This window comes from Pseudophryne corroboree, chromosome 9, assembly GCF_028390025.1.
Source record: "Pseudophryne corroboree isolate aPseCor3 chromosome 9, aPseCor3.hap2, whole genome shotgun sequence".
Lineage (NCBI taxonomy): Eukaryota > Metazoa > Chordata > Amphibia > Anura > Myobatrachidae > Pseudophryne > Pseudophryne corroboree.
Genome location: NC_086452.1, coordinates 102169264 through 103175802, shown reverse-complemented (window position 1 = coordinate 103175802; position 1006539 = coordinate 102169264). Strand labels below are relative to the sequence as shown.

Here is a 1006539-nt window from a genome sequence, read left to right as displayed (position 1 = left end):
CTCCAAATGTCCTCAGCCTGTAAATGAGGCTGGGGCTTTGGGGACACTGCGTAAGAGGGCTCAGGACCTGTTCTACACATGCGCAAAATGGCTCCTGCACTTGCGCAGTGTCCCCACCATCAGACTTGTACGCTAACCGTCGGGTCACAAGTCTGAATTATGCCCTTTGTATGCAGGAACTGTGCTAAAATAAACAAATGCCACAGGTGTCATCTTGTGTAGCTAGACGCCTCCTAACAGCTTCTGTGATCCACTGCAGCAACGGATCACTCTTTGTGAACATTGGTCATCTGGGTAGCCATCGGGTTACTCAGATCTCTGTCTCAGGTCCATGCTGCAGCTTTGGGAACACTGTGATTGTTGTCGCAAAGATCTGCACAGGGCTGTTTCTAGATAATTTGGCTCCCAGTGTGAACAGTAAAAAATGAGTCCCCCCAGGGCCAGATTAAAAGCCACTTGGGCCTGGAGTTGAAAATGTTCAAGGGCCTACTGTGAGAAGGGGAGCAGCTGTGACCAGTGCTGTGTGGGTGTGGTCAGAGCTATGTTGGTGTGTACACCCCCTACTCTATCAGCCTCACTGTTTCCCTAAGTTCATAAAATTCAAAAATTGCTGAATTTTTGAGAAAAATAGAAAAACTTTTAATACTTATGAATTATGGCTGCAGTGTGGCCAGCTTGGTAGCTGGTCATCATGATGCTGCCATTATGATGGGCCTATTTTTATGTGGCGGACTGGAGCTGTAGCTCCATCCGCCCCATTGTAAATTAGGCCCTGGCACCCCCTCCCCCCCATAGACATTCTAAAATGCTCCTAATAGTAATACACGGCAGCAATAAATCTTTATTGGTGCATACTGTTTCCAACAAATGTTTTTGGTGTGTGCCACCAGTACTATATTATAAGCGCAGTAATTCGCACTGTGAAGTTGTTAAAAAAAAAAAAAAAGTGTTTTTTAAACTTGTATGTGTTCAGGGGCAGGAAGTTGCACTGTGCTACAATAGATGCCGTGCCACCACATTAATAATATAAGTGCTGTGTGAGTTGCAGTGTGGAGTTGTCATTTGTTAAAAACAGAAAAAGTTGGGTTTTTTTTAAACTTGTGTATGCTCGGCAGGTGAAGTGCCATCATGTTAATAATATAAGTGCTACGAGTCTATATAGATCACGGTTATTAGAAGCAGTGGCGGATCTAGACTTAACTTTTAGGGGGGGCGGTTTAAGAATTATGACTCCTCCCCCTAATCATAGCCCCTCCCACTTAGTAATGCCCTTCCCGTTCGCTTCTAAATTTCCTATTGTTGCCATTACTAATAAAATGTTGCCAGTTAGTGGAGAGAACCCTGCGCACTGGTGATACAGACTGGCGAATCGCCATTCCTTCCATCAGGGGTGGGAGAGGCTAAGACAGTAGGGCAATTTAAACATGCATGGGATAGACATAAGGATCTCCTTACAAAGAAATAAGGATCAGATAAGGTTAGAGATAAAAAATAATGTAAAAAAAAAAAAAAAGGGGGCAGACTAGATGGGCCAAGTGGTTCTTATCTGCCGACAAATTCTGTTTCTACAGCACACAGAATGAGCCGAAATTCACAATATAGCACACTGTATGAGCTGAAATTCACATTGTAGCACACAGTATGATCCAAAATTCACATTATAGCACACTGAATGAGCCGAAATTCACATTGTAGCACACAGTATGATCCAAAATTCACATTATAGCACACTGTATGAGCCGAAATTCACATTATAGCACGCAGAATGAGCCAAAATGCACATCATAGCACACTGAATGAGCCGAAATGCACATCATAGCACGCAGAATGAGCCGAAATGCACATCATAGCACGCAGAATGAGCCGAAATGCACATTATAGCACACTGAATGAGCCAAAATTCACGTTATAGCACGCAGAATGAGCCAAAATTCACGTTATAGCACACTGAATGAGCCGAAATTCACATTAAAGCACGCAGAATGAGCCAAAATTCACGTTATAGCACACTGAATGAGCCGAAATTCACATTATAGCACGCAGAATGAGCCAAAATTCACATTATAGCACAATGTATGAGCCGAAATTCACATTACAGTACACTGAATGAGCCAAAATAATGCAGGGACACATACACTTTAGTTAGGAGAAGAGGGGGGAGACATGAAACACAGGCACTTTAGCTAGGAGCGGAGGGGGGAGACATGGAACACAGAGGGGGCACACCAGAGGCGTAACTAGCATGGGGCGAGCAGGGCACGTGCCCTGGGCGCCGTGGCAGTCCCTGCAGAAGGGGGCGCCACCGGCACCTGCATGGCCCTGCTCGCCCCATGCTGTCTGCCGTCAGCGCCGCTACTCCGCCCGCCGCTGTGAGCGCCAGCTGGAGACACTTTGTCGGGTTGACGGACACACAAGCAGCTGTAGCGGTAGCTGATATTTTGGGGGCGGAGCTACGTGTGACATCCTGTAAAGCAGCCAATCAGTGCCCGGGATTGCTGTGCGGGGAGGGGCGGGAGGAGACAGCGTGGCGTTGCCTCGGTGAGGAGACAGCGTGGCGTTGCCGCGGTAACCAGGCGGCGCTCGGCTGATCCCGGTCACTCCCTCGTCAGTGCTGAGGCGGCAGCTGGAGCCGGAGCGATGAGGCGGGAGCAGCGCCGGAGACTGCCCACCCTGTCCCTGCTGCTGCTGGCGGCCTTTCAGCTCAGGTGATGCGTGCCACTCATATACAGTATATACTGTAACTACACGTGCTAATAACTACTAACTCCTATATATATATATATATATATATATAATCCTGTGTGTGTGTGTGTGTGTATGTATATATATATATATATATATATATATATATATATACACGTGCTAATACTAATGTACTGTGCTAATGCTAATATATATACTATATATGCAGAGGCGTAACTAGCAGGGGGCGCCACCGGCACCTGCACGGCCTGCTCGCCCCATGCTGCCTGCTGCTGCTACTAGTGCCCAATCCGCCAGCGCCGCTACTCCTCCAGACGTGGAAGGGCCCAGAACCTGCCGTCTGCCTCCCGCCTGCCGCTGTGAGCGCCAGTGTACGCAGCGAAGGAGGGCCCCCGCCACGGAACTGCTGCCTGCTGCATGCCTCCCGCCTGCTGCCGTGAGCGCCAGCGTGCGCAGAGGAGGGCCCAGGACTGTGCGTGTCCAGCAATGGAGAGGTGAGCAGGTGTGTGTGTGTGTGTGTGTGTGTGTGTGTGTGTGTGTGTGTGTGTGTGTGTTTGTATATGTATGTTGTTGGAGGGGTAAGCAGGGGTGTATGTGTCCAGCAATGAAGGGGTAAGCAGGGATGTGTGTGTATGTATGTTGCTGGAGGGGTAACCAGGTGTGTGTGTGTGTGTGTGTTTGCGTGTGCCTGTTTGTGTGTCCAGCACTGGTGGAGTAAGGACGAGTGTGCGTGTGTGTACTGCCTGGAGGGGAAAGCAGGAGTGTGCGTGTCCGTGTGTGTGTCCGGCTTGGAGTGGTAAGCAGAAGCGTGTGTGTGTACACTTGGAGGGGTAAGCAGGAGTATGCGTGTGATTCTGTGTGTGTCAGGTGCTAGAGGGGTAAGCAGGAGTATGCGTGTGTTTCTGTGTGTGTCAGGTGCTGGAGGGGTAAGCAGGAGTATGCGTGTGTTTCTGTGTGTGTCAGGTGCTGGAGGGGTAAGCAGGAGTATGTGTGTGTTTCTGTGTGTGTCAGGCGCTGGAGGGGTAAGCAGGAGTATGCGTGTGTTTCTGTGTGTGTCAGGCGCTGGAGGGGTAAGCAGGAGTATGCGTGTGTTTCTGTGTGTGTCAGGTGCTGGAGGGGTAAGCAGGAGTATGCGTGTGTTTCTGTGTGTGTCAGGCGCTGGAGGGGAAAGCAGGAGTATGCGTGTGATTCTGTGTGTGTCAGGCGCTGGAGGGGTAAGCAGGAGTATGCGTGTGTTTCTGTGTGTGTCAGGTGCTGGAGGGGTAAGCAGGAGTATGCGTGTGTTTCTGTGTGTGTCAGGCGCTGGAGGGGTAAGCAGGAGTATGCGTGTGTTTCTGTGTGTGTCAGGCGCTGGAGGGGTAAGCAGGAGTATGCGTGTGTTTCTGTGTGTGTCAGGCGCTGGAGGGGTAAGCAGGAGTATGCGTGTGTTTCTGTGTGTGTCAGGCGCTGGAGGGGTAAGCAGGAGTATGCGTGTGTTTCTGTGTGTGTCAGGCGCTGGAGGGGTAAGCAGGAGTATGCGTGTGTTTCTGTGTGTGTCAGGCGCTGGAGGGGTAAGCAGGAGTATGCGTGTGTTTCTGTGTGTGTCAGGCGCTGGAGGGGTAAGCAGGAGTATGCGTGTGTTTCTGTGTGTGTCAGGCGCTGGAGGGGTAAGCAGGAGTATGCGTGTGTTTCTGTGTGTGTCAGGCGCTGGAGGGGTAAGCAGGAGTATGCGTGTGTTTCTGTGTGTGTCAGGCGCTGGAGGGGTAAGCAGGAGTATGCGTGTGTTTCTGTGTGTGTCAGGTGCTGGAGGGGTAAGCAGGAGTATGCGTGTGTTTCTGTGTGTGTCAGGTGCTGGAGGGGTAAGCAGGAGTATGCGTGTGTTTCTGTGTGTGTCAGGTGCTGGAGGGGTAAGCAGGAGTATGCGTGTGTTTCTGTGTGTGTCAGGTGCTGGAGGGGTAAGCAGGAGTATGCGTGTGTTTCTGTGTGTGTCAGGTGCTGGAGGGGTAAGCAGGAGTATGCGTGTGATTCTGTGTGTGTCCGGCGCTGAAGGGGTAAGCAGGAGTATGTGTGTGATTCTGTGTGTGTCCGGCGCTGAAGGGGTAAGCAGGAGTATGCGTGTGTTTCTGTGTGTGTCAGACGCTGAAGGGGTAAGCAGGAGTATGCGTGTGTTTCTGTGTGTGTCCGGCGCTGAAGAGGTAAGCAGGAGTATGCGTGTGTTTCTGTGTGTGTCAGACGCTGAAGGGGTAAGCAGGAGTATGCGTGTGTGTCAGGTGCTGGAGGGGTAAGCAGGAGTATGCGTGTGTTTCTGTGTGTGTCAGGTGCTGGAGGGGTAAGCAGGAGTATGCGTGTGTTTCTGTGTGTGTCAGGTGCTGGAGGGGTAAGCAGGAGTATGTGTGTGTTTCTGTGTGTGTCAGGCGCTGGAGGGGTAAGCAGGAGTATGCGTGTGTTTCTGTGTGTGTCAGGTGCTGGAGGGGTAAGCAGGAGTATGCGTGTGATTCTGTCTGTGTCAGGCGCTGGAGGGGTAAGCAGGAGTATGCGTGTGTTTCTGTGTGTGTCAGGTGCTGGAGGGGTAAGCAGGAGTATGCGTGTGTTTCTGTGTGTGTCAGGCGCTGGAGGGGTAAGCAGGAGTATGCGTGTGTTTCTGTGTGTGTCAGGCGCTGGAGGGGTAAGCAGGAGTATGCGTGTGTTTCTGTGTGTGTCAGGCGCTGGAGGGGTAAGCAGGAGTATGCGTGTGTTTCTGTGTGTGTCAGGCGCTGGAGGGGTAAGCAGGAGTATGCGTGTGTTTCTGTGTGTGTCAGGTGCTGGAGGGGTAAGCAGGAGTATGCGTGTGATTCTGTCTGTGTCAGGCGCTGGAGGGGTAAGCAGGAGTATGCGTGTGTTTCTGTGTGTGTCAGGTGCTGGAGGGGTAAGCAGGAGTATGCGTGTGTTTCTGTGTGTGTCAGGCGCTGGAGGGGTAAGCAGGAGTATGCGTGTGTTTCTGTGTGTGTCAGGCGCTGGAGGGGTAAGCAGGAGTATGCGTGTGTTTCTGTGTGTGTCAGGCGCTGGAGGGGTAAGCAGGAGTATGCGTGTGTTTCTGTGTGTGTCAGGCGCTGGAGGGGTAAGCAGGAGTATGCGTGTGTTTCTGTGTGTGTCAGGCGCTGGAGGGGTAAGCAGGAGTATGCGTGTGTTTCTGTGTGTGTCAGGCGCTGGAGGGGTAAGCAGGAGTATGCGCGTGTTTCTGTGTGTGTCAGGCGCTGGAGGGGTAAGCAGGAGTATGCGTGTGTTTCTGTGTGTGTCAGGCGCTGGAGGGGTAAGCAGGAGTATGCGTGTGTTTCTGTGTGTGTCAGGCGCTGGAGGGGTAAGCAGGAGTATGCGTGTGTTTCTGTGTGTGTCAGGTGCTGGAGGGGTAAGCAGGAGTATGCGTGTGTTTCTGTGTGTGTCAGGCGCTGGAGGGGTAAGCAGGAGTATGCGTGTGTTTCTGTGTGTGTCAGGTGCTGGAGGGGTAAGCAGGAGTATGCGTGTGTCTCTGTGTGTGTCAGGTGCTGGAGGGGTAAGCAGGAGTATGCGTGTGTTTCTGTGTGTGTCAGGTGCTGGAGGGGTAAGCAGGAGTATGCGTGTGTTTCTGTGTGTGTCAGGTGCTGGAGGGGTAAGCAGGAGTATGCGTGTGATTCTGTGTGTGTCCGGCGCTGAAGGGGTAAGCAGGAGTATGTGTGTGATTCTGTGTGTGTCCGGCGCTGAAGGGGTAAGCAGGAGTATGCGTGTGTTTCTGTGTGTGTCAGACGCTGAAGTGGTAAGCAGGAGTATGCGTGTGTTTCTGTGTGTGTCCGGCGCTGAAGGGGTAAGCAGGAGTATGCGTGTGTTTCTGTGTGTGTCAGACGCTGAAGGGGTAAGCAGGAGTATGCGTGTGTGTCAGGTGCTGGAGGGGTAAGCAGGAGTATGCGTGTGTTTCTGTGTGTGTCAGGTGCTGGAGGGGTAAGCAGGAGTATGCGTGTGTTTCTGTGTGTGTCAGGTGCTGGAGGGGTAAGCAGGAGTATGCGTGTGTTTCTGTGTGTGTCAGGCGCTGGAGGGGTAAGCAGGAGTATGCATGTGTTTCCTGTGTGTGTTTTATGTGTTTGTTTGTTTGTTTGTTTGTGTGTGTGTAATAGATATAGATATAGTCAAAGTAGCGGCACTTTTCCACAGACCCAGAAGTATATATATTTTTCTTAATTAGCAGCACGTAGGAAGGAGCCCTGGAGGAGGAGCCGGAGGAGGAGCGGAGACGTAATCACCAGCTGAAGAAACGCGAGGGAGCGAACCACAGGACCAGGAGAGGACCAACGCCAGGGAGGAGCTGCCTGTCACCAGAGCGCCCAGAGCTGTTCGCGCTGAGTGGAGAAGAGGAGGAGAAGAGGAGGAGTAGAGGAGGAGTAGAGGAGGAGTCCAGCCAGCTGCAGACCGGGGAAGGACATCCAACCTTCAATGGACCGGGACCCTGCAGCAAGGGAGGAAACTGACCAGTGACGGGAGCACCGGCATCGCGGAGGACACCCACTTACCGAAGCAAGGACCCGCAGAAGACCCTGGCTAGCTTAAAGCAGACAGCGGGGAGGACGGCGCACATCAGGATCCTGCAGCAGGAGAGAAGATCCCCCTTCAGAGTGCAGCAGACCACACTGAAAAGGGTGCATCCCCGGTGCGGTGCTCTGCATCCCGGGTGGCGCCGAAGACGTGGAGCATCAGAGGTGGCAGAAGCGCCGCAGCTTTGGGTGAGAAACCGCTGCAACCCTTCCGCTGCTAAACTCTGCAATTAGTCAATTAACGGGGTAGGCTCCCCTCACCACAGTGCCCCACAGGCCTTGTTAATTAAGGGGGTAGGATTCCCTCACACTATAATGTAAATTTTGGCTCATACCATGTGCTATAATGTGAGTTTCAGCTCATACCGTGTGCTATAATGTGAAAGGGGCACCAGTACTAGATAGTATAAGGGGGACCTACTACACTGAAGGACACGCCCCTTTTTAAGTGACCACGCCCCCTTTTACCGGAGCGCGCACGCCTTCGGCGCGCACATAATTTCAACCTCCTCTCTTTCATTCCCTTCAACCACTGCACCTACATCTATACATACACACCCTCCAAAAGCCCTGGGCAAGATCAATAATGGCCTCTGGGGCACACACACACACACTTAAAGTTTGGAGGGTAGGAGACATGGCTGGCAGACAGTGACACCTGCTGCAGCCAGCAGCATGAGGAGTCGGATGGAGGCCGGGTGCCGCGGCGGCATTGGGAACGAGGTGGAGAGCGGGCAGCGTGGCGGGGGACGGGGAGAGAGAGAGAGCGTCCTGACGCGCGTACAGGAAGGAGGGGGCGTGGTCAGAACAGAGGCCGCTCAGCCGCTGTATGCGCGTGAGGACGCTCTCTCTCCCCTTCCCCCGCCGCGCTGCACCGCTCTCCACCTCGTTCCCAACACCGCGGCGGGACCCGGCCTCCATCCCGGTGCCGGTATGTGTAGGGGGGGGCGTTCGCCCTAATCGCCCCCCGCTAAATCTGCCACTGATTAGAAGAGTAGGAGCAGCAACCAAGTATTAGTGCTGTGGCTGGGTAAAAACTAACCTTATCCCAGAGACCCACTAGTGATAAGGATGAGTCCACTCAGCGTACCATTTTGACACAACATTTTGACAGCTAGTCCAGGTATCAAAGAATTGCCCAACAATAATGACACCCCTACTGTGACTCAATCTGATATAGTAACCATCCCTAAAATGGTGGAGGATTATTTTAATGGCACCATACAAATTAGCATGTCGCACAGTCCCTTTGACTACTGGGAGGAAAAAAAGGCAATTTGGAGCCCCTTGTAAAAACTTGATATTCTTTACTTAAGCTGCCCACCCTCCAGTGTGTACTCAGAGAGAGTTTTCAGCACAGCTGGGAACCTTGTGAGTGATCAACATAGGAGGCTTCTTCCTCAAAATGTAGGAAAGCTGATATTCATAAAAATTAACTACAAATTCCATGAGGACATCGCCTGACAATTACGTCAGGGTTCAAAGACTTCTGTAAGGTGGATTCCAGCAAGGGAGGAGTTAATATTGTGTGGTGATGATGTTGACACTGATAATGGGTGAGGATGAGGATGATAATGAAAACATCTTACCACTGGAGAGAAAAGATCATTAACAAAACAACACTGTAAACGGCTTTAAGACCATTGATACTGTAGCTTGTTTTGTGGGGGCCCAAATAAACCAAACACTTCAGTCACAAAAGTGGCAGTCGCTGTTGCTAAAGTGCTTAGTTTGTTAAACTGTGCATGACCTTTTCAATATAGGTGTGTGGGAGGGCCCTAGGACAATTCCATCTTGCACCACTTTTCTTATCTGGCACTGTTGTGAGGCAATGTTTCATACTATAGATGTGTTAGAAACTGTCATGGTCCGGGTAATTAAACAGACATTCTTACCTCTTAAGTGCCTATCCAAGCTGTCTCTGTGCTCCAGGCCCAGTTGCTATCAGTGTGGTCTGCATACAGTGCATAGTGTGGCAGATGTGCAGCCACATGTGAAACAAACATAGTTTCCCTCCTAAACCAATCATGGGGACTGCCATGTTGATCCGGTCATCTGATTCCAGTGAGCCTATCCTGAGCATCCTGTTGTCCAGCTGAACATCCCAGCCAATCCCTGGACACTGGCTGCTATAAGAATGCTGGGTAAGGACTGCCTAGTCGCCAGTGCTATGATTGTCATTCCCTGTATGGTTGTTTGCTCTCAGTTGCTTCCAGGTTACCTTGCTCTGGGAGATTCCACTCTGTCCTGAGACCTGAATTCCATCCAGCTTGCAGCTCTGCCTGGCTCATCGGTGTTCCGTCATCGATCTCCAGCTCCATTGGTGTTCCGCCATCAATCTCCAGCTCCATCGGTGTTCCGCCATCGATACTCAGCTCCATTGGTACTCTGCCATCAATACTCAGCTCCATCGGTGTTTCGCCATCGATTTCAAACTATAGTGGTGCTCCGCACCAATATCCAGTATCATCAGTATTCATCTCACCTCCAGTGGTCAGTAACCTTGTGCTCATTCATATTGGGACTTCATCATTGGTTTACACGTTATCTAAGCCTGCTGCTGTATGCTTATTTATGTTGGGACTTCATCAGTGGTTTACACTGCATCTAAAGTCTATTGTGTGCTCACCCATACTGAGACTTCATTGGTGGTTCACACTACATCCGATACTACACCTTGCCTTCCATGTTACATCTGCTACAGCCAGGGCCGCTTCTACACCTTGTGGCACCCAGGGCGAAAGTTTCTACTGTCCCCCCCGGAAAAACAGTTAGTGCGTGCCAAAGGCGCACGCAAAATGTAGGAGCGTGGCTTCATAGGGGAGGGGCGTGGCCACAGTTTTGCCCCCTGTATTTATTCCCCCAGTAGCTGTGCCCCCAGTAGTTGTGCCCCCTGTAGATTTGCCCCCTGTAGCTATGTCCCCAGTAGATTTGCCCCAGTAGTTGTGACCCCTGTCGCTGTGCCCCCAGTAGTTGTGCCCCCAGTAGTTGTGCCGCCTGTTGCTGTGCCCCCTAGTAGCCGCTTACATTCACAAAAAATAAACAAAAAACAAAACTTATCATCCCCGCTCCTGCTCCCGACCGCAGCTGCCGCTGCTGCTCCGTCTGGCCGCCCGCTCCTCTCTATGGGAGAGACATCATGACGTCTCTGCCATTACAGTGCCGCACAGACACTAGAAGTCAATTATGACCTCTAGTGTCTGACGATGGAGCCGGCTGCAGCGTACGCCCACAGCATCTGCTGTAGTCAGGGAGCGGATTGCGGGGAGCGGGTAGGTGGCGAGCGCCTTCTGGGTGACTGCGTCCACGCCAGCAGGCCGCAGCTCCCCGTGCGCAGGCACTGCTTGCCCGTGCCAAGAGCCGCTCCTGACTACAGCATTGCTTCAGCTCCTATGCCTAAGTTACTGCATTATCTGTGATACCGATTATCTGAGTCTATTACCAACTGCCGCTAACTATACCATCTTGCGTGCTGAATAAAAGACTTATGTTGTTGGGTCACGCCTTCGGGCCTACGCTCTAGTACACCACATCCTGGTTAATGTACAAGAATTTAATCAAAGCTCCCAGGTTCACATATTATTCTGCCCAAGGGTTAAAGTGAGCCGGAACGGGGCGGAACTGCATTCCGTCAGTTCCACTTGGAGACGGAACGCAGTTCCACCTCCTCTGGCTCACCTAACCCGGCGATGTGTCCCCGGCGCTGCAGGGAGATGATGGGCACCCGCTGATATTGTGTTACCAGCGGGCGCCCGTCTCCCTCACTACAGCGGCAGCCAGAGGCAGGTGCTCAGTACTGAGCTCCGGCTTCCGGCGCTGTCACTGTGCGCTATGGGAGAGACGTCATGACATCTCTTCCATAGTGCCGAGGAGCGGGCGCCCAGAGGACTGCAGCGGCCGGACACGGAGCGAGGCTTGGTGAGTATGGTCTGTGTTTTGCCTGTTTTTTTTTTCCTTTGTAGCGGCGCATCTACTGGGGGTATTACTACTAAGGGGCATCTACTGGGGGCATTACTACTGGGGGGTATCTACTAGGGGCAAACTACTGGTGGGAATTACTACTGGGGGCATTACTACTGAGGGGCATCTGCTGGGGGCATTACTACTGGGGGGCATCTACTGGGGGCATTACTACTGGGGTCATTATTACTACGGAGGGGTATCTACTGGGGTCAAACTCCTGGGGTGCATATCTACTGGAGGACATTATTACTAGGGGCCAACTACTGGGTCAAGCTACAAGGGAGCAAACTGCAAGAGGCAAGCTACTGGGGGCAAATTACAAAGGGGCTAACTACTGGGGGCAACTACAGGAGGGCAATACTACTGGGGCATAACTACTGGGGGTGTAACTACAGGGGCATTACTACTTGGGGCAAACTACAGGGGGGCAAAACTACTGAGGGCATAACTACAGGGGCTAAACTACTGGGAGGCATTACCACTGGGAAGCTAAACTAAAGGGGGGGGGGTAAACTACTGGGGTCATAACTGCAGGGGCATTACCACTAAGGTCATAACTACTAGGGCTAAACTACAGGGGCTAAATGACTGTGGGCATTACTACAGGCAACCTTACTACTGGGGGCAATACTACACAGGGGCATTACCATTAAGGGTATTACTACTGGGGGCCCTACTAATGAGGGCATTGTAAAGGGGGCACTTCATAAGGGGCATCACTCCTGGGGACATAAGGGGTACTACTATTGCGGGCATTGCATAAGGGGCACCACTACTGTGGGCATTGTATAAGAGGCGCTACTGCGGTGGGCATTATGTGTATTATGGGGTGCTACTACTCTGGGCATTATTACTATTGTGTGACCACGCCCCTTTATTTTTGAGACCACGCCCCTTTTTGCGGCACGCGTCTACGGTGCGCGCAATACCTTTATTACATGGGCGCCGTGAGGAGGGGGGGGGGTGAGTTCCACCACCTCACTAGGACCACTTTAAACACTGATTCTGCCCCGACGCCTGAGATCTCTACTGTCCAGAGTCAGACCTCAGGCGTGACATAAACTGCCATGTGTTTGTACTGCTCACTTACAGCTCACTCCAGCCTTTGGCATATATTGGTGAAAACAATGTTTAGAGCTGTGAGGTGGTCAAAATGGACTGGAAATGACTGGAATTTTATTGATGTTAATAATGCTGTAGAATAAAAACAGGCCCAAATTACATGATTTTAGCTGATTTTAGCATTAAAAAAAAAAATACAGAACCAAAACTATATCATGGGGGTCAGTGCACATCTCCACGTCCTAATATTAAACGTATCTCAAGATGGCTCGATTGACAAAATAATTGTATTTGTTATTTAATATCAATTCTTGTTATTAATAGAGATGTGCACTGGAAATTTTTCGGGTTTTGTGTTTTGGTTTTGGATTCTGTTCCGCGGCCGTGTTTTTGATTCGAACGCGTTTTGGCAAAACCTCCCTGAGAATTTTTTGTCCGATTTGGGTGTGTGTTGGATTTGGGTGTTTTTTTTTTCCAAAAACCCCTCAAAAACAGCTTAAATCATAGAATTTGGGGGTAATTTTGATCCTATAGTATTTTTTAACCTCAATAACCACAATTTCCACTCATTTCCAGTCTATTTGGAATACCTCACACCTCACAATACTATTTTTAGTCCTAAAATTTGCACCAAGGTCGCTGGATGACTAAGCTAAGCGACCCAAGAGGGCGGCACAAACACCTGGCCCATCTAGGAGTGGCACTGCAGTGTCAGACAGGATGGCACTTCAAAAAATTGGCCCCAAACAGCACATGATGCAAAGAAAAGAGAAAAAGAGGTGCACTGTGGTCGCTGGACAGCTAAGCTAAGCGACACAAAGACCTCAATATCACAGGAATTATTCATTCTAATCAATGGTATTATTGGTCCAAATCACTGGAAGAAAATGCAAAATCACTGGAATTATTCGTTCTAATCAATGGTAATATTGGTCCAAATCACTGGAAGAAAATGACAAAATCACTGGAATTATTCGTTCTAATCAATGGTATTATTGGTCCAAATCACTGGAAGAAAATGCAAAATCACTGGAATTATTTGTTCTAATCAATGGTATTATTGGTCCAAATCACTGGAAGAAAATGCAAAATCAATGGAATTATTCGTTCTAATCAATGGTATTATTGGTCCAAATCACTGGAAGAAAATGACAAAATCACTGGAATTATTTGGCAAGATCACTGTAATTAATAATTATAAATCACTGATATTAATTGGTAAAATCTCGCAATCGCCTGCCTAGTGAAGTGGAATCTACATGGGATTTTGTATCGGGGACAAAATAACTTCATCAATTGTCTAAATCCCAATGCACTAATGGCGGAAAACGGGCACACGTCTAACAGCGCACTGATTATACTGAGAACTGATTATACTGATCACTGATGATACTACGGAGAACTGACACTGAGCAGCGAGAACAGCACTGGACTATTGTACTGTAGTATACTGGTCACCACAATGCAGCACTGACACTGAGCACAGACATTAAGCACTGATCAGGATACTAGAAGTGACACAGAGCTGCAAGATACAGCAATGGCCTACTGTACTGTACTATATGTATACTGCTGGTCACCAAAATGCTGCACTGTCCTACTATATACTGCTCACAACAATGCAGCACATAGATAGTATACTTGACACAGAGCTGCAAGATACAGCAATGTCCTACTGTACTGTACTATATGTATACTGCTGGTCACCAAGATGCTGCACTGTCCTACTATATACTGCTCACAATAATGCAGCACAGAGATAGTATACTTGACACAGAGTTGCAAGATACAGCAATGGCCTACTGTAATGTACTACTATAACTATATACTGGTGGTCCCCAATCCCCACAATGCAGCACACTGAGCACAGATATGGAGTGTTTTCAGGCAGAGAACGTAGATATTTTCACTCAGCACACTGAGCACAGATATTTGCAGCACCCTAGCACAGATATGGAGTGTTTTCAGGCAGAGAACGTAGATATTTTCAGCACACTGAGCACAGATATTTGCAGTACCCTGAGCACAGATATGGAGCATTTTCAGGCAGAGAACGTAGATATTTTCAGCACACTGAGCACAGATATTTGCAGCACACTGAGCCAGGGCCGTCTTTTCGTATGGGCTCAATGAGCACTTGCCCAAGGGCCCCAGGAGTATAAGGGCCCTAGAATGATAACTGAGGGTCCCATCTTTCCAGGGGTACCAGATTTTTGAAAATCGGCCATGGGGAACCAGAGATATCGGACTTCAAAGCAGTGCTCCCCATCCAAGCCTGTTAATTGCTCTTCTCAGCCAGATATCTCGGGTTCTGTCTGACATTGAGTTTTTCTGATGGTATACTCCAAAGGCTGTGAGTCTCCCCTTTTGGTGAATACTGGCAGCTTGTCTCTACTATTGCCAGAACCAAAGATATCAGCCTTCAAGCAGCTGGATCCTGCTCCAGCTTCACACGCCTAATATGCATGTTTTATATTTTCGTCGGTGGATTGCTTTGGCTCCTGAACTCTGATCCCCAAGTCCCCAGTACATTTTGAAAGGTTGTACTCTCTAATTTTTTTTTATCTAATTCAAAGCTAAGAAATCTATATCCAGGAACTTGAGATATCTGTGGTCAAGCCCCATCTGTGCAGTAAAGGAGTAAGCAGAAATTACTGCTCCAGGTCCTACATGCTGAGCAGAAGATAGAACACCCCCTACCACCCGCGGGACATCAAAGCTGTCGCTGATAGCTCTCCCCACCCTTTCCACTGGAGCATGGGTAGTGGCCCCAGCGCATTGCTGTGCCCAGGGGCCTACACTGCTGTTAAGACAGCCCTGCACTGAGCACAGATATTTGCAGCACACTTAGCACAGATTACGGAGCTTTTCAGGGAGAGAACGCAGCCCCGTCCTCTCCATTCAATCTCCAATGCACGAGTGAAAATGGCGGCGACGCGCGGCTCTTTATATAGAATACGAATCTCGCGAGAATCCAACAGCGGGATGATGACGTTCGGGTGCATTCAGGTTAACCGAGCAAGGCGGGAAGATCCGAGGCTGCCTCGGAACCGTGTAAAATAGGTGAAGTTCGGGGGGGTTCGGATCTCGGAGAACCGAAACCGCTCATCTCTACTTATTAATAACTCAATTGAATCAGATCAGTGTACAAAGTGTGCCGGTATTCAACAGCATGTTGTACCGGCATCAGTGATCGGGCAGCTACCACCCCTCCCCGGGAAATGTCACAGCGGGAACAGTGCGCACTGGCAACACCAGTGATACACAGACAGACACTGTAGCCACTATCTGCTGCGCCTGCCTCCCGCCCAACTACTCAGCACGTGTGTGCACAATGTGTTCATCTGAAACTTCGGCTGGTCTCTCCTCCATGGATGTCCTGTTGTGGTCTCTGGCTGACAGTGACACCATGCAGGAGCAGACACTCCATCTGTACTGAACTGTAGGGAGCACTCAGGGTACCAGCTGGAGATGAGGACAATGATACCACAGAGACAGTGAGGCCAGCACAGCTACTGCTATTCTATGGACTCTATGTGAATATCTAGCCCCTCATCACTGTGTATGTTATATATACAGTGTTCATTGTCTCTATATGGGTATATACACCCACTCATTGATAGACTGTATACAGTTATATACTAGTGATGAGTGATGAGCAATATAAAGTTATTTACACAGTAATGGACATTATACATTATATACCTGGATATTACCCATCACTGTGTATATAATGTATATTGCCCATCACTGTGTATATAATGGGAAGGCAGTTACGTGACCGGCTGGTCACAATACCGACGCGGAATCCCGCCCCCTTACATGCCGACTAACAGGGACTATTCCCACTCGCTTGGGAATATAACCTGTGGCACCCGGCAAGGAGCTTCGTTCCGCAAATCCCCCCCCCTCCCCCCTCCGGGCATCTGCAAGCCGGAATTCTGGAGTTGGTATGGTGACCAGCGGTCTCCCGACCGCCAGTCACGCACACCCAACCCATATAATGCATAATGCCCTTCACTGTTTATATAAATGTATACAGCCCATCACTATGTGACTGTATATAATGTATGCAGTGTCCAGAAATGTCACAGGGGTATGGTGTAAGCAACAATCAGACACTGTCATTGCGGACAATCCCTGCTGGTGCTTTAATGCGGTGGCTGGTCCCTCCCTCAGGACTAGCCTCCCATGAATCGCGCAGCAATCAGGACATCCCATTGGTCCCTGTACTCCCTCACATCCCCAGGACTAGGCCCACCTTCTCATTCTGCTCTCTACCCTGTCTCTGCTTATTCTTATTCTTCTCATCCAGAGGACCAAGCCTGCCGACTCCTTGACATCTACCTTGCTACCTTTTTCTGCTCCAGGGCTCTGCAGAGACCAGAGAAGCGGAGAAATCCTCCTTCATGTTAAGTGAATGTGGAGGCATGGGGATGTTCTAACATTATTGGGGGAAGGGGGGTATAGTATGGTGGGATCAAATTCAGAACAAGGGACACCCTGGCCTAGCAGTTTTACTATCCACGTGGACATCTACTGGGAATGGTAACCTGTGGTGAGCAAAGCAGAGTGGAGTGTGCAAGGCCGGCAACAGAAATCTTGTGGCCTGGAACACTGACTTTTTGGGGCCCCCCCTTCCATAACCCCAACCATTCTCCCCTACCCATGCCACCCGGGTAGGTATACGGTGTACCAATACATGGTACCAGAGGCATCACAAAGTGTGGTGACACCCAGTTTGCACTCAGTATCACTCCCCCCACGCTGTAGGCATGGGCTAATAAAAAGGGATGTGGCTGCACAGGGAACCCTGTTACTTCACTCCGGGGATGGGGGGGAGGGGCTGGAGGGGGTGGTGGCGGGTGTGTGGAAACAGGCATTCAAACAAATTGGTTAAATCACAGCTTCGACCAAAACAGCTGTTTAGACAAATTGGTGAAATCACATCTTTGACCAATTTGTCTGAACAACAGGTTTTGGTGGTCATCCCGAGTTGATCGCTCGCTAGCTGTTTTTAGCAGCCATGCAAACGCTATGCCGCCTCCCACTGGGAGTGTATTTTAGCTTAGCAGAAGTGCGAACGAAAGGATCACAGAGCGGCTACAAAAAAAAGATTGTGCAGATTCAGAGTAGCTCCAGACCTACTCCGCGCGCCGCTTGCGATCACTTCAGACTGTTCAGTTCCTGTTTTGACGTCACGAACACGCCCTGCGTTCTCCCAGCCACGCCTGCGTTTTTCCTGGCATGCCTGCGTTTTTTCGAACACTCCCTGAAAACGGTCAGATAACACCCAGAAACGCCCTCTTCCTGTCAATCACTCTGCGGCCAGCAGTGCGACTGAAAAGCTTCGCTAGACCTTGTGTGAAACTGCATCGGCCATTGTGAAAGTACGTCATGCGTGCGCATGAGCAGAAGTGCCGTTTTTTTGCTTCATCGCTGCACAGCAAACATGTTCTGCTAGCGATCAACTCGGAATGACCACCTTTGTCCATTTTCCAGTGTTTTGGAGCATATGGGCGATTGTCACTTGCTCTCATCCATTACCAGATTTTCATTCTAACCAACCAGATCTGGCAGATGATCTGCCATATAATTGTATACCTGTATATGCCCAGCTTAAGTATTAAAATTGTATTTCTATTTTTTTGGTCACAAATTGTGCAATTTTTCAATGATGTATTTATAGAGACACTGGGGCTGATAGTGCAGGGGTGTACACACCCACGTGGCTCTGGCCACACCCACACAGCACTGGTTACAGCTCCTCCCCATCTCAGTACAGGCTGTTGAACATTTTCTGCCCCAGGACCATGTAGCTCCTAATCTGGCCCTGGCTATAATAGTGCTATTATACAGTTATACACAAGGGCAACCAGAGCTGTTTCTAAGGACGAGGGAGCCTTCTGCCACTGTCCACCATAGTATACAAACAGCGCAGGGCTCTTCCAAGCAGTTCAGACCAGGGAGGTGCAGTGAGGTAAATGGCAGAGGAGGCACTGGCTAGTACCAGAGCCAGATTTACACACAATGGCCCTCATTCCGAGTTGTTCGCTCGGTATTTTTCATCGCATCGCAGTGAAAATCCGCTTAGTACGCATGCGCAATGTTCGCACTGCGACTGCGCCAAGTAACTTTACTATGAAGAAAGTATTTTTACTCACGGCTTTTTCTTCGCTCCGGCGATCGTAATGTGATTGACAGGAAATGGGTGTTACTGGGCGGAAACACGGCGTTTCAGGGGCGTGTGGCTGAAAACGCTACCGTTTCCGGAAAAAACGCAGGAGTGGCCGGGGAAACGGTGGGAGTGCCTGGGCGAACGCTGGGTGTGTTTGTGACGTCAACCAGGAACGACAAGCACTGAACTGATCGCACAGGCAGAGTAAGTCTGGAGCTACTCTGAAACTGCTAAGTAGTTAGTAATCGCAATATTGCGAATACATCGGTCGCAATTTTAAGAAGCTAAGATTCACTCCCAGTAGGCGGCGGCTTAGCGTGTGTAACTCTGCTAAATTCGCCTTGCGACCGATCAACTCGGAATGAGGGCCAATATATGAACCAAAGGGTTCATGTGGGCATTATACACAGGTGCAGCAGTACTGTATATTGGGGGTAATTCTGAGTTGATCGCAGCACTAAGTTTGTCAGCAATTGGGCAAAACCATGTGCACAGCAGGGGGGGACAGATATAACATGTGCAGAGAGAGTTAGATTTGGGTGTGGCGTGTTCAAACTGAAATCTAAATTGCAGTGTAAAAATAAAGCAGCCAGTATTTACCCTGCACAGAAACAAAATAACCCACCCAAATCTAACTCTCTCTGCACATGTTATATCTGCCTCCCCTTAGTGCTGCGATCAACTCAGAATTACCCCCATACTGCTGGAAATTTGGAGAGTTTTGGTCAAAGATGTGCGGACAAGGCAGCCACTGGTCAGCAGAAAAATCTTTGTTCTATTCCATGACACCCATAGAGTGGTAATAGACCTGTGGCGAGCCCACAGTGAGCCCACAAGGGGCTTCATTGCACTTGCCCCCCCCCCTCTCCCCCCCGGGAATATAAATGCTGGAATCCAGCGTCGGTATTGTGACCGGCGGTCTCCTGACCGCCGTTCATACATATCCAACCCTATATACTTTATATAGTCAAAATTCTGGCATATACTGGAGTATGAGAGGAAAGGCTCTGCCTCGCCTGCCTCACTTCACCGCACGTAACTGGTTCAGACACAGTTCACATGTGACTTCATAGGTCACGCAGCTGCATGCCATCCAACCCGCAAACTGCAGCCTCTGCATTTTGATTGTTCACACTGGGAGCCATTTTGTCTAGAACTAATATCTTATGCAATTCTTGTGTGCAGGTCTATAAATGTCACTATTATTGCTTATGCTTGTGCAGCGGTGGCTACAACTCCTGGGCTGCAGCGCAGACTACATAGTGCAGGGGTAGGGGGCTGCTTAGCACATAGAAACATACATGCAGAGATCTATGTAACATATGTGCTGTCTGCAAGTCCCTGGGATCAGCAGCGCTGTCATTCACAGGCACCGCGGAGTACCCGGGACATCAGTCATCGCTCTCCTTCTAAGCCCACCCCTAGAAGACAAATGCTATCCACAGCACAGCCGATCCCTGGGGACCTGCAGCCAGCACATATGTTACATACAGTACCTCACTGCATGTATGTTTATATGTGCTAACAGGCTCACCCCTGGAAACTGTGGTGTGAGCTGCAGTCCTGTGGCTGCAGCTGCCTCTGCTCCTGTGTGTATCATCATGCACAGCGCTTACAGGGGTAGAATGTTGTTCATGTCCTCTATATGTCCAAAGAGAAAAATTTTGCCAAGAAGCAGACAAATGAATCAACAAAAATAAAAATTGGCATTGGCAGTCTTGGCTGTGTGTCATGTGTAGTTGTTACTACACTATACTATATGTGTTCTAATTATACCGGGACCATAGGAAAGTGTGTGGAAGCGGTGCTGCCCCATAGCCAACTGGTCAGCAGGGCGCTGTTTCAGGCCTGGAACCCTGCGCCCCAGTGGCGTACGTTTGTCCCAGTTGCCCGAAGGCAAGATAAATATTGTAATACATAAAATATATATTTATGTGTTCATGGAGTGTTCTGAAATTTTTATATATACATAATCTTAAATCACACATTTCTTAGCAGTCATACCCAGACCAGGGTTGCCTACCCTCCCGCATTCCGCGGGAGGCTCCCGTTTTTTACTTGACCCTCCCGCTGCCCCGCCAAACCTCAGGGTCCTCCCAGTTTTGAAGTGCTGATCACCGAAAATGCGGTGTGCGCATGCGCGATCCGGAATGACAGGGGGCGGAGCCTGCACCGCGTCGTCATGAAGTGGATCCTCACATTCCCGCCCGCGATAGCTCAATTCAATAACATGCAGCCCATATAATGACGTCATCCGTGCAGGCCACGCCCCCAGCATTCCAGACTCGCGCATGCGCAAATTGCATTTTTACGAGTCCTGAATGCTGGGGGTGAGGCCTGCACGGACGACGTCACGATATGGGCGGCATCATATTGAAATGAAACACAAAGGACGGATATGTGGGGAGCAGAGGCCAGCATTTAAATAAAGTCAAGAACATCACCTCATGACGTCACTGTGCGGGCCCCGCCCCTTGTCATTCTGTAATCGAGGATGTGCAGGTTGCATTTTAGTGAGTCCTGAATGCTGGGGGTGGGGCCTACACAGGCGACGTCATGAGAAGGGCGGCATCATATTGAGATGAGTCAAAGTGGGCAGGAATGTGGGGGGAGCAGAAGCCGGCATTTAAATAAAGGGCATCCACCTCATGACGTCACGGTGCTGGCCCCAACCCTTGTCATTCCGGACTCGCGCATGCGCAGATTGCATTTATGCGAGTCCTGAATGCTAGGGGTGGGGCCTGCATGAGTCACTTAAATATCGGCCACAGCGGGTTTCTGGGTGGGTAGCGGTGGCCGCATTAGGTAAAAAATCGACGGTCACTAGCATCAAGTAGAGGCAGGAGCAGAGTGGTGGTCTCTCTCACCCCTATGGTATTATATAAGGCGCCCATAACTTTATTGTGATTACCTTAACCTTTCTTAAGCTAGCTTATCACTAAAATAACTTGACACCACACCGAAACAAAGACACGGACACGGTAGCTGGAGTTAAAGGTCAGACGATATTTATTGATCGCTGACCAACTCTTTAAACTATAATTGTAATTGAAGTGTAATTAATTTAGATTGTGATATTAAATTTAGATTGGAGGATGGCAAAGGAAAGTCGCTACCAGACACCAGCTCCAGTCACCTAGATGAAAACCATCACACCAAGGAGGGGGAGTACCCAGACCCCGCCTCCTACCTGCATAACCCGCATTGTGCTGGCCTCACCACTCTTTTATCTGGCAAACGTTCGGTTCCCGCAGGGGAACGTCTAAATGTCCAACCGCAAGAGAAGGACACACCTGCCGTCCTTCTAAAGAGGGTGCCCCACAATGACCACTTATGCCTGTTTGACCGCTGGTTGGTAGCGACTTCCCGCCAAGCTGGCTGTCAATAGCCAACTGAATAGAAACAAACCATCAAAATGTAATCAGGGCGGACGGGAGGGCATACAATGAGAAATGGCAAGAGGAAGTCTGAGCCACATGACCTTGCCCTATATACTCTCCTGAGACCAACCCCTTACAGCCTGACTGACAACCCTTTGACCCTATTGGAAAAAACCCACCGAACAATATGATCTGCCTAGCAACTGCTTAGTCATCACACAACCAATCACAAAAAGTTGGACTCTTATATGGCTTCAGGCTTATGCAGCCTTCAGCTAATCTAAGGCGCCCATAACTTTATTGTGATTACCTTAACCTTTCTTAAGCTAGTTTATCACTAAAATAACTTGACACCACACCGAAATAAAGACACGGACACGGTAGCTGGAGTTAAAGGTCAGACGATATTTATTAATCGCTGACCAACTCTTTAAACTATAATTGTAATTGAAGTGTAATTAATTTAGATTGTGAAATTAAATTTAGATTGGAGGATGGCAAAGGAAAGTCGCTACCAGACACCAGCTCCAGTCACCTAGATGAAAACCATCACACCAAGAAGGGGAGTACCCAGACCCCGCCTCCTACCTGCATAACCCGCATTGTGCTGGCCTCACCACTCTTTTATCTGGCAAACGTTCGGTTCCCGCAGGGGAACGTCTAAATATCCAACCGCAAGAGAAGGACACACCTGCCGTCCTTCTAAAGAGGGTGCCCCACAATGACCACTTATGCCTGTTTGACCGCTGGTTGGTAGCGACTTCCCGCCACCAAAGGTTTACAAAACCGCCACCGCCATCCGAACAAAACAAGAATAACAACATAAGAACAACTACAGAAAACCTAACGAAAAGGACCAAAAACATCTTCCAGGAAGACCTGCACTCCGTCCGGAGAAAGATGGACCCCATCCTCCTTGTAGAACTGCCGGTTACGCAGCACAAGCGAAGGATTCCTGACAGCTACTCCCCCTATGGCTCTAACAAACAGAGACACCGTCAAATTAACCTTCTTGCGGGCCTTCTCCAGAGCTGAGAAACGCACCGCCAAACCATACAGACTCCTGGCCAGTGACAACGAATCGCCACCAAATCCGCCTTAATGGACAAAATCAAATCTATGCCCTTAACTCGGCCCAAATCATTGCCACCTAAATGCAGGACGATACAACTGGGGCGACCCCAGCTGCGCTCACGCTGAAAAAGGATCTGCAACAAATCCCCCCAGAGCATGCCCCTGACACCTACCCAACGCAACTCCCTAGATCCGAAAACCTCCGCCGCTCTAAGAGCCATGGGATGCCTGCCGCCCAAAACACATAAGAATGGCCAACCAGCCACACATGTTCCCCAAAATCAACGACAGCTGAAAAAGAAAAACACCCTAACCTCAGAAATTTGAACACAAAAAACATAGGTAATGCATTAATGTAATAACAGAAATAACCCAAGTGAAGGAGAAAACTCAAAAAACCTCCCGTGGACCTTGAGAGAACAGCCAATTGAAATTAGGCCCCCTCGGAGGAAAATTTAAAAATTCACTTCACACCCTCGATTCCTGAACGTTAAGCGTTCAAAAACCGACGAGTAAACAAGTTTTTGGGTTAGCGCAACAGGCGCAACTACATCTTATCACAACGGACATAAGACTTATAGGAGGCAGACTTCCAACGGCCCAGCTCCCGAATAACCGCCGGGGATGAGCCCGTACCCGCTGCATGGGTAGCCGCCCCAATCCGAAAGGAATGGGTACCGAAGTCCGCCCCTCGCAGGCCAAGCGCCTCCAAACATTTCTTAAACACTGCAGCAAATTGAAACTTCGTCAGCGGGCCAGCGTGCGCGTGCACCAGCAACTGGTCGCCCCCTGAAGGCCTCAACCGGAGATACTTCTGTGCCAACCTCAGCGGGCACGCACTCGCCTCCTCCCTGGCCTCCAAGGACACCCAGCGACCCCGACCTGTTTGATCTGTCTTGGACCGCACAATCCTACAGAGCAACAGGCCATCCTGCAGGCGCACATTCCCGTAAAGCATACCGGAGTCCCGAGATGCCTTACTGCACGCCACTAACTCGCTCACCCGGAAAGCCCCAAAGAAAGCTAACACAAAAGCACATCTAAATAGAGCCACCTCGAACTCCGAGATCGCAATTTGAGGCAACACACGCAGCAACTCCGTTAGCAGCTGCAACGTCACGGGTCTACGGGAGTCCGCGGGCGCCGGACGCATCCTAGCCCATCCTTTGAGCGCTCTGGAAAGGACAAAAGACCCGGTGGGGTCCGTCGTCCCGCGGAGCCGCGAGTGAAAAGCAATGCCCGCAAGGGCAGCAGACATGGCCGCCTTTGACCTACCCGTCTGATAATGATCCCAAACAAAGGCAAGCAAAACGTCAGCCGGGGACTCACCTGTCACACCGTACCTACTTTGAAAGGCCGACCAATCACGCCAGGCCGCATCATACGCCCTGAGCGTGGAAGGAGCCAATGCACACCTGGCCAGAGCAGCTAACCCGACTCGACAATCTGCCAGACAGAAGGTGGGCATGGTAAACCCTCCGCCGCCGCTCCCGATACCAACGCCCGGAACTTATCAAACTGGAACCGAGACAACGCATCCGCAATTCCGTTGTCGGCACCGGGAACGTGACGGGCCCTGAAATTAATATTGCGCCGCAAGCACACTAACACCATATGACGCAACAGCCGTAAAGCCTGTGGAGAGGACGAACGCTGGTTATTGATAGCGTGCACCACTCCCAAGTTGTCGCAACTGAACAAAATGTCCCGATTCGAGAATTGCCCGGCCCACAATTCCAGGGCGACTATGATCGGGAACAACTTTAGCAACAGGAGATTCTTGGTGAAACCCCGTGTCACCCAAGAGGACGGCCACGCGGCAGCACACCATGCCCCGGCAAAAAACGTCCCGAAACCCTGACTACCCGAGGCATCCGTGAACAACTGGATCAAACTGTTGGAACAACAAGGAGGCGGCCACAACACCTCCCTGTTGAAGGATACCAGGAAAGAAACCCAAATCCGCAAATCATCCCTGATCTCGCGGGAAAGGTATACGGTGTGATGCTGCCGAACCGTCCCCGCCGTGGCCCGTTCAAGTTTGCGACAGAAAACCCTCCCCATGGGGATAATCCGACACGCAAAGTTGAAAGAACCCAGCAAAGACTGTACCTGCTTAAGCCGAACCCTGCGCTTGCCTAAACAATCGTGAATTAAACCCAACAGCTTCCGCACTTTGTCATCGGGGAGGCGACAACAACCCGCCACCGTGTCAATTTCGATTCCCAAATAGCTAAGGCAACTGCAGGGGCCCTCACACTTGTCCCGCGCTTCGGGAACTCCCAAACTGTCGAACAAGGACCTAGCCACTGCAAGGATATCGTCACAGACCGAACTTCCCCCTGGGCCCACAAAGAGAAAATCGTCCAGGTAATGGGCCACCCCGGGTTGCCCGGAGGAGGCTTGGACGCACCAGTGCAAGAACGTGCTAAATCTCTCAAAGTAGGCACAGGAGACCGAACAGCCCATGGGGAGACACCGATCCACGTAAAACTCGTCCCCCAATTTGAAACCCAGGAACCGCAGGGAATCCGGGTGGAGGGGCAGGAGGCGAAAGGCCGATTCCACGTCCAATTTTGCCAACAGGGCCCCCGGACCACAGTCCCGTACCAAGCGCAGAGCATCATCATAAGACTGATAACGCACCCTGCACACGGCCTCGGGAATGGAGTCGTTAACCGAAACGCCAGGAGGATGCGACAAGTGCTGTATCAAGCGGAACTTACCCGGGACCTTCTTGGGCACCACCCCCACGGGGGAGATGCACAAGGAGGGCAGAGGGGGGAAAACATAGGGCCCACACATGCGCCCCAAGCTGATCTCCGTGTCTACTTTCCGCCGGACCTCATGCGGGTGTTCGCGAGCCGACTTCAAATTCTGGCGCGCCACCACGTGCACCGAATCCGGACCTGTCGGGGTATAAACGAAGCCAGTGACGCAATTCGGGCACTAGAATAGGAGAGGGGGCCTTATTTACCAACTCCACCGGCCTCGGCTGGGGCGGAAGGCTTACCGCTAGCTGCCGAGGAGCAGTCTTTGGCCGGGTGACCGGCCCCGCACAACTTACAGGAGTGGCGAAAACGACAATTAACACCCCTATTGCATTTCCCTTCGTTGTAGGCAAAACACTTGCCCTTCCCTGATGACCGGGAAACCGACCCTACTGCCGCCGCGGGCTTCTTGACCGCAGCGTCCGTGGAGGGCTTGACCTGTTGTGTGACTTCCAACCACACTTCGACATCCTTAAACCCTGCTGGCAGAATGGGGTTGCCATCCTGATTACGACGGAATTTCTCGTCGTAATCGCGCCAAGCGGAACCCTTGAATTTTAAGTACATGTCATGCACCAAAAAGAAATATTTGACCAAATTGGGATACTCTGCGGGCCGCGATTCGGTGTAGCAAGCCGTAAAAACCAAGAAACCCCGCAACCACTGGTGAAAGTTACGGAACGCATTTTCACCCATGCCCCCCGGCTTCTTAGCTGCCTCGAAAGCCTGCCGCATCTCCTCCGTAAGGGTGAAGATGTCAACATACTTTCCCTTCCTGATTTTTTCCCGCATCCTCTTGCGCACCCCCCGAGTGACGGCCGTGTTGGCGCAATGCACCATCTCCGTAAAACGGGGGGGTCAGAGGGAACCGCTGACGCCGGCGCTGTCGCCTTTCGCGGTTCCTTAGCCACGCGCCGCGCGATAAGTCTAGCCAGTTTACGCGGGCGCCACGGAGAACCTGAAGAAACACTGCTAGTAGAGGTGGAAGAAGAGCTAGAAGAACAATGGGAAATAATAGCGTGCTCACCAGTGCCCGAGGAACCCGGAACAGCCTCACCCGTTTCACCAGACTCCGGCGGCGGAACGGCACCCGCCGATGCCGCGGCCGCGGCCCTCTCCGACCTCCTGCCCCTCCGCGACGAAGACCCGGAACCATGTGGCACCTGTGAGGAGGAAACAGAAGGGACAACAGGCGCCGGAGAAACCAGTGCATCAACTAAAATGGGGTTAACAGGCGGGAGGGGGAGCAAAGCACCATAGCCCGACGTATGAGGGCCCGTGGGAAGAGGCAGAAGGGGACCTCTTATGGAGGGTGCCGAAACGGAGTGGGGGAAGGCAGATCTGACCCCCGCCGCGCCACCCACGGTGTAGGCAGGACGCCACACGGGAGGTGGAAGGTGACCGACCACCCCAGGAAATCCAGACGACCCCGGATGGAATGGAGAGGGAGCGGGGGGCGGCTGCCAAAAGTGGGCCAACAGGTCCGCCCCAGCCGAGGAGGACCCGGTATACGAGCCCGCAAAAGTCGGGGGAGGTACCGCAACCCGGGGGCCGCTGACCGACCAAGTGGGTTGGGCCCCAAAGGTCGAGCCAGCAAAGTATGGAGAAAAGTGCGTAGAGGACGGCATCGTGAGCCCCGGGAAAGGCGCTCCAGACGACGCAGGAAACGCCTGCGCAAGCGGGCAGGGAAGGCCGCCAGGGAAAAACTGACCCCCAGCAAAACCCTGAGGCGCGGCTATCGCCAACGGAGGGCCAGGTATATGGAAGGCCGCAGCAACCGATGACTGCGTCGCCACAAGCTGCACCGTACCCACCGGGCGGGGGGGAGGAGCTTGGCCCCAGGCACACTCGTTCCCTGGAAAACCCCTGGGCCAGTCCCCACCACCCCATCCCCAATACTATAAGCGGGGGAAAACGGCCCCCCCGCAGGGAGGGGCTCCACCGCATCCATCTCGACCTGCGCAGTGTAGGGCCCAGGAGCACCCTGTGGCCCTACATCACCCACCCTCCTCTGCCTGATATGCACCCCCTCCCCCGCAGCTGTACGGCCGCAGACGCCGGGCACCACGTGGGCGTCCGCGCCGCCATGTGGAGCCGCCGGCGGGGAGAGCAGGGGAGATGCAGCGTCCACCAACACGCCGGGTGAAGGAGCCACCCGGCGCACAGCGGGCGCCGGGGATGTCCGCGACCGCAGCCCGGCCGCTCACCTTCGCGACACTAGCCGAGCGGCCGCACGGTCCTTGCTAGCAGGGGCGCGGGCCGCCGCAGCCCGACCCTGCTGGGAACCTGCTGCCGCCGGCAGCAACCGCCGAGGGGCCGCACTGCGGGAGCGGGCGCGAGGGGTGTCAACAGCCTCCATGAGGCGACGTGAGGGGGGAGCGGAGCGGCGTGGACGCGGCATGGAGGGGCAAAGCAAAACGGATCCTACAGCACAAGCTGCTAAATAGTAGAAACAAGGGAGGGGGGGAGCAGCAAATAGAAAACAATATATGAAACAAAAAACAATATATGACACAAAAAACAATATATGGGAAACAATTGAGCAGTATACTTAGCAGTCCTGGGCCATACAATGAGAAATGGCAAGAGGAAGTCTGAGCCACATGACCTTGCCCTATATACTCTCCTGAGACCAACCCCTTACAGCCTGACTGACAACCCTTTGACCCTATTGGAAAAAACCCACCGAACAATATGATCTGCCTAGCAACTGCTTAGTCATCACACAACCAATCACAAAAAGTTGGACTCTTATATGGCTTCAGGCTTATGCAGCCTTCAGCTAATCTACTATTATTACAATCAAAAAATGTAAGTTAATTTAAACTGCATCATTGAACTGCTTGATGGCCGGGGTGGGCTGTGATGTCGCCTGTGCAGTCCCCGTCCTTGGCATTCCGCACTCGTGCACCGCAGTTAGTTTTTTTCCGCGAGCTTGGAATGCCAGAGGCGGGTCTTCACGGGCGACGTCATGACGTAGATGGTATTTTATGTAAATGTCTCCAACCGCGGGGGTTCCGTGCGCTGGGCAGCGGTAGCCACTTGGAAGCAGATTTTCTGGTGGGCGGCAGTTTCACCAGCAGAGGAGGCAGCAGTGGGGTCTCTTCCTCCCCCCCGCACCCCCCCCCCCCATGGCAGGCTTGCCTACCCTCCCGCATTCAGCGGGAGGCTCCCAATTTTTAAATGAGCCTCCAGCTGCCCCGCAAACCTTGCCAGTCCCCCGGATTTTAAGGGTCCTTACCGATAATCAGTACTGCGGATGTGCAAGTCCGTAGAAACCAGGGGGAGGGGCCTGCACGGGAGACTTCATGGCCGGCCACCGCAGTGTTGTGTGTATGTAGCATCGGCCGTCTTGCTGGGCACACTGCACACTGAGAAGCCGTCTCAATCAGGGGTGAGCTTCCCTGTGGCTGGCCCCTCCCACCACACTCAGAGAGGGCTGGCTGCGTGTATCAGCCCAGCAGCAGCAGCTCTCCTCTGTGTCTGCTCCTCGGCTCTCACTGCTGCCTTCCCACACTGTCCTGGAGCTGGGGCCTCCAGTCCACTAGCCAAGTGAGTGCTGTATGTAATGGGGGGGAATGTAATGTGGAACTGACTGGGTGTTATATGAGAAAGGAGGATGCTGTGTATAAAGTTATATAATCTGGTACTGGGTGTAATATGGGGGAAGGGGTCTGTGTATGGTTGATTCTATACATTCCATGTTGCATAATGTGAATTTTGTCCCATTACGTGTGAATTGTGGCTCATACTGTGTGGCATGTGAATTTTGTCCCATTACTTGTGAAATGTGGCTCATACTGTGTAGCATAAAGTGAATTTTGGCTCATACTGTGTGGTGTAATGTGTATCTCGGCTCATAGCGTGTGTGGCATTGGTGTAGTATGTGTTGCTGGCGGTCGGGCTCCCGGCGACCAGCATACCGGCGCTGGAATCCTGACCGCCGGCATACCGACAGCTGGGTGAGCACAAATGAGCTCCGCTATCTATTCTCACTTCAGGGGGGTCGTGGACCCCCAAGAGGGAGAAAAGTTGTCAGTATGCCGGCGGTCGGGATTCCAGCACCAGTATGGTGGTCGTCGGGAGCCCGGCCGCCGGCAACCTGAAGACCACCCCTGCTGCATATGTGAATTTTGGTTCATAGTACTGTGTGGCATATGTGAATTTTGGCTCATATCGTTTGCTATAATGTGAATTTCGGCTCATACAGTGTGCTATAATGTGAATTTCGGCTCATACTGTGTGGTATAATGTGAATTTCGGCTCATACAGTGTGGCATAATGTATAAGGGGCACCATTACTAGATAGTATAAGGGGTCCTACTGTTGTGCTGTATAAGGGGTATATGGTGTGGTAAACTACACTTAAGGACATGCCCCTTTTGTGTGGCCACACACCCTTTTCTGGAGCGCGCGCCTTCGGTGCGCACATAGTTGCTACCTTCACTTTTCCATACCCCCTCTTCAAAACTTCCACTTCAACTACTGTGTGTGTGTATATATATATATATATATATATATATATATATAATATATACACCCCTGATCGCAATAAATACACCCACAGGCGGAACTAGACACGCCCCTTAGGTGGAGCGCCAGGGTTCTTTGTTTTTTTCTGAGCTAGGAACATCTCTGCGCGGCGCATTCTGCTGCCGCCTTGATCTCCCTGAAACTAGTTTTCAAAAGTAGGCAAGTATGACCCAGACTTAGAACCCATGGCCTGTTACACTGGAAGAAGATACCTTACTGATAGAGCTATGTATTCCTGATTCCAGATTCTAACTACTGTAAATGAAGCTGCTACACAGAATTGTCAGTTCAAAACCATTGCAACAAGGAAGATCTATGTAGTGTACAGACATACACTACACAGATCTGTTCAGTCTCTCACAATGCTGATTATATCTCTGACAATTATTTTACAAGTGTCATACCCAGGATTAGTACCCACGACCTATATACACTGGAAACACGCACTTTACTGATTAAGCTATTTGCTCCTGTATAGGAAGCATGAGAATTCTAACTATATGAAGTTACTTGTAATTGTCAGAGAAGTAACTTCGTATAGTTAGAATTCTCTTACTTTCTATATAGGAGCAAATAGCTCCATCAGTAAGGTGTCTGCTTCCAGTGTAAGGTGCAGGGAGGAAGAGATAGCGACGGCTGTCAATTATTTAAATTGAATGGTGTCACTCACTATGGAGAGGTACCCCCCTACGGAGCAGAAGCCTGGCGGCAGCCGACTACGTTGCCTCCCACAGTTACGCCTCTGCAGCACCCACTAGCGCTGCTGTAGTGCTGTTGGTGGTTGGTGGTCCAGGAGCAAATTATTTATTTTGAATATGAGAGGCAAAACCAGAGCTGATGGCTGCCAACCGTAAAATATGTGAACAAACAGAACCGCAGCTCTATCCACCACCACATAACAAACAGAATCGCAGCTCTATCCACCAACACATAACAAACCTAAGGATATTTAGCCTAGAGGTGCTGTGAAAAAAAGGTATCCGGTCTTTAGGTCTACAACACTTAGGTCTACACTCATTAGGTCGGCCACTATTGGTCAACATGCATTAGGTCAACATGGTCACTAGGTCGACATGGCACAGGTCGACACATGAAAAGGTTGACATGGGTTTTTCACTTTTTTTTTCATTTATTGAACTTTCCGATTCTCGTGGACTATGATTGGGATAAGTAACCTGTGCCGAGCGCAGCGAGGCTCCTTGCCCGAAGCATGGCAAGCGAAGCGAGCCGTGCGAGGGGACGCGGTGCACTAATTGGGGTTCCCGGTCACTTTACGAAGAAAACAACACAAAAAACATGTCGACCTTTTTCCACGTCGACCTTATCCACGTCGACCGAATGACCTTGTCGACCTATTTATGTGTCAACCTAGTCACTGTCGACCAACTATCCACACCCGAAAATAATGCTGATAATCTATGGAGCCACAATTAAAATACATTTGGGAACTGCTGAGTTACAGAGTAAGATACCATTTTTATTTTAACTGTACAGTAGTCTGGGTTACTAATAGTCACAGTTGCAGCATACTTGCCAACTCGTGATTTTTTGGGGCAGTACACCTCATCTGTGGAAGAGTTGCCAAATCTTCCACATCTTCCTAGTGAAGCGGGCAGGATGAGGAGATTATAACTGGGAACTTTTTCCACATATAGAGGGGGCGGGGCTAAATGACGCAAATGTGAATCACTTAGCCCCATCCCCACCCCATGGACCCACGAATCTCAGCATTTTGCAGTGGCAGGAGCGGAGGTTAGCTACAAAACAGCCAAGCCCTGCCCCCGAAGTGTCCTGCAGAGACCATAAAAGTAGGTGAGTATGAGTTAAGCTGGGTACACATGGGCCAATATATCGCTGCGTTCTATTGAACAATCGATATATCGCTGGCTCGTCAGCCAGTGTGTACCAGTTATATGTCTGTGAGCGCCGTCGTTCACATACATATCGCGTTGGCCCTGCTGCAGACACAAAAATATCTACAGATATAATGGTGCATCATGTGTGTGAGTATGGGCAGTCAGCCGACCACCCGTACACATGCTGCAGAGGCTGCTGGTGATTAACGGCTCAACTGGGTGGGTGCATGTAAATGCCCGCCCAGTTTGTGACGCCAGTCACAATGGTTCGGGCAGTGTGTATGCACAACACACTGCCCGATCCGCCTATAGATACATCTGCAGATCCATTGATCTGCAGATATATCTATCAGTGTGTACCCAGCATTACAGACAGCATCCACAGATTTCCCTTATCCAGGAAGACTTAGGGGCCCTTTTTATCACCATCCGCATCCAGGATGTGAATGATAGGTGATAAAATTGCACAAACTCGCACTGTGATAATTGATTACATGGCAAGGATGTATCAATTATTGCATGCATGAACGCTCTGTCGCTGCGATGCCTCTTCACAGATCATCGGGGTATTTTTCGTAAAAAATCCCCAGATGTCCTGCTGAGCATGCGCCGCACCTGCCGACATCTCTGCTACCACCGCTGCCCGCCCAACCCCCCCCCCCATTGCGACTAGCCCCGTGTGCCGCGGACTTCCCCCAGTAGGATAATATACTCAGCTGTCCAGGGCGCTGGTCCATGCTGCATCAGGAGGCTACCAGGCGCTGGGTCCGTTTCCTGCGATGTGACCCCCGATGCTGTAAAGTGCACTGCCGTTTTGCAGCATCACTTTACTGCACCGGGGTCACTTTGCAGCATATGGGGGACTCGGCGCCCGGCAGCGCTCACCGGAGCAGCGGACACCGGCTCCCTGGATAGTTGAGTATGGGTTTTTGGTTTTTTTTACTTTTTTATTTTTACACTGTGATCAGCTTGTGTGTCCATCGGACACACATAGCTGATCTCTGGAGCCTGGTCACCACTCAGCTTTCTTTGCCAGGGGCAGAGAAAGCTGGGCAAAAGGGTGCTTATCGCAGTGCTGCCATGTGAATCGCCAACCTGAGCTGGCGAGATTATCATAGGGCACACTGCGGTATTTTTTCACATTTTTTTTTTAGTAAATCTGGCCAGATGGTATTTCCCATTATAAGTATGGGGAATGCGATGTGGCTTACTAAAAAAAAAGTGAATTAAAGGGTTTGGAGCAGTTTTTCATGAAAACTGTTCCAAATGCCATTTAATACATTCAGGTTCCAAATGCCATTTAATACATTCAGGCCATTTAATACATTCAGGTTTGAAAACACCCTTTTTCACAATATTTTAGTAAAAATAATGTTAATAAATAAGCTCCTTAGTATTTAGGGGCTGTCAATTTCTATTATAAGATGATAGTCATTTGACATTTATTGATGCTTGTTAATTGGTTTCTTTATATTCCAAGCACTGTGATTAGCCTGATCCTCCAGCATAAATTCATTAATCACTAAAGTTTGGGCAAGTAGGGATCAATTTGCAAATGCAATCATGAAGATTAGAATTCTAAAGAAATCTTCTAATGTTCCTGCCTTTGTTTGCAAAAAGAAACATTATTCAATTAAATGACACTTTGTGACCTTTGTCGTACCACTTTATAATACAATAACTACACACAGTACAGCTATATTGTGGCAGCAGTGACTCAATGACAGGTAATATTGTAGTGTGAGTTAAGATACAAGTTTTGTGGGATAACCTATAAAGTTGCTTCTCATGGTAACATTAAGCCACGTTAAACATCAGTAGCCAAGGTGTGTATTTGGAATTCATTTCCCATTGCCTCTGGTTTGGTACTTAGAATTCAGCATCCCTTGCAAGAGGCAGGATTATGCTGCATGTATAGTCACTCCAAGCACGCTCCATTCATCCCTCCCTCTCACATCCATCTCCTCCTTCCACCTCTCTTCTATCTCATCCTTCTTTCATCTCCCTCCAATCCCCACTGCCTACAGACAAAAGAAATCACAGCCAGGCTCAGGGTCCTCATTGCACTGAGTCGCTTCTTGTTGCTGTGCCCTGGGAAAAAATGGCTTTCTTCCTCCATCCGAGTGCAGAAGAGTCGGGAAGCTAGGAAGAAAAGCACAGGGAGGGAGGGGACGTACAAGGGAGACAGAGGAGGGAAGAAATATCAAGGAAGGCAGATGGGCAGAGGTGATAGGCAGATGTTACTTAGGATGTGCCTCTGTGCTGTTATTGTAGGTGCAGACAGGAGTTAAAGGTGGAGATTTATCAAACCTTCTAAAGAGGACAAGTGGTGGTGTTGCCCATAGAAAGGGAGAATATTTTGGACAAGCGTGTGTACTGAGGGGGATTTCTGCAGTGAAGGGTTACACAAGCTGTCAGGTAGGAGGGATGCATGTGTCTGTGTGTTTGTGCCTGCAGTGAAGGATTATATATGCCCTCTGTGGGAATATAGCATGCGTTTGTGTACTTCAAAGGAAGGATGAATCACTAGATGGGTTTGCAGTTGCACTTGCTGTCAGAAAGGGAAATGGCAAGTGGTGTCTGTGTACACTGAGTGTCACCCGGATGACTGCTGCCTGCCAGGTAGGAAGTGAAGTGCCTGCACATCTGCAAAGTAGCAGTAAGAGTGGATGAAGAGGCGTGCGTGCATGGACTGTCTGTGCGTCTTTGTGCACACTTCTAACCTCTGCTGCTGCGTCAGTTGACCTTTGCGCCCATTTGCAGTAGCCGGTGTTAGCGAAGTGTGCACTGCTTGTGATACATCTGTGTGGCCACATACTATTAATTCTGTGTGTGTCTGCAGCTAGGATCCACAGACAAGGGGAAGTGTTGGAAGACTAAAGATGGCTCCTGCTTTGTGGGTACTGCTAGCCGGTTCCCTTCTCATATCCAGAAGTGGAGGAGAGGAGGATTCTTCCAGGGAGCTTGAGTGTAAGATGAAGAGCATCACAGTCTCAGCTCTCCCCTTCCTCCGGGAGAACGACCTCAGCATCATGCACAGCCCGTCCGCCTCTGAGCCCAAGCTCCTGTTCTCCGTCCGGAATGACTTCCCAGGGGAGATCGCAGTAGCTGATGACCTGGAGAACACTGAGCTGCCTTACTTTGTACTGGGTGAGTGTAACCTGCATTCTGTCCCCCTAGCACATGACAAACTCCAGTAACTCACATGAAGCTGTGTTGCAGGGCATCGTTCATCATACACTGTTGTTTGTAGGCACTGTACTTTGCAAGGCCCTGCAGGATGCAAAAATTATTCATACTGTATATACATTATCATTGTGTTTAAGCTATAGATTGTAAATTTGCAAGCAGGGCCTTCTTACAGCTGCCCATTATTACCCAGTTTTGTTTATTATTGTTCTATTACTGTTTTGTAAAGTGTAATGGAATATGCCGGTGCAATATAAGTAAATGCTAATTATAATAATAATTTGCAGATCCTAAGAATTTAATGACATGTCCTAAAGTATCTACTGTATGTGTCAACTCTCCAAAGAGTCTCTGCTCCCTGCATCTCTCTTGTTGTTATGCAAGTGGTTAATTAAAGCAATTTTAGCAACACCATAGACATACATTGTGTAGTGAGTTGCTAGATCTGTGCATGTGCATCCTGACACTTCAAAGAAGACAGGCGCATCGAAAGTCCTCAGATCAATCTGATTTGTTACAGGCAGGATTGGTAAATTGAGACGATTGATGCGAGAACTTGGTCCAACAGTTAAGAGAGAGAGAAATGTCAACTTTAAATGTCCATCTGATCTTCTTAGCCCAAGAACTATCCTCTGCCAGCTCAGCAGTGACAGGCTAGAGGTTATATGGAAGATCTTCTGATCAAGCAATTCACTGTCACACAAGCTACTAATGCATTTCATTTGATCAATGAGGATCAATTAGTAACTCAGGTCACTTTGGATTGGACCAAATGTCTCATTCCTTCATTCATTCATGGTGGGGTGACATAGAACTTCACTTACTATCATTCAAAATTTAACTTTAGGTACCTTTGTAACAGATGTGTTCCTATTGTCACCTAATGGATAACAATTAAGAGGGGGATGTTGGTCTGAGAAGAGTGCAAACTGATTGAAACTTAACTTTATTTTCTTACCTTTGTAGGTGCTATAAATTTTGCCTTTTAACTAACTTATAATTATGTTTGTTTAGATTTATACATTTGTTTGATACAAACTTATCACTTTGTTTTTGTCACGTGTGCAGTATATACTTTTGCATCTTTTGAGAACAAAAAACTCTTTTGTTGTGTGTCAGATAGGACAGATTACTCTTTTGATACTTAAAAAAACTACTTGTTGGGGATTTTGATCTGTGTAGGTGGACTGGTCAAAGATTCAGGAGTTCGTAATAAAGTGGGTTTCCATTTTCAGATAACTTTAATAGCTTATGTACAATCTTATGAAAGTCAGAGATTACGTTATGCCCTTTGATAAGACACAGATCAGATCTGGTCTATACAGTAGACACATCTGCCTCCACATAGCAATTATAGTATGTGTCAAATTCAAGGGCAGCAGATTTAAATAACTTTATTTAGATCAAATAAATCCTTTGGAGAAAATCCCAGAAGAAAAAAAAAAAACATGAATGTTGTAAAAGCTGCAAGAGGTCATATTCAATCCAATATATTAAAGTTGCCTGAACTTGGATAAACTTTTATGGTAGTACTAAATCTAAAATACAATTTACCTTACATAAAAGATATCTATATCTTTTACAGACATTACTTGAAAGTTTTAGGAGTCTACTGGAAACTAAATATATTTGAATATTAACTTGTTCTTCTAGCGGGTAGAGTAATCATAGGAAAGAAATAGTTTTAAAGAGTTTAAATTTATTTATGGGCACTACAGGGAGTCAAAATTTCAACTGAGAGCCATAGTTTGCTAGGAAGTAGGAACTGTCAGTAGGGGTCATTCCGACCCGTTCGCACGCATCGGTTTATCGCTGCGGTGCGAATGGGTCCGGAATGCACATGCGCGGTGGCCGCAATGCGCGTGCGTGACGTTGCCCGGCAACAGGGGTTGCCGGGTTTCGTAGCGACCTATGATGGAAGCGGTCGCAGAGCCGACCGCAAAGAAGATTGACAAGAAGAAGGCATTCGAGGGCGGATCCGGAGCGTTGGAGACCGTTTTTGGGGAGTGGTAAGGAAAATGCAGGCGTGTCCAGCAGAACGGAGGGCGGATGTCTGACGTCAAAGTCGGCTCCAGCATCGCAGAGATCGTCGCACAAAGTAAGTATGTCCAGGTCTGGTCTACTTCTGCTTGAATTTTTTTTAGCTTAGCAGGGCTGCACAAGCGATCGCAGCCCTGCTCAGCTAAAATACACTCCCCCATAGGCGTGTGCTAGTTGATCGCAGAAGCAGCAGCAAAAAGTTGCTGCCTGCGATCAACTCGGAATGACCACCAATATGTCACACACACAGTGCTGGAGCAGAGGGATTTTCTGCTTTTATGCTGCCCACCCACACACACACACACACACACACACACACACACACACACACACACACACACACACACACACAGGTGATGTCATGATGTCACATCAAGGGGGCAGGGCCACCAATCCCACCAGGAAGTACAGGACTGCCGAGAGTATTCTTACAGGTACAGGCTGCAGGTGTGCGCGCCCAGATTTGGATAGCTCTGCAGCAGGCACCCTGCAACCCAAATGCCTGTGCGGTTGGGCACTGTCCCCGTGGCCCTGCGCACTGGGCAACGTAAACGCTTACACACCCCTAGTTACAATCATGGTCTCAAATCTGAATTATTATTATGGTGGGATAATACATGTGAAAATGACAAGCTACTTTCCTTTATGAATCAAATTTTTATTTACTGGCCTCTAGCAAAAAATGGACAGCCAACTGTGCACCTGTCATCTAGATCTAAGTGGAATAAACTTTTAAGGGTACCTTCATTTTATGCTCAGCCATGTCTCTTTGTAAGATATGATCGTACATGTAACAATTATATAAATAGACAAAACACAGTAACTAAACATTTGCTTACACTTATGATGTTAGTTAGTTAGTTAGTTAGTTAGTTAGTTACTTAGTTCAGTATACAGTACTATACTTCCTTTCTGCAAATGTTAGCAGCCATGTAAGGTTGGGTATACACCAGACAGACATGTCTGTGGACCTGCCATTGCTCTGACAGAGTGGCTAATTCAGAAAAGTATACACACCAACCAGCCGCTCGATGGCTCTCATTCCGAGTTGTTTGCTCGCTAGCTGCTTTTAGCAGCATTGCAAACGCTAGGCCACAGCCCTCTGGGAGTGTATCTTAGCTTAGCAGAATAGCGAACGAAAGATTAGCAGAACTGCTACTAAATATTTTCTTGCAGTTTCTGAGTAGCTCCAGACCTACTCCTAGATCCAGCTCAGACCGTTTAGTTCCTGGTTTGACGTCACAAACACGCCCTGCGTTCGGCCAGCCACTCCCCCGTTTCTCCAGACACTCCCGCGTTTTTCCCTGACACGCCTGCGTTTTTAGCACACTCCCGGAAAACGCTCAGTTACCACCCAGAAACGCCCCTTTCCTGTCAATCATTCACCGATCAGCAGTGCGACTGAAAAGCGTTGCATGAACACCAGCAAATCTACTAAGTTTTTTGTAAAATAACTTAGTGCATGCGCTCTGCGTAACATGCGCATGCGCATTTAGCAACAAATCGCGGCATAGCGAAAATCGCCAACGAGCGAACAACTCGGAATGACCACCGATGTGTCGGTCCTCTCATCCAACTGGGCTGGCATTTGAATTTGCCTGCCCAGCTGTGACGTCGGCCCTGTGCAGCAAGTCATAGACACAGCCAGATGCGCAGATATATCTTTACAGATATTAGGGGTACACACCTGCCAACAGGCTTGCGATATATCTGATGTACGTTTGAACGGCCTATATTTCATCTAGTTTTACCCGGCTTTACTGGCAGGAGCACGCTCAGTGTGCTCCTGAGAAACATCCTGACACCATCAAGCTACCAACTTTCACTACACTGGCTTTAAGTAATCACATGACAATAGTGTCATAGGGGGACATGTACTAAGCAGTGATAAAAGTGGAGAAGTGAGCCAGTGGAGAAGTTGCCCATGGCAACCAATCAGCTGCTCTGTATACTCTTATAGTATGCAAATTATAAATGTTACGTCAATGCTGATTGGTTGCCATGGGCAACTTCTCCACTGGCTAACTTCTCCACTTTTATCACTGCTTAGTACATGTCCCCCATAGAAACTTTTTCCCATAACAGATAATTGAAATAATGTCTATGAGGGCTGGGAATATGTCAGGGTGACAGTGGCACTTACACACCGTGACAAAGGGGCCTACTCAGGGTGACTGTGGGGCATACACACAGGGTGAGAGAGGGGCGCATGCACAGGGTGACAGTGGTGCATACACAGGGTGACAGACGGACAGGAGTGATTGACTGTAATTATTTTCCTGTGTGGCTGCTCTGGGTCCCATTCTTGCTGTATGCAGGTATGGCTGGCATTTCCATTTCCTACAAGAAGTGGGCGTATTATAAGTATATATATATATATATATATATATATATAAATCTTTCCAACTATAATCCTCATGACCTTTAAGGACAGAATGTAACCAGTTGTGTATAAAACCAGTTACATTGTGATTTGCATGTAACTATACATACTGTAACTGTTTGTAATTTTGTTCTGCCATGCTCAGTTAACATACATGGGAACAACACCAGTAAATAGGCACCTGAACTTTTAACTCGAACAAGTGAAACCATACACTCTCAGCCTAGATAACTCTGGTTTAATCCTAAACGAACTATGTACCACAAATTGAAATTCGCCATTGCTCTTCATGGAATACTCATAAAGGCCATTGTATCATTCAGTCTCCCAGCAACTCACCCCTCTGTACATGTTGCCCCCGCAGTTATTCACTCCCCTCTTGTTAACACTCATGCGCTTTTTACTTCCCTATACTCACTGACAATAACTTCTACAACCTCTCACCATAAAAAACTTTCACAAGCCTCTGACACCCACATTTATCTCTCTCTTCTGCTTCTGATAGCTGGTGACATTTCACCAAATCCAGGACCCAACCACTTGCATCGCTCACATTCACCTGAACCACAGCAACATAGAAATCCAGCTAACCTCATAAACATCACATGTCTTCCATCACCCTCCAGATCTATAAAATGTGCCTTATGGAATGCACGCTCTGTTTGTAACAAATTAACATCCATTCATGACCTCTTCATATCTAACAACTTCAATCTGCTGGCTATAACAGAAACCTGACTCACACAATCAGACACAGCCTTCCCTGCAGCACTGGCACATGGTGGTCTCCACTTTACACACACCTCCAGGCCTTTCCCAATCTTTTGCATACACTGTGGTAAATTTACTAAGAATCGTATTTTCCCATTTGAGGTCAAAGTTCAATCACGAATGACATCGAAAGTGTAAATATGCAACTTTTTGAATTGATTACGACTAATTTACTAAGCTGCCGTATTCTGCATTTTCGGTTTTTCCGATGTCGATGTCATTCGTTTTTTTAGGCAGTGTTTTACGTGAGTGACTTGTATGAATCTCGGCCGGATCTGAGAGATCCGTGCTGGGCTTCATTGTGCACCTTGTAAAAAAAAAAAAATATATTTAAACTTTAAAAAAAAAATGCGTGGGGTCCCCCCTCCTAAGCCAAACCAGCCTCGGGCTCTTTGAGCCGGTCCTGGTTGCAAAAATATGGGGGGAAAATTGACAGGGGTTCCCCCATATTTAAGCAACCGGCACCGGGCTCTGCGCCTGGTCCTGGTTCCAAAAATATGGGGGACAAAAAGCGTTGGGGTCCCCCGTATTTTTTAAACCAGCACCGGGCTCCACTAGCTGGACAGATAATGCCACAGCCGGGGGTCACTTTTATACAGTGCCTTGCGGCCGTGGCATCAAATATCCAACTAGTCACCCCTGGCCGGGGTACCCTGGGGGAGTGGGGACCCCTTCAATCAAGGGGTCCCCCCCCCAGCCACCCAAGGGCCAGGGGTGAAGCCTGAGGCTGTCCCCCCCATCCAGTGGGCTGCGGATGGGGGGCTGATAGCCTTTGTTGAAAGTAATGAATATAGTTTTTAGTAGCAGTACTACAAGTCCCAGCAAGCCTCCCCCACAAGCTGGTACTTGGAGAACCACAAGTACCAGCATGCGGCAGAAAACCGGGCCCGCTGGTACCTGTAGTACTACTACTAAAAAAATACCCCAATAAAGACATTACACACACACCTTGAAAGTATAACTTTAATGCATACATACACACCACCATATACACATACTTACCTTATGTTCACACGAGGGTCGGTCCTCTTCTCCATGTAGAATCCATGGTGTACCTGTTGAAAAAATTCAACTTACCAAATCCAGTGTAGAGGGCTCCTCGGGTAATCCATTTGTAATCCACGTACTTGTAAAAATAAAAAAACGGAACACCCGACCTCGCACTGAAAGGGGCCCCATGTTTTCACATGGGACCCCTTTCCCCAAATGCCAGAAACCCCCTCTGACTGATGTCTAAGTGGGTTTCTTCAGCCAATCAGGGAGCGCCACATTGTGGCACCCTCCTGATCGGCTGTGTGCTCCTGTACTGTCTGACAGGCGGCACACGGCAGTGTTACAATGTAGCGCGTATGCGCTCCATTGTAACCAATGGTGGGAACTTTGTGGTCAGCGGTTGACCGAAAGTAACCTCACCGCTGACCACAAAGTTCCCACCATTGGTTACAATGGAGCGCATAGGCGCTACATTGAAACACTGCCGTGTGCCGCCTGTCAGACAGTACAGGAGCACACAGCCGATCAGGAGGGTGCCACAACGTGGCGCTCCCTGATTGGCTGAAGAAACCCACTTAGACATCAGTCAGAGGGGGTTTCTGGCATTCGGGAAAAGGGGTCCCATGTGAAAACAAGGGGCCCCTTTCAGTGCGAGGTCGGGTGTCCGTTTTTTTATTTTTACAAGTACGTGGATTACAAATGGATTACCCGAGGAGCCCTCTACACTGGATTTTGTGAGTAGGATTTTTTCAACAGGTACACCATGGATTCTACATGAAGAAGAGGACCGACCCTCGTGTGAACATAAGGTAAGTATGTGTATATGGTGGTGTGTATGTATGCATTAAAGTTATACTTTCAAGGTGTGTGTGTAATGTCTTTATTGGTTTATTTTTTTAGTAGTAGTACTACAGGTACCAGCGGGCCCGGTTTTCCGCCGCATGCTGGCACTTGTGGTTCTCCAAGTACCAGATTGTGGGGGAGGCTTGCTGGGACTTGTAGTACTGCGACTAAAAACAATATTCATAACTTTCAACAAAGGCTATCAGCACCCCATCCGCAGCCCATTGGATGGGGGGGACAGCCTCGGGCTTCACCCCTGGCCCTTGGGTGGCTGGGGGGGGGACCCCTTGATTGAAGGGGTCCCCACTCCCCCAGGGTACCCCGGCCAGGGGTGACTAGTTGGATATTTGATGCCGCGGCCGCAAGGCACTGTATAAAAGTGACCCCCGGCTGTTGCATTATCTGTCCAGCTAGTGGAGCCCGGTGCTGGTTTAAAAAATACGGGGGACCCCTACGCTTTTTGTCCCCCGTATTTTTGGAACCAGGACCAGGCGCAGAGCCCGGTGCTGGTTGTTTAAATATGGGGGAACCCCTGTCAATTTTTTCCCCATATTTTTGCAACCAGGGCCGGGTCAAAGAGCCCGAGGCTGGTTTGGTTTAGGAGGGGGACCCCACGCATTTTTTGGGGGGAAAATGAAAACATTTCCCACCCCTTCCCACTGAAAAACATGCACGGATCTCATGGATCCGTGCATGCCTATACAAACACGGGATAAAAAAGCAGGTCTGTTTTTTTTTAGCACTTTTTCACGATTTGTATTTCATCACGGCAGTGTTTGGCTATTGTCGGCAGTGTTTGTGTTTTGCACTTTTTAGTAAATTCCCGATTTCTACCAAATTGCAGGCGTATTTGACCGATGGTGTATTGATTCGTGTTTTTTTCCGAGGACTTCCAAAATATTACGAATGCCCTCATCACTGCCGTGATTTTTGCTTAGTAAATTACCGAGATGACACTTTGAAGAAAAAACGGCATCTCGGTCAAAATCGGGACCTTAGTAAATATACCCCACTGTTCTATTACAGGTTCCATCACTCACATTTACATCATTTGAAGTACATTCCATCAATGTTTACTCTCCTTTCTCTCTGTGTGTTGCAGTTATCTATCACCCACCTGGGCATCTCAAACAATTTCTGGAAGTTTTTTCTGCCTGGCTCCCTCACTTCCTATCCTCTGACATCACCATCATCATGGGTGATTTCAATATTGCTACTGATTGTCCAAAATCTACTGCTCATGCCTCCAAACTACTCTCTCTAACCTCCTCTCTCGGCCTCTCCCAATGGACTCACTCCTCTACTCATTGGGAGGAGACTGCCTTGATCTAGTATTCACCAGACTATGCTCCATTTCTGAACTCACTAACACTCCTTTCCCCCTCTCAGATCACAACCTTATCACCTGCATGCTCTCCTCCGTTAATTCAAACTGTGTTACTGAAGTTCTCCAATCATCCTCAAACCCACAGAAATATTAACACAATTAATCTTTAAGAACTTTCCACCACACTCCAACAACTGCTTTCATCTATTTCTGCATTCACCTCTCCTGAGATGACTGTATCACATCTGAACGAGACACTAGAACTAGCCCTTGATGAAGTGGCTCCAGCTACCCATCACACTCCATGTAGGCCTAGATGTAAACCATGGCACTCTAAATTAACAAGACAACTACAAATACTCACACGTAAACTTGAACATCAGTGGCGTAAATCTTGTATTTCAAGTGACTTCCTCACATATAATACTGTCTACCACTCTTTTAGAAATGCCCTGGACACTGCCAAACAAAAATATTTCCAAACTCTTATCGCTGCTCAAGCCTCTAATCCCAAACAACTCTTTAATACATTTAAATCACTTCTGAATCCTCCCTCACCTACCCCACCAGCCACTATCAATGCACAATATCTTGCTTCCTACTTCAAGGAGATGATTGATAAGATCCGAGATGAAATGGTATGCTCTTCGGCAGCCAGTGACCTGCTCAGTTATTTACCTGAACCCTCTGGCACTCTCTTTTCATTTGATCCCACAAATGAAGATGAAGCATCATCACTCTTCTCATCCTGCTTCTCTACTACCTCTCCTCTTGATCTTTTACCCTCACAAATAAGTAAAGCTCTGTCTCTGGTGTTCATCCCTACCTTAACTAACATCTGTAATCTCTCTCTCTCTACTGGTATTTTTCCTTCACTCTTCAAGCATGCAGTGATTACTCCCATTTTGAAAAAACTAAATTCTGACCCTACCTCTCTCTCCAACTACCGCCCTATCTCTCAGCTCCCTTGTCTCTCTAAGCTACTTGAGAGACTTGCCTACACTCACACACTTGACTCACACACTTTCTTAACTCACACAATTTATTGGACCCACTTCAGTCAGGCTTCCGTTCCCAACACTCCACAGAGACAGCACTGACCAAAGTGGTTAATGATTTGGTCACTACAAAGTCTAAAGGCCATTACTCACTATTATTCTAGATCTATCTGCTGCCTTTGACACTGATGACCACTCTCTTCTCATACAAACACTACAATCCCTAGGTCTTAAAGACACAGCCCTTTCTTGGTTCCTATCCTATTTATCTAATCACTCTTTCAGTGTTTACTTCTCTGAATCTACCTCCTCTTTGCTACCTCTTTCAGTTGGGAGTACAGCAAGGCTCAGTCTTGGGTCCTCTGCTTTTCTCTATCTATACCTCATCTCTTTGTAAACTAATCAGCTCTTTGGGATTTCAGTATCATCTGTACGCAGATGATACTCAAATCTACCTATCCTCCCCTGATTTGTCCCTATCTGTACTGGGCCGTGTCACTGAATGCCTATCTGCCATTTCATCTTGGATGACATCTCGCCACCTCAAACTTAATATTTCAAAGACAGAGTTAATTATACTTCCACTGGCCAATAGTAGGTACCAACCTGATATCTCTATCACTGTTGAAAACTCAATAATCTACCCTACCTCACAAGCTCGCTGCCTAGTTGTCATCCTTGACTCTGATATATCCTTTGTTCCCCACATTCAATCTGTCTCAAAATCATGTTAAATGCATCTAAAAAACATATCCAAAATACGACTATACCTTACACAAGACACTGCTAAAACTCTAATCCATGCTCTCATTATCTCCTGCATTGATGATTTCAATAGTCTCCTAACTGGTCTTCCCAAAATGAGACTCTCACCATTACAATCCATTCTGAATGAAGCTGCGAGGCTAATCTTCCTCGCTAGACGTTTATCGTCTGCAGATCCACTCTGTCAGTCCCTCCATTGGTTACCTATATTCTACCGTATTCAATATAAAACACTTTTACTCACACACAAGGCCATTAACCAAACTACACCAAAGTACATCACTTCGCTTATCTCAAAATATCTCCCAGCCCGACCTCTTCGCTCTTCACAGGATCTGCGTCTTTAATCCACACTCATTACTCGCTCCCACTCACGATTGCAGGACTTTCATTGGGCTGCACCCACTCTGTGGAATGCTCTACCACATACAATGAGACTCTCCTCTAGTCTCCAAACCTTCAAGCGTTCCCTGAAAACTCACCTCTTCAGGCAAGCGTATCAAATTTCAGAACCGCCCACATAACTTTCATAAACCTTCCTATCAAATTGCATCCACTCTGCACAGTCCACACATATCCTCATTCTTTACTTTCCCTTCCTCCCGACTCCGGTTCATCCTTGCTGTATGACCATATCATACAGCACACCAAGAACCTTTTCAAGCTGGTGGACAGCTATGCAATAGATAGCACCTATCCTTGTCAGGGACGCGCAGTCAGGGGAGGCAGTGCCTCCCCTGTCATTAATGATTAAAATATTATAAAGAAGATACTTATGACACATATTCTGTGTCATGAGTATCTGCTTTATATTATCCTAATCATTACTAGTGTGTAAAATGGGGTTGGGAGGCACCGATTGTGGTGCCTCCCTGTCAGATAGGGAAAGGTATGGAGAGCGGGGGGCGGGCACGGGCGGGTCCTAGCAATGGGCATTAAAAGCCCATTGAAATAACATGGGAAAGCGGCACCATTAGTGGTGCCGCTTTCACACAGGGACATGCTTTCAACCTATGAAAGCACGTCCCATGTCAGTCAGGCCACAGTGATTGGCCAGCGGATCCGTCACTGGATCCGCTGTCAATCACTGTTGTGGGCGCGGCAAAGGTGCGGGTGTCGGCGGAGGTGCGGGTGTCGGCGGAGGTGCTGGCGGCAATAGGTGGGGGAGGTGCGGGCGACAGAGTTGCAGGCGGCCGGGCGCGGGCGGCGGTGCAGAGTTTGGGCAGCGGAGCGGTACCAATTTCAAAAATGGCGCCATAGCGTCATTTTTTAAATTTAAGATGGCCGCCGCAAGCCAATCACGGCTTACCGCGTCATCGCCCCGCCCCCTCCGGCTGACTTATATAAGTCAGCGCGAGGGAGCGGCTTTCAGTCCGACGGCGGAGGAGGAGCGGAGAAGAGCTCCTGAAGGCAGAAGACGTCGGAAGTCCTGGATGGGCGGCGGCTATGCAAAAGAGCTTAGCAGCCGCCGCCCCCCAGGTGAAGACCCTGTCAAATAAACTATTTTTTTTTTAAAGAGACTGGTGTTTTTATTTTAATATTTTCTTTACAGGTGGAGAACAGGTGCCAGTAGGCCATTTATGTCCGGGCATGCTGGCACTTGTGGTTTTCCATATGCCAGCATGCTGGGGCAGGCTTGCTGGGACCTGTTGGCCACCTGTAAAGAACAATATTACTGTTCTTTACAGGTGGACCACAGGTGCCAGTGGGCCATTTATGTCCGGGCATGCTGGCACTTGTGGTTCTCCAAGTGCCGGCATGCTGGGGCAGGCTTGCTGGGACCTGTAGGGCACCTGTCAAGAACAATATTAACAATGAACCCCGCACCCACCGCCACCAGGGGTGCAGGGCATAGCACTGGGCTATCAGCCCAGTGCTGGTTGTTGCTCGGGAGAGGGACCCCATTTTAATTTTTTGGGGTCCCCACTTCCGAGGAATTCCAGCCCTGGGCTGACTGGTTTGGGGGGGGGGGCAGATTATTGTTATGGCAGGGGGACCCCATACCGAGTGTCTCCCCTGCTATGGCATTACCCCCCCCCCCCCGGGCTGGTTCTGCCCGGTGCTGGTTTCACGAATGTGGGGGGGGAAGCTACACTTTTTTTTTTTTACCCCACTCTATGGAGGGGGGGGCTGCTTGTGCCTCCCCAGCCACCGACCTCACCGCACGCCACTGATCCTTGTGTATCCATGCCTATTTCCCTATAGATTGTAAGCTTGCGAGCAAGGCCTTCCTACCTCTATGACTGTTTGTTATTACCCAGTTTTGTTATATTATTGTTATTTCCAATTGTAAAGCACAATGGAATTTGCTGCGCTATATAAGAAACTGTTGTTAAAAATAATGATAATAATGAAGTAGGCAGTCACGGGTGCAGAAGTGACGTAGTCGAGGCTCCAGCAAGCTGCTGGGGCCTAGAGCATGGTAGCTGTCAGGTTCCCCTCTTGCCAGGCAGCGACAATTGGCAGCATTGTGCTGATGCTACTCTCTTTTTTTTTTAAAGACAGAAACGACAGGGGGAGGGGGGGGGCATTCTCATCACAGGGGAGGGGGGGAGGGGCACAGGACCAATGTGCCACAATACCTATTACCCCCCCCACACACACACACACCCCCGAACCATCACTGTACTAGCAAATCATTTTCTACTTACATTTTATAGGCTGTGTTTGATAAATGGCAGAAGCTGATTGGTTGGGACTTTGCCTCTTACAATTTTAACTCTCTCCAAGCTGTGATAAATAACCCCCTAAGGCATTTATGGCACAGAGACTAAGTGGCCCGATTTTATAGCTGATTTTTTATGGTATGTTATTCTGCTGACTGTACACTGCAATTAGGCTATTTTTTTTAGGCTGCATCATTTATGGTAATTAATCTTTTTCACAACTACATGGCAGGAGCACTTTAGTTTTACTTCAGTTTTGTTAAAATTAGCAATAACATTTTGGTATAGAAAATACAAAACGTCATCTTGTCCATTTATAACAACCATTGCTATTATTAGTCATGTAAATCCACAGTGAAGGTTTGTACACTAAAATATTAGAGCCTAAACTTAAGGTGCATGCACACTGGGTGTCTTTGCCCAGCGTGTATGCACAGCGATGATGGCTGACATCGCTGGGCTGAAAATCGCTCAGTGCATACACACTGAGAGCTTTTCCCCCCTGCCCAGCGATGTCAGCGGGGGTGAGCGGCTTTCCATAGCAGGACGCTATGGAAAGCCGTTCACCCCGCCGTTCATCTACTGGTAATACCAGCAGATGAACGGCGGCCGCCAGCGTTGCAGCGGGAGTACGCATCAGCACTCACCGCTCATCGCCGGGGCATATACACTGGGCGGTTTTGAGCTGAAAACAGCTCAAAACAGCAAAAGTGACCTGCTTACAGCTCCAAATCGCCCAGTGTGTATGGGTCTTTAGATTTCTTTCTCAGTATGCTGATATGGCATGTAACATCATTTCTGTTGTAAAATACGTATTTCCAGAGGCGAAAATTGGGTGTTACTTTTCTGCTCACTAGGTATAAAAATATAGCACCTGTAGTGCATGTTGTATTTATACTTTATGTTCCCACGCCTTGCAACATATATATTCTGTACCAAGCAGTGACATACAATTGTTTTCGTCTTACAAACTAATAACATGAAAACAGTTTGTTGTCGGTTAAAAATAAGACTGGCCACAAAAGGTTGCGCAAAGAGCAGTAAAAAGTTTTTAAAATCCATTATACTGCAGTAACCCTTTTGTCCTCTTCAATGGTGAAATCTCACACTTGCCCGAGAGAGCAAATCTCTATTTTTAAGCATTTCAGCCCCTGGGCCAACTTACAGTAAGCCCTCTGCTAACAAACAGAAACAGGTCAAAACAGCAACAGATCTTATGCTTCAAGGCATCAGCCCACACCAATTGTTACTATCTTTTGAAAACCCAATATGTAGTGTGTAGCTGGATGGCCATCAACCATCAATGAATCAAAATCATTGATGGTTTATAGCCAAAGTAGAATACTTTTGCCATGGATGGGGGCGGCTCAGATAGTTTCCCTTCATCAATGGCATATATTTTTTTAAGGCGGTGCCGGGACACAGAGCATAGCTCCACCGCCTGACACCCATAAAGCCCCGCCCCATGTTCTGATTGGCCCACAGGCCAGTCAGTGAAAAAACAGGGATGACAATCAGTTGTGGAAACTATCAATGGTCATCCACTGCACAGTTGGCAGCCATCGATGGTTACTTCATACTTGCCTACCTGACCCTCTCCATGAGGGAGAAAATGCTCTGTTCCTGGACTTTCCTGGTAATGTACGATTGCCATCACCTGTGGTGAGCTAGTTAATTGATAAGAAAGGTGTTTCACCACAGGTGATGGCAATCATACATTACCAGGAAAGTCCAGGAACAGAGCATTTTCTCCCTCATGGAGAGGGTCAGGTAGGCAAGTATGGGTTACTTGTCATATTGCCATCTTTGGTAACCATTGATGACAACCACACTGATGGCCATCCCTACTTCTGGAATCAGATTACACTTAGTTCATAACTTATGCAAATTGTGTAATAGGCTCCAGTGTCCATTCTAAATATGCATAAAATTGCAGATGCCATGCTGTTTGAACATGAATCAGTTGCTCTTTGGATAATTTATGAGACAAGATACACTACTCTGATGTAATGAACAGGCCTCTGTGCCCCCCTTGCCGAGTCCTAGCAGCCACTTACCAACATGTACCTCTGCATTTTGATCATGAGCTTCTACTTCATGTTGGGTGCTGGAGAACTTCCTGGATAGGTCACCTGATTCCGCTCCAAGCCACACCCTCCTTAGTGAGGCAGATCTGATAGCTGCCTACACTTGTGCAGATTTTTTTGGCTGTATTATTGGCCACAGTGTTGCCCTTCCGCCAACTCCAGGCAGTTACTCACTGGCACAGAGAGGTGGCTGTGCTCATAGCTGCCTCACCTCTGGTCTCTCCCTGACAGTCCCTGTATTTCCAGCAGAGCGCTGCAAATTTGGTGACAAATAGAATCATTAGAATAATACAAAGATCATATTTGTAAATTATATCTTCTTTGTATTCTAATAATTTTTATAGTCAAAACACATACCAGTAAGGCTGTCAGTGTCACAATCATAGCACAAAAGCATAACTGCACCCTGTGTGGCTCTTTTCAGGTCCTAAAGGCAGGTGTAGGGTCAAAGGAATATTAATGCATGGGGGACCTATGTGCAGCACCCCTCCCTCCCCCACCCCCCTAACCTTTTGCCATCAAGACCACCTTTTTTTGGAAAAACTGTTGATGCTCAAGACTCCACCACAACGTCTCCATCAAAGAGTTTTTAATAACTCGCAGCATATTTCCAAATATATATCACACAAAGATGACAAGGTAGGGGGATGAGCTACATTCTGGGTGCAGGGTGTAAGGTGTGGGGAAGCCTGCACCCACCACTAATACAGCAGTAGAGTATTTCATTGATCAATATTTGTGAAACTTATTTCATTCCTTCAGTGTGCACTCAGTCAAATTATGTTACTCTACTGTACCATGTCCTCTAATGACCTTTCCCTAGACATCAAGGGACAACTTAATTAGTTAAGCCAAGTCATGACAATGCTAAACCAATAGGTAACAGCAAACATGAATTCATTATCAGAGTCTTTATATAAATAAAAATAAGTTTTGCACACCTGCTGTTATGATATGGTATGTTATACAGAAGGTGTCATGGTAAAACACTTTGTATTTAAAAATTCCAAGCAACAGAGTAACTTACAGTTGATACATTTAATAGGTAATTGTATTGGCAAGCGTTGCAATCTTTCAAGGATCTATACAGCCTTTGTCTTCCAATATAATTATACATTAAATGTATTAACACTACAAAACGTTTGTTTTATATTGCAAAGTTATCCCACTAATTTATTTTATGGATAATATCGTACCACTATTGAAAACATAATTTTAAGTCATGTACTCTAGTTGCAGGTTCAATATGTGTGGAAAATGAAATACATACTAAATCATAATTGCCAGTCCATATATTTGGTAGACTGCCCTAGTTTTCAGCACCCAAATAGGGTGTGGCTACAAGGAAAGGTGTGGTGTGGTTTGAGTGGATTGGGGTGTGGTTTTATTTTTAAATTAGGAATGATGGCAGTTAAAGATACATTTGTGAGTTTCAGCTCTTATGTATCAAATAGTCATCCTGTATCACCACGGTGCAGGATGTTTTTGCATTGTAATGTATCAAAATAAGAGTTGCAGGAGAGCTGATGTGTAAGCTCATCAGCCTATAGACCTCTTGTCCCACTATATCCAACAGATTACTGCTGATGTGACACATACTGTAGTAGTTAGTAGAGATGAGCGGCTTCGGTTCCTCGGGATCCGAACCCCCCCGAACTTCACCCATTTTACACAGTTCCGAGGCAGCCTCGGATCTTCCCGCCTTGCTCGGTTAACCAGAACAGGCCCGAACGTCATCATCCTGCTGTCGGATTCTTGCAAGATTCGTATTCTATATAAGGTGCCGCGCGTTGCCGCCATTTTCACTCGTGCTTTTGGAGATTGAACGGAGAGGACGTGGCAGCGTTCTCTCCCTGAAAAGCTCCGTAAACTGTGCTCAGTGTGCTGAAAATATCTGTGCTTAGTGTGCTGCAAATAATCTGTGCTCAGTGTACTGAAAATATCTACGTTCTCTTCCTGAAAACGCTCCATATCTGTGCTCAGTGTGCTGCAAATATCTGATCAGTGAACGAATAATTCCAGTGATTTTGTCATTTTCTTCCAGTGATTTGGACCAATAAATACCATTGATTAGAATGAATAATCCCAGTGATTTTGTCATTTTCTTCCAGTGATTTGGGCCAATAATACCATTGATTAGAACGAATAATTCCTGTGATATTGAGGTGTTTGTGTCACTTAGCTTAGCCATCCAGCGACCACAGTGCACCTCTTTTTCTCTTTTCTTTGCATCATGTGCTGTTTGGGGCCAATTTTTTTAAGTGCCATCCTGTCTGCCACTGCAGTGCCACTCCTAGATGGGCCAGGTGTTTGTGTCGGCCACTTGGGTCGCTTTGCTTAGTCATCCAGCGACCTCGGTGCAAATTTTAGGACTAAAAATAGTATTGTGAGATGTGAGGTGTTCCCAATAGACTGAAAATGAGTGGAAATTGTGGTTATTGATGTTAATAATACTGTAGGATCAAAATGACCCCCAAATTCTATGATTTAAGCTGTTTTTGAGGGGTTTTCGGAAAAAAACACCCGAATCCTAAACACACCCGAATCCGACAAAAAAGTTTCAGGGAGGTTTTGCCAAAACGCGTCCGAATCCAAAACACGGCCGCGGAACCGAATCCAAAACCAAAACACAAAACCCGAAAAATGTCCGGTGCACATCTCTAATAGTAAGTGTGCAGCTCTAATGTGTATTCATTAAAAGAAGCACTCAATGCTAGGACTTCAAGACTGTACATGTATATATGCACTGCAATGTATGGAGGGGGCATAGTTATCAGCTTCCAAGTGTCATGGCAATCACGCAAAGACACCAGCTACCCTTCCAGTCACCAGGATCACATTGGGCCTGGACTCATTCTCTTAAATGAATCTCATACACTGCTTTAGTCTTTCCTTTTTCCTCTTCTACTAGAGGAGTCATAGGCATCACATCTCTACTCTCCACACACACATACCCTTGGGTCTTGTGGCATCTTCACCCCCAGCCACTAGAATATCCGCTGCAGGACAGACTAATGGTAGGCCATCAGGGGAGGTTACGTTTTTAGGTTGTGGTGGGTAACCACATTTAGGGTTAGGTTGCAGGGACTTGTTCATCTGCTAGAATGGGGAGTAGGATTACATTGCAGTTGTGTGAATTGTAAAAGGCACATCCTCAATCCACACAAAGCACGTTCAGATCATCCAGATACAGTATATGCCCATTTTCAATTTCCCTATCAGCTTGCACAGGTTCTCAAACTCGGTCCTCAGGACCCCACACAGTTCATGTTTTCCAGGTCACCTGTGGATTTAAAAAATGTGACAGTTGGTAATACACAGTGCAACCACCGGGTGACCTGGAAAAATAAGAATTTACTCACCGGTAATTCTATTTCTCGTAGTCCGTAGTGGATGCTGGGTACTCCGTAAGGACCATGGGGAATAGATGGGCTCCGCAGGAGACTGGGCACTCTTAAAAGAAAGATTAGGTACTATATCTGGTGTGCACTGGCTCCTCCCTCTATGCCCCTCCTCCAGACCTCAGTTAAGGAAACTGTGCCCGGAAGAGCTGACATTACTAGGAAAGGATTTGGAATCCAGGGTAAGACTCATACCAGCCACACCAATCACACTGTACAACTTGTGATAACCATACCCAGTTAACAGTATGAACAACAACTGAGCCTCAGTCAACAGATGGCTCAAAACAATAACCCTTTAGGTAAGCAATAACTATATACATGTATTGCAGAGAGTCCGCACATTGGTACGGGCTCCCAGCATCCACTACGGACTACGAGAAATAGAATTACCGGTGAGTAAATTTTTATTTTCTCTGACTTCCTAGTGGATGCTGGGTACTCCGTAAGGACCATGGGGATTATACCAAAGCTCCCAAACGGGCGGGAGAGTGCGGACGACTCTGCAGCACCGAATGAGCAAAGGCAAGGTCCTCCTCAGCCAGGGTATCAAACTTGTAGAATTTAGCAAATGTGTTTGAACCTGACCAAGTAGCAGCTCGGCAAAGTTGTAAAGCCGAGACCCCTCGGGCAGCCGCCCAAGAAGAGCCCACCTTCCTCGTGGAATGGGCTTTTACTGATTTAGGATGCAGCAATCCTGCCGCAGAATGAGCTTGCTGAATCGTGTTACAGATCCAGCACGCAATAGTTTGCTTTGAAGCAGGAGCACCCAGCTTGTTGGGCGCATGCAGGATAAACAGCGAGTCAGTCTTCCTGACTCCAGCCGTCCTGGCTACATAGATTTTCAAAGCCCTGACTACATCTAGTAACTTGGAGTCCTCCAAGTCCCGAGTAGCCGCAGGCACCACAATAGGTTGGTTCAAATGAAACGCTGATACCACCTTAGGGAGAAATTGTGGACAAGTCCTCAATTCTGCCCAGTCCATATGGAAGATCAGATAAGGGCTTTTACACGACAAAGCCGCCAATTCTGACACACGCCTAGCCGAAGCTAAGGCCAATAGCATGACCACTTTCCACGTGAGATATTTTAGTTCCACGGTCTTAAGTGGCTCAAACCAGTGGGATTTCAGGAAATCCAACACAACGTTAAGATCCCAAGGTGCCACTGGAGGCACAAAAGGGGGCTGAATATGCAGCACTCCCTTAACAAACGTCTGAACTTCAGGTAGTGAAGCCAGTTCTTTTTGAAAGAAAATAGATAGGGCCATAATCTGGACCTTTATGGATCCTATTTTAGGCCCATAGTCACTCCTGACTGTAGGAAGTACAGGAATCGACCCAGCTGAAATTCCTCTGTAGGGGCCTTCCTGGCCTCACACCAAGCAACATATTTTCGCCATATACGGTGATAATGTTGTGCACACCTCTTTCCTAGCTTTTATCAGCGTAGGAATCACTTCATCTGGAATGCCCTTTTCTGTTAGGATCCGGCGTTCAACCGCCATGCCATCAAACGCAGCCGCGGTAAGTCTTGGAACAGACAGGGCCCCTGCTGTAACAGGTCCTGTCTGAGAGGCAGAGGCCATGGTTCCTCTGAGATCATTTCTTGTAGTTCTGGGTACCAAGTCCTTCTTGGCCAATCCGGAACGATGAGTATAGTTCTTACTCCTCTCTTTCTTACTATCCTCAGTACCTTGGGTATGAGAGGAAGAGGAGGGAACACATAAACCGACTGGTACACCCACGGTGTCACTAGTGCGTCCACAGCTATCGCCTGAGGGTCACTTGACCTGGTGCAATATTTTTTTAGCTTTTTGTTGAGGCGGGACGCCATCATGTCCACCTGTGGCCGTTCCCAACGGTTTACAATCTGCGTGAAGACTTCTGGATGAAGTCCCCACTCTCCCGGGTGGAGGTCGTGCCTGCTGTGGAAGTCTGCTTCCCAGTTGTCCACTCACGGAATGAACACTGCTGACAGTGCTAGCACGTGATTTTCCGCCCATCGGAGAATCCTTGTGGCTTTTGCCATCGCCATCCTGCTTCTTGTGCCGCCCTGGCGGTTTACATGGGCGACCGCCGTGAAGTTGTCTGATTGATTCAGCACTGGTTGGTTTTGAAGCAGGGGCTCTGCTTGACTCAGGGCGTTGTAAATGGCCCTTAGTTCCAGTATATTTATGTGTAGTGAAGTCTCCTGACTTGACCACTGTCCCTGGAAGTTCCTTCCCTGAGTGACTGCCCCCCATCCTCGGAGGCTTGCGTCCGTGGTCACCAGGATCCAGTCCTGTATGCCGAATCTGCGGCCCTCGAGAAGATGAGCACTCTGCAGCCACCACAGCAGAGACACCCTGGCCCTTGGGGACAGGGTGATCAACCGATGCATCTGAAGATGCGATCCGGACCATTTGTCTAACAGATCCCACTGAAAGATCCTTGCATGGAACCTGCCGAAGGGAATTGCTTCGTAAGAAGCCACCATCTTTCCCAGGACTCGCGTGCAGTGATGCACCGACACCTGTTTTGGTTTCAGGAGGTCCCTGACCAGCGATGACAATTCCTGGGCCTTCTCCACCGGGAGAAACACCTTCTTCTGTTCTGTGTCCAGAATCATGCCCAGGAAAAGCAGACGCGTCGCAGGAATCAGCTGCGACTTTGGGATATTCAGAATCTAGCCGTGCTGTTGCAACACTTTCCGAGAAAGTGCCACGCTGACTAACAACTGCTCTCTGGACCTCGCCTTTATAAGGAGATCGTCCAAGTACGGGATAATTATAACTCCCTTCTTCCGAAGGAGTATCATCATTTCGGCCATTACCTTGGTAAATACCCTCGGTGCCGTGGACAGACCAAACGGCAACGTCTGGAATTGGTAATGGCAGTCCTGTACCACAAACCAGAGGTACACCTGGTGAGGTGGGTAAATGGGGACATGTAGGTAAGCATCCTTGATGTCCAGTGATACCATGTAATCCCCCTCTTCCAGGCTTGCAATAACCGCCCTGAGCGATTCCATTTTGAACTTGAACTTCCTTATATAGGTGTTCAAGGATTTTAAATTTAGAATGGGTCTCACCGAACCGTCCGGTTTCGGTACCACAAACATTGTGGAATAGTAACCCCGTCTCTGTTGAAGGAGGGGAACCTTGATAATCAGCTGCTGAAGGTACAGCTTGTGAATAGCCGCCAGCACTACCTCACTTTCCCTGGGAGCCGCTGGCAATGCTGATTTGAGGTAACGGCGAGGGGGAGTCGCCGCGAACTCCAGCTTGTATCCCTGAGATACCACTTGTAGAACCCAGAGATCCACCTGTGAGCGAACCCACTGGTCGCTGAAGTTCCGGAGACGCGCCCCCATCACACCCGGCTCCACCTGTGGAGCCCCAGCGTCATGCGGTGGACTTAGTGGAAGCAGGGGAGGATTTTTGTTCCTGGGAACTGGCTGTCTGGTGCAGCTTTTTTCCTCTACCCCTGCCTCTGGGCAGAAAGGATGCGCCTCTGACTCGCTTGCCTTTCTGAGGCCGAAAGGACTGTACTTGATAATACGGTGCTTTCTTAGGCTGTGAGGGAACCTGAGGTAAAAAAGTCGACTTCCCAGCTGTTGCTGTGGATACGAGGTCCGAGAGACCGTCCCCAAACAATTCCTCACCCTTATAAGGCAAAACCTCCATGTGCCTTTTAGAATCAGCATCACCTGTCCACTGCCGAGTCCATAATACTCTCCTGGCAGAAATGGACATTGCATGAATTCTAGATGCCAGCCGGCAAATGTCCCTCTGTGCATCCCTCATATACAAGACGACAGCCTTTATATGCTCTATGGTTAGCAATATAGCATCCCTGTCGAGGGTATCAATGTTGTCTGACAGGGTATCAGACCATGCTGCTGCAGCACTACACATCCATGCTGAGGCAATAGCAGGTCTCAGTATAGTACCTGAGTGTGTATAAACAGACTTCAGGATGGCCTCCTGCTTCCTATCTGCAGGCTCCTTTAGGGCGGCCGTATCCTGAGACGGCAGTGCCACCCTTTTAGATAATCTTGTGAGCGCCTTGTCCACCCTAGGGGATGTCTCCCAGCGTAACCTATCCGTTGGCGGGAAAGGGTACGCCATCAGTAACCTCTTAGAAATCACTAGTTTCTTATCAGGGGAACACCACGCTTCCTCACACAATACATTTAATTCATCAGATGGGGGAAAAGTCACTGGCTGCTTTTTCTCCCCAAACATAATACCCTTTTTAGTGGTAACTGGGTTAATGTCAGAAATGTGCAACACATTTTTCATTGCCGTAATCATGCATCGGATGGCCCTTGTGGACTGTACATTTGTCTCATCCTCGTCTACACTGGAGTCAGACTCCGTGTCGACATCTGTGTCTGCCATCTGAGCTAGCGGGCGTTTTTGAGCCCCTGATGGTCTCTGAGACGCCTGGGCAGGCGCGGGCTGAGATGCCGGCTGTCCCAAGGCTGTTACGTCATCGAACCTTTTATGTAAAGAGTTGACACTGTCGGTTAATACCTTCCACATATCCATCCACTCTGGTGTCGGCCCCGTAGGGGGCGACATCACACTTATCGGCTCCTGCTCCGCCTTCACGTAGCCCTCCTCATCAAACATGTCGACACAGCCGTACCGACACACCGCACACACACAGGGAATGCTCTGACTGAGGACAGGACCCCACAAAGTCCTTTGGGGAGACAGAGAGAGAGTATGCCAGCACACACCACAGCGCTATATAACACAGGGATTTCCACTATACTGTGATTTTTCCCAATAGCTGCTAATACACAATTTGCGCCTAAATTTATGTGCCCCCCCTCTCTTATTTACCCTTGTCGTACTGGATACTGCAGGGGAGACCCTGGGGAGCGTCCTTCCAGCGGAGCTGTGAAGAGAAAATGGCGCTGGCTGTGCTGAGGAAGATAGCCCCGCGCCCTGAGCGGCGGGCTTCTCCCGCTTTTTATAATGTTAATGGCGGGGGGTTTTGCACATATACAGTGTTATACACTGTATTATGTGCTAATTTATGCCAAAAGGTAAACTAATTGCTGCCCAGGGCGCCCCCCCCCTGCGCCCTGCACCCAACAGTGACCGGAGTCTGTGGTGTGCTATGGGAGCAATGGCGCACAGCTGCAGTGCTGTGCGCTACCTTAATGAAGACAGGAGTCTTCAGCCGCCGTTTTTCATCTATATCTTCCGTCTTCTGGCTCTGCAAGGGGGACGGCGGCGCGGATCCGGGAACGGACGATCGAGGTCGGGCCCTGTGTTCGATCCCTCTGGAGCTAATGGTGTCCAGTAGCCTTAGAAGCACAAGCTAGCTGCAAGTAGGTAGGTTTGCTTCTCTCCCCTCAGTCCCTCGTAGCAGTGAGTCTGTTGCCAGCAGATCTCACTGAAAATAAAAAACCTAACAAATACTTTCTTTTCTAGTGAACTCAGGAGAGCCCACTAGGTGCATCCAGCTCTGGCCGGGCACAGATTCTAACTGAGGTCTGGAGGAGGGGCATAGAGGGAGGAGCCAGTGCACACCAGATATAGGTGGTCATTCCGAGTTTCCGCCCAGAAACACCCACTTCCTGTCAATCACATTACGATCACCAGAACGAAGAAAAAACCTTGTAATGCCGTGAGTAAAAAACCTAACTGCATAGCAAATTTACTTGGCGCAGTCGCACTGCGGACATTGCGCATGCGCATTAGCGACTAATCGCTCCGTTGCGAGAAAAAAATAACGAGTGAACAACTCGGAATGACCCCCATAGTACCTAATCTTTCTTTTAAGAGTGCCCAGTCTCCTGCGGAGCCCGTCTATTCCCCATGGTCCTTACGGAGTACCCAGCATCCACTAGGACGTCAGAGAAATGTGACCTGTGTGGGGTCTTGAAGACCAGGTTTGAGAACCACTGAATTATGCCTATTCCAGGGGATATAATATCTAAGACTGTACAGCATAGTTCCAAAATCTTTTATATATTTACCCACTGATTAAAATGATAAATTACAGTACATTTTTTTTTTTGCTGTCAGTAATACATAAGGAACATTTGTTGTGACACAGGGGGCAATCAGCTACACCTGCCCTTATGCTGCCCAAGGCCAGGGTATGGAAATGTTGGGGTCCTGGACTTCACATCACTAGAATGGCAGCTGGAACCTCATTGATACAAATATTCTCAAGGCTTGGTCCTGTGACTCTGATCATGTCTGCAAAGAAACATTTGTGGAGAGAAATAATCAAATGACATCATACTGTGGTAATTTCATGGGGGGAAGGGACTATGGCATTGGCATTTCTTTAATGGGTGCAATGTGTGCGGTGCACACGGGCCCCTGACTCCAGGGGGGCCCACACCGCACACACTGCACCCATTTAAAAAAACTTACCTTACTGGGGTTCAGTGGCGGGCGCAGCGTTCATGGCGGAAGTCACCGCCAAAATGGCCACCACGCATGCTCGGTAGCCAAATTGGTCTCCGGGTCATGGCGTGCGCCATGTTTCTAGAGACCTGCGCATGCACAGTAGACTCCGGCATAATGCCGGAGTCTACAGCGCGGTTCAGAGGAGGGGGCCTACCCGGAGGTGCACACGGGCCCCATCCTCTGTATAAACGCCCCTAGACTATGGGGTCTATTTATTAAGCCCTTGATGGAGATAAAGTGCACAGATAAAGTACCAGCCAATCAACTCCTAACTGTCATTTTTCAAACCCAGCCTGTGACATGACAGTTAGGAGCTGATTGGCTACTCATTTATCTCCATGCACTTTATCACCAACCAAGGCTTAGTAAATAGACCCCTAGCCTGGCTCTTTTACAAGTCAGATGAGTCTTTCTTGTTGCATTGCTCTCTGTTCAGTTATGAAAACAGAAGTTCTGATATCATATATGTATTCAGCCTACAGGTATGCTTGGCCTACATTTATAGTGCACATTAAATCAGAGTGGCTATGCAAATTAAGATTTCTCTTCTACCAGCGGAAGAAGCAATTGAGGGATGCATGGAATAATATGCTAAGTCTGGTTCTATAAAACACAGTGGCTGCTTGATATGCAAGCTATGTCATGTACAGAAATGCATTACCAAGTTAGTGAATTTTAAACATTTCTTTTTATATACTGTATAGATGCTTCATTTATTCCATACATTATTTACTTATGATTTTGCAATTAAATGAAACAAAATATTACTGAAAAAAATACGTAACATTGTGGAATTACATAGGACCTCAGAAATATGGATACACTGAGGGAAAAGAGTAAAATACTGAAAACATTAAAATAATATAAGAGAAGAATATTAGGCAATTTGTAATGAACAATTGTAGCTAGCACATTTACACATTGTGGAATTTGTATAAAAACTAGAGATGAGCGCCTGAAATTTTTCGGGTTTTGTGTTTTGGTTTTGGGTTCGGTTCCGCGGCCGTGTTTTGGGTTCGAACGCGTTTTGGCAAAACCTCACCGAATTTTTTTTGTCGGATTCGGGTGTGTTTTGGATTCGGGTGTTTTTTTCAAAAAACACTAAAAAACAGCTTAAATCATAGAATTTGGGGGTCATTTTGATCCCAAAGTATTATTAACCTCAAAAACCATAATTTACACTCATTTTCAGTCTATTCTGAATACCTCACACCTCACAATATTATTTTTAGTCCTAAAATTTGCACCGAGGTCGCTGTGTGAGTAAGATAAGCGACCCTAGTGGCCGACACAAACACCGGGCCCATCTAGGAGTGGCACTGCAGTGTCACGCAGGATGTCCCTTCCAAAAAACCCTCCCCAAACAGCACATGACGCAAAGAAAAAAAGAGGCGCAATGAGATAGCTGTGTGAGTAAGATTAGCGACCCTAGTGGCCGACACAAACACCGGGCCCATCTAGGAGTGGCACTGCAGTGTCACGCAGGATGGCCCTTCCAAAAAACCCTCCCCAAACAGCACATGACGCAAAGAAAAAAAGAGGCGCAATGAGGTAGCTGTGTGAGTAAGATTAGCGACCCTAGTGGCCGACACAAACACCGGGCCCATCTAGGAGTGGCACTGCAGTGTCACGCAGGATGTCCCTTCCAAAAAACCCTCCCCAAACAGCACATGACGCAAAGAAAAAAAGAGGCGCAATGAGGTAGCTGTGTGAGTAAGATTAGCGACCCTAGTGGCCGACACAAACACCGGGCCCATCTAGGAGTGGCACTGCAGTGTCACGCAGGATGTCCCTTCCAAAAAACCCTCCCCAAACAGCACATGACGCAAAGAAAAAAAGAGGCGCAATGAGGTAGCTGTGTGAGTAAGATTAGCGACCCTAGTGGCCGACACAAACACCGGGCCCATCTAGGAGTGGCACTGCAGTGTCACGCAGGATGTCCCTTCCAAAAAACCCTCCCCAAACAGCACATGACGCAAAGAAAAAAAGAGGCGCAATGAGGTAGCTGTGTGAGTAAGATTAGCGACCCTAGTGGCCGACACAAACACCGGGCCCATCTAGGAGTGGCACTGCAGTGTCACGCAGGATGTCCCTTCCAAAAAACCCTCCCCAAACAGCACATGACGCAAAGAAAAAAAGAGGCGCAATGAGGTAGCTGACTGTGTGAGTAAGATTAGCGACCCTAGTGGCCGACACAAACACCGGGCCCATCTAGGAATGGCACTGCAGTGTCACGCAGGATGTCCCTTCCAAAAAAACCCTCCCCAATCAGCACATGATGCAAAGAAAAAGAAAAGAAAAAAGAGGTGCAAGATGGAATTGTCCTTGGGCCCTCCCACCCACCCTTATGTTGTATAAACAAAACAGGACATGCACACTTTAACCAACCCATCATTTCAGTGACAGGGTCTGCCACACGACTGTGACTGATATGACGGGTTGGTTTGGACCCCCCCCAAAAAAGAAGCAATTAATCTCTCCTTGCACAAACTGGCTCTACAGAGGCAAGATGTCCACCTCATCTTCACCCTCCGATATATCACCGTGTACATCCCCCTCCTCACAGATTATCAATTCGTCCCCACTGGAATCCACCATCTCAGCTCCCTGTGTACTTTGTGGAGGCAATTGCTGCTGGTCAATGTCTCCGCGGAGGAATTGATTATAATTCATTTTAATGAACATCATCTTCTCCACATTTTCTGGATGTAACCTCGTACGCCGATTGCTGACAAGGTGAGCGGCGGCACTAAACACTCTTTCGGAGTACACACTTGTGGGAGGGCAACTTAGGTAGAATAAAGCCAGTTTGTGCAAGGGCCTCCAAATTGCCTCTTTTTCCTGCCAGTATAAGTACGGACTGTGTGACGTGCCTACTTGGATGCGGTCACTCATATAATCCTCCACCATTCTATCAATGTTGAGAGAATCATATGCAGTGACAGTAGACGACATGTCCGTAATCGTTGTCAGGTCCTTCAGTCCGGACCAGATGTCAGCATCAGCAGTCGCTCCAGACTGCCCTGCATCACCGCCAGCGGGTGGGCTCGGAATTCTGAGCCTTTTCCTCGCACCCCCAGTTGCGGGAGAATGTGAAGGAGGAGATGTTGACAGGTCGCGTTCCGCTTGACTTGACAATTTTGTCACCAGCAGGTCTTTCAACCCCAGCAGACCTGTGTCTGCCGGAAAGAGAGATCCAAGGTAGGCTTTAAATCTAGGATCGAGCACGGTGGCCAAAATGTAGTGCTCTGATTTCAACAGATTGACCACCCGTGAATCCTTGTTAAGCGAATTAAGGGCTGCATCCACAAGTCCCACATGCCTAGCGGAATCGCTCCCTTTTAGCTCCTTCTTCAATGCCTCCAGCTTCTTCTGCAAAAGCCTGATGAGGGGAATGACCTGACTCAGGCTGGCAGTGTCTGAACTGACTTCACGTGTGGCAAGTTCAAAGGGCATCAGAACCTTGCACAACGTTGAAATCATTCTCCACTGCACTTGAGACAGGTGCATTCCATCTCCTATATCGTGCTCAATTGTATAGGCTTGAATGGCCTTTTGCTGCTCCTCCAACCTCTGAAGCATATAGAGGGTTGAATTCCACCTCGTTACCACTTCTTGCTTCAGATGATGGCAGGGCAGGTTCAGTAGTTTTTGGTGGTGCTCCAGTCTTCTGTACGTGGTGCCTGTACGCCGAAAGTGTCCCGCAATTTTTCTGGCCACCGACAGCATCTCTTGCACGCCCCTGTCGTTTTTTAAAAAATTCTGCACCACCAAATTCAAGGTATGTGCAAAACATGGGACGTGCTGGAATTTGCCCATATTTAATGCACACACAATATTGCTGGCGTTGTCCGATGCCACAAATCCACAGGAGAGTCCAATTGGGGTAAGCCATTCCGCGATGATCTTCCTCAGTTGCCGTAAGAGGTTTTCAGCTGTGTGCGTATTCTGGAAAGCGGTGATACAAAGCGTAGCCTGCCTAGGAAAGAGTTGGCGTTTGCGAGATGCTGCTACTGGTGCCGCCGCTGCTGTTCTTGCGGCGGGAGTCCATACATCTACCCAGTGGGCTGTCACAGTCATATAGTCCTGACCCTGCCCTGCTCCACTTGTCCACATGTCCGTGGTTAAGTGGACATTGGGTACAACTGCATTTTTTAGGAGACTGGTGAGTCTTTTTCTGACGTCCGTGTACATTCTCGGTATCGCCTGCCTAGAGAAGTGGAACCTAGATGGTATTTGGTAACGGGGGCACACTGCCTCAATAAATTGTCTAGTTCCCTGTGAACTAACGGCGGATACCGGACGCACGTCTAACACCAACATAGTTGTCAAGGACTCAGTTATCCGCTTTGCAGTAGGATGACTGCTGTGATATTTCATCTTCCTCGCAAAGGACTGTTGAACAGTCAATTGCTTACTGGAAGTAGTACAAGTGGGCTTACGACTTCCCCTCTGGGATGACCATCGACTCCCAGCGGCAACAACAGCAGCGCCAGCAGCAGTAGGCGTTACACGCAAGGATGCATCGGAGGAATCCCAGGCAGGAGAGGACTCGTCAGACTTGCCAGTGACATGGCCTGCAGGACTATTGGCATTCCTGGGGAAGGAGGAAATTGACACTGAGGGAGTTGGTGGGGTGGTTTGCGTGAGCTTGGTTACAAGAGGAAGGGATTTACTGGTCAGTGGACTGCTTCCGCTGTCACCCAAAGTTTTTGAACTTGTCACTGACTTATTATGAATGCGCTGCAGGTGACGTATAAGGGAGGATGTTCCGAGGTGGTTAACGTCCTTACCCCTACTTATTACAGCTTGACAAAGGGAACACACGGCTTGACACCTGTTGTCCGCATTTCTGGTGAAATACCTCCACACCGAAGAGCTGATTTTTTTGGTATTTTCACCTGGCATGTCAACGGCCATATTCCTCCCACGGACAACAGGTGTCTCCCCGGGTGCCTGACTTAAACAAACCACCTCACCATCAGAATCCTCCTTGTCAATTTCCTCCCCAGCGCCAGCAACACCCATATCCTCCTCATCCTGGTGTACTTCAACACTGACATCTTCAATCTGACTATCAGGAACTGGACTGCGGGTGCTCCTTCCAGCACTTGCAGGGGGCGTGCAAATGGTGGAAGGCGCATGCTCTTCACGTCCAGTGTTGGGAAGGTCAGGCATCGCAACCGACACAATTGGACTCTCCTTGTGGATTTGGGATTTCAAAGAACGCACAGTTCTTTGCGGTGCTTTTGCCAGCTTGAGTCTTTTCAGTTTTCTAGCGAGAGGCTGAGTGCTTCCATCCTCATGTGAAGCTGAACCACTAGCCATGAACATAGGCCAGGGCCTCAGCCGTTCCTTGCCACTCCGTGTGGTAAATGGCATATTGGCAAGTTTACGCTTCTCCTCCGACAATTTTATTTTAGGTTTTGGAGTCCTTTTTTTACTGATATTTGGTGTTTTGGTTTTGACATGCTCTGTACTATGCCATTGGGCATCGGCCTTGGCAGACGACGTTGCTGGCATTTCATCGTCTCGGCCATGACTAGTGGCAGCAGCTTCAGCACGAGGTGGAAGTGGATCTTGATCTTTCCCTAATTTTGGAACCTCAACATTTTTGTTCTCCATATTTTAATAGGCACAACTAAAAGGCACCTCAGGTAAACAATGGAGATGGATGGATTGGATACTAGTATACAATTATGGACGGGCTGCCGAGTGCCGACACAGAGGTAGCCACAGCCGTGAACTACCGCACTGTACTGTGTCTGCTGCTAATATATAGACTGGTTGATAAAGAGATAGTATACTCGTAACTAGTATGTATGTATAAAGAAAGAAAAAAAAACCACGGTTAGGTGGTATATACAATTATGGACGGGCTGCCGAGTGCCGACACAGAGGTAGCCACAGCCGTGAACTACCGCACTGTACTGTGTCTGCTGCTAATATATAGACTGGTTGATAAAGAGATAGTATACTCGTAACTAGTATGTATGTATAAAGAAAGAAAAAAAAAACACGGTTAGGTGGTATATACAATTATGGACGGGCTGCCGAGTGCCGACACAGAGGTAGCCACAGCCGTGAACTACCGCACTGTACTGTGTCTGCTGCTAATATATAGACTGGTTGATAAAGAGATAGTATACTCGTAACTAGTATGTATGTATAAAGAAAGAAAAAAAAACCACGGTTAGGTGGTATATACAATTATGGACGGGCTGCCGAGTGCCGACACAGAGGTAGCCACAGCCGTGAACTACCGCACTGTACTGTGTCTGCTGCTAATATATAGACTGGTTGATAAAGAGATAGTATACTCGTAACTAGTATGTATGTATAAAGAAAGAAAAAAAAACCACGGTTAGGTGGTATATACAATTATGGACGGGCTGCCGAGTGCCGACACAGAGGTAGCCACAGCCGTGAACTACCGCACTGTACTGTGTCTGCTGCTAATATATAGACTGGTTGATAAAGAGATAGTATACTCGTAACTAGTATGTATGTATAAAGAAAGAAAAAAAAACCACGGTTAGGTGGTATATACAATTATGGACGGGCTGCCGAGTGCCGACACAGAGGTAGCCACAGCCGTGAACTACCGCACTGTACTGTGTCTGCTGCTAATATATAGACTGGTTGATAAAGAGATAGTATACTCGTAACTAGTATGTATGTATAAAGAAAGAAAAAAAAACCACGGTTAGGTGGTATATACAATTATGGACGGGCTGCCGAGTGCTGACACAGAGGTAGCCACAGCCGTGAACTACCGCACTGTACTGTGTCTGCTGCTAATATATAGACTGGTTGATAAAGAGATAGTATACTCGTAACTAGTATGTATGTATAAAGAAAGAAAAAAAAACCACGGTTAGGTGGTATATACAATTATGGACGGGCTGCCGAGTGCCGACACAGAGGTAGCCACAGCCGTGAACTACCGCACTGTACTGTGTCTGCTGCTAATATAGACTGGTTGATAAAGAGATAGTATACTCGTAACTAGTATGTATGTATAAAGAAAGAAAAAAAAAACCACAGTTAGGTGGTATATACAATTATGGACGGGCTGCCGAGTGCCGACACAGAGGTAGCCACAGCCGTGAACTACCGCACTGTACTGTGTCTGCTGCTAATATAGACTGGTTGATAAAGAGATAGTATACTCGTAACTAGTATGACTATAAAGAAAGAAAAAAAAACCACGGTTAGGTGGTATATACAATTATGGACGGGCTGCCGAGTGCCGACACAGAGGTAGCCACAGCCGTGAACTACCGCACTGTACTGTGTCTGCTGCTAATATATAGACTGGTTGATAAAGAGATAGTATACTCGTAACTAGTATGTATGTATAAAGAAAGAAAAAAAAAACACGGTTAGGTGGTATATACAATTATGGACGGGCTGCCGAGTGCCGACACAGAGGTAGCCACAGCCGTGAACTACCGCACTGTACTGTGTCTGCTGCTAATATATAGACTGGTTGATAAAGAGATAGTATACTCGTAACTAGTATGTATGTATAAAGAAAGAAAAAAAAACCACGGTTAGGTGGTATATACAATTATGGACGGGCTGCCGAGTGCCGACACAGAGGTAGCCACAGCCGTGAACTACCGCACTGTACTGTGTCTGCTGCTAATATAGACTGGTTGATAAAGAGATAGTATACTACTAATATTATATACTGGTGGTCAGGTCACTGGTCACTAGTCACACTGGCAGTGGCACTCCTGCAGCAAAAGTGTGCACTGTTTAATTTTAATATAATATTATGTACTCCTGGCTCCTGCTATAACCTATAACTGGCACTGCAGTAGTGCTCCCCAGTCTCCCCCACAATTATAAGCTGTGTGAGCTGAGCAGTCAGACAGATATATAATATATATAGATGATGCAGCACACTGGCCTGAGCCTGAGCAGTGCACACAGATATGGTATGTGACTGACTGAGTCACTGTGTGTATCGCTTTTTTCAGGCAGAGAACGGATATATTAAATAAACTGCACTGTGTGTCTGGTGGTCACTCACTATATAATATATTATGTACTCCTGGCTCCTGCTATAACCTATAACTGGCACTGCAGTAGTGCTCCCCAGTCTCCCCCACAATTATAAGCTGTGTGAGCTGAGCAGTCAGACAGATATATAATATTATATATAGATAATAGATGATGCAGCACACTGGCCTGAGCCTGAGCAGTGCACACAGATATGGTATGTGACTGAGTCACTGTGTGCTGTGTATCGCTTTTTTCAGGCAGAGAACGGATTATAAATAAAAGTGGTGGTCACTGGTCACTATCAGCAAAACTCTGCACTGTACACTACTGAGTACTCCTAATGCTCCCCAAAATTAGTAAATCAAGTGTCTAAACGGAGAGGACGCCAGCCACGTCCTCTCCCTATCAATCTCAATGCACGTGTGAAAATGGCGGCGACGCGCGGCTCCTTATATAGAATCCGAGTCTCGCGATAGAATCCGAGCCTCGCGAGAATCCGACAGCGTCATGATGACGTTCGGGCGCGCTCGGGTTAACCGAGCAAGGCGGGAAGATCCGAGTCGCTCGGACCCGTGAAAAAAAACATGAAGTTCTGGCGGGTTCGGATTCAGAGAAACCGAACCCGCTCATCTCTAATAAAAACCCTCTAACCCTCGTGTTAAAAAACAAAACCTTTCCTTATATTTGCCTTATCTGAGAAAACTAGTCCTGTAAGACGGGATCAGTATGATTTACCTACAATCAAAATCCCGACGGTCAAAATACAGACAATTGACCAATGGTCACAATACCGACAAGGTCAAAATACCAACCTGGTCAAAATACTGTCATTTAAAATGTCGACACATTCAAATACCGACATTTAAAATGTCGGCAGGTCAAAAAGTCACAACACGGTTTTCATTGTTTTGGGTAGTGTATGTCGACATACGATGTCCATGTATAAGTGTACCACATATGGCTTGCTGCGCTCGCCATGCTTCGGGCACTATTATATTTGCCCTCCACGTCCACAGGGATGATAAAGTATGAACAAGTCGGTTTCAATGAAAAAATCATGAAAAACTCATGTAGATATTTTTGACCTGTCGACATTTTAAATGTTGGTATTTTGATCATGTCAGTATTTTGTCCTTGTTGGTATTTTGACAATCGGTCAATGGTTGTCGGTATTTTGAACGACGGGATATTGATTTTAGGTAAATTGACTGCATCCCTGTAAGACAGTGGATCCAAAAGTTACTGGAATCATGGCACCCTAGAGTATCAGGATTTTTTCCAAGGCACACCTAGGTTTTTATTGGGAAATTCAGCAAAAATTACTGAATTAAGTAATTTGTACTTATACAGCATGTCACGCTTAAGGCCCATACGCACTGGGCGATTTTGAGCTTAAAGTAGCTCACGTTTAGCATTTTGAGCTACTTTGAGCTCAAACTCAGCCAGTGTGTATGGCCGGGTGATGAGCTGTGAGCGATGATGCGCCGATGATGCCGCCGCCGTCCGTCGGGCTGTTTGAACAGCCGAGTGAAGCACTTTCCACAGTCTCCTACTGTGGAAAGTGCATCATCCCCGTGAACATCGCTGGGCACAGGGAAAATAGCTCAGTGTGTTGCATTGAGCTATTTTCCTGCCAACGATGTTCACGATCATCGCTGTGCATACACGCTGGGCAAAAACACCCAGTGTGTATGCACCTTAAGGTTCATTTAAGTGGTGGTGGATAGGGTTGTGATTCCGTTTTATCCGCATATTGTAATTTCCAGTGAGCAGGGCCCTCCACCCTCCTGTACTCATTACTTAAAAGTTATATATACAGTATATAATGTATCATCCAAGTGCATAGTCTGGAACCTGATCCCCCCTATACAGGAGAAACCACCTAATTTGACACTGTGTGCACATTCCCCGCTCACCAGCTTTCACAGATCTTCCTCCTTCCTCATGAACGTTTGTTTTTTTCTGTTTTTTTTTTTTATCAGATCAAGTCCACTAAAGACTTTTTTATTATAGTAATTCCGCTGTGAGCACTTATCTCATTCTGATGAGACGTTCCAGCTGTGCTCCTAATTCCGAATTACACCAAGTGTTCAAAATATTTTTAGAATACTTTTAGTTAACAGCTTCTGTTTTAAGCATATTCTTTATGAATTGTCAGAGAGGAAGCTTCCACTATCATTTTTGAATAATTTTAAGGTGGGCCTGGGGTCTCTGATGCCTTAACAATTAATAATCCATTGTAAATTTGACATATTGTAGTACAGTAGTTGTTCTAATTGTTGCATTTCATCTGCCTATAGTGGTTCTGTGACATCTTCTTTGTGCTGTGTAAAATGTTTTTTGTTGTTTGATTGCTTTTTAAAGCCTTGTTTGTATTTTAGAACTTTATTGACATTATATGCCAGTAAATTTAAGGCTATTTGCCATCATTGCTGAAATATGCACAAAACCATATCCAACAAGCAGACACGGGTATCCATTATCCAATTTGCTGTTATTGGTTGGTAAAGGTTTACATTGCAGACACAGCAAGACACCATTCAACGTATACCAGAGACGCCAGGCTGTAAATAACCTTCTTAGACAATACAATAAAAAAAAAATAATAATAATAACTATACACAATCAGTTTTTTTTTTTTCTGTTATGTGTTTTTTTTAATTTGTGCTGCTTCAATGGTTTATTCTACACTATGGAAGTGTATTTATAATATTATAATAGAATTTGAACTGTGGTTACTGTATCTCCTGTGATGAATTGCAGTTGTTCTCTGTATTTTTGTATATAAAGCTTAATGCGAATGCAGTAAAATGCTCTTTTCTATGGGGAACTGATAAATAAACTGTAGGTCTCCTGTGTGATATAGGGGGAATTCAATTGTTAGTGATAATTTTTCACGCAAATAAAATGGCTGTTTTCGTGATTTTTGCCTGATGGTGCTTTACGGGCAATTCAATGCATGCTTTTTCCCAGATCCATGTGTTTTCGTGCAAAAACAGGTAATTTGTCATGCGAAAACACATGGATTCAGGATGTTTTCGGATCCATGTGTTTTTGCATCCACCATTGCGAAAAAAACATGTTGGTTAACGGGGTCAGTTGACAGGGATTTTTTTTTTGCCTACCTCAGGGCAGATACTTACGGTTTTTGGGGCTATTTGGATAGCCCCCGGGGGGTCAATTAGCCATGGTAATTTACCACGGCTAATTGAATTCCCCCCAGAGTATCAGTTGTAGGATTGCTTCATTTTCCACATATGTGTTTCCCAACATTCTCTCTTCCTATCACCTTGTTGAGGATCACACTGCCACAATCCTTATTAATAGGCTTGCCCATTATGATGAAGCTTTTTCTGGATAAAGCTGGCAAGTCATTAAGGGGGAAATGTACTAAGCAGTGATAAAGTGGAGAAGGGAGCCAATGGAGAAGTTGCCCATTGCAACCAATCAGCTACTCTGTATACTTTTATAGTATACAAATTATAAATGTTACGTCAATGCTGATTGGTTGCCATGGGCAACTTCTCCACTGGCTCACTTCTCCACTTTTATCACTGCTTAGAACATCTCCCCCTATGGAAGACATTTATAAAAACCTTCTGCAAGGCAGCAACCAATCAGATCTAGCTATCATTTTATAGCATGTACCAGATAAATGATAGCTCAAATCTGGTTTCTGTGGGTAAAACACCTTCACTTCATACTTGCCGACTTTTAAAATGTCCTCCCATCTGGTGAAGCCGGAGAGGAGACGCTGCTTGCTCCTTCAGGTAGAGGTGGTGAAGGATGGGGGGGGGGGGGGGGGGATGTTATGCTGTCAATCAATAAGCACCACCTCCAAAAGGTCAAGTTTCATGGATCTGCAAGTAGGGGCGGGGCCTAAAGCTGCAAATACATGGCATAAGCCCAGACCCCTGTATACCAGCACTGCAATTCTCTGTAAAATTGCAAAATAATGAAGCAGGTGGGATGCAGAAGCTCTGCCCACTCCACCGGTGTGTGGGACTGGCTAAAAAACCGTGAGTCTTCTGACACTTGCGGGAGAGTATACTCCACTTGTTCAGTTTAGAAGATTTGATAAATCTCTCCTTAGTCCCCAGGATCTACAGAAGCACAATACGGTGTATCTGGCAAAATTCCCATTTCTCTGCATAATATATAGGGCCTCTTATAGGAATCAAATTACAATTTGAGTTGTACTGTATTTGTAAGTGTCTGAAAGTCTTCCTTTAAATGTATTTCTACTTTAATTTGAAGATTTATTTTCAGTTGTTTTACATACAGTACAGCATATGCCCCCCAGTGATTACATTGTAACTGGTATCTTCCAGCTTGCGTCTCTTTGAACAGGACGCCAATATGACATGAAATCAATCAGGCGTTTGTATTAATCCAATTTAGAAATTATTATAAATGGATGACCTACCTAAAATATCCAATAGATTTATTTTATTTGCATGTCTAGCCATAGGTCTTTATTTTATCGATCCTGTTACCCAACTATTATAATAATGATAAGAGGATGTAATTTTAATTTTCCGAGTACCCAGTCGTATTATTGAGTTCACATTTGGCTTGCTTCCTTAGCAGACGTTTGAATTAAACCTTCAGGGAAGCACTGGCGGTATTATTATACAGTTATCTCACTTATTACCGGTAGATACGTTTAGTAGCCAACACTTGCGTTTTTAGCACTTTAAGTTAGATTTGCTTTTTGCTTTTAATCACTTCTTTTGTTTTTAGAGCATGGTCTCTTAACTTTTATTGGTTTGTTATGAACTGTATTTATAAAAATGATGATTCATTTAGGCAGGTTTCTGTATAGTTTGCAGATGTTCCTCCTTTCGCCTGACATTTATGCAGGCAGGTATTTTAGATCTTGAGTGCTCTTTAATGAGGCACTTAACTCTTCTAATGTGCTCTATTATGCTCATCGCTGGCTAGAACCTCCCCCAATCATATAAAAAAGGTTTTGGATCATATGTTATAGATCTCGGCGCAGAAATTCTTCTTTTTTAATACTCTTAATGCAAATTAGGATGTGTCTAGTCAATTTTCTAGGTATAGCCAATTCAATTTCAACTTTAATAACGTGATTTAGTGATATTCGGGAAGAATTTGTGTCATGCCACCAGCCACCTTTGGACTTCTTGTCTATCCAGAGTGCTGAAAGATAGAAGAAGCCCTCAAAATATTTATACTGAAATGTATGTGTGCTTCATTGATGTAATGGAACACACAGCATGCAGGGTAGAATAGATACAGGGCGGGATGTAATGAGGTTCTGAGTTCAGTGGCCATGTGGAATGCCGGACAAACTCTGACTTTTTTTTAAAGGGGCAATCATTTACAAGGCTAAACCATGCCATGTAAATGATTGCCCCTTTAAAAGAAACGTCCGAGTTCAGCCGGCATTCCGCATGGCAGCTGAACTCGGGCTTCATTACATCCCAGCCATAGTCTGTTGAAGTCAATTCAGGTGTTTAGTTATTGTCGATATACCATTTAGCATTGTTTAACACAAGCGTTGATGGTAATATCCAATAGTGGGTTAAGTATAAGGGGCAGATGTATTAAGCCTGGAGAAGTGATAAAGCAGTGATAAGTGCAAGGTGATAACGCACCAGCCAATCAGGTCCAATATGTAAACTGACAGTTAGGAGCTGATTGGCTGGTGCGTTATCACCGTCCACTTATCACTGCTTTATCACTTCTCCAGGCTCAATACATCTGCCCCATTGTTTTTAGAGCACCCCAATCATTTGTATAAGATGGGTACTATACCAACAGCCAATAGATTACTGCAGTTAAAACGCTGATTTCGAAAACTCAGATTGGGCATGTGATCATTGGAAAAATAGGCTATATTTTTGGTTCAGTGTTCATGGTGTAAATATTCTGCATAAAGCATGCGAGGATTGAGTTCACTCATTTTTAGAGCAGAGCTGATTGCTCTTGATTTGTTCTGGGGAGTGATTTGTTAGATTGAGTGAAATATGCTGAAATCTCTATATCATTTCACTGAACATCTGGTGGCAATAATTACTATATGTGTGCGTTGCAATAACCTGTGCAGCTTGATGGAGCAAATCATGTCATTATGACCCACATTGCCATTAACTTGCATTTTGAGTTATAGCTGAAGGAGCACGGCTTAATAACACAAGTTACCTCTTGCACACATGTGATGATCTCATAGGCACCACTTGTTTGCTGATCTACAGTGGAGCAATCTGAGATATCTTGTTCAGCAACACATGGATAAATCTAATCTTCGAGGATTATTTAAAACTACAGTCAACGTCATATATAGGGCAGCATGGATGGTGTAATGGTTAGCATTACTGCTTCACAGCACCGAGGTCATGGGTTCAAATCCCACCGTGGCCTTAACTATGTGGCGTTTGTATATTCTCCCTATGCTTGCATGGGTATCTTCTGGGCACTCCGTTAGGTTAATTGACTCCATGCTAATAATAATTTACCCTACTGTATATGTGTGTCCATGTACATGTAATAGGGAACATAGATTGTAAATTCCACTGGGGCAGGGACTGATGTGAATGGACAAATATATATTTTATATAACAACTTGTAGTAACAACAACAACAATAATAATAATAATAATAATAATAATAATAATAATATAGCAACCATTGAGCATATAAGAGTCTGGCACTGACAGCTGCCATCTCATTTGGAATTTATAATCACAGATTTGGTGCTTCATGTTTTAAGGGGCAAATATAGTTTACCACAGCAAAGCCTATAAGAGAAAGGGATCCTGGTGGTGCAAGTGCCTCCACAATCCAGCATCTTGGAATGTAGTTGGTATCCAGACGTTCACGATGCCAGCGGTCAGAAGACTGGCACCAGAATCCTGTCACTTTTCAGAATCCCGACAGTCAGAATCTCAAATGTAAGTATAGCATATCGGGGAGGGTTAGGGTTAGACTTTGGGAGGTGAAGTTATCTTGAGGCTCTAGGAGGAGGGTTATGGTTAGGATGCGGGAGCTGAGGGTTAAGGTTAAGCTAAAGGTATGGAGCTTTAGGGTTAGGCTGCGGGCGGGGAGGGTTAGGCTGTGGGTAGGTAGGGTTAGGGTTAGGCTGCGGGAGGGGATGGTTAGGGTTAGGCTGTGGGTGGGGAGGGTTAGGGAGAGGGTAAGGGGTAGAGTTAGCTTACCTTTAAAAAAGTGTTGGAATTCTAACTGTCAGGATGCGCTGTTGGTATTCTGACCGTCCACATACTGACTGTTGGGAACAGGAACATGACCCCTGGATGGTGACAGTAGCAAAGAACTTAGATGCCCAGATTTCAGAGAGCTCTCCCAGACTCCCAAGAGACTAGACCATTTTCGTGGACTAGTCATGGCATTTTGCATGTGGAGTAGGGCCACTCTGCTATAGTTCATGGCGTATTCTTGCCTACTCCCCCGAAATGTCCATGAGCCTCCTAAATTTTGGACTGATCGCCCGCACTACTAGGAGAGCACACCAACCTCCTGGATCCCTGCACCACTGTGATATACATAATTCTGGCCCCACCCTGTATTCATAATCGTAACATTGTACAGAACGGGATGGTGGCACAATGTTGCGATTCATGGCTCCACACCTCCTTCCTGGAGACCCTTGGGTGTCAAACGAACACCACATGTATAAAATTAAAAATGTTTCCAGAAAGGAGATGGAGCGTTGTGGGGGCAGTGAGGCGTGAATGGGGGGTGGAGTCGGACAAATGGGGGCGTGTCGTGGGCATGATCACGGCGGCTGCATGACATCACACACAGCCGCCATGATCGGGGAGAAGGCGGCGGGTCTCCTGTGGGCGCAGCCAAGCTTTGCCGACAGGAGGCTTCCAGTATTTCTGCTAACAAGCAGAACTTGCAATCACTTGAAGAGACTCTAACCATTACAATCCATTCTGAATAGAGCTGCGAGGCTAATATTCCTCTCTAGACATTCATTGTCTGCTGACCCACTATGTCAGTCCCTCCATCGGCTACCTGTATTCTACCGTATTCAATATAAAATACTGTTACTTACACACAAGGCTATTAACCATACTACACCAACATACATCTCTTCACTTATCTCAAAATATCTCCCAACCTGGCCCCTTCGCTCTTCACAAGATCTACGTCTCTCATCCACACTCATTACTTGCTCCCATGCACGATTACTGGACTTTCTTTGGGCTGCACCCACTCTGTGGAATGCCCTACCATGTACATTAAGACTCTCCTCTGGTCTTCAAACCTTCAAGCATCCCTGAAAACTCACCTATTCAGACAGGCTTATCAAATTCCAGAACCGCTCACATAACCTTCACAGCTTTCCCATCAAATTTTATTCCCACAGTACAGTCCACACATGTCCCCCACATATTTAAGTCACCACTCTCCCTTCCTCCTGACCCTGGTTCATCACTGCTGTGATGTGATATCATGCAGCCCACCAATAACCTTTGCAATCTGGTTGACAACTATGCAATAGATAGCGCCGATCCTTGTGTATCAATGCCTATTTCCCCATAGATTGTAAGCTTGCCCTCCTACCTCTATGACTGTTTGTTTTGACCCAGTTTTGTCTTCTAATTGTGTCCAGTTGTAAAGCACAACGGAATTTGCTGCGCTATATAATAAACTGTTAATAATAATAATAAATGTACAGTACTCAGCTGTTCATTGCAGAACCATCAATGTTTTTTATATCAATGGTTTAAAACCATCAACCATTGATGGACCAGCCTTTGCTGGCCATTACGATTTGTGAGTCTGGGAGAGTAGGCAAGTATGTCCTGATGCCAAATAGTTTATTATTGGAACCTGGAGCCACTGTTGTGTTAGTTGCCAGGGCAAGTACTCCGGCTGTCCTTTCTATAATCTGTCTCTGGCTGTAATATACAGTATCTGGTGGTCAGATTACAGTATTATCTGGTTGCCATGGTAGCAAGGAGTGGGAATTTCTGACTTAAGAATGCACACACTACGCTATGTAGGAAAGCAAATGGATTCCTGACAAATGTGATTGAATATGTTGTTGGATGCTTAAAGATTTTACCTTAAGTAGCAATGAGCACAGAAGGAGAGGTGCCCACTAATACCCAAATTCCTATTAAATTGCCTATTAAAATGTGTCCATTATAATTTTGTGTGCGAAGAACATTTTTTATAATGACTGCAAAGTGTCAGAATGATGTAGTATATTTAATATACAGTTATGTACAGATGTGTCTTCTTATATCCTTGCTGCAGTCACACTAAACAGCCCGTCAAGTCGCACCATGCCGTGGCGGGAATCTGTAGCGCCAAGCGTCTTTTTTGCTTTGTGCTACCATAAAGTAATGCAATAGGACACACAAGCAAATCCTGTTGAGTAAAATGATTTGCAGCAAGCCTGTATTCTGTGTGTAATAGCGTCTGCATCTGCTTCCAAAATTACACGTATTTTTGTGCAATAAAAAGCAAAAAAAATTCTTGGTGCTTGGCACTCACCAGTTATATGTAACGTGACTTGTAACGCATGGAGCAAAGATGTATGAGGACACATCTGTAATAAGTGTTTATTAGGAAAAATATACAATATTTAACCCTTCCGATGCACAATTGAATTCTTATTAAATACTCAATTGAGACAAAATATTATATCATAAGAACATTTTTGTTCATTTTTAGCCTGTGAAGTAATGTGTCAGTCTAGTGCAGAAAGCAGGCCAGTCACATATTGCTACAACTTGCCCTGTAATAGTACGAACATCTTCTGTTGTACAATTGTTGAGAATAGGGCTTATCTAATACAAACAAAGCCCGAATATCCAAACATATGAGGGCATAGTCATCAAAATATGAGGTCTGCCCCTCGAAAATTAAGAATCCTTATCGCCACAAATTGCTACAATAAGGATTATTTTTTCCCTTACATATACCAATTTAAACAGCTGGGACAAGGATTCCAATAAAAGGCCTTCCGGCAATCAGGATGAAGTAAAGTGATCGCATCCACAAATCCAGTTGGTTTTATCATTTAAATGATTGCCTATTCAAAACATTGGAAAGACTTGCCAGTAACTTGCTGATATAATACAATTGCCCCACAGTCTTGCTTTTTACGCTGAGGGCATGCCCCAAGTACTGACTTTGGTATTTTATATATATATATATATATATATATATATATATGACTTTTCCAGACCGGCACTCGAATACAGGCATTGCTTACCCCGGTGCACGTCTAAGATCCACAGCATAAACTGCTGTTGGAGTGGATTATTTATCCCCTGTGTGCCGTTGGTGTGGAGTTTATATATATATATATATATATATATATAGGGATGGACTGGGGCCTCTTTCCAGCCCTGGCATACGTGCGCGCGTGCGCATGTGAAAAGGGCTGCACGTGACTAGCAAGGGACACTGCAACTTGACAATGCACTGCAACCGATACTGCAAATGGCATGCCACGAGTCACGGGGCATGAATTTGCAGCACGCCCCCATATTGCTAAGCAACGGGGCATGCGGACACTGCAAGTGGGGGCGTTCCGCGAGTTAGGGGGCATGGACTCGCGGCACATCCCCATATTGCTGAGCAGTGGGGTACTACGGGCGGCGGCGGCAGCGGGGGACTAACCAGAGAGCCGGGAGCTGTGTACGGCCTTCCCGGCTCTCTGTGGACCGGACTGGCTCACCAGCCCATCAGCCCTTCTGGCAGTCCGGCCCTATATATATATACAGATCCAATTCAGTCGGCACTCAGTTTGTAAACAAACAGCCAGCCTTGGTGCCAGAGGTGAAGCAGGGACATTGACAAAATGTACAAACATCTAGTCTGCCAAAGCGGGATAGTGAAAATTCCCCCCTCCGGCGATGCCCTACTGAGCACACAGTGCATCCGCTCAGTGAAGATCCGCTGTGTCTGCCTGCCTGGCCAGCTCCATTGCGCATGTGTGGGATCTCGCTACTCACTTGAGATCCCCTACGCAGTCCAGAGCCGGAATCCTCCACAGCCAGGGACAGCTCTGTCCCTGCTGTGGAGATAGGGCATCAACAACATGCAGCTGTCGATATCGATAGCTGCAGGCATCGGAATGCTCAGCGCTGCTGACCATTCTTACATTGCCCTCACATATCGGCCTGCTATCTTATCGATAGCAGTGCTGATATGGACAGGGGTGGATAGAAGTACTGCATCACAAAACCATAACCCACTGCTCCACAGTACTTACTCCATAACCCACTGCATCACAGTACTTACTCCATAACCCACTGCTCCACAGTACTTACTCCATAACCCACTGCTCCACAGTACTTACTCCATAACCCACTGCTCCACAGTACTTACTCCATAACCCACTGCTCCACAGTACTTACTCCATAACCCACTGCATCACAGTACTTACTCCATAACTCACTGCTCCACAGTACTTACTCCATAACCCACTGCTCCACAGTACTTACTAGTGATGAGCACCGGAAATTTTTCGGGTTTTGTGTTTTGGTTTTGGGTTCGGTTCCGCGGCCGTGTTTTGGGTTCGAACGCGTTTTGGCAAAACCTCACCGAATTTTTTTTGTCGGATTCGGGTGTGTTTTGGATTCGTTTTTTTTTCTTTCAAAAAACCCTAAAAAACAGCTTAAATCATAGAATTTGGGGGTCATTTTGATCCCAAAGTATTATTAACCTCAATAACCATTATTTCCACTCATTTTCAGTCTATTCTGAACACCTCACACCTCACAATATTATTTTTAGTCCTAAAATTTGCACCGAGGTCGCTGGATGACTAAGCTCAGCGACCCAAGTGGCCGACACAAACACCTGGCCCATCTAGGAGTGGCACTGCAGTGTCAGACAGGATGGCCCTTCCAAAAAACACTCCCCAAACAGCACATGACGCAAAGAAAAAAAGAGGCGCAATGAGGTAGCTATGTGAGTAAGATAAGCGACCCAAGTGGCCGACACAAACACCTGGCCCATCTAGGAGTGGCACTGCAGTGTCACGCAGGATGTCCCTTCCAAAAAACACCCCCCAAACAGCACATGACGCAAAGAAAAATGAAAGAAAAAAGAGGTGCAAGATGGAATTGTCCTTGGGCCCACCCACCCTTATGTTGTATAAACAGGACATGCACACTTTAACCAACCCATTATTTCAGTGACAGGGTCTGCCACATGACTGTGACTGAAATGACTGGTTGGTTTGGACCCCCACCAAAAAAGAAGCAATTAATCTCTCCTTGCACAAACTGGCTCTACAGAGGCAAGATGTCCACCTCATCATCATCCTCCGATATATCACCGTGTACATCCCCCTCCTCACAGATTATCAATTCGTCCCCACTGGAATCCACCATCTCAGCTCCCTGTGTACTTTGTGGAGGCAATTGCTGCTGGTCAATGTCTCCACGGAGGAATTGATTATAATTCATTTTAATGAACATCATCTTCTCCCCATTTTCTGGATGTAACCTCGTACGCCGATTGCTGACAAGGTGAGCGGCGGCACTAAACACTCTTTCGGAGTACACACTTGTGGGAGGGCAACTTAGGTAGAATAAAGCCAGTTTGTGCAAGGGCCTCCAAATTGCCTCTTTTTCCTGCCAGTATAAGTACGGACTGTCTGACGTGCCTACTTGGATGCGGTCACTCATATAATCCTCCACCATTCTTTCAATGGGGAGAGAATCATATGCAGTGACAGTAGACGACATGTCCGTAATCGTTGTCAGGTCCTTCAGTCCGGACCAGATGTCAGCATCAGCAGTCGCTCCAGACTGCCCTGCATCACCGCCAGCGGGTGGGCTCGGAATTCTGAGCCTTTTCCTCGCACCCCCAGTTGCGGGAGAATGTGAAGGAGGAGATGTTGACAGGTCGCGTTCCGCTTGACTTGACAATTTTGTCACCAGCAGTTCTTTGAACCCCAGCAGACTTGTGTCTGCCGGAAAGAGAGATCCAAGGTAGGTTTTAAATCTAGGATCGAGCACGGTGGCCAAAATGTAGTGCTCTGATTTCAACAGATTGACCACCCGTGAATCCTTGTTAAGCGAATTAAGGGCTCCATCCACAAGTCCCACATGCCTAGCGGAATCGCTCTGTGTTAGCTCCTCCTTCAATGTCTCCAGCTTCTTCTGCAAAAGCCTGATGAGGGGAATGACCTGACTCAGGCTGGCAGTGTCTGAACTGACTTCACGTGTGGCAAGTTCAAAAGGTTGCAGAACCTTGCACAACGTTGAAATCATTCTCCACTGCGCTTGAGACAGGTGCATTCCACCTCCTATATCGTGCTCAGTTGTATAGGCTTGAATGGCCTTTTGCTGCTCCTCCAACCTCTGAAGCATATAGAGGGTTGAATTCCACCTCGTTACCACTTCTTGCTTCAGATGATGGCAGGGCAGGTTCAGGCGTTTTTGGTGGTGCTCCAGTCTTCTGTACGTGGTGCCTGTACGCCGAAAGTGTCCCGCAATTCTTCTGGCCACCGACAGCATCTCTTGCACGCCCCTCTCATTTTTTAAATAATTCTGCACCACCAAATTCGAGGTATGTGCAAAACATGGGACGTGCTGGAATTTGCCCAGATTTAATGCACACACAATATTGCTGGCGTTGTCCGATGCCACAAATCCACAGGAGAGTCCAATTGGGGTAAGACATTCTGCGATGATCTTCCTCAGTTGCCGTAAGAGGTTTTTAGCTGTGTGCGTATTCTGGAAAGCGGTGATACAAAGCGTAGCCTGCCTAGGAAAGAGTTGGCGTTTGCGAGATGCTGCTACTGGTGCCGCCGCTGCTGTTCTTGCGGCGGGAGTCCATACATCTACCCAGTGGGCTGTCACAGTCATATAGTCCTGAGCCTGCCCTGCTCCACTTGTCCACATGTCCGTGGTTAAGTGGACATTGGGTACAACTGCATTTTTTAGGACACTGGTGAGTCTTTTTCTGAGGTCTGTGTACATTTTCGGTATCGCCTGCCTAGAGAAATGGAACCTAGATGGTATTTGGTACCGGGGACACAGTACCTCCAACAAGTCTCTAGTTGGCTCTGCAGTAATGATGGATACCGGAACCACGTTTCTCACCGCCCAGGATGCCAAGGCCTCAGTTATCCGCTTTGCAGCAGGATGACTGCTGTGATATTTCATCTTCCTCGCAAAGGACTGTTGGACAGTCAATTGCTTGGTGGAAGTTGTAAAAGTGGTCTTACGAGTACGACTTCCCCTCTGGGATGACCATCGACTCCCAGCAGCAACAACAGCAGCGCCAGCAGCAGTAGGCGTTACACGCAAGGATGCATCGGAGGAATCCCAGGCAGGAGAGGAATCGTCAGAATTGCCAGTGACATGGCCTGCAGGACTATTGGCATTCCTGGGGAAGGAGGAAATTGACACTGAGGGAGTTGGTGGGGTGGTTTGCGTGAGCTTGGTTACAAGAGGAAGGGATTTACTGGTCAGTGGACTGCTTCCGCTGTCGCCCAAAGTTTTTGAACTTGTCACTGACTTATGATGAATGCGCTGCAGGTGACGTATAAGGGAGGATGTTCCGAGGTGGTTAACGTCCTTACCCCTACTTATTACAGCTTGACAAAGGCAACACACGGCTTGACAAATGTTGTCCGCATTTCTGTTGAAATACTTCCACACCGAAGAGCTGATTTTTTTGGTATTTTCACCAGGCATGTCAATGGCCCTATTCCTCCCACGGACAACAGGTGTCTCCCCGGGTGCCTGACTTAAACAAACCACCTCACCATCAGAATCCTCCTGGTCAATTTCCTCCCCAGCGCCAGCAACACCCATATCCTCCTCATCCTGGTGTACTTCAACACTGACATCTTCAATCTGACTATCAGGAACTGGACTGCGGGTGCTCCTTCCAGCACTTGCAGGGGGCGTGCAAATGGTGGAAGGCGCATGCTCTTCACGTCCAGTGTTGGGAAGGTCAGGCATCGCAAACAACACAATTGGACTCTCCTTGTGGATTTGTGATTTCGAAGAACGCACAGTTCTTTGCTGTGCTTTTGCCAGCTTGAGTCTTTTCATTGTTCTAGCGAGAGGCTGAGTGCTTCCATCCTCATGTGAAGCTGAACCACTAGCCATGAACATAGGCCAGGGCTTCAGCCGTTCCTTGCCACTCCGTGTGGTAAATGGCATATTGGCAAGTTTACGCTTCTCCTCCGACAATTTTATTTTAGATTTTTGAGTCCTTTTTTTACTGATATTTGGTGTTTTGGATTTTACATGCTCTGTACTATGACATTGGGCATCGGCCTTGGCAGACGACGTTGCTGGCATTTCATCGTCTCGGCCATGACTAGTGGCAGCAGCTTCAGCACGAGGTGGAAGTCGATCTTGATCTTTCCCTATTTTTGGAACCTCAACATTTTTGTTCTCCATATTTTAATAGGCACAACTAAAAGGCACCTCAGGTAAACAATGGAGATGTATGGATACTAGTATACTTATGGATGGACGAGCGACTGCCGACACAGAGGTAGCTACAGCCGTGGACTACCGTACTGCGTCTGCTGCTAATATAGACTGGATGATAATGATATAAAAAATATATATATATCACTACTGCAGCCGGACAGGTATATATTATATAATGACGGACCTGCTGGACACTGTCAGCACTGCAGACTCCTAAAGTAAGGTACTAGTATCAAAAAGATAGAAAAAAAAAACACCACAGGTAGGTGGTATACAATTATGGATGGACGAGCGACTGCCGACACAGAGGTAGCTACAGCCGTGGATTACCGTACTGCGTCTGCTGCTAATATAGACTGGATGATAATGATATAAAAAATATATATATATATCACTACTGCAGCCGGACAGGTATATATTATATAATGATGGACCTGCTGGACACTGTCAGCACTGCAGACTCCTAAAGTAAGCTACTAGTATCAAGAAGATAGAAAAAAAAAAACACCACAGGTAGGTGGTATACAATTATGGATGGACGAGCGACTGCCGACACAGAGGTAGCTACAGCCGTGGACTACCGTACTGCGTCTGCTGCTAATATAGACTGGATGATAATGATATAAAAAAAATATATATATCACTACTGCAGCCGGACAGGTATATATTATATAATGACGGACCTGCTGGACACTGTCAGCACTGCAGACTCCTAAAGTAAGCTACTAGTATCAAGAAGATAGAAAGAAAAAAAACACCACAGGTAGGTGGTATACAATTATGGATGGACGAGCGACTGCCGACACAGAGGTAGCTACAGCCATGGACTACCGTACTGCGTCTGCTGCTAATATAGACTGGATGATAATGATATAAAAAATATATATATATCACTACTGCAGCCGGACAGGTATATATTATATAATGACGGACCTGCTGGACACTGTCAGCAGCACGGCAAACTCCTAAAGTAAGCTACTAGTAGTATCAAGAAGATAGAAAAAAAAAAAACACCACAGGTAGGTGGTATACAATTATGCAGTGGCGGATACAGGGGGGGGGCACCAAGGCACGTGCCCCCCCTGTCGTTTAGAGATTTTTTTTTTTATACCGCGGACAGCTTCAGTTCGCTAGGCTCCGCTTTCAGCAGCTCTGCCTCCAGCATTCTTCTTGCTGGGCTAAGCTTGATCTGAGCACCTCTGCAGTGCAGTGCAGAGGAGCTCAGCAGCCACAACGCGGATGCGTGACAGCTCAGCCCAGCCGTCAGCACCCGGAGGAGGTGGACCCAGTGCTGTTGAGAGACAGCGCAGCTCCGCTGCAGGGACTTCCGGCCAGGTCAGCCACTATGACCACAACAACGCCGTTGCCGCGGTCCGGATGCCCAGCAGGCCACGAGGTGAGCACTGACCTGCTTTCATTAGTCTTGGATTGGGGAGTAGCGGTGCTGCTGTGTGCAGGGAGAAGGGCCAAGAGGTGGAGGTTAAGAGACTGCTGCTGCTGAGGTGAGGAGTGGACGGAGGTCGGCTGCTGCTGAGGGCTGGGGAGGGGGTGCTGTGAGGAGCAGAGTCGCAGTGCTGTATGGGCTAGGTGTGGAGCAAGTGTGGTTGAACTTCGAGAGAGCAGAAAGGTCAGGACAGAGGTGGAAGTAAGGAGACTGCTGCTGCCACCTCTGTCATCCACTCCACACTCAGTCACCCACTTACTCCCCGTCACCCTCAGTCTCTCTCTCTCTGTCACCCACTTACTCCCTGTCACCCTCAGTCTCTCTCTCTGTCACCCACTTACTACCCGTCACCCTCAGTCTCTCTCTCTCTGTCACCCACTTACTACCCGTCACCCTCAGTCTCTCTCTCTCTCTCTGTCACCCACTTACTACCCGTCACCCTCAGTCTCTCTCTCTGTCACCCACTTACTCCCTGTCACCCTCAGTCTCTCTCTCTGTCACCCACTTACTACCCGTCACCCTCAGTCTCTCTCTCTGTCACCCACTTACTACCCGTCACCCTCAGTCTCTCTCTCTCTGTCACCCACTTACTCCCTGTCACTCTCAGTCTCTCTCCCTGTCACCCACTTACTCCCTGTCACCCTCTCTCTCTGTCACCCACTTACTCCCTGTCACCCACAGTCCGTCTGTCACCCACTTACTCCCTGTCACCCACAGTCCATCTGTCACCCACTTACTCCCTGTCATACCGACAGTTTGGCGAGCGCAAATGAGCCCCTTGCGGGCTTGCTGCACGCCACACTATTTTATTCTACCTGTAGAATAAGTGTCGGTATGCCGGCTGTCGGGATTCCGGCGCCGGTATACTGAGCGCCGGGATCCCGACAGCCGGCATATTGAAGACCACCCACTCACAGTACCAGTTAGCAGTCCCATTATTATCACATATATGAATGAGTCGCCGCTCTGCCCGTATGGAGCCCGAGTTGGAATTGCCGCTTGTTCCGATTGTGTGTTCGGTCACCACTTGGCCCTCACACAGAATGGGCTACCTTAATTAGGTCAGAGACTCCCCCTGCAGTGAGCGGTGTCTTGATGTTGTGCACAGTTCTGAGAGCCGGGCGTTCCCGGCTGTCTCTACTACCGCTATCCTTACTGCTCAGGCCACTGGAATTGTCATCAGTCTCTCTCTGTCACCCACTATCTCCCTGTCACCATCAGTATCTCTCTGTGTCACCCACTATCTCCCTGTAACCCTCAGTCTCTCTCGCTTTCTCTCTTTGTCACCCACTATCTCCCTGTCATCCACTCCCTCCACGTCACCGACTACCTCCCCAGTAACCCACTATCTCCCTGTCACGCTCTGCCTCTCTGTCACCCTTGCTTCTCTATCATCCACTGCCTCTATGTTACCCACTATCTCCCTGTCACCCTCTTCCTTTCACTATTACCTCTGCCACCCACGTCACCCGCTGAACTCCCCAGTCATCCACCATCTGCCTGTCACCCCTGCCTCTCCCTGTCACTCACTATCTCCCTGTCACTCTCTGCCTTTCTCTGTCACCCTATACCATCACTCACTGTCACCCACAGCCTCCCATGTCACCCTCTGCCTCCCTTTCACTATCTTCCTCTCTGCCACCCACGTCACCTGCTTCTTCCCCAGTCACCCACTATCTGCCTGTCATCCACTGTCTCCCTGTTACCCACTGCTTCCATGTCACCTCTGCCCCTCTCTGTCACCCACTACCTACCCAGTCACCCACAATCTCCCTGTCACTCACTGCCTCTCCCTGTCACTCCCTACCCTCACCCACTGTCTCTCACTGTCACCCTCTGCCTCTCTCTGTCTCCTACTCCCTTTCCCCATCCCCCTTTCCTGCCACTCACTGCCTCTCCCCCTCACCTACTGCTTCTCCATTTTCCACTATCTTTCCCTATCACCCACTGTCTCTCACCATCATCCTCTACATCACCCACTGATTCCCCCTGGCATCACCCACTTCCTCCCCTTGTCACCCATTCCCGGCTTTACCCACTGACTCTTACTATCACCCACTGCCTTTCCATCTCCCACTATCTATCCCCATCATCCACTGCCTCTCCCCTGCGTCACTATCTCCCAATCACTCTCTCTGTCCTATCATCCTCTGCCTCTTTAAGGCATCACACTCTTCCCCATTATATGGATACTGCATTCCCTTTGAGGCCACACCCTTTGTTGAGAGGTTATACCCTTGTTGCAAGGCCAGGACCACTTTCCCAGGGGCGTTCTTACTTTCTGTGCGGAAAAAATAATACCCACACTTTTTTGCCTGTCATGGTGCCCCCCCTGTCATTTTGTCCTGCATCCGCCCCTGCAATTATGGATGGACGAGCGACTGCCGACACAGAGGTAGCTACAGCCGTGGACTACCGTACTGCGTCTGCTGCTAATATAGACTGGATGATAATGATATAAAAAATATATATATATCACTACTGCAGCCGGACAGGTATATATTATATAATGACGGACCTGCTGGACACTGTCAGCAGCACTGCAGACTCCTAAAGTAAGCTACTAGTAGTATCAAGAAGATAGAAAGAAAAAAAAACACCACAGGTAGGTGGTATACAATTATGGATGGACGAGCGACTGCCGACACAGAGGTAGCTACAGCCGTGGACTACCGTACTGCGTCTGCTGCTAATATAGACTGGATGATAATGATATAAAAAATATATATATATCACTACTGCAGCCGGACAGGTATATATTATAATGACGGACCTGCTGGACACTGTCAGCACTGCAGGCTCCTAAAGTAAGCTACTAGTATCAAGAAGATAGAAAAAAAAAACACCACAGGTAGGTGGTATACAATTATGGATGGATGAGCGACTGCCGACACAGAGGTAGCTACAGCCGTGGACTACCGTACTGCGTCTGCTGCTAATATAGACTGGATGATAATGATATAAAAAATATATATATATATCACTACTGCAGCCGGACAGGTATATATTATATAATTAATGACGGACCTGCTGGACACTGTCAGCAGAATGCGTTTATAGAATAAAAACACCACACGACGAGTGTTTAACTTTTTCAGGCAGACAATCACAATATACTGGTGGTCAGACAGTGGTCACTGGTCAGTCACACTGGCAGTGGCACTCTGGCAGCAAAAGTGTGCACTGTTAAATAATATGTACTCCTGCTACTGCTCCCCAGTCTCCCCCACAATTAAGCTGTGTGAGCACTGAGCACTCAGCACAGTCAGATATACATAGATGATGCAGCACACTGAGGCTGAGCACAGATATGGTATACTGTTACTGTGTCACTGTGTATCGTTTTTTTTCAGGCAGAGAACGGATTATATTAAATAATAATATAATAAAACTGCACTGGTGGTCACTGGTCAGTCACTAGTAAACTCTGCACTCTCTGAGTACTCCTAAGCTCCAGTAAATCAAGTGTCTCACTCTCACTCTCTCTCTTCTAATCTAAATGGAGAGGACGCCAGCCACGTCCTCTCCCTATGAATCTCAATGCACGTGTGAAAATGGCGGCGACGCGCGGCTCCTTATATAGAATCCGAGTCTCGCGATAGAATACGAGCCTCGCGAGAATCCGACAGCGGGATGATGACGTTCGGGCGCGCTCGGGTTAGCCGAGCAAGGCGGGAAGATCCGAGTCTGCCTCGGATCCGTGTAAAAAGGCTGAAGTTCGGGGGGGTTCGGATTCCGAGGAACCGAACCCGCTCATCACTAGTACTTACTCCATAACCCACTGCTCCACAGTACTTACTCCATAACCCACTGCATCACAGTACTTACTCCATAACCCACTGCTCCACAGTACTTACTCCATAACCCACTGCATCACAGTAATTACTCCATAACCCACTGCTCCACAGTACTTACTCCATAACCCACTGCTCCACAGTACTTACTCCATAACCCACTGCATCACAGTACTTACTCCATAACCCACTGCTCCACAGTACTTACTCCATAACCCACTGCTCCACAGTACTTACTCCATAACCCACTGCTCCACAGTACTTACTCCATAACCCACTGCATCACAGTACTTACTCCATAACTCACTGCTCCACAGTACTTACTCCATAACCCACTGCTCCACAGTACTTACTCCATAACCCACTGCTCCACAGTACTTACTCCATAACCCACTGCATCACAGTACTTACTCCATAACCCACTGCTCCACAGTACTTACTCCATAACCCACTGCATCACAGTACTTACTCCATAACCCACTGCTCCACAGTACTTACTCCATAACCCACTGCTCCACAGTACTTACTCCATAACCCACTGCTCCACAGTACTTACTCCATAACACACTGCTCCACAGTACTTACTCCATAACCCACTGCATCACAGTACTTACTCCATAACCCACTGCTCCACAGTACTTACTCCATAACCCACTGCTCCACAGTACTTACTCCATAACCCACTGCTCCACAGTACTTACTCCATAACCCACTGCTCCACAGTACTTACTCCATAACCCACTGCTCCACAGTACTTACTCCATAACCCACTGCTCCACAGTACTTACTCCTTAACCCACTGCTCCACAGTACTTACTCCATAACCCACTGCATCACAGTACTTACTCCATAACCCACTGCATCACAGTACTTACTCCATAACCCACTGCTCCACAGTACTTACTCCATAACCCACTGCTCCACAGTACTTACTCCATAACCCACTGCATCACAGTACTTACTCCATAACTCACTGCTCCACAGTACTTACTCCATAACCCACTGCTCCACAGTACTTACTCCATAACCCACTGCATCACAGTACTTACTCCATAACCCACTGCTCCACAGTACTTACTCCATAACCCACTGCATCACAGTACTTACTCCATAACCCACTGCTCCACAGTACTTACTCCATAACCCACTGCTCCACAGTACTTACTCCATAACCCACTGCTCCACAGTACCTACTCCATAACCCACTGCTCCACAGTACTTACTCCATAACCCACTGCATCACAGTATTTACTCCATAACCCACTGCTCCACAGTACTTACTCCATAACCCACTGCTCCACAGTACTTACTCCATAACCCACTGCTCCACAGTACTTACTCCATAACCCACTGCTCCACAGTACTTACTCCATAACCCACTGCTCAACAGTACTTACTCCTTAACCCACTGCTCCACAGTACTTACTCCATAACCCACTGCATCACAGTACTTACTCCATAACCCACTGCATCACAGTACTTACTCCATAACCCACTGCTCCACAGTACTTACTCCATAACCCACTGCTCCACAGTACTTACTCCATAACCCACTGCTCCACAGTACTTACTCCATAACCCACTGCTCCACAGTACTTACTCCATAACCCACTGCTCCACAGTACTTACTCCATAACCCACTGCTCCACAGTACTTACTCCATAACCCACTGCTCCACAGTACTTACTCCATAACCCACTGCTCCACAGTACTTACTCCATAACCCACTGCATCAAAAAAAACTACTTGGTCCATATTCTACTGCAGCACAAAACCTAAGCCATTCACTTTGATAGAGATATCAAAACAAAACAAAGAAAATGAGGGCAACAGATAAGGATGGAGGATGCAGTTTTGCATTATCAGGATGTTAAATTGACTAAGGGGCATACAGTATGTACGAAGCCTTGGACAGTACTAAAGTGGACAGAAATAAAGTACTAGCCAATTAGCTCCTAACTGTCATTTTGCAAACGCAGCCTGTAACTTGCCCATTAGGAGCTGATTGGCTGGTACTTTATCTCTCTCCACTTTATCACTCTCCAAGACTTAGTAAATTTCCCCCTAAGTCTAAATACACATTCATGTGAGAACACATTCTAGATTCCTTTAAGGGAATCATAGTTTGAGCACTAGTGAATCAATCATTGGTGCAGTCACTTTGATTGATCTATCTGTTCCTTGTGGGCTGTTAGCAGCATTCAAAGTCTGAAGCCTCTTACTGAAGTTCTGGTATTTCAGTGATACCCACTTCAGTCCATTGCCTTATTAAATCCTCAAGTGCATTTAACATGTTCTGCTGTAAATAATATTCTCTATATCGTTTCTCTCAGACTATACAGTACGTGTCAGGCTAAATTCACAAACACCTGAGAGTGACTTCTGCTTGGAAAGACAAACTTGTGAGTTTTGATTGTGACTTTACACACTGAGAAACAGCCTTTTCCTTCACTGTACATACATTAAATTGTGACAGCAATTCAAAACTCATCAATGTCCCCAAAGTGCCATAGGGACGATTGGAATGCCAGCACATCAATTTTCCCACAAACCCCATAGAGTTCAGTAGGAACATTTGCTGATGGGAGTGTCCCTTATGTCAATCACATAATTAATAGAGATATTTCCTGGACCATTTTTCCTGGTTTTGGTTCTCAATTCATTGTCCAGTATTGGTTTTGTTTTTGCCTAAACGCAGTGACTGGTTTTGTATTTTTTTTAAATGACAAAAAAGGTAAAACCACATAATTTGGGACTTTTATTTTGTTCCTACGGTATTATAACCTCAATAACATTAAGTTCCACTCATTTCCAGTTAATTTTGACCACCTCATAGCTCGCAATATTGTTTTTATCCTGTTTAGGCCAAAGGCTGCAGCAAGCTGGCTGGTTACTAAGTGAAAGAGCAACGGCACAAACAGAGAGCAGTTTATAGCACATCTATGAAACATTGTCACACAGTAGTGGCATAAATGAAAAGTGGTGCAAGATGGAATTGTCCTTGGGCTCTCCCATCCACCCTTATGTTGGATATTAAAAAGGACATCCACGGTTTAAAAAACCAAGCACTTCTGCGACAGGGACTGACACTTTTGTGGCTGAAGTGCCTGGTTTGTTTGTCCCCCCCATAAAACTATTTTTTGGAAGGACTACCTTTAATCACTAATGAGGAGGTTGATGATGAGGAAGTTAAAAACATTATAATCTCGTAAAATAAATTTCATCAACTGGCCCCAAATGACGTAATATGGGGGAGGTGCCTAGATGGCTAACATCCCTAACTCCACTAACTTTGGCCTCACAGATGGAGTAGATGCCTTCACAAATATTGTCAGTATTTGGGTAAAATTAATTCCACACCCAAGAGATTTTTTTTTTGTCTTATGCCCAGACATCACATGGGCAAGAACTGCAGTCATTGGGAGTTGACTTACACAAATAACATCATCAACATCCTCATCCTCAGTGTCAGATAGTAGTAGTACACACATATCTCCCTTATCCTGTTCGACTTCCACACAAGCTTCCTAAATTTGTACACAGCACATCCACTTGTATGGATTCTAGACACACAGCACAGCCACTTGTAAGGAGTCTGGACACATAGCACAGCCACTTTTTATTTAGTCACTGTCACTCTGGACACAGCACAACTAATAAAGGAGTCTGGACACAGGCACATGAACCAGCAGAGCACAGAGCAGCATACAGCAGCGTGCCTGAGAACAGCGTAAAATGGCACTGAGTTCCAGCCATGGCGCCGTTATATAGAATCCAAATCCCACGAGAATCTGACACTGGGAGGATAATGTTTTGCCTCGATCTGAAATCCCAGCCTGGTGAGAAACCCCAAACTGTGGCTCGGATTGAATCAGATACCAGAACTGCTCATCACTTAATAATTAATAACACTGACATGAATATAATCTAAAATTAGGTCAGCTATTAATAAAAATGACAAAAAAATAAAAATATTAGGGAGTACTTAAAAAAAGTATGGTGGCCAAGTGAGGACAGCCAGGAACACATCACAAACCTACAATGCACTACCAGCTGAAATGAACCTGCTTTGTATTGTAAGCCAAGAATGGGAAGTTGCACAAAATATGACCATAACATTTATATCTAACTCTCTCTTTTAAATTTGACTACTCTTTCTGTAAGGGAGGTGTTCGCGTCCTCCGTTTGGGAGGTGCAACTACAAAATAGTGACAAAGGGTAAGCGCACCACAGGTCAAATATAATATAACTTTGAGCTCTAAAAAAAACCAAGAAAAACAGGGAAGGAGGCTGAGCAAGACCCACCAAAAAACACATCTACAGTACTCCCAGTAAAGCAACAGATCTTAAAGTCTCTGTTGTACCATCCCCTAAATCTGAGAGGCTAAATAATATGTGATTTGCAGCACTTGGGCCAGCCCCTAGCCTTGTGGTTTACGCGACCTCAGTTCTAATTCTGAGGGAGGTCACAGCTGAACAGTGCTGCAGAGGATCAAATTCCCCTTATGTTCTTTTTTGTGTTTTCGATTTTGCTGAAAATGATGTTATTATTGTGCCTTACAGAACTTACCATAAGTCTTACTGTACATACAGAGTAAAAACTAAAGTACAGTAGCTTTCCTTTAAATCTTTGTTAATACTATCAGGTATTTAACAATCATCTTTCCCTCTTCAAGTTCCAAAATGTGATTTGGGGGACAAATGTCACATTGTATATTTTATTTTTATTATTCTTTTTTCAACAGCAAATAAACATAAAGAATCTATGTGAGAAAACATAAGTATGCCCTGTGATTTAGTAGCTTCAGTAGCACTTTTTGCAACTATAACATAAAATAATCATTTTCTTTAGGAGTTTATCTGTCTGTTATAGGAATTTTGTCTTCTTCCTTCGTACATCATTCATTTAGTCAATGTATTTGATGAGCATTAATTTAGACATGGTTCTCTGAATCTTCTACCAAAGCACTTCTATGGGGCTGAGGTCTGGACTTTGACTTGGCCATTCCAAATCCATGACTTGTCACTTTTTGAGCAATACACTTGTAGATTTGCTGATGTGTATAGGATTAAGGTCTGCCATGATTAAGTTCTTGGAGAGATAGCCTCACATTTTCCTGCGGCTGTAAAACAAATCCAAATAATCACTCATCCATAAACGTGCTTGGCAGTTGGTATGATTTCTTTGTGATCATGGGGTCTACTTGTTTTTTTTCTGCCAAATGTATATTAACACCAAACTGCTGCTAAAATCATGTTTATTTGCATGTGACGTTATTATCCTGAGCTACAGTATATTTCAACATTTTGTTCTAGTGTTTCAGAAGAGGTTTTCTTATAGTAGATCTTTCATGCAGAGCCATATCTAGGGGTGCTCGAGCAATACCGTTGCACAGAGTGCAGGGCTCTCAGGGTGGCAGAATCGCTGGCAGGGGCACTTGGATTTGGCTTGCAGTATGCCTGGAGCAGCTGCAACCAGTAGTGCTGCTACAGAACGTCCATGAGCGTCCTGCGGACATCACAACACCCCATGTTCAGGGTCATACAGTCCTGCTCTGTCACTGTGTGAAGATGCAGGGGGGGCAGATGTATTAACCTGGAGAAGCCATAAGGAAGTGATAAACCAGTGATAAGTGCAAGGTGATAAATGCACCAGCAAATCAGCTCCAATATGTAAATTGACAGTTAGGATCTGACTGGCTGGTGCGATTATCACCTTGCACTTATCACTGGTTTATCACTTCCTTATGCCTTCTCCAGGTTAATACATCTGCCCCAGGGTTCCAAATCACTTAGGCACAGTGATAGAGTAAAAACCAACAGTGGTTTATTGAACTGAATGGGTTATAAACAGTTCAGCACACTTCTGTAATCCAATCCCACACAATAATTCCCACCTCAAAATCCTGACAGAACTATTATTTCTTAGCCTAGGAGCAGAGAATCTCCCTTCAGCTCCCTGGGTTGCTCTACTTGAACACCAGAATATTCATATTGAGGATTGTGTTTTACTTTCTTCTTTTTTTAGTATCTCAAGGCATTGGAATACAATGCATATTCTAATCAAGCTGATTACATCAGCCAGAGAGCTACCATGGGGGTAATTCAGATTTGATCGCAGCAGAAAATTTGTTAGCAGATGGACAAAACCATGGGGGTCATTCCGAGTTGTTCGCTCGCAAGCGGATTTTAGCAGATTTGCTCATGCTAAGCCGCCGCCTACTGGGAGTGAATCTTAGCATCTTAAAATTGCGAACGATGTATTCGCAATATTGCGATTACACACCTCGTAGCAGTTTCTGAGTAGCTTCAGACTTACTCGGCATCTGCGATCAGTTCAGTGCTTGTCGTTCCTGGTTTGACGTCACAAACACACCCAGCGTTCGCCCAGACACTCCTCCGTTTCTCCGGCCACTCCTGCGTTTTTTCCGGAAACGGTAGCGTTTTTTCCCACACGCCCATAAAACGGCCTGTTTCCGCCCAGTAACACCCATTTCCTGTCAATCACATTACGATCGCCAGAACGATGAAAAAGCCGTGAGTAAAATTACTAAGTGCATAGCAAATTTACTTGGCGCAGTCGCAGTGCGAACATTGCGCATGCGCATTAAGCGTAAAATCGCTGCGATGCGAAGATTTTTACCGAGCGAACAACTCGGAATGAGGGCCCATGTGCACTGCAGGGGGGGCAGATATAACATGTGCAGAGTTAGATTTGGGTGGGGTGTGTTCAAACTGAAATCTAAATTGCAGTGTAAAAATAAAGCAGCCAGTATTTACCCTGCACAGAAACAAAATAACCCACCCAAATCTAACTCTCTCTGCAAATGTTATATCTGCCTCCCCTGCAGTGCACATGGTTTTGCCCAACTGCTAACAAATTTGCTGCAGCGATCAACTCTGAATTACGCCCCTTATCTGGCCAGCTTACTGTTGGACAATAGGAAGTACACAAAAGGGACAATGGTCCCTTAAAAGACTCAACCTTTGTGTAAGTAAACAATAGAAAACTATGGCTAACATGAATACATTATCAAGAGTGTAACAGATAATATAACACAAGTGCATGTATTACAATATTGAGGCTGATTCAAACACAGTGTAGGGATAGAGAGGGATATGCTATGGGGAATGAACAAACATACACACTGAATGTATATGAGATATGGGGATAAAAAGTACATATTTGATGTGGGAAATGAGGCATAACTATATTGTCACAAACCTCTCATTTCCTCACACACCGTTTCCATGAAAGTCAAAACTTCTGCTATTACTACTATTCTGACTCGTGAGCTATAATGTTTACTGTAGATTTGTGTGGCTTATGCTGGGTACACACTGTGCTATATTTCAGTCATTTGAGCAAACGGCGATATAAATCGCAAGGCGCTCAGCAGGGGAACGACATTGTTCACAGACGTATCGTGTTGGCTGTGCTGCATAGCCGATGGCTGCACTGCTGCAACATCTGGACAACACATTAAGTGGCCAATTGTTAAGTGTAATGCCTATCTGCATCGGCCGCTCCGTCGGCGGGACGGCAGATACTCCATCAAGTCGGCAAGGTGTGTACTTTTGGAAAAGACGGTATCTGGCTTTGATGTTCCCCATTTGTAATTAATCCTTTTCACTCAAGAATGATGAGCTTCAAATTGTTTGGGAATGGCTTTATAACCATTTCCAGGCAGATGATCCGCAACCTACAGGTTAACTAAATTGCATCTCTGAGACTCAAGCCAAATCACATTTATTGATATGAAATTGCATTGGAGGCCGTACAATGCAGTTTATAAAGTGATTGTTCAATCAAATTGTATAAGGTATGAACAATTCCCACAGTACTTTTACAAATGTTATACTTTACCATAGCTACTCTATACAGTAGCTTTGGGTGACATAGCGTAGTTGCAAAGAGATTTGCTATTTTCCCATGTGAGATCTTATAACCAGAAGTATAACATTGCTCTGCACTTTTTGGATTCACTCACAATTTCAGGCAGTTGTATGTTATAAAACCCAATAAACGTAGACAAAACCAATTAAAGATTTCATTTTCTAGGAGTACTGTGATGACAATTCATTCATCTCCTTTGATTGAACATAATCCTCTTCACCCCAGCAAAGTTTTCTATAAACCAAAACATAGATTTTAAAAATGATGAAATATGACAACTGTCAATCACAATGTGTCAGAGTTGCAGTACTGTATATTAAATAATAATTATTCTTGAGGAAGTCAAGAAAGTAATTAGTGTAATAAAAGTAACAGATATATTAAAAAAATTAGTGTAAAAATGGAAGATTTATTTCAGTGTGTTTTACAGTTCTGTACCAAACAGTCCCAAAACCTGTCACAAAATCTGTACTACTTTAAAGTAAACAAAAGCATTTCTCAAGCCATATAGATGACCATGCTACTGTATATATTTTGGGTTTACTTTATATCCATCAATGTTTTTCATAAACTTGCATAATTTATTAAACTGTGCTCCCTATCTCTTGATCTGCATGAACAATCTTATCAATTACTGATGAAGAAGCTAATGCAATTGCAGCCAAGATTCCATACACAGTTTCTATGAGAAAATGCTAATGCCACCGACAGCCACGCAAAGATCTGCATCTGAGTAAACACACGCAGTGGCGGTCATAGGGGGTAATTCCGAGTTGTTCGCTCGCAAGCTGCTTTTAGCGGCTTTGCACACGCTAAGCCGCCGCCTACTGGGAGTGAATCTTAGCTTATCAAAATTGCGAATGAAAGATTAGCAGAATTGCGAATAGACACTTCTTAGCAGTTTCTGAGTAGCTCCACACTTACTCGGCATCTGCGATCAGTTCAGTGCTTGTCGTTCCTGGTTTGACGTCACAAACACACCCAGCGTTCGCCCAGACACTCCCCCGTTTCTTCAGCCACTCCCGCGTTTTTCCCAGAAACGGTAGCGTTTTTTCGCACACACCCATAAAACGGCCAATTTCCGCCCAGAAACACCCACTTCCTGTCAATCACATTACGATCACCAGAACGAAGAAAAAACCTCGTAATGCCGTGAGTAAAATACCTAACTGCATAGCAAAGTTACTTGGCGCAGTCGCACTGCGGACATTGCGCATGCGCATTAGCGACTAATCGCTCCGTTGCGAAAAAAAAATAACGAGCGACCAACTCGGAATGACCCCCATAGATCCTTCGATAATCAACCATCCGAGTGTCTTATGGTCATGCTGAATTGCAGCGGGAATTGAGACACTGGCGCCATATTTTCTGTGTACGCGGTTCCGCAAACGGCTGCAACATGCCTATGTATTTGCCACTGCTGTCCGTTACCTCCCACAAAATGGTCTACTCCTATCAATCATTAATTATTGATTCTTCACTGCAAATGTCCTCACAAAAGATCTCTGTTGCATGTGCTGTATGATCACGAAGCATGTGCAGTCAGCTAATAGTCGCTCCGCTGCGTTCATTTCAGCTTTGCGTCCGCATCTGTATGAGGCCTATTGATTGCAAATGGCCTTAAAAACCCTGATCATCTGCTGCACTTTAAATGCTACATTCACAGCTTCATGAACTCAAGCTTTCATTTCTCATTTGTATTATTAAAAAAACTGTATTATTAAAAGAAAACTTAATTATTGAAAACTGTACTCTTTTATATTACAGTATTTACTTGAAATCTCAAAGTTTGGTTTTACTGTGTTAATGTTGTATTTACTGAGGGGGTGATCAAAGCTTACGGCCTATAGGCATCTGCACATGTGTAAATCAAATTCCACCATCACCACTGGTTAAAGCAGTGATACTCTACAGTAGGTGACCTGTTACATTTCGGATGGCGAATTGGATGCGTTTATCAACTTGCACTTATCGCTGGTTTATCACTTCCTTATGCCTTCTCCAGGTTAATACATTTGCCCCTAAATATTAAATGAATAAATCTAATCTATGAAAGAGACACGTAGCTAAACATATCAGCAGACCTTATAACAAGCATTATAAGACATAAAAAATAAATATGACAGTAGACCGGGAAGAGGCTGGAAGTGAAAACCGCATGCGATCCCAGGGTTTTCTGTTTCCCATCACTGTTTTAAAGGTCCACGGTGTGTAGAATGATAATAAACACCATTTTACACAAGAAAATTATTTGCAGTGAGCTTTGCAAAACATTTTAGTCTCAGTGATAGATACTCTCATATCTAGGAGTCTTTTCATTCAAAATCATTGGTTAAGAAAGCTAAACCCATACCTGTGACTTGTAGTTCCACAGCTGCTGGAGAGACACAAGGCATGATTCAGAGATTTACGTAAACCTATATATTTTCTCTCCTGTGCACGCATAGGACCTGTTTTGCACAAGTCCAGAACATGACCTGCGTCACCAGAAAAAGTGCACCCTAAGCTGAATCCTAACAATAAGTTTGGGGACGGTAGAGGACAGCAACAGGAAGCATATCTCAAAACTGAGGTGTGTTGCCTCCATTTTGTAGGAGTGCCGAGGCCAGCGGCTGCGTCATCTGGCCCAGATGTAATGGCCTCTGCATCGTGAATTCCACGGCTAGCCTGAATAACCTGAAGGTTATCCAGCCAGGGTTGACTGGCCCACAGGTGTAGAGGGGAAATCCCTGGTGGACCCTACTGCTTGAGGGCCCCATCTCCTCCTATAGGTGTCAGTAACTTGGTGGAGCAGGATCATGGGTGCTTGGCTTGTTTCTATGTAAATTACACCAACGTTAGACCTCCTGCCGATCAAAGCGGGTGTCCTGACACACCCCTGTCCTCTCTTTTATAAAGCGTCCCTGTTCGTTGCATGTCCTATCTAATGGTTGGCCAAGTCCATTTGTGGTTGCAGGTCACACCCTTGCTGGTGTCTGGCCACATCCCTTAAGTTTGGGACCCTACCACTGCATTCACTAGTGGGCCCTTCATGCTGCAGTCCAACACTGTACGCAGATGCCCAATGTTCACACAGAGGGATCCAATGCTGCATTTTCTTATGCAGCAGTGGATCACAGAAGCCGGCAGGAGGCATCTATTAACACAAGACGCCACCTGCAGCATTAGCTTATTAACACACAGCTGCTGTGCTTACATGCGCCCTTCTCTGAACCAGACCCTGAGTTTTGTAAGTGTGGTCTGGACTAAAACATTGTGGTCAAACTAAACTTATTCCCCTAATGTAAGCTTATTTTCATTATTTTCATTCATATTGTTATTATAAACCCATGTTGGGGTTTCTACATCTACTGCTTCAGTATTTAACCTGATTTCCCAATTGTATTGCAGGTGACAGTTTAATCTAGTTGAGTTGTAGGTTTCTAACCTCATTACTGTTTTTGTATTTCTGTTTATATATTATTTACGGGCATGTTACTCCTCCTCATTTAATAAGCCTACTCCAGAATACATTCATTATATGGCTATTCAAGACATTTGCGCCCCAGAGAAATATGGTCACCATCAGCCACATTCTCCAATTCTCAGCCACTGTACGAGGTATAATTGAATTGCGTTCTTTGTTGGGTAGGATTATTTAGCTGGCTGTCACACTAGCATTGAAGTTATGGACACTCTACTCTGAAGAGATTCTAGCCTCAATATTTTAAGAACAATGGGTTATTCACCTTAATCCAAATCACAGTACATTAATTACATTGTAATATGCAAATGAACTTGCCAACCATTATAATCTGCTGCACTCAATTTATTGAAAGTACATTCTTCTCCAAATTGCATTGTTGTAATCAGGACAAGTAATTAATTGGGCACGTAAGTATTTAAGTATATATGGAAATTGCTATTGGTGAGAGCAGCGAAGATCTCAGATTTTGTACCAGGTATTTGGGCCATTGAATCATACAGTGACCTTATGCATTTATAAAGTCCAAAAGCTCTTTAGCAGTATATATGTATATATTTTTATATATATATATATATATATATATATATATATATATATATAAAATCAGTGATCGGGGCTGTTGGGAGGTGTATACATCTGTGTGGGAATGTGTCTGAATCTGTATACAAAGTGCTACCAGCCTCGGCTTTATCTCATGCCAGTTGTTGTTGTTGTGTTCTATCTGCAAATTTGTACATGTTTAAAACAAATGCCTGTGTGTTCAAAGTCACAGTGCAGCGTCTCTAGTATACTGTTCGATGTGTTTTGCCACGTCTACGAAGCTATTATTAAGATGTAAAATTTAAATAAAAAGTTACTACACAGTATGGCTTATTGAGGCTTGGTGTATGGGGCACATCTGTAAGCTGCTATATGTGGTCACTGATGATAGTGTACTATTGCAAAACTGGAACCATTTGGTGTGACACATATTTTTTAGTGGGCTCCTTGCATTCATTCTCCATTGGGCCCATTATGTACCATTACCACACTGGCTATCCCCCTCCAGGTGATGATTACAACTACCCATTGGCTGGTTACCCCTCCTGTGGGCACCTGCCATTGCATTTCCCTGGTCGACCCTTAATGCCCCAGTCCAACACAGATGGTCACAGAATCATAATTTGTGTGTTTTAACACTATTAAAATGCACAAACAGTATGTATGTGCTATCACAGTAATATGTTTTTGTATGTAAAAAAAACCCCATGGGAAATACAAAACCTGAATCCTGGGAAATGCAAAACCTGTCAAAATCCCTAAATCTTTGGGGGCTTGGTAGTCCCCTACCATTCAATTCCATTACCATACAGAGGTTCCACTTCTTTGGTGGCTGGGTGGACCCCTATCATTCAATTCCAATTTCATATACCATACAGTCGCCCCAGTTCTAAATTCCCACTTATACCATTGTAGGTAATAATTTACTGTAGGGGTATGTACTATTCCTGATACTGTACAACACAATTTCCTTCTAAATACTGATGAAGTGACACCAGAATTTATAGAGTCTAAGTAGGGACATCAGAATTCATTTTTTATACTGACACAATTTACTGAAGTGTGTACATATATTGCCTTCCCCACCAAATACTCTACTCATGTAAATCTACCTCCACAGGAGCCTGGGGATAAATTGGCTGTGACTGAACCTCTCAGTAGCTGTATTTGTAGATTAGGCTTGCCTTTTATGTTGCTATTCTGACACAAGGAGTAGGTCGCATTATACAATCAGAAACTAATTTGCGGTATTCAGGGGCATTTGTCTGTCCTGCTGGAACGTGAAAATGAAAGTTACTTGCTATTACAGAAGATGCTTGGAGAGGAATGGTCATGGCAAATTTAGTCCCAGCAGTACTTCTGCATCCGGAGGGCTGAAGAGATGCTGGGATACTAATATGTACAGTAGGGGGTACATAATGGACAGAGGAGGCTACATTTTGCCATATTCAATCTGCTGTATGTGTTTTCCATATTGTAGCCTAGCATTTATTATGTCAGATTTAGTTTATTAGCTCTACTGAATCCTTGAATAATGGAAGGAGGGGAAGAATAGTCTGACACTCCGTTTATTCATTGTCACAGCTTTCAGAAATATTTGCATGTAGTTAGGTTTGCATTATATCAGAGATGTAATTAGGAATGTTTGCAATTAAAGTTTTGCAATTATAGTCCCCTTGCAGAATTATATCATAGAAATAAAATATATTGAGAATTGTGATTTGACTCTAGTCACATTGCCAGTGTCTTTGGCAGCCACATTTCATAAACTTCATTCATATTTCACATAATATTTTGTCTTGCAGTCCACACCTATGTAATGTAGGTATTCCTTTACTAAGAAACAGCTGACTGGAAATTCTTAGGTACATGTTTTATAGTATCGTAGTATCAAACCACCCATAGAAAGTGGGTGTGCAACTCAAAAAGGATCTTGGTTATCCTTAATGGTCTGCAAAATAATTCCCAAAAATAAGAATTTACTCACCGGTAATTCTATTTCACGTAGTCCGTAGTGGATGCTGGGAACTCCGTAAGGACCATGGGGAATAGACGGGCTCCGCAGGAGACTGGGCACTCTAAGAAAGAATTAGGACTACTGGTGTGCACTGGCTCCTCCCTCTATGCCCCTCCTCCAGACCTCAGTTAGGTAAACTGTGCCCGGAAGAGCTGACACTACAAGGAAAGGATTTGGAATCCCGGGTAAGACTCATACCAGCCACACCAATCACACCGTACAACTTGTGATAACTATACCCAGTTAACAGTATGAATAACAACTGAGCCTCACTGAACAGATAGCTCATAACAATAACCCTTTAGTTAAGCAATAACTATAAACAAGTATTGCAGACAATCCGCACTTGGGATGGGCGCCCAGCATCCACTACGGACTACGAGAAATAGAATTACCGGTGAGTAAATTCTTATTTTCTCTGACGTCCTAGTGGATGCTGGGAACTCCGTAAGGACCATGGGGATTATACCAAAGCTCCCAAACGGGCGGGAGAGTGCGGATGACTCTGCAGCACCGAATGAGCAAACTCAAGGTCCTCCTCGGCCAGGGTATCAAACTTGTAGAATTTTGCAAACGTGTTTGATCCCGACCAGGTAGCCGCTCGGCAAAGTTGTAAAGCCGAGACCCCTCGGGCAGCCGCCCAAGAAGAGCCCACCTTCCTCGTGGAATGGGCATTTACTGATTTAGGATGCGGCAGTCCAGCCGCAGAATGTGCAAATTGAATCGTGGAGCAGATCCAGCGAGCAATAGTCTGCTTAGAAGCAGGAGCACCCAGCTTGTTGGGTGCATGCAGGATAAACAGCGAGTCAGTTTTTCTGACTCTAGCCGTCTTGGAAACATAGATTTTCAGGGCCCGGACTATGTCCAGCAACTTGGAAGCCTCCAAATCCCGAGTAGCCGCAGGCACCACAATAGGTTGGTTCAAATGAAACGCTGATACCACCTTAGGGAGAAATTGGGGACGAGTCCTCAATTCTGCCCTGTCCATATGGAAGATCAGATAGGGGCTTTTACAGGACAAAGCCGCCAATTCTGACACCCGCCTAGCCGAAGCCAAGGCCAAAAGCATGACCACTTTCCACGTGAGATATTTTAATTCCACGGTCTGAAGTGGCTCAAACCAATGTGATTTTAGGAAATCCAACACAACGTTGAGATCCCAAGGTGCCACTGGGGGCACAAAAGGGGGCTGAATATGCAGCACTCCCTTAACAAACGTCTGAACTTCAGGCAGTGAAGCCAGTTCTTTTTGAAAGAAAATAGACAGGGCCGAAATCTGGACTTTTATGGATCCCAATTTTAGGCCCATAGTCACTCCTGACTGTAGGAAGTGCAGAAATCGACCCAGCTGAAATTCTTCTGTGGGGGCCTTCATAGCCTCACACCAAGCAACATATTTTCGCCATATGCGGTGATAATGTTTTGCTGTCACATCCTTCCTAGCTTTAATCAGCGTAGGAATGACTTCAACCGGAATGCCCTTTTCCATCAGGATCCGGTGTTCAACCGCCATGCCGTCAAACGCAGCCGCGGTAAGTCTTGGAACAGACAGGGCCCCTGCTGTAGCAGGTCCTGTCTGAGAGGCAGAGGCCAAGGGACCTCTGAGATCATTTCTTGTAGTTACGGGTACCAAGACCTTCTTGGCCAATCCGGAACGATGAGTATAGTTCTTACTCCTCTCTTTCTTATTATCATCAGCACCTTTGGTATGAGAGGAAGAGAAGGGAACACATAAACCGACTGGTACACCCACGGTGTCACTAGAGCGTCCACAGCTATCGCCTGAGGGTCCCTTGACCTGGCGCAATATCTTTTTAGCTTTTTGTTGAGGCGGGACACCATCATGTCCACCTGTGGCCTTTCCCAACGATTTACAATCAGCTGGAAGACTTCTGGATGAAGTCCCCACTCTCCCGGGTGGAGGTCGTGCCTGCTGAGGAAGTCTGCTTCCCAGTTGTCCACTCCCGGAATGAACACTGCTGACAGTGCTATCACATGATTTTCCGCCCATCGGAGAATCCTTGTGGCTTCTGCCATCGCCATCCTGCTTCTTGCGCCGCCCTGTCGGTTTACATGGGCGACCGCCGTGATGTTGTCTGACCGAATCAGCACCGGCTGTTTTTGAAGCAGGGGTCTTTCCTGACTTAGGGCATTGTAAATGGCCCTTAGTTCCAGAATATTTATGTGTAGGGAAGCCTCCTGACTCGACCATTGTCCTTGGAAGTTTCTTCCCTGAGTGACTGCCCCCCAACCTCGGAGGCTTGCATCCGTGGTCACCAGGACCCAGTCCTGTATGCCGAATCTGCGGCCCTCGAGAAGATGAGCACTCTGCAGCCACCACAGCAGAGACACCCTGGCCCTCGGGGACAGGGTGATCAGCCGATGCATCTGAAGATGCGATCCGGACCACTTGTCTAACAGATCCCACTGAAAGATCCTTGCATGGAACCTGCTGAATGGAATTGCCTCGTAAGAAGCTACCATCTTTCCCAGGACTCGCGTGCCATGATGCACCGACACCTGTTTTGGTTTCAGGAGGTCTCTGACCAGAGATGACAACTCCTTGGCCTTCTCCTCCGGGAGAAACACCTTCTTCTGTTCTGTGTCCAGAATCATACCCAGAAACAGCAGACGCGTCGTAGGAACCAGCTGCGACTTTGGAATATTCAGAATCCAGCCGTGCTGTTGTAGCACTTCCTGAGATAGTGCTACTCCCACCACCAACTGCTCCCTGGACCTCGCCTTTATAAGGAGATCGTCCAAGTACGGGATAATTATAACTCCCTTCTTTCGAAGGAGTATCATCATTTCGGCCATTACTTTGGTAAATACCCTCGGTGCCGTGGACAGACCAAACGGCAACGTCTGGAATTGGTAATGGCAGTCCTGTACCACAAACCAGAGGTACACCTGGTGAGGTGGGTAAATGGGGACATGTAGGTAAGCATCCTTGATGTCCAGTGATACCATGTAATCCCCCTCTTCCAGGCTTGCAATAACCGCCCTGAGCGATTCCATTTTGAACTTGAACTTCCTTATATAGGTGTTCAAGGATTTCAAATTTAGAATGGGTCTCACCGAACCGTCTGGTTTCGGTACCACAAACATTGTGGAATAGTAACCCCGTCCCTGTTGAAGGAGGGGAACTTTTATTATCACCTGCTGGAGGTACAGCTTGTGAATTGCCACCAGCACTACCTCCCTGTCCAGGGGAGTAGCTGGCAAGGCTGATTTGAGGTAACGGCGAGGGGGAGACGTCTCGAATTCCAGCTTGTATCCCTGAGATACCACTTGTAGAACCCAGGGATCCACCTGTGAGCGAACCCACCGGTCGCTGAAGTTCCGGAGACGGGCCCCCACCGCACCTGGCTCCACCAGTGGAGCCCCAGCGTCATGCGGTGGATTTAGTGGAAGCAGGGGAGGATTTTTGTTCTTGGGAACTGGCTGTATGGTGCAGCTTTTTCCCTCTACCCCTGCCTCTGGGCAGAAAGGACGCGCCTTTAACCCGCTTGCCTTTCTGGGGCCGAAAGGACTGTACCTGATAATACGGTGCTTTCTTAGGCTGTGAGGGAACCTGAGGTAAAAATGTCGACTTCCCAGCTGTTGCTGTGGAAACGAGGTCCGAGAGACCATCCCCAAACAATTCCTCACCCTTGTAAGGCAAAACCTCCATGTGCCTTTTAGAATCCGCATCACCTGTCCATTGCCGAGTCCATAATACTCTCCTGGCAGAAATGGACATTGCATTAATTCTAGATGCCAGCCGGCAAATATCCCTCTGTGCATCTCTCATATATAAGGCTACGTCTTTAATATGCTCTATGGTTAGCAATATAGTGTCCCTGTCAAGGGAATCAATGTTATCAGACAGGGAATCAGACCACGCTGCTGCAGCACTGCACATCCATGCTGAAGCAATAGCAGGTCTCAGTATAGTACCTGAGTGTGTATATACAGACTTCAGGATAGCCTCCTGCTTTCTATCCGCAGGCTCCTTTAAGGCGGCCGTATCCTGAGACGGCAGTGCCACCTTTTTTGACAAGCGTGTGAGCGCTTTATCCACCCTCGGGGATATTCGGGGGAAGCCCACGTTTCTTCACACACTTTATTCAACTCATCTGATGGGGGAAAAACCACTGGTTGCTTTTTCTCCCCAAACATAATACCCTTTTAGTGGTACCTGGGTTAATGTCAGAAATGTGCAACACATTTTTCATTGCCGTAATCATGCAACGGATGGCCCTATTGGAATGTACATTAGTCTCGTCCTCGTCGACACTGGAGTCAGACTCCGTGTCGACATCTGTGTCTGCCATCTGAGGTAGCGGGCGTTTTTGAGCCCCTGATGGCCTTTGAGACGCCTGGGCAGGCACTGGCTGAGAAGCCGGCTGTCCCACAGCTGTTATGTCATCGAACCTTTTATGTAAGGAGTTGACACTGTCGTGTAAAACCTTCCACATATCCATCCACTCTGGTGTCGACCCCGCAGGGGGTGACATCACATTTATCGGCACCTGCTCCGCCTCCACATAAGCCTCCTCATCAAACATGTCGACACAGCCGTACCGACACACCACACACACACAGGGAATGCTCTGACTGAGGACAGGACCCCACAAAGTCCTTTGGGGAGACAGAGAGAGAGTATGCCAGCACACACCACAGCGCTATATAATCAGGGATTTATTTTACACTACACAAAGTGATTTTCCCTATAGCAGCTATACAAATACAGTTTGCGCCTAAATTTAGTGCCCCCCCTCTCTTTTTTACCCTTTGAGCCTGGAAACTGCAGGGGAGAGCCTGGGGAGCTGTCTTCCAGCGGAGCTGTAAAGAGGAAATGGCGCCAGTGTGCTGAAGGAGATAGCCCCGCCCCTTTTCGGCGGACTTCTCCCGCTCTTATATTAATATTATGGCAGGGGATTTTTGCACATATATAGTTTATTAGACTATATTATGTGCTGTTTGCCAATGTAAGGTACTCTTATTGCAGCCCAGGGCGCCCCCCCCCCCAGCGCCCTGCACCCATCAGTGACCGGAGTATGTGGTGTGTATAGGGAGCAATGGCGCACAGCTGCAGTGCTGTGCGCTACCTTAATGAAGACCGGAGTCTTCAGCCGCCGATTTCCAGGACGTTCTTCTTGCTTCTGGCTCTGCAAGGGGGACGGCGGCGCGGCTCCGGGACCGGATGACCGAGGCTGGGCCTGTGTTCGATCCCTCTGGAGCTAATGGTGTCCAGTAGCCTAGAAGCCCAAGCCAGCTGCAAGCAGGTAGGTTCGCTTCTCTCCCCTAAGTCCCTCGTAGCAGTGAGTCTGTTGCCAGCAGATCTCACTGAAAATAAAAAACCTAATAAATACTTTCTTTACTAGGAGCTCAGGAGAGCCCCTAGTGTGCAACCAGCTCGAGCCGGGCACAGATTCTAACTGAGGTCTGGAGGAGGGGCATAGAGGGAGGAGCCAGTGCACACCAGGTAGTCCTAAATCTTTCTTAGAGTGCCCAGTCTCCTGCGGAGCCCGTCTATTCCCCATGGTCCTTATGGAGTTCCCAGCATCCACTAGGACGTCAGAGAAATTGCTACATACACCAGTGGCAGTTTCATGTAGCACCAGGTTTAGCGGTTACCATTACAGTACATGGGGGGTAATTCTGAGTTGATTGCAGCAGGAACTTTGTTAGCAGTTGGGCAAAACCATGGGGGTCATTCCGAGTTGTTCGCTCGTTATTTTTTTCCGCAATGGAGCGATTAGTCACTTAAGCGCATGCGCAATGTCCGCAGTGCGACTGCGCCAAGTAAATTTGCTATTAAGTTAGGTATTTTACTCACGGCATTACGAGGTTTTTTCTTCGTTCTGGTGATCGTAATGTGATTGACAGGAAGTGGGTGTTTCTGGGCGGAAACAGGCCGTTTTATGGGTGTGTGCGAAAAAACGCTGCCGTTTCTGGGAAAAACGCGGGAGTGGCTGGAGAAACGGAGGAGTGTCTGGGCGAACGCTGGGTGTGTTTGTGACGTCAAACCAGGAACGAAACTGACTGAACTGATCGCAGATGCCGAGTAAGTCTCGAGCTACTCAGAAACTGCTAAGAAGTGTCTATTCGCAATTTTGAGAATCTTTCGTTCGCAATTTTGCTAAGCTAAGATTCACTCCCAGTAGGCGGCGGCCTAGCGTGTGCAATGCTGCTAAAAGCAGCTTGCGAGCGAACAACTCGGAATGAGGGCCCATGTGCAGTGCAGGGGAGGCAGATATAACATGTGCAGAGAGAGTTAGATTTGGGTGTGGTGTGTTCAATCTGCAATCTAAATTGCAGTGTAAAAATAAAGCAGCCAGTATTTACCCTGCACAGAAACAAAATAACCCACCCAAATCTAACACTCTCTGCACATGTTATATCTGCCTCCCCTGCAGTGCACATGGTTTTGCCCAACTGCTAACAAAGTTCCTGCTGCAATCAATTACCCCAAATATCTCCCAATAGTCCCTTGCACTTAGAACAATGGTACTGTCCCACAGATGCAGTGGCAGAGCAGCAGCACAGTGGCAGAAAGCAATATACAGTATGATATCTCAGAGCACTGCAGAATATGATAAATGATATGGTGCCCTGTTAGGGATGAGCGTAATCCCTAATGTATGACCCCTAAGACAAATGTAATCAGGGCTGTCTTAACAGCATTGAAGGCCCTGGGCAAAGCCATGCATTGGGGCCCCTATCCACCCATTCATGGGAACACGTTTATTTAAAACAAAAAATCATAACTTACCCTCCTGCAGTACCACATCGTCTCTCCACATGCTTCCATACAGTGAATGGCTGTCAGCACTCTGATTGCTGGATAGCTCCAACCATCCACCAATCAGCCATTCATTGTCTGGCTGTAGGCTGGAGGCAGGTATCGAATGCTGCATTCTGATTGCTGGATAGCTCCAGTTAACCACCAATCAGCAAGCTGACAGCCATTCATTATTTGGCTGCAGGCTGGAGGCAGGTAGAGAATGCTGCATTCTGATTGCTGGGTAGCTCCAGCCAACCACCAATCAGCAAGCTGACAGCCATTCAGTGTCTTGCTGCAGCCTGGGAGGCAGGTCGAGAATGCTGCCTGGCTGCTCTGATTTTGGTATAATTCACAATCAAAGCAGACAGACAGCAATCTCTATATGGTTCCCAGAAGCTTTAATAGCACCAGCCCAGGAGGCAGATGCTTTCTGGCCCAGCCCACCCCTGCTCAAAGGCTGCTAGAATCGTGGAGCCTTGGGCATCTGCCCAGTTGTGCCTATGCATTAAGACAGTGAATGAAAACTGATTTCTTGAAGTCCAAAAATAATATTTTTTGGGGGGTAGGGGGTGAGAAGTGCTTTTATTTGAGTGCATAAAATAGGTATGTAGTTCCAATATCTATCACTTACAGTCATTTGCCCAACATAACATCACACCAACCGCAGTTACATGCACTTCCAAATGACCAGCTTTTACAAATGCATGCCAAGCATCATAAATCATTTAAAGCCAGCATATAAAGCCCCATGCCATATCACCTCATACCACCATAAAATTGCCATGCTTAAACAACACAGTGTTATACACCAGGCAAGGGTGACAATATTATCACTTTTTTCAGTGGTTACAATACAACGGCTGCACTTGATATAAATTATATTGTGCAGATGTAGCCATGCTCCTCTGTGCTGCGATGCAGCATGCTGCAACACGGCTTGCTGCATGGCGTGCCATTCTTGTACCTTGTGACTGTCCTTGAGGAGGCATGCGGTAGTACTGTGCCTGTTAACAGGAAGTGGGTGTTCCACAGCCCAGGTGGCATATGTTGGTTTAGATACGGTAGTGTGTTTTCTGGAGCTTATTGTCGGCAATCCTTTCTTGGCCACCTATCTTATTATCACCCTGTGACCTTGTGACCTGTGACCTTATACTTCCAGTCATGTTTTTGTGTCTTATTTTTGTCATGGTTTACTTAGTTAAGAGTGTTTAGGGGTTGTTTGGTATGCTAGTCTGAAGCCATCAACTATTAGGCATTGCTGCTTATGATTTTTTTACCTGCTATCCTATCATATACTAGGTCATACTTTAATTTTTACCAAGGTGGGAAAAAATATTTTTTCTTGTTGTACAGTCTCCATATTTCCAAAATCTCTTGTGTTTCTGTCACCTATCCTCACGCTATCTAATCTGACACTATTACCCCATTTATAGCTTCTTTAAATGCCTTACCTTTGTATTCATCAGGCTCCTTTCGTGTTATATAAAAAAAGGAGTGGAAAATGATAATAAACCTTTGTTACGTGATTCAGTTGTAGCAGTTGCCTGATGAGATTCACAGTTTTATAGGAGGCGTTTCAGTGTATGGAATCCAGAAAGAGGCTTTGTTGAAACCAGAATAGACAACAGATTTTCTTAGAGAAGTTACAGTAAATGGTTGAGCTTTGACGGGGTAGCTGAGATTTGACATGAGAGGAGGAATGAAAGCATTTTGGAGAAGCCGGGATGGAATTTGAAAGAAAGAATGAGACATTTCAAGAGAGGGAGGATGGATGACAGCTTCTATAATCTATATATGGAGAATGGACAATAAAGATTGGTGGTGGGCGTTTGATATGAATGAGGAGGAAGTACAGTTAAGGGAGTTTTGGAACAAGAAAATAATTGACAGATGTTTAAAGGAAAGATATCCTAATTGGGCACCATATGTAATAGCTCTTTTATAGCTACATGATGTGAGTTGCCATTAACTGTTTGTCATGGGCAGTCAGGTACAAACTGGTTAATCTGTGTGCATGAGAAAAACAGATAATTATTGTAGTTACTACAACTAATTTATTAGCACAAATACATCTTGTAAATAATGCCTAGAGCAGTAGAGGAGGACTGTTGTCTCTTAGTATACACATTTGCCATGACATGCCCATTGGCTAAGCAGCTGGAGAAGTGAGAGTAATTTCTCATCTGTTGTATTAGTAGCAGGCAAGGTGAATTGCTATCCTGGGTAACAATTTGGCATATGGGGAAAAAAAGTCATCAAATTTTATATAAAATGGTCTTACAGTAAGTCAAAGAGGCACAAATTATGTTTACTAAGAACACAGAGAGCAAAGTTACAACACTGTCTTACTGAGCACAGATATATGTTTCTGATTCATTGAAGGTGTTTTCTAATGTTTGTAAGTTCTTCTTCAATTAACCCAGGGAGCATGGATGCCGTCTATGATTCGGCGGGTAAAGTGTTACCGATGCTTTATCTACAATTAATGAAAAAATCCACTCATTTAGGTTTAAGATCCTTAAATTATATTACCTAAAGTTCCACCTACCTGGGTTGTGATGTTCTCTCAAAGGCACCAACGGTTCAGCTTTGCTTACGGTGCATTATGGTCTGCTCGCGCCCCCCCCCCCCCCCCCACACACACACACACACCCTGTCCAGGACATAGACTGATTACCTGGAGAGCCCAGATGAGCAGTCTATGTCCTACAGGAAGGGGTGGAGGAGCTAGTACTTTACACAGCAAAGGGGCGGGGGGGAGTCCTGCAGCGACACCCCTGTGTCGGCTCCTGCGCATGCCTGTGGGTGACCATGCATATTTTCTAAAGTAGAAATATAAGAAAAGTGTGCCAAGCATAGAGAAAACTGTATAGATGTTTAAGGTACCATAATGGGGTTGATTGTAATAGGAAATGTATATTGTTGCATCATGCATAGGACTGATTGGAACACTAGGGAATGGGCCAACACAAAGAGGTGCCTCCAAGAGAGAATCAGAGAGCTCAGACCTGGGCAGACATGTGGCTAGGTAATAGGTAATTTTCTTCATAACCACAATCTGCCAAATAAGTTTTATTAGGGCAAATAAGTATTAAAGGATTAGATTCTATCAGTATTTCACAACAACAAAATCTTGCAGCTACTAGTCGGAAAGTTAACTTTCAGATGGCTTGCTGAGATCTTGGACAGTAATCCACAGATGTTTTGGTATTGGGCCTCAAAATGCTATTCAGGAGGTCATAAACCACTGTCCAGTAGGGGGCAATCACTGGGCATGTACATCAAATATGGGCTAGGGTACCTCGGAAGCTGAAGTTTCTCCAGCAAGTAGGTGGAGCAGAAGGAAACATTTGGTTGAGCTTCTTGGTGGTATAGTACCATTGATAGTACAGATTATAGGATGTTTCCTTGAGCCAATGGAGATGGAGGCATTGTTATTAAAGGGATATTGTAGAAGGGAAATTCACAGGAGGCATCAACAACACTGATAACTATACAACAAGAAAGCAGTGACCACCAAATGTTACATTTCTGGTTTTGTTTCAGTTGAAATATAATTTGAGACTTCCACAGTTACTGTAGCACAGCCCTGAATAGAACTTGCTACTTATCTAACAAATATATGTCCAAGTATAATACCAGACAGTTACTGTAGCTCTAAAGAAACTTACTTCTACACGTGAACATCAGTGGTCTTAGTATAGAGTTCCTTGATCAATTTCCATATGTCTGCTTCATACACAGATTGGAGGATAGGGGTAGAGTGATAATTCCCTTTACTATAGCTAAACTTTATGTAAGAATTTTGTTACTTGTGGAGGATATGTTGATACATTTCAGGACACCAAAAAGCCTTAGAAGACAATTGGTTAGTCCTGGCTTAGTGTGCACTCCTTGCAGCCAAAATCAGTTGGAAAAATACAGGGTGAGGCAAAAAAAAAAACTCCCATATTTTAAGGGTTCACAAAATAGGCATGATAAATGCATAATATAAAAGTGCATGGAATAGTTTATTTTGAATTGGCTTTGAATATGATATGGTCATTTCTTGGCATATATTGTTCATTAATGGTTCTTGGTCAATGGTTGTAGACCTCAGTTTTCAGATGGCCCAGTTGCCTTTGTAGAGGCCTTTCATGAAGCGGATGAGGATTGTTTTCTGTCAAGTAATAAATATTCTGCTTGTTAACTTAGCCAGACAAATAAAAGTGAGCTTTGTCAAGAAATTGCAGTGATAACACTGGAAATGACCTACAGAGTCACCATCTGGACGATTTCATATTCAAAACCAATTGAAAATAAACTGTATTTCATGCACTTTTACAATATGTACTAACATTTTGAAAAGCATTTACCATGCCTTTTTTGTTAACCTTTAAAATCTGGGACTTTTTTTTTGCCTCACCCTGTGTATTTCATACTCCATAGGGAGGTGTTTACAAATGTTTTGTGCACAGTAAACTCTTCCTACAGTAAAAGTAGAATGCAACACATGTAGCTAGCAGGGCTGTAACGAGGTGTGTGCGGAGGGGGCACCGCACATAGCGCTGCAGGGTAGGGAGTGCTGTTGTTATTATTTTCACTTGCAGCCTCCCCAGCCCAGCATCTCCTGACCGCACCTGTCTCTTACCCTGACCCCTTCTGTTGCTATACCTATACATAATTCATAAACTCAACTTGAGATTTCTTTGTTATTCAGTAAACTGTCCTTTATTACATTTTAAGATGCTGACATACCCAGGATTTGAACCCATTGTCTCTGGCATTGCAGTCAGACAATCGATTCATTGAGCTATCTGCCCTTGCATAGAAAGCTAGAGAATTCTAAGCTAGAGAATTTTATTTGAAGCTTTTCGTGTACTTTGTGAAAAAGTGATCAGCACTGTGACTGAGAAAATCTATGTAGTGTGTGGCTGCAAGAGATTGGATGTGTTGCTGCACACTACATACAGGTTGAGTATCCCTTATCCAAAATGCTTGGGACCAGAGGTATTTTGGATATGGGATTTTTCCGTAGTTTGGAATAATTGCATACCATAATGAGATATCATGGTGATGGGACCTAAATCTAAGCACAGAATGCATTTATGTTACATATACACCTTATACACACAGCCTGAAGGTCATTTTAGCCAATATTTTTTATAACTTTGTGCATTAAACAAAGTGTGTCTACATTCACACAATTCATTTATGTTCCATATACACATTATACACACAGCCTGAAGGTCATTTAATACAATATTTTTAATAACTTTGTGTATTAAACATAGTTTGGGTAAATTGAGCTATCAAAAACAAAGTTTTCACTATCTCACTCTCACTCAAAAAAGTCCGTATTTCGGAATATTCCGTATTTCGGAATATTTGGATATGGGATACTCAACCTGTATATCTTTTCAATTGCAATGCTGATTATTATTATTTTACAAAGTACTATAGATTCATATAGTGTTCATAGTTGATATGCAGGATCAAATAGCTCAACGAGGAGAGTGTTTGATTAGAATTCAACAGGTTATAGGTTTGAATCCTGGGTATAGCAGTATATTGAAATGTGTTATTTAAGAAAGGGTATTGTAACTGAATAACAATGGGCTCTCATGTTTAGTGCATCAGTGTGGTATAAAGAGGACTTGTGTCCAAATTAATTTTCTTGCAGTGGTCTATAAATGTACTATATATATATATATATATATATACACATACAAATAAGAGACATCATGGCATGGACTTTCTCTGGGATCAATCTTGACATGCCCCTTCCCCACGAGGCATGCGCCTTATGTCCCTATTGGAAAAATGGAGGGGCACCAATTGTCTCTCTGGCACAGTGCACCAAAAGTTCTCGTTACGGCTCTGGTAATAAGACCCATAGAAGATGTGCTGCTATATAATCTGTATATATACCTGATAAATGGATTTTGGCACTCCTTTACATGCACGTATTTATATATTAGCGTAACCTACTTTTTCATTGGATGTGTTTGGTGATTAAACTAGAACATAGCTTTTGGACAAACCTACAAAAACAACTAAATCATATAACATGTATTAGGAAAATGACTAAGGTAGAATATAATAATTCAAAAGGAAATGCAATTTTCAGCTGGGAAATACTGGTATACATTAATAAGCAGCATGACCCATGTATTTTGGACAAACAAGCAGCAGATGACAGCAGATTGGCAGAGTGTTGATGTAGTTGTAGGACTGAGAGTGACAGTAGTGATGAAAAAGAATAGGTTGGGGGAAAGCGATGGTTCTGTGTCAAGAAAGAGTGACATGCAGCATGGATGGGAACAGGCCAAGGGACGAGAGGAAATAGAGGGATGAAATGAGAGTGGAAATTGCTGTCAGGAAGAGATGTGACATGAAGGGAAATTTAGCCATACTCCATTCATTTCTGCATATATTTTATAACATAAAGACACAGAGGATGTCACCTATGAAGCACACCTGAAGCATACCATAAATGCCTTGGTACCGACCAGCAATCATCAAGGTGAATGTCTCCTCTCCTCATTTAGCAGCCTCCACTACGTAAAAGTGATCATTAATGTGGATAGAGAAGAAAAAATCGTTGAAAGGTGCACTATGCAAAAGTGTAATCATCATACTGTATGAGTATTAGCTATGTCACAGTATAAGCGATAGTCTGTCTCGGCGTTTATGTGAATGATGGCATTCCTAGTTCTACAAGCACAAACTAACACTCATGGATCGTCATGGGCTGCCAGAGCATTTTGGCACTTACAGGGCTTCTATCTATGGGCCTAATTCATACCTGATCGCTGCTGTGCATTTTCGCACAGCAGCCGATCAGGTCTGAACTGCGCATGTGCCGGTGCCACAGTGCAGTGGTACATGCCAAACAGCCGCCGGCCATCTCAGCCCTGCGATCGCCTCTGCCTGATTGACAGGCAGAGGCGTTCGCTGGGCAGGAGGGGACCGCCGTTTTAGGGACGCGGTCCGGGCAATGCAGGCGTGCCCGTACCGTGTGGGGGGGGGGGGCGGGCCGCAGTGTCTGCGTGACATCACGTGCAGCCGCTGCGACCCTCACAGCGACGAGTAGCTACCTGCCAGCGCACAGGATCTGCGCTGGTAGGGAGCTATTCTTCAAGTACAAAAGCATCACCACTGTGCAATACTTTTATATTTGTGCGGGGGGGAGGGGGGGGGGGGGGGCTGACATGCTGGGCGGACTAGCCCTGTGCTGGACGTCCCCCCTCATGTCTGTGTGAATTTAGCATATCTACGATCAGGTCTGAATTAGGCCCTGTGTACTTTGACCAGTGATAGATATTTCCAGGACTCTCTGGTGAAGCACAATTACAAATACCGTCCTATCACTGTCGTCATTTCCAGAAAAAATACCTTATTAAAATAAACTACTTTTTCCTATGAAATGTATATTTAAAAGTAGAGCTGAATGTCAAAGGCTGGGTACACACTGGGCCTAATTCAAGGTTGATTGCAAAACAACATTTTCCTCTAATGGGCAAAACCATGTGCACTGTAGGTGGAGCAGATATAACATCTACAGTATTGCCTAGGCGCAACTAAACCTCCGTTAAGGCGGAGAAACAGCAAATGGAAGCTCCATCTGTACAGAGAGAGTTAGATTTGGGTGGGTTATATTGTTTCTGTGCATGGTAAAAACTGTCTGCTTTATATTTACACTGCAGAGATTTCAGTGTGAACACACCACACCCAAATCTAACTCTGCACATGTTATATCTGCCCCACCTGCAGTGCCACATGGTTTTGCCCATTAGAGGAAAATTTTGTTTTGCAATCAACCTTGAATTAGGCTCACTGTGCGTTATATACTGTAGTTTGTACAGCCGGCAAACAACATATTGTCCCGGCCATTGGCGGGTGTGTGCACCCGAAATGTCTGTGAACATCATTCAGAGACATATCGCGTCGGCTGTGCAGCATGGCAGATGCCGACATATCTTGCAAATATATTGTTGCATCTACTTGTGTATGAAGAGAAAGATAAATTAATAGAGGCGCTCATGACATCCGAACACCATAATTATCCAGGTTCAGTTACAACCAAAGAGTCAGATCAATTTATAAAATATATATTTAATATTCACAAAGATCCAATAAAATCTTTTACCACTTATTAAAACCAATTCATAAGTAATATTAATCGTAGATTACTGATTTACCATATATGAATGCAAAAACATGTGTATTATCTAAGCTGTTACAATGGTTCCTGTATCAATGGAGCTCACTGAGATGGCTAATAGAAAGTTCAAATGTAACAATATGTTGCAGTCCGTAAAAGACACTGTAGCTATAGCTGCTGGATATGATTCATATATAAAACACCGTTTGCTGCACGTAGAAATAGCCAACTTCAATATGGATGACCGGCATGTATATATCAATTTTGTAAAGAAGTTTACCTCTCCATATGGGCTGGTGAACCCGAGCGTCCCCGGGTGAGTCCAAAACTTGCCCAGAGAAATGTGGAACAGGAGGATAGGTGGCGTGTGTGGATATAGAAACCCCACTGATTCGAGCTGGATTGTCCTGCAGATGCTCACCAAATCAATACTGTGAGAATATGTGGAGAAAGCAGGTGTGCGGCTGTTTGATGGAAACTGCCACGTGTGTCCAGCTGTATTGTGATTCTCTTCCTAGACTACCTGCACGTGCACCGTCCGCCGGTGGTCAACGGGAGCTATAGCAGCTATAGCTACAGTGTCTTTTACGGACTGCAACATATTGTTACATTTGAACTTTCTATTAGCCATCTCAGTGAGCTCCATTGATACAGGAACCATTGTAACAGCTTAGATAATACACATGTTTTTGCATTCATATATGGTAAATCAGTAATCTACGATTAATATTACTTATGAATTGGTTTTATTAAGTGGTAAAAGATTTTATTGGATCTTTGTGAATATTAAATATATATTTTATAAATTGATCTGACTCTTTGGTTGTAACTGAACCTGGATAATTATGGTGTTCGGATGTCATGAGCGCTTCTATTAATTTCTCTTTCTTGTTATATTGGTAGGAGTAGCTCACAACTCCTTATAGCGGCGAACGTGCCCCTCACACCATCGGTTCTAGGTTCGGTTCATTAAGATTGATTAATCTATAATTGTTAGACACAGGTGCAGCATAAAATTTCTTCCTCCTATCTACTTGTGTATGCTGGTTGCAAGAACCACAAACAATTAATTCACTGCCGGTTGCTGTGGCCAGTCATGTTGGGTGGCAGATTGGTAAGTCTGTAGGTACATATTGTTTGTGCAGAACACTTGCCAAATCATGGGATTGGTCAGCCAGTTCGGCTGCCAGCTGATCCATCGTTCAGATGAGTACCCAGCAATAGCCTGGCCTTCCAAACTGCCGCATATAGTATGTGGGATCCAGCCAAAAAAGGTCACACATGTGCAGAGGTTCCCAAGACTAACTGGCACACCTAAAGCCTCTTCTTACTGCTGCCTGCCAGTGTCGCTGGAAAGTATTCCTCAGCTGCATCTGCAATATTTCATTGGTAAATAGGCAAATAAAATAGTCAAGTTCTGCGATAAGCAGTGATAGAAAACCTTTCTTCTAGCTTGCTCTTAGTAAGTAGGTCCATAAATAAGTTAATAGCAAATCCAGTTGAAAATTTGCACCTGGGAAAACCAGGCGGGCAAATACCTGTCAGCTGCTCGCAGAGAAAATGTTGCCGGCTTTTGCATGTACTGTAGCAAATTCTGTACAGCTTTATTTTCATTCTTTCACATTTTCAATGTGTCCCCCTGCAGCGCGACATGGTTCTCCCAAGGTGCAGATTTGCATCTTCTTGCTGCATTTACTCTTAAACAAGGCCAATAATGTTATCTTATGCTCTTGTAGCCTTCTTTTTGGACCAAAAACCTGAAAAATATATAGCTGCTACCAAAGAGCGCCTTAAAACATTTGCAGTTCCTATCAATATGTTGGTGCCAGGGCACATAAGGAAACCATTTTGCGCCAAACAAAATTATCACTTGTTGCCTTTTAAGGGGTATATTTATGACCAATCACTATTTTACCCCTTTAAAAATCATCTGTTATAGTGCCATAATAGGTAAATTACCGATTTCACAGCAAAAAAAAAAGTATGGCAAAATCATAGAATCATTATCATTTTACTTAAGCATTCTGACCAGGCCTACTCACTGCAAACTGGCCATCTGTGATGGCATGTAACCTGCTGGGGGAATATCAGGATGTCTCTCTCCAGGAACATTCTCCCAATCCACCAGACATGCCAGGGCCATCTCCAAAAAGCAGCCTTAGAGAATTATGAGGACTGCAGGATTCAGTGGTAGTTTACCTAGACTTTTCTTAAATAGTCCTGAAACTAAAGTAAGTGGAAAGATGGAGTAAACAGCAGAAACGGGCTTGGGGCAAGAATCAGCTTTGCAGTCTTTGGGTGCTATTCAATTGTTAGCGCCGGCAGCTGTCCCTCCAGCGTGCCCGACACAGCTATTCAATTGTTGCTCCTGTCAGTGCAAACAGCTGCCGCCGCCGGCATTTCAGGGGATTGACGAGCTGATATGAGCGAAAAGTGACCTGTTTTGACATCCAAACAGCACTTTTCAAGATTACACCTATCAGTTTAGTTGGGTTTCCATTATGTGGCTAAACCCAACACTAATGGGTGCGATCGACGCGATAACGAGCATCAATTGAATATCACCTCTGTGATCTCCCGTCTCTTTAGATGAGAAATCGGGTCACAATAACAATTGCATAGCGCCCTTAGTGTGTACACACCTATGGGAAAAGTGCCATGGTAATACATCATGGGGGCATGCCATAAATAATGGGCCAATGGCCATGCTGCACACCCTGCCTCAGCATGCCAGCGAAGCAGAGCACCAGCTGGTGCTAAACATCTATTTCATTATAGTTTTAGGCTTGATAAATAGGCCTCATATTCACAAAGAAGTTTTGCCTCAGTTGTTTCACTGGTTCCTAATAAAATGATTTAATGGAGTGACAGGTCGCAAAATGGCTGCCTCTACTACTGTATGTGTGTGCAAGTGCTACACTTCAGTAAAGAGAAGACATTTGTTCCCTCTTGTAAAGCGTTGGGGACTATGCTGGCGCTATATAAATAAGTGTCAATAAATGAATAACGCCGTTGAATCATTCATTTTGTAAGTAAATGTCTCTCGAGTTTGTTTTCCTGAAACTGGTAATGTTTGAAAAGCGGCATTTCCTTTATCTGACCTACTGAATGGTACATCATTTGAACAAGTAAATATTATGATGTGCTGCTCATCATTTTGGTGGCAGGTCTCTTCCTCAGTTTGGCGCTGTCTTATGTATTTTGCTGACACAAACAAAAATCATACGATATTACATTCATATGCCTTCTGTTTCTGTCAGCAAAGAGTGAATCCTTAATTGGTGATAGAAATATGGGGGCATGCGGCAGTCACAAGAAAACCATGTGGAATGTGGCCCACCCAGAGTGATATTTAATATCCATTCCTCCATCTTCCATCTGCACTTTGCATTCAGCGGACTGGTTACAATCTTGTCACCTAAGAAGCTGATCTGACCGTGTAAAGAGAAAACCCTATTATTTATCTCATTACTATTCGTGTTCCATTTCTACATATATCAGTTAGAGATCCCATCTGTGGTAATTGATTTGACTGAAAACAAAACAAATTTATTTTTGATTAACCTTAGGCACTTCGTAAATTGTGTCCTTTCAGATTTGTGCAGCACCAATTCAGTTCTGTTTTATTGAAGAGCCTGTTTCTTTCATACCAGGAAAAAATGCTTTTAGAGAGGAAGATACTTACATGTAAGATTGTTTTTATATTCTTTATTGGTACTAAGAGAAGAGATCTTAGGATGCAATAACCCCGTCCACTCATTGCTCCTCAGCACCATCTCTTTACAGCTGAGTTAATTTACATAAGAATAACATGCAATCTCACACAAAGGGGGAAACTTACTTAAAGAAATGTACCAAACTACAGTTTGTTCAAACCATACAGTAGGTTTATTAAAGGTCAAACTGCACCAATCAAAATGCTAGATAACCTCTACATGGTTCCCACTATTCCAATTGGTGAATGGCCATTACTATCCACCAATCAACATGGTGAGAACTGGCTAAGTGATTATCCAATACCATGATTTGTAAATTATTATTAACTATTATCAACTTTTACATACAGAAGTGTCCACATTTATTATTGCAACAGATGTGCCAAACAACCCATTTCGACGTGGCAGGTCCCATGCGACTCTACTGGCACTGGGCACCTTTTTTGCCCATTTTTCCCCAAAATGAGTCCTAGTTGCAATGCAATGAGGGTAGGATGCAACAGGAGACTGATTAATGTGATATGCAACACTTGTGCAGTATATCTGTGTGAGACTGTGTCTGAATCGGTGTATGAAGTGCTATGATGCAGTGGCCACGGTTTTTCCACTCCATGTTCTGTTGTGCTACGTATACAGACTCAGTCGCACACAGATATACAAGCATATCAAAGTAATCGGCAGTCTCCCAAGGCATGTTAAGTGCATTGCATTGCAACTAAGATGTATTCCCAGATAAAAAGCTGTCCATCGCTAACAGAGTCGCACAACGGGACCTAACAGTTCACTCACACCAGGCATTTTATGTCACATGGTGTATTAAGGTTAGTTGGACAAGGACAATCTGTACAGTATAATGCACTAGAGCTGCACCAGTGCTACCCACCAGCTGAAATGTTGCACACCCAATAGACATTTTACAGTGTTCTCACTGGTGTATATTGCTGGCAATTCACAGGTCAGATTGCTGGAAGCCCAGTAAATGCTCTTCATACATCATGAAAGGGATTGCTAGCTGAATGGAGCATGCATGAGGACCTAAGCCTGTGCAGTAAAGGCTCTCTAGCCATATACCCTGCAGCAGCAATATATTAGCTGGCCTAAATTTGTTTACACAAAACAAAGAAAAAATAATTTCGTTTTTGCCTACATCAGAAATATAATACTTTATCACTTATGGTGTGTACACACGAGGGGTAAATTTACTAAGGTGGGAGATTTTTTAGAACTGGTGATGTTGCCCATGGCAACCAATCAGATTCTACTTACCATTTATCTAGCTGCTTCTAGCAGATAATAGATATAATCTGATTGGTTGCTATGGGCAACATCACCAGTTCTAAAAATCTCCCACCTTAGTAAATTTACCCCACGGTGGAGTCTCGTTAGTTGTCCTTAGCTCCCAGTCCGGCGGGGTAGATCCAAAAGTGGGGCAACACTTGTCAGGGTGAACACTTGTCAGGGTCAACTAACGAGACTCCACACACCTGCCGCTCCAGCTGAGCCGTAATCGGAGGAGACGCGGCTAGCCAGGTGGGGAGTCTGCTCTGCATGTGTCCGCATACAAGCGGCTCCAGCACGCTGAGCGGTAGAGACCATCCAGCACCGCTACCACCGCAAAAGAGAGACGGGAGAAGGGAGAGCTAAACACTGCCGCTGTGCACAGCGAGGATCTCCCCAGCACGTCCGTGATCACGGCTGCGGCATTCATCTGTCTTAAAATTGACAGTCTACAGACTGTGGCCAGTATACAAACAGGAACTGTGTCTCTATCTAGAGAACTGAGTCCCAATATATTTGGAAAAACATCACCTATTGTTGTGGGAATACAAGTTATTTATTTACATACATCAGTGGAAGAAATAACTGTCCCTAAAAACAGATCTGAGCACTGGATGCTTAAACATAGAATTAGTGTTACAGTTTTTAAGTGAGCTCATAGTGAATATGCATGCATATTGAGTTTTTATATATATTCACATTTGTGATATTTTTGAATTGAAATAAAAACCAGAGAGGTAATTTTTAAATGTGTCTTTATTCATATACGCACCTGGTAATATAGCGCAATCAGTCATTCCTTTTTCTTTCTTACATCTAAGGTTCTAGACCATGCTTCCCTTCAACCTAATTGCAAATTCCTTGACTTCTCCATCTTTAATATTCTCCTGTGCTCTGTTCAGTAATACCCATTAAATATTCACTCAAACATCTGGGTGGCTTGGGTTTAAGTACTTGTGATGACTAATTCATTTTGTCTTGTGATAGCTATATTCAGTTTGATGGCTATATCGATTTTGTCAATGTGGTCAAATAATTATCAACAAGATATTTTTGGTCATTGACTAGTGAATTTTGTGGAATACAATTGTGGTGGTGGTGGCTGACTTTTGGTTAATTTGCAAAATGCAGTGGTTAATTGATTAAGGGTTATGAATATAGTGTGTTTATGGTGGATGATTATTTAAAAACAAAGTAGTTGATTATAAATAGGCATTGAGTAATGTGGCAACTAATATAGGTTTTCAGGTGCTAATTAATTTGGGCCAATCTGGTTGCTAGTAATTTGTATGATATGTGGCGGCATTGTGGCAATTTCAGGACAAGTTATTCCTGAAAAGCTATTGACTAATAATTTTTTACTATTTAGTGGCAGCTAACTCATATTCATTTTAAGCAAGGTGGTAGATTCTGAGTGTTTATGTCATGTTATTAATTATGAGCAATAGGGCCACTCATATATTGTGGCAATCTGTTATAAATTAAGGGGGACATTTACTAAGCAGTGATAAGAGCGGAGAAGTGAGCCAGTTGAGAAGTTTCCCCATCAAATAGTCAGCAGCTCTGTATAATTTTATAGTATGCAAATTATAGATGTTACTTCAGTGCTGATTGGTGGCCATGGGCAACTTCTCCACTGGCTCACTTCTCCGCTCTGATCACTGCTTAGTAAATGTCTCCCTAAGTTTTAATGGGTGGTCTTCAGTTTACCGGAGGCCGGGCTCCCGACAACCAGCATACCGGCGTCAGAATCCCGAACGCCGGCATACCAACAGCTTTTCTCCCTCTTGGGGTCCACGACCCCCTGGAGGGAGAATAGATAGTGTGGCGCGCGTAGCATTCCACCGTGCACACAAGGGGCTCATTTGCGCTTGCACAGATGTCGGTATGCCGGCGGTCAGGATTCCGTCGCGGTATGCTGGCCGCAGGGAGCCCGACCACCGGCATAACATACTACACCCATTTTAATTACTATACAGTATATGGTGGATAATTTTGAAAATAACATATCTGTTGATATTTATGCAATTTGGTGACCTATGATTTTCTTTTTTTATCAGACTGAATTTTTTGGTGACTATTTTCTTTTTGGCACCATAGTAACTTAGGTCTTTTGACCAGTGTGGTGGCTAATGAACATTGGGCAATATGGTAGTTAAAGGTTTTTGGCTTATATTGGGCCGGATGTAATGCCGCCCAAGTTCGACGGCCGAGTAAGATGCCGGCTGAACTCAGACGTTTTTTTAAAGGGGTAGTCATTTACAAGGCAAAACCATGCCTTGTAAATGATTGCCCCTTAAAAAAATCAGAGTTCAGCCAGGATCCAGCACGAACGCAAAACTCAGGCGGAATTACAACTGACCCGTGAAGTCTATTACATCATTGCAATGTACTGTATGGCAATATCATTTTGAGTAAGATTGTGGTTCAATAATTTTGGCTAACGTAGTAAAAAAAATATTCTTATTAAAGGCCTTTAATGATAGCTAATTAAATTTTTCCAATTAGATGGCTGATTCAATTTTGGTATAGGATTACTAATGCATTTTGGGCAATGCTGTGATTGAGCAATTTGAGCAATATTTCGGCTAATTCAACTCCTATAACAGTAATTTGTAATAGGCTCGTGGGCTGTTTTTTAATACACATTTTCGCAGCTCTTGTATATAACCAAACATATATTTCAATTCAGCGGCCCTGTAATGTGAGCAAGCAACATTCTGTACATCATTTCCATCTTAAAAACAAACATATGTGACTATAGGCAGAAACAAAAATGAAAACTCTACAACGACAAGAGATGAAATGCACAGCAGGGGTTTAGCTCCTTAAATCAGTTTTATCGTCCTGTTCTACTAGTGAGGTTTCCTGGCTGGCAAAGGCTGATTACAAGAATGCTGAATGTTTCCACTAATCTCAACATTTGGATTAAAGATTAAGGAAAGTATCAATTGTAAATAATTTTGTACATAGAGAATCTCTTCCTCAGCTATACAGCTAACCCATGTGGGTTCATAATGATGGTATTTCATAGATATGAAGTTATGCTTGAAGTGTGCTGCCAGCAGTGTATAAAGGGGGTCATTCCGAGTTGATCGCATGCTGCCTATTTTCGCTTCGCTGCGATCAGGTCTCTACTGCGCATGCATATGCACCACAACGCACACGTGCGTCATACAGGTACAATGAGGATCGTTGCCGAGCTATGGATTTAACGAAGAATCCATACGCACAGCCGATCGCAAGAAGATTGACAGAAAGAGGGCGTTTATGGGTTGCAACTGACCGTTTTCTGGGAGTGGTAAGGAAAACGCAGGCGTGTCTGGGCTTTTGGAGGGCAAATGTGTGACGTCAATTCCGGCACCAAAAAGACTGAAGTGATCGCAAGGGCTGAGTGAGTTCAGACCTACTCTGAAACTGCACAAAATATTTTTGCAGAGCTCAGCTGCACAGGCGTTAGCACACTTGCAAAGCGAAAATACACTCCCCCGTGGGCGGCGACTATGCGTTTGCACAGCTGCTAAAAACAGCTAGCATGCAATCAACTCGGAATGACCCCCAAAGTCCTCTGCAAGCATCAACCCCCCTCCCCCATAATGTCTCTATAGTGTATGTTTAGATACAATATACAGTATAATGTAGAAGGCTATCTAGTGAAGTGATGGGCAACAAGCTAGATGTTTAGGGCTTCTTTGGGGCAACACAATGGGGGAGATGTATCAAACCTTGGATAGAGAAAAAGCAGAGTATGCTAAAGTACTAACCAATCAGTTTCTAAATAACTGCCATGTTGCAGGCAGTGTTTGATAAATGACAGGAGCTAATTGGCTGATTTGGGGTTAATTCAATTGTGGGCGGAAGTCTTCCCTGACAAATCAGAGCGGCAGCAGATGCACTTTATGGCAGCCCGAACTCGCACAAACCTGCTCACAGCCCCATAGGGTAGCGTGGAGGTTTATGCAAATTTAGGATTTGGGGCAGGTGGCGAGGAGTGCTAAATGCAGTGCATTTAAATGCCGCAGCGATGGCAATTTGCACCCTTCACCTACAGTTGTTCCCCCCCCCCCCCCGTTCTCCACTTTATTCTCTCTCCAAGGTTTGTTACATCTCCCTCATTATATGATATCTGTGGTATTAAAGCTCCTCCAAAAATATCAGCAATAGCAGTAATAAAACACCAGCAATAGTAGTAATGTCTAAGATAGTGGTGCTGATGAGTTTAAAGCAAGATGGGGCATAATTACCCCCAGAGCTGGATTAAGGGATGGGGGTTCCCGGGATACGTACCCCCGGGCACCCCTTTCCAAAAGGGCCCCCTGCCACACTACAGATTGGATCTCTCTTCCGATGCGATCTGTGGTGCTGTACTCCCGTCTGCACTGCAGCAGCGGCCGTACAAATGGGACAGCTGAGCGATGGCTCAGCTGTCTAATAACATATGAGTGAAGTATGCTGCCCCAATGGCTGAGCGGCAGGCTGCTTCATTCATACATGATTGGAGAGCTGAGCCGTCGCTCAGCTGTCTGTGCGGTTGGCGGGGACAGGAGCGAAGTTCGATCGTTGGCTGGTATGTGACCCCCCTACCCGCCCTCCTCCTTTCTTGAATAGGGGCCCCACTGTCTTAAGTACCCCGGGCCCCCCATGGACTTAATCCGGCTCTGATTACCCCTGCATTGTATTTACAAAGAAATGTATAGATATTTACTCGTATGAAAGAGTTGTACACGTCTATATGACAGCAGCTATCAGGGTCAAATTAAGAGAGGAAGTGGCCCATGCACAGCCTCCATGCGGATCCCAATCCTCTCTCGCCGGGACATGTGCAGAGTACACTCTGGTACTGTGCACCAGCATCATTTTCCAGGTGACCTCTCTAATGCACATGCAAAGATCTCTGGGAAAATAGCACCAGTGCCATTTTACCAGTGATTTCTGCTGCACCAAAGGACAGGTAAGTATTGTCCAGAGGCCCACGTACACTGCACACTCTGCTCTCATTATAGGTACGCTCATGACCCCTATATATACACTTGGTTTATAGCGGTCATAGTGGCTCCCCTATTTGAACTTTGGATTGCTCTGCAGCCCCACCTCTGAAGCTACCACTAGTGGTCATCATTATGAGTGTGCACTTACATCACCCCTATCCCCGCATAGTTCACAATTCCTGCTACAGGCCTTTGCTAAATTTAGCCTGTGTGCGAATTCCCCATTACACCCCAGTTATGCCCTTGTAGGCCGAAGTAAAGATGAGAGTGGAATGTGCACAAATCTGTATAGCCCATAGCATCTCTCAGCTCTGGAGCATGCACCGTGAGAAAACAGACAAGACCCTTGCTTGCATTAAACTCTGCACTGGCCTCAATGTCTGCAGTAGTAACAGTGCCTGGAAAAGTGTCTACTGTAACAGAAGTGCCAGTAGCAACAGTAATGCACAACAATACTCCACCAATGGTAATAATGCCCAGTGAAATATATAAGTAGTAGTAATGTGTATCAGCAGTAATAGTATTGCTTAATAATAAGCCACTAATAGCAGTAATGCTCAATAAAATGCCAGCAGTAATAAAAAATAAGATTTTAAACCTACCGGTAAATCTTTTTCTCCTAGTCCGTAGAGGATGCTAGGGAACCCGTAAGGACCATGGGGTATAGACGGGCTCCGCAGGAGACATGGGCACTCTAGAGACTTTAGATGGGTGTGCACTGGCTCCTCCCTCTATGCCCCTCCTTCAGACCTCAGTTAAAGAACTGTGCCCAGAGGAGACGGACAGTACGAGGAAAGGATTTTTGTGAATCTAAGGGCAAGATACATACCAGCCCACACCATCCACACCGTACAACTTGGAACATACGAACCAGTTAACAGTATGAAACAAAACAGCATCAGCCAGAGACTGATCAAAACTGTAACATAACCCTTATGTAAGCAATAACTATATACAAGTCTTGCAGAATTTAGTCCGCACTGGGACGGGCGCCCAGCATCCTCTACGAACTAGGAGAAAAAGATTTACCGGTAGGTTTAAAATCTTATTTTCTCATACGTCCTAGAGGATGCTGGGGACTCCGTAAGGACCATGGGGATTATACCAAAGCTCCAGACCGGGAGGGAGAGTGCGGATGACTCTGCAGCACCGATTGAGCAAACATGAGGTCCTCCTCAGCCAAGGTATCAAACTTGTAGAATTTAGCAAAAGTGTTTGAACCCGACCAAGTAGCTGCTCGGCAAAGTTGTAATGCCGAAACCCCTAGGGCAGCCGCCCAAGAAGAGCCCACCTTCCTAGTGGAATGGGCCTTTACCGAATTTGGTACCGGCAATCCAGCCGTAGAATGAGCCTGCTGAATCGTGTTACAGATCCAGCGGGCAATAGTCTGCTTAGAAGCAGGGGCGCCAACCTTGTTGGCTGCATACAGGACAAACAGTGCCTCTGTTTTCCTAACCCGAGCCGTCCTGGCTACATAAACTTATAAGGCTCTGACTACATCAAGAGACTTGGAATCCTCCAAGTCCCCTGTAGCCACAGGCACCACAATAGGTTGGTTTATATGAAACGATGAAACCACCTTAGGCAGAAATTGAGGACGAGTCCTCAACTCTGCTCTATCCACATGGAAAATCAGATAGGGGCTTTTGTGAGACAAAACCGCCAATTCGGACACCCGCCTCGCAGATGCCAAGGCTAACAACATGACCACTTTCCAAGTGAGAAATTTTAGCTCAACTGTTTGAAGAGGTTCAAACCAGTGTGATTTAAGGAACTGTAACACCACGTTAAGGTCCCATGGTGCCACTGGGGGCACAAAAGGAGGCTGGATGTGCAGCACTCCCTTTACAAAAGTCTGGACTTCTGGGAGAGAAGCCAATCCCTTCTGAAAGAATATTGACAGGGCCGAAATCTGTACCTTAATAGAGCCTTACTTTAGGCCCATATCCACTCCTGTCTGCAGAAAGTGGAGAAAACGGCACAGGTGAAAATCTTCCGTAGGAGCATTCTTGGGTTCACACCAAGATACATATTTCCTCCAGATACGGTGATAATGTTTTGCCGTCACCTCCTTTCTAGCTTTTATCAGAGTAGGGATGACCTCCCCCGGAATACCTTTCCTAGCTACCGATTTGGCGTTCAACCGCCATGCCGTCAAACGTAATCGGGGTAAGTCTTGGAACACGCAGGGCCCCTGCTGCAACAGGTCCTCCCTGGGAGGAAGAGGCCACGAATCTTCTGTGAGCATTTCCTGAAGATCTGAATACCAGGCCCTCCGTGGCCAATCCGGAACAATGAGTATTGGCCCTCATTCCGAGTTGTTCGCTCGCAAGCTGCTTTTAGCAGCTTTACACACGCTAAGCCGCCGCCTACTGGGAGTGAATCTTAGCTTCTTAAAATTGCGAACGAAAGATTCGCAATATAGCGAAAAGACATCTCTGTGCAGTTTCTGAGTAGCTCGAGACTTACTCGGCATCTGCGATCAGTTCAGTGCTTGTCGTTCCTGGTTTGACGTCATAAACACACCCAGCGTTCGCCCAGACACTCCTCCGTTTCTCCAGCCACTCCCGCGTTTTTCCCAGAAACGGTAGCGTTTTCCCGCACACTCCCATAAAACGGCCAGTTTCCGCCCAGAAACACCCACTTCCTATCAATCACATTACGATCATCAGAACGAAGAAAAAACCGTGAGTAAAATACCTAACTGCATAGCAAATTTACTTGGCGCAGTCGCACTGCGGACATTGCGCATGCGCACTAAGCGGAAAATCGCAGCGATGCGAAAAAAATTACCGAGCGAACAACTCGGAATGACCCCCATTGTCTGGACTCTTTTTTGTCTTATGATTCTCAGTATTTTTGAGATGAGTGGAAGAGGAGGGAAGACATAGACCGACGGAAACATCCATGGTGTCACCAGGGCGTCTACCGCTGCCGCCTGAGGGTCCCTTGACCTGGAACAATACCTCCGAAGTTTCTTGTTGAGGCGTGACGCCATCATGTCTATTTGAGGAAGCCCCCAACGATTTGTTATCTCTGCAAAAACTTCTTGATGAAGACTCCACTCTCCTGGATGGAGGTCGTGTCTGCTGAGGAAGTCTGCTTCCCAGTAGTCCACTCCCGGAATGAAGACTGCTGACAGCGCACTTACGTGATTTTCCGCCCAGCGAAGAATCCTGGTGGCTTCCGCCATTGCCACTCTGCTCCTTGTCCCGCCTTGGCGGTTTACATGAGCCACTGCTGTGACGTTGTCTGATTGAATCAGAACAGGTAGGTCACGAAGAAGAGTCTCCGCTTGTCATAGGCCGTTGTATATGGCCCTTAATTCCAGCACGTTGATGTCTAGACAAGCCTCCTGGCTCGACCACAGTCCCTGAAAATTTCTTCCTTGTGTGACTGCTCCCCATCCTCGGAGGCTCGCGTCCGTGGATACCAGAACCCAGTCTTGAATGCCGAACCTGCGACCCTCTAGAAGGTGAGCACTCTGCAGCCACCACAGGAGAGACACCCTGGCCCTGGGGGACAGGCTTATTTTCTGATGTATTTGTAGATGGGACCCCGACCATTTGTCCAGAAGGTCCCACTGAAATGTATTCGCATGGAACCTGCCGAAGGGTATGGCCTCGTAGCCCGCCACCATTTTTCCCAGTACTCAAGTGCATTGATGAACTGACACTCTTTTTGGCTTTAACAGGTCTCTGACCATGCACTGGAGTTCCTGGGCTTTTTCCGTTGGGAGAAAAACCCTCTTCTTTTCCGTGTCCAGAATCATGCCTAAAACTGATAGCCGAGTCGTTGGAATCAACTGCGACTTTGGCAGATTTAGGATCCAGCCGTGTTGCTGCAGCACTCTCAGGGAGAGTGACACGCTTTTCAGCAACTGATCTCTCGATCTCGCTTTTATCAGGAGATCGTCCAAGTATGGGATAATTGTGACTCCTTGCCTGCGTAGGAGCACCATCATTTCCGCCATTACCTTGGTGAAAATCCTCTGGGCCGTGGACAGCCCAAACGGCAACGTCTGAAACTGGTAATGACAGTCCTGTACAGCGAATCTCAGGTACGCCTGATGAGGAGGATAAATGGAGACATAAAGGTATGCATCCTTTATGTCTAGTGACACCATAAAATCCCCCCCTTCCAGGCTGGAGATCACTGCCCGGAGAGATTCCATCTAGAATTTGAACTTTTTTAGATACAGGTTTAGGGATTTTAGATTCAGAATGGGTCTGACTGAGCCATCCGGTTTCGGGACCACAAATAGAGTTGAATAGTACCCCTTCCCCTGTTGCACTAGGGGAACCTTGATAATCACATGCTGTTGACACAGCTTTTGTATCGCAGCTAAAACTATTTCCCTCTCTGGGGGAAAGGCTGGCAAAGCCGATTTGAAAAATCGTCGAGGAGGCACTTCTTCGAATTCCAGTTTGTAGCCTTGGGATACAATTTCTATCGCCCAAGGATCCACATCTGACAGAACCCAGATCTGGATGAAGAGTCGAAGACGTGCCCCAACCGGCGCGGACTCCCACAGTGGGGTCCCAGCGTCATGCGGTGTATTTTGTAGAAGCCGGGGAGGACTTCTGTTCCTGGGTGCTAGCCATAGCAGGCATTCTTTTCACTCTACCCTTACCTCTGGCGATGAAGGAAGAGACCCCCGGCCCCTTCTGGACTTATGCGACCAAAAGGACTGCATCTGATATTGAGGTGTTTTCTTTTGCTGTGGGGGAACATAAGGCAAAAAAAAATATTTACCCGCGGTAGCTGTGGAAACCAGGTCCGCGAGGCCCTCCCCAAATAAAACCTCACCCTTGTAAGGCAAAGTTTCCATATGTCTCTTTGAATCGGCATCACCCGTCCATTGGCAGGTCCACAGGGCTCGCCTAGCGGAAATTGCCATGGCATTGGCTTTTGAACCCAACAGCCCAACGTCTCTCGCAGCGTCTCTCATATATAACGCTGCGTCTTTTATATGACCCAAGGTCAATAAAATGCTATCCTTATCTAAGGTGCCAATGTCAGATGACAAGTTATCTGCCCATGCTGCTATTGCGCTACATACCCATGCCGACGCTACTGCCGGTCTGAGCAAGGCCCCCGTATGTGTATAAATTGATTTTAAGATAGTCTCCTGTCTGCGATCAGCAGGATCCTTGAGGGCTGCCGTGTCTGGAGACGGTAGCGCCACCTTTTTGGACAAGCGCGTCAAAGCCTTTTCCACCCTGGGCGAGGATTCCACCGTAACCTGTCCTGTGCGGGGAAAGGATACGCCATAAGAATTCTCTTGGGAATCTGCAGTTTCTTGTCTGGAGTTTCCCAAGCTTTTTCAAATAAAGCGTTCAGCTCATGAGATGGGGGAAAGGTTACCTCAGGTTTCTTCTCCTTAAACATGCATACCCTCGTGTCAGGCACCGAGGGGTCCTCTGTGATATGCAAAACATCTTTTATTGCAATAATCATATAATGAATACTTTTGGCCACCCTTGGGTGTAACCTCGCATCATCATAGTCGACACTGGAGTCAGAATCCGTGTCGGTATCAGTGTCTGCTAACTGGGACAGGGGACGTTTATGAGAACCTGAAGGGCCTTGTGACACAGTCAAAGCCATGGATTGACTCCCTGCTTTTTTTCTGGACTCTGCTTTGTCCAATCTTTTATGTAATAAAGACACATTTGCATTTAAAACATTCCACATATCCATCCAATCAGGTGTCGACTGTGCCGACGGAGACACCACAATCATCTGCTCTACCTCCTCCTTAGACGAGCCTTCCGCTTCAGACATGCCGACACACACGTACCGACACCCCCACACACACTGGGATATATGTATATATATGGAGACAGTCCCCCAATAAGGCCCTTTGTAGAGACAGAGAGAGAGTATGCCAGCACACACCCAGCGCCACTGGACACTGGAACAATATCCCAGTCTGTACAGCGCTTTATATATCAAGAATACACTCACTGCGCCAAATAAATGTGCCCCCCCCTCCTTTATGCCCTCTGTACTTGTGTTCAGCAGGGGAGAGTCCAGGGAGCAGCTTCTCTGCAGCGTGCTGTGGAGAAAATGGCGCTGGTTAGTGCTGGAGGATCAAGCTCCGCCCCCTCAATGGCGGGCTTCAGTCCCGCTCAAATTCTTTATACTGGCGGGGGTTTATTTAATATACTGCCTCCGCAGTATATATATGTCAGCCAGTGTCCCTTGAGGTTTATTATTGCTGCCCAGGGCGCCCCCCCTGCGCCCTGCACCCATACAGTGCCGTCAGTGTGTGTGAATGTGGGAGCAATGGCGTGCAGCGTTACCGCTGCGCGGTACCTCAGTGAAGATCTGAAGTCTTCTGCCGCCTTTGAAGTCTTCTTTCTTCTTATACTCACCCGGCTTCTATCTTCCGGATCTGTGAGGAGGACGGCGGCGTGGCTCCGGGACGAACAGCGAGGATGAGACCTGCGTTCCAACCCTCTGGAGCTAATGGTGTCCAGTAGCCTAAGAAGCAGAGCCTATCATTTAAGTAGGTCTGCTTCTCTCCCCTCAGCCCCACGATGCAGGGAGCCTGTTGCCAGCAGTGCTCCCTGAAATTAAAAAACCTAACAAAAGTCTTTTTCAGAGAAACTCAGTAGAGCTCCCCTGCAGTGCATCCAGTCTCCTCTGGGCACAGGATCTAACTGAGGTCTGGAGGAGGGGCATAGAGGGAGGAGCCAGTGCACACCCATCTAAAGTCTTTAGAGTGCCCATGTCTCCTGCGAAGCCCGTCTATACCCCATGGTCCTTACGGAGTCCCCAGCATCCTCTAGGATGTAAGATAAATAATAGATACCACACAGGGTTGGACTGGCCCACAGGGGTACAGTAGAAACCCCCCAGTGGGGGTAAGGATCAGGTTCCAGACTGTGCACCTGACTTATACATTATACATATGTTACCTTATACTGGACTATGGTGTATGCTCTACAGTGCATTGCATTTATTAAACTAGTATATTATCATGCATGGGGCCCAGACCATGCACTTTGTAATGGTTAGGCAAATAAATGTGGTTGGCTACACCACCTTTGGAGACTGGCCACACCCCCAAAACTGGCCCCCACAACTGCATTCACACCCCAGTCCAACACTGATACCGACCAATCATTAAAAGTGCAGAGTTCCTACCAAGATTGGGTGTTTCTGAATGGATTGGAATGAGGTTGGCCATACAGGAACGGCGTTTGAGTGGAACAGGTTCATTTTATTCCGAAATAGCTTGCGTAAATGTTGGGAGGTGCTGTAACATCCAGCAATATTCCAGCGGTAACCGTATTATTGGACCTGGTTTTGCATTGAAAATGATTGCCCCTTTAAAAAAAACATACGAGTTTGTCCGGAATCTCGGAGCTCCGCCTGTCTTGCACTGCATTACATCCGGACCATACTGGGAGCTGGCCTTCTCCTTGCTTTTCTGTAACACAATGATACGTAAAGCAGAAATTATAGATATAAATTATGGACACGTCAAACTCAGATAAATTATCTCTGTAATCTGTAGAAAATTGTATATAATTAATTTGACTCCTATTCATTTATGCTGCCTACCTATAGAGTCTGCTCGCTGCGACTGCTAAATTGCATTATATTATACGATCAGTTGTCTATTAAGCCTGACCTTTGCTCCTTCCCATTGTTCAAAATCCTTTCTTCATAGACTACATTCAACAAACTTAGATACAATCCTAAAGACCTCCTGGGAAACGTTGACTTTTGTATTATAAAGTGTATGTTGTTCTAACTATTTTGCACTATGTACTGTATATATTGTACACAATCTGTAATATCTGGTGTGATCTCAATCCTATCTACTATAGATTGAAAATCTAAACAATAGAAAGGAAATAATTGCACATTTGCTGCTGTGTTGCATCATTGTGGGAATTTATCTCCCACACCAGGATTTCCCTGTTTGTATTGTGTCAACAGGTGTGATCCTTGCACGGGAAAACTATTACCGTGTATGTGGAAAATGTGCTTTATTTTCCCAGCTTTGCCAGTCTATTTTATGGGGTGACTGTAGTAGCAGCTTCCTCCATTCATTTTACTGTAAGCTCTTTGGGTCTATCTATTTTCTGCATCAACCTCATTTTATTCCGTTATTTAAATGCTTTTAAATACATATCTATCAGCACAACAAAAATCTAAACTACAGATAGGCAACATGGGGATTGCCATATGTCATGGTACAGCAAATCCCAGCACAAACTGCCAGCCTATGAAAGGCAGACCATGCTAGAACCATTAGTTCTGTACACAAGGAATTGTAGTTCTGCATAATTTCCCATTGTCTTTACTTTGTTTAGTTATAATACTGTGCAGTGGGACAAACATCCTTATGTGGTGAATTATGTGTCGTTTTATTTTAACGCCAGGAAATAATCATGCTTGCTTATTCTCTCAGAACGTTCTGGGAAGAATCATGGACTCCTGGAATAGTAAATCACCCTATCGTATTCCGTCCAGTTCATAGTGAATTAAGACTGACTGGGCGAGGGGCATTAGAGAATCGAGTCACTTTGGCACCGCTGCCTTATCACAGATGCGTGATTGGTAGCATCATTGAACTCGCATAAGGAGGAAAGTTTTAAGGTTGTAATGTATGTTGTAGGTAAAATCTGAAGGTACTGAAGTATAGCAATTTAGCTTGAGCAACGATTATGTAAAAATGCTTGAGAGTCCCAAATGCCATTCTGTATTTACAGTATGTAGATGAAGCATTGGTGTGTGTTCAAGTATTAGGGAAATTCAGATTTGAATAAACACCTCCTGTGCATACCACCAACATTGGGAGAAAATAAGCAGACTCTAGAACATCCAAATCAGTCAACCATGCCCTCGGTCATTGATAGCCTCACCCACTTTTATTGAGGACAAGTCCTTTGGTGTCCAGTGGTGTTTGAGAATTTCGACAGTTGGGGAATAGGAAATCATGGTCAGTAACTGCATGGACCAAAAGCTTCCTATTCGTCCATATTGTCTTACATGCAATACCAGCTTTTGTTGAAGCCCTAATTTCCAAATTCAGTGAAGCTGCAGCAGAACTTTACACGGATCAAGCAGAGGTGTGAGGTTCCACCTATTCAGAATCAGAACTGTAAATTTGGTATATTGGCAGATTCATACTCTATACAAAAAGCAGGAGCAATAACACTGTCCATTCATTTTGCAAAATAGCATTCTGCACTCTGTAAATTTCACTACATTTATAGTCTATAAAGTTGTGCAGATTCTACTATGTGGTGTAGAATTAATTAGGATGGCCATAAAACATTGATGGTTAGCAAACATCGATGGTTTGACACCTATTGTCAATGGCTGAGATGCGATACCAATAGCAAAGGCACGGTGATGGCGTTTTTTCCCCGACACAGAGGGCACTGAGTTTAGCTCTGCCCTCGGTGCTTTGCACAGTCCTGTCTCCTTTGTTTGGCTCAGCCCATAGCCCCTCCCCCCATTACGCCTTTCATTGCCACACACCTTCCCTGATTTTTTTCCAACTTGGACTCATGACTCCAGCTGGAGCAAAAATATTAGGGGAAATTGTGTGCATAATACTAAAGGATAAGTTGAACAAACGTACGAACTTCCTTATCTAAATGGGAGAGAGGCAAACTTTCTTTCTTCTTCTTCTTCTTATTATTATTATTATTAAAGCCCAGGGTGCGTGCTCCAATTCACCCAGTGCAGTGCAAAAGCGTGCTGGGAGCTTGGGATTTCGGACTGTCTCCAAAAAGCCCCATTGAAAGGAAAAAATGAACGAAGGACTGCATAGGACAGAGAGAATATAAGCACCCTGTTTGTTATGAAGCTGAGCTGGCTGAAACTGGTTTTTTAGTTTGCTAGGGGTGAAGAGGAGGTTAAGGCTGTCAATCAATCATTTAGCCAATGGAATTTGTTTGGTAGGCGGGGCGTTGGAGTTTATATAGGGCAGGGCTGAGGAATTCAAATCCTCTTGCCATTTTGGGATCCCACCCACCCACCCGGCAAAGGTTAATTTTTCTTAATGTCAATTAAATGTTTTTTCCCGTTGGAATATATTTTAAGAGTTATTCCAGCAAGGCGAGGCGCAGCGGGCGGAAAGCAGTGCTCATCGGCGGCTCAATTTAGCGCAGCAGAGCTTGGCTAGCATTTCCCCTTTGAGAAAAGGCGAGTCGGTCACTACCTCAGGGGAGGACCAGGTCACCATCTTAAGGAGGGACCAGCACTGTGCTAGTTAAGGGGAGATGGTTCTACCCAAGACGGATTGCGCAAGGGGCAGAAACTCTGCCCCATTTGTTTAATGATTAAAAGTTTTTAAGCCATGGCCGAGTTGGCACTGCTTTTTTCGCCACCAGTGATTAAGATTTCTAATTCCAGATTTGAATTTAAATAAATTTGGCTGTGACCTCAATTTTCCAATCTATACAGTTGTCTGTGTCTTTATTTATTTGGTTGAAGTATTTGAGTGATGGCGTAATAATAAAACATAAGGGTGACTTAAGGAAATCCTTACATTAGGTCCCCTTATGATGAAGCCTAGGGGACCTCTTGAATAGCTGACCCATGGAGCCAAAAGGCCCCTTAGAAGGCAAAGGTCTTCAGGCTTCCTCTGCTGCAAGACTCGGGGTCGCCCCTTTCTCTCCAGGGTTGGACAAAGCTTCCCCTTGTGGACTGGATTCTTCTGCTCTCCCCAAAAGTAAAGACACTGAGGAGACTAGGGGAGAGGGTGACCCCCACAAATGTGACACATTCACAAAAAAGAAAGGCAAATATGCCGCAGATCAGTTTAGAAAATGTTGTGCACAGATCTTAATGCTGGCTGTTAGAAAGATAAGCTTCGAGAATAATAGCAATGTCTTTTTTACTCTAGGTTATTATATTCAACAATATACTGTAGAACCAGGTACAGTATAGATTCAAAAGTCTATGCAGCAGTTTTGTAAGACACAATCATCGGGAACTGTTCATATTTTCATAGAGCCAAACCAGCTGGATCCGTTCATGTCATTCACCCCTCTCATTTCATTTTATGTTCCCATTTCATTTGCATATTTAAATGTATTGCATAGTGTAATGCACTCTTTCTCCTATTTTCTGAGCATCCTCAAGATACTGTGCGCTAGGTAAAATGTTGACTGTTAAAAGCTAATTATGCAGCATAAATAAGTAAGACTTCAAGGGAATTTAACACTGAAAAAATGCTGCAACATTTTTGAGAGATGTATATTTTACAATAGCGCTCGTTTTGCAGGCATAACGAGTACATACAGTATGCTGGAATTTTCCTATGCCTGCTTTAAGCTGGTGATTGAGTTTGACAGGTTGATTGTATTTTGAGGAGCTAGTTAGATTTCGGCTTGGAGAACACCTGCAGAGTGGATGGGTGATTGTCTTCTGTTCCTCTGCCCTGTGCATTCTAAACTAGTGGTTGCGTATATGCGGATTTTCACATAAAAGGCTCTGCTGCTGTCCAGCAACTGTGAGTTATGTCATTTGTGCATAACATTGCTAGATGGAGAAGCAATATTTATACACTATTTTTTTTTCTTAAAGGGATTGTACATACTCTATCAGATGCTACTTCAGACAGCAGTTGATGGTGGATATGAAGAGGGGGGTTGGTTGTTAGTTATGGTTATCCAACCTTATGCCACCATGTATGACAGTCAGTGTCGGACTGGGGCATGAGAGGCCCACCGGCAGAATGCAGTGATAGGGGCCCATACTTAGGGGTGTGGCCAGCCTACAAAGGGGGTGTGGCCAGCTTCCACAGAGGCTTGAAATACACAATTGCCTTGTGCAGTGTAATGCAACATATCTACCATGTATAATATAGGTGCACAGTCTGAAGCCTGATCCCTAGAGGAAGGAGTGGGCCCCCAGGCAGTGGGGCCCACCGGTGGTTTGCCCTGTACCCTTGTGGGCCAGTCCGACCCTGATGACAGTGATCGATCTGCCTCCTAAAGCAACCATAGCTGTCGAGTGCAGAGAGTATGCACAGTACATGCCTATCATGTCAGAAGTACTGTCGTGTCTACAGTGTCCAGAGGTGATGGGGACCTGTAGCCACTCCCTGTGACAAAAGTATGTCTGCTACTCCATATACCCATTATCCCAGAGAAGAGTGCTAGATACTTCCTGGTACAGACCCAGCAAGTGAATGTGCATATGTGGCCTGCAAGCTGATCAGGCATCAGTATGGGCATAAGCCGTATACCATAAGCTACACTGGGCTAATGCCATCTGAAGATGGCATTAGCTTCTGTGTGCCAAGTTGGTAAAGATCTCATTTTAGCAGCACCCATAGAAATATATGGGGGATGCTTTTGCAATTGCTTTATATTTGCAGTTTTTCCCCTGAAAATGGTTGTTTATGGGTGATTTCCCCCAAAAAATACTTTTATGAATATGCTTCTAAAACAGCTTGAACATTTAGAACAAGTTGTGTTTTTAGTGGTTTCAAAAATACTTTGATCTTCCAGATTTTCACCCTACTATGGGGCCCATTTATCAATGAGTTTTAGCTATTTAAAACTCACTGCGTATGATAAATGGTGCTCCAGCCAATCATCTCCTATCTGTTATGTGTTTGAAAAATGACAGTTGGGAGCTGATTGGCTGTAGCACCATTTATCATAAGCAATAAGTTTTGAATAGCTAAAACTTGTTGATAAATGGGCCGCTATATCCCATTCTGAACATGCTTTAATATTGCTCTCTGTATTGAAAATTGTCTCCTTTTGTGATGCTCCATGTATGGTCATGAGCTCAAAAGATGTCAATGGTATCTGTGGGGAATTCCCATAATATGGATATCATCTCTCTAATAAAGACAAATCTTTATCTTGATATTTCATGTCTAGGTCATAAAGTTCTCCCACCTTTTCCCAGGATAACCATCTGTCATTCTCAATGAGGTCCTTGGCTCACTTTATACCCTTGACTCTCCATCTGATTGTGTAAATTCATGACTTACAGTGGGAATATTTCACTATGGCGATAGACCACTTCAAATTTCTTTAAGATTTAAGACACATTTCACCTGATCCAAGCTTCTAAAAAATTCAATTGAAGTTGAAAAAAGATTAATATTTAGATTTCCCTTATTGCTATTCACCAAACAAAATTCACTAACAAACGAGGACTTGAGAGAATACAAAATAAGCTGGGTTTTGGGTGTATTATATTGGGTGTGGTATGACTCGTCAACAGTTATCATGTCAACTGTCATCAGATCGACATGAGAAGTCAACATGGTTGAACTACCGATATGTAGCATGTCAGCATGCTCAGCGTGTGAACATTGACCATGTCGGCATTCATGTCTACTCAGATGATATGTCGTCATGATGAACTTTTGACGAAGCGTCCCTGTAGTCAAGTGGCCTCTTACCTTCTCCTGTCAGCAGCGCTGGCTCCGGCGTCTTCTGTGATGTTCCTGCTTCCAGTGAGTATTTATCCACCTATCCCTAATCCTTACCCTACCCCTAGTGCCTAACCCTAACCCCCTTCTCCCCCAGTACCTAACCCCACCCCACCCCCACATGCTATCCATAACCCTCATGGCAGTGATTTAACCTAACCAGAATGTCCGCACTTATTGACAGTCGGACCATGTCAACGTGTGCCTGTCGAGTGTCGACAGTTTGAACCTTGTCAACATTCTGATGTCGACATGTGACCGGATAGCTGAATATTGGTATTTTTTCAGTGCTGCTGCCCTAAAATAATTATATAAATTAGGAGCCACAGGTTGTCCATGATCTCTTTTATTAACCATTACCCCCTTCGCGATTCTTGAAAAACTATTATTACAAATAAGTCTTATAACGTTTCCAGAGATACACTCCCTGCTGGCACTGTAATAGGCTCTCATTCTCCTATGACAGGTTGGAGAAGTTTGAAATGAAAACTGAGGACTGTAAATGGTGTCAAGTCAGCTAAATGTTTCTGTTAGCTGAGAGAAGGGTTGGGGGTTATTGTCAAAATTATATGTTTAGGTAGGGATCCTCTTTAATTCCCTCCAGAGGGAAAAATGTAAGTACGGCTTATTTTTGCTTTATTTTATTAAGAAGTGTTTAAACCATATTTTATACAGCAGGTGCCAAAATGTTTGCTCCGCAAGTGAACAAATCCTCTGTAGAGACAAATAAAATAGCGCCCCCCTCTGAACAAATATTATGGAACGCAACACAGGACATTTCTGACATTTCAGCAATACCGAACAAAACCTCTATATAACTATTCTGAATAAAAAAAATTAAAAAAATCATCTAGATAGATACACTATTTAGACTCATGCTAAAATATTGTACTAATTATTTTTCCAGTATAGCGATTATATATATATATATATATATATATATATATAGTACCAATATAAGGCGGCACTCGGAGACTTTCACAAAAGTAGAAACGTGTTTAATGTGAGTCAACGTTTCGGGAGCCGAACTCCCTTCTTCAGGACACAGCAAACAAGTGCAATCGTGATGTACAAACAACATTAAATAGCTTACCTTCCCCAGGACCGCCAGCCCCCGCCGCGGCCCTCGGCGTCCCGGTCCACGGCACCCGCACTTACGGGATTGGCAAACTCCGCCCACCGGAAGAGACGAAACTCCGCGTCCGGGCGTCGCGGCCGCTGCGGCTGTAAACACAGGGGAATGACACATGTTACCATGGGGATCAGTAAACAAAACCACAGCATCATAAACTAGAAGTAAACCAACAATAGTGACATATAGAGAATAAGACCACATATGTGGAAACTAATATTGACAAAAAACAACATGATAAAAACAAAGTGGATACCCATGGGGTTATTAAGACACACACAGCCACAGGCAAGTGTGTGATTCTTTTAAGAAAAAAGAAAGAAAGTGCAAAGTGCATGGTGTATACAATTCTGTGGCATCAGGACAACAATAAATAAAATGGCCCGAATGGGTAATCAGAAATAGCTATACTTAACAACAACTTTGTACTGCGGTGTTGCAGCCATAGATATCATTTTATACATTATATCTTTAAGGTGCAGATGCCTAGACAACATGCTAGGCGACCATATGCTGTGTAATAGACATTCCAACGGGTTCTCTATACCCAAATGTCCCCATCTACCGCCAGTTAACTGTTCTAATAAGCATTCAATTGAGCAATGCCCCCAAGCTTATAAAAAACAGCTTAAGCTTAAATTCTCATTTAGACCGCGCGGGTGGATGGTATCTAGTTTATAAATCCACCTCGCTTCCAACTGCAATAATTTTTGTGCTCTATTGCCACCTCGCAGTGTATCGGGTACCTGGTCCACTATTTTATAACGTACAGACGCCAAACTGTGTCGCTTTTGGGCAAAGTGACGTGCGACAGGTTGCTCGCTACTGCCCGACACCAGTGCCGCCCTAATGGCGGACCTGTGTTGGGCCATCCTTTCCTTGAACAGACACTGCGTTTTGCCCACGTAGTATAAACTACACGGGCAGATGAGCACGTAAATGACAAATGTTGAACTGCATGTTAATGGTTTCCGGATCCCTATCTTCTTCCCTGTATGGGGATGTGAAATTACATCACCTGTCAGCATATAGCTGCAAGTAGTGCATCCCAGGCATTTGTGGCAGCCTGCTTTACGTGTCAAAAAATGTGTCGTTGGCAGCACTGACTTAAACCCTGTCACATAATTTTTGACTACAAGATCTTTAATGTTTGCACTACGGGTGTAGCATGGCATGATGGCGCTATTTTTTAACATTTGTAGATTAGGGTCAGTGGTTATCATTGGCCACATTTGTTTCACCTTTTTGCAGGTGAACCAATTTAATACTTCTAGTAGTAGGACCTGCAAAAAGGTGAAACAAATGTGGCCAATGATAACCACTGACCCTAATCTACAAATGTTAAAAAATAGCGCCATCATGCCATGCTACACCCGTAGTGCAAACATTAAAGATCTTGTAGTCAAAAATTATGTGACAGGGTTTAAGTCAGTGCTGCCAACGACACATTTTTTGACACGTAAAGCAGGCTGCCACAAATGCCTGGGATGCACTACTTGCAGCTATATGCTGACAGGTGATGTAATTTCACATCCCCATACAGGGAAGAAGATAGGGATCCGGAAACCATTAACATGCAGTTCAACATTTGTCATTTACGTGCTCATCTGCCCGTGTAGTTTATACTACGTGGGCAAAACGCAGTGTCTGTTCAAGGAAAGGATGGCCCAACACAGGTCCGCCATTAGGGCGGCACTGGTGTCGGGCAGTAGCGAGCAACCTGTCGCACGTCACTTTGCCCAAAAGCGACACAGTTTGGCGTCTGTACGTTATAAAATAGTGGACCAGGTACCCGATACACTGCGAGGTGGCAATAGAGCACAAAAATTATTGCAGTTGGAAGCGAGGTGGATTTATAAACTAGATACCATCCACCCGCGCGGTCTAAATGAGAATTTAAGCTTAAGCTGTTTTTTATAAGCTTGGGGGCATTGCTCAATTGAATGCTTATTAGAACAGTTAACTGGCGGTAGATGGGGACATTTGGGTATAGAGAACCCGTTGGAATGTCTATTACACAGCATATGGTCGCCTAGCATGTTGTCTAGGCATCTGCACCTTAAAGATATAATGTATAAAATGATATCTATGGCTGCAACACCGCAGTACAAAGTTGTTGTTAAGTATAGCTATTTCTGATTACCCATTCGGGCCATTTTATTTATTGTTGTCCTGATGCCACAGAATTGTATACACCATGCACTTTGCACTTTCTTTCTTTTTTCTCAAAAGAATCACACACTTGCCTGTGGCTGTGTGTGTCTTAATAACCCCATGGGTATCCACTTTGTTTTTATCATGTTGTTTTTTGTCAATATTAGTTTCCACATATGTGGTCTTATTCTCTATATGTCACTATTGTTGGTTTACTTCTAGTTTATGATGCTGTGGTTTTGTTTACTGATCCCCATGGTAACATGTGTCATTCCCCTGTGTTTACAGCCGCAGCGGTCGCGACGCCCGGACACGGAGTTTCGTCTCTTCCGGTGGGCGGGGTTTGCCAATCCCGGAAGTGCGGGTGCCGTGGACCGGGACGCCGAGGGACGCGGCGGGGGCTGGCGGTCCTGGGGAAGGTAAGCTATTTAATGTTGTTTGTACATCACGATTGCACTTGTTTGCTGTGTCCTGAAGAAGGGAGTTCGGCTCCCGAAACGTTGACTCACATTAAACACGTTTCTACTTTTGTGAAAGTCTCCGAGTGCCGCCTTATATTGGTACTACACATTCGAGCTGCTGTCTCTCAAGGAGGGCACCAGAGCTGATACCCTGGGAGGACGAGGAGTGCCAGACATATCTCTGGACTATATATATATATATATATATATATACATACATACATACACACAGCTATGCCTGAACAGCTGTCATTTACTCATCAACTAGATAGCCCAGTATCACGGTATCCAGTTGATAGCTCGGCCAGTATTAGGTCGACAGTCAATAGGTCAACCCCATATTGTCGAAATGCATTAGGTCAGAATGTTCAAAGTGTCGACATGGTGAAAAGGTTGACATGTAAACAGTCGACAGTGATTAAGGTCGACAGGTACAAAAGGCTGACAGGTACAAATGGTCATCATGACAATGGTTGACACACATATGGTCAACACAATTTTTACACTTATTGGGGTTGCATGTTGTTTAACATTGAAAGTGACACACACAAAAAACACATCAACCTTTTTTGTGTTGACCATCGCCATGTCAACCTTTTTGACCGTGTTGACCTGTCAGCCTTTTCAAGTTTACCTTATACATGTTGACCTGTTGACCTTATGACCCTGTCGAACCAGTTGCATATCGACTATATAGGGTCAACCTACTGACTGTCGACCTAATACTGGTCGGCACAATGAGCCACACCCCAGTTACACAGCTTTTCCAATCAACATCTATGGTTATAGAAGACAGTTCAGAAGGCCAACTAAGAATATTTGTACCCCACCCGCCCACCCGGACATTGAATTTTTGTAAGTTTGACCCACCTCCCCCTCCCCAGACCTATAAACATGTTTGCAACATGTTAGACCACACTAACGTTCATTGACATAGAGGGCGGGATGTACTAAGCGGAAAATGCGGTAAACTCCCTGTTTACCGCATTTTCCTGATGTACTAACCCCCGGCCGGCAGGACAGCGCCGCGGCGAGGTACGCCAGCTTTAGCTGGCGATAGTCCATAGAAGCCTATGGGCTTCTCTCCGCGGCGCTGTGTGAGGGATCCGATCGGATCCCTCCCAGCATGCCCTGCGGCCGCCCCCGTCACCCTGCGCATGCGCAGACTGACTCCTGGGGCCGAATCCCGGAAGTCAGGCTGCCGCTGCGCATCGCGGAGGACAGCTCTTATCGGAAGAGCTGTCCTCCGCAATGCTGATCGCATATATTAGTACCTATGCGATCAGCATCGTGGCGATGGGCGGCGATGTACATTAGTACATCCCGCCCAGAGTGTGTAGCCAACTATACATACAGAAAAAGAAGACATAGAGAACTACAGTACAGTATATCCTCTTATACTGTCACATTGCAGGGATCCTACGGGCGAGATGCATCATACCTTCTAAAGAGGATGTTTGAAAAAGTTACCATAGAAACCAATCCGATCTAGTTATTATTTAGAATGTACTTGATAAATGATAGGTATGGATTGATTGATTGATTGATTGATTGATTGATTGATAGATTTGTGTAACTTCTCAGATTGTCTTCATTAGGAGGTTTGATGCATTTCCCCCTATGTCCATATTTTACAGTAGGCTATATTTTTCCTCATTCACTTTTTTTTTTACTCTGCACTCTCTTACAGCCATGTTTTAAGAGTATGATATTACTGCTGCTCCAGTTATGCCCATGATATATGATATTCTGAAAAATATGAGCAAATCCCCTTCAATAAAGTCTCCTCTATCTTTGTGGCAGATGTAATGGCCGACTTTTAATTTGCATAGTAACGTAAGCAAAGTACTTTTTTTTTTTAAACTTAATCAGAAATGACTTGAGATGGGCTGAATGCTATTAATTCAGTCAGAAAATAAATCACCTATCGTTCTTTTCACCGAAGTCATTAAATCATTAAGGAACATTTGCAAATTGATTCTCATTTCATTTTGATGCAGATGTTTTGCTAAAATTTTCAGTGTTCATGAAACTGTGGCAAGGAAAATAATTTTCCAGGTAGTTTGTTGAAATTGCCTGATGCTCCGTTAGAGACCATCAGTGTACAGGCATATCTAGCAAATAATTAGTAAAGAATATTCTGTGGCTGAATAACCATTTGCAGCAGTTCCAGAGGCGATATGATGTCACTTGGCTTGAATGCTTAGTATACCCATAGGAATATTTAAGATGTTTTCCACTTGAGCTCCTGCAGTTTGCCCAATTTATCTGGGTCTTGATACTCAGTGGGGACATCTGCTGGTAAGCTTCTGTAAACGTCTGTGATCATCGGAGGTGAAAGGGATCCCTTCTAGAAATGACACTTGCCTTCTGACTGAAGGGAAGATGTACCAAGCCCTGGAGAGAGATAAAGTGAAGTAGTTGCCCAATGCAACCAACCAGTTTCTTAATGTATTTTCAAAGACAATGCTAGATAAATGACAGTTATTAGCTGATTGGTTACTTTGAGTAACTTTTGCCACCTTACTTCTCTCCAAGGGCGGGATGTACTAAGAGGCATCACCGTCCATCTCCACATGAGATTAGCATTAGCATTGTGAAGGACAGCTTTTCCGGTAAGAGCTGTCCATCGCGATCCCTGGCGGATCCCTTCCGGGTTTCAGCAACCAGAGTCATTCGAATACGCAGAGTGATGGGAGCAGCCGTGGCGTATGCTGGGGGGATGCGTTCAAGATCCCACCGGACGGAATCCCGGCGGTCGGAATACCGACACCGGAATCCCGACCGGCACAATCCCGACATATTCTCCCTCCGTGGGCGTTCCGCTAGCCACCCCTGTCGGGATTGTGCTGGTCGGGATTCCGGTGTCTGTATTCCGACCGCCGGGATCCCGTCCAGCAGGATTTTATTCTGATCCCATGCTGGGAGGGATCCGATCACACCATCGCTACGATGAGAAGCCGATAGGCTTCTATGGGCGATCCCCTTCACGGCGCTGACCTTGCGGTTGGGGCTTAGTACTTTCGGAAAATGCCATAAATGGGGGTTTACCGCATTTTCCATTTAGTACATCCAGCTCCAAGACTTGATCCCTCTCACCCTGAATGAACAAACTACCATTTCTAGCCACTGTCAGATCTTTCTCTGTTTTGGAACTCATGGGCATTTACAGTCACCTATAGAGGTTGCTTTTAGGCATAAGTGTCAGGGTTTGATGAGTCTAGCAAGCCTTGGGGTGTTTTAGAGTAGGGACCCGCCACGAAAGCACTATGTGACACTACATTTAACATGTCAAGCTCCTTTAAGGCAGCCAGGTGCTCTGAGAAAGCTACAGTACTGCTGGGACATCTCCCTCATGGATAATTTATCCACAAAGATCTATATACAGTTGAAGATGCAAAAGAGGGATATTTGAAAGCCAGATAAGAAAATTAGCTTAATTAATTAGGTGTATTATTTTGGTGGTGATTTTATTGAAGGGTGTTACTAGTAACTACGGTACTAGCTGATACTCGGTACATAGAAACAAATCGAGGCCTGTTACTGCAAACTAACCAAAGTACCTATTCCGGTGAGTTTATATAGTGAGGTAAATTATATTTATAATGAACAAAATTCAATCTGATATGATTATGCAGGACAGAAAATCCGGTTGGGCGATGACTCCCATTGATACATGTGTGAGATCATTGGCTAGTGACAATATAGGTAGAACATGCTGATTGTCTCATCCAATTTGAATCTTCAAGTTTTTAGCCTATACTACTTCATTGTGGAATTCATATGCATTTAAACGAAAATGATGTACGCATATGTTAGATCACAAGAAAAATACTAGTCTTAGTACTGTATCACATAATTGCCAACATTTTGGATCTCCAGGAGTGTATGCTGTAGCACTCTTTATTTTCCACTGGATGATGTTGTGAATCCATATTGTCAAATGTAAAAATAAATAGGAATCAGAATGTGGAATAGTCATATTTGTTCACATAGAAGCAGCAGCTCCTCTCCTCCTACTATGGATTTGGCAGTTTATTATCCCATCCTTTGCATTCTGCCCACCTCTTCCAGCCCATCCAGACAATTTAATTTTTCTTTACTGCAGAGACACACGCTCCGACTGTCTGTATAGTCACTTATTGTACTTCCCTTTTCTTTGCAATGTCTGAGATTGTGAATCATTGCTGGCACAGTATAAATAAGAATACACACACATTAACCTGGAGAAACTGCAAGTACTGCAGAGAATGCATTGAATTTTATATTTCTAATTCACTTCACGTTTTAACTAACATTACCACGTCTGTGTCCCTGGGTATATTTACTTTTTCCTTTAAAAGCTGTTCTTATGTTTTTCAGTTGTTGGAAGGCTGCTGTGTGAGCACAGATTTCCTTAAGCCTATCTGACCAGAATCTCATGGGTGCTGCCATTTTGTGCAGCACTACAATTAAAATGGAGGAAGAGCCAGTTAATGTCTTCAGCAGCAACCTCTACACATAATTATCTTTTTATGTATGAACATGTATCTTTAGTGACCTACTTTTTGTTTCTGCTTTTCTGGAACATGTTTATTCTCTATAGCTGTGTTTCTCAAGCACGATTCTCAAGGCACACAAACAGTCTTAGTTTTAAAGTTAGCCATACCTGAACACAAGCGACTTAATTAGTACCTTAAGTTGGCAAATACTGCTCTGTAGGATAAAAAAAATCTCATGCTCGTGATAAAGAGAAAAATATCTGAGATGGAGCTTTAACAAAAGATTTTTTTTTTGACCCTGTCAGGGAACCAGCCTCTGCCGATCCCCCGATCTGACAACCTATCATTCACAATTTATCATCGCTATCTTCTTAGGAAATTGTTCCTGACTACCTTTACCTGTCACAAACCGCACTCTGGTCTGCACACTTGTGACTAGAAAATGTACTGTAAACGTGGCCATACACTAGTGCGACTTCTCCGAGGGGAGAAGTCGCATACTTTGCCCTTGAAATGCCTGGCAGCTTCCCGGGTGGCAGGATCACATACGATACATCGTATGCAGTCCTTTTGCATACGATGTATCGTATGCGATCCCAGCCAAGGCTGCCGGAGGCCGCTGGATCAGAGAAATCTATAGTGCAGCCCTTGCGATCTACAGGCTCCAATCCGATGACACAGGTCCGGGCATCGGATCAGATTCACATGTGATTTGTCACTTTTCATCAGATTTCTCGGCCTGATGCGTCAAAATTGGATGAAATCCGGCAAAATTGCACTAGTGTATGGGCACCTTAAGGGGACCCTCAGGATTCCAGCACTCAGTAGTCTATGTACTAAGCCAGTGGTTCTCAAACTTAGTCCTCAGGACCCCACACAATTCATGTTTTCCATGTCACCTAGCTGGGCACATGACCATCTGTCACATTTCAAAGAACCTCAGATGACCTGGAAATCTTGAACTGTGTGGGGTCCAGAGGACCAAGTTTGATAACTACTGTGACTGTACTAAGTCTTGGAGAGAGATAAAGTACTAGCCAATCAGCAGGGGCATTTCTACAGAGGAGGGGGCCCGTGTGCACCTCCGGGTGGACTCCGGCATTGTGCCGGAGTCTACTGCGCATGCGCAAGTCTCTGGAAACATTGCGCCCGCCACGATCCGGAGACCAATTTGGCTACCGCGCATGCACGGCGGCCATTTTGGCTGCAATTTCCGACGCGATCACAGTTCCCGGCGCTGGACTCCAGAAAGGTAATTATTAAAATTAGTGCAATGGGTGCGGTGGGGGCCCCCCTGGACCCAGGGGCCCATGTGCACCGCACCCATTGCACCCATTATAGAAACGCCAATGCTAATCAGCTCCTAACTGCCATGTTACAGGCTGTGTTTGAAAAATGACAGCAAGTAGCTGTTTGGTTGGTACTTTATCTCTTTGCACTTTATCTTCCTCCAAGGGTTAGTGCATAGACCCCTCAATTTTGCACTCTTCTACCTCAGGCTGCAGATCTACCTGCACCCTTCCCCAACACAGCCACTTCCACACAACTCAGCTGCCAGTCACTGTATAAGGCCAGTAGAAAACCTGTGACTTATACCTCTCTTACACTACTGCAATAACCCAGGCTATTGCCGAGTTGACCTGGGTCACAGCTCGTTATAAAATGGTCCCCGAAAAATAACCCAGGTATAGTGACCTAGGAATCCAGCCTGGGACGCAAGCAGGGTTGGACCTAGGTAACAGGGAAGTGTAAGCGGGTTATAAGCCTATAAAGATGTCATCTCCATGCGCCTGCAGAGGTAAGCCCCGGCATTAACCCAGGTCCAACCTGCGGTGTAAACAGGATTTCAAGCAGTTGTGACACAGCTTGAAACCCGTGTTCAGTAGGGATTTAGGGGGTAATTCAGACCTGCAGCAAATTTGTTATTAGTTGGGCAAAACCATGTGCACTGCAGGGGGTGGCAGATATAACATGTGCAGAGAGAGTTAGATTTGGGTGGGTTATTTTGTTTCTGTGCAGGGTAAATACTGGCTGCTTTATTTTTACACTGCAATTAGATATCAGTTGGAACGCACCCCACCCAAATCTATCTCTCTCTGCACATGTTATATCTGCCCCCCACCTGCAGTGCACATGGGGCCTAATTCAGACCAGATCAGTTACTCAGACATGCGAGGGGACGCCCAGCACAGCCCGGATCGCGCACTCAAAATGGCGGCCAAACGCCGCCGGACCGCCCCCTCCCGCCCAGCAACTGCCTCTGCCTGTGAATCAGGCAGAGGCGATCACTGGGCTGAGATGGCCATCGGCTGTCTGGCATGTGCAGGCACACTGCGGCGCCGGCGTATGCACAGTTCAGAGCTAAACAGCAGAGCAGCGATCAGGTATGAATTAGGCCCATGGTTTTGCACAACTGCTAACATATTTGCTGCTACGATTAGGTCTGAATTACCCCCTTAGTCACAATACCCCTGCTGACATTCTGGCGGCCGGGATCCCAGCGTCGGACTGCCGGTAACCTGTACCCAACACATTCAGTAACCCAGGCTGAACCCTGGTTTTTGGTGTACAGGGGTATAAATTACACACTGACACACCTTGTTCCATAGCTAAAAAAAGATAACACTTCACACTCAATCTTTCCTAAACAGGCAATGAATTCAATTAGAGCAATAAAGACATCACTTTAAATGTAATAAAAAAAAAATCCAATGCTTACAGATAAAAACAATTAGTAACAAGATACAGCAAAACAAATATAAAATAATAATAAATAATAAAATCAGAAATTGAATATAAACTTACATGCAAGTTGTACAGGGCCAGCAACAGAAATCTTGGGGCCCGTTACACTATCTCTGCCCCCCCCCCCGCCCCCTGACTAGGGGGGCCAATCCCGGGATCGGGATCGGCGGGATCCCGGGATTTGGGCCCAAAAATGCCGGGATTTGAATCCCGGGATTGGAGCATCCAATCCCGGGATTCACGGGATTACACTGCGCATGTGCGGGAGGAAGTGTGTGTAAGTAATACTACTTACACTTAGGCGGGCGGCAGCCATAGACGAACGCTGAACGCGGCGGTACTTCAAATGTGGCGCCGGCCAATCAGGGAAGCTGCCTCGGCAGCCAATCAGGAGCGACTGCTGCGGCCGCTTCCCTGATTGGCTGCTGGTCTGCCAGCTCTGGTTGGCTGGCGGCCGGCGCTTCATTTGAAATGCCGCCGCGTTCAGTGTGTCCATGGCTGGCACCCACCTAATAGTAAGTGGTACTTACACCCACCCTCCCTCCCGCGCCGCTACCAACCCTCCCCGCTACCTACTGTACATCCTCCTGCCCAGCTACCTACATCCTCCCGCCCAACTACCTACACCCTCCCGCCCAACTACCTACACCCTCCCGCCCAGCTACCTACACCCTCCCGCCCAGCTACCTACACCCTCCGCACCGCTACCTACACCCTCCCGCCCAGCTACCTACACCCTCCGCACCGCTACCTACACCCTCCCTCCCTTCCCCGCCGCTACCTACACCCTCCCGCACCGCTACCTACCCTCCAGCGCTGCTCCCGACACCCTTCTTCACTGATCCCTACTGCAATCCCGGGATCCCGGGATTGATCTTTTTCAATCCCGAATCCCGGGATTGAAAAAACGGCCCGGGATTGGCCTCCCTACCCCTGACCCACACACATCCCTCCCTGCATGTGCCAATAAATATGCATGTAGATGCATCCATGTGTACAAAATGCATTATGCAGATGCATGCATAATGTGCCTGCCCACAGCCCGCCCCAAACCCAAATACACAAACATGCTAGAGTTGGAGAGATCCTTACCAGCAGCAGCAACACACTAGCGCCGCTAATTAACCAGGCTCCTCTGCCAGCAGTCCCACTCCCGCAGTACTGTCCGAGTCTGTCCCGTGCCGCTTCTGCTTGGCGCTCCGGCTCCTCACACACAGCAGAGACAGGGCGGCGTGCGGGGAGGACTCAAAGAGGAGGGGCGGTCCGGACCAGCGTCCTGCTGTGTGATTATTGGTGCAACGTCAGTGCACTGCACACGGCACGGCCGGGGACTTGCTCAGGCTGACAGCTGACTTTCGGCTGGGGGCAGTGCACTAAGGGGTGACCACAGGGTTGGTTCTAAATCGGAGTGGGAGAAGGGACCTTCTGACGTCACTAGGGGAGGAGACACGTTACCAGGGGGAGGAGCTACGGCAAACAGGGTACCAGAAAAGTACCCTCGTGGGCTCGCTTCGCTCGCCGTTTTTTGCATCCCTGTGATCAGGTAGTCACCGCCTACAGGGGGAGGGGGAAATCGCTGTGCAGGTGTGCGATCGCATGTGCAGGAGAGCTGCACAAACAGAAGTTTGTGCAGTCTCTGCACAGCCCAGGACTTACTCTTCCAGTGCGATGATTGGAGCCGGAGCTGACGTCAGAAGCCCTCCCTCCAAACGCCTGGTCCCTCCTGCGTTTTTCCGGACACTCCTTAAAAACGGTCAGTTGCCACCCACAAACACCCTCTTTCAGTCAGTCACCTTGCGATCGCCCGTGCAATCGCTTTTCTTGCACCATCCGTCGCTGCCCGGCGTCCCCCGTCGCTGCGGACCGATGTGCCTGCGCATTGCGGTGCATACGCATGCGCAGTTCAGACCTGATCGCAGGCTGTATGAAAACACAGCCTAGCGATCAGGTCTGAATTAGGCCCAATATCTTCTGGTAATTCCTGGCTCTGCTTGTACCCCGCAGTGTCACAGATTAAGCACAGGTCAGTATTCCTGGCTTGACAGTTTACACACCCAATGTACATCTAACACAACAGTTAGGTCATTAGCCCTGTGAACGGAGTCCTGCTTTGAAACCATTTGCACTAGGGTACGGAATAACACAATATATACATGAATTAATTTGTTAAATAGATTTACAATGCATGTACTTATGATCCTGTTTTGATCACTACACCCCCATAAACAATAAACTTCTGGGTCACCCTCCTCTTTGAAAAGCAGCGGTCTCACAGATGTACAGATGTAGTCATGCTCATCGTGGCTACATCGTAGTGCGATCGCAACTTGTTAGGCGCGACCGCCTGTACATCTCAGATGTGCGCATGCCTTAGACCCGCACGCACCCCTTTCACATGAGTGGGGATGGCACTAGACTCAGCTCGGCGCACCTGTTTGCTGCAGATAAAGCCACAATAAGCGTGGCTATATCTGTACAGTAGCATATACAGGGGATTACCAATTGAGGCTGCTGTGAAGATAACAGATAACCAGAGCTATAGCCTTGACTAAAAGTCCCTAAAAAATTATTAGTTCAGTGAAGCACCGTGGGGGCTTCACTATGTCTTCGCAGGTCCCCCACACTATCAAAAGAGAAGCCCAATCTGCTATAGGCATGGCTATTGTCCAACGATGTGTGATGTTGTTTTTTTCCCAAACATCAATGTTTTGAGGCTGATGTTCAATGCTTTATTGGATGGGAGAACAATGCTTTCCTGCCATCAATGTTTACTACCGATGCCAATGTTTTCTTTTAGCTGAAATCCAAATTAGAACTGTGAGTACAGAACGGCCTCCGTAAAATGTGTCTAATTCCCAGAACCCATTGTTTTTTATCCTAAAAGATCAATGTAATAAAAATAAATGCGAGAGGAGTAGGGGTCAGGGTCAGGACAGTGGAGCAGGGTTGCTGGTTCATTTCCCCAAATTTTGCTTTGAGGCCCAGCAATGCAGCTTCACAATCCTGTCGGCTGCAGTAGCTTTGCTACTTCAAGCAAATCAAATGTGACTTTAATTAACTGTAGGTGAAAAATTTAATTACAAATGAGTATTCCTCAGAAAAAGGTTTGCTAAATTAATCTACATTGATGTGAGGAAGGTTAAGGCCCTCCAAAACACTGCCAAGCAAAACAGGTGTATCCCTACAATCTGTCCCTAATTTTCAGTACCAATCCTATATTTGAAACCTACACAAGTGTCTTTAAGGGAGTCGAGTTAGGTAAAGGGTGTCCTAGTGCCATGCTTATAGGGAGGCAGAGGCGTCATTTACCATGGTGACACTCGGTGCACCGTGCACCATGTTAAGGGGGTGTGGCCTCATGGTTGGGCATGGCCTCGTGGTATGGGCGTGGCCTCAGGGAGGTGGCATGGTTTCGCATTCTGGACGCCGTTTTTGTCACTCCTAATGTCCAGGAGATGTGGACTGCCACCAGAGACTGCTGTGGTCGCAATGCCGGCTTCTGCACTATGGCAGGAGCCGAGTGCGGCATGCTTTGTTACAGTGCGGCACCCGGCTCCTGTCACTGAGCAGGAGCCATTATTTTGGTGTCACCCTTGGCAGATGACACCCGGGTGTGGCTTACCTGCCCCAACACCCCCTTGTAACGCCACTCTAGGGAGGAGTGTGCAAGAGGTGTAGTCACTTCATGGGCCCTGCATCTAGCCAGCAGAGTGCCACTCCGGATACTCACACCGTAGTGTGTAGAGCTGCGCGGAATGTTATGCTCTATTTACTCCTGACGGCAGTCCTACATCTTCACATTATGTCACATATTCAGGGGGCGGGGCCACACAGGGCAGCAGTGAACCCTGTTCCAGTGCTGCCTAGTGCTTCAGAGGCCCCCTCAGACCTGAATATGCTCCCACCATGATTTAGCCACTTTACATCATGGTGCAAAATGCCTGTTCTTTGAAAATATCCTGTCTCTAAACAGCCAAATGTTGGGAGGTATAGTTATGAGGGGAAACGTAATCCACCAGGGGCCACAAGGACAGCCCTGAACTTGATGGATTTTTAGACCCACCTGCTCTGCAGCCAAACTGTGTCCAAAGATTACGAAAATGTGTTGCCAGTGGCACTTTAGCCAGTGATCCATACACACCTTTTTATAGACACATTATCCATTTTATCTAATTCAATGATAAATTTATATGGACACTTTGCTTATGAGCGGAGTCAAATAAGGGCATCCCACATGGTACTGTCGAGATGGACCTGGGTACATTACTATATTCATTATGTTCTATTTATTGAAATTGGTTATATTGTTATTATTTAGCATTTGAAGGGTTTTTATGCAGAGTACTGTAGGATGCATTCATTCCCTTAATGCGAGCCTAGCTGTACAACAGTAGCAATTGTGCCAGGTGTGTATACTTATGGCCCATGAGAGCATAGTGATGAAGCTTGACAGGGCTAGTAGTAATTTGCTGAAATTGCATTACCCTATTTGTATACAATATAATATTGTAATGAAGTGTCATGTATACAAGAGATAATAGAGTCTGGTCGATTATTTAATAGACACTAATGATACTTTTTTTTATACAACATATAATTAAGTAATAGTACAAGGTAACAAAAAAAAATATCTGTTGTTTTCCATTTTAAAAATGGCGGGCCTGATTCTGGGTCCTACGCTGGCTTCAGACTCTTTTCGCGATAATCAGTAGACAGCCCATGCACCACACCATATATTCACACCTTGAATAGAAAGAAGGGAAGCCTGTTTCTGATCTTTTGTACCCAGTTGGTGTAAGTGCCAATGATAAGAATTGCAGCTGTGGAGTAGATTGAAAACAGTGGTTGGTGTGCCATGACTATAAGCATGAAGCCATATGGATACTTGCATTACTATAAAGTGGTAAATCTAGCTGTCTTGACCATCCACATGTGTGACCACCATCCATCTGAATCAGAACCCAAATGGGCATTCTCTTTCCAGCCGCAGTCCAAAAGGAAATACCAGTTAAGCAATGCAAATATATACGACTGCGACTTGATGATTTAAGTTGAAGAGGTGAATCAGCCAATCAGAAGGGAGTATATATAGCGCTACTGATAATCATCTATGTCATTGTGTCTCTCTGCACCAGCCCTGCTGCACCCGCCTCCATATTGGTGTATCTGCAATCAGCTATGATTCAGTCATAATTATATGAGCTTGCTCTTACAGTACTCTGCCAGTATATCCTGCTCTTGTGTTTCCCCGGTTCCCGTACTCCAGGTGTAAGGAGTCACAAATGTGAGAAGAAACAAAACCTATATGCAGACAAATGCATACTTTTTTTTTTTTGTTGCTTCTATTGTGCAGTGTGGATGTGCGCATTTTAAGAAAATGCTGACCATTTGGAAGCAGTGAGCTTATTAAGTGCTAAGCAATGAACATGCGCTGGTGGCATTATGCAGGAAGCAATTCAGAGCACATACATAAGCCTGTTCCTCTGTCTGTTCTGTATTGCAGTGTAAAGGCTGATGAACAGCTGTCTGTACCTCTGACTTTGAAATCTGTACTAAACTTTAGTAGTTAAGATGTCACTAATTATTTTTCTCATTAATAGCTTGTTGCCATAGGGACAACATTATTATTGTTAATGTATTCGTTCCTGTTAATGGTCCCTAAGACTTCCATTCTGTTTCACTGATTTTGGTCCTCGGAGGTTTTAGTATCTCGGATCAGTTAATTGTGTATATGGTAATTTACAGTAGAGTTATTCGAATATCACAACATGTGGGAGATTGGAACATAATACAGATATCAAATAGACAGTGAGTGGAAAGATTCCTGGACAGAGAACGTATAAATGCCGCAGTAAGGTAGGAGTCATAGCTCCATATAATGTGTACATGGTGCAAGACATGGTTCATTAAAAAGTAATTAGATTTGCTTTACTGCAATGGATGTATATAGTTATTGTTTCTTTACAATCTTTTCATCCTCCCTTATTAGACCTTATGTATTGTTAGCTTTTAAAAGACCTGGTAAAGTACCATTTTCTTCTGTGGGTCCAAGTGTTTTCTTATGAAACCAGGAAAGGGAAAGGGCAGGTACAAATTACCTGGGCCTTGGCTCTGTAGGGGCCCAGGAGTGCCAGGGAAGCCTAACTATGCATCCTGTGATGTTGGGACCATGTCCCATTGCACACACCATAGTCAGGGCCGTCTTTTCGTATGGGCTCAATGGGCTCTTGCCCAAGGGCCCCTGGAGTAAAAGGGTCCTAGGCTGATAGCTGACGGTCCCCTCTTTCCAGCGGTACCAGATTTTTTAAAATCGGCCCTGGGAAACCGGAGATATCTGACTTCAAAGCAGTGGGCCCCATCCAAGCCTGTTAATTGTTCATCCCAGCCAGATATCTTGGGTTTTGTCTGACTTAAGAGTTTTTCTGAGGGTACAATCCAAAAGCTGGGACTCTCCCCTTTCAGTGGACACTGGCAGTCTTGTCTCTACTATGCCCAGAACCAGAGATATCAGCCTTCAAGCAGCTGGTCCCTGCTCCAGCTCCACACGCTCAATATGCAGTTTTATATTTTTGCTGGTGGATTGTTCTGGCTCCTGAAGTCTGATCCCCAAGTCCCCAGTATCTCCTGAAAGGTGGGACTCTCAATTTTTTTTTATCCCATTAAAGCTAAGAAATCTATTTCCAGGAACTGGACATATCTGCAGTAAAGTAAGCTACCCTAACCCCCGGAAAATGATGAATATTAAGTCCACTCCACTATCCACCCCTCCCCTGTGTATTAAACACCCCCCTACCACCCTGGAAGTCATGTACCAGGGCCCCTTCATTCAGCACAAAGTCCCCTTCTACAGCTTAGTGTTCTCCTTCCCGCCCCATTTGTGCAGTATAGGAGTAATTAACAGAAACTATTTCTCCAGGTCCTACATGATAAGCGAAAGATAGAACCCCCCTACCCCCCACGGAACATCAAAGCTGCCGCTGATAGCACTCCCCAACCCTACCGCTGATGGGTGGGTAGAGGGGCCCCAGTGCATTGCTGTGCCCAGGGGCCTACACTGCTGTTAAGACAGCTCTGACCATAGTTATGTACACCCCGATGAAAAGCCCCCTCTAGTGACCATGCCTCCTCCAGTATCGGTGCCTCAGCAGCTCTGATGAAAATTAAATAAAGTATATTCACCCACTTGGTTTATTGTTAATAGTGCTAGTTTCTGATGGTACATAGGGCCTGATTCATGTATGTAGGTAAAGCAAAAAAGCAAGCAACTGGGCAAAACCATGTTGCACTGCAGGTGGGGCAGATATAACACATACTTGTCCGCTAACATAGTAACTAAGGTTGAAAAAAGACAATTGTCCATCGAGTTCAACCTATTTGTGGTCTCCTATGCAGTCTTATTATAGGACTAGTTATTTTTATGTTAGGACTAGTTAAATTAACTATAATGCGTGGCTACGCACCATAACCCTGAATATCTTTAGCCAATAGGAATTTATCTAACCCATTCTTAAAGGTGTTGACTGAGTCCGCAGTTACTACTCTCTCAGGCAGGGAATTCCAAACACATATTGTCCTTACTGTGAAAAAACCTTTTCACCTCAATGTGCGGAAACTCCTTTAACCTAAGCGAGTGACCACGTGTCCTCTGTGCTGATCTCATAGAAAACAGGTCCCTCCCAAGCTCTGTGTATTGACCCCTTATATATTTGTAGGTGTTGCTCATGTCCCCTCTTAGTCTCCTCTTTTCCAATGTAAACATGCCTAACCTTGCAAGCCTTTCCCCGTATTCCAGCATCTTCGTGCCCTTGATTAGTTTGGTCGGCCGCCTCTGAACCTTATTCAAGATGAGGCCTCACTAGGGATTTATATAATGGGAGTATAATACTCTCGACCCTTGCATTAATTCCCCGTTTTATGCATGCTAATATCTTATTAGCCTTCTTTGCTGCACTCCTACATTGGGTACTGCTGCTTAATTTGTTATCTATGTGAACCCCTAAGTCTTTTTCCAGTACAGAATCCCCTAATATTACCCCATTTAGTATGTAGGTGTTATTTTTAGTCTTGCCACCACAGTGCATTACCTTACACTTGTCTGTGTTGAATCTCATTCTCCATTTTGCTGCCCATGTTTCAGTTTAGTTAAGTCGTTCTGAAGAGACTCAGCATCCCCCTCCGTATTTATAACCTTACACAATTTGGTATCGTCTGCGAAAATTGATACCATGCTCTCTAGACCTACTGTTAGGTCATTGATGAAAATGTTGAACAAAAGTGGTCCAAGTACAGACCCTTGTGGCACACCACTTAGTACTTTAGTCCAATTTGAAAATGATCCATTGACCACAACACGCTGCTCCCTATTATCTAACCAATTACTGACCCAAGTGCATATTGTGCTCCGTAGCCCTATTTCTTGTAGCTTGTAGATAAGACGCATGTGTGGTACAGTGTCGAAAGCTTTGGCAAAGTCTAAAAAGATTATATCCACCTCCTTACCCTGATCCAGGTTCGTACTTACTGTTTCATAAAAGCCAAGTAAGTTGGTTTGACATGATCCATGTTGGTTCCTTTTAATAACCTTATTTGCTTCAAGGAACTTGTGAATACTGGGGCAGATGTATTAACCTGGAGATGGCATAAGGAAGTGATAAACCAGTGATATGTGCAAAGTGATACACGCACCAGCCAATCAGCTCCTAACTGTTAATTTACATATTGGAGCTTATTGGCTGGTGCGTGTATCACCTTGCACATATCACTGGTTTATCACTTCCTTATGCCTTCTCCAGGTTAATACATCTGCACCACTGTCCCTTAGAATACCTTCCAATACTTTCCCCACTATAGATGTAAGACTATCTGGTCTATAATTACCTGGTTCAGCTTTGCTCCCCTTTTACTCTCCCGGAATGGCCAGATGGCCCCTGAAAATGGGGTGGAACTCCCGGCCCCAAACCAGGAAGAGGAGGCAAGTCTCCTGGAGATGGTTAGATACCCCCCCCCCTACGTCCGCTGCACAACCCCCGCATCAGCACACTCCCCACTTGTAGACCGAAAGAGGGTGGGGTGGTGATGCGTCATTGTCGCCATGCCCTCCTCTTTACATGCTGTAAAGCAGAGGCAGAACCGCAATGATGCAATCATGTATCCACGCCCCCGCCCTGCCCACATAGGCCAATTCCAAAAATGCCGCCCCCTTGTAAACCGCCCTGGCTGCCTCCTCCAGGAGGGGCAACGGTGTCTGTAAATACCATCCAGGTGCTTTATTAGGGGTTGCTTCGATTTTAAGCAGCCACCACTAAGGGGATAGTCAAACCCACAAATAGCACAAAGGGAAAAAAAGGGAAGATGGTATGGTTATGCTAAAAGTGAATATACCAGAATTTTAAACATTTATTAACATTGCTGCTTTAAAATTTAATGTATAATAAATATGAATTTGATTTTTTTAAAGAAAACAATTACCAATTGTTCCATCTGGTATATTCAATTTTAGCGCTACCCCTTTTTTTTTCCTCCAGGAGGGGGCAGCCAGAAATTAGGTAAGTATGATGTAACATGTGCAGAGACATTAATTTTGGGTGGGTTATGGGGGTCATTCCGAGTTGATCGCACATAGCTACTCTTTACTGCTCGTGCGATTAACTAGATGCCGCCTATGGGGGAGTGTATTTTAGCATACCAAGGCTGCGATCGCTTGTGCAGCCCTGCTGTGCTAAAAAAAGTTTTGTGTAAATGAAGACTATCCCTGCAGTTACTTACCCTGTGCGATGAATCCAGCGATGAAGGTCCCGGAAATTGACGTCAAACATCCGCCCTCCCAACGCCTCGACACACCTGCGTTCGGATCTCCACGCCCAGTGAGTAGATGCCCCAATCCGCCTCTCGCCTGTCAATTTTCTTGTGGTCCGCGCTGCGACCACTTTCTTCGTTCCCGGCATCGTTGCCCAGCGACTGCCGTCACTGAGCAATGACGCACCTGCGCATTGCGTCTGCTGCACATGCGCAGAACTGACCCACTCACACCGCTGCGATGAACCGCAGCGTGCGAACGGGTCGGAATGACCCCCTATATTCTGTGCTGTGTAAATACGGGCTGCTTTTGCATGTAGCCCACAAGTACTGGACAGCTTATTTTTACACTGCAATTTAGTTTTCAGTTGGAACACACCCCACACAAATCTAAATCTCTCTGCACATGTTACATCTGCCCCACCTGCAGTGAAACAATCAGTTGTTTGCATTTTTGCCTTACTGACAATCATGAAACAGACCCATAGTACCAGCACTTACTGTATATAAAAATCTCTTACTATTCAGTAAAATCAATAAATAATTTCAGAAATGCATAAATTAAGCATCTGAACTAGGAAGCTAGTACAAATCTTGTATCAACTTGAAACAGGGAAAGGACGCCTAATGGATCTCAGGCCTGAAACTGAGTTGGACATTTCTGCATTCGCTTTTCCATATGCCCACATCATTGAACTTACTTTCATATATTAATACCACAATCCACCAAAGTTAGTTGGAAAACTGAGCATCTGAAGTGCAAATCTATCCCGCCCAAGTGTCACTTACTGGCACTTACACCAGCCCCATGCATGGTGCAAGAGATACGTAAAGACCAGGCTTTCCGTCTCCATACGCATGACTCAGAATCACATGAAGCTTTTGATACACGTCCATGACATGCCCATCAGAAACAGTCACTCTTTTGTCTTCATACTCACTGCCCAGAAACATTTACTTCCCCTAACACTCAGTAGCAGTAATCTCCCTGGACCCACGGCAACCAATCCCACAGCAGCACGTGCTGGGCTGTATAGAGAGGCTGCAGTGCTGCAGGCTGACAGGTAAGACTTGGACCTGGGCCCCTCCATCAAGCCCAGGTCCAGGTAATTAGTATCTCCTAACCCGCCACCCCCCACCACCACCACCACCACCACCATCTCTTGGTGCCACTGCACACAGGTCCGGAAATTCCGCTGCAAGTGGAGATGAGAGTGACTGTGTATATTCTTATTTTCTGTGAGAACATAGCACCCAAGGATTATTGTATTCAGTGCTTAATAGCAAAATAATTAATGTCGATGTTGAAAATAGAGCATATATCATAACATCACATTTAAGATCATATGTAATGTTTGGAAGCTCTTTCTATGTAAGCCACATATTTTAGTGCCAGTTCAGTAGACAGTTTAACGGTGGCAAGGAAACTTGGAACCAGGCTGACTTCATCTATGGAATTAAATGTAACTTTTATTAAATTATCTTCGGTTAAGCCACAATTTTAGCGGATGTGGAGGGTAACAGATGCAGAGGACGGCTGTGTGTGCACTCAGATGTTATTGCCTAATGAAAAACATGAACCCTAACGTCACAATGATGGACTACGATATAGAGACAGCGGCAAGCAGTAAAGGTTAGGAAAAGTACAGATGGAAAGTAGGCATTAGTAAACCTTGTTTGCATCTCCGAAATGTTATCTATGAGACTCCAACATGTCTCAATATCCCAAGACAAATTACTTTTTTTCTCTGTTTGAGCAGAACCATTTAAGCGGAGACGAGTTTAGAAAATAGGCAAAAATACTTAATTTTGCCATGTAAGGGAATACAATTTATTTGCTATTTTAAATATGGGTCTTGGATGAGCCAACTTGATCAAATTTAAACTGTATGTTCCTGCTAAGGTTTTTCTAAATAAAAAAACAAGTGCTCTTGGCATTTTATCTAAGCGCTTGGATGAAAGAAGCAAGAAGATGAGGAACCTTCCGTACTGCAGTACATTCATAGAATTTAGCGTTAATGTTTATCAAGCCATGCATTTCTAAATCTACTCTCTTAGTTCTTGCAAACCTTCATCAAGGGCAAAGATTCTATAATAGGCTCTTATCACGTAGGTAAATAGTCTCTGGAACTGTGGGGTCAGACGATAGCCGGCGCCAAAAGACAGTGATCTGTCTGATTGTCAAGTTAATGGCCCGTATCCTATAATAATCATCAAAATCTGTTATAATAGGCTTAAAAAAAAAGATAAAAATAAAGCCATCAAAACGATTTAGTAACGCAACAGGTTTACAAACCACAAAGGAAAGTATGGGAAGCTATCCAACATAGTCTAGATTATACTATAATATCACAGCCAACATTTGAGTTTTTGTATATCCGGCACATCTTGTGCTTGAGGCTCTTTTCACTGTCACTTATCCTGGTTTGCTTTTGACACATGCTATATAGGCAAAATTTGCATGTCTTTTAGTCTGTGCTGACATTTAGAGGGAACTCACTCCTTCAAACTCCCTATATTCTTTATAAAAGAGACTATTTTCCAAAGTTCTAGAAATGTTTGATCTATGTTCATTCATGCGCTTAACGTCCCCTAGAAGATGTGTTCATCACTTACCTTTCCCAGGAGATCCCCTGTCTGAACAGGAATGACATAAGTAAGTATTCCATCATCTCTACCATAAAGACTGTAAAATTTATATACCTGAGAATTTATTTTCTTAGATATCTGTTTTCGTAAACCATAGCATGAAAAAATTATTTCTAATTAATTTTGCATTTTAAGTCCAAGTAGTAACTTTTATATTAATCCTTGTAGTCTGTTATGTTTATTGCAAGTGTTTTCCCTGCCCAGGGTCCTGGGTAAATACTATCCCTTTAAACAGACAACTAGGCACTCAGGTAGAAAATCAATCAAACATCTAATAAATAAAGCACGTTTTATTCCATTGTGGCAAATTCACATCTAGTGGCTCAGTCTCGCTAGGTTGAACTAGGCAAATTGAATTTTGCAAATTAATTTGATCAAATTTGCTACATCAAGCGACTGAGCTAGTTGCTGTGAAATTTTTCAGAATTGGGCACATTCATGTTTTAAAAAAGGATGTTCGGATGAATTTGCATCTTGAAAACCAATTTGATCTGAGAATAAAAAAATAAATGACAGATTTTCATGGTATCATTGCAGGAACAGACCTTTTAAATACAATTTCTAAATGGCTAAAAATAGTAATATGTAGATGGTTATGACCGACAAAAGATTTTTATGAAAAGGTAATATGTATGCAGATCACATTAGTTTATATACCTATATCTTTATCTCTTCTCTTTCTCGTTCCTTTCTCTGTCTCTCTCTATGGATCTGTGTGTGTGTGTGTGTGTGTGTGTGTGTGTGTGTGTGTGTGTGTGTGTGTGTGTGTGTGTGACTCACTCTCTATCTTTCCTCTCTGTTTCTCCATCTTTCTCACTCTCTCTATTAAGTATTGGAGATTCGCATAACTGTCGCAGAATGCTATTCTATTATGCACTTTATTAGTAAATGATCATTTTGCTGAATTTATTGACTGCCAACTGTTCATATTTTGATAGGGATTTCCTTTTGTTAAGTGACTGTGTTTTCATCCAGTCAAGATTTTGACCCAGCTGCAGGGGGAGGTGGGAATTATGTCCCATTTCACACTCCTCAGCTTGTGAATGCCCCTTACAGTAGAGCAAGCAGCATTGCCTGCTAATGTATTTCATGGGATTGGTAGCAGCCAAACACTCTAAAATGATAACCATGTGGCTGATGCTTTGCCTAGGGCACCTGGAAACCTTATATTGGCAATGGACACTAGCAAGATCCTACCTGCTTCAACTGGTGTCTGGCTAATACAATGCGGAAGTGAGAGGGAACAGGAGCACATTTAGGGACTTTGAGTGGGATGCATCAGGAAATTTTGCTGCCAAACCTCCAAAAATGCTTGATGCATCCTGCCCAGCTTGGTGCTGACACATTGGGGGTAGCTATGAGTGCATTAGCATAGGGCACACAGAACATTTGATCAGGCCCTGGGAGTAACTTAATGAAAGTTTAGTGTGAGGAGAAGTGAAATTGTTGTTTCTAACTATGACACTACTCCTGACAGAAATTGACTTCTACTCCTGACAGAGATTCACTTATACTCATGAGTGAGATTCGCTTATACTCCTGACAGAGGATCACTTATTCTCCTGACAGAGATTTACTTCTACTGGTGACAGAGATTCACTTATACTCCTGACAGAGATTCATTTCTGGTGATAGAGATTCACTTCTACTACTGACAAAGATACACTTCTATTCCTCACAGAGATTCACTTCTACTCCTGACAGATATTCACTTATTCTCCTGACAGAGATTTACTTCTACTGGTGACAGATATTCACTTATATTCCTGACAGAGATTCACGTCTACTGATGACAGAGATTCACTTCTACTCCTGACATAGATTCACTTCTACTGATGACAGAGATTCACTTCTATTCTTGTCAAAAAATTAATTTCTCACTTTTACTGCTGATAGAGATTTATTTCTACTATTAATACCCCTTTAACATCGCCAAAATAATCCGGCTTTTTACCAGGTTGCTGCTGAGTCGACCCGGGTAGAGTTGTTGTGTGAATGCACCAGGTTGAATAGCCCGGGTCGTCCAACCCGGTATTTGTTCCCGGGTTAAAAGAAGGGTTGTACACATGTCGGACCCAGGTTAGTTTGCTCTTAAAAGGTACAGTCCCGGGATATTCGACCCGGATCTGAAGCAATAGCGCTGATTGGCTGTTTGTAGTCAGCTGAGGTTTGTTTACAGTACTGCGAGCACACGTGTCTGCACAGTTCTGCACTCCTAAGGACCAGTTTAGCTTAATTTGGACCAGTTCAGCACTTCTTTGCCGCCGCCTCCTCCATCCAACCTGCCCAGCTGATGATCCGGGGTGAGAGAGGAGCAGCACCAGGGAGAGCAGCAGTGCCCGGGGATGAGCAGCGCCGGGTGAGCAGAGCAGGGGAGCAGTGCCACGAAGCAGCTTAGCTGGGATGAGAGAGGAGCAGCGCAAGCGGGAGTAGCAGTGGTCAAATCCGACAGTCGGATTTGGCCACTCTTTGAATAGGGGTTGTCGGATCCATTCTGACAAATGCATGTCAGAATGGATCCGACTCCATACCCCAAAGTGTAAGCACACAATAAAGCTAAACATGGGCACAGAAGTTGACTGGGAAAACTGGGAACTAATCAAGTCCTTGAAAAATGACATCACACTGGTTTTAACATGGGTGACCTGGGTTGAGCAAAAAGGCACCAACACTGCAATAACCTGGGAATAACCCAGGTCAGTATTGCGATGTGAACGTCTCTTACCCGGGTCGGAGCCGGGTTGGAGTCGTGTTCAAATACCTAATCAGAGCCGGGTTTGCGATGTGAAAGGGGTATAACAGAGTTTGCGATGTGAAAGGGGTATAACAGAGATTCACTTCTACTCCTAACAGAGATTCATTCTACTCCTGACAGAGATTCACTTCTACTCTTTACAGAGATTTATTTCTACTCCTGACAGAGATTTACTTCTACTCCTGACAGAGATTCACTTCTACTCTTGACAGAGATTTATTTCTACTCCTGACAGAGAATCGCTCCTACTGATGACAGAGATTCACTTCTTCTCTTGACACAGATTCACTTCTACTGATGACAGAGATTCATTCTACTCCTGACATAGATTTACTTTTACTCCTGACAGAGATTCACTTCTACTCTTGACAGAGATTTATTTCTACTCCTGACAGAGAATCGCTCCTACTGATGACAGAGATTTATTTCTACTCCTGACAGAGAATCGCTCCTACTGATGACAGAGATTCACTTCTTCTCCTGACACAGATTCACTTCTACTGATGACAGAGATTAATTTCTACTCTTGACAAACATTTATTTCTACTCCTGATAGAAATTCACTTTTACTCCTGACAGAGATATATTTGTACTACTACTAACTAACAGAGAGTCACTTCTACTCCTAACAGAGTTTCGTTCTACTCCTGACATAGATTTACTTCTACTCTTGCTAGAGATTTATTTTTACTCCTGACAGAGATACACTGAAAGCCAAACTGCAGTCTCACCTGTGATTGGCTGAGTGATGTAAACCACTCCGATTTGATTCTTGGGAGCCGTGTGTTTTCTTCATAGGGTTTTTGTTAAATTATCTTATGAAATATTTGTCACAATGGATTGAGTTGGGACATGAAAGAAAGATATTTTAGGTAAGCATTTGTTAAGAAGGTAATTAATTACAATGTAATAAAGTGGCAATATTAAACTATTATTAGTTATATAAGGGAGCATTAATATGTATATACTGTTATGTCAGAGACAGGACAGACTTGCATACCTCCCAACATGACCCTCTCCAGGAGGGACAGAATGCTCTGCTCGTGGATTTCCTTCTTAATTTATGATTGCCCTCACCTGTGGTAAAACACCTTTCTTACCCATTAACCTGTTCAAAACAGGTGTCGGCAATTATAAATTAAGAGAAATATCCAGAAGCAAAGCATTGTGTCCCTCCTGGAGAGGGTCATGTTGGGAGGTATGGACTTGGACAATTATTATATAAATCATAAGTTATCATACTCAGTCCTTAGGTCTCCCAAACAGTTCATGTTTTTTAGGTCATCTCACAGAATCTGAAGTGAAATAATTAGCTCTACCTGTGGGTCCTTTAGACTGTGTCAGTGTGTAATGAAAACACATGTGCACCTGCTAGGTGTCTTGTAAAATGTGAACTGTTTGGGATTCAGAGGAAAGAGTGTGAGAACCTATGATCTATATAATAACTGACTAAGTTCTCCCTGTCTCTGACATGCTCAAAAGGTTTCAGAAGTCTCAGGTATAATATAACCAACAGTGGGAGGGGTCAGAGTTCAGACTAACTGTTAGTAACTGTAATGTAGCTGAGCTGAGCATACACCAAACTTGCCTACCTGACCCTCTCCATGAGGGAGAAAATGCTCTGTTCCTGGACTTTCCTGGTAATGTATGATTGCCATTACCTGTGGTGAAACACCTTTCTTATCAATTAACTAGCTCACCACAGGTGATGGCAATCATACATTACCAGGAAAGTCCAGGAACAGAGCATTTTCTCCCTCACGGAGAGGGTCAGGTAGGCAAGTATGGCATACACCATAGGTTCTCAAACTCGGTCCTCAGGACCCCACACAGTGCATGTTTTGCAGGTAACCCAGCAGGTGCACAGGTGTATTAATTACTCACTGACAAATTTTAAAAGGTCCACAAGTGGAACTAATTATTTCACTTGTGATTCTGTGAAGAGACCTGCAAAACATGCACTGTGTGGGGTCCTGAGGACCGAGTTTGAGAACCTGTGGCATACACTATACAATTATCTGGCAGATAATCTGTGGTTGGAAAGAAAACCTGGTAATGGATGAGACAGAGCAAGTGAAAATCGACCATTTGCTACCAAATACTGGAAATTGGACAAAATCTGTTGTTTATACATTATTTATTAATATTATTTTGACAAAAAAAAATTGAAAAAGGGTGTTTTTACACCTTTTTCACACACAAATGTATTAAAATGTGCAGCTATCGTGAAAAGTTCCTCCAAACCTTTTAATTCACTTTTTTTTTAGTAATCAGATCACATTCCCCATACTTAAAATAGGAAATGCGATCTGGGCAAAGTCACTAAAAAATAAATGTGAGAAAAAATGGCAATGACCCCTGTGGTAATTATCACAGTACTCTCTGCAATATCCCTACTTCTCCACAGCTTTCTCTGTCCCCTGGCAGATCAGCTCTGTGTGCCCGGCAATAAAAAATAAAAAAAGTAAATAAAATAAACAAAACCATAATTACCAGTGTTAGGAGCCGGTGAACGGTGCTCCGGTGCGGGCTGCCGGTCAACGGGCCTTTCTGTGCGCTGCTGTGACCCCCAATGCAATAAAGTGATGCTGTAAAATGGCAGCTCACTTTACAGCAGGGTCACAGGATCCAATGCCTGGCAGCCCTATAGGAGCACCGGCTCCTAGGACTGGTACATATAATTACCGGTGTGGGAAGTCTCTGTGTGGGCAGGAGTGGGTATGTGGCTGCAGCAATAGCAACGGCAGCGACGATTCTGCATTAGGAACTCAAGGTATTTTTTCCGTAAAATACCCCGATAATGCTGCGTAGGGCATTCGCCAGGACAGAACTGCTTTCTTGATACATCCATGCAATGTATACAATAATCTCATTGCAAGTTTGCCCGATTTTATCACATCCCATGCACATCTGAGGATGCAGACTGTGATAAATTGGCCCCTTAGTAACAGTGATTTTTGGTTACTCCTTTTATTAGCACCAATCTACAGAAATAGACATAAGATGGGGAAGATTTCACAAGGCATTTTTTTTTAAATACTTTGTGAAACCATATGGTGAACTGAACTCATTATCTTAGCACTGTGGGGCAGTAATGCTAATCACTATGCCAACTGTGCTGTCCCATTAGGCCTGTCCTTGCTAGGTACAGTGCCTGATCATTTTGTTGAGCACCAGACCTTTTGTTGAGTAGGTTGGGCTCTGAGAAAATATAAGAGACACCGGGGGTAATTCAGAGTTGATCGCAGCAGCAAATTTGTTAGCAGTTGGGCAAAACCATGTGCACTGCAGGGGGGAGGGGGGGGGCAGATATAACATGTGCAGAGAGTTAGATTTGGGTGAGTTATTTTGTTTCTGTGCAGGGTAAATACTGGCTGCTTTATTTTTACATTGCAATTTAGATTTTAGTTTAAACACACCCCACCCAAATCTAACTCTCCCTGCACGTTATATCTGCCCTCCCCCCCCTGCAGTGCCCATGGTTTTGCCCAACTGCTAACAAATTTGCTGCTGCGATCAACTCTAAATTACCCCCACTATGCAGTTTATTTGGCACATGGATTTGGGACATGAGTCTTTTCACTGCAATCTCCAAATGAAGATAGTAAATCCTGCAGTCTGATTGTGAAAACCAATTAGTAGTGGTTTTTTGCATTTAAAAAAAATAAAACCCTGCCTCTTAGAGGAGGATGTATCAAGTAGAGATGAGCGCCTGAAATTTTTCGGGTTTTGTGTTTTGGTTTTGGGTTCGGTTCCGCGGCCGTGTTTTGGGTTCGAACGCGTTTTGGCAAAACCTCACCGAATTATTTTTGTCGGATTCGGGTGTGTTTTGGATTCGGGTGTTTTTTTCCAAAAACACTAAAAAACAGCTTAAATCATAGAATTTGGGGGTCATTTTGATCCCAAAGTATTATTAACCTCAAAAACCATAATTTACACTCATTTTCAGTCTATTCTGAATACCTCACACCTCACAATATTATTTTTAGTCCTAAAATTTGCACCGAGGTCGCTGTGTGAGTAAGATAAGCGACCCTAGTGGCCGACACAAACACCGGGCCCATCTAGGAGTGGCACTGCAGTGTCACGCAGGATGTCCCTTCCAAAAAACCCTCCCCAAACAGCACATGACGCAAAGAAAAAAAGAGGCGCAATGAGGTAGCTGTGTGAGTAAGATTAGCGACCCTAGTGGCCGACACAAACACCGGGCCCATCTAGGAGTGGCACTGCAGTGTCACGCAGGATGGCCCTTCCAAAAAACCCTCCCCAAACAGCACATGACGCAAAGAAAAAAAGAGGCGCAATGAGGTAGCTGTGTGAGTAAGATTAGCGACCCTAGTGGCCGACACAAACACCGGGCCCATCTAGGAGTGGCACTGCAGTGTCACGCAGGATGGCCCTTCCAAAAAACCCTCCCCAAACAGCACATGACGCAAAGAAAAAAAGAGGCGCAATGAGGTAGCTGACTGTGTGAGTAAGATTAGCGACCCTAGTGGCCGACACAAACACCGGGCCCATCTAGGAGTGGCACTGCAGTGTCACGCAGGATGTCCCTTCCAAAAAACCCTCCCCAAACAGCACATGACGCAAAGAAAAAAAGAGGCGCAATGAGGTAGCTGTGTGAGTAAGATTAGCGACCCTAGTGGCCGACACAAACACCGGGCCCATCTAGGAGTGGCACTGCAGTGTCACGCAGGATGTCCCTTCCAAAAAACCCTCCCCAATCAGCACATGATGCAAAGAAAAAGAAAAGAAAAAAGAGGTGCAAGATGGAATTATCCTTGGGCCCTCCCACCCACCCTTATGTTGTATAAACAAAACAGGACATGCACACTTTAACCAACCCATCATTTCAGTGACAGGGTCTGCCACACGACTGTGACTGATATGACGGGTTGGTTTGGACCCCCCCCAAAAAAGAAGCAATTAATCTCTCCTTGCACAAACTGGCTCTACAGAGGCAAGATGTCCACCTCATCTTCACCCTCCGATATATCACCGTGTACATCCCCCTCCTCACAGATTATCAATTCGTCCCCACTGGAATCCACCATCTCAGCTCCCTGTGTACTTTGTGGAGGCAATTGCTGCTGGTCAATGTCTCCGCGGAGGAATTGATTATAATTCATTTTAATGAACATCATCTTCTCCACATTTTCTGGATGTAACCTCGTACGCCGATTGCTGACAAGGTGAGCGGCGGCACTAAACACTCTTTCGGAGTACACACTTGTGGGAGGGCAACTTAGGTAGAATAAAGCCAGTTTGTGCAAGGGCCTCCAAATTGCCTCTTTTTCCTGCCAGTATAAGTACGGACTGTGTGACGTGCCTACTTGGATGCGGTCACTCATATAATCCTCCACCATTCTATCAATGTTGAGAGAATCATATGCAGTGACAGTAGACGACATGTCCGTAATCGTTGGCAGGTCCTTCAGTCCGGACCAGATGTCAGCATCAGCAGTCGCTCCAGACTGCCCTGCATCACCGCCAGCGGGTGGGCTCGGAATTCTGAGCCTTTTCCTCGCACCCCCAGTTGCGGGAGAATGTGAAGGAGGAGATGTTGACAGGTCGCGTTCCGCTTGACTTGACAATTTTGTCACCAGCAGGTCTTTCAACCCCAGCAGACCTGTGTCTGCCGGAAAGAGAGATCCAAGGTAGGCTTTAAATCTAGGATCGAGCACGGTGGCCAAAATGTAGTGCTCTGATTTCAACAGATTGACCACCCGTGAATCCTTGTTAAGCGAATTAAGGGCTGCATCCACAAGTCCCACATGCCTAGCGGAATCGCTCCGTGTTAGCTCCTTCTTCAATGCCTCCAGCTTCTTCTGCAAAAGCCTGATGAGGGGAATGACCTGACTCAGGCTGGCAGTGTCTGAACTGACTTCACGTGTGGCAAGTTCAAAGGGCATCAGAACCTTGCACAACGTTGAAATCATTCTCCACTGCACTTGAGACAGGTGCATTCCATCTCCTATATCGTGCTCAATTGTATAGGCTTGAATGGCCTTTTGCTGCTCCTCCAACCTCTGAAGCATATAGAGGGTTGAATTCCACCTCGTTACCACTTCTTGCTTCAGATGATGGCAGGGCAGGTTCAGTAGTTTTTGGTGGTGCTCCAGTCTTCTGTACGTGGTGCCTGTACGCCGAAAGTGTCCCGCAATTTTTCTGGCCACCGACAGCATCTCTTGCACGCCCCTGTCGTTTTTTAAAAAATTCTGCACCACCAAATTCAAGGTATGTGCAAAACATGGGACGTGCTGGAATTTGCCCATATTTAATGCACACACAATATTGCTGGCGTTGTCCGATGCCACAAATCCACAGGAGAGTCCAATTGGGGTAAGCCATTCCGCGATGATCTTCCTCAGTTGCCGTAAGAGGTTTTCAGCTGTGTGCGTATTCTGGAAAGCGGTGATACAAAGCGTAGCCTGCCTAGGAAAGAGTTGGCGTTTGCGAGATGCTGCTACTGGTGCCGCCGCTGCTGTTCTTGCGGCGGGAGTCCATACATCTACCCAGTGGGCTGTCACAGTCATATAGTCCTGACCCTGCCCTGCTCCACTTGTCCACATGTCCGTGGTTAAGTGGACATTGGGTACAACTGCATTTTTTAGGAGACTGGTGAGTCTTTTTCTGACGTCCGTGTACATTCTCGGTATCGCCTGCCTAGAGAAGTGGAACCTAGATGGTATTTGGTAACGGGGGCACACTGCCTCAATAAATTGTCTAGTTCCCTGTGAACTAACGGCGGATACCGGACGCACGTCTAACACCAACATAGTTGTCAAGGACTCAGTTATCCGCTTTGCAGTAGGATGACTGCTGTGATATTTCATCTTCCTCGCAAAGGACTGTTGAACAGTCAATTGCTTACTGGAAGTAGTACAAGTGGGCTTACGACTTCCCCTCTGGGATGACCATCGACTCCCAGCGGCAACAACAGCAGCGCCAGCAGCAGTAGGCGTTACACGCAAGGATGCATCGGAGGAATCCCAGGCAGGAGAGGACTCGTCAGACTTGCCAGTGACATGGCCTGCAGGACTATTGGCATTCCTGGGGAAGGAGGAAATTGACACTGAGGGAGTTGGTGGGGTGGTTTGCGTGAGCTTGGTTACAAGAGGAAGGGATTTACTGGTCAGTGGACTGCTTCCGCTGTCACCCAAAGTTTTTGAACTTGTCACTGACTTATTATGAATGCGCTGCAGGTGACGTATAAGGGAGGATGTTCCGAGGTGGTTAACGTCCTTACCCCTACTTATTACAGCTTGACAAAGGGAACACACGGCTTGACACCTGTTGTCCGCATTTCTGGTGAAATACCTCCACACCGAAGAGCTGATTTTTTTGGTATTTTCACCTGGCATGTCAACGGCCATATTCCTCCCACGGACAACAGGTGTCTCCCCGGGTGCCTGACTTAAACAAACCACCTCACCATCAGAATCCTCCTGGTCAATTTCCTCCCCAGCGCCAACAACACCCATATCCTCCTCATCCTGGTGTACTTCAACACTGACATCTTCAATCTGACTATCAGGAACTGGACTGCGGGTGCTCCTTCCAGCACTTGCAGGGGGCATGCAAATAGTGGAAGGCGCATGCTCTTCACGTCCAGTGTTGGGAAGGTCAGGCATCGCAAACGACACAATTGGACTCTCCTTGTGGATTTGGGATTTCAAAGAACGCACAGTTCTTTGCGGTGCTTTTGCCAGCTTGAGTCTTTTCAGTTTTCTAGCGAGAGGCTGAGTGCTTCCATCCTCATGTGAAGCTGAACCACTAGCCATGAACATAGGCCAGGGCCTCAGCCGTTCCTTGCCACTCCGTGTGGTAAATGGCATATTGGCAAGTTTACGCTTCTCCTCCGACAATTTTATTTTAGGTTTTGGAGTCCTTTTTTTTCTGATATTTGGTGTTTTGGATTTGACATGCTCTGTACTATGACATTGGGCATCGGCCTTGGCAGACGACGTTGCTGGCATTTCATCGTCTCGGCCATGACTAGTGGCAGCAGCTTCAGCACGAGGTGGAAGTGGATCTTGATCTTTCCCTAATTTTGGAACCTCAACTTTTTTGTTCTCCATATTTTATAGGCAGAACTAAAAGGCACCTCAGGTAAACAATGGAGATGGATGGATTGGATACTAGTATACAATTATGGACGGACTGCCACGGTTAGGTGGTATAAAAAAACCACGGTTAGGTGGTATATATTATAATAATAATACAATTATGGATGGACGGACTGCCTGCCGACTGCCGACACAGAGGTAGCCACAGCCGTGAACTACCGCACTGTACACTGGTTGATAAAGAGATAGTAGTATACTCGTAACAACTAGTATGACACTATGACGACGGTATAAAGAATGAAAAAAAAACCACGGTTAGGTGGTATATATTATAATAATAATACAATTATGGATGGACGGACTGCCTGCCGACTGCCGACACAGAGGTAGCCACAGCCGTGAACTACCGCACTGTACACTGGTTGATAAAGAGATAGTAGTATACTCGTAACAACTAGTATGACACTATGACGACGGTATAAAGAATGCAAAAAAAACCACAGTTAGGTGGTATATATTATAATAATAATACAATTATGGATGGACGGACTGCCTGCCGACTGCCGACACAGAGGTAGCCACAGCCGTGAACTACCGCACTGTACACTGGTTGATAAAGAGATAGTAGTATACTCGTAACAACTAGTATGACACTATGACGACGGTATAAAGAATGAAAAAAAAACCACGGTTAGGTGGTATATATTATAATAATAATACAATTATGGATGGACGGACTGCCTGCCGACTGCCGACACAGAGGTAGCCACAGCCGTGAACTACCGCACTGTACACTGGTTGATAAAGAGATAGTAGTATACTCGTAACAATTAGGATGACACTATGACGGTATAAAGAATGAAAAAAAAACCACGGTTAGGTGGTAGGTATATAATAATAAATAATACAATTCGGGTCGGACGGACTGCCTGCCGTGTGCCGACACAGAGGTAGCCACAGCCGTGAACTACCGCACTGTACACTGGTTGATAAAGAGATAGTAGTATACTCGTAACAATTAGGATGACACTATGACGGTATAAAGAATGAAAAAAAAACCACGGTTAGGTGGTAGGTATATAATAATAAATAATACAATTCTGGTCGGACGGACTGCCTGCCGTGTGCCGACACAGAGGTAGCCACAGCCGTGAACTACCGCACTGTACACTGGTTGATAAAGAGATAGTAGTATACTCGTAACAATTAGGATGACACTATGACGGTATAAAGAATGAAAAAAAAACCACGGTTAGGTGGTAGGTATATAATAATAAATAATACAATTCTGGTCGGACGGACTGCCTGCCGTGTGCCGACACAGAGGTAGCCACAGCCGTGAACTACCGCACTGTACACTGGTTGATAAAGAGATAGTAGTATACTCGTAACAATTAGGATGACACTATGACGGTATAAAGAATGAAAAAAAAACCACGGTTAGGTGGTAGGTATATAATAATAAATAATACAATTCTGGTCGGACGGACTGCCTGCCGTGTGCCGACACAGAGGTAGCCACAGCCGTGAACTACCGCACTGTACTGTGTCTGCTGCTAATATAGACTGGTTGATATTTAAAGAGATATTAGTAGTATACAACAATACTATACTGGTGGTCAGGCACTGGTCACCACTCCTGCAGCAAAAGTGTGCACTGTTAATTAATATAATTGTACTCCTGGCTCCTGCTAACAACCTGCAGTGCTCCCCAGTCTCCCCCACAATTAATTATAAGCTTTTAATTTATACATTGATGACTGTGCAGCACACTGGGCTGAGCTGAGTGCACACAGACTGAGTCACACTGTGTGACTGACTGTGCTGTGTATCGTTTTTTTTTTCAGGCAGAGAACGGATATAGCAGAGAGAAGTGAACGGATATATTATATTAAATAAAAGTTAACTAGCAACTGCACTGGTCACTGACTGTGGTAAACTAACTCTGTCTGCGACTCTGCACAATCTCTCTCTATCTAATCTATCTATCTCTATTCTAATGGAGAGGACGCCAGACACGTCCTCTCCCTATCAATCTCAATGCACGAGTGAAAATGGCGGCGACGCGCGGCTCCTTATATAGAATCCGAGTCTCGCGATAGAATCCGAGCCTCGCGAGAATCCGACAGCGCCATGATGACGTTCGGGCGCGCTCGGGTTAACCGAGCAAGGCGGGAAGATCCGAGTCGCTCGGACCCGTGGAAAAAAAAGTGAAGTTCGTGCGGGTTCGGATTCAAAGAAACCGAACCCGCTCATCTCTAGTATCAAGCGGTGAAAAGAATGAAGAAGTGGCCCAGTGGCAAAGTTGCCCATATCTTCTACCTATCATTTTACAGAATGTGCTTGCTAAATGCTACCTCAAATCTGATTGGTTGCTATCGCCCACTTCTCCTCTTCTCTACTCTTTTCACTGATATATAGAGGATGATGTATCGATAAAGCAGTGAAGAGTGGAGAAGTGGACCAGATAACTCACATGAGCATAATTTATTTAATCTATATACTACCAACAATAATTTGTGAGGGGTCTTTTCTTTATCAAATGTATCCAGTAACATCCAATATTCAGTTACATCCAGTTTTTCCTCTTTTCAATCCGTTCTTTCAAGCATAAAAACATATTCCATTAAAAATGCTTTTTGTCACAACTTTCTGAATTTAAACCAACAAACCTGGGAGATTTAAGACATGCTGTTGTTTGACTCTTGCATCAGAGCCTCAATGCAGAGAAAAAGCCGACACCAGATTTCATAATACCGAGTTCAATTCATTCCGTGCCCTCTAATCCCCTACATTCTCAGTTGCTGCTCGTGTACATCAGTTGAGTGAAGATACTGAGTGATTGACCATGCCCAGCCTAGTATTGCTTGCCAGTTCAGTGAGATGCGAATGCCTCGTCCACATGGGCCTTCATTTCACATTCAAACACCAGTCAGCATTATAATGCAGATTTTAGGCTTCTTTCAGCTTTCACTCGGTTACATCAGAAGTTGTTTACGAACTGGCAGAAAGCGGCATCGAGCACTAAGTCGCTCATTATCACGCTGCTGACCTGGATTTTATTTGGGAAGCATAAATATTTACAGGTCCTATTAAAATAATGGGCTACTAAAATGCAAATAATTGACCAAAAATTGGGTGCCGGCAACTTTCGCCTGATCTGGGGAGCACACACCGCCCCTTCGGAAAAAAGAAACAAAAAAATTGCAATATGTCACCTTCCCGTGATTTAATAATGAGAGCGAGAAAGCAGAACAGTTTTCTGGCACGAGGCATAAGCAGATGTGGAGATACAGACGCCGGAATGGTTAATTCTGTAAATAAGCGCTAGGTGACACAGGATGAAATTGGAAGGAAATAATTACATTTTCCAACATGCTTCTCCCAGCTTTCAGGGAAAGAGGCAGAACCAGCAGTGTGTCTCGCTGGGATTTCTGCTGATCCACGCAGGTCTCCTTAACTACTTTTTGGGTAACCATGGTTACTACATATTGCTTCTCATTCTAGTGCTCCATTGTGGCTTAGCTTGTCAGCTCGAGCTAAATTGGGAAAGCAGGATAGAAATAGACAGAGATGGTTTTTTTTTTCTTAACGTGGATTTTCTGATGAACCTTTTTGCAGCAACACAATTGTAATGAGTCAGTAGGTCTTCTGACAGAAGAGCATTTACAACTCCGTAAACAGCCTACTATCTGGGTTATTTAAGACGTTTTCCCAAAAATAATGGATCAAAGGTGCGTAAAAATAAAAAGGAACAAAAATCCACGACAAGTAAAAGAACAGTTTGTTTGGAAGAAGAATAAGTAGAACGTGGGAGATTTGCGACTTAAGGCAGCAGGCGAACTTGTGAGTTTTTCTAATGCACATAAAACACATGGAGGTATATTTACTAAGGTGTGAGTTTTTTTTAGAATTGGAGATGGTGCCCATAGCACTTCAATCAGATTATACTAAGCTATTCTCTTCTAGAAGCAGCTAGATAAATGTTAAGTGGAATCTGATTGGTTCTATGGGCGACATGTCCACTTCTAAAAAACTCACACCTTAGTAAATATACCCCACGGAGCAGGCTGTAATGCCGCCCGAGTTTGGCAACTGTGCGGGATGCCGGCCGACCTCGGATGTTTTTTTAAAGGGGCAATTACTTACAAGGCATGGTTTTACTTTTTAAATGATTGCTTCTTTAAAAAAAAGTCAGAGTTCGGCTGGCATCCCGTGCGGCCTCCAAACTCGGCCGGCATTGCATCCCGCCCACAATAAGGTGCGAGGAAGCAGCCATTGTGCATTAACAAAGACCTCATTAGAGGCGGGTAATACTGTAATGTCATTTGTGGAGCAGTTGTTCCTCTGATGTTAATGTAATGAGGTTTTCTGAGTAGGCAACACTGGGCATCATATATGCATTTGCCACTGAGTTTATTTAGACAGTGCCCAGCTTGATCTGAGTATGAGAATAGGGCAGGTAACTGAATACTTTCATTTCAGGTCACGGTAAGAGTACAAGCAGTGTGACAGCTGCTGTGCACTTTAATTCAAGGGTATGGAGAACGCAGCAGCAGCTGGATCTCACTCTGTGCTGTAAACCATAGGTACAGCGTTGTCCTTTTTGCAGTCTTGCTCTGCATTCATTCTTTTATCTTGTCCCATGAATCTCATACTGTGGGAGTGGGAAAGACATGTTTATAGATAGCACCTAAACATAGAGATTTTTTTTTTAATTCTTGCAATTCAGTAACAATTTATGGTCTTACATTCTGTTTACCATGCCAAAGGGGATCAAGTGGCAAAGCTTATCTTCTACAATAGAGTGAGGAAAGTAAGGTTATTAAATATAACACAATATCAATCAATAAAAATGGTTAATTAGTTTCTATCATCTAGTACAACCTTTAATTTACTGCTTTGATATTGGCTCGGTAGCTTTCTACCAGACGCAACCCGCTCACTGATTATATGTCAGGAACTGGGCTGCTGGCAGTGCCACCTATAAAACTGTTGGGCCGGGATTTGAAGTTGGGGTGTGGTCATGTTATATGGGTGCAGGAGAGACGGACTTGTCAGGGCACCAGATAGCTATGGAGGCAGAGCAGCGGCCCCCTTGATGCCCCACAATCTTTTATGACTGGTTATGGCCACACCCTCCCTCATCAAGGCCTGTAAAATGCCTTGGTGTCTCTGTGTGGGGGTGGTCAAGGCATATTGGGACTTTTGGAACACCATCCATAGAAGCTGCACTGCCAGCACAGTTGAAGGGCTTCAGCACATAACATGTTGGGGACATGGCTGAGCCTCTGTGACTTGCCTGGGCCATTTGGTACTTTGTACCCACACCCTCTCAGCACCCCTGGCTGCAGAAAAAACTGACTTGTAGTCTCCACTGAAGAACCAATTTAGGGTGTTTAGCCATCACACCAGCCTATTGGTTGATTGCATTCAGAGCGTAAGCAGCAACAACTATACACATACAGTATAAAACATAAAGTTTACTGTAAAGTTTTTTGGTGTGGTATGACTTGTCAACAGTCATTAGGTCAACATCATAATGTTGACAGGGTGTTGGCATGTCCAGCATGTCGACAGTGACCAGGTCAACATTAATCACATCTCTTGGATGATATGTCGACATGGTGAACTGTCAACGAACAACCCCTGGTGGTCTAGTGGTCTCTTACTTTCTTCCAGCATGTTTTTTGTCCCGGAAGTGATGTGGCAGTCACTTGACAGTCATTTCTGTCATGGACCTAAAAGACAGACTTTATAAACGTTGACATGGTTACTGTTGAATGTATACAAAATTGACACTTCCTCTTAGATACTGGAGGGTAGGCAAAGGTGAGAGGTGTCAATGAAATAGCGCAGTGAGTGGTGTCATTCTGGCCCACCACCAGTGCTCAATGCCGTGTCTGGTATTGTGGGGTGGGGCAACATAATGGGGTGACTCAATTTCTTTTTGTGCGTTGGTAAGTAAATAACGCCCAACAGAGCTTTACAATTGTTTTAGAGCACTCATTACTTGTCATGCATGATGTGCCCAAATGCACCGGGTTTAGCTGCATAAAGTAATGGGCACGACAGGGAAAATTCTATTTGGGTGCCCATAAGCCTGACTTTTCGCTCATTTCTGCTCACCACCTCAGGAGGATGTGAGCATGAATGAAGGTCCCCCCGGCACTCCCGCCCCAACGGAGCATCAATTGAATTGCTCTGTCGGGAGCACATTACTCAGCAGCACTCACAAAAAGAAATCTCCCACATTGTGTTGTTCTTCCCTGGAAATGTTCTTCCATTGGGAAATTTATGTGTCTCCCGGATATTATGGGAAGTTTTGTATAAAGTAATAATTTACCCTAAAACAATGACCTTGCAAGGAATAGCATTTGGACGTGGATTCGTTGACCTGCCCCATTCCTCTACCTGCAGTAAACTTGGGACAGTAACAGCTGAACTTGGAGAATATGATTTATATTTCTCACAGGGTTTGAGTATGTGAATATTCAGTGGTGCTGCACCTGATAAGATGGCCTGCATGTTCCCTAGCATATTTGGATCATCAATCTTCAGCAGCATCTATACAGGCAACGCTATGGAGTATAATATTATCGTGCAATCATTCATTTTTTATTATCATTACTGAGGGTAAAATTGAATTAACTTGAAGTGCAGAACAGCTGGACAGGATAAACTGTTTATAAATATAGTATGTGTCACCATTAGAAACACGTCAAAGATCCAGTGGAACAATTTTGTTTGTCAGTAGAGGTGGTGTAAACAGTTCACTCTGACTTAGATCAACAGTGTCCATAGCAACTGCAATTCCGAGATTACCTAGTTATATAGACATGTCTGTATCAATTTAGCATAGGAGAGAACATGTAGTTCTAAAGCCGTAGTAGAACCACAGATTACTTGCAAAGTAATAGTGGGTAATCATAAGGGCGCTACTGCGAGAATAACCACATGGAATTAGTTCTGCACAGTGGGGACTGATGCTGTGTTGGTTACACTCCTGTATGTACAGCGTAGATTGACTGTATTCGCAGTGCACATGCTTTAGAACTGAGCACGCATAAATACTGGCAACACATTTCAGCCGCACTTACACTTACAACTGAAGAGGAGTAACTGACTTATAACAGGGCTTCTGGTGTAGGTGTGTTATCAAAACTACTGGCAGGTTAGGTATGGGTGACCGGCGCTTGGGATCCCGCTGGCAACCATACCGATGCCAGTATCCCGGGGATTAGTATGCTGGCAGGGCGGGTGAGCACAACAAAGCCCCTTGAGGGTTCTATTCCCGCTCTATGGGTGTAGTATGGGAATGGTCCCTGTAAGTCGACATGCCGACTGTCGGTATTTTGAGGGGGTGGGATGTAGGCACCGGTATTGTGACCGTCAGTCTCCTGACCACCGGTCACATAACTACATCTCCTACTGGCTATGTAGAGTAGCAAGCTATCTTTTGAACACAACAGTGTGGTACAGCAGTGGGCAGGAAGGGAGAGTCAACAATTTCTGGAGCTCTCCTGGACTCCTGAAAGAGTTGCCCAATCTCTCGCATGCCATCCACTTCCAAAGCAAAGTGTGCGGCCCGGGGCTGTATGATGCAATAAGCATTGAATCACGTCATCTTGGCTTCACACTCGCAATAAAATGCCACAAACCATGGCCTTGAGTTGCAGTGCAAGGATTACGTCATGCCCCTTCCCTCCCCAGCACCATGCACATGGCTGCTCCCTCCAGGACTCGCTTATCTCTGAAGTGTTGGGGAGGGAGCAAAAGTCAGCAAGTATACTTGCAGTACTTTTACAAATTACAATTGTGCCTATAGTCATGGGCGTAGCTACAGTGTATGAAAGAGGTGACATTGTTATGGGGCCCAGAGACTTAGTGTGCCCCGGATCCAGCTTATATAGCTGTCTACCGAGTTCCTGGAATTGCCGCTAAGCAACTGATTACAGCCCATTGTCCAGGCCCGAAAAACGGGGACTCATCAGTAGAGATCTCTGTTTTCCCCACTCAGTAAAGCTCCACACTTATATTATCCATCTCCCACAATTCTCACAGACACAGCTGAGCTAATTAGTAAGCCCAACACTGTGGGAGCTTCTCCTTGTTTTTAGCATTTGTGAAGCTGGGGGGCAGGAAATTGAGCTCCAAAATTAGGACTAGGTCAGAGAGTGACAGTGTGCCTAAATTAAGAAGCTCTCCAATATAATGTAAACTGAGGCACTGTGTGGCATAATATGTGACAATTCAAAATGTTGCTATGGAGTCCAAAAAGTTCTGTTTACGCTCCCATGCCTTGAAAAAGAGACAATAGTTTGGAAATGTATCAGTGCTGATGATACAATTCAGGTGACCCAGAATGACCTTTGCCAGTACTGGCTAATCGTGGACAGCCTGAGGATTCCGGAGTCCCAGTGTTGGAATGAATGAAAACCCATTGTCTATAGACATCTGGTAAAGTTACCCTATGGGTACTTGGTTTTTACTTTCAAACATGTATTTTATGCTATATGCTTGGTTTTTTTTATATCTGTATTGTACAAAGTAAATTGCACTATACTTTTAAAATCAGTCCATCTGTGCCTTTTTTGGTCATTAAAAGTGATAGTCTGTGGTATATATCCTCTGAATAGGAACCCCAGAACTATTGACACATGTGCATTTGGAAACTTGCACCAAAGTATTTTTTCTGTTTTACAGGGAGTAACATCTATCATCATAAAACAGACAAGTGTTGTTTTATTATCCTGAGACCTGCACATGCGCACTAGACTCTGGGACATCTATAAGGTCTACTAGTGAAGTGACCCTAGTGCCCAGAGACTCTGCGCTGCCGGCTAGAGGGTATGGGGCCCAGATGTAAACTGCGCACGGGCCCCCTCCTCTCATAATACGCCACTGGACCAAGTGTATGCAAATATGGGTGATCCCATACTGTACAAGTAAAGACTGGTATAAGTGTGCACTGATGATGATGATGATGATGACGATGATGATGAGGGTAATACCAAGTCTACGACAAGGGGGTGGGTGCACTGCAATGAAGCGCACAGCTTTGCATATTGGTGAATATATGCATTCAGAGCCTGATTATAAGTCAGATGTAAAGCGCCCATAAGTGCAGATGACAGCGCCAGCCAGATTTACTACCTCCTGCCAATACGAGTATTCATATGGCTACATGTGTGCCGCCTCACTTCCCGCTGTTCTTCTGTCTGCAGCTGCAGTCATCATCATTAGTATTAGCTGCGTGTGAAAGATTTGTCAGAAACAAGCATCCCTACTCCGTGCTCACACCTCAAACTAGCACGGAAGTCTGGCTACACACTGATGACCCTCCTATGACATTGCCATAAGATGGATCTTTTGCGTACATCAGCTGATGCCACCAAGTTTCCACCCGGAAACACCCATTTCTCAGAGAGAGAGAGAGAGAGATCCGACTTGCACAAAGCAAACAGCCACCATTGTATCGTCCATCAAGGTGCATATAGATGATGCAGCACATGTGCGGGCTGCAATTGCTTTTTCTGGTGCATGGGCAGTCTGCAAATATTTGCTGCATGAGTATGCTATTGGACTTGCATCCAGCTCACTATCAGGCCCTTATTTCCGTGTATGAAATGGAACTTATGGTCAACTTGTGTACAACTTTGGGCATCTGACCTAAAGTGTTTTAAATATAAAAAAAGATAAGTCATGCTAAAAGACAGACTCTCTACAGCTCAGCCAAATGGTTCTGAAATTCGTCTATTTGCTTATTAGTGAACCTGTAATGACCATTACAATCCTCTAGACCAGGCCTTCCCAACCTCAGTCCCCAAGGCACACCAACGGTACAGTTTTTAAGGGACCTACACATTGGGTGATATCTCGAAAGATATGAACAATAAATCGTTCATATCTTTCAATGTGGATGCATCAACGATGAACAATGCGTGTGCCCGCAATCGTTCATCGTTGATCGATCATCGTTGATACATGCCAGTCAATTTGGACGATATAGATGTATGTACTCTCATATCGTCCAAATTGACCGTCGATATCTTCCAGAAGCCACTCCCGGTCACGGCCTCAGCAGAAAAGAAAATATCAGGGTAAGATAGGGATAGCCTTTTTCTACTAAGAGACTGTTTCCTCTCCTGAACTAAGTGTCTAAAAGCTCCAACTAAAGCTCCAACAAAGGAGCTGTAAACATTGCACTATTCCCCTCCCCACCTTCCTAACCCTCCCTCCCCCTTTATTTCACTTTTTATTATTTATTATTTACAATTTTATTTTTATTTTTATTTGTATTTTCATTTTTATTTATTTTCTATTTTTATTTTTATTTTTATTTATTTTTTAATTTTATTTTCATTTTTATTTTTACTTTTATATTTATTTTTACTTTCATTTTCATATTATTTATTATTTTTCATTAGTAATAATTTTCATCATTTATATTTTATAATAATTTTTTAGTTGCTACACATTACACATCCCTTTTTGTAGTTATTACACTTTGTACAGAACATTAGAACAGACAGCGCTCGGTCTAAGATAAAACCCCACAACTCACCTCCAAACAACCTGAGCAGCTTTTCATCACAGCGCAGCCTACTATACAATTCTTATCTTCCAGTGTGTAGGCTGAATCGACCATGGATATTATTGTTGGTCGATAATATCATTGGTCGAATACATCATCCAGCATGTAGGCCCCTTTCGTGATATTCAGGCTGCAACACAGATGGTTAAATCAAATTAACTGAGGTCCTTATTACTTATCTGCGTTATCTTGTACACATTGGCTTTTTGTAATATTAATAATTGTAATATCTTTTCAGTTTGATGAAAAAGTTATGTTGGGCTATTATTACATTATAGGAGTGTTTGTCTGCCAGGTGCCAGTGATGGATGACTGACTATGGCCTATCCAATAGTTGACCAAGTCCCTCTTTGGTGGCTGGCCATACCCATAAAGATTGGGACTCTACCATTGCTTTCCTGGTGGCCCTTCATGCCCAGTCCATCAGCACTTGTTTTCTGCGTACCTTTAACGTTTTTCATAGGAAACAAGAACCGATAGCTACAATACTACATCCATACAAAATAGTTATTTTGGTACAATCTGGACAGTTTTTTAAAAAATTTCTTGTGGCAAAAAATTACTAAGAGGTAAATGTACAAAGTCTTGGAGCGTGAATAAGTGGAGAGTGATAAAGTAACAACCAATCTGCTCTTGTCATTTTTCAAAGAGTCTGCAACATGGCAGTTTGGAGCTTATTGGCTGGGGTGCAGTCAATTTGCCGGCTGGTGGGATTCCGGTGGTCAGGATACCGACACCGGAATCCCCCCAGCCGGCAATGCCGCCAGTCAGAATCCCGACGCAGCAGGTCTTTTCCCACTCGTGGGTGTCCATGACACCCCCATACAGTGGGAATAAATCCTGTTGCGAGCGCAGCTAGACAACAAGCCTGCAAGGGGACTCTTTGTGCTCACACCGCTGCCAGCATTCTGGTGGGCGGGATGCCGCTGTCAGGATACTGATTCCAATCAACTAGTACTTTATCTCTCTCTACTGTATCACTCTCCAAGGCTTGGTACATCTCCCCCTAAATGTTTTAAACTTAGCACTGTTCTGAAATGTGAGCGATCAAGCTATTGTAAGATTTTTCTACTTCAAATTATTCTTCAATATTTTCTTACTAATTAAAAGCGGAATATATATGCAATGCTTCATTTGGGAAAATCAAGTGTTCTGCAACTTTTCATGATAATTAGATCATTAGATGGCAATGTTTTATTGATGCCTATAGATGTTATACAAAAAAAGAACAGCAAGACAACAGCTGTTGCAGAAGTGGCTCTTGGTCTGTTTTGTATGTTATTTAGAATCTTGTTAGCATCGACTGCTGGGCTAATTTTCTAAACTTACAAGTGAGGTTATGTCAATTTTTGAAAGACCTGAGGGTTGTTAATTTTACCCAGTCTTGGCAAACACTTGTCCCTTTCAGCTCAAGTTAATCAATGCAAATATACTGAGAAATGAAGTTCTCTTCTTTGCACAATAAGTCCATGTGAAAATGTATTATTACACTTTTACGATACTATTATTTACTATGCTATAATAATAATAATATTATTATTATACAAATTAGTATACAAATTATTATACAAATGCTATATTATTATTATTATTATTATTATTATTATTAAATATACAGTACTATTATATATTATGCTTTATACCACTTCAATATATTAATATGCACAGTGCACTAATCCATAGCTTAATCTACGCTGAATTAATGAAAGCTAATTGCTTTTTTTATTAATTATGCTAATTAATTAAGGTAGCAGAGCAAAACATTAATAAATGTCCCATGATGCCAGACCACCATAGTATATATTTACAATTAACAAGCCATTATGGGAAATAATGAAAAGGTTGCAATTCTTTAAAAGCATGAATATCTCCCAACATTTATCAATGCAAAATTTAGTCAAAATAAGCCCAACCGCTCGTCCGGACTAAATTATAGTAATAATCATGAAATATTACATAGTAACATAGTATCTAAGGTTGAAAAAAGACAATTGTCCATCGGGTTCAACCTATTTGTGGTCTCCTATGCACAATTATTTTGTATAAAATTTTGACTGAAGTTGCTGACTGCCATTCCGATTAACCCCTCTTTTTTATAATAACCATAGTGCGTGACTATGCCCCGTAACCCTGGTTATCCTTATCCATTAGGAATGTATCTAACCCACTCTTAAAGGTGTTGACTAAGTTGGCCACTACAACTCCCTCAGGCAGGAAATTCCAAACACGTATCGTCCTTACCGTAAAATAGCCTTTACGCCGTATTGTGTGGAATCTCCTCTCCTCTAACCTTTGCGAGTGTCCACGAGTTCTCTGTGTTGATCTAACCAAAAACAGGTCCTGTGCAAGATCTGTATATTGTCCCCTTATATATTTGTAAATGTTGATCATGCCCCCTCTTAATCTCCTCTTTTCCAGTGTAAACATGCCTAGTCTTGCAAGCCTTTCCTCGTATTCCAGCGTCTCCATACCCTTAATTAGTATTGTATTAACTAAATTTGTTTAGAATATAATTTTGTAAGCTTGAACTCACCGGTAGTGAATAATAACTTGGAAAGCCTAGCAAAACTGGAATAGGTCACGGATGGTGTAATTCTAGATACACTTGGTTTGCCTATGGTTTGGCTTGCGTGTATGTCTGTTATTGCTCAGCGGAACAAATTTTACAAAGACAGTAGTGGAATCTAATAGGGATCCGGTCTGAAGATCGACAGTGTCTAGGTCGACAATGTTTAGGTCGACCACTATAGGTCGACAGACACTAGGTCGACATGGATGGAAGGTCGACAGGGTTTCTAGGTCGACATGTGCTAGGTCGACAGGTCTAAAGGTCGACATGAGTTTTTCACATTTTTTTCTTTTTTCGAATTTTTTCATACTTAACGATCCACGTGGACTACGATTGGAACGGTAAAGTGTGCCGAGCGAAGCGGTAGCGGAGCGAAGGCACCATGCCCGAAGCATGGCGAGCGAAGCGAGCCATGCGAGGGGACGCGGTGCACTAATTTGGGATCCCGGTCACTCTACGAAGAAAACGACAAAAAAAAAAATCCTCATGCCGACCTTTAGACCTGTCGACCTAGCACATGTCGACCTAGAAACCCTGTCGACCTTCCATCCATGTCGACCTAGTGACTGTCGACCTATAGTGGTCGACCTAAACATTGTCGACCTAGACACTGTCGATTTGATGAACCACACCCATTTAATATTGTGATGTATATTTTATATTATAGACATTGATCACACAATGTCTTTGTAAACAATATTTGCAGTTTTTCCTTCAGGGATAACACAAAAAGATGATTGAGGCTACTAACTTGTGAGTAATGGGAGAAGCAGCTGGTCCTGAGACCTTTGCCTGCAACCTTGAGCGTTTGTCCCTGCGACAGTACACCGATATTGAGACCTTTGCCTGCAACCTTGAGCGTTTGTCCCTGCGACAGTACACCGATATTGAGACCTTTGCCTGCAACCTTGAGCGTTTGTCCCTGCGACAGTACACCGATATTGAGACCTTTGCCTGCAACCTTGAGCGTTTGTCCCTGCGACAGTACACCGATATTGAGACCTTTGCCTGCAACCTTGAGCGTTTGTCCCTGCGACAGTACACCGATATTGAGACCTTTGCCTGCAACCTTGAGCGTTTGTCCCTGCGACAGTACACCGATATTGAGACCTTTGCCTGCAACCTTGAGCGTTTGTCCCTGCGACAGTACACCGATATTGAGACCTTTGCCTGCAACCTTGAGCGTTTGTCCCTGCGACAGTACACCGATATTGAGACCTTTGCCTGCAACCTTGAGCGTTTGTCCCTGCGACAGTACACCGATATTGAGACCTTTGCCTGCAACCTTGAGCGTTTGTCCCTGCGACAGTACACCGATATTGAGACCTTTGCCTGCAACCTTGAGCGTTTGTCCCTGCGACAGTACACCGATATGCAATAATCCACAGTTTTCTATTTTTTTTATGTAAACCACAAAATCCAATTCAAGGGTAAATCAATCTTACAGTCCAGTCTAAGTTCACTTTAGTCAACAAATATTATCTTGTAGATCCCAAACCTGTTGCTATTTAAATTACAGTACACTGGAAGGTGGCAAGTAACATGACCAGCGACTCTGTGATATGTAGAATTTGTCTTGGTGCACCATCTTCTTGATGACATGTGAAATAGATATATAATCTCAGAGACCAGGCTATCACTGCTGATCCACTAAAGCTTCTCACCTAAGTGAATTCCTGCTACACCTGAGTATCTAGATTTCACTTTCAAGTAGTCGACCCATGAGGATTGGCGGACGACTCAAATAGAAAGCCCCTCTGATACTAAGGGTTTTTTATACTGCTGTGTCAGGTATCCATATCCGCTTATTTTTGATAATACTTACCATACAGTTAATATGTACCCCTGATGAAGTCTTATAATAAGACAAAACACGTTGGGTATTCCTGTTCTTCCTTTATGATGTCACCTTTGAATATATATTGAAGAAAAAGAGGAGACTGTAGAGATTCACCTACTATTGTCCTCGACATCTTAAATGGAAATACACTAAGTGTGGAGCGACTTATTACTCCTTTTACAAATGAAACATGGACTTTGAACTTGTTTTTATGTATATATAATAAATTTTATGATGGAACATGTTGCCACCATGTTTTGACTCTTAAAGGTGTGAATCATAAGTGCCTTTTGTAACACAGGGTGTTGACTCAACCCTCAGGCGCCGGGCTCACCTATTGTTGTATATATATATATATATATATATATATATGCATACATATATATATATATATATATATATATATATGCATACATATATAACTGTTTGAGTGCAATATATGTACATATTGTATATATTTATTTATATACATATAGTCACTTTGGACTTGAGGAGCCTGCGCAAATTCTAATAAAAAAAATGTTCTCTAAATAATTCATAACCAGTCCCTAGAAGTATATTTGTCAATAAAATATATATTTAAATACATATAGTCATGTTTGGCTTGAGGAGCCTGCACACTGCATGTGCCGAGTGTCAAGCATCTGGTTTTTCCTTTATCTCTCCTCTTCCTGATGTCAGATTGAGATAATCAGAGGCAGAACTCTGGGAGGCAATGGAGTCAGCTGCCGCCGGGCTCCTGCTTTGAAGGGGGGCACCTCTCCTCCTGTTCCGTGTGTTCAGCGACATTAATCAATTAAGTTAATTGACAGCAGCCAGTATCTCTTCCGTAGCCGACTTCCCCACTGGTCACTGCACCTTACAAATCACACCCTCTTTATTATAGATACACTGGAAGCAGACACCTTACTGATGAAGCTATTTGCTCCTATAAAGGAAGCATGAGAATTCTAACTAGATGAAGTTATTTCTCTGACAATTACACGTAACTTCATATAGTTAGAATTCTCATACTTCCTATGCAAGAGCAAATATCTCCATCAGTAAGGTGCATGCTTCCAGTGTAATAGGTTGTGGGTTCTAATCCTGGATATGACACTTGCAAATTAATTTTCAGAGAAATAATCTGCATTGTGAGTGACTGAGCAGATCTACGTAGTGTGTGGTTGGACCCCTACATAGATCTGCCTAGTTGCAACGATTTTGTAGTAGCTTCATATAGTTAGAATTAGAGATGAGCGGGTTCGGTTTTACTCGGTGTTACTCGGATCTCAAAACGGCATCTTATTGGCTCACTGATGATATATGGGGGGGGGGGCACCAATATTTTTCTTGCCTTCGGGCAACTGGGATAAACTTACGCCACTGGAGATAATACATATCTCGCTATTTTTCTAGGTGACTAAACTATACAATAGTGAAAACGCAAACCAAATGCATCCCGTATTTTTTGCGCAATGTAGGAATGAACAGACAAACAAAAATTCAGAATTTTCTTTTGTCTCCATAGTTCATATACAGTCCCAAGGAGTACATTTTGCCAAAAAAAAATCTATGTACAGAGTACAGACACAACACTTACAAATGTATTATAAGCGTATATAAAGTGCATTTTATAAGTACAATGACAAAAATTATACTGTCCAGTTGGTCAGTATGGAAGGGTAGAGACATTTCCACAAAAATATTGTCTTGGGACATAATGGTGTCCTCGTGGCCCCCTCTTCTCCATACCTGTTTCAGCAATGCTAGTAAAGTGGGCAGGACTGGAAGATAATACAGGGGGAAAATTCAGGTCCATGTGGCAGGGGCTGGGCTACATGACGCAAATTGCATCATTATAGCCCTGCCCCTCCACACAGACATGCAAATCTCTGCATTTGTTAGGGGCATGGTCTAATGCCCTGGAGAGCCCACCCCCATCCCATATTTATCAGCTGCATCACCTCTCCGGGCTTCTCCCAAAGAGGAGATCAACAAAGTTGGCAAGTCTGTATTATTTATGTACAGTATCTGAAAAATTTAGATTTTTTTTTTTAATGTGTTCAGTATTGAAAAACAAGTCTAGGGACACACCCGGGAAAATAAGAACTGGTGGACAACTTCAGAGTATGATACATGCTATGCAATAAGTATGCACTGCAGAGTGAGCCATGTGCTGCATTGAATAACATGCACACTAAGGGGGTAATTCAACTAGCCATTGTAGATTACATAACTCATCCCCTGTGGCTATCCAATTAGCTCCGCAGCCAGCAGTCATCAAGGATTTTTTTCACCTGCCTCAGCGGGTCAAAAAAAATTCCATGATAATTTAGGTTTAAGGAGGGTTAACGGTTGCCGTGACTGGGTTTAAAATTCTTGAACTTTTCATGGATTCTGTGAGTTAACACCCATTAACCCATGTTAACGTTAACACCTGCTAACACATTAAGTTAAGGGGCGTTAACTAAACTATCGGGAGAAGACAGGACCTGAAATGAATAGAATATCTTCCGTTATCACTCGCTGTAATCTACCGCATGTAATTGAATTCCCTCATAAAAAATTATGCCACATAACATAGAGAAAGTAGTTTATCCAGGTGATGCTACAGTATCAGTGCAGTGCAGCTATTTCTGCTTTCGCCCCTTTGGGGGGAAAAAGATGCTTTCCCCATATTACTTTCTCTTTTCATTGTTTATTTATAAAAAAAACTTTAAACAATGGAACAGTGAAAGCTGAACATGGAAAATAAAGAACATAAAAAGAAATGTCAAATTAAATGGAAATACAAAAATAAACGAAATACACACTAGAAACATAGAAATACATTATCCAGGTACAGTTATCAGGAGATTTATCTCTCTTTTCAAATCCCATCTGTGCTCTCTCTTATCTGCTCCCATCTTTCCATGCTCCATTCCCCAAGTTCTTTTTTTGTGGGTCTCTGAAGACAAACCATGAGACCACCCAGATTTCTTTAGCAATTCTGCATCTGCAAGCTCCTCATGATGCTGCTCTGTACTCTATGTGCTGCTGTTTAGATTGACCAGAACAAACAAACAAACAAACCGGTCTTGTGCCATGAGGGCCTGTCTATGACAGCTTCTGGCAGCCAACAGTATTTCACCTTAGCAACAACTAAGCCGCACTCAAGGAATTAATAATGCTACATCGGCCTGATGGAGGTATCTATGTTAGGGGAAGGGGCTATTATTCCAATCAGCACAGTGATCTATGGGATCTTTTGTCCTGCACACCCTATACGTCAATTATATATAGGGATCTATCTACTAAGCCTTGGAGTGAGATCAGGTGGATGGAGGTAAGGTAGCAGCCAATCAGCTACTTAATGCCGTGTTTCAGGCTGTGTTTGAAAATAGACAGGAGCTGTTATGGCTGGTGCATTATCTCTGGCCACTTTATACAAGGCTTAGTAAATAGACCCCATAGTTACCAATATATATGTCATATGGAATTTTTAAGTTTCTCACAATAGATTTTAACTCTAAGATGAGTAAAGTTGTGACAAAAAAAAAAAATTCACATATCTTAGTGAAGGAGGTAGTTCTCATGGTGCAATCTTAGGTCCACTTTTTTGTGCAGTAGATGTATGTAAACCCAATGTTTTCAGCTCTGTACATGCGCATGGTTTATGTTGTAAATGTGCAGATCACTCCCGGTGCCCCATTAAGCTGCAGCTAATTGACAAGCTGCAGCCGTTAGGGGACAGAGAAGGGCTGCATCAGCCAGCGTTCCGGAAAACGAGGACATGCTGAGGCCAGTGGCTGAGTCCTTGGGTGCATCTTCACCGGCCCCGGAAGCATGAGACCACCGGCTATCCTAAGTAACCTGTTCTTGCAGAGTGATCCTATGCTATGTCTTCAGATCACAGAAGCCGGTAGTGGGCATCTATTTACACAAACCACCTCCCGTGGAATTAGCATATTTTTAGCGCAGCGTACAAAGACGCAGCAGCTATGCATTAGCGTCCATCTCTGAATCATACCCCTTTTCCACTTGTAGCACGGGTCGCAGCCGGGAGCCTAACATGGCTGCGACCCGTGCTACAGCCCCCTTCTATACCCCTTTTCCACTCAGCTCACCAACCCGGCATATTGCCGGGTTGGTGACGCTGCTGCTAACGCGGCAGGGGCGGCGCTGGGAGATCACATGATCTTCCAGCGCCGCTCTTCCATACACAGTGAACGGGAGCCGTGTCACATCGACATGGCTTCCGTTCACACTACACAGTTTACCGGGTTGAACACGTGTTCAACCCGGCAAGCTACCCGGATAGAATTCCCGGATCATTTGAGCCGGGAATTTGAACTGTTTCCACTAGGAAAAAACATGCGCACCCCCGCGCATTTACCCGTGTTTTTAGAGCTAGTGGAAAAGGCCTCTATATCAAGAAATAGCAGCTTCTGATTGGTCCGCCCACTACCAATCTTCCTGCACCACCATTTAAAAATGGTGAAAGATATAGCTCTGTCTGGACCACTGGAAATGTCCTCTGCTGGGAAATATCTATACTAGCAGTGCAGCTTGAACTAAAATATTAAGCAAAACAATTAAAGAGGCAAAAGGACATTACAAACTTTTCTATGCAAATCGACTGCTGCAAAGTCAGGGCTAAACATAAGAGTTCAGTCCTGCACCTAAACATTTTTTATAGCAGCATATACCCGCCTCTAATCCAATCTTATAGCATATAAAAATGCATAACATTCATTAATCTTTGTCAGGAAAAGTACAATGAATTTGACCACAAAATGATATTTCAGTCGTTGGGTTTAAATACTGTAAGTAGGACCTCTCATATCACCCGCTTCAGCTGCCTTATTACTTGGAGAATGCGGCTCACTTTCACTGGACACGTTGGGATTCTGCTGAGAATATATTGCTTGAAATTTGTCAAAGTTATGGTTCCATAAAAGAAATTTTGTAACTGCTAAACTTTGGGTCAAAAATTGTTTGAGCTTTCTAATATAATACAACATAAAATGGTATCATCGTACACAGACACATAGAATTTGGCAGCAGATGAGAACCAAGTGCCCCATTAATCTGTCCATATTCCTATCTACTTTAAAAGCTTAGATATTAAAACCTTGGCAATGCTGTATTCTCAGGGCTGGCAGTAAGCTCTGGAATGACCTGTACAAAGAAATCGCTGCTAAAGTACCTCATGTGAATACAATAAGCATATTACTGTACGACAAGAACTGCCGCAGTTTGTGACAGTGGACTTAATTCAGACCTGAACGCTGTTGTGCCAAATCGCAAGGCAGGCAATTATCAAATGACTGCGCATGTGTATGAATCATAATGCGCAGGCGCGAGGCCAAACTGCGAAAAAATCCTGCATCTTTTTTAATCGCTAGGCGTACGCAGATTGATTTACAGGATGCAAACATTTGGGGGTGGTAAGTGGCCATTTTCTGGGAGTGTCAGGAAAAATGCAGGCGTTCCTGAGCATTTTTAGGGAGGGTGTTTGTCATCAGCTCCGGCCCGATCAGCCTGTTTTTTCACATTGTAGGAGTAAGTCTTGGGCTACGCACAGACTGCACAAATCATTCGATGGTGAGTGAGTTACGAAACGGATTTGCAGCTGACTGGCGTCTGCAAAGCTTTTTGCACGGCATACGCAGACTTGCACAGGGCGGATTTTCACTCTGGCTGGGTGGCGACTATCCGATCGCAAACCTCTGCAAATTCGCAAAGGTGCGATCAGGTGTGAATTAGGGGCAGTGTATTTGGGGTACAACATAAAAAAGGTTTTACAGGGCTCAGTATAGAGGTGAGACTGCCATGCAGGAACAAGCACGTACCACAAATTCAGTATAAAACACAGACCTGAATTGTGAGATACAGTTGATATAGCACCTTTATTCCGGATAAATAAAGGAAGAAATGTCAGAAAGACACCATTTGTTGTAGATAATTGAAGGGCTGTACCAGCGCGGTTCCAGTGCTTTACTGCACCCTGTGCCAACCACACTCCCTGAGCGCATGACATCATGTTGAGCGGACGAGGCTTCCAGCACCCGTATAGACTATAGGGTTCTCCAAGGGACATGCCATGCAACACTGGAGCAGTGATACTGGCTACAGGGTGCCACTCGAGGCACTCTGCTAGCCAGATGCAGGGACCCTGGGGAAGTGACACTGCCAATCCTAGAGCCCTGCACTCGCACAACCCTAGTGACAGCCATGGGCTGTACATACACTTAGCACTAAGGGGGTAATATAGACCTGATCACTCGCTAGCGTTTTATGCAGCGCTGCGATCAAGTCAGAACTGCGCATGTATGTGTACCGCAATGCGCAGGCGCGTCGCATGGGTACAAAGCAGATCATTGCTGTGCGATGGGTTTTACGAAGAATCCATTCGCACAGCCGATCGCAAGAAGATTGTCAGTAAGAAGGCGTTTGTGGGTGGCAACTGACCGTTTTCAGGGAGTGGTTGGAAAAACGCAGGCGTGTCCGCGCTTTTGCAGGGCGGATGTCTGACATCAATTCCGGTCCCGGACAGGCTGAAGTGATTGCAGTGGCTGAGTAAGTCCTGGGCAACTCAGAAACCGCACAAAGTTTTTTTGTACCGCTCGGCTGCACATGCGATCGCACATTTGCACAGCTAAAATACATTCCCCGGTGGGTGGTGACTATGTGAACGTAGGACTGCAAAAAACAGCTAGCGAGTGATCAGGTCTGAATTACCCCCTAAATGCCTAACGATTGTTTCCCTGTAAGCATGCAGAAGTTTTCTGAACAGTGGGATCCATTCAGTGTTATCAGGAGCAGTATTTGATTGGTTGTCAGCACTCAGGTGATCACTGAAAACCAGCATTTGACATATATTGCAAGCTGTGTGTACAAACCTTAAAGGTAATTTTATAATATTTTGTGGAGAATGAAGATAAAGGGATATATAGCCTGTGAGCTGCAGGCAGCCATGGGATTTCAGTGATGTAGATGCTAGTCTTAAAACGGCATTGTTTTAGAAGGCAACACCAACCTGGTTTACCCCTTAATAACACTTTTATTCCATAATAACATTTTTGCCACAAAAACGTGAGCACAGATAATGCATGGGTAAACAGGACTCTTCCTAACAGGCCTATTCAACAAATGTTTAATCATCGTTTGAACAGCAAAGTTTAATGGGCCCTACACACTGGCCGATTACACAGAAATTTTGGCAAAGGGTCAGGAGGGTTACGTGGACTGTACAGAGAGCATGTAATTAGATAGGGAAGCATTGAAGGTTTATGCGGGTGGGTCTGGAATATGATAGGCTTGTCTGAAGGTTTGGAGACTAAAGGTGAGTCTTATTGTGCGTGGGAGGGCATTCCACAGAGTGGGTGAAGCCCGGATAAAGTCCTTGGGAACAAGTAATGCGTTTGGATGAGAGACGCAGATCTTGTGCAGAGTGAAGAGGTCTGTTAGGAAGATATCTTGAGATAAGCGAGGTGATGTACGTTGGTGCAGTTTGGTTAAAAGCCTTGTATGTAAGTAAAAGTATTTTAAATTTAATACGGTAGAATACAGGTAACCAATGGAGGGATTGTCAGAGTGGATCTGCAGATGATGAACGTTTAGCGAGGAAGATTAGCCTCGCGGCTGCATTCAAAATGGATTGTAGTGGTGAGAGCCTATGTTTAGGAAGACCAGGCAGGAGACTATTACAATAATCAATTCGGGAGATAATGAGAGCATGGATAAGAGTGTCAGCAGTGTCTTGTGTAAGATATGGTCATATTTTGGATATGTTTCTTAGATGTATGTAACATGATTTTAAGACAGATTGCATGTGGGGAACAAAGGACAGTTCAGAGTCAAGAATGACAACTAGACAAGCTTGTGGGGGTAGGGATGATTGCTGAGTTATCAACAGTGATAGAGATATCAGGTTGGGAACTACTATTGGTCGGTGGAAAAATAATTAATTCTGTTTTGGAAATATTAAGTTTGAGGTGGCGAGATGTCATCCAAGATGAAATAGCAGAAAGGCATTCAGTGACACGGCCCAATACAGATGGTGACAAATCTGGGGAGGATAGGTAGATTTGAGTATCATCTGCATATAGATGGTACTGAAATCCGAAAGAGCTGATTAGTTTGCCAAGAGATGTAATATAGATAGAGAAAAGCAGAAGACCAAAGACTGAACAAGACATCGTTCATATCTTTCAGTGTGTATGCACCAACGATGAACGATGCGCGACCCTGTACTCGTTCATCGTTGGTGCCGGCTCGTTTATACCTGCAAGCCAATATGGACAATATCATCCATATTAGCATGCAGGGCTAAGGGGCCGGATGATGGGGAAAGTGAAGAAACTTCACTCCCCTGTCACCCCCCCCCCCCCCATCCCTCGCCAACTGGGTCGGCCGTTGGCCGTATCGGCCGGCGGGCACCTCGTCCGGCATTCAGCCAGTGTGTAGGGCCCTTAAGGCAAAAGGAAGCAACAATACTACGATAAATGCCCGAAGGGGTTGGTATGATGAACCGGCCTGGCCGCTCCAGCACCCAGAACTCTGCTTGGCCAACATGCTTACATGGAGTGTGCCATGAGTCCGTCCATCTTTTTTCCCATTCACGCCCATCTGCAGCATGCCCAGGAGGGATGCCGGGGACTATTTTAAGCCTCAGTCCGGCCCTGAACAATACTAGTGTATATAGCAATACTGTAATGCAGAAGATATCTGTAATATCTGCTGCACTCAGTACAAACATAATTGTAGTAGCTCTAAACTATAAAAAATATTTGGATACTCTTTCTCCTGCGCTTCCTTAATTTACTTAAGGATGAGAAAAGGTCTCTACTTATCTCAAAGCAGAAAATCTTTAATGTTCCACCGTCTTCACAAACAATTCTGTTGCCAAATATACTATGAAAGTGTTTTTCCAATGGTGGTACATGCAAAAGAGAATTGAAACACAATCTTTTGCAGTAAATACATAAAATTAGTCCCAGTGATGGTTGGAGATTAATAGCAAAAAGTTGCCACTTCCAACATGTATTAAATATCAATCAAGCACATGGAATAAAAGCTATTCTTTTATTATTTAAAAACAGTCCAATATTTAAATTTTCCAGCACATGGAAAGATATGCATCCACTTTACATCCAAAACTTTATGAGGGTGGCTTCCTACCAGATTCCGGAATTCATAAGTGCACATAAAAAAGCTGTATAGATGTTATACATTCCCGGGGAAAAGTCAGCTCCAGTAGTGGGCACCCTGTCCTCTCCTCGTCTGGTCAGTCTGCCACCGGTCCTTTCTGTCAGCCTGACAGAAAGGACCGGTGGCAGACTGACCAGACAAGTCAGTCTGGAAAAACACTTTCATAGTATATTTGGCAACAGAATTTATTGTGAAGATGGTGGAACGTTAAATATTTTCTGCTTTGAAATAAGTAGAGACCTTTTCTCATCGTTTAGTAAATTAAGGGAGCGCAGGAGAAAGAGTATCCAAATATTTTTTATAGTTTAGAGTGTTCCTTTGGGGTGAGGGTAAACACCCTTTTGTTTGGATATATATTCTTCTGCTACCTAGAAGCACAATTTCATGCAGGTGTAAACCCTATTATCTCTGTGTATAATTGTAGTAGCTGTCTCCATAGTTTTCTATGACAACGGCAAAATGGGGGTATTGTATCAAACTGCAAAAAGCTTAGCTTAGCTCTTCCTAGCTTGTATGGAACTGCCTATGGTCAATGCCTGGTAGAAGAGGAATCTTCTGCACGCTCCTCTCCTTCTTCCTGGCAGTGATTGTTTCCTCCACAGGTGCTGTCTAATGATGAACAAGGGCAGTGAACACATCGGGTCGGGACAGAACCTGGAAGAAAAATTATAGCATTAGCTATAACTTTCCTATAGACCAGTGGTTCTCAAACTCGGTCCTCAGGACCCCACACGGTTCACGTTTTCCATGTCACCCAGCAGGTGCACTGTGTATCACCAACTGTCACATTTTGAAAATCTACAGGTGACCTGCAAAACATGGACCGTGTGGGGTCCTGAGGACCGAGTTTGAGAACCTGTGCTATAGACTCTTCAATGGGACAGGCCCTTATCGTAGCAACTGGCAACTGTTTGTTAATAAATTGCTCCATTACTTCCTCTGTTACAGTATTGCTGCTGTCGTGGCTATAACAGATGATAATGGCTAAAAATGCGACAGGTCATAAAAGGTGTCAAAAGCTGAAAAACAGCTCCTTTCCTTCTCAACGTGTCAACCTTTTCCCCTTTCATTTGCAAAGATAAATACGAGAATAAGAAAAATCACTTGATGATGGTTTAGGTAAGAAGCCACAGGGTGGTGGTCCTAGGTTTCGCTCTGTGACAGGACAGGTGCAGTTAAAGGATTTTCTGTGGGAAAGAGGTAAGTGGTCAGTCAGTACATGAGACAGGCATCAGGGTCTCAAGGATTGTTTGCCTGTAGCCTCTAACTCACAGGTTCTCAAACTCGGTCCTCAGGACCCCACACGGTGCATGTTTTGCAGGTCTCCTCTCAAAATCACAAGTGAAATAATTAGCTCCACCTGTGGACCTTTTAAAATGTGTCAGTGAGTAATTAATACACCTGTGCACTTGCTGGGTTACCTGCAAAACATGCACTGTGTGGGGTCCTGAGGACCGAGTTTGAGAACCACTGCTCTAACTATGTAAATCCAGGAGTACTGTATGTACAGTACTGTATATTAAATAACCTCCATACCAGTGGCCGACTAAGGGGTCTATTTACTAAGCCTTGGACGGTGATAAAGTGTGTGGAGATAAAGTACCAGCCAATCAGCATCTAACTGCCATGGCACAGGCTGTGTTTGAAAAATGACAGTTAGGAGCTGGTTGGTTGGTACTTTATCTCCATCTAAGGCTTAGTAAGAATAAGAATTTATTGTCACTACAATATTGGACATGTATAGCGAAATTACATACAGTTCACTTATATCATAGAAAATACACCAGTAAATTTAGCAAAGTTGAGAATTCAGCCTAATAATTACAGAAGGGAGGAAACTGTTCCTCAACCTACTAGTTGGACATCCTAGACACCTATAACGTTTCCCTGACGGCAAAAGAGAAAAGAACACATAACATGGGTGGCTGCTATCTCCAATCATCTTAATTGCCTTGGACAAACTCCTTGCAGCAAATACATCTGCCAACCTAGGCAAGGATTGGACAATGGTCCTCTCCGCAGATTTGATCACTCTATCCAAGGCAACAAGATCAGAACACTTGGCATTACCATACCACACCATGATTGCATAGTAAATAGACCTCTTAGGGGTCTATTTACTAAGCCTTGGATGGAGATAAAGTTGACGGAAATAATGTACCAGCCAATCCGCTCCTAACTGTCATTTTTTAAACCCAGTCTGTGGCATGGCAGTTAGGAGCTGATTGGATGGTCATTTATCTCCGTCGACTTTATCTCCATCCAAGGCTTAGTAAATAGACCCCTAAGAGAGAAGAGCCCGTTTGCACTGTGCAGGCCCCCTCCTCTCTGGCAGTGCAGTAGACTTGGCTTTGTGCCAGAATCTAGGTCTCCGGGAATGTGGCGCCTGCACTATGTTCCCGGAGACATCTCTAATGCGCATTTGCAGATCTCTGGGAAAATGGCCGCCCCGCCAATTTCCTGGTGATTTTTGTCTGCATCACTGGTTAACACAGGGCCCAGAGATGTTAATCTAATTATGTGAGTGCCGGGTGTGTGGTGTGGGTCTCCCTGGACCCATGGGCCCTTGTTCACCATTACACCCTCTACCCATTATAGATATGCCAATTCCCCCTGCAATAAACTGTTAAAGAAACTATAGAGGATCTTCGTCTTATCGTTACTCTTAGGTTTTGGAATTGTAGACGTTTGCTTTTAGTATATTGACAAATAGCAGTCGGCATTGGGAATGGTTCGGGAGATGGGTGCAAATGCTACTTGTGTCCCAATAATGGGATAGCAAAATTAGAATAAGCAAGCAGCTGGGCATACAAGGTATACTGTAGCATCTATTGAAAAAAACACACGTAAAAAACATTACTAGCACTTGACTTAATAAATAGGAAACTGCAATACTCTTAAAACTCCATATATTAGTATGAGGAATCACAATTGTGACTCATCATTAAAAATATATAAATATTTTTTCTAAAAAGCAATTTGCAAAATAAAACAGGTAATAATAAGGAACTTGTTATAAGAATAATAATGCTAGAGAACACAATACAGCATAATAATTATTAGCTTGATATAACTTACATTAGTAATGAACTAATAATAAAATACAGTAGACACTATAACATAACTGCAACGTAGATTACTGGACCACATCTGAAAGTAGATATCTTGAGTTTTAGTGAAGAAAGTTTTGATCCCTTGTGACATGACCGTCCAGAGCAGGCCCTAATCAATATGATGCCCTAGGCAAGATTTTGTCTGGTGCCCCTAGCACCATTGCTAGTTCCGCCTCTGACTCTGCACCCCTTTCCCATCACCATCACCATCACCTCTAAGTCATAGCAGTCCTCATTTTGGTGCTCCTACCCCCTATATTTTAAATAGAAACAGTGCGCACATTCAGCACACAGCCCAAAAAGGGGCGTATTCTTTTGGCCTCAGGGCATGGCCACACAATAGTACTCCCAATTCAAATTACGCCACACAGTATTGCAACTTTATTTATATTATATCATGCTATAGTGTCCCTTCTTCACAGGGCCGGCTCCAGGCCTACTAGTACCCTGAGCGAGAACATGTAAAAGCGCCCCCCCCCCCCTCCCCCCATATGCGCGCGTCGAAGGCGCGCGCGCTCCAGGAAAAGTGGGCATGGCCTCTGGAAAAGTGGGCGTGGCCTCATAACTTTATATTATTAGACTATAAATAATATATTTTCACACCCCCTCTAAGCACACAATTAGCAGCCTTACACATAACAGCCACAGTAGGGTTCCTTACACACAATGTCTACAGTATAGTGTCAGATACACATAATGTGCAGTGCCAGATAGACATGACATGCCCCCCAGCAGTGCCAGCTACACACAATATACCCCCCAGCAGTGCCAGATAGACATGACATGCCCCCCAGCAGTGCCAGCTACACACAATATACCCCCCAGCAGTGCCAGCTACACATGATAGTGTTCACTTTTTAGGGCAGGGTGCTGATCACAGGGAGGGCAAAATGATGTACATACTGTAATGCTTGATGCTCATCTACCTACACGGTAAAGCATGGACAGTGCGCACCAAAGGCGCGCAGCAAAAATTTAGGGGCGTTGCTTCGTGGGAAAGGTGCGTGGCCACATAATAGTGGCAATTCGAATTACACCACACAGTAGTGCAGTTAATACACACTGCACCAGGTAGAACCTCTTAGACACTTTGCGCCAGGCATAGCACGTTAGACACTTTGCGCCAGGCAGAGCACATTAGACACTTTGCGCCAAGCAGAGCACGTTAGACACTTTGCGCCAGGCAGAGCACGTTAGACACTTTGCGCCAGGCAGAGCACGTTAGACACTTTGCGCCAGGCAGAGCACGTTAGACACTTTGCGCCAGGCAGAGCACGTTAGACACTTTGCGCCAGGCAGAGCACGTTAGACACTTTGCGCCAGGCAGAGCACTGAGACTCATTGCCTAGCCACAGACGCCTAGCGGGAACACTACATGATATGCTCCCCAGCCGTGCCAGCTACACATGACATGCCCCCCAGCAGTGCCAGATACATAAATGCCCCCACAGTGCCAGATACATAAATGCCCCCACAGTGCCAGATACATAAATGCCCCCACAGTGCCAGATGTCCCCACAGTTCCAGATACATAAATGCCCCTACAGTGCCAGATACAGAAATGCCCCCACAGTGCCAGATACGCCCCCACAGTGCCAGATAAATGCCCCCACAGTGCCAGATACATAAATTCCCCCACAGTGCCAGATACATAAATGCCCCAACAGTGCAGATATGCCTCCTCAGTACCAGATACATAAATGCCCCCACAGTGCCAGATACATAAGTGCCCCCACAGTGCAGATATGCCCCCACAGTGCCAGATACATAAGTGCCCCCACAGTGCCAGATGCATAAATGCCCCCACAGTGCAGATATGCCCCCACAGTGCCAGATGCATAAATGCTCCCACAGTGCCAGATGCATAAATGCCCCCACAGTGCAAGATGCATAAATGCCCCCACAGTGCAGATATGCCCCCACAGTGCCAGATACATAAATGCCCCCACAGTGCCAGATGTCCCCACAGTTCCAGATACATAAATGCCCCTACAGTGCCAGATACAGAAATGCCCTTACAGTGCCAGATATGCCCCCACAGTGCCAGATATGCCTCCACAGTGCCAGATATGCCCCCACAGTGCCAGATAAATGCCCCCACAGTGCAGATATGCCCCCACAGTGCCAGATACATAAATGCCCCCACAGTGCCAAATACATAAATGCCCCCACAGTACAGATATGCCTCCTCAGTGCCAGATACATAAATGCCCCCACAGTGCCAGATACATAAGTGCCCCCACAGTGCCAGATGCATAAATGCCCCCACAGTGCAGATATGCCCCCACAGTGCCAGATGCATAAATGCTCCCACAGTGCCAGATGCATAAATGCCCCCACAGTGCAGGATGCATAAATGCCCCCACAGTGCAGATATGCCCCCACAGTGCCAGATACATAAATGCCCCCACAGTGCCAGATAGACATAGAAACATAGAAACATAGAATTTGACGGCAGATAAGAACCACTTGGCCCATCTAGTCTGCCCCTTTTTTATTTTATCCTTTAGGCAATCTCAACCCTTTTTTAATCTTGATTCTTTGTAAGGATATTCATATGCCTGTCCCAAGCATGTTTAAATTGCCCTACAGTCTTAGCCTCTACCACCTCTGATGGGAGGCTATTCCACTTATCCACTACCCTTTCTGTGAAGTAATTTTTCCTTAAATTTCCCCTGAACCTCCCCCCCTCCAGTCTCAATGTATGCCCTCGAGTTCTAATACTTCTTTTCCTTTGAAGAATGTTTCCCTCCTGAACTTTGTTAAGACCCTTTATATATTTGAAAGTTTCTATCATGTCTCCCCTTTCCCTTCTCTCCTCCAAACTATACATGTTAAGATCTTTTAGCCTTTCCGGGTAAGTTTTGTGATGTAGGCCATGCACCATTTTAGTTGCCCTTCTTTGTACACTCTCTAATGTATTTATATCCTTCTGGAGATAGGGTCTCCAGAACTGGACACAGTATTCCAGATGGGGCCTTACCAATGACCTATACAGTGGCATTATCACTTCTTTTTTCCTGCTACTGATTCCTCTCCCTATGCAACCAAGCATCTGACTTGCCTTTCTCATTGCTTTGTTGCATTGCTTTCCTGCCTTCAAGTCACTTGAAATAGTGACTCCTAAATCTCTTTCCTCCTCAGTAGTTTCCATTATAGTACCCTTGATACTATACTTAGCCTTTGGGTTTTTGAGACCCAAGTGCATGATTTTGCATTTTTTAGCATTAAACTGTAGTTGCCACGTTCTTGACCATTTCTCAAGCCTACCTAGGTCATCAATCATTTGTTTGACCCCTCCCGGTGTGTCTACCCTGTTGCATATCTTTGTATCATCTGCAAAAAGGCATATCTTCCCTTCAATACCATCTGCAATGTCACCAACAAAGATATTAAAGAGAACTGGACCAAGTACAGATCCCTGGGGTACTCCACTGGTAACATTTCCCTCCATAGATTGCACTCCATTAACTACAACTGTCTGTTTCCTATCCTGCAACCAGGTTCTTATCCATTTCACTAATTTATAATCCACCCCCAGGCTTTCAAGTTTATTTAGCAGTCTGTGATGTGGGACAGTGTCAAATGCCTTACTAAAGTCTAGATATGCTACATCTACAGCTCCCCCTTGATCTATTATTTTCATCACAGAGTCAAAAAAGTCAATAAGATTTGTTTGGCATGATCTCCCACCAGTAAATCCATGCTGTTTTGGATCCTGTAAGTTGTTTGATTTAAGATATTCCACTACTCTTTCTTTTAATAGTTTTTCCATTACTTTCCCTACTACTGATGTAAGGCTTACTGGTCTGTAGTTACTTGCTTCTTCCTTGCTTCCACTTTTGTGCAGTGGAACTACATTTGCTCTTTTCCAGTCCTCTGGAATATCACCTGTATTTAGTGACTGGTTAAATAATTCTGTTAAAGGTGTAACCAGGACATCTTTTAGCTCTTTGAGTATCCTTGGGTGTATCCCATCTGGTCCCATTGATTTATCCACTTTTAGTTTTGAAAGTTCTGTTAGGACCTTCTCCTCTGTAAATGTATTTTCATCTACCTTATTTTTATGAATGTCCTTGCAATTTAACTGTGGCCCCATCCCTTCTTCTGTAGTAAATACTGAGCAAAAATAATTATTTAGGTGATCTGCTATTGCCTTGTCTCCCTCCACCAAATGCCCACTCTCTGTCTTAAGTCTTATTATTCCTCCATTTGATGTCCCCACAGTTCCAGATACATAAATGCCCCTACAGTGCCAGATACAGAAATGCCCTTACAGTGCCAGATATGCCCCCACAGTGCCAGATATGCCTCCACAGTGCCAGATATGCCCCCACAGTGCCAGATAAATGCCCCCACAGTGCAGATATGCCCCCACAGTGCCAGATACATAAATGCCCCCACAGTGCCAAATACATAAATGCCCCCACAGTACAGATATGCCTCCTCAGTGCCAGATACATAAATGCCCCCACAGTGCCAGATACATAAGTGCCCCCACAGTGCCAGATGCATAAATGCCCCAACAGTGCAGATATGCCCCCACAGTGCCAGATGCATAAATGCCCCCACAGTGCCAGATGCATAAATGCCCCCACAGTGCAAGATGCATAAATGCCCCCACAGTGCAGATATGCCCCCACAGTGCCAGATACATAAATGCCCCCACAGTGCAGATATGCCTCCACAGTGCCAGATACATAAGTGCCCCCACAGTGCAGATATGCCCCCACAGTGCCAGATACATAAGTGCCCCCACAGTGCCAGATACATAAGTGCCCCCACAGTGCAGATATGCCCCCAATGCCAGATACACATGTCCCATGCCCCCAGGCCCCAGTGCCAGACATGTCCCCGGTGCCAGATATCCCCCCCCTCCCTCCCTCACCTGCTCCCGTGCAGCTCACCGGTCAGCGCGTCTGTTGCTGAGGTTGCTGTTCTTTGGCTGAGGGCGGAAGGAGAGTGCAGCGTGCGCCTCTCCTAGGAGCCCTCAACCTCCGGCGGCCGCGGCGGTGTACAGGTTCAGTTAGGCGCCGGTCTGCAAGCCAATCAAAGCTCGCGGTCCGGCAGCCAATCAGCCTCAGCTGCCGGACCGCGAGCTCTGGTTGGCTCATGGGCCGGCGCCAGTTAGCAGGGAGGGGAGGGGAGCGGACTGCAGCTGTAGTGACGGCTCCAGGCTCCAATATGGCGGCCAGAGCTAGCGGCGCCCATAAAGTGCGGTGCCCGGTTCGGCCGCTCTATTGGAACATGCCTGGAGCCGGCCCTGCTTCTTCACATTACATCACACAGTAGTACCACTTTACCTTATTTACATTACTAATCACAGTAGAGCTGCTTATTCACGTTACATCACACTGCATTACTCCTTATTCACATTACACCACACCATATTGCTCTTTATTTACATAGGACCACAAAGTAGTGTCCTTTCTATACATTACACCACACAGTATAGCACCTTTGACACACAATGGCACACATTAGTAATGCCTTTATACACATAATACTACACAGTAATGCCCCTTACACATATGACACACATTGTTAATGTCCTTATAAACATAATGCAGTTACACATTATGCAAACCTTTTTTAATGCCCTTATACACATAATGTCCCTTACACATATGCTGCATATTATTAATGCCCTTATACACATAATGACACACATAATGCCCCTTACAGATATGTTGCACATTATTAATAAATTTATACACGTGACACACATAATGCCCCTTACAAATATGCCCAACACTATTGCACAATGAACCTACTCACACACAGCACTCACACGACCGCTAACATTGGGACCTCTGCCTCTGCTTGGATACAGATGTGTCCTCATACATCTTGACTCAATATGCCAAGCAGCTCCCATCCAGCTCTGCTAATTTTGGGCACTTTTTTTAGAATATGCATATTATTTTCTATGTACAGTAACTAGGATGCACAAGCATCTTCTTCTGATTAAAATGATATGTAGCATGCCTATATTCTGTGTGCGACTGTGGCTGTATCTGCATACGAAATGCCACTGTACATTACAGTGACTTCCAGGAATACACTGTAATCTTGCACTTTGTATGCAGATACAGCCACAGTCACACACAGAATATAGGCATGCCGCATATAATTTTAATTAGCAGAATCTGCTTGTGCCCCTAGGCATTCCAGATGCCCTAGGCCAGTGGTAGCCAACCCTGGTCCTCGAGAGCTATCAACGGTTCACGTTTTCCAGCTCACCTAGCAGGTGCACAGGTGTAGTCATTACTAACTGCGAATCACTTGTGATTCTGTGAGGAGACCTGGAAAACGTGAACTGTTGATAGCTCTTGTGGACCAGGGTTGGCTACCCCCGCCATTGGCATTTGCCTAGTTTGCTTATGCCTAGGGCCGGCTCTGTGACCATCCATAGAATATTTAAAATGTGGGGAGGATGTAATGCCGCTCGAGTTCGGCAGCCATGCGGGATGCCGGCCGAACTCAGATGTTTTTTTAAAGGGGCAATCACTTACAAGGCTTGGTTTGCATTATACCGTAAGTGATTGCCCCTTTAAAAAAAATATTGGCCGGCATCCCACACAGCTACCGAACTTGAGCGATATTACATCCTCCTCTGGGTGTGGATTATTAGATCTATACTAAAAAGGTCTACAGTCAATAAGTCGACCACTAATGATCGACATACGTTAGGTCAACAGAGTCAAAAGGTCAACATGGAAATGGTCAACATAAACAAGATAGACACAATTGGGGGGGGGGTTCACTTTTCTTCGCTCACCATGCTTCAGGCAAGCTGCCTCGCTCCGCTACCGATGCGTTCGGCACTGGTTACTATTCCCCATTGTAGTCCAAGTGGATGGTAAAGTATGAAACACTGAAAAAAATGAAGAAAAAAACCCCAACGCGTGTCGACCCTATGTGTGTCGACCATTGTCATGTTCACCTTTTGACCTTGTCGACCTAATGCATGTTGACCATTAGTGGTTGATCTATTGCTTGTAGACTTTTTAGTGTAGATCTAGAGACCAGACACCTTTAAAGTCCTGGAAAGTGAGTGTGTACACCCTTAAATATAAGACTGTTTGATGGCTCCTTACTGTATAGTTTATGTCTAATTGCAACAGCGATTCACATTGTGTTTCTTCCTGCAGTCATAATAAGTTCTAAGAGTATTCCAATTCCCTATTGATGAAGATATGTATTCAAGTGCAGGTGGTGTATTTTCTTTTTGCTATTAGTGTATAGCTTTGATCCAAATATACAGTGAATATACATGTGGACTGCGGGTGTGGTATGGAAGGTAGATAGTAACTAGGTCAACAGTGTCTAGGTCGACCACTATTGGTCGACAGTAACTAGGTCGACAGGGTCTCCAGGTCGACAGGGTCTAGGTCGACAGGTCAAAAGGTCGACATGAGTTTTTAATGTTTTTTTGGTGTCGTTTTCTTCGTAGAGTGACCGGGAACCCCAATTAGTGCACCGTGTCCCCTCGCATGGCTCGCTTCGCTCGCCATGTTTCGGGCAAGGTGCCTCGCTCCACTACCGCTGCGCTTGGCACAGGTTACTGTTCCCAACTGTAGTCCACGTGGATCGTTAAGTAAGAAAAGGTTAAAAAAAAAGAAAAAAATTCGTGAAAAACTCATGTCGACCTTTTGACCTGTCGACCCAGAACATGTCGACCTAGAGACCCTGTCGACCTAGAAACCCAGTCGACCTAGTAACTGTCGACCAATAGTGGTCAACCTAGATAGTGTCGACCTAGTTACTGTCGACCTAGAGAACGGATCCCGTGGACCGCATGACCTCATTATTCTGTACCTTTCTGTATTCCCATGATTTCTATCTACTATGTCATTTGTCATTACCTTTTAATCCTCCCATATTTAGTTTCTCCATTATAATTGTAAAGCATGATGGAGTACACTATCACTATATAAATTAATGTTAATAAATACTGTTGTGTTCTCATTGTTATAACCTGAAAGGATGACCCTGGAGACCTGTTCATCTGGAAAAGTTTAATTGTTTATTATGATTGTTCAGTGTTTCAAATATAGATTATATATATAGCTGTGGAGGACCTGCTTGTGTGTCTGCTAAGGTGAATATAGAGTTAAAAATGAGCTCTATTAAAAGGTTCACTCTTCCTATACTTGATCATGTCAAAGACATCTGTTCTACTTCCCTACTGCTTAGCGACGGAACCTGGCATTCCAATAATGTTACATTATAGCAAGATTAAAGCGGATTTAATCAGCCAGCGATTAATCATTTTCACTGAAGAGTAGATAATGTCTTACAAGACCTTCATTTCCAATGACAGGAAATAAAGAGCAGGTAGAAGCGCTCTACAGACTGTCTACGTTGTCTCATTGACTGCTCTATGTGGCAGTACACATTGAGCGTGATTTATTGTAATGTATTTACACGCCGCAAGCGTCAGTTTGTCGCACTTCATTATGGCGAACCTCTGTCGGAAATGAGTGGCTGCCGATGAATGGAGCGCTCTGATGAGTGGCATAGGCGGAACAATTAGCCTCATCATTTGATACAATAACTCAAGTTACATTACTGTACATCTGGAGCTTGTAATTACTCACAGCATCATGATGCTTCTTCTTAGAGTCTAATCAAGCTAGGGAAGAGAAGCTGGCACATTATGTGTCTCTGTAAGACCTGCTGGTTCCGTAGGCCCTCATCACTAACTGTCGCTAGGGGAAGCAACATACTTTTCAAATGATTCCCTTTATAGGACTGGGACTACCCTTTGTTTACCTAGGCAGAGCGCACATCCTTAGGCTTCCGAGCCATGGAAGCAGCTCAGTTCTTTCTGGCTTCAGTTAGGGGCAGATGTACTAAGCCTTTGGGAGTGATAAAGTGGTGGGAGATAAAATACCAACCAATACGTTCCTGTCATCTTTTAAACACAGCGTGTAACATGGCAGCTCGGAGCTGATTGGCTGGTACTTTATCTCTACTATATCCCTTTCCAAGGCGTAGTACATCATGCTGACAGTCTGTGTGCTCTTACACCAATAGGTGACCGCAGGATCCACACGGAAAATCCTTATACAGGGGACTTTTTTATTATAACTTATTGAGAGATGTAGCGAGCCTCCTAATGAATGGATAAGTTGCCCATAGCAACTAATTCATTTCTAGTTAACATTTCTCAAGTGCTTTCGATAAAATGATAAGTAGAATCTTATTGGTTGCTATAGGCAACTTCTCCACTAGTCTACCTCTCAACTTCTCTACAATAGTGGAAATTTAACTGCAATCGCATCACAGAACCTCAAATAGAGGTTGACCGCCGCCTACGCAGCATGACTGCGTAAAGCAGGCAGTCCGGCGCCATGTTTCCTATCACAGGAAACGCAATCGACGTCATTGGCCATCCCCAAAAATGGACATGATATGTCTGCGTATCCTGCTCTCCTCCCCACCACCATACAGAGCCAGGGGTGCCAAGAGGGGGAGGAGAGGATACCATAGCCAGGTTAAGGTGGGGGCAGAGGGCACACTGTAACCAGGGCCCCCTCTGCCAGGGGGCCCCATGGCCGGAGCACACTGATATCACTAGCTCTACCTTTTGTGCAGCAGCAGAACCAGACAGCCAGAATGTGAGCAGGACAGTATGCAGTATAGGCAGAGACACAGCTTCTCCTCCTCCCCACTTTGTTTCTGGGTCCCGTGTAACCTATTATCTAATGAGAGCATTTGGGTCTAGAGAGAGAGACACACACAGAGTCCTCCTGAATCCTGTCCCACTGTGTAAGTAGCACAGAGGCTGCTGCTATTGTATTATTGCAAGATAAATGATAGATTTTATTTTTTTACATGTATTTTAAGGCTACATTGTTTCGCTACAGAAAACTTTATAAAATACTTGTCTTTCAATTAGGTGGAGCTATAAACAGAACCCAGGCATTATTAAACTATTAGTTTAAATCTAATATACACCATAGGTTTAAATTTAAAATACACAATTCATACCTCCCAGCTTGACCCATTCCAGGAGGAATAAAACGCTCTCTACCTTTACTTCCCTCTTAATTTATGATTGCAATCACCTCTGTTGAAATACCTTTCTTATCAATTAAATAGTTCAACACAGGAGACACCAATCATATATTAAGTGGTCAGTCCAGGAAGAGAGCATTTTGTCCCTTCTGGAATGGGTCATGTTGGGAGGTATGCAGAATCTTTTATATATATTATATATACAGATGGATCCACATTTATCTTGACCTTTAATAGGATTATCTGCAGAGCCGGCCCTAACCAATATGATGCACTAGGAAAGATATTGGCTGATGCCCCCTAGCACCACTGCTGGTTCCGCCTCTGACCTTGCACCTCTTTCCCAGCACCATCACCCCTCACCCATAGCAGTCCTTATTTTGGTGTTTGTACCCCTTATATTTTAAATAGGAACAGTTTGCACATTTGGCGCACAGCCCAAAAAGGGTGTGTTTTTGCTGGCAAGGGGCATGGCCACACAATAGTACCCCCAATTCCAATTACGCCACACAGTACTGCAACTTTATTCACATTTGATCATGCGATAGTGTCCATAATTCATATTATATCCCACAGTAGTATCACTTTACCTTAAACGTTACTCCTCAGAGTAGAGCCCCTTATTCACATTACATCACACTGAATTGCTCATTATTCATATTACACCACACTCTATTGCTCTTTATTCATATTAGACGACACAGTAGTGCCCTTTCTATACGCAACGCCACAGGGCAGAGCACCTTATATACATAATGCCACACATTAGTAATGCATTTATTCACATAATTCCACACAGTAATGCCCCTTACACATATGAGACACATTATTAATGTCCTTGTAAAAATAATGTGCCTTACACATTATGACAACCTTTATTAATGCCCTTATACACATAATGTCCCTTACACATATGCCACACATTATTAATGCCTTTATACACACAATGACACACATAGTGCCCCCTACACATTTGCTGCACATAATTAGTGCCCCTATACACATAATGACACACATACAGTAGTACCCTGTTACACATATGCCGCACATTATTAATGCTCTTATACACATAATGACACACATAGTGCCCCTTACACATATGTTGCACATTATTAATGCATTTCTACATGACACACATAATGCTCCTTACACATATTCTGAACACTACTGCACAACCAACCCACTCACATGCACACAGCACTCACACTGCCACTAACACTATGACCTCTGTTTCTGCATAAATCTTGCCTCAATGCTAACGTCGGGCACCTATATATATATATATATATATATATATAGGGAATGTCCCACACTCTCACCCAACATAGGTAGTGGCTGGGGTGCCAATTCAAAGCCCGACTCCATTCATGGAATCGGACCCATAGTACAGTGCAGTGTTTCCCCACATAAAGTGGAAAAGGATAGCACTCTCCAGACTTGAGTTATCAATTTAAACACCATAAATGATGGTGTTCCTGCTATACATTGTCGATTGTTGCCAATGCTGACCTTGACTGTTTAACTTACTGGCAATTACCTTGAGAAAGGTCCCAGTCCAGGACCGAAACGTTGGTGAGCCCTTTCCATTTTTTTTTACAAAAACTGAATTGGAACCGTGTATTTTCAATAAATCATTTATGGTGTTTAAATTGATAACTCAAGTCTGGAGAGTGCTATCCTTTTCCACTTTATGTGGGGAAACACTGCACTATATATATATATATATATATATATATATAGTGCACTGGGTCCTCCCCAAGACTTAATCCGGCCCTGGTGGGTACTAAGTACTTGGGCCCAGGCTTTTTGTAGGTGCCAAGCAATTCTATACCCAGTTAGTTTTTTTAAAAAGATGGCAGAACATAAGCCCTGATTACTCTTTTTTTCTTTTTTAGTCTGTGATGCTTTTAAAATAGTAAAGTGTAGACTTTGCATTACACATAGGCATCAATATTCCTTATAGTTCAACATCAGTTCAAGCCGAAATACATCATTTGTAGAGAGCAATGTACCTCTGGTTCCATTTAAGACAACTATGTGTCCAAACCCTAATGATATGCTGTACAGTCGCAAAAATGTTCCCATCGGAATAGTATATAAATGCTGTCATCTGTGACTGTGCTTCTGAAAAGAGAGCCGCGTCTGTCCTTGTTTTATAAAATCATAAGTCAAACACAATGTTCTTGCACATAAAGATTTTCTTTGCCATTTTAGGAATTATGATAATTACGTCTCTTTGTGTACAGAGAAGTTTACCTTAAAGATGAAGATGTTTACTGTCAACCAAGCAGAGCTTCTTTCATATTTCACGTGGTGTTCGCACCAACTCCATAGTTCTGGTAGAGCACAAAAGCTACAATTCTGACAACAATAGTAAGCCTACTATAACTAATTGTACACTAGTAATTATATGTCTAGTTTGCAGCTGCAAAACATTTGGAACTTCTTCACTAGTGTATGCGAAATGAAAAGATAGGCTTTTCAAGGGAAAATGCCATAATCTTTTAAGAAAACAATCCAGTGCTTTGGAAAGTTTGCCATTCGTTTTTCTTGAGGTGGGTACCATAACAGCTGTTCGGCTGTGTGGATTAATGTAAACTTGCCTTTACTTGCTAAGCATTACTTACCTTATAAGAAAAGTCCAGTTCAGCCAGTGCATAATGATATCAGTGTCCCACTGTGGAAATATACAAGAAAAGGCTGTTTTTGCGACATCATGCCGCAAATTTTTGTATGCAATTGTAATTGGCAGCATCTGTGAGGATGCAAAAAGTAGCATTTGTGATGGGAGGATCAGGGTGTAGAGATCTATTACTAGCTGAGTGCACAGGGTTTACCCACTATGATCCCTACTTATTTTCGCACATGAAAAAACAAGCTTCCATTCTCCTGGTAAAGCTCATGTAAATGAGATCCAAATGGTAAAGGTGACACATTTGGGGGTATATTTAATAAAAATCGATCCGGGTCGATGCTTGGTCGATTATGTTTTTCAGGGTCTAAATTCCATATTTACTAATTGATGTTTTTTTTACTTGTTTTTTTAAACAATGTCAAAAGTCATCTGTTACTAAATGTGTGATTTATACCCTTAAACACAAAATTGATCAACAACCGACCAAAATCAACTTTTAGTAAATAGGAATATTAAGTGTATTGGGCTGTACTATTGCTATTGTGGGCATGTGTGGCTTAGGGTATCTGGATGGAAGATAGACAGTAAATAGACAGTCAATAGGTCAACATCAAATGATATTCCAAAGGTCAACAGGATCAAAAGGTCAACAGATAAATGGTCAACATGGTCAACTGTCAACAGGTTCCAAAGTTGACATGCAATTGATTGACACATAAAAGGTTGACACATTTTTTCATTACTTTTAGGGTGAGGCATTTGGGGGATGGTTAGGGTTAGGCTATGGAAAGTAATGGTTAATGTTAGGCACCGGGGGAGGTTTAGGATTAGGGTTAAATTAACAATAAAAATTTAGCATTTTTCTGTGTTGACCATTTGCAGGTCCAAATTTTCTCCCTGTTGACCTAAATCCAGGGCCGGACTGCCCATCTGGCACTTCTGGCAAATGCCAGAATGGCTGATGGGCTAATGGGCTGGTCCTGTGATACATAGAGCCGGCTTTGTGGTCTGATCACTCCCCCATCCTGACCATCTCCATGAAAACGGAGGCATGCTCTGAGTCCGCCCCCCCCCCCCCCCGAGTTGTGGCACTCCCCCATGCGTAGTGTCCATGTGCCCCCTTTCATGCGCGCCTTGACACACGTGTGCACATGCCAGGACCCCTGTCAATCCCTGCCTAAGTCCATGTCGACCATTTAACTGTTGAACTTTTGGCCCTGTGAACATACTGACTGTCGACCATCTGGTGTTGACCTATTGACTGTCTTTATACTGTTGATCTTTTAATCCACCCCCACGGGTTAGAGCATTATAGTGTATGCTATCTGTTTATTGTGCAATTATGCAATCTGTATTCAGGTCTATCCTTTGTCTAGTAGGATTATCAGGATAATGTAAGATATTGCAACACTCATAATGTCTCAGTCACCCCTTAATTGTCACAACCCTCCATATAGAGTTTGGGTCACTGCAGGATATGGAAAAGTATAGATATAGATATTTATTTAGTAATATAAAAAAAATCAATTAGTCACTTATACTAGAAGGGAAATATATACGCAACTGAATTGCAGATACAAACATATTTACTAAAAAAGAGGTGTCAAATGAACTCTCAAAGTGAAAAGAGGACAATATGTTCAAATGGCATATATCCAAGAGTAGTCAAAGGAGTAAGATTAGTGCTTGCAGCTTCATTAACCAAACTTTATAAGCAATCATTGATAACAGGTATAATTCCGCATGTTTGAAGACTGGCAAATACAACTTCTCTACACAATAATAAAGTGGGCAAGAATACAATAACTATAGGCCTGTGAGTATCACATCATTAGAAGGGAAGTTGAGGGTATCACACAAAAAAATATTGTTGACCACTAAAAGTCACACACATTGCATGGCCCTAGGCAGCATGGATTTGTGGCTGGGAGATCATGCCAAACAAATATAGTAGGTTTTATTGACTTGGCAACTTAAGTGACAGATCAGGGTGGATCAGTGGATATCCTGTTTAGATTTTAGCAAGGCATTATATATTGGATACTACAATCAATTAATACAGAAATTGAAGCTGGTAAATAGTGAAAATCTCATGGATCTGTCCATGGTCCTGATTTTTTAATGTAGTAATTAATGGCTCATTCATCCAGACGTGAAACAGGACTTTATTACACATGTACTGCCCCTGCACATACTCAGAACTGCAAAGTGGGGTCTCCAGAGCAGATTGCCAGACCCCTAAAAAATATTGCTTATGGGGGTCACTCCCTTATCCGACCACTCCCTTTTCCCAAATCCAAATACTGTCTTCCTGCCACTCACTTTGCGAGTAATTCCTTGATGCTTCCGCAATTGTAAATCAGTTGCTGTGTGTATGCACTATGGCTCAGATGGGAACGCACATGAATGAGCCTATGTGTGCGATAATGAAGGCTCCTATTCTGTACATGCATAGAACGGGGATGTATACAAACCAAAATTAGAGGAATCACAGCAGCTTGTTGCATGTGACATATTTTGACCAATAGGAATAAATTAGGAAGTTTGCATTCAATTGTATAGGTCATTTTATAGGTGATTTGAAAGGGATGTCCTAAACCAAACACAAAATCACTATTCAAAATCAAACAAAATCAAATGCGAAATCGAATATTAGTGAAGGAGGGATTTGATGAGTGATTTAGAAGTTTGTATGATTTGACTTCAGTCGATTGAAATCAACCATAAAATCCAATCCAAAATTGAACATTAGTAAATTTACCTTAATGACACAATTAAAGGCAAGATGGAGTATGGAGGAATGGAATGATGGATAAGGTCAATGATTGGATATTAAATGCAAATAGTGATACAGTAAGTTGCTTTGATGGGGAGGGGTAATAAGTGAACCTGTACCAAATAAGTGGGCAGAGAGACAGAACCAAAGTTGCTGGAGAGAGACAGAGGAAAGAGGAAGAAGGCACACTGGTGATAAAAATAATGAAATAAGGAGAGAACGAGGTAAGTGGGCACTACGGTATAAGAGGAAGGGGTGTTTCCAGGAGGATTAGAGAGTGGGTGACTGGACACAGTTGCAATGTATGAGAAGGGATAAGAGATGTTTATTAAGAAGTGTGTTTTATTGGCTAATTTGACAGACTGACTGTTAGAGTGAGGGAGTGAGTTCAGAGCACTGGAGGAGCATGGGAGACAGTCTTGTATGTGTAGTCATCTAATTTCTAAGTACAATCATTTTGTGGGCAGTTTATTATTCTACAGTAATAGAATAGACTTCGCTTATCGCATTGACAGAAGATTCTTTAGTCATTAAAAGTTTGAGCTTCCAGCCCCACTTCTGCCAGAAATGAATATAACAGAAGAATACTGAAATACTTGTTAAAAATAAAAACAGGTCTTTACATCTATACATTAGGTGAAAATGCTTCATGTAAATGCAGCCGCCAAAAGCTGCCTAATGGTAGAGCTGGCCCTGGGTGTGAGTTGTAGTGCTGCCTTAGCAGTTTTCCTAATCACAGTTGCTATCACTCTTTAGTAAATTGTTTAATAACAGTAGCTTAATTTCTTGTCGATTTTTCACTCAGCGCAATATTTCCTACAGTATGGAGTGTTTTTTCCAGTGTAGTAACAAAATCACATAGTTTTTCTATAACGCCTGTATACTGGCTCCTCAGCACACAGATGGTGGAAGCATATAACGTCTGTATACGGGCTCCTCTGCACACAGATGGTGGAAGCATATAACGCCTGTATACTGGCTCCTCTGCACATAGATGGTGGAAGCATATAACGTCTGTATACGGGCTCCTCTGCACACAGATGGTGGAAGCATATAACGCCTGTATACTGGCTCCCCTGCACACAGATGGTGGAAGCATATAACGCCTGTATACTGGCTCCCCTGCACACAGATGGTGGAAGCATATAACGCCTGTATACTGGCTCCCCTGCACACAGATGGTGGAAGCATACAACGTCTGTATACGGGCTCTTCTGCACACAGATGGTGGAGGCATATAACGCCTGTATACTGACTCCTCTGCACACAGATGGTGGAAGCATATAACGCCTGTATACTGGCTCCTCTGCACATAGATGGTGGAAGCATATAATGTCTGTATACGGGCTCCTCTGCACACAGATGGTGGAAGCATATAATGTGTGTATACTGGCTCCCCTGCACACAGATGGTGGAAGCATATAACGTCTGTATACGGGCTCCTCTGCGCACAGATGGTGGCAGCATATAACGCCTGTATACTGGCTCTTCTGCACACAGATGGAGGAAGCATATAACGCCTGTATACTGACTCATCTGCACACAGATGGTGGAAGCATATAACGCCTGTATACTGGCTCCTCTGCTCACATATGGTGGAAGCATATAATGCCTGTATACTGGCTCCTCTGCACACATATGGTGGAAGCATATAACGCCTGTATACTTGCTCCTCTGCACATAGATGGTGGAAGCATATAACGTCTGTATACGGGCTCCTCTGCACACAGATGGTGGAAGTATATAATGTGTGTATACTGGCTCCCCTGCACACAGATGGTGGAAGCATATAACGTCTGTATACGGGCTCCTCTGCACACAGATGGTGGAAGCATATAACGCCTGTATACTGGCTCCTCTGCACACAGACGGTGGAAGCATATAATGTGTGTATACTGGCTCCCCTGCACACAGATAGTGGAAGCATATAACGTCTGTATACTGGCTCCTCTGCACACAGATAGTGGAAGCATATAACATCTGTATACTGGCTCTTCTGCACACAGATGGAGGAAGCATATAATGCCTGTATACTGACTCCTCTGCACACAGATGGTGGAAGCATATAACGCCTGTATACTGGCTCCTCTGCTCACATATGGTGGAAGCATATAACGCCTGTATACTGGCTCCTCTGCACACATATGGTGGAAGCATATAATGCATGTATACTGGCTCCTCTGCACACAGATGGTGGAAGCATATAACGCCTGTATACTGGCTCCTCTGCACACATATGGTGGCAGCATATAACGCCTGTATACTGGCTCCTCTGCACACATATGGCGGAAGCATATAACGCCTGTATACTGGCTCCTCTGCACACAGTTGGTGGAAGCATATAACGCCTGTATACTGGCTCCTCTGCACACAGATGGTGGAAGCATATAACGCCTGTATACTGGCTCCTCTGCACACATATGGTGGAAGCATATAACGCCTGTATACTGGCTCCTCTGCACACAGATGGTGGAAGCATATAACGCCTGTATACTGGCTCCTCTGCACACATATGGTGGAAGCATGTAACGTCTGTATACTGGCTCTTCTGCACACAGATGGAGGAAGCATATAACGCCTGTATACTGACTCCTCTGCACACAGATGGTGGAAGCATATAACGCCTGTATACTGGCTCCTCTGCTCACATATGGTGGGAGCATATAATGCCTGTATACTGGCTCCTCTGCACACATATGGTGGAAGCAGATAACGCCTGTATACTGGCTCCTCTGCACACAGATGGTGGAAGCATATAACGCCTGTATACTGGCTCCTCTGCACACATATGGTGGAAGCATATAATGCCTGTATACTGGCTCCTCTGCACACAGATGGTGGAAGCATATAACGCCTGTATACTGGCTCCTCTGCACACATATGGTGGCAGCATATAACGCCTGTATACTGGCTCCTCTGCACACATATGGTGGAAGCATATAACGCCTGTATACTGACTCCTCTGCACACAGATGGTGGAAGCATATAACGCCTGTATACTGGCTCCTCTGCACACAGATGGTGGAAGCATATAACACCTGTATACTGGCTCCTCTGCACACATATGGTGGAAGCATATAACGCCTGTATACTGGCTCCTCTGCACACAGATGGTGGAAGCATATAACGCCTGTATACGGGCTCCTCTGCACACAGATGGTGGAAGCATATTACGCCTGTATACTGGCTCCTCTGCACACATATGGTGGAAGCATATAATGCCTGTATACTGGCTCCTCTGCACACATATGGTGGAAGCAGATAACGCCTGTATACTGGCTCCTCTGCACACAGATGGTGGAAGCATATAACGCCTGTATACTGGCTCCTCTGCACACATATGGTGAAAGCATATAATGCCTGTATACTGGCTCCTCTGCACACAGATGGTGGAAGCATATAACGCCTGTATACTGGCTCCTCTGCACACATATGGTGGAAGCATATGACGCCTGTATACTGACTCCTCTGCACACAGATGGTGGAAGCATATAACGCCTGTATACTGGCTCCTCTGCACACAGATGGTGGAAGCATATAACACCTGTATACTGGCTCCTCTGCACACATATGGTGGAAGCATATAACGCCTGTATACTGGCTCCTCTGCACACAGATGGTGGAAGCATATAACGCCTGTATACGGGCTCCTCTGCACACAGATGGTGGAAGCATATAACGCCTGTATACTGGCTCCTCTGCACACATATCGTGGAAGCATATAATGCCTGTATACTGGCTCCTCTGCACACAGATGGTGGAAGCATATAACGCCTGTATACTGGCTCCTCTGCACACAGATGGTGGAAGCATATAATGCCTGTATACTGGCTCCTCTGCACACAGATGGTGGAAGCATATAACGCCTGTTTACTGTCTCTTCTGCACACATATGGTGGAAGCATATAACGCCTGTATACTGGCTCCTCTGCACACAGATGGTGGAAGCATATAACGCCTGTATACTGGCTCCTCTGCACACAGATGGTGGACACATCTCTGAGATGGTGTTGTGTTTCTCTCGCCTGTGTTCTTTTTTTTTTCATGCTGTCTGTCAATGTGACTTTTAATTAAATCAGAGACTTGCTTAACTTCCCAGCAAACAGCTCGGCAGTGATAGGGAGCCATCCCCAGGGGGAACTCAATCAGTTTTAGTCTGTCAAACCAGACTGTCCATCAGGTGCTAGAGGAAAGTAAATCTATTTCTGATTGTCCTTCACGCTGTACTCATCACTGTTTTATTTAGATTTACATTTTTTGTTACTCCGAATCGTATACTTTGTCCACATTTAGGCACATATGCTTAAACTTTGTTCCATAAGTTTGCAATCAAATACATTTCTCTAAAATAATATATTGTACACTGCTCCATGGCGGGTTAATTTTTTCTTTTCTTTCTTTAGTTGTTTTTTTCTGTAAATGCTTAGAACACCAAGAAATTGCTCTGTAAATGGAAGTTCATTTCTCTTCTTAATGTTTATTCATTTGAATTAAATTAACTGTTCTGTTTCATAAATCTAATTTGTGTAATAGATAATACACTTCTATAAAATATGGGGATATTAGAAGTCACGGAGAAGGTACTGTATTTGACTTTATCTGTATTTGACTTTATTAAAGCTCTTGACTATTGAGTGAGTGCTTTCATGTGGGTTACAGAAATGCAAACTGACTTCTTATATCTATAATTTGCATTAGGGTTTGCAGTATTCTCTTGAATACACTGAATGTTCTAACAAGTATTTAATCGTCCCTCCCACATTTACACACGGAAGGCCAGGACAAGATAAGATCTTCCTCCAGCTCAAACAAACCCAGCCCTGATCCGCCCCAAATCACCCTCTCTTGGGCTAACACTACTGCCAAAAACTTAACATTTGGGAGATATGCAGAAAGGTTGACATCAGAACATTAACATCACCTATGTACAGTCTTAAAAAGGTATCAGCCTTAGCTGGCACTAGCTCCCCTAGTGGACAAATTATTGTGTACATGTTGATGCAAACCTAAGAATACACTTTCCCTAAACAACAGACACAGGGCCTAATTTATTATTTATTTATTTATTTATTTATTACCAGTTATTTATATAGCGCACATATATTCTGCAGCGCTTTACAGAGAATACTTGGCCATTCACATCAGTCCCTGCCCCAGTGGAGCTTATAATCTATATTCCCTACCACAAGTACACACACACACATTCACGCTAGTGTTAATTTTTTTTGTTGAGATCCAATTGACCTACCAGTATATTTTTGGATTGTGGGAGGAAACCGGAGTACCTGGAGGAAACCAACGCAAGTACGGGGAGAATATAAAAACTCTGCACAGTTAGAGCCATGGTGGGAATTGAACCCATGACCTCAGTGCTGTGAGGCAGTAATGCTAACCATTACACCATCCGTACTGCCCTAATTCAGCATGGGTTGTAGTTGTGCAAAAACTTGCACAACTACAACCCTTCAAATTAGCATGCAGGCACAGGGCAAGGGCATACCCAGCACAGGACAAGTCCTCCCCACATGCCCCCCCCCCCCCACATACGAAATGTTCACATGATAAGGATAGCCCCCTGCCTGCGTAAGCTTGCTGTGAAGACAGACGGCTACCCGCCATCTTTTGGGTCGCAGCAGCTGTGTGTGATGTAACACGGCCCGCCCTGTAAATGGTCCAGACCTAAATGCGTTGTCCGGACTGCCCCCCCCCCCCAATACCACAATGCTGCCCTCGAACTGCCTATGTAACCCCCCGAAATGCCCCACGAACAACTATGACTGTCAATCAGACGGCAGATGTATAAGCTACTGAACTGCGGACACAAATACACGTATACATGCCCTCAACACACCCTCATTAAGCCTTCAACCCAATGCCCAGTTGCTACCTATTTATTCCCATTCAGCCGTGGAGTGGAGATGTGACTGACAAGCAATCATGCTAAAAAATGCAATCCGAATCTGAAACGGACTTGCATTCAACTCTGCACTGGACCCTAATTAGTCACATTGCACACAGTGTGGAAAGCCATATTGTACCTAGTTTAAATTCTAGTTGCAAGGGAATGGAGAGGCTGCCACTGCATTATCATCAATGTTGCTTTCATTCAATTCCTTTTATTAGGAACTAAAAATGTGACTCATGTATGAACAAAATGGCTGCCTCCATTGGCTGCAGGCAGACGCAGGGGGTATGTTTTATTCTAGTGGCCGAGATGAACCCACATTGAGTTAAATAGCTTTGTCTGGAAGAAAAAAAAATCCCCCTGCACACCAGTGCACTTTCTCCGTATCTGGCAAGCAGGATCCTTACTCCTTCGAGCTCTTTCCATTGGTTGCTGAAGTTCAGTTGTCCACAGCTGCCGCATCCAACCATACACATTGGTGCATCTCCAGGTGCATCAGTGCAAATGACATCACCAGAAAAACAATTGGATCTGTACCTCAGTCATAGTGAACTTCATAAAGGAGTCCCAGTGTGTTCTTGTAGTGCCATAACCAATGTTAGACATAGGCTTAAAAGTCATAGCGTAAAAGGGTGAAATAATTGGTTTCCATTTTTGTTCTATAAAACAAAGAATTAACAAGACAATAATAAGAAGAGAGAGAGCAGCAGAGACATCAGACAATTGAGAAGGTAAGAGGCGAGAGAAGCAAGATAGATTTAGCTGTCGGAGCTGGTAAAGGTAATAATGACTGCTGAGAAAAGTTGCTATAAGTGTTTAAAGAGCATGACGTCTAAGAGAGGGGACTTAATGCACCGCGGCACAATGCAGGCGGCTGGCACAGGTAATAGGAGGAAGCAGTAAAGAAAGGACTGGAGAGGAAAAAACAAATCTCAAACAATTGTGATGCATTAAGTGGAGTAGGTAAGTCAGTGGGATATTTTCTCTCCTAAGATTGAATTTGACAGGTAGCTGTCTAAAGGAACATCGTTTTTCAATATTATAAGTATAAAATCTGACATTGCACATGTGAAAAGATATCCATGCAAAGACTGCAGTCTGACATTTCTGTACAGATGATGTCTCAGTGAATTATTGGAGATATTTAAATAGATTCTAAGCAACATTTTAACAGCATAGTATGAAGCATATTGATCTACAATTATTATTTCTGCTTCGTAACAGGCATTATGCAGTTGTGTTTTCATCTGAACATATATTGCTTCAGTATACAAAACAGCCTTGCAGTTCAAAAGCGCTTAGCATGCCCACCGGGGGCACGGCCATACCTACAAAACAAACCCCTAACCTATCACAACCAAACTCCTGTATACATACAGTATTTGGACATTACAAATGATTGGCGGTATATACTGTAAATGTGGTGCTGATAACCTGATTGTTACTGAATATAGCTGAGGAGGATATGCAGTGCCCTTCCACTCGGTCATACTTTTTGCTCCAGTTTCCAAAAAAGTATAACCAATAAAGTTTGGTGAAAAGCAATCCAGCCATTTCCTTGCAGTCTGATTGCACAACATGACTCCCATACAGATCAGAGAGTTTTTAACAGATGTTAATTAGTGGGTCAAAAATGCAGCAAGCAATAAATAGTTCCTTTAATGTATACAATGGTATAACAATTTCTTTCATAGAAATCATTTTACAAGTAAAACCCAGATTTTTCAAGCTTTGGAGAGTGATAAATTGCATGATTTTTCAAACACAGCCTGTAACCTGGCAGTTAGAAGCTGGTTGGTTGGTACTTTATCACTGTGCAATATATCACTCTCAAAGGCTTGATAAATCTGGGCCTAAGTCTACCATATCCGAAAAATTTGGAACCAAAAGTATTTTGGAATTTTCTGTATTTTGGAATATTTGCCTACCATAATGAGATATCTTAGGGATGAGTTCTTCTAAATACAAAACGCATCTATGTCTCATATAGACCTTATACACATATACAATACTTTTTATAATTTTGTACATGAAACAATGTTTGTGTACGTTGAACCATCAAAAAGCAAAGGTGTCACTATCTCAGTCACTGTCAAAAAATGTGTGATTTTGGAAAACTTAGGATAATGGGCTTTCGAATTTTGGAGATTCAACCTATATTTCTCTTTCTTTTGCTATTGATCTCTAACTTTGTCTCACTAGTGAAAGTGAGATATTTATCAAATGGAGAAAAGTCCTGTCTCCATCAGAAAAAACAAACCTAGATAAATAGTTTCTGTGTGCAATTTCCACTCTTACCATAGGTGCTCCCAAAATTCTTAAAATGAACCAAGAGATAGTGACCCTCAGTATGTCACTGTACAGTATGTGTATCACTGTATGAGAAGGTAAGATTAGAACTGTCTTATGCTAGCCATACATCAGGACGATATCTTTCCAACCAGCCAACTAGTTGGCTGGTTGGAAAGATATTCTGGCAGTGTGTGGGAGCAAACGATTATCAGCCGTTTGCTCCCACACGCTAAAAAACGTCCAGAAACGGTCTGTCCAACTAGTTGGGAAAGTCAAACCTGTTAGATTTTCCGAACTAATCGTTCAGGTGTAGGGGGAACTGAACGATAAGTAGGCGGACACTTTGAGCGTGAGTGTCCACCTACTTCTTCATCGGAATCCCTGTCAGACGCAGCGGCTGAGTGGGAGGAGAAAATTCAGTGCCCCTGCTGCACTGGCGCACCTCAACAGTGTTCACCGCCTGCAGCAGCTGTGTCCCCCTACCTGCACCCCTGTCAGAGGTCACCCGGCACCTACCCTACAAACCCCCGCATTACCACACCCAGCAGCGGTGTTCCCCTACCCGGACCCCATCAGCAGTGGACACGCGGCGCCTGTCACCCCTCCTGCGATCGCCAGCAGCAGCAGTGATCCCCTGTCCGCACCCCATCAGCAGCGGACACCCGGCGCCTGTCACCCCGCCCGTGATCACCAGCCGCAGCAGTGATCCCCTCCCCTGTCCACACCACATCAGCAGTGGACACCCGGCGCTGCTGCATGTCAGTCTCCCTGTCACCTCTCTCGCCCCCTCTCCTGGAGTGTGAGGACATAGTGCCACCAAAGTATCTTCCGTCCAGTTACAGGAAGACGTGGGTGCAGCAGCGCGGTCTTTGCAGGAGATCCATCCGGCTGCAAGGACCTCCTCACTCTGTCTCCCCTGGCAGCCATCCTCCACATACAGTGCCAGAAACTTTGTATCACATTACAGTAAGGTAGGGTCCCCCCTGTCTTCAGCGTCGGCTGTGGGCCCCCTTCCCTGTCATCAGTGCCGGCTGTGTGCCCCCCATCATCAGTGCCGGCTGTGGGCCCCCACTGTCATCAGTGCCGGCTGTGAACCCCAACTGTCATCAATGCCGGCTGTGGGCCCCCACTGTCATCAGCGCCGGCTGTGGGCCCCCCCGTCATCAGCGCCGGCTGTATGCCCCCCCGTCATCAGCGCCGGCTGTGCCCCCCCCCCCGTCATCAGTGCTGGCTGTGGGCCCCCACCACTGTCAAAAGGCTCCCATCATCCGGCACCTCAACCCCACCCCTCCCCACCTGCAATCGACACCAGCTCCTCATGCAACAGGACCACATGCGGCCGGCACCCCCAATCAGCACTAGCTCCCCCCTGCAAGTTTTACCTCTAATCTTCCCCACCTGTCATGAACACTTCCGATTCCCCCCTACCACAGCTGGCACCTCCGATCCCCCTCCCTCCAGCGTACGTCAAAACACTTAGATTTTAAGTGCACCCATTCCCTTATAGGATGATATATATTTCTATCCTATGTGCAATAAAGCTCTTTTAGTATATGACAACATCTTAGTTTCATTATTGCACAGCATATAAATGTTTCAATCATTTGCAACATTTAAATTGTATTCTATTATCTGACATAAATTGCCATATAATTAGTATTTTAGTCTGCTAGGCAGACATTCTTTATTGAATTACTTGATGTGGATGCAGCTTTTTTAACATAATAAAATATATTTCTGTATACCAATTAATGTATGGTGTGGAAGAAGAAAAAATAAAGCTTTTACTGGAATAAATAGACATGCAAGTAAAAAAAAAAAAAAATAATACCCCTTTTCCACTATAGCATGGGTCGCAGCCATGTCGCCTGACACGACTGCGACCCGTGCTACAGCACCCTTTCCCACAGCGCTCACCAACCCAGCATATTGCCGGGTTGGTAACGCTGCTAGTGACATGGCAGGGGCGGCGCTGGGAGATCACATGATCTCCCAGCACCGCCCTACCATACACTGTGGCGACGCGGCTCCCGTTCACACTACACAGCTTACTGCGTTGAACACATGTTCAACCCGGCTAGCTACCCGGGTAGGATTCCCGGATCACTTGAATCAGGAATTTGCAGGGAGACCCTTTTCCACTGGGGAAAAACACAGGTAAATGCGCGCCCCCGCGCATTTACCCGTGTTTTAAAAGCTAGTGGAAAAGGGGTATTACATGCAGAAGTAGGCAGACACTGTCCGCCTACTTCTGTGACATCACAAGTTGGAGAGAAGTTGGCTGGCCTGATGAAAAAGTTGCCAGGTTGGCTGGTCAGGTGAAAAAGTTGGTTAGGTGTGTGGGGCAGAGGTTTAGTTGGGAAAAAAGTTGGACGGTTGGTCAGTTGGATAGTTAGTGGAAAGTTGGTCTGATGTATGGCTAGCATTAGGTTCTGGAGATAAACAGTTTTAGAGTAGTGCTAGTCAGTTACAAAGGCGAGAAGATAAAAGGCCCTCAGAGGAAGAGGACACAGCATGTGGTGGAGTAGCACCTTATTGGGATGTGTGAATGCACACAGCAGGGAGTCTACTGTGCTACTGTATGTAGGAGGCATAGATGTATTGAAGAATACTGAAATCATTTTGATTATTAACCCTTAAACTCTAATGTACATGGCAGAACTATAACAGTTCAACACTGTGTACATGGAATAATGTTTATTTGTATTTACTTACACTTTCTTATCGTTTGTGTGTTAAGTAATTCTAACATCTGTCACTTAACTCGAGTACCATGTGCACAACGTTGAATTAATATAGTTCTGCCACTCATGTTAGATCTGAATAAAAAGCAAAGGGTTAATCAAGTTGAATAAAATTATTTCAGTATTCTTCAATACCACCATTTATTATTCTTACCCAACTTTTGGTTCCAGCCTGTAGTTTTAAGTTATGTTTTGGCTCTAGTACCATAATTACCTACTCTCCAGGAAAATCTGGGAAACTACTGAAATTTCTGGAGTCCCCTGAAGAGTAGTTGGCCCTACCAGCATGCGATTATGTGACCGCCGGTCAATATACCGACGCCGTGATCCTGAACAGCGAATAGCCCAACGGTTGGCATGCCCACCAGCAGGGACTATTCCCACTCACAACCGCCGGTCACACTAACCCAACGCGGTCCTACCACATCCTAACCACTTCATAGTGAAATGGGCAACAGAGACATAAAAAGTTGTGTTTTTCTCTGGATATAGGAATAAAGAACATTTTCAAAAAGTTACTTTTTCTCTACTGTGGACTCTTGGCCGCTGAGAGGGAGTAGAAGCCCTGGTTAAGCACATATAACACTAATTTAAATACTATTTTACATTTTAATATGATGAGATTTAAGATAAATATTCATTTTGTAGAGTTGGTAAGATGACCAGATATATGTAAAGAAGGCCAATCAATATTATGTACACAGGGCCAGGCCTCCTAGGCTTCATTACACTTTCAGTAGAATGAAATAGTCTAATGACCTCTTTTCTAACAGCGCAATCATTCTTCCTTTTCTCTTTTTGAAGTAGTGGTAGTGTGCTTTTGGTCTGATGTCTCCCCCTCCCTGTTGTCTTAAAACAAACCTCAGCTGACTACGAGTGTTAGAGTGCATTGTGCCTCTAACCATGGAAGCCTGGGGAAGCAGATACTGTGAGAGTGCTTCAGCAAAACAAAATTGATGGCCTAGTCCGTCTAATGAATAATACGTCTCAGCATATACAGATCACTTTATGCTTCCTTTTTTTAATTTGACATACTTTATAATATTTTACTTTTCAAATTCTGTAATTATATAGCTTATATTTTTTTTTTTACTTTGCTCCAAAATCAAATACAGTACTATGAGCCCCTTTACAGCAATAAAGCATTTGCCCCCGCTCCTGGCATGGCAATCTAGTGCATACATACAGTACTTGCCTGCGTTCAGCATCCTGCCTGTCAGGATACCAGTGGTCATGTGACCGATGCTGGAATCCCAACAGGAGACCTGCGCCGGAACACCGACAGATAGGATGCCGAAGGTGAGTGTCAGAGTTCTCCCTTAGGGTTAGACACTAAGTGGGGTAGCCCTAGCAGCCACCCCTTGAAGGTTTAGCCATAGCCGGCACTCTGGGAGGGTTAGCCCTAGCTCCCACCCCCCAAGGGTTGGGATTATGGTAGAGGACAGGGGCAGTAAAAATACTTCCCTCTCCGATGTCGGCATATTCAGTGTCGGGACGCTGTGGTCAGACTTTGAATTTCCGAACTCATGGAAGAGTAGGGAACTTTCAGGATCCGCCCACATTACATCACACTGTGATTTGTAGCATTACATCATGGGGGCGGGTCTATGATGATGCAAAGCACGTTGCCATTTGCTCCTCACCCTCTGGGATTTCCCCAGAGAAAACGTTCCGGAAGCCAAGTGTTGCTGCACAGTAGCGAAAGAGTGCATGTTGGATATATTTAATTAGAAGCACTCATGATATTTCATGTATATCATCAGCTCGCTATTACTCAGCCTTTGAGATATATTTATGTCAAATAATGGCCATGCTTGCTCAAGTCTGTCACATCCTTATATTAAAAGTGGTTTACAGCACTTGTTAACCATTTCTGCCCTGGACAGGCAATGTGCTTGTTGCTGCATTTTATTAGATATAGTCAGGGCCGGTGCAAGGTCTCTATGCATCCTAGGCAAATCTCCAGCCTAGCACCCCCTAACCTGCAACCCCCCCCCCACACACACACCTTTTGGCGGGGTAATGCAGGTGGCCACTAGGTGGACTAGGGTATATGGCATTATTACCCATATACAGAAAGAAGAAACAACACTCATGAACTTTTAAAGTGAAAAAGTATATTTTCGGGACTTTGTTCACAATATACAGTACTTTTACCTTCAAATCCTTGAGTGATGACCGTTCTTTCTGCCTATGTATACATGCTAGCTGGCATGTTGGCAATTGTATCGGACACTGAGGCCAATTTACATTTTTTTGCTGAGTGCTATCTATCTATCTATCTATCTATCTATCTATCTATCTATCTATCTATCTATCCTGTATACACTGCATTTGTATATGGGGTCTGGTGGGATATTTATTTGTATGTGTATACATACAGTATTATATACATATATTTGTATGGTCCTTATTGTGTTCCATCCCCCCATCTGTAAGTTAATTACTGACCTCCCCTCCTCCATTTGTACTGTATTGTACCCCGGTGCCTGTGTTTCCCTATTATGCTGTTTGCAAGTACAAACCACCCACCAGGCTGTAAGATGTCTGTGGTCCTGTAGAAATCCCCATGGGTTACTTAGCTAATAGTTGTTTCCTTGTTTTCCCTCATAATTGGTATGGCTCCTCTTATAGCTGGCAGCAGCATTAAAGCGACGCTGCAGGTACAGACAGACATGTAGTCAGGTGCTGCTTGCTGCTAGAGAGTCGGGATCAGGACTATGAGCAGCGGCCGTGGGGGCGCCCCTTGTGGAGCCATAGTTACATCCGCCTCCTATGTGCCTTCATATGACATGATGTTACACTTGTTAGCACGTAGGAAGCGCTGAGGCCCTCTGTGGTACAGCCTGATAGCGCCGGCTGCACCTGATTAGACCCGAAGCAGCAGCCAGTGCAGTGTAAGGAGGAGGCCGCACACAGAGTCATCCTTCAGTTTTTTGCTAGATGAATTTAGTGGTGCCCTCCAGGAGCCGGCGCCCCTAGGCAGCCGCCTAAAGCTGCCTAATGGTAGAGCCGGCCCTGGATATAGTTTCCTATCATGCAAATGCTAATTAACACAAAAGCAATTAAGTCTCCCCAATTAAATACAATCTTTAGTTGTATCTTAAACTAAAGACAAGTCACCAGTTATATTAACATGGTTCTTACCTTAAACAGGAATCTCAATGTTACACTGTAATGAGCAAAGGAAATTTGAAGTTTTAAAGACATAATGCATCTCTATAATTAGTATTGCTAGGTAGCTAATAAAACATTTAAAGAACATAAAACTGACACATAATTGCAGAAGACCTGCATTACACAACGCTTCTGTGATGTATGAAACAATTATATGATAGATTCCTTTTAAAAAAGGAGAAAATACGGCATTCACGCTAATATAAATAATTAGTTTTTGCGTTACAGTATAGATAAAGCAATCAAAGCATAACAGCCAGACTAAACAAAGCATATTTCATGTTGTAGTCATTCAGATGCTGCACTATACAGCTATGCTTTATGACTCTCTTATAATGTATTAGTAATTGTTCTTTATGCTTCGTGTTTACAATATAGAAATAATTTACAGTGCATTGTTTCCTGGCTTGCGGTAAACACAAAGGTACTGATAAAACAAAAACACATTGTTGTTCTACCTAGCTAGCCGTTAATTTCACTGTATTAAAAGGTCCAGAGGGAAATGAGAGCTGTAATATACAACAGCAGTAAAGCAGGCTTTAGAGGACATTGCTACTTCGCTGTAGTGTATTTATTTATTTATTTATTTCATTTATTTTATTACAGTAGAAAATAAAGTCAAAACCATTTTTTTATTTGTCTTTGCTGGGGCAGTTCTCAGTATCTGTTAATGTTTTATAACTAAGGATATTTCACAGTATCACTCCCTTTTCGCTGTGTAGTCGTTGAAACTCTCAGTATCATTATTTTATATGTTTGGTAATTCGTACAGTCCAACAGTTCTGCTGTTCTGCTGCTGGAAGTACTGTACTTCTCACTGTCCACTCCCATGCTATGTAATGTACAGTAAAAGGTACACTAGGCAAGATTTATTCCTAGTGTGTTGTAGGGTAACTCAGTACTATAAGTGTAGTAATGGTTCAGATGAAGCTTTTAGCTTGTGCTCTTGCTATTCCAGGTTTCCAGTGGAGTTGCGGAGTTTCATTACTTTTTACCTTCAGGGCTGTAACAAAGGTGGTGCAACATGCGCCACCGCACAGGGCACCACAAGGCAGGGGGTGCTGTTCTGCAACACCTATCAATTTCCTGTTTTACTCAATCTCACTTGCAACCAGTGCTTAAAGTGGTCCTAGAAAGGTGGTGGAACTCACCCCCCCTCCCCCCGTCGCCCATGCAATAAAGGTATTGTGCACGCCCCAAAAAAGGGGCGTGGTCTCAAAAATAAATGGGCATGGTCACACAATAGTAATAATGCCCACAGTAGTAGCACCCCTAATACACATAATTCCCACAGTAGTAGCACCCCATAATACACAATGCCCACAGCAGTAGCGCCCCATTTACAATGCCCACAGTAGTAGTGCTCCTTATGGAATGTCCACTGTACTGGTAGTGCCCACAGTGGCAGTGCCCCTTATATAGAGCCCATAGTAGTGGTGCCCCTTATGCAATGCCCCCAGTAGTAGTGCCCCTTATGTCCCCAGGAGTGATGCCCCTTATAAAGTACCCCCTTTACAATGCCCTCATTAGTAGTGCCCCCATTAGTAATGCCCTTAATGGTAATGCCCCTGTGTAGTATTGCCCCCAGTAGTAATGCCACCTGTAGTAATGCCCCCAGTTGTTTAGCACCCTGTAGTTTAGCCCCAGTAGTTATGCCCACAGTAGTTTAGTCCCCAGTGGTAAAGCCCCTGCAGTTATGACCCCAGTAGTTTACCCCCACTTTAGTTTAGCCTCCCAGTGGTAATGCCCTCAGTAGTTTAGCCCCTGTAGTTTAGTCCTCATGTAGTTTGCCCCATGTAGTTTAGCCCCCCAGTTGTAATGCCCCAGTAGTTTAGCCCCTGTAGTTTAGCCCCATGTAGATTGCCCCAAGTAGTAATGCCCCCCTGTAGTTTGCCCCCTTGTAGTTTAGCCCCCTTGTAGTTTAGCCCTCCTGTAGTAATGCCCCCAGTAGTTTAGCCCCTGTAGTTATGCCCCCAGTAGTAATGCCCCTGTAGTTATGCCCCCAGTAGTAATGCCCCTGTAGTTGGGATGCGGTCAACATCCCGCTGGACGGGATCCCGGCGGTCGAAATACCGACGCCGGAATCCCGACCGCCACAATCCTGACATATTCTCCCTCCGTGGGTGTCCACGACACCCATAGAGGGAGAATATAATAGTGTGCCGAGCGTGGCAAGCGAAGTGAGCCCGCAAGGGGCTGCGTTCCGCTCGCCACCCCTGTCGGGATTGTGTGGTCGGGATTTCGGCATCGGGATTTCGACGGCCGGGATCCCGTCCAGCGGGATTACGTACTGATCCCCTGTAGTTATGCCCCCAGCAGTAATGCGCCCCTGTAGTTATGCCCCCAATAGTAATGCGCCCCTAGTAGTTAGCCCCTGTAGTTTAGCCCCATGTAGTTAGACCCCAGTAGTTTGCCCCAAGTAGTAATGCCCCCAGTAGTTTGCCCACTTGTAGTTTAACCCCCAGTAGTAATGCCACCTGTAGTAATGCCCCCAGTAGTTTAGCCCCTGTAGTTTGCCCCCAAATAATAATGCCCCCTGTAGTTATGTCCCCAGTAGTAATGCACCCCTGTAGTTAAGTCCCCAGTAGTAATGCGCCCCTGTAGTTATGCCCCTAGTTGTAATGTGCCTCTGTAGTTTGCTCCCTTGTAGTTTGCTCCCAGTAGCTTGCCCCCTTGTAGTTTGCCCCCAGTAGCTTGCCCCCTTGTAGTTTGCCCCCAGTAGTTTACCCCCTTGTAGTTTGCCCCCAGTAGTTAGCCCCCTTGTAGTTTGCCCCCTTGTAGTTTGCCCCCAGTAGATTGCCCCAGTGGTTAGCCCCCTATAGCTTGCCCCCAGTATATTGCCCCCAGGGGTCAGCCCCCTGTAGCTTGCTCCCAGTAGTTTTCCCCCCTGTAGCTTGCCCCCAGTAAACATGCTGCTAATACAGTCACACATAAGTTTTAAAAAAAAACACACCATACTTACAAAGCCCTGCTCCCGCGTCCGACCGCTGTGATCCTCCTGGTATCTGCTCCCCGGCACTATGAGAGAGACGTCATGACATCTCTCCCATAGCGCACACTGACAGAGCCGGGAGCCGGAAGCCGGAGTTCAGTAGTGAGCTCCTGTCGCCGGCTTCCGCTGTGAAGAGAGAGCCTGGCGCCCGCTGGTAACACAATCTCAGCGGGCGCCCGGTATCTCTCTGCGGTGCCGGGCACACATCGGGTGAGGTGAGCCGGAGGAGGCGGAACTGCATTCCGTTTCCAAGTGGAACTGACGGAACGCAGTTCCGCCCCGTTCTGGCTCACTTTGACCCCTGCTTGCAACTTCCTCCTCTTTAAGTAAAAAAATTTACCAAGTTGCGCTCAACAATCAAAAGTAAGAAACATTTATTTTAATACATATTATGTGATAATGGTTACAACAAATCTCCCGGGAGTATAATTATAACAATACGACATAAGAATACCTTATCTCTGTGCCTAAATGATTGATGCTATTCTTTTGACTGGAATGAGTATTCCTGTTATTCCAAAACATATAACCCCAGAGGTGTCGGTCGTTTTATATAACAGCAGCAGTGGTACATTTTTTTACATAGGTTTATCTCAGGGGATTGGCATTCCCTTCCCAAGTCGCTGCTGACAATCACTTATACACCACCACTCACTGAGCGCTCAGCTTATTTTGCTTTTGTCCTCCTCTTTAAGACCTGGCATCACCTGGCTGTCTCCATATTCCCCTCACGTTCCTAAGTATCTTCAGTCACACACTCCTTTATTTAAGGCGCACATTTCAAAATATTTTCATACTTCCCATACAGCAGCAAATACCTCAATGAGTAAAGTGTCTGAATGCAATATGAAATGTCATGGGTTTGAAATAAAGGAGTATCTGACTGAAGGTCCCGGATATGACTGCTAAGAAATGTAAAATAAAGCATAATGTAACTAAACAATAAAGAGCTCTCAAATTAAGTGCATAAATGATGGTATTAGAGGATTGGTATCCACATCTATTTTCTTGGGAATGTTCTGTAAGTATAGGTGTTTGGGGATCTATGGGGGGGGTCTAATGCATTTTCTGTGCCAAAGCACCAAAATGTCTATTTACCGCTATATCTGCCTTAGAAGATGTTGACATTAAGATGCACTTGCCTACTATCCTGCACCATTGATGGCGCGAACCAATGTTAAGAAAACATTGATAGCACCGGTCCTATGACCACGATCTGCGCATAAGCAGCCTCCAAACTTTGATGGCTAAATCATCAATGGGTTTCTACTGATGGTTTAAATCATCGCCCATCGAAGGATGGTGCAGCTATCAATTACCATCACTAATTTGCCCAGAGAAGTGGGTGGTCTGGGAGCTTGATGATGCAATTTGTTGTGAATTGAGTCATCCCTGCCCCGACCCTCCGTGTACAATGCTATGAATTGCAGTACCATACAGCAAGCGGTGGTGCCGCCTTCATGTGAGGATCTACACTTATGCATAAAGTAGTCTTATTGCTGTGATCATCAGTTGGTCCTGATACTGTATTAGAGGCAGGTGTCTGTGCTTATTTTACACGTACATTGTAGAAATGAGAGTGCATAAAAACTGACCTAAGCTCCACTAATAAAAATTTAACTAGAAAAAACCCCATAAAAAAACCCATATTATATATAAATATATATATACACACACACACACACACACACACACAAACACACACGTATAGGAACAATGTGAAACCCTCCTTGTTGCACTTAGCTGCTTGAGGGGTGCTTTATATTCGTTCTATTCTTTAATTGGCTTTTAACATAGGTTGACCTGAGAGTATTCTGCAAGAAAGTGCATTTCGGGTCTATAATGATTTCCTGTAACGTACACAGACGCTCATCCTGCAGTGACCATGGAGCATTTCAACAATTCAAAGTGGAATCCATTAGCATGTTTAACATCCGGGTCTGCATGGCCGGAGTGCTATACAGTGTTATCCCCCAGTAGGGTCTGCCTTTGGGGAATTCTTTGTTTTCCTAATGTGTAAAGAGAACAGAACACAAATAACTAGAAGACATCGCAATACACATTACACTGTGGAATAGTGACATGTAAGGAAGAAACAAGGAAAGTGGAGGAACAAAATATTCCTGTGCCCAGCAGGCCTCTCCCAGGGTAACGAGGGTGTGTGTGAGTTGTCAGGGCTGGACTCGTCAGATGCTCTGTTGTTAGCGAATGTGACAGTTCTGACTGGACTTTGCACTCCATAGGGCACTTCCGTTACTGCATCAGTCTAACAGACCTGACACATGTCTTCTTCATGATTCCATCTCACTGCTGCTGTCTTTTCCAATAGAGCTTTGTCATGGAGCACCTGTCCTACTACACTGGCTGAGCCTCAATGGTTATCTGTGCACCCATAATATGATGTAAAGTCTTATCCTCCACGCTGGCTTCTCGTTACAAAACACCAGCCAGTGCGCTTGAAATTTATATTCTGCACCTCCCAACATCACCATAAACACTGTACACAGGAGGACTGCGTTGCCAGACGTAAGCCTGTCTCCGGCACTCTGTACATTATAAATGTTTCCCATATTGCTCCACTCTGACATATCGGTTTATCCTCCCACAAGCTTCCTAGTGCTATAAACATTATAGCTCTCTCTAAACCCTCATATATGGATTTACCTTCCCCGCTTCTGTGGTGTTAACAGCATTATATGTGGATGGATTCTCAGCGTTGCCACCATGCAATAAAAAAACCCAACTGGTAGACTCAGACGGATCAGGCTTGATGGTATTTTTATGCTGTAGGGAAGCCTAAAACCCGATGAGCGCTCACAGAAGCTCAGATAATATAAACTGCTTAAAACGTAGCGAGGAAGATTTCACAGGATCTCCTTTCATTAGATGAGCTCGGCAGGAGCGTAATCAGAAGGTCAGAGTGGGCTGTTGATATTGGGCTTTCCCCTCCCTCTGGCAATCCAGGGGTAAGGGTAAGGCAGTTGGAGTTCATTATTTCCCCTCTCTAGGTTACTGTGTTAAGTAAGAATAATTAGGGAACCGAATAGTGCATTATGGGTTGCAAATGTTTTAATGAACTAATGTGCTCAATTGCAGATAATTTTATAACCACAGACCGTGACTAGCAGCCCGCAACGATGATATTGCATCTCTTAAAAGCCATTTAAAAATAAAAACCCATTTTTTGCCTTATTACACAGGCCCCCTGGAGAGAGAAATGCTGATGGATAAATAAGGCTGTAATAAATTTGTTTCACACACTGCTGTATCCTATTCTATTCTATTCAATTAGATTTGTAAGACCTATTAATGTTGACTCTGTCTTCCCACATCCTCTGACTCATTCCCTCTGATAAAGAGCCAGTCTGTAAAGTGTTTGGCTACCCTGCGCTGTGCTTATAATTGATTAACTCTTCACGAGCTGGGTAAAGTATATGCCGGCAGGTCATTAGAGTACGGTGCAGGTGTTCCTAGCGGTGGAGTAAGGTATGGTTATTATGCAGGAAAGCCGAATGTTTCGTGATTACACCGATGTCCAGGTCTTGAGTGTTTTCACTTTGAGCTGCTTTCATTTTTTTTAAAACAGATAAGATGCCTATTTGGCATCTGCTTCTCCTAAACGCCTGGTTTTGAATTATGGGGGTATTTATGTATTACCCAGTGACATCATGACGTTATACTGAGGGGGCGGGGCCACCAGACGCCAGGAAGAACAGCACTGCCCGGAGGATACTCAGGATGCTCCGGGAGAATGTACAGGCTGCAGTGTGCATGTCTGTAGTGTACAAAGGACATTCGGGGCGGCACTGCGGCGGTGATACTGGCTGCAGGGTGCAGACACTGTGGGACAGGGAAGGTACCACATCCAGTGCCCTGCACTGCTTATATACCCCTAGTTATGGTATTACCATGCTCCTTTTCTCATGTCTTAGCACTGAACTGTATTAGAAAGAAAGGTGTTATGGTAGCTCAGCCGTACAGCAATCACTGTCCTGCCTGTATCAGCGAGATCTCATTCAGAACGGAAGGTGTATATGTGATTATCATGCCGCAGCATACCTCCCAGCTGCCCGATTTTAGCGGGACAGTCGTGTTTTTTGAGTACTTTCCCACTGGCCCACCCACAGGCAGCAGTGTTCTGTGGTTGAAGGAGGGAAGTTGGGAGGCCCCCTCTCGCTCGCTACTCTGTTTAGCAGGGCAGCGGTGAATAGATGCTGTGTGCATGCGCACAAGGCGGGTCATTCCGACCCATTCGCTCGCTGCGTTTTCACACAGCAGAGCGAACAGGTCCCTGCTGCGCATGCGCCGGTGCCTTTGTGCGCCTGCGCATGCGGGACGGCCGATGGCCGTAGCAGGACAGCGACCGCCTCTGCCTGATTGACAGGCACAGGCGATCGATGGGCGTGAGGGGGCGAAACGGCGGCCATTTCGTAGGCGCGGTCCGGCAAACACAGGCGTGGCCGGACCGAACGGGGGGCGGGCCGCAGCAGCTGCGTGACGTCATACGCAGCCGCTGCAGGCCAGGGAGCGAGGAGTAGCTCCCGGCCAGCTCGCTAAAGCTGCGCTGGCCGGGAGTTACTCCTGAAGTACAAAGGCATCGCCGCTGTGTGATGCCTTTGCACTTCTGCGAGGGGGGCCAGACTGACATGTGGGAAGGACTAGCCCCGTGCTGGGCGTCCCTCCGCATGTCAGGAGAGTTGATCGTAGTTGTGCAAAATTTTGCACAGCTACGATCAACTCGGAATGACCCCCAATGTCTGTTCATGGGAAGAGAGGGTCACTGGGGGCATGGCCAGCAAATCACAGAGCATGCCTTCACAATAACGAAAATGGGGGTGTGCTCACGATCGATGGCATTTCTTGCATCCAACAATTCATACATTAACCCCTAATTGTGTATGAACTATTGTTAGATACTTGGACCTAGTCTTAGTAAATATAAATGGTATTACTTGATTGATATAGTATAACATACTGTAGTTCTCAACATTGTAACATACAGTAGTTTGCAGAGATACTTTGCAAATGAACTGCGTACCTGCACAAACCATGTTGCAATTCAAGGGGAGCAAATATATTTCATTTTTTGCATGCATAGTAAATACTGGCCGAATTTGCATGTAGCCCACAAATAATGGACAGCTTTATTTTTACAAAACAATATAGATATCAGTTTGGACACAGTCCCTCTCACATCTAAGACTCTCTACACATTTTATGTTTGTTTGCTGTGTTCCCATATCTAAATCAGCTTTACTACATTTCTTAGTGTTTAAAATAAATAAATAAATAATTTCATGCAGTAGAGAGAGAGGGCCTCATTCTGATTTCTAAGGTATTGCACACAGCCACAGGGAAGCACAGGGAAGCAATACCGTACAAATAAAATGCAAATGCAGCATCTGTAGGGGATGGATGACACCTGTATACATCTGCATGATCTGAGTGCTACATCCGAGCTTCAGATCACCATCGCGATCATTGCTTGCGACTGGCAATGTTAGCAGACCACAGTTAGTCTGTATAAGCTAAAGCTTACTCAGACTGGCAGTAGAATCCGGTCAGCTCAGGGCCAGCTCTACCATTAGGCAGCTTTAGGTGGTTGTCTAGGGGCACCGTCCACTGGAGGGTACCACTGAATTCATCTAGCAGAAAACTGAAGGATCTCTCTGTATGTGGGGCAGTAATGAATGTACAGATGGGGGGATGGAACACAATAAGGAGCATACAAATATCTGTATGTCTGTGCGTATATACTGTATGTATATATACACATACATGATGCTGGCATCCAGAATATCGGCGCCGAAACCCCAACCCCTGCCAGAATGCCGACATCGGAATCCCTACAGCCGGCATCCTCAGTGTTAGAATGCCGGGGGTGTTAGGGTTAGGGCTGTGGGGAGGGAGGGTTAGGGTAAGCGGTACGGTTAATTAACTTCATTAAAAATGCAGGTATTATGGTGGTCGGGATGGCGTATTTGGACCAACAGCATCCCATATCTAATACCAATTAAATAACCCCACCAGACCCCATATACGGTATTATACAGTATATAAAGAATAGACGCCACTCAAGGACTTTTAAAGTGAAAGTATATTTTGAACAATAGACCTAATTCAGCATGGATCACTGTTCAGAGAAATTGCAAATGGAGCGATTATGGAATGACTGTGCATGTGTAACGTTGCACTGCGCACGCGCGAGGGGTAATAGCGGCAGAAAGTGTGTACAGATCATAATAGCAATGTAGCCGCTGTTTGACAGTAAGCCAGTGTTTCTGGGCGGAAACTTGACGCAGGCGTGCCCATGCGTTTTTGGGGAGGGTCTCTGATGTTAGCGCAGACCACTTCCAGCCCATCTCAGTCACAGATTAGTGGCAGCCTCAGTCCTACTCACATTTGCTCTGACGGCAAAGATTCTTCGATGTTCTAGGAATTGTGTATGCATCTGCGAATGTATAGCGATAGCTATCTGCAATGCATTCGTAATTTTGCACAGGGCATTTTTTCTTTCTGTCGGGGCTGCGCCTTTCTAATCACAGACAACTACAATTTCTCCTAATAGCGATCCATGCTGATCCGTGCAGGCCCAAAGTCACAAAATGTTGTCTGTCTTTTGTCTTTCTCTGTATATGTATAATGATGCAATTCACCCCAGCCCACCTAGTGGCCACCTGCATCTCCCCTCCGGGAGGAGGTGGTTGAGGTTTGCAGGTTAGGGGGCGCTAGGCTGAAGCTTTGCCTTGGGTGCAGAAAGACCTTGGGTCAGCCCAGTCAAGGAAGACTGCATCGGTCAACACAGACCATGGGGGCAACTAAGGGAGGGCTGTGAGGTATAAACCATTTCATTTGTGTACAAATCAGAATCAGGTCCAGTTGTTTCTGCTGTATTTTACAGGTTTTTTTTGTTTTGTTTTTTCAAGTGTAATAGTAATTGAATTTTTAAAATTAACATAAATAGATTAAAAACTTGGCTGTAGGTGAATATGACATATAGTATGCGTGGTGCATATGCAACTTAGCCAAACAAGTTGGCTGGTATTTTGCAATAGTTCCATGTACACAGAAACGCAGCCTACCTAGTGAACACAACAGGGGGTTATTCTTAGCCGCACACTAACAGCATGCAATGATGATATGAGCGCAGTTGGCTGGTGTTTTAAGTACAAGTGTCCTGATTGTTACCTCATTGAAACACAGATCGAATTTGGACGTAGGGAGCGTGATTTTTATTGGGTTTCCCTGGGAGGTAACAGGGGGGTGGCTAGGCAGATGTGAGTGTGTCGCTAACAAAGGCCACGTCTAAAATTGCACAACTGATCACACGAGACGCCATACTCAGTGAAACTGCACCTACCATAGAGATGATGCATATTTTGATGATGCGTCCGATGGTGTGTACCGGGAGACACACCACACAAGTGCATGACACACCAAGACGTATCTTCACAGGCACAAGAAGCTGCATGTGGGTGTCTCTGTTTTGTAGAAATCAGCCAAAGCATTAGCATAAAGATGCAGACGGGACTGCGGCATAAGATATGGCGGCGTCTGTGTAGATCCTGATCCTAAATGCCTGCGACCTGGGGCAAGAATATGCCCAACTAAGCAACAGCAACACAGGCTTCAAAAGCCATTCAAGAGCTTTATTAATTACTCACCCGCAATCAACACTGTTCAGAAGTGTGTTCACTGCTACGAACTAGAACTTCAATAACAATTCTCATCTGATAACCGGACGCGAATGGTCTTTCTGACGTTTCAGACTAGAGGATTCTATACTATCTTAAAAATAACTTGTCAGAAATGAATTTATCATCCCATGTCCCCAGATCTCTAGTGCCATTTCATATAACCGTCATCCCCAGTCACCGGAACACATTGCCTGTATGTAATATTTCATTCCTCAATCTTCTTACATTGCTGCTCTTGAAGAATTGTTCCGCTTATCCTTCAGTTCTGAAATCTGCACTTCCATCTGCTCTTTCACAAATAAATCCTTCTCTGGCCTTCCTGCCACTGAACTAGAAACTCTTCTATACACTCAGAATGCAGCAATGAGGCTAGCTCCTGTCCTTCAGTGATCTTGTGTCCTCCGAACTGTAATCTCCTGCTTTACCCGTCTCTTCCCTTGCAGCCTGCCGAGGGCACTCTCCCTGCTGCTCCCTTTGTCTTTGCAGCTGTAAACTGCTCACAAATACTTCCAGCAACTTCCATTCTGTGGATTTCTGTCTATAGCAGTCTACAACAGTACCCTTATCTTAACAATTTTGCAAAATAAAAAAGGGTAATATAAAAGGTATATATAAATACAGTCGAGTCACATGATTATGACCGCCAGCTAATAGTCAGAGTAACTGCCGTGTGCAGCACGGGTAACCGCCGTGTACAACACACGTCTGGTAGCCCCCAGGTTCACTTTGACGTTGAGCTGCTTCACTGTAGTGTCTCGGTCGGCCCTCACGCACCTTCGTAGCCGATGTTTACCTCTCACATCAATAGCTTGTGGTGCTTCGCAGTTTCCACGTTGATTATTCGCAATGGTGCCATTTGTCCAATTACAATACACCTTTACCATAGCAGTATGCGAACAGTTCACAAACTGCGCTGTTTCAGAAATACTGCCACCCTTGGCCCGCAAGCCAATAATTATCCATTTTTGCAACTCGGATAAATCGCCACTTTTACCCATGACAGCAACAAGTGCTATGTGTGCAGATGGCCTATGGCACACCTTATATACCCACCAAGCCCCAGCACACGACACGTGCCGACGTAGGAGGTGGTAATAATAGTGCAAAATATATCACAGTGTCCCCTACAGGAGGAAGATGTGGTTAGATGCAGAGACCAATAAGAGGACACAGAGATTGCAGGTTTCTTTCTATTAGTCCACCTGCTCACACGCATCTCAGCCATCATTTAGAAGTTGTAGTAAAAGCAAGGAAATGGTCTATGGTGCTAAGGTGAGTGGTGTATAATTAATAGATGTAAAATTCTGTAAATCAGCAGCCACCCGGAGCTGGAGATGCCGAACCCAGACTTCATTTAGAAGTTGTGAATGAAAAAGATTTGCATGCACTAGAATACAGAAACAGAAGAGTCCCAGGGAAATCTGTACCAACATGCAGTCCCCATGGCTCTACTAAGGGGAAGGAGAAGGTGAGCGAAACAGGTACCAATTAACCGTGACTGCTGCTCTAATAACATGATTGGTAAAGGACTTAGTTATCCAGCAAAGCCAAAACCACACAGTAGGGCAGATTCAGAGTTGGATGCTACTTAGATTGTGCCTCTCCAATCATTGGTTGAGTCTGCATTGGCAACATCTCCACTTCTAAAAAACTCACACCTCAGTAAATATACCCAGAGTTGGACTGGGGTATGAAGGGCCCATCGGGGAGATGCAGTGGTAGGGGCCCATGTCTAGGGGTGTGGCCACTCTCCAGAGGGGGGGTGTCCAGCCTTCACAGAGGCTTGGCTAACCGTTAGGGAGTGCATGGTCTGGGCCCCTTAATATATTTATATAGTAAATAAATACTGCTACCAGATTAATAACAGCAATGCACTGTAGAAAATACAAAATAGTCCTGCGCAGTATAAGGTAACAGATGTAATGTATAATTCAAGTGCACAGTCTGGAACCTTGATCCCTAGAGGGGATGGTGGGACCCCCCCCCCCCCCTCTCCCAAGCAGTGGAGCCCACCGGTGGTTTCCCCTGTACCCCTGTGGGCCTGTCCAACACTGAATATACCCCATATATTGGATCTTTATGATCTTTATGGAATGTCAGAGAGCGATCCCATCAGTTCCAGAAAAACTCCCCTCTTCCAGCTCTCCAGGGCTGAAACCCAAGTGACATGTTAATGTGTACACTGTTGTGTTCAATAAAGCTGACAGGATGGCTGATGCAATTTGTCCAATCAGATTTGGCGACATACTGCAGAGAGGAGTATTCATTCAAACCTCCCCACAGGGTCATCCTTAAACAAATTAACTGTCACTGCCACTGCAACAAGGCGTGCAGCTACTCTAAAAACTAGATATCAGGGGGTAAATTTACTAAGATGGGAGTTTTTTAGAACTGGTGATGTTGCCTATAGCAACCAATCAGATTCTATCTATTATTTTCTAGAAGCAGCTTGATAAATGTTAAGTAGAATCTGATTGGTTGCTATGGGCAACATCTCTAGTTCTAAAAATCTCCAACCTTAGTAAATTTACCCCCAGGACTCACCAGGTTTTGTAAATTACTACTTTTTAATGGACATCAATGCAGTAAATTTTAGTGTACACCACTATTTATACCAGTACATAAACTTAATGTTGAAATTATAGAAAATATGCAAAATCTTTATTTCCAACATCGTACTAATTTATTTAACATTTGTTATCTCCGTAGTACTGTGTTATAGTTATTTTACCTTCACAGATAAACAGCCAACTTACTTCTACTATGGTATGGTGCCAATCAATAAGCTCTATTTACTGGTCACAGAGTTCCTCAGGTGTACGTGACACTGTGAGGAAACAGATCTGTATAACTTCTACGTTCCATGAAAGCATAAATAAATTGCTTTACATAAAACACATTTAGATAAGACACATTTTATTGATTTCTATATTTTAAGATTTTACTTGTTCACAATCCTGGTGTTACTTTAAATTATTTTCTCATAAAATGCTGTTTTGCATTTCAGTGGAAACTACTGGCAGGGGTGTTGTTCTAGCAAGAAGAGAGTCATATATCTATAATGCAGAAAGATTTAGTGGCACATATAACAATATGTGATATTTATCGCACATGAGATAAACATCTATTCAAACAGTGTTTTTCTAAGAGCCTAATTCATCCAACAGTGAATGAATCACTGTTATATGGATCTGTAGCAATAAATTGCATCAGTCACTGATGAACGTCTCAGGAGTTAACCCCACCGAGCTGGATGCAATTCTATTTATCTTGCAAGAGACCCTTTGATTTATAGATTCTTAAAATTAGATTAATTTATTTGGCAGGATGTTTGTGGATGTGCAAAACATCTATCAGACAGGTCATCTGCAAGCACTGACAGTCTGAAAAGCAAGATACTGTAGCAATTAGAATATTTTGGATGAGGGTGACAATTTAATTTATACAGTATGTGTTTGGTATTGTTTGAGTATAGAATTTTGTACTTAAGACTTTCCAAATGCACCCAAAGCATGTGGAGGCAGCAATTTTGTTAGATAAACTGAGGATATCGACTCCCTGGAATTCAGGGACATCACTGAGGTACGTGGCATAAAGTGCCTCAGTATTGTTCTTAATGTACAAACTGGCTGTCTCACAAAGGGCACTGGGGCAGATGTATTAACCTGGAGAAGGCATAAGGCAGTGATAAACCAGTGATATGTGCAAGGTGATAAAGGCAGCAGCCAATCAGATCCTAACTGTTAATTTACTTATTGGAGCTGATTGGCTGGTGCCTTTATCACCTTGCACATATCACTGGTTTATCACTTCCTTATGCCTTCTCCAGGTTAATACATCTGGCCCACTGTTCTGTATGTACAGTGCTCTGCATTTCATTGAAAAATAGATTTACTAGGGTGTGGATTGATAGAGCGATAGTAAGAAGGTACTTGGGTCGACAGGTTTAAAGGTCAACATTCATATGGTCGACACAAAAAATGTAGATGTAATTTTTTTAATTATATTTAAGCCTAACCCTGAACTAATACTAACCCACATACTAACCATAAAAAACATGTGACGTTTCTTTGTGTTGATCATTTGAATGTTGACCTTTTAACCCTGTCAACATATTGGGGGAGATTCAAATGTTTGAAAAGTCAGTTGGGAGTCTGTTTTTTCCTATCTAATAGACAGGAAAAAATAGACGCCCAACCAACTTTTCAAACATTTGAATCTCCCCCATTGACTGTCGACTATGTGGTGTCGACCTATTGACAGTCTACTTCTTACTGTTGATCTATAGATTTACTAAAACTTCTGAAAAGGAATAGCTGACTTCCCCCATAGCAGCCAATCCGATTGTAGCTATCATTTTCTGGAATGTCATAAATACTGTAAATGATAACTAGAATCTGATTGGCTGCATTGGGCAACACCTCCACTTTTCATTTGTAGAAGGTTTTGGTGGCTCTACCTCATAGGGGCCGATTTATCACAATTAGCATCTGCTAATGCGGATGCGAAGTTTATTTATTTATTATTTATTTATTACCAGTTACTTATATAGCGCACACATATTCCGCAGCGCTTTACAGGGAATATTTGACCATTCACATCAGTCCCTGCCCCAGTGGAGCTTACAATCTATATTCCCTACCACATGTACACACGCATTCATGCTAGGGTTAATTTTGTTGGAAGCCAATTAACCTACCAGTATATTTTTGGATTGTGGGAGGAAACCGGAGCACCCGGAGGAAACCCACGCAAGTACGAGGAGAATATACAAACTCCGCACAGTTAGGGCCATCGAGGGAATTGAACCCATGACCTCAGTGCTGTGAGGCAGTAATGCTAACCATTACACCATCCGTACTGCCCGAAGTGATAACATCTGGCCAATCCGAAATGCAGTTATTGATGACATTTCTTGGATGTATCAATAATCGATCACTGGGACATAGCTTGCGAGAAAGCTCTTTTCCGGCGATGCCACTCCGCAGACATATTGAGGTATTTTTCGTAAAAGATACCCAGAGTATGTACTCCGCATGCACCGCCACCACCACCATGACTGCCGCCGGCCATAACACCTCCGTCGCAACTAACCCCCCGCCATCCCGTGCCGCTATCCCCCCACCACTGCGCTCATACTCACCAAACCCATAGACTGATGTCAGTGCTCATGGAGGGCTCCCTGCTGCTGTGACCTCCGATGCTGTAAAGTTTTCTTTATTTGGAATGTTCACAGAGAAATCTGATTACAAGGGTTTTGACAGTGGATAATATCTACATTTTCTATATTATATTTTTATAACAACTTTATTTTTTCTTGTTATTAGCACTGTACACAGTCACTAATGCATTATTACCTCATACAGTAGCTTCTTTTTAGGGGTTATTCTTAGTAAATACAGTATGCAAACAGTATACTTAGCACCAAAAAACTTTCTCACCATGTTCCCATGGGGCCTATTCCTCATCACTAAAGTAGACCATTGTACAGGCGGAAATGCTAGTTTGTACACATTTTATGTAACGTGCCAAATGCCATCTTCAGATGTCGCTTGTTCTCGGAGCCCTGATCCTTCCTATTGGACGGAGTTCTGGGCATGCGAAGAGGGATCCGAGTAGATCCCTCCATGTTCTCATCATTGTCTGACCAGTGGCTCTACACATGTGTGACATCAGGACACAGATGCGCAGAATCCGCCAACGGAGAGGCGGGGGGGGGGGAGTTACTCTGCTACTAAATTAATGGTGTAACTGATCACTGTTTTTTGGAGCAGCTGTCCCCGGACTGGAGCAATGTTAAATTGCTTTAATGAAAGTATCCCCTGCCACAAATTGCAGTGAGATACTTAATTATAGGGGGCTATCTGGCCCCTGATTATGAAAAGCCCCCCATGTGATAAAAAGAAATAAAAGTCGATAATATAATGCCAACGTTGATACTTAAACTTGAAGCCTATTTTATTTGACTTTGCTTGATTCTGGAGAATAATTAGTAGGGATGAACCAAGGAGCAGAATATACGATCATCCAGACCCTTAGAAAATTGAGGTGAGGGACTCTCAGAATGTGTCCATGCCCTCTAAAGGCCCATCCTCTGCTACTCCAAGTATATATATGCACATGTACCTAGAATATATACAGGCACATGTACAGCCCGGTTTGAGCTTAAAGATTGGGGATTCACTTTGCATTGCAAAGGAGCTGATTATGGGGGTAATTCAGAGTTTTCGCTCGCTAGCAGTTTTTAGCAGCCGTACAAACGCTATGCCGCCGCCCACTGGGAGTGTATTTTAGCTTTGCAGAAGTGCGAACGAAGGGATCGCAGAGCGCATGCAAAAAATGTTTGTGTAGTTTCAGAGTTGCTCAAAACCTACTCAGCGCTTGCGATCACTTCAGACTATTCAGTTCCGGATTTGACATCACACACCCGCCCAGCGTTCGCCCAGCCACGCCTGCGTTTTTTCTGGCACGCCTGCGTTTTCCCAAACACTCCCTGAAAACGGTCAGTTGCCACCCAGAAACGCCCACTTCATGTCAATCACTCTGCGGCCACCAGTGCGACTGAAATGCATCGCTAGACCCTGTGCAAAGCTACATCATTCGTTGTTCCCGTACCTCACGCGTGCACATTGCACCGCATACGCATGCGCACAACTGCTGTTTTTTAGCCTGATTGCTGCGCTGCGAACAAATGCAGCTAGCGATCAATTCGGAATGACCCCCTATGTTCAGAGTAGCTGAGTGGGACTTGCACTACCATACAGTGCTGCACACAGTGGTTCCGAGGTGGGGGGAGGGGGGGCAGGTACTTTTAACCTAGGCCCAGGCCTGATGGAGTGCACAAGTCCACCCCCCACCCCCACCCTCCCTTACTTGACAGTAACTACTGCTGCTCTTCTCATCAGCCCAGCATACGCTGCTGTGTGCTGGGCTGCAGTGTGACCAGGGAGGCACTTAAAGTACTGTTTTCTCTGTATTTTGTGTGTGCAGGGTCACGTCTCCTCTGTTAAAGGCCACGCCCCTCAAAAAGTACCTGGGCCCAGCCAGGCTCTCTACAGCCCTGGCCGCACGCTGTGGAAAGACCCATATTTCAGCGAAGAGAAGTGACAATAAGGGACTGAGTAAACTTCATGTTGCAGATTACAGTTTGAAAACTATGGAACTTGTGTATTGTGTAATCGCACAAGTGACTAAAGTTGTGCAGTGTTAATTGACCGTGTACCACGTTACTGCCTATCAGTAACAAAGTGCCTGCAAAGAAATCCTATCTACATCATTATATGAGTCATTCTCACTTACATTATATAACATACCACTCTGAAACACTCATTATCACTTCTTTGTAGCTGGTTAATATACGTTTCTAATTACGTAATTTAAACGCCATGTTCTCAAGGAACCCGTCAATAATTTCTCCGGGTGTTGCAAAGTCATTAAACAACTGGGCCTGGCAGGCAGAGAGTGAGTGAGAATAATCAGTGTTTACATCTCAGTAATATAGCCCTCTAATACTATATTATAATCTACATTGTCAAGTCCATATAGCAACATTTCCATTATGAAGATGGGTCTCTGCGTGCAAAACCCAGATTCAGACAAGGTCCAGAAAGATATCCTAATTTCCATTATACATTGCCACAGTGAATTGATATTAAAGCGTCTTTCTGATTAATTTATGATGGATATTGCATTACTGTCTGTTACTTGTAACTATTTTATAAGTAAGTATACTTCAGTGTTTGAGGGATAATGTATTCAAAAGCGAATGCTTGATAAAGCCATTTTTCATGATAATTCACTGTCCTCTTGATGTCTATAATTGACTTTTAATTCCAGCTCCATGGGAGACGCAGTATAACTGCTCTCAATCCAATTACTAAATGCAAGTAAGCAGTAAAAAAAAAAAGCTCTATGCACCGAATGAGCCATAAAACTACTGTATGTATGGGGCCCATTTATAGAAAAAATAAATAAAAAAGTTTAGGAAACTTTTTCACATGTTGGTCTCCACAATGATCGTTGCTCAACCATTGGTCTTAGATGAAGTTTAGAAAGATCTGTTATACTGTATGTTCTTGTTATTTGTCTATTACACATAGTGCCTGGTGCTTATTACACTGGGATCCTCATATCTTTTTTTTTTTACAAGAGAATTAACTTTATTAAGCTAATTGCTCAACTTGAAAGGCTGTCAGTATATATCAGCATACCCTGGGTAAAGGTAATTGTTAGTGAATGGGGTGGTGCTTATAGCACCAAAGGACATGTGCCTACAGGTTCTAGTGATTGGAGTCTAGTAAGCCTGACCCTATTTGGAAACATTTCTATTACCCTATGTATAAAGCATTACCCACATCTAGATCAGTGGTTTCCAACCGTTCTTGAATCACGACGTTCTAGAACATAAGTATTTTTTCCCATCACCCCTAGTTCAAAGGTTTCTTATTGAGAAATTCAGCAAAACAAAGTAATTTGTGCTTAACTATCACCCTTAGGTTCAGTTATGTGACATAATTTTTTAGGTCGATTTAATAAGCCTTGAAAAGAGATAAAATGGACGGAGATAAAGTATCATCCAAGCTGCAACAGTCATTTTTTCAAAGACAGCCGGTAACATGGCAGTTAGGAGCTGATTGGCTGGTACTTTGGGGTCTGTTTATGAAGCAGTGAAAAGTGTGGAGAAGTCAGCCAGTGGAGTAGTTGCCCATGGCAACCAATTAGTTGCTATGTATAATTTTATAGAATGCATTTTATAAATGCCACCTCAGCACTGGCTCACTTCTCCACACTTATCACTGCTTCATGAATAGACCCGTTTATCTCCGTCCACTTTATCTCTCTCCAAGGCTTAGTACACAGGGGTTCAGTATGATTTACCCACAGACATAATACCGACGGTCATAATCCTGACAGTCATTGACCTACAGTCAAAATACTAACACGGTCAAAATACCGACATTCATTATGCCGACATGTCAAAATACCAACATGAGTTTTTTTGTTTTTTGTGTCAATGTTGACATAGGTCGACATGGACACCGTCTAAGGGGTACATTTACTAAGCAGTGATAAGAACGGAGAAGTGAGCCAGTGGAGAAATTTCCCCATCAACCAATCAGCAGCTCTGTATCTTTTTATATGTGCAAATTATAGATGTTACTTCAGTGCTGGTTGGTTGCCATGGGCACTTCTCCACTGGCTCACTTCTCCGCTCTTATCACTGCTTAGTAAATGTACCCCTAAGTGTTCTGCGTCCCCTCGCATGGCGAGTGCTTTGGGCACGGCGCCTCGCTGCACTTGACAAAGTACGAACAAGTCTGTTTCGGTGCAAACATTCCTTAAAAATGCTTGTCGGCATTATGAATATGTCGGCATAATGAATGTCGGTATTTTGACCGTGTCAGTATTTTGACTGTCTGTTAATTGGTGTCGGGATTATTAACGTCAGTATTGTGTCCGTCGGTAAATCAACCGCTACCCGTACAAAGACCCCTGGGGTAGTGGGTAGGAATTAGGAGGTTGGTCTGCTCTCCTAGGAGGCCAGAGTCTACTGGATGTTCCCGGGGAATAGGCATGCAATGTATGCCCCACGTACAACACTGGGAAATATGTCAGCGCTTTTTACATACAAGATGATAATAATATATCATTTCCTCAAAGGCCAGCTCTGAGTGCATCATCGCACAGCTGTCCTGCTGTAAGTACATAGAATTAACTGATCTCGTCCAAGACAATGCAATCATGGTGAAAAGCTTTTATTTGTTGTTCGGTTTAGTTTTTGTCTTTTTTTTGGGGGGGGGGGGGAGGGGGTGGTTGGCTTAATATAAAGCACGCATATGCCTGCATAATAATCACATAACAGTCATTGTAGTGTAGAATCTGATGACCGGTTATGTTTAATATTCAGTTTCAGAAAGACTTCCTTACAACAAGAAATAAAATAGCTACAATACAGTACAACATCCAGTGGAATGGAGTCAATAATTATATTTATTATAGGCATACTTGCCTACCCTCCTGGAATGGCCGGGAGGCTCTCGAAAATCGGGTGACCCTCCCGGCCCCCACGGAAAAGCAGGCAAGTCTCCCGATTTCTGTGCGCCCCCCTGCCCGGCCGCCCACTTAGATAGTAAAGTGGGTGGTCCGGGCAGTCCATGCAATTCTTGTTGAATCATGTCATCATAGCCAAGCCCCCTGCAGTATAATAGCGGCATTATACAGTGGGGGCATGTCTTAAATGACGTAATACATTAGCCACGCCCCCATCCCACCTCCGCTCCTCCCCCATTCCGCCCCCTCTTCTCGTCACTATCCTTCCTCGCCCCCTGCTCATCCAACCTGTCAAGTCGATAAGTATGATTATAGGAAACATATTAGCAGGAAGAGCAATAAGAATACTGGGCCTGATTCATAGATGTGCACTATTTTCACCTCCGCTGCATCTTTCTACACTTCGGCTGTGCTAAAGTATGATAAAGCCACCACAGGATGTGTAAAGACACCCGGTGCCAGCTACACTGATTCGCTACTGCATCAGAAGACACAGTATCGGGTCAACTGCGTGGACATCGGAGTACTCCTCAGGTTACTCAGGATATCCAGCTAAATCACACTTCCAGGACCAGTGGATCTGCATCTAAGATGCAGCCACTGGCTTTATCACACCCAAAACACGGTGTTCCGGAAGGCTTACCGTTGCCGCCCCCAAACACCAGACATAAGATATCTATGTGAATATTGAATTGACATAAATCTCTGAATCAGGCCCCCTGCCAATAGTCCACAATCAATAGTTTGCAACCCCTTACATAATTGTAATTTTTTCTTTTGGAACAAGTGAAAGGTTAGACTAGAACATAAGTGTTCTGTTGCTTTTTTCATCCTTAATGAGACTGAGCCAAAACCCACGGCTTGAAGCAAGATGTAAACAGATCTGAATAAATTGTGTTTCAGTAAAGGAAACATGAGAAGTTAGAGGTGATCTTCTTAATCCTCGTCTTCTGCGATAGAGAAAAAAAAATCAGATACATGTTCAGTTTGAAAGAACAAAATCTTACGCAGGTACCAATCCCGCACATCGTGTTACCTGCTCATCCGTTAATTGTACCCTAGAACAATAACATCAGAAACCAGCTACTAACCCTCATTATTACAGGAACTGTTTTTATTGAAAAGAAAAATAACTGATAGAAAAAGAAAGTGGTGGCATAAAAAATAATGAATGTAGATAATGTTACCTACAAGAAAAGCAAAACAAACATCCATGATAACATCCTCCGCTTCCTCTTGCAAACACAGAGCAGCAAGGTTAAGCTATAAGATATATTCTGCATCTGTGCAAATGTCAATCAGTCACATTCTCAGTTGTGATTATGGAGCAGCAGCTCCCTATGCAGAATAAAAGGCTTACATATCCTACTTATATAGAGATATACTCCCCTGCAATAGCCCATTATATATGAATGCATCACGCCTCAGAGAGTTAAGTTGCTCAGATATTACCGTCCACAATGTAACCAAAGTTAATAAAGGAAATAATCCATGCTCTGGATAGAGCTATGTAATATGCTTGTGCAACATTTTGCTGCTTAATAACATCTACAGCAGGGGTGGCCAACCAGTCAGAAACAAAGAGCCAACAAATCTTGTTAGGTAAGTCAAAGGGCCGACATCAAGCCGAAGGCGCGTGTGCAAAAATGGGGTGTGACCTTGTGCCTGCTTTGCCACACCCCTGGTATAAAAGACACTGAAAATGCCAGATCCACATAAAATAAATTTTAAAGCCAGAATCAACATAAAATACATTGAAAAAGCCATATTCACATAATACACTTCAGCTCCTCCATGTGTCACTCCAGCCAGCACCCTCCTGTGTCAATGTGTCACTCCCCCTCCCCCATGTGTCACTCCCTCCCCCAGCCAGCTCCCCCATGTGTCAATGTGTCACTCCCTCCCCCATGTGTCACTCCAGCCAGCACCCTCCTGTGCGACTCCAGTCAACTCCCCATTGTGTCACTCCTGCCAGCACCGTCCTGTGTCACTCCAGCCAGCTCCCCATTGTCTCTCTCCTGCCAGGATTCTCCTGTGTCACTCCAGCCAGCTCCCCATTGTGTCACTCCTGCCAGCATCGTCCTGTGTCACTCCAGCCAGCTCCCCATTGTCTCTCTCCTGCCAGGATTCTCCTTTGTCACTCCAGCCAGCTCCCCATTGTGTCACTCCTGCCAGCACCGTCCTGTGTCACTCCAGTCAGCTCCCCATTGTCTCTCTCCTGCCAGGATTCTCCTTTGTCACTCCAGCCAGCTCCCCATTGTGTCACTCCTGCCAGCACCGTCCTGTGTCACTCCAGCCAGTTCCCCATTGTGTCACTCCTGCCAGCACTGTCCTGTGTCACTCCAGTCAGCTCCCCATTGTCTCTCTCCTGCCAGGATTCTCCTTTGTCACTCCAGCCAGCTCCCCATTGTGTCACTCCTGCCAGCACCGTCCTGTGTCACTCCAGCCAGCTCCCCATTGTGTCACTCCTGCCAGCACCGTCCTGTGTCACTCCAGTCAGCTCCCCATTGTCTCTCTCCTGCCAGGATTCTCCTTTGTCACTCCAGCCAGCTCCCCATTGTGTCACTCCTGCCAGCACCGTCCTGTGTCACTCCAGCCAGCTCCCCATTGTGTCACTCCTGCCAGCACCGTCCTGTGTCACTCCAGTCAGCTCCCCATTGTCTCTCTCCTGCCAGGATTCTCCTTCGTCACTCCAGCCAGCTCCCCATTGTGTCACTCCTGCCAGCACCCTCCTGTGTCACTCCAGCCAGCACCCTCCTGTGTCACTCCAGCCAGCACCCTCCTGTGTCACTCCAGCCAGCACCCTCCTGTGTCACTCCAGCCAGCACCCTCCTGTGTCACTCCAGTCAGCTCCCCATTGTCTCTCTCCTGCCAGGATTCTCCTTCGTCACTCCAGCCAGCTCCCCATTGTGTCACTCCTGCCAGCACCCTCCTGTATCACTCCAGCCAGCTCCCCATTGTGTCACTCCAGCCAGCACCCTCCTGTGTCACTCCAGCCAGCTCCCCATTGTCTCTCTCCTGCCAGGATTCTCCTTCGTCACTCCAGCCAGCTCCCCATTGTGTCACTCCTGCCAGCACCCTCCTGTATCACTCCAGCCAGCACCCTCCTGTGTCACTCCAGCCAGCACCCTCCTGTGTCACTCCAGCCAGCACCCTCCTGTGTCACTCCAGTCAGCTCCCCATTGTCTCTCTCCTGCCAGGATTCTCCTTCGTCACTCCAGCCAGCTCCCCATTGTGTCACTCCTGCCAGCACCCTCCTGTATCACTCCAGCCAGCTCCCCATTGTGTCACTCCAGCCAGCACCCTCCTGTGTCACTCCAGTCAGCTCCCCATTGTCTCTCTCCTGCCAGGATTCTCCTTCGTCACTCCAGCCAGCTCCCCATTGTGTCACTCCTGCCAGCACCCTCCTGTATCACTCCAGTCAGCTCCCCGTTGTCTCTCTCCTGCCAGGATTCTCCTTTGTCACTCCAGCCAGCTCCCCATTGTGTCACTCCTGCCAGCACCGTCCTGTGTCACTCCAGCCAGCTCCCCATTGTGTCACTCCTGCCAGCACCGTCCTGTGTCACTCCAGCCAGCTCCCCATTGTGTCACTCCTGCCAGCACCCTCCTGTATCACTCCAGTCAGCTCCCCATTGTCTCTCTCCTGCCAGGATTCTCCTTTGTCACTCCAGCCAGCTCCCCATTGTGTCACTCCTGCCAGCACCGTCCTGTGTCACTCCAGCCAGCTCCCCATTGTGTCACTCCTGCCAGCACCGTCCTGTGTCACTCCAGCCAGCACCCTCCTGTATCACTCCAGTCAGCACCCCCATTAAGTCTCTCCAACAAAGGATCCTTCTGTGTCACTCCAGCCAGCTCCCCCTTGTGTCACTCCAGCCCACCCTCATATGTCACTACAGCCCAGTATCTGGCTCCCTCAGTTTTCAGTTGCCGTAGTGCTGCTGTGTATCTGGTTGGAGTGCACCAGTTTCCAGGAACTGTTGTGGTCAGGTGACTGAGTGTCGGGAGCCACATTTGAATAAAGAAAGAGCCGCATGCGACTCAAGAGCCACAGGTTGGCCACGGCTGATCTACAGCTACATGGAGCCCATATACTTTCTACTCAGTCTAACCTGATTATGCAGCAGATTCTACTATCTAGAGGTATATTAATCAGAGATTTATTAATTAACTTCCAACCTTTCCCCTTTTTTTGGTCTACATTGATACCACAATGGTGAGCAGAGCAGTCCGGAGGAACCGCCACATCAAAATAGTGGATAGGTGGTATAGCCTCCCATCAGAGATGGTAGAAGCTAAGACAGTAGAGCAATTTAAACATGCTTTGGATAGACATAAGAATATCTTTACAGAGAACTAAGGATAAAATAGGGTTGAGGTTACCAAAAATTAAAAAAGGATCAGACTAGATGGGCCATGTGGTGCTTATCTGTCATCAAATCCTGTGTTTCTAAAGTATGTTTCTATGTTAAAATAGGCGTGGCTAATCAATGCTCCCGATTTGATAGAAACACTTTTTCCATTCAATGCCAGGATTACAATGGTTGCTGCCATTGCATGCTTGTTCCAATGAAGCGGTGTACTGTGTACGTGGGCCCCCGGCTTGTTGGAGGGGCTCTGCGACGACCCAGGTCAGTTGCTGATGGGGACATTGTCCCCCTTTGCAGTGCTGCTAATGGGGATGCCATGCATGTTTTGTTTAGGTGGCATAGCCATGACTACCAGATTTGCCTCCCACCCCATACATTTACACATACAATACCCAGTCCCGTATGCCCTGTGAGCATACGCAAATGTCAGAGTGCCACTCTGCATGCGTGTTAAATAACAACAGATGGTTAAACAATTGCAAAGTTACCTTTCCATGGCTGCATGCCATTGCATGGAATGTTGCATTGGCTATCATCTTCAAATGGCCATCCCTGTATGAATGAACATATCATATCTCCGCCATTGCATGGAGTATATCACCTCTGACGATACAGATGGGTCCACGTTTATCTTGACCTTTAATAGGATTAACTGAGACTGGGCAGTCAGACTTAATCCCCTGCTGTAATGACTTAACCCCCTGATGTATTGTTCTCTGTATTGTATTGCAGCTGATAACAATAGATGAAGGGTTTATGCTAATACATCATGTTGTGCCTAGGCGCAGAAAACTAGTCAAGATAACAGAGGACCCATCTGTATATCATGCAATACTGCAGGCATCATGTGACATTGCTAATTTGTATACATTGGCTCGGCTATATAAGAGTAGGAATGTGCTGGTCAGTAGCTGCTTTCCAATTTCATATTACTGCAAAAAAAAAAAAAAAAAATCAGTTCCATAAAAAATATTAGATGGCAAATAAGAGAAGAAAAAGACAGGAGCGGAAAAATAAAAGAAACTCAGAAATGTGTTCATGAAACACAACATAAACTCCGCAGAAATGGATTCCCACAAACTCCCATTAAATGTACCCATTCAGGCTCATTCGCTGCTCCTTTCTCTCTGCTTCCTTTTACATAAAACTGTTTTCCTTTCTCCACATCCTATTGGTTTTTAGTAGTATCTGACTGAACTGTGCTAGCGTTTCACCTCTGATTACATCTCTCTATCCCAGCGCTCTTTATCTCCTCTCCCTGCCTCTGTCTGTACTTTCCCTCAGCACTTCTTGTTATCCTTATCGTCTTTCCTCTTCATTTCTTGTTTCAATTCTCTCTTGCCCCCAGTGCCATAGACACTGCACTTCCAATCCTTTGTTATGCGGTCATAACAACCATTTGTTTCCACTATTGTGTGAAGCGATACATACCAGAATAATTTTAATTAGTAATAAATAGCAACAATCAGGAACTTACAGGCATTTTATTTTTGAGACAGAGCAAATTAATTTTAGTGGGCCAGATATCAGGACATCAGTAGCCCTCACCAGGCTATTATATAAATCAGAAGAAATCGCAAACCCAGTGGTGTGCAAGCTACAATACCTAGTCAGCTGCTGCAGAAGCTCTTGACAAGTACAAACCTAACAAATTAAATTATCAAACAGGGATGGTTAAAGGACATAGGAGGCATATTTCCTTATGGAAAATAGTTTTCTTAGTATATATATATATATATATATATATATATATATATATGTTATATTAAGCTATAATAAACATATTTTTTATTTATGGCTTCCAGACATTTGTCTTTAAGACAAAGGGGTATATTCAATAAGAGTCGGGTCCATTCCGTCATGCAGTTGTCGGAATGGACCCGACAACCCCTATTCAATGGACGGCCAAATCCGACTGTCTGATTTGGCCGTACACAGGTCCTGTGCTGCCGCTGCGGTGCAGATGGCGGCGGCGGGTGTGAGTGGGACGGCGTCAGGGGGAGCAAGCTGCGGGGAACATGTCTGCAGCGGGGGGAGCAGAGATCGGCAGCTGGCGGCATTAGCTGGCTGCGGGGGGACATGTCTGCGGCGGCGGGGGGAGGCGCTGCAGGGATAGAGGTGCCTGGCCGTCCCCCAGCCAGGCACCTCTCTCCCTGCAGCGCCTCCCCCCACCGCCGCAGACATGTCCCCCCGCAGCCTGCTCCTCCCGCCGGCCGCCGATCTCTGCTCCCCCACCACCCGCAGCACCACTAGTCTCCTCATCTCAATCCTACTTTAAAAAAAGTCGGATTGAGATGAGGAGGCTAGTGGTGCTGCGGAAACAGGTTTCTGACAATGCACGTGCATTCCGACAGCATTCCGACAAGTCGGGTTTCCCGACTTGTTGGAATAAACGGGGCACTAATGAATAGGTCGGAACCCCTTCCTACCTAAAACTGTCGGAAGCTGCCGTCTTTCCGACAAGACGGCAGCTTCCGACAGTTATTGAATATACCCTTAAAGGATGTAAGGTGCATACACACTATGCGATATCACACAAGATATTACTCATTTTCACCCTTCTGAGCGATATCATGTGTGATATCGGCCAGTGTGTATGCTACGGTTCCGCGCATCGCTATTGTCCCCCGCTGTTGGCTGTGCATTCAGCTTAATTTATACTTATCATCCAAAACTGCATGCACAGGCCCACCACGGCATGCCATTACTGTACAATATCAAGATTCACCAAATTTCCATCAGTATATACTACAGCACCTGTGTATAATGCCCACATGAATCCCAGGGCTCATATATTGGGGTAAATTTACTAAGGTGGGAGTTTTTTTTAGAACTGGGGATGTTGTTCATAGCAACCAATAACATTTATCTAGCTGCTTCTAGAAGATAATAGATAGAATGTGATTGGTTGCAATGGGCAACATCACCAGTTCTAGAGAAAAAAAACGAACAAACTCTCACCTTAGTAACTGTATCCTTTTGTGTGTTAATCTGGCTCTGGTACTAGCCAGTGCCTCCTAAGCCATTTACATCACCGCACGTTCCTGAGACATGATAGCCAGACTCACCATGACTGAAAACAGAGAACAATAGCTTACGTCCAGCTGAATAGCAATTATAAATACACTGTCAAATAATCTCCTATATGGGAGCTTTTGCGTAAATATTTGGGAATATCACCTGTTTCCCTAAATCTTGTATTTCCTTGTAAGACTTTATACATGAATGCCGGTTTTCCTAGGACAGTCTATATTAAACCATTAGAGATCTAGAACTCGCAGAGGTGAGTTGAATGAATATATGTCAGGGTTGTACTTTGTTTGGTACCCAAAATGATTTCCAATTCCTTTTCTTATTTCTACATACCGGAGTTACACTTTATATATACTCCATTTGTATTAATGTGTGTTTGTAATTAGGCTGCGTACATGTATGTAGATCTACCACAAACAATCTTCTTTACGATACATTTTACATGTCTACCTTTGATCATTTATCCTCTCTGGATGTGAATATTCATTATCTTCCTCTAATCTGAATTTCCTCTAGAGCCAAACATTGTAAATTTGTATTTCTGAAGCACAAAGGTAATACAGTATTTATATTGTTCAATGTTGCCTCTCTTAGTATTAAATTAATTAGTATTACTGAACCTCCTCATTCCATTACAGACAGGTGGTCTTCAGTATGCCGGCTGCACAGTATACCGGCGCCGGAATCCCGACAGCCGGCATACCGACACTTTATCTACCTCTTGGGGGTCCACGACCCCCCCTGGTGGGAGAATAAATAGCGTGCCCACCGTGCCCACAGCGAGCCCGCAAGGGGCTCATTTGTGCTCGCCACGCTGTCGGTATGCCGGCGGTCGGGATTCCGGCGCTGGTATGCTGGTCGCCAGGAGCCCGGCCGCCGACATACCCTACTACACCCATTACACATACAATACTACACCCATTACAGACAGGTGAAGCCACAATCCACATCATTAGGACAATGGGCCTGATTCAGCTGTCCTGGCAGATGCATGCACAGCTGTGATTTTGTTTGCAGGGTACTTGAGAAAATATGACAAAACACACAGAATTCCCCCAGCACACTAAGGGGTATATTCAATAAGTGTCAGAAGCTGCCGTCTTGTCGGAAAGACGGCAGCTTCCGACAGATTTAGGTCGGAAAGGGGTTCCGACCTATTCCTTAAGGGCTGTTTTTCTCCGACAAGTCGGGAATTCCCGACTTGTCGGAAAACACGTAAATTGGCGGAATAGCCGCCTATCCACATGCTTCTGTTGGAAACGGAGCCAAATCCGACAGTCCCCGTTTCCGACCATCTCACTCCGACTTAAAAAAAAAAGTTGGTTTGAGATGAGGGAGCTGAGAGGAGGAGACGGGAGAGAGCAGCGGCTACAGCAGCGTAGCAGGAGGATGGGACACCGCTGCCGCACACGGTAGCCTCCACCCGGCTCCAGCAAGCGAGCTGCCATGAGGTCTGGCGGCAGTGGCCCATCCTCCTGCTGTAGCCGCTGCTCTCCCCACTGCTCTCCCCACTGCTCTCCCCCGTCTCCTCCTCGACAGGATTTACCCGTTCATTGAATAGCCCTTGTCAAATCCATTATGACAAATGCATGTCGGAATGGATCCGACTTTTATTGAATATACAGTACCAGTATAATGGTCAGTACAAAAGATTTACACTCTACAAAATAATAGAAATGCAGAGATCTCAGTTACATATATTTGCTAATGCAGGTTGAGTATCCCATATCCAAATATTCCGAAACTAGGTGCTTCATCGCGCCCTACGGGCGCTCTTCACACCGTCGCAAGGGGCTACGCCCCCTTAACCCTTGCATGCCTTTCTGGGGTTTAATATTTGTATTATATGGAGTATTACCTGCATTCCTTTGTTAGTGGTTAAATATTGCACAATGAAAGGGCGTGCGATGGTGAAGGAGGCGCAGCCCCTTGCGACGGCGTGAACAGCACCTGCAGGGCACGATGTACAGAATGTAGCGGGTGCGGGGGGGACTGCGGATGGTGTCTGTAGATGCTGCGGGTGGAGGGGAGGCAGAAGTGGGGGTGGGGCCCGGATGGGGAAGGATCGGGAGGTGATGCGCGTGGGGGAGGGGCAGAGGAGTGGGGGATGCAGATGGGGGAGGGGTCCGGAGGCACTGCAGGTGGGGGAGGGGCAGGGGTGCCACGGGTGGGAGAGGGGCAGGTGTGGGGATGTTGTGGATGGGTGAAGGGTTCCGGAGGTGCTGTGGGATGGGTGTGCCGGGGGTTGTGTAGGGGACCGCAGGCACCATGGGTAGGGTAGGGGCAGGTACGGGTGTTGCGGCGGATGGGAAAGGAGGTCCGGAGGTGCTGCAGGTGGTGGAGGGGCAGGTGCGGGGGTGCCATTGGTGGGGGAGGGGTGGGTGAGGGGGGGACCACTGATGGAGGAGGGTGTCTGCAGATGCTGCGGGTGGAGGGGGGCAGGTGTGGGGGGAGACGTATAAGGGGGGTGAATGGTGGAAGGGGCCTGGAGGTGCTGTGGGTGGTAAAGGGGTGGAGGAGTGGGAGCCACAGGTGGTGTAGGGGGTCTGGAGGCACAGCATGTGGGGGAGGGGTGGAGTGCCGCATGTGGTGGAGGGGAAGGTGCGGAGGTGTAGTGCATTGGGGAGAGGTCTGGAGGCGCTGCGGGTACTGTACATGCCATAAAAGGTAGTTGGAGGGTATGCAGTAACAGGGCCAGGACAGGGGTGACAGGGTCAGTACAGGGTTGACGGGGCCAGGACAGGGGTGACGGTGCCAGGACAGGGGTGACGGGGCCAGGACAGGGGTGACGGGGCCAGGACAGGGGTGACAGGGCCAGGACAGAAATGATAGGGACAGGATAGGGGTGACAGGGCCAGGGTAGGGGCGGCAGGACCAGGACAGGGGTGACGGGGCCAGTATAGGGTTGACAGGGCAAGCACAGGGGTGACAGGGCCAGGATAGGGGTAACAGGGCAAGCATAAGGGTGACAGGGCCAGGATAAGGGTGAAAGGGCCAGGATAAGGGTGAAAGGGCCAGAATAAGGGTGGCAGGGCAAGGCCAGGGGTGACAGGGACATGACAGAACACAGGGCACGGGAGAGATTGGTATTAGGGACAAAACAGTGGTGACAGACAGATGTGTCTTACCGGAGTCACTGCTGCTGGCTGCTGCTGTTCCATTCCAACCTGTTGGGATCTGCTGCTGCTGGAGACTTGGCATGGCTGACTCTCTCAGGCTGGAGTCCTGCTTTCTCTGCCAGTCCGCATCCCTCCCCCCCTCCTCAGTCACACACCGCAGACCTCGCGCAGCTGCCGGGCACTGTGGTAAGGTGAGACTGGAAATGACTGGTTAGCCCCCAGGAGATGCTGCGGCTGGAGGGAGGAGGGGGTCATAGCATGCACGTGGCGCGGACCTCACAGCTTCCGGGCACTGTGGTAAGGGGAGACTGGGAGTGACTGGTTAGCTCCCAGGAGACGCTGCGGCTGAAGGGAGGAGTGGGTCAGAGCCTGCAAGCAGCTCGGATTTCTGCAGCGCTACCCGCCAGCTAAAGTGTGTGAATGAGCTGGGCGCACTCCACTGCGGGTGGCAGCGCTGCAGCTAGCGGTGGGGTTGCCGGGGCTGGAGATAACAGAGGCAGTATGGAACCTGCACAGCGGCAGGTGCCCCACTAAACTGCAGCTAAGAAGCGTGGAGTGTGTCAGAAAGTGACGCTCCTCCGCACCAGAGAGACCCTGCTGAGTATGCCGATGTGGGGGGTCAAGCACACAGTGAGCCGGTGCCCGTCTGTCTGTATGACATACCCCTCACACACCCCCATACCTCCCAAATGTCCCGATTTTCGCGGGACAGTCCCATTTTTTGGGGTCTGTCCCGCTGTCCCACCCGCGGGTCGCAGTGTCCGGCGGTGGGGGGGGGCAGTTGGAAAGCTCCTGTACTCGCTGTTCTGCTTAGCAGAGCAGCGGTGAATAGTGGAGACAGAGGGAGAGGGGGCATCAGGGGGTATGGATTACGGGGGGGGGTTCCAGCAGCAGAGCCGGATTAAGGGGGGGGTGGGGGTGGCCAGGGGATACGTACCGTTGGCCCCACAGTTTTAGGGGGCCCCCCGGCTGGAGTAGCTCTGTCCCAGCTCAGAAGCTCCCCCCGTCCTGCCAGCAACAGCGGCAGCATTGTGCTACAGTCAGCACACGCTGCTGCATATTGGCAGGTCTGTGGTGTTGCAGGGAGGCAGCAGTCTCCCTGCTTTCTTCTCCCTGTGCGGGTGTGTAGGGGGAGCGACCACCTCCTCTGGATTTAGCCCTAGCTGAGGGGCCAAAATCCCATAAAAAAAATTAAAATAAAAATCGGAATTTGCATAAGGGGGCGTGGCCGCGCGGGCCGCGATTAGGCCACGCCCCCAACCCACAGCAGGCACAGCAATGAGATAGGGCTCCCCTGTCTCAAGTGCCCTGTGCCCCCCGGACTCATAATCAGCCCTGGGGGCATGCCAGCAGCTCACAGAGCGCTGGGCAAGCCCCCTCACTGACGAAAATGGGGGCCCTCCCGTGAAGCCACGCCCCCTTTTCGCCGAGTGTGTTTCCCTCCTTCTGCCTGGAGAAAGCTCCTGCAGAAAGCTGGGAGGTATGCACCCCTGCCTGTGACATGCCCAATGCCCATGCTATCTGCTTCTGCTCCTAGTCTCCTGTAGATTTGGCCAGATCTCTGTGACTCATTTGAATAACTCCGCCCACTGTTGTGACTCCGCCCAGCGTTAGCAAATGAATCACAAGGTCACAGAATAGGGCTATTATATAGGAGATACTGAATATTCTGATATACGGAATTTTTTGAGTGAGACGGAGATAGTGAAACCTTTGTTTTCTGATGGCTCAATATACAGAAACTTTGTTTAATACACAAAGTTATTAAAAATATTGTATTAAATGACCTTCAGGCTGTGTGTATAAGGTGCATATGAAAATGAAATATAAATGAATTGTGTCTATGGGGGTCATTCCGAGTTGTTCGCTCGCAAGCTGCTTTTAGCAGCATTGCACACGCTAAGCCGCCGCTTACTGGGAGTGAATCTTAGCTTATCAAAATTGTGAACGAAAGATTAGCAGAATTGCGAATAGACACTTCTTAGCAGTTTCTGAGTAGCTCCAGACTTACTCGGCATCTGCGATCAGTTCAGTGCTTGTCGTTCCTGGTTTGACGTCACAAACACACCCAGCGTTCGCCCAGACACTCCTCCGTTTCTCCAGCCACTCCCGCGTTTTTCCCAGAAACGGTAGCGTTTTTTCGCACACACCCATAAAACGGCCAGTTTCCGCCCAGAAACATCCACTTCCTGTCAATCACATTACGATCACCAGAACGAAGAAAAAACCTTGTAATGCCGTGAGTAAAATACCTAACTGCATAGCAAATTTACTTGGCGCAGTCGTACTGCGGCCATTGCGCATGCGCATTAGCAACTAATCACTCCGTTGCGAGAAAAAAATACAGAGCGAACAACTCGGAATGACCCCCTATGTACACAAGCTTTATTTAATGCACAAAGGGCCTAATTCAGACCTGATCGCTGTGCTGTAAATTTGCAGATGTCTGCGATCAGATAAGCCACCGCCCAGGGAGAGTGAAAAGCCGCTCCAAGCAAGTGTGAGAATGCATGCGTACGCCGTGTGAAAATTCCGCCAGACAGCAGACAGCTGCAACACCGTTCACACCTCACTCACCATTGAATGATTTTTCCAGTCTGTGCGTAGCCCAGGACTTACTCCTACAGTGCGATAGAAACAGGCTGACGTCACACACCCTTCCTGAAAACGCTTGGGAACGCCTGCGTTTTTCTGACACTCCCTGAAAACGGCCAGTCTCCACCCACAGTCGTCCTCTTTCTGTCAATCACCTTGTGATCGAAATTTTCGCACCATCCTGTCGCTGTTTGGCGATGCACCTGCACATTGCGGTGCATACACATGCGCAGTCATTCGATAATCGCCCACTGTGCGAATTCACACAACAGCGAACAGGTCTGAATCGGGCCCAAAGTTATTCAAAATATTGGCTAAATTGACCTTCAGGCTGTGTATAAGGTGTATATGAAACATAAATGCATTCTGTGCTTAGACTTGGGTCCCATCGCCATGATATCTTATGATGGTATGCAATTATTCCAAAATACTTCTGGTCCCAAGCATTTTGGATATGGGACACTCAACCTGTATATGATTATTCCACCAGTCACTTCATGACGTCTCTGATATGGTTGTTCCTAACACTACATGATAATAGTACCCACTTTTGGTCGTACATTTGTGTATTGAATTGATACATGATAATACAGTCATAGGCGTTTTTATAGGTTCCGGTATGAATGGTCGACAATGTTAAGGTCGACAGTCATTAGGTCGACCACTATTGGTCGACATTGACAAATGGTCAACACATGAAAAGGTTGACATGGATTTTTTAACTGTTTTTTTTATGTAATTTTTTCCGTAACATGACCAGGAACCCCAATTAGTGTACGGCGTCCTCTTGCATGGCTTGCTTCGCTCACCATGCTGCAGGCAAAAAGCCTCGCTCCTCTACCACTGCGCTCTGCACAGGTTACTATTCCCAATCGTAGTCCACGTGGATGGTAAAGTATGAAAAAGTAAACTTTTTTTAAAAAAGCCATGTCGACCTTTTCATATGTCGGCCTTTCATATGTCGACTATTTTCATGTGTCGACCACTTGCCCATGTCGACCATGTCAATGTCGACCAATAGTGGTCGACCTAATGAGTGTCGACCTTAACACTGTCGACCATCTGAACGGATATCGTTTCTATAATGGGTGCAGTGTGTGCGGTGCACATGGGCCCACACTGCACCCACTGCACTCATAGAATATGGCTCTGCAGTATGGGTATAAATCACTTGGAAAATAGCAGCCGCGGCCATTTCCGAGTGATTTGCGCATGTGCACTGGTAATGTCCCCAGGAACAAGGCACGGGCACCATGTTCCCGGAGACCTGCGCATGCGCAGTAGACTCTGGCATTATGCCAGAGACTACTGCTGGCGGAGAGGGTCCGCGACGGAGGCTGCACGCGGGTCCCCTCCTCTCTTAAAAAGCCCCTGAATACAGTAGAACACATTTTTATATATTTTTAAATTGAGAGCTAACTGACTATACCAGGAGCTCATCCACATGGCACTACAAGGACCAGCATGCCTTCCAGCTACTTGAGAAAATATGCTTAATGGCTCAAATAAAAATAGTACAGTCTGTTAATCTGCTGGTGATATCACTGCCCTTATGCATGAATCCTCCAATAACACACATTGTGCATTTCCACAGAATACGTTTACAAGCCTGTCAGTCACATTTGCTGGCTCTGACAGAGACGCACACCCTCCTAACAGGGCAACTTGCTGCAGCGAGATGTAAGAGAGCATGATGGATATGTTTACTTAAGTATAAACATTTCAGCTCTTTCATGTGCATTAAATTATTCAGCATATTTATACAATATCTTTGAGATATAGAAATGTCAAATAGTGTCTGTATTGGTTCTCTAGGAGGCAGATATTCCCGAAACACTGTACAGTGTGTTTTCTCTTTCTTATTTATTTCTAGTTGCACCTCCACTTGTAAGAGCTTGTTTTTTGTTGTTGTTTTTTAATATGAACAGATGTACTTTTATTCACAAATGTTTCAGTTGGTCATGTGCAAGTGATTAGAAGCCATAAACTTATTTTTTGTTATGTAATTCTTGCGGCCATCTCAATTCAAATTGCTGTTTAGGTTACATACATCCTTAATCCAGTGAAAAACACAAGTGGGATACTCTTAGGTATGGCATCATACAAAACATAATGCTGTACACCAATTTCTTGGGTACAGGGAATGTGCATTTCTGTGTACAATATTTTAAAACATTTCTACACAATATTCTTTGGGGCACCACATTTACTGCCACATAATAAATATATAAAATGATGTATAAATAATACATATATGACTAATACATATATATAATACATATATATATATATATATAATGAAACATAGAAACATATAATTTGACGGCAGATAAGAACCACCTGGCCCATCTAGTCTGCCCCTTTTTTTTATCCTTTAGGCAATCTCAACCCTTTTTGAACCTTAATTCTTTGTAGGGATATTCATATGCCTATCCCAAGCATGTTTAAATTGCTCTACAGTCTTAGCCTCTACCACCTCTGATGGGAGGCTATTCCACTTATCCACTACCCATTCTGTGAAGTAATTTTTCCTTAAATTTCCCCTGAACCTCCCCCCTCCAGTCTCAGTATATGTCCTCGAGTTCTAATACTTCTCTTCCTTTGAAGAATGTTTCCCTCCTGAACTTTGTTAAGACCCTTGATATATTTGAAAGTTTTTATCATGTCCCCCCTTTCCCTTCTCTCCTCCAAACTATACAGATCTTTCAGCCTATCCGGGTAAGTTTTGTGATGTAGGCCATGCACCATTTTAGTTGCCCTTCTTTGTAAACTCTCTAATGTATTTATATCTTTCTGGAGATATGGTCTCCAGAACTGGACACAGTATTCCAGATGGAGACGCACCAATGACCTATACAGTGGCATTATCACTTCTTTTTTCCTGCTACTGATTCCTCTCCCTATGCAACCAAGCATCTGACTTGCCTTCCTCATTGCTTTGTTGCATTGCTTTCCTGCCTTCAAGTCACTTGAAATAGTGACTCCTAAATCCCTTTCCTCCCCAGTAGTTTCCATTATAGTACCCTTGATACTATATTTAGCCTTTGGGTTTTTGAGACCCAAGTGCATGATTTTGCATTTTTTTGCATTAAACGGTAGTTGCCACATTCTTAACCATTTCTCAAGCCTACCTAGGTCATCAATCATTTGTTTTACACCTCCCGGTGTGTCTACCCTGTTGCATATCTTTGTATCATCTGCAAAAAGGCATACCTTCCCTTCAATACCATCTGCAATGTCACCAACAAAGATATTAAAGAGAACTGGACCAAGTACAGATCCCTGGGGTACTCTACTGGTAACATTTCCCTCCATAGATTGAACTCCATTCACTACAACTGTCTGTTTCCTATCCTGCAACCAGGTTCTTATCCATTTAACCGTTTTATAATCCACCCCACGCTTTCAAGTTTATTTAGCAGTCTGCAATGTGGGACAGTGTCAAATGCCTTACTAAAGTCTAGATATGCTACATCTACAGCTCCCCCTTAATCTATTATTTTTGTCACAGAGTCAAAAAAGTCGATAAGATTTGTTTGGCATGATCTCCCACAAGTAAATCCATGCTGTTTTGGATCCTGTAAGTTGTTTGATTTAAGATATTCCACAACTCTTTCTTTTAATAGTTTTTCCATTACTTTCCCTACTACTGATATAAGGCTTACTGGTCTGTAGTTACTTGCTTCTTCCTTGCTTCCACTTTTGTGCAGTGGAACTACATTTGCTCTTTTCCTGTCCTCTGGAATAGCACCTGTATTTAGTGACTGGTTAAATAATTCTGTTAAAGGTGTAACCAGCACATCTTATAGCTCTTTGAGTATCCTTGGGTGTATCCCATCTGGTCACATTGATTTATCCACTTTTAGTTTTGAAAGTTCTGTTAGGACCTTCTCCTCTGTAAATGTACTTTCATCTGCCTTATTTTTATGAATGTCCTTGCAACTTAACTGTGGCCCCATCCCTTCCTCTGTAGTAAATACTGAGCAAAAATAATTATTTAGGTGATCTGCTATTGCCTTGTCTCCCTCCGCCAAATGCTCACTCTCTGTCTTAAGTCTTATTATTCCTCCATTTGATTTTCTCCTTTCGCTTATATACTTAAAAAAAGTTTTGCCCCCTTTATCTACTGACTGGGCCATTTTCTCCTCAGCTTCTGCCTTTGCACGTCTGATCACTTTCTTAGCATCCTTCCGTCTGTCAAGATACACCTCTTTGTCGTTATTATTTTGAGTCTGTTTGTATTTCCTAAAAGCCATCTTTTTTGCTTTCACACTAGTTGCTACTTCTTTTGTGAACCACACTGGCTTTCTTTTCCTGGTGTTTTTCCTAACCCTTTTGATACAAAGGTCTGTTGCACTTAGTATTGCACTTTTCAGTTTTTCCCACCTCTCCTGCACTCCTTCCAAGTTCCTCCAGTCCACCAATGAATCACTTAAACATCTCCCCATTTTTGCAAAGTCAGCATTTCTAAAATCCAACACCTTTATTTTTGTGTGACAGGAGTTGGACCCTGTCTTTATACTAAACCATACTGCTTGATGATCACTGGATCCCAGGTGCTCACCCACATATGTCGGATATCCTATCACCATTTGTAAGAATTAAATCTAATATTGAGTCTTTGCGAGTGGGCTCCCTCACCAATTGCTTGAGAGATGCTCCCTGTAAGGAATTCAGAAATTTGCCACTTGTAGCTGAACTTGCAAAAGACCCCTCCCAATTTACATCAGGTAAATTAAAGTCTCCCATGATTATGACTTCTCCCTTTAAAGCCATTTTAGCGATGTCCAATAATAGGTTCCTGTCCAAATCCTGCCCCTGGCCTGGTGGTCTATAGATCACCCCAATGCGAATAATGTCCTTCTCCCCGGTTTCTATGGTGACCCAAAGGGCCTCAGTTTTGTCTTCAATATTTTGTATTAAAGTAGCATTTATGCTTTTTTTCACATACATTGCTACCCCTCCTCCTATTCTTCCTATTCTATCCTTCCTAAATAAATTGTATCCTGGTATAGCTATGTCCCAGTCATGATTCTCATTGCACCATGACTCTGTAATTGCGACAAAATCCAGGTTATCCCTTGTCATTATCGCAATTAGTTCTGGAATTTTGTCTCCCAAGCTCCTAGCATTTGCACTCATAGCTTTAAGAATTTTGTCTGTGCATTTGTTATTAGTAGCCATGTCCAAACCGTATAAAATAAATGACAAGTTTAAAGTTGAAATTACCTGTTTGGGGATGTTGCTCAGTGTTTTTTTTTGTTTTTTTTTACTAATCAGGAATCACACTGTGTCCTTTACACCATGACTACACCTCACTAAATGTAAATATATAGTACACCTGACCACAATGGTCAAATTATCAAAGGTGGTAAACACCAGTGAACATGAAATAATAAACTAGGTTTCACTGTGCAACTTCCCCACACATGTAATGCCAATTACAAGGCAATCATTACATCAAAAAACATACATGAGTCTGCATAAGAAAGAGCTGTAGTGAGCAGTGTGGGGATGTCTTTTCATATTGTCTAGTGTAGACTCAGTAGAGAGCCTCAGGGAGGCCCAGCCCTCTCTTCCCCGCACAGTCCTCACTGGCTGCCTGCTAGAAACAGCCAAGCCATGATGCTCAATGACACTGCATTTGGAACCCTGCAATTGCTACCCTCTTACAGGTCGGAGAGAGTACGGAGACAGAGATGAAAGAGAGAGGGGGGAGAGGAACAGATAAAAGAGAGAGTGGACAGAGCTGAAAGGGGGGGGTGGCATTGGAGAGACAGACTTGGGGGGCGAGGAGGAACAGAGATGAGAGATATCGATGGGGTGGGGTGTGGGGAGGTCAGAGATGGAAAGGTGGGGGCAGACACTTCCCCACCTTTCCCGACTGCCACCCAGATGCAACAACCCCCCACTGACTCACTTACAAACCCCCTGCCCACGTCCATTGGTATAAACCTGCATAGGAGGGGAGGCTGTAAAGACACTGAAGGGCTTGAGGTTGAAGAAACACTTGAGACACAGGGAGTATGAGGCTATACTGTATGGCGGCCACACTAGTAAGGGACCCAACAAATGTCAGGTCAAAAATACTAATATGAATAGTGTTATTACACTAACATCACAAATAGCAGTAATAAGACCCCACAAAGCCCAGTAGGGTTGTTTATTTACATAAATGAATGCTTGGAATAATGGTCCCTCCTGCACAGGCTCTGTATATACAGAAACACCTATTTATGTATGTTGCTATTTACTGTAATTACTATAATTTGGGCAGTCATACAATGATTCATGGTGGACTGTTAGTTTTTTTTTAGCATGTAGTACTTGGTATTGTTCCACAAAGCATGTAAAGTCCTTTTCTTATGTAAGGACAACATTTAGTCACCTTTTGTCTTGAGAAATAATCTCTCCTGAAGGACATTTTGCACCTGGGCTTTCCCTTTGCTAAAGACCTAATACTGTATATGGGAGGTAAAATAAACTTGTTATCATCACTTTAATCGCCTCCATGTTTGTTCCTGTGTGCTCCTGCCGGACGTCATAGTGACCTCGAGCAGTTTTCTATAATACAAGAAAAAAACTGCAGTAAAGTAATAGCATTTTCCGAAGTAGCCACTTTTTACTCTCTTTATAGGTCACCTCTGAATTCGGTTCCTGTTCTATAATAGCTGATAGCACCTTCTAGCCAAAGAGATTTGTAATGACTTTTCTGAATTGCACAGAATTGTCCCATATAAAGGTGAAAAACACATTTTAATCGTAATCAAAGTTTGCTCCAGGGATATTGACCAGTCTTTGAAGCAGGTCAAATAACATGGGGTCATTAAATGGTAAGTATATTTAAAGGGGTTTTATTTCTTTAACCTTCAAACTTTCCAACTTTGGTATTGGTAGGGTCTCTTCCATACCATAAGCAAGGTCCTCTGCTTGCATGCTCCTGTAGATGTCAATGAGTTAGGGTCCATCGACCATCAATGTTTTCCCATCGATAGTGGAGGACTGATGGTGTTTAGCCATCAATGACTTGATGGTATACCAAACTGTGGGGGAGAGTTATCAAAATGGAGATAAAGTATTAACCAATCAGCTTTTGTCACTTTACAGGCTTTGTTTGAGAAATGACAGCTAGGAGCTGATTTGTTGGTACTTTATTTCTCTCCACTTTATCTCTCTCCATGCATTGTTAAATCTCTTCCTGTAATTTTCAGTGATAGTGGTACAGAGAATCAGCGCCATTTTACTCCACTGTGATTGTGTTCCGAGGCCATGACGTAGGCAGCGCATGGGCAGGGCTTTAGTCATCAATGGTCAAAGACATCAATGTTTTCCCTCCAATGGTTACCTACTATCAATGGGAATCTCTTTGATGGAAAATACTACTTTAAATGAAGAATGTGGAATCCAATGAACCTTCTAGAAACTAGAGTCATCACCAGGGTCCATCCATACTGTAGTTCTCTAGTAGATCTTTGTAGAAGCTGGGCAGAAGATGACCCCACTGAGTATATTAAGCATTGGGACTCTGTTGATTTGGACAAATATTGAGAGTTCCAGTTAAGAGACCTGCCAGTGGTACTTTTGTCACAGATGGGAGTTTTGAAATACAAGAAAAAACAACAGTAAACATCGATAAAGTAAGAAAAATGGTCAAATTAGATCTCCATTTTTTAGTAGGAATGCAATAAATCAAGGATTAGGTTTAAGATTTGGCCAAATCCCAACTGTATTTATCAAGATTTGTGGGCATGTTTATCCAGTTTCCCCACATATGCACATTAACTATGATTTCTTACCTCATTGCTGCAATTAGAAATTACATTGAGTGTCTATTTGTCAAAATTCTGTTTCCGGACTCTTAGAGCTTACACTATCAATGTAATGGCACTATGGCAAAAGTGCAGCCATTGGGCAACACATTTGCAAGTATAGGCTGCTGGGAAGGAATCTAAAGATGTCTCACTGGTGGAAAATAAAATTTGTGAAAATGTAGATTATAGGCTTCAATGGCATTAACATAGATGTACACAAATTCGGTCCTCGAGGCACCCTTACAGTCCAGGTTTTAAGGATAACTATGCTTGGGCACAGGTGACCTAATTTGGACCTCAGACCAGTTTTATTTAACTATCTGTGCTCAGCCATGGACATCCTTAAAACCTGGACCGTTAGGGTGCCTTAAGGCAGTGCCACTGTCAGCTCTGCTGGGCCCCAGAACTGGGAGGGGGCATGGCAAATGCGGGTAGGTGTGGCCAGATCCCCTACTTAGAAAATATTTAAAAAACAGTGTCAGATCTGGTGGATGGCGGAGGTGGACAGGGGGGCAGTGTGTGATCACCTTCTACCACACATCATGCAGGGAGAGAGAGGATTGGCTGCTTCTGCAGCTGCCTCTCTCCTCAGCCCAACATACAGCAGCGTGGTCACAGCATAATAAATACATCCCATAGAGCTGTACTGAGAAAAAGGACATGGGGTCTATTCATGAAGCAGTGAAAAGTGTGGAGAAGTGAGCCAGTGGAGAAGTTGCTCATGGCAACCAATCAGCATTGAAGTAACATTTATAATTTGCATATTATACAATTGTACGGAGCAGCTGATTGGTTACCATGGGCAACTTCTCCGCAGGCTCACTTCTCCACTCTTTTCACTGCTTCATGAATAGACCCTAAAGAGGACTTGCTGCTCATGCTACTCATACTCGTACCTCTAGTAACAGCGAGCAGGATTAATGGAGTTGAATAAAAAAATGAGTTCAAACAAAGCTTGCTTCATCTGTCTGTTGTAAGGTGTTGACATTTTGGCTTTTAGCTTAATGTAATGTATTTATAAGAATGTTCCGGGGGTGTTTGTTTTTGTTGAAGTGACACAATTTTTAAAAATGTTTAAAATGAAAGTGTAAATGAAGCGGGCGTTAAGCTGGAATGTCTGATGGTATACTGCAGTTACATATTTCCCTTTCAAACTTGTTCAAAGTTTTACACTGTCACAAAACAGCTCTTGCTTGTATTCCATGCTACATGATTATCAGGTGCCACACTCTGTTCATTTAAATAGGCACCGATAACATCATACCTATAGCCAGGAAATGGAATCAGACGTGTACATTGTATAAAAGTATCGCACCCTATACCCTGTTCAGTATCTTACTCCACATTGCCGTCCGTCTGTTAGTTCTAATTGCGCTGGAGCCACACTTTATCTTTTCAATCATAATTCTGTTTTCCTGCAGCCCTGACCTGCGTCAATAGAAATGTAACCGTAAAAATCGCATTGATAAGATTGGTACAGGGATTGAAAGAACCCAGAAGCAAGGTCAGGATAGGCAGCGTAAATGTAATAAGCATTGAAATATAATCCAAGTTTCAGACAAGCAACTCTGTTTTAGTGGTAAAATACAGTTTCTAAAGAAATGTGGCAGTCTAGAAAATGTCTAAATATTTCTGATACCTAATTCTCTACCATGCATTATTGCTTGAATAAAAATATAATTTGCTTGGAGAAAAGGATTGTTTTTCTCAGGATAACAAGTGTAGATGCTGCCATATTTCATCAAATATCTCAAGTCAATGACTTGTATCTATGTATGGACTGGTAGTATACTGTATGTCCCAGAATACTTTTTTAATCTTGTTTACAAATTCCCTTTTTTTAACTGCATTTGCTACAAATGTTTCCTCATTCACCAAGCGTTTTAGCCCCATATGGTGCAAGACATTTAGGAGCCCATTTATCAACGAATGATAAAACTCATTGCATATGATAAATGGTTCTCCATCAAATCAGCTCCAAAATGTCATTTTTCAAACACATGACAGTTAGGATCTGATTGGCTGGAGAACCATTTATCATATGCAACAAGTGTTATCACTGATTTATAAAAATGAGCCCCTTAGTGTGACTTAGGGGGACATTTACTAAGCAGTGATAAGAGCGGAGAAGTGAGCCAGTGGAGAAGTGGCCCCATCAACCAATCAGAAGCTCTGTATCATTTTATAGTATGCAAATTATAGATGTTACTTCAGTGCTGATTGGTTGCCATGGGCAACTTCTCCACTGGCTCACTTCTCCGCTCTTATCACTGCTTAGTAAATGTCCCCCTTAGACACTGCATCATGGGTAGCAATTCCTGTATTTTTTTACTTTTTTCTGAATTTTGCATCTTGTTCACAAGGGCCCTCATTCCGAGTTGTTCGCTCGCTAGCTGCTTTTAGCAGCATTGCACACGCTAAGCCGCCGCCTACTGGGAGTGTATCTTAGCATAGCAGAATTGCGAATGAAAGATTAGCATAATTGCGAATAGAAAATTCTTAGCAGTTTCTAAGGGGATCAGTACTAAATGCCGCCGGTCGGAATCCCGGCGGTCGAAATACCGACGCCGGAATCCCGACCACACAATCCCGACAGGGGTGGTGAGCGGAACGCAGCCCCTTGCGGGCTCGCTTCGCTCGCCACGCTGCGGGCACGGTGCCTCGCTACGCTCGGCACACTATTATATTCTCCCTCTATGGGTGTCGTGGACACCCACGGAGGGAGAATATGTCGGGATTGTGGCGGTCGGGATTGTGGCGGTCGGGATTCCGGCGTCGGTATTTCGACCGCCGGGATTCCGTCCGGCGGCATCTTGACCGCATCCCGTTTCTGAGTAGCTCGGGACTTACTCCTACACTGCGATCAGTTCACTCAGTTTCGTTCCTGGTTTGACGTCACAAACACACACAACGTTCGCCCAGACACTCCCGCGTTTTTCCCAGAAACGCCAGCGTTTTTTCGCACACTCCCAGAAAACGGCCAGTTTCCGCCCAGAAACACCCACTTCCTGTCAATCACACTACGATCATCAGAACGATGAAAAATCCTCGTTAGGCCGTGAGTAAAATACCAAACTTTTGTGCTAAATTACTTGGCGCAGGCGCACTGTGAACATTGTGCATGCGCAGTTTGCGACTAATCGCTCCGTAGCGGGAAAAAATATCGAGCGAACAACTCGGAATGACCCCCCATGTACCTAGGGCCTAATTCAGACCTGATCTCAGTAGCAAATTTGTTCTCTAATAGGCAAATCCATGAGCACTGCAGGTGGGGCAGATATAACATGTGCAGAGAGTTAGATTTGGGTGAAGTGTGTTCCACCTGAAATATAAATTGCAGTGTAAAAATAAAGCTGCCAGTATTTACCCTGCACAGAAACAATATAACCCACCCAAATCTAAAGGCCCATATAGACGGGCCGATGCAGGAGAGATGTGTGCTGAGCGAACCGCTCAGCACACATCTCTCCCGCCGCTCAGCACAGCGTGATCTGTGCTGAGCGTGCGGGGGGAGACGGGGGGGCGCTCACTTCACTCAGCGGGTGAAGTGAGCGACCCGCTAGATTGGCCTGCATGCAGGCCAATCTAGCAGCAGCGATAGCGATGTGCGGGGCTGTGCATCGCTATCGCTGTTAGGGCTACACACGGAGCAATCTTGCTGAAAATCTAAGCAATCTAGTCAGATTGCTTAGATTATCGCTCCGTGTGTACCCCTCTTAACTCTCTCTGCACATGTTATATCTGCCCCCACCCCCTGCAGTGCACATGGTTTTGCCCATTAGAAAACAAATTTGCAGCTGCAATCAGGTCTGAATTAGGCCCCATGTACGATTATTAGGCACATTATTAGTACATTTGTCATCACAAAGGAGTTGGTACAAATTTGCAGATTTAGCATAAAGATACTTGGCGCAAGGCATGGCGTGGGTCACTAATATATATTTATCCAGATTAATGGCTGAGATGCAAACAGAAGCTACATGAAATGCCATTTTCAATATTCATGGTACCCCAGTTTGAAGAATGTATGGTGACCATATCAAGGGGGGAATTCAAATCTTATCGCATCCCCTATCTCCCGTCTAAAGTGACGGGAGATAGAGGGGCGATATTCAAATGCCCCCCGTTATCGCGCCCATTATAGTCAGGTTTAGGAGCGCAAAGCACCTAAACCCGACTAAAGTAATAGGCGCGATCGTGAAAAGACCTGTTTGGGCAGGCAAATGGGTCTCTTTACTCGCATTTCAGCTTGCTTGTCGCGCCCGTCGGCAGTAACATTAGAATACTGTCGGCAGCCCGATCGTGGCTGGGAAGGAGGAGAGAACATTTGAATCCGGCCCAAGAATTCAAAGATGGGTCCGTTACTTCAAACATACGGCTAGTTCACCCGATTGAATGCAGTAGGCCGCTATGTCTTAAGATACAGTAATCATGATGACATTGGAACTGTCCTTAGTACATGTGTCATTTCTGTCTATTTGAATGTTATTAATACATTCTTGGGAATATGCTTTCCTGTATGATGTGTCACTAAACTGTGCAAAACGCTTTGCGCTGAAAATATGGATGCCCGCTTTCAGGTTGAGTATGAAATCCCAGCTGTCGGGATCCCAATGGTCAGTATACCAACATCGGAATTCCAACACTAAGAATGCCCGACAGTTTCTGGGTATTTTACCCCTAACCCACCCCTCCTGCAGCCTAACCCTAACCATTCCCCCATCCCCCTGGTACCTAACCATAACTCAAACCCTCATTCTCACCTCGGGGATCCATCTACATTCTCTGCAATGGGATTCTGGTGTCAAGATTTCACCTGGATCCTGACCACATCCTATGCATAGTCAGAGCCGGATTAAGACCATGGGGGGCCCGGGGCACTTAAGAGAGTGGGGCCCCTAATAGAGAAGGCAGAAAATATATATATATATATATATATATACACACACATATACATATATATATATACACACACACATATATATATATATATATATATATATATATATTTGCCTCCCCAAGCAGCACACCCCCTGCCACACCGCAGATCGGATCTCTCTTCCGATCCGATCTGCGGTGCTGTGCTCCCCGGATCCCGTCCTCACTGCAGCAGCGGGCGCACAGACAGGACAGCTGAGCTGAGCGACGGCTCAGCTGTCCAATAAAGTATGAATGAAGCAGCCTGCCGCTCAGTCATTGGCTGGGCACGCAGGCTGTTTCATTGATACATTATTGGACAGCTGAGCCCAGTGGCGTACCTAGAAATTTTTCTCCCCCAAGCCAAAAAATCCTTCGGCGCCCCCCCCCCCCATACCCCCCGTAATTGGCACTAGCAAAGGTAGAAAAATGTGCACGCCGCAGGCGCGCGCCGGCAAAAAGGGTGTGTGGCTGTCGATATGGGCGTGGCTTTGCGTGGAGGGCGTGGCATTGCAGGAAAAGACTACCTTATACCCCAGTTTTGCAACCTGCACGCCCATACATTGGCCATCACAGGAAAGAAAAATAATCCTGATTCATGCCCCTTACATTATTTGTCATTTTTCCTCCTTATAGTAATGCCCAGTATACATTATTCCACATACTGCAATGGCCCTTAGACATTATTCCACACACAATAATGCACATGACACAATATGCACACACTGTAATGCCCCAGACACATTATGCCACACACCGTAATGCCTGTGACTCATTATGACAGGAATCGCAATGCCCGTTATACATTATGCTACACACTGCAATGCCCCTGATACATTATAGCACATACAATGTCTGTGACACAGTATGACACACACCACAATGATCCTGAGACATTATACCACATACCACAATGCCCGTGATATAGTATACAACACACCGTAATGCCTGATACATTATGACACACACCGCAATGTCCGTGATACATTATGCCACACACCGTAATGCCCATTACACATTAAGTTCTACAGTAAGGCTTCTAATTACTTTTAAATTACCTGCTCGTTGCCAGGGGTTTCATGCTCTTGGTTCCATGCACGGTGCCAGAGGTTTTCATGCTCAGGGTGTCATGCTCGTTGCCAGGGGTTTCATGCACTGGGTGTCATGCTCGTTGCTGGGGGGTAGTGCTTGTTGCTAGGGCCATGCTCCCAGTGCCACATATGCCCCCAGTGCCAGATATTCCCCTACAGTGCCAGGTATATGCCCCTAGTGCCAGATATTCCCCCACAGTGCCAGGTACATGCCCCCAGTGCCACATATACCCCCCCCCAGTGCCACATATGCCCCCTCAGTGCCTGCTCCCCCCAGTGCCAAATATTCCCCCACAGTGCCAGGTATATGCCCCCAGTGCCAGATATTCCCCCACAGTGCCAGGTATATGCCTCCAGTGCCAGATCTGCCCCCACAGTGCCAGGTATATGCCCCCAGTGCCAGATCTGCCCCCCACAGTGCCAGGTATATGCCCCCAGTGCCAGATCTGCCCCCCACAGTGCCAGGTATATGCCCCCAGTGCCAGATCTTCCCCCCCACAGTGCCAGGTATATGCCCCCAGTGCCAGATCTGCCCCCACAGTGCCAGGTATATGCCCCCAGTGCCAGATCTGCCCCCCACAGTGCCAGGTATATGCCCCCAGTGCCAGATCTGCCCCCCACAGTGCCAGGTATATGCCCCCAGTGCCAGATCTTCCCCCCCACAGTGCCAGGTATATGCCCCCCAGTGCCAGATCTGCCCCCCACAGTGCCAGGTATATGCCCCCAGTGCCAGATCTCCCCCCCCCCACAGTGCCAGGTATATGCCCCCAGTGCCAGATCTGCCCCCCACAGTGCCAGGTATATGCCCCCAGTGCCAGATCTGGCCCCCACAGTGCCAGGTATATGCCCCCAGTGCCAGATCTGCCCCCCACAGTGCCAGGTATATGCCCCAAGTGCCAGATCTGCCCCCCACAGTGCCAGGTATATGCCCCTAGTGCCAGATCTTCCCCCCCACAGTGCCAGGTATATGCCCCCCAGTGCCAGATCTGCCCCCCACAGTGCCAGGTATATGCCCCCAGTGCCAGATCCCCCCCCCCACAGTGCCAGGTATATGCCCCCAGTGCCAGATCTGCCCCCCACAGTGCCAGGTATATGCCCCCAGTGCCAGATCTGCCCCCCACAGTGCCAGGTATATGCCCCAAGTGCCTGCTCCCCCCCCCCCCATGTGTTGGAGGGACACGGACCGCATCGCGCGTCTCTCCTGTGTCCCTCCCTGGCTCTCCCCCGCTGGTCTAATACAGGAAGTGCCGGTTCGTGAGCCAATCAGAGCTCACGAACGGCACTTCCTTAGACCGGCCGGGGGAGAGCCAGGGAGGGACACAGGAGAGACGCGCGATGCGGTCCGTGTCCCTCCAACACAGCAGGGAGGGAGAGGAGACCGCAGATTGACATGCGGACGCTCGTCCGCATGTCAATCTGTTCTACGGGAGCCGGGGAGCGGAGCACAGCACCGCAGATCGGATCGGAAGAGAAATCCGATCTGCGGTGTAGCAGGGGGCCCTTTTGGAAAGGGGGGCCCGGGGTACGTATCCCCCGCCCCCCCCCCCCCCCCTTAATCCGGCTCTGTGCATAGTCTTTACCCCTTAATTTCATTTCAAAATTCTTGACCTGTAAAACAAAATCTTATAGTTTGCATGTGGATGCGGTAAATTGGGAGGATCCCACATCCCCAGCTCTTACCAACAAAGCATCCACAATTTTGCCACCCAATATGCCCGTTGTAGACTCCTATCAAGTGTTTCCCAACCCTCAGAAAAGTATTTATCTTACTTCGGTATGGGTTGTTGGGTTGACACAACTTAGGTCGACAGTCATTAGGTTGACCACTATTGGTCGACCTGCATTAAGTCGACAGAGTCACTATGCTGACATGTCATTAGGTCGACATGTACTATGCCGACAGGTCAAAAGGTCGACATGAGTTTTTTAACTTTTTTTGGTGTCGTTTTCTTCGTAAAGTGACGGGGAACCCGAATTAGTGCACTGTGTCCCCTCGCATGGCTCGCTCCGCTACCGCTGCGCTCGGCACAGGTTACTATTCCCAATTGTAGTCCACGTGGATCGTAAAGTATGAAAAAGTTCACAAATTGTTTTAAAAAATGTGAAAAACTCATGTCGACCTTTTGAACTGTCGACCTAGTACATGTCAACCTAATGACCCTGTTGGCCTACTGACTCTGTCGACCTAATGCATGTCGACCAATGGTGGTCGATCTAATGACTGTCGACCTAAGTGGTGTCGACCTAATGACCATATCCCCTTACTTCGACAGAATCCCGCGCATACTGTACTCAGCTGCTCTCTGAACCTTGCACAGCACCAATCTTCCATCATCCTACTTACTGTACGTCTCTCTGCAGCATCAGAACAAGGTCTGAATATAGCATGCATACAATATCGATGTTCTGTTTCTATTGACATTTCACCATGTTATACGCTTGGCCACACACGGGTCTAGAGGTTACTAGCAGAATTGCATTCAGGCTCATTCAATATGCAGTCACATTGCTTGGTAATGATATAGTAAACTGTTTGTAATTACCTAATTAAGTTACAGTAGACTTCACATATCCTCAAGAGCAGAAAAAAAAACCTTCTATCTTTTTATTATCACCCACAATAATAGGGTTGGTCAGATGATCGTTGGTCCAAACGCTGTGCGACCAATGGTACATCTTTGTAAGCAGGCGGCATATTATCATAGATCTTTTGCATGCGCCATGGACGTAGAGCTGTCATTTGTGCTCCACCTCTGAATCAGGTGCAGTATAACAAATGGACATATCTGATTTACCTAAAGTTACCAGTAAAGACGTCTAATAGGCCCTACACACTGGGCGATATCACTCAAAGATATGAATGATCTCATTCATTAATGAACGAGATACCATTCATATCTTTGAGTGTGGAGGCACCAGTGAGGAACGATGCGCGGCCCCGCGCTCGTTCATCGCCGGTGCACCGTCGGCTGCGCATGCAGGCCAATATGGACGATCTCGTCCATATTTGCCTGCACTTCTATGGAGCCGTGTGACGGGGGGAGTGAAGTAACTTCACTCCCCCCGTCACTGTCCTGCCGTCGCCGGGTCGTCCGTCAGGATCCTGGCAGTCGGGATCCCGGCAGTCAAAATATCAACGCCAGAATCCTGACACTACTCAGAATGCTGCCAGAATGCCGACACCAGTATCCTGAATAGGGTCACAAGCCCGACAGCTGGGATCCCGAACGCGCGTCTGCCGGTCCACCTGACAGGTAAGCCGCGAGGGGGGGTAGGTTTAGGTTTTGGTGGGAGGGTTAGGGTTTGTCTGTGGGGAGGGGGGGGGGGTTAGGTTTAGGCTGCAGGGTTAGGGTTAGACACCCCCGGGGAGGTTTAGGGTAAGGCTGTGGGGGGATAGGGGGGTTAGCCACTAGAAGGAAGGGTTAGGGAGCCATTGGGGGAAGGTAAGTATTCTCAGCATTTCAATACCAATCCAATGTAACCTGTGATTTGTAAAAGTCTTATCTAACGGGGGATGCGGTCATGTGACCGGCGCTCAGGATACTGGCAGTCACCATGCCAATACCAGAATCTCGAGCTCTCCAAATGCCGGCTGACCGAATGCCGACCCGCAGGGTCTATTCCCACTCTTGGGTGTCCACAACACCCATAGAGTGGGAACAGAACCTGTAGTGAGCAGAACGAGCCACCGAGCCTGGGGCCTTATTGCGCTTGCCCCCCCTTGCGCGCCGGCATTCTGCTGCCAGGATCCCGGGGTCGGTATGCTGACCGCCAGAATCCCGGCAGCCGGCAACGCAATCCCAACCCTCTTACGGTATTTAGCACTGTGTAAATGTACAATATCATCCATGAAATCAGCACATCCTTAGAAATTAGGCAGTTACTGTATATCAAACATAGGGGGTGATTCAGACATGATCGCAGATGTGCTAAATTTACTTTTTCTGTCATGCCCCGCATGTCAGGCCCTGCTCACCCCCTCCCCGCATGGGTGCGAAAGCAGCGCACGGCGGCGATTCTTTCGCACCCATCAAGTAGCTCCCTACCTGCGCTGGCTGGCTGCGCTGGCATACAGCTATCCGGGGCATTCCAGGTCACAGCAGCTGCGTGTGTTGTCACGCAGCTGCCATGGCCCGCCCCGGCAACAGTCCGGACACACCTGCGTTGTCCAGACCATGCCCCACCAATGGCATTCTAACGCCATTGGCACGCCCCCTCCCGCCCCGCATCCGCCTCTGCCTGCCAATCAGTGCACTAGGCAAAGGGCTTCAGACTGCGATCGCTGCCGTTCCAGCGATCAGGTCTGAATTAGGCCCACAGATCAATAAGCGTAATCTGCATCTTCATTCGTATAAATATGCCTGTAGTTGCTGCACGTTATAGTGAATTCATGGCTGTAGTTTAACAACAGCTGATGTTCTTCAGTAGACAATATTTGTTGATATTTTAAAGGAAGAAATTATTCACAAAGTTAATCCGAAGTATAAGGGGCCTAATTCAGAGTTGATTACAACAGCAAATTTGTTAGCAAATGGGCAAAACCATGGGGGCAATTCCAAGTTGATCGCAGCAGGAAATTTTTTAGCAGTTGGGCAAAACCATGGGGGTCATTCCGAGTTGTTCGCTCGGTATTTTTCTTCGCATCGCAGCGATTTTCCGCTAACTGCGCATGCGCAATGTTCGCACTGCGACTGCGCCAAGTAAATTTGCTATGCAGTTAGGTATTTTACTCACGGCATTACGAGGTTTTTTCTTCGTTCTGGTGATCGTAGTGTGATTGACAGGAAGTGGGTGTTTCTGGGTGGAAACAGGCCGTTTTATGGGAGTGTGTGAAAAAACGCTACCGTTTCTGGGAAAAACGCGGGAGTGGCTGGAGAAACGGAGGAGTGTCTGGGCGAACGCTGGGTGTGTTTATGACGTCAAACCAGGAACGACAAGCACTGAACTGATCGCAGATGCCGAGTAAGTTTGAAGCTACTCAGAAAACTGCTAAGAAGTGTCTATTCGCAATTCTGCTAATCTTTCGTTCGCAATTTTGAGAAGCTAAGATTCACTCCCAGTAGGCGGCGGCTTAGCGTGTGCAAAGCTGCTAAAAGCAGCTTGCGAGCGAACAACTCGGAATGACCACCCATGTGCACTGCAGGGGGGGGCAGATATAACATGTGCAGAGAGAGTTAGATTTGGGTGTGGTGAGTTCAATCTGCAATCTAAAATGCAGTGTAAAAATAAAGCAGCCAGTATTTACCCTGCACAGAAACAAAATAACCCACCCAAATCTAACTCTCTCTGCACGTTATATCTGCCACACCTGCAGTGCACATTGGGGGTCATTCTGCTGTGATGCGGTCAGATAATCGCCGCCTATGGGGGCCTATGTATTTTTCGCTTTGCAAGTGTATGAACGCTTTTGCAGCCGATGTCACAAAAAAGTTTTTTGTAGTTTCTGAGAAGCTCTGGACTTACTCAGCCGCTGCGATCGCTTCATCCTGTCCGGTCCCGGAATTGACGTCGGACACCCACCCTGCAAATGCTTGGACACGCCTGTATTTTTCCAAACACTCCAAGAAAACGGTCAGTTGACACCCACAAGCGCCCTCTTTCTGTCAATTACCTTGCAATCGGCTGTGCGAATGGATTCTTCGTTAAATCCATTGCCCAGCAACGATCCTCTTGGTACCCGTATGACGCGCCTGTGTATTGCAGTACATACGCATGCGCAGTTTTGCAGAGATTTAACCTGATCGCAGCGCTGCAAAAAGTTGCTAGCGAGCGACCAACTCGGAATGGCCCTCTTGTGGTCTTGCCCAACTGCTAACAAATTTGCTGCTGCGATCAACTCTGAATTAACCCCAATGTTCAGTCTTTTGCTTATGTTTTTCTCCGCACTACAGGACAAAATGGGGGAGGGGGCATGTAAACAGAGGCCAAGAACAGTGTGTGTATTTAGTTTACACAAATGCAACTTTAACAGACCACAGCACTAACACATCTATGGCTGTCTAGAGGCACATATCTTGTTGGTAGTCAAAATAATCACTGACGATGATCAGCAGCCACTTCTGATTGGCTGAGGGTTTTTTGATCCCTCCCACGCATACCATAAATATTACTTGTGGGGCTACAGAACTTTATTAGCATTGTTTGATGTTTGCATTTGTCCAAACCGAGACTGAAAATAGTACCCAATAAATGTTTGTGCTTATTTATTTTACAAGATACTATAAATGTAACCTTAGTATTTATTAATTAAAAAAGGTCCGGACACAGGTAGACTAGATTACATTTTTGACACTTCATTAAAGTACCATATATTGTATAAAAATTAGTACTGAAACTGCAGCATTTGATTCCAAAAACAGTCACATCCCCTGGCATACAGATGTGTCCACTTACATCTTTGCTTTTTTGCTAAATTTGGCACAACATGCAAAACACGGCTAAGCTGTTTTTGTATGTGGAGTGGACAGGACACATCTGTAAATCAAGTGCATATGCTACTGTATTCTCCTAGCGTAAGCTTAGCGCATACACTACCCCATACTTGCCTACCCCATACGCGCCCCTGATCTCCTGCCGCGATCGCAGCGAGAAAGGGGCGTGGCCTTGTACTTAGGGGGCGTGGCTTCACTGGGATCCCGAAATCGTCACTCTGGGGGCGTGCCCAGCATCTCCGGAGATGCTGGGCTTCCCCCAGAGCCAGTCTCCGTCCGCTGTCGGCTCCTCTTCTGTGACAGGAGCCGGGTGCTGTAGGAGACTTTCTCACTGCAGCACCTGGTTCCTGTCAGTGCGGAGGAGCTGACATTTGGTGTCACCCTCCTCCAGGCGTCACACCCGGGTGCGGGCCGCACCCCCCGCACCCGCCTTGTGACGCCACTGAAGGAGATTGTGAAAGTAACACCTACAGTATCAGCGCGGGCATGTACAGCTACATCTGAGAGGCGTGTAATGAAAATGACTTACATCCAAATGTAAATAAGCCCCAAAGTTAGTAAGATCTTATGTTGAAGAAAAGACACTGATATATTTCAGGATTTGTTTGTGTATTGTGTTTTACAAGAGGTTCCATCTACTGTAAGTGGCCACGAGAAACCTTATTTAAAATGCATGTAGCCATAGGGATCATTGGCCCTCATTCCGAGTTGTTCGCTCGCTAGCTGCTTTTAGCAGCATTGCACACGCTAGGCCGCCGCCCTCTGGGAGTGTATCTTAGCTTAGCAGAATTGCGAATGAAAGATTAGCAGAATTGCGAATAAATAATTCTTAGCAGTTTCTGAGTAGCTCGAGACTTACTTCTACACTGCGATCAGCTCAGCCCGTTTCGTTCCTGGTTTGACGTCACAAACACGTCCTGCGTTCGGCCAGCCACTCCCCCGTTTCTCCAGACACTCCCGCGTTTTTCCCTGACACGCCTGCATTTTTTAGCAAACGCCGGAAAACGCTGAGTTGCCGCCCAGAAACGCCACTTTCCTGTCAATCATTTACCGAACACCAGTGCGACTGAAAAGCGCCGCAGACGCTATAACAAAACAGCTAAGTTTTTTGTAAAATAACTAAGCGCATGCGCTCTGCGTACCATGCGCAGTTAGCGACTAATCGCAGTATAGCGAAAATCGGCAACGAGCGAACAACTCAGAATGACCCCCTTTGTGCCTTATACGCAATGCAGGGAAATGGCACTGATGAGCCCATTTCAATGTATGTATCCCTGATTTATATTTTCCCCAAAGAATGTAACAGCTGCATAATGCGGGTAAGGTGCAATCAGGGAGATTGCTGGACTATTCAGGGAGTGAGGGAGATTGCTGCTATTTCAGGGAGTCTCCTGCAAAATGAGGGAGGGTAGGCAACTATGCACTACCCATTCTGAGCTGGACACACCTTGAGATACATCTGACCATGGGGTTACTAGGGGTGTGCGGGTCATGCCACTGACAGGAAGTAGGCTCCTGGGACGGCCTTGTCGCTGACCCACGGCACCTGCATTTGGCATGTAGGGTAGGTAGCACTGCTGCAGGGCCCACTGGAACGACCAGTGGACATTCCGAGCACGCACCCTGCTGCCTGTAGAGATGTCTGGATCATCCTAAGGATGCTTTAGGCAATACCCTTCCTATTTCCGGTCAGCACCCTAGGCCTTGCTCTGGCCCTGCAGCCAACTCGGCATACTGCACAAATTGCGTCTTTTATTCTGGTGCATACTACCCCTGAGTCTTTTTACTTAAATGCATTCAACTCTATAACAGCCCCTAGGAGATTAGTGCATCCTCTTATTCCGTCCTTATGCAGCTACAGTGTGAGCAGGTGCTTGGTCAGGCACATAAATCTCAGACACCACTGCAGTGTGATGCTGGACAATCAGTTTAACTGCATCTCTGGACCTTCAGAATCTGCTTTCTGATGCAGTGTGAGGCAGGAATGGGCCCCCGCATTATATAACATTATATAACAGTAATGGCATGATGCCTATTATAGCTGTCTAATGAAAACATGATCAAACGTCTTTTTCTTCCCAGCATTCACCAGTGAGGTTTGAATTGTGATTTCAGACTTAGTGCCAGCGATGATGTGTTAGACATATACTGTCCTTCATTGCTCACGCACTGAGTTCTGCTATTTCTGCAGATTTGCATGTCTACAATTCCTGGAGGGTAATTCTGAATAAGTGCTCAAGATATAAAGAGATTCTCAGTACACTGATCATCAGGGGAGCGTGTGTTTTAAGTGTACAGTAAAACATAGGCCATGTGTAGATATATGCTTGAGGGCCCTCATGAAATCTCCTGTGCTGACATGAGGGCCCCAGAGAAACTGCGGGAAAGAAGGGAGGGCATAATCTGTTCATTGCTGATCTTCACATAATAACTAAAATGATGCACAAGGCGGGTGCAAGGTTACTGGGTGCTATAGGCTCCTCTCCTCCCCCTGCTTCTGTTCAGTGGGAGGTGTAAGGGGGTAGAGGGGGGATGTCACTGAGATGCTGCCGGATACTGCTTCTCTGTATCAGTGATTGATTGGCTGGAAATGTGATATTGCTCTGTGATGTCACACTCCCACTGGCACAGAAGCAGAGCAGCACAGAGCATCACAGCACAAGGAAGCAAGCACATAATCTATTAAAATAAATAGAAATAATGTACCAGGGCCGGATTAAGCCTTGGAGGGGCCCGGGGCGCTTAATACAAAGGGGCCTGGGGGAAGTGTGCGTGTGGGGGGTGTATATTAGATTGTGCATGCCTCCCAACATGACCCATTCCAATAGGGACAAAATGCTCTGCTCCCGGACTTCCCTCTTAATAATATACAGTATGATTGGCGTCACCTGTGTTGAACTATTTCATTGATAAGAAAGGTATTTCTACACAGAAGTGGAGGAGGTGCTTGGATCCCCGGGTCACTCACACTTCTCACCCCCCTCCTATCTCTCCTTAGTAGGGAGGCTACATCGGTAGGTGATGAAACCTGATACTCCTGTGTCTCTCTGCCAGTACTGCAAACTGTCCTGTATTCTGGCTGTCTGGTTCTGCTGCTGTACAAGAGGGAGAGCTAGTGATGTCAGTGGTCTCCTACTGAAGGGGGGGGGGCTGACAGAGGAGGCCCGTGGTCAAGTATCACCTGTGCTCCCCCCCCTTAATCTAGCTATGCTTATGCTTCCCCCGTTTTCTGATGGTGAGAAGGGGGTGTTTCAGATAAACCACAGGGTTTATGTGGCCGTTTGTTTTCTGTGTGGATGTCCTAATGTCATTTCTGTTCTAGTCAGAATTCCCCTGGTGTTCTCCCTTATTTTTCCCTAATAACACTGCACAGTGCAATGAGTTGATGCTGCCACCATTTCATCTCAATGTATACATCATAAATTGTGGGAAATGCAGACATGACAAATATTATTATTTTATTATTATTTATTACTAGTTATTTATATAGTGCACACATATTCCGCAGTGCTTTTACAGAGAATATTTGCCCATTCACATCAGTCCCTGCCCCAGTGGAGCTTACAATCTATATTCCCTATCACACGTACTCACAGACACATTCATGCTAGGGTTCATTTTTGTTGGGAGCCAATTAAACTGCCAGTATATTTTTGGGATTGTGGGAGGAAACTGGAGTACCCAGAGGAAACCCACGCAAGTACGGGGAGAATATACAAACTCCGCACAGTTAGGGCCATGGTGGGAATCTAACCCATGACCTCAGTGCTGTGAGGCAGTAATGCAAAGTGCAAACCATTACACCATCCGTACTGCCCTAATATAGTGGTACTTGAAGGTTGTACAGGTTGAGTATCCCACATCCAAATATTCCGAAATACGGATTTTTTTGAGTGAGAGTGTGATAGTGAAACCTTTGTTTTCTGATAGTTCAATGTACACAAACTTTGTTTAATACACAAAGTTATTAAAAATATTGTATTAAATGACCTTCAGGCTGTGTGTATACGGTGTATATGAAACATAAATGAATTGTGTGAATGTACACACATTTTGTTTAATGCACAAAGTTATTAAAAATATTGGCTAAAATTACCTTCCTGCTGTGTGTATAAGGTGTATATGTAACATAAATGCAGTCTGTGCTTAGACTTGGGTCCCATCGCCATGATATCTCATTATGGTATGCAATTATTCCAAAATACAGAAAAATCCAATATCCAAAATACTTCTGGTCCAAAGCATTTTGGATAAGGGATACTCAACCTGTATCACCAGAACTGCTCACCTCAATAAAAAAGCCTTTTCACTCATTCATTTGTTCTAAATTTTGCTGTAAATTTGTTCATCTCTGTTACATGCAGTGGCATAGTCAGAACATTGTCTGCCCCATAGCAGCGTTTTGAAGGGGCCCCCGTCCCAATGCTTCTAGAGAGACACTTTTCTGCAGCAGTTGTTAATTTGATGCCCTATAAATAATAGTGCCCTAGTTCATTTTCTGAGCCATAGTAGAGCCTTATTTAATGTTATGCCCCATAGTAGTGTCCTAATTTCTTTTATGATTCGTAGTAGTGCTTAAGTTCACCCAATGGCACATTTAGGAGCTGCTAGTACACATTATGCCGCACAGTATCCCCAATTCACATTATGATATATAGTGCTCCCCGTTCATATTGTGCCTCATTACAGTGCCCCAGTTCATATTATATAACATTATAATGCCCTCCAGTTCATTTTATACCACACTACAATGGGCAAGCAGGTCCAGGGGCATACCTAGATATATCGCTGGCCCCAAGGAAAAAGTTTGAAAGGACCCCTACGTACCACCCAATGGCAAAAAATGTATATAACACATGTAACTGTGACAGGGAAGGAGGGCCCCTCTCAGCTCTGGGCCCCTTAGCAGCTGCACTGCCTGCACCTATGGTAGCTACACCCTTGGTTACATGTCTGATCGGTCCTACAGAGAAACTGTCCTGCCAAACAGTCTAAAAATCACAAAATGAAGCTGCGTTTAGGCTTGCGTACACCTCAGAATCAGGACTAATGTCCCTGGAAAGGTTGTGATCAAGGCTGGAGCAGTGCTCTATGCATGCCACCCAGTGCCACCCCTGCCTCCATATCCAGGATGTTATGATATCACGCTTAGAGGGTGGGGCCACCGATACATGAAAGTAGAGCACTGTCCAGAGCGTTCTTAGCAGTGGCAGCTCCAGAGGTGGGGCAAAGTTCAAATATGGGAGCCACACCTACTGCCACCAACTGTCACCCCAAACTGACTCACTGGTAGTTGGTGTGGCTCCCCTATTTGAACTTTGGACTGCGCTGCAACCCCACCATTGGAGCCGCCACTGGTTCTTAGAATACTCCAGACAGGCTGCAGAGCGTGCGTTTAGAGCATCACTTTTATGCTCCATGTGGCTCTACAGCCATCAGTGTAACTAAATGCAGGGTGCTGCCAGGTAGTCAAATGCCGGTGGTGTCTTACACCCTGGGCAATGGCGCTGCTCGGACAACCCTAGCTACGGCCCTAGGCTGGATACATTTCTGCAAAAGTTTGGACTCGGAGGCTGTAATCTTGTAAGAAAAAACTTGTTAATGAATATCAGCTGCAATGCCTGATATATATTTACCCTTCAGTGGCCATCAGATGCCTGTAATGAATAGCACGTTTCCACAGATGTCTTCTCATTATCCTCCTCCTCTGATAGAAATACCAGCAGCCATTAGCTGCGACTGCCATTTCCAGCACATAGTTCCCCCTCGCTGGGAAGATTGGGAGTTTGTACTGAACTTGCTATTAGTGACTGCTGGTATGAGAACTTAGACACATCTGACACTTGTACCTCCTTACACTTGGAGGAGAGGTAGTACAGGGAAGGAAACACTGCAGAGTAAGGGCGTTTGGGGGAATTATGACTGAGGCAGATCTGCAAGGAGATGCATATACACCTGTTAGTAGCCTATATTATGTGAATAAATGGGACATTGTAGAATTAATTTTTTGCTGATTTTTGCTGTATGAAAAACTGTGTATTTGATATAAGCCTACCATATACCAGGCACACATGCTACCAATGCAAAGTGGGCTGCTATTTGATGTGCAGCATTTGATCTACAGTTATTAGGTCGACATACAGTACAAAAGGTTGACATGGATAAAAGGTCATTATGAAAGATCGATACTGGAAAAGGTCGACAAGTACAGAAGATCGACAGCTTCAAAATGTCGACATGGAAATGGTCAACATAAAAAAAGGTTAACATAGTTTTTTTAGGTTTTTTTCCTTAATTTTTGGGGTTAGTGTTGATAATTTTTTCATCTGGGACCACCATTTGTAGAAACGCGTCCCCTCGCGGATTTGCTTCGGGTGCAGTGTCTCGCTCCACTCCGCTTTGCTCGACACAAGGTTACTGAAGGTTATAATTTGTGACATGGATAGTCAAAGATGGAAAACATACATTAAATATCCTCTTAATGTATGTACGGGGAACCCACTTAGTTCACAAAAGCTATAGGTTACTATGAGGGCTGCTTCAATAATGAATTTACCAAGCACCAGAATGAGTAGCCATTAATAATAATAAATGGTGGTAAAGCCAAGACTGTGCAATGAAAGACGAATGTCGGGGGTAAACAGATCTCTTTCTACCCGTCATCATTACCCTATCTGCTACCATCTCTATCTGTTGCCCTAGGTTCTATTTTTGCTCTCTCACGTTTTATGAATCCCGCTGCACAGCCACAAACTATATATAACACTGAGCGCAGTCAGGGGTGAATTCGCCCTCTAGTAATGCAAGCACGCTGTATTGAAATATTAAATCTTGAAATCTCTTAAACATCTCTCTTTTCCCCTAAGACAGTCATTTTTTAGCTTCATTTGACGCTTATAATGTCTGAAACATATATAAAAGACTATTTTCTTCATGGATTCTCAAACACAATTTCATTTATCTGCTTGATACATTATCACCAGAACTCTACCAAAAATGAAGATTATTCATAGGAATGCAGAGGACAAAAAAAAAAAAAGGAAAGAAGAAGAAATAAATAAGTTCTTGATTTTCCATGGTTTATCTATTTGTTAAATTCCACATACACACATCTTATTGCGTAGCAACAAAAAATATTCTGTTTTTTTTTGCTTACATCTGCATTGAGGGCAAGCGTATCGTTAATCGAGTTTCTTCTATTTTCTGCGTGTCTGTATCCCAGGGAAATTTACACCATCGCAGACCTAGCAGATTTTATGTTAACAATAGATTTAAAAAATGACATCTAGAAGCGCAGTAATGCAATACCCCTATAATGTATGCATTTCTGTTCCGCTGTATAGCTACTGTTGACACATCTTAACCTGAATACAGATTTCGTGAACTTCTCACTTTCATCTTTCATTGATTACGGTCCAGTGACGCCATAGAGCATTTTGATAACGTTTCGACTGATTGTAAAGGGATTTGGGACAGTTTGTAAAAATCGAGTTTTTACAGCACAAATAATATAATGCATTAATGAGGACTGCGCATGTGCTGCGACCACATCGCATGCGCGCAAAGGCCAAAATGCATTCGCAATGTGATTGTGGAGCAAAGTGCAATTGCAAAGTGATTGCCAGAAAATGATAATTTGTGGGATGTTACGTGGCGTTTGTGGGGAGTGGTTGGGAAAATGCAGGTGTGTCCTGGACATTCTTGGGGTGTGCATCTGACTTCAACTGCAATTGCTGTGATTAAAAACATGGCACCGCTGCAACTGCAGTCGCATATATATTGCGTATGCAATGGTCAACCGGACCTGTTGACGGTACTCAATTTTTGTGTATGCGTTGCAATTATGCGATTGCATATGCAAATTTGTGACTCAAAAGGCAATCAATGGTTCTCCTTTACTCCCCCAATGGGTGGCCTCGCAACTATATATTATCAAATGATAAATATATATACCATATTATCACCCTCCCTCTACACACACAATTGGCAGCTTTACAAATAAAACCAACAGTAGTGCACCCTACACGTAATGCCCCAGTATAGTGCCATGTACACATAATTCCCCCAGTATAGTGCCAGTTACACGTAATGCTCAAGTATAGTGCCAGTTACATGTAATACCCCAAGTATAGTGCCAGCTACACATAATGTCCTCAGTATAGTGCCAGTTACACATAATGCCCCCAGTAGTGCCTGAAACACATAATGCCCCCAGTAGTGCCAGATACACATAATACCCCCAGTAGTGTCAAAAACACATAATGCCCCCAGTAGTGCCAGATCCACATAATACCCCCAGTAGTGGCAAAAACACATAATGTCCCCACTAGGGCTAGTCACACATAATGTCCCCAGTAGTGCTCACTGCTGCTGGCCTGCCGCTCATGTCTGAGGGGAGGGGATGAGAGTGCAGTGCATGCCTCTCCTGCCCCTCACTGAAGTCCGGCCTCTGGTGGTTATTTGAAATATGGTTCCGGCTCATGAGCCAATCAAAGCTCGCAGTCCAGCTATCAGGAGCCGCCACTAAAGGTGCATGAGCTCTGATTGGCTGATGGCTGAAAAAACATTAGAAATGGCCGGGTTCCCTTAGTAGCCCGACGTCCTGTGCAGCCGCTCCTAAGGTACATGCCTGGAGCCGATCCTGATGTCCATCCCCTGTATCTCTCCCACGCTTGGATTCTGCATGCCACCAGAAGTAACAGGAGACATTCAAGTAGCCAGATGCCAGGATCCCAACTGTCAGGATGCCGATGCCGGACTCCCGACACCCGGTGAAATACCAGCGGTCACAATCCCGACCGCTGCCCGGAATCCCCACTCTGGTGGTGGTCCATGCCACCAGCCGATGGGAAATATAAGTCGCTACCGGGCCCAAAGCGTGGTGAGCACAGCTAGCCCACGAGGGGACACGATGCACTCACCACCAGTATTCAGGCTGTAGAGATCCGCTGGGATCCTGACAGCTGGGATATCATAATGAATCCGAAGTAACAATGTCTACTGTATATGACTATGCTAGCATAATAGTCAGGGCAGACTGGCGCATGAACAGCTCTCAGTGTCATGTAAGCATCAGAGTTCAATGGTATACAGAAAGTATGTGAGATCATGAGAACATCAAGAAGTAGCTGTGAAGGTTATCTGAGCCTATCCCCATACCCAATGCCAGTTACTAGTATAGTTTTTATCTAGCTTTAATATTTGACTTGAACCAAAGTTTTAGTGAAAAATCATCTACATAAATACAACATATTATTATTTTTTTACATTTACTTTCTATTCTGGAGCAATAACAACCAGCATGGTTTCCAGGGGTATTTATTTTATTTTTATTGCTTTCCTCTTAATTTCCTATAATGGAGTTCTGCACACTGTCCCATAATGCTGTTGGCTGTCTCATTCCATTTCCTCAGTGTGGGATAAACCCCGGTAGGATTATGCTCAGAGTGTGATTGCGCCTGACTGGTTTATGCTGGGAGAAACTCTTTATATCCCATTATCATCAATTCAAATAAAGAAGAATTTCAGGCTGGAGTGAGGGAAACATTGTCTGCTAGAATGTAATGAATAATTATATACTATAGTATGTAAGGGCACGTATAAGTGCATCATTGAGGGAGAACACTTCAGCTCTCTGTGGGACATAAACCAGGAATATACAGTTGTCCGTCATGCCATAGTAGCCCAACTCGTTTCATCAGAGAAACCCTGACTGAATCTGAGACTTCAGGGGTGACCCTATTAAAGGACTATTTCATTTATGTAAATAAATACACCGGCAGCTGTTTTGGCTAAAGGTTTAACTGCACTGAACACTATGAGGCTTATGTAATACCCTGCGAGATGTAGGCTGTGCGGGAATTCCGGAAAGTACAGTATGCCAGTGTTTTTAAAGCGGCAATATGATTACCGCTTTAAAAACACTAGCATTTTAGCCAGAAATCCTGCACAGTCTGCATCTCGCAGGCTGTTACATAAGCCCCTATGAATCTAATCTTGTAGCAGTCAGAAACTCATAGTTGCTACCATGTAAGCCCCATACCCGTAATTTTTTTTGTAGTAGGGGCCTATTTTTTAAACTACAGATGTAGCTACACTCATTACGGCTACAACTAGGTGCATTCGCGCCATGTTTGTCGCGACCACATGAACATATAAGCCATGCACGCATCTTAGATGCGCACATGCCCCATTCACAATGGTGTGGCAAAGACCTAGCCAGCGCAGCTAGACGCGGGACCTACATCTGTAGGTTTGTGGCCAATCCAACAAAAACCGGCTGCAATTTTTATTTGGTGCATCTATGTTTTTTTAGGGTATATTTGGTAGACTGGTTTACACTTACAAACAAGAATTTATTGGGATCTCTTACATTTTAAACAATTGTGAAGAATTTCCCAGAACAATTGAGGAAGTTACCTACAGCAACTAATCAACTTCTGTCATTTTATACACTGTGCTACAAAATGCTAGGGTTTCATACATCTCCCTCAGAATGAGAAGCAGTTGTCAGATTCTCACCTGTTCCTCCCAGCCACTAAGGTAAGAAGCAGGGAGGTACAGTAAGGTGGTTGCCCGCAGCTTCTGAAGGTCGACCATTTATAAGGCAATGAGGGGAATCTCCTAGGGCGCTCACAGAGTTATCATCAGCCCTGTAAAAACCTCACTGCAAACAGCCTCACTTTGGGCAGGGACACCTGTATGAGCAAACCCTTAAATGTATATGTTCTATCTGTAAGTGTGTGTGGCTTTGCTAGAATATGATCACAGTTGGATGTATATGGACATACAGATGGGGCCGCACTCAATTAGTGAAACTCCCATTCCAGTGAATAGGGCACGTGCGCATCACAGACACGCGCGCACCCCAGACGCGGCGATAGGTGTGCCGCCCAGGCACAGTCGGAGCCACGATTAGCGCGCCTCCATCTGTAGGGCCTGATTCATGTTTGTAAGTGAAGCACAAAAGCAAGCAACTGGGCAAAACCATGTTGCACTGCAGGTGGGGAAGATGTAACGTGCAGAGAGATTAGATTTGGGTGGGGTATGCTCAAACTGAAATCTAAATGACAGTGTAAAAATAAAGCTGTCTAACATTTGTGGGCTACATGCAAACGCAGCCAGTACTTATCCTGCACAGAAAAAATATAAGCCACCCAAATCTAAATCTCTGGTTTTGCCCAGTTGCTTGCTTTTTTCTTTACTTACGGTACAAACATGAATAAAGCCCACAGTTTGGGTAGATTGGTGGTGTGCATTGGGGAGATCAATAGTGGGGTTTTTAATGTCAAATGGTATCTTTTCTGAATTGTGAGGATTGTCATGTATGTGAAGATATGCCTGAAAAGAAACATGAAATACTATCTGGTTTTATGTTCTATCTTTTTTTATAGGAGACACTAAAGTTAATTTACATTCATGATGAGGGAAGCAGTTAAGATTCCACTGCACGGGATCCCAGCGATCACAATGCCGATGCCAGAATCCCGCACAGCGGTCCAATGCTGGCGCCGGAATACCGGCGAGACAGGCTATTCTCCCTCTGTGGGTGTCCACGACACCCATAGAGGAAGAATATAACCTGTGGCGAGTGCAGGAGGCCCGCAAGCAGTGGTGCAAGTATGTGGGTGCGCTCGGGTACGGAGTACCCTTAAGAATTTGGCAGTGGGTACTCAAGATACTCGTGGCCTGGAAACACACACACACTCTCCTCTCTAAACAAATGCTTGATAAGAAAGTAGAGTGATTCTCCGCAGAAGGCAAGTAGTGGACCCTGTAGACAGAGATTGAATTTGGAAATTGTTAGCCCTAGAGAAGGTCCTCTGTTAGAATATATCAGCTGCAATAATGAATCTTCAGGCTGTATAACTTTCTATTTGTATGTCTTGAACCATACAGGACACCAGTGATTGCATTAACACAGTGGTAGCCAACCCTGGTCCTCGAGAGCTACCAACAGTTCATGTTTTCCAGACCACCTAGCTGGTGCACAGGTGTATTCATTACTCACTGACACATTTTAAAAGATACACAGATGGAGCTAATAACTTAACTTGTGATTCTGTGAGGAGAGCTGGAAAACGTTAACTGTTGGTAGCTCTTGAGGACCAGGGTTGGCTACCCCTGCATTAACACCTATACAGGCATTTATGATGGCTAGGGCATACTTGCCTACCTGACCCTCTCCATGAGGGAGAAAATGCTCTGTTCCTGGACTTTCCTGGTAATGTATGATTGCCATCACCTGTGGTGAAACGCCTTTCTTATCAATTAACTAGCTCCCCACAGGTGATGGCAATCATACATTACCAGGAAAGTCCAGGAACAGAGCATTTTCTCCCTCATGGAGAGGGTCAGGTAGGCAAGTATGGACTAGGGTGGTACAATAGGAGCTATCAGGTACTCTCTTCTTGGAACGGTCGCTTTTTGGTGATGTCACATAACAACCTGCTCTAGGTAAACTGCCAGACATTTGGTTACTTCACAGACAGAATAGACATCGCCATCTACTGAGCAGTTTAAATATAGCAACAAGCTGGTTGCAGGACACACAGAATATTTTGTTTAAATCACACTAATAAATGTGCAGTAAATGTGGCCACCTGCTTACATAAATAGCACACTCTAAGTAGAACTTAAATACATAACCCCATCCACATGAAGCAGCTTTTAATACGTGTGGAATGGGTGTTCTATAGACTGACTTCTTACGTTGCTTTTGTAATTGCAGCCTTTGCTGACAGAGTTTTTCTATAATTATGTGCTTGAAAGTAGATGATACTGTAATGTGTGTACTGAGAGCAGGAATAATAACAGATATTGTTCTGATGTGTGCAGAACTCAGTTTTTCCCATTTGTGTATGTGCAGGTGTGGATGTGTTCAGCCGACAAGTACGTGGGTATGTATATTGGGGGTCATTCCGAGTTGTTCGCTCGCAAGCCGTTTTTAGCAGCTTTGCACACGCTAAGCCTACGCCTACTGGGAGTGAATCTTAGCATAGTAAAATTGCGAACGAAAGATTCGCAATATTGCGAAAAGACATCTCTGTGCAGTTTCTGAGTAGCTCCAGACTTACTCGGCATCTGCGATCAGTTCAGAGCTTGTCGTTCCTGGTTTGACGTCACAAACACACCCAGCGTTCGCCCAGCCACTCCTCCGTTTCTCCAGCCACTCCCGCGTTTTTTCCCAGAAACGGTAGCGTTTTTTCCCACACGCCCATAAAACGGCCTGTTTCCGCCCAGAAACACCCACTTCCTGTCAATCACATTACGATCGCCTGAACGAAGAAAAAGCCGTGAGTAAAATACCTAACTTCATAGCAAATTTACTTGGTGCAGTCGCAGTGCGAACATTGCGCATGCGCACTAAGCGGAAAATCGCTGCGATGCGATGAAATTTACCGAGCGAACAACTCGGAATGACCCCCATAGTGTATACTCTGGATAGCACTTAGGTAAACCTTTCTATTACTGGGTAAGGACCAGGCCTGTCAGAAAGGTGCAGCATGCTGCTGTATAGATAGTGATGCCGGGGGTGGGGCACAATGCTCTGCTCCTGGACTTCCCTTTTAATTTATGATTGCCATCACCTGTGCTGAAACGCCTTTCTTTATTTATTTACCTGTTCAACTCAGGTGCTGGCAATCACAAATTAAGAAAAAAGTCCAGAAGCAGAGCATTGTGTCCCTCCTGGAGAGGGTCATGTTGGGAGGTATGCTGATGTAGGGGCCCAAGTCCACCTCCCCCCTTACCTGGCAGAAGCAGCTATTCTCCTCAGCCCAGCACACACTGCTGTGTGCTGCAGTGTTACCAGGGAGGCACTTAAAGTGCTATTTTTTTAATGTCTTTTTTTTCGTGCAGGGCCACGTCTCCCATTATTAGGCCACACCCCCTGGAAAGTACCTCTGCCCGGCCAGGCTTTCTACTGCCCTGTGTACAGATGGCCCCAGTATTTCATCCAGTGTAGAAATGTTCATCAACAATCAATGTTTATCAACCATCGAAAGTCCCTATCCCACCAATCCATTGGGGAGGGCGATGGCAAAATCCCATCCTTTTAAGTACTGCAAATGCACAGCCGCTGTCCTCGTCCATGAACTATCAATGGTTAACCCGCTGATGGACAAACCTACAACAGGGTGTGGTCATGTACTCACACTCTTGACCAATGACCATGTCTCCACTACTACCAGCTGATAGCAGCCATGCCCACATTTGTTTTATTGGCAGAAAATTTTGTACTGGATTTATTTTACAATGCAAAACAAAAATTGACCATTATTATTAGAGCAAAAAGCATAGCAGAAATTATGAATTCAAAAATTTGCAGCAAGCTCCTATTTGCTGCCTGCAAACGCTGCCTCAGCGTGCCGGTAACTGATTTCTCCTCTGTTTTGCCAGTTCCTTCTGCAGTACCCTCCAATTTGCTCTTTCTCTGTACATAGGTTCCTTGTTTTCTATTCTCTTTTTCCATTAATTTGTAAACAGATGGGTCCTAAAGAGCAACAGATTTTCAAGGCATCTAACATACGAATGCTAAGACTAATGATACTAGCTTATGAACAGAGATCTCATTATCAGTGAACAATAGATTGATTTTCTATAGGGGTTATTACAACCAGACAGCTTATCACTAATTAGAAGTTCTCCTTTTGAGCTGTTACACAATTAGTCTCAGATTCTGAAGAGAAAGTGAATGCCCAGGGCTGTTTTGAATTGGTGCTGTCCGTGGTACTTGGGAATATACTGTAGCTCTCCCTAGAAATACATTACGGACTCCACTTCTTTTTGGGCATTACCGAATTTGTCACATGTCCACTGCAGCCTAAATTAACAACAGTAGAAATTGGGATGGCAGGTAGGAACAGATGCCCACGATCAGAGATCTGAATCAGCGCTGCATCCTAATTGGAAAATCTGCTGTCAAATTCAACTTCTGTAGGAACATAAGCTGCAGCTCTTAGGGAACAGAATTATCAATTGGTGGATCTGGACACTGATGAGGCTCCTTTGCCTGTGATTCTTGACCATTTAATTTCTGATGCTCTGCAAGCAATTTCAGTACATTAGTTTGCACTGAACAAACAAACTGATGCAGAAGAAAAATGACTCCAGTAAGGCAAGACAGGGAAAAGGTCAGAGAATTGTACACACAGAGGACACAGTATCTTCTACAGTATGTCCAAAATGTTTTTAAGACACAGTACAGTATATACCAAAATATATTGTACATGCCGGGACAACCACCTGTTCCAACTCTCGGCAAGGTCTTTTGTGCCCAGTAATTACAGTTTCAAAAAATCTTTTGCAAAATGTGTAATGCTACCCGCTACCATATTAGGGGTGGAATGCATCAAACATCGCATTTTCAATGCAATGCATCTCACCACCGATCACATGCATAGCAGCGTTTATTAATTTCATATGCATGAAGATTTAAGTCCATTGCGGCGTAAGGACTTCTGGTTTTGTGACCCAGTAGTCCGTCTGCGCATGCGCAGCCATCAGAGAGCCACTGGGGACAGTGGAAGGGATCCAAGGGGATCTCTCTCAGGGGAACATCTATTGATGACATTGCCTGTCGGGTCCAAGCTACAGAAAGTTTTGTTTTCAGGAGTTTTTTGCATTTGAAACATGTGGTAAAAACTCAGAAAACAGCATTTTCAGAGGATTGACCACATTTTCAACGCTGCTGCATTCCGCCCGAAATACGCAACTATATAAAACACAACGCCACTAATTAAAACCACAGCCATCACTGTTGGAACCACGGGCATATTTATAATGGATCCAGGAGGGCTCATACAGCACACCCTGCCCCCATTTTTTCCAATACTTACCCTCTGGAGTGCCGCATCGGCAGCAGCAGTGCTGCAGAAATTGCCAGGAAAATGGCGCATGTGCAGTGAGAAAATCACAGGTAAAATGACCGCCATGCCATTTTCCGAGACCTGTGTATGCGCACTAGACTCTGGGACAGCGCTAGGGTCCACTAATGACCCTAGTGCCTGGAATACCGGCTAGAGTGGAGGGGGCCCAGAAAGAGTCTGCACACAGGCCTCCTCCTCTCTTGTTGCACCCCTGGTTGGAACCCATACCGGATATTGTTGACATGCTATAAGCTTAGCCGCGACAACAGCTAATGAACCTAGATGTAAAGTAATGTAAGTAGGTGCTTCCTGGTATGGAGAACTAGGATACATGAGAGGTAGAAATGGGTGCAGTGGAATGAACACTTTTAATGCTAGGAATACTGGTGCAACCAAATATTGTAAATTAAGTTGAAATATGCACCTAAAGTTGCAATGGAAAGAACAGAGTTCGGTAATAAACTAGAATTATCCTTTCTGCAAACATAAGCACCATGGTGAAATGCATTTGAGAAAGTTCCTGCACTCCTTATAGCTTGATTTTTATTTATAAGCTTCAAATAATTACTCACTTTGTGAAATATTTTGGACTTCAAATTGACTGGAACGAAGCTTCATGCGGTATCCAATGGAAGTAAGTTCAGCTGAGCTCTGAACTAATTAAACCCACTTGATTATACTAATCTCAATCTTAGTATAGCAATCGAGGTTACAAACTGAAAATAAATTCCTGGGCAATGGGGGTTATTCAGGTTTGTTAAGCAAACCAAAAAAAGCAAGCGACTGGGAAAAACCCTGTTGCACTGCAGGTGGGGCAGATGTAACATGTGCAGAGAGAGTTAGATTTGGGTGGGTTATATTGTTTCTGTGCATGGTAAATACTATCTGCATAAATTCTACACTGCAATTTAGATTTCAGTTTGAGTACACCCAGGGGTTAAAGTGGGGGGGAACGAGGTGGAACTGAGTTCCACCACCTGTTATGGTATGGGTAGCTAGTTCCACCATCTCCATTGCCCTGCACAGTAATTCTAACAGAAAAGCCCACCCCATCATCTGCGTCAATCGATGATACAGGCGGCACTAGTATTGCTGATGAGCTGCAGCCACCTACTCCTTCCTCAGGTCCTGGTGCCTCCATGGTCCTCCTCCATGAGTTCCACCACCTCACCAGGACCACTTTAAGCCCTGAGTACACCCCTCCCAGATCTATATCTCTCTGCACATGCTATATCTGCCCCACCTGCAGTGCAGCATGGTTTTGCCCAGTTGCTTGCTTTTTTGATATTCGCTATTTCCATTCTTGGGAAGATAAACTTAATAAAGATAATTTTATTTATTTTTTTACATTCACCTGTTTTCTTTTTCCCAAGCGATATTTAAACCAATACAGAAAATGGTTACTCAGCTAATAAAGGTGAACCAAGATTTATTTATAAAGGCAAACCGAACTGTCACCTACTATACTGTATATTTCCTAGCTGCCAAAATCCAACATGCATATAATTAGTTACAACCGCAAGACAAAACCTCAGTTGTATATTTAGAAGCACAAATTTTGGGATTATTAAACACATTAGCCAAGGCAACGGTACAACAATCCTCAAAGATTCACAAGCTCCTAAATTAATATAATGGGGCAGTTTGTAGATGGAAAGTTTATCATAAATTAGTATGTGGTCTGAAATTCCTTATCGACACCTCACTATACAACTATACGGACCTTCTGGAATTTCTATAGCTCTTTAGTAAAGAGTGGGGGAAGGGGTCATGGGACAACCATACAGAGAATACACATAAAAATGTAGCAGTATATAGAATTCCTTTAAGGACTTTTCTAGAGTACTCTCAAACATGCCTTGCTGTAAGGGCATAATTTGGAAATATATTTTCTGCAAGCAGAATTTATACTATATACTCTACAATATGCCCAGACAAACCAAACTGCATTCAGTTGCATGGTTTACAGAATACAGACCAACATTGAGAAAATTAAGAAACAATGGGAAAAGAAATTGGCCCATTGAGTAAATAGGTGATGAAAGGAATTATTGAGCTCTCCCAAAGAGTAGCTGTTTGTTCAAGAAGCAAACATACATACTGTAGCTTAAGCTTATTAGCAAATTAATTACATAAATGGAAAAATATACATAGAGTATACCTAGCTCAATTTGTGAAATACATCCCTTTTGTGGTTTAATACATATTTAAATATATTAGAAGGAAATGATTCATCCAACACATCATGACCTTGATATGGGCTTCTCCTTTACGCTTAGACCAGTGGTCCCAAACTCGGTCCTCAAGGCGCACTAATGGTCCAGGTTTTAAAGTATATCCATGGCTCTGCACAAATGGTTAAATCATATTGACTGAGGTAATAATTAAATCACCTGTAGCCAAGCATGGATATACTTAAACCCTGGACCATTAGTGCTCCTTTAGTACAGAGGTTAGGAACCATTGGCTTAGACCATCTATACTCAATTAATGGTGCTATCTGATAAGCAAACAATGGAAGCAAGCATCAGATTATTAAGCACGGATAAACTACAAAGTAGCTGTAAGTGAGCACCATCCTAGTTGAACTTGTTAGATGGTGTGCTAATGGCTTTTTCATTGGTCAATTCTAAAAATTAATTGGACTGCTCATTAAGGTAACTATGAAATGTTATGTACTACAGTAGGTTAGAACAGCCTACCACTAGAAATATAATTGTGGGCTCTTCCTTTAGAATGTGCTACTCATTCCTGTAATTAAAAATGGCCATAGTAGATAATCTGTGCCTTATATCTATATATCTGCCTCCTGTATGTCAGATGTGAGCCTTCATCTTTCAAGCTGGCTTTGTTGCTAATAATAATAATAATTTTATTTATATAGCGCTCTTTTTCCAGCAGGACTGAAGGCGCTTTACAGACATCAAAAACAATGCACATAATACAGAAGATTTAAGTAATACATCAAAAGATAAACCACACACACATAAAAGAAAACCTTGAGCACACAGAAAGAATAATGCATGATTGGTGTAGGCATTTTGGGTAATAACTTCCAATGGTTGTGTATTCCACCCTCACAAGGTACCAGGTGCGGCAGACATCTTGGGCACACTGCGTAGGATTACCCAGGGTGGAATAGTCTACCCCTAGAAGAGATAACACAAAATGGGGAGATTGCGGAGTCCTAAAGTTCAGAGAAGGCTTCCAACAAAACCATCAGGTCATTGGTCCTGGTGTTCTCCTGGCAGAGGTGAGGAAAGGCCACATAATGATCCTGAGTTGCAGTGTTTGGGGAACTAGTTTAATTAGAGATTCTAGCATAGTCCAAAGTCCAAATCCAGTTCAAACTCCAGTTCTAACTTCATCCTTAAAATACATCCTTAACAAATGCATACTTCACAAATGCTTGCAGGCCAAGTCCTGACTGCAGGCCTTGAGATATTGGGGGTCATTCCGAGTTGTTCGCTCGTTGCCGATTTTCACAACGGAGCGATTAAGGCAAAAATGTGCATGCGCATGGTACGCAGTGCGCATGCGCTAAGTATTTTAACACAAAACTTAGTAGATTTACTCACGTCCGAACGAAGAATTTTCATCGTTGAAGTGATCGGAGTGTGATTGACAGGAAGTGGGTGTTTCTGTGCAGAAACTGGACGTTTTCTGGGAGTGTGCAGAAAAACGCAGGCGTGCCAAGAAAAAAAGCGGGAATGTCTGGAGAAACAGGGGAGTGGCTGGCCGAACGCAGGGCGTGTTTGTGACGTCAAACCAGGAACGAAACGGCCTGAGCTGGTTGCAATCTGTGAGTAGGTCTGGAGCTACTCAGAAACTGCTAAGAATTTTCTATTCGCAATTCTGCTAATCTTTCGTTCGCTATTCTGCTAAACTAAGATACACTCCCAGAGGGCGGCGGCCTAGCGTGTGCAATTCTGCTAAAATCTGCTAGCGAGCGAACAACTCGGAATGACCCCCATTGCTCTTAAATGCTACAGCTGTATCAGCTGGCAAAGGGGGAGAATACTGGGAGTTATTTTTCAACAGCAAGGCAGCTATAGCATAGTAACATTGAAAAAACTTAATATTATTATTACATTCTTTTTTCATATTTGTGCATTTTTATGTCAGCCATAAGTGAAGATATATAGATCTGGAACAAACCATATTGCAATGCAAGGGGGGCAAATACAGTACATTTATGTTTTTCTGTGCAGGGTAAATATTGGCTGCTTTTGAATGTAGCCCACAAATGTTAGCTTTATTTTTTCACTGCAATTTGGTTTTCAGTTTGGACCATACTTGCCTACTTTCCCACAAGTTGCAAGAGACTCCTAATTTTTTGGGCAGCTCCCCGAATCCACGGAAGAGTGGCTTCTCCCGGAGACAAGACTTTAAAGTTAGGCAAGTATGGTTTTTTGGACACACCCCACCCAACTCTAATTCTTCTTTCACATTTTACAACTGCCCAACTTACATAGATTTGCCCAGGTGCAGTTATTTGCTTCTTTTTTTTTTTTTTTCTTTACTTCCAAATCAAAATCAGGCCCTCTGTCATCTGCTGAGCAAGCTGGGGTATAACATACATCAGTTTTCCTAGGCTCTCATTGAAGCAGCAAAGAAAAACAAATGTTTCCTTTTATGGCCTAATTCAGATCAGATCACAGCAGCAAATTTGTTAGGTAACGAGCAAAACCATGTGCACTAAAGGTGTGTGTGTGGGGGGGGGCAGATATAAAATGTGCAGAGAGTTAGATTTGGGTGTAGTGTGTTTAAACTGAAATCGAAATTGCAGTGTAAAAATAAAGCAGCCAGTATTTACCCTTCACAGAAACAATATAACCCACCCAAATCTAACTCTCTCTGCACATGTTTTATCTGCTCCACCTGCAGTGCACATGGTTTTGCCCATTAGCTAACAAATTTGCTGCTGCAATCAGATCTGAATTACCCCCTTAGAACAAAGGACGGGTAGCAGTAGATTTACCGATGGACACAATACTGACTGTCATAATCCTGACACCCATTGATTTACAGTAAAAATACAGACACGGTCAAAATACCGACAATAATTATGCCGACATATTAAAAATGCTGAAATAGTCAGAATACCGACATCTGAAATGCCGATATGTCAAAATGCCGACATGCATTTCTAAGGAATTTTTTACCTAAAACAAACTTATCCATACTTTACCATCCCAGTGGACCTGGAGAGGGAATCTAATAGTGTGCCGAGTGCAGCGAGGCACCGCGCCCTAACCCGGGCGAGCGCAGCGAGCCATGCGAGGGGACGTGGTACACTTAGATGGTGTCCATGTCAACCTATGTCGACACTGACACAAACCCCCCCAGAAGCACTCATGTCGATATTTTGACATGTCGGCAATTCAAATGTCTGTATTCTGACTATGTCAGCACTTTGAACATGGCATAACGAATGTTGGTATTTTGACCGTGTCGGTATTTTGACTGTAGGCCAATGACTGTTGGGATCATGTTTGTCTGTATTGTGTCCGTCGGTAAATCATACTGAACCCCAAAGGACAGTATGGGGAAAAAAAATTCTGCTAACTGTAAGATAGTAAATGTGAAATGTTATTTTATTTAAAGGAAAGCCTGATCACTTCAATATAATGTATGAGCTTCGATAAACACATTTCTTTCTTCATTGACGCCAATATGAAAATGGTCATACATAACAAAACCTAGCTTACTAAGCCTAATTTAAAATGGTTCACTTGGTAATGCTGAATTCTTGCGAGGCCAAAGAGATCAAGGCCTTGGGTAGCAAAATAATTAATTGTGGCATGCAGCTGGTAAAAGAGACACTTTGACCCGGCTCAGGGCACAGTGTGTGATGAGAGGATAGAGGAGGTGAGCGTTTTATATAAATCAGCACATGTTACAGCGCACAGCTTGGTGTTAACTGGAAAGCATGACATCTCTTGAGGTAGAATTGAAAAATTAGTGGCGGTCAGGCAGAATTATATAGAAATGCAATTCTGAGTCCGGAAGGAAGTAAATGAGTGCATTTTGGTTGTATATACTGTACATGCAACTTGGATTATTTTCATTAGTTGCTGTAATTTGAAACTATGGTTTTGAGATTTTCCAACCCATTTATCTGTCTGACAGTATGCACTCAAACAGGATTTTACCAAGTGAAAACAATCAATTTGCAAAATAATGAAACACAAAGCTGAATCAGTAAAAGGCAAAACATATCTTAACGGGGGATCATGCAGCCAATTTAACAGCATAAGGAATCTTAAGAGATTCTGCCTGGTGAGCTCAGCATAGGTGAATTCTAAGCAGTGCAAACTAAATTCATCCATATTTGTGAGTATGAAGCTGCTGTTTATAATTATGTCTTAACTTTATTTATTGCACACAAGACCCCATAGTTTTTCCCCCTTGGTTTTTTTTTATATGGTTCATGAATCATAGATTATTTTTTTTTAAATGTAAGTTAGATGAATTGTTTGTGATCTTGAGTCACATATTTTGATTGAAATCATATTTTCTTTGAAGGTATTATCAGAGGGGTCACTCACCTCTGTAACACCCGGTGCGGCAGCGAGGAAAAAGGGGATGGGGCTTCGTGGGAATGGGCGGGGCTGAAATAGAGGTGCGGGGCTTTGTGGGCGGCACCCGTTTTTAGACCATTGACAGCACAAAAGGGGGCGGGGCTTTGCGGGAGGGGACAGGGCTTTTCACTGGGGGGGTGTGGGAGGTGAGGGCTGATTTCCAGGGGTGCTGTCCCTGCAGTGCTGGCTCCTACATAGTGACAGGAGCCGAATGCTGCACATAATAGAACAGTGCAGCACTCAGCTCCTGTCACTGTACAGGAGCTGGCATTTTGGTGTCACCCCTCGGCGGGTGACACCCGGGAGCGGGCCGCAACCTCCTATTGACGCCACTGGGTATTATTTCAACAATGAAGGGATGAGATTTAGTGAAGTTGATTTAAGAATTTCACAAATCAATAAAAGATGAACTGGGAAATTTAGACAATGGGTGGCTGTAGAGTCATTGTCGTTTCTGTAATGGGTGCAATGTGTGCGGTGCACACGGGCCCCCCGGTCCTGGGGGGGCCCACACCGCACTCACTGCACCCATTTTAGTACTTACCGGTCCGGAGTACAGCATCAAGCGCTGCGATCGCGGTGGATATCACCGCCAAAATGGCCACCGCGCATGCATGGTAGCCAAATTGGTCTCCGGATCATGGCTTGCGTCATGTTTCCGGAGACCTGCTCATGCGCAGTAGACTTCGGCACAATTCCGGAGTCTACAGCGCCGTACAGAGGAGGAGGCCCACCGGAGGTGCACACGGGCCCCCTCCGAACGCCCCTGTGTAGAGTTGTACATAAGTCAGCAATAATTGCTTCTGCATTGCATGCTTGGAACTAAGGGGTCGATTTACTAAGCCTTGGATGGAGATAAAGTCGCTGGAAATAAAGTACCAGCCAGTCGGCTCCTAACTGACATGCCACAGGCTGTATTTGAAAAAAAACAGTTAGGAGCTGATTGGCTGGTACTTTATCTCCAGCAACTTTATCTCCATCCAAGGCTTAGTAAAATAGACCCCTAAATGTGGATACTCACTAGTATAGTGAATTGTATGCATTTGTGTGGCCCCTGTGCACATGTTTGGCTTCATAGCCATCATTATTAGTGTAATGTTGGATGAGAGAATCAGAAGAACAGTTGCCGAGAGAAGCAATATGGTAAATAATAGAGATGTGCGGTGGGCACATTTCGGATTTTGTGTTTTGGTTTTGGTCCTGGTTCCATGCTCGTGTTTTGGATCTGAATTGGTTTTGCCAAAATCACCCTTTCATGTTTTGGTTTTGGATCTGGATGATTTTTGAAAAAAATCATAAAAACAGCTAAAATGACAGACTTTGGGGGTAATTTTGATCCTACGTTATTATTAGAGATGAGCGGGTTCGGTTCCTCGGAATCCGAACCCGCCCGAACTTCAGTTTTTTTTACACGGGTCCGAGCGACTCGGATCTTCCCGCCTTGCTCGGTTAACCCGAGCGCGCCCGAACGTCATCATCCCGCTGTCGGATTCTCGCGAGGCTCGGATTCTATCGCGAGACTCGGATTCTATATAAGGAGCCGCGCGTCGCCGCCATTTTCACACGTGCATTGAGATTCATAGGGAGAGGACGTGGCTGGCGTCCTCTCCGTTTATAGAGAGTGAGACTACTAGAGTAGAGAGAGACACAGTATTATTTACTTTAGTAATTTTGGGGAGCATTAGGAGGAGTACTACTACTTGCTGAAGTGATAGATAGATAGTGTGACTGTATAATGTATATCTGACTTGTGGGGGAGACACTGACAGTGGGGAGCAGTTAGAGTCTGAGAGCAGGACTCAGGAGTACATATAACGTACAGTGCACACTTTTGCTGCCAGAGTGCCACACTGCCATTGTGACCACACTGACCACCAGTATAATATATATTGTGATTGTCTGCTTAGGAGTACTACTTGCAAGTTGCTGATAGTGTGACCAGTGACCTGACCACCAGTTTAATTAATCACCACCAGTTTAATATATATATATATATATATATATATATATATAATTGTATATAATATATATATAATTGTATATGTATTGTATACCACCTACCCGTGTTTTTTTTTTTCTCTTTCTTCTTGATACATACTACTATAGCAGCTTACTGTAGCTGTCTGCGGTGCTGCTGAGCTGACAGTGTCCAGCAGGTCCGTCATCAGTCATTACATAATAAATATATATACCTGTCCGGCTGCAGTACTAGTGATATTATATATATATATATATTAATTTCATCTCATTATCATCCAGTCTATATTAGCAGCAGACACAGTACGGTAGTCCACGGCTGTAGCTACCTCTGTGTCGGGACTCGGCAGTCGCTGGTCCATCCATAATTGTATACCACCTACCCGTGGTTTTTTTTTTCTTTCTTCTTGATACATACTACTATAGTAGCTTACTGTAGCAGTCTGCGGTGCTGCTGAGCTGACAGTGTCCAGCAGGTCCGTCATCAGTCATTACATAATAAATATATATACCTGTCCGGCTGCAGTACTAGTGATATTATATATATATATATATATATTAATTTCATCTCATTATCATCCAGTCTATATTAGCAGCAGACACAGTACGGTAGTCCACGGCTGTAGCTACCTCTGTGTCGGCAGTCGCTGGTCCATCCATAATTGTATACCACCTACCCGTGGTTTTTTTTTTTCTTTCTTCTTGATACATACTACTATAGTAGCTTACTGTAGCAGTCTGCGGTGCTGCTGAGCTGACAGTGTCCAGCAGGTCCGTCATCAGTCATTACATAATAAATATATATACCTGTCCGGCTGCAGTACTAGTGATATTATATATATATATATATTAATTTCATCTCATTATCATCCAGTCTATATTAGCAGCAGACACAGTACGGTAGTCCACGGCTGTAGCTACCTCTGTGTCGGCAGTCGCTGGTCCTTCCATAATTGTATACCACCTACCCGTGGGTTTTTTTTTTCTCTTTCTTCTTGATACATACTACTATAGTAGCTTACTGTAGCAGTCTGCGGTGCTGCTGAGCTGACAGTGTCCAGCAGGTCCGTCATCAGTCATTACATAATAAATATATATACCTGTCCGGCTGCAGTACTAGTGATATTATATATATATATATATTAATTTCATCTCATTATCATCCAGTCTATATTTGCAGCAGACACAGTACGGTAGTCCACGGCTGTAGCTACCTCTGTGTCGGCAGTCGCTGGTCCATCCATAATTGTATACCACCTACCCGTGGTTTTTTTTTTTTCTTTCTTCTTGATACATACTACTATAGTAGCTTACTGTAGCAGTCTGCGGTGCTGCTGAGCTGACAGTGTCCAGCAGGTCCGTCATCAGTCATTACATAATAAATATATATACCTGTCCGGCTGCAGTACTAGTGATATTATATATATATATATATATATTAATTTCATCTCATTATCATCCAGTCTATATTAGCAGCAGACACAGTACGGTAGTCCACGGCTGTAGCTACCTCTGTGTCAGCAGTCGCTGGTCCATCCATAATTGTATACCACCTACCCGTTGTTTTTTTTTTTTTTTCTTTCTTCTTGATACATACTACTATAGTAGCTTACTGTAGCAGTCTGCGGTGCTGCTGAGCTGACAGTGTCCAGCAGGTCCGTCATCAGTCATTACATAATAAATATATCTACCTGTCCGGCTGCAGTACTAGTGTGATATTATATATATATATATATATATATTGATTTCATCTCATTATCATCCAGTATATATTAGCAGCAGACACAGTACGGTAGTCCACGGCTGTAGCTACCTCTGTGTCTGCAGTCGCTCGTCCATCCATAAGTATACTAGTATCCATCCATCTCCATTGTTTACCTGAGGTGCCTTTTAGTTGTGCCTATTAAAATATGGAGAACAAAAATGTTGAGGTTCCAAAATTAGGGAAAGATCAAGATCCACTTCCACCTCGTGCTGAAGCTGCTGCCACTAGTCATGGCCGAGACGATGAAATGCCAGCAACGTCGTCTGCCAAGGCCGATGCCCAATGTCATAGTACAGAGCATGTAAAATCCAAAACACCAAATATCAGTAAAAAAAGGACTCCAAAATCTAAAATAAAATTGTCGGAGGAGAAGCGTAAACTTGCCAATATGCCATTTACCACACGGAGTGGCAAGGAACGGCTGAGGCCCTGGCCTATGTTCATGGCTAGTGGTTCAGCTTCACATGAGGATGGAAGCACTCAGCCTCTCGCTAGAAAAATGAAAAGACTCAAGCTGGCAAAAGCACCGCAAAGAACTGTGCGTTCTTCGAAATCCCAAATCCACAAGGAGAGTCCAATTGTGTCGGTTGCGATGCCTGACCTTCCCAACACTGGACGTGAAGAGCATGCGCCTTCCACCATTTGCACGCCCCCTGCAAGTGCTGGAAGGAGCACCCGCAGTCCAGTTTCTGATAGTCAGATTGAAGATGTCAGTGTTGAAGTACACCAGGATGAGGAGGATATGGGTGTTGCTGGCGCTGGGGAGGAAATTGACAAGGAGGATTCTGATGGTGAGGTGGTTTGTTTAAGTCAGGCACCCGGGGAGACACCTGTTGTCCGTGGGAGGAATAGGGCCGTTGACATGCCTGGTGAAAATACCAAAAAAATCAGCTCTTCGGTGTGGAAGTATTTCAACAGAAATGCGGACAACATTTGTCAAGCCGTGTGTTGCCTTTGTCAAGCTGTAATAAGTAGGGGTAAGGACGTTAACCACCTCGGAACATCCTCCCTTATACGTCACCTGCAGCGCATTCATCAGAAGTCAGTGACAAGTTCAAAAACTTTGGGCGACAGCGGAAGCAGTCCACTGACCAGTAAATCCCTTCCTCTTGTAACCAAGCTCACGCAAACCACCCCACCAACTCCCTCAGTGTCAATTTCCTCCTTCCCCAGAAATGCCAATAGTCCTGCAGGCCATGTCACTGGCAATTCTGACGAGTCCTCTCCTGCCTGGGATTCCTCCGATGCATCCTTGTGTGTAACGCCTACTGCTGCTGGCGCTGCTGTTGTTGCTGCTGGGAGTCGATGGTCATCCCAGAGGGGAAGTCATAAGCCCACTTTTACTACTTCCACCAAGCAATTGACTGTCCAACAGTCCTTTGCGAGGAAGATGAAATATCACAGCAGTCATCCTGTTGCAAAGCGGATAACTGAGGCCTTGACAACTATGTTGGTGTTAGACGTGCGTCCGGTATCCGCCGTTAGTTCACAGGGAACTAGACAATTTCTTGAGGTAGTGTGCCCCCGTTACCAAATACCATCTAGGATCCACTTCTCTAGGCAGGCGATACCGAGAATGTACACGGACGTCAGAAAAAGACTCACCAGTGTCCTAAAAAATGCAGTTGTACCCAATGTCCACTTAACCACGGACATGTGGACAAGTGGAGCAGGGCAGGGTCAGGACTATATGACTGTGACAGCCCACTGGGTAGATGTATGGACTCCCGCCGCAAGAACAGCAGCGGCGGCACCAGTAGCAGCATCTCGCAAACGCCAACTCTTTCCTAGGCAGGCTACGCTTTGTATCACCGGTTTCCATAAGACGCACACAGCTGAAAACCTCTTACGGCAACTGAGGAAGATCATCGCGGAATGGCTTACCCCAATTGGACTCTCCTGTGGATTTGTGGCATCGGACAACGCCAGCAATATTGTGTGTGCATTAAATATGGGCAAATTCCAGCACGTCCCATGTTTTGCACATACCTTGAATTTGGTGGTGCAGAATTTTTTAAAAAACGACAGGGGCGTGCAAGAGATGCTGTCGGTGGCCAGAAGAATTGCGGGACACTTTCGGCGTACAGGCACCACGTACAGAAGACTGGAGCACCACCAAAAACGCCTGAACCTGCCCTGCCATCATCTGAAGCAAGAAGTGGTAACGAGGTGGAATTCAACCCTCTATATACTTCAGAGGTTGGAGGAGCAGCAAAAGGCCATTCAAGCCTATACAATTGAGCACGATATAGGAGGTGGAATGTACCTGTCTCAAGCGCAGTGGAGAATGATTTCAACGTTGTGCAAGGTTCTGCAACCTTTTGAACTTGCCACACGTGAAGTCAGTTCAGACACTGCCAGCCTGAGTCAGGTCATTCCCCTCATCAGGCTTTTGCAGAAGAAGCTGGAGGCATTGAAGGAGGAGCTAAAAGGGAGCGATTCCGCTAGGCATGTGGGACTTGTGGATGGAGCCCTTAATTCGCTTAACAAGGATTCACGGGTGGTCAATCTGTTGAAATCAGAGCACTACATTTTGGCCACCGTGCTCGATCCTAGATTTAAAACCTACCTTGGATCTCTCTTTCCGGCACACACAAGTCTGCTGGGGTTCAAAGACCTGCTGGTGACAAAATTGTCAAGTCAAGCGGAACGCGACCTGTCAACATCTCCTCCTTCACATTCTCCCGCAACTGGGAGTGCGAGGAAAAGGCTCAGAATTCCGAGCCCACCCGCTGGCGGTGATGCAGGGCAGTCTGGAGCGACTGCTGATGCTGACATCTGGTCCGGACTGAAGGAACTGACAACGATTACGGACATGTCGTCTACTGTCACTGCATATGATTCTCTCACCATTGAAAGAATGGTGGAGGATTATATGAGTGACCGCATCCAAGTAGGCACGTCAGACAGTCCGTACTTATACTGGCAGGAAAAAGAGGCAATTTGGAGGCCCTTGCACAAACTGGCTTTATTCTACCTAAGTTGCCCTCCCACAAGTGTGTACTCCGAAAGAGTGTTTAGTGCCGCCGCTCACCTTGTCAGCAATCGGCGTACGAGGTTACTTCCAGAAAATGTGGAGAAGATGATGTTCATTAAAATGAATTATAATCAATTCCTCCGTGGAGACATTGACCAGCAGCAATTGCCTCCACAAAGTACACAGGGAGCTGAGATGGTGGATTCCAGTGGGGACGAATTGATAATCTGTGAGGAGCGGGATGTACACGGTGATATATCGGAGGATGATGATTAGGTGGACATCTTGCCTCTGTAGAGCCAGTTTGTGCAAGGAGAGATTAATTGCTTCTTTTTCGGTGGGGGTCCAAACCAACCCGTCATTTCAGTCACAGTCGTGTGGCAGACCCTGTCACTGAAATGATGGGTTGGTTAAAGTGTGCATGTCCTGTTTATACAACATAAGGGTGGGTGGGAGGGCCCAAGGACAATTCCATCTTGCACCTCTTTTTTTCTTTCATTTTTATTTGCGTCATGTGCTGTTTGGGGAGTGTTTTTTGGAAGGGCCATCCTGCGTGACACTGCAGTGCCACTCCTAGATGGGCCAGGTGTTTGTGTCGGCCACTAGGGTCGCTTATCTTACTCACACAGCTATCTCATTGCGCCTCTTTTTTTCTTCTTTGCGTCATGTGCTGTTTGGGGAGTGTTTTTTGGAAGGGCCATCCTGCGTGACACTGCAGTGCCACTCCTAGATGGGCCCGGTGTTTGTGTCGGCCACTAGGGTCGCTTATCTTACTCACACAGCTACCTCATTGCGCCTCTTTTTTTCTTCTTTGCGTCATGTGCTGTTTGGGGAGTGTTTTTTGGAAGGGCCATCCTGCGTGACACTGCAGTGCCACTCCTAGATGGGCCAGGTGTTTGTGTCGGCCACTAGGGTCGCTTATCTTACTCACACAGCTACCTCATTGCGCCTCTTTTTTTCTTCTTTGCGTCATGTGCTGTTTGGGGAGTGTTTTTTGGAAGGGCCATCCTGCGTGACACTGCAGTGCCACTCCTAGATGGGCCCGGTGTTTGTGTCGGCCACTAGGGTCGCTTATCTTACTCAAACAGCTACCTCATTGCGCCTCTTTTTTTCTTCTTTGCGTCATGTGCTGTTTGGGGAGTGTTTTTTGGAAGGACCATCCTGCGTGACACTGCAGTGCCACTCCTAGATGGGCCAGGTGTTTGTGTCGGCCACTAGGGTCGCTTATCTTACTCACACAGCTACCTCATTGCGCCTCTTTTTTTCTTCTTTGCGTCATGTGCTGTTTGGGGAGTGTTTTTTGGAAGGGCCATCCTGCGTGACACTGCAGTGCCACTCCTAGATGGGCCCGGTGTTTGTGTCGGCCACTAGGGTCGCTTATCTTACTCACACAGCTACCTCATTGCGCCTCTTTTTTTCTTTGCGTCATGTGCTGTTTGGGGAGTGTTTTTTGGAAGGGCCATCCTGCGTGACACTGCAGTGCCACTCCTAGATGGGCCCGGTGTTTGTGTCGGCCACTAGGGTCGCTTAGCTTAGTCATCCAGCGACCTCGGTGCAAATTTTAGGACTAAAAATAATATTGTGAGGTGTGAGGTATTCAGAATAGACTGAAAATGAGTGGAAATTATGGTTTTTGAGGTTAATAATACTTTGGGATCAAAATGACCCCCAAATTCTATGATTTAAGCAGTTTTTTAGGGTTTTTTGAAAAAAACACCTGAATCCAAAACACACCCGAATCCGACAAAAAAAATTCGGTGAGGTTTTGCCAAAACGCGGTCGAACCCAAAACACGGCTGCGGAACCGAACCCAAAACCAAAACACAAAACCCGAAAAATTTCAAGTGCACATCTCTAGTTATTATTAACCTCAATAACATTCATTTCCACTCATTTCAGTCTATTCTGAACACCTCACACCTCACAGTATTGTTTTTAGGCCAAAAGGTTGCAACGAGGTAGCTGTATGACTAAGCTAAGCGACACGAGTGTGCAGCACAAACACCTGGCCCATCTAGGAGTGGCACTGCAGTGTCAGACAAGGATGGCAGATTTAAAAAATAGGCCCCAAACAGCACATCATGCAAAGAAGTAAAAGAGGTGCAATGAGGTAGCTGTATGACTAAACTAAGCGACACAAGTGTGCGGCACAAACACCTGGCCCATCTAGGAGTGGCACTGCAGTTGCAGACAGGATGTCAGCTTTACATTTTTTCAATGGTGACAGAATCATATGCAGTGACAGTAGACATGTCAGTAATCGTTGGCAGGTCCTTCAGTCCAGACCAGATGTCAGCACTCGCTCCTGACTGCCCTTCATCACCGCCAGCGGGTGGGCTAGGAAATCTTATCCTTTTCCTCTCAGCCCCAGTTGAGGGAGAAAATGAAGGAGGAGCTGCTGACGGGTCACGTTCCGCTTCAGTTGACAATTTTCTCACCAGCAGGTCTTTGAACCTCTGCAGACTAATACCAACATAGCTGTCAAGGCCTCAGTTATCCGCATTGCAACAGGATGACTGTTGTTATATTTAATATTCCTCACAAAGGACTGTTTGACAGTCAATTACTTAGTTGAAGTAGTACAATTTGTCGTCCGACTTCCCCTCTGGGATGACGATCGACTCCCAGCAGCAACAAAAGCAGCGACAGCAGCAGCAGCAGTAGGCATACCACTCAAGGATCCTATGGAGGAATCCCGGTTAGAAGAGGACTCCTCAGTCTTGCCAGTGACATGGCTTGCAGGACTACTGACGTTCTGACTTAGGAGGAAGTTGATGTTGAGGGAGTTGGTGGTGTGGCTTGCAGGAGCTTGGGTACAAACGGGATTTAGGTGTCAGTGGACTGCTTACACTCTTACCCAAAGTTTCTGAACTTGACACTGAATTCTGATGAATGCGCAGCAGGTGATGTATACGAGAGGATGTTCCTAGGTGGTTAACATCCTTAACCCTACTTATTACAGATTGACAGAGGCAACACACGGCTTGACACCTGTTGTCCGGATTTGTGGAGAAATAATTCCACACCGAAGAGGTGGCTTTTTTTAGTATTTTACCAGGCATCACAATGGGCTTATTCATCCCATGGACAACACGTGCCTCCCCCGGTGACTGATTTAAACAAACCACATCACCATCAGAATCCTCATCGTCAACTTCCTCCTCAGCGCCAGCAATACCCATATCCTCATCATGGTGTACTTCAACAGTGACATCTTCAATTTGAATATCAGAAACTGGACTTAGGGTGCTTCTTCCAGCTCTTGCAGAGGGCATGCAAATGGTGGAAGGAGACACTTTTTCCCGTCCAGTCTTGGGAAGGTCAGGCATCGCAACCACGACACACTTAGACTCTCCTTGGGGATTTGTGATACCATCTTAGAATGCACAGTTCTTTGCTGTGCATTTGCCAGCTTTACTCCTATCATTTTTCTAGTGGGAGGAAGAGGGCTTCCATCGTCATGTGAAGCTGAACCACTAGTCATGAACATAGGCCAGGGCCTTAGCCGTTCCTTGCCACTCTTTGTCGTAACTGGCATGATGGCAAGTTTACGTTTCTCCTCAGACCATTTCAATTTATTTTTTGGGGTCTTTTTACTGAACTTTGGCTTTTTGGATTTTACATGCCCTCTACTATCACATTGGGCATCGGCCTTGGCAGATGACATTGATGGAATTTCATCATCTATGTTATGACTAGTGGCAGCAGCTTTAGCACTAGGAGGAAGTGGTTCTTGATCTTTCCCTGTTTTATCCTCCAAATTTTTGTTCTCCATTATTTTTCTGGAGATATATAACACAATATGCGGCATAAGACAGTGTATCCCTACACCACACAGGGCAAACCCTGTAAAAATTATTTGGATTAAATATTAATAACCCCTTTGAATGGAGTAAATAATATACAGCACAGGTCAGTACCACTGGACTTTTACGGCAGTACCACTGAACTAATTTATACGGCAGTATCACTGGATTTATATGCCAGTACCACTGGAATTATATGGTAGTATCACTGGAATTATACGGCAGTACCACTGGACTTATACGGCAGTACCACTGGACTGGATTTATACGGCAGTATCACTGGACTTATACGCCAATACCACTGGAATTGTACGGCAGTATCACTGGGATTATACGGCAGTATCACTGGAATTATACGCCAGTACCACTGGAATTATACGGCAGTATCACTGGAATTATATGGCAGTACAACTGGAATTATACGACAGTACCACTGGAATTATACGGCAGTATCACTGGACTTATACGGCAGTATCACTGGACTTATACACCAGTACCACTGTAATTATACGGCAGTACCACTGTAATTATACGACAGTATCACTGGATTTATACGGCAGTATCACTGGAATTATATGGCAGTACCACTGGACATATACGGCAGTATCACTGGACTGGATTTATACGGCAGTACCACTGGATTTATACGGCAGTACCACTGGACATATACGGCAGTATCATTGGAATTATATGGCAGTATCACTGGACATATTTGCCAGTATCAGTGGATTTATACGGCAGTACCGCTGGACATATACGGCAGAATCACTGGTCATATACAGCAGTATCACTGCACATTTACGGCAGTACCACTGGACATATACAGCAGCACAGGGACACCACTGGACTGATGCAGGATAACACAGCACCACTGGACTGGACTTATACAGCAGCACTGGACATATGGCAGCAGAGGCCACCACCACTGTGACTAGACTGATGCAGCACAATACACCACCACTGAACTGATGCAGCACAACACAGTACCACTGGACTGGACTTATACAGCAGCACTGGTCATATGGCAGCAGAGGACACAACCACTATGACTGGTCTGATGCAGCACAAGGCACTACCACTGTACTGATGCAGGATAACACAGCACCACTGCAATGGACTGGACTTATACAGCAGCACTGGACATATGGCAGCAGAGGACACCACCACTGTGACTGTACTGATGCAGCACAATACACCACCACTGAACTGATGCAGCGCAACACAGCACCACTGGACTGGACTTATACAGCAGCACTGGACATATGGGAGCAGAGGACACCACCAATGTGACTGGACTGATGAAGCACAAGACACCACCACTGGACTGATGCAGCACAAGACACTACCACTGTACTGATGCAGGACACTGAGGACGGAGACACGTCCTCTCGCTACACTCTCCAATGCCGTAGTGAAAATGACGTGGACGCGGGCTCCGTATATGGAATCCAAACCCCACGAGAATCCGACAGCTGGATGATGACGTTTTGCCTCGTTCTGGTTTCCGAGTCAGGCGGGAAAACCCGAGCCGGGCTTGGGACGTGAAGTTCGGGGGGGGGGGGGGGGGGGGGGGGGTTCGGTTCCATGAGTAAATAACTGGAGAAAGGTGAGGGAGACATGCTGGCAGTACCCAGTCTATCTAGGATGTAAAATTATCCAGGTACACCTACTGTATAATATGTGTTTATTTGTATTTTACATGTAAATGTGACATTTACGTTTATTAATAACACTGTGCAGACACTATTCCATGGCCATAGCAAGGCATACCGGACCCGCACCCCTGCACATGTGATGTCATGACAACACAATGAACAGGACCAGGAAAGAGCTGAGTGCATACAGCATCCTAAGGTTCTCTAGGTTGCAGGGTGCAGTTCATGGCACCCTGAAAGCCAAATGTTGGTGGCGTGGGTAAGGGATGCTGCCACCCAGGCTGGATTAAGAGCTACATGGGCCTGGAGCTGAAAATTTTAAAGGGTCTGTACTGTGAAGGGGCGGAGCTGTGACCGATGCAGTGTGGGTGTGGCCAGAGCCACGTGGGTGTGTACAGTGCCTACCTTATCTGCCCCCGTCTCCCTAAATACATAAAATTAGAAAATATACAGAATTTGTGAAAAAAAATGAAATACAATTGATTTATGACTGACTGTGTGGCCATGGTGCCATGATGTAGGGCCTAATTTTATGAGGAGTACTGAAGCTGTAGCTCCATCTGCCCCATTACTAATTTGACCCTGGTGTCACCCCCTAGATCCTGCACCCTCTGCGGCAGCACCACTTGCCCACTCCTAGTTACTTGCCCAGTCCCTGAAGTATACTATCTTATGCATGTGACACATCATTACAATGTCATATTCTATTCAAATTAGGCAATGTGACTTTAGCATTTACTATTAACACTGCATAGCTGCCATGCCGTAACTAGACTTTTTGGTGCTCTGTGCCAAAGAGGGAATTGGTAGCCCCCCCTCCCCTCCCACACACAGACACACACACACACACACACACATTTTTTTTTTTTCAATAGAGACAATAGGCGCATGCCTTGTGGGGAAGGGGACAATGGTTTTGGACACAAATCCTCTTTATACCACATTCATGCACTTAACTTAAGAGCTCGTTGTTATTCAGTTACAATACCCTTTATTAATTAACACATTTCAATATACTGCCATTCCCAGGATTCAAACCTATAACCTGTTGAATTCTAATCAAACACCCTACTCATTGAGATGTTTGATCCTGCATAAAAACTATGAACACTATATGAAGCTACTGGAACTTTGTAAAAAATAATAATCAGCATTGTAATTTAGCAGATCTATGTAGTGTGCAGAAACACATCCAATCTCTTGCAGCCACACACTACATAAATCTGCTCAGCCGCAATGCTGATCATTTTTTCACAAAGTACAAGGTAAGCTTCAAATAATTAGAATTCCTTAAATTATCTTCCTTTCTATGCAAGGGCAGATAGCTCAATAAATAGATTGTCTGACTGCAATGCCACAGGCAATGGGTTTGAATCCCTGGTATGTCAGCATCTTGAAATGTAATAAAGGAGTGTGACGGAATAACAAAAAAATCTCAAGTTGAGTTCATGAATGTTGTATAGGTATTAGCAATAGAAGGGGTTAGGGTAGGAGACATCGGCGGTCAAGAGATGCTGGGCTTCAAAAAGGGGGAAGATGCAAGTTAAATTGATTAAACAGATAATTGACAAGAGCCGCCAACAACGCCCCCTACCCTGCAGCACTATAGGCGGTGCCCCGTTGGCACACACCTAGTTACGGACCTGATAGCCACATCTCTATGTATTTATTACTCCCAGTGTAAACCAAGTAAATATGCTACTATTTTCTCCTGGCGTAAACTTGTCACGTGTTTAACTGGTGCAGTGATGGATGCACCCTGGGATGCATACAGCTCAGCATACACATGGGATAATGTCTTTTTTAAGATGCATTTACAATGATTTTGATGTACAATACGTTCATACTGTGTAGTAGCTGGATCTCCAGGTTCTATGTTCCTATAGTTTCATGGTACCTTTTCCTATAGAACCTAATATATGTTTCCTGACTAAGATAGAGGGTATACATTTAACTGGGTAATATCCCTATTTGTTGATTTAAAAGAAAATAGTGACAATGGGGGTCATTCCGAGTTGAACGCTCGCTAGCAGTTTTTAGCAGTCGTGCAAACGCTATGCCGCCTCCCACTGGGAGTGTATTTTAGCTTAGCAGAAGTGCGAACGAAAGGATCGCAGAGCGGCTACAAAAAAAATTGTGCAGTTTTAGAGCAGCTCCAGACCTACTCAGCGCTTGCGATCTCTTTAGACCATTCAGTTCCAGATTTGATGTCACAAACACGCCCTGCATTCGGCCAGCCACGCCTGCGTTTTTCTTGGCAAGCCTGCATTTTTTCGAGCACTCCCTGAAAATGGCCAGTTGACACCCAGAAATGCCCACTTCATGTCAATCACTCTGCAGCCAGCAGTGCGACTGAAATGCTTCGCTAGACCTTGTGTAAAAATACATCGGCCGTTGTGAAAGTACGTCGCGCGTGCGCACTGTGCCGCATACGCATGCTCAGAAGTGCCTTTTTTTTGCATCATTGCTGCACAGCGAACATTTTCTGCTAGCGATTAACTCGGAATGACCCCCAATATACGTGCACGCTTGAGATTGCTCCATTGACAGCTATCACATATGTTGTAAACAGTAAAAGACACAATCATGTATTAAAATATACTATTGATTATTTATGCCAAATGTCTCTTTTTTGTCGATAAATATGCACTTTGCACTTACAAGCACCAACCGTATACTCCCCGGTCCCCCCTCCAACAAGCCAGCAGTTACAGAGTGATTGACACTACTAGCTTAGATAACAGTAGCAGCTGTCTCATAGTGGCAGGCGCTCCTCTGTGATTGCAGGTTCTATAGTATGATGATACCTATTTGCTATTTCATTAATGGGGGAGTCTGGTGTGTGGTGTATGGGTCTGGACTTTGTAAAGGCAATGTTCATAAAATGCCACATGCATTTAATGCATAATTGTGCTACATTATTACTTTGTATGTTACAGGTCCTCTTTGATAACTGTTATTGTCCCTGTAAGATTGACAAATAAGTTAATTGAGCATCCTTTGGTAAATTTGTCTCCATGCATTTCAGCCTCTAGATGCAGTTCCTGTTTATAATACACATTCTGATTTGCTCCAAAGTTTAATGCTTTCAACAGCCATAGTAATTTAAGGAATGTTCCTCTGCTTGTGTCCAGGACCTAATGGCTCAGTAATCTGGGCTATTGGCTAAGAACAACTGTGATTGGACCCTTTGGGTACAATAATCTCCGGTATAAGCAGCAGTAATTTATCAGTGTTGGGTCAGAAGTTGAACACATGTCCCTGTGGTATATGTATCTCAGTTTCCATGGCACAATCTTTTTACACAACAACACTTCACAGTTGTGGGTTATAGTTATATATATCTCTAGTAGCAACTCATTGGGTAATTTGACCTAAATCCAAGTAGACAGAATATGTTAAGATAAGGGAAAGAATTACAGCATCAGGCACGTTTCCACGACTACTTGAATGTAATTATATGTTTGCATTTTGAGATTGACATGTGCAGTGGTTGGAAGTCATCACAATACAGAATCAAAGATTTCAATTAAAAAAAAAAAAGGTATATTTTCTGTTTGGTTTGATTATATATTTTTAATATCCCACTAGGCAGTCTGTTGTGCACTTAAAACTTGAGGCTGTGATTCTGTACACAGCAGTTGTAAACATGCAAATGTCACAGCCGCGGGGACTGTACAGCGACGCCCGTTGGTGGCATCCTTAATCTGCTGCTTGCGTACAAAGATGCACCATCTGATGCAGAGCCAGCCCTAACTAATATGATGCCCTAGGCAAGATTTTGTCTGGTGCCCCCTAGCACCGCCGCTAGTTCTGTAGGATATGCCTGGCATGAGTCAGCTGGCAGCTCTGCTAACGTCGGACGCCTTTTGTTTAAGAAAATGCATTTTATTTGCATTACTTTGTGGCTAGGATGCACATGCAGCTTCTGCTGATTAAAATGATATGCAGCATGCCTATATCCTGTGTGCGACTGCGGCTGTATCTGCATACGAAATGCTACATTACAGTGATTTCCAGGAATACACTGCAATGTAGCATTTCGTATGCAGATACAGCCGCAGTCACACACAGAATATAGGCATGCCACATATCATTTTAATCAGCAGAAGCTGCTGGTGCCCCTAAGCATACCAAATGCCCTAGGCATTTGCCTAGTTTGCCTATGCCTAAGGCCGGCTCTGATCTGATGCATATCTATTGCACCATCGATCATCCGAGCAACTGTATGGCTATCTGCCGGAGCTATTGTGACTGCATACACAGACGCAGTCGCAAGCTGAGATACTTTCCTGAATAGATCACGTCTGCGCTTGACCTGCTACCCTCCACCTCCTGTTTTCTGCCATAAATGTCAACTTACTGTCAATCACTCTGTGTCCACATCCTCCCTGTGACTGCTACAAAAAAAAAGTAATGCTCAGATCTGCAAACCTCTGAAACAGTCCCTAGATCTCCAGTGTGTTGAGATCCTTAATCCAATTACACCTGCCGAAAATAAACAAGCAAAGAGGGGACTAATATATGAAAATCAAGAACTATGGACTTTACTGAGGCACGAGGCACTATGTCCTTATCAAGTTGTAAAAAAAGAATGTTCTTCAGGTTATTAAAATATCAAGCTACAATCTATACAGCATGTGTACAAAAAAAAGTACAACGGAGTACAAGGGATGGTGTGCAAAAATATAATGAAATTATGAATACTACAATGCCGATCTGTGGAACTTTTAGTTCTGCTGCGGGGTACACTGGGCTCCACAAGGAAAGACATAGGGGTGTAGAGCAGGATCTTGATCCGAGGCACCAACAGGCTCAAAAGCTTTGACTGTTCCCAGAATGCATAGCACCGCCTCCTCTATAACCCCGCCTCCCTGCACAGGAGCTCAGTTTTGTAGTTGGTGCCGCAGATAGCAGGCACATAACAGAGGGGCTGCTCTGGGCAGGGGTGGTCTTCTGTTTGCCGGCGGTCAGGCTCCCGGCGCTCAGTATACCGGCGCCGGGAGCCCGACAGCCGGCATACCGACACTTATTTTCCCTCGTGGGGGTCCACGACCCCCATAGAGGGAGAATAAAATAGTGTGGCGCGCGTAGCGCGCCACCGTGCCCGTAGCGTGGCGAGCGCAGCGAGCCCGCAAGGGGCTCATTTGCGCTCACCAAGCTGTCGGTAAGCCGGCGGTCGGGCTCCCGGCGCCGGGATGCTGGTCGCCGGGAGCCCGACCGCCGGCCAGCCGTAGTGAACCCCTGGGCAGCCCTAAGAAGAGCTTTTTTGAGAAGAAAAGTGAAGACTTCAAGGGCTGCACCTGTGTGTACATGTCTAGTGACATTCACTGCTGCAGCTCCATCCCTCCCCAGTAGCGCTGTACACTCCTGAACCCTGGTTGCAGGGTAACTACAGCAGGAGGCTCTGGTTTTCTTCTGAGTCAGGCACACACAACGGGTGCTCTCCGGGATTGTGTGGCCGCACTTCGGGAGGTGGTGAGTGGGTCCCGCTCGCGGGACCCGTGCTTTATCGCGATCTGGCGCGATCGGTGGGAGGCGGGCCGCGTGCGCTGGCGGTGGACACTGTGGCAGTACAGGCGATCCCACTAGATCACCAGGGCATGGGTGCAGGTCAGGTTTTCTCTTAAAACCTTTTTTGTGTGTAGCCCACAGTCCCTGGTGGTTTTGCCAGCAGAGGGGATAAGGCTTAGACCTGGAGCCCCAGGGCGCCATTTCCAGCAATATCTGTCTCTCCCTCACTCCCTGTCAGTGTTTGGGTGCCATTTCTCTAAGCTACACTGTTCCTGGGACTGCTTGGGCAAATCCTCCTTTGTAAAGCCGCCTGGTTGACAGCGCTGTGACATTACATGACACTTTAGTATTCTACATGTCAATTAGACAGTGTTAGTTAAGAAAGAGTGCATTTAGTCAGGGTTTTCTAGTACAATTACCCTGTGATATACATCCAGTTCTTACTGTGCAGTGTTATATCTATTGACTACTTAGCTATATATATAAGCTGGTCCAGTGCAGTATTATTGTTAGTAATAACCTCTGCATTGTATAACTGTGACTATTTGTGTGCGCATTAGCTTGCTGAGTGGTTTCCATTTCGTGTCTCTCACTCAACTTGCTATCCCTATATTCTATAACCTGAGGGGGCTTGGTGCGTCAGGTTTTATAATTATATAGGATTTTCACAAGATATACTTTAATACGTATATTTCTCTGTGATTTTAGTTACCATATCTCTCCTGTATCCCTGCTTGTGCTGACTACACTGCGCAGGGAATTGGGAAAGAGGTATTGTGCTGCTGACAATTGTACTGTGTTACCTGATACTGCAAGTTATATCATGTCTGCTTCTGAAGGTAACAGTTCTGGGGCTGAACACACTGCCGGTGTTGCTGAAGCCACAGATCCCTATGAGGAGAATATAGCAGCTGTAGGCTCTGGTTCTGGGGGATCCTTGCCCCCTAGTGGGACGGTGGCAACGGGGGTGCATAATGGCCCACAGTGGGCTACTTTCTCCACGCTTCTACATACGGTAGTTACTAAACTAACACCCCCTATGGGACCTCCTATGCCGGTGCAACCGTATGTGGTCCCTGCAGCTAACCCGCCGTGGGCGGATAATTTGTCTGCTCAATTGAAGAAGTTGAACCAGTCCTTGACTACTAAAAAGTCTGACCGCCTCTCGCTCTAAGACTAAGGGGTCCTCTAAGCGAGCTCTTATCTCCTCACAATCCACTGCTGTCACTGACACCTCGTCTGATGAAGATGGCGCTTACAATGACACCACAGATTCTGACACAGATACTGCTGATGGGGAGGGTAGTTCACATGTGGATGTTCCTGATCTTTTGGTGGCTATTAAGTTGATTTTACAGATTACGGATGATCCCGAGCCATCCGCCCCTCCTAAGAAACCAGATAGGTTCAAGCGTCAGAAAGTGGTTAAACAAGTTTTACTTCACTCTGACCACCTAGTGGATATACGTCAGGAACCCTGGGGAAACCCGGGAAAGAAGTTTGTGCCTCAAAAGAATATGCTGGCTCGCTATCCCCTCGCGCCAGAGCTGTCTAAAAATTGGGAAACGCCTCCTCCAGTAGACTCACATGTGGTTAGGATGGTGGTTTCCTCAGCTCTACCTGTCCCTACCGTCACGTCTCTAAAAGAGCCTACTAGTAAACGGGTGCTGCACAAAGGCCCACTATTGCAGCAACATGGGCTGCAGAGGCTATTGAAGCATGAGCCCTAGAGTTAGAAGCTGAAATCTCTTCTGACCATGCTAGACAATGCTTGTCATATATTGTCACAGCTTCTCACTATATTAAAGAGGCGGCTTCTGATGCCGGTATCCTAGCAGCCAAGGCCTCTACTACATCAGTCCTGGCTCGCCGGATATTGTGGCTGAGATCCTGGTCTGTGGATCTGGATTCTAGAAAAACCCTGGAGGTATTCCCTTTCAAGGGAGATATTCTGTTTGGGGAGGACTTAAATAAGATAGTGGCTGACTTGGCTACTGCCAAAACTGCCTGTCTGCCAAGTACCGCTCCTTCTGTGTCGAAGGCTAAAGGTACGTCCTTTCGCCCCTTTCGTCCTTCAGGTAAAGCAAAAGGTCAGGCGTACAACAAGCAGGCCCGCACTTCCAAACCTGGTAAGCCGAAGCCCAAAAGAGCCTGGGCTGCCCGTCAGCCAGCTTCCAAGACGGATAAGCCTGCCACATGACGGGGCGGGCCTCCCCCTGGGGGATCCCAGGGTGGGGGGCCGGCTTCCAGGGTATACCCAGGAATGGTTGAAGACCACTTCAGATGCCTGGGTACGGGAAGTCGTCACTCGAGGTTACGCCATAGCCTTCAAAAACCGACCCCCTCATCGATTTTGCCGGACAGACGTCCCGTTGGACCTGACAAAGGCAAACACTCTACATTCGGTGGTACAGACCCTCCTGGATACAGGAGTCGTATGTACAGGTGCCTCTTGCTCAGAGGGGCCGGGGGTACTATTTTCCGCTGTTTCTGGTTCCGAAACCGAATTGGCCCTCCCGGCCCATTCTCAACCTCAAGGCATTGAACAGGTTTGTGAAAGTTTCCAAGTTCCGTATGAAACCCTTCGCTCTATAGTTCTGGCCTTGGAACCTGGGGACTACATGGTCTCCCTGGACATACAGGATGCTTACCTGCATATTCCTATAGCAGTGTCACATCAGCAATACCTGAGGTTTGCGATTGGCAACCTCCATTACCAGTTTCGGGTGTTACCTTTTGGTTTAACTACGGCTCCGCGAGTCTTCACCAAAGTTATGGCGGTGATGACGGTGGTACTCCGCCATCAAGGGGTCAGGATACTGCCGTATCTGGACGACTTGTTAATCCTGGCAAATTTCCCAGAACTTCTCCTACGTCATCTGGATATGACTGTCCGGTTTCTACAAGCCCACGGGTGGCTCATCAACTGGAAGAAATCCTCCCTGGTCCCTGCTCAGAGCATGGTGCACCTGGGAGCGCTATTGGACTCTCACAACCAGCGGTTGTTCTCGTCTCAGGAGAAAGTCCTGAAGCTTGCTCAGATCCGCAAGTGTCGATACATTCGGTGATGCAGGTGCTGGGCCTCATGGTATCAGCATTCGACATGGTGGAGTATGCTCAATTTCATTCTCGCCCCCTTCAGAGGCTGATTCTAGCCAAGTGGGACGGCCTACCTCACCGGATCAGGTCTCCCATGATCTCATTGACTCTGGAGGTCCGTCTGTCGCTGCACTGGTGGCTCCAGGACCAACGATTGTGCAGGGGCCATCCCTGCTGGATATCCGACTGGGTCCTGTTGACGACATATGTCAGTCTCAGAGGTTGGGGAGCGGTGCTGGAACAACACTCCCTTCAGGGTCAGTGGATCAAGGAGGAATATCTCCTCTCGATCAACATTCTGGAATTGTGGGCGGTCTTCAATGCGTTGACCCTGGCCCAGCATTTAATTCAGAGCCGTCCTGTTCAAGTACAGTCGGACAACGCCAGCACAGTGGCTTACATAAACCATCAAGGTGGCACTCAAAGCCGTTTGGCAATGAAGGAAGTCTCACGGATTCTACATTGGGCGGAACGCCATCTACCGGCCATATCGGCAATATTCATTCCGGGAGTCCTGAATTGGGAAGCGGACTTTCTCAGTCGTCAGGATGTACACGTCGGAGAGTGGGGCCTCCATCCAGAAGTGTTTCAACTCCTAGTGGAAAAGTGGGGCCTTCCAGACGTGGATCTGATGGCATCTCGACACAATCACAAGGTTACGTCTTCGGAGCAAGGACAAGGGATCCTCAAGCAGCATTCGTGGATGCACTGGCGGTGTAGTGGAGGTTTCGGCTGCCGTACGTGTTTTCTCCGGTGTCACTCCTGCCCAGGGTAATTCGGAAATTCAAGCAAGAAAGAGGAAATCTGCTTCTCATAGCTCCAGCGTGGCCCAGAAGGCACTGGTTCTCAGACCTGCAGGGCCTATCGTCAGAGCGTCCAATTCTACTTCCACAACGCCCAGACCTCCTCGTTCAGGGCCCCTGTGTCTACCAAGACCTAGCCCGGCTGTCTTTGACGGGGTGGCTCTTGAAGCTTCCGTCTTAAGGGCTAAAGAATTTTCTGAGGCAGTCATTCAAACTATGTTGCGGGCCCGGAAACCGGCTTCTGCTCGGATTTACTTTAGGGTCTGGCATTCTTAATTTGTTTGGTGCGCATCTAACAATTATGACGCTTCCAAGTTTAGTATAGCCAAGTTGTTGGCCTTTCTTCAGCAGGGCCCGGACTTAGGCCTGCGTCTGGCCTCCCTCAAGGTTCAAGTATCTGCCTTGTCGGTGTGGTTTCAGAGGAAGATTGCGACCTTACCTGATGTGCATACCTTTACTCAGTACTCAGGGTGTGTTGCGTATCCAACCTCCCTATGTCCCGCCTGTGGCTCCTTGGGACTTGTCGTGGTTTTGGAGGTGTTACAAGAGTCTCCGTTTGAACCTCTTGGTTCAGCTGATCTTAAGTGGCTTTCCCTTAAGGTGGTGTTTCTGCTGGCTATTGCTTCAGCTAGAAGAGTGTCGGATTTGGGTGCCTTGTCTTGTAATTCCCCATATCTGATATTTCACCGTGACCGGGCGGTTCTTAGGACTCGTCCCAGATATTTACCTAAGGTGGTTTCTTCGTTCCACCTTAACCAGGAGATTGTGGTTCCGGCACTTGTTTTTCCTGATCTGTCCCCCAAAGAGCGGTCTTTGGATGTGGTACGGGCTCTTCATTTCTATGTGAAGAGAACTGCTTCTATTAGGAAATCCGATTCTCTCTTTGTGCTGTTTGGATTTCACAAACGGGGCTGGCCTGCTCACAAGCAAACTTTGGCCAGATAGATTAGAATGGTGATTGCACATGCTTATGTGAGGGCTGGTCTATCAGCTCCTGCTCACATTACGGACCATTCTACTCGGTCTGTTGGACCTTCTTGGGCGGCCCACCGTGGTGCGACCCTTGAACAATTGTGCAAGGCGTGGTCCTCTGTGAACACGTTCATAAGGTTCTATGCCTTCGATACTGGCCGCTTCCCAGGATGCTTCCTTTGGACGCCGGGTTCTTGTGCCCGCTACAGTTCGTCCCCTTCCATAAGGAACTGCTTTAGGACATCCCCTATGTCTTTCCTTGTGGAGCCCATTGTATCCCGCAGCAGAAAACGAGTTTTATGGTAAGAACTTACCTTTGTTAAAACTCTTTCTGCGAGGTACACTGGGCTCCACAAGGCGCCCACCCTGACGCACTTAGCTTCTTTGGGTTGGTATGGCATTAGCCGCTGACACTTCTCCTGTTGTGAGAGTGTGGTGTATGTGGCTACTAACCGTTGTCGTCTCTTTTCCTGCTACTGCATTGGGCTGGTTAACTAAAAACTGAGCTCCGGTGCAGGGAGGCGGGGTTATAGAGGAGGCGGCGCTATGCATTCTGGGAACAGTCAAAGCTTTTGAGCCTGTTGGTGCCTCGGATCAAGATCCTACTCTACACCCCTATGTCTTTCCTTGTGGAGCCCAGTGTACCTCGCAGAAAGAGTTTTAACAAAGGTAAGCTCTTACCATAAAACTCGTTTTTAGTAACTCTTTTGGCCACAAGCTGTTTTTCCTTACAAGTAGAGGTGTGCGGTTTGTTTCTCAGGAAATCTGAATTAGAGATTTGCGGCGGGCACTTTTCATATTTTGTGTTTTGGTTTTGGATCTGGATCCTCACTCGTGTTTTGGATCTGGATTTTTGAAAAAACACAAAAACAGCTAAAATCAGAATTTGGGGGTAATTTTGATCCTATGGTATTATTAGCCTCAATAACATTCATTTCCACTCATTTCCAGTCTATTCTTAACACTGAACACCTCACAATATTGTTTTTAGGCCTAAAGGTTTCACCGAGGTGGCTGTATGACTAAGCTAAGCGACACAAGTGTGCGGCACAAACACCTGGCCTATATAGGAGTGGCACTGCAGTGTCAGACAGGATGGCACTTTTAAAAACTAGGCCCCAAAGAGCACATAATACAAAGTAGAAAAAGAGATGCAACGAGGTCGCTGGGTGACTAAGCTAATCGACACAAGTGTGCGGCACAAACACCTGGCCCATCTGGGAGTGGCACTGAAGTTGCAGACAGGATGGCAGTTTTAAAAACTAGGCCCCAAACAGCACATAATACAAAGGGGAAAAAAGAGGTGCAAGATGGAATTGTTGTTGGGCCCTCCAATCCACCCTTATGTTTTATAAACAGGACATACACACTTTAACAAACCAATCATTTCAGCGACAGGGTCTGCCAAACGACTGTGGCTGAAACAATTGGTTTGTTTGGGCCCCCACAAAAAAAGAAGCAATTAATCCCCCAACCAATAAAAGAAGCAATTCATCTCTCCTTGTACAAACTGCCTCTACAGAGGCAAGATGTTGTCCTCATCTGCATCCTCCGATTCCTCACTCCTTTCAGTGTGTACATCCTCCTCTTCACGGAGTATTAATTCGTCCCCACTGAAATCCACCATCACAGGTCCCTGTGTACTTTCTGGAGGCAATTGCTGGCAAAGGTCTTCCTGGGGGAATTTATAATTCATTTTGATGAACATCATCTTCTCCACATTTTGTGGAAGTAACCTCCTACGCCGATCGCTGACAATGTTACCGGCTGCACTAATCACTCTTTCGGAGCACACACTGGAGGGGGGGGCAACTTAGGTAAAATAAAGCCAGTTTGTGCAAGGACCTCCAAATTGCCTCTTTTTCCTGCCAGTATACATATGGACTGTCTGACATGCCTACTTGGATACTGTCACCCATATAATCCTCCACCAGTCTTTCAATGGTGACAGCGGTGACAGTTGACATGTCAGTAATTGTTGGCAGCTACTTCAGTCTGGACCAGATGTCAGCACTTGCTCCTGACTGCCCTGCATCACCGACAGTGGGTGGGCTTGGAAACTTTATCCTTTTCTTCGCAGCCCCAGTTGTGGGAGAATATGAAGGAGGAGATGTTGACGGGTCACGTTCTGCTTGAGTTGACAATTGTCTCACCAGCAGGTCTTTTAACCTCTGCAAAAAAAAGAAAGAGAGGTACAATGTAGGCTTAAACCTAGGATCGAGCACGGTGGCCAAAATGTATTGCTCTGATTTCAACAGATTGACCACCCTTGAATTCTGGCAAAGCGAATGAAGGGCTCCATCCACAAGTCCCACATATTTAGAGGAATCGCTCCGTCTTAGCTCCTCCTTCAATTTCTCCAGCTGCTTCTGCAAAAGCCTGATGAGGGGATTGACCTGACTCAAGCTGGCAGTGTCTGAACTGACTTCACGTGTGGCAAGTTTGAAGGGTTGGAGAACTTTGCACAACATGGAATTCATTCTCCACTGTGCTTGAGTCAGGTGCAGTTTACCTCCTTTGCCTATATCATAGATGGATGTATAGGCTTGAATGGCCTTTGCTGCTCCTCCATCCTCTGAAGCATATAGAGTGTTGAATTCCACCTCGTTACCACCTCTTGCTTCAGGTGATGGCAGGGCAGGTTCGGGTGTGTTTGCTGGCACTCCAGTCTTCAGCACGCGGTGACTGAATGTCGAAAGTGGCCCGCAATTTTTCAGGCCACCACCAGCATCTCCTGCACGCCCCTGTCATTTTTCAAAAAATTCTGCACCACCAAATTGATTGTATGTGCAAAACATGGGACATGCTGGAATTTGCCCAGATGTAATGCACGCACAATATTGGTGGCATTGTCCGATATCACAAATCCCCAGGAGAGTCTAAGTGGGGTAGGCCATTGTGCGATGATGTCCCTCTGTTTCCATAAGAGGTTGTCAGCGGTGTGCCTCTTATGGAAAGCGGTGATACATAGCGTAGCCTGCCTAGAAATTAGTTGGCGTTTGCAAGATGCTGCTACTGGTGCCGCTGCTGCTGTTGTTGCTGCGGGAGGCAATACATATACTCAGTGGGCTGTCACATCATATAGCCCTTAGTCTGCCCTGGTCCACTTGTCCACATGTCCGTGGTTAAGTGGACAGTGGGTACAACTGGATTTTTTAGGACACTGAGGACACTTTTCTGACGTCTCTGTACATTCTCGGTTTCGCCTGCCTAGTGAAGTGGAACCTAGATGGGATTTGGTACTGGGGACACACTACCTCCATCAATTCTCTAAGTCCCACTGAACAAATGGCATCGCAACCGCCGGCGCCGACACACTATGACTCTCCTTGGTGATTTGTGATACCTTCTTAGAATGCTCAGTACTTTGCTGTGCATTTGCCATCTTAACTCTTATCATTTTTCTAGCGGGAGCATGAGGGCTTCCATCGTTATGTGAAGCTGAACCACTAGTCATGAACATAGGCCAGTTACTTGGCACTCCGTGTCGTAATTTGGCTTTTTGGCTTTTACATGCCCCCTACTATGACATTAGGCATCGGCCTTGGCTGACGACGTTGATGGCATTTCATTGTCTATGTCATGACTAGTGGCAGCAGCTTCAGCACTAGGAGGAAGTGGTTCTTGATCTTTCCCTATTTTATCCTCCAACTTTTTGTTCTCCATTATTTTTCTGGAGTTATATAACATAACGGGGGTCATTCCAAGTTGATCGCTAGCTGCCGTTGTTCGCAGCGCAGCGATCAGGCAAAAAAATCTGCATTTCTGCGCATGCATATGGTACGCAGTGCGCACGCACGTCGTACTTTCACAAAAGCCATTGCAGTTTCACACAAGGTCTAGCGACGCTTTTCAGTCGCACTGCTGACCGCACAGTGAGTGACAGGAAGTGGGTGTTTCTGGGTGGTAACAGACCGTTTTTGGGGAGTGTAAGAAAAAACGCAGGAGTGGCTGGGGAAACAGAGGCGTGGCTGGCCGAACGCAGGGCGTGTTTGTGACGTCAAAACAGGAACTAAACAGACTGAAGTTATCGCTAGCTAGGAGTAAGTCTCGAGCTACTCTGAAACTGCACAGTTTTTTTTTAAGCAGCGCTGCGATCCTTCCGTTTGCACTTCTGCTAAGCTAAGATACACTCCCAAAGGGCGGCGGCTTAGCGTTTGCACTGCTGCTAAAAGCAGCTAGCGAGCGAACAACTCGGAATGAGGGCCAATATGCGGCACAGGAGAGAGTACCTCTACACCACACAGAGCAAACCCTGTAAAAATTATTTGGATTAAATATTAATAACCCCTTTGTTTGGAGTAAATAATATACAGCACAGGACAGCACCACTGGACTTATACTGCATACCCCTGGACTTATACGGCATACCCCTGGACTAACACGCCAGTACCCCTGGACTTATACGACAGAACCACTGGACTTAACGGCAGTACCAATGGACTTATACGGCAGTACCCCTGGAATTATACAGCAGTACCACTGGACTTATACAGCAGTACCACTGGACTTACACGGCAGTACCCCTGGACTCATACGGCAGCACCACTGGACTGGACTTATACAGCAGCAGCACTGGACTTATACGGCAGCACAGGACACCACCACTGGACTTATGGCTGCACAGGACACCACCACTGGACTGATACAGCACAACACAGCACCACTGGTCTGTACTTCAACAGCAGCAGCACTGGACTTATGGCAGCACAGGACACCACCACTGAACTTATGGCAGCAGAGGACACCACCACTGGAAGATGCAGCACAGCACCACTGCACTGGATTGGACTAATACAGCAGCACTGGACTTATAGCAGCACAGGACATCACCACTGTGACTGGACTGATGCAGCACAAGACAGCACTGGAATGACACATAAGAGCAGGTCGCCACCCCATGCGCCACATCACTTTCCCGCACAGACACTGAGGAGACACGTCCACTCCCTACACTCTCCAGGACTGGAGTGAAAATGGCAGCGATGCATGGCTCCTTATATGGAATCCAAAACCCGCGAGAATCCGACAAGGGGATGATGACGTTTTGCCTCATTCTGGTTTCCGAGTCTGACGGGAAGTCAGATCCGGGCTCGGGACGTGAAGTTCGGGGGGGTTCAGTTCTCAGGAAACCGAACCTGCTCATCCCTAATCCGAATACACCCAAATATTGTGGATCTGAACCAAACCAAAACCCGATTCACATCTCCTGAGGATCCGATCCAACCCGAGTCCTGTTTTGGATCTTCCAGTACTTTGAAATTTGGATTTTAAATCCAAATTTTGGGTTTTGGATTGCAAAAATTACATGATTTCAGCAGTTTTTATTGATTTTTATCAATGATTATCGATTTTTTTTAGTTGATTTTTAACCGAACCAAAATAAAATCCGTACCAAAACAGGTGTGGGTGGTTTTGCCAAAACAAAAACACAATAATGAATTACAGTAGAACCAAAACATGAGGGGGTCCGTGCACATCTCTACTTCCAAGACTTCCCCCCTCGTATGAAGAATGCTATCGGTCACCCAATCAGACTCTCCACCAGCCTACGTTTCCAACACTCTTTAAAAACTCAACCTAATTATTAAAACCTACCAGCCATCGCATTAGATTGTGTACTATCACAAGCAGGGCCCTTCTTCCTCTTGTCTCCTTGCCCCATTCCATCTCATACCCCTGCCTCACTTTTCCTTACCTCATGCTTATTTGCTAAGTAACCTATTATGTCCCTTCCCTTTTCCATCTAATGCTCCATATTTTGCTTTTATGTACCCAATCTGTTGCTGTATCATGCTGTTATGCTTCCTTAATGTCCTTCTCTTTGTCTGTCCTCTGTTATGTAACGTGTGTTATATTAGTTGTGTCATTTATATAACTTGCTATGTTATGTATCTCGTTATGTTACCTTTATTATTTATGCTCTACTCTCCCTTGATATGACAATGTAGAATATTGTGGGACCTATAAATAAATGATAATAATAATAAAAATAATATTTTTATATAATCAAAGTTTTAGATGGCTTTCCAGCGTCACATATATCATCCTTGCTGCAGCAAAGTATCAGTAAGTTTATTGTGCTGGAAGTTAAATTCTTTTCCAATTGCAATAACCTCAGTTGACTATAAATCATTGATGTTGTGAAAACAGCTTTAACATCAATTATTTAATTCATGCTAGGCTTTTAAAGTAGGGAAATACTTGGGGGAAACAGATGCAGAACATCTGCTGATTGAAGGTCTTCATTTGTCTATGCGAGATGGGTGGTTTTGTGGGATTTCGTGCATTATTTTCCTTTATATATTATACGGTGCTGTCCTATCAGATAGCTTTATTTAAGTACCTCCGCTCCTGTCCCATGGAGCTTATAACTAGTCAGCACCAATTATAGACTCAGCTGTGGGAGCAATTTACATATGGCATGTACCGGCACAGTCAAAATTAAACCCAGTAGTCCAGTGCTACTTGATTTACAGTTACATATTCATTGCGTTCACATTACAGTATCCAAAAAACAGGGGCGTAGCCAGAACTTTGTGGGCCCCATAGCAACATTTTGAAGGGGCCCCCGTCCCAATGCTTCTAGAGAGACACTTCTCTGCAGCAGTTGTTAATTTTATGCCCTATAATAGTGCCCTAGTTCATTTTCTGAACCATAGTAGAGCCTTATTTAATGTTATGCCCCATAGTAGTGCCCTAGTTTCTTTTATGAATCGCAGTAGTGCTTAAGTTCATCCTATGTCACATTTCGGAGCTGACAGTAGTACACATTATGCCGAACAGTACTCACAATTCACATTGTGATACATAGTGCTCACTGTTCCTATTGTGCCTCATTACAGTGCCCTGGTTCATATTATATAACATTAAAATCCCCTCCAGTTCATTTTATATCACACTACAATGAGCAGGTCCAGGGCCATACCTAGATATATTGCAGGCCCCAAGGAAAAAGTTTGAAAGGACCCCTACGTATCACTCAATGGCGAAAAATGTATATAACACATGTAACTTTGACAGAGAAGGTGGGCCCCTCTCAGCTCTGGGCCCCATAGCAGCTGCACTGCCTGCACCTATGGTAGCTATGCCCTTGCCAACAAATAATTTCGATGCACACAATAATTGTCACACAAGATCGAATTTGTTCATCGTTAAAATCAAAAGACTATATATACTGTACAAGGCCAGAATTTTCAGGTTGTAGAATAGTATCTTGTGAAGGGACGTGATAAGGGTTGATTTACTGTATCAATCAGTGAAAAGAGTGGAGAAATGGCCCAGTGTGAGAAGTTGCCTATGTCACCCAATCTGATTCTACCTATTATTTTATAGGGGTGTACTTGATAAATGCTTCCAGTTGATTGGTTGCTATGGGCAACTTCTCCACTGGTCTAACGCTCCACTCTTTTTACTGCTTGATACATAAACCTCAAAGGTGTCTATTTACGCCTTGGAGAGAGATAAAGTGGATGAAGATAAAGTACCAGTCAATCAGCTCTTAACAGCCATGTCAGAGACTGTGCTTGAAAAGAAGCTGATTGGTTAGTACTTTATCTCTCTCCACTTTATCTCTAAGGCTTAGTAAAAAAAAAATTAGTCTTTTAAACGTAACATTCTTGACAGAGACAAATTTTCCATTTTGCAGCATTTCTTGGAGTTTGTTTTAGCCACATGCAGTGCATTCTGGGCTTTACTGCCATCATGTGACTGACATGACAGAACCAATTGTGGGTTTATAGCCAGCATTTAAAGCACCAGTGTGGCACCTTTCTCAAGTCTTTTCCTAGAACAGTGGTTCCGACACTCGGTCCTCATGGCACCCTTACAGTCCAGGTTTTAAGGCTATCCGTGCTTGAACACTCATGGCTAAATAAAATTGTACTAATTAAGCCATCTGTGTACAAGCATGGTTATTCTTAAAACCTGAACCGTTAGGGTACCTTGACAGTTTGGGAACCACTGCCCTAGAAAATAATGCGTTCGCCTGTGTTGATATAAATTCTGTGTGTGATAATGTGGTGGAAATTTTTTTAATACTGTAAAGACTGTGGGGTATATTTACTAAGGTCCCGATTTTGACCGAGATGCCGTTTTTTCTTCAAAGTGTCATGTCGGGAATTTACTAAGCAAAAATCTCGGCAGTGATGAGGGCATTCGTAATATTTTGGAAGTCCTAGGAAAAAATCACGAATCAATACACCATCGGTCAAATACGCCTGCAATTTGGTAGAAATCGGTAATTTACTAAAAAGTACAAAACACAAACACTGCCGACAATAGCCAAACACTGCCGTGCTGAAATACAATTCGTGAAAAAGTGCTAAAAAAAAACAGACCTGCTTTTTTATCCCGTGTTTGGATAGGCATGCAGGGATCCATGAGATCCGTGCATGTTTATCAGTGGGAAGGGGATGGGAAAGTGTTTATTTTTCGAAAAAAAATTGCGTGGGGTCCCCCCTCCTAAGCATAACCAGCCTCGGGCTCTTTGAGCCGGTCCTGGTTGAAAAAATATGGGGAAAAAAATGATAGAGGTTCCCCCATATTTAAACAACCAGCACCGGGCTCTGCGCCTGGTCCTGGTTCCAAAAATACGGGGGACAAAAAGCGTAGGGGTCCCCCGTATTTCTGAAACCAGCACCGGGCTCCACTAGCCAGATACATAATGCCACAGCCGGGGGACACTTTTATATAGGTCCCGGCAGACCTGGCATTACATAACCAACTAGTCATCCCTGGCCGGGGTACCCCCCCTCCAGCCACCCAAGGACCAGGGGTGAAGCCCGAGGCTGTACCCCCCATCCAAGGGCTGCGGATGGGAGGCTGATAGCCGTTTTTAAAAAAAATGAATATTGTTTTTAGTAGCAGTACTACAAGTCCCAGCAAGCCTCCCCCGCAGGCTGGTACTTGGAGAACCACAAGTACCAGCATGCGGAGGAAAACTGACCGAAAGTAACCTCACCGCTGACCACAAAGTTCCCACCATTGGTTACAATGGAGCGCATAGGCGCTGCATTGTAACACTGCCGTGTGCTGCCTGTCATACACTACAGGAGCACACAGCCAATCAGGAGGGTGCCACAACGTGGCGCTCCCTGATTGGCTGATGGAACCGTCTTAGACATAAGTCAGAGGGGGTTCCTGGCATTCGGGGAAAAGGGTCCCATGTGAAAACATGGGGCCCCTTTCAGTGCGAGGTCGGGTGTCCGTTTTTTTATTTTGACAAGTACCTGGATTACAAATGGATTACAAGAAGAGCCTTCTACACTGGATTTTGTGAGTATAATTTTTTCAACAGGTACCCCATGGATTCTACATGGAGAAGAGGACCGACCCTCGTGTGAACATAAGGTAAGTATGTGTATATGGAGGTGTGGATGTATGCATTAAAGTTATACTTTCAAGGTGTGTGTCTTATGTTTTTATTGGGGTATTTTTTTAGTAGTAGTACTACAGGTACCAGCGGGCCCGGTTTTCCTCCGCATGCTGGTACTTGTGGTTCTCCAAGTACCAGCTTGCGGGGGAGGCTTGCTGGGACTTGTAGTACTGCTACTAAAAACAATATTCATTTTTTTACAAAACGGCTATCAGCCTCCCATCCGCAGCCCTTGGATGGGGGGGACAGCCTCAGGCTTCACCCCTGGTCCTTGGGTGGCTGGAGGGGGGGGAGACCCCTTGATTGAAGGGGTCCCCACTCCTCCAGGGTACCCCGGCCAGGGGTGACTAGTTGGTTATGTAATGCCAGGGCCGCCGGGACCTATATAAAAGTGTCCCCCGGCTGTGGCATTATGTATCTGGCTAGTGGAGCCCGGTGCTGGTTTCAGAAATACGGGGGACCCCTACGCTTTTTGTCCCCCGTATTTTTGGAACCAGGACCAGGCGCAGAGCCCGGTGCTGGTTGTTTAAATATGGGGGAACCTCTATAATTTTTTTGTCCCATATTTTTGCAACCAGGACCGGCTCAAAGAGCCCGAGGCTGGTTTGGCTTAGGAGGGGGGACCCCACGCAATTTTTTTTTTTTATTTTAACACTGATTTTTTTTTTTTTTACAAGGTGCACAATGAAGCCCAGCACGGATCTCTCAGATCCGGCCGAGATTCATTGTATTAAAGTTGGCAGTGTTTTACAAGTCACTCACGTAAAACACTGCCAAAAAAACCGAATGACATCGACATCGGTAAAACCGAAAATGCAGAATACGGCAGCTTAGTAAATTAGTCGTACTAAATTCAAAGAGTTGCAAATTTACACTTTCGATGTCATTCGTGATTGAACTTTGACCTCAAACGGGAAAATACGATTTTTAGTAAGTATTAGTGATGAGCGGGTTCGGATCCTCGGGATCCGACCCGCCCGAACTTCACCTTTTTTTTACACGGGTCCGAGCAACTCGGATCCTCCCGCCTTGCTCGGTTAACCCGAGCGCGCCCGAACGTCATCATCCCGCTGTAGGATTCTCGCGAGATTCGGATTCTATATAAGGAGCCGCGCGTCGCCGCCATTTTCACACGTGCATTGAGATTGATAGGGAGAGGACGTGGCTGGCGTCCTCTCCGTTATATTAGAAAAGAACAGAGTAAACTGAGTGACTTAGTTATGTGGGGAGGATTGGGGACGGGGAGCAGCTGTTAGGGAGTACAGTGCAGGGTTTACCACCAGTGAGTTAGTTTAATCCTTTGTTTCTCTGCCTTAAAAAAAAAGCTCCACCATATCTGTGCTCAGTGTGCTGCACTGCTGCATGATATATCTGTGCTGAGTGCACTGCTCACACTGCCTAATTGTGGGGACTGGGGAGCAGTTATAGCAGGAGTACAGTGCACAGTTTTGCTGACAGTGACCACCAGTCCAGTATACGTTTGTCTGCCTGAAAAACACTCCTGTGGTGTTTTTTTTTTCTTCATACTAATTTAGCAGTCTGCTGACAGTGTCCACCAGGTCCGTTATATACAGTATATTATATATATAAGCAGTACGGTAGGCCACGGCTGTACCTACCTCTGTGTCGTCAGTGCACTCGTCGTCCATAAGTAATATAATACTATACTTACTATCCATCCATCTACATTATTGTATACCTACCTGTGGTGGGTTTTTTTTCTTCATACTAGTTTAGCAGTCTGCTGACAGTGTCCACCAGGTCCGTTATATACAGTATATTATATATATAAGCAGTACGGTAGGCCACGGCTGTACCTACCTCTGTGTCGTCAGTGCACTCGTCGTCCATAAGTAATATAATACTATACTTACTATCCATCCATCTACATTGTATACCTACCTGTGGTGGTTTTTTTTTTCTTCATACTAGTTTAGCAGTCTGCTGACAGTGTCCACCAGGTCCGTTATATACAGTATATTATATATATAAGCAGTACGGTAGGCCACGGCTGTACCTACCTCTGTGTCGTCAGTGCACTCGTCGTCCATAAGTAATATAATACTATACTATCCATCCATCTACATTGTATACCTACCTGTGGTGGGTTTTTCTTTCTTCATACTAGTTTAGCAGTCTGCTGACAGTGTCCACCAGGTCCGTTATATACAGTATATTATATATATAAGCAGTACGGTAGGCCACGGCTGTACCTACCTCTGTGTCGTCAGTGCACTCGTCATCCATAAGTAATATAATACTATACTTACTATCCATCCATCTACATTGTATTGTATACCTACCTGTGGTGGGTTTTTTTTTCTTCATACTAGTTTAGCAGTCTGCTGACAGTGTCCACCAGGTCCGTTATATACAGTATATTATATATATAAGCAGTACGGTAGGCCACGGCTGTACCTACCTCTGTGTCTTCAGTGCACTCGTCGTCCATAAGTAATATAATACTATACTATCCATCCATCTACATTGTATACCTACCTGCGGTGTTTTTTTTTTTCCTTCATACTAGTTTAGCAGTCTGCTGACAGTGTCCACCAGGTCCGTTATATACAGTATATTATATATATAAGCAGTACGGTAGGCCACGGCTGTACCTACCTCTGTGTCGTCAGTGCACTCGTCGTCCATAAGTAATATAATACTATACTTACTATCCATCCATCTACATTATTGTATACCTACCTGTGGTGGTTTTTGTTTTCTTCATACTAGTTTAGCAGTCTGCTGACAGTGTCCACCAGGTCCGTTATATACAGTATATTATATATATAAGCAGTACGGTAGGCCACGGCTGTACCTACCTCTGTGTTGTCAGTGCACTCGTCGTCCATAAGTAATATAATACTATACTTACTATCCATCCATCTACATTGTATACCTACCTGCGGTGGTTTTTTTTTTCTTCATACTAGTTTAGCAGTCTGCTGACAGTGTCCACCAGGTCCGTTATATACAGTATATTATATATATAAGCAGTACGGTAGGCCACGGCTGTACCTACCTCTGTGTCGTCAGTGCACTCGTCGTCCATAAGTAATATAATACTATACTTACTATCCATCCATCTACATTGCATTGTATACCTACCTGTGGTGGGGTTTTTTTTCTTCATACTAGTTTAGCAGTCTGCTGACAGTGTCCACCAGGTCCGTTATATACAGTATATTATATATATAAGCAGTACGGTAGGCCACGGCTGTACCTACCTCTGTGTCGTCAGTGCACTCGTCGTCCATAAGTAATATAATACTATACTATCCATCCATCTACATTGTATACCTACCTGTGGTGGGGTTTTTTTTCTTCATACTAGTTTAGCAGTCTGCTGACAGTGTCCACCAGGTCCGTTATATACAGTATATTATATATATAAGCAGTACGGTAGGCCACGGCTGTACCTACCTCTGTGTCATCAGTGCACTCGTCATCCATAAGTAATATAATACTATACTTACTATCCATCCATCTACATTATTGTATACCTACCTGTGGTGGGTTTTTTTTTCTTCATACTAGTTTAGCAGTCTGCTGACAGTGTCCACCAGGTCCGTTATATACAGTATATTATATATATATAAGCAGTACGGTAGGCCACGGCTGTACCTACCTCTGTGTCGTCAGTGCACTCGTCGTCCATAAGTAATATAATACTATACTTACTATCCATCCATCTACATTGTATACCTACCTGTGGTGGTTTTTTTTTTCTTCATACTAGTTTAGCAGTCTGCTGACAGTGTCCACCTGGTCCGTTATATACAGTATATTATATATATAAGCAGTACGGTAGGCCACGGCTGTACCTACCTCTGTGTCGTCAGTGCACTCGTCATCCATAAGTAATATAATACTATACTTACTATCCATCCATCTACATTATTGTATACCTACCTGTGGTGGGGTTTTTTTTCTTCATACTAGTTTAGCAGTCTGCTGACAGTGTCCACCAGGTCCGTTATATACAGTATATTATATATATATAAGCAGTACGGTAGGCCACGGCTGTACCTACCTCTGTGTCGTCAGTGCACTCGTCGTCCATAAGTAATATAATACTATACTTACTATCCATCCATCTACATTGTATACCTACCTGTGGTGGTTTTTTTTTTCTTCATACTAGTTTAGCAGTCTGCTGACAGTGTCCACCAGGTCCGTTATAAACAGTATATTATATATATAAGCAGTACGGTAGGCCACGGCTGTACCTACCTCTGTGTCATCAGTGCACTCGTCGTCCATAAGTAATATAATACTATACTTACTATCCATCCATCTATATTGTATACCTACCTGTGGTGTTTTTTTTTTTTCTTCATACTAGTTTAGCAGTCTGCTGACAGTGTCCACCAGGTCCGTTATATACAGTATATTATATATAAGCAGTACGGTAGGCCACGGCTGTACCTACCTCTGTGTCGTCAGTGCACTCGTCGTCCATAAGTAATATAATACTATACTTACTATCCATCCATCTACATTATTGTATACCTACCTGTGGTGGTTTTTTTTTCTTCATACTAGTTTAGCAGTCTGCTGACAGTGTCCACCAGGTCCGTTATATACAGTATATTATATATATAAGCAGTACGGTAGGCCACGGCTGTACCTACCTCTGTGTCGTCAGTGCACTCGTCGTCCATAAGTAATATAATACTATACTTACTATCCATCCATCTACATTGTATACCTACCTGTGGTGGTTTTTTTTTTCTTCATACTAGTTTAGCAGTCTGCTGACAGTGTCCACCAGGTCCGTTATATACAGTATATTATATATATAAGCAGTACGGTAGGCCACGGCTGTACCTACCTCTGTGTCGTCAGTGCACTCGTCGTCCATAAGTAATATAATACTATACTATCCATCCATCTACATTGTATACCTACCTGTGGTGGGTTTTTTTTTCTTCATACTAGTTTAGCAGTCTGCTGACAGTGTCCACCAGGTCCGTTATATACAGTATATTATATATATAAGCAGTACGGTAGGCCACGGCTGTACCTACCTCTGTGTCGTCAGTGCACTCGTCATCCATAAGTAATATAATACTATACTTACTATCCATCCATCTACATTGTATTGTATACCTACCTGTGGTGGGTTTTTTTTTCTTCATACTAGTTTAGCAGTCTGCTGACAGTGTCCACCAGGTCCGTTATATACAGTATATTATATATATAAGCAGTACGGTAGGCCACGGCTGTACCTACCTCTGTGTCTTCAGTGCACTCGTCGTCCATAAGTAATATAATACTATACTATCCATCCATCTACATTGTATACCTACCTGCGGTGGTTTTTTTTTCCTTCATACTAGTTTAGCAGTCTGCTGACAGTGTCCACCAGGTCCGTTATATACAGTATATTATATATATAAGCAGTACGGTAGGCCACGGCTGTACCTACCTCTGTGTCGTCAGTGCACTCGTCGTCCATAAGTAATATAATACTATACTTACTATCCATCCATCTACATTATTGTATACCTACCTGTGGTGGTTTTTGTTTTCTTCATACTAGTTTAGCAGTCTGCTGACAGTGTCCACCAGGTCCGTTATATACAGTATATTATATATATAAGCAGTACGGTAGGCCACGGCTGTACCTACCTCTGTGTCGTCAGTGCACTCGTCGTCCATAAGTAATATAATACTATACTTACTATCCATCCATCTACATTGTATACCTACCTGCGGTGGTTTTTTTTTTCTTCATACTAGTTTAGCAGTCTGCTGACAGTGTCCACCAGGTCCGTTATATACAGTATATTATATATATAAGCAGTACGGTAGGCCACGGCTGTACCTACCTCTGTGTCGTCAGTGCACTCGTCGTCCATAAGTAATATAATACTATACTTACTATCCATCCATCTACATTGCATTGTATACCTACCTGTGGTGGGTTTTTTTTTCTTCATACTAGTTTAGCAGTCTGCTGACAGTGTCCACCAGGTCCGTTATATACAGTATATTATATATATAAGCAGTACGGTAGGCCACGGCTGTACCTACCTCTGTGTCGTCAGTGCACTCGTCGTCCATAAGTAATATAATACTATACTATCCATCCATCTACATTGTATACCTACCTGTGGTGGGGTTTTTTTTCTTCATACTAGTTTAGCAGTCTGCTGACAGTGTCCACCAGGTCCGTTATATACAGTATATTATATATATAAGCAGTACGGTAGGCCACGGCTGTACCTACCTCTGTGTCATCAGTGCACTCGTCATCCATAAGTAATATAATACTATACTTACTATCCATCCATCTACATTATTGTATACCTACCTGTGGTGGGTTTTTTTTTCTTCATACTAGTTTAGCAGTCTGCTGACAGTGTCCACCAGGTCCGTTATATACAGTATATTATATATATATAAGCAGTACGGTAGGCCACGGCTGTACCTACCTCTGTGTCGTCAGTGCACTCGTCGTCCATAAGTAATATAATACTATACTTACTATCCATCCATCTACATTGTATACCTACCTGTGGTGGTTTTTTTTTTCTTCATACTAGTTTAGCAGTCTGCTGACAGTGTCCACCTGGTCCGTTATATACAGTATATTATATATATAAGCAGTACGGTAGGCCACGGCTGTACCTACCTCTGTGTCGTCAGTGCACTCGTCATCCATAAGTAATATAATACTATACTTACTATCCATCCATCTACATTATTGTATACCTACCTGTGGTGGGTTTTTTTTTCTTCATACTAGTTTAGCAGTCTGCTGACAGTGTCCACCAGGTCCGTTATATACAGTATATTATATATATATAAGCAGTACGGTAGGCCACGGCTGTACCTACCTCTGTGTCGTCAGTGCACTCGTCGTCCATAAGTAATATAATACTATACTTACTATCCATCCATCTACATTGTATACCTACCTGTGGTGGGTTTTTTTTCTTCATACTAGTTTAGCAGTCTGCTGACAGTGTCCACCAGGTCCGTTATAAACAGTATATTATATATATAAGCAGTACGGTAGGCCACGGCTGTACCTACCTCTGTGTCATCAGTGCACTCGTCGTCCATAAGTAATATAATACTATACTTACTATCCATCCATCTATATTGTATACCTACCTGTGGTGTTTTTTTTTTTTCTTCATACTAGTTTAGCAGTCTGCTGACAGTGTCCACCAGGTCCGTTATATACAGTATATTATATATATATAAGCAGTACGGTAGGCCACGGCTGTACCTACCTCTGTGTCGTCAGTGCACTCGTCGTCCATAAGTAATATAATACTATACTTACTATCCATCCATCTACATTGTATACCTACCTGTGGTGGTTTTTTTTTTTCTTCATACTAGTTTAGCAGTCTGCTGACAGTGTCCACCAGGTCCGTTATATACAGTATATTATATATATAAGCAGTACGGTAGGCCACGGCTGTACCTACCTCTGTGTCGTCAGTGCACTCGCCGTCCATAAGTAATATAATACTATACTATCCATCTATCTACATTGTATACCTACCTGTGGTGGTTTTTTTTTTCTTCATACTAGTTTAGCAGTCTGCTGACAGTGTCCACCAGGTCCGTTATATACAGTATATTATATATATAAGCAGTACGGTAGGCCACGGCTGTACCTACCTCTGTGTCGTCAGTCACTCGTCCTCCATAAGTAATATAATACTATACTATCCATCCATCTACATTGTATACCTGTGGTGGCTTTTAGTTGTGCGCATTAAAATATGGAGAACAGAAATGTGGATGTTAAAAAAATAGGGAAAGATCAAGATCCACTTCCACCTCGTGCTGAAGCTGCTGCCACTAGTCATGGCCGAGACGATGAAATGCTATCAACGTCGTCTGCCAAGGCCGATGCCCAATGTCATAGTACAGAGCATGTAAAATCCAAAACACAAAAGATGAGTAAAAAAATGACCCAAAAATCAAAATTAAAAGCGTCTGAGGAGAAGCGTAAACTTGCCAATATGCCATTTATGACACGGAGTGGCAAGGAACGGCTGAGGCCCTGGCCTATGTTCATGGCTAGTGGTTCAGCTTCACATGAGGATGGAAGCACTCATCCTCTCGCTAGAAAAAAGAAAAGACTTGCGGCAAAAGCACAGCAAAGAACTGTGCGTTCTTCGAAATCACAAATCCCAAAGGAGAGTCCAATTGTGTCGGTTGCGATGCCTGACCTTCCCAACACTGGACGGGAAGAGCTTGCGCCTTCCACCATTTGCACGCCCCCTGCAAGTGCTGGAATGAGCACCCGCAGTCCAGTTCCTGATAGTCAAATTGAAGATGTCACTGTTGAAGTACACCAGGATGAGGATATGGGTGTTGCTGGCGCTGGGGAGGAAATTGACAAGGAGGATTCTGATGGTGAGGTGGTTTGTTTAAGTCAGGCACCCGGGGAGACACCTGTTGTCCGTGGGAGGAATATTGCCATTGACATGCCTGGTCAAAATACAAAAAAAATCAGCTCTTCAGTGTGGAATTATTTCAACTGGTGTCAAGCCGTGTGTTGTAGGGGTAAGGACGTTAACCACCTCGGAACATCCTCCCTTATACGTCACCTGCAGCGCATTCATAATAAGTCAGTGACAAGTTCAAAAACTTTGGGCGACAGCGGAAGCAGTCCACTGACCAGTAAATCCCTTCCTCTTGTAACCAAGCTCGCACAAACCACACCACCAACTCCCTCAGTGTCAATTTCCTCCTTACCCAGGAAAGCCAATAGTCCTGCAGGCCATGTCACTGGCAAGTCTGACGAGTCCTCTCCTGCCTGGGATTCCTCCGATGCATCCTTGAGTGTAACGCCTACTGCTGCTGGCGCTGCTGTTGTTGCTGCTGGGAGTCGATCGTCATCCCAGAGGGGAAGTCTACTTCCAGTAAGCAAAAGACTGTCCAACAGTCCTTTGCGAGGAAGATGAAATATCACAGCAGTCATCCTGTTGCAAAGCGGATAACTGAGGCCTTGACAACTATGTTGGTATTAGACGTGCGTCCAGTATCCGCCGTTACTTCACAGGGAACTAGACAATTGCTTGAGGTAGTGTGCCCCCGTTACCAAATACCATCTAGGTTCCACTTCTCTAGGCAGGCGATACCGAGAATGTACACGGACGTCAGAAAAAGACTCACCAGTGTCCTAAAAAATGCAGTTGTACCCAATGTCCACTTAACCACAGACATGTGGACAAGTGGAGCAGGGCAGACTCAGGACTACATGACTGTGACAGCTCACTGGGTAGATGTATTGCCTCCCGCTGCAAGAACAGCAGCGGCGGCACCAGTAGCAGCATCTCGCAAACGCCAACTCGTTCCAAGGCAGGCTACGCTTTGTATCACCGCTTTCCAGAATACGCACACAGCTGAAAACCTCTTACGGCAACTGAGGAAGATCATCGCAGAATGGCTTACCCCAATTGGACTCTCCTGGGGATTTGTGGCATCGGACAACGCCAGCAATATTGTGCGTGCATTACATCTGGGCAAATTCCAGCACGTCCCATGTTTTGCACATACCTTGAATTTGGTGGTGCAGAATTATTTAAAAAAACGACAGGGGCGTGCAAGAGATGCTGTCGGTGGCCAGAAGAATTGCGGGCCACTTTCAGCGTACAGGCACCGCGTACAGAAGACTGGAGCACCACCAAAAACACCTGAACCTGCCCTGCCATCATCTGAAGCAAGAGGTGGTAACGAGGTGGAATTCAACCCTCTATATGCTTCAGAGGATGGAGGAGCAGCAAAAGGCCATTCAAGCCTATACATCTGGCCACGATATAGGCAAAGGAGGTGGAATGCACCTGTCTCAAGCGCAGTGGAGAATGATTTCAACGTTGTGCAAGGTTCTGCAACCTTTTGAACTTGCCACATGTGAAGTCAGTTCAGACACTGCCAGCCTGAGTCAGGTCATTCCCCTCATCAGGCTTTTGCAGAAGAAGCTGGAGGCATTGAAGGAGGAGCTAAAACAGAGCGATTCCGCTAGGCATGTGGGACTTGTGGATGGAGCCCTTCATTCGCTTAACCAGGATTCACGGGTGGTCAATCTGTTGAAATCAGAGCACTACATTTTGGCCACCGTGCTCGATCCTAGATTTAAAACCTACGTTGGATCTCTCTTTCCGGCAGACACAAGTCTGCAGAGGTTCAATGAACTGCTGGTGAGAAAATTGTCAAGTCAAGCGGAACGCGACCCGTCAACATCTCCTCCTTCACATTCTCCCGCAACTGGGGGTGCGAGGAAAAGGCTACGAATTCCGAGCCCACCCGCTGGCGGTGATGCAGGGCAGTCTGGAGCGACTGCTGATGCTGACATCTGGTCCGGACTGAAGGACCTGCCAACGATTACTGACATGTCGTCTACTGTCACTGCATATGATTCTCTCACCATTGAAAGAATGGTGGAGGATTATATGAGTGACCGCATCCAAGTAGGCACGTCAGACAGTCCGTACGTATACTGGCAGGAAAAAGAGGCAATTTGGAGGCCCTTGCACAAACTGGCTTTATTCTACCTAAGTTGCCATCCCTCCAGTGTGTACTCCGAAAGAGTGTTTAGTGCCGCCGCTCACCTTGTCAGCAATCGGCGTACGAGGTTACTTCCAGAAAATGTGGAGAAGATGATGTTCATTAAAATGAATTATAATCAATTCCTCCATGGAGACATTCACCAGCAGCAATTGCCTCCAGAAAGTACACGGGGACCTGAGATGGTGGATTCCAGTGGGGACGAATTAATAATCTGTGAGGAGGGGGATGTACACAGTGAAAGGGGTGATGAATCGGACGATGATGATGAGGTGGACATCTTGCCTCTGTAGAGCCAGTTTGTGCAAGGAGAGATTGATTGCTTCTTTTTTGGTGGGGGCCCAAACCAACCAGTCATTTCAGTCACAGTCGTGTGGCAGACCCTGTCGCTGAAATGATGGGTTCGTTAAAGTGTGCATGTCCTGTTTTTACAACATAAGGGTGGGTGGGAGGTCCCAAGGACAATTCCATCTTGCACCTCTTTTTTCTTTCATTTTTCTTTGCGTCATGTGCTGTTTGGGGAGTATTTTTTTAAGTGCCATCCTGTCTGACACTGCAGTGCCACTCCTAGATGGGCCAGGTGTTTGTGTCGGCCACTAGGGTCGCTTAGCTTAGTCGTCACACAGCTACCTCATTGCGCCTCTTTTTTTCTTTGCGTCATGTGCTGTTTGGGGAGTATTTTTTGGAAGGGCCATCCTGCGTGACACTGCAGTGCCACTCCTAGATGGGCCAGGTGTTTGTGTCGGCCACTAGGGTCGCTTAGCTTAGTTGTCACACAGCTACCTCATTGCGCCTCTTTTTTTCTTTGCGTCATGTGCTGTTTGGGGAGTATTTTTTGGAAGGGCCATCCTGCGTGACACTGCAGTGCCACTCCTAGATGGGCCAGGTGTTTGTGTCGGCCACTTGGGTCGCTTAGCTTAGTCACACAACGACTTTGGTGCAGCTCTTTTTTTCTTTGCATCATGTGCTGTTTGGGGACTATTTTTTTAAGTGCCATCCTGTCTGACACTGCAGTGCCACTCCTAGATGGGCCAGGTGTTTGTGTCGGCCACTAGGGTCGCTTAGCTTAGTCGTCACACAGCTACCTCATTGCGCCTCTTTTTTTCTTTGCGTCATGTACTGTTTGGGGAGTATTTTTTGGAAGGGCCATCCTGCGTGACACTGCAGTGCCACTCCTAGATGGGCCAGGTGTTTGTGTCGGCCACTTGGGTCGCTTAGCTTAGTCACACAACGACTTTGGTGCAGCTCTTTTTTTCTTTGCATCATGTGCTGTTTGGGGACTATTTTTTTAAGTGCCATCCTGTCTGACACTGCAGTGCCACTCCTAGATGGGCCAGGTGTTTGTGTCGGCCACTAGGGTCGCTTAGCTTAGTCGTCACACAGCTACCTCATTGCGCCTCTTTTTTTCTTTGCGTCATGTGCTGTTTGGGAAGTATTTTTTGGAAGGGCCATCCTGCGTGACACTGCAGTGACACTCCTAGATGGGCCAGGTGTTTGTGTCGGCCACTAGGGTCGCTTAGCTTAGTCGTCACACAGCTACCTCATTGCGCCTCTTTTTTTCTTTGCGTCATGTGCTGTTTGGGGAGTATTTTTTGGAAGGGCCATCCTGCGTGACACTGCAGTGCCACTCCTAGATGGGCCAGGTGTTTGTGTCGGCCACTTGGGTCGCTTAGCTTAGTCACACAACGACTTTGGTGCAGCTCTTTTTTTCTTTGCATCATGTGCTGTTTGGGGACTATTTTTTTAAGTGCCATCCTGTCTGACACTGCAGTGCCACTCCTAGATGGGCCAGGTGTTTGTGTCGGCCACTTGTGTCGCTTAGCTTAGTCACACAGCGACCTTGGTGCGCCTCTTTTTTCTTTGCATCATGTGCTGTTTGGGGACTATTTTTTTGAAGTGCCATCCTGCCTGACACTGCAGTGCCACTCCTAGATGGGCCAGGTGTTTGTGTCGGCCACTTGTGTCGCTTAGCTTAGCCATCCAGCGACCTCGGTGTAAATTTTAGGACTAAAAATAATATTGTGAGGTGTGAGGTGTTCAGAATAGACTGAAAATGAGTGGAAATTATGGTTATTGAGGTTAATAATACTATGGGATCAAAATGACCCCCAAATTCTATGATTTAAGCTGTTTTTTAGGGTTTTTTGAAAAAAACACCCGAATCCAAAACACACCCGAATCCGACAAAAAAAATTTAGTGAGGTTTTGCCAAAATGCGTTCGAACCCAAAACACGGCCACGGAACCGAACCCAAAACCAAAACACAAAACCCGAAAAATTTCAGGTGCACATCACTAGTAAATATACCCCTCTGTTGTTGAGAGGGTTTGAAACTGAGTTTACATGGTTCATGGTTCAAACTTCAAAGTAATATTATATCAGAATCAGAAACTATATACAGTACTATAGTATAAGTATATACTATAATATATTATAGTAATATTATATCTTTGAGATATTGTAGTGCTGATTCTTTTGTCTAGAGCACGTGATTTGCATTACTCTCCCATCACATGGACTCCATAACTCCGACCCTTTTCATGTCTCATGGCGACCCACATCTCTGTTCATATCACATAAAGAAAATTGAAAACTAGTTTTAAACTTCTGACGCAACTTCACTTTAGCTACACTAGGCTCAGGACAGACGATACCTATCTCCAAATGTGAACCTACCCTCAAAAAATGCATGTGTGTGAAAAAAATTTCAATGGCCAATACCCTAACCACAATTGTGGTTCTGGATGCATGTGTGAACGAGCTGTCAACTTGCAAGCAACAAACGTGCATCTGGTTCTATGAAGGCACAAGGGAAAATAGTGTGCCCATTAGATAAGAATAGTTATGTTGTAAATTGAAGATGATATACAATATAATGGTCCGTTTTGAAAGTGACAAATTGAGATCCTACAGTATTTCAAGTGATGTTTTTTTATTTGATGAAATATCACTAAATTCCATAATTTTTTGGTTTTTTTTATTATACAACAGGCTCTTTAGTTTGAGGGATCTCCTGTCAATGCTAAAGCAATAAATAGTTGTTTGTCCTTATCTGTTGCAATTTCTGGGAGCCTCTGAATATGCTTCTATATTTAGCCAGTAATAGCTCCATAGAGCCTTAAGTAGGTCCACGGTCCCTGTTGAGCATATGAGGTTGCATAATGCCCCACTTAACTTTTTCAGCACATTCTGCATGTGATCCGAAAATATGTTACATGTATTATTCTGATATACAGTGTAAATGCCAACTGTAAAAATATTTATTAGGAGAAATTTATATAAAAATTAAAATTGGATAAGGACTGGAAAGTGAATGTGAACTTCCTGAGTTCTGTAGCAGCTCACAGGGGGCTTATCCATACCTACTCACTCATAGTTTTCACCCAATTTGTTGTTTCTGATCCCATTTAATGACGTTGTTTATAAAAGGTTTATACAGTTTATTGCTGGGGCAGTGAGATTAACCTCAGAGCCAGCGAAAAATGACAACACGTAGCCTGCCCCCTGGTTCCAGGGACTAGCTGGATGGATAATGGTCTGCTCCCTCTTTAGGTGGCTGTGCCACTTTAGAGTGACCCGGCACAGCCGCACTTGCAGGTACAATATAGTCAGTTAGTGCGCATGTAAACACACGTATAAAACATAGCACAATACAACGTTGTAAAGGAATGGGTACCAGCACAACTATATCACATATCATTTCCTCTCTTCTACACGGTTCAGAGTGAGCATGAAGGTGATGACTCAAATAGATAGTCACAAGAGCTGACACTCTCTTACTAGTTGCTCATTCTGTGTTATTACTTTCATATACAGTACTCTGCTAGTTCTGCAGATTATCCTTTCTCTCACCAGCATCAAGTCTCACTGTATTCTAGCTGACATACTTGGACAATTCAGCCCTTACTACGTCTTCTACATTGAACTAGTGAGGCCACACCTTGAATACTGTGTACAATTCTGGGCACCATACTACAAAAAGGATTTCATGGAGCTTGAAAAGGTTCAGAGGAGGGCGACCAAACTAATTAAGAGCATAGTGTCGCTGGAATACGAGGATAGGCTTGCAAGGCTAGGCATGTTTACACTGGAATAGAGGAGACTGAGAGGGGACACGACCAACATCTACAAATATATAAGGGGACAATACACAGAGCTGGTGCGGGACCTGTTTTTGGGTAGATCAACACATAAGACTCGGGGACACTCGCTTAGGTTAGAGGAAAGGAGATTCCGCACATCACGGTGCAAAGGCTTTTTCACGGTAAGAACAATACGTGTTTGGAATTCCCTGCCTGAGGTAGTTGTAATGGCAGACTCAGTCAACACCTTTAAGAATGGGTTAGATAAATTCCTAATGGAAAAGGATATCCAGGGGTATGGTGCATAGTCACGCACTATAGATACTACAAATAGTGGGCACAACGCAACGGCTGACATCAGCATCAGTCAAAACTTTAGACCAAATAAACCTGCTCAGGAGACCACAGATAGGTTGAACTCGATGGACAAATTGTCTTTTTTCAACCTCAGATACTATGTAACTATGTGACTTTCATAGACTTGTTAGATTATTGGCTCCTCACAGTACTACTGGGATCAGGAACCTCCCTCTCAGAGCACAGACTAGCACGGCAGGAAGCTGTCAGCTCACTTGGTTTCACTACCTAATAAGAGTCATAGTAAGGTCCTAATAGAATGGACATGAACCAGAACTCAAACACTAGCTAACACCAGCTAACTCAGCACTCCCACATGCACTAAACAGCTGCTACCTCTCTCCATGATTGGACTTTGTCCCTTTAGAGCTCATGATTCTGGTACATATGTTATATCCCATGGTTGAATCCTCAGAAACACAGGGTGCCATTCCAGCATGCAAAGGGTGTTACACAAATCCAGTTTATATCTTCTCCATAGTGATTACATACACGTTCCGGCCAGAGTACATCTTAAACAAGAATGAAGATTCTAAACCCCAGTTGAACGTTCATTTCTAAGGCTAAATCATTCACTCTAGCAGGACCCTAGCATCACAGTTCGAGTGCTGACATCCCATATCTTTCATGAGAGCCACATAACTTAGAAAAGTTATACGGATCAACAAATACAGATTCAAGGCCACATCTCATCCGGGTGCAATATACCATATAACCTGTATGCATCATGTGTCCCTTCTTGAAAGCAACCTGCAGTGGTACTATCTACAGTAGGGCCTAGCATTTTGTGATATACTCACCCTCTTCTGTACTCTGCTACTGTATGTTATACATTCATATATATTTTATATAGTCAATGGTCTTCCTTCCACCACAGGTTTCTGTCCCGTCCAGCGGACAGCTGTTTGGGGGAGGGGGGTGTTGTCGCCATGGGAGATGTTGGCGGATGGTGCTGGCTCCCACTGCGATTGTCGTAGATGGGAGAGACTTTAACCTATTGTACTGTATATTATTATATAATATTATTAGATAGATTCAACCTCACTACTGGCTCTGAACATTATCAGGGGAATTAGTTTAGAGCACAGGTTCTCAAACTCGGTCCTCAGGACCCCACACAGTGAATGTTTTGCAGGTCTGTTCACAGAATCGCAAGTGAAATAATTAGCTCCACCTGTGGACCTTTTACAATGTGTCAGTGAATAATGAATACACCTGTGCACCTGCTAGGTTACCTGCAAAACATGCACTGTGTGGGGTCCTGAGGACCGAGTTTGAGAACCTACGGTCTAGAGTAGGGGTGGGCAAAATACGGCCCGCAAACCGATCCTACCCGGCCCACTGCTTCCCCCCAGTGCGCAATGACAAGCGGCCCGACAGGCTGAGCTGCTTGTCATTGCTCTGCAGTACCTACAAGCCGCCGGCGCCTGTCTCCCCTGCTGCTGCTGCACGGCGCCTGCCACACTGTTATCTTCTTGCCTTGTAGCCTCCCCCTCCCGCCTCCAGTGACAACGGCAGTGTTCATGGTCAGCCAAAAAGGGGGCGGAGCTATGCGAGGATGAGGGGGCGGGGCTACATGGACCTCAGAGCAACTGCTACAGATCCATCCTTCCTGCCACTGCCAGCCAGATAAGTTAATGGAAAAAGTGAGTAAGAGAAAGAAAGTGAATTTGTGTGTGTGTGTGTGTGTGTGTGTGTGTGTGTGTGTGTGTGTGTATATGTGAGAATGTGTGTGTATATGTTTGTGTGTGCAGGCAGTGGCGTCAGACTGTTTTTAGGTTAGGGGGGAGATCTTTAACGCTCGCTGTACCACCCCTAACCCCCCCCCCCCCCGTGTTCTGTCACTGACTCAACCCCACATGTTCTGTCACCGTGTCACCCCCGTGTTCTGTCACCGCGTCACCCCCCCCCCCCGTGTTCTGTCACTGTGTCACACCCCGCATGTTCTGTCACCGTGTCACCCCCCGCGTTCTGTCACTGACTTATCTCCACATTTTCTGTCACCATGTCACCCCCCCGTGTTCTGTCACTGACTCAACCCCACATGTTCGGTCACCGTGTCACACCCCCCGTGTTCTGTCACTGTGTCACACCCCGCATGTTCTGTCACCGTGTCACCTCCCGTGTTCTATCACTGACTCAACCCCATATGTTCTGTCACCGTGTCACCCCCTCCGTGTTCTGTCACTGTGTCACACCCCGCATGTTCTGTCACCGTGTCACCCCCCGTGTTCTGTCACTGACTCTACCCCACATGTTCTGTCACCCCCGTTTTCTGTCACCATGTCACACCCCCCGTGTTCTGTCACTGTGTCACACCCCCCGTGTTCTGTCACTGTGTCACACCCCGCGCGTTCTGTCACTGTGTCACCCCTGCGTTCTGTCACCTACTCAACTCCACATGTTCTGTCACCGTGTCACCCCCCGTGTTCTGTCACCGCGTCACACCACCCGTGTTCTGTCACTGTGTCACACCCTGCGTGTTCTGTCACTGTGTCACACCTTTCCCCAGGGGCCATAGGACACTGGATAATTTGCTTGCTGTGCAATGATTATCCCAAATAAAATGTTAATGTGTAAAAGGGGACTCTACCTGCCGTAATGTGTAAAAGAGGGCTCTACCTTCTGTACTGTGCAAAAAAGGTACTCTATCTTCCATACTGTGTAAAAGAGAGCTCTACCTGCCGTAATGTGTAAAAGGGGACTTTACCTGGCGTAATGTGTGACAGGGGCTCTACCTAGCGTAATGTGTGTAAGTGGCGCTACTGTGTGGCATAATTTGAATAATGGAAACTATTGTGCAGCCTAATATGTATCTATATTATTTTTTGGCCACACCCCTTCCCTATGAAGTCACGTCCCTATATTTTTGGCACGTGGGGGAGCTGCTATTTTGTGTGCGGCCCTCGGATACTGACAGGAAAGTGTCAAGTGGCCCTTCAGCTGAAATAATTGCCCACCCCTGGTCTAGAGTGTACTTCAGTTGTATCCAATAGCTAGCACACTCATAGTGGCTTGGAATTGATCCTAACACAATAATGACAGATAATAGGACCCTCGGGGTCTTGTCACATAGCAACTAATCTTTGCTCTTTAACCTCCTCCACTGGACATATTGATCAGGTTCTGTACTCATCCTGCACCTACAGGCTTTATACCCACTATCTTATTTACAGTAGCAATTATATGACGTTTATTACAGGTTGTTACACTGTATGTAGTATTTTTGTTTTTGTTTTTTTAATTAAAAATTTTTCCTGTATATATTATGTCTAGAAAAATCCCCTTAGAAATTGGCCACAGTGGTGGAGAATACATACGATTTCCGTGTCATATAAATTAGTAGTGTCTCTTTATACAATGTTGATAGGAAACAGCCCAGTTTTTCCGGATAAGCTAATAATGCAGTTGATTAATTAGGCTCGATGCCAACGTGCCAGATGTTTGGAAATACAAACTTTTCTACATTTTACAATTGAAAAAAAGATTGTTGATGATACATCATGTTCCATATTTACCTAAGGCGTGATTATTTTTGTTTTTACATTGTGTCACTCAGCGTGAAAAATTGTAAAGGAAATATACAAGATTTATCAAACAGGGATTAAACAATAGGAGGTTAAATGAACTATGGAAATGCAAAGTTTGTAGGGAATAAAACGGGTTTGCTTGCTCTTTGGAAAATGTCAGGTGGCTAACATTGTCATTCAATAGTGTTTAGTACTTTGATCCTGTCTCTGCTTGACATGCAGAAAGGCATTGTGGGAGCTATTCACTAAACAATGTGCTTTGCTTTTCTATGGATACGGAGCATTTATTTCCCTTGTTTAGTATAGATCTTGTAGAGAGAACAGGAACTAAGAATTATTCTACTTTTTTATAAGATGATATGCATTATGTTATTAAGCACCCTGGGCCTGATTCTGATTTGTGAATAGGCAAGCACAGGCTGAGTCTCTATTATCCGGTATTCTGAATGCTGGAATATTAAAAAAAAACTGAATATTTCAGGTCACCAGTGACGTCATGAGGTGACCTGATGCCATGACATCACTAGTGTAACTAGCCAATCACTGCCGGTGTGGGAGTGGCTTTGGACCCTATCGCACGCTGTGTATCAGGTATTCTGAATACCGGAAAAATCCCATGAATGGAAAGCTCCTGGTTATATGGATTATATGGAGGTCCCACATTCAACTCTCTGATTGTCAGGGAGACTCCCTGAAAGAGAAGCAATCTCCCTGACTCCCTAATTAGTCTAGCAATCTCCCTGATTTCACTTTAGCCCCAATATTTTCTTGGAAAATAAGAAATTAGAGATATATAAACTGAAATGGGATTATCAGTGCCATTTGCAGTACCTGTATTTTTAAATACTGTTTTATTACAGCACCATGTGTAAGAGTAAAATACACGGCCAAGCCCCCAAAAGCATCAGTATGCAACAAGTAGATCAAACTCAGCAATTGATATATATATATATATATATATATACACACACACATATATACATACGATAGATAGATAGATAGATAGATAGATAGATAGATAGATAGATAGATAGATAGATAGATAGATAGATAGATACTGTAGAATATTAAATCGAATGAAAAAGAACAAACAATTCCTGATGTATTTCTATTGGATAAATCATGTCACATGCAAGCTCTGTGGTTCCTCTAATTCTGGTTTGTGTACATCTCTGATGGTGGGGTGTTTGTGCGTGCACAGGGCCAGTTCTCTGCATGTGTAGAACGGGTCTTGCATCGTCACACACAACACTTAGGGGAGCAGCTACCTGTCACTGTCTGGGGGCAGGGGGACCCAAAGAAGCAGGAGCGATATGCACTGCGCCCATATCTGAATGAGGCCTATAATTCCTACAGCCACAGTGAACCACATGTTTAGGAACCATTTTATTAGAGTTGTGCGCAGATCCTCAAGCTTTTCTTGATTTCTTTTAAAATTGATAAAAACTAATTTCATGTAATTTGGACCTGTCACATAGAACATTTACTGTATCATTATCACCTGGCCTGATTCACTGACAGACGCTATGGCGACAGCACCTGTGACTGTACACATTGAGGATGTGCAAAAATATAACAAATAACTCCAGCAGCCCTCAAACATACAGTGACGCCCAGCGGGGCAATCATAAAGGCACAGCAACTGCGTACACATTCCCAGCCCACACGCAGGTCCATCAATAATCATCAGCTCGATGAAATCAACGGCCATGCAGGATGGCAGCCTGAACAGAGACACCGGAGGCACACTGCTTGAGTACGGATTTGTAAGCGCATCCAGCGTCACACACCAAAAATGGATGCAACACTCTGCGTTTCTGCAACCACTCCCCCATCACTGGCCATCGCTATTAGACTTTGGAACATGCGCAGTGCAAAGTATATGCATGCGCAATTTACCAATAATCGCTTAATTGCAAAAAACATTGGCATAGCGTTCATCAGCTCTACTTTTATAGGCATCATAATGAAGGTTTAGGGACTAGAGCAGAGGTTCCCAAACTGTGTGCAGCGGCTCCCTGGGGTGCCTCCTGACACTTGCAGGGGTGCCCTGGGTTGGTGGTCCAGGACCAAGTCAAATTATTCATGGTCAATATAATAGGCAAAACCAGTGCTGGTGGCTGCCAGTCATAAAATATATGGCCAAACAGAAGCAAATCTTGTCCCTCACCACACAACTGACCCTAAGGATGACATAGAAACGCGATCTACTTAATGTAATATTTATATCTAAATTTCGCAATAAGAAATTTTTGGCCTAGGGGTGCCGTGAAAAAAAATCAGATATTCTATGGTGCCGTGAACAAAAAAGTTTGGAAACCACTGGACTGTTGCCTAGAAGTTAAAATCACCTGTCTGTTATTAGTTTATTATTTTGGGTATTTGTTGTTCGATTGGTGTTTGATTTTTCAGTTGGAATGTTAGTAAATCAGGGGATCCTACTGGTGTAAAAGTACCAATGTTTTGCTGATATTTACGAGTTGAGTGTGATTTGGTTTTATATTCGCTTTTACATTCGACTGTGCCTTTAGTAAATCTCCAATGCAAAACTGAATGAAAATCGAATACAAAGTCACCAACAACCCAAAATCGAACAACAGTAAATATGCTAGATAGACAGACAGACAGACAGACAGACAGACAGACAGACAGACAGACAGACAGACAGACAGACAGATAGATAGATAGATAGATAGATAGATAGATAGATAGATAGATAGATAGATAGATAGATAGATACTATAGTGCTGCGCACATTCTGTAAATAATTTCCCTAAAATGTACACTGATGATAAAGATGTGACAGTTTTGCATTTTTACTGATAATCCTGCCTATTGTGGGTTCCTAATTTAAGGTGGGTACACACTTAGGGGTACATTTACTAAGCAGGGATAATAGCGGAGAAGTGAGCCAGTGGAGAAGTTGCCCATGGCAACCAATCAGCACTGAAGTAATATTTATAATTTGCATACTATAAAATGATACAGAGCTGCTGATTTGTTGATGGGGAAATTTCTCCACTGGCTCACTTCTCCGCTCTTATCACTGCTTAGTAAATGTACCCCTTAGTGATAAATTAAACAATGTCCCTCATTTCGACCCTTGCGGCGTTGTTTAATTTATCGCTTAGTGTATGTGGCCAGCACCGAGCGATACGCGGTCATTAACGGCCCTCACTGTCGGCCGTGCATGCAGCTCAATTTGGACTGTCGTCCTAAAACTGCATGCACAGGTCGTCCGTGGCGTGACATCACTGAGCGTTATGGATTGCATATCGTTCAGTGTGTACGCACTGCCGCCGACTGCCCCGGCCCGGGAGGGGAAACACTAGGCGACATCACTCATAGAGCACATCACCTAGTGTGTACCCACCTTAGTTTAAACCCATCTATTTACAGAGCAGGGGAGGGGGGTGGGTATGAAAATGAATGAAAACCCTACAGGTGGCTATTTTAGGATGCATAAAATTAAATATTTCTTGGGAAATTGTAAATAAAAGAATAATACACAGCTGTAAAGTATCTTAGAATAATGCCAGCATACATTACACTCTATCCGCACCACTTCTGCTAAGTAAGAATTTTTCTGATGGCGATTTATAGTGTGTACGCCCATCCTTTATTCTTCTTAGACACACAAGGGCCATTGCAGAGTTGGCCGTAGTTGTATCCCAAGTCGCAGGCTAAAACTGTGTTCAATGTTTAATTTAAAAAAAAGCCACAGAGTAATTGCAGCAATATGCAAAGCAGCGACTATCTTTAGCTGCCTGCTGGCCGGCAACAATGGGCTTGCTCCAGGCATATTTCACATACACTTACGCCCATATTATTTATTTTATTTGCAACAAACACATTCAGTATTAAGTATCAGTAAAACTGGTAAAGCCTCTGTCATTTGGCAGAAATAACTCACCGTGCTTATACTTGCACACAGCAGTGTGCTGTATGTTGGAATGAGGAAGACACTGTCAGTCAGCACCAGCTGAGTATTTGCAAACAGCCAATCACAAGTCACCATTATCATCATTGGCACATGACCTTAAACACTGACTAGGTCCAGATTATCAAATAGGCAGAGTAGGCAGCAGGGCCGGCTCCAGGCCTACTAGCACCCTGAGCGAGAAAATGTAAAAGTGCCCCCCCCCCCCCCCCATGCGCGCGGTGAAGGCGCGCGCGCTCCTGGAAAAGTGGGCGTGGCCTCTGAAAAGTGGGCGTGGTCTCGCCCCCCCCAGCAGTGCCAGCTACACATGACATGCCCTCCAGCAGTGCCAGCTACACGTGACATGACTCCCAGCAGTGCCAGCTACACATGATAGTGTTCACTTTTTAGGGCAGGTTGCTGATCACAGGGAGGGCACATTTTTAAGTTAGGTGGGCAAAATGATGTACATATTGTAATGCTTGTTGTTCCCATTTCCACACGCCAAAGCATGGACAGTGCGCGCCGAAGGCGCGCAGCAAAAATTTAGGGGAGTTACTTCGTGGGGAAGGTGCGTAGCCACATTATAGTGGCAATTCACATTACACCACACAGTAGTGCAGCTAATACACATTGCACCAGGTAGAACCTCCTATAAGAGCACGTTAGACACATTGCGCCAGGTAGAGCACTAAGACAGACTGCCCAGCCACAGACGCCTAGCGGGAACACTACATGATATGCCCCCCAGCAGTGCCAGCTACACATGACATGCCCCCCAGCAGTGCCAGCTACACGTGACATGCCCCCCAGCAGTGCCAGCTACATAAATGGCCACACAGTTCCAGATGGATAAATGCCCCCACAGCGCAGATATGCCCCCACAGTGCCAGATACATTAATGCCCTCACAGTGCAAGATATGCCCCCACAGTGCAAGAAATGCCCCCACAGTGCCAGATACATAAATGCCCCCACAGTGCCAGATACATAAATGCCCCCACAGTGCCAGATACATAAATGCCCCCACAGTGCCAGATACATAAATGCCCCCACAGTGCCTGATACATAAATGCCCCCACAGTGCCTGATACATAAATGCCCCCACGGTGCCAGATATGTCCCCACAGTGCCAGATATGCCCCCACAGTGCCAGATATGCCCCCCACAGTGCCAGAAATGCCCCCCACAGTGCCAGAAATGCCCCCCACAGAGCCAGATATGCCCCCACGGTGCCAGAAATGCCCCCACAGAGCCAGATATGCCCCCACAGAGCCAGATATGCCCCCACAGAAGAAATGCCCCCACAGAGCCAGAAATGCCCCCACAGAGCCAGAAATGCCCCCACAGAGCCAGATAAATGCCCCCACAGTGCAAGATAAATGCCCCCACAGTGCAAGATAAATGCCCCCACAGTGCAAGATAAATGCCCCCACAGTGCAATATATGCCCCCACAGTGCCAGATATGCCCCCACAGTGCCAGAAATGCCCCCCACAGAGCCAGAAATGCCCCCAGTGTGCCAGAAATGCCCCCACAGTGCCAGAAATGCCCCCCACAGAGCCAAATATGCCCCCCGTGTGCCAGAAATGCCCCCACAGTGCCAGATAAATGCCCCCACAGTGCAAGATAAATGCCATCACAGTGCAAGATAAATGCCCCCACAGTGCAATATATGCCCCCACAGTGCCAGATATGCCCCCACAGTGCCAGAAATGCCCCCCACAGAGCCAGAAATGCCCCCAGTGTGCCAGAAATGCCCCCACAGTGCCAGAAATGCCCCCCACAGAGCCAAAAATGCCCCCAGTGTGCCAGAAATGCCCCCACAGTGCAAGATAAATGCCCCCACAGTGCAAGATAAATGCCCCCACAGTGCAAGATAAATGCCCCCACAGTGCAATATATGCCCCCACAGTGCAATATATGCCCCCACAGTGCCAGATATGCCCCCACAGTGCCAGAAATGCCCCCCACAGAGCCAGAAATGCCCCCAGTGTGCCAGAAATGCCCCCAGTGTGCCACAAATGCCCCCACAGTGCGGATGCCCCCACAGTGCAGATCCCCCCCCCCAAAATACCTGCGGCGCTGGGGAGGAGTACTGCTGTCCGCCTGTCCGAGTGCGGGAGTGCTGTGCTGGCGGGCGGCCGGGCGAGTGAGAGTGAGCCTGGGTCCGGGTCCGGGTGCGGGCGGGCGGCCACTTGTGTGCGCTATGCGCGTTGCGCGGCGCCACGCAGCACGCATAGCGCACACACGGCGGGACGGGCCAATGCTGCACACACAGGGCCGGCTCCAGCATCGAATATGGCGGCGCCAGCGCGCGGCGCCAATTAAGGGTGGCGCCCTGCGCGGCCGCTCTATTCGAACATGCCTAGAGCCGGCCCTGGTAGGCAGCGGCTTATGGGCCTCCCTAAAGTGGCCTCACGACAACGGACAAAATATTATTGATTTTAACTTGCAAGAAAATTACAGTCAAGCTTTCTTATATTGTTTACGAAAGATAGAAAAACAACAAATGAAAACTTTACATTAAAGACTCTATAAAGAAAATACTGTATTAATATAATGTACCCATTAACAACTTACAGACGTTGTAATGGTTAGCATTACTGCCTCACAGCACTGAGGTAATGGGTTCGATTCCCACCATCTCCAGTTTCCTCCCACAATACAAAAATGTACTGGTAGGTTAATTGGGCCCCGACAAAATTAACTATAGCGTGAATGTCTGCGTGTGCATGTGGTAGGGAATATAGGTGGTCATTCCAAGTTGATCGCTTGCTGCCGATTTTCGCAGTGCAGCGATTAAGTTAAAAAAACAGCAAAAATGTGCATGCGTATGGTCACACAAAACTTTGTAGATTTACACAAGCTCAAGCGACATTTTTTCATCGCTCGAGTGATCGTAGTGTGATTGACAGGAAGTGGGTGTTTCTTGGCGGAAACTCGCCGTTTTCAGGGAGTATGCTTAAAAACGCAGGCGTGCCAGGTAAAAACGTAGGAGTGGCTGGAGAAACGGGGGAGTGGCTGGCCGAACGCAGGGCGTGTTTGTGACGTCAAACCAGGAACTAAACGGACTGAGCTGATCGCAATCTAGGAGTAGGTCTGGAGCTACTCAGAAACTGCAGGGAATTATTTAGTAGCAGTTCTGCTAACCTTTCGTTCGCTATTCTGCTAAAATACACTCCCAGAGGGAGGCGGCCTAGCGTTTGCAATGCTGCTAAAAGCAGCTAGCGAGCAAACAACTCGGAATGAGGGCCATAGATTGTAAGCTCCACTGGGGCAGGGACTGAATGGCCAAATACTCTCTGTAAAGAGCTGCGGAATATGTGTGTGCTATATAAATAACTGGTAATTAATAAATAAATAAATAAATAATAAACCATAGACATCAGATTCACATTACAGTTTCCAGATCGTAGACGGTTGGTAAAATTAAAAATGTAAAGAGATCATTTACAAGGGGGCCCCAGAGATTTCGACTGCCCAGAGGCCTACACAGGGTTTATTCTGGCGCTGGCAGATAATGATGCTTTCTCAGGTGTAAATGCTGCTTTGTCCCAATTGCCATCTGTTTGCAATTGCACAAACATGCATAACTGTACTTGGCCTATGTTACAACACTCCAATCATACTTGTCTGAGCGCAAGCAGGTGCATATGTCAGACTCAAGTAACTCTGCATGGGAGGTTTTGTATCCATAATGGTCACATGCAGAGGCACCAAGAGGAGGGGGGTGGATACTGATTACTCAGGATTGTTGGAGGGGCTCGGTTCAGTTGCTGTGGCACTCCATCCTCCTGCTCTCATTCTCCATCACCATGGTGACAGGTGCTCCTGTGCCCAGAGGTGACATTGCAGGCGTTGTTGCGAGACTTAGTGGTGAGATGTGCACTGCGCCCACAGCATCCGCGCACCATGACCCCCTCCTGAGGCTGCATCACAGCTGCGACAAGCACAGAGATGGTGCCAAGGGAGCACAGTCCCCTCGTACCCACAGAGGCGGGGCTGCACCTCCGTGGTGTGTGTCACTGGGGTACAGGCCTCTCATAGGCAGTAGCCACTGGGGGGGTATTTCTGCTAAAGGAGGAAAATGGCGCCCCCTGTGCCACCCCTGCCCCCTTAATTCTATGACATTATGCCTGGCGGATGTGGCCGCCAGCTCTGGGGAGTAGATCACTGCCCAGAGTGTCCTCATGACTATTTTGTAGTCTTGGCGTGTCCCGTTACTTTGTTTGTCATTCAGAACGAGCTCTGACATTTCAGGCTAATAGCACATAGATGTCATTTGGACAGGCCTGGTCCACATTTACAGTAATCTGCTGGAAATCTAATACTAATCTTTTTTTCGTTTAGAAAAATTTCCTTGTTTTGATCACCTGATATAACGTATGAGCTGAAAACTTTTGGCAGAGCTTACCAAGTCTACCGATATTCTTAGATAGGCTGTATTGCTAATATGCCTTTATTCTTTGGGATACATCTTATATCGGATTATAATGGAATACTTACTTTATTCTTCCAGAAATCGCAGGGAATACGGATGATATCCCACTGGTCCGCTGGAGACAGCAGTGGCTTGAAAATGGAACTCTCCTGTTCCACATTCACCACCAGGATGGTTCGTCAAACTTGCCAGGACAGGAAGCCACGGAGGAACCTCAAGGTGAGGCCGCTGAAGAGGAACTGAGGATACTGCACATTTCTGTTATGGTGAGTGGATATAAAAGCCTACAATCATTTCCAAAATTTGAAGATTTTTATTACACTTATATAGAAATAAAGAGGTAAATGTAATAGGGTGTGAGAAGCCAGAGGTCAGGGATCTTGTGCGAGATTACCCGTATTTTTAAAGCAGCAATCATTTTCAAGGCAAAACCAACCTGGTTTTGACTTGTAAATGATCAGCACTTTAAAAATACAGGCATTTTTGTCCCGCACCTCCGGCTTCTATTACATTTACCCCAAAGTATTAATTTCCGTTAATCATTCTTTTTTTTTATTTATCTTAAGCATTCTGCTGTTACCTTAAACTGTTAGGAAGAAGGCAAAGTGCTTGTTTCCCTGTGCTTATACATTATGTATTTTATTGTATGCTCAAATGTCCAGTGTTTACTGGAACATGAATAAATGCCTAAGGCCTGATCCTTCCTGACCCGAGAAAAAAAATTTGTGGATGATTAGTGCTGAAATTTGGTGCCCCAGCCCGCAATAGGCACTGTAACTCTTATTACCGAAAATAGCTGTTTTGTTCATAGTTTATTTCAGAAAATAACATAAATTTCTGATTTGGTGCTATGGTTAACGCAAAATACTTTCTAGTACATCACTTTTAATGTATGTCCACACAAGTTTATGTGGAGAACTAGGCTGAAACTTGTTCTTCATTTTTCTTTGGAAAGGCTATTTCTAAGAAATCCAGGCCCAGATGCATCATTGCTTGGAAAGTGATAAAATGGAGAGTGTAAAAGCACCAGCCAATCAGCTCCTAACTTCCATGTCACATGCTGTGTTTGAAAAATGACAGTTAGGAGATGATTGGCTGGCACTTTTTCACTCTCCATTTTATCACTTTCCAAGCGATTATGCATCTAGCCCCCGGTATGATAAACGCGCACACGGGATGCTGGCTGTCAGTATACCGGCAGCGAGGTGACGAGTTCCCCCCCCCCCCCCAAGGGATTGCTGTGCTCGCCATGCTTTTCTATTCCCACTCGGTTGGTGGCATGGGGCCACTACCAGTATGGGAAACTTGGGCGGGTGTCAGGATTCCGGCATCGGTATCTTGAACGCTGGCATACCGACAGCCGGCATTTTAACTGCATCCCGTTTCTAGGTGCATACAATCAGAGTAGATTTACGAGATATCCTAAAAAAGAAAAAGTGGGTGTGTTGCCCACAGTATCCAGTCAGATTCTAGTTTATAATTTTTGTACTACCGATGTATCCGCGTTCATTTTACCCGCAAACGGGTGGCCATTTGTGGGAGTGTACACACCATGCACACCCCAGGGCACTCTAATCGCGGCAAACAACCCACGTTTGCCGCGATTAGCTTGTAAGCTGTGGGCTGGCACATCTGTACATCCTAGAAAATAACAGCTGGAATCTGGTTGCTTTATATGGATAACGTATTTTTATCCTATTTTACAACTTTTAGTACTTTTTATTTTATTTTTCACCCAGTATAGGAAACGTAATTATTCATTAATTATTCATTCATTATTCATTACTATCATTATGGATATACTCATCCCATGCTTTCCTTTTTCATCTCCACTCTCCAAATGCCAATAATTGTTGTTCATTAAAGAGGAAATAGGGGGTTTATGGGGGTCATTCTGACCCGTTCGTTCGCTGCTTTTTCACGCAGCAGAGCGAACAGGTCCCTACTGCGCATGCACCGGCGCCGTAGTGCACCGGCGCAAGCCAGACGACCGAAGGCTGTAGCAGGGATGCAATCGCCTCTGCCTGATTGACAGGCAGAGGCGGTCGCTGGGTGGGAGGGGGCGGAACGGCGGCATTTGGCCGCCGTTTCGTGGGTACGATCCGGCCAATGCAGGTGTAGCCGGACCGAACGGGGGGCGGGCCGCAGCGGCTGCGTGACGCCACACGCAGCCGCTGCGGGCCGGGGAGCGATGAGTTGCTCCCGGCCAGCACGCTAAAGCTGCATTGGCCGGGAGCTACTCTTGAAGTGCAAAGGCATCGCCGATATGCGATGCCTTTGCACTTCTGCGAGGGGTGATGGGGCGGCACTGACATGCGGTTAAAATTAGCCCTGTGCTGGGCGTCCCCCCATATGTCAGGGAAGATGATCGTAGCTGTGCTAAATTTAGCACAGCTGCAATCAACTCGGAATTAGAGATGTGCACTTGAAATTTTTCGGGTTTTGTGTTTTGGTTTTGGGTTCGGTTCCGCGGCCGTGTTTTGGGTTCGACCGCGTTTTGGCAAAACCTCACCGAATTTTTTTTGTCGGATCCGGGTGAGTTTTGGATTCGGGTGTTTTTTTCAAAAAACACTAAAAAACAGCTTAAATCATAGAATTTGGGGGTCATTTTGATCCCAAAGTATTATTAACCTCAAAAACCATAATTTCCACTCATTTTCAGTCTATTCTGAATACCTCACACCTCACAATATTATTTTTAGTCCTAAAATTTGCACCGAGGTCGCTGGATGACTAAGCTAAGCGACCCTAGTGGCCGACACAAACACCTGGCCCATCTTGGAGTGGCACTGCAGTGTCACGCAGGATGGCCCTTCCAAAAAACACTCCCCAAACAGCACATGACGCAAAGAAAAAAAGAGGCGCAATGAGGTAGCTGTGTGAGTAAGATAAGCGACCCTAGTGGCCGACACAAACACCTGGCCCATCTAGGAGTGGCACTGCAGTGTCACGCAGGATGGCCCTTCCAAAAAACACTCCCCAAACAGCACATGACGCAAAGAAGAAAAAAAGAGGCGCAATGAGGTAGCTGTGTGAGTAAGCTAAGCGACCCTAGTGGCCGACACAAACACCTGTTCCATCTAGGAGTGGCACTGCAGTGTCACGCAGGATGGCCCTTCCAAAAAACACTCCCCAAACAGCACATGACGCAAAGAAAAAAAGAGGCGCAATGAGGTAGCTGTGTGAGTAAGCTAAGCGACCCTAGTGGCCGACACAAACACCTGGCCCATCTAGGAGTGGCACTGCAGTGTCACGCAGGATGGCCCTTCCAAAAAACACTCCCCAAACAGCACATGACGCAAAGAAAAAAAGAGGCGCAATGAGGTAGCTGTGTGAGTAAGCTAAGCGTCCCTAGTGGCCGACACAAACACCTGGCCCATCTAGGAGTGGCACTGCAGTGTCACGCAGGATGGCCCTTCCAAAAAACACTCCCCCAAAAAGCACATGACGCAAAGAAGAAAAAAAGAGGCGCAATGAGGTAGCTGTGTAAGTAAGCTAAGCGACCCTAGTGGCCGACACAAACACCTGGCCCATCTAGGAGTGGCACTGCAGTGTCACGCAGGATGGCCCTTCCAAAAAACACTCCCCAAACAGCACATGACGCAAAGAAGAAAAAAAGAGGCGCAATGAGGTAGCTGTGTGAGTAAGCTAAGCGACCCTAGTGGCCGACACAAACACCTGGCCCATCTAGGAGTGGCACTGCAGTGTCACGCAGGATGGCCCTTCCAAAAAACACTCCCCAAACAGCACATGACGCAAAGAAAAAAAGAGGCGCAATGAGGTAGCTGTGTGAGTAAGCTAAGCGACCCTAGTGGCCGACACAAACACCTGGCCCATCTTGGAGTGGCACTGCAGTGTCACGCAGGATGGCCCTTCCAAAAAACACTCCCCAAACAGCACATGACGCAAAGAAAAAAAGAGGCGCAATGAGGTAGCTGTGTGAGTAAGATAAGCGACCCTAGTGGCCGACACAAACACCTGGCCCATCTAGGAGTGGCACTGCAGTGTCACGCAGGATGGCCCTTCCAAAAAACACTCCCCAAACAGCACATGACGCAAAGAAAAAAAGAGGCGCAATGAGGTAGCTGTGTGAGTAAGCTAAGCGACCCTAGTGGCCGACACAACACCTGGCCCATCTAGGAGTGGCACTGCAGTGTCACGCAGGATGGCCCTTCCAAAAAACACTCCCCAAACAGCACATGACGCAAAGAAAAAAAGAGGCGCAATGAGGTAGCTGTGTGAGTAAGCTAAGCGACCCTAGTGGCCGACACAAACACCTGGCCCATCTAGGAGTGGCACTGCAGTGTCACGCAGGATGGCCCTTCCAAAAAACACTCCCCAAACAGCACATGACGCAAAGAAAAAAAGAGGCGCAATGAGGTAGCTGTGTGAGTAAGCTAAGCGTCCCTAGTGGCCGACACAAACACCTGGCCCATCTAGGAGTGGCACTGCAGTGTCACGCAGGATGGCCCTTCCAAAAAACACTCCCCAAAAAGCACATGACGCAAAGAAGAAAAAAAGAGGCGCAATGAGGTAGCTGTGTGAGTAAGCTAAGCGACCCTAGTGGCCGACACAAACACCTGGCCCATCTAGGAGTGGCACTGCAGTGTCACGCAGGATGGCCCTTCCAAAAAACACTCCCCAAACAGCACATGACGCAAAGAAGAAAAAAAGAGGCGCAATGAGGTAGCTGTGTGAGTAAGCTAAGCGACCCTAGTGGCCGACACAAACACCTGGCCCATCTAGGAGTGGCACTGCAGTGTCACGCAGGATGGCCCTTCCAAAAAACACTCCCCAAACAGCACATGACGCAAAGAAAAAAAGAGGCGCAATGAGGTAGCTGTGTGAGTAAGCTAAGCGACCCTAGTGGCCGACACAAACACCTGGCCCATCTAGGAGTGGACAAACAATTTGGAAGCTGCTCAATCATACCTGGAGATAATTATATATCAGGTGCTGGAAGGGGGAGGGGTCATAGACAGACAAACAAAGAGGAAGGGGGGTGCAAATCCCCACCCCCAAATTCCCTTCCGCACACTGAAAATTACCTGTAACCATCCCTGAATCTATCTGGTAATAAAATTCAGAGAATTTGTCACAAATGTTTGCAAACACATGTTTAAGCTGCTGGCCACTTCACGGCTTCTCTGATACAGCAGTCCTAACTACTTAATAGCAGTGCCCACATTGGGCCATGTAATTTGTCACAGTACGCCTCATGATAAAGGTCAATACTAAAACATTTCCAGACAGAGAGCTAACTTACCAGGGAGCCACCCCCAGGATCTCCCATTGGCACTACAAGGAACAGCATGCCTTCCAAATGCTGCTCCCATTCAATGCCTCATGCTCACAAGCAGACAAACAATTTGGAAGCTGCTCAATCATACCTGGAGATAATTATATATCAGGTGCTGGAAGGGGGAGGGGTCATAGACAGACAAACAAAGAGGAAGGGGGGTGCAAATCCCCACCCCCAAATTCCCTTCCGCACACTGAAAATTACCTGTAACCATCCCTGAATCTATCTGGTAATAAAATTCAGAGAATTTGTCACAAATGTTTGCAAACACATGTTTAAGCTGCTGGCCACTTCACGGCTTCTCTGATACAGCAGTCCTAACTACTTAATAGCAGTGCCCACATTGGGCCATGTAATTTGTCACAGTACGCCTCATGATAAAGGTCAATACTAAAACATTTTCAGTGTGCGGAAGGGAATTTGGGGGTGGGGATTTGCACTCCTCTTTGTTTGTCTGTCTATGACCCCTCCCCCTTCCAGCACCTGATATATAATTATCTCCAGGTATGATTGAGCAGCTTCCAAATTGTTTGTCTGCTTGTGAGCATGAGGCATTGAATGGGAGCAGCATTTGGAAGGCATGCTGTTCCTTGTAGTGCCAATGGGAGATCCTGGGGGTGGCTCCCTGGTAAGTTAGCTCTCTGTCTGGAAATGTTTTAGTATTGACCTTTATCATGAGGCGTACTGTGACAAATTACATGGCCCAATGTGGGCACTGCTATTAAGTAGTTAGGACTGCTGTATCAGAGAAGCCGTGAAGTGGCCAGCAGCTTAAACATGTGTTTGCAAACATTTGTGACAAATTCTCTGAATTTTATTACCAGATAGATTCAGGGATGGTTACAGGTAATTTTCAGTGTGCGGAAGGGAATTTGGGGGTGGGGATTTGCACCCCCCTTCCTCTTTGTTTGTCCATCTAGGAGTGGCACTGCAGTGTCACGCAGGATGGCCCTTCCAAAAAACACTCCCCAAACAGCACATGACGCAAATAAAAATGAAAGAAAAAAGAGGTGCAAGATGGAATTGTCCTTGGGCCCTCCCACCCACCCTTATGTTGTATAAACAGGACATGCACACTTTAACCAACCCATCATTTCAGTGACAGGGTCTACCACACGACTGTGACTGAAATGACGGGTTGGTTTGAACCCCTACCGAAAAAGAAGCAATTAATCTCTCCTTGCACAAACTGGCTCTACAGAGGCAAGATGTCCACCTCATCATCATCCTCCGATATAACACCGTGTACATCCCGCTCCTCACAGATTATCAATTCGTCCCCACTGGAATCCACCATCTCAGCTCCCTGTGTACTTTGTGGAGGCAATTGCTGCTGGTCAATGTCTCCACGGAGGAATTGATTATAATTCATTTTAATGAACATCATCTTCTCCACATTTTCTGGAAGTAACCTCGTACGCCGATTGCTGACAAGGTGAGCGGCGGCACTAAACACTCTTTCGGAGTACACACTTGTGGGAGGGCAACTTAGGTAGAATAAAGCCAGTTTGTGCAAGGGCCTCCAAATTGCCTCTTTTTCCTGCCAGTATACGTACGGACTGTCTGACGTGCCTACTTGGATGCGGTCACTCATATAATCCTCCACCATTCTTTCAATGGTGAGAGAATCATATGCAGTGACAGTAGACGACATGTCCGTAATCGTTGTCAGGTCCTTCAGTCCGGACCAGATGTCAGCATCAGCAGTCGCTCCAGACTGCCCTGCATCACCGCCAGCGGGTGGGCTCGGAATTCTGAGCCTTTTCCTCGCACCCCCAGTTGCGGGAGAATGTGAAGGAGGAGATGTTGACAGGTCACGTTCCGCTTGACTTGACAATTTTGTCACCAGCAGGTCTTTGAACCCCAGCAGACTTGTGTGTGCCGGAAAGAGAGATCCAAGGTAGGTTTTAAATCTAGGATCGAGCACGGTGGCCATAATGTAGTGCTCTGATTTCAACAGATTGACCACCCGTGAATCCTTGTTAAGCGAATTAAGGGCTCCATCCACAAGTCCCACATGCCTAGCGGAATCGCTCCCTTTTAGCTCCTCCTTCAATGCCTCCAGCTTCTTCTGCAAAAGCCTGATGAGGGGAATGACCTGACTCAGGCTGGCAGTGTCTGAACTGACTTCACGTGTGGCAAGTTCAAAAGGTTGCAGAACCTTGCACAACGTTGAAATCATTCTCCACTGCGCTTGAGACAGGTACATTCCACCTCCTATATCGTGCTCAATTGTATAGGCTTGAATGGCCTTTTGCTGCTCCTTCAACCTCTGAAGCATATATAGGGTTGAATTCCACCTCGTTACCACTTCTTGCTTCAGATGATGGCAGGGCAGGTTCAGGCGTTTTTGGTGGTGCTCCAGTCTTCTGTACGTGGTGCCTGTACGCCGAAAGTGTCCCGCAATTCTTCTGGCCACCGACAGCATCTCTTGCACGCCCCTGTCGTTTTTTAAAAAATTCTGCACCACCAAATTCAAGGTATGTGCAAAACATGGGACGTGCTGGAATTTGCCCATATTTAATGCACACACAATATTGCTGGCGTTGTCCGATGCCACAAATCCACAGGAGAGTCCAATTGGGGTAAGCCATTCCGCGATGATCTTCCTCAGTTGCCGTAAGAGGTTTTCAGCTGTGTGCGTATTCTGGAAACCGGTGATACAAAGCGTAGCCTGCCTAGGAAAGAGTTGGCGTTTGCGAGATGCTGCTACTGGTGCCGCCGCTGCTGTTCTTGCGGCGGGAGTCCATACATCTACCCAGTGGGCTGTCACAGTCATATAGTCCTGACCCTGCCCTGCTCCACTTGTCCACATGTCCGTGGTTAAGTGGACATTGGGTACAACTGCATTTTTTAGGACACTGGTGAGTCTTTTTCTGACGTCCGTGTACATTCTCGGTATCGCCTGCCTAGAGAAGTGGAACCTAGATGGTATTTGGTAACGGGGGCACACTACCTCAAGAAATTGTCTAGTTCCCTGTGAACTAACGGCGGATACCGGACGCACGTCTAACACCAACATAGTTGTCAAGGCCTCAGTTATCCGCTTTGCAACAGGATGACTGCTGTGATATTTCATCTTCCTCGCAAAGGACTGTTGGACAGTCAATTGCTTGGTGGAAGTAGTAAAAGTGGGCTTACGACTTCCCCTCTGGGATGACCATCGACTCCCAGCAGCAACAACAGCAGCGCCAGCAGCAGTAGGCGTTACACGCAAGGATGCATCGGAGGAATCCCAGGCAGGAGAGGACTCGTCAGAATTGCCAGTGACATGGCCTGCAGGACTATTGGCATTCCTGGGGAAGGAGGAAATTGACACTGAGGGAGTTGGTGGGGTGGTTTGCGTGAGCTTGGTTACAAGAGGAAGGGATTTACTGGTCAGTGGACTGCTTCCGCTGTCGCCCAAAGTTTTTGAACTTGTCACTGACTTATTATGAATGCGCTGCAGGTGACGTATAAGGGAGGATGTTCCGAGGTGGTTAACGTCCTTACCCCTACTTATTACAGCTTGACAAAGGCAACACACGGCTTGACAAATGTTGTCCGCATTTCTGTTGAAATACTTCCACACCGAAGAGCTGATTTTTTTGGTATTTTCACCAGGCATGTCAACGGCCATATTCCTCCCACGGACAACAGGTGTCTCCCCGGGTGCCTGACTTAAACAAACCACCTCACCATCAGAATCCTCCTTGTCAATTTCCTCCCCAGCGCCAGCAACACCCATATCCTCCTCATCCTGGTGTACTTCAACACTGACATCTTCAATCTGACTATCAGGAACTGGACTGCGGGTGCTCCTTCCAGCACTTGCAGGGGGCGTGCAAATGGTGGAAGGCGCATGCTCTTCACGTCCAGTGTTGGGAAGGTCAGGCATGGCAACCGACACAATTGGACTCTCCTTGTGGATTTGGGATTTCGAAGAATGCACAGTTCTTTGCGGTGCTTTTGCCAGCTTGAGTCTTTTCATTTTTCTAGCGAGAGGCTGAGTGCTTCCATCCTCATGTGAAGCTGAATCACTAGCCATGAACATAGGCCAGGGCCTCAGCCGTTCCTTGCCACTCCGTGTGGTAAATGGCATATTGGCAAGTTTACGCTTCTCCTCCGACAATTTTATTTTAGATTTTGGAGTCCTTTTTTTACTGATATTTGGTGTTTTGGATTTTACATGCTCTGTACTAAGACATTGGGCATCGGCCTTGGCAGACGACGTTGATGGCATTTCATCGTCTCGGCCATGACTAGTGGCAGCAGCTTCAGCACGAGGTGGAAGTGGATCTTGATCTTTCCCTATTTTTGGAACCTCAACATTTTTGTTCTCCATATTTTAATAGGCACAACTAAAAGGCACCTCAGGTAAACAATGGAGATGGATGGATACTAGTATACAATTATGGATGGACGAGCGACTGCCGACACAGAGGTAGCTACAGCCGTGGACTACCGTACTGTGTCTGCTGCTAATATAGACTGGATGATAATGAGATGAAATTAATATATATATATATATATATATAATATCACTAGTACTGCAGCCGGACAGGTATATATATTTATTATGTAATGACGGACCTGCTGGACACTGTCAGCTCAGCACCGCAGACTGCTACAGTAAGCTACTATAGTAGTATGTATCAAGAAGAAAGAAAAGAAAAAAACCACGGGTAGGTGGTATACAATTATGGATGGACGAGCGACTGCCGACACAGAGGTAGCTACAGCCGTGGACTACCGTACTGTGTCTGCTGCTAATATAGACTGGATGATAATGAGATGAAATTAATATATATATATATAATATCACTAGTACTGCAGCCGGACAGGTATATATATATTTATTATGTAATGACGGACCTGCTGGACACTGTCAGCTCAGCACCGCAGACTGCTACAGTAAGCTACTATAGTAGTATGTATCAAGAAGAAAGAAAAAAAAACCCACGGGTAGGTGGTATACAATTATGGATGGACGAGCGACTGCCGACACAGAGGTAGCTACAGCCGTGGACTACCGTACTGTGTCTGCTGCTAATATAGACTGGATGATAATGAGATGAAATTAATATATATATATATAATATCACTAGTACTGCAGCCGGACAGGTATATATATTTATTATGTAATGACGGACCTGCTGGACACTGTCAGCTCAGCACCGCAGACTGCTACAGTAAGCTACTATAGTAGTATGTATCAAGAAGAAAGAAAAAAAAAACCACGGGTAGGTGGTATACAATTATGGATGGACGAGTGACTGCCGACACAGAGGTAGCTACAGCCGTGGACTACCGTACTGTGTCTGCTGCTAATATAGACTGGATGATAATGAGATGAAATTAATATATATATATATATATATATATATATAATATCACTAGTACTGCAGCCGGACAGGTATATATATTTATTATGTAATGACTGATGATGGACCTGCTGGACACTGTCAGCTCAGCACCGCAGACTGCTACAGTAAGCTACTATAGTAGTATGTATCAAGAAGAAAGAAAAAAAAAAACCACGGGTAGGTGGTATACAATTATGGATGGACGAGCGACTGCCGACACAGAGGTAGCTACAGCCGTGGACTACCGTACTGTGTCTGCTGCTAATATAGACTGGATGATAATGAGATGAAATTAATATATATATATATATATAATATCACTAGTACTGCAGCCGGACAGGTATATATATTTATTATGTAATGACTGATGACGGACCTGCTGGACACTGTCAGCTCAGCACCGCAGACTGCTACAGTAAGCTACTATAGTAGTATGTATCAAGAAGAAAGAAAAAAAAAACCACGGGTAGGTGGTATACAATTATGGATAGACGAGCGACTGCCGACACAGAGGTAGCTACAGCCGTGGACTACCGTACTGTGTCTGCTGCTAATATAGACTGGATGATAATGAGATGAAATTAATATATATATATATATAATATCACTAGTACTGCAGCCGGACAGGTATATATATTTATTATGTAATGACGGACCTGCTGGACACTGTCAGCTCAGCACCGCAGACTGCTACAGTAAGCTACTATAGTAGTATGTATCAAGAAGAAAGAAAAAAAAAAACACGGGTAGGTGGTATACAATTATGGATGGACGAGCGACTGCCGACACAGAGGTAGCTACAGCCGTGGACTACCGTACTGTGTCTGCTGCTAATATAGACTGGATGATAATGAGATGAAATTAATATATATATATATATAATATCACTAGTACTGCAGCCGGACAGGTATATATATTTATTATGTAATGACTGATGACGGACCTGCTGGACACTGTCAGCTCAGCACCGCAGACTGCTACAGTAAGCTACTATAGTAGTATGTATCAAGAAGAAAGAAAGAAAAAAAAAACCACGGGTAGGTGGTATACAATTATGGATGGACGAGCGACTGCCGACACAGAGGTAGCTACAGCCGTGGACTACCGTACTGTGTCTGCTGCTAATATAGACTGGATGATAATGAGATGAAATTAATATATATATATATAATATCACTAGTACTGCAGCCGGACAGGTATATATATTTATTATGTAATGACGGACCTGCTGGACACTGTCAGCTCAGCACCGCAGACTGCTACAGTAAGCTACTATAGTAGTATGTATCAAGAAGAAAGAAAAAAAAAACCACGGGTAGGTGGTATACAATTATGGATGGACGAGTGACTGCCGACACAGAGGTAGCTACAGCCGTGGACTACCGTACTGTGTCTGCTGCTAATATAGACTGGATGATAATGAGATGAAATTAATATATATATATATATATATATATATATATATAATATCACTAGTACTGCAGCCGGACAGGTATATATATTTATTATGTAATGACTGATGATGGACCTGCTGGACACTGTCAGCTCAGCACCGCAGACTGCTACAGTAAGCTACTATAGTAGTATGTATCAAGAAGAAAGAAAAAAAAAAACCACGGGTAGGTGGTATACAATTATGGATGGACGAGCGACTGCCGACACAGAGGTAGCTACAGCCGTGGACTACCGTACTGTGTCTGCTGCTAATATAGACTGGATGATAATGAGATGAAATTAATATATATATATATATATAATATCACTAGTACTGCAGCCGGACAGGTATATATATTTATTATGTAATGACTGATGACGGACCTGCTGGACACTGTCAGCTCAGCACCGCAGACTGCTACAGTAAGCTACTATAGTAGTATGTATCAAGAAGAAAGAAAAAAAAAACCACGGGTAGGTGGTATACAATTATGGATAGACGAGCGACTGCCGACACAGAGGTAGCTACAGCCGTGGACTACCGTACTGTGTCTGCTGCTAATATAGACTGGATGATAATGAGATGAAATTAATATATATATATATAATATCACTAGTACTGCAGCCGGACAGGTATATATATTTATTATGTAATGACGGACCTGCTGGACACTGTCAGCTCAGCACCGCAGACTGCTACAGTAAGCTACTATAGTAGTATGTATCAAGAAGAAAGAAAAAAAAAACCACGGGTAGGTGGTATACAATTATGGATGGACGAGCGACTGCCGACACAGAGGTAGCTACAGCCGTGGACTACCGTACTGTGTCTGCTGCTAATATAGACTGGATGATAATGAGATGAAATTTATATATATATATATAATATCACTAGTACTGCAGCCGGACAGGTATATATATTTATTATGTAATGACTGATGACGGACCTGCTGGACACTGTCAGCTCAGCACCGCAGACTGCTACAGTAAGCTACTATAGTAGTATGTATCAAGAAGAAAGAAAGAAAAAAAAAAACCACGGGTAGGTGGTATACAATTATGGATGGACGAGCGACTGCCGACACAGAGGTAGCTACAGCCGTGGACTACCGTACTGTGTCTGCTGCTAATATAGACTGGATGATAATGAGATGAAATTAATATATATATATATATATATATATATATATATATATAATATCACTAGTACTGCAGCCGGACAGGTATATATATTTATTATGTAATGACTGATGACGGACCTGCTGGACACTGTCAGCTCAGCACCGCATACTGCTACAGTAAGCTACTATAGTATGTATCAAGAAGAAAAAAAAAAAAAAACACGGGTAGGTGGTATACAATTATATATATATACAATTATATATATATATTAAACTGGTGGTGATGGTGATTAATTAAACTGGTGGTCAGGTCACTGGTCACACTATCAGCAACTTGCAAGTAGTACTCCTAAGCAGACAATCACAATATACTGGTGGTCAGTGTGGTCACAATGGCAGTGTGGCTGGCACTCTGGCAGCAAAAGTGTGCACTGTACGTTAAAATATGTACTCCTGCTCTCAGACTCTAACTGCTCCCCACTGTCTCCCCCACAAGTCAGATATACATATACAGTCACACTACACTTCAGCAAGTAGTAGTTCTCCTAAAAATGCTCCCCAAAATTACTAAATACTGTGTCTCTCTCTACTCTAGTCTCTTCTCTATAAACGGAGAGGACGCCAGCCACGTCCTCTCCCTATCAATCTCAATGCACGTGTGAAAATGGCGGCGACGCGCGGCTCCTTATATAGAATCCGAGTCGCGCGAGAATCCGACAGCGGGATGATGACGTTCGGGCGCGCTCGGGTTAACCGAGCAAGGCGGGAGGATCCGAGTCGCTCGGACCCGTGAGAAAAAAGCTGAAGTTCGGGCGGGTTCGGATTCCGAGGAACCGAACCCGCTCATCTCTACTCGGAATGACCCCCTATATGTATAACTTGGTGGTCTGAGTGTTAAGCACAGGAGAGACTTCTGAAAGACATAATTTATAAGATAGAGGAGACTGTACATGTACAGTATAGGGACCTATAGAAACCAATCAGACCTATGCTTTCATAAGTCCTGGACTGATCAAAGCTTATTGCTGACCTCTAGAAAAACAGGTCATGCTCACTGAACCTTGCCCACATAATGTAAGCATCCTACTTTATAATGAGCTGTAAGTTTGATAAGAAGACTTGTGATAGTTTTGAGTTATTGCTCATCATTCAGTTTTGACTAATTTGAAAATTCCAGCTTATAATAGCTAAAGAATTTCAGCCGGCCTTCTGGACAAATTGGTATTTTAACTGATAAGACGATGGCCAGATCCGCAGAGCGAGACAGAACTGTGCGCGGAAGTGCTTTTGTAGTTTAGCAGTAACCAAGCTTAAAAGCTTTGAACACGGAAAGTATTAGCAAAAGGGTCTCTGTGAAAAAGAGATGGAAGTTAAAAGTAAATGCTCCTTGCACTGGATTGTGAACTTATAAATTCTACGGCTGACTCACTCTACATACAGTACTGCACAATGTTGCCTGAGTTTTAAACTCTAAACCCATTATACCCATATACTAGCACTTGCAGATAATGAAATCAGGCCAGTATGGGAACATAGAGGGTAATTCAGACCTGATCACTAGGCTGCGTTTTCTCACAGCCTGCGATCAGGTCCAAACCGCTTGCGTATGCATCGCAATGCGCAGGCACGTCGGACGACTGCACCGAGCATCGGTGCATAGCTACGGGATGGTGCAAAAACAGCATTCGCACAGGCGATCGCAAGGAGATTGACAGGAAGAAGACGTTCATGGGTGGCAACTGACCGTTTTCAGGGAGTGTCTGGAAAAATGTAGACTTGTCCAAGCATTTTCAGGAAGGGTGTCTCATGTCAAATCCGGTCCCGGACAGGCTGAAGTGATCGCAGCGGCTGAGTAAGTCCTGGGCTGCACAGAGACATGCGTTTGCACACTTGCACAGCTCAAATACCCTCCTCCCTTAGGCGTCGACTATCTGTTCGCAGGACAGTAAAAATCGCTGCCTACTGATCAGATCTGAATTACCCCCCTGAATAACCCCCAAAGAGCACAAGCTGAATACAGACAGAATAGAATGTGTATATGATGGGGTAGGGGATTGGAGGTAATTGGGAAAGATCATGCTATTTACAGAAAAAGTTACAACCAGTATCAGGTGATGCAATTTTAGGGGCTTTTCCTAGCAACTCTAGGCTGTGGTTGAGAGGGTAAAGGATACAAGTTAGAAAAGCATGAAATAAATTTGTGGGCTACAAATTCCAATAGCAGCTCCTGGCAGGCAGTAATTAATTGGGCATGTTCCTGCCTGGGCCTCTTTGGGGGACTGGTAGTGCAGGGAAGGTGTAACCATGCCCCCAAAACTGCATAGACATGTCCACTTTGGGGCAAGCATCTGCACAGAGCCCCACTTGGCTTGGCCTGCTGGACCATGTAAAACTACATACGACTACATTGAAGTACACAATAGTAATCCCTTATAAGAAATAAACATATCCTTCATTTTTTTACTTTGTTATTCCTAAATACATTGCAAAGCTTATTTTCTTTAATCTGTAATCCAAAATTAATCCAATATGGGGGAGAAACAAGAAACCCTTATAGGATGCCAAGAAATAACTAAATAAATGGAAGCTGGCATGCGTGTGATAGTCAGTGAATAGTGTCTGGCCTTTTGATTGGCTGCAGTTTGAGAAAACCATTCTGTTTGCTGTTAGAGCATTGACCCCTCCTGGTTTATGAGTGAACTGAACTGACCTGACCTAGAGCCTGATTCAGAGGTGGATGCAGTTGCAATGCAAATGTATGCTAATGCCACAGTTGATGGCCTTTTTACAGGGACGCCCATCAGCTGTGTCTCAAATCTGCTGCCTTGTGCAAAAAGTTACACCATCGATCACACATCTATTGCACCATCGAACTATGGTTGCTCGGAATGCCCATCAAAACCAATTCACCCGTGCCACTGCGCTTCTGGAAGCAGTCCCTGGTCACAACCAGGGGTGTATCTACCCATTGGCTAGGATGGCACTTGCCAGGGGCGCCAGCCGAGGAGGGGGCGCCGACCAGCAGTAACACCCTCAGCCAATGGGTGGACTCACTTAGTAGTGGCATTGCATGGGCTGGTGGTTCGCACAGCAGCCAGGAGTTGGTGCCGGTGTTTGGCACCGCAATGCCCCACAGTGAAGATACTCAAAATAAACTACTAGAATGGTTTTCTTAATATATCACTACATCACCACTACTAGGTAGTGCGCATAGATACCTTTTCACTGCCATTAATATTTCATTATACCCCATGGCCGTGGGTGGCATCGCCGGGTGATGCCCCTCCTTGGCCGCGCCATGCACTGCTTATTTCTTCACATTGTGACAAGGATTACTGTGTGGGCATGATGTGTAAGGGGCACTAGTGTGTGACATAATGTGTATAAGGGGTTACTACTATGTAACGTAATTTGAATTGGGAGTAATATTGGGGGTCATTCCGAGTTGTTCGCTCGTTGCCGATTTTCGCAACAGAGCGATTAAGGCAAAAATGTGCATGCGCATGGTACGCAGTGCGCATGCGCTAAGTATTTTAGCACAAAATTTTGTAGATTTACTCACGTCCGAACAAAGAATTTTCATCGTTGAAGTGATCGGAGTGTGATTGACAGGAAGTGGGTGTTTCTGGGCGGAAACTGTCCGTTTTCTGGGAGTGTGCGGAAAAACACAGGCGTGTCAGGGAAAAACTCGGGAGTGTCTGGAGAAACGGGGGAGTGGCTGGCCGAACGCTTGGCGTGTGTGTGACGTCAAACCAGGAACGAAACGGCCTGAGCTGATCGCAATCTGTGAGTAGGTCTGGAGCTACTCAGAAACTGCTAAGAAATTTCTAATCGCAATTCTGCTAATCTTTCATTCGCTATTCTGCTAAGCTAAGATACACTCCCATAGCGTGTGCAATGCTGCTAAAATCTGCTAGCGAGCGAACAACTCGGAATCACCCCCATTGTGCGGTCATGTCCCTTTTCGACAACATCATGCCCCTTTTTTGCATATACGCCTTCCCTATTTCGAATATGGGGGGGTGCACCAGTCCCTTACTTTTCCAGGGGCGCCAGGACCCTAGATACACCTCTGGTCACAACATACCCACATCTGAGTAGTCACCCTCCTGTGATCTCCCAGGAATGCCCACCATCATTGGCTCACAGACATTGGGGTAAATTTACTAAGATTCGTATTTTCCCGTTTGAGGTCAAAGTTCAATCACGAATGACATCGAAAGTGTAAATATGCAACTTTTTGAATTGATTACGACTAATTTACTAAGCTGCCGTATTCTGCATTTTCGGTTTTTCCGATGTCGATGTCATTCGTTTTTTTAGGCAGTGTTTTACGTGAGTGACTTGTAAATCACTGCCGACTTTAATACAATGAATCTCGGCCGGATCTGAGAGATCCGTGCAGGGATTCATTGTGCACCTTGTAAAAAAAAAAAAAAAAAAAACGTTTAAACTTAAAAAAAAAATTGCGTGGGGTCCCCCCTCCTAAGCCAAACCAGCCTCGGGCTCTTTGAGCCGGCCCTGGTTGCAAAAATATGGGAAAAAAATTGACAGGGGTTCCCCCATATTTAAGCAACCAGCACCGGGCTCTGCGCCTGGTCCTGGTTCCAAAAATACGGGGGACAAAAAGCGTAGGGGTCCCCCGTATTTTTGAAACCAGCACCGGGCTCCACTAGCTGGACAGATAATGCCACAGCCGGGGGTCACTTTTATACAGTGCCTTGCGGCCGTGGCGTCAAATATCCAACTAGTCACCCCTGGCCGGGGTACCCTGGGGGAGTAGGGACCCCTTCAATCAAGGGGTCCCCCCCCCAGCCACCCAAGGGCCAGGGGTGAAGCCCGAGGCTGTCCCCCCCATCCAATGGGCTGCGGATGGGGGGCTGATAGCCTTTGTTGAAAGTAATGAATATTGTTTTTAGTAGCAGTACTACAAGTCCCAGCAAGCCTCCCCCGCAAGCTGGTACTTGGAGAACCACAAGTACCAGCATGCGGCGGAAAACCGGGCCCGCTGGTACCTGTAGTACTACTACTAAAAAAATACCCCAATAAAGACATTACACACACACCTTGAAAGTATAACTTTAATGCATACATACACACCACCATATACACATACTTACCTTATGTTCACACGAGGGTCGGTCCTCTTCTCCAGTAGAATCCATGGTGTACCTGTTGAAAAAATCCTACTCACCAAATCCAGTGTAGAGGGCTCCTCGGATAATCCATTTGTAATCCACGTACTTGTAAAAATAAAAAAACGGGACACCCGACCACGAACTGAAAGGGGACCCATGTTTTCACATGGGACCCCTTTCCCCGAATGCCAGAAACCACCTCTGACTGATGTCTAAGTGGGTTTCTTCAGCCAATCAGGGAGTGCCACGTTGTGGCACCCTCCTGATCGGCTGTGTGCTCCTGTACTGTCTGACAGGCGGCACACGGCAGTGTTACAATGTAGCGCCTATGCGCTCCATTGTAACCAATGGTGGGAACTTTGTGGTCAGCGGTGAGGTCACTTTCGGTCAACCGCTGACTACAAAGTTCCCACCATTGGTTACAATGGAGCGCATAGGCGCTACATTGTAACACTGCCGTGTGCCGCCTGTCAGACAGTACAGGAGCACACAGCCGATCAGGAGGGTGCCACAACGTGGCACTCCCTGATTGGCTGAAGAAACCCACTTAGACATCAGTCAGAGGTGGTTTCTGGCATTCGGGGAAAGGGGTCCCATGTGAAAACATGGGTCCCCTTTCAGTTCGTGGTCGGGTGTCCCGTTTTTTTATTTTTACAAGTACGTGGATTACAAATGGATTATCCGAGGAGCCCTCTACACTGGATTTGGTGAGTAGGATTTTTTCAACAGGTACACCATGGATTCTACTGGAGAAGAGGACCGACCCTAGTGTGAACATAAGGTAAGTATGTGTATATGGTGGTGTGTATGTATGCATTAAAGTTATACTTTCAAGGTGTGTGTGTAATGTCTTTATTGGGGTATTTTTTTAGTAGTACTACTACAGGTACCAGCGGGCCCGGTTTTGGTTCTCCAAAGTACCAGCTTGCGGGGAGGCTTGCTGGGACTTGTAGTACTGCTACTAAAAACAATATTCATTACTTTCAACAAAGGCTATCAGCCCCCCATCCGCAGCCCATTGGATGGGGGGGACAGCCTCGGGCTTCACCCCTGGCCCTTGGCTGGCTGGGGGGGGACCCCTTGATTGAAGGGGTCCCCACTCCCCCAGGGTACCCCGGCCAGGGGTGACTAGTTGGATATTTGATGCCATGGCCGCAAGGCACTGTATAAAAGTGACCCCCAGCTGTGGCATTATCTGTCCAGCTAGTGGAGCCCGGTGCTGGTTTCAAAAATACGGGGGACCCCTACGCTTTTTGTCCCCCGTATTTTTGGAACCAGGACCAGGTGCAGAGCCCGGTGCTGGTTGCTTAAATATGGGGGAACCCCTGTCAATTTTTTCCCCATATTTTTGCAACCAGGGCCGGCTCAAAGAGCCCGAGGCTGGTTTGGTTTAGGAGGGGGGACCCCACGCATTTTTTTTTTTTAAATTATAACATTTCCCACCCCTTCCCACTGAAAAACATGCACGGATCTCATGGATCCGTGCATGCCTATACAAACACGGGATAAAAAAGCAGGTCTGTTTTTTTTTAGCACTTTTTCACGATTTGTATTTTAGCACGGCAGGGTTTGGCTATTGTCGGCAGTGTTTGTGTTTTGCACTTTTTAGTAAATGACCGATTTCTACCAAATTGCAGGCGTATTTGACCGATGGTGTATTGATTCGTGATTTTTTCCTAGGACTTCCAAAATATTACGAATGCCCTCATCACTGCCGTGATTTTTGCTTAGTAAATTACCGAGATGACACTTTGAAGAAAAAACGGCATCTCGGTCAAAATCGGGACCTTAGTAAATATACCCCATTAGCTCTCTCTGCGTCCATCAGGAATCATGCGCAGTTCCAGTAAGATGCATGATGCGCAGTCCATGTATCCACCTCTGAACCTATCTAGGTAAGAAAACCGTTGCATAGAAGCAGTATTGTCATCAGACCTTGAAGATAAGCCATGTGATATAAACAATAACCTCAAACATTCCAAATTGCCACAATGTTTGGAATATAGAATATTATTTATCAGGACTCAATCGGATGTATTCATAAACAGACCATTATACAGTATGTGAAGATTTCAGAACACTCAACTTTTATTTTATGTTTGAGAAGCCTGAGGAAGAGTTCAATGTTCACACGGTGCCCCCTACTGAGCACCCCCATACTTCCGTGCAATTTAATGCATAAAGCAGCTGCTCTATCATCATGCCCGGTTGATGTAATATATTAATATGCTCATGTATAATTCTTTTTCAGTTTTTCATTTTAAGTTATGAGGGCTTAATAACCATATTAATTTGAGTTTGGGATTCATTTTGTAGGGATAAAACACCATCAAGCAGAATAAATAAGTAAATGAGAGTTGTAGGATTTAAAGACACCATCTTTTGCATGATATTGTCAAGAAACCTTTAAACAAATAAAAAAGTCTCCTCACCAGTCAGTCATTACCAGCTTCTCTTTGAACCTCTCCTGCCAGCCTCTCTCTGTGCTTTGTTGTATTTATAGATACCAAACATTTCAGCTGACTGGAGATGAAAGATTTAGCCAATATCTACTTTTCTCTAGACTTATTTCAGAATAAGTTATGAGAGTCACACTTCACGTGTACAGCGCACTTTTAGGTGTTCCCCGTTCTATTTTCCCTAATGAGACACTGAGTTAGCCCCAAGTCGGTGTTGTGAGTGGAAGACAATTATAATCTGTGCCTCTTTTATCCTATCTGAAATGTACATCCAAAAAAAATGCATTGGTGGGGCCCCTCTGTATCTTTGAAGAGAGGGTATTCAAACAGTAGCAATTATCTAGATTTGGCACATTAATTGGGTGCATGGCAGCCACCGTCCTGACATATGTCGGCAGCAGGATACACTGCAGCTAATGAATTGAAAACAATATGTTTTATTATAGCAGACAACTGACTGTGCAGTACACTTGACACCTAAATTGAGCACCCTACTGCAAAAATAGCTCAATATTACTATCCAGTTCAAATGAACAGTACAACTGCCAATTAATGGAAATTTAATAAGGGGTTGAACAACTGGGAAATATGTAGCACTTAGACATGAGTTTGTTCAAGGAATTGTTCAAAGTGGCACACGGAACAACCTAGACTGCCTGCAACAATCTGCCCACAAATGCTCCATTGTGAAGGTGCTTTAAGCTAGTGTCTGAGGGGAAGATGTATCAAACCTTCTGAAGAATGAAAGTGGGGCAGTTGTCCATAGTAACCAATCAGATTCTACCTACCATTTTATAAAGTGTACTAAATAATTGGTCGCTAGATGCTGGTTGGTTGATATGGGCAACTTTCCCACTTGCCCTCTTTAGAAGGTTTGGTACATCTGAGCACCTTTATATTCATCTCCTATATTCAGGACATTTTCAGTTTACAAGTTCAGCGGGTAGACCTGTAACTTATTGGGTCTTCAGAATGCTGATAGGATCATGGACAATTTCATAAGCTTGCCATGCTGTACTTGTGGGAGGCAGCAACCTGTCCACTTGTGTTATTGTGAGATCTGATCCACACGAGTGGTTTCTTGAGCTGCGCTCCACATGCAATGCATCACAAGAAAACTGCCAGAGAAACTCTCACTCAGATGCAAGCGGCCGCAATTATGGACACAAAGCAGCGGCCAGATCTACTACCCTATATGCTAAGTATTGTTGCACCACCCACTGTTTTTCCATCTGCAGCTGAAACTATTATTATTAGTATCAAGAAAAACAGTTACCCAATTCACGGATGCAAAAGATCCATCACAGGCATCCCTTCTTCACACTCACTCCTCAAATTAGTACAGAAGTCTGGCTCAGGGCCATCTTAACAGTATTGTAGGCCATGGGCAAAGCAGTGCACTAGGGACCCCTATCCACACATTCACAGGAATCAATAAAAAAATCATAATTTGCCCCTTCTGTGGTTCCATGCCTTCTTTCTACATGATTCCTTACAGTATATGGCTGTCGTTACTCTGATTGGTGGATAGCTCCAGCCATCCACCAATCAGCATGCTGAAAACCATTCACTGTCTGGCTGCAGGCTAGGAGGCAGGTAAAAATGCTACCTTGCCTATCTGATTGTGTGATTGCCACTTGTTCTGGCTACATGCCCGTGACACACCCATGGAATGTATGTTTTACCAGAAATGACCACTTTACAGATGGTGAGAACTAACAACAAGCAGAGAGAACCAGCCACGCTTATAGCTTCCGTCAATAACTGTATGCGTGGTGCAGCGCATGTACTGTCTGCAGATATTGGCTAGATGTGTCTTGTGTTAGACTTAAGTGAGCATCAGGATCCGGCCCTGTATGAGGAAATGTTGGCACCATTTTCTTGTGGAAAATGTTGATACACGTACATTATTACAGTCTATGTGGCAAAAATAAATATCAATGGGTATTTACTGTATGGCACCTTATTGCTCTGATGGTTTCTTGAACTATGTGCAAAGAGAGTTAGATTTGGTTGGGTGTGTTCAAACTGAAATTTAAATTGTAGTGTAAAAATAAAGCAGCCAGTATTTACCCTGCACAGAAAATAAGATTTTACTCACCGGTAAATCTATTTCTCGTAGTCCGTAGTGGATGCTGGGGACTCCGTAAGGACCATGGGGAATAGCGGCTCCGCAGGAGACTGGGCACAACTAAAGAAAGCTTTAGGACTACCTGGTGTGCACTGGCTCCTCCCACTATGACCCTCCTCCAGACCTCAGTTAGGATACTGTGCCCGGAAGAGCTGACACAATAAGGAAGGATTTTGAATCCCGGGTAAGACTCATACCAGCCACACCAATCACACCGTATAACTCGTGATACAATATCCAGTTAACAGTATGATAACAACTGAGCCTCTCAACAGATGGCTGAACAATAACCCTTTAGTTAGGCAATAACTATATACAAGTATTGCAGACAATCCGCACTTGGGATGGGCGCCCAGCATCCACTACGGACTACGAGAAATAGATTTACCGGTGAGTAAAATCTTATTTTCTCTAACGTCCTAAGTGGATGCTGGGGACTCCGTAAGGACCATGGGGATTATACCAAAGCTCCCAAACGGGCGGGAGAGTGCGGATGACTCTGCAGCACCGAATGAGCAAACTCTAGGTCCTCCTCAGCCAGGGTATCAAACTTGTAGACTCTTGCAAGAGTGTTTGACCCCGACCAAGTAACAGCTCTGCAAATTTGTAAAGCCGAGACCCCTCGGGCAGCCGCCCAAGAAGAGCCCACTTTCCTCGTGGAATGGGCTTTTACAGATTTAGGGTGCGGCAGTCCAGCCGCAGAATGTGCAAGTTGAATCGTGCTACAGATCCAGCGAGCAATAGGCTGCTTAGAAGCAGGAGCACCCAGCTTGTTGGGTGCATACAGGATAAATAGCAAGTCAGTCTTTCTGACTCCAGCCGTCCTGGAAACATATATTTTTCAGGGTCCTGACTACGTCCAGAAACTTGGAATCCTCCAAGTCCCAAGAAGCCGCAGGCACCACAATAGGTTGGTTCACATGAAAAACTGATACCACCTTAGGAAGGAATTGGGAACGAGTCCTCAATTCCTCCTTATCCATATAAAATACAGATAAGGGCTTTTGTATGACAAAGCCGCCAATTCTGATATACGCCTGGCCGACGCCCAGGCCCACAGCATGACCACTTTCCACGTGAGGTATTGTAGCTCCACGGATTTAAGTGGCTCAACTCAATGCGACTTCAGGAAATCCAACACTACGTTGAGATCCCAAGGTGCCACTGGAGGCACAAACGGGGGCTGACTATGCAGCACTCCCTTAACAAAAGTCTGAACTTCAGGCAGTGAAGCCAGTTCTATTTTGGAAGAAAATCGATAGAGCCGAAATCTGGACCTTAAAGGAACCCAATTTTAGGCCCATAGTCACCTCTGACTTGTAGGAAGTGCAGAAATCGACCTAGCTGAAATTCCTCCTTTTGGGGCCTTACTGGCCTCACAGCACGCAACATATTTCCGCCATATGCGGTGATAATGGTTTGCGTTCACTTCTTTCCTAGCTTTAAATAGCGTAGGGATAACTTCCTCCGGAATGCCCTCTTCCTTCAGGATCCGGCGTTCAACCGCCATGCCGTCAAACGCAGCCGCGGTACGTCTTGGAACAGACAGGCCCCCTGCTGCAGCAGGTCCTGTCTGAGCGGCAGAGGCCATGGGTCCTCTGAGATCATTTCTTGAAGTTCTGGGTACCAAGCTCTTCTTGGCCAACCCAGAACAATGAGTATAGTTCTTACTCCTCTCCTTCTTATTATTCTCATTACCCTGGGTAAGAGAGGCAGAGAAGGGAACAAATACACCGACTGGTATTCCCACAGTGTTACCAGAGCGTCCACAGCTATCGTCTGAGGGTCCCTTGACCTGGCGCAATATCTTTGTAGCTTTTTGTTGAGGCGGGACGCCATCATGTCCACCTGTGGCCTTTCCCAACGGTGTACAATCATTTGGAAGACTTCTGGATGAAGTCCCCACTCTCCCGGGTGGAGGTCGTGTCTGCTGAGAAAGTCTGCTTCTCAGTTGTCCACTCCGGGAATGAACACTGCTGACAGTGCTAACACATGATTTTCCGCCCATCGGAGAATCCTTGTGGCTTCTGCCATCGCCATCCTGCTTCTTGTGCCGCCCTGTCGGTTTCCCTGAGCGACCGCCGTGATGTTGTCTGACTGGATCAGCATCGGCCGGTGTTGAAGCAGGGGTCTAGCCTGACTTAGGGCATTGTAAATGGCCCATAGTTCCAGAACATTTATGTGTAGGGAAGTCTCCTGACTTTTCCATAGGCCTTGGAAGTTTCTTCCCTGTGTGACTGCCCCCCAGCCTTGAAGGCTGGAATCCGTGGTCACCAGGACCCAGTCCTGTATGCCGAATCTGCGGCCCCCTAGAAGATGAGCACTCTGCAGTCACCACCACAGCGACACCCTGGCCCTTGGAGACAGGGTTATCCGCCGATGCATCTGAAGATGCGACCCGGACCACTTGTCCAACAGATCCCACTGGAAGATCCTTGCATGGGACTTGGCGAATGGAATTTCTTCGTAAGAAGCTGCCATCTTTCCCAAGGCTCGCGTGCATTGATGCACCGACACCTGTATTTGTATTAGGAGGTCTCCATCTAGAGACGCCAACTCCTTGGACTTTTCCTCCGGGAGAAACCCTTTTTATCCTGTTCTGTGTCCAGAACCATACCCAGGAACAGTAGACGCGTCGTAGGAACCAGCTGCGACTTTGGAATATTCAGAATCCAGCCGTGCTGTTGTAGCACTTCCCGAGATAGTACTACTCCGACGAACAACTGCTCCCTGGACCTCGCCTTTATAAGGAGATCGTCCAAGTACGGGATAAGTACTTCGGCCATTACCTTGGTAAATACCCTCGGTGCCGGGGACAGACCAACGGCAACGTCTGGAATTGGTAATGACAATCCTGTACCACAATTTTGAGGTACACCTGGTGAAGAGGGTAAATAGGGACATGCAGGTAAGCATCCTTGATGTCCAGCGATACCCTGAAATTCTCCAGGCTTGCAATAATCGCCCTGAGCGATTCCATTTTGAACTTGAACCTTCGTATATAAGTGTTCAAGGATTTCAATTTTAGAATGGGTCTCACCGAACCGTCTGGTTTCGGTACCACAACATTTTGGAATAGTAACCCCGGCCTTTTTGAAGGAGGGGTACCTTGATTTCACCTGCTGGAAGTACAGCTTGTGAATTGCCGCCAGTACTACCTTTCTCCGAGGGCAGCAGGCAAGGCTGATGTGAGGTAACGGCGAGGGGGAGTCGCCTCGAACTCCAGCCTGTATCCCTGTGATACTACTTGCAGAACCTAGGGATCCACCTGTGGGCAAGCCCACTGGTCCCTGAAGTTCCCGAGACGCTCCCCCACCGCACCTGTCTCCACCTGTGGAGCCCCAGCGTCATGCGGTGGACTCAGAGGAAGCGAGGGAAGATTTTTGATCCTGGGAACTGGCTGCCTCCTTCTTCCCTTGTCTCTGTGCAGAAAGGAAGCACCTTTGACCCACTTGCTTTTCTGAAGCCGAAAGGACTGTACCTGAAAATACGGTGCTTTCTTAGGCTTTTGTGAGGAAACCTGAGGTAAAAAAATTTCTTCCCAGCTGTTGCTGTGGATACGAGGTCCCAGAGACCATCCCCAAACAATTCCTCACCCTTATAAGGCAGAATCTCCATGTGCCTTTTAAAGGCAGCATCACCTGTCCACTGCCGGGTTTCTAATACCCTCCTGGCAGAATGGACATTGCATTAATTCTGGATGCCAGCCGGTAAATATCCCTCTGTGCATCCTTCCTATATAAGACTACGGGGTATATTTACTAACATTCGTAATTTCCGAAAATAGGTCAAAGTTCAATCACGAATGACATCGAGAGTGTAAAACTGCAACTTTTTGAATTTATTACGATGGATTTACTAAGCTGTCGTATTCGTGTTTTTCTTTTCTTCCGATGTCGATGTCATTCGTTTTTTTTTTCCTAATTTTACGGCAGTGATTAGCAAAACACTGCCGTTTTTTTTTTACAATCAATCTCGGCCGGATCTGTGTGATCCGTGCTGGGGTTCTTTTTATTTTTTATTTTTAATTAAACAATGTAAAATCCCCCCAAAAAATGCGTGGGGTCCCCCCTCCTAAGCATAACCAGCCTCGGGCTCTTTGAGCCGATCCTGGTTGCAGAAATATGGGAAAAAAATGACAGGGGTTCCCCCATATTTAAGCAACCAGCATCGGGCTCTGCGCCTGGTCCTGGTCCCAAAAATACGGGGGGAAAAAAGAGTAGGGGTCCCCCGTATTTTTAAAACCAGCACCGGGCTCCACTAGCTGGACAGATAATGCCACAGCCGGGGGTCACTTTTATATAGTGCCCTGCGGCCGTGGCATCAAAAATCCAACTAGTCACCCCTGGCCGGGGTACCATGGGGGAGTGGGGACCCCTTCAATCAAGGGGTCCCCCCCCCCCAGCCACCCAAGGGCCAGGGGTGAAGCCCGAGGCTGTCCCCCCCCATCCAATGGGCTGCGGATGGGAGGGCTGATAGCCTTTGTTGTAAAATAAAAGATATTGTTTTTAGTAGCAGTACTACAAGTCCCAGCAAGCCTCCCCCGCATGCTGGTACTTGGAGAACCACAAGTACCAGCATGCGGCGGAAAAACGGGCCCGCTGGTACCTGTAGTACTACCACTAAAAAAATACCCAAAAAAACACAAGACACACACACCGTGAAAGTATAATTTTATTACATACATACACACATACATACATACTTACCTTATGTTCTCACGCAGGTCGGTCCTCTTCTCCAGTAGAATCCAAGGGGTACCTGTTGAAGAAATTCTACTCACGAGATCCAGGGGTCCAGGCTCCTCGGCAAATCCAGGGATAATCCACGTACTTGAATAAAACAAAAAAACGGTTGCCCGACCACGAACTGAAAGGTGACCCATGTTTGCACATGGGTCACCTTCCCACGAATGCCAGAAACCCACTTTGCCTTCTGGCTAAGTGGGTTTCTTCAGCCAATCAGGGAGTGCCACGTTGTAGCACTCTCCTGATCAGCTGTGTGCTCCTGTACTGAGTGACAGGCAGCACGCGGCAGTGTTACAATGTAGCGCCTATGCGCTACATTGTAACCAATGATGGGAACTTTCTGCTCAGCGGTGACGTCACTTTAGGTCAACCGCAGGGCAGAAAGTTCCCATCATTGGTTACAATGTAGCGCATAGGCGCTACATTGTAACACTGCCGTGTGCTGCCTGTCAGTGAGGACAAGAGCACACAGCCGATCAGGAGGGTGCTACAACGTGGCACTCCCTGATTGGCTGAAGAAACCCACTTAGCCAGAAGGCAAAGTGGGTTTCTGGCATTCGTGGGAAGGTGACCCATGTGCAAACATGGGTCACCTTTCAGTTCGTGGTCGGGCAACCGTTTTTTTGTTTTATTCAAGTACGTGGATTATCCCTGGATTTGCCGAGGAGCCTGGACCCCTGGATCTCGTGAGTAGAATTTCTTCAACAGGTACCCCTTGGATTCTACTGGAGAAGAGGACCGACCTGCGTGAGAACATAAGGTAAGTATGTATGTATGTGTGTATGTATGTAATAAAATTATACTTTCACGGTGTGTGTGTCTTGTGTTTTTTTGGGTATTTTTTTAGTGGTAGTACTACAGGTACCAGCGGGCCCGTTTTTCCGCCGCATGCTGGTACTTGTGGTTCTCCAAGTACCAGCATGCGGGGGAGGCTTGCTGGGACTTGTAGTACTGCTACTAAAAACAATATCTTTTATTTTACAACAAAGGCTATCAGCCCTCCCATCCGCAGCCCATTGGATGGGGGGGGGACAGCCTCGGGCTTCACCCCTGGCCCTTGGGTGGCTGGGGGGGGGGGACCCCTTGATTGAAGGGGTTCCCACTCCCCCAGGGTACCCCGGCCAGGGGTGACTAGTTGGATTTTTGATGCCACGGCCGCAGGGCGCTGTATAAAAGTGACCCCCGGCTGTGGCATTATCTGTCCAGCTAGTGGAGCCCGGTGCTGGTTTTAAAAATACGGGGGACCCCTACTCTTTTTTCCCCCCGTATTTTTGGGACCAGGACCAGGCGCAGAGCCCGATGCTGGTTGCTTAAATATGGGGGAACCCCTGTCATTTTTTTCACCATATTTCTGCAACCAGGATCGGCTCAAAGAGCCCGAGGCTGGTTATGCTTAGGAGGGGGGACCCCACGCAATTTTTTTTGAAAAAATAAGCACTTTCCCACCCCTTCCCACTGATATACATGCACGGATCTCATGGATCCGTGCATGCCTATCCAATCACGAATAAAAAAAAAAGGTCTGTTTTTTTTTAGCACTTTTTTACGAGTTGTAATTTTTCACGGCAGTGTTTGTTCTTTTTTGGCTTTGCACTTCTTAGTAAATGACCGAGATTCATACTTAAACAGCCGCGTTTTGACCGATGGTGTATTCATTCGTAATTTTTTACCTGAACTTGCAAAAAATTACGAATGCCCTCATCACTGCCGTGATTAGTGTTTAGTAAATTACCGAGATTAACCGAGATGACACTTTGAAGAAAAAACGGCATCTCGGTCAAAATCGGGAGCTTAGTAAATATACCCCTACGTCTTTAAAAATGCTCTATGTTAGCAAAATATTATCCCTGTCTAGGGTATTAATATCATCTGACAGGGTATCAGACCACGCTGCAGCAGCACTATTTTGCTGAGGCAATTGCAGGTCTCAGTATAGAACCTGAGTGTGTGTATATGCAGACTTCAGGATAGCATCCTGCTTTTTATCAGCAGGCTCCTTCAAGGTGGCTGTATCCTAAGACGGCAGTGCCACCTTTTTTGACAAACGTGTGAGCGCCTTCTCCACCCTAGGGGATATCTCCCAGCGTGACCTATCCTCTGGCGGGAAAGGGTACGCCATCAGTAACTGTTTAGAAATTACCAGTTTCTTATCGGGGGAACCCACGCTTCTTTACACACTTCATTCATTCAACTGATGGGGGAACAAAACACTGGCTGCTTTTTCTCCCCAAAAATAAAACCCCTTTTATGTGGTACTTGGGTTCATGTCAGAAATGCGTCACACATTTTTCATTGCCGAGATCATGTAACGGATGTTCCTAGTGGATTGTGTATATGTCTCAACCTCGTCGACACTGGAGTCAGACTCCGTGTCGACATCTGTGTCTGCCATCTGAGGTAACGGGCCTTTTTTTTAGCCCCTGATGGCCTTTGAGACACCTGGGCAGGCGCGGGCTGAGAAGCCGGCTGTCCCACATCTGTTTTACGTCATCCAGCCTTCTATGTAAGGAGTTGACATTGTCGGTTAATACATTTCACCTATCCATCCACTCTGGTGTCGGCCCCACAGGGGGCAACATCCCATTTATCGGCCTCTGCTTCACCTCCACGTAACCTTCCTCATCCCACATGTCGACACAGCCGTACTGACACACAGCACACACACAGGGAATGCTCTGACTGAGGACAGGACCCCACAAAGTCCTTTGGGGAGACAGAGAGAGAGTATGCCAGCACACACCAGAGCGCTATATAATGCAGGGATTAACACTATAACTGAGTGATTTTTCCCCCAATAGCTGCTTGTATAAACAATATTGCGCCTAAATTTAGTGCCCCCCCTCTCTTTTTAACCCTTTGAGCCTGAAAGCTACAGGGGAGAGCCTGGGGAGCTGTCTTCCAGCTGCACTGTGAAGAGAAAATGGCGCCAGTGTGCTGAGGGAGATAGCTCCACCCCTTTTTCGCATACTTTTCTCCCGCTTTTTTATGGATTCTGGCAGGGGTATTTATCACATATATAGCCTCTGGGGCTATATATTGTGATATATTTGCCAGCCAAGGTGTTTTTATTGCTGCTCAGGGCGCCCCCCCCCCCCAGCGCCCTGCACCCTCAGTGACCGGAGTGTGAAGTGTGTATGAGGAGCAATGGCGCACAGCTGCAGTGCTGTGCGCTACCTTGGTGAAGACTGATGTCTTCTGCCGCCGATTTTCCGGACTCTTTTTGCTTCTGGCTCTGTAAGGGGGCCGGCGGCGCGGCTCCGGGACCGAACATCAATGGCCGGTTCCATGCGGTCGATCCCTCTGGAGCTAATGGTGTCCAGTAGCCTAAGAAGCCCAAGCTACCACCAGTTAGGTAGGTTCGCTTCTTCTCCCCTTAGTCCCTCGCTGCAGTGAGTCTGTTGCCAGCAGATCTCACTGTAAAATAAAAAACCTAAAATATACTTTCTCTCTTGGAGCTCAGGAGAGCCCCTAGTGTGCATCCAGCTCGGCCGGGCACAGAAATCTAACTGAGGTCTGGAGGAGGGTCATAGTGGGAGGAGCCAGTGCACACCAGGTAGTCCTAAAGCTTTCTTTAGTTGTGCCCAGTCTCCTGCGGAGCCGCTATTCCCCATGGTCCTTACAGAGTCCCCAGCATCCACTTAGGACATTAGAGAAGCAATATAACTCACCCAAATCTACCTCTCTCTGCACATGTTATATCTGCCCCCCCCCCCCCCCTGCAGTGCACATGATTTTGCCCATTTGCTAACAAATTTAGCTGTGTCCTCTCACCCCTGCTCTCCCTGTACACAAATGACTGCAACTCAGAGGTGCAATCAGTAAAGATCATCAAATTCGCTGACGACACCAACGTCATCTGCCTCATCAAGGACGGGGAAGAATCGGCCTATAGACGGGAAGTAGACAGGTTGGCCCAGTGGTGCATCCACAACAACCTTGAGCTAAACCCCCTCAAAACTGTCGAGATGATAGTGGACTTCAGGAAGAAGTCAGCTAGTGCAGCTTTGCTAACGATTGCTGACAGTGTGGTATCGCTAGTGGACTCCTTCAAGTTTCTACTAGGGACCACAATCTCCCAGGACCTTAAATGGGGGTCCAATGCTGACTCCACTGTCAGGAAAGCGCAGCAGAGGTTGTTCTTCCTCAGGCAACTAAGGAAGTTCAACATCCCACAGAAGCTTCTGCTCCTCTACAACTCCGCGATTGTGGAGTCGGTACTGTGCTCCTCGATATTGGTATGGTACAGCTCTACCAGTGTGAGGGAGATGCAGGCTCCAAAAGGTGGTCAGAACCACAGAGAAGATCATCGGGGCCGACCTTCCCTAAGTCCAGGACCTGTAGCTGTCCAGAGCTAAAAAGCGGGCAACGAAGATAGTAAAGGACCAGCTACACCCCGGCCACAGCATGTTTAACTTGCGTCCTTCAGGCAGGCGTTACAGGGCCATCCCCGCCAGGTCCACCAGAAGCCTCAAAAGTTTCTTTCCACAAACGGTCCGCCTGCTGAACTCCTGAACATTGACTGACTAGACGTACATGTAACTCACATGTGTCCCTACGGTATTCCTATCTGTATGACTCCCCCCCCCCCCCTCCCACCCCACCCCACCTGCTTATCTGTTACCTACTTGGCTGTTGTATAGCAAACCGAAGACAAATTCCTATTATACGCATGTATACCTGGCCAACAAAGCTGATTCTGATTTGCTGCTGCGATCAGGTCTGAATTATGCCCTTTGTTTTCAATACAGCATGAGAAACTGAGTTGTACTGTATTATCAAAATCGTCCAAAAAGATCCAAATTATTGTTGCCTTCTGCTGCCCACCTAAATTCAAATAGATTTTCAGGTAAAGATAAGAAGGTAATGTACCAGTGGAAACTTCAGAAGTGAGGCTGCAGTGCAGTCTAAAATTCAAATAGGGGAGCCACACCAACTGCCACTTCAAATATCGCCAGCTGGGAATCACTGGCAGTTGGTGTAGCTCAACTATTTGAATTTTGGACTGCACTGCAGCCCCACCTCTGGAGCCTCCACTGTATTCTACAGTTATTGTTTGCAATCTGGCACTTACTGGACACTGTTAAGTTGGAATTAATAGTTGATGCCATGTTTTCATCACAATTGTGAAGGTTTTCACTGGTGGCTTTCTTTTTTTGGTTGTTTTCTAATGTTTGGCAATATCAGTCCTTCTGCGTACACCACAAGGAGAAACTCCAATCCTGTGGCAGAGCTCCTCTATGTAAGCACAAACTATATCTGCCCATAGAATGATTTACAAGCGATACTTAAAAGCCATCGAAGGTATGTACCAATGCTTGCAAGAGAGGAACAATTCGATCTAGCCTTGCGATGACCTACTCTAATAAAAGGTCAATTACGACAGCAGGTTTATATCCAATTGGTGAAATAGCAATTCCGGGACAGAAGAAGACATGCTCATTGTTTTATAAATACTTTCAGACAAATGAGAATACATTTTAATTTAAAAAAATGTCTCCCATCTCCAAAGTGAGAAAGGAGCAATGACACTCAGGGGAGTTACATGCACCTCCGGCACAGTGGCCTGCCCTCTGACACCACCACCACTACTCTGCTTTTTTGCTTCTTCCTTATCAACCTTCTGCCACAATCAGAGCAGCAGCACAGGGCCCCCAAGTCGGAACTGTCCCAGCAAAACCACTATAAAATTGGGAAGTATGATGAAAGCATTCCTGTATATGATTGCCAATTCACTCATTTGTGAGTGAGTACTGGTATGCATGATGTGAACATGTTCCTGTTCTGGAAGCCAAATGACAAACTTTAAATTTTTACAGAGGTATCTTCCATCCAATGAGCAGGTATTGGTTGGGGCCAGGGTACAGTAGATACATGGGACTGCAGATGTCAGAGGTATAGTAGGTAGCTGAGTCATGGTTAGAAGAAAGGGGTAGAGGGAGAGTTAGTCCTGATATGAGTATCGCTGCAGCCGGATACTTCCACTAGCAGCCAGAGCAATAACTTATCTAGTGAAGGTTCAAACAAGACTGTAGTGAAGAGCCAACAGGCACTGGTCGTATAAGCTACAATTATTAGTAGGACATACTGTATAGGATCAAGGGTGGAACAGTGCATTGCTGAGTTACTTAGTAAGTCTGGGCATGTGTCTGGTGATGCAGTCCTACACTCCTGGAGTCCCCTATTCTGCTCTCTAAAGAGCAGAGTGAGGGAACCTTACTGAGTGTGCACAGTCAGATGGCCACTATGAATGTGCTGGTCACATTGTTTGAGAGCAGAGTAGGGTGTTTATGGCAGTGAATGGAGGTTGGACTGCTGCCTCCTCTTATTTCTGGGACCATGACATCTGCATCTCTTGCAGCCATGATAGTTCCTTCACTGGATAAGGTAGTCACTAGAAATGTGTATGCCAAACAGCGATCGTTGGGAAAGGCGGGATATGACCCCGCTACGGCGCTGTCATATTACATATTGGTACCAGTGACAAAGTGCTATCAGACAGTACTTTCAGAAATACTACTGTACGCCATGTTGAGTTTCTTTGCCACCACCATTATTTTTGACATGATGATGTGATTGACCAGAAACTAGAGCAGGATGATTTAGTTCCACCGTGCACTCCACCTGATCCCTGAACCATCCAAATGCGTTACAATAGTACAATGGGGGTCATTCCGACCCGATCGCATGCTGCAGTTTTTCTCACTGGTCCAGTCAGGTCAGAACTGCGCATTCACCAGCGCCGCAGTGCGCCGACGCATGCAAGACGGCCGATGACCTTCATTGCCTAGCGATCGCCTCTGCCTGATTGACAGGCAGAGATGGCCGCTGGGTGGGAGGGGGCGGCACAGCGGCGTTTGGACGCCATTTTCGTGGCCGGACCATGCAGGGGGGGAGCAGGCTGCAGCGGCTGCGTGATGTCACGCGCAGCCACTGCGACCCTGGCAGCGACAAGTAACACCCGGCCAGACGCAGGAGCTGCGCTGGCTGGGAGTTACGCTACAAGTACAAAAGAATCGCCGTTGGGCCATGCGTTTGTACTTGTGCAGTGGGGCTGGCCCAGACGTGCGGGGTAGACTAGCCCTGTGCTAGGCGTCCCCCCGCATGTCTGTGTCAGTGATCGTAGCTGTGCTAAATTTAGCACAGCTACGATCAGGTCAGAATGACCCCCAATGTACAGTTTTCATGGAGAAATGTACATGGGGAAATATGCATTCGTAAAATAGTGATTGGGGTTTTGTTATAAACTGATGTCACCCATACGGCCTGTTTCCCTGATGCGCTGGCACCGTGGCCAGTAATGATCAGCGATTTGTCAGGGCAATTAAACATGTTAAGAACGCCCAAGGGTGTTTTTGGTTGGGATTGGGGAATCAGGATTTTTAAACATGTTTCTCTGACGTCCTAGTGGATGCTGGGGACTCCGTAAGGACCATGGGGAATAGCGGCTCCGCATGAGACTGGGCACAGCTAAGAAAGATTTAGGACTACCTGGTGTGCACTGGCTCCTCCCACTATGACCCTCCTCCAGACTTCAGTTAGAATCCTGTGCCCGGCTGAGCTGGATGCACACTAGGGGCTCTCCTGAGCTCCTAGAGAGAAAGTATATTTTAGGTTTTTTATTTTACAGTGAGATCTGCTGGCAACAGACTCACTGCAGCGAGGGACTAAGGGGAGAAGAAGCGAACCTACCTAACTGGTGGTAGCTTGGGCTTCTTAGGCTACTGGACACCATTAGCTCCAGAGGGATCGACCGCATGGAACCGGCCATTGGTGTTCGGTCCCGGAGCCGCGCTGCCGGCCCCCTTACAGAGCCAGAAGCAAGAAGAATCCGGAAAATCGGCGGCAGAAGACATCAGTCTTCACCAAGGTAGCGCACAGCACTGCAGCTGTGCGCCATTGCTCCTCATACACACTTCACACTCCGGTCACTGAGGGTGCAGGGCGCTGGGGGGGGGCGCCCTGAGAAGCAATAAATACACCTTGGCTGGCAAATATATCACAATATATAACCCCAGAGGCTATATATGTGATAAATACCCCTGCCAGAATCCATAAAAAAGCGGGAGAAAAGTCAGCCGAAAAAGGGGCGAGCTATCTCCCTCAGCACACTGGCGCCATTTCTCCCTCACAGCTCCGCTGGAAGGAAGCTCCCTGGCTCTCCCCTGCAGTCTACACTACAGAAAAGGGTAAAAAAGAGAGGGGGGGCACTAAATTTAGGCGCAATATACATATAGCAGCTATAAGGGGATATAATTTAGTTAATCCCTGATTTATATAGCGCTCTGGTGTGTGCTGGCATACTCTCTCTCTGTCTCCCCAAAGGGCTTTGTGGGGTCCTGTCTTCTGTCAGAGCATTCCCTGTGTGTGTGCGGTGTGTCGGTACGGCTGTGTCGACATGTTTGATGAGGAGACTTATGTGGAGGAGGAGCAGGTGCCTATAAATGTGTTGTCATCCCCTGCGGGGCAGACACCGGAGTGGATGGACTTGTGGAAGGAATTACGCGAAAGTGTCGACTCCTTACATAAAAAATTTGACGACATGCCAAATGCGGGGCAGCCGGCTTCTCAGCCCGTGCCTGCCCAGACGTCTCAAAAGTCATCAGGGGCTCTAAAACGCCCGCTACCTCAGATGGCAGACACAGATGTCGACACGGATACTGATACCAGTGTCGACGACGAAGAGACTAATGTAATGTCCAATAGGGCCACTCGTTATATGATTGAGGCAATGAAAAATGTTTTACACATTTCTGAGGTGACCCCAGGTACCACAAAAAAGGGTATTATGGCCCTCATTCCGAGTTGATCGGTCGCAAGGCGAATTTAGCAGAGTTACACACGCTAAGCCGCCGCCTACTGGGAGTGAATCTTAGCTTCTTAAAATTGCGACCGATGTATTCGCAATATTGCGATTACTAACTACTTAGCAGTTTCAGAGTAGCTCCAGACTTACTCTGCCTGTGCGATCAGTTCAGTGCTTGTCGTTCCTGGTTGACGTCACAAACACACCCAGCGTTCGCCCAGGCACTCCCACCGTTTCCCCGGCCACTCCTGCGTTTTTTCCGGAAACGGTAGCGTTTTCAGCCACACGCCCCTGAAACGCCGTGTTTCCGCCCAGTAACACCCATTTCCTGTCAATCACATTACGATCGCCGGAGCGAAGAAAAAGCCGTGAGTAAAAATACTATCTTCATAGTAAAGTTACTTGGCGCAGTCGCAGTGCGAACATTGCGCATGCGTACTAAGCGGATTTTCACTGCGATGCGATGAAAAATACCGAGCGAACAACTCGGAATGAGGGCCTATGTTGGGGAGAAAAAACTACCAGTAGTTTTTCCCCCTTCTGAAGAATTGAATGAAGTGTGTGAACTAGCGTGGGCTTCCCCCGATAAAAAATTGGTAATTTCAAAAAAATTACTAATGGCGTACCCTTTCCCGCCAGAGGATAGGTCACGTTGGGAAACACCCCCTAGGGTGGATAAAGCACTTACGCGCTTATCAAAAAAGGTGGCACTACCGTCCCAGGATACGGCCGCCCTAAAGGAACCTGCTGACAGAAAGCAGGAGGCTCTCCAGAAAGCTATATATACACACACTGGTATTATACTGAGACCAGCTATTGCCTCAGCATGGATGTGCAGTGCTGCAGCTGCATGGTCAGACTCCCTGTCAGAAAACATTGACACCCTAGACAGGGACACTATATTGCTAAACGTAGAGCATATTAAAGACGCTGTCTTTTACATAAGAGATGCACAGAGGGATATTTGCCGGCTGGCATCAAAAATAAGTGCACTGTCCATTTGTGCCAGGAGAGGGTTATGGACCCGGCAGTGGACAGGTGATGCAGATTCTAAAAGGCACATGGAAGTTTTGCCTTATAAGGGTGAGGAGTTGTTCGGGGATGGTCTTTCAGACTTAGTGTCCACAGCAACAGCTGGGAAGTCAGCATTTTTGCCACATGTCCCCTCACAACCAAAGAGAGCACCGTATTATCAGGTGCAGTCCTTTCGCCCCCAAAAGAGCAGACGGGGTAGAGGCGCGTCCTTTCTGCCCAGAGGCAGAGGTAGGGGAAAAAAAGCTGCAGCATACAGCCACTTCCCAGGAACAAAAGTCCTCCCCCGCTTCTTCTGCTAAGTACGCCGCATGACGCTGGGGCTCAGCAGGCGGAGCCAGGTACGGTGGGGGGCCGTCTCAAAAACTTCAGCAATCAGTGGGCTCGCTCACAGGTAGATCCCTGGATCCTTCAAGTGGTATCTCAGGGGTACAGGCTGGAATTCGAGACATCCCCCCCCCCCCCCCCCGCCGTTTCCTCAAATCTGCCTTACCAACGACTCCTTCAGAAAGGGAGGCTGTGTTAGAGGCAATTCACAAGCTGTATTCCCAGCAGTTGATAGTCCAGGTGCCCCTACTTCAACTAGGACGGGGTTACTATTCCACAATGTTTGTGGTACCGAAACCGGACGGTTCGGTGAGACCCATTTTAAATTTGAAATCCTTGAACACATATTTAAGAAAATTCAAGTTCAAGATGGAATCGCTCAGGGCGGTTATTGCAAGCCTGGAAGAGGGAGATTACATGGTATCTCTGGACATCAAGGATGCTTACCTGCATGTCCCCATTTACCATCCTCACCAGGAGTACCTCAGATTTGTGGTACAGGATTGTCATTACCAATTGCAGACGTTGCCGTTCGGCCTGTCCACGGCACCGAGGGTATTTACCAAGGTAATGGCCGAAATGATGATACTCCTTCGGAAAAAGGGAGTTTTAATTATCCCATACTTGGACGATCTCCTGATAAGGGCGAGGTCCAGAGAGCAGTTGTTGGTCGGCGTAGCATTATCTCAGGAGGTGCTACACCAGCACGGTTGGATTCTGAATATTCCAAAGTCTCAGCTGGTTCCGGCGACACGTCTACTGTTCCTGGGGATGATTCTGGACACAGTCCAGAAAAAAGTGTTTCTCCCAGAGGAGAAAGCCAAGGAGCTGTCATCTCTAGTGAGAGGCCTCCTGAAACCAAAACAGGTGTCGGTGCATCATTGCACGCGAGTCCTGGGAAAGATGGTAGCTTCCTACGAAGCGATTCCATTCGGCAGGTTCCATGCCAGAACCTTTCAGTGGGACCTGTTGGACCAATGGTCCGGATCGCATCTTCAAATGCATCGGTTGATAACCCTGTCTCCAAGGACCAGGGTGTCTCTGCTGTGGTGGCTGCAGAGTGCTCATCTCAGAGAGGGCCGCAGATTCAGCATACAGGACTGGGTCCTGGTGACCACGGATCCCAGCCTTCGGGGCTGGGGTGCAGTCACACTAGTGATGAGCGGATTCGGTTTTACTCGGTTTTACTCGGTTCTCAAAACCGAATCTTATTGGCTCACTGATGTCACGTGTTTTGGATAGCCAATAAGATTCGGTTTTGAGAACCGAGTAAAACCGAGTAAAACCGAATCCGCTCATCACTAAGTCACACGGGGAAGAAACTTCCAAGGACTTTGGTCAAGTCAGGAGACTTCCCTACACATAAATGTTCTGGAACTGAGGGCCATTTACAATGCCCTAAGTCAAGCAAAGCCCCTGCTTCAAAACAAGCCGGTTCTGATCCAGTCAGACAACATCACGGCAGTCGCCCATGTAAATCGACAGGGCGGCACAAGAAGCAGGACGGCGATGGCAGAAGCCACAAGGATTCTCCGATGGGCGGGAAATCACGTGTTAGCACTGTCAGCAGTGTTCATTCCGGGAGTGGACAACTGGGAAGCAGACTTCCTCAGCAGGCACGACCTCCACCCGGGAGAGTGGGGACTTCATCCAGAAGTCTTCCAACTGATTGTAAACCGTTGGGAAAAGCCACAGGTGGACATGATGGCGTCCCGCTTAAACAAAAAGCTAGAAAAATATTGCGCCAGGTCAAGAGACCCTCAGGCGATAGCTGTGGACGCTCTAGTGACACCGTGGGTGTACCGGTCGGTTTATGTGTTCCCTCCTCTTCCTCTCATACCCAAGGTACTGAGGATAATAAAGAAAAGAGGAGTAAGAACTATTCTCATTGTTCCAGATTGGCCAAGAAGGTCTTGGTACCCGGAACTTCAAGAATTAATCTCAGAGGACCCATGGCCTCTGCCGCTCAGACAGGACCTGCTGCTGCAGGGGCCCTGTCTGTTCCAAGTCTTACCGCGGCTGCGTTTAACGGCATGGCGGTTGAACACCGGATCCTAAAAGAAAAGGGTATTCCTACGCTTATTAAAGCTAGAAAAGATGTAACCGTACAACATTATCACTGCATATGGCGAAAATATGTTGCGTGGTGTGAGGCCAGGAAGGCCCCAACGGAGGAATTCCAGCTAGGTCGATTTCTGCACTTCCTACAGTCAGGGGTGACTATGGGTCTAAAACAGGGTTCCATTAAGGTCCAGATTTCGGCTCTGTAGATTTTCTTCCAAAAAGAACTGGCTTCACTGCCTGAAGTTCAGACATTTGTCAAGGGAGTGCTGCATATTCAGCCTCCTTTTGTGCCTCCAGTGGCACCGTGGGACCTCAACGTGGTGTTGGGTTTCCTAAAGTCACATTGGTTTGAGCCACTCAAAACCGTGGATTTAAAATATCTCACGTGGAAAGTGGTCATGCTTTTGGCCTTGGCTTCGGCAAGGCGTGTGTCAGAATTGGCGGCTTTGTCATGTAAAAGCCCCTATTTGATTTTCCATATGGATAGGGCAGAATTGAGGACTCGTCCCCAGTTTCTTCCTAAGGTGGTATCAGCTTTTCACTTGAACCAACCTATCGTGGTGCCTGCGGCTACTAGGGACTTGGAGGACTCCAAGTTACTGGACGTAGTCAGGGCCTTGAAAATTTATGTTTCCAGGACGGCTGGAGTCAGGAAGACTGACTCGCTATTTATCCTGTATGCACCAAACAAGATGGGTGCTCGCTGGATTTGTAGCACAATTCAGCTTGCGCATTCTGTGGCTGGCCTGCCGCAGCCTAAATCTGTAAAAGCCCATTCCACGAGGAAAGTGGCCTCTTCTTGGGCGGCTGCCCGAGGGGTCTCGGCTTTACAACTTTGCAGAGCTGCTACTTGGTCAGGGGCAAACACGTTTGCAAAATTCTACAAATTTGATACCCTGGCTGAGGAGGACCTTGAGTTCTCTCATTCGGTGCTGCAGAGTCATCCGCACTCTCCCGCCCGTTTGGGAGCTTTGGTATAATCCCCATGGTCCTTACGGAGTCCCCAGCATCCACTAGGACGTCAGAGAAAATAAGATTTTACTCACCGGTTAATCTATTTCTCGTAGCCCGTAGTGGATGCTGGGCGCCCGTCCCAAGTGCGGACTGTCTGCAATACTTGTATATAGGCCCTCATTCCGAGTTATTCGCTCGCAAGTGAATTTTAGCAGATTTGCTCATGCTAAGCCGCCGCCTACTGGGAGTGAATCTTAGCATCTTAAAATTGCGAACGATGTATTCGCAATATTGCGATTACACACCTCGTAGCAGTTTCTGAGTAGCTTCAGACTTACTCGGCATCTGCGATCATTTCAGTGCTTGTCGTTCCTGGTTTGACGTCACAAACACACCCAGCGTTCGCCCAGACACTCCCCCGTTTCTCCAGCCACTCCTGCGTTTTTTCCGGAAACGGTAGCGTTTTTTCCCACACGCCCATAAAACGGCCTGTTTCCGCCCAGTAACACCCATTTCCTGTCAATCACATTACGATCGCCAGAACGATGAAAAAGCCGTGAGTAAAAATCCTAACTGCATAGCAAATTTACTTGGCGCAGTCGCAGTGCGGACATTGCGCATGCGCATTAAGCGGAAAATCGCTGCGATGCGAAGATTTTTACCGAGCGAACAACTCGGAATGAGGGCCATAGTTCTTGTTAACTACAAGGGTTATTGTTGAGCCATCTTTTGAGAGGCTCTGTTGTGATCATATTGTTAACTGGGTATATTATCACGAGTTATACGGTGTGATTGGTGTGGCTGGTATGAGTCTTACCCGGGATTCAAAATCCTTCCTTATTGTGTCAGCTCTTCCGGGCACAGTATCCTTACTGAAGTCTGGAGGAGGGTCATAGTGGGAGGAGCCAGTGCACACCAGGTAGTCCTAAATCTTTCTTAGCTGTGCCCAGTCTCCTGCGGAGCCGCTATTCCCCATGGTCCTTACGGAGTCCCCAGCATCCACTACGGACTACGAGAAATAGATTTACCGGTGAGTAAAATCTTATTTTAATATTCCCAATTCCCCTACCCAGCCACCAGGAGATCGGGACATTGCCCCCAATACATCTGTAATGTATAGGGGTCATAAGATAAATAATTATACTAAAATGGATCAATAATTAAAAAATGGATCAAAAATTAAAAATGTAAAAAACCGCAAATGTGGTTCTCTTAGTGGATGAATGATGTTACAAGTACAGATATAAACTGGGACAAGGAAGCTAGTACAGTAGTTCTGGCAAAGGAACATTCTTTTTTTGGCTGTTCTAAAAAGAACTACCTTTCGCAAAGTAGAAGAAACCAAGTAGAGGCGGATCGCTGTTGGCCTTGACATTTCAGACCCAGTGATCACAATATGGTAACATTTTACTTGAGTACAGTACATTTGAGAATAACTGTTTTTAAGGGAGCTCCAAAAACGATTGATTTTAGAAGGGCAAAGTTTAATCAGTTCAGAAAAGCATTGAAGTTTGTAGGCTGATAAAGTCTAGTTGTAAATAAAAGCACAGACACAGATTCAAGACACTTAACAAAATAAAATGAAAGAATTTTGTAAGTACATAATAACATATGGCATCACATTTCTTGGGGAAAGGTGTCGGGCCACTGGCATCTTAATTGCCCCACAACAAATGCATTTGGCTTGCAGGGTGTCGGGAATGGCAATCTGCAGCCAGTAGCACTGCTGTAGGGCCACCTGGAGCTCCGGGGCAGGCGCTCTGCAGAGTGTGGGGCAGCCTGAAGCATCCTACTTCCTAGAGCCAACGGCCCTGCCCCTTAGGCATGATGTCAATGACATCACAGACTTAGGGGGCGTGTCTGTTGAAGTATTGTAGATAAAGAGAGGGTGAACAGGTTATACCATCATTATGGAAGTTGGGAGGTCAGGACAGACCCTTAACTAGAGCCAGGTGAAATGTATGAGTATGCTCATGTGCCAAAGATATTGTAATCCATATTATCCATTTTTACACAATTATCATGCCAGTTTCTCAGCACATGCTCAAGCTTTTCCTCTGAAAATCTTTAAAGTGCACAGACACAAAGAATAGGTAGTCATTATGGGCACACATTCTATTACTTTACTAGAAATTAGTAGTGTCACTCAGGCATGAGGTATATGAACCTGGAGTAAGCTGCAATCACCTTCAGTAGGTTTAAGATACACTAAAGTCATACCACTCAACATATCCTGAGTCTAAATTGGGACAGCAGGTATGGTCACATGGGGGGAGGCACTGAAAAACATCCAAATCTCCTACATATAGGGAAAATGGGGCAGCACACCAGTCCCTTAAAAGTGGAACTGTCCCACCAAAGTGGGATGTTTGAGAGTATTCCTACTATAAAGGGTACAATTGGCAGCAACATTTCTCTAAAGCTAAGAATTGTTGCAATCAAATGGGTACATTTTAGTGTGCTTTTGTGATGGTAAGTCAGAGCAAGGAAGAGGATATATAGGGGATATACTGTATATGTCTCCTATATAATAGCCCTGTGACTCTGTGCCTGGGTCTCTAACGCTGGGCGTGGCTAGGAGCTCTCATTGGGTTAGTGGCAGGTCTATCACACCCAGTCCTCAGCTGATTGGGCGAGAAACGCCCTCCCACACAGGTTATACCCAATGGGAGGCTCTGCCCTTTACCTGCTGTGTTTTCACAGAGCAGGATTAGCAATGGGACTGATGGAGCTGCAGCTCCAGGTCCACACCCCAAAATAGTCCCACTGCATCTGCAGCGACATACCCTCCAACAATGTACACATAAACATTGATGGAAAATCGAAAAGGGGGCGTGGCCACGGGTACAGTGGCGTGGTCACGCTCCTTTTCCTATACTTTCAATGGAAGCTTGGAGAGTAAAAAAATGGTACAGACCATAAAAAAGGGACTGTACCTGCCAAAAAGGTGCAGCTGGAGGGTATGCCACTGCATCTGCAGCAAGTCTCTGCGCTGCACATAGGGGAAAACAATCCTTTTACTGTAGCATCCTATGGGGGTCATTCCAAGTTGATCGCTAGCTGCATTCGTTCGCTGTGCAGCGATCAGGCAAGAACTCGGCACTTCTACGCACACGTATGCAGCACAATGCGCACGTGCAGCGTACTATTACACGAACGATGTAATTCTACACAGGGTCTAGCGATGCTTTTCAGTCACATAGGCTGCCGTGATTAACATGAAGAGGGCGTTTCTGGGTGTCAACTGACCGTTTTCAGGGAGTGTTCGGAAAAACGCAGGCGTGTCTGGCCGAACGCAGGGCGTGTTCATGACGTCAAATCAGGAACTGAATGGTCTGAAGTGATTGCAAGCGCCGAGTAGGTCTGAAGCTACTCTGAAACTGCACAAAATATTTTTGTACCCGCTCTCCGATCCTTTCGTTCGCACTTCTGCTAAGCTAAAATACACTCCCAGTGGGAGGCGGCATAGCGTTTGCACGGCTGCTAAAAACTGCTAGCGAGCGATCAACTCGGAATGACCACCAATGTGTTGCTGCCACTCCACCTGCCCCCTCCGGCATCAACAATCCCCACTCCATAGCCGCGCCGCAGGTGGAACAAAAGCTGCTGCGGCCACCGGCATAGATGTGTATGAAAGCGATGCAGCGGAAGGCTTTCATAGGCCTCCCTGCGCCGCATACTCCTCTGCGTGTGATGTCACAGAAGTGCCTCCCCGCCACAGCCACGCCCAGATTCCCAGAGGCCCTGACTCCACAACACAGCACCTGGGCTGCCGGCCTGGAAGCCCCGAGATGGCTAATGTAACGGATAGAGTTGGTGATATCACGGAGGGTAATGTCTAGACGCTGAATCAATGTAAAAGGTGACAGTGCTGTGCAGTGCAGTGGGTGTGCGGTCAGGGCCGTTGCTAGAGTGTTCGGTGCCCCCCTGCAAACTAAAAATTTGCAGCCTCGCATACTTTACAAACGCACAGCGCACATAATGACCCCTGTAGTAGAGACACTTACACATGTAATGCCCCCTGTACCAGTGATGGTTACACACATTATGCAGCAGTCACACATACACACACACAACAGACACATATATATACACACACACATACATACTGTACATACATTACACACATACACAGTCACACATATATACAGTATACACAGACACTGTATATACACACACATTCGCTCTCTTTCCAGACTCTTATCTAATGAAGTCTGGCTGGCCGAAGCTGTAGCAGCTCATCCTCCTGCTGCAGCATGGTCCCGTGTAGCTCCGCCCCTTACTCCCATCTAGCTCTGCCCATTTTGCCTCCCTTCCGGCCACTGAATGTCACACAGGGGAGAGGAGAGGTGGCTTTGTGCTGCTGGCACCGAGGGGGAGAGGAGGTGTTGTGCTGCCAGCACCGCTGCATGTGTGACAGCAGCCGGCAGCAGCAGCAGGGATAACAGCAGCAGCTCAGCACAGGGATGCAGAGCAGGAAGAACGCCTCTCCTTCGTTGTGCCTCCCTGCACTGCATCCCTTTGCTGAGCGGCTAGCGCCGGGCCTGTGTGCACTGTCACTGACACTGCACAGCACTCTCACCTTTTACATTGATTCAGCCAGTCACTCAGTTCTGCCAGCCAGTCTCTATTGTTAGCACCAGTGTCCCAACGCGCCGCATTAAAGCAAAGTAAACACACTAAATAAACTACAGCTCCCAGGAGCCCTTAGCGCCAAAGTATTCCAGCCCTTAGGGCTGCTGGGAGCTGTAGTTTATTGAGTGCATCTTCTTCCCTGTAATGCGGAGCGTTGGGACACCGGCGCTAACAATAGTGACTGGCTGCTGTGCGAGTCTCCAGGAGAGTCACTGCCAAAGGGAGGACAGCAGCTTAGCTGCTGACAGGAGGAGAAGTAGAATAAGCATTACTCACCCCTCCCCCACTCGCAGTACCTCCGGGCCCCATCCTCGGCACCCCCACACGCACCCTCCAGCACGCACGGTAGCTCCAGACCCCCTCCCCCACCTGCAGCAAGCCCGCACCCGCCCCTCCCGCCGCACCATTGCATCCGCCCCTCCCCCACCCGGGACACCCCCGCAACTGCTCTCCCCCTACCTGCAGTGGCTCTGGACCACCACCCACGCACCCTCCCCCACCTGTGTCACCACCGCACCAGCCCCTCCCTCACCTATGGCACCACCGCAACCGCCCCTACCACGGCACCCCAGGGTCCCATCCGCATCTTCCCCGCACCCACCACTCCCCCACCCAAAACATCTACTAGGTGATTCATCAGGCTCTGCGTGCACTGTTCATGCCGTTGCAAGGGGCTTCGTCCCCTTAACCATTGCACGCTCTTTGTCCGTGCAATATTTAACCACTCACACAATTATGATTGGATGTAATACTCCATATAATAAAAATATTGCACGCCTCAAGGGTGTGCAAGGGTTAAGGGGGCGTAGTCCCTTACGACGGTGTGAAGAGCACCTGTAGGGCGCGATGAATCACCTAGTATATATATATATATATATATATATAAAAGGGGGGAGGGGAATAGCGCCACTTGTGAGGTATGCCCTCAGTAATTGTTTAATAAATAATCTACAAAGAATTTCAAATCACCGTGAGCAAAACACACACAACCTTATTAAAGGTGTCAGCCAAACCCTAAAGATGCAGTGCTGGTATAGTACTGCTATACGTACGAAAAATGGAGGGATAGGGAATCGGCGCTCAGTGTTGTTAAGAAATGGTATACTTTAAAAGCCAAATGTATGCATAAAAGTGTAAGTTTATAAAAATAATTTATTATATGAGAGTAAAAGGTTATATAAAAATACAATTAAAAAATGGACATGAATGGAGACGTATAAAAATTCTTTAAAAAAACTAGAGTATGGACCAAAAAAATATAATATAAAAAGGATAAGGCGATCAACTTAGCTTGTATAAAGCAGGGGGTTAGTGCAGAAAACCCAACGCGTTTCGATTTATCAGACTTCTTCAAAGGGTCATATATATATATATATATACCATGCAGCTTTGCATCTGTTCATCTACCTAATGCATACTTGCCAACTCTCCCGAAACATCCAGGAAACTTTCTAACTTTGCAGCTTGTCACCCAGATTTCCGTAAGATTAGTCGGCCCTCTCACATCCCTCACACTTCATCGTGAGGTGGGCAGGAAGGGAAATATAATGACAGGAATCAGAATCCATTGGGGAGTATGTAGGGCCAATATGATGCGCTTCTACGAGAATCACGTAATTTGGTCACTCTCCTATTTCATGATGAACCCATGATGGCATCATAATTTGAGATGGACCCATGATTTGAGACATTACGCCGCATGGGGCAGGGCCTAATGACGCACAGCATTTGGTCCTGTGCCTACCACCAGTCACTGAATCTCTACTCTGGGCTTCTCTCGGAGGATAGGCATATATATGATCTAATGCTAGATTTTTGTAGCTTTATAATCTGTGTTTACTCTCTCTGATCGAAAGACCTTAATATAAAGATTCAGCAGTGAAAGACAGTGTTGTCATATTTACTTTCAGGGACACAACACATATATATTTTTAAAATAATTGAGGTTAAAGAACATTTAAGTTTCTTCTATTAAGGTATCACAAGAATTAGGAGAAAACCCATATTCCAACTTTTTATTCTTCCCCTTCAGGAAAGTTCCTCGAGAGGAGATGTTGGGGCCTTTGTAGGGGTAAGGGGTGTTTTGTGTTATTCGGCTGCGCTCCTGTGACCCAACACCAGGGCCGTAACTACGTGTGTGCCAGGTGGGCCTGGCACACAGCGCAGTTGCCCTGAGGGCGCACGGCCAGCGGCATGTAATGAGTCAAATTGACTCATTACATGCCGCGCTGCTGTGGATGCTGGGTTGCGGTTCCTCCATCCCAGCATCCACAGCAGCGCCGGGCAGCCAATGCGGAAGGAGAGGGGACAGCTGCAGCGGCGCATACTACCAATGAAATAGCGCTGCTGCGGCTCCAGTCCCCCTCCCTCCTCCTCCTTGTCCAATGCCTGCACTGAGGGAGCTGCCAGCACGAGGAGCCTGTCAGCGGGGAGATGGTAAGTATATATCTCTCTCTTTCTCTCTCTCTCTCTCTCTCTCTCTGGGACACCGTCTGCCATAATGTGTAAAAAGGGGGACAGGCTGCCGTAATGTGTAAAAAGGGGGACACCGTCTGCCGTAATATGTAAAAAGGGGGCCTGGCTGCCGCAATGTGTAAAAAGGGGGCCTGGCTGCCGCAATGTGTAAAAAGGGGGACTGGCTGCCGTAATGTGTAAAAAGGGGGACTGGCTGCCGCAATGTGTAAAAAGGGGGACACCGTCTACCGTAATATGTAAAAAGGGGGCCTGGCTGCCGCAATGTGTAAAAAGGGGGACTGGATGCCGTAATGTGTAAAAACGGGGACTGGCTGCCGCAATGTGTAAAAAGGGGGACACCATCTGCCGTAATATGTAAAAAGGGGGCCTGGCTGCCGCAATGTGTAAAAAGGGGGACTGGCTGCCGCAATGTGTAAAAAGGGGGACGCTGGCTGCTGCAATGTGTGTAAAGGGGGACACCGTCTGCCGTAATGTGTAAAAAACGGGGACGCTGTCTGCTGTAATGTGTAAAAAAGGGGACGCTGTCTGCCGTAATGTGTAAAAAGGGGGACACTGTCTGCCGTACTGTGTAAAAATGGGGACGCTGTCTGCCATAATGTGTAAAAAGGGGACGCTGTCTGCCGTGATGTGTAAAAAGGGGGACGCTGTCTGCCGTAATGTGTAAAAAGGGGATGCTGTCTGCTGTAATGTGTAAAAAAGGGGGATGCTGTCTGCCGTAATGTGTAAAAAAGGGGACGCTGTCTGCCGTAATGTGTAAAAAAGGGGACGCTGTCTGCCATAATGTGTAAAAAAGGGGACGCTGTCTGCCGTAATGTGTAAAAAAGGGGACTGTCTGCTGTAATGTGTAAAAAGGGGGACGCTGTCTGCTGTAATGTATATAAGAGGATCTACCTGGTGTAGTGGCACTACTGTGCAGCGTAATTTGAATAGTGGAGACTACTGTGCACTGTAGTATGAATTGCTATTATTTTGTGGCCACGCCCCTTCCCCATGAAGCCACGCCCCTATATATTTTTGGCGCACCTACGCCGCGCACTGCCCCTATCTTACTTGGGGGGCGCCAATGTCGTTTATTGCACACAGCACTAAAATGCCTAGTTACGCCACTGCCCAACACCCAGGATCCCAAAGAGGGAACCAAGATGATGCGATTCTCTTCTCACTAGGAAATGGGCAGGATGCAGAAGGGTGACCTTCTCTCCCTGGGGCCATTGGGGCTTCTCTAAATTGCAATAAGTAGGAAATATAGTAACAACCAATTGTAGAAAGGAGAGCTTCACCAAGCAGTACATTTTAAACACAGCATTTTAGATATACAGTAGGACCTGATTCCTAGTCTGCGTCTTTATGCTAATGCCACAGCTGATAATCATACTAAGTTGTCCAATTGCAGCAGTGCAAATCCATCTCGGACCCACTATCAAAACTTGCATCAGCAGTCTGTGTCAGTGGTACTGCATCTTTGGATGCAGCCACTGCCAGTGATGTACTTGCAACACACCAAGCCACCCCCCTGTTACCTCCTAGGAACTCCCACTAAAATCCTCACTCCTGGGTCCAAATTAATTCTGTGTCTCAGTGCAGTAACCATCAGTGCAACACGAATGCATACACAGTACTCATAACATCAGCCAACTGCATGCATGTCAGCATTGTGTGCAGTAGTGCCAGAGAAGTGCCCTAGTATGGGCAGGCTCCACCGACAAACAGTGAGACATGCTCTGGTTGCCTGCGAATTAAGTAAGAAAAACAATTAACATACTCCACAAAGTGCCCCGCCCCACCCCATTACTCCTGGCACCCTCCGCACACAGTTACTTTTATTGTTGATATATATCTAGATATACTGTGTCTACTTTATATATATATATATATATATATATATAAGATTTATTTTATTTTTTATTTCATGAAGCCACATTTTAAAAGTGGGGAGTCGTGGGGAGTTGAGGGGTCCCCAGAGATATCAGTGTACCGGGTCCCAAGTGTTCTGTTTGAACAGGGCTATGCATCGTTGTAGATATATTTAATGACCATTTAAAAAAAAAACTTTCAGTGTGCCAGATTTCACTGCTGTGTCCTCCCTGGGCTGCCCATTCTCTGCCAGCCTTCCCTCTTTTATACTCATCTGAAGTAGCTGCAGCATTCTCTGAGTGGGTGAAGATTCTAATGACATTAATAATCTTCAATAATCTTCTAGCCGTGAAGTGTATGATGGATGCATGCCCTGTAGACACACTTGCATATAATAAATTGGGACACCGAGTATTGTCATTTACAGAATAGGTCAGAGCCTGGGGGCTTCTAAGTGACTTTTCCTATTCCTCCTGAAACTGGAAGATCCCCTCGTCACTCTCTCAGGCAATCTCACTAGATATTTATTTCCTGGATAATTAATTTTGATAACAAGCTGTCTGAATTCCCCTCTCCACATTCTATTTCCCCTTCCATCCATCACACTCCCAGCTCACATCTTAATATATTATGTGAATAATTAGAACAAAAGCAATGAGCTGTCAACACGTCTCCAGGTCCTGATATTAGTGAATGCCGCTCACTTTGTCTCTCTCAACCCTACTGTCTTTGGGATTAAGCCTTTGTTTGCTTAGAATAATATTGTGTCACTTTGTCCCATTACCTTTTTAAGGCATATTAATGTATCTTAATGGCGGAAATTAAACAGTACTCTGTGAGCTCTAGCAAACGTTAGTATATTGTAAAAGAACCACTAGGAGAAATAATTTTTATACAAACAGTACTTAATAGATTTATTATCTTCCAGGTATTAATTACAAATGAAGTAGAACATTGTAGTTCTAAAAAAATGTTCTTATTGGGAAATATGGATGTATACAAGCCTTGATTTTAAATGTCCGCTTTGCCCTAGTGTGGTTTATCTGTGCTGCCACCTCACAACCCTTAACCTCTTCAGTGCACTGTGCCCCAAACACACAGAATGCCCATTATATCCTGGGGTCGTATTTAGAGCTAGAAGCAAATCCAACTAATGGGTAGGATAGAAAAACTGTTATCATTGCAATTTACTTACAAAATATCGCCAGGGATAGTCAGCTGCCCCGTGATGCTGGCTGGCAGCAATAAGCTGAGGCTATCAGTATTTGCAATAACCGGAGGGATGTAAAGGAGTCTGAGCCAGAGGTACGGGATCCCAGACGATCTCGGATGTATTTTTAAAGGAGCAATCACTTACAGAGCATAATTTTGCCTGCAAGTAATGGCCCCTTTAAAAAAAGTTACATCCCGACGAATACTGTATGTTAACTGACTATCTGAGATCTGTGTTTTCCGAAACGTAATGTGACAACTTATTTTGTGACATAAAATGGAAATATGTAGCTGGATAGTGATGACTAAAAGTGAACATCTGTCAGACGCACATTCACACTAGACACAGAACTAGTGACAGCACCACTGCTAATTGCTACTGTAGGTCACCTCACTTGGGAAGTGATACTCGCCCATACTTGTCTACTCTTCTGGAATGGCTGGGAGGGATGTAGCTATCGGCCACCCAGAAGAACATTCAAGTCTATCAGAGCTGCATCATTGGAGCCACACCCTCCTCTTTTCAGCGCTGGTAATCTCAACATTGTATAGCAGAGGTGGGGCCATGATAATGTGACTGTGCCATCACCCCCCCCCCCCCCCCCAGGGGCAAACGCAGGATTTCGCGAGAGGGGTTTCCGTGGGTGGGTATGTATATCCATGTATGTGTACTATGGGGGTCATTCCGAGTTGTTCGCTCGCTGCTTTTAGCAGCATTGCACACGCTAGGCCGCCGCCCTCTGGGAGTGTATCTTCACTTAGCAGAATTGCGAACGAAAGAGTAGCAGAATTGCGAATAAATAATTCTTAGCAGTTTCTGAGTAGCTCGAGACTTACTCCTACACTGCGATCAGCTCAGCCCGTTTCGTTCCTGGTTTGACGTCACAAACACGCCTTGCGTTTGGCCAGCCACTCCCCCGTCTCTCCAGACACTCCTGCGTTTTATCCTGGCATGCCTGCGTTTTTCCGCACACTCCCAGAAAACGCTCAGTTTCCGCCCAGAAAGTAACACCCACTTCCTGTCAATCACACTCCGATCACTTCAACGATGAAAATTCTTAGTTCGGACGTGAGTAAATCTACTAAGTTTTGTGCTAAATTACTTAGCGCATGCGCACTGCGTACCATGCGCATGCGCATTTTTGCATTAATCGCTCCGTTGCGAAAATCTGCAACGAGCGAACAACTCGGAATGACCCACTATATATATATATATATATATATATATATATATGTTATGTATACATACATGTTTAGCACACATTCATACAGTATATGTAGTACATACACAAACACACATGAAACATACATACTGTACATACACAAGCACAGCACACACATACATAAAAATACAGATACAGTACACACATAAATACAGACTTCACACTTACATATGCAGTGTTATATGTCTGTAATCCACCAGGCGCTGGAAGCAGAGAGGCGGCAGTTTGAAAGGACGGAGGGAGCTGCTGTGGCAAAGCATGCGCAGTCAGCAGCTCCCCTGGCCATGGTACATTCTGTAAGCACAGAGCTCCATAGCTCTCTGCTGCTGCAGCTCTGCCGTGGCGATCACGAACGCAGTCGCGGCTTTTGCTAAGACGGAGACAAAGCTGTCTCCGTCTCAAAATAGAAAATTCAACTCTTCAGGGGGGGGGGTTTCCAGGTACTCGGAAACCCCCCCTGCGTGCGCCACTGCCCCCGCACCACTTATCTATGCCACACAATGCCCCCCTGCGGTGCCAACCTGGCTGCCCTCTCTCGGGGGGGGGGCAGCCAGAATGTTGGAAGCCTACCCAAATCTGTACTCTGCAACCCCCTCCTGCGTCACATGCATTATGATGATGATGATGATGATGATGCTTTTCCTACCACACATTATTACACACAACTCATACAAATTTTAAGTCACCGACACCCAAACCAACAAGGGACGGGTGGTGGAAAAAACTTTACCTGCACAGGCTCATCCACCCTAATCATACACTACATAAATATCCTTTGCTTAAACCCCCCCCTGGAAATCCAATTGGACAGCATAAAATGTGCTACTTCGAGCATGTTAACCGATGGCAATGCAACTGTAAACAGCATTTAAATATGTCGACATGCCAACACCTACTTTCTGGGTTTAACATAGTCGCAGTCGACATAGTGACTACTGATACCCTAACTACTACTTCCGTCCTTCATTATATCATTGTGATGTGTACCGCGTTAACTGTATGTCAGCCCGTCGGGCGCCATATCATCCTGGTACCGTCTCAGTGTCTACCTGCCATTATAATGCCTTATTTTGAGCACAGTCTTGATATTTTCACAAATGCAGTGTGACACTGGAAGTCTTGACATGGGTTTCTAGTTAAAGAGATACCCACAGTACTGATTGCAAACTCAATCGCAATTGCGTACACATTAGTTGACTATACACAATTACGGAGAACATCGAAGCTAAGGGTTGATCTATGGCTACGCAGACTGGCCACAGCAGTAGCGACTCAAATGCCATGTATTTCCATGTACAATCACACAGCCATCAGAAGATAAATGCCCTGAATACGGCTGATTTTCTTCAACCACTCCTGTCAATCACTGTGCAACAAAGTTCTCAGTACGAGTGGGAGTGGGATCGCAGGGGCACCCCCAGCACATGCATTGCAATAAGAGCAGTTTGTGCAGTTTGTTGATAGTAACTCCTTTGCGTGAACATCGGCCATTGCTTACTTACATGAATGTCATCATTATGTCAACATCAACATTTTGGATGTCAACATGTTATCTGTTGATATTCATGCATGTCGACATCCTGAATGGCTATTGACATTTTGTCTGGAACTGGAGGTGCTGCCTAGCCCAAATGTAGAATGCGGTATGTGCAACCTGATAGATAATATAGTTTATATACTGTATGCTTATACTGGTGGGTGTACACAAGGATTCAGTATGATATCCCGGCTGTCGGGATCCTAGCAGTCAGGAGACAGATGCCAGGATCCCGACAGGCGGTATACTGGCAGCAAGCGCAGCATGTCCCCTCGCTCGCGGGCTCGCTGCAGTCACCATGCTGCAGGCCCAATGGCGACCGAAGATTAGTGGCGTGGACCACCAGCCGAGTGGGATTCTGAGCATTGGTCGGGACTGCGACCACCAGTACTTCACTAGGTGTCAAGATTCCGCGTCAGTGTACTGACCGCCGGGATCCCGTCAGCGGCAACTTGAATGCCTCCCGTACACAAGTAATGGGGCAAGATTATAAAACAGAATAATCCACAACCTATGCAATTCTTCTGCCCTAGGCAGGACCACCAAGCTCAACACATAATTTTTTTCTAGAGAAAAATATACCGTATATATATATTTCGTTCAATAAAACATTTTTGCCACTTCTGGACCCTGGCTGGCATTATCATCCTGAGATGGCTATAGTAGTAAGGGGATTTTGGCAATACTGTACATACAACATAACAATCTTTCTAAAATACTGTAGGTTTCCACATACAAAGTGGAGGCAGGAAAGATAAGCTGTTAAAATATCAATTGTATGGTAACAAATGCCGGTAGTCTGCCAAGTACAACAGGTGGACCAGAAGGAATAGTGTTGGAAGATAATTATGACATAGTTGGTCTGGCTGAGACTTGGCAGGATAAATATTATGTCTGGAAGGTTATAGCATGTTCGTAAAGGTGGCCAGGTCTGCTTCTGTAAAAATTTGTTTAAACCAGGAGAATACAGTATCTGTGCAGATAATTTATTTATTTATTACCAGTTATTTATATAGCGCACACATATTCCGCAGCGCTTTACAGAGAGAATACTTGGCCATTCACATCAGTCCCTGCCCCAGTGGAGCTTACAATCTATATTCCCTATTACATGTATACACACACACACACATCCACGCTAGGGTTAATTCTAGAGATGAGCGCCTGAAATTTTTCGGGTTTTGTGTTTTGGTTTTGGGTTCGGTTCCGCGGCCGTGTTTTGGGTTCGAACGCGTTTTGGCAAAACCTCACCGAATTTTTTTTGTTGGATTCGGGTGTGTTTTGGATTCGGGTGTTTTTTTCAAAAAACACTAAAAAACAGCTTAAATCATAGAATTTGGGGGTCATTTTGATCCCAAAGTATTATTAACCTCAAAAACCATAATTTACACTCATTTTCAGTCTATTCTGAATACCTCACACCTCACAATATTATTTTTAGTCCTAAAATTTGCACCGAGGTCGCTGTGTGAGTAAGATAAGCGACCCTAGTGGCCGACACAAACACCGGGCCCATCTAGGAGTGGCACTGCAGTGTCACGCAGGATGTCCCTTCCAAAAAACCCTCCCCAAACAGCACATGACGCAAAGAAAAAAAGAGGCGCAATGAGGTAGCTGTGTGAGTAAGATTAGCGACCCTAGTGGCCGACACAAACACCGGGCCCATCTAGGAGTGGCACTGCAGTGTCACGCAGGATGGCCCTTCCAAAAAACCCTCCCCAAACAGCACATGACGCAAAGAAAAAAAGAGGCGCAATGAGGTAGCTGTGTGAGTAAGATTAGCGACCCTAGTGGCCGACACAAACACCGGGCCCATCTAGGAGTGGCACTGCAGTGTCACGCAGGATGTCCCTTCCAAAAAACCCTCCCCAAACAGCACATGACGCAAAGAAAAAAAGAGGCGCAATGAGGTAGCTGACTGTGTGAGTAAGATTAGCGACCCTAGTGGCCGACACAAACACCGGGCCCATCTAGGAGTGGCACTGCAGTGTCACGCAGGATGTCCCTTCCAAAAAACCCTCCCCAATCAGCACATGATGCAAAGAAAAAGAAAAGAAAAAAGAGGTGCAAGATGGAATTGTCCTTGGGCCCTCCCACCCACCCTTATGTTGTATAAACAAAACAGGACATGCACACTTTAACCAACCCATCATTTCAGTGACAGGGTCTGCCACACGACTGTGACTGATATGACGGGTTGGTTTGGACCCCCCCCAAAAAAGAAGCAATTAATCTCTCCTTGCACAAACTGGCTTTACAGAGGCAAGATGTCCACCTCATCTTCACCCTCCGATATATCACCGTGTACATCCCCCTCCTCACAGATTATCAATTCGTCCCCACTGGAATCCACCATCTCAGCTCCCTGTGTACTTTGTGGAGGCAATTGCTGCTGGTCAATGTCTCCGCGGAGGAATTGATTATAATTCATTTTAATGAACATCATCTTCTCCACATTTTCTGGATGTAACCTCGTACGCCGATTGCTGACAAGGTGAGCGGCGGCACTAAACACTCTTTCGGAGTACACACTTGTGGGAGGGCAACTTAGGTAGAATAAAGCCAGTTTGTGCAAGGGCCTCCAAATTGCCTCTTTTTCCTGCCAGTATAAGTACGGACTGTGTGACGTGCCTACTTGGATGCGGTCACTCATATAATCCTCCACCATTCTATCAATGTTGAGAGAATCATATGCAGTGACAGTAGACGACATGTCCGTAATCGTTGTCAGGTCCTTCAGTCCGGACCAGATGTCAGCATCAGCAGTCGCTCCAGACTGCCCTGCATCACCGCCAGCGGGTGGGCTCGGAATTCTGAGCCTTTTCCTCGCACCCCCAGTTGCGGGAGAATGTGAAGGAGGAGATGTTGACAGGTCGCGTTCCGCTTGACTTGACAATTTTGTCACCAGCAGGTCTTTCAACCCCAGCAGACTTGTGTCTGCCGGAAAGAGAGATCCAAGGTAGGCTTTAAATCTAGGATCGAGCACGGTGGCCAAAATGTAGTGCTCTGATTTCAACAGATTGACCACCCGTGAATCCTTGTTAAGCGAATTAAGGGCTGCATCCACAAGTCCCACATGCCTAGCGGAATCGCTCCCTTTTAGCTCCTTCTTCAATGCCTCCAGCTTCTTCTGCAAAAGCCTGATGAGGGGAATGACCTGACTCAGGCTGGCAGTGTCTGAACTGACTTCACGTGTGGCAAGTTCAAAGGGCATCAGAACCTTGCACAACGTTGAAATCATTCTCCACTGCACTTGAGACAGGTGCATTCCACCTCCTATATCGTGCTCAATTGTATAGGCTTGAATGGCCTTTTGCTGCTCCTCCAACCTCTGAAGCATATAGAGGGTTGAATTCCACCTCGTTACCACTTCTTGCTTCAGATGATGGCAGGGCAGGTTCAGTAGTTTTTGGTGGTGCTCCAGTCTTCTGTACGTGGTGCCTGTACGCCGAAAGTGTCCCGCAATTCTTCTGGCCACCGACAGCATCTCTTGCACGCCCCTGTCGTTTTTTAAAAAATTCTGCACCACCAAATTCAAGGTATGTGCAAAACATGGGACGTGCTGGAATTTGCCCATATTTAATGCACACACAATATTGCTGGCGTTGTCCGATGCCACAAATCCACAGGAGAGTCCAATTGGGGTAAGCCATTCCGCGATGATCTTCCTCAGTTGCCGTAAGAGGTTTTCAGCTGTGTGCGTATTCTGGAAACCGGTGATACAAAGCGTAGCCTGCCTAGGAAAGAGTTGGCGTTTGCGAGATGCTGCTACTGGTGCCGCCGCTGCTGTTCTTGCGGCGGGAGTCCATACATCTACCCAGTGGGCTGTCACAGTCATATAGTCCTGACCCTGCCCTGCTCCACTTGTCCACATGTCCGTGGTTAAGTGGACATTGGGTACAGCTGCATTTTTTAGGACACTGGTGACTCTTTTTCTGAGGTCTGTGTACATTTTCGGTATCGCCTGCCTAGAGAAATGGAACCTAGATGGTATTTGGTACCGGGGACACAGTACCTCCAACAAGTCTCTAGTTGGCTCTGCAGTAATGATGGATACCGGAACCACGTTTCTCACCACCCAGGATGCCAAGGCCTCAGTTATCCGCTTTGCAGTAGGATGACTGCTGTGATATTTCATCTTCCTCGCAAAGGACTGTTGAACAGTCAATTGCTTACTGGAAGTAGTACAAGTGGGCTTACGACTTCCCCTCTGGGATGACCATCGACTCCCAGCGGCAACAACAGCAGCGCCAGCAGCAGTAGGCGTTACACGCAAGGATGCATCGGAGGAATCCCAGGCAGGAGAGGACTCGTCAGAATTGCCAGTGACATGGCCTGCAGGACTATTGGCATTCCTGGGGAAGGAGGAAATTGACACTGAGGGAGTTGGTGGGGTGGTTTGCGTGAGCTTGGTTACAAGAGGAAGGGATTTACTGGTCAGTGGACTGCTTCCGCTGTCGGCCAAAGTTTTTGAACTTGTCACTGACTTATTATGAATGCGCTGCAGGTGACGTATAAGGGAGGATGTTCCGAGGTGGTTAACGTCCTTACCCCTACTTATTACAGCTTGACAAAGGGAACACACGGCTTGACACCTGTTGTCCGCATTTCTGGTGAAATACCTCCTCACCGAAGAGCTGATTTTTTTGGTATTTTCACCAGGCATGTCAACGGCCATATTCCTCCCACGGACAACAGGTGTCTCCCCGGGTGCCTGACTTAAACACAGCTGTGTGATCGAAAGCACTCTGCGATCGGGTCGGAATGACCCCCACTGTTCCTCCCAACTGTGACGCCTTTGGAGGGGCTGTCATTGTCTAATTATCCTGCAATCACAATGTTTGTCCCAGTTTGGGGATAGTTGGGAGGTGGTCCTCTGTCCATGCCACTGTGATACAAAAAAAAACAAAAAGACACCCATGTGCCACTTTTATGCCCCTGTTTTGTAGAGACCTTGTGACTAAACTAGGCATACACCATATACAATTATCTGGCAGATTATCTACCAGATCTGGCTGGTTGGAATGAAAATCCGGTAACGGATGAGAGCAAATGACAATCGACCATTTGCTAACTAAGAAGGAAACTGGACAAAACCCTTTGTACAGACAAATTGGTTAAATCACGGCTTTAACCAATTTTCATGAATGACAGGTTTTGTCCTTTTGCCTTTTTTTGTTAGCAAATGCTCAGTTGTCATTTGCTCTCATTCGTTACCAGATTTTCGTTCCAACCAGCCAGATCTGGTAGATAATCTGCCAGATAATTGCTATAGATATACATGGTGAAACAGACATCATGGGCGGCATGTAATGAAGTCCGAGTTCGGCGATTGTACGGGATACCGGCTGAACTCGGATGGTTTTTTAAAGGGGCAATCATATACAAGGCATGGTTTAGCTTTGTACATGATTGACCCTTTAAAAAAACGTACACCTTCAGATGGCGTCCCGCTTGGACTTAATTACATCCCGGCCAATTAATACACTGATTGAGGTTTGTTTTAGGCCACCTACAGTAGCATAAATGATTGCACTGGAATTCAATAATAAGTACAAACTGAAAGGGCAGCCAACACAAATGTGGTGTGCCTCATGAGGGAATTTAACTATCCAGATTTAAATTGGGACAATGAAATTAGTAGATTTGGCAAAGGATGCCAACTTTTATCTATTTTAAAAGACAACTACTTTTCAGAAGTATTGGTAGAAGCAGCGGAGGTTGAGGAGAGCGCTGCTGAACACAGTTCTATCTATTAGAACAGATACCAGGGGAAATGTAATAGGGTGTGAGAATCAGAAAGTGAGAGATTTTGGTAAATTTCTCCTGTTTTTTTTAGTGATGTGCACCGGACATTTTTCGGGTTTTGTGTTTTGGTTTTGGATTCGGTTCCGCGGCCGTGTTTTGGATTCGGACGCGTTTTGACAAAACCTCCCTGAAATTTTTTTGTCGGATTCGGGTGTGTTTTGGATTCGGGTGTTTTTTTACAAAAACCCCTCAAAAACAGCTTAAATCATAGAATTTGGGGGTCATTTTGATCCCATAGTATTATTAACCTCAATAACCATAATGTCCACTCATTTTCAGTCTATTCTGAATACCTCACACCTCACAATATTATTTTTAGTCCTAAAATTTGCACCGAGGTCGCTGAATGACTAAGCTAAGCGACCCAAGTGGCCGGCACAAACACCTGACCCATCTAGGAGTGTCACTGCAGTGTCAGACAGGATAGCACTTCAAAAAAATAGTCCCCAAACAGCACATGATGCAAAGAAAAAAAGAGGTGCACCAAGGTCGCTGGATGGCTAAGCTAAGCGACACAAGTGGCCGACACAAACACCTGGCCCACCTAGGAGTGGCACTGCAGTGTCAGGCAGGATGGCACTTCAAGAAAATAGTCCCCAAACAGCACATGATGCAAAGAAAAATGAAAGAAAAAAGAGGTGCAAGATGGAATTGTCCTTGGGCCCTCCCACCCACCCTTATGTTGTATAAACAGGACATGCACACTTTTACAAACCCATCATTTCAGCGACAGGGTATGCCACACAACTGAGACTGAAATGACTGGTTGGTTTGGGCCCCCACCAAAAAAGAAGCAATCAATCTCTCCTTGCACAAACTGGCTCTACAGAGGCAAGATATCCACCTCCTCCTCATCGTCCAATTCCTCACCCCTTTCACTGTGTACATCCCCCTTCTCACAGATTATTAATTCGTCCCCACTGGAATCCACCATCTCAGGTCCCTGTGTACTTTCTGGAGGCAATTGCTGGTGAATGTCTCCACGGAGGAATTGATTATAATTCATTTTGATGAACATCATCTTCTCCATATTTTCTGGAAGTAACCTCGTACACCGATTGCTGACAAGGTGAGCGGCTGCACTAAACACTCTTTCGGAGTACACACTGGAGGGTAGGCAACTTAGGTAAAATAAAGCCAGTTTCTGCAAGGGCCTCCAAATTGCCTCTTTTTCCTGCCAGTATACGTACGGACTGTCTGACGTGCCTACTTGGATGCGGTCACTCATATAATCCTCCACCATTCTTTCAATGGTGAGAGAATCATATGCAGTGACAGTAGACGACATGTCAGTAATCGTTGGCAGGTCCTTCAGTCCAGACCAGATGTCAGCACTCGCTCCAGACTGCCCTGCATCACCGCCAGCGGGTGGTCTCGGAATTCTTAGCCTTTTCCTCGCTCCCCCAGTTGCGGGAGAATGTGAAGGAGGAGCTGTTGACGGGTCACGTTCCGCTTGACTTGACAATTTTCTCACTAGCAGGTCTTTGAACCTCTGCAGACTTGTGTCTGCCAGAAAGAGAGATCCAACGTAGGTTTTAAATCTAGGATCGAGCACGGTGGCCAAAATGTAGTGCTCTGATTTCAACAGATTGACCACCCGTGAATCCTGGTTAAGCGAATTAAGGGCTCCATCCACAAGTCCCACATGCCTAGCGGAATCGCTCTGTTTTAGCTCCTCCTTCAATGTCTCCAGCTTCTTCTGCAAAATCCTGATGAGGGGAATGACCTGACTCAGGCTGGCAGTGTCTGAACTGACTTCACGTGTGGCAAGTTCAAAGGGTTGCAGAACCTTGCACAACGTTGAAATCATTCTCCACTGCGCTTGAGTCAGGTGCATTCCCCCTCCTTTGCCTATATCGTAGGCAGATGTATAGGCTTGAATGGCCTTTTGCTGCTCCTCCATCCTCTGAAGCATATAGAGGGTTGAATTCCACCTCGTTACCACCTCTTGCTTTAGATGATGGCAGGGCAGGTTCAGGACTGTTTGCTGGTGCTCCAGTCTTCGGCATGCGATGGCTGAATGCCGAAAGTGGCCCGCAATTCTTCAGGCCACCGACAGCATCTCTTGCACGCCCCTGTCGTTTTTTAAATAATTCTGCACCCCCAAATTCAATGTATGGGCAAAACATGGGACATGCTTGAATTTGCCCAGATGTAATGCACTCACAATATTGCTGGCGTTGTCCGATGTCACAAATCCCCAGGAGAGTCCATTTGGGGTAAGCCATTCTGCGATGATGTTCCTCAGTTTCCGTAAGAGGTTGTCAGCTGTGTGCCTCTTCTGGAAAGCGGTGATACAAAGCGTAGCCTGCCTAGGAACGAGTTGGCGTTTGCGAGATGCTGCTACTGGTGCCGCCGCTGCTCTTCTTGCTGCGGGAGGCAATACATCTACCCAGTGGGCTGTCACAGTCATATAGTCCTGAGTCTGCCCTGCTCCACTTGTCCACATGTCCGTGGTTAAGTGGACATTGGGTACAACTGCATTTTTTAGGACACTGGTGACTCTTTTTCTGAGGTCTGTGTACATTTTCGGTATCGCCTGCCTAGAGAAATGGAACCTAGATGGTATTTGGTACCGGGGACACAGTACCTCAATCAAGTCTGTAGTTGCCTGTGAATTAACGGTGGATAACGGAAACACGTTTCTCACCGCCCAGGCTGCCAAGGCCTGAGTTATTCGCTTTGCAGCAGGATGACTGCTGTGATATTTCATCTTCCTCGCAAAGGACTGTTGGACAGTCAATTGCTTACTGGAAGTAGTAAAAGTGGTCTTCCGACTTCCCCTCTGGGATGACGATCGACTCCCAGCAGCAACAACAGCAGCGCCAGCAGCAGGAGGCGTTACACTCAAGGATGCATCGGAGGAATCCCAGGCAGGAGAGGACTCGTCAGACTTGACAGTGACATGGCCTGCAGGACTATTGGCTTTCCTGTGTAAGGAGGAAATTGTCACTGAGGGAGTTGGTGGTGTGGTTTGCAGGAGCTTGGTTACAAGAGGAAGGGATTTAGTGGTCAGTGGACTGCTTCCGCTGTCATCCAAAGTTTTTGAACTTGTCACTGACTTATGATGAATGCGCTGCATGTGACATATAAGGGACGATGTTCCGAGGTGGTTAACGTCCTTACCCCTACTTATTACAGCTTGACAAAGGCAACACACGGCTTGACACCTGTTGTCCGCATTTGTGTTAAAATAATTCCACACCGAAGAGGTGATTTTTTTTTGTAATTTGACCAGGCATGTCAATGGCCATATTCGTCCCACGGACAACAGGTGTCTCCCCGGGTGCCTGACTTAAACAAACCACCTCACCATCAGAATCCTCCTTGTCAATTTCCTCCCCAGCGCCAGCAACACCCATATCCTCATCCTGGTGTACTTCAACAGTGACATCTTCAATTTGACTATCAGGAACTGGACTGTGGGTGCTCCTTCCAGCACTTGCAGGGGGCGTGCAAATGGTGGAAGGCGCCACCTCTTCCCATCCAGTGTTGGGAAGGTCAGGCATTGCAACCGACACAATTGGACTCTCCTTGGGGATTTGTGATTTTGAAAAACATACAGTTCTTTGCTGTGCTTTTGCCATCTTAACTCTTTTCCGTTTTCTAGCGGGAGGATGAGTGCTTCCATCCTCATGTGAAGCTGAACCACTATCCATCAACATAGGCCAGGGCCTCAGCCGTTCCTTGCCACTCCGTGTCGTAAATGGCATATTGGCAAGTTTACGCTTCTCCTCAGACGCTTTTAATTTTGATTTTTGGGTCATTTTACTGAACTTTTGTGTTTTGGATTTTACATGCTCTCTACTATGACATTGGGCATCGGCCTTGGCAGACGACGTTGATGGCATTTCATCGTCTCGGCCATGACTAGTGGCAGCAGCTTCAGCACGAATGTGGAAGTGGATCTTGAGCTTTCCCTATTTTACCTTCCACATTTTTGTTCTCCATTTTTTAATGTGTGGAATTATATGCCAGTATCAATAGCAATGGCCTACTACTATATATACTGCGCACAACTGAAATGCACCACAGGTATGGATAGATAGTATACTTGACGACACAGAGGTAGGTAGAGCAGTGGCCTACTGTACCGTACTGCTATATATTATATACTGGTGGTCAGCAAACTGTGCAAAACTGAAATGCACCACAGGTATGGATGGATAGTATACTTGACGACACAGAGGTAGGTAGAGCAGTGGCCTACTGTACCATACTGCTATATATTATATACTGGTGGTCAGCAAACTGTGCAAAACTGAAATGCAAAACAGGTATGGATGGATAGTATACTTGACGACACAGAGGTAGGTAGAGCAGTGGCCTACTGTACCGTACTGCTATATATTATATACTGGTGGTCAGCAAACTGTGCAAAACTGAAATGCACCACAGGTATGGATGGATAGTATACTTGACGACACAGAGGTAGGTAGAGCAGTGGCCTTCTGTACCGTACTCCTATATATTATATACTGGTGGTCAGCAAAATTATGCACTGTACTCCTACTATATACTACAATGCAGCACAGATATGGAGCGTTTTTCAGGCAGAGAACGTATAATACTGGTGGTCACTGATCAGCAAAACTCTGCACTGTACTCCTCCTATATAATACTGCTGGTCCCCAGTCCCCACAATAAAGCAGTGGGAGCACAGATATATGCAGCACACTGAGCACAGATATGGAGCGTTTTTCAGGCAGACAACGTATAATACTGGTGGTCACTGGTCAGCAAAACTCTGCACTGTACTCCTCCTATATAATACTGCTGGTCCCCAGTCCCCACAATAAAGCAGTGTGAGCACAGATATATGCAGCACACTGAGCACAGATATGGAGCGTTTTGCAGGCAGAGAACGTATAATACTGGTGGTCACTGGTCAGCAAAACTCTGCACTGTACTCCTCCTATATAATACTGCTGGTCCCCAGTCCCCACAATAAAGCAGTGTGAGCACAGATATATGCAGCACACTGAGCACAGATATGGAGCGTTTTTCAGGCAGAGAACGTATAATACTGGTGGTCACTGGTCAGCAAAACTCTGCACTGTACTCCTCCTATATAATACTGCTGGTCCCCAGTCCCCACAATAAAGCAGTGTGAGCACAGATATATGCAGCACACTGAGCACAGATATGGAGTGTTTTTCAGGCAGACAACGTATACTGGTGGTCACTGGTCAGCAAAACTCTGCACTGTACTCCTCCTATATAATACTGCTGGTCCCCAGTCCCCACAATAAAGCAGTGTGAGCACAGATATATGCAGCACACTGAGCACAGATATGGAGCGTTTTTCAGGCAGACAACGTATACTGGTGGTCACTGGTCAGCAAAACTCTGCACTGTACTCCTCCTATATAATAATGCTGGTCCCCAGTCCCCACAATAAAGCAGTGTGAGCACAGATATATGCAGCACACTGAGCATAGATATGGAGCGTTTTTCAGGCAGACAACGTATAATACCTTTGGTCACTGGGTTAGCAAAACTCTGCACTGTACTCCTCCTATAATACTGCTGGTCCCCAGAATAAAGATATTTGCACTGCAGCCCCCTGAAACAAAGTGAGAGGACGCCAGCCATGTCCTCTCACTATCATTTCCAAAGCACGAGTGAAAAATGGCGGCGACGCGCGGCTCCTTATATAGAATCCGAATCTCGCAAGAATCCGACAGCGGGATGATGACGTTCGGGCGCACTCGGGTTAACCGAGCAAGGCAGGAGGATCCGAGTCTGCCTCGGACCCGTGTAAAAAGGGTGAAGTTTGGGGGGGTTCGGATTCCGAGGAACCGAACCCGCTCATCACTAGTTTTTTTTACAGTGGCAAAACCAGGTTGATTTTGCCATGTAAATGATTGCAACCCTATTACATTTTTCCCTTCATATCTACTATAAAGGTGAAGATGAACTACAGTATAGTGAACAGTGGTCACAATATGGTAACGTACAGATGTGTCCTTATACATCTAGCCTAAATTTACTATGTGGAGCAAAACACTGGCACGTCTAAAGTTAAACCACACTACAGTATTTGCACCAATGTGCATCTTAGTTGCAATGTGTTGTGAGTACTTCGCTTCACGAAAATTAATTTCATATGCGACTCTTGAATATACAGTATGTGTGCGACTGAGTCTGACTCTGTATACAAAGCACAACGCAACTTGGTGCGAAAAAAAGCAGCGAGTGCTGCATTGTTGCACTTCATATGCAGATTCAGACTCAGTCTGTCGCACACAGATATGGCGCATATCAGATTAATCAGTGCAGTCTCATGAGGCCATTTAGTCACACTGCATTGCAACAAAGATGTACATTCATTATAAAAAGTTGCAAAAAAGAAGCTGAACACAAACTGGGTCGCATAGGACCTGGCGCAACTGCAGTAATAGTGGATGAGTACACGTCTGTACAACTTGATTTTTAATAAGACTATGATTTATTGAAGGTCAGCATTTGATAAAAGTTTCTGTAAACAAAAAGCAATAAATGTGGTCAAACAAAAACATATTGAATTAAATACAGTATGAGGACATTTAAATAGTTAAAATTGATGGGATCGAAATTATTATGGAAGTACAAGAAATATAGCAAAATATAGAAAAAGGAAATCAGGTTTGCAAATATTGAAGCTGAAAAACAAATAACTAAAGACAACAAATCTAATCCCGCAATGTTTTATAAGGTAAATAAAAAGTAAGAAAATATAAAACTTAGAATATTGAGCCACTAAGTGATAAAGTAGGAAACATTATTGCGGAAGAAAAACAGAGAGTTGACCTTTTATGTTTTTAGTGTTTTTTTTACTTTATTCATAAATTACAGTGTGAAAAATACTGGAAAATAGGTAGTATAGCAATAGCCTAGCCTATACATTAAATGCCCTATACACTTTTAAGACGGAGAAAGCACCTGGCGGTCATGGCATTCACCCCTGAGTAGTGGGGGAACTAAGTTTAGTAATTGAGGGTCATTATTTCTTCTATTTATGTACTCCCTCATAATTAGTTGATTATGGATCAATGGGTCGACCTGGATTAGGTCGACCACTATTGGTCGACATTGAGACGGTCTACACAAATAAAAAGGTTGACACATTAAATTGGTTGACACCGGACATATCGCCACATAAAAATGTCACTTTCGTTTGGTAAGTGGTTAGCTGCGGGCGCTGTAGGAGGCTGCTGGTGGCTGCAGGTGGCTGCTGGTGGCTGCTGGTGGCGGGAGACTTGCCCACTCTTCTGGGCTGCCGGAAGCAGCAGGCTGTTTCGGTAGAGCAGGCAAGTATGTTTTATGTGGAAACTGCTACTTTTGCATATATTACTAGCATTATTAATTTCATTAAGACACAATTTTGTTGTGTACATTATTGCATTATTATATTGTAAATAAATAGGGTAATGTGACTTTAGCATTTACTACTAACACTGTAAATATAATATCAATCTCCAGTCTATCTTGGGGTGTAATGATAGAATGATAGGGGCTATTTAAAGATGGATGATGTGAAGTCACCTTGAGCAGCTGCGCACATCACCAATAATTACGATACTGTATTGCAGATTTGTCTTTGCACATCTCCGAAAAAATTCTGCAATGTTGGTGGTTGCAAGATGCCAGAGACACAGTCAGAATGCCACCTTAAATGAGCTCAAAAGTGTCAGCAATCACTGATGGTACATAACTATTTAGGGTTATCATCACAGAGTAACTTGCTACTGAAAGGTTTAGACAAATGACAAACTGAGTAGTGATATGGCAGATGGAATATAATACAGAAATATTCATGGTTATGCACACAGGCAGAAGGGATGAAAGGTTAGGTGTAGGTACTTATGGGGGGAAGATTAGGGTTAGGCACTAAGAGGGAGGTTAGGGTTAGGCAGCGGGTAGGGCAGGATAGGAGGGTAGTTAAAGTGCTAATTCCCAAATTAGTATGACTTAGCCAGAACATTAGTGAATAGTCAATAACTTCGTATTTAAACAGTGTGTATTTTTACTAGAGCAATGGAGAAATTGTGGTACACAAACATCAGTGTTGCCTACTCTCCTGGAGACTCCTACTTTTTGGCGAGATCTCCCACATCCTAGTAAAGTGGACATAGGGCCTAATTCAGAACTGATCACACTTCTGCGAATTTGCAGAGGTTTGCGATCGGATAGTCGCTGCCCAGACAGAGTGAAAAAATACTCTGTGCAAGTCAGCGTACGCTGTGCGAAATGTTTTGCAAACGCCAGTCAGCTGCAAATCCATTCGCAGCTCACTCAACATCAAATGATTTTTCTCTGACGTCCTAGTGGATGCTGGGAACTCCGTAAGGACCATGGGGAATAGACGGGCTCCGCAGGAGACTGGGCACTCTAAAAGAAAGATTAGGTACTATCTGGTGTGCACTGGCTCCTCCCTCTATGCCCCTCCTCCAGACCTCAGTTAGATTTCTGTGCCCGGCCGAGCTGGATGCACACTAGGGGCTCTCCTGAGCTCCTAGAAAGAAAGTTTATTTTAGGTTTTTTATTTTACAGTGAGACCTGCTGGCAACAGGCTCACTGCATCGAGGGACTAAGGGGAGAAGAAGCGAACCTACCTGCTTGCAGCTAGCTTGGGCTTCTTAGGCTACTGGACACCATTAGCTCCAGAGGGATCGACCGCATGGAACTGGCCTTGGTGTTCGTTCCCGGAGCCACGCCGCCGTCCCCCTTACAGAGCCAGAAGCAAGAAGAGGTCCGGAAAATCGGCGGCAGAAGACATCAGTCTTCACCAAGGTAGCGCACAGCACTGCAGCTGTGCGCCATTGCTCCTCATACACACTCACACTCCGGACACTGAGGGTGCAGGGCGCTGGGGGGGGGGGGGGGGGGGCGCCCTGAGGGCAATATAATACACCTTGGCTGGCAAATATATCACAATATATAGCCCCAGAGGCTATATATGTGATAAATACCCCTGCCAGAATCCATAAAAAAGCGGGAGAAAAGTCCGCGAAAAAGGGGCGGAGCTATCTCCCTCAGCACACTGGCGCCATTTTCTCTTCACAGTGCAGCTGGAAGACAGCTCCCCAGGCTCTCCCCTGTAGTTTGCAGGCTCAAAGGGTTAAAAAGAGAGGGGGGGGGGCACTAAATTTAGGCGCAATATTGTATATACAAGCAGCTATTGGGAAAAATTCACTCAATATAGTGTTAATCCCTAAATTATATAGCGCTCTGGTGTGTGCTGGCATACTCTCTCTCTGTCTCCCCAAAGGGCTGTGTGGGGTCCTGTCCTCAGTCAGAGCATTCCCTGTGTGTGTGCGGTGTGTCGGTACGGCTGTGTCGACACATTTGATGAGGAGGCTTATGTGGTGGCAGAGCAGATGCCGATAAATGTGATATCGCCCCCTGTGGGGCCGACACCAGAGTGGATGGATAGGTGGAAGGTATAAACCGACAGTGTCAACTCCTTACATAAAAGGCTGGATGACGTAACAGCTGTGGGACAGCCGGCTTCTCAGCCGCGCCTGCCCAGGCGTCTCAAAGGCCATCAGGGGCTCAAAAACGCCCGCTCCCTCAGATGGCAGACACAGATGTCGACACGGAGTCTGACTCCAGTGTCGACGAGGTTGAGACATATACACAATCCACTAGGAACATCCGTTATATGATCCCGGCAATAAAAAATGTGTTACACATTTCTGACATTAACCCAAGTACCACTAAAAAAGGGTTTTATGTGTGGGGAGAAAAAGCAGGCAGTGTTTTGTTCCCCCATCAAATGAGTGAATGAAGTGTGAAAAAGCGTGGGTTCCCCCGATAAGAAACTGGTAATTTCTAAAAAGTTACTGATGGCGTACCCTTTCCCGCCAGAGGATAAGTTACGCTGGGAGATATCCCCTAGGGTGGATAAGGCGCTCACACGTTTGTCAAAAAAGGTGGCACTGCCGTCTTAGGATACGGCCACTTTGAAGGTACCTGCTGATAAAAAGCAGGAGGCTATCCTGAAGTCTGTATTTACACACTCAGGTACTAGACTGAGACCTGCAGATAGTGCTGCTGCAGCGTGGTCTGTGACCCTGTCAAACAGGGATACTATTTTGCGAACATAAGAGCATATTAAAGACGTCATCTTATATATGAGGGATGCACAGAGGGATATTTTGCCGGCTGGCATCCAGAATTAATGCAATGTCCATTCTGTCAGGAGGGTATTAGAGACCCGACACTGGACAGGTGATGCTGACTTTAAAAGGCACATAGAGCCTTATAAGGGTGAGGAATTGTTTGGGGATGGTCTCTGGGACCTCGTATCCACAGCAACAGCTGGGAAGAAAATTTTTTACCTCAGGTTTCCTCACATCCTATGAAAGCACTGTATTATCAGGTACAGTCCTTTCGGCTTCAGAAAAGCAAGCGGGTCAAAGGCGCTTCCTTTCTGCACAGAGACGAGGGAAGAGGGAAAAAGCTGCACCAGTCAGCCAGTTCCCAGAATCAAAATTCTTCCCCCGCTTCCTCTGAGTCCACCGCATGACGCGGGGGCTGCACAGGCGTAGCCAGTTATGGTGGGGGGCCGCCTCAAAAATTTCAGCGATCAGTGGGCTCGCTCACAGGTGGATCCCTGGATCCTTCAAGTAGTATCTCAGGGGTACAAGCTGGAATTCGAGGCGTCTCCCCCCCGCCGTTTCCTCAAATCTGCCTTGCCGACAACTCCCTCAGGCAGGGAGGCTGTACTAGAGGCAATTCACAAGCTGTATTCCCAGCAGGTGATAGTCAAGGTGCCCCTACTTCAACAAGGACGGTATTACTATTCCACACTGTTTGTGGTACCGAAACCGGACGGTTCGGTGAGACCCATGTTAAATTTGAAATCCTTGAACACATACATAAAAAAATTCAAGTTCAAGATGGAATCGCTCAGGGCGGTTATTGCAAGCCTGGAGGAGGGGGATTACATGGTATCCCTGGGCATCAAGGATGCTTACCTACATGTCCCCATTTACCATCCTCACCAGGAGTACCTCAGATTTGTGGTACAGGATTGCCATTACCAATTCCAAACACTGCCGTTTGGACTGTCCACGGCACCAAGGGTCTTTACCAAGGTAATGGCAGAAATGATGATACTCCTTCGAAAAAAGGGAGTTTTAATTATCCCGTACTTGGACGATCTCCTTATAAAGGCGAGGTCCAAGGAGCAGTTGTTGGTCGGAGTAGCACTATCTCGGGAAGTGCTACAACAGCACGGATGGATTCTATACATTCCAAAGTCACAGCTGGTTCCTACCACACGTCTACTGTTCCTGGGGATGGTTCTGGACACAGAACAGAAAAAAGTATTTCTCCCGCAGGAGAAAGCCAAGGAGCTGTCATCTCTAGTCAGAGACCTCCTGAAACCAAAACAGGTATCGGTGCATCACTGCACACGAGTCCTGGGAAAAATGATAGCTTCTTACGAAGCAGAATTCCATTCGGCAGGTTCCATGCAAGAACCTTTCAGTGGGACCTCTTGGACAAGTGGTCGGGATCGCATCTTCAGATGCATCGGCTGATAACCCTGTCTCCAAGGACCAGGGTATCTCTACTGTGGTGGCTGCAGAGTGCTCATCTTCAAGAGGGCCGCAGATTCGGCATACAGGACTGGGTCCTGGTAACCACAGATGTCAGCCTTCGAGGCTGGGGGCCAGTCACACAGGGAAGAATTTTCCAAGGACTTTGGTCAAGTCAGGAGTCATCCCTACACATAAATGTTCTGGAACTGAGGGCCATTTACAATGCCCTAAGTCTGGCAAGGCCTCTGCTTCAAAACCAGCCGGTACTGATCCAATCAGACAACATCACGGCAGTCGCCCATGTAAACCGACAGGGCGACACAAGAAGCAGGATGGCGATGGCAGAAGCCACAAGGATTCTCCGATGGGCGGAAAATCACGTCTTCGCACTGTCAGCAGTGTTCATTCCGGGAGTGGACAACTTGGAAGCAGACTTCCTCAGCAGACACGACCTACACCCGGGAGAGTGGGGACTTCATCCAGAAGTCTTCCAACTGTTGGTAAACCGTTGGGAAAGGCCACAGGTGGACATGATGGCGTCCCGCCTAAACAAAAAACTAGATATTGCGCCAGGTCAAGGGACCCTCAGGCAATAGCTGTGGACGCTCTAGTGACACCGTGGGTGTACCAGTCGGTTTATGTATTCCCTCCTCTGCCTCTCATACCACAGGTACTGAGAATAATAAGAAAACGAGGAGTAAGAACGATACTCGTGGTTCCAGATTGGCAAAGAAGAGCTTGGTACCCAGAACTTCAAGAAATGATATCAGAGGACCCATGGCCTCTACCGCTCAGACAGGATCTGCTACAGCAGGGGCCCTGTCTGTTCCAAGACTTACCGCGGCTGCGTTTGACGGCATGGCGGTTGAATTCCGGATCCTAAAGGAAAAGGGCATTCCGGAGGAAATCATTCCTACGCTTATAAAAGCCAGGAAAGAGGTAACCGCAAACCATTATCACCGTATATGGCGAAAATAGGTTGCGTGGTGTGAGGCCAGGAAGGCCCCTACAGAGGAATTTCAGCTGGGTCGTTTTCTACACTTCCTACAGTCGGGAGTGACTATGGGCCTAAAATTGGGTTCCATTAAGGTCCAGATTTCGGCTCTGTCGATTTTCTTCCAGTAAGAACTGGCTTCACTGCCTGAAGTTCAGACTTTTGTAAAGGGAGTGCTACATATTCAGCCCCCTTTTGTGCCTCCTGTGGCACCTTGGGATCTCAACGTGGTGTTGAGTTTCCTGAAATCACATTGGTTTGAGCCACTTAAAACTGTGGATCTGAAATATCTCACGTGGAAAGTGGTCATGTTATTGGCCTTGGCTTCGGCCAGGCGGGTGTCAGAATTGGCGGCTTTGTCATGTAAAAGCCCTTATCTGATTTTCCATATGGATAGGGCAGAATTGAGGACTCGTCCCCACTTTCTCCCTAAGGTGGTATCAGCTTTTCACTTGAACCAACCTATTGTAGTGCCTGCGGCTACTAGGGACTTGGAAGATTCCAAGTTACTGGATGTAGTCAGGGCCTTGAAAATTTATGTTTCCAGGACGGCTGGAGTCAGGAAAACCGACTCGCTTTTTATCCTGTATGCACTCAAAAAAAAAAAAAAAATAGGTGCTCCTGCTTCTAAGCAGACTATTGCTCGCTGGATTTGTAGCACAATTCAGCTGGCGCATTCTGCGGCTGGATTGCCGCATCCTAAATCAGTAAAAGCCCATTCCACAAGGAAGGGGGCTCATCTTGGGCGGCTGCCCGAGGGGTCTCGGCTTTACAACTTTGCCGAGCTGCAACTTGGTCAGGGGCAAACACGTTTGCAAAATTCTACAAATTTGATACCCTGGCTGAGGAGGACCTTGAGTTCTCTCATTCGGTGCTGCAGAGTCATCCGCACTCTCCCGCTCGTTTGGGAGCTTTGGTATAATCCCCATGGTCCTTACGGAGTTCCCAGCATCCACTAGGACGTCAGAGAAAATAAGATTTTACTCACCGGTAAATCTATTTCTCGTAGTCCGTAGTGGATGCTGGGCGCCCATCCCAAGTGCGGATTGTCTGCAATACTTGTATATAGTTATTGCCTAACTAAAGGGTTATTGTTGAGCCATCTGTTGAGAGGCTCAGTTGTATTTCATACTGTTAACTGGGTATAGTATCACGAGTTATACGGTGTGATTGGTGTGGCTGGTATGAGTCTTACCCGGGATTCAAAATCCTTCCTTATTGTGTCAGCTCTTCTGGGCACAGTATCCTAACTGAGGTCTGGAGGAGGGGCATAGAGGGAGGAGCCAGTGCACACCAGATAGTACCTAATCTTTCTTTTAGAGTGCCCAGTCTCCTGCGGAGCCCGTCTATTCCCCATGGTCCTTACGGAGTTCCCAGCATCCACTACGGACTACGAGAAATAGATTTACCGGTGAGTAAAATCTTATTTTCCAGTCTGTGCGTAGCCCAGGACTTACTCCTACAGTGCGATACAAACAGGCTGATCACACACCCTCCCTGAAAACACTTGGGCACGTCTGCGTTTTTCCTGACACTCCCAGAAAACGGGCAGTTACCACCCCCAAGTGTCCACTTCCTGTCAATCAGCCTGCGTTTGCCTAGCGATAAAAAAAGATGCAGGATTTTTGTGCAGTTTGGCCTCGCGCCTGCACATTACGATCCGTACGCATGCGCAGTCATTCGATAATCAGACGCTGTGCAATTTCACACAACAGCGATCAGATCTGAATTAGACCCAGAGTCTCTTGGATCCCGCTCAGTGAAATGGGGGTCCGGGGGCTTGATGATGCGATTCAGGCTGAAACGCATCTTCATGGCTCTGAATCCCAATGTGCACTGATGAGACTGTAGTTTAGGGTGTGGCATGATGACGCCCCCTAGGATTCTCCCACAGCCTACATTTTAAAAGTAGTCAAGCATGACCAACAGAAATCACACAGATCACACATTTACTGTATATTTTATAATAATACTTAATGACACATTGTTATCTACACTCTAGTTACACATTGTCTACATATGTAACTAAACCATACAAAAGCATTTTATTAATGCACTGCTGAATACTAAGTAAAATGTTCTATAGTACAGCGCTCTAATTGTAATCAGACGTTCCTTATTTTATTCATCTGTTCTTGTGCACAACAAAATCACGTTGTTTTCCAGCATCTAAAGCAGCCAAGAGTTTGCCATTATCACCCACCATGAAAAGTATATTTCTTCCAGTGTTCAGCTTGTAGAAAATACAAGCAAACTCTCTGAATACTTCATAAACCAACTTTTTGCTCCTTTGACATACTGACTGTCTTCAGAGGTCTTAATGTTTCATAGTCCATCAAATGACTTTTTTTTACAAAATGCCAAAAAATGTCAAAACAAAAGGCAAATGCTAGAATTGTGCTGATGGGTCTAGTGTCTGAGATTGTGCCAAAAAGTGATGGGGTCAGGCACTTGTTAAAAGAGGGGAAATGTGACCATACTGTACTCGCACACATGAGACCAATACATTTACATTGCATTTTTAGCAGATCAAAAATCTAAGCCCTGCTGAGACAGAAATACCACATCCCTTGATGAGTGAGTGAAATCAGGACTATACAAAGGAGATTATCAGCCTGATGCAGCGATTCAACACCCTGATATAAAACCTTAAGGATTACAGTGAAGCATGTAAATCTAACAAATAGTAATTTCACATCAACTAAAGAGACAGACAAAGAGGTGTAATGTGAAAATAGCTCAAGTTTTATTTTGGAAAAAAGAAATGAGGTAATGGGGAAAAGAAGGTGTGGTGGCAACCAATGAGAAATGGCAATAGCTTTCAAGCACACAAACATTTGTTGGTGAACCGCTCTCCTTTAGAAGCCATTTTCGGTGCACTTGTCCAGAAGGACAGTGTTCCGTGTCCATCCAGGTCAGTCAACTTCTCCAAACTAAGGGCACATCCGAAATCCTTATTAACAACTAAATTAGCAGCCACTCCACAGCGCCACACCAAAATTCAGCTATACAGTACACAGTAAAACAACCACCACCAAAATAAAATTTGGGCTGGAAGGTAGTTTACAGAAATAAATATAGACTAGTGCTCCAAACCCCTCCCATAAGTATTCCACCAATCAGCACGCACTCTTTCATCATACACCCCCTAAAATAAACTTTTTTCATGTATAACAAAATTTAAACCATTCACAACCAAGGTTAGATACCAAAAACCATTGACCTGGGGTTTACACGGCCTTACTCTTAATTGACGGCTCCGCTGTCTTCCATACTGTGCGTGCTCTGGAACCATGTACTGTACACACATGTACAGGCGATGCAGAGTCATATGCGTTTCAGCTGCATCTCCAAATACTACATAATGTCATAAATGGGTTTGTAATTTGGCATTTTCAAGTACAAAGAGAGAATGTCAGTGCAACTGGGGGCTATGGAGAGTAATACGGAATTGTGGATATTCCTGTTTTCAGGGATGTTGTTTGCGGTAGAAAGTACAGACTGGTGTAAGTAAGCACTGATGTTGATGATGACTATGAAACCATGTGATCGGATAAGGGCACACCAAGATACCCAAAAGAATAATTAGTGCTGTTCACCCTACCCATAAAAGTACAGGTGAGGCAGCCAATTTGGGTGCACTACAGAGTTTACAATGGGTTGCATAAGCAATACATGAAAATGTGACTTATAATGGCAAAATATCAAGAAAGCAGCATACTGTACGAATGAAAAGAAATCCACAGAAGAATCAAAGAAACTCAAAACACAGAACACAGCAACCATAATGGGCACACTAAACAATAAAAGTACTAGAACAATCACACAACAACAAACTGCATATACAGTACAGTACAATAAACAAGGTAAAGTTATGTTCTACCAGCTCTTGCAGCCTTGGCAACTTGCTGCAGCTGACAGCTGGTGTTCCAGTTTCTGTTGGTGTTTATGTAAATCCTGAGGTGCGGAACCTCCTCCTTTTTTTGTTTTAAGTTGAATTGGCACCTGAAGTCCTTACTGCTGCAGTTCGCCTCAGGGGTACCCTATTGGGGGGTTTCCTGGTACCTAAATAAGACCCACTCCCTCCCTAAGCCCACTGCAATGGGCTACCAGCAGAGGGAAGAGGTGGGACTGTTAGAAGTGGAGTGGGCTACGGCACAACAACAAAAATAAGGCTCCTCAGGGTTTGCTTAATTTCCCTTACCAAGACGGCCACTCATACTATAACTGCGCATGTGCGACTGCATCTTGTTCACCATATATGAGCGATACAGTGGTGGACAACTGTCTTCCCCTTAGCTCCTGAAATCTGAGACAAGTACCCACATATATTTGACTGCTTTTCCAATGCCTGCACCATTACTGCAATATCTGAGACAGTCACTGGTTGGTGAGCAGCCTAACCCTGTCCCAATACAAGCTCCTCTACAGGCTCAGCTTCATAGTCTTGACAACCAGTGTAACAATAAATACAAATGTACAAATCTTCCATCCCATAAACCACACAACCTGGATAAATTTCACTGGACTAGATGCCTGGATTAATTACATATCCACTGGTGCGTACACAACTCTGCTAAACCACAAAGTTGTACACGCATTTCCAACAGTGACTAGTTCTGGTTACAGCACCTTTTTGGGCTACTCTCACATTTCTCTCATACACAAATAACCAGACGGGGCCACTATAAACATACACTTAACTCTACAGACTTTAAGTCGCAAAATCGCTTTTAATAAAACTTTGTTTCAAAATATTTATCAATAACATCCATAATCTGCAAAATATTACATTGAATTTTGGAGTCAACCGTGTTGTTATGTAGTTAATTGGTTAAATGTTACAAGCTGTCTTCTAGCAGAGTTATTTTGCTTGACTCATCAGCCACAATAACATCACATGTCTGTGTTATTGTTCATGACTCGATTAGCCCACAATAACACCACGTCTGAGTGAACAGATTAAAGGTCAGGCTGATTAGACTGCAGATGCATGTTTTTTACTTGACTCTACAAAAGCATCTGCACATGCCAAAGCCTGTCACTGTGCTATTGGAGTATCACAGTACTGTATAGCTGTATAGTACTTAGAGCAGGAGAGATTGATACCTTATCATATTGACTGCTGTTTTTCTTCTATCGCCAGTAACCTGTTATCTTCAACAAAACCTACTATGGTTTGGAATCAACATGTGGACTTTTCTCATTGCTCACATCCACTATTCACCTACCAACTTGTAGGCATCTGATAATAAACCAGATACAAACAGAAGATGCAGTGGTGAGAAAAAGTTTCTGCCCTTTCCCGATTTCTTCTATTTTCGCATAATTTCCACACTAAATTGTTTCAAATCTTCAAACAAAAATTGAATATACTGTAAGGCTATGGCAACTGGAGTAAACTGGAAATATATTTTTTTTAATTATAATTTAATTTATTGATGGAAACAAGTTATCCAACACCTACGACAAATTTATGAACCCCTACCCCTAAACGTAATAAATTGTTGTGCTAACTTAAGTAGCAACAACTGCAACCAAACGCTTCTGACAGCTGGAGATCAGTGTTTAACATTGCTGTGCAGAAATTCTGGGTCACTCTTCTTTGCAGAATGGCTTTAATGCAGCTACATTGGAGGGTTTCAAGCATGCAGTGACCATTTAAAGTCATGGCATAGCATCTCAATTGGATACAAGTCAGGACTTTGACTAGGCCACTCCAAAAGTGGACTTGCTTTTGTGCTTTGGATCATTGTCTTGCTGCATATCCAAATTTCACTTGAGCTTCAGATCATGGATTGATGATTGGACAGTCTCTCTTTTTCTGGCAGATAGCAGGATCCATGCTTCCATCAATTATGGCAAGTCGCCAAGGTGATGAAGCATCAAAGAATCCACACCATCACACTACCACTACTATGTTTGACTGTTGTATGGTGTTCGTCTTGGAATGCTGTGTTAGCTTTATTCAAACTGTATCAAGACCAAAATCCATTTTTGACTCATCAGTCCACAGAACATTATCCTAAATGGCTTTTGGGTTATTAGTGTGTTTTTTGACAAGCCTTTATGCACCTTTTGAGTTAGCAGTGTTTTTCGCCTTGCAACTCTCCATGGATACCATTTTTGTCTAGTATCTTTCTTATGGTGGAATCATGAACAATGATGTTAACTAAGATGACTCAGGCCTCCAGTACCTTAGACACAGGTATATGTCTGGGTTCTTTTGTGACTTTCTAGATAAGTCGTCGCTATGCTCTTGGAGGAATTTTGGTAAGCAGGCCAATCCCGATAAGATTCAATACTGCTCCAAATTTTCTCAATTTGGAGATAATAGCTCTCACTGTGGTACACTGGAGTCTCAGAGCCCTAGAAATGGCTTAATAGCCCTTTCTAGGCTGATATATCTCAATAAGTTTATTTCTCATCTCTTCTAGAACTTCATCTGATCGCGCACACTGTGCTGTTTGTTGAAATCTTTTAATCAACTTCACATTGCTGGAAAAGTTTTATTTAATTGATGTGTATATTTAACAGGACTGACATTAATCAGATTGCTTGTAGTCTAATTCATTTCAATTATTAATTAGCTGAATGAGTAACTATGGGGGCAATTACTATTTGACACATCGACAGCTGATGTTGGATAACGTTTTTCTTTCAATAAATAAAATTATCATTGAAAAAACGAGTTTTATGGTAAGAACTTACCTTTGTTAAAACTCTTTCTGCGAGGTACACTGGGCTCCACAAGGAATAGACATAGGGGTGTAGAGTAGGATCTTGATCCGAAGCACCAACAGGCTCAAAAGCTTTGACCTTCTTCCCAAGATGCATAGCGCCGCCTCCTATATCACCCCGCCTCTGTGCACAGGAGCTCAGTTTTGTTAACCAGCCCAATGCAGTAGCAGGAAAAGAGACGACAACGGTTAGTAGCCACATACACCACACTCTCACGACAAGAGAAGTGTCAGCGGCTAATGCTATATCAACCCAAAGAAGCTAAGTGCGTCAGAGTGGGCATCTTGTGGAGCCCAGTGTACCTCGCAGAAAGAGTTTTAACAAAGGTAAGTTCTTACCATAAATCTAATTTTATGCTGCGGGATACACTGGGCTCCACAAGGAATAGACATAAGGGGATGTCCTAAAGCAGTTACTTATGGGAGGGGACGCACTGTAGCGGGCACAAGAACCCAGCGTCCAAAGGAAGCATCCTGGGAAGCGAAAGTACCAAAGGCATAGAACCTTATAATCGTGTTCACAGAGGACCACATAGCCGCCTTGCACAATTGTTCAAGGGTCGCACCACGTTGGGCCGCCCAAGAAGGTCCAACAGACCGAGTAGAATGGGCCTTAATGTGATCAGGAGCAGAGAGACCATCCCTCACATAAGTATGTGCAATCACCATTCTAATCCATCTGGCCAGTGTTTGCTTGTGAGCAGGCCAGCCCCGATTGTGAAACCCAAACACAACAAAAAGAGAATCAGATTTCCTAACAGGAGCAGTTCTCTTCACATAGATACGGAGAGCCCGTACCACATCCAAAGACCGCTCTTTGGGAGACAGATCAGGAGAAACAAGTGCCGGAACTACAATCTCCTGATTAAGGTGGAACGAAGAAACCACCTTAGGTAGATAGCCGGGACGAGTCCTAAGAACCGCCCGGTTATGGTGAAATATCAGATATGGGGAACTACAGGACAAGGCACCCAAATCCGACACTCTTCTAGCTGAAGCAATAGCCAGCAGAAACACCACCTTAAGGGAAAGCCACTTAAGGTCAGCTGAACCAAGAAGTTCAAACGGAGACTCTTGTAACGCCTGCAAAACCACCGACAAGCCCCAAGGAGCCACAGGCAGGACATAGGGAGGTTGGATACACAACACACCCTGAGTAAAGGTATGCACATCAGGTAAGGTCGCAATATTCCTCTGAAACCACACCAACAAGGCAGATATTTGAACCTTGAGGGAGGCCAGACGCAGGCCTAAGTCCAGGCCCTGCTGAAGAAAAGCCAACAACTTGGCTGTACTATACTTGGAAGCGTCATAATCGTTAGATGCGCACCAAACAAAGTAAGAATGCCAGACCCTATAGTAAATCCGAGCAGAAGCCGGTTTCCGGACCCGCAACATAGTTTGAATGACCGCCTCAGAAAACCCTCTAGCCCTTAAGACGGAAGCTTCAAGAGCCACGTCGTCAAAGACAGCCGGGCTAGTTCCTGGTAGACACAGGGGCCCTGAATGAGGAGGTCTGGGCGTTGTGGAAGTATAACTGGACGCTCTGACGATAGGCCTTGCAGATCTAAGAACCAGTGCCGTCTGGGCCACGCTGGAGCTATGAGAAGCAGAATTCCTCTTTCTTGCTTGAACTTCCGAATTACCCTGGGCAGGAGTGACACCGGAGGGAACACGTACGGCAGCTGAAACCTCCACGGTACCGCCAGCGCATCCACGAATGCTGTTTGAGGATCCATTGTCCTTGCTCCGAAGACCGGAACCTTGTGATTGTGTCGAGACGCCATCAGATCTATGTCTGGAAGGCCCCACCTTTCCACTAGGAGTTGAAACACTTCTGGATGGAGGCCCCACTCGCCGGCATGCCCATCCTGACGACTGAGAAAGTCCGCTTCCCAATTCAGGACTCCCGGAATGAATATTGCCGATATGGCCGGTAGATGGCGTTCTGCCTACTGTAGAATCCGTGAGACTTCCTTCATTGCTAGGCGGCTTCGAGTGCCGCCCTGATGATTTATGTAAGCCACTGTGGTGACGTTGTCTGACTGTACTTGAACAGGACGGTTCTGAATTAAACGCTGGGCTAGGACCAAGGCATTGAAGTCCACCGCCCCTGAAGGGATTATTGCTCCAACACCGCGCCCCAACCTCTTAGACTGGCTTCTGTCGCCAACAGGACCCAGTCGGATATCCAGAACGGACGGCCCCTGCACAGTTGTTGGTCCCGGAGCCACCAGAGCAGCGACAGACGGACCTCCGGAGTCAATGAGATCATTTGAGACCTGATCCGGTGAGGCAGGCCATCCCATTTGGCTAGAATCAGCCTCTGGAGAGGGCGAGAGTTAAATTGAGCGTACTCCACCATGTCGAATGCTGACACCATGAGGCCCAGCCCCTGCATCGCCGAATGTATGGACACTTGTGGACGAGACAGGAAGCAAAGAATCCTGTCCTGAAGTTTCAGGACTTTCTCCTGAGACAGGAACAACCACTGGTTGTGAGTGTCCAATAGTGCTCCCAGATGCATCATGCTCTGAGCAGGGATCAGGGTTGACTTCTTCCAGTTGATGAGCCACCCGTGGGCTTGCAGAAACTGGACCGTCACATCTAGATGACGCAGGAGAAGTTCTGGGGAATTTGCCAGGATTAACAAGTCGTCCAAATACGGCAGTATCCTGACCCCTTGATGGCGGAGTACCACCGTCATCACCGCCATGACTTTTGTAAAGACTCGCGGAGCCATTGTTAAACCAAAAGGTAACGCCCGAAACTGGTAATGGCAGTTGCCAATCACAAATCTCAGGTTTTGCTGATGAGACACTGCTATAGGAACATGCAGGTAAGCATCCTGTATATCCAGGAAGACCATGAAGTCCCCAGGTTCCAAGGCCAGAACTATAGAGCGAAGGGTTTCCATCCAGAACTTGGAAACCTTCACAAACCTGTTCAATGCCTTGAGGTTGAGAATGGGCCGGGAGGACCCATTCGGTTTCGAGACTAGAAACAGCAGAGAATAGTACCCCCGGCCCATCTGCGCAAGAGGCATCTGTACTACGACTCCTGTATCCAGGAGGGTCTGTACCACCGAATGTAGAGTGTTTGCCTTTGTCTTGTCCAACGGGACATCTGTCTGGCAAAATCGATGAGGGGGTCGGTTTTTGAAGGCTATGGCGTAACCTCGAGTGACGACTTCCCGTACCCCAGGCATATGAAGTGGTATTCAACCATTCCTGTGTATACCCTAGAACAGGCATTCCCAACCGCAGTCCTCAAGGCACACCAACAGTGCATGTTTTAGTGATATCCAGGCTTCAGCACAGATAGTTAAATCAAAATAACTGAGCTACTAATTAAGTCACCTGTGCTCAAGCCTGGATATCACTAAAACCTGCACTGTTGGTGTGCCTTGAGGACCGCTGTTGGGAAACACTGCCCTAGAAACCAGCCCCCCACCCTGGGATCCCCCAGAGGGAGGCCCGCCCCGTCATGCGGCAGGCTTATCTGTCTTGAAAGCTGGCTGACGGGCCGCCCAGGCTCTTTTGGGCTTAGGCTTACCAGGTTTGGAAGTGCGGGCCTGCTTGTTGTACGCCTGACCTTTTGCTTTACCTGGCGGACGAAAGGGGCGAAAGGAAGTATTTTTAGCCTTCGGCACAGAAGGAACAGTACTTGGCAGACAGGCAGCTTTGGCAGTAGCCAAGTCAGCCACAATCTTATTTAAATCCTCCCCAAACAGAATGTCTCCCTTAAAAGGGAGTACCTCCAGGGTTTTTCTAGAGTCCAGATCCACAGACCAGGATCTCAGCCACAATATCCGGCGAGCCAGGACTGACATAGTAGAGGCCTTGGCTGCCAGGATACCGGCATCCGAAGCCACCTCTTTAATATAAAGAGAAGCTGTGACAATATATGACAAGCACTATCTAGCATGGTCAGAGGAGATTTCAGCATCTAACTCCAAGGCCCATGCTTTAATGGCCTCTGCAGCCCAAGTAGCTGCAATAGTGGGACTTTGTGCAGCACCCGTGAGGGTGTAAATCGCTTTCAGACAACCCTCCACACGTTTATCCGTAGGCTCTTTTAGAGACGTGACGGTGGTGACCGGTAGAGCTGAGGAAACCACCATCCTAGCCACATGTGAGTCCACAGGAGGAGGTGTTTCCCAATTCTTAGACAGCTCCAGCACGAGGGGATAGCGAGCCAGCATCTTCTTTTATGGCACAAACTTCGTGCCCGGGTTTTCCCAGGGTTCCTGACGTATATCCACTAGGTGGTCAGAGTGAGGTAAAACTTGTTTAATCACCTTCTGACGCTTAAACCTATCTGGTTTCTTAGGAGGAACGGATGGCTCGGGATCATCCGTAATCTGTAAAATTAACTGAATAGCCTCCAAAAGATCAGGAACATCCACACGTGAACCACCCTCCCCATCAGCCGTATCTGAGTTAGAACCTGTGGGGTCAGTGTAAGTGCCGTCTTCATCCAACGAGGTGTCAGTGACAGCAGTGGATTGTGAGGAGACAAGCGCTCGCTTAGAGGATCCCTTGGACGTAGGCGAGCGACGGTCAGACTTTTTAGTAGTCAGGGACTGGTTCAACTTCTTTATTTGAGGAGATAAATCGTCCACCCACGGCGCGTTGCAGGGACCACAAAGGGTTGCACCGACATTGGGGGTCCCATAGGGGGTGTTAGTTTATGAACTAGCGTATGCAGAAGCGTGGAAAAAGAGGCCACGGCGGGTCATTATTTGCCCCCGTTGCCACCGTCCCACTGGGGGGCAAGGAGCCCTCAGAACCAGAGCCCAAAGCTGCTGTATTCTCCTCATAGGGATCTGCGGCTTCAGCAACACCGGCAGTGTGTTCAGCCCCAGAACCGTTACCCTCAGAAGCAGACATGATATAACTTGCAGTATCAGGTAACACAGTACAATTTGTCGGCAGCACAATACCTCTAGCTCAAACCCCTGCGCAGTGTATTCAGCACCAGCAGAGATAAAGGAGAGATATGGTGACTAAATCACAGAGAAAAATACGTAATACAGTATATCTTTGTGAAAATCCTATATTAGATAAAACCTGACGCACCAAGCCCCCTCAGGTTATAGAATATAGGGATAGCAAGTTGAGTGAAAGACACGAAATGGACACCACTCAGCTATCAAATGCACACACAAATAGTCACAGTCTGTACAATGCAGAGGTTATTACTAACAATAATACTGCACTGGAGTAGCTTACACAGCTATATAACAATAGATATAACAGTACACAGTAAGAACTGTATGTATATCACAGGGTAATTGTACTAGGAAACCCTAAGTGCACTCTTTCTTAACTAACACTGACTAAAAAAGGCAGGTAGAATACTTAAGTGTCTTGTAAAGTCACAGCACTGACAACCAGGCGGCTTTACAGAGGAGGATTTGCCCAAGCATTCCCAAGGAACAGTGAGCTGAGGGATAATGGCGCCGCAGACACTGCCAGGGAGTGAGGGAGAGACAGATATGCAGCTCCAGAGCGGGAACATTTGCAGAAAATGGCGCCGTGGGGCTGGGGGAGGGGCTTCAGGTCCAAGCTCTATCCCCCTGCTGGCAAAACCACCGGGTACTGCGGGCTCTAATAAAACGATTTATAGAGAAAACCTGACCTGTCCCATGCCCTGGTGATCTAGTGGGATCGCCTGTACTGCCACAGTGTCCACCGCCAGCGCGCGCCTCCCGCCTCCCACTGACTGCGCCGGATCGCGATAAAGACCGGGTCCCACAAGCGGGACCCACTTACCACCTCCCGAAGTGCGGCCATGCGATCCCGGAGAACCCCAGCCGTGTGTGACTAACTTGGAAGAAAACCGGAGCCTCCTGCTGTAGGTGCCCGGCAACCAGGGCACGGGAGTGTACAGCACCCGCTGGGGGAGAGATGGAGCTGCAGCAGGCAATAATGTCTACTGACATCCAGCACAATATGTGCCTCTGCTGCAGCCCTTGTAGGTTTCTTTTTTCCTCAGAAAAAGCTTTTTCTAGAGCTGCTGTGAGCAGCTCTTCCTGTTACATGCTTGCACTGCAAGCACCAACTACAAACCGAGCTCCTGTGCATGGAGGCAGGGTGATATAGAAGGCGGCATTATGCATCTTGGGAAGAAGGTCAAAGCTTTTGAGCCTGTTGTTGCTTCGGATCAAGATCCTACTCTTCTACACCCCTATGTCTATTCCTTGTGGAGCCCAGTGTACCCCGCAGCAGAAACTGTCTTTTGTGTTCACTTGGATTGTCTTGGTCTCATATTCAATTTGTTAGATGATCTGAAACAAATAAGTGTGAGATATATGTAATATAGATGAAATCAGAAAAGGGGCAACAAAAATTCTCATGCCACTGTAAATAAGTCCAAATAAACTTAAACTTCAGACATAACAGAGGCAGCCTTTGAAAAGGAAAAAGGATCGGAGGGATTTGATTTCAGAAAGCGGCAAAGTTGAAAACTAGTGGGTCCACTGTGCAAATGCTGTTTTGGGACACATGGTTATTTTTGTAGCATTTCACCACTTATATGGTTACGTGTATGCATTAGTGTCACAAAATTCCCTCCTGATAGGAGGACCTGGTCCAATTATCAATGATATCTGAATTGGGGTGAGATAGACAACTTGTAATTGTGCTCATGCAAAAACAAGATATTTGGGCTGAAGCAGAGATGAAGGTACACCACTGTGTGTAGCATATACTACATTCATTTGCACTGCTTATGCTCAGAAAACTAGTGCACATAGGTACGAGAATGCTGAATCCAATGGTGCTTTAAGAAAGGAGGAGGCCCGTGTGCTTCCTCCTCCTTTCAAGCCCCCTCCTCTCTGCTGGCAGCACTGGAGAGTCTGAGCCTAAAGGCTCCACTGCGCATGCGCAGATCACTGGTAAAATGGTGCGGTGGCCATTTTCCCAGTGATTTCTCTACTGCGCATGTGCAGAACACCATGAAAATGGGCACTGTGCAATTTTCATGGTGATTCTATAGCGCTGCTGATGTCAGTGTGGGTCTCCAGAGGGGTAAGTATTTAAAAAATGTGTGCAGCGTGTGCAGTAGGGGCCCCCTCTGCACTCAGGGGCTCGTGTGCACTGCACACACTGCACCCCTTATATAGGCCCTCATTCCGAGTTGTTCGCTCTGTAAAAATCTTCGCATCGCAGCGAGTTTCCGCTTAATGCGCATGCGCAATGTTCGCACTGCGACTGCGCCAAGTAAATTTGCTATGCACTTAGTAATTTTACTCACGGCTTTTTCATCGTTCTGGCGATCGTAATGTGATTGACAGGAAATGGGTGTTACTGGGCGGAAACAGGCCGTTTTATGGGCGTGTGGGAAAAAACGCTACCGTTTCCGGAAAAAACGCAGGAGTGGCCGGAGAAACGGAGGAGTGTCTGGGCGAACGCTGGGAGTGTTTGTGACGTCAAACCAGGAACGACAAGCACTGAACTGATCGCAGATGCCGAGTAAGTCTGAAGCTACTCAGAAACTGCTACGAGGTGTGTAATCGCAATATTGCGAATACATTGTTCGCATTTTTAAGATGCTAAGATTCACTCCCAGTAGGCGGCGGCTTAGCGTGAGCAACTCTGCTAAAATCGCTTTGCGAGCGAACAACTCGGAATGACCTCCATAGACCCCAGTTGCTGAATCACATATTCTGATTGCATCTACAGGTATACTTACATCTGGATAGGTGGAACACGGGGCTGAAGAGGTGCTCTTACACAGTAGAAAGTATATGAAATCTCCCCATAGAAACCTATCAGTTTTTAGTAATCATCAAGTACATTCATGGGCCTGTTCACAATCCATATAGACTAGCTCATTAGTGCAAATTTGCCTGCTAGTAAGCTAAGTGCATATGGTATGCATCTCAAGACGAGTTGTGCTCTACTTACGTACAAAAAAACACTATTATGCATTTACACAAAACTAAATACACCCATACAGGGTGTCAGAATGGGGGAAGGGGTAAGGGGCACTTCACGCCCCCCAAACATAAGAGAGGTGCTGATACTGGAGGAGCAGAGGAGCGGCAGGCAGTCCGGTCAAATACCGCTGCTGCACTTTACACATCCGCAGCAGCAGCATTCCACGGAAAGTGCAGTGGGAGCCTATTCCTATAATGCACAGGCCCTCCTGCATCCCGATGGTCCTGACGACCAGACTCAGCTCTCCCAGGTCCAGATTTATCAAGCCTTGGAGAATGATAAGTTGCACGTGATAAAGTACCAACCAATCAGCCGCTAACTGCTATGTTACAGGCTGTGTCTGAAAGATGACAGTTAGGTGCTGATTTGTTGGTAAGTTATCACCATGCAATTTATCACTCTCCACGACTTGATAAATCTGGGTCACATGGTGCTATCACTGTGCCATGGTACCACTGCCGGCCACCTCCTCCTCCCATCGTACCGTTTCCATCTCTGGTGGTCATCCTCTTTGCCTCCTCTGTTGCCATTTTCTCCTCTCTAGTAGCCTTGCTCCCTACTCCGCAGTGGTCTCACCCCCAGGACTCCTTGAGGACTCCTCACAAGCTAAGCAGAAAAAGCAACATGTGTAAGGTGGCCGGAAGCTAGGGGAGTTAAACTGTGAGTTTATCTTGGCCCTCCAACTGAAAAACATTCTGGCAGTCCTGCACCCATATTATTTTGTGGTCAGTAACTGACCTCTGCATCTCTTACAAGTAGGACCAGCCCATGCCCCAACCAACATTATAGGTGCCAGTCACACTGATTGTTTCTTGCTGCCTGTCATACTGTATTTAACTGTCTGCAACCAGTGCACAATCACTGATTACTGCCTCAGGGCAGACCACAGGGATGCCAGGCTTTTCTCACATACTGCACTATATAACTGTTTCTTTGCATTGCACACATGTTATTTTAAAAGCTACAACATTATGACAAGCCTGTTACAACCTTCCCTGAGTGATGTGAACAGTCCAGGGACACCAGGAGTAGTAATATACTCAATGACCTCCTCCTATGCAGCCATCATTGTTTGTGTTAGATCAGAAACAGACAGTGATGGAAGAACAGTTAAGCTATTGATATACTGGGCCCTACTAAACCACACGCTACACAGCATGGCTTCAATTTGCCGTCTTCTCTCGGTTGTCATTAGCCATCAGAACGCCTTTTAAAGTTTACAGAGAAAGGAGCTAAAGCGTTTCCCATGTCTGGGTCTGTTCTGCAAGAAAATAGGGTGAGGCAGTTTTGCAGGGAGGGGAAGATTCAGAGGAGGGGGAGGGGGAAGTTAGGTTGAGTGCTCTTGATGCACGACAATGTAGGATATTCTACCTCTTCTTGAGAGCTATAAAGGACACAAAATTATAATGTGCAGCAAATGGATCAATTTTCCTTACACTCATTCCACTTGTGTGAATAAAGACAGCGCAGAGTCTTCACGGCGTAGCACCAAGGGCACACCAGCAATTGAACACCAGTCACTGTCACTTTTCATTAACTCCATCAATGCCATATTTCTCATCACAATGAGTCCTCCAATTCTATTTTCCCTGTTTCCTTCCTCCTAATGTTATTCCCCAGCTCCAAGTGCATCTCATCCTAACCTCTATTCTTGCATATAACCCTCTGTCTCCATACTATATTATTACATAGGAACGAGCTCTATTTTAGCTATAATTTTCTTTTGAAATGAAAGCAGACCATTTTTTCTCAGCCCATCCAACCATTACTGCTGACAGCATAGAAACCTATTTGTACGAAGAATATAATTATACAAACATTATATTGGAGTAAATAGTTTTTAAATATCCACTTATCACACAGAGAGCAGTTTCAGCACCAACGTCTGTGGACAGTTCCCCCAGCTCATAGAAATCAGTTTATTACCAGTCTCTTTACTTTTCATCTCTTTTTGTTTCTGTGCAATTAAATGGTATCTTATGTTTAATTAAAATACCCAAATTGCTTTGGATTTGGATGGCATAGTACTTAAAACTACCCAGGTTAAACATAAACCATGCCAGACCCTATCAGATCTATTTCCTTTCAGAATCCAGCTACTGCTAGCTACAGGGTCAGATGTGAACCGATTTTTAATAACAAATCTTAAATCTTATATAGATTGCTAATCAGCAAAGTTTATGTTATCATCCATTTCAATGGAAGAAAAACAAGCCATGCTGACATGGCCGAGATACAGTTAGCGGTTAGCTATACTACTGCCATATTGTATACCTAAAACCTCCTATTTATAACAGTTTCAAATTATTTGCAGCAAGCATTCAGGTGTAGAAGTTAACGAGATTGGATATTTTGTTCTGCTAGGTATACAAACAGGAGCTAATATCTTGTTCTGGTGTAAGCAGCTGCTTTTGTCCTGCTAGCTACACTCGGGGAAGACATATATTTTTCCCAAAATTGATTTTTATGTGTGAATGCCCAAACTTGCATTTTTCATTTTAAAGGGAAGGAATAGTAAAAAAAAGAAAAAGAAAAAAAATATGATGTATGGTAACCGAATATAAAATGTACTGGTATTATAGCCAACGCTTCCCCTTGCAGAACTTACATAAAATAGATCCATTGTTAATTTAATGTAAACAGTGAAAAAGAGAATTGTTTGGCTATTCCTGAGAACTAATTTAACATGTAATACAGAAATAAAGTGATATGATAATAAATCTTGTTCAAGCAGACTTTTCTTTATCTTCTATTATTCAGTTTCAGTCTGCCCGGATATCAAAAGATTTTTATATGGCTGTAATATGCAAAGCATGATTTCAGAAACTCAATTGTTATGTCTGTCTTCTTTGTCCCTAACTTGACTGTTTGCAATGGATTTGTTTCATTCTTAATTTCATTCTTTTCCACATTCTTTTCTCCCAATATATTAGGGTGGAATGATTGCCCTCCTGTTGTGCATCCTGTGCCTGCTCCTCATCTTGTATACAAGACGGCGTTGGTGCAAGAGGAGACGTGCACCACAGCCGCAGAAAAGCGCAAGTGCGGAAGCTGCCAATGAGATCCATTACATCCCATCAGTGCTCATTGGAGGCAGTCACGGGCGAGAGAGTCTCCGCAATGCTCGCGGACAATCCACCCACCCAGGAGGAACCCTCGGCATCCGCGAAACCCCTATCCTTGATGGTTACGAGTATGATGTCACTGAGCTACGTCACCACCTACAGCGGGAATGCATGAATGGTGGGGAAGACTTTGGCAGCCAGGTGTCCCGTACTCTGGACTCCCTTCAGGGATGCAATGATAAGAACACCATGGACCTCACTCCTGGTGTGTGCTCAGTGGCAGGACCCATTGCATTAAGCCACAAGCCAACAAATCCCATGCAGTGGGATTTGATGGTTTATAGCTGGTTTTGTGTCCATGTTTTATGAGCCGATATTTAATTGAGGATTTGGCCTGTTTTGTCAAGAAGCAGGGGAGCTGGTCTCTGCTAGCAGATTATCTCCATGTCACCCAAAGTATAAATGAGTCTCAAATCAGCCAATAGAAATGCATACAAAGATGCATGAGATAGAATGTAATAAGAGGCAAAATTAACTATAACATAAAGAGTATGAAATAAATATAGCACTAAGCTGTGTATCTTTATATATTGAGTTGCATCTACTGTTCCATGGATGTCCTTTTCTACTGAGTGAAAAGGTCATTGGTCAACTTGCCCCCTCCCATTATTTGCTGGTTTGAACCTTGTTTAGGTCATTTGCTGGTCATTTGCTGGTTTGAACCTTGTTTAGGTCATTTGCTGGTCATTTGCTGGTTTGAACCTTGTTTAGGTAATTTGCTGGTTAGAACCTTTTTTAGGTATTAACTCAGAACAGTAAGAGGACATTGAGGCTACATCAGCTCCAAGTGTTACAATTGTTTTTTTCAGGGTTGGATGACATTAGTTCAGTCCTAAAAATTATGTAAAGTTAAACAAAATATTAAAATTACAGCTCCAATTTCCCTCAATTTCAGCACACCACCATCTGGTTTAAATATATATGCATGATTGGAATGGTTCTTAGTACATAACTGGGAAGTATTTAAGTGTTTATACCAATACATTAGTTTTATATTTAGTATATTGTTCTGTTATTTACTAAATGCGTTTTGTTTACAAGATGAGCTTTTATGCATGCATTAAAACTTATTAATATTGATCTGATAAAATAGAGGGAAAACTAGAGCTGTGAGTTTCCTATTTTATTTATTCTGACAATATTATATATATTATCCCATAGTAAGTAGCACAAACATAAAGTTCTGCAGCACACCTCACTGCTGTGCAGTGTGCTCCACCTGAACCATTTGTGGTGTATTGTAATATCTTTAGAACAAAATAGAGCTTTATGTTGTCTTTTCCAGAGCTATAACATACGTGACTGTCACCCTATCCATAAGAATGTTTCCTCCAACCAAATCCAGCTATTAAATACACTCAAAGACACTGTTGTGACACATAATCCATCTTTTAGTGCATAAATAAGGCTAAATGGGTTTGTGAGCAGTTCTTTTGTTCCTCATCAGGGCCAGATTAACAATGGTGCAGATGGGGCTACAGCTCCAGGCCATCATCTAAAAATAGGCCCATCATTATGACAGCACATTAGCCAGCTACCCATACATTGGCCATAAAGCATAAGTATTAAAACTGTATTTTAATTTTTTTCACAAAATGATGCAATTTTCTACTTATATACTTAGGGAGACATTGTGACTGATAGTGTAGGGGTGTACACGCCCACACAGCACTGGCCACACCCACACAGCTCTCTACACACCTCCTCCACTTCCCACAATAGTCCTTGATCATTTTCAGTCCCAGGCCCATGTTACCCTTTATCCGACCCTGCTCCTCACTCTAAATTTTCACCTAATCTTTGTCAAGACATGTCAACATTCCAATACAAATATGTATGTGAAAAACCATGTCCCGTAGATTTAGGGTAACTTTAAGGATGTAGAGACTAGGGTGGTCATTCCAAGTTGATCGCAGCCAGCAACTTTTTGCTGCTGCTGCGATCAACTAGTCCACGCCTATGGGGGAGTGTATTTTAGCTTTGCAGGGCTGCGATCGCCTGTGCAGCCCTGCTAAGCTAAAAAAAATTCAAGCAGAACAAGACCAGCCCTGGACATACTTCTCAGCGATGCTGGAGCCGGCTTTGAAGTCAGACCTCCGCCCTCAGTTCTCCTGGCCATGCCTGCATTTTCTTCTCCACTCCCCGAAAATGGCAGGCAACGGTCCGGAGACGCCCAGGAACGCCTTCTTACTGTCAATCTTCTTGTGGTCAGCTGTGCGACCGCTTTCTTCGTTGAGCGCGACCCAAGTCGCTGGGCAACGACGCACGTGCGCAGTGCGGCCGCCACGCATGCGCATTCCAGACCCGTTCGCACCGCAGCAACAAACCGCTGTGTGCGAACGGGTCGGAATGACCCCTTATGAAACTAAGAGTACTTGTATTTCGATGAATAATGCTTCTGTAGGCTCCTTTTTTGTGCAAATACATTCAATGAGCTGAGAGTAGTTTTGCTTGACTATCGTTTAAAGTGCAAAAGGCATTTTTAAGATTTTATAGCTGGATTTAGAATTTTTCATATAGCAAGATTGCATGTTTTTATTTTCTTTTTAGTGTTTTTGAAAGAAAGTGACTGAATGATTTGCTCTTAAGAACCTGCCCTTGTTTGGAGTGCACTGTCTCCTATTATGCTGTGCTGAAAGGCTGTCACTGGCACGTACAAAGGGAAAAGCTGTTCTGTTTTCTAAAACACTTATGGAAAATGTGTGTGTTACTTTTTTGGGTGCTTTTACTGCATCTATAAAAGCTGTGGGATTTTTTTTCAACCATGTTTCTGGAGCAGTGCTTCCGCTGCCCAAGTGCTCTACGTTCTACTTAAAATTCATGCCTCAGAGGCCTCATTATATGTACAATTCTCCTGCCTGCAGTTCCGTCAATACTAAAAAAATCTTACTTATTACATTCAGTTTAGATTGTTTGATGACAGAACATTAAGTCAACGTTATTGACAATCTTTATATCACAGTTTATAAAGAAATGTTCTGAAAGAACAAACTTTTATTCATGTAAAAGCTAAATGATATCTTCAGAGTTTATGTTTAGCTGTGAAACCCAGGAGGTACTTCCAGTACAGTATGAGGGGTGCGCTGCCCTGTTAGCACCTGTTACTGCCTTGTGGTAGGCATGGAAGGCCATACTGCCTGGAGAGGCACTCAGCACGTCCTTATAATACACACGGAACCCAACATCCTGCTCCCAGACCCCTCTTCTGTGGCGTCATAATATCACACGTGCTTAGGGCAGGAGGCACCAAGGCTTTGCCCATGCCAAAGAAGTGTCCTGCTATGGCCCTGGGCACTGCCTCCCTACACCTATAGTACCCTGTCTTTACACATTTCAGGATTATTTGCTCTACCATGATAGAAGTGAATATAGTGCAAATAATACCTTCCTATTATGAAGGAATGTTCATAAGAAAATAGGTTTGTTTAATAGTCCTTGACTGCATTTCGAATTATCCATAAATCCTCCTAGAATGTGCAGTTTTGCACTTTGGCAAAATCAGGTTGGAAGCCAATTTTAAAAGTATGATCAACATTAGAGTTGAGAGGGACGCACGTCCAAGTTCAACTCTAATTTACAGGGTGGGTAAAAAAAGCTGCACAGTATATACTGTATGCTGCATGCAAAATCAGCCAATATGTTCCCTTCGTGCAAAAAAATCAAATAAAAACAAATACTGTAGCATCTATCATGGTTTATACAAGACCAAATTTGCTCCCTTTAGCTGCATATTCTAATAACTGTAAATGGAGCTGAATGTATTTAAAAGTTATCAATGTGCCTGTTTATGGTACTGAATGTGCCCTCAAACAATGTATGTTTTAGATACTAGATACCAGCCCATCAAAATGATGAAACAACATAGTGTAACAGTAACGTCAGCGCCGACAGCTGTGCATGCCCGAATGGAGCTACACTTGAATTGCTCCATCAGGCACAATCCAGTGGCCGCCGAAGTACAAAACTCTTGAATTCTCCTCCCCCCCCCCCCATAGAGGTCAGGAGCAGAGTTAGCCTATTATTATATAGGATTAATAATGCCATGTTTGTGAGTTACATTTTGAAGATTGCCAAGACATTCTGGAGGTTACTATAGGTTGAGATATAATCATGAACTCAACCGAGAGGCATTAGGTCTCCTAATCACACTCAGATAGGACCTATGGATTATCAAAGTGATCTGTACTGATTGTCTAAGATAGTGAGTTAGTGCAGCAAACCCTGGAACTCCTATTTGCATAGCTAAACAATTGTTAAACAGTAGCTATCCAGCACTATGGAAGGAGGCCCAGAGAATCACTGGCATATTTATAATGGGTGCAGTGTGTGCAGTGCACACAGGCCCCTGGGGTTCAGTGGGCACACACCGTACACCCAGAACCCATTAATTTAAATTATACCCTCCGGAGTCCCACGTAGGCAGCAGCGTTGCAGAAATCATCAGGAAAATAGTGCGGCAGCTATTTTCCCGTCATTTCTCGCATGCACAGTAAGAAAATGACTGGTAGAATGGCTGCCGTGCCATTTTCCCAGAGACCTGCACATGCGACTAGACTCTGGGACAGTGCTAGGGTTCCCTAGTGACCCTAGTGCCCAAGGTCTACAGAGCTGCTGGCTAGAGAGGAGGGGGCCCAGAAAGAGTCTGTACATGAGCCTCCTCCTCTCTTGATGCGCCCCTGCAGTAAATACATCATCAGAATATGCATGTTGCAAAAAGAGGGTGTGGTCTTACAAGGAAGGGGCATGGCCACACAATAGTACCTCCAGTTCAAATGACACCACACAGTAGCACAATCTTAAGCACATTACACCGCCCATAGTATCCTGATTCATATTACAAAACATAGTAGTGTCCCTTATTTACATTATGCTACACAGTAGTACCCCTTATATAAGTAACACCACACAGTAGTTCCCCTTATATACAATGTCCCCAGTAGTGCCCCTTATGTACATTGCCCCCAGTAGTGCCCTTTATGCACAATGCCCACAGAAGTGCCCCTAATACACAGTGCCCACAGTAGTCTGCTTATATACATAATGTCCACAGTAGTAGTGACACTTATGCATACTGCCCATGCTAGTAGTGCCCCTTATACACATAATGTCCATAGTAGCAGGGCCCTTTATACACATAATGCCACAGTAGTAGTGCCCATTAAACATAATGCCGACAGTAGTAGTGCCCCTTAAACATAATGCCCACAGTAGTAGTGCCCCTTATACACATAATGCCCACAGAAGTGACCTTTACACATAATGGCCACAGTAGTAGTTCCCCTTACACATAATGTTGACAGGAGGGGAGGGGAGAGAGGGGGGCAGTGCTGAAGACTGAAGTGCCTTAAGTGATGCTGACTAGACTGCCACTGCTGCCAGTCTGTTATACAAATTGACAGGTGCAGTTGGGAGGAAGGAGGGAACTGACATGGGAGATGACATAAGCAGCACAGGTTGACTAAAGACAGAAGACCTGTGATTCACACTGCCAGCGCCACAGCCTGTCATACAGTTTGACAGGCAGAGCAGTAGCTGGCAGCAACAACAGCAGTAGGGTAGCAGAACAGGGAGAGCACCTCTCCAGCCCAGTGCCTCCCTGCTTTGCATACTTTGAGACCATGTTGTGCCAGCTGTGATCACAGGCAAGGCGGCAGTTCTTCTCTCAGGCTTAGTTATACTGTATATGGCATATCTTCCAATATCTCCTCAGCCCTTCCAAGTAAAAAAACAAGGATCCTACCCTCGCTGAATTTAAACCAGGGACTGCAACTTTATACAGTTTCACCCACAATGTTGACACATTAACTGTTGACATTCTAAACATATTGACATCCTGAATGTCAACATTTTGATGGTAGACATTCTGAATGTTACTGGAACTCATCATCTGTCATCAATTTATAACTAGTATTTAATGATTAATTCATTAATGATCATCCATTATAAACACTAATCTATTGTTAGGAATTTTATAACAATTTTAAAATATATATGCTTATTTTAAATAACGACTAAAGTAAAGTTAAGCACATATTTAAACACGTTATTCAACACTATTAGTTTGTGTCAGGTGTAAAATATAGGCACTATTCAATTACAGTCTATATTGAATATCTGATTTTGTTCCACAAAGCAAGCATAACAGCTCTACTCATTGATGCCAATGCAAATATGCAGAAAAATTATATTTTTACTAAAAAGGTTATTATACGTCAGTCTAATTTTCCATGGGTTATAGACACAACATGAGCTCTACAGATAGACCAAATGTTCCTAAACCAAAAAAACATACCCTCAACTTTCCCAATTCAAAAATACTGACACTCTCAAGACCTCCACTATGATCTTTCCTGCCATGAATACAATTTATAGCCAACCCCTCCCCCAACATCCCACCCCTTGGGGCAGTGGCATAACAAGAGAGGCTGGCTATGGTGTGCAAACTTCACCTGGGCCCCCTCCTCTCCTGCGTTGTACATTCAGCACACTAGGGTCACTAACAGAGACTCACAGAGATTTTCTTACTGAGCATGCGCAAAAAAACAGGAAAATGTCCACCGCGCCATTTTCCTGGTGATTCCAGCAGCGCTGCTGCTGCCAACTTTGGATGTGCAGTGAGGTAATTGACTCAGGAGGCACTGACTAGTACCAGAGCCAGATTTACACACGATATATGAGCCAAAGGGTTCTTGTTGGCATTATAGTTTTGATCAGAGATATGCGGAAAAGATAGGCTGGGGAGGCACTACCTCACCTGCCATAGACTTTTTGCTCCACAAATTTGGCTATAAAAATGATTAGAATAATACAAAGAAGATATTTTAATACAGAGTGATTCAAAAGTCGCAGTGCACCCTTTTGTTTCAAAAACTGTGCAGGAAATGGGAAAACTGAATACTCCAGTAAGGTATAGGTATGGTGGGCTATGTTTTAGGGTATGTTCCGAACATGGGCGCCATCTTGAAATCGGCCATCTTGAATCTAAGTCAGTTTTCCCATTTCTTGCACAGTTTTTGAAACAAAAGGGTGTACTGCGACTTTTGAATTACCCTGTATATTCTTTGTATTGTTTATATATTTTATACAGTCAAAACTCTGATGTATATGTTAGTATAACAGGAAAGGCTCTGCCTCACCTGCCTCAACTCACCGCACATCACTGCTACAAATAGGGGATTACAGAGGGTAAGTATTGAAAACAATGGGTGCAGGGTGTGCGGTGTGGGCCCACCTGGATCCCCGGGGGGCCGAATTCTTATAGTTTCAGTTAGTGTTCAGAAGTCTTCATTGCCTGTTGATATCCTGACAATTTGCACTAATGTCTATATAATCCCCTGTGGAGAAAAACATATAGTGTATGTTGCTATAAGGCTACTTATTGGTTTGGTACAATAATTCATATATTGGTCAATACAGTACGTCAATGTTGATTTTGTTATCCATGAAGTAATTTAATCAATAACTAAGTAATCCATACAATAACGTAGACCGCACCATACTCTAAAAGAGAAATGTCTTTACAAAACAAATATAAATCTATTTTTTTTCTTTTGTTATTCACACCAAAGTTCCATTTTATTTAATTGTATCTAATATTAAAACATTATATGTGGATAAAGAAAGTTATGCATGCATAGTAGTATTATATTCCTGACTAATTATCGATACCGCAGTGTACAAGAGGTGAAAGCTGAGTCTTGAAAATACCAGATGTTATTCTTGATGAGATGCAAATGATGTGATAATGAGTCCTAAGCGAACCCCTTTCGTTGACATATACAGGTGTTAATGGCAGATCATAGCATCACACTTGGAAACTTGCACATCAGTATATTTTAATTTGCCAGATTTCTTGGCATTTGTCTAGATTACCCAAGTATCTGTTTAGGTCTAAAAATAATAATATATAAAAAAAAATTATTCATCTATACAAAAGATAATAATTCATTATTAAGCCCCATTGTGTAATCGGAGCTCAGATGCTACAAATTTGTGGCAGTGTTTTCTGATCAATACATCCTGATTTCAGTGTTCACTCAAATTCCATTAATCTGCTACAGTACGAGTGATCCTATCAATAGCAGGATATTACTTTATAAATAATCAGCGAATCTGTAAATACTTTTCATAAGCATAAATCAATGTTAAAGTGTGTGTGTGTGTGGGGGGAGAGGGTCAGATTAAGTCAATTAAAATAAAATAGAAAGTTTTATTAAGAATTTGAGGCAAAGAGTTACTAAACCACAGTACTATTTAAGATTAAACTCTTGAATTTTGCAACCGGCTCATAGAGAATTGATACGTTACATTGCCATTAGAATTATCAGTCTTGACTATAGGTGGTCATTGGCACCTGCTAAACTACCTAGGCAGGATCTCCTATACATTACATTTCTCATTCTGGTTAATACAATACAGCACTAGATGGTCGATAGTGTACCAAACATAACCTTTCTAATGAACAGTGTAGTATGGTATGCTGGCGGCCGGGCTCCCGTTGACCAGCATACCGGCGCCGGGAGGCCGACCGCCGGCATACCGACAGCGTGGCGAGTGCAAATGAGCCCCTTGCGGGCTCGCTGCGCTCGCCATGCTGTGGGCACGGTGGCGCGCTACGCGTGCCACGCTATTTTATTCTTCCTGCAGGAGGGTCGTGGACCCCCACGAGGGAGAAAAAGTGTCGGTATGCCAGCTGTCGGGATTCCGGCGCCGGTATACTGTGCGCTGGGATCCCGACAGTCGGCATACTGAAGACCACCCATAAAAACAGACCTCAATCAGGTGGCTAGTATATGGGTAGGTCCTCCAATCTGGTTTATAGTGTATGACAGGTACAGCAATGGTATCTTGTACATGCAGTGACCTCTAATCTGGTGGATGGCAGCACCTTCAGTTAGGTGGGTAGTGTATGGCAGGGTTTCCAATAAGGCGGCTAGCATAATCAGCTGACCATCGGACTGGCACTTGCTTGCTACTTTTAGGGGCTTACCTGGCAGCTCTTTAATTAATAATTAAATTGATATAAGAAAACCATTGTGAGTTGAAATGACTGTCGAGCTGTAGCACCAGGATCATATCCAGATGGATGGCTTGTGAGGAATAAACCCCCTTTTTTTTCTTTCATCAAAAATGTGAGTGCTGGTCTTTTTTCTTTTTTTCTTTTGGGAAAAAGTGAGTGTCTATATCAATTGCCAGGACCCTGCACCACCATTTCATCTATATATACTTTTGTTACTGAGTGCTGTCATTTTGCTATGTCTTGTCTTGTATATATATAACCCAGATGGTACTGACCACTCTGCATTATAGTGTTCTCCCTACATATTGAACGTTAGGGCAAGGCCAGAGATTTGAGCAGCTGAAGTGGAGACGCAACACTGTTAGGGTTTTAGCTCTGAAAATCTTACACGGCCCCATCCTGTAACCCCTAAATTGAAGCCTTGTGTGTGACTAACTGGTGACTTATTAAACCATTATGTATGACGAGCTTACAGAAATTATATCTAGAAGTTTCCAATTATAACATTCATAGCAAACTAGTATTTTCCAGGAATCTGGAGATACTGTATACTCTATATATGATATATTATATTGCCCTAGCTTCACCTATATTCACACCTACTGAATGCTGCCAACACTGCTAGGAAGTGCTGCAAGTACTGAGAGAATATCAATTCTGGCCACAGTGAATAATTGGATTTTCATTTAATGAATAATTTTGTCATATTCCAAATGTGAACCTTTCATTAATTAAATTAATACAACAAATGTGCGGGGTTCCCTACACATACAACTGTCAATAAGATATGCCGACAGTGTTGTTAAAAAGTACAGTTGTGGCCATGCTCATCTTTGCTGCAATGCAGCAAGCTGCAACATAGCTTGCTGCATGTCATGCAAGGCTGCGACTAATGCAGCAAGCCGCACTGCAGTAAGATGAGCAGGGCTACATCTGTATACTATCATGTATAAATACTCAAGGCATCACAAATGTATTAAACACACTCCAGTGCCTCCAGGTCACTTTTTCCCACCCAGAAACGCCACAGCCTCCCCCCCACCCCTCCCAAGTTGGTGATGTAGCTGTATGTGGGGCCCCCACTGTGGGGGGCCCCGGTGTTTGCCCCGGTTGTTAGTCTGGCCCCGATGGTTAATCTGGCTCTGAGGGTTAGGATATCCTAATACTGTATGATGCAAGTTACTGCCAGCTGTCAAGGTGCTATAGCGCAACAAGTATAAGCAACAAGTGAAAAATTGTTCTTTGAAAACCCATGATGTGTATATGGAAATAATCTGCTGCTGCTACAGGCCATTGCGTGTAATTACAATGTATTGCTTTGCAATATGTTATAGACACACAGCAACCAAAACAGTTTTCAGTGCTCTATGTATCTAGCAGTTTTCTTATTTTTCATACTTAGAGGGAGGTATATGTAACCTACTAGAGGAGGGTGTGGTTCAATAGATCATAATTAGGTCGACGGTCAATAGGTCGACACCATATGGTCGACATGCATAAGGTCAACAGGGGCAACTAGTCGACATGGAAAAGATAGACAGTACAAAGGTCGACAGGGTCGAAAGGTCAACGTGGAAATGGTCAACACAAAAAAAGGTCAATACACTTTTTTTGAGTGCCATTTTGTATGTTTAACCAACTGTAAGCCAAATTATTGGAAACCTGCAATCTTCCGGGCTTGCTTTAATCGACGCATTTGGCAAGGTACCTCGCTGCGCTCAGCACAGGTTACTATTCCCCATCATATCCACATGGATGGTAAATGATGAAAAAAAACAACTTATGTTGACCATATTTGTGTCAACCATTGTCATTTCGATCTTTTGACCATGTCGACTTTGTGATCTGTTGAATTAATGCCTGTCGACCATATGGTATTGACCTATTGATTGTTGACCTATTGATTATCATTTGGAACCCCTGGAGGAAAGGTACAGAAATGGACCGTAGCAACCAATCAGATTCTTGTTAGCATTTTATAGAATGTACTGGGTAAATGATAAGTAGAATATGATTGGTTGCTATTGGCAATCCACCTGTCCTCTTTAGATGGTTGATACTTTTCCCTCTTAATTCTCTAATTCTCTAAAGGTTTTACCTCATATAACCTTCCCAGTACTCTAATATCATAAGAATCTGCTTCTCCCAAATTCACATTAATCCAAGAACAGATTTTGTGCGGAGATGTTTATATGTCGCTATGTCAAGAACAGTCTGTGTCAATGTCTGATTTTGTAGTGTAATTATTGTATTAACAATTTCTGTTTATATTTGTGGTCTGAGTGCAACTATAAATTAATTGAATATTTATTATCCGTCTCAAGTGTGCAGAATAGAATAGGAAACACTTAAATGACAGTCATAGTTTCTAAGGGCATCTATAGTAAGCCACTTAACGTAGCGCTTCACCACATAAGAGGCTGTGAGGTTTGACAGGAGGCAGCTTAAGTATCTCTTATAAGGAATAACTAATCACTAAGGACAAGAATATTTGACTTAAATATATTTACTCGTCAGTTCTAATATGGCAACTACAGTATGCAGTTATAAAAAAAATTGAGAAACAAACAGTAACAATAGTTTTAATAAGTCTATATATTTACTAATTTGTTTATTTTGTTATTTCTTGGTTAAAGTTGTATTTTTAAATGACATAGGTCCTCTCCGGTAAACTTCTGTTTGTCAGCTCTTTAGCCAAGTTGAGTTTTCTTGTCTCACTTGCACTAATAAGTACTTTTACATATTAGATATACATCAAAAATATTGCTGTTTTGTTGAGGATTTACCTTTTTTTAGCAAAGTATCTCTTCAAAAAGAAAAAGAAAAACCATACAAACCACTGTGGGGCAGATGTATCAAGCAGTGGAAGGAGTGTAACAGAGGAGAAGTTGGCCATAGCACCCAATCGGCATCAAGGTAGCATTTAGCAAGTGCATTCTATAAAATTATAGGTGCAAGCTGATTGGTTGCTGTTGGCAACTTTTCCACAAATCAACTTCCCAAGTCTTTTCATTACTTCATACGCCCTCTGTACTTGATCCACCCCACACTTCCTACAAAGTCAGGGGTACAGGGGTCGAAGCCAGGTCCCTATGGGATATACAAAAGGACTTAAAAAAAATGGATAATCATGGGTTCCCATATTGCACACTTGCTTGGTATATAATATGTTAAAATAGTTTTACGGTAGTGGACAACTATTTCCCTGCAGTCATGTCAAACCTGTGGAATCATTCTGTGGGATCAAGAGCAGTACTGGCAGCATATAAACTGCTTTACGATTCCTCCACCGCAGTAAGATGTGCACTCAGGTTTCATGATGAACAGGCAGCTTTGAACACACGCTAAGAATCCAGCTCCATTCCTACCATATGCATTGACCAATTGTCTTAACCTCTCCAGAATACATGATTAAGCATTGTGGTAGTATGCAGGTTCAAACTATTGTAGTCACTGGGATTCGAGGAGGGGGCGTGGGCGATACGGAGCACCTATTCTTCTGCTTTTCATGCCTAAGTACTTCACTTTGGAAAGGTCTGAACAATTAGGCACTACCAAGGGAATTAATTTCCCCCAACAGTGCTGCAACCTTCAGCGACCATGCCATTGTCTTTCTGCAGCCATTTATCAAATAAATGACTTTTTTTTTTTTTTTAAAGAAAAGACACGGTATACTCTTTTTACTTGTCTCTTGCGGATCTCTGCTAGCGCCATCCAGCCACACTATGCTGTTCTTAACAAAGAGGTGCCTCTCTCCATTGCATTAGTGTAGTTAGGTTTTTTTGTATCATTCAAGATGCATTTCTGCATTACAATTGTGAACCTTTGTGTGTAAAGAGTCCAGTTTATCATTTTTATTTTTGCTTTTTTTTTTTTAGAACTGAACAATTTACTATAATCTAGTTTCGTAGCCAAAGAAATAAACAAACCTCAAAATGTGAGATTCCCCCCCAACAAAATGTAGCTGCTAGCGACCATCCAAAATAATGACACAATCCGCACCTGTATTATTGCTACTTTTAAATATGCGATTAGGGAGTTCCATGCGGCCGCAACAGTCACTACCTGCTAGGATGACAGCTTCTTGGAGTACCTGCAAATATTAGTGTGCTGTTGTTATATTATGTTGTCATTTCAAATGTCCTTGAACGAATTTAAATACCTGCTTTGCTAATCACCTCTTTTATTTTAAAAAATGTTTTTCTTTCTCCCTCTTGTCAGTATTTGCTCTGAATTCCGCATCCACGGGTGGAGACAATGCCAAGATGTCTTTGATGAGCAAGTATAAGGAAAGCATGATATCCAATAACCCAATGGACCACAACAACCAGCCCACAACCCTACTGTCGCACGGTGCTAGCAGCCAGCATAAACGAATCAACAGCAAGTCGCGAGGTGCCCGCGTGTGAGAGAGTCTGCGTGGGTGTATTTCTCCGATTGCGTAAATGCCTGTTTTTGCTAATTAATTTCAGTGCATATGTTGAGTTCAGTATGGGGGAAAATCTGTGCGTGCAAGACATATTTGTTATACTCTACATAAATATGTGTTATTGCATATCACCCATATACTATAGTATTTAGCATGTATTTATGTGTGCAAAGTACATCTCGTCATCTTTTGTTAAGTTTTACCAGGTAAAATCTACTTTCATCAATGGTCTTCTTACTGTTGTTCTCCATAAGGCTGCATTAATAAACACTGTTTCAAATGAGCTACTTTGCGTGCCTTTGTTAGTAGTATGTGTTTGTGATTGGCTAAGGCTCATTATACTGTACATGGCCAGTTTAATTCTGCCTGTGGTACATTGCTCTGGTGAACAGAGTGGAAATGGCGCTAGCAGCAGTAGGGATCATTAAGCCTAGTGATCATTGCTTTGTATGTACACATAGCACCTCAATCAAATACTGTACCTGATGGCTTAGTTGTTTGTTAAATATCACATGGGCAACTATAGCATAGCCTTATTTTCAGTTATGCAACCAAGGCTCCTGCCTATGGCCCAGTAAATCATGAGGGGCTCAGACTGCCTTATACATTTTTTTTTGTTATTTTGTCTGAAAAATGGATGTTGAGGTGGTTAAAACCAGTATTTTGAATAGGTCCTTATGGGGTCTTAAAATAAGCTATAGAGTGTAATCAATAATCATGTTTTTAGCCACTTTCTAATTGTATTGGTACTCTGTAAATCAAAGGCAGTAGAATTTGACGGCAGATAAGAACCTCTTGGCCCATCTAATCTGCCTTAAACACATGTACATACACAAACGTACACACTAGGGTTAATACTTTGGTCCAACTCTCTCTGCACATGTTATATCCCCCCCCCCCCTGCAGTTCACATGGTTTTGCCCATCTGCTAACAAATTTGCTGCTACGATCAGGTCTGAATTAGGCCCTTTGTTGGGAGCCAGTTAACCTACCAGCATATTTTTGTATTGTGGGAGGAAGCTAGAGTTCCCAGAGGTACTCTTTACCCAGACTTGGGCCTGTTGGAGGGGCCCGGGTAGGGACCCAGGTCCCGCTGCTCTCCCCCCTTCCCTGATGTAGACAGCGCTGGTGTGATGCTGGGTGAGAGAGGACACTTGCGGTCTGTTGGCGTGTCCTGGTGCAATATACAGAATGTAATGTACACTGATTGGTGTGATGCTTTCTTCAATCTGTCAGCATTAGTGATATCAGTGACACACTCTCATTTACCCTTTTAATGAATAATTAAGACACAAGAGGAATATACATGTTTCCTATTTATAAAAGCTTCTTAGAACTGTTAATCTCTGTCTACAAGTTGAATATCTTGACTGGGGCTGTGGGAGAGAGACTGGTATTATCCCAGCTTGCTGTCCTTTAATTGGTCTGCTCTGTGCTTACAATTGTATAGAAATAACTCAGCACAAAGAAAGGAATGTAGGAAGTGGAGATTACAGGTTTGTGGGTGCACAACTCAGAGCAGACAGAACCCTTGTTTAGAAGTAGATTTGTTTGGACATTTTTTCAGACTTGTTCAGTAAATGGACTGAGAGCACTGCAGAGAGAATGTCACTGTGTGCATTATAGGAAAATATCTTATTTATATGCATGGTTCATATAATTTACTTTTGTAGCAGGTTTCTATGCATGCTCAGTATGAGTCCTGCCAAAAAAAAACATTAAATACCTGTTTTTATTAAACTGACTGGTAGCCCCCATATTGTCTGGGTGTACATAGTAATGATGTTGTTAACAACAATGTCATTAGAACCTGAGCTGTGAACAGGTCACAACCAATCAAATACCACCCACAGCAGCGACTGCTTCCCCCTCCTGCGTGAATGCGATAAAAGCCATTGTCGGGCAATTAACCCTTAAGGCTACACAGTGGGACCCATACATCTACGATGAATTGTAGCACTTTGCCGTTATCCCAATGCCTAGGTTGGGGGATTGTTAAAATCCCTGATTTGCGGATTCTGACCAAAAGATGATCGAAACCGGCAGGTCTGGGATTTTTAACATGTTTCCCTGATTCCCCGACAGATCAGATCACCAATCGGTGGATCAGATCGGCAAAACGTGGAATCAGGGCTCAGATGGCACTTCAGACAGTGGGGCCCCTAATAAAGAGGCAGGCAGATTAACTATATTTCTATAGATTCATATATATATATATATATATATATACACACAACAAATCTGAGGGCGCTAACAGCTTGTTAATCTATTACAGACAATCTAAATAATTTTAAAATGTATTAATAAAACAGAATTCTTTCTCCATTTCACAGTGTTAATAACATTATCACCATACAGGATGGATATTCAGTGTGACATATATAAATTCCAATATGCACCAATTAGATTTGATCAGATGCAGAACCCAATTCCAATATGCACCAATTAGGTTTGATCAGATGTAGAACCCGACGCGTTTCGTCCCTTAGGATTTCCTCAGGGGTATTAGATCAATAAAATGTCTGAGGCTAACAACTCCAGACGATTTCCATATTTTTATAAAGGTCAAGATAAACCTAAACCAATATTGGACCGACCGGGCATATAGACCGATATCAAAGTACTTTGATATCGGTCTATATGCCCGATCGGTCCAATATTGGTTTAGGTTTATCTTGACCTTTTTAAATATGGAAATCGTCTGGAGTTGTTAAATAAACTACAAAAATGGTCCTGTCACTTTAGTTTTTACTGCATCTGCGATCTGCTACGGGTGCTCCTCGGGTAATGCCGAGAACCATGGATTAATGATTACTTGCATTAAGAAGTCTCAATTAACAACTCTATAGATTTACCAAATTTTTAACCCTCATTTATATTTACAACCGTGAAAATCATAAACTCCTGTGCTAAGAATGGATAGAACAGCTAGGGAGAGAGATAGAGTGCCAGACAGAAAAAGAGAGATAGTGTTAGAGAGAGGGGGAGTAGGATATACATTACCTGTTTCAGAAGAGGTCTCTGTTGTGGGCGGGGCTTCACTGCATTAGGCCTCGCCCCTAAATCCATACGAATTGCGGCACAGCACTGCTCTTCTGCAGATACTCGGAGCTTGCCAGGTAGGGCCTCCCCACCCCCTGCTTCATCCTCCAGGCAGCTGCAGGGGTGTGCTATCGGCGGCAGCCATTCATGCCGTGAAAGGGGAGCGGCGTGCATCGGAGGCAGCCCGTGAATAGGTGCAGGGGGAGCTGCGGGCCTTTGATGAAGCTCGGGCCCCATAGCAGCTGCACCCCCTGCAGCCACTGTAGTTACGCCACTGCTGATAGTGTTAGTACAGTACCCACAATTAAGCCCCAATGATGTATTGTTTTTTTGGAGCTTCATGAATGGAGTCCTCATCGGGACTCCACTGGTAAATGGGACCATCATTTAAAACACATGGAATGGAATCTACTGTTTGTGCATGCATAATGAGTCTGTTCACCTTAATAAATAGTTCCCTCAGAGCTAGAAATAAATCCAATCACACAGTAGGTGGGACCTAGGCAGGTGATTTCTTCCAACATGCAAAAGTAAAATTGTATAATTTGTAACTATTCCGTTTAAATCCTTTCCATTCAATTATGTTTTATAATAAATTTCCAGGATCCTAAAGGAGACTAAAGGAGAGATGTACTAAGGCTTGAAGAGTGATAAAGTGGAGATGGGTAAAGTATCATCCAATCATTTCTAGACTGCCATTTTTCAAACACACCCTGTAACATGGCAGTAAGGAGCTGATTTTCTGCTACTTTATCTCTTTCCACTTTATCACACTCCAAAGCTTAGTACAATCCCCCCACCCCCCCAATGTGGCTCATTTATGGTGCAGCACAAGACTTGATTTGTGTGTCTATCACTTTGTGGTGTCTTCTTTTGTCCCAAGCTTGTGTATGATTGCTTTGAGAGCTCCTCAGAATTTGCTCAGACATTCCGACAGTTTGTGACAGGCCCTGTGTGCTACCCACTAGTCCACATTCATTTCTTCTGGTGGGCGGAATGCAGTCCTTCAAGTCACCAGGAACTTGAGGATGATCCACAGGTCACAAACTGGGCTCCTCCTGGGCAAATCAGCCAGATCGGATGCTGAATTCTATTTGGAACCCTCTATTTTGGGATCTGAGAACAGCGGACTCAAACTGCAAAACATCTTTGTATTGGAAGCATATGCACCTAGCTTACTACAAGTCATAATAATCATCAGTGTGTATTTGCACCTCCTTAATACTAGGTTCATAAGATACACATCCTATCAGGAGTATATGGGTGTATGTGCTGATCTGCATGTAACTTATTTGTTTGAAAATACCCTTAATATGCTTTGCATATATGAACATCTCCCTTCCACCCAAGTCCCTTCTCTCTGGTCGTAAGTGTAGATGTGATCTGAATGCGTTTTGACTCTGAATTTATTCTAACTCTACCGTAAATCGCGGGAAACTCCCAATGTTTTGTGTAATCCCCTGCAACCCCAGAAAAGTGTCCAGATCTCCCACATCCCACCCACTTACTAGTAAAGTGGGCAGGATGGGGAGATTACACAGGGAATCGCGGCTCCATTTTGAGAAGCATCATTTAGCCCTGCCCATTTCTTTCAAGACTCACGAATCATAGCAATTTGCCATTACAGGGGTGGGGCTTAATGATGTGATAGCCCCGCCCCCTGAAGTTGCCTGCATTATCTATAGTCCAGTCTTCTCCCAGAGAGGAGTCCTAAAAAGTTGGCCAGTATGATGTGCAGTGTGAATTCACATAAAATATGCTACTCAAATGGATTTGCGTTCAGCTCCTCATTGGCTGCTCATGGAGTATTCTTATCAGCGTATGTGCAGTAGAGAACTGACAGCATTTTGCATGTGAGATAAGCACAGAGGGCAGTGAGTGACCTTGGTCCTATCATACATATGAATCGATTGGCAGGTACTTTTCATCCAGATTACAGTTTTTTTTGGACATTTTCAAACCAGATGGAAAATGCTGTAAAACAGAAACTAATTGACTTTTATTGGATAATTTTCCTGTATCCTTTGACAGTATATTATGTTGCCCTGTTTCCAGTGTCACACTCTGCATTTTTCATCTGTTCTTAATTCCTATTCACTCATTTGATGGTGTTAGATTGAAAACATAAAACAAATGAATAACAAATGTGAATGAGCCATGATACAACTTGCCAGTGCAATGGTCCTTCACCCCTCTCCTGGTGAGCTGTACCTTTTTACCACCATGACTATGAAGATGTAAAGCCAATCCAGTTAAAATGCTTTAATTCGCATTATTAACATGTTGGCATGTCGGGTTTGACCTCACAGTGTTCCCATTCTCATTGTCGTCATTTTGAATGTCAACCACATACTGAATCCAATGATATGGTCCCTTTTATATGCATGCCTAGGCACACAAACAGAGTCAGATGAGTGAACCAGTCACTGGACTGGCAAGATCATCTGCTGCTGCTGCTGTGACCATTCTGATGATCGGAGTTACACAATAGGAGATGAATGAGGCTGCCCTGACAGACATACCTTATCATTTCATTGCTGTAGCATGTACCTTAATGCAGTTTGCTAATACTCCTAATGGGTATCTGGGTTATAGATAGACAGTCAAGATTTACTATCTGGACTACAATTGGGAATAATAACCTGTGGCGGGCACAGTAGTAGCAGAACGAGCCTCCCTGCCTGAAACGTGGTGAGCGAAGTGAGCCCATGAGGATATATATTATATACAAGATTTGACCAAAAAAAGCTGAAAAAACCTCTGTTGACCATTGTCATGTTGACCTTTTGTACCTGTCGACTTGATGCATGTTGACCATTTGGTTCCCACCTATTGACTGCAGACCTAAATAATGTAGCTCCTCTATACCTCATCCCTTCTAATGATAATAAACCTACAGGAAGTAACAGGTCATACCGGGGTCTGATAGGGATACGCTCCGCATGCTGGTGGTCGGGATGCCAGCAGTCAAAATCCTGGCACTGGAATCCCGCTACATGGGCAGAATATCGGCGCCAGAACTCCGACATGACTTGAAATGCCAATGCCGGAATCCTGACCGCCGGCATCCCAGTCGTAAGTATTCCGGTGACTCTTAGGGTAAGGCCACGGGCGAAGAGGTTGAGATTTAGGCGCCACCGGGGAGGGTTAGAATTAGGCTGCGGGGAAGGGAGGGTTAGGGTTTGGCTGTGGAGAGGAGGGTAGATTTAAGCACCCCCAGGGAGGGTTAGGCTGCAGGGGAGGAAGGGTTAAGTTTAGGTTGCAGGAAAGGAGGGCTAGATTTAGGCACCACCGGGGTCAGGTTAGGTATAGACTGCGGGGGATGGTTAAGTTTAGGCTGCGGTGATGGAGGGTTAGGGTTAGGGGGGTTGGTGGAGAAGGTTAATATACTTACCGGACTCCTGTCGGGATCTTTTCCATTGGGATGCCACTGTCGATTATATGACCGCTGTCATCCCGAACTCCGGTGACAGGTATCACACCCGTCTGATACACTTCTGAATTGAGAGTAACAATTTAGCACTAGGGTTCAAATAATCAAATTTGTCCAATTATTTGGAACTGGTACAATACCGATGTCTTTGAACCTAGGTTGATTTTGAGGATTATATTAGTAAATTAAATAAGTGCTTTGTTAAATTTGAAATGAAAATTTAGAAAATTAACCAGTTAATTTAATCAGGATTGATATCAAATACAAAACTTTGTCTAAATGAAAAATCTTTTTGTCTTCTCCGCACATGCTTGTCATGAAAGTCTGTCTGCCGAGAGAGCCTGCAGGGAAGTTTTAATGCTGACAAGCTGGATATTAGTAGTACAAATGGAAATGGGATTTTCATAGAAGACCAGAACTAAAATAATAGAATGACTCCGCGTGTATTCATTTGCTTTTACACCTCGCACCATTCATGAACTTTCTTACCGTTCTCGACAGGTCTTATTAGTCAGACAGGAAGAAAGAGGGATCGGTGACTGGGGGAAGCTAAGGGTTGAAAGACTTGTATTCAGCACATGTAAGAATTCTAGCTTGATATGTAATCTTTCAAATATGATAGCTGGTATATTGTATCCAGCTGTACTTTATTCTTAGTCAGACCATTTTAAATACCCTTTATGTAACTCTTTTATATTTGTGGTGCTTTAAGGTACACTGCTGAACAGGGACCTTTGTGGGAGAAGGGGTTTGTGACCAATCCTTTTGATTTCTCCTCTGGGTTTACACTAGCCTGGTATTGGGGGAAAGCGGGGATATCCGAATCTAAATATATGGGGTTGACGCAGATTTGGTTGCAAAATGGGTGTAATTACTGTACTCCCTACCCCCTAAAGAAAACGCATTCCAAAATAGCGTATTTCTGCCCATTTGCAGAAATGTTTAATGCTGGGAACATGTTACAGACACTTACTATATGTCTCAATTGCGCCCTTTACTACTCAGCATTTGTTACGCTCGTCACTGATTACACTTTATACATCAGAAACAACTGCCTGTTGCAAGTACGCAAAAATAAAACTCTTTGCTCACAAACGCATGATCTATAGAACGCATGATCTATAGATGAGTGCCGTTGAAAGCTCCAGTAGGAGTCAGAGGTGCATCATAAATAGCCAATCACAAGCTGGCCACTAGTGCTGGCTGCAAAATCATGTAAATCTGCAAAGGTGAATATGCCAACTGATATGCAACCCACCCTGCATCAGCGCATTGTCTGGCCAGTTTCTGGGTGACTGTGTGTATTATGCCCTTGTATTGGCTGCCATGGCCTCAGCTTATATATAGCTGGATGGATCAGTGGTGAGCAGTGAAGTGGGCCCATCTATTATTCATGTACGCTGGTCTTTGCCCCTTTATGGGGGAGATGTATCAAACTTTCTAAAGAGTGGAAAACTGGGCAAATGGAGAAGTTGTGTGTAGCAACCAATGAGCTTCTAGCAATCATTTTATAAAATGTACTTGATTAATGCTAGCTAGAAGCCCATTGGTTGCTATGGGCATCTCCTTCACTTGTCCACATCTCCTCTCTTTAGATGAATTTATATATATTTCCCCTTATGTCCTCTACTGTGTTACAATATTTATGATTCATTATTACATTAGGAAAAGACATTGGACCGTCAGTTTTTGTGTTTATCCTGAGATATACTGAATTGATTTTTACTACTTTCTGGATTTTTACTTTTAGAAGATGAGTTTTTTGATGTATAGTGTTAGGAAAGGTGTTTTTTTTCTTGTTTAATGCTGCATATATCAATTGGCAATAGGCAACATCTCTAGCTTTTTTAAATTAAAATTAATCAATTGTGCAAGAGTAACATTATCTTCATGCCACATAGCTATATCTTATTATAAAAGGGTTATTAACCTTTTGTCACCAAACACTTATATTTAAGTGGTGTAATTGATGAGCAAAACACTGCTGGTCTCAGCACAGGGACAAGATTATATTTGGAGCTAGTCTTCTATTTTAAAGTTGTTTCACAGCAGAGAAAAACGCTACGTAATATGTAAAATGTAGACCTTGCAACCATTGCAGGTTACACATAAGCATTATACTCTATGGGCTAAACCGAAAAAGTAGACTAGGCGCAGACTGACTCAATAACTCTGGTCTTTCTGTTATAATTAAAACCTATACTGTTCCCCTGCAGCTCTGAAGGTACATTACCAAGTACCCGTAATATTACTAATAGTAAAAAATGAACTGGGCTGAGCAACATAGAGCCAAGCACCTGAGTTTGCAATAAAAAGAAGTACAATATAAAATAAAACATATTAAAAGGAAATATATAAATTTAATAAAAGTTTGAGTCACAAAAAAAATACAGTTAGGAACAGTACAATTATGATTGATGTTACATTTAGGTTATCATTTTATAGAGTCAGTCTATCTGATTAAAAATGTTTTATATATACATATATATAGTCCAGTATAGAAGTTGCACTCACAAGCAAAGGAATGTCCACATCAGCTGGGGTGCTAGACTCCAGAGGATAGTCTGTCTCAGCAGAGTCCCCAGTAATAGTTGTGTAAAGGTGGGTACACACTAATAGATATATCTGCAGATCAATTGATCTGCAGATATATCTATGGACGGATCGGGCAGTGTGTTGTGCATACACACTGCCCGATCCGTCGGGGACTGACGTCATGAACTGGGCGGGCGTGTACACACGCCCGCCCAGTTCAGCTGTCAATCACCGCCGGCCGCCGCAGCATGTGTACGGGCGGTCAGCCGACCGCCCCGTACACACACAGCGACGCGCCAATATATATCGGTAGATATATTGGCCGTCGGCTGTGCTGCGCGGCTGACGCGATACGTCTGTGAACGACGGAGTTCACAGACGTATCGGCCATACACACTGGCCAACGGTCCCGCGATATATCGGCCGTTCAAGAGAACGGCCGATATATCGACCAGTGTGTACGGGCCTTAAAAGAAGATGCACTCACCAGACTTCTTAACAGTGAAAAAAATAGAGTTTTAACCCAACCTCATATCAATGATAACTGCACATTCAGGGTCAATATATATATATATATATATATATATTTATATACAGGTTGAGTATCCCATATCCAAATATTCCGAAATACGGAATATTTCAAAATACGGACATTTTTGAGTGAGAGTGATATAGTGAAACCTTTGTTTTTTGATGGCTCAATGTACACAAACTTTGTTTAATACACAAAGTTATTAATAATATTGTATTAAATGACCTTTCAGGCTGTGTGTATAAGGTGTATATGAAACATAAATGAATTGTGTGAATGTAGACACACTTTGTTTAATGCACAAAAAAATATTGGCTAAAATTACCTTCAGGCTGTGTGTATACGGTGTATATGTAACATAAACGTATTCTGTGCTTAGATTTATTATAATTATTCCAAAATACGGAAAAATCTGATATCCAAAATACCTCTGGTCCCAAGCATTTTGGATAAGGGAGACTCAAGCTGTATTTATTTATTTTTTATTTTTATAAATTTTTGATTGTTTGTTTATTTGGGTTTTTTTGTTGCATCTTGATAAAGGGGCAGTGCCCCCAAAAATTTATGAAAATGCTGCTGGTCTTGTCTGATTGATAATCTCTGAGTACCGTCTGTCCATCCATTCTCTATACAGTATATATATATATATATTTCATTTGGTACTAAGCCATATACTTCAACAGGCACATAATATGTATAGATTAACAAAATACAGGCTGAATCCGATGGGCAGTTTGCCTCCTTTCAACCTCACTGACTATGTAACTATGTAACTACTATGTAACTATATATATATATATGTATGTGTATATATATATATATATATATACTTTTTTTAACGTATATATTTGATTTTTTATTGTATTTATTTGCATTGTCGACTCAATTGCTAGGATTGCATTCCATGGGAGTGTGGCAAGTTCTTCAGGCATATCATTCACAGGTAAACTGTGAGTGTTTCAGTTACAGCAGTGATAGATAGCATGGTAATTAACAGGGGAAATGGCAGACATGCAATAAACTTAAAGATTGATAATATTGTATAATACATCTGTTCTGTAAAAATTGCATTAAATACTATAAAACGTTAAAACAGAGATGAAAATGAAAGAAGCACAGATAATGAACAAATAACAGGATTTTTTTGCCTAATTAATAAATTATTAACCCTTACATTCTAGCATCAATTAATTTGAATTGTCTTATCATACAGGAAAGCACATAGATTTGCAAGACATGTCATTATATCAGTGTTACATTAAATCATGATTCAGAGAACACCTTGCTAAGAAAGATCCTACTTAAAAGATGGTGTCTGATGAATCGTAATTCCAACACTATAATCCATTTTTTTAATATGCAGGAATACCAGAACAGACTGAACTGCAAATGATCCTAAAACAATGCATGACATACTGTAAGAGTTATCATGAATATGAAATTCAGGGCGTGAGATTTACAGATTCACCAATTAGGCAGTTTTATTTCAGGGCTTAGTAGAAAAAGTTTTTAATAGTCCATTTATGCTTGCTTTTATAATTTCCTGCCTGTAATTTAAACACGTATTGTTCTAAAGAATGCATTGCACTTTTGCACAACAAATATATTTCACTATGTTGTTACAGTAACTTTTAAATATTGTTTAACCGTGAATATTATGCCTGAAGAAAGGGTCATGCCCCCATGAAATATAATACTTCATACCATCCTGAAATAAATAAAAATGATACTATCCTGAAATAAACTCATAACTACAGGCCTAATTCAGACCTGTTCGCAACAGCAAAATCTTTCTCTAATGGGGGAAAGGAAGGGCAGATATAACATGTGCAGAGAGAGTTAGATTTGGGTGGGGTGTATTCAAACTGAAATCTAAATTGCAGTGTAAAAATAAAGCAGCCAGTATTTACCCTGCACAGAAACAAAATAACCACCCAAATTTAACTTTCTCTGCACGTTATATCTGCCCCACCTGCAGGGCCGGTGCTAGGGTGTTCAGCGCCCTACTGTAAACTATAAATTTGCGCCCTCCCATACTTTACAAAGGGACAGCGTACATAATGCCCCCTGTAGCAGTGTTGCATATACACATAATGTTCCCTGTAGTAGTGACGCTCACACACGTAACGCCCCCTGTAGTAGTGCCGCTTACACACATAACGCCCCCTGTAGTAGTGACGCTTACACACATAACGCCCCCTGTAGTAGTGACGCTTACACACGTAACGCCCCCTGTAGTAGTGACGCTTACACACGTAACGCCCCCTGTAGCAGTGACGCTTACACATGTAACACCCCCTGTAGTAGTGACACTTACACACGTAACACCCCTTGTAGTAGTAACGCTTACACACGTAACGCCACCTGTACCAGTGACGCCTAAACACTTAACGCCCCCCGTAGTAGCAACACTTAAATACGTACCGCCCCCTGTACCAGTGGCGCTTGCATACATGATGCCCCCCTGTAGCAGTGACACACACATAACGCCCCCTGTAGCAGTGACGCTTACACACGTAATGTCCCCCATAGTAGTGATGCATACATACGTAACGCGCCCTGTAGCAGTGACACTTACACACGTAACGATTCTGTAGCAGTTACAGTTACCAATGTAACGCCCACCATAGCAGTGACACCCACGAAACACCCACTGTACCAGTGACGCTTACAAACGTACGCCCCCTGTACCAGTGGCACTTACGTAATGCCCCCTGTACCAGTGACGCTTGCACATGTAATGCCCCCTGTACCAGTGACACCTGAGCACGTAACGTCCCCTGTAGTAGCGACGCTTACACACGTAACACCCCCTGTACCAGTAACGCTTAAACACATAACGATCCCTGTAGTAGCGGAGCTTACACAAATAATGCCCCCTGTATTAGTGACGCTCACACACATAACGCCCCCTGTACCAGTGACGCTTACACACGTAACTCCCCCTGTACCAGTGACTCTTAAACACGTAACGCCCCTTGTACCAGTGACGCTTACACAAGTAACTCCCCCTGTACCAGTGACTCTTAAACACGTAACGCCCCTTGTACCAGTGACGCTTACACAAGTAACTCCCCCTGTACCAGTGACTCTTAAACACGTAACGCCCCCTGTTGTAGTGATGCTTATACACATAACGCCCCCTGTTCAGGACAGGCTTACACAAGTAACACTTAAACACATAACACCCCCTGTACCAGTGACGCTTACACACGTAACACCCACTGTAGCAGTGACGCTTACACACATTATGCCGCATGGTCACACATACACATACACACAGATCACACGTACACACACATATATACAGTATACACAGATATTGTATACACATACACTTTCACTCACTCACTCTTTTTCCAGACACTAACCTAAAGAAGTCTGGCTGGCCGTAGCTGTAGCAGCTCATCCCCCTGCTGCAGCCTGGACCCGTGTAGCTCCGCCCCTTTCCCCATGTACCTCCACCCCTTTTTTAGGTGCGCACACTGCTGCACTCACTGTCACAGGGGAGTGGAGAGGGGCTTCATGCTGCTAGCACCGCTGCCTGTCATAGAGTGTGACCAACGTAGCATCCGTCAGCAGCAGAGAGTGGGACATCAGCTCAGCACAGTGATGTAGAGTAGGGAGAGCGCCTCTCCAGCCTGGCGTCTCCCTGCTTTCAGGGCTTCCATCAGAAATTGTGGGGCCCGGGACTGACAAAATAGGCAGGGCCCCCTCCCCCCAAAAGGTATAAAAATAAAAATTCAGAGGTGGGTGTAGCTGTGGATAATGTGGTTAGCACTACAAGGAGCAATATGCATGCAGTGACATGCATCTAACTGGGAGCTATAATTTTGTTTTTGTCAGTGCCTGGAGCATAAGTCACCCCTGCTGAAAACTGCTGCCTGGTACACACAAACCCCTTAACTTTTTGTCACTCCAGAAGATCCACTTTTGTCTGGAACTACTCCAAAGTGATAGTGCATATCAGTGACCACTGTCTTTCTGACAGCAGCCACTGCTGGGCGGGAACAGCAAACTACAGGCACAAGGAAGAGGCTCAGCTGGAGGCAGGAGCACAAAAGTGTTGTGCAGTACAGATGGAAGTCAAGACTCGTCAGTACTTGCAGCTGCAGTGCGCATCCCTGGAGGCTGGAACGGGCTCTGAACGGAGACAGCGGCCAGCAGTGATTGGAGAGTGCGTAATATATAGTAGGTTCCCCGCAGTGTCTCCCAATGAATAGGCAGCTCAGTCATCCCTGTAATGCCCGTGCTCACATACCGTGGAAGACGCCGCATTTCACATTTGGTGCTGCAGCGGGACTGCAGCCAATCCGGGCGCTGCCTCTTCTGAATGACTGCCGGTCCACGAGCTGTGATTGGCTCGCGGCCGGAGCCTAATTCGAAATGCAGCCATGGTCTTTATGGCAGGTAGCCGGTACTGTGGGGGTCTGCCTGCTTTGCATCCCTTTGCTGAGCGGCTAGCGCTGAGCCAGCCCACCTGCAGTGCACATGGTTTTGCCCATTAGAGAAAGATTTTGCTTTTGCGATCAGGTCTGAATTAGGTCCTATGTCTGCGGGTGATAGCAGGAGGGAACAGTCCTGACCTAACAGTGCCCCTTCCCCCCCTACACCCCCACCCCTTGCACTCCACTGGACAGAGAGGCGAGAAAGGTAGAAGGGGGTAGGGCAGTGGTTCCTTAACTTTCTTGAATCACGGAACCCTATGACATTTTTTTCACGCCATCCCTAGGCCAAACGTTTCTTATTGAGGAATTCAGCAAAAAAATTTAAATGAAGTAAACTGTTCTGTCACCCTTAGGTTCAGTTATCTAGTGGTGGATAGGGTTGCGCTTCAGTTTATTCGCATATTTTATGATTGCAAATCACCAGCTCAGGTTTTGCAAATCATATGGACCTTAATAACTGTATTTGTTCTTAGGCCAACAACCTGTGACCTGCGCCCAGTTTGGGAACTACTGGTGTAGGTGAATAGAGATGAGAGAGAGAGGTGGGGAGGAGGAGTGATAGGTTAGTGGGGGCGATGCGTTGGGGGAGAGAAAAGAGAGAACGGGAAAAGGGGGTTTAGGGGGAGAGAAATGAGTGACAGGAAGAAGAAGGGTAGGGGATAGAAATGGGGGGACAGAGATGTAATACAGGGAGGCAGGGGGAGTGAGGGGGGCTACAATGAGAAAAAGGAAGATGGGGCGTTAGATGAGAGTTAAGAAACTGGGTGTAGTACGAGGGCAGAAATACAGGGAGACGGGTGAGGAGGACAGAAATGAGAGACAGGGACGGGGGTGGGGGGACAGAGATAAAAGACACTGAGACTGGTGGGGGGGACAAAGATGAGAGAAAGGGGGGGTTAAGGGGACAGAGGTGAGTGATGGGGAAAACTCCTGTTCGGCTGGCCACGATAACTCGGGAATCAACTGATCTCGTGGTGGATCCATAGTGGGCAATCAGAGCTGCAGTCATGTTGCTGTGTGCTGGGCTGAGAAGGGTCCAGGGAAGTTGTTGCCGCCGAGAGGCAGTAGTCTCTGCTTTCTCCTTGCCCTGCTGTGCCATACACCAATGCACTAATGCAAACACAGTAGTAGTGGGCAGGAGAGAAGCATTACGGAGGTTGGGGTGGAATCGCCCTGGTCCCCCCCTTCTGGATCTGTCACTGGGCTAGCGAAGGGTCCTACGTATTAGTACATAATAAAGGAAAAATTTACTGAATGCACTGCAGCTATTCCACTTGCAATGAATATACAGTACTGCTATTTATCTTTCTTTCTTCACCAAAAGTTTGATATCATAAACACAGAATTTTTGCCTTGGGAGTTGGGATGCAACACAAAACTGCTCTGTGGACACAATTGTACACAATATGTACTCTAGAGCTAAGCTGTGTCATATTCAGTGGCAATAAATGCATGGATGACCACAACAACAAAATAACAAATACACTGGATAATAGAAAACACAGAGGGAGGGAAGAATGGTAATGAAATGCATTTAGAAAAAGCTGCAAGAGGCCATGTACGCACTATGGGGGTAATTCAGACCTGGGGCCTAATTCAGATCTGATCGCTTGCTAGCTAGTTTTTGCAGCGCTGTGATCAGATAGTCGCCACCTATAGGGGAGTGTATTTTAGCTGTGCAAGTGTGCGATCGCATGTGCAGCCGCCCTGTACAAAAACAGCTTGTGCAGTTTCTGAGTAGCTCTGGCCTTACTCAGCCGCTGCGATCACTTCAGCCTTCGAGCCTGGAATTGACGTCAGACACCCGCCCTGCAAACGTTTTGACACGCCTGTGTTTTTCCAACCACTCCCAGAAAATGGTCAGTTGCCACCCACAAATGCCATCTTCCTGTCAACCTCCTTGCGAACGGCTGTGCGTATGGTTTCTTCGCTAGAACCAGTGCACAACAACAAAACACTTTGTAACCGTACGGACCGCCCGCACATTGCGGTGCATATGCATGCGCAGTAGTTACCTGATCGCTGTGCAGCGAAAAACGCTAGTGAGCGAACAGATCTGAATTAGGCCCCTGATCGCTAGCAAGCGATTTTTGCACTGCTGCGATCATAGAGTCGCCTACTACAGGGGGAGGGTATTTTAGCTGTGCAAGTGTGCGATCGCATGTGTAGCAGAGCTGTACAAACAGATTTTGTGCAGTCTCTGCGCAGCCTAGTACTTACTCAGCTGCTGCGATCACATCAGCCTGTCCAGGACCGGAACTGACGCCAGGAACCCTCCATGTTAACGCATGGACATGCCTGCATTTTTCCAGACACTCCCTGAAAACGATCAGTTGACACCCACAAACGCTCTCTTCCTGTCAATCTCCTTGCGATCGCCTGTGCGAATGGATCCGTCGCATAAACCCATCGCTGAGCGGCGATCCGCTTTGTACCCGTGCGATGCGCCTGGGCATTGCGTTGCATAACCATGCACATTTTGTGCCTGATTGTGCCTACGCATGCACATATCCCTGCTGTGCACAGCAGCGATCGGGTCTGAATTAGCCCCTATGTAAATTAAAGTTGTCTGAAAGTAGAAAATCCCTTTACATAATGGGGGTCATTCCGAGTTGTTCGCTCGCAAGTGAATTTTTGCAGATTTGCTCACGCTAAGCCGCCGCCTACTGGGAGTGAATCTTAGCATCTTAAAATTGCGAACGATGTATTCGCAATATTGCGATTACACACCTCGTAGCAGTTTCTGAGTAGCTCCAGACTTACTCGGCATCTGCGATCATTTCACTGCTTGTCGTTCCTGGTTTGACGTCACAAACACACCCAGCGTTCGCCCAGACACTCCCCCGTTTCTCCAGCCACTCCTGCGTTTTTCGGGAAACGGTAGCGTTTTTTCCCACACGCCCATAAAACGGCCTGTTTCCGCCCAGTAACACCCATTTCCTGTCAATCACATTACGATCGCCAGAACGATGAAAATGCCGTGAGTAAAATTCCTAAGTGCATAGCAAATTTACTTGGTGCAGTCGCAGTGTGGACATTGCGCATGCGCATTAAGCGGAAAATCGCTGCGATGCGAAGATTTTTACCGAGCGAACAACTCGGAATGACCCCCAATATGTTTTCAGGTGCAGTATGTTGCTTTATACGTAGCGTAGGGTTGTAAAATAGTTTAGAAACCTAAAAAAAGAGTAATCTTAGTAACATTAGGTGATATAGTAGACTATGTTTTTCAGATGAGCCATAATAGCCTTATAGTGTTCCCATCCCCAGCACAAATGATGGCACTTCATTTAAGAATGTTATAATTGCAGGAACACGTTTCCTCACCATTATATCATTATCACATTATATTATGTGTCTAGTGATGTAGCCAATGTAACACCTTTTACAGAGCCTCCAATCTGACCATTACTAATGATACAGTTTTGCACCTTGTCGAGATTATAATTTACACTATAATTATACACTGAAGTCTTCTTTCTCACTTTCTCAAAGTTTTAAACTATCATCCTGGGGATTTGTAATTACTCCTTGAGTTTGCCCTGCTTGTAATCACTGGCTAATCAGAATAACCACTGGGCTACGAAAACCCTGCAGCTTCGGGTGTCCCTTGGCATATTATTGCGATACCTGTGTTTTTGCTTTGCTACTTTGCTATTGTTGCCTGTGTACCAGACGGGCTAGTCCTTGACTGCATCTCTGCTTGATAGCACAAGTACTAACTTCAGTTTGTTCTACTTTTGCTTGCACTGATTAGTGCAGACTTTGGCTTGTACTTGATATTATCTACTGATACCAGATCTACTGCTGGGTCATTTGCATGGTCCACTTGGCCAATGCAGGGTAAACGCTTAAAGGAATATAGATGGGATAAAAATATTGCAAGCTGTCCCTCAGATGAATCTAGCAGATCTCACTTAGGGGTATATTTACTAAAGTACAGGTTTATACAGTAGCAGTGGAGTTATTGCCTTTAGCAACCAATCAGATTCTAGCTATTATCTTCTAGAAGACTAGAAAATCCTCTATGGATTGTTCCATTTCATAGAATGGTATTATACTGTAAATAGACCATAGAACTGGAATTTCACAATCAGGTAGCTGAAATCCATCAGATGTAGATGGTACAACATGCCCACCTCACCCAACCAACGGGTGAGAGCTGACAACAGATGTGAACATTCTTGATGGAGTTTCAGCCAATCATGAACAACCTGACAAGTTAGGTTGTAGACTACTTCCTTTTGGGTGTTGAGGTTGTGAAGTAACAGCCGTCCTTACTTGTACCAGTGCTTCTGCTTTGAGTGATATGACATTGTGTAGGCCTAATCTGTGCCACTGCCCTTTAACAGGGTGACTATTTGCTTTTTTTTGACCACCCTGACTTCTGCTGTCATTCCTGTAACAATCGTTTGGCGTTGTTCTGAATTTGGATTATACGATGCATTTTCTAGTCACTGATACATTTTACAATTTTCAACATATAACTTGATGTGCTGGATCCTTGTCTTATATATATGACATAACAGCAGTTACAGGGGTTGTCCACTTTTAGGACCCTCGTCGTTACCTGTATCTGGGAAAAGGGCAGTTCTGCATGAGGACTCTGGGGTCTATGGGGGTCATTCCGAGTTGATCATAGCTGTGCTAAATTTAGCACAGCTACGATCAGGCACTCGGATATGCGGGGGGGATGCCCAGCACAGGGCTAGTCCGCCCGCATGTCAGTGCCGGCCTCCACCGCAGAAGTGCAAAAGCATCGCACGGCGATGAGGAGTAACTCCAGGCCAGCGCAGCTCCTGCGGCTGGCCTGGAGAACTTCTTCGCTGCCCCCAACGGTCCGGCCACGCCTGTGTTGGCCGGACCGCGCCCCCTAAACGGCGGCTTAACATCGCCGTCCAGCCCCCTTCCGCCCAGCGAACGCCTCTGCCTGTCAATCAGGCAGAGGTGTTCGCTAGGCAACGACGGCCTTCGGCCGTCTGGCATGCGCCAGCGCACTGCGGCGCATGCGCAGTACTGACCCGATCGCGATAAACTGCAGCGTGCAATTGGGTCAGAATGACCCCGTGTACAGTACTAAGCCTTGGAGAGAGATAAAGTGGACGGAGATAAAGTACCATTGTTTGAAAAATAACAGAAGATGGTTGGTTGGTAGTTTTTCTCTCTCCATTTCACCTTTCTCTAAGGCTTAGTACATAGACCCCACTGTCCCGTACAATTCAATAGGTTGGTAAGAATACTATTATTCTTATCAGTTAAATCGGCATGGGTCAAATGAGGGGTGTGGTTCGTTTTATTGACAGTATCTAGGTCGACAATGTTTAGGTCGACCACTATAGGTCGACAGTCACTAGGTCGACATGGATGGAAGGTCGACAGGGTTTCTAGGTCGACATGTGCTAGGTCGACAGGTCTAAAGGTCGACATGAGGATTTATTTATTTTTGTGTCGTTTTCTTCGTAAAGTGACCGGGATCCCAAATTAGTGCACCGCGTCCCCTCGCATGGCTCGCTTCGCTCGCCATGCTTCGGGCATGGTGCCTTCGCTCCGCTACCGCTTCGCTCGGCACACTTTACCGTTCCAATAGTAGTCCACGTGGATCGTTAAGTATGAAAAAAAAAAATGTGAAAAACTCATGTCGACCTTTAGACCTGTCGACCTAGCACATGTCGACCTAGAAACCCTGTCGACCTTCCATCCATGTCGACCTAGTGACTGTCGACCTATAGTGGTCGACCTAAACATTGTCGACCTAGACACTGTCGATCTTCAGACCGGATCCCCAAATGAGCTCTCCTGAGTTGTAAATTGCAGCAGTTGTCTGGAGGTAAATTACGCTCCAAGTAAAATCTTGGATCCCAGAAGAAGAAAACCACCTATTTGCTATATTAGGGTGTTCTCTAAACATGTAGAAGTCCTTTAAGATGTATAGAATGAACATGATTTATCATCTAAGCCATTTTATGTCATATAGGAAAATATATATTTGTGGAAGTTATTGTCTTTTTCTGTAGATTGCGCAGTATCTGTGACATTAGTCTTGTCTGGTTTTCCTGTGCTGTATCTTATATCAATATCATTCTCTTCCCTACATTTATGATTCAGAATATATCAAGGTTCCGTCCTTGGCCCCCTCCAGTTTTCCATATAATCCGTAGGCAAGCTAATCAACTCTTACGGTTTAAATCACCATCTATATGCTGATGGTACATTAATGTATATTTCCATTTGCATCATATCTTCTTATTTTATTGCAAATTGCCTTAAATCCATCTCTTCCTGGATGTCTTCCAATTGTCTCAAATTAAATGCAGCCAAAACTGAATTAATCATTTTCCCGCCATCTTTATCAGAGATTTCTCAATAGCAATTGACCACTCCTGAGTTCACCCAGCCCCCACTGTTTAGTGTCTTGGAATTGCCTGATATCCTGGCAAATTAGTGGTCATATTAAAAATCTAATTAAATCCTGTCATGTCCAGCTGAAAAACATTGCTAAACTCAGACCATTACTAAATCACTTCACCACTAGTGCCCTGTGCATAATTTTGTGCTTTCATTAATGCAATGTTCTCCTTATTTGTCTTCCTTTTATTTAACTGCTCTTTTTCCAATTAATCACCTCCGCTCAAGTAACTGCCCTACTTGTACAATGCCACCATCGTGGACCTAAACTCACTGTCCTTCTCCATTCCACCGTATAAAATATTGCTCTTTATTTCCATAGTTTATTTCAGATATTCTCCCCATCTCGCATGAAAGTAACTACAAACTGCAAAAGTATGGGAAAAGTCAGTAAAATAAAAGTAAATACATGATTCTGTTAGGTGGTGGTGCAAGGACGTAGCCAGAACTTTGAGGGCCCCACAGCAACAATTTAAAGGGGCTCCTGTCTCAATGCTTCTTGAGAGACACCTCTTCAAGCAGTTGTTAATTTTATGCTCCATAATAGTACCCTAGTTCATTTTCTGCACCATAGTATTCGCTTGGTTAATGTTATGCCCATAGTAGTGCCTTAGTTCACATTATGCTACATTGTAGTGCTTGCCAGTACACACAGTACCCCCAAATAACATAGGGGGTCATTCTGACCCGATAGCATGCTGCAGTTTATCACGTCGGGCCGCTACGATCGCCTCTGCCTGATTGACAGGCAGGGGCGGTCGCTGGGCGGGGGCAGAACTGCTATGTTTTGCCGCCATTTCGTGGGCGCGGTCCGGCCAATGCAGACGTGGCTGGACCGAACGAGGGGGGGGGGGCTGCAGCAGATGCGTGACGTCACGAGCAGCTGCTGCGCGACGGGGAGCGATGAGTAGCTCCCGGCCAGCATGCTAAAGCTGCGCTGGTAGGGAGCTACTCTTGAAGTGCAAAGGCATCGCCGCTGCGCGATGCCTTTGCACTTCTGCGGGGGGGGGCACTGACATGCGGGGCAGGCTAACCCTGTGCTTGGCGTCCCCCCGCATGTCAATGTGAATGATCGTAGCTGTGCTAAGATCATCTCGGAATGACCCCCCATAATGACATACACTGCCCACAGTTCATATTCTGCCACATTACAGTGTCCCATTTCATATTATGTAACGTTATAATGCCCTCCAGTTCATTTTATACCACATTACAATGAGCAGGTCCAGGAGTGTAACAAGATCTATTGTAGACCCAAAAGGAAAAAAAATTGTAAGGGCCCCTATGTGCAACCCATTGATGAAAAATGTTTATAATACATGTAACTGTGACAGGGAAGGTGGGCCCCTCTCAGCTCTGGGCCCCATAGCAACTGCACTCCTTGCACCTATAGTAGCTATGCCCTTGTGCTGGTGTCATTTACACAGACAGGATAACTGAGCACTTCATTTTATAGTCACTGTGAGATATATTATCCTGAGCTTACTGTTTCTCTCTTTTCACTACTCAAGCAAGTAGATGGGAGCTGTCTAGTTTAAAGATTATTTTAAGTCCTGGCTGATTGACAGGCAGAGGCGTTCACGGAGAGGGACAGGGGTGGGGGCGGCCTGTGTTGGAGAAAATGGGGGTGTCCCCATTTTCTGGGAGTGGCGAGGCCAAGGACTGCGTTGAGAGATGCAGTTTCCTTGGGCATGGAAACTGCACTGCGATGGCAAGGTTTGGAAAGCTTAAACTTGCTCAGCCTGCCATCGCAGATGAACATAGCAACTGATGGTCACAATGTTCATCTTAGATGCGATTGCATCGCAAATGCAGGGAGGAGGTAGTATGCATCTCCTCCTGCATTTGCATTGCTAAGGACTGCAATTGCAAAGTTGCTGCAAGCATATTTGTATTTGCAATCCTTAGTGAATCACTCCCTTAATCCATCAGGTTATATACCCTTTCCAACTGGGCACAACCTGTTTAGCTATGGTCATGCCCCTACTCCAGCATCTTTTTCCCTCTTCATCCTATCATAGAAATTCAAATTAGGACATATGTCCAGGCTTGTTGGATAACATGGTGCAAATATCCCAGGTGTGATGTAACCTATAGCAACCAGTTTTCATCAGTCCACTTCAAGCTACACTTCATGTGAATTACACAGCACCCTGCCCTATCTTTGGTGCCTGTGGTTATGCAAAAATGCACAATTAAATGAATCATTTTTTAGCCATTTGTTTTTATATGGAAAGTGTCACACTGCAATATTCATAAGAGGCGATTGGATATAGGTGAACTGAGATATTTAGAGTTAAAGATCAATCATTAGAATTTGAGAATTGGACATAGCACTTGTATCCAAAAAATATATCATTGCATACAATACCAAGTTTATAACATCTACATCCATCAAAAAAAGTAATTTGTCAGAATATTGTTATATGACACCTTCATCCACTCATCTCTTCATATACGGTATCCTCCAATATCTTATTTTATGCTAGAACAATGCAAGTTTATCTTCTAGATGACTGTATCCTGCATCTAAACGGGAGAGATATGTGCTGAGCGATCTTAACACAGACCGCTCAGCACACATCTCTCCCCCCGCTCAGCAAAACGCGATGTGCTGAGCGAGGTGGGGGGATGACGGGGGACCGCTCACTTCACACAGCGGTGAAGTGAGAGACCCGCTAGATTGCAGGCTCAATCTAGCACCGGCGATAGTGATGCGCGGCTGGAGGGCATACACACGGCAGATCCGTGCTTGAAAATCTAAGCAATCTAGTCAGATTGCTTAGATTTTAAACACGGATCTCTCCGTGTGTGCCCCCCTTAAGAGTTTCCACACTAATTCAGCCCTGACTGTCACTGCTGCAGTCGTCCTTCTTTCGTCCTTGAATTGAGTGTAATTAAGATGAAAAATAGGGATGTGCTAATAAGGCAATTTTCTGCCATTTTAACATTCCAACAGGTAGCCAATGGCTATCATCCACTAGCCACAGGGCACCCTGCAAAACCATCTCTAGCTACTGTTTTAGAAATTAGATGCAATACAAGAGACAATGCTACCAGCTACATAAGATTTCTTGACATATTCTTTTGTGCTTCTTTTAATCTCTGAACAGCTAGGGGCTTCAGAGTTTGTTATTTCACTATTTTCTACTGGACCCTGAAGCTGTGGAATATGTTTGTGAGAGTTTATTTCATTAGATTATTGCATTGATCTTACACTCTCCCTCCCTGTGAGTGCTATTTTAATCATGCTTATCAAAAGACACTGGCTTGTATCTTACAGCCGGCTCGGCCTTCCTCAACCCTGAAGCAGATTGCGGTGGGGAAATGGATAGCGAAACTCAACTAACCTTCTATACCGATCCTTCACGCAGCCGGAGACGCAGTCGAGGTCAGTGAATCAGTTATCTGTGGTTGAATTGTTACACTGTTAATAAAGACAGGTGTATAACACTTATGTGTGTGTAGATTAGATAGATAGACAGATAGATAGACAGACAGACAGACAGACAGACAGACAGACAGACAGACAGACAGATAGATAGATAGATAGATAGATAGATAGATAGATAGATAGATAGATAGACAGACAGGCAGACCAATTAATAGATAGATAGATAGATAGATAGATAGATAGATAGATAGATAGATAGACAGACAGACAGACAGACAGACAGACAGACAGACAGACAGACAGACAGACAGACATATAGATAGATAGAGAGGCAGACTAATTAATAGATAGATAGATAGATAGATAGATAGATAGATAGATAGACAGACAGACAGACAGACAGACAGACAGACAGACAGACAGGCAGGCAGGCAGGCAGGCAGGCAGACAGACAGACAGACAGACAGACAGACAGACAGACAGGCAGGCAGGCAGGCAGGCAGACAGACAGACAGACAGACAGACAGACAGACAGACAGACAGATAGATAGATAGATAGATAGATAGATAGATAGATAGATAGATAGATAGGCAGATCAATTGACAGACAGATAGATAGATAGATAGATAGATAGATAGATAGATAGATAGATAGATAGATAGATAGATAGATAGATAGACAGACAGACAGGCAGGCAGACAGACAGACAGACAGACAGACAGACAGACAGACAGACAGACAGACAGATAGATAGATAGATAGATAGATAGATAGACAGATCAATTAATAGACAGACAGACAGACAGACAGACAGGCAGGCAGGCAGGCAGACAGACAGACAGACAGACAGACAGACAGACAGACAGATAGATAGATAGATAGATAGATAGATAGATAGATAGATAGATAGGCAGATCAATTAATAGACAGACAGACAGACAGACAGACAGACAGACAGACAGACAGACAGACAGACAGACAGACAGATAGATAGATAGATAGATAGATAGATAGATAGATAGATAGATAGATAGATAGATAGATAGGTAGGTAGGTAGATAGATAGATAGATAGATAGATAGATAGATAGATAGATAGATAGATAGATAGATAGATAGATAGACCGACAGATTGATATACAGTACATGTGGAAAAATGATTGGTCTTACGGAGGAACTCTTTTAGATATGTCAATTATATTTATGTAATCTAGTAACTTTATAAGCATTGCATATTATTTCTTATAGTGATCTACAGTATAACTTACAACTTGGTCTATGACATATACAGTACAGTGCCACTTGGAGGCTCTGCTTGCATGTTCATATCGCTGTATATGTTGTTTTCAGCAGTAGGCTCACCGCGGAGTCCTGTCAACAAGATGACTCTGACACTCCTCAGTATAACCAGCTGTGTCATTGGTTTGGTGTGTTCATCCCATATCAGCTGCCCCTTGGTTGTGAGGATTACTCTTCATGTGCCGGAACATCTCATTGCCGATGGTCAGTATATATTATAAACACTAGTAGGAATAACCTATAGAATGGTCGGAGTGTGGTTTTGGTGAATATATGTATAGCTGTAAATATGGCATGCCGGCCTGACCCTCACACTCATCCATGACAAAGGTGCCTTATTTAACTGGACTCTCCTTTGTTGAACCAGTGTGGATGGTTTACTCATTGCTCCTCCTAGCAGTATTTCCAGGATGTATCTATAGTACAAAGCCATACAGGCTACAGATTTCCCTTTTGATTATCACTTTTTATATAGCTCCCACATATCCAAGGTTGAAGATGGATCTTGGGGGTTTTATCAATTGTGCCATCGTCAGAGCATGCATATGATACACCACTTTGAGCAATCATGGGCGATTCAGACTCACATGCATCTCAGCCTGTCTGCATCTCCATAGGAATGTGCTACTACTCAGGGGAAAGGCCACGTGCTCTTCACTCAGGCCCCAGCTTGTGGAGGGGCCTGGCGGGGGCCCAGGTAAATTACCTTTGCAATGCAGCTGAGAGCACCGCACAAAGTATTTTTTCACAATGGTTTTGGGAAGGGGGTGTGGCCACGCCTCCCCAGATTTGCCCATGCCCATACCCAATACCAGCAGTTATAGAGTCGGTCCACCCCTTTAGTAGGTTAATTAGCTACTGACAAAATATACAGTAGGGGTAGGAACTGATGTGAATGAGAAAATATTCTCTATAATGCACTGTGGAATATGTGTCTGCTACATAAATAGCTGGTGATATAAACAGGTGATGCTGAAATCAGCTTTTGCATGCATGTTAGTTTATGAAAGGGCCTTTTCACTCAATTTTATTTCCTTTTGTAGCTGCTTAGTGTAATTATTACCTTACTTTGGAAACTACCCAGAGCTAACTAACCATTGCATGTAAGCCAGGTCCCATGATCTTTGTAGAATCAATAGTTGATTACGTCATCAGTGCTGCTGTATCCAACAAGAGGTAGTGCTGAAAAGGAGAGAAGGGGAAGGGTAGAGGCAATGTTTTAAATAGTTCAGTTCTACTATTGTTTCCAATAACTGTCACTGACTTTCCCCTTAAATATAGGAAGCCGGTTTATCCTGCTGGAGGGCAGTCAGTTAGATGCCAGCGATTGGCTGAATCCTGCCCAGGTGGTCCTCTTCTCACAGATGAACTCTAGTGGTCCCTGGGCACTGGATCTTTGTGCAAAGAGGATTCTGGATCCTTGTGAGCATTTATGTGACCCGGATACAGGTAATATTTACCCGAGTGACTATAAGTGCCCACTACATAATACAAATATATTATTATAGACTTTCTTGTGCTGCATTGGCTTCATGTCAAGCTTGTACATTTGAATTGAATATTGACAAACTAGAGTATACCTATAGCTTATATACCTACCTTGTCATGTACTATATGTGATACCAGTGCACAAGACAGAATGCCTATTTCTACTTCCAGGGGAGTGTTTATGCCATGAGGGTTACATGAGGGATCCAGTGCACAAACACCTGTGTATACGTAACGAGTGGGGAACCAACCAGGGGTGAGTACAAAAGCCAGTGCTACTGACATTTACTACATTAAAAATATGGTAGCCCCCCCACCAGGTTTGTTGCATGAAAGCAGGCAGATCTGCCAGACATGCGTGTCTTCTGGAAACGGTGGGGGTCATTCCGAGTTCATCGCTAGCTGATTTTGGTCGCTGTCAGGCAAAAAATCGTCACTTCTGCACATGCGTATACGGCGTAATGCGCACGCGTGTCGTACTATTGCAACGAACGATGTAGTTTCACACAAGGTCTAGCAAAGCTTTTCAGTCGCACTGCTGGCCGCAGAGTGATTGACAGGAAGTGGGCGTTTCTGGTGTCAACTGACTGTTTTCAGGGAGTGTTCGGAAAAACGCAGGCGTGCCAGGAAAAATGCAGGCGTGGCTGGGCGAACGCAGGGCATGTTCATGATGTCAAAACAGGAACTGAACAGTCTGAAGTGATCGCAAGCGCTGAGTAGGTCTGAAGCTACTCTGAAACTGCACAAAATTATTTTGTAGCCGCTCTGCGATCCTTTCGTTCGCACTTCTGCTAAGCTAAAATACACTCCCAGTGGGAGGCGGCATAGCGTTTGCACGGCTGCTAAAAACTGCTAGCGACCGAACAACTCGGAATGACCACCAGTGTCTCCTTATCTACGATTGCTGAGAATACAGCCTTGTTATGCTGTGTCAATTGTGTAGTTCTATATTATGCAGATACTAGCTCAGCCTTACTTATATACAATGTTTTTGACAGAACTGTCTTTAGATGAATGGAAATTATAGTGCATTGTCATTTTTAGCAGGTGGCAGTAGTGATAAAGTAGCAGACATGGCAATTCATGTAATCCCCATGTACCTTTATGTACATACCCTACTTTCTTGTCCATCTATAGGTATTATGATTACTATGACACACAGTGATTATGAAACATAAGAGAGAAAATTATACGGTCATCATTTGGCCTAATCTTACCTTTGCACTTATTTTTGCCATTTAATGCAGCCCATGGCCTTATACCATGTTCCAGAGGGGATTTGACCTGGTCCTGGGGGAGCAGCCAGCCGACAAAATATTCAGGTATAGCATAAGATCACCATAGCACTACCTTCTAGAACAGTATCTGAGAATTGTACACAGAACAATATGTGATAATAGCTGATGTTCTGGAAGTGTGGGCTGTACAGTAAGCTCATCCCATGACCTTCACAGCTCCAAGCATTCTCTGTCAACCCACTGCAATGTATTTGTCAGAGTCAAAACTATATCTCACATCCATCTGCAGCACCTCGCAGGCTGACATCAGTCAAGGACTAGAATTTCACTCACAACCTCAAGGCCCGGAACTTCCTCACAGTCACAACAAGTCAGGTTTTGTCTCAGTCATTTGTATGGAAGAAAGCCATGCAATTCTGTACACGCTACCGTTGTTGAAATATGTCCGCCATGCCCTCTTCTCATTTTACAGGAGCAGACTGCCTACGATAGAAGAAAGTTCTGCTCTAAGCAGTATAAGGGTATAGATTTAGGGGAAGATTTATTAAATTTTGGAGAGAGATAAAGTAAAGTTGCCCATACCAACCAATAAGCTTCTGTCATTTAGTGATATCATAGTGACCTGTAGAATCAACTTTTTGATTTGTATGTTATCCCATCAGGCACTGCTCTAAAGGGGTGGCACTTTAGCTCTATGTAACGGTTGTGGTTGGACTTACTACTTTTTAAAAGACCTGCAGGGAAAGGACAGTTTAATACTGAATATATGTACCTATATGGCTCCATGGGTGGATTGGCCATAGGGTTCACCAGGAAGATTCCTGGTAGGCCGACGTGTCTCTGTGGGGCCTGTTTTGTGTGTTGTCATGTGGCCCCACCAACCACATGACAGGCAGCCCACAGAACTCAGTACCGCATTGTCCTCATTCATTCTGTTATTCCATCTCTGCAGTACAGCAACAGTGATGCTGCCATGGCTACACGGTATGTTATACCTTTTGTGCTGCCTATGTTGGGCCACTTCTACAACATTTTACAGGGCCACTTTCAGTTCGAAATCCTCCCCTGGTCTCAGACAAAACTGCAGCAAAAGACGCAAGGAAGTCCGCAATTGCGTTGAATCAGGCCCTATGAGGAGGGATCAAACCGCCTTCAACATACCCCACCCCCTCATCAGACTGCACCCCCGTTAGTGCTGCTTCCAGAGATTTCCCGGGCTAGTTTTCCATCTTTATCCGGCCCTGAATGGCTCACATGTAAAGAATTACATTTTGAGATTAAGTGGTCTTTTAATAACTTCATGCAAAATATTGTAACATATGGCAAATCAGCCAGTGAGTTAACTGATCACTAATCTGATTATATCAGGCTGCTAAAAGTTGATTAGTGGTCGCTATTGGATAGCAACTGCTATTCAGCTGTCCAACATGCTTACATATATTTAGGTGGGAAATAGTAAAACAATTCACCCAGACAGAGGTCACCATATTCCCGGCATGCCCTGACAAGACACTGGGGGCCGGATATAATGAAGCCCCTTAGCTTGATTTTGTGTGCTTTATGAATTCAGTTATTAAATATTACTATTATTGTTACAGTACTATAATATTTTTCCTGATCATCATCTTCAATTTATACAGTTTGTTTCATACAAGTTTAACAGATGGAAAGCACATAATATATATATAAAAGTTATAAATATAATTTGGAGACAATGTTGTCACAAAACAACTTTTTATATCAAGTAGATGTATCAGGCTTACCTACTTTCCGTTATATACAGGAGTGGGACCTCGAGGTGAGTGGTGCAGAGGGGGCGTGGCACAATACATCACGTCATTGTGGCCCCACCCATAATAAACACATGACTCACTACTAGTTACATCATCACCCCTTCCCTTTGTGGTGCCTTATAAATAATAATAATAATAATAATAATAATAATAATAATAATAGGTGTGCCTTCTACATTATAACTGAACATACCAAAATGTGCCCATACTTCCCAGTGTCACTAATTGGGGAGTGGGCCAGAGAGTGGTTTGGGAAAATCTGTAACAGGGCCTAGATTCCCACAATTTTTCATCTGTCCATACCCCCAAGAGACTGTGGCTCGGAACACAAATAATTGGCCTCTGTTCCGTCCTCAGGACAGAATGTCCTTCTGATACTGATAAATTGCATTCTCATTACTATTGTGCAGTCTGCCCACTTTCCAGGATGCATTAATACTGATGGAGCACAGGCTTCTGTGTACGTTGCACACGTCACAACAAGTCATAGCTTATCCAATGTCATAAAGAGCTATTAAACTGATGCTCAATGACGAGCCCAGGGAGCCACTATATAAATGCTGCAATAAAGAGTTCTTTACCTGCATTCATGCATGTCTATGGAATAAGGAGTCTTTGACACATTTTCCTGTTTTGACACAGATTCACTTACACTCTGGGAGAGGGGATGTGGCTGCCTCTCAGTAAGAGCTTTGTCATCCCCCCAGCTGAACTGGCCATAAATCCATCAGCCAAGTGTAAAACAGACATGACTGTCATGGAGGATGCCGTGGAGGTCAGGTGAGTGCGTGGGGATTCTCAGGGGAGGCATAGTGTCAGTGTACAGAACCTTTCCCTGTGCTCTGATTAATGGACCTGCTGGTATCAGGGACAAGTAGTTCTGGTAAATAATGGGTATATGTTGCATGCATGCTCTGTGACTCGCACTCATAAACAGCTACTATTTTACAGAGGCCAGATGATTTGTATGTTCTTATCAACACATCCCTCACTATGTGCCTCTGTGTCAATCCTTTCCCTCTTCCGTAATCTATTTCCCCCTCGCACTGACCTCTCTCCTGCCCCTTTCACTGACATGCGGCCTTTTTATTCTAGCTTTCCTTGATTTGATGTATTTTCCTCCCTGTCTCTTCCTATCTATCACCCCGCTCCCTGCCTCCTTCCCCTATTGTTTGCTTTGCCCACAGAGAGGAGCTGATGACCTCCTCCTCGTTTGATAACCTTGAGATTCTGCTGGACTCTTTTGGTCCTGTCCGGGATTGCTCCAAAGGGAACGGAGGATGCAGCAAAAACTTCCGCTGTGTTTCCGACCGCAAGCTGGACTCCAGTGGCTGCGTGGTGAGTTATGGGGCTCTTATTAGTATAAAAAGGGTTAATACTTCGTTGATATGCCGAAAGGTGACAGATGAAAGAAAAATAAGTTTTCCACCGCCTCACCCCTATCACATTCATCCCCAGACGCAATGCTGTAATACTTATATTAGTTCATGCCTAGAACTATGTGGATCAATATATCTCTTGGAATGGTCTCAGAAAAGGCCTCTGCGTGGATGGTAGAAAGTACTCACCTATGGGGGGCAGATGTACTAAGGGGCCTATTTATCATTATCCGCATCCAGGATGCAGATGACAGGTGATGAAATTGCCCAAACTCGCACTGTGATAATTGATTACATCGCAGGGATGTATCAATTATCGCATGCAGGAACAGAGCTTGCGGTCAAGCTCTGTCCCTGCGATGCCTCTTTGCAGCATCATCGGGGTATTTTTTGTAAAAAAATCCCCCGATATCCTGCTGTGCATGCTCTGCCCCCGCCGACATTGCCGCTACCGCCGGGGTCACATTGCAGCATATGGGGGACCCGGCGCCACCGGAGCAGCGAACACTGGTTCATTGGACAAGTGACTATGTTGTTTTTTAAAAAACTTTTTTATTTTTTATTTTAACACTGTGATCAGCTTGTGTGTCCATCAGACACACATAGCTGATCATTCTGCCGGGTCACCGCTTAGCTTTCTCTGCCAGCGGCAGAGAAAGCTGTGCAAAAGGGTGCTTATCGTAGTGCTGTCCTGTGAACTCGCCAGCCTGAGCTGGCAAGATTATCACAGGGCACACTGCGGTATTTATTCACATTTTTTTTTTTTAAATTTGGCCACATCACATTTCCCATTGTAAGTATGGGGAATGCGATGTGGCTTACTAAAAAAAAGTGAATTAAAGGGTTTGGAGCAGTTTTTCATGAAAACTGCTCCAAATGCCCTTTAATACATTCAGGTGATACTAAAATAATGTGAAAAGGGTGTGAAAACACCCTTTTTCACATTATTTTAGTAAAAATTATGTTAATAAATAGGCGCCTAAGAGAGATGAACTACCAACCAGCTCCTGTCATTTTTCAAACATAGCCTGTAACACGACAGGAGCTGATTGGCTGGCACTTTATCTCTCTTCATTTTATCACTCTCCAAGGCTTAGTATATTTCACCTATAGCGGCATATTTTTTAAAGCTATTTTGCTGGAAATCCCCCAAAAGTAGATGGTTTTGAGGGATTCCTGCAAAATCAAATAATAGATGTAACAAGACAGATTATGGCAGATATCTGTGATATCTGCTGGGCCCCTTCATTTCCCACCAGAAAAGCGGCCCACATAGGTTTCTATAGGGGCTGCTATGTAAGTCAGATTTACCAGGCCCAGCAGCCATTGTTAATTGAAGAGGTTGTTGGTCCATAGTAGCTTATGGTGTACTTTCTTGCAAAGCCTTCAGCCCCTTCTCCACCGGCCCTCCTGATGCATATGACGGCCGTACCTAGAAGCAAAGTGATAGCTTCTAAAAGAAAACGCCCCAACTTTGATAAATGCAAGTGGCCATTGTCTTGACTACATTGTGAGCTGAGATCTGCTGTATATCAGAGTATGGCAAAAAAAATGAGGTGTGGGTAAAAACCGGAACACTCCGGACCCCATTCTGGAGCTTGTAGTGCTCGTCCACGTACGGCCAGTGTCCCATTCATTGGGGTGCCTCCTCATATGGTCTTGGGTAATAACCAGGATGGTCCGGAACATACGGGGAGGCTGTAATCTCTCCCTCCCTGGTGACAGCTGTCACAGACACACACACCCCACCCCCGGATGGGGAGGTATGGGGACGAGCACTCCAAGCTCCGAAACTGAAAAGTTTGCTGCAGGGTGCCAGTCCAGTCCAGCGTTCTGGGCTCCAGTTCAGGTTTTTCCATAATCCCTGAAAAAATGGTGTGGTCTATAATTTTTCAAAAGGATAGTTTAAATGACAAACGTGTTACAAAATTGTCCTTGTTAAGAATCTTGCCGTGATCCTTGGTTCTGCCAAGTGTACGGGGGTACGATTCATGGTACCTATAGTCCAAAACACGTTTAGAAATATGAGTCTCTGACGATAGCGTGCGTGTATTTGTATGGTAGAGAACTGAGACTGGGGCAGGGAACAATGTGAGTGAATAAGCATTCTCAGTTAAACGGCGCATAATAACATGGCACTATGTAAAAAGCTTCATAATATTAAGAAAATACAATGTACACGCTACTTTAAATAGTTTAAATAAGCAAATGTGTATGCTGCCAATGCACCCTAGTGCTTTAATACAATATATTACCAGAACCTGCAATAAGCAGCTACAAAACGTTTTCCTTTCTTCTCGTTATTGGTGATTGGTTAGCTGTATATATACAAGTAATGAAGTGAGCATGGTTGTGTGCTAAAAGAACAAGAGGAATGTAATTGTAGGGCAGCATACAATCATTTTTGTATATCTGAACTGAAATAATCTGGGAAAGCGCTTTGATAACATTTCAGCGTGTTGTCCCTAAGCATCATGGGAATTGAGCAAGTCATTCGGCAAATAATAGACCTAGCTCCTGTCCTAGTGAGCGCCAGTATTAACCCCTTCACATCCGCTGCCTGGATACTGCAGCGTATTTCCCAGTGTCCCCTTGACATTGTAGGGGTTAGAAACTGAGATTTGTAAACTCTTTGGCAATATGCAGCTCCTAATGGCTTTAATACATCACAGTCATCTGGTTCAGTTAACTGGGTCATATGGCATGCACCAGGAGTAATCTGGTGCACTGCTACACATTACACGCGTTTAATAGACATTAAACATCTAGTCCACCTCTGCAGTGATTTTATATGAATCATATTCATCAAGTTTGTATGACTGCAATAATGCGAGTTATGTAAAGGCTGTGTGACTCACGCAGATAGATAGCTCACAGTCTCTGAGCCCTTACCACTGACTTTTAGCCAGGGGCGTAGCCAGAACTTTTTGGGCCTCATCAGGGCCGGTTCTTGGGCTTCTAGCGCCCCGAGTGGCCAATAGGGGCGTGGCTTCATACAGGGGGCGTGGTCAGTTATGCCCCCTGTACAGTAGTAGTGCCGCTGAAATTATGTGCAGTGCGCGGTGACGTCATCGCACACCGCACAGCAAAGGTCCTCTCCACGAAGGGAAACTAGAAGCTATGCGTCTAGTTCCCTTCACAGCGGGAGGCAGCGGGGGGCAAAGCAGCAGCGGATCTTGCCATGGTGCGGCACCCTCCGGATGGCGCCGGCGCCCTCCGGAAGGCGGCGCCCCGGGCAAAAGTCCTGCTTGCCCGTTGCAAGATCCGCTACTGGGCCTCATAGCAACATATGAAGGGGCCCCTTTCCCAATACTTCTAGAGATACACCTCTCCACAGCAGTTGTTAATTGTATGCCCCATAAGAGTGCCCTAGTTCATTTTCTGAGCCCTAGCAGTACCCTAGTTGATGTGGGTTCACTACGATATGCCGGCAGGCGGGCTCCCGGCGACCAGCATACCGGCGCTGGGAGCCCGACCGCCGGCTTACCGACAGTGTGGCGAGCGCAAATGAGCCCCTTGCGGGCTCGCTGCGCTCGCCACGCTACGGGCACGGTGGCACGCTATGCGCGCCGCGCTATTTTATTCTCCCTCCAGGGGGGTCGTGGACCCCCACGAGGGAGAATAAGTGTCGGTATGCCGGCTGTCGGGATCCCGGCACGGGTATACTGTGCGCTGGGATCCCGTCAGTCGGCATACTGAAGACCACCCGTTGATGTTATGCTCCATAGTAGTGCTTTAGTTTCTTTTCTGAACCATAGTAGTGCCCTAGTTCACATTATGTCACATTTGTGTCTGCCAGTACATATTGGGGGTCTTTCCGACCCGATCGCTCGCTGCAGTTTGTCGCAGTGCAGCGATCAGGTCGGAACTGCGCATGCGCCGGCACCGCAGCCATCGTTGCCTAGCAATCGCCTCTGAGACAGAGGCAGTCGCTGGATGGGAGGGGGCTGGACGGCGGCGTTAAGCTGCTGTTTCGGAGGCGCGGTCCGGCCAACGCAGGCGTGGCTGGACCGTTGGGGGGGGGGGGGCGGGCCGCAGTGGCTGCGTGACATCACACACAGCCGCTGCGGTCAGCAGCAGCGACGAACAACTGGCATAATTAGATATATTGTAGACTCCAAAGCAAAAGTTTCTAAGGGCCCCTGTGCATCTATCAATGGGGAAAAATGTTTATACTGTAACACATGTAACTGTGATGGGAGAGGTGGGCCCCTCTCAGCTCTGGGCCCCATAGCAGCTGCACTCCCTGCACCTATGGTAGCTACGCCCTTGCTTTTAGCTATTTATCCAGTGTCAAAAATCTCTGCTTCATAGCCTGAGAGTCGTGTTTGAAGATAGTTTAGAGAAACTTTCCTAATGGTTATAAGAAGGGCGTAAGTTTCTTCCAAACTGTGTGCAGAGTTGTAGGCATCTTGCGATTATGCACAACCACTACATGTTATGGGCATATATGCAAAGTATATATATTAAGGGTTCAGTGCTAAAAAATGCAAAATCATGCACTTGGGTCACAAAAACCCAAAAGCTTAATATAGTATCAAGGGTACTATAATGGAAACTACTGAGGAGGAATCAGTATTTCAGGTGACTTAAAGGCAGGTAAGCAATGTAACAAAGCAATGAGGAAGGCTAGTCAGATGCTTGGCTGCATAGGGAGAGGAATCAGCAGCAGAAAGAAAGAAGTAATAATGCCACTGTATAGGTCATTGGTACGGCCTCATCTAGAATACTGTGTTCAATTCTGTAGGCCATATCCTCAGAAGGATATCAATACATTAGAAACTGTACAAAGAAGGGCAACTAAAATGGTGCATGGCCTACATCACAAAACATACCCAGAAAGACTAAATGATGTATAGTTTGGAGGAGAGAAGGGAAAGGGGGGACATGATAAAAACTTTCGAATACACCAAGGGACTTAACAAAGTACAGGAGGGAAACATTCTTCAAAGGAAGAAAAGTATTAGAACTCGAGGACATACACTGAAACTGGAGGGAGGTAGGTTCAGGGGAAATGTAAGGAAAAATTACTTCACAGGGTAGTGGATAAGTGCAATAGCCTCCCATCAGAGGTGGTAGAGGCTAAGACTGCAGAGCAATTTGAACATGCATGGGATAGACATATGAATATCCTTACAAAGAACTAAGATTCAAAAAGGGTTGAGATTACCTAAAGGATAAAAAAGGGGCAGACTAGATGGGCCAAGTGGTTCTTATCTGACGTCAAATTCTATGTTTCTATGTAATGTACTCTGTGGAGAAAATGGCGCTGGTTAGTGCTGAGGGTCCAAGCTCCGCCCCCTCCAGCGGCGGGCTTCGGTCCCGCTCAATTTTATAAAAACTGGCGGGGGATTTATATACTAACTGCCTCCGCAGCCTATATCAATATAAATGCCAGACTAGAGGTTTATATTGCTGCCCAGGGCGCCCCCCCCCCTGCGCCCTGCACCCAACAGTGCCTACCAGTGTGTGTAGTGTGTGGGAGCAATGGCGCGCAGCGGTAACGCTGCGCACTTACCTCAGGGAAGATCTGAAGTCTTCTGCCGCCTTGAAGTCTTCTTTTCTTCTTATACTCACCCGGCTTCTATCTTCCGGCTCTGTGAGGAGCATAGCGGCGCGGCTCTGGGACGAACGGCGGGGGGAGACCTGCGTTCCGACTCCCTCTGGAGCTAATGGTGTCCAGTAGCCTAAGAAGCAGAGCCTATCACTTAAGTAGGTCTGCTTCTCTCTCCTCAGTCCCACGATGCAGGAAGCCTGTTGCCAGCAGTGCTCCCTGAAAATAAAAAACCTAACAAAATTATTTTTCAGAGAAACCCAGGAGAGCTCTCCTGTAGTGCACCCAATCTCCTCTGGGCACAGGATCTAACTGAGGTCTGGAGGAGGGGCATAGAGGGAGGAGCCAGTGCACACCCATACTAAAAGTTCTTTATAGTGCCCATGTCTCCTGCGGAGCCCATCTATACCCTATGGTCCTTACGGAGTCCCCAGCATCCTCTAGGACATAAGAGAAAATAAGATTTTAAACCTACCGGTAAATCTTTTTCTCCTAGTCAGTAGAGGATGCTGGGCGCCCGTCCCAGTGCGGACGAAATCTGTAAGACTTGTATATAGTTGTTGCCTACATAAGGGTTATGTTACAGTTGGGATCAGTCTTTGAATGATACTGTTTTTTTTGTTCATACTGTTAACTGGTTGCGTATATTCCAGGTTATACAGTGTGGTTGGTGTCGGCTGGTATGAATCTTGCCCTTAGATTATGTAAGAGGGGTGGTGGCGCGGTGCGTGTAGTGCCTGCTGCCGTGCAGGTGTAGTTTCGCTACTCACCAGGCGCCGCACTCTCTCACCTTCAGGTACCGGAACCTTCAACGGACCTGGAAATCTTCAGTCGGACCCGGACACGATGACCTAGGAAGAAGGAGATTGCTGAGTGCCGTCCTCCTAACTGTGGACCGTAACGCCCTCCGGAACCGAGGAAAATGCGCTTTCGGGCTAGGTGAGGGTCATCCCAGGCGTATGCCTCAGAGCCCAAATTTCACCTATTGGCACTCTCGCACCAGGTGGAAATTCTACCTTGCACCAGTGTGCAAGGGTCATCGTTCGCCCTGAAGGAAGGGAGACAGATAGGGACAAACACAGAAGGTACACACAGACAGATGTTACTCACCGTCCTACGTCTTGTACTCCGACCTTCTCCACTAACAGGTCCCTGTAAGGAGGCAAAGAGAGAAACAGCCGTGCAGGGCCTAATTCTAACCTAGTGTGCATCCGCTACACTAGCTACATAAACAAAGCCCTCAAACTGGCTCAAGTGTGGGTGGTGCAACACAAACTATGCACAAACTCTAAGACAACAATTTGCCCTGCACGGTAACAACACACCTATCAGAGTACAACATCAAACGGTGCTGTTCCTTTAAATCCCTACCTGCACTCTGGGGGGGTGGACGCCGTACAGCCTACCCACCTCCTGTACCCTCTCTTATGTGGGGCTCAGGCCAAGCGAGCCTGCCTACCTATACACCTTGGGGTGGCCTGGGCCTAGCGCCCAGTGCCACCTTTATTCACCTTGGGGGCACTTATTTACTGGGCCTAGCGCCCCTAACTACACAGGCCAGAAGCCTGACTTTATCCCTCGGGCCTAGCGCCCGCCTAACTGGTCGCCCGTTGGGTGACCTGGGCCTAATGCCCTGGGTCACCTTATATCCCTAACCTTCAAAATACACTAGGGCCTAATGCCCTCTAATGTTCCACAGGCCTATTGCCTGAATTGCCCCTCGGGCTTAATGCCCGCCTATCTTGTACCACAGGCCGGTGGCCTGACTGTGCCCACGGGCCTAATGCCCGAACACCCGGTGGTCTAGGGAGAAGCGGGTACAGGGGCACCTGAAAAGGGCCTACCTGACCCAATGGGAGAGGCACCAGGGGGGAGCTTCGTCAGCTCTTTTCTTCCCACCCCCGGTGGCCTCTCCGGATCTTCAGCTGCATTCTTCTGCCGCTGGCCTGTCCTGGCCAGCAGCGCCGCCACCTCTTCTCAGCGTCCAGCCGCCGCTGGACATCTTCTTTCGGCAGCCCAACGCCTTCTGGCCTCTTCAGCGGCCACCGGAGCTCTTCTTCAAACGCCCGTCGTCTTCTCCTCCGTGCCGGTCTCTCTTCTGCGCTCCTGCGCGCCGACTTCTTTCTCCGGGTCCCGGCCGCTTCTTCTCCTTCTTCAGCGCTCTTCCGCGCGCTTCTCGTCTTCGGCTCCCGCCCGGCGTCTGACGTCAGATGCCGGGGGCGGGGCCTATGACGCGACGAGCGCCGATTGGCTTGCCGCACCCCGCTTCGGATTGGCCGGTGCCCCGCAAGCCGTGATTGGATCGCGGACGGCGCCGGATTTGAAATCCCGCAGGCGGCACTTCTGATTGGCAGTCAAATTGGCGCCAAATTCAAAACGCCGCCGCGCTGCCCGACTCCGCTGACAGTCTGGTGCAGGGAAATATCTGATCCCTGCACTGGATACCCGCCGCTGCCGCACTCCCAGCGCTGGGGACAGACAAGCTGCCCCAGCGCTGTCCACAGCAAGGAACTGCAGGGGACGCAGATCCCCTGCACACTGTTGTGGTGATGTGCCCTGGGACACAGGGCACATCTCTACAATTATCAATATCCTTTCCTCATATTGTCCATCTCCTCTGGGCACAGTTTCTCTAACTGAGGTCTGGAGGAGGGGCATAGAGGGAGGAGTCAGTGCACACCCATACTAAAAGTTCTTTATAGTGCCCATGTCTCCTGCGGAGCCCGTCTATACCCCATGGTCCTTACGGAGTCCCCAGCATCCTCTAGGAGAAAAAGATTTACTGGTAGGTTTAAAATCTTATTTTCTATGTAATGTGACATCATAACAGAGTTGAAACAGGCAAAATTAGATAAACGTTTGACCATTAACTCAAAGTAAGGACTGTGCAATAAACTTATAGCGGGCATTGTTGCGCATAGTGTTGCCCACAGAATGGAAGTGGGATCACGCTAGAGGGAGGTATGTCACATCATGCTGGGGGCGTCAGAGCTTTGGAGGCCCTTCCTCCACCCCCAGAACACCCTTGCAGTGCTGTGCACACTTGCCTCTGGTGTGTGTGGAATTGATGGGGTAACATTTAATGGGACATATCTCACACCTGTCCCCAAATTGGGACAAAGCCCCTAATGACTGGACATCAGGAATGATTCCTCAAAAGTCGTACCCCCATATATTCATCATGGGGATGATTACATTTTCCAAGCCATTTTTTAGGGATTTCCCACAAAAGTAATTTAATAAATATACCCCTAAGGGGTCTATGTACTAAGCCTTAGAGACAGATAAAGTTAATGTAGATAAAGTACCAACCAATCAATTCCTTACTGTCATTTTTGAAACACCGCCTGTAACATGGCAGTTAGGAACCGCCCCGAAAATGCCACCGATCCACACCCGTTTTTGACATGCCGCCCCGAAAATGCACCATCACCGCCCTCGCCCGCCCCATGAATGTCTCTGCCTGTCAATCAGGCAGAGGCGTACACGACCATTGCAATCAGATCGCATTGGCTGCTAGCACACATGCATGATGGGACCTGTACAAACGCACTGCCGCCGCAGACAGGGTTATTGCGGTCACAACGATTAGCGATGAGACCTGAATGACCCCCTTGGTTCAGAATTACTTTTCATTAGCCAATAATAAGATGTCAGTTTTGGGGTATAAAAATGCAAAGTGATGGAAGGAAAGGTATGGGACAGGTATATGGGGTGCTTTATGAGTGGGACAAGTGTTTTTAGGGTTGCAGGGGGGGGGGGGAGCAATTTGTAATTTTTGCAAGGTTTTTAAAAGTGCCTTCAATTGATCCAAATATATACTTATACCCATTTTCATGTATCCCAACTTTAATGCATTTGTTTTGCACAGCAAAATCTTTTTACCATTCCATCTAGTACACTTCTATAGTGTTATCCTATGTCACTTTGTCATTTTTAGGAGTACAGGTTGATTTGCCCATTTTTACCTGAACTTTTCGCTGGTCAACACATCGCAGGTCACCCATTTTCGCAATTTTCTAATGGATCGGTTGAAAAACGGGAGAACTCATACTCGCAATAAGCAGGTTTTCGGGGGATAGGTGCGATAACTTTACTCGCAATCGTGTATCGCATTATCGCCACTAATTTGATGCCCCCTTAATTTTTTAGTAAATTCGGGCAGACTGCATTTCCCATTACAAGTATGGGAAATGCAATCTAAAATGCGAGTTTAAGGGTTTGGAGGCAGTGGCGTATCTATAATGAGTGCTGTGTGTGTGATGCACACGGGCCCCTAGGTCCAGAGAGGGCCCACACTGCACACACTGCACCCATTTCTTCTATATACTTACCTTTCTGGTGTCCGGGTGTGGGTCCCTTCCTCTCTCGAGTCACTAGAGACTATGGCACAGTGCCAGAGTCTACAGCGCATACGCAGGTCTCTGAAAAAATGGTCGCCGCGCCATTTTTCCGGAGATTTGCGCATGCGCTGTAGACTCTGGCACTGTGTCAGAGTCTCTAGTGCTCAGACAGAGCGCAAACAACGCTGCTGCCGGCTACGGGACGGGAGAGGAGGGGTCCCACACCCGGAGACTGCACACGGGTCCCCTCCTCTCTAGATACGCCCCTGCTTGGCGGATAATTTGATCATTCTTCTCCAATTGCCCTTTAGTACATTCTGGTGATACTAAAATAATGTGAAAAGGGTGTGAATTTGCACATTCTTTTTGTATAAATAATTTTGATACATATGCGTTAATACAATGAAGTTCTTAAAAAGAGCTTTTGGAACATGAGTGGCACATCAGTTGAAACATTTCTTAAATAATTACACCCAACTTATTTCCATGTAGTTAAGTTTACGCAGTGGAACATATGCTGAGCCCTGTATAAGGAGGCTAGTCAGAGACCATAATGCACCCTACCTCTGCTGCAATGTAGCACCTGGCGTGTGTTGATTCCAGTGGGTAGGGAGGGAGGACTTGTGATCATCACACGGCCCCTTATTTAGAATGTGACACCTCTGTGCACCTGCTCTGTGAAAGACAGGCAGAGACAGAAGGAGAAGGTGTCAGTGGTATGCTGTTCCCCTCTGAGGGACCAGATCTGTTAACAAGAGAATTGGAATCACAAGCAGACTGTGATTGTGAAACACAGAACAGGATAACAGAGGAAGGGAGGTGAGAATTGTAAGAGACGCCAGGAGAGAAGAGTATATTTAGAATGAAGGATTGCGTGGCAGGCAAATATAAAAGAGCTCAGCGTGCGACTTTCAAATGATGGCAGAAGAAAAAAATATTCCTGTGAAATAAGTCAGGTGCAGGGAAAGAGAAAGGGGGAACATTCACACATTCGACGCGATGAAACATATGCATTCAGATTTTTTTCTTAGCTGGGACGCATCAATCAATAGGCATTATAGACTCAGCGGAACACAAAGGTTCTTTTTTTAACCTTTTTCGCACCTCAGGATAACAGTTTAACACAATAAAGATAATATCGGATTGCAAGGAACTCGCAGAAGCGTACGGGTCAGAGCTGCGAGGCCTCATCATGTTACGTTGCTGCACAATTTTACAGCCTGCGTGGGCACCTCACAGATTGGAGCTGCAAATATTAATAATGAATAGCTTGTGCATAATGCGCTGCTATAGAATAGACTGCAAGAGAAATTCAGCATCATTTCTGCTCTTTCAGTCAGAATTCTGCAGGGGGCACGAGGATGGCTTACAGCAGCCTGTAGCCCATGAGAGCATTAGGAACAGCAGCACAGAGATTTAAGCTTAACCAATCAATTTGATTGTTAAGCTAAAGCAGGAGGAAGTCAGCTAATATGTAGCCAATCAGAGTGCAGCAAGCCCATTGCGAGCTCGGTGGCAGGCTGCGCTCACCACAGGTTCAACTCCCACTCTATGGGTGTCATGGACACAGGGGCAGACTGGCCCACAGGGGTACAGGGGAAACCACCGGTGGGCCCACTGCCTGAAGGCCCACATCCTCCTCTAGGGATCAAGTTCCAGACTCAGCATTTGAATTATACACTATACCATACACTATAAGTTGGCCAAGCCTTTAAACATGGGCCCCTACCACTGCATTTTCCCGGTGGGCCCTTCATGCCCTAGTCCAACACTGCATGGACATGCCGACTGTCGGGATAGTGAGGGGGCGGGATGTAGGGGGAGGTCACATAACTGCAACCCGATCTGTAAGCCTGATTAAGAGATGGACACTACTGCACAGTCGCTGCGACTTATGGTAATGATGCAGGAAGTGTATTGTGTCAATAGTCGCCTCCGGTCAGTTTCTCTCATCCGCTGCTGTGTCTGAAGAAGCAGCACTGGATCATCTGCATGAACAGTGGCCATCTGAGTAACCCTCAGGGCCAGTGATGCTGCGTCCAAGGATGCAATCATTGGCCTCGGCACACCCAGAACGCTGGCCATTGTCATCTCTTCTCTGCCCCCAATCACGTGCAGCATGATTGACACTGATTGCCTAACATCAGAGGTATATGTAAACCATCAAGGTTTGCGTACATCTCCTAATTAGGGCCTGAGTCTCCTGTCTAAGGTTAGGCACACACTAGGATGATACCGGCACGATTTGTCATATTGGGACGACAAATCGTTCATATCACCTTGTGTGTATGCCTGATTGCACGCTTCCGCAGGTTGCATACGACATCTTCTGGTCAGCCCAACCAGAAGATATTGTATGTGTTCCAGTGTAGTGTAATGAAGGACAGAATGAGAGATTGTTCTGCCGTTCATTACATCGGACAGTGTGTACGGCAGTCTGGCATGGTCTGTGACAAAGGGAAATCATCCCGACCATCAGCCCAATTGCCTGTCATACTAACGTGTACCCTTAAGCTGGGTACACACTGGAGCTATGTGTACTTGGACGATAAGGCAGGCAACAGGCCGTCATACCGTTACCGCAGTAATCCCTTACACTGCATTACACTGCATTACACTGCATGGCGCAGCATACGATAACGTTCACTGGAGCGATGTGTACCCGGACGATATGGTGGGCGACAGGCCGACTTATTGTTACTGCATTCAGGGCTTAATTCAAGGTTGTTAGCAAAAGCAAATTCTTCCTCTAATGGGCAAAACCATTTGCACTTCAGGGGGGGAAGATATAACATGCGCAGAGAGAGTTAGATTTGGGTGGGGGGGGGGGGGGTGCAAACTGAAATCTAAATTGCAGTGTAAAATAAAACAGCCAGTATTTACCCTGCACAGAAACAAAATAACCCACCCAAATCTAACTCTCTCTGTACATGTTACATCTACCCCACCTGCAGTGCACATGGTTTTGGCCATTAGAGAAAGATTTTGCTTTTGCAATCAACCTTGAATTAAGTTATTCAAGATCAGTTGCAGTTTTACTAAATTAGCACAACTACGATTACTTGCGATCGCATGCTGGGGGCCACCCAGCACAGGGCAAGGCTGAACAGCATGCTAATGTTGGCCAGCAATGCGATCACAATTGAATTAAGGGAAGCCACCATGCCTCCGTAGCCTGGCTGTAAAGGCAGTTGGGCCGCCACTTCGGCCGCATGTGACGCCCCGTGGCCGCCCCCCGACCCCATCCCCATTTCCGAGACCACACCTCTGCAATGCTGCGTTGCCACTCCTGACCAACCCGCGAAGTCAGGCAGAGGCGTTCGCATCAATGCGATGCGATCGCATTGGCCGGCCAGCGCATGCGCAGATCGGGACCTGCGCGTGCGCACTGGTGCTAGAGACCGCTCAATGCAATTGCATCGCATTAGCGGGCCGTGCTGAATAAGGTCCTTAATTCCTCATTCCGTCCTTCACTACACTGCACGGAGCAGCATACGATATCATCCACTGGAGCGATGTGTACCTGGACGATAAGGCAGGCAACAGGCCGACATACCGTTACCGCAGTAATCCCTCATTCTGTCCTTCATTACACTGCACGGCGCAGTATATAATATCGCCTGATTGGCCGTGCCGCACGGCCGACCAGACGATATCGCATGCTACCACGGAAGTGCTCAGATTGATGGCACATACTGAACAATCTGGTCGATATGTCATTCCGATTCGGCCAGAAACTACATATCGGGCAGATATCGCCCCAGTGTGTACCTAACTTAAGTGTCTGGTATAGGACATCTGCGGTGTCAATGGCAGAGCTATATGAAATAATGTAACTCCCTCCAACTTGCTCAACAGGCAGCTGTGTAACTGCAAATGATAAATCCACAAATCTGGATCTGTTAATTAAGCCCTATACACACTAGACGAGAAAGTGAAAGATCTCGCTCAGAAGAGCTAATCTGAGCAAGATCTTTCACAATCTCGTCCAGTGTGTACACTCAATGTTGTTAACGATGCGTGCTCCCGCGCATCATTAACGACCCCCTCCCTCGTCTGAACATGGACAGTTGAGGGAGGTCCTCGTTAATGACAGCCCTGCTGCAGATGCAGCATAACCATTGTTCCCCCCCGCCGGCCCTCCTGCCATCGCTGCCTTCCCCACTAGCATCGGCAAGTGCGTATGCACTTGCCAATGCCGGCACCCCGCCGGGGTCCCCACTGCCGCCTATATCGGCGTCGGCGGAGATCAGCTAGTGCGTACTGGCCTTTAGACCATAGGGTTCCAGTAGCAGTGTCCAGGGATTGCTGGATCTCTACCCTCTGATCAAGTGCAATACCATTCTCAATATCACAGCTCTACATGCCATTTGCCAAATCTAATATGCAAATGATAATGCCCAGTAAGAGCCAATATAGCAGCTATACTTCCCATCAACATGTGATATATTAATGATCATGATACAGTGGCAGTGATAATTCCAACAGAATGGGACACGTGAGTAATAATAATGCTCAGCAAGGGCTAGTACACAAGCAGCAATGCCGCGCTGCATATGATATGCCAGTTATAATTTACAGATCAAAGTTGTAAACTGCCGTGGATAATGCACAGTAAGATGAGATACGCTCACTGATAAAGTGCAGCAAGTTTTAATCTACCAGAGCTAATTAATCCCCAGCAACGTGATGTAATTGGTAATGCCTCTCCCCACAAGCCAGTGGCAATGCCCAGTAAGGTCAGATATGCCAGCAGTGCTGTCTGTGATAATACTATTGAAATTAAATAGCTAATAGGAAGGCAAATGCTTTAATGACCATTTAATAACTAATCTCATTAATCTCATTAATTAGCCACTCACAAAGGCATTTTTCATTTGACCCAGAAATACAATACATTTTTTGCTATAAAAGAATTTTGTATGTGTTATACTATATATTATTCAGACACCAACCATGGCCGAGATGCTTGATGTGAGACTTCACACAACAGGAACTATTTTTCTCAAGGTTGGTTTTGCCTTTTGAATTATTGACACGTTCTACAACATTGTAATCACAGAGATTGTGCCGTTCCATGGAACTCGCACAGTGGCGTAACTAGAAATTTTTCTCCCCCAAGCCGAAAAATTCTTTGGCGCCCCCCCCACCCCCCCATAATTGGCAGTAGTAAAGGGACAAGGTGTGTGGCTTCGTTGAAATGGGCGTGGCTTCACATAAAGGGGTGTGGCATTGCAGGAAAAGACTACCTTATACCCCAGTTTTGCAACCTGCACGCCCAGACGTTAGCCACCACAGGAAAGAAAAATAATCCTGATTCATGCCCCTTACATTATTTGTCATTTTTCCTCCTTATAGTAATGCCCAGTATACATTATGCCACATACTGCAATGGCCCTTAGACATTATGCCAAACACAATAATGCACATGACACAATATGCACACACTGTAATGCCCCCGACACATTATGCCACACACCGTAATGCCTGTGACACATTATGACAGGAATCGCAATGCCCGTTATACATTAAGCTACACACTGCAATGCCCCTGATACATTATAGCACATACAATGTCTGTGACACATTATGACACACACCGCAATGACCCTGAGACATTATACCACATACCACAATGATCGTGATATAGTATACAACACACCGTAATGCCTGAAACATTATGACACACACCGCAATGTCCTTGATACATTATGCCACACACCGTAATGCCCATTACACATTAAGTTCTACAGTAAGGCTTCTAATTACTTTTAAATTACCTGCTCGTTGCCAGGGGTTTCATGCTCTTGGTTCCATGCACGGTGCCAGGGATTTTCATGCTCAGGGTGTCATGCTCGTTGCCAGGGGTTTCATGCACTGGGTGTCATGCTCGTTGCTAGGGGGTAGTGCTTGTTGGTAGGGCCGTGCTCCCAGTGCCACATATGCCCCCAGTGCCAGATATTCCCCCACAGTGCCAGGTACTTGCCCCCAGTGCCAAATATACCCCCCCAGTGCCACATATGCCCCCAGTGCCACATATGCCCCCACAGTGCCAGGTATATGCCCCCAGTGCCAGATATTCCCCCACAGTGCCACATATGCCCCCTCAGTGCCTGCTCCCCCCAGTGCCAGATATTCCCCCACAGTGCCAGGTATTTGCCCCCAGTGCCAGATATTCCCCCACAGTGCCACATATGCCCCCCCAGTGCCTGCTCCCCCCAGTGCCAGATATTCCCCCACAGTGCCAGGTATTTGCCCCCAGTGCCAGATATTCCCCCACAGTGCCACATATGCCCCCTCAGTGCCTGCTCCCCCCAGTGCCAGATATTCCCCCACAGTGCCACATAAGCCCCCTCAGTGCCTGCTCCCCCCAGTGCCAGATATTCCCCCACAGTGCCAGGTATATGCCCCCAGTGCCAGATATTCCCCCACAGTGTCACATAAGCCCCCTCAGTGCCTGCTCCCCCCAGTGCCAGATATTGCCCCACAGTGCCAGATATTCCTCCACACAGTGCCAGGTATATGCCCCTAGTGCCAGATATTCCCCCGCAGTGCCGCCAGGTACATGCCCTCAGTGCCAGATATTCCCCCACAGTGCCTGCTCCCCTATTTCCCCCCCCCCCCACTCCTTTGTGTTGGAGGGACACGCAGGGCACAGCGCGCGCCTCTCCCGTGTCCTTCCTGGCTCTCCTGCGGGTCTAATAAAGGAAGTGCCGGTTCGTGAGCCAATCAGAGCTCACGAACGGCACTTCCTTTATTAGACCGGCCGGAGAGCCAGGAGGGACACTGGAGAGGCGCGCGCGGTGCCCTCCGTGTCCCTCCAACACAGCAGCGGAGGGAAGGAGACCACAGATTGACATGCGGATGCTCGTCCGCATGTCAATCTGTTCTAAGTCAGTGGCGCCCCCGCAGCCCCTCGTCCCCAAGCCACCGCGAGGACTGCGGGGGCAGTAGTTACGCCACTGAACTCGCACCATTATTACATATACCCTGTTATGGAGCCTATTCACTACTTATTTCTCCTTGATCTCTCTGCTGCTTCTGAAACTGTTGACCACTGTTGACCACTCTCTTCTCATACAAACACTACAATCCCTAGGTCTTCAGGACACAGCCCTTTCTTGGTTCTTATCCTACCTATCTAATCACTCCTTCAGTGTTCGTTTCTCTGATTCCACCTACTCTTTGCTACCTCTCTACCTCTCTGTTGGAGTACCGCAAGACTCAGTCTTAGGTCCTCTGCTTTTCTCTATCTATACCACATCTCTTGGTAAACTAATCAACTCTTTCGGATTTCATACCATCTGTATGCAGATGATACTCAAATCTACCTATCCTCCCCAGATTTGTCACCATCTGTATTGGGCCGTGCCACTGAATGCCTTTCTGCTATTTCATCTTGGATGACATCTCGCCACCTCAAACGTAATATTTCCAAAAAATAATATATTTCCACCGGCCAATAGTAGTTACCAACCTGATATCTGTATCCCTGTTGATAACTCAGCAATCATCCCTACCCCACAAGCTCGCTGCCTAGGTGTCATTCTTCACTCTGTCCTTTGTTCCCCACATTCAATCTGTCACAAGATCATGTTACATACATCTAAGAAACATATCCAAAATATGACCATATCTTACACAAGACACTGCAAAATCTCTGATCCATGCTCTCATCATCTCCCGCATTGATTATTGTAATAGTCTCCTGACCGGTCTTCCCAAACATAGTCTCTCACCACTACAATCCATTTTGAATGCAGCTGCGAGGCTCATCTTCCTCGCTAGACGTTCATCGTCTGCAGATCCGCTCTGTCAGTCCCTCCATTGGTTACCGGTATTCTACCGTATTAAATATAAAATACTTTTACTTACATACAAGGTTATTAACCAAACTGCATCCACATACATCTCTTCACTCATCTCAAAATATCTCCCAACCCGACCTCTCTGCTCTGCACAAGATCTGCGTCGATCATCCACACGCATTAGTTGTTCACACTCAAAATGACAGGACTTTATCCGGGCTTCACCCACTCTGTGGAATGCCCTCCCACGCACAATAAGACTCACCTCTAGTCTCCAAACCTTTAAACGTTCCCTGAAAACTCACCTCTTCCGACAAGCCTATCAAATTCCAGATCCACCCACATAACCTTCAGTGCTTCCCTATCTAATTACATCCTCTCTGTACAGTATACATAACATCACATATCTTGTCTTTCTTTACTTTCACACCCTCCTGACACTTGGCCAACATTGCTGGGTGATCATATCATACAACCTATTAAGAACCTAGCAATCTGGTGGACCATTATGCAATAGGTAGCATCTATCCTTGTGTATCATTGCCTATTTCCCTATAGATTGTAAGCTTGCGAGCAGGGCCTTCCTACCTCTGTCTGTCTGTTTTCACCCAGCTTTGTTCTATTACTGTTGTTCTAATTGTAAAGCGCAACGGAATATGCTGCGCTATATAAGAAACTGTTAACAAATAAATATTCAGTAAGGACTGCAGATTAAGCTTTTTAGCAGAATCTGCAATCCTTTATTTTCGCATGCTGGGGTCCGCCCATCGCAGGGCAAGGCCGCCCAGCATGCTAACCACTGCCCACCCACTTCGACCATGCTCTAATTGTGATCGCACCGCAAATAGAGCGTAATCACAGAAACTGTGGATGCCTCCTACTGCCACCGTTTTTTCCATTGGAGCGGCTGCGCCCAATTGCTGTTCCACAGCCGCCGGGGTTATTGCGGATGCATAGATTAGCAATGCGACTTGAATAACCCCCTATGTTTTGTGCAAGTTTCATATTAACAAGATATATATATATATATATTTTACTACAACTACTTGGTAATACGATCTAGTACAGACTTACCGACTTTCTGACTGCCCCATAGAGGAGGGGGCAGCCTGGTCTGTATTCCAGGTGGTGTGGCCTCATTGTGGGTAGGCAGTACGGGGCATGGATGCGCGATCGCATTATCATAGCCCCACTCCCCATTGATTAACGGCACTGACTAATGGGCAGTGGGACTACGGTGACGCAATTCATCACAAACCGCGCCATCGGCCTCCCCGAACCGCCCACCATGGGGGGGGGGGGCAGAGGGGGTGAGGCCGGATTTGGGAAACTTGCTTACCTTTCCAGGGAGCCAAGAGCGCCAACCAATTTTTTTCTAGTTGAGTGTACGCACGGCATCTACACAGTGCAGGGGAGTCAGTAAAAAAAGGTCGGGTGTTGCCACAAGGCAGGTCATGCCTCAGTTCCCATGAGACCACACCTCTTTCTGGGCACAGCAAGGAGCCTCCAAATTAAAATCCCATATGTTGGGAGGTATACACATATAGACACAGGAGATGCCATGAGGGCCTACAAGCATATATCTATACATGGCCTACGTTTTACTTTTACACTGAAAAAACACACGCTCCCCTGATGATCAGTGTACTGAGAATCTCTTTATATCTTGAGCACTTATTCAGAATTACCCTCCAGGAATTGTAGAAATGCAAATCCGCAGAAATAGCAGAACTCAGTGCGTGAGCAATGTAGGACAGTGTATGTCTAACACATCATCGCTGGCACTAAGTCTGAAATCATAATTCAAACCTCACTGGTGAATGCTGGGAAGAAAAAGACGTTTGATCATGTTTTCATTAGACAGCTATAATAGGCATCATGCCATTACTGTTATATAATGTTATATAATGCGGGGGCCCATTCCTGCTTCACACTGCATCAGAAAGCATGCTCAGATGATAGACTCTGATGGTCCTGCTTGTCCAGCGTCACACTGCAGTGGTGTCTGAGCTTTATATCCCTGAGTAAGCACCTGCTCACAGCTGCATAAGGAGGATGCACTAAGCTCTTGGGGCTGATGCAAAGTTAGACATGTTGTACAACAAAGTTAGAACACTACTTGCACACAATACAGTAGATTACTGAAGAGGCCTGTATGAGGCAGTCTGCCTGAATCTGGCCAGTTATTATTATATTCTAAAGCTGCATTTAAGTTGAGTCAAATGCAAACATCCATTGTGTTCCACTGTAATACCTCAAATGGGAATTTGCTTTTCGTGCTGCGGACCAACTGCAAATATCCATTATATAATGCGAATAGACGGCAGCACCCACGCCTGTTACCTTCCGTGGGTGCCGGGTGGGTTAGGTAATCTGTGGATTTATTAATCAAGGTGGCTGCACAAACCCTGCATTAAGCTCATTCCAGGTATGTTCACCATGATCACTGTTTTTCGGTTTGTTTTCTGTGTTCTGTAATACTAAACCTCGGTGCTATGTTTTTGATGCTTGTTTTTGGGTTTGTTTTCTGTGTTCTGTAATACTAATCCTCGGTGCTATGTTTTTGATGCTTGTAAAGCGACTTTGAGTCCTGCTGGAGGAAAACGCTATATAACTAAAATTATCATCATTAATTATATTAATAATACTGTAGTAACAGTATTGGTAGGAGGGATCAATACACACTCGGCCAATAGACAAGATCATCAGGCCATAATTTGCACCAGGGGTGAGCGCCTGCAAGTGACAGGCGCATATGAGTCTTTGCTGTGATCTGCATGGGCGCATTGCCTTGAAGAGACACTTACTTTACTCAAACAAGATGGGGTCATCCTTAGGTGCAACCGGGGTGAAATGTAATAGTGTAATCCGGTCTAATAATAATTATCTCAGAAGATTAATATAAGTTGCTCATCTTGTAGGAGGAGAAATATGTAGAGAAGTGTACTAAATCTTAATGGATAAGTATCTTAGTGCACGCGTCTCTCCAGCCAAGTGTTTCCCAACCACGGTCCTCAAGGCACACTAACAGTCCTGGTATTAGTGATATCCAGGCTTGAACACAGGTGACTTAATTAGTACCTCAGTTATTGATTTAACCATGTGTGCTGAAGCCTGGATATCACTAAAACCTGCACTGTTGGTGTGCCTTGAGGACCGCGGTTGGGAATGCCTGCTCCAGTCCTTTGACCCATTATATACAGACCACAAAGTACATATATGAGGTCTATGTATGAAGCAGTGATAACCCCTTTCTCAGGTGTGTTTGGGCGGAGTCTGGGCAAAGTCAGGGGTGGGGCTTATTTTGCTCGATTTTAATGTCAAAATGTTGGGAGGTACTGTACACATAAATGGCTGATTGCACGCTGCTGTTGTGTTTCTGAAGTTAGCATTTTATTTTACTGTGCAGATGAGACAACAAATCTGGAACAGCCTTTAATAATACTTTGTGGACTACTGTGAATAACTTTGGGCTTATTTCAGATGTGGTTGAAGTATGATCCTTGGTAGCAGCAGTGATGCTCTGTGTAGCAATGCATAAAGAGGATTTTGGCATAAGTACAGGTAGATGCCTCCTGCATGCATTACTGTTCCATGCTGTGTCCTAGGATTCAGCGTCGGATCCCCTGTCCTGCAGCATCATGGGGTCATGAAGCTGGCCACCGCAGCTCCGACCAAGAGGCCAGGAAATCTCTAACACGAAGATCCAGGCCTGGGCCCTCCACCAAAATGGAGACAACACACCTTTGTTTTCTAAACGGAGCCCGTCACCACCACCTCCCCACCCTCACATGGCTGCAGACTGTCATTCTCTTGAGATGCAACGACACAGGGCCTACAGTAATTCAGAGTTGATCGCAGCAGCAAATTTGTTAGCAGGTGGGCAAAACCATGTGCACTGCAGGGGGGGGGGGCAGATATAACATGTGCAGAGCGAGTTAGATTTGGGTGGGGTGTGTTCGAACTGAAATGTAAATTGCAGTGTAAAAATAAAGATGCCATACACACTTAACGATAAAATGAGCGACGTCGCTCATTTTCCCCCTCCTTTAGCGCCGTCGCTCATTTTATCGTCAAGTGTGTATGCCGCCAGCGATGACCGATGCGCGGCCCCGCGGGTCGGCAACGATCATCGCTGTCGGTAGGGCATGCATGAAGGATGTAGTTTCACACAGGGTGTAGCGAAGCTTTTCAGTCGCACTGATGACAGCAGAGTGATTGACATGAAGTTCCTGGGTGTCAACGGACCGTTTTCAGGGAGTGTCCGGAAAAACGCAGACGTGCCAGGAAAATTGCAGGCGTGGCTGGGCGAATGTAGGTCGTGTTTGTGACGTCAAAACAGGAACTGAATAGTCTGAAGTAATCGCAAGCGCTGAGTAGGTTTAGAGCTACTCTGAAACTGCACAAAAAAACTTTGTAGCCGCTCTGCGATCCTTTCGTTTGCACTTCTGCTAAGCTAAAATACACTCCCAGTGGGCGGCGGCATAGCATTTGCACGACTTCTAGCGAGCGATCAACTCTGAATGACCCCCATGGTTTTGCCCAACTGCTAACAAATTTGCTGCTGCGATCAACTCTAAATTACCCCCACAGTATGGGTCCGACGCATGCGCAAAGTACAGAACATCGATACTTTGCGCTATGTGCCTCAAATAAGATGGAGTCTGCATTAGGTCTTTTGTGCGCTTTTGACTATTTTAGTTGAAGCTTAGTGTTACATTTACTTTGGTTTACACCAATTTCTCCAGTCCCTTAAAACATTTAAAATAGGGGTTTGACTGTAACTGTATTTTTTTTTTACAGTAAATAAAGCAAAACCACATGTAAAGGCCTACAGTACATACTGTAAGGATACCTACCTGGGAGACTGTGGTGTCCTTGTCTGTGAATGCACAGCTCAGTCCTGTAAGGTGAGCATGTGATTCTAGGGCTTATTTATAATCAGATAGACATGTTAGAGGTCCGATAGGTCCAGCAAATGTCCAGCAAACTCTGAAAACGAAACCAGCCATCCCCGCACTAGAGCAATATTGCAGAGGGTTGCAGATTCTGATTGTGCTGCCTATGCCCTCTGTGTTCACCATGGAGGATTAGAGAGTGTGCATCTCAATAGACAGCCCATCGGCTGCAGCGTTAGCATAAAATCGCAATAGCTGCACGATAAAATTCATAGCTGCTACTGCTTAGCGTCCACCTTTGAATCGCCCCTCTAATTATAAAGGTCAATAGGCTCCCGATAATGAATAGTCCCACAATCATGATTTGGCCCCACTGTGAGGTGTCCTGCAGCACTTGTTATAGGAGGTTGTTAATAATGCTGCTGAGATGAATAGTGCAGGAGTTCTGTTCCTGTTAGAGTGTTGGATGGGGTTGTTCTATGGCATAATTAGGGTAGTTGTGTAGGAACTCAGGTTGTCAAAGGCACATTGCACTGGAATACTGTACACTGGATTACTGCTACTGAGGTACAGTATGAGGCAGGAGCGTACCTAGATTTTGGCGAGGATGGCACCCGCCAGGGTGCTGGGCAAAGGGGGAGCACCATCCTGGCCATAGGCAAAATATCTGTCCTCCTGGCCTAACAATCAATGGTACTCCTCTCAGAGGAGTCACAATGTCAGGTCACTATAAATGATCCAGGCTGTGTTCCGATCTGTTGGCCCACCTCCCATCTTCCTTCACCACCTTGCATTGTAAGGCCATAAGTAGGGGTGTGCAAGCAGTGCCATCACTCATGGAGCAGAGCCCTAGTGGTAGCACTGTTGCCGCACCAGGACCCCTGCATCCGGGTTAGTAGGTATCCTGGGGCTGCTCAGTATGGCTGCTGCAGTGTTGGATGCTCCGGGCACAAACCCTGCAACCTGTACAGCCACCTGGAGAGTCCTGAGGAGGCTCTAGGCAGTGCCATACTAACCGGTACTGGCAGCGCCACCATGTCTGCACAATTTCATTATGTCATGCACTCAGGGGGCAGAGACGGCACAGGACGCAGTACCGCCCTGTTACAACACTGCTGCTTGGTGATAATGAGACATTACTTGGAAAAAGTGACAGAACAGGTGTCAGGACTGGAGTTCCTGCAGTACTCATAGAAATTGAGATCCGCAAATTTGTAAAATATAATTGAATATGCCTCAGTGTCATGATGTAAGTTGGGGGAATACACAGTAATGACATAACGTGAACCGGCAGAATGCATAGTGTGGTATATAATGTAAATGTTTTAAGTGGCCAAACATTTCAGCTGATGACAGGAGTGTTAAAAAAGCAGCTAAAATGTATTTTGCAAAATCAAAGTCACTAAATCTTCTGGCGGCCTCGGCAGACCGAAAGCCCCCAGCCACACACTTCCATTCCATTTCTGCAATTTTTAGGTCGATTCGATTGGCCATGAGTTGACTGGACATAAATTCAATTAGAGAATTAGGGGGAAATTTAATAAAAGTTGATTTTGGGTTAGATAACAAATCGCCCCTAATCATCGAAACAAAAATCACATATTTCACTTTTTCATTTTCACTTGTGTCTTTGTCTTCCAATGGCGTTCATTGTCGCTTTTTGGCGTGTGCGATTTGTGTCAATTTTGCGGCTTTCGCATGAGAAGTCACTTCATAAGTCACGTTTGAATGCGCTATAATTGGCCATACAATGCCTCACAAGTTGCATGCTAACACAGAGCTAATCATGCCTCAGTTTGCACCACAAGTTGTCGTGATGCGACAAAATCCCCCAATCAGCTGGTGCAGGTCACAGGAAATCAGTGTAGGTTACAGCAAAACCTGCCTCAGCCATGGCTGAGAGTTGAAAGTGAGGGGGTCACTCCGAGTTGATCGCTAGCTGCTTTCGTTCGCTGCACAGTAATCAGGCAAAAAACGGCACTTCTGCGCATGCGTATGCGGCGCAATGCGCACGCGTGTCGTACTTTTACAACGAACGATGTAGTTTAACACAAGGTCTAGCGAAGCTTTTCAGTCGCACTGCTAGCTGCAGAGTGATTTACATGAAGTGGGCGATTCTGGGTGGCAACTGACCGTTTTCAGGGAGTGTTCGAAAAAACGCAGGCGTGCCAGGAAAAATGCAGGCATGCCAGGAAAAACGCAGGCGTGGCTGGGCGAACACAGAGCATGTTCGTGACGTCAAAACAGGAACTGTATAGTTTGAAGTGATCGCAAGCGCCGAGTAGGTCTGAAGCTACTCTGAAACTGCACAAAATTATTATGTAGTATTATTATGTATTATGGGGGTCATTCCGAGTTGTTCGCTCTGTATTTTTTTCTTGCAACGGAGCGATTAGTCGCTAATGTGCATGCGCAATGTCCGCAGTGCGACTGCGCCAAGTAAATTTGTTATGCAGTTAGGAATTCTACTCACGGCATTACAAGGTTTTTTCTTCGTTCTGGTGATCGTAATGTGATTGACAGGAAGTGGGTGTTTCTGGGCGGAAACAGGCCGTTTTATGGGAGTGTGTGAAAAAACGCTACCGTTTCTGGGATAAACGCGGGAGTGGCTGGAGAAACGGAGGAGTGTCTGGGCGAACGCTGGGTGTGTTTGTGACGTCAAACCAGGAACGACAAGCACTGAACTGATCGCAGATGCCGAGTAAGTCTGGAGCTACTCAGAAACTGCTAAGAAGTGTCTATTCGCAATTCTGCTAATCTTTCGTTCGCAATTTTGATATGCTAAGATTCACTCCCAGTAGGCGGCGGCTTAGCGTGTGCAAAGCTGCTAAAAGCAGCTTGCGAGCGAACAACTCGGAATGACCCCCTATGTGTGATCCTTTCGTTCGCACGTCTGCTAAGCTAAAATACACTCCCAGTGGGAGGCGGCATAGTGTTTGCACGGCTGCTAAAACTGCTAGCGAGCGAACAACTCGGAATGACCACCTGAGTGCTGCAGATACAATAACTTGGTGGGCTTTTATTAGCATTATTATGATTGATTTAGTCTTAATTATAATGGTTTGCACCTGTTGGTTTTAGAAGTGGTGCATGAAGGTGCTTTTTCTGTGCGATTTTAGTGAGTCTTTGGTTAGGCAAAAAAGTGTTTCACACATGTCAACATGCTGAAAAAAACAGTGCTTTGATTTTGTGCATTTTGTGTGATTTCGATTCTTAGTAAATATGTGAATTCCACTGATACTGTACCAATGTTATTTGGATGATGTTTGTAAGAATGGTGATTTGCCACTATTCAACATGCGACTTCCATGCAAATTAATCCTTAGTAAATTTGCAATTACTGTTGCAAAATCATGGCTTTTTAGCATAAAAACAGCAAACTGACCAAAGCCCCTGCAGTGCACATGGGTGGTCATTCCGAGTTGTTCGCTCGGTAATTTTCTTCGCATCGCAGCGATTTTCCGCTAATTGCGCATGCGCAATGTTCGCACTGCGACTGCGCCAAGCAAATTTGCTATGAAGATTGGTATTTTACTCACGGCATTACAAGGTTTTTTCTTCGTTCTGGAGATCGTAGTGTGATTGACAGGAAGTGGGTGTTTCTGGGCGGAAACTGACCGTTTTATGGGAGTGTGTGAAAAAATGCTACCGTTTCTGGGAAAAACGCGGGAGTGGCTGGAGAAACGGAGGAGTGTCTGGGCGAACGCTGGGTGTGTTTGTGACGTCAAACAAGGAACGACAAGCACTGAACTGATCGCACTGGCAGAGTAAGTCTCGAGCTACTCAGAAACTGCACAGAGATGTCTTTTCGCAATATTGCGAATCTTTCCTTCGCAATTTTGATAAGCTAAGATACACTCCCAGAGGGCGGCGGCTTAGCGTGTGCAATGCTGCTAAAAGCAGCTAGCGAGCGAACAACTCGGAATGAGGGCCAATGTTAGCACTGGGTGTTTACACCGATTTTATTTTGCAGCCCATGAGTATGTGAAAAGTAGGGAATAATATTTTAAAGTAAAAATGTTGGGACTCAGAGTGTGATTCATTCCTGACCGCTGCTGTGCGTTTTCACCCAGCGGGTGATCACGTACTAACTGTGCATGCGAAAGCACCGCAATGCGCTCGCACATCGGACAACAACAAATGGCATCGCCGGTCAGTGACAGAATGGTGCGAAAAATCCGATCGCACGGGCGTGCGCAAGGTGAATGACAGGAGGAAGCCATTTGTGGTTGGTAACTGAGCGTTTATTGGGAGTGTCCGGAAAAACGCAGACGTGTCCAAGCGTTTTCAGAACGGGTGTGTGACGTCAGCTCCGGTCCAGATCAGCTTGTTCTCATCGCACTGTAGGAGTAAGTCCTGGGCTGCGCACAGATTGCACACACTGGATTTTAGTAGCTCGGGTATACATGGGATTGCACTGTGAATTTACACTCCCCCTGGAGGCGGCAACTATCTGAACGCAGGACAGCAAAGTTAGCAGCCCAGCGATCAGGTCTGAAACACCCCCTCAGTGCAGAACCTCTGGTACATCTCTCTCAATGAATATTAATGCATTTGGAGGCATTTTATTAGCTTCAATTGGCCAATAAAAACATGTCATTTTGCATGTGAATTCCTGTAAAAGCTCAAAAATAGGTTAAGTATGTAGTAGGACATGTCTTTTGGAGTGTTGTAAAGATGGAAAATACTGATATCCAGTCAGTGGCGCAAGTAGAAAAAAATTCTTATAGGTACTGTGTGCGCGCGCCGCCGAAAAATGGGTGTGGCCAATTGCCACGTGGGGCATGGCCAATGACAATGGGGGCGTGATACACATATGGGGGTGGGGAAATACACTTATGACACCAATAGTGCCAGATACACATATGCCCCCACCGTGCCAGATATGCCCCCACTGTGCCAGATATGCTCCTACAGTGCCAGATACACATATGCCCCCACCGTGCCAGATATGCTCCTACAGTGCCAGATGCACAAATGCCCCACGGTGCTAGATACACAAATGCCTCCAGTAGTGCCATATATGCCCCCACAGTGCCAGATACACATTGCCCCAGAGTGTCAGATACACATTGCCCCAGAGTGTCAGATACACATATGCCCCCCCAGCGCCAGATATGCCCCCACTGCACCAGATACACATATGCCCCCATAGTGCCAGATACACATGCCCCCACAGTGCCAGATATGCCCCTTCAGTGCCAGATATACCCCCACAGTGCCAGATGTGCCCCCACAGTGCCAGATACACATGCCCCCACAGTGCCAGATACATATGCCCCCACAGTGCCAGATACAGATGCCCCCACAGTGCCAGATATGCCCCCACAGTGCCAAATACACATGTCCCCACAGTGCCATATATGCCCCCACAGTGCCAGATACACATGCCCCCGCAGTGCCGGATAGACATATGCCCCCAGAGTACCAGATATGCCCCTTCAGTGCCAGATATGCCCCTTCAGTGCCAGATATACCCCCAAAGTGCCAGATACACATGCCCCCACAGTGCCAGATACACATGCCCCCACAGTGCCAGATACAGATGCCCCCACAGTGCCAGATATGCCCCCACAGTGCCAGATACACATGCCCACACAGTGCCAGATATGCCCCCATAGTGCCAGATACACATGCCCCCAGAGTGCCAGATATGTCCCCACAGTGCCAGATATGCCCCCACAGTGCCTGATACACATGCCCCCACAGTGCCAGATATGCCCCAGCAGTGCAACTTACCGTTGTTGCTGCTGCCTGGGGCTGGCACTGTCTTCTGCTGGGGAGAGGAGAGCGCAGCATGCACTCCTCCTGTCCCTCTCCTGCCCTCAGTACGGTCTGCTGAACTGGCGCCGGTCCAAGAGCCAATTAGGGCTCGCGGTCCTTCAGCAGCGGCTCCTGATTGGCTGCAGGTCCCCAAGCTCTGATTGGCTCGCGGACCGGCTCAGTGCACGCCGCCGCTGCCGCCCACCAATGCCGGACTTGGGACTCGCAGGCAGGAGAAGAGAGGGGCGTGCTGCGCTCTCCTCTCTCTCCAAGACCCGGTGCCTGCAAGGTGGCAGCCCAGCAGTACAGCGTACCTGCTGGGATTTTCTTACAGGTACGCCGTACCGCCCCGTACCATACTTGCAGCACTGTATCTAGTGTTATTTGCCACCTTCCCAGGGTTCAGGGTGATTCCCCTACTTTTTCATGAAGTTCCCCTAAGTCATACACTGTAGAAGTACCGCGAAGGTGCCATGCTAAGCATTTTCAATTTATGGCACTGGTTTGGGGTACTGACCCGTTACGCTGCTGGCCTGCCCTGGCATACGTTTATAAAAATATCCATTTTGAAGATCACAAAGAGAATAAACTAAGGGTGCTCTCATATTCAGGGATACCTAATTCATAAGACAGAAGTACAGCGTTCCACTACCCTTACCTGCTGCGCCGAGGTTGTCCACACACTGTACCTTTTACTGGCCCCAGCAGGGAACCGGCAGATGTAGACTTAAGGATGGCAACTTTAATAGTTATATATTTTTATTTTTAGATCTTAGTAAAAGCATTAAAAGAAATGTACAAGTATAATGTATAAGTCTGCTTGAATCACGTTTACATTCATAAACCTGAAGAAGACACTGAAGTGATATTAAAGTGCAAGAACTTCATATCTTGTTTGTCATCACTTCATTAGGCAACTCGTGTTCACTGGTCATTAAGTGGTGCTAATTCACAGTCATTTACTGCTTGGTTTACCGGCTCAATCAGAGCAAAGCAAGTAACACATATATAATGTATGTAGTGATGAACCGCCCGTGATCTCAGGCATGTGATAAGATAAGCGGAAATAGCGTGCTGGTCTATCATCTAGGTCTCTGGACAGTCGGAATAATAAATCATGATAAATACAAATCATACAGGAAAAGTATTCACGAGGTAATGAGGTTCATGAAGGAGGTAGAAACATAAGACGGGGGTAGCTTACAGTCTTTAAAGAGTTAACTACTGTAAATTGTTATAGGTTTCATACAGTAGGTGATTTTTATTTTTTCCACTGGTTTCATATTGTGGGACAAATGTCTTCCTATATGAAGTTATATCATACTTATATATTGGTAGATGCTCAATTAGCTTAGTGATATCATTCAGGTGCTCAAAAGGGAGGGGTATTTCTAAGCAAGAAAAAAAAGCATTTGGTTCCCCCAGCACCCTGAATGATAACAGTAACTAGATGTAAATCCCACATAATAATAGAATTCAGAGATCTTCGTTACACATATTTGCGCAAATGTGTGGTTAAGCCCTAAAGCCGCATCAAGGCGTCCCTAGCGCTATATCTAGGTACAGGGTGTGGCACCCCAAAACACCAGCATAAGCCAGAAAGCCCAGCGTAGCATACCAGTGAAAAAACTATAGTGTTAATAAATTAGTATTTAGGAAGCCGAAGCTATAGAGAGGGTGATACAAACATGAAATGTAATTAAAATAGAGAAGTAGTGTGTACAGAGACACCTTGATGCGGCTTTGGGGCTTAACCACACATTTGCGAAAATATGTGTAACGAAGATCTCTGAATTCTATTATTATGTGGGATTTACATCTAGTTACTGTTATCATTCAGGGTGCTGGGGGAACCAAATGCGTTATATCATACTTGCCTACTCTCCCGGAATGGCTGGGAGGTTCCTGAAAATCGGGTGGCGCTCCCGACCCCCAGAAGGGTGGGCAAGTCTGCCGGCCCGCCGCCACTTGCCCGCTATCCCCAGCTGCCACTCACATCCTACCGCAGCCAAGGGGGGCCGATGACGTGATTCGCGTCATCGTGGCACCGTCCCCTTGCTGCACAATGCCTGTAATCCTGGCATTGGGTAGGGAGTGGCAGGTATGGCAATTTGTGCCCCACCCTCACCCCCGCCCTGCCTCTACCCAGCAGCACACGTGGCCAGGCCCGCAGTGTGCTGCATCACATACCCCGCTTTGCTGAGATGGCTGCCACAATATCAGCAAGTTTGGGTTATGTACAGTGTCACTGATAAGCTTGCAGTGTTAAAATGGTACACACTATGTTGCATTTCACTTTTCTTACATACAGATGTAGCCACGTAGCCGAGGACCACGTAGCCGCCTTGCACAATTGTTCTGCGGACGCGCCACGGCGGGCCGCCCAAGAATGTCCAACAGACTGAGTAGAATGGCTCTTAATAGCTGCAGGAGCCGGGTGCCCAGCCTGCGTATAAGCTTGTGCAATCACCATTCTAATCCATCTGGCCAAGGTTTGTTTATTCGCAGGCCGGCCACGTTTGTGGAAACTAAACGTACAAAAAGGGCATCTGACGTCCTGATTGAGGCAGTCTTCTCCACATAAACACGGAGAGCCCTTAACACATCCAAAGACCGCACTTTGGAGGACAAGTCAGAAGAGATGAAGGCCGGAACCACAATCTCTTGGTTAAGGTGAAAAGATGACACTACCTTAGGCAGATAACCAGGACGAGTTCAGAGAACTGTGCAGTCACGATGAAATATCAAAAAGGGCAGATGACAGGAGAAAGCTCCCAAGTCTGAAACCCTTCTGGCAGAGGCAATAGCCAATAAGAAAAGGACCTTAGCCGTAAGCCATTTAAGGTCCAGTGACTCAAGAGGTTCAAACGGAGACTCTTGTAGGGCATTCAAGACAACAGACAGATCCCATGGAGCCACAGGAGGGACATAGGGAGGCTGAATCCGCAGGACGCCCTGAGTGAATGTATGAACGTCAGGCATAAATGTAATTTTTCTCTGAAACCACACCGACAATGCAGATATATGAACCTTGAGGGAGGCCAGACGAAGTCCTAAATCCAGGGCTTGTTGCAAAAAGCCAGAAGTCTGGAAGCACTAAACTTGTAAGCATCGTAATTCTTAGCAGCACACCAGGTGAAGTAAGAATTCCAGACCCTATAATAAATCCGTGCAAAAGCCGGTTTGCGGGCCTTTAGCATAGCTTGGATAACCGCCTTGGAGAAACCTTTGGCCCTCAGAAGTGAAGCTTCAAGAGCCACACCGTCAAAGCCAGTCTGGACAGGTCTGGGTAGACACAAGGGCCCTGAACGAGGAGGTCTGGGCATTGAGGAAGTAGAAAAGGATGCTCTATCGATAGACCCTACAGATCTGAGAACCAATGCCGTCTGGGCCACGCTGGAGCGACTAGATGTAGTATTCCTCCTTCTTACTTGAACTTCTGTAGTACCCTGGGCAGGAATGACACTGGAGGTAACACATAGGACAGCCGAAAGTTCCATGGAATTGCCAGTGCATCCACGAACACTGCTTGAGAATCCCTTGTTCTTGATCTGAAGACCAGAACTTTGTGATTGTATTGAGAAGCCATCAGGTCTACATCTGGTATGCCCCACTTGTCAACTAGGAGTTGAATGACTTCTGGATGAAGACTCCACTCTCTGGCGTGCACGTCCTGACGACTGAGGCAGTCCTCTTCCCAGTTGAGGACCCCCGGAATGAACACTGCCGATATTGCAGGCAGATGGCGTTCCGCCCAACAAAGAATTTTTGACACTTCCATCATTGACATGCAGCTTCGAGTGCCACCTTTCTGATTTATGCAAGCCACCGTGGTGGCGTTGGCTTTGACTCTTGCCCTGCCTCTGATATGGAATTGAAGTCTTCTAAATAGCTTTCTCTGACGTCCTAGTGGATGCTGGGAACTCCGTAAGGACCATGGGGAATAGCGGGCTCCGAAGGAGGCTGGGCACTCTAGAAAGATTTATGACTACCTGGTGTGCACTGGCTCCTCCCACTATGACCCTCCTCCAAGCCTCAGTTAGATCTTGTGCCCGGCCGAGGTTGGATGCACACTAGGGGCTCTCCTGAGCACTTAGAAAGAAAGTATAGATTTAGGTTTTTTATTTTCAGTGAGACCTGCTGGCAACAGGCTCACTGCAGCGAGGGACTAAGGGGAGAAGAAGCGAACTCGCCTGCTTGCAGCCGGATTGGGCTTCTTAGGCTACTGGACACCATTAGCTCCAGAGGGATCGACCGCAGGCCCAGTCCTTGGTGTTCGGTCCCGGAGCCGCGCCGCCGTCCCCCTTACAGAGCCAGAAGCAAGAAGAGGTCCGGAAAAACGGCGGCAGAAGACATCAGTCTTCACCAAGGTAGCGCACAGCACTGCAGCTGTGCGCCATTGCTCCTCATACACACTTCACACTCCGGTCACTGAGGGTGCAGGGCGCTTGGGGGGGGCGCCCTGAGCAGCAATAAAAACACCTTGGCTGGAAAAAATACCACAATATATAGCCCCAGAGGCTATATATGTGGTAAATACCCCTGCCAGAATCCAGAAAAAAGCGGGAGAATAGGCAGCGGAAAAGGGGCGGAGCTATCTCCCTCAGACACACTGGCGCCATTTTCTCTTCACAGTGCAACTGGAAGAAAGCTCCCCAGGCTCTCCCCTGTAGTTTTCAGGCTCAAAGGGTAAAAAAGAGAGGGGGGGCACTAAATTTAGGCACAATATTGTATATACAAGCAGCTATGGGGGAAAATTCACTCAGTTATAGTGTTAATCCCCTCATTATATAGTGCTCTGGTGTGTGCTGGCATACTCTCTCTCTGTCTCCCCAAAGGGCTTTGTGGGTCCTGTCCTCAGTCAGAGCATTCCCTGTGTGTGTGTGCGGTGTGTCGGTACAGCTGTGTCGACATGTTTGAGGAGGAGGCTTATATCGTGACGGAGCAGATGCCGATAAATGTGATGTCGCCCCCTGTGGGGCCGACACCAGAGTGGATGGTTAGGTAAAAGGTATTAACCGACAGTGTCAACTCCTTACATAAAAGGGTGGATGACGTAACAGCTGTGGGACAGCCGGCTTCTCAGCCCGTGCCTGCCCAGGCGTCTCAAAGGCCATCAGGGGCTCAAAAACGCCCGCTCATTCAGATGGCAGACACAGATGTCGACACGGAGTCTGACTCCAGTGTCGACAAGGTTGAGACATATACACAATCCACTAGGAACATCCGTGACTTGATCCCGGCAATAAAAATAATGTGTTACACATTCTGACATTAACCTCTAAAAATGGGGTTTTTATGTTTGGGGAGAAAAAGCAGGCAGTGTTTTGTTCCCCCGTCAGATGAATGAATGAAGTGTGTGAAAAGCGTGGGTTCCCCCTGATAAGAAACTGGTAATTTCTAAAAAGTTACTGATGGCGTACCTTTTCCCGCCAGAGGATAAGTTACGCTGGGAGATATCCCCTAGGGTGGATAAGGCGCTCACACGGTTGTCAAAATAGGTGGCACTGCCGTTTTAGGAACGGCCACTTTGAAGGTACCTGTTGAAAAAAGCAGGAGGCTATCCTGAAGTCTGTATTTACACACTCAGGTACTAGACTGAAACCTGCAGAGCGTGCTGCTGCAGCGTGGTCGGTGACCCTGTCAAACATACTAGTTTGCTAACATGAGAACATATTAAAGACAATTCTAATTAACCCCTTGCGCTATTAAATAAAAGGCAACATGACGTGAAGACACATGATTAATTGGTTAAGATAGTTTTAATATCCATAAAATAAATTATAAACATATAAAAAATGAATTGATTAGTATGCGCATACAAATAAAAAAGCTAAATACTAAACCTACTATTTGAGCATAAGAGGTGGATCATATAACTAATTGTGACCATAACGGATTATTCAATAATCATAAGTTGACGATGTCCATATTTCATATTCTCAAAATAGGATAGTCCCATTAAATGTGCTCGTAGAATTTGATTTAGGTATGTACCAAACAGGTAAATTGAACCAATATATCAGTTGTGAGTGGTTCTTTTACATGTGGAGATATTCTCCAGACAGCACGGAGGAAATTTTAAATGTCACCTGGGGCTTGGTGCACGGCAAGCACCTAAGGAAAGCTCCCGTTTGCCACAGTCCGTGAGTGGTGCACTCCGTCTTCTATTGTGTCAGGTTCTCACACACACACCTTAATTCACGTTGAGAGATAGAGGTCTGTCCGGCTCCCGGAGCTTTGCGCACTGCAGGCGCTGATTAGATGGTTTTGCTCCCGTCTTCAAGCCGCCGCATATAGCGTCCTCCTTGTCTCCCGCTTGTCAGCCTCAGGCATTATTGCACATCAATAAGGATCTAGTATCAAATGTCCATTGGGTCACAAAGGGCACCTTCTCTGACGCGTTTCGCTTCTAATTGAAGCTTCCTCATAGAGTGAAAACTTTTAGACAATAGAGCCCTTTTAAATGACAGCCTCATATTCGATTGGTGTAATTATCCACCTAAAGCAGTAACACCTGTCTAAGATCCACCTCCTGATCCACCTCTTAGCTCACCTGTTCTTTAATTAAAAATTCACATCAACCTTTTATCTGCCCGCCTGTCTGTAGACACTTCTTATAAAATAACAGGGTGATAATAAATATACAAATACATGAGTTTTATATCTAAGAATAATGGAGTATCCTATTTTAGTTCAGTAATTCGTCATGAACCCTAATCATGGTAGTTACAGAAAAATAAATTAAGACAAAATATAAGAAAAATTATACATAAATAAATATATTTTAGGTCATAGACCATCCGGGAATCGAACTGGTTACTCTAACTGTGGTAAACCAATACTCTACCTCCAGACTATGTAACTGCTTAATAGAATGCTGCATTTTTTATATATATATAAAGATGATAGTAAAAGCAGTAAGTATGATAAGTAGATGGGAGAACCCAAAATTTTTATTCTGTTCGTAAACGATTCCTTATTCATTCAGATATAATCTTAATTGCATATATTCTCAAAATGTGTATATATATATGTTTGCCTATATACCAATTAAAGATGCATGTAAAATATGGAGTAATCTTTTCACATCATACCATGTCATATACCGTCCGAAGATCGAACTGGTTACTATAACTATGGTAAACTAATACTCTACCTCCAGACTATTTTTCTTCTTGATGATGAATTTCTGCATTTTTAATAGAGATGATAATAAAAACAATACGTATGACAAATAAATGGGAAACCTCAAATATTTACTTTGTTCATAAATAAATTATATAAATATAAACACATGCGCACAATCAGATCGCGCCCATCTACACAATTCTTCTGTTTCTTAAATGTCATTAGGTTTCAACAGTCCACGGACCTGTGATCTCAAGTCTTAGAGAGCATTCCTATACCTCTATTCTGCGAGTTCATACCTATATAGTGAACTCAAGGTATTTTTTGATCTAATGGGGACTAACCACTCTAATTTTTATAGTTTTTATTTTAATTATGGTTTATATTTTATTTTTATTTTTTATTTTTATTTTATGATATGAATACTCCCAATATAAGGGTTTGCTGGTTCCCTCCCAAACGTGCAACCTGGGAATGGCCTGTAACTACTGGACCACCACTCCCTCCACATTCCTGGGAGGATTCCAACAATCCTCAATTGGCGAATGATTCAAAATCTATGCACTCATTCAACCCTGCAGGGGCCAATGTTCTTAATTGAAATATCCACAGGGCTTCTTTCTCGCACAGCTTGCGGTACCTGTCACCCCCGCGAATGGTAATCTTCACGTGTTGAACCCCTATCATAGCTAACCCATCAATCTTACCTTGGTGGACATTGGAAAAGTGTTGGGACACACTGTGATTGGGAAACTGTTTAAGAATGTTTAGTCTATGCTCTCTAAATCTGGTTTTAAGTGAACGAGTAGTGCGACCCACGTACTGCAGGCCACAAGGGCACTGCAGCACGTAGACGCAATATGTGGTATCACAATTGATAAATTCACGTATCTCGAATTTCTTTTTTGTAGTGTTGGATTCAATATTCTGGACCCTATTGGCTATAAACCCGCATGTAATACAGCGGTTTTTTCCACATTTATAGCAACCTAATATAGGGGTTGTCAACCATGAGTTACCAGCAGAGGCTACTAATTTATTTTCCTTTTTTCTCTTCAAAATACTTGGCGCTAATATGTTTTTCAAATTCTTATTTTTCTTAAATACAATTCTAGAGGTCTCTGTGATTGCTGATTGTAATATAGCATCCTGTTGTAGAATTTTGAAATTATTTTTTAATACTTTCTTAATTTCATATGATTGACTGTTATATTTCGACATATAACACATTTTAATTAAATCACCCTTATTATTAGTGTCAAATTTAAGTGGTTTCTCCTTTATACTTATTAAAAGTTCCCTATCTGTCTTCTCTACTTTTGTATGAGCTGTCTTTACTAGGGCTTTAGGATAACCTCTATCCATAAAGTCCTTAGCCATACTATCTGCTTGAGTTCTATAATCCCTTACAGAAGAACAATTCCTACGTAGTCGACTAAATTGACTAAACGGCACATTTTTTAACCAAGGTTTATAATGGTTGCTAGAGAAATGTAAAAAATTGTTTGTATCAACAGATTTTTTATAATTTTTTGTAATAATCTGTCCGCCCTCAGAGGAGATAGTGAGATCCAAAAAATTAATGGTGTCTCTACTAAATGAATGTGTAAACTTCAAATTATATTCATTATCATTAAGGTGAGTGACAAAATTACGTGCAGAAATCTCATCCCCATCCCAAATAAAAAATAAATCATCAATATAACGGCCATAGAATACTAGGTTCGCGCTGTAGGGGCCCCCCCATATAAACTGTTCCTCAAACATGCCCATGTAGATGTTAGCAAAACTGGGCGCGAACCTAGTACCCATGGCCGTCCCTAATATCTGAAGAAAATAATCACCTTCAAATAAAAAATAATTGTGCTCCAAAATAAATGTGATAGAAGAGAGAATAAATTTTTTGAGGTTTCTCGGAAAGCCAACATCTCTACTGAGGCATTGATCCACAGATCTTACTCCTTTCTTATGTGGTATGTGTGTATATAACGCCTGAACATCCAATGATAAGAATGCATAGTTAGACTTCCATTCCAAATTACCAATGGAGTTCAATAATCCAGTTGTATCTCGGATGTGGGATCTCAAAGAGACAACAAAACTCTGTAAATAATAATCAATATATTGTGATAAATTAGAAGTGAGGGACCCTATACCAGAAATAATAGGACGACCAGGTGGTGCAGTGAGGGACTTGTGAATCTTAGGGATGTGATAAAAGATCGGGATAACAGGGTGCTCTATGAACAAAAACTTATATTCATCTTTAGAAATCACTTCCTCCCCGAGGGCATCATCCAGCAATCTTCGAAATTGCATTTGAAAATTCAGTGTAGGGTCACTTGTAATTTTGCATAAAAATCAGTGTTAGATAATTGGTTATAAGCCTCAGACAAATAATATTCCCGTTCTAACAGAACAACCCCCCCCCCTTTATCGGCACTTCTAATCACTAATGACTGGTCACTTTCCAGTTCCTTTAATGCCAATCGTTCCTTCCTACTTATATTGGAAAACCTAGATTTTTTGGCACAAATGTTTTGAAAATCATCCATAGTTTTTTTATAGAAATACATTATTGTGCTTGATTTATGATTTACCGGATTAAAGGATGATTTTTTCCTAAAAGGGGTTCCTTTTCTAATGGCACTCTGGTTATCTCCTATATCAAACAATTTTACTGGTGTGGTAGTATTTTCGACATGGTTTTCTTCCCATAAGCTTTCTAATTGTATTAGACATTCTACATCCATTTTATCTAGAACTATCGGTGACATTTGGTCATTTCTCAATTTCTTAGAGGCAAAATACCTCTTTCGACATAAATCGCGTGTAAAGTGATTCAATTCGACAAACAGGTCAAATAGATTCGGGCCTTGCGTTGGAGCAAAATTCAGGCCCTTTTTCAAAAGCATAATCTGTTCCTCTGATAACTCCCTGTCTGTCAAATTGAATATACCGCGTTTGTCTAATACAGTCTGGCCTTTCTTATATGACCTCCTTCCGCCTCTTCTTCCTCTTGGTCTCTTTGTCTTTTGGAGGTATCTCTTGTTAGAGGTGTAAACCTGTTGTGTGTTGTGATTAGCCCCTGTCTTGGGTTTCCCCCTAAAAAATGGTGGTCATTTGCATGGTCCTGATAGTCTGAGCTGTATTGACGTGGTCTTCTTCCATTATGTGTCCTATTATATACTGGAGTATCGCTCCTATTGTCTAAAAGTTTTCACTCTATGAGGAAGCTTCAATTAGAAGCGAAACGCGTCAGAGAAGGTGCCCTTTGTGACCCAATGGACATTTGATACTAGATCCTTATTGATGTGCAATACTGCCTGAGGCTGACAAGCGGGAGACAAGGAGGACGCTATATGCGGCGGCTTGAAGACGGGAGCAAAACCATCTAATCAGCGCCTGCAGTGCGCAAAGCTCCGGGAGCCGGACAGACCTCTATCTCTCAACGTGAATTAAGGTGTGTGTGTGAGAACCTGACACAATAGAAGACGGAGTGCACCACTCACGGACTGTGGCAAACGGGAGCTTTCCTTAGGTGCTTGCCGTGCACCAAGCCCCAGGTGACATTTAAAATTTCCTCCGTGCTGTCTGGAGAATATCTCCACATGTAAAAGAACCACTCACAACTGATATATTGGTTCAATTTACCTGTTTGGTACATACCTAAATCAAATTCTACGAGCACATTTAATGGGACTATCCTATTTTGAGAATATGAAATATGGACATCGTCAACTTATGATTATTGAATAATCCGTTATGGTCACAATTAGTTATATGATCCACCTCTTATGCTCAAATAGTAGGTTTAGTATTTAGCTTTTTTATTTGTATGCGCATACTAATCAATTCATTTTTTATATGTTTATAATTTATTTTATGGATATTAAAACTATCTTAACCAATTAATCATGTGTCTTCACGTCATGTTGCCTTTTATTTAATAGCGCAAGGGGTTAATTAGAATTGTTTGTGCTACACCTGGTTTCAATCAGGTGTGATTGTGTTGGCCACTTCCACTGGCCATTCTACCCTATTTGCGGCTATTTAGATTATATGAGTTGTAAGAGAACTTTATACCTTTTATATGATTACTGTTGATAGCGCCTGACTTCAGTACTAGTATTTTAACATATTAAAGACGTCGTCTTATATATGAGGGATGCACAGAGGGATATTTTGCCGGCTGGCATCCAAAATGAATGTAATGTCCATTCTGTCAGGAGGGTATTAGAGACCTGTCACTGGACAGGTGATGCTGACCTTAAAAGGCGCATAGAGATTCTGCCTTATAAGGGTGAGGAATTATTTGGGGATGGTCTCTGGGACCTCGTATCCGCAGCAACAGCTGGGAAGAAATATTTTTACCTCAGTTTTCCTCACAGACTAAGAAAGCACTGTATTATCAGGTACAGTCCTTTCGGCTTCAGAAAAGCAAGCGGGTCAAAGGCGCTTCCTTTCTGTACAAAGACAAGGGAAGAGGGAAAAAGCTGCACCAGTCAGCCTGTTCCCAGAATCATAATTCTTCTCTCGCTTCCTCTGAGTCCACAGCATGACGCGGGGGCTCCACAGGTGTAGCCAGGTACGGTGGGGGGCCGTCTCAAAAGTTTCAGCGATCAGTGGGCTCGCTCACAGGTGGATCCCTGTTTCATTCAAGTAGTATTTCAGGGGTACAAGCTGAAATTTGAGATGTCTTCCCCCCGCCGTTTCCTCAAATATGCCTTGCCGACAACTCTCTCAGGCAGGGAGGCTGTGCTAGAGGCAATTAATAAGCTGTATTCCCAGCAGGTAATACTTAAGGTGCCCCTACTTCAACAAGGACGGGGTTACTATTCCACACGGTTGGGGTACCGAAACCGCATGGTTCGGTGTGACCCTTCTTTATATTTAAAATCCTTGAACACATGCATAAAAAAATTCAAGTTCAAGATGGAATCGCTCAGGGCGGTTATTGCAAGCCTGGACGAGGGGGATTACATGGTATCCTGGGACATCAAGGATGCTTACCTGCATGTCCCTATTTACTATCCTCGTCAGGAGTACCTCAGATTGTGGTACAGGATTACCATTACCAAGTCCAGACTCTGCCGTTTGGACTGTACATGGCACCGAGGGTGTTACCAAGGTAATGGCCGGAATGATGATACTCCTTCGAAAAAGGGGAGTTTTAATTATCCCGTACTTGGACAATCTCCTTATAAGGGCGAGGTCCAAGGAGCAGTTGCTAGTCGGGGTAGCACTATTTTGGAAAGTGCTACAACAGCACGGTTGGATTCTAAACAGTCCAGAGTCACAGTTGGTTCCTACGACACGTCTACTGTTCCTGGGGATGGTTCTGGACACAGACCAGAAATAAGTGTTTCTCCCGGTGGAGAAAGCCAAGGAGCTGTCATCTCTAGTCAGAGACCTCCTGAAGCCAAAACAGTTATCGGTGCATCATTGCACGCGAGTCCTGGGAAAAATGTTAGCTTCCTACGAAGCAATCCCATTCGGCAGGTTCCATGCAAGAACTTTTCAGGGGGACCTGTTGGACAAGTAGTCCGGGTCGCATCTTCAGATGCATTAGGCTGATAACCCTGTCTCCAAGGACCAGGGTATCTCTACTGTAGTGGCTGCAGAGTGCCCATCTTCAAGAGGGCCGCAGGTTCGACATACGGGACTAGGTCCTAGTGACCATGGATGCCAGCCTTTGAGGCTGGGGGGCAGTCACACAGGGAAGAAACTTCCAGGGACTTTGGTCAAGTCAGGTGACTTCCCTACATAAATATTCTGGAACAGAGGGCCATTTACAATGCCCTGAGTCAAGCAAGGCCTCTGCTTCAAAACCAGCCGGTCCTGATCCAATCAGGCAACATCACGGCAGTCACCCATGTAAACCAACAGGGCGGCACAGGAAGCAGGATGGCGATGGCAGAAGCCACAAGGATTCTCCGATGGGCGGAAAATCATGTGTTAGCACTGTCAGCAGTGTTCATTCCTGGAGTGGACAACTGGGAAGCAGATCTTCTCAGCAGACACGACTTCCACCCGAGAGTGTGGGGACTTCATCCAGAAGTCTTCCAAAGAATTGTACACCATTGGGAAAGGCCACAGGTGGACATGAAGGCGTCCCGCCTCAACAAAAAGCTATAAAAGATATTGCGCCAGGTCAAGGGACCTTCAGGCGATAGCTGTGGACGCTCTGGTAACACCGTGGGTGTACCAGTCGTTTTATGTGTTCCCCCCTCTGCCTCTCATACCAAAGGTACTGAGAATAATAAGAAGGCGAGGAGTAAGAACGATACTCGTAGTTCCGGATTGGCCAAGAAGAGCCTGGTACCCAGAACTTCAAGAAAATGTATCAGAGGACCCATGGCCTCTGCCGCTCAGACAGGACCTGCTGCAGCAGGGGCCCTGTCTGTTCCAAGACTTACCGCGGCTACGTTTTGATGGCATGGCGGTTGAACGCTGGATCCTAAAGGAAAAGGGCATTCCGGAGGAAGTCATTCCTACGCTGATTCAAGCCAGGAAAGATGTAACTGCAAAACATTATCACCGCATATGGCGGAAATATGTTGCTTGGTGTGAGGCCAAAAAAGGCCCCAACATAGGAATTTCAACTAGGTCGATTTCTGCATTTCCTACAAGCAGGAGTGTCTATGGGCCTAAAATTAGGCTCCATTAAGATACAGATCTCGGCTCTGTCGATTTTCTTCCAGAAAGCATTAGCTTCAGTACCTGAAGTTCAGACATTGTAAAAGGAGTGCTGCATATTCAGCCCCCGGTTGTGCCTCCAGTGGCACCTTGGGATCTCAACGTGGTGTTGAGTTTCTTAAAATCACATTGGTTTGAACCACTAAAAACCGTGGATCTAAAATATCTCACGTTGAAAGTGTTCATGTTATTGGCCTTGGTTTCGGCCAGGCGTGTATCAGAATTGGCGGGTTTGTCATATAAAAGTCCTTATCTGATTTTCCATATGGATAGGGCAGAATTGAGGACTCGTCCCCAGTTTCTCCCTAAGGTGGTATCAGCTTTTCACTTGAACCAACCTATTGTGGTGCCTGCGGCTACTAGGGACTTGGAGGATTCCAAGTTACTGGACGTAGTCAGGGCCTTGAAAAATTATGTTTCCAGGACGGCTAGAGTCAGAAAAATTGACTCGCTATTTATCCTGTATGCACCCAACAGACTGGGTGCTCCTGCTTCTAAGCAGACTATCGCTCGCTGGATCTGTGACACGATTCAGCAGGCGCATTCTGCGGCTGGACTGCCGCATCTTAAATCAGTGAAAGCCCATTCCACAGGGAAGGTGGGCTCATCTTGGGCGGCTGCCCGAGGGGTCTCGGCTTTACAACTTTGCCGAGCTGTTACTTGGTCAGGGGCAAACACGTTTGCAAAATTCTACAAAATTGATACCCTGGCTGAGGAGGACCTGGAGTTCTCTCATTCGGTGCTGCAGAGTCACCCGCACTCTCCCGCCCGTTTGGGAGCTTTGGTATAATCCCCATGGTCCTTACGGAGTTCCCAGCATCCACTAGGACGTCAGAGAAAATAAGATTTTACTCACCGGTAAATCTATTTCTCGTAGTCCGTAGTGGATGCTGGGCGCCCATCCCAAGTGCGGATTGTCTGCAATACTTGTATATAGTTATTGCCTAACTAAAGGGTTATTGTTGAGCCATCTGTTGAGAGGCTCAGTTATATTCATACTGTTAACTGGGTATAGTATCACGAGTTATACGGTGTGATTGGTGTGGCTGGTATGAGTCTTACCCGGGATTCAAAATCCTTCCTTATTATGTCAGCTCGTCCGGGCACAGTGTCCTAACTGAGGCTTGGAGGAGGGTCATAGTGGGAGGAGCCAGTGCACACCAGGTAGTCATAAATCTTTCTAGAGTGCCCAGCCTCCTTCGGAGCCCGCTATTCCCCATGGTCCTTACGGAGTTCCCAGCATCCACTACGGACTACGAGAAATAGATTTACCGGTGAGTAAAATCTTATTTTTTCAGGGCTGCCTGCGCAGCCTCCCCTGTTAAGTGCTTATGCAGGCAGCAACTCTAAAACTGAGCTCTCAGTGCCTGAAGGCGGGGTTATATAGAGGAAGCCCCACAATGCATCCTGGGACAGTCTAAAGCTTTAGCCTGTTGGTGCCTCTGGATCAAGATCCATCTCTACACCCCGATGTATTCCCTATGGAACACAGTGTACCCGGCTGCAGAATGGAAAGTTTTAACAATAATATGTTTATCAGTATAACCCCTGGAGGTAAGAGTTTTCATAGAAGGAGTCTTACTTTGTTACACTGGACAAAATGAGTATGTAAACACATTTGGGATATGGCCATGTGTGTCGTGAATTTGTAAACGAGAATATTACAAGTAATACATAAAACCCTTCTATAGGATATAGTAATGAGTATGAGCATGACAGAAATTCCTTTGCCTTGCTCGAATTTTGGCAACCGATTATAAAAAAAATAAGAAGCAATTAAAAAGGGTACATAAAACTATTATATGCAATGCTAATTTTTTTTTACGTAATATCAATCTTCTGTAACACATGTGAACAGCAATTATGCACCAGCAACCTTCTGCCTGCGCATATTTATCCATTATTTATTTATTATGAGTGAAAACTGCCATTAATTGCACAGCTGAGCTCCTATGCTATAGAACTCTGCTGCTGCCGAACTATCAAACAAGTTTTGTTTTTCTGTTCTTTTTGATCACTGGCTCCGTTTCAGTGTGATAGCTGTAGGATTTGAGTATTTTAGGTTGCACAAACTCCTTCTTGAAGTTTTGCTCAGTCGAGTCTATTGCTTAGCAACCTCAGATTCCATGGCAGCCGTGTCACTCCTGCTAAAAAGTGGTTTATGTTCTATAAACCAAACTCTCAGGAATGAAACGAAAATATGTGAACTTCTCCAGCTAGGAGATAAATTGTCAGTCAATGACTTGATTAAAATGTTTTCTATTCGACAAAGCAACACACAAACAATAAATACTTCAGGTTTTTTTTCTATATATACTGTATATATATATTTTTTTTTTAAATGTACTGTACTCCACGTTAACTCTATGCGTCCTGACTGTCAGTCACTTTGAGAACAAATCCTCACTGCCGGCGACATCGCTAAGGTAACTTGATGCATGAACAAATTGCAGATAGTCGCTCAATTGTGAAATAATTGGCGTAGCAGACATCTCTGAATCAGGCCATAAATGTAGAAAGTAGAGATGAGCGGGTTCTGTTGTCAGAGAACCAAACCGTACCGAAATTCACCATTCGAGTCCGGATCCGAGCCAGGCTTGGGTTTTCCCGCCTGACTCAGACACCTGAACGAGGCAAAACGTCATCATCCCGCTGTCGGATTCTCGCGGGATTTGGATTCCATATAAGGACCCGCGCGTTACGGGCATTTTCACTCCAGTCTCGGAGAGTGTAGAGAGAGGATGTGTCTCCGTCCTGAGTGTCTGTGTGGGGGCGAGAAAGTGGTGTGGTGAGTCTAGTGATGTGTTGTGCTGCTCAGTCCAGTCCAATGTAGTCAGTGGGGGTCATTCCAATTTAGCACAGCTGCGATCATCTTCCCTGACATGCGGGGGGACGCCCAGCACAAGGCTAGTCCGCCCCGCATGTCAGGCCGCCCCCCCCCCCCCCCCCCCGCACAAATACAAAAGCATCGCACAGCGGCGATGCCTTTGTATTTGAGGAGTAACTCCCAGCCAGCGCAGCTCCTGCGGCTGGCCGGGAGTTAATTGTTGCTGCCGCTGGCCACACGCTGCCGCCGTGGCCCGCCCCCCAACATCCGGCCACGCCTGCGTCGGCCGGACCGCTCTCCCTAAACGGCGGCTTAACGCTGCCTTTCAGCCTCCTCCCGCCCAGCGACCGCCTCTGTCTCAGAGGCGATCGCTAGGCAACGAAAGCTGCCATGCACCGGCGCACTGCGGTGCCGGCACATGTGCAGTTCCGTCCCTATCGCTGCGCTGCGACAAACTACAGCGAGCGATCGGGTCAGAATGACCACCAGTGTCTTATGCTGCATCAGTCCAGCCAGTCACAGTGTTGGTGTCCTCTGCTGCTATATGTCCCCAGTGCTGCTGACTGCTGTATAAGTCCCTTGCAGTTTTGCTGTGTTGTCTACCATCAGACCAGGGGTAGTGTCTTGTGCAGCATCAGTCCAGTAACCAGTCACAGTGGTGGTGTCCTCTGCTGCCATATATCCAGTGTAGCTGTATAAGTCCCTTTCAGTGGTGCTGTGTTGTCCTGTATTAGACCACGGGAAGTGTCTTGTGCAGCATCAGTCCAGTAACCAGTCACAGTGGTGGTGTCCTCTGCCGTATAATTCCCGTGATACTGGCGTATAATTCCCGTGATATTGCCGTATAATTCCCGTGACATTGCCGTATAATTATTGGAATACTGGCGTATAATTCCGGTGACATTGCCGTATAATTCCTGTGATATTGCTGTATAATTCTCGGAATACTGGCGTATAATTCCTGTGATACTGCCATATAATTCCTGTGATACTGTCGTATAATTCCTGTGACATTGCCGTATAATTCCTGTGATATTGCCATATAATTCTCGGAATACTGGCGTATAATTCCTGTGATACTGCCATATAATTCCCGTGACATTGCCGTATAATTCTTGTGATATTGCCACATAATTCTCGGAATACTGCCGTAGAATTCCTGTGATACTGCCATATAATTCCTGTGATACTGACGTATAATTCATGTGATACTGGCGTATAATTCCCGTGATATTGCCGTATAATTCCCGTGACATTGCCGTATAATTATCGGAATACTGGCATATAATTCCGGTGACATTGCCGTATAATTCCTGTGATATTGCTGTATAATTCTCGGAATACTGGCGTATAATTCCCGTGCTACTGCCATATAATTCCTGTGATACTGTCGTATAATTCCTGTGACATTGCCGTATAATTTCTGTGATATTGCCATATAATTCTCGGAATACTGGCATATAATTCCTGTGATACTGCCATATAATTCCCGTGACATTGCCGTATAATTCTTGTGATATTGCCACATAATTCTCGGAATACTGCCATAGAATTCCTGTGATACTGCCATATAATTCCTGTGATACTGACGTATAATTCATGTGATACTGACGTATAATTCATGTGATACTGGCGCATAATTCCTGTGATATTGCCGTATAATTCCTGGAATACTGTCATATAATTCCTGTGATACTGACATATAATCCCCGTGATACTTGCGTATAATTCCTGTGACATTGCCGTATAATTCCTGTGATATTGTCATATAATTCTCGCAATACTGTCGTATAATTCCTGTGATACTGCCATATAATTCCCGTGATACTGATTTATAATTCCTGTGACATTGCCGTATAATTCCTGTGATATTGCCATATAATTCTCGAAATACTGGCGTATAATTCCTGCGATACTGCCATATAATTCCTGTGATACTGGCATATAATTCCTGTGATACTGGCGTATAATTCCTGTGATATTGCCGTATAATTCTCGGAATACTGCCCTATAAATCCATATAATTCCGTATAAATCCAGTCCAGTGGAGCTGCCATATAAATTTCAGTGGTGCTGTCCTGTGCTGTATATTATTTACTCCAAATAAAGGGGTTATTAATATTGAATCCAAATAATTGTTACAGGGTTTGCCCTGTGAGGTGTAAGGGTACGCTCTCTTGTGCCTCATATTCTGTTATATAACTCCAGAAAAATAATGGAGAACAAACATTTGGACGATAAAATAGGGAAAGATCAAGAACCACTTCCTCCTACTGCTGAAGCTGCTGCCACTAGCCATGACATAGACAATGAAATGCCATCAACGTCGTCTGCCAAGGCCGATGGCCATTGTGATAGTAGAGGGTATGTCAAATCCAAAAAGCTAAAGTTCAGTAAAAAGACCCAAAAAAAATAAATTTAAATGGTCTGAGGAGAAACGTAAACTTGCCAATATGCCATTTACGACACGGAGTGGCAAGGAACGGCTGAGGCCCTGGCCTATGTTCATGACTATTGGTTCATAGTGGTTCTGAGATGGTATCACAAATACCCAAGGAGAGTCCAAGTGTGTCGGCGGTTGCGATGCCTGAACTTCCCAACACTGATGGGAAGAGGTGGCTCCTTCCACCATTTGCATACCCCCTGCAAGTGCTGGAAGGAGCACCCACAGTCCAGTTCCTGATATTGAAATTGAAGATGTCACTGTTGAAGTACACCAGGAGGAGGATATGGGTGTTGCTGGTGCTGAGGAGGAAGTTAACGATGAGGATTCTGATGGTGAAGTGGTTTGTTTAAGTCAGGCACCGGGGTAGACACCTGTTGTCTGTGGGATGAATAAGCCCATTGTGATGCCTGGGCAAACTACCAAAAAAAGCCACCTCTTCGGTGTGGAATTATTTCTCCACAAATCCGGACACCAGGTGTCAAGCCATCTGTTGCATCTGTCAATCTGTAATAAGTAGGGGTAAGGATGTTAACCACCTAGGAACATCCTCCCTTATACGTCACCTGCTGCACATTCATTGTTAGTCAGTGTCAAGTTGTGAAACTTTGGGTAAGAGAGTAAGCAGTCCACTGACACCTAAATCCCTTCTTCCTCCTGTACCCAAGCTCCTGCAAGCCACACCACCAACTCCCTCAACATCATCTTTCACCTCAGTCAGGCCTGCAGTAGTCCTGCAGGCCTTGTCACTGTCAAGACTGAGGACTTCTCTCCTAACCAGGATTCCTCCGCAGGATCCTTGAGTGGTACGCCTGCTGTAGCTGCCGCTGCTGTTGTTGCTACTGAGAGTCAATCGTCATCCCAGAGGGGAAGTCGGAAGACCACTTGTACTACTTCCAGTAAGCAATTGACTGTCCAACAGTCCTTTGTGAGGAAGATGAAATGTGACAGCAGTCATCCTTTTGCAAAGCAGATAACTGAGGCCTTGACAGCTATGTTGGTGTTAGACGTGCGTCAGGTATCCGCCATTAGTTCAGTGGGACTTAGAGAATTGTTTGAGGTACTTTGTCACCGGTATCAAATCCCATCTAGGTTCCACTTCTCTAGACAGGCGATACCGAGAATGTACACAGATGTCAGAAAAAGTCACCAGTGTCCTACAAAATGCGGTTGTATTCAGTGTCCACTTAACCACGGACATGTGGACAAGTGGAACAGGGCAGACTAAAGACTATATGACTGTGACAGCCCACTGGGTAGATGTATGGCCTCCCGCAGCAACAACAGCAGCGGCACCAGTAGCAGCATCTCGCAAACGTCAACTCATTCCTAGGCAAGCTACGCTATGTATCACCGCTTTCCGTTAGAGGCACACAGCTGACAACCTCTTACGGAAACTGAGGAACATCATTGCAGAATGGCTTACACCAATTGGACTCTCCTGGGGATTTGTGATGTCGGACAACGCCACCAATATTGTGCGTGCATTACATCTGGGCAAATTCCAGCACCTCCCATATTTTGCACATACAATTAATTTGGTGATGCAGAATTTTTGGGAAAATGACTGGGGTGTGCAAGAGATGCTGTCGGTGGCCCGGAAAATTGCACGCCTGAATCTGCCCTGCTTCAGAGGATGGAGGAGCAGCAAAAAGCCATTCAAGCCTATACATCCACCTACCTACGATATAGGCAAAAGAGGGGTAATGCACCTGACTCAATCGCAGTGGAGAATGATTTCCATCTTGTGCAAGGTTCTCCAACCCACACTGCCAGCTTGAGTCAGGTCATTCCCCTCATCAGGCTTTTGCAGAAGCAGCTGGAGAAATTGAAGGAGGAGCTAAGACGGAGTGATTCTGCAAAGTATGTGGGACTTCTCGATGGAGCCCTTCATTCGCTTTGCCAGGATTCAAGGGAGGTCAATCTGTTGAAATCAGAGCACTACATTTTGGCCACCGTGCTCGATCCTAGGTTTAAAGCCTACTTTGTATCTCTCTTTCCAGCAGACACAACTGTGCAGAGGTGCAAAGACTTGCTGGTGAGTAAATTGTCAACTCAAGTGGAACTGCAAGGAAAAGGATAAGATTTCCTAGCCCACCCACTGGCGGGGATGCAGGGCAGTCAGGAGTCAACAGTCAGGAGCGAAAGCTGACATCTGGTCCGGACTGAAGGACCTGCCAACGATTACTGACATGTCTACTGTCACTGCATATGATTCTGTCATTATTGAAAGAATGGTGGAGGATTATATGAGTGACAGCATCCAAGTAGGCATGTCAGACAGTCCACGTGTATACTGGCAGGAAAGAGAGGCAATTTGGATGCCCTTGCACAAACTGGCTTTATTTTACTTAAGTTGCCCCCCCCCCCCTCCCCCCTCCAGTGTGTACTCCGAAAGAGTGTTTAGTGCAGCCGGTAACCTTGTCAGCAATCGGCGTAGGCGGTTACTTCCACAAAATGTGGAGAAGATGATGTTCATCAAAATTAATTATAAATTCCTCCTTTACCAGCAATTGCCTCCAGAAAGTACACAGGGACCTGTGATGGTGGATTCCAGTGGGGACAAATTAATACTCTGTGAGGAGAAGGATGTACACACTGAAAAGGGTGAGGAATCAGAGGATGAGGATGAGGTCGACATCTTGCCTCTGTAGAGCCAGTTTGTGCAAGGAGAGATTGATTGCTACTTTTTTGGTGGGGGCCCAGACAAACCAGTCATTTCAGCCACAGTCATGTGGCAGACTCTGTCTCTGAAATGATTGGTTTGTTAAAGTGTGCATGTCCTGTTTATACAACATAAGGGTGGGTGGGAGGGCCAAAGGACAATTCCATCTTGCACCTCTTTTTCTTCTTTGCATCATGTGCTGTTTGGGGCCTATTTTTTTAAATCTGCCATCCTGTCTGCCACTGCAGTGCCACTCCTAGATGGGCCAGGTGTTTGTGTTGTCCATTTGTGTCGCTTAGCTTAGTCATCCAGCAACCTCGGTGCAACCTTCTGGCCTAAAAACAATATTGTGAGGTGTTCAGAATAGACTGGAAATGAGTGGAAATGATTGTTTTTGAGGTTAATAATACCATAGGAGCAAAATTACCCCCAAATTCTGTAATTTTAGCTGTTTTTATGTTTTTTTTCAAAAATCATCCAGATCCAAAACCAAAACACGAAAGTGGAATTAGAACCAAAACACAAAACACAAAAAAGTGCCAGCCACACATACTAGAAAGGGAATGCAGTAAAAATGGCAGCAGTAGGGAACCTGGCATTCAGGAGACCGACGCCGGAATCCCGGCAGACAGCATTTTGCAGATGGCCGGCACACCGACACCTGCCCCTATTTCCCACTCCGTTGGTGGGTCCACGGCACCAACCAAGTGGGAATAGAACCTGTGATGAGCAAAGCTCGACATCGGCCTTGCAGCATGGTGAGTGCAACAAGGGAACTCGCTGCCTCATTGCTGGTACTCTGGCAGACCGGATGCCACTATTGGTATACTGACAGCCGGCATCCCATCTGTCGGTATATCATACCGGACGCGTAGAAAGGAATAGTACAAATAAATGTATGTAGTGCAGCACATGCAGAACGTATTTGGAGATGGTAATTAATTATGGAACTTTGTAATGGGACCCTAAAACATGTTTTTTTATTTCTCCACAGTGCCCTCTAGGACTCAGTCCCATGAAAGACCTATCGGGCTGCTATAATCGCCAGATGGGAGTTGACTGTTCGGATGGCTTTAATGGCGGCTGTGAACAATTATGCCTTCAAAAGGATGTTCCCTTCCCTGATGACCCAGAGATGTACAACATCCTAATGCTTTGCGGGTAAGAGCTATCAGCACAATTTTCTATGGAATTGAATGTATTCTAAAAATAAAGTGTGTCTCTCAGCTACACTCAGTAGAAGCAGCCTACCATAGTATCTAGTTGCAACACAATGCTAGGCCTCTGATCTCCAGTATTAGATGTATTAGTGAATGGATAAAGGTGTGTACACACGGTGAGATCCCTGCTGTGTCCGATTTTGACTACGCGATTTCCCTTGAACTCCCCCAGAGCCCAGCTAGCACAGATTGTACAGATTTTGGCTATCTATGCTTTAGATTTTGTCTATATTCGATTTTGACTAAGTGCCAATTTTGACTATACTTTGTACTAGATAGTACACTAGATAGTCAAGATTGACTTGCCTGCACAGTTTATCTAGACTTACGACACCGACCCCACGGGAGCACGCATCGGGATAGAATCTGTATCGCAAGCGGCAAAACACCTTGAGATATGCACTAACTTTTCATAAGATTTTGACTATATAGTCAAAATTTTACAGATTTATCTCACCGTGTGTAGTGTGTACACACCTTTACTTTATGGTGCCCATACACTTGTGAGATAATCGGTGCTAACCTTCGATTTCAACCGCATCTGTGAGAGAAATCGAAGGATTGTATGCACATTTTAGGTACCTTTCGACGCAATGTGCGGGCACGCCGGTCCAATCTCACGTCTCAAGATAGTATGTGCTGCACTTAATATTTATCGAATCGCAGTGCGATCGCATGTGTTTTTAAACACACATGCTATAAATCACACTGCAATGTGTGATGGGCACCCGCCAGGAGCGGCCAGAGGCCGCTCCCACTCAGCGGTGACGTGCCCATCACGTGATTACCATGCGATCTATCGCATGGTAATCACTTTGGCAGTTCAGGTGCGATTTCATTGCACCTGAACTGCTGGTGCGATGCCCCGCGATGTTGCGTCGCGGGGCATCGCACAAGTGTTTGGGCACCATTAAGCTTAAGATTTATATATGAATACTGTTTCTGCCCACAAAAGGGTTACCTTTTCTACAGAAGCAAATTATGAAATTAGTGAGCCTGTGTGCAAGCGTAGTGCTTGCCCCTCCCCCATGTCTGTGCCAAGTGGAGAATGGTTGGCTACTGGCCACATGTGTGCCACGGAGAGAGCTTGAAGAACGTATATGACATATGCCCTCTCCACTTTCCCCTTGTTAAATGTGCTCCTTCCCCATTCCCCACTTGTCAAAAGAGCCTCATTCCCCCCTACCAGCTGTGACTGCCTGCTGCTGCCAGTGGTGACTAAAGGACACTGAACAAATCCCCTCTTGCGCTATAAATGATATGGTATGGCTCAAAGTTCAATAAAAACAAACTGATAATTTCATAAATTCTATATTTTTTTAATACATAAAAAAAAAAATATATATATATATATATATATATATATATTTTACAAATAAACTAATCGACCGGTCAATAAAATCACTAACAATATATTTTCATATATAGAGGAGGTGGATCTAGGTAAACTCTGTGCACAGAGAAGTATAATTTTTAAAAATAAAACTCAGTCCATATATTGGAATAAAAAATCAAATACCAGCTGTGATTTGAGCCCATGTAATAAATAACATCTTTGCAAGTTGCTTTGTACTGGAATTCCTCAATATGCTGCCACTCAGCAAAGAGAGATGATATTGTGCAGAATAACCGCTCCACACTGGAGCCTTACGTGTGGCTTGCACCTGTTGTTACAGCACGGGAGAGTCCAATGACAGACGAGGCGGTCTCGGGCTGCGGGAACGGCATCTACACTGGCGCCTGCTGTACTGAATGTTTACCCGACTTCCAAGCTCTATGAGTCCACACCTCCAAGTGCCGTCTGCAGACACCACAATCGCGGTTTTTCTCCTCCCGATCTCCGTTTGTCCACGGACAATACCGCTGGATGATAGAGTAATTATGGGTGCAAAAAAAAGGCTGGTACAAGGGTCCAATAGTCTGCTTCTGACGCGTTTCGCTCCTCTTACGGGGGCTTCATCAAAGAAGTTTCTTTGATGAAGCCCCCGTAAGAGGAGCGAAACGCGTCAGAAGCAGACTATTGGACCCTTGTACCAGCCTTTTTTTTGCACCCATAATTACTCTATCATCCAGCGGTATTGTTCGTGGACAAACGGAGATCGGGAGGAGAAAAAACGCGATTGTGGTGTCTGCAGACGGCACTTGGGGGTGTGGACTCATAGAGCTTGGAAGTCGGGTAAACATTCAGTACAGCAGGCGCCAGTGTAGACGCCGTTCCTGCAGCCCGAGACCGCCTCGTCTGTCATTGGACTCTCCCGTGCTGTAACAACAGGTGCAAGCCACACGTAAGGCTCCAGTGTGGAGCGGTTATTCTGCACAATATCATCTCTCTTTGCTGAGTGGCAGCATATTGAGGAATTCCAGTACAAAGCAACTTGCAAAGATGTTATTTATTACATGGGCTCAAATCACAGCTGGTATTTGATTTTTTATTCCAATATATGGACTGAGTTTTATTTTTAAAAATTATACTTCTCTGTGCACAGAGTTTACCTAGATCCACCTCCTCTATATATGAAAATATATTGTTAGTGATTTTATTGACCGGTCGATTAGTGTATTTGTAAAATATATATATATATATATATATATATATATATATATTTTTTTTTTTTTTTTTATGTATTAAAAAATATAGAATTTATGAAATTATCAGTTTGTTTTTATTGAACTTTGAGCCATACCATATCATTTATAGCGCAAGAGGGGATTTGTTCAGTGTCCTATTGTTACCGGAGATTTCTAGGTGCCGGTTCTTTTTGACTTGTTTTACCCCAAGTCAAGCTCTCTCCTGCAGCTTAAGTATATATTAATCTATAGTTACATTTGTATACAATTTTTAACACTAGTATTTTGATCACCAGGATATGGTGATGATTTATTAGCGCCTGGTTATATTTTCTTGTATTGTTGCAGTGGTGACTAAAGACCCCCTTACACCTGCAACAAATTGTCGCAATTTCCCGATCCCTCCGCGACTTGCTAGGGAATCAGGATTAAACAGGTTTTAAGATCTCGATTCCGCGATCCAGACCCGAAAATGGGCAGGATCAGCAAATTGGGGGATTTTAACATGAAAATTTCCCCCAATTCCCAGACAGATCATCGACAGTCGTTTCAGCATGTTTTAAGGACAAATAATACTTTGCTTTATAGACACCTAAATCCTACTCCAGTTTGTAATGCTAGACGAGAAAGTAAAAGATATCGCTCAGAAGGGCCAATCTGGGCGAGCTCGTTTACAATCTCGTCTAGTGTGTACACTCAATGGTGGTCATTCCGAGTTGTTCGCTCGTTGCCCATTTTCGCTATGCTGCGATTTGTTGCTAAATGCGCATGGTATGCAGAGCGCATGCGCTAAGTTATTTAACACAAAACTTAGTAGATTTACACAAGCTCGAGCGTTGTTTTTTCCTCGCTCGAGTGATTGTAGTGTGATTGACAGGAAGTGGGTGTTTCTTGGCGGAAACTGTCCGTTTTCAGGGAGTGTGCTAAAAAACGCAGGCGTTCCAGGTAAAAACGCAGGAGTGTCTGGAGAAACGGGGGAGTGGCTGGCCGAACGCAGGGCGTGTTTGTGACGTCAAACAAGGAACTAGACGGACTGAGCTGATCGCAATCTGTGGAGCAGCTGGAGCTACTCAGAAGCTACAAAGAATTATTTAGTAGCAGTTTTGCTAATCTTTCGTTCGCAATTCTGCTAAGCTAAGATACACTCCCAGAGGGCGGCAGCCTAGCGTGTGCAATGCTGCTAAAAGCAGCTAACGAGCCAATAACTCGGAATGACCCCCAATGTCGTTAACGATGCGTGCTCCCGCGCATCCTTAACGACCCCCTCCCTCATCTGAACATGTACAGACGAGGGAGGTCGTCGTTAATGACAGCCAGATGCAGCATGGGCGTCGTTCCCCATCCCCCCACCCCCGCCGCCCCCTTCCGCCTTCGCTCTCTTCCCTGCTGGCATCGGCAAGTGTGTATGCACTTGCCGATGCCGACATACCCGCCAGCTCCCCACTGCTGCCAATATCTGCGTTGGTGGGGGTCGTTTAGTGTGTATGGGCCTTTATTATCAGTGGTAAGCTGGCACATGTTTGTGCAGGGCTAAAACCTCTGATTACTTGTCTAAGCAAAATTTGAAGCTAGTGGCCTTTTTTTTTAATTGTCTTGCAGAGCAAGGGCATTCTCAGGCAGCTGACGGATCACCTTTGTATACTCTGGGGTGAACAATTTCCATTTTAACTGAATTTAACATAGTGTTTATGTCCAAGGTCAATCATAATGACATAATCATCACTGTTTAATACTGTATTCAAATCGGGTTTCCGTTAAGTTATTGCAAACTTCACTATTACAAAGTGGACAAAATGGAACCCAACAAGGATTGATTAAAATTAGGAAGACTATTGCTACTGCGTAACCATGGAATGCCTATTGTGCTGCGCCAGAGCATGCCAGTCATATAATTTCGTAAAAGCTTCTGTTTGATGGATGGAAAAGTAAGCGATGTGTTATTATCAGTCCACTAGTGGTTGTATGTATGGTTGTTACGTCCAGGGTCGGACTGGCCCACAGGGGAACAGGGGAAACCACCGTAACCCCACTGCCTGTGGGCCCTCCTCCTCCTCTAGGGATCAGGTTCCAAACTCTATCCTAGTGTACATAAATTATGCATTATACATATGTTACATTATACGTCATAAGAATTTGGTTTATTATACATTTACCAAGGTGCACAGAACATCTACTCTGTAATGGTTAGCCAAACCTCTGTGGTGGCCTGCCATGCCCCAGTGGAGCCTGGCCACACCCTTAAGCATGGGCCCATACAACAGCATCCCCCTCCGGTGGGCCCCTTAGGCCCCAGTCCGACACTGGTTACGTCAATTTTTATTCAGCCTAGGGTTTTTAAATGACTGCTGTTCTATCTTAATTGGCTTTGAGACCAGTGGATGCCACCTAGCAATTACATAGTCGCTGTGCTGATCTGGAGTTTACTAATTCTAATAGAACAAAGAGGAAATACATTTAATAATAGCAATAAACAATTAAGGGGCTGATTCTCATTGGCACACCAAGTGGCTGTAGTTGTGGGCAGCCGTGGGAGCCTGTTTTACTACTTTATGCTAATATCTGTTCCACTAATGTGGGGCATTGTGCTTGAGCAATCGGAAACCCGCGCATTGATTTTACACCGGCTGATGCAATGGTCATCATTTGTATCGCCAATTGCAGCAGCCTCATTCAAAGTGCAAGAGATTGGTCAGAAATAAGCTTCCCTTCCCTGTACACACTCGCAAGGAGAATTTGAGACATGCCCATAAGTCATAGTTGTTCCATGGGATTACTTTCCTACTGCCAAGTACACATCCTGAAACACCCTATTTCATAGAAAGACAGATCCGTCCAAGCTGCGTCCAAATCAGAACAGGACGAACGCACGCAAAAATGCGTAAAGTCGTTTCTGCGCATGTGCTGTATGCATGGCTGTGGACAGCGTGGCTGGGCCTGAGCAATGGTGGCCATGACTTAATGTAAGGAGACGTGGCCATGCCTCCTTACAAAAAAGAAATCCCATAAAAACTAGTATTAGTGGTGTTGAAAAGCGTCACCACATGCTACACAGGGAGGGAGGGCGCCATTGTGCCCCCAACCATGAGTATATCAAGGGGGGGGGGACACACAATCGGTGCAATCGGTTTTCCCGCTTACCCCCATCCCCGCTGCACAGACCGAGGAAGACTCCCTACAATCACCGCAGCCCAGGCTGGGGACACTTTGTCAGAAGGTGCTGACAGGTAAGGGGGAATGGGGCGAGTGGCGCACCTGGGCCCCCTCTGGACCACTCCATCAGGACCCGCTTTCCCCCATCTCAGCTCCACTGGCTGTATGCAAGAACTCATTGTTTGAGGATAGATCCACTAAGTCTCTGTAGTTTAGGGCATGGAATCCATTACTGACATTTCTGTGTTTCTCCTGCAGCTGTATCGAGGACTATAAACTAGGCCCAGATGGCTTGTCATGTCACCTGGTCTCCGAGTCCTGCCCTGGAGGAGCACACTGCGGGGACATTCCTGAGGTGCCCATGAACCAGACACTCTTCGGAGAGCTCTTTTATGGCTACAATAATCAGACCGGGGAAATTGCACCAGGGCAGCTGCTGAAGGGTTCATTTAGGTGAAGAATATTTTTCATTTATTTCCCATGGAGACTTGGCGGTGATGATGATGATGATGATGATGATGATGATGATGATCAGATGATGACGATGATCAGATGATGTCTATCACCAATTCTCTTTTTAGAAGCTATAGTAAATGTACCCCTTATTGTACAGTACATACAGGTATATATATGTACCAGCACTAGTAGTCACTGTGTCATTTATAGCACATTATTCTAGGACTTGGTCATTGCGCATATGTGCTTATGACATCCTGTTGATGGAACACTTCTTTCTAATGTGGTCATCACAGATACTAATAATAATGATGTGTAGGGCAAGATGTATTGCAGTTTCAGCAATGTTATAAGGGGTTTAATAAATAAAGCACACAGGGAGATTTATTCCCCATGAGATGCCGCCTCCATGTCTGGCTATGCACATCATGGTACAAATACAATGTGGTACCCTAACATCACTAATATACCTGTAGACACTTTGGGTCCATCCTCGGAACGGTATCTCCAGTGACTCTATATTGTTTTTAAATATAACTGCAACCTCTTCTAAGAATCTTTCTAATGGAGGAATATCCCCCCACACACACACACACACACACACACACCCTCCGTCGTCATTGACATGTGCTGTATTCTATTGCAGACAGAATAACTTTGCGCGTGGTCTGGAGCACCAGCTACCAGATGGTCTACTCGTAGCGACTATACCATCAGAAACTCAATGTCACGAAGAGATATCTGAACCTGTTCCCGACCCTGATTTTCTCACAGGTCAGTAAATCCATTTATTTATCCACTCACTGCTGGTTTAGAAGAGCAAATTGAAAGATGGTTAATAGGTTTGGAAATTGCATGCTCACAGGTTGTATGAACAGGACTTACAGTATGTACTGTAATTCCATTGGTGAGATGTGTGTTCACTATTTTATTGTAGCACTATTATTTGCTTATTGCCAGCATAAGAGTCATTGGGCCTAATTCTGAGTTGGGAATAAAGAAAGAGCAAGGAACTGTGTACTTGGAAAAACCATGATACAATGCAAGGTGTGCAAATACATACATTTCTTGCATGCAGGGTAAATACTGGCTGCTTTCACATGTAGTCCACAACTGTTGGACAGCTGTATTTTTACACTGAAGTTTAGATTCAAGTGTGGAGACACCTTTCTCAAATTGAAATCTCTCTGCACATGTTACATTTCCCCCACCTGCCCTGCAACATGGTTTTACTGTATCTAGCTGCACAATTACTTGTGCTTTCCCAACTCAGAATGAGGCCCAATGTTGTTTAACCCCTTAAGTGGCAAGTTTCCAATTTAAAAACATACCTTGGGGGGTGGGGGGATTTGGCATAGGAGCAGGGGAGAAGGTGACGGGGCATGGCGAGGTTATCAACCTGGCAATTGCCTGCGGGGATCGCCAGCCCCAGTGCTGATTTCTGGCTGCCTTACAGCGCCCGGGAATCAGCATAAGCCATTTTACTCTATTATTGAGTATGCTGATTCTTGGGCTGCACGGCTGTCCCCAGGGAATCAGGAGGTAGTATGCACGGAAATCTTCCAGGATAGCCAGCGCTGGCTAGCCCGGGAGATTTCCGTTCATATCACTGAGGCGGTTAATGGGTGTGTTATACCCAGGGGTTAAAGTGGGGGGAACGAGGTGGAACTGAGTTCCACCACCTCTAATGGTAGAGGGGGGATGCGGTCAGGATGCCGCCGGACGGAATCCCGGCGGTCGAAATACCGACGCCGGAATCCCGACCGCCACAATCCCGACATATTCTCCCTCCGTGGGTGTCCACGACACCCATAGAGGGAGAATATAATAGTGTGCCGAGCGTAGCGAGGCACCGTGCCCGCAGCGTGGCAAGCGAAGCGTGCCCGCAGCGTGGCGAGCGAAGCGAGCCCGCAAGGGGCTTCGTTCCGCTCACCACCCCTGTCGGGATTGTGTGGTCGGGATTCCGGCGTCGGTATTTCGACCGCCGGGATTCCGACCGGCGGCATTTAGTACTGATCCCGTAGAGGGAACTAGTTCCACCATCTCCATTGCCCTGCATAGTAATTCCAACAGAAAAGCCTGCCCCATCATCTGCATGCGCACAGCGTCTATTCACTGCTGCTCTGCTAAGCAGAGCAGCGAGTGCAGGAGACTCCCAACTGCCCCTCCTCCCCACCGCGGGACACCGTGGCCCACGTGTGGGACAGCGGGACAGTCCCAAAAAAACTGGACTGTCCCGCGAAAATCGGGACAGTTGGGACGTATGCTTAAGGACCCTACACACTGGCAGATAACACTGCACGATATGATAGTTCTCGTTCATTAATGAACGAGAACTCATTCATATCGTGCAGTGTGTAGGCACCAATGATTAACGATGTGGAAGAAACTTCACTCCCCCGTCACCCCCAAACTCCCCCCCCCCCCCGCCGTCGGGTTGCCCGTCTGCCGTATCTGTAGGATCCATTATATTTGCTGCTTCCTAAAACATGCAATACTGATACTGAAAACTAGAGATGTGCGGCGGACTCTTTTCGTGTTTTGTGTTCTGGTTTTGGTTCTAAATCCCCACTCGTGTTTTGGTTTTGGATTGGTTTTGCCAAAACCACCCTTTCGTATTTTGATTTTGGTTTTGGAACTGGATGATTTTTTTAAAAAACATAAAAACGGCTAAAATCACAGAATTTTGGGGTAATTTTGATCCTACTGTGTTATTAACCTCCATAACATTCATTTCCACTCATTTCCAGTCTATTCTGAACACCTCACACCCCACAATATTGTTTTTAGGTCAAAAGGTTGCACCAAGGTGGCTGTACAGTATGACTAAGCTAAGCGACATAAGTGTGCGGCACAAACACCTGGCCCATCTAGGAGTGGCACTGCAGTGTCAGACAGGATGGCAGATTTAAAAACTAGTTCCCAAACAGCACGTGATGAAAAGAAGTAAAAGAGGTGCACCGAGGTTACTGTATGACTAAGCTAAGCGACACAAGTGTACAGCACAAACACCTGGCCCATCAAGGAGTGGCACTGCAGTGTCAGACAGGATTGCAGATTTAAAAAATAGGCCCCAAACAGCACATGATGCAAAGAAGAAGAAAAAATGCACCAATGTTGCTGTATGACTAAGCTCAGTGACACAACCACCTGGACCATCTAGTAGTGGCATGCAGTGGCTGGATGTCGAAAGTGGCCCGCAATTTTTCAATCCACTGACAGGATCTCCTGCACGTCCCTGTCATTTTTAAAAAATTCTGGAATTATACGGCAGTACCGCTGGACATATACGGCATTATCAATGGACAAATATGCCAATATCACTGGACATATACGGCAGTATTACTGGACTGGACTTATACGCCAGTACCACTGGAATTATATGGCAGGATCACTGGACATATACGGCAGTATCACTGGAATTATACGGCAGTATCACTGGACGTATACGGCAGTACCACTGGACACATACAGCAGCACAGGGACACCACCACAGGACTGATGCAGACAACACAGCCCCACTGCAGTGGACTGGACTTATACAGCAGCACTGGACATATGGCAGCAGAGTACACCACCACTGTGACTGGACTGATGCAGCACAAGACACTAACACTGAACTGATGCAGGACACTGAGGATAGAGACATGTCCTCTCTCTACACTCTCCAATGCCGGAGTGAAAATGGCGGGGACACGCGGCTCCTTATATTGAATCCAAACCCAGCGAGAATCCGACGGCGGGATGATGACGTCTTGCCTCATTCTGGTTTCCGAGTCAGGCGGGAAATCCCGAGCATGACTCGGATACGGGCTCGGGTAGAGAAGTTCGGGGGGGGTTCGGTTCTCTGAGAACCAAACCCGCTCATCTCTACTGAAAACATCCAACCAGAAATGATTAATATGCAAATCTTCATAGAGCTCTGCAGAACATTGGCCCTCATTCTGAGTTGATCGCTAGCTGCTTTCGTTCGCAGCGCAGCGATTAGGTAAAAAAATGGCAATTCTGCGCATGCGTATGGTGCGCACTGCGTACGCGCATCGTACTTTCACAAAAGCCGATGCAGTTTCACACAAGGTCTAGCGACGCTTTTCAGTCGCACTGCTGGCCGCAGAGTGATTGACAGGAAGTGGGTGTTTCTGGGTGGTAACTGGCCGTTTTTTGGGAGTGTGTATAAAAACGCAGGCGTGCCAGATAAAAACGCAGGAGTGGCTGGGAAAATGTAGGCGTGGCTGGCCGAACGCAGGGCGTGTTTGTGACGTCAAAACAGGAACTAAACAGACTGAAGTGATCGCTAGCTAGGAGTAAGTCTAGAGATACTCTGAAACTGCACAATTTTTTTTGTAGCAGCGCTGCGATCCTTTCTTTCGCACTTCTGCGAAGCTAAGATACACTCCTAGAGGGCGGCGGCTTAGCGTTTGCACTGCTGCTAAAAGCAGATAGCGAGCGATCAACTCGGAATGAGGGCCTTTGTCCTATTCTGATTACCTGCGTACCCATACTGATATACAGTATCAGAGACATAAGAAGACTTTTTGATGGCCTGTGCCAGAAAAACAATATATATATATGTATATATATATATATATATATATATATATATATATATATACATATACAACATATTAGTGATGAGCGGGTTCGGTTTCTCGGAATCTGAACCCCCCCGAACTTCACCCATTTTACACGGTTCCGAGGCAGACTCGGATCCTCCCGCCTTGCTCGGGTAACCCGAGCGCGCCCGAACATCATCATCCCGCTGTTTCGGATGCTTTGTTGCACCAAAAGAGTCTACACAGCTATGCGGCAGCCACAAGAACCCCTATAACCTGCCAATGGGAGCGGAAACTATGTGTTGCTGTTAGAGATGAGCGGGTTCGGTTCCTCGGAATCCGAACCCCCCCGAACTTCACCCATTTTACACGGGTCCGAGGCAGACTCGGATCCTCCCGCCTTGCTCGGGTAACCCGAGCGCGCCCGAACATCATCATCCCGCTGTCGGATTCTCGCGAGATTCGTATTCTATATAAGGAGCCGCGCGTCGCCGCCATTTTCACTCGTGCATTGGAGATGATAGGGAGAGGACGTGCAGCGTTCTCTCAGTTTCTGTGTTCAGTGTGCTGCAAATATCTGTGCTCAGTGTGCTGCAAATATCTGTGCTCAGTGTGCTTGCAAATATCTGTGCTCAGTGTGCTGAAAATATCTACGTTCTCTGCCTGAAAAACGCTCCATATCTGTGCTGCATTGTAGTATAGGAGGACAGTGCAGAATTTTGCTGACCAGTGACCACCAGTATTATATAGCAGTACGGTACAGTAGTCCACTGCTCTACCTACCTCTGTGTCATCAAGTATACTATCCATCCATACCTGTGGTGCATTTTAGTTGTGCGCAGTATTATATAGTAGGAGGACAGTGCAGAATTTTGCTGACCACCAGTATATAATATATAGCAGTACGGTACAGTAGTCCACTGCTCTACCTACCTCTGTGTCATCAAGTATACTATCCCATCCATACCTGTGGTGCATTTTAGTTGTGCGCAGTATATATCAGTATATATAGTAGGAGGACAATGCAGAATTTTGCTGACCACCAGTATATAATATATAGCAGTACGGTACAGTAGGCCACTGCTCTACCTACCTCTGTGTCGTCAAGTATACTATCCATCCATACCTGTGGTGCATTTTAGTTGTGCGCAGTATTACATAGTAGGAGGACAGTGCAGAATTTTGCTGACCACCATTATATAATATATAGCAATACGGTACAGTAGGCTACTGCTCTACCTACCTCTGTGTCGTCAAGTATACTATCCATCCATACCTGTGGTGCATTTTAGTTGTGCGCAGTATTATATAGTAGGAGGACAGTGCAAAATTTTGCTGACCACCAGTATATTATATATATCAGTACGGTACAGTAGTCCACTGCTCTACCTACCTCTGTGTCGTCAAGTATACTATCCATCCATACCTGTGGTGCATTTTAGTTGTGCGCAGTATATATAGTAGGAGGACAGTGCAGAATTTTGCTGACCACCATTATATAATATATAGCAGTACGGTACAGTAGGCCACTGCTCTACCTACCTCTGTGTCGTCAAGTATACTTTCCATCCATACCTGTGGTGCATTTTAGTTGTGCGCAGTATTATATAGTAGGTAGACAGTGCAGAATTTTGCTGACCATCAGTATATAATATATAGCAGTATGATACAGTAGGCCATTGCTATTGATATATTACTGGCATATAATTCCACACATTAAAAAATGGAGAACAAAAATGTGGAGGGTAAAATAGGGAAAGATCAAGATCCACTTCCACCTCGTGCTGAAGCTGCTGCCACTAGTCATGGCCGAGACGATGAAATACCATCAACGTCGTCTGCCAAGGCCGATGCCCAATGTCATATTCTGTAATTGGGCGCTGCGGAACCCTTGTGGCGCCATATAAATAAAGGATAATAATAATAGTAGTAGAGAGCATGTAAAATCCAAAAAACAAAAGTTCAGTAAAATGACCCAAAAATCTAACTTAAAAGCGTCTGATGAGAAGCGTAAACTTGCCAATATGCCATTTACGACACGGAGTGGCAAGGAACGGATGAGGCCCCGGCCTATGTTCATGGCTAGTGGTTCAGATTCACATGAGAATGGAAGCACTCATTCTCTCGCTAGAAAAATGAAAATACTTAAGCTGGCAAAAGCACAGCAAAGAACTGTGCATTCTTCTAAATAACAAATCCCCAAGGAGAGTCCAATTGTGTCGGTTGCGATGCCTGACCTTCCCAACACTGGACAGGAAGAGGTGGCGCCTTCCACCATTTGCACGCCCCCTGCTAGTGCTGGAAGGAGAAGCCGCAGTCCAGTTCCTGATAGTCAAATTGAAGAGGTCACTGTTGAAGTACACCAGGATGAGGATATGGGTGTTGCTAGCGCTGCGGAGGAAATTGACAAGGAGGATTCTGATGGTGAGGTGGTTTGTTTAAGTCAGGCACCCGGGGAGACACCTGTTGACCGTGGGACGAATATGGACATTGACATGCCTGGTCAAATTACAAAAAAAATCACCTCGTCGGTGTGGAATTCTTTTAACAGAAATGCGGACAACATTTGTCAAGCCGTGTGTTGCCTTTGTCAAGCTGTAATAAGTAGGGGTAAGGACGTTAACCACCTAGAAACATCCTCCCTTATACGTCACCTGGAGCGCATTCATCAGAAGTCATTGACAAGTTCAAAAACTTTGGGTGACAGCGGAAGCAGTCCACTGACAACTAAATCCCTTCCTCTTGTAACCAAGCTCCTGCAAACCACACCACCAACTCCCTCAGTGTCAATTTCCTCCTTAGACAGGAAAGCCAATAGTCCTGCAGGCCATGTCACTGTCAAGTCTGACGAGTCCTCTCCTAACTGGGATTTCTTCGATGGATCCTTGAGTGTAACGCCTACTGCTGCTGGCACTGCTGTTGTTGCTGCTGGGAGTCGATCGTCATCCCAGAGGGGAAGTCGGAAGACCACTTGTACTACTTCCAGTAAGCAATTGACTGTCCAATAGTCCTTTGCGAGGAAGATGAAATATTACAGCAGTCATCCTGCTTCAAAGCAGATAACTCAGGCCTTGGCAGCCTGGGTGGTGTTAAACGTGTGTCCGGTATCCACCGTTAATTCACAGGGAATTAGAGAATTTATTGAGTTAGTGTGTCCCCGGTACCAAATACCATCTAGGTTCCACTTCTCTAGGCAGGCGATACCGAGAATGTACACAGACCTCAGAAAAAGAGTCACCAGTATCCTAAAAAATGCAGTTGTACCCAATGTCCACTTAACCACGGACATGTGGACAAGTGGAGCAGGGCAGACTCAGGACTATATGACTGTGACAGCCCACTGGGTAGATGTATTGCCTCCCGCAGCAAGAACAGCAGCAGCGGCACCAGTAGCAGCATCTCGCAAGCGCCAACTCATTCCTAAGCAGGCTACGCTTTGTATCACCGCTTTCCATAAGAGGCAAACAGCTGACAACCTCTTACGGAAACTGAGGAACATCATCGCAGAAAGGCTTACCCCAATTGGACTCTCCTGGGGATTTGTGACATCGGACAACGCCACCAATATTGTGCGTGCATTACATGTGGGCAAATTCCAGCACAGCCCATGTTTTGCACATACATTGAATTTGGTGGTGCAGAATTATTTAAAAAACGACAGGGGCGTGCGAGAGATGCTGTCGGTGGCCCGAAGAATTGCGGGCCACTTTCGGCATTCATCCACCACGTGCCGAAGACTGGAGCACCAGCAAACACTCCTGAACCTGCCCCGCCATCATCTGAAGCAAGAGGTGGTAAAGAGGTGGAATTCAACCCTCTATATGCTTCAGAGGATGGAGGAGCAGCAAAAGGCCATTCAAACCTATACAGCTACCTACGATATAGGCAATGGAGGGGGAATGCACCTGACTCAAGCGCAGTGGAGAATGATTTCAACGTTATGCAAGGTTCTGCAACCCTTTGAACTTGACACACGTGAAGTCAGTTCAGACACTGCCAGCCTGAGTCAGGTCATTCCCCTCATCAGTCTTTTGCAGAAGAAGCTGGAGAGATTGAAGGAGGAGCTAAAACAGAGCGATTCCGCTAGGTATGTGGGACTTGTGGATGGAGCCCTTAATTCGCTTAACCAGGATTCACGGGTGGTCAATCTTTTGAAATCAGAGCACTACATTTTGGCCACCGTGCTCGATCCTAGGTTTAAAGCCTACTTTGTATCTCTCTTTCCAGCAGACACAACTGTGCAGAGGTGCAAAGACTTGCTGGTGAGACACTTGTCAAGTCAAGCGGAACGTGACCCATCAACAGCTCCTCCTTCACATTCTCCCACAACTGGGGCTGCGAGGAAAAGGCTAAGAATTCCGAGCCCACCCGCTGGCGGTGATGCAGGGTAGTCCTGAAGCGAGTGCTGACATCTGGTCCGGACTGAAGGACCCGCCAACGATTACTGACATGTCGTCTACTGTCACTGCATATGATTCTGTCACCATTGAAAGAATGGTGGAGGATTATATGAGTGACCGCATCCAAGTAGGCACGTCAGACAGTCCGTACGTATACTGGCAGGAAAAGGAGGCAATTTGGAGGCCCTTGCACAAACTGGCTTTATTTTACCTAAGTTCCCCCCCCCCCCCCCCTCCAGTGTGTACTATGAAAGAGTGTTTAGTGCAGCCGCTCACCTTGTCAGCAATCGGCGTACAAGGTTACTTCCAGAAAATGTGGAGAAGATGATGTTCATCAAAATGAATTATAATCAATTCGTCCGTTGAGACATTCACCAACAATTGCCTCCAGAAGGTACACAGGGACCTGAGATGGTGGATTCCAGTGGGGACGAATTAATAATCTGTGAGGAGGGGGATGTACACAGTGAAAGAGGTGAGGAATCGGAGGATGAGGAGGATGTGGACATCTTGCCTCTGTAGAGCCAGTTTGTGCAAGGAGAGATTGATTGCTTCTTTTTTGGTGGGGGCTCAAACCAACCAGTCATTTCAGTCACAGTCGTGTGGCAGACCCTGTCGCTGAAATGATGCGTTTGTTAAAGTGTGCATGTCCTGTTTATACAACATAAGGGTGGGTGGGAGGGCCCAAGGACAATTCCATCTTGCACCTCTTTTTTCTTTCATTTATCTTTGCATCATGTGCTGTTTGGGGTCAATTTTTTTAAGTGCCATCCTGTCTGACACTGCAGTGCCACTCCTAGATGGGCCAGGTGTTTGTGTCGGCCACTTGTGTCGCTTAGCTTAGCCATCCAGCGACCTTGGTGCACCTCTTTTTTCTTTGCATCATGTGCTGTTTGGGGACTATTTTTTGAAGTGCCATCCTGTCTGACACTGCAGTGCCACTCCTAGATGGGCCAGGTGTTTGTGTCGGCCACTTGGGTCGCTTAGCTTAGCCATCCAGTGACCTTGGTGCACCTCTTTTTTTCTTTGCATCATGTGCTGTTTGGGACCTATTTTTTAAATCTGCCATCCTGTCTGACACTGCAGTGCCACTCCTAGATGGGCCAAGTGTTTGTGTCGGCCACTTGGGTCGCTTAGCTTAGCCATCCAGCGACCTTGGCGCACCTCTTTTTTTCTTTGCATCATGTGCTGTTTGGGGACTATTTTTTAAATCGGCCATCCTGTCTGACACTGCAGTGCCACTCCTAGATGGGCCAGGTGTTTGTGTCGGCCACTTGGGTCGCTTAGCTTAGTCATCCAGCGACCTCTGTGCAAATTTTAGGACTAAAAATAATATTGTGAGGTGTTCAGAATAGACTGGAAATGAGTGGAAATTATGGTTATTGAGGTTAATAATACTATGGGATCGATATGACCCCCAAATTCTATGATTTAAGCTGTTTCTGAGGGTTTTTTGTAAAAAAAAAATGAATCTAAAACACACCCGAATCCGACAAAAAAATTTCAGGGAGGTTTTGCCAAAACAAACGCGTCCGAATCCAAAACACGGCTGCGGAACCGAATCCAAACCAAAACACGAAACCCAAAAAATTTCCAGTGCACATCACTAATATATATACTAGGCGCTTCATCGCGACCCTACGAGCGCTCTTCACACCGTCGAAAGGGGCTACGCCCCCTTAACCCCTGCATGCCTTGCTGGGGTTCAATATTTGTATGAGTATTACCTGCATTCTTAGGTTTGTTACTGGTTAAATATTGCACGACGAAAGGGCTTCCGATGGTGAAGGGGGCATAGCCCCTTGCGACGGCGTGAACAGCGCCTGCAGGGCACGATGTACAGAATGTAGCGGGTGCGGGAGGGACCGCAGATGAGGCAGGGAGTATGTAGATGCTGCGGGTGGAGGGGTGGTGTGGGACCTATAACTATGTGATTGTATGTGTAACAATATATAGGACACGGATAAGGATGTATGTGGTATAGACATACCCGCATGAAGAGGTATATGGTGTTATTAGACACAGAGGGGAGTGCTGGTGCAATGAGGAACAGTGGCAGCTGTGTCCTCTCTCTACACCGTCTGATCCTTCAGGTGTAGCAACGCGGACATGTTGCGCAAGCAAGGTCTCCATGCGGCCGCAGGTGCACCAGTCCCTTGTGCATGCGCTATATGCGCGGCCCCCTCAGGTGCAGTAGGAAGAGGGTGCGCAGGCTGGTGCTGCTCCCAGGGCCAATGGACATGGGCAGCGCGGTCATGTGCTCGGTGCTGGGCTTGCGCCCTGCGCTTGCTGTGTGAGGGATAGGCAGAGCGGAGCATCACCGATATACCGGTAACTACGGGGGGCACCACAGGGGGTTATGGCTCCTGTCCTCCTGGTCAGGGTTTGTCAGGGAGGTATCAAGGAGCCGGTGGTATGGACCCTGTATGGGACACAGGGCGGTAGGGAGGGGATACAGAGACGCAGGGCGATAAGGAGGGGATACAGAGACGCGGGGCGGTAGGGAGGGGATACAGAGACGCAGAGCGGTAGGGAGGGGCTAGAGAGAGGAGTGGCGGTAGGGAGGGGATAGAGAGAGGCGTGGTGGTAGTGAGGGGATAGAGAGAGGTGTGGCGGTAGGGAGGGGATACAGAGACGCGGGGCGGTAGGGAGCGGACAGAGAGACGCGGTGCTGTAGGGAGGGGATAGAGAGATGCGGGGCGGTAGGGAGGGGAAAGAGAGACGTGGGGCGGTAGGGAGGGGAAAGAGAGAGGCGGTAGGGAGGGGAAAGAGAGACTCGGGCGGCAGGGAGGGGAAAGAGAGACGTGGGGCGGTAGGGAGGGGATAGAGAGACGCGGGACGGCAAGGAGGGGAAAGAGAGATGCGGGGCGGCAGGGAGGGGATAGAGAGACGAGGGGCTGTAGGGAGGGGAAAGAAACGCGGGGCGGTAGGGAGGGGATAGAGGGAGGTGGGGCGGCAGGGAGGTGATACAGAGACGCGGGGCGGTAGGGAGGGGATACAGAGACGTGGGACGGCAAGGAGGGGAAAGAGAGACGCAGGGCAGCAGGGAGGGGAAAGAGAGACGCTGGGCGGTAGGGAGGGGATAGAGAGACGCGGGGCGGCAAGGAGGGGAAAGAGAGATGCGGGGCAGCAGGGAGGGGATAGAGAGACGCGGGGCTGTAGGGAGGGGAAAGAAACGCGGGGCGGTAGGGAGGGGATAGAGGGAGGTGGGGCGGCAGGGAGGTGATACAGAGACGCGGGGCGGTAGGGAGGTGATACAGAGACGTGGGACGGCAAGGAGGCGAAAGAGAGACGCAGGGCAGCAGGGAGGGGAAAGAGAGACGCGGGGCGGTAGGGAGGGGAAAGAGAGACGTGGGGTGGTAGGGAGGGGATAGAGAGAGGCCGGGCGGTAGGGAGGGGATACAGAGACGCAGGGCGGTAGGGAGGGGAAAGAGAGACGTGGGGCGGTAGGGAGGGGATAGAGAGAGGCGGGGCGGTAGGGAGGGGATACAGAGACGCGGGCGGTAGGGAGGGGATATAGAGACACGGGGCGGCAAGGAGGGGAAAGAGACGCAGGGCGGCAGGGAGGGGATAGAGAGACGCTGGGCGGCAGGGAGGGGATACAGAGACGCGGGGTGGTAGGGAGGGGAAAAAGAGATGCAGGGCGGTAGGGAGGGGATAGAGAGACGCGGGGCGGTAGGGAGGCGATACAGAGACGCGTGGCGGTAGGGAGGGGATAGAGAGACGCGGGCGGTAGGGAGGGGATAGAGAGACGCAAGGCGGTAGGGAGGGGATAGAGAGACGCAGGGCGGTAGGGAGGGGATAGAGAGACGCGGGGCGGTAGGGAGGGGATAGAGAGACGCGGGGCGGTAGGGAGGGGATAGAGAGACGCGGGGCGGTAGGGAGGCGATACAGAGATGCGGGGCGGTAGGGAGGCGATACAGAGACGCGTGGCGGTAGGGAGGGGATAGAGAGACGCGGGGCGGTAGGGAGGGGATAGAGAGACGCGGGGCGGTAGGGAGGGGATAGAGAGAAGCGGGGCGGTAGGGAGGGGATAGAGAGAAGCGGGGCGGTAGGGAGGGGATAGAGAGACGCGGGGCGGTAGGGAGGGGATAGAGAGACTCGGGGCGGTAGGGAGGGGATAGAGAGATGTGGGGAGGTAGGGAGGCGATACAGAGACGCGGGGCGGTAGGGAGGGGATAGAGAGACGCAGGGCGGTAGGGAGGGGATAGAGAGACGCGGGGCGGTAGGGAGAGGATATAGAGACGCGGGTCGGCAGGGAGGGTCCCCAGTGAGGAAGCTGATGAAGAGAGGGGGGAAAGTAGTGGAGGGGGAGGGCAGCAGAAGAGGAGACTTGTGTAAAGTGGCGCCCACACATAGAATCAGTGGGTAGTAGGATGGCCGGAGGGACTCACCGTTGAGGCTGTGGGCGGCTGCTGCAGGCTGGTAAACAGTAGTGTCCAGAGGCGTCACCGGGTCAGTGTTACTGTTACACACATCTCGCACCCCCCCCCCGCTGCCGAAAAGGGGCGTGACCTGCTGTGAAAGGGGCGTGGCCTCGCGGGTCTTTTCTCTCTCGCTCCGGGGGTGTTTCCAGCTTGCCTGTAGATGCTGGCAGCCCCCGGAGACTGTAGTGTGTGTGGCTCTTCTCTGTGACAGGAGGCGAGTGCTGCAGGAGATGATGTCACTGCAGCACTCGGCTCCTGTCACAGCAGGAGAGCTGATAGCCAGATGTGTGCGGAGGAGGCGGCGGGTCTGTGTACGCGGCGCAGGGAGGGCTATGAAAGCCTTCTCCTGCGCCACCCGTCCCTCATATTGTCTATTCCTGTGGTGGCAGCTGTTGTTCCCCCGGCGCTGCGGCCGGGGAGTCGGAGACGCTGGGGGGGGGGGGGGGGGAAGGGGTGTGAGATGGACAGGCAGCAGGAGCAGAGACTTGCTGCACATGTGGTGGGCGGGCTCTGTGACTCCACCCACCGCTGTCACTCCGCCCAGCGTTACGGCCAGGCACAGAGTCAGATTTGGGCTAATATATAGGAGATATATATATATGTGTATATATATATATATGTGTATATATATATATATATATATATTTATTTCTTACACACACATTTATAGACCACTGCAAGAGAATGATATGGACAGGGGGTAATTCAGAGTTGATCGCAGCAGCAAATTTGTTAGCAGTTGGGCAAAACCATGTTGTACTGCAGGAAGGGGGGGTGGGGGGCAGATATAACATGTGCAGAGAGTTAGATTTGGGTGGGGTGTGTTCAAACTGAAATCTAAACTGCAGTGTAAAAATAAATCAGCCAGTATTTACTCTGCACAGAAACAAAATAACCCACCCAAATCTAACTCTCTCTGCACATGTTATATCTGCCCCACCCTGCAGTGCACATGGGGGGGTCATTCCGACCTGATCGTAGCTGTGCTAAATTTAGCACAGCTACGATCATCTTCCCTGATATACGGGGGATGCCCAGCACAGGGCTAGTCCGCCCCACATGTCAGGCCGGCCCCCCCAGCACAAGTACAATAGCATCGCACAGCGGCGATGGTTTTGTACTTGTAGAGTAACTCCCAGCCAGCTCAGCTCCTGTGGCCAGCCGGGAGCTACTCATCGCTGCCCGGCTCGCAGCGGCTGCATGTGACGTCACACAGCTGCTGCGCCCCCCCGCACGGTACAGCCACGCCTCCCCCCCCCCAGCGAGCGCCTCTGCCTGTCAGTCAGGCAGATGTGATCGCTAGGCAATGACAGCTGTCGGCAGTCAGCCATGCGCCGGCGCACACTGAGGCGCCGGCACATGCGCAATTCTGACCTGAACGCTGCGCTGCGAAGAACTGCAGCGAGCGTTCAGGTCATATTGACCCCCATGGTTTTGCCCAACTGCTAACAAATTTACTGCTGCAATCAACTCTGAATTACCCCCTTAAGTCTTCAGAAAGCATTTGGTGCACAGGAGCTTCTCTATTTACAGCAGTGGAAACAGATGACTTCAGGCTTTACGTAAAACCAATGGACTTTGAAATAAAATGTGCCCGTTTCTCCACACAAATCCTCTAACACTGCTCCTGTCACTCTCCAGCTTTTTATCTGTATGTGTCAGGTCAGGAGATTTCCAGTGCTGGGAATGATTATGTTATACAGAGCAATCTCATCTGCATGGTTTCCATGTGACCTGTGTCCTGGTGGCCGGGACTGCATAATGCGGCTTAGCTCTGCTAGCGAAGGGTTAAAGTCAGAATGCTCAGTCTAAAAGAATTTCACAGGCAGACGGTTTCAGCTGAAGTCATTACTAATCAGCACGGTGACATTATCGAACCATTACGCTTTTCTTAGACACCTTCTTATCCCACTCTAACATATGCCGCGTAGTCAGCTCTCCGATATTGTATGAACCCTGTCTAATTAGCAGCTTTCATAGATAAACAGGATCTGTCATTACTCTCTACTCACCTATCTCCAGAGCTGTCCGCATTCGCCTCTTTAACGTGCGCTGTAACCTTATGCATACATACATTATCTTCCCTTTATGTAAATTGGTAACATGACTTCAACAGATGAGGTTGACCTTCTATTAATATGATAAAAGGATAGCAGGACTATTTTGGCACGGCAGGGTCTGCTGTCTGTGCCTTACATAGCACACCATATCCTCAAATATCCCTACTAGATCTCACAATTATGTCCTGAAAAGTCCTCAATCACCCGCTTCTCTCTTCCGAAATAATCCCTTTTATAGCGAGTGAGTGAAATGTTAAACATGTTTTTCATGTGAACAGCGCCGTCTAACTCTTGCCTGGATGGCTGGACAGCTTTGTTCCTTCAGAAAATGATACAGAAGTTGTTCAAAAAACTGGACATAGATTGTAAGCTCATTATAGTAGGCCAGGGTCACCTGTACCTACTGTTTTCATGTGATAGGGGTCCATTTATTTATGATCGCTCATGCAAAACGATGTGGGCGCGATACTAGCGCAATGTGATCATATCAGATTAATGTACAGGAGCCCGTCCCTGCAGTGTGTTGAGTGCAGTACCTAGGCTGTGCGTATGCATCGTCATCCTGACAGCCATGCACAGCAGCCATTTCTGGCGGAGGGTTCCTAGGAAACCCCTCCCGGAACTATATCCCCGATCTCTAGCCCATAGGCTATAATGGGGTACCACAGTCTGAAGGGGGCCAATATTGGGAATGCTTTGCATTTCGGATATTGGTAAATCAGTTGGCAACGGTCCCTCCTCATACATTTGGGGAATACTTAATATTTATGACTAACCCCCTATAGCTGCAAATATTGATCTTGGGTTCCTGGCTGATGGACCTTCGGCTGTAGACACGCTGCCGCTTCAACTGGCTAGCTTCTTATTCCCAGCTGGCTGCATTCCACCGCCCGCTGCGGCCTAGCTGCTGGACCCGACTGTGCTCACACTGCTGCAGCTTCAGGACTCAGCGGTTGCACCTACTGACCTCTCTGCAGCCCCACCCTGAGATCATGTGAGCTTGCCTGCTGCCTACCCGTCTATGCTGATACGCCAAAATTCAATCCCGGCCACACTGCTCAGTGGTCTCCCCTGCCATCTGTGGTGATTTCCGGCATGGAGCGAGCCTACCCAGTGAGGGCGCCCAGCGGTCCACTCTACATTGGCCGGCTGCCCCAGCACAGGGCTCCGTGTCGCATCTTTAGTCCCCTCCACACGGCCTGGGCTGCTGGAGCAGTGAATGCTAGTGTCGGCACCATGGTATTCCACCGCTGACAGTGACTGCTGCCTGACCTGCTTTCTGACTCCATGTTTCCAGTTTCACCATGCCCCTGATGCCTTTCTGACTGTTCCTGCATCTGAACTCCCACTCTAGACCCCTGGATCCACTCCCATGTGAGCCACAGGACCCTATCAGAGTATGTGGTTCCGCGACGTTCACCACACAGTCTGGTTTGCATACTACGCATATTATTATCATATTACACACGTATCAGTTACCCATATTTGCCTTAGTTCTTTGCATGGCTTATCTCTCACACAGTAACCATTGTAGCACGCCAAAAAAAGGCTGCCTCGCCCGGTACGCCCATGGGTGGGATGAAAAATACATGGATCTAATGGTTATGTAAGGGCTATGGCATCTAGCTTTAGTACACTGCAACTTCCCCATTTTGGGTCATCTCTTCTAGGGTTATCTTTTCCACCCAGGGTAAGCCAATGTAACCCATGTAGCACACCCCAAATGACTGCCTAGCCTGGTACCTTTCAGGAGTGGGATATGTAGCCAGTGAAAGTTATTACCCAAAATGGCTGCACCAACCCTGCATTATGTTTATTGTGCCCATTATGACCCATTATGACCCTGGCCTTGCCACTCTTAAAAACGGGGCGGTATGCCCCCATTTCCAGAAACACCATCTGTTGACGTCCCCGCACCCCCCCAGAGTCAGAAGGGAGACTGGGTGTTATCACTCATGACCCGTTCTGCACATGGGCAGGATGGATCCAGCACCTGCACAGATTCCCGATAGTCGTGAATCTGCGCGGGCATTGGTATCAGCATATACTGTTGCATCAGGCCCTATGTTCAAGCCAGGAATACACCAAACTCCACAAGTGGAGTTTTACAGTAGGGTACAGAACAAAGAACCTGTGTATATCCCAACAGCCATCTAGGTTCCAGGTTTCAGCCCTATTGATGGCAAAAACAGGTGTTTTGGCTGGTGATAAGCCTCATAATTGTATCGTCCTCTTCATCAAAGCCTGGGATTATCACAGGCAGATATCACCAGCTGATTTATCAAGTATCATATTTGTACCATCTTTTAAAGCATTCAAAAGGCAAAACAATATTATATTATTTATATATTCTTTCAAATGATGTGCGTTTTGTTTTTTAAAAAGCAGAAATGAAATCCACATTTAGTAAGCCTACTCATGTGAGTGCAGTACAATAGAGGCCGGAGGCCGGTAAGGCAGACTTTCAGCCTGTATCAGCGGGCCAGCTGAGTGTTGCTCACCAATATTTTTTGTTAAGTGCGGGGAAAGTGGGTGGTTGGGTTGGGGAAGAGTGAGGGGGGGGGGGGGGGGGGTTAATTATTAGAGATGTGCACTTGAAATTTTTCGGGTTTTGTGTTTTGGTTTTGGGTTCGGTTCCGCGGCCGTGTTTTGGGTTCGACCGCGTTTTGGCAAAACCTCACCGAATTTTTTTTGTCGGATTCGGGTGTGTTTTGGATTCGGGTGTTTTTTTAAAAAAACACTAAAAAACAGCTTAAATCATAGAATTTGGGGGTCATTTTGATCCCAAAGTATTATTAACCTCAAAAACCATAATTTCCACTTATTTTCAGTCTATTCTGAATACCTCACACCTCACAATATTATTTTTAGTCCTAAAATTTGCACCGAGGTCGCTGGATGACTAAGCTAAGCGACCCTAGTGGCCGACACAAACACCGGGCCCATCTAGGAGTGGCACTGCAGTGTCACGCAGGATGGCCCTTCCAAAAAAACACTCCCCAAACAGCACATGACGCAAAGAAAAAAAGAGGCGCAATGAGGTAGCTGTGTGAGTAAGATAAGCGACCCTAGTGGCCGACACAAACACCGGGCCCATCTAGGAGTGGCACTGCAGTGTCACGCAGGATGGCCCTTCCAAAAAACACTCCCCAAACAGCACATGACGCAAATAAAAAAAGAGTCGCAATGAGGTAGCTGTGTGAGTAAGCTAAGCGACCCTAGTGGCCGACACAAACACCTGGCCCATCTAGGAGTGTCACTGCAGTGTCACGCAGGATGGCCCTTCCAAAAAACACTCCCCAAACAGCACATGACGCAAAGAAAAAAAGAGGCGCAATGAGGTAGCTGTGTGAGTAAGATAAGCGACCCTAGTAGCCGACACAAATACCGGGCCCATCTAGGAGTGGCACTGCAGTGTCACGCAGGATGGCCCTTCCAAAAAACACTCCCCAAACAGCACATGACGCAAAGAAAAAAAGAGGCGCAATGAGGTAGCTGTGTGAGTAAGATAAGCGACCCTAGTGGCCGACACAAACACCGGGCCCATCTAGGAGTGGCACTGCAGTGTCACGCAGGATGGCCCTTTCAAAAAACACTCCCCAAACAGCACATGACGCAAAGAAAAAAAGAGGCACAATGAGGTAGCTGTGTGAGTAAGATAAGCGACCCTAGTGGCCGACACAAACACCGGGCCCATCTAGGAGTGGCACTGCAGTGTCACGCAGGATGGCCCTTCCAAAAAACACTCCCCAAACAGCACATGACGCAAAGAAAAAAAGAGGCGCAATGAGGTAGCTGTGTGAGTAAGATAAGCGACCCTAGTGGCCGACACAAACACCGGGCCCATCTAGGAGTGGCACTGCAGTGTCACGCAGGATGGCCCTTTCAAAAAACACTCCCCAAACAGCACATGACGCAAAGAAAAAAAGAGGCGCAATGAGGTAGCTGTGTGAGTAAGATAAGCGACCCTAGTGGCCGACACAAACACCGGGCCCATCTAGGAGTGGCACTGCAGTGTCACGCAGGATGGCCCTTCCAAAAAACACTCCCCAAACAGCACATGACGCAAAGAAAAAAAGAGGCGCAATGAGGTAGCTGTGTGAGTAAGATAAGCGACCCTAGTGGCCGACACAAACACCGGGCCCATCTAGGAGTGGCATTGCAGTGTCACGCAGGAAGGCCCTTCCAAAAAACACTCCCCAAACAGCACATGACGCAAAGAAAAAAAGAGGCGCAATGAGGTAGCTGTGTGAGTAAGATAAGCGACCCTAGTGGCCGACACAAACACCGGGCCCATCTAGGAGTGGCACTGCAGTGTCACGCAGGATGGCCCTTCCAAAAAACACTCCCCAAACAGCACATGACGCAAAGAAAAATTAAAGAAAAAAGAGGTGCAAGATGGAATTGTCCTTGGGCCCTCCCACCCACCCTTATGTTGTATAAACAGGACATGCACACTTTAACCAACCCATCATTTCAGTGACAGAGTCTGCCACACGACTGTGACAGAAATGACGGGTTGGTTTGGACCCCCACCAAAAAAGAAGCAATTAATCTCTCCTTGCACAAACTGGCTCTACAGAGGCAAGATGTCCACCTCATCATCATCCTCCGATATATCACCGTGTACATCCCCCTCCTCACAGATTATCAATTCGTCCCCACTGGAATCCACCATCTCAGCTCCCTGTGTACTTTGTGGAGGCAATTGCTGCTGGTCAATGTCTCCACGGAGGAATTGATTATAATTCATTTTAATGAACATCATCTTCTCCACATTTTCTGGAAGTAACCTCGTACGCCGATTGCTGACAAGGTGAGCGGCGGCACTAAACACTCTTTCGGAGTACACACTTGTGGGAGGGCAACTTAGGTAGAATAAAGCCAGTTTGTGCAAGGGCCTCCAAATTGCCTCTTTTTCCTGCCAGTATAAGTACGGACTGTGTGACGTGCCTACTTGGATGCGGTCACTCATATAATCCTCCACCATTCTTTCAATGGGGAGAGAATCATATGCAGTGACAGTAGACGACATGTCCGTAATCGTTGACAGGTCCTTCAGTCCGGACCAGATGTCAGCATCAGCAGTCGCTCCAGACTGCCCTGCATCACCGCCATCGGGTGGGCTCGGAATTCTGAGCCTTTTCCTCGCACCCCCAGTTGCGGGAGAATGTGAAGGAGGAGATGTTGACAGGTCGCGTTCCGCTTGACTTGACAATTTTCTCACCAGCAGGTCTTTGAACCCCAGCAGACTTGTGTCTGTCGGAAAGAGAGATCCAAGGTAGGTTTTAAATCTAGGATCGAGCACGGTGGCCAAAATGTAGTGCTCTGATTTCAACAGATTGACCACCCGTGAATCCTTGTTAAGCGAATTAAGGGCTCCATCCACAAGTCCCACATGCCTAGCGGAATCGCTCCGTGTTAGCTCCTCCTTCAATGTCTCCAGCTTCTTCTGCAAAAGCCTGATGAGGGGAATGACCTGACTCAGGCTGGCAGTGTCTGAACTGACTTCACGTGTGGCAAGTTCAAAGGGCAGCAGAACCTTGCACAACGTTGAAATCATTCTCCACTGCGCTTGAGACAGGTGCATTCCACCTCCTATATCGTGCTGAATTGTATAGGCTTGAATGGCCTTTTGCTGCTCCTCCAACCTCTGAAGCATATATAGGGTTGAATTCCACCTCGTTACCACTTCTTGCTTCAGATGATGGCAGGGCAGGTTCAGGCGTTTTTGGTGTTGCTCCAGTCTTCTGTACGCCGAAAGTGTCCCGCAATTCTTCTGGCCACCGACAGCATCTCTTGCACGCCCCTGTCGTTTTTTAAAAAATTCTGCACCACCAAATTCAAGGTATGTGCAAAACATGGGACGTGCTGGAATTTGCCCAGATTTAATGCACACACAATATTGCTGGCGTTGTCCGATGCCACAAATCCACAGGAGAGTCCAATTGGGGTAAGCCATTCCGCGATGATCTTCCTCAGTTGCCGTAAGAGGTTTTCAGCTGTGTGCGTATTCTGGAAACCGGTGATACAAAGCGTAGCCTGCCTAGGAAAGAGTTGGCGTTTGCGAGATGCTGCTACTGGTGCCGCCGCTGCTGTTCTTGCGGCGGGAGTCCATACATCTACCCAGTGGGCTGTCACAGTCATATAGTCCTGACCCTGCCCTGCTCCACTTGTCCACATGTCCGTGGTTAAGTGGACATTGGGTACAGCTGCATTTTTAAGGACACTGGTGGCTCTTTTTCTGAGGTCTGTGTACATTTTCGGTATCGCCTGCCTAGAGAAATGGAACCTAGATGGTATTTGGTACCGGGGACACAGTACCTCCAACAAGTCTCTAGTTGGCTCTGCAGTAATGATGGATACCGGAACCACGTTTCTCACCACCCAGGATGCCAAGGCCTCAGTTATCCGCTTTGCAGCAGGATGACTGCTGTGATATTTCATCTTCCTCGCAAAGGACTGTTGGACAGTCAATTGCTTGGTGGAAGTAGTAAAAGTGGTCTTACGATTTCCCCTCTGGGATGACCATCGACTCCCAGCAGCAACAACAGCAGCGCTAGCAGCAGTAGGCGTTACACGCAAGGATGCATCGGAGGAATCCCAGGCAGGAGAGGAATCGTCAGAATTGCCAGTGACATGGCCTGCAGGACTATTGGCATTCCTGGGGAAGGAGGAAATTGACACTGAGGGAGTTGGTGGGGTGGTTTGCGTGAGCTTGGTTACAAGAGGAAGGGATTAACTGGTCAGTGGACTGCTTCCGCTGCCGCCCAAAGTTTTTGAACTTGTCACTGACTTATTATGAATGCGCTGCAGGTGACGTATAAGGGAGGATGTTCCGAGGTGGTTAACGTCCTTACCCCTACTTATTACAGCTTGACAAAGGCAACACATGGCTTGACAAATGTTGTCCGCATTTCTGTTGAAATACTTCCACACCGAAGAGCTGATTTTTTTGGTATTTTCACCAGGCATGTCAACGGCCATATTCCTCCCACGGACAACAGGTGTCTCCCCGGGTGCCTGACTTAAACAAACCACCTCACCATCAGAATCCTCCTTGTCAATTTCGTCCCCAGCGCCAGCAACACCCATATCCTCCTCATCCTGGTGTACTTCAACACTGACATCTTCAATCTGACTATCAGGAACTGGACTGCGGGTGCTCCTTCCAGCACTTGCAGGGGGCGTGCAAATGGTGGAAGGCGCATGCTCTTCACGTCCAGTGTTGGGAAGGTCAGGCATCGCAACCGACACAATTGGACTCTCCTTGTGGATTTGGGATTTCGAAGAACGCACAGTTCTTTGCGGTGCTTTTGCCAGCTTGAGTCTTTTCATTTTTCTAGCGAGAGGCTGAGTGCTTCCATCCTCATGTGAAGCTGAACCACTAGCCATGAACATAGGCCAGGGCCTCAGCCGTTCCTTGCCACTCCGTGTGGTAAATGGCATATTGGCAAGTTTACGCTTCTCCGACGACAATTTTATTTTAGATTTTGGAGACCTTTTTTTTTACTGATATTTGGTGTTTTGGATTTTACATGCTCTGTACTATGACATTGGGCATCGGCCTTGGCAGACGACGTTGCTGGCATTTCATCGTCTCGGCCATGACTAGTGGCAGCAGCTTCAGCACGAGGTGGAAGTGGATCTTGATCTTTCCCTAATTTTGGAACCTCAACATTTTTGTTCTCCATATTTTAATAGGCACAACTAAAAGGCACCTCAGGTAAACAATGGAGATGGATGGATACTAGTATACTTATGGATGGACGAGCGACTGCCGACACAGAGGTAGCTACAGCCGTGGACTACCGTACTGTGTCTGCTGCTAATATAGACTGGATGATAATGAGATGAAATCAATATATGTATATATAATATCACTAGTACTGCAGCCGGACAGGTATATATATTTATTATGTAATGACTGATGACGGACCTGCTGGACACTGTCAGCTCAGCAGCACCGCAGACTGCTACAGTAAGCTACTATAGTAGTATGTATAAAGAAGAAAGAAAAAAAAAAACACGGGTAGGTGGTATACAATTATGGATGGACGAGCGACTGCCGACACAGAGGTAGCTACAGCCGTGGACTACCGTACTGTGTCTGCTGCTAATATAGACTGGATGATAATGAGATGAAATCAATATATATATATATAATATCACACTAGTACTGCAGCCGGACAGGTAGATATATTTATTATGTAATGACTGATGACGGACCTGCTGGACACTGTCAGCTCAGCAGCACCGCAGACTGCTACAGTAAGCTACTATAGTAGTATGTATAAAGAAGAAAAAAAAAAAACACGGGTAGGTGGTATACAATTATGGATGGACGAGCGACTGCCGGCACAGAGGTAGCTACAGCCGTGGATTACCGTACTGTGTCTGCTGCTAATATAGACTGGATGATAATGAGATGAAATCAATATATATATATATATATAATATCACACTAGTACTGCAGCCGGACAGGTAGATATATTTATTATGTAATGACTGATGACGGACCTGCTGGACACTGTCAGCTCAGCAGCACCGCAGACTGCTACAGTAAGCTACTATAGTAGTATGTATAAAGAAGAAAGAAAAAAAAACCACGGGTAGGTGGTATACAATTATGGATGGACGAGCGACTGCCGACACAGAGGTAGCTACAGCCGTGGACTACCGTACTGTGTCTGCTGCTAATATAGACTGGATGATAATGAGATGAAATCAATATATATATATATAATATCACACTAGTACTGCAGCCGGACAGGTAGATATATTTATTATGTAATGACTGATGACGGACCTGCTGGACACTGTCAGCTCAGCAGCACCGCAGACTGCTACAGTAAGCTACTATAGTAGTATGTATAAAGAAGAAAGAAAAAAAAAACCACGGGTAGGTGGTATACAATTATGGATGGACGAGCGACTGCCGACACAGAGGTAGCTACAGCCGTGGACTACCGTACTGTGTCTGCTGCTAATATAGACTGGATGATAATGAGATGAAATCAATATATATATATATAATATCACACTAGTACTGCAGCCGGACAGGTAGATATATTTATTATGTAATGACTGATGACGGACCTGCTGGACACTGTCAGCTCAGCAGCACCGCAGACTGCTACAGTAAGCTACTATAGTAGTATGTATAAAGAAGAAAGAAAAAAAAAACACGGGTAGGTGGTATACAATTATGGATGGACGAGCGACTGCCGACACAGAGGTAGCTACAGCCGTGGACTACCGTACTGTGTCTGCTGCTAATATAGACTGGATGATAATGAGATGAAATCAATATATATATATATATATAATATCACTAGTACTGCAGCCGGACAGGTATATATATTTATTATGTAATGACTGATGACGGACCTGCTGGACACTGTCAGCTCAGCAGCACCGCAGACTGCTACAGTAAGCTACTATAGTAGTATGTATAAAGAAGAAAGAAAAAAAAAACCACGGGTAGGTGGTATACAATTATGGATGGACGAGCGACTGCCGACACAGAGGTAGCTACAACCGTGGACTACCGTACTGTGTCTGCTGCTAATATAGACTGGATGATAATGAGATGAAATCAATATATATATATATAATATCACACTAGTACTGCAGCCGGACAGGTAGATATATTTATTATGTAATGACTGATGACGGACCTGCTGGACACTGTCAGCTCAGCAGCACCGCAGACTGCTACAGTAAGCTACTATAGTAGTATGTATAAAGAAGAAAGAAAAAAAAAACCACGGGTAGGTGGTATACAATTATGGATGGACGAGCGACTGCCGACACAGAGGTAGCTACAGCCGTGGACTACCGTACTGTGTCTGCTGCTAATATAGACTGGATGATAATGAGATGAAATCAATATATATATATATATATAATATCACACTAGTACTGCAGCCGGACAGGTAGATATATTTATTATGTAATGACTGATGACGGACCTGCTGGACACTTTCAGCTCAGCAGCACCGCAGACTGCTACAGTAAGCTACTATAGTAGTATGTATAAAGAAGAAAGAAAAAAAAAAACCACGGGTAGGTGGTATACAATTATGGATGGACGAGCGACTGCCGACACAGAGGTAGCTACAGCCGTGGACTACCGTACTGTGTCTGCTGCTAATATAGACTGGATGATAATGAGATGAAATCAATATATATATATATAATATCACTAGTACTGCAGCCGGACAGGTAGATATATTTATTATGTAATGACTGATGACGGACCTGCTGGACACTGTCAGCTCAGCAGCACCGCAGACTGCTACAGTAAGCTACTATAGTAGTATGTATAAAGAAGAAGAAAGAAAAAAAAAACGGGTAGGTGGTATACAATATTATATATATATTATATACAATTATATATATATATATATATATATATATTAAACTGGTGGTGATTATTAAACTGGTGGTCAGGTCACTGGTCACACTATCAGCAACTTGCAAGTAGTACTCCTAAGCAGACAATCACAATATATATTATACTGGTAGTCAGTGTGGTCACAATGGCAGTGTGGCACTCTGGCAGCAAAAGTGTGCACTGTACGTTATATGTACTCCTGAGTCCTGCTCTCAGACTCTAACTGCTCCCCACTGTCAGTGTCTCCCCCACAAGTCAGATATACATTATACAGTCACACTATCTATCTATCACTTCAGCAAGTAGTAGTACTCCTCCTAATGCTCCCCAAAATTACTACTGTGTCTCTCTCTACTCTAGTCTCACTCTCTTCTCTATAAACGGAGAGGACGCCAGCCACGTCCTCTCCCTATGAATCTCAATGCACGTGTGAAAATGGCGGCGACGCGCGGCTCCTTATATAGAATCCGAGTCTCGCGATAGAATCCGAGCCTCGCGAGAATCCGACAGCGGGATGATGACGTTCGGGCGCGCTCGGGTTAACCGAGCAAGGCGGGAAGATCCGAGTCGCTCGGCCCCGTGTAAAAAAAAATGAAGTTCGGGCGGGTTCGGATTCCGAGGAACCGAACCCGCTCATCTCTATTAATTATAACATAATATTGATAAATATAATGTATGTCCTATAACCTAGCAAAAGTTACATTAATTCAGACCACAGATCTGTAGAGGAAGAAGGTGAAAATGTAATAACATTGCAGTTTTGAATAGGCAGCCAAGTATTATCTTCACTGATTTGATGTGATATGTTGACAGGTTTTGGAACAATACTAGGGTTGACTTTTGAGTTCTTCTTGTATCTGTCCATTACGCTTGCAACTATCTCGCTGATATATGATTGATAATACAGGAACCTTGTCACTACCATATATATATATTCTCCAGGATTTTTAATATGTTACACTACATTTAATGGATTTTTGTCTTTTTTCCCCAAATTCAGATTCAGTTGTAGTTTTGAGAAAAATCGTAAAACTAGAACTCTTTTCTTTAAATTGCAGGGGGCTGCCCAACATAGGGCAAAGTCGCCCCACATGCCGGGTCCTGCCCTCAACTAACATGTGAGCGCATCCCTATACAGCGATGCGCTCGCATGATTAAGGTAGCCCCCTGCCTACACAGGTCGGGGGCTGCCATATTTGGGTTGCAGCGGCTGCAGCCACCGCAGTCCGCCCCTTCAACAGCGCCCCTAAAACAGCGTTGATGCCCACAAAACACGCCATCAACGCCCCATTCCTGCGCCCCTACAGGTCTTAGACTGCGATCGCCTGCGAGGAGCTTGCACATGTGCGCACCGGCGTGCGTGCATGCGCAGAAGTGTTGACATCGCCATATAGCTATTTCAGCACTTTTGCGTCTGACCCTGATTCGGGCCCAATGTATTAAGCTTTTGTAACTGCTTTTTTTTTTTCATTTTGTTTATAGCAATGTGTGGGTTGTATATTACATATAGCAGCTTTGTTTACTAATATCAACTTTTGAACAATAACTTATCTAAAAATAATATATATATATATATATATATATATATATATATATATATACAGTATTGTAGTGATGTGTTATAAGTCGGCATTACATCAATCGGATTACGAAGTGAATTAATTATAACTAGCGGCACTTGACACTTACCAGGTTTTAGATGGATTATGTGATATCACAACTTTGCAGAGTATCTTATTTAATGATTTTGATCAATTAAGACTTAAATTAATAGATGCAAGTTCTTAATCTTATTTGTGCTCCAAGGGGTAATTTCACAGCTCTTCACATTCAGCCACACAATGATCATCACACAGCTAACAATGATCTCTCACAGGTCCGTGTATCTGATATGTGACTGCTTAATGTGGTGAATAAGTGTCTTGTGGCTTGTCGGCGTGAGTTTATGAAGTCATACAATTCGTCTTCAATTACTATTTACAAACAGCGCATGGCAGGAAGCGTTTGCTTTTCCAAGGTAAAGCAAGTAAATGAATGCCCATTGTGCATGTCTCATCCATTTGTCTGACCTTATATGCTAAATAAAAAGATGCTCTTTCAACAATATGTCACTTTAAAGCATATCACAATATTATGCTTAATCAAAGCAAACCTGGACAGGAAAGGCATCTCATTATCATCTTGTTTCAAAACGAAAACTAGATCCCTGTTGAGATAACTACTTTAGAAGATTTATCGTATTCAACTATATGTGTCAAGGGAATCAGTATGATTTACCGGCGGGTTGGTTGCTGGCTATCCATATCCCAACAGCGGGGCGAGCATAAAGAGTCCCCTTGCAGGTTCGGTGGCTCGCTGCACTCGCCACAGGATCTATTCCCACTCTATAGGTGTCATGGACACCCACGAGTGGGAATAGTCCTATTTTGCCGGAATCCGGCTGGCAGCATCGTCGGCTGTTGGGATTCCGGCGTCGGTATCTTGACCGCCCAGGAGCCTGACAGCCGGCAAATTGAACGGATCCGGTGACAAGTGCAGTATGACAGCAACTAGTGATGTGCACCGGACATTTTTTGGGTTTTGTGTTTTGGTTTTGGATTCGGTTCCGCGGCCGTGTTTTGGATTCAGACGCGTTTTGGCAAAACCTTCCTGAAAATTTTTTGTCGGATTCGGGTGTGTTTTGGATTCGGGTGTTTTTTTACAAAAAACCCTCAAAAACAGCTTAAATCATAGAATTTGGGGGTCATTTTGATCCCATAGTATTATTAACCTCAATAACCATAATTTCCACTCATTTCCAGTCTATTCTGAACACCTCACACCTCACAATATTATTTTTAGTCCTAAAATTTGCACAGATGTCGCTGAATGACTAAGCTAAGCGACCCAAGTGGGCGACACAAACACCTGGCCCATCTAGGAGTGTCACTGCAGTGTCAGACAGGATGGCACTTCAAAAAATAGTCCCCAAACAGCACACGATGCAAAGAAAAAAAAAGGTGCACCAAGGTCGCTGTGTGACTAAGCTAAGCAACCCAAGTGGCCGACACAAACACCTGGCCCATCTAGGAGTGTCACTGCAGTGTCAGACAGGATGGCAGATTTAAAAAATAGTCCCCAAACAGCACATGATGCAAAGAAAAAAAGAGGTGCAATGATGTAGCTGTGTGGCTAAGCTAAGCGACCCAAGTGGCCGACACAAACACCTGGCCCATCTAGGAGTGGCACTGCAGTTTCAGACAGGATGGCAGATTTAAAAAATAGTCCCCAAACAGCACATGATGCAAATAAAAAAAGAGGTGCACCAAGGTCGCTGGATGGTTAAGCTAAGCGACCCAAGTGGCCGACACAAACAACTGGCCCATCTAGGAGTGGCACTGCAGTGTCAGACAGGATGGCAGATTTAAAAATAGTCTCCAAACAACACATGATGCCAAGAAAAAAAGAGGTGCACCAAGGTCGCTGGATGGTTGAGCTAAGCGACCCAAGTGGACGACACAAACAACTGGCCCATATAGGAGTGGCACTGCAGTGTCAGACAGGATGGCAGATTTAAAAAATAGTCCCCAAACAGCACATGATGCAAATAAAAAAAGAGGTGCACCAAGGTCGCTGGATGGTTAAGCTAAGCGACCCAAGTGGCCGACACAAACAACTGACCCATCTAGGAGTGGCACTGCAGTGTCAGACAGGATGGCAGATTTAAAAAAAAGTCCCCAAACAGCACATAGGCCCTCATTCCGAGTTGTGCGCTCGCAAGCTGCTTTTAGCAGCATTGCACACGCTAAGCCGCCGCCTACTGGGAGTGAATCTTAGCTTAGCAAAATTGCGAACGAAAGATTCTCTAAATTGCGAATAGAAATTTCTTAGCAGTTTCTGAGTAGCTCGAGACTTACTCTGCCACTGCGATCAGTTCAGTCAGTTTCATTCCTGGTTTGACGTCACAAACACACCCAGCGTTCGCCCAGACACTCCTCCGTTTCTCCAGCCACTCCCGCGTTTTTCCCAGAAACGGCAGCGTTTTTTCACACACTCCCATAAAACGGCCAGTTTCCGCCCAGAAACACCGACTTCCTGTCAATCAAACTACGATCACCAGAACGAAGAAAAAACCTCGTATTGCCGTGAGTAAAATACCAAACTTCTTAGCAAATTTACTTGGCGCAGTCGCAGTGCGAACATTGCGCATGCGCAATTAGCGGAAAATCGCTGCGATGCGAAGAAAATTACAGAGTGAACAACTCGGAATGAGGGCCATGATGCAAAGATAAATTAAAGAAAAAAAGAGGTGCAAGATGGAATTGTCCTTGGGCCCTCCCACCCACCCTTATGTTGTATAAACAGGACATGCACACTTTAACAAACCCATCATTTCAGCGACAGGGTCTGCCACACGACTGTAACTGAAATGACTGGTTGGTTTGGGCCCCCAACAAAAAAGAAGCAATCAATCTCTCCTTGCACAAGCTGGCTCTACAGAGGCAAGATGTCTACCTCCTCATCGTCCGATTCCTCACCCCTTTCACTGTGTACATCCCCCTCCTCACAGATTATTAATTCGTCCCCACTGGAATCCACCATCTCAGGTCCCTGTGTACTTTCTGGAGGCAATTGCTGGTGAATGTCTCCACGGAGGAATTGATTATAATTAATTTTGATGAACATCGTCTTCTCCACATTTTCTGGAAGTAACCTCGTACGCCGATTGATGACAAGGTGAGCGGCTGCACTAAACACTCTTTCGGAGTACACACTGGAGGGGGGGCAACTTAGGTAAAATAAAGCCAGTTTCTGCAAGGGCCTCCAAATTGCCTCTTTTTCCTGCCAGTAAACGTACGGACTGTCTGACGTGCCTACTTGGATGCGGTCACTCATATAATCCTCCACCATTCTCTCAATGGTGACAGAATCATATGCAGTGACAGTAGACGACATGTCAGTAATCGTTGGCAGGTCCTTCAGTCCGGACCAGATGTCAGCACTCGCTCCAGACTGCCCTGCATCACTGCCAGCGGGTGGGCTCGGAATTCTTAGCCTTTTCCTGTCAGCCCCGGTTGCGGGAGAATGGGAAGGAGGAGCTGTTGACAGGTCACGTTCCGCTTGACTTGACAATTTTCTCACCAGCAGGTCTTTGAACCTCTGCAGATTTGTGTCTGTCGGAAAGAGAGATCCAACGTAGGTTTTAAATCTAGGATCGAGCACGGTGGCCAAAATGTAGTGCTCTGATTTCAACAGATTGACCACCCATGAATCATGGTTAAGCGAATTAAGGGCTCCATCCACAAGTCCCACATGCCTAGCGGAATCGCTCTGTTTTAGCTCCTCCTTCAATCTCTCCAGCTTCTTCTGCAAAAGCCTGATGAGGGGAATGACCTGACTCAGGCTGGCAGTGTTTGAACTTACTTCACGTGTGGCAAGTTCAAAGGGTTGCAGAACCTTGCACAACGTTGAAATCATTCTCCACTGCGCTTGAGTCAGGTGCATTCCCCCTCCTTTGCCTATATCATAGGTAGCTGTATAGGCTTGAATGGCCTTTTGCTGCTCCTCCATCCTCTGAAGCATATAGAGGGTTGAATTCCACCTCGTTTCCACCTCTTGCTTCATATGATGGCGGGGCAGGTTCAGGAGTGTTTGCTGTTGCTCCAGTCTTCGGCACGCGGTGGCTGAATGCCGAAAGTGGCCCGCAATTCTTCGGGCCACCGACAGCATCTCTTGCACGCCCCTGTCGTTTTTTAAATAATTCTGCACCACCAAATTCAATGTATGTGCAAAACATGGGACGTGCTGGAATTTGCCCACATGTAATGCACGCACAATATTGGTGGCGTTGTCCGATGTCACAAATCCCCAGGAGAGTCCAATTGGGGTAAGCCATTCTGCGATGATGTTCCTCAGTTTCCGTAAGAGGTTGTCAGCTGTGTGCCTCTTCTGGAAAGTGGTGATACAAAGCGTAGCCTGCCTGCTGTTCTTGCTGCGGGAGGCAATACATCTACCCAGTGGGCTGTCACAGTCATATAGTCCTGAGTCTGCCCTGCTCCACTTGTCCACATGTCTGTGGTTAAGTGGACATTGGGTACAACTGCATTTTTTAGGATGATGGTGACTCTTTTTCTGAGGTCTGTGTACATTCTCGGTATCGCCTGCCTAGAGAAATGGAACCTAGATGGTATTTGGTACCGGGGACACAGTATCTCAAGCAAATCTCTAGTTTCCTGTGAATTAACGGTGGATACCGGAAACACGTTTAACACCGCCCAGGCTGCCAAGGCCTGAGTTATCCGCTTTGCAGCAGGATGACTGCTGTGATATTTCATCTTCCTCGCAAAGGACTGTTGGACAGTCAATTGCTTACTGGAAGTAGTACAAGTGGTCTTCCGTCTTCCCCTCTGGGATGACGATCGACTCCCAGCAGCAGCAACAGCAGCACCAGCAGCAGTAGGCGTTACAATCAAGGGTGCATCGGAGGAATCCCAGGCAGGAGAGGACTCGTCAGACTTGACAGTGACATGGCCTGCAGGACTATTGGCGTTCCTGTCTAAGGAGGAAATTGACACTGAGGGAGTTGGTGGTGTGGTTTGCAGGAGCTTGGTTACAAGAGGAAGGGATTTAGTTGTCAGTGGACTGCTTCCACTGTCACCCAAAGTTTTTGAAGTTGTCAATTACTTCTGATGAATGCGCTCCAGGTGACGTCTAAGGGAGGATGTTCCTAGGTGGTTAATGTCCTTACCCCTACTTATAACAGCTTGACAAAGGCAACACACGGCTTGACAAATGTTGTCCGCATTTCTGTTAAAATAATTCCACACCGACGAGGTGATTTTTTTTGTAATTTGACCAGGCATGTCAATGTCCATATTCGTCCCACGGTCAACAGGTGTCTCCCCGGGTGCCTGACTTAAACAAACCACCTCACCATCAGAATCCTCCTTGTCAATTTCCTCCTCAGCGCTAGCAGCACCCATATCCTGGTGTACTTCAACAGTGACATCTTCAATTTGACTATCAGGAATTGGACTGCGGGTGCTCCTTCCAGAACTTGCAGGGGGCCTGCAAATGGTGGAAGGAGCCACCTCTTCCCGTCCAGTGTTGGGAAGGTCAGGCATCGCAACCGACACAATTGGACTCTCCTTGGGGATTTATGATTTAGAAGAACGCACAGTTCTTTGCTGTGCATTTGCCAGCTTAAGTCTTTTCATTTTTCTAGTGGGAGGATGAGTGCTTCCATCCTCATGTGAAGCTGACCCACTAGTCATGAGGAACATAGGAGAGGGCCTCAGCCGTTCCTTGCCACTCAGTGTCGTAAATGGCATATTGTCAAGTTTACGCTTCTCCTCAGACGCTTTTAATTTAGATTTTTGGGTCATTTTACTGAACTTTTGTTTTTTGGATTTTACATGCTCTCTACTATGACATTGTGCATCGGCCTTGGCAGATGACGTTGATGGCATTTCATCGTCTCGGCCACGACTAGTGGCAGCAGCTTCAGCACGAGGTGGAAGTGGATCTTGATCTTTCCCTATTTTACCCTCCACATTTTTGTTCTCCATTTTTTAATGTGTGGAATTATATGCCAGTAATATATCAATCGCAATGGCCTACTGTACCGTACTGCTATATATTATATACTGATGGTCAGCAAAATTATGCACTGTCCTCCTACTACTGCGCACAACAACTAAAATGCACCACAGGTATGGATGGATAGTATACTTGACGACACAGAGGTAGGTAGAGCAGTGGACTACTGTACCGTACTGCTATATATTATATACTGATGTTCAGCAAAATTATGCACTGTCCTCCTACTACTGCGCGCAACAACTAAAATGCACCACAGGTATGGATGGATAGTATACTTGACGACACAGAGGTAGGTAGAGCAGTGGACTACTGTACCGTATTGATATAATACTGGTGGTCACTGGTCAGCAAAATTCTGCACTGTCCTCCTACTATATACTACAATGCAGCACAGATATGTAGCGTTTTTCAGGCAGAGAACGTATAATACTGGTGGTCACTGGTCAGCAAAACTCTGCACTGTCCTCCTACTATATAATACTGGTGGTCCCCAGTCCCCACAATAAAGCACACTGAGCACAGATATTTGCAGCACACTGAGCACAGATATGGAGTGTTTTTCAGGCAGAGAACGTAGATATTTTCAGCACACTGAGCACAGATATTTGCAAGCACACTGAGCACAGATATTTGCAGCACACTGAGCACAGATATTTGCAGCACACTTAACACAACTGAGAGAATGCTGCACACGTCCTCTCCCTATCATCTCCAATGCACGAGTGAAAATGGCGGCGACGCGCGGCTCCTTATATAGAATATGAATCTCGCGAGATTCCGACAGTGGGATGATGACGTTCGGGCGCGCTCGGGTTAACCGAGCAAGGCGGGAGGATCCGAGTCTGCCTCGGACCCGTGTAAAATGGGTGAAGTTCGGGGGGGTTCGGATTCCGAGGAACCGAACCCGCTCATCTCTAACAGCAACACATAGTTTCCGCTCCCATTGGCAGGTTATAGGGGTTCTTGTGGCTGCCGCATAGCTGTGTAGACTCTTTTGGTGCAACAAAGCATCCGAAACAGTTTACAATAATATAACTGTTGCTCAGAAGTTTACAGCAACCGTGATTAGATATATTGCTGAAACCCTATCACACAAAAATAAAATTCAAAGTTTATGCTACGGTATTTTTTAAACCTTGCTTCCTAAACCCTTTAGCAGCCTTCCCCTGCTAACAGCAATTAGCTAGGACAGAGCACCCAAAGCCCTCTTCCCCAGCTGAACCCTAAAGGGCCCCATACACTAGAACGATAATGCCCAATTTCATCCGATTTCGGGTATTCTGCCCAATATATCGGATGAAATGGGGCATTTTGGAGGTGTTTCCGATCCGATGCGTGTTCCCGTGAGCATCCGATCGGATCCTCCAGATTGACCGTGCTGCACTAGTGATCATGCCTGACCCCGCAGCATGGCTGGGATCGCCCAAGATATATCGTATGCAGAAGGACAGCATACAATGTGTCTTGGGCAATCCTGATGCCCGGGAGGCTGCCGGGGTGATCGCCTGTGACATGACGGTCGGACATGTCGCAGTAGTGTATGGGGCCCTTTAGGCAGGAAAGCAGGAAGCCAGGAGGCCATGTGTAGTAGTAGTAAAGCCCTCTGATTGAGTAATGATGATGGTGCTGCAGAAGAGCTGAGTGTATGCCTGATTGTACAGCATCGCTCGTGTGTTATCGCACTGCGCATGTTCTGGAACCAAGCCTATGCATATACAGGCAATGCACAGTTGTACGCATTTCCACTTGCAAGGGGGATAGCTAGGGTGTAATAGTGCATTCTCACAGGGGTAATGTTCATTGAGGATGTGTTGACGGAATTGCGGGCTAGGCAGAGATGTGCATATGTGTAAATATACCTGTTTTCAGACTGATATTTTGCACCAGGGATAGGGTTGGTGTAAGTATTTACTGATGATGATGACGATGGGTATCAGACCAAGCCTAGACATACTGGATGGCCAGTCTGCTGGCAAATGCACACAACTTGGCATAGAAATATATCATTTCAATGTACGCAATGCATGAGCAATTCCAGTTGACTTGTATCTGCCCACATGTATGTACCTTGCCAGTTTTAGCAGATCCATCCTATGAGGACTGTCAACCCTATGTACACGAAAGAAGACTGCCTACTTACCTACTCTCCTGGAACGGTCAGGAAGCACCCTACAATTGGGTGGTGCTCCTGGCTGCCTGTGGACAAGTCTCCCAGAACCACCCTTGACCTGGCCCCAGCCGTCCACTTCCTGAGTGAAGTGAGCAAACCAGGGGCTGATGACACAATTTGAGTTGAATAATCATGGCCCCGACACCCCACCTCACAATACTGGTAATCACGCTAGCAATGGAATGGTCATCATGACGTAATTGCCCCCAGCACCACCCACTTCTACCACATTATGTTCCCCCTCAGTGCTGACCTGGCTCCTTCCTCCCGAAGTGGGCAGCCCAAAGGTTGCAAAGTATGGTAGAATACCATAAGGCAGTGTGTTCTGTAGGCTGTCAAAATGGCTACAGTTCATGAATGCACCATGCCTCTTTTAACCAATCCAAACCCACAGGGACCACCACCCACTGAACAAAAAACACCATAACACAGTGACATGGAAAAAAAGTGGCTACATCCTTTATTATGTAACATTCCAAAGCATACCTGTAATTACAAGTGGGTGAGCGTTGCAATTGCCCTGGACGCAGGGCCTATGGCAGTGATGGCTAACCTTGACACTCCAGCTGTTGTTGAACTACATATCCCAGCATGCCCTGCTACAGTTTTGTTATTTGGCCATGCTAAAACTGATGCAGGGCATGCTGGGATGTGTAGTTCAACAACAGCTGGAGTGTCAAGGTTAGCCATCACTTGCCTATGGCATCTACATTTGCCATGCAGGGTTTTTGGAACGGCATTCTGCAGCCTAGAAAGCCACTGCCTGGAGTGTCCATAATACACTCCCGACGCTTAGCTTTTCCCTCATCCCAGTGGAAAACCATTATGGATACTCTTCTGAACTTGTCCCTGGTTGCAGCAGCAAGCTGTCCAGACCAGTGACGTGTGATAAGGTATGACAGAGCCTTTTCTGTCATACTAACATATATAATTAACAGAAATTTGGTTTGGTTCCGCACAGGAAAAATGTGGTAATGATGAACATAGATTAATACACAGATTGTAGAAAACTGTTCAGGGAATGACCAACGATACTAAGTTTAAATTTAAAGATTCTTAATGAAGACATCTAAATAATTATTTGAGTTGGTGGTGCTCCCAGAGTCAGTAATGGTTAAGCAAAGAGAAGAAAAAAGAAAGACTCTGTGTTGGGGCACGCTTAGAAATTTGAAATAAGTTTATTAAAACTTAACATTTAATTAATAACGAATAAAAGTAATGAGGAGTTTGATACAAAAAAATTGTTCAAGAACACAAAGTAAACATATATATTGACAGAAATCAGGATAAGCCTGATACAAAATTATGGGCACCTGTGGTGAAAAATATACTGAAAAACATAAAAAATTACAAAAAATTTATATTATTAAGGTGCCTGAGTTAATCAAAATTCAAAATTGGAGTAGAGGTAAATGATATGTACATATAATCACCGCAGTGATAATTGTAGGTAAGCACCTAGTCTAAAACCTCATGAGAATAGATGAGAGGCACAAAGGTTCATAATTGAAATGTCAAATGACTGAGGGTAATCACCTGGTAGAGATTCTGTTTGCTAAAAGGCTAGATCCTTATAGATAACAAAGCATTTAAGATAAAAGTATGATTATTAAAGATACAAAAGAGCATTGATAAATAAGCCTAAAGGCAAAGCCAATTGTAGATAAATAGAAGATTTGCGGGAAAGTTGGATAAGGAATAGGTAAGTTTCAGAAGTTGCTCTAACACTTCTGCTGTTTGTGATCAGAGGTCACAATCTTACTGCACCTGATATTCCCAAGAGGTCACCCTACTAGGTACTGATCAGGCTTATCAGCGCTTAGCTTCCAAGGTCGGATGAGATTGGGCGTTGCTGCTGAAATATGGCAGTAATAAACACTAGGACACAAATGAGAGAGTGTAATGAGTAGTGAGCAACAAGGTACTTCTGCTGTCCAGTTTCTAGCGCAGATTCTCTGTTGCTGTGAGCATTGCAGAGAGTGGTCTCGCATCTGGATGAGAGGGTACTAAAAATAGAAGTGAGATATGCTCAGAATAGGGAGGAAACCCTGCCTTCTGCTGTCCACTGTCTTATATAGATATATAGCGGACAGTGGATGAGAGAGGTGGGTTAGGCTTACCTATTGAAAAAAAGGGTGGTGGGAAAATTAGAAGAAGGAGAAGAAATGGTAATGTGGTGAGATCACAAATTAACAAAAAATTAAGTAAATTATGAAATAAAACAATCATGAAATCAACGATTAATTGGAAAAAGGAAAGTAAACACAGGCTGCATGATAAAGGCTTACCAAAATGGGTATAAGACCCTGTTTATGCAGAAAGGATTCTGCAAAAAAGTATTACATTTAAAAGGAAATACCAGAAAATGGTTTAGAACAATAATTAAGGATCAAAAATAGCAAACATGGAAAAAAACAATATTGATTATATATCAGTATCAGTTAAATAACTGGAGTCCAAATGGGCACATACAATACCAGGGAGTCCCAAAAGTGATCTGAGCTGGAAAGAGTTCAGCATCACTGAGCACAGACGGACCGTTTCACCAGGGTGGCTTGTTCACTGTGTCCATTTTCTGGTATTTCCTTTTAAATGTAATACTTTTTTGCAGAATCCTTTCTGCATAAACAGGGTCTTATACCCATTTTGGTAAGCCTTTATCATGCAGCCTGTGTTTACTTTCCTTTTTCCAATTAATCGTTGATTTCATGATTGTTTTATTTCATAATTTACTTAATTTTTTGTTAATTTGTGATCTCACCACATTACCATTTCTTCTCCTTCTTCTAATTTTCCCACCACCCTTTTTTTCAATAGGTAAGCCTAACCCACCTCTCTCATCCACTGTCCGCTATATATCTATATAAGACAGTGGACAGCAGAAGGCAGGGTTTCCTCCCTATTCTGAGCATATCTCACTTCTATTTTTAGTACCCTCTCATCCAGATGCGAGACCACTCTCTGCAATGCTCACAGCAACAGAGAATCTGCGCTAGAAACTGGACAGCAGAAGTACCTTGTTGCTCACTACTCATTGCACTCTCTCATTTGTGTCCTAGTGTTTATTACTGCCATATTTCAGCAGCAACGCCCAATCTCATCCGACCTTGGAAGCTAAGCGCTGATAAGCCTGATCAGTACCTAGTAGGGTGACCTCTTGGGAATATCAGGTGCAGTAAGATTGTGACCTCTGATCACAAACAGCAGAAGTGTTAGAGCAACTTCTGAAACTTACCTATTCCTTATCCAACTTTCCCGCAAATCTTCTATTTATCTACAATTGGCTTTGCCTTTAGGCTTATTTATCAATGCTCTTTTGTATCTTTAATAATCATACTTTTATCTTAAATGCTTTGTTATCTATAAGGATCTAGCCTTTTAGCAAACAGAATCTCTACCAGGTGATTACCCTCAGTCATTTGACATTTCAATTATGAACCTTTGTGCCTCTCATCTATTCTCATGAGGTTTTAGACTAGGTGCTTACCTACAATTATCACTGCGGTGATTATATGTACATATCATTTACCTCTACTCCAATTTTGAATTTTGATTAACTCAGGCACCTTAATAATATTAATTTTTTGTAATTTTTTATGTTTTTCAGTATATTTTTCACCACAGGTGCCCATAATTTTGTATCAGGCTTATCCTGATTTCTGTCAATATATATGTTTACTTTGTGTTCTTGAACATTTTTTTTGTATCAAACTCCTCATTACTTTTATTCGTTATTAATTAAATGTTAAGTTTTAATAAACTTATTTCAAATTTCTAAGCGTGCCCCAACACAGAGTCTTTCTTTTTTCTTCTCTATACTAACATATATGCCAGAGTTTTGACTAAATAAAGTACAGGTATATGAATAATACAAAGAATATATTAGACATTTCTTCTTTGTATTATTTTAATCATTTTTACAGTCAAAACTCTGGAGTAAAAAAGTCTATGACAGGTGAGGTAAATCTCCAGCAGTATATACAGCACTGCTGCACCTGTGTATAATGCCCACATGAACCCTTGGGCTCATATACCATGTGTAAATCTGGCTCTCTGATACTAGCCAGTGACTCCTGAGCCATTTACCTCACTGCACTTCCCTGGTCCAGACCTTCCTTAGGATACTCTGGATGCTCAGCTTCTCTTTGGTCCCATGGCCCCGCCCCCTCATGGGGATGTCATGATATCAAATGTTTGGGGGGCACTGGGCAAGCACAGTGCCCCTTCAGGAGAACCCTCCAGAGCCACCATAGACAAGTTATATACGTAGAGATTCAACAATACTCATGTGACAGTACAGCTTTTGGGCTGCTGACAGAATACATGCAAAACACAACGATCAAACTGACAAGCAGAGAATTTAGAATCAGGTTTTTGAAGGGTTTAACTAAGCGCTATGTGTGGTTATGAGTAAATAAAGTAGAAATATCGGAACAAATAGAAGAAGGACTGGAATTAGGAATTATCACCAAGAAAGAACATGACTACATTTGCATAAAAAATCCAAGAATACCACTTTTTACCACCTCCTGAAAATACATAAAGACCAGGAAACATCACCAGGCAGACCAATTGTGTTAAGAATTGGATCCATCTCCTCTAACTTATCAAAATATATTGACCACTACCTTCAAGATCTAGTAGGAAAACAGAGAAGTTTTTTGAAAGACACAACCAGCATACTACAAGCTCTGAACACCATCAGGTGGGAACAAAGATATATACTGTGTACGAGTGACATCGAATCACTATATACTGCAATTCATCACCAAGAAAGGCTGCAAAGCAACACAACACTTTCTTTCCACACAAACCACCATATCAAATACGCAAATAAACTTTCTCATGGACAGTATCGAGTATATTTTATACCATAACTATTTTTGGTATGAGGCAGATTTCTACCTACAACAGTGCGGTACGGTGATGGGAACACCATTTGCACCGAGTTATGTGAATATATATCTCGATGGGAAGACTTGAACATCTGGGACCACAACCCTCATTTGAACAACATCGTATGCTGGCATCGATACATCGATGATGTCTTTTTCATTTAGAAAGGAACTCAAGACAACCTAACTGACTTCATTAGATATATTAACAACAATAAAATGAATTTAGAGTTCACCACTACAAACAGCAATAACACAGTAATTTTCTTAGACCTGGAAATCTACATAGAAGAAAACCACATTCAGACAAGAACCCATTTCAAAAAAGTGAACGGAAATAACATGCTATCACACAATAGCAACCACCACAGACAATGGAATGAAAACATTCTGGGTGGACAGTTCCGCCGATTGAAAAGTAATTGCACAGATGACAAAATCTTTGAACAACAGGGACAAGACATGAAAAACAAGTTCCTACAGAAAGGTTACAAACATCAGTTGGATCAACTGTTAGGGAAAGTTAAGATACTTGAAAAGACCGAACTGCTCACATTCAAAACAAATGAACAGAAAAGGATTTTTTGCTATCATTTATAACACAGTTCAATAGTAATCATACAGAAATCAAAAAAATTCTCAATAAACATTGGCACATTTTATTCCTTGATGAAGATCTAAAGGAATTAGTACCAAGAAAACCAAGTGCAATTTAGAAAAAAGCTAATAATCTAAAACAACAATTAACAAGCAGTTACCTACCAATACCCCCAACAGTAAAAACCCTCAATAAAACAAAAGGATTTCATCATTGCAGTTTGTGCTGGCTGCAAAAATCAACATACAACCACGAAACCTACTACATATTTCAAGTCGAACATGACAAAGGAAGAATTTGAAATCAAAGACCATATAACTTGCCAAACAGAAGGAGAATGTCCATGCAGAAAACAGTAAGTAGGACAAACCAAACGGAAACTAAAAACCAGAATTGCAGAGCACGTCTATAATATAAAAAGATATCTAAAAACACATAGCGTGTCAGCACATTTTTTTAATCAAACATAATAAAGCCCCCGCAGACTTAAAATTCATTGGTATCCAGAATGTCAGTGCCCATTGGAGGGGTGAGAACATAGTAAACTCTTTGAAGAAAAAAGAAACCGAATGGATCTACAGGTTAAAAACACTGGAACCACACGGTCTGAATATTGACATCGAACTAAATGTTTTCCTCTAAGAAACATACATAACACTTCATGGTCATTTTATAATTGTTCAAATTTGTATTATTCATTTATTTTTTATATTTTATCTTCTTTTTTTTCTGTTGTACTTTTATTTATTTTTATTTTTTATTTTTATTATTTTTTCTTATTTATTTTTTATATTTATTTTTTCTTATTTTAATTTTACTGCAGCACTAATTCTTTATTATTTCATCACCTTTTCCTATCCAAAATTCTTCTTCGCTTTACCTTTTCCATAAGGATAATATGGGATAAGAAGGTTTTCACCATAAGGTTGCCGCCGATAACGTCACTTCCGGTTCCGGCTACTTCAGTTTTTGAATAAAGTTTTATCAAATAAAAGGAGCAAAGGAGAAACACCATTCATCCTTGAGAAAGAATCCAATAGGATTCGAAACGAGTTGGATGTATAGTGGGAGCAGACACAGGAGAACGAGAAAGTCCTGCCGTCGCCAGCGTCTGACGTCACCAAATGCCGATGCCCAAACTTCCAGTAGAAGCACAGAGCGGCAACCTGACTCTGGCTGAACGTAGGGTTATTACCAATAAGCAGGACTTGAACCTCACCCACCAAGTGTTTGAATAGCTCCAACAAAATACCTAGAAAGGCTGTAAACATCGAATCAATTGACCATTGCTTTTACTCATATTTTTTTATTTTTTTCATTGTCCCTTCTCTATTGTCCTTATCTTTTCTACAATTTTCTTTGCTGCTCCCACTGCACTTTCTTCTCCAACTTTTCAATTTCCACAGCTGCAATTATTTATTTTATATTTTATTATTTATTATTTTTTATTTCTACTCTATATACTCATAACCACACATAGCGCTTAGTTAAACCCTTCAAAAACCTGATTCCCTGATCTAGAAACTGAGCAGCTCATCAGAAGCACAGCAAGCTATTAGCATTTCCCATATCATTAGAGAATTTAGAATACTGAAAAAAAAATGATTAATACACATTTTTTTTCTTTTTTATATATCCAAGACAAACAATACAGCGTTCTTTTATTAGGACACATTGCTAGACGTATGCCATATACAAATGTAACCACAATTAATATCATGTGGGTTCCAGAATTACTGGCACGCTGAAGATGACAAAAAAATAAAGCAAAAGAAAAGAAAAAGGACAGATAAAGAGCTACGTTTCATGGTCATAATGATGAGAAAGCAAAAATTCTTTATTTTAATAGAATTCTTTTTTTAACAAAATACACAAATAATATTGTTCCCCCACAAAAATATAGGTTTCCAAATTATTAGCTCTGCTGTTCCTTGTACTTTATTCAGATTCCTCTGGCACAGACAACCTTTCTGTAAAATACTGTATTAGCCTCAGTCCACATTTGTCCATATATTTTGCTGGTTTTAAGTGTCCTGAGGCCTATTCAAACCACACCACACAGCAGAATGAATTAACCATCATCATCCCAGCTCTACTCTTTAGTTTAGGCCAGTGGTTTCCAAAATGTGTACCATTGGGGTGCCTCAGGACACTTGCAGGGATGCCCTGGATTGGTGGTCAAGGACCGGTTCAAATTATTTAGGGTCAACGTAATAGAAAAGACCAGTGCTTGTGGTTTTCAATCATAAAATATGTGTACAAGCAGAAGTGAATCCTGAGCCTCACTACATAACTGAACCTAAAGGTGCATACACACTTACCATAAAATGAACAACGTTGCTCATTTTTTTTCCTTCCTGAGCGACGTCGTTCACTTTCTCGGCAAGTGTGTATGCCGGTAATGACGACCGATGTGCGGCACCGTGGGTCGTTAACGACCCTCAGTGTCGGCGGTGCATGCATGCTCAATCTGGACTGTCATCCAGGCGCTGCCTGCACGGCCCAAACACTGCGTGACATCACTGAGCGATATGAACGGTCATATCACTCAGTGTGTACGGCCGGCCGCCGACCGGCTGGGCAGGGAGGGGAAACAATAGACGATGTCGCTCACAGAGCGACGTCGTCTAGTGTGTATGTACCTTAAGCATGACATATACATAAGATGTAAATACAGTTTACTTAATTTATTTATTTTTTCTGAATTTCTCAATAAGAAACTTTTGGCCTAGGGGAGACATTAAAAAAATTATGATGCCCTTGAGCACCGTGATTCAAAAACGTTTGGGAAACACTGGTTTAGACTATAAATGATAGGATTTTATCGATGGGACTTTGCACCTCTGCAGAGCAACCTACAGTAATGCAAAGCTTGGTTTCTGGAAAATTTCACTAACAGCAATAAGTATTTCCTATGATTCATATAAGACCAGTGTCGGACTGGGGCACGAAGGTCCCACCGGGGGGAATGCAGTTATAGGGGCCTATACTTAGGGGTGTGGCCAGCCTACAAAGAAATACACAATAGTTTAGTGCAGTGTAATGCAACATATCTACCATGTATAATACAAGTGCACAGTCTGGAACCTGATCCCTAGAGGAAGGAGTGGGCCCTCAGGCAGTGGGGCTTACCGGTGGTTTCCATGGTACCCCTGTGGGCCAGTCCGACCCTGTATAAGACTGGCAGAAAAAAAAGTCCCACCTTATCAACAATCCTCTGAAATACTTCACTATGACCATATGTATTTGTGGAGACCAACAATTCTTTGGCTTTTTATTGCTTTTCAGTTCTTTGACTTTTGCTATGGCGATGGATGAAAAGTAATTTTTTTTATCCACATTACTCTTTTTTTTATAGCTCTGTGAATTAGGAAATGTAAAAAATGCTTCTTTAAGGATTATTTCCATTAGCTGAATATTTTGCATATTTTGTTTACTTAAAAAATGATTCTGATTATTTTAAAACCTGTGTTTAAGAAAAGAATGGGTTTTAAAATGATTTGAAACAATTTGCATTGGAATAAAAGCCTGTGGTTTTCCCACGTGTTTGCCCAAGGTATTTTTCTGTACTACAGTATTTATTTTATGCTAATTGTTTTATTCATCTTCATTGATATGCTTATATGACTCAGACTATGAACAACCCAGTTGCTTAACCAGCGTGTAGGTTTATTGAAGTATAACCACTCCCGGCCCCCAGACTGAGTGGTCGCATCTGCTGATCTCTTCACTCAGTGGGCCCAGCAATCCTGTGGATCAACTGGATGCCCCCACCACCGCCACCACCCACCCACCGGCTGCCTGACTATCACCACAGCTGCCACCACTGCTGCTGATGCCTCCCGGTCACCACTGCTGGTATCTCCCGGTCGTCACTGCTGCTGCTGATGTCTCCTGGCCACCTTGCTGCTCGTGGTGGTCAGTGTATAGAGCTCCTGCTCTTCTCACACGGCTGTGCTATGAAAGCACCAGGAGCTCTCTGCCTGCTGCCATCTAGCACAACTTAGCTAGTTTGGACGGGTGACTTTCAGATTTTTAGTGACATTTAAAAGATTCTGCTTCTTCTCTACAACCAGCAACATTAACTAGGCTATAATCTGCACTGCAATGATACCTTGGGTCCAAGTACTGCAGCACACTGTGCTGCTGTAGATCCAAATTCACCTCAAGGGAAATGTGAAACTACTCTTGAAGGCTCAGCTCCCCTTTAGCTTATATTCTAATTCCCTGGTTGCCCTGCATTTCATATGTTAGATCATCCTCGGGAGAAGGTTAGCTGCTACCAATCTGTTTACCCCGGAGTGGTGGCAGCTGTCTGTACTAGATTGGTAAGGTAATACTTTTTTAACAGAGCTGCAGTGAAATGTGAGCTTACTACAGAAAAAAAATTATTTTATCTTCATAGTTCATCTTTCCCATTTTTGAGTTTAGTTTTCCTTAAATCGAACATTTGCAAAGGTATGTCAAGTTGGCTACATTCTCAGAGTCAATTGGGGGAATTTATGAAGTGATGGGTTTGAAATCCCAGGTAAGTTTGTAGCAGGTTAAAGTAACGGTGATCAACAATAGGTTCAGTTTAGTTTTGACCATGGTCTGGATGTAGATCTGTGGCAGATCCCATCATTTTCAAAGCCCCAGCAAACATGCCGCTTAGTACATTTTTCCCAACAAATGTTGTAAATGCAAGAAAGTTCATAGTCCAGTACACTGTTCAGGTGGCCATGCCTCTCTGTCTGCCTCTAGTGTCAGTTGCTTTAACAGTCAATTATATCATCCGCACAAGTCCTTCATGAAGGTCGGTTATATGAGAATCTCATAGTTCTTCTTTTAACCTCACATGTTTTTTTAGTTATAGGAGACTCTCATGATACTTCATTTATTTGAACAAATTATTCAGAACCTCTCACAGTTCTTATGTTTATGAACCTCACATGGCCTAGAGGTTATCATCCTCACACCTCTTTCGCTCCCGAGTAGATCTACAGTTATATGAAGCACATAAGGTCTTCACTTTTATTAAAATTCTTTTAATTATATGAGCCTCAGTTATATGAGCCTCTCACACTTTTTCATCATTACCAACCTTACATAATCTAGAGTGAAGTAAACTTCTCACAGTACTTCAGTAATATGAGTCTCTCACAGTTCTTCATTATTACCAATGTCACAAGTTCTTCATTCACTTGAGTTTTATGTTTTTAAATGATGAAACCTTCTCTTGGTACTTCAGTTCTTTGAACATAACAAATTATTCTTGTGAACCTCTCACATTTTGTCAGTTGTATGAACCTCATCCTCATGCACCCTTTGTCTAGTTTCAAAGTGATGTAGGGCCAGATGCATCATCGGTTGGAAGGTGATGAAATGGAGAGTGAATAAGTACCAGCCAATCAACTCCTAATTGCCATTTTTCAAACACAGCCTGAGACATGGCAGTGAGGACCTGATTGCTTGGTACTTTTTAATTCTCGATTTTATCACTTTCCAAGCGATGATGCATCAAGCCTATACTCTGTTATCAGAATCTATAGCACACAGAGTCAATGAAGGGAAGGGACAAGCAGGGAGTAACTCCAGTAGATACTTGTTGACTTATGCAATAGGGATAATGTGAAGGGGAGTAAAAGCAGATGTGTGCCAGTAATGGGTGCAGGGAGTGTGGTGCACACTGTCCCCAGGGTTGAGGGGCCCCACACCATTCACTAGGCACCCATAGACTATACTTCTCTTTCTGGCAGTTCAAAAGAATCACAGAAAAATGGCACTGGCACGATTCCCCCTGGAAATATGTGTACTAGACTTTGCCACAGTACCAGAGTGTACTAGGCTCAATCTCAAGCGTAAAAGGGAGGGTCCACACGAAGACCCCCCTCCGCTCTTGAAACACCCCTAAATGAAAACAAACATACTTGTTTAAGAAAAAATAGAGGCCAACTGGAATTTCTATTATTTTATATATGGTGGCAAAGCTTGAGCGTACCCTATTTTTTTGACATTTCATTGCTATTAGCAGAGGTGCAGTAAGAGAAGTCAAGCAAAGTGTCTGGGCTAATTAGTTTATATAGAGGCAGAAGTTGCTCTCAGCCTCAGGGAGACAACATATGGATTTAATACCTATCAATCAGGCTAGAGCTGTGGGAGGAGCTTAGAGTTTAAAAGGTTTGTGTTTCCTGTGAGCAGGCATGCTGGATGAGGTGGCCGATCTCATAGTCAGTTGGGACATGTTAACTCTCCCGATAGTTGGGAAACTGCAGGCGCAGGTCCCATTCTGTGTATGTGCAGAACGCTATGATGTAAATGCCTCTGCCAGAGTGACAGGTAGAGGCGGTCGGGGGGAGGGACAGGGGTGGAGGCAGCCTGGCATTGGGGAAAATGGGAACGTGTTGTCCCAATTTTCCAGGAGTGGCAAGGTCTAGGACTGCGACACTGTCGCAGTTTCCTTGGCATCGCTAGCCTCCTTGCGACTGCAAGTCTGAGTAAGGTCAGACTTACTCAGACTGCAGTCACAGATGAATATCATGACTGATGGTTGTGATGTTCATCTCGAACTGCGGTAGCATCACGGGTTTTAGCAATCGCAAAAGCAATGCATTTGCAGTGCTAAGGATCACAAATAATGCAAAACTGCTAAGAACAGCTTTGCATTTCCGATCCAACCTGACTTAGGGAGTGATCCAGAGCTGATCATAGATGTGCTAAAATTTGCACATTTACGCATATCAAGCCATAACCCCCCTCCCCCACCGCAGTGGTGCGAGTAGCTCCCTGCCTATGTAGCCTAGCTGCGGAGGCAGGCGTCTACCCACCATGTTTTATCACGAAGCCGCCGCAGCCCGCCCCAGCAGCGGTCTAGATATGCCTGCGTTGTCTGGACTGCACCTCCCCAACACCGTCCAAACATCACCGGCATGCCCCCGCTCACCCCGTGACCACCTCTGCCTGTCAATCAGGCAGAGGCGATCGCACCAGTGAGATGCTTTCGCGGCCGCTGCGCATGCGCACAAGACATAGGGCTTCAGCCTATAATCGCTGCCGTTGCAGCGACCAGGTCTGAATTAGACCTTAAGGCCCTTAGTGCTATGGATCGCCAAGCGGGAATTATTTTGTTCAACTATACATTGCCTGCCATCCTGACTAATAAAAGTTACATGTGAACGTCATCTTGGTAGTGCCCGTGTCCCATTATATAGATTTATATACTCTCCAACCTTTCCATGGAGATGCAACTCTCTAGTGGGATGCGGTTATGTGACACCCTCTCTAGTAACCCCTTTCAGCGTTTCATCTGTTGTCAGCTAGGCAATAAAAGAACAAGAGTAACTTGTTGTTCTGGGTTGTTTCATTTTTCTTCTTCCAAATAACAGAAAGGTTTTTTAAAATGTTAAGTTACATGTCAGTAAATAAAACCCGGTAACACCAGGCTATAAGTAAGAAGAGCAGCAGGTGGCCTCACAGGAAGAAGTGATGTATGACTGAAAGATAAATATCTCTCTGCTATGACTTTGTCTTTTCTTACAGGCATGGTCAATTTCAGTGAGGTGACTGGTTATCCTTTAATCCAGCACTGGGTTGTGCGATCTGTTATGTATCACGTCCGACTCAACCAACCCACGGTCTCCCAAGGTAAGAACATGAAAACGAGCAAGAGCAAATGCATGTACACCAAGAAATGGATGGTTATTATGGATATTGAACAAATGTCACTTAAAATAATATGCCGCACTTAGTTACCACTCAGCGCTATTTTGAGATTTTGTCAATAAGCCCTTTGGAGCACTCGGATTGTCTTAATGATACGTCCGCTGCGGACACAGATGACCTCCTTTTTCTGCAGCATGGAGCCTTGAGTGAGTTCATCAAACCTTGACCAATTTGAATATAATTTTACAAAGACCTAAGAATACTGCAATCTTTATAGAGTAATCCTGAAACCGAAATAAATGAGTGAAAATGTCAAAGCTACTAATTGGTTCAACTTTGCCTGCATATGTCATGTAACCTGGCCTGCTAAGGCTTCTTGATGAGAATATGTGCTATTTGATAAATAATCCTACTCATTAAAATTGACCTTGTGTTCTTGGCTGCGGAACAGCAAAAAAATATTGCTAAGAAAAGGGCCAATCAATTATGACATATTAATACTAGAAGAAAATATGTTCTTTTCGTCTAACAATAAAACACAGTACCTGTAGTAATGAGCTGTTCGTACCAAAAGAAAAAAAAAGAATATATACATACATACACACATATATATATATATATATATATGTGTGTGTATATATATATATATATATATATATATAAAAGAAATGCTAATGCGTAAAAGGATTCATTTTTTTTTGCTTAGGGAACCTTGGTAGCACCAACATGATACATTTATAATCAAACTAAATTTGTAACCTATTTTTTAAGAGATCTTTGATCTTTATATTGTTGTTCCCATGAATTCTATTTAGTTCTTGTTTGGCTTATGGGTAGTATATATTACTGTGATAAACAGGCAAAACATAGGAGAACCATAAGCAATGTAGGGGGAAATGCACCAACTCTTCTGAAGAGGACAGGTAAAGAAGTGGCCCATATTAAACAATCAGCATCTAGCTATTTCTCTAGTACATGCTATAAAGTGATAGCTAGAAGCTGATTGCTTACTATATGGGCAACTTCTACACCGGTACTCTTTAGAAGATTTGATACATTTCACCCTTAATATTAGGGTAAGTAGCTACTTTTAGTTTCATACTGCGGCCCGGATATATTGACGCCCGAGATTGCTGTAGGTGTGAGATGCCAGACGATCTCAGATGATTTTTTTTAAATGGCAATTACTTAGAGTTGTGCGGCGGGCACTTTTCGTGTTTTGGTTTTGGTTCTAATTCCCCGCTCGTGTTTTGGTTTTGGGTTGGTTTTGCCAAAACCACCATTTTGGTTTTGGTTTTGGATCTGGATGATATTTGAAAAAAACATAAAGACAGCTAAAATCACAGAATTTGGGGGTAATTTTGATCCTACTGTATTATTAACCTCAACAACATTCATTTCCACTCATTTCCAGTCTATTTTGAACACCTCACAATATTGTTTTTAGGCCAAAAGGTTGCACCGAGGTGGCTGTATGACTAAGCTAAGCGACACAAGTGTGCGGCACAAACAACTGGCCCATCTAGGCGTGGCACTGCAGTGTCAGGTAGAATGGAAGATTTAAAAAATAGGCTCCAAACAGCACATGATGCAAAGAAGAAAAAGAAGTGTACCGAGGTTACTGTATGACGAAGCTAAGCGACACAACCACCTGGCCCATCTAGTAGTGGCATGCAGTGGCTGAATGTCGAAAGTGGCCCGCAATTTTTCAGTCCACTGACAGCATCTCCTGCACGCCCCTGTCATTTTTAAAAAATTCTGCAATTGGTGGACTTATACGGCAGTACCCCTGGACTAATACAGCAGTACCCCTGGACTTATACGGCAGTGTCAGACAGGATGGCACTTTAAAAAACCATGCCCCAAACAGCACATGATGCAAAGATGAAAAAGAGGTCCTTATATGGAATCCAAACCACGCGAGAATCCGACAGCGGGATGATGATGTTTTGCCTCATTCTGGTTTCCGAGCCTGGAGGGAAAACCCGACCCTGGCTCGGATTCGGACTCGGGTAGGGAGGTTCGGTAGGGTTCAGTTCTTAGGGAACCGAACCCGCTCCTCTACTTACAAGGCATGGTTTTGCCTTGTGAGGGATGGGATCCGATCTCTAGGTCGACAAGACTTAGCTCAACACTGTCTAGGTTGACCACTATTGGTCGACAGTAAGTAGGTCAACATGGTTTCTTGGTCGACAGGGACTCTAGGTCAACATGTACTAGATCAACATGACAAAAGGTCGACATGAGTTTTTCAAATTTTTTTGAATTTTTCATACTTTACGATCCACGTGGACTACAACTGGCCATGCAAGGGGACGCGGTGCACTAATTGGAGTTCCTGGTCACTCTCCGAAGAAAATGACACCATTTTTTTTTTAAAAACCTCATGTCGACCTTTTTTATGTCGACCTAGAAACCATGTCAACTTAGAAACCATGTTGACCTACTTACTGTCGACCAATAGTGGTCGACCTAGACAGTGTTGACCTAACTCTATTCTATCTAACATACCACACCCGTGAGGGATTACCCCTTTAAAAAAACGTCCAAGATTGGCCGGCATCTGGCACCTCCGGTGATTTCGGGTGTCAATACATCCGGCCCTGTATGTTGTTTTACAAGAATAAAAATTAAACATTTGGGGCTTCATGTACAGTTGAACCTATGTCTGTTTAATTTGCATAAAATACACATTTCGAAAATGTGTATGTATATTTCAGTAAGTAAATGTACACTTGCAGCTCCATATAACTGGAGAGTGGAGAGGAGGAACAGGGTAAGAAGAATCAGCCAAATGAAGGCTGGGGGGGGGGGGGGGGGGGGATGTAATAGGGTTTGAGAATCAGAAAGTGAGAGATTTTGGTCAAATTCTCCTGTTTTTTTAAGTTGTTTTTTTTAAAGTGGCAATCATTTACATCGCAAAGCCAGGTTGATTTTGCCATTTAAATGATTGCCACTTTAAAAAAACTGGAGAATTTGACCAAAATCTCTCACTTTCTGATTCTCAGAGCCTATTATATTTCCCCCTAAAGGCCCGTACACACTGGTCGATATATCGGCCGTTCTCTTGAACGGCCGATATATCGCGGGACCGTCGGCCAGTGTGTACGGCCGATACGTCTGTGAACTCCGTCGTTCACAGACGTATCGCGTCGGTCGCGCAGCACAGCCGCGCAGCACAGCCGACGGCCAATATATCTACCGATATATTGGCGCGTCGCTGTGTGTGTACGGGGCGGTCGGCCGACCGCCCGTACACATGCTGCGGCGGCGGCCGGCGGTGATTGACAGCTGAACTGTGCGGGCGTGTGTACACGCCCGCCCAGTTCATGACGTCAGTCCCCGACGGATCGGGCAGTGTGTATGCACAGCACACTGCCCGATCCGTCCATAGATATATCTGCAGATCAATTGATCTGCAGATATATCTATTAGTGTGTACCCACCTTAAGTGTTGTAATTGTGACTGAGGAACACCTTGGTACTGAGCCATGTACACCTGCCGTGGGAATAATGTTTGTGCTGGAGGGTTGATTCAACAAGATGCAGTGATGATGATGATGATGACCATCAGCTGCGCTAGCAAGCCCCATCTGATTGGATATTTGTGGATCCACCTCTCCAGCTTACTGTATTTCATTCATACGTATGGATGAAGTTTGCAGACAGCTATTTACATTTGTTAATTGATATTTACCTTGTTTGTTTCCTGTCAGCCTTTACTCATGCTCTTCATGCCCTTGACGGAGCTATGTCACGCCTGGAATTTGTACCATTGTTAAAGCAGTATGGAAACCATTATATTCAGGAGGCAGTCTATGGGTTTGAGGAGACTTGCTCCATCTGGTACCCCAACCGGCAGGTTCAGAGACAACTGTGGATTGAATTTGAAGACATAAGTAAAGGTAAGAAAGAGTTAAAGATCTATGTCTACACAAGGTGAAAGTAATAAAAACAAGATATTCTATGCTTTTCATAGATATTAATCACTTATCTATATATACTTGAATATATAAAAGTTGACTACTCTCCTAAAATGAATGGGAGACTTTCAAATTTCAGGGCATTCCAATGGACTCTGGAGAGAGCCTGCTAGATCTGAATACTGTGTGCTCTATGATGTGATTAACCGTGAATTGCATCATGGTCTTGCCCAGGCAGCGCAGTGCAACAGTGCAATAATAAGATTCACAGCCCCACACCTCATCCCTCTCATCCCACCCAGGCCTCCTGGTCCAGTGTAGTACAGGGCAGCCTGGACAAAACAGTGGCAAGTATGTTACATATTGCTGTATGTAGCCGGCTCAACCAAAATACTTGCCTTCCTTAACCGGTTATGTTATAATATTCTCAGAGGAGTTCTTTTAAGCCCAATGCATGGTGCAATGTATGGTGCAAGTACTGTACTATAGGACTATAGGAGGAGTATGTTTGTAGAGTACACACTTAAAGATGTGGCAGACTCTCGTGTTTTGTTTTTGGTTCTAATTCATCGTCATGTTATAGTTTTGGCACAAAACTCAAGTGTTTTGTTTTGTTTTGGTTTTTTGGTTCAGTTTTGGGTTCCTTTAAAATCAATAAGAATTGAATACATTGATTAAAAAATCAATAAAAAATAGCTTAAGTCGTGTAATTTGGACCTATATACATGCAATCCAAAACCTGAGTTCGTTTTTGACATCCGAACTGGCAACAGATCAAAGACGGGACTCGGTTCCACTCGGAACCCGAAAGTGATTCTTAACTGGGGCTCGATGTGACTCAGAAGCCCTAAGGTCGGGTGTGTTCGTATTTCAGGAAAACCGAACCGCACATCTCTAATAAGGATGGATAGGTGGATCTTTATACATTTCCTGATTTTGGTCGAACACATCTAAATATTATAAAAAAAAACTGTATCATAAAGCTGCATGAACAAATAAGGTTTAGGTTTTTTTTGGCAGATGCCTCTAATTTTCTACCAAGTAATGTAATTTTCTTTCCTGCAGCGCATACTGCATTTACTAATAGAGATATGAAACCGTTAGGTTTATTCTGAAGCATTAATTGTTTCTTTTGTAGTTTTTGAAGCCTTCTGAAGATACATATCTCTTTGTTCAGTTGAATTCTTATCTATAATGACTAACAGTAAGTGGGACAATAATAATTGCAATGTTAACAGTGGTCGTATGCTGCAGATATCAGGCAGGATAAAGCAGGCGAAACAACGTTTCAGGTCATAGATGATAACCCTTCACCTGTTCACCCTTTTACATGGAAAATATATATTACAAATAGGATGCTTTTTGACATAAATGGGATTGGCATAGTTGAATATTTGGCAGTGAATATGTCCATTTAAAGTAGAGATGTGTGGGTTCGGATTTACCCGGATTTACCCGGATCTTAAAATGGCATTTTATTGGCTGACGGCATCACATGTTTTGGATTGCCAGTAAGAAAAATCCGGATAAATCCGAACTCACGTTAATTTTGGCGTTAAGAACCAAGTAAATCCGGACCCGCCCATCTCTAATTTAAAGTGTAACCATAGTCTTCATACAGAGGTAGAAGCTATTGCAGGGGCAGAACCAATATCCAAAGACACAACTTACAAAGAATGCATAACATTGCCATGGTAAATGACCAAGTTACCATGGAATTCTAGCAAGTTAATTGTTAATAATAATAATTATTATTATTACAGGTTGAGTATCCCTTATCCAAAATGCTTAGGACCAGAAGTATTTTGGATATCGGATTTTTCCGTATTTTGGAATAATTGCATACCATAATGAGGTATCATGGTGATGGGACCCAAGTCTAAGCACAGAATGTATTTATGTTTCATATACATCTTATACACACAGCCTGAAGGTCATTTTAGCCAATATTTTTAATAACTTTGTGCCTTAAACAAAGTGTGTGTACATTCACACAATTCATTTATGTTTGATATACACCTTATGCACACCGCCTGAAGGTCATTTAATACACAAAGTTATTAAAAATATTGTATTAAACAAAGTTTGTGTACATTGAGCCATCAGAAAACAAAGGTTTCACTATCTCAGTCTCACTCAAAAAATTCCGTATTTCGGAATATTTGAATATGGGATACTCAACCTTTATTATCATTATTATTAACTCTCTACTTCCTCTTGTTGGCAACTAAACAATGTTGATAAGAATGCATCAATTCATTAAAACACAATGACATCAACGAGTAACTCAGTGGTAGCAGCCATTTTGTCATACTGTACCTGTGAATTGCTCCGGTTTTGGGGTTGTCTTGAATGTCAGATCCCAAAAAGAAGTGATGGCCTTTTATGATTTTGGTATTGCATAAGATGAACATGGTTGGAACAGGGAGGAGTTTGGCCAGTTTAGGTTGTTAGGGAAGATTATGGTGGGACTTTTCTTCTGCTTTTAAAAAAATGTTAGCTCTAATTTCATAACTCCCTCAACTAGATGGTATAGTGACAGTTTGAGGAGAGCGTCCCACCACCTTGGGCAAATACGTCTTTCCCCGATTCCAGGACAGTACGGAGGTGTGCCACGCTGATAGGTGATAGGTTCATGCGACACTGAAGGAGTTTATATAAGAGAGTAAAAGTGGACTGGGGAGGCCAAGCACTTCCAAGGAGGGCGCGAGGCAAGCACCATTGTGACGTGTTGATGCCCCAAGTGACCACTCATCCATGCAGCAGACATCTGCAAATTAGCTGCCATGTGATTAGCTGCCACAAAATAGAGACAACTTTTTGATGGGATAAAATAATATTCCAATTATTATTAACTTTTATTTATCTGGCACCACCATGTGTCCACAGCGCTGTGTAGATGGAATTACAATAGTTTAAACAAATAATATGTGGTATGCTGTCAAAATATCGACATTCAGAATGTTGACATGTCGACAGTGTCATAATGTCAATATTGTGAAACCGATAGACCATTTTAGTAATAGGGTTAGTGTTAGGGTGCGGTTAGAGTTATGGTAGGGTTAGGGCTGAAATGCGCTAAAAACACTATGTTGACATGCCGACTGTCAACATTCTAGGAATGTTGACATGATGCCATCATTTCCAATGTAAACAAAACATCTATGTCAAGCTTCTGAATCTTGACATCCAGACCATGTTGACATTCTGATGTCAACAATCTGAGCATTTTGTACCAAACACCTATATATAAAGGGTCAAACAGACAATGTAGGGGCACAGATCAAACAGACTACTATCACTAGGCACAGCTGAGACAAATGTTGGGGATGTGGTGACGTGAATTGTGCCCCCCAGTGCACAAAGCTGTACTTTGTAAATGCTGGTAAATGTGATTTCTAAAACCGTCATCTTTATTCATATTTATTGATGCATTCTGTGGCTCTAAGACTAAAGATTTAGCTCACTTATTACCCCACAGTAAAACTCTGTATACCAACAGTCCTTTCATACTCATTAATACCTCTTTTACACCGCCTGAAATATCCCAGGTTTTTCCACAGGAGCACGCAAAGACCCAGATTACAGGCGGTGTAAAAGGGTCCCCTCTCCAAAACCCCGGGTCCATTATCCCTGGGAATCCAACCCTGCAATCGACTAGTGTTGGGCGCGGGTAAGACCAGGGTAGGAGGCAGTGCAAATGAGAAAGGCAGGTCATTCGACCCGGTACTCATTTATAGCATGGCATACCTACCAAACCGCAGTTTCCGGGGGGGCGGTTGGGAGGTTGTGGGTCATGGCGCACGTTTTCTATGCAGACAGCAGCCCCATGTCAGGTGCCCGGCAGTGCCGGAGGCTGGTTGCAGCACAGCAGTTTCCAGATTGCTGGGCTTGCTCTCAGGAGAGGAGAATGGAATCCAGCAGTGTTGAACACTCAGGAACAGGGAGAAAGCAGGCAACCTGTAGACCAGGAACCAGGCAAAAGTAGTAGATTGCAGAGGCACCAGCAAACGTCTGCCGGCAGACACCTGATGTTTATGCTTCCAGCTACAAGAAAGCACAGTAAATCTTTTGGATACAAAGCTCTTGAAATAACAGAGGATATCTTTTGACTTTATTATAAGAAGCCCATAATGAAGACTGACTTTTAGCACTAAATGAGAGTACGAAAGACATAAATAAGGAGACTCTCAAGTGCAACTTCCAGCAACTGGGTATAGTATTGGAGTGGTATTTTTAACACCATACTGAATCTGGAATAGAAATATAAAGGCCAGGAAAGTGAGTAAATCGCCAACAGGCGTATCACCAGCCTATATATGTTATATGTATGTATGTTATGTCCATGTTATAGTATACCGGTATTAGGAATCACCATTTAGTTTTATTCGTTTGAATGTTCATTGAATAGATGATCATCTCTTATTCTTAAATAAATAAAAAATATATTGAACTTTTATCCGGTCTGTATTTGTACTATTATTAGTAGATATATTAATGAATTTGATGGTGTGAGTCAACATCACACTTGACTAAATTAGCGCTAGGAGGTATCCCCTGTTTTGCTCTCAGTGTGATGTGAGAGTCCCGACCTGACAGGTTTCCCGGCGCTTGGAGATGATGTCATCTCTAAGCTCTCGACCAAGTAAACGGTGCAGATCCGGGATCACTGCCGTCTAATAGTGGGGAGTCCCTGGTCTTACCCGGCATGGAACTGTGTTCTAAATCCTGGGTCGGAACCGGGATTTTTTTGTAAAATGGGTATTAGTGAACAGTTCAAAGGATCACTGCTTCCCATGTGCAGTATACACAATCCCAAATATTCTAAATCACAGGTTCTCAAACTCGGTCCTCAGGACCCCACACAGTGCATGTTTTGCAGGTCTCCTCACAAGTGAAATAATTAGTTACACCTGTGGATCTATTAAAGTGTTGAGTAATTAATACACCTGTGCACCTGCTGGGTTACCTGCAAAACATGCACTGTGTGGGGTCCTGAGGACCAAGTTTGAGAACCTGTGTTCTAAATTATATAATAGTGCTCTATATTACACATATTGGGAATGCTAATATAAGATCCAACTAGGGGCCAGATTCAGAGATGGACGCAGGTCTGGGTAACCACAAATTTTACCAATAATCAGGAAACTGTGGCTAAGCAAGGTCCATTCTGCACATGCACAGAACAGACTTTGCAATGTTGCACAAAGGCATTGAGGGGGTGGGGGGAGTACTGCGTTCCTGGAAATGGGGGCTTATCTGGGATGGGAAAGCCAAGGGTCTGCATGTCAGCACGTAGACTTCCTGACCTTGCAGCCCCCACTTCCGTTGGCCAGCTGCGCAAGCTGAGGCTTGTACAGCTGGCCATCCGCATGGATCCGATGGTCGCGATCTTTTATCTCCACTTGAGACATCGGTCACAGTGCTGGGATCGCAGCTACATGCAGAAGACATCTCTTCAACTGAGACGTCTCATGTTTGTCCCTCCTTCAAATCAGATGGAAATTCAAAGCTGTTTGCAAGCTGCATTAAATTTCAGTCTGAATCAGGCTCTAAGTTATAACATTGGATGAGTCACTAGAACACCTTCTACCTGCACATGTACAGTAGGTCATCTTTGACTGCGCAGAACATAAGATCACAGAGCTGGGATGTTACTTATGGTTCCTGGCCACCGGACCACTGTACGCAGTGGTGCTGTATATAGCTTAGTGGTAAGGCATGGACTTGCCAAGTGAATCTACAGTAAGGAATCCTGTGAAGTCACAAGACGGGTGTCATTGGGGGTTTCCCCACTGAGCCATCTCCCATCTACCCTGCATGACAGTACTGATCCTCTGTCTGCTGACTCTAACTGTGGCTGACGTAGTGTGTGAGCTGCTGTCAGATACACTTTATACTGAATCAATGATTCCTGGGAACTGGGGAGACTGGAAGAAACATTCTCCTTTGGTAAAAAAAAAGACTAAAAATCTAAGTAACGGGAAAAACATGAAGCCATACAATCACATTTTGTTTTTTAGACCTTTTGTCTCCATTACACCATACAGTACATAAATAACATACATTTGGCATTGCTATGCTCGGGAGAAAAAGATTGACTTGTGACACAATATTCTTGGGTTTTACTAATTGGGTCAAAGCTGGGGTGCACAAACGTTTTGTAGTCCAAGGGTTCATGATGAATTTTCTCCAGAAGAGTGTCCCAGCAGAGGGCTTTAACTATCCAGTGCATGGAGTGTGGTCATGTCACATAGAGACATAGGGCCTAATTCAGACCTGATAGCTCACTAGGGATTTTTCTTTTTTGAAGTGCAAACAGATAGTCGCCACCCATAGGGGGTCATTCAGACTTGATCGCTCGCTAGCGTGTTTGCAGCGCTGTGATCAGTTCAGAACTGCGCATGCATATGCAATGCACAGGCACGTCGCACAGGTACAATGCGAATCGTTGCTGTGTGATGGGTTTTACGAAGAATCCATTCGCACAGCCGATCGCAAGAAGATTGACAGGAAAAGGGCGTTTGTGGGTGTCAACTGACCGTTTTCATGGAGTGGTTGGAAAAACGCAGGCATGTCCAAGCGTTTGCAGGGAGGGTTCCTGACGTCAATTCAGGTCCTGAACAGGCTGAAGTGATCGCAAGGGCTGAGTAAGTCCTGGGCAGTTCAGAGACTGCACAATATTTGTTTGTACAGCTCTGCTACACATGCGTTTGCACACTTGCAAAGCTAAACTACACTCCCCTATGGGCGGCAATTATCTGTTTGAAGCACTGCAAAAAAAAACCCTAGCGAGCGATCAGGTCTGAATTAGGCCCCTAGGGGAGTATATTTTAGCGTCCTTACCCCCACCACCGTTCGTCCCCGCCCGTCTGCACCAGTCTATTGAAAACATCCCTTCCATGATGGCCACCACGTCAGAGGAGACAGTTACTAAAGATACTAGAGGAGGCCTCCTCTAGTATCTTCAATAACTGTCTCCTTGGGAGGAACGTTTTCAATAGTTTAAGCAGGCAGGGGCGAACAGCGGTCTCCGCCAGGACAGCAGACCCGCAGCGGTTGCGGCGGCAGCAGCGGCCTTGGGGGGTAATCCCCTGAAAATGAGCAGAACCCCTGATAACGAGCAGGTACTGGGCCTAATATGTGTGGGAATAATAGGGTGAAAGTGCATTACTGTGTGGGGCATAATATGGTGACAGGGGTATAACTGTGGGGGCATAACATGGTATTGGGGGCATTACTGTGGGAACTTAGGGCCTAATTCAGCATGGATCGCAAAAGCAAAACCTTTCTCTAATGGGCAAAACCATGTTGCACTTCAGGTGGGGCAGATGTAACGTGCAGAGAGAGTTAGATTTGGGTGGGTTATATTGTTTCTGTGCAGGGTAAATACTGGCTGCTTTATTTTTACACTGCAATTTACATTTCAGTTTGAACACACCCCACCCAAATCTAACTCTCTCTGTTATATCTGCCCCACCTGCAGTGCACATGGGGGGTAATTCAGATCTGATTGCTGGACAGCGATTTTTGCAGCCCTGCGATCAGATAGTCGCCGCCTAAAGGGGGAGTGTATTTTCTTTTTTTTTTTTTGAGGTGGGGGCTGCCTATATTGTCAGTTCCAGGCTCCACAATTTCTGATCACAGCCCTGACCACACTTTGCACCTGATTCAGAGCTTTATGCAAACCCCATGACGGGCGGACTGCATGCAGAACAGATCCTGCATCATCGCGCGCAGTGCCCACTAAGCCGCAGCCTGACAAGGTTCAGCTGTTTTGGGGCATCGTTGGACAGCGTTCCTGAAAGTGGGGGAATTTAACCCCAGTTTTCTGGAAGTGCTGAGACCTGGGTCTATATCTTCTGATGCAGATTTCCCGGCCCCGGTAGAGAAATTGCATCCTCCATTCTGGGTAAGCTACTTGGATTGGCGATGACTGCAACCATCGCGACTCATGGTCATGATGGTGATCCGATGTGACATCTTCGGACACAGCTCTCTGATCTACAACACCAGCAGGAGGTGTCTAAAGAAAAAGACACATGCTGCAGCATTAACGTATTTTCGCATCGCTGCGACACCTGCATCAGACCCATTGCCTAGAACTGAATTGCCCCCATAGATACACTGTACATAATGGAGCTACAGTATGAGTCGTGCTCTCACTGCACCAACATGTACTGCTTTGTGCCACTAGTTTTATTATTATTCTTACCAGTTATTTATATAGTGCACACATATTCTGCAGCACCTTACAGAGAATATTTTGCCCATTCACATCAGTCCCTGCCCCAGTGGAGTTTACAATCTATATTCCCTACCACATGCACACACACACACACACACATTCACCCTAGGGTTAATTTTGTTGGGAGCCAATTAACCTGCCAGTATATTTTTGGATTGTGGGAGGAAACCGGAGCGCCCGGAGGAAACCCACACAAGTACTGGGAAAATATACAAACTTCACATAGTTAGAGCCATGGTGGGAATGGAAACCATGACCTCAGTGGTGTGAGGTATCAGTGCTAACCATTACACCATCCGTACAGCCCGAGTGTACAGCCTAGTCCTCGCCTCCTCCATACATGTCTGTCAATTTGTTAAGCCGGGTTCCCCAGGATTGCAGACTGCTGTAATCCTGATCAGCATCAGAGTTTGAGGAGTTCAAGGAGCTGAGGAAGGCGACATCTGATCCACTGCCTTCACAGTCAAACACGAGGTTGGAGTTGTATGGGGGAGCAGTGGGGTCGTTATCAGCTGCATTCCGGTACTCTTCAATGAAGTTCCCAATCTCATCCGGATTGGGTGGGTGCAGCCGGTACTGGGGAGCCGACATCAGTGTTGGGGCAACATCGTTACGCATGACATCTGGACGGGCATCGAGACCGCGGTGAAGTTGGGCCAGATCAAAATACTGGTCCTCCTCCCCACCGCCTTCTTCATCGTAACAGTAGACATTATCCTGAGTGTCATCTGCCAGGGGCAGTAAGGGGTCATTAACTACCTTCTTGCCTCTCAGAAATAGCATGAGCAACTTGTTTGAATTAACTTTGCTCCATCAGTATAAATGGAAGATTTAAGAGAACAAACAACCTTCTGTGTATAGAGTATATTTTTATTTTAAAAGTTTTAGAGGAATTTTTCCCCTTTACAAGATAAACTACTGAGTGGCGCCCTGGATAAATCCTAAACTAGGTTTCAGAAGCCAGTAATTCTGGATGCTCTGCCACTTTGGGATTGTCTGTACTTAGCTTTATCTACGATGCCCTGTCTCATTAATCCTGATATCAGATGATGTGGCACCAGTGAGAAAGCTCAGTCTCTGCAGATAGGAAACAGTCCTATGGATAAACCTCTGTGGGTACAATCAATGTGTGCAATGTTGTTTTTATAGTAAACAATCGTTTGCCCGCGGCTTCGCTCACGTAGACGTCTGTTATTGCTCAGCTGAACTAATTTTACAAAGACATTAGTGGCATCAAATATTGTGATGTATATTTTATATTGTACACATTGATCACATTTCTTTGTAAACATATTTTGCAGTTTTTTTTCAGGGATTAAAACATAAAAGATGCTTGGGGCTACTAACATGTAAAGCTGGCCGTGGGATCTATGCCTGAAGCCCTGAGTGGTTGCCCATGCGACCTGCTGATCGTCAGAGCGAAGCAGAAGCTTACAGGAAATTGCAGGAGCTTGAAATAAAAAGGAAAATTGTTGGGGATAAGGGGTATACGCAGTATAAACACAGTCTCACCTGCGCCACATCCCGTTAGAACCTCTGCCTCAATGAAGTTCCTCTGCAGAGCAGTCACTTTAAGGGGGAGATGTACTAAGTAGAAAAAGAGTGGAGAAGTGAGCCAGTGGAGAAGTTGCCCATGGCAACCAATCAGCTGCTCTGTATAATTTTATAGTATGCAAACTATAAATGTTACTTCAATGCTGATTGATTGCCATGGGCAACTTCTCCACTGGCTCACTTCTCCGCTCTTATCACTGCTTAGAATATCTTCCCCTAAGTCGTGTTCCGTTGTATAACTTGAGCAGAGTCAAGTTCAGCTGAAGCATGATCAGAAGACCAACTTTCAGGTCACTAAGCTATACAGTAATGAAAACGGAATCCAAATTCATCCAGTAGTTTTTGTGTGATGCCGGACAGACAAACTGATAGACAAAAATTCTGATTTTTTTTTTTGTCTCCATAGTTCATAAACAGTTTCTAGAAGTATATTTCTCAAAAAATTGCTATGTACAGATACAACACTTACAGTTTTATTATATGTATATCAGTGAAAGATGCTTCCTGTGCATATTAAATCGGTGTCTAGAAGGCAGAACTGCTCCTTATTAGTGGTGGCAGTGAATGGTCTCAGAATATATAGCTGATCTGATTTAGCTGTTCTGACAAACTGAGCTGTGCACATTTATTTCAGGATCTTTCCCATAAGCGAGAGGCATGGGGGAGAAATATGATGAAGTATATCAGTGAATGACATGATACTTAAATATTGTCTAGATAGTAAAACTGTGAATAGTTTGAATGTGGTGATTGGCAAGATATATTGAAGTGCTTGTATTGTGCACCAGAGGGTTTTTAGGTTTTACTCAAAAGTATAATACATAGCATCATTATTAACCTTTACTTATAAAGCACCATCTCTCTCCACTCTAATCTGTCCTCAATGCTGCCTGCTCCTTTCCAAATATACTACATCCATAGGTGTAGCTAGGTGCCATGGTGCCCGGAGCAAGGGTATGTTTTGGCACCCCCCCCCCACCTTCCTCCCCTACTGAGTTGGGGGACTGGCCAACGTGTGGTGTTATGTTACATTTGAAAAGAAGAAATATTTAAAAATCCTAAATTGATGAAAGGGCTAGTTCTAGACCTTGTGGAGGTAAGGGCGGAAGTTTCCTTTGGTCGCCCCCCCCCCCCATGTTTAAAGTAGGGACAGTGCGCATCAAAGGCGCGCACCAAAATATGGGGGGGTGGCTTCCTGGGGAAGGGGTGTGGCCACATAATAATACCTACTCAGATTACACCACACAGTAGTGTCTGTTATTCACAATATACTACACAGTAATACCCCTTATACACTTTACGCCACACAGTAGAGTCCCTTATACACATTACACCACAGTAGAGCTGCTTATATACATTACACCACAGTAAGAGCCACTTACAGATGTTACGCCACAGTAGAGCCACTTATACATGTAACTCTGCAGATTCTAATGCAGAGAGAGGTGCTGCAGCATCAGTGTAGAGAGAGGTGCTGTAGCAGCTGGGGCAGAGAGTTGCTGCAGCAGCCAAGGCAGAAAGAGGAGCTACGGCAGCTGGGGCAGAGAGAGGAGCTGCAGCAGCTGGGGCAGAGAGTGGTATAGCAGGAGAGAAATAACCCTGCTATATAAACAGGGTGGGCAGAGCTCCAGCATTTGCTGGCTGTCAGTGTCTCCTGCTATCGCCTCTGGCCTGCCCTGTTCCCTACCTAATCTCTGAGTCCGTGTCAGTGTCCGTCCCCTCTGCTTCTCCTCCCCCTGCTCTTCGGCTGTCTGTACAGCAGCCCACGGTATAGTGGACAGAGGGAGGGGGGTAGTCAGGCGGTGGTGCGCCCCCTAACTTTTTCAACGGCCGGAGCTCGCGCTCCACCGGAGCCACCCTCGCTACACCCCTGGCTACATCTGCCTCGCCTCCCCTACAAGCCATTGGCGTTTCTATAATGGGTGCAATGTGTGCGGTGCACACGGGCCCTCTGTCCAGGAGGGGCACACACCGCACACACTCCAGAATGCCGGCAGGGGAGCGAGCGAAACAAAGCCCCTTAGATTCTCACAGCGTTCGCCTCATTGTGGGCTTGGTGGCTTGCTATGCTCGCCACAGGTTCTATTCCCACTCTATGGTTGTCGCGGACACCCACGAATGGGAATAGTCCTCAGCCCCCTGCCGGCATTCTGGTGGCCGGGATCCCGGCGGTGGTATGCTGACCACCGGGATGGTGACTACATCCCATTTAGATGACTATGGGGCTGATTCAGACCTGATCGGTGCTGTGCGTGTTTGTACAGCAGCGATCACATCTGAAATGTGCATGCCAGACAGCCGAAGGCTGTCATAGCCCAGTGATCGCCTCTTGCCTGATTGACAGGCAGAGGCAGTCGCTGGGTGGAAGGGGGCAGGTCGGCGGCGCTTAGCCGCCATTTAGGGGACGCAGTCCGGACAACGCAGGCGTGCCCGGACCATTGGTGGGGTGGGCCGCGGTGGCTGTGTGACATCACACACAGCAGCTGCGACCTGAGCAGCTACGGGTATCTCCCTGCCAGCGCACAGGAGCTGCGCTGGTAGGGAGCTACTCCTGAAGTACAAACGCATCACCGCTGTGCGATGCTTTTGTACTTCTGCGGGGGAGGTTGGGCCTGACATGCGGGGCGGACTAGCCCTGTGCTGGGCGCCCCCCATGTCAGGTAAGGTGATCGTAGATGTGCTAAATTTAGCACATCTACGATCAACTCTGAATCACCCCGTGTGGGAGTTTTATAATTATTATCCTATTTGTATGTAAAAGGTGTTGAAAGGGGAGAGCGCTTCTGCGCAGATTCCATACTGTTCCTCCAGGGAGGTTTCGCTCCCTGTACCAAAATGGCTGCTGACCTAAATACTGCACATAAGTGCGGTGCCATCTTGACAATGTGTTAGAGCATCACAGTGGGAGACAGTAGTTTTTCACTTAACTCCTCAGAGACTCGAGATTATCAGAGAGCCACAACACTTTCAGTGATCCTGCACTGCTACCTGTTGCACACACTCATCAGCTGGGGAGCTGGATGACACCCCTCTCACCTCTCCGCTCAGTGGGAACCAGTGTGTAACAGTGATTATGAATATTTTATGCAATTCAATATGAGCTTACCATCTTCGGAGTGTTGGAGAATTATTATATCTTTTTTGTTTAAATGTTTTGGTCAGATCATTTATTTTTTTTTGTAAATTATCTAAAAATGTAACTGGACCCTCTTTTGTTATTTTCCCCACAGAACACATTAAAATTGTTATAAAGGAGAAAATTATCTAAAAGCAATTACAGAGTAAGACCATTTTCTCACTGTGTAAGTGTCACGGTCCGGCGGGAGACTGTGCAGGGGAGCCGGCTCTTACCTGTCCGGTCCCTCTGGAGAGGTTCAGTTGGCGGAGGTGTAGGCTGCTGACGCCGGGCAGGGTGCGCTGGGAGGACAGGCAGGAGCTCTGGATGGCGGCTCTGCAGACTGGCAGCATATCCCTCCGGCGGGGTGAGCAGTGCTGCTGTGGAGCCAGGGCTTCTGTGATCAGGCTGCGCTGTGTTCATAGCATCGGGTTCCTGCGGCGCCATCTTGGATGTGGGCAAAAAGCCTGTCTTGCCCACACTTCGCCTATTTATCACTTTCCTGTGGCCAATTAGCTCTGAGCAGCTGCTATAAGACAGGAAGGACTGGAGGAGGGAATTTGCCAGTGCAACGTCTTTCACAGTATCTGTGAAGCTAGTTCTCTGTGCTCCCGCAGTGTCTCCAGTGCCAGGTTCTTGTTTACCGCAAAGTACCCGAGCCTTCTGATACAGTCTTATGCTAACTGCCGACTCTGTTCCCGTGTCCTACCTGGCTACCTGTTCTGGACGCCGCAGTAACCAGCCTTCAGGATTTCTCCTTTGAGTACTGGGTAACGGTTCCGGTGTCTTCAGCCACCCGCTAACCTTCAGTCGTATCTCTATTCAACTGTCTTTGGCGAAACCTGTTAAACTTCTCCAAGTAATAAATGCGTAAGACCTTCATCCGTCCCGCTCGTTTGTTATTCAGAGATCCAAGTGCACAAGAATCATCTTCCCAAAATCTGGGCCCACAAGAATCCTCAGACGTGACAGTAAGAGGCAGAACTAGGTGTCCTGTTAGTTGCTTTTCATTTTACCCTTGTATGCCTTATTGCAATGTTTCGCTAATTGCACAGTGTAATCTATGTAGTGCACCCAACATGGCTGCCTCGCCTGGCACTCTCTTGTGTAGAATAAACAATGCACGGTTTTCCTAACTCTCCTAATATATTTGTCTCCCTAAATATCTGTAATTTCTTCACCTTTTGATGGACTTTATTAATAAAAATAAAGACAACTTCAAGCAAAATATATTTAAAAAAATAAGATTTTACTCACCGGTAAATCTATTTCTCGTAGTCCGTAGTGGATGCTGGGGACTCCGTAAGGACCATGGGGAATAGACGGCTCCGCAGGAGACTGGGCACATCTAAGAAAGATTTAGGACTATCTGGTGTGCACTGGCTCCTCCCCCTATGACCCTCCTCCAAGCCTCAGTTAGGAACTGTGCCCGGAAGAGCTGACACAATAAGGAAGGATTTTTGAATCCCGGGTAAGACTCATACCAGCCACACCAATCACACCATATAACACGTGATAGGAACCCCGGTTAACAGTATGATAACAAAATGGAGCCTCTGAAGAGATGGCTCACAACAAAACCCGATTTTTGTAACAATAACTATGTACAGGTATTGCAGACAATCCGCACTTGGGATGGGCGCCCAGCATCCACTACGGACTACGAGAAATAGATTTACCGGTGAGTAAAATCTTATTTTCTCTGACGTCCTAGTGGATGCTGGGGACTCCGTAAGGACCATGGGGATTATACCAAAGCTCCCAAACGGGCGGGAGAGTGCGGATGACTCTGCAGCACCGAATGAGAGAATTCCAGGTCCTCCTCAGCCAGGGTATCAAATTTGTAGAATTTTGCAAACGTGTTTGCCCCCCGACCAAGTAGCTGCTCGGCAAAGTTGTAAAGCCGAGACCCCTCGGGCAGCCGCCCAAGATGAGCCCACCTTCCGTGTGGAATGGGCTTTTACAGATTAAGGCTGCGGTAAGCCTACCGCAGAATGCGCCAGCTGAATAGTGCTACAAATCCAGCGCGCAATAGACTGCTTAGAAGCAGGAGCACCCAGCTTGGTGGGTGCATACAGGATAAACAGCGAGTCAGTCTTTCTGACTCCAGCCGTCCTGGAAATATAAATTTTTAGGGCCCTGACTACGTCCAGCAACTTGGAATCCTCCAAGTCCCTAGTAGCCGCAGGCACCACAATAGGTTGGTTCAAGTGAAAAGCTGAGACCACCTTTGGGAGAAACTGAGGACGAGTCCTCAATTCTGCCCTATCCATATGGAAAATCAGATAAGGGCTTTTACAAGACAAAGCCGCCAATTCTGAAACCCGCCTGGCCGACGCCAAGGCCAACAGCATGACCACTTTCCACGTGAGATATTTTAAATCCACAGTCTTAAGTGGTTCGAACCAATGTAATTTCAGGAATGCCAAAACCACATTGAGATCCCAAGGTGCCACTGGGGGCACAAAAGGAGGCTGAATATGCAGTACTCCTTTGACAAAAGTCTGAACTTCTGGCAGTGAAGCCAGTTCTTTTTGGAAGAAAATCGACAGAGCCGAAATCTGGACCTTTATGGACCCCAATTTGAGGCCCAACGTCACCCCTGCTTGCAGGAAGTGCAGGAATCGACCCAGTTGAAATTCCTCCGTCGGGGCCTTCATGGCCTCACACCAAGCAACATATTTTCGCCAAATGCGGTGATAATGTCTTGCGGTGACATCCTTCCTGGCTTTGATCAGGGTAGGGATGACTTCCTCCGGAATACCCTTTTCCTTCAGGATCCGGTGTTAACCCGCCATGCCGTCAAACGCAGCCGCGGTAAGTCTTGGAACAGACAGGGTCCCTGCTGCAGCAGGTCTTGTCTGAGTGGCAGAGGCCAAGGGTCCTCTGTAAGCATCTCTTGAAGTTCCGGGTACCAAGCTCTTCTTGGCCAATCCGGAACCACGAGTATGGTTTTCACTCCTCGCCTTCTTATTATTCTCAGTACCTTGGGTATGAGAGGTAGAGGAGGAAACACATAAACCGACTGGTACACCCATGGTGTCACTAGAGCGTCCACTGCTAACGCCTGAGGGTCTCTTGACCGGGCGCAATATCTTTTCAACTTCTTGTTGAGGCGGGACGCCATCATGTCTACCTGTGGTTTTTCCCACCGGTTGACCAGCATTTGGAAGACTTCTGGATGAAGTCCCCATTCTCCCGGGTGGAGGTCGTGCCTGCTGAGGAAGTCTGCTTCCCAGTTGTCCACTCCCGGAATGAACACTGCCGTCAGTGCTAACACATGATTCTCTGCCCATCTGAGAATCCTTGTGGCTTCTGCCATCGCCATCCTGCTTCTCGTGCCGCCCTGTCTGTTTACATGGGCGACCGCCGTGATGTTGTCTGACTGGATCAGTACCGGCTGGTTTTGAAGCAGGGGTCTTGCCTGGCTTAGGGCATTGTAAATGGCCCTTAGCTCCAGGATATTTATGTGAAGAGAAATCTCCTGATTTGACCACAGTCCTTGAAAATTTCTTCCCTTTGTGACTGCCCCCCAGCCCCGAAGGCTGGCATCCGTGGTCACCAGGACCCAGTCCTGTATTCCGAATCTGCGGCCCTCTAGTAGATGAGCCCTCTGCAGCCACCACAGCAGCGACACCCTGGTTCTGGCCGATAGGGTTATCCGCTGTTGCATCTGGAGATGGGACCCGGACCATTTGTCCAACAGGTCCCACTGGAACGTCCTTGCGTGGAACCTTCCGAATGGAATTGCTTCGTACGAAGCTACCATTTTTCCCAGGACTCGTGTGCATTGATGTACCGACACTTTTCCTGGTTTTAGAATGTCTCTGACCAGAGATGACAATTCCTCGGCTTTTTCCAGTGGAAGAAACACTCTTTTCTGGTCTGTGTCCAGAATCATTCCCAGGAACAGAAGACGTGTCGTCGGGACCAGCTGTGACTTTGGAATGTTTAGAATCCAGCCGTGCTGTTGTAGCACTTCCTGAGAAAGTGCCACCCCCACTATCAACTGTTCTTTGGACCTCGCCTTTATCAGGAGATCGTCCAAGTACGGGATAATTAAAACTCCCTTCTTGCGAAGGAGTATCATCATTTCGGCCATTACCTTGGTAAAGACTCTCGGTGCCGTGGATAACCCGAACGGCAGCGTCTGGAACTGATAGTGACAGTCCTGTACCACAAATCTGAGGTACTCCTGGTGCGGAGGGTAAATGGGGACATGCAGGTACGCATCCTTGATGTCCAGGGATACCATGTAATCCCCCTCCTCCAGGCTCGCAATAACCGCCCTGAGCGATTCCATCTTGAACTTGAACCTTTTGATATAAGTGTTCAAGGTTTTTAAATTTAAGATGGGTCTCACCGAACCGTCCGGTTTCAGTACCACAAACATTGTGGAGTAGTAACCCTTTCCTTGCTGAAGGAGGGGTACCTTGACGATCACTTTCTGTGAATACAGTTTTTGAATAGCCACCAACACTGCCTCCCTGGCAGAGGGAGTTGCCGGCAAGGCAGATTTTAGGAAACGGCGGGGGGGAGACGTCTCGAATTCCAGCCTGTACCCCTGAGATACTACTTGAAGGACCCAGGGATCCACTTGTGAGAGAGCCCACTGTGTGCTGAAAAACCTGAGACGTGCCCCCACCGTTCCCGATTCCGCCTGAGCAGCCCCAGCGTCATGCTGTGGACTTACCGGACGCAGGGGAGGACTTCTGCTCCTGGGAACTAGCTGTGTGCTGCAGCTTTTTCCCCCTTCCTCTGCCCCTCGGCAGAAAGGATGAGCCTCTAGCCCGCTTATTTTTCTGGGGCCGAAAGGACTGTACCTGATAATACGGTGCTTTCTTTTGCTGTGGGGTAGCCTGTGGCAAAAAAGTCGATTTCCCAACAGTAGCTGTGGAAACGAGGTCTGAAAGACCTTCCCCAAAAAGTTCCGCCCCTTTATAGGGTAAAACTTCCATGTGCCGCTTGGAGTCGGCATCACCTGACCATTGCCTAGTCCATAACCCCCGTCTGGCGGCAATGGACATAGCGCTTATTTTTGATGCCAGCCGGCAAATATCCCTCTGTGCATCACGCATGTATAAGACCGCGTCTTTTATATGGTCAATCGTTAGCAAAATATTGTCCCTATCCATGGTATCAATGTTTTCCGACAGGGAGTCTGACCACGCAGCAGCAGCACTGCACATCCAAGCTGATGCAATAGCGGGTCTCAATATAATGCCAGTGTGTGTGTATATAGCTTTTAGGGTACTTTCCAGCTTTCTATCAGCCGGTTCTTTTAGGGCGGCCGTATCCGGAGACGGTAGTGCCACCTTCTTTGATAAGCGTGTCAATGCTTTATCTACCCTAGGGGGTGTTTCCCAGTGTGACCTATCCTCTGGCGGGAAAGGGTACGCAGCCATTAACCGTTTAGAAATGATCAATTTCTTATCTGGGGAAGTCCACGCTTCCTCACACACCTCATTTAATTCGTCAGATGCAGGAAAAACTACTGGTAGTTTTTTCTCACCAAACATAATACCCTTTTTTGTGGTACCTGGGGTATCATCAGAAATGTGTAAAACATTTTTCATAGCCTCAATAATATAACGGGTGGATCTATTGGAGGGTACACTCGTCTCATCATCGTCGACACTGGAGTCGGTATCCGTGTCGACATCTGTATCTGTCATCTGAGGTAGCGGGCGTTTTATAGCCCCTGATGACATTTGAGACGCTTGGACAGGCACAAGCTGAGTAGTCGGCTGTCCTATGTCGTCAAACCTTTTATGTAAGGAGCTGACACTGTCACGTAATTCCTTCCATAAGTCCATCCACACTGGTGTCGACCCCGCAGGGGGTGACATCACATTCACAGGCATTTGCTCCTCCTCCACATCATTATCCTCATCATACATGTCGACACAGCAGTACCGACACACAGCAGACACACAGGGAATGCTCTTACAGAGGACAGGACCCCACAAAGCCCTTTGGGGAGACAGAGGGAGAGTATGCCAGCACACACCAGGGCGCTATATAACACAGGGATATCACTATACAGAGTGTTTTCCCCTATAGCTGCCTATAATATATATATACTGCGCCTAAATTGTGCCCCCCCCCCTCTCTTTTTTACCCTTTCTGTAGTGCAGGACTGCAGGGGAGAGCCAGGGAGCTTCCTTCCAGCGAAGCTGTGAGGGAATAATGGCGCCAGTGTGCTGAGGGAGTTGGCTCCGCCCCTTTTTCAGCGGGCTTTCTCCCGCTATTTTATCGTTTCTGGCAGGGGTTAATATACACCTATATAGCCTCTGGGGCTATATATGGTGTTAGTTTTGCCAGCCAAGGTGTTATTATTGCTGCTCAGGGCGCCCCCCCCCCCAGCGCCCTGCACCCATCAGTGACCGCAGTGTGTGGTGTGCATGAGGAGCAATGGCGCACAGCTGCAGTGCTGTGCGCTACCTTGGAGAAGACAGAAGTCTTCAGCCGCCGATTTTCCGGACCACCTTCTTGTTTCTGGCTCTGTAAGGGGGACGGCGGCGCGGCTCCGGGAACGGACGACGAGGTCGGGTCCTGTGTTCGATCCCTCTGGAGCTAAGTAGGCCTAAGAAGCCCAAGCTACCACCACTTAGGTAGGTTCGCTTCTTCTCCCCTTAGTCCCTCGTTGCAGTGAGCCTGTTGCCAGCAGGTCTCACTGAAAATAAAAAACCTAAACTATACTTTCTTCTAGGAGCTCAGGAGAGCCCCTAGTGTGCATCCAGCTCAGCCGGGCACAGAAATCTAACTGAGGCTTGGAGGAGGGTCATAGGGGGAGGAGCCAGTGCACACCAGATAGTCCTAAATCTTTCTTAGATGTGCCCAGTCTCCTGCGGAGCCGTCTATTCCCCATGGTCCTTACGGAGTCCCCAGCATCCACTAGGATGTCAGAGAAATAAATGTTACATATCTTTTTATTTTAAGGAAAATTTAGCCTGTTTTTCTTCTTCTTCTTCTTCTTCTTCTTCTTCTTCTTCTTCTTCTTCTTCTTCTTCTTCTTCTTCTTCGTCTTCGTCTTCTTCGTCTTATGATGATGATTATTATTTTGTAATTATTAATATTATTATTTACTCTGCATTATAAAACAGGGAATTTTGGACTAAGATTGAACAATATGGCAGAAGCCTCATGACTCATGAAGAGTCATCCTTCAGCAATCAGTAGAGGAAAAACCCCCTTGTGGAGGACACCTCTAGAGACCCATGGCTGAAGGACTGCCCGTCCGTCTAGGCATTAAGAGACTATGCAGAGTTTGCCCACACCACCCGCCCACCCACTAACCTTGCTCTAACCCAGTCATCCCTTCTGCCGCCTCACGTCTGCTATTTTGAAATTTTACCCGGCTGAAAAAGAACGCACCTACATGTCAATGGTGAGAGAATGAAAAAAGAGAGCAAGAGCTGAATGGGAGTGAGGGAGGGGGACAGTCATAACCACCATAGCGCTCATTTCTGATGCTAACAGAGATTACAACTGTACAAATATAGCCATTCTCATCATGGCTACATCATACCGTGATTGCGCCTTGTTAGGCGCGGCCATTCTGCGGACGTCTGGACGTCTAAGACGTGGGTGTGCCCCATTTGCATGGATGTGAGCGGCAGATGCCGCAGCTCGGCGCGGCTAGGCGCAGGTGCACATAGCTACATTGAGGGTGCACGTTCACCTCAGATGTAGCCATGATCAGCGTGGCTACATCAGTATATAGTATTGGATAAAAACAAAAGTAATGATTAAAGCCCAATATAATTCTCTTACACCTCTGCACATTAATAAGAATGGATCAGCCTGCAATTCGGGCACACTAGGATTTAGGCAGGAAGAGAGAGAGAGAGTAAAGGATTTCATTTGCAACCTTATAGGCTCACCAAACATCTCCAAGGAGATGTCATAGGTGCAGCTGCACATAAAGGATTTAATTAGGAGCATTATAGGCCCATCTAGACAGCACTCTTCAAATATCTGCAATGACCCATTTGCAGGCGCTCGTGGTTGTTTAGTAACAGCACTGTCCCAGTAGGTGTGACATTTTGTTTTTCTCCAATACTATGCTATCCCCAAGGTCATAAGTCATATATTATAATAGTCATGCTAAAAGTCTGCCGACGATTCGAACTAAGCTGCTCTTATCTTTGTCCGATATAGGCAGTTGCCATTATGACATCAACATGACCTCACACGCCCCACCAAACTGACCAAAACTGGTTATTTCTGGTTTGAGGCCCCTGTTATCTTTTACATGACTGACTTAAGGAAATGTAATTTCACTTATTATTTAAAACTATTACATTCAGATTATTGGGGGTCATTCCGACCCGTTCGCACGCAGCGGTTCTTTGCTGTGGTGCAAACGGGTCAGAAATGCGCATGCGCAGTGGACGCATTGCGCAAGCGCATCATTGCCTGGCTTCAAAACGGCGGCGGAAACGGACAAACGGGGCATGGTCGGGGCGGCTGCGTTACATCACATGCAGCCAGGTGCACCCGCAGGAGGCTACCCCATTTTTTACGATCACCCTGAAATTGTGGTGCAACTGTAATTTTTTGCGGGATCAAGGGGGCGATGCGGCATGCTGGACGGCCTTGCCTTGCGATGGGCAGCCCCCAGCATGAGATCAAAAGGACTGCAAATTCTGCTACTTAGCAGTATCCTTACTGAATTAGGCCCATTTATTTGTAAACAATTTTTGCAGATTTCCTTCAGGGACTAACACAGAAGATGCTTGGGGCTACTAACACGTGGGTAAGCCACGTAAAGCTTCCCATGGGTCATTGGCGTCCCAAAGGGGGTGCGGCTGCACCCGGGTGTCACCCACCGAGGGGTGACACCAAAATGGCGGCTCCTCTTCAGTGACAGGAGCCAGGTGCTGCACTGTGACATTACGTGCAGCACCCAGCTCCTGTCACTGTGCAGGAGCCAGAACCGCGCACACACACTAGTCCCCGGGTGCAGCCCGCAACCCCCGAAACACCCAGAGCAACAACATGGAGATGCAGCCCTGAGTATTTGCCCCTGTGACTTGTTGCTTGTCATAGCGAAGCAGATGCTTACAGGAACTGCAGGGGCTTGGATTAAAAATAAAAAATTTGATGTATATAAGGGCTATACGTGGTATAAACACAGTCTCACCTGCATCACATCCCGTTAGAATCTTTGCCTCAATTAGGTACCTCTGCAGAGCAGTCACTTTAAGTCGGGTTCTGTTGTATTATTATAACCTGGGCAGAGTCATGTTCTGAGTCAAGCATGACCGGAACACCAACTTTCAGTGCAATACTGTATGCTGGAAGTCCAGCTGCATAAGTGAGTTTAAAAATTCCACACATACTGTATAGCCATTTTGGACGGGTTGGTATCGGGTGACCGGCGCTTGCCAAGCAGCGGGCTCACCACAGGTTCTATTCCCACTCTATGGGTGTCGTGGACACCAACGAGCGGGAATAGTCCCTGTTGGTCGGCGGGCTAGTCATTGTTCAGGATATAGGCGCCGGTATTGTGACATATAGGGCCTAGAAGTATAATTATAAAAATAAAATGTCTATGTACAGACACAACCCTTACAGTTTTATTTTATGTATAGATTTTTATTGTAGGGTTTCCCTATTTATCTTTAGCTATGTGAGGCTGTGTATGAACCCAATTTCCACTGTTATGTTGTTTTTTACTGTTACAGTGTATCAGCGATAACCTCATTTAAGGAAAAAACTATGAAAAAATCGGAGTAAATCTGTGAAAATCACAAACATGGGGGGTGATTCCAAGTTGTTCGCTCGCTAGCTGCTTTTAGCAGCATTGCACACGCTAAGCCGCCGCCTACTGGGAGTGTATCTTAGCATAGCAGAATTGCGAACGAAAGATTCGCTAATTTTCTCGTAACGATTACCCCGCCGTTTCTGAGTAGCTCCAGACTTACTCAGCCATTGCGACCAGCTTAGTCCTTTTCGTTCCTGGTTTGACGTCACAAACACACCCAGCATTCGTCCAGCCACTCCCCTGTTTCTCCAGCCACTCCCGCGTTTTGGATCTCGAACGCCTGCGTTTTTCCGCACACTCCCATAAAACGTCCAGTTTCCGTCCAGAAACACCCACTTCCTGTCAATCACACTACGATCACCACAGAGATGAAAAAGCTTCGTTATGCCGTGAGTAAAATACCTAACTTTTGTGTAAAATAACTAAGCGCATGCGCTCTGCGAACATTGCACATGCGCAGTTAGCGGATAATCGCAGTATAGCGAAAATCGGCAACAAGCAAACAACTCGGAATGACCCCCATAATACGATTGGTCTGATTCTGCAAATGCTACAGCAGTGTTTTTCAACCACTGTGCTGTGGCACATTAGTGTGGTCTGAGTAGTCTCCAGGTGTGCCGCCATAGAAGCAGAGCCAGGCCCGTCAGTGTTTTACCGCTACTGAGGCCCTGGAACGATTAATACTGGTGGGTTTAGTGGTTGCAGAGCCAGTTCTAATTTTGGGCCCGGGCAGTGTTGGGCTCTTCTGGCTTTCTCAGATGTGGCTCAAGCGTTACCTATGGAGAAGCTGCGACATGACATCCTAGGACACACAACTGCACCATGCATCACCATTATATTTGAGTTAAAAAAAATAGTTTGCCTTGGCAATATTGAAATCTTGTTCAGTGTGCTGCGAGTTGTAAAAGGTTGAAAATCTCTGGTCTACCCCATCTGCAAAACTTATATATTTGTGAGCAACTAAGTCTGTGAATTTGCATATAAAGTGCTGCGATGTAGCAACTGTGGCATTTTTCAATGCCAAGCTTCTTTGTGCTTAATATACAAACTCAGGGCCTAGGTGGTCATTCCGAGTTGTTCGCTCGCAAGCTGCTTTTAGCAGCTTTGCACACGCTAAGCCGCCGCCTACTGGGAATGAATCTTAGCATATTAAAATTGCGAACGAAAGATTAGCAGAATTGCGAATAGACACTTCTTAGCAGTTTCTGAGTAGCTTCAGACTTACTCGGCATCTGCGATCAGTTCAGTGCTTGTCGTTCCTGGTTTGACGTCACAAACACACCCAGCGTTCGCCCAGACACTCCCCCGTTTCTCCAGCCACTCCCGCGTTTTTCACGGAAACGGTAGCGTTTTTTCGCACACTCCCATAAAACGGCCTGTTTCCGCCCAGAAACACCCACTTCCTGTCAATCACATTGCGATCACCAGAACAAAGAAAAAACCTCGTAATGCCGTGAGTAAAATTCCTAACTGCATAGCAAATTTACTTGGCGCAGTCGCACTGCGGACATTGCGCATGCGCATTAGCGACTATTCGCTCCGTTGCGACAAAAAAATAACGAGCGAACAACTCGGAATGACCCCCCTAATTCAGAGTTGATCACAGCAACAAATTTGTTAACAGTTGGGCAAAACCATGTGCACTGCAGGGGAAGCAGATATAACATGTGCAGAGAGAGTTAGATTTCGGAGGGGTGTGTTCAAACTGAAATGTAAATTGCATTGTAAAAATAAAGCAGCCAATATTTACCCTGCACAGAAACAATATAACCCACCCAAATCTAACTCTCTCTGCAAATGTTATATCTGCCTCCCCTGCAGTGCACATGGGGGGTAATTCCAAGTTGATCGCAGTAGTAAATTTTTTAGCAGTTGGGCAAAACCATGTGCACTGCAGGGGGGGGGGGGGGGGGGGGGGCAGATATAACATTTGCAGAGAGAGTTAGATTTGGGTGGATTATTTTGTTTCTGTGCAGGGTAAATACTGGCTGCTTTATTTTTACACTGCAATTTAGATTGCAGATTGAACTCACCACACCCAAATCTATCTATCTCTGCACATGTTATATCTGCCCCCCCCCCCCCCCCCCCCCCTGCAGTGCACATGGTTTTGCCCAACTGCTAAAAAATTCCCTGCTGCGATCAACTTGGAATTACCCCCATGGTTTTGCCCAATTGCTGAAAAATGTCCTGCTGCGATCAACTTGTAATTACCCCCATGGTTTTGGCTAATTGCTAACAAATTTGCTGCTGCGATCAACTCTGAATTACCCGCTCAGTCACATACGGATATACAGTGCTGTGCGAAAGTTTTAGGCAGGTGTCGAAAAATGCTGCAAAGAAAGAATGCTTTCAAAAATGAAGTGTTAATAGTTTATTTTTATCAATTAACAAAGGCCCTCATTCCGAGTTGTTCGCTCGCTAGCTGCTTTTAGCAGCATTGCAAACGCTAGGCCTTCGCCCTCTGGGAGTGTATCTTAGCTTAGCAGAATAGCGAACGAAAGGTTAGCAGAACTGCTACTAAATAATTCCTTGCAGTTTCTGAGTAGCTCCAGATCTACTCCTAGATTGCGATCACCTCGGTCTGTTTAGTTCCTGGTTTGACGTCACAAACACGCCCTGCGTTCGGCCAGCTACACTCCCTGAAAACGTCCAGTTTCCGCCCAGAAACACCCACTTCCTGTCAATCACACTACGATCACTCGAGCGATGAAAAAACGTCGCTCGAGCTTGTGCAAATCTCCAAAGTTTTGTGTTAAATTAGTGAACGCATGCACGCTGCATGCCATGCGCATGCGCATTTTTCACCTAATCGCTACGTTGCGAAAAACGGCAACGAGCGAACAACTCGGAATGACCACCAAAATGCAAAGTGAATGGGCTACTTGGGCCAAGCATTGTGGAGTTTGACAAGCACAGTAAGCAGACCCCATAGAAGCCTATGGGGGCTGCTTTTGCAATCGAAAATGGGTTCCCCTGTAGATAAAGCCAGGACTCCAAGGGATGCTTAATATTTGTGGGTATCCCCCCAAAATAGGTTTTGATAAACAGTCCACTTAAACTTAGAAACATAGAATTTTACGGCAGATAAGAACCATTCGCCCATCTAGCCTGCACCTTTTTTACCATGTTTTTACCTCAAACCTTATTTGATCCTGATTTATTTGTAAGGATATCCTTATGTCTACCAACTGTATGTTTAAATTGCTCTACTGTCTTAGCCTCTGCCACCTCTGATGGGAGGCTATTCCTCTTGTCCACTACCCCTTCTGTGAAGTAATTTTTCCTCAATAGCAGTGCAGGCAAATATGGACGATCTCGTCCATATTGGCTACATGCACAGGCGACGGAGCACCAGCGATGAACGAGCGCGGGGCCGCGCATCATTCATCGCTGGTGCCTCCACACTCAAAGATATGAACGGTATCTCGTTCATTAATGAACGAGATTGTTCATATCTTTCAGTCAGATCGACCAGTGTGTAGGGCCTATTAGTCTCCTACCAGAAATGATGGATGTAGACAATAACACATTCACGGGAGCGGGTTAAACCATGTTATGGTCTCAATCCTTCCTTCTATAGGTTCTCAGTTTACCTAAGTTGTGCATATGGAATGGAAAGAAACTCCCAATGGTGTAATACAATCTTTTGATTATATCCATACAACATACAAGCTCTCACCACAGCAGTTAATAAAGTGTCACAGGCTTCCCCGGATACCTCAGTCTACCGGCAAATATGAGAGAGTCCAGTCCAATGATCCTCAGCCAATCACGAAGTTGTGATACACTATGAGGCTCTTTTCTTTTTATCTTTGAGTGTACAAAAGGATTTAAAGAAATCCCCTCTCCAGGAAAAGCTGCACAAGGTGGACTCTTGAAAGTGGTTTACACTGACTAAACAGCGCCAAAGGATACAGTGGTGATATTGTGTCATATTTTATGTTGTTTTGGTAGTTTCGGGTGAAGCTACTATACCTGTGTGTCCAAAGGGCTGCTAAGTAACATGCGTTTCTACATTTTATATATAAATTTATAAATTGGTTGAATAATTCTGTTAATGGTGCTTCCAGCACCCCTTTAAGCTCATTTAGTATCCTTTAATGTATACATCTGGCCCCATTGATTTATCCACTTTCAGCTTTGAGAGTTCTGTTAGGACTTTCTCCTCTGTAAATGTACTTGTTTCATTTTACTGAATATCGCTGCAACTTAACTGTAGCACCTTCCCCTCTCTTTCAGTAGTGAATACTGAGCAATAAGTATTATTAAGATGATCTGCTAATACATTGTCTCCCTCAACAAGACTCCCAGTCTCTGTCTTTAGTCATTTTATTCTGCCTTTTGTTTTTCTCCTTTTACATATATACCTAATAAAAGTTTTGCCTCCTCTACCCACTGACTGGGCCATTTTCTCCTCAGCTTGTGCCTTTGCGCATCTGATTACCGTCTTAGGGTCTGATTCATACCTGATCACTGCTGTGACTGCACAGACTGCGCACACTGGATCTTTGCAGCTCGGCGTACACATGGGAGCGCACATTTGCACGGCAAATTTCCACTCCCCCTGGGGGGGGGGGCGACTATCTGAATGCAGGACAGCAAAGTTAGCAGACAACGATCAGGTCTGAAACACCCCCTTAAGGCCCCCATCCACTAGCGAGTTTTATCTCAGCAATGAGTTGGATCCTTTTTTTCTGCAATCTGGCTGGCAGCTTCCCGGGAGCCCTGCGATCTAACGATATTAAACCTATTTCTGTGCGATTGAGATAAATATTAGGGTGTGATCTGCGACTGCGATGCGAGGCACATGGGAACGCGCCTCGCATTACAATCGCATGAGAAGGACATGCGATGTGACACTTTTCATGCAATCCATCTCAGCAATTTGTCTCAATCACATAAAAGAGCCCATATCGCACTAGTGGATGGGGGCCTTTAGTCTCCTTCTGTCCAAAAAGATATATTTCTTTGTCTTCATTATTTTGTGTCTGCTTATATTTCCTAAAAGCCATCTTTTTTGCTTTCACAATACTTGCTACTTCTTTCGAAACCACACTGGCTTCCTTTTCCTTGTGTTTTTCCTAACCCTTTTGATACAAAGGTGTGTTGCCTTTAGTGTATAGCACTTTTTCCCACCTCTACTCCATTCATTCCAAGTTCCTCCACTTTGCCAAAGAATCACACATTTTCCCGTCCCTACAAAATCCGCCTTCCTAAAATGTAACACCTTTGTTTTTGTTTGGTATGAGTCAGTCTCAGTCTTCATGCTGAACCATACTGCTTGCTGATCACTAGTCAGATATTCTGTCTCCATTTGTAAGTATTAAGTTTAATATTGCATCTTTCTGAGTTGGCTCCCTCACTAATTTCTGTAGGTGATGCTCCCTGCAAGGAATTCCAAATATCCCTACTTCTAGTGGAATTTGCAACAGACACCTCCCAGTTTACATCAGGAAGTTTCCCATGATTCTTACCTCTCCTTTTATTACCATTTTAGTGAAGTACTGTAATAGATTCTTGTACAGTTCCTCTTCCTGACCCGGTGGCCTGTATATTACCCCAATATGAAGAATCAATATGGATGGTGTAATGGTTAGCATTACTGCCTCACAGCACTGAGGTCATGGGTTCGATTCCCACCATGGCACTAACTGTGGGGAGTTTGCATATTCTCCTCGTACTTGCGTGGGTTTCCAACGGCTGCTCCGGTTTCCTCCCACAATCCAAACATATACTGGTAGGTTAGTTGGATTCCAACAAAAATTAACCCTAATGTGAATGTGTGTGTGTACATGTGGTAGGGAATATAGATTGTAAGCTCCACTGGGGCAGGGACTGATGTGAATGGCCAAATATTCTCTGTGCAACGCTGCGGAATATGTGTGCGCTATATAAATAACTGGTAATAAATAAATAAATAACTTCTCCCCTGTTTCTATGGTCACCAAAAGGGCCTCAGTTTTTTCTTCAATACTTTGTATTAAGGTAGTATTTATGGGAGTTTTTTTTGTACATTTATTGCTACAATTCTTTCCATTACGTCCTTCCTAAATAAAGTGTATCCCAGTATAGCTATGTCCCAGTCATGATTTTCATTGCACCATGACTCTGTAATAGCCACAATATCTAGATCATCCCTTGTCATTATTGCAATTAGTTCTGGGATTTTATTTCCTAAGCTCCTAGCATTTGCCCTTGTAGCTTTTAGAGTTGTGTTTCTGCTTGTCCTGTTCCTAGCTATGTTCATCTCCTTTCCTATGTTTATTTGGTTTTGATCTGAATTAACTTCTGTTGCTGTGGATATGCTTCCTATTCCCTTTGTCTGCAGAAGCAATACTTCTGGGTTGGGGGAACAGATTGCTGTATTCCTATTTGGTTTACTGCCCCCCATCTGCTAGTTTAAATAGTCCTTGATGAAGCATCAAACTGTTCAGTTAGTATGCAAACTATACACAGTACTGATTACAGTGTATCTTTAAACTGTACTTTTTGACTTACAGTACATGAAAAAGCAAACAAAACAAAAAAAGCCGTTCCATCTGTAACAACTAACAACATGAAAAGTGTTGCTTTCCACAGTCTTGTGGTTATTTGCCTCAATGCTGCTAAGTTGTAATATCTGCCTGAATCCTAGTATCCAGCAGTGAGACATCTCACGTCTTACTGTTTACAACACAGACAGATCCCAAAATAAAAAAGTCCATATTGTGCATCTGTCTCTGACTCATTTGTGTCTATTGCATCAGCATTTTATTTGCATGTGCAACTAGTTTTTCCTTAAATGTGCTAAAGTACACAAGGAAAACAATGTAGCCTTCACATTTAATTAGTTCTGCTGTTTGCCCCTGCTGAACGTGCGTCTTGGACTGTGCTGACTTCTCCAGACACCTGCAGAATATTGCCGTGTTATTACAGCCAGTGTACAGCAAAAACATATTGATATACAGTATTTAAAAAATCATCTGACTATGAGCTTTTTTTTTAACTCTGTAGTACATTCCTACAAATGTAAACGTATATTTCTAATCTTTGAAGGAAAAAATCTATCGCTATACATCTATCCTATATTATAAAAGGCTAACACTGCTCCTTTCCTCTATGGGGGGAATTAAAGTGTTTTGCACGCCAGTGGCCGCTAGATTGTACCCGACTAAGCAATTCAATTGTTGCTCCGTTCGGGTGCGCACAGCCACCTGCGCTGACATTACTGTTGTGTTGTTCCATCATTTTGACAGGCTGGTACCAGAGTTGTATTTAGACCTCATGGGGCCCTAGGCAAGATGCCAGTTTGGGGCAACCCTCCTCCTTCAACAATCCATAGCACTATATTTTCATTCCTGGTTGTGATCAGCATCACAAAAGTACCATGGTGCATGTGTAGTACAATCGCAGCACGTGCACAGACTACCAATAATCGCTCAGTTGCATGAACATCTGCATTGCGTACAAAGCTGAATCAGGCGCTATGTCTTTTGGTAGCAGATTAGAAACCTGCGTCACATTTAAAGTAAACCAACCGCCTACATACAGTGGATGAAACCATTTTGTGTCTCCAAACATTTCTCATCTTATCAAAGAACATCACTTAACAAAATTTTCACTAGCCATTATAAGTCGATAGGCTGCATTCTCAGGATTATTGATTCAGATCTTTGTATTTCTCGGACTGGACAGGATCTAGGTGTATGGATGAGTGTGTAAAGGAGACTGTAAGTCCACCTTAAACAGCAGTTGAAAACTGTATACTCTGGGCCTGAATCTACACAAAGATATTTAGATCTGTAAATGCAGGAAGCATATCATCCCTACCCTAATCCTGACCCTAACTCATCCCTAACCCTAAACCTCACCCTAACCGTAACCCTTCTACCCTAACCTCAAACCCAATCCGCTAAACCCTACACAACCCTAAAACCCTATTCCTAACCCGAACCTCTAAAGAAACTCTAGTACCCTAACCCAAACTGCTACACCACCCCTAATACCCTATCCCTAATACCCTAACCTCTAAATTAACCCTAATATCTTAACCCTACATTTTCCCCTCTTAGTACTATAGAGGTTCGTAGCCCTCTCCCCGTTACTCCTTACATACAACACACAATTCTGTTCTGATAGAGTGCTAGGGATTAGAAGGGCGCTGCAAAATGGCATCTGCAGTGTTGGCTGTGTTGTGGACACAAAGATGTGGTGGTGTGGTGGGTTAGGGTACATGCATAGTAACATACCTTCCAACATGACCTATTCCATTAGGTACAAAATGCTCTGTTCCTAGATTTCCTGTCCAGTTGCTGTGGTAGGGCTGCAGCATAGTCCAAAATCAATATAGGGGAGCCACACCAACTGTCACCCCAAACTGCCAAACATTGCCTGCCGGGACTTGTTGGCATTTGGGGTGGTTCCCCTATTTGAATTTTGGACTGTGCTGCAGCCCTACCTCTGCAGCTGTCTCTGGAAAAGAAATCCAGGAAAAGAGCATTTTGTACATAATGGAATGGGTCATGTTGGAGGATATGTAGTATGGTGTGTTTCTGTACCCTCCTTAGTGCCTATAAGGTATAACAATGATGATGAGTTATTGTCACAGACTATGGTGGCTTATTTATCCCGGGCTGTGTGGCACAGGGCTTTCATTTGCATTTTCACACTGCAAGCACTGGGTGCCTGCCTAATATAACAGTGACATTACTTGGATCAGTCCCTGGAAGGATGAGGAGGTATTGGCAGGGGCGGATTCGGAACAAAAAGTGGCCCTGGAAAAATTTGTACTAGTGGCCCCACATGGGCAGCACCAGAGGTGTATGGTCTAGCTATGTGCCATGGCAGCAGCACCCTCCCCCCAAGACTTTCCAGTTGTGAGCATGTCCAGCATCAAGGGGAAGTTAAAAGGAAATAAAATCAAATATTATGAGCACATTATATGATACACCTTCAGAATTTAGGAAACTATATTATTCTTTAGAAAGATATATTTTCTTGCTCATTACACCAACCGTATCCCAATCACTATTCACTCAATCGTATATGTCAGCCAAGCAGGCAGACAGAGCATACACTAGATCATCTGCAATCACAGGCTAAGTGGCAAAGTCATTTTCATATATGCAAATTATTTTTCATCTTATTCATTATGTCTATAAAAAGGACCACATGTCCTCAAACAAAACAGGCCCCACGGGGGCGTCGGCCCACCGGGGATCTTCCCTGTAAGCCCTATGGCCAATCCGCATCTGGGTACAGATGAGTAGAGAAGTGAGTTGAAGGTGGAAAAGAGGGGACACAGGTTAGAAGACTGGGTGCACATTAGAGAACTGAAATGGTGATAGGTGATTACTGAGATGCGTAACCTGCATGCAAATCTCAAGAAATTGGGTGCATGCATACTCTCGCACCCGTGCTCCATACGCATTACATTGTAAAACCATGGGTGAGTGCGTACGCATCGCAACAATGTTATAAGTAGACACATCTGTAGGTCAGTGATAGATCATAGGTGATAGGGTAGTGCTGTAAGATGAAAGGATGCATTTATAATGGAAAAAATTGGTTTAGGAGTGAGATTTCCTCAAGTGGTGCTTAGTTGTGCAGGAGCACTCTAGCTATCAGAAAAAGACAGCCTGATTGGGCAGGACAGAGATGTTCCAGTAAAGATTACAGTGGTTGTGTTAGAGAAGATGAGAAGTGGATTGAGTGAGGAGTAGTTAGGTGTCACTCTGTGTGTGTGGATTTGGCTTCAGAGTAAAGGCATTAGGTAAGGTGAGGCTGAATGAAAGGATGTATGTTGTGATTAGATAACAGGAAAGTCAAGTTTATGAAACTAGAGATGGAGTAGAATCTGGTGAAGACAAGGTCAAGCAAGGGTCTATCACAGTGGGTGGGAGATGAAGTCCACTGGGAGAAACCATTGTACAAAGTAAGTGAGAGAAGGTTAGTGACAACAGGACAGATATACAGAGCAAACACTGTAATGTACACCTTACTGTACATCAAAGGGGGTTATTTTCTAACAAATCCAAATGATAAGTGTGCAACAACCTATAACAGCCAATTACCTATTACTTTAATTAGTCTAGTGAAGGCGAATAGACCCATATTTACTTTTAGTTGGTAAATTATCATTGAGAAGTAAAAGGGACCAACTGAAGTACTGAATATTGCATGCGTTGGCCACAAGTGGTCATGCAATAGTTGTTTTTTGCTTTTGTTTTGTTGCAAACGTTGCATACAGTTTATAAAGCTTGTATGCACTGTAACATGACAAAAAAAAAAAAACATTATATAATTCCTCATCATTAAATGCCACGTCTCTTATTGTAAATTAATTTCCACAGGAAATACCCCATCAGATGAGTCGGAGGAGCGGGAGAGAGAACCGAAAGTGCTGACATTTCCAGAATACATCACCAGTCTCCTGGACACTGGCACCAGGCAGCTGGTGCAAGGTTTGCGCATGGAGTGCCAGAGCCGCGGCAGATGCTCCTCTTACTGTCAGCTGTGTCATGTCACCTCAAGCCCTGATGCACCCCCTGAGCCTGTACTTCTAGAAGTGACAAAGACAGTCCCCATATATGAGCTGGTCACTAACAACAATGCCACCCAGCAGGTAAGGGGAACATTTCACAATCGTGCCCCACCACCGCATACAGGGTATACAGAGATGTGGAGTTTCACAGTTGCCAACTAAAAGTAGTTTGTGAATACATTGAAAATAACATTGTTTTTTTACTCTCACACAGTCAGCCATGCACAATGTGACAACAAAATGTCCAACAAACCACAACCCATGGCAGGCAAAATAAAAAAGCTCTGAAATCACCACACTGCTATTACAGTACCGCTCAGACACAGCACAAATGATAGACTTAAGAATCTAGAACGCTCTAAAAACAAAGGTTTTCTTAGGGGCCAACTGCTCTCCAGAAATCAACCAGCTACAATCTGTTGCAGCAGCACACATCTCTGATGAAACAGCAGCTCTCCCAAGTGATAAAGCCTAATATTTATCCTATATTAAACACTATAAAAGGTTAAGAGACACAGTACGCAATTGGCGTATGGGGTACCGTAAGGGTACGCACTTAGCGTAGCATACGCTCGGCCGTGATCGAGACGCACATGCGGCACGCTCGCTCACAGCTTAATGCGTGGTGTCGAGCACGCTATAGGCGAGCGACTACCGTAATGCTACTCTACTAGTGTAGCGTACGCTCGAGACCACGAGGAGATCACGAGCGGCGCAGACGCTTACAAGATGGCAATCAGTAAACCTTGAATGTAACACACAGAAAGGATACTCTTATACTGTAAATCTTGTACTGAAACACTGTAGCGATATAACGCTGTTTAACCTAGTTAACACTAAAGCTGTTTGAGCGATCGTGATCGCTCCTATTACCCACTGCAAATGTAATGAACACACGATACCGTGCTAAGGATCCAACACCTTTACTAACGAGCTTTTAGTTATATAGAAAAGAGAAACAGTTAACAAGTCATACACTACAGGCTAACATATAATTCTAACAGGATGTCTAGACAGAAATATACGCAAATAGTAAACAATCGCAAATACAAATACATAGACTAAGAATGAATGGCTAACATTACACTGGTAACAAAGTGGCAACAGAGAAACATACCATACGGGGAACACTCGCAGGTGCAACCGGAATCCAGTCCTCCAATTATCAGCGATAACTGTTGAAGAGAGAGTACTGGCCGGTCTGGGGACAGTGACCCTTATATACACAACCTACAGTGTACTTCAAAGGGCCCTACAACCTTATTGTTCATTGGACACAGGAATGTCTCTCTGCACTATATCAAAAGGTCATAGGTTAGTTTGAACAGGTGGGCTGTGACTATTTCAAACAGCTCAGGTGGGTGGGAATCTCCGGATTCCCGCCGCATGGATAATGAACTGCAAATATAGAATATGTCCAGAAACTACTAATGGCCATAACTACACGCAGGAGCGATTAATCTTAACCTAACCAACACCGGATTATTGCTATTAAAATACTCTTCGGTTAGGTACCAGACACCACTGTTCAGCCTTAAACAGGCCCTTTGTACCACGCAAAGAGGGATTCCCAAGTCCGTGAACAAGTCACATTAAACAAACTTACAGTTATTACTAAAGGGAACATTACCTATAAAACATGCTATTTGGTTCTATCATTAAACGATTGAGTCACCCGCTAGACGCACACAAACTCTACCGTAAATGCACATACCACGCGCTCGAGCGCATGGCCGAGGCGCCATGGGCGGCTGCGAGTATCCGCACGCACGGGAGAGAATGTGCACGTGCAGCAGGCACGCGCATGAGGTGAATATATGGCAACGTGCAGCGTGATATTTTTCTGACTTTGACAGTCCACCCTTTGGCAGTCACCAATAACTGCCACTTCCTAAAACAGTTCAAAAAGAGAAAAATATATGTCATGTATAATACATTTCTATGATTGTGTAAGGGAGAAGAGAAGAAGGTGGGAAAAAGGTGTGACCTAGTGAGATAGTAGAAGCATGTATGTATGAGTCCATGTTTGAGGGGTCATGTATCATCGTGCCGTACGTGTTTTAAATCAAGCTTCGAGGTATTGCGAAGTATACATTTGAATTCCTTCTTATCCCGTGGTACGGGTCTGTGGATGGGCTGTCAAACTTTACCGAGCTCTTTTCGGCTTTTGGTTGCAACAAAATGGGGGAGCACATTTTAGTTGATGATACATGAATGGGGGATTATGTGAGTGCTGATATCTGTGCCTATATTCCCTATCGACTATGTGTGTCAGTAGAAATGAAGATAAGAAGCAATTATGGTAAATGCAGTCATAAACTATGTGAGTTTAATATACATTTGTTGATTGAGGTCTTGTCTTGTGTCTTGTCTCGATGTACATGTTGACTGTAGTCTCCCGATGCTTTTGCTATAATTGCTTGAGCAAAAAGCTTTCTCAATGTCCATAGACTTACAAAAGTGTTGGGCTATCGTAAAATTTTAAAATCGCTAGGGATATTGGGGGTCTATGGCATTGTCCATCAATGGTCTGTGTAAAAGGTTGTTAAATTCTTCTTCCAAGCGGATGTCTTTGTACCTTGGAGGAAAACAAAGGAGAAACGGGTGAAAGAAACGGACCGTGGAATCACAACATTGTCTCTATTGTTGGGTCATAAATCAAATTAGTCGTTGTTGTTGCAGTATCTTCACTTCTTAAACTCATCACTCGGGCATTACGTTTATACTTCGTTAAAACCCGAACGCATCTAAATATCAGACCGACCAATATGATGACACCCAGAATACACAAAAGAAATTTCCCTACATCCATGATAATACCTTGGGCCCATTCTCCTAAACCAGAGAACCAATTTCGTGGATTCAACCGTGACACCCAACTGGTCAGCTCATTACCCACAGCGGCAAGGGTGAGATTGTGTTTCCTTCGGAACTCCCATTTTAATTGTAAAATGTCATCCATCTTTTGGTCTATGACCTCGGCTGGGTCCTCCGTGCTGTTTGTAATGTACGTGCAACACTTTATTCCATATTGAGTCGCTAGGGTAACACAATACCCGCCTGTCACAGCTGTGAGATAATTGAGAATCATCCTATGCTGAGCCAGTTCCGTTTTGTAGGCTTGTAACTCTTTCCCAGTGTACCTGAAGGTGTCGTCATACATTTCGGTGATATTGTCTAATAAATTTGCAAGCGCAGATATATATTTATAATTTATCACTCCTCTAGCGGTACGAGTGATATCTAACGCGATTAGAAATTGAATCCCGGTGGATTCATGGATCAGGTCAGAGGCCGGATGCTCTGTTCTTTCTATCAGGTGCCGTTTAACAATGTGCTCGTAATGAGTGTGAGTATAAGGAGCTTGGGAACTGCGGTGAATATCTTTCATTTTAGTGTGGGATACAGTCATTACCTCAGGCAGTACTTTTCCAATATAACATAACCCTTCTGAGTTTGGGGCAAGCCACTTATACGCCTTCCTCCCGCATATGAAGTATGCATCATCGGGGAGAACATATGGGACGGAGTGTGACATAACCATATTACAGATTTTCCATGTGAACTCTCCTAACCCTAATTCTTCCATCTGTTTAGTACACGTATCAGTTTGTATGATCTGTGCACAGTAAATCTCTCCCTAAGAGATTAGTCGGAGCCGATGCAGCCAGCAGAAAAGAATGCTTGGTATGCAAAGGCCCTATCGTAATCTCTGCTGGTTTGCTTAAAGGGTATTGTCGTACTACTCCTGTTACTCCCATGGCTGGAATTGTTTTACCAGTGGTTCTCATGCCCACGGTCGAATTTATCATTGACTTGGCCGCCCCCGTATCTACAAGGAAATTTAGAGATTTACCAGCTACATCAATTGTAACCTCGGGTTCACTTCCAAGGCTCGCAATAAATTTCACTGGCTGCAGATTACAGGTGTGACCACACCCCTATGGTGCGTGGTGACCTCCCTGCATTGCAGTGGCTGCTATTACCTGTGAAGGGGGTAAATGGGTATTATCAGAGACTTGCCAGTCTCTTTTTGGGGGATACCTTCTTGTTTCCCCTGCGTGTGGCTCATAGCTCCGTCTCTGCGGTCCTTGATCCCAATTTCGTATGTCATGTCGTTGTCTAGGGTTTTTTATGTGCATTATGTGAGTTATTTGTACAGTTACGTGCAAAATGTCCTTCCCTGTTACAATTGTAACATTTTACCACATACGGCTTACCACCAGGGGTCTGTGATCGGGACTGAGGCGGCCTTGTTGTAAGGGCCTGGATACTTATTGCCATCAGTCTATCACTTTGTGACTCCCTGCGTCTTGTGATGTTCCTGTCGTGCCCAACAGCAGTCTCTCTTAAGGCGGCCACCGACATACCTCTCCAGTTAGGTTGAGTAGTTTGTACTGTACTCCTTAATACCTCCTTTAAACCGTCCATCAAGACGGACACCGCTACCTCTCTATGGTGTATATTTGCCTCAATGTCCACGATCCCAGTATATTTAGCCATTTCCTCCAATGCCCTGTGGAAATAGTCAGGGGCAGTTTCCCCTTCCATTTGTTTAATGGAGAATATTTTGTTCCATTTTACTACAGCTGGGAAGTATATTCTCAACTGCAGATTGATTCTGGTTACATTGTCTTGATTATATTCGTCCGTAAGGGGTACCTCCTCATCTAATTTACAGTCGGCTATAAACTTTATGGGGTCAATACTAGAGGGCAGACATGCCCGCAGTAGTGTCCGCCAATCTTTGTTGTTAGGTTCAGTGGAGTTACCTAGGTCCTTAATGAACCTCTGGCATGCGGCTAAATCTTTTCTGGGATCAGGAAATTCAGACAAAATTGTTCTTAATTCTGCTCGGGACCAGGGACAGTGCATTGCAATATTCCTAATGGGTGTGGCTCCATTTGGGGACCGCTATTACTCTAACAGGGTTAATATTAATTACTTCACTCTGGTTTGATTCTTCAGTGTATGGTGCAATAGTTTCAGCATATTGTACAGTGCCGTACTTACCTGTAGACACAACCTCACCTGTCCCTGAGCTATGGGGTTTAGATGCCAATCTTACTGGTTGGGCGATGCCCACTGAAGTATCGCTTATGGTGGCCGCTAGAGAGAGAGCTGAAATCGTAGTGGGCTCATCTTCTTGGTCGTATTCCTGGGGGAAGTTTAACATAGGATACAACTTGCATGGGTTAGCGTTAGTATCAACATTTGCATTAACTTTTATCTTAACCTTATCACTACTACATTGATTAAGTGCACTCTTATCGTACACCCGTATGTCATTCTCTGTAGCCACTTTGTCCCCTACTATATATGGTGGTGGTGCCGTTGCTATTAGATTTCTACCAGGATTTGGAATTGCTTTCTGAGCTAATTCCTGTTGTATTTCACTTTCCTGTTGCCATATCTGTAAACAATCATAATGTCTAATCCTCTGCTTTGCAGATTTTATTAGACCTATCCTTTTTCTCAGATTCTGCAATACATCAGGGTTCAGACTGCCTACCCGGGGAAACTGTTCCCCATCATCCTCTGTCATACGTTCCCATTCTTTGCATAATACCTGTGTGTGTGATCCGTATTTTTCACACATTATATACCGTGCGGACCCTTTGGGCCAGCAACTACCAACGTGAACCCTTGTTGGACGTCCCTTCTTTGAACAACTGGCCCCCATCGTTTGCAGATATTGCTGTCTTAGCTAATTCTTACAAACAGACCAACTTGCCCGCGGTAAGGCGACGGTGAAAGTTCAACTAGTGCCTTCACTCACTTCCGTCCTATAACCTCTATTTACTGGGGCACGTGGGAGTATGCTACCCTCCCCAGTAAGTATTGGTTGTTAGAGATTTCCTGAGTGAACAGCGAAACTCCCTTAAAATAACAAACACCTACACAAATCACGTTAGAATGTACAAATAGCGTTTATGATCCCACAGTAAATTGTTGATGGGTATCAAGGTAACAAACTAATGCACACAATTACGTGCGGTACAGTCGCACTGCGTATAAGTAACTATTACTTATCCGCCTTACGACCAGTGGAATCGGTTGTTTAGGCTGCAAAACCTTCAGCCGGAGCTTTAACTTGACTATATGGGTGCTACGCCAAACCCCCGGGGCTGCGCTTAAATACCTCGCAGTCCTTTTGTCTGCGGAAACTACTTGCTCCTTTACCTTATACAATGTTAACGCGGGTGAGCTAGTCCCACGCCACCAAGTGTCCACTCACCTGATGTGGTCTCCGACGGGATCCCGATTTGTGGGTTCACAAAAATAATACCTTAAGTTCCACACTCACTCCTACTCACTCATATACACACTGATCTTTTTCTGTACAGAAATTCCTTTCATACAGGTAGGGGTCTAATCTCTGGGTTTTGCAGTAGAAAAAGGTTTCCTTTTAACTAATACTTTTTGGGGGGAAAACTGAACAACCGTGTGCTATTATCAGGTGGCTGTACTATACCGCCCACCCTAAACAAGGTTATTGTGTGATTTGAGTCTCAGTGGGCGTATCCGTACGCTCCGTTGCGTAAAACACGCCACGTGCGTATGCCTTTGCGTCACGTACGTGATCTCGCACGTTGTCCGAGACACGTATGCACAAAGTGCGGATATGCCCACAGCGACACAATTAACACGCTTCTATCAATGTAAACGATATTCAGCTATGATCGCTTACCGTACACCACACAGTATTTGCTATGCTGTGTGCGTGTCCTTTACAATTATTCCCTTAAAAATTATCCTATTTAATCTCAACTAAATAGCACCAGATTTCTTCAGCACGTGTCTAATAATCAATTCTAATGGCAACAAGAAAGTGAGCTGCAACAATGTAGATGTGTGCGTGCATGTGTGTGTGCGTATGCAAAAACAGAAATAAACAGTTTTAAAAGATAATAGCGTATTGTTCTTACCTCCGGTTCCGGATTCCTTCAGCACTCCTTACTAAGCGAAGCAGACGCTTATCTGGTCCGCACTACGAGGGATACCACCTTCCCGCCCTTTGCTGACCGATAATGTCTGCTAAAGTTACCTAGTGCAGATATGTGAAGAGCGGAGGAGCCCCCAATTGATAAAGCCTAATATTTATCCTATATTAAACACTATAAAAGGTTAAGAGACACAGTACACAATTGGCGTATGAGGTACCATAAGGGTACGCACTTAGCGTAGCATACGCTCGGCCGTGATCGAGACGCACATGCGGCACGCTCGCTCACAGCTTAATGCGTGGTGTCGAGCACGCTATAGGCGAGCGACTACCGTAATGCTACGCTACTAGTGTAGCGTACGCTCGAGACCACGAGGAGATCACGAGCGGCGCAGACGCTTACAAGATGGCAATCAGTAAACCTTGAATGTAACACACAGAAAGGATACTCTTATACTGTAAATCTTGTACTGAAACACTGTAGCGATATAACGCTGTTTAACCTAGTTAACACTAAAGCTGTTTGAGCGATCTTGAGCGCTCCTATTACCCACTGCAAATGTAATGAACACACGATACCGTGCTAAGGATCCAATACCTTTACTAACGAGCTTTTAGTTATATAGAAAAGAGAAACAGTTAACAAGTCATACACTACAGGCTAACATATAATTCTAACAGGATGTCTAGACAGAAATATACGCAAATAGTAAACAATCGCAAATACAAATACATAGACTAAGAATGAATGGCTAACATTACACTGGTAACAAAGTGGCAACAGAGAAACATACCATACGGGGAACACTCGCAGGCGCAACCGGAATCCAGTCCTCCAATTATCAGCGATAACTGTTGAAGAGAGAGTACTGGCCGGTCTGGGGACAGTGACCCTTATATACACAACCTACAGTGTACTTCAAAGGGCCCTACAACCTTATTGTTCATTGGACACAGGAATGTCTCTCTGCACTATATCAAAAGGTCATAGGTTAGTTTGAACAGGTGGGCTGTGACTATTTCAAACAGCTCAGGTGGGTGGGAATCTCCGGATTCCCGCCGCATGGATAATGAACTGCAAATATAGAATATGTCCAGAAACTACTAATGGCCATAACTACACGCAGGAGCGATTAATCTTAACCTAACCAACACCGGATTATTGCTATTAAAATACTCTTCGGTTAGGTACCAGACACCACTGTTCAGCCTTAAACAGGCCCTTTGTACCACGCAAAGAGGGATTCCCAAGTCCGTGAACAAGTCACATTAAACAAACTTACAGTTATTACTAAAGGGAACATTACCTATAAAACATGCTATTTGGTTCTATCATTAAACGATTGAGTCGCCCGCTAGACGCACACAAACTCTACCGTAAATACACATACCACGCGCTCGAGCGCATGGCCGAGGCGCCATGGGCGGCTGCGAGTACCCGCACGCACGGGAGAGAATGTGCACGTGCAGCAGGCACGCGCATGAGGTGAATATATGGCAACGTGCAGTGTGATATTTTTCTGACTTTGACACAAGAAACGCGTAAAAATTCAAAAAATCTTACTCTAATTATCCCATACACCTGGGAGCTATTTGACCATTGTCAAGTTATTAGCATGCCTGGAATTAAATCAAATATTTTGGAATTTAATCCTGCGGAACTACTATATGTTGTTACACAACGATTGAGTATGCCACTACCTCATTTATATTAAGCACCTGCTATTTTATTTTATTCTATTTTATGAAATCTGTTCATATTCTTTTGCTACAGTTCAGAGCTGGGAGTAAAAGAAAACTGAAGCAACTAAATGCCCTCCTTGGCAAAACCATGCTGCACTGCAGGTGGGCAGCTAGATGTGGGATGTACATAGCGTTTCCAAACGAAAATGTAAATTGCAGTTTATAATTAAAGCTGTCCAGCATTTGTAGGCTACATGGAAAAGCAGCCAGAATTTACCCAGGATGCAAAAAATAGAGGTATATGCACCCATTGCATTGCAACATGGTTTGTCCAGGTCCAAAGTTAAGCCCACACATACGCAATCAATTGTGCATTTTGCAGATAAGTGTGTAAAAAACCTCAGCAGTGTATGGGGTTCAACAATCAGCTTGACCAAAATGTTGGATTTGACATACCTATTAGGGCTGTAGATTGCTAGTGTTTTGTAACAATCAGCTGATTTGTAGACTGTTAAGCTGGGTGCACACTGAAATGATATCGGTCCAATATGTCGTTTCTGGCCAAATCGGACTGACATATTGGGTTCAGTGTGTATAGTATGCCCAATATGCGGGGGCCTGACATATTGGGTTCAGTGTGTACAGTATGCCCAATATGCGGGGGCCTGAAAAATTGGGTTCAGTGTGTACAGTATGCCCAATATGCGGGGGCCTGACATATTGGGTTCAGTGTGTACAGTATGCCCAATATGCGGGGGCCTGAAAAATTGGGTTCAGTGTGTAAAGTATGCCCAATATGCGGGGGCCTGACATATTGGGTTCAGTGTGTACAGTATGCCCAATATGCGGGGGCCTGAACAATTGGGTTCAGTGTGTACAGTATGCCCAATATGCGGGGGCCTGACATATTGAGCTCAGTGTGTACAGTATGCGTGGGGGCTCGCAGTCGCTAGCGATGTTTCCTGGTCTACCTGCTGTGTGCCCTACCGGGCCATAACACTAGCAACGTGGTGTATGCTAGTGACTAAGGAAACAGTGATCATTCCATACTGTCCCAGTACATTGGGGGAGATGTACTAAGCAGTGAAAAGAGTGGAGAAGTGAGCCAGTGGAGAAGATGCCAATGGCAACCAGCCAGCTGCTCTGTATCATTTTGTAGTATGCAAATTGTAACTGTTACTGCAATGCTGATTGGTTGCCATTGGCAACTTCTCTACAGGCTCACTTCTCCGCTCCTATCACTGCTTAGTACAGTACATTCCCCCCCCCCCCCCCCCCCCCCCCATTGTCTCAGTGTGTAACCAGCTTTACTAGTATTTTACTATTAAAATGGGCACTTTCATGATTTACAGATCTGATTTTTGGATTAAATGAATCTGCAAATCACTGTCAAATATCTGCAAAGTATGAGCGCATATTAGTGGAATGGAGAATCGTTAGATCATGGAAAGAATGCAGAATCTGCAAATTATTGTTTTGTGATTGCGGATGTATGGGCTCCCTTGCATTTTTTAGCTTCGTGCCCAACTTGAAATCAGAATCTCTGTGTTGTTTGTCAAAAATTGTGTTATAAGGAGTAATATACACTTTACTTATTACAAGGACAATTTCATTCACCTCTGAGTGCCATAACCTGTATAAAAGCACTACCAGCCTTCTACCTCTATAAGGTCAGGTAATTCCTCCCTTTTAATATCATTATATTTCTCAGTATTGGGAATACCGGGCCCGATTTGCAATAAGCGATCCAACTGCAAAAATGGCAAAAAGGAAGCGGGCGCACGCGCAGCGCCCGCAGAAAATGTGAACGCCTCTGCCTGTCAACCAGGCAGTGGCCTTCGCGGCGAGGGTGGGGTTGTGGCAACGCTCTGTTTCCTAGGCGGAAACGGAGCGTTGCGAGGGCGGAGGCAGAGAAATGGGGGCAGCATCATTAAAATGGGGGGCTTGGCGTGGGCGTGATGAGTACAGCCGCCGCGATCAGAAAGATGGCGGCGGGCCCACTATCCCATATATAAACAATTTTCAGAGCTAACTTCTTAAATTACTTTTTTAACTGTTAATGAAAGATTTATGAATCAATTTGCTCAAAGTAGAACTGTTGACCTAATATTACGATTACACAAAATGAACTGTAGAAGATTTGCTCATACTGTATATAGCTAAGTAACAGTAAATACATCTAAGCAGTAAATAAATTAAAAGAGAGCATTTTATAATTAGGGACATAAAGGACATGTTTATAATTAACTCTATCAGTTTATAGCTATGGCTATTAATCTTGTGTTAAGATTATGCATTTAATGCTTAAAACAACCTCACAATGGCCCAATCAATTCCATTTATAAGGTTTATCTATTTTTCATTCCCAATGGCTCTGACTGGTGTACAGGAGCTTCAGACACCAGTACAGTTATAATAATGAACATCAAATTCACCGGAGGAGAGCTTCAAAAAGTACAATGTGTAAACCATATGCAAATGGCTTATTTACTGTATGTTTTGTAGGTTATATATGTAGTATAATTGCAAAAGTATAATTTTATTCAGGTTTTTTTTGTTAGATGGAAATAAAACATACTTAAAATATAAAAAAAATTGGGCTTTATACTGTGCTTTATGCTGTTACTAATGTGCTAACTAGGTTTTGACATTTGGAATCACTATTTAGTCAGTCTTGTCTATATGTCGGAAATATTTCTATTTTTGTTGTTGTATTTGTTGCTATTTATTTTTGGTTTTATTATTGTTAGTAATAATAATAACTATTATTATTATTATTATTATTATTATTATTATTATTCAGTAACTTAAATAATGTATTGGTCTGGGCAACAGACAATTGACAATAGAGTTACATCCAAGACAGTGAAGAGATTAGCGACATTTCTAAATTGGTCTTCCAGTACGTGAATTTGGCCTTTGCGTTCTCAACCCCACCCCAGCCACACCACACAGCAGAATCAGCTCATTTCAAACCAAATAATATAAACATTTGTGATTGTAGGTTTATTTGTTTACTTAAGTGGTTTGTTAGCAGACCAAAAAAGCTCACTCATGGGCAAAAACAAGTTGCACTGCAGGTGGGGCAAATGTAACATGTGCAGAGAGAGTTAGATTTGGGTGGGTTATATGTTTCTGTGCAGGGTAAATACTGGCTACTTTATTTTTACACTGCAATTTAGATTTCAGATTGAACACCCACACTCTCTGCACATGTTACATCTGCCTCACCTGCAATGTACATGGTTTTGCCAATTACTGTAATTTTTGGTTTGCTAACAAACCTGAATAAGACCCTTACTTGTCTGTTGAGCCATTAATGAGGAGAATGTGCTGTACTGCCACATACTGTACTGTTTGTATCTGTTTTTAGGGTCAGAGCATGCATACGGTTATATATCCACTTCGAGCAAGACATTTTCATGTCTGGCATCATTTCAGTGGCTTTAGTTCCCAATTACTATTTATCTGTAACTGCGTGGTTCATGGTTTATAAATGGTATCTTTCTATTTCCATATAACTTAACACACATACATACAGTACAGTGCATCCGGAAAGTATTCACAGGGCTTCACTTTTTCCACATGTTGTTATGTTACAACCTTATTCCAAAATGGAATAAATTCTTTTTTTCCCTCAAAATTCTACACACAAAACCCCATAATGGCAACGTGAAAAAAGTTTTGAGATGTTTCTACAGCTTAACTGGACACCACCTGTGGTAAATTCAGTTGATTGGACATTATTTGGAAAGGCACACACCTGTCTATATAAGATCCCACACTTGATAGTGCATGGCTGAGCACAAACCAAGCATGAAGTCAAATGAATTGTCTGTAGACCTCTGAGACAGGATTGTCTCGAGGCATAAATCTGGGGAAGGGTACAAAAAAATATCTGCTGCTTTAAAGGTCCCAATGAGCACAGTGGCCTCCATCATCCATCAATGGAAGAAGTTCGGTACCACCAGGACTCTTCCTAAAGCTGGCCTGCCGTCTAAACTGAGCGATCGGGGGGGAAGGGCCCTAGTCAGGGAGGTGAGCAAGAACCCGATGGTCACTCTGTCAGAGCTACAGCATTCCTCTGTGGAGCGAGGAGAGCTTTCCAGAAGGACAACCATCTCTGCAGCAATCCACCAATCAGGCCTATATGGTAGAGTGGCCGCCAGATGGAAGCTACTCCTTAGTAATAAAAAAAGCACATGGAGGCCCACCTTGAGTTTGCCAAAATGCACGTAAAGGACTCTCAGGCCATGAGAAAAAAAATTCTCTAGTCTGATGAGACAAAGATTGAACTCTTTGGTGTGAATGTCAGGCGTCATGTTTGGAGGAAACCAGGCACCGCTCATCACCAGGCCAATACTATCCCTAGAGTGAAGCATGGTGGTGGCAGCATGATGCTTTGGGGATGTTTTTCAGTAGCAGGAACTGGGAGACTAGTCAGGATAGAGGGAAAGATGAATGCAGCAATGTACAGAGACATACTGGATGAAAACCTGCTCCAGAGCGCTCTTGACCTCAGACTGGGGCGACGGTTCATCTTTCAGCAGGGCAACGACCCTAAGCACACAGCCAAGATATCAAAGGAGTGGCTTCAGGACAACTCTGTGAATGTCCTTGAGTGGCCCAGCCGAGCCCTGACTTGAATCCGTTTTAACATCTCTGGAGAGATCTGAAAATGGCTGTGCACCGACAACACTTCCCACCCAACCTGATGGAGCTTGAGAGGTGCTGCAAAGAGGAATGGGCGAAACTGCCTCAAGATAGGTGTGCCAAGCTTGTGGCATCATATTCAAAAAGACTTGAGGCTGTAATTTGCTGCCAAAGGTGCATCAACCAAGTCTTGAGCAAAGGCTGTGAATACTTATGTAGGGATCTGGTCTTTAGGTCGACAGGAAGTAGGTCGACACTGTCTAGGTCAACCACTATTAGGAGACAGTAAGTAGGTCGACATGGTTTCTAGGTCAACAGGGACTCTAGGCCGACATGTTCTAGGTTCACATGACAAAAGGTCGACATGAGTTTTTTACATTTTTAAGTTTTTTTTACTTTTTCATACTTTACGATCCACGTGGACTACAACTGGGAACGGTAACCTGTGCCGAGTGCAGCAGTAGCGGAGCGAGGCACCTTGTCCGAAGCATGGCGAGCAAAGCGAACCATGCGAGGCGACACGGTGCACTAATTGGGATAACCGGCCACTGTACGGTGAAAACGACACAAAAAAAGTACTCATGTCGACCAAGTACATGTCGACCTAGAGTCCCTGTCGGCCTAGAAACCATGTTGACCTATTTACTGTCGACTAATAGTGGTCGACCTAGACACTGTCAACCTAAGTCTAATCTACCTAACCCACTTATGTACATGTGATTTCTTAGTTTTTTAATTTTAATAAATTTACAAAAATCTCAAAAAAACTTTTTTTCACATTGTCATTATGGGGTATTGGGGGTAATTCCAAGTTGATCGCAGCAGGAAATTTTTTAGCAGTTGGGCAAAACCATGTGCACTGGGGGGGGGCAGATATAACATTTGCAGTGAGAGTTAGATTTGGGTTGGTTATTTTGTTTCTGTGCAGGGTAAATACTGGCTGCTTTATTTTTACACTGCAATTTAGATTGCAGATTGAACTCGCCACACCCAAATCTATCTCTCTCTGCACATGTTATATCTGCCTCCCCTGCAGTGCACATGGTTTTTCCCAATTGCTAACAAAGTTCCTGCTCTGATCAACTCAGAATTACCCCCATTGTGTGTAGAATTTTGAGGGAAAAAATTAATTTATTCCAGTTTGGAATAAGGCTGTAACATAACAAAATGTGGAAAAAGTGAAGCGGTGTGAATACTTTCCGGATGCACTGTATATGGGCAGCATGGATGGTGTAATGGTTAGCATTACTGCCTCACAGCACTGGTTGGTTAAAATTAACACTACTGTGAATCTGGTAGAGCAGGAGGGGGGAACCTTTTTTCTACCAAGGGCCATTTGGATATTTATAAAATCCTTCCGGGGGCCATACAAAAATTATCAACTTAAAAATTAACCTGTCCCCCAGTAATTATTACCCCAGTAGTTATGCCCCTTAGTGATACTGGGTGCGCACGCCAAAAAATGGGTGTGGCCAATTAAAATGGGACATGATACACATATGCCGCCAATAGTGCAGTGCCAGATACACATATGCCAGTGCAGTGCCAGATACACATATGCCGCCACAGTGCTTGATACACAAATGCCCCACAGTGCCAGATACACAATGCCGCCACAGTACCAGATACACAAATGCCACCACAGTGCCAGATACACAAATGCCCCACAGTGCCAGATACACAAATGCCACACAGTGCCAGATACACATTGCCCCAAAGTGCCAGATACACATTGCCCCACAGTGCCAGATACACATTGCCAGATACACGTTGCCCCACAGTGCCAGATACACATTGCCCCGCACATGACCACCCCACCCCCAACCCACTGTGCTGCTCACCGCTGCTGCTGTGTGTCAGGGGAAGAGAGTGCAGCGTGTGCCTCTACTGCCCCTTAGTGAACCGTCCGGCGGCGGTGTGTCTCGCTGACACACAGCAGCGGGTGGGCCGGAACAAACGGCTTTGCGGGCCTTATACGGCCCACGGGCCGGAGGTTCCCCACCCCTGTGGTAGAGAATACAGATTGTAAGCTCCACTGGGGCAGAGAAGGATGTGATTGGCTAAATATTCTCTGTAAAGCACTGTGGAATATGCATGCGCTGTATAAATAACTCTATGAAGACTATATTGGCCTAATTGTAGGGTGACTATATTGGCCTAATTGTAGGGTTCTATATTGATGTTTTTGTGTTGGTACATGTTAATATATCTTCCTGTATGTGATTTCTCAGTTCTATGTCGATGTGTTTGTCTGTGTTGACATATACTTCCATACAGTCTGTAATTGTGGGGTTCTAAATTGTTGTGTTGGTCTATTGACACATACCTTTCTAGAATGTAATTTCAGGGTTCTATGTTGAGGTGTTGGTCTATGTTGACATATCTTTCTGTGTCTAATTGCTGGGTTCTATGTGATACACTGTGCTGGATGTAATGACCCCCGGGTTCGGTGGCTGTGTGGAATGCCGGCCAAACCTGGATGTTTTTTTTAAAGGGGCAATCACTTATAAGGCAAAACCATGCCTTGTAAGTGATTGCCCCTTTTAAAAAAGTAAAAGTTCGGCAAGCATCCCGTACTTTATTGATCTATGTCGACCTATCATTCTATGGGCGGGATTCAAATCTTTTCTGCCCCTCCCGCCCCCATCGCGCCCAATGGCAGTATTCAAATGTTACTGCCGATGGTCGCGATATCAGCATTTCATCTCGCCACCCCCAGGGGTGGCGAGCTGAAATGCGTGAAAAGTGTTTGGACGCCAAAACGGGACTTTTCACGATCGCGCCCATGTCTTTAGTCTGGTTTAGCTGCTTTACGCGGCTAAACCCGGCTCTTATGGGTGCAATCAGTGTAAAAACGGGGGTCATTAGAATATCGCCCCGCGATCTCCAGTCACTTTAGACGGGAGATCGGGGGCGATAAAAGATTTGAATCCCGCCCTATATGTGATGTCAGTGTTCCATGTTGATGTGTTTATCTGTACTGGTCTATGCTGAAATATCCTTGCATTTGTAATTGCAGGATTTAGTACTGATTTATTTCCATACTAGTTACCAGCCCGTCAAAATGACGGAACAACATAACAATAATGTCAGCGCCAGCGGCTGTGCGTGACCGAATGAGGCAACACTAGAATTGCTCTGTCAGGTGCCACCTAGTAGCTGCTGGTGTGCAAAACACTTGAAATCCCCCCTTCGGAGGTGAGAAGCAGCGTTAGCCTTTTATTATATAGGATAGAGCTACAGGGTTCTATGTTGATATGTTTCTCTGTGTGTAGCCACGGTCTATCGAGAATTTAAACCTCTAATGGTGGATGTTTCTTTTAAACATAGGAATAACATAATAACAATCAATAACTGAAATAAAGACCCAGATAAATAGTTATGGCAAAAAAGTGGTAACACATTATAAAAATATAAATTTTGACATGTGGTGTTGAGGAATCGCCGTGTGGGTCATCTGGTAGTGATGAGCACCGGAAATTTTTCTGGTTTTGTGTTTTGGTTTTGTGTTCGGTTCCGCGGCCGTGTTTTGGGTTCGAACGCGTTTTGGCAAAACCTCACCGAATTTTTTTTGTCGGATTCGGGTGTGTTTTGGATTCGGGTGTTTTTTTCAAAAAACCCTAAAAAACAGCTTAAATCATAGAATTTGGGGGTCATTTTGATCCCAAAGTATTATTAACCTCAATAACCATAATTTCCACTCATTTTCAGTCTATTCTGAACACCTCACACCTCACAATATTATTTTTAGTCCTAAAATTTGCACCGAGGTCGCTGGATGACTAAGCTCAGCGACCCAAGTGGCCGACACAAACACCTGGCCCATCTAGGAGTGGCACTGCAGTGTCACGCAGGATGGCCCTTCAAAAAACTACTCCCCAAACAGCACATGACGCAAAGAAGAAAAAAAAGAGGCGCAATGAGGTAGCTGTGTGAGTAAGCTAAGCGACCCTAGTGGCCGACACAAACACCTGGCCCATCTAGGAGTGGCACTGCAGTGTCATGCAGGATGGCCCTTCCAAAAAACTACTCCCCAAACAGCACATGACGCAAAGAAGAAAAAAAGAGGCGCAATGAGGTAGCTGTGTGAGTAAGCTAAGCGACCCTAGTGGCTGACACAAACACCTGGCCCATCTAGGAGTGGCACTGCAGTGTCACGCAGGATGGCCCTTCCAAAAAACACCCTCCAAACAGCACATGACGCAAAGAAAAAAAGAGGCGCAATGAGGTAGCTGTGTGACTAAGCTAAGCGACCCTAGTGGCCGACACAAACACCTGGCCCATCTAGGAGTGGCACTGCAGTGTCACGCAGGATGGCCCTTAAAAAAACTACTCCCCAAACAGCACATGACGCAAAGAAGAAAAAAAAGATGCGCAATGAGGTAGCTGTGTGACTAAGATAAGCGACCCTAGTGGCCGACACAAACACTTGGCCCATCTAGGAGTGGCACTGCAGTGTCACGCAGGATGGCCCTTCCAAAAAACACCCCCCAAACAGCACATGACGCAAAGAAAAAGAGAGGCGCAATGAGGTAGCTGTGTGACTAAGATAAGCGACCCAAGTGGCCGACACAAACACCTGGCCCATCTAGGAGTGGCACTGCAGTGTCACACAGGATGGCCCTTCCAAAAAACACCCCCCAAACAGCACATGACGCAAAGAAAAAAAGAGGCGCAATGAGGTAGCTGTGTGACTAAGATAAGCGACCCAAGTGGCCGACACAAACACCTGGCCCATCTAGGAGTGGCACTGCAGTGTCACGCAGGATGGCCCTTCCAAAAAACACCCCCCAAACAGCACATGACGCAAAGAAAAAAAGAGGCACAATGAGGTAGCTGTGTGACTAAGATAAGCGACCCAAGTGGCCGACACAAACACCTGGCCCATCTAGGAGTGGCTCTGCAGTGTCACGCAGGATGGCCCTTCCAAAAACTACTCCCCAAACAGCACATGACGCAAAGAAAAATGAAAGAAAAAAGAGGTGCAAGATGGAATTGTCCTTGGGCCCTCCCACCCTCCCTTATGTTGTATAAACAGGACATGCACACTTTAACCAACCCATCATTTCAGTGACAGGGTCTGCCACACGACTGTGACTGAAATGACGGGTTGGTTTGGACCCCCACCAAAAAAGAAGCAATTAATCTCTCCTTGCACAAACTGGCTCTACAGAGGCAAGATGTCCACCTCATCATCATCCTCCGATATATCACCGTGTACATCCCCCTCCTCACAGATTATCAATTCGTCCCCACTGGAATCCACCATCTCAGCTCCCTGTGTACTTTGTGGAGGCAATTGCTGCTGGTGAATGTCTCCACGGAGGAATTGATTATAATTCATTTTAATGAACATCATCTTCTCCACATTTTCTGGATGTAACCTCGTACGCCGATTGTTGACAAGGTGAGCGGCGGCACTAAACACTCTTTCGGAGTACACACTTGTGGGAGGGCAACTTAGGTAGAATAAAGCCAGTTTGTGCAAGGGCCTCCAAATTGCCTCTTTTTCCTGCCAGTATAAGTACGGACTGTCTGACGTGCCTACTTGGATGCGGTCACTCATATAATCCTCCACCATTCTTTCAATGGGGAGAGAATCATATGCAGTGACAGTAGACGACATGTCCGTAATCGTTGTCAGGTCCTTCAGTCCGGACCAGATGTCAGCATCAGCAGTCGCTCCAGACTGCCCTGCATCACCGCCAGCGGGTGGGCTCGGTATTCTGAGCCTTTTCCTCTCACCACCAGTTGCGGGAGAATGTGAAGGAGGAGATGTTGACAGGTCACGTTCCGCTTGACTTGACAATTTTCTCACCAGCAGTTCTTTGAACCCCAGCAGACTTGTGTCTGCCGGAAAGAGAGATCCAAGGTAGGTTTTAAATCTAGGATCGAGCACGGTGGCCAAAATGTAGTGCTCTGATTTCAACAGATTGACCACCCGTGAATCCTTGTTAAGCGAATTAAGGGCTCCATCCACAAGTCCCACATGCCTAGCGGAATCGCTCTGTGTTAGCTCCTCCTTCAATGTCTCCAGCTTCTTCTGAAAAAGCCTGATGAGGGGAATGACCTGACTCAGGCTGGCAGTGTCTGAACTGACTTCACGTGTGGCAAGTTCAAAAGGTTGCAGAACCTTGCACAACGTTGAAATCATTCTCCACTGCGCTTGAGACAGGTGCATTCCACCTCCTATATCGTGCTCAGTTGTATAGGCTTGAATGGCCTTTTGCTGCTCCTCCAACCTCTGAAGCATATAGAGGGTTGAATTCCACCTCGTTACCACTTCTTGCTTCAGATGATGGCAGGGCAGGTTCAGGCGTTTTTGGTGGTGCTCCAGTCTTCTGTACGTGGTGCCTGTACGCCGAAAGTGTCCCGCAATTCTTCTGGCCACCGACAGCATCTCTTGCACGCCCCTGTCGTTTTTTAAATAATTCTGCACCACCAAATTCAAGGTATGTGCAAAACATGGGACGTGCTGGAATTTGCCCAGATTTAATGCACACACAATATTGCTGGCGTTGTCCGATGCCACAAATCCACAGGAGAGTCCAATTGGGGTAAGCCATTCCGCGATGATCTTCCTCAGTTGCCGTAAGAGGTTTTCAGCTGTGTGCGTATTCTGGAAAGCGGTGATACAAAGCGTAGCCTGCCTAGGAAAGAGTTGGCGTTTGCGAGATGCTGCTACTGGTGCCGCCGCTGCTGTTCTTGCGGCGGGAGTCCATACATCTACCCAGTGGGCTGTCACAGTCATATAATCCTGAGCTTGCCCTGCTCCACTTGTCCACATGTCCGTGGTTAAGTGGACATTGGGTACAACTGCATTTTTTAGGACACTGGTGAGTCTTTTTCTGAGGTCTGTGTACATTTTCGGTATCGCCTGCCTAGAGAAATGGAACCTAGATGGTATTTGGTACCGGGGACACAGTACCTCCAACAAGTCTCTAGTTGGCTCTGCAGTAATGATGGATACCGGAACCACGTTTCTCACCGCCCAGGATGCCAAGGCCTCAGTTATCCGCTTTGCAGCAGGATGACTGCTGTGATATTTCATCTTCCTCGCAAAGGACTGTTGGACAGTCAATTGCTTGGTGGAAGTAGTAAAAGTGGTCTTACGACTTCCCCTCTGGGATGACCATCGACTCCCAGCAGCAACAACAGCAGCGCCAGCAGCAGTAGGCGTTACACGCAAGGATGCATCGGAGGAATCCCAGGCAGGAGAGGACTCGTCAGAATTGCCAGTGACATGGCCTGCAGGACTATTGGCATTCCTGGGGAAGGAGGAAATTGACACTGAGGGAGTTGGTGGGGTGGTTTGCGTGAGCTTGGTTACAAGAGGAAGGGATTTACTGGTCAGTGGACTGCTTCCGCTGTCGCCCAAAGTTTTTGAACTTGTCACTGACATGATGAATGCGCTGCAGGTGACGTATAAGGGAGGATGTTCCGAGGTGGTTAACGTCCTTACCCCTACTTATTATTACAGCTTGACAAAGGCAACACACGGCTTGACAAATGTTGTCCGCATTTCTGTTGAAATACTTCCACACCGAAGAGCTGATTTTTTTGGTATTTTCACCAGGCATGTCAATGGCCATATTCCTCCCACGGACAACAGGTGTCTCCCCGGGTGCCTGACTTAAACAAACCACCTCACCATCAGAATCCTCCTGGTCAATTTCCTCCCCAGCGCCAGCAACACCCATATCCTCCTCATCCTGGTGTACTTCAACACTGACATCTTCAATCTGACTATCAGGAACTGGACTGCGGGTGCTCCTTCCAGCACTTGCAGGGGGCGTGCAAATGGTGGAAGGCGCATGCTCTTCACGTCCAGTGTTGGGAAGGTCAGGCATCGCAAACGACACAATTGGACTCTCCTTGTGGATTTGTGATTTCGAAGAACGCACAGTTCTTTGCTGTGCTTTTGCCAGCTTGAGTCTTTTCATTTTTCTAGCGAGAGGCTGAGTGCTTCCATCCTCATGTAAAGCTGAACCACTAGCCATGAACATAGGCCAGGGCCTCAGCCGTTCCTTGCCACTCCGTGTGGTAAATGACATATTGGCAAGTTTACGCTTCTCCTCCGACAATTTTATTTTAGATTTTTGAGTCCTTTTTTTACTGATATTTGGAGTTTTGGATTTTACATGCTCTGTACTATGACATTGGGCATCGGCCTTGGCAGACGACGTTGATGGCATTTCATCGTCTCGGCCATGACTAGTGGCAGCAGCTTCAGCACGAGGTGGAAGTCGATCTTGATCTTTCCCTATTTTTGGAACCTCAACATTTTTGTTCTCCATATTTTAATAGGCACAACTAAAAGGCACCTCAGGTAAACAATGGAGATGGATGGATACTAGTATACTTATGGATGACGAGCGACTGCCGACACAGAGGTAGCTACAGCCGTGGACTACCGTACTGCGTCTGCTGCTAGTATAGACTGGATGATAATGATATAAAAAATATATATATATATATATATATCACTACTGCAGGACAGGTATATATTATATAATGACGGACCTGCTGGACACTGTCAGCACTGCAGACTCCTAAAGTAAACTACTAGTATGAAGAAGATAGAAAAAAAAAAAAAACACCACAGGTAGGTATACAATTATGGATGGACGAGCGACTGCAGACACAGAGGTAGCTACAGCCGTGGACTACCGTACTGCGTCTGCTGCTAGTATAGACTGGATGATAATGATATAAAAAATATATATATATATCACTACTGCAGGACAGGTATATATTATATAATGACGGACCTGCTGGACACTGTCAGCACTGCAGACTCCTAAAGTAAACTACTAGTATGAAGAAGATAGGAAGAAAAAAAAAACACCACAGGTAGGTATACAATTATGGATGGACGAGCGACTGCCGACACAGAGGTAGCTACAGCCGTGGACTACCGTACTGCGTCTGCTGCTAGTATAGACTGGATGATAATGATATAAAAAATATATATATATCACTACTGCAGGACAGGTATATATTATATAATGACGGACCTGCTGGACACTGTCAGCACTGCAGACTCCTAAAGTAAACTACTAGTATGAAGAAGATAGAGGAAAAAAAAAACACCACAGGTAGGTATACAATTATGGATGGACGAGCAACTGCCGACACAGAGGTAGCTACAGCCGTGGACTACCGTACTGCGTCTGCTGCTAGTATAGACTGGATGATAATGATATAAAAAATATATATATCACTACTGCAGGACAGGTATATATTATATAATGACGGACCTGCTGGACACTGTCAGCATTGCAGACTCCTAAAGTAAACTACTAGTATGAAGAAGATAGGAAGAAAAAAAAAAACACCACAGGTAGGTATACAATTATGGATGGACAAGCGACTGCCGACACAGAGGTAGCTACAGCCGTGGACTACCGTACTGCGTCTGCTGCTAGTATAGACTGGATGATAATGATATAAAAAATATATATATATCTACTGCAGGACAGGTATATATTATATAATGACGGACCTGCTGGACACTGTCAGCACTGCAGACTCCTAAAGTAAACTACTAGTATGAAGAAGATAGGAAAAAAAAAACACCACAGGTAGGTATACAATTATGGATGGACGAGCGACTGCAGACACAGAGGTAGCTACAGCCGTGGACTACCGTACTGCGTCTGCTGCTAGTATAGACTGGATGATAATGATATAAAAAAAATATATATATATCACTACTGCAGGACAGGTATATATTATATAATGACGGACCTGCTGGACACTGTCAGCACTGCAGACTCCTAAAGTAAACTACTAGTATGAAGAAGATAGGAAGAAAAAAAAAAACACCACAGGTAGGTATACAATTATGGATGGACGAGCGACTGCTGACACAGAGGTAGCTACAGCCGTGGACTACCGTACTGCGTCTGCTGCTAGTATAGACTGGATGATAATGATATAAAAAATATATATATATCACTACTGCAGGACAGGTATATATTATATAATGACGGACCTGCTGGACACTGTCAGCACTGCAGACTCCTAAAGTAAACTACTAGTATGAAGAAGATAGGGGGAAAAAAAAACACCACAGGTAGGTATACAATTATGGATGGACGAGCGACTGCCGACACAGAGGTAGCTACAGCCGTGGACTACCGTACTGCGTCTGCTGCTAGTATAGACTGGATGATAATGATATAAAAAATATATATATATCACTACTGCAGGACAGGTATATATTATATAATTACGGACCTGCTGGACACTGTCAGCAGAATGCGTTTATAGAATAAAAACACCACACGACGAGTGTTTAACTTTTTCAGGCAGACAATCACAATATACTGGTGGTCAGTGGTCACTGGTCAGTCACACTGGCAGTGGCACTCTGGCAGCAAAAGTGTGCACTGTTAAATATGTACTCCTGCTATAACTGCTCCCCAGTCTCCCCCACAATTAAGCTGTGTGAGCAGTGAGCACTCAGCACAGTCAGATATACATAGATGATGCAGCACACTGAGGCTGAGCACAGATATGGTATGTGACTGTGTATCGTTTTTTTTCAGGCAGAGAACGGATTATATTAAATAATAAAAATAAATAAAACTGCACTGGTGGTCAGTCACTAGTATAACTATCAGCAAAACTCTGCACTCTCTGAGTACTCCTCCTAATGCTCCAGTAAATCAAGTGTCTCACTCTCTACCTATTCTAAACGGAGAGGACGCCAGCCACGTCCTCTCCCTATCAATCTCAATGCACGTGTGAAAATGGCGGCGACGCGCGGCTCCTTATATAGAATCCGAGTCTCGCGATAGAATCCGAGCCTCGCGATAGAATCCGAGCCTCGCGAGAATCCGACAGCGGGATGATGACGTTCGGGCGCGCTCGGGTTAACCGAGCAAGGCGGGAGGATCCGAGTCGCTCGGACCCGTGTAAAAAAAGGTGAAGTTCGGGCGGGTTCGGATTCCGAGGAACCGAACCCGCTCATCACTATCATCTGGAGTTCTTAAATTTTAAGCCTATCCAGGATAAGTGGATTGGGTATGGATGACCACTTTCCCAGGGGTGGCGAGCTGAAATGCGTGAAAAGTGACCCGTTTGGACGCCCAAACGGGACTTTTCACGATCGCGCCCATGTCTTTAGTCTGGTTTAGCTGCTTTACCCGGCTAAACCCGGCTCTTATGGGTGCAATCAGTGTGAAAACGGGGGTCATTAGAATATCGCCCCGCGATCTCCAGTCACTTTAGACGGGAGATCGGGGGCGATAAAAGATTTGAATCCTGCCCTATATGTGATGTCAGTGTTCCATGTTGATGTGTTTATCTGTACTGGTCTATGCTGAAATATCCTTGCATTTGTAATTGCAGGATTTAGTACTGATTTATTTCCATACTAGTTACCAGCCCGTCAAAATGACGGAACAACATAACAATAATGTCAGAGCCAGCGGCTGTGCGTGACCGAATGAGGCAACACTAGAATTGCTCTGTCAGGTGCCACCTAGTAGCTGCAGGTGTGCAAAACACTTGAAATCCCCCCTTCGGAGGTGAGAAGCAGCGTTAGCCTTTTATTATATAGGATAGAGCTACAGGGTTCTATGTAGTGATGAGCACCGGAAATTTTTCGGGTTTTGGTTTTGGGTTCGGTTCCGCGGCCGTGTTTTGGGTTCGAACGCGTTTTGGCAAAACCTCACCGAATTTTTTTTGTCGGATTCGGGTGTGTTTTGGATTCGGGTGTTTTTTTCAAAAAACCCTAAAAAACAGCTTAAATCATAGAATTTGGGGGTCATTTTGATCCCAAAGTATTATTAACCTCAATAACCATAATTTCCACTCATTTTCAGTCTATTCTGAACACCTCACACCTCACAATATTATTTTTAGTCCTAAAATTTGCACCGAGGTCGCTGGATGACTAAGCTCAGCGACCCAAGTGGCCGACACAAACACCTGGCCCATCTAGGAGTGGCACTGCAGTGTCACGCAGGATGGCCCTTCCAAAAAACACCCCCCAAACAGCACATGACGCAAAGAAAAAAAGAGGCGCAATGAGGTAGCTGTGTGACTAAGATAAGCGACCCAAGTGGCCGACACAAACACCTGGCCCATCTAGGAGTGGCACTGCAGTGTCACGCAGGATGGCCCTTCCAAAAACTACTCCCCAAACAGCACATGACGCAAAGAAAAATGAAAGAAAAAAGAGGTGCAAGATGGAATTGTCCTTGGGCCCTCCCACCCACCCTTATGTTGTATAAACAGGACATGCACACTTTAACCAACCCATCATTTCAGTGACAGGGTCTGCCACACGACTGTGACTGAAATGACGGGTTGGTTTGGACCCCCACCAAAAAAGAAGCAATTAATCTCTCCTTGCACAAACTGGCTCTACAGAGGCAAGATGTCCACCTCATCATCATCCTCCGATATATCACCGTGTACATCCCCCTCCTCACAGATTATCAATTCGTCCCCACTGGAATCCACCATCTCAGCTCCCTGTGTACTTTGTGGAGGCAATTGCTGCTGGTGAATGTCTCCACGGAGGAATTGATTATAATTCATTTTAATGAACATCATCTTCTCCACATTTTCTGGATGTAACCTCGTACGCCGATTGCTGACAAGGTGAGCGGCGGCACTAAACACTCTTTCGGAGTACACACTTGTGGGAGGGCAACTTAGGTAGAATAAAGCCAGTTTGTGCAAGGGCCTCCAAATTGCCTCTTTTTCCTGCCAGTATAAGTACGGACTGTCTGACGTGCCTACTTGGATGCGGTCACTCATATAATCCTCCACCATTCTTTCAATGGGGAGAGAATCATATGCAGTGACAGTAGACGACATGTCCGTAATCGTTGTCAGGTCCTTCAGTCCGGACCAGATGTCAGCATCAGCAGTCGCTACAGACTGCCCTGCATCACCGCCAGCGGGTGGGCTTGGAATTCTGAGCCTTTTCCTCGCACCCCCAGTTGCGGGAGAATGTGAAGGAGGAGATGTTGACAGGTCGCGTTCCGCTTGACTTGACAATTTTGTCACCAGCAGTTCTTTGAACCCCAGCAGACTTGTGTCTGCCGGAAAGAGAGATCCAAGGTAGGTTTTAAATCTAGGATCGAGCACGGTGGCCAAAATGTAGTGCTCTGATTTCAACAGATTGACCACCCGTGAATCCTTGTTAAGCGAATTAAGGGCTCCATCCACAAGTCCCACATGCCTAGCGGAATCGCTCTGTGTTAGCTCCTCCTTCAATGTCTCCAGCTTCTTCTGCAAAAGCCTGATGAGGGGAATGACCTGACTCAGGCTGGCAGTGTCTGAACTGACTTCACGTGTGGCAAGTTCAAAAGGTTGCAGAACCTTGCACAACGTTGAAATCATTCTCCACTGCGCTTGAGACAGGTGCATTCCACCTCCTATATCGTGCTCAGTTGTATAGGCTTGAATGGCCTTTTGCTGCTCCTCCAACCTCTGAAGCATATAGAGGGTTGAATTCCACCTCGTTACCACTTCTTGCTTCAGATGATGGCAGGGCAGGTTCAGGCGTTTTTGGTGGTGCTCCAGTCTTCTGTACGTGGTGCCTGTACGCCGAAAGTGTCCCGCAATTCTTCTGGCCACCGACAGCATCTCTTGCACGCCCCTCTCGTTTTTTAAATAATTCTGCACCACCAAATTCAAGGTATGTGCAAAACATGGGACGTGCTGGAATTTGCACAGATTTAATGCACACACAATATTGCTGGCGTTGTCCGATGCCACAAATCCACAGGAGAGTCCAATTGGGGTAAGCCATTCTGCGATGATCTTCCTCAGTTGCCGTAAGAGGTTTTCAGCTGTGTGCGTATTCTGGAAAGCGGTGATACAAAGCGTAGCCTGCCTAGGAAAGAGTTGGCGTTTGCGAGATGCTGCTACTGGTGCCGCCGCTGCTGTTCTTGCGGCAGGAGTCAATACATCTACCCAGTGGGCTGTCACAGTCATATAGTCCTGAGTCTGCCCTGCTCCACTTGTCCACATGTCCGTGGTTAAGTGGACATTGGGTACAACTGCATTTTTTAGGACACTGGTGAGTCTTTTTCTGAGGTCTGTGTACATTTTTGGTATCGCCTGCCTAGAGAAATGGAACCTAGATGGTATTTGGTACCGGGGACACAGTACCTCCAACAAGTCTCTAGTTGGCTCTGCAGTAATGATGGATACCGGAACCACGTTTCTCACCGCCCAGGATGCCAAGGCCTCAGTTATCCGCTTTGCAGCAGGACGACTGCTGTGATATTTCATCTTCCTCGCAAAGGACTGTTGGACAGTCAATTGCTTGGTGGAAGTAGTAAAAGTGGTCTTACGACTTCCCCTCTGGGATGACGATCGACTCCCAGCAGCAACAACAGCAGCGCCAGCAGCAGTAGGCGTTACACGCAAGGATGCATCGGAGGAATCCCAGGCAGGAGAGGACTCGTCAGAATTGCCAGTGACATGGCCTGCAGGACTATTGGCATTCCTGGGGAAGGAGGAAATTGACACTGAGGGAGTTGGTGGGGTGGTTTGCGTGAGCTTGGTTACAAGAGGAAGGGATTTACTGGTCAGTGGACTGCTTCCGCTGTCGCCCAAAGTTTTTGAACTTGTCACTGACTTATGATGAATGCGCTGCAGGTGACGTATAAGGGAGGATGTTCCGAGGTGGTTAACGTCCTTACCCCTACTTATTACAGCTTGACAAAGGCAACACACGGCTTGACAAATGTTGTCCGCATTTCTGTTGAAATACTTCCACACCGAAGAGCTGATTTTTTTGGTATTTTCACCAGGCATGTCAATGGCCATATTCCTCCCACGGACAACAGGTGTCTCCCCGGGTGCCTGACTTAAACAAACCACCTCACCATCAGAATCCTCCTGGTCAATTTCCTCCCCAGCGCCAGCAACACCCATATCCTCCTCATCCTGGTGTACTTCAACACTGACATCTTCAATCTGACTATCAGGAACTGGACTGCGGGTGCTCCTTCCAGCACTTGCAGTGGGCGTGCAAATGGTGGAAGGCGCATGCTCTTCACGTCCAGTGTTGGGAAGGTCAGGCATCGCAACCGACACAATTGGACTCTCCTTGTGGATTTGTGATTTCGAAGAACGCACAGTTCTTTGCTGTGCTTTTGCCAGCTTAAGTCTTTTCATTTTTCTAGCGAGAGGCTGAGTGCTTCCATCCTCATGTGAAGCTGAACCACTAGCCATGAACATAGGCCAGGGCCTCAGCCGTTCCTTGCCACTCCGTGTGGTAAATGGTATATTGGCAAGTTTACGCTTCTCCTCCGACGATTTTATTTTAGATTTTTGAGTCCTTTTTTTACTGATATTTGGTGTTTTGGATTTTACATGCTCTGTACTATGACATTGGGCATCGGCCTTGGCAGACGACGTTGATGGCATTTCATCGTCTCGGCCATGACTAGTGGCAGCAGCTTCAGCACGAGGTGGAAGTGGATCTTGATCTTTCCCTATTTTTGGAACCTCAACATTTTTGTTCTCCATATTTTAATAGGCACAACTAAAAGGCACCTCAGGTAAACAATGGAGATGGATGGATACTAGTATACTTATGGATGACGAGCGACTGCCGACACAGAGGTAGCTACAGCCGTGGACTACCGTACTGCGTCTGCTAGTATAGACTGGATGATAATGATATAAAAAAAATATATATATCACTTCTGCAGGACAGGTATATATTGTATAATGACGGACCTGCTGGACACTGTCAGCACTGCAGACTCCTAAACTACTAGTATGAAGAAGATAGAAAAAAAAAAAAACCACCACAAGTAGGTATACAATTATGGACGAGCGACTGCCAGTGCCGACACAGAGGTAGCTACAGCCGTGGACTACCGTACTGCGTCTGCTAGTATAGACTGGATGATAATGATATAAAAAATATATATATATCACTACTGCAGGACAGGTATATATTATATAATGACGGACCTGCTGGACACTGTCAGCACTGCAGACTCCTAAACTACTAGTATGAAGAAGATAGGGAAAAAAAAACCACCACAGGTAGGTATACAATTATGGACGAGCGACTGCTGACACAGAGGTAGCTACAGCTGTGGACTACCGTACTGCGTCTGCTAGTATAGACTGGATGATAACGATATAAAAAATATATATATATCACTACTGCAGGACAGGTATATATTGTATAATGACGGACCTGCTGGACACTGTCAGCACTGCAGACTCCTAAACTACTAGTATGAAGAAGATAGAAAAAAAAAAAACCACCACAGGTAGGTATACAATTATGGACGAGCGACTGCCGACACAGAGGTAGCTACAGCCGTGGACTACCGTACTGCGTCTGCTAGTATAGACTGGATGATAATGATATAAAAAATATATATATATCACTACTGCAGGACAGGTATATATTGTATAATGACGGACCTGCTGGACACTGTCAGCACTGCAGACTCCTAAACTACTAGTATGAAGAAGATAGAAAAAAAAAAACCACCACAGGTAGGTATACAATTATGGACGAGCGACTGCCGACACAGAGGTAGCTACAGCCGTGGACTACCGTACTGCGTCTGCTAGTATAGACTGGATGATAATGATATAAAAAATATATATATATCACTACTGCAGGACAGGTATATATTATATAATGACGGACTTGCTGGACACTGTCAGCACTGCAGACTCCTAAACTACTAGTATGAAGAAGATAGAAATATAATGAATGACGGACCTGCTGGACACTGTCAGCAGAATGCGTTTATAGAATAAAAAGAAAAAAACACCACAAGAGTGTTTAACTTTTTCAGGCAGACAATATACTGGTGGTCACTGCTGGTCAGTCACACTGGCACTCTGGCAGCAAAAGTGTGCACTGTTAAATATGTACTCCTGCTATAACTGCTCCCCAGTCTCCCCCACAATTAAGCTGTGTGAGCAGTGAGCACTACTCAGCACAGTCAGATATACATAGATGATATTATCATGCAGCACACTGAGGCTGAGCACAGATATGGTATGTGACTGTGTATCATTTTTTTTCAGGCAGAGAACGGATTATATTAAATAATAAATAAAACTGGTGGTCACTAGTATAACTATCAGCAAAACTCTGCACTCTCTGAGTACTCCTAATGCTCCAGTAAATCAAGTGTCTCACTCTCTATCTAAACGGAGAGGACGCCAGCCACGTCCTCTCCCTATCAATCAATGGGGCAGTACGGATGGTGTAATGGTTAGCATTACTGCCTCACAGCACTGAGGTCATGGGTTCGATTCCCACCATGGCCCTAACTGTGGGGAGTTTGTATATTCTCCCCGTACTTGCGTGGGTTTCCTCCGGGTACTCCGGTTTCCTCCCACAATCCAAAAATATACTGGTAGGTTAATTGGCTCCCAACAAAATTAACCCTAGCATGAATGTGTGTGCGTGTACATGTGATAGGGAATATAGATTGTAAGCTCCACTGGGGCAGGGACTGGTGTGAATGACCGAATATTCTCTGTAAAGCGCTGCGGAATTTGTGTGCGCTATATAAATAACTGGTAATAAATAAATAAATAATAAATAAATCTCAATGCACGTGTGAAAATGGCGGCGACGCGCGGCTCCTTATATAGAATCCGAGTCTCGCGATAGAATACGAGCCTCGCGAGACTCCGACAGCGGGATGATGACGTTCGGGCACGCTCGGGTTAGCCGAGCAAGGCGGGAAGATCCGAGTCTGCCTCGGACCCGTGTAAAAAGCGTGAAGTTCGGGGGGGTTCGGTTTCCGAGAAACCGAACCCGCTCATCACTAGTTCTATGTTGATATGTTTCTCTGTGTGTAGCCACGGTCTATCGAGAATTTAAACCTCTAATGGTGGATGTTTCTTTTAAACATAGGAATAACATAATAACAATCAATAACTGAAATAAAGACCCAGATAAATAGTTATGGCAAAAAAGTGGTAACACATTATAAAAATATAAACTTTGACATGTGGTGTCGAGGAATCGCCGTGTGGGTCATCTGGAGTTCTTAAATTTTTAGCCTATCCAGGATAAGTGGATTGGGTATGGATGACCACCCCCCAAGGGGTGGCGAGCTGAAATGCGTGAAAAGTAGAGATGTGCACTTGAAATTTTTCGGGTTTTGTGTTTTGGTTTTGGGTTCGGTTCCGCGGCCGTGTTTTGGGTTCGACCGCGTTTTGGCAAAACCTCACCGAATTTTTTTTGTCGGATTCGGGTGTGTTTTGGATTCGGGTGTTTTTTTCAAAAAACACTAAAAAACAGCTTAAATCATAGAATTTGGGGGTCATTTTGATCCCAAAGTATTATTAACCTCAAAAACCATAATTTCCACTCATTTTCAGTCTATTCTGAACACCTCACACCTCACAATATTATTTTTAGTCCTAAAATTTGCACCGAGGTCGCTGGATGACTAAGCTAAGCGACCCTAGTGGCCGACACAAACACCTGGCCCATCTAGGAGTGGCACTGCAGTGTCACGCAGGATGGCCCTTCCAAAAAACACTCCCCAAACAGCACATGACGCAAAGAAAAAAAGAGGCGCAATGAGGTAGCTGTGTGAGTAAGATAAGCGACCCTAGTGGCCGACACAAACACCTGGCCCATCTAGGAGTGGCACTGCAGTGTCACGCAGGATGGCCCTTCCAAAAAACACTCCCCAAACAGCACATGACACAAAGAAAAAAAGAGGCGCAATGAGGTAGCTGTGTGAGTAAGATAAGCGACCCTAGTGGCCGACACAAACACCTGGCCCATCTAGGAGTGGCACTGCAGTGTCACGCAGGATGGCCCTTCCAAAAAACACTCCCCAAACAGCACATGACGCAAAGAAAAAAAGAGGCGCAATGAGGTAGCTGTGTGAGTAAGATAAGCGACCCTAGTGGCCGACACAAACACCTGGCCCATCTTGGAGTGGCACTGCAGTGTCACGCAGGATGGCCCTTCCAAAAAACACTCCCCAAACAGCACATGACACAAAGAAAAAAAGAGGCGCAATGAGGTAGCTGTGTGAGTAAGATAAGCGACCCTAGTGGCCGACACAAACACCTGGCCCATCTAGGAGTGGCACTGCAGTGTCACGCAGGATGGCCCTTCCAAAAAACACTCCCCAAACAGCACATGACGCAAAGAAAAAAAGAGGCGCAATGAGGTAGCTGTGTGAGTAAGATAAGCGACCCTAGTGGCCGACACAAACACCTGGCCCATCTAGGAGTGGCACTGCAGTGTCACGCAGGATGGCCCTTCCAAAAAACACTCCCCAAACAGCACATGACGCAAAGAAAAAAAGAGGCGCAATGAGGTAGCTGTGTGAGTAAGATAAGCGACCCTAGTGGCCGACACAAACACCTGGCCCATCTAGGAGTGGCACTGCAGTGTCACGCAGGATGGCCCTTCCAAAAAACACTCCCCAAACAGCACATGACGCAAAGAAAAAAAGAGGCGCAATGAGGTAGCTGTGTGAGTAAGATAAGCGACCCTAGTGGCCGACACAAACACCTGGCCCATCTAGGAGTGGCACTGCAGTGTCACGCAGGATGGCCCTTCCAAAAAACACTCCCCAAACAGCACATGACGCAAAGAAAAAAAGAGGCGCAATGAGGTAGCTGTGTGAGTAAGATAAGCGACCCTAGTGGCCGACACAAACACCTGGCCCATCTAGGAGTGGCACTGCAGTGTCACGCAGGATGGCCCTTCCAAAAAACACTCCCCAAACAGCACATGACGCAAAGAAAAAAAGAGGCGCAATGGGGTAGCTGTGTGAGTAAGATAAGCGACCCTAGTGGCCGACACAAACACCTGGCCCATCTAGGAGTGGCACTGCAGTGTCACGCAAGATGGCCCTTCCAAAAAACACTCCCCAAACAGCACATGACGCAAAGAAAAAAAGAGGCGCAATAAGGTAGCTGTGTGAGTAAGATAAGCGACCCTAGTGGCCGACACAAACACCTGGCCCATCTAGGAGTGGCACTGCAGTGTCACGCAGGATGGCCCTTCCAAAAAACACTCCCCAAACAGCACATGACGCAAAGAAAAAAAGAGGCGCAATGAGGTAGCTGTGTGAGTAAGATAAGCGACCCTAGTGGCCGACACAAACACCTGGCCCATCTAGGAGTGGCACTGCAGTGTCACGCAGGATGGCCCTTCCAAAAAACACTCCCCAAACAGCACATGGCGCAAAGAAAAAAAGAGGCGCAATGAGGTAGCTGTGTGAGTAAGATAAGCGACCCTAGTGGCCGACACAAACACCTGGCCCATCTAGGAGTGGCACTGCAGTGTCACGCAGGATGGCCCTTCCAAAAAACACTCCCCAAACAGCACATGACGCAAAGAAAAAAAGAGGCGCAATGAGGTAGCTGTGTGAGTAAGATAAGCGACCCTAGTGGCCGACACAAACACCTGGCCCATCTAGGAGTGGCACTGCAGTGTCACGCAGGATGGCCCTTCAAAAAAATACTCCCCAAACAGCACATGACGCAAAGAAAAATGAAAGAAAAAAGAGGTGCAAGATGGAATTGTCCTTGGGCCCTCCCACCCACCCTTATGTTGTATAAACAGGACATGCACACTTTAACCAACCCATCATTTCAGTGACAGGGTCTGCCACACGACTGTGACTGAAATGACGGGTTGGTTTGGACCCCCACCAAAAAAGAAGCAATTAATCTCTCCTTGCACAAACTGGCTCTACAGAGGCAAGATGTCCACCTCATCATCATCCTCCGATATATAACCGTGTACATCCCCCTCCTCACAGATTATCAATTCGTCCCTACTGGAATCCACCATCTCAGCTCCCTGTGTACTTTGTAGAGGCAATTGCTGCTGGTCAATGTCTCCACGGAGGAATTGATTATAATTCATTTTAATGAACATCATCTTCTCCACATTTTCTGGAAGTAACCTCGTACGCCGATTGCTGACAAGGTGAGCGGCGGCACTAAACACTCTTTCGGAGTACACACTTGTGGGAGGGCAACTTAGGTAGAATAAAGCCAGTTTGTGCAAGGGCCTCCAAATTGCCTCTTTTTCCTGCCAGTATAAGTACGGACTGTCTGACGTGCCTACTTGGATGCGGTCACTCATATAATCCTCCACCATTCTTTCAATGGGGAGAGAATCATATGCAGTGACAGTAGACGACATGTCCGTAATCGTTGTCAGGTCCTTCAGTCCGGACCAGATGTCAGCATCAGCAGTCGCTCCAGACTGCCCTGCATCACCGCCAGCGGGTGGGCTCGGAATTCTGAGCCTTTTCCTCGCACCCCCAGTTGCGGGAGAATGTGAAGGAGGAGATGTTGACAGGTCGCGTTCCGCTTGACTTGACAATTTTCTCACCAGCAGGTCTTTGAACCCCAGCAGACTTGTGTGTGCCGGAAAGAGAGATCCAAGGTAGGTTTTAAATCTAGGATCGAGCACGGTGGCCAAAATGTAGTGCTCTGATTTCAACAGATTGACCACCCGTGAATCCTTGTTAAGCGAATTAAGGGCTCCATCCACAAGTCCCACATGCCTAGCGGAATCGCTCTGTGTTAGCTCCTCCTTCAATGTCTCCAGCTTCTTCTGCAAAAGCCTGATGAGGGGAATGACCTGACTCAGGCTGGCAGTGTCTGAACTGACTTCACGTGTGGCAAGTTCAAAAGGTTGCAGAACCTTGCACAACGTTGAAATCATTCTTCACTGCGCTTGAGACAGGTGCATTCCACCTCCTATATCGTGCTCAATTGTATAGGCTTGAATGGCCTTTTGCTGCTCCTCCAACCTCTGAAGCATATATAGGGTTGAATTCCACCTCGTTACCACTTCTTGCTTCAGATGATGGCAGGGCAGGTTCAGGCATTTTTGGTGGTGCTCCAGTCTTCTGTACGTGGTGCCTGTACGCCGAAAGTGTCCCGCAATTCTTCTGGCCACCGACAGCATCTCTTGCACGCCCCTCTCGTTTTTTTAATAATTCTGCACCACCAAATTCAAGGTATGTGCAAAACATGGGACGTGCTGGAATTTGCCCATATTTAATGCACACACAATATTGCTGGCGTTGTCCGATGCCACAAATCCACAGGAGAGTCCAATTGGGGTAAGCCATTCCGCGATGATCTTCCTCAGTTGCCGTAAGAGGTTTTCAGCTGTGTGCGTATTCTGGAAACCGGTGATACAAAGCGTAGCCTGCCTAGGAAAGAGTTGGCGTTTGCGAGATGCTGCTACTGGTGCCGCCGCTGCTGTTCTTGCGGCGGGAGTCCATACATCTACCCAGTGGGCTGTCACAGTCATATAGTCCTGACCCTGCCCTGCTCCACTTGTCCACATGTCCGTGGTTAAGTGGACATTGGGTACAACTGCATTTTTTAGGACACTGGTGAGTCTTTTTCTGACGTCCGTGTACATTCTCGGTATCGCCTGCCTAGAGAAGTGGAACCTAGATGGTATTTGGTAACGGGGGCACACTACCTCAAGAAATTGTCTAGTTCCCTGTGAACTAACGGCGGATACCGGACGCACGTCTAACACCAACATAGTTGTCAAGGCCTCAGTTATCCGCTTTGCAACAGGATGACTGCTGTGATATTTCATCTTCCTCGCAAAGGACTGTTGGACAGTCAATTGCTTGGTGGAAGTAGTAAAAGTGGGCTTACGACTTCCCCCTCTGGGATGACCATCGACTCCCAGCAGCAACAACAGCAGCGCCAGCAACAGTAGGCGTTACACGCAAGGATGCATCGGAGGAATCCCAGGCAGGAGAGGACTCGTCAGAATTGCCAATGACATGGCCTGCAGGACTATTGGCATTCCTGGGGAAGGAGGAAATTGACACTGAGGGAGTTGGTGGGGTGGTTTGCGTGAGCTTGGTTACAAGAGGAAGGGATTTACTGGTCAGTGGACTGCTTCCGCTGTCGCCCAAAGTTTTTGAACTTGTCACTGACTTATTATGAATGCGCTGCAGGTGACGTATAAGGGAGGATGTTCCGAGGTGGTTAACGTCCTTACCCCTACTTATTACAGCTTGACAAAGGCAACACACGGCTTGACAAATGTTGTCCGCATTTCTGTTGAAATACTTCCACACCGAAGAGCTGATTTTTTTGGTATTTTCACCAGGCATGTCAATGGCCATATTCCTCCCACGGACAACAGGTGTCTCCCTGGGTGCCTGACTTAAACAAACCACCTCACCATCAGAATCCTCCTTGTCAATTTCCTCCCCAGCGCCAGCAACACCCATATCCTCCTCATCCTGGTGTACTTCAACACTGACATCTTCAATCTGACTATCAGGAACTGGACTGCGGGTGCTCCTTCCAGCACTTGCAGGGGGCGTGCAAATGGTGGAAGGCGCATGCTCTTCACGTCCAGTGTTGGGAAGGTCAGGCATTGCAACCGACACAATTGGACTCTCCTTGTGGATTTGGGATTTCGAAGAACGCACAGTTCTTTGCTGTGCTTTTGCCAGCTTGAGTCTTTTCATTTTTCTAGCGAGAGGCTGAGTGCTTCCATCCTCATGTGAAGCTGAACCACTAGCCATGAACATAGGCCAGGGCCTCAGCCGTTCCTTGCCACTCCGTGTGGTAAATGGCATATTGGCAAGTTTACGCTTCTCCTCCGACAATTTTATTTAGATTTTTGAGTCCTTTTTTTACTGATATTTGGTGTTTTGGATTTTACATGCTCTGTACTATGACATTGGGCATCGGCCTTGGCAGACGACGTTGCTGGCATTTCATCATCTCGGCCATGACTAGTGGCAGCAGCTTCAGCACGAGGTGGAAGTCGATCTTGATCTTTCCCTATTTTTGGAACCTCAACATTTTTGTTCTCCATATTTTAATAGGCACAACTAAAAGGCACCTCAGGTAAACAATGGAGATGGATGGATACTAGTATACTTATGGATGACGAGCGACTGCCGACACAGAGGTAGCTACAGCCGTGGACTACCGTACTGTGTCTGCTGCTAATATAGACTGGATGATAATGAGATAAAATTAAAATATATATATATATATCACACTAGTACTGCAGCCGGACAGGTATATATTATGTAATGACGGACCTGCTGGACACTGTCTGTCAGACTCAGCACTGCAGACTCCTAAAGTAAGCTACTAGTATCAAGAAGATAGAAAAAAAAACCACGGGTAGGTGGTATACAATTATGGATGGACGAGCGACTGCCGACACAGAGGTAGCTACAGCCGTGGACTACCGTACTGTGTCTGCTGCTAATATAGACTGGATGATAATGAGATAAAATTAAAATATATATATATATATATCACACTAGTACTGCAGCCGGACAGGTATATATTATGTAATGACGGACCTGCTGGACACTGTCTGTCAGCACTGCAGACTCCTAAAGTAAGCTACTAGTATCAAGAAGATAGAAAGAAAAAAAACCACGGGTAGGTGGTATACAATTATGGATGGACGAGCGACTGCCGACACAGAGGTAGCTACAGCCGTGGACTACCGTACTGTGTCTGCTGCTAATATAGACTGGATGATAATGAGATAAAATTAAAATATATATATATATATCACACTAGTACTGCAGCCGGACAGGTATATATTATGTAATGACGGACCTGCTGGACACTGTCTGTCAGACTCAGCACTGCAGACTCCTAAAGTAAGCTACTAGTATCAAGAAGATAGAAAAAAAAAACCACGGGTAGGTGGTATACAATTATGGATGGACGAGCGACTGCCGACACAGAGGTAGCTACAGCCGTGGACTACCGTACTGTGTCTGCTTTTAATATAGACTGGATGATAATGAGATAAAATTAAAATATATATATATCACACTAGTACTGCAGCCGGACAGGTATATATTATGTAATGACGGACCTGCTGGACACTGTCTGCAGAATGCGTTTATAAAAACACCACACGACGAGTGTTTAACTTTTTCAGGCAGACAATCACAATATACTGGTGGTCAGCAGACAATCACAATACTGGTGGTCAGTGGTCACTGGTCAGTCACACTGGCAGTGGCACTCTGGCAGCAAAAGTGTGCACTGTACTTAAAATATGTACTCCTGCTATAACTGCTCCCCAGTCTCCCCCACAATTAAGCTGTGTGAGCAGTGAGCACTCAGCACAGTCAGATAATGATATACAGTATTACATATGATGCAGCACACTGGGCTGAGCACAGATATGGTATGTGACTGTGTCACACTGTGTATCGTTTTTTTTCAGGCAGAGAACGGATTAATTAAACTGGTGGTCACTGGTCACACTATCAGCAGCAAGTAGTACTCCTCCTAATAATATGCTCCCCAAAATTTGTGTCTCTCTCTAGTACTCTAGTCTAAACGGAGAGGACGCCAGCCACGTCCTCTCCCTATCAATCTCAATGCACGTGTGAAAATGGCGGCGACGCGCGGCTCCTTATATAGAATCCGAGTCTCGCGATAGAATACGAGCCTCGCGAGAATCCGACAGCGGGATGATGACGTTCGGGCGCGCTCGGGTTAACCGAGCAAGGCGGGAAGATCCGAGTCGCTCGGCCCCGTGTAAAAAAACCTGAAGTTCGGGCGGGTTCGGATTCCGAGGAACCGAACCCGCTCATCTCTAGTGAAAAGTGACCCGTTTGGACGCCCAAACGGGACTTTTCACGATCGCGCCCATGTCTTTAGTCTGGTTTAGCTGCTTTACGCGGCTAAACCCCGCTCTTATGGGTGCAATCAGTGTGAAAACGGGGGTCATTAGAATATCGCCCCGCGATCTCCAGTCACTTTAGACGGGAGATCGGGGGCGATAAAAGATTTGAATCCCGCCCTATATGTGATGTCAGTGTTCCATGTTGATGTGTTTATCTGTACTGGTCTATGCTGAAATATCCTTGCATTTGTAATTGCAGGATTTAGTACTGATTTATTTCCATACTAGTTACCAGCCCGTCAAAATGACGGAACAACATAACAATAATGTCAGCGCCAGCGGCTGTGCGTGACCGAATGAGGCAACACTAGAATTGCTCTGTCAGGTGCCACCTAGTAGCTGCTGGTGTGCAAAACACTTGAAATCCCCCCTTCGGAGGTGAGGAGCAGCGTTAGCCTTTTATTATATAGGATAGAGCTACAGGGTTCTATGTTGATATGTTTCTCTGTGTGTAGCCACGGTCTATCGAGAATTTAAACCTCTAATGGTGGATGTTTCTTTTAAACATAGGAATAACATAATAACAATCAATAACTGAAATAAAGACCCAGATAAATAGTTATGGCAAAAAAGTGGTAACACATTATAAAAATATAAATTTTGACATGTGGTATCGAGGAATCGCCGTGTGGGTCATCTGGAGTTCTTAAATTTTAAGCCTATCCAGGATAAGTGGATTGGGTATGGATTACCGCCGGTCACCATACCGATGTCGGGATCCCAAGGTTTAAATTGGCGTGATACCGAGATTTAGATTGTGCTCGCCACGCAGCGGGCTCGGTGGCTCACTGCGCTCACCACAGATTCTATTCCCACTCTATGGGTGTCGTGGACACCCATGAGTGGGAATAGTCCCTAGTAGTTGGCATGCCGACTGTCGGGCTTTGAAGTGCTCGGGATCCTGGCATCAATTATGTGACCGGTGGTCTCATGACCGCCGGTCACATAACTACATCCCGGATATGTGGGGCCTGCCTAACGTAGAAATTTGTCGCTACCTCCAGCTTACACATTTTCTTTCTTTAACTGCTGTCCGTGTGGCTGTCAAGCACACTCCTACCCCTTTTGAAGTCATACGTGTAAATCAACCCTATCCTCAACAGCTTTTATCTTCTTATTACATACTTCTAGTGGAGATCCTGTTTTCCTCTCTTGCAAAGTTTACAAAGGAGTGGGAAAGGGATTTGGGGATGCTGGTTAGGGAAAGAGATTGGCCATAGATCTTTCAGAACACATTGGCATGTTCCATAAGTTCTCTGTAGTAGAGACTCAATATAAAGTCCTATCCCAGTGGTAACAGTGTCTCAGCCCCTTGGCGAAAATGTACCAGGTGTTCTCAGCACTTACTGGAGGTGTGATGATAGGGACACCGTTACACATCTGGTGGGATTTTCACAAGCTTCGTCTTTTCTGGGAGGATGTAATAGCCACTTCAAACCTAGTTTTGCGGGAAGATTTACCCGCCACTCACAGCTTATGGCTTGTAAACCCTCCATCCTTGATCTGGTCATACCCCGCACATTGAGAGCCACTGGCAATGGGAGAGGGAGTAATGGGGGAACTGGAATGGCACTGAGAGCCGCTTTGGTGAGAAGATTGAGTTTGGAGGAAGCAGGGAGCTTGGAGGAGAGGCTAGAGAAGGAGTATGAGTGCTTGGTCCCAAAGTTAGTGTCTGTGGGTTCTAAATATCTAACACTGTGAAAACATTTAGTTTTTTTGCATTGTTGGTCATTTACAATGGGATAGCAGGTGCAAAATGCCAGTGTTGTATGTCTAGTAAAATTGTGCACCAGAATGAGGGCCAGGATTGTGCCTGAAATATTGTGTGTTGTATACATATGATATCCTGGCACACGGGATGCCAGCTGTCACTATACCAACAGCGGCATCCCATCTGCTGGAATCCCGGCAGCGAGTCCCCTCACGGGCTCACTGCGCTCGCCCCACATTGGGCCCGGTGGCTCGCTTCGCTCACCACAGGTTCTATTCCACTTGGTTGGTAGTGTGGACCAGGGACGTGCGGTGAGCTAAATGGCTCAGGAGGCACTGGCAAGCCCTAGAGACAGATTTACACGCAAAATATGAGCCTAAGTGTACATCTGGGCATTATACACAGGTGCAGCATTATAAACTCCTGGAAATCTGGTGAGTTTTGATTAGAGATGTGTGGAAAGGATACACAGGTGTTTTGGCTATAAAAATCATTAGAATAATGCAAAGAAGATATTTCATACAAATTATTTGTATTTTTCATATACTTTATACAGTCAAAACTCTGACACAAACGATAGTATGACAGGAAAGGCTCTACCTCACCTGCCTCACCCCACCGCAAGTCACTGGTGTGGACCCACACTATACACACTACACTGGGAATACCGGGCGGGTGTCAGGATTCTTATTGTCTGTAAAATAACGGCTGTTAGAATTCTGGCATCGGTCTCCTGAATGGTAGCCGGTATATTGACTGCATCCCGTTGTATTTGGGGTTTAGCATTAATAAATATGTGTATTTTTTTGCGCCGAGAACATTTGTTTTCCATATTTGACTTTTTCGAACATGTTTATACTGTTTGCACAGAACTTGGCTGGACAATGGGGGTCATTCCGAGTTGATCGAAGCTGAGCTAAATTTAGCATAGCTATGATCAAGAACACAGACATGCGGGGGGACGCCTAGCACAGGGCTAGTCCACCCTGCATTTCAGGCCACCACCCCCCCCCACCCCGCACAAGTACAAAAGCCATGCTTTTGTACTTGAAGAGTAACTCCTGCCCAACGACCACCTCTGTCTGTCAATCAGGCAGAGGCGATCGCTAGGCAGTGGCTGTCAGCCATGCGCAGAACTGATCTGATCGCTGCGCTGCGATAAACTGCAGCTAGCGATCAGGTCAGAATGACCCTCAGTGTGTGAATTTATTAATATTGGTCCCTTACTGTACATATACTTGGTTTGTGTACACAACCTGACAGATGTGCCACACTGAATTTTAAAGGCTCTTCAGAAAATGTTGGATCCAGCTTTAGCGAATAAAATGCCGACTTTGGTAGTTACATCATCTATGATGACTGTATCTAACAACTACACTACATCCTTCTGTGATGTTTCTTTAGATTGTGAGGGCACCATTCTGAATACTGGAGAACAATAACATTTTTAATAGAGCATTTTGCTGGCATTATTACAATATTAACCACATATTGTGAAAAGATACAGTACATGAACCCACTGTTTGAGAAATGACCTACTTGGTCGATGCAGTTTTTAGGGTGCAGTACCTGAAACTCTTTCAACACACCCAGTTGTATACAGATGGGTCTCATTGCATTAGTTCATAATCAGTGGAGTACAATAGGGTTTCAGTATTGGTACGTGTGTGTGTGTGTGTGTGTGTGTGTGTGTGTGTGTGTGTGTGTGTGTGTGTGTGTGTGTGTGTGTGTAGGCTGTCACTACCCCATGTGTGTGTGTAAGGTGGGACTGACCCCTGTGTGTGTTAACCTCTATGTGTGTGTGTTAGTGTATGTAGACTGGCACTGACCACTGGGTATGTGTGTGTAGGCTGGCACTGACTCCTGTGTACATGTGTGTGTAGGCTAACACTGGCCTGTGTATATGTGTGTGTGTGTGTGTGTGTGTGTGTGTGTGTGTGTGTGTGTGTGTAGGCTGGCACTGACGTGTGTGTGTGTGTGTGTGTGTGTGTGTGTGTGTGTGTGTGTGTGTGTAGGCTGTCACTGCCCCTGTGTGTGCGTAGGTTGGCAATGACCCCTGTGTGCCACTGCAGAACAGTCCTTTGAGCTACAATAGACATGCCCATAGGTGGAGCTAGACACGCCCTTTAGGCAGAGCATGACATTCCACCTCAGCGGCGTGCCGTGCCAACTCTCATATCAAATACAGATGGAGCCGCGCTCATCTATAGTGGCTCCATCACAAACATGCGCTACGGGAGTTCACTGAGACACTCCAATTACAGCAAATGGGGCGCATACGCATCATGGACGCGCGCGCAGCAAAGACACTGCAATAGGCGCGCCTAGGCGGGCGCGCCCCGGCACAGACGGAGCCACTATTAGCGTGGCTCCATCTATAGAATCTCCCTGAAGTTGGTTTCCAAAAGTAGTCAAGTATGGTTCTATGGTGACCTATCTGTAATTGTGAGGCTCTGTAATGATGTATATGTCTGCGTGTAAAGTTACGCCTCTATAGTCAGTTATCTGGCTATCTCATAGTAGTTCTCTATGGTGCCTTATCTGTGTGTAACTGTAGGACTGTATGGTATTTTATCTGTCAGTGTGTAACTAGGCCTCTATAATGACTTATCTGGCTATCTCATAGTAGGCCTTTATAGTTAACATCTGTGTGTATCTTTAGGGCTCTATGGTGACTTATCTGGCTATCTCATGGTAGTTCTCTATGGTGCCTTATCTGTGTGTAACTGTAGGACTGTATGGTGTTTTATCTGTCAGTGTGTAACTAGGCCTCTATAATGACTTATCTGGCTATCTCATTGTAGTTCTCTATGGTGACTTATCTGTGTGTAACTGTAGGACTGTATGGTGTTTTATCTGTCAGTGTGTAACTAGGCCTTTATAATGACTTATCTGGCTATCTCATAGTAGGCCTTTATAGTTAACATCTGTGTGTATATTTAGGGCTCTATGGTGACTTATCTGGCTATCTCATTGTAGTTCTCTGTGGTGACTTTATGATAGTTGTTTATTTGTACCTGCATGCTCTGTTGTTTGTGTGTCTACCTGTTACTGTGAGGTTCAGTGCTCAGCTGTCTGTCTGTCTTTCTGTTACTGCAGGGTTCTGTGCTCAGCTGTCTGTCTGTCTGTCTCTCAGTTGCTGCAGGAAGCGGTGCTCAGCTCTCTCTGGTGCTCTGGCCGCGGGGACGTAATTGAGGATTGGTGTCGCTGCGACTCTACTGCTTTTGGTGTGGATGGACTTCCAACCTGTGCCCCTCTACCTCAGCCTGTGTAAGGTTCCACATTTTCCATCATATCTGCCGCGTCATACTTTCTCATGCACTGTCTGTCCTGCATGAGACATGTTCATCTTCTGGGTCTTTTCTTTCCCTTATATTCATGCACGTATATACAGTAATTATCTCCTGCAGTCCTTTCACTACCTCTCTCAGCTTGCTGTCACCTGTAGTGCTGGCTCTCAGAGTTGTGACATGTCACAGATCCTGACTTCCTAACAGACTATTGTTTGTAGCTGTCTCATCTTTTATATGATCCAATAAAACATGTTTTATTGATAATTATGTTCCTACAGTTCTCTCTCTCTCATGTTCTGTTTCACACACCTCTGAGCTTTGTGGGATATGAACAATCATTTTCTTTTTATTAAGTTATGGATCACAGCCTACGAAACCTATTTTGTAAGCTGTATGTGACACTCAGTCCCCTCGCCGAATGAATGTTACATATTCTGTAATGCTCTTTATTTTACCTATGATCTCATCTGTGGTGTTGTATTACTGATTTATTTTGTGCAATTGGTTAGATAGATGGTAAGTTAATGAATAAATGAACTAAGTACATACATTATTCAATAATGTCATTTATAGAGCAGACATAGGCACTCTGATGTTCATCAGATGTTCATCAGTTGTGTCAGGGCATGCAGGGATATGTAGTTCCACAACAGCTGGACAGACATAGCTATCTTATAACTGCCCTACTAGTGGAATCAGGAACTCACAAACACACAAAAGGCACAGCCACAAAGTAGTTATTAATACTCTATACTGTATTTCCTACCCAGAAAACTAATGAACATTTTTGAATAGTAGCCTGTTCTAGAGTACCTGACATCATGAGTCATGACCCATTCTACATTTGAGAAGCTGTACTTTACCTTAGTCTTGTGCTGGATCTGTCGGAACAAGTTCTGAACTAGCAAAGATTTTTTTTATTTATATTTTAGAACCACACCGTGGATGAAGAACTTCGTAGCAGAACAGTATGCATGATACACTGGGAATAACAGCAAGTCTAGACAGTGGAAAACACTAGGAGAGAGGATAAAATGAAATACTGTACACATTTTAAGTCATATCAAAAGGAACACGACCTCTGTTTTATGGGGGATTGGATTTAGCCTACAAACATCCTGATTTACTTTGCAGGAGTTATACACATGCAGAAAAAAAGGAAAATGCAGAGTAATCAAATTAATTATAATAAACTATAAAATTATACATAGAGAATATAGTGTAAATAAGGTTCGTAGCACATGTTTGGCCAAAAATGAATGCCCAACTATCTGTACCATGTCAAAATAACCTCATCAGGCGTGTCCCTGGCATCCCTAATACTGACACTTTATTTAAATTCATCCAGGACTTACCCATAGTTTACCCCCGTACATCCACTTTCTTCTGTAATTGTGTATATATGTACTGTACACTTGAAGGTAAGACTCCTTCTGCCTGGGCTAGCAGCCCTCCCCTCTGCCCTTAGGTGATTTTAATTAGTATAGGTTTTTGCATTTTCTGTCTGCATGGGCACTATTATAGGTAAGTCCTGGATGAATTTATACAATATGATCATAAAATATTAGAAATGTTAGGGACCCGCCTGATGAGGTTCACCTTGGCATGATATGTGGTGGGCAGGGATTTTATTGGCCAAACATGTGCTAAATTGTAGCGTTTATTATATAATTGTTTTGTTTATCAATATCCTTAGTGCTTAGAGTGTGCACCTGTATTATCCATTTTTTCTGTGTGGCACTACAAGTCTTAGCATGGTAGCACCACTTATTATGTTTAAAATTAGGGTGTGCACTCCAGCCCCCCACCCCACGATTCGCCCCTTCCTGTCTAGGAGTTATACATATACCTGGTTTTAAATACCAACTACTGTAGCAGTAGACCAGGTGAGGTCTGCAGAATCTTTCTGCGCTGCAGAGAGCATCTCTGGAGCAGCTTGCCTTCTGACTTTCACACATAATGAGTCCATTAGTTTGCTCTTGACCACCTGCAACTTTTACTAAAAACATTGCTTCTTCTTTCTGTATTCCTTTGTATTCTTCACCAAGTGATTTATATAACCCTGGCAGAGTTGTTTATGTCTGTGGCACTTGGATATGATACAGCTCTCCTACCCATCAGAATTATGGCAGGGAAATGAAACAATGTATTTAGTAAAAGTTGAAGGATGGCATGGACTAGCCAATAAATTGACGTTTTCTGAAGATTGAAATCCACTTTATATAGTCTGACATCTTTCACCTTATCCAAAGTCAAGCTCTGCAAACACAGCTTCCAAAACACTTCGGGCATTAATAACTGTGTCCCAAAGTTATTTCGGTTATGGATCAATGGGTCGACCTGACTTAGGTCAAAAGTCAATAGGTCGACCACTATTGGTTGACACATGAAAAAGGTTGACACGTGAAAATGGTCGGTCACAGGAAATGTTGACACATAAAAAGGCTGACATTACATTTAATACTTTTTTTGGTGTATTTTTTGCGTAACATGACAAGGAACCCCAGTTAGTGCGCCGCGTCCCATTGCATGGCGTACATCACTGACCATGCTATTCCCAATCATAGGGCTTGATTCATTCCTGATCACTGCTGGGCATTTTCGTACAGCGGGCAATCAGGTCCTAACTGCTCATGTGTATGCACCGCAATGCGCACGCGTGACGGACAACAACAAAGGGTATCACCGGTCAGCGCCAGGATGGTGCGAAAAATCAGATCGCCCAAGCGTTCGCAAGGTGATTGACAGGAGGAAGCCGTTTGTGGTAAATTACCATTTTTTGGGAGTGTCAGGAAAAACGCAAGCGTGCCCAAGCGTTTTCAGGTAGGGTGTCTGACGGAGGAGTAAGTCCTGGGCTGCGCAGAGACTGCACACACTGGATTTTTGCAGCTTGGCGTACACATTGCACAGCGGATTTACACTCCCCCTGGAGTCGGCGACTATCTGAACGCAGGACAGCAAAGTTAGCAGCCAGCAATCAGGTTTGAATCACTCCCATAGTCCACGTGGATGGTAAAATATGAGAAAGGTAAAAATCTATTTAAAAAAAAAGTAATATTGACCTTTTCATGCGTCAACCTGTCCTGTGTCGACCATTTTAATGTTTTGACCTTTTGACAGTGTTGACCAATAGTGATCAACCTATTGACTGTTAACCGAATCAATGTCAACTACCATGACTGAGCTGAAATAATGACATAACATGAAATAATTGCAGTGTTCACAGTTAACTAACCAGGCACAGTGTGAGTGATTGGTAGACTTGCTCTGCGGAAATATCTGAATTGCTATATCCATACACAACGGCAGGGCTTATGATGTCATAACAGCTGAAATGTACCGTCCTAACAGGACCCTTTATTAAAAAGTCACAGAAGGGCATATAGAACCCGGTATATTCTAGTTTAATATAATATAGTGGTAAGCCAAGCAATAAGAATTGACTGCACATATTTCACTAACATTTACCAGCAGATGTCCACACCTGTACCGATGTTAGTAATCTTACTACTTAGCATCCGTCCTGCTGGATCTGATCCATTTGGACTTTGACCATTTACTTTGGATGTTCACACTGTACAGTGGTTAGCTTGTACCATCAAAATTGACATTTGTACCCAGCTTTAAATATTTCTTAGCCCAGGCAGAAGTGATAACGATGTAATTACAGTGTTTAGTGATATTTTCTTGCCGAAACATTTCTGTCACTTTTTAATGTCACTGGGAGGGGTTAGGATACCTTAAACCTTCAGGGCTAGTAATTTAGTCATTCAGGACAGTCGCTAAATAACAGTATTTGCAATGTGACCTTCTAGATGTATGGTGGGATCGAGGACAGAACTCACCAGTAAGAGCTTATGCCGTGTTTTCACTTACATTAGATGTGGATTGTTCATTTCTGTTCCTCCGGTCAGGCTGCAAGTCTCTCTGTCCCTTCCCCTCAGGCTTCACCTATCTATGCTGCAGGAACCGAGTAGTTCTCTCCTGGTGTTGGAGTGGCTGCATTCAGAATCCCCCATTGGTGCACGGATAGTGGACTATCTCATTAGCCAGGAGAAGGTTGCCGATAGATTGGATCATTCCAAAATGGAGACAGGTATCAATGCTCATTACAGGAACAGGAGTTTGTTCCCTCTCTCTCTCTCTCTCTCTCTCTCTCTCTCTCTCTCTCTCGCTCTCTTTCTCTGTGTGTGTGTGTGTATATATATATATATATATATATATATACAGTATATATATATATATATATTTATACTAGTTACATAACAGTAATTTCAGTGCCGCCAGCTGTGCGTACCCTTTAGAAACAACAATTGAATTGCTCCGTCGGGCACCATCTAGTGCAGGCATGTCCAAACTGCGGACCTCCAGCTGTTGTGAAACTACATATCCCAGCATGCCCTGACACAGTTTTGCTGTCAGAGAATGCTAAAGCTGTGTCAGAGCATGCTGGGATGTGTAGTTTCTGAACAGCTGGAGGGCTGCAGTTTGGACATGCCTGATCTAGTGGCTGTCTGTTCACAAAACACTTGCATTACCCTCATAGCAACGAGGAGTAGCTTTAGCCTATTACTAGGGATGTAGTTATGTGATCGGAACATCCCAACAGTAGGCATGCCAACTAACAGGGACTATTCAGGGAGTAGAACCTTTGGCCCGCAAGGGGCTTCCCCCCCTTCCCCCTTCCCCCGGCATTCTGGATAATGACCGCCACCCCCAACCCTTTTATTTTGTAGGAGATATATATATATATATATATATATATATATATATATAGACAGTTCCAGACCCGGCACTCCTAAGATACTTCAAGATAAACGCCCGGTGCCTTCAAGAGCAAAAGCAATTGCATGTATAGTTACGAATATAGCGGCACTCTCAGGTCTTCATTCAAGAAAAACAGGACATCACCCCGTCAAGCAACGTTTCGGTTTTATTCCAAAAAACCGTCTTCAGGCTTACATAACAATACACAAACAAAGTTCTTACCTATATAGCAGCATATCACCATGTCTAAATCGTGCCAGGTGTGCACAGCGTCCATTTCCGCCAAAGCGTCAATTTCCGCTGACATCACCTGGAACGCAAAACTAACACTGTGTATTAACCCTTCACCAAAAAATCAATTTCAAGGGACAAAGACATGGACACATATATCTCAAAAGTCAATAAACACATCAGTGCAGATTAACTAATTCATTATGACTATATACAAAGTCAGACATATAAAAATGCTTATGCAACTGTAATTGTTGTTTATAGTTGAAAACTAGAACATAAGTCATTACAACCAACTTTTAAAACAAAAAACTAGAGAAAGACAATGTTTCGTTTAATCCATGTGGGGCTATGGTATTTAAAAAATAGATCCACCTGGTTTCACAACGCAACAACGCTTTGTTACGATCACCCCCCCTGCGTCCTTCAGGGATGTGATCGATCATTTTGTACCTTAAGCTGGATAAATTATGACCCTTAGCTTTGAAGTGCTTGGCAACAGGTTGTTCCGAAACCCTGCCTTCTAGGGCTAATTTAATGGCACTCCTGTGTTGTGCCATCCTCTCTTTAAAGGTACACGAGGTTTTACCTACATAAAGAAGTCCACATGGACACTTTATGTAGTATACTACAAAACGAGTGGTACAAGTTAGACAGTGTGTTATTTTAATTGCTTTACCCGAATGCGGGTGATAACACGTATCACCTGTTTCCAAGTAAATACATGTTGTGCAGCCTAGGCATCTATAATTGCCAGGCTTTTTGCTCAAAAAATTACTGGATTGTGGAGATGAAAAATCTGAGATATCTGAATGAACAAGCATGTCACGCAGATTCCTACCCCTCCGATAACAAGGTAACAGCTTGGTATTGGATAAAGATTTTAAATCGGGGTCAGCTTGCAATATCGGCCAGATCCTTTTTGCCTTAGTGGTCAGCTTTTTGCTTGCAGTAGTAAATTTACTTACATATACCAATGCTTCTTGGTCACCCTTACTCTTACTTGTTGACTTACACTTGGGGGTAGCTAGTACCTTCATTTTAGCTTGTTGTAACAACTTATTTGGATAGCCCCGTTGTAAGAATCTCTGGATCATCAAATCCATTTGATTCAACTTATCTTGTTCATTGCTACAGATGCGATGCACTCTGAGCAATTGAGAATAAGGAAGTCCCCTTTTTAGGGGTTCTGGGTGAAAACTGGAAGCTAGTAAATAATTGTTACAATCTGTTGGTTTTCTGAAAATAGAGGTGATAAAGCCAGTAGTAGATCTATTAATACTGACGTCAAGGAAATGGATATTGTCTTTCTGAATGTTAAATGTAAATTTAATGTTAGGATCTCTCATATTAATCTCTGTCATCATTAGAACAAAGGACTCCCGAGTGCCAGTCCATAGTAAAAACACGTCGTCTATGTACCTAAGAAAAAACGGAATATACCTCTTGTATTCCTCTTTAGCAAAAAAAAGTTGTTTCTCAAGGTCAAACATAAATGCGTTCGCATACGCGGGGGCCACAGGGGACCCCATCGCGCAGCCAAGCACTTGCAGGTAATAACACTTATTAAATAAGAAATAATTGCGTGTGAGAACCAAGTTAAGAAGATCAATGAAAACATTAACGTCTGGTCCATGATATAATTGCGGATTATCCTCGATCAATTTTCTGACCGCAGGAACACCCCTATCATGTGGTATGTTGGTGTACAGACTGACGATGTCAGCTGTACATAACCAACATTCCCCAGATGGTACATTCACACTATTCAATTTCTCTAGAAATGAAAAAGTATCTTTTAAATATGTACTCTGATTTTGAATGACAGGTTGTAAATAATAATCTAGATATCTAGATACTTGATAAAATAACGAGTTGCGGGCAGCAATGATCGGGCGACCAGGTGGATGGGTCGCACTTTTATGAAGTTTTGGGATCAAATAAAAAACAGGTATGGCTGGTGTTTTATTCATTAAAGCTGCAACTGTATCAGAGTCAATCAGACCATCCCTGTCCGCACCCTGCAATACATAGCTTAAATCACTAATAAATTCATCAGTAGGGTCACGCATCAGTTTGATGTAAACATTAATATCAGATAATTGACGATCAGCTTCACTGATATAATCCTTCAGATCTTGAATCACTATCCCACCCCCCTTATCGGCGGGGCGGATAGTGATATCTTTGCGACCCGAAAGATTAGTCAGAGCTTTACGTTCAGAATAAGTTAAATTACCCTTAACTTTAACAGGATTAGAGGTCAATTTATCAATTTCATTATGCATGGTTCTGGTGTATGAACGAATAGCTGCATTGGAAGACATAGGATCAAAATGTGATTTTAAACGTATAGGGCAATCGCTAATAGAATCCTCTTTTGAGTCTTTATTAGAAAAGAACTCTTTCAATCGTAACTGTCTATTAAAGCGTGCCAAGTCCACCTTGCTCTCAAAACTTTGATGTTTAGTTGTAGGAATGAAACTCAGTCCTCGTTGAAGTACGCGTACTTCAATATCTGATAAAGGGACAGATGATAAATTATAAATCACTTCTTTGTTCTTCCCGTTTTTTTTGCACTCTCTTTCACACTGCCTTCCCCTTCTGGTTCGTCCTCTGGTAGGGCGTCCCTCTGTGCCCTGGTCTTTATCCCTAAAGGGACTTTTGCTTTGTTATATCTCCTACTAGTAGTTGGTTTGTCCGTGTCACTATGAGATGTCCCACTGGAAGCATCAGTCTCCAATGGGAATTGTCTGGGATTTCCACGAAATCTAGGACGATACGGCTTAGATCTATTAAATTGTGGGTTAGAAAAGTTGTATACTCGATTGTCCTCATAATCACGTGTAACAGCTGCAAATTTTTTAGTTTTGAATGCTATCAAATCATCTCGATATTTCTCCGACTGATTCTGTAGTTTTAACAGCCATCCATTATCCTTATCAGAGCTCAAACCTTCCAAACATGTTGCCTCTAAACATTTGATTTTTTCACGAACAATATTAAGCTCTCTGGTCGCCTCCTCAATTACGAGTAAGATCAAATCAAATGAGGCTTTGTTTAAAACAGCTGCCCACCTGCGGCAGAATTCAGCATTATTACGGCCAATTGTCGGTGCATTTTTTATACGGAAACCTCGTGGGATTTTCCGTTCCCGATAATAATCGGACAATGAAACGCCATGGAAATAAAAATCCGTTTCTTTTTTCTTTAATTTAAGCAACTGGAAAAAGTAGGATTCATTAGAATTCAGTCTAGAGGTGGTTAGCCAGTTTATCCTTAATTAAGATGCGCTCCGCATCTATGTCAGACAATGATAAAAGTTCACCTTGGGGATATGTTGCAACATGTAACCCCATGCCTTCATCTTTGCCACTTTCCATGATATACAACAAACGTGAAATAAAGTGCAGTCAAATTGTGCAGGTTAAAATCACTCCTTAATTCAGGAAAAATGTAAACATGCCACAAATTCTTGAGTGGGTGCCCTTGTCATTTAAGCATACTGCGATGCAAAATATAGACAGTTCCAGACCCGGCACTCCTAAGATACTTCAAGATAAACGCCCGGTGCCTTCAAGAGCAAAAGCAATTGCATGTATAGTTTTTTGTTTTAAAAGTTGGTTGTAATGACTTATGTTCTAGTTTTCAACTATAAACAACAATTACAGTTGCATAAGCATTTTTATATGTCTGACTTTGTATATAGTCATAATGAATTAGTTAATCTGCACTGATGTGTTTATTGACTTTTGAGATATATGTGTCCATGTCTTTGTCCCTTGAAATTGATTTTTTGGTGAAGGGTTAATACACAGTGTTAGTTTTGCGTTCCAGGTGATGTCAGCGGAAATTGACGCTTTGGCGGAAATGGACGCTGTGCACACCTGGCACGATTTAGACATGGTGATATGCTGCTATATAGGTAAGAACTTTGTTTGTGTATTGTTATGTAAGCCTGAAGACGGTTTTTTGGAATAAAACCGAAACGTTGCTTGACGGGGTGATGTCCTGTTTTTCTTGAATGAAGACCTGAGAGTGCCGCTATATTCGTAACTATATATATATATATATATAGATATATATATATAGATATAGAAATATTTATATATATATATATATATATATTATTATTTTTTATAGCAGTAGACAATCGGTGGTCCTAGGGCTTCATTGTGATGTGGAAGTAAAGCAAAAAAACAAAGCAAGTAACTTTGTATATGGAACAAATCATGTTGCAATCCCACTTAACCTGTTTCTGTTTATCAGTCTAGTTCCTAATAACTCGCAGGTATTAGGTTGTGAGAAGCATCAGAACAAAACTGATTTTAAAAATATTTCCCAATACGTTAAATTGCTACTACCATGAATTAGAATTAGTGGCATACACACACATATATATATATATATATATATATATATATATATATATATACTTCCTGATTGATTTATTATGTTATACATGCATAGATTTCATTTCCACCTGCATCCCCGTACTGTACCCATCTCTTCCCGCTTCCCTCTAACCCTTTCCGTAATACAGAGACAGTGCTGAGTTTTGTGGAAGATATCATCTCAGGAGCAAAAGCCCCATGTGTGATGCCAGCTCAAGTCCCCGACAAACATTCCTCGGTGATATCGATTGTGGTGCGCTGCCTGGAATCCGACACTTCCTACACGTGAGTCCGCCGCAGCATCCTAGGCTTACCTGATTACCAGGGATATAATGGAGGCAGACTCTGAAAGTTAAAGTGCTCTCATCTATTTTCATTTAAATTGACCATCTTTAACATTAGTAAAGTGAATCAGTGAAGTGAATTATTATGGAGCATTGTGGGAAAAAAGGTTAATAGATTTTGCTATTAATAGTCCCTGTATTATTTAACGGGTGACATACTGATGCCTTGGGACTTATGGGCCTGTTAATAACCCCGGATTGGTAAATTAATCTTTTCAGATTGCTCCCATTTAATCATCTTTGGTAACATCTATTCAAGTTGAGTTGTTAGTTTGGTCAAAGTATGATAAGCTTTGCAACCTGCCTTAGGGTTTGCTATTTATTTCAATTGGAGTCAGTAATATAATTTGCAGGCTGCATCACAGACTGTTCCAAAGCCCCCCCCCCCTCCCCCCATCCCTATATATTAACCCTTATTGCTCCTCCACATAGTTTTCCAGCATGTTCTGTGCAGTGATCAATGTAACTAGAGACTATCTCCTGACCTGACCAGGTTCACATTATGGGGAGTTGATAACACAGGCAGACGCTCAGAGCCAAGTCACGTGACCGTACGCATGCCCTGTCCAGAGGTGGATGATGTAAAGTCACAAGGTAAATGTTATTTTGTATACTATAACCTAGAAAATGTTATTCTAAGGGGGGAATTCAAATGTTTGAAAAGTCAGTTGGGTGTCTGTTTTTTCCTATCTAATAGGAAAAAACAGACGCCCAACTGACTTTTCAGACATTTGACTTTACCCCTAATTGTGTCATTGACCTTGATAAATATTGTTATGTTTGTGGATACGACTGTCTCTATAGAATCTTTTGCTTTAGAAATCAGTCTGTGTATGTATATGTAATTTTGAGGGCTCTGTATGTATATGTAATTTCTGGTGATCATTTTAAGCTATTGCTTTCGCTAATCATCAATAACAAATAGAGAAGGAATACTAGTATGTGTGGGTAACTTTATACAAGCTCTATCAATGTATATCAATCTGCCAATCAGAACATAGATCTTTTGTTCATATCTGTTTTGTACTGACAGTCTTGAGACTTTCTTTACTTACTTCTCCAAAGTAAGGTTGTCCGTAAAAGCACACACCATTTATGGTCAACAATTTTTTTAAGTTTGGCAAGAAATCATCGATGGTTGGTGCTCATACATGTGCAGACTGTTCCACGCATACACACTCTGCCATTGGACCTCCACCTTCGATGTGCAGCATTGTGCCTCTCTCATGACGAGGAAACCATGTACCATCATCCACAAACTATTGATAGTTGCTAACCGTGCATGGCCTGTGGCCAGTGGTGCAAGTAGAATTTTTTTGATACTGCTAGTAAAAATGGGCGTGGTCACGTGTCATGAGGGGGCATGGTCACACAAAACTAGGGAAGTGGCTACATGACAATAAGGGCATGGCCACTTTATGCTACACACCGTAATGCCCATTACACATTATGCCAAACACTGTAATGCCCATTACACATTATGCCACACACTGTAATGCTTATTACACATTATGCCACACGCCATAATGCTTATTATACATTATGCCACACACCGTAATGCCCATTACACATTATGCCAGACACCATAACACCCATTACACATTATGCCACACACCGTAATGCCCATTACACATTATACCACACACAGTTATGCCACTGACACCAATTTGCAAAAATGCCCCTTATAAATTATGCCTCAACAGTGGGCTGGTGGTACATATTTCTTAATGGTACGCTGTACCACCCCATACCACCCTACGTTCAGTACTGCCTGTGGCCACTGTCCAGCCATACTCAAGAGATCTACAGATCATTGACCTGATCATCTCTTTACAGATACATGAGATATACTTTACCAAAACACATGCATTTTAAGCCATGTAATGCAGACAGAACACCATTAATAAACATACAGATGGAGCTATGCTAGTCGTGGCTCCATCTGTGTCTAGGCACGCTGCGAGCGTCTCCTTATGGACGGGCGTGCGCGCCTGGACGGAAAAGCGCTCCATTCACTTTAATGGAGAGCATCTCCGTCCGGCCCAGACAGGGATGCTTACAATGGGAAGTGGCTCTGTGCACTCCCGGTATGACTAGGCGGACGGATCGCCTAGTCACGCCCGGAGTGCACGCCTGCAATTAGGCATAAGGAAGGCTCCATCTGTAGCATTGTAACTTTTCACCTATAGGTAATAATAATAATTGTATTTATATAGTGCTTTTCTCTAGTAGGGCTCAAGTATGTATATTTTTATCCCGTTATACATGGAATAGTAACTAATACTATAAGCAATGTAAGGAGGGTTGTCTTCTGAAATGAGAATCAGACACATCCATAACCAATGCAACCTTTACACTTCCTGTCACTTTTGTGAGCCATAAAAGACAGCAAATGGACATATAGGCCCTCATTCCGAGTTGTTCGCTCGCAAGCTGCTTTTAGCAGCTTTGCACACGCTAAGCCGCCGCCTACTGGGAGTGAATCTTAGCTTATCAAAATTGCGAACGAAAGATTAGCAGAATTGCGAATAGAAATTTCTTAGCAGTTTCTGAGTAGCTCCAGACTTACTCGGCATCTGCGATTAGTTCAGTCAGTTTCGTTCCTGGTTTGACGTCACAAACACACCCAGCGTTCGCCCAGACACTCCTCCGTTTCTCCAGCCACTCCCGCGTTTTTCCCAGAAACGGCAGCGTTTTTTCACACACTCCCATAAAACGGCCAGTTTCCGCCCAGAAACACCCACTTCCTGTCAATCACATTACGATCACCAGAACGAAGAAAAAACCTCGTAATGCCGTGAATAAAATACCTAACTGCATAGCAAATTTACTTGGCGCAGTCGCACAGCGGACATTGCGCTGCGCATTAGCGACTAATCGCTCCGTTGCGGAAAAACAATAACGAGCGAACAACTCGGAATGACCACCATAAATGGGTGTGGTATGGGTAGTTCAATTTTTCAATTGGGGTAGAGCCTAATATGACCTAATATCCCAATTGGGAATGTTGACTGGTACAGTAACCCTTCACTGTAAGCCCCTCATTTTGTGTAGTGCTTTTAGGGAACTTTGGGGGTAATTCAGACCTGATCACTAGGCTGCGTTTTCTCACAGCCTACGATCAAGTCTGAACTGCGCATGTGTATGCACTGCAATGTGCAGGCGCAAAGGACCGCAACAACGGGGATCGATGCATAGCGACGGGATGGTGCGAAAAAAGCGATCACACTAGCGATCGCAAGGTGACTGACAGGAAGAGGGCGTTTGTGGGTGGAAACTGACTGTTTTCAAAGAGTCAGCAGACAGAGAAGGGGGGTGCCTCCCCCCACCCCTTTCCCCCCGGTATCCCCCCAGCACACTAAAAAATTACCTGTAACCATACCTGAACCTATCTGGTAATAGAATTTCAGAGAATTGGTCATACGTGTTTGCAAAGACATGTTTAGCTGCTCAGCCACCCCAAGACTTGTCCGATATCAGCAGTCCTAACACTACATAATAACACTGCCCACATAGGGCCATGTGATTTGTCTACAGTAAGGCATCATGATAAAGGCTCATACTAAAACACATCCAGACAGAGAGCTAACTTACTCGGGAGCCACCCCCAGGATCTCCCATTAGGACTACAAGGAATAGCATGCCTTCCAAATACTGCTCCCATTCAATACCTTTCTCACACATGCAGACAAACAGTGGCAGTTGCTCTATTATTCCTGGAGATTCCTGGAGAAAGGGGGAGGGGTCACAGACAAACAGCAGACAGAGAGGGGGGAAGTGCTTCCCTCCCCCCTCTCTGCTGGGGGAATACCAGGGGGGGGAGTACCCCCCCTCTCTGTCTGCTGTTTGTCTGTGACCCCTCCCGCTTTCTCCAGGAATCTCCAGAAATAATAGAGCAACTGCCACTGTTTGTCTGCATGTTTTCAGGGAGTATCTGGAAAAATGCAGGTATGTCCAAGTATTGGAAGGGAGGGTGTCTGACGTCAATTCTGGTCCTGGACAGGCCGAAGTGATAGCAGCGGCTAAGTAAGTCCTATCTGCGCAGAGACTGCACAAAATCAGTTTGTGCAGCTCTGCTACACATGCGTTCGCACACTTACACAGCTAAACTACACTCCCCCAGTGGGCGGACACTATCTGATCGCAGGGCTGCAAAAATCGCTGCCCAGTGATCAGGTCTGAATTACCCCCTTTATCTCTCTCTTTTTTTTTTTTTATCCTTATTTTAAATTCTCCGGATCCCATTTCCTTGTTTTGTAGAACTGCTGGATCTGAATATACTTATGGGTTCAAGCTCGTCCATGCAGTTGTAGCATAGGGAAGCCAGGGTTTTATTTAAGGCAACAAATATAAGCTTTACTGTATTGTCCACAGTGAGGTTATTTTTGAAGAAAGAAAAAAAAAGATTTACTGTATATATAATGTTTAAGGGACTTTGGGCAGATGTATGAAGCGGGGAAAAGAGTGGAGAAGTGAACCAGTGAAGAAGTTGCCCACGGCAACCAATCACCTTTGAGGTAGAGATGAGCGGGTTCGGATTTACTCGGTTCTTAGCGCCAGAATTAGCACTAGTTCTTTTATTCTGGATTTTTCTTATTGGCTAACCAAAACACGTGACGTCCGTGAGCCAATAAGGAGATTCGGGTAAATCCGAGTAAAACCGAACCCGCTCATCTCTACTTTGCGGTAGCATTTATCAAGTATCTACTATATAAAAGTGAAAATTTGTCCTTCTGTCTGTATTTCTATACAAATCCACAGTTTTCCAAGCGAAGATTGTGAAATTTGACATACAAGCGTATTAAAACACGACGGAGGCAACTAAAAATATTAGAAATCCCTAGCACCCGTGGGGGGGAGACAGGAACACAGAGTATATCAGAAGAAAGCATAACTCCGGAATTACTGGAGCAATGTACTCAGAAATTGGTACACATATGCCTTACAATCTGGGAACAAACACTGTCAAGGTCAGACACCCCTAGCACCCTAGAGGTGGGACAGCAGCACAAAGTATGTCAGCAGACAGCATAACTCTGGAATGCCTGCAGCAATTTACAACAAACTTGTTACACATATGACTTACACTCTGGAAACAAACACTGTGGGGGTTAAACACCCCTAGCACCCCTAGGGTTGGGACAGCAGCACAGAGTATGTCAGCAGACAGCATAACTGTGGAAGGCCTGGAGCAATTTACACCAAACTTGGTACACATCTGACATACAATCTTGGAACAAACTCTGTGGGGGTCAGACACCCCTAGCACCCCTAGGGCTGGGACAGCAGCACAGTGTATTTCAGGAGACAGCATAACTCCCGAATGCCTGGCCAATTTACAACAAGCTTGGTACACATATGCTTTACAATCTGGGAAAAAACACTGTGGGGGGAAGACACCCCTAGCAACCCTAGGGGTGAGGCAGCAGCACAGAGTATGTCAGCAGACAGCATAACTGTGGAAGGGCTGGAACAATTTACACCAAACTTGGTACACATCTGAATTACAATCTGGAAACAAACTCTGCAGGGTTGGACACCACTAGCACCCCTAGCAGTGGGACAGCAGCACAGAGTATTTCAGGAAACAGCATAACTCTCGAATGCCTGGACCTGTTTACAACAAACTTGGTACACATATGACTTACAGGCTGGGAACAAATACTGTGGGGGTAAGACACCACTAGCCCCCCTAGGGGTGAGGCAGCACAGAGTTTTTCAGCAGACAGCATAACTCTGAAATGCCTGGAGCAATTTACACCAAACTTGCTACACAAATTACTTACACTCTGGGAACAAACAGTGTGGGGGCAACACACCTAGCACCCCTAGGGGAGGGACAGTAGCACAGAGTATTTCAGAAGACAGCATAACTCCCGAATGCCTGGACCTATTTACAACAAACTTGGTACACATATGACTTACAGTCTGTGAACAAACACTGTGGAGGTAAGACACCCCTAGCATCCTAGGGGTGAGGCAGCAGCACAGAGTTTTTCAGCAGACAGCATAACTCTTTAATGCCTGGAGCAATTTACACCAAACTTGCTACACAAATTACTTACACTCTGGGAGCAAATACTGTGGTGGTAACACAATCACCAGCGCCCCTAGGGGTGAGCCAGCAGCACAGACTATATCAGGACATGCATGATATGTCAGTGATCACAGGGCTGCATGTGACAGGGCCAGTGACATGATGTGAGGAGGGGAATGCAGGTAGCACAAACCCACACACTGAGAGTTATATAGTGGAAGTAGCACGGTCCCCCAGCAGCACAGAGTATATCAGGAGATATATAATTTGCTGCGCTATATAATAAACTGTGAAAAATTCCATAATTTCACTGGGGCACTGACATGATGTGAGGAGGGGAATAGAGGCAGCAGGAAGCTACAGACTGAGAGTTGTATAGTGGGAAGAGCAGGGTCCCTTGGGGGACCAAAAAGGGGCCCGGCCACTACACAGAGTGCGTCAGGGAAGCAAGATATGCCTATATACTAGATCTCCAACCAACGTGAATTAACGAACTATCATTCTTATTTTCCATCCTCATCCCATAGAGAAACACGGGTATTCAGCTATCTACAATGTTATTTATACTGTGTGTTTAATATTTACAATTATTTTTGTAAACAGACATTCTTAAAATCCCGGGCAACACCGGGTACACCAGCTAGTAGTCTATAAAAATATAAGTATAAGCTGATTGGTTGCCATGGGCAACTTTTCCACTGGCTCACTTTACTCTTTTCACTGCTTCATACATCTCCACGTAAGGGCCTGATTCAGAGTTGTATGCAATTTTTATCTCATTTGAGTGATTATCGGCGACTGCACATGCCTCTGTAGCGCACTGTGCATGCGTCTTGGTAACAGCATATCTGCCGCAAAAGTCTTGTGGCCGTGTTCACAAAGAGGACCTATTTGCAAGGTGATTGACAATCAGTTATCCTTTGGAGGAAATGGCGGGAAGTGGCTGCAGAAACACAGCAGTCTGCGCAACCACAGGGCCACTCAGAAGCCCGGTAACCGACTTATCTGCAACAAATGCTACGTCTTTGTACGTAAAGCCACCGGTGGGCTTCATAATACAAATTCAGGCTGCTGTATCATTAGCATACAACTGTGAATCAGGCCCTACTTTCCTAAGAGTACCTATCTACTTGTGAGTTCTCTATAACTTTGGATGCTGATATATTTTGCTGATTGTAATGCATTCCTCTATCCTCGCTGTGCATTTCTGGTTACTGTTAAATGTTTTATGTATGCAGAAGAAAATACATTATACACACTTGTCTGAAGCCTCTTGCAATACAAGGTCAACACGGCACCTCAGGGAATGACTCTAATGTTTACTTGTACACTTATGCATTGGATTACATTAAAGCCAGTACAGTGCTCCTGCATACGATTCCATGTCTGTCCTCTGAGTATTTCCAGGTTCTAAGACAGAGTAGAACATACTCAGTATAAGTCAGAGTATTTTACTGAGGATGACGCCGAGCCATCCACCACTTCGTGCATATTTCATAACTAAGTGCTCTGTGCTGTAAATAAATTAATAGGTAGAGGATGTTAAAATATAAACATCTAAAATGCATCACACAAAAAGAACAAATCTAAGAAGCAAAAGAAAAAATATGATTCAAATGTAATAATAAGGGTAACTGGCATCCAGGACACATTTCTGAGCCCACTCAGTGCCTCTAACAGAAAGTTCAAGATTATAAATCAATTTAATAAAAATAGAAGTAGAATCTCTTTACCAATCATGTGAGACTTTTGATTAGAGGTAGTAGTGTATACGGAGGGGGACATGTACAGTATCAGTCACCATAATTACTTATCTCCCAGCTGTATGCCATTTAATGGGATTCCCCCCCCCCCCCCTCTTTCCCCTCTTTCCTCCCTACTCTGTCTTATAACTTGTTACATGTTACCAACTTGATTTGGTACTCTGTATTTTCTACTTGTTGTCCGTTCTAATATACACAATACAACGCACACAAATAAGATTTAAAAAAAAAAAACAATAGTTTTTTTATTCGGGATTGTATGTAAGTCCATTTTGCGGACTGATCTTGTGATTTTTCGCACTACATATGCTCAATAGCCGGGCATAGACAACTGTAAGCTATAGGGTACGCCTCTCAGCCACATCTCCACTTCCTGCTGATTGGATGTAAATGGACGTAGCTAAGCGTTTGCACATGTGATAGAGAATTACTTTGTGTAGGCAGTATTGCAGTGTACGCAGAGATCCATCTGAATAAAGACAGATCTCTTGCGCCAATTGTAGAACTGGGGTAAATACATGCTGACAGCTGCTGTATACATGCGGATGTATAGGGCAATGCTGCCGCATAGATGTGGCAATCTCCGAACACAGCCGAAGAGCCACAGTTACTTCTATGCACACAATGCAGCTGTAATTGCGACTGACTTGTCACTTATTTACAAATCTGAATTGGGCCTGTTTTATATATATATATATATATATATATATCAAACAGGATTTTTTTTGAGGAGCACTCTAATTAGAATTACCTCAGGCTTATTGTTAGACCTTAGAAATTATATATGAACATTTATGAACCAAGGATGAATTGATACTTCCTTATACACAAGTACATCCGATGTTTACCAAATAAAATTTGCTTTATTAACATGTCATTAAAATAATGGTCTGATTAAAAATTCATTTTTGCAGATAATTTTTCACCAAAAATGCATTAATACACCAATTTACAGACTTTCTTTTGCCCATTCATTTCGTTCAGCATAATGATAATACTTTTTTCACCCAACGCGTTTCGTGTAAGGTGACTTCTTCAGGGGTGTTATTTTCAAAACCATTTGATGTTCATATTTTGGTGTTAGAGATGTTTTCATTCATAGATGACTGGTAATAATAATGCACCAAAAGCAAATCAGTGTGCTATAAAAATATATATAGAAGGATCTTGTTTGATTTCTTCAGAAAAGTGACTTTTTATCTGAATTCTTACTTTACGAACTCTTGGGACTAGCTTTGTCTTCAAATCAATAAACATGATACATGATAGATATATATATATATATATATATATATATATAGTGTAGATCCTACCTGCATAGGAAATGATGGCACTCTACAGACTTGTTTCCAAAAGGAATGTGAGCTTTAATACTGACGTTTCAAGATCATCAACCTTGATCAAAAGACCGTTGATGGTCTTGAAATGACGGTATTAAAGCTCACTTTCCTTTTTGAAACAAGTCCTCTGTGAAGTGCCACCATTTCCTATGCAGGTGGGATCTACAGCAAGTAGAATCTACACTATCTTTTTCCTGTAGTAGGCACCACGGCAGCTGTACCGTATCATATATATATATATATATATTAAGAGGGGATATGGGCATCAGTGACCACTGGTGTTAGGTACATATGATAGTATTCAAAATTTCTCAAAAAGATATATACATTTATTCTACATAGGACAAGAATTACTAGTTGAAGCAGAAAAAAACGAATAAAGCACATTTGTTTAAAATCAAATTCAAGTAATAAGAAGATTAAAAAGATCTAAAAATGAAAAAGAAAAAAGAATGCATAAAGTGCATAGAATAAGTTCTTAACTTAAGTGCGGAGGTCAGTCTAGGAAGCAATCATGGATTACCAACGCGTTTTCGTCTGTCAGGACTTCACGGACTCTTTGATTTGTTCACAAACATCACTTTCTCCGCACATGTAGGGCTAAATGTAATAGCTTGCGAGTTACATAACATAGTAACATTAGTAACATAGTATTTGAGGTTAAATAGAGGCAAATTGTCCATCGTGTTCAACCTGTTTTAAGTTGTGATGATTCTACATACTTGCTAAATAATGTTTTATGACTAGTTAGCTACTATAACTCATGTTACCCCCGGATTAACCACGTTGATATTTTAAGTATTATAACCTTGGATAGCTTTTTCTTTCAGAAATGTATCCATTCCTTTTTTAAATCCAATTACAGAGTCCGCCATTACCACCTTCCCTGGCAGGGAATTCCACATCCTGATTGCCCTAACAGTGAAGAACCCTTTCCTCCGTTGCGTTCGGAACTTTCTCTCCTCCAGTCGCAGCGAGTGCCCACATGTCCTAAACTGTGTTCTTTTAATAAATAATTCCTCTGATAACTCTTTGTGATGTCCCTTTACATATTTGAAGATATTAATAATATCTCCTCTTAGGCGCCTCTTTTCTAGTGTTTACATATTCAGCCTAGTAAGTCTTAAATTATAGTCCAGTCCTTCTAGGCCTTTAATCAATTTAGTAGCTCGCCTTTGAACACTTTCGAGTTCACTGATGTCTTTTTTATACAATGGTGCCGAAAACTGAACACAATATTCCAGGTGCGGACGTACCAATGCCTTATACAGCGGCATGATTACATCCGAGTCCCTTGTCTCAATTCCCCTTTTTATGCACGCTAGCACCTTACTTGCCTTCTTTACTGCGTTTTTACATTGTGTACGGTTATTAAGCCTATTATCAATGAATACCCCCAAATCTTTTTCCAACTCTGTTTCCCCTAGGCTTTCCCCATTTAATATGTAGGATGTAAGTTTGTTTTTAGTCCCAAAATGCATAACCTTGCATTTGTCTGTATTGAACCTCATTTTCCATTTAGACGCCCAGAGTTCAAGTTTAGATAGATCATTCTGCAAGGACTTCACATCCAATTCTGAATTAATTACCTTACACAGTTTAGTATCATCTGCAAAGATTGACACTGTGCTTTCCAGGCCTATTTATAGGTCATTGATAAATATTTTGAACAGTAGTGGTCCGAGTACGGACCCTTGTGGTATTCCGCTGACTACTAGGGACCAGGTTGAGAACTTACCGTTGACCACTTTTCGCTGTACCCTGCTATCCAACCAGCTGCTTATCCATATGCAAATAGTTTTTCCAAGGCCAATCTCCTTTAATTTGATCATCAGTCTCCTGTGAGGAGCTGTATCGAAGGCCTTTGCAAAATCTAGGAAGACCACATCCACTGCTTTTCCTTGATCAAGATTATTGCTCACTTCCTGCCAGAGGTGCGGGGCTTGTGTGAGTCTGCCCGTATTTTTAAAGCGCCAATCATTTACAAGGCAAAACCAGGTTGTTTTGCCTTGTCAATGATTGCCGCTTTAAAAATAGCCTGTAGTGTTACTGATTGGAAACATATTTCAGAGGCTCATGCTAGCATTTATAGATTCGGTGTGGAGTCCCTGCTGTCATCAACGGTAAGGCTAAGACTCTGCATCTCTATAAGGCTCTACCTCATCCAAGCTTGGGAAGAGATAAAGTACCAGCCAAACAACTTGAACTGCCAGTTTACATGCTGTGTTGCAAAAATACTGTATCACTCTCCACTTTATCTATCTCCAAACATTGATAAATCTCCCCCTTTATCATAGAGGGGACGAGGCATGCACAGGTCTCAGTACCAGATAGAGATAAGGGGGGTCATTCCGCGTTGATCGCTAGCTGCATTTGTTCGCAGCGCAGCGATCAGGCTAAAAAATTGCATTTCTGCGCATGCGTATGTGCCGCACAACGAACAATGTAGTTTTGCACAGGGTCTAGCGAAGCATTTCAGTCGCACTGGTGGCCGCAGAGTGATTGACATGAAGTGGGCGTTTTTGGGTGTCAACTGACCGTTTTCAGGGAGTGTTCGGAAAAACGCAGGCATGCCAGAAAAAAAACGCAGGCGTGGCTAGGCGAACGCTGGCCGGGTTTGTGACGTCAAAACAGGAACTGAACAGTCTGAAGTGATCGCAAGCACTGAGTAGGTTTTGAGCTACTCTGAAACTGCACAAAAAAACTTTGTAACCGCTCTGCGATCCTTTCGTTCGCACTTCTGCTAAGCTAAAATACACTCCCAGTGGGCGGCAGCATAGCGTTTGCACGGCTGCTACAAACTGCTAGCGAGCGATCAACTCGGAATGACCACCAAGAACAGGACTAGAATGAAGCAAACTAAGGGCTCATCCCCATTTATCCACTGTTATAGCTCTTTATACTGTACGTGATAGTAAATGCATGAAGATCACATTAAACATGAGTGACTGGTACAGATGTGGTTTCCAGAATTCTATTCCCAACTGTAACACTGAATTTAAAATCAGAAAGGTAACATGCTAGTTCTCATGTTTCCCAGTGCATGTAAGTGAATGAGCCCTAATTCTGCGTTCCATTGCTGCGAGAATACCACGGGACTCCTGGTTATGTCGTATCCATCGCCCCCAGCATCTAATGAGCCCCCAGAATGTATGTTTCATTTCTAGTGCTCATTATGGCAGGCTTGATTACTATAGCCCACGAATGGTTCTGCCTCATGAAATCCCCAAACGCCTAAAAACGTTCTTGCAACTGCAAGCGTATTGCTTGGAAATTCTAATTAATTAAATGTTATAAATTGCTTGAATGTTCTTCCTTCAGTTACATGACCTTAACTGCTATATTTTGTATATTCAGTGATACTTGTTATAGCGATTCATGGAGTTTAGCTGCTTTGGCAAACCAATTAAATATAATTAAGACTGAAGTTAATAAACTGTTAAAGATGATAGAGAACATTTAGAATGGGTTATTGTTTTGTCTTGATGCATTTCCTGTACGTTTTGAGTAGTACTTTTAATTTCCGCTGTTAAAGGAAATTAATGAGTTTGGGAAAAATTGGGAGAATTAAGAAGTGATCCGAATCACTGTAGTCTACACTGCGGTCATTACGGCGGCAATGGGTTGTAAGATATGCGCTATTAAGTAAGTGATGTATATTTTACTGTCCTCACTCTTCAACTGTGCGATTGATCACTTTCCTCTCTCTCCCAGAGGTGGCTGATAAAATCTACAACCTTTTCAATGGCTACACTAGTGGTAAGGAACAGCAGACGGCATACAACACGCTGCTGGAACTGGGGTCTCCCAGCTTACACCGGGTACGATTCCACTACAACCAGCACTTCCAAAGTTTTGGGGAGTTCACCTGGCGGTGTGAGGACGAGCTAGGGCCCAGGTACAGTATACCTCATTGCATCTTGGCCTGTTTACGCCGGTAATTTGTCGTGCACGTCGGTATTTTGTCGTGTTGAGGAACAGAGATATTGTTAATGGCAATAGCTATTTTAGTATATTAAATAATAATATATCGCTCCATAACTTGGATACACAAACCCTATTTTCTGTTGTTCTCTTGCAAAGTCACACATACCTTCTAACCAATGGCGTGCAAAGTGTGTGGTGTACTCCAGGGGGACTCACACCACACACCCAGCACCCTTTCTTTTGATACTTAGCCCAGCGGCAGCATCGCTGCACAAATCACTGAGAAAATTACACTGCGGCCATTTTCCCAGTGTTTCACGCATGCGTAGAAAGAAAATGGCCACCGTGCCATTTTCCTGGAGACTCACGCATGCGCACTAGACTCTGGCACAGCGCTAGGATTTACTAGTTACTTAGTGATCAGAGTCTACTGCACTGCCGGCTAGAGAGGAGGGGGCCTAGATGGAGACTGGACACGGGCCCCCTCCTCTATTAATATGCCCCTGTGTCTAACAATCCCAATTTCCAGCAACAAATCAATGGTGTGGGTATGGCCTGCTGGCTTGGGGTGTGGACTCATCCAATATATGCGTGGTTGGTTTGGATCAGGCTATTTTGTCCAGGCAGTAACATTGCCAGATTTTAAAGTTGCAAACTGTCCGCTGTGTCATTGGGTTTTTTTCAGGCTATACAAACATCTCTCTTAACTCCTAAAAGTTTATAGAAAATTCCTCTTTGTCACCTGAAATGTACACCTTATATCATGGGTCTTCAACCTGCGGCCCTCCAGCTGCTGTGGAACTACACATCCCAGCAAGCCCTGCCTCAGTTATAGCATGCCTTAATAGCAAAACTGTGGCAGGGCATGCTGGGATGTGTATTTTCACAGCAGCTGGAGGGCCACAGGTTGAAGACCCATGCCCTATATAATGTATTACATATTTTACTGATTTGTGGTATTTCTAGTTTTGCACAGTATTCCATGTTGAAGGGGGTATCAAAGCACAGAGAGAGATAAAGTACCAACCAATCAGCTCCTAACTGTCAGTTTTCAAACACAGCCTGTAACATAAGAGTTACTGTAGAAATAGATGTGTTAGTGCTTTATCTCTCTCTCTCCACTGATACCACTTTCATACAGAAAACCCGACAATTACCCAGCATTCCAGTGCCTGGTGGTATTGCGGGGTTCTGTCTGACCTCCCCTTTCACACAGACAAGCAAATTACTGTGTTGAGAATTTCGACCCATGGCTTGTTTACAGGAATTTGCAGATCAACACGGGTATTTTGTCTGTGTGAAAGGGTCAACTCAGGTCAAAATTCCCGGGTCTCCAACCCTGGTAAATTCCAGGGTCGAAGTCCCAGGAATTTCAACCCGGGTTGACCCATTCACACAGAAAATGGACCCGTGTTTTTCATGAAATTACGGGGTAGAACTGCTTTAGAAGGGGTATTAATCTCTCCATGCTTTGATAAATATTCCCCTTATTATCTGACATTCTGGGAGTGCGTGTCAATGTTCACAGAAGAAGGTTAAATCTTAATAGTCTTGTTCTATGCTTTCTTGCAGCCACTTACAGTTTATACAAATGTACTTAAGATTTGTCTTGTTAAATGTCGGTCAAATATATAGAAGAGACTTTCTAACTTTTCATTCCTCCTCTTAAAGGGCTGGGTTATTCCGGGGGGGGCAGCCATTTTGTAACTGAACCAACATAGATGAAGATGCTGCCTATCAATTATTAATGTCACTCATTCCTGGTCAGTTGATTGGCTGCAATGATTGGTTGCTGTCTTATGAATATTAATAATATTGGCCCAGACAATACAATGGTTTCACTATTTGTAAAGAAATGCACATTAAAGAGCCAGAAAAGCTAATATTTAGCATTAATATATATCAAATGGTGTGTATTGTATAAAGTACTTGAAGTAGCTGGTGTGTTTTATAATACCTAAATATGCCCTTTCAGCTCTTTGCCAGTGGTCTGTAGCAGATTTATATGTCAGGTGAAAGTTAATTCTCTTACTAAACAAGCAGACAGTGAATGACACATTGACAATGTATTTTACCTTCATGCATCATATCTAAAAGTTTCCATTTGGGGGTTTAGTGGCCTGTTAAAATGTCACTGTAGTTACCGAAGGGCCGTTAGCCAATGAAAGTGAAGAGGACTTGAATGAGAAAGTATGTATTTTGTATGTCAGGGATAAGCCTGGCGTTTCACTAAGTTATTACTGAGGGGCTTATTTACTAATAAGCAGTGATAACTATTATTTTTTAGGAATAATCTAACATTGAGAAGCTGAGCAATATTCAGTTGCCTCATTGATACTAGCCCGGAGCAGGTTGGTTTAGCGTTCTCTTGGCCAGGAATTGTGCATGGGTGATACAGCTAGCCAGCTCAAACATGCACCATGGAGGTCAGACTTATTATTAAAACAGGAAATGGAAAGTCATGGTAAATATAAAGAATATGGAAGTACAGTATTGACTACAGAGTGTTATTTGAAGAACAGGGGAGGACTTTACCTGCGTGCAGAGCAGGGGTGGGTATGGGATACTGGCAGTCAGAATACCTAACACTAACTCTCCCCTCCACTCCTGCAGCCTAACCCTAATCCTCCATTCCTGCAGCCTAAATCTAACTTTTCCTTCTTGCAGCCTAACCCTAATCCTCTCCTCATGCATCCTAACCCTAACCCTCCCTTCCCGCAGTCTAACCCTCCACTCCAGGCACCGGTGTTCTGACCGCCGGGATCCCGTTTGTCGGGATGCCAAATACATCCTGCAGAGCATGTGTGTAGCTATGATGGGTACACATCGCACACCCTGCCCCCGTTAAAAATTATTTTCTTTCTGCAGCGGGGTACATTGGTTTCCACAGGGAAAACATCAGGGTGTAGAGATGAATCTTGATCCAGGCACCAACAGGCTAAAACTTTAGACTGTCCCAGGATGCATTGAGGCCTCCTCTATAACCACACCTCCAGGCACTGTGAGCTCAGTTTCGAGTTGGTGCCTGCAGAAGCAGGTGACTTAACAGGAGGCTGTACTGGGCAGACCTGAAAAAGCTTTTAGAAGACTTCAAGGGACGCAGCACTTACATGTCAGGGTGACATTCTGTGCTGCGTTTCCGTCACCTCCCAAGCCACGTCGCATACTCCCGCTGGCTCTGTTCCCGGGTACTTGCAGTGGAGACGCTCCGGCTCAAGGCACACGGTCGCAGACGCTCTCCTGGTTCGCGTGACTGCTACAGAAGGGAGGAGGTAAGAGGGTCCCCCAGGCAGGACCCACCATTAAATCGCGTTTCGGTCGCAGTCTAAGGAGAAGGACTGCGACGCTGGCGTGGACACTGTAACAGAGCAGGGACCCCACTATATCCACCAGGGCATAGGAGTACAGGTCGGATATATTAATATACACTTTATTAAGACTGCATAGTACCAGGTGGTGAGGACCAGCATAGGGGAGAAGGCGCTTGACCTCTAGCCCCTCCTCCAGATCCGGGCACCATCTACTGCTGGTGTTCCCGCCCTGGAGCTGGCTCACACTCTCCCTCACTCCCTGACTGAGACGCTGGGTGCCATCTTCTAGGATTAGCTGTGACTGGTCTCCGGGACTGCAGGGCAAGGTCTCCTCTGTAAATCCGCCTGTACATCAGCGCCGTGATTTTACAGACACATGTCAATATTAGACAGCGTTAATTAAGAACAAGTGTACCTGTGCCAGAATATATTGTACGAGTATTCTGATATACTGTATACATTCGGTCTCGGACCACGCATTGTTAGATATATATATATACATATACTAGTCCAGTGCAGTTTTATTGTCTTACTAAAATAATTATCTGCATTGTCACTGTGACTGTGTGTGCCTGTATTTGCTGTGTGGATTTCACTTTCAGTGTATCACAGCTATAGCTATCACTGTATTCTGTACCCTAAGGGACTAGGTGCGTCAGGGTCTCATATATAGTGCTGCACAATATTTACCATCAAGTGTATTCTATTGTGTACTTAGTCACATACTACCAGATTTATTCGCTGGTGTTGTGTACTGTGTACACAGTCACATAGTACCGGATTAAGACGCTGGTGTTGTGTACTGTGTACGCTGTCACATACTAGGGGATTTATTCGCAGATAGTGTACTCTGTCCGGCTGTATCGTACTCATATGCTCTGCGGTTACATTCACTAAAATGTCTAACACAAAGGGCGGGAAATCCACGGACGCTCCTGTATCATGGATTTGCCTGAGGGGGAAGCTTTGTATGGTGGTCTGTGTATTATGTGCCATACATCTCCCAGTCAGTCCACAGCTCCTGTAACCAATCAGGAGCCACCTTGGACATTGGGGGTCATTCCGAGTTGTTCGCTCGCAAGCTGCTTTTAGCAGCTTTGCACACGCTAAGCCGCCGCCTACTAGGAGTGAATGTTAGCTTATCAAAATTGCGAACGAAAGATTAGCAGAATTGCGAATAGACACTTCTTAGCAGTTTCTGAGTAGCTCCAGACTTACTCGGCATCTGCGATCAGTTCAGTCAGTTTCGTTCCTGGTTTGACGTCACAAACACACCCAGCGTTCGCCCAGACACTCCTCCGTTTCTCCAGCCACTCCCGCGTTTTTCCCAGAAACGGTAGCGTTTTTTCACACACACCCATAAAACGGCCAGTTTCCGCCCAGAAACACCCACTTCCTGTCAATCACATTACGATCACCAGAACGAAGAAAAAACCTCGTAATGCCGTGAGTAAAATACCTAACTGCATAGCAAATTTACTTGGCGCAGTCGCACTGCGGACATTGCGCATGCGCATTAGCGACTAATCGCTCCGTTGCGAGAAAAAAAAAACGAGCGAACAACTCGGAATGACCCCCAATGTTCTCATATATGCTTAATACGCTTGTGACATGCCTTACGCCCCTATGGGACCTCCTCTGCTATTGCAACCACATATTGTCCCTATGGTGAATCCGCCTTGGGCGGATAATTTTTCTACCCAGTTGCAGCAATTGAATCAATCTTTGGTTAGATGTAAGCCTACCCCACGTCATTCTGGTGTCAATGGGTCATCTAAGCGAGCCACTTCTTCCTCACAATTCACTAATCTCTCGGAAGATTCTTCTGATGAGGATGGGGAGTATACTGACCTGTCAGACACTGATACAGCTGCTTCTGATGAGGAATCTACAAGTCAGGTTGATGTCCCTGACCTAGTGGTTGCTATTAAGCAAATTCTACAAATAGATGATGATGTGAATCCCACTACTGTGTCTAAGAAACCTGATAAGTTTAAACGTCAGAAGGTTATTATTACAGCATTCTGACCATTTAGTAGACATACGTCAAGAACCCTGGTCTTCGCCAGGAAAGAAATTCTCCCTATCTAAAAAGATGGTAGCTCATTATCCTCTCCCTTCTGAGTTGTGTAACAAGTGGAAAAATTCACCACCGGTGGATTCCCATGTCACCCGTCTCGTGGTGTCATCTACTCTGCCTGTCACTACTGTCACCTCACCGAAGGAATCGACAGGTAAGCGTGTGGAGAGTTGCCTGAAGTCTATTTACTCCCTTACAGGTGCTATACATAGACCCACTATAGTAGCCTCCTGGGCTGAAAACAAATTGAAGCATGGGTTCAGGCATTAGATGAGGAGCTGCCTCAGGATATATCGGACATTGCCACCACCGCCTATTACATTCAGGAGGCGTCCTCTGAGGTAGGGGTGCTAGAGGCCAAGGCATCGACTACATCCATCCTGGCCCGCCATATTCTGTGGTTGAGGTCATGGAAGGTGGACCTGGACTCCAAAAAGGCCTTGGAGGTACTCCCTTTTAAGGGAGACATCCTATTTGGCAAAGATCTCAATAAGATTGTGACTGACTTAGTGGCTGCTAAGACTGCATTTCTCCCGAATACTAATCCTTCTGCACAGAAGGCAAAAGGTACCACTTTTCTCTCCTTTCGGCCTCAAGGGAAAGCAAAAGGTCAGGCATTCCCGAGACAATCTTGTGCTCCCAAAACCACCAAGCCCAAGGCAAAACAATCCTGTGCCGCCCGTCAGCCTGCTTCTAAACAAGACAAGCCTGCTGTATGACGGGGTGGGCCTCCCCCTGGGGGACCCCAGGGTGGGAGGCCGAATTCTGCAATTCACCCAGGTCTAGTTAAAGACCACTTCAGACACATGGGTGTGGGAAGTTGTCTCTCTCGGGTACGCAGTCTCTTTCAAGAGACATCCCCCTCGCCAGCTCTGCACAGCGGTCATCCTTTCAGATCCGTTGAAGACGCAAGCTCTACGACTGGTTGTGCGTTCCCTCCTGATACAGGAGTGGTAGTGCTGGTACCTATGTCCCAGGGGGGCAGAGGATACTACTCGACCCTGTTTCTAGTCCCGAAACCCAATGGGTCTTTCCGGCCTATACTCAACCTCAAATCACTGAACATGTTTGTGAGAGTGTCCAAGTTCTGTATGGAAACACTGCACTCAATTGTACTGGCCATGGAACCCAGAGATTACATGGTATCCCTGGACATACAAGATGCTTACCTGCATATACCTATTGCCATATCGCATCAGCAATATTTGCGGTTTGCTATTTGCAACCTTCACTATCAATTCCAGTCTCTGCCGCTTGGACTGGCCACGGCCCCTCGGATTTTCACCAAGGTTATGGCCGTAATGACGGCCCATCTCCGTGGCCAGGGAGTCAGGATCCTGCCGTATCTGGATTACTTGCTGATTCTGTCAAACTCCTACGATGTCCTCAGTAGTCATCTACACCTGACGATAGACTTCCTACAAGCCCACGGGTGGCTCATCAACTGGAAGAAGTCCTCACTGGTCCCTGCCCGGAGCATGGTGCACCTGGGGGCACTACTGGACACACACAGTCAACAGCTGTTTCTGTCTCCAGAGAACTTCAGGACAGGATCAGATACTTTCTATCTCGCCCAAGAGTGTCGATACACTCGGCGATGCAAGTAATAGGCCTCATGGTGTCGGTGTTTGACATGGTAGAGTATGCTCAATTTCATTCCCGCCCTCTGCAGAGGTTAATCCTTTCCAAGTGGGATGGCCTACCTCATCGGATCAAGTCTCACATGATCTCCTTGACTCCGGAGGTTCGTCTGTCGCTGACCTGGTGGCTACAGGACCAGCAGTTGAGCAGGGGCCGTCCATTCTGGATCCCCAACTGGGTCCTACTGACTATGGATGCCAGTCTAAGGGGTTGGGGCGCGGTGTTGGAGCAACACTCTTTCCAGGGTCGGTGGACCATGGAGGAATCACTCCTCCCGATAAACATTCAGTCAGACAATGCCACCACGGTGGCGTATGTAAACCATCAAGATGGCACTGGAAACTGCATGGCAATGATGGAAGTGTCAAAAATCCTTAGTTGGGCAGAAACGCCATCTGCCAGCAATATCGGCAGTGTTCATTCCGGGAGTCCTCAACTGGGAAGCGGATTTCCTCAGTCGTCAGGACGTGCACGTCGGAGAGTGGAGTCTTCATCAGGAAGTCTTTCAACTCCTAGTGGACAAGTGGGGCCTACCAGATGTAGACATGATGGCGTCTCAACACAATCACAAAGCTCCGGTCTTCGGATCAAGAACAAGGGATTCTCAAGCAGCGTTCGTGGATGCACTGGCAATTCCATGGAACTTTCGGCTGCCATACATGTTCCCTCCGGTGTCACTCCTGCCCAGGGTACTGCAGAAGTTCAAACAAGAAGGAGGAATACTACTTCTAGTTGCTCCAGCGTGGCCAAAATGGACAAAACTGAACTCATTATCTTTCCCCCAGCCAGAGCAACACCCCCTACAAATATCTCTATCACTGTTGACAACACTATCATCTCCCCCGTTCCCCAACTCCGCTGCCTGGGCGTCACTCTTGACTCCTCCCTCTCCTTTGCACCCTACATCCAAGCTCTGGCGCAATCTTGTTGGTTCCAGCTACGCAACATTGCTCACATCAGACCATTTCTCTCCCAGAGTGCAACTAAACTTATCATCCACTCACTGGTCATCTCACGACTCGACTACTGCAATGTTCTCCTCACTGGCCTCCAATCTGTCCTCAACTCCGCAGCCAGGCTCATCTTCCTCTCCTGCCGCTCCACTTCTGCCACTCCCCTTCGACAAAATCTACACTGGCTCCCATTCCCCTACAGAATCCTCTTCAAACTCCTCACCCTCACATACAAGGCCATCTCTAATTCCACTGCTCCCTACATCTCCAACCTCCTCTCCCTTCATACTCCCTCCCACCCACTACAGTCGGCTGATGACCGTCGCCTCTCCTCTGCCTTGGTCACTGCTTCCCATGCACAAGTTCAGGATTTTGCCCGTGCTGCACCCCTTCAGTGAAATGCACTCCCCCGCTCCATTAGATTCTCCCCGACCTTGCAAAGCTTCAAACGGGCACTGAAAACCCACCTATTTATCAAGCATACCCCTCCAATGCATAACCTAGTCCTTAGGCTGCTCCTCCATCCCCCTGCCCCATGCCTTGAACATCTCTGCTTTGCTTGCATACTGCCATCAGGCTTCCTCATGCTTGCTTGCACCTCATGTCATCTGTCTGTCGCCCCTCCCCACTAGATTGTTAGCTCTTCAGAGCAGGGCCCTCTTTCCTCTTGTTGTCTAACCCCTCTTCTTGACACATTTCACTCAGCAACCATTTTTACCTGCTTTTTCTCCTACTGGTAAAGGCTCCTCTCTATCTATGGCCGCCAGCCCCAAGCAGTACAATGATTACTCTCTCGCTACTTACATCTAAGCTGTATTATGTTTTGAGAATTGTGGTGCTCTTTGTTACCTGCTCTCCATCTTTGTTATTTATTTACTATTATGCTAAGTTTTGTCTCCCTGTACTGTCCTTTGTATGGCGCTGCGAAACACTTGTGGCACCCTATAAATAAAATGTAATAATAATAATGGGTTCTCAGACCTACAGGGTCTATTGCTAGATTGTCCTCTTCTACTTGCTCAACGCCCAGACCTCCTCATTCAGGGCCCTTGTATCTACCCGGACCTGGCCAGACTGGCTTTGACGGCGTGGCTCTTGAAGCTTCACTCCTGAGGGCCAAAGGATTCTCCGAGGCGGTTATCCAAACTATGCTGAAGGCCCGCAAACCGGCATCTGCGCGGATTTATTACAGGGTCTGGAATTCTTACTTCACCTGGTGTGCTACTAAGAATTGCGATGCTTACAAATTCAGTACTTCCAGACCTCTAACTTTTCTACAACAATGCCTGGATTTAGGCCTTCGTCTGGCCTCCCTCAAGGTTCATATCTCTGCTTTGTCGGTGTGGTTTCAGAGAAAAATTGCGTCTATTCCTGACGTTCATACTTTCACTCAGGGTGTTTTACGAATTCAGCCTCCCTATGTCCCTCCTGTGTCTCCATGGGATCTGTCTGTTGTCCTGAATGCCCTGCAAGAGTCTCCATTTGAACCTCTTGAGTCAGTGGACCTTAAATGGCTTATGGTCAAGGTCCTGTTCCTACTGGCTATTGCCTCTGCCAGGAGGGTGTCAGACTTAGGCACTTTGTCCTGTCGTCCACCCTTTCTGATTTTTCACCGTGACCGGGCAGTTCTTAGAACTCGCCCTGGTTATCTACCTAAGGTGATGTCATCTTTCCATCTTAACCAAGAGATTGTGGTTCCGGCTTTTATCTCTTCTGGTTTGTCCTCCAAAGAGCGGTCTTTGGATGTGGTACGGGCTCTCCGTATTTACGTTGAGAGGACTGCCTCTATTAGGAGGTCAGATAACCTTTTTGTACTCTTTGGTTTTCACAGACGTGGCTGGCCTGCGAACAAGCAAACATTGGCCAGATTGATTAGAATGGTGATTGCACAATCATATGCACAGGCTGATCTTCCAGCTCCTGCTGCTATTAAAGCCCATTCTACTTGGTCTGTTAGACCTTCTTGGGCGGCCCACCGAGGCGCGTCCGCTGAACAATTCTGAGAGGCGGCTACATGGTCCTCAGTGAACACGTTCATTAGGTTCTATGCCTTTGATACTTCTGCCTCCCAGGATGCTTCCTTTGAACGCCGGGTTCTCACGCCCGCTACGGCGCGTCCCCTCCCATGAGGAACTGCTTTAGGACATACCCAATGTTTTTTTCCTGTGGAAACCAGTGTACCATGCTGCAGAAAAGGAGATTTATGGCAGACTTACCATTGTTAAATCTCTTTCTGCGAGGTACATTGGTTCCACAGGGCGCCCACCCTGACGCACCTAGCTTCTATGGGTTTGTATGGCATTAGCCGCTAGTCCCTTCTCCTGTCATGAGAATGTGGTTCTATGTGACATCTTCCTTCTCTTTTACCTGCTCCTGCATTCGACTGGTTAACAAAACTGAGCTCACAGTGCCTGGAGGCGGGGTTATAGAGCAGACCCCAATGCATCCTGGCACAGTCTAAAGCTTTAGCCTGTTGGTGCCTGGATCAAGATCCATCTCTACACCCCAATGTTTTCCCTGTGGAACCAATGTACCTTGCAGAAAGAGTTTTAACAATGGTAAGTCTACCATAAATCTCCTTTTCCACCAGCGCCGCTAGTATAACCTTGGAACATGATGCAGGTGCCATGTGTCTGGAGATCTGTACATGTGTACTACAGGAATCACTGACAAAATGGCACCCACACCATTTTTCCAGAAATCAAAGCATGGGCAGAAAAAGCCAAGGTGGGCTCGAACAGAGGTGGCACCCAGGCCCTCCCCTCTCTTAAAGTGCCCCTGGTGCAGAGGGCATATGCCACTTGCCATGTGTTCATTTTAACATTAAGTACATTTATCAAGTTCTCTTTTAACCAATTTCTATGGCCATGGTAACTTTAATATTTTGATAGATATATGTCTGATTCATTTTTGTGATTGTATGATCTTTAATCCTCGCCACGTCTTTTATAGGGACAGGTTTGCAGGTGTTTATGTATACTTGGCTTCTACACATCTAAAACTAAATATTAGTTTTCATTCATATATAACAAAGAAAATGTTGTCTTTTTCTTCAGGAAAGCTGGCTTAGTTTTGTCTCAGCTTGATACCTTGAGTCCGAGGTGCAGCTATCTGTTGGGAGAACCAAGAATCAGCCTCCGTCGCACTTCTCTGCATTACCTGGCTTGTCGATACAGTGAACCCAAAGTCCACGCAATGAACTGGACGGATCTGAATAGAGACCTGCGGAAGAACTGTGAGGAGCAGATATTGATAGTTCTGAGCAATGATTATGGAGACAGCAAGGACAACTAAAGGTCACTGGTGCCCAATTCAGTACCAGGACTCAGGAACAGACTGTGTGTTAAATACACGCAAACTGGCTGAGTTATTGCACACACTGTACTGTTGTTGGATTAGTCTATTGATCTTAGAACACAAAGTAAATTTGACAAATGAATTGACTGGCACCTGCTAGCTTCTGGAATCATGGATAAGGCAAGAGGATCAGTCAAAATATAATCTCCTACATCATGGTGCACTGTTCATAAAACAAGTGTCATACTGGAACCCTAACCTCCCCTACTAGATCAGATCTCATTAAATGTTCTACTGTATTTTACCCAATGTCATGGACATGAATATTTAAATCGGTGCAACAATTGCGTAACTCAGGCTCTAGGTCATGAAGATGTTTACCCTGTTCTACCATGAGGTCTGTGCAATGTCTTCTCATTTCCATGATATAGGGGTAGCAAGAATCAGTGTTCCAGCATGGTGGAGAACGTCAGACGCAGAGATGTAACTGCATAAAATTAGTACCTTTTCCTTTTGTCTTCAAAGGAAAATGACACAGTGAAAGTTTCTCCATGTGTTGAATAATAGTGCCCCTGCTGCAGATCTGATATGTTCTCCTCACCTGTCTTCTTACAGGACTGGAAGCCACAGGGCCGTTCACACAGTGCCTGATTCTCAGTGGGTGGGTTTATAAATCACTGTCTTCCAGCTGCACAAATGAAACAACAGATTTAGTAGCAGCTTTGGCCCCTGAAGAAGATCCCTGTTTAACTAAGCAATTTGTCAATGATCCAGACAAAGCCTTTTCTGGAACTTTGCTATTAATTACCGCAAAGCCTTCAAAATTATTTAGCTCATGATTTTTAAATATATATAACAGACCAGTACTTTTGGTTATTTTACCAGTAGCCAAGATGTAGTCACTCAGTGTTAGACATGTTGGTGTGGAAGAGATGAGTAGTGAGCATGTCATGGTGCCATGTGGCTGGACTGCAGACATTGAGGGCCATTCCGAGTTGATCGTAGCTGTGCTAAATTTAGCACAGCTACGATTATCTTCCCTGACATGCGGGGGGACGCCCAGCACAGGGCTAGTCCATCCCGCATGTCAGTCCCCCCCCCCCCCCCCCCCGCACAAGTACAAAAGAATTGCACAGCGGCTATGCTTTTGTACATGTGGAGTAACTCCCGGCAACTCCCGTCACGTAGCCGATGCGGCCCGCCCCCCTGCACGGTCCGGTCACGCCTGCGTTAGCCTACCGCGCCCCCCTTAACGGCGGCCAAATGCAGCCGTGCCGCCCCTTCCCGCCCAACGACCGCCTCTGCCTGTCAATCAGGCAGAGGCGATTGCTAGGGAACGACGGCCTTCAGCCGTCCAGTATGCGCCGGCGCACTGCGGTGCCGACACATGCGCAGTTCCGACCTGATCGCTGCGCTGCGCGAAACTGCAGCGAACGATCGGGTCAGAATGACCCCCATTATCCTATGGCAAATAGCAGTTTGAAGTAGATATAAGCGGGTTCGGTTTTACTTGGATTTACTCGGATTTACCCGAATCTCCTTATTGGCTCACAGACGTCACATGTTTTGGTTAGCCAATAAGAAAAATCCAGAAAGAAAGAACTTGCGATAATTCTGGCGTTAAGAACCGAGTAAATCCGAATAATAAGTAAATCCCACTCATCTCTAGTTTGAAGGCACCACTTTACCCATATGCCCATGAATAAAGCTGCTTTATATGATGGTAGAACACATTGGTCATGGACCTAATACACCAATGGTATGGCTAAAAGATGAAAATACATATGGAGTTATTTGATTGACTTTATTTAGTAAGAAAAAGTATAGCGTCAATATTGAGTAACGTCTCTCCACTGCCTACTCTTACCTTCTACTGCATCTACTCCACTCATTCTCAGTTGGACCACTACATGTCCATCTCTATGTCTAGCAATCAGTTCATTTCTTTGTTATATCACAATTCTTTCACAGCAAATGCCATGTGCTCCATCTACTCTCTGATGTGCTTTACAATTCTACCATTGTCTTCATTACTTAATTCTGTCGTGCTGCTGATTGCTTTTACACAAGTGATGTTGTGTGAGTAGTGGTTGTTACAGGGAGAAGTCCTCACCACAGTACTATTATTGGAAAAGTAAGTGATTTAGGGGATGCAGTCAATATGCCGGCACTCGGGAATCCCGGTGTTCAGGATACCGACACCAAAATCTCGACAGCCAAAAATGCCGCCAGGCAGAATCTCGGCGCACCAGGGCTATTCCCACTCGTGGGTGTCCATAGCACCCATAGAGTGGCATGAGCCACCGAGTAGCGTGGTGAACGTAGCGAGCCCGCAAGGGGACTCTTAGCACTCGCCCCGCTGCTGGCATTCTGGCGGGGGCGGGATGCCACTGTCGGGATATGGACAGCAGGCAGTCCGACTGCCGGTAATACATACCGAACCCTGATTTAGTACAGGTGTTATTCATATACTAATGAAAAGAATCTTAAAAACATATCTAAATCTCTTAGTTACTTACTTCATCTTTCTGGAACTTTTAGTAAATCTATTGCATCATCAAATTTTTGGTTACATTCCAGCAGAGCTTGTAGTTTCATTTTCCTTGGACAGGTGTTAGAATCAGTTGTGGATTCAACTGTATCTAATACTGTATAACTACATCGTGTTCATGAGAAACAAATGAAACAACTCTGTTGAGATTATATAAAGTCATAGGGTGAAATGCACAGAAGGAACAAAGATTAAGCAGTGGCATTAGTAAAAGAGGCAGGAAGGCATGTACAAATCAACAAACAGAAATCTCCTTCTTACCATGAATTCATTGATTGTAGAAAAGATGTCGGACAGTCAAAAAGTCACCTTATATCTTTTAGATCTGTGATGCAGATTTTTAAGTTACTACCTGGTCTGTTGGGTTTGTAATATAATTAGCATACCACTTTTCTAGAACCAAAAATAAGGTGGAGCTTTACGACAGCTTGGAGACAGATAAAGTGGAGAGAATCAAAGTACCAACTAGTCAGCTTCCAGCTGCCATTTTTCAACCTGTAACATGACAGTTAGAAGCTAATTGGTTAGTACTTTACCTTCCCCTACTTTATCTACATTCAAGCTTTGATCAATCCCCCCCAATGAGATAATAAACCCAAATGGAATTTAATGATAAGAAGAACCTTGGACTGGGGTGGAGATCAGCTCTTTCACTGTCCACAGTCCACAAATAAAAGAAACCAGAGGCCGGAATGTGAAGGTATCTGGAGATTAGATCATCCTGACAAAAGCTTTAGTTATTATTCCTTCTCTTTCTACTTTGCACTATTTTGTAGCAAATAAGTGGCATTAACGGCAGCTCAGTCGCAGACAAGTGCTCCCAGGAAACACATTTTATTTCTGCACTTGAATTTAATGGGGGGGTGAATGCACCTTCCTTATCTGCTGTAATGCTGATCTAAGCCTCTGCTCATCATTCATAATGTATCATAAATCTGGAAGATCGTTGACCTGTTTAAACAAACACGTCAATGTCAACGAGTCAGGGAGGAAGCAGTATTGCAATGAGTTTAGTAAGGGTACTGTAGTGTGTACTGTAAACATGTAATTCTGCTCCAGGGGTTTCAGCTGAACCAACTCAATGACACTTATCACCTTTCTGAGCGGACAATCACTGTTCAGTTTTATGGAATTGGTTCAACACTAACAAGGCAGCAAATTAACCAACTGTTGTGCTTCCCAATGGTTCAGTCATACAGCTTTTTTCACATTGATTTGCTGTGGTTTTCACCCCTTCTCCTCCACCATGGTGGCTTAGTTCATCCAGATCATGCTCAAAAGGTGACACATGAATCAAATGTTAACATTTGCTAAAATTCTGGAAACAAATACAAATATTACAGAGCCCGTTCCTTTTTAAGCACTTAAGTAGTTACAGTTATTTCTGTGAATATGCACTATATACATTGCATGATATACAGCAGAGGAACATATTTAGGGACATTTCTGAGAACTGTTCCACAAGTAACTAAGGCAAAGATGACATTACCCGTAGTAATCAGACATTTGGTTTTATTTTCTTAATTGTACCATATCTCCTAGCTGTGCTAATTTAGTCAGGAAAGTCCTGATATGGGATACGTTTATATGACCGGCAGTTAGGAGACTGCCGGGCACAATACCGACACCGGGATCCCGGCATCTGACAATCCCGCCGGTCGGCATGCCAACCAAGAGTGACTATTCCCACTCGTGGGTGTCCACGACACCCTAAAGGGCCGTACTGACTGGGAGATTTCCCCAGAGATGTGTGCTGAGCGGTCTAGCACAGACTGCTCAGCACACATCTCTCTCCCCGGCATCCCGCACAGCCGCTGAACTCAGGATTCATTACATCTGGCTCATAGCCACACCCACTATAATGTAGCCATGCCACCATCGCACCATAGCCACGCCCCTACCCGATTCTGAACCTACCAATGTTGGAAATACATGTACTATAAAACTGACATCTACATTTTGATTGCTTCATATAGGCAATACTACTTTTTCTGCACAAAAAACTTGTAAGAACAGTTTTCATACATATCCCCCCGGCGAAAGGTGTACAACATTACTACATCTGTGCTTATGTACAACCAGCGTGTAATGGCTTGTCCACACATGGGATTATGGGTAAAAATGGATGTCAATATACTCATTCTTTATCTGTATTTTAGTTATGCATATTCAACCCGTGTTTCATACCAACAAGTTTAGTTTAATCACAACTCAGGCCTGGGTATATATTTATTAAGTAGAGATTTAGGAAAATAGTCGCTTTTACTAAGTTGTTACTAGAGAAACAGACTCCAGAATCTGCTTTACAGATGTACACTGCCTGTATATTACACTGTGAGAGAAATGTCCATTCTATAATACAGTGTATGCCCATTTGCATACAAGGTGCACTTGGTGATATTTTAGGAGTCTATGGGCCTAAATCAGGCCTGATCGCTCGCTAGTTGTTTTTTTCAGCGCTGCGATCAGATAGTCGCTGCCTACAGGGGAGTGTATTTTAGCTGTGCAAATGTGCGATCTCATGTGTAGCCGAGCGGTACAAAAAGATCTCTTGCCGTTTCTGAGTAGCCCAGGACTTACTCAGCCGCTGCGATCACTTCAGCCTGTCCGGGACTGGAATTGACGTCAGACACCCGCCCTGCAAACGCTTGGACACACCTGCGTTTTTCCAACCAGTCCCTGAAAATGGTCAGTTGCCACCCACAAACGCTCTCTTCCTGTCGATCACAGACCGCATAAGAACTCATACTTGCACTACAAATATTTTTTTTCTCTCTTATTCCAATCAGTTTGTGTTGGCAATCCCAAGTCCCTGTAGTTTCTTTAATGCAGAAAGGTCTTTTCTTGTAACAGAAAACAACACTGTGATAACTGCTTGACGGCAGTCACATGGTCAGGGGAAGTCACATGATTCTTTTAACGATTACTTGTTGCACCAATTTTGTTTGACGTAGTTACTGTAATATGCAATATGGTTAATTAAAAGAAAAATAAGATACAGATTTTTGTTAAATATTAATGTTTGGAACACAAGTTTAAGTTAATCACTATGTAAATATGTGTATTTTTAAATGACCTGAATTTGACATGTAACTACTAATTAGATAAAACCAATAGCATGTGCATTAAATAATTATATTATTATGTTCTTTCAGCTATATCACGCCTGATTATAAATTGTTATTATATAGAGGTAAACAGTCAGTCATGCTACCGTATACAAAGTCAGAATGTGAGGTTTAATGTGTTTTATTAGCTCTTTGCATGTCATCACTATGTTTAAATGAAGATAAAGTTTGCTAATGTATATGCCTAGCGGGCAAGTAGGAGCTGTCATAATCTCCTCCGAGGCTACTAAAATGCTTATACATATCCTTATATAACTGCCACAGAATCCAAAAGAATGGACTGAATGAGACGTAGAGACACCTGTGAAATCCTAATTTTCCATAAACCCAGTTCTTAATCTTATGATAATTTTGTACTGTAATTTGTCGTTAGCAACCTGCCCATTACACATATAGTAAATAGGGCCTGATTCTGACTTGTACACTAACCCAATAGTATGTTACTAAGATTTTGGAATGTTGCTACAGATAGGGTAGACCAGGCATGTCCAAACTGCGGCCCTCCAGCTATTGTGAAACTACATATCCCAGCATGCCCTGACACAGTTTTGCTGTCAGAGAATACTAAAGCTGTGTCAGGGCATGCTGGGATGTGTAGTTTCACAACAGCTGGAGGGCCGCAGTTTGGACATGCCTGGGGTAGACCTTCTCTTACATTAAGGAGTTAATCTGCGGCTCCCTGTGTATACTGAAAAGAGTCCAACTCCTGCAAACAGTAGGGCCAGTCTTCCTCTAGGATGCGCCAATATTCCTACGAATGCAGCCAATCAATTCATTAGGAATCAATGACATCACTGAGGCATAATGCCTCAATAAGGCTTAATATCACAATGATGTCTCTATTTATTAACAATTTCTTATATAGGGGGTAATTCCAAGTTGATCGCAGCAGGATTTTTGTTAGCAATTGGGCAAAACCATATGCACTGCAGGGGGGGCAGATATAACATGTGCAGAGAGAGTTAGATTTGGGTGGGGTGTGTTCAATCTGCAATCTAATTTGCAGTGTAAAAATAAAGCAGCCAGTATTTACCCTGCACAGAAATAAAATAACCCACCCAAATCTAACTCTTTCTGCACATGTTATATCTGCCTCCCCTGCAGTGCACATGGTTTTGCCCAATTGCTATCAAAAATCCTGCTGCGATCAACTTGGAATTACCCCCATAGTGCAGCAAATTATGTTGCGCTTTACATTTGGAAACAACAGTGATAGAACAAAACTGGGTAATAACATACAGTAATAGAGGTAGGAGGGCCCTGCTCGCAAGTTTACAATCTACAGATAATTAGTGAATTTATGCCACATTTTTTATGCCAAATGTAGTAACACTGTTATATTACTCTGTTTCCACTAAACATTTCACTTTTGAAGTTTTAGTAAAAATCCTTCACATCAGATGCAGTTGTTGCTATTAGAGATGTGCGGTTTGGCTTTCCTGAAATACACACCCAAACTTAGGGCTGCCTTGTTGAATCGAGTCCCAGTTCGGAATCACTTTGGGGTTCCAAGTGGAACAGAGTCCCGGCTCGGGGCTGTTGTGAGTTCGGAACTCGGATTAAAAACCTGAAATTGGCTTTTGGATTGCATGTAATCAGGTCTAAATTACACGATTTTTGCTGTTTTTATTAACTTTCTTTTTAAATCAATGTTTATCGATTTTTATCGAATAAAGGAGTACAAAAACCGAATCCGATCCAAAACACTTGAGGATGATTTTGCCATAATGAAGACACAATGATGATTTAGAGCCAAAATCAAAACATTGGGGTCAGAGCCGGCCCTAACCAATATGATGCCCTAGGCAAGATTTTGGCTGCTGCCCCCTAGCACCGCCACTAGTTCTGCAGGAGATGCCTGGCATGAGTCAGCTGGCAGCTCTGCAAATGTCGGGTGCCTTTTGTTTATGAAAATGTATCATATTATTTGCATTACTATGTGGCTAGGATGCACAAGCAGCTTCTGCTGATTAAAATGATATGCGGCATGCCTATATTCTGTGTGCGACTGTGGCTGTATCTGCATATGAAATGCTACATTACTGTGAATTCCAGGAATACACTGCAACGTAGCATTTCGTATGCAGATAAAGCCGCCGTCACACACAGAATATAGGCATGCCGTATATCATTTTAATCAGCAGAAGCTGCTGGTGCCCCTAAGCATACCAAATGCCCTAGGCATTTGCGTAGTTTGCTATGCCTAAGGCCGGCTCTGATTGGGGTCCACACACATCTCTAGTTGTTATCCATAAAAAGTGTTACCACATACAGTATCAATATAACACCTAGGAATGCACTTTTGCAAATGATTTCAAATACACCTTAGCTAACTTGGATTACCTAATGTATTCTTGGCCTTTGGGATAGCTCTGGCTACATCTGTATCTGTATAGGGGAGCCAGGAACAGTCTCATACCCTGCAATGTTGTATGGCTCCAGGGTAAGGATTTTGTTCCTAACAGTGAACAGAATTAGCCACACATACAGTATACAGTGGGCCTGATTCTGCGTTAAAGCAAAAAAAGAGCAAGTAACTGGTCACCTGGACAAACCAAGCTGCCGTGCAAGGGGGCAAATTAATTTATTTGTATTGCATGCAGGGTAAATACTGGCTGCTTTTGCATGTAGCCTACAAATGCTGGACAGATTTAATTTTACACTCCAGTTCAGACACCTTCGGACATACCCCTCCCAAATCTAAGGCTGGGTACACACTTGTGGATATAACATTCGTACAGCTGATGAACGATGATTCAGCTGGACCATCTGCTGATGTGTACAGTCCGTATGTCTGTGAACGGTGTTGTGCACAGGCATATCAGGTCAGCACTGCGGTGTGGCGATGCTGATTTATCATGCAGATACAGGGGTATATTCAATTGAGGTCGAAAACTGCCATCTGTCGAAAAGACGGCAGTTTTCGACTTTTTTTGGTCTAATCCAGATTCGACATATTCAATATTTTTACATTTTTTTCGACAAGTCGATAAATTCGACTTGTCGAAAAGCACATGGATCGGCGGAATAGCTGCCGATCCACGTGCTAATGTCGAAAACGGGGCCAAATCCGGCAGGTTTTTGCTCGGTTTTTGACCATCTCAGTCCGACATCAAAATTATGTCGGAATGAGATGGACCCAGAGGAGGCGTGGGGGGGAGGGGCCGCAGGGAGATGGGGGGACATACAGGGAGATGCGGGTATACAGGGAGATCAGCGCTACAGTAGCGCTGCAGCTGGATGTCACTCACCCGCGCAAACTCACGGCAGCTTCCACCCGGCTCCAGCGCGCTGCTGGAGCCGGGTGGAAGCTGCCGTGCGGTCGGGCGGGTGAGTGACATCCCGCTGCAGCGCTACTCCATTGCGCTGATCTCCTCTGGCTGCCGCCGGCTGTCCCCCCGCGGCTCACCCCCCCTGTACTCCTCTGAGTCCCATCTAAATTCGACTTGAAAAAGTCGAATTTGAGATGGGATTGAATAGGGGTTGTCGGATCCATTCCGACAAATACATGTCGGAATGGATCCGACTTTAATTGACTATACCCCACAGTATATTGAAACATCTGCCTGTGTGTATGGGCGACCCACCGACCAAATAATATATCGGCTGCAGAAGCCATTTTATAGTGAGCGGGCATATTGAAATGGCTAGAAAAACACTGGGTAAATGATTGGTAAGCGTGTGTGCACAAGACCGTGAATGCCTAAACCCTACCAATCCGTTGGACAAGTTTGTACCTAGTCTACAGTAAATCTCTCTGCACATGTTACATCTGCCCTGCCTACAGTGCTTCCTACAGTGCAACATGGATGTGCCCAGATGCAGAGTTACTTGCCCAATTTTGCCTCACTCCCTCCTCAGAATCAGGCCCATAGTATGTGTATTAATACAGAATCAGAATGAAATAAATCAATCATGTGACTGCTAAATGGGACTTATGTGTTGTGCATATGTTAATGCCTGGCTATAGGATTGTGCAATGAAGCAACTGGTCAGGCTTCAGAAACCTTTAAAGCAGTTGTTTAACTATAACCTTTTGAGGAGTTTGCAGTCATTATGCCGACATTCATATTGTCGACAAGGTGAATGTCAAAAGTCCATTTTAGTTTTACCCTCAGGGTTAGGCAGAGCTTAGGCTGTGGGTTAGGATACGGTTTGGGCTACAAGCACTGAAAACGCTATGTCAATATGTCACCTGTCGATATTCACAATCATAGGTAAACAAAGGGGGGGGGTGTATCTGGGTGCCCAGAAACCCCCCTCCTCTTGGCCAGTGGCTCAAATTAGTACAAGTCCATTTTAGTTTTAGCTTCAGGGTTAGGCCACGCTTAGGCTGTGGGTTAGGATACGGTTTGGACTATAAGCACCTGAAAACGCTATGTCAATATGTCACCTCTCGATATTCATAATCATAGGTAAACAAAGGGGGGTTTCTGGGGGCCCAGAAATCCCCCTCCTCTTGGCCAGTGGCTCAAATTAGTACAAGTCCATTTTAGTTTTAGCTTCAGGGTTAGACTGCGCTTAGGCTGTGGGTTAGGATACGGCTGGGGCTACAAGCACCTGAAAACTCTATGTGAATATGCAACCTGTCGATATTTATAATCATATGTAAACATAGGGGGGTTTCTGGGTGCCCAGAAACCTCCCTCCTCTTGGCCAGTGGCTCATATTAGTACAGTAGAATATATTACGATTACTTGAGCTGCCGCCACAACATGCAGTTTAAGCATACCTCCCAACTGTCCTGATTTTCGCGGGACAGTCCCATTTTTTGGACACTGGCCCACCTACAAGCCATGGTGTCCTGCGGTGGGGGGAAGCAGTTGGGAGGCTCCAGAGCAGCGGTAAATAGATGCTTTGTATCACAGGAGACAGAGGTGCTGCGCCCTCAGTGATGAAAATTGGAGGCATGGCTTATGATTGTGCGAAACCACGCACCCTTTTACCGAGGGCATGCCCCCTTTTTGGGTGCACGCTGGCAGAAGTTCCGCATCTGTCAATGTGAATGCTGCACATGCCCAGTGGTAGCAGCATCTTCCTCCAAGTGTGCTGTGTGCGTGGATCAGTGCACTGGACCAGAGAGTAGCTACCAGAAAGAAGAGACAGGGGCCTTACTATGAGATGGGAGAATGTGTGCTTTGTGTAGTTTTGTCTCATACTGGTTCTATTATTTTTTTTGTGCATTTATTTATTATTGGAAGTTTAACATTTTCCTTACCACTTATGTTAGTTATACAGTATTAGTTAAATATGTTTGATATAGTCTTTACTACACCATCTATAGTGTTGTTTTTTTCCAAACATTATCCAGTATAAATATAACCCTAATACCGCTCCCACAGACTCCAGTACTTGCTCTAATTTTCCACAGAGCAGGAAATTGGCGTTTGCTTTCTGTCAATGTCCACATTTGAAAAATTGCCATAACGTCCATGTCATCATTTAGAATGTCTACATTTTGTACCACACCCCTTTCTGAGTCCTTTAGTAACATTTTGAAGGAACAAAGGGAATGTTACATGTACCACCAGAGGGCGTATTCCTAATGCTGTCCAAGGTTGTCTAGTGGTACATTTAGCATGTTCCTTTCACCCTCTTTTGTATGGTATCCGTTCACATGGTCGACCATGTTATGGTCGACAGTCATTAGGTCGACCACTATTGGTCGACATTGACATGGTCGACATGGACACATGGTCGACACATGAAAATGGTCGACACATGAAAGGTAGACATGAAAAGGTCGACATGAGTTTTTTAACTTTTTTTTCTTTTGGGGAACTTTTCCATACTTTACGATCCACATGGACTACGATTGAAACGGTAAAGTGTGCCGAGCGAAGCGGTAGCGGAGCGAAGGCACCATGCCCGAAGCATGGCGAGCGAAGCGAGCCATGCGAGGGGACGCAGTGCACTAATTGGGGTTCCCAGTCACTTTACGCAAAAAACGACACCAAAAAAAGTAAAAAAACTCATGTCGACCTTTTCATATGCCGACCTTTCATGTGTCGACCATTTTCATGTGTCGACCACGTGTCCATGTCGACCATGTCAATGTCGACCAATAGTGGTCGACCTAATGACTGTCGACCATAACATGGTCGACCATTCATACCGGAACCTTTTGTATTATCCTCAGCTTCTTCTTCCCTCCCCCTGCTTGTATTCTATTCCCTCTCTTTATTGTGCTGTCCTTTCCCTCCTCAGCTTGTATTATACTCCTACACAAAGGGGCTAATTCAGACCTGATCGCTAGGCTGCGTTTTCGTACAGCGGACGATCAGGTCTAAACTGCGCATGTGTATGTACCGCAATGCGCAGGCACGTCGCACAGGTACAAAGCGGATCGCCGCTCAGCGATGGGTTTGTGCGAAGGATCCATTCGCATGGGCGTTCGCAAGGTGATTGACAGGAAGAAGGCATTTGTGGGTGTCAACTGACCATTTTCTGGGAGTGTTTGGAAAAACGCAGGCGTGTCCATGCGTTCACAGGGAGGGTTCCTGACATCAATTCCGGTTCCGGACAGGCTGAAATGATCGCAGCTGCTGAGTAAATCCTGAGCTGTGCAGAGACTGCACAAAATCTGTTTGTACAGCTCTGCTACACATGCGTTCGCACACTTGCAAAGCGAAAATACACTCCCCTATGGGCGGCGACTATGTGAACGCAGCCCCTAAGTGTGCATGCTTCCGCCCAGTGCCCACTCTGCCTGCATTATGCTCCCTGTCCTCTCCTCCTCCACCGCTGACAATTGAGTCTCTCTTGTTAAAGATGCCACAGAAGGGGGAATAGTGAGAATGAATTTAGTGATTTGCCAAATGTGGCTGACCAGACCAGAGTCACGGACTGGCCCACTGTGCATCAGATCCAGTGGTGGCCCTTTGCACAGGAGCCGGGTAGATGACCTCCCTCAGTCTTCAGTCTCTATATCACCCTATCACTGTAACACTGCCTCTGCATTAAGGGGGTCATTCCGAGTTGATCGCACGTAGCAACTTTTTGCTGTCCTTGCGATCAACTAGACGCCGCCTATGGGGGAGTGTATTTCTGCATAGCAGGGCTGTGATCGCTTGTGCAGGCTGCTATGCAAAAAAAGTTTCCTGTAAAACAAGACCAGGGTAAGAGTTACTTGCCCTGTGCGATCGATCCAGCGATGCAGGTCCGGGAATTGACATCAGACATCCACCCTTCAAATGCCTGGACACGCCTGCGTTCGACTCATCAGTCCCAGAAAACGGTGAGTTGCCGCATGGTTCCGCCTTCCTCCTGTCAATCTTCTTTTGGTCGCCGCTGCAACCACTTTTCTCGCTAGCGGCGTCGCGGCCTGGTGACGGCTGTTGCCGGGCAACGACGCGCCTGCGCAATGTGGCCACTGCACATGCGCAGTTCCGACCCGATCGCATGGCTGCGAGGAAGCACAGCGTGCGATCGGGTCAGAATGACCCCCTAAGACATGTTGTTCATAAGAGTACGATATTGCTAATATTAGCCCATTGTCTGGTGTCGGAATCAGTGCTTAAAGTAACAATAAAGAAGCTGATGGTTTGTGGGCCTAGTCCAGACCTGGACGCTGCTACAACAGCGGTTGCAGGCTGAAGCCCGGTGAGGTGTGCGCACACAGTGAGAAGGCATCTGATATGTGCCATCGCCTCTGCCTGATTAACAGGCAGAGGCAGTCGTGGGGCGTGTCGGTGGTGCTGTTTTCGGAGTACGGTCCAGACAATGCAGGCGTGTCTGGACCGTTTGTGGAGCAGGCCGCGGCGGCTGCGTGACGTCGCACGCAGCCGCTGCAGCCAAAAACATGGCGGGTTTTGTCATCTATGACAAAAGAGCAGGTGCGGGAAGAGGGCCAATTAGTGTTTTGTTACAGCTACTTAGATCTAACAAGTGGTGCGCTCAGCAGGGGATTATTTTACATTTAGATAAATGTAGTTGTGTGGCTGTTATAGGCATTATATCATCATGATAGAAATCTTTATTTCACTGTAGGTTTTATAGCAACCATAATAGTGGGGAGCTGACACATTAACAAAAACTTGATTTAACCCCTGTCTGACCTACTATATTTCTCTGGCTGGCATGGTTTAATGTGGGAGATATTTATCAGAGCATGGAGAGAGATAAAGTATCAACAAATCAGCTCCTAACTGCTGCATTACAGGCTGTGGGGCAGATGTATTAACCTGGAGAAGGCATAAGGAAGTGATAAACCAGTGATATGTGCAAGGTGATAAAGGCACCAGCCAATCAGCCCCCAATATATAAATTAACAGTTAGGATCTGATTGGCTGGTGCCTTTATCACCTTGCATTTATCCCTGGTTTATCACTTCCTTATGCCTTCTCCAGGTTAATACATCTGCCCCAGTGTTTGAAAAATGACAGGAATTGATTGGTTGGTACTTTAACTCTCTCCACTTTAACTCTCACCAAGCTTTGATTAATCTTACCCTGTTAAGACCCAGATTTATCAAGCCTTGGAGAGTGATAAATTACACGGTGATAAAGTACCAACCATCACCTGTCATGATACAGGCTGTGTTTAAAAAATGAGATTGGTTGGTGCTTTATTATTACATTGCAATTTATCACTCTCCAAAGCTTGATAATTCTGGGCCTAAATCATCGACTGCAACTTGTGTTCGGCTATCAACAATGATGTGCCATTGTAATTGGCACAACTAAGATCCCCATCACTAGTGGACGATTGAAAAAAAAAAATCATAAAAACACATTTTTATCCATGTCAGTTCATAGCCAATGAATCATGTACATATCTTTACCCATCACTAGCCAGTGGCATATCTATAAAGGGTGAACTGTGTATGGGTCCAGGGGGGGTCCACACCACACACCTATTTCTTCAGAACTTACCTCTTCAAAGTCCCACATCCGCTCCGGCAGTTCTGCAATATCATCAGAAAAATGGCACGGTGGACATTTTCTCTGCATTTGTGCATGTACAATAGGTAAATTGCCAGGAAAATTGCCACCGCGCCATTTCCCCACACAGTTCTAGAGTCTGCTAGCACTCACACAGGCTATGCCGCCAGGTAGAGAGGAGAGGGCCGAAACGGAGCAGGCACACAGGCTCCCTCCCCTCTTGTTACGTCCCTGTCACTAGCTGTAATAGTACCTGTAATAAAAATGTAATTGCACCCCTGATTACATACATTAGTGAGGTCTAAATAAGTGCAAAAATACCTCATTCATCTTATATATTGCATTTAAGAGAAAAGGTGCATTTCTCTTACTAGTATCTTGTTGCTTGTGAAATTTTCCTATTAGGGCAGAAGACTATTGGGTCATTCCCAGGGCAGTAGAGAGCCTGGCTGGGGCCAGGTACTTTTCAGGGGGCGTGGCCTAATCACAGGAGGCGTGTTCAATACTAAAAAAAAAGGTTTTTTAAGCGCCTCCATGGCCACACTGCAGCCCAGCACACAGGAGCGTGTGCTGGACCGAGGAGAAGAGCTGCTGCTGCCAGGTAAATGGGAGGGGGCCTGGGCCCCCACTGGGCTCTTGCTGGGCCCCTCCATCAGACCTGGACCCAGGTAATTTGTACACTCTCCCCTACTCTCTCGGCGCCACTGGTCGTTCCAATCAGCCACAATGATCTTGCAGGTGCGAACTCACCCAAAAAGTGCTCGCTGCCCCATCGGGTGCCGTTACCGGCGTTAAAGCGCCGTGGCAACGACACCTCACACCCGTCGCGAGCAATTGGATTGACCACTATAGCTGTAGATAAAATGGTTGCACTGCAACAGAAACCTATAATCACAAGACTATTCTAGAACAATTACACCCGTCGCTGTGTACAGTATATGCCATTAAAACTGACTCAGGGTTTTTTGTCGGTACACACTCTATTGAAATCTTGAACCAAATCTAAAACCATTACATAATAAATTAAGAAATTAATTTTTGATAAAAATGCACTTTGTTCTTTGACCAAAATAATCCTGCATAGGAGACTACAAATAAGTTGAACTCGATGGACAAATTGTCTTTTTTCAACCTTAGATACTATGTTACTATGTATTTATTTGTTTTTTCATTAATTATGGAAATTAAAATGGCTAGGTCCTTACCCTTGCAACCAGGCCTGCAGACAGCCTTAGGGGCCTATTTGACAACATACAGCACATTATAACCCAGCCCTGCAATTGTGTGCCATGGATTACATTGAACACATTGATGGAAGTACAATTTGCAGTCGTATTTCCCAGGAACGGTGATATCTCTGTCAGCTTCCATTCTTTCTGTATCATGATCTTTAATGTTCTGTAGATGATACAGGTATGTGGCCAAGTTATAGGGATGAACCCCCAAGCCCTGTATTTTTAGCATACAAGGGGCTCAGGCCACATTTAGACTGTACTCACTGTAGAATTGTTTACACTCAGATTAAACAACCACAACCTGAGACTAGGGAGAAAGATAAAAAAGGAACTAATGACCAGTCATCCTCACCAATTCTCAGGCATGCTTAAGCATTGTAAGAAAATATCTTAATTCTGTCATTTCTGGGGTAAAATAACAGAAAAAAAATAAGAATATCATATTGGTAGGAATAATGTGGGACAGCTTACTGTTATGTTGTTTCACTGTGTCGTAATAGAAAAAAAAAGTAAACTTCCTTATGTACTGTAGCAAGTAACATATATATATATATATATATATATATTTACTGTATACTACACATAGTTATTTATTTCAATCATGTTAATGTTATTGATGAAATAGCATTTTCTTATCACTGCCTATAGGATTACTGCATGCTGGAAAGAGCAAACAACAGTAGCATTGGGGTGTAATACTCTACTGCATTCCAGTTACTGCACCTCTCACCTTTTCCTCTCCCTCAGATTAAGGGGCTCATTTATCAACGAGTGATAAACCTTGTGAATGGTAAAACCTGTTGCGTATCATAAATAGTGCTCCAGCCAATCAGCTCCCAATTGTCATGTGTTAGGTAGAAGCTGATTGGTGCTATGGGCAACTTCTCCACTTTTTCTCTGTAGGAAGTTTGATACATCAACCCCCTAAGTTTTGAGGGTTTCCATGTACATGTGATGTAATCTATATGTCTCAAGCGGATGTGGTATGGCGGGTCGACTACACTTAGGTCGACCACTATTGGTCAACAGTAGGTCAACAGGGACTCTAGGTCGACAGGGTTTCTAGGGCGACATGTTCTAGATCGACAGGTGAAAAGGCCGACATGAGTTCTTTTGGGGGAGTTTTTGTGTAGTTTTCTCCGTACAATGACCGAGAACCCCAATTAGTGTACCGTGTCCCCTCGCAAGGCTTCGGGCAAGGTGCCTCGCTGTGCTCGGCATAGGCTACTATTCCCAATCATGATCCACGTAGATCGTTAAGTACGAAAAAGACAAAAATTGTGAAAAACTCATGTCGACCTTTTGACCTGTTGACCTAGAACATGTCGACCTATAGACCCTGTCGTCCTAGAAACCCTGTCGACCTAGTTACTGTCGACCAATAGTGGTCGACCTAGACATTGTCGACCTAAGTGTAGTCGACCTAGAGACCAAATACCTTCTCAAGCACCCCACATGTTCAGCATCTCATCAACATACCCCCAACAATTCATGGAGATAGACTCAGTGTTGTTCAAAAATCCAAGCTTTGCCTATTGAGCTTTCCATTTTGGAATTTTGAGTACAATATGCCTTAATGAACTAAACTATTTATAACCCTTTGGGGTGCTTGATCAGGGAATGAGAACTACAGTATAGAAAATATACCAGATATATATATTTTCCCAAAATAATGTCCCTACTTGTAAGTATTGATCAACTGTCCTTTAAAATTTATCTTATACCTCTTTCAGATTAAAATGCCTGGTCGCACCTGGGATTTTGTATACAAGTCCAACCTGAGTGTGACCCGGCTGAGTCCCCTTTCATACTTGTGTCAGTATCGAGGTTGGCGACGTCACTGCTCATGTGTGCAGTTCCGACGCTTGGAGATGCGATCATCTCCAAACGTTGGCTCTTCATATGCTGCAAACGGGTTCCACGGCAGTGGATTAGCCTGGCATTAAAATGCGTATTTAAATATTTTCTTTCTCTATTCTTTACCTTTCATGAATTAATGAAGAGAAATTAGTAATTCTGTCTAGATATAAATTAGTATAAAGTTTCTTATTTGTTTTTATTTAGAAAGAATACAGCATGGCTTTATTCCAAATCTTTAGGCCAGTGGTTATCACAGTAGGCACTTCCTTTGTGTGGTGGGTTTACCTGGCAAAGGGGGGGGGGGGGATGTTAAGTAATGTTACGCTAATCGTTACTGTTTTGTGTTTTTATCTTCTTTAAACGGTTGGGGGCACTGCGGATGAGTTTTTGGAACCAAGGTTTGGTAACCACTGCTAAGCAAACACACTACAGGGCAGATACATTTAAGCATGGAGGCGTTCTGGAGGCTTTCACAGTTGACGCACAGAACTGAAGATGTATTAAGCTTTGAAGTGAGATGAAGTAGAGTAGTCGCCCAGAGCAACCGTCATTTCAATGACTGTGCCAGATGAATGACAAAAGCTGATTGGGTGGTTTGGCCAATTTCTCCACTTTACTCTCTCTCTAAGGCTTGTTACATCTCCCCCAGAGGTTGATTCTGCTTGCAGCCTATGGAGGAGCAAGCAGACTCAGTCTACCGTTAAGAGGTTGAAAAACGCTCAATGCGATCTGTCAATGGCAGCTTACGGATATTTGAATCTTCCCCTATAAATAGGTTAAATAGTTTCATCTTCATGACTAAATCCAATCTCTGAATCATCATATTCTGAAACATTTAGGGTAAAAAGCATTGATGACATGCAGTACACAGTCTCAGCCAATAGGGGTGCTATATGTTCTTGATCATGAAGACTAATAGTAGTATATAAACTTGACTTCAGTTTCTGGCAAGATTCTTGCCAATGTATTCCCAATAATTGACAAGCCTTTATTTTGACCATACCAAAAAACATTCATTAAAATATATATCTACATATTTTAGACATGAAATGTATACAACTTCCATGATAATTATTCTTTTGTACGTATTTCTTTAATAATCTTCAGAAAAGGAAAAGATTTATTCATAAAAGTATATATGCATGCTTAAATTCTTGTAATTGGTAGCAAAATATTCTGTATGTGCAGTTTTAGTAACACAAAGACTTTGTACTCAGTAGATGACAGCGGACGTCATGGTAATATTCAAACAATGACAACTTACTGTTAGGAGGAGATGAATTTTCTGCTCAACATACTGCTCAAAATTTCAGATATAGAGAATTACAGTTGACAACCTGCTATGGATAGGAGTACATGTCTGTTCAGACCCCTGCTGGGTGACAGAGTACAAAAGCTTTTTCTCCAAGAATATGATGGTAATGGGGAATAGCATTGACAACCGAGACAAGTTTTTAAACCTGTGTAATTGTCTATATATATATATATATATATATATATGTGTGTATATATATATATATATATATGTGTATATATGTATATATATATATATATATATACACATATAGATCATGATAATATATATATATATATATATATATATATATATATCATGATATATATATATATATATATTTTTTTTTTATATATATATATATATATATATATATATATATATAAAATTTTATAATAGTGCAGCCGGTGACTTGATCCTCTATATGGTTATTAATTGCCGCCAAAGGCAGGACGGCGCAGGGTCAAAATCTCAGCCAATGTAGAGGCACTTTGTGATGCTTTTTACAGTTCTATATTGTTTAAAATGTTTATTAACTGTAAGTGTATTATATCATTTCTATAATCTTGATTGTTTTATGTATACTCTATAAAAGTGTATGATATTTCCTGTACATTTGCTAAATTGTAAATAAATATATGAATACTTCATGCTCTTCTGGATATTTAAATTGATGAAGTATTCAAATCTCTGGTGGATTTTCATGTTCAGAAGCAATAAACTGCATCTCTGTTTATGACTGTTTACTGAAAATTTAAGACATTTGGGCTCCAGAGTCAGATAATGAAACAAAGGAAGAAATATCTTAATGACAAAAGAGTCAATTGGGGGTTGTTATGTACTAACGTGCATACTAAAAAGATTAAAAGAGAAATTAAATTACGCTTATACTTCCTTTAAACCATCTAAATGTCTTGGTATGCTTCCTTCCATGGAATTCTGTCTGACTTATGTTTCAGTTTGTTTTGAAAGCTGGTTTTATGTTTGCTGTTGCCTGCCACCCTTGTTTTACACTACGAAAGCTGGGTACACACTATACGATATATTGGACGATGTTTTGATCTGCAACGGATCGCAACAACCATCGTATAGTGCAGAGGCTCCCAAATACGGTCCTCAAGGCACCTTAATGGTCCAGGTTATAACTACATCCATGCTTGGCTTGACTTAATTAGTACACAGTCAATTTGATTTAACCACCTGTGATGAGTTATGGATATCTTAAAAACCTGGACCGTTGGGGTGTCTTGAGGACCATGGTGCAGATGTATTAAGCCTGGAGAGGGGATAAAGAAGTGATAAAGCAGTGATAAGTGGAAGGTGATAACGCACCAACCAATCAGCTCCTGCTAGTTGTCAAATCTGTGATGATTGGCTGGGGCGTTATCACTTTGACCTTATCACTGGTTTATCACTTTTTTATCCCTTCTCCAGGTTAATACATCTGCCCCCACGTTTGGAAAGCTTTGGTATAGCGTGCCTGCTCACATCCAACCAAATCATCGTTTGATGAATTGGGTGGCTGCATCGTCCAATTGGATGTGTTGCACGTCCAATGGGACGATTCCTCGGCCGGCATGTTGTTGAACTTGTTACATGTAACGATACATTGTGCCATTGTACAGCGGATTGTGCAGGGTGTACTGATGCCCTTTGGGGAGTGGGCATAGGCACCCAGTGAGATGTGAAAGCATCTCACTGCTGCGATCGCTTCTGCCTGATAGACAGGCAGAGGCGGTCGAGGGTGGGGAGGGGGCATGCCAACATCGTTAGAACGCTGTTGGTGGGGCGCGGTCCGGACAACGCAGGCATGTCCGGACCATTGAGGGGATGGGCCGCGGCAGCTGCATGAAGTTACACGCAGCCTCTGCGACTCAGAACATGGTGGGTAGCTGCCTGCCAGTGCAGCTAGGCTGTGCAGGTAGGGAGCCACTTGGCGGTGCGAAAGCACCTGTGCGGGTAGGGGGCAGGGCCTGACATGCGGGGTGGACTAGCCCTGTGCTGGGGTTTCCCCCGCATGTCAGAGAAACTGATCATAGATGTGCTAAATTAAGCACATCTACGATCAGGTCTGAATCACCCCCTTAAAGGGTTATTCAGGTTTGTTAGCAAACCAAAAAAGTTAGCAATTGGGCAAAACCATGTTGCACTGCAGGTGGGGCAGATGTAACATGTGCAGAGAGAGTTAGATTTGGGTGGGGTGTGTTCAAACTGAAATCTAAATTGCAGTGTAGAAATTAAGCAGACAATATTTACGCTGCACAGAAACAATATAACCCACCCAAATGTAAATCTCTCTGCACATGTTACACCTGCCCCACCTGCAGTTCAACATGTTTTTTTGCCCAATTTGCTTACTTTTTTGGTTTGCTAACAAACCTGAATAACCCCTTTAAAGCGATGGCTAAATCATGAATCCCGAGATATGCTCATTCAACAGGTAATTGGAGAACACTACAAATAGTATTACAAATACAACTAAAATAGAAACTGGTATTACTTTAGTATAGTTATCATGAGCCTTTGCTCATTAAAGCCACTCATTTTTTTTTTTTTAATCTTTGAACAGTAATTGGCCTTATGTAACCAGCTTTGTTCTTTTATACATGTCCTTTTGGCAGCCGGATGGGACGTGTTAGTGTGCAGTGAATATTTAGTAACAGGAATCATGCCATTGTCTCTCAGGTCATGGAGAATAGCCAGTTTTGATATCGTTCCATTTTAATGGATCACAACTTACTGTATAAATAATGAGAAGAACATTTTACCCCGCGGAGACTTAGTTCTTTAGGCGATATATTATATTGGTGCATTCAAAGGTATAATATCCCTTAAAATAATCTGTTATCTGCGGAAGAAGTCAGCTGCTGTACATGTGTGCTTTACTAAACATTAGTATAACGTCAAATGAATTATTCTCTGTTATCATCAATATAGTCCTCTTTGCCCAAGCTGCGCATGAATAACTTTGCATTTTATCAAAATGAATTGTTCATTTGCTGAAAAAGTTTTTAACATTAATATTTGTATAAAGAGATGCCTACAATTCAGTGATCAGCTGAAACAACCACTGGCTTTCACTCTAGTTACTAAAGGTGGGTACACACTGGCCGATATATCGCGGGTCTGTCGGCCAGTGTGTACGGGCGATACGTCTATGAACTCCGATATATTGGCGCATCGCTGTGTGTGTACGGGTGGTCGGACACATGCTGCGGCAGCCGGTGGTGATTGACAGCTAAACTGGTCGGGCACCCAGTTCATGACGTCAGTCCCCGACGGATCGGCCAGTGTGTATGCTCAACACACTGCCCGATCCGTCCATGGATATATCTGCCGATCAATTGATCGGCAGATATATCTACCAGTGTGTACCCACCTTTACTTATAGTTCTCTAACAAACCCCGCAAATCACGTTTCAACAATCCCTTCACTCCAAGAGCATTAATATACACAGGAAGTATCGTACCGCAAGTATTTTACAATAAACTACAAAGAGACTCAGCCCAGTCACAGAAACAAGTGCCTCAACCAGTAACACATTAGAGTAGATGAATTAATTGTCATTATGGGGGGGCACAAGGTTTTAATACTTACCTCTCTGGAGTCCCCCGTCGGTGCCATCCTTCTCCGTAGCAGCAATAGAGTCTGAGCACAGACTCTGTTGCGGGTGCGCAGACCTCCAGGAACACGGCGCGGTGGCCATTTTAACAAAGATTTTCCTAATGCGCATGCGCAAAACTCTGTAATAATGGCTGCCGTGCCACGTTTCCGGAGTTCTCAGCAGGTGCAATCAAGTTTGTTCGCCCTAGTGTTCAGACTCTATTACGCTGCCGAGAAGGGATGCCTCCGACGGGGGACTCCAGAGAGGTAAGTATTAAACAAATGGGTGCAGTGTGTCCGGGGTGGGGTGGGCCCCGGACTCTGGGGCTTGTGTGCCCCGCACACACTGCACCCAATGTAGATACACCAATGAGGGGGGGGGGGAGTTGCATCAGCGCAAGTTATGTGTGCTGATACCACTTCCCCCCCATGTATGACAGCATCGGTGTGTGCCCTAAAAGATAGCATGCCCATATACAGGGCAATGTAAGATTGGTGGAGCGGCACTGACCATTCCGACACCTGTAGCTATTGATTTCCACAGCTGCTGGTGTCGTTGTCGATACACCACAGCCAGGGACAGCGCTATCCCTGGCTGTGGTGGGTGCCGGGCTGCACGTGAGACATCACGAGAGTAGTGAGACCTCACACATGAGCACTGGAGCACTAAGCTGATGCGCCGCATGCTCGGGTGGGGATTCCCGGAGGATGGTGGAGGGGGGTCACTCTCCCGCTCCGGCGGACAATATGTTCTTACATCTTGTCCATGTTCCTCCCTGCTTTGCCTCGGTAATGATTGGGGCCGCTATGTTACATCTCCCCATTATCTTCTATCAGTTTACGCACCCCACATTTGGAAGTCATTTACAAAGTGCAAAAAGCGTGGGAGCAGTGTAAAATCAGTATTAGCTCTGCCATTTACCTTGATTCATGCTTACAGATTTCTGCCATAGTGGAAAAGAAGTCGCAGAAGTTGGCTACCTAGAACTGAATTCCTGGGGCCATCTGAGCAAGGGGAAGACGGTTGCTCTAGGTGAAAACTTCTATTGGTCTTATCTCTTCTCTTTAGGTATTAGTAGTAGTACTAGAGAGTGCTGAGAAGCACACGGTCATTTCCATTGTGACTTGAATATTTTAACTGATTAGAGCTAGAGTATTTAATATGCCTGAAATTACTGAGTTTATACTTAATTAAATAGTACATTGTGCGTTCTTTCACATTTTCACAGCATGAGAACATGTTCAAGGTACCACACTAACAAAATCTTTTTTCTGCACTTTAGATCGCCTCTGTGCCTCACCTCCCAAATAATTATCTTCTCCCAAATATAAAACAGTTAAAAACTTGTGAAGGCGGCGGGAAATCTTGGTTGAGGCGAGGAGTCATCGCACCAAGGAAATGTTATCATTTTTGTACTGGCCAGTAGAAAATAATAACAAAAAATGAATATATATATATGAAATACAATAATGTCAGTTTTACTTTCAAGATGTCTAGATCATAGGATAGTTTGGGGGCATACTTGGCTTTTCTCCCTGATTGTCCAGGAGACAGGAGACTCCCGAATTTCAGGAATTTCTCCAGGACAGTGAAGTGAGAAGTCTGCAATGAATCGATTCATCATGGCTCTGCCCCCTTCTGCTTGATTCCTCTAATTATGACATTGGCCAGCAAGGAGTGGGATCACAATGATGCAACTGATGACACCAGGCTCCTGGCACCGCCTGGCACCGCCCATCTGCATCAGCTCTTCAGGGGGCAAGGGTATGAGCCATTAGGGTGACCATTATTGGTCAACATGCATTAGGTGGACATGGTAACTAGGTCGACATGGACAAGGTTGACATGGAAAAAGGTTGACATGAGGTTTTTTTTTAAAGTTTTTTTGGAGTCGTTTTCTTTGCAAAGTGACGGGGAACCCCAATTAGTGCACCGTGTCCCCTCGCACGGCTCGCTTTGCAGGTTACTATTCCCAATCGAGTCCACGTGGATCGTAAAGTATAAAAAAGTTCAATTTTTTTTTTAAATTGAAAACCGCATGTCGACCTTTTTCCACGGCGACCTAGTACATGTCGACCTAATGCATGTCAACCAATAGTGGTCGACCTAATGACTGTCGACCTAAGTGTGGTCGACCTAATGACCGTATCCCGAGGGCAATTAGAACATTTCAGCAACTGCATAGAATGGACTATTTGTACACAATACTGGTAAGGAGAGTGCGCTACATGGTCTCCTCATTGCTGCTGCTGCTGTAGGGGCTACAGAATGATAGTGGTGCATTGATATCACATGCCCAACCTTCAACCTAATGCACTACTGTGCGTCTTCCTCTCCGTCTTCCTGCCCCCGAGTGTCTGCCAAGGGAGATATATACTGTATATTCAGTGACGTGCAGTGAGGCAGAGCTTTACCTGTCATACTAACGTATACAACAGAGTTTTCAATATATAAACTATATGAAAAATACAAAGAATAAATTATAAATATCTTCTCTGTTATATTCTAATCCTTTTTATAGTCAAAACTCTGGAGTAAAAAGTCCATGACAGGAGAGGCAGTGCCTCCCCGCCTACCTTGTCCGCACATCTCTGGCCAAAACTCTGTGACCTTCCTGCACCTGTGTATTATTATTATTATTACATTTTATTTATAGGGCGCCACAAGTGTTCCGCAGCGCCATACAAGGGACAGTACAGGGAGACAAAACTTAGCATTACAGTAAATAAATAACAAAAATAGATTACAGGTAACAAAGAGCACCACAATTCTCAAAACACTTAAGGCCAGTACTCACGGCCCGATTTGGGAGAGATGTGTGCTGAGCGAACCGCTCAGCACACATCTCTCCCGGCGCTCAGCACAGTGCGATCTGTGCTGAGCGTGCAAGGGGAGACGGGGGGGGCGCTCATTTCACCCAGCGGGTGAAGTGAGCGACCCGCTAGATTGGCCTGCATGCAGGCCAATCTAGCAGCAGCGATAGCTATGTGCGGGGCCGCGCATCGCTATCGCTGAGGGGGCTACACACGGAGCGATGTTGCTGAAAATCTAAGCAATCTAGTCAGATTGCTTAGATTATCGCTCCGTGTGTACCCCCCTTTAGATGTAAGTAGCGAAGGTGTAATCACCATACTACTTGGGGCTGGCGGCCATAGATAGAGAGGAGCCTTTACCAGCAGGAGAAAAAGTGGCTAAAGATGGTCGCTGAGTAGGAGAGAGCTGTGAGTGAAATGTGTTGAGAAGAGGGCTTTGACAACAAGAGGAAAGAGGGCCCTGCTCTGAAGAGCTAGCTAACTAGTTGGGAGGGGCGACAGACAGATGACATGAGGTGCAAGCAAGCGGGAGGAAGCCTGATGGCAGGATGTAAGCAAAGCAGAGATGTTCATGGCATGGGGCAGGGGGATGGAGGAGCAGCCTCAGGACTAGGTTATGCATCGGAAAGGGTAGGTGGGTATAGGGGGGTTTTCAGTGCCCGTTTGAAGCTTTGCCAGCTTTGTATAATGCCCACATGCACCCTTGGGCTCATATATGCGTGTGTAAATCTGGCTCTGCACGTCCCTATATATATATATATATATATATATATGTATGTATATACCACTATTTCACCACAGCTAGCGTTAAATACATACAACTACCACTACTGAGTGTACACTATGGTGGTCATTCCAAGTTGATCGCTAGCTGCATTTGTTCGCAGCGCAGCAATCAGGCTAAAAACGGCAGTTCTGCGCATGCGTATGCGGCGCAATGCGCACGCGTGACGTATGGGCACAATGAACAATGCAGTTTTGCACAGGGTCTAGCGATGCATTTCAGTCACACTGGTTGCCGCAGAGTGATTGACATGAAGTGGGCGTTTCTGGGTGGTAACTGACCGTTTTCAGGGAGTGTTCGGAAAAACGCAGGCGTGCCAGGGAAAACGCAGACGTGGCTGGGCGAACGCTGGGCGGGTGTGTGACGTCAAATCTGGAACTGAATTGTCTGAAGTGATCGTAAGCGCAGAGTAGGTTTTGAGCTACTCTGAAACTACACAAATTTTTTTTACAGGCGCTCTGCGATAAAAACGTTTGCACTTCTGCTAAGCTAAAATACACTCCCAGTGGGCGGCGGCATAGCGTTTGCACGGCTGCTAAGAATTGCTAGCGAGCGATCATCTCGGAATGACCCCCTATGTGCTGGCGTGTGCTCCATGTACGTCATGAGGTGTGTGTCCTATCCAAGGACGAATCTGCCTGATATCAATGCATGTCTAAATCACAGTGTGTAAAGTTTAATAAACTGAGACAATCTGAAAGTGGAACACCCCTTTAAGGGATCGAAAAAGAGGAAAATATATGAAGTGCCTGTGTCAGTATTAAACAAAATTAGTATTCTTTTTAAAAAAACAATTGAGCCACGTTCACTTAACTCAAGGGGCTGTATACACCCCTGCAATTAGACAATAATTAAACAAAAACAAAAAAAACCTTTGAAAATGTCACGTGATTCCGTGACGAAACGCGTCAGTCTTCGCTCACTTGTTCGTAGCTGCAGCAGTGTTCTTGGCAAGCACGGAGGTGTATGGCTTAGCAGAGTGGGAGTATCATCGGACTTTGCCATCTGTCCATCCCACTACAAGCTGTGCCACTTTTGCTGGAATAAGCGTCAGCACCAAGGGCCCGATTCTACACTTTCCTTCTGTGGATCTACTTGCATTTACAGCTGGTGAAAAGGAACCGCAACCCCCGTGGACAAACCAAATACACCCGAGGACGCTCGGTACTGGAGGCAAAACCACACCGCTGTATCTACAAAGGAGGTAATCGGATACATTCCAAACGTTCCCTACCGCCGTTACACCTTTACATTCTCTAACGTGCAACAGTTACTATCACTGACTGATACTAAGTTGCAAATGCTGACAGTGCAACAGTACAGCTCCTGAAGTGCACTGACTCCTCATAGAGGGAAGTTTAATATATACCATTTCCAATAAAAACTGCTGGCCAGCAAGTAAATTATTAACTTATATCATATAAGGTGAAACTAATTATTTTTATGTTACAATATTTATCGATGTTATTTTTAGTATTAATACATTTTTGAATTAATTTAATTACTGGCTCTGAACATGTTTATAAGGTATTTAGTATGAACCCATGAGCGCTCTCAACCCCTTTAAGGGAACGCATGAGGCTCAGTTTACACAGAAACATAGAATCTGACAGCAGATAAGAACCACTTGGCCCATCTAGTCTATTTGTTAACTTAGTTATTGTAAAAGAGCACAGGCTGAACTTTTGGAAAACATTTACTAAACTGTGGCGCGCAAAACAGCATGCAAATGCCAGTTTCAGAATTCACCCGTAGTACTAGGATGCGAAGATGAGACGCCCATTTTCAATGTCATTGGCCAGAGCGACTGCTTCGGAAAGGCTCTGAGCAGCCCACCTTCGGTGCACTATGGCACTGACCACCGCCTCCAGAGCAGCCCATGGCTTGTGCAGTGTCTCCTTTATAAAGTTCTCTAAATGTGGCCCCTGTTGCTGCAGCACAGTGGGAAAGATAGCAGGCACGTTCACTAAGACACCCATTATAAGCCCATCAGACAGACTTTTCTGCGCTCAGTTCAGGCCAACTACCAGTCACTGCCCAAAAACACTCATGGTTCCCAGTGGCCATCCCTAGTGATACCGAATGCGCACACAGCAGTGCACTTACATTCATAAATGTGCCATAAGAGGGTTCTGGACATTTCATGCATGTGCCAAAGCCAGGGCCGTAACTATGTGTGTGCCAGCGCAACTGCCCCCATCCCTATTCAGGGGGCCTGAAATCTGCTGCATTGTAATGAGTCAGACTGACTCATTACAAGCCGCCTCTGTGCTGCCGCCGGAGCGAGCATTGAAAGGGGAGGTTTTGCTTGATGGCAGTGTGCGCGCCTCCTGACCCCGCTGCCCGGCTCCTGCCACCACACTCTGGCTGCTGGCTCCCACCTTCTGACCCCCGCTGCCCGGCTCCCACACGCAGAGGTAGGCTGTCCAGCTCCCACCACCTGACCACCGCTGCCTGGCAGACTGCTCGGCTCCCGTCTCCTGACTGCTGGTTGCATGAGGAGGTGAGCAGAGACCTGTGTACACTGTGCATATATGTATATATGTGGTGGTGTGTATATATGTATATATGTCCAGGCATCTGGTATGTGCTTACACCTCTGGCCTGCCGTGATGTGTAAAAGGGGGACTCTGCTGCTGTAATGTGTAAAAAAGGGGGACTCTGCTGCCAGGGTTGGACTGACCCACAGTGGTACAGGGGAAACCCCTGGTGGGCCCTACTGCCTGGGGTCCCCACCTCCTCCTCTAGGGAAGAGGTTCCAGACTGTGCACTTGAATTATACATTATGCATACTGTATGTTCCATTATAATGCACAGGACTATGGTGTATTTTTTTTATCATGCATTGCTGTTATTAATCTGCTACATTATCATGCATGCACTAGCAATATTGACTGTACACAAAGCCAGATTAAGAGGGGTCACAGGGCATACTATACCCCAGACCCCCTTTGTCAGGGGGCCTCCCAGCCAGAGCACACTGACGTTACTAGCTGTCCCTCTGATGTAGCAACAGAATCAGACAGCCAGAATGTGAGCAGGACAGTATGCAGTGCAGGGAGAGACACAGGAGTATCAGGTTTCATGAGCTACCGATGGAGCAATACGACCAGAGGAGAGATAGAAAGGTGGAGTGAGCTGTAAAACAAGAATATCAGCTTCTCCACCTCCCCACCTGGATGTCTGGGTCCTGTGTAACGTGTTATCTAATGATGGTCTAGATAGAGACCTCCTGAGTCCTGTCCCAGTGTGTAAGTAGTAGAGGCTGCTGCTATTCTTGCATGTGACAAGATAAATTCTAGATTTTATTTTTCTGTGTGTATTTTAAGGTTGTTTAAGTTGTCTTTGTTCCACTACAAGACAATGTTATAAAATAGTTATTTTTCAATTAGAACAGTACCCAGGCATTATTAAACTATTAGTTTAAATCTAATATACTGTACAACATTGTTTTCAATTTAATATACACAATCCATACATCCCAACATGACCCATTCAAGGAGGGACAAAATGTTTTCTACCTGGACTTCCTTCTTAAATTATGATTGCAATCACCTGTGTTGAAAACCTTTCATATCAATTAAATAGTTAAACACATGTGACATCAATCATATATTAAGAGAGAAGTGCAGGTAGAGAGTATATTGTCCCTTCTGGAATGGATCATGTCGGGAGGTATGCACATAATCTAATGCATCTAATATACACCCCCTGCCACACTTCCCCTGGGCCCCCATGTTTTATGTGCCCCGGGTACCCCCAAGGCTTAATCCAGTCCTGACTGTACAGTATATATATAAAGGGCCCCAGCCCATGCAGTCTCTAATGGTTATGTAAACCAATGTGGTGGCTGGCCACACCCCTATGCATGGGCCAGGGGCGTTTTAAGAGAGGAGGGGACCCGCGTGCAGCCTCCGTCGCGGGCCCCCTCCTCTCCGGCAGCAGTAGACTCTGGCATAATTCCAGAGTCTACTACGTATGCGCAGGTCTCCGGGAACATGACGCCCGCACCTTGTTCCCGGGGACACCTCAAGTGCGCATGCGAAAATCACTCGTAAATGGCTGCGGCGGCCAATTTCGAGTGATCTGTGCCCACACAGCAGGGCCTCCGTTGCGGGACTCCGGAGGGGTACGTTTATTCTATGGGTGTGGTGTGGTAACCCAGGGGCCCTTGTGCACTGCACACACTGCACCCATTATAGAAACGCCAGTGGTGGGGGGATTGCTGAGGATTTCAGGCTGCTGTCGTCACATCATCAGGCACCCTCTGGCTGACGTCCACCAGTACAGAGTGACCAGTCATGGTGTGGTTCTGGCATGACTTCATCTGACTGCAAGCAGTTTTATAGGCAATTTAAATGCCCTGGCGTCCCACAAAGCTTAAGCTGGGCCCCTACCACTGCATTCCCCCGGTAGGCCCTTCATGCCCCAGACCGACACTGTCTACTGCTGTAATGTGTAAAAAAGGGGGACTCTGCTGCTGTAATGTGTACAAAAGGGGGACTCTGCTGCTTTAATGTGTAAAAAAGGGGCTCTGCCTGCTGTAATATGTTAAAAGTAGAGATGAGCAGGTTCGGTTTGACTCGGTTTTACTCGGATTTACTCGGTTCTCAAAACGGCATCTTATTGGCTCACGGATGTCACATTTTTTGGATAGCCAATAGAAAAAATCTGTCTAAAACCGAACTGGTGTTAATTGTGGCATTACATCCGAACCCGCTCATCTTTAGTTAAAAGGGGACTACTGGGCAGCGCAATATGAATTGGTATTATTTTGTGGCCACACACCTTCCCCATGAAGCCACGCCCCTATATGGTTGGTGCGTGCCTACGGCGCGCACTGCCCGTATTTTAAATAGGGGGGGTGCCGATTCTATTTCTTGCACACAGTGCTAGAATGTCTACTTACGGCTCTGGCCAAAGCAAATAATCACTCAACTGGGCATACATACAGTATACATACATACACACATACATACATACATCCATACATTATACGTATACCCTGTTGATCAGAATTCTCTGTGTAGTGTCACCTCCATGATTGTGGTTTGTCCTGAGAAGGAGACACAGTTGTCTCCGTTTCTTTAAAAAAAATTGTCTCAGGGGTTTTCCAGGTACTAAAAGCCTCAGCATGGTGGTACCTCTTATTATGTTTAAAATTAAAGTTTTACAGAAGAAAAGGGGGGGTGTTGTAGGTGCACTGTCTCTAGCATTACTGATATCATACAGCTTAGCATATAATAAATAGTGGAGTTTAGTTATGTATTGATCAATGCATGAAGCTGCAGCCCCGCGGCAAGGGACTCCACTCTGCTGCAGTACCTAACACTATAGGGGTTCAAACCTAGGGCACGGGACCCCCCAAAAAACCACAGCCAAGCAACCCCAGGGCATCGCAGGGAATAATTGTGTAGTGAGAAGGATTAAGGGATAGGTGAGAAAGAAAGGGGTGTTATGGGGTGAATTAATATAAGTGAAAAAAATGTGTAACATGTATAATAAACAAACGGTGAAAGTGCCAAATTAAATGTAATGCTGCGATGCCCTGTTGTCGCCCAGCCACGGCAGTCCAGGAGGCCCCGTACCCCAGGAGCCACCCCATTTTCGACCTATTGTTCAGAATAATTGGACTTACCTAGAATTGTGCCATATTCACAAGTGCAGTCAGGTACCCTAGTTAAAATAAATGAGGGTCAGGTGCGGGTGGGTGCAAGTCTAAGAATGAAGGTGTCTCACTCCTTCAGGTGTGTCTATACAAAACACTTTTAGTTTGCTAGGGAGGGGCCTTAGACTGCACACCTATAGCTGCCAGTAATGTGAGGTGCTACCTACTGAGACTTGTAGTTCTACAGAAGAAAAGGGGGGGGGTGTTGTAGGTGCACTGTCTCTAGCATTACTGATATCATACAGCTTAGCATATAATAAATAGTGGAGTTTAGTTATGTATTGATCAATGCATGCAGCTGCAGCCCCGCGGCAAGGGACTCCACTCTGCTGCAGTACCTAACACTATAGGCGTTCAAACCTAGGGGCACGGGACCCCCCAAAAAACCACAGCCAAGCAACCCCAGGGCATCTCACCTATCCCTTAATCCTTCTCACTACACAATTATTCCCTGCGATGCCCTGGGGTTGCTTGGCTGTGGTTTTTTGGGGGGTCCCGTGCCCTAGGTTTGAACCCATATAGTGTTAGGTACTGCAGCAGAGTGGAGTCGCTTGCCGCGGGGCTGCAGCTTCATGCATTGATCAATACATAACTAAACTCCACTATTTATTATATGCTAAGCTGTATGATATCAGTAATGCTAGAGACAGTGCACCTACAACACTCCCCCCCTTTTCTTCTGTAGAACTACAAGTCTCAGTAGGTAGCACCTCACATTACTGGCAGCTATAGGTGTGCAGTCTAAGGCCCCTCCCTAGCAAACTAAAAGTGTTTTGTATAGACACACCTGAAGGAGTGAGACACCTTCATTCTTAGACTTGCACCCACCCACCCGCACCTGACCCTCATTTATTTTAACTAGGGTACCTAGCATGACTGCACTTGTGAATATGGCACAATTCTAGGTAAGTCCAATTATTCTGAACAATAGGTCGAAAATGGGGTGGCTCCTGGGGTACGGGGCCTCCTGGACTGCCGTGGCTGGGCGACAACAGGGCATCGCAGCATTACATTCAATTTGGCACTTTCACCGTTTGTTTATTATACATGTTACACATTTTTTTCACTTATATTAATTCACCCCATAACACCCCTTTCTTTCTCACCTATCCCTTAATCCTTCTCACTACACAATTATTCCCTGCGATGCCCTGGGGTTGCTTGGCTGTGGTTTTTTGGGGGGTCCCATGCCCTAGGTTTCAACCCCTATAGTGTTAGGTACTGCAGCAGAGTGGAGTCCCTTGCCACGGGGCTGCAGCTTCATGCATTGATCAATACATAACTAAACTCCACTATTTATTATATGCTAAGCTGTATGATATCAGTAATGCTAGAGACAGTGCACCTACAACACCCCCCCCCCCCCCCTTTTCTTCTGTAAAACTACAAGTCTCAGTAGGTAGCACCTCACATTACTGGCAGCTATAGGTGTGCAGTCTAAGGCCCCTCCCTATAAAATTAAAGTTTGCAGTCAAGGTCCCCCATTTTTTCCTCTATATTTGTGTACATATTGTACACTTGAAGGTTACACTCCTTCAGTTTGGTATTGTCACCGCTCCCATCTACTCTGAAGTGTTTTTAATCAGCACAGGTTCCTACTGTACACTGCTGATTGCTTAAAGGTAAGAACTGGATAAAATTTTTATATCGTTTTAGTATTAGGGATGTTATGGACTCATCTGTTGAAGTTCATTTGGATTTGGTGAATAGGGCCATATTTTGGCCAAATATGTGCTAAGAACTTCACTTATACTGCATGTTAATTGTAAGAGTTTATCAAAATTATTTTGAATATCAGTGTTCTGAGTGCTAATAGTGTGCACCTGCATTTTTCATTTTCCTTTATGCAGTTTCTAGGTACTCAGAAACCCCCCTGCACACGCTACTGCCTCCTTCCCATCTTTAGGGCTGCTCCTAGAAATTTCCCAGGCTGTTTTTTTTTATCCCAATCCGCCCCTGATTGTTTGACAGTTTATAAACTGCACACCAATACCGATCAATGGTGAATACACGGTTGAGTGACATTATTATGACCACCTCCTATATTTGACGTCGGCATCACTTAGCCCATGAGGTACGTCACTTGTGCGCTGGCTTGGTGGGTATACAGATGTGTTCTCTAACTTCTCTTACATCCTTGCTGCAGTCACGCTAAACAGCCATTGAATTCACGCAATGACGTGGTGGACACAGGAGCGCCGAGCATCTTTTTTGCATTTTTGTTCTGCTAAAGTAATGTAATAGGACGCACAAGCAGCTTCTGCTGATTAAAAAGATTTGCAGCATGCCTATATTCTGGGTTCACTACGGCTGGCCGGCGGTCGGGCTCCCGGCGACCAGCATCCCGACGCCGGGAGCCCGACCGCCGGCTTACCGACAGCGTGGCGAGCGCAAATGAGCCCCTTGCGGGCTCGCTGCGCTCGCCACGCTACGGGCACGGTGGCGCGCTACGCGCGCCACACTATTTTATTCTCCCTCTATGGGGGTCGTGGACCCCCACGAGGGAAAATAAGTGTCGGTATGCCGGCTGTCGGGCTCCCGGCGCCGGTATACTGAGCGCCGGGAGCCCGACCGCCGGCATACAGAAGACCACCCCTATATTCTGTGTGTAATTGCGGCACTATCTGCATCGAAATGCAACGTTACAGTGTTTTCCATGAAAACACTGTAGCATAGTATTTTGTATGCAAATGCAGTCGCAGTCACACACACAATATAGGCATGCTGCATATAATTTGAATCAGCAGAAGCTGCTTGTGCGTCCTATTACATGACACATTTTCGCAGAAAAAAAAATGCAAAAAAAGATGCTTGGCGCTACCGAGTTACACGGTACTCGTGTGTTATGTGTAACGCGACTTGTAATGCACGGAGCAAAGATGTAAGAGGACACATCTGTATAAGGTGTGTGATAGGCCATCAACACACACATCACTCATTGCTGTCATGGGTAAAAGGGGCAATTTATCCAAGTTACAAAAAGGGTTAATTATTGGCTTTCTGGCCAAGGGTGGCAGTATTTCTGAAACAACGCAGTTTGCGGTGGTGAAGATGTATTGTGTCTGGATAAATGTCACTATTGTGAATAACCGACATGTAAACCATGTGCCTTTGATGTGAGAGGTGAACGTTGGCTACAAAAGTGCGTGAGGGCTGACCGACACGCTACAGTGAAGCAGCTCACCGTCAAAATGAACCTGGGGGCGACCAGACGTGTATCTAAAATGAGAGTTCAGTCTGTCTAGCTGCTGTCCATACTGCACATGGTGGTTACTCTGGCTGGAATGCAGTTAATATACCAACTGTCGGGATCCCAGCGATCAGGAGACCGACGCCAGAATCCCGACAGCCGATGAAATGCAGACGAACGAAATCCCAACCAACACAGATTATTCCCAGTTGGTTGGTGTGTCCACGGCCACGTCACCAACTGAGTGGGAATATAACCTGTAGCGAGCCACCGGGCCTGAAGCGCGGCGAGCGCAGAGAGCCCGCGAGGGGCCTCGATGATGGGATTTCAACAGACGGGATGGCGTTACCGGTATAGTGACAGCTGGTATCCCATCTGCCTGTCAAACATATGTATTCCCTCTGGCTATTATCTGGTGGCAATAATAACGTGACTCGACCGTGTATAACCCCCCATGTGCTCTGGGTTACTATTAATTATAATATAAGAAGTATAAGAATATTCCTGCTAAATGAACAAAACAAACAATGTCACTCTGACGTGTTATATGTGCCACATGGCTAGTTAGTGGGAATCATAAAAGCAGAAAAACTAGAAGCCACAATCATCTTTTTTGACAGGGAAACATAACAAACAAGTACATTTAATACCCTGGTATTTATTCATATATTATAATTTTATAAACTACCTTGGACTGCAGCGATACTGACAAATTTCTAATACAAAACTAATCCATTATACACAACATACTGTGGTCATGCAGATGACAGGACAAACACTGAGAGACATATTTCAAATGATCTGCCTTAGAATACTTATATATCTGATACTGTATAGTGTAGGGCAGATAACGGAACGCTGTACAATGAATAGAGGTGCTCTGGAATATCAGTCTACATTTGGTTAATACAGGCGGAGGTAAAGATGACATGAACGTTTCTGTGCGTAAGTTCTCAGTCGGAGTTCTCCAGGATGGTGCACACATGTTGTATACTCCCATTTCCATTTCCAATGCTATCCATGTCATCTGGACACATAGAAATGTTTCAGTGTCAAAGGCCATGTGAGGTGCCGAGCTGCACTGATGACGCTGTCATGGCTGAATGTGAGATTTTTTTTTCCCCCACAATGGTTCCTCAAGTAGTTGGTGTGTGCAAGTTCTCCCCAATCGCCAGTGACGGAAGTGGCAGCCATTCTGGCCTTTGAGATCGATTCTCCTCAGCTTCTGGGTCAAGGCATGTACACTCATCCCCCTCACAATCAGTGCCAAAGGTCACCACCCGACCCTGCAAAACAGAAGAGTAGAACAGGTGATCTATGCACTCTACTGTACTGTACTGTACCAATGGAGAAGCCACCATAATTTGTCCCCGGTGCCCAGATTGAACCCCTCAATGTGGCAGTGCATTGTGGTGACATCACCACAGTGGTGGACCCATGAGAAGTAGAGAGACTCCCGCATCTACTAAGCAAACCGTGCTGGTGTATCCGTCATCAAATGGAACTACAGATGAGACAGTGTCCTCATACATTATAGCTGCAGTCTTGCCAAACTGCCCCCTTGGCGTGCCAGGTACCATGAGACTCTGCTAGCAGAGATCCATGGAACCTGGAAGCTCACTTGCACCAGTAAACTCAGACTGCGTGACGTATTGAGACTAGATGTAAGAGGACACATCTGTAAAAAATAGCACAGGATGTGGGCATGGAAGACAGACATGGACACAAGGGGTATATAGATGGAGTCAAGGTCGCAGCAAGAGATGGAAAAACAAAAGCACAGAAACAGTGGTGTAGTGTTGAGGGTGTAGGAGATGGGCAGCAGTCTGGTTACACAGGCACTAGGTTTGGGACAGAAGCCAGAAGACATGAGAAGCTGTTAGGAATGAGAAGGTCACAAAAGGGTACATAGAGCCCCCTGGAAGGCATTCAACAAAGTCAAAACATCTGTGGGTGTGTATTAGGCATTATAGATCACTGATGGGGAACCTTTGGCACTCCAGCTGTTGTTGAACTACACATCCCAGCATGTCCCTCTACAGTTTTGCTATTTAGCTATGCTAAAACAGTAGCAGGGCATGCTGGGATGTGTAGTTCAACAACAGCTAGAGTGCCAAAGTTCCCTATTACTGTTATAGGTGATGGGGATATAGGGTCCACGCTAAGGTTTAGTGGCCGTTAACTATATCACTATGGTTACCATTTTTGTTTAGTACAAATATATAATATATATAATATTTAAATGGTAACACTTTAACCGTAAACTTTTCATTTAAATCGAGCAATCTGGGGGGGCTGAAGCTCATTTATAATGTAGTTCATGCTACGGTATGTCTCAGTGATGTCATCAGAAGTTAGCGAAGTGACAGGCTGAATATTGCTTCAACCACAAACCAGCCGCTGCTGCTGCTGCTGTATGATGCTTTCACTTTAAATATGTTGATGCTGCCCAGCAGAAAAGAAGAAATGACTTTGGATCCCGTTGACAGAAAAAAAAGGATTTACTTATCCTACCAGATAAATGGCAGCTTGAAGTCACACAATTGTGTCCATACACACAGGGTACATTGTTGGGGAGAAAAGGACTTGTCAGTTGAATGGTGTCCTTACCTTGTGTGAGGACAGAGTAGAGACACAGCAGTCCCCTCCGTCATACTGACAATACGCTCGGTTATTAATTGTGTCACACCAGCCATCTGCTTGAAAGGGCTACACAGAAACACACAGTAAGTCAGCATAATACACCAAGGAAATCAATAGACAGTATGTAACCTTTACTGATTTTACTCTGAGGGTACGGAGAGAACAATATTTTTTTCATTGCCTGCAGAAAATTGCGGAGATGAAATGCTTTGTCTGTTAGATACATTCTCGATGTGTAGGTGGATAAATGTGACACTTTTATCAGGCTGAAAGCTGCAGCATCTGTTGTGCCGCCTTCCATAAGAGAAAAGAATCTGAACAGAATACAGCCATTTACATAGTGCACAGACAAAAGATAGATCCAAACTGCTTGTGTAAAGGGAGAAAAACCTGAATGTCATAGGATCCTGGGTTTTGTGCATCACGACAGGGAGATTGGGAGGCTCCAGAATAGCAGCTAAAACAATGGCACGCTTTAGGGAGCATAGGCGCCAAAATGGCGCTGCGGCGATATAGGGGGGAGGGGTGGCACACGCGACCGCGGGCCAACGGCGGGAAAGGGGGGACGGGGGCAGGTATGCCGTCCTCCTTTTCACACCTGGGGGGACAGGGCAGCCAGTAGGGCAGCAGGGGGGAAGAGGGGGCAGGAAGGGGTTAAAAAGCAGAGGCAGGAGGGGAAGCGGCATTGCTACAGAGGGAGACGGACGGAGATAGATGCGGCCGGGAGAGCAGCAGCGGGAGCAGTATTAACAGAGGCCTTACCTCGTTGCCGGACAGAGCTCGATGCAGACGGGAGAGCAGCAGCGGGAGCAGCATTAAAGAACACGTCACCTCTTTTAAACCAGCGGGTCTGGGTCGCAGCACCTCCAGCTCAGAGCAGCAGCAGCCGTCCATCAGCTCCAAGAGGAAAAGACAGCGGGGAAAGAGCACCAGCAAAGCGCCCAGGAGCGGGACACATCCAGCCAGACGAGGTACCGCAAGCCCCAGGGTAGCGACAGCAGGGTATTATGGAGCCACTGGCAGCAAGGTCAAGCAGAATCAAAAAAGCCCCCAGTCGCTTCAGAGAAGAGGGAGAGGAGAGCATCCGGAAGAAGGGGAACAGAAGAGTGAGGAAGCAGCAGCACTTGCAGCGTGGAGGAGCACAGGCAGAGGGCGCACCCCCTAGTGGTCGGAGGGCGAAAGAGCGGTCCCTGGCAGCCCAAAGCAGAAGAAAAAAAGAGGCATCATACAGACAGAAGGGAGAGCAGCATGGGGAGGAGATCCAAGCACCGGCAGCGTACGACAGCATTCCAGCAGCGGCAGAATCAGACGGGGCGGAGTCAGGCGCAGAGGCGCAGAGCGTCACGGCCCACTCAAGTCAAACTGGCGCGCCACGGATGTCAACTCAACAGAGGGGCAGCGGCATTGCGGCAGCAGCGCTGGGCTCATCCGCGGGCACACCAGCAGAATGGGTACAGCAGGCATCTACGCAGCTATTTAAGGAGCTGGCGCAATTCCCAGCGGCCGCACCAAGGAGATCAAGGGAGCGGGAGTCAGCACATCACGGCAAGGGTGAGAGTCAACGCAGACGACGCGCGGCGAGGGATCACGGTCACCGTCATCACCCAACCCGTTACCTTTCACCCGCGAGAAGCATCCGCCACTACTCAAGGTCGATTGGAAGGGCATCGCCGGCGACGGCCAGCGGCGGCCAAGTGTCGCCAGCAAGGAGCTACCGCACGCAGCACCGGGATTGCCGGGGCTGCAGCTGCGCACGGCGATCAGAGCGGAGGGAGCAGCCTTACCGCGACAGGGAGCAATTTCTTCAGGAGGAATACAGCGGCTCAAGCAGGCGTCATCGCAGCCCACAGCGATCTTGTTTGGGGAGCACGAGGCAGTGGGACCAGGAAGCAAGGGTTTTCATTAGCACAGACTCAACACTGCAAAGGAGCTACCCTAACCGCGGGCAGCAGTTTGGCACGCCGCGGAGAGAGCATCGCGAGAGGCGCGCGAGCAGCCGGGATCAGAGGCAAGGAGGCGAGAGCACGGCCTACGCTTCGTTCGGCGTGGCGCCATCATTTCCAGCGGTTCACGCAGAACATGCCCAGGTGACAGGGTCATCTCCTTGCGCCAAGGTCGGCGCAGGATACGCAGCACCCAGATGGACAGCGACGGGGTCATCTCCTTGCGCCAGGATCGGCACAGGACATGCAGCACCCAGAGGGACAGCGACGGGGTCATCTCCTTGCGCCAGGGTCGGCGCAGGACACGCAGCACCCGTAGAGACAGCGATCGAGGACGCGGCGCTCGGGATCGGTAAGAACAATGTCGACAATAATGACTTGCATAATGTTTGTATGACCCAAAATACTTGTCAGAATGCGCAGAGTATATGCAGCGATTTATGCAACGCAGCAGGGGGGTCGAGTCATAGCAGTTTCCATAGAATGTGTGTTATGCCAGGAAGCGCGCAAGGGGTACAGCGTAGCAGTATTGATGTCGATAAAATGACAGGAGCGCAGAGGGGCGGGGTAGAGGCGCAGTCAGACGCAGATTTGGGGCTAACCCCGGCGGAGTCGGACGAGGACGACGCATGCAGGGTGTTGAGGGAGCAATGGCTGGCAGCAGTTGCGAAGTGGAAGAGTAAGAAGGGCAGCATTCCCGGGGCTGACGCAACCAGGGAAAAAATGGGTGTGGTAGAACATGATAAGGCAACAGCTTTTGTGCAGGGAACCGCAGGCCTAGTATGCGCCTTCGGTTCAGTAGCGGCCCACTTGCCGGCGCTGACTAGGAAGGAAATCGAAAAAGGGGCTTTTATAGATATATGTTCACTGACGGAGGCAGGGCTAAAGGCCAAGGAGGCAGCGAAGCCAAAGGGAGAAAGGCAGTCAGAAAGCTATAAGACAATTGAGCATTGGCTGAGTGGTATGTTTGCCTATACAGCTTGTTATACGGAGGCGTACCCTGAAGCAGCCGCGGGCATGCTGAGGTACACAAACTTCATTTACTCGGTGTATAAGGAACACGGGGGGACGGTATGGAGAAAATATGATGAGCGTTTTAGGGCAAGGGCGGTGGGCGGGAAGCCCATTGATTTCGGCGTCAGGGACGTTGACGAATGGTTGAAAGCCCAGTCGGCAGGGGCCCCAGAAAAGGTCTTAACTACACATAGGCCGTTTGCAGGGAGGCCTAGCGCGCAGAAACCAGATCATAAATGCTGGGCATTTAATGAGATGCGGTGCACTCGCGCGCAGTGCAAATTTAAGCACGCATGTTCAATCTGCGGCGCGAATCACGCAGCCAAAGAGTGCAGCAGACAGAGGGGAAATAACCAGAAAAAGGTACCCGCAGCGGCAGGGCCTAACAAAAGCAATTAGTCCAGTAAACTCGAACAGGATCCTGGCATGGCTGGCCAGGTATCCCAAGAGCCAGGAAGCCAATTTGCTGCGGGCGGGGTTCGGGGACGGGTTTAGGATACCCATAACTAAGGAAGTCGCGCCCTCCGGCAGCTCCAGAAATTTAAAGTCTAGCAGGGAGCAGCCACGAGCGGTGCGGGAAAAAATTATCAAGGAGCTAGCTTTAGGGAGAATGGCAGGGCCTTTCGTAGCCCCCCCAGTGGCGGGGCTAGTTATATCACCGTTGGGGCTGGTCCCCAAGAAAGCACCGGGGAAATTCAGGCTCATTCAGCATTTGTCCTATCCAGAAGGGGCGTCGGTAAACGACGCTTTGGACAGGGACGAATGCTCAGTGCAGTACCAGTCCTTCGACTCGGCTGTCAGGTCGATCCGGACACAGGGGAAGGGGGCCCTGATAGCAAAATTAGACATCGAGTCTGCCTTCAGACTGCTCCCCCTACATCCTGAGAGTTTCAGGCTCATGGGGATAAGCTTTGACGGGTTTTTCTTCATTGACAAATGTTTGCCAATGGGTTGCGCTATTTCGTGCGCATATTTCGAGGCTTTTAGCTCTTTCCTGCAGTGGTGCTGGGAGGAGCGCACGGGGTCAAGAGCTATAGCACACTACCTGGACGATTTCCTGGTGGCAGGGCCTCCAGATTCGACACGGTGCGCCCACCTTCTGAGCGAGCTGCAGGCCATGCTGGAGGAGTTCGGCGTGCCTATCGCAACAGAGAAGACGGAGGGGCCCAAAACGGTCCTATCCTACCTGGGGATAGAGATTGACACAGATAGACAGGAGTGCAGGCTCCCCGAGGAAAAAATACGGAGGCTGGAAAGGGAAATCGGGCTGTGCGTAAAGGCAAAAAAGGTTACGTTGGGCCAGCTGCAATCATTATTGGGAAGCCTCAATTTTGCATGCAGGGTGATCCCAATAGGTAGGATTTTTAAACGGCGGCTCGAGCAAGCCACCGCTGGCGTTGCAAAGAGACATCACTTTGTGCGGATCAACAGGGATTTGAGGGAGGACCTGCGAGTATGGGAGGAATTCCTCCTACATTTCAATGGAGTGCGTATGTGGCCCAAAGTAGTACGGTCCAATCACGCAATGCATCTATTTACGGATGCCGCAGGGGGGACAGGCTTCGGGGCATACTGGCAGGGAGAATGGTGCGCGCAGGTTTGGCCCACATCGTGGGAGGAGGCGGGGCTCACCAAGAACTTGGCGGCCTTGGAGTTGTTCCCAATAGTCGTAGCAGTGACAATATGGGGGGAGAGACTCGCCAACAGGCAGATTCAATTCTGGTGCGATAATATGGGGGTGGTTCAGGCGGTGAACAACCAGAGGGCCTCATCGCCACCAGTCGTCAGGTTGATCAGAAAATTGGTGCTAGCATGCTTGCATCATAATATTACATTCAGGGCGAAACATCCCATCAGTGTGCAGGGATCAGGGCGAAGCGGCGCTGTTTGGGGCCGCATTCGCGATGGCTTTTAGCGGAGCATTCAGGATTAGCGAGCTTGTAGCGAGATCTAAGCTCACAAACGGCGACGGGCTGCAGTACAAGAACGTCGTCATAACCGAGCAAGCTGTGTTATGCAAAATACAGAAGTCGAAGACTGATCAGGAGGGTAAGGGAAAATGGGTTCAGTTGCGCAAGCACACGGATATTGCGGCATGTCCGGTGGCGGCGGTCAAGGCCTTCCTAGACCACAGGCCACGAGGTGGGGATAATTTTCTCATACACACGGACGGGTCACCACTAACTAAATATCAGTTTACGGCGGTCCTGAAAAAATGCGTAACGGCCAGCGGATGGCAGGCCGATAGGTTTAGCACTCATTCATTCAGAATCGGTGCCGCCACGTCGGCAGCTAGCGAGGGCTGCGCTGGCGAGGAGATCAGAGCGCTGGGCCGGTGGAAATCAGATCGCTATAAAGTTTACGTCAGGCCGGTTACCAGCAATCTAACATCTAATTAAATCTCCCCCCCCCCCCCCCCTCCGCAGGGAGCAAAGAGGCGAAGCGCATTTGGATCGTCGGCCATTCCTACATTCACTGGGCGGAAAAGAGGGCCGCCGGCAGGCCCTACGGCAGGCAGCTGGGGCTGGCAAGGAGCGCGGGACGCGTGTTTTGGTTCGGGCGGAGGGGGATGAGGTGGCACAGCCTCAGGGAGGTGTTGCTGGGAGGTGAAAAAACGGCGGGCAGCCCAGACACAATAGTCATTCATTTAGGGGGTAACGATTTGGGGAACACGAAGTCCCTTGACATGGTAAGAAGCATGGGCACTGACCTGGCATGGGCCAAAGCACGTTGGCAGGCAGCGAACATCGTGTGGTCCAGCATCATACCTAGGCTCACATGGCGCGGGGCGCGAAAAGGGGCTGCCATAGAAAGGACCAGGAAAAAGGTGAATGTAGCAGTGAGTAAGTGCGTGAGGGCGATGGGTGGAAAGGTCATCCGTCACCCGGACATCAGTCAGAAGGTAAAGGGCTTGTACAGGGCAGACGGGGTGCATTTGTCGGACGTCGGCATTGACTTGTTCAACAACGCTTTGCAGGAGGCTTTGGAAGTCGAGGTTAGGGAGAATGGCAGGGTGGGGGGGTTTTCGGTAATCGGGCAGACCCCGAAACCTCAGTGGCGGGAGGAAGCGGTGCGCAAGGCAGGTGGAGGACGGGAGCCAGCTGAGGTTGCAGATTCACCGACGGCGACGTGACGCATGCCAGGCTCCAGCTGTCGACGGCGGGCCGACGGCGGCTCACCAGGCCAGAGGAATCTGCGGGGGCTGGCTCACTAGCGGGGGCGTTGCTGAGGGCCTACGGCGTAGGTATGTGGCACGCCCCGTCGTAAATCAATGATCGGCATTGATAGGGTTTTTTGTGCCTTGCCCACCGTTTCTCTGCCCCTACCCTGGAAAAAAGTGTAAGTTGTAAATAAGGTAATGGTTAATAAAGAACTGTGGCCAATGATTCAATCCCAGATCTTGTCTCCGAGTATTATTTCGGTAGGGACGACAGGGGGGTTGGTTAGCAGGGGCGCAGCGGACCACCCTCTCCCCCTTAAGGGAGCATAGGCGCCAAAATGGCGCTGCGGCGATATAGGGGGGAGGGGTGGCACACGCGACCGCGGGCCAACGGCGGGAAAGGGGGGACGGGGGCAGGTATGCCGTCCTCCTTTTCACACCTGGGGGGACAGGGCAGCCAGTAGGGCAGCAGGGGGGAAGAGGGGGCAGGAAGGGGTTAAAAAGCAGAGGCAGGAGGGGAAGCGGCATTGCTACAGAGGGAGACGGACGGAGATCCCACCCACCCACCCCCTGTGTTAGGAACTGTATTGTTTTGTATATGCCTGTCAGCATTTGGAGTGTCTATGTCTGTCAGCATTTTGCGTGTTATATATATATATAAAATAAAAAATAAAATAAATAAATAAATAAGAACTTGGAAAGGAAATGGGACGTTTTTACGAATGCAATTTGTGGTCGACAAAGTCTTGGTTATGCATGTTGTTTTGTCACAGTTGGTAAGAGGACGGCAGGAGGAAGCGGTGCGCAAGGCAGGTGGAGGACGGGAGCCAGCTGAGGTTGCAGATTCACCGACGGCGACGTGACGCATGCCAGGCTCCAGCTGTCGACGGCGGGCCGACGGCGGCTCACCAGGCCAGAGGAATCTGCGGGGGCTGGCTCACTAGCGGGGGCGTTGCTGAGGGCCTACGGCGTAGGTATGTGGCACGCCCCGTCGTAAATCAATGATCGGCATTGATAGGGTTTTTTGTGCCTTGCCCACCGTTTCTCTGCCCCTACCCTGGAAAAAAGTGTAAGTTGTAAATAAGGTAATGGTTAATAAAGAACTGTGGCCAATGATTCAATCCCAGATCTTGTCTCCGAGTATTATTTCGGTAGGGACGACAGGGGGGTTGGTTAGCAGGGGCGCAGCGGACCACCCTCTCCCCCTTAAGGCATCATGATATTGTATAAGCGTCCTGTAAGTGGTCCCTGAACCCATAAAGGGACAGTGATCTAAATAGGGTGTGCTCAGTGACATCTTAATTACTGGAACGTGTGCCAGAGGGGACATTAATTACTGCTTCAAGAGGGGGATATGGAAAACTGTGCTCTCTAGGATATGATTGGGGTATTCAGGGGCTACGGCCCTACAAGAGAGGTTCTTCTCTCATTAATGCAGTTAGTAAGATAATTATTGAAGCGCTCACTGGTACCTACAGTATACAGGGGGTCATTCCGAGTTGATCGTAGCTGTGCTAAATTTAGCACAGCTACAATCATTCACACTGACATGCGGAGGGACGCCCAGCACAGGGCTAGTCCGCCCCGCATGTCAGTGACGGCCCCCCGCAGAAGTGCAAAGGCATCGCACAGCGGCGATGCCTTTGCACTTCAAGAGTAGCTCCCGGCCAGCGCAGCTTTAGCGTGCTAGCCAGGAGCTACTAATCACTCCCCGGCCCTCAGCGGCTGCGTGTGATGTCATGCAGCAGCTGTGGTCCGCCCCCCCCCCCGTTCGGTCCGGCCATGCCTGCGTTGGCCGGTCCGCTCCCACGAAACGGCGGCCAAATGCCGCCGTTCCGCCCAGTGATCGCCTCTGCCTGTCAATCAGGCAGAGGCAATCGCAGCCATGCTACGGCCTTTGGCCGTCTGGCATGCGCCGGCGCACTACGGCGCCGGTGAATGCGCAGTAGGGACCCATTCGCTTGGCTGCGACAAAAAGCAGCGAGCGGGTCAGAATGACCCCCATTATGTCTACGTGGTAATGATATAGTAAATGAAATAAGTAATCAGTTGTGGATGTAAAAACATTTGTTATTAAAATTCTATAAGCACATGGTGGGGTAATGTAAATAGTGACAATAACGGGAACATGTAACGAGGTCAGGATCTGTGTATAGGCCGATGTGCCCCCTGTCACCTTCCTACCATGGGGAGAGAGACATAACTGCTGAGGATGTATTTCCATTTGGTCTATGATCTTGTCTTAACCATACGCCCACCTATAAATAAATGTGTCGCTGTGCAACCTTCAGTGAGGGATTGGAGGCCGAGTAACAGGAGCAGCGACCTGTGAGGGCTTTGCTGATGTGATCAGCGTATCAGCATTAGAATTGGCTATGAGTCCCAACTAGAGATGAGCGCCTGAAATTTTTCGGGTTTTGTGTTTTGGTTTTGGGTTCGGTTCCGCGGCCGTGTTTTGGGTTCGAACGCGTTTTGGCAAAACCTCACCGAATTTTTTTTGTCGGATTCGGGTGTGTTTTGGATTCGGGTGTTTTTTTCAAAAAACACTAAAAAACAGCTTAAATCATAGAATTTGGGGGTCATTTTGATCCCAAAGTATTATTAACCTCAAAAACCATAATTTACACTCATTTTCAGTCTATTCTGAATACCTCACACCTCACAATATTATTTTTAGTCCTAAAATTTGCACCGAGGTCGCTGTGTGAGTAAGATAAGCGACCCTAGTGGCCGACACAAACACCTGGCCCATCTAGGAGTGGCACTGCAGTGTCACGCAGGATGTCCCTTCCAAAAAACCCTCCCCAAACAGCACATGACGCAAAGAAAAAAAGAGGCGCAATGAGGTAGCTGTGTGAGTAAGATTAGCGACCCTAGTGGCCGACACAAACACCGGGCCCATCTAGGAGTGGCACTGCAGTGTCACGCAGGATGGCCCTTCCAAAAAACCCTCCCCAAACAGCACATGACGCAAAGAAAAAAAGAGGCGCAATGAGGTAGCTGACTGTGTGAGTAAGATTAGCGACCCTAGTGGCCGACACAAACACCGGGCCCATTTAGGAGTGGCACTGCAGTGTCACGCAGGATGTCCCTTCCAAAAAACCCTCCCCAATCAGCACATGATGCAAAGAAAAAGAAAAGAAAAAAGAGGTGCAAGATGGAATTGTCCTTGGGCCCTCCCACCCACCCTTATGTTGTATAAACAAAACAGGACATGCACACTTTAACCAACCCATCATTTCAGTGACAGGGTCTGCCACACGACTGTGACTGATATGACGGGTTGGTTTGGACCCCCCCCAAAAAAGAAGCAATTAATCTCTCCTTGCACAAACTGGCTCTACAGAGGCAAGATGTCCACCTCATCATCACCCTCCGATATATCACCGTGTACATCCCCCTCCTCACAGATTATCAATTCGTCCCCACTGGAATCCACCATCTCAGCTCCCTGTGTACTTTGTGGAGGCAATTGCTGCTGGTCAATGTCTCCGCGGAGGAATTGATTATAATTCATTTTAATGAACATCATCTTCTCCACATTTTCTGGATGTAACCTCGTACGCCGATTGCTGACAAGGTGAGCGGCGGCACTAAACACTCTTTCGGAGTACACACTTGTGGGAGGGCAACTTAGGTAGAATAAAGCCAGTTTGTGCAAGGGCCTCCAAATTGCCTCTTTTTCCTGCCAGTATAAGTACGGACTGTGTGACGTGCCTACTTGGATGCGGTCACTCATATAATCCTCCACCATTCTATCAATGTTGAGAGAATCATATGCAGTGACAGTAGACGACATGTCCGTAATCGTTGTCAGGTCCTTCAGTCCGGACCAGATGTCAGCATCAGCAGTCGCTCCAGACTGCCCTGCATCACCGCCAGCGGGTGGGCTCGGAATTCTGAGCCTTTTCCTCGCACCCCCAGTTGCGGGAGAATGTGAAGGAGGAGATGTTGACAGGTCGCGTTCCGCTTGACTTGACAATTTTGTCACCAGCAGGTCTTTCAACCCCAGCAGACTTGTGTCTGCCGGAAAGAGAGATCCAAGGTAGGCTTTAAATCTAGGATCGAGCACGGTGGCCAAAATGTAGTGCTCTGATTTCAACAGATTGACCACCCGTGAATCCTTGTTAAGCGAATTAAGGGCTCCATCCACAAGTCCCACATGCCTAGCGGAATCGCTCCGTGTTAGCTCCTCCTTCAATGTCTCCAGCTTCTTCTGCAAAAGCCTGATGAGGGGAATGACCTGACTCAGGCTGGCAGTGTCTGAACTGACTTCACGTGTGGCAAGTTCAAAGGGCATCAGAACCTTGCACAACGTTGAAATCATTCTCCACTGCGCTTGAGACAGGTGCATTCCACCTACTATATCGTGCTCAATTGTATAGGCTTGAATGGCCTTTTGCTGCTCCTCCAACCTCTGAAGCATATAGAGGGTTGAATTCCACCTCGTTACCACTTCTTGCTTCAGATGATGGCAGGGCAGGTTCAGTAGTTTTTGGTGGTGCTCCAGTCTTCTGTACGTGGTGCCTGTACGCCGAAAGTGTCCCGCAATTCTTCTGGCCACCGACAGCATCTCTTGCACGCCCCTGTCGTTTTTTAAAAAATTCTGCACCACCAAATTCAAGGTATGTGCAAAACATGGGACGTGCTGGAATTTGCCCATATTTAATGCACACACAATATTGCTGGCGTTGTCCGATGCCACAAATCCACAGGAGAGTCAAATTGGGGTAAGCCATTCCGCGATGATCTTCCTCAGTTGCCGTAAGAGGTTTTCAGCTGTGTGCGTATTCTGGAAAGCGGTGATACAAAGCGTAGCCTGCCTAGGAAAGAGTTGGCGTTTGCGAGATGCTGCTACTGGTGCCGCCGCTGCTGTTCTTGCGGCGGGAGTCCATACATCTACCCAGTGGGCTGTCACAGTCATATAGTCCTGACCCTGCCCTGCTCCACTTGTCCACATGTCCGTGGTTAAGTGGACATTGGGTACAACTGCATTTTTTAGGACACTGGTGAGTCTTTTTCTGACGTCCGTGTACATTCTCGGTATCGCCTGCCTAGAGAAGTGGAACCTAGATGGTATTTGGTAACGGGGGCACACTGCCTCAATAAATTGTCTAGTTCCCTGTGAACTAACGGCGGATACCGGACGCACGTCTAACACCAACATAGTTGTCAAGGCCTCAGTTATCCGCTTTGCAGCAGGATGACTGCTGTGATATTTCATCTTCCTCGCAAAGGACTGTTGGACAGTCAATTGCTTACTGGAAGTAGTACAAGTGGGCTTACGACTTCCCCTCTGGGATGACCATCGACTCCCAGCAGCAACAACAGCAGCGCCAGCAGCAGTAGGCGTTACACGCAAGGATGCATCGGAGGAATCCCAGGCAGGAGAGGACTCGTCAGAATTGCCAGTGACATGGCCTGCAGGACTATTGGCATTCCTGGGGAAGGAGGAAATTGACACTGAGGGAGTTGGTGGGGTGGTTTGCGTGAGCTTGGTTACAAGAGGAAGGGATTTACTGGTCAGTGGACTGCTTCCGCTGTCGCCCAAAGTTTTTGAACTTGTCACTGACTTATTATGAATGCGCTGCAGGTGACGTATAAGGGAGGATGTTCCGAGGTGGTTAACGTCCTTACCCCTACTTATTACAGCTTGACAAATGCAACACACGGCTTGACACCTGTTGTCCGCTTTTCTGTTGAAATACCTCCACACTGAAGAGCTGATTTTTTTGGTATTTTCACCAGGCATGTCAACGGCCATATTCCTCCCACGGACAACAGGTGTCTCCCCGGGTGCCTGACTTAAACAAACCACCTCACCATCAGAATCCTCCTGGTCAATTTCCTCCCCAGCGCCAGCAACACCCATATCCTCCTCATCCTGGTGTACTTCAACATCTTCATCTTCAATCTGACTATCAGGAACTGGACTGCGGGTGCTCCTTCCAGCACTTGCAGGGGGCGTGCAAATGGTGGAAGGCGCATGCTCTTCACGTCCAGTGTTGGGAAGGTCAGGCATCGCAACCGACACAATTGGACTCTCCTTGTGGATTTGGGATTTCGAAGAACGCACAGTTCTTTGCGGTGCTTTTGCCAGCTTGAGTCTTTTCAGTTTTATAGCGAGAGGCTGAGTGCTTCCATCCTCATGTGAAGCTGAACCACTAGCCATGAACATAGGCCAGGGCCTCAGCCGTTCCTTGCCACTCCGTGTGGTAAATGGCATATTGGCAAGTTTACGCTTCTCCTCCGACAATTTTATTTTAGGTTTTGGAGTCCTTTTTTTACTGATATTTGGTGTTTTGGATTTGACATGCTCTGTACTATGACATTGGGCATCGGCCTTGGCAGACGACGTTGCTGGCATTTCATCATCTCGGCCATGACTAGTGGCAGCAGCTTCAGCACGAGGTGGAAGTGGATCTTGATCTTTCCCTAATTTTGGAACCTCAACATTTTTGTTCTCCATATTTTAATAGGCACAACTAAAAGGCACCTCAGGTAAACAATGGAGATGGATACTAGTATACAATTATGGACTGCCTGCCGAGTGCAGACACAGAGGTAGCCACAGCCGTGAACTACCGTACTGTACTGTGTCTGCTGCTAATATAGACTGGTTGATAAAGAGATGTCTATGTAACTATGTATGTATAAAGAAGAAAGAAAAAAAAACCACGGTTAGGTGGTATACAATTATGGACAGACTGCCTGCCGAGTGCAGACACAGAGGTAGCCACAGCCGTGAACTACCGTACTGTACTGTGTCTGCTGCTAATAATATAGACTGGTTGATAAAGAGATGTCGTAGTAGTATGTATGTATAAAGAAGAAAGAAAAAAAAACCACGGTTAGGTGGTATACAATTATGGACGGACTGCCTGCCGAGTGCAGACACAGAGGTAGCCACAGCCGTGAACTACCGTACTGTACTGTGTCTGCTGCTAATATAGACTGGTTGATAAAGAGATGTCTATGTAACTATGTATGTATAAAGAAGAAAGAAAGAAAAACCACGGTTAGGTGGTATACAATTATGGACGGACTGCCTGCCGAGTGCAGACACAGAGGTAGCCACAGCCGTGAACTACCGTACTGTACTGTGTCTGCTGCTAATATAGACTGGTTGATAAAGAGATGTCTATGTAACTATGTATGTATAAAGAAGAAAGAAAAAAAAACCACGGTTAGGTGGTATACAATTATGGACGGACTGCCTGCCGAGTGCAGACATAGAGGTAGCCACAGCCGTGAACTACCGTACTGTACTGTGTCTGCTGCTAATATAGACTGGTTGATAAAGAGATGTCTATGTAACTATGTATGTATAAAGAAGAAAGAAAAAAAAAAACCATGGTTAGGTGGTATACAATTATGGACGGACTGCCTGCCGAGTGCAGACACAGAGGTAGCCACAGCCGTGAACTACCGTACTGTACTGTGTCTGCTGCTAATATAGACTGGTTGATAAAGAGATGTCTATGTAACTATGTATGTATAAAGAAGAAAGAAAAAAAAACCACGGTTAGGTGGTATACAATTATGGACGGACTGCCTACCGAGTGCAGACACAGAGGTAGCCACAGCCGTGAACTACCGTACTGTACTGTGTCTGCTGCTAATATAGACTGGTTGATAAAGAGATGTCGTAGTAGTATGTATGTATAAAGAAGAAAAAAAAACCACGGTTAGGTGGTATACAATTATGGACGGACTGCCTGCCAAGTGCAGACACAGAGGTAGCCACAGCCGTGAACTACCGTACTGTGTCTGCTGCGACTGGATGATAAATGATATAAAAAATATATATATATCACTACTGCAGCCGGACAGGTATATATTATATATTATATAATGACGGACCTGCTGGACACTGTCTGTCAGCAGAATGAGTTTTATTTTTATAGAATAAAAAAAACAACAACACACAAGTGAAGTCACACGACGAGTGTTTAACTTTTTCAGGCAATCACAATATAAGTATACTACTAACTATACTGGTGGTCAGTGTGGTCAGGTCACTGGTCAGTCACACTGGCAGTGGCACTCCTGCAGCAAAAGTGTGCACTGTTTAATTTTAATATAATATTATGTACTCCTGGCTCCTGCTATAACCTATAACTGGCACTGCAGTGCTCCCCAGTCTCCCCCACAATTATAAGCTGTGTGAGCTGAGCAGTCAGACAGATATATAATATATATAGATGATGCAGCACACTGGGCTGAGCCTGAGCAGTGCACACAGATATGGTATGTGACTGAGTCACTGTGTGTATCGCTTTTTTCAGGCAGAGAACGGATATATTAAATAAACTGCACTGTCTGGTGGTCACTCACTATATAATATTATGTACTCCTGGCTCCTGCTATAACCTATAACTGGCACTGCAGTGCTCCCCAGTCTCCCCCACAATTATAAGCTGTGTGAGCTGAGCAGTCAGACAGATATATAATATATATAGATGATGCAGCACACTGGGCTGAGCCTGAGCAGTGCACACAGATATGGTATGTGACTGAGTCACTGTGTGTATCGCTTTTTTCAGGCAGAGAACGGATATATTAAATAAACTGCACTGTCTGGTGGTCACTCACTAGTAAACTCTCTGCACTCTCTACACTTCTACAGTACTCCTCCTAGTCCTAAGCTCCAGTAAATCTCTCTCTCTTATAATCTAAATGGAGAGGACGCCAGCCACGTCCTCTCCCTATCAATCTCAATGCACGTGTGAAAATGGCGGCGACGCGCGGCTCCTTATATAGAATCCGAGTCTCGCGATAGAATCCGAGCCTCGCGAGAATCCGACAGCGTCATGATGACGTTCGGGCGCGCTCGGGTTAACCGAGCAAGGCGGGAGGATCCGAGTCTGCTCGGACCCGTGAAAAAAACCATGAAGTTCGGGCGGGTTCGGATTCAGAGAAACCGAACCCGCTCATCTCTAGTCCCAACATGTACTGGCTAATCTTAGCAGCCTTCAAAGACAATGATGCAACCAGGCTGGAACTGATAAATCCTAGCTTCATTGCAAGAACACACTCCTAGTTAGGGATGGCCATCGACCATTGATCATTTAAAATCAACGTTGGTCTATGCCCGATGATGAATAGGTTTACCAGATGGTTTCCCACCATCGATGGCATGAAACTATCCAATGTTTTTATGGGTTTTTTTTTTCAAGGTGCCAGGAAACGAAAGAAATGCACAAAAGAAAAAATAATCTATCTTTGTGGGGGCAATCTTAAAGAATAGACAATTATTATAACAAATCAAATTTATTGCTACACATACATTATAAATAAAGATAAATCAAACATACAGGGTGGTATCCTATTACCCGCGGTACATTATCGCAGGTAATGATATCGCCCAGGGCTATCCTATTAGCCCCGATAAGCTGGCACGAGCAGCGGCTTATAGGAAACAGCCCCGTTTTCAAGTAAAAAAGGGGCTATTTCTCACAAAGACACACAGGTTCACTGAACTGTGTGTTTTGGGGAGAAAGGGCATATTTTTAAGTGTGATCAAATAAGATAGCCTGTAAAAAAAAAATGTTGAAATATCGGAAAAAATTGCGTCAAACATCCGTTTTTCGCACCCGATGTTTTACTGTGGGTAATAGGATACCGCCCACAGTATGAGGTCAATCATTACATCAATTAAGAAATAATTATCTTAGTTGAGATCATTTTTTACTTCATATGTTTGATTTCACTTTATTTATATTAGAGATGAGCGGGTTCGGTTCCTCTGAATCCGAACCCGCCCGAACTTCATGTTTTTTTACACGGGTCCGAGCGACTCGGATCTTCCCGCCTTGCTCGGTTAACCCGAGCGCGCCCGAACGTCATCATCACGCTGTCGGATTCTCGCGAGGCTCGGATTCTATCGCGAGACTCGGATTCTATATAAGGAGCCGCGCGTCGCCGCCATTTTCACACGTGCATTGAGATTGATAGGGAGAGGACGTGGCTGGCGTCCTCTCCGTTTAGAAATAGATAGGAGAGTGAGAGTGAGACACTTCATTTACTGGAGCTTAGGAGGAGTACTCAGAGAGTGCAGAATTTTGCTGATAGTAGTTAGTTAGTTATACTAGTGACTGACCAGTGAGACCACCAGTGCAGTTTTATTATTATTTAATATAATCCGTTCTCTGCCTGAAAAAAACGATACACAGTGACTCAGTCACATACCATATCTGTGCTCAGCCCAGTGTGCTGCATCATCTATGTATAATATCTGACTGTGCTCACACAGCTTAATTGTGGGGGAGACTGGGGAGCAGTTATAGCAGGAGCCAGGAGTACATATTAAACAGTGCACACTTTTGCTGCCAGAGTGCCACTGCCAGTGTGACTGACCAGTGACCTGACCACACTGACCACCAGTATATTGTGATTGTCTGCCTGAAAAAGTTAAACACTCGTCGTGTGACTTGTGTGGTGTTTTTTTATTCTATAAAAAACTCATTCTGCTGACAGACAGTGTCCAGCAGGTCCGTCATTATATAATATATACCTGTCCGGCTGCAGTAGTGATATATATATATTTTTTATATCATTATTTATCATCCAGTCTATACTAGCAGCAGACACAGTACGGTAGTTCACGGCTGTAGCTACCTCTGTGTCGGCACTCTGCAGTCCATCCATAATTGTATACCACCTACCCGTGGTTTTTTTTTTTCTTTCTTCTTTATACATACTACATCTCATTATCATCCAGTCTATATTAGCAGCAGACACAGTACAGTACGGTAGTCCACGGCTGTAGCTATCTCTGTGTCGGCACTCGGCAGTCCATCCATAATTGTATACCACCACCTACCCGTGGTTTTTTTTTCTTTCTTCTTTATACATACTACATCTCATTATCATCCAGTCTATATTAGCAGCAGACACAGTACGGTAGTCCACGGCTGTAGCTACCTCTGTGTCGGCACTCGGCAGTCCATCCATAATTGTATACCACCTACCCGTGGTTTTTTTTTTCTTTCTTCTTTATACATACTACATCTCATTATCAAGCAGTCTATATTAGCAGCAGACACAGTACGGTAGTCCACGGCTGTAGCTACCTCTGTGTCGGCACTCGGCAGTCCATCCATAATTGTATACCACCTACCCGTGGTTTTTTTTTCTTTCTTCTTTATACATACTACATCTCATTATCATCCAGTCTATATTAGCAGCAGACACAGTACGGTAGTCCACGGCTGTAGCTACCTCTGTGTCGGCACTCGGCAGTCCATCCATAATTGTATACCACCTACCCGTGGTTTTTTTTTCTTTCTTCTTTATACATACTACATCTCATTATCATCCAGTCTATATTAGCAGCAGACACAGTACGGTAGTCCACGGCTGTAGCTACCTCTGTGTCGGCACTCGGCAGTCCATCCATAATTGTATACCACCTACCCGTGGTTTTTTTTTTCTTTCTTCTTTATACATACTACATCTCATTATCAACCAGTCTATATTAGCAGCAGACACAGTACGGTAGTCCACGGCTGTAGCTACCTCTGTGTCGGCACTCGGCAGTCCATCCATAATTGTATACCACCTACCCGTGTTTTTTTTTTCTTTCTTCTTTATACATACTACATCTCATTATCAACCAGTCTATATTAGCAGCAGACACAGTACGGTAGTCCACGGCTGTAGCTACCTCTGTGTCGGCACTCGGCAGTCCATCCATAATTGTATACCACCTACCCGTGGTTTTTTTTTTCTTTCTTCTTTATACATACTACATCTCATTATCAACCAGTCTATATTAGCAGCAGACACAGTACGGTAGTCCACGGCTGTAGCTACCTCTGTGTCGGCACTCGGCAGTCCATCCATAATTGTATACCACCTACCCGTGGTTTTTTTTTTCTTTCTTCTTTATACATACTACATCTCATTATCAACCAGTCTATATTAGCAGCAGACACAGAACGGTAGTCCACGGCTGTAGCTACCTCTGTGTCGGCACTCGGCAGTCCATCCATAATTGTATACCACCTACCCGTGGTTTTTTTTTTCTTTCTTCTTTATACATACTACATCTCATTATCATCCAGTCTATATTAGCAGCAGACACAGTACGGTAGTCCACGGCTGTAGCTACCTCTGTGTCGGCACTCGGCAGTCCATCCATAATTGTATACTAGTATCCATCCATCTCCATTGTTTACCTGAGGTGCCTTTTAGTTGTGCCTATTAAAATATGGAGAACAAAAATGTTGAGGTTCCAAAATTAGGGAAAGATCAAGATCCACTTCCACCTCGTGCTGAAGCTGCTGCCACTAGTCATGGCCGAGACGATGAAATGCCAGCAACGTCGTCTGCCAAGGCCGATGCCCAATGTCATAGTACAGAGCATGTCAAATCCAAAACACCAAATATCAGTAAAAAAAGGACTCCAAAACCTAAAATAAAATTGTCGGAGGAGAAGCGTAAACTTGCCAATATGCCATTTACCACACGGAGTGGCAAGGAACGGCTGAGGCCCTGGCCTATGTTCATGGCTAGTGGTTCAGCTTCACATGAGGATGGAAGCACTCAGCCTCTCGCTAGAAAAATGAAAAGACTCAAGCTGGCAAAAGCAGTAGCACCGCAAAGAACTGTGCGTTCTTCGAAATCCCAAATCCACAAGGAGAGTCCAATTGTGTCGGTTGCGATGCCTGACCTTCCCAACACTGGACGTGAAGAGCATGCGCCTTCCACCATTTGCACGCCCCCTGCAAGTGCTGGAAGGAGCACCCGCAGTCCAGTTCCTGATAGTCAGATTGAAGATGTCAGTGTTGAAGTACACCAGGATGAGGAGGATATGGGTGTTGCTGGCGCTGGGGAGGAAATTGACCAGGAGGATTCTGATGGTGAGGTGGTTTGTTTAAGTCAGGCACCCGGGGAGACACCTGTTGTCCGTGGGAGGAATATGGCCGTTGACATGCCTGGTGAAAATACCAAAAAAATCAGCTCTTCGGTGTGGAAGTATTTCAACAGAAATGCGGACAACAGGTGTCAAGCCGTGTGTTGCCTTTGTCAAGCTGTAATAAGTAGGGGTAAGGACGTTAACCACCTCGGAACATCCTCCCTTATACGTCACCTGCAGCGCATTCATAATAAGTCAGTGACAAGTTCAAAAACTTTGGGCGACAGCGGAAGCAGTCCACTGACCAGTAAATCCCTTCCTCTTGTAACCAAGCTCACGCAAACCACCCCACCAACTCCCTCAGTGTCAATTTCCTCCTTCCCCAGGAATGCCAATAGTCCTGCAGGCCATGTCACTGGCAATTCTGATGATTCCTCTCCTGCCTGGGATTCCTCCGATGCATCCTTGCGTGTAACGCCTACTGCTGCTGGCGCTGCTGTTGTTGCTGCTGGGAGTCGATGGTCATCCCAGAGGGGAAGTCGTAAGCCAACTTGTACTACTTCCAGTAAGCAATTGACTGTTCAACAGTCCTTTGCGATGAAGATGAAATATCACAGCAGTCATCCTGCTGCAAAGCGGATAACTGAGGCCTTGACAACTATGTTGGTGTTAGACGTGCGTCCGGTATCCGCCGTTAGTTCACAGGGAACTAGACAATTTATTGAGGCAGTGTGCCCCCGTTACCAAATACCATCTAGGTTCCACTTCTCTAGGCAGGCGATACCGAGAATGTACACGGACGTCAGAAAAAGACTCACCAGTGTCCTAAAAAATGCAGTTGTACCCAATGTCCACTTAACCACGGACATGTGGACAAGTGGAGCAGGGCAGGGTCAGGACTATATGACTGTGACAGCCCACTGGGTAGATGTATGGACTCCCGCCGCAAGAACAGCAGCGGCGGCACCAGTAGCAGCATCTCGCAAACGCCAACTCTTTCCTCGGCAGGCTACGCTTTGTATCACCGCTTTCCAGAATACGCACACAGCTGAAAACCTCTTATGGCAACTGAGGAAGATCATCGCGGAATGGCTTACCCCAATTGGACTCTCCTGTGGATTTGTGGCATCGGACAACGCCAGCAATATTGTGTGTGCATTAAATATGGGCAAATTCCAGCACGTCCCATGTTTTGCACATACCTTGAATTTGGTGGTGCAGAATTTTTAAAAAAACGACAGGGGCGTGCAAGAGATGCTGTCGGTGGCCAGAAGAATTGCGGGACACTTTCGGCGTACAGGCACCACGTACAGAAGACTGGAGCACCACCAAAAACTACTGAACCTTCCCTGCCATCATCTGAAGCAAGAAGTGGTAACGAGGTGGAATTCAACCCTCTATATGCTTCAGAGGTTGGAGGAGCAGCAAAAGGCCATTCAAGCCTATACAATTGAGCACGATATAGGAGGTGGAATGCACCTGTCTCAAGCGCAGTGGAGAATGATTTCAACGTTGTGCAAGGTTCTGATGCCCTTTGAACTTGCCACACGTGAAGTCAGTTCAGACACTGCCAGCCTGAGTCAGGTCATTCCCCTCATCAGGCTTTTGCAGAAGAAGCTGGAGACATTGAAGGAGGAGCTAACACGGAGCGATTCCGCTAGGCATGTGGGACTTGTGGATGGAGCCCTTAATTCGCTTAACAAGGATTCACGGGTGGTCAATCTGTTGAAATCAGAGCATTACATTTTGCCCACCGTGCTCGATCCTAGATTTAAAGCCTACCTTGGATCTCTCTTTCCGGCAGACACAAGTCTGCTGGGGTTGAAAGACCTGCTGGTGAGAAAATTGTCAAGTCAAGCGGAACGCGACCTGTCAACATCTCCTCCTTCACATTCTCCCGCAACTGGGGGTGCGAGGAAAAGGCTCAGAATTCCGAGCCCACCCGCTGGCGGTGATGCAGGGCAGTCTGGAGCGACTGCTGATGCTGACATCTGGTCCGGACTGAAGGACCTGACAACGATTACGGACATGTCGTCTACTGTCACTGCATATGATTCTCTCAACATTGAAAGAATGGTGGAGGATTATATGAGTGACCGCATCCAAGTAGGCACGTCACACAGTCCGTACTTATACTGGCAGGAAAAAGAGGCAATTTGGAGGCCCTTGCACAAACTGGCTTTATTCTACCTAAGTTGCCCTCCCACAAGTGTGTACTCCGAAAGAGTGTTTAGTGCCGCCGCTCACCTTGTCAGCAATCGGCGTACGAGGTTACATCCAGAAAATGTGGAGAAGATGATGTTCATTAAAATGAATTATAATCAATTCCTCCGCGGAGACATTGACCAGCAGCAATTGCCTCCACAAAGTACACAGGGAGCTGAGATGGTGGATTCCAGTGGGGACGAATTGATAATCTGTGAGGAGGGGGATGTACACGGTGATATATCGGAGGATGATGATGAGGTGGACATCTTGCCTCTGTAGAGCCAGTTTGTGCAAGGAGAGATTAATTGCTTCTTTTTTGGTGGGGGTCCAAACCAACCCGTCATATCAGTCACAGTCGTGTGGCAGACCCTGTCACTGAAATGATGGGTTGGTTAAAGTGTGCATGTCCTGTTTATACAACATAAGGTTGGGTGGGAGGGCCCAAGGACAATTCCATCTTGCACCTCTTTTTTCTTTAATTTTTCTTTGCGTCATGTGCTGTTTGGGGAGTGTTTTTTGGAAGGGCCATCCTGCGTGACACTGCAGTGCCACTCCTAGATGGGCCCGGTGTTTGTGTCGGCCACTAGGGTCGCTTATCTTACTCACACAGCTACCTCATTGCGCCTCTTTTTTTCTTTGCGTCATGTGCTGTTTGGGGAGGGTTTTTTGGAAGGGACATCCTGCGTGACACTGCAGTGCCACTCCTAGATGGGCCCGGTGTTTGTGTCGGCCACTAGGGTCGCTTATCTTATTCACACAGCTACCTCATTGCGCCTCTTTTTTTCTTTGCGTCATGTGCTGTTTGGGGAGGGTTTTTTGGAAGGGACATCCTGCGTGACACTGCAGTGCCACTCCTAGATGGGCCCGGTGTTTGTGTCGGCCACTAGGGTCGCTTATCTTACTCACACAGCTACCTCATTGCGCCTCTTTTTTTCTTTGCGTCATGTGCTGTTTGGGGAGGGTTTTTTGGAAGGGACATCCTGCGTGACACTGCAGTGCCACTCCTAGATGGGCCCGGTGTTTGTGTCGGCCACTAGGGTCGCTTATCTTACTCACACAGCTACCTCATTGCGCCTCTTTTTTTCTTTGCGTCATGTGCTGTTTGGGGAGGGTTTTTTGGAAGGGACATCCTGCGTGACACTGCAGTGACACTCCTAGATGGGCCCGGTGTTTGTGTCGGCCACTAGGGTCGCTTATCTTACTCACACAGCTACCTCATTGCGCCTCTTTTTTTCTTTGCGTCATGTGCTGTTTGGGGAGGTTTTTTTGGAAGGGACATCCTGCGTGACACTGCAGTGCCACTCCTAGATGGGCCAGGTGTTTGTGTCGGCCACTAGGGTCGCTTAGCTTAGTCATCCAGCGACCTCGGTGCAAATTTTAGGACTAAAAATAATATTGTGAGGTGTGAGGTATTCAGAATAGACTGAAAATGAGTGGAAATGATGGTTTTTGAGGTTAATAATACTTTGGGATCAAAATGACCCCCAAATTCTATGATTTAAGCTGTTTTTTAGGTTTTTTGGAAAAAAACACCCGAATCCAAAACACACCCGAATCCGACAAAAAAAATTCGGTTAGGTTTTGCCAAAACGCGGTCGAACCCAAAACACGGCCGCGGAACCGAACCCAAAACCAAAACACAAAACCCGAAAAATTTCCGGCGCTCATCTCTAATTTATATGCATGTGTGCTTACTCCTTAAGGAGCTATTGCTATATTGTGTATAGGTTTTAATGCATATCAATAAATTTCATTTGTTTTAATAACTGTATATTCTTTAAGAGTGCCCTCACTAAGAGTTTCTTTCTTTTTCTTTTGTGCATTTTTCTATTCAAACTCTAGGGGCGCACCACCAGAACCCGAATCCTTGTATTTCACTTTTCTAGAATTTGTAGATTCTGGTTCAAATATAGGAATCTGTCTAGTGCAAAGGAACTCTCACCCTCTCCTTAACCCATTAAAGATATGCTAATATTACAGGTCAGTATATATGCGGGACACTGGTCCAATTACTCGATGCCCCCTTCCCTCCCTCCCCCCAAACTTTACATACCTCACTGAAGGTGAAGGGGGATGACAAGATGGTTAAGAAAAGATCATAGACTATACTGAAAGACGTTGTTCTGTAGTTATGTCTCACCCCCCACGGTGAGAAGGTGACTGGGGGCACATCAGCATACAGCCAGATCCTGACCTTATTGCCTATTCCCATTTATTGTCACTACTGTATATACATTACCCCTTTGTTTGCTTCTATCATTTTAATAAACAAATATTTTTACATGCTCAACTGATTACTTCTTTCAATGATCTATAGCACAGGTTCTCAAACTCGGCCCTCAGAACCCCACACAGTGCATGTTTTTGCAGGTCTCCTCACAGAATCACAAGTGAAATAATTAGCTCCACCTGTGGACTTTTTAAAATGTGTCAGTGAGTAATAATTAATACACCTGTGCACCTGCTGGGTTACCTGCAAAACATGCACTGTGTGGGGTCCTGAGGACCGAGTTTGAGAACCACTGATCTATAGCACTACCACGTACACATAATATATGTACGTACCAGTGAGCACTTCCTTAATTATCTTATTAATTACTACTTACTGTACATACTGCTCACTACAGATCACTTATGGGGCAATTCAGTGGCAGCCGCTAGGCATCCGCGGGCAATACGCATCCTACTAAGACATACTGTAAGTGATTGCCGCTTTAAAAAAAATGTCAACATTTGTCCGGCATTCCGCACGGCCGCTGTACTCGGGTGGCATTACATACCGCACAAGTCGTACCTTCAATCGGACATTGGGTGCACCATCAGACATTAGAGTTACCCTATGGCTGTTTAGAATGTCTGTAAGAACATCGCCAGTAGTGCCAGTGGAAGTGCGTCTTTTGGAGCAGTCTCTGACACCAACTCATCCCCTGGCACACCTGCCACCCTTAGCCACCCCTTCCCAGTCAACACCCAGGAACACCTATCATAAACAGCTTGGATCCCCATGCAATTCTGATATGTGGTCCCAGCAGTAACCATCGCCCAGTGCGTCTCAAATGCATGCGCAGAATTAAAACATTGGCTGATTGTGTCTGATGTTTTAATTCCATCCACCTCAGAATCAGGCCTTAAATACTATCCTACAGTATCTGTAAGAATATATACGTAGTTATAGAGTCAGCTGCACAGGGAGAACCATGGCTTTAGGTTTGTACTGTAGGCCCCGCATACTGTGGACCTGATATCCAGACTATAGATCTAAACTAAAAAGGTCTACAGTCAATAGGTCTACTACTAATGGTAGACATGCATTATGTTGACAAGGTCAAAAGGTTGACATTTAAAAGGAAGACAGTTCAAAAGGTCGACAGGGTCAAAAGGTCGACATGGTCAAAAGGTTGACATGACAATGGTCGACACATATAATGTAGACACCAGTTTTTTAAAAAATGTTCAACTTTTTCATACGTTACCATCCACGTGGACTACGATTGGGAATAGTAACCTGCTCCGAAGCATGGCGAGTGAAGAGAGCCATGCGAGGAGACGTGGTACACTTACGGGGCTTGTTTGTGGCAGAAAAATGACAAAACACCCCAAAAAACAAACATAAATTGTGTCTACCTTTTTTGGGTCGACCATTTACATGTTGACCTTTTAACCTTGTCGGCCTTTTGACCCTGATGACCTTTCCTACTGTCTACCTATTCTATGTCGACCTTTTGACCCTGTCGACCTAATGCATGTCTACCATTAGTGGTAGACCTATTGACTCACTGTAGACCTTTTTAGTGTAGATCTAATAATCCGCACTCGGACCTGACATACAGTATGAAACACATTATTTTAGGAACAAATAAAAAACGATTTTGCTCCTGGGATAAACCCTGTTGCATTGCAAAAGGTGCAAATGCCTTTCTTTTCTGCGTGCAAGAAAAATACTATTTTTTTAATGTAGCGAGCAAATACTGGGCAGCTTTATTTTTACATTGAAATTTGGGACGAAGCTAGGACACACCTCTTCCCAACTACCCGGGTGGCGGCTAAACTATATGGTCAGTATGCCGGCTGTCGGGATTCTGCCTTCGGTCTCCTGACACTTTCTGGATTCCGCCGTCACGATCCTTACAGCTGGCATATTAACCTCATCCCCCCTGACACACCCCTGTTCTCTCCTTATAAAGAGCCCCTGTTCTTTGCAGGTTGAATACGTCCTCTCTACTAGTTGTCCAAGTTCCTCTATAGTTGCTGGTAACACTATCTCTGGCGGTTGGCCACGCCCCTTAAACTTGGACCCCTAGCATTGTATTCCCCGGGGGGCCTTTCATGTCCTAGTCCAACACTGCACACACAAGTAAGTAGGAGTAAAGGAGTACTGATGGAAAGAGCAGAAGTGCTGTATAAAGGGCACATAGAGTCCCACAGGGGTTGTATTCATGTGACCGGCGGTCGGGAGACCGACAGTCACATGACCTCCACGACATCCCGCCCCCTCACTATCCCGATGGTCGGCATGCCGACCAACAGGGACTATTTCCACTTGTGGGTGTCCACGACACCCATAGAGTGGGAATAGAACCCTACCGAGCCTGCAAGGGGCTTGCTGCACTCGCCCTTCCCACAGTATGCCATTTTCAAATATCTCCTTCCTTTCACTAAAAAATGCTTTTCTATTTCTCTTATAAATACAGCTCTGATCAGGAGTGTAAAGGGGGGTACACACGGAGAGATCTGACTAGATTGCCGAGAAGTTAAACACGGATCTCTCCGTGTGCATGCCCCACAGCGATAGTGATGCGCGAGGGAGAGATGTGTGCTGAGTGGTCACTGATAGACCGCTCAGCAGTCAGCACGGGTGGTATTCATTTGACCGCCGGTCAGCTGACCGACAGTCACATGACCTCCTCCACCAGCCCGACGGGTCACTATCCCGACGGTCGGCATGCCGACCAACAGGGACTATTTCCACTCGTGGGTGTCCACGACACCCATAGACTGGGAATAGAACCCGTGGCAACCGCAGGTCGCCACCGAGCCCGCAGCGTGGCGAGCGCAGCGTGGCGAGCGCAGCGAGCCCGCAAGGGGCTTGCTGCACTCGCCCCTCCCCGCCGTCGGTATGCTGCCGGGATCCCGGCGTCGGTAAGCTGACCGGCGGTCAGGAGACCGCCGGTCAGCAGTACTACACCCGTCAGCACACATCTCTCCCCGTGTGTATGGGGCTTTACTCTCAGAGGCAATGGAGATGCCTGCCTCTGGGCTTCAAGCCCTGAAGGAGCACTTGCATTTGTGTGGTTCGCATCTGGATCCACCTGTAACTGCTGCTCTTAGAACAGAGCACTGTGATGCACCCACCGCTGCTGCTGAGTTAATCGCTCTGTCCCAGGAGCCCTGCTAATACCTGCAATAGGGGACAGGACGGCTCCTGCCTGGTACTGCTCAGCCTGAGTGCAGCAAGCCACGGTACACCCGCCACTGCTGCTGGACTGTGAGATGGGACCTGCCGGTGAATGCTGATTCTGCATGATGCAGATGGCTGAATCCCAGCGTAGCTGGAGTCCTGCCAATTCACTGCGAGCGCCGGTCCCTGCAGACCGGCTGAGATCGCTATCTATATAATTATGTAAGTCGTGTGTGTATTTTAGGGGGGGCACCAAACTCCAACTTGCCTCTGGGCGACTGGGATGAATTTATGCCCCTGGCTCTGATTAGCCTTTCATGACTTAACTAAATCATGACAGAAGGGCAACATAGGGACTGTCTTTATGACATATGTCACAGCTGTGTGAAGAATTGTTTCACATTGGGGAAAGTGCCTATAGAGATGCACATCTATGCCAAACATCTCCTTATAGCACAGGGTGAACCCCGATCTGCAGCAGCTCTAGGCTGTGCCATAATGATACCCTTTTGTGGTGTGACAACACATGAAGGAAAACTCTCCTAATCACACAGGGCCTTACTTATGCTTGGACACAAGTGATGTCTAATTGCAAACATAAAATGTGCTCTGAATTATTATGCATTTTGGCTACGTAAGCAGAGTTCTGCTGAAATACAAGATATGACCAGAATGCCTAGCAATATGCACCTCTTCCAGCAAACAACTGGAGCGTATATAGCATCATAGTGATGGTACAAAATAATGAATGCATACTATATATTATATTATAAGGCAGGACAGTGTGATTCATAGGTAATAAAGTCACAATTCTGAGTTGATTGCAGCAGGAACTTTGTTAGCAGTTGGGCACACAATGGCCCTCATTCCGAGTCGTTCGCTCGTTATTTTTCATCGCATCGCAGTGAAAATCCGCTTAGTACGCATGCGCAATATTCGCACTGCGACTGCGCCAAGTAATTTTACAATGAAGATAGTAATTTTACTCACGGCTTTTTCTTCGCTCCGGCGATCGTAATGTGATTGACAGGAAATGGGTGTTACTGCGCGGAAACACGGCGTTTTCGGGGTGTGTGGATAAAAACGCTACCGTTTCCGGAAAAAACGCAGGAGTGGCCGGAGAAACGGGGGAGTGTCTGGGCGAACGCTGGGTGTGTTTATGACGTCAAACCAGGAACGACAAGCGCTGAACTGAACGCAGATGCCGAGTAAGTCTGAAGCTACTCTGAAACTGCTAAGTAGTTTGTAATCCCAATATTGCGAATACATCGGTCGCAATTTTAAGAAGCTAAGATTCACTCCCAGTAGGCGTAGGCTTAGCGTGTGTAACTCTGCTAAATTCGCCTTGCGAGCGATCAACTCGGAATGAGGGCCCATGTGCACTGCAGGGGAGGCAGGTATAACATGTGCAGAGAGAGTTAGATTTGGGTGGGTTATTTTGCTTCTGTGCAGGGTAAATACTGGCTGCTTTATTTTTACACTGCAATTTAGATTGCAGATTGAACACACCACTCCCAAATCTAACTCTCTCTGCACATGTTATATCTGCCCCACCTGCAGTACACATGGGCCCTCATTCCGAGTTGTTCGCTCGGTAATTTTCTTCGCATCGCAGCGATTTTCCGCTAATTGCGAATGCGCAATGTTCGCACTGCGAATGCGCCAAGTAAATTTGCTAAGAAGTTTGGTATTTTACTCACGGCATTACAAGGTTTTTTCTTCGTTCTGATGATCGGAGTGTGATTGACAGGAAGTGGGTGTTTCTGGGCGGAAACTGGACGTTTTATGGGTGTGTGTGAATAAACGCTGCCGTTTCTGGGAAAAACGCGGGAGTGGCTGAAGAAACGGGGGAGTGTCTGGGCGAACGCTGGGTGTGTTTGTGACGTCAAACCAGGAACGAAACTGACTGAACTGATCGCAGTGGCAGAGTAAGTGTCGAGCTACTCAGAAACTGCTTCGAAATTTCTATTCGCAATTTTGAGAATCTTTCATTCGCAATTTTGCTAAGCTAAGATTCACTCCCAGTAGGTGGCGGCTTAGCGTGTGCAATGCTGCTAAAAGCAGCTTGCGAGCGAACAACTCGGAATGAGGGCCATGGTTTTGCCCAATTGCTAACAAACTTGAGGCTGCGATCAACTCAGAATTACCCCCCATGTACAATAAATAGCAAGCAGGACGAAAATAAAAAGTGTATTAGTAAGTGCACACTGGGGATCATTCCACCATTATCACACCTGTGATATTGTGCAAAGTACTGATGTTTTGTGCATGCACGAACGGGTCGCGCGATGTAGGAAGCAGGACGGCAGCAGACTGTCAGTGATTAACAGTCTGCTGTAGTCTGGGAGGCAGGGAGGGGATGGCGATGGCCTCCGCTTGTGAAAACGGAGGTGTGTCGCCATCGTTTAGAGGGAGGGAAGAGGTCATGGATTTCCAGGCCTCTGTGACGGACTGCTTTCACACACCATAGGTGCCGTAAGCCACCCAATGGTGGGAGAGAGATCCGATGATGCATCAGATCAGATCACTACTGCAGCAGGGGACGTCTGCATGTAATAGACCACCATATGGCGCTATGCAAGGAAGCAGCAGTGATAGCCACTGCAACCGCATCTGAGTTAGGCTTCAATCTCTGAATAACATTTCAGTAGCCTTTCCCTGTAACGCTGACTAGGAAATCAGTTTTATTACTGGGAAATGGCCACTTTACTGTAATCCTGTTAAAAGATTATAGCAGCATTATTCTGGGAATAAAAACTGAAAGTGATTAAGACACATTCAGCCAACATCATCATCAGTATGCAACTTGCACCGGGCGTTCGCAAGGAGAGTGACAGGAAGAAGGCATTTGTGGGTGCCAACTGAGCGTTTTCTAGGAGTGGTTGGAAAAATGCAGGCGTGTCCAAGCGTTTGCAGGGAGGGTTCCTGACGTCAATTCCGGTCCCGGACAGGCTGAAGTGTCCGCAGCGGCTGAGTAAGTCCTGGGCTACTCAGAGACTGCACAAAGTCTGTTTGTACAGCTCTGCTACACATGCGTTCGCAAACCTGCAAAGTGAAAATACACTGCCCTATATTGCGGCAACTATTCAAACGCAGGACTGCAAAAAAAACCTAGCGAGCGAACGGGTGTGAATTAGCCCCTCAGTCTGCCTAATTCATCTCTGGAACTGCAACTCCTAAGCAAAGCCGCCGAGATTGGCCAAGGGCCTGTGTACATAAGGAGCATGACCAAATCTGGGAAGGCTCGGCCAGCTGACCAACGCCCCTCCAAAAAGCACAGGCAGTACCCGATCCCCCCTCCCTCATCGGCACCCCTACTCCTAGGCACCACCATATCTTGCTCTGTAAACCTAGGCACTTTGGCTAAATCTTAGGCACATTTACGCAAACTGAGGCACAGATCATTTTGCACGTTGTCACAATTACTTAGGACCTAGCGGGAGCATTGAGGTATCACTAGGATCCATTGGTTTGGAACATACTGTCCTCTGATGGTGGCTGCTTCTCCTCCTTTGCATAACTACTGTATATAGACTATAACACTACAAATTCTGCTACAATAAAAAATATTACAATGCACAGAAAGTATGGATTATAAACTAGAAGCAAATGATCTCCGGATAGAAGTTAACTGAAGCGATTACAGCACATTTGTATGCAGCTCACATGAGATCTTCTGCATTGGAACAAGATGATTCTGCTTCAGGCTACAGATGCAAAAAATATGGTTGTACCAGCAAGAACGCGGGTGGCTTCCAAAAATATGTCCTTTTATCACCAGTTCTACAATTAAAACGTGTGCACCGAAAACAGCAGATTATTAAAGGTAAATTCTAGCTACTGTAATACACCTGTTGCTCATTCATACATTATTTAAACAGAACATTTACACATATGCATGAAAAGGTTCAGTACATAGGGGGTCATTCCGAGTTGATCGTAGCTGTGCTAAATTTAGCATAGCTACGATCATTCACACTGACACTGACAAGCGGGAGGGCGCTCAGCACAGGGCTAGTCTATCCGCATGTCAGTCCACCCCCCCCCCCCCCCCCCCGCAGCTTCAGCGTGCTGGCCGGGAGCTACTCATCGCTCCCCGGCCTGCAGCGGTCCAGCCATGCCTGCGTTGGCCGGACCGCACCCACGAAACGGCGGCCAAACGCCGCCATTCCGACCCCCATGGTCCTGTATTCGGGATGATGTAACCAGTATGGGGAAGCTAAGATGCACTTTAAAGTTTTGATGAATCCTAGCTAGCAGCACCTTATGTAGTATTTTGTAGATGAGTTAAAATTGTATTGTCTTATCTAGAATGTCAGAAAATTGCACTTACTCAGAATATTGTTTTTAAGTTGCTTGTTACATGCTGCTCTAATTTTTTTTTTTCATCAATACTTTTGTATTGAAAGTTTAATTCCGTGAATCACGGAAGGGGGGAGGCATACAGAAAGAAGAAAGGAGAGAAATAAAAGAAAAACAAATAAGTGAAAAAGGAAGGGGGAGTCCAGAACCCAACTTCCACATCGATAACATATACATGAAACATATGCAGTATATCAGACATATAGAACAGGTACAATATAGAATGTCAACATGAAATAAGAGACAGAGAGGGACTCTGCAGTTCCAGGTCATGTGATCAATCTGGTTCTAGAATTAAGTTAGCCCCATCTCGTGACGTCGAATACTCATGCCACCGGAACCGCCTTACCAGCGGGGAATTAGCCGTAAAGGTGTATGGTATACCAGAGGTTTCCATTTGAAAGGCACGATGGACCTTTCGGACAACTTTTAATAGCGTTGGAGGAGAGGAGTTCTTCCAGTCTTGTGCTATCGCTGCTCTAGTGGCAATAAATATGTGGCCCAGAATGTAACACTCTGCATTAGATAAATCGTTTGGCTATACATGTAACAAGGCTAGCGAAGGTGACTCTAAAAGGGGGATATGGAGAACTGCGGAGGCAAGTGTAAAAACATCTTTCCAGAACTGGCGGAGTACAGGACATGCCCAGAAAATATGGAAGATATCACCTACCCCCGCACAGTTCCTCCAGCATAGTGCGGACACCGTAGGCCAGATCTTATGCAACTTGGTAGGGGTGAAGTAAAGGCCCTGCAACAGTTTAAAGTGCATTTCCACATGGTTGGTACATTTGGACATAGTACGTGAGGTAGATCAATTCCCATTGTTGCTGGGTAAATAAACAATTAAGGTTCTCCTCCCATTTAAGTTGAGTGGGTGTTTTAGTCTCCATCTCCAAGCCTCGTCCCATAGTTTACCAGAATCTAATAGAACCCCTGGCATTACCATTTACCAACTCAGAAATGGCATCAATGCCACAGGATTTCCATTTAGAAAGATTTAAGTCTGGGATAAGGCCTGAAAGAACCGAAAGAGACAGTTTACGGGAAGGTAGAGAGACAGTTTTAGAGGAAATTACCAAGGCGTCCCACGCCTTATAGGAATCTATGATAGCACGGGGTGTAATGCGCGAAAGCAATCTCTGTTGGACTGGAATCCAAAGTAAATGAAGCAACGGAACATGTGGACATAACTGTTTTTCTAAATCCACCCATGGTTTCCTACCCGCGGGCAAAGACCAATCACTTATTTGCGCTACGAGGCAGGCATGGTGGTATTTCCTTAAGTTGGGGACCTCAAGACCCCCAAATCTCCGTCCTCTTGTTAATTGGCTGTACGCTGTTCGGGAAGGTTTCTTTTTCCAAACATATTTAAGTATCACAGAGTGTATTTAACCAATGACTATTTGAGGGACTAGGTAAGGGATAGAGCGGAAAAGATACATCAGTTTGGGCAATACTGACATTTTAAATGCACCTAGTCTACCTAACCATGACAACTCCAAACCCATCCACCTTTGTAATAACGCTTCTATCTGAGAGAGCAGTGGGTTGTAATCAGAGCCGGCCCTAACCAATATGATGCCCTAGGCAAGATTTTGGCTGGTGCCCCTTAGCACTGCCGCTAGTTCTGCAGGAGATTTCTGGCATGAGTCAGCTGGCAGCTCTGCTAACGTTGGGCGCCTTTTGTTTATGAAAATGCATCTTATTTGCATTACTATGTGGCTAGGATGCACAAGCAGCTTCTGCTCATTATAATTATATGCAGCATGCTTATATTCTGTGTGCTACTGTGGCTGTATCTGTATATGAAATGCTACATTACAGTGATTTCCAGGAATACACTGCTACGTAGCATTTCGTATACAGCTACAGCCGCAGTCACACACAGAATATAGGCATGCCGCATATCATTTTAATCAGCAGAACCTGCTGGTGCCCCTAAGCATACCAAATGCCCTAGGCATTTGCCTAGTTTGCCTATGCCTAAGGCCGGCTCTGGTTGTAATTAATATCTGTAATTGTTGATAGAGAGTTTGGGATGTTAATACCTAAATATAAGATATAGTCTTTCTTCCAGTTATATTTGTAGAGCCGTTTAAATACAGACAATCTATCTGGTGTTAAGTTAAATGGCAGAGTTTCCGTCTTAGTCGTGTTGAGTTTATAAAAAGATGCAGCACTGCAGTGTTTTATAATCTCATGTAGGGCAGGTAGTGCAGTGTCAGGGTGTGTAATAAACAAGAGCACATCATCTGCAAACAAACTGAGTTTGTGAAGAGACGACCCGACTGTTATACCCGGGAAAGATGGAGATTGTCGTATTGCAATTGCAAGCGGTTCTTTTGCGAGGACATACATGAGGGGCGACAGTGGACATCCCTGTCTAGTGCCATTCGAAATCTTAAAAGGGGAAGATAAAAAACCATTGCTGAAAACTACAGCTGTTGGAAAGCTACATAATGCCGAAATAGAAGACAAGATAGCACCTTTGAGGCCAATCCTCAACAAAATCTCCTGAAGAAATCCCCAGTGCAATCTGTCAAATGATTTTTCAGCATCTAGGGAAAGGAAAATAGCTTCCTCACTCCCGCCAGCAATGTGTTCAGCAAGATCGAAGACCTGTCTCGTGTTGTCCGTCGGTTGTCTACCTCTGACAAAGCCTACCTGATCCGAATGGATAATGTGAGGGAGAAGTGAAGACAACCTATTCGCTATAAGCTTGGAAAAAAATTTCAGGTCTGTATTGGGCAATGCAATAGGTCTATAGTTTTGGCAGAGGGAAGGGTCTTTACCCTGCTTAGGAATTGTGATGATACGTGCCTGCAGCATTTCCTCAGGCAGTGATCCACAATCAGAGGCGTAATTATACAGAGAGGTGAGGGTCATGAGGAGAGTGGGGGCGTATTATTTGTAAAAGGAATTAATGAATCCATCCGGACCAGGAGCCTTCCCCAACGGTAAAGATTTAATAACTAGCGCTATTTCCTCCTTGGACCATCATATATTAAGGGAGTTTAAGACGTCTGTAGACAACTTAGGGAGAGGGAGGTCTTTCAGAAAGGAAGCTATAAGAGAGGGAGTGGGTTGCACCGTGTTGGGATCGTATTTCAAGTTGTATAGTTGTGTATAATATTTAGCAAATGTCTCTGCTACATCAGATGGGTTTAGCAATTTCTCACCTTCTGTTGTCTGGATGTGTTTAATTTTGTTCCTTACCTGGCGTAATCTTAACTTGTGGGCTAAAAATTTACCAGTTTTATTGCTCAGTGTATAGAATTCTGTTGCAGTTTGGTGTAAGCATGTTTCATACATTGTAAAAACAGTGTTTGGAGTTGGTTTCGAATGGATACCAGTTCACGTCTCAGGGGACGAGAAGGTTGCGCCCTATTTAAAGACTCCACTTGGAGTAGACGGTCTTCTAAATGCTCTTGCTGACGTAAATACTGTCTCTTAAGTCGGGCCCCCATTTGAATTGCTACCCCATGTAGTACCGCTTTTAAGGCACACCAATGCGTAGGAACGGACGAGTCTAGAGGAGAGTTAGTAGCTAGGTAGGCCGTCAAGGCATCCGCCATGGCGGAGGGCACCTCGGGGGAAGTCATTATATCTTCTGGGAGTCGCCAGGGTCGGGGAGACCGGGAAGAATGATTAGGATTCCAAGACCAAGTCACTGCTGCGTGATCGGACCACACTACTTGGCTAATGGTTGATCTGGACGTGTATTGTAATGACCACTTATCCAATAAAATCAAATCTATGCGGGAATACGAATTGTGGACATGGGAAAAGAAGGTATAGTCTCTAACCGTCGGGGATCTTATGCGCCATACGTCGTAGAGATCAAATTTGGTCAATAAGCGTCTCAAATTAGTCTGGGAACGTAGTCCTCTATGGGGTCCTTTAAAAGAAGAAGATTTTTCCAATTTTTCGTCAGGTACCACATTGAAGTCTCCCATAATCACTACCTGTTTGAACTTTCTGTATGGACTCAAACAGTTTCCGTAAGAAGGAAATCTGATTGGTATTTGGGGCATATAAAGAGACAAGTGTCATGACTTTATCGTCTAACTTCCCCACTAAAATCAAGTAGCGCCCATCTTTATCTGATATTTGGGAAGTAAGTTCAAAATGGACTGAATTGTGAAATAAGATAGCTACTTCATGCCTTTTATATGGACCGTTTGCATAATAACCAGAGGGATCGCGAGAGTTAGAAAAGGCAGCCTTGGCTGAAAAGTGTGTCTCCTGAAGGCCAACTACCGTAGCATTTTCCCTGTGGAAGGACTCTAAAGCTTGCCGTCTCTTATTAGGAGAATTAAGACCATTCACATTCAATGAATACAACTTAACCATTAGGGAAAATAAAACAGAACAGTTTCGACATTAGAAGTTTAGGCTTACATTCAGACTCCATAAGGGAAAGGGGTAACGTCACAAGGACAAGAAAAACAGTGAGAGAAAAGGGGGGGGGGGAGAGAAAAGAAAAGGAAAAAGAGGAAAAAAACTGAAATGGCCCTGCAACGAGTGCCACAGTGTTTGTCACATAGAAAAACCGGTGACAAATCAAAAAACATCGGGGGGAGTGGGCGCTGATGGGTCTCACTCACACAGCAATACGTAAATCCCCTTGTATAGAACGTAAACATACCGTACTGACCAAACAACCACAACCGGGTGGAGGTATTGGTAGAGAATAACAGTCACATGAACAGCACATATCAATCTAAGAATAGGACATTGCAACTTGCGTAACAAATGGAGTTGTAAGGGGGGGGGGGGGGTCAGACATGGATCTACAACTCAAATAACATCATATAAAAATAAAACTCAAAAAAACATATGTCAGAGAAGTACATATTCCTAACAATAAAATGAAACAGCACAGAATCAAAGATATTAGCCGGCATATATTCAGCATGGGCTATAATACGGAAGCAATCTACAAAATGAATCTCTAACTACAATCAAATGTCTAACGAAAACTTCAGCATGAGAGCCTGCAGTCTTAAAGGATATCGGGGAGATAGCATTTCCTCAATCAATTGGTGCTGGGATGGAAGCAGTGGATTTCGGTTGTGAAACTACAATGTCCCAGTCAGCCAGCAGTTTAACTCCGGCATCGAAGGGAGATATCACGTAGTATGAGGAGTCATACCTGACAATAATTTTAACTGGGAATCCCCACCTGTATTGGATATCATTATCTCGTAAAGCTGCTGTAATTGGATGGAAAGATCGTCTATTAGCCAGAGTGAACTGAGATAGATCAGGGTAAATTTGTAGGCCTCCCAAAGCATCGGATCCCTCCACCTATCTAACGGCCTTGAGGAGTTCCTCTTTAATGTGGAAGAAGTGAACTCTCAGCAAGGTATCTCTTGGGTAAGCAGAAGCAAATCCTCATCTCGGTTTTGGCAAACGGTGGACACAGTCCACAATCAGATCTTGCATTGTAGCAGACGGGAGAAGTTTTTGGAATAGCTTGTGAACATAGTCCTTCAACTCTGTCGGCGACACCGAGTCAGGGATGCCCCTGATCTTGAGGTTATTTCTCCTAGACCTGTCTTCAAGATCTGCAATCTTCTCACGCATTGAGGACACCTCAGTTTGTAACTCAGAATGAGAGGTAAGATGGTCATTATGTGATGTCACCAGTTCTTGCATTTTATACTCTAGATGTTCTGTGCGTCCCGCAATACTGACTAGGTCAGCCCTGAGTGATGGAATTGAGGACTCCAGACCAGAAAGAATATCGGTGCGGAAGGCAGTGAACATTTTGAACATAGATTGGGTGGTAAGAGGGGCCTGAGGATCTAGGTCCATCCCCAAGGCAAACGGCGTTGACGGGTCCGAGGATGTCGTCGGAGTAGAAGGATTCAGAGAGTTCACCGAAGTTGAGTTAGCGGATTTCTGTCTCGAATTGGAGGCCTTAGGGATGTGCACAGGTACCAGCAAGTGGGGGGTTTTACCCCCTCTTCTTTATGGCATATCTGCAGAATCGAGACAATCTTACGTAGTGAAGGGATCCGTTGTATGGAAGGCAAGAAGCAACTTTATGATGGTCAGTAGCGTGGTATTACTGCATGAGTGAAACTATCAAAACATGAGGGTAGACAGAGAGGTCTTATTCCGTGAGACCCATCCAGAGAGCACTAATAGACGGCTACATCATAATCACATCCTGGAAGAAACTGTTGAGCAGCTGCAAGGTACCGGTAACAAACGCCAGACGTTCTGGCCAACATAAGTCGACTTCGACCCTGTAGAGACATGGGAATGGGCCTGCCAAGTCCCGAGAGTATGAAACAATATTACCGTGTACAAACACAGGATACCACCTCGCACAGGCAAGTACCAAGTGAGTGGTGCTGTGCAAAGGGGATAAAGAGGGAGGTGGTGCCTTCACAATATTATTCCATAACAGGGTATATGCTGGGATCTATCTCTTCTTTCCACACACAGGTATAAGTAAAGGTCTTATACAGAGCAATAACTTAACTGGGTACTCACTGGACAATGTGGATGCAGAGCAAGGAGTGTTTTCAATTAGCACCAGGGCGGCAGCACAACGAACCCGGTCCTGTCTTGGTTCGGGTCACTGTTCCTGAGAAGCAGAAACTCAGCTGGACTGAAAGTCAACATGGTCGCTGTCTGCACCTAGATCCCCTTCAGGCAGAGTACTGGGTCCAATCTTCCCAGTTGGTGTGAAGCATAGGGAGCGGTATCCGACAGCTGCAACCCTGGAGGGTCCCCAGAGGTGACCAGAGAGTTGTGACAGTGTATGGGTGCCAGCCGGAGGTGTCGCGGGGGTCTGTGCCGCTTCCGGAAGTCTGGCCGGACAAATCCCCAAATTTAGACCCCGGCTGCTGGTGGCGCATAGGCCGCACTCTGTGGGAGTGTCTAGGACCGGAGCAGGGGACTGACAGGAAGGGGCCAGGCTACGGTTACCCGGGTATGAGGGTGGTGGGAGCTGTGTCCTCACAGTCGCAGCTGAACACCGCCGAAACTCCGAGGCTCCACGCCGGACGCGCAGCCCTTCTGGGAGCGGCCCGCTACGTGAGGCCGCGGCTTTACTGAGGGAGCTAGGCCCCAACACGCAGGGGTCAGAAAACGGGTCCCGCTGCTCCGCAAACGATGCCCTCAACGGCCAAGGGGGTCTCAGCTGATGAGTGAGGGAGCTGGGTGAGAAGGGGTGCAGGGAAAGACAACTTTAGGGCCTCCGCAGCAGGAGCTCAAGGATTGATGGACCTCTCCATTAGCCAGTCAGGCCACGCCCCCCATGCTGCTATAATTTGATGAAAATCTATTCCACATCAATGAAATTTATCCTATATTCTGTGTCACACACTCATTTTTTTTAATCAATAGCAAACTGCTCTGGCCTATTTATATATATTATTCTATGTATCTGTTAAGCGCCTTGAGTCCTATTGGAGAAAGAGCGCTATATAAATAAAATTATTATTATTTTTATTATTTGCCAACACTCAAGATTTTTTGTTGGGCATTCAGATTTTTAACACCCATAATGAGATTGGCTAACAAGAAATGTGTGTGGCCCCAGCTGTGGATAATATGGTTGGAGCTACAGCAGGAGTGGGGCATCAATTGGAGTGTAAACCAGTTTTAAAAAAAATTGTCACAGTTTGGGGGACTATGGGGGTGGGTGTTATTATGACATGTCAATCTATTATATAAATTATATATCAATATCATACATAAATACCCTCATGGCAGCTCCACCACACACCCAACCCCCTCCCTTACACATATATACTCATCCCTGTCCCAGCCACTTCCCTCTCACACACATGTACTCCAGCCACTTACCTCTCACATACATATACCCCAGCCAGCTTCCTCTCACACATATACCACAGCCCTGCCCTTACCACAGATATATATATATATATATATATATATATATATATAAGTTGTAACACTGTAGGGGTGCAAGGCGCCTTTTCCTGGGGAATATGGCCGCACGCAGCAGCTGAGGAACAACACAAGTCCAGTTTCTGGTACAACTGACCCCGGCCAGTTTTATTGAAACAGAAAATAAAACAAACCCCAAAATAAAAATACCTTGCCTGTCCGGCACTAACTAAACATAAGATATTCCTAACTGTCACTAAACAAAACACAGAGTTCTTCAGTACATACTGTATAGCTTACTTGCATCAGAAAGCGTGTCTCTCACACACAGATCCTGCAGCCTTCCCAGGCAGTCTGCCCATACTAATCAGGTTAGAAGCACTATAACACTCTTACACAGCTGAAACCCTGATTAGCCCTCTGTGAGGCCAAAGACCCGAACTGGGCCCAATGTCTAGAACTCGCCTTATCTCTCTCTCAGAGCCTTTACCCAGCTTTTACAGCAAACTGAAAAGGTTCAGACAAAACAAAAAGCATTTTTCCTAGAAGTTAACATTTTCTAAAACATGTAAGACAAGAACCTGGGACAAATATACCTGCCCTCAAACACTATCCCAGTGTTCTTGTCACATATCCCCCTCCCCTGTTTCGACCTAGGGGCCGGAACACTTGTAGCCCCCAAACAGAAGATGCGAGACAATGCATCTGCGTTGGCCAATTGTGTTCCCGGTCTATGTTCGACAGTAAACTTAAAGTCCTGCAACGCTAGAAACCATCTAGTTACACGAGCATTCTTGCCTCTATTTACATACATCCATTTTAAAGGGGCATGGTCTGTCACTAGTCTGAATTGTCTACCCAAGAGGTAATATCTCAAGGTATCTAGTGCCCACTTAATGGCCAAAGCCTCCTTTTCCACAATGGCATACCTTTTTTCATGCTCATTGAGTTTCCTACTCAAATAAATGATAGGGTGTTCGTCCCCATCTCTGGTTTGGGACAGCACAGCACCTATCCCTACCTCTGAGGCATCTGTCTGTACCACAAATTCTTTTGAAAAATCTGGTGTTATCAACACCGGTTGTGAACACAAAGCCACTTTTAACGCTTGGAACGCCTTTTCTGCATCAGGGTTCCATTTCACCACATTTGACTGCTTCCCTTTGGTAAGGTCTGACAACGGCACCGCTGTGGTCGCAAAATTAGGAATAAACCGTCTATAGTACCCAGTAATTCCCAAAAAAGCCCTTACCTGTTTTTTATTCACTGGACGAGGCCAGTTTTGAATAGCATCAACTTTATTCAATTGGGGCCTAATCAGACCTCTGCCTATGGTGAAACCCAAGTATTTGACCTCCTCCATTGCGAGGCAGCACTTCTTTGGGTTAGCAGTTAACCCTGCCTCTCTGATTGAGTCCAGTACTGCTTGTACTTTAACCAAATGGGACCCCCAGTCTGTACTGTGAATTACCACATCATCCAAATAGGCAGCTGCATATTTTCTATGGGGCCTCAAAATTTTATCCATCGCCCGTTGAAAGGTTGCTGGAGCCCCATGCAACCCAAAGGGTAACATCTTATACTGGTACAGCCCCTCCGGAACCGAAAAGGCTGTTTTTTCTTTGGCGCTATCACATAAAGGTATTTGCCAGTAACCTTTGGTCAGGTCCAATGTGGTGAGAAACCTGGCTGTTCCCAGCCTTTCTACAAGCTCATCCACACGGGGCATGGGGTATGCGTCAAACTTGGACACCTCATTTAACTTACGAAAGTCATTACAGAAGCGTATGCTACCGTCGGGCTTCGGGATGAGCACTATGGGACTGGACCACTCACTGTTAGACTCCTCTATGACTCCCAGTTCTAACATGGTTTTAACTTCCTTAGAAATAGCTTCTCGCTGAGCTTCAGGAATCCTATATGGCTTTAAATGAACCCTGACCCCTGGTTCTGTGACAATGTCATGTTTTATTATGGTCGTTCGGCCAGGCAGCTCTGAAAATACCTCCCTATTTTGGATGAGAAATTCTTTAACCTGATTGTTCTGATCAGCTGATAATGTCTCTGACACCTTCACTGCGGGAAGCAACCGGGGTGAAGACACCGAAGGGCAAGGCTCCGCTGACAGAGACAACCTATCTTTCCAGGGTTTGATTAAGTTAACATGGTAGATCTGTTCGGGTTTTCTCTTTCCCGGCTGGTATACTTTGTAATTAACCTCATTCACTTTTTCCCTAATCTCAAATGGACCCTGCCATTTAGCTAGGAATTTGCTTTCCACAGTGGGTACCAAAACAAGAACTCTATCGCCAGGAGCAAATTCCCGTATCTTGGCACTCCGGTTATAGACCCTCTGTTGAGCACTTTGGGCCTGTTCCATGTGCTCTCTGACAACAGGTACCACGGCTGCAATCCTATCCTGCATTTGTGTTACATGCTCAATAACGCTTCTATAAGGAGTGGGCTGTCCTTCCCACGTCTCTTTGGCAATATCCAACAGCCCTCTGGGGTGTCTACCATACAACAAATCAAATGGAGAAAACCCCGTAGAGGACTGAGGAACTTCTCTGATGGCCATTAACAAGTAGGGCAACAAACAATCCCAGTTTTTCCCATCTCTCTCAACAACCTTTTTTAACATACTTTTTAATGTTTTATTAAACCTTTCCACCAACCCGTCAGTTTGGGGATGGTAGATGGACGTCCTGAGGTGAGTGACCTTAAATAACTTGCACAACTCTTTCATGATCCTTGACATAAATGGAGTACCTTGGTCAGTCAAAATTTCTTTTGGTATTCCCACTCTACTAAATACCTGCACCAGCTCCCTAGCTATCGCCTTGGTTGTGATAGTGCGTAAAGGGACAGCCTCAGGATATCGAGTGGCATAGTCCATAATTACCAGGATATACTGATGGCCCCGAGCAGACTTTAACAAGGGCCCCACGAGATCCATGGCTATTCTGTCAAACGGGACCTCTATAATAGGCATGGGAACTAGTGGGCTCCTGAAATGGGGTCTAGGGGCATGATACTGGCATTCAGGACAGGAAGAACAATATTCAGACACTTCTTTATAAACCCCTGGCCAAAAGAACCTTTGTAAAACTCTTTCAGTGGTTTTTTCTGCCCCTAAATGTCCTGCGGTAACGTGACTATGAGCTAAATCTAGTACCGTTCTCCGATAAGGCTGGGGAACTACCAGCTGTTCCACCACATCCTCACCCCTTTTGACAATGTGGTACAAGAGCTCATTACAGATGGCCATGTGGGGATACGTAACCCTGTCACCTGGTACCACAGGTTCCCCATTAACAATCTTAACATTCTCTCTAGCCTTTATTAAGGTAGGATCCTTTAACTGTTCAGACGCAAACAGATCCTTCTTTACCTCCAGGTCAGGCACGCTTTCAGTTCTAACTACTATGTCTCTGTTCCCGGCAAGAGGGTCCTCACTGGACTCCCCATCTGTCACTTCCCCAGCCAAACTAGCAAAAGGCAAAGGGCCAGAAAGTTCCGAAGACCCACGTACATCCATAAAATCACCGGTATTATCAACTGGCTTTTTACTTCTCACATCTGTTGATAACCGTGATTCCCACAGTTTCCAAAAATGAGGAAAATCCCTCCCTATTATGGCCTCATGCACCAAGGTAGGGACCAGTCCCACTTTAACCATTGCTGACCCACAACAAGTTTCTATATTCACCTCAGCAGTGGCATAATGTTGGGTATCCCCATGTATGCAAGTTACCCCAATAGGTATTTGCTGGACCTTTAAGGGGTTCACTAACCCAGCTTTCACGAGGGTAACTAAACTTCCTGAATCTAGCAAGGCCTCTACCTGGTTACCCTCTAAGAACACATCACACATTTGTTTTTCCAGCTCAGGTGAAGGTACCACAGTACAGGCTAACCTAGCAAAGAAAGACATTCTGCGACATTCAAAGGCAGCATCACAATGCATGGGTTCTTGCGTGACTGGGCAATTGGCAATAACATGACCTGGCATACCACACCTAAAACATTTAACCACACGATTATCAACCCGTTTGGGCAGCATAGACCGTTCTAGCCCCATTGGCCTGTCTCCAGGGCCAGTGTTTACAGTCTCTCCAGCCTTGCGTTCTCTTAACCGCCCAGCAACGTTTTCCCACGGAACAGTCTTACCAGTCTTTACTGAAGGGCGCTGTCGAGGATCTATGGGTTGCTGGGTGGTCATCAGTAGTTCCTCTGCTGCCAAATACCTCTCTACCATGTCCACTAATTGGTCAGCAGTACCCGGGTTTCCATGGCTCACCCACTTGCGCAGGACCATGGGCAAAGATCTCAAGTAGCGGTCCATGACGACTCTTTCCACCATCTGGGGACCAGTTAATGTCTCTGGCTGTAGCCATTTTTTTGTTAGCTGAATAAGGTCGTGCATCTGGGAGCGCGGAGGCTTCTCCATGGCGTACAGCCAACGGTGCACCCGTTGTGCTCGTACTGACAGCGTGACTCCCAGGCGGGTCAGGATCTCAGTCTTTAGTTTATCATAGTCCCGAGCCTCAGCAGGGCTTAAATCAAAGTAAGCTTTTTGGGGCTCACCTGACAGGAAAGGTGCCAGCAGACTGGCCCACTGTGCTTTCGGCCAGTTCTCACGCTCGGCAGTCCTTTCAAACGTGGTCAGATAGGCCTCCACATCATCAGCCTCTGTCATTTTCTGCAGGAAGTGACTGGCCCGTATAGAACTAGAGCTGGTTGGAGCACTGACGGCCACATCTCCAACCCGAGCTGCAAGTCTCTGCACCACTTCTGCTAAGGCCTCTCTATCCTGACGCTGTTGCCTGTAAAGTTCATCAACAACTGCCTGCTGTTGTCTCTTATTTTCCTCCATTGCCACCTGCTGCTGTCTGTTGGCCTCCTGCTGTAGTCTCCAATTTTCCTCCATTGCCACCTGCTGTTGTCTCCTATTTTCTTCCATTGCCACCTGCTGCTGTCGGTTGGCCTCCTGCTGAGCCGCTGTAGCTTGCAGCAAGGCTTTAAGCAGATCCTCCATGTCGACAGATTTTTCAGGCGGCTTTGTAGCTGTTTTCACCCAGGACATATATCAAACCCTCAGGGGTGAGTCTCAGTAACTTCACACTGGGCTGTATCTGCATAAACCACCGTTTTCTGCAGGCCTCACAAAGCTGCTGCTTTCACTTATGCGCAGAACGGGGTTGCTCGCATTCTCCACCAAGTTGTAACACTGTAGGGGTGCAAGGCGCCTTTTCCTGGGGAATATGGCCGCACGCAGCAGCTGAGGAACAACACAAGTCCAGTTTCTGGTACAACTGACCCCGGCCAGTTTTATTGAAACAGAAAATAAAACAAACCCCAAAATAAAAATACCTTGCCTGTCCGGCACTAACTAAACATAAGATATTCCTAACTGTCACTAAACAAAACACAGAGTTCTTCAGTACATACTGTATAGCTTACTTGCATCAGAAAGCGTGTCTCTCACACACAGATCCTGCAGCCTTCCCAGGCAGTCTGCCCATACTAATCAGGTTAGAAGCACTATAACACTCTTACACAGCTGAAACCCTGATTAGCCCTCTGTGAGGCCAAAGACCCGAACTGGGCCCAATGTCTAGAACTCGCCTTATCTCTCTCTCAGAGCCTTTACCCAGCTTTTACAGCAAACTGAAAAGGTTCAGACAAAACAAAAAGCATTTTTCCTAGAAGTTAACATTTTCTAAAACATGTAAGACAAGAACCTGGGACAAATATACCTGCCCTCAAACACTATCCCAGTGTTCTTGTCACAATATATATATATACCCTAGCCCCACCCAGAGGCAGAACTCTGGGAGGCAACGGAGTCATCTGCCGCCGGGCTCCTGCTCTGAAAGGGGGCACTTCTCCTCCCATTCTGTGACACCATTGAATTAAGTTAATTGATAGCTGTTGCTGTCTTTCCAGTGGCCGACTTCCTCACTGGTCCCTGCACCTTACAAATCACACCCTCTTTATTATACTGAATATACACATTTTACAAGTATCACACCCAGGAATAGAAACCACAACCTATTACACTGGAAGCAGACTCCTTACTGATAAAGCTGTTCGCTCCTGTATAGGAAATATGAGAATTTTAACTATATAAAGATACTTCTCTGACAATTACACATAACTTCATATAGTTAGAATTCTCATGCTTCCTCTACAGGAGCAAATAACGCCATCAGTAAAGTGTCTGCTGTTAGTGTAACAGGTCATGGGTTCTAATCCTGGGTATGACTGCTAAGAAATGTGTGATTTAAAATAAAAGACAAGTAAATGTATAAATACAGTATATAAATTTTTTTCAGAGCACTCCACACACACACACACACACACACACACACACACACACACACACACACATACATATATTTATCTTAATATAGGAAATAGGGGGGCACCAATATTTATCTTGCTTCCGGGAGACTGTGACGAACTTACGCCACTGGCCCCACCTCAACGCTGTTGGACGTAGTTTGCCAGTGTCAGTGTGCTAGTTGGTGTGTCACAATCCTGCAGACATAATGTTCCCTTCTCTCTGACTACTGTTAAATGTGATGCTTCATTGTGTTCCTATGTATTTGTTAGTCCATATTGTCGGCTGTTTTGTCACCTCCAAGGTGGTGGCCATTTTGTTGGAAGACATTTCTATAAAGATATACTCATCCGTAGCTGTTGAGGCAGGCACCCTCTCTGTCCAGGCCCAGCGCAGCTCAAAAGATCCTAATACATGCATTTGTGCTGCTGTTCTGTTGCTTACTAACCAGCCACCTTGCCGCAGCCTTTGGCCAGTATTAATGAAAACAATATTATGTGCTGTGAGGTGGTCAAAATTGACTGGAAATTAATGTTATTAAGGTTAATAAAACTGTAGGAACAAAAAAAGTACCAACATACTGTATGTGATTTTAGCTGTTTTTATAAGAATAAAGAAAAAAAGATCCGAAGCCAAAACCAAAACATGTAGTTTTAGCAACATCAAAACCTAACAATGATTTAGAACCAAAACCAAAACATGTTGGTTGGCACACATCTCTAATATATATAAATAAAAATGTAAAAATATTTGACCTCCACCATCAATCACTCACTATTGCCATCCTAAGACTGGGATCTCACCTGCCTGTGATCCTTCTTCACTAGTTTTCACAGTAGAATAGCCGTAAACTGTTCTGTTGCTTACTAACCAGCCACCTTGCCGCAGCCTTTGGCCAGTATTAATGAAAACAATATTATGTGCTGTGAGGTGGTCAAAATTGACTGGAAATTAATGTTATTAAGGTTAATAAAACTGTAGGAACAAAAAAAGTACCAACATACTGTATGTGATTTTAGCTGTTTTTATAAGAATAAAGAAAAAAAGATCCGAAGCCAAAACCAAAACATGTAGTTTTAGCAACATCAAAACCTAACAATGATTTAGAACCAAAACCAAAACATGTTGGTTGGCACACATCTCTAATATATATAAATAAAAATTTAAAAATATTTGACCTCCACCATCAATCACTCACTATTGCCATCCTAAGACTGGGATCTCACCTGCCTGTGATCCTTCTTCACTAGTTTTCACAGTAGAATAGCCGTAAACCCCCAGCAATGGCCCCTGCCAGTGATACCTGGAGACAGCCACCGCAGGTGGTATCTTTTAATGAACTGTAAATAACTATGCCCTATGCCCTGGATGACCGCACCATTCGCAGACCCTACTTAAACCCCTGTCCTTATTCTACGTGGCACATACATGCACACCGTTTCCCTTTCATGAGAAACAAAAAGCATATATCCAACTGTACAGCTGGCCAACAGTATCTGCAGATGACCCTGAAGGTGATAATACACAGTCTACACGAGCAAAAAAGAAAGCACACAGCATCAACAGGGCATTCTCAGTCACCCATTTAAAAGCAGTTTATTGGCGCTGGTGACCATCCTCACCATTGTGTGTTTGCACCATACTCACCTATTCTCCTCGAATGGGAGACTAATTAATTTGATATGGCTCTTCTGGATTCCTGGAAGAGAAGGCAGTCCCTGCTAGTCCCTCACTGCCACACCCTGTCGCCCACTTCCTCCGGGAAGTGGCAGGTTTGTGCAGCATTTTTACACGACTCACTCTGAATTGCATTATGATTGCCTGCCGCCCGCTTTGAAAAGCCAGGAGCAGCTCTAGCCACAATGACACGACTGCAGCACCACACCTCATACTTCTCCAACATGGATGCACCATGCCCCCCACCCACAGGCTGCTACCCCAGACACACATCTTCCATCCATCCCAAGGGGCAGCTTCAATATCAGCAAGTTTGGTATGCACCTGCTCTCAAGCACCCACACATAAAAAGGATTGGACAAACATATACAAACATATATGCTTCTTTGCACCAGTCTGCATCTGATTTCAGTTACACAAAACAATGTATTAGGCCTGTGGTGCTCTGCCCTACCCAGTCCAACTTCTCCAGGCATAAGTGTAAGTGTCAGAGTCCCGCAAATCTATACCTGCATACACAAGCATCCTGCTTTTTCCACATGCATAGAGCAATTTCAAGTATTATAAACTGTGGAAACAGGTGAGGATCTCACCTGCATCAGTCCCAAAGTGATTTATTTGTCTGTGAGGGATGCAATCAGTTTACCGGCTGTCAGGATCCTGGCGTTCAGGAGACCAAGGCCAGAATCCAGACACACGCCAATAAAAACCGACGTCCGGATTTAACGACACCGGACCCATATTCCCACTCGGTTGGTGGATCCACGCCACCAATTGAGTGGGAATAAAATGCATGGCGAGTGCAGCGAGCCTGCGAGGGTACTCGCTGCCGGGATTCCAGTAGATAGGATGCTGCTGTCGGTAAACAGGCAGCCGGCATCCTGTCTGCCGGGATATCGTATGTTTCCCGTCTATGATGTTTACATCTGGTTACAGAAGCTGCTAACGTAAAGGAGAGAGGAAGCAAGCAAATCCAGACAAATCCGGAGAACAGAGCGAAACATAGAGGTGTCGCAACCCTGAGGGGCAATCAGGAAGATAGCACAGAAAGATGCTGATGTATATATATATATATATATATATATATATATATATATATAGCTTTAAGAAGCAAGACTGAAGCACGTGCACAAATGGGTCGGATATAATAGAGGATCTGTGAAATGTTATGAAGAAGACATGACAACCGTATCCCAAGGGCTTAAGCAAGACAATCTCACTATCACCATGGGAAAACTTATAATGAAAAGAGAGATCTGGAGAAACTCTGACAATGAAGATTGGCAGTGGGTGACTGTGAACATGGGGATGAAAGCAGCTGGCCATTATCATGGATATAAAAGCAGCATCAGAGCTGAAGTTTACAAATCCATATATGACATTAGCCAGGAAGGAAAAAGGCATTCGCTGAGCCAAAGTAAAGGAATACTGGGGCAGATGTGTTAAGCCTGGAGACGGCATAAGGAAGTGATAAACCAGTGATAAGTGCAAGGTGATGGAATGCACCAGCCAATCGGCTCCTAACTTTTAATTTACATATTGGAGCTGATTGGCTGGTGCGTTTATCACCTAGCACTTATCCTTCCTTATGCCTTCTCCAGGTTAATACATCTGCCCCACTGTTCTAGTGCTGGCAAGTGGGCTACGTGGAAAATTCACGGGCATGTAAACTTTGCAGGTGGGGTAGGTGTGTGCGGTGTTGGTGATTGCAGACTAGGTGGCGCTAGTGTGGAACTGGAACCACACCAAGGGGGAAATGTATTAAACTATTTAAAAGGGACAAGTGGAGGTGTTGCCCATATTAGCACCCTCACTGACTGAGTAGGGAACCTCGACTATTCAACAGCTATGTACTGTGTGTTCAGTCACTAAGGTGACAATGGCAAGTGACTTAACTGCCAATGGGATAGAGAAGGACCAAAAAGTCACCTTACTGTGCAGTCACGCCGACAATCCACAGAGACTATGGAGAGATGTATGAAAGCGTCTACCGAGTAGAGAAGTTTACAAGCTGCGAAGTTGCCATACCAAATAATCAGCTTCTAAATGTCATTCTATAGAATATACTTGATAAATGCTAGCTAGAACTTTACCAACTGCCCAGTTCTCCATTCTATAGAACCTTTGATACATCTTTGTTTAAGCTTTGTTTAATAATAAAAATCGCTCAGGTCACCAACCCTCCCCCCTCCCCCTTCCCATTCCCCCACCCCTTCCCTCACTCAGTGCTTAGCTACATCCCCCCTCCACGACCCTGCAACGCTTTAAAGTTGGAAAGTACGCTCCTTACGATCGCCCGTGCGAACGGATCAGTCGCACCAACCCATCGCTGAGCAGTGATCCTCTTTGTTCCCATGCGACGCGCCTGCGCATTGCGGTGCATACGCATGCACAGTTTGGACTTGATCGCCCGCTGTGCGAAAACGCACAGCAGCTATAAGGTCTGAATTACCCCCCCCCTAATCTCTGTACAGCGTTTGTCCCACAAATCTGATCTAATCTGATTGAATTGCATTTGATCTGGCAGGATACAAAACCATGTTCGCCAATGGCCCACCTTGGCACATAACTGGAAATTGAACAGCTGTCCTCTAAGTGGTTGGGAAGGGTGCGCAGACAATCTCTCCTGCAATCTGACTGAATTTAATGACTACAAATTGCTAGTAACATGGTTAGTTATTTGATCAGGTACCAAAAATAACAATATGTACTAGACGACTGTCTGCAACCGAAGTCCCACTTGACATCCTCTGTCCTCATGATTACTAAGTGACATTTAGAAGACAGCTAAACTAGAGTTGAGCTAGACATAAAGTTCAGTAATTCCCACTCAAAGCATTTTAATGACTCATACTCTTACATAAAATTAAATATTTAAAAAAATTATATACGGCACAAGCAAAAATGTAATGGTCCTCCTAATCAAACCCTCGTGCAATGCGCCATATTTCACAAGAATTTATATTCCCTTAAAATGTTGCAAGATTTTACTTAAAAATGAAGGTTGCATTTAATTTCTTTTTCAAAAGATCATTTGATCTCTTTGCAGAAGTAAATCACTCTCCGCGGAGCAGATTCACCAGGAGCTGATGAGAGACATCACACCCTGATTTGGAAATAAATTGCCACCGAAGTCATTGACACTTAGTAAATCCCAGAACATGTGCTTATAAACCCGTCAGTTGCACTGACATATGGCTCCGTACTTTCAAAGCTGTATCACTGCCAGAAAGTCTCATCTTTGTCAGCACTGAGAAATTTTCGAGTTCAGCAGCTTCAAAAGCAGGAAAACAAAGGCTTTGTGGTGACCTCATTTTGCTAGAATTAGCAAAACATAAATCCTACATAAAAATAATAAGAAATCACTGCAAATAAAGTCACAAGGATCATGTGTTAGCCTAGTAAGCAGGGACGTCTAAGAGAAAATATATGCATCTAAGTATCTATTGAAAGGGAGATTATTGGTTTAGTGCTGGCTGGAGTTACAGCACACTTGACTACTTCCTGCAGGTGACCAATGTGGGGGGCAGGCTGGAGATATTGCATCACTATGTCCCACCTACTGCGGCACTCTACTGCAAATTATGGCATCATGCAGAGGGGGAGGGGCAATGATGACATGACTCATTGAGAATTCGGCCATTGCAACCCAGTGGCGTATCTATAATGGGTGCAAGGTGTACAATGCACACATGCCCCTATGTCCAGGAGGGCCCATAACGTACACCCTGCACCATACTTGCCTACTCTTCCGGAAAGGCCGGGAGGCTCCCGAAAATTGGGTGGCACTCCCGGCCCCCCGGGGAAGTGGGCAAGTCTCCCGCATCCCAGTCTTCCCCCCCGCCGCACCCCCGCTCCTCCCGCTGCAGCCCTGCTCCCTATCACTTGTATACCATTACACAGAGATACATAGAGAAAGGGGGCGAGGCGATGACACGATTGCGCTAAATCGCGTCATCGTAGCCCCGCCCCCCGCTTTGCAATACCAATAATATGGGCATTCCAAAGCGGGGGGTGGGGCTATGATGATGCAAATGCATCACCACGCCCCCATACCGCCTCCTCCACGCCCCCTCTTGTGTGACTAGGCTGCTCCCTCCACAAAGTAGGTGAGCATGCCCTGCACCTATTTCTTGAGTCTTGAGCATGCCACTAGTTTCGGGCATAACGCTAGGGCATGGGTCTTCAACCTGCGGCCCTCCAGCTGTTGTGGAACTACACATCCCAACATTCCCTGCTTCAGTTTTAAAGTTCTTTAATAGCAAAACTGTGGCAGGGCATGCCAGGATGTGTAGTTCCACAGCAGCTGGAGGGCCGCAGGTTGAAGACCCATGCGCTAGGGTCAGGGCTGTTTCTAGCCAATTTGGCTCCCAGTGCGAGATTTAAAAATGCGCCCCCCCATGACATAAAAAAATTTGCCCCCCCCACACACACACCTAGATTAAAAAAAACTTGCGCGCGCACCCGGCAAGGGGGCTTGGCCTCATCTAAATGGGTCTGGCCTCATTTAAATGGGCATGGCCTCATCTGAAAAGACTACCTCACAATCCAGTTTTTGACCCTCTCCAACAGATCACGACCACCACAAGATAAAAAAATTCTACCATATTAAGCCCCACACAGTAATGCCCCCTGCACCATATTATGCCACACACCGCAATGCCCTTGATACATTAAATCGCCACACTACGGCAGGCAAGAGTCCCCATTTCACACATTATGGCAGGTGTCTCTATTTTACACATTGAGAGAGAGAGAGAGAATACTTACACAGGCGATTACTGCTCTTCGGCCCGCCTCACCAGTCGCTCCTCGCGCCGGCCTTTCCCTCTTCCTAACTTGGATCGCCCTCTGTACTCCGCTCGGGGGGGAGGAGTTTCGCGGAGTGATGGGGTTGCGTCGTGACGTAATGACGCAACCGCGTCATTCCGTGAAACTCTGCCCCCCGAGCGGGTTACTCGGGGAGAAATAGGAGGGGGAAGCAGGGAGCCACAGTTAGTGCCGCGGCGGGCGCCCAGTGCGGTTGCACTGCTCGCCTGCCCCAAGAAACGGCCCTGGCTAGGGTCTCCTAGTGACTCTAGAACTCAGAAACTACTGTGCTACCGGCTAGAGACTAGGCCCAGATGGAGACTACACACTGACCTTCTCTCTTAATTCACCCTTGTCGTAACCCATCCTGTCCATTTTACTGGGAAGTGGATGGGATAAGTAGAAAAGCGTGAGTTACGGCAATTCCCTTATTTCTCTAATGATGCTTATACATTATAGGAGAAGACATGAAGGAGGCAATTCAAATGTTTGAAAAGTCAGTTGGGTGTCGTTTTTTTCCTGTCTATTAGATAGTTAAAAACAGACACCCAACTGACTTTTCAAACAACTGAATATCCCCCGAAAAGTCAACACAAAGTCCAACAATAACACCTTCATGCATGTTGTGAATGTGATTACTGTAGTTACAAACTGAGTACTTTACTGTAGTCAAATGATCCTAAAAGTGTACCTGACATGCAGGTGTGTGAATCAATCATTAGTGAGTAAAAGCATAACTGCAAAGTACAGTTACTAACAAAAATATAGTTCTGGGGAAAATCTACTACTCTGTCTTTAGGAATAATAAAAAAAAAGAAAAAAAAAGAAGCTTTTGTTGATGATGGCTGTCTTGTGGGATGAAAATCATTTAACATGCTCCCGAATTGAAAGGTACCAGTCCATTTTCTAATGTTACAATGTTTTTCAGGAGTAATAATAATGTCAGCACAATGATCATTGGGGGTCATTCCGAGTTGATCGCTCGCTGCCGGTTTTCGCAGCATAGCGATCAGGCTAAAAACCGGCTGTTCTGCGTATGCGTATGGGCCGCAGGGCGCACGCGCCAAGTAATTTCACACAAAACTAAGCAATTTTACACAGGGGCGAACAACGCTTTTTAGTCGCTCTGTTGATCGGAGAATGATTGACAGGAAGTGGGTGTTTCTGGGTGGTAACTGACCGTTTTCCAGGAGTGTGCTAAAAAATGCAGGCGTGTCAGGCTAAAACGCAGGAGTGGCTGGGGAAACGGGGGAGTGACTGGCCGAACGCAGGGTGTGTTTGTGACGTCAAAGCAGGAACTAAGGCCCTCATTCCGAGTTGATCGCTCGCTAGCTGCTTTTAGCAGCAGTGCAAACGCTATGCCGCCGCCCTCTGGGAGTGTATCTTAGCTTAGCAGAAGTGCGAACGAAAGATTAGGAGAACTGCTCGAAAATCATTTCCTGCAGTTTCTGAGTAGCTCCAGACCTACTCCTAGATAATGATCACCTCAGTCCTTCTAGTTCCTGCTTTGACATGTGCAGTGTGGCATTTGTGCATACGCAGATCTTTAAACGTCATAGAGTTATGTAACTCTTCAAATCATGTCCAACGTAAATATATGGGGATTTTGTTTAGATATATCAGAAAGAGGTGTTGCTTTGTCAGGATGCTTGTCTACTATGTAAGTGTAACACTTTCTAAAAATGGAGAATAAAAAGTCTTCAGTGCAATGATGGTGAGAAGTCACACGGTGGTCTTACCTCACAAGATTGGATACAGTGCAATCTAGTGGGGTCCGGGTGCCACCGTAGGGTTCCTGTACACATGATATCCTGTTGGCGGGAAAGATAAAACAGTATCATCGGGATTGTACAGTACACATAGTTGTCAGCATATAATAAATCAAACTGAGACTGCACTAAAGAGCTGTCCATGGTGCTAGTGGCCATAATACCATTTCTGTGTGCATTCTTCACCATGCGATGCGCTAACATCTACCCACATCATGTGGTGCCTCATAGGCCAGCATAATTACCATCATGTGTATACAGGCTATTTATACCTCCAATTCCAGTCAAAAATGTTCCAGAGAACCAAGGAGAAGCAGTCCCATAGAGAGTGTTTTATATGCCTCTATACGAGATGGAAATTGTGAGTAACCTGTACTATATTCCACGTCTTAGAGTGCTTACATTCTACACATTGGGGGCAGTTTCCGTTTTCTTTTGAGGTGCAACTTCAAGATAAGACTATCTTCCTCATACATCATACGAATTGGAATCTCTGACCCTAATATGAAAGAACTATAGGCAATTGCACTCTGTTACTATACCTGCACCCTGGTAGGATTCATCCATGGATCTACAGAATCCGAGGTCATGTTCTCAGGTAGAATCACTGGGTCACTGAGGGGATCAATACATGAGGCTGTGCAGTTAGCACCTGCAGTGACAGAAAACCCCAAAAATGTACTGAAATTTGTTCTTAAAAAGCTAATAATAAAAAAGACAAGCAAACAGCAAGCAGTGATTCACAACTGGGAAAGCATATTATTCCTTGCTACAATTTCTGGCAACAGCATTTACTCACTATGTTACTAGGGGTTTGATACACGATCCAGTGCTTGGGATGCCGGTGATCATAAAGTCGACAGCAGCATCCCGATCGTTAGTTTCCTGACAGGTACCTCGTAAGTATACTACCCCTCTCCCCCTAACCCTCCCCACTTGATGCCTAACCCTCCCCCCCCTTAATGCCTAACCCTAACCCCTTTTTAGTGCCTCGTCCTAACTCTCCATCCCCTCAGCCTAACCCTAACTCCCCTTCATCCACCCGCAGCCTAACTCTAACCCACCCCCTAGTGCCTAAACCTAACCTCCCCCATGAATGATTAGAATTTAGACCCTAACCCGCCCTGGCATATTTACGATCGGGATGCTGGCAGTCAGGACTGAGAGTGATGTCAGGATTCCGATGCCGGTTTTCTGACTAGCGTCTGGCTTTCGACTGCTGGCATCCTGAGCGCCGGGATGCCAACTGCATCCCATAACTAGACGTGTAGACATGAGATAGTGATCACAAGTCGCTCTCTTCAAAGTCAGTTAACAACATGAAGCTGGGCTCAAAATGTAAATCCCTAAACCATCTGAACTACAAGTGATTATTCTTACCAATGACCTGGCCATGGCTGCACGTGTACTGAATACTGTTGAGTTCAGGGGGTGGAGGGCATGTCCCTGTAAGTCCCTTGCAGAGGCTGAGATTCTCAGTCCAGGTCCCGTCCTTACTACACACTGTAGATACCTAAAGCACAAACATGCATCTCAGCATTCAGCACAACACTAAACACTCAAAGTCAATACAGGCATAATACAAAATAAATATCACAACTTGTTGCAGCCAAATGTTTGTGATAAACTGTTATTGGAAAAAAGATAATTAGCAATATAATAATAACAACCACTTACAGTATATTACATTGTAAATAAAATTTGCATACATGTTTAAGGTAACCCTACAGGCCAGAATGGCCCTACTTGTTTTATTATTATTATTATTATTATTATTATTGTTGTTATTATTTTCACTTACTGTATGTGGCACAACAATGGCTTTGCAATGTTGTACATAGCAGCAGGCCTTTAAAACAAGCATTAGAAGTTATGACAATCACAAATGACAACAAAAAAGGAAGGAGATGGGGCTGCAACCGAAGGCTTAGAGGGCCACGTGTGACCCCAGGGGGCCCTGCTATACACTATCATTAGCTTACATTCTAAAGGGGAAATGATCAGATATGAAAAAGGAGTAAGGAGCAGTGCTGTAGGGAGCAGAGTCTGGAGAGTTGGAAGGAGGTGTGGAACTCTTGTATCTCACAACAAAAGAAGGTAGGTTAATTGGACCTGGAACCGTGGCCAAATCAAGGAGGGGCATGTCCGTATCATAGGTTCAAGGTGTGTCTACATCAAAGAGGGGCAGGTCCACAACACAGAGGGGGACTGTCCGTGTCCAAGCAGCTTACTTAGCGCTGAAGAGTGTTAGACTGCCTCTTATCCCTCTCTTGTCCCCCACCTACCACCCTTTCTATGGGCATAATTCAGATCTGATCACCGCAGCGAATTTGTTAGCTGATGGGCAAAACCATGTGCACTGCAGGGGGGGGGGGGGGTGCAGATATAACATGTGCAGAGAGAGTTAGATTTGGGTGGGTTATTTTGTTTCTGTGCAGGGTAAATACTGGCTGCTGTATTTTTACCCTGCAATTTATATTTCAGTTTGAACACACCACACCCAAATCTATTTTTGACCATTTTTTTCCCATTAGCTAAGAAATTTGCTGCTGCAATCAGATCTGAATTAGGCTCTATGTCACAAGCACTAGTGGGAGGTGCGTGCAGCACCCATTTACCGCTGCATAAATGGGTTGTACCACCCAACTTTTGGGCAGATCAGAACAATGCAGTCTCGTTTATGACAGCAAGACTGAGCCTCTAAATAGGGCTAGATTAAAGTCTTATTTAGTGGGTGGGGCCATTACAGAGGTTGGGATCAGCATTTGAGAAATCCTGGAGATGTGAGGGTAAACCATTAGCATGCTCTTGTATATTTTATTTTATCACCCCAGCTTGAATGAGAAAATGTATACCCTACAATCCTGAGATGCAAGCATAAAACCTTGGACATCAGTGCATTAGAACAGGGCATTCCATTTAATGTATGGCTGTAGGGAAGAGGACTGTTGTTGATCTTCGGAAACTGACCTGATTCCATTTTCATATCTCTTTAATTAACAGAGGCTGGCACAGCACTTCATAAAAACATAGTAATGACAATAGTAATATATCATATTGCTGACATGTTGTCTATTCAGAGATATCCTTTAGGCAGCAGGAAGGTAGACTTGGAACTGTATAAACATCAATAACGTTTCACATAACTCTCCGCTTCCTTCAGATGACAGGATGATAAAATAGCAGTAAATTATCCCACAGTTCAGATATGTCAAGCAGTGGTGACACTTGAGTGCTAAAACTGTTATATTAAAATCATATCCTTTTTGTATGCCTCCCTCCTGCGGTTATTAACAGTCCGTGTGAAAGAATCAGCGTCACAGGATGTGACAGTCGGACAGCGGAGAGATGCAGATTGCTGCGTACACCGATCTCCTGCCGACCTTCACCGCTGCACCATTATTTCTAGTAATTATAACCGTAATACCCACTTTGTTTCAGTAATGTTTATTAATAATTTACATCATTTGATTAAAACTGTCATATAACAGTTTTTTTTTTAAATGGCATAGCATATGATGTGTGATCCAAGCCTATTACACCTGTACAAAACTCCTACCAACCTCCTGTCAAGAAGAAATTAAACGCTACCTACAGTACAGTAGGAAATTATCATCCAATGTAGAGAGTTTGTAATATTGTGTCTTAAAGCGTTCTACAAAAGCTTCATTTTTAAAAATGGTTTTGAAACAAATCATTGCATTTCTGTATGATGGTGCCAATATACAATGGAGGCAAACAGGTCGCAATCGCTCAAGGATTTCTCAACAAATCAATAATTGGATCGCTTTACCATTGTAATGTGTTTGTCCATTTTCAAAAGGGATGAACATAAAGAGACTAACATGCAGGGGAATTGCTGAGATTTTACTCACAATAAAGCTCATTAGCAATAATAATATTACTAAAAGGCTTATCAATCAGTTTAATCAATCAATGACCGGCTCAGTTTACTGCATCTTAGAACAGTAAATATAAATAGAACATAGGCTCAGCTGTAGAGGAGGAGACGTTGTGTGGCTAAGTATTGCTGTCTATAAGATAGATAAGAGTTAGTAATGCAGCACAGGCTGGGAAATAATAGCCTGTTGCATTGTGGGAGAAGGGGGTCGAGGCTAATTTGCATATATCAAGCACTGAATGGAGTAAAAAAGCATTTTAAGGCAATACAATATCATGTTATCATAGACTTTTAAGATACAATTTCACTATGACACAAGTTTTAATGAGATAGAGTATTTCACTTTAAAGCATTCTAATCATGCATCGCACAAAGTTAAATATTTTCAGTTTGCTGGGTCACTACTGTTATTTTGATTATCCATTAAGAGGGATGCAGTGAATACTAGGGACACAGGCAGGGGCGTTTCTACAGAGGAGAGGGCCCGTGTGCACCTCCGGGTGGGCCCCCTCCTCTGTACGGCGCTGTAGACTCCGGCATTGTGCTGGAGTCTACTGTGCATGCGCAGGTCTCCGGAAACATGTCGCCCGCCATGAGTGCTGGGCATGCCCCCAGAATGATAAAACATGGGTGACCATGCCCTTCCCGTGAGGCCACGTCCCCTTTGGATCTACTTGTTGCGCTGAGCGGCAGTGATCCCTGCGACCCAACTGACTTACAATGAACAGCTTATCAATATATGTGCATACAGTATAATGTAAGCAATGATCCCTAATTTTACAGGTGTTCATGGTTCTCATGTGCATCCAATATATATGATTACTGTCAAGGTGGAGCTACAAGCCACATCTTGGACCAGTGGAAATCTGCGCATCCTACTCTCATAATTGGCCTGCCACCCTCTCATCAGTTTTCTGTTTTTTTCTCCTTTTTAAATAGGCATGACCCATAGGATGTATTTTTCAAACAAACTTCATACTGTAGTTTAGATATACAGTGTATGTAATGTTACCTCAGGCCTCTTCAGGGTGCAGGATCACATGAAGTCCTCTACAGACCTTTGGCACTCACAACTGTGCAGGGGCATTTCTAGAGAGGAGGAGGCCGTGTGCAGGCTCCGACTGTGCCCCTTCCTCTCTAGCCAGCAGCGCTGTACAGCTTTGGGCACTAAAGACCCTAGAGCTGTCCCAGAGCCTAGAGTGCATGCGCAAATCACCAGGAAAATTGCACGGCAGCCATTTTCCCATTGATTTTCCTACTGCGCATGAGCGAATCACTGGGAAAATGGCACGGCAATTTTGGCAGCGCTGCTGCCGTGTCGCGGTACTCTGGAGGGTAAGTATTTCAGTTAATGGGTGCAGGGTGTGCGGTGTGGGCCCCCCTGGGGCCCGTGTGGACCGCACACACTGCACCCATTAGAAATACGCCAGTACCACTGTGCCATTTGCCCAAACTAAGAAATCATTAACATAAAAAAGAATTCCAGCTAAGTATATAATGCCACCTGACAATGGGGGTCATTCCGAGTTGTTCACTCGCTAGCAGTTTTTCGCAGCCGTGCAAATGCATTGTCGCCGCCCACTGGGGAGTGTATTTTTGCTTTGCAGGAGTGCGAACGCCTGTGCAGCAGAGCGCCTGCAAAAAAAATTTGTGCAAAACAAGACCAGCCCTGTAGTTACTCTTCGTGTGCGTTAATGCTAACGACGGAGGGACGGCTTTTGACGTCACACACCCGCCCAGCGTTCGCCCAGCCACGCCTGCGTTTTCCCCGACATGCCTGTGTTTTTCTAAGCACTTCCTGAAAACGGTCGGTTGACCCAGAAACGCCCACTACATGTCAATCTTCCTGCATACGGCCATGCGACTGAATGCTTCGCTAGAACCTGTGCAAAACCACGATGCTCTTTGTACCCGTATGTTGCAGTTTTTTTCACTGATCACTGCGCTGCGAACATCGGCAGCTAGCGTTCAACTCAGAATATCCCCCAATGTGCAAATGATGCAGCAGTGAAGCCATACATACAGTATACATAGGAGTAAATGTAGTAGGGTGTATGAAGACAGAAGTGCGGGACTTTGTGCGAGAATACCTTTATTTTTAAAGCGGCAATCATTTACAAGGCAAAACCAGGTTGGTTTTGCCTTGTAAATGATTGCCACTTTAGTAATACGAGTCCCACACCTCTGTTTTCTCGTACCCTATTACATTTAGCCCATAGCCTTAGAACTATGTATAAGTTATATAGTTATATAGTGAGAGAACCCTCTCTCACTAAGTAAAACATGAGGTACGCTAGATACACTCTGCTGGATAATGGTAAAATACAAGAAAAGAACATCTGGGTCTGTTATGCATATATTCTATTAAAAGTTACATTTTACAAAGTTGAACCTCAAGGCTGAGCATAAGGGCTAGGAATCATGTGTGCTAATAGGTGCCATTGTAAGAACTGGCAGAGTGGGGTGGCGGAAGGTGAGCATTTAGTGAGATGATTGTGCCTGTCAGCAGCATTCAGCATTAATCCACTGCACAGCTGTAAAATGTCAATAGGGTACAATAAGCTATAGACGGGAAACTCACTTCATGGCAGCGGGAAAGTTTTATTAAAAACACTTTCACAACAGGAAGCAATTTCACTTCCTGAACATAGAGATGTGTGAAGTCCACACGGCTTCTTCACTTTCTGCCATTCATCGATACGTAATGGATTTTACTCACACTGGCGGGATGATCTAATAGCTCCCATAGAACAGCATGTTTTTTTCCTATATTCATGATGTAGATGTAAATGCTTATAAAAGACCATTGCTGAAATGTATCACCATTGGATTCCAAACACGTAGCTAGAAATCAATAAACTGCCAGAGGGATACAGAGACGGCGATAAAAGTACTTGAGTTGCTTCTAGTGTTTAATTGGTCCCGTTATAATTTCCTGTATTAGCCATGTCTATCCGGTCAGAGACTACAGTGGTGTCTCAGCTGGTGTTTGGTCATGTGTGGTCAATATTCAAGGAATACAGCTTTCACTTGTTATGTAAGTAGGAGGTTGTGAAAATCTCTCATGGTATATATTTCTGTTTTAGATTTTTGCATCCAAGGTTGATGAATCCTTCCTTATCTTCTCTGAAGCCGTGATCATTTATTTATTTTTTCCTTCTCTATGGGGGTAATTCAGACCTGGTCGCAAACAGGCTGTTTTTTGCACTGCTGCGCCCAGGTAACTGCCGCCTACAGGGGGAGGGGGCAATCGCTGTGCGGGGGTGCGAACGGCCGTGCAGAGAGCTGCACAAACAAAAGTTTGTGCAGTTTCTGCACAGCTCAGAACTTACTCAGCCGCTGCGACGATCTGGGATGTTGATGACATCAGGAACCCTCCCTGGAAATGGCCGGGCATGCCTGCGTTTTCGTGGACACTCCCTGAAAACAGTGAGTTGACACCCCCAGACAGCCTCATCCTGCCAATCTTCTTGCGTTTGCCAGTACGAGCGCTTTCTTAGTACAGTTCGTCACTGCCCAGCGACTACTGTCGCCGGCGGCCAACGCGCCTACGCATTGCGGCCCACACACATGCGCTGTTCAAACCCGATTGCACGCCTGCAAAAAAATGAAGCGTGCGATCGGGTCTGAATGACCCCCTAAATGCTGTACTGTATTGTATGTGTAGTAAGTTTCACTCTTGCACTTTGTGGTCTTTCAGCTCGCATTGTGTATTTTTTACGAATGACCCCTGCGGGCGCATATGCAGATCCCATCCTGCGCATGCACAGGTCCTGTCTTGCGCATGCGCCCACATTTAATGTTGGTGACCCACAGTAATTGCAACTGATTGACAAGCAGAGGCGTTTGCATGGTGGCAATGCTCCATTTTCTAGGCAGAAGCGTAAATTGCGGGGGGCATCGCTTAATCAATGGAGGTGTGGTGGCACATATGGTGGAGTGTTGTTGGGGTTTTCAGGGGCGCCTGCGTATCATTACACGCAGCCGTGCTGAACTAAAACATGGCGGCAGGTCTCCTGCCATTGCAGCCACAATTTCAGTGATCACGTTGTAATTGTGGTGCGATTGCAATTTCAGCGTGATTGAAGTGGGTGGGTGGTGGGCTGCATGCTGGGTGGCATTGCCCTGCGATGGGTGGCCCCCAGCATGCGAGATTGCAAATTCTGCTAAAAAGGCAGAATTTGCAATCCTTACTGAATAACCCCTTTATACGGTATATTCTTTGCAACTCATAATGAGCTTGATGCAGAGTTGGAAATAAATTTGGCGACCATTGCTCAAAAGAAGTGCTCATGAAAAAAATGCCTACATTCGCCAACATTTAGAGCTGTATATATCTTGAACCACAAGCATTGATGGTGTGGTATTCCGAATATATGCATTGTTGATGTTATAGTGAGTAAGATTATCACAGGCCAATTGTTACCTGACTGTATTTTGTTGGCAGTAAATCACTTTTGCCCCTGCACTTCTTCATCTGGCACTTGTGATCCTTCCTTCACCACACCACAGCAGAGAGGCAAGGATCTATCCTCAGGCACAGACAATAAACTGGACCAGAAATGTGCAAAAAGGGTTATGTATTTATTACTTAGATCTTAACCAAAGATGTTGAGGTTAAGGAACTTCACTGAAAGGATTAACTGGTTTAGTGTTCTTGCATCGAATGTAGTATATATTTGAATAACAAAATATTACAATCACAGATGCAATCACTTTCGCACAGTATTGGTTCCTCATAGTAATTTACCAATCTAAGACTAACATTAACACAATAATTATAGAAACAATCCTACAGACCTGATATTGAAGACGAGCTAGGCACACTTCTGTGCCTCACTTTATGCCCACATATGAAAATAAGATTATCCCGCAGTCTTATTTACTATACTAAATGAATTCTGAATATATTACTACAAATACTACGAAACTCAAGAATTACACTTTTTAAAAGTTAAAGGTTAAGCTGGGGCACTTAAAGTGTATGAGCAAAATGAAAGCCTTTCCTTAAATAATAAATACATTTGAAGCACTGATATGTGTAATTAAAGCAATATCTATTACACTCTATGGATACTTGTGTATAATGAAATGGTTTGATCTCACCAAAGAGGATGCAACTTCCCCTCCAGAAGGTGGTCATGGCTGTGGTACTGAAAGTCCCAGCTTCTCTTTTGTTATTTGGGTCTGTAGATTGGCTCTCTGGATTTCCCAGAATCTTTTAGCAGCTTTCATTTGCTTCTGCAGGGTCTCCAAGGCCATAGAGGGGAACTTTCTTCCTTGGTTCTCTCTTTGAACAGGCAGCTTGGCTGTTTGTTAAACTTGAAAGCCCATCCGGTGTTTGGCTCACAGACAGGGCCTATCTTATCCAATTTAGTCTATTGGTGTGTCTATGCCCCTCAAGCAACCCCTCTACACCTCAGCTCTGCTCTCATAAAAAACCTCTATCATTCGTGGGTCCCCAGATCTACAGTAGCTCTGCCTCCTCCAAATTGCAGGCTTCTTTCTACTCTCCCCCATCCATTTTCCTGGTCTTCTCTGACGACTAAGTGATGCATGCCCAAGTTAATTATGAGGGCTGTAGTTTGCTAATAACATGGGCTACAATTAGACACAGTTAATACGGTACCTTGCAGAATGCATGCTTGAACCCTCTTGAATTGTTCTCAGTAAATGTACTTATCTTTCATAGAGTGTACCGGTAGAAAATGATCCCTGCCATTTGAGCCTTATTTAAAGTAGCTTTCATGGTATCACGTTTTGAAATAATTTGAGGATCATGTAGTAGGAGGGCAGTCATCTGTCTTCCCTCTAAAATGAGATATCTGGAGATTATAGTTTAAGAAATTGAGTTTGCTAAGAAAATCCTACAGATTGTGAGTGGAAACCCTTCAGGGTAGAGTCCTCATTAATCGGATTTGAGGGTACATTGGTAGTTGTGACGACATGTGATGACACAGCCAGCGTGTCGTGTCGCACAGTGGTAAAAGACACGTGGTTACTTTTCTAGCCCTGGTCCTATACATGGACTTCACCAATTGCCAATATGTTATTAGTTCTATGTTAGGCAATATTGTATTGTATTGTGTGGTTATTATATTGTACAGTTATATTTTATCTGTTATATTTGGTATATGTAGTTTATTTGGTTATTATATATTCAATGTAATTGTTAACTGAATAAGTCTAGGCCAGAGTGTTAGTAACATAGATAAATCAGGTCATTGTAAATGTAAGTCCCCTACCTGTACACTCAGATGTGATTAGGATGAGTAGGTTATGTAGTAAACAGAATCTGTATGGAGATTCAGGTAATCTGATCCTGTGCACTCCATTGTGTACAAGATTCCAGACACCTCGTCTCCACTCCTGACTGACCAGCTTGTGTGATGAATAGACAGGAGGGTATAACAAGAGGTGTGAGCTCTGCTGGGGAGAGAGAGGCAGGAGACTGACTAAGAAGTAATGTTCTGTCAGGAGCTCCAGGAGGGAATTGTCGTGTAGAATTGGATCACAGAAGTGTGCTGAACTGTGTTATAACCTATTCTGTTAATAAACCACTGTTGGTTTTTCATCTACCACCGTGACTGAGTGATTTTGAACCCAATATCCTCACATTTGGCGGCAGCGGTGGGATCACTCAAGACACCAGCAGAAAGGTATAAACCACAGCAGGCAATGGATTCCGCCCCGCTATGTTACCGATACAGCAAGAAGGATCAGCTACAGGACCTCTGTCGAGCAAGACGGATTGAGTTTAATACAGTGGATACCAAGGAATCCCTAATTGGAAAACTGGCTCAATGGGACGTTGAGCACCCTTGTGATAAGGAGGAAGAGGAGGATATGGTTCAGGCCTCAGCGGAGGAGACCAGTAATGGAACCAGGGCAGTGGAGCTTGTGGTTGGAAGTTTGTCAGCATATCGGCAGGCTGGGAAGCCGGATTTGTTATGTATAGTTACCAAAATGCAGTACATTTGGGAGCACTGGAATGAAGCTCAGTGGGAAATCAGCAGGTGGAGAGTATCCAGCATACAGGACAAGTTGTGTCATCTGGGAAATGCGTTCATGCACTGCAGAAGTGAAGCAGCCACATGGAATCTGCTGGGGGAGCCAGAGTTTGAGGAATTCAGGGAGGAAGTGATCGCCACAGTGGCCCAAATGACACAAAGGATACAATATACAGAGACAGAGGGGCAAGTGCAGAGTAAATTGCCTTCCCGGACAGAGCCAGAGGAAGTGGCATTGGATCGGGGGGCCCTGGATACCCCAGCATGGCGAGACCAGTGTTACAGGGTGGATGCAGAAAGGCACCACCTGCAACAGCTTCTCCCATACCCAAGGGAAGAAGTTGCCCAGTGGTCTATACGGAAGGAAGCACACGAAGTGAAGACAGCAGTGAGCACAATCCAGGCACCCCAGGAGGAACTGCACTACAACTTCCCTGTTGCTGAGACGGAAGATGAGGACTTAGTGAGAGAGCGTCAAGAACTGTCTGCCCAGTATGTTACACTGGAAAAGGATGAGCTTGTCCAGGTGGATGCAAGGAAGCACTGTCTGCAACCCGTTCTCTTGTCCCTGGGGGAATGTCGCAGTAAAACACTTGGTGACCAGTCTGAGCTGTGTTACAAGTGGCCATTTGCGGGCTTGGAGGATATAGAAACCATCGCAGAGTGCCAGCGAGACATTGAGGAAGAAGTCGCTACTATCACCCGACCACCACTTCAGCAGCAGAGCCTCCAAGGAAATCCTTCAGGTGAGCACCAACCAGTCTTGGCTATTGAGCCATTTACAGTGTTGTGTTTGGGGGAGGCTACTGAAAATGAGAAGGAAGTGGGGTCTGTCATCCAAACACCCCAGGAGAAGATGCACTATACCTTCATATTGGCAGAGGTGGAAGAAGAGATCTCTGCGAGGGCAGCAGTAGGTGGTAATGTCCCATCTATAAGCATGGCTAGTGCAGACAGTGTCTCACTTCAGGCTGATCAGCATATTCGGCTGAGGGAGGACTATTGTGAAGCTATGTTCATGGCTGCCCCAGTTATTTTATCAGAAAAGGATGTTCAGGAAGGGCCCAGTGTATCCCCAGCTATTGTATCTCTCCCAGAAGATTCTGGAGGTCTGTTCCCATTCAGTGAACTTGATGGTAAGGAGCTGCAGCCTGAATGCCAGAATCTTCCCTGTGACTCAGAGAAAATCCAGGTATCAGACCTGGTGAAAATAGCATCAGCTCAGGAACTGGAAGGGAACATGTTGCTCTACTCTAGGGCACCTGAATGTGTCTTGGACTGGCAGTGTGTGCAAGGTGAAATGACTGACTCTAACCAGGACAATGGTGTTCAGCCAGGACATGTAGCAGTGAATGGAGAAGGTAATGCCACTGTCCCTGTGTACCTACATCCATGTTCCAGTACAACCATGGTCGAGTTGGTGGCTACACACAAGGAAGCTGAGCAGATTGTACTCCAGGCCCAAGCATACAAGACTCAGAGTAGGATCCCACAAGTTACCAAGCCAGCCAGGCTGGAGGAAGCATTTACCCAGGATAGCACAGAAGAAACTTCTGGCATGAAGGAATCCCCATTGTGCCCTGACAATTACCATACCCGTGATTCATGTTTGGGGGAGGGAAGCCACTGTCCTGATGCACCAGAGGTGATGGAAGTTGGGTTCCCAGAGAATACAGTGTTGGGGAGGGAGAGTGAGGGCCCCAGAGATCAGATTTTGGTTATGGAGGAAAATTGTGACTATCTGAACTATGAGGTTACCCAGTTGGGTGTAGGGGAATTATTAGGTCCCCAGGTGCAGTTATTGGACTTACTGAATTACACTGTTGCACATGCTGTTACCCCAACCCAGCGGCTGTCTACAAAGGGGACTTTGATTAATGTGTTTGGATTGGACACCGGGGGGAAATACAAGAACTATGGACTGCAGATCACGTTTCCACCGGACCCTGGTAAGAGTGTATTGATTTATGTACTGTGGACCACACACCCACCAGACCGGGGAAAGAAATTCCCACACAAGCCTCATGACAATTACCACAGACTTTGGACCTGGGACGCTGGTGGGCTCCGTACAAACTGTAAAATGCTATTCACAAAACCCACCAGACCCACAAGAGAAACCAGCCTGTCATTGTTATGATGGGGCACAGACTGTCTGATGTAGAAGAGCATCACTGCGCTCAGCAAGCTTCAGCTACTTAGGACACAGGGCGAGAAAGTAGGGGAAGGTAATGTGACGACATGTGATGACACAGCCAGCGTGTCGTGTCGCACAGTGGTAAAAGACACGTGGTTACTTTTCTAGCCCTGGTCCTATACATGGACTTCACCAATTGCCAATATGTTATTAGTTCTATGTTAGGCAATATTGTATTGTATTGTGTGGTTATTATATTGTACAGTTATATTTTATCTGTTATATTTGGTATATGTAGTTTATTTGGTTATTATATATTCAATGTAATTGTTAACTGAATAAGTCTAGGCCAGAGTGTTAGTAACATAGATAAATCAGGTCATTGTAATGTAAGTCCCCTACCTGTACACTCAGATGTGATTAGGATGAGTAGGTTATGTAGTAAACAGAATCTGTATGGAGATTCAGGTAATCTGATCCTGTGCACTCCATTGTGTACAAGAGTCCAGACACCTCGTCTCCACTCCTGACTGACCAGCTTGTGTGATGAATAGACAGGAGGGTATAACAAGAGGTGTGAGCTCTGCTGGGGAGAGAGAGGCAGGAGACTGACTAAGAAGTAATGTTCTGTCAGGAGCTCCAGGAGGGAATTGTCGTGTAGAATTGGATCACAGAAGTGTGCTGAACTGTGTTATAACCTATTCTGTTAATAAACCACTGTTGGTTTTTCATCTACCACCGTGACTGAGTGATTTTGAACCCAATATCCTCACAGTAGTCATAGGGAAACTTTGGGCAGGAATATGTCAGAGACCCTAAGCATCCAGAGGGAAGATGGTAAAACGTAAAGGTTGTAGGTATAAGTCTTAAAAGGTCATTTAGAAACCACAAAACACGTGGGTGCATGGAGCATCTAATTTTGCCCTTGCACTTGTGTGGGATGGAGTTACGTGAAAACCAAAACATGCGAGATTCGTTTTTTTAGATCCGAGATCAGGACGTGGCAGGATGGCCCAAGATGGAACTCGGTCTGACTGGGAATTCCAAAGTGACCTGAGACAGTACTTGGTTAGACTCAGAACCCCAAGGTCGGGTGTGTTTGGTTTTTAGAAAAACTGAACTACTGTAGATTTAATACAAACCTGCAAGCAAAATGCCAGAAGATGTACTCTGAGCTGCACTTCTGTTTTGCAGTGGCAAAGACTTCAGGGCAGGAGTAGGTCTAACAGTAGAGACAAGACTGAAGACTGAATACAAGGAGCTGCATCCTCCACCCCAAATTACTTCACCTAGGGGTCCCTGAAGCTACCTATTCCTGGATAGTTGACTTTCTGACAGATAGGACACAGGTGGTGAAAGCAGGGTAATTCACAGTCCATTAGTACAGGGGCCCCTCAGGGCTGTGTCCTCTCACCCCTGCTCTTCTCCCTGTACACAAATGACTGCACCTCAGAGGCACAATCAGTGAAGATCAATACATTTTCAGACAACACCACCTTCATTGGCCTCATCAAGGGCATGGATGAATTGGCCTATAGACGGGAAGTAGATCGGTTGGCACAGTGGTGCAGCCACAACAACCTTAAGCTCAACCCCCTCAAAACTGTCGAGATGAAAGAGGACTTCAGGAAGAAGTCAGCTAGTGCACCTCCGCTAACGATTGCTGACAGTGTGGTATCACTAGTGGCAGGGCCGTTTCTAGCCAATTTGGCTCCCAGTGAGAGATTAAAAAATGCGCCCCCCCCCCCCCCCATTCACATAAAAAAAAATGCGCCCCCCCATACATATAAAAAGGAAAAGTACGCGCGCTCCCGACAAGGGTGTGTGGCCTCATTAAAATGGGCGTGGCTTTGTTAAGGTGGGCGTGTCCTCATCTGATCTCATCATCACAGCCACCACAGGATAAAAAAAAAAGTCCTAATTTTACACATCACAGCAGGCACGTGTCCCCATTTTACACATTGCGGCAGGCACGTGTCCCCATTTTACACAGTACGGCAGGCACGTGTCCCCATTTTACACATTGCGGCAGGCACGTGTCCCCATTTTACACATTGCGGCAGGCACGTGTCCCCATTTTACACAGTACGGCAGGCACGTGTCCCCATTTTACACATTGCGGCAGGCACATGTCCCCATTTTACACATTGCGGCAGGCACGTGTCCCCATTTTACACATTGTGGCAGGCACGTGCCCCCATTTTACACAGTACAATAGGCAAGTGTCCCCATTTTACACATTGCGGCAGGCACATGTCCCCATTTTACACATTGCGGCAGGAAAGTGTCCCCATTTTACACATTGCGGCAGGCACGTGTCCCCATTTTACACAGTACGGCAGGCACGTCCCCATTTTACACATTGCGGCAGGCACGTGTCCCCATTTTACACATTGCGGCAGGCACGTGTCCCCATTTTACACAGTACGACAGGCACGTCCCCATTTTACACATTGCGGCAGGCACGTGACCCCATTTTACACATTGCGGCAGGCACGTGTCCCCATTTTACACATTGCGGCAGGCACGTGTCCCCATTTTACACATTGCGGCAAGAAAGTGTCCCTATTTTACACAGTACGGCAGGAAAGTGTCCCTATTTTACACAGTACGGCAGGAAAGTGTCCCTAATTTACACAGTACGGCAGGAAAGTGTCCCTATTCTATGCATTACGGCAGGCAAGTGTCAAGTGGGGGGGGGGGGGAAGGGAGAGGGAGGGAGGAAGATAGATGAACTTACATGTCAAGATCTTCCCGCTCCTCGCGCCGGCCGCCGGCGCCTCCTCTTAACAGCTTGTCTCCCCCTCCTCCCTATTCCCGAGTACTCCTGCTCGGGGGGCGGAGTTTCGCGGATTGACGCAGTTGCGTCGTGACGTCACGACGCAACCGCGTCATACCGCGAAACTCCGCCCCCCGAGCAGGAGTACTCGGGAAAAGGGAGGAGTGGGGAATCTGAGACCCGTAAAGTGCCGCGGCGGGCGCCCCGTGCGGTTGCACGGCTCGCCCGCCGCAAGAAACGGCACTGACTAGTGGACTCCTTCAAGTTCCTGGGGACCATAATCTCCCAGGGCGTTAAATGGGGGTCCAACGCTGACGCCCCTGTCAGGAAAGGGCAGCACAGGATTTTCTTTTGCAAGCAACTAAGTAAGTTCAACATCCCACAGAAGCTCCTGCTCCTCTTCTACTCCGCGATTGTGGAGTCGGTACTGTGCTGCTCAATACTCGTATGGTACGGCTCCGCCAGCACGAGGTACAGATGCAGGCTCCAAAAGGTCGTCAGAACCGCAGAGAAGATCATCGGGGCCGACCTTCCCTCAGTCCAGGACCTGTACCTGTCCAGAGCTAAAAAGCGGGCAACGCGCTCCCGACAAGGGTGTGTGGCCTCATTAAAATGGGCGTGGCTTTGTTAAGGTGGGCGTGTCCTCATCTGATCTCATCATCACAGCCACCACAGGATAAAAAAAAAAAGTCCTCATTTTACACATTACAGCAGGCATGTGTCCCCATTTTACACATTGCGGCTGGCACGTGCCCCCATTTTACACATTGCGGCAGGAAAGTTTCCCCATTTTACACAATGCGGCAGGCACGTGTCCCCATTTTACACATTGCGGCAGGCACGTGTCCCCATTTTACACATTGCGGCAGGCACGTGTCCCCATTTTACACATTGCGGCAGGCACGTGTCCCCATTTTACACATTGCGGCAGGCACGTGCCCCCATTTTACACATTGCGGCAGGCACGTGCCCCCATTTTACATATTGCGGCAGGCATATGTCCCCATTTTACACATTGTGGCAGGAAAGTGTCCCCATTTTACACATTGCGGCAGGCACGTGTCCCCATTTTACACATTGCGGCTGGCACGTGCCCCCATTTTACACATTGCGGCAGGAAAGTGTCCCCATTTTACACATTGCGGCAGGCACGTGTCCCCATTTTACACATTGCGGCAGGCACGTCTCCCCATTTTACACATTGCGGCAGGCACGTGTCCCCATTTTACACATTGCGGCAGGCACGTGTCCCCATTTTACACAGTACGGCAGGCACGTGCCCCCATTTTACACATTGCGGCAGGCACATGTCCCCATTTTACACATTGCGGCAGGCACGTGTCCCCATTTTACACATTGCGGCAGGCACGTGCCCCCATTTTACACAGTACAATAGGCAAGTGTCCCCATTTTACACATTGCGGCAGGCACATGTCCCCGTTTTACACATTGCGGCAGGCACGTGTCCCCATTTTACACAGTACGGCAGGCACGTGCCCCCATTTTACACATTGCGGCAGGCACATGTCCCCATTTTACACATTGCGGCAGGCACGTGTCCCCATTTTACACATTGTGGCAGGCACGTGCCCCCATTTTACACAGTACAATAGGCAAGTGTCCCCATTTTACACATTGCGGCAGGCACATGTCCCCATTTTACACATTGCGGCAGGAAAGTGTCCCCATTTTACACATTGCGGCAGGCACGTGTCCCCATTTTACACAGTACGGCAGGCACGTGCCCCCATTTTACACATTGCGGCAGGCACGTGTCCCCATTTTACACAGTACGGCAGGCACGTCCCCATTTTACACATTGCGGCAGGCACGTGTCCCCATTTTACACATTGCGGCAGGCACGTGTCCCCATTTTACACAGTACGGCAGGCACGTCCCTATTTTACACATTGCGGCAGGCACGTGTCCCCATTTTACACATTGCGGCAGGCACGTGTCCCCATTTTACACATTGCGGCAGGCACGTGTCCCCATTTTACACATTGCGGCAAGAAAGTGTCCCTATTTTACACAGTACGGCAGGAAAGTGTCCCTATTTTACACAGTACGGCAGGAAAGTGTCCCTAATTTACACAGTACGGCAGGAAAGTGTCCCTATTCTATGCATTACGGCAGGCAAGTGTCAAGTGGGGGGGGGGGGGAAGGGAGAGGGAGGGGGGAAGAGAGATGAACTTTCATGTCAAGATCTTCCCGCTCCTCGCGCCGGCCGCCGGCGCCTCCTCTTAACAGCTTGTCTCCCCCTCCTCCCTATTCCCGAGTACTCCTGCTCGGGGGCGGAGTTTCGCGGATTGACGCTGTTGCGTCGTGACGTCACGACGCAACCGCGTCATACCGCGAAACTCCGCCCCCCGAGCAGGAGTACTCGGGAAAAGGGAGGAGTGGGGAATCTGGGACCCGTAAAGTGCCGCGGCGGGCGCCCCGTGCGGTTGCACGTCTCGCCCGCCGCAAGAAACGGCACTGACTAGTGGACTCCTTCAAGTTCCTGGGGACCATAATCTCCCAGGGCGTTAAATGGAGGTCCAACGCTGACGCCCCTGTCAGGAAAGCGCAGCAGAGGATTTTCTTTCTCAGGCAACTAAGTTCAACATCCCACAGAAGCTCCTGCTCCTCTTCTACTCCGCGATTGTGGAGTCGGTACTGTGCTGCTCAATACTCGTATGGTACGGCTCCGCCAGCACGAGGTACAGATGCAGGCTCCAAAAGGTAGTCAGAACCGCAGAGAAGATCATCGGGACCGACCTTCCCTCAGTCCAGGACCTGTACCTGTCCAGAGCTAAAAAGCGGGCAACGTAGATAGTAAAGGACCAGCTACAACCCAGCCACAGCATGTTTAACTTGTTTCCTTCAAGCAGGCGTTACAGGGCCGTCCCCGCCGGGTCCACCAGAAGCCTCAAAAGTTTATTTCCCCAAGCAGACCGCCTGCTGAGCTCCTGAACATTCATTGACTAGACGTACATGTAACTCCCTTGTGTCCCTACGGTTTACCTATCTGTATGACTTTACTTGCCCCCACCACCACCACCACCACCACCACCTGCTTATCTGTTACCTACTTGGCTATTGTATACCAAACCGAAGACAACTTCCTAATATACGCAAGTATACCTGTCCAATAAAGCTGATTCTGATGTTGCAATAACTGTATTATTTGCCTGCAAGATGATCATAGCAGAAGAGTAATCTGCATGTGTGTCCAGAAGGAGACAATTAGACTGCAAATAAAATTAAGGTCAGACGGAGAACAGAAATGGAGACAAGTTGGATGCCAGATAACTAAAGGGGTTGTTCCACCTTCAGATAACCTTTGTTTGGTCCCTGAATACCTTCTTGCAAATTTTGATAAACACATATCTTTGTCTTCTTAGTTTTTATCTGTACTCTATTTGTCTCATTGCTTTGTACATGCAAGGCTGCTGAAAGATTTCTCCATTACTCCATTACTAGTGGGCGTCATTAAATTTCATAATGTATATCAGGCCCTCTGGCATGTAGCATTGGGTGCACGGTCATGTCAACCTCGAGGAATATCTGTGTGACTCTGCTAGGCCTTGGACCACATGCAGGCCTGGGAACTATGTACCCACTGGCGTAATTATAATGGGTGCAGAGTGTGCGGTGCACACGGGCCCTCGGGGGTCCAGGGGGGCCCACACTGCACACCCTGCACCCATTAATTTAAATACTTACCCTCCGGAGTCCCACAGTGCAGCAGCGCTGCTGAAATCACTGGGAAAATGGCGCTGCACCATTTTCCCAGTGATTCGCACATGCGTAGTGGGAAAATCACTGGGAAAATGGCCGCAGTGACATTTTCCCTGTGATTAGTGCATGCGCTCTAGGCTCTGGGACAGCGCTAGGGTCCCCTAGTGCCCAGAGCTGTACAGCGCTGCCGGCTAGAGATGAGGGGGCCCAGACGGAGCTTGCACACAGGCCTCCTCCTCTCTAGAAACACCCCTGTATGTACCTGTACCCCTGATTGGTGCTCCTGTATATATGACACCCTTGTGTCTAGAAACAAACTTTGTGTTATATACAGGAGTAACAAAGAAACCAAAGAATACATCTCTAGCTGATTATGTAAAGGCCTTGCTGAAAACTACAGTAGGAAGCCAGAAAGATACTCAAAACTTGCAGGAAGGCCCATACAAGTTAAGAAATGAAAGTCATCTGGAGGTGGAAATCCCTTTAAAGCAAGAAAAAAGGGAAGAAGAACCAAGTTAACAAGTTTTTGCAAGACAATGAAAAAACAGGGGCCCATATGCTAAGTCGTGTGCTAGACTTTCCTTTGTGAATCAGTACCTCTTGTAATCCAATTTAAAAGATTTAAATGACTGATCGTTTTAAAACAGACAAGGGACACAAAGTTCAATTAAAAACCTCGTTCGGCACATTGTGAACTAAGCACTTCTACCACAGGTGTGAAAAACAAATTTATTCCAGCACTCTCATCACTGTCACAGATAATCAACTTAATTATGTGTTAATTATGTTTCACTGTTAAAATGAAATGTGACTATATCTGCACACAATCAAAATTAGTCTTATTACCTGAACACCAGAATATCACTCTTTTGCATATTGCTATTTTTAAATTGTGCTGTCTATAGAAGACTTGGTCAAAGTATTTTTTATCCAAGTACGGGAAAGTGTTATTTTGTGCTGGATGAGCAATTTGGAAAATAACACATTTTTGTATTATTCTACTCTTTGCACCTGCAGAATTGTAAAACCCAGGGGCCATGAAACTCATCCCTATTTAACGTAACCGCTCGGGAGATAGGCGAGAATATTAAGTTAGCTGTGAGGCTGGGGTTATAATGTCACTGTAATAAAGCTGAGCTGTTCCATCGGCAAAAGGAAAACATTATGGATGGAACGTACAAACAACCGAAAATGAAGTTCAAGGTCAGAAATGACCCCTGTAAGCTTTTGCACTGATTGCTAAATCTCATCAGCCTTCTGAAACACATGTACTGTAATGTTCAGTGGGCAAACAACGGTGCAAAGAGGAAATCTGGTTTGTGCTAGGTACATGCTGCGCTACAACAAACAAAGCTAAAGGAAAAAGTTAGTAAAGTTATACAGTATGTCGATAAAGTAGCAATGTCAGCAAAATAGCCTTGTATAACATTAGTATCCACATCTGTAAAAACAGTGCTTAGTGATGTCATCATTTTTAGCATTCCCTGATCAAGCATTAGTATTATAATTTTTTTTTTTTTATCATACCAATGATTGTACAGATGTGTCCTCATACGACAAGTGTCTTTTTGTAATATGGCATTTAGACGCTTTACCACAGTACCACTGGAACGCAGAGTACGTCATGCCTCCCCCAACTTTAGACTCCTTGGCCCTCATTCCGAGATGTTTGCTCGCTAGCTGCTTTTAGCAGCATTGCACACGCTAGGCTGCCGCCCTCTGGGAGTGTATCTTAGCATAGCAGAATTGCGAATGAAAGATTAGCAGAACTGCTAATAATTAATTCTTTGCAGTTTCTGAGTAGCTCCGGACCTACTCACAAATTGCGATCAGCTCAGTCCGTTTAGTTCCTGGTTTGACGTCACAAACACGCCGGGAAAACGCTAAGTTGCCGCCCAGAAACGCCCCTTTCCTGTCAATCATTTACCGAACACCAGTGCGAATGAAAAGCGCCGCAGAAGCCACAGCAAAACAGCTAAATTTTGTGTTAAATTACTAAGCGCATGCGCTCTGCGTACCATGCGCATGCGCAGTTAGCAACAAATCGCAGCATAGCGAAAATCGGCAACGAGCGAACAACTCGGAATGACCACCCTTGACACACAATCCAAAAGTATGCAACACTGGTACAGTAGCTCAAACACTAGAGGCTGTTTATTCAGCTCTAGTGTTACTGTACCTCCAGAATGTAGGCCGATGCCACGCCACTTCCGCTTGCGGCCTTTTAAATGCAAGCCGAGAGCGCATCTAGGCATTACCACCACTGGGCACTAGATCCCAAATTGATTCTCCTTCAGCGCCAAAACGTTTGACTCAAACAATTGGTTAGCCTTTTGGCTACCATGGCAACAGCAATAAACCAAGAAATTAAATCTAATCCAATTAAGGGCCTTTTTTGTGATGTATTATTTATGTTGATACTGTCTATGTATATTTGATGCTTATGATATTATGCCTACATTATGTGTAGCTTATATGTATTCTTTATACAGTACATTTGTATTTTTTTTAAAGCTTTGAGGCTAATGATCAGAATCCCCACCCATAAAGAGGGAATGTATTTCCTTATGCTACAGTATATAAAGCGAACTATGAGAAAGCAACACCATCAATTTGACAAAGACTTAATCATTGAAATGCGTTGGATGGTGGAGTGGGACTTACAGACATCCTGTATCCAGTTACTCATGACACAACCAGGCGTTACCTTATGCTTGTGGCATGTGAAAGTAACACCTATTCCATCTGGTATGGATTTTGCCCATTTTTTATATTTTTACCTTTTTATATATATATATATATATATATATATATATATATACTGTATATGTATTTATTAAAACTTTTGGTATAGTACAATATGTAATCTCTCTTTGTTTAATTCTGAGTGATGAAAACTGCTTCTGGGAATACCCACACCCAAAAATTAGCAAAGAAACCTTTATGTGTATGAAAAATTCATGACTCATGTAAGCATGTAAGCATACATGTAAGCATCTGTCTGTTTTGAGACAACATGGTATCTGTGGGCCCTATATGGTTGTTTATACAGTAATTATTGAGGTTTCCAGATGCATTCAAGTGAGCATCAGTGTCTACATCTGTCATCACTACAGGGTGTATCCTGTGTTATACTGTATAAGAAGAACACTACCCCTTTTTCAGCTGTTTATCCTTGGGTTATGGACTGTGTTTTTTTTAGAATCTATGGTGATATACACATTCTCTTCTCTTCCTATGGTAAATCGCCTGAGAGAAAGTGGAGCTCTTAGGACTTTTTATACTTTATTTCAGCTTTACCATAGGTAGCGCAGGGTACTTTTTCAATGTATTGTGCTTTAGTGACATCTTAGCCAGAGACAAATATGATCATAGTATACCAGGGACACAAAGTTGGGGCTTCAGTCTCAAAGACATTGGTAGAACATATGTACAAAACACAGATTAAACATAACAAAATATGGTGGGAGGACAGAGGCACGTGCTCTGTGGTATGGTGCCAAGTCCCTGTCATGTCAAACTGGACTATTTGGCGCAAGTTGACGATATGGGGACTCATCTACAGGTTTCCTCAGAAACTTATGTCATGAATACAAAGGACTGGACACAGATCCATATTAAGAATGGGAAGGATGGAGCAACTGCTCCAGGCCTCCACATATAAATAAGCCCATCATCATGGTATAATAGCCACGCAATAAGCCATAAATCTAAGTATTACAATTTAATTTTTAATTTATTCCCCAAAAAAATATGTAATAGTGCTATTATACTATTTTACACAAGGGAAACATGGGCCGTTTCTAAAACGGGAGAGCGGTGCAATTGCACGGGGCACTCCGACTCCTGCTGCCACTGGCCACTGGAGAAAACGAACTGGGGAGCAGCATGGTAACTTCAAGCCTGGGCAGTCCTGGCACTTCCAGTCAGCTTAGACGCTGCCCAGGCTGTGACCTATGGCAAAACGATGGAGTTATTTCACATGTCACACAGCCACACGCCATCTGGCCCGCACAGTGCAGACTCTACATCATTGAGCTGTGTTGTTTTTTGTTTTTACTGTGAGGGGCCAATGTGTTTGTTTCTTTTTCCTGTGGGGGCCAAAGTGTTTCAATTATTTACTGTCGGGGTCAATGTGTGTGTGATTTTTTCTGTGATGGCCAATGTGTGGGGGTGCAGGGTACAAAACTGTACTATTTTCCTGTAAGGACATGCAGGTCTGGCCAAACCATTATGCTGGCTATACAGCTGAGTAAGGCGAGGAGGGTGCCGAGCAGCTATGGAAACAGCACCAAAAGCATTTTAAATGTGGCAATTGCCAACTGGAGCTTGTATACCGGCAGCCAATCAGGCAGTGGTGGCTCCTGAAGTATGGACTGGAGGGTGGTCGGCAGCACTGATTCCTGCACTGTTAAACGTTCCTCTGCCCCGATCGCGGCACCAGGAGTCTGGGCAGAGCCCAGTGAGACACATAGCCGGAGGGGTCCACCTACATGGAAGTTAGCAGGCAAGGAGACCAGAGTGATATCAAGCTTTCCAAATACAAGCATATTTGCTTTTGTGTGTGTCCTATAAATTCCGGTGAGCATAATCTCTATGAATTGATGTATTAATTGATCTGTAGTGACTTTATTTGATATTTTATGACTCTTTTAATTTTATTTATAATAAACAGTTTTTTATTGCATGTAGAAAGGTTTTGGAGTTTATATATGCTTGAAAATTCACCCAGGCGGATTACTAATAAGGAAGTCAGCAGAACACTTTCTGAGTAGACTTTTTGACAGTGATTTTCAGCAGTGGATTTGAGACCTAATTCAGGGTTGATCGCAAAAGCAAAATCTTTCTCTAATGGCCAAAACCATGCGCACTGCATGTGGGGCAAATATAACGTGTAGAGAGAGTTTAATTTGGGTGGGTTATTTTGTTTCTGTGCAGGGTGAATACTGGCTGCTTTATTTTTACATTGCAATTTAGATTTCAGTTTGAACACACCCCACCCAAATCTAACTCTCTCTGCACATGTTATATCTGCCCCACCTGCAGTGCAACATGGTTTTGCCCATTAGAGAAAGATTTTGCGATCAACAGTGAAGTAAGCCTTTGATACGTTAATTTTTTTTGAGGATTGTTTCTGAACATTGGACCCCAGCGCTAATATAGTCCACACAATATATTTACAGAAACACGTCAGCTGCGCATGCCAGGATTTGTAGTCCCACGACAGCAGGGATCATAGCAACAAGAATGTATTCCATAGAGAAGCAGTGCTGGGTCTCACTCGGGTTACGATGCTATGTGTCACTGTGAGATTTCCGTCTCGGTGACAGGAACACGGGGATGTGCCACTGTAGGACAGTCCATATTGGAGAATTGAGACAAAGAGCACATAGAGGTTTCTGGTTAAACTGAGTCCCTCTAAAGTATGACAGTTGCTACTACTGCACTGGGCTGCTGACTAGATCAGTGGTAGAAAGAGGCAGCAAATTGTACAATTGTGATATTTTTTATTGTCCTAATTAGCTGCCATGTACATATGTTGATGTGGATATGGGTGTATGTGGGTAGAGCATTAAATGATACCGCACCCACATTGCAGCTTCACCCACAATATCCACAGTGAGAGGCACTAACATCTATATTCGCTTACCCCAAAAAATTAAGTTTGGGCTGGCCCTGAGGACAAGTCCCTTTTTTTTTTTTTTGCAAAACAAAGGTTCCACCCTCTATTTCCCATAAGTTGGAAAGTATGAAACATTTTTTAAATGTCCAGGATGCAATGGAGGAGGGGAGGGGGGGGGGGGGGGGGATTTGACTGTTCACACTAAGAGCCATGTTGTCTAGAAACTGCCCTGAGGGCAATTATTATCTTGTACAATTCTGATGTGCAGGTCAATAAATGTCACAATTATCCACTACTCCTGTGCCTGCATTTGTGCAAACAGGGTGTGGATTATCGGGTCAACAGTCATTAGGTTGACCACTATTGGTCGACGGTGACTAGGTAGACTCATGAAATAGGTCGACACCGTCATTAGGTCGACATGGAAAGAGATCGACATGATGTTTTTTTTAAAAAAAAAATTGGTGTTTTCTTCGTAAAGTGACCGGGGACCCTGGCATGGCTCGCTACACTCACCATGCTTCGTGCAAGGTGCCTCGCTCTGCTACCACTGCGCTTGGCAAAGGTTACTTACTATTCCCAATCATAGTCCACGTGGATTGTAAAATATGAAAAAGTTCAAAAATGTAAAAAAATATGTGAAAAACCCATGTTGACATTTTCATGTGTCGACCTTTTCCATGTCGACCTAGTTACAATGTCAACATAATGACCATGACGACTTAATGCATGTCGACCCATACTGGTCGACCTAATGAGTGTCGACCTAAAGGCCGGATACCGTGCAAATGTCTGTACTGTGGAGTCCTAACGACATGCAGTATGTATATGATCCAGGAGAACGGCGTCAGCAGGGACATTACCTTTACTGATTATTTATGGGCAATGGGTGAGGAAAGTCTGACAGTCAATTAGATTAGAAAATAGATGTTTCAGTTGTATTACTGTGGATATTCTGGTTATTGCCAAAATATGGATTTGAAGATTTGAATAAAAGGCACATGTACATATTTATTTTTAATTTATAGCATCGTTCGTCAGGTAACTAGGAATTAGTTACAATATTGACAATTTATGTTTATAGTGTTTTTTTTATTGCACTTGATTTCAGTTTTTTTAATTTTCTTGGAAATGGCACTTTGTGAACAAGGGTAAAACATAAAAGCAAAGTGGAACATTGATTTACAGGGCATTAGTGCCAATAACTAATAGGATTATATAATTAATATAATTCATGGTATAGTAATATGCTCCTACATTTGAACCTGCTCCTGGTAAATACACTGTATAGTAAGGCACATGCGTCCTTACAGCCAGTGGGAAATGCAGGCAGGGTGAGGCTGATTATGAGATAAACATCCTTTGTGATGTCACAGCGACAAACAGCCTTTGTGATGTCACTGAGGTAGAGTATAAGACACAAGTCCCTGCTTGGTATAGGCCATTGAGTTATTAGCTGAGCTTGCGTTACGTTGTTCATTGCTTTAACTCTACTTTTTTTTGCTGATACGAAATATAAGGTAAGATTTTAACCTAAATATTATATGACAATAATACATTATCTGCAAATGGCAGTATTGGTATTGCTTATAGACAATCTGGGTTGTTATTAATATTTTATATGTTTTTTTGTACCTTGTGGTTTTTAATCTGCAAATATAAGTCACTTTTAGTCCTATTGGGCAAAGAATGATAGTTAAATAAAATGATTAATTAATCTATTCTTTATCACCAGACAACCGTCTGTTACTAGTATCAACAGTGTATCCGTCATTTAACTTTTTTCAGTTATATGTGATATACTGTATGCTGTGTGTCGTTGCACTGATTTTTTCAAAAATACCATTAAAAGTTAGATTTTAATAAATTATAAAACTACATGAGTCCCCAAGAAAGAGTATTCTTCCTTCTCTGATCTTGTATATATGACCTTGTAGTATATGAATATGAGTATATGAATCCCATCATTTGTGACTCTCATTAGTAATGGAGTCCATCTCCATTTATTCGCAGCTAGCGCCAGTATCCTGACTGGTGAGCGCTCATCTTATTATACCCTTCTAATCTAATCTTGGCAGCTAGAGGTACTATACATGGCATTGATTAGAAAGACATATGAAAGCATTTTCTGTCCATTTCTATGACTAAAGATGGATGAAATTACCCGATTAGACAAGACAGACAATGCAGCCCCAAGAAGGGGTTATACCATTCAGTATATATAGTCCAATAATAATAATAATACATATACACACACACACATACCTGTATATATACCTGTATATATATATATATATATATATATATATATAATACAGCCCGGCACTCCTCTGGATGGGAAATGACTCCGGTTCCCTCAGCGATGTAGATGTAGAAGATAAAGAAAGACTGCGGCACTCGGAGACTTGTCAATGACAATGTTTGTATTTAGAAAATCTTGACAAAGTAACCAACGTTTCGGGGTTGTCAACCCGTATATTGTATACTTTATTATGTTTGTTAATAAACGTTATATAGTTCCTAGCAGTGATTCATGTCTTATTGTGTATTCATCATTAAATGTTGTATAATTACCAGCAATCCATGTCTTGTTTTTTATTCCTTATTTTCGATGTAACCAATGAGAGTCATGTGTGACAAAATATGCTGACATACAGTCTATATATAAGTGAGGATCACTCCAGAAGTTTTTAATAAGTCAGTGTGGTCACAAAAATCCCTAGGTGATCACTCTCTTTTATTGTACCACATAAGAGTCCAAACAGACACAGTGCCCCAATTTTATATGTCCTTATTGAAAAAATTAAAGTTCAATACTGTCAGAAATGCTGATTAATATAAAGACATTAAATGTTGTGTAGCCATTTTACTCTGTTGTATTTTGTAGTGTATAAATTGTATTGTTATCCCCTTCCAGATATATACGCTGAGGTTTCGGATCCCAGTGTTTAACTACAAATCGGTGGTGTGTCCTCTTTTCCCTGCTAGGGTTTAAAAGCGTATTTAACTGTATAAGGTTTAAGAGTGTATTGATAAGGTGTGTACGCACTGCGGGTACTTTATACCGTCAGCGCTGCATAAGGTTTAAGGTGTAACATCATTGCAGTGCTTTGCTGCATACGATTTAGAGTGTAATAACATCATTGCATTTCATTACTAAAAAGGTTTAAAGTTTATCAAAAGTGTGTGCGCGCGCTGTGTGTACTTTGTACCCCCAGCACGGCGTTTGTACGCTAAGTCCGTACAAGGTACAGGACTCTGTACGCAAATAGCGTACAAAGTGCGTAGCGTGTGTATTAAGTCTAGCGGCCGCAGCGGCTCCATGGTAAAAGTGTGTTTAAAGGGAGAGCTTTATGGTTTAAGATAAAATCGACATTATCAATTGGGGGCATCGTCCGGTTTTTCCTCATACCCACAACCTAGCAGGTGAAAGCAGACTTTATCTATCAGCAAAGGGCGGACAGGTATCCTACGTAAGCCTTTTCCTGGCCGTAGAATACACTGGTAAACCCTATCTCAATTGCTGATAAGATGGCGTCTGCTCTGCATGGTTTGTAGGGATGCTGGTGGGATCCGTAAGGTAAATACATCCTATGCAAATTCCCCATACTGCGAAATTTTTCACTGTCATTGACCTCTGTTCTGCTTTCTTTTCGGTCCCTCTGCACCCTGACAGCCAATACCTGTTTGCATTCACATACAGGGGAGTACAGTACACATGGACTTGCCTACCCCAAGGTTTCATTGACAGCCCAAGTATTTTCTCCCAGGCTTTGCTTGACTGTTTACAATCCTTTCAACCTGAGAGCGGATCAGTATTAATACAGTATGTAGATGACTTACTGCTGTGTTCAGATTCACTCAAGTCGTCCTTGAAAGACACGAAACAGCTTCTGTTTCACCTTTCTAATACGGGACACAAGGTTTCAAAGGAAAAGTTGCAGCTGTGCCAGACCAAGGTAAAATATTTGGGACATTGCTTGACACAAGGACTTAGACACCTCACTGCTGATAGAATACAGGCGATTCACGACATGACTCTGCCACAAACCCAGCAGCAGATCCGCACTTTCCTTGGAATGTGTGGGTACTGCTGAAACTGGATCCCAGGGTTCTCCATACTGGCTTTACCTTTGCAGGAAATGGTCTCCTCGAACAAACCAGATCGGATCTCTCACACAGATGAGTCCGAACTGGCATTTGAGAGACTTAAACAATGTCTATCACAGGCACCTGCATTAGGCATGCCAGATTATGGGAAACCCTTTGAATTGTATGGTACGGAAAGTGCTGGGTGTGCGGCAGGTGTCCTAACCCAGAGACATGGTGATGCCAGCAGGCCGGTAGCTTACTACAGTGCACAGTTGGACACCGTAGCGCGGTCTCTCCCCACATGCTTGCGAAGTGTTGCAGCGATAGCTTTGCTAGTGAGTAAAAGCAAAGATGTAGTGTTAGGACACCTCATGCAGTGTCAGCCTTACTAAACTCTGCCCAAACCAGACATGTCCCATCAGCGCGGTTTACAAGGTGGGAATTAGCACTAATGGCACCTGTAAACATCAACATAAAGAGATGCAACGCACTAAATCCTGCAACTTATTTGCCAGGTGTGCCTGGACAGGCACAAAGGGTGGAGGATGAGAATGATGGTGAAGGAGGATTTAGTATAGACACTGACACACATGATTGTATGGAGCATCTGAACCAAACTTTCACTGCAAGACCCGACGTTAGTGACAACCCACTGGAAGGCGTAGATTTAACTTTTTACACTGACGGTAGTTGCCACAGACAGACGGACTCGGGAGACTTGTGTACTGGATACGCAGTCGTAGATGACAGAGGTATCATAGAAGCTGAGCCCCTGGGCCCACCGCACTCAGCACAAGTTGCTGAGCTGGTCGCCCTAACCAGAGCGTGTGAATTGGCTAAGGGTAAGTCAGCCAATGTATATACAGATTCTAGGTATGCCTTTGGAGTAGTGCATGACTTCAGGGCCCTATGGCGCCTCAGAAATTTCATGACGGCAGCTGGCACACCTGTAGCGCATGCATCCCATATAAAAAGGCTTCTAACAGCGATACAGGAACCTGACAGAGTGGCTGTTATCAAGTGCAAAGCCCACACTTACAGTCAAGACCCAGTGTCACTTGGTAACAGCCAGGCAGACGAAGCTGCTAAATCAGCAGCCAGCACCCCCATACAAACAGATATCACATCACTGATGATATTCAACACCGTCAATACACAAAAATTAAGTGAAATGCAAAATTTGTGTTCTCCACAGGAAAAGGCAGTCTGGAGGTCAAAGGGGTATGGCCAGGAGTCCTCAGGACTCTGGACAGATGGACAGGGTAAGCCAGTAGCCCCCAGAGCATATCTTCCAAGCTTAGCTGAGGCGGCACACGGTCTGACTCATCTGGGCAAAGAGGGTATGTGTAAGATGGTGAGAGCCTACTGGTGTGCGCCAGGATTCTCTTCTCATGCGGGTAAGAGAGCAATGACATGTCTTATCTGCTTGAGGAAGAATATTGGAAAGTCAATATCAACAGAACCATCCCATATCCCGCCAACAGGCGGCCCTTTTCAGGCAATACAGATTGATTTCATACAGTTACCACCCTGCAGAAATTTAAAATATGTGTTAGTCTGTATTGATGTGTTTTCCAATTGGGTAGAAGCGTTCCCTGCTGCCACAAATACTGCTACGTTCACTGCAAAGAAAATTGTGCAGGAATTTGTGTGCAGATATGGTATCCCTAGGATAATTGAAAGCGATAGGGGTACCCATTTTACAGGTGAAGTCTTTCAGGTTATGTGCAAACTGATGGGAATTAATAGCAAGCTGCATACTCCGTACCGCCCACAGGCGAGTGCGAAGGTGGAAAGAGTAAACAGCACTATTAAGAACAAGCTGAGCAAAGTGATGGCTGAAACTGGATTGTTGTCGCCAGAAGCTTTGCCACTTGTATTGTACAGCATCAGAACCACTCCCAGGTCCCCCCTTAACCTATCACCCTTTGAGATTCTTTTTAGTCGACAACCCCATGTAATGATTGACCTCCAGGATGATTTGAAATGCAATAATTAAGTGACTGTAAAATATTTGGTTAAGATGAGCCAGCAGTTGAGGAATCAAAACAGAAATCTAAAGCTGGTGATTCCTGACCTACCGAACAGTAATTGTCATGACATTGAACATGGGGATTATGTAATGATTCAAAATTTTCTACGCTCAGGTTGCCTCATTGACAGGTGGGAAGGACCGTACCAAGTCTTACTAACCAGCACGACAGCATTAAAGGTTGCCGAAAGAGAGACTTGGGTCCACTCGTCCCACTGTAAGAAGGTCGCTGACCCAGAGAGAACCCGTGACAAAGAGCAGAGTGTAGAGAACATCGTATCACTGGAGTGTCTGTTCCGGGAAGGTTGAGAGGCAGGACTGTTGTCACGGCACCTGAGCACGGAGAACAACAAGACCAGAGGCGGTTGTCGCACCAATTTTTCTTTTTCCCTTTTATTATTTTCTCCATCTCCCATTACCCTCCTTTCCTCCCCCTTCTTGTTCCCTTTTCTCTCCCCTTAAAAAGATGGACTTACCCCAACAGACTGCGTTCCGGGTTTTCCTGTTGACCCTGTTGTTGACCAGAGCAGTCTGTTTCAGTGAGAGTACCAGATAGGTCGAGAAAGGATCTGGAATGGGTTCTGATGACAGGGACGGATTTGTAGGATTCCAAGAGCAACACATCGATCGAGAAAAGGCGAGTATCAGAAAACGATCTGGTAGTCAGGAAACTAGGAGGCACTGTGAAGGGTTATTGGCTTGAGGAAAATTGTATTTGTAGGAATTGTGAAAACATAGTTGAGGACGGGTGCATCCAGAGATGTCAGTCCAGCCTTAATATCAACATAACCCGTCATCCATTGAGTGATTATCACTCACTAGTAGGTAAGGTTTTAAACCAAACAGAATGCTGGGTGTGCTCACAAGTACCTCAAGGTCAGAGCAAGTCAGGACTAGTACCGTACCCTTTAACAATAGATGAGGTACTTGAATTACGGGGTGGGAGACCGGTGGACAAGAAATTTAATATTTCTAGGCCCCCTAGTTTGAAGCTCCACCAGTACCATGTAGATAGATCCTTAATGTGTTTCAACATTTCCAATTCCCGAAAGCCGGGAAATTGGGAGGTGACATGGGATAACCAGACCATGGCATTTTCACACAGAGCTGATAGGATACCTGTAGACTCTGAACTTATACGCCAAATAGCCGACGGTGGAAGGTATTTTCGGTATAGGTATACTCTAGGAAGTAAGGCCATGCGGGTTGGAGAAGTATCACCAGGGTACTGTGCGCATATCATACAGCCTGATACGTGTACTGAACAGATGAGAGAACTAGGGATTGGGTTTTTCACTTGGAAAGTTTGCAATATGGTAATGTCATATTCTGTCCCATATGTTCTCCCCGATGATACCCATTTCATATGCGGGAGGAAGGCGTACAAGTGGCTTGCCCCAAACTTAGAGGGATTGTGTTACATTGGAAGAATGTTGCCAGAAGTAATGACCATAACCCATGATAAGATGAAAGATGTTCACCGCAGTGCTCAAGCTCCTTATACTCATACTCACTATGAACACATCATTAAGAGACACCTCATAGATAGGACAGAGCACGCAGCCTCTGATTTAATCAACGAATCCACCGGGATTCAATTCCTACTCGCGTTAGACATCAACCGCACCGCCAGAGGAATTATAAATTATAGGTATATCCACGCGCTAGCAAACCTGATAGATAATATCACTGAGATGTATGATGACACCTTCAGGTATACAGGAAGGAAGTTGCAAGCTTACAAAACGGAACTGATCCAGCACAGGATGGTCCTCAATTATATTACAGGCGGGTACTGTGTCACTTTGGCAACTCAGTATGGTGTGAAATGCTGCACATATATTACAAACAGCACTGATGACCCAACCGAGGTCATAGATCAAAAGATGGACGATATCTTGCAGTTGAAGTGGGAGTTCCGGAGGAGACACAACCTTACCCTTACTGCTGTGAGTAATGAACTGACCGGCTGGGTCTCATGGTTGAACCCACGCAATTAGTTCTCAGGTTTAGGAGAATGGGCTCAAAATGTTATCATGAGTGTAGGAAAGTTTCTCCTTTGTATCCTGGGAGTCATCATAATTATTGGCTTGATATTTAGGTGTGTTCGAATTTTAACGCGGCGCAAGCACGGTACCAAAGTGATGAGTTTAAGGAGCGGGGGCATTGGTACAGCAGCGGATTTAATTTATGACCCATCAATAGAGACCATGTTGTGATAAGACGTGATTCCACGGCCCGTTTCTTTCACCCGTTTTTCCTTTGTTTTCCCTCAGCAAAAATACACCCATCCGGAAAAGACTTCAATCAACACCCAAGAATGATTACGCAAATGTTATGTGAATGTATTTTTAATATGTTTCTTATCTTCATCTCTACAACCTTCAGGTAGTGACACATATAGTCGACAGGTGATATCCACATATTAGCATTCACATGTGTTCCCCTCCATGTATCATCAACTAAATGTGCACCCCATTTGTTGGAACAAGAAGCTGAAAAGAGCTCGGTAGTGTTTGTTGGCCCACTTACAGACCCTTAATACGGGATAAGAAGGATTTAATGTATACTTCGCAATACCTCGAAGCTTATCTAGAACATATACGGCACGATGATACATGTCCCTCAGACATGGATTCATACATACATGCTTTTACTATCCCACTAGGTCATACAGTTCCCACCTACACCTCTCCTCCTACCATCCAATCATCTGTAGATATTTGTATCGTGTATTTTATCCAATCATCTGTAGATATTGTATAGTATATTTTCTGTTTAATGTTTAGATAGTGGCAGTTATTGTTGACTGCCAAAGGGTGGACTGTCAAAGTCGAAAAATATTGTAATGCATACACCATGTACTAACCCCATACACATGCCCGCTGCGCGTGCACTTGTTCCGCCGTGCGAGCACATATCCGCAATTTGCGTATGATCGCTCCCGCGTTCCTGCGCGTGGTATGGGTATTTATGGCGGGGTTTGTGAGCGCATAGAGGGTTATCAGAACATTACATAATTAACCCAAATAGTGCACATTTTACACATAGCCACACCGCACCACATCAGCAAGTATCAACAGTTTAAATGATTCCAAGGTTAAGGGATTCGCCTTTACATGATAGGATGGGACAGACTAAGGTTAGAAGGTGATGTCTAGTGTCCAGCTGTAGGGTATTTTAAGGGTAACAATCCGGTGTTGGTTAGAGAAAGATCGCATGTTCAGGCGTATATTTATGTGCAGAAGTAGAATATAGATATAAACTGTATTTACTGTATATTATGTATGCGGCAGGAATCCAGAGGATACCACCCACAAGAGCAGTTGAGAAAGACATCGCCCACCTTTTCAAATCAACCTATGACCTCTCCTGTAATGTAAAGATACATCTCTGTGTCCAATGGACAATGAGATTACAGTGACCATTGTATTGTGTTTGGAAGTTGTGTATAAAAAGCCTGTTGTTGCCTGGCCGGTCAGAAGACTCTGAACGCTTTCTACCTGATAAGCGGAGGACTGGTTCAGGTTGCGCAAGCGAACATTCTCACGTATGTACATTGACTGTAGCCATTATTCTGTTGTAGATTTATCCTGTTAGCCTGTAGTGTATAATTTGTACTGTTATCCTTTTTGAAATAATCCACTGTGGCCTTAGAACCCTGTGGTTCACTACATATCGGTGTTGTGTCCTCATTTCCCTGCTAGGGTTTAAAGCGTATGTAACTATATAAGGTTTAAGAGTGTATTGATAAGGTGTACGCACTGCGGGTACTTTATACCGTCAGCGCTACTTAAGGTTTAAGGTATAACATCGTTGCGGATACATTGTATTACTAATAAGGTTTAAAGTTTATCAATTGAGTGTGCGCGCGCTGTGTGTACTTTGTACCTCCAGCGCGGCATTGGTACGTTAAGACCGTACAACTTACGGAACTCCGTACGCAAATAGCGTGCAAAGTGCGTAGCGTGTATATTCAGTCTAGCGGCCGTAGCGGCTCTAAGGTAAAAGTGTAATTAGAGGTATAGCTTTATGGTTTAAGATAATATCGACATTATCATTACAAACAGCACTGATGACCCCACGGAGATCATCGATCAAAAGATGGACGATATCTTGCAGGTGAAGTGGGAGTTCCGAAGGAGACACAACCTTACCCTGACTGCTGTGAGTAATGAACTGACCGGCTGGGTCTCATGGTTGAACCCACGCAATTGGTTCTCAGGTTTAGGAGAATGGGCTCAAAATGTTATTATGAGTGTAGGAAAGTTTCTTCTTTGTATCCTGGGAGTCGTCATAATTATTGGCTTGATATTTAGGTGTGTTCGAATTTTAACGCGGCGCAAGCACGGCACAAAATTGATGAGTTTAAGGAGCGGGGGCATTGTTACAGCAGCAGATTTGATTTACGACCCATCCATAGAGACAATGTTATGATAAGGATTGCAAATGAATTCCATGGCCCGTTTCTTTCACCCATTTTTCCTTTGTCTCCCCCTTTGCCCAGATACATCGATCTGGAAAAGACATCAACTACACCCAAGAATGACTACGAAAATTTTATGTGATTGTATTTTAGATATGTGTCTTATCTTCATCTCTACAACCTTCAGTTAGTGACACACATAGTCGACAGGTGATATCCATATATATTAGCACTCACATATGTTCCCCCTCCATGTATCATCAACTAAATGTGCACCCCATTTGTTGGAACAAGAAGCCGAAAAGAGCTCGGTAGTGTTTGTTGGCCCACTTACAGACCCTTAATACGGGATAAGAAGGATTTAATGTATAATTCGCAATACCTCGTAGCTTATCTAGAACATATACGGCACGATGATACATGCCCCTCAGACATGAATTCATACATACATGCTTTTACTATCCCACTAGGTCATACATTTCCCACCTACACCTCTCCTCCTACCACCCAATCATCTTTAGATATTGTATTGTATATTTTTCTGTTTATTGTTTAGATAGTGGCAGTTATTGTTGACTGCCAAAGTCGAAAAATATTGTAATACACACAACGTACTAACCACACACACATGCCCGCTGCGCGTGCACTTGTTCCGCCGTGCGTGCACATATCCGCAATTTGCGTATGATCGCTCCCGCGGTCCTGCGCGTGGTATGGGTATTTACGGCGGAGTTTGTGAACGCATAGAGGGTTATCAGAACATTACATATTTAACCCAAATAGTGCATATCTTACACATAGCTCCCCTGCACCACATCAGCAAGTATCAACAGTTTAAATGATTCCAGGACTAAGGGATTCACCTTTGCATGATAGGAAGGGACAGACTAAGGTTATAAGGTGATGTCTAGTATCCAGCTGTAGGGTATTTTAAGGGTAACATTCCGGTGTTGGTTAGAGGAAGATCGCATGTTCCTGCGTATATTTATGTGCAGAAGTAGAATATAGATATAAACTGTATTTACTGTATATTATGTATGCGGCGGGAATTCAGAGGAGACCACCCACAAGAGCAGTTGGGAAAGACATCGCCCACCTATTCAAATCAACCTATGACCTCTCATGTAATGTAAGGATGCATCTCTGTGTCCAATGAACAAAGGGATTACAGTAACCATTGTATTGTTTATGGAAGTTGTGTATAAAAAGCCTGTTGCTGCGTGGCCGGTCAGAAGACTCTGAACGCTATCTACCTGATGAGTGGAGAACTGGTCCAGGTTGCGCAAGCGAATATTCTCACGTATGTACATTGACTGTAGCCATTTTACTCTGTTGTATTTTGTAGTGTATAAATTGTATTGTTATCCCCTTCCAGATATATACGCTGAGGTTTCGGATCCCAGTGTTTAACTACAAATCGGTGTTGTGTCCTATTTTCCCTGCTAGGGTTTAAAAGCAAATTTAACTTTATAAGGTTTAAGAGTGTATAAGGTGTGTACGCACTGCGGGTACTTTATACCGTCAGCGCTGCATAAGGTTTAAGGTGTAACATCATTGCAGTGCTTTGCTGCATACGGTTTAGAGTGTAATAACATCATTGCATTTCATTACTAATAAGGTTTAAAGTTTATCAAAAGTGTGTGCGCGCGCTGTGTGTACTTTGTACCCCCAGCGCGGCGTTTGTACGCTAAGTCCGTACAAGGTACGGGACTCTGTACGCAAATAGCGTACAAAGTGCGTAGCGTGTGTATTAAGTCTAGCGGCCGCAGCGGCTACATGGTAAAAGTGTGTTTAAAGGTATAGCTTTATGGTTTAAGATAAAATCGACATTATCATGTGAGAGACAGAATCTGGAAAAAAAAAACAGGAAATAACATTGTATGATTTTTAAACTATTTATTTGTATATTCTTGCAGAAAATAAATATTTGGACAATCAAAAAGTTTAACTCAATACTTTGTAATATAACCTCGGTTGGCAATTACAGAGGTCAAATGTTTCCTGTAGTTCTTGACCAGGTTTGCACACACTGTATGTAGCAGGTATTTTGGCCCACTCTTCCATGCACATCTTCTCTAGATCAGCCATGTTTTGGGGATGTCACCGGGCAACACAGACTTTCAACTCCCTCCATAGATTTTCTATTGGGTTGAGGTCTGGAGACTGGCTAGGCCACTCCAGGACCTTGAAATGCTTCTTACGGAGCCACTCCTTAGTTGCCTGGGCGGTGTATTTGGGGTCATTGTCATGCTGGAAGACCCAGCCACATTCCATCTTCAATGCTATTTGCTGAGGGAAGGAGGTTTTTGCCCAAAATCTCACGATACATGGCCCCATTCATCCTCTCCTTAATACGGATCAGTCGCCCTGTCCCCTTTGCAGAAAAGCAGCCCCAAAGCATGATGTTTCCACCCCCATGCTTCACAGTGGATATGGTGTTCTTTGGATGCCATTCATCATTCTTCTCCCTCCAAACACGGCGAGTGGAGTTTATACCAAAACGTTCGATTTTGCTCTCATCTGACCACATTACATTCTCCCAATCCTCCTCTGGATCATCCAGATGGTCACTGGCAAACTTTAGACGGGCCTGGACATGTGCTGGTTTAAGCAGGTGGACCTTTCGGGCGCTGCAGGATTTCAATCCATGACGACGTAGTGTGTTACTAATGGTAACCTTTGTGACTGTGGTCCCAGCTCTCTTGAGGTCATTGACCGGGTCCCGCCATGTAGTTCGGAGCTGATTCCTCACCATTCTCACGATCATTGATACCCCACGAGGTGAGATCTTGCATGGAGCTCCAGGTCGAGGGAGATTGTCAGTGATCTTGTATTTCTTCCATTTTATAATTGCGCCAACAGTTTTTTCTCTTCTCACCAAGCTGCTTGCCTATTGTCTAGTAGCTCATCCCAGCCTTGTGCAGCTCTACAATTTTGTCTCTGGTGTCCTTAGACAGCTCTCTGGTCTTGGCCATGGTGGAGAGGTAGCAGTCTGACTGTTTGAGAGTGTGGACAGGTGGCTTTTATACAGATAACCAGTTCAAACAGGTGCCATTAATACCGGTAATGAGTGGAGGATAGAAGAGCTTCTTAAAGAAGAAGTAACAGGTCTGTGAAAGCCAGAAATCCTGCTGCTTGGTAGGTGTCCAAATATTTATTTTCCACAAGAATATACAAGTAAATTGTTTAAAAATCAAACAATGTGATTTCCTGTTTTTTTTTCAGATTCTGTCTCTCACAGTTGAAGTGTACCTATGATGGAAATTACAGACCTCTCTCACTTTTTAAGTGGGTCACCTTGCACAATTGGTGGCTGTCCAAATACTTTTTTGCCCCACTATATATATATATATATATATATATATATATATAGGTATGGCAGAATTACAGGCGGCACTCACGGGCTTACTCAAAAACGACCAGGGACCCCAGGTCTGCATACAACGTTTCGGATTTTAATATCCTTCGTCAGGTAACAATACATACAATCCATAAAAGCTTACCTTTATACCAAACAAGTGAAGTGAAAGTGCACGTGCAAACGAGACCCCAATCACCTCTGTACTTCCGCTGACGTCATCACTGTCAGACGGCGCCGGGCGGAAGACAGGAACAACATCACCATGGAATCTGTTGCCATGGGAACTGTATACAAAACAGATCACAGCGGTTTGAATGCACAGAAAATGAGGAATACAAGTCAGAGTAAATGTTACAATACAGTGTCATGAAAAATTATAAAAAACAATTAAGGGAAAGCATTTCATTTAGACCATTGGGGGCGATAGTATCTAAGCGATGGATCCATCTTGCTTCGCATTGTAAAAGCGCTCTGGCTCTATCACCACCCCTTCTGTCCTCACAAACTTGGTCAAGTATTTTATAACGTAGGGATGAAAGTGTGTGCCCCCAATATATTATATTGGAAAGACTGTTTGCCAGTTCAAGGAACGAATGGTGCAGCATCGCAGTGCCATTAAACAATCTCTGGAGGGTAAAACTGTTGACCAGCCGGTCGCTAAACACTGTAAGGCTAAGGGGCACACACTTTCATCCCTATGTTATAAAATACTTGACCAAGTTTGTGAGGACAGAAGGGGTGGTGATAGAGCCAGAGCGCTTTTACAATGCGAAGCAAGATGGATCCATCTCTTAGATACTATCGCCCCCAATGGTCTAAATGAAATGCTTTCCCTTAATTGTTTTTTATAATTTTTCATGACACTGTATTGTAACATTTACTCTGACTTGTATTCCTCATATTCTGTGCATTCAAACCGCTGTGATCTGTTTTGTATACAGTTCCCATGGCAACAGATTTCATGGTGATGTTGTTCCTGTCTTCCGCCCGACGCCGTCTGACAGTGATGACGTCAGCGGAAGTACAGGGGTGATTGGGGTCTCGTTTGCACGTGCACTTTCACTTCACTTGTTTGGTATAAAGGTAAGCTTTTATGGATTGTATGTATTGTTACCTGACGAAGGATATTAAAATCCGAAACGTTGTATGCAGACCTGGGGTCCCTGGTCGTTTTTGAGTAAGCCCGTGAGTGCCGCCTGTAATTCTGCCATACCTTCACATAACAAGAGGAGGGCACCCGGCATATTGCTTGGTTGTTTCTATTGGAGTGCCGGATGGTGTACACTTCATATATATATATATATATATATATATATATATATAAAATATAAAACTCTCCAAGCTCTGGCACTCACGGATATCTTTGAATAATACTGCTCCCGGTGCCCTCCACATTACAGTCCTATGAGCTGCATGTTGTACATCGTTCCAACAGCGGCACTCACGGATGGTAAAAAATCACAGTACAAAGAGTCTTTGCAGACAACGTTTCAGCGCCTGTCAGTGTGCTTATTAAGCTTGATAAAAGCACTGACAGGCACTGAAACGTTTTCTGCAAAGCCTCCTTGTACTGTGATTTTTTTACCATCCGTGAGTGCCGCCGTTGGAACAATGGGGGTCATTCCGAGTTGTTCGCTCGGTAAAAATCTTCGCATCGCAGCGATTTTCCGCTTAGTGCGCATGCGCAATGTTCGCACTGCGACTGCGCCAAGTAAATTTGCTATGCAGTTAGGAATTTTACTCACTGCTTTTTCATCGTTCTGGCGATCGTAATGTGATTGACAGGATGTGGGTGTCACTGGGCGGAAACAGGCCGTTTTATGGGCGTGTGGGAAAAAACGCTACCGTTTCCGGAAAAAACGCAGGAGTGGCTGGAGAAACGGGGGAGTGTCTGGGCGAACGCTGGGTGTGTTTGTGACGTCAAACCAGGAAGGACAAGCACTGAACTGATCGCAGATGCCGAGTAAGTCTGGAGCTACTCAGAAACTGCTACGAGGTGTGTAATCGCAATATTGCGAATACATCGTTCGCAATTTTAAGAAGCTAAGATTCACTCCCAGTAGGCGGCGGCTTAGCGTGAGCAAATCTGCAAAAATCAGCTTGCGAGCGAACAACTCGGAATGACTCCCCATATATATATATATAATATATATGTATATATTTGTCAGTCTAACAGGATTTGTACAACACTTACTTAGGCAATATCATAATGCATGGCAAGTACAATAATATAGAGTCCATACTGTAACAATTTATCCAGGAAATAGAAAAATGAATCAGCGAGAAATAAAATTGGTGATGACAGTTTTGGCTGTGTGTCATTTTTATTACAATATACAATTTGTTCGGGTTCACTACGATTTGCCGGCGGCCGGGCTCCCGGCGACCAGCATACCGGCGCCGGGAGCCCGACCGCCGGCTTACCGACAGTGTGGCGAGCGCAAATGAGCCCCTTGCGGGCTCGCTGCGCTCGCCATACTACGGGCATGGCGGCGCGCTACGCGCGCCACACTATTTTATTCTCCCTCCAGGGGGGTCGTGGACCCCCACGAGGGAGAATAAGTGTCGGTATGCCGGCGGTCGGGCTCCCGGCGCCGGTATGCTGGTCGCCGGGAGCCCGACCGCCGGCATACTGAAGACCACCCTATTTGTTCTACTTAGACCAGGGCTGCAGGGTGGGGGTGTGCAAGTGGTGCTGCCCCATAGCCCCTGCATCTGGTTAGCCAGCAGCACTGCTGCAGTGCTGGTTGTATCCTCCAAAGGGCGCCCCAGGCATGCACACTGCAGTGTGTAAAGCTGCCACTGTTTCCAGGCAGCTCTTTACTTTGTCCTGTCAGCGGCCATGCCTGGTTGTGGATGTCACATGTTTGGGGATGGTGTCAGCTAGAGATGAGCGGGTTCGGTTTCTCTGAATCCGAACCCGCCCGAACTTCATGTTTTTTTTCACGGGTCCGAGCGACTCAGATCTTCCCGCCTTGCTCGGTTAACCCGAGCGCGCCCGAACGTCATCATGACGCTGTCGGATTCTCGCGAGGCTCGGATTCTATCGCGAGACTCGGATTCTATATAAGGAGCCGCGCGTCGCCGCCATTTTCACACGTGCATTGAGATTGATAGGGAGAGGACGTGGCTGGCGTCCTCTCCATTTAGATTAGGGTTGAGAGAGAGAGAGAGAGATTGACCTGAGGCTGTGATACTGTAGAAGAGAGTGCAGAGTTTAGTGACTGACGAGCACAGTGACCACCAGACAGTGCAGTTGTTTGTTTTATTTAATATATCCGTTCTCTGCCTGAAAAAAACGATACACACAGTGACTCAGTCACATACCATATCTGTGTGCACTGCTCAGCCCAGTGTGCTGCATCAATGTATATATATATCTGACTGTGCTCAGCTCACACAGCTTATAATTGTGGGGGAGACTGGGGAGCACTGCAGTGCCAGTTATAGGTTATAGCAGGAGCCAGGAGTACATAATATTATATTAAAATTAAACAGTGCACACTTTTGCTGCAGGAGTGCCACTGCCAGTGTGACTAGTGACCAGTGACCTGACCACCAGTATATATAATATTAGTAGTATACTATCTCTTTATCAACCAGTCTATATTAGCAGCAGACACAGTACAGTGCGGTAGTTCACGGCTGTGGCTACCTCTGTGTCGGCACTCGGCAGCCCGTCCATAATTGTATATACCACCTAACCGTGGTTTTTTTTTCTTTCTTTATACATACATACTAGTTACGAGTATACTATCTCTTTATCAACCAGTCTATATATTAGCAGCAGACACAGTACAGTGCGGTAGTTCACGGCTGTGGCTACCTCTGTGTCGGCACTCGGCAGCCCGTCCATAATTGTATATACCACCTAACCGTGGTTTTTTTTTCTTTCTTTATACATACATACTAGTTACGAGTATACTATCTCTTTATCAACCAGTCTATATATTAGCAGCAGACACAGTACAGTGCGGTAGTTCACGGCTGTGGCTACCTCTGTGTCGGCACTCGGCAGCCCGTCCATAATTGTATATACCACCTAACCGTGGTTTTTTTTTCTTTCTTTATACATACATACTAGTTACGAGTATACTATCTCTTTATCAACCAGTCTATATTAGCAGCAGACACAGTACAGTGCGGTAGTTCACGGCTGTGGCTACCTCTGTGTCGGCACTCGGCAGCCCGTCCATAATTGTATATACCACCTAACCGTGGTTTTTTTTTCTTTCTTTATACATACATACTAGTTACGAGTATACTATCTCTTTATCAACCAGTCTATATATTAGCAGCAGACACAGTACAGTGCGGTAGTTCACGGCTGTGGCTACCTCTGTGTCGGCACTCGGCAGCCCGTCCATAATTGTATATACCACCTAACCGTGGTTTTTTTTTTCTTTCTTTATACATACATACTAGTTACGAGTATACTATCTCTTTATCAACCAGTCTATATATTAGCAGCAGACACAGTACAGTGCGGTAGTTCACGGCTGTGGCTACCTCTGTGTCGGCACTCGGCAGCCCGTCCATAATTGTATATACCACCTAACCGTGGTTTTTTTTTCTTTCTTTATACATACATACTAGTTACGAGTATACTATCTCTTTATCAACCAGTCTATATATTAGCAGCAGACACAGTACAGTGCGGTAGTTCACGGCTGTGGCTACCTCTGTGTCGGCACTCGGCAGCCCGTCCATAATTGTATATACCACCTAACCGTGTTTTTTTTTTCTTTCTTTATAGTCATACTAGTTACGAGTATACTATCTCTTTATCAACCAGTCTATATTAGCAGCAGACACAGTACAGTGCGGTAGTTCACGGCTGTGGCTACCTCTGTGTCGGCACTCGGCAGCCCGTCCATAATTGTATATACCACCTAACCGTGGTTTTTTTTTCTTTCTTTATACATACATACTAGTTACGAGTATACTATCTCTTTATCAACCAGTCTATATTAGCAGCAGACACAGTACAGTGCGGTAGTTCACGGCTGTGGCTACCTCTGTGTCGGCACTCGGCAGCCCGTCCATAATTGTATATACCACCTAACCGTGGTTTTTTTTTCTTTCTTTATACATACATACTAGTTACGAGTATACTATCTCTTTATCAACCAGTCTATATATTAGCAGCAGACACAGTACAGTGCGGTAGTTCACGGCTGTGGCTACCTCTGTGTCGGCACTCGGCAGCCCGTCCATAATTGTATATACCACCTAACCGTGGTTTTTTTTTCTTTCTTTATACATACATACTAGTTACGAGTATACTATCTCTTTATCAACCAGTCTATATATTAGCAGCAGACACAGTACAGTGCGGTAGTTCACGGCTGTGGCTACCTCTGTGTCGGCACTCGGCAGGCAGTCCGTCCATAATTGTATACCACCTAACCGTGGTTTTTTTTTCTTTCTTCTTTATACATACATAGTTTCATAGACATCTCTTTATCAACCAGTCTATATTAGCAGCAGACACAGTACAGTACGGTAGTTCACGGCTGTGGCTACCTCTGTGTCTGCACTCGGCAGGCAGTCCATAATTGTATACTAGTATCCATCTCCATTGTTTACCTGAGGTGCCTTTTAGTTGTGCCTATTAAAATATGGAGAACAAAAATGTTGAGGTTCCAAAATTAGGGAAAGATCAAGATCCACTTCCACCTCGTGCTGAAGCTGCTGCCACTAGTCATGGCCGAGACGATGAAATGCCAGCAACGTCGTCTGCCAAGGCCGATGCCCAATGTCATAGTACAGAGCATGTCAAATCCAAAAAACCAAATATCAGAAAAAAAAGGACTCCATAACCTAAAATAAAATTGTCGGAGGAGAAGCGTAAACTTGCCAATATGCCATTTACGACACGGAGTGGCAAGGAACGGCTGAGGCCCTGGCCTATGTTCATGGCTAGTGGTTCAGCTTCACATGAGGATGGAAGCACTCAGCCTCTCGCTAGAAAAATGAAAAGACTCAAGCTGGCAAAAGCAGCACAGCAAAGAACTGTGCATTCTTCGAAATCCCAAATCCACAAGGAGAGTCCAATTGTGTCGGTTGCGATGCCTGACGTTCCCAACACTGGACGTGAAGAGCATGCGCCTTCCACCATTTGCACGCCCCCTGCAAGTGCTGGAAGGAGCACCCGCAGTCCAGTTCCTGATAGTCAGATTGAAGATGTCAGTGTTGAAGTACACCAGGATGAGGAGGATATGGGTGTTGCTGGCGCTGGGGAGGAAATTGACCAGGAGGATTCTGATGGTGAGGTGGTTTGTTTAAGTCAGGCACCCGGGGAGACACCTGTTGTCCGTGGGAGGAATATGGCCGTTGACATGCCAGGTGAAAATACCAAAAAAATCAGCTCTTCCGTGTGGAGGTATTTCACCAGAAATGCGGACAACAGGTGTCAAGCCGTGTGTTCCCTTTGTCAAGCTGTAATAAGTAGGGGTAAGGACGTTAACCACCTCGGAACATCCTCCCTTATACGTCACCTGCAGCGCATTCATAATAAGTCAGTGACAAGTTCAAAAACTTTGGGTGACAGCGGAAGCAGTCCACTGACCAGTAAATCCCTTCCTCTTGTAACCAAGCTCACGCAAACCACCCCACTAACTCCCTCAGTGTCAATTTCCTCCTTCCCCAGGAATGCCAATAGTCCTGCAGGCCATGTCACTGGCAATTCTGACGAGTCCTCTCCTGCCTGGGATTCCTCCGATGCATCCTTGCGTGTAACGCCTACTGCTGCTGGCGCTGCTGTTGTTGCCGCTGGGAGTCGATGGTCATCCCAGAGGGGAAGTCGTAAGCCCACTTGTACTACTTCCAGTAAGCAATTGACTGTTCAACAGTCCTTTGCGAGGAAGATGAAATATCACAGCAGTCATCCTACTGCAAAGCGGATAACTGAGGCCTTGGCATCCTGGGTGGTGAGAAACGTGGTTCCGGTATCCATCATTACTGCAGAGCCAACTAGAGACTTGTTGGAGGTACTGTGTCCCCGGTACCAAATACCATCTAGGTTCCATTTCTCTAGGCAGGCGATACCGAAAATGTACACAGACCTCAGAAAAAGAGTCACCAGTGTCCTAAAAAATGCAGCTGTACCCAATGTCCACTTAACCACGGACATGTGGACAAGTGGAGCAGGGCAGGGTCAGGACTATATGACTGTGACAGCCCACTGGGTAGATGTATGGACTCCCGCCGCAAGAACAGCAGCGGCGGCACCAGTAGCAGCATCTCGCAAACGCCAACTCTTTCCTAGGCAGGCTACGCTTTGTATCACCGGTTTCCAGAATACGCACACAGCTGAAAACCTCTTACGGCAACTGAGGAAGATCATCGCGGAATGGCTTACCCCAATTGGACTCTCCTGTGGATTTGTGGCATCGGACAACGCCAGCAATATTGTGTGTGCATTAAATATGGGCAAATTCCAGCACGTCCCATGTTTTGCACATACCTTGAATTTGGTGGTGCAGAATTTTTTAAAAAACGACAGGGGCGTGCAAGAGATGCTGTCGGTGGCCAGAAGAATTGCGGGACACTTTCGGCGTACAGGCACCACGTACAGAAGACTGGAGCACCACCAAAAACTACTGAACCTGCCCTGCCATCATCTGAAGCAAGAAGTGGTAACGAGGTGGAATTCAACCCTCTATATGCTTCAGAGGTTGGAGGAGCAGCAAAAGGCCATTCAAGCCTATACAATTGAGCACGATATAGTAGGTGGAATGCACCTGTCTCAAGCGCAGTGGAGAATGATTTCAACGTTGTGCAAGGTTCTGATGCCCTTTGAACTTGCCACACGTGAAGTCAGTTCAGACACTGCCAGCCTGAGTCAGGTCATTCCCCTCATCAGGCTTTTGCAGAAGAAGCTGGAGACATTGAAGGAGGAGCTAACACGGAGCGATTCCGCTAGGCATGTGGGACTTGTGGATGGAGCCCTTAATTCGCTTAACAAGGATTCACGGGTGGTCAATCTGTTGAAATCAGAGCACTACATTTTGGCCACCGTGCTCGATCCTAGATTTAAAGCCTACCTTGGATCTCTCTTTCCGGCAGACACAAGTCTGCTGGGGTTGAAAGACCTGCTGGTGACAAAATTGTCAAGTCAAGCGGAACGCGACCTGTCAACATCTCCTCCTTCACATTCTCCCGCAACTGGGGGTGCGAGGAAAAGGCTCAGAATTCCGAGCCCACCCGCTGGCGGTGATGCAGGGCAGTCTGGAGCGACTGCTGATGCTGACATCTGGTCCGGACTGAAGGACCTGACAACGATTACGGACATGTCGTCTACTGTCACTGCATATGATTCTCTCAACATTGATAGAATGGTGGAGGATTATATGAGTGACCGCATCCAAGTAGGCACGTCACACAGTCCGTACTTATACTGGCAGGAAAAAGAGGCAATTTGGAGGCCCTTGCACAAACTGGCTTTATTCTACCTAAGTTGCCCTCCCACAAGTGTGTACTCCGAAAGAGTGTTTAGTGCCGCCGCTCACCTTGTCAGCAATCGGCGTACGAGGTTACATCCAGAAAATGTGGAGAAGATGATGTTCATTAAAATGAATTATAATCAATTCCTCCGCGGAGACATTGACCAGCAGCAATTGCCTCCACAAAGTACACAGGGAGCTGAGATGGTGGATTCCAGTGGGGACGAATTGATAATCTGTGAGGAGGGGGATGTACACGGTGATATATCGGAGGGTGATGATGAGGTGGACATCTTGCCTCTGTAGAGCCAGTTTGTGCAAGGAGAGATTAATTGCTTCTTTTTTGGGGGGGGTCCAAACCAACCCGTCATATCAGTCACAGTCGTGTGGCAGACCCTGTCACTGAAATGATGGGTTGGTTAAAGTGTGCATGTCCTGTTTTGTTTATACAACATAAGGGTGGGTGGGAGGGCCCAAGGACAATTCCATCTTGCACCTCTTTTTTCTTTTCTTTTTCTTTGCATCATGTGCTGATTGGGGAGGGTTTTTTGGAAGGGACATCCTGCGTGACACTGCAGTGCCACTCCTAAATGGGCCCGGTGTTTGTGTCGGCCACTAGGGTCGCTAATCTTACTCACACAGTCAGCTACCTCATTGCGCCTCTTTTTTTCTTTGCGTCATGTGCTGTTTGGGGAGGGTTTTTTGGAAGGGACATCCTGCGTGACACTGCAGTGCCACTCCTAGATGGGCCCGGTGTTTGTGTCGGCCACTAGGGTCGCTAATCTTACTCACACAGCTACCTCATTGCGCCTCTTTTTTTCTTTGCGTCATGTGCTGTTTGGGGAGGGTTTTTTGGAAGGGACATCCTGCGTGACACTGCAATGCCACTCCTAGATGGGCCCGGTGTTTGTGTCGGCCACTAGGGTCGCTAATCTTACTCACACAGCTACCTCATTGCGCCTCTTTTTTTCTTTGCGTCATGTGCTGTTTGGGGAGGGTTTTTTGGAAGGGCCATCCTGCGTGACACTGCAGTGCCACTCCTAGATGGGCCCGGTGTTTGTGTCGGCCACTAGGGTCGCTAATCTTACTCACACAGCTACCTCATTGCGCCTCTTTTTTTCTTTGCGTCATGTGCTGTTTGGGGAGGGTTTTTTGGAAGGGACATCCTGCGTGACACTGCAGTGCCACTCCTAGATGGGCCCGGTGTTTGTGTCGGCCACTAGGGTCGCTTATCTTACTCACACAGCGACCTCGGTGCAAATTTTAGGACTAAAAATAATATTGTGAGGTGTGAGGTATTCAGAATAGACTGAAAATGAGTGTAAATTATGGTTTTTGAGGTTAATAATACTTTGGGATCAAAATGACCCCCAAATTCTATGATTTAAGCTGTTTTTTAGTGTTTTTTGAAAAAAACACCCGAATCCAAAACACACCCGAATCCGACAAAAAAAATTCGGTGAGGTTTTGCCAAAACGCGTTCGAACCCAAAACACGGCCGCGGAACCGAACCCAAAACCAAAACACAAAACCCGAAAAATTTCAGGCGCTCATCTCTAGTGTCAGCACAGGACAGCAGTGAGTCCCGCTCCGTGCTGACAGACTATTGTAGAACAGAATGTGGGCTCCTCTGTGATGTTTTTATTTGCAGTCAGCTAGAATGTGAAACATTTACTATGATCAGTGGATCTTAACCACATAACTGGCTAATATTTTTCCCCAAAATGTCTTCAAAATTGTTGATTTTTATTAATTTTCAAAATATTTAACTAACACCTATTTAAATCTGGTTCAGTATAATTTTATTAACAAAAAAGCAGATTTGTTAATACAATTATACTTCTGTGGGGCAAAATAAGGGCAATACAGTGGGGCCACTACCCATCCTCCAGCGGTAGGGGTGGGGGGTGCTATCAGCAGCAGCTTTGATGTCCCGTGGGCGGTAGTGGGTGTTCTATCTTCCCCCCAGCATGTAGGACCTGGAACAGTAATTTCTGCTACAGTAATTACTCCTTTAGTGCACAGATGATGGGAGATGGGGTGGGAGGGAGAACACTTATCTGTAGAAATGGGCATTGGGCTGAATGAAGGTGCCCCGATACATGACTTCCATTGTGGTAGGGGGTGTTTAAACAGCAGGGGTGGGGTTTATAGTGGAGTGGGCATAATATTTATAATTTTCCGGTGGGAGGGCAATTTGCAGCTCTTCTCCTCAGCGTGTGCTGGGCTGCAGTGTGGGCAGTGAGGCACTTAAAATACATTTTTAATGTATTTTTTTTTAAGGGTGTGTGACCACGCATCCTGTGATGAGGCCAAGCCCCCTGAAATGTACCTGGGCACAGCCAGGCACTATACTGCTCTGCTCATTTATCTCTGGCTACACCCACACAGCACCAGTCGCAGCTCAACCCAGAACCGGCACTATATATAAGCAAACTACGCAGCTGAGTAAGGCACCGCACATAGAGAGCGCTCTGGCCGCGATAGAGAGCCAGGAGCCGCAGCCTTTCTCACTGACTTCTATTACTCACTCAGTGCTGCTGCCTGCTGCGGACGCAGCTCCCATCTATGTAGTGCTGCATGCATATGTAATGAGTGATGGAGTGTCATGACGTCACACCGCTCATTACAATATACGCAAACTGGGCTGAGGCAGGATGCCCACCATTGCCGCGTGGAGCCTGGATTGGACTCAGCGGAGCAGAAATGTTTGAGCAGGTAGCCGGCATCCCGCCACCGCGCTCAAGCTCAAAGAAGAGGCCAGTTCTTCTTTAGGTATTTCTGTTGCTTGGCTGATAGTCACTGCCAGCCTCCACACAGCAGAATACAGCTGCTTACATGAGAATTTCCCAGACCAGTCCCATTCTGTACTTAGTTACCCACTGTCTCCCTGTCAGCCCTGCTTCAGTCACCCACTATCTCCCTGTCACCTCTGCCTCAGTCACCCACTGTCTCCCTGTCACCCCTGCCTAAGTCACCCACTGTCTCTCTGTCACCCCTGCTTCACCAGTCACTCTCTGTATCGTTGTCATCCCTGCCTCAGTCACCCACTATCTCCCTGACACCCCTGCCTCAGTCACCCACTGTCTCCCTGTCACCCCTGCCTAAGTCACCCACTGTCTCCCTGTCACCTCTGCTTCACCAGTCACCCACTGTATCGTTGTCATCCCTGCCTCAGTCACCCACTAGCTCCCTGTCACCCTTGCCGCAGTCACCCACTGTCTCCCTGTCACCTCTGCCTCAGTCACCCACTGTCTCCCTGTCACCCCTGCCTCAGTCACCCACTGTCTCCTCTCACCCCTGCCTCAGTCACCCACTGTCTCCCTCTCACCCCGTCTGACCAGTCACCCACTGTCTCCCTCGCACACCTGCCTTACCAGTCACCCACTAGCTCCCTGTCACCCCTACCTCACTAGTTACTGTACCTACTGTCTCCCTGTCGCCCACTATTGCCCTGTACCCATGGGGGTACAATTGTGTGGCCACACTCAATTTTGTGGTGCACACTGTTCCTTTAATAAGTTTATCCCATCAAGGGCACCAAAATTAAAAAATAAGCTTGGGCCAGCCCTGGCTCCACCCCTACTCAGTACCTGGCTCCACCCTTACTCAGTACAGGTCCTTGAACACGTTCCTCCCCGTGCCCATGTGGACTTTAATCCAGCACTGACTGGACGTGTATTTTTAAATGTTCCAGACTGCATCTGGGTATAACTATGCTTATAAATTAGAACAGTTATCATACACAATTGATGAAGATAATAATAATATAACAATATGAAAATTTTAAACTAATCTGACTTAGATCTTTATAAATGACACATACAGGTCAATCCAGTTAGCCTCGATTATCTCACTGTACGGTGGCCCGAATTTCGCAGAAAAGTGCTCACCGCCAGAGGTCAGAGCAATTTTGTGCAAATTGGGGCCGATTTTAGCCCGCAAACAGTTTGATGAACAGGGAGGCGTGCAGTTAAACCACAACCCCTCCCTGGCTGACCATGCCCCCTTTTGGAATTATGGGTAGGAGGAGGCGCGATTTTTCACCTTGCTTGGGTGCCAAAAACCCTAGTTACGCCTTTACTGACAACAATTCACATTCACTGTCTGGCTGAAGGCTGGGAGATAGGTTAAGAATGCTGCCTCACTGCTAGGATTGTGTGACCACCACCAAACCCTGCTCAGTAGCCCCTGGAATTGTGGGGCCCTGGGCAGCTGCCCAGCGTGCCTGTACGTTACAATGGCCCTGGTCTGTAGACTCATATTCAGGCACTTTGTGTTACAGTACACGTCTGTAATGTGGTGTCATACAGTATGTGCGTGTTTACTTCTATTTCCATCAGTGTCAAAGCCGTCATGTCCATATTCATCCAATATTAGCAAGTGGCACTTGTAGGTAATATATTCTTTATCATTTCAGCAGCATGCTAATTTAATTATTATATGCAAATCATCAAAATTGCAAATAGAACAGTAAATTAATTAGCATTTCTAACACTGAAAACATGAACTTAGTTATTTGCATACGTCTGCTCTCAGCACCATGATAAATGACACAATAATGCAGTATAGGGGGTCTGTGTACCATACCGTGTAGGAGCCGCAGTACAGTGTACATTTGCTGTCCACCTCTAGTCCTCGAGTGCAGTTGTACATCCCGCGGAGTATCAGTGGTAACGGGTCACAAATGACCGGAATGCAGCGGCCCATGCCCCAGAATCCTGTCTGCAGACAGTGTATTTTCATGAACTTTCTGTAACACAAATATGAACAAGCAATTAAGGGGGTAATTCCAAGTTGATCGCAGCAGAATTTTTTTTAGCAGTTGGGCAAAACCATGTGCACTGCAGGGGGGGGCAGATATAACGTGCAGAGAGAGGTAGATTTGGGTGTGGTGTGTTCAATCTGCAATCTAATTTGCAGTGTAACAATAAAGCAGCCAGTATTTACCCTGCACAGAAACAAAATAACCCACCCAAACCTAACTCTTTCTGCAAATGTTACATCTGCCCCCCCTGCAGTGCAAATGGTTTTGCCCAATTGCTAAAAATTTCCTGCTGCGATCAACTTGGAATTACCCCCATAGTCTCTTTAATGCAACATTATTTAGCGTTAGTCTTAAATGCAAGGTGAGACTTTTCAGTATTAGACTTATTTTTAGAAGCCACTTCCTCTTTTTTGTCTTACTCGAGACTCGCTATGATTAATGAGTCTAGAGCCAGTATGGGCGTGGACTCAAAGAAAGTGGTCTTCGGCTGCAGTGGGCTTGCAGTAGCAATGGAAGTATAGTAGTGGTGTGTTATGGGCGTCTAACGTTAAGACAAACATACAGTAGCTGCCAAAATTCTCAAATGCAGCCTCTTGAAGCTTGATGCAGTGCCATAACAGGGCTCAAATGTGCCCTTGTGGCAGACCATCCCCTGTGAACTCAACGCCATAAAGTTGTGAGTGTGTCCCCCCTCCACTCCTTGTCTGTATGTGTATTAGTGTGCCATCCTCCCCTCCTAGTCTGTATATGCGTCAGTGTGCCCCCCTTCCCTCATAGTCTGTATATGCTGAAGTCAGGGCTGGTTCTAGACCTTGTGGTGCTCAGGGCAAACGCTTGCTCTGGCACCCCCCACCCCGCTCCTCTCCCCATTGAAAACAGGGACAGTGCGTGCCAAAAATATAGGGGCATGTCCACATAATAGTACCGATTCACATTTCACCACACAGTAGTGTCCATCAGTCACACTACACCACACCACACAGTACAGCAGACGTTCTCCGCTCCAAAGGAGAGCACCCAGAAAAAAATGCATATATATGCGCCCATATTCCGAGTAGCATGCATCCAGAGATGTGTCTGCGCCTGCATGCTTAACGTCTCTACTGCCTGGTTTACTAGTAATCATCGCCACCAGTGTGGACTTGCAGGATTGTAGAAAGCAATAGCCGGCCAAGTGATGGGAGTTCTAAAATAAAAACAACTATGTGCAGTGACATACATTGCACGCCAAGGAGAGGGCATTCTCCTCCTCCCCTACACAGCTGGATTGGGCCCATTACAAACCCCACCTTAGCATCCCGGTGGACTTGCACCTGCCCTATAATAGGTGCAAATACTTTCCTCAGCTCTGCATAGCCTGCATTTGCAACATCGCTGCACTGTGCCTACAGGTGGTATTCATGTGACCGGCGGGCAGGAGACCGATGGTCACATGACCTCCCTCAACATCCCACCCCCTCACTATCCCGACGGTTGGCATGCCGACCAACAGGGACTATTCTCACTCGTGGGTGTCCACGACACCCATAGAGTGGAATAGAACCCGCGGCGACCTCACCGTGCCCGCAAGTGGCTTGCAGCACTCGCCCCTCCCCGCCGGGATCCCGGCGTCGGAATGCTGCTGGGATCCCGGCGGCGGTATACTGACCGGCGGTCAGGAGACCATCGGTAGGTCATACCACACCCCATTAAAACATCCAGTAATAAATCATTGCCACAGTATTGGGTGCTGACAGGGGGAGGTGACCGGTACTATTTTCCAGGGAATGATGGGGGCATGGCAAGCTTTGTAGGAGATTTAAGGCCCTCCAAGACACGTATCGCTGCTTCAAGTCTGCACAAATTGAAGTTCCCTATTATTTATTCTAATAGCATGGTCATGCCTCCCAGATGTAGCCATATTCCCATTATTACCCGGACCCTCAGTGTGTCTAGATGGCCCTGTCGCTCTTAAGTACTGTATAGATGAAATCATATTGTGCATGTATCTGTATTGACGGTACTTAGGAGCACCCATTACTGGAGCATGCACAGAGCAAATTCAGGCAAGATATGCTCTACAGATGTGCGTATCTTCATCTCTGGCCATATTGTGTGAATAGTAGTGACTTGCTACTCTGGCTTGGAACAGAAAAATTATAGGACATGTGCTCCTCAAGAGTGTATGAAACAGGGGGAAATATGCAACTCTCAGGGACACAGATATAGGTTTCGCAGTGGTACATGCAAATTCACAGTCATAAAGGTCCAATTTTGCATCACATTCCAGTATTTAGTTGTAAAATATAAATACAGCTGGATGAGCCCCCCAGGGGGTGATGGCCGGAGGGTGGCCAGAGTGGTGTAGGGACCGTGCAGCAGGAGACAGCTGAAGGGGCCAGCGCGGTGTGCAAAGCGGGAGGCGGCCAGGGGGGTGCTGGCCAGCGCGCGGTGTGGTTGCGGCCGTTATGTTGCGGTGCCCCTCCTCCCCGTCTGCGGCCGTCATCATTCAGTAGCACTGAAGTCTGAGGGGGAGGAGCTGAGAGTAGAGAGGAGCGCGGCTCCTCCTCCACTCCGCCCAGGCACTTCAATAACTTGCGGGGAGGAGACGCTCGAGAGGAGAGCTGCCCCTCCTCCCGCTCTGGCCGGGATTCACAGACTGAAGCCGTGGCAGCGGCATTGTCTGTCGCCGGCATACAATGAATCAGTGTGACTCATTGTTATGCCGGCGGTTATGGGCCTCTTCACTGCGGCAGGCTGTGGGCCTATTTTCAATGGGGGACCTGGAGCTGCAGCTCCATCTGCCCCATTGTTAAGCCGGCCCTGCATGAAGCCATGCCTCCAGATGCAATCCAGTCTCATCTTATTCTGGCCATACACCTAAAGATTTATTGTCCGATCTGGCTGGTTGGAATGAAAATCTGTTAATGTATGGGAGCAAATTTACCCAATTTGTCTGATCGACCGTTTTTGTCAGTTTTCCAGGATTTCGGAGCAAATGGTCAATTGTCATTTGCTCCCATACATTACCAGATTTTTGTTCCAACCAGCCAGATCGGACTATAAATCTTTAGGTGATTGGGCAGCTTTAGCCAGGTACAGCAACGGGAGGGAGTCACAGCTTAGAGGAAGTAGTCGCAGCCTGAGCTTTGTAGATGTGACACATTGTGAAAAAATCATAGAGAGGACTCTTTTTAGAGGTAAACTTTCTAACGTTTCTATAAATGAAAAGTGTGATATTGCCAATATCAACCAATCAGATTCTGTCTATGATTTTCTAGGACACAATATGGAAATGACAGCTAGAATCTGAAATACTTTATTCTCAAGGTATTATTAGTGAAATCTAGCCAGTATTTTACTACATCTATTTTCAATGATCACTGTGGTGAATTAACATTCAGGCTCTTACCAGTGTTTTTATTTTAGCCAACACTTGCTCAGTTTGGTCGCATACACTGCAAGAGGATGGAGGGGGATCAATGGGGTGTCCTTCAATCAACCCCTGACCACAAGGACAAGCGGTGCTTATACGTCACATGTCTAATGGGATGGAGTGCAGCATGCGGTGTCTCTGGTGTTTTCCTAGCGCCATTGGACTGCCAGCCTAAGGACAATTTTCTATTGAAATAAATGTTTGACATTTCATATTAACTCCGTGAAGATGCAATGCCGTTTCCACACATAATGATAAAAAAATATATGTAGATAAAATAGGTTTTCTTCGTGAAATGACTTATAGAGCTGGGAATTCACATTACCAGAGCATATTCTCACTACTTTACCCATTACGCCCATTCAGTTTATGATTGAACCAGATCATCGTAATCCAACCATACTTTATCTGGAAGTAATGCTGTACAGATCAGATCATTTAGGAGTTTAAAAAAAACTTAAAAAATAATAAAATGTAAAGCAAGCAAACAAGCACTGGGCCTGATTTAGGTCCCAAAGGATCTGCTGTACATGTCACAAAGTATTGATGTCCGTTTTTTTTCCGCAAGTGCAAGACCCGTACTGAGCATGTGCAGTACAGATGGAGCCATCTTTATCTTGGCCTTTGATAGAATTAATTGAGCCAGGGCAGTCAGACTTAATCCCCTGAGGTAATGACTTAGGGGGACATGTACTAACTAAACAGTGATAAAAGTGGAGAAATGGGCCAGTGGAGAAGTTGCCCATGGCAACCAATCAGCATTGATGTAACATTTATAATTTGAATATTATAAAAGTATACAGAGCAGCTGATTGGTTGCCATGGGCAACTTCTCCACTGACTCATTTCTCCACTTTTATCACTGTTTAGTACATGTCCCCCTTAATCCCCTGATGTATTGTTTTCTCTGTATTGTATTGCGGCTGAGAACAATAAATGAAGGGCTTATGCTAATAAACCTTGGTGTGCCAAGGTGCAGCAGAGAAGCCAAGATAAGCGTGGCTCCATCTGTATGTTGTCTGCAGCCATTTGGGGGCGGTGAAGGCCTTCGCAGGGCCGAAACTAGGGTTTCTGTCACCCGGGGCAAGGCAGTCATTTGCCCCCCCCCCAATATACAGAAATATATCCTCCTGTACATGTACACACCATCAATACACAGTACGCCCTTGTATATACACATACCCCAATATACTGTTATTAAATACACCCCTCCTATACATACAAATTAAGTACCCACCCCGGGTACTCCAGCATACACACACGCGCACACACACACACACACACACACACACACACACACACAACACCTGGTTACGCTGCACTGCTCCAGTACACACACACTGGGTTACACTGCACTGCTCCAGCACACACATCGGGTTACACTGAACTGCTCCAGTAGACACACACATACGCACACACACACGGTTACACTGCAATGCTCCAGCACACACCCACGCAGAGGGTTACACTGCATTGCTCCAGCACTCACATGCTGGGTTACACTGAACTGCTCCAGCACACACAGGGTTACACTGCACTGCTCCAGCACACCCACACACAGGTTACACTGCACTGCTCACTGCTCCAACACACACAAGGTTACACTGCACTGCTCCAACACACATACACACAGGGTTATACTGCACTGCTCACTGCTCCAACACACACACACACACACACACACACACACACAAGGTTACACTGCACTGCTCCAACGCACATACACAGAGGGTTACACTGCACTGCTCACTGCTCCAACACACACACACACACACACACACACAAGGTTACACTGCACTGCTCCAACGCACATACACACAGGGTTACACTGCACTGCTCACTGCTCCAACACACACACACACAAGGTTACACTGAACTGCTCCAGTAGACACACACATACGCACACACACACGGTTACACTGCAATGCTCCAGCACACACCCACGCAGAGGGTTACACTGCATTGCTCCAGCACTCACATGCTGGGTTACACTGAACTGCTCCAGCACACACAGGGTTACACTGCACTGCTCCAGCACACCCACACACAGATTACACTGCACTGCTCACTGCTCCAACACACACAAGGTTACACTGCACTGCTCCAACACACATACACACAGGGTTATACTGCACTGCTCACTGCTCCAACACACACACACACACACACACACACACACACACACACACACACACAAGGTTACACTGCACTGCTCCAACGCACATACACAGAGGGTTACACTGCACTGCTCACTGCTCCAACACACACACACACACACAAGGTTACACTGCACTGCTCCAACGCACATACACACAGGGTTACACTGCACTGCTCACACACACACACACACACACAAGGTTACACTGCACTGCTCCGACACACATACACACAGGGTTACACTGCACTACTCACTGCTCCAACACACACACACACACACACACACACACACACACACAAGGTTACACTGCACTGCTCTAACACACATACACACAGGGTTACACTGCACTGCTCCCTGCTCCAACACACACACACACACACACACACACACACACTGGGTTACAGTACACAGCACACATATTTTACATATATAGCTGTCCGCCTGTCCCTACTTTTCCAGACTTCTAGCGCTGATCTACTGAATCAGTCAGGGCCCCCTCCTCTCAGTTTCTGAAGCGTCACACACACAGCGCTGGCAGAGGCTTGCATGTGTGTGAACTTGAAGTGACGCCTCTACGTACATGTGTCTCCGACGGGAAGCAGATTACTTGACTGTCCTGGCACAGCAGAGCGGGGTCGGGACCTCTTCAACCCGGCTGCGCCGTCCTGCACTGCATGCCCTGGTTACCGCCTCATACATGTATTTCCGGGAAGCAGATCTCCGGAGCATCCCGGCGCAGCGGAGCGGGGGCAGTGCGTCTTCAACCCCTGCACTGCATGCCTCGCCGGTTACCGCCTCGCGACAGCGCCCTCTCTCTTTCCGCGCCCAGGTCGCCTGCCCCCCTAGCCCCCCCCTAGTTACGGCTCTGGCCTTCGTTTCCCAAAACTGAGGTGTGTCGCCTCTATTTGGGGGGAGTGCTGAGGCCAGGATATCTGTCTTCCGATGGAGATATTCTGTCCTCTATGCAGGAGTTGTGGCAGCTGGCTTGTGTGAACTCACAGATCACGCAGCCGGCCGATGGAGCCTCACGTGATCTGATGCTGTGTCCCAGGATGCACCACTGGATCCCACATACATGCAAGAGGCATCTACTTATGGTAGATGCTAGAATCAAGTGGGCTAAGGGACCATTTCCGTAAGGGGGAGGAGTTACGACGCAAGGGGGAGGAGCTAGGCCAGCGGGATAGTTCCTCTACTATCCACGCCACCAACTATTACCTTTAGTAATTAGGTGGTGAGCGAAGCGGAGCGGAGCGAGCCACCGTGCCCGAAGCGTGGCGAGCGAAGCGAGCCCGCGAGGGTACTTTTCGGGTACCCTGTTCGCCCGTAGCTCCTCCCCCTGGTGACGTAGCTCCTCCCCTCAATACGTCACAAGGTCCCTTCAGCCCCTCCGATATAGAACCAACCATCTACTTATACAGGACACCGCCTGCTGCATTACCACAGCTGTGCATCGCTGCTGCTTCTAAGTAAGCAGCAGCAATGCCTCCTCCAACCACATCTGACTCAGCCCCATTGTTTCCAAAAAGTCTACACAAGGGAATCTTCTTTTCTGCAATAGTCTAAATGGAAATGACAAATAAGCAATGCGTATTGACAATATACCGGCAACACTAATGAATAAAGTATTAGCAGTTGGAGGGGTACATAAGCAAGCAGCCCATTGGAAGAGACAACATCACCAGCCTACTGTACATACTGTAAGAGGCATACTTGGGGATATGTCTGTAGATGTATGATGTATTTGTATGGTAAAAGTTGCATCATTGCCATCCACTTGTTATCTGATAATCAGCTATCCTTAGCGGTGAAACTCATCAAAGTCAAGTCTGACCACGGCAGTGCTGCTGCGTGACCTCTGACGAGTGGAGCCGGGCAGTGGTAGAGGGACCTGGGAACAATCATCATCTGAAGATGGCAAATGTTCCCCAAGTCAAGCTTCAAAAATATTGTATTTTTGGAGCTTGATGAATTTAAGTCTCCGGCTCGTATATGGGGACAGCGGGTCAGTTCGGGAGTGAAAGGTAAGTACTATTAGGAGATATCCATGATATCTCCTGCATTACTATTTTAATGAATAGCACTGAGACCTAATCTATATATATATAAAAATGGATGTATGTGTGTATGTTCTAGCATAACTCTGGAATGCCTGGAGCAATTTAAAACAAACTTGGTACACATACGAGGCCACACACACTACTTGGAGGCCACACACACTACTGAGCCTCATTATGACTTGTTTTAAGGACATTACATCAAAGTTGGATCAGCCTGGAGTGTGTTTTTCCACTTTAATTTTGAGGGTGACTCCAAATCCAGACCTCCATGGGTTAATAAATGTGATCTCCATTGATCATTTTTGTGTGATTTTGTTGTCAGCACATTCAACTATGTAAAGAACAAAGTATTTAATAAGAATATTTCATTCATTCAGATCTAGGATGTGTTATTTTAGTGTTCCCTTTATTTTTTTGAGCAGTGTGTATATATATATATATATATATGTGTGTGTGTATACGGTATATATATGTGTAGATAATAAGAATTTACTTACCGATAATTCTATTTCTCATAGTCCGTAGTGGATGCTGGGGACTCCGTAAGGACCATGGGGAATAGCGGCTCCGCAGGAGACTGGGCACATCTAAAGAAAGCTTTAGGACTAACTGGTGTGCACTGGCTCCTCCCCCTATGACCCTCCTCCAAGCCTCAGTTAGGATACTGTGCCCGGACGAGCGTACACAATAAGGAAGGATTTTGAATCCCGGGTAAGACTCATACCAGCCACACCAATCACACCGTATAACTTGTGATCTGAACCCAGTTAACAGTATGATAACAGAGGAGCCTCTGAAAAGATGGCTCCCAACAATAATAACCCGATTTTTGTAACAATAACTATGTACAAGTATTGCAGACAATCCGCACTTGGGATGGGCGCCCAGCATCCACTACGGACTATGAGAAATAGAATTATCGGTAAGTAAATTCTTATTTTCTCTAACGTCCTAAGTGGATGCTGGGGACTCCGTAAGGACCATGGGGATTATACCAAAACTCCCAAACGGGCGGGAGAGTGCGGATGACTCTGCAGCACCGAATGAGAGAACTCCAGGTCCTCCTCAGCCAGGGTATCAAATTTGTAGACTTTAGCAAACGTGTTTGCCCCTGACCAAGTAGCTGCTCGGCAAAGTTGTAAAGCCGAGACCCCTCGGGCAGCCGCCCAAGATGAGCCCACTTTCCTTGTGGAACGGGCTTTTACAGATTTTAGCTGTGGCAGGCCTGCCACAGAATGTGCAAGCTGAATTGTACTACAAATCCAACGAGCAATAGTCTGCTTAGAAGCAGGAGCACCCAGCTTGTTGGGTGCATACAGGATAAACAGCGAGTCAGATTTCCTGACTCCAGCCGTCCTGGAAACATATTTTCAGGGCCCTGACAACATCCAGCAACTTGGATTCCTCCAAGTCCCTAGTAGCTGCAGGCACCACAATAGGTTGGTTCAGGTGAAAACGCTGGAACCACCTTAGGGAGAAACTGAGGACGAGTCCTCAATTCCGCCCTGTCCGAATGGAAAATCAGATAAGGGCTTTTACAGGATAAAGCCGCCAATTCTGACACGCGCCTGGCCCAGGCCAGGGCCAACAGCATGACCACTTTCCATGTGAGATATTTTAACTCCACAGATTTAAGTGGTTCAAAACAATGTGACTTTTGGAACCCAAACTACATTGAGATCCCAAATTGCCCCTGGAGGCACAAAAGGAGGCTGTATATGCAGTACCCCTTTTACAAACGTCTAAACTTCAGGGACTGAAGCTAGTTCTTTTTTGGAAGAAAATTGACAGGGCCGAAATCTGAACCTTAATGGACCCCAATTTCAGGCCCATAGGCACTCCTGTTTGCAGGAAATGTAGGAATCGACCCAGTTGAATTTCCTCCGTCGGGCCTTACTGACCTCGCACTACGCAACATATTTTCGCCAATTGCGGTGATAATGTTTTTGCTGTTTCATCCTTCCTGGCTTTAGATCAGGATATGGATGACTTCATCCGGAATGCCTTTGTTCCTTCAGGATCCGGTGTTCAACCGGCATGCCGTCAAACGCAGCCGCGGTAAGTCTTGGAACAGACAGGGTCCTTGCTGGAGCAGGTCCCTTCTTAGAGGTAGAGGCCACGGATCCTCCGTGAGCATCTCTTGAAGTTCCGGTTACCAAGTCCTTCTTGGCCAATCCGGAGCCACGAATATAGTGCTTTCTCCTCTCCATCTTATCAATCTCAGTACCTTGGGTATGAGAGGCAGAGGAGGGAACACATACACTGACTGGTACACCCACGGTGTTACCAGAGCGTCTACAACTATTGCCTGAGGGTCTCTTGACCTGGCGCAATACCTGTCGAGTTTTTTAATCATGTGGACGACTTCTGGGTGAAGTCCCCACTCTCCCGGGTGGAGGTCGTGCTGAGGAAGTCTGCTTCCCAGTTGTCCACTCCCGGAATGAATACTGTTGACAGTGCTATCACATGATTTTCCGCCCAGCGAAGAATCCCTGCAGCTTCTGCCATTGCCCTCCTGCTTCTTGTGCCACCCTGTCTGTTTACGTGGGTGACTGCCATGATGTTGTCCGACTGGATCAACACCGGCTGACCTTGAAGCAGAGGTCTTGCTAAGCTTAGAGCATTGTAAATGGCCCTTAGCTTCAGGATATTTATGTGAAGTGATGTATCCAGGCTTGACCCTAAGCCCTGGATATTCCATCCCTGTGTGACTGCTCCCCAGCCTCGCAGGCTGGCATCCGTGGTCACCAGGACCCAGTCCTGAATGCCGAATCTGCGGCCCTCTAGAAGATGAGCACTCTGCAACCACCACAGGATGGATACCCTTGTCCTTGGTGACAGGGTTATCCGCTGATGCATCTGAAAATGCGACCCGGACCATTTGTCCAGTAGGTTCCACTGGAAAGTTCTTGCGTGGAATCTAACGAATGGGATTGCTTCGTAGGAAGCCACCATTTTTACCCAGAACCCTTGTGCATTGATGCACTGAGACTTGGTTCGGTTTTAGGAGGTTCCTGACTAGCTCGGATAACTCCCTGGCTTTCTCCTCCGGGAGAAACACCTTTTTTTCTGGACTGTGTCCAGGAACATCCCTAGGAAACAGAAGACAAGTCGTCGGAACCAGCTGCGATTTTGGAATATTGAGAATCCAATCGTGCTGCCGCAACACTACCTGAGATAGTGCTACACCGACTTCCAACTGTTCCCTGGATCTTACCCTTATCAGGGAATCGTCCAAGTAAGGGATAACTAAAATTCCCTTCCTTCGAAGGGATATCATTTCGGCCATTACCTTGGTAAAGACCCGGGGTGCCGTGGACCATCCCTACGGCAGCGTCTGAACTGATAGTGACAGTTCTGTACCATAACCTGAGGTACCCTTGGTGAGAAGGGTAAATTTTGACATGAAGGTAAGCATCCTTGATGTCCCGAGACATCATGTAGTCCCCTTCTTCCAGGTTCGCAATCACTGCTCTGAGTGACTCAATCTTGAATTTAAACCTCTGTATGTAAGTGTTCAAAGATTTTAGATTTTAGATTTAGAATCGGTCTCACCGAGCCGTCTGGCTTCGGTACCACAATAGTGTGGAATAATACCCCGTTCCCTGTTGCAGGAGGGGTACCTTGATTATCACCTGCTGGGAATACAGCTTGTGAATGGCTTCCAAAACTGCCTCCCTGTCAGAGGGAGACGTCGGTAAAGCCGACTTTTGGAAACGGCGAGGGGGAGACGTCTCGAATTCCAATATGTACCCTTGAGATATTACCTGAAGGATCCAGGGGTCTACTTGCGAGTGAGCCCACTGCACACTGAAATTCATTGAGAACGGGTCCCCACCGTGCTTGAGCTTGTAAGGCCCTAGCGTCATACTGAGGGCTTGGCAGAGGCGGGAAAGGGTTTCTGTTCCTGGGAACTGGCTAATCTCTTCAGCCTTTTTCCTCTCCCTCTGTCACGAGCAGAAAAGAGGAACCTTTTGTCCGCTTGCCAACAAAAGACTGCGCCTGATAATACGGCGTCTTATTTTGAGAGGCGACCTGGGGTACAAACGTGGATTTCCCAGTTGTTGCCGTGGCCACCAGGTCTAAAAGACCGACCCCAAATGTTCCCTTTCAAAGGCAATACTTCCAAATGCCGTTTGGAATCCGCATCACCTGACCATTTTACTGGTAGAATTGGACAACGCACTTATACTTGATGCCAGTCGGCAAATATTCCGCTGTACATCATGCATATATAGAAATGCATCTTTTAAATGCTCTATAGGCAATAATATACTATCCTTATCTAGGATATCAATATTTCCAGTCAGGGAATCCGACCATGCCAACCCAGCACTGCACCTCCAGGCTGAGGCGATTGCTGGTCGCAGTATAACACCAGTATGTGTGTGAATACATTTTTGGATACCCTCCTGCTTTCTATCAGCAGGATCCTTAAGGGCGGCCATCTCATGAGAGGGTAGAGCCCTTGTTCTTACAAGCGTGTGAGCGCCTTATCCCCCCTAGGGGGTGTTTCCCAACGCACCCTAACCTCTGGCGGGAAACGGTATACAGCCAATACTTTTTAAGAAATTATCAATTGTTATCGGGGGGAAACCCACGCATCATCACACACCTCATTTTATTTCTCAGATTCAGGAAAACTACAGGTAGTTTTTCCCTCACCGAACATAATACCCCTTTTTGGTGGTACTCGTATTATCAGAAATGTATAAAACATTTTCCATTGTCTCAATCATGTAACGTGTGGCCCTACTGGAAATCACGGTTGTCTCTTCACCGTCGACACAGGAGTCAGTATCCGTGTCGGCGTCTGTATCTGCCATCTGAGGTAACGGGCGCTTTAGAGCCCCTGACGGCCTATGAGACGTCTGGACAGGCACAAGCTGAGTAGCCGGCTGTCTCATGTCAACCACTGTTTTTTTATACAGAGCTGACACTGTCACGTAATTTTCAACAGTACATCCACTCAGGTGTCGACCCCCTAGGTGGTGACATCACTGTTACAGACACTCTGCTCCGTCTCCACATCATTTTTCTCCTCATACATGTCGACACAAACGTACCGACACACAGCACACACACAGGGAATGCTCTGATAGAGGACAGGACCCCACTAGCCCTTTGGGGAGACAGAGGGAGAGTATGCCAGCACACACCAGAGCGCTATATATATATACAGGGATAACCTTATATAAGTGCTTTTCCCCTTATAGCTGCTGTATGTTTTAATACTGCGCCTAATTAGTGCCCCCCTCTCTTTTTTTAACCCTTTCTGTAGTGTAGTGACTGCAGGGAAGAGCCAGGGAGCTTCCCTCCAACTGAGCTGTGAGGGAAAATGGCGCCAGTGTGCTGAGGAGATAGGCTCCGCCCCCTTTCCGGCGGCCTTATCTCCCGTTTTTCTGTATATTCTGGCAGGGATTAAATGCATCCATATAGCCCAGGAGCTATATGTGATGTATTTTTTGCCATGTAAGGTATTTTTATCATGTTTTATTGCGTCTCAGGGCGCCCCCCCCAGCGCCCTGCACCCTCAGTGACCGGAGTATGAAGTGTGCTGAGAGCAATGGCGCACAGCTGCAGTGCTGTGCGCTACCTTATTGAAGACAGGAACGTCTTCTGCCGCCGATTTTTCCGGACCTCTTCGCTCTTCTGGCTCTGTAAGGGGGCCGGCGGCGCGGCTCCGGGACCCATCCAGGCTGGGCCTGTGATCGTCCCTCTGGAGCTAATGTCCAGTAGCCAAGAAGCCCAATCCACTTTAGTGAGTTCGCTTCTTCTCCCCTTAGTCCCTCGATGCAGTGAGCCTGTTGCCAGCAGGTCTCACTGAAAATAACAAACCTAAACTAAAACTTTCACTAAGAAGCTCAGGAGAGCCCCTAGTGTGCACCCTTCTCGTCGGGCACAGAAATCTAACTGAGGCTTGGAGGAGGGTCATAGGGGGAGGAGCCAGTGCACACCAGTTAGTCCTAAAGCTTTCTTTAGATGTGCCCAGTCTCCTGCGGAGCCGCTATTCCCCATGGTCCTTACGGAGTCCCCAGCATCCACTTAGGACGTTAGAGAAATGTAGATATATATATAAATATATATATATATATATATATATATACACACACACACACACACTAGTTTTACGGTCCCAGCATATACTGAGTCACCTCAGTCCCCACCCCCGTGATTCGCTCCACCCAGTTCTGGAAACCCTCCCATGCAAATCCTGCGTTTGCCACTGGCTGTCACGCTGGCAGGCCACCCCTCCCCATTTTGTCAGTAAGGGGGCATGCCCAGCGCTCTGTGATCTGCTGGCATGCCCCCAGTCCCTCTGTCTCCAGTGAATAGACCCTGCGCACATGCACACAGCGTTTATTCAGGTATCCGTTCAGATGGTCGACAATGTTAAGGTCGACACTCATTAGGTCGACCACTATTGGTCGACACTGACATGGACAAATGGTCGACGCATTAAAATGGTCGACACATGGAAAGGTCGACATGAGTTTTTAAAAAAAAAAAATTGGAACTTTTTCATACATAACGATCCACGTGCACTAATTGGGGTTCCCCATCACTTTACGCAGAAAACGACACATATTTTTTTTTAAACCCATATCGACTTTTTATGTGTCGACCTTTCATGTGTCGACCATTTTTACATGTCCACCATTTTCCCATGTCGGCCATGTCAATGTCGACCAATAGTGGTCGACCTAATGAGTGTCGACCTTAACATTGTTGACCATTCATACCGGAACCGTTTATTCACTGCTGCTCTGCTATGTAACAGTAACAGGGAGCCTCCCAACTGCCCCCATCCCCACCGAGGGACACTGCGGGTAGGACAGTGCCGACAAAATGGGACTGTTTGTGAGAGTTGGGAGGTATGGGAATGAAAGAGGAGACCATAAACCCATCATATAAGAAACACTGACGTCTTTATTTGAGGGCAACAGCTCCTCCATTACCCTAATCTTAGTAACTTCATCGGTCCAGTCATTAACAGATAGTAAAGAAGTTGATTCCCAAAACCAAGAAATCAAAGCTTTAATTCCATTGGCCTAATGAAAATGGAAAAGCAATTTTTATTTTTTTATTTGATGACATGAAAAGAGATCAGAAACCTAGGTGCAGTAACAGAGGGGATTTGAACATGTACTGAAGGGCACACATTGGGGGTAATTTCAAGTTGATCGCAGCAGGATTTTTGATAGCAATTGGGCAAAACCATGTGCACTGCAGGGGAGGCAGATATAACATGTGCAGAGAGAGTTAGATTTGGGTGGGTTATTTTATTTCTGTGCAGGGTAAATACTGGCTGCTTTATTTTTACACTGCAAATTAGATTGCAGATTAAACACACCACCCAAATATAACTCTCTCTGCACATGTTATATCTGCCTCCCCTGCAGTGCACATGGTTTTGCCCAATTGCTATCAAAAATCCTGCTGCGATCAACTTGGAATTACCCCCATTGTGTTATGGGCTTTCATTGTAATCACACAACGGTCTAACAAAACCTGCAGCTGTGCGGCCAGCGTTACACACTCCAGCAATAGCATCATAAAAAGCAATGAAATGATGAGAACCGCACTCCTTCCAGTAACAAACATAAAAAGATTTATCTGGCCACAATATAAGAGTAAAAGAGATCCATAACATGGAAAGTAGTTCCCAGGATTTTACTCCTTATGGAGTTTTAACTTTTTTATTGTGGCTGGGTAAAGTTTTTCTTATTTATTACTGAAAGCAAAGTGGGCCTCATAATTCCCATAGGAATTCCTGAGAGGCTGTGGTGGAAGTATGCATACAGTGTGTTACCTTACCAATGGCTTCAATTGGCCTGTTCTGTGTCTGTGACGTTATAGATTGAACAGGAACAAATCGAAAGTCTAAGCTACTCTGTGCCAACATGAGGGAATAGGGCAAATCCTTTATTATGCATTAAACGCCCCATATATTTATACTGCTGACGGACACCTATGCCCAACCACCTAATCTAATAGATTTCAATGTAATCACTGGTGGATGGTTGTATGGCAGAATAACAACAAAGCAACCTACTGTATGCTACGGACGGGGCCAGGGGACAAGGGGGGTTGGCGGCACATGCAGTTACTTGCACCGGTGTTGCTTATAATGCTTACGCACGGAATCATTGTCCCTGTTTTATAATTGTTTGTTTAGGGATTGTGTAATAATTAATATTTTATACAGCTTTTCTGTGTAGTTTATTTACAAACATCAGATGCAGAATGTTTGCACTTGGCACAGCAAACACTGTAATAACAAGCGGCTTTATATTTCTCCGTTCAACAACTATTATATAAACAAAAGGAGCTATGTAGACGGTACCACTCAGAAGTGCTTAGGCTTAACAAAACAATACATGGGTTTTGTCGAAGTGAAATAAGAAATATCACCAGTTTGTTTGCCTTAACACAAATTGCCACCTTGAATCTAGCGGCTACATGGCCTAAATCTTTTTAGGCTGAGCCATACACTGTTTTATTGTGTAGGGCACAGTGGGGGGCAGCGGCATTTCTAGAGAGGAGGGGACCTGTGTGCAGACTCCGTGTGTGGGCCCCCTCCTCTCCTGTAGCCGTCATCGCCACTGCACCATCTTTCCAGAGTCCTGCGCATGCGCTGTAGACTCTAGCACTGTGCCAGAGTCTCTAGCACTCAGTGCGCTAGCAGCGGCGGTGACGGCTACGGGAGAGTAGGGGACCCATACACAGTCGCCGATGGACGCCAGAAAGGTAAGTATAGAAGAAATGGGTGCAGTGTGTGTGGTGTGGGCCCCCTCTGGACTCAGGGGCCCGTGTGCACCGCACACACTGCACCCATTATAGATACGCCAGTGGTGGGGGGATTGCTGCGGATTTCAGGCTGTTGTAGTCACATCATCAGTCACCCTCTGGCTGACGTCCACCAGTACAGGGTGACCAGTTATGGTGTGGCTCTAGCATGACTTCATGTGACTGCAAGCAGTTTTATAGGCACATTTAAATGCCCTGGCATTCCACAAAGCTTAAGCTGGGCCTGGATGAATGTGTACTGTATAAAATGTTTTTTTTTGTGTGGCCTGACCTATTACGTTTCACCCACACTCCAAAAAAACATACTAGTAGCCTAATTGGCTGCTGATAAAAAAATTGCCATGCTGCTACTCGGTATCGCTGAGCATCTTTTCGTGCAGGTGTTTCATTAAAATGCATTTTATTCGCAAAATGATGCAAATAAGGCGCACAATCAGCTTTTGCTGATTAAAATGATGTGCAGTATGCCCATTCTGTGTGACTGTGACTGTGGCTGTGTCTGCATACGAAATGCTACGCTACAGTGTTTTCCTAGATAACACTGTAATGTACCATTTCGTATGCAGATACAGCCAAAGACGCACACAGAATATAGGCAAGCTGAATATCATTTTAATCAGCAATGTCTGCCTTTGTGTCCTATTCACACATTGATGCAAAAATAGATGTGTTTTCAGCAAAAAAAGATGCACAATGCTAACGGAGTTGTACGGGACCTGTCAGCTCACTCACACGGGGCATCTCCCGCTGCATGATGTATGATGGCACATCTGTAATTTGTTCCACAATAGAAGCAGCTGGTATGTGAGTCTGGAACTGTGAAATAGATCATACCAGTGTCTACAGGTGCCAGGTTCATGAGATTGACGATGTTATAGTATTTGGGCATTATTTATTATCATTATTATTTATTAACAGTTTCTTATATAGCACATCATATTCCGTTGCACTTTACAATTAGAACAACAGAGTAGAACAAAACTGGGTAAAAACAGACAGACATAGAGGTAGGAAGGCCCTGCTCGCAAGCTTACAATCTATGAACATTGTTTTCAGTTTATGTTTTGTGTCGGGCCTTCCTTTTTCTATGACATGATGACGAGGTTAAATGAACACATGTTGAAAGTGAATACTTTTAAATGAAAATGGAGAATGTAATATGACACCTACGCATGCCGTTGGACTGGGAGGTAGAAAGTATGATACATTATGTACATTAATGTATTGTGAGAGGGGACAAAGGTTCCAATTTAGAAATCTTCATGTTGCAAGTGTTGATGTGACTCGTGATTTATAACTGTTGGTAGCATGTAGAGATGGCACTAGGCTGGGAAGATTTACAGTTATGAGGAGTGTAAATGTGATAGCTAAAGGCGAGATGGATTTAGCACAACAAGATTACGTAATTGCTGTGCATCTATGGAACTTGCATTTGAAATGACTGTATATCGTCTGAGAAATGTCATCTTTGCATTTGGTGAAGATATTTTAACTTGTACTTTTTCTCACGTAAGTGAGCAATAGGACAGATTTATGAAGAATGAAAGGATTTTTGGCACTACCTCCTAGGCCGTCGCTCAGCAGCTTCTGCTACATGGTAGCCCGGCTTACACCTGTATCTGCACGTCGATCCCACATCATGGTTACCCTGCAGGCAGCGGAGGGTTAGCAGTTTGCCGTGGGCAATGGGTGTAGGAGCATCACATTCAATCTTGCAGTAGCCTTCAGGGAGAGACCATAGACCATACCATGTACAGGTCACCCAATGACTCATTCCTAAGAGAGAGAGAGAGAGAGAGAGGGAATAACCTTTTATTTCCCATCGTACTTCTACGTTCTTGTCTCATAACCTGCAATGTGTGTTGCTGACTGTTCTGTAGCATGGTTATTCTAAATGTTCCGCATCACACTGACACTAGGAAGGGGCACTCTGTTCTGCTTTGCTGTCCACAGGATTTATTTTGTGAAATACTCTTGTTGGCACATGTGTTTGAAGACCCTTTGGTGCTCTCAGTTCTGGACATGAAAGACTAAAAAGAGGCTTAATTGTACATGTGCTGCCTTTGAACATGCTCCACAGTTGAACAGAAAATGTTATGCCGATGATTCAGAGCATGACAGATCAGTGCGGAACAGGAGGCCTGGACAAACTTCTCTGACAGCCAGGAGCCAGGGCACAATGTTAGCAACCAATAATTTTGTACAGAAACACATTCTACAATAGCATACTGTACCACATTGACCAGTGACCAGAATATACAGCAATTGTAATATTCTATAGTATACAGTTCAAGACCATCAAATTATATAAGCTGAGTCCAATATATTAAACCAACCTCATGCCCTCGTTATCAGCGCAGTCTCTGCAGATCCCACCCACCTCATTACGTGGAGCCTAGCACATTATACTAGCAATGTCAATCTCAGTCCATTTTGTACACCAACTGCATAGAGAACATTCTGCTATAGCTTTCTTTCAGGCTCAGGGAAGGAGGGTACAGTATAAAAGAGGAAAAGATCATCAGGCTAGTGAAGATGTTTTTTTTGTTTAGGTTCTATAGGGAAATGGGGGCCCAAGGTGAAACATTATATCTACTCTTATTTACTAATTTTTTCTTACCTCTCCTCATGGGCTGTACTTTGCTACTACAATATATCTTATTGACATTGGATGGCACATAGTCATGCAATGGCCTGGTGAGACATCCCCTACAGCTTTTTATAATGGAAGCAGCTGACATCCATGTCACGTGACTTCATGCGCATACTGCAGGAGTGTCACACAGATTACAAGATTAGCTAGTGAGTGGGGAAATTTGAATAGCACTTTTGGGGAGGTTTGAGTCTCAAGTGGGGATGTCTGGTGTGCGTGTGGAGAGGTGTAAGTGGCAATTGGGAGGTCTGGTGGGCGTGTGGAGAGGTGAGAGTGGCATGTGGGGAGGCCTGGTGGGCATGTGATGAGGTGTGAGCTGCATGTGGGGAGGTGTGAGTGGCATGTAGGGAGGTCTGGTGGGCATGTGATGAGGTGTGAGCTGCATGTGGGGAGGTGTGAGTGGCATGTAGGGAGGTCTGGTGGGCATGTGTTGATGTGTTAGTGGCATGATGGGGGGTCTGGTGGGCATGTTGTAGAAGTGTGAGTGGCATGTGGGGAGGTTTGGTGGACATGTGGTGAGGTGTGAGTGGCATGTTGGAGAGTCTGGTGGGCATGTGGTGAGATGTGAATGGCATGTGGGGAGGTCCTAGTGCCATTTGGGAGCCATGTTGGCAGGTCTGAGTGCTATGTTGGGGAGTTTTAGACTACATTTGGGTTTGCGGGCATTTTATGGTAAGTGTGGATCTGAATACTTGTGGGAACATTTTGTGGACAGTGTCTTGTCCAAGATGCATGTGGTGGAACCAGGCCCAGTGACTGGGGGGGACGAAGAGGGCAGCAGTACCAGGTTCCCCGATTCCGGGAGGCCCTAAACTCTCAGAAATCTCAGGAGACCAGTACCTGTGTCTCTCTTCCCTGTGCCACGCTGCATTCATCAGGGAACAGACAGACAGACAGAGAGGGAGCCCAGCCAACTGCCAGCGGCCTCGGGTGGAACAATAAAGCTTGTTTTATGCCGACACAGCATATGTAACATCATGCAGCTGCACAGCAGGGGAGCCCGTAAAGATGGAGCAGCATAATCAGCATGCAGCGGGAGGTAAGCCTGGGCTGGGGAGACACAGGTCTGGTGGGGGTTTAAAAGCCTAGAGATGAAGTGACATGGGGGTAGGAAAAACATAAGGGTATGTGCTGGAGAGACAGAGGATGATGGGGCTGAAAGACATGATAGGGAGAGAAAGAATGAGAGACACAGGGAAGCTGAGAAACTGAGAGGGAGGCTAAAAGATACACTCAGTCTGAGAGACTAAGGGAGAGGCTGAAACTAGGATACACAGGGTTGGGAATGAGGCTGACGGGCACGGTGTGGGGAATGAGGCTGAAAAGACAAGGATGGTGTTGGAGAGACACAGATGAGGCTGGAACGATGCAAGTGAGGAGTGAGGCTGGAGAAACAGGGTGGTTGAACCAATGGGCAACGAGCCTGTATATACCGGGGAGGGATAGGGGGCCTCAAAAACATGAGTGTACCAGGCCCCAAGATTTCTGTTGCCAGTCCTGGGTGGAATTTTGGGATTGGTACTGGAGGCAGATGGACTAAATTTTTACCTTTCATGTGTTGTTCAGCCCATTCCAAAAATGACTTGGATAATAGAGTTCATATTCAGAATGAGATGTACTTCAAACACGTGTTCAAAGTACAGTATAACAGCTCCAATACAGAATCTAAAGCCAGGCCCTGTGGTATGAACAGTCAGGTTGAGGCCGAGGGTACTTTATCATTATCAACAGCGGCTGAACAAATGTAAACTAAAATGCACTAAAATAAAAATATACATTTCTTACAAAGTGTTTTTTTTCTTCAAATAGATGCACCGGAAAAGGTTAATGGAAGCTTACACAGGTGAACGCAGAATAGCAATTTTTTTTAAAAGTACAGAAGTGTGCATAATGGTCAAGGCAGCTACAGTTACCCCTGGTCTGCATTGATTTACTGTAGAAGAGGCAGGCATGTACTGTAAGTATACTTAAATGTGTAGATTACATCAAATTAATATAAATGAGTATTTAGTGGCCCTTTAAGATACTGAAAATTATCCTAGAGGATAATGTCACACAAATTGCAGTGATCTCTGTGATCATTAAAACACAAGCACTCCGGGGGTCTAAAATACATGTTTTGAAAGTCAAATTGCCATTGTTTTACTGAAATGTAAGTGATTAGCACATAGAATAATACACTGTCATAACATGCAGTCATTTTTATTTCTGTTACTGTTAATTACTGTCTCTTCTATTACTGGAAAGATTTTTTTTAAACAGCAATCAAATGTTTTTTTGCAATGACAGTGCAAGTACCATCCACATGCTGTGAAATGGGTCTGCAACCAGAGTCCTGGTACTGCTGTTTAAAAATAAATAAATCACATCTCCAGCAAACTCTGCAGGGTCCTGGTTGCTCAGTCAATATGCTTTACCAACATGGTGGGTTCCCAGCAACTATGCCGTCATCTGCAGCTTAAACATGGATACACCAGTGAACCTCCCAGTGCCTTCAGAATACCTGCTGGCCAGGTTCTGCTAGCATAAACAGTTCCTGCTGCTAAACACACACACAGCTTCTGGGAGCTTCTAGCAAGACAGGATTTGGAAAAACTGACACACCTCTTCCCCCAGCCCCTGTTCCCTTTTAAAACCCCACTGAAACATGACTAGGGACCTGTGCGTTTCTCAGGGCCAGCAAAACAGAGTGAGCCAGAGGAGCATGCCGGGAGATGTAGTCCTACTGGGTAGTAAATTCTAAAGAAACAGGAAATCACATCGGAGCATGCTGGGAGATATGGTGAAACTAGACAATGACTGCTGGGTAGACAGAAAGTACCAGCACAACCTCTACCCAGAGGAGAGGCCTCCCAGACTAAAAAAAAGACACCCTCCACAACAGTCTCTAAACCCTCACAAATTATATGGAGAGAGTCAGATATTGCCTTTGCACTTCCCAATAAAATTGGGCCTCCACAAAGTAATACCCTATGTGCTGAGCAGTGAGACACAAACTAGGGACCAACTTCTGCCGCTTCATGAAGTCTGCACATTGCCATCATGTGTGCAGGTGGTATACACAGGCATGCTTGTGATCATTACAGGTCCACCTGCTGCTGGACTACCATTAACTACTGATGCTAGAGTTTAGAGCAGTGTTAAGGTACAAGAGGAGAGTGACAGAGAGTGCACTGACTGCTAACGTGATAGCACACACATCCCATGAGATCCTGTACTTTCTGGCGGTTTCTCTCTATGGGACTAGGGCAGGCTGGCATTTATGGCATTGGGTTATATGATGTAAGGATCAGCTATAGAGAGCTCTGCTGCTGGAAGTGAGGTATGACAAGGTGACATTTTCTCTACCACCGTCTAACCCTAAATACTCCTTTGAAATTGTGCCAGATGGAACAGTCCATCCGTACAGTGGATAGGAATGACCGCACTTTCCCATGTCATACTGCTGTCATTATTTGACATTGTTACTGGCATTTAAAGAAAACAGTGCCTAGGTACTGTATGTAACAATTTTTATGGATGAGTATAGAGGAGATAATACAATTATCACTATGCATTGCAAACAGGGGCTGATTCAAAGGTGGACGTGGCTGCGCCTTTTGGCAGTGGCCCATCTGAGACTTATTCTCCGCTACAGATTCGGATTCATTTCTGATGTGCATCAGTGGGTATGATTGTTCAAGGACGGCGTTGCCCACTTTTAGCATCGCCTGGTGCGTCTTAGGTGCCACCATGAGTAATGTCCTCCAACGTGAACAATGAAGCGACTGTGTATGCAAACACATGCCTGCGACACTCCCATAACCCACCCATAGGAACGATAGTCTCCATGAATATGTTTAGCCACCTTCTCAGTCACCGCCCAGGAACGCTCTGCACTTTTCCAAGACATTTCTGATACCAGCACCTGCGTGCATGCACACTGGCCCTCATTCAGATCGGTGCATAAGGCAAAGTACTGATGTTCAGTATTTTGCGCAAGTACCAGACCCATACTGCACATGTGCAGTACAGGTCTGTGACGGTGAACACAGAATAGCATCAGACTGTCAGTGATTGGTAGTTTGATGCCTTTTGAGGTTGGCGACGGCCTCCGTTTCTTAAAATGGAGGCATGTTGCCGGCATTGTGGGGAAGGGAAGAGGCCAGGATTTCCATCAGAGGATGGAGACTTCCTGGTCTCTGTGTAGCAAAAACGGCTGCCGGCTTGAGTGACCCCATAGGCCAAGCATGGTGTCGCAGATGATCTGATGCTGCGTCCTAGGACGCAGTTGGGATCAGTAATGCTGCAGGAGGCAGCACCAGGCCCACCATCAGGGGGGTGCTGCGGGCACAGATGTCCCGGGCCCGGCTACTAGAGATGAGCGCCGGAAATTTTTCGGGTTTTGTGTTTTGGTTTTGGGTTCGGTTCCGCGGCCGTGTTTTGGGTTCGACCGCGTTTTGGCAAAACCTCACCGAATTTTTTTTGTCGGATTCGGGTGTGTTTTGGATTCGGGTGTTTTTTTCCAAAAAACCTAAAAAACAGCTTAAATCATAGAATTTGGCGGTCATTTTGATCCCAAAGTATTATTAACCTCAAAAACCATAATTTCCACTCATTTTCAGTCTATTCTGAATACCTCACACCTCACAATATTATTTTTAGTCCTAAAATTTGCCCCGAGGTCGCTGTGTGAGTAAGATAAGCGACCCTAGTGGCCGACACAAACACCGGGCCCATCTAGGAGTGGCACTGCAGTGTCACGCAGGATGTCCCTTCCAAAAAACTCTCCCCAAACAGCACATGACGCAAAGAAAAAAAGAGGCGCAATGAGGTAGCTGTGTGAGTAAGATAAGCGACCCTAGTGGCCGACACAAACACCGGGCCCATCTAGGAGTGTCACTGCAGTGTCACGCAGGATGTCCCTTCCAAAAAACCCTCCCCAAACAGCACATGACGCAAAGAAAAAAAGAGGCGCAATGAGGTAGCTGTGTGAGTAAGATAAGCGACCCTAGTGGCCGACACAAACACCGGGCCCATCTAGGAGTGGCACTGCAGTGTCACGCAGGATGTCCCTTCCAAAAAACCCTCCCCAAACAGCACATGACGCAAAGAAAAAGAAAAGAAAAAAGAGGTGCAAGATGGAATTGTCCTTGGGCCCTCCCACCCACCCTTATGTTGTATAAACAGGACATGCACACTTTAACCAACCCATCATTTCAGTGACAGGGTCTGCCACACGACTGTGACTGATATGACGGGTTGGTTTGGACCCCCACCAAAAAAGAAGCAATTAATCTCTCCTTGCACAAACTGGCTCTACAGAGGCAAGATGTCCACCTCATCATCATCCTCCGATATATCACCGTGTACATCCCCCTCCTCACAGATTATCAATTCGTCCCCACTGGAATCCACCATCTCAGCTCCCTGTGTACTTTGTGGAGGCAATTGCTGCTGGTCAATGTCTCCACGGAGGAATTGATTATAATTCATTTTAATGAACATCATCTTCTCCACATTTTCTGGATGTAACCTCGTACGCCGATTGCTGACAAGGTGAGCGGCGGCACTAAACACTCTTTCGGAGTACACACTTGTGGGAGGGCAACTTAGGTAGAATAAAGCCAGTTTGTGCAAGGGCCTCCAAATTGCCTCTTTTTCCTGCCAGTATAAGTACGGACTGTGTGACGTGCCTACTTGGATGCGGTCACTCATATAATCCTCCACCATTCTTTCAATGGGGAGAGAATCATATGCAGTGACAGTAGACGACATGTCCGTAATCGTAACCACGGTTAGGTGGTATATACAATTATGGACGGGCTGCCGAGTGCCGACACAGAGGTAGCCACAGCCGTGAACTACCGCACTGTACTGTGTCTGCTGCTAATATAGACTGGTTGATAAAGAGATAGTATACTCGTAACTAGTATGTATGTATAAAGAAAGAAAAAAAAACCACGGTTAGGTGGTATATACAATTATGGACGGGCTGCCGAGTGCCGACACAGAGGTAGCCACAGCCGTGAACTACCGCACTGTACTGTGTCTGCTGCTAATATAGACTGGTTGATAAAGAGATAGTATACTCGTAACTAGTATGTATGTATAAAGAAAGAAAAAAAAACCACGGTTAGGTGGTATATACAATTATGGACGGGCTGACGAGTGCCGACACAGAGGTAGCCACAGCCGTGAACTACCGCACTGTACTGTGTCTGCTGCTAATATATAGACTGGTTGATAAAGAGATAGTATACTCGTAACTAGTATGTATGTATAAAGAAAGAAAAAAAAACCACGGTTAGGTGGTATATACAATTATGGACGGGCTGCCGAGTGCCGACACAGAGGTAGCCACAGCCGTGAACTACCGCACTGTACTGTGTCTGCTGCTAATATAGACTGGTTGATAAAGAGATAGTATACTCGTAACTAGTATGTATGTATAAAGAAAGAAAAAAAAACCACGGTTAGGTGGTATATACAATTATGGACGGGCTGACGAGTGCCGACACAGAGGTAGCCACAGCCGTGAACTACCGCACTGTACTGTGTCTGCTGCTAATATATAGACTGGTTGATAAAGAGATAGTATACTCGTAACTAGTATGTATGTATAAAGAAAGAAAAAAAAAACCACGGTTAGGTGGTATATACAATTATGGACGGGCTGCCGAGTGCCGACACAGAGGTAGCCACAGCCGTGAACTACCGCACTGTACTGTGTCTGATGCTAATATAGACTGGTTGATAAAGAGATAGTATACTCGTAACTAGTATGTATGTATAAAGAAAGAAAAAAAAACCACGGTTAGGTGGTATATACAATTATGGACGGGCTGCCGAGTGCCGACACAGAGGTAGCCACAGCCGTGAACTACCGCACTGTACTGTGTCTGCTGCTAATATAGACTGGTTGATAAAGAGATAGTATACTACTAATATTATATATACTGGTGGTCAGGTCACTGGTCACTAGTCACACTGGCAGTGGCACTCCTGCAGCAAAAGTGTGCACTGTTTAATTTTAATACAGGTTGAGTCTCCCTTATCCAAAATGCTTGGGACCAGAGGTATTTTGGATATGGGATTTTTCCGTATTTTGGAATAATTGCATACCATAATGAGATATCATGGTGATGGGACTTAAATCTAAGCACAGAATGCATTTATGTTACATATACACCTTAAACACACAGCCTGAAGGTCATTTTAGCCGATATTTTTTATAACTTTGTGCATTAAACAAAGTGTGTCTACATTCACACAATTCATTTATGTTTCATATATACCTTATGCACACAGCCTGAAGGTCATTTAATACAATATTTGTAATAACTTTGTGTATTAAACAAAGTTTGTGTACATTGAGACATCAAAAAACAAAGGTTTCACTATCTCACTCTCACTCAAAAAAGTCCGTATTTCGGAATACTCCGTATTTCGGAATATATGGATATGGGATACTCAACCTGTATAATATTATGTACTCCTGGCTCCTGCTATAACCTATAACTGGCACTGCAGTGCTCCCCAGTCTCCCCCACAATTATAAGCTGTGTGAGCTGAGCACAGTCAGATATATATATACATTGATGCAGCACACTGGGCTGAGCAGTGCACACAGATATGGTATGTGACTGAGTCACTGTGTGTATCGTTTTTTTCAGGCAGAGAACGGATATATTAAATAAAACAAACAACTGCACTGTCTGGTGGTCACTGTGGTCGTCAGTCACTAAACTCTGCACTCTCTTCTACAGTATCACAGCCTCAGGTCAATCTCTCTCTCTCTCTCTCAACCCTAATCTAAATGGAGAGGACGCCAGCCACGTCCTCTCCCTATCAATCTCAATGCACGTGTGAAAATGGCGGCGACGCGCGGCTCCTTATATAGAATCCGAGTTTCGCGAGAATCCGACAGCGTCATGATAACGTTCGGGCGCGCTCGGGTTAACCGAGCAAGGCGGGAAGATCCGAGTCGCTCGGACCCGTGAAAAAAAACATGAAGTTCGGGCGGGTTCGGATTCCGAGGAACCGAACCCGCTCATCTCTACCGGCTACTCTGACAGGAGGAGAGGGCCCGGGCCACTCATGCCGCCGTCGCGATGCTCCACCACTTTTCATTACCGAGTTCTCGCACTGTCAAAGGTGGGGGAGAGGATGCTAAAAGCTTCTATTGTAAACGTCCCTCCCAAAATGGCCGCCGCCTCAGTGGAGACAGTTATTAAAGACTACTTTAATAACTGTCTCCTCTGAGGCGGCGGCCATTTTGGCAGAGACTTTTCAATAGAACCTTGCAGCGTCCTCTCCCCTCTACTGTGACAGTGCCACAGGGAGAGTGAGTGGGAGAGGTAAAGTGTGTGTGTAAGTGTGTGTGTGCATGTATGTATGTATGTGGGGGATTTTTAGGGGGGGGGGGCTGCCTATTTTGCGAGTCCTGGGCCCCAGAATTTCTGATGGCGGCTCTGGGCAGCACTACCATATTAGTGCTATTGCTTCTATGTAAGCAGCAGCGATCGCTCCTCCAAACACATCTTAATGAGGGCTACTACTGTATGTGACGCATGCACCGTTTTTAAGGATTTTCACGCACGCACTGTAGTAAAACAAGCTTAACTCCGTGAACTTCGCCACTGAATGAACATCGAATGATATTTCAGAAATAAGATTTTCCAGGTTTGGTCATTTTGACAGTTATCCTGGGAGTGTGGCAGTAAACTGAATCCTACAAATTCATAATTATGGATCTTTTTTAATGAGCATGTTTGAAATCTCAAGTGTTTCAGATTAATGCCCTTATTTATCAATGAGTGATAAAATAAGAATTTACTCACCGGTAATTCTATTTCTCGTAGTCCGTAGTGGATGCTGGGAACTCCGTAAGGACCATGGGGGATAGCGGCTCCGCAGGAGACTGGGCACAACCAAGAAAGATTTAGGACTACCTGGTGTGCACTGGCTCCTCCCTTTATGCCCCTCCTCCAGACCTCAGTTAGGATACTGTGCCCGGAAGAGCTGACAAAATAAGGAAAGGATTTTGGAATCCCGGGTAAGACTCATACCAGCCACACCAATCACACCGTATAACTCGTGATACTATACCCAGTTAACAGTATGAAAAATAACTGAGCCTCTCAACAGATGGCTCTAAACAATAACCCTTTAGTTAGGCAATAACTATATACAAGTATTGCAGACAATCCGCACTTGGGATGGGCGCCCAGCATCCACTACGGACTACGAGAAATAGAATTACCGGTGAGTAAATTCTTATTTTCTCTGACGTCCTAGTGGATGCTGGGAACTCCGATTATACCAAAGCTCCCAAACGGGCGGGAGAGTGCGGATGACTCTGCAGCACCGAATGAGCAAAAGCAAGGTCCTCCTCAGCCAGGGTATCAAACTTGTAGAACTTAGCAAACGTGTTTGAACCCGACCAAGTAGCAGCTCGGCAAAGTTGTAAAGCCGAGACCCCTCGGGCAGCCGCCCAAGAAGAGCCCACTTTCCTCGTGGAATGGGCTTTTACAGATTTAGGATGCGGCAGTCCAGCCGCAGAATGTGCAAGTTGAATTGTACTACAGATCCAGCGAGCAATAGACTGCTTTGAAGCAGGAGCACCCAGCTTGTTGGGCGCATACAGGATAAATAGCGAGTCAGTTTTCCTGACTCCAGCCGTCCTGGAAACATAGATTTTCAGGGCCCTGACTACGTCCAGCAACTTGGAATCCTCCAAGTCCTTAGTAGCCGCAGGCACCACAATAGGTTGGTTCAAATGAAAAGCTGATACCACCTTAGGAAGAAATTCGGGACGTGTCCTCAATTCCGCCCTATCCATATGGAAAATCAGATAAGGGCTTTTACATGACAAAGCCGCCAATTCTGACACACGCCTGGCCGAAGCCAAGGCAAACAGCATGACCACTTTCCACGTGAGATATTTCAGTTCCACGGTTTTAAGTGGCTCAAACCAATGTGACTTAAGGAAATCCAACACCACGTTGAGATCCCAAGGTGCCACTGGAGGCACAAAAGGGGGCTGAATATGCAGTACTCCTTTAACAAACGTCTGAACTTCAGGCAGTGAAGCCAGTTCTTTTTGGAAGAAAATCGACAGAGCCGAAATCTGGACCTTAATGGAACCTAATTTGAGGCCCATAGTCACCCCTGACTGTAGGAAGTGCAGAAATCGACCCAGCTGAAATTCCTCCGTTGGGGCCCTTCTGGCCTCACACCACGCAACATATTTACGCCATATGCGGTGATAATGGTTTGCGGTCACCTCCTTCCTAGCTTTAATCAGCGTAGGGATGACTTCCTCCGGAATGCCCTTTTCCTTCAGGATCCGGCGTTCAACCGCCATGCCGTCAAACGCAGTCGCGGTAAGTCTTGGAACAGACAGGGTCCCTGCTGCAGCAGGTCCTGTCTGAGCGGCAGAGGCCATGGGTCCTCTGAGACCATTTCTTGAAGTTCTGGGTACTAAGCTCTTCTTGGCCAATCCGGAACCACAAGTATAGTTCTTACTCCTCTCCTTCTTATTATTCTCAGTACCTTGGGTATGAGAGGCAGAGGAGGGAACACATAAACTGACTGGTACACCCACGGTGTCACTAGAGCGTTCACAGCTATCGCCTGAGGGTCCCTTGACCTGGCGCAATATCTTTTTAGCTTTTTGTTGAGGCGGGACGCCATCATGTCCACCTGTGGCCTTTCTCAATGGTGTACCATCATTTGGAAGACTTCTGGATGAAGTCCCCACTCTCCCGGGTGGAGGTCGTGCCTGCTGAGGAAGTCTGCTTCCCAGTTGTCCACTCCCGGAATGAACACTGCTGACAGTGCTAACACATGATTTTCCGCCCATCGGAGAATCCTTGTGGCTTCTGCCATCGCCATCCTGCCTCTTGTGCCGCCCTGACGGTTTACATGGGCGACCGCCGTGATGTTGTCTGACTGGATCAGCACCGGCTGGTGTTGAAGCAGGGGTCTTGCCTGACTTAGGGCATTGTAAATGGCCCTTAGTTCCAGAATATTTATGTGTAGGGAAGTCTCCTGACTTGTCCATAGCCCTTGGAAGTTTCTTCCCTGTGTGACTGCCCCCCAACCTCGAAGGCTGGCATCCGTGGTCACCAGGATCCAGTCCTGTATGCCGAATCTGCGGCCCTCTAGAAGATGAGCACTCTGCAGCCACCACAGTAGCGACACCCTGGCCCTTGGAGACAGGGTTATCAGCCGATGCATCTGAAGATGCGACCCGGACCACTTGTCCAACAGATCCCACTGAAAGATCCTTGCATGGAACCTTCCGAATGGAATTGCTTCGTAAGAAGCCACCATCTTTCCCAGGACTCGCGTGCAGTGGTGCACCGACACCTGTTTTGGTTTTAGGAGGTCTCTGACTAGAGACGATAACTCCTTGGCCTTCTCCTCCGGGAGAAACACTTTTTTCTGTTCTGTGTCCAGAACCATCCCCAGGAACAGTAGACGCGTTGTAGGAACCAGCTGCGACTTTGGAATATTCAGGATCCAGCCGTGCTGTTGTAGCACTTCCCGAGCTAGTGCTACTCCGATCAACAACTGTTCCCTGGACCTCGCCTTTATAAGGAGATCATCCAAGTACGGGATAATTAAAACTCCCTTTTTCCGAAGGAGTATCATCATTTCGGCCATTACCTTGGTAAATACCCTCGGTGCCGTGGAAAGACCAAACGGCAACGTCTGGAATTGGTAATGACAGTCCTGTACCACAAATCTGAGGTACTCCTGGTGAGGAGGGTAAATGGGGACATGCAGGTAAGCATCCTTGATGTCCAGTGACACCATGTAATCCCCCTCGTCCAGGCTTGCAATCACCGCTCTGAGCGATTCCATCTTGAACTTGAACCTTCTTATATAAGTGTTCAAAGATTTTAAATTTTAAATGGGTCTCACCGAACCGTCCGGTTTCGGTACCACAAACATTGTGGAATAGTAACCCCGTCCTTGTTGAAGGAGGGGTACCTTGATTATCACCTGCTGAGAATACAGCTTGTGAATCGCCTCCAGCACTGCCTCCCTGTCCGGGGGAGCTGTCGGCAAGGCAGATTTGAGGAAACGGCGAGGGGGAGACGTCTCGAATTCCAGCTTGTACCCCTGAGATACTACCTGTAGAATCCAGGGATCCACCTGTGAACGAGCCCACTGGTTGCTGAAGTTCTTGAGACGGGCCCCCACCGTACCTGGCCTCGCCTGTGGAGCCCCAGCGTCATGCGGTGGACTTAGAGGAAGCGGGGGAGGACTTTTGTTCCTGGGAACTGGCTGTATGTTGCAGCTTTTTCCCTCTACCTCTGCCTCTGGGCAGAAAGGACGCGCCTCTAACCCGCTTGCCTTTCTGGGGCCGAAAGGACTGTACCTGATAATACGGTGCTTTCTTTGGCTGTGAGGGAACATGGGGTAAAAATGCTGACTTCCCAGCTGTTGCTGTGGAAACGAGGTCCGAGACACCATCCCCAAACAACTCCTCACCCTTGTAAGGCAAAACTTCCATGTGCCTTTTAGAATCTGCATCTCCTGTCCATTGCCGAGTCCACAATCCTCTCCTGGCAGAAATGGACATTCCGTTTATTTTAGATGCCAGCCGGCAAATATCCCTCTGTGCATCTCTCATGTATAAGACAGCGTCTTTAATATGCTCTACGGTTAGCAATATAGTGTCCCTGTCTAGGGTATCAATGTTTTCCGACAGGGAATCTGACCACGCAGCTGCAGCACTGCACATCCATGCTGAAGCAATAGCCGGTCTCAGTATAATTCCTGAGTGTTTATATACAGACTTCAGGATAGCCTCCTGCTTTCTATCAGCAGGTTCCTTTAGGGCGGCCGTGTCCGGAGACGGTAGTGCCACCTTCTTTGACAGGCGTGTGAGCGCTTTATCCACCCTAGGGGATGTCTCCCAACGTCACCTATCCTCTGGCGGGAAAGGGTACGCCATTAGTAACTTTTTAGAAATTACCAGTTTCTTATAGGGGGAAGCCCACGCTTCTTCACATACTTCATTTAATTCATCCGAAGGGGGAAAAACCACTGGTAGTTTTTTCTCCCCAAACATAATACCCTTTTTTGTGGTACCTGGGGTAATATCAGAAATGTGCAACACATTTTTAATTGCCGTAATCATGTAACGGGTGGCTCTATTGGAATGTACACTAGTCTCATCATCGTCGACACTGGAGTCAGTATCCGTGTCGACATCTGTGTCTGCCATCTGAGGTAGCGGGCGTTTTAGAGCCTCTGATGGCTTTTGAGACGCCTGGGCAGGCACGAGCTGAGAAGTCGGCTGTCCCACATCTGTTATGTCGTCAAACCTTTTATGTAAGGAGTTGACACTGTCACGTAATTCCTTCCACGTGTCCATCCATTCAGGTGTCGAACAGAAAAAAGGTTTTTAGGCGCTGAACAGGGTCGTGCAAATATAGCACTGGTAATGGCAGCCACTTGGTAAGGAGGTAGCCGGCCTCCTGAAAGTGAAACAACTAAAACAAAATCACCAAGTAGGCGCACGGTACCTCTCTGCCTCTTGAAGAAGCCGCCTGAGGTGCGGAGAAACGCGTTGAGGGTACAGAAGTAAGGGCCACACTTGACCATTAAGTGTCCCACGGAGCACGACATCCATCACTTTCAGCCGTTTGTTACAAGTTACCGGTGAATGATCCAGCCTGTGATTCAATCACTCCACTCTAACTCTCCTTGCATTTGGAACATTGTTACCTCCTGCCCGGCCGGGCGTCGCTCAGCAAGCTGGAGGATCTGTATGGTGATCTAATACAGGCAACTGGTGCTGCACAGAAAGAAGTGGCTTTCATCTGAATATACCGCTGACGGATGTCTCACCCATGCACAGGGTGATAACAAGCGGTTTCTTAACCATTTATCCCGTACAGCAAGAGATCATTACGTCTCAGTGAGTAACATTAATCGGCTGGTTTATTTTGCTCCAAGGAAACACTATTTAAATCTGGACACCTTTATGGTCACAAACGCTAATTACATCAGTTTACAGGACTTCCTTTTCATTTAAACTGTCTGATATGGAATTAATGTGAGAGATTAACCCTATCTTACAGAGACGGGTTCTCCTGCATATTAGTGTCCCTTTCACTTATTTATACACTTTATGTGTGAACTATAAGGTATAATACCTCAGTTATATGCTCTGTGTAGTGTTGTGTCTTTTAATCAGTTTGTTATTGGTTTTATGTTAATAAATTGTGTTTTTATCAACATCACTGGTACCGTGCGCCTACTTGGTGATTTTGTTTTAGTTCATTCAGGTGTCGACCCCGCAGGGGGTGACATCACATTTATCGGCTCCTGCTCCGCCTCCACATAAGCCTCCTCATCAAACATGTCGACACAGCCGTACCGACACACCGCACACACACAGGAAATGCTCTGACTGAGGACAGGACCCCACAAAGTCCTTTGGGGAGACAGAGAGAGAGTATGCCAGCACACACCAGAGCGCTATATAATGCAGGGATTCACACTACACACAGTGATTTTTCCCCTATAGCTGCTAATATTACACAGATTGCGCCTAAATTTAGTGCCCCCCCTCTCTTTTTTACCCTATGGAGTCTGGAAACTGCAGGGGAGAGCCTGGGGAGCGTCCTTCCAGCGGAGCTGTGAGGGAAAATGGCGCCAGTGTGCTGAGGGAGATAGCTCCGCCCCTTTTTCGGCGGACTTCTCCCGCTTTTTTATGGAAAGTTATGGCAGGGGATTTTACACATATATAGTCTTAATGACTATATTATGTGGTAATTTGCCAAGTAAGGTACTCTTATTGCAGCCCAGGGCGCCCCCCCCCCCAGCGCCCTGCACCCATCAGTGACCGGAGTGTGTGGTGTGCATGGGGAGCAATGGCGCACAGCTGCAGTGCTGTGCGCTACCTTAATGAAGACCGAAGTCTTCTGCCGCCGATTTCCAGGAACGTCTTCTTGCTTCTGGCTCTGCAAGGGGGACGGCGGCGCGATTCCGGGACCGGACGACCGAGGCTGGGCCTGTGTTCAATCCCTCTGGAGCTAATGGTGTCCAGTAGCCTAAGAAGCCCAAGCTAGCTGCAAGCAGGTAGGTTCGCTTCTTCTCCCCTCAGTCCCTCGTAGCAGTGAGTCTGTTGCCAGCAGATCTCACTGAAAATAAAAAACCTAATTTATACTTTCTTTTCTAGAAGCTCAGGAGAGCCCCTAGTGTGCATCCAGCTCGGCCGGGCACAAAATTCTAACTGAGGTCTGGAGGAGGGGCATAGAGGGAGGAGCCAGTGCACACCAGGTAGTCCTAAATCTTTCTTAGTTGTGCCCAGTCTCCTGCGGAGCCGCTATCCCCCATGGTCCTTACAGAGTTCCCAGCATCCACTAGGACGTCAGAGAAATTTCACTGTGAGTGATAAATTGCACCAGCCAATCCGCTCCTAACTGTCATTTTTCAAACCCAGCCTGTGACATGGAAGTTAGGAGCTGATTGGCTGGTGCAATTTATCACTCACAGTGAAATTTATCACTCATTGATAAATAAGGACATAAGATTGTTCCTCAAGTGTTGATATTGTACAATAAAAAGATATTTTAGAATTAAATAGTTTAACTCAAATTCATATGATGACTGCATGTAGGAGCAGCTTTAGTGTAAGGTACAGTATACAGGCCCTTTATTGATACTTAGCCAGCTTCTGTATCCTGGGAATTGATATACAGGTTGAGTATCCCTTATCCAAAATGCTTGGGACCAGAGGTATTTTGGATATGGGATTTTTCCGTATTTTGGAATAATTGCATACCATAATGAGATATCATGGTGATGGGACCTAAATCTAAGCACAGAATGAATTTATGTTACATATACACCTTATACACACAGCCTGAAGGTCATTTTAGCCAATATTTTTTATAACTTTGTGCATTAAACAAAGTGTGTGTACATTCACACAATTCATTTATGTTTCATATACACCTTATACACACGGCCTAAAGGTCATTTAATACAATATTTTTAATAACTTTGTGTATTAAACAAAGTTTGTGTACAATGAGCCATCAAAAAACAAAGGTTTCAGTATCTCAGTCTCACTCATAAAAGTCCGTATTTCGGAATATTCCGTATTTCGGAATATTTGGATATGGGATACTCAACCTGTATTTACCTTGGAATTTTGCAGGAGGGAGGCAGGTGAAGAAGCAGCTTTTCCCTGTTTCTGTACCATCAGGGCAGGTGAAACTGGCGTGGAACACAAGGGACGGAGGGGGGAGTCCACAATCCAGCAGCTCACAGGTTACGTTCATGTTCCAGTGCCCGGCAGAGCATTTCAGCACAGCATCCTGATTTAAATGACAAAACAATACAATGTAAATAGTAGACAATAGACATGAGTATTAAAATATTTGTATTTCAAAATAAGCGGAAAGGAAAGGTCACACAAAGCTAGCCCCAGGGGCCAGGCCGAAACGTCAGAAACACAGGGCTAGCTTCATTTCCCTTATTTCAGGACTTTTTTGCTTATAAAATCATTAATAGTCAAATGCATTTATTTATTTTATGCAGAATGCAGATGGTATATAAAGCACATGGTATGCAATAGGTAAAGACCATATGCCCCCTGTCCCTCTCTGTCGGGGGACACTGCGACCCGCGGGACTCTGCAACCCGCGGGACACTGCCCCACCGCGGGACACTGCGACCCGCGGGACACTGCCCCACCGCGGGACACTGCGACCCGCGGATGGAACAGTGGGACAGACTGTGAAAAACGGGACTATTCCGTCAAAATCGGGACAGTTGGTAGGTATGCCTAAAGGACATAGAAGGGTACAAGCTGGCATTCCAGGGCTGGTAGAAGGGTACAAGCTGGCATTCCAGGGCTGGTGCTAACAGAAAACTTTACAGTAGTTCTATAGGAATGGGTATCCTGTTCTATATAGAGCAGTAAAACGATAGTTCTATATTGTGTTGTGCTGTATGACAATCTAGCAACTGAATGGGAATAAAAACTGTATAAACACAGGGCCTAATTCATGTTTGTATGGAATTCTGTGTAATTAAAATTCAAATGCAGCAGGAGGTAGACGCCTCCTGCGTGGATTTGCGAGATCCGAGTGTTGCAACTGAGGACGCAGCCTCAGATCACCATCACAACCATCAGTTGCATGTTGCAATGTTTTTAGGCACCGGTCAGCCTGCGTAAGCTGAAGCTTATTCAGGGCCTAATTCAGCATGGATCGTAGATGTGTGAAAAAACGCACATCTACAATCCATTACCCTGACATGTGGGGGGACGCTCAGCACAGGGCAAGTACGCCCCGCATGCCGGCTCCAGCCCACCCACACCCCCCACATACATGTAAAAGCATTGCACGGCGACGATGCTTTTGAATGTTCAGGGTAGCTCTCTGCCTACACATCCTAGCTGCGAAGACAGGCAGCTACCCGCCATGTTTCAGGTTGCAGAGCGGCTGCGTGTGATGTCACGTAGCCGTTGCACCCCACCCTGCAAATGGTCCGGACATGCCTGCGATGTCTGTACCGTGCCCCGAAAACACTCCCACGATGTCCCCTCCCGCCCCACGAATGCCTCTGTCTGTCAATCAGGCAGAGGCGTACACAGATGTGAGATGCCGTCGCATCTCACAGTGTGCGCACGTGCAGTGCAGCTGCTGCGCGTGCGCACACTTCAAAGGGCTTTAGCATGCGAACGCTGCCATTCTGAATTAGGCCCTCAGTCTTCGTCTTCACACCTTCAAAACGGGGGCCCCTGTTTTGAAGAACGGTGCTGGGAGCCTCCCCCACCCTGAATTAGGCCCACAGTGCAGTAGGCAACATCTCTTATTTAATGGAATCAAAATGTTTATTTAAGATGCTAAGGGGGGGGCATTTAGGAAGTTACGGAGCAGGAAAACAGGCATGAGAACCTTACAGAGACCATCCAAACTTCTCTTTGCTGCTAATACAAACATCTATAGCTGGCAGTTAAGTGAAGGATGTAATACTCAAATTGCTTCAAATTTAAGTTGTGAATGTTCTAATGCTCATATTGACTATAGGCTCTAGCTACTGTACATTCACTAGATGCTGCCAGACACATCACTATGCACTTGCTAGAATCTGTGGCCAAGTTACACAGATCTGGAAGGCAAATCTGTCTCAGATCCAGTAGTTTGGAGGGTGACACATTGTTTTCTGTCTCCTGATGACCACACAATGCCTGATGTGACAAGCTGCCAGCAGGAGTTATTGTCCCTCCCAGCTGATCTCTTGTCCCATCTGGCCTGGCTTTGGTTGAATTGGACAATCGTTCTGAGTCTATGAAGCAAGGATTTTGTGGGCAGTAAAACAGTTACTGTGTGTACGGTACGTCCAGCTTTAATCCACATTATACAAAGAAAATTATAGATTCTCACACCCTAATACCTAAAATGGGAACTGATAAGATGCTCAGGACATTTATACATACTAATATCCCTAAAATGTTGGTATAAATATTAAGTGTCATTTAAACATTAAGGGGTTTATTCATCAAGCTGATTGGGTCTATTACACATGTGTCAAACAGTAGTTTCTGCATGTTCTTAGTAACTAACCCATTCAGCATTGCCATAACGCAGGAGATATCACTGATGTGGTCCACTGTCTTCATGCACTAGCATGGGGATCTACTTTTATCAAATTCCTAAAACTGATGCCATCTTCAGATGACGGTAGTACTCAGAGGCCCCTTCCTTCCTACCACCCCTTGGGCCTTGCGTTTCACAGTTTCTCGCATGCACAGTAACACTGCTGGATCAAACCAATCTGTGTAAACTTGTGTTGCTACTAATTAGTGGCTATAGTAGAATGATAAGACTTGCAGGGGCAGGTGATTTTTTATGGCACCACAGCAATATTGAATTGGTATAGTAGTTTGGTATCATGATGAGTTGGATATCAAAATAAAGGGAATGCAATAGGGTACAATAATGAGTAAGAGTAATTGGGGAGAAGACATATTTGTAGTTGGTTGGGAGGATGGGTGGGCATCATTACTCAACTAGAACCACCGTGTTAAAAAAAATCTGCAGAGAATTTATGCACCTCAAGCCAAGCCAAGTATTTTACCTGTATGTAGGAAAGACACTGCATTAGCATCTGCAGCTGGGATTAAAGTATGGGGCCCCCTGAGAGAGGGGGCACGGAGGTATTCTGACTGTACATTTAAAACGGAGCAACCCTTCAGCAACTATGTTTAGTTCTTCACTGCAGGTTTACACAATAAAAGCACATGTCTGACAGGTCTAGAGTTCATGGTTTTATTGCAGCTTTAAATTGTGAAGCAATGTTAGTAAATAACACTTAGTTTTTAAAAATCAATCTATTTTTAAGTTAAAATGAACTCATGATATGTGCACTTGTATACCTACACTAGGTGCTTCATCGCGCCCTACGGGCGCTCTTCACACCGTCGGAAGGGGCTACGCCCCCTTAACCCCTGCACGCCTTTCTGGGGTTCAATATATGGAGTATTACCTGCATTCCTAGTTTTGTTAGTGTTTGAATATTGCACAATGAAAGGGCGTCCGATGATGAAGGGGGCGTAGTCCCTTGCAACAGTAAGGGGTTTGGGAAGTGGGGACCGCGAATGGGGGAGGGGGTATGAAGGCGCTGTGGGTGGGGTAGGAGCAGGGGTGTCGCAGGTGGGGGATGGCAGCTGCAGGGCTGTTTCGGATGGAGGAGGGGTTCCGAAGGCGCTGCAGATGGGGAAGGGGTGGGTGCGGGTGTGCAGTGGATGGGGGAGGTGTCCAGGGGCGCGGTGGGTGGGGGAGGGGTGGATGCGGGGGTAACGTGGGTGGGGGAGTGGGAGGTGCGGTGCTGTTGCGAATGGTGTAGGCGATGCGGATTGGGAAGGGCCTGCTGCGTGGGTGGGGTAGGGGATCCAAAGGTGCAGCGAGCGGGGGAGAGCCAGATGCGGGGTGTGGCGGATGGGGGAGGGGGTCCGGAGGTGATGTAGGTGGTGGAGGGGCGGGTGGCATAGGGGGTCTGGAGGCGCCGCGGGTGGGTACCGGGGGAGGGGGCCGGGGGGGCGTTGTTTGTGGGGGAGGGGAAGGTGGGGGAGGGGCAGATGCTGGGCTGGATGGGGGAGGGGTTCCAGAGGTACTACGGGTGGGAAAGGGTGTGGCGGGTGGGTAGGAGGTGTGGAGGCATTGCGGGTGGGAGAGGGGGGGGTGCAGTGAATGGGGTTAGGGGTCCGGAGGAGGGAAGGTCCGTGTGTGTTGAGGTGTGGGGTCCGTAGGTGCTGTGGGTGGGGGTGCCACGGGTGGTGGAGGGACAGGTGTGTGGATTTGCGGTGGATGGGGGAGGGGGTCTGGAGGTGCTGCAGGTGGTGGAGGGGTGTGTGCGCGGGGGTGCAGCGGATGGTGGAGGTGGTCCGGGAGTGTGGGAGAGGTGAGGTGATGTGGGTGGGGGAGAGGCGGGTGAGGGGCTGTTGCGGATGAGGGAGGGGTTCCGGAGGCGCTGCAGGGTGGAAGGGTGCAGGTGTTGCGGGTGAGGTAGGGGGCCTGGAGGCGCTGCGGGTGGGGGTGCGGTGGATGGGGAGGGGCTGCAGGTGGTGGAGGAGCGGGTGGTGTAGGAGGTCCGGAGGTGCAGTGGGTGGTGGAGGGGTGGGTACTGAGGGTGGGGTAGTGGGTCCGAAGGTGTTGCGGTTGCTGGAGAGGTGGGGGTGTAGGGGATGGTTCAGTGAGTGCAGCGGATGGGGGAGGGGTGAATGCGGGGGTTCAGCGGATGGGGAGGGGGTCAGGGGATGCGGGAGGGGTGGGGGTGCTGTGGGTGGGGGAGGCGGGGGAGGGGCTGTTGCGGATGGGGGAGGGGTTCCGGAGGCGCTGCTGGTGGAGAAGGGTGCAGGTGTTGCGGGTGAGGTAGGGGGCCTGGAGGCGCTGCGGGTGGGGGAGGGAGGGAGGGGGGTGAGGGTGCGGTGGATCGGGAGGGGTTGTAGGTGGTGGAGGAGCAGGTGGTGTAGGGGGTCCGCAGGTGGAGTAGTTGGTGGTGGGGTGAGTGCTGCGGGTGGGGTAGTGGGACCGAAAGTGTTGCTGTTGCTGGAGGGGTGGGGGTGCAGGGGATGGGTCCGGGGGTGCAGCGGATGGGGGAGTGGGGGAGGGGCTGCTGCAGATGGGGGAGGGGTTTGGAAGACACTGCGGGTGCGGTAGGGGGTCCGAAGGTGCAGTGGGTGGGGGTGCCACGGGTGGTGGAGGGGCAGGAGCGGGGGATGGGGAGGGGTCCAGGGGCGCTGCAGGTGGTGGAGGGGCAGATATCAGTGCACATAGTCTCTGTGGTAGTTAGTGAGGGTTGGTGATGGTGTGAGAGGGGTGAAGGCCAGTACACAGACAGGCAGTTAGAGAGCAGGATGAGGGTGACAGGGCATAGTGACGGGGAGTACTTAGCAGATATAGGGGTGGGCTACAGGTGTGATGTCACAGTGTGTGTACCTTTGCTCTCATGTGTGAGGTATATGTGAGGTATGTGTGAGGTAAGGATGTGCGGGTCGTGGTGGCCACTAACCTCCAGGCTGCTGCTGTGAGATGGTGACTGCAGAGGGAGGGAGCTCAGACCCAGCAGCAATGGGTCGTGGTCAGCATTCCTTCCTGGCCCCGTTCCGCCGCACACTGTCCGCCCCGTCTGACGGACGTCATTCCTCCATCCTGCCTGGCAGCGTCAGCTGCTGTGATTGCGGAGCATAGGTAAGCGTCCAGAGCCCTGTGGGCGGGCAGGCATGGTGTTTCCCTGGAGAGGTGCGGCGCGCGTCCTTAGGCTGCAGACGGAGGGAGCTCCGGCCCAGCAGCAATGTTGATTAGTGCGTGTCCCGTCCTGGCGCTGTCCCGCTGCACATGCTCCGCACCGCTTGCCGCTGAGCATGGCAGCCCTTGTGTGTATGCTGCAGATGCTGATCTAGCGGTGCCTGAGCTAGCGCCCTCTCCCTGGGGTGTGGGTGTCAGGCGGCAGGTATGGTGTGTAGGTGGGAGAGGAGCTGCGGGCGGCGACTCGCTGCCTGCAAGTACCCTCCATATCAGCGCTGTTCCCCTCCCTGCAGATAGTGTCAGTGGCCGTGGTGTACTTTTGCTACTGGTGGCCAGGGCCGGTGCTAGGGTGTTCGGCGCCCCCCTGCAAACTATGAATTTTGCGCCCTCCCATATTCCTTTGTTGTGCATCGGGAAAAGTGGTGTGGTCTCACAACTAAGGGGCATGGCCACACAATAGTACCCCCATTTAAAATTACGCCACAATGTAGCACAATCTTATTCATCTTATACGTAATGCCCCACCCGTAGTAGTAGCGTCCTTATACGTAATGCCCCACCCGTAGTAGTAGCGTCCATATACGTAATGCCCCCCCAATAGTAGTAGTGTCCTTATACATAATGCCCCCCCAGTAGTAGTAGCAGTTATATGTAATGCTCCCCAACAGTAATAGTAGCGTCCTTATACATAATGCCCCCCCAGTAGTAGTAGCATCCTTATACATAATGCCCCCCCAGTAGTAGTAGCATCCTTATACATAATGCCCCCCCAGTAGTAGTAGCGTCCTTATACATAATGCCCCCCCAATAGTAGTAGTGTCCTTATACATAATGCCCCCCCAGTAGTAGTAGCAGTTATATGTAATGCCCCACAACAGTAATAGTAGCATCCTTATACGTAATGCCCCACCCGTAGTAGTAGCGTCCTTATACGTAATGCCCCCCAGTAGTAGTAGCAGTTATATGTAATGCCCCCCAACAGTAATAGTAGCGTCCTAATACGTAATGCCACCCCTGTAGTAGTAGCATCCTTATACATAATGTGCCCCCAGTAGTAGTACCGTCCTTATACATAATGCCCCCCCAGTAGTAGTAGCATCCTTACATGTAATGCCCTCCCAGTAGTAGCGTCCTTATACATAATGCCCCCCCAGTAGTAGTAGCATCCTTACATGTAATGCCCTCCCAGTAGTAGTAGCACCGTCCTTATACATAATGCCCCCCAGAAGTAATAGAGTCCTTATACATAATGCCCCCCCAGTAGTAGCGTCCTTATATGTAATGCCCCCCAGTATTAGTAGCCTCCTTATACGTAATGCTCCCCTATAGTAGTAGCGTCCTTATACGTAATGCCCCCCCATAGTAGTAGCGTCCTTATACGTAATGCCCCCCCTATAGTAGTAGCGTCCTTATACGTAATGCCCCCCATAGTAGTAGCGTCCTTATACGTAATGCCCCCCCATAGTAGTAGCGTCCTTATACGTAATGCCCCCCTATAGTAGTAGCGTCCTTATACGTAATGCCCCCCCTATAGTAGTAGCGTCCTTATACGTAATGCCCCCCCTATAGTAGTAGCGTCCATGCCCCCCCTATAGTAGTAGCGTCCTTATGCGTAATGCCCCCCTATAGTAGTAGCGTCCTTATACGTAATGCCCCCCCTATAGTAGTAGCGTCCTTATACGTAATGCCCCCCCTATAGTAGTAGCGTCCTTATACGTAATGCCCCCCCTATAGTAGTAGCGTCCTTATACGTAATGCCCCCCCTATAGTAGTAGCGTCCCTATACGTAATGCCCCCCCTATAGTAGTAGCGTCCTTATACGTAATGCCCCCCCTATATTAGTAGCGTCCTTGCATGTAATGGCCCCCCCAGCAGTGGCGTCCATAAAGTGCGCACGCACAGACATACCTCACACACACACAATTCACACATATATACAAACACACACACCCCACCATATATATACACACACACACACACCCCCACTATATACACACACACTATGGCCCTCATTCCGAGTTGTTCGCTCGGTATTTTTCATCGCATCGCAGTGAAAATCCGCTTAGTACGCATGCGCAATGTTCGCACTGCGACTGCGCCAAGTAACTTTACTATGATGAAAGTATTTTTACTCACGGCTTTTTCTTCGCTCCGGCGATCGTAATGTGATTGACAGGAAATGGGTGTTACTGGGCGGAAACACGGCGTTTCAGGGGCGTGTGGCTGAAAACGCTACCGTTTCCGGAAAAAACGCAGGAGTGGCCGGGCAAACGGTGGGAGTGCCTGGGCGAACGCTGGGTGTGTTTGTGACGTCAACCAGGAACGACAAGCACTGAAATGATCGCACAGGCAGAGTAAGTCTGGAGCTACTCTGAAACTGCTAAGTAGTTAGTAATCGCAATATTGCGAATACATCGGTCGCAATTTTAAGAAGCTAAGATTCACTCCCAGTAGGCGGCGGCTTAGCGTGTGTAACTCTGCTAAAATCGCCTTGCGACCGATCAACTCGGAATGAGGGCCTATATACACACACACACACACACACACACATTTCTCTCTCACCCTCCACTTACCAAGTCTGGCTGGCCGTCACTGCAATGCTGATTCCACCACTGTTCAGCTGTCTGGTCCCGTGTAGCTCCGCCCCTCTATTCCGTGTAGCTCCGCCCCATCGTGACGCCGTAGCTCCGCCCCTTTTCGGACCCGCGCTGCACAGCACACAGCCCGCTGTCACAGGTGATTGGGGGGGGAAGGCACAGCAGCCGGCAGCTAGTGGCCATCCTCACCTCCTATACTGTACTGCTGCTGGCGCTGGGTATGGAGTAGCTCCCTGCAGCAGATGCAGTTGACTCCGCCCAGCTCTGTGACTCCGCCCAGCGTTACGAGCACAGAGTCACAGATTAAGGCAAATATATAGGAGATAAGTAGAACAGAAACAATAATCATTTCAAACCCCAACTGCTAAGGGGGTGGTTGAATAGACACTAAGGGGGAGATTCAAATGTTTGAAAAGTCAGTTGGGAGTCTGTTTTTTCCTATCTCATAGAAAAGAACAAACAGACACCCCACCGCCTTTTCAACCATTTGAATTCCACCCTAAGTGGTTTATTTATGAATCATCAGGTTGTAAAACTTGGCGCTTCTGATCGTGTTTATATATTAAAAAGGGCAATGTTTTGGCTAGCAAGACATTTCCCATTTACTAGCATTGCCCACTACCCTAAGGAACTGATTCTGAGTAGCATGCAATGCTGTGCATGTCTGAGTCTATTGCCAGTCGCCTGTCTGTGACTTTCTGCAAATGCTGTGTCAAGCGCTTTCCTGGTGCACATCTGAATGTGCAGCGGCTGACACGCCCACTGTGAGCATCTTTAGATACTCAAACACCGCTTGATGTGTCTTTAGATGCAACCATTGGTAGCGCCATTAAAACGTGCACCAGTCCAATGCTAGTTTGAAATTTTCTGTCAGACCATAGCCTCTAATGTGAATGTTTGTGCACCTCAGTTTATAACCACTACAGAGACACTCTCATAAATGTGTCAGCTTAGCCATCTCCCTGCCACCGCCCAGGAACATCTAATACATCTGCAAGCCAATTCTGAGACCGTGCCTCTCAGTCACAACTGCAACTCTGTGCAGCTCGTCACCACTCTCCAACCGATCTATTACTTAGTTCTAATGGATATAGGGGGTCATTCCGAGTTGATCGCTAGCTGCCGTTGTTCACTGCGTAGCGATCAGTGAAAAGAATGGCTAATCTGTGCATGCGTATGCACCGCAATGCGCACGCGCGTCGTACGGGTACGAAGTCCATTTTGGTTTTGCACTGGTTCTAGCGACGATTCCAACGATTGACAGAAAGAGGGAGTTTCTGGGTGGCAACTGACCATTTTCTGGGAGTGTTTGGAAAAACGCAGGCGTGGCCAGGAGTTTGCTGGGCGGGTATCTGACATCATTATCGTGTCACTCGTCGCAGCAATCATCGCACAGGATAAGTAACTACAGGGCTGGTCTTGTTTGCACAAAATGTGTTTGTAGGCGCTCTGCTGCACAGGCGTTCGCACTCCTGCTATGCTAAAATACACTCCCCGTGGGCGGCGACTATGCGTTTGCACGGCTGCTAAAAACTGCTAGCGAGCGATCAACTCGGAATGACCCCCATAGAGTAAGTAAAAGCAGTTATGTGCTCTGTGTTCAGTAAACGGGATAGAGAAACAAAGGTTGACAGCTAAAACGTTGGGGCAGATGTATTAAGCCTGGAGAAGGGATAAAGAAGTGGGGTGTGTTATAACAGATAGTGTCTAGTTAGACAGCCAATAGATAGACACCACATGTTAGACAGTCAAAGGGTCGACAGGGTCAAAAGGTAGACATGAAAAAAGTAGTACAAAAGGTCAACAGGGTCAAAATTTCGACAGGGTCAAAAGGTAGACATGATAATGGTCAACATAAAAAAAGATAGAAACCATTTTATTTTTGCATTTTTGGGGTTTGTGTGGATAGTTTTGTCATCTGGGACCCCCAATTGTACAAAGACATCCCCTCGTGGGGCTCGCTTCGCCCGCCTCGCTTCAGGCTCTGTGATAACTACTTAGTTCAACTAATTGAGGAACCAATTAGGTACAATGCAATCTTAGACCTGGTATTAACAAACAATGGGCATTTGGTATCAGGTATTATAGTAGGGGAACCCATAGGAAACAGTGACCACAATATGGTCACATTTAATATCAGTTTCCATAAACAGCCCTATACTGGCTCAACTAGGACTCTAAACTTCAGCAAAGCGAATTTTGAAAATATGAGGGTATTTTTCAGGGATATTGAATGGGAAGGTTTGTTTTTAGGAAAAAATACTACGGAGAAATGGGAGGTACTAAAATTCCTGCTAGCTAAAAATACTCTCAAATTTATTCCTATGAGCAGCAAAAAAAGGAATAAAAATCATAAACCGATGTGGCTTAACAAAAAGATAAAGGAACTTATGGGCAAGAAAAGGAGAGCATTTAAAAAATACAAATCTGACGGGTAAGCAGAGTCATTTCAGCACTATAAGGAATGTAACAAAATATGCAAAAAGGAAATAAGAGCGACTAAAATAGAAACTGAAAAACTAGTAGCAAAGGAAAGCAAAGCGAATCCCAAAAAATTATTTAAATACATTAATAGCAAGAGATTAAAAAAGGAGAGTATAGGCCCTATAAAAGACAAGTTGGGAGTCTTAAGCAAAAATTATAATGACATAGCGGACACACTAAATGAGTTTTTTTCAACAGTATTTACTAGAGAGGACCCAATTCAGGGACTAACACATAATCTCAATAATGAGAATATCCCACTGATAGGTACTTATTTTAGCGAGGAAGTAGTCTGTGACCGATTAAAACATTTAAAGATTAATAAGTCACCAGGTCCCGATGGTATTCACCCAAGCGTTCTGATGGAGCTTCACTCTGAACTTGAAAACCGCTATTTTTGATCTTTAAGGATTCAGTAATATCAGGTATGCTTCCCAAAGACTGGCGTATAGCGGAAGTAGTGCCTATATTCAAAAAGGGAAGTAAAGCTGAACCAGGTAATTATAGACCAGTTAGTCTTACATCTATAGTGGGGAAAGTATTGGAAGGTATTATAAGAGATAGTATTCAGAAGTTCCTTGAACTCAATAAGGTCATTGAAAGGAATCAACATGGGTTTATGGAGGACAGATCCTGTCAAACCAACTTACTTGGCTTTTATGAAACAGTAAGCGCAAACCTAGATCAGGGTAAAGAGGTGGATGTAATCTTTTTAGATTTTGCCAAAGCATTCGACACTGTACCACACATGAGACTTATCTACAAGCTACAAGAAACAGGGCTAGGAAGCACAATATGCACTTGGGTCAAAAACTGGTTAGATAATAGGGAGCAGCGCGTTGTGGTTAATGGATCTTTTTCAAATTGGACTGAAGTGCCAAGTGGTGTGCCGCAAGGCCCAGTATTAGGACCGCTATTGTTCAATATTTTCATTAATGACCTAACAGAAGGTCTAGAGAGCATGGTGTCAATTTTTGCAGATGATACCAAATTGTGTAAAGTTATACATGCGGAGGGGGATGCTGAGTCGCTTCAGAACGACTTAGTTAAATTAGAAGCTTGGGCAGTGAAATGGAGAATGCGCTTCAATACAGACAAGTGTAAGGTAATGCACTGTGGTAACAAGAATAAAAATAACACCTACCTACTAAATGGGGTAAAATTAGGGGATTTTGTACTGGAAAATGACTTAGGTGTCCTCATAGATAGCAAACTAAACAGTAGTACCCAAAGTAGGACTGCAGCAAAGAAGGCTAATAAGATATTAGCATGCATAAAACAGGGAATTGATGCTAGGGACGAGAGTATTATACTCCCGTTATATAAATCACTTGTGAGGCCACACCTTGAATACTGTGTACAATTCTGGGCACCTTACTACAAAAAGGATATCCTGGAGCTAGAAAAGGTTCAGAGGCGGGCGACCAAACTAATTAAGGGTATGGAGACGCTGGAATACGAGGAAAGGCTTGCAAGACTAGGCATGTTTACACTGGAAAAGAGGAGATTAAGAGGGGACATGATCAACACTTACAAATATATAAGGGGACAATATACAGATCTTGCGCAGGACCTGTTTTGGTTAGATCAACACAGATAACTCGTGGACACTCACTCAGGTTAGAGGAGGGGAGATTCCGCACAATACGGCGTAAAGGCTTTTTTACAGTAAGGACGATACGTGTTTGAAATTCCCTGCCTGAGGGAGTTGTAATGGCCGACTCAGACAACACCTTTAAGAATGGGTTAGAAAAATTCCTAATGGATAAGGATATCCAGGGTTACGGGGCATAGTCACGCACTATGGTTAAATATAAAAAAGAGGGGTAAAACGTAACGCCAGTCATCAACTTCAGTCAAAATTTTATACAAAATAATCGTGCATAGGAGACCACAAAAAGGTTGAACTCGATGGACAATTGTCTTTTTTCAACCTTAGATACTATGTTACTATGTTACTATGTTTGCTGCGCTCACCACAAGGTTTATAACCAACTCTATGCCGACATGGATAGAGAAGGTATGAAAAAGTAAAAAAAAAAATGTAAAATTGAAAGAAAACGTGTCTACTTTTCTATGTCATCATTTTCATGTTGACCTTTTGACCCTGTCTACCTTTTGACTGTCGACATTTTGTGCTGTCTAACTTTTAACTGTTGACCTTTTGACCATGTCGACCTTTTGACCCTATTGACCTAATATCTGTCTAACATATGGTGTCTATCTATTGACTGTCTAACTATCATTCGGATACCAAAGAAGTGATAAAGCAGTGATAAGTGCATGGTGATAACGCAGCAGCCAGTCAGCTCCTGTCATTTTTCAAATCCATAATGCTTGGCTGGTGCGTTATCACCTTGCACTTATCACTGCTTTATCACTTCTTTATCCTTTCTCCAGGTTAATACATCTGCCCCATTGTGAGATCATAGCTTTGGCTCATCTAATGATCTCTTTCATTATATACACCATTTAGCAGACGTATTCAAGCTGTACTATTTCAATATGTAGGATTTGAGTCTGAAGATCCTCTCTTACCTGTATGACTTTACGTCCTGTCTTGCTGACAGCATAGAGGACATGACCCTCGTCACATGTCACCGAGCACTGGGCTTCTCCATCCAGATCTGTGGAGCATTCAGTAGACCCATGTGCCACATACAATGGGGAACACGATCTAGTGTATTTATTGGAAATAATATGTCAATTATTAGTAGAATACTATCATTTACTTTGTATGCTAAATACTCCTGTACAGTAATTAGAGTGTAACTACAGTATACTCGGAATAATTAGCCATATGTTAACGGTCTACATTTTTATTTACAGCAACACTAATCCTAACATACAGATGGGTCCACGGTTATCTTGGCTAGTTTGCTGCGCCTAGGCACAACATGGTTTATTAACATAAACCCTTCATCTATTGTTCTCAGCTGCAATACAATACAGAGAACAATACAGCAGGCAGGGGCGTTCCTACAGAGGAGGGGGCCCGTGTGCACCTCCGGGTGGGCCCCCTCCTCTGAATGGCGCTGTAGACTCCGGCAATGTGCCGGAGTCTACTGCGCATGCGCAGGTCTCCGGAAACATGGCGCCCGCCATGATCCGGAGACCAATTTGGCTACTGTGCATGCGCGGCGGCCATTTTGCCGGCGATTTCCGCCACGGACGCTGTGCCCGCCGCTGGACTCCGGTTAGGTAAGTATTTAAATGGGTGCAATGTGTGCGGTGTGGGCCCCCCTGGACCCAGGGGCCCGTCTGCACAGCACACATTGCCCCCATTATAGAAACACCAATGACAGCAGGGGATTAAGTCATTACAGCAGGGTATTAAGTCCGACTGCCCAGTCTCAATTAATCCTATTAAAGGTCAAGATAAACATGGACGCATCTGTACAAGTAGACCAAATAGTGGAGTCTAGTAATGCTGGCCCCACATAGCAAAGTGCATTCGCCTAACTTGCTAACACATGTCAGTTGAGCAGAAAGATTGAATTTTGTGAGAACCCATTACAGTAGGTAGCCGGCAATCCACTGAGAAAATATATCATATTCAAAACCATTTCCCTTTAAGAAATCTTATCCCTGACCTGCAATTGTTCCCAATGGACTTTTGATTTGCTTCCATGCCTGGATGGCTGGCATTAGCTGGAGACCTAAGGGCCACTCCAAGTACTCCAATGAGTGGGGAGGAGAAGTCCAGTGTGAGTGATGCTGCACTGTACATAGGACTCCTGGAACTTTGAAGTCCACTCAGAACCACAGGATTCTTCTGACATGAAAGCTTGTGAGTTCCTAGAAAACAATAGATCAGCTTCAATTAAAGGTGGAATGTGATGCTTGAAATTCAGAGTAATCCCTTGTACACACATTCTGGGGAATTAAATTGATGGCAGGAGATATAAAAAAAAAACTACTGCGGAGGGTTTTCCCTGCAGCCACGGGGTTTTGCTATTCAATTAGAGGAGAGAAAATGAGATGCAGTGATTTCTGTCGAAAAATAGTTTCTTGCACCTCCAGAGTCTGATTTTTCCTAAAATTGTTAATTTAGGAAAAATCACTGGGACTTGCTCTGGCACTTAATTAGTCAAGTGGTGTCTTCTCTCCCAGCATCGGGACCCAGACTCCTGCAGCAGCGGTGAGTATGTGAGTGTTGTGTGAGTGTCTGTATGTATGTATTAGTGTGCACATGAGTGTTTGTGTCACCCCATTGTGGGTGTGTGACCCTCCAGAGGCAGCAGCTGAGGGAACTACATCTCCCAGCATCTACTTCTCCTCCCAGCAGCCCCCACCTCTCAGTAGCCCCCTCCTCAGTGGAGGAGAGACCACGGGGAGCCAATGAGACCAACAGATGGGCAAGTAGCCTTATTATTTTCATTTTCTTTACTCAGACTGCAGGGTTTTCAGAGGAACAAAATGGGGGTGTGGCACTGCGCTAATGGAGAAATCTGTAATTCGCTATAAGTAAATTGCTGCTGTAGGGAAATGTGGAATCACTACCTAATCCCACTCTATAAACACAGGGTACAAAAGGATATCCCCAGCTCAAGCTAGAGCGAATAAAAATAATAAATACCACTATATATATAGTAAATATTCTTTATTGAAAAAGGTAAGTATTGCAAATCTGGTATATAATAAAAGGGTCTTTATATATCTCTAAAATGGTTTGGCTTGAATTAAATTCTACTAGCAAAGTATACGGGAAAGTTGACTTGCCTATTACCGGTAAACATACAGACAAATTAGCACACAACATAAAACATAAAAACATATGATAAAATAATGCCCGGAATGGGTATATATGGAAAAAGCTCAATGGATTCGTTCCTGAGGTTCTGTGTCCAGATAGGAGATATAACACCTGTAGTAAAAGATAGGGTGCTTGTAAACACAAGGGGTGCACAAATCTGCGGCTTACTCCCTCTGGTTCCAAGTTCACTTCTACTATGTAGCTGCTATATTTGGTACAGCTAATGATAGATCAAGAGAAGTCAGTCACTGTTTAATCTGAGTCCATTTACACAGAAAGTGGGCTCCCCAGGTATTGATGTCCCATGCAGGTCAGAAATATAAACGGTGTTATGAGGGTTAAGTACCTCAAGTGATGTTCTGTGCTGCAGGTCTTCCAAATTTGTCCCCTGGTGTCCTGTGCTCCCACTGTCGGGGGAATCTGCAATCCTGAAGAAGCCTTGTTGGTAAGGTGAAACGCGTAGATCCCAGATCGAATCGATCCTGTACACTGCCGTTCAGCGCTGAGAACGGCGTGACGGGATATCCGCCGGCGGAATCCGGACTCACCCGTCAGTGGGAGCACAGGACACCAGGGGACAAATTTAGAAGACCTGCAGCACAGAACATCACTTGAGGTACTTAACCCTCATAACACCGTTTATATTTCTGACCTGCATGGGACATCAATACCTGGGGAGCCCACTTTCTGTGTAAATGGACTCAGATTAAACAGTGACTGACTTCTCTTGATCTATCATTAGCTGTACCAAATATAGCAGCTACATAGTAGAAGTGAACTTGGAACCAGAGGGAGTAAGCCGCAGATTTGTGCACCCCTTGTGTTTACAAGCACCCTATCTTTTACTACAGGTGTTATATCTCCTATCTGGACACAGAACCTCAGGAACGAATCCTTTGAGCTTTTTCCATATATACCCATTCCGGGCATTATTTTATCATATGTTTTTATGTTTTATGTTGTGTGCTAATTTGTCTGTATGTTTACCGGTAATAGGCAAGTCAACTTTCCCGTATACTTTGCTAGTAGAATTTAATTCAAGCCAAACCATTTTAGAGATATATAAAGACCCTTTTATTATATACCAGATTTGCAATACTTACCTTTTTCAATAAAGAATATTTACTATATATATATAGTGGTATTTATTATTTTTATTCGCTCTAGCTTGCGCAGGGTTTTCAGAGCTCAAAAGCCTGCGAAAGTTGTTTTTTTTAAATTGGATGCTGAGGGTATCGGGAGCGCATACCTGCGGAAGTCCAAAATTGGGTGCGAGGGCCACAAGGTTTTTTACCGCTCTAAACCTCGCGCCCAACTGAATTCCTCCCTTAGGGTTTAAGTCTGAATGGAGGAAAGTTTTATTGGCAGAAAGTATTAGCATTGATAACTGTCAGCAATGTGTGATGGACGTTAATCCACACAGAGATGTATTAACAGGGCAATAGTTTATTTACCTACAGGAGCAGGCAGGTATGCAGGGGCGCTCTCACTACTTGCAGATGTCTTGTAATGCTGCTTAATGCTCTGATCAATATAGAGCAGGGCTGAGCAAAGAAGTACTCCAAGAAGAGCGGAAAACAAAATGGAGAAGCCATTGATTTATAGCTGTGGTGCTTTGTTCCTTATATATTTACAAATGTTGGCACATTAAACAAAATATTCCCCACAGCATGGGCAGAGACTGGCCATACCCGTCATACTGCATATGCACAAAGTATAAATGAAGCAGCTATGGAGCAAAGGACGTTCACTGAATGTACTGCTGCTCGATCATCAACACTTCAGAGGACGTGTAACAATCAGGTCTTTCTGCTGTGAGTTTAAGGCTCTATGATAACCTGGTGAATCAGGAAATGATTGCTGTTCAATGCATAGGCGATTCTATAATGGGTGCAGTGTGTGCGAGGCACACGGGCCCCCAGATCCAGGGGGGCCCACCCCACACACACTGCACCCATTTGCTTAATACTTACCTCTCTGAAGTCCCCCGTCGAAGCCATCCCTTTTCGGCAGCGCAATAGAGTTTGAACACTAGGGGGAACAAACTCTATTGCGCCTGGTGAAAACTCCGGAAAGATGGCACGGCGGCCATTTATCCGGAGTTTCGCGCATGCGCATTAGCAAAATCTTCGAGAAAATGGCCGCCGCGCCGTGTTCCCGGATGTTTGTGCATGCGCAATAGAGTCTGTTCTCAGACTCTATTGCCGCTGCCACAGAGAAGGATGGCACCGCCGGGGGACTCCGGAGAGGTAAGTATTAAATCCTGTGAATCAGAGGAGGTGGCCCCTGAAGCAGAAGGCTGCACACGGGCCTCCTCCTCTCTTAAAACGCCCCTGGTTCAATGCTTACATTAATATAATGCACGAGTTTCAAATGTTTTGTACACCAGCAGCCAGTAGATGGCACCCAGAGCTATTCAAACGTAGCTCCGTTTGGGGGCTGAAATATGTGAAAGCTAAACCCGACACTAATGGGTGCGATCAGCGTGATAGGGGACATCACTTGTATAAAGCCCCCTGCGATCTCCTGTCACTTTAGACGGGAGATTGGGGGCGATAACATTTGAATTCCCCCCCAATGTGTAACTGTTACATCTGGGTGCAGTATACTGCCCATTGCTGTGCCTAGCCAGCAGTCTGCAAGGATGGTTATGGTATAATAGGGTGACAGCCAGAAAGGCGACACCAAATGCTCGACATGTGCAAGGTCGACATGGTGAAAAGGTCAACAGGTTCAAAAGCTCTACATGGAAATGGTCGACACATGAAAAGGTCGACATGGTTTTTTTGTGTAAAATTTCACCTTGCAGCAGGTGGAACTCCAATGAGTGCACCATGTCCCCTAGCATGGCTCACTTCACTCACCATGCTTCGGGCAAGGTGCCTCGCTCCGCTACCGATGTGCTTGGCACAGGTTACTGTTCCCAATTGTAGTCCACGATGATGCTAAAGTTGGAAAAAGTTGGAAAAACAACACCCTTACGTCGACCATATGCTGTGTCGACCAGTTGAACCTGTCGACCTCTTGGCCATGTTAACAAAATGCATGTCAACCATTTGGCGTCAACCTTTAAACTGTCGACCTATCATCCTGGTATCCTTCTGCTTCAGGGGCAGTGTAAAACACTGCCGACTTTAATACAATGAATCTCGGCCGGATCTGAGAGATCCGTGCTGGGCTTCATTGTGCACTTTGTTAAACAAAAAAATAAAGTTTAAATGTAAAAAAAAATGCGTGGGGTCCCCCCTCCTAAGGCAAACCAGCCTCGGGCTCTTTCAGCCGATCCTGGTTGCAGAAATATGGGGAAAAAATGGACAGGGGTTCCCCCATATTTAAGCAACCAGCATCGGGCTCTGCGCCTGGTCCTGGTTCCAAAAATACGGGGGACAAAAAGCGTAGGGGTCCCCCGTATTTTTGAAACCAGCACCGGGCTCCACTAGCTGGACAGATAATGCCACAGCCGGGGGTCACTTTTATACAGTGCCTTGCGGCCGTGGCATCAATTATCCAACTAGTCACCCCTGGCCGGGGTACCCTGGGGGAGTGGGGACCCCTTCAATCAAGGGGTGTCCCCCCCAGCCACCCAAGGGCCAGGGGTGAAGCCCGAGGCTGTCCCCCCCATCCAATAGGCTGCGGATGGGGGGCTGATAGCCTTTGTGAAAAGTGATTGATATTGTTTTTAGTAGCAGTACTACAAGGCCCAGCAAGCCTCCCCCGCATGCTGGTACTTGGAGAACCACAGGTACCAGCATGCGGCGGAAAAACGGGCCCGCTGGTACCTGTAGTACTACTACTAAAAAAAATACCAAAAAAAAGACAATACACACACACCTTGAAAGTAAAGTTTTATTACATCCATCCACACAAACATACATACATACATACCTTATGTTCACACGCAGGTCGGTCCTCTTGTCCAGTAGAATCCATGGGGTACCTGTTGAATAAATTATACTCACCAGATCCAGGGTACCAGGCTCCTCGGATAATCCTTTTGTAATCCACGTACTTGATTAAAATAAAAAAACGGAGACCCGAGCCACGCACTGAAAGGAGACCCATGTTTGCACATGGGTCCCCTTTCCCCAAATGCCAGAAACCCACTCTGACTTCTGTCTAAGTGGGTTTCTTCAGCCAATCAGGGAGCGCCACGTTGTGGCACCCTCCTGATCGGCTGTGTGATCCTGTACTGATTGACAGGCGGCACACGGCAGTGTTACAATGTAGCGCCTATGCGCTCCATTGTAACCAATGGTGGGAACTTTCTGCTCAGCGGTTGACCGAAAGTGACCTCACCGCTGAGCAGAAAGTTCCCACCATTGGTTACAATGGAGCGCATAGGCGCTACATTGTAACACTGCCGCGTGTTGCCTGTCAGTCAGTACAGGAGCACACAGCCGATCAGGAGGGTGCCACAACGTGGCGCTCCCTGATTGGCTGAAGAAACCCACTTAGACAGAAGTCAGAGTGGGTTTCTGGCATTCGGGGAAAGGGGACCCATGTGCAAACATGGGTCCCCTTTCAGTGCGTGGCTCGGGTCTCCGTTTTTTTATTTTAATCAAGTACGTGGATTACAAAAGGATTATCCGAGGAGCCTGGTACCCTGGATCTGGTGAGTATAATTTATTCAACAGGTACCCCATGGATTCTACTTGACAAGAGGACCGACCTGCGTGTGAACATAAGGTAAGTATGTATGTATGTTTGTGTGGATGGATGTAATAAAACTTTACTTTCAAGGTGTGTGTGTATTGTCTTTTTTTGGTATTTTTTTTAGTAGTAGTACTACAGGTACCAGCGGGCCCGTTTTTCCGCCGCATGCTGGTACTTGTGGTTCTCCAAGTACCAGCATGCGGGGGAGGCTTGCTGGGCCATGTAGTACTGCTACTAAAAACAATAGCTTACACTTTTACAAAAAGGCTATCAGCCCCCCATCCGCAGCCCATTGGATGGGGGGGGACAGCCTCGGGCTTCACCCCTGGCCCTTGGGTGGCTGGGGGGGGGACCCCTTGATTGAAGGGGTCCCCACTCCCCCAGGGTACCCCGGCCAGGGGTGACTAGTTGGATATTTGATGCCACGGCCGCAGGGCACTGTATAAAAGTGACCCCCGGCTGTGGCATTATCTGTCCAGCTAGTGGAGCCCGGTGCTGGTTTTAAAAATACGGGGGACCCCTACGCTTTTTGTCCCCCGTATTTTTGGAACCAGGACCAGGCGCAGAGCCCGATGCTGGTTGCTTAAATATGGGGGAACCCCTGTCATTTTCTTTCACATATTTCTGCAACCAGGATCGGCTCAAAGAGCACGAGGCTGGTTATGCTTAGGAGGGGGGACCCCACGCAATTTTTTTTCAAAAAATTAACACTTTCCCACCCCTTCCCACTGATATACATGCACGGATCTCATGGATCCGTGCATGCCTATCCAATCACGGCTCAAAAAAGCAGGTCTGTTTTTTTTTAGCACTTTTTTACGAGTTGTATTTTTTCACGGCAGTGTTTTTTTTTTTTTTTGCTTTGCACTTCTTAGTAAATGACCGAGATTCATACTTAAACAGCCGCGTTTTGACCGATGGTGTATTCATTCGTATTTTTTTTGTTGGACTTCAAAAAAAATACGAATGCCCTCATCACTGCCGAGATTTGAGTTTAGTAAATGACCGAGATGACACTTTGAAGAAAAAACGGCATCTCGGTCAAAATCGGGACCTTAGTAAATATACCCCGCTGTTTGTTGTTCTCTGTTTAGATGAAAATTTTGAACAAGTACCTGACACAGTCATGCCAGCCCTACAATGAATGCTGATACAGCGTGATTTATTGTCTACATCTAATGATATTGATTTCATTTTTTTAATGCAATATAGCCCTTCGTGTAGAAAGCAAAAACAATAAATAATTACTTTCTATTAGAGCAATAAACAAGAGAATATTTGATCTCCTACAGTATAACTGTATTAGCCCAAATATTTCTTGGTTTGTCCTTCATGTTCCTCTGAAGAGTCTTAGCAATGAGATTAAAAACAATTAGAGCCACTTACTGCATAGACACCAATAACAGCAAGACTGAGCACAGAACTGAGAAGACAAAACAATCAAAGAAAGAATCTGGAATCGAGAGATTATAACATAAATGTCCTTCAGAAAAAAAAAATAGAAAGAAAAAAAAAGCCTAATTTGCCAATTAGGGCAAAGATACGTTACTTGCATCTCTCCAGCACTGGTGCAACTACAAGTATCAGCATGCCTAGAAGGGATACCCAGCCTGTTTTAGTGCATTATGGGGGTTATTCTGATCCTGCAGCTATTGCTACGGGGTGCACAAAGTACCAAATATTGTTACTTTTCACATGCACAGGACTTGTTCTGCGTGTGCGCAAATGGGTCCTGCGACGTAGCACTCAGCCTGGCATCAGATTGTCAGTGATTGACAGTCTAATGCCGTTTCAGGAGTGGTGACAGCCTCAGTTTCTACCACATTATTTATTTATTAAGTTTCTTATATAGAGCACCAAATTCCGTTGCGCTTTACAATTGGAAACAACAGTGATAAAACAAAACTGGGTGATAACAAACAGTCACAGAGGTAGGAAGGCCCTGCTCGCAAGCTTACAATCTATAGGGAAATGGGTGTTGATACACAAGAATAGGTGCTATCTATTGCATAATGGTCCACCAGATTGCAAAAGTTCTTGGTTGGCTGTATGATACAGCCGCACAGCAATGATGAACCGGGGTCAGGAGGAAGGGAAAGTGAAGAAAGAGAAAACATGTGAGAACTGTACAGTGGGGATGCAATTTCATAGGAAGGTTTATGAAAGTTACTGTATGTGAGCGGTTCTGGAATTTGATACGCTTGCCTGAAGAGGTGAGTTTCCAGGGAATGCTGGAAGGTTTGGAGACTAGAGGAGAGTCTTATTGTGCGCGGTAGGGCATTCCACAGAGTGGGAGCAGCCCGAAGAAAGTCCTGCAATCGTGAATCGGAGCGAATAATAAATGTGGATGAGAGATGTAGATCTTGTGAAGAGCGGAGAGGTCATTTGGGAGATATTGGGGGTCATTCCGACCTGTTCGCACGCTGCAGTTTGTCGCAGCGGTGGGAACAGGTCGGAAATGCGCATGCGCGGCGGACACAAGAAGACTGACAGTCCGGAGGAATTCCGGGGCATCAACTGACCGTTTTCCAGGTGTGGTGAGGCGAACGCAGGCGTGTCCAGGCGTTTGGAGGGCAGATGTTTGATGTAAATTCCGGGCCCTTCGTCGCTGGACAAATCGCACAGGGTAAGTAACTCATACCCTGGTCTTGTTTTGCAGGAAACTTTTTTAGCATAGCAGGGCTGCACAAGCGATCGCAGCCCTTCTATGCTAAAATACACTACCCCATAGGCGGCGTCAAGTTGATCGCACGAGCAGCAAAAAGTCGCTACGTGCGAGCAACTCGCAATGGGGGCCATTTTGAGATAAGGGAAGAGATGTACATTGGTGTGGTTACGTTAATGGCCTTGCGTGTGAGTAAAGGCAGTGGCGTAACTACTGCCCCCGCAGCCCTCGAGGTGGCTTGGGGGCGAGGGGCTGCGGGGGCGCCGCCACTGATTTAGAGCAGATTGACATGCGGACGAGCGTCCGCATGTCAATCTGTTGTCACTAACCCTCCCTGCTGTAAGGAGGGACACGGAGGGCACAGTGCGCGCCTCTCCCGTGTCCCTCCTGCATCTCCGTCGGGTCTAATAAAGGAAGTGCCGTTCGTGAGCTCTGATTGGCTCACGACCTGGCACTTCCTTTAACAGACCCGCGGCCGGAGACCCAGGAGGGACACAGGAGAGGCGCGCGCTGTGCCCTCCTTGTCCCTCCTTCACACCAGCGGGGGAGCGTGGGGGGGGGGGGGCACTGAGGGGGCATATATGGCACTGGGGGGGCACTGAGGGGGCATATATGGCACTGGGGGGGCACTGAGGGGGCATATATGGCACTGGGGGGGGCACTGAGGGGGCATATATGGCACTGTATGTGTACCTGGCACATGGGGGGGGGGGCTATATTTGGCACTGGGGGCACGTGAGCACCTGGCACTGTGGGGGAATATCTGGCACTGGGGGCATAATTGGTACTGGGGGGGGGCACTGAGGGGGCATATATGGCACTGGGGGGGCACTGAGGGGGCATATATGGCACTGGGGGAGGCACTGAGGGGGCATATATGGCACTGTATGTGTACCTGGCACATGGGGGGGGCTATATTTGGCACTGGGGGCACGTGAGCTCCTTGCACTGTGGGGGAATATCTGGCACTGGGGGCATATGTGGCACTGGGGGGGGGCTACATTTGGCACTGGGGGCATGTGAGTACCTGGCACCGTGGGGGAATATCTGGCACTGGGGACATATGTGGCACTGGGAGCACAGCCCTAGCAACAAGCACTACCCCCTAGCAACGAGCATGACACCCAGTGCATGAAACCCCTGGCAACGAGCATGACACCCAGTGCATGAAACACCTGGCAACGAGCATGACACCCTGAGCATGAAAACCCCTGGCACCGTGCATGGAACCAAGAGCATGAAGCCCCTGGCAATGAGCAGGTAATTTAAAAGTAATTAGAAGCCTTACTGTAGGACTTAATGTGTAATGGGCATTACGGTGTGTGGCATAATGTATCACGGACATTGCGGTGTATGTCAGAATGTGTCACAGGCATTACGGTGTGTGGCATACTATATCACGGGCATTGTGGTATGTGGTATAATGTCTCAGGGGCATTGCAGTGTGGCATAGGGTATAACGGGCATTGCGGTATATGTCAGGCATTACAGTGTATGGTATACTATATCACGGGCATTGTGATATGTGGTATAATGTCTCAGGGTCATTGCAGTGTGGCATAATGTATAACGGAAAACAATAAACAAGAAAAAGCGCTAGGAAACTGGATAAGAAATTTCTGACAAATTTAATAAAGAATAAAAATTATTCACTGTTGCAACAGATAATTGGAAAATTCATTGGATCAATTAAAAATAGGGCTTAATATAGCACTGCAAGAATTTAAAAAGTCCCATATGCTTTATATAGTATATAGAATTTGCCGGTACTCAAATGAAACAGTTCATCCCAAGAAGCTTTTTTGCCACAGTCCAGGAACAATATTGCGAATGGAAAAGAGAATACTGCAGTTAATGACCTTACGTAGCTAGGTTCAAGACGCTGCTTGGTCCAGTAATTTTGCTCAGGTCCAACGATGCAGTGGTCCAAATCGCTGATGCAAAGAGTTCCTTTATCTGACTTCTAGGCATTTGTATGGGGATGTATAGTCAAAGTCCAGCTGCTACACCGACGCGTTTCGCTGTTATACACAGCTTTCTCAAGGTGATTGTGGTGCAGTGACTAGAAGCCCTTTATATAGCAGTGCTAATAGCCCATGCAAAACAGGTGTTACAAATTGGACACATCTAAACATTGTTAAAAATGAAATTCTATCCAGTTTCCCTAAATAGTGACAGACACAGAGACTCAAATATTAGGAATTAATCAAATTATTATTGGTACAAAACCGTTTTTAATCATATTAAATGATCCTGGAGATCGGTTTCCGATCACATGATCGTATGCTCACTTCCTGTATTTGGAACACAAAGCTTGTTCTAATTTCCTGTATATGGAACACAATCCCCTATTCATTGGTTAGTATCCGGACACGTGACCGGAACTGGGTGGCTCCCGGCAGACCCCGCATCTTGTTGCCAAGTGACAGACTGCACGAGGAGGCCCGTTCCGGTCACGTGACCGCACTCCAGACGTCACGCTGCTTATATGAGTAGTGTTTAGAATAAGACAAATTTGCATACCATATGACTGTTACCAAGTAACAGACCGTGAGAGAAGGCCCGTTCCGGTCACGTGGCCGCACTCCGGACGTCCGGAGTGCGGCCACGTGACCGGAACGGGCCTTCTCGCACGGTCTGTTACTTGGTAACAGTCATATGGTAACAGTCATATGGTATGCAAATTTGTCTTATTCTAAACACTACTCATATAAGCAGCGTGACGTCTGGAGTGCGGTCACGTGACCGGAACGGGCCTCCTCGTGCAGTCTGTCACTTGGCAACAAGATGCGGGGTCTGCCGGGAGCCACCCAGTTCCGGTCACGTGTCCGGATACTAACCAATGAATAGGGGATTGTGTTCCATATACAGGAAATTGGAACAAGCTTTGTGTTCCAAATACAGGAAGTGAGCATACGATCATGTGATCGGAAACCGATCTCCAGGATCATTTAATATGATTAAAAACGGTTTTGTACCAATAATAATTTTATTAATTCCTAATATTTGAGTCTCTGTGTCTGTCACTATTTAGGGAAACTGGATAGAATTTCATTTTTAACAATGTTTAGATGTGTCCAATTTGTAACACCTGTTTTGCATGGGCTATTAGCACTGCTATATAAAGGGCTTCTAGTCACTGCACCACAATCACCTTGAGAAAGCTGTGTATAACAGCGAAACGCGTCGGTGTAGCAGCTGGACTTTGACTATACATACCCATACAAACGCCTAGAAGTCAGATAAAGGAACTCTTTGCATCAGCGATTTGGACCACTGCATCATTGGACCTGAGCAAAATTACTGGACCAAGCAGCGTCTTGAACCTAGCTACGTAAGGTCATTAACTGCAGTATTCTCTTTTCCATTCGCAATATTGTTCCTGGACTGTGGCAAAAAAGCTTCTTGGGATGAACTGTTTCATTTGAGTACCGGCAAATTCTATATACTATATAAAGCATATGGGACTTTTTAAATTCTTGCAGTGCTATATTAAGCCCTATTTTTAATTGATTCCAATGAATTTTCCAATTATCTGTTGCAACAGTGAATAATTTTTATTCTTTATTAAATTTGTCAGAAATTTCTTATCCAGTTTCCTAGCGCTTTTTCTTGTTTATTGTTTTCAGTTGTAGGGTCTAACTAACCCTGGTATATTAGCTGCTCTAAGAAAGACCACTCACTACGAGCGCCAAAGGTTTTACTTGTTAATTCCATTTTTACATAATGTATAACGGGCATTGCGGTATGTGTCAGGCATTACGGTGTGTTGTATACTATATCACGGGCATTGCGGTATGTGTCAGGCATTACGGTGTGTTGTATACTATATCACGGGCATTGTGGTATGTGGTATAATGTATCAGGGGCATTGCAGTGTGTAGCATAATGTATAACGGGCATTGCGATTCCTGTCGTCATGTGCCACAGGCATTACGGTGTGTGGCATAATGTGTCACAGGCATTACGGTGTGTTGTATACTATATCACGGGCATTGTGGTATGTGGTATAATGTATCAGGGGCATTGCAGTGTGTAGCATAATGCATAACGGGCATTGCGATTCCTGTCGTCATGTGTCACAGGCATTACGGTGTGTAGCATAATTGTCACAGGCATTACGGTGTGTGGCATAATGTGTCGGGGGCATTATGGTGTGTGCATATTGTGTCATGTGCATTATTGTGTGTGGAATAATGTCTAAGGGCCATTGCAGTATGTGGCATAATGTATACTGGGCATTACTGTAAGGAGGAAAAATGACAAATAATGTAAGGGGCATGAATCAGGATTATTTTTCTTTCCTGTGGTGGCCAACGTATGGGCGTGCAGGTTGCAAAACTGGGGTATAAGGAAGTCTTTTCCTGCAATGCCACGCCCCTTTATGCAAAGCCACGCCCATTCCAACGAAGCCACACACCCTTTTTTGCGACACGCGCGCATGTTTGTCCCGTTAATAGTGCCAATTATGGGGGATGGGGGGGGGGGGGGGGGCGCCGAATAATTTTTTGGCTTGGGGGAGAAAAACTTCTAGTTACGCCACTGAGTAAAGAAGGTATTTTATATTGAATACGGTAGAATACAGGTAAGCAATGGAGGGACTGACAGGCGGATCTGCAGACGATGAATGTCTAGCGAGGAAGATCAGCCTCGCATCTGCATTCAGAATGGATTGTAGTGGTGAGAGTCTCTTTTTAGTAAGACCAGTTAATATTGGAGCTACAGTATTGCTGCTGCTTACATAGCTCCTCTAACCACATCTGAATTAGCCCCAATATGTTTTACCACTAGCTAGTCCAATTACAGTAGGTGTCGTGAAGCACATGCGTGAGCCAGCTCATTGGCTCCCACATACTGTACACATTGTACTCGGGCTCCTAGTTTCAGATTTAAAATAATTTAAAAAAAAATAGAAAAATAAAAAAGTTAAATAGTTTTTGTTAAAAAAAATATTGGAAAAAAAAATAGAAAAAATATATTTGAAAAAAAAAAGGTAGAAAATGATTTGTTTTTAAAACAAAACCTTTTTCTCCTTTTGACAGCTCTGGCTATTGGAAAACAGTTACCCATGGGAAAACATTGCAGAGCATCACTAGCAGGGGTCTTTGATAAACACCCAAATGACATAACTCCTGAGAAATAGTCACATCTTTACAGGCAGGGCCATAACCATGGGTGGGCGAGCAGTGCTGGAGCCCAGGGCATTGACCCCCGGGGGCTGTACCCTTCGCTCCACCACAACATATGTATTTGACCAGTAGAGCTGCTGTAGAGCTGCCTGAAGCATCCAAAGAACCCAGCAGCCTGGAGAGCCCCCTGGACAACAATCCAGGCTCATCTTCCTGGTGCCGGAGGCCTTGTCCTCACGTGTTGATGTTGTGATGTCACATGTTGGGTGGCATGGGCGGCACAGGGCAGCAAGTCGCTTTGTTATGGCACTTTTCACAGGATTTAGAGATTTGAACTCTTTAAAAATACTTAGCGAACATTGACAAATTTGCTGTTAATCCATATTCTTTTGTTGAAGTGTTCACCGAGCAGACAGTAAACATATGGATGCTAATCCATCCCTTTTTGCATCCGACTTTTACTGTAATACTGTCTTCCTGTAAAGGGGGGTACTCAAGGAGCGATATTCTAAGCAATCTGACTAGATCGCTTAGAATTTCAGCATTATCGCTCCGTGTGTACCCCCTACAGCGATAGCCTGCATATAGGTAAAATACTTGGCTTGGCTTGAGGTGCATAACTTCTCTGCAAATTTTTTTTAACACGGTGGTTCTAGTTGAGTAATGATGCCCACCCATCCTCCCAACCAACTACAAATATGTCTTCTCCCCAATTACTCTTACTCATTATTGTACCCCATTGCATTCCCTTTATTTTGATATCCAACTCATCATGATACCAAACTACTATACCAATTCAATATTGCTGTAGTGCCATAAAAAAGCACCTGCCCCTGCAAGTCTTATCACTCTACTATAGCCACTAATTAGTAGCAACACAAGTTTACACAGATTGGTTTGATCCAGCAGTGTTAAGGGGGGTACTCACGGAGCGATATTCTATGCAATCTGACTAGATTGCTTAGAATATAATCCTGATCGCTCCGTGTGTAGCCCTTACAGCGATAGCGATGCGCAGCCCCGTGCATCGCTATCGCTGCTGCTAGATTGGCCCGCTGGGTGAAGTGAGCGCCCCCCCCGCACGCTCAGCACAGATCACGCTGTGCTGAGCGGCGGGAGAGATGTGTGCTGAGCGGTTCACTCAGCACACATCTCTCCTGCATCGGCCCGTCTATATGGGCCTTAAGAGTTACACTATCACTGAATGAGCATCTACTGTACAGATGGAGCCCTCCTCATCTATCCCTTTAATAGGAGTAATTGAGCCAGGGCAGTCGGACTTAATCCCCTGCTGTAATGACTTAATCCCCTGCTGTATTGTTCTCTCTGTATTGTATTGCAGTTGAGAACAATAGATAATAGTTAGGTTGACATGTCCCTCTTGATGCAGCCCTACAATGGTCAGATTAACAAATCCTAATACACACCAATTGTTTATTTGGCAGCAAAATATCAGCCACATAATAGAATTCACAACATACAGCAAATTAATGATCAATATTTTTTAAGACAATAAAATTTTATATATATATATATATATATATATATCCTATATAATTAAAGGCTAACGCTGCTTCTCACCTCTATGTGGGGAATTCAAGTGTTTTGCACACTGGTGGCCACTAGATGGCGTCCGAGGAAGCAATTCAAGTGATGCTCCATTCGGGTGCGCTCAGCTGCCGATGCTGATATTGTTATGTTGTTCCGTCATATGGCTGGTAACTTATTTACAGTGTTTTCAGTAAGTAAACATAGTAGTACAAATTGCTTACATTTATGTGTTTTGGCAAGTTGTTAACTTTAAATTATAATTTATAATAAGCTCTTTATATCTGCTTAGCAGAAAGTCAGGGGTCGGGATGGCCAACCATCTATGGTTTATGGCAGTGCACCGATGCAGTATCATTGGTGGCGGCACTCCGATGTTGAAGAACATTGGCGGTATTGGTCTGATGTCCACACGACACCCAAACATTGACAGATAAACCATCGATGAGTTTCTGCTGATGGCTTATAACCATCTATGGCATTCACTAGTCAGAGGGTCCTCCCCCTTATATTCTGCTGTTACCAAGATTCTGCTTGCATTTTACACACAGTACAACTGTTACTGAATAAAGGGGGTAATTCCAAGTTGATCGCAGCAGGACATTTTTTAGCAGTTGGGCAAAACCATGTGCACTGCAGGGGAGGCAGATATAACATGTGCAGAGAGAGTTAGATTTGGGTGGGTTATTTTGTTTCTGTGCAGGGTAAATAGTACTGGCTGCTTTATTTTTACACTGCAATTTAGATTGCAGATTGAACTCACCACACCCAAATCTCTCTCTCTCTGCACATGTTATATCTGTCCCCCCCTGCAGTGCACATGGTTTTGCCCAACTGCTAAAAAATTTCCTGCTGCGATCAACTTGGAATTACCCCCAAAATTTCAGTAATCTGGGGAAAGGATGATACACAGGATGTATACAATCTCCTGCAGGTTGTATTACTAGCAGCACTGTTCCCAAATGGAAAGGACTGTTTGACTAGATGAAGGAGGTCTTGTATTAAAAAAGCCAACAAAATCACCAGCGTATTTAAGGTTAACAATTTTACTGGGTTTTGGGACAATCCATCTAAATGATAATTTCTTTGGACAAGTAGGAAAATATCATAGATGAGCTTAAAGTCCTCTGGTATGTCTACAAAATAATTACCATTATATCTTTAGGGGGAGATTCAATTGTTTGTATAGTCAGTTGGGTGTTTGTTTTTTCCTATCTCATAGAGAGGAAAAAACAGACACCCAACCGACTTTCCAAAATTTGAATTCCCCCCTTAGAGTACTGTACTTTCACCTGTCTGTTACATATAACATTTGTTTAAAGTTTTTAGTGGGCTCCTAGTACAAGATACAAGTAGACCCTTCATTAAATAGTATTATATTTATATACAAGTTATATTGCACAAAACTCTGCAAATTTGGCAACATGTTCACTACGTGATTGTAAACAAGTTGCTAAATTTGAAATCATATTCGGTGAGCAGATGTCTCACAATGGTAACTGTGTGCTGACAATGACACAGTACTTTGTTATTGGCTTTAGAGGTATAGACACGAACACGAGTTGTTAAATAATAACTACATTTGTGACATTATTCTAACTGAAATAGCTTCACCAGATGGGATGACTTAATAATTAAAAAATTAATAAAAATATTGGATTTCATGTTATAACACCTATGAAATGCAGAGAGTATGGTACCTAGCAGGTTGCTAAGCAACCGTGGGCCCTTATACTGTATTTTACCTCAGGGTTGTAACCCTGGAAACATTTGTATTGATATGCACAGGATCTACTGTATCTATCAAACGGAAAAAAACAAATATTTATTATTTATGTAATAAAACAATAATGTGTCAAAATCCTTGTGTTTTTTACTATTTAACTTTTACATTTTATAATTTGACTTAAATTATCTGGGCTCTGTGTGACTCCTTTTGTTTTCCACATTATTTCCTATTACCCGATATGTCTGTCATTTTCATTTTTATTACTTACTGTAGGTTTACCAGATATCCAATAACATCCGGCATTGTTCTCTTTTTGAGAGGCATATGTGGAGGCTGACCACAATTCTTGAGGGATTTGGGGGAAAGATTAGTTTGATCCTGTGTTTTGGCAGCAGGGCTTTCTCTGGCAATAAATGGCGTGGATATTGATGGACAAATATGGCAACCCTAAAGTCACTGCTCTATCAGTTTTATGATACACTGTTTCATAACTATGTGATGTACAAATAAAAATGTTCTAGAATGTGAAATATCAATCTGCTTTGGTATAGTTTGTTGACATTCTGTCGACACTGCTGAAATGTCAACATGGTTTGAATGTCAAAAAAACGTCCCTGGTGGTCAAGTGATTACTTATTTGATACAACCGATATGGCTCCAGCGGTATATTCTGGGTCCGGAGGTGATGACTTTCAATGGATCCTGCATGACTCTGCCGGTGAGTATTACTAATCCTTACCCCTAATCTTACCCCCTAGTGTATAACCCTAATGTCCCCTCCCTTAGCCTAACCCTATCCCTCCCCTAGTGCCTAAATCTAACCATCCCCCGAGTGCCTAATCCCAACTCTCCCCTCGCATAGTCTAACCATAACCTTCCCCCTAGTGCCTAACTCTAGTGGCCCCTCCCATAACCTAACCGTAACCCTCCCCCAAGTGCCAAGTGATATAATTCTTGCCAGGGGCTGGTCAAAGGGGGTTTGTGGGCACCACCTGGTTTAGCCCTCTACCCCTAGGGGGCCCCTTTGCTTCCAGGATGACCCGTTCTAATCAAAACCTTTATTATTATTTATTATATTTTGGTTCATTTGCTCTGTTCAGCGCTGTCCAGATTCATGACAATCAGAGAGAGGATAGTGCCAGGACTGTGGCCTCTGTATCTTATACCGCTTTCACACTGCCAATGCCGGATCCCACCCGGGAATTGGAAACGGGTCCTTCCCGGGTGGGATCCGGCACTGGCCGCTGCTGCTGGCTTCCCCGACCCGGCAATATGCCGGGCGGGTGGCCATAGCAGCGGGGAGCGGAGCCGGCAGCGGGGGTGGAGGCGGCGCTAGTAGATGAGGTCATCTCCGCGTCGCCTCTCCCTGCTGTAGTAAACGGGTCCCGGGTCGCATCGACTCAGGACAAGTTTACTCTGCCATTGACTCGGTATTCAACCCGGGTATAACACTGCTTTATTCCCGGGTTGAATTGCCGGGTCAGACGACCTGGGATTTTGGCTGTGCCCCTTTCACACACCGCATGCCGACCCGTGTCGACCTGGCAATATGCCGGGTCGATACGGGGTTATTTGTGTGGTGTGAAAGGGGTATTAGTGGTCAGGTCCAGTGGCTGTACTTAGAGCCCGACCTCCCAGGGATGTACTGTCTATCAGTGATAATGGAAGAGACATCGGCCTTGAAGATATAAAAGTGAGGAGCCTGCAGATTGCTATCTGGGACCTTGTTTCTACTAGAATTCGACAGTGGGCACTAGGAGCTGCACGCAGTTACTACAGTGGGGATGAGCTTCAATACTGACCTACTGCACTAGCATTGCTAGTATAGAGAAAGCTCAGATCGTTCTGACTTTACCCCGCAGAACACTGTTCGAGGGGTATATAAACTGGCATATCATTTGTTTTCTGAGGTGGAGAGAGATGGCATGACCAGGTCATGGAGGGATGTGACATCAGGTTTCTAACTGAATGTCCAAAGCATTCGTGAATCCATTTAAGGGTGAGCATACTACGTAAGTTCTACAACACAGTACCATTGGATACACTGGTCTGCACTATGTTGGCATTTTTATTTCTCTTTCCCCTGAACCTCTAAAAGAAAAATCTACAACAGTTAAAGGTACATCTACATTGCTCATGCAACCACCGTAGAACAATAGCGAGAGTTTTCCCAATGCCTAAACTTTCCTGAAACACAGTGAGTTTGTATGTACTCTCTTGCAAACTGAAGTACGAGGTGAGGGTGAGAGAGGTCTCAGTGACTACAGTACCTAAAACATTGAGACATTCTATTTCCCCTTTTCCATACTGTACACATGTGTGAGAACACATCTTCGTGTGTGTGTGTGTGTGTGTGTGTGTGTGTGTGTGTATATATATATCTCCTATATAATAGCCCAGATCTGTGACTTTGTGATTCATTTGCTAACGCTGGGCGGAGTCACAACAGTGGGCAGAGTTAGTCAAATGAGTCACAGATCTGGCCAAATCTACAGGAGACTAGGAGCAGAAGCAGATAGTATGGGCATGGCACAGGCAGGGGTGCATACCTCCCAGCTTTCTGCAGGAGCTTTCTTCAGACAGAAGGAGGGACACACACTCGGCGAAAAGGGGGCGTGGCTTCCCGGGAGGGCCCCGTTTTCGTCAATGAGGGGGCATGCCCAGCGCTCTGTGAGCTGCTGGCATGCCCCCAGGGGCTGATTATGAGTCCGGGGGGGCCAGGGCACTTGAGACAGGGGAGCCCTATCTCATTGCTGTGCCTGCTGTGGGTTGGGGGCGTGGCCTAATCGCGCCCGCGAGGCCATGCCTCCCTGCAACACCACAGACCTGCCAACACGCAGCAGCGTGTGCTGACAGTAGCACAATGCTGCCGTTGTTGCTGGCAGGACGGGGGGGGCTTCTGAGCTGGGACAGAGCTACTCGAGCCGGGGGGCCCCCTAAAACTGTGGGGCCAACGGTACGTACCCCCTGCCCCCCTTAATCCGCCTCTGCTCCTGGAGCCCCCCCTTAATCCATACCCCCTGATGCCCCCTCTCCCTCTGTCTCCACTATTCACCGCTGCTCTGCTAAGCAGAACAGCGAGTACAGGAGCTTTCCAACTGACCCCCCCCCGTTACCGCGGGACACTGCGACCCTGCGACCCGCGGGTGGGACAGCGGGACAGACCCCAAAAAATGGGACTGTCCCGCTAAAATCGGGACATTTGGGAGGTATGGGGGTGTGTGAGGGGGTATGCCGTACAGACAGACGGGCACCGGCTCACTGTGTGCTTGACCCCCCCCTCTCTGGCGCGGAGGAGCGTTACTTTCTGGCACACTCCACGCTTCTTAGCTGCAGTTTTGTGGGGCACCTGCCGCTGTGCAGGTTCCGTACTGCCTCTGTTATCTCCAGCCCCGGCAACCCCACCGCTAGCTGCAGCGCTGCCACCCACAGTGAGGTGCGCCCAGCTCCTTCACACACTTTAGCCGGCGGGTAACGCTGCAGAAGTCCGAGCTGCTTGCAGGCTCCGACCCCCTCCTCCCTCCAGCCGCAGCATCTCCTGGGGGCTAACCAGTCACTCCCAGTCTCCCCTTACCACAGTGCCCGGCAGCTGCGCGAGGTCTGCGGTATGTGACTGAGGAGGGGGGGAGGGATGCGGACGGGCAGAGGAAGCAGGACTCCAGCCTAAGAGAGTCACCCATGCCAAGTTTCCACCAGCAGCAGATCCCAACAGGTTGGAGTGGAACAGCAGCAGCCAGCAGCAGTGACTCCGGTAAGACACATCTGTCTGTCACCACTGTTTTGTCCCTAATACCAATCTCTCCCGTGCCCTGTGTTCTGTCATGTCCCTGTCACCCCTGGCCTTGCCCTGCCACCCTTATCCTGGCCCTTTCACCCTTATCCTGGCCCTGTCACCCTTATCCTGGCCCTGTCACCCTTATCCTGGCCCTTTCACCCTTATCCTGGCCCTTTCACCCTTATGCTGGCCCTGTTACCCCTTTCCTGGCCCTGTTACCCCTGTGCTTGCCCTGTCAACCCTATACTGGCCCTGTCACCCCTGTCCTGTTCCTGCCACCCCTACCCTGGCCTGTCACCCCTATCCTGTACCTGTCATTTCTGTCCTGGCCCCTTTGCCCCTGTCCTGGCCCCGTCACCCCTTTTCTGACCCTGTCACCCCTGTCCTGGCCCCGTCAACCCTGTTCTGACCCTGTCACCCCTGTCCTGGTCCTGTTACTGCATACCCTCCAACTACCTTTTTGGCAGGTCCAGTACCCGCAGCGCCTCCAGACCTCTCCCCAATGCACCACACCTCCGCACCTTCCCCTCCACCCTTCCCCCACATGCTGTGCCTCCAGACCCCCTCCACCACCCGCGGCTCCCACTCCTCCGCCCCTTCACCACCCACAGCATCTCCAGGCCCCCTCCACCATCCACCCCCTTTATATGTCTCCCCCCACACCTGCCCCCCTCCACCCGCAGCATCTGCAGACTCCCTCCTCCATCCGCGGTCCCCCCCCTCACCCACCCCTCCCCCACCAATGGCACCACCGCACCTGCCCTTCCACCACCAGCAGCACCTCCGGACCTCCTTCCCTATGCGCCGCACCACCCGTACCTGCCCCTCCCCTACCCATGGCGCCTGCGGACCCCTACCCCACCCCCGGCACTCCTGCCCCATCCCACAGCACCTCCGGAACCCTTCACCCATCCACAACATCCCCACACCTGCCCCTCTCCCACTCATGGCACCCCTGCCCCTCCCCCACCTGCAGTGCCTCCGGACCCCTCCCCAATCTGCATCCCCCACTCTTCTGCCCCTCCCCCACCCGCAGCACCTCCCGACTCTTCCCCATCCGGGCCCCACCCCCACTTCTGCCCCCCCTCCACCTGCAGCATCTACAGACACCATCCGCAGTCCCCCCCCGCACCCGCTACATTCTGTACATCGTGCCCTGCAGGTGCTGTTCACGCCGTCGCAAGGGGCTGCGCCTCCTTCACCATCGCACGCCCTTTCATTGTGCAATATTTAACCACTAACAAAGGAATGCAGGTAATACTTTATATAATACAAATATTGAACCCCAGAAAGGCATGCAAGGGTTAAGGGGGCGTAGCCCATTGCGACGGTGTGAAGAGCGCCCGTAGGGTGCGATGAAGCACCTAGTATATATATATATATATATATACACACACACATATATATATATATATATATATACACACAGTATATACATGTATGTATATCTAGCCTTCTCTGGTGTGCCTAGCTACACCAAGGTTTATTAGCATAAACCTTTCATCTATTGTTCTCAGCTGCAATACAATACAGAAAGAACAATACAACAGGGGATTAAGTCATTACAACAGGGGATTAAAGGGCCCTACACACTGCGCGATAGTAATGAAAGAAAGGAACGATCTCGTTCATTAATGAATGAGATACCGTTCATATCTTTCAGTGTGGAGGCAGCAACGATGAACGATGCGCAGCCCCGTGCTCGTTCATCGCTGGTGCCCCATTGCTTGTGCATGCAGGTCAATATGGACGATCTCGTCCATATTTGCCTGCACTGCTATGGAGCCGGGTGACAGGGGGAGTGCAGAGACTTCACTCCCCCCGTCACTGCCCCCCCTCCCCCGGCCGCCGGGTCGCTCGTCGGCCGTATCCGCCGTCGGGCAGCTCGGCGGCGGATCGCGCTGTGTGTAGAGCCAGAAGTCCGACAGCACTGGCTCAGTTAATCTTTGTAAAGGAATAGATGAGCAGGGCTCCGTATGTATATATATATATACTAGGTGCTTCATCGCGCCCTACGGGCGCTCTTCACACCGTCGGAAGGGGCTACGCCCCCTTAACCCCTGCACGCCTTTCTGGGGTTCAATATATGGAGTATTACCTGCATTCCTAGTTTTGTTAGTGTTTGAATATTGCACAATGAAAGGGCGTCCGATGATGAAGGGGGCGTAGTCCCTTGCAACAGTAAGGGGTTTGGGAAGTGGGGACCGCGAATGGGGGAGGGGGTATGAAGGCGCTGTGGGTGGGGTAGGAGCAGGGGTGTCGCAGGTGGGGGATGGCAGCTGCAGGGCTGTTTCGGATGGAGGAGGGGTTCCGAAGGCGCTGCAGATGGGGAAGGGGTGGGTGCGGGTGTGCAGTGGATGGGGGAGGTGTCCAGGGGCGCGGTGGGTGGGGGAGGGGTGGATGCGGGGGTAACGTGGGTGGGGGAGTGGGAGGTGCGGTGCTGTTGCGAATGGTGTAGGCGATGCGGATTGGGAAGGGCCTGCTGCGTGGGTGGGGTAGGGGATCCAAAGGTGCAGCGAGCGGGGGAGAGCCAGATGCGGGGTGTGGCGGATGGGGGAGGGGGTCCGGAGGTGATGTAGGTGGTGGAGGGGCGGGTGGCATAGGGGGTCTGGAGGCGCCGCGGGTGGGTACCGGGGGAGGGGGCCGGGGGGGCGTTGTTTGTGGGGGAGGGGAAGGTGGGGGAGGGGCAGATGCTGGGCTGGATGGGGGAGGGGTTCCAGAGGTACTACGGGTGGGAAAGGGTGTGGCGGGTGGGTAGGAGGTGTGGAGGCATTGCGGGTGGGAGAGGGGGGGGTGCAGTGAATGGGGTTAGGGGTCCGGAGGAGGGAAGGTCCGTGTGTGTTGAGGTGTGGGGTCCGTAGGTGCTGTGGGTGGGGGTGCCACGGGTGGTGGAGGGACAGGTGTGTGGATTTGCGGTGGATGGGGGAGGGGGTCTGGAGGTGCTGCAGGTGGTGGAGGGGTGTGTGCGCGGGGGTGCAGCGGATGGTGGAGGTGGTCCGGGAGTGTGGGAGAGGTGAGGTGATGTGGGTGGGGGAGAGGCGGGTGAGGGGCTGTTGCGGATGAGGGAGGGGTTCCGGAGGCGCTGCAGGGTGGAAGGGTGCAGGTGTTGCGGGTGAGGTAGGGGGCCTGGAGGCGCTGCGGGTGGGGGTGCGGTGGATGGGGAGGGGCTGCAGGTGGTGGAGGAGCGGGTGGTGTAGGAGGTCCGGAGGTGCAGTGGGTGGTGGAGGGGTGGGTACTGAGGGTGGGGTAGTGGGTCCGAAGGTGTTGCGGTTGCTGGAGAGGTGGGGGTGTAGGGGATGGTTCAGTGAGTGCAGCGGATGGGGGAGGGGTGAATGCGGGGGTTCAGCGGATGGGGAGGGGGTCAGGGGATGCGGGAGGGGTGGGGGTGCTGTGGGTGGGGGAGGCGGGGGAGGGGCTGTTGCGGATGGGGGAGGGGTTCCGGAGGCGCTGCTGGTGGAGAAGGGTGCAGGTGTTGCGGGTGAGGTAGGGGGCCTGGAGGCGCTGCGGGTGGGGGAGGGAGGGAGGGGGGTGAGGGTGCGGTGGATCGGGAGGGGTTGTAGGTGGTGGAGGAGCAGGTGGTGTAGGGGGTCCGCAGGTGGAGTAGTTGGTGGTGGGGTGAGTGCTGCGGGTGGGGTAGTGGGACCGAAAGTGTTGCTGTTGCTGGAGGGGTGGGGGTGCAGGGGATGGGTCCGGGGGTGCAGCGGATGGGGGAGTGGGGGAGGGGCTGCTGCAGATGGGGGAGGGGTTTGGAAGACACTGCGGGTGCGGTAGGGGGTCCGAAGGTGCAGTGGGTGGGGGTGCCACGGGTGGTGGAGGGGCAGGAGCGGGGGATGGGGAGGGGTCCAGGGGCGCTGCAGGTGGTGGAGGGGCAGATATCAGTGCACATAGTCTCTGTGGTAGTTAGTGAGGGTTGGTGATGGTGTGAGAGGGGTGAAGGCCAGTACACAGACAGGCAGTTAGAGAGCAGGATGAGGGTGACAGGGCATAGTGACGGGGAGTACTTAGCAGATATAGGGGTGGGCTACAGGTGTGATGTCACAGTGTGTGTACCTTTGCTCTCATGTGTGAGGTATATGTGAGGTATGTGTGAGGTAAGGATGTGCGGGTCGTGGTGGCCACTAACCTCCAGGCTGCTGCTGTGAGATGGTGACTGCAGAGGGAGGGAGCTCAGACCCAGCAGCAATGGGTCGTGGTCAGCATTCCTTCCTGGCCCCGTTCCGCCGCACACTGTCCGCCCCGTCTGACGGACGTCATTCCTCCATCCTGCCTGGCAGCGTCAGCTGCTGTGATTGCGGAGCATAGGTAAGCGTCCAGAGCCCTGTGGGCGGGCAGGCATGGTGTTTCCCTGGAGAGGTGCGGCGCGCGTCCTTAGGCTGCAGACGGAGGGAGCTCCGGCCCAGCAGCAATGTTGATTAGTGCGTGTCCCGTCCTGGCGCTGTCCCGCTGCACATGCTCCGCACCGCTTGCCGCTGAGCATGGCAGCCCTTGTGTGTATGCTGCAGATGCTGATCTAGCGGTGCCTGAGCTAGCGCCCTCTCCCTGGGGTGTGGGTGTCAGGCGGCAGGTATGGTGTGTAGGTGGGAGAGGAGCTGCGGGCGGCGACTCGCTGCCTGCAAGTACCCTCCATATCAGCGCTGTTCCCCTCCCTGCAGATAGTGTCAGTGGCCGTGGTGTACTTTTGCTACTGGTGGCCAGGGCCGGTGCTAGGGTGTTCGGCGCCCCCCTGCAAACTATGAATTTTGCGCCCTCCCATATTCCTTTGTTGTGCATCGGGAAAAGTGGTGTGGTCTCACAACTAAGGGGCATGGCCACACAATAGTACCCCCATTTAAAATTACGCCACAATGTAGCACAATCTTATTCATCTTATACGTAATGCCCCACCCGTAGTAGTAGCGTCCTTATACGTAATGCCCCACCCGTAGTAGTAGCGTCCATATACGTAATGCCCCCCCAATAGTAGTAGTGTCCTTATACATAATGCCCCCCCAGTAGTAGTAGCAGTTATATGTAATGCTCCCCAACAGTAATAGTAGCGTCCTTATACATAATGCCCCCCCAGTAGTAGTAGCATCCTTATACATAATGCCCCCCCAGTAGTAGTAGCATCCTTATACATAATGCCCCCCCAGTAGTAGTAGCGTCCTTATACATAATGCCCCCCCAATAGTAGTAGTGTCCTTATACATAATGCCCCCCCAGTAGTAGTAGCAGTTATATGTAATGCCCCACAACAGTAATAGTAGCATCCTTATACGTAATGCCCCACCCGTAGTAGTAGCGTCCTTATACGTAATGCCCCCCAGTAGTAGTAGCAGTTATATGTAATGCCCCCCAACAGTAATAGTAGCGTCCTAATACGTAATGCCACCCCTGTAGTAGTAGCATCCTTATACATAATGTGCCCCCAGTAGTAGTACCGTCCTTATACATAATGCCCCCCCAGTAGTAGTAGCATCCTTACATGTAATGCCCTCCCAGTAGTAGCGTCCTTATACATAATGCCCCCCCAGTAGTAGTAGCATCCTTACATGTAATGCCCTCCCAGTAGTAGTAGCACCGTCCTTATACATAATGCCCCCCAGAAGTAATAGAGTCCTTATACATAATGCCCCCCCAGTAGTAGCGTCCTTATATGTAATGCCCCCCAGTATTAGTAGCCTCCTTATACGTAATGCTCCCCTATAGTAGTAGCGTCCTTATACGTAATGCCCCCCCATAGTAGTAGCGTCCTTATACGTAATGCCCCCCCTATAGTAGTAGCGTCCTTATACGTAATGCCCCCCATAGTAGTAGCGTCCTTATACGTAATGCCCCCCCATAGTAGTAGCGTCCTTATACGTAATGCCCCCCTATAGTAGTAGCGTCCTTATACGTAATGCCCCCCCTATAGTAGTAGCGTCCTTATACGTAATGCCCCCCCTATAGTAGTAGCGTCCATGCCCCCCCTATAGTAGTAGCGTCCTTATGCGTAATGCCCCCCTATAGTAGTAGCGTCCTTATACGTAATGCCCCCCCTATAGTAGTAGCGTCCTTATACGTAATGCCCCCCCTATAGTAGTAGCGTCCTTATACGTAATGCCCCCCCTATAGTAGTAGCGTCCTTATACGTAATGCCCCCCCTATAGTAGTAGCGTCCCTATACGTAATGCCCCCCCTATAGTAGTAGCGTCCTTATACGTAATGCCCCCCCTATATTAGTAGCGTCCTTGCATGTAATGGCCCCCCCAGCAGTGGCGTCCATAAAGTGCGCACGCACAGACATACCTCACACACACACAATTCACACATATATACAAACACACACACCCCACCATATATATACACACACACACACACCCCCACTATATACACACACACTATGGCCCTCATTCCGAGTTGTTCGCTCGGTATTTTTCATCGCATCGCAGTGAAAATCCGCTTAGTACGCATGCGCAATGTTCGCACTGCGACTGCGCCAAGTAACTTTACTATGATGAAAGTATTTTTACTCACGGCTTTTTCTTCGCTCCGGCGATCGTAATGTGATTGACAGGAAATGGGTGTTACTGGGCGGAAACACGGCGTTTCAGGGGCGTGTGGCTGAAAACGCTACCGTTTCCGGAAAAAACGCAGGAGTGGCCGGGCAAACGGTGGGAGTGCCTGGGCGAACGCTGGGTGTGTTTGTGACGTCAACCAGGAACGACAAGCACTGAAATGATCGCACAGGCAGAGTAAGTCTGGAGCTACTCTGAAACTGCTAAGTAGTTAGTAATCGCAATATTGCGAATACATCGGTCGCAATTTTAAGAAGCTAAGATTCACTCCCAGTAGGCGGCGGCTTAGCGTGTGTAACTCTGCTAAAATCGCCTTGCGACCGATCAACTCGGAATGAGGGCCTATATACACACACACACACACACACACACATTTCTCTCTCACCCTCCACTTACCAAGTCTGGCTGGCCGTCACTGCAATGCTGATTCCACCACTGTTCAGCTGTCTGGTCCCGTGTAGCTCCGCCCCTCTATTCCGTGTAGCTCCGCCCCATCGTGACGCCGTAGCTCCGCCCCTTTTCGGACCCGCGCTGCACAGCACACAGCCCGCTGTCACAGGTGATTGGGGGGGGAAGGCACAGCAGCCGGCAGCTAGTGGCCATCCTCACCTCCTATACTGTACTGCTGCTGGCGCTGGGTATGGAGTAGCTCCCTGCAGCAGATGCAGTTGACTCCGCCCAGCTCTGTGACTCCGCCCAGCGTTACGAGCACAGAGTCACAGATTAAGGCAAATATATAGGAGATATATATATATGTATATATATATATATATATATATATATATGTATGTGACACACATGTTACTGTACGTACAATCACAATAACTCCTGTCCAGATCAATGTGACCAGCAAGACTCAGGTCTTGTTCACTCTGGGTCTTGTGACCAACATCCTACCTCCTAAAATCTAGCCTCTATTTGTTCAATTTAACCCCTCATCCACCTTGCCATGTCAGGACAACATCTGTACATCATCTAGACAACAATCTGTCAGTAAATATATTTCTCTGACGTCCTAGTGGATGCTGGGGACTCCGTCAGGACCATGGGGATATAGCGGCTCCGCAGGAGACAGGGCACAATAATAAAAGCTTTAGGATCAGGTGGTGTGCACTGGCTCCTCCCCCTATGACCCTCCTCCAAGCCTCAGTTAGATTTTTGTGCCCGACGAGAAGGGTGCAATCTAGGTGGCTCTCCTGAGCTGCTTAGAATAAAAGTTTAAGTTAGGTTTTTTATTTTCAGTGAGTCCTGCTGGCAACAGGCTCACTGCTACGAGGGACTTAGGGGAGAGAAGAAAACTCACCTGCGTGCAGGATGGATTTGCTTCTTAGGCTACTGGACACCATTAGCTCCAGAGGGAGTCGGAACACAGGTCTCACCCTGGGGTTCGTCCCGGAGCCGTGCCGCCGACCCCCCTTGCAGATGCCGAAGTTGAAGAGGTCCAGAGGTTCAGAAACAGGCGGCAGAAGACTTTGTCTTCATAAGGTAGCGCACAGCACTGCAGCTGTGCGCCATTGTTGTCACACTTCACCAACAGTCACCAACTGTCACTGAGGGTGCAGGGCGCTGGGGGGGGCGCCCTGGGCAGCAATGTATAATACCTTTTTATGGCTAAAATACATCACATATAGCCCTTGAGGCTATATGGATGTATTTAACCCCTGCCAGATCTCACAAACTCCGGGAGAAGAGCCCGCCGAAAAGGGGGTGGGGCCTATTCTCCTCAGCACACGGCGCCATTTTCCTGCTCAGCTCTGCTGTGAGGAAGGCTCCCAGGCTCTCCCCTGCACTGCACTACAGAAACAGGGTTAAAACAGAGAGGGGGGGCACTTATTTGGCGATATGATTACATATATAAAAATGCTATAAGGGAAAACACTTGTATAAGGGGTTGTCCCTGTATAATTATAGCGTTTTTGGTGTGTGCTGGCAAACTCTCCCTCTGTCTCCCCAAAGGGCTAGTGGGGTCCTGTCCTCTGTCAGAGCATTCCCTGTGTGTGTGCTGTGTGTCGGTACGTGTGTGTCGACATGTAGGAGGACGATGTTGGTGAGGAGGCGGAGCAAATTGCCTGTATTGGTGATGTCACTCTCTAGGGAGTCGACACTGGAATGGATGGCTTATTTAGGAATTACGTGATAATGTCAACACGCTGCAAGGTCGGTTGACGACATGAGACGGCCGGCAAACAAATTAGTACCTGTCCAGGCGTCTCAGACACCGTCAGGGGCTTGTAAAAACGCCCATTTACCTCAGTCGGTCGACACAGACACGGACACTGACTCCAGTGTCGACGGTGAAGAAACAAACGTATTTTCCTTTAGGGCCACACGTTTCATGTTAAGGGCAATGAAGGAGGTGTTACATATTTCTGATACTACAAGTACCACAAATAAGGGTATTATGTAGGGTGTGAATAAACTACTTGTAGTTTTTCCTGAATCAGATAAATTAAATGAATGATACGTGGGTTTCCTCCGATAGAAAATTATTGGCGGTATACCCTTTCCCGCCAGAAGTTAGGGCGAGTTGGGAAACACACCTTAGGGTGAATAAGGCGCTCACACGCTTATAAAAACAAGTGGCGTTACCGTCTCCAGATACGGCAGCCCTCAAGGAGCCAGCTGATAGGAAGCTGAAAAATATCCTAAAAGTATATACACATATACTGGTGTTATACTACGACCAGCAATCGCCTCAGCCTGGATGTGCAGCGCTGAGGGGGCTTGGTCGGATTTCCTGACTGAAAATATTGATACCCTTGACAGGGACAAGATTTTATTGACTATAGAGCATTTTAAGGATGCATTTCTATATATGCGAGATGCGCAGAGGGATATTTGCATTCTGGCATCAAGAGTAAATGTGATGTCCATATCTGCCAGACGACAGTGGTCAGGTGATGCAGATTCCAGACGGCACATGGAAGTAGTGCCGTATAAAGGGGCGGTCCATCGGACCTGGTGGCCATGGCAACAGCTGAAAAATCCACCTTTTGTTACCCCAAGTCACATCTCAGCAGAAAAGGACACAGTCTTTTCAGTCTCAGTCCTTTCGTCCCCATAAGGGCAGGCGGGCAAAAGGGCCAGTCATATCTGCCCAGGGGTAGAGGAAAGGGAAGAAGACTGCAGCAGGCAGCCCATTCCCAGGAACAGAAGCCCTCCACAGCTTCTGCCAAGTCCGCAGCATGACGCTGGGGCCGTACAAGCGGACTCAGGTGCGGTAGGGGGTCATCTCAAGAGTTTCAGCACGCAGTGGGCTCACTCACAAGTGGACTCCTGGATCCTACACGTAGTATCCCAGGTGTACATTGGAAATTCGAGACGTCTCCCCCTCACAAGTTCCTGAAGTCTGCTTTACCAACGTCTCCCTCCGACAGGGAGGCAGTATTGGGAACAATTCACAGGCTGTATTCCCAGCAGGTGATAATCAAAGTACCCCTTCTACAACAAGGGAAGGGGTATTATTCCACACTATATTGTGGTACTGAAGCCAGACGGCTAGGTGAGATCTGAAATATTTGAACACTTACATACAAGCGTTCAAATCAAGATGGAGTCACTCAGAGCAGTGATAGCGAACCAGGAAGAAGGGGACGATATGGTGTCACTGGATATCAGGGACGCTTACCTACATGTCCAAATTTGCCCTTCTCACCAAGGGTACCTCAGGTTCGTGGTACAGAACTGTCACTATCAGTTCAGACGCTGCCGTTTGGATTGTCCACGGCACCCCGGGTCTTTACCAAGGTAATGGCCGAAATGATGATTCTTCTTAAAAGAAATATGGACGCTTTCCTGATAAGGGCAAGGTCCAGAGAACAGTTGGAGGTCGGAGTAGCACTATCTTAAGTAGTTCTACGACAGCACGAGTGGATTCTAAATATTCCAAAATCGCAGTTTTTTCCGACGACACGTCTACTGTTCCTAGGGATGATTCTGGACACAGTCCAGAAAAGGATGTTTTCTCCCGGAGAAGAAAGCCAGGGAGTTATCCGAGCTAGTCAGGAACCTCCTAAAACCAGGAAAAGTATCAGTGCATCATTGCACAAGGATCCTGTGAAAAATGGTGGTTTCTTACAAAGCGATCCCATTCGGTAGATTTCACGCAAGAACCTTTACGTGGGATCTGCTGGAAAAATGGTCCGGATCGCATCTTCAGATGCATCAGCGGATAACCCTGTCTCCAAGGACAAGGGTGTTTCTTCTGCGGTGGCTGCAGAGTGCTCATCTATGAAAGGGCCGCAGATTCGGCATTCAGGACTGGGTCCTGGTGACCACGGATGCCAGCCTGAGTGGCTGGGGAGCAGTCACACAAGGAAAAAATTTCCAGAGAGTGTGATCGAGTCTGGAGACTTCTCTCCACATAAATATACTGGAGCTAAGGGCAATTTACAATGCTCTAAGCTTAGCAAGACCTCTGCTTCAAGGTCAGCCGGTATTGATCCAGTGGGACAACATCACGGCAGTCGCCCACGTAAACAGACAGGGCGGCACAAGAAGCAGGAGGGAAATGGCAGAAACTGCAAGGATTCTTCGCTGGTCGAAAAATCATGTGATAACACTCTCAGCAGTGTTCATTCCGGGAGTGGAAAACTGGGAAGCAGACTTCCTCAGCAGGCATGACCTCCACCCGGGAGAGTGGGGACTTCATCGGGAAGTCTTCCACATGATTGTAAACCGTTGTGAAAAACCAAAGGTGGACATGATGGCGTCCCGCCTGAACAAAAAACTAGATATTGCGCCAGGTCAAGGGACCCTCAGGCAATAGCGGTGGACGCTCTGGTAACACTGTGGATGTACCAGTCAGAGTATGTGTTCCCTCCTATGCCTCTCATACAAAAAGTACTGAGAATCATAAGAGGGAGATAAGTAAGAATGATACTCGTGGTTCCGGATTGGCCAAGAAGGACTTGGTACCCGAAACTTCAAGAGATGTTCACGGAAGACCCGTGGCCTCTACCTTTAAGAAAGGACCTCTCCAGCAGGGGCCTTGTCTGTTCCAAGACTTACCGCGTTTGACGGCATGGCGGTTGAACGCCGGATCCTGAAAGGGCATTCCAGATGAAGTCATCCCTACCCTGGTCGAAGACAGGAAGGATGTAACCGCAAAACATTTTCACCGCATTTGGCGAAGATATGTTGCGTGGTGTGGGGCCAAGAAGGCCCCTACAGAGGAATTCCAACTGGGTCGTTTCCTACATTTCCTGAAAACAGGACTGTCTATGGGCCTAAAATTAGGGTCCATTAAGGTTCAAATTTCGGCCCTGTCGAATTTCTTCCAGAAAGAACTGGCTTTAGTGCCTGACGTTCAGATGTTTGTAAAAGGGGTACTGCATATACAGCCTCCTTTTGTGCCCCAGTGGCACCTTGGGATCTCAATGTTGTTTTGAGTTTCCTAAAGTCACATTGGTTTGAACCACTCACCACTGTGGACTTAGCATCGTCACCTTCCATGTGAGATATTTTATTAGCCCTGGCTTCAGCCAGGCGTGTGTCAGAATTGGCGGCTTTATCATATATAAAGCCCTTACTTAATTTTTCATTCTGACAGGGCAGAATTGAGGACTCGTCCTCCATTTCTCCTTAAGGTGTTTTCTGTTTTTCACATGAACCAACCTATTGTGGTACCTGCGGGTACTAGGGACTTGGAGGACTCCAAGTTACTTGACGTTGTCAGGGCCCTGAAAAATATGTTTCCAGGAAGGCTGGAGTCAGAAAATCTGACTCGCTGTTTAGCCTGTATGCACCCAACAAGATGGGTGCTCCTGCTTCCAAGCAGACGATTGCTCGCTGGATTTGTAATACAATTCAGTTTACACATTCTGTGGCAGGCCTGCCACAGCCAAAATCGGTAAAAGCCCATTCCAAAAGGAAGGGGGCTCATCTTGGGCGACTGCCCGAGGGGTCTCGGCTTTACAACTTTGCCGAGCAGTTACTTGGTCAGGGGAAAACACGTTTGCTAAATTCTACAAATTTGATACCCTGGCTGAGGAGGACATGGAGTTCTCTCATTCGGTGCTGCAGGGTCATCCGCACTCTCCCGCCCGTTTGGGAGCTTTGGTATAATCCCCATGGTCCTGACGGAGTCCCCAGCATCCACTAGGACGTCAGAGAAAATAAGATTTTACTTACCGATAAATCTATTTCTCGTAGTCCGTAGTGGATGCTGGGCGCCCATCCCAAGTGCGGATTGTCTGCAATACTTGTACATAGTTATTGTTACAAAAATCGGGTTATTCTGTTTGTGAGCCATCTTTTCAGAGGCTCCTTCGTTGTTATCATACTGTTAACTGGGTTCAGATCACAGGTTGTACGGTGTGATTGGTGTGGCTGGTATGAGTCTAACCCGGGATTCAATATCCTTCCTTATTATGCACGCTCGTCCGGGCACAGTATCCTAACTGAGGCTTGGAGGAGGGTCATAGGGGGAGGAGCCAGTGCACACCACCTGATCCTAAAGCTTTTATTATTGTGCCCTGTCTCCTGCGGAGCCGCTATATCCCCATGGTCCTGACGGAGTCCCCAGCATCCACTACGGACTACGAGAAATAGATTTATCGGTAAGTAAAATCTTATTTTGTAGTAACGATATTTCTTGCTATAAAGTGAAATATTGGTGATTTCTATCATCTTTACTCACCAAGTGAATGATTCTGTCCCATTGCATCAGTCAGATGTGCAGTGACTGTGGCCATTGGAGTGCTGTTGGGAAGGCTGCCATCAGAAGACAGGTATATACAGAATGAATCTGCAAGACTGGGCTTAGCAAAGCTGACCTAAGTGAAGGTGGAGTAACAATGAGATATAGTTAAAGTGTAAATCGTGAACTCTCCATTTGTATACTATTCTGACATAGTTAAAAAATCAGTTCTGTTTTTTTTAGCCAGACATCCAGTTCAATTGATTTGTTAAACAATAGGCAGATTACCTTTAACCAGACACGCTGTTCCAGAAAGACGTTACAGGGGAACCATGAAGACAACTGGGTACCCGAGACCCCATTGAAAGGCAGGCAGTCCTACAAGCAAAAGATATGTCTATGAGGATACTCTTTGTTTAATATCACATCATCTCCTATATATTAGCCCAGATCTGTGACTTTGTGACTCATTTGCTAACGCTGGGTGGAGTCACAAGGCTGGGCGGAGTCAAGTCACAGATGTGGCCTAATATATAGGAGAATATATTGGAGAATCGGATAATATATAGCAGAATAGGATACTACATAGGAGAATAGGATATATATATATATATAACAGTGAATGCGTGGAGAGAGCAGCGGCAGCAGCAGCAGGTTAAGGCTCCGTACAAGCACCGCCCCCCGCCGACAGCCATTGGACTCATGGTGGAAGACAGCCCTGTGATTGGCCGCCCGTCCTGCTAGCAGCACAATCATTGTCTCCCGCTGGGTCCCCGCTCTCTTAGGCGGACGCTGCTGGTCACTGCGCTGAGAGGCGACGGAGAGTCCGGTAAGGTGCCCGTGTGCACCGTCCCTTGACACTGAGCCCCTCCCGGTCCACGGACTCACCACCTGGTCCCTGCAATATAAAGGGAGCTGAGGATGGTCTGTACCACGCAGACCACACCGCTCCTGTCCTCCTGCGTGATCCTGCGTGGGATGAGTTACATCCTCTCCCTGCTCTACGTGGCCTGGGCCACCAACTACATGTCCGCCAGCGTCCACCTGAGAGAGCGGGGACGCAGCGGGAGCCAATCACTGCGCTGCTAGCAGCACGGCCGGTCAATCACAGGGCTGTCTTCCACCATGAGTCCAATGGCTGGCGGTGGGGGGTCGGTGCTTTTACTGAGCCTATACCTTGCTGCCACTGCTGCTCGCTCCGCACATTCCTGCGCTCACTATGTACTGATATATATATATATCTCCTATTCTCCTACTTATCCTATTCTCCTATGTATTCTCCTATATATTAGGCCACATCTGTGACTTGACTCCGCCCAGCGTTGTGACAAATGAGTCACAAAGTCACAGATCTGGGCTAATATATAGGAGATACCTACCTCCATTCCACCCACAGCACCCCCGCACCCGCTGCTACACCACCCGCAGCACCTCTGGACCCCATCCGCGCACCCCCGCACCCGCCCCTCCCCCACCCACGGAACCCCTGCCCCTCACCCACCTGCCGCGCCACCGGACCCCCAACACCACCTGCGGCACACCCGCCTTTTCCCCACCCACACCGCCTCTGGTTCCCCTCCCACATCCGCAACAGCCCTGCACCTGCCCTACCCCCATCACCTGCAGCGCCTCTGGACCCCATCCGCCGCACCCCCGCACCTGCCCCTCCCCCCACCCACAGAACCCCTGCCCCTCACCCACCCACCGCGCCACCAGACCACCAACACCACCCGCTGCACACCCGCCCATTCCCTACCCACACCGCCTCCGGAACCCCTGCCACATCCGCAATAGCCCTGCATATGCCCCATCCCCAGCACCTCCACCGCTTCCCCACCTGCAGCGCCTCCGGATCCCCTCCCCCATCCACCGCCCCCAAGTCCCCCACCCACAGCACCTCCCGACCCCCTCTCCCATCCGCGCACCCCCCGCATCCACCTCCACCAGCAGCGTCTACACACACCCTCCCCCATACGCGGTAACCCCCGCACCCACTACATTATGTACAGCGTGCACTGCAGCCGCTGTTCACGCCCTCGCAAGGTGCTACGCCCCCTTCAACATCGGATGCCCTTCCGTCGTGCAATATGTAACCACTAACAATATTAGGCTTTAAGGTAATACTCCATATCATATAAATATTGCCCAGCCAAAGGATGTTTAGGGGTTATGGGGCGTAGCCCCTTCCGACGGTGTGAAGAGCACCCGTAGGGTGCGATGAATCACCTAGTATCCAATATTTATTAAATATTTCCTAGGAACACTTCTGAACACCAGTGGTGGGAACTGGTGGCCTATGGGTCATATCTGGCTATCACAGAGGTCATATGCTGACCTCTGTAATAGAATACTTTTCCCTTTTGTCTCTGTTCCCATAATTCTGATGTCAACTGATGAGTGCTACACAAGGCCAGTTCTAGACCTTGTGGCGCCCAGGGCAAAAGTATCCTTTGCCCCCTCCCCCCCCACACACACAGAATAGTACTGACAGTCACATTACACCACGAAGTAGTGTCCGTCAGTCACATTACACCACCAGGTATGCCCCCAGTAGATGTGCCCCCAGTAGATATGCCCCCTGAAGATGTGCCCCCTGTAGATTTGCCCCCAGTAGATGTGCCCCCTGTAGATTTGCACCCAACAGATGTGCCCCCTGTAGATTTGCCCCCTGTAGATTTGCCCCCAGTAGATGTGCCCCCTGTAGATTTGGCCCAGTAGTTGTGCCCCCTGTAGATTTGCCCCCAGTAGATGCGCCGCTTACACACACAAATTAAAACAAAACACAATACTCATCAAGCCCCGCATCTGCTTCCCGACCGCTGAAGCCCTCCCTCTCTGGCCGCCCGCTCTTCGGATCTATGGGAGAGACGTCATGACATCTCTCCCACAGTGCCGCACAGACACTAGAGGTCGATTAGGACCTCTGGCATCTGACAATGGTGCCGGCTGCAGCGGGTGCACACACAGCCCACGGGGCCTGCTATAGCCAGGGACTGCGATATGCGGGATACAGGTGCCTACGGGGTGACTGTGGCCGCGCCCACAGGCCACAGCGCTCCGGGCACAGGCCCGGCTTGCCCGCGCCTAGAACTGCTCCTGGTGCTACGGTATGTATAGAATACTGGGGGCTGATTCTGAGATGGGAGTAAAGCATAAAAGTGAGTCATTTTGCACCTTGAACAAACCATGTTGCTAGGGCAAGCAACAGAAATCTTGGTTCCCGGTACACAGATATCTCTGATACTCCCCCTCCCCTCAATGACCTCTTGACACAACCCCCCCTCGACCCCTACTCTGAACACCCCTCTCCTACTTGTGCTAATCGATCCAGTATCACTAATTACAGTAAATGTCACTGGTAAACTGTGTGGTGAGGGTGCAGGGACCCAGGAGGGACTCACCACAGGCAGGGTTCCTTGCGTCTGAAGGGACTAGGGACCACCGCAGAGTTAGACAGCAGTGGGGTTGTGCGCAGCTGCTGTAAATAGCCTCTGACTGTCAGGGTGGTCTTCAGTATGCCGACTGACGGGATCCCGGCGCACAGTATACCGGCGCCGTGATCCCGACAGCCGGCATACCGACACTTATTCTCCCTCGTGGGGGTCCACGACCTCCCTGGAGGGAGAATAAAATAGCGTGCCACCGTGCCCGTAGCGTGGCGAGCGCAGCGAGCCCGCAAGGGGCTCATTTGCGCTCGCCACACTGTCGGTAAGCCGGCGGTCGGGTTCCCGCGCCGGTATGCTGGTCGCCGGGAGCCCGACCGCCGGCATATCGTAGTGAACCCGACTGTCACAGTGTGCCTGACGGCCCGCGGGGGGTGGGGGTGTTATCCATATGGGCTCAGGGATGCTCCTTGGCAGCTGCAGCAGGTACACATAGGGATGGGCTGATGCAGCGTCATGCGTAGTGACATAATAATGTTGTTAACGAAGCACGGACCACTGGAACTGGTCTAAATGACTGCATGTTGCAGTGCAAGGGGTACAAATACAACGCAGGGTAAAACCTGTCTGATTCTGCATGTAGCCACAAATGTTGGACAGTTTATTTTTACACTGCAATGTAGATGTTAGTTTGGACACTCCCCTCTCAAACCTAAATCTCTCTGCACATTTTGCATCTCCCCAGCCCAGTGGCGTCAGTCAGTAACTATATGCACATCGAAGGCGCAAGCGGCGAAAAGGAGGCATGGCCTCAAGAAGAATGGGTGTGACCTGTGGGCGGTCTCATTTCTTTACCCTGAGTCTGTGCCAAGCATTCCTAGATGCTTTGCTGCACCCAGAGACTGCCCCTGCTCTGCCAGCAACTCTTCATAAACATGAGCCGGGTGCTGCAAGATAATGTCTCAGTGCAGCACCCGACTCCCGGTGACTGTAGAGAAGCTGGCATTTTGGTGTCACCCCATCGGAGGGTGACACACAGGTGCAGCCCACACCCCACTAGTGATGACAATGTACCAACCTGCAGTGCAACATGGTTTGGGCCAGGTGCAAAGTTACTTCCTTTTTTTGCTTTGCTCCAAACTCACAATCAGACGCACTGTAAATAGATGCGAGTCCATGACTTGAGGATGTATGAGGATTTTGTCATGGTGCTTGGATACCATGATGTTGGCAGATGTTTCTTGGCAGAGATACTGTATATTTCAGCACTCTCGAGGTACCAAAGATCACTGCTGAAGTACGTGAACATGTTGCCAATCGCAAAGGCTGGCTTCAGTACATTAAAATCCCAATCACAACATGTTAGCGTGTTGGTTCAAAGTAATTGGTTCTAAAGTAATTGTGGTGGTTCTAAAGTAATTGTTCTAAAGTGTGGTTCTAAAGTAATTGTTTTCATTTTAAAAATGTTCTCTTCAATAAATATTTATGCACAAATCTCAAAAAGACACTGGGCCTAATTCAGACCTGATCGCAAACGCAAAATCTTTCTGTAATGGGCAAAACCATGGGGCTGATTCAGGTTGGATCGTAACAAGTGATCCAACCGAAACCATGATAAAAAGAATGTGGGCGAAGCGCCCGACCTGCGCATGCGCCCACATTTACTGCGGGTGTCTGCCGAAAATGCCTCTGCCTGTCAATCAGGCAGAGGCGTTCGCGGGGCGAGGGGGAGATGGAACGTTGGAAGGGCCGGCGACGGAGAAACGGTGGGCGTGCCATGGGCGTGATCAGGGCGGCTGAGTGACACAGCTGATGCGCAATTTCTGCTTGGTCAGGGAGGCATCGGTCAGTATACTGGACAGCCCCCATCATGCGATCACAAGGATTGCAAATTCTGTTAGAAATATGCAGGATTTGCAATCCAACCTGAATCAGGTCCCATGTGCACTGTAGGTGGGGCAGATATAACACGTGCAGAGAGAGTTAGATTTGGGTGGGTTATTTTGTTTCTGTGCAGGGTAAATACTGGCTACTTTATTTTTACACTCCAATTTAGATTTCAGTTTGAACACACCCCACCCAAATCTAACTCTCTGCACATGTTATATCTACCCCACCTGCACAGCACATAGGGGGTCAGCCGTGCAAACGCTAAGCCGCCGCCCTCTGGGAGTGTATCTTAGCTTAGCAGAAGTGCAAACAATTGCATCGCAGAACGGCTACAAAAAAATATTGTGCAGTTTCTGAGTAGCTTCAGACCTACTCAGCACTTGCGATCACTTCAGACCATTCAGTTCCGGATTTGACGTTACAAACACGCCCTGCGTTCGCCCAGCCACGCCTGTGTTTTTCCTGGCACGCCTGCGTTTTTTCGAGCACTCCCTGAAAACAGTCAGTTGACACCCAGAAACGCCCACTTCATGTCAATCACTCTGCGGCGGCCATTGCGATTGAAAAGCTTCGCTAGACCTTGTGTGAAAATACATCGGCCGTTGTGAAAGTACATCGCGCGTGCGCACTGCGCCGCATGCGCAGAAGTGCCGTTTTTTTACTTAAACGCAGCGAACATTTTCAGCCAGCGATCAACTCGGAATGACCCCCATAGTTTTAGCCCGATAGAGAAACATTTTGCTGTAGCGATTAGGTCTGAATTAGGCCCCATAATCTCTTTATACAGATACAAAATAAACCAACACTCTTTGGCAGATGGTGTGACATACCAAAAATGATACCCAAGAAACCGGGATCCGGTCTGAAGATCGACAGTGTCTAGGTCGACAATGTTTAGGTCGACCACTATAGGTCGACAGTCACTAGGTCGACATGGATGGAAGGACGACAGGGTTTCTAGGTCGACATGTGCTATGTCGACAGGTCTAAAGGTCGACATGAGTTTTTCACATTTTTTTTTTCTTTTTTTGAATTTTTTCATACTTAACGATCCACGTGGACTACGATTGGAACGGTAAAGTGTGCCGAGCGAAGCGGTAGCGGAGCGAAGGCACCATGCCCGAAGCATGGCGAGCGAAGCGAGCCATGCGAGGGGACGCGGTGCACTAATTTGGTATCCCGGTCACTCTACGAAGAAAACGACACCAAAAAAAAAAAAAAATCCTCATGTCGACCTAGCACATGTCGACCTAGAAACCCTGTCGACCTTCCATCCATGTCGACCTAGTAACTGTCGACCTATAGTGGTCGACCTAAACATTGTCGACCTAGACACTGTCGATTTGATGAACCACACCCCAAGAAACCACCATGCTTTGCCGACCAGCAGCTAGAGGTAGGGCAGGGAAATGTAAGTCAATGATTGCCTCTCGCTGCTATACAAGTTCAACTAAATCAATGTGCTGTGAAGTCACTTTAAAATGTAGTGTGGACAAATGCTGCAAACATGAAAGCCTTGTGACAAAAACTAAGAGCTGTCACATATACGATTGGTGTGGTGATAAACGTTCTGCCATGCTGTATCCAACAGTTTTTCAGAGTGGAGAATTAGCAGCTTAAAATAACTTTCTGTGGTTTCCAGTGCAAATAAGATGTTTGTTGTCAGACGAGCGTCATGAACATTTTCACCAATTTCTACTTGAAGACATGTGAGCGGAAAACCAAGTTTGTTGTCAGATTTCAGCACTTACATCTACTAGTATCACAGCTTTAGTTTGCGGTTTGCCAGATGTAACACTTTCTGTTTGCTGAAATTCGCATTGTGATGTTAGGAATCTGGGGGTCATTCTGACCTGATCGCACGCTGCGGTTCATTGCAGTGATCCGGTCAGAAGTGCGCATGTGCTGGCACCGCAGTGCGCCGATGCATGGCAGACATCCGACAGCTGTCGTTGTCCAGCGATCGCCTCTGCCTAATTAACAGGCAGAGGCGGTCGCTGGGCGGGAGGGGGCGGCATGGCGGCATTTGGCTGCCATTTTGAGGGCGCGGTCCGGCCAACGCAGTCGTGGCTGGACCGTGTGGGGAGCGGTCCACAGTGGCTGCATGATGTCATTCGCAGCTGCTGCGGCCATCACAACAATGCGTGCTGGCCGGGAGTTACTCTTCAAGTACAAAAGCATCGCCGTTGTGCGATGCTTTTGTACTTGTGCGGGGTGCCGGGCCTGACATGCGGGGCGGACTAGCCCTTTGCTGGGCGTCCTCCTGCATGTCAGTGTGACTGATCGTAGCTGTGCCAGATTTAGCACAGCTACGATCAGGTCTGAATCACCCCTATGTTGGGAGGAGTTCTGCAGTTTTATTTGTATTATTGATAATAAAAATTCTAATAGCATATTCATTTTCTCACTTGCTTTGACAAACAGAAGATGTATGAAAAGACTGCGCATTACACAAACTGCATGTTGGATGGTGCTGTAGGGCCTAATTCAGAGCTGATTGCTGCAACGGCAGCGATCGCACCCTGAAGCCCATTGTGTTTTGTGCAGCGAAAGCATCTCACTGGTGCGACCACCTCTGCCTGACTAACAGGCAGAGGTGGTCGCGGGGTGGGAGGGGGCGTGCCAGCTGCGAATGAACACCGTTTGGGGGGGGTGCGGCCCGGACAACGCAGCCATGTGGGTGTGGCTAAATTGGGTAGGACTGGTCACATTTCCTTCCAAAAACAATGTATTTTTTTTTTAACCCAGCACCGTGCGCTCCAGACGAGGTAACCGCTTTCAACTCAGGGGTGGGTCTGGGCCGGATTTAGCCTTGGGGGTGCCCAGGGCACTTAAAACAGGGGGGTCCCGATGGAAGGTGAGGGATGAATATTAAATTGTGCATATCTCCCGTGTCCCATTCCAGGAGGGACAAAATGCTCTCTACCTGGACTTCCCACTTAATATATGATTGGTGTCACCTGTGTTGAACTATTTCATTGATAAGAAAGGTATTTCAACACAGGTGATTGCAAATATAAATAAAGAAGGAAGTCCAGATATAGAGCATGTTGTCCCTCCTGGAATGGGTCATGGTGGGAGGTACAGATTGTGTATATTAAATTAAAATCAATGGTGTATAATATATTGTTTTAACTAATAGTTTAATAATGGCAGGGTACTGTTTATAGCGCCACCTAATTGAAAGACAACTATTTTGTAAACTTCTCTTTTGGCATAACAAAGACAACTTAACCTTAAAATCCACATACAAAAATAAAATAACTTATTTTGTCACATGCAAGAATATCAGCAGCCTCTGTACTACTTACACACTGGGACAGGACTCAGGAGGACTCTCTGTGTTTGTCTTTATCTCTAGTTCAAAATGGTTTAGTTGCTTAACAGTTTAGACAGGACTCAGACATCTAGACAGGGAGGAGGAGAAGCTGGGATCCATGTGTCACTTACAACTCTCTCCACCCTCCTATCATTCCTCTGGTCAGAAACCTCTGTCAGTAGCTCATAAAACATGATATGCCTGTGTCTCTGCCCGCACTGCATACTGTCCTCGCATTCTGGCTGCTGTTTCTGTGCTGCTTAAGAGGGAAAGCTAGTGATGTCAGTGTGCTCTGGCCGGGGAGGAGGGCCCTGACAAAGGGGGGCCCGGGGTACAGTATGCCCTGCATCCCCCCCTTAATCTGGCTATGGGGTGGGTCCAGGGGGGCCATTCAGTGCGATTCCCCATCTACTACCGCTAGCCACTGTTAAGCAACGCAGCAGCACTGGGCACATCACACAGGGGGAGAGAGCAGTAGCAGCGTACTATGGGCGTAATTTAAGATTGATTGCAAAAGCAAAATTTTCCTCTAATGGCAAAACCATGGCCCTCATTCCGAGTTGATCGCTCGCTAGCTGCTTCTAGCAGCAGTGCAAACGCTAAGCTGCCGCCCTCTGGGAGTGTATCTTAGCTTAGCAGAAGTGCGAACGAAAGATTAGCAGAACTGCTCGAAAAAATTTTCATGCCGTTTCTGAGTCGCTCCAAACCTACTCCTACCTTGCGATCACTGCAGACAGTTTAGTTCCTGCTTTGACGTCACAAACACGCCCTACGTTCGGCCAGCCACTCCCCCGTTACTCCAGGCACGCCTGCGCTTTTAACCGACATGCCTGCGTTTTTTAGCACACTCCCGGAAAACGCTCAGTTACCTCCCAGAAACGCCCCTTTCCAGTCAATCACTCCCCGATCAGACGTTCGACTGAAATGAGTCGCTCGAGCTTGTGTAAAACAGCATAGTTTTGTGTGAAAGTACTTGGCGCGTGCGCACGGCAGCCCATACGCTTTTGCAGAAGTGCCGCTTTTTTACCTAATCGCTGCGCTGCGACCAAAAGCAGCTAGCGATCAACTTGGAATGAGGGCCCATGCGCACTGTAAGTGGGGCTGATATAACATGTGCAGAAAGAGTTATATTTGAGTGGGGTGTGTTCAACCTGAAAGCAGCCATTATTTGCCCTGCACATAAACAATATAACCCACCCAACTCTAATTCTATCTGCACATGTTATATCTGCCCATGGGGGGTCATTCCGAGTTGTTCGCTCGCAAGCTGCTTTTAGCAGCTTTGCACACGCTAAGCCGCCGCCTACTGGGAGTGAATCTTAGCTTATCAAAATTGCGAACGAAAGATTAGCAGAATTGCGAATAGACACTTCTTAGCAGTTTCTGAGTAGCTCCAGACTTACTCTGCCACTGCGATCAGCTCAGTCAGTTTCGTTCCTGGTTTGACGTCACAAACACACCCAGCGTTCGCCCAGACACTCCCCCGTTTCTCCAGCCACTCCCGCGTTTTTCCCAGAAACGGTAGCGTTTTTTCACACACTCCCATAAAACGGCCAGTTTCCGCCCAGAAACACCCACTTCCTGTCAATCACACTCCGATCCCCAGAACGAAGAAAAAACCTCGTAATGCCGTGAGTAAAATACCTAACTGCATAGCAAATTTACTTGGCGCAGTCGCACTGCGGACATTGCGCATGCGCATTAGCGACTAATCGCTCCGTTGCGAGAAAAAAATAACGAGCGACCAACTCTGAATGACCCCCATGGTTTTGCCCATTAGAGGAAGATTTTGCTTTTGCAATCATCTTTGAATTGGGCCCTATATCTGCCTGTCCAATGTGCAACCGACCCAGGGCCCCTCCAACAATCCAGGGTAGAGCGTACCCCCGCCCCCCCTTCCCCTCATTACCCTTCCAAATACCTAATTACTGTATACTCTGCTCTAGTGCCTGGAGATTCTCTGCTCAGCCACTGGGCTTGATTCTGAGTCATAGGCAAGTGGAGATGAGGACAGATCTTTCATACAGGTATTTCAGCATACCGCACATGAATGATAGTAAGACAAGGGGGCAATTCAGAGTTAATCGTAGATGTGTTAAATTTAGCACATCTACGATCAGTTACTTTGACATGCGGGGGGACCCCCCACCATGGGGCTAGTCCGCCCCGCATGTCAGGCCCAACCACGAGTACAAAAGCGCTTTTGTACTTGACAAGTAGCTCCCTACTTGCGCAGCTCCTGCACTATGGAAGGGAGCTGCTTGTCGCAACCAGGGTCGCAGCGGCTGTGTGTGATGTCACGCAGCTGTCGCGGCCCGCACAGTCCAGGCATGCCTGCGTTGGCGTCCGATCGCCGCTGGGCTGAGATGCCGATCGCATCTCTGGCATGCACATGCGCACGGTAACGGATGCGCAGTTCAGACTTGATCAGCCGCTGTGCGACAACGCACAGCAGCGATCAGGTCTGAATTAGCCCCATAGACCCCTGCATATGTGCTGGATCAGGTATACACAAACTGACAGAGTTTGTTAGTTCGAACCAAGCCGTCTGTTGATGCAGCACTCTATCCGTAAATGGGGGCTCCTGGCATTATCTGGGCAGTGGCCATGTGAATGCACAAACTGTTCCGTCTCATGGGAGTGTCAGGGAAGTGTCTTGGGTGTGTATGCTGGCTTCCATGTTAGATCATAGGGCCATGTTCAGTCCTGGTCGCTGCAACGGTAGCGATCTCAGGCTGAAGCCCTATGTGTTGTGCGCACGCGAAGCATCTCACTGGTGCATCGCCTCTGCCTGATTAACATGCAGAGGCGGTCATGGGGCTGGAGAGGATGTGTCGGCGGCATTCGAATGGCATTGGTGGGCACGGTCCGGACAACGCAGGCGTGTCTGGACTGTTTGCTGGGGCGGGTCGTGGTGGCTGTGTGATGTCACATGCAGCTGCTGCGACCAAAAACATGGCGGGTAGCCTGCCTCTGATCGGGTCTGAATTGGGCCTATAGTGTGGTATGGAAATTAGGCACAGAGCATGGAACTGGTGTAAGTCCAGATACTAATGATGACAATAGGGGCTGTGAACGTAAAACAGTGGACAGGATAGGCTTCCACATGCAGAGCCACGGATTTTTAGCAAACGGGCAGATTTTGCTGGGGACTGCTGACATATATGGGACATCTCTATGCATGTCAGAGGAATTGAATATCTATGCACCCAGTGAAAAACATATATGAATATGGTGGCATGGTAGTGAGTAATGCTGCCTCACAACACTGGGGAGACAAGCTTGATTCCTAACCAGGGCCCTATCTGTGTAGAGTTTGCATGCTCTCCCCATGTTTGTGTTGATTTCTATCACACTCCTAAGACATACAGGTGGGTTAATTGGCAGCTGACTACAATGCACCCTGACTGTGTATGCTTGTGCATTAGGTAATATAGGGTTCGATTCATTCATGTTTGTATGGAATTGCACAGCCGCAAGGAAGCAGCTGTGCAATTCCATTTAATTACCATTCTAATGCAGCAGGAGGAGTCTGTAGGAGATAGATGCCTCCTGTTAGCATTAGTGAGGATCCAAGTGTTGCGTCGGATCACATCGTGACCATCTCGATGGTTACAGGCACCGGCAAGCTGAAGCTTACTCAACCTAGCCATAGGATCTGATTTGAAGAATGGTGTCGGGTGTCACCCCTGCTCACCCTCCAAATGCCGTAGCACATCAATCATGCTGCGGCTGACAGGGGCTGCGAGTAACATCGCCAGACTTGTTCTGTGCAGACCTCTAAACATCATATTTGTTCGCAAACCATGGGGTTTGCGTACAAATATGAATCAGGCCCAGTGGGATAGGGACATTGGGAGTCATTCTGACCCGTTCGCTCGCTGCTTTTTGTTGCAGCCGAGCGAACGGGTCCCCACTGCGTATGCGCCAGCGCCATAGTGCACCGGCGCATGCCAGACGGCCGAAGGCCGCAGCAGGGCTGCGATCGCCTCTGCCTAATTGACAGGCAGAGGCGATCACTGGGCGGGAGAGGACGGAACGGCGGCGTTTGGCCACCATTTCGTGGGAGCGGTCCGGCCAACGCAGGCGTGGCCGGACCAAATGGGGGGCAGCCGCTGCGGGACGGGAAGCAACGAGTAGCTCCTGGTCAGCACGCTAAAGCTGCGCTGGCCGGGAGCTACTCTTGAAGTGCAAAGGCATCGCCGCTGTGTGATGCCTTTGCACTTCTGCGGGGGAGGGGGGGGGGGGGCACTGGCATGCGGGGCGGACTAGCCCTGTGCTACGATCAACTCGGAATGACCCCCATTGTGAGCAGCAAAATAGTCTCTGTACAGCACTGAGCTATTGGTGGCACTGTGTGAATAAACAATAATAATAATTTAATACTCTAAATCGGCTTTAGATAGCTTTTGGGAATAGTTCTCCTTTACATTATGGACAGACATTGTAAGGACTAGCTATCCCTTATGACTACTGATTACAGGCTCTAGAAGTACAGTATAAGGCGTGAGAGGAGGAGCCTATTAAAGACAAATCAGACATCATTACCTTTTGCAGGGGCTCCCCAATGAGTGCAGAAGCGGGACACTCTCGGGGGTCTTCATGTGAAGCCACAGCCTGACTAGCCCATTGTTCATGGTATTCCTGTGATGTTTCCCCTCCACAGATAGCAGACACCACAATGCTGTCATCTAGAAAATCACCGCCATCATCCTCACTGACTAGAGAGCAGAGACTGGGCTCTCCTGCCAATACAAAGTACTCCAAGTAATTAAAGCAGCTAAACTATATTTCAGAACATTTTCCTGAAATGACAAATACAAACCTCGGCAGATGTAGTTTTCTTCCAGTTGACACTTTTGAGAACAGCCATCCCCGTTATATAGTGCACCATCGTCACATTCCTCTCCCAGCTCTCTGCAGCCACAAAACGTATGACAGTTAGCTATTTGCATTGTCTGTAGATGCAGTTACTGGAGACCTCCAAGAACATAATGAATGACAGGGGTTTACATTATCTTCCACTGTGCATAAAATGCTTTTCCTGTTCAACTTCTTTTTATTTCAGAACATGCAGATGATAGGAAGATCTGAGGACACGGATTCATTTTCCTGCTTTCTCATTATATCAAAATATTTCACTTTCTCAGTTTCTCTGCAGCACTAATTATTCAGTATTTTGCAGAGAGCTGAAACAAAGTAAAGAACTGTTGCTTGGACTACCTGCCCAGATGTTCTGTGCCTAGGAGGGGGGAGAGAGGTGAGAGCAGAGACTGCTATCTTTTCAAAATGCTTGGATGCATCAGCTGGAATCTCCATCTCACAAGTAGATAGGCTAGAAACAACTTTACGTGTGCCTAGTTTCCATAAAACATTTAGTAAATCCATCTGGCTGTTTTAGTATGTAGCACCCTCTCTCTCACCCACTCTCCCACCACGTGTATGTGTGTGTCTGGTGCTTGAGTAAATACATCAGCTGGGCACAAATGGTATGTCTTGACTATGACAAACATTAGTTGAAAGATAAGTTTATTCCTTATTCTGACTTACGCGTTAACTTCTCCATCTCCACAGAAAGGGTCCCCGTGAATGAGAGTGAGTGGAGGAGAAGACTCTCCCACTGCTGATCCGGCAACCACCTGCACATGATATTGATATTTCTGGCCCAGTGCCACTTCCCTGAACAGATGAGACAAAGGCATATACAGTAGGTTACCAGAAAGGCCATGGCCAGCAAAATGGCACAAAGTCAACCGTTTCGTAATGAGGAAATCCAATAATGCACAAATACAGAAAATGATGGCTGTTCCCTCGTAAGTGGATCTATTTTACAATTGCAGGAAAGTACAAACCTTCACCAATTGTATATACTACCTTTTCAGAGTCTATTCCACCATCAAAATTGTAATTTATTTCATCACCATTTTATCTTTAGGGTGTACTTATAATATACCCCCTATCTCCATTTTACATAACTCTTTCCTTTTACAGAATACTGGTGAACAGAAGGTCTTCCATATGGAAGAACCGCGAGGTACAGTAGAATCTGTACAGAAGACCTGTAAAGAGAAGACCTTTACAGCGAAGACCTTTAAAATGAAGACCTGTAAAGAGAAGACCTTTAAAGTGAAGACCTGCAAAAAGAAGACCCAAACCAGAAACAAACAATGGCACAGGCAGCTAACGCCCCTTTTCCACTGTTGCAATAAACCGGGTTATTGGTAGGACTACCTGTGTTGCGGCTCAGTGGAAAAGGGTTCTTGAAAAATAACTCAGGTCCAGTGTCCCGGGAATCCGGTCAGACTCAGGTAAGGCTGCAGTGAAGGTGGCGACCCGGGTCCCATTATAAGCCTATAGAGAGCCAGCTCACCGGCGCTTGGAGATTATGGGGGTCATTCCAAGTTGATCGCACGTAGCAACTTTTTGCTGCTCGTGCGATCAACCTGAAGCTGCCTATGGGGGAGTGTATTTTAGCATAGCAGGGCTGCGAACACTTATGCAGCCCTGCTAAGCTAAAAAAGTTTCAAGTAAAACAAGTCCAGGGCTGCAGTTACTCACCCAGTGCGACGGATCCAGCGATGAAGGTCCCGGTCCTGACGTCAGACATCCACCCTCCAAACGCCTCGACACGCCTGCGTTGGACTCACCACGCCTGGAAAACGGTGAGTATCCACCCCGGAACGCCTCCCGCCTGTCCGTCTTCTTGTGATCGCCGCTGCGATCACATTTCTCGCTGGCGGTGGCATTGCCTGGCGACGATCATTGCCAGGCAACAATGCGTGTGTGCAATGCGTCCGCAGCGCATGCGCATTTCTGACCAATTTGCACCGCAACGAAGAACCGCTGCGTGCGGACGGGTCAGAATGACACCCTATGTCAGGGAAGACCCACTACTAACACAGGTCCAATCTGTGTGAGGGACCTAACATTGCCTAACCAAGAGTACAGACATATCTGTTCCACACCAGGGTACCTCAGAGCCTGGCAGCTCGGCATTTATTGCACAAAAGCAGAATCATCCGTGCTAGATGCACTGGTCCTGAGCAAACCCACCGACCAGGTCCAAAAGCTCATTGCTTTAATGACTGTAGCCACTGATCTGGGGGAACAATACTGACTGAACTCTGCTGACAGGAGTGCCTACTGCTATGTGCATTTCAGCGGTAGAGCAGGCATGGTGCACACATGGCCACCATCCAGTCCTCACTGCACATGTCATAGACAGACAGTTTAGTATAATTATATTATAGGTACCAATTATTTTTATCTGTGTCAAGATAATTCAATATGTAGCTAGACTAAGGTATCCCTTGGTGTTGTGTGGTTTTCTCTTTTTGGAGGGCCAACCAATTTACTGGACCATGCAACCAAGGGTGTAACTACCATAGGCGCAAGGGGTGCAGCTACTATGGGGCCCATGTTCTCTGTGTAAGTATATGTGTTATATATATTTATTACCACTGGAGGGTACACAGGAGCCCTTACAAACTTTTTCCAACAAATATCTAGTTATGCCCCTGCTCAGCTGTCTCTACCATGCAGAGAAAAGCCCTTTTTTCTTCATGCTGCCATACCAGGTCCAGACTCTCGGATCTATCTGCAGGTGTATAATGCAGTGGACCTCTGAGACAGGATTGTATCAAGGCACAAATCTGGGAAAGGGTACAGAAATTATCTGCTGCTTTTAAGGTCCCAATGAGCACAGTGGCCTCAGTCATCCGTAAATGGATGAAGTTCGGAACCACCAGGACTCTTCCTAGTGCTGGCCGGCCGTCTAAACTGAGCGATCAGGGGAGAAGGGCCCTAGTCAGGGAGGTGACCAAGAACCCGATGGTCACTCTGTCAGAGCTACAGCATTCCTCTGTGGAGAGAGGAGAACCTTCCAGAAGGAAAACCATCTCTACAGCAATCCACCAATCAGGTCTGTATGGTAGAGTGGCCAGACGGAAGCCACTCCTGAGTAAAAAGCACATGGCAGCCCGCCTGCAGTTTGCCAAAATGCACCTGAAGGACTCTCAGACCATGAGAAACAAAAGTTCATTATTACACATTGTTGGAATTTCTTTTTGTGTCTCCACACCTCAGTACATACGGATTATCCTTAGGAGGAACATTCAGACAGATACATTACCCATCACTGAAAGAAGACGCAAGGATCCACTGTTACTCTGCAGTAACGTGTTATTTTTATATTTTTATTTCTATTCATATTTTATACATTTCTTATTGTCTGCTATTTGCCCCCTTATACTTGTACCAACAGGAGAGCGCCATGAGGCGTACACCATCTATATATCTGTATATTCTACCCTGGAGGGTCACGGGGGCCAGACCCCAGTGTTTACTGCCACAGGCAGAACCCTCTTAAGTGCCCAGATTCTCAGTAGCCCTTTTTCTTAGCACTCAACTGATCCTGGTTTCCTATATGACACAACTGGATGATGAAATAGAACATGCATTATTTACTGTCCCTTTAAGCTTTGAGTCATTCCAGCTTCAGAAGTAGAAAAAGATTAATCTTCCCTTATGTACTGCTTAGAGAGACGAGAAATAGTAAAGCCTATAAGGGCCCTGATATGCCATTGTTTCTGTGCTAAATGCTAGTAACGCAGCACGACCGGAGGTAGTAACTAACGCTAAGAATTACTATGATCATTGAGTTATAAGGCTTTATGATGCTCAGCAGCAACAGACAGTGGGGGAAGCAAATATTACTTCAGCCCCAGCCATGGAGCAATGTGTGAGACAGATACGCCATAATGCAAACATTTCTGAGCAAAACTGCAAATGGGAGGAGGGATCTGAATGGAAACAATTGGTACAATCACCATATCTGTACACATACCTTTACTAGCATTATACAAACATTAATGCAAGCAGGTATTTTTGATGTGAGTCAATAAGGGACTGTAATAGGCCTAGACAAACTAAATATGTCTGGTGGAAATTTACTAAACCTTCTAAAGAGTTGAGAAGTTGTCCATAGCAACCAATCAGGCTTCTACATAATACTTCATAGAATCCACTTGATAAATGCAAGCTAAAAGCCCCCCCCACCACCCCCCTCCAAAAAAAGGTTGGTCCAGACGTAAATGTTTTTTTTGCCACTGCCTGGCTGCTGCATGGGCCGTGCTCAAGGCATGTGCAGGGTATAAGCCCGCACTCCCCTTAGGCCAGAGGCAACCAATCCGACCAAAGGTTTCAAGCAAGGCGCCCACTTTTTGAAACAGCAGAGAGTGCCCTGCACTGTCAGGGACAGGCCCAGAAAGGAGGCATTAGAGTCGGCATCCAGTATGGTAGAAGTACTTAATGTGGCTGCATCAGTTGAATGCAAGGGCGTAGCTACCATAGGTGCAGGGGCTGCAGCTGCTATGGGGCCCAGAGCTGAGTGGGGGCCAGCTTCTCTGTGTAAGTTACATGTGTCATATACATTTATCACCATTGGTTGGCACCAGGGCAGGTGCAAGGCTACTAGGCACCCTAGGCAAAACTTCAGCCTACTGTGTCCCCCCCCCCCACCGGTGTCCTGCATGGGAGATGGGAGACAATGGCATACGTACAGTCCAGAGCCCCCTGTTAATATTAATCGGTATAGAGTCGGCAGTGCCCCCACCAGACCAGGCTATAGCCACAGGGGAAAATGCACTCGGTGTCACCAGTACTGTCACAATCACTCTAACCTGAGTCCATATGGTGCTGCTCAGGGAATCTCTGCTGTTAGTAGGTCTCCTGTTGGTTGCCCATGTTTCCACAAAGAGTTGCAGGGATGTATGAGCTGGTGAAGCTGTGACACAGGATCTGGGCACATGAAGGGGGAGAGGGACACAAGACCTTGGGGCATTAGTGGGGTGAGGGGGAGAGGGAGGAGGGACACAGGACCTGGGGAGATAAGGGGGGATGACACAGAACCTGGGCACATGAAGGAGGAGGGGGTGTCACAGGTAGAGATGAGCGCCTGAAATTTTTCGGGTTTTGTGTTTTGGTTTTGGGTTCGGTTCCGCGGCCGTGTTTTGGGTTCGACCGCGTTTTGGCAAAACCTCACCGAATTTTTTTTGTCGGATTCGGGTGTGTTTTGGATTCGGGTGTTTTTTTCAAAAAACACTAAAAAACAGCTTAAATCATAGAATTTGGGGGTCATTTTGATCCCAAAGTATTATTAACCTCAAAAACCATAATTTACACTCATTTTCAGTCTATTCTGAATACCTCACACCTCACAATATTATTTTTAGTCCTAAAATTTGCACCGAGGTCGCTGTGTGAGTAAGATAAGCGACCCTAGTGGCCGACACAAACACCGGGCCCATCTAGGAGTGGCACTGCAGTGTCACGCAGGATGTCCCTTCCAAAAAACCCTCCCCAAACAGCACATGACGCAAAGAAAAAAAGAGGCGCAATGAGGTAGCTGTGTGAGTAAGATTAGCGACCCTAGTGGCCGACACAAACACCGGGCCCATCTAGGAGTGGCACTGCAGTGTCACGCTGGATGGCCCTTCCAAAAAACCCTCCCCAAACAGCACATGACGCAAAGAAAAAAAGAGGCGCAATGAGGTAGCTGTGTGAGTAAGATTAGCGACCCTAGTGGCCGACACAAACACCGGGCCCATCTAGGAGTGGCACTGCAGTGTCACGCAGGATGTCCCTTCCAAAAAACCTGAACCACTAGCCATGAACATAGGCCAGGGCCTCAGCCGTTCCTTGCCACTCCGTGTCGGAAATGGCATATTGGCAAGTTTACGCTTCTCCTCCGACAATTTTATTTTAGGTTTTGGAGTCCTTTTTTTTCTGATATTTGGTGTTTTGGATTTGACATGCTCTGTACTATGACATTGGGCATCGGCCTTGGCAGACGACGTTGCTGGCATTTCATCGTCTCGGCCATGACTAGTGGCAGCAGCTTCAGCACGAGGTGGAAGTGGATCTTGATCTTTCCCTAATTTTGGAACCTCAACATTTTTGTTCTCCATATTTTAATAGGCACAACTAAAAGGCACCTCAGGTAAACAATGGAGATGGATACTAGTATACAATTATGGACTGCCTGCCGAGTGCAGACACAGAGGTAGCCACAGCCGTGAACTACCGTACTGTACTGTGTCTGCTGCTAATATAGACTGGTTGATAAAGAGATGTCTATGTAACTATGTATGTATAAAGAAGAAAGAAAAAAAAAACCACGGTTAGGTGGTATACAATTATGGACGGACTGCCTGCCGAGTGCAGACACAGAGGTAGCCACAGCCGTGAACTACCGTACTGTACTGTGTCTGCTGCTAATATAGACTGGTTGATAAAGAGATGTCTATGTAACTATGTATGTATAAAGAAGAAAGAAAAAAAACCACGGTTAGGTGGTATACAATTATGGACGGACTGCCTGCCGAGTGCAGACACAGAGGTAGCCACAGCCGTGAACTACCGTACTGTACTGTGTCTGCTGCTAATATAGACTGGTTGATAAAGAGATGTCTATGTAACTATGTATGTATAAAGAAGAAAGAAAAAAAAAACACGGTTAGGTGGTATACAATTATGGACGGACTGCCTGCCGAGTGCAGACACAGAGGTAGCCACAGCCGTGAACTACCGTACTGTACTGTGTCTGCTGCTAATATAGACTGGTTGATAAAGAGATGTCTATGTAACTATGTATGTATAAAGAAGAAAGAAAAAAAAACCACGGTTAGGTGGTATACAATTATGGACGGACTGCCTGCCGAGTGCAGACACAGAGGTAGCCACAGCCGTGAACTACCGTACTGTACTGTGTCTGCTGCTAATATAGACTGGTTGATAAAGAGATGTCGTAGTAGTATGTATGTATAAAGAAGAAAAAAAAACCACGGTTAGGTGGTATACAATTATGGACGGACTGCCTGCCGAGTGCAGACACAGAGGTAGCCACAGCCGTGAACTACCGTACTGTGTCTGCTGCGACTGGATGATAAATGATATAAAAAATATATATATATCACTACTGCAGCCGGACAGGTATATATTATATATTATATAATGACGGACCTGCTGGACACTGTCTGTCAGCAGAATGAGTTTTATTTTTATAGAATAAAAAAAACAACAACACACAAGTGAAGTCACACGACGAGTGTTTAACTTTTTCAGGCAATCACAATATAAGTATACTACTAACTATACTGGTGGTCAGTGTGGTCAGGTCACTGGTCAGTCACACTGGCAGAGGCACTCCTGCAGCAAAAGTGTGCACTGTTTAATTTTAATATAATATTATGTACTCCTGGCTCCTGCTATAACCTATAACTGGCACTGCAGTGCTCCCCAGTCTCCCCCACAATTATAAGCTGTGTGAGCTGAGCAGTCAGACAGATATATAATATATATAGATGATGCAGCACACTGGGCTGAGCCTGAGCAGTGCACACAGATATGGTATGTGACTGAGTCACTGTGTGTATCGCTTTTTTCAGGCAGAGAACGGATATATTAAATAAACTGCACTGTCTGGTGGTCACTCACTATATAATATTATGTACTCCTGGCTCCTGCTATAACCTATAACTGGCACTGCAGTGCTCCCCAGTCTCCCCCACAATTATAAGCTGTGTGAGCTGAGCAGTCAGACAGATATATAATATATATAGATGATGCAGCACACTGGGCTGAGCCTGAGCAGTGCACACAGATATGGTATGTGACTGAGTCACTGTGTGTATCGCTTTTTTCAGGCAGAGAACGGATATATTAAATAAACTGCACTGTCTGGTGGTCACTCACTAGTAAACTCTCTGCACTCTCTACACTTCTACAGTACTCCTCCTAGTCCTAAGCTCCAGTAAATCTCTCTCTCTTATAATCTAAATGGAGAGGACGCCAGCCACGTCCTCTCCCTATCAATCTCAATGCACGTGTGAAAATGGCGGCGACGCGCGGCTCCTTATATAGAATCCGAGTCTCGCGATAGAATCCGAGCCTCGCGAGAATCCGACAGCGTCATGATGACGTTCGGGCGCGCTCGGGTTAACCGAGCAAGGCGGGAAGATCCGAGTCGCTCGGATCCGTGTAAAAAAAGCTGAAGTTCGGGCGGGTTCGGATTCAGAGAAACCGAACCCGCTCATCTCTAGTCACAGGACATGGGGACATGAGGGTGGTGGGGAGTGGGAGGAGGGACACAGGACATGCGAGGGGAAGAGGGTTACACAAGACATGAGAGGGAGAGGGGAGGAGAGACACAAGACCTGGGGGGATGACATAGGACTTAGGGGGATGACAAAGGACCTGGGCATATGAGGGGGGAGAGGGTGACACAGGAAATGGGGGTGTGGGCACAAGACCTAGGGGGGAATGAGGGGGAGGAGGGACACAGGACCTGGGGACATGAGGGGGGTAACACAGGACTTAGGGGATTGACACAGGACCATGGCACATGAGAGGTAAGGTGGGGAAATGAGGGGGGTGGAGAGGGGGAGTTGGAACACAGGACCTGGGGACATGAGGAGGAATGATACAGAACCTGGGCACATGAGGGGAAGGGGGCGACACGGGACATGGGTGGGAGGAGGGACAAAGGACCTGGGGAAATGAGGAGGGGTGTGTGACACAGGAACTGGGCACATGAGGGGGTGGCATGAGACATAAGTGGGGCAGGGGCCAAGGAGACAAAGGACCTGGGGAAATGAGGAGGGGGGTGTGACACAGGACCTGGGCACATGAGGGAAAAAGGGTGCGACACAAGACATGAGGGGAGAGAGGAGGAGGTACACAGGACCTGGGGACATGAGGAGGGTAATACAGAACCTGGTGGGTTGACACAGGACCATGGCACATGAGTGGGAAGGTAGGGACATGAGGGGGTAGAGAGGGAGGAGGGGGACACAGGACCTGGGCACATGAGGGGGAATGGGGTGACACTAGACATAAGGGGGAGATGGGAGAAAGGACACAGAAGCTGGGGACATGAGGAGGTGACACATGACCTGGGCACATGAGGGGGGAGGGGGTGTCATGGGACATGAGGGGGAGGAGGGACACATGACCTGGGCACATGAGGGGGGGAGGGGGTGTCATGGGACATGAGGGGGAGGAGGGACACATGACCTGGGCACATGAGGGGGGAGAGAGAGTGTCATGGAACAGGGGGTGAGAGGGTGAGGAGGGACACATGAACTGGAAACTTGAGGGGGATGAGGAGGGACACATGAACTGGGCATATGAGGGGGAAGGGGGTGTCATGGGACATGAGGGGGTGAAGAGGGGGGACACAGGACCTGGACACATGAGGGGAAAGGGGGTGATACTAGACAGGAGCTGGGGACATGAGGGGGTGACCCATTGCCTGGGCACATGAGGGGGGAGGGGGTGTCACAGGACATGAGGGGGAGGAGGGACACAGGACCTGGCCACATGAGGGGGGAGGGAGTGTCATGTGAGTATGTGAGAAGTCAGAGCTAGTACCCTTCCCTTTCATAATGAGATGACAGGGGGTGGTACGGGACATGAGGGGATAGACAGGGGGGACACAGGACCTGGGCACATGAGGGGGGAAAGGGGGTGACACTAGACATAAGGGGGTGAGGGGAGAAGGGACATAGGAGCTGGGGACATGAGGGGCAAAGGGGGTGACACTAGACATAAGGGGGAGAGGGGAGAAGGGACACAGGAGCTGGGGGCATGAGGGGGTGACCCATGACCTGGGCACATGAGGGAGGAAAGGGTGTCACAGGACATGAAGGGGAGGAGACACATGACCTGGGCACATGAGGGGGGAGGAAGTGTCACGGAACATGGGGACATGACAGGGTGGAGAGGGGGAGGATAAACACAACCTGGGGACATGAGGGGGTGACACAGGACCTGGGGAAAATCGAGGAGAACGGAGCCTACTACAGGACACCAAGGTGCGCCGGCGGACCAGCGCTGTACGAGCCGGGGGAAGGGGGGGAGTTGGGAGAGGCTGCGGAGAGAGAGAAGGTATCCTCCCTCACTACTGGTTGGTTTTATATCCTCCGCTAGGCGGCGAGATCTCGACAAACTTCCGCCTCTCCAGGAGCTGACGTTGATGTGCAAGTATAGCTTCTGTATATGCAAAGGGCAATGTGGTAACTAAAGACGCTCTGTCCTCCTCTCTCGTTGGTGCCTGTGAGGCTGTCAGCGCTTCGCCCTCTCTCCTTGGTGCTGATCTGTAGGTTCGTTGGGAGTCACTTGTGCCTGACTCTCTGAGCAGCTGGGTCACACACACTGCTCTGCTCGTATGCCACCAATAGAAACTGCTATTTCAGAGATATTGTCTTCCAGCCGCCCTCAGGTCCCGCCGCCCATAGGCAGCTGCCTAAAGCTGCCTAGTGGAAGCGCCGGCCCTGGTTGGCAAATGGGGGCCTTTACAAACTTTTGCTATGGTCCAAACAAATATCTATTTACTCCCCTACATGCAACAGTTGTATTGTTTGCTATGGCAATGATGTCACCTTGTGTATGAGACCTGTGCAGCGCCAAGTAACACAACTACCATTTCTCTCCTAGTAAGAGCTGGAATTAGATATAAAGGACCCCATGGAAGAGTGCAAGGAAGTGACTTTACACTAAGCTTAGACTGACAGCAAAAGTAAAAATCACTAATTCCCAATGTATCAGATACTGTACAGTCATGACAATAACATAGCATACCACATTGTTCTTATTTTTATTCCCAGGTTTAAAGAAAAGTGTCCCTGGAGATTTCTGTCCCTGACAACGTCAATACCACTTATCTTATCCTTCAGGTTTCAAGAACGCAACAATTTTTGATTTTGTTTTATATTCTATGTCACGTATTATTAGGCAGCATCTAAAATAAGCTCAAAACTCAATAAAATTCAGTTAAAGTCAATAGACACGTAGAAGGTGGAAGTACTAACATGCTTGGTCATACTACACTGCTTGGCATTTAAATTAACGCAACTCCAGCTGTACTTAGCCGCACTGCACATGGGTGGTCATTCCGAGTTGATCGCAGCCAGCAACTTTTTGCTGCTGCTGCGATCAACTAGCACATGCCTATGGGGGAGTGTATTTTAGCTTAGCAGGGCTGCGAGCGCTTGTGCAGCTCTGCTAAGCTATAAAAATTTCCTAGCAAAAGGAGACTAGCCCTATACCTACTTACCCATTGCGACGGATCCAGCGATGATGGGGCCGGCTCTGACGTCAGACATCCACCCTCCGTTCTTCAGGACACGCCTGCGTTTTACTCACCACTCCCCGAAAATGGCTCCAAACGGTCCAGATCCGCCCTGGAACGCCTTCTTACTGTCAATCTTCTTTGCGGTCCTTTGTACGCTGCGACGTAACCTGGCGACCCCTGCCGCCGGGCAACTTCGCGCACACGCACTGCGTGCGCCGTGCATGCGCGTTCCATACCCGTTCGCACCGCAGCGATAAACCGCTGCATGCGAACGGGTCGGAATGACCGCCATGGTCAGTGTCAGTGAGGGTTTACAGTTTGAATGACAGACAGGAAATGTTTGAGAGAGGTAATGGGGAGTGCAGGGCCAAATTAACAATAGGGCCGGTGAATGGAGCTACAGCTCCAGGCCGCCACATAAAAATAGGCCCATCATCATGATGATCACTAGCCACCAGCTGGCCCCACGGTCAGCCACAGATCATAACTATTGAGATTACATTTCTAATTTTTGCACAAAATTATGCAATTTTTTCTATTTTTACATATTTAGGGAGACATTGGAGCTTATAGTGAAGGGGATGTACACATCCAGCTGGCTCTGGCCACACCCATACAGCACTGATCACACCTCCCATTTCTCACAATAGGCCCTTGAATATTTTCAGCCCCAGGCCCATGTGGCCCTCAATCCAGCCCTGGGGATGTGGCAAATAAAATGCAGGTGTGTTGCAACCGTTTTGGATGTGCAGTGCAGCCTGTAACTGCGTGTTCATTGCGCAGTTTCACTGGCCCCAGCAGCTTAATTGCGACGGACATTCAGAGCAACCCCTGGGGCGTCTCATTACAAATGCTAGCTCTCATTACACTGGCATATCTCTCAGATCCACCACAGCGACCCCATTTGTGTCCACCTCTGAATTAGGACCATAGTGAAGACAAAAAAAACCCTGGTTCACCAGCCTCTGTGAAACTTAGGACGGATTCAGTATGATATCCGGCAGTCACATGACCGACACCGGCATCCCGACATTGAATAACCCGACATCGGAGGTGGTAAGTATGTTTATTCCTCCATCCTTCCCCTGCAGGGGTGGCGGCTAGCCCTATCCCTGAAAGTTACCCCAATATTTATCTTTGGAATGGCAGCTGTTGGTCTTCCGGCGCTGGTCTCCGAGTGGTGTTGGGATTCCAGCGTCGGTCACATGACCGCCGGCATCCCAACAGTCAAGATGCTAAACGCATTCCCTTAGGGCATATGCACTCTCTAGGGGTAATTCAGAGTTGATCGCAGCAGCAAATTTGTTAGCAGTTGGACAAAACCATGGTGGTTATTCCGAGCTGATCGCTAGCTGCATTTGTGAGGCAAAAAAACAGCACTTCTGCGCATGTGTATGCGGCGCAATGTGCACGCGTGACGTACTTTTACAACGGCCGATGTAGTTTCACACAGGGACTAGCGAAGCTTTTCAGTCGCACTGGTGGCCGCAGAGTGATTGACATGAAGTGGGAGTTTCTGGGTGGCAACTGACCGTTTTCAGGGAGTGTTCGAAAAAACGCAGGCGTACCAGGAAAAATGCAGGCGTGGCTGGGCGAACGCAGGGCGTGTTCATGACGTCAAAACAGGAACTGAATAGTCTGAAGTCATCGCAAGCGCTAAGTAGGTATTGAGCTACTCCAAAACTGCACAAAAATTATTTGCGGCCGCTCTGCGATCCTTTCGTTCGCACTTCTGCTAAGCTAAAATACACTCCCAGTGGGCGGCGGCATAGCGTTTGCATGGCTGCAAAAAACTGCTAGCGAGCGAACAACTCGGAATGACCCCCTATGTGCACTGCAGGGGGGGCAGATATAACATTTCCAGAGAGAGTTAGATTTGGCTGGGTTGTGTTGTTTCTGTGCAGGGTAAATAATACTGGCTGCTTTATTTTTACACTGCAATTTAGATTTCAGTTTGAACACACCCCACCCAAATCTAACTCTCTCTGCACATGTTATATCTGCCCCTCCTGCAGTGCACATGGGGGGGTAATTCAGATCTGATCGCTCGCTAGCTATTTTTTTGCAGCGCTGCGAATAGAAAGTCGTTGCCTATAGGGGAGTGTATTTTCGCTTCGCAAGTGTGCGATTGCAGGTGCAGCTGTGCTGTACAAAAAAGTTTTGTGCAGTTTCTGAGTAGCTCAGAACTTACTCAGCCGCTGCGATCACTTCAGCCTGTTCTTGCACGGAAATTGACGTCAAACACCCGCCCTGCAAACGCCTGCGTTTTTCCAGACACTCCCAGAAAACGGTCACTTGACACCCACGAACGCCCTCTTCCTGTCAATCTCCTTGCGATCGGATGTGCGAATGGATTCTTCGTAAAATCCATCGCTCAGCAACGATCCGCTTTGTACCCGTACGACATGCCTGCGCATTGCGGTGCATACTAATGCGCAGTTCTGACCTGATCGCAGCACATCGAAAAATCCTAGCATGCGATCAGGTCGGAATGACCCCCCAAGGTATTACCCATCTGATAACAAAGTTGCTGCTACGATCAGGTCTGAATTAGGCCCTCTGTCTTGTGGTAACATTAGTATTAAATCAAAGTATTTCTCTTTATACACAAATGACTATTTCCAAAATACAAATATAGTGATTAGAGTGTGCCCTGGCTTATTTAATCGTGTCAAGTTATAATGCAGAAAGTTATAGAACCAGATAGGTTCAGGGATTGTTACAGGTAATTTTCAGTGTGCGGAAGGGAATTTGGGGGTGGGGATTTGCACCCCCCTTCCTCTTTGTCTGTAGAAAGTTATAGAACGCCATGCCGTGCAGTTATGCTGCACACAAATCAGGTTAAGGATCTCGGTAGTTGATTTAAGGACGCTGCCAATATTAAGGATGTGTAAATATGCAGACATTTATTATGCAGAACGGGAACGCACCTACTGGTGTGTAACAGAGGGGGGAACAGGTGCAACACTACCATCATTTTATGGCTGACACATAAGCATATGGGTCTCATTAAAGGAAATTCACAACTTATAGGTCACAATAAAAGACAAATGACATATAAAATACAAGTTGTTGAGACAACGAAAATCATTTCAGCATGGCCATGATTGCCTATGCTCATGAACATTATTAAAGCTCTTTTCAACAGCACCTGTTTCTCCGGGAATAAACCTTGTAGAAGCAGTAAATCCGCATTACAGGAAGATCTGCATCTTTATGTCATTCTGTGCATCTGAATGAGTTTACACCACACTGTCAACACACAATGAACCACCCCTTGTTTCACTGCAGGGAATGGGCCTCTCAGCTGCATGCCTACACTCCGTCCTTGGGCGATAACTCCACAAACCAGTAGTGTGTTTCCATCAGTAGCGGATCTTGCCACGGGCAAGCAGGACTTTTGCCCGGGGCACCGCCTTCCGGAGGGCGCCGGCGCCATCCGGAGGGAGCTGCACCATGGCAAGATCCGCTGCTGCTGTGCCCCCTGCTGCCGCTGCCCGCCTTCCCGCTGCCTGCTGTGAAGGGAAACTAGACGCTACGCGTCTAGTTTCCCTTCGTCGGCTGCCCGCTGTGAAGGGAAACTAGACGCTACACATGTAGTTTCCCTTCGTGGAGAGGACCTTTACTGTAATGATGCGCGGTGCGCGTTGACGTCATCGCGCACCCACAGCAAAGGTCCTCACCACGAATGGAACTAGACGCTTAGCGTCTAGTTTTCCATCGTGGAGAGGACCTTTGCTGTGCAGTGCGCGATGACGTCATCGCGCACCGCACATCCTTACAGCGGCGCTACTACAGTACAGGGGGCGTAACTGTATGAAGCCACGCCCCCTATTGCCGCCCGGGGCGCAAAAAGCCCCTGAACCGGCCCTGGTTTCCATGTACAGTAAGGGGGAGACTTCTATAGAGGTGCCTATAATAAAAGTGTGCAACATCGCAGCCAGACTATTACCCTTTTCACAAAATAAACTCGTACTTGCCTACCTGACCCACTCCATGAGGGAGAAAATGCTCTGTTCCTGGACTTTCCTGGTAATGTATGATTGCCATCACCTGTGGTGAAACACCTTTCTTATCAATTAATTAGCTCACCACAGGTGATGGCAATCATACATTACCAGAAAAGTCCAGGAACAGAGCATTCTCTCCCTCATGGAGAGGGTCAGGTAGGCAAGTATGAATTAACTAAAGACAACGGGGGTAATTCTGAGTTGATCACAGCAGGAACTTTGGTGGTCATTCCGAGTTGTTCGCTCGCAAGCTGCTTTTAGCAGCTTTGCACACGCTAAGCCGCCGCCTACTGGGAGTGAATCTTAGCTTATCAAAATTGCGAACGAAAGATTCGCAATATTGCGATAAGACATCTCTGTGCAGTTTTTGAGTAACTCGAGACTTACTCGGCATCTGCGATCAGTTCAGTGCTTGTCGTTCCTGGTTTGACGTCACAAACACACCCAGCGTTCGCCCAGACACTCCTCCGTTTCTCCAGCCACTCCCACGTTTTTCCCAGAAACGGTAGCGTTTTTTCACACACACCCATAAAACGGCCAGTTTCCGCCCAGAAACACCCACTTCCTGTCAATCACATTACGATCACCAGAACGAAGAAAAAAACCGTGAGTAAAATTCCTAACTGCATAGCAAATTTACTTGGCGCAGTCGCAGTGCGAACATTGCGCATGCGCACTAAGCGGAAAATCGCTGCGATGCGAAGAAATTTACAGAGCGAACAACTCGGAATGACCCCCTTTGTTAGCAGTTGGGCAAAACCATGTGCACTGCACAGTGCTGTAACTAGGCATTTTAGCGCTGTGTGCAAGAAACGACAGTGGCGCCCCCCCATGTAAGATAGGGGCAGTGCGCGCCGTAGGCGTGCAAAAAAAATTCTAGGGGCGTGGCTTCACGGGAAAGGGGCGTGGCCACAAAATAATAGCAATTCATACTACGGTGCACAGTAGTCTACATTATTCAAATTACGCTGCACAGTAGCGCCACTACACCAGGTAGAGCCCCTTTTATACATTACAGCAGACAGTGTCCCCCTTTTTACACATTGCGGCAGCCAGTCCCCCTTTTTACACATTGCGGCAGCCAGTCTCCCTTTTTACACATTGCGGCAGCCAGGACCCTTTCTTACACATTGCGGCAGCCAGGCCCCCTTTTTACACATTGTGGCAGATAGACCCTTTTTAAACACATTGCGGCAGCCAGTCCCCCTTTTAACACATTGCGGCAGCCGGTCCTTCTTTTTACACATTGCGGCAGACAGCGTCCCTTTTTTACAATTACAGCAGACAGCGTCCCCGTTTTTACACATTACGGCAGACGGTGTCACCCTTTATACACATTGCGGCAGCCAGTCCCCCTTTCTACACATTACGGCAGCCAGTCCCCCTTTTTACACATTGCGGCAGATAGACCCTTTTTACACATTGCGGCAGCCAGTCCCATTTTACACATTGCGGCAGCCAGGACCCCATTTTACACATTGCGGCAGCCAGTCCCCATTTTTTACACATTGCGGTAGCCAGTCCCATTTTTGACACATTGCGGCAGCCAGTCCCATTTTACACATTGCGGCAGCCAGTCCCCCTTTTTTACACATTGCGGCAGCCAGTCCCATTTTACACATTGCGGCAGCCAGTCCCATTTTTTACACATTGCGGCAGGCGGTGTCCGAGAGAGAGACAGAGAGAGAGAGAGAGACACAGAGAGAGAGAGACAGATAGAGAGAGAGAGAGAGAGAGAGAGAGAGGGGGGGGGGGATATACTTACCTTCTCCCCGCTGACAGGCTCCTCGTGCAGATCCCTCGGTGCAGGAGGTGAGGTGAGAAGAAGGAGGAGGGAGGGGGAGCAGGGAGCCGCAGCAGCGCTATGTTATTGGTAGTAAGCGCCGCTGCAGCATCCACCTCTCCTTCTGTATTGGCTGCCGGGCAGCCAATACGGAACGAGAGGGGGATGCTGCAGCGGCGCTTACTACCAATAACATAGCGCTGCTGCGGCTCCCTGCTCCTCCTCCCTCCTCCTTCTCCGCTGCCTCCGGCGCAGATGTCTGCTATCCTCACAGCGCGGCGCACGGCGCAGAGACTTAGAGGCGGCATGTAATGAGTCAATTTGACTCATTACATGCCGCTGGCCGTGCGCCCCCAGGGCAACTGCGCTGTGTGCCAAGCCCCCTTGGCACACGCGTAGTTACGGCTCTGGCACTGCAGGGGAGGCAGATGTAACATGTGCAGAGAGAGTTAGATTTGGGTGGGGTGTGTTCAAACTGAAATCTAAATTGCAGTGTAAAAATAAAGCAGCCAGTATTTACCCTGCACAGAAACAAAATAACTCACCCAAATCTAACTCTCTCTGCACATGTTATATCTGCCTCCCCTGCAGTGCACATGGTTTTGCCCAGCTGCTAACAAAGTTCCTGCTGCAATCAACTCAGAATTACCCCCAACAGCTGGTGAAAATGCCTATAGTAAATGCCATACCCAGAAGTCTGTGCACTCTTTAATGAGTTATGGCTCATATCCGCCACCACCTAAACGGGCACCTGTAATGTAAAAGGAATAACCCGGGTTACGATGACCCAGGTCATGCCTAAGGGGACACGATTGGCAGACACAGTAGCGCTTGCAGATGACATCATCTCTAAGGGCCACTGTGAGTCAGAAGATGCTGGTCACTGGAAGATCTGGGTCTGATGTGAATGGCAATGACATGGGAATACAAGCCACCACATCTGAAAGGGGCGAAGTACTGAAACCCCGGCTTCAATCCATGCTCAGTCACCCAAGTCTGATCCGGGTTAAAGCCGGGTTTTAAGTGTGTAAGGGGTATGAAAAACATTAAGTTAAGATTACACCACTGGTCAATTTACAGCGCACATTGCGACCTATTTTCAGCATGCGCGCTCCTGCGACTCTTGCTATTCAAATATAGTGATGAGCGGGTTCGGTTTCCGAGAAACCGAACCCCCCCGAACTTCACCCTTTTTAGACGGGTCCGAGCCATACTCGGATTCTCCCGTATGGCTCGGTTAACCCAAGCGCGCCCGAACGTCATCATCCCGCTGTCGGATTCTCGCGAGATTCGAATTCTATATAAGCAGCCGCGCGTCGCCGCCATTTTCACACGTGCATTGAGATTGATAGGGAGAGGACGTGGCTGGCGTCCTCTCCGTTTATAAAGTTAATATATACTACACAGTTGATCTGATTGCTTAGCTTATTGTGGGGAGGATTGGGGAGCAGCTGTTAGGAGGAGTACAGTGCAGAGTTTTGCTAATAGTGACCACCAGTTTTTTATCCGTTCTCTGCCTGAAAAAAACGCTCCATACCATATCTGTGCTCAGTGTGCTGCATGATATATCTGTGCTGAGTGCTCACACTGCTTAATTGTGGGGACTGGGGAGCAGCTATAGCAGGAGTACAGTGCACAGTTTTGCGGACAGTGACCACCAGTATACGTTTGTCTGCCTGAAAAACACTCCTGTGGTGTCTTTTTTTTTATACTATAAACGCAGTCTGCTGACAGTGTCCACCAGGTCCATTATACTGTATATAGCAGTACGGTAGGCCACTGCTGTACCTACCTCTGTGTCGTCACTCGTCGTCCATAAGTATACTATCCATCCATCTACATTGTATACCTGTGGTGTCTTTTTTTCTTTATACTATAAACGCAGTCTGCTGACAGTGTCCACCAGGTCCATTATACTGTATATAGCAGTACGGTAGGCCACTGCTGTACCTACCTCTGTGTTGTCACTCGTCATCCATAAGTATACTATCCATCCATCTACATTGTATACCTGTGGTGTCTTTTTTTCTTTATACTATAAACGCAGTCTGCTGACAGTGTCCACCAGGTCCATTATACTGTATATAGCAGTATGGTAGGCCACTGCTGTACCTACCTCTGTGTCGTCACTCGTCGTCCATGAGTATACTATCCATCCATCTACATTGTATACCTGTGGTGTCTTTTTTTCTTTATACTATAAACGCAGTCTGCTGACAGTGTCCACCAGGTCCATTATACTGTATATAGCAGTACGGTAGGCCACTGCTGTACCTACCTCTGTGTCGTCACTCGTCGTCCATAAGTATACTAAGTATCCATCCATCTGCATTGTATACCTGTGGTGTCTTTTTTTCTTTATAGTATAAACGCAGTCTGCTGACAGTGTCCACCAGGTCCATTATACTGTATATAGCAGTACGGTAGGCCACTGCTGTACCTACCTCTGTGTCGTCACTCGTCGTCCATAAGTATACTAAGTATCCATCCATCTACATTGTATACCTGTGGTGTCTTTTTTTCTTTATACTATAAACGCAGTCTGCTGACAGTGTCCACCAGGTCCATTATACTGTATATAGCAGTACGGTAGGCCACTGCTGTACCTACCTCTGTGTCGTCACTCGTCGTCCATAAGTATACTAAGTATCCATCCATCTACATTGTATACCTGTGGTGTCTTTTTTTCTTTATACTATAAACGCAGTCTGCTGACAGTGTCCACCAGGTCCATTATACTGTATATAGCAGTACGGTAGGCCACTGCTGTACCTACCTCTGTGTCGTCACTCGTCGTCCATAAGTACACTAAGTATCATCCATCTACATTGTATACCTGTGGTGTCTTTTTTTCTTTATACTAAGTATAAACGCAGTCTGCTGACAGTGTCCACCAGGTCCATTATACTGTATATAGCAGTACGGTAGGCCACTGCGGTACCTACCTCTGTGTCGTCACTCATCGTCCATAAGTATACTAGGTATCCATCCATCTATATTGTATACCTGTGGTGTCTTTTTTTCTTTATACTATAAACGCAGTCTGCTGACAGTGTCCACCAGGTCCATTATACTGTATATAGCAGTACGGTAGGCCACTGCTGTACCTACCTCTGTGTCGTCACTTGTCGTCCATAAGTATACTATCCATCCATCTACATTGTATACCTGTGGTGCCTTTTAGTTGTGCGCATTAAAATATGGAGAACAAAAATGTGGAGGTTAAAAAAATAGGGAAAGATCAAGATCCACTTCCACCTCGTGCTGAAGCTGCTGCCACTAGTCAAGGCCGAGACGATGAAATGCCATCAACGTCGTCTGCCAAGGCCGATGCCCAATGTCATAGTACAGAGCATGTAAAATCCAAAACACAAACGATCAGTAAAATGACCCAAAAATCTAAATTAAAAGCGTCTGTGGAGAAGCGTAAACTTGCCAATATGCCATTTACGACACGGAGTGGCAAGGAACGGCTGAGGCCCTGGCCTATGTTCATGGCTAGTGGTTCAGATTCACATGAGGATGGAAGCACTCATCCTCTCGCTAGAAAAAAGAAAAGACTTAAGCTGGCAAAAGCACAGCAAAGAACTGTGCGTTCTTCGAAATCACAAATCCCCAAGGAGAGTCCAATTGTGTCGGTTGCGATGCCTGACCTTCCCAACACTGGACGGGAAGAGCTTGCGCCTTCCACCATTTGCACGCCCCCTGCAAGTGCTGGAAGGAGCACCCGCAGTCCAGTTCCTGATAGTCAAATTGAAGATGTCAGTGTTGAAGTACACCAGGATGAGGATATGGGTGTTGCTCGCGCTGGGGAGGAAATTGACAAGGAGGATTCTGATGGTGAGGTGGTTTGTTTAAGTCAGGCACCCGGGGAGACACCTGTTGTCCGTGGGATGAATATGGCCATTGACATGCCTGGTCAAAATACAAAAAAAATCAGCTCTTCGGTGTGGAATTATTTCAACACAAATGCGGACAACAGGTGTCAAGCCGTGTGTTGCCTTTGTCAAGCTGTAATAAGTAGGGGTAAGGACGTTAACCACCTCGGAACATCCTCCCTTATACGTCACCTGCAGCGCATTCATCATAAGTCAGTGACAAGTTCAAAAACTTTGGGCGACAGCGGAAGCAGTCCACTGACCAGTAAATCCCTTCCTCTTGTAACCAAGCTCCTGCAAACCACACCACCAACTCCCTCAGTGTCAATTTCCTCCTTACCCAGGAAAGCCAATAGTCCTGCAGGATATGTCACTGGCAAGTCTGACGAGTCCTCTCCTGCCTGGGATTCCTCTGATGCATCCTTGAGTGTAACGCCTGCTGCTGTTGTTGTTGCTGCTGGGAGTCGATCGTCATCCCAGAGGGGAAGTCGGAAGACCACTTGTACTACTTCCAGTAATTGACTGTACAACAGTCCTTTGCGAGGAAGATGAAATATCACAGCAGTCATCCTGCTGCAAAGCGGATAACTGAGGCCTTGGCAGCCTGGGTGGTGAGAAACGTGGTTCCGGTATCCATCGTTAATTTAGAGCCAACTATAGACTTGATTGAGGTACTGTGTCCCCGGTACCAAATACCATCTAGGTTCCATTTCTCTAGGCAGGCGATACCAAAAATGTACACAGACCTCAGAAAAAGACTCACCAGTGTCCTAAAAAATGCAGTTGTACCCAATGTCCACTTAACCACGGACATGTGGAGCAGGGCAGACTCAGGACTATATGACTGTGACAGCCCACTGGGTAGATGTATTGCCTCCCACTGCAAGAACAGCAGCGGCGGCACCAGTAGCAGCATCTCGCAAACGCCAACTCGTTCCTAGGCAGGCTACGCTTTGTATCACCGCTTTCCAGAATACGCACATAGCTGAAAACCTCTTACGGCAACTGAGGAAGATCATCGCAGAATGGCTTACCCCAATTGGACTCTCCTGGGGATTTGTGACATCGGACAACGCCAGCAATATTGTGCGTGCATTACATCTGGGCAAATTCCAGCACGTCCCATGTTTTGCACATACCTTGAATTTGGTTGTGCAGAATTATTTAAAAAACGACAGGGGCGTGCAAGAGATGCTGTCGGTGGCCCGAAGAATTGCGGGCCACTTTCGGCGTTCAGGCACCGTGTACAGAAGACTGGAGCACCACCAAAAATACCTGAAGCTGCCCTGCCATCATCTGAAGCAAGAGGTGGTAACGAGGTGGAATTCAACCCTCTATATGCTTCAGAGGATGGAGGAGCAGCAAAAGGCCATTCAAGCCTATACATCTGGCCACGATATAGGCAAAGGAGGTGGAATGCACCTGTCTCAAGCGCAGTGGATAATGATTTCAACGTTGTGCAAGGTTCTGCAACCCTTTGAACTTGCCACACGTGAAGTCAGTTCAGACACTGCCAGCCTGAGTCAGGTCATTCCCCTCATCAGGCTATAGCAGAAGAAGATGGAGACATTGAAGGAGGAGCTAAAACAGAGCGATTCCGCTAGGCATGTGGGACTTGTGGATGGAGCCCTTCATTCGCTTTACCAGGATTCACGGGTGGTCAATCTGTTGAAATCAGAGCACTACATTTTGGCCACCATGCTCGATCCTAGATTTAAAACCTACGTTGTATCTCTCTTTCCGGCAGACACAAGTCTGCAGGGGTTCAAAGACCTGCTGGTGAGAAAATTGTCAAGTCAAGCGGAACGTGACCCGTCAACAGCTCCTCCTTCACATTCTCCTGCAACTGGGGGTGCGAGGAAAAGGCTAAGAATTCCGAGCCCACCCGCTGGCGGTGATACAGGACAGTCTGGAGCGAGTGCTGACATCTGGTCCGGACTGAAGGACCTGCCAACGATTACTGACATGTCGTCTACTGTCACTGCATATGATTCTCTCACCATTGAAAGAATGGTGGAGGATTATATGAGTGACCGCATCCAAGTAGGCACGTCAGACAGTCCGTACGTATACTGGCAGGAAAAAGAGGCAATTTGGAGGCCCTTGCAGAAACTGGCTTTATTCTACCTAAGTTGCCCTCCCTCCAGTGTGTACTCCGAAAGAGTGTTTAGTGCAGCCGCTCACCTTGTCAGCAATCGGCGTACGAGGTTACTTCCAGAAAATGTGGAGAAGATGATGTTCATTAAAATGAATTATAATCATTTCCTCCGTGGAGACATTCACCAGCAGCAATTGCCTCCAGAAAGTACACGGGGACCTGAGATGGTGGATTCCAGTGGGGACGAATTAATAATCTGTGAGGAGGGGGATGTACACAGTGAAAGGGGTGATGAATCGGACGATGAGGAGGAGGTGGACATCTTGCCTCTGTAGAGCCAGTTTGTGCAAGGAGAGATTGATTGCTTCTTTTTTGGTGGGGGCCCAAACCAACCAGTCATTTCAGTCACCGTCGTGTGGCAGACCCTGACGCTGAAATGATGGGTTCATTAAAGTGTGCATGTCTAGTTTATACAACATAAGGGTGGGTGGGAGGGCCCAAGGACAATTCCATCTTGCACCTCTTTTTTCTTTCATTTTTCTTTGCATCATGTGCTGTTTGGGGAGTATTTTTTTGAAGGGCCATCCTGCGTGACACTGCAGTGCCACTCCTAGATGGGCCAGGTGTTTGTGTCGGCCACTTGGGTCGCTTATCTTAGTCACACAGCTACCTCATTGCGCCTCTTTTTTTCTTCGCGTCATGTGCTGTTTGGGGAGTATTTTTTTGAAGGGCCATCCTGCGTGACACTGCAGTGCCACTCCTAGATGGGCCAGATGTTTGTGTCGGCCACTTGGGTCGCTTATCTTAGTCACACAGCTACCTCATTGCGCCTCTTTTTTTCTTTGCATCATGTGCTGTTTGGGGAGTATTTTTTTGAAGGGCCATCCTGCGTGACACTGCAGTGCCACTCCTAGATGGGCCAGATGTTTGTGTCGGCCACTTGGGTCGCTTATCTTAGTCACACAGCTACCTCATTGCGCCTCTTTTTTTCTTTGCATCATGTGCTGTTTGGGGAGTATTTTTTTGAAGGGCCATCCTGCGTGACACTGCAGTGACACTCCTAGATGGGCCAGGTGTTTGTGTCGGCCACTTGTGTCGCTTAGCTTAGTCACACAGCGACCTTGGTGCGCCTCTTTTTTTCTTTGCATCATGTGCTGTTTGGGGAGTATTTTTTTGAAGGGCCATCCTGCGTGACACTGCAGTGCCACTCCTAGATGGGCCAGGTGTTTGTGTCGGCCACTAGGGTCGCTTAGCTTAGTCACACAGCTACCTCATTGCGCCTCTTTTTTTCTTTGCGTCATGTGCTGTTTGGGGAGTATTTTTTTGAAGGGCCATCCTGCGTGACACTGCAGTGCCAGTCCTAGATGGGCCAGGTGTTTGTGTCGGCCACTTGGGTCGCTTATCTTAGTCACACAGCTACCTCATTGCGCCTCTTTTTTTCTTTGCGTCATGTGCTATTTGGGGAGTATTTTTTTGAAGGGCCATTCTGCGTGACACTGCAGTGCCACTCCTAGATGGGCCAGATGTTTGTGTCGGCCACTTGGGTCGCTTATCTTAGTCACACAGCTACCTCATTGCACCTCTTTTTTTCTTTGCATCATGTGCTGTTTGGATGGTATTTTTTTGAAGGGCCATCCTGCGTGACACTGCAGTGCCACTCCTAGATGGGCCAGGTGTTTGTGTCGGCCACTTGCGTCGCTTAGCTTAGTCACACAGCGACCTTGGTGCACCTCTTTTTTTCTTTGCATCATAGGCTGTTTGGGGAGTATTTTTTTGAAGGGCCATCCTGCGTGACACTGCAGTGCCACTCCTAGATGGGCCAGGTGTTTGTGTCGGCCACTAGGGTCGCTTAGCTTAGTCACACAGCTACCTCATTGCGCCTCTTTTTTTCTTTGCGTCATGTGCTGTTTGGGGAGTATTTTTTTGAAGGGCCATCCTGCGTGACACTGCAGTGCCACTCCTAGATGGGCCAGGTGTTTGTGTCGGCCACTTGGGTCGCTTAGCTTAGTCACACAGCTACCTCATTGCGCCTCTTTTTTTCTTTGCATCATGTGCTGTTTGGGGACAATTTTTTTGAAGGGCCATCCTGTCTGACACTGCAGTGCCACTCCTAGATGGGCCAGGTGTTTGTGTCGGCCACTTGGGTCGCTTAGCTTAGCCATCCAGCGACCTCGGTGCAAATTTTAGGACTCAAAATAATATTGTGAGATGTGAGGTGTTCAGAATAGACTGAAAATGAGTAGAAATTATGGTTATTGAGGTTAATAATACTATGGGATCAAAATGACCCCCAAATTCTATGATTTAAGCAGTTTTTTAGGGTTTTTTGAAAAAAACACCGGAATCCAAAACACACCCGAATCCGACAAAAAAATTTCGGTGAGGTTTTGCCAAAACGCGTCCGAACCCAAAACACGGCCGCGGAATCGAACCCAAAACCAAAACCCGAAAAATTTCCGGTGCACATCACTATTCAAATAGAAAATGCTTAACGTGGCCCCTGTGCTTTTATTCTACTGTGTGCGACTTGGAAAAACTGCAGTGGGGAAAACACCCTGTGCCCCAGAAAGGTGGCAAATAAGACTAGATAACAGTATAGAGGCTATTTGTGGCCATAAAATTTTGGGGGCTAAAGAAAAATGTCTGTGATACCCCTTCACACCGAGCTGAGATAGAGGACAGTCCACAGACAGAGTCCTTGGGTGATATTCAATTGATTATCGCACCCCATCTCCGGTTAAAGTGATGGGAGATCGCGGGGGTGATATTCAATTGTATATCTTTTTCGCGCTGATCATGCCCATAGAGGTCGGGTTTAAAGTGTTGGGTGTGATTGCAAAAATCGCCGCTTGGGCGCTGAAACGGGTCACTTTTCGATTATTCCAGCTTGCCATCCCAGGGGGTACGAGCTGAAATGCAGATGCTGGCAGCCATTCGCGCTCAAACGGAGCATCAATTGAATAGCCTAATTTGGGTGCCATCTGCTGGCTGCCAGCAGAAAAATAATTGAATATCGCCAGTTATATATTATTGCTACTGCTAGGAGTTAAATGCCTTCACGAAATGGGCATGGTAGAGAGAGAAAGAGCAGCTGTGTTAATGAAAAAGGTGAATAATACTACCCTTTCAGTTTGTCTCCCAGCTACTGGTTGTAGGTACAGGTTGAGTACGGGATCCCGACCTCAGGATGCGACAGTCAGAATACCAGCTGCGGCATCCCAACAGTCAGAATCCCCAAACTTTTTGGAAAGCTAACCCTACCCCTTACCCTATCCCTCTCTACCTGCAGCCTAAACCTAACCCTCCCTCTAGTGCCTATCCCTAACCCCACCCCCGCAGCCTAACCCTAACCCTCTCCAGCATACTTACGTGTAGGATTCTTAGCTGTGTAGGGATTCCGGCGCCGGTGTTCTGGCCGCCAGCATCGTGAACGTCGGGATGACAACTAAATCCCATTGGTACGGCATTAGAATTCAGCCAATAAAGACTAGTCCGAAACAAAATGTAATCATGACTTTCCAAAGAACTACTCATTCAACAGAGTCAAGTACTTTTATGTAGAGATGTGCGACGGGCACTTTTCGTGTTTTGGTTTTGGATCTAGATCCCCGCTCGTGTTTTGGATCTGAATTAGTTGTGCCAAAACTAGAGATGAGCGGGTTCGGTTTCTCTGAATCCGAACCCGCCAGAACTTCATGTTTTTTTTCACGGGTCCGAGCGACTCGGATCTTCCCGCCTTGCTCGGTTAACCCGAGCGCGCCCGAACGTCATCATGACGCTGTCGGATTCTCGCGAGGCTCGGATTCTATCGCGAGACTCGGATTCTATATAAGGAGCCGCGCGTCGCCGCCATTTTCACACGTGCTTCGAGATTGATAGGGAGAGGACGTGGCTGGCGTCCTCTCCGTTTAGAATTAGAATAGATTAGAGAGACACTTGATTTACTAATTTTGGGGAGCATTAGGAGTACTCAGTAGTGTACAGTGCAGAGTTTTGCTGATAGTGACCAGTGACCACCACTTTTATTTATAATCCGTTCTCTGCCTGAAAAAAGCGATACACAGCACACAGTGACTCAGTCACATACCATATCTGTGTGCACTGCTCAGGCTCAGGCCAGTGTGCTGCATCATCTATTATCTATATATAATATTATATATATCTGTCTGACTGCTCAGCTCACACAGCTTATAATTGTGGGGGAGACTGGGGAGCACTACTGCAGTGCCAGTTATAGGTTATAGCAGGAGCCAGGAGTACATAATATATTATATAGTGAGTGACCACCAGACACACAGTGCAGTTTATTTAATATATCCGTTCTCTGCCTGAAAAAAGCGATACACACAGTGACTCAGTCAGTCACATACCATATCTGTGTGCACTGCTCAGGCTCAGGCCAGTGTGCTGCATCATCTATATATATATTATATATCTGTCTGACTGCTCAGCTCACACAGCTTATAATTGTGGGGGAGACTGGGGAGCACTACTGCAGTGCCAGTTATAGGTTATAGCAGGAGCCAGGAGTACATAATATTATATTAAAATTAAACAGTGCACACTTTTGCTGCAGGAGTGCCACTGCCAGTGTGACTAGTGACCAGTGACCTGACCACCAGTATATAATATTAGTAGTATACTATCTCTTTATCAACCAGTCTATATTAGCAGCAGACACAGTACAGTGCGGTAGTTCACGGCTGTGGCTACCTCTGTGTCGACACTCGGCAGCCCGTCCATAATTGTATATACCACCTAACCGTGGTTTTTTTTTCTTTCTTTATACATACATACTAGTTACGAGTATACTATCTCTTTATCAACCAGTCTATATATTAGCAGCAGACACAGTACAGTGCGGTAGTTCACGGCTGTGGCTACCTCTGTGTCGGCACTCGGCAGCCCGTCCATAATTGTATATACCACCTAACCGTGGTTTTTTTTTCTTTCTTTATACATACATACTAGTTACGAGTATACTATCTCTTTATCAACCAGTCTATATTAGCAGCAGACACAGTACAGTGCGGTAGTTCACGGCTGTGGCTACCTCTGTGTCGGCACTCGGCAGCCCGTCCATAATTGTATATACCACCTAACCGTGGTTTTTTTTTCTTTCTTTATACATACATACTAGTTACGAGTATACTATCTCTTTATCAACCAGTCTATATATTAGCAGCAGACACAGTACAGTGCGGTAGTTCACGGCTGTGGCTACCTCTGTGTCGGCACTCGGCAGCCCGTCCATAATTGTATATACCACCTAACCGTGGTTTTTTTTTCTTTCTTTATACATACATACTAGTTACGAGTATACTATCTCTTTATCAACCAGTCTATATATTAGCAGCAGACACAGTACAGTGCGGTAGTTCACGGCTGTGGCTACCTCTGTGTCGGCACTCGGCAGCCCGTCCATAATTGTATACTAGTATCCAATCCATCCATCTCCATTGTTTACCTGAGGTGCCTTTTAGTTGTGCCTATTAAAATATGGAGAACAAAAATGCCACTCCTAGATGGGCCCGGTGTTTGTGTCGGCCACTAGGGTCGCTAATCTTACTCACACAGCTACCTCATTGCGCCTCTTTTTTTCTTTGCGTCATGTGCTGTTTGGGGAGGGTTTTTTGGAAGGAACATCCTGCGTGACACTGCAGTGCCACTCCTAGATGGGCCCGGTGTTTGTGTCGGCCACTAGGGTCGCTTATCTTACTCACACAGCGACCTCGGTGCAAATTTTAGGACTAAAAATAATATTGTGAGGTGTGAGGTATTCAGAATAGACTGAAAATGAGTGTAAATTATGGTTTTTGAGGTTAATAATACTTTGGGATCAAAATGACCCCCAAATTCTATGATTTAAGCTGTTTTTTAGTGTTTTTTGAAAAAAACACCCGAATCCAAAACACACCCGAATCCGACAAAAAAAATTCGGTGAGGTTTTGCCAAAACGCGGTCGAACCCAAAACACGGCCGCGGAACCGAACCCAAAACCAAAACACAAAACCCGAAAAATTTCAGGCGCTCATCTCTAGCCAAAACCACCCTTTCGGGTTTTGGATCTGGAGGATTTTTGAAAAAAACACAAAAACAGCTAAAATCACAGAATTTGGGGGTAATTTTGACTAGAGATGAGCGGGTTCGGTTTCTCTGAATCCGAACCCGCACGAACTTCATGTTTTTTTCACGGGTGCGAGCAGACTCGGATCCTCCCGCCTTGCTCGGTTAACCCGAGCGCGCCCGAACGTCATCATGACGCTGTCGGATTCTCGCGAGACTCGGATTCTATATAAGGAGCCGCGCGTCGCCGCCATTTTCACACGTGCATTGAGATTGATAGGGAGAGGACGTGGCTGGCGTCCTCTCCATTTAGATTAGGGTTGAGAGAGAGAGAGAGAGATTGACCTGAGGCTGTGATACTGTAGAAGAGAGTGCAGAGTTTAGTGACTGACGACCACAGTGACCACCAGACAGTGCAGTTGTTTGTTTTATTTAATATATCCGTTCTCTGCCTGAAAAAAACGATACACACAGTGACTCAGTCACATACCATATCTGTGTGCACTGCTCAGCCCAGTGTGCTGCATCAATGTATATATATATCTGACTGTGCTCAGCTCACACAGCTTATAATTGTGGGGGAGACTGGGGAGCACTGCAGTGCCAGTTATAGGTTATAGCAGGAGCCAGGAGTACATAATATTATATTAAAATTAAACAGTGCACACTTTTGCTGCAGGAGTGCCACTGCCAGTGTGACTAGTGACCAGTGACCTGACCACCAGTATATATAATATTAGTAGTATACTATCTCTTTATCAACCAGTCTATATTAGCAGCAGACACAGTACAGTGCGGTAGTTCACGGCTGTGGCTACCTCTGTGTCGGCACTCGGCAGCCCGTCCATAATTGTATATACCACCTAACCGTGGTTTTTTTTTCTTTCTTTATAGTCATACTAGTTACGAGTATACTATCTCTTTATCAACCAGTCTATATTAGCAGCAGACACAGTACAGTGCGGTAGTTCACGGCTGTGGCTACCTCTGTGTCGGCACTCGGCAGCCCGTCCATAATTGTATATACCACCTAACCGTGGTTTTTTTTTCTTTCTTTATACATACATACTAGTTACGAGTATACTATCTCTTTATCAACCAGTCTATATTAGCAGCAGACACAGTACAGTGCGGTAGTTCACGGCTGTGGCTACCTCTGTGTCGGCACTCGGCAGCCCGTCCATAATTGTATATACCACCTAACCGTGGTTTTTTTTTCTTTCTTTATACATACATACTAGTTACGAGTATACTATCTCTTTATCAACCAGTCTATATATTAGCAGCAGACACAGTACAGTGCGGTACTTCACGGCTGTGGCTACCTCTGTGTCGGCACTCGGCAGCCCGTCCATAATTGTATATACCACCTAACCGTGGTTTTTTTTTCTTTCTTTATACATACATACTAGTTACGAGTATACTATCTCTTTATCAACCAGTCTATATATTAGCAGCAGACACAGTACAGTGCGGTAGTTCACGGCTGTGGCTACCTCTGTGTCGGCACTCGGCAGCCCGTCCATAATTGTATATACCACCTAACCGTGGTTTTTTTTTCTTTCTTTATACATACATACTAGTTACGAGTATACTATCTCTTTATCAACCAGTCTATATTAGCAGCAGACACAGTACAGTGCGGTAGTTCACGGCTGTGGCTACCTCTGTGTCGGCACTCGGCAGCCCGTCCATAATTGTATATACCACCTAACCGTGTTTTTTTTTTCTTTCTTTATACATACATACTAGTTACGAGTATACTATCTCTTTATCAACCAGTCTATATATTAGCAGCAGACACAGTACAGTGCGGTAGTTCACGGCTGTGGCTACCTCTGTGTCGGCACTCGGCAGCCCGTCCATAATTGTATATACCACCTAACCGTGGTTTTTTTTTCTTTCTTTATAGTCATACTAGTTACGAGTATACTATCTCTTTATCAACCAGTCTATATTAGCAGCAGACACAGTACAGTGCGGTAGTTCACGGCTGTGGCTACCTCTGTGTCGGCACTCGGCAGCCCGTCCATAATTGTATATACCACCTAACCGTGGTTTTTTTTTCTTTCTTTATACATACATACTAGTTACGAGTATACTATCTCTTTATCAACCAGTCTATATATTAGCAGCAGACACAGTACAGTGCGGTAGTTCACGGCTGTGGCTACCTCTGTGTCGGCACTCGGCAGCCCGTCCATAATTGTATATACCACCTAACCGTGGTTTTTTTTTCTTTCTTTATAGTCATACTAGTTACGAGTATACTATCTCTTTATCAACCAGTCTATATATTAGCAGCAGACACAGTACAGTGCGGTAGTTCACGGCTGTGGCTACCTCTGTGTCGGCACTCGGCAGCCCGTCCATAATTGTATATACCACCTAACCGTGGTTTTTTTTTCTTTCTTTATACATACATACTAGTTACGAGTATACTATCTCTTTATCAACCAGTCTATATATTAGCAGCAGACACAGTACAGTGCGGTAGTTCACGGCTGTGGCTACCTCTGTGTCGGCACTCGGCAGCCCGTCCATAATTGTATATACCACCTAACCGTGGTTTTTTTTTCTTTCTTTATACATACATACTAGTTACGAGTATACTATCTCTTTATCAACCAGTCTATATATTAGCAGCAGACACAGTACAGTGCGGTAGTTCACGGCTGTGGCTACCTCTGTGTCGGCACTCGGCAGCCCGTCCATAATTGTATACTAGTATCCAATCCATCCATCTCCATTGTTTACCTGAGGTGCCTTTTAGTTGTGCCTATTAAAATATGGAGAACAAAAATGTTGAGGTTCCAAAATTAGGGAAAGATCAAGATCCACTTCCACCTCGTGCTGAAGCTGCTGCCACTAGTCATGGCCGAGACGATGAAATGCCAGCAACGTCGTCTGCCAAGGCCGATGCCCAATGTCATAGTACAGAGCATGTCAAATCCAAAACACCAAATATCAGTAAAAAAAGGACTCCAAAACCTAAAATAAAATTGTCGGAGGAGAAGCGTAAACTTGCCAATATGCCATTTACCACACGGAGTGGCAAGGAACGGCTGAGGCCCTGGCCTATGTTCATGGCTAGTGGTTCAGCTTCACATGAGGATGGAAGCACTCAGCCTCTCGCTAGAAAATTGAAAAGACTAAAGCTGGCAAAAGCAGTAGCACCGCAAAGAACTGTGCGTTCTTCGAAATCCCAAATCCACAAGGAGAGTCCGACTCCAATTGTGTCGGTTGCGATGCCTGACCTTCCCAACACTGGACGTGAAGAGCATGCGCCTTCCACCATTTGCACGCCCCCTGCAAGTGATGGAAGGAGCACCCGCAGTCCAGTTCCTGATAGTCAGATTGAAGATGTCAGTGTTGAAGTACACCAGGATGAGGAGGATATGGGTGTTGCTGGCGCTGGGGAGGAAATTGACCAGGAGGATTCTGATGGTGAGGTGGTTTGTTTAAGTCAGGCACCCGGGGAGACACCTGTTGTCCGTGGTAGGAATATGGCCGTTGACATGCCTGGTGAAAATACCAAAAAAATCAGCTCTTCGGTGTGGAAGTATTTCACCAGAAATGCGGACAACAGGTGTCAAGCCGTGTGTTCCCTTTGTCAAGCTGTAATAAGTAGGGGTAAGGACGTTAACCACCTCGGAACATCCTCCCTTATACGTCACCTGCAGCGCATTCATAATAAGTCAGTGACAAGTTCAAAAACTTTGGGTGACAGCGGAAGCAGTCCACTGACCAGTAAATCCCTTCCTCTTGTAACCAAGCTCACGCAAACCACCCCACCAACTCCCTCAGTGTCAATTTCCTCCTTCCCCAGGAATGCCAATAGTCCTGCAGGCAATGTCACTGGCAATTCTGACGAGTCCTCTCCTGCCTGGGATTCCTCCGATGCATCCTTGCGTGTAACGCCTACTGCTGCTGGCGCTGCTGTTGTTGCTGCTGGGAGTCGATGGTCATCCCAGAGGGGAAGTCGTAAGCCCACTTGTACTACTTCCAGTAAGCAATTGACTGTTCAACAGTCCTTTGCGAGGAAGATGAAATATCACAGCAGTCATCCTGCTGCAAAGCGGATAACTGAGGCCTTGACAACTATGTTGGTGTTAGACGTGCGTCCGGTATCCGCCGTTAGTTCACAGGGAACTAGACAATTTATTGAGGCAGTGTGCCCCCGTTACCAAATACCATCTAGGTTCCACTTCTCTAGGCAGGCGATACCGAGAATGTACACGGACGTCAGAAAAAGACTCACCAGTGTCCTAAAAAATGCAGTTGTACCCAATGTCCACTTAACCACGGACATGTGGACAAGTGGAGCAGGGCAGGGTCAGGACTATATGACTGTGACAGCCCACTGGGTAGATGTATGGACTCCCGCCGCAAGAACAGCAGCGGCGGCACCAGTAGCAGCATCTCGCAAACGCCAACTCTTTCCTAGGCAGGCTACGCTTTGTATCACCGCTTTCCAGAATACGCACACAGCTGAAAACCTCTTACGGCAACTGAGGAAGATCATCGCGGAATGGCTTACCCCAATTGGACTCTCCTGGGGATTTGTGGCATCGGACAACGCCAGCAATATTGTGTGTGCATTAAATATGGGCAAATTCCAGCACGTCCCATGTTTTGCACATACCTTGAATTTGGTGGTGCAGAATTTTTTTAAAAACGACAGGGGCGTGCAAGAGATGCTGTCGGTGGCCAGAAGAATTGCGGGACACTTTCGGCGTACAGGCACCACGTACAGAAGACTGGAGCACCACCAAAAACTACTGAACCTGCCCTGCCATCATCTGAAGCAAGAAGTGGTAACGAGGTGGAATTCAACCCTCTATATGCTTCAGAGGTTGGAGGAGCAGCAAAAGGCCATTCAAGCCTATACAATTGAGCATGATATAGTAGGTGGAATGCACCTGTCTCAAGCGCAGTGGAGAATGATTTCAACGTTGTGCAAGGTTCTGATGCCCTTTGAACTTGCCACACGTGAAGTCAGTTCAGACACTGCCAGCCTGAGTCAGGTCATTCCCCTCATCAGGCTTTTGCAGAAGAAGCTGGAGACATTGAAGGAGGAGCTAACACGGAGCGATTCCGCTAGGCATGTGGGACTTGTGGATGGAGCCCTTAATTCGCTTAACAAGGATTCACGGGTGGTCAATCTGTTGAAATCAGAGCACTACATTTTGGCCACCGTGCTCGATCCTAGATTTAAAGCCTACCTTGGATCTCTCTTTCCGGCAGACACAAGTCTGCTGGGGTTGAAAGACCTGCTGGTGACAAAATTGTCAAGTCAAGCGGAACGCGACCTGTCAACATCTCCTCCTTCACATTCTCCCGCAACTGGGGGTGCGAGGAAAAGGCTCAGAATTCCGAGCCCACCCGCTGGCGGTGATGCAGGGCAGTCTGGAGCGACTGCTGATGCTGACATCTGGTCCGGACTGAAGGACCTGACAACGATTACGGACATGTCGTCTACTGTCACTGCATATGATTCTCTCAACATTGATAGAATGGTGGAGGATTATACGAGTGACCGCATCCAAGTAGGCACGTCACACAGTCCGTACTTATACTGGCAGGAAAAAGAGGCAATTTGGAGGCCCTTGCACAAACTGGCTTTATTCTACCTAAGTTGCCCTCCCACAAGTGTGTACTCCGAAAGAGTGTTTAGTGCCGCCGCTCACCTTGTCAGCAATCGGCGTACGAGGTTACATCCAGAAAATGTGGAGAAGATGATGTTCATTAAAATGAATTATAATCAATTCCTCCGCGGAGACATTGACCAGCAGCAATTGCCTCCACAAAGTACACAGGGAGCTGAGATGGTGGATTCCAGTGGGGACGAATTGATAATCTGTGAGGAGGGGGATGTACACGGTGATATATCGGAGGGTGATGATGAGGTGGACATCTTGCCTCTGTAGAGCCAGTTTGTGCAAGGAGAGATTAATTGCTTCTTTTTTGGGGGGGGTCCAAACCAACCCGTCATATCAGTCACAGTCGTGTGGCAGACCCTGTCACTGAAATGATGGGTTGGTTAAAGTGTGCATGTCCTGTTTTGTTTATACAACATAAGGGTGGGTGGAAGGGCCCAAGGACAATTCCATCTTGCACCTCTTTTTTCTTTTCTTTTTCTTTGCGTCATGTGCTGTTTGGGGAGGGTTTTTTGGAAGGGACATCCTGCGTGACACTGCAGTGCCACTCCTAGATGGGCCCGGTGTTTGTGTCGGCCACTAGGGTCGCTTATCTTACTCACACAGCTACCTCATTGCGCCTCTTTTTTTCTTTGCGTTATGTGCTGTTTGGGGAGGGTTTTTTGGAAGGGACATCCTGCGTGACACTGCAGTGACACTCCTAGATGGGCCCGGTGTTTGTGTCGGCCACTAGGGTCGCTTATCTTACTCACACAGCTACCTCATTGCGCCTCTTTTTTTCTTTGCATCATGTGCTGTTTGGGGAGGGTTTTTTGGAAGGGACATCCTGCGTGACACTGCAGTGCCACTCCTAGATGGGCCCGGTGTTTGTGTCGGCCACTAGGGTCGCTAATCTTACTCACACAGCTACCTCATTGCGCCTCTTTTTTTCTTTGCGTCATGTGCTGTTTGGGGAGGGTTTTTTGGAAGGGCCATCCTGCGTGACACTGCAGTGCCACTCCTAGATGGGCCCGGTGTTTGTGTCGGCCACTAGGGTCGCTTATCTTACTCACACAGCGACCTCGGTGCAAATTTTAGGACTAAAAATAATATTGTGAGGTGTGAGGTATTCAGAATAGACTGAAAATGAGTGGAAATTATGGTTTTTGAGGTTAATAATACTTTGGGATCAAAATGACCGCCAAATTCTATGATTTAAGCTGTTTTTTAGGTTTTTTGGAAAAAAACACCCGAATCCAAAACACACCCGAATCCGACAAAAAAAATTCGGTGAGGTTTTGCCAAAACGCGGTCGAACCCAAAACACGGCCGCGGAACCGAACCCAAAACCAAAACACAAAACCCGAAAAATTTCCGGCGCTCATCTCTAATTTTGACCCTACGGTATTATTAACTACCATAACATTCACTTCCACTCATTTCCAGTCTATTCTGAACACCTCACAATATTGTTTTTAGGCCAAAAGGTTGCACCGAGGTCGCTGGATGACTAAGCTAAGCGACACAAGTGTGCGGCACAAACAGTTGGCCCATCTAGAAGTGGCACTGCAGTGGCAGACAGGATGGCAGTTTTAAAAACTAGGCCCCAAAGAGCACATAATGCAAAGAAGAAAAAGAGGTGCAAGATGGAAGTGTCCTTGGGCCCTCCCACCCACCCATATGTTGTATAAACAGGACATGCACACTTTAACAAACTAATCATTTCAGCGACAGGGTCTGCCACACGACTGTGGCTGAAATGATTGGTTTGTTTGGGCCTCCACAAAAAAAGAAGCAATTAATCCCCCCACCAAAAAAGAAGCAATTCATCTCTCCTTGCACAAACTAGCTTTACAGAGGCAAGATGTCATCCTCATCCCCCGATTCCTCACCACTTTCAGTGTGTACATCCTCCTCCTAACAGAGTGTTAATTCATCCCCACTGGAATCCACCATCACAGGTCCCTGTGTACTTTCTGGAGGCAATTGCTCGTAAAGGTCTTCCTGGAGGAATTTATAATTAATTTTGATGAACATCATCTTCTCCACATTTTGTGGAAGTAACCTCCTACGCCGATTGCTGACAAGGTTGCCGGCTGCACTAAACACTCTTTCGGAGTACACACTGGAGGGGGTAGGAAACTTAGGTAAAATAAAGCCAGTTTGTGCAAGGGCATCCAAATTACCTCTTTATCCTGCCAGTATACATACGGACTGTCTGACATTCCTACTTGGATGCTGTCACCAATATAATCCTCCGCCATTCCTTCAATGGTAACAGCATCATATGTAGTGACAGTAGACATGTCAGTAATCGTTGTCAGGTCCTTCAGTCCGGACCAGATGTCAACACTTGCTCCTCACTGCCCTGCATCACTGCCAGCGGGTGGGTTAGGAAATTTGATCCTTTTCCTCCAGCCCCAGTTGCGGGAGAAAATGAAGGAGGAGCTGTTGACGGGTCACGTTCCGGTTGAGTTGACAATTTTCTCACAAGCAGGTCTTTGCACCTTTGCAGACTTGTGTCTGCTGGAAAGAGAGATTCAACGTAGGGTTTAAACCTAGAATCGAGCACGGTGGCCAAAATGTAGTGCTCTGATTTCAACAGACTGACCACCCTTGAATCCTGGCAAAGCGAATGAAGGGCTCCATCCACAAGTCCATCTTAGCTCCTCCTTCAATTTATCCAGCTGCTTCTGCAAAAGCCTGATGAGGGGAATGACCTTACTCAAGCTGGCAGTGTCTGAACTGACTCACATGTGGCAAGTTCGAAGGGTTGGAGAACCTTGCACAACACGGAAATCATTCTCCACTGCGCTTGAGTCAGGTGCATTCCCCCTGCTTTGCCTATATCGTAGGTGGATGTATAGGCTTGAATGGCCTTTTGCTGCTCCTCCATCCTCTAAAGCATATAGAGTTTTGAATTCCACCTCGTTACCACCTCTTGCTTCAGGTGATGGCAAGGCAGGTTCAGATATGTTTGCTGGTGCTCCAGTCTTCGGCACGCAGTGGCTGAATGTCAAAAGTGGCCCGCACTTTTTCGAGCCACCGACAGCATCTCCTGCATGCCCCTGTCATTTTTCAAAAAATTCTGCACCAGCAAACTAATTGTATGTGCAAAACATAGGACCTGCTGGAATTTGCCCAGATGTAATGCACGCACAATATTGCTGGCGTTGTCCGATATCACAAATCCCCAGGAGAGTCTAAGTGGTTTAAGTCATTGTGCGATGATGTCCCTCAGTTTCCGTAAGAGGTTGTCAGCGGTGTGCCTCTTACGGAAACCGGTGATAAAACAGTGTAGCGTCTCTAGGAACGAGTTGCCATTTGTGAGATGCTGCTACTGGTGCCACTGCTGTTGTTGTTGCGGGAGGCAATACATCTACCCAGTGGGCTGTAACAGTCATATACTGTAGTCCTTAGTTTGCCCTGCTCCACTTGTCCACATGTCCGTGGATAAGTCGACACTGGGTACAACCTCATTTTTCAGGACACTAAGGACACTTTTCTTAATGTCCCTCTACAGTCTGGGAATCGCTTTCCTAGTAAAGTGGAACCTAGATGAGATTTGGTACCGGGGACACAGTACGTCCATCAACTGTCTAAATCCCACTGCACCAATGGCGGATACCGGACGCACGTCTAACACCAGCATAGTTGTTATGGCCTCAGTAATCCGCTTTGCAACAGGGTGACTGCTGTCATATTTCATCTTCCTCGCTAAAGACTGTTGGACAGTCAATTGCTTAATTGAAGTAGTACAAGTGGTCTTCCGACTTCCCCTCTGGGATGACGATGGACTCCCAGCAGCAACAACAACAGCAGGCGTTAGTTAGGAGAGGACTCGTCAGTCATGCCAGTGACATGGCCTGCAGGACTACTGACGTTCCTGACTGAGGATGAAATTGACGTTGAGGGAGTTGGTGGTGTGTCTTGCAGGAGCTTGGGTACAAGAGGAAGAAGGGATTTAGATGTCAGTGGACTGCTTACGCTCTTACCCAAGGTTTCTGAACTTGACAATGACTTCTGATGAATGCGCTGCAGGTGACATATAAGGGAGGATGTTCCTAGGTGGTTAACGTCCTTACCCCTACTTAGTACGGATTGACAAAGACAACACACGGCTTGACACCTGTTGTCCGGATTTGTGGAGAAATAATTCCATACCGAAGAGGTGTCTTTTTTGGTATTTTGCCCAGGCATGACAATGGGCTTTCTCATCCCATGTCATACCCAGGATTAGAACCCACAACCTAATACACAGGAAGCAGGCACCTTACTCATGGAGCTATTTGCTACTGTATAGAAAGCAGCAGTGCAAGTGTGTGGGTACGGGTGGGTACGGCGTACCCTTAAGACTTTAGCCGTGGGTACGCCGTACCCACACCGACGGGACGCCGCTCCCCTTCCCTCCCTCCCTCCCTCTGCTGCTCAGCGCTGATCCGTGAGCCAATCAAAGCTCGCCGATCCGTGAGCCAATCAAAGCTCGCGGTCCGGCAGCCTTGGCTGCCGGTCCGCGAGCTCTGATTGACTCACAGGCAGTGCTGAATTGAACTTAGACACCTGCACCTGCCGCCAGCCGGAGACTGAGGGGATGGAGAGGCGCAGGCTGCGCTCTCCTCCCCTCACACAGACACACACAGAAGAGGAGCAGCAGCGGTGAGCAGGAGAGGAGGGGAGAGGGGGTTACATGTATACCTGGGACTGGGGGCATATCTGGCACTGGGGGGGCATGTATATCTGGCACTGGGGGGGCATGTATATCTGGCACTGGGGGCATATCTGGCACTGGGGGGCATGTGTACCTGGCACTTGGGGCATATCTGGCACTGAGGGGACATGAATACCTGGCACTTGGGGCATATCTGGCACTGGGGGGACATGTGTAGCTGGCACTGGGGGCATATCTGGCACTGGGGGCATATCTGGCACTGGGGGGACATGTGTATCTGGCACTGGGGGCATATGTGGCACTGGGGGGACATGTGTAGCTGGCACTGGGGGCATATCTGGCACTGGGGGGACATGTGTATCTGGCACTGGGGGCATATCTGCCACTGGGGGCATATCTGGCACTGGGGGGACATGTGTACCTGGCACTGGGGGCATATGTGGCACTGGGGGGACATGTGTAGCTGGCACTGGGGGCATATCTGGCACTGGGGGGACATGTGTACCTGGCACTGTGGCTATATCTGGCACTGCGGGGACATGTGTATTTGGCACTGGGGGCATATCTGACACTGAGGGCATATCTGGCACTGGGGGGACATGTGTATCTGGCACTGGGAGCATTTCTGTATCTGGCACTGGGGGCATATCTGGCACTGTGGGGGCATTTCTGTATCTGGCACTGGGGGGCAATGTCTATCTGACACTGTGGGGGCATTTGTGTATCTGGCACTGTGGGGCAATGTGTATCTCGCACTGTGAGACAATGGATATCTGGCACTCTGTGGGCATTTGTGTATCTGGCACTGTGGGGCAATGTGTATCTGGCACTGTGAGGCAATGTATATCTGGCACTCTGGGGGCATTTGTGTATATGGCACAGTGAGGCAATGTGTATCTGGCACTGTGGGGCAATGTATATCTGGCACTGTGGGGCAATGTATATCTGGCACTGTGGGGCAACGTGTATCTGGCACTATTGGGGTCATATGTGTATCTGTCCCTCCCCCCATATGTGTATCACGCCCCCATTTTCATTGACCATGCCCCATGTGGCATTTGGCCATACCCATGAGATAAGACCTATAAGACATTTTTTCTACTTGCACTGCTGATAGAAAGTATAAGAATCCTAACTATATAAAGTTACATCACTGACACTTACAAGTAATTTCAGACAGTTAGAATTCTCAGGCTTCCCCAGTAAGGTGCCTGCTTCCAGTATAATAGGTTGTGGGTTCTAATCCTGGGTATGACACTTGTATATAATATATATAATAAACTATATAAATACATACTTATATTTATCTATATAGGGTGGCACCAGTGCCGTTTCTTGCGGTGGGCAAACCATGCAACCGCACGGGGCGTCCGCTGCGGCACTTTGTGGGTCCTTGTTTCCCCCTCCTCCCTCTTCCTGAGTACTCCTGCCCGGGGGGCAGAGTTTTGCGGAATGACGCGGTTGCATCGTGATGTCACTATGCAATCTCGTCATTCCACAAAACTCCACCCCCCCCCGCCGAGCAGGCGTACTGATGACAAATTTGAGGGGGAGCCAAGCTAGAAGGAGGAGCCGGCTGGCGCGAGGAAGGAGAGGCCGCCCAAAGAGCGGGAAGAGCCTCTTCAAATGTAAGTAGTCTCTCTCCACCCCCTCCCTCTCCCTTCCTTCCCCCCCCACTTGACACTTGCCTGCCGTACTGTATAAAATGGGGACTCTTGCCTGCCGTACTGTGTAAAATGGGGACACTTGCCTGCCGTACTGTATAAAATGGGGACTCTTGCCTGCCGTACTGTGTAAAATGGGGACACTTGCCTGCCGTACTGTATAAAATGGGGACACTTGCCTGCCGTACTGTATAAAATGGGGACACTTGCCTGCCGCAATGTGTAAAATGGGGACACGTGCCTGCTGTAATGTGTAAAATGGGGACTCTTGCCTGCCGTACTGTGTAAAATGTGGACTTTTTTTTATTTTATTTATTCCTGTGGTGGCCGTGATGATGAGATCAGATGAGGCCACGCCCATTTTAACGAAACCACACCCATTTTAATGAGACCATACCCATTTTAACCCCTTGTTGGTGCACGTATGCTTTTTCTTTTTATATCTATGGGGGGGGGCAGCACATAGAAAGCAAAGAGTCTGGCACTGTGCCAGAGTCTTTGCTCTCTAGTGGCCAACATCATCTTCTCAAATATCACTGGAATGATGGCACTGGCCAGGAGGAGGGACCTGCCTCCTAAGAATGTTCTACTGTGAGGCATAATCTGAATAGGGGGTACTATTGTGTGACCACACCCATCCTTGTGAGACCACACCCCTTTTTGTTTTGCAATGTGTAAAAACAGACATTTTTCTGCACTCGAACAAGGGGATCTTTTAGCCTGAAACGTCTGCTTCTTCTGTTACTGTTTGTCTGCTTTAATAAAAAAAAAAAAACAACTCTTGAGCATGTTTTGGTGCAACAGTTCGCTGGCATGTAGATTTACTTTTGCGACAGAAGAACCTGCCATTGCTGTGAGCTTGTGTAACAGATTGTAACCAGAGCAGCCAAGAACGGGTGAAGGCAGTGGCGCACCCAGAAACCCCCCTCCACTTAATTTTTTTTTTTTTTAATGGGAGCATGAGTATTATTAATGGCTGTCTAGTATCCTCTGCAGCCTGATGTCTTCCTGGTGGCACTTGCAAGTGCTTAATAAAAGTTTACTTTATTTTAATTATAGTACATATACAGTATATCCATGTGCATACATAGATACACATGTATATACATACATACTGTACATATAAACACACACACACACACACACACACACACACACACACAGATATATGTGTATATATACGTGTACTGTATGTATATATATATATATGTCACTTGCTGTGAATACACTGTAATTTGCAAGTCTCCGAGTGCCGCCTCTTTTTTTCTCTGTTTATATATATATATATATATATAAATCACCAAAGCAGCCAGCACTCCCCTTGCTTACATCTCATCTGCTCCAGGTGCCCTCCCTAGGAAGAATTTCCAATTGCAGATAGGAGAACAGGCGGCACTCCGGAGACTTGTTTAAACAGCTTTCTTTATTGGAATGACATCCAACAATTGTTTCGGGCCTCAGCCCGTCGTCAGGGATGTACAATACAGAAATGACAAACAATATATACCCAGGGCCGGTTCTTGCCCTTGCGGCGCCCCGGGCAAAAGTTAGGGGTGTGGCTTAACATGGGGGCGTGGTCAGTCACGCCCCCCATTTGTAGCGCCGCTGGAAAAAAAAAGAAGAAAAAAAAAAGTATACTTACTGTACCCCGCTCCTGTTTCCAGACCCTGCAGACCGGCGCCGCTCTTCTCCTCGGATCTATGGGAGAGACGTCAGTCATGACGTCTCTCCCATAGCACAGCATAAGCGCTAGAGGTCAATTATGACCCCTAGCGTCTATGCCACAATGCTGTGCGGTGCGCGATGACGTCATCGCGCACCGCACACCAAAGGTCCTCTCCATGAAGGGAAACTAGACGCTTAGCGTCTGATTCACTTCAGAGCGGGGGAGGACCAGCGCCACGAAGGGAAACCAGATGCATAGCGTCTGGTTCCCTTCTCACAGCGGGAGGGGGGGCACAGCGGGGGGACACTGCTGGGGCGCACACTGACAGTGGAGGATCTTGCCATGGTGCGGCGCCCTCCGGATGGGGCCGGCGCCCTCCGGAAGGCGGCGCCCCGGGCAAAAGTCCTGCTTGCCCGTGGCAAGATCCGCCACTGTATATACCCTCACAAGACCTTCCCCCAAACGAT

The 1006539-nt window shown here is 45.9% G+C and overlaps 3 protein-coding genes, 2 long non-coding RNA genes and 2 pseudogenes across 11 annotated transcripts in view; 3 read left to right on the top strand and 4 right to left on the bottom strand.

The window, feature by feature from the left end:
• Positions 1 to 34032: 34032 nt before the first annotated feature.
• ASTN1 (astrotactin 1) lies at positions 34033 to 723425 on the top strand. 4 transcript variants are annotated; one of them, XM_063939709.1, is made up of 24 exons: positions 34033 to 34455; positions 34880 to 35187; positions 367390 to 367577; positions 457058 to 457454; positions 470490 to 470663; positions 494376 to 494483; positions 495837 to 495989; positions 497067 to 497234; positions 497445 to 497529; positions 498521 to 498595; positions 500947 to 501084; positions 501492 to 501642; positions 552809 to 552975; positions 559011 to 559205; positions 559855 to 559982; positions 607810 to 607914; positions 611649 to 611837; positions 644879 to 645150; positions 688880 to 689013; positions 692981 to 693132; positions 698578 to 698713; positions 699266 to 699366; positions 711627 to 711810; positions 722881 to 723425. In XM_063939709.1, exons 2-24 carry the CDS (start codon positions 34920 to 34922, stop codon positions 723116 to 723118), a joined length of 3906 nt encoding a protein of 1301 aa, XP_063795779.1. In that variant the 5' UTR covers positions 34033 to 34455; positions 34880 to 34919; the 3' UTR covers positions 723119 to 723425. The 4 variants fall into 4 exon arrangements, with proteins under 4 accessions (XP_063795779.1, XP_063795778.1, XP_063795781.1 ...); XM_063939708.1 differs by having other exon boundaries at positions 34033 to 34659; XM_063939711.1 differs by having other exon boundaries at positions 34033 to 35187; positions 457058 to 457367.
• Positions 164537 to 167836, bottom strand: LOC134956745 (uncharacterized). Its single transcript, XR_010186141.1, has 2 exons — positions 167751 to 167836; positions 164537 to 164755 (listed from the first exon to the last, which is right to left on the bottom strand). It is a non-coding gene; the product is annotated as an uncharacterized LOC134956745 (long non-coding RNA).
• On the bottom strand, positions 596554 to 596672 carry LOC134960349 (5S ribosomal RNA; annotated as a pseudogene).
• Positions 597862 to 597980, top strand: LOC134960348 (5S ribosomal RNA; annotated as a pseudogene).
• Positions 620422 to 625219, bottom strand: LOC134957188 (cadherin-1-like). Its single transcript, XM_063938883.1, has 3 exons — positions 625009 to 625219; positions 621616 to 621690; positions 620422 to 620906 (listed from the first exon to the last, which is right to left on the bottom strand). Exons 1-3 carry the CDS (start codon positions 625217 to 625219, stop codon positions 620422 to 620424), a joined length of 771 nt encoding a protein of 256 aa, XP_063794953.1.
• A 35344-nt stretch (positions 723426 to 758769) lies between the features above and the next one.
• Positions 758770 to 1006539, bottom strand: part of PAPPA2 (pappalysin 2) — a 560359-nt gene continuing 312589 nt past the window's right edge. For 2 of the 4 annotated variants that reach the window (XM_063939704.1, XM_063939707.1), the window contains 15 exons: positions 964018 to 964146; positions 963293 to 963384; positions 963016 to 963212; positions 950164 to 950253; positions 949876 to 950011; positions 916038 to 916242; positions 914983 to 915121; positions 901750 to 901924; positions 884503 to 884716; positions 866319 to 866481; positions 815578 to 815710; positions 814740 to 814849; positions 814168 to 814239; positions 760742 to 760840; positions 758770 to 759417 (listed from right to left, as the gene is read on the bottom strand). In XM_063939704.1, coding sequence (XP_063795774.1) covers positions 759268 to 759417; positions 760742 to 760840; positions 814168 to 814239; positions 814740 to 814849; positions 815578 to 815710; positions 866319 to 866481; positions 884503 to 884716; positions 901750 to 901924; positions 914983 to 915121; positions 916038 to 916242; positions 949876 to 950011; positions 950164 to 950253; positions 963016 to 963212; positions 963293 to 963384; positions 964018 to 964146 — 2104 coding nt within the window. In that variant the 3' untranslated portion in view covers positions 758770 to 759267. Of the gene's footprint in view, positions 759418 to 760741; positions 760841 to 814167; positions 814240 to 814739; positions 814850 to 815577; positions 815711 to 866318; positions 866482 to 869893; positions 870097 to 884502; positions 884717 to 901749; positions 901925 to 914982; positions 915122 to 916037; positions 916243 to 949875; positions 950012 to 950163; positions 950254 to 963015; positions 963213 to 963292; positions 963385 to 964017; positions 964147 to 1006539 lie in introns of those variants that run through there. The other 2 variants (XM_063939705.1, XM_063939706.1) reach the window with 2 other exon arrangements.
• LOC134957660 (uncharacterized) lies at positions 903878 to 964674 on the top strand. The gene is made up of 3 exons (XR_010186701.1): positions 903878 to 903950; positions 964042 to 964280; positions 964459 to 964674. It is a non-coding gene; the product is annotated as an uncharacterized LOC134957660 (long non-coding RNA).

Excerpts from the sequence above, each read along its gene's own strand:
- ASTN1 (XM_063939709.1), top strand. The coding sequence starts at position 34,920 with ATGGCTCCTGCTTTGTGGGTACTGCTAGCCGGTTCCCTTCTCATATCC. Across the intron at positions 367,578-457,057 it reads TACTGCACATTTCTGTTATG|GGTGGAATGATTGCCCTCCT; the intron begins GTGAGTGGATAT and ends CCAATATATTAG. Across the intron at positions 497,235-497,444 it reads TTTATGTGACCCGGATACAG|GGGAGTGTTTATGCCATGAG; the intron begins GTAATATTTACC and ends TTCTACTTCCAG.
- LOC134957188 (XM_063938883.1), bottom strand. The coding sequence starts at position 625,219 with ATGGCGCCGCAGGAACCCGATGCTATGAACACAGCGCAGCCTGATCAC. Across the intron at positions 621,691-625,008 it reads TCTCCAGAGGGACCGGACAG|TACATCTCCCCCTTAAAGTG; the intron begins GTAAGAGCCGGC and ends TTTTCTACTTAG. Across the intron at positions 620,907-621,615 it reads TCTAACGGGATGTGGCGCAG|TTAATTCAAACAAGTTGCTC; the intron begins GTGAGACTGTGT and ends GATGGAGCAAAG.